Consider the following 1153433-nt stretch of genomic DNA (forward strand, 5'->3'; position numbering starts at 1 on the left):
TAATCAAAAAACTCCCAACAAAAAAAAGCCATGGTCCGGACGGCTTCACTGCAGAGTTCTACGATACCTTCAGAGAAGAGTTAACACCACTACTACTAAAGGTATTTCAGAGCATAGAAAAGGACGGAATACTACCAAACTCATTCTGTGAAGCCACCATATCCCTGATACCAAAACCAGGTAAAGGCGCCACAAGAAAAGGAAATTATACACCTATATCCCTCATGAATGTAGATGCAAAAATCCTCAACAAAATTCTAGCCAATAGAATTCGACAACATATCAAAAAAAAAAATAATTCACCATGACCAAGTGTGATTCATACCAGGTATGCAGGGATGGTTCAACATTAGAAAAACCATTAATGTAATCCACCACATAAATAAAACAAAAGGCAAGAATCACTTGATTTTATCAATTGATGCAGAAAAGGCATTTCACAAAGTTCAACACTCATTCATGATAAAAACTCTCAGCAAAATAGGAATAGAAGGAAAATTCCTCAACATAATAAAGGACATCTATACAAAGCCAACAGCCAACATCACCCTAAATGCAGAGAGCCCGAAAGCAGTCCCACTGAGATTGGGAACCAGACAAGGATGCCCTTTATCATTGCTCTTATTCAACATTGTGTTGGAGGTCCTAGCCAGAGCAATTAGGCTAGATAAAGAAATAAAGGGCATCCAGATTGGCAAGGAAGAAGTAAAAGTATCTCTATTTGCAGATGACATGATCTTATACACAGAAAACCCTAAGGATTCCTCCAGAAAACTACTGAAACTAAGAGAAGAGTTCAGCAGAATATCGGGATACAAGATAAACATACAAAAATCAGTTGGATTCCTCTACACCAACAAAAAGAACATCGAAGAGGAAATCACCAAATCAATGCCATTTACAGTAGCCCCCAAGAAGATAAAATACTTAGGAATAAATCTTACCAGAGATGTAAAAGACTTATACAAAGAAAACTACAGTACACTTCTGCAAGAAACCAAAAGACACTTACTTAACTGGAAAAACATACCTTGCTCATGGATAGGAAGACTTAACATTATAAAAATGTTTATTCTACCAAAAGCGATCTATACATTTAATGCAATTCCAATCCAAAACCCAATGACATTCTTTAATTAGATGGAGAAACAAATCACCAACTTCATATGGAAGGGAAAGAGGCCCCAGATAAATAAGGCATTACTGAAAAAGAAGAACAAAGTGGGAGGCCTTACTTTACCTGATTTTAGAACCTATTATACCGCCACAATAGTCAAAACAGCCTGGTACTGGTACAACAACAGATACATGGACCAATGGAAGAGAATTGAGAATCCAGACATAAATCCATCCACATATGAGTAGTTGTTATTTGACAAAGGTCCCAAAACAGTTAACTGCGGAAAAGACAGTCCTTTTAACAAATGGTGCTGGCATAACTGGATATCCATCTGCAAAAAAATGAAAAAAGACCCATACCTCACTCCACAAAAAAAATAACTCAAAATGGATCAAAGACCTAAATATAAAATCTGAAATGATAAAATCATGGAACAAAAAATAGGGACAACGTTAGGAGCTCTAATACAAGGTGTAAACAATATACAAAACATTATTAAGAATGCAGAAGAGAAACTAGATAACCGGGAGCTCCTAAAAATCAAACACCTATGCTTATCCAAAGACTTCACCAAAAGAATAAAAAGGTTACCTACAGACTGGGAAAAAGTTTTTAGCTATGACATTTCTGATCAGCACCTGATCTCTAAAATCTACATGATACTGCAAAAACTCAACTGCAAAAAGACAAATAATCCAATTGAAAAATGGGCAAAAGATATGAATAGACACTTCACTAAAGAAGACATTCAGGTAGATAACAGATTTATGAGGAAATGTTCACGATCATTAGCCATTAGAGAAATGCAGATCAAAACTACAATGAGATTTCATCTCACTCCAACAAGGCTGGCATTAATTAAAAAAACACAAAATAATAAATGTTGGAGAAGCTGTGGAGAGATTGGAACACTCATACACAGCTGGCGGGAATGTCAAATGATACAACCACTTTGGAAATCATTTTGGTGCTTCCTTAAAAAGCAAGAAATAGAACTACCCTGCGATCCAGCAATCCCACTCCTTGGAATATATCCTAGAGAAATAAGAGCCTTTACACAAACAGATATATGCACACCCATGTTTATGACAGCACTGTTTACAACAGCAAAAAGATGGAAGCAACCAAAGTGGCCATCAATGGATGAATGGATAAATAAGTTATGGTATATTCACACAATGGAATACTACGCATCAATAAAGAACAGTGAGGAATCTATGAAACATTTCATAACATGGAGGAACCTGGAAGGCATTATGCTGAGTGAAATTAGTCAGTTGCAAAAGGACAAATATTGTATAAGACCACTATTACAAGAACTTGAGAAATAGTTTAAACTGAGAAGAAAATATTCTTTTGTGGTTACAAGATTGGGGAGGGAGGGAAGGTGGGAGAGAGACATTCACTAATTAGATAGTAGATAGGAACTACTTTAGGTGAAGGGAAAGACAGCACGGACTACAGGGGAGGTCAGCACAATTGGACTAAACCAAAAGCAAAGAAGTTTCCTGGATAAACTGAATGCTTCAAAGGCTAATGTAGCAGAGGCAGGGGTCTGGGGGACCATGGTTTCAGGGGACATCTAAGTCAGTTGGCATAATAAAATCTATTAAGAAAACATTCTGCATCCCACTTTGAAGAGTGGCATCTGGGCTCTTTAGCTCTAGCAAGCAGCCATGTAAGCTGCATCAATTGGTCTCAACCCACCTGGATCAAAGGAGAATGAAGAATACCAAGGACACAAGGCGATTAGGAGCCCAAGAGACAGAAAGGGCCACGTGAACCAGAGACTACATCATCCTGAGACCAGAAGAACTAGATGGTGCCCAGCTACAACCGATGATTGCCCTGACAGGGAACACAACAGAGAACCCCTGAGGGGGCAGGAGGGCAGTGGGATGCAGACCACAAATTCTCATAAGACCAGACTTAATGGTGTGACTGAGACTAGACGGACCCCAGTGGTCACAGCCCCCAGACCTTCTGTTGGCCCAGGACAGGAACCATTCCTGAAGCCAACTCTTCAGACATGGATTGGACTGGACAATGGGTTGGAGAGGGATGCTGGTGAGGAGTGAGCTTCTTGGATCAGGTGGACACTTGAGAATATGTTGGTATTTCCTGCCTGGAGGGGAGATGAGAGGGTGAAGAGGGTTAGAAGCTGGTGAAATGGACAGGAAAATAGAGAGTGGAGGCTCTCTCATTGGGGGAGAGTAATTGGGAGTGTGTAGCAAGGTGTATATGGGTTTTTGTGTGAGAGACTGACTTGATTTGTAAACTTTCACTTAAAACACAGTAAAAAGTATTTAAAAAAAGAAAAAAATAATAATGGTTGTCTCTTTTGCAATTATAGAAATGATTGAGTTCTCATTTAAACTATTTATTTAAAACGGGAAATCGGAAATGAGAAAAAATCATCTATAGAATGAGTGTTCCAAGAACAAAAGATTGCCAGGAAGGTAAATACAGGAGGTATTTAATGCTCTAAGTGTTTACTGGGTCATAAGAAATAGAAGCAAGTCAACTTCCATCTGGATATGTTATTCCCTCTTTGAACTTAGTTTGAGCCATGAGATCGCATGATGAATAATGGTCATCTTCTCACTAGTAGAAAATCAGGTCAACTAATACATTCACTTGAAACTGGTTCCATGTTCAGTGAATATGGGAAGCGAACTTGATAGCCATTAAGTTCCATCTGGCTCCTTTAATGTTACACTACTTAATGAGTTGCATAAAAAAAGTAGGTAAATTCTATGTCCACCTTATAGATTTAAAGTAAAATGCAATGTGTTCTTTTTGAACTTTGGCATTGTTTTAGGTGTGATCAATCTCCCACATTGTTTATATTTTAATACGTATAAATTATGCTATAAATGCATTAATCTCAATATATGTGCTTACATACGTAACTCACTTGTACCAAATTGGTATAATAGAAATAATCCTAATAGAGGCTTTAGCTCTGTGCTCTTTAGAGAATGTCAAGGTGTCAGAACAAAACATCAAGACATTCATTTGCCTAATAGCTTGGAGGAGACCTGAATTAAATAATTAAAAATGAAATGCAAGAGAGATGTGGGAAATTTTGAGGCAAGTGAAGAATCAAAGTGAACAAACGGTAAAAGGGGATCATAAAATCGGTGAACCCATTGCCATCGAGATGATTCCGACTCACAGATACCCAACAGGACAGAGTAGAACTGCCCCATAGGAGTGACTGGTGGATTCAAGCTGCAGACATTTGTGTTAGCAGCTGTAGTTCTTAACAACTGTGCCACCAGGGCTCCTAAATGGATCATGCTGTTGTTGTTATTTGTGCCCTCAAGTTGGTTCCAACTTATAGCAACCCTATGTACAACAGAACGAAACACTGCACGGTACTGCACCATCCTCACAATCATTGTTATGTTTGAGTTCATTGTTGCAGACACTGTGTCAATCCATTTTGTTGAGGTTCCTCCTCTTTTTCACTGACCCTCTACTCTACCAAGCACAATGTGCTTCTCCAGGGACTGACAACGTGTCCAAAGTATGTGAGACGTAATCTTGCCATCCTTGCTTCTAAGGAGCATTCTGGTTGTACTTCTTTCAAGACAAATTTGTTCTTTCTATTGGCAGTCCATGATATATTCAATGTTCTTCCCTAACACCGTAATTCAAAGGCATAATTCTTCTCCTGTCTTCCTTATTCAGCATCCAGCTTTTGCATGCATATGAAGTGATTGAAAACACCATGGCTTGGGTGGGGGACACTTTAGTCTTCAAGGTGACATCTTCACTTTTTAACACTTAAAGGGGTCGTAGTGAGGTAATGTATGATCTGAATTTTTGTACTGTTTATTTACATCATGTAATATATCACAGTAACATAAACATGCACACCCTAATTCCATACCACTGACATTCTTTGCAGCATCAAAGAATAGGGTGCATAATTGATAGATGGCAAGAGCTAAGCCAAAAAAAATCAAACCTGTTGCCGTCGAGTCCATTCCGACTCATAGCCACCCGATAGGACAGAGCAGAACTGCCCCATACAGTTTCCAAGGAATGCCTGGTGGATTTGAACTGCTGACCTTTTGGTTAGCAGCTGTAGCTCTTAACCACTACACCACCAGGGTTTCCAAGCAAAAGCTATAGCTTGGTAAATGAGTAGAGCTGAGTCAACAGCAAGTATCCTAATGTACCTATGCTTTCCATTTCTTCGGTGACAAGGTATTTTGAATTTTTTCTTTTCCTGAAATTTGTTCTCTATTGCTAGTAATAGGAGCAGCCATTAAGTATACTTTACACCAAAATGATCTTTAGGTTCAATTCAAAAGTAGTATGAATAGGTGTCAGATATGTAGTGATCATATCACAAAGGAAATTACTCATCTACTTTAACAAAAGGAATGTTAATGTTACTAAAACTTGATTGAGCTAAGCAAAATTTTCATATTTTCTTAAAATGGATACATGGAAATAGATAATACATACACACACGCAAAACCCATTGTTGTTGAATTGATTCTGACTCCTAGTGACCCTACAGGACAGAGTAAACTCCCCCTTAGGGGTTCCAAGGAGTTATTGGTAGATTTGAATTGTCAACCCTTTGGTTAGCACCTGAGCTCTTAACCACTGTGCCACCAGGGTTCCTATAGATAATACAAAACCAAAAAACCAAACCAAACCTGTTTTCATGGAGTCAATTCTGATTCATAGCCACCCTACTATATACAAAATATATATATGTATGTATATATATATATATACACGAATACACTATATATCCTGAAAAATTGTACTGTGATGGACTCTTTATTTTAGGTCTAGCAATATTTAATCAAAAGTGATTAAAATGTAAAATTGGACATTATTTCAAGATATTGCTTAAAAAAGTTATTTTTTAAAAATTTTATCTTATCTCTGACAATACTGTTTAAATTCCATATCTTAATTCATTTAATTTAGTTAGAAATGCTTTGAAAATAACTATATGCAAAATATTCATAATAAATTATTTTCTTACACATTTTATTTGTTTCTCCAACATGGCTCGATTTTTTAAAAGACTGTTAAAGATTATTGAGGAGTTTTGTAAATTCGGTGAGAGGAAATAACATTAGAAAATTGATGACAAGTATGTAGTTTACATTATGGCTAAAGAATATTTGAAATTTCTTTGAACAAATATACAGTTGATTTATATTCAAAGAATATTCATTAAAGTTATTTTATGTTAAAATATTCATTCCATAATTTTTTTGAGTCTTACTTAAATCAATGCACCAATTTCAAGGTATATGATTGAAGTAAACTATGAGATTGACTACTTTAAATACTAGTTAAAAAAAAAAATGAAAATGTCTATTTTCAAAACAAAGTTTATTCTGACAAATTGTAAAATTTTACATGTAGTTAGAAAACTTCTATAGTCTAATGGGAGAGCCTTGCACATTTTAGGACTAAGCCCATATCAATAAAACTATAACTAAAATTGATCAAAAGAAAAGAAAAATCACTCTACCCATTATTATGAAAACTGTACATACAGTTAGTCTTTCAAATATAAAGCTGGAAACATTTATTTATTAAAAAATAACAAATATTAAATCCATCATGCAGGAGAAAAGACCAGGCGATCTGCTCCCGTAAAGATTACAATCTAGGCAATTCTATGAGATAGTTCTATTTTGTCCTGCAGGGTCACTATGAGTCAGAATCAACTCACACAACAACACATACAAATAAATACATGAATTACTATGAAGTCAGCCAAAGTTACCACTGCTGTTGTTATGAGCCACCACATAGCCTGCCCCTGAGTCCCCGAAATCCCACGCACAATGCAACAAAACACTGCCAAGTCCTGTGCCATCGCCATGACCAGATGTGGATTGGACCTTTGGGATCCATAGGGTTTCATTAGCTGATTTTCAGAAATAGATCACCAGGCATTTCTTCTTAGTCTATCTTAAACTGGAAGTTCCACTGAAACCTGTTCAGCATCTTGGAAACGTGCAAGCCAGCACTGACAGACTGGTGGTGGCTGTACGTGACATGCATTGGCTGAGAACTGAACCCAGGTCTCCTGAGCGGGAGGTGAGAGTTCTACCAGAGAACGACCCGTGCAGTAAATCTTATGTTACGTTAATATCTGTATGCTTTTGTGTATGGTCCCAGAAAGCTGGCCAATTCAATCCAAACAGTTGCATCAATATGATATAGTTTAGACATTAGTACTTCCTATTGCCATTGACTACCCTATGAATGCAAGCAGAAAGCTGTGATTATTGTAAGAATAGCAGCTAGCACATTGTAACAAAAAATGGACTTCTAATTTGATAAATCAACCTCCTCCAAAATACTTGGTTCATCGAAGTTCAAAGGAGAATGCTACCAAATATATTGTTGACCCTACAATTATTTAGAGTCTTCAGTTAGTATGAATTTATATGAAAAACTATTAAATGAAATTAATCCTAAAGCAAGCAATAGGATATACTTGGCACATGATATTCTTAATGTAGTCAATATTTGCATGGTGTGCCGTCTGTCCTGTTTGAAACCATTGCTTTGTGGAAGGAAATCCAAGAGAAAACAGGTTTGGGATCAAAACTACTTCTTTACTGTTGTTATTACTGTATTTTTACACAAATAGCGCTCACCTTCTATGTTTTTTTGCCAACTGCACCCTCCCCCCAGGAGATATTTTTGTGTGATACGCTAATTTTTTTTTTCCAGCAACATGTAAAAAAAAATTGGCATAGCAGTGCTTATGAAAATACCTTGAAAGGGGAAGACATAGTTGGCAAACAAACAAAGCAGGTGCAAGTTATTTGCATAAAACTAGATTAGTTCCTTTGGGTGGAGGCCCTACCATATTGCCCGCCATGCGTCTAAGGACAAGCCACATGGAGTACATTTTTATACTTGCAGATATTTACACTGGAGATAAGGTCCACGATGCAGAGTACACACATGTGCGGTCCACCTGTTCTCCCTCCTCTGAGTTAATTAGTATTTTTAAAGTTTGTTATTTTTTGCCTTCCAGTTTGGGAACATTACTCTTCCACAGGAAGGTATGAGTCACCATCTATATCTTCGTGGCTTCAATACTGTGTATAACAGTATTGCAACCATGACTGCACATTAAAATAACTTCCCAACCCAGTGCCATCAAGTCGATTCCAAATCATAGTGACCATATAGGACAGAGTAGAACTGTCCCACAGAGTTTCCAAGGAGCGCCTGGCGGGTTCGAACTGCCGATCCTTTGGTTAGCAGCCATAGCACTTAACCACTATGCCACCAGAGTTTCCGTAAAATAACTTGCAAATATTAATTTTTTTTTTTTTTAAACTAACATCAGGGCAGCAAAATTGGAGAATCTGATTTAATTGGTTTGGGAATGGTGCTAGGCCATCAGTCAGTCTTAAAAGATCCTCAAGTGAACAAAATTTCACCAGAGTTGAACACCTCTAGTATATACAATTCCCAGCACAAATTGATGAAATAGAAAAATCACACAACTTACGAAAAGATAGTAAAAAAAAAAAAAACACCTGAAAGAATCACTAAATAGCTCTCATTGAAATATATATCCCTCAAAGAAGTGGAGAAAAATTAAAAATTCTCCAGAGTAATTAGGCTAGACAAAGAAATTAAGGGCATCCGGATTGGCAAGGAGGAAGTAAAATTATCTCTATTTGCAGATGACATGATCTTATACACAGAAAACCCTAAGGATTCCTCCAGAAAACTACTGAAACTAATAGAAGAGTTTGGCAGAGTCTCACGTTATAAGATAAACATACAAAAATCACTTGGATTCCTCTACATCAACAAAAAGAACATCGAAGAGGAAATCACCAAATTAATACCATTCACAGTAGCCCCCAAGAAGATAAAATACTTAGGAATAAATCTTACCAAGGATGTAAAAGACCTATACAAAGAAAACTACAAAGCTCTACTACAAGAAATTGAAAAGGACATACTTAAGTGGAAAAACATACCTTGCTCATGGATAGGAAGACTTAACATAGTAAAAATGTCTATCCTACCAAAAGCCATCTATACATACAATGCACTTCAGATCCAAATTCCAATGACATTTTTTAATGTGATGGAGAAACAAATCACCAACTTCATATGGAAGGGAAAGAAGCCTCGGATAAGTAAAGCATTACTGAAAAAGAAGAAGAAAGTGGGAGGCCTCACTCTACCTGATTTTAGAACCTATTATACAGCCACAGTAGTCAGAACAGCCTGGTACTGGTACAATAACAGGCACATAAACCAATGGAACAGAATTGAGAACACAGATATAAATCCATCCACATATGAGCACCTGATATTTGACAAAGGCCCAGTGTCAGTTAATTGGGGAAAAGATAGTCTTTTTAACAAATGGTGTTGGCATAACTGGATATCCATTTGCAAAAACATGAAACAGGACCCATACCTCACACCATGCACAAAAACTAACTCCAAGTGGATCAAAGACCTAAACATAAAGACCAAAACGATAAAGATCACGGAAGAAAAAATAGGGACAACATTAGGAGCCCTAATACAAGGCATAAACAGAATACAAAACATTACCAAAAATGACGAAGAGAAACCCGATAGATAACTGGGAGCTCCTAAAAATCAAACACCTATGCTCATCTAAAGACTTCACCAAAAGAGTAAAAAGACCACCTACAGATTGGGAAAGAATTTTCAGCTACAACATCTCCGACCAGCGCCTGATCTCTAAAATCTACATGATTCTGTTAAAACTCAACCACAAAAAGACAAACAACCCAATGAAGAATTGGGCAAAGCATATGAACACGCACTTCACTAAAGAAGATATTCAGGCAGCTAACAGATACATGAGAAAATGCTCTCGATCATTAGCCATTAGAGAAATGCAAATTAAAACTACGATGAGATTCCTTCTCACTCCGACAAGGCTGGCATTAATCCAAAAAACACAAAATAATAAATGTTGGAGAGGCTGCGGAGAGATTGGAACTCTTATACACTGCTGGTGGGAATGTAAAATGGTACAACCACTTTGGAAATCTATCTGGCGTTATCTTAAACAGTTAGAAATAGAACTACCATACAACGCTGAAATCCCACTCCTCGGAATATACCCTAGAGAAATAAGAGCCTTCCCACAAACAGATATATGCACACCCATGTTTACTGCAGCTCTGTTTACAATAGCAAAAAGCTGGAAGCAACCAAGGTGTCCATCAATGGGTGAATGGTTAAATAAATTATGGTATATTCACACAATGGAATACTACGCATCGATAAAGAACAGTGACTAATCTGTGAAACATTTCATAACATGGAGGAACCTGGAAGGCATTATGCTGAGCGAAATTAGTCAGAGGCAAAAGGACAAATATTGTATAAGACCACTATTATAAGATCTTGAGAAATAGTATAAACTGAGAAGAACACATACTTTTGTGGTTACGAGGGGGGGAAGGTGGGAGAGGGTTATTTACTGATTAGTTAGTAGATAAGAACTGCTTTAGGTGAAGGGAAGGACAATACTCAATACATGGATGGTCAGCTCAACTGGACTGGACCAAAAGCAAAGAAGTTTCTGGGATAAACTGAATGCTTCAAAGGTCAGCAGAGCAAGGGAGGGGGTTTGGGGACCATGGTTTAAGGGGACTTCTAAGTCAATTGGCAAAATAATTCTATTATGAAAACAGTCTGCATCCCACTTTGAAATGTGGCGTCTGGGGTCTTAAATGCTAACAAGCGGCCATCTAAGATGCATCAATTGGTCTCAACCCACCTGGAGCAAAGGAGAATGAAGAACACCAAGGTCACACGATAACTAAGAGCCCAAGAGACAGAAAGGGCCACATGAACCAGAGACCTACATCATCCTGAGCCCAGAAGAACTAGTTGGTGCCCAGCCGCAATCGATGACCGCCCTGACAGGGAGCACAACAGAGAACCCCTGAGGGAGCAGGAGAGCAGTGGGATGCAGATCCCAAATTCTCACAAAAAGACCATACTTAATGGTCTGACTGAGACTAGAGAAATCCCGGTGGTCATGGTCCCCAAACCTTCTGTTGGCCCAGGACAGGAACCATCCCCGAAGACAACTCATCAGACATGAAAGGGACTGGACAGTGGGTTGGAGAGAGATGCTGATGAAGAGTGAGCTATTTGTGTCAGGTGGACACTTGAGACTGTGTTGGCATCTCCTGTCTGGAGGGGGGATGGGAGGATAGAGAGAGTTGGAAGCTGGCAAAATTGTCACGAAAGGAGAGACTGGAAGGGCTGACTCATTAGGGGAGAGCAAGTGGGAGTACAGAGTAAGGTGTGTATAAACTTATATGTGACAGTTTGACTTGATTTGTAAACATTCACTTGAAGCTCAATAAAAGTTAATTAAAAAAAGAATTAAAAATTCTTTGTTTTTTAAAGATCTTTCTCAACAAAATTCCAGAATTTATTGCATCTAGGAAATAATATTTTACCAATCAAATAAGTAGAATGTAAAAATCTATAAAATTACAACAAGATATACATAAAAGAGTCATATCAGGATGGTATAATTATTAACGGTATTTTCAAAACATCAACAATGAGCATATATTTTATAAAAAGTAAGATGTTTGATATTGGGAGTGTATTTTTCACATACATATTGAGGAAAATGTTATGAATGCAGAAATGCATGAAAAGTTGAAAATAATGGAAAAAGGTGAAGTGGCAAGGAATAAATAAACCTAAATATCCAAATATAAATAATGATACCAGTTCTTTTTTTTTAAGAACGACAAGTTTATGGCACAGTTATTATTGTCTAAATTGCCTGAAGGATAAGAAATGGTGAAAAGGACATGTAATATTGACCTGTAATAAAATTTCCTGACTGTATATAGATATTTGTCACTTACGACTTCTTCGTCTATCCATCCTCGCTGCTCCCTTCCTACGTTTCCTTGCGAGCTTGTACTACATGGAGCACAAACTGTCTCCATAAAAGCCAGAGTTTATGGTGTTCTGTTTTGTTTCTGTTTTTGTTTTCCTTCCTATGCCCCTTGACAGTCAAAATGAAAGCATACATTCCAAGGTTAGTCAAATTTATCTTCCCAACAAGAATTTTGAGACTTGAGTGGATGGTGTAAAGATGATAGATAAAATTTGCAACATGGGTTTAGTGGTCCACTAACAGCAACTGTATCTTGCTACAGTGGAATACTAAGATATTGACCCGTTGCCATCGAGTCAATTACGACTCACAGCAACCCATAGGACAAAGTAGAACTGCCCCCTAGGGTTTTCAAGGTTGTAATCATTATGGAAGCAGACTGCCACATGTTTCTCCCACAGAAATGTTGGTGGGTTTGAACTGCCAACCTTTCCGTTAGCAGCCAAGCACTTAACCACTGCTCACCAAGGCTCCTACTGATACATACCCTAAACCCCAAAACCCATTCTGTCAACTTGATTGTGAATCACAGCGACCTCATAGGACAGAATAGAACTGCTCCATAGGGTTTCCAAGGAGCAGCTGATGGATTCAAACTACCAACATTTTGGTTAGCAGCCCGAATTCTTAACCACTACACCACCAGTGCTCCAAATGTTTACTGGGGAGGCTGAATCCAGTGACTTGACTTCACATTCTCTGAATCCTCCCATATATGTATTTATCAGTTTCCAATTTTTCTTTGAGTAATGCCTAACATTTACATAACCTGTGGGAAACATACTTTTATTTATTTATCTCTTAGGGTCCTTAAATGGAAGCAACGTTAATGTATTTTTTACTAAAGAACAGAAAAAGAAATTCCTTAGAAGACTATTAGGGAGCTTGTAAATGTGTCCATCTTCCAGACCTGTTTTAGCAGCCTTTGCATATGAGGGACTTACCTCAGAGTAAGAAGATAACCCCTCCACACACACACTTACGTGTTCTTTATTGTATCCAGACCAAGAACTTGAGCCAGTTAAGGATGAGTCAGGGTCCAAGTATAATCAGAAAAAAATCACAAAACAATAGAATTGTAATAATCATTTGTATTAGCAATGTTTGCAGAACATTTCATAGGAGTGGATTCAAGTGGCGATAAAACCAACCAGAAAAAAAAAAAAAAACTTAAAATTGGGTGAACATTCCAAAGTGGGCCCTTACTCAAAGATTCTGGATAGAATGGATTATCTTGAGCAATGGAAAATATTTTAAGTTGTTTAATAACCTTATATGTTAAAAGTTAGGCTCAATGAAAACCATAAGAGATTAGATGAGATGAATCCATTGAATTTTAGGTAGAAAATATAAAAAACCTTGAAACATGGTAATGTCAAAAAGCCTGTCAAATGTGTGACCTGACCATCATTTCCTGACTGTGAGTCTTGTAGATCATTTATTCATCAACAGAGATTTAGAAATACGTATTGATAGGTGATGCCAAAGAAAGACACTGTGTTGAAATGGTCCCCCTCATTACATGGAATTGGGAATATTTTTGGCATCACAAATAAAAACACAGAACTTAGGCACAAGAGGTAAAGGGGCAATGTGAGCTAGGACATCAGAGCCACTAGAGTCATCAGAATGATGTAACTCATGCGTTGTTGCAGCTGTGAGTTAATCATGGATTTTGGAGAATCATAGTTAGTGTATAATTTTATTAAAAAGTACTCTAGTTCTAGTGCAGAGAATTTTGAATTATGGTGTTGGTGAAGAATACTGAATATACCATGGACTGCCAGGAGAGGGAACAAATCTGCCTCAGAAGAAGTACAGCTAGAATGCTCCTTACAAGTAAAGATGGCAAGACTATGTCTCACATACTTGGAACAAGTTATTGGGAAGGATCAGTCCCTGGAGACAGGCATCATGCTTGGTAACGTAGAGGGTCAGCAAAAAAGAGGAAGGCCCTCATGGAGATGGATTGACACAGTGGCTACAACAATGGGCTCAAATATAACAACAACTGTGAGGATGGCACAGGGCCAGGCACTGTTTTATTCTGTTGTACATAGGGACGCTGTGAATCAGAACTGGCTCAGTGGCACCTAACAGCAACAACAGTTCTAGTACAGAGGGGCCTGAATGAAATCATAGAGTTTTGCTCCTTACACAATTCCAAAATCTGAGTCAAACCACAGATCCACAGTCCTTAAAATGAAGAGAAGTTAGATCTTCACGAGTAAAGATACTGTGAGAATATCACAAATTAGTTCTTTTTTTTTTTTTTTTTCCTAGCCTTCTGCAAAGGTGTCTGAATCACTATATCACAGTAACTATGAACTGGTAACTGGTGAAATGGAAATATATTAGATCCTGGTTTTATTGATTTGGGGAAACACAGAAACTTTCTGCTATTCAACAGTCAAAGTGGAATTGCAAGAAGTTCAAAGGACAAATGAAGTTGTCCCAATTCTGTTTCACAGCACACATATCCCCAGTTCCATATTATATAGTTAGAGTACTTATCTTTCTTAACTGGCAGAATCCCATGTTCTTACATAGTAAAAATTATTATAGTTGAAAAGCTTAATTGAAGTCCCTGGAAATCACTCCCCTACCCAACTTCCCAACAAAACGTGACAAACATATTTTGAAAAAAATACACAGACTAACCTCTTTTTCAAACAATTAAAACGATGTAGGATTGTCTTATTAATGCCCCAGGTGGGCCAGGTCAGGAAACGGATAGATCTTTGAGGGTAACAGTTAATTTTTGTAAACTTATTTGGGTGGTAATGACAGATGAATATCCCCTGCCAGATATTAATAATTAATAAAGGAAATCGGTATAGTCCCATTGCAACTGGATTTTAGCAACTTATCTTTTCCTTGCCCCAATGCACAGAAAACCTCAGAAGTAGTTCAATTTAAGTCGGCAAGTTCGGCAGCAAACCTTCACAGTCTGACCCCAGAGTTAAATCAACTTCCTGACTCTAAGCCTTAATCTGAATCACAGAGATGTTGACTATCTCACCGTGCAACAGAAGTCCACGCTGTTTCATTAACATGGTTAAAAAAATAATAATAAATTTGGATTTTTAAAATTATTATCATTATACACTGGCAATTCTTAGCAATATCAATGATTAAAATATCTTCCTGCAAAAAATATTTAATTGGTCTAAGTTCTCATCAGTTACTTTGGATACTTTTGAGTTTTAATAATATGTATTTAAACCTCAAATTGAATTCTTTTATTACTCATTACTTAATAAATATTTTGTTCTGCATGGACATTAAATGAGGAAACTCCCAGTTTTACAATTGGCTCTGACAAACACTGACTCAACTGCACTCGTTCATTTCAAGAAAAATTCACAAATGTTTGGGATCACTTAGGCTCGCTTCCAACACAGTCTCTGTCTCCAAGTTCTATGGTACTATGTTGTTGTTGTTAGTTGCCATTCAGTTCGGACTGGTTTGTTGATGTCAGGTACCCTCAAGTTGGTTCGCACTCATAGCAACCCTTCGTACAGCAGAACAAAACATTGGCACCATCCTCATGATGGTTCTTATCCTTGAGCCCATTGTTGCAGCCACTGTGTCAATCCATCTTGTTGAGGGTCTTCCTCTTCTTCAATGAACTTCTACTTTATCAAGGACAATATCCTTCTCCAGGGAGTGGTCCCTCCTGATAACATGTCCAAAATATGTCAGATGAAGTTTTGCCATCTTGGTTCTAAGGAGCATTCTGGCTATACTTCTTCCAAGGCAGACTTGTTTGTTCTTCTGGCAGTCAATGGTATATTCAATATTCTTTGAAAACATCATAATTCAAAGGCATCAATTCTTCTTTGGTCTCCCATATTCTTTTGTCCAGTTTTCCCATGCATAAGCTGCTACACTACCCTACACTACCCTGGTGGCAAAGTGGTTAAGTGCTACAGCTGCTAACCAAAATGTCGGCAGTTGGAATCTGCTAGGCGCTCCTTGGAAACTCTACGGGGCAGTTCTACTCTGTCCTATAGGGTCGCTATGAGTCGGAATGGACTTGAGGGCACTGGGTTTAAAAAAAAAAAAAAAGGTATGAGGCAATTGAAAATATCACGGCTTAGGTCAGGCACACCTTAGTCATCAAAGTGACTTTTTTTTTTTTTTTTTACACTTTAAAGTGGCCTTTTGTAGTAGATTCATCCATTGCAATATATTGTTTGATTTCTTGACTGCTGTTTCCAAAGGCATTGATTGTGGATCAAAGTAAAATGAAATCCTTGACAACTTCGGTGTTTTCACTGTTTATCACGATGTTGCTTATTGGTCCAGCTGTAAGAATTTTTGCATTCTTTATGTTGAGGCTTAATCTGTATTGAAGGCTGTAGTCTTTGATCTTCATGAGTAAGTGTTTCAAGTCCTCCTCATTTTCAACAAGCAAGGTTGTGTCATCTTCATATCACAGATTTTTGAATGATTCTTCCGCCAATACTGACGCTGAGTACTTCATATAGTCTTCGTTTTTTATAGTAGTGTATACTAAGGTATTCGAACTACATGTTTGAAATAAATAATTATAACAATGATTTTAAAGACAAAAGTTTACTTGAATAATATTAATTCATTCATGTGTCCATTTGCAGATTTTTATTTGTGTTTAAAATTTTTCTGCTACAGAGACAATTGAAAGCCAGTGAAATGAATCAAAAATCAATCTCAAAGAAACAAAAATAGGGACAATATTGCAATTTCTTCAATTTATTGTGAAACGTAACTTTTATGATCCTTTGCCAAATATAACCATATCTTTAAGATTTTATATATATACATGCATGCACACATACGTGTGTATATATATATACACACACACACATACATATAAGGCATGTGTATATATATTTGTGTATACAAGAATATTTTATTAATTTTAATTTGGAAGTTTATTTCTCCTGAAGCACCATACATGCAAACACACACATACACGTATATATACGTGTATGTGTGTGTTTGCATGTATGGTGCTTCAGGAGAAATAAACTTTTAAAATTAAAATTAATAAAAATGTTCTTTGATAAACCATGAGAGAGGATAGATAAAAAATAGTTATACTCTGTTGAACGTGCGTATGCCATGATTATATAATAACAATAAAATTACTATACATATTTTTCTGGCCGTTATTATTTTTTCCTTTTATTTCATAATTATTACTAAAAATAACATTGTCATATAGAGAATGGAGTTTAAAATTGATCCTCTCCAAATATCAAACATTCTACGTATGCCAGTACTTCCAGCTTTTAGGGGGACAGAGCAAGAGAGTAGTGGTTATGATGATATTACTATCACTACTAGCACTGCTACTGGTGCAACGGTTAAGTACTCAGCTGCTAACCAAACGGCGGGCAGTTTGAACCCACCCAGCCACTCTGAGAAAAGAGAGCTGGAGATCTGCTTTCTTAAAGATTACAGTCTTGGAAACATTATGAGGCAGTTCAACGCTGTCCTACAGAGTCAGAATTGCCTCGTCGACAATGAGTCAGAATTGACTTGATGGCAGACAACTAGTACTGATACTACTACTGCCAACTATGGCAGTGAATGATGCTTAGAGTATATACTGAGCTTCTCATATACATAAGTTTATTAAATCCTCAAAATAATTCTCATAATCCTAGGAAGCATATCTTTTCTCTTTTCCCATGAGGAAACTGAGGAATACAGAGGCTCACTTACCCAAAGTACAAGATCGTAAGCAGCCAAGCTGAGACTGTCTCTTAGTTGAGTAATATAATTCGTGTTTCATAATCAGGAAATTAGCCATCTCTCAATAGCTCTTCAGCTGTCCCTGGCTATACTACGAGCATCTCTGCCGCTATAAACAAACAACTCAGCAAATCCAATGTTACTCAAATAGTCTATTGCAGATATATGAATATATGAAATCACTTCTATACGTATGGCATTATATATAGTGTCGCTGTCAGTTGGAAATGACTCCATGGCAATGGGTATAATTCATTGTTTCTGATCAAGGCTAACATTCTTCAGCACAAGATGGAATGCTGTGGGCTTATTATCATAGGATTCATTGATTTTACCATGTCTCCCTTCTGGAATATCAGATGACCTATTGAAAACACATTATAATTCTAAATGGGCAGGAACATTTTGCAACACCGGTGTTCTGGGGTATACGGCATATATAACCATGTTCACCGGCATCAGTTAATGAAAGACTCTTGTCATTCTGTACTGGAAGAACCATCTTAGAACCCACAGACATAAAAAAGTTCTATTAAATATACAACTTAAAACTCTCTGTTTCTGAGATGTGTCCTGAAGACAGAAGGAACGTATACTAGATTATGGAGAAGGCAAGACATAAAAACCAAATTTGACTTCAAAATCAATTATCTAGATTCTAGATATATTCTAATTATTTCCTGTCATATATACATGTTTATATGTTTTAGTTAATGTTCCTATCCTTTCATCACATTATTTTATATAGTATTATATTAGAGTGGTAGTATTGCTACAATTCAGTCCATAGGTTTTGGAATACTGAGACAGGATTGGAAAAGAAAGAGAGTAGAAAAAAGATCATCCAGAAATCCAGGACTTGGAGATAAATGCAGTAACAAAGGGCAGTTTACAGTTGGTTTGTTTTGTTTGTTGGTTGGTTTTCTTGGATCGATTAATGAATTTAATGACTTTTTGTTTCTGTAAGTGAAAATTACATCAATGGGATCTTTTTTGATTGGAATAGTAAGTATGAAGAAGAGAAGAAGGCTATATGGACGTTTTCAGCTGTAAAAGGAGATGAATGATGTTTAGAGTGACCATATAATTTATCATTCAAATTGTGACACTTTTGCCAGGAACATATGTTTTATCGTACGAGATGTCAGTTGTAAACTGGCAGTTGTGAGCTGGAACTGTCTCAAGTTAACCAGAACATATGGTCATTCAAATTCTAGTGGACTTATTCAAAATGTTGGCCTGTTTAACATCTAAATCTCCATAATTTTAGGAAACTGTACCTCCCACTCAGAGTCTTAAGTGGAGAAATCTTATCTCTTCTGAGCATCTCTCAACCAATGCAAGACCAAATCCATTACAAGAACTTTAAAACCAGTAAAAACCAAACCCATTGCCTTTGAGTCGATTCCGACTTATAGCAACCCTGTAGGATAGGGTGGAACTGCCACATAGGGTTTCCAAGGAGCGCCTGGTGGACTTGAACTGCTAACCTTTTAGTTAGCAGCTGTAGCTCTTAACCACTACGCCACCAGGGTATCCTCAAGAACTTTAAGGAAGAGAGCAAATACAAAAGGACGATAAAATGGGTTTTACAATGATGAGTGGGAACCAGAATGTACATGATGATGGTCTTAGCATGTATTGAATTCTTAATATGTGTTTGGCATATGTTAACTCTTATTTCTAAAAGCAGCCTCATTTGGAGATTTAGATAGCGAGGTACAGAGAGGTTAAATTACTTGGTTAAATTACCATCATCTAGACATCTAGTAAATAGTGGAGGTGGCATTTGAAGCCAGGCAATCTAGTCTGGAAAAGTACAGAATAGTGCCTTTGTTATTTTACCTGTCTTGCTTCCTGCCCATTTTCAGTCTTCCAGCTTTTTCTGCCAATATTCAATAGCCTCTTAAACCCACTGCTTTTGAGTCAATTCAGACTCATAGCACCCTATAGGACAGAGTAGAACTGCCCCCATAAATTTTCCAATATGTGGCTGGTAGATTCGAACTGCCAACCTTTTGGTTAGCAGCCAAGCTCTTAACAACTACACCACTAGGGCTCCAATAGCCTCTTAAAAAATATTTTTCCTTCTTTAAATGTATGTTCTTGTTATCTGCATCCAAAAATCCCGAGTGAGACAATCGTTATCAAGCACTGTCATTTCTGTCGTCTCGAGTGTAGTTGTGTTGACGCGGCAGCTTTAAGTTATAGAGCATTCTTTATCCAGAGTAGCATTTTTAATAAAATTTTTTAAATTATAAATACAAAAAGAAATTTAAAAGCTTTACAAGCCATTAGTGTAAATCACTTGCCAATGCCCTCTAATATGTGATTTCACTAATGTAGTCAACCTTATTTAATTTAAAAATGTTAAAAGCACTATTCCTATTAAAACAAAAAATACATGTCATCACGATTCTTTTTTATTTCAGTAAAATTAAACAGTAATACTTTATATTTATTCAAAGAACTTTCAATTACACCAGCTCATCCAGAGGGGTTATCTTCTTGTCAAAGGTCACACAGCTAAAGTTTAAGAGAGCTAGGGTTAGAACAAAGCTTTTAACTACTTAGGGTATTGTTCTCTTTCTTTTCTTTTCTTTTTGAAACTTTCTAAAAACTAGTTAAGGAGGTTTAAATTTCAATCTTAAGGTCAAGGCGTTGGTGCTTAAAATTGGTCTTCATACTCCATCACTGGTCTTCCTTATTGTGTCTAGTTATTATAGTTTGGTTTAATCAGAGGCTCTGATCTGAAGTTATGCACTTAATGTTCTTTTTTAAGAGACTTGTAAAATAACAGTGACCATTTATCGAGTACTTTCTTCCTGTCAATTGTCATGACAAGATAGATTATCTTCTTTAGTACATACACATCTATGAGGTAGATATGAACTCTCTTACAAAGAAAATGACTTAAGAGGTTGAATACCTTGTCCAAGATCATGCAGGGGATATGTAGAATCAGAAGTCCAATTCAAAGTCTGTGTACTCAGCTATGATGCTACATTGTCTCCCACTGTTATAATTCAGTTGCATTAATTTCTAATTTCATGACCACTTTTTTATGAAGATGTGTGTATGTACTCTATAAATGGCAAAGATGTATGCATATTTGTATTCATATTCATACTGGTACTGTGGTGTCATATAAAACAATTACTAAAATCCTTGGTTTAATACACAGGGTGACTATGAGTTGGAAGCAACTCAACAGCACCTAAAAACTACAACAAATTCCTTGGACGAAGTACACAAGAAAGTAAATGGAATATCACATAGTTAAGGACTATCCTAGTCATTTTTATACATATTAGGTATTTTAACCCTCACTACAACCGTGAATGATGAGATTTATTGCTCCCCTTTTCCGGATGAATAATCTGAGTTTAGAGAATTAATTTGCCCTAGCTGGTGATCTGAAATCCAAACAAAGGTCTATTAATTTCAAACCTTGGGTACCTTCCATGATTACACACTGCCTTTCTGAGTGTACATTATCTTGCTATCCAAATACCAAAAGTTTCTTTTAACTGAGAAAGAGTTGCTATTCTACCTATTAAATTCCCAGGTACAATGAGATTTTAAAACCAAATTAAATAGTATAGTCTTGTACATTCTCCGAAGCTCCCTGCAGCAAAGACAGTGAAAATGTCAGGCTTGCAGGCAGCCAGTCTCAACAGAAATTTCTTCTCTTCCTGGACATAATTAGCCAACCAACAACATAAGACAACACGAAATCTGTAAACCCTTTCTTTTTTAAAAACTTAGACATTACTATGAAATAGTCACCAAAAAGACACTCTTTCTATGTTTGTTGTTCAAGGCTAAGAGTTATGCTAAGCCGCTAGCACTAACATATCGTGCTTTAATAAGTTTCTATGAATGGCTAACACCAATATATTATTACCATGGGTTATTATTTATTTTAAATCCTGAGATTCATAGAAATTTCTTAATAGATCTTTTTATACTTTTTTTTTAGCAGACTAAGAGTTTTTGAAACTACATCCTCTTTCAGATAAAAAAACTGTACCAAGGATACAACTTTACATCTGCAACACATTTTCCAGCCTTCAATTTTACATACTCTTAATAAAGTTCTTATCAAACACACTTACCTTAATATGTTTGGCATACTGTTACTGATATATATTATTAGCAGATTTACCTATGCTAGAAAATTTTCTAAAAAGTATTTATATGTATAAATGCTTCAACAATACATAGAAATTCTAAAACCACTTGAAGCAAGATTTAGTAAGCAAATTTAGTAAGTTCTGAATGAACGAAAACTTGATCAAGCCATGTTTTCTCTGAAATGCAATTGCTGAGATATTTTGATACACTCATAGTGTATATTTCTCTACTTAAGCTCTTCTGTATTTGGAAAACATGAAACTATTTATATGACACAGCTATTACATTGCCAGGCACTGGGTTCGGTATGGGGTGACAATGAATGATGAGCAAAAATCAGACATGGTCTTCATCCTAGGAGAACACATTTGCAGGAATTCCAGATGTACGGGAACCTCCCACTATTGCTTTATTCTCTGATTTTTTGTGTTCTTAAGTTCTTTGTTTATAGTGATGCGAGTGGTTAGTAGACCATACTTTAAGGAGCACTGGTATAGAGAACTGTGCTACACCTTACATGGATGGTCTAAAAACTGATGTCTTCAGGAATCCTGTCTGTAAGATATGGTAGGCAGTGAGAACCAATGAAGTTTGCATTATGCAAACCATGCGACGGTGGATTGGTTTGGAGCATTGAGCCCTTTTCACGTGTACATTTATGCTTTTTCAAGATAACTTTTTAAGGAGGGTTTGGCCAGAATTGTTCTGAGGTTTGGAACAGAGTCAACAAAGGCTTCATTCAAAAAATAAGCTATCATTTCAGTGAGCAAAAGGAATAACTGAAAAGAAACTTGGTTCATTTACTCCTTGAAAATTCTGCAGGAATCGAGAGTTTCTCCATGCCTTCTGTATCTGGCAGCAAGATTAATTTCAGTCTTCCTACATCCAAGCTCCCTAAGGGACTGAGTTGCTGGGCTGAGGGTTGTGGGGACTGTGGCCTAGGGGAACATCTAGCTCAACAGGCATAACATAGTTTATAAAGAAAATATTCTACATTTGGTGAGTAGCGTCTGGGGTCTTAAAGGGCTCTGAGTGGCCATCTAGGATACTCCACTGGTCTACCCCTTCAGGAGCAAGGAAGAATGAAGAAAACTAAAGATACAAGAGAAAGATTAGTCCAAAGGACTAATGGACCGCATCTATCACGGCCTCCATCAGGCTGAGTCCAGTACAACCAGATGATGCCTGGCTATTGCCACTGACTGCTCTGACAAGGATCACAATATGGGGTCCTGGATGGAGCTGCAGAAAAATGTAGAAAATTCTAACTCAAAAAGAAAGACCACATTTGCTGGCCTGACAAGAGACTGGAGAAACTGTGAAAGTATGGCCCCTGGACACCATTTCAGCTCAGTAAAGAAGTCACTCCTGAGGTTCACCCTTTAGCCAAAGATTGGACAGACCCATTAAACAAAATGAGACCAAAGGGGCACACCAGCCCAAGTCTAGAAGGCAGAAGGGGACAGGAAAGCTGGTAATAGGGAACCCAAGGTTGAGAACAGAGAGTGTTGACATGTAGTGGGGTTGTTAACCAATGTCATAAAACAATATGTGCACTAACCGTTTAATGAGAAACTAATTTGTTCTGTAAATCTTCATCTAAAGTACAATAAATAAATAAAATAAAAGATTAATTTCAGTCTTCCTAAACTGACAGGCTGAAGCTAATAAAGCATGTCTTTCCTTGTCAGTAATGGATAAATCAAGACAAGTACATTTGGTAATTCTGGCTGGGAGTGGCAGGAAAAGGTAGAAATACCATCCTCACAGCAAAGAACAAGAGCTTTACCTCAACTCTTCTAAACTTGTTGCCATGGAGTCCAATCCAACTCATAGTGGCCCTATAGGACAGAATAGAACTGTCCCATACAGTTTCCAAGAAGCGGCTGGTGGATTCGAACTGCCAGCCTTTTTGTTAGCAGGTGAGCTCTTAACCGCCATAACACCAGGTCTCCTATCTCTTTTAAGTACAGTGGAATGGAAACCTGACATTTCTGGACTTAGCATTCACCATTTCATTTGCTAGGAATTCACCCTGATGGTTCATTATGAGTAATAATTTGTCATTTTGTTGATATATGGACATAAATTGCTTATATGAGATAAACCTATTGCCCTTAAATCAATTCCTACTCCTAGTGACCCTATAGGAAAGAGTAGAACTTCCCCATAGGGTTTCTAAGGCTATAATCTTTATGGAAGAGGGCTGCCACATCTTTCTCCAGTGGAGCTGGTAGATTGGAGCTGCTGACCTTTTGGCTAGCAGCTGAGCCTTTAATCATTGTGTGACCAGGGATCCTTATACTACGAGGTAGGTATGCAGGAATCAGTCACCTCCCTAAAGAGAGGAGACTCCCATACGGATCTCAAATTGGATTTCTTAATCATGATACACACACATCAATACCATTTTTTTTGTTGTTGTTGTGAAAATGTAGAAACACTTAAATTGCTGGTTTTGGTGGTGGAAGTGAGGGACAGGTGAAATGTTTCTATGAAAGTATGGCTTCTAGGCAGAAAATAGATATTTAGAATAAATAAAATAGCATTACATCGTGTATTTATGGAATCACCAAGACTCTAAAGGAGTCAATTAGAACTTTAATTGCACATTATTTTATTTTACGAAGCTGCAAATTAAATGCAATAAATTTGGTGATTTGCAAAGTATATACACATTTCATAAATATCCAGGCTCTTCTATACGGATTCTTTGAAAAAGTACAAGTACATTACTTTATTTATGACTAGATTTCTTCTACATTTCTTTTGTCTGTTAATAAGCAGGGTCATTAATTGAAAAACGGTATAAGCCATAATGTAACAGGTAAAAAGTCAGCATGATATTAAAAATTCCTAGGTCTCTCTATGACTTTAAATATTCATTTGATTTCCAAAAAATATCTTTTAAGTTTTGTAGCCAGATGATGCGTAAGAAAAAGGAAAGATTGACAGCATTCATTAAGCCTGGATAGTGCAACCTATAAATTTGTAGTTCACATAAAATAATCCGCATATTACATACTTTGACCTTATGTTGTAATTTTCTTTTTCTTTTTGTCTGTTTCCTCCAGAATCTGCTCTCTCATATCTAACAGTTGCTTTCGCCACCCTATTCAGGTCAGACTTTCAGCACCCTATCCACTTAACACATTCTTCGTGATCTCCAAAACTCATTTCTTTTTTTTCACTACTGGGCTAGGAAGACAAGGTCCATTTCCTTAGGGCGACTGTTTGCATAGCTAGGAGGTATAAAAACTATTATTTTGCTAGAAGTTTATCAACTGACAGTTTCATAAACAACAAAAAGCTAATATTCAAAGGGATTACTACCACTTCTTTGCTATTATCTGTTTGGTTTTAGCAATTTGAAATTATATTTAGCTGTGGGTAGGGAATCCTTGCTGTATAGAGGAAGTACATTCGATCCACTGTTTATGGATTTCAACATCACGTGCGAGTGAATTCCTCATGAGAACCAACACGATCCTCTGTAAAACAAACGACAGGACTGTCTACTTCCACAGATTCTTTCTGTCTGGTCAGGAAAATGTCTGGAGATAAACCTACTGTGAGATAATTGTTTCTATGATAAGTGTACGGATGACAGCTTAACAGCGTTTTGAGAAAGAACAGATATGTATCTCCTTTAGGCAGATATATGACATTGATAGCTTTATCAGCCATTTCCTTTAGTATTTTACTCAAAATACACTTAGAGGTTAACTTTCTAGCCTCAAAACATTCAAAAGGATAGAGATAATCCTTAGGCACTTGAAGTCCACTTTAGCCACTGAACTATAGGCTGCTTATTACTGGCCTAAGGTTTTGGTGTGTTCTCTGTGGAATTTTTTGCACTACCAGTTCTATTTTCTAGTAGAAAAATTTAATTAAAGTAGAGTAACTTGGGCTATGATGTATAATTAATGAATTACGCTACCGTGCCTCACAGTTTACAGATTAAAGTAGGCCATCTCAGCTAGTTGAATGTATCTGACACACCAATAGGAAAAAATTGCTTAAGACTTTAGGACACAAAGACTAGGCATTATCGATTGAACTGTGTCCCCCCAAAATATGTGTTGTAAATCCTAAACGCCTATACTAGTGGATGTAATCACATTTGGGAATAGGATTTTCTTTGTTATGCTCATGAGAACATATCAGTGTAAGGTGTATTTTAAGCAAATCACCTCTGAGATATAAAAGAACAGATTAGTCACAGAGAAAGAAGGACAAATGGAGAGAGATTGGTGCCACTTGGAGATCACCAAAGAACAGAGGAAGAGAAGCTGAAAGAGACAAGGATTTTCCCCCAAAGCAGACAGACAAAGCCAGTGCCAGTGCCCCGAATTCGGATTTCTAGTCTCCTAAACTATGAGAAGAAGTCACTTTAAGAATCCAAGCCAAGATGTTTTCAATCACCTCATATGCATGTGAAAACTGGGCAATGAGTAAGGAAGCCTGAGGAAGAATTGATGCCTTTGAATTACAGTATTGGCAAAGAATATTGAACATACCATGGACTGCCAAAAGAACAAACAAACCTGTCTTGGAAGAAGTACAGCCAGAATGTTCCTTAGAAGCCAGGATGGCAAGACTTCTTCTCATGTACTTTGGACATGTTATCAGGAGGGATCACACCCCGTAGAAGGGCATCATCCTTGATAAAGTAGAAGGTCAGCAGAAAAGAGGAAGGCCCTCAACAAGATGGACTAACACAGCTGCAACAATGGGCTCAAGCATTAACATCGATTGTGAGCGTGGCGCAGGACTGGGCAGTGTTTCCTTCTGTTGTACGTGGGGTAACTATGAGTCAGAACCTACTCGACGGCACCTAACAACAGCAACAACGAACTATGAGAAAACAAATTTCTGTTCTCTGAAGCAACCCACTTATGTTATTTCTGTTATAGCAGCCCTAAGAAACTAAAGACACTAAGTGTAGGCAGTGAAGGTTGTGGGAATGGAAGCTGGAAAGATATGGATCGTATAGCGTCTCCGTAAAGGAGGAAGGGCATTGGGATTCAACTGAAGTCAGTCAGCTCTCTATTATAACATTTTGTGCTGCTCTCCCATACACTATTCCCCTTAATTAGTACTTGGTTATCCACAGTTTTTAGGGAAAGACATTTTACACATTAAAAAATATTTTTTAAAAATACTTGTCAGTAGAGCATGGCAAGTCAATTTCTATCAAATTTCAAGCTTAAGATGTTTGAGTAATTATAATCTTGACAGGAACTCTTCCAGTTGAGTACTAATGATTAATAGGTTCCTTTCTCACTCTCTCTGTTCCCCACACACACTTCTCTTGGCCTTTGGGTGTGTAGCTCCCATGGAGAGCTAATTATCTGTTAAGCCCCAGATGCAGGATTGCCATAAAGAGTTTGGAAGTCATGATGGTGCCATTATTATCACATTGCACAGAATCTTAGAGAAAAATAGCTGTCCCCACTGGGCCTAGTTCTCAACGACATAAGAGTACATTACTCTCCCTAATCATGATGACAGAGCAGAAAAGTGTGTTAGGCTTTGAGAATTGATAGCAGCTAAATATGCCAGATGTTACCACAAATAGGCTAAGACCAGCATACACACACACAGACATAAATATGCCAGATGTTACCACAAATAGGCTAAGACCAGCATACACACACACAGACACACACACATGCATGGGGGAGAGAGAGAAGCAATCTCCACATAAGAATACATTTTTTCTCATTAACATATTTGCACTATTGTTAAATTCTTGTTGCTGACATCCTTGTCCCTAATTATTTCCAAATATTCCTGGAAAAATATTCCTTCTTATTTGAAAGACAATACTTCATTCCAAAAATCTGTCCACTATGCTCATCCTTCTTTATAAAAATCTTTCCCAAACTTAATTTCATATGGAATTTAAGGATACTGAAACACGCTCATCATTTACATCTTTCTCTACCAATAGGGGAGTCCAAATTTTGAAATCTTAAACAATTATGAAGACAAAATGAATATGTGGAGAGTTTTGACATTTTCATAAAACTCAGCTGCCAAATTAAAAAAATGTTTTAATAAAATTACTGTAAATTTAAAAATATATGCAAACATATAAAAAGCCTTCTAAGAAACACCCATATATCCATTATCCAGATAAATCAATATCAAGATTTTGCACACCACTTCTATCTACCTCATCTTCGTTGTTGTTGCCAAAGCAATCCCAACTTACAGTCACTCTATAGGACAGGGCAGAATTGTTCCACAGGGTTTCCAAGGCTGTAATCTTTACGGCAGCAGACTGCCACATCTTTCTCCCTCGGAGTGGTTGGTGGGTTCAAACCACTGAACTTTTGGGGGAGCGACCAAGCACTTTAACTACTGTGCCACCAGGGCTCCTGTGAAGCAATTTAAAGATAAGTCTAGACATCTTGTCATGTCAACCCTTGCACTTCAATAACGGTGACATATTTTATAGAAAACATATATGAAATTAACACCTGCTTTTTTTTACTCCAGAATTTTTTATAACAGCAAAAATGAAAACAGTAATAAAATATTAAAAACTTAAAACTCATTAATAGTAGAAGAATAAAATAATTTAGGTTTTTCCATACAACAGAATTTGGTACAGCTAAAAAAAAAAAAATTTTTTTTTTATTAAAAACAAGTGTGGTAGAAGATCCATGCATTTAGACATAATACTAAGAGTAGGACTATCCGTTTGTACAGTATGTTATTTTATGTAGGAAGGGTATTTATTTTATATTTATATAATACATATACAACATATTGTGATATATTTTTTCTTCAAAAGAAAATTTAAAAACTGTGAATATTGGTTGTCTTGGTAGAAGAAACTAGAGGGTTGGGGAAGGGGCCATCTTATTCTATGATTTTTAAAGATATGTACTGTTCGCTCATCTTGTGTGTATAGCTCTTATTTATGAAGAGATAAAATTATTCTGGGTTAATGTTGCCTGTGGTAAAATACTTCTTTTCAACTTATTACTGTGTAGTCTCGAATTATTTACTTTCTCTCTCAGAGCATCCATTTCCTCATACATGAATGGAGTATTCATTAACACCTACCTTACAAAATTGTTGTGATAGTTAAATTAAACCACCAAGTGATGGTGGCACAAGGTAAGATTCAATAAATATCTATTAGTATTTTTTTAAATAATATGTGCATCAATAATACTTTGTATACATGTTTAATTTAAATTTTTGTTGTTGCTGTTTTTAGGTGTCATCAAGTCAGTTTCTACTCAAAGCAACCCTATATACAACAGAATAAAACACTGTCTGGTGCCACGTCACCCGCACAATCATTGCTATGTTTGAGCCCATCGTTGCAGCCACCGTGTCAATCCATCTCTTCAAAGGTCTCACTCTTTTTCATTGAACCTCTACTTTACCAAGCATGATGTCCTTCTCCAGGAACTGGTCCCATCTGATAACATGTCCAAAGGATGTGAGACAAAGTCTTGCCATCCCTGCGTCAAAGCAGCACTCTGGTTATAGTTATTCCAAGACAGATTTGTTCGTTCTCCCGGCAGTCCATGGTATATTCAATATTTTTCACCAACATCATGACTGAGTGCATCAATTCTTCTTTGGTCTTCTTTATTCATTGTCCAGCTTTCACGTGCATATGAGGCATTTGAAAATATCATGGCTTGAGCCAGGCGCACCTTAGTCATCAAAGTCACATCTTTGTTTTTCAACACTTTAAAGAGGTCTTTTCCAGCAGATTTGCCCAATGCAATGTGTCCTTTGATTTCTTGACTGCTGCTTCCATGGGCTTTGATTGTGCATCCAAGTAAAATGAAATCCTTGACAACTTCAGTCGTTTCTCCATTTACAGTGATGCTGCTTATTGGCCAAATTGTGAGGACTTTTGTTTTCCTTATTGTTGATGTGTTTTCCATTCTGAAGACCGTAGTCTTTGATCTTCATCAGTAAATGTTTCAAGTCCTCTTCTCTTTTAGCAAGCGAGGTTGTGTCATCTGCATATCTGAGGTTGTTAATGAGTCCTCCACCAATCCTGATGCTCCGTGCATCTTCTTATAATCCAGCTTCTTAGATTATTTGCTCAACATAAATTTTAAATTGTATATATTTTTATATTAAAATACAATGAATATTTTATTGTAATAATGTTTCTAAAATTATTTACACATGTAAGTTCTCAAAACATACTGAAGTAGACATTGAATGTTGAAAATTAGAAAAACAACACTTCCATGTTCAGTCTAGGGAAACTTACCCTGCTGTTTTGCTTAGGGTCATGTTTTGAGAATCTTAGAATACTGGAGTGCGTATTTCCATTAAAAATATAATCATTCATACCTGGTGCAAGAAACGTTTAATTATCATATATTATGCATGAATTCAACAAAGTTTTTGATCAACTACTACAACATAGGTATAAAAGTAAATTAGGCTGAAATATATAAAAAGAGGATTCAAGCTGAGACCCTGCCCTCAAGGGGTTTTCAGTAGAGAAGAGGCAACCCAGAACGTGCTGTTAAGTACAGAATGAATATAACCACTAAAATACTATCAGGTGACTGCAGAATTTTATTAGCACTCAAATAATAACTTAATCACACAGTGGAAACCGTCTTCTAATTAAACATAATAACTATGGTTTAGGATTGAAACTGATCTAAAATATTATTAACCTAAGTATAATAATATAATCATGATAGCTAATATATTAGCATTCTAGTGACTTGTAAAAATCATAAAACAGTTTAAAAAGTATTGCTACAAAAACTGTGATGCACTATTTGGTCATGGGAAAACAGCTGTATTTAAGATGTCAAGAGCAATAAAACCTCTTCGGGGTGAAGATAATAAATAGTAACTATAATTTTTTTTTTTTTTTTTATGCCATGGAACTTATTCTTTAGCAAAATGATGTCACCACTGATTAAAGTCTTCATTTTACACCTTGAGTGATGTCAAAGGACAAACACTGAGTGTGCCTCTGTCCCAGTTAGTCCCACATTCTTGAGGCAGGAAAGTCACCTAGAAGGTTTCAAACATGAGAGCACTAGTTTAGAAGTAGATCCCACTGGTTACAAACTACAGGAGAAAGATAATGCTTGTTCCCTCAATGCTTGGATATTTTGCTATAATCTATGCAAATATTTTCAATTTTGGGGGGAGTAAAAGAATGGCTTTTTTTTTTTTTTTTTAAAGAATGAGGCAGGAAGAGGGGAAATAGGGTTGAGGAAGAAAGAAAAGCAGATTCACATGTGAAGATAAACTACCTCTAATACCTGGATGGTCCAGTCTAGTATCTGGAAGGTCCAGACGTACTCTCTTTAACTCCACTACTGTCCACCAGCATCCCCACCACCTGACACCACCATCTTGTTGTGCGGTATTCTATGAGGATATAATGCTAATGATTAATACTTGCTTTAGCCTTCCTCTCCTCTGAAAAATCCTTAAGGAGCTTTTGGACCTCAACACTTTTCTTGATATTCAAGGCAGTTGCACAGATTTTGCACCATGATTATACATATCTGCATTATGTCTGGACTTGTTTATAAAATGACCTTTGAGAAAGTACTGTGATATAGGGGAGAGATGAAGGGATTTTTCCAGACCAGAAAACACGATGCTTTTCTTAATAGCTTTATTTTTATGACCTCCATGTTGTTTATTCCTCTGCCCTTTCCCAACAACACCCCTGTAAACTTTAAGAACAGCAATTACCACGTCTATCATACCAAAAATATACGAGCTATAAGAAAAATGGAGGCACACATGCTCAAAAGTGACCCACAGAAACTGGTTAAATTTATAACCAGCAGAGTGTCCAATCAGATACAAAAACCACACTTCACATGATGGTAAGGCATGTATGCACTCACACACACACACACACACACACAAACACATACATACACAGATTCCATAGTAAATTCATAAGTCATTCAACAGTCCTTTTGAATAGACTTAAAAATTTGATTGAACAAAAGCCATTCTGCTGCACTCATTTGCAAAAGGATATAATTAATTGTTCTTTTAGTTTCCTGGGTAAAGATGACACATATGAAAAATAATAGGCTGTCAATACCCTAAAGGGTTAGCAGTATTAACTCAACAAAGGAATATATTTTAAGACAAGAGCTTATTTTTTTTTCCTAGTATCTGTGGTATTTTGGGATCCCTTATGGCACAAAAGCACATGTTTAAAATACAAAGTAAATATATTTATATTTTATTTTATCCTTAAGTCCTAAAAAATGCTTCTTATCATAACTTTAAAATTAAAACAATCATTACCAACTATAAGTTTATAAAGTAAAATAACATAAATGAAGAATAGTTCTAAAAAAAATCCGTAGGGCCTGATTTGACCCAGAGATTATACATTAGACAATTAGGTAAATCATTAATCAGTAAACATCTACTGAAGACCTACTATGGACCAGGCATGGTTTTAACATGGTTTTGTGAGGAAAAGAAGAAGAGCAGAAAATTAGTAGTGATATGGCCTAATCACACATTTTTCATTGCATCTAAGTCAGTGTGGAATACATCAAATTTGGAAATTTAAATTAAGAAAAAAAACAAAAAACAAATCTTGGAGAGGCTGTAGGGAGACTGGAGCTCTTATGCACTCCTGGTGGGAATGAAAAATGATGCAACCATTTTGGAAAAAGATATGGCACTTCCTTAGAAAGCTAGAAATAGAAATACCATATGATCCAGCAATCCCACTTCTGGGAACATATCTAGAGAAATAAGAGCCATCACACGAATAGACATATGCATACCCATGTTCACTGCAGCATTGTTCGCAATGGCAAAAAGATGGAAACAACCTAAATGCCCATCAATAGATGAATGGATAAACAAACTATGATACACACAACGGAGTATTATACAACAATAAAGAACAATGATAAATCTGTGAAGCATCCCACAACATGGATGAATCTGGAGGGCATTATGCTGAGTGAAATAAGTCAATCACAAAAGGACAAATATTGTATGAGACCACTACGGTAAAAACTCATGAAAAGGTTTACACAAGAAAGAAACAACCTTCGATGGTTACGAGGGAGGGGAGGGATGGGGATGGAAAAAACACTAAATAGACAATAGATATGTGGTAACTTTGGTGAAGGGTAAGACAGTGCACGATACTGGGGAAAAAATTAAAAAAAGAAAGAAAGGAAGAAAAGAGGGCTCTGAAAAAATATAATAACCAAGTAGCTGGAAATTTCATGAAAATAAATGACAATTCTTTGGGGAAAAAAACTGAAAATTTAATAATAAATCTAACTTGCCCTTCTGTAAATAAAAAAAAAAAATTTTTTTTTTTTTTTTAGCCAGCTTTAAATGAGAAACAAGTAGTAGTAGTAAAAGAAAGAGAAGAAAAGAAAAAGAGGGAGAGGAATGAAAAGAAGGGATAAAAGAAGGTAAATAAACTGCAATAGCAGCTTCTGTTCATGGTAGGTTTTGGGAGGTTATATAGATGCAAATATTTTGTGGCTATTCTATTTTATTAACTAAAATGACTACTCAGATACTTAAAAAACTATAGACGAGAAATTGCATTTTATTGTGACCTAATAGCCAAGAAAAACCATAAATATTATTTGTAAGATTGATATCTTGGAAGAATTGGAAATATTCTTAACATCTTTTGGATTGTAATCTCCTCGAAGATGTTATGAAAGCTGCCCCAGAAGATCAGAGATAGCCAAAAAATCCCTCCCAAAATTCTGCATCTAATGTTGGGAAATTTCTAGACCTGTAAGGCCAGCGAGAAACAGCAGGTTAAGAACAACTGCTTTAAAACATCAATTCATGGAAAAATTAGGTAATTGATTAGATATAGTTACTTTGTTTTGTTTTTTATTGTATTAACTGTCACCAAAGCTGAACACTCTAACTGAAAAATTATCGGCTGTAATCTGTATTCCCCAATGCAATTGTAGTCTTTTGTTTTCATGCCTGATGTCTTTTAAAATGTTTGGTTCACAGTCTTGGTCACTCTTTGGATTGGCCCTAATATTGTCTAGCTGCGCTAAGGATGGTCAAGATGAGAAACTGATAACCATTATAAACTGCATAACCATTGTAAATCGGTAACCATTACAAATTAGAGGGTCTTCTAATAGCACTTTGTCAGGAAACCCACTTGTTCCTATTTAAGTGGCAAGATTCTTTCATGAACAAATAAATTATCCCACCCATCATTCAGTTACTTATGAAGGCTATCTAAAAGCTTCCAAACCTTTTCAACATACCAACATTTAGAGGAAATGATGAAAGAAGTCTAAAGTAATTCGTCAGGAAAAGTAATTACGGATGTCAGCTTGAAGCTGGGGAGCTCAAACAGCCCAGCCAGGACTCTGAGGATCACAAGATCTCCTGTACCCTAAGGAAAGAATCCCTCTCCCCCAGCAAACATAGCAACATCCTGAGAAGAAAATTTGTAAAGACTGTCATGATGTACATACGAGAATAGGGCACGTTAGAGAAATTATAAGAGAGAGAATAAACTGAAGGACAAGAATCGAGGCTCAAGGTGCTGCTCTACTAGTTGTCATTGAAGTCTTTGTTGTTGTTGTTAGGTGCCATGGAGGCAGTTCCAACTCATAGCGACCCTTGTACAACAGAACAAAACATTGCCTGGTCCTGTGCCTTTCTCACAATTGTTGCTATGTTTGAGCCCATTGTTACACCCACTGTGTCAATTCATCTCGTTGAGGGTCTTCCACTTTTTTGCCAATCCTTTACTTTTCCAAGTATGATGTCCTTCTCCAGGGACTGGTCCCACCTGATAACATGTCCAAAGGACCTGAAAGGAAGTCCAACCATCCTTGCTCCTAAGGAACATTCTGGCTGCACTTCTTCCAAAATGGACTTGTTTGTTCTTTTGGCAATCCATGGTGTATTCAACATTCTTCACCAACACCATAACTCAAAGGCATCAGTTTTTCTTCAGCCTTCCTTATTCATTGTCCACCTTTTCCATGCGCATGAGGCTGTTGAAAATACCATGGCTTGGGTCAGGTGTTCCTCATTCCTTTTTATGGCTGAATAGTATTCAATTGTATGGATATAGGGCATTTTACTATCCATTCCTTAGCTGATGAACATTGGGGTTGATTCTACTTATGGACTATTATGAATAATGCTACTATGAGGTGTCAGGTGGTATCTTCGTTGTGATTTCGATTTGCATTTCTCTAATAACTAATGATCTTGAGGAGCTTTTCATGTCTATATGATCCATTGGTCATCTCTTTTGGAGAAAATCTTTTTAAATACTTTGCCCCCCCCCTTTTTTTTTTAATTGGACTACTTGCCTTTATATTTTTGAGTTGTAAGGGGTTTTATATATTCTGGATACTAGACTCTTATCAGATATATTATTTGCAATTATTTTCTCCAAGTTGGCTGGCTGTCTTTTCACTTCCTTGTTAGTGTCTTTTGACATACAAAAGTTTTTAAATTTGATGATGTTCAATTTATTTTTTTCTGGTGTCGCTTCTGCTTTTGGATTACCTAATCCAATGACATGCAGATTTTTGCCAATGTTTTCTTCTAATAGTTTTATCTCTTATATTTAGGCCTTTGATCTGTTTTGACCTGATTTTTGTATATGGTGTGAAGCAGGGGTATTGATTCACTATTTTGCAGGTAGATATCCAGTTGTCCCTGCAAGTGTTTTATTTTTAATGTTTAATTATTATTCTCCTGATGTGGGATGAAAGATCCTAGAGAAGCCCTCTATGGTAGCTAAATTTGTCTACTCAAAATATTTTCCCTTTTCTTTTCTCCTTTATCAGATTCTGTCCTTCAGTCCACACAATAATCACATGACTCAGACTACCACCAGTGACCTTTCACGGGTGCCTGTGGCTGGGGTTCTATTGGAATATTCAATCAAAAATAAAAGACAGGTCGCTAAAGCTTACATTCCCTCTCATTAAAAATGAGGCCAAATCCTTTGCCATGAGTTGATTTTGACTCATAGTGACCCTATAGGACAGAGTAGAACTTGCTCCACAGGATTTCCAAGGAGCTGCTGGTGGATTTGAACTGTCAACCATTTGGTTAACAGCCTAGCTCTTAACCACTGAGCCACCAGGGCATGTTAAGCCACTAAATTTTAGACAAAAATATATAATATTATTTAATCTAATAACTGTGAACCATTTACAGGGTGACCTGACCACCTCTCAGCTTCTGAGCAATCAAAAAAAGGGTCTCCACCTGCTCTAGCCTTCGCTTTTATCAATTTTCCTTCTTGGCCTTTATAACCAACAAGACCCAATAATAATGACCAAAGAACCTGTACAATGTTCATGGAATCTGTAGAAACTTGAAGGACCAACTCCTATCTTAAGACCTAGACCTCATAAAAATTGTTCAAATTTTAAAAAATAGTAAAGTAAAACACGTCATAGATATGCCCTATTGAACTACTTTGAATCAGCAGTATCTACAAAATGTAGGGTTGCGTTAGGAATACTGTACCAAAAAAAAAAAAAAAACTGATAAAATCTTGTTGATAAAGATCTTTTTACCCTTTTTTTGTTTGTTTAGGAAAAAAAAAAACTAATAATAACCAGCTCTGATTCCACATCTGCTTAAATTTTAATCTGTAAAGAGAAAATCCAATTCTATGCTTGAAGTGGTCTTTAAATCCATCTAATCCAGGGGGAGAGATTAGTGCCCAGAAGAACCATACAATTTGTCCAAAGGCAAATTGCTGGTGAATTGTATTAGCACATTGTTAGTAAGTCAGTGAGGTAGAAAGCTAGAATAAGAACCTGTCTTGTGCTCACTTCCAGATAATATCCTTTGCACCATAAGACTCATAGTTGTATTCAGACACATTACATGTTTTTCTGTATTTTTTTTTTTTTTGCTTTACACATGGAATATTAAGAGATACCATCACCAGTCTCTTGTCTAAGAAGAAAGGCAAGAAAAGCAGCTACAATTTCTGTGGAAACACACTCTCACATCAAGACTCATTTTTGCAAGATTGCAGATTTCTTTTGAATCAAAAATTATAGTTTCTAAAAATGGCTATGAGTCTACATTGTGCATATGATTTTCGTAGCATGCAATATTTTGAAAAATTAAAGGAAATTGTATCAAATTTCTATACTTAAAGCTCCCTGGTTTTACAAAAGAATGTGGTCATACGTATTTATTAAACAAATACTCATAGAGCATTTAATATTTGGACATATTTGTCTTTACAATATTTTACTTGGAGTGAAAGCATTATAGAATGTCATGAATATAAAACATATGAAATATGCACTGCCGTGAATTTAATTGTGTACCCCCAAAATATATGTCAACTTGGTTAGGCCATGATCCCCAGTATTCTGTGGTTCTCCTCCATTTGGTGATTTTCCTTTGTGTTATAAATCATAATCTCTGCCTCTGGTTAACAAGGATTAGAGTGGGATGTAACACCCTTACTCAGGTCACATCCCTGGGGTGTGGCCTGCACCACCTTTTATCTTACAAGCGATAAAAGGAAAGGGAAGCATCTGGGGTCTTAAACACTAGCAAGCAGCCATTTAAGATGCATCAATTGGTCTCAACCCACCTGGAGCAAAGGAGAATGAAGAACACCAAAAATTATGAGCCCAAGAGGCAGAAAAGGCCACATAAACCAGAGACTATATTAGCCTGAGACCAGAAGAACTAGATGGTGCTCGGCTACAACTGATGACTATCCTGACAGGGAACACTACAGAGAACCCCTGAGGGAGCAGGTGAGCAGTGGGATGCAGATGCCACATTCTCATAAAAAGACCAGACTTAATGGTCTGACTGAGACTAGAAGGACCCCTGTGGTCATGGCCCCCAGACCTTCTGTTAGCCCAGGACTAGAGCCATTCCCAAACCCAACTGTTCAGACAGGGATTGGACTGGACAGTAGATATATGAGACTATGTGGGCAGCTCCTGTCTGGAGGGGAGATGAGAGGGCAGAGGAGATCAGAAGCTGGTGGAACAGACCAAGAAAGAAGCACCAGAAAATTTGTGTATTCAGGTTTTTATAAAACATAAACTCACCCTAAATTGACACTTTTACCAAGGTATGGCTTTCAGCTTTTCATGCTGAAAACGTTTGGGGTGGACAATTCAGACGATCAGTGTTCAGATGATCAGTGTCTTGAGGGTTCCACACTACAAAGTTCACAGGAGAATGATGTTCTGAACAGAATGCATATGTGTTTGGTTTAATGAGAAATAAAGCTGCCAACCAGACAAGCTCTTTACATTGGCTGGTCACTTTCAGCTGCTCTAAGCTTATAAATATCTCTTTGAGACACCTGACATTACACTCTAGTAAAGCATCATTTATTATTCAGCATTCCTCAATTTATTTGTTAAATAGAGGTCAAAGTATCTGCCCTGCCCAACTCACAATACTTCTGTAAAGGTAAAATAACATTACTCATATTGAAGTATGCATGATATTTCAAAAGAAGATAAGATATTAAACTAAACAGGGAAAGAAGTAAAAGACTCCATATTATAAATAAAATATATTTAAAAATTTGCAAAGATAAATATATATGTTTATATAAGATCTTTTTTCTTTGAAGATTTCCTTTTATTGTATGATATTCAATTTTCATCTTTAATAAATCTTAGGTTCAAAATAGTATTAAAATAAAACAGAATATGGGCACTGTATAAAATGTCATTAGATTTATGAATACCATTAGATTTTCAAATTTATATATAACATTTTCAGACTCTCAGTAAATAGCTCAAAACAGTAGTTGTGGCTGAAGTTTATGGTGTGATTTAAGCAAAAACTTTAAGGAAAGAGAGTCCATTGCACTGGTTGATACAACAGGCATGTATCTTCAATGTAAGACCAGGAGGGGCTAAAGGGATCAAGCCCATTTTGACACACCAGCGGAAATCAGGAAGGACTGGGTCTGGGAGCAGAATACTATAATGGTTACAAGTAAAAACACTGGTGTCAAACAGACCTGGATTTGAATCATGCACCTGACTTAATACCCAGGAGATTTGAGAAGGTCACTTAACATTTTTCCTCTGTCAGGTGTTACCTTTCTTTTAATTAGGTTGTAGTTTTAACTTAAAAATTTTTTTTTGAGACACAGCATGCATGTTCCAAAAGGCATAAAATGCAGTAATATACCAACTACCTTGACCAAGATACAGATCTCTTCCAACACCCAGAGTCCTCATCCCTTTTTGCAGCCAATACCCTCATAAGCACTCTTACGACTCCTGCCACCATTGCAGAGGTTTGGCTCTTCTTAAGCTTCATTTGAATGCTCACTTAATGTTTCTGGTTCCATTCATCATACTCGATCTTCTCAAATATGATAGATATTATTGATGTCAAATACCTTCCTCTCAAAATTCCACCTTTGGTTTACATGGCAAGTATTCTCTACCTCTCTCTTTCTTTTTTGTTCTATAGATTATTTCTTCTGTGCACATAAATGCTGGAAACATAGTTTCTCTTTTTCTCCTCTCATTACCCTGTTTTCATCATTTTTTCACTTGTTCTCCCTTCTCCACTCTTCCATTCTAGTGCCCCCTTTCTCCTTGCCTTTCCTCCTTTTCTCCAGTTCATATTCTTTCCCTTGTCATCTGGTCTCCCCTACTACTGTCAAGTTGATGACTCATAACGACCCTATAGGACAGAGTAGAACTGCCCCGTAGGGCTTTCCAAGGAGTGGCTGGTAGATTCAAACCGCAGACATTTTGGTTAGCAGACGAGCTGTTAAGTGTCATGAGTAATGTCTGTAAACCCTGATGTTTCAAAGGCCAATGTATTAGTTTTCCCAGGGCTATCGTAACAAAGCACCACAAAGAGGGAAGTTTAAAGTGAACACTATTTATTGTCTCATAGTCTGGAGTCTAGAAATCAAATTTAGGGTGTCAGCATGGCCATACTATCTCCAGAAGGCTCTAGGGAAATATCCTTCCCCCTCTCTCTCAGCTGCTGGTGTCCCCAGGCATTCCTCGGCTTGCAGCTGCAGTGTAACTCCATCTTGCCTCCATCTCCACTTGGCCATCTTCCCTTTGAATCTCTCTTTGTGTTTTTTCCTGTCTTTTATAAGGACACCACTCAGACTGGATTAAATCTCACCCTACTCTAATATGACCTCATGTTAACTGTTAACATCTTCAAAGACTCTGTTGCCAATCAAAGTCACATTCATGGGTATACGAGTGAGGACATCAACATATTTTTTCTTGGGGAGGGCATGCATGATTCAATTCATAACAACTAGTAATTTCATCTAAGACCTCTTTCCTGACCTTCAGTAACCACTGGGCACCTTCTGTAGACATGAGAGTTCAACATACTCACAACTGCTTCCTTCCTCACAATCTTAAGTGACTGGAATCATGAATCATTTCTTCTGCCAGCCATGAAAACCTGAAGTCAGATTGTATAACCCCATACCACACTACCTCTTGTTAGCAGTTACCACATGCTGTGGGTTGTGTTTAATAAACATAGCAGCATCCTTGTGTGCATTCAATTGTTTTGAACTGGCTACCACTGCATAAATTAGTTCAGATTCTCTGACCTAATGGTCTTCGTGTTTGATCTAGTCTCTACAGGATGTCAGAACGAGCTTCTAAATATGTACATCCAATGACATAAATGACATAATTTTTCACCTTAAGACCTTCCTGTGTGTTTCCATTTCCTTAAAAAAAAAAAACTTAAATTCCATGTTTTAGTATATATATATATGCTCTTCTGTGATCTAATGTGAACTCATTTCTAGAGTTAGAACTCCGGCTATTTTACCCCTTGAATCAGATGTTCTCACACTTTCATGCCTTCATATACTTGGTCATTGTGCTACTGCCGTTTTGGTATAGAGAACGCATACATCCATCTAGTCTTTGAGATTCAACTCATCTAATCTATGGCATCTTTTCTAGCCACCTAGGCAGAATTGACTATTCCCTTTTAGTATCTGTATTGTGGAAACCCTGGTGGCATAGTGGTTAAGTACTATGGCTGCTAACCAAAAGGTGGGCAGTTTCAATCCACCAGGCACTCCTTGGAAACTCTATGGGACAGTTCTACTCTGTCCTATAGGGTCGATATCAGTTGGAATCAACTTGATGGCAATGGGTTTGGTTGGTTTTGGTTTATCTGTATTGTGCCACTAGGTTTTATTCCTAACAGTTTATTCCAATTACTTTATGATCTAATACCCTTAAGGGTAAGGCACATAATTGAAATAACACTTTTTCTTCCAGGGTATTATAATGTTGATATATCATACATATACATTAATGAATGATCAAAAATGTATTATTATCCTCTCTTTTTTTTTAAATTCTATTAACAATAATTGAGTCCCTGCTATATGCATAGCATCCTATTAGATCCTGAACGACAACTACAACTGGATAATTCTTCCTCTCAGGAGCTCACAATCTAGGGGATGATCACAGAGACAAAGACAGTTCCAATGTGAGGTACAAAGTTTGCCTCTGATAATTCCAAATCCAAACCCATTGCCATCAAGTCAGTTTTGACTCATAGCGACCCTATAGGACAGAATAGAACTGCCTCACAGGATTTCCAAGAAGTGGTTGGGTGGATTCAAACTGGTGACCTTTTGGTTAGCAGCTGAGCTCTTAACCACTACATCTAGGGCTCCAATAATGAATAAATATAAGAATACTAAAGTGGACAAAACCAAAAAATTAAACCTATTGTCATTGAGTCTATTCCAACTCATAGCGACCTTATATAGGACAGGGTAGAATTGCTTCACAGGGTTTCCAACGAGCAGCTGTTAGATTCAAACTGCTGACCTTTTGGTTAGCACCAGAGCTCTTAACCATTGTGGCTACCAGAGCTCCAATAAAGAATAAAAGTAAGAATACTGTAGTGAAAGATGAATTTCATTCTGGCTAGGATGCAGAGTTTGAATCCTGGGAAGTGCAAATGGCCAAGGGCTTGGCTACTAGCCAAAAGGTTGGTGGTTCAAACCCACCCAGGCACCTTAGAACACAGACCAGCTGATCTGCTTCTGAAAGGTCTTGGCCGTGAAAGCCTATGAAACAGTTCTAGTCTGCAACAGATGGGATCACCATGAGTCAGAATTGGCTGGAAGAGAACTATTTGTGTTTTTTTTTTTGGGGGGGGGGATACTTGGTTGTCTAAAGAAAGCTGGTTCATGAGGACATTTTAGGATGAATTAAAAAATGGCTTCTTGGAGGTTATGACATTTCAGTTGAGCTTTAATGAAATACAAGGTCTTGCTTTGGTGACCAGTATCCTTTTTTCTTTTTTTCCTGGCCATAATATTTATGTGTCTGGGGAGAATTACTCTTATTCTCTCATGAGTTGTATTTGGGACATTGCCTATCAGGGTACTCTGCTTGCTCTAGACAAGCAAGGTCACCTGGAGTCCTGTCCTCAATATCTGAATCTTATATTGAAGTACACAAGTTAAAAAACATATGAGAAGCCAATTCATCCCTGAGAAGCAGCTGTAGGGAAACTGTAAACTAGTTTTCCTGCCCTAATGCCCAGGGACTCTTCTTCTGGTCTGTCTGAGCCAAGCTCAGCAGTTGATTCTAGAACCTACCTTTCATCCTAACACACCACCTTTTGGGCATAAATCAGGTGGTAATGGTTTGTTGCTTTTTTGTTGTTGTTGTTGTTAGCTGCTGAAGAATATAAAACTAGTCCTATAGTTAATGTACCAAATAATTTTGTTTTATATTGTTTACATAATTAAATAATGCATTTCATAGGATATATCCCAATTAAAAAAAAAAACTTTTTTATCCCAATTTGCTGAGTATAATGGCATAGTGAGGAGAAAGTGTTCATATGCCATCCCTCTCCCAACCAAATTGTAGATGCCTGAGTTCCAGAGAGCCTGTAACACAAATATGTTGTGGAATATTGGAAAATTCACTGAGCCATTAGGAAACTTTGTTTCTTATAATCTTATGACTGATTATCTGATCATTACCTTGAGTCTAGTTATATTCCTTTTTTTTTTTTTTTTTTTGAGTGGGGAAACAACTGTAATGGCTTTGAGGGTATCCGTGGTAGGTACTGATTTGAAATAAAGACACTAAGTCATGGTGAATATGTGCCAATTTAGGTTGTATAGAGAAACAGGGAGGAGCTGTGAGAAATGCCTTTGCTGACAGAGAGCACTTTCACTGATGAATAAAGAAAGAAATTACTAGTAAAAGAAGAAGACTTCGCATCCTACTTTTTTTTTTTTGGAAACGTTTCTCTTTTTTTATCATGATTTTAAATAAAATGTCGAAACACTTCGATGGAATAAAAACAGATAGATTAGATGAACAAAGGAAGAACGGGTAAGTCCATGATAGTGGAGTATCTAGGATATCAGCAGTCAAAGGACCACTACATAGGCGATCAAGAAACCCAAGTTCCACATAAACACTTCTTTGGTCTTCATTTTTTCCATCTGGAAAATAAAAACTAATAACCCTATGAATTTAATCAAAAGACTATCTGAGTCATGGTAGGAAATTTCCAAGTGTCCCTTTCAGCGTATTTTTGTGAGGGGATAAAATGATTGGAATCCAAGGAAAGGCTTAGCGAACAACTTACTATCTGCCCTTGCTTCTGTTTTATTCTATATAAAATCGTAATTATACTTATAAATATACTCCCATATTCAAAATGGTTATGGGACCATCAAAAATTATTGTCACTAGTCAAGTTTAATGTATATTTGCACACTCATTTTTGAGTTATTTAGAGAAGCTTATGTCAATTATATTGAAAGACATTTAGCTATTTTCCCATCATCAAGCACAGAACATAAATCTTCCGTAATCACTGACGGGAAATTTGGTATTTAAGGATCCCAAAGGAGAAAATTCTTTGAACACAAAATTCATGTCAAAAGGATTATTTCTATCAAGCCCAAACCCTTCCACTTCAACCAAAGCCCATATTTTTGTGTCATAATATCTGCAAATAAAAAGTTAATCCATTTGTGAATTAACTACATGAAATAGTCGTATCTTATTTTTATCTCTCTGAATTGAAATAAAATACATTGCATTAGACTAGATTTCTTATGATCTGCATCTTAACGTATAATCTAGTCTATAGATAAAATGGAACCCTGATGACACAGTGGTTAAGAGCTTGGCTGCTAACCAAAAGGTCGACAGTTCAAATCCACCAACCGCTCCTTGGAAACCTGTGGGGCAGTTCTGCTCTGCCCTGTAGGGTCGCTATGAGTTGGAACTGACTCAACGGCATGTAACAACAACCAATAACGTGGATAAAATATCCTATTCATTTTTTGTTGTTGTTAGTTGCTGTCCGGTCTGTCCCCATTTCGTGGCAACCTCATGTACAACCAAACGGAACACAGTCCGGTCCTGCAACGTCTCTATAATTGATTGCAGTCGGGACCGTTGTGATCCATAGGGTTTCATTGGCTGATTTTAGAAAGTGGATCACTTGGCCCTTTCTTCCTAAATGTTTCTTAGTTTGGAAACTTCCCTAAAAACTGTTGAGCATCATAGCAACATGCAAGCCTCCACTGACAGGGGGGTGACGGCTGCACATGTGGGGCATTGGTCGGGAATCAAAGCCCGCCTCCCACATGGAAGGTGAGAATTCTGCCACCAGAACACCCCTGCCTTCTATTCATTTTTTAGCTGATATTAATGAAAATAACATTGGATTTGGATCCACAGAATTTAGTTCCTACCTCAGTTACTTGGTAAGAAGCCTCAAATAAATTAACTTATCTGGTTCTCACATTTATCACTCATAAAATAGATAAAGTAATAACCACACTATGAATTTGTGGTACAGCTTAAATAAGATAATGTGTGTAATAATACTGTGGATTGCTGTATTAATATCAATTATTATTATTGGCTCCAGAATTTGGAAATTGATTTTGAGAGTGAAGAGCATCTCTAAACAATCGACCCAAAGAGTCAATGATGATTTTAAAATATAATATAATTGATTTTAAAATTATGGTATTTTCATAAGCATTAATGTAAGGTTTATAGTATGAATAGATCCAAATGAAAGCATTATGAGTTTGTTCATTTTACATGGTAAAATGCAATCGTATGGCAGGAATCTGTGAATGTAAGTGCTCAGAAATGAAACCGTCAGCCTATATACTCTGTAGCTAAGGCATGTAGAATATTTTGCAAATAAGCGATATTTCTCTAAGTAAAACTTGAGGCTTGTGACTTCACAGGCATTGCTGAATCAAGGCCTTTCCACCTCTGTAAATGGTAACTTGGTAATTATTTTGTTTGTCTGAATACAAAGTAAACTCCTCATTTATGAATTTTTAAAACATGACAATTCTTCACTGAGGAGTTAAAAATAAATAAATAAAATGAATAAAAAATAAATAAATAGAAAACGAGAAAGTGGTTGACTTAGCAAATTCATCATTCTATTTCCAATATTTCAAATTTTCGTTAATGTTTTTGTAATTATGTACTCGTGTGAGTAACTTGTCTCTGTATACGAGATGTGGCGCAGCTATGCTTAGACTGTATATTACATGTTTTATTTAAACATGACTTTAGTGTGTGATAGAATTGGATAATAAGGAAATACATGGCAGTTAAATTTCCATGTAGGCATAAATCAAATCATTCTTGAAAAGTGTGGTTATAGGACAAAGAAATGTGCATTTGTATTCTACTTTGGGAGTAAAGGTATTATGTATTTACAACTGGAAAATTCTTCCACCAATGGGGGGGAAAGAAACATGGTATTAGACCACTTTTTGGAAGAAGCTTTTGAAAATGATTATACCCTTCTTAAAATTTTTGAGGATAATTTTAAATTTAAGATATTTGATAACTGAAATCAGGCACAAAAGCAATATGAGATACCAGTCAACCATTTCATACTTCACCAATACTTTTTTTAAAGAATTTTTTCTGCTATTTGTAAAAATTGTGACTGTAAGAATTATTAAAATGAGATTTTTTCCATTCTTGCCAGCCACCTTGTATTATAAATCTTCCTAAAAATACTGATATTATATTACTAAATGTCTATAAATTGCATATTGTGATTTCTCATAAATTAAGTTCAATATTGTACATTATTACCAAAAATTGATGGCATATAAAATAATTCATATAAGATGATGAATCTAAACAACAAAATATTGTCAAAAATGTAAAAATAGAAAACCTAATTTTACCACTGTCTTATAGTAACATATTTCAAAATGCTATGATAAATATTCTTACAAAATTGAGACGAATCATTAGATGCAGCTCACTCTGTACCAAAAACCAAAAACCAAACCCATTGCCGTCGAGTTGATTCCAACTCTGTAGTGCCTTCCAAATTCTGTTGGTACTAATGGAGATAAAGAAGGTAAATTGCCCTGCACAGTGTGTTTTACATAAGGTACACTAAATAAATGGCAGGTCTTTTCTCCTCCTTCCCTAAGAATTAACAGAGCTAAGCAACTTGGAGTAAATTAGTCAAATCATTTCTATAACCCTCAGTTCCTCTACTAGGTGAGGTCCTGGGATTCCTGTGTATGTGTTTTGTGTGTGTGTATGTTTTTTTGGTATGTTTCTAATTATTTGGAGAACACTGTAAATTATTGCTAATATTAACTGGAAAGACGGACTTCTTCAGTTAGTTGAAATGAGTATTTATTGAACACCAATTATTTTCCGGGACTGGGTCAAGGTTTAAAGTCACGGAGACATAAAATGGGATGAATTACTCATAGGAGCATAGAGTCTAATGGTAAATTAGATTTGGATACAGATAATTTTAATACAATGATATAAATGCTAGGAAAAGGGTTGTGCCAGTGTTAATGTGTTTCTAATGTATTTATTTTTCTTTGCTAAACTAATTCAAACTCTTTTGAACCACATTTTATTATTTATTCTTTAGTGGAAACAAAAGAACTAATTTTCTCAATAAGATACTATTGATATATATATAGCATTTTCATGATATAATAGTTAGAATAGAAACCATATACAAAATTTAAACAAATAAGTTGCCATCTAGTCGATTCTGATTCATAGCGACTCTACAGGGCACAGTGGAACTGCCCCACAGGGTTTCCAAGGGGTGGCTGGTGGTTTCAAAGTGCCGACTTTTTGGTAGCAGCAGAGCTCTTAATCACTGCACATTTATTCTATGAATCACATTAGCTACTATGTAATCCACATTTACTCTAGTTCATAACAACATATAATCTTACAGAGAACATATGCTACATTTCATACTACGCATTGACTTTCTGAGTAGGTTATCTAGCAAAGTACAATGTATATTTTCCTGCCCTCATACATGAGTGCGTGTATGTGTATAAATGTTTTGAAAGATACGCAAAATGTTGAAAGAGTTATCATTTCCGTATGCTTAAAACATTTCTATGACTTTTTACCTTTGATATTAAGTCTATAATAATGGAAGGTAGTATATATCCTTTATGCTTTAATGGCATCAACAGATGTTAACATTCAGTACAATGAAATTTTTAGAAAAATTGATGAGACAAACACTAAAATGCAAATATGCATTCATTTAAAGTATTTGAAGCTCCATTTTTTGAAATTTTAAACAGAGCAAAACGGTCTTTCTTAAAAAGCTTTGGAATCGAGTGACGCATTTGCCCAATGAATGTTTCTAGAGTCTGTCGTAACCAGGACACTTTGCAAGGTTTTCTAGGGTCAAGTGTTAAATAAAACAAATGTAGAGTAATAAACACAGTGGGAGTTTTGTCTAGTCGGTGGCAGTTAGCTATAATTTCACCATTTTTTCCTAAAGGCACAGTTGTAAAAACAAGAAGTAGATTTCAATTTCTTGTAAAATCTAACTGTTCTATTGGGAAAGGTCAGACAATTTTCACCCAAAAGAGTAGTATTTGTTTAATGAAATGCAGTTAAATACATAGTATGGGCATGTGAGGCTCATCTGGCCCTCTGTCTTCCTTCTCTTTGCAAAGTCACCTGAAATAATCATTAGTTTAGGTTTAAGTGAGTGATATGGTTTTGGCAACCCTGATGTTGTAGTGGTTAAGAGCAATGGCTGCTAACCAAAAGGTCGGCAGTTCAAATCCACCAGGCACTCCTTGGAAGCCCTATGGGGCAGTTCTACTCTGTCCTATAGAGTAGCTATGAAAGGACTCAACAGCAATGCATTTGGTTTTTGGTTTGGTTATCGTTTTAAAAAAATGACTGTATTTTGCTAGTATGCTATTCTATTTGTGTTTGATAAACTGGTTGTTAAATGAAACTTTTCAGGCAGAGCAAGTATCAAATGTGAACTTGGGTAGTGCAGGCACAGTTTTTCACTCATTACTGAAGACGGCAGAGCCTTTCCAAATATCCCTAGAAAGGCAAAGCTCCCAAATACTAGTATCGGTTTGTCTACGTTAACTCCACCTTTTGAAACATGAAAATCACTTTTTTTTTTTCTTGCTCTTTAGATTAAAAAAAAAAGAAAATTAGAAATTTTTCAGGCACAGGGAAAAATATCTGTATTCTGCCACATTCTTCACTCCAACAGCCTACGTTCCCATCTACCTCTCCACACACTGCAGATCACGTCTACCTCACGGAGCGGTTGTAATGACTGCATGAAATAACACGTCTAAAGCATTTTGGGCAGCATCTGGTAAACAGTATGATTTTTGTCGTAAGTTTGTTATTTTGGTTAAAGTATTCTCTAATCGCTTTGTAGTGATTAGATAGCTTGTATGGGAGAGGAGATGGGAGAGGAGATGTTTGGGTTTAAAAGGATCAGATTCTAGAACAGAAGCCAGAAAACTACAGCCTGCAGGTGCCATCTGTTTATGTAAGGCCTGTTTTTAGGTTTTTGAACCGTTGAAAAGAATAGTAGAACTTTATGACAGGTGAGCATTATATGAACTTCTAATTTCAGCGTCCATAAATAAAGTTTTATTGAAACACAGCTACACCCATTTGTTTGCATATTATCTGTGTCTGCTTTCATGCTACAATAACCAAAACCCCAAACCTGTTGCCCTCGAGTCGATTCCAACCCATAGTGACCCTATAAGACAAAGTAGAAGGCTCCTTAGGGTTTCCAAGGAGTGCCTGGTGGATTTGAATTGCCAACATTTTGGTTAGGAGCCTGAGCTCTTAACTACTGTGCCACCAGGGCTCCTCATGATAAAATTAAAACAACAACAGCAACAAAAAAAAACCTGTTGCAATTGAGTAGATTTCGACTCATACCAACCCTATAGAACAGAGTAGAACTATCCCACAGGGTTTCCAAGCAGTGGCTGGTGGATTCAAATTGCTGACATTTTGTTTAGAAGCTGAACTCTTAACCACTGCACCACCAGGGTCCCCATGCTACAATACCAGAGCTAAAGAGTCAGACAGAGACTGTATGTCCCACAAAGCTGAAAATAATTACATCTGGCTCTTTCAGAAAGAGTTTGCCATAGAATGATTGTGAAATGTACGGGTTACCTTGGGAAATCATGCAAACTTTATCTCTGTAAAAGGTAAAGTTTGAATTAAATGACTTCTCTGAAACCCTTTAGACCTGGTAGTATAAAAACCATAATCTAGATTCTATCTCATGTACTATAGGGTCACTATAAATTAAAATGGACTTGACGGCAATGGGTTTGGTTTTTTTTTCTTGGTATACATTTCAAGAGATTATTTTGAAAATAAAGTGTGAGGAGGCAGGGCCAAGATGGCAGACTAGGTAGACGCTACCTCGGATCCCTCTTGCAACAAAGACTCAGAAAAACAAGTGAATCGATCACATACATAACAATCTACGAACCCTGAACAACAAACACAGATTTAGAGATGGAGAACAAACAAATACAGGCAAGCAGCGAATGTTTTCAAAGCCTGGAGCCAGCGTACCAGTCAGGTAACCTTGGGCGCCCGACTTAGGGCAGAGCCCAGGGGAGCAGACGGCACAAACAAGGGGCCCAGCCCTAGCCCCCGAACTCACTCCGGGAGGGGGCCCATCCGGTTTGCGCGGGGGCATGGCGACGCAGCTGGTGGGAGAAGTCCCTGGGAGGCAGTGACTGATCTTGGAGCGGGGAGAGCAGCATCCTAGCCGGGGAACTGTCCCGCCGGGATTTTGACTGGGCGCAGGCACGGCATAAGCACGGATAGCTGCTCCACCACCCTGAACTAACCCCGGGAAGAGGCCCAGCCAGTTCGCGTGGGCGGCGTGGTGACGCAGCCAGTGGGAGAAGTCCCCGGGAGGCAGTGACTGGTCTTGGAGTGGGGAGAGCAGCGTCCCAGTTGGGGAACCGTCCTGCCGGGATTTCGACTGGGCGCAGGCACAGCATAAGCATGGAGAGCTGCTCAACTCCCCTGAAATAACCCCGGGAAGGGGCCCAGGCGGTTCACGCAGATGGCATGGCGACGCAGCCTGTGGGAGAAGTCCCCGGGAGGCAGCGACTGGTCTTGGAGCGGGGAGAGCAGTGTCCCAGCCGGGACATGTGGTCACAGCACAAGCACGGGGAGCTGCTCCACTAACCTGAACTAACCCCGGGAGGGGGCCCAGCTGGTTCGCGGGGGCGGTACAGCAAAGCAGCTGGCTGGATGAGAAGTCCCTGGGAGGCAGCGACTGATTTTGGAGTCGAGAGTGCACAGTTCCAGCAGGGGAACCTTGACGCTGGGCATGGGGCTGGCAGCGGAGGATCTGACCGTGACTTCAGCGGGCCAGACCGCCCGGGGGCAATCTCCACACAGCCAGCACACATAGGCCACTCGCCCCGCGGGAATCTCAGATATAATAGTCATTCCAAGCAAGACAAGCAACTCTGGCTATATTCTGAGGTGCTACTCTCCTATCTCTCTGATCCCTCCCCCACCCTCCCCAGGCGGCTTCATTAACATCCGAATTGCCTGAGCCAGAGGGAGAACTCTGATAGGGATCTGACTGCATTTTTTTTTTAGCGGATTTTCTGGAAAAACTAGTTTCCCAGTGATGGCTCGGAGACAGCAGTCCATATCAAACCACATAAAGAAGCAGACCATGACAGCTTCTCCAACCCCCCCAAAAAAAGAATCAAAATTTTTCCCAAATGAAGATACAATCCTGGAATTATCAGATCCAGAATATAAAAAACTAATTTACAGAATGCTTCAAGACATCACAAACGAAATAAGGCAAACTACAGAAAAAGCCAAGGAACACACAGATAAAACTGTTGAAGAACTCAAAAAGATTATTCAAGAACATAGTGGAAAAATTAATAAGTTGCAAGAATCCATAGAGAGACAGCATGTAGAAATCCAAAAGATTAACAATAAAATTACAGAATTAGACAACGCAATAGGAAGTCAGAGGAGCAGACTCGAGCAATTAGAATGCAGACTGGGACATCTGGAGGACCAGGGAATCAACACCAACATAGCTGAAAAAAAATTAGATAAAAGAATTTAAAAAAATGAAGAAACCCTAAGAATCATGTGAGACTCTATCAAGAAGGATAACTTGCTGGTGATTGGAGTCCCAGAACAGGGAGGGATAACAGAAAACACAGAGAAAATAGTTGAAGAACTCCTGACACAAAACTTCCCTGACATCATGAAAGACGAAAGGATATCTATCCAAGATGCTCATCGAACCCCATTTAAGATTGATCCAAAAAGAAAAACACCAAGACATATTATCATCAAACTCACCAAAACCAAAGATAAACAGAAAACTTTAAAAGCAGCCAGGGAGAAAAGAAAGGGGTCCTTCAAGGGAGAATCAATAAGAATAAGTTCAGACTACTCAGCAGAAACCATGCAGGCAAGAAGGGAATGGGACGACATATACAGATCACTGAAGGAGAAAAACTGCCAGCCAAGGATCATATATCCAGCAAAACTCTCTCTGAAATATGAAGGCGAAATTAAGATATTTACAGATAAACACAAGTTTAGAGAATTTGCAAAAACCAAATCAAAGCTACAAGAAATACTAAAGGATATTGTTTGGTCAGAGAACCAGTAATATCAGATATCAGCAGAACACAAGGTCACAGAACAGAACGTCCTGATATCAACTCAAATAGGGAAATCACAAAAACAAATTAAGATTAATTAAAAAAAAAAATACACATAACAGGGAATCACTGAAGTCAATAGGTAAAAGATCACAATAATCAAAAAGAGGGACTAAATACAGGAGGCATTGAACTGCCATATGGAGAGTGATACAAGGCGATATAGAACAATACAAGTTAGGTTTTTACTTAGAAAAATAGGGGTAAATAATAAGGTAACCACAAAAAGGTATAACAACTCCATAACTCAAGATAAAAGCCAAGAAAAACGTAATGACTCAACTAACATAAAGTTAAACACTATGAAAATGAGGATCTCACAATTTACTAAGAAAAACGTCTCAGCACAAAAAAGTATGTGGAAAAATGAAATTGTCAACAACACACATAAAAAGGCATCAAAATGACAGCACTAAAAACTTATTTATCTATAATTACGCTGAATGTAAATGGACTAAATGCACCAATGAAGAGACAGAGAGTCACGGACTGGATAAAGAAACACGATCCATCTATATGCTGCCTACAAGAGACACACCTTAGACTTAGAGACACAAACAAACTAAAACTCAAAGGATGGAAAAAAATATATCAAGCAAACAATAAGCAAAAAAGAAGAGGAGTAGCAATATTAATTTCTGACAAAATAGACTTTAGACTTAAATCCACCACAAGGGATAAAGAAGGACACTATATAATGATAAAAGGGACAATTGATCAGAAAGATCTAACCATATTAAATATTTACGCACCCAATGACAGGGCTGCAAGGTACATAAATCAAATTTTAACAGAATTGAAAAGTGACATAGACACCTCCACAATTATAGCAGGAGACTTCAACACACCACTTTTGGAGAAGGACAGGACATCCAGTAAGAAGCTCAATAGAGACACGGAAGACCTACTTACAACAATCAACCAACTTGACCTCATTGACTTATACAGAACTCTCCACCAACTGCTGCAAAGTATACTTGTTTTTCTAGCGCACATGGAACATTCTCTAGAATAGACCACATATTAGGTCATAAAACAAACCTTTGCAGAGTCCAAAACATCGAAATATTACAAAGCATCTTCTCAGACCACAAGGCAATAAAACTAGAAATCAATCACAGAAAAACTAGGGAAAAGAAATCAAATACTTGGAAAATGAACAATACCCTCCTGAAAAAAGACTGGGTTATAGAAGACATCAAGGAGGCAATAAGGAAATTCTTAGAAAGCAACGAGAATGAAAATACTTCCTATCAAAACCTCTGGGACACAGCAAAAGCAGTGCTCAGAGGCCAATTTATATCAATAAATGCACACATACAAAAAGAAGAAAGAGCCAAAATCAGAGAACTGTCCCTACAACTTGAACAAATAGAAAGTGAGCAACAAAAGAATCCATCAGGCACCAGAAGAAAACAAATAATACAAATTAGAGCTGAACTAAATGAATTAGAGAACAGAAAAACAATTGAAAGAATTAGCAAAGCCAAAAGCTGGTTCTTTGAAAAAATTAACAAAATTGATAAACCATTGGCTAGACTGACTAAAGAAATACACGAAAGGAAACAAATAACCCGAATAAGAAACGAGAAGGTCCACATCACAACAGAACCAAATGAAATTAAAAGAATCATTTCAGATTACTATGAAAAATTGTACTCTAACAAATTTGAAAACCTAGAAGAAATGGATGAATTCCTGGAAAAACACTACCTACCTAAACTAACACATTCAGAAGTAGAACAACTGAATAGACCCATAACAAAAAAAGAGATTGAAACGGTAATCAAAAAACTCCCAACAAAAAAAAGCCCTGGCCCGGATGGCTTCACTGCAGAGTTCTACCAAACTTTCAGAGAAGAGTTAACACCACTACTGCTGAAGGTATTTTAAAGCATAGAAAATGACGGAATACTACCCAACTCATTCTATGAAGCCACCATCTCCCTGATACCAAAACCAGGTAAAGACATTACAAAAAAAGAAAATTATAGGCCTATATCCCTCATGAACATAGATGCAAAAATCCTCAACAAAATTCTAGCCAATAGAATCCAACAACACATCAAAAAAATAATTCACCATGATCAAGTGGGATTTATACCAGGTATGCAAGGCTGGTTTAATATCAGAAAAACCATTAATGTAATCCATCACATAAATAAACAAAAGACAAAAACCACATGATCTTATCAATTGATGCAGAAAAGGCATTTGACAAAGTCCAACACCCATTTATGATAAAAACTCTTACCAAAATAGGAATTGAAGGAAAATTCCTCAACATAATAAAGGGCATCTATGCAAAGCCAACAGCCAATATCACTCTAAATGGAGAGAACCTGAAAGCATTTCCCTTGAGAACGGGAACCAGACAAGGATGCCCTTTATCACCACTCTTATTCAACATCATGCTTGAAGTCCTAGCCAGGGCAGTTAGGCTAGACAAAGAAATAAAAGGTATCCGGATTGGCAAGGAGGAAGTAAAGTTATCAGTATTTGCAGATGACATGATCTTATACACAGAAAACCCTAAGGAATCCTCCAGAAAACTACTGAAACTAATAGAAGAGTTTGGCAGAGTCTCAGGTTATAAAATAAACATACAAAATTCACTTGGATTCCTCTACATCAACAAAAAGAACACCGAAGAGGAAATCACCAAATCAATACCATTCACAGTAGCCCCCAAGAAGATAAAACACTCAGGAATAAATCTTACCAAGGATGTAAAAGACCTATACAAAGAAAACTACAAAGCTCTACTACAAGAAATTCAAAAGGACATACTTAAGTGGAAAAACATACCTTGCTCATGGATAGGAAGACTTAACATAGTAAAAATGTCTATTCTACCAAAAGCCATCTATACATATAACACACTTCCGATCCAAATTCCAATGTCATATTTTACGGGGATAGAGAAACAAATCACCAATTTCATATGGAAGGGAAAGAATCCCCGGATAAGCAAAGCATTACTGAAAAAGAAGAAGAAAGTGGAAGGCCTCACCCTACCTGATTTCAGAAGCTATTATACAGCCACAGTAGTCAAAACAGCCTGGTACTGGTACAACAACAGGCACATAGACCAATGGAACAGAATTGAGAACCCAGATATAAATCCATCCACGTTTGAGCAGCTGATATTTGACAAATCTCAGTGTCAGTTAATTGGGGAAAAGATAGTCTTTTTAACAAATGGTGTTGGCATAACTGGATATCCATTTGCAAAAAAATGAAACAGGACCCATACCTCACACCATGCACAAAAACTAACTCCAAGTGGATCAAAGACCTAAACATAAAGACTAAAACGATAAAGATCGTGGAAGAAAAAATAGGGACAACCCTAGGAGCCCTAAAACAAGGCATAAACAGAATACAAAACATTACCAAAAATGATGAAGAGAAACCCGATAACTGGGAGCTCCTAAAAATCAAACACCTATGCTCATCTAAAGACTTCACCAAAAGAGTAAAAAGACCACCTACAGACTGGGAAAGAATTTTCAGCTACGACATCTCCGACCAGTGCCTGATCTCTAAAATCTATATGATTCTGTTAAAACTCAACCACAAAAAGACAAACAACCCAATCAAGAAGTGGGCAAAGGATATGAACACACATTTCTCTAAAGAAGATATTCAGGCAGCCAACAGATACATGAGAAAATGCTCTCGATCATTAGCCATTAGAGAAACGCAAATTAAAACTACGATGAGATTCCATCTCACTCCAACAATGCTGGCATTAATCCAAAAAACACAAAATAATAAATGTTGGAGAGGCTGTGGAGAGATTGGAACTCTTATACACTGCTGGTGGGAATGTAAAATGGTACAACCACTTTGGAAATCTATCTGGCATTATCTTCAACAGTTAGAAATAGAACTACCATACAACCCAGAAATCCCACTCCTGGGAATATACCCTAGAGATACAAGAGCCTTCACACAAACAGATATATGCACACCCATGTTTATTGCAGCTCTGTTTACAATAGCAAAAAGCTGGAAGCAACCAAGGTGTCCATCAACGGATGAATGGGTAAATAAATTGTGGTATATTCACACAATGGAATACTACGCATCGATAAAGAACAGTGATGAATCTGTGAAACATTTCATAACATGGAGGAACCTGGAAGGCATTATGCGGAGCGAAATTAGTCAGAGGCAAAAGGACAAATATTGTATAAGACCACTAAGATCATGAGAAATAGTAAAAACTGAGAAGAACACATACTTTTGTGGTTACGAAGGGGGGAGGGAGGGAGAGGGCTTTTTATTGATTAATCAGTAGATAAGAAGTGCTTTAGGTGAAGGGAAAGACAACACTCAATACATGGAAGGTCAGCTGAATTGGACTGGACCAAAAGCAAAGAAGTTTCCGGGATAAAATGAATGCTTCAAAGGTCAGCGGAGCAAGGGCGGGGGTCTGGGGACCATGGTTTGAGGAGACTTCTAAGTCAATTGGCAAAATAATTCTATTATGAAAACAGTCTGCATCCCACTTTGAAATGTGGCGTCTGGGGTCTTAAATGCTAACAAGCGGCCATCTAAGATGCATCAATTGGTCTCAACCCACCTGGAGCAAAGGAGAATGAAGAACACCAAGGTCACACGATAACTATGAGCCCAAGAGACAGAAAGGGCCACATGAACCAGAGACCTACATCATCCTGAGCCCAGAAGAACTAGTTGGTGCCCGGCCACAATCGATGACTACCCTGACAGGGAGCACAACAGGGAACTCCTGAGGGAGCAGGAGATCAGTGGGATGCAGACCCCAAATTCTCATAAAAAGACCATACTTAATGATCTGACTGAGACTAGAGGAATCCCGGCGGCCATGGTCCCCAGACCTTCTGTTGGCACAGGGCAGGAACCATCCCCGAAGACAACTCATCAGACATGAAAGGGACTGGTCAGTGGGTGGGAGAGAGATGCTGATGAAGAGTGAGCTAATTATATCAGGTGGACACTTGAGATTGTGTTGGCGTCTCTTGTCTGGAGGGGGGATGGGAGGATAGAGAGAGAGGGAAGCTGGCAAAATTGTCAGGAAAGGAGAGACTGAAAGGGCTGACTCAATAGGGGGAGAGCAAGTGGGAGTACGGAGTAAGATGTATGTAAACTTATATGTGACAGACTGATTGGATTTGTAAACGTTCACTTGAAGCTTAATAAAAGTTAATAAAAAAAAAACACTTGAAACAACAAAAAAAAAGAAAAGAAAGTGTCATTGTCATGTGAAGTCTTAGCTTAGTGGCTGACACGTGGTTGATGCTTATCAGGTAGAGTACAATTGCACTACACCATAGAAGCATTTGAATTCTGGTGTTAGAGAAGAATATCGAATACACCATGGACTGCCAAAAGAACAAACAGATCTGTCTTGGAAGAAGTACAGCCAGCATGCTCCTTAAAAGCAAAGATGGAGAGACTTCCATTATAACAGCAGCAACAACATAAACCAAACCCAGTGCTGTCGAGTCGATTCCAACTGAGAGCAACCTTACAGGACAGAGTAGAACTGCCCCATAGAGTTTCCAAGGAGAGCCTGGTGGATTTGAACTGCCGACCTTTTGGTTAGCAGCTATAGCACTTAACCACTATACCACCAGGGTTTCCAGAAACATAGAATGTTAGAGCTAGAAGTAATACAATCTTATACTCTAAATTAGTTACTTAAAAATAAATCCAAGTCACTAATAAGTCTTGCTGTTGTTAGATGTCCTCGAGTTGGTTCTGACTCATAGGGACCCTGAGGAACAAACACTACCTGGTTCTGCACCATCCTCACAATCATTGCAATGTTTGAGACCATTTTGCAGCCACTGTGTCAATCCACCTCGTTGAGGTTCTTCCTCCCTTTCACTGACCCTCTACTTTGTCAAGCATGACGGCCTTCTTCAGGGTCTGGTCCCTCCTGATAATATGTCCAAAGCACATGAGACAAAGTCTCACCATCTTCCTTTCTAAGGAACATCCTGGCTGTACTTCTTCCAAGACAGATTTGTTCATTCCTCTGGTAGCTCATGGTATATTCAATATTCTTCACCAACAGCATAATCCAAACGCATCAGCTCTTCTTCGGTCTTCCTTATTACCAGTCTTACTTAGTAGTATAAAAGAAATTAAGATAAAGGCTACCGTCTCCTAATATGTTGCTCATTATGACTGAAAATATGCATTATACTAGTTCACTGTTATTAAACTCCAAAAGGGGGGAGTGAAATGAAGAGTTTTAAATGTTTTGAATTATATTGTCTGCCACACATCCTCAACAGGCAAAAGAGGAACATAACGGAACCAGATTTTAGCAACAGCACTGGGAAAACCCTTTTACTAGGAAAGTCCTGTGAATGTTACTAGCAATGTTTCAAAGTCAGTACTCTCTTCAGTTCACTACTATTAGAAATTCTCATGGTTGAGGTTAAGATTCAGGGAACTCCTGAGTTTAAACTTAGGAAACTTGAGGTCACAAGTTTGCCATAGTAGAAAACAAGTTTTTTCCAAAGAGAGAATTCTCATGTTTCCCAAAGATGAGAGAAGGTAATTGATTCATCAGTCAGTGATTTGGGCAGAAAAGATAAATGAAAAATTAAATGCACAAGTAGGGCTAAGTATCTTAAGTTGTGATTTAATAGAAAATGAGTTTTTTAAATTATTTTAGCTGCCAGGTTTGTAATTTAAGAATATAAAAATTTACGTGAGATCAAATTACGTCTAATTGTTCTTACATGTTGTCTTATCTGCATATATATGTATATATACGCAGAGAGAGAGAGAGATGGATATGTACATATATAGAGAGAGAGAGAGAGAGGGATTTATCTCAAGGAAATGGCTCACGTGGTTGTAGAGGCTGGCAAGTCCCAAGTCCATGGGTCAGGCATCAGGCTTGAGGCTTCCCCTGATTCAGGGGCTGCAGGGGCTGATGAACCCAAGATCAGCAGGTCAGACCTCAGGCTACTGGCTCGTAGGCTTCAGAGGCTTATGAATCCCAAGATTGGCAGGCAATACAGCAAGCAGCTGGCTCAAGTTCCAAGAACTGGAGGTCAGACAACGATGAGCCGAATATAGGATCAGGAGTGAGCAAAAGCCAGCAAGCTTTGCCAGAACATCCATATACATTGGATGCAGACCACACCCCTGAGGAAACTTCCCTTACAACTGATTGGCTGATCACATCAGATCACGTAATGGAGGTGATTACACTATACCACAAAATGGAGGATAACTATGCCATTACATGACTGCCAACTCCATCATTCTATTAACTGCCAAGCCCCTGAGAATCATGGCTCAGTCAAGTTGACACATAACCTTAACCATCACACGTCTATTCAAATCAGAATATTCAGGTCCCTGAAACTATATTATCCTGAATGGTTAAATTGAATGGCTCATGTAATTCATAATTCAGAGTCTGGATTTACCATCTGTCTTTTTTTTTCCTTCAGTAATACTCACTTATTTTTAGAAGTATGCAGAATTTTTAACATAAAGATGCCAATTCTCATACTGAGTGAAAAAGAGATAAAAAAGTTAACATCCTAAGTTCAAGAAATCAAGCTAAAGTACCAACTTCATAGGAATGCAAGAAATGGCTCTCTCAAATCTTAAAAGAACTTCAATACAATGCATACAGACATTTTGAGGGGTTTTTGTTGTTGCTGTTTTTCATTGCTTACAATAGAAAAATACATGTCAGCATAGTAAAAATAATATTTGTTTTTACTGCTGAGCCATGATCACTAGATTATTTTCATATCATTCATAGTGCTACAAGAAAAGAATCATATAACTGAGATATAGAAATACCTGCCACCTAATCACTCAAGCAATTATAATTATTTACCATTTTCTTTCGTAAATGAAGCTTTCAAATACTGTTATAAATTAATTTTATTAGCAAATTTAATTTTATTATATAAATAAGAGATACGATTAACTACAAAAATCCTCATTTCCTCCCCCCAAAAGAATTACATATATGGTAAACGTGCAAAACTAAAACTAAACTTCAGGGTCATATTAATCCTATAGTAAGTAATGGACTTGTTTGTAAATGTTATGCCTCCAAATGATTGAAAACCAAAACCAAACCAAACCCACTGCCGTTGAGTTGATTCCAACTTATAGCCACCCTGTAGGATAAAGTAGAACTGCCTCATAGAATTTCCAAGGAGTGGCTGGTGGATTCGAACCACTGACCTTTTGGTTAGCAACTGAGCCCTTAACCACTGCTCCATCCCAAACCAAAAACCAAACACAGTGTCATCAAGTCATTCCAACTCATAGCAACCCCATAGGGTTTCCAAGGCTGTAAATCTCTACGGAAGCAGGCTGCCCCACCTTTCTCTCACATGACTGCTGGTGGTTTCAAACCACCAACCCTTTGGTTAGCAGTCGATTGCTTAAACCACTGCACCACTGGGGCTCCTCAAATGATTGAAGGCATTGCAATTTAGTGAAATTATACAAAAAAAGAACACTCAAGTAATTGAAATTTTTCCTCCTTATTTTTGTAAAAGAGACAAATGACAGAGGAACAATGTAATGTTTTGTAAGGATTTGCAATATTAATGTGATGTTTTATAATTTTTATTGTGTGATCTAGGAGTCATTAGGTTAGTACAAAACAAACAAAAAACAAACCCAGTGCCATCGAGTCGATTCCAACTCATAGTGAACCTTTAGGACAGAGTAGAACTGCCCTATAGAGTTTCCAAGGAGTGCCTGGTAGATTTGAACTGCCGACCCTTTGGTTAGGAGCCGTAGCACTTAACCACTATGCCACCAGAGTTTCCAGGTTAGTGCAAGTCTGATAGAATGATAACAACAAAGACTATTCAGTTGTTTATAGCTCTAAGGGAATATCAAGGAAGTGTCAAGGCCAGTTAGCCGCAAATGTAATTAGCTAGAATAGTATGTCATTCTATTCTGTGTGAGCTCATTTAAACTCTACTTTTTAAATAAAATCAATAAATTATAATTATATGATTATATATCATTAATTACATTCCTGTGTAATAAACCTAATTAAACCAAAAAACCGAACCCTTTGCCGTTGAGTCGATTCCAACTCATAGCAACCCTACAAGACAGAATAGAACTGCCGCATAGGGATTCCAAGCGGCTGCTAGTGGATTTGAACTTCTGACCTTTTGGTTAGCAGCTGAGCTCTTAACCACTGCACCACCAGGGCTCCTGACAAACACAATAGAGCAAATAAATCATGTGATTAAACTTATTACTTTCGTTTTTTTTTTTTAGGAAATTGATATGGCATTTACAGCAGAATTTGGTTTAATCAATGTATCTGTAAGAAACTAATTTCATTAAATGTTTGTTGAAAACTTTAATCACCTTTTTTCCCCAAGGATAGTTATCATGGATTGATAAAAACTAGAATTCAGGGAAAGAAATAGAGTTTAAATCAATATACTCTGCTAACTAGAAAATTTTGCATATTTTATCTATATTTCCTTTTTACTTTTTTTTAACTTATTGCATGATTCTGAAGGTAGTTATGAACATAGATCAAGAATCAAAAGAATAACATGATATCATGAATAATCAAATGTAATAACAAACTAGTCATTAACTAGGACTCATCAAACTGTTATAACAAGATTCTACTTCTGATACTACAGAATTTGAAACTTTAAGGAATTTTCTTCGGCTGCAGACAATGCTTAATCTCCCTCTATCATAATGCATATTGGCACTTATTTCTTTATTCTCAACCATTACATTTTAATTGAAGGTATTATTCTTGATTTTACAGTTCAATGATGTATGTTTTGTCTCTCAGGAAAGGGGCTTGGTTTGAATCCCATCTTGATGGTAAAGTCATATCCCGGGATTTTCTAAAGAAAATGTCATCCAGGAAGGTTGTGAATTTAATCTGGAACCACCTGCTGAGTTCTCAGTGGAGTATTCGATAATTCAGAAACCATTTCTTTTTTTTAAGAAGATCAGAAAAAGTAGAGGAGGCTTCGTTATAAGGTCTCTTTCTGACTCTTCTATAACAAATCAGTCTAAAAGGTGTCTTGGGGAGTAAATTTCTGAAGAAATGCTAGATTTTAAGGGGGTATATTAGAAACATAAGTCTAGCAGAATTTCTTTTTCAAGTCTATCCTAAAGGCACTGAAAAAAGGCACTGAAGTGAAGGGGAAAAAAAAAACAAATAAATAAATGTATGCATCATATTTTGGTAAGAAAAATGATATTCTCAGCGGACAAATTTTGACAAACTTGCTAAACCAAGTGTATTTGTCCAAGATCCAGGGAGTCTTGCTTCCCCCTAACCTAAGCTCTTTACGCTACTTTCAGTTGCATTTCATCCTCATAGGAATTCTCAAGATATATTGAGCTAAGCTACTATAAAAGATCAGGATAGAATGGCGATCAGCGTCTTCATAAGGCATAAGGATGGCTCAGCCATTGGCAAGGATTTAACACGTGTTTTTTATGTTATGGTTTCCTTCATTCCTCTTGTGTCACTCCAAAAATTTTATGAGAATATTACTTATACTATCAAAACATACCCTGAGTCAAGATATAAATTTTCACAGGATAGTCATATATTTAGAAGTTCTCCCTATTGATCCATGAGCAAGTCTCCATGTGCTTAGCAGATCTACTCCTTTACCAGGGAGAATAACGTATCACTCGCTGGAAACTTCTTGTTCCCTATCCAGTGTGTATTTGGTCTGCCTCTCTCCCCTACGGTGAGTATAGATTATTATGCTGCTAATGCTTGACTTACTGTCAGAAGAGTTGAAATAAGACATGATACATGAGACAGAGCGGAGGTTATATCCGGAAGGAGAGCATCCAAGACAGCTCAGAAAATAAACTCGAACCAAATCCTGCCCATGGTCTTTGAATCCCATGCTGTGAATGCCTGGTTAAGCTATTTTGTGGTGGTTGTGTCTACATAAATTTACTCCAAATACAAAATTTACTAGAAACCAAGAAGCAACATGAGTTTGAACTCCACTTTGTCTATTTCTTTTCTTTGTTGTTGGCGTTTCGTTCTACTTCAACACTTTTAATAGCTAATGAAAGAAAATTACTCATTTTCAAAAATCTGTTTCACTTTTCCCAACTGTCTTCAGATCTTGGAAGATAAACGTAAAACTGCCAATCATGTATTATTTGCATTGATTTCAAAAAGCACATACAATGCAGTCAATTTTGAATGAAGTATAGTGATAAAGTAGTGGGTCGGTGAAAAAGAGGAAGATCCTCAATGAGACGAATTGACCCAGTGGCTGCAACAGTGGGCTCAAACATAGCAACAATTGTGAGAACGACACACGACTGGGCAGTGTTTCATCCTATTGTACATAGGGTTGCTATCAGTTGGAACCCACTCGACTACACCTAACAACAACAACATGGTGTTACAAACTAAATCTAATAAGCAATTCTTTGATGTCAAGAACTTCACAATTCACCTGAGTCAAAACTAACACAAAATACGACTGTACTAAATAGTGTACAATTCACCTTTCCACTAAGCATCATTTCCTCCTCCTCTAGTAAATATCTAGGTTGTAGAGTTACACGCATAAATGAGCGCTCGTCAGATCTTTAGTCTTTCCTTCCCTAGCCTAACTAGTTCTTTTTAGCAGTTCTTCCTGTTCAAATATGGTGTTGCTGATCCACCTTTGGTATCTAGCCTTAAGGGATATTAAATTATGCACAAAATCTCACTCAGGCTCTCTTGCAGCCAGGCATTTTTATTTTGGCAAAGCTGTCACAACCTGTTTAATGAAAAAGGGATATTTGACCTGCCAACACATAGATTATAGTGACTTGTTTGTACCATCACAATGTTCAATACAGGTTATTAAATACACATATCTATTTTGAAAACTCCTTGCAGTGTGCTAGGATAAGAACTCTGTGTACACAAAAATAATGTAAGCGCAAAATAGGACAACTATGCTTTAGTATTTGTAGCTTGTTTGGGTCAATCGATGCGTTTCTAAAACTGTGATTAAGCACTCAAATAAACTTAATATTTTTAATTTGCCAGATAATTTAATGAGCAAATTATGTAATTAAGTGTGTGTTACCCAAGGACTGTCAAAAATATTATTTATTATTAATATACACAATACATATCTTTAAGCTTCATCCTCGTATGAGCTGATTCCTTCCATTTGCTCCTACATTAACTTGTTTAATCAGAACTACAGTGATTACACTTTCAAAATAAAATTCAGGTTGTCCAGTTAGGTCGATGTCCTGGTGCAGTCGAGCCAATGAAATGTACTCCAAGTTAGAAAGAGTAAGAAAGTTTAACTTAGGAGGTGTCCACCAATGGGAAGTCCAACAGCAATGCAGGCTCTCTCTGTGGAGCTCCAAAAGGCATTTTTACATTAGAATTTATATATGATTTTTACAAAAGTTAGAAGTGTCTTTGTAGACTGCAGATGGCATGGCCAGAGGAGTTATTCATTACAAGGTAGTTACAACAGACTTTTTATCAGACTAAAGAGACACATGCTGGATATCACCTTATCAGGCTAAAGGTACACATGCCAGACACCTGAGCTCTAATCTTCCTGTGGGGGGTTGTAAGTCCAGGTGGCTGGACAGAGCAAAACAAAGACATTAACAAAGGTATGCCGAAAGGAGAACCCAGAAAAACCCAGGGCCGTCAAGTCGGTTCTGACTCATAACCGACTCAACGGCCCTGGGTTTTACGTAAATAAAGAAAAAAAACTTTATTCAGTTCATCATGGAGTTAGTTATGTCAAGGTCTCAGTCGCCCATTTTGAAAAGGAGAAAACATGCTGGGGAGTATTAGGGTCACACTTATGAGTAAGTATTCTCTTCCTTGTGCATTCTAAACTAGGGCTTTCTCAAATGAGAAATAGACCTTGACAGAAGTTTTCTAAGGAGTCTTTACAAGTAGAATCTCTAAACCAATGCTCAGACTCAAACACGTAACTGCTGTGGTTAGACAAGGTGAAGCAGGCCCAACATAGTTGTGGGAACCTAGGGAAAGGCAAGCCCCACTGAAAGGGTTCCCTTGGAAGTGTTGAGCTAGTGCTGCCAGGTCTGTTGTTTTTTCAAAAGATATTGCAAAACCTTTCTTGTTTGCTTGCTTGTTTTGAGTCTCCTGATTTTTAAGTCTTGGTCAATGATTAACTTGCTTTTTCCAACACTATACATAATAAAAAAATTTTTTTTTTTTTTTTTTATGGACCTGGTCGTATCTGGAAGTAATGGCCAGCCAAGCAACTACTAGTTAAACCTTGCTCGAACAGCTGCAGCCTAATATTCCTAAAGTATCGCTCTCTTCTTGTCTGATAGGAAAGAATTCTTGATTGAAGCTTGAAGAAGTTTTTCGCTAACTTTGAGAGTTAACCAAGTTTTGTATGCCTGGTGTCCCTGACTTTCAGTAATCTGCCCCGATACTCTCTAAAAAAAAATGTCCCATAGGGTTTCCAAGGCTCTAATTTTTATGGAAGCAGATTGCCATATCTTTCTCCTGTGGAAAAACTTGAGGGTACAAATCGCCAGTCTCTCAGTTGGCAGCCAAGAGCTTGAATACTGCACCACCAGGGCTCCTTTAACAAAACCACCTTCCATCCCTAGCCGCTGGACCAACCTTCTCCACGCCAGAGGACTACCTCATGCTAATACTTCACTTCTGTTTGTTTTCCTTATTCTCTCCATTATTCCTGCAGCAGCTTCTTCTTGCTTCTCCATTCAGCTAATTGTTACCTTTGCTTTATTAGTCAACCAAATTCTTGTGCGATCCAAGAAGACTTCTCTTACCACTTCTGACTTTCTGCCTTCTTGGAATCATTTTGACCCTTATTTTTCTGGACCATATTCACTTGGCATTTAATAGGATCATAGAATTAGTAAATTAAATTGGAACTTAGAGATAATGTCCTCTAACCCTTTTATTTTACATTGGTCTGGACACAAGGATTGACTTATCTAACATGACAAATTAATGATAGAGAAAAGACTTAAGTCCTCCTTGTAATTACTTTTTCTGTCTTGCCTTGCCAAGAAGATCCAAAACTCCTCAAAGATAGTAGCTATGTTTTTCAAGTCTCTTATATCTCCTTTATGATAGTACCTAATGCAAAGTGGCTACAACAAAAAGAAAATTACAAACAAAAATATTAAATTGAATTCTTCTGCATTTATCCGCAATTGAAGCACCAACATCCTTCTGTAGACAAAGAATGAAGCTGTGTTCTATAGACCTAGTGTCTCTGAGTATGTGGTTGACTTTGAAGCTGACTCACTCTGCTGTCTTCATCTTGACTTGGTCCAGTAAAATGGCATTGCTCACCCTTCTTAGATAAAGCAGTACATAAAGAAATACATATTTCTCTGTATGGATCCTGGAGATATTGATTGTGCAAATGTGGAATAACGGGTACAAATCTCATACAGTGCTTCCATGATCACTTAATTAAAAGGACCAAAATTTGATTTATTTCCTATCACTCTTTCATGGCAATAATGGATATTTCATCTAGAACACTAACCCTAAAAAAAATACTCACTGTCAAGTCAGCTTCAGCTCTCGGTGGCCCCAAGTGTGTCAGAGTAGAACAGTGTTTCATAAGGGCTTTAACGTCTGATTTTTCTAAAGCAGATAGCCAGGCCTTTCTTTTGAGATTCCTCTGGGTAGCCACAAACCTCCAACCTTTCAGCTAGCAGCTGAGTTTTTTAACGATTTGCATCACCCAAGGCCTCTACACAACCCTAAAAAAAAAGTGATTTGGCTCAGTCACGAAAATCACAACTGTTCACCTTGTGTTTTAACAAATCTTTCTCAATAAATGCAATATGTACAAAATTATAAGACACCCTCAAATGTAGTTTATGTGCTTATGCACATCAGATGAAATCACAATGATAGAATTTATTGAACTTATTGATTTTATTGCTTAACCCTCCAATTCCCTGATCCTTTCAGACATTGTTTCTTAGCATAAATATGATGAATGAATTCATGAAAACTGGTAGAAATATTCTCTATCTTTTTTAATCATTGTATTAGCACTTTATAAGCTTGATGGTTTATATGCACCATAATTTTCTTTCTTCTTCCTTTTTAGAGAATGGTATGATATAGAAAATAAGAAAAATAAAATAACATGGACTTTAGAACTAGTAGTCTGCCTGAATTTAAATCACAAATCCACAGCTTATTTAGACCCACAAATTACCATTTACCAACTATGTTATTTACAACAAGTTACCTAATTTTCTCAGTATACACATGTACACATATACATATGCACACACATAAGTATATGTATGTGTATGTATGCATTGTTGTTGTTAGGTGCCGTCCAGTCAGTTCTGACTCGTAGTGATCCTATGTACAACAGAATGAAACACTGCCGGGTCCTAACCCATCCTCACAATACTTGCTATGCTTGTACCCATTATTGCAGCCGGTGTATCAATCCATACCATCGAGGGTCTTCCTCTTTCTTGCTGACCTTTACTTGACCAAGCATGGTGTCCTCCAGGGACTATGTCCATAGTATGTGAGACGAAATATCACCATCCTTGATTCTGAGGTACATGCTGGCTGTACTTCCTCCGAGACAGATTCGCTCATCCTTTTGGCAGTCCATAATACCTTCAATACACTTCGCCAATACCATAATTCAAAGGTGTCAATTCTTCTGTGGTCTTCCTTATTCATTGCCCAGCTTTCACATGCATATGAGTTGATTGAAAGTACCTTAGTCCTTAAAGTGACATCTTTTCTTTATATATACAATATTAGTACATAAATGACGATTAAAAACATACTAATCTTCTGTGCTTCTTGTTTGTCTTTCAATGTTTTTCAAAACATTTTACAATTTCTTCTCTACTCTCCATAGTGTAGAAACAGGCTTGTTTTTTCTATCAAAAACAAAACAAGTGGGAATTATACCTAGAGTGACTTTGATTAGATAACAAAAAGGACTTCCTGGATAACTACACTAATCTTCCCTAAAGATCCTGTAAGTAGTAGCTTTCATGCCCTTGATGGAATTTACTGAAGCAAAATTAACTTAAGAGGTTTCATTCACTCTTTCTCTCTAATTGTTTTTGTAAAACTGTGTGCCATAAAATTCCTATTTTCTATAGAAACAATGGTATAAAATATAAAATTTAAGAAAAAAAGCTTAAAATGTGAAATGGAAAAGAAAAAACACAAAACAAAAGCATTGTTTTGTGGTCTTGAAGTGAATCCTTAAAAGGCCCTTAAATCCTGACTATAAAAAGTAAAAGAAATAGATTCTTGTCTATGGCTAACACATCTTTTACTTCTTATGCAATTTTCACAACAAGATTTAAAATATGAACATTATCTTGTACTCAACACCTAACTACATCAGGAAAAATGGAGACTTGTAAGAGGACGCCCACTCCTTTTGTTCATCTGACAAGTGCCACACGTTGGAGCGAATATGCTATTCTGTTCTTATCTTCCAAAATTCACATGCCTGAGAAAAACAGCATGGAGCAGAAAAACAACCTGGACCCTGGCCACATTTCAAGAGTTAAGATAGGCTCTGATTCCTGCCGTAGAATTTCCTGGCCTGGGAGTAAAAATTCCACCCTTAAGCCATGCTGTCATTTAGATGAGTTCCATTGTAATGGCGTATCTGCAAACCAACATTTTCTGAATAGGTCCTTGTTCCATTTGGTGCTTTCCTGAGGAAGTTTTATCAGTGCTCTGATGTACAGTAAGCTGATAAGCCTTTAGTTAGCAGCCATATTTCACAATTTAACCTTTAAGAAAGGCTACAGGCAGCCACGGCTTTGTCCATTTGGTTAATGATAATGTTCACCACTAGTCGAAACAGTTTAACCAGGTAGCTCCTCAGGAGAGGCTTAGATTTAACGTTTTACCAAAATTCCACTAGCAGTATCGTTGTCCTCTGGAGAACTAACTGTTTACATATGAGAGTGTTTGGAGTCTTGTAAACTTAGGTATATAAAATATATATATATATATATATACACCTTAGTTTATATTACACATGGGTACCAGATAAATATCTGATAAAATTATAATAGCTTAAATTACTGTATCTCTTTTTAGTACTCCATTCTTGGTATGAGAAAAAATATGTCAGGTAAATCAATAAAACACAGTTTTCTAAACAAAAATTCAAAATGAATTTTCTACCACCTCGTGGAGCCTATCAAAGTACGTAGCAGCAGCATCATGTTACTCTTACATTACACTAGATTAGATTTCGAGAGGCTCTACTTAAGTTTGGTAACAGGCAGCATTCTCCTTAGAAGAAATTTCATTTGAACTTGGCTTTGGAAGGGCATGTGGCAATTTTCCAGCCTATAAAGATGAAAGGGCATTCTTGGCAGAGGGTGCAGCAAGATCGAAGCACAAGAGTGTCAAAGAGAATACACCTAATCTTCATTTATTGACAACCTCATCTGACATGTGCATTTTCAGTAATAATAAAAAATGTAGTATCTGACTACTTTGCCCATTAACGATGTACGTCTGGTAGTAAAAAATGCCGAGGTGTGAGGCAAGAGTAACGCTGGCTATGATTGTTAAAGTTATGCGTCAACTTGGCTGGGCCATGATTCTCAGTGGTTTGCCAGTTATGTAATGCCAGTTATGTAATTTGGCAGCTATGTAATGATGTAATTTGGCAGTTATGTAATGATGTAATTTGGCAGTTTTGTAACAATGTAATTTGGCAACTATTTGATGATGTAGCCATCCCCCATTTTGTGATCTGATGTGGTCATCCTCCATTTTTGCCTAATACCAATTTTCACATAATGATCTGATCTTTGGAACCTAACCATGTGGGTAAATGAGGAGTGGGTGTAATATAGCCAAAGAATGGTAAGTATCATACTACAGAACACCTGAATCTTAAGGAAAATATTTTGGATGGAGATAGATACAGGAATCAGGCATCAGCCTAGGTGAGAATTTTACTGATGGACAAGCCTATGAGAGAAACGAATATTGAACAGATGTCCAGAAGCAGAAGAAACAGGGACATGGAGCAGAATGATGAAGGAGATAGGAGAGAACAAGGATGGGGAAATGCTCTAAAAGTCACGAAGGTAAAAGGTCCAGATGTAGGAAGGGGGCAAAAGGATCAAATGCTAAGAAAAATAAGACATTTTAATTTGATTTAGATCTTTAATTTCAAGAGCAGCTTTACAGGGACAGGAATATCCCTGAGATTACAATTAGCTCTGTACTGGATGATAAGTAAGGCAATATAAGAAAATGGTGTAGACTCACATTTCAGAAGTTAGAGGAATAATAGAAGACTGCTTCTTAAGAAAGAGAAAAGTTGAGAAAAAATTGTTGCTTTTTAGTATGGGTGACATATAAAGTTTTATAAGAGAGAAAGAAAATAATTGATGAACTAACATTACAGATGTCAAAGAAGGGATCAGGATCCAAATAAAGAAAAGGGTTGGCTCTTTGACAAAGGTAGGGCTATATCTACTTGTTTCTGTAGGAAGAAATGTGAAAAGAGAGATCTGGCAACAAGTCTAGATAAAGAGGGAAGAGAGAACAAAGGGGTTCATGTCTGGCAAGTCCTGAATCTGATATTTCCAAGTGCAGAAACCAGTTTGAGTCATGCATTTCTTCTGTTTGATTGAGAAACTCAAAAAGATACGCTATTTTTCAGAATCGAAGCTGCATTTTGCATTACACTAAGCCACTTGTTTTTCAAGAATGGTCCCTAGTCAGCAAAATCAGTATCTCCTGGGAACTTGTTTGACGTGCAAATTCTTGAGCCCCAAACCAGATCTAACTGAATCAGCAACTCTGGAGTTAGGGCTCTGAGAAACTTTCTTCTTTGTCTTCTTTTTTTTTTTTTTTAAAAAACAAGACCTCCAGGAGATTGTGTTTATTCAGAAAGTGAAAAAAACAAACAAACAAAAACCTTACTAGAATCTTAAATGTGGACTTATTGTTACTTATTTTGAATGAGTACAAACATCATTTGTGTAATGTGCCTGACTAAATTTGAAACTAACCTATCCTTGAATTTAAATGCCATTGGCCTGCCTAGAAGATAATGATGATATTAACACATGATATTTTAACAGGTTTGTCTTTAAAAAATGTTGAATATTTATATATATTGTTGTTAGGTGCCCTTGAGTTGGTTCCAACTCATAGTGACCCCCATGTACAACAGAAAGAGACACTGCCTGGTCCTGCCCCATCCTCACAATCATTAAGCTTGAGCCCATTGTTGCAGCCACCGTGCCAATCCATCTCATTGCAGGTTTTCCTCTTTTTCGCTGACCCTCTACTTTACCAAGCATGATATTCTTCTCCAGGGGGTGCTCCCTCCTGATAACATGTCCAAAATATGTGAGAGGAAATCTTGCCAGTCTTGATTTCAAGGAGCACTCTGGCTATAGTTCTTCTTAGACAGATTTGTTTGTTCTTCTGACAGTCCATGGTATATTCAATATTCTTCCCCCCCATCATAATTCAAAGGTATCAATTCTTCAGTCTTCCTTATTCATTGCCCTGCTTTCACATGCATATGAGAATGAAAATATCATGGCTTGGGTCAAGCTAACCTTAGTCTTCAAAATGACGTCTTTACTTTTTAACACTTGAAAAAGGTCTTTTGCAGCAGATTCCCCGAATGTAATACACCGTTTGATTTCCTGACTGCTACTTCTGTGGGCGTTGATTGTGGATCCAAGTGAAACGAAATTCTTGACAATGTCAGTCTTTTCTCCATTTATCATGATGTTGCTTATTGGTCCAGTTGTGAGGATTTTTTTCTTTATGTTGAGGCATATTCCATACTGAGGGCTGTAATCTTTGTTTTTCATTAGTAGTTGTTTCAAGTCCTCCTCCCTTTCAGCAAGCAAGGTCGTATCATCTGCATATTGCAGGTTTTTAATGAGTCTTCCACCAATCCTGATACCGTATTTTCTTGATGTAGCTCAGCTTCTCGAATTATTTGCTCAGCATACAGATACGGAAATTACCATTAATACCACATGCAAGTAAAAGTTTGCCGAAGGTAATGCAAAAGCAGTTGCAACAGTACGTTGACAGGAAACTGCCAAAAAGCCAAGCTGGATTCGGAAGAGGATGTGGAACAAGGGATATCATTGCTGATGTCAGATATATGGTGCGCACATTTATTACTAAACTATCAGAAATTAAGAGAGGGACACCTCAATGTCTTTGAAACAAGCAGTCACAGTCATTAACAGATAAGGAAGTTACTGCAGAGTTGCAATAGTTAAAAAAATACAAGTGAATTTAGGAAAGATGGATTTGCCAGCAATGTCTCTTGACAGATCTATTGACAGTTTGCATAGGTCAAGACATCATTTTCACTGTGTGGGACTTCCTCACGTATGGAAAGAAGACGTGATCGTACCTACAAAATTCTAACAGCATCTCAGCCATTACACCCAACACAGACTTGCATATTTCCAAATGCCAGGGCCGGGGAGAGGGACAGCAAGGGGACAATAGTGCTGGCCTGGTTGAAAGACCATTACGACTACAGAGAGCATGGAGGGGTAAACAAATCTTTGGACTGGTTGGGCGTAGAAAGGTTCAGTTGTCATTTTCTGGCTTAAACTCTTTGTACATTTTTTGCCTGACTCTTTCAATAGAGTCTATCTGTTTCACAAATGGTTAAGTGCTTGGCTACTAACCAAAAGTTTGATGATTCAAACCTACTCAGAAGGGACTCACGAGAAAGCCCTGTGATCTGTTTCTGAAAGGTCACAATCATAAAAACTTTGTGGAGCACAGTTGCGTTTTGGAACACATGGGGTTGCAATGAGCTGGAATTGCCACAACGACAACTAGTTGGGTTTGGTTTATTAAACGAGAGGTTCACATGGGATGCTCACCATTTGTAGCAAAGGCCATGGTACATTCTCAGCATATGAACCAAAGTAGGACCTCAGAAAATCTTTATTGACATGAGTTAAGTTGATGTGCCTCCCACAGCTTGACTCATAAAATCGTAGAAGCTGCTCAATTAAAAGCAAACAAAACTAAATAAAATCCGTCAGTGGACTTGGTTTTGCTCCCCTATGCTATGACCGATGAGCAAAGAGATGCTGCGTAGCTCAGTGCTTACTGACGCACCAGAGGCAGGGTCACCTTTTTTTTTTTTTTGGTAACTTTGAATTAAAGAGTCCATTTGTCATGGTTCAAAATCAAACACAAATGAATAAAAAAGTAAAAAATGATGGAATCATCAAAATGTACCCCCTAAAAACAAACAAACAAAAACCCAAACCCTTTGCCATCTAGTCAATTCTTATTCACTGGAATCCTATAGAACAGAGTAGAACTGCCCTATAGGGTTTCCAAGGCTGTAATCTTTACTGAAACAGACTGCCATATCTTTATCCTGTGGAGCTGCTGGTAGGTTTGAATTGCTGACCTTTTAGTCAACAGCTGAATGCTTAACCACCACCCCACCAGGATTCCTTATATAACATCGTAGATAACCAAATAAATTATGGTATTTAAGCAGGAATAGATACACTGACAAATGAAGCAAAATAAAGAATACAAAGAGAGATCTATGTACATATGAAAACTAAGGATAATAAACATGGCAGTACAAAATGGTGGGGGCTGGATGGATTTTTTAGTAGAGGGTCCAGAGACCCCTAACTCACCATATATGAAAAAAAAAATGGACCTTTCTACTAACTATATGCAAGTTTAAAAATGAATTAGCCTAAAGACCTCAATTTGAATGGTAAAACTATAAATTAAAATACTATTACTACTAACACTAGCATAGATTATAAATAGAACCACAATGATTATTATAATAATATTATTAATATAAGGGAGGCTCTGGGTGCATAAACACTTTAGCACTTGGCTGCTCACTCAAAGGTGGGTGTTTTGAACTTCAGGACCACCTCAGGAGAAAGGCCTGGAGATTTACTTCTAAAAGGTCACAGCCATTGAAAACCCTACGAAGCACAGTTTTATTCTGCAAAACATAGGGTTGCCATGAGTGAATCAACTTGATGGCGCCTGATAAATTGATAAAAGTTTGGACTTTCATAACCTGTAAAAGCACAAACCATAATGTAAAAGTAATTGATTTGATTATGCCATAATTAAGGGTTTCTGCTCAATAAAGTTCAATGTAGAAATATGACAGGTTTTTTTTTCCCTTTATTTATTGTGTTTTAAGTGAAAGTTTACAAATCAAGTCAGTCTCTCATATGAAAACTTATACACACCTTGCTATGTAACCCTAGCTGCTCTTCCCCTAATGTGACAGCACACTCCTCCTCTCCACCCTGTATTCCCTGTGACCATTCAGCCAGCTCCTGTGCCCTCTGCATTCTCATCTCGCCTCCAAACAGGAGCTGCCCACATAGTTTCATGTGTCTACTTGAGCCAAGAAGCTCACTCCTCACCAGTATCATTTTCTTATAGTCCAGCCTAATCCCTGTCTGAAGAGTTGGGTTCAGGAATGGTTCCTGTCTTGGGCTAACAGAGGGTCCGGGGGCCATGACATCTGGAGTCACTCCAGTCTCAGTCAGACCACTAAGTTTGGCCTTTTTATGAGAATTTGATGTCTGCATCCCACTGTTCTGCTCCCTCAGGGATTCTCTATGTGTTTCCTGTCAGGGCAGTCATCAGTGGTAGTTGGGCACCATTTAGCTCTTCCAGTCTCAGGCTGATGGAGTCTATGGTTTATCTGCTCCTTTCTGTCTCTTGGGTTCATGTCTACCTTGTGTCTTTGGTGTTCTTCATTCTCCGTTGCTCTAGGTGGGTTGAGACCAATTGATGCATCTTAGATGACCACTTCCTAGCGTTTAAGACCCCAGACACCACTCACCAAAATAGGATGCAGAATGTTTTCTGAGTACATTTTTTTTTTTTTGCCAATTGACGTAGATGTCCCCTGAAACCATGGTCCTAGATCCCTGTGCCCACTATTCTGGCTTTCGAAGCATTTGGCCGTATTAAGGAAAATTCTTAGGTTTTAGTTTAGTCCAGTTGTGCTGACCTCCCCTGTATTGTGTGCTGAGAAATATGACAGGTTTCGAAAAGATATTTGCAATATCAAAAACCAACAAAGGATTGATAGATTAAGTATAGAAGGACACAATTCATAAACAGAGGAAAATCAAAAGGCTTGTAAGTGCATGTAGAAATTCTCAAACTCATTAGTAATTAGGGGAAAATAAGGACACAACAATGTGTTTTGACATTAAACACATCAGATTGGGAATGTGGGAATACAGTTTTTGTTAGGTGCTGTTAAGTCAGTTCTGACTAAAGGCTAACCTATGGTGCCCGGTCCTGCATCATCCTCACATCCATTGCTATGTTTAAGCCCATTGTTCCAGCCACTGTGTCAATCTTTTGGGGGTCTTTCTCTTTTTTGCCAACCCTTTACTAAGCATGATGTCTTTCTCCAGGGACTGGCCCCTCCTGATGACATATCCAAAGTACCAGAGATAAATCTTGCCATCCTTACTTCCAAGGAGCGTTCTGCCTGTACTTCTTCCAAGATAGACTTGTTCTTTCTTCTGACAGTCCATAAAGTACTCAGTATTCCTCACCAACACCGTAATTCAAAGGCATCAATTCTTGTTTGGTCTTCCTTATTCATTGTCCTGCTTTCAGATGCATACGAGGCCATTGATAATACCATGGCTTGGGTCAGGTGCAATTTAGTCTTCAATGTGGCATCTTTGCTTTTTAACACTTTACAGAGGTCTTTTGCAGCAGATTTGCCCAGTGCAATGCATTGTTTAATTTCTTGACTATTGTTCCCATGGGTGTTGATTGTGGATCCCAGTAAAATGAAATCCATAGCAACTTCAACATTTTCTCCATTTATCATGATGTTCCTTATTGGTCCAGTTGCGAGCATTTTTGTTTTCTTTATGTTGAGTTGTAATCCATACTGAAGTCTAGAGTCTTTGATCTTCGTCAGTAAGTGCTTCAAGTCCTCTTTGCTCTCAGCAAGTAAGGTAGTGTCATCTGCATATCGCAGGTTGTTAATGAGTCTTCCTCCAACTCTGTTGCTGCATTCTTCTTCATATAGTCCAGCTTCTCAGATTATTTGCTCAGCATACAGATTGAATAAATATTGTGAAAGTATACAACCCTGATACACACCTTTCCTGATTTTAAACCATGCAGTATCCCATTATTCTGTTCGAACGACAGCCTCTTGGTCTATGTACAGGTTCCACATGAGCACAATTAAGTGTTCTGGAATTCTCCTTCTTCACAATGTTATCCATAATTTGTTATGATCCACACAGTCGAAGACCTGTGCATAGTCAATAAAACACTGGTAAACATCTTTCTGGTGTTCTCTGCTTTCAGCCAGGCTCCATCTGACACCAGCAAATTCCTGTTCCACATCCTTTCCTGAACCTGGCTTGAATTTCCACCAATTCCCTATCAATGTATATTAACACAACATATTTAAATTACAACATAAATTTCCAACCTAACATAAATATTTTGTTAACCTTAATTTTGCTCAGTGGATTAGTGATACAACTGTTATAAATTACTGAGAAAATTCCTTTTAGCGCTTCTCAAAGTATGCTCCATGAAATAAGACCTGATTGGACACAGTTTATTACAGAGATTGAGATTAATATTTTTGAAACTTTTATAAATAGTTGGCTTTGCCATGGCATTGTATCCTTATTGGACACATCTCACTCATTTGGGTAGAGACTAATCCAGGTGCTTTTGAACCTGGCCAGCTGTACACAATGCAAGCTGCAAACATGCCATGTGCACTAGACAGCATATTGCTGTGTTGGTCTACAAAGGATTGCAAAAGGAAAAAACAAAACAATATTAAAAACTTACTTCTTCACCATAGATAATTTGAGCTCTATTGAATCTGCTTATTGGGTGTGGGTGAGGGCTCATTGTGATAATAGCAAAACTCTGCTTAAAGTGGGCTTTATTCTACTGATGATTTTGGAAAGGAGTTATTCCTTAAATGCAAGAATTAGAAAATAGGTTAGGGAGAAGGCTGAAAAGTTAAAGGTCTATGAAAATTGAAACTCACCTGAAAATGAACTAAAGTTGTAATGATTTTTATAGATTTTTCAGAGAGAAGGGAATTCATCAAATAGGAGGGTACATATCAGTAGCCAATGACTAAACTATCAGAAGTTCCACTCTAGCACTAAAATGTGATTTTTATGTCAAGCATGAATCGGTATGAAACATGTCTACCATTAAATGAGTATTGCAGAAGGAGTTAGCATGGAAAAGTGGGGGGTTAAGTCTGCTTTTAAGACAGGTGTTTTGGCTTTGGAATAAAAGTGATGAAGAATTGAGCTCCAACAGGAAAACTGGTAATAGGGCACCCAAAGTTGAGAAGGGGAGAGTGTTGACATGTCGCGGGATTGGCAACCAATGTCACAAAACAATATGTGTGCTAATTGTTTAATGAGATGGTAGTTTTATCTGTAAACCTTCATCTAAAGTACAATTTAGAAGAAAAAAAAGAAAGAATTGAGTCCCAGCTCTCCCACTCACTAGCTCCATGACCATGACCATTGGCAGATTACTTTCTACGTAATGGTTTCATTATCTGGGATATGTGGATAATTCTACCTTACATGGATTCTGTAAACAATCAGACTCCCAATATTTGTTCAACAGGAGTTAGTTTTGAAACTTAGAGGCATTCCTGTTCTCATATAATTAATGGTTTCTTTATATTTTCAAAAGGGAACATTTTTACTAGTGGAGACAAAATTCTGAAATCCTTTGAGAAGTTTGTTATTTTAGTAACACTGTAATATCCTTGGTCTTTATCTCAACTGAGTATTGGGAAAAAAAAAATAAATCAACTTTGGCAAGGTGTAGATCTTGATCATAAGCATAACTGGAAAGAGAATTGAGAGGGAATTTTGCTCTTATCAATCTTCCTATGTATGTATACATATTTGTGTGTTTGTGCTTGTTTCAAAGTATACATTGTGTGTATTCTGAGTGTACACATATTAAAATTACAAGGAACAATGCAATCAATACCCTTGAGGACTACAGTGAGTCTGATCCAAGCCATGGTATTTTTAATCGCCTCATACACATGGGAAAGCTGAACTATGAATAAGGAAGGCCGAAGAAGAATCGATGCCTTTGAATTATGGTGTTGATGAAGAACATTGAATATACCACGGACTGCCAAAGAACAAACAAATCTGTCTTGGAAGAAGTACAGCCAGAATATTCCTTAGAAGTGAGAATGGCAAGACTTCATCTCACATACTTTAGACATGTTATCAGGAGGGACCAATCCCTGGAGCAGGACAAAATCCTTGGTAAAGTAGTTGTTGTTGTTGTTGTTAGGTGCTGTCCAGTCAGTTCTGACTCATAGCGACCCTATGCACAACAGAACGAAACACTGCCTGGTCCTGTGCCATCCTTACAATCGTTGTTATGCTTGAGCTCATTGTTGCAGCCACTGTGTCAGTCCACTTCGTTGAGGGTCTTCCTCTCTTCCACTGACCCTGTACTCTGCCAAGCATGATGTCCTTCTCCAGGGACTGATCCCTCCTGACAACATGTCCAAAGTATGTAAGATGCAATTTCGCCATCCTTGCCTCTAAGGAGCATTCTGGTCGCACTTCCTCCAAGGCAGATTTGTTCATTCTTTTGGCAGTCCATGGTATATTCAATATTCTTCGCCAACACCACAATTCAAAGGCGTCATTTCTTTTTTTGTCTTCCTTATTCATTGTCCAGCTTTCACATGCATATTATGTGATTGAAAATACTATGGCTTGGGTCAGGCACACCTTAGTCTTCAGGGTGACATCTCTGCTCTTCAACAGTTTGAAGAGGTCCTTTGCAGCAGATTTGCCCAATGCAATGCATCTTTTGATTTCTTGACTGCTGCTTCTATGGCTGTTGATTGTGGATCCAAGTAAAACTGAATCCTTGACAACATCAAACTTTTCCCCTTTTATCATGATGTTGCTCATTGGTCCAGCTGTGCAGATTTTAGTTTTCTTTATGTTGAGGTGCAATCCTTACTGAAGGCTGTGGTCTTTGATCTTCATTACTAAGTGCTTCAGGTCCTCTTCCCTTTCAGCAAGCAAGGTTGTGTCATATGCATGACGCAGGTTGTTAATGAGTCTTCCTCCAATTCTGATGCCCCGTTCTTCTTCATATAGTCCAGCTTCTTGTATTATTTGCTCAGCATACAGATTAAATAGTTATGGTGAAAGAATACAACCCTGCCACACACCTTTCCTGACTTTAAAGCAATCAGTATCCCCTTTTTCTGTCTGAACAACCATCTCTTGATCTATGGCTGAAAGCAGGGAATACCGGAAGGGTGTTTACCTGTGTTTTATTGACTATGCAAAGGCATTCGACTGTGTGGATCATAACAAACTATGGATAACACTGTGAAGAACGGGAATTCCAGAACACTTAATTGTGCTCATGAAAAATGGTAAAGTACAGGGTCAGCAAAAAAGAGGAAGACCCTCAACTAGATAGATTGACACAGTGGCTGCAACAATGAGCTCAAGCATAACAATGATTGTAAGGATGGCACAAGACCGGGCAGTGTTTTATTCGGTTATTTATAGGTTCGCTATGAGTTAGAACTGACTCAGTGGTACCTAGCAACAACAACAGCATATGTATGCATATACTGTGAACCGGGGAAGGAAAATTTCAAAGCATCATTTTGGAAAGTACATTTGTTCATAATTCACAACCACAGCAACAATTGGCTTCTGGTTTTCACATGTCAGATGGTAAAACGATGTCATTTTTTGAGTCAAAAGCTTTAGAATCAAGATGGTATGTACTGCAGACTGAGCAATAAACATCCACAGAGGAGAAGTTTCTAGCTTTGGGATTTATATTAATAACCAAGGCCTCATAAGGCTGTGGGAAAGAGATATAATAAAAATAACATGGAATGTTTAAGATTATATATTTCCCAGTTCTTACATATTTATGTGATCTTAATTTTCCATCAACCCTCTCTACTACACTTTTGTTACAGAAATTCTGGCATAAACGAAACACATTCATATAAAGAATACTGCATCTTTATCCACTGACACCTTAACATGAAATTAAATTTGGGCAAATACCTGGATTAGAATAGACCAAGTAATGACTCCAATTAACATATTTAATCAGAGGAGGGCCTAACAACAAGAAGTGGAACTTAACTGGCCTGTTCATGCGTAGGAGGTTATTCTAGAACTAGGCAAAGAAAGAATATACAATTAAAGTTTCCTCTGTGTGGAAAATCCTCTCTCCTTTCTCCTCATTGTATGTAAAAATTCTATCCGTTAATCAAGTTTTTTTTTTTTTTTTCCCCAAGTCCCATTGCTTGATATTTGCTGGTGTGGTTATGTGCCGTTGAGTTGGCTCAGACTCATAGTGACCCTATAGGACAGAGTAGAACTGCTTGATATAGTCCCATTGATATAATGTCAATCATACTACTTTGCACAATCTAAGTGTATCACACAGATTTCCTTGGAGGTGGTGAGCATTGTTCTTTTTATTTCCCTCAATTCAGCATTTCACTATTTGCTCTCATTTCTCTAAAAATCCTTTACATGTACTTGGGTTACCCTCCTGCTGTGGGTCTAATAATCTCTCTGGTGGAAAAAGAAGTCTTTTTTTTTTTTTGTCACCACAGAAACTAATACAGTAGCTGACACCAGATAAGTACTCAGAAAATGATGTGAAGAAAAACTCGGTCAACACCAGACCACACTCTTGTGGTTGTTGTTGTTAGGTGCCATCAAGTCGGTTCCAACTCCTAGCGGCCCTATGTACAGCGGAACGAAACACTGCCCAGTCCTGTGCCATCCTTACAACCATTGTTATGCTTGACACCATTGTTGCAGCCTCTGTGTCAAACCATCTCATTGAGGGTCTTCCTCTTTTCCGCTGACCCTGTACTTTACCAAGCATGATGTCCTTCTCCAGAGACTGATCCCTCCTAACAACATTTCCAAAGTACATAAGACGCAGTCTCGCCATCTTGGCTTCTAAGGAGCATTCTGGTTGTACTTCTTCCAAGACAGGTTTACTCGTTCTTCTGGCAGTCCATGGTATATTCTATATTCTTCACCAACACAACAATTCAAAGGCTTCAATTCTTTTTGGGTCTTCCTTATTCCTTGTCCAGCTTTCACATGCATATGATGAGATTGAAAATACCACGGTTTGGGTCAGGCGCACCTTAGTCTTCAGGGTGACATCTTTGCTCTTCAACACTTTAAAGAGGTCCTTTGCAGCAGATTTACCTAATCCAATGCATCTTTTGGTTTCTTGACTGCTGCTTCCATGGCTGTTGATTGTGGATCCAAGTAAAACTGAATCCTTGACAACTTCGATCTTTTCTCCATTTATCTTGATGTTGCTCATCTGTCCAGCTATGAGGATTTTTGTTTTCTTTATGTTGAGGTGAGTCCATACTGAAGGCTGTGGTCTTTGATCTTCATTAGTAAGTGCTTCAGGTCCTCTTCGCTTTCAGCAAGCAAGGTTGTGTCATCTGCATAACGGAGGTTGTTAATGAGTCTTCCTCCAATCCTGATGCCCCGTTCTTCTTCATATAGTCCAGCTTCTTGGATTTTTTGCTCAGCATACAGATTGAATAGGTATGGTGAAAGAATACAACCCTGACACACACCTTTCCTGACTTTAGAACAATCAGTATCCCCTTGTTCTGTCCGAACAACTGCCTCTTGATCTATGTAAAGGTTTCTCATGAGCACAATTAAGTGTTCTGGAATTCCCATTCTTCGAAATGTTATCCATAATTTGTGACGATCCATACAGTCGAATGCCTTTGCATAGTCAATAAAACACTGGTAAACATCCTTCTGGTATTCTCTGCTTTCAGCCAGGATCCATCTGACATCAGCAACGATATTCCTGGTTCCGTGTCCTCTTTTGAAGCCACCCTGAATTTCTGGCAGTTCCCTGTCGATATACTGCTGCAGCCGTTTTTGAATGACCTTCAGCAAAATTTTGCTTCTGTGGCATATTAATGATATTGTTCTATAATTTCCACATTGTGTTGGATCACCTTTCTTGAGAAAAGGCATACTATACTTAATCCAGAAAGTTCCTGTAAATTATCACTTCTTTTTTATAGTATTTTTTAATCTATACACATGTATTGGGAAAAACAAAAATCCCAAGTCTCACCAGTATAATTTGGTTTCACAGGCTTAAGAAAGGAAAATTGTGTCCCTGGACACACTTTTAGCTCAGTAATGAAGTCACTCCCGAGGTTCACCCTTCAGCCAAGGATTAGACAGGTCCATAAAACAAAACGAGACTAAAGAGGCACACCTGTCCAGGGGCAAGGACTAGAATTCAGGAGGGAACAAGAAAGCTGGTAATGGGGAACCCAAGGTCAAGAAGGGAGAGTGTTTACTTGTCCTGGGGTTGTTAACCAATGTCATAAAATAATACACACACTAATTGTTTGAGAAACTAGTTTTTTCTATAAACCTTTATCCAAATAAGATTTAAAAAAGGAAAATTGTCCCCAGTATCAAGCAAACTGTAAATAAAACGTAACTGATACTTAATAACATTCCATAGTTCCCATAGTAGCTCTAACCTATTTTTTATCTCCTAAAAGCTGATCTTCCAAACATAAATGAAAAATACAGTCTTACTCTGTTGCTGCTTAAAACTAGCTTGGGTCCATGTGTGGAGTTTGGTAGATCAGGTCTTAAAGCCCAGCACATGACTACCATTCCTCTGTAGTTATCGTCTTTGTACTAATATACTGTGAGGATAACTAAAACTCATTCATGGTTTTCTCTTGGTAGGAGTTGAAGATACTCAGTAGGATTCAAGCCCATCAACAATTCCAACAGCTGCACTTCACTCAAGTGGATAGTGAGACAATACAACTGTATTGTGAAAATAATTTCTGAGAGACTCTAATAGACTACCATTTTACCTCATCCCAGTCTATTCCCAGCATGCTGTTTTCAGCCAATGTTGTGAATCAAGAAAAAAAAACAACTCTGAACTAACAGAAGCATGGATAGTCTTGGCCGTTCTCTATTATGAGCTATGTTAACACTGCAAATGATTGTGTGAATACTTTGCGTAAATCTGTCGCTGTGGTACATGAGGATAAAATTGCTTTTCCCCTCCCTATATAATATATAAAGATCCCCTAAGGATAATTAGGAAACCCTGGTGGCATAGTGGCTAAGTGCTACAGCTGCTAACCAAAGAGTCAGCAGTTCGAATCTAGCAGGCACTCCTTGGAAACTCTATGGCACAGTTCTACTCTGTCTTATAGGATCTCTATTGAGTTGAAATCAATTTGATGGCAACACATTTGGAATTTTTTAAGGATATTTAAATTTTTTAAGGATAATTAAACAATACTGAAATAATATTTGAAAGAAAATCAAGGAATATCCTCATTTATTCCAACCACCAGTTAATAATGATTTCTTTTGGTCAATAAATGAGAAAAACCAAACACATTGCTGTTGAGTCGATTCCGACTCATAGCAACCCTATAGGACAGAGTAGAACTGCCCCATAGAGTTTCCAAGGAGCACCTGGCAGATTTGAACTCCTGACCTTTTGGTTAGCAGCTGTAGCACTTAATCACTACGCCACCAGGGTTTCCTTTTGGTCCATAGTGGACATAATTCTGACTTAAAAGATTCACATGGAATAGGTCACACTTCACTCACATATATTTCTCCTGTTTCTGTCATCTCTTAGCCTTTCTTTATCCTATTTTCCTATTGCTTACAAACTTTGACCACAAAAATTCAGCTTATTTCTCTGGCCTCCAACTCATACAAGAACTCTTATCCAACCTCAATAGCAAACACTGCCCCCCGCCACCCGCTTTGGAAAGATCTACCAAGAAAAACCCTGAATAGTATGGTACCCCAAACCTACAGCCTGGCATCATTTAGATTATAAACACCTTTAAACTACTAAATATACAAAATTTTGAATATACTAATGTTGACTCTGAGATTGTCATCTTTTAAATATAATTATATTTGCTATTTAAAAAAAAACATAAAATTATTAGAATTAGTTCTTTTGGATAAAATGTTGATCAGAACATAAAAAGGAAAGAACCTGGACCTTCAAGCAAGGGAAATAATTTCTTAGAGGCCACAAATGGCAGTGGAGGCAACTACAAAAGAGGAGTTACAATAGAGTAGAACTTATCCATAGGGTTTCCAAGAAGTGGCTGATGGATTCAAACTGCTGACCTTTCGGTTAGCAGCCGAATGCTTAACTGCTGCACCACCAGGGTTCCTGAACAATAGCAGTAACTTTGAAACCAGAGTGCAGCAGTTCACAAGGTCTTGGAAAACAATAGATATGGTACCAAACCAAAAACCAAACCCGTTGTGGTCAAGTCGATTCTGACGCATAGCGACCCTATAGGACAGAGTAGTACTGCCCTGTAGGATTTCCAAAGAACAGCTGGTGGATTTGAACTGCGACCTTTTGGTTAGCAGAAAAGCTCTTAACCACTGCCTTAATATTATTTCCACTACATTTGTATTTGAAGAATCAATTTCACCACTTTATAATCACACCTTCTTATATTTTTTTCCCATGCACCTCTTTATGTCGTGTGTTCTAATATATTCTCATACATTCAACAAATGACATGTGATCATCATGAAATTCCAGCATACACGGTATAGCATAATGTAGAAAAGTGCTTTGAAAATACTCAGAAACCAAATCACTGCCAAGGGCCCAAAAACCAGGTTGATAAGACATATCACTTTAAGTGATCTGACTATAGGACGTTCACATTGAATTCTCAAAGATATGTAAACTATATCAACAATAGCAACACCCATCTCCACTCACCATCCCAACAGTTTGTGAGTTTCTTGACATTGCAGTAGCAAGAATAACTTTGATGATCATGACATTATTGAGGTTATCATTTATTAATTCAATATCTATGTGTTAGTCATTGTTTTAGGTAGGTATAGAAGAAAGGAACTGTTTCTTACCTCGAAAACTTTGCAGTCTAGTGAAGAGGAAGTAGACAAGTGTATCATCAGCGTACAGTATGGTGAGTGATAGGATACAGCGGGGACTGGTGCTGTGGTAAAGCAGAGAAGAGCCTTGCAATCACTGCCTCAGCTAATTAATTTCAAGGGAAAATTATCTCCTTTTATCCTACAATTTTCTAAGGCTTCCATAGAAAACATAAACTCTCAAACACTGTCACAAGTACAGTGAGGACCGTACCTATATGCAGATGTTGACTCAAACATTCTTTAGTTACCTTTTTTAATATAATTTATTTTATTTTTGTTGTTGAGAATACACACAGCAGAACATACACCAATTCAACAATTTCTACGTGTATAATTCAGTGACATTGATTACATTCTTCAAGCTGTGCAACCATCCTCACCCTCATTTTCTGAATTGTTCCTTCCCCATTAACATGAACTCACTGCCCCTTAAGTTTCCTATCTAATCTTTCAATTTGCTGTTATCAATTTGATCCCACAGGGAGAGTTCTTAAAAGAACAAAATGCTCAAGGCAGACATTCTTTGCTAGTTTTTATAGCCTACTTTAATACGAGCATTGATATGATAGACTGTGCACTTGAGCTAATGTAGTCAGGTGATTGAGAGAAAATACCAAGCTAAGATACCTTGAGGACTCAGACTGGGTCAAAAACATTTTTTAATAAGATTTATCTTAGAAGAAGTCTGCAGAGCCAGCTAGTGGTAAAATTCAAAGAGGTTAAATACGGTTTTGCATCCTTTCCCTGACTTTTGAGGTCCACTTTTTCTTCTGCTCCTCCAGCTTTCTTCTCTCTAACAGCTCACCGCTCTCTGCTCTGGTATTCCACTCAGATCTGCTTTTCCTTTTATGTCAAAATAACTTTTCTCCACTAACCATTATCAAAATTTCTATTTCCTTAATGGAAATAATATCAGGTATTTGGAGAAAAGTAATCTGATTTTTAAACCATTTCATGCTACAATGAAGGTGACTTTGCTGTGAAGTTTAAAAAATACAAAGGGGTAGTTGCATTTTAAAAGAGGAAGTTTGCAGATACAAACAAATTTCTAACTAGTAGAATTTCTTCAGGCAGGCGAAGAGTGATTCTGATACAATGGGGACTTCCTGATTCCTTCAAACTACCCCATGTAAGGGACCACCTGGTCAGGCACAAATCTAGCCTTGCAGGTGTGCACTAATCCATTTAGCATATGATGGAACAGGTATAAACTTTCATTCTAAACTTGTTATGTCTTGTTCAAATTGGTTGATTCCTTATGAAAAATATAAAGCTCTTGGAAACGTTTGTCAGGGAGTCTGTATTTTTGAACATTGTGATTCTAACTCCTTGAATACCTCCTTCAACTGTTAAGATTTAAATTTTTTTTAATATAAATAATTTGTTTTATTGTTTTGTTGTTGATACTATACACAGCAGAACATATACCAATTCAACAATTTCTACACGTACAATTCTCTAGGCTATCTTTTAAGACTTTGCTCAAATGCCAACTCCTCTCATACCATCTCCAAAGACCAACTAAGGCATAGGGAATTAGGAATGAAAAAACAATATTTTTCATAAACTACCTTGTATTATGGAAACCCTGGTGGCTAAGAGCTATGGCTGCTAACCAAAAGGTCGGCAGTTTGAATCCACCAGGCACTCCTTGGAAACCATAAAGGGCAGTTCTACTCTGTCCCACTGGGTCACTATGAGTTGGAATCAACTTGATGGCAGTGCTTTTTTTTTTATTATTCTACCTTGTACTGTAATTATTTATATTTTACTTATTTGTATCCTTCACTGGAATGAAAGGTCATTAATGGCATGAAATCCAAGTGACCCATCTTAACAACTCGCTACCATCTTTGCCCTTCTTCATGGCAGGCAAATCACAAATGAGTGTTAATTAAAGTAGTGATGTAATCTTTCTAATAGTTCCAATATTTTAGGAAAATGAGCGTACAATGAGAGCTGTTAAAATCTCTGGATAAAGCTGAGAAGGTAATAGAAAAGGAAAGAGTATTAAATGAATGAAGTAGAAAAGTAGTGCTTTTTGAATGGAAAGAAAATGTCAACAAGGTTATAGGAATATAATATAGCAATATATCAGAGAAATATAAAAAATGTTTCCTTTTCCTTTCTACTCATTTTACATAGAAAGTAGGAGTTTTTTAAAGAGTAGGAAATTTCAACAGGCAAGATAAGGCCCTTCCTGTGGTTAAATAACTATACTGGCAAGAAAGAATACATCACTTGTGTCCATAGAGAACCTGGTCAACTCTTACCATTAGAAGGCTGAGCAAGTTGGTCGTTGAGAACATATGCTTGAAAAGACTTTTCTTTCTAAGCCAGGCTTTGAGACAAAATGAAAAGTAAAATTAATACATTACTTGCAAGGATACAAGATTTTATATTTATCATTTAAATCTCATTTAAGAAAAAATAGCTTCCTCATGTTAATATTTTAGAGTTTTAACTTGAGAAGAGTGGTCTTCAAACATGTTTTATTGCTTCCATTAGTCTAACGAGAAATATGAACACATTCCCAAATTTTTGTATATGCATTACCTTTCTACTTCATTCTTTTAATACCATTTCTTTTTATTTTTGTTTAGAAATTACACATCTTACAATACTAATATTTTATGAATATCATGAGATATGCTGAAAATAGGAATCTATATGAGATGATATGAAATTAACAATATTTTACAAACTATATCACATATTTTATTAACATTACAATACTTTTCCTATTTTAAATAAATGAGACAGCAACGATATCTTCAATGAAGGCAAAATAGGTGAAATTTGCTTCAATATTTGGGAAAATCTTGGTTTGACACTCTGTGATACAAGAATTTGATGATCGGGTTCTAAGTTTGGTTTATTTCAATACTTGGTTTTATAGGTTGTCAAACTAAGCATTAATGGAAGGAGTTCATCACTAACTGCTCTTTACAAATCATTACATTAATTTTTCAAACCTACTTGATAATTTCTCATTGAAAAAAAGTTTCCGTTATGTGAAAAGCAAACTTCGAGGAGTTTGTCAGCAATGCTTAGAATTTCATGACATTCAGTATAGAACTTTATAAAATTGTGCTAAACTCCATGATGAATATAGGCATCCTGCTGAATAAAGAAAGTACCAAAGTCATGTACTTTGGGGAAATATTATCTTCTCCTTACCACTATAAAAATGACTGAAATTGTACATAAGCAGCACCTGGCCCCAAACTGAAACGCGTATGTTGCCAAGAAAATATGTTGGAAAGTTCATAGCAGACCTTGCTGAAGAGATACAAAAAAAAAAAAAGGGCAAATTACACAATGTGAAATGTTTATTAAACACATCAAATCTGTCTGGCAAATTTACAGCTTTTCCGATAGCATTTATTCTTGTACATTGATCAGAAAATATTGAATTTTAGATTTTAACAAATGTGTTCAAACCCATGATTTTTTCATTTCAAGAGTTCTCAACCTATCAAGCTTTTATATGAGAGTTTTGTGCATGCTACTCACTATTTTAAAGGTCTTAATTTTAGAACCACAATATCAATTTCCAATAGCAGGATATCTTCACATCTGTGTTACTGTGTTACTGTGATTACTTGTCTATAAATTATGAATTACATGGGCTTTGTGTATGGTGCAATGTCTATAACTACATCACAGAATGCTCATTTATATTTAGTATTAAAATTTACAATAATGGCTTACCTTTTCATAAAGATTATACCTTTTCAGGCATTTATCTAAGTACTGTATATATATTAACTAAGTTAATCTTCACAAGTTTTCTCTGAGGTAAGTTTTATAATAATACCCATTATACAGATGGAAGAACCAGAGCTTGATCTCAAGAATTTTGATCCCACATTCTTGCTAGCATTACCAGCATCCGCTGCCTCATTTATTCCAACTGAAGCAGTGGTGCCTTCTGGGATCAAATTTATGCAGTCACCTCTGCTTTCCATCATGAAACATTGCACTATTAAAGTTTTTACTATTCAAAAATATTTTCTTTAGCATATCTATCCTTCAGTGCTCATCAAAATAAGGTAGTTATGCTTATTACTAAATTTTTATTTAAGAAATAGCCTAAGATGAAACATTTATTAAATTCACTGGATCAAAAATTGAGTGAGTCCCTATGATGTGGTGGGCACTATTGGTGATGCTAGAAATGCCACTATGAATGATGGAGACACAAATCTCTTCTCTCTAGAAAATTAAGTTCTAAATTTTGTTTTTAATTCACGTGTTTAATAAACTTTTCACATTGTGTAATTTGTCCTATTTTTTTTTTTTTTCCTGTATCTCTTCAGCAAGTTCTGCTATGAACTTTCCAACACAGTTTCTTGGCAACATATGCATTTCAGTTTTGGGCCAGATGCTGCTTAAGTACAATTTCAGTCATTTTTACAGTGGTAAGGAGAAGATAATGTTTCCCCAAAGTACATGACTTTGGCACTTTCTTTATTCAGTAGGATGCCTACATTCATCATGGAGTTTAGCACAATTTTATAAAGTTCTATACTGAATGTCATGAAATTCTAAGCATTGCTGACACACTTGTCAAAGTTTGCTTTTCACATCCTGGAAACTTTTTCATTCATTTCTTTTTTTTTAACTCATTGCCCCTCTTTTTATACTGTGCTCTTTGGAAAGATGTAATTTAAGAAGTGGAAGGCCATGCTTCACCTCCTGGAGAGCAGAATATCCACATAGATTATTTGGAATTCTTTTGCAAGGGTGAGTTATCACTCCTCATTTATTCAGGTATTCCTCATCTGTTTATTGAATCATTTACGTATGTCTCTATAAGGTTGCTATGAGTCAGAATCGACTCAACGACAAGGGATTTGGTTTGGTATGGACTCATGGACATTTATTTTGTACTTTATGTTACCACCCATTATTCTATTTTGTTGCTCAAATAGTTTTAGCTTTGGTCACTGGGAGCTCTTTAACATAACCAATTAAATCAATATAGGTTTTTATTTTCTTGGGCACTTACTTTCTGGCACTACAAGATGTTCCAGACTCATCTTGTATATTTCCTGCCCTAGTGGTTAAGAACTCTAGCTACTAACCAAAAGATAAAAAAAAAAAACCCAAAGATAGGTAGTTCAAATCTATCAGCCACTCCTTGCAAACCCTATGGAGCAGTTCCACTCTGTCCTATAGGGTAGCTATGAGTCGGAATCAACTCGATGGCAACAAGTTTGGTTTTGGTAGGACCTAGAATCAGCCATTTCTTCAAGAATTGTTGGTTCCCTTATTGGAAAATGGAACTGAATATTTTATTGAAGACAGGATTTCAAGGAGAAGAGTGAATGTCATCTAAGGGTTTCATATCTTTGGAGGTCAAGAAATCAAGGATGAGGAGACACAGGTATTGGAAACCCAGATCTGGGTGCTAGGTATGGTCGTTGCTAGCGTGTTTAGTTTTTAAATGTTTTTTTATCTTTATGGATTCAGAATATCTTCACCCAGTGTGTCCCAGTGTAGAATCAAAACATATTCTGAGGTGCAAGATTAACATTGATTACGTAAGCCCATATTTCAAATAGACATCTTGGTGATTTTGATTTGAGGGAAAGGACACAGAAACTTACTAGATATGATTAGACAGTTATTTGTTTTATCTCAGTATGACCAAAAATATACCATGGGCTGCCAAAAGAACAAATCTGTCTTGGAAGAAGTACAACCAGAATGCTCCTCAGAAGCAAAGATAGCGAGACCGCATCTTATATACTTTGGACATGTTGTCAGGAGGGATCAGTCCCTGGAGAGGAACATCATGCTTGGCAAAGTACAGCGCCAGCGGAAAGAGGAAGACCCTCAACGAGGTGGATTGACACAGTGGGTTTAACAATGAGCTCAAGCATAACAACGATTGTAAGGATGGCTCAGGACCGGGCAGTGTTTCTTTCTGTTGTGCATAGGGTCGCTATGAGTCAGAACGGACTCGACGGCACCTAACAACAACAACAGCATGGCCAAAAAAGATCACACACTATAATTTTTTCCAGTTTCGTTCTGTTTTCTTTTCTGACTTGTGCTTGCATTTTTAGCATTATTGTAAATCTATTATTATTATTATTATTTTGCAGGTAATCCAATTTGCTCATCTATTTTGTGAGTATTAATTCAGTAGAAACTAAATTATATAACCCATAAATTAACAGAGCCAGGTGCACCCAATTCGCAATAAGTTGTAGCACGCTGGCTGTGAATGAATGGAATGGGCTGCAGTGTCAATGGCCCGGAGAGAGGAACGCCAGTTTTCCCTCAGATCTTTCTATATGTGCCATGCAAGCATCTGATGTCCCACCCACAGTGAGAATGCTGAGGTCAGTTCCTATATTAAATGTAATGGTGTTTAGTGACTGTGGAAGGCTGAATAACGACCCCAAGGATATCCACATCTGTATCAGTCAAGGTTCTCCAGAAATACAAAGCCGCATACCTCTTTCCTGGACTCTCTGTCATCAATTTCCCAATCATATTCCTTCCAAGCCCCTGACCATCCCGCCAAAGCAGTCACCACTGCCCACGGATTAACGTGCCATTGCCCATTTCACCGTTTCCTCCTCCATGCAAAATCGGTAACAACTGCCGCAACTTCTGCTCAGGGCACAGATTTCCTCTCAGCGCCATCCTTCAGGACTGTCCTAGTGAAGAGCTGCAGTGCTGTAGTTGTTCACTTCCTGGTGGTGCCTGTCCATCTTGCAGAATCTCCTGCCAACCAGGCCCAGGTTTTCTCTTCTTCAGCCAGCTGACCATAGCGAGCTCCCCAGGAGGCCACAGGCGGGACAGAGAAGGTATTTGGACTACTTTCTCATGTAACTTACTTATGTCTACGGGGTTTGCTTGAGTCCAATTTTGTATATACCATTTCCATTTGATAACGGGGAGCTGCTGTGCATGCCCAAATTTATGGTTTTGTGGGTCTGACAACACCCAGTTCATGACGGGTAGCTCAGATTGAACGGTAACTTGGTGGTCCATAGTTAAGCATTTAGGCTCTACGATAACTACAATTGCAGTATTCTGTTAAAAAAAGAGAGAGAGAGAGAGAGAGATGATTGATGCTGCAAAAGTGCAGTGGTCTACTAGCAAACGCCCCCGAAATGTCAGTGATTCTTAAACCAGAAAATAACCAGCAGCCTTGAAAGTCTGAAGGAAAAAAAAAAAAAGTTGTGTCTTTAATTTGCTTGTTGCACTATAAAAATTTGTCAGTGTTACCTTTTGGTAAAAACATATATATATATATATTACATAGACTGTGTCAATCCTTTCCGTCATGAACTCAATAATGAGTAAATAACATAGAGTTATGAACACAGTCTGAGAATTTTTCCTCTGTCTGCATTATTGATACTCTCAGAGGTTCAGTTTTCTAATCTGTGAAATGGACATAATATTTACTCCATATGTTTTATTCCTACCACTGTGTTGAATATATGGTCAATAAATGATGATCACTACTTTGTTTTAACGATGTGAACAATTTTAAAAATTGAATATAAAAATGAGATTACAGAAAATATACCAAAAGCCAACCAATATTTTTACTTTCAAGTTTTGCCTGGCAATCTGCTTCAAACAGAACATTGTCCCGTATAGTGCTGGAAGATGAGCCCATCAGATTGGAAGTCACTCAAAACAAACAGGAGAAGAGCTGCCTCCTCAGAGTAGAATCTGCCTTAATGGCGTGGACATAGTCAGCCTTCTGGGCCTGTAATTGCTAACGTGGCACAACTTACAACGAGAAGCAACAACTGTAGATGGATTGACACAGTGGCTGCAACAATGGGGCAAACAGAGCAAAGATTACGAGGATGGTTCATGACCTGGCAATGTTTCATTCAGTTATAAATAAGTCGGTATGAGTCGGAGCCAACTCAAGGACACCTAACAACAACCACAACAAATTTTGATATACGATAATCTTGCTATGCTATCAGTCTTACATAGAAACTAAAATATTTAGTTTAGTGTACTTCTCATTCAGGACTCAGGCCAGAGTACAAGAAAATAAACTTATAGATCTCTTATTTGCCAACGTATGACAAAATAAACATTTTACTTGGTTAATCTGATAACATAAATGTAATTGGGGTAAGTATATTTTTATATAATTAATATTTATAAAACTTTCAGTTTTGTATGATGTCAGTATGAATCGGTAAGATGCGGTTCATGGTAGTATTCATTTTGCATACAGATGAATAAATTGAGATTAACAAAGTTCAGTAATTCATTTCTGATCATGCAATATTACTGAGTGAACACAGATCGTAAGGCATCTTCGTGGTCAGATATCTTCCCCACAAATTTTATTTGAAGGAATCCTGGAACCAGATGAAATAAACAAAGCCTACATTCTCTTTGATTAGATTAGATATTTGGTGCATATTTTCAAAGGAAACTATACTCAATATTAAATGTGTACACAATATATATTACACTCATAAAAATCTATCGAAGCAAATGTTGAACATAATGTTCTACGGCAGTTATAAGCCAAGAAAAAAAAAAGAACTTAAATGTTAAATACCATTTTTATTTTGATTAAAATTTCAAATCACTAAGAGAAAACTATCTGTGCCAGCATGCATTCAAAACAAAAAGCAAAGACCCCTGAAACTTCCACCTTAGCTATTACAGGGTTCCGTCGTTTCTATTGCACCCAAAATGAGGTCATTTTACCCATTAGTGAAAAAAAAAATCATTTCGTCTTTTTTTGGGGGGTTCTTTTTCATCTCAGAGCAAAAACACAAATCTTGGCCTGCAGCATTTCCTGCGGCTTAATAACCCTCTGGCCCTCAAGCCATCTCCTCCTCTCAGGCAACCATTAGTTCCCAGGAAACACTCTTTGCCTTGATCATTATTGCATAATTAAGACCATTTTGTGTGCCTTTAATGCAGCATTAATTATTGAGGAGAAATATAATATGGAAAAAAGTGATGACATAGCTCCATAAAAAAAAAGAGAGAGAGAAAAGAAAATGAGTAATCCTAAGAGTTTATTTTAATTTCTGCCCTTCAGAAGACACCGCCATCCAAAATAAGTTGCTAAAGATCATATTGGATACTTCTATGTGCAGATAATTTGACAAAGCGAGTAGATTGCATAGAATACAGAAAGGAAATGCTTGTCTATGAATAAACTTTACAGAATGTATCTCTTTGGACCTGTAAGCCACAGTGCTTGAATTTCATCTCCAAATTCAAGTAAGTAAGCAAGCTGACAAGCCCAGAATATTCATGTAAAGTACTGCACACTTTTTGTTAAAAAAAAAAAAAAAGTTTAGAATAGACCCCCTTTTCTCTTATTCCCTCTCCTTTGAATACCTCACATATTTTGCATAAGAAAGGTGAGTACAGTAAAAGGAACCCCATTCACCCACACTGATCCTGTTCAGCAAATTTGGCTGAATCTTCCTTCTTTAAACCAGAGGAAGATTGCAAGCAAGATGCTGAAATATAGGTGATAGAATCATTTTTAATAATACTGTTAAGCAAGGATGCAAGGGGCAGAATTTTTAATACAGGAAATGGTTCCAACAGTTCTCTATTATCGTAAAGTCTCTGCAGTACTGACAATCTCTTTTCAAAAAAGAAAAGAATCCAATGCCATTGAGTGAATTCCAACCCATGGTGACCCTATAGGACGGAGTAGAACTGCACCATAGGCTTTCCAAGAAGTGGCTGGTGGATTCTAACCGCCAACCTTTTTGTTAGCAGCCGAGCTCTTAACCAATCATCCTGGCCCAGTTCTCTTCCCTCCATCACTATAACGCCATGAAGGATATGACTGGAAAATGGGGTCAGCCTCAAATCAGGCTAAAAGATGGGGATAACATAGTAATCTACAGCAATCATATGCTCCCCATAATACCTAACTGGATATACCATCCTGAGAGTACTTGCTACTGGATTAACCATGAATGCTGATAATCACAATTTCTATGTACTTTCAAAGTTTAACCAGAATAGACAATGTGAGCTATAGCCTCACAATTGTCAACTCTATATATTTTAAGCAACTAATTAGATAGATGATAGATAGATAGATGATAGACAGATGATGATGATAGATAGATAGATAGATAGATAGATAGATAGATAGATAGATAGATAGATAGATAGATAGATAGATAGATAGATGATAGATAGATAGATAGATAGATGATAGATAGATAGATGATAGATAGATAGATAGATAGATAGATAGATGATAGATAGATAGATAGATAGATAGATAGATAGATAGATAGATAGATAGATAGATAGATAGATAGATAGATAGATAGATAGATAGATAGATAGATAGAGATAGATGATAGGTGGATAGATAGATGGATAGGTGGATAGATAGAAATGAATAGATGTAGATAGATCAATATAGATATCTGCATATAGATATTGATGTAAATTATAGATACCTCCACACTTTGCATAGTACTATACCTTTTTTTATTTTACCTATTATCAGACGCTTAGTATGGCCTTTATAAAGGTCACGAGTTATATTATTCTGTAAACCTGGGCTTCTCCTCTGAAACCGTCCTGGTACACTGTTTTGTCCATTACTGGGGATTCTACCATTTTGAAGTTTGATCCCCTCCTTGAACTTCAACCAATGCCAAGAGCTTTCTTAGGTCAGACACAAAGCTCAAAACAATTTACACAGTTAGCATGTACATAAGAAATTTAAAAAAGTAGGATTAGGAGGGATGACTGTGCTCCTCCAAGAGGGCGCAATTCACACAGATAATGACAGCATCAGAGTACTCAAGAAGTTCAATCGTTGTCACAGGTGAGTCAGTCAAGACAGGAAAAAACTTTTTTAAAAAATTGTTGTCCATTAAAAAAAGACGGGGAGTTTTGATATGTATAGTATTCAAAAATTGGTGTGACCACAGCTTCTCTTTTTTTATATGAAATATTGTATTGATATGTTTGTACACATGAAGTAACTTTAACGTGAAAGACGAAGAGGCAGCCCTTTGCCACTTGCCTGCTACATTCTGAGACTTCCCTATAAGCTCTCCAATTCCATTTACCAACAACTTTGTTCTCATACGTTTTTCATTAGAGGTGAATATTAGGGAGTGCTTAAAACAAATTCCTACCAGTAAATGATTTTTTCAAATGAATTTAGATGGCATAGCACTACCTTTTAAAATACGCACTGATCCCATCTCAGTGCAAAGAGAGGGAGAACACCATTGTGTATATTGATTGTATATCAGAACAATTTTAGTAAAATTTGAGTGTACTAAAAAAAAAAAATCTATGAAGTACCAGAAATTGAAATACATTTAAGTCATACATGCTTCCCCTGATCTAAAATGGCTGTTTCTTGGGCCCCAAACACCATTTATTTTGTTTTAGTGGTTATTGATCTCATCATCAGTGCTGGTCAGTTACATTACAGCTATTGCCGAGTTATGGTAACTCATAAAAAGCCATAATTGGAAGAGAATGAGGTTTCCAAATATTCTGTGAGATGTTTGACTTAACAAAGCAGATGGTGTTTTGCTTTGGGTTGCAATATTCTCTTCGGTAAAAGAATTTGTCTCAAGAAGGAAAAGGATCCTTTGCCATTTTTTAATGTAATAATAAAAATAAAGTTGCAGTAAAATGCAGACTCTATCAAACTGCAGTATACGGTAGGTTACAAAAATCTCACCATCTGACAAGGAAAAGCGTAAAACAGTCTCTGATTATGTTGTTTTGGGAGTGTGTTTTAGAAGTATGTGACGTGCAGACCTGATAATCCTCTGCAAGGACTAGAGTATGTTCTGATGGGTCAGTTTCCCATCTGATGGGTTGGTGCCCCCCTCCTGTGGGGAGTGGGGAGGGGAACGTTGATGTCAAGTCAATTCTACTAATAGTGACCCTGTAGGACAGAGTGGAACTGCCCCATAGCGTTTCCAAGGAGCGGGTGGTGAATTTGAACTGCCAACCTTTTGGTTAGCTGCAGAGCTCTTAACCACTGGGCCACCAGGTCTCCTCCCGTCCTCCATACCATGTGTTAAATGCTTTAAATACCACTCTTGCTTTGAATACACATCTACTTATAAAAAACAAAACAAAAGAGGTTGCTGCTACCACCCAATTCATATCACTTTCATCTCTCTCCTGGACTATTGAAAACTCACTCCTGTGAGTCCGTTCTGATTCAGAGCGACCCTGTAGGACAGAGCGCAACTGCACCATAAGGTTTCCAAGGAGTGGGTAGTCGATTCGAACTGCCGACCTTTGGGATCACAGTGGAATGCTTAACCACTGTGCCACCAGGGCTTCAGACTATTGAAAGGGCCTCCTAAATTTCTTCCCCCACATCCTCTCTAAACCTATCCAGTCATTTCTCCATACTGCAACCTGAGAAATATTTTTAGAATGTAAATCTGGTCTCCTCATCACAATCCCCACACCCAAGTCACTCTAATGGCTTCCAATTCTTTTTGGATAAATTTCACACTGCTTGCAATAATCAATCCCAAGGGTCCCTTAGCTTCATTTCCCACTGCCGTCCCTCATCCTCTTTGCTTTCTACTCAAATGTGAACTTCTTCTATTCCTTGAATAGGTCATGCTCCTTCCTTTTCCAGGCCTTCTTCATCTACCATTGCCTTTTGTGGCACATTCCCCAAACCTTGTCCCTGTGGTCACTTCATCCTACAGGTTTCTTTCAGCTCCAGCAACAATTGTTTGGAAAGCCTCTCCTGATTCTCTCAATTTAAGCCTGTCTCATTGATTTATGCCTCTTGAGTCAGAATGGATCCAGTGGCAGTGGGTATACAACTATTAGAGGTCCCTGCGTGGCACAAAAAATTTGGGCTCAACTACTAACCTAAAGGTTATACTACTAACCTAAAGTTTGGCCGTTCAAATCCACCCAGAAGCAATGGCTTCCGTGAAGATTACAGGGAAGAAAACTGTACTGAGCAGTTCTATTCTGTAACAAAGGGGATCACCATGAGTCAGAATTGACAGAAATGAGGTTTTCTGTTTTTGTATATGTCTATAAATGTGATTATTTCTTTAATAACTCTCTCGCACAGGATTGTAACCTCTATGAGAGGAGTCACCTCGAAAACCTATGAAGAGTTTTGATCATCACCATAAATTCAGAGCCTAGGACAGAGCTTGCACGGACTAGATAGTCAACAAATATGTATTGTATCAAATAAGAAATGATTGCCCTTATGACTAAGCAGAGTTTTGTAGCTTCTTTATTAATTAATTACATTTTTCCATATAGGGACCAACTTTATCTTTACAAATTTTAAATTGTGACACTATTGGTTGACATGTTCAGTTAAATATATATTAATTCTGGAACTTATTTAAAATGAGAAAAAAAAATTGGATTGGTCAATAACCACTAAGTCATAGAGATTATGCTAAAGGAATACCCCACCCACACACAGCTCTGCAAAACTGCATGTATCATGTGTTTTAGGGTTTTTTTTTTTAAACATAATTTTAAGTGATAATGATACATTCTGGAAGTGCTAACACAAATTCAAATACATGTGATATTTTCAAAGGCCTCTTACTACAAGTTAAACTTTAGAGAGTACTAACCATCTATGAAATGTTATTGAAAATGCAGTGCAATAACATTATGAAAATAATAGGGGCTTTCTCTCTCTACGTTCTTAGTGTGACTCTAAGAAGTCACTTAAACAAACTTCAAAAAAATAAATGACTTAACAGCATTGTTACAAGGCTTCAATGAGATATTGAGCATGTAGGAAAGTCTTTGAAAAAGTGTAGCCGTTAATGAAACATTGTTTTCTTATTATTCAAGCCCAATAAATAAAATTTCAAGATTATTCTTACTTTAAAAGATTTTAGGGCAAGTAAAAGAGATGAGTCAGCTTTGTTGGCCTTGTAGAGGCTAAATTTAACCTGTTGTTTTCAAATAAAAAATTGCATTTTGAAAGACCTGGCAGACCTAAGACAGACCGACTTAAAATGGCAAGATGTGGCCAATGGTTCAATACTTGATAAAGTTCCAGTGTATCGCTCTTTTGGATTACTTTTAAGTGCACAGAATCCTATGCAAACTTTGAAATGTCTTTTTTGCTTTATATCTGAAAACATGCATGCATGTGCATTCATGAAGGGGGGAGAATGATAAATGCTCTCATTTGGGTTAGAACCCGACACAGCGTGTTGGCTGCTGTGAGCTTTGTTATTACCATTTTGGCCTGACATATGACTTGGAAAATGTTTAGAGCATTCAAGACCGCACGACTCAAGCCCCATCACGTTCAGCTTTGACTTGCCTTGCACAAAAGGCACCGAGTAGTATGTAAGATATTTCAGGCTTTTGCACCCTCAGCCATTCCTTGATTATTTCTTACAACCTCAATAGCTTTTCCAGAGCCTGATATATTGTGAGGCTTCCCTTGATGGCTGAAAATGGCCAAAATCCCTATGACCACCACCCCTTGCTGTTCAGTTACTTCTCCTGCACTCAGATAATTTTTCAATAACTGCCATAAAGAATCATGTATTATAAAAGTGTGATTTTCAAAACAGAATGGCATTGTCTGGCTTGAAAAGCACTTTTGAAATTGTCAATGTAAGAATCTAAGGGATACAATGCTTTTGACTTATCCTGTTTAAATAACTGTATCACTAAAGCATTATCTCAACAAGGATTCAAATAATTTCTTCACTGAGCTTCATCCTCCCATCATAAATCGATGCTCACCTCTCAAAGTCAATAAGAGATCTTAATGTAAGAAGAACAGTTATTTTTGTCCCTACAGGTTTTCTTTCCAAAGAGAAAAAAAAGAGGGGGAGGGAGGACTAGTAATCCATATAAAATCCAGTATCACTGGAACCAATGTGACCTTGCTTAAAGCAATTCTTCAGAGTCTACATTTAATATTTAGTGCAGAAAGAAAAGTGCCTTCTGCCCAGAGTCTCTTTCAGACCCCTTGGCGTTTCTAGAACCATATGGAGCTATAATATCTTTTCCATAAATCCCAATTCCAGAAGGTCTTTATTCCTAGAATTATGTTACAGTCTCTTTAAAGCCAGATTTGGAGAAATGGTCTATGAAAAATTCTCAATGAATCCTTAGCTAGCTTTAAATTTTATAGGAATAATTTTTCCTATCCTAGATATTTATCACACAAATGGAATTTATTTCCACACATTTGGCTGTCTTTTTCCTGTGAAGAATTATTCTGAGTGTGAGTTTAAGAGAACAGTTGCATTAATGAAGCTATTTATAAAATTTTCTGTAGACTTTCATGATGAGAATGGTGTTAAACAACCGTATAGACTTATAACTCCAGACACTGTGCACACACAGAAAACTAAAGAAAAAAAAAAAGTTTATTTAAAACGGTTTAAAGGATATTTGATATTCTAAGTTTAGATCAGATGATCAAATATAAGTGATGAATGCAAGTTAACGCTATGAAAAAGAGCCAATGAAACTTAAGATACCATCATTATTTTAAAATATTTTAATAAAAGGTGCAGTAAACAGAGTGAATTTAGTGAACTTCTGGCTGATACAGTATTAAACCACATATTATATTAGTTTAGCAGATGATACACATTATATTAATGTGGTAATCACCGTCTAATCTTTTTAGGACTTTCTGTAATTCTGTTTTGGTGCAGGACTGGCAACCTTTCCTTCTGTTATACATAAGGTTGCTGTGTGTTGCGTGTACTCAGTGGCAACTAACAACAACGATAGTTGAGTTGAAAGGACCTTATGATAAAGGACACCTATTGTGGTATTGGCTTAGAGCTATGACTGCTAACCAAAAGGTAGGCAGTTTGAATCTACCAACCCTATGAGGCAGTTCTGTTCCATCCTATAGGGTCGCTATAAGTTGAAATGGAATCGATGGCCAAGGGTTTGGTTTGGTTTTGGGGTATTATTACACTGAGAAATATTAAATAGTATGATTGAGAGAAATTAATTTGTCCATTTCAATATGACCCTTTAAGGTAATGATTATTGAAATAAAAAATAATTTTCATAAATTTTTACCAAGAGAAAGCCCCATTAAATTATGTCTGTTCATATTTCACAAAATACTGTTTTCCTTGTAAGAATGCATTTTTTTCAAAAAGAGTAGCCATCCTTTACTCACTTTGTCATTGAACAAATATTTTGAAGTGTGAAATACATACCACACAACATGGTAGGGTTGCCAAATTAAAAAAAAAAAAGGAATATACAAATTGACAATAAATTTGATGAAAAATTAGAAGAATTCTAACATCCAGTGCCACTGAGTCAGTGTGGTAATAGTGCTAAACCAAAAAACCAAACCCAAACCCATTGCCATCAAGACAATTCCAACTCATAACGACCATAGAGGACAGAGTAAAATTGCCCCATGGGGTTCTCAAGGCTGTAAATCTTTACGGGAGCAGACTGTCACATCTTTCTCTTTAAGAGTGGCTGGTGGGTTCGAACCGCCAAACTTTCAGTTAACAACCAAGCCTGCATCACGAGGGCTCCTTTTGGCAATAGTTCAAATAATAAGTAATGAATATATAAATTGATACAAATCTTTGTATCGTAATTTAGCAAAGCTATCTTTTATTATTATTATTATGGTGTTTGACTCAGCAGTCTTACTTTTCAGACTCTGACTTCAGAAATGTTAGTGTATCTGTGGGCTAGATAACATAACCGGTAGAAACATGGATTGTTAAATAGATAAATGGCTAGATGCTCACTAGAGCATTGCTCATTTGGGGCGAAAACATAAATAATGTAAATAACTAACCTCTTGAGAGTGATTAATTTACCCATTGAAATACTGTAAATCCGTTAAAATAAATGAGTAAATCTACGTATATTGTTGTGAAATACACACACATAGACACAGAGAGAGACATACCCTTATGTTACTTACTCACAGGAAAGCATTTAACACACGTACATGCCAGCAATTACTCTTAGACAATGAGGTAATATTTGATCTTTTTAGTCATATTTGAATTTATTTGTTAAAAAATATTTCTCAACGATTAATAAACATTTAAAAAATAATAGAAGCAGCACGGGGAGAGGGTAGGGAAAGAAGAGCTTCTGGAGCAGAGACAAGGGTGGAGGGGCCTCTAGGAAGAACAGAAGACAAAGATTTTTCCAAAGAAGCATGACTTGAGCCCATTTAAAAGTATTTCAAATGTGCAATTAAACAACTTGGGTTAAACCTTCCTAGCAAATGATAGAGTACAACCTTGTCTTACATAAAACTAAAAACTCATTGCCGTCGAGTCGATTCTGACTCATAGCTATACTATAGGACAGAGCAGAACTGCCCGGCAGAATTTCCAAGCAGCGGCTGGTGGATTCGAACTGCCGACCTTTTGGTTAGCAGCCAAATGCTTAACTGCTGTGCCACCAGGGCCCCTTTCCTCTATAATGGGGGGGGGGCAAGACGGTCCACTACCATGTTGGTTATTAGTTCATTGTCAAATCACAATATCAAAAGTAAAAATAAAAAAGAATTATTAATAATAATAATAAACATACTCTCCTTGAACGAATTTCAGTCACATCAAACAGTGTGTTGTTGGGCTTCGAAGTTAGTAACACAAACTAATTATTTTCTTACCTTTTTAGTGTTTCTTATGTTTCTTTCTTTAATATTTTAATGTTGCCTATTCTTTTCTCAAGTGGAAAATGTCTGTGGACTTTAAAAGTCAAAACTCCAGATAAATTTTTCTTCAAAAAAAAAAAACACTCCATTTTAATCGTATCTTTTCACAGGGTTTTTGACTGCTGGCATTTATTTGCTTTCTGCCTGGAATAATGGCTTCTTATTTAAAACCCTCTCAATTTTGAAATCGAAATATTGGATTACTGCTCACAATGACAGTTTGGAAATCTCTTCAAGAAACGTACGTTTTTCTTTTTTTTTTTTTAACCTTTAAGGAAAACCGGTTGAAGCAAGCCATGGCAAACACTGCTGCAGCTACCAAATTGTTTCTGCAATTGCGTACTTCTGACACTGTCTTCAGAAATAAAGATTATGGAGAGACTGCAGCCAGGGTAGCTCATCTCCCTCCCAGCCACAAAGGATTTCTTCCCCAGGGCAGTATTTCCCAGTTAGGCTTCCCTGTCGTCATCACCTCCTTCTTGACTGAACTTTTCAAGATTTCAGCAAAGTTACCCTGCTGCTAAGTCACTAGCAAAGTTTGGACCCCACACCAAGATGATCATCTTAGAAATGTACTAAAGTCGAGAATGGGTAGAGAAAGATCCAATATTTCACACAGACAAGTGGGATGTTTGTCTAGAGAGGTGGCCTAAACGTCTGAACGGATTAGGAAAACCATTTTAAGCAGAATCTATGATTTGCCTTAATATTGAATCCAAACAAAATGTCAGCATACCTGCCCTTAACCAGACTGTAGCAAATGAAATGTGACTTAAAACAATGTGAATCATGAATACCTGCAAAAGGGAACAGATGCAAAATTTTCTTTAAATGTATAAGAGATGTTTGTCTTCCACGGACTGAGGTATTATTTTACACTACGTTTGTTTTTGCAAACACCTATTTGATTATCTGCCATTGGTCAAAAGAAAAAAAAAATGGAGCAATGGAAAGTAACTTTAAATGAAGAATGTACGATTTCAATTTTGTTTTAGGCAACTGTGGAAGTAGCTTTTTTTTTTTTTTTGTATGTTTGTATAACACAATAAATGTGTAGCCTACAGCCAAAGAGATTGTATAAATTTTTCTCCTGGCATAGAGATACTTTCCAACACTGCCCAAGAGGTTATTTTATCTGCACTGTGTGCATATATGGAATCTTCAACATTCGTTAACATTAGCATTTATTTTGTTCCTGGTATACATGTGTATATGTGCTTTTATTTAATAATGTTAGTTAACATTTCCTTTTTTCATAAATAATGACACTATAACTTGAACAATCTGGCCCAATTCCCAGACTTAGGTCAAGCAAATATATGAATATATTCAGGCCAGTTTACTATTTTATTAGACTTTGATGTGAGTGACTTTTTTTTTTTTTGAAAAACATTTTTCCTGTTGCAAATTCTAAAAATGATTCTGAAGAAGGTTATGTCTTATTTTCTTTTTATCTTTAACTGTGATAAGAAAGTGGATCTAATTTGGAATTTCCGATTCACAGCATATACATTTTGGAAGACGTGGGAGGTTTAAAATTATGTTAGACATGAGGAATTTTTTCTAGCTTAGTCTCTGGCACAGAACCATGTTTTTCTTTATTGTTTTTGCTTGTCTCAGAACTTTGAAAAAAGAAAAGTATGCATCTATAATTAACAAACAAGAGAGTATAAATTTACAGTGTCTAAAAATGAACCCAACCTACTTGTCCCTATATATTTTGCTTGTTTGTTTGATTATATCTCTAAATAGCATCACCATTCCTTCAGACATAAAATTGAAAATCTCAGGGTTACTGTTGACTCTCCAAACTCCCTGGCTCTTCAATTCTTTTTATTTTTTATTCATTCTATTCCCACAGATACCACTCAATTTTGTCTTTCTGTAACTATTATCTAAGTTAACATAAAAGTTTCCTAATTGTCTTTTGTAGTTCACATTCCTCTTCAATCCAACCCTGCTCATTTAATATTTGTTTCCCTTTAATTCCTTCCCAAGTACAAGCAAGTATTCAGGTCTACTTATTACCAGTTCTGACTAACATCTGTTTTAGTGATATTTTTAGGTAAATATCTTGGGAATACATCATTCTTGAGATTTTAAGTCAGTACGCTGGGAGTGGACATGGCTCTCTGAATTTTTAACAAATTTTGTGGTGGCTTAGTAATGTTAAAAACCACTGCACAGGTAATCTAGTGCAATAAAAAAATTTGCTGAGTCAACTCCTATTCATGGCAACCCCATGTGTCTCATTGTAGAACTGTGCTCCGCAGGGTTTTCCATGGCTGATTTTTGGAAGTAGACTGCCACGCCTTTTTTTCCTAGGCAATAGGTGCTAAAGAAATATTTGTCTGCGTCAACCACATAGAATGTAAGCTCCACAAGAGCATGGACTTTGTTTTCTTCTTCAAATTACTTCAGTACCTGCAATATCCAAGGCTGTTGAGTTGATTTTGACTCACGGCAACCCCATGGTTACAGAGCTGAGCTGTTCCATAGGGTTTTCTTGGCTGAAATCTTTATAAAACGGATTGCCAGGCCTTCTTTCTGTGGCACCATTGGGTGGGTTTGAATTGTCAAACTTTAGGTTAGTAGTTGACTGCAAAACATTTGCCTCACCCAGGGGCTTTGATGCCTACAATACCCTTAACCAAACACAAACCCTTTGCCATCAAGTCAATTCTGACTCATAGCAACCATACAGGACACAGTAGAGCTGCCCCACACAGTTTTCAAGGAGTGCCTGGTAGATTCAAACTGCTGACCTTTGGTTAGCAGCCAAGCTCTTAACCACTGTGCCACCAGGGCTCCAATATATATGTGTGTGTGTGTGTGTGTGTGTGTACACATATCCACGCAACAAGCAAATTTATCAACTATTTTATGGAGTAGTGTTCTGATTATTTTTTGGTACATCATAATAAACTTCATCCAGACTTAGTGGCTTAAAGTAAAATTTCATCACGATTTTGAGGATCAGGAATTTGAACAGTAGCTGGCAGGGAAGTCCGGTTTCTTTCTGTGATGTGTTTGACTTAACTGGGAGGACCTGAATGACTGGAAAAGGTGAGGGCTGCTCGGTCAGTTCATCTCTCTATCTACGTACCTGTCTGATCGATCGATCGATCGATCGATCTATCTATCTATCTATCTATCTATCTATCTATCTATCTATCTATCTATCTATCTATCTATCTATCTATCTATCTATCTATCTATCTATCTCTCTCTCTCTATCTCTATCTAATCTCTCTCTATCTCTCTATCATCTATCTATCTATTTATCTATCTATTTATCTGTCTATCTATCTATCTATCTATCTATCTATCTATCTATCTATCTATCTATCTATCTATCTATCTATCTATCTATCTATCTATCTATCTATCTATCTATCTATCTATCTATCTATCTATCTATCTATCATCTCTATATCTTTCTCTATCAACATATCCTCTAAATAGTTACCTTGGGGTTCCTCACAATATGGCAGCCTCAGTGTCATCAGATCTCTTACATGGCAGCTCAAGGCTGCCTGCATAGATGTTCCAAGAGGCAGAAGGTTGGAGCCATCAGTGCCTTAAGCCTGGGCCTAGGAAACTGGTACAGACTTTCTTTTGCCGTATTCTGTTAACCAAAACAGATCCCATCCGAGGCCCACCCATATTCAAGGGGAGGAGACATCGCCCCTCAACTCTCATTGGGAGGAGTATTTCAGAGTTTATTACCTCTTCAATCCAATTCAGATAGGTTCCCATTGTTATTACCCTCCCACTCCATCTGCCTGAACTAATTGTTTTCTTCTGGGGATTTGTTCAGCATTGTGTAGAGTGGGCTTATCTTTGTCCTTAATTAGCAGTTAAAAGGGAGAGGAATAATTTTGGATACTATAAATAAATGAAGTTTGGGAGTCAGATCAAACTGAAGTGAATATTCCTTTCAGCTAAATGGTAAATGCCAACAATACATGACTGTGCCAATTGTAACATTGTGAACCTCAATTTCCTCATCTATAAAAAACAGGAAAAAAAAATTACTTATCTGGTTGAGTTTTCGAGAAGATTACAAATATTACGTGTGACATAACTGACACATATTGTGTGCTCCATTAATGTTGGTTATTTTTATTCCCTTGTGCAGGACAGAGTGTCATCTGAACACTGTCAGCAAGTCCTGCAATTTTTCTTTTAAATGAGTAACTTAAGACTTAACATTTTTAAGGTGAAATCTTTAAAGAAAAAAAAAAAATTTTTATTGTGCTTCAGGTGAAAGTTTACAGCTTAAGTTAATTTCTCCTACAAAAATTTATACACATATTGTTTTGTGACATTAACTACAATCCCCACAATGTGACAGCACTCTCCCCCTTGTCGACCCCAGGTTCCCTGTATCCATTTGACCAGTTCCTGTCCCTTCTTGCCTTCTCATCCTGCTTTTGGACAGAAGCTGCACATTTGGTCTTATGTATCTAATTGAACTAAGAAGCACTTCTCATGTGTATTGTTTTTTTTTGTTTTATAGTCCCATCCAATCTTTGCTCACGGTTTTCTGAGATAATCTAAAAGCTCTTTAAACTCTTTAGCTATATTATTTTTTATCTTTATGTTAATTTAGATTCTTCTAGAAGCTGAATTAAACTGTGGTAAAAAATGCATGTCACTTTTGACCTGTCTTCAAGAGTGGAAAAACTTCAATTAATTTGCAAGATATAGGAATTCAATTTTTCCAATTAAAAGATAACTTTTGTTTGCTTGAGTGTTAAAAATCAGTTATACATACAGTTCAGAAAATGCAACCTTGTGAAACATATAGAATATTCCAAAGTTTATAAAGAGACAAATATCTGTCTATGGAAAAGTAAAAAAAAATGAAATCTCATTCCTCCATTTCAGTTTTATTTATGTAAAATAGAAATGTAAGATAGTAGTTTTGCTTTCAAATGAATATCAGGAAAATATAGCAGCTTGTAAATATCTGTTTGCTCAAACCTAAGCCATGGTCTACAGCTCCTCATTTAGTTTGGTAATGTTTTATTTTGTTGACTCTTTATAGGATTACGACTTTAAATAAAGACATAGGTTAATTGTAGGGACTTCGTCAGATCTTATCTAAAACTGTCAGAAGAAATTAACCCCAAGTGTGTCAGAGTAGAACTGTGCTCCATAGGATTTTCAATGTCTGATTTTTTAAAAGTAGATCTCCAGGCTTTTCTTCTGAGGTACCTCTGGATGGACCTGAACCTCCAACCTTTTGGTTAGCAGCTGAGTATGTTAATTGTTTATGCCACCCAGGGATTCCTGAACATAGTTAACTGAAAATATTTCATGCTAAGATATGAGCCTTTATTAGTTTTTTATTGCTGCCATAACAAATTACCACACATGTTGTACTTAAAACAACACACATGTATGATCTCACAGTTCTGTAGGCCAGAAGTTCCATATAGGTCTCTCCTGGCTAAAATTAAGCCTAAAATCAGGGCTGCACACCTTCTGAAGGCTCTATGGGAGAACTCATTCACTCACTTTTTCCAGTTTTCATATGTTGCCCACATTCTTCATCTCACGGCTCCCTTCCCCATCTCCAAGCCCAGCAATTTGCCTCTCTCTAAGCTGTCTTCTACTCTCACATCTCTCTGATCATGGCTGGAAAATGTTTTCTCTTTTTAAGAAATCATGTGATTAGACTGGGCTCACCTGTATTATCCGGGATAGTCTTCCTATTTTAAAGCCCTTATCCTTAATCATTGGAGCCTTAATGGAGTAGTACTTAAGAGCTCGTCTGCTAACCAAAAGGTCAGCAGTTCAAATCCACCAGCCACTCCTTGGAAACCCTATAGGGCAGTTGTACTCTGTCCTATAGGGTCACTATGAGACGGAATTTACTTGATGACTATGGACTTAACCTTAATCACATCTGCAAAGTCCATTTTTCTGTGTAAAGTAGCCTATTCGCTGGCTCTGGGGATTAAGACCTGGTCACCTCCTGGGAGCTACTATTTTGCCTACCATAGTCCTTGATAGCATAACTGGTACATTTTCACAGATTTTTTTTAAGTTGAATTTTATTTTGTCTGAAAGGTTCATAAAATCAATCTTTGAGTACAAAGTTTAGCTATTTGGCCCACCCTCCTTTTGATTTCTGACGCTGACCAAAATTAATGGTTACTTAAATTTTCCAGTTAACCAAGTCGTTGTTGTTGTTAGGTGCCGCCGAGTTGGTTCCAACTCATAGCAACCCTATGTACGATAGAACAAAACACTGCTTGGTCCTGCGCTATCCTCACAATCATTGCTATGCTTGAGACCATTGTTGCAGCCAGTATGTCAATCCATCTCATTGAGGGTCTTCCCTTTTTCACTAATCCTCTACTTTACTAAGCATGATGTCCTACTTCAGGGACTGGTCCCCCTGATAACATTGTCCAAAGTACCTGAGAAAAAGTCGCAGCATCTTCACTTCTAAGGAGCATTCTGGCTGTACTTTTTCCAAAACAGATTTGTTTGTTCTTCTGGCATTCCAAGGTATATTCAATATTCTTCACCAACACCATAATTCGAAGGCATCAGTTCTTCCTTATTTATTGTCCATCTTCTGCATGCGTCTGAGGAGACTGAAAATACCATGGCTTGGGTCAGGCACACCTTAGTCCTCAAAATGACGTCTTTGCTTTTTAACACTTTAAACAGCTCTTTCGCAGTAGATTTGCCCAATGCTATACGTCCTTTGATTTCTTGCCTGCTGCTTCGTGGGCATTGACTGTGGATCCAACTAATTTGAAGTCCTTGACAACTTCAATATTTTCTCTGTTTATCATGACGTTGATTATTTGTCCAGTTGTAAGGATTTTTGTTTACTTTATGTTGAGGTGTAATCCATTCTGAAGGCTGTGGTCTTTGATCTTCATCAGTAAGTGAAGTCATCTTCATTTCCAGTAAGCAAGATTGTGTCATCTGCGTATTGTAGGTTGCTAATGAGTCTTCCTCCAATCCTGATGCCACATTAGTTAGTTATCCAATGAATTTTATTTAGTTTTGTTTAGTGGAATTATTTCAATCAATAGACTGTCATTTACAACAATGAAAAAAAATCATAAATGTTAGTTGAGTATAACCAATATGAAATGAATGTAAAAAGTTCAATCAATGCCTCATGGAATAATATGAGAAGCAAAATAATTAGAAACAATTTTCATTGTAAGGCTTGTGGTATGCTAATTCCTTCCACAAGACTTTATAACAAGAATGTTGTAATGAAAACAAGCTTATTGGTTTTTAATGATGGCCATGCCTTGGAACACTATTCCCTCCAGAGACTTGTCCCTGGTTTGTGGTATCACAATAAAATATTACGAAAATTATTGTGGATTAAGAGAGAGAAACTAGATGTCAAAAATCTTGGAGCAAACATCTATTCTCATGCTAATTTTGGTAGCTATACAAATGCGTGAATAAGGGAAGCGGGGTGGGGCTAGTACAAGAGTTTCTCCCAAATGCATATTTTTGTCAGAAGGAGCCTCCCTGGAAGAACAAGTGAAAAATTGAGAAATCAACGAAATGTCAATGTGCTTAACCATATGTAGAAGTAGGTGAGACATCTAAATGATTTTACAGGTAGGAGACATTTACCATCCACTTTCTTAGTTATGAGATACTTAAGCTCTCTATGCGTGGTTCAGTAATAGTAGAGTTAAGCAGAATGTTAAAGTCAAAATAGCTGAAGGATATAATTTTATCTGAAGTTCTCATATCGTCATTCACACACCCACAATCCCCCAGATGCATAGTATCGTTTTCTGGCTGCATGTACCCTGCTTCGTCTTACCAATCTCCCTACTCTGAAACTAACTCTCCTCTGTCATGTTTTATCAGGGCCTCATTTTCTGATGGTGACAACGAGCAATAAAGAAATTCACATTATCCAATGCCAGCTATCATCTTATTATTTTTTAGACATTTGCCAAATCCACCCACACAGAAAAGTGTTTTCTTAATAAGGGTAACAAATAGTGTACCCATGGTGACAACTTTAACGTCTGTGACAGGTGGATGGAGGGAATAAATATCTTAAGGATTAAAGGGCTTAAAGAACCACTGTCTGTGTCTGATGTTTTCTTTGCCTTCACCATCTTAGTAAGTTTATAGATTTTACAAAATCAAGGTTATAAATTACTTTCCAATTATGGTTTTACTACTCAAATGTAATTAGATTCAAATGGACTTTCTGATAGCATTCCTTCTTTCTCTGTAATAGTTCCTATAAAAGAGAGACCTAAGTTTATAAAGAAAACAAGGAGAATTAACTGACTCCTGTGAAGTACCAGGAAATCAATTGAGCAAAATTTTCTGTAATTACCTAATTTTTTTCGTTATATTTTGAAACATTCAGAAGTACCATTTAATCTTCTGACAGTTGTGTTTTCCCACTTTTTTGTTGAAGGCAAAAAGAATCTCCCAATGTCCCTTTCATCCCAGATTGAGGACTATTTTTAGTTTTCTATTTCTTGGATGATCTCTTAATATTTGCTTTTATAATAAATTTCAACTGTTGGGTTTTTACTTGGTTAATCTGCCTAGCCATAATTTGATCCATTTTCTTGTCTGAAGGCTGACGATTTCTCTTTGACATCTTTCTTTACTGAATGAATCCTGTTGCTCATTTAGACTTTTGGGGGGAGAAGGCTGGAGTTATATTCTTATATTAACTCTATAATCAGAAAGAACTTTCAAAAAGAAAAACAATCCTTTAAGAGTTATCAAACAAGATTTCTCATATAAGACAGGTATCTTCATGAGATACTAAGCATACTATCCCCAGGTAAAGTGCTTTTAGCTTACACTTTTTATGAATTCCAAATTTCTATGCATAGCCATTCTGCTAAATTCTGTTTCCTTCCTTCTATTATCACAGAGCTAATACGAAATAGGAGCCCCGGTGGCACAATGGTTAAGAGTTTGGCTGCTAACCAAAAGGTCAGCAGTATGAATCCACCAGACACTCCTTGGAAAACCTATGGGACAGTTCTACTCTGTCCTACAGAGTCACTATGTGTCAGAATCAACTCAAAGGCAACAGATTCTTTAATATATAATAAATTTTTGATCTCATGCCTTTTAGTTTACTCATTTTTTAAGTCAACTCACAAATTTTAAAAAAAAGTTTTTAATATTAACATTTATTTATTTTTTTTTGTCTTTTTATTTATTAGTATTTACAAATGATAGAGATTGGATTTGTTAAAACAAAATTTGTGAAGAAATCCTATCCATATGGTTAAAATAAAAAAGGCCACAGATGTAAAGTAAGCCAGAGTCCCTTCTTACTATAAAAATATTCTGTGATAAGCAAGTTAAGGTAATTATGCTGAGAATAATAACTGGTCATCCTAAGTGTGTACCAAATACACTTCATATTTATCCAGATGAAAGGTATGGGGATGGAGGATATAGGATAGGATTTGGAGTGTTAAGTTAGGGCAGAGAAGATACTAGCACAGATTTGATGCGGCCAAGTTCACACAGAAGATGATATTGCCAAGAGAACTTCTAGAAAATGTCCATGCTTTAGTATGAATAATAAATCTAAGGGCCCAGAATTTCAGATAAGTTTATGCCATTCAGTAGAAAGCAAACAGAGGAGTACTTATTGGCTGGAAGGTTGTTGTTGGGTGCTGCTGAGTCGGTTCTAACTCATAGTGACTCTGTGTACAACAGAACAAAACATTGCCTGGTCCTGCCCCATCCTCACAATTTTGTGATACTTGAGCCCATTGTTGCAGCCTCCGTGTCAGTCTACCTCCTTGAGGGTCTTCCTTTTTTTTTTTTTTGCTCACCCTCTACCAAGCATGATATCCTTCCCCAGGGTCTGATCCCTCCTGATATCACGTCCAAAGTATCCCTCCTGATATCATGTCCAAAGTATGTAAGACGAAGTCTTGCCATCCTTGCTAGTAATGTTTTAAGAAATGAATAATCGTAAGCTCACACAGATACAAGTGAAAACATCAAAGACTTTGTTTAACTCATTAATTAATGGGAGAATCAGTAAGATGTAAGACGCTACAGCTAGTTCAAAGGGGAATTTAAAGTACTATATAAGTAGGTAAAACAAGTCTATTCAGATGATAATCAATTAAATTTCACTGGACCCAACACATTTACATTTTTATGGAAGAAATTCATTGAATTATTGTTAGTTTTTTTTTTTTTTAATAGTTTACAATGCTGTAAAATGACCCAATGACAATGGGAGACAGACAATTTGAAAGATTGTGCTGGACAGATCATTTAATCTTTTTGTTCCATTTCAAAGTCTTTCACAATTTTTCCCTGTACTCCCCAACACACTCCATTTCCTTAATACATCAAAATTACAAGAATCCTTCATGTGCAAGCATAACCTGAGACCCCCCCACTAACACTACCTATGGTCAGCAGGGGAGGAAATCTCTCAGGACAGAGAAGTGAAAACCTTGTAATGCTCAGACTGGGGAAGGGATGAGTGGACAATTTAATCATAACATAGTGAGCTTTTAAAGGGCTATTTATAATGATGCTCATCCTATACATTCGAAAGAGATCACAGTATTTGTCCAATAAAGGATTAACAATCTACCATTATTGTTCATCTTTAATCTTTCTCTCTCAAGCTAATGACAAGGAATGGGATAATTTAGCCTTGAAGTTTTCCATCTTCAGACAAGCTTGAAAGAGACAGACATGTTATCTAACTATAGTTTGGCACTGCATTTCATGTGGAATAAAGGAGAAAAGCAACACAATTTTTCTTTCTTGGTGTCTTGATATTTCCGTGTTATTACAACTAAAAGATTCAAAGTGTAGTCTGAGTCAGAGAAAGAGGTCACCCTTAATTTGGAGGAGATCTCAAAGCGCTGAGATAGTACATTTCAAGCAATAAATTGCATTCATTCGGGTCTTTATTTATTAGGGTCTTTTTAGGGTTGCTGTGAGTCGGAATCGACTCAAAGGCAATTTTTTTTTTTTAATTTATAGAAATTTAGTTCTAACATACCAAAAAAAAAGAACACAAATGCTCTAAAATTGAGTAAAATGGACAATACTTACAATCTTTTTGTATCCATTGAAACCACATACATGTCACAAATACGAGATAATCAATATTCACTATTTGTCTTTCAAGTACTCTTGCAGGAAAGGAGACTGGGAGGGAGAAGGAAGGAAGAAAGGGAGGGAGGGAGGGAGAGAGGGAAGGAGGAAGGAAGTAAAGACAGAAACAGAAATTCTACTGTTTGTTTTTAATGGTACACAGTTGTTTACACAGGCAATAACATACTTGAATACACTCGAACATAATTCAAGTATGTAATCGACGCTTTCCTCACATCAGCCTTATGCAGATAATATTACTACCTCATTTTTAGCTTCTAAACAGGAGAAGGCTAAGTGCTAATCCTGGACCTTATAAAAACCACCTTTGTGGACTTCACTTTTCATATTAGACAAAGAGTTCTACTTTTAATTTTCTACTAGTTCAAAATTCCTTACTTCTCTATAAAAATTTTTTTTTTTATAACATAGTATCTACTCTGAAAAATGTTTTTAAAGTAAGTATTCATTGGCTTCATTGTATTTTTTTCATCATACTCTTGTCTTGTCTAGTAGTTGGCCTTAAATTTATTTCCTCTAAAAATTACTTGGAACGTTTGCTAAATTTGTAGATGGTTAAATTTACTAGACCCCACATCACCAATAAATCTGCATTGCCTGTAAAATATCCATTTTTATCAAGCACTTCAGATGATTCTCACCTTGAGAGCAATAATATATTAGAGAAAAGGGAAAATATGTGGAAATGAGCATATACATACACAATGATAATGTAAAAAAGGAAAAATGTGAATTTAGTCCTTTTTTTGTTGTTGTTGTTAAACACAAACTAGTAAGAACTGTTTCATTGATTCTTTTTAACAGTTTGGCCTTCTTTCTCTTTCTACTTATGGCAGCCATTTTGTTTATTTATTTAGGTAATGAAGTCTGTGATTTGCCTAAATAATCCTTTCGATTTCCTATAGTTTAAAAAAACCAAACCACCAAAACTGTTGCCACTGAGTCAAAACAAATACGACTAAAAAAATGATTTTAGCCTTTTAGATTTACGTAAAGAAGAGGTTAAGTTAAAATCAATTGCAAAATATGACTTTTAGAAATACTCCTGCAATTCAGAAATCTATTATTTTTGTCCTTTTCACAACTGATAATTTAGCATTGGCTTTCCAAATTTTATCTGAGGCTATTTTAATTGTCATTTACAATATACCTGTGGTCCTCTGAGTTTGCCACAGAAAAGCACAGCCAAGAAGTTACAAAATGGAAAAGTCATTTGGTGAAGTTATATTTATAGGCACAGCAACAGAACTATTACAGAGCAATTCCACAGTGATTCTTAGTCATCCTGATGAGCTATAATCTGTCTACAAAGTGGCAGAGGCTATAGTTTATTGGTTTGAAAAAAAAAAGCAAAGTTAATTTTAGCTGAGTTCTCTAAGAGGTTATTTCTACTCATGAATTTTCAATCTAAACTTCTCATCAGAGTTGCCTAATCTTGGACGATAGGGAAGCTACTTAAATAAATGATCACGTATAATTCAAGCTAAGGGCGAAATCTAATTCTTTTTTTCTTTTTAACCAACATTTCCTTTGGAACAAGGAGTTAGGTAAGAAACCACTGTAGGTTGTTGCTGCTGTTTGCTGCCATTGAGTCAACTCCAACCCATGGTGACCTTAGCAGAAGGAGACATTGCCTGGTCCTATGCCGTCTTCAGGATGGTTGACATGTTTGAGTCCATTGTTGTGACTATCCATCTCATTGACGGTTTCTCTCTTTTTTGTTGACCCTGTTCTTTACCAAGCATGATGTCTTTTTCCCAATTGGTCATTCTCATTTCTAAGGAGCATTCTGGTTGTATTTCTTCTAAGACTGATTTGTTTGTTTTTTCTAGCAATCCATGGTATATTCAAATCATTCATGCCAGAAAGAAATTTACCTTGTGAGAGAGTTCAAGTTCCAAAAAGAAAAACCAAACCCAGTGCCGCCGAGTCGATCCGGACTCATAGCGACCCTATAGGACAGAGTAGAAGGGCCCTAAGGGTTTCCAAGGAGCGCCTGGTGGATTCGAACTGCTGACTCTTTGGTTAGCAGCCGTAGCACTTAACCACTACGCCACCAGGGTGAGTTCAAGTTAGGGTTCATAATCCTAAGACAAATGATCTAATTTTTAAAATCTGTATTTAATTTATCCATGTTGAATATTTTCACAATAACCTATTTAATTTACCACAAGTAATGAAAGAATGGACACTGAATGGATTTTTTGGTAGCCAAATAATGCCTTTGATTTGTTGAGAAAAATGTCAATTTTAAGCCTAATATTAAAACTGTTAGAACATTGTCATTTAGGGATTAATCTATTGTCCCTTGCCCCAAGATAAGGTTCTATCAGCTTGAATTTTGCAAAATAAAATTAGATAATGCTATAAATTCATAATCAATTATCACATAGCTATATGATCAATTTTAGGTTTGAGGAATTGACTATATAAAGCTAGTAATCATATATACAAATGTGACAAAATAAAGTCCAACAAGAATAAATACATAAAAAATATACAGAATAAATCAGTGATAAAAAAAATTCCAGAATTGGGACAATTTAGTGTTCCAGTTACTCATTTCATCTTAGAACTGGGAAGTAGGGAGGTGAGGAAGTTGGAGAAAACCCAGAGTCAGAACTTTGGTGAGAAACGAAGAATAGTTGAAAGAGCATTCTTTCACAAGCACCTTTAAGGCTTGGAAAATGTCATTCCTCTTCTAGAAATCGCGTGACTTCCAAAAAGTAAAAGAAAAAACTTTATGATAAATCTAAAATTAAGCAGAAGATTGTATTTCCCTTTTCTAACACTCACATCATTTTTTTTCTCTAGACAACTCCAATGTGACTTGAAATGGCAATTTGCACTGTCATTTTAAAAGCATTTCTCAGATATTTGCTAGGTATTTTATGGAAGGAGACACTGAAGCAAAGAAGTTAAGCTGCATACCCAGAGTTAGATAAGAAAAGAGAAGTTAAGTCAACCTCAGAAACCAGATACCCAGACTCTTGGGCCTTAATTCTTAAGCCACACTCCCATTTAATACATCCACTGTGGCTTTTACTATGACAAGAAAGGGTAATTGGATCCATGAATGCAGGGTTTTGAAGGGCACTATCAGCATTACACATTATCTTTCATCTTGAAATCTCACAAAGCTTTATTAAACTGTTCAAAAAGGAAGTGTTATTCTTCCATGTACCTCTCTCTCCCCAAAAGATAGCTCAAGTGGATTTATCAGGTGGCTAAATGGAAGCACTGAAGAGGTTAAATTTAATTCAGGGAAAGATATTTCCTTCATAAACACAGACGCTTTTGTAATATGGGTACAAAAATGGTCTCCTTGTTGAAGGACTTACGTCCTATGGAAGTTCTCCAAACAATTTTAGAAAAAGAAGAGGAAACAGACCACAGAAATTGTGTTTGGTACATTTGAGAACGAAGAAGTGGATTTTTGTTTCATGACAGTCTGTAACATTGGGAAGATGAAACTGTCTCAGGTTCGATCATCAGCTAAATTACATTAATCACAGGCTCTATCTATGTAAGCACAGTAAAGGGAAGAGTTGGTTTAGAAATTATCTGGGTAATTTAGGCTAAAAAATACTACTTCATGAATCTTTAAGACAGTTTGAGGTCAAATCGTTTTTCATTAAAAAGTTAAATGTGCCTATTATGTTTAAGGCAGAACGTAAGATATCTGTTTTGTTTTTATTGGAATGCATATTACAGAATTTGTGTGCAAAAGTGTGTATGATGACTTCGATTATTTATATTTGTTTTGTGTTTAGTGTAAAGAAAAACTAAGAACTTTGCACCAACCTTTTAGAAATAGACATATTTTAAAATAGGTTTTGATAGAGAAAAGGATTATTAAATCAACGCTAAAAAAAAATAAAGCATTGGAGGTTCTTGTCCTTATGCCTATTTACTTGTCTCTATAATTCTTCACGTTTGTTGTAATGTTTTTTCCCTCAGGTCCTCTCAGGGACATTTTTACCAGTGTTTACAGAAATCAAGAAAAGAAGAAAAAAAAGAAATCTTCTCTGAGACATGAACTTATCAAAACTAACTTGTCTAGAAATTAGCCGGGGAATGTCCAAGCACTGGAATTTCTCACTTTTTTTTTTTTCTCTCAACTTTAAATACTGAGAGATTAAAGCCATTTCCAAATGTCTACCTCTTGGATTTTCAAGTCAACCTTACTCAAAACTATGTGAGAATACAACAATCAGCTTGCCTAATGACCCCTAGCTAACTTGTCAATAATCATAATAATTTTCACCACAGGTATTTTAACAGAAAATGAAAATCATTCCTTCCCCCTCACCCTTTATCCCCCCGAAAACCACAGGTCTTGTTTTTCTTTCTTTCTTTCCTTTTTTGAAGTTACATATGTGGTCCCAAAAAAAAAAAAAAAAAGGAGATTAACAGGTCTAATTCTACCTTTGGGTGATTTATGAGGTGGGTGTAAAAAAGGAAATGGGAAATAGGGTAAGAAATGATGGCTGGAGATCCTTAAGCAAGAAGCCTTCCTTTCTTTCCTTCTGAGTCTGGTGAACGACCAGATAGTGCTTGTGGTCTCTGGTCAACCACAGACCCTATCCTCCCAATTTCCTCACATCCAACCCATTTATTCAGTTGTATTATCTAGTGACTGCAAAGACATTTGAGCCTAACCACTGTTTCTGTTAACATCTTCTCAGTATCCTCAGGCGCTCATTGGTTGGTGTCCAACTTCTTCTTGCTTACATACCAAAAATATTTAGATTATAAAAAATAATCCTGAAATCAAATGCCAACCACAGAAAAAATGAGCTAATGTAAATATATGAATTATACACACAAAAATATTTTGTTTTTTTAAATTCAGGCATGGAGCATTTGAAAAGAGAAAATAATTGTGTAAAAAATGTTAAATCAGTAAATACTTCAATACAAATTAAATCTGACAGAAAAAAGTAATTTTTCAAGATAGATGCCTGAAAATGTGAAGGGAAATTTTTATTCCTAAAATAAGTACATGGATTTTAAAATAAGAGCACACGATGGGAACCATTTCCAGAATTAACAATTCTGTACCCTAGGCACTACTTACTTTGCCTGTCAAATCTCATTAAAAATCAATTTAACTGCTTGTATTTCAACTTTTTGCCCTAAATCAAAATAGAATCTATCATTCCAAATAATTTTCAAAAGACACCTCCTGTTCAGTATGACTTAATAGTCTGTAATGACAGTTAATGCTATGGGACTTATTTGATCGCCTGGTCACTTCTGCACATCGAGCTAGACAATCATAATAAGCTAACAACAGCTGATAAGAAACTTGCCTGTAAATGAAGCTATCGCAGACAGAATAACATCTAACAATACAGCTGCGCTTCTATTTGAAAGGACTGTCTTTTTTATACAGATGTATCTTTAACACAAATGTATCTTTTCAGATAGATGGTTCTTCAGATTCGGTAAGAGGATCACAGTGTGGTACTTTCGTTACAGAATTTCCATAGACTTTTTTCACCATTGTGCAGCTTAGTCCTCTGGATTGAGGCTTCAGTTTAGAACATGTTCAATAATCAATTGGCACAGAGGAGTGCTACGTTCTGTGGCACTTTCCCAGCTGAACACATCAGGTGTATATTCATCCTGACTGTGCCTTGACAAAGATGGACAAAAGAAGCTTCCTCAGAGGTAGATATACTAAAGGTCACTCTTTCCCTATCTGCTTAGGAAGGGACTTGTGACACTCTTGGGGCAGTGAATAAAGGACAAGTGACTCTCTCAGTGCCTACTTTCAGAAATGTGACCTTTGTCTGCTCTTTCCATGAAAGGAGAGCATAAAGTGTATTTTAAACCAACTGGTTTCCCTTGCTTTTTTCCTAGGTCTCTCCACTTCCACTGCATCGTTAGAAACACAGGGTAAAACCACCAAACCACACCCGTTGCCTTCAAGTTGATTCCGACTCAGTGACCCTATCAGACAGAGGGAAACTGCCACCATAAGGTTTCCAAGGCTGCAAACCTGTACAGAAGCTGACTGCCACATCTTTCTCCCGCAGAGCGGCTGGGGGGTTGAGTTTACAAACCTTTCAGTTAGCAGCTGAGCACTTAACTACTTTGCCCTGAGGGCTCTTTCGAAGGATAATATAAGCTCCGATTTATCCCACGCCACTTCTCAACCATGGTAATGAGCTTCCACAGCAACTAGGAGTTCGCTCTGCTACTTCAGTGTCCCACAGCCAAGAACCATACCTGGCAAGTAGTAGATGCTCATTAAGCATTCGTTGACTGAAAAAAAGTGATCCCCAAATCTCAGTCCAATTTGTCCTCTGTTGTCTTTTTATTTATATGTCACAGTTTGTCCTACAGACAGATGCTTGTATCATTTCACTTATTTATTCATTCATCCATTCAATCCACAATCGTTTATGGAACATTAACATACACTTAAAGGTTTGTGCCAAATTCTTGGAATTCAGTAGTGAACAAGACATCTGGGCTCTTTCTCTCCCAAAACAAGTACATACTTTTGTTTGCTGTTGTTTTTGTTTCTTGGTATCAAGGGTTTTCAGCCAATCACAGTGGAGAACCAAGAAAGAACAAAACAGCAAAAAAACATGATTGAAGTGTGAGAATATTAGAAGTTCCTCTTGGTCTTTTCCTTGGTCTATAATGCCTGACACATGTATTGAAATTCTTTGAGGACTTCAGCTTTAACTCATCCATAGAAAGAGCTCATCTAATCTTCCTACTCCTCCAATGTTTTATTTGGAAGAAGCCATTAGGGACTCATTCTTTCATAAGTGCCACTGAAAATAAATAGGCCAGGATAACAGTTAATATTTCAATTATAAAAACTGAGAACATATATTATTTATCATTTTAGTAACTGGGAATTTTCCACAAGCAATAATTTATAAATTGAAATAACAAAATTAAAATTGCCTGTCATTAAAATTTTACATCATACATCTTTGTCATCTAAATGAAAACTAATTTTTTACCCCTTTTGAAGGCTTTCATTTTTGTAGTCAATGATTGAATAATGGCAGACTGTAGTAGTAACTTAAGCTCTGTGAATATTGCTTGTAATTTATGGCTTTAGGCCTTACCTGGGATTTTACGTATGTTTTGAGTTCCTGAGAACCATTAGGAAAGAAGAGAGGTAGGGTCCTACTTCAGTATCCACTGGGGATTGGTTCCAGGATGCCGGATGCTCAAGTCCCTTATATAAAATGGTGTAGTGCTTACGTATAACCTAGACATATCCTCCTGTATACTTTAAATCATCTCTAGACCGAATGTGGAAATTATGGAACAATATCATTGATATCACACACAAGCAAAATTTTGTAGATCATTCAAAAATGGCTGCAGCAGTATATCAACAGGGAACTGCCAGAAATTCAGGTTGGTTTCAGAAGAGGATATGGAACCAGAGATATCATTGCTGATGTCAGATCGATCCTGGTTGAAAGCAGAGAATACCAGAAGGATGTTTGCCTGTGTTTTATTGACTATGCAAAGGCATTTGACTGTATGGATTGTCACAAATTATGGATAACGTTAAAAGAACAGGAATTCCAGGACATTTAATTGTGCTCATGAGGAACCTTTACATAGTTCAAGAGGAAGTTGTTAGGACAGAACAAGGGGATATTGATTGGTTTAAAGTCAGGAAAGGTGTGCGTCAGGGTTGTATTCTTTCACCATACCTATTCAATCTGTGCTGAGCAAATAATCCAAGAAGCTGGACTATATGAAGAAGAACAGGTCATCAGGATTGGAGGACTCATTAACAACCTGCATTATGCAGATGACACAACCTTGCTTGCTGAAAGTGAAGAGGACCTGAAGCACTTACTAATAAAGATCAAAGACCACAGCCTTCAGTATTGATTGCACCTCAACATAAAGAAAACAAAAATCCTCACAACTGGACCAATGAGCAACATCATGATAAATGGAGAAAAGATTGAAGTTGTCAAGTATCATTTTACTTGGATCCATGATCAACAGCCATGGAAGCAGCAGTCAAGAAATCAAAAGACTCATTGCATTGGGTAAATCTGCTGCAAAGGACCTGTTTAAAGTGTTGAAGAGCAAATATGTCACCTTGAAGACTATGTTGCGCCTGACCCAAGCCATGGTATTTTCAATCGCACCATATGCATGTGAAAGCTGGACAATGAATAAGGAAGACCAAAGAAGAGTTGATGCCTTTCAATTATGGTGATGGTGAAGAATATTCAATATACCATGGACTGCCAGAAGAACAAACAAATCTGTCTTGGAAGTACAACCAGAATGCTCCTTAGAGGCAAGGATGGTGAGACTGCATCTTACCTACTCTGGGCGTGTTGTCAGGAGGGATCAGCCCCTGGAGAAGGACATCATGCTTGGCAGAGTACAGGGTCAGCGGAAAAGAGGAAGACCCTCAATGAGGTGGATTGACACAGTGGCTGCAACAATAAACTCAAGCATAACAACGATTGTAAGGATGGCTCAGGACCAGGAAGCGTTTCATTCTGTTGTGCATAGGGTCGCTATGAGTCGGAGCCGACTCGACAGCGCGTAACAACAACTAAAAAAAAACAAAAAAAAACCCATTGCCATCGAGTCGATTAGATGACTTATAATACCTAGTACCATGTAAATGCTGTGTAAATAGTTCTTGTACAGTACTGTATTGTTTAGGGAATAATGACAAGACCAGAGGTGAACAATGCTCAAACAATGAGTGCTGGAGACAGACTGAGGATCTGTGAAATGTTGGGAGACTAGCAGGGAGCCCTACACATCATCTCATTCCCATGGACTCAGCACAGTACTCGGCGAGCAGAATTCAAGTTTTGCTTTCTGGAACTTTTTTTTCCCCCCCAAATATTTTTGACCCACTGTTGGTTGACTCCACAGATGTGTAACCCATGGATGTGGAGGGCCGACTTTATGTCAGTGGTAAGTATTTCCATTGATTTTGGCTTTCTAGCATTGAAACCAACATTCTTTTTGAGGGAGGGTCTCCACGGGTTAGTCCAGTAAGGTGAATCTCTATTTCAAAAGACACTTCTCTAAGGGATTCTGCCCCATTCTAGTATTGAATCTTTTGGGAACTTTTCTTCACATGGAGTAATGGTGTAATGAGCCTGACTCCTGGATTACTCCAGTCTCCTTTATGATAGTAATTATCATGGGTACAATTTGTTCAGGACTCACTAAGTGTTAGCCCCTGTGACAAGAGTTTAGGGGAAGTATTATTTAATTTTCCCAAGAACCCTATGATAAGTGGGTCATCGTCTTGATTTAGAGATGAAGACATGGAGATTTAACTAGGCTTAATTACTTGTTCACAGTCCCACTGTTAAGTGGGGTAGCTAGGATTCAAATCCACATCCCCGTAATTCCAGAGACTCAGGTCTAAACCACTATGCTATATTGCCTGCCCCACTCTCTGAAGATTATTTCAAATAATTTCTACTCATTGAAATCCCGACTGCTCTACTCAACCCCTTAAATCTCAACAAATCTTTCCTCCTACTTCAAAGAGAAAAAAAGAAGCCATGAAAAACAGACTCCCTTAATGTCCCACTGCTATGATCCAACATTCAAACCTATCTGCTTTTATCCTGCTTCTTGATGAAAATATATCGCTCTACTCAAGCCTTTCATCCTATCCTTTTTCTGTTTTTCTCTCTCCATTGGATCCTTTTCAACACTCTTTAAATACGCTGAAGGCTCAAACATCTTAAAAACAAGAATATTTTATCCCTCAGTTATTAACTTCCCTTTTGCTTCCCTCTCCTTCCCTCTCTTACCCTTCTCCTTCCTTCCCTTCCGTTCCCTGTCTATCTCTCCTTCTCTTTCTTCCTCTTTCCCGTAATAGCCAAATCTCTAAAATTGCCCAGGCTTGCTACCGCTGTTTCACCACTTCTCAACCTGTTGTTATCTATCTTATGCCTTAATCATTCAACTAAGTTCAGCATATTACTTTTGAATCCAATGGAAAGTAAATTTTCTCACCTCACTTGTAAATAGCATTAAAAATAGTTGCCTGGCCTCTGCTCTTGGCTTTTGTTATAGCTCATACTCTTTGTATTTTATCAGTCTGTCCCTTTTCTCGGCCTCATTTGCCAGAATTTTTTTTAAGGTATAATAAAGAATTATTAACTTGTTTATATAGGAGCCTTTTTTTTTAACCAACTTTATTGAAGTATAATTGACACAATAAATTCTACGTATTTTAAATATTCAATTTGATATGTTTTCACATATGCGCATATCCTGAAACCACTGCCACAATCAAGACAGTTGACATATCTATCCATCACCCCAAGAAGTTTCCTGGAGCTCTTTTGTAAACTGTCTCTCTCCCCCATCTCTTTCCCTCCATCCCCTAGTTCATAAAGTGATCTTCTTTCTCTCATTATGTATTAGTTTACATTTACTAGATTTTTATATAAATAGAATCATACAGTATACACTCTATTTTTTATTTTTTTGAGTTCTTTCAGTAGATTTATTTTGAGATGTATCTGGGTTGAACGATATTCCATTGTACCAAGATTTGTTTACCCATTCGCCTGATGACGGGTATTAGACTTGTTTTCATGTTATGGCTATTGTTACGTAATGCTGCTATGAATATTTGTGTGTAAGGCTTTTCACGGACATATGCTTTTACTTCTCTTGGGTCAACACCTAGATCATATGGCTAGATCACGTGGTAGACGTATACTTATCTTTTAAAGAAACTGCCAAACTGTTTTTTAGAGTGATTGAGCCATTCATTTTACATCCCTAACAGCAGGATATAAGAGCTCCAGTTTCTTTACATCCCCCTCAACACTTGGTATGACCAGCTTTTTAATTTTAATCATTTTAATAGTGCCTATGAGTCAGAATCGACTCGACGGCAGTGGGTTTTGGGTTATCTCATGGTCTGATCCAAGCCATGGCATTTTCAATCTCCTCATATGCACGTGAAAGCTGGACAATGAATAAGGAAGACTGAGGAAGAATTGATGCCTTTGAGTTGTGTGCAGTATCGATGAAGGATGTTGATTATAGAGTGGACTGCCAAAAGAAAGAACAAGTCTGTCTTGGAATAAGTACAGCCAGATTGCTTGTTAGAAGCAAGGATGGAAAAATTTTGTCTCACATACTTTGGACATATTATCAGGCAGGACCAGTCCCTAGAGGACATCATGCTTGGTAAAGTAGAGTAAAAGAAAGTAGAAGGTCAGCAAAAGAAGACCCTTAATCAGATGAATTGACACAGTTGCTGCAACAACGGGCTCACACATACCAGTGATGGTCAGAATGGCGCAGGACAGGCAGTGTTTTGTACATAGGGTCACTATGAGTTGGAAATGACTTCACGGCACCTAACAACAAAAACAACAACATCTCGTGGTGGTTTTAAGTTGCAATTTTCTGATGAGTAATGAAATTGGGCATTTTTCATATGCATGTCTACAATCCAATGCCTTGTTTGGTGAAGTGTCTATTTAAATTTTTGTCCATTATATATCAAGTTTGTTGTTTTCTTAATATTGAGTTTTAAGAGTCCTTTAAGATTATGGTTGCAAATCCTATATTAAATATATGTTTTCCAAATATTTTCTTGCAAGCTGTGGCTTGACTTTCAATCCTCTTAAGAGTGAGTTTGGAAGAGAAGTTTTTTATTTTATTTTAATTTTGATCAAGTTGAATTTATCAGTTAGTTCTTGAGCACGGACCTTTTATTTATTTATTGGGTGCTGCATCTGAGAAATGTTTACTTAACTAAGTTCACAAAGATATTTTATGTTTTCTGCTAACAGTTTTATAGTTTAAGGTATTATATTTAGGATTATTTATTATCCACTTTGAGTTAATTTTTGTAAATGGTGATAGGTATGGATCAAAGTTATTTATTTATTCATTTTTTACAATGGATATCCAATTGTTAAAGTACCATATGCTGAAAAGACAATCCTTTCCTACAAAATTTCCTTTGCCTTTTGTAAAAAATTAGTTGCCTTTCTGTATTGGGCCTATTTGGGGACTTAACTTTTTCCCATTGACTGATTTATTTTTCTTAGTGACAAAATCTGTTTTAAAATTAAACTTATTCCCAATTTTGTTCTTATTGAAAAACTTGTATGCCTCTTACATTGGCTATTATATGTGTTTTGTATTTCCATATAGATTTTAGATTCACCTTGTCAGTTTCTACGATAAAGCTTGCTGGGATTCTGATTGGGATTACATTTAAAATAAAGATCAATTTGGGGAGAGTTGGCAATATATATTTGTGCATTCATTTAGAACATCTTTAATTTCTCCCTGCGATGTTTTGTAATTTTAACTGTCGTGGCCTCACATATTTCGTCAGATTTATCCCTAAGTATTTGATATTTTTGTTGCTATTTTAAGTATCTTTAGTTTTTTTTTAATTTCAATATCAGATTATTCATTGCTATTATTTGAAAATATAATTGATCTTTGTATATTAAGCTTGTATCTTACAACCTTGTTGAAATCATGCATTAGTTCTAGTAACTTTTGGAAGATCACACCAGATTTTCTATACTGTGTGTAGGTATAAACAATTTACTTCTTCCTGACCCATCTGGATGCTTTTTGTTTCTTTTCTACCTCCTGTTGCTGTGACTAGAACTTTCAGTACCATGTGGTGAGAACAGACATCTTTGTTCCGTTCCTGATCTTAGATAAGCTGTGGCAATCATGAGGCTCAATTTGCATGGTTTTTCCTGTCTCACTGTCCTTGGTCACCTAGTGCCCAGTGTCTTGCAAACTATTATTTAAATATTCTGTTTTTGTTTGTTTGTTTGGTTTCTATTTCATATGGGAAGGTAAATATGTTCTCTTTTTGTCCTTCTTGGCCCGAAATATTAGTCTGCCCCGGCCATTTAAATATTTAATGTTGATATTAGGATTTCGTTTCTTTTGACTGTGCACTACCTTGCTTTGGAATCTCACCTACTGTCCTAGTTTTGATTACCATTTTTGTGCAAGTGACTCCAAATTTACATCTCCCAGCTCAGATTCCTTCTTTGAATTCCAAAGGCATTTTCAATCACCAAGTCTACAAATCCACATGAAAACTTCACAGATGGATCAAACTCAGCATGTCCAGAATGAATCCACGCTCACCCCACCACCTACTATTGAATTTCCTTTCTCAACAAATGGCACTGACATCGATTATTCATGTCAGAAACTTGGAAATCAACTGTGACTATGCCTCATCCCTCAACTCCCACTCAGTCACCACATCCTATCATCATAAGTATATTTAAAAATCCTTTCATGGTTCCTTTCAACTACTCATCATCTTATTTCCTTTTAACTCCACCCCATCACTTCACTTCCAACAAGGGCCCCTTAAACAATATCCTTATCTGTCACCTGGCAAAATGCTTAGCCCTCTTATATCCTAGTCTTCTCAAAGAAGTCAGACTGATATTTAAAAAAGGCAAATACAATATGTCATTGTCCTCCTTAAAACTCTTACTGGCTCCTCATTAATTTAAGGATACAATCCAGAATTGTTCCTATGATCTAAATATGCCTCAGTAATCACCTCTCTGGCCTTATCTCATATATGCTTTCTATTCCATTTTGAACTTTTTTTACTTTTTCAAACTAGTTGTGTTCATCCTTGCTTCTGTGTGTTCACATATGCTATTCCCTTTTCTTGGAATACCCTTCTCTACAAATCCCACATCTTCACTTGGTTCACTTCTGTGTTTTCTTTGGGAATGTGCTAAGATCTAAGATATCACTTCTTCAGAGTAACTTAAGCCTCCCCCTGACCAACGTAACTAAATTGTGTAATGTTTATCTTTCTCTCCATTGGTTGATGTAGCGACATATGTATAGAACACATTACGTTAATTTACTTAATTAGTATAATCTTTCTATGAAATTTAAAATACTTTTGTCATCCCTAGGGACATCTTTTGTGTATGTAGCACAAAGTAGCATTTTGGAAGCCTCTGGGTGGGGCAAATGGTTAACATGTTCCACTGAAAGGTTGGAGGTTCAAGTCCATGGAGAGGTGCCTTGGAAGAAAGGACTGATGATTTACTTCCCAAAAATTAGCCGTAGAAAATCCTATGAAGCACAGTTCTACTCTGACACACATGGGGTCAACATGAGTCAGAACTGACTCAACCACAACTGGTAGCCTTTGGAGAGCAGGCAGTGGCTGGCCAGTGGTGGAAGTCTCATCTTCCAAGAGGGAGACCTAGGTTTTATTCCTGGCCAATGCCCCTCATTTGCAGCCACCTCCTGTCTGTCAGTGGAGGCTTCCCTGTTGCTATGATATTGAACAGGTTTCAGGGACGCTTGCAGACTAAAAATAGACTGGAGAGAAATGCTGGGCAGTCTGCTTTTGAGAATCAGCCAGTGAAATCTCTGTGGATCACAGCGGTCAAGGGCCATTTTTTTCTGTTGTTCATGGGGTTGCCACAAATTGGAGTCAACCTGAAGGTAGTTAACAGAACAGCAGCCTCTGGAGGCAGCATCCACGTATACGATTGTGCCCTCAGCCATCTTCGCATACCTTCTCCTCCTTTACTACCCTTCCCGCCACACTGTTGTTGTTATTGTTGTTAGGTGCTGTACAGTCTATTCTGACTCATGGCGACCCCGTGTATGCAGAGCAGGACTGTGCTGCACAGGCTTTACAAGGTTGTGACCTTTTGGAAACAGATTGCCAGGCCTCTCTTCAGAGGTGCCTTTGGGCAGGTTCAAACCTCTTGGCTAGTAGTTAACACTTAACCCTTTGTACCACCCAGAGACTCTGCCTCTACGCTACAGCTTTATATTTCCAATCTGTTCCAAGGGTTAAATTAATCACCCAAGCACAAGAGCCTGTAGGGTCTCAGAGTACTAGGGAAGGAAGAGTGAGGGAACTGGGATAACACGAGAATGGAAGAAGATAAGGGAGAGCAGGAACACCACGGACGAATAGTGACGTGTAGGGCATGGCACAGATTTGCCCCTGGTTTGAAAATGTCCCGAGTGTCACACTTACTCAGTTAACCACCCGTCTTCTTCCACACTCAATGAGTCAATAAGTGTATTGGCGTCTCCTCCTTAGACACATGTATCCATCAGGTTACACTCCCCCCTTTTGCTTTTTTGGTGGGTGTTGCTTTCCAAGGTCATCTTTTTTTTTTAAGTCTGATTTAATTTATATAATAATATTCTGAGGACGAAGCTTTGGATAATGTGATTTGTTTATATCACCATGAGGAGGCCTCCTGGGTTATATGCCCTGTAGAAGCTAACACTGGCAATCACTTTTAATGTTCAGTGTTTTTTAGGAATTTATGTACGAGAAGTGATTTACTCCTCCAATGTTTCTCCTCTTTGCTCATACAAAATATACCTATATGTGATGAGGCAGACACTGTAAAAAAATTACAACAGAAAGGAAAAAGAAAAAAAAATTAAAAAGTTTCCAAGATAATAATCAAATCTAGAGGGAATGAAGTACAGAACCATCAGGAAATTTGAGGTTAAAACCAGAAAGTAATTTAAACAACTTGAAAAATATAGCTGTGTGCTATTTTAAAATAAAAGTTATATATGAAATTATGAATTTCAAAGATCTGATTTTATTTGCTCTAAAAATGAAATATTTAGAGGAAGCCGATCATCAAAAGCCTGTTAAGCACCGTTCCTATAATTGCCTTATATCTATTTCCACATTTCCCATAGAGTAAATGGAGTGACCAGTGTCAACAGCCAGCATTTAAAAAGCCATTTCTTTGCAATTTAGAATACTTTTGCCCCCCCTGGGGACATGCTTCAAATCTGGGGAGAACATTAGCTGATCTTGCTACTTCAGTCTGACAGCTTCAGATTTTTAACAGGGGAAAGAAGCAGAACTAATGGATGTGAATAAGCTTAAAAGCAAGGGAACTTATCAATCACTGTAAACAGCTGAATTTTTGGAAGCTAATAGAGGTACCTCTGAAAACATAAAAAGTCAACAGAAATTTCTCTGGCAACTCATAATTTCAATCAGGTCCTTTTCATTTGTCTGTCCTCAGCCCCTAATCTGCTTATATTCCTGTTTTGGTTCCTGTTTTCTTTTTTGTTGTTGTTGTGTTTGTTTTTCAGTATAATACCCTTGTCAGCATTGATTAAAAAAAAAAAGAAAAATTCTTTTTACATGCACCATTCTACTTTCCAAAAAGGAATAATACAGTATCTCATTTTATGAAAAGGTAACTCAAAAGATGACTGAAGCAAATCAAATTATAAAAATAACTCTAATCTTTGTTTTTTTCTTCCCTTTCTGATTTTATAATAGAGAACACGTACACACAATGCTATCTGTAATTGTGACATTACTGGGTAGTGACTATAACTATCCTTTCATTCAACCTCAGGCACATAAGATTTTACATATATATTTCAAAGAGCTTGAAAACATGATTATCTGTTTTGCTTTACAATTATTTCAAAATATCACCCATTGTATTCCTCCACGGAGACCTCTAATCCATTCTTTTCCAGAACAGATTCATTTTAGAAGGGATAAGTAGTGTGACAATGGTCTGGGAAATACAATAAAACCCTCTTTACTCCACTGGAAAAGTGGAGCGCTGATTTAATTTTATTCTCCAGCCTCCTAAAGAATTAAGACCAGGCCAAGTTGCTAAGCCTCAGAATTCTGTGAAGAAAATGCAGTCAATATGAAGCCCCCAAGGCCACACGCCTGTTTCAATTACTGCGATGGTACATTCCCTAGGCCGGAGAAGCCACTTTTTCATCAATGCATATCGACTACCTTTGGTACAACTTGAAAGGCGCCAGGACCAATTTCCTCCTATGCACAAAGAAGGTTGCTGGGTGGTACAAACCATTTGTGTTTGACTACTAACCTGTGGGGCAGTTCTACTCTGTCCTATAGGGTCGCTATGAGTCGGAATCAACTAGACCGCACTGGGTTTTTTTTGTTTTTTTTTTTTACTAACCTAAAGGTTAGTGTTTTGAACCCACCCAGTGTTGATGCAAAAGAAAGGCTTGGTGATCTGTTGCCCGAAAATTGCAGCCAAGAAAGCTCTCTGGAGCAGTTCTACTCTGTAACATATGGGGTCACTATGAGTAGGAATTGACAACTGCAATGGGTTTGTTTTTCCTTTTGTATAAACAAAGGGGAATCCCTGGGTAGTGTAAATGGTTATTAGGTTTGGCTGCTAACCAAATTTGGGTGATTTGAGTGGATATATATATATACACACACACACACATACAAACACAAAACAAACCCATTGATGTCGAGTCGATTTCGACTCACAGTGACCCTATAGGACAGAGTAGAAGTGCCCCATAGAGTTTCCAAGGAACGACTGGTAGATTGGAACTGCCAACCTTAAGTTAGCAGCCTTAACACTTAACCACTACACCTCCAGCGTTTATGTGTGTGTGTGTGTGTGTGTGTGTGTGTGTGTGTATAAAAACCCACTGCCAGCAAGTCAATTCCAATTCATAGTGACCCTATAGGACAGAGTAGAACTGCCCAATAGAGTTTCCAAGGAGTGCCTGGTAGATTCGAACTGCAGACCTCTTGGTTAGCAGCTGTAGCACTTAACCACTATGCCACCAGGGTTTCTATATGTGTGTATGTATGTATATATGTATGTATCAAGGAGCCCTGCTGGAGCAATGGTTAAGTGCTTAGCTGCTAACTAAAAGGCCAGCAGTTCGAACCCACCAGCCACTGCACAAAGGAAGGGTGTAGGAGTCTGTTTCCATAAAGATTACAGCCTAGAAAACACTATGGGGCAGTTCTACTGTGTCCTATAGGGTCGCTATGAGTTGGCACCAACAAAAGGTATACAACATGTATATGCCAGTCACTGAACGCCTTATGGAGTAAAATTCTACTCTGGCATACATGAGTCAGAGCTGATTTGGGGACAACGGGACCTGAATGCCCTGGTGGCACAATGGTTAAGCATTTGGCTGCTAAGCAATCGGTCGGCAGTTTGAATTCACCAGCTGCTCCTTGGAAACCCTATGGGGCAGTTACCCTTTGTCCTGTAGGGTCATTATGAGTCCTAATCAACAGCAATGGGTTTTGGGGTTGGGACCTGGATACACAAAGCACTAAATTGTTTGCTAGGGATTACAGAACACCAAAGACACAGTTGAGCTCCAGTTAATAAACAGTTCTCCAGGAGAGACAAACAGTATAATCTCACATACTGAATTAGAATGTGATAGAGCCCAGGGATTGTGGGAAGCACCTACAGGATGGTGTGATTGACTCTATTTGAGGGAGTCCTGGTTGCACAGTGGTTAGAGCGCTTTCGCTGCTATCTGAACGGCCAGCAGTTTGAAACTACCAGCTGCTCCGTGGGAGAAAGATGTGGCAGTTTGCTTCCATAAAAAATTTACAGCATTGGAAACCCTATGGGGCAATTCTACTGTGTCCTACAGGATTGTGGCAAGTCTGAAACCACTGGATGGCAATGGGTCTGATTTGGCTTTGAGTAGGGCCAGGGATTGCACGCAGCGCCTATAGGATTGTGTGATTGACTCCACCTAGTGTGTCATGAATGTTTTCATGGTAGCTAACAACTGGGCTGGGTTTTGAAAAACAAGACTAGTTTCCAGAGAGAAAGAATAACGTTTGTATGTAAATGGATGTAATCTTTAATATAAAGTTAAACAGCATGAGCTCTAAAGCCACCTGCTGGGGTTTGAATCCCTATCCAACACCTTCTAGCTGTATGACCCTGGGAAGAATGCCACTTACCCCTGATACTTTAGTTTTGCCATCTGAAGATGAGGTTTAATCATTGAAATTACGTCTTTCAAAGCACACTGTGTGTGAATCACGTCTGTCAGGCCTTTTCTGCCGGATGATATTTCAATAATGTTTTTTGGAGAGAGAATTCGTAATATTTTTAATTTTTTAAAAAGCCATTTCTTCCTCAAAGATGTATCAAAGGTTTCCATAATTAATTAAGTCATAAAAAAAAAAAAAGGCCAAAGTTGGGTGTTTTTTTGTTTTTGTTTTTAACTTTCTTGTAAGCTAGACTTTGCCCGATATAAGCCTCATAAATGTTTTGGCAAAACACCCACAATTCCAAGGCAGTCCCGATGAGTCTTATAAACTCTTCTCTCTGTCCAGTAGACCTAGTTCAGATTTACCTACAATAAGTTTAGCTAAAGTTTCCTTGCCATGTGTAGGTCTTGGGAAACCAAAATTCCATCTCATAAATTTGTAGTCATTAGTAGTTTGCCTGGAACATGGTCAGCATTCCACCAACACAAGCTGCTGTCACTGGACAGCAAATTCCACGAAAGAGGGGCCCTTATCTACCTTGTTCGTGACTATGGTAGTATTCTAATGTGTTAACAACTGATAAAGACATTCTAGCTGACTAGAAGTTGAGGGTACATGTTAACTGCTAAAATCAATGTGTCGAAGTGAGCACCACTGACTCACTTTCTCTCAGATTTAGATTTTAGAATAAAATTATAGTGTGGAGTTACAGCTGGTGAAAAGAAGGAAGACCTTCAAGGAGATGGACTGACATGGTGGCTGCAACAATGGGCTCAAATATAGCAATGATTGTGAGGATGGCTCAGGACCAGGCAGTGTTTCATTCTGTTGCACATAGGGTGGCAATGGGTCAGAACTGACTTGACAACACCTAACAACAACAGCATGCTATTTTACAGTCTATGAGAAGCTATGGTTGCTTCTCATTATTTGCAGTAGTTGTGTTGTATAAAGTCACCAGGAACACTGAATTAGCAAACACTGAGCCATTGCCCTAGAGGCAATACTGGGTTAGGTTTCTGTAAGCCTCTGGTCTCAATGTGTTTATCAAGTGATCAATACATAACCTTGTTTTACGTGTATTTCTGTTTAAAAAACCTGTTGCCATCAAGTTGATTCCAACTCATAGTGATCCTATAGAACAGAGCAGAATTGCCTCATAGGATTTCCAAGGAGTGGCTGGTGGATTCAAACTGCCAATCTTTTGGTTAGCAGCCATAGCTCTTAACCACTCTACCATCGGGGCTCCATTTCTGTTTAAAGACATCTTATTTAATATATGTTATTGATTTATTAGCATTGAACTCATGGCCAGCAACACTAGAACTCATACTTGAGTGAAGCTTATCAGTTGTTAGGTGCCACTGAGTCGGTTCCAATTCCTAGCTACTGCATGCACAACAGGACAAAACACTGCCTGGTACCTGTGTCATCCTCACAACCATTGCTGTGCTTGAGCCCATTGTTGCAGCCACCGTGTCATTGCATCTCATTGAGAGTCTTCCTCTTTTTTGCTGATCCTCTACTTTACCAAGCATGATATCCTTCTACAGGGACTGGTCCCTCCTAATAACATGTTTGAAGCATGTGAGATGAAGTCTTATTATCCATGCTTCTAAGGAGCATTCTGGTTATACTTCTTTCAGAACAGATTTGTTCATTCTTCAGGCAGTTCGTGGTTTATTCAATATTCTTCGCCAACACAATGTAACACATGTATTTCCCCATAAGGCACATCATAGACTTCTTATGCTTAGGAACACTAAACAGCACTTCAGCAGTATGCTTGGGAGGCATTGAAACCAGCGAAATCACCAACCAAAAGCACAAAAATCACGGCACAAATAGACTACAGAAAAATACTGCTCACAGTTTAAGAGTTGTCTGGAGAGGAGATGGGAGGGCGGAGGGGGTCGGAAGCTGGCCGTATGGACACGAAAAGACAGAGTGGAGGGAAGGAATGTGCTGTCTCATCAGGGGGAGAGCAATTAAGTGTATATAGCAAGGTGTGTTTAAATTTTTATGTGAGACTGACTTGTAAACTTTCACTTAAAGCACAATAAAAATTTTTTTTAAAAAAAGCTGAAACAATAAGGCAGAGATTCGTTTTGTTCAACCTCAGCTAAGAACATGCATGTCAGTTAATTGAAACTTTTCACCACTCTATACCTGGCTTCAAATGAGCAGAAAAAAAAAAAAACATGAGTATTGGTTTTGAAGTTACAAATAAATTTTAGTGAGGAAGTGAATTTGCAAACATGAAATTTGTCTACGAGGATCAACCATATATCCAAATATATAGGTGTGGTAGATAGACTCTGAAGGATGCTCAATAATTCCCACCTCCGGGTGTTTGTGTTTTTGTATAAATCTCCTCCCCTTAAATGCCGGCAGGACCTATGACTTTCTTCTAACCAATAGAATATGTTAAAAGGGATATAATGCCACCTCAGAGATGAGGTTATAGAATACAAGACTCCATCTAGATCTCCATGCAGGTGTGATGAAATAAGCACCAGGTTGGAAAAGCACCACATGGCAAAGAACTCTGGGAGGCCCCGGGATCTGTGGTTAAGAGCTCGACTACTGACCAAAAGGTCAGCAGTTCAAATCCACCCACTGCTCCTTGGAAACCCTATGAGGCAGTTCTACTCTGTCCTATAGAGTCACTATGAGCCTGAATTGCCTCAACAGCAACAGGTTTGTTTTTTTGGTTTTTCTAGGACTTAAGAGTGATTTCCACATCATCGCCAGCAAAAAAAAAAAAAAAAAAAAAACCACTGCCCTCAGTCATACCACCAAAAAAAAAAAAACAGTGCCATCGAGTTGACTCCGGGTCATAGCAACCCTGTAGAACAGAGTAGAACTGCCCCATAGAGTTTCCAAGGAGCAGTGGGTGGATTTGAACTGTCAGCAGCCTTAGCACTTAGTCACTGCGTCAACAGGGCTCCAGTGACTGGATGAGGAAATCAAAACAATGACAAGAGTTCATTTGTAAATATCTGTTCAGATGCAAAGTTGACTTATTGTCTTAGCTTTGTAGGGCTACTTTAACAGAATACCACAAGGTGGGTGGCTTTAAAGAAGAGAAATTTATTGTCTCACATTCTGTAGATAAAATTCCAGACGGTAATCGCTCTGTCTGCTTGGGATGAGTGGGTACGGGGATTTCCTTCCTTGTCTCTTCCAGCTCCTGGTATTGGGATGGGTGGGTAGGGGGATTTCCTTCCTTGCCTCTTGTCTCCTGTTAGCCCCCGGCACTTCTTCATGCTCCTTGGCATTTCGATGCATTTCCACATGGCCTCTCTCTTCCCCCTGTGTGACTGTGTCTGTTCTGTACTTTTATAAGACAGCATTCAAAAGGAACTAGCACCCACCCCACTCCAGTCCAAAAACCATTGCTGTCAAGCTGATTCTGACTCATAACGACCCTGCAAGACAAAGTAGAACTGCCCCATAGGGTTTCCAAGGAGCACCCGGTGGATTCAAAGCGCCGACATTTTGGTGAGCAGCCAAAACCTTAACCACTACGCCACCAGTGTTTTTCACTCTACTCCAGTACGATCTCCTAAACTCAGCAAATACAATCTTCAAAGCAAAACCTATCTCCAAACAAGGTCACTATCACAGGTACAAGGGTTAGGACTTCAACATATCCTTTGAGGGGACACAATCCAATTCAAAACACTACAAAAAAAAAAAAATTATTGAGGTAAGAGGATGGTAGTTGTGAGTGTCTGGTCAGTAAGTGATAACTAGCCATTACTGTGCAGCCACCTGGCCAGTCTTACTGAGAGCTTTGTGTTTGTATCTAGACGTGCCCCAAGGCTTAACAACTGACTCTGTTCCTGATACGACTAATTTGCCTGTGTCTGTCACACAACATGGATGCTTTGCGTATCTCACCTCTGCAAATCTGCTTCAGCTTGGGTTGGTTTTGGTAAATTCCTCTCCTGGAAAAAATAGAAAGAAAGGAATGGAGTATCTGGTAGATAAAAAATGAAGTCTTCTGTCCTATGGGATCATAAAATAATAGATGGTGTACTTGGTACTCAGAGTGCGGTGTTGTAACTGTGACCGTTCATTTTTAGTGGTTGTACGTAAGATTCAGGTTAAATAAGCTACTTGCAATTAATGTAACGTGATGAGCATAAATTAACATGCCAGTATCATCAGATCTAGGAAGGTAGAGACCAAGGCCAAATGTTGAAACTTTGGAAATGACTTCCTAGTATCCAATTTCAATTCTATCTCTTTTGTTCTTACTTGTGTGATCTTGAGCAAGTGTTATACCCCCTCTAAGTTTTAAACAGACTAATGTGAGGTTTACATGAAATAAAGTATTCACAGTGCTCAACTCAGTGACCTGCACACAATAAGCTCTCAATATAGATTCATTATCATTAGCTTCGACAGATAGACCTTTTCGCAGAACTGTTCTTGATCCAAATTAAAGTGATTTCTTAGACTGCCTTTCCCCTCATATTTGCTATTCAAATAAGTAACAGTGAAATTACATTTTACAGATTTTCACTATGAGGTTTTTTTTTGTTTTGCTTTGTGTTTCTGTTTGTTTGTAGTTAGTTTTTGCAACTTAGCCACAGGAAATATACCAGTAGGTGTGTTTTCAGGAACTCTCGGTTGGTCTGTGATAGCATACAAGGCCTGAGTTGACAGCCCCATCTCTAACTTAGTATTTCTCTTCCACAAAAGTAAGATCTTAAATGTGAATTACAGGGATCATGGATTAAATTTCCAGAGGTGAAAAAGGGTACCTGACAAAATACCCTCTGTCAACTCTGGTGGCATCCAGAGGGCAGTTTGCTGAGTTTTAGAAGGAGAGATGTCCAGGTACTGTTAAGGATTATTTTTGCATGAAGTTTGAACTAAAAGAGTGTATAAGACATTTAAAATTCTGAGATGATTCCTTAAGAAAGTTAACGTTAAAAATCACATAATCCATCCTCTTGGGAGTTATTTTTAAGACTAGAAAAATAATGGCCAATACTGAGCTTCTGAATCTAAACACTAAGCTTTATGAGAAAAATAATTCAAAAATATGAAAAATGTTGGGAGTTTTTTTATGTACATTAGCAACAATGGAATAGCAATATTGAAAAGATAACAAACACCAGTAGTCAATTGTTATCACATATCAAAAATTATTATCAATGGTTAGCTAATGTCAAAAATGTCAAATATTAATAGTTAAGAATCATTCAACAGTGTTCTTAAAACTCTTCTTTGCTATTTGTCTGAGCATATGTACAGTATATGTAGTATGGATATACTATTTTAAAAAGGTCTCTGGGTTGAGCAAATGGTTTATGCTTATCTTCTAACTTAAAGGCTCATGGTTTGAACTCACCCAGAGGCATGTGGATGAAATGCCTGGCAACCTGCTTCTGTAAAAATTACAGCCAAAGAAAACTGCATGGAGCAACTCTACTCTGTAACACACAAGGTCACCATAAGTCAAAAGTGACTTGATAGCAACTTTTTTTTTTTTGGTATAAAAACCCATTGCCATGGAATCGATTCTGACTCACAACGAGTGTGGGACAGAGTGGAATTCCCCCACAGGGTTTCCAAGGAGTGGCTGGTGGATTTAAACTGAAGATCTTTTGATTAGCAACTGAACTCTTAACCATTAATAATTTGTACAAGTTGACTCAAACGTGTACGAATACTTGTACATGTATACGCAAATCTGTATACCGGTAATTCAGACATAGAGACATTATATACATATAGAACCTCCCCTCCATTGGTTATGATAATAGATTAATTCACACACATGCATGCACGCACACAAAAGAAATACTACCTTGTATATAAAACTTAAGGAATAGTATTCTATTAATTGTCAGATTTAATGTCTGTAAGTAGAAACAATTGCTAATATAATAAGTGTAAAACTAAATTAGTAACATAAAGAAAATAAATTTGAATTCAGCCTAACATGACAACTTTGGAGTTCTTAGCAAAATTCGATCATTAACATTGTGTGGTTCTGTTAGAGGACCCCTGGTGGCTCAGTGGTTAAGAGCTCAGCTGCTAACCCAAATGTTGGCAGTTCAAACCCACCAGCCACTCTTTGGAAACCCTATGGGGCAGTTCCACTCTGTTCTACAGGGCCGCTATGAGTTGGAACTGACTCGACGGCAATGGGTTAGTTTTATTAGGGAACAGAATATTATCCCTGAAAACTCTTACTTAAATCTTGTGATATTACCTCTCAATTGCTTTTTTACATATAAGAGGTTTTGGGAAAGAAACTATAATCTCCTCTGTTCTTTTAAATACTTGATAAATTATTGTTTTACTCATACACATCTTCACTTTAGAAAAAGTAAAAATATGCAAAATTATGTCACACCTAAAATTTTGAATTTAGACTTGCACACACTTAGAATAAGACAGCACGTATCACTTCTTACTTCTGAGGTACTAGTCAAAGAAGACACCCCCGTGATTGGAATAAATCAACGAATGGAGTAATTTCAAGGTGAAAAGTTATCAAAGGTATTGAAGAAAACTAAAGTTGTTACACAATGCAAGCTTGGCACCTACATACCATTTCCATATTGTTAAATTCTTAGGAAATAAGTAAAATAGTACAGTATTTCCCCATGATTCCATGAAGTAGAATTTTTAATTTTTAAAGAGCTTTCTGTTCATGACACATTTTTCCTGAAGCCTTTATGTTCTTACCGTTAAGTAAGTTTTTCAAATTAGTGCTCAGACTCAAAGATATAGTACTTTTTACTTATAATAGCCTATGCATTTAGCTGAAGAGAATATGCTATCTTTATCCTTGCCATACATAGATGTGATTTCATCTAAATGACAATTGATAAACGTCACAAATACGTTTATCAATTGCAGACCTCACTACAAAGATGGAGCATTGTCTGTAATTTCTAGTCATGCGTCAATTTTTATCAGAATTTATTAAAAATTTAAAAATACATACAGGGAGAGTTTGCAAATACTGGCCTCCATCTTGCTATAAGACAGTACAATGTGTTAGGAGTCACAGATGTAGGAAGCAAGGATTAAAAAAAAAAAAAAAAGGCACGTTACGCAAAAAATAGCCTGTACAGTCATTTTTGGCTGCAGGGCTTTGGTCTAACTATTAAACTTTTCTTAGCCACAGATTTACTCATATATGAAATAGAGATAGTAAAACGACTTATCTTGTAAGTCTGTAAATGAGTTAAAACGTGAAAAATCCTTGCCCTTGCCTAGTACATAGAATGAGTTCGATAAATGTTAGCTGCAGTTGCAGGGTGACTATATGCTGTGTCTTATGAGTTAAGAGGCACTGTGCTTAATAGATTGGATATGCTACTTTGCATTGTGCTTAGAAGGTTGAATTGTCCTGTGCAAAGATTTATATAAATGTAAACCAGGTGTCTCACACTTATCCAGCCTCCAGGGGTGGGTCATGCTTCTCTTTAATGCCTAAAGAGCAATAGCCCGTGTCCCTTTGTGTATTATGGCAGAAAATCTAGTCTTTATGGGGTTTCTCTCTTTGTATAGTTCTGAGCATCCCTAGAAAATCCTCACATGTTCCCCAACTTCATATGTCATAGTTGCTGCCTATCTTTCAGCCAGCTATCGGATTCCAGGATGCTGTGCCAATTTTCTGTAGTCACCCTTTGTTTTCTTTTGTCTGACTTTCTTGGGCAGATTCTGCTCCCTCCCACTGACCCGGCCTTGTCCCTTAATCCCCCATTTCACAGCTGAGATTAGGCTTGGACTGCGCATGTCTTTAAGAGTGGCTCGCAAGACATAGACCAGAAGTCCCTGCAGAAAGCATTGTATTCATCAAGTTTCTTCTGCGTAATGCTTCTTTCTAACCATGAACCTCAGAGGTTTACAGCTACAAACAATCCCTTGTCGGCATGGATCTTCTAGTCAGCTATGGCTCAACCAGTCTGTTGAGGTTGGCTGGACGTGGCTCCAGGCTGTGGGCTAGATATAGGTCAGCTGCTTGAATCTTTTCAACCTGGGACCAGTGGTGACATGGAGCATGTTCTAGTCTTAATATGTGTCAGAAGCACCAAGCCACACCAAATGCACGCTTACATTTAAAGCCTGTGCCCACGTCATGTCTGCTGACTCTCCATTGACCGATGCGCGTCAATAACCAAAGTTACTGGCCAAGGAATGTGCAACTCACCTACACTTCTGGGGGCTCCATAAAGTTACATGGCAAGGGTGGTGGATATGTAATCCTACTTCAGGGAGGAAGTGCAGAAATAGGAACAATAGACTGGACGTCAGAAATGACTGCTCAGAAATTTCATAAAGTTCCTCCACAGCGTTTTCAATAATGGTCATTTTTCCCCTTCCCCTTATTTATTTATTTATTTAGGCATATTTAAAGGACCAACTTACCAGTGAAAGTGCCTTTGACAAATTTCTTACCAGAAATCCCTTTACAGTGCTTCAGAGAAGAGAGTAAATGGTATTCCAGAAAAGTCGGCCAAGAAAGAATTCTAACAATAAAATCTTCTACAATATTTAACAGATCATGAGACACATTTTGTTTCTGATTGTCTCAAATGTCCATGTTACTGAAGAAAATGCTCCCTTTGTGTTTATATAACCAAATAACACATTCTTTCCTCCCCGCCCCCCTCCCCCCTCCCTGAAACAAAGGAATGTCTTTTGAATGGTGATTTCAAGCTTCTATCTCTATGCATGGTGTAATGGTGAGCACTCTGGACACTGAATCTAGTGATCCCAGTTCAAATCTCGGTAGGACTTTATTGTGTAATTCAGATGAAGGATGTTTAAAAAAAAAAAAAAAACTTAAAGAGTGAATTAATCTTGTTGGAAACCCTGGTGGCGTAGTGGTTAAGTGCTACGGCTCCTAACCAAAGGGTCAGCAGTTCAAATCTTCCAGGCGCTCCTCGGAAACTCTATGGGGCAGTTCTACTCTGTCCTATAGGATCGCTATGAATCAGAATTGACTCGATGGCACTGGGTTTGGTTTTTTTTGGTTTACCTCTATGCAACCAGGTGCCTTGTTGCCAGGCAGTCTGTCTTTACTTCCAATCATCAATATGTCTAAGAAATATTGGGGAATCTAGTCTCAGCCAGGACCTTCCATTGCAAGATGTTTCAAGCAATAGAACTCCAAACAGTTTGTCTACTTTAAGACCCCTCAGAAGCAAATAGGCTAATAGAAGCAAAAGGTGTGTAAGAACCTGATGTTGCATGAATGCTAACTGCAAAGATTCTCTTCCAATGACTGGGGGGATTTTGCTCTCCCAGGCTCCTTATGAAAGAGTCCATCCACAGTAAATCTACTCTTACGAACAGGCTGCCTGTGCGAAAACATATAAACAGAGCCATAGGTGAAAGAGCAAGAAAGGGTTTCATTAGAATGGCCACTTCAGGAATTACGTTAAAGGAGACTGGTTAAAAATGAGGTAGAGGGTACTTTCATTTAAACACAGCGGGCTTAAGATTGGTTTATGTCCTAGGAACAGGTTCAAAAGTATCAGGTTATGATCTTGGCAGCTTGTAGGTGTGCAGATAAGCCAAGTCTTGTGATCTGCTTGTTTGTCTGTCTTTGTACTTTCAATAATATCTGAACACCCAAGCTAAACATTGTGGTAGCTTTTGTTAACATCATACTGAGTCATAAGTCAAACTTAAGTGAAATGCAATGGTTTCTATCATATACTAAAAGATGCCCAAACCAGACAAATAGGAAAATTTGAAGTATCTCAAATACCCAAAAGTTGGAATAAAATAGAGGAACTGCATTTTCATTTTGGTAAATAACTACGAATGGGAAGATCTGTGTTGATGCACATACATTTGGGGTGAAGACATGGTAAATCACGGCAATAATTAAGATTTAAAAAAAAATTAATGGAATAAAAATTATTAATATGTGACCTAAAAACTGAATATTTTACATCAATTAAATTATTAAAAGTTACTTTTAAAGAGCTTCATGCAAATTACTGTAAGATAACACATTCGCATTCCATATGCAGTTGTATTTTTTCCCCTACTCTCAACGAAACAGAAAAACAGTTAATCCCGGGATCATCCAGGACAGACAGTCCCCAGGTTAGGAACCTGCAACCTGTAGCTGTGAACTAATCCCAGTAAACTCTATCAGGAAAACACTGACTGGGTATTTGGGCACCTGGGCTCCCGTGACAGGCCGGGCTTCAGGTACCTCAGCGGATCCTTAGGCGGCCACTGGTGGTGGGTGGGTCCCTGTGGCAGGGTCGCCCATCCATGGCCGGTAGCAGCGGCGATCCCACATGCACCTGCCTCCCTCAGAGCTTGGAAAGGGCAGGCCCCACTGTCCACGTGCCCCAAGCCGCTCCACTCCACATGGGTGGCCTGCAGGGGTGGCAGTGGTCAGCCGGGATGCAGGCGGTATGCTGTACCTATTCTTCAGGTACAACTGGTCAGGATGCTGCACTGGGCAGGTGGCCGTCATCTCTGGCACCCCCTTACCCAGCTCTGCCCTGCCCCATCCCGCTGGGCCCTCTGCTGTGCAGCACCTCTCTGGGCTTCTCTTTCCCCTACTTTACACAGGTGGGATTTCACTATTACAGAGGTTCTTGGCCTTTTGGTGGCTGAAAGGTGGGGGCGGGGGGGTGGGCAGCCTTATATTGCTGACATCTGTATGTCCACATGGTTTCCCAGAGTCCATGGAGAACTTAAGACTTGAGTGTCTCTGAGCATCCTCTTCCCAACCCTTGGGTCTCTGGCTTGCTCTTAGCACATCTTGAGCGGCACTTTCTCAGTTGTACCTCGAGGCAGGAGCCTCATAGCTGGTGTGTGGGGCTGACAGCTCTGATGAGGAGGTAATGGGGGAATGATCCATCTTGCCCCAGAACCATCCCACCAATGCTCCCAACCCTCTCTCCCTCTGCTGAAAACAAACAACAACAAAAATTTGTTGCCATTGTCATAGCAACCCTATAGGACAGAGAACTGCTTCACAGAGTTCTAAGGACTGGCTGGTGTATTTGAACTGCCCACCTTTTGTTTAGCAACTGAGCTCTTTACTGCACTACCAGGGCTGTCTCTGCTGAGAAGGGTTCAAAACCTAACAGAAATGCTGCTTGGTGATACAATGTAGTTTTATTTTATTTTTTTAGTTCAGAGTCTACAATAAAGTATCTAATTGGTCTCATAGATTTTACAGAACAGAATCTTCTGAGTATTTTGGGTAACGTTTCCCCTGCAGGTATCTCTTCAACTGTGGAAAAGGTACAATCAATCACTCGCAGTTAACAAATGGATGCTACTTTGAGACAAGATTCAAAACATGACTATTATTACCGTGTTGTTATGTCAAAGATGTTTTAGCGTATTTGGTTTATGTAATGTTTTTTATGCACAGAAAGTTACACTATATACTAAGACAAACATTTGACTAACTGACGTTGGATACACACCTAACTGTTCTGACTTAACGTACAAATTGAACTTAAAGACAGACTTAAGAACTGAACTCGTTTATAATCCGGGGACTACCTGTGTTGCTAAACGCAGGTCTAGTTTCCCCTGAATCTGATACACATTGTGGAAAATTAAAAAAAAATAGCTTTTGGTCCCATAACAAAGGAGCTTTTACAAGACTTGGTCTTATGATCTCCACTTGTGGTTCAGGCCTACCTAAAACTTTCATCTTGACAAACAAGAAGTAAAGCACAGATGGAACAGAGAGTGCAGCGAGAGGCTTAGCAAGAAGTAGAACTGGGCTCAAGGATTCTGCGTGCTGTACTAATGAACCAAGACACCGAAAAGACTGAAGCAAAGAGATGAGTTCACGTGTTACCTTGGAAAGGTGGCGTGGATTGGAGAATGGAGTTGATCAGAAAGAGAAAAAATGTAGCTGAGGTGAAATAAGGGCTTAAGTAATGTAGAGAAAATGAGAACGGGAGGTGAGGAAAAACGAAGAGTTACTAAGTAGAAAAAAACTCCATATTTTATTCTATTTTGTCTAAAACATACCTTTTTCAAAACTAATTTGTGCATATGAGAATCCAGATGTTCTCCTTTAGGTGTAACAAGGGAACACTCTGTGGTTGCTAAAAAAGAGAAGTGCTTGTGAGCCGAGGCTGAACGAGAAGAGAGACATGGTTTTCTAGAATGACAAATTTTGTTTTCTACTTTTCTGTTTGTCGGGGGAACATTGATGGGAGGACCGCTGCGAGGAACTGGGCAGCAGATGATGACTGATGAGACTTTTGTGGAATTCAACGATTAACTGCTATTGGTATAGTGAAGAAATAAAATTGCTTAGAAAAATGAAAAGGCATAAAACATGAACCATAAAACACAAAAACAAAGAGGCTGTTTTTCCATTAATTCACCATGGGGATAAATATGGGGATAAGTGAAGTATATTTCCGTATGCCAGAGACCTAAACGCCATCTAGAATCCAGGAAGCTGACGATACTTTTCTAGCCACCTGCCGAGAAGGTGCTACATTCACCTCCCTTGCAGAGGTGGCACCGGCTCAGTGTGACATGACACCTCGACATAAATTCACGTATCACTTGTGTTGTCTAGAGCTTTCACTTGATCTGCAAGAGCCAGTCTCTTCCAAATTTGTGCCATTTCGCTTTCATTGCCTATTCTCCTTTGTTTTATCAAAATGTCCATGCTTGCAAATATATCTTTGGGTCAGCTTCACTTCTTCCCTTGTCCTTGGGCTTTTGATCTCTCTATTTTAGGTTTTTGTCCAGAGCGGCTTCCATTTCCTTGAGTAGAACTGTCATGACTTATGTATATCATTTTTTCCCATTCCAACGCATGTTCACGTTAAAGTTAATGTTCTCTCATTCCAGTAATGGCAGGTGTGTGAGAGTGTCTTTTCCCTTGTACTGCACCTAACACATCCTGGTGGAGGAGAGTATCTATTTTTACAGTTCATCATCCATGTTACGGGCTGAAGAATCCTAGAATGTCTGTTGTGATACTCACCAGCATACTTGACACTGCTGGTTTTATTCAAAGCTTTGAGCAGGACCTTTGTTTTGTTGATGTTAAAAATATCATCAGTTTAAGCTTAATAGTAATTCAGTAGGTCAGGGAAACAGTTCATTTCAGGTATCAAAAAATCTAATGGTGCTGCTGTATTTCAGAAAGTCTTTCTTCGTGTTTCCTTGGTAGCTTTTTTCACAGAGAGGATATTATAACACAACTCTCTGCATAGTGATCCATTTCTTAAACTTAAATTCCGTGTGATGGAAAATAGTCTCTGCATAGATCAGCCAGGTCCAAAGACATCCTCCAGGGAGGTGTCTGCTACCCACAGTTAACTGTTTGTTTCCCAGGATTTCACACAGTGTCTTAAATATCATCACGTTGAAAATGTTTTCCTGATACAAATGACTAAATTAAAATGGATGTGCTATTTAACCCTATTATGGAGAAGAAAATGGAAGTGTCAAATCGCTATTTGAAATTAGAGCTATGGTGGTGGTGGATTTTTTGATCACACAATTCCCATCACCCCCTCTTCTTGTCACTGAACCCAATTTTCCTCAGGGAGAAAATACAGAAAAATTAAATATACATGTAAGGCTAATTATTTATATGTATGCATGTATATGTGTATATATATATAAATATATATTATAAATGGAACCCTGGTGGCGTAGTGGTTAAGAACTTGGCTGCTAAACAAAAGGTCGGCAGTTCGAGTCTACTAGCCACTCCTTGGAAACCCTACGGGGCAGTTCTACTCTATCTTGTAGGGTTGCTACACGTCAGAATCAACTCAACAACAATGGGTTAATATAGTATGAATATATATTTTACACATATTCAAATATATAATAGTAATAAGTAAAAAAAGTTAGCCATCCAAAAGAACATCAAAGATGTACAAAATTTCTTTCAAACCCTGTAAAGTGGCAGATGATACTTAAATGTCTTGGATATTTCAAGACAAAAATTGTCCTTTAAGGATCCTGCATGTGCACTAAAAATGTCTTATAATAGAGTTTAGTACCTCTTGTGTAATATCATATGCATTGCATTTTGTTACACTTATTATACAAATTGAAATGAATAATGATTTGCGGTTTTACATTCCATGAATACTCTTTAGTATTCTCCAGCAGTAGTTAATATGTTAACCAACTTCACTGAAAGGCATACGGATGTGAAGGAAGCCTATCTGGGGACCTTAATTATCACCTTGTCAAATTCAAATTATTATCTTGTGAGTTCATTTCCATAAAGTATCCCCTTCGCTGCTCCATGATTTAACATGTGTCTGTTTTTTCTCATCTTATTTGTGTCTGTCTGGAGGCCCTAATCCTTTCAAAGGATGATGATAGCTCTCTGTCAGAATGTGATGTTTACCATGACAAATTTAGTCAACCCCGTTTCTACAAACACTTCCGAATGGTCTGTACAGTGCATAAAATAGCCCAACTAGCAATAATACCCCATAAAGCAAACTGAACACTTAATTTTTTTTCTAGAAAGGATATCAATTTAAGGGAGATAGTAAAGGATGGAGATTATGACTTCATAGATCTGATTTGAAAGAGCGTTAGTGCTGTATGGGAAGTTATTTCAGGAATCAAAATATGTGGAGGGTCTCCAAGATTAACAAAGAGGTGGGTTGGTAACTGGTGCAGGGACAGGCCTTTTGATGGAAAGTGGGATTAGAAGCAAAAGAAATGATGAAACTCACGTTTCTCTATGCAGGTCAAAGAGAATACATGCCTAAATGAAATAATAATGATGATGAAAGGCAGAGGTTGACAGGACCAAGGAAACACTAGTTCATAGCTTTAATCATTCAGAAATGGATGGAACTCAACATGTAGATTTATTCTAGGTGTACTAAGTGTTAAAATATTTATTATGAATTAAAATAAAAAGTTAGTACATGTGTGAAAACAGTGGACAGCTTTTATAAAAGGACGGATGAAACGTAATGTCTTATTTTGACTTTCATAAAATTTTGAAAGCTTTCATTTAAAAGATACAGTGTCTTTAACGGATAGCTTCAGTAATTATCAAAAATGTGTCAGGAAAAGTATATCTTCAAATATTTCAATAAGCATTGCAGCTAAAAACCTCTATTATCACCTGTCGTGCCCCACCCCCCAAATTTACAAATGAAAGAATTAAAGCATTCTATATTTAACTAATGAGGTGGTGGCCTTGAATTCCTGGCTGGGCAAATGATCAAGCTCTCATCAGATTCTCATCCAGGAATATGTCACACCTCCAAGGGTTTACCATGAAGGCTGATTTCCAGTGCAGTATAACTCTAGAGTTTAATATCTTTTATTAGACAAGAGTAAATGTCAGAAAAAGACTATAGTATTGAGGAAAATAAAATATTCCTCTGAAGGGAGTTCCTTACAATGAATTGAAGAAAAAACCAAAGAGACTTGGGTTAGGAAAAGGCAACCCAGGCAAAGTAGCCATTATTGGAAAGCCAGACTGTGGTTATTAGGTGCCTTGGAATCGGTTCCAACTCATAGTGACCGTATAGGACAGAGTAGAACTGCCCCACAGGGTTTCCAAGGAGCGGCTGGTAGATTTGATCTGCAGACCTTTTGGTTAGCAGCTGAACTCCTAACCACTGTGCCACCAGAGACAGACTATAACACCTTGATTACCTGCCTAGAAAAGGACTTAGCTATTAGCCTTACTAGTTAACTGGAGCCCTTCAATGGTCATAATTAAATAATCCAATTTAGAAATATAACCTAAGAATGTTCATGTTTAAAGTGATAAATCAAAGCAATGGGAAATATGTTTTTAAATAATCAGGGTAATCGATAAAAGAAATATCTAGTGTTATATAGTTCTCCTTTTCTAAAGCTGATATATTTCTCTTGCCATTGTCTTTACCAAGTTCTATTACTTATCACTTGCCTATTTCAATATGCTTACATCTTATAAATTTGTTGATTTACATTTCCTCTCCTTCAGTCTTAAGAAGTTGCCCAGCTCTCTCAAGGACTCTTGGAATAGCTGTTATGCAATTTTTCCTTCTGGGCTGCCTGACTACTAATGAACTTACTCAGAACTAGGGGAGCAAAAGGTAACATTGTCAGCACGGTTGAATAAGCCCACCATCTCCCTTATAAGGTTGCATATCAGGTCTCACTTGAAATTTATATGTATATATACATATATATATATATATGTATACACACACCCTCTGCCTTGGAGTTGATTCTGACTCATAGCGACCCTATAGGGCAGACTAGAGCTGCCCCACAGGGTTTTCAGGGAGTGCCTAGTGGATTCAAACTATTGAACTTCTGGTTAGCAGCTGTAGCTCTTAACTACTAAGCCGCCAGAGTTTCCTGTTTCCATATATGTATATTTAAAAAAAGCTGTCTTTCCATCTAAAAGCAAACCAATCCTAGGCCACTACGTCAATCAGATTTTTTTTTTTCCCCAAATGGAGTGTTTCTATGAATTTGACAGGCACATATATCTTCCTTACACTTCCACGTACAATTTCTGAACACCTTGCAAATGAATTTTCCATCTAAAAATTATGTTTTTCTATCTTCTTGATCTCTTTATTTTATTATTTGTCTCTCTCTTTTCTTCCATTGCAAATTTCTAGACCCTTGCTTATTTCCTCAACATTTACCTTCACATTACAAATGGTGAAACCATTGCTTTGAAGTATGTCAGGTACAGTCAATGAACTGCAGGTGGAAAAAAAAAAAAAAATTAGGCCTGCGATCCAAAACTGTCACTAAGTAACTAGAAGAGGAATATACAAAGATCCATGCCACAATTATCTTACCCACAAATACTTTGCCAAATTCCTTGCAATGAAAAGTAATAATAATAAAAAAATGTGTGTATGGGAGAATCTTAGATAGAAATAATTGTTGGTGCGTTAAAAGTAGAGGAAAAGAAAAATGCCAGTAGGGTATTGTGTTGAATTAGATCAAGAATCTAGAACCACTTTTGAAACCATTTCTTCTGACAAGATGGGATGAAATGAGGCTCAAACTGTAAGTTGTTGCAATTTATTGCAGTAAAGCAGGGCCAAAAAAGCAGGGCGAGGTGGGGGGCAAGAAGTGAGGGTTCCTTAATTTAATTTAGCCTTGGTAGGCATTTGAGATATTTATCTTGAACTGAGACTAATAATTACAACAAATACATGCATATACAGCTGAGATAAATAAAAACAGCTGCGAAGGCTTCTGAACGTGCAAAAAGAATAGAGCTGTCACCTGTTGTCTATTGTAAATTAAAGCTTTGCTAAAAACAGCCCTTTTTCATTCTGGGCTAAGTGGTCTTTTCAGGGTGCATGCTGGAGAGACAAGAGTGAAATGTTTTATCCACATTCAGACTAGTGCTAACTTGTGGCTTTGCCCCCAATTTCCTCTTCTCCGTGTTGTACAGGGAACCATTGATTTCTGCCAACTGACAAGCTGGCAAGCATAGAAAACTGGTAGCAGACGCATCCATGGGATAATTCCTTCTAATTCTTCCCCCAGGGTTCTTTTTGTAAGGAAACCATTGATTTCAACTTGTTTAGGTGGCTTTTCCAAAGGGATCTCTTAGAGAAAAAAAAGGGGCGGGGGATGGTTTCTATTCTAGGCTAGGATAAGGAACTCAAATTTAATTGCATGAAACTACGTGGAACAAATCAACCTTCTCAAGTTTTCCAGGCAGAAATTTTGCCTTGAGTTTTGTTGGGTTTAAGGTAGTTTAGGGCAAATCAGAGGAAAGAAAGAGTACAGAAAGTGTTCTTATATCCAATTTATCAGCTAAGAATAATTTAAAATTATGTGTATGATGAAAGGAAACCCTGGTGGTGTAGTGGTTAAGTGCTATGGCTGCTAACCAAAAGGTCGGCAGTTCGAATCTGCCAGGCACTCCTTGGAAACTCTATGGGGCAGTTCTACTCTGTCCTGTAGGGTCGCTATGAGTCGGAATCCACTCGATGGCAGCGTTTTTTTTTTTTTTTTTTGTATGATGAAAATAATTCTAAGTAGCAAATATAATTAATTCTGTTTTTACCTTTGATGCTATTAAAGAAAGAAAAAAAACCTAAAGCAAATGTTTATGAACAATTTAATACTTGCACAATTCTGAAGAAGCACCACAAGAAATATTAAAAAGAAAAAAAAAAGGCTCTAGTAGAGAGCAAAGATTAAAATAAACCAAAAACCATACCTACTGCAGTCGGGTGGATTCTGACTCATAGCAACCTATAACCCAAAAAAAACAAACCCAGTGCAGTCAAGTGGATTCCGAATCATAGCGACCCTATAGGACAGAGTAGAACTGCCCCATAGAGTTTCCAAGGAGCGCCTGGCGGATTCGAACTGCCGACCCTTTGGTTAGCAGCCGTAGCACTTAACCACTAGGCCACCAGAGTTTCTCATGCAAACTATTAATTGAGATAAAACACTATATCCACCGTATGTGCCTCTGGGATATAAATAAATGTTCCAATTAAAGAAGGAGATGTGAGTTTTGTGGTTTTGCATAAATTCTTTTTGTCGATTTTGTTTCTGTTGTTGATTTATGACTTAGGAGACCCCATGAGTTACAGAGTAGAAGTGCCCCACAGGGTTTTCTTAGGTGTAATTTTTGCGGAAGCAGATGATCAGGCCTGTTTCTTCAGTGGTGGCGTTGTGTGGGTTCCAACAGCCAACTTTTTGGCTACCAGCCAAGCCCAAAACTTTTGCACCACTCAGGGACCTTTTTCTCATAAATTCTTGGTTCTTTTGTCCCACACCTTCACAAGAAGTACCAAAAGAGTCCTTTAGGCAATAAATCTAGTTGAGGTAGCTTGGGAACGGGAATGGCACTAGGAACTGGTGATAAGATAGAATCTAGCTGATAAAGGGTAGATGGAAGTGTCATTAAAAGGCTATAGCAGTTACAATGTTCTTCTCTGACTTAAAAAGACATTTGTATTAATACCTGTATTTACTGAGTACTCACTATATAACAGTCATTATGATAAGTGATTGCTTTGTTTTTCTAATCCTCGCAATCATCCTAGAATTACAGTGTACTACTATTACTATTGCCATGAGTCACTAGAGGACAATGGATTTGGTTTTGGTTATTATTATCCCAAGGAATCCTGGTGGCACAATGATTAAGTGCCAGGCTGCTAATCGAAAGGTCAGCAGTTCGAATTCATTAGCCACCCCTCAGGAGAAATGACCTGGTGATCTGCTCCCATAAAGATTGCAGACTAGGAAACTCTGTGGAGTAGTTCTGCTCTGTCCTGTGGGGTTGTTATGAGTTGGAATTGACTTGACTGCATACAACAACAATTATTGTCCCCATTGTAAAAAGAAACTCAGCTATGTAGAAGTAACATAACTCGTTCAATGTAATACATTATTAAGAGGCAGAACTTGTATTTCAAAGCCCCAGGTAATCTGACTCCTGCTACTATATTAAACAATGGAACAGCAGTTCTCAAAGTATGGTCCCTAGACCAGCAGTATCAGGCTCACTTGTAGACTTGTTAGAATTAGAAATTCTGGGGCTGGTACCTCAAGTCTACAGAATCAGAGACTCTGGGAGCAATGAAGTTCAGGAAACTCTCTGGTTGGTTCTGATGCACCCTCTAGTTTGAGAAGAACCACACTAAACTCCACTGCCACTGAGTACAGCATAAGGAAACTTGTTATTTTAAAATATTCACTTAATCACTGAAATGGCAATCATTAACTGAAATACAAAGTAAATTGGGCCTATTTGACAGTTAGTGTAATTCTTATCCCACTGAATTGACAATTATCATTGCTTTGTAGTGGCATGGTGCACTGGAAAGGAAAGAATGTGGCCCTCTGGAAAGCATAAATAGCAAATAAATAACTAACAAAACAACGTATTTAAAAAATGCACACCCACTTGTTTACTGACATGGTTAGGTTCCAAAGATCAGGTCATTATATGAAAATCAGCGTTATGCAAAAATGGAGGGTGACACATCAGATCACAAAATGGAAGATGACTACATCATTACATAACTGCCAAACCACTGACAATCATAGCCAGCCAAGCTGATAACATAACCGTAACCATCATAACCAGTGTTAATCTTGCCTTGCACTTCCATGTATGTTACTGCCAGACATAGGTCGTCAATGGGCAAAATAGTAGGGTAGTAGATTTTTTTACTATTTTTTTTAAATGTGAAATGTCTGATAACGAGATAGTCAATAAGACTTTATCAAATAAAATCACGTTGATTTGTGAGCCTTTCTCTTAAAGCTAAAGCTCTTTTGAGATGGCCACCAGTTCTCACTTAGTCCATTTTGCATTTTGTTGTCTAGTACAGCACCTGGAATGCAGTTTGCAAACAATTTTTGAGGTGATTTGCTGTAGCTCATACATAATGGAGCCTTGAAAGAGGCACTTGAGCAAAATCAGGGACTCTTACGTCAGAAAAAATCCAGGTAAACAGGTAGATCTGGTTTATAATTCAGAATCCACCTTGGCCTCATAAGCCTCAGTGAGTTGGGTAAATAAACATGGAGAACACTGTCTGGACCCTAGTAGCTGACAAATAAACATTAATTCCTGACGCCAAACAAGTTCTTATGTTATTATAATAACCCTGAGATCAGCAAGCATTAGGAAAAATATGCTGAGCTCTTTTCATATAGTGTTTTGAATCCTGCTAGCTACTTAAAATTGAATATTAAGAACATCAAATACTAATTTTAATTCCAAATACTCTGTTTCCGTGACTCAAAGTGATAGGCCATCATTTTGCCTTTTTTGGGTCCATTTGGTCAGCAGGCATTTATTTAATGTCCACCAGCTAGTTTGACCTGTGAAAACCAGTTCAGCTGGATATAATAAAAAGAGGGCTGCATCTGAAATAATACCCAGGTTCTAATGATGAGCATGGCCAAGAGCGCCTCTACTAATTAACCTGTCTAATTTTGTTCACATATGAAATTGGATTTATAGAAATTAGTTGTTGTTTTTTTTTTTTAATTAAATGTAGAAATGGACTTTCAAAGGCTAAATTCAAACTGGGAAAAATAAACTATATACTTTCGGATTGATTTTTAGTTAATTTATACAGATTAGTTATAAGAAAAGCAGTAGATATTAGAATATTCAGTGCACATACACGGGCAAGTAGAACAAACTTTGAATGTAGTAATCTTAAATTTAAAAATGGTGCCATGGATTGAATTGTGTCCCCAAAAAATATGTGTATCAATTTGGCCGGGCCATGATTCCCAATATTGTGTTATCGTCCACCATTTTGTCATCTGATGTGATTTTTCTATTTGTTGTAAATCCTATCACTATGACAGTAATGGAATGGATTAGGGGCTGTTATATTGATGAGATGTACAAGATTAGATTGTGTCTTAAGCCAATCTCTTTTGATATATAAAAGAGACAAGTGAGCAGAGAGACATGGGGACCTCATACCAGCAAGAAAGCTGTGCCAGGAGCAGAGCACATCTTTGGACCTGAGGTTTCTGCGTGGAGTAACTCCTAGACCAAGGGAAGATTACTAACAAGGACCTTCCTACAGAACTGACAGAGAGAGAAAGCATTGCTCTGGAGCTGGAGCTCTGAATTTAGACTCCTAGCCTTCTATACTGTGAGATAATAAATTCCTCTTTGTTAAAGCCATCCATTGTAGTATTTCTGTTATAGCAGCACTAGATGACTAAGACAAATGGTTTAAAGCAAAGAATTAGATTATTTTAATGTCTTCAGAACAGCAGCAACAGAAAGAATTGCTCTAAAAAGTACGTTTTATTTTATTTATTTTTTACTTTGGGGAGTGGGAACTTCGGACTCTAATATTACAGTTAAGGATAGATTTTCTGTTCTTTTCAATTGAAACATCTTTTGGAAAAAAATATGATTAATACCAATTTTATTACAGAACCTCAAGAAGCTGTGTAAGATGCACAAACCAGTTTTTAGAATAAAGGAGTTTTTAGTTTAACTTTAAATAAGGCTCTACAGCTCACGAATGGTATCTCTTTGGTAAGTTCTTCTGTGTATCTCTGACTGTCAGTTTCATACCTGTAAAATGGGAAATAGCACCTATCTCAACAGTAGGTTAGAGCACTCATTGATGCACACAAGAATTCTCTGGGTAATCTTAAAACCCTGATGCCCAGACTGCCTCCAAACTCGTCAAAACAGGATCTCTGCAGATGGGACACAGACATCACTATTTTTTAAAACTTCCTTGCTATTTCTCAAATGTAGTTTCATATTGGAATCTCCTGAAAATTTTCTAAAGTCTGGGGCCTGGGAGAAAATTTTCAAGACCACTGATGACAACAGCATTGCTAGACTTTAACGTACATAAGGGTCATAGAGGAATTTTGTTCCAATGCTCATATTCAGCAGATCTAGGGTGGGACTGAGAGTGTGTATTTGTAACAAGCTCCCAGGTGATGCCTAGATTGTTGACTCACAGACCACACTTTTGAGTATTAAGGGCTTAAACACAGAGCAGTCTTTTAGGTGGTAACAGGTGTCAGAAATCCTGATTCCCTTCATCCTCGACTGGGCCCCTTCTTCCACACCCTCATCTATTTTGACCTGAGGGTGGATGTCAACGAGATCATCAGCTATGTACCATGATAAGAAGAAGTCTGGGAAACCCTCATTTAAACTTTGAGGTACACGACTTGCCTAATACAGTTAATAGCACAGAGTAGCTGTCCAGTAAATGTTCATTGGCATAAACTGAAGTGTTTGCCTTCAAAACAGAACTGTAATAATCTAATCATCTAATTCTTTGTAACCCTGGACTTGACACAATCCCAGTTTACTTCCCCACACTCAGTAACTCAACACCTAGTATGTAATTAGATGCCTTACAGGAAGGTGACAGAGAAGAGAAGGAGGGGAAAGAATTTTCCATTGGTTTTGTGTTCTCATAAAATGCGCGATTGTGGAAGCCCTGAAGATGTGGGGACCATGTGGAAATATCCTAAATTTATATTCTCTGTTAAACCTCTCTTACTAAGAGAGTTTCTTTTATCAGCATAAATTCCAAAATAAAATCTGAATATTATACCTGCAGTAGTAGCACCTAGTGAAGAGTGTCAATTCTGAAATCTCCCAGGGGGTCTCAGAATTGAAAAGGAATATCCCAAGAAACCTTGAGGTTTCTGGAGACAGCTCCACCACTAACCAGCCCTTGGTCGTTAGATAAATTACACAGTTCCTGGGTTCTCGGTTATCCCATTTGTAAAACGAAAGTAATAATCTCTTCTCTGAATAATTCATAGCAACAGTATAGAGGAAAAAAATAGATACATAAAACCTGAAAATTAAAGACTGCTGCACAACAATAAATTGTCATTCCTCTTATTTATATCATCGATACTCATGTAGACTGTAACCGGCATGCTATTTAAATCGGTTTCTTCTGGTTGCTAACTATATTTCTAGGGCTCTTCTGCACCAAAACTACTGTTTCAAAATAAATAAAGTTCACTTGTTAGGTTATTTCTCATCTTTAATTGTAAATCACTCTCTGTAAATCTAAGTTTTTGTGAATAACTTTTGCTCGTCATAAATAATAACATTTGTCGAGAGATTAACCAGAATGCTTTTATCTTAACGTGAACTTGATAGTTCCTGAGCATCCCATTGCCCCATGACACCTGCAAGGTCCAGGTATTCTTTCCTGTGTGAAACACAACAAATTTAGATTAAGTAATTTACTTAAGGCATACAAATGAGTGACATTTCCAGAAAATGTGTAAACTAATTTGAATGTAGATGGTAAGATTAATTTTATAATAATGAGCTAGATCAGCTATTGAGTCCTGGTGGTGCAGTGGTTAAGAGCTTGGCTGCCATCCAAAAGGCTGGCAGTTCGAATCCACCAGCCGCTCCTTGAAAATCCAATGGGGGAATTCCATCCTGTCCCGTAGGGTGGCTGTGATAAATTCTTAATCTTTTGCAAAGTAACACAAACATAATCCCTTTATTTTTCTAATATTATTATTTTACATGTTAATACACCTTTCTTAACGTAAACACCTTAACCTTAACATCTCCCTCAGGCCTAAACATTTTTTTTTTTTTTTTAATGAGTGCTGTGACATCGTATTTCATCTCTTTTTCATGTAACTTCTTACTGCTCATATCTCTATAGCACCGGCCCAATACTTGCAGACACATTATGGTACCAACGACGTGATATTGGGGAGTTCTCGATAACTTATAATTTTGTTCCACTTAAACAATTCTCACAAAAAAGGGGGGTGCTTCACAATTAAAAATATCACTTTTTATTTCACTAATGCTCTCTGAATGCTGACTCACGTGGAAAATAAACTCGCCTAATGACTCTCGACTCTCAGGAGGCCTACCTCTGAAGACTCAGTTAACAGGGCTGGAAAATAGGTTTGAATGAGGCATCAGACGCACGCTATAAACTACGGTATTAGCAATCTCTCCTGGAATAAGACGCAACAAAAGGAAGTAACTGCTCACATTTGCAGAAATAAGGAAGAGATGGGAAGATATATATAATACAGCAAACTCGTTTCTGATAATTTTTTTCCCTTGGCATGGGTGAGGGAGTGAAAAGCTTTTTCAGCTCTCAGCTGTGACACTTTTCCTGTCTCCCACACTGGGGGCAGATTTGGTATATAAGTTAAGAAACCCAAGACCATCTCCTCACCATCCTTGTTGATAAAAAGAATGTATTGTAATTCCCTCCATCTGAACCTCCCTACCTTCCACTGCAGAAGCCCCTGAAGTTTGGGCCAGCTATGAGCTCTTGTCTCTGTCATTCCTCTTCATAGGCTGTGTCAGACAACACCTGGCGCATAGTGTCAGCTCCTTCAATGTGACGTAGTGTTATTTGCACGAAGTCCCTGGGTGATGCAGTGCTTAATGCATTCTGAAAGGCCGGGGGTTCTAGTCCACCCAGAGGCAACCCAGAGGAAAGGCCTGGTGATTCGCTTCCCAAAAAACAGCCACTGAAAATCTTACGGGGCACAGTTCTACTCTGACACATGTGGGGCCGCCATGCTTAAGAGCAGGCTTAATGGCAACTGTTTTTTTTTTTTTTTTTTTTAATCTACATTTTGTTTAAATGTCCTTTAATTATTAATAATTTACCCCCCTCCCCCAGCAAAAAAAAAAAAAAAAACTAAGCCCTCACAATTACAATTCTTGAGTATTTGATAAAGATCTGAACTTATATCTCAAATACCCACTTTTTTTTTTTTTTCCTGAAATCTAGATGTTTTGACTAAAGAGCTTCTGGGGCTTTTGGAGCCCTGGTGGTGCAGCAGTTAAGAGCTCAGCTGCTAACCAAAAGGCTGGCAGTTCAAATCCACCAGCCGGTCCTTAGAAACCTTATGGGGCAGATCTACTCTGTCCTGCAGAGTTGCTATGAGCTGGAATCGATTGGACAGCACTTAACAACAACAACAAATAAACACTTTTAAATAAGAAGAATATTTGCAGTTGGGGGAACATTTTATTTTTGTTTCAATAATTTCAAGAGTTTCCTACAGCTTCCCTTCCATGATTCACATTAACATGTATGGGAATCAAGGGGCTAAATCCTAACACATAATACCATTTTTTTCCCCCTAGAATTTCAGATTTCTATTTCCCATGGGAGTACTATTAGCTAGTGATGTTTCAATGTGCAAAGTTTCTTTTATTTTCAGGTTCTTAATATCTCGAACTTCCGTTAAAAAGCTAAAGGGGAAGGTAGCAACTTTCAAAGGGATTTCACTCAGAAAGTTCCGTTTCCTTTCAAGTTCTTCTCTTCAGTAGTTTCCCAGTGGTCAAAGAGATAAGTAATCTGTTAGAAGCAAAGCTATAGGAGCAAGAGGTTGTGGCAAAGGGCACGCAGATATTTTATCCCATGATCCTCAGGCTGTTAAAGCTCAGGAAAAAGAGAATGCGGCCTGCTACGTTGGTGGTATTTGACTGCCCTAGTCATCGGCTCTACTTTCTCATAGCACTGTTAGAAAATAAGGGTATTGTGTAATTTGTTAATGTATATGATTTAGGGAGCCCTGGTGGTGGGTGCAGTGGTTAAAGTGCTTGGCAGCTAACTAAAAGGTCAATGGTTTGAACCCACCAGCCACTGCTGGGGAGAAAGATGTGGCAGTCTGTTTCCATAAAGACTTACAGCCTTAGAAACTCTATGGGGCAGCTCTACTCTGTCCCATAGGGTCGCTGTGAGTTAGGATCAACTGGCTGGCAATGGGTTTGGCTTTTAGTTTTGTATTAGACTTATAGGCTTATCCGTTTACGTTACAGTGCAAACATTTTTTTTTTCCTGTCCCACCCTATGGTTCATTTATTTAGCTTAATGTTCTCATTTGCAGAACATTCAGAGATATGCAGTTAATCACAGGGAAGATTAAAGTCAAAACTTAAATTAAAAATGTAATTTTTTGTTAATCTGTTTCATTGCTAAAAGTACCCTCAGTGTTCCTCTATGTGTACGGATAATTATGCATGGTACTATTCTGTGTGTAGACACCCTATAGTCTCAATTAAATATTTTGACTACTTAATGAAAAGCAACAGAGGTTTTTCCAGTTAGTAATTATAACCATAACCTGGAATCAAAACTCTCAATTCACCCTCAGACTGCTTAATAAGTTAGAAAATGAAATGGTTGTGGCCATTATGTTGGAGGGATCTTTTCATGACAGAAGAATAATTGTAGCATGACGAAAATTTCCCAGGATTGTTTTGGTAGAATCATGGAAAAAAAATTTTTTAATCCTTTTTCCTATTCTCCTGTACTATGACAATATATTATTCAATATATTAGAATAATCAAGCTTTTATTGTGAGTCCATCTAAAAATAAAAGTATTCCTTGTCCAAAAGTCCACAGAATTTTAGAATAAAAAAGTAGACATTTAATAAATCAATTGGATTATTTCGTTCATAGAAAGTAAAACAATAAGGATAATATTAAAATAAGAATAAATTTCAATTTCACTAAGATTAAATTAAGAACTAGCTTTTTAAAATTTTTACAATAATAATATTACAAAATTTTAAAGTCTAGTGCAAACATCATCCTATTGTTTGAGAAATCAAAAGAAAAAAATATTTAAAATACTACTGCAACAGCAGTTCTGAGATAAAATTGCTCACAAAATCTCAGAGAATTTCACTGTTAGAAGCAAACTTAACGTATATATTACTCAGTCCCCTAGTCCATGCCAGGAACTCTTCTGGGCTAATCACAGATTAAACTGTTGCTTCATAAGGCTTTCAGAAACACAAAGGAGCCCAAATTCGTAGAACTTTTGAGGAAAAATTAGCAACAGTTAATTAATTAATATGGCCTTGAAATGTCACAGAGATCTGTAATCATCTACCCTAGACTTTGCCATTGTAAGTCAGAAGGCTCTCTTCAATGAGCTTTGACTAAACAAGTCAAGAGTCAAAGGTTTTGAATAAATATTTGACTCCATCGATCCATGTGGCCAACACAGACCAAGCACGTTTGTAATTTGTTTAGAACTAGCCCTTTACCACTTGCCGGCTGCCTTGTGAGTTTCTGATTGAGATTTAGACTTCTAACTTGCCAGACAATCTTTCTCTTTCTGCTTTGAATTCTCCCAAGGACCCTGGCCTAAATGCCTCTTTATATTCTTGATCGAGTCAAATTATGTTCATATCTATCTGTTTTACCCCTCTTGAACTTGCAGTCATACATGACCTTTTGGTTTTTGCTACCAAGATTTTCGCAACAACAGTGTTAATATTCATTTTCTTGGTGCTTGTAAACAAACATACAACAGCAGACAACAAAAGCGTTGTCTAGGCAATATTTAAACACAAACAAACAGATAAAAATAGGAGCCTATGTTGTGGAGTAAGAAAAAAAACCCTTAAACTAGTTGATGAATGGTGGGACTTCTGTAGCAATCAAGATCCTAAAGCAGGCAAACAGGAGCCCTCTGACCATCTGGTAGAAATGTGGTAGGAACAGGTCTTACGCCCCTTATGAGGATGGTCTAAATGACCTCTCATAGCTTCAAGCCCCTTCTGAATATTCTTTCAGTGTAATAATTTAGAACAGGTATTGCCACAGACTGAGAGATTTGAGGCAAATCCCCAACCAACATGGATCTCTCTGTCCACCTCTCATGTTGGAACTCTAATCTTTCTCAAGCCTCCCTCACAGGATTATTATGATAAATATATGAGACGACATTTGTGAAATTCCCTTGTGAACTATAAACATACTTTGTGCATATGCTATCATTAAATATATATGACCAACAATTAAACTTTAGATCTAAACTGCCAGCATGATCATAGGAATGTGTGATATTTAAACATAAGCCAAATATTACTTAATTCCTTCAAGTTTCAGATGGGTGTGTATGCATTCCAGATTAAATGGCATATTTTACAAGGAGAATAAGCATCAGGTCAAGCTTTTTAGGCAATCAAACTTCAGAAAAACATAATTCTCCATACTGGGGTAATACGTTTTAAAAGCAAGACATTATCAGCAATAACTAGAACGATTCTGTACAGAAATAGCTCAAATGTCCTAATAAGAATTTTAAATATTTATTATAAATATCCTATAAACTTAAAAGCAAACTCAAGGGTAAAAATAACCCAACACAGCAAATATGGAAATAGGAATAGAATTACCTTCAAATGAAGCAAACATGGAGGATAAAGAAAAGATTTCAGCCAGGGTTGACAAGACAATGGGGGCCCTGTCTCGTTCCCAGCCAAAGAAATTACCTGGTCTAATAGGATTTGATATACCTCAGTGTGATGTGCTTGCCTTGGGTTTCTCCATTTCCTCTCTGCACCCACCAACGCCCTCAAGCTACAGAGTTTGTTTAGTCCATTGATATGGTTTTAACTGAATTGTTTTTTAGTTAGATTTCATTATTTTCAAAGCATGCTCTTCATTGTAAAGCTAGAAAGAATTCCATTCAAAAATTTGGAATCTAAAGCTACATTTCCAAAATTATCATTCCATAAACTCCTTTAGCATTGGTTTAACTACTCAATATTAAATTAACAGTTTCCTTAATATTTATGTAACCGGGACAGTGCACAAGTGGGATGCCAAAGATACAGTCAGAAGTTGACTTACTCACCTCTCCCCAACTGCATGTTTAAAACCACTCCCCTTTGAGGGGTCAACCTCTGTTATTGAATGAAATACAGAGTGGACCCCATAACTTATCTGCTCACTCCCCAGGGTAATAAAAAGTCTTCTAGTCACTTTTATTTCTAAGGATCACGGTATTATATTAATTAAAATTCCTTGTACTTCGTAAGAATCGAAATACAAGGCTTTGTTTAAAGTTCTCTTCACAAGTTTGAGTCTACTCCAAGTGGAGAAAAGACTGAAAAGGTTTAACATACCCCTCTCACTCCAAAAGCAGAAGAGAGAAAGATTGCACGGATCATAATGGAGAATTACTGAGAACTGATCAATATATTTAAGAAAGTCTGTAATTCCTAGGCAGAATAATTTTTTTAAACCCATAGCTTGACATTGCAGAACAGAAAAGAAAAGAAAAAGAAAATACCTTAAAAATAGCCAGCAAGAAAAAAGAAAAAATTCATTGCTTTCAATACGGGTATTTTAGAAAAAAAAAATTCTGCATGGATTCCTCTATACACAACCCATTCATCACACGCATCAGTGTTGTTGTTGTTAGGTGCCATTGAGTCGGTTCGGACTCATAGTGACCCTATGCACAACAGAACAAAACACTGCCCGGTCCTGTGCCATCCTTACAATCGTTGTTATGCTTGAGCCCATTGTTGCAGCCACTGTGTCAATCCACCTCATTGAGGGTCTTCCTCTTTTCCACTGACCCTGTACTTTGCCAAGCATGATATCCTTCTCCAGAGACTGATCCCTCCTGACAACATGTCCAAAGTATGTAAGACGCAGTCTCGCCATCCTTGCTTCTAAGGAGCATTCTAGTTGTGCTTCCTCCAAGACAGATTTGTTCATTCTTCTGGCAGTCCATGATATATTCAATATTCTTTGCCAACACCACAATTCAAAGTCATCAATTCTTCTTCAGTCTTCCTTATTCATTGTCCAGTTTTCACATGCATATGATGCGATTGAAAATACCATGGCTTGAGTCAGGCGCACCTTAGTCTTCAAGGTGACATCTTTGCTCTTCAACACTTTAAAGAGGTCCTTTGCAGCAGATTTACCTAATCCAATGCGTCTTTTGATTTCTTCACTGTTGCTTCCATGGGTGTTGATTGTGGATCCAAGTAAAATGAAATCCTGGACAACTTCAATCTTTTCTCCATTTATCATGATGTTGCTCATTGGTCCAGTTGTGAGCATTTTTGTTTTCTTTATGTTGAGGCACAATCCATACTGAAGGCTGCGGTCTTTGATCTTCATTTTTAAGTGCTTCAAGTCCTCTTCCTTTCAGCAAGCAAGGTTGTGTCATCTGCATAACACAGGTTGTTAATGAGTCTTCCTCCAATCCTGATGCCCCATTCTGAATCACATAGTCCAGCTTCTTGGATTATTCGCTCAGCATACAGATTGAATAAACAAAAAAAAAAAAACAAAAAAAAAAAAACCCAGAGCCATCAAGTTGATTCCAACTCATAGCGACCATATAGGACAGAGTAGAACTGCCCCATAGAATTTCCAAGGAGCGCCTGGCAGATTCGAACTGCCTTCCCTTTGGTTAGCAGCCATAGCACTTAACCACTACACCACCAGGGTCTCCACAGCTTGAAAGGTATGGTGAAAGAATACAACCCTGACGCACTCCTTTCTTGACTTTAAACCAATCAGTATTCCCTTGTTCTGCCTGAACAACTGCCTCTTGATCTATGTATGGGCACAGTTAAGTGTTTTGGAATTCCCATTCTTCACAATGTTATCCATAATTTGTTATGATCCATACAATTGAATACCTTTGCATAGTCAATAAAACACAGGTAAACATCCTTCTGGTATTCTTTGCTTTCAGCCAGGATCCATCCCATCAGCAAAGATATCCCTGGTTCCACGTCCTCTTCTGAAACCAGCCTGAATTTCTGGCAGTTCCCTGTTGATATACTGCTGGAGCTGTTTCTGAATGATCTTCAGCAAAATTTTGCTTGCATGTGATATTGATGTTGTTCTATAATTTCCACATTCGGTTGGATCACCTTTCTTGGGAATAGGTACAAATATGGATCTCTTCCAGTCAGTTGGCCAGGAAGCTGTCTTCCATATTTCTTGGCGTAGACTGGCAAGCACCTCCAGAGCTGCATCTGTTTGTTGAAACATCTCAATTGATATTCCGTCAATTCCTGGAGCCTTGTTTTTCCCCAATGACTTCAGAGCAGCTTGGACTTCTTCCTTCAGTACCATTGGTTCCTGATCATATGCCACCTCTTGAAGTGGTTGAATATTGACTAATTCTTTTTGGTATAATGACTCTGTGTATTCCTTTCATCTTCTTTAGATGCTTCCTTCATCGTTTAATATTTTCCCCATGGAATTCTTCACTATTGCAACTCAAGGCTCCAATTTCCTCTTCAGTTCTTTCAGCTTGAGAAACACCAAGAGTGTTCTTCCCTTTTGGTTTTCCATTTGCAGCTCTTTGCACAGGACATTATAATACTTTACTTTGTCTTCTCAAGCTGCCCTTTGAAATCTTCTGTTCAGTTCTTTTACTTCATCAATTCCTCCTTTTGCTTTAGCTGCTTGATGTTCGAGAGCAAGTTGCAGAGTCTCCTCTGACATCCTTCTTGGTCTTTTCTTTCTTTCCTGTCTTTTCAATGACCTCTTGCTTTCTTCATGTATGATGTTCTTGATGTCATTCCACAACTCATCTGGTCTTCGGTCACTAGTGTTCAATGCATCAGATCTATTCTTGAGATGGTCTCTAAATTCAGGTGGGATATAAAAAAAAAAAAAATACTCAAGGCCATATTTTGGCTCTTGTGGACTTGCTCTATTTTCTTCACTTTCAGCTTGAACTTGCATATGAGCAATTGATGGTCTGTTCCACAGTCGGCCCCTGGCCTTGTTCTGACTGATGATATCGAGCTTTTCCATCATCTCTTTCCACAGATGTAGTCAATTTGATTTCTGTGTGTTCCACCTGGTGAGGTCCATGTATATAGTTGCCATTTACGTTGGTGAAAGAAGGTATTTGCACTGAAGAAGTCGTTGGTCTTGCAAAATTCTATCTTTTGATCTCCGGCATGTTTCTATCACCAAGGCCATATTTCCAAACTACCGATCCTTCTTCTTTGTTTTCAACTTTGGCACTCCAATTGCGAGTACTTATCAATGCACCTTGATTTCATGTTTGATCAATTTCAGACTGCAGTAACTGATAAAAATCTTCTGTTTCTTCATCTTTGGCCCTAGTGGCTGGTGCGTATATTTGAATAATAATCACATTAACTAGGCTTCCTTGTAGGCATATGGATATTATCCTATCACTGACAGCATTGTACTTCAGGATAGATCTTGAAATGTTCTTTTTGACGATGAATGCAACACCATTCCTCTTCAAGTTGTCATTTCCAGCATAGTAGACTATAGGATTGTCCAATTCAAAATGGCCAATACCAATCCATTTCACCTCACTAATGCCTAGGATATCAATGTTTATGCATTCCATTTCATTTTTGATGATTTCCAGTTTTCCTAGATTCATACTTCTACATTCCAAGCTCTGATTATTAATGGATGTTTGCAGCTGTTTCTTCTCATTTTGAGTCATGCCACATCAGCAAATGAAGGTCCTGAAAGCTTGACTCCATCCACATCATTAAGGTCGACTCTACTTTGAGGAGGCAGCTCTTCCCCAGTTATCTTTTGAGTGTGTTCCAACCTGGGGGACTCATCTTCCAGCACTACATCAGACAACATTCTGTTGGTATTCATAAGGTTTTCACTGGCTAATATCTTCCAGAAGTAGACTGCCAGGTCCTTCTTCCTAGTCTGTCTTAGTCTGGAAGCTCAGCTGAAACCTATCCTCCATGGGTGACCATGCTGGTATCTAAATACCAGTGGTATAGCTTCCAGCATCACAGCAACACGCAAGCCCCCACAGTACGACAAACTGACAGACACATAGGGGATGTATCAGTGAAACTTTCAAAATACTGCCTATCAATAATCAAAGATTGGTAGTACTCTGCTATTAGCCTAGGAAGCTCCCTCAACATTGTCATTTGTAACATTGATGGCTGATAAATGTTCACAGACTGAGTAATCTTTACAATTCATCTGAATTTGTGGTTGATGAATGTAACTGGAGAAGGGAAAGGATCCTTATATGGGTCAAGTAACTTATTATGACTTGACGCCTGTCTCAAGGAGCCTTGGTGGTACAGTGGTTAAATGCTGGACTACTCACTGAAAGGTCAAATGTTCAAACCTTCTAGTCGCTCTAAGGGAGAAAGATGTGGCAGTGTGCTTCTGTAAAGATTTACAGATTGAAAACCCCATGAGGCAGTCCTGCTCTGTCAGATACGGTTGCTATGAGTCAGAATTGACCCAATGGAAGTGTTATTTATTTTTTTTCCATTTATGCCTGTCTCACAGAAAATTCCTTTGGAAATGAGAAGTATCACAGTGACATTATAGTTGGACCTACAAATATTCACAGTAACTACTAAGAAGGTAACTCAAGATGAACTTGCTCAGAGTAGAAAACCTTGGGATACATTGGCATTAGAAAGACAGCCTTAGTTGCTGAAGCTATTTACTAATGCTGTACTCAAAAATCCTTTTAAAAATGCATTTATTGTGGTCTTCACATTTAAAACATGCACTCTCTGTACAAACAGTACTGAGATAAGGAGTCAGTAGAAATAGCTGGTATCCAAGTCTCTCTTGAACACTCAGCTTTGCCTTGTAATTTTGAGCATCATCTATAATCCTACCCCTATTTTACTTCCTTTTCCGGCCCTCGTAGCAAGTGCTCCACCTATATGCCTCTGATTTATGTATATCCCACACTTTGCTTCCTTTCGTGTACCCCCAGGTTATCAGCAGATAGCATTTTCATCTACTTCATGGGGAAGTTGAAATCCATCTCAACTTCCTGGTCCTCCACTAATAGACTCACAAAGACTTGAACTTCCCCCCCACCTCCTTTCCACCAGATACGCCTTCCTTTCACATGTGTGACTCAGTAGCACACAACAACAAAAGCAACAATGATAATGGTGGCCTAGGCTGTAGAAATAAACAGACTAAAATATGAATAAAAGCTGTAATGCTATAAAAGTGTGTTTCTTCTCATATAACATTCAATGTGTATCTGGTTGGTTTGTGTTGAGGGACCCAACTCCCTTTTACGTAGTTAAGGCACATCTCCTCCTGCAGCCTCAGGTTCTCCATCCATCTGGAAAAAGGAGAGACGGACCTGGGGTACACCCACTTCACAAAAACTTTTGCCCCAAAATGCTTCACATCATTTTCTCGCTAGAACTCAGTCACATGACCCAACTGAATGAGAATCTGGGGAAGGAAGACTATCTGGGGGCCCAAGAAAAAAATGGAAGCAGAATTATAGGAAACAGATATCATTCTCTCTCACACTCAGTACTTCCTCCTGTGCTCTTGAACTCATCCCCCTCTCTATTCTCTCACCTCCACCTCCAATCTGTATTCCTTCTTTCTGCTTTATCTATAATTACGCCTTCTAACCTGCCTTCTCCTCAATATATAAACACAATCATATCTCATCCTTCTTTAGGAATTACATCTCCCCTTCCCTTTTAAGACCATCTCTTCTAAATCGCCATCATCATCACCATCATCTATGCTCACTGTATCAACCACTCTTCTCCAGGTCATTTTTTTTTTAAATACCATTGCAAATATGTATCCTTTCTTGCCTGAGAAAGATCTACCAATGATTTCTCTGTCAAATTCTCTAAGTTCTTCTTTTACATTTTACTTTGCAACTTTCCCCTATCTGACATTGCGGACAAGTCTTTCTTTTGTTCCCATGATATTGGAATTTCTTGTATTATTTTTTGCTTTTCTGGCTGGTTTTCCTGCCTCTATCCTGCTTCTGGAGCCCAGCAGTTCGAATCCATCAGCTGTTCCTTGGAAACCCTGTGGGCAGTTCTACTCACTATGAGTTGGAATCAACTTGAGGGCAACAGGTTTGAACAGGAGGGTGAGATGTGTTAAGTGTTGACTGCCTCTCCCTTTACTATCTTTGGGAGAGTTGCAGGGCGCTCAGCATTAGAGGCTCATCAGCAAGACTTGCAATGGTCCTGTAAATGGTAAGCAAAGTCATGAGACAAACTTCCCCAGGCTGATACTTTTCTCTCCATTCTCCCCTTAGATTTCAGGTGAGTCAAAAGGAGGTATACTTTCTTAAACCGTATCAGGAAGCGGGTTGAATGATAAGCAGAGTATATAAATTCCCTTGCACTTTTGTGAACTGCCAACTTGCTTTAAGTGCTGTCCATTGAGAACATGGGTGTAACTGGCTGAATGTAGTAAACGTGAATTTTACATAGCAATATCAAAATTGCTATACATGGCACACTCTGCTACATTCGTGCATGTGGTAGCTTGGTGCTTCTGTGCAAGGGAGCTACTGAGCTGTATTTTCTAATGCTCAGCAAAATAAATCAAAAACCTTCTTGCCTAGGAAAGAATTTCCATACTTCGTATTATTCCTAGTGGGAAAAAATCATGACTTGCAAATACCGTCAAATTCATGTGCATTTCCAAATGAGACTGATTAGATAAGGCTCCGTGTGGCAAACGCTATTTGGCGTTCGCATGCATTTCTTCCCCCATCGCCCCCCCAGCCCTCCCAGTTTTGTTCCTTAGCATCTTTGATAAAATTGTACCTTTACTGTAACTCTCTGGCACAATGGGCTGCATAACCCCATAAAATAGAATAGCTTATTTTTGTATTACAGTGTTACTGGCTTAGTCAGTAGTCAAATTATTGCTTGCTTTTTCTAACCTGGACCAAACAAAGCGATGCTAACTTTTTTGGCGTTGAGCCTTATGGGTCTTTTTGTGACAGAAATTAAAATCTCTACAAGCAAAATGTTTAGTAAATAACTAGTTATTCACTGAATGATTTTTATGTTTTGTGAAACAACCGTAACCCCAGTCATGATTAGACTTTAATTTGTATAAGCAACTAGGGAACTCTGAGCTCCACAATCAGAAACCAAAACCCATTGCCATCAGGTTGATTTGGGTTCACAGTGATCCTGTAGAACAGGGCTTATGGAAGCAAACTGCCACCTCTCTCTCCCACGGAGCAGCTGGTGAGTTCCAAATGTCGACCTTTCGGTTAGCAGCCAAGCTCTTAAGCACTATACCACCGGGGCTCCTCAGAGCTCCACAAGGATGTGCCAAACCCTAGTTTTCCTTATATCAAAAATGCTCTGTTTCGAGAAAGAAAGAAGAAAGCTGGCATTTATTGGCCCCTTTCATGTGACCTGTACCTTCATCTTTTCTCATCTAATCCTTATACCAATAATACCTAACATCTATTAAGCAAATCTTTTGTACGTGACATTAAATTTTTTACATGATGGGCTCATTGAATTCTCACATTCCCTCAATGAAGGGAGTGCTGTTATTACCATTTTTTAGATGACAACACTGCAGCACAGAGATGCTGAGTAACCTCAATGTAGATTTTAGCCAGGAGAGATGGGGTGACTTTTGGTAGTTTTTTTTTTTTCCCCCATGTATAAAGTTGACAAGACTGAGTATCAGGAGATCAACAATGGGATACAATGTTCTATAGTTTGCAAATGGAAAATCCTGGCTGTGAACCCTGGTCTGCACGGCCTCAAAGTTAATGTTCTTCGAAATGTGCTGGGGAATCCCTACTGAGAGCTGCAGAGTGCCAGATAAAACCAAACCAAACCCTTTGCCATCAAGCCAATTCCAACACATAGTGACCCTAGAGGACAGAGCAGAACTGCTTCCATAGGGTTTTCAAATATTTATGGAAGCAGACTCCCGTATCTTTCTCCCTCAGAGTGGCTAGTGACTTCCAACCGCCCACCTTTCGGTTAGCAGCTCAGTAGCTGAGCTCTTTAACCACTGGACCACCAGGCCTCCTTTGAGTGCCATATCGAGCTCCTCATAAGAAGAGTCGTTAAAATTTTCTTGAGAATCTGACACATGGGAACAGCTTCTACCTGACAATTGCTAACAGGAGTTCTTCTGTTCCATTTGTTAGCAGAGATTAAGTCATTCACGGACTCTTCTGTGCAACATGGAATTGATTGAAGTCACTGATACTCAACTGGCAGAAGGACTGGTCTGGAAGGTCCAAGATGGCTACTCTCACATGTCTGGCATTTTAGTGGGATAGGTGTAATTCTGGGCTAAAGTGAAGCTGTCCATCCGAACACCTTCATGTTCCTCTCCATCACGGCAGTGTTAGGACAATTGGACTTCTTACATGACATCTCAGGTTTTACACAGAGAGAGCTCCAAGAAACCTGGAAAGGAACTTCAAGGATTTTATAACCTAGACTTGTGCATCCTAATGCATCACTTTGCCACATTCTATGTGACAAGAAAGTCACTAAAATGAGCCCACATTCAAGAGGAGGGCAATTAGCCTCTATATTTCAATGGATGGGATAGCAAAGAATTTCTGGCAATCTTCAATTTACGAAGTGAAGATAAATATCATCAAACTGTCAGTAAATAGGAAACTATACTCTTAGCTATGATAGAGTAGCTGGTACGGGACTCACCACCCTGCTATAAACAAGCATAAATAATAATAATAAGTGCCATAGATTGTAACCCATCAAATAGTAAAAAGCTCCCAGGTTAGAATATTTACTTTAAACCTACAGAATTCAAGCCAATGTGATATTGGCATACAAATAGACGTACACATCAACGGAACAGAGAGTTCAGAATTACAAATATACAAATACTTTTTTTTTTTACAAAATCAGAATTACATGGAGAAAGGATGAATAGAATTTAACAGAGAAAGCACATTCTTTTCAAGAAATGGTCTTGAAATAAGTAGATATCCATGTGCAGAAAAAAAAAAAAGAACCTCAATTGTATTTCACACCACACATAAAAATGTAAAAACTATGCTATAAAACTCCTAAAAGAAAATGGAGGGGAAAATCTTCTGAACTTTGGAGTAGGCAAAAGTTTCTTAGACTGTACACAAAAAGCACTACGCATAAAAAGATGAAAAGGGAGTCTTGATCAAAATGAAAATATCCCCTTCTCGGAAGACACCACTAAGAATATGAAAGGGTAAACCACAGACTGGGAGATAATATTAGCAATACACATATCTGACAAAGGGTTTGTATCCAGAATATATAAAGAACACTTATAACTCAATTATAAGACAACAAATCACAGTTAAAAAAAAAATGGAAAACAATTCTTGAAGAGACATGTTGCAAACGAAGTTATATGAGTGGCCACACATAAAAACATGTGCACCATCATTCTTCATCAAGGAAATTCAAATTAATATACCCCTCACAGAGTGGCTCAAATGAAAAAAATTTTCTTACATTGATAATGTAAGTGTAAAATTATACAGCTATTGAGAAATAGCCCATAGGTTTCTCGTACTGCTATTTCTCAGGATTGTATTTGAAGAAATACTTTCATCCAGGACTAAACTCAGGCTTACTTACAGCTTTCCTTAAAAAGGAGAGTTCCCTAAGATCAGTGTTCCTGTCCTGTAACACTCCGATCACATGCTCATACATCCCCTGTGGGACTTAGAGGACGAGAGAAACCAATGCAAACATGATACACATGTTGTTTGCCGTGTCTTGAGTAATAAAGCCAACCCCACTTTTTTTTTTTTTTTTGACCCAGGAGTCTCATGTCTTCTGCTAGAATTCATAAGTTGCCATCGAGTCAATTCTGATTCATAGCGACCCTATAGGAGAGAGTACATCTTCCCCATAGGGTTTCCAAGGAGGAGTTGGTGGATTCGAACTGCCAACCTTTTTTGGGTAGCAGCCGAGCTCTTAACCACTGCGCCACCAGGGCTCCAAAGCATAAATAGGATAGTTTATTAACTTGTAAGTAGGGTAAAATCTCAAACCCTTTTGACAGCCACTTGGAGAAAAAGTATTGCATTTTCTTAGGTAGTTAAATATACACATATCACATGACGCAGAAATTACACTGCTAAGTATTTTCCCAAGAGAAATTAAAGCACATGTCCGCAAAAAGAATTCTACATGAATATTTTTAGGAACTTTATTCAGGATAGTAAAAAACTGGTATAATCGTTCACTGTATCATTACTTGGCTATAAAAAAGAACAAACATCGGATACAACACAGGAGAGTCTCAAAAGTATTGAAAGCATTATACCGATGAAAGAAGCCAATCACAAACAAGTACATAGACTACGATTCCATTTACATCAAGTTCTAAAACTGAAAACTAATTTATAGTGACAGATTTCCATTTGTGGGTACAACACAATTATGAGATTTGTCTTGGGAGATATTAAGTTTGAGATGTTTCTTCAGGCCCCTGAGTGAAAATGTGAAATATTCAGTTTTAAATATTGATTTGAGAAAGAGTAACATTTAAGGGTAGAGATCAATCTGGAACAGAGGCAGAAAAAAGACACAACAGTGGTCACTGACTCCAAGGAATGGAAATACTTTATGAAGTCAGAGATGGTCAAAGATTTTAAATGCTAGCCTATCTTCAAGTAAATTCAGAACTGAAAACATTGTCCATTGTGCTTAGAGACATGTGGCACAGTGGTTAAGATTTCGGCTGCTAACCAAAAGATCAGCAGTTCAAATCCACCAGCTGCTCCTTGAAAACTCTATGGGGTAGTTCTACTGTGTCCTGTAAGGTCGCTATGAGTTGAAACCAACCCAACGGCAACGTGTTTGTGTGTTTGTTTAATATCAGTAATCAGGTTAAGAGCTGTTTGAGTGGACTGCTCTGAGGAGACACAAAATAAAGCCATTTGAGGAGTCACTAGGAGGTGACCAAATGAAAATGAAGGAGAAAAAAAAAAAGAAAAACAAAACAGTTTTTGTAAAACTGGCTATGAATGGGAGGTAAGTAATAGGGTTGTAATAGATGTAAGTTTAGGGTTTAGAGTAGGTTTTTAGTGTTTATTTTTATTTTAACTGAAGAGATTTATGCGTGTACTAGGGCTGCCAGGAATGACTCTTAAGGTGATCAACACTCATCGTTTTCTCAACATTTGAGTAGAGCATAAGGGTGTTTATTTTTTGGTTTTGTTTTGTTTTTCTTTCTGTCTGAAGAACCCAACAATTTCCTCTAGCATGCCTTAATAAAAGTGACTGGCTGGAAGTTAAGTTCAAATCTGCAAATACCATTATCTGCTTTTGTCGATTCTTACTAGGTTCCAAAACCAAAACAAATCAGTTGCCATCGAGTCAATTCTGACTCGTGGCAACCCCATGTGTTTCAGAGGAGAACTACGCTCCATAGTTTTCAATGTCTGTTTCCGAAGAAGATCACCAGACTTTTCTTCCGAGGTGCCTCTGAATGGATTTGAACCACCAACCTTTCAGTTAGTAGCCAGGTGCTTAACCATTTGCATCACCCAAGAACTCTTTACTTGATGGGGGTACACTAATAAGTAACCCCCAAATCTCAGTGTCTTATGACAATGATATATTTCTCACTCATGTTGTATTTTAGGTGTGTGAGGGCATTGGCTTTACATGTCTTTTCACTCTAGAACCCAGGTCATAAGAGCAGCCCCTATTTGGAGCAGTGGTTCTCATGGCAGATGGAAAAATGTGATGGCCAGTCTACACAACAGCCCTTACAGCTCTTACTTAAACAGAGTAGATGTCTTCTGCTCACGTTAAAATTGTCAATGAAAGCCACATGACCCCAAATAAAACTAATGAGATGAGGAAGTATTAGCTATCCACAGGTAACTATTGCAAATTACACACTAAAGGACAGGGGTCAATAATCCTTCCACAGCAAGGGCAGGAAATAATTGGCAATGATAATACAATTTACCACGTTTCATACAGTATTTTGGGTTTTTTTTTTTTTTAGTTTTTAGTGACGAAAATTAAAGAGACTTGGACCTAGCCCTCAAAGGATTCATGGCCAGCTGGGAAAGTTGTTTATGCAAACAATAGTTACAACATGTGAGGATAAAGTCAACAAAAGAAGTATTTGCAGGGAACATAGGTAACGGAGGTACAGTAAGACAGAGCAATTCTTTCATGGGTGGTGGGAGTAAAGTTAGGAAGCTCTCAAGTAAGAGGAGCAGCTGAAATTGTTTTCAAAGATGTCAAATCTCTAACAAGTAAAGCGAAAGCAGAAGTTTTCAAGCAGACAGGATATAATGTGCAAAGACTCTAAAGCACAAAATGGAATATCCTATTCAGGAAGGAGCAAAAGCTTTGGGTTCTGCCAGCGAATAAAGCACAAAGGTAGGGGACGAGGCTAGAGAAATGAACACAGGCTCCATCATGATACATACAGTGACAGTGTGTTACACACAGTGCCAGCCATGGGGGAAATGCTGACGTCAGGACATAGACCAAATTGCCCCCAGTTTCATGGAGCAGCGGGTGACTCAGACAAGTAATCTGCCACTTACGGGTCAGAATGAAAACCATGGTACTGGGATAACAGGAAAAACCATGGCAGTTCATACGGGCATCTACTTCATTGGATAAAGGGTTGGGAATGTGGAGGAATTGCAGCTGAGGAGTAGCTGAAGCGTTATCTCTGAACTTAAATGAGGGAACAAGTCTGGTAGATTGTTGTAAATAAACAAACCCCTCAGACTATGGACACTCTGCTAACCCAGAGCTGACACCATTCCCAAAGCCCACTTTTCAGACAGAGATTAGACAGGCCTATAAAACAAAAAAATAACGCACGTGAGGAACGTGCTTCTTAGTTCAATCAAATGGGCAACTCCTGTCCAAAAGCAAGATGAGAAGGCAGGAAGGGACGGGAACTGGATGAATGGACACAAGGAAGCTGGGGTGAAAGGGGGACCATGCTGTTATATTGTGGGGATTACAACCTATGTCACAAAACAATATGTGTATAAATTTTTGAATGAGAAATTAACTTGAGCTGTAAACTTTCACCTAAAGAGCAGTAATTTTTTTTTAATAGAAAGCAAAAAAAAAAAAAAAAGTTTAGTCTTTATTCTGAGGGTAATGACAGGACATTGAATTATTTAACAAGTGAATGATATGATCATATTTCCATTGTAGAAAAACTCTAGAATGCATTAAAGAAAGAGCAGATAGGAAATGTTAAATCAGCTTGATTGTATTCTAGGCAAGAAATGGCAGTGGCTTGAAAAAAGGCTATGGTAGTCAGAATAAAATGGAGTGACTATATTTGGTCAATTTTAAGAGGGTTGGATCAATAAGACTTGGTAACTGATTAGAAATGAAGAGCAGGGAGTGGTAAAGCAGAGAGGAAAATTGAGGAAAACTACTAATAAACTTCCTTAAGAAAAAGAGTAGTCATGATACCGCTACTAAAACAGAAAAAACTCATTGCCATCAAGTCGATTCTGACTCATAGCAACCCTATAGGACAGACTAGAACTGCCCTATAGGGTTTCTAAGGAGCAACTGGTGGATTCAAACTGCTGACCTTCTGCTTGGCATCTGAGCTCTTAACGCTGTGCCACCAGTGCTCCATTAACATATGAAATACAGGACAAAGAAACTTGGAGGATGTTTTAAGGTAAGAAGTTTAGTTTTTAAGCTGGAAAAACCTGGTAGACACGCAAGGGAATATGTCCAGCACAACAAATAGAGTTTTCATAAAGGGTCTGAGAGAGAGGGAAAAATTTGAAAGTCATGAGAAATATGGTGAAATAGATAAGAAAATTCAGGAATTTTCTGGGTTTCCTGCTGTTAATTATTGCTTTAAGCCAGGAAATAAATAACTTGACTAAACTTGTATTTTAGAAGGATTATGTTGATGACAGTGTTAATAAGAAGGACAACCAAGTTAAGAGTTCATTCTTTAATAACACAGTAAGAAATTATATATGTTTTAATCAAGGCCCATGAGAATGGCAGTGGGCATAAAAAAAAATGATATTCTAAAGAAAGGTTAAGAGACTTTATAGACTGGACTTGGCAGTTAATTTGACTTGGGGTTTGAAGGTGGGGAAAAGCTGAGTGCTTGGGTGATCGATTTTATAGTGTCACAGGTGAGGTGGAGATGCACGAGAAAGAATGAAATTTAGCATATTTTCTGTTTGAAAAACATGTGGGAAAATCAGAAAGAGGAACCCTGGAGGAAGATGTGTACAGCATATTAAAAACTCAGCAAGAAAATTTGAGCATCGGCAGAACACGTCTTGTGTTTAAAGCCACGGTAGTATATAAGACACTCCAGGAATAGCATATAGGTTAAGAGTAAGAAAGGTCAAGAAAAATTTTCTGAAACACCAACACTGACAGTTATCAAAGGAAAAATATCTGCACGGGGTCATGCTGGTAAAAAAAAAAAAATTAGGCACCGTTAATTGTTTAACCAATATCTGTTCAACTCTTCTTTCTTCCTAATGAAAAACCAATGTTGAAGTAGGAGGCAACGTGCCTAGCTAAAAATACTAATCTTTCCAGCTTCCCTCGCAACTAGGAGAATCAAAGTAACATAATTCAGGCCAATGATACCTAAGGAGAATCTGCTACAAGGCATTCTTTGAAACGTGATTCTATTTCTGATAAAAGAGAACACAGGAGGTTTTACTAGTTTTTGTTTCTTTTTCTGTCTTGGACGTAGATGTGAGACTTGTCCATAGCATTTCATTACTGCAGACTTGCTATAGGGCAACAAACACGAGAACAAAGGCCAAAATGGTAAGGAAGGTGGGGCAGAAAAATGGAAAGTGCCTAAGATCTTTGATATATTGTCAAATAGCTGAATCATCCCTGAACTTTTCAACTCCAGATATTAAATTTAATGTCAAAAAACTCTGTTTTAGTCACTCTTTGTTGGTTTCAGTCACCTGTACCAAAGGCATTCTTAATGATAAACGTAAACCAAGAGGAAACATCACAAAGTCCAAGACAGCCAAGGTTCTGTGCTGTCACAGAATTGACTAGAAGAGAGCACCACTAGTGTAAAATGCCACAGAGAAGTCTAAAATAACAAGGCCAAACTGAGATTACTCAGTTACGAGGTCACTCTTGCCAAAAAATTTTGGGTGTAGAAGTCAGGTATCCGACAGAATTTTGAAAAATGAAGTAGAGATGAGAATCAAGAAACCATGAGAATTAGAATCCAGTTCTAAAAAGGTGGCTGAAAAAAAAAAAAAGACAAGGAATAGCTTAGTAGATAAACTCGAAATATGTAGTCATCAAACTAGGGTCTGCTGGGCTGTCTATTTTTGTTAATAAAATTTTATGTGTTGTTATGACTTCTTTTGCTCCAAGAGCAGAGTTGAGTAGTTGAGGCAGGGGCCATATGGTCACAATAGTTACTGATATAGAGTCAAAATATTACTGATACAGAGCAATGAGGGAAGGTTGAAAGCGACTTTGACATAATCACAGTAAAAGGGAAAAGCTGAAGAAAAACGAGTGAGTGGGTTAGACTACTAACACAATGACCCTAAGAGGAGAGGGGTACATGGGCTACTATGGAAGCCAAATACTAGAAGTATGGAGAAAGGGTAACTTGTGAGGGGGCAGATGTGAAATTGAGAGCTGCTTTTTTTCTTTGTGAAGGAGGGATCGATACCCTATCAACAGCGATTAGCATGGCTAGCCTGTCACCAGGCTCTCAGATTGCCGTCGCTGAGGACACAGTCTGGAGAGCACAGATAAATATGACCCTTCCATGATGAAACAAAAACATACATGGCACATTTTTATATTCCTAAAACATGAAAATTAATAAAGCACATTAAACACGAAGTATTATATGTTTAGACCTGCCTCCAAATTTTTATATTTTTATGTGAAAATTACATTTTCTTTAGTTGTATTTTTTCTCCCATGACTTGAAAATGCCGAAAGTTGTTGATCTGGGATAGATACCACTATCATTACTCTGGAAACCCTGGTGGCGTAATGGTTAAGAGCTACAGCTGCTCACCAAAAGGTCAGCAGTTCGAATCTACCAGGTGCTCCTTGGAAACCCTATGGGGCAGTTCTACTGTGTCCTATAGAGTCACTGTGAGTTGGAATTGACTCGATGGCAATGGGTTTGGTTTTTGGTTTTGTATCATTACTCTAGAAATCTTAAAAATATATATATATCATTTTAAAATCAGTAGAATTTCCATAATAGATAAAATATAAAATGAAATTTTATTGTAGAAATAAGAGAAACTCTTCGCAACTGTATTACATATTTATATTGCAAGTAATGCAATAAGAAATCCTATTATATAGGTGGGGTGTTTAGGTAGCATAGATCTAACAAATGTATTATTTCGCTTATTCTAGTGCACCAGGTTGTATGATGGTTCCAAAGTATTTGCTCCCCTATCCTACGGAAAGATTCTACCTCCTTACACTGATGACATCAGGCTTGACCATGTGACTTGATTTGGCCAAGGGAATGTAAGCAGAAATGATGTATACTTTCTGAGCCATCATGTGATTCCTCCATTTCTCCTGTTATTTAGGTTTTTTTTTTTTTTTCAGTAGAATTCCAGTATCCCAAGTAGGTAGTATATCTGTCAGCCTAGATCCTGAAGTAAGGAGAATATATAGTTGGAATCAGCTCCATGGTAATAAGTTTATAAATACATATATATATATATTTGTATTCATATATATATATTTTGTTGGTTCTTCTTCTCAGAAGAACTCTAACTGATATACTATAGTAATTAAAATTCTCCTTCATTTTAAATTTCATATTAAAAAGACCAAAAAAAAAAAATCCCCACAAAGTAATACAATGGGACCACCTGACAGAGCTGATGTGAAAGAACAGAGTTATTACAGAGTTCTAAGCCCCTGAAGGACACTTGACCACTTGACAGGGGCAAGAAATAAACTTTATTATGTTAATACACTGAGAATATGTGGTTTAATCTGTTAAAGGAATTAGTGTTTACTAACCTTCAAGGAGAGAAGTTTAAATGTGTATCCTGTTAGTAGCTTAGTATAACAAGATGGCTAAAATCGCTGTTTTGGTTCTCACAGTCACATAATGCTTCTCCATGTATGCTTGTATGTATTTTATTCCTTCTGATTTTTTTTTTTTTGCCCTTGAGAATGTGTTAGATCTCTGAATCTGTTATGATAAAACTCTATATTAAACAACCTCAGAATACCAAGTTGCTCAAAACAAATCCTTGTGGAAAAATATTATAAACGGGAATAAAATCTATTAAAATTAACTATTGTCCTGACAATTTTAACACCAGAATAAAAATAAAAGCTAAGAATTAATTGTCATAGGGAATTATCTGGCAATCAGAAGTCCAGGAATGGAGGCAACTCATAAAAGTATCCTAAGGTACATGATAGTTGCCCAGAGTAAGAGTAAAGTTCTCAAATCATTCAAAGTGCTAGTTGAATTTATTTTGTAGGCGTAACTTACAATTTATCAGCATTTCCCATATATGTCTTTAGTAATAAGTCTAGTTCAAGTAGAAGTCAACCTAGTTTAAAAAACTTGGACTGAGATTTCAAAATCCTGATGAGAATTAAATGGGTAGAAAACTATTCATACTGTCATGGCTTACTGTAATACATTTATTATTGCCTTACTCAGAGCCTCAAAGTTTCATTAGTGATGTTTTATGAGTATTTAAATCATGATATTCAAAAATAGTGTTGAGTTATGTGCCACAGGAAGAATGTAGACATGATATAATGAGCATGAGAAAATGTCACAAAATATTCAAATGAGCTGAGAAACCAGTAATTCATCCCTTTAGATAGGAAAAGCTGTGCGTCAAGTCCTTTCAGTTTGAAAGCTATTTATAAAAATTTTGTGTCAGCCATTTGAAAAATAGGAATTCTCATATATATTAAGGAACCCCGCTGGTGCAGTGGTTAAGCACTTGGCTGCTAACCAAAAGGTCAGCGGTTGAAAACGCCGGCGCTCCGAGGGAGGAAGACGTGGCCGCCTGCTTCGGTAAAGATCACAGCCTTGGAGACTCTACTGTGGCAGTTCTGCTCTGTCCTGTATGATCGCTATGAGTTGGAGTCTACGTGATGGCAATGGGTTTGGGTATTACATACATTAGCAATGGAGGTTCTATGTAAAGTGTAAAATCAATAAATGCAGGAACTTGAGACCCCTGAAAACTTAGAGAAGTCTCTTAATATGTTGAGTATTTGTTAAATTTTACCAAAATGTGTTAAAATTTCCCCTTTCATAGAGGAGTTCAGTTCCTTTAAGTGTCATGTTTCCATCTCATTTTAGTGGCATCAGGTCTCTGTCACTTATTCAGAAAGAAAAGCTTAGAGTTACCTCTGACTGTTTTTTTTTGTTTTGTTTTGTTTTTAACTCCCCTTTATCCCACACGGAATTGGTAAGCACTGTTCATCCAGGCTTCATGACCTTTTTGACAGGAACCCCCAGGCCAGCACACCAATAGGATGCAAGACTTAGACACTTGAAGTGCTGCTAAGCAGTGCCTTCCCTTGATCCTCTTGTGCATACCACATTGCTATTAGGACAGGACCACTTTACTTCTCTTGAATTAATTCTCAAAATCTTTCAGAGAATCCCCACTGCCTACAACGCTCAAATTTCTTGGGCTTATTTTAGAGAACTGCAATCTATTACTTAACTACATTCTCACTTTAACTTTCACTCTATCCTCTAGGCAACCTCCATTCTAATCAATACAAGCTACAAGCATACTCCTAAATATTTGTTAATTCTAGACTTCATCTAAGATTTTTATTCTTATATCACGTCTGCTGAAAATCACTGAACTTTTTTAATATGTAATTCAAAAACCTAACTCTACCATGAAACTTCCCAGAAAATTCCCATAAAAGGGATACTGCATTATTCATATGACATTATTCCACACTATTATGGTTTTTTTTTTATTATGTTAAGAAATTTGTATTTCTTAATGCCCAACATAGAAATTCCACTTGGAAGCTTGTTGCCAACTAATTCCTGTCACCCTTAGTCACTTCCCAAAGCACAAATGTAACACGTAGCACATCTCGTTCCAAAATAAATGTTGTGAAAGCAACAGTCAGAAAATGATGTTACTAACATTTTTTAGTCAATTTTGAGAATAAGCCTTTTAACTGTGAGAGTCAGATAAGATTCACTTGAGAAATATATGTATCATGAATGCCATCTGAAAAGGTTCTTTGATTCAAGAGTTGTGATGGTTAAGGTAGTGTGTCAACTTGCCTGAGCCGATTCTCAGCAGTTTGGCAGTTACGTAATGATACAGTTTGGCAGTTACGTAATGATGTAGTTTGGCAGTTATGTGGTGATATAGTTTGGTAGTTATAGAATGATATAGTTTGGCAGTTATGTAATGATGTAGTTTGGCAGTTATGTGATGATGTAGTTTGGCAGTTACTTGATGATATAATTTGGCAGTTATGTAATGATGGAGTTATCCTCCATTTTGTGAAATTATGTGATCACCTCCATGAACTGATAGGGTGTGATCAGCCAATCAGTTGTAAGGGGGGTTTCCTCAGGGGTGTAGACTGCATCCAATATATATAGACACTCTGGCAAAGCTCACTTGTTTTTGATTGCTCTGGGTCCTACATCTGGCTTGTCATTATCTTGGGACCAGAGCCAGTGGCCTGCTGTATTGGCTGCCAGTCTTGGGATTCATCGGTCTCCACAATCTGTGATCCAGCAACCTGCCGTCCAACTTGCCAATCTTGGGTTCATTAGCCCCTGCATCTATGTGAGTCAGAAGAAGCCTCAGGTTGATGCCTCACTCACAGACTTGGGACTCGCTAGCCTGTACAATCATGTGAGCCATTTCCTTGAAATAAATCTCTCTCTCTCAACCTTTCTCTCTCTATATATATATATGCTTCACTGGTTTTGCTTTCTTAGAGGACCCAGACAGGAGTATATAAAGATTATTTTAAAAAAACATTAAAAAGAGTGAACGATCCCACACCATGAAATGGAAGCTTTAAGCATATTATCATAAAAAATCATTTAACAATCCTATCTTAAGTGTTAGCTCAGTTGCTAACTAAAGGGTCAGCAGTTTGAATTCACCATCTGCTCCTTGGAAACCATATGGGGCAGTTCTATCTGCCTCTAGGGTTTCTGAGTCAAAATCCACTCAACAGCAATGGGTTTGGTTTTTTTATATTAAGTGTTTATCACAGTGCCTGCTATACAATGCTCTGTAAATACTAATTCTTACTATTATTTAGGCCCAATCTATATACATTAGCAAAGAACTCTGTGTAATGGCATTGTCACCACAACCTCCAGCACTTTCTTAGCAAAAACTCTGGAAAAACACTTTGACAATTATAGGCAAGAAAGCTTTTATTTAGGTGCATTCTGAATTTAATTTCTGAAGTTACTGATTTCTACTGAGTACCTCATTCTTGTCATAAACTAATCTCGATAAGCCAGAACACACACACACACAAATGCACACACATATAGTATCCACTATGTGATGTCAGAAACTCATAGTTCATACGTTAATGATTGCTTAAATTCTACTTCTCATAGCAGACATTTACAAAAATTATTATTAAGGAGGTTTGTTCCTGATGACAGATTTTGTGAGATGTTTACAGTCAATTACTACGCAAACCAAACTGAAACCAATGTCCTTGATTCTGAATCATGGCGACCCTCATGTGTTACACAATAAAACTGCTCCATGGGTTTTCTTAGCAATCGTCTTAACAGAAGCAGGCTATCATATCAGGCTTTTCTTCCGTGATGCTGCTGGGTGGATTCAAACTGACAACCTTTAGGTTAATACTCTAATGCACAGTTTGTGCCACCCAGGACCTTCTCTTAATTAGCTATAGCTTTTCTATTACTCTACCAACAACTTTAACTTGAGTACTCCACAAAATCTTTATCTTCTCCAAGGATTTTAAAATGTCCTTAAACTTCTTTAATAAAGTAACTTCTGGATTAGAATCTAAGCAACAAATGGTACCACCGAACAGAAATATAAAGGTCAAAACTGTACCGTCCCTACTTGTCAGCTGCTTTCTGCTACTTCTATCACTGCATTTGCCTATGTTTCCTCTTTTGTGTTTATCTTTCCACTACATACTAGCTCCCACTTATCATTTTCAATTGTGACTTCTGAAATCTGTTCCATTATGAAGGAGCTATTTTTCATTTTCAAGCTCTTTATAAAATGCTTTCTACCACTGGAAGCCCCCCACATGCCTGTCAGTTTGTTGTACTGTGGGGGCTTTCATGTTGCCATGATGCTGAAAGCTATGCCACCGGTGTTCAGACAACAGCAGGGTCACCCATGGAGGACAGGTTTCAGTTGAGCTTCCAGGCTAAGAAAGACTAGGAAGAAGTACCTAGCAGTCTACTTCTGAAAAGCATTAGCCAGTGAAATCATTAAGAATAACAGTGGAACATTGTCTGATATAGAGCTGGAAGATGAGCCCCCCAGGTTGGAAGGCATTCAAAACATGACTGGGGAAGAGCTGCCTCCTCAAAGTAGAGTCGTTCTTAATGACATGGGTGGTGATGTGGCATGATGCAGATGAAAAGAAACAGCTGCAAGCATCCATTAATAATTGGAATCTGAAATGTATGAAGTATGAATCTAGGAAAATTGGAAATCGTCAAAAATGAAATGGAACACATAAACATTAATATCCTAGGCATTAGTGAGCTGAAATGGACTGGTATTGGCCATTTTGAATCAGAAAATCATATAGTCTACTATGCTGGGAGTGACAACTCGAAGAGAAATGGTGTTGCATTCATTGTCAAAAAGAACATTTCAAGATCTATCCTGAAGTGCAAGGCTGTCAGTGATAGGATAATATCCATATGCCTACAAGGAAGACCTGTTAATATGACGATTATTCAAATTTATGAACCAACCAGTAGAGCCAAAGATGAAGAAATAGAAGATTTTTATCAGCTGCTGCAGTCTGAAATTGACTGAACCTGCAATCAAGATGCATTGATAATTACTGGCGATTGGAATGCGAAAGTTGGACACAAAGAAAAAGGATCAGTAGTTGGAAAATATGGCCTCGGCGATAGGAACAATGCCAGAGATCGCATGACAGAATTTTGCAAGACCAACGACTTCTTCATTGCAAATTCCTCCATTCACCAACATAAACAGTGACTATACACATGGACCTCGCCAGATGGACTACATCTGTGGAAAGAGATGATGGAAAAGCTCAATATCATCTGCCAGGACAAAGCCAGGGGCAGACCCTGGAACAGACCATCAATTGCTCATATGCAAGTTCAAGCTGAAAATGAAAATCAGAGCAAGTCCATGAGTGCCAAAATATGACCTGAGTATATCCCACCTATATTTAGAGACCATCTCAAGAACACTAGTGACTGAAGACCAGACGAGTTGTGGAATGACATCAAGGACATCATACATGAAGAAAGCAAGAGGTCATTGAAAAGAAAGACCAAGATGGTTGTCAGAGGAGACTCTGAAACTTGCTCTCGAACGTCGAGCATCTAAAGCAAAAGGAAGAATTGATGAAGTAAAAGAACTGAATAGAAGATTTCAAAGGGCCTCTCGAGAAGACAAAGTAAAGTATTATAATGACATGTGCAAAGAGCTGGAAAAGGAAAACCAAAAGGGAAAAAGATGCTCAGTGTTTCTCAAGCTGAAAGAACTGAAGAAAAAATTCCAGCCTTGAGTTGCAATAGTGAAGGATTCTATGGGGAAAATATTAAACGATGAAGGAAGCATCAAAAGAAGATGGAAGGAATACACAGAGTCATTATACCAAAAAGAATTAGTCAATATTCAACCATTTCAAGAGGTGGCATATGATCAGGAACCAATGGTACTGAAGGAAGAAGTCCAAGCTGCTCTGAAGGCATTGGTGAAAAACAAGGTTCCAGGAATTGATGGAATATCAATTGAGATGTTTCAACAAACAGATGCAGCTCTGGAGGTGCTCACTCGTTTATGCCAAGAAATATGGAAGACAGCTTCCTGGCCAACTGATTGAAGAGATCCATATTCATGCCTATTCCCAAGAAAGGTGATCCAACCGAATGTGGAAATTGTAGAACAATATCATTAATATAACACTCTAGCAAAATACTGCTGAAGATCATTCAAAAATGGCTGCAGCAGTATATCGACAGGAAACTGCCAGAAATTCAGGCTGGTTTCAGAAGAGGACGTGGAACCAGGGGTGTCACTGCTGATGTCAGATGGATCCTGGTTGAAAGCAGAGAATACCAGAAGGATGTTTACCTGTGTTTTATTGACGATGCAAAGTTATTTGACTGTGTGGATCATAACAAATTACGGATAACATTGCGAAGAATGGGAATTCAGAACACTTAATTGTCCTCAAGAGAAACCTTTACATAGATCAAGAGGTGGTTATTTAGACAGAACAAGGGGATATTGATTGGTTTAAAGTCAAGAAAGGTGTGTGTCAGGATTGTATCCTTTCACCATACCTATTCAATCTGTATGCTGAACAAATAATCCGAGAAGCTGGACTACATGAAGAAGAACGGGGCATCAGGATTGGAGGAAGACTCACTAACAGCCTGCGTTATGCAGATGACACAACCTTGCTTGCTGAAAGTGGAGAGGACTTGAAGCACTTACTAATGAAGATCAAAGACCACAGCCTTCAGTACGGATTGCACCTCAACATAAAGAAAACAAAAATGCTCACAACTGGACCAATGAGCAACATTATGATAAATGGAGAAAAGACTGAAGGTTTCATTTTACTTGGATCCACTATCGACAGCCATGGAAGCAGCAATCAAGAAATCAAAAAACACATTGCATTAGGTAAATCTGCTGCAAAGGACCTCTTTAAAGTGTTGAAGAGCAAAGATGTCACCTTGAAGACTAAGGTGCGCCTGACCCAAGCCATGGTATTTTCAATCGCATCATATGCGTGTGAAAGCTGGACAATGAATAAGGAAGACTGAAGAAGAATTGATGCCTTTGAATTGTGGTGTTGGCGAAGAATATTGAATATACCGTGGACTGCCAGAAGAACGAAAAAATCTGTCTTGGAAGAAGTGCAGCCAGAATGCTCCTTAGAGGCAAGGATGGCGAGACTGTGTCTTACATACTTTGGACATGTTGTCAGGAGAGATCAGTCCCTGGAGAAGGACATCATGCTTGGCAGAGTATAGGGTCAGTGGAAAAGAGGAAGACTCTCAAGGAGATGGATTGACACAGTGGCTGCAACAATGGGCTCAAGCATAACAACGATTGTAAGGATGGCTCAGGATCAGGCAGTGTTTTGTTCTGTTGTGCATATGGTCACTATGAGTCGGAACTGACTCAACGGCACCTAACAACAACAACACAACAACCACTGGAAGTTGAATAAAGAAGACCTAAGAAAAACTGAAACCTTTGAATTGTGGTGTTGAAGAAGAATATTGAATATACCATGGACTGCCAAAAGAATGAACATATCTATCTTGGAAGAAGTACAACCAGAATGCTTCTTAGGAGCAAGGGTGTTGAGACTATATCTCACATACCTTGAATATGTTGGAGAAGGGCATCATGCTTGGGAAAACAGAGGGTCAGTGAAAAAGAGGAAGACCCTCAATGAGATGGATTGACACAGAGGCTGAAACAATGGGCTTAAGCATAACAACTATTGTGAGGATGGTGAAGGGACAGGCAGTGTTTTGTTCTGTTGTGCACAGGGTCACTATGAGTCAGAACCAACTCCGTGGAACCTAAGAACAACAACCACTGTTTATACTGACTAAAATGTCAAGGACTTTTCTTTTCCTATAACCCTATCTAAGGAAACTTTCCCTCCTCATTTCTGAACTAGAAGGAACTATTGCATGCTCTTTTATTCCTCATTCATACTTCCAACAATTCTTAGTCACTTTCATGCAAAATTCCTTCTCTTCTAAGTTTCTGTCTCCTTTCCTCATTGGTACCATCTATTGAACTTCATAAAATCCTTTGCTTAATAATGGTTATAGATTGTCTTTTCAACTTACACTTTGGCAATGTTCAGACCATCTTTGCTGCACATAGGGACATTTCTAAAAGCATTGATCATCGTCAGTAAATATTTTTAACTTTCCAGAGAATTTTAATGTACAGAGTTAAGAACAATTGCTTTTGACTGATTTCACACTGTTCAAAGTATTTTTGGATAGCCACAAATCAAAATCATACTGCCAAGTCAGTATTTGTGACCTTACATTGACTTGGACTTTAATAATACAAGCCATGTTCATTTGCATTAGATTGCAATGAAATGAAGAGTGATTTGGAAGTGAGAAAGTTTAGACAATAAGAAGACACATCTCAAGAATGTTGGCTTTGAAAAGAAGAAGGAGCAGAAGAGGAGAGAAAATACAAGATAGAGCTAAAAATAAAATATTAGAAACTATTTTAAAATAAAAGAAAACTTGCTTATATTTATCAACTTAAGGAAAAGACCTGGTCAAGTGTGAGATGTTGGAGATAAAAGTTGTTGTTTTTGTTGCTGTTAGGCACCATCGAGTCGGTTCTGACTCATAGTGACCCCATCTACAAGAGAACAAAACACTGCCTGGTCCTGCATCATCCTCACAACCATTCTTATGTTCAAGCCCATTGTTGGAGCCACTGTGTCAACCTATCTCGTCAAGGGTCTTCCTCTTTTCTGCTGACCCTCTACCTTAGCAAGCATCATGTCCTTCTCCAGGGACTGGTCCCTCCTGATAATATGTCCAAAGTACCTAAGACAAACTCTTGCCATCGTTGCTTCCGAGGAGCACTCTGGCAGCACTTCTTCCAAGACAGACTTGTTCATTCTTCTTGCAGTCCGTGATCTATTCAATATTCTTTGCCAACACCATAATTCAAAGGCATCAATTTTTCTCAGGTCTTCCTTATTCATTGTCCAGCTTTCACATGCATATGAAGTGATTGAAAATATCATGGCTTCCATCAGGTGCACTTTAGTCCTCAAAGTACACCTTTTTCAACACTTTAAAGAAGTGTTTTGCAGCAGATTTGTCCAATGCAATACATCATTTGATTTCTTGACTGCTGCTTCCATGGCTGTTGACTGTGGATCCAAGTAAAATGAAATCCTTGACAACTTCAACCCTTTCTCCATTTATCACAATATTGCTTATTGTTCCGGTTGTGAGGATTTTTGTTTTTTATGTTGAGCTGCATCCATACTGACAGCTGTAGCCTTTGATCTTCATCAGTAAGTGCTTCAAGTCCTCTTCACCTTCAGGAAACAAAATTGTATCACCTGCATATCGCAGGTTGTTTATGAGTCTTCCACCAATCCTGATGTCGCATTCTTCTTCACATTGTCCAGGTTCTCTGGTTATTTGCTCAGCATACAGAATGGGTAAGTATGGTGAAAGAACACAGTCCTGAAACACACCTCTTCTAGTTTTAAACCATATAGTGTCCCCTTGTTCTGTTTGAACGACTGTCTCTTGGTCTATGTACAGGTTCCACGAGAGCACAATCAAGTGTCCTGGGATTCCCATTCTTCACAGTGTTATCCATAATTGGAGATATAAGTGGGAACAGTAACAAGTGATGGAGCTGATCTCTTGAAGCAATGGGGGAGGTCGATCTCTTGAAGCAATGGGGGAGGTCGAAGTGGATTGGCATTGGACAGATGAAAGGGGGATAAAATGGAAAGAAGGGGAAGAATATAAATGGGTGTGGCTCTAGGTATGTTTGTTGGTGACAGAAACACAGTTGGGACAGTTCCTACTCCTAGTGTTTACCGTCTCTGTAAAGAGGCAGGTGAGGTTCATTCCGAATCTCAGGGAATGAGAGTTCAAGAATAGACTTATGAAAATTACAGGAGGCAGAACCACATACGAGGTTAGTGTTAGTAACAAATGCCGACCAAGAGTAGACAAATATTTCCTGCACTGCACTCTAGGCTTAAAAAGGATTTAGATGGAAAGAAGTAGAATTGGAAGCAACTCACATAACTGCAGTATTGTATTTAGTAACACAGGCGTGAAGACCAAAAAGGGATGGTAAGATTAATCTTGATGTATAGGTGTCAGGGTCAGATAGAGGTGAGAGACAGTGGTGATGGAATCAATTATGTTGATGAGAGAGAAGTGACTGGTGCTTATGAAATCCAGGCTGAGAAGAAAGGAGAGGTAAGTTTGGAAAATTTAATAATGGGTAAGAATGAAGAGATCACACCTGGAGGACTCGATGTAAAAGTGTTCATCTGTTTTTCACACACAAACTGAAGATTATAGCTTATGTTGGGTAGGTAAATTATTAAAGAATCTAGAGAACTGAAATCTAGACAATGGAATTTTCATCCTGATACAGTTGCCATCAGTTGATGACATATTTCTGTACCTCAGAATTCTGTTCAGTAATAATAGAGGAGACTTGGAGATTTCTGTGGAAATCCCAGTTGCAATGTTGTGTGATTTGTAAATACCAGTAAATCATATTTAAAAAAAAATGTTCAGTTAACACTGCTACATGAAAAAAAAAAAAGAATATTTCATTTCAAATGTAAAAGTGTTCTGTGTAATGACTGGGTGTAGCTATCGCAGCATTTAAAAACACATATTGTTTACCTCACTTGGTGTTTGTTCAGTGAACTCTACTGCTGATCACTTTCTTTCTCAAATATGTTCTTCCCTTTGGCTTTCACAAGACACTTCTCTCTTCTCCTAGTTCCTCTCCTATTTCTCTGGCCTTTAATTCTCCAGCCCTTTGACTGGCTCCTTATCTTTATTTTATCCCTTAAATATTGGACATTATCCAAAAGTATTCTGTGTGCTTGATCCTCGTTCAGAACATTCTTCCTTGATGACCTCATCCACTCTCATACCTTTGACTGCCACATACATACGGATGACCCTCAAAAAGTTATTACACTCAAATATTTTTAGAGGTTTCCAGACAAACAAACATATTAAGCTTCCTGGTAGGTATCTGCACATGAATGCCTCACACATCTCAAACTTAACCTGTTTATGATGAAACTCATTTAATTGCCAGAACTTTTTCTTTAGTACAATCTCTGTTTCTACTGAAGGGTTACCAGACACCAGGTTACTTAGTCAGAAAACCAGATCAGGCTCTCCTGCTTCTCATTTCCCTCAACCACTAAATTTAATTTGCTCTCACATCCTATATTATCTATTAAACAGCATCTGAATCTGTTTATGCTCCAGCAAACCTACACCTCCCCCCTCAATTTGAACTATGGAAGTAGCCCCCATACTCCCTCACTGATATTCTTCTCTTCATTCCCTGATGATGGTCTACCCTGTTGCCGGGATGAATTCTCATATAGCTAAAAACAATAATTATTCTCACCTACAAATATTTTTTTTTTTCCACAAGTATGCTTTCAATGAATGGTGCTTCACTTTGGATGGAATATATCTGAAGCTCTTACTTGGGTAAAAGGACATCCTTTAAAGATTTAATTCCTACTAAACATTGCCTTAACATCTCCCCTCACACTCTTGGATCAAACAATGAAGCCACTTGCAGTTCCCCCAAAATAGCACGCTGTTTTATTTTTCATGTTGTTGGTCTGCTGTTCGCTTAGCATTGAAGTTGCTCTTCATTGTCTACCTGGATGATCCCCATTCATTTTCCAGAGTCAGTGAGGATATTCAACGGTCTGTGGGAAATACATCCTAAAACTCTGTCCATGTCCGTATTTCCTAGTACATGGCAGGCTCTCAGGAAATATTTAATTATGACAGAATGGGGGAGTCAGTGAAATGTACGTAACGTTAACCCTGTAGCTTTAGATATGGATGTGGCTAGAGGTTCAAATGAGGCCAACTCAAGCATAGCTACTGTGTTGGTTATGTTGCCAATGATATTCATCTAAGAGAAATGCAGTTATTTGATGAACCCCAAATCACAATAGATTTTCTGGTACAACCAAAAAGCAAATCCACTGCCACTGAGTCATTTATGACCCATGGTGACCCCATAGGATTTTCAAGGCTGTAAATCTCTACAGAAGCAGACTGCCACATCTTTCACCTATGAAGCTGCTGGTGGTTTCGTACCACTGACCTTTCAGTTAGCAGTACATTACTTTAACCACTGTGCCACCAGGGCTCCATTTTCTGATATAATGAAGTAAAAGAAAAAAGTATCTTACCTGGGGCCAGCAGACCTGGTTTATAATCTTGCTATTTTTACTGTTTGCCTCTCAGGAAGCATTCTCCAATTTACTAGCAACAATTGGTCAATTTTCTTGGGGGGGGGGGCATTCCTACCTAACTTGAGAACTATATGTTTTATTTATTTATTTTTTAAATAATTTTTATTGTGCTTTAAGTGAAAGTTTACAAATCAAGTCAGTCTTTCACACAAAAACCCATATACACCTTGCTACACAGTCCCAATTGCTCTCGCCCAATGAGACAGCCCGGTCTCTCCCTCTGCTCTCTCTTTTCGTGTTGATTTTGCCAGCTTCTAACCCCCTCCACCCTCTCTTCTCCCCTTCAGGCAGGAGGTGCCAACATAGTCTCAAGTGTCCACCTGATCCAAGAAGCTCACTCCTCACCAGCATCCCTCTCCAACCCATTGTCCAATCCATGTCTGAAGAGTTGGCTTCGGGAATGGTTCCTGTCCTGGTCCAATAGAAGGTCTGGGGGCCATGACCACCGGGGTCCTTCTAGTCTCAGTCAGACCTTTAATTCTGGTCTTATGTGAATTTGGGGTCTGCATCCCACTGCTCTCCTGCTCCCTCAGGGGTTCTCTGTTGTGTTCCCTGTCAGCGCAGTCATCAGTTGTAGCCGGGCACCATCTAGTTCTTCTGGTCTCAGGATGATGTAGTCTCTGGTTCATGTGGCCCTTTCTGTCTCCTGGGCTCATAATCGCCTTGTGTCCTTGGTGTTCTTCATTCTCCTTTGATCCAGGTGGGTTGAGACTAATTGATGCATCTTATATGGCTGCTTGCTAGTGTTTAAGACCCCAGATGCCACTCTTCAAAGTGGGATGCAAAATGTTTTCTTAATAGATTTTATTGTGCCCATTGACTTAGATGTCCCTTGAAACCATGGTCCCCAGACCCCTGCCCCTCCTGCGCTGGCCTTTGAAGCATTCAGTTTATTCAGTAAACTTCTTTGCTTTTGGTTTAAGAGGACTATATGTTTTAAATTAAACTCTCCCCAGTCAGAGGATCCGAAGTGAGACAATTAGCATATTGTTTTCCCTTGGCCACAGTGATTTGTTCAAGAACTGTCGTGTGACCTAAGCAGTCCAATAAGAGAATCATTTAGAGAAAGACACTGGGACAAAGATACTCTCTCCCACTAGATGCCAGTGAAGAAACACGCACTCTTAGAAGGTGTTGGCAGCCATATTGGGTGCATGAGGAAAGCCAAGCTACTGCAAAGCCAACATCAAAGGCAGGGGATCCGATAAATGGACAAACTGTCCGCATTAACACTGATACAGCTGCTTTGCCATTTGATTGATGGATGACATTGGCAAAAATCAGTTTGTCTTGTTTATTCTGACTATTCTCCTGAGAGAACTTTAGGGTCCAATGACACTGGGATTGGCTTGTGCTGTCAGCACAAAACTGATGGATGTTTTTAGTCTAAAAACTCCTTGAAGCTGTATCACTGCTGTTGGGTGGGGAGAGTATTAAACAAATTATTTCTTCCAGCTGAGCATGAGACTGACTAAAGAGGAAATTTGCACAAGGAAACTATAGAATGTTACATTTGTTGTGGATTCTCTGTTTCTCATTATTTAAGTGTTCTAAATATGGGAACAATAATAATGGAAATTATCAGAACAATAGTAGTCACTATGAATGCAGAAAAAGGCAAAAACCTTAGAAAGAAGTCCTATCATGCTAAACCTGTTGCTGCCAAGTTGATTCTGACTCATAGTGATGCTATAAGACAGAGTAGAACTGCCCTGTAGGGTTTCCAAGGAACAGCTGATGGATTCGAGCAGCCCAACTTCTGGCTAGCAGCTGAGCTCTTAACCACCGTGGGATCAGGGCTCCCATATCATGGTAACCAAACCTAATTCCATGGTCAAGGCCCTTTTGTCTTTTACCAAGCATTGTAGCTGTACAAATCAGAACAAAATGTACTTATTGTTTAATAAGATAATTTTACAGTGACATCTCAGAAAAAAAAAAAATCAATGAACGAAAATAAATTTTCCCCAATTTAAGGAATGAGAAAAATACAAAGAAAACATAGTTGATCATGTGTCTAGAACATATATACATTCTCTATGGACAATGAAATAGGTAGCCTTCCTAGCAATTTTATTTAATGAGTCATAGTTTATGGGTTTTAGTAATGTCACCTCAATATAGAAGTTGTACATATCTTTCACATAAACTATATGACCTTTTCTATGTAAGTCACTGAATTTTTTAAAGAGGAATTGTTAAATTGATCATGCTTCCAGAAGATAAATGTTTACTATCAAATTTTCTAAGTAATTCGTAGAAATTGTCTGGGCCTCACTCTCCCATTATTCTTAATGTCACTCGTTCTCATGGTTTTTATTTGTTTCACGTTTTAACTTGCTTTAGGCAGCTATATTTACTTTCTTCTTCATTTTGCTAGCTACTTTTGCTCTCAGAAGTTACTCCTATGAAATTTTGCACTCTCAATTTGCAAGATGCTCTTTTCCTATCATAAGTCATATTATTTTTCACATTTAACATTGTTCTTCATTAATGTTGTTTGAAGACTTCTTTCTAATCTGTAGACCTAATGAGAATGTCCCTAGGACTTTTATCCTACAGTTCACCCAAGAATGCTGGTGAGGACATTCTCAATTTCAGTGATAGATTACTCAAGGTTAACTTTAATATCCTTTCTAAACCTAGAGCACTTCGTTTATAACTTTAGAAATGAACTTGACCAAATTAAGTAACCTAACTTTTAGAAATGTGATTATTACTACTAAGTCATTTTTTGAACCAGCTGCTGGGATATTCATATTCTAGGAATACAGCCTCAGTTTCCTTGGGTATAATAATCTGATACGTAAACGGTACTTCATGAGTTAAAAACAATATGCTTATGATAGAATTCAGGTATTTAAAAAGTATAAAAAACAGCCTAATGGGTATGGTAATGGCAGTATTAAGAAAACAAAGATTCTAATTTTATGTTAATTTATATAAACTCTCTAATTTACACCTTAGGAAATATAACTTAAGATTCCTGTCATTTCTACACAAAAGCAAATAGTTGGCTAAATTTCTTATGATCTTTTTGACCATGTAATATTAATGGCAAAGACTGGTTCTTGGAATGGGGTGATCTCTGCACCAGTACCAAAAGTGAGTAGGGCTCTTAGTCAGTCAGGGAACAAAAATAATACCAGTAAATGCCTTGTGTCAATTCAGACTTCCTGGCAAAAAAAAGGAAATCTTTTAGCTTAATCCTTTAGAAGGAGAATAAAAGTAGTTGTTGGAAATAACTGAATCTACTATTTTTATTTAAATTATGTATAGTTTACTAACATTTTTAACAGTTAAGCATCCGTCTACTAACCAAAAGCTTGGTGGTTCGAACCCACCCAGCATCTCCACGGAAAAACGTTCTGGTGAACTGCTTCGGTAAGGATCACAGCCAAGAAAACCCTATAGGGCACTTCTACTCTGCCACATGGAATCGCTAGGAGTTGAAATTGACTTGATTACATCTATCAACAAGTTAAACATGAATTTAATCAACAAATAAATACAATATATCTACTATGTGCAAGTTCAACAGCAACGAAACAACTCTATTGTCTCTAAACTGGTAATAAAAACTGTCATAAAAAAAAATCTTACAATATATGCAGATAAATGCCAATATCTAAAGTGCTGGATAAACACAGAAAAGCTAAGAACCAATCAAATACACCAAATCACTATGAATACAGAGTATGTGGCTTTTTATGATAATTAATGGTCATGTTTCCACGGAGGCTCAACAAAGTCCTCAGCCTGGAGTAGTTAGGGCTAGAATCTTTGTACCAGTTTTAGGTTTTCTTTCTGTTAAGTCAGTAGTTCTCTCTCCAGCCTGTTTTGGTAGACATTGTTCCAGCCTGAAATAGCTGTTTCCTCATTATTTTCTACCTGGCAAACACTTTCCTAATCAATAAACCAAGTTTTCTTTTTAGTGGTTGTCAGTGAAAATCCTCATGGATAAAAACATGGCTTTGAACCGGGTTCATTCTGGTTCACAACCCTGCTAAGATTTTGCATTTCTAACAAGTTCCCAGGAAGTTATACATAAGAATCACCTGGGGATCTCATTAAAAAATACAGATTATCATTCAGTATATCTGGGGTGAAAATGCAAATTTTTAGCTATGGGAACTTTTTCAAAATGCGAATTCTCACCAGGGGTTTAAACCAGAAAGAACTGGTTTGAAGCCTTGGATAAAAATCATTTACGGCTCTCAGTCAGAATAGACTCAATAGCAATGGAGTTTTTTTTTTTTAATCACATCCATAAGTTTTAAGAAGGTCTTTGTATTTAACTATTTTATATGAAAAATGGAGCCCTGATGGCACAGAGCGTAACGCATTGTGCTGCTAACCAAAAGGTTGGCAGTTCGAACCCACCAGCCGTTCTGCAGGAGAAAGACATGGCAGTCTGCTTCCGTAAGGATTTATGGAAACCCTATAGGGCAGTAGGTTTGATTTGATTTCATTATATATGAAAGACACGCAGTTTTCACAGTACTTTGTGGGAGACTGAATTATCAGTACCAACACCCCATTCCAGTGTAGTATCATTATACAGTAAAACCTGTGAAAGCCAGAGCCTGTGTTAAGACAGAAATCTGTCAGAGAAGATATTGTCCATTAAGTAGAGAGCAATAGAAAAGTGGTGACTGCACTGTGTCAAAGGCAGAAAACTCGCAAGACCCGGAATAACTAGGCCATCCCATCCAGCTTCAGCTCTCACAGGTCTCACTGTATATCAAGTCCTTGCAATGACTTCCTGATGGGTGTAGTGTACTTTGTGATCCTTCACTTGTCACTTGGTTCAGTGTGTTTACGTTGCTGGGCTGGCCCTGAGCTTCTGTCATTGAATTAGAAGAACATACCACAGGTTGAATTGCTGCTATCACTTCAGTCTGTGTCCTAGAATGAGACAGAATGAGCCAAGCCCAGCCAGCCTGCAGCCTGCAACAGATCCACCCACCCAGCTGGGACAAGTCAAGAGCAGCCAAAACTCAGCCAAGCACAAAATGCAGAGCTTGAGAATCAATGTTGTTTCAAGCCACGGACTTTGTACGTAGCTCATTATGCAGCGTTATTGTGGCAAAAGCTTAAAAAGTAAGACGTAGTCCTTGGATACATTTCTTTAAAGTGACTCTTTAGCTCCCTATTTCTAATTAAATTTAAAAACAAGTATTCAGTTTTTCAAACTGACTTCCTGATTTCAGGTGCCCTCCTCATTCTGCCTGCCATCATCTAGCTTCGTCTTTTATTACCTTAAACTACAATATCGTAGTATTTTTGCAGGTGGGGTTCCTTTCTCCACATTGTTTTTCCTACAAGCCATGTTACGTTACTATGAATCCAATCATCCTGAAGCTAGAATTCCGTGATGATATCCCTAGTTCTAAGGGGGCAGGGCATAGGGCATTTAACTATTTACTTTCCAGCCCCTATATTCAAGGGGCATCAAAGGCATAGTAAAGGGAATAGCAGCAGACATTGAGAGAACAACTGAGCTGCCTAACTTCAGTTCATTCTTCCGTGAGCAAGATAAACACCCTGCGTGTTTAAGTCAGGAAACCCTGGTGGTGTAGTGGTTAAGAGGGACAGCTGCTAACCAAAAGGTCAGTAGTTTGAATCCACCAGGCACTCCTTGGAAACTCTATGGGGCAGTTCTACTCTGTTCTATAGGGTTGCTATGAATCTGAATCCACTTGTCGGCAATGGGTTTGGTTTTGTTTATGTCCCGGTCTACGGTAAATATGCTCCTTGCAACAAAATCTTTTTAACTGCTGTGGATATGTAGCATCTCGCGTGGTTGCTGTAACTCCCAGAGCGGCCACATCACTTTCAGGAGAGTACCATACCAGGTACAATGTCATCAAGATGCATCGTGTTCATATCTCCAATTGTTCTGTCTTTCAAGAAACTAGTCACAGTATACATCTCAGACTCTGCATTCTGGGGCTAATTTGGGACTGGACTGCACTTTTTTTTTTTTTTCTTTGAAAAAAACCCTCATGTTCTGTCTGAGCCCTGGCAATGCTAACCCATCTGGAAAAGTGATGTGTTACCGTTTTATTTTTAATCCATTAAATTTTCCCACCTTCTTTTGCATTTCAACCAAGTCTATCATTCTGTCCCTTTCACACACACAACTGAGTTTTTTAAGATTTCACTAATATTTTCCAAATAATTATCTCGACTATTCATTTTGTCTTTTATTCCGCAACTTAGCTTAATGAGTTTAAAAAAAAAAAAACTTTTCATCGTATAAATGTAAAGTATATAGTTTATGCTTTATACTGTATTTATAGTAATATAATATAGTATAATATTTATATTATTTATACTACAATATAAAGTATATAATGATCTTTCATTTTATTTTGATAGTACTACTACAAAAGATAGAAATACAATAAAAAAGTTTGTGAATGTTTTCTACGAGCATTGAAAGAGTCTATAACTTCAGAATACATCCTATTTTACTGACCTTATACAAGAAAATAATAAAAAAAGATATTTCCTATCAGTTCCTTTTAGCCCATTTTATAAAGTACTAGATTAGGCAAAAAGCAGACCCTTCTGTATTACTAACACACGTTTCACTTAAGATTAATAATTTCAACTGATAAAAATTAGCTTCCTCTTCTTAAAATTAAAGGGCCATACAAGATCCGTGGAGATTCAATAGAATCGTCGTTGTTGTTAGTTGCCGTCATGTTGGTTCTAACTCATAGTGACTCTAAGCACAACAGAAGGGAACACTACCCTGTCCTACATCATCCTCACAGTCACCGCTATGTTTGAGCCCATTCTTGCAGCCACTGTGTCAGTCCATCTTGTTGAGGGTCTTTCTCTTTTTGCTGACCCTCTACTTTACCAAGCATGATGTCCTTCTCCAGGGACTGGTCCTGCCTGATAAGATGTCCAAAGTACTTGAGGTGAAGTCTCGCCATTTTCGATTCTAAAGGAGCATTCTGGCTGTACTTCTAAGACATATTTGTTCGTTCTTCAGGCAGTCCATGGTATATTCAACATTCTTTGCCAATGTGATAATTGAAAAGCATCAATTCTCCTTCAGTCTTCTTTATTCATTGTCCTGCTTTCACATGCCTGTGAGGTGACTGAAAATACCACAGCTTGGGTCAGGAGCACCTTAGTCCTCAAACTGACATCTTTGCTTCGACAGAATTACACGGGATTATTTTCAAAGTCACCAGCTTTTCTCCTACCAAAAGATCAAAGGTGAAAGCCTGAAATGTGTGCCTTTAAACAACTCCCCAGGTAATTCTCAGATAAACCTTTTTTGGCAAGCATAGTCATTTCTGAATTCTTGGCCAAAAATACAATTTTATGATTCCAAGATTGTCTATTAATAAGGTAGGTAGTTTGAGGTGCCACTTTATTTCTCTACCCTTCAGTATAAAGCATCTTACAAAATTTTAGCTTCCCTTCTTGGGAGACTCAAGAGTCAAGGCAAAACGTGTTATATAATTCAGCAACTGTATCGCTTTGGATCAGAGAAAGCTGAGTGAGTTAGGAAACTAATCTAAGCTTGGGAAAAGCATCTCGGAATTGATAGATATCCTGAGATATCCAAAAGGAAAGAAAAAAAATTAAGAAATACTTTCAAAGTCTTTTACTCTTGCAAATTGGTGTTAATATTCTTTATAGGGAAGGAGGCTGAAGTCTATAGACTTTATCCAATAAATGAGAAGAAAGTTTAAAATCAAAGAATGAGATGTGTTGGTCATAGCTTTTTCTTGCAGCACTAAGTCTTTGACAGAAAGACCATTTTCTATGCACGCTTTCCAAATCTAATATTGCACACAGATAAGTTTTTTCAATGTTAATTTTTATATTTATTTGCTTTTTGGATATTTTCTTCTGTTAAAAGAACAGTAACAATGGCTCTCTAATGACACTCTAAATTCAATAAATGGTCAATTTTATCACGCAGTGAAATACAAAGAAATATTCTCATCATGCTATTTTCCTACAAAGGCAAAAGAATATTTAGTATCATTTTTTTTTTTTTTTAGTTGGGCTCTGAAGAGAACTCGCTACAAGTTAGCTAATAAAAAATATTATAAAAACTTGGGGGATTTTTTTACAGGATGAGTCTGGCAGTATCACCGTTTGCTAAATGTTAAAGGTAGCTTTGCAATTTTATATTCAGTTCTAGGAAGAGAGAAAATGATAAAGGGTCAGTAGGGACTCAACACCTACCAAGAGTTCCAGGACCTCCCACACTAACAGCATGCCCATATTTAATGTATTACATTAATGGCTCCCAGAGTAAATATTTCCCATTCCTCCTTTGGCTATATTCCCCCATATGTAGACAAATTAATGAAGGTGGATTCTGAAGCTGTACATAAATATTCAACCAGTGTCTGTATTTATGCCTTAGCTTACAAATACTAATGGTCTACTGAGCCAAAGTAACCATGTATGCTGGACATGTAGAGAGGGTTGCTGATTTCATTTATTATACCACCTGTGAGCCTCCTAGGAGAAGGGTAGTCTAGCAAAATAGTTTGGTGTGCTGACACAATTTTGTATGTGTTTATGAGCCTGCACCAGCCTATTCCTAATTTCCTGTTGTAATTCTTTACTTCAAAGGCCAAGTCCACACTTGGAAAGAACATTTTCTGCAAACAGCCATCTTACAGCTCTGCTATCTTTGTCTCTCCAGTTGCCTCTCTGGGTATTCTGTTCCCCTTGATACTTTTAACAGTCATTAGGGATTTCAGTCAGTATTCTGGGCAGAGCAAAACCAGTACAAATGGAAGATTTGTTTTGATATGTCAATTAGCTGATTTTTGGTTCTTCTTGAAGACAGGGGAGAAAATCTTTTGCAATTCCTGAGTTATGAATGACCCTGGAAAGAGAATTTTCCTCCAATCATTTTGCTAAAAGATCAAGCAGAAACTAACTGATCTTGCTTTCAAGTGTTTAGCCTCTCTGCAACCCCGTTTCTATCCTACAGCAAAGTACTGATGTAATGTAGACAGCCTGGGACTATTATTACTATCCCTTCAGGAGGCATTGACAGCAGCATCTCCTTGGGGGTTAGTTACTGCAGTTTTTAAGGCTTCTTATTAAATGTGTTAATCCAGCTGGGAAGCTCAACGTTACGAACACTGGGACAGAACTGGTAGTCGTTTCTGTCATCATATCTATCAAAGACTACTAGAAGGATTGCAAATTATGACTTTCAGCTTAATGTATATTTTGTTGTTCACTAAATACTATTTCAGTGTTGATTGGATTTATCCCTGTCTGTCTAGCTTTAATACTTTCAACTTGATATTTTGAATTTTGGATGTTTGTTTCCTCTTACTTAAAGACTACTGCAGGTCACTGCTGTTGCAGTGGTACAATTCCCCACCGATGTATGTCATGCATGGCCACCAGCCAGCGTCCATCAGGGATGGCTTCTGTGTTGCCATGATGCTGAACATGTTTCAGTGGCTCTTCCAGGCTAAAACAGACTAGGAAGAAAGGCCTGGAGAGCTACTTCTGAAAATCAGCCAATGAAAACCCTACGTATTGTTGGAATCTGTTCCATAAACCAATCATTTGGTTCCACACAATGAATATTTATATTTTGGGCAATGAATATTTAGCTTTACGAAAGGTCAGTTGGAATATGATGGTTTAAAGGAATCCATTTCTCAACCAAAGACAAAAATAGAACAATGAGAGATGTCATTGACTCTTCTGAAGATCTTGGATAAGTTAGAAAGGTATGGGCTTAAACGAGTTTGACTTGGAGCAGGAGAACAGAGTCAATGCCATCTGTGTGTTCTCACTCAAAACAATTGCCACAATTCTGTTGATGAACTGAGAGCATTGTATTACTAGACAGGGATCGGTTTCACTGTACAACAATCAGTTTTTCATGAATCATTTGTCAAATTCTGGTATCATACTAAACATCAAAGATCTTAACAATGTCTGGCCAATGGCTTAAAAATAATTTTAGAAAGAAAATGAACATGCAAATAAAAACGATAATTAGAGTCCAAAGGGCACATTGCTTAGCTAATAATTTGTCTGTTGTGCTTAAATATTGCAAACATTTCTGGTATGCACATGATGTTGTACCATGTGTGATCCTGTTTTGCTTGCACCAAAATAATTGTTGTCTGGGCTTTTGAATCAATCTTTTCTTTTTTTGCATATGCACTGATGATCACATTAATAAAATTGTCAGTATGTGTGTGCAGGCTAGCGCTAAGCATATTTCTTCATGAGCTGATTTTTTTTTTCCTGTAATAAATACATTTTTAGCTGTCTTTGAAATGGAAGGTGTACTTTCCAAAGCCACTCCATAAGAAACTGAAGGGCTTTTTGTTGTTGTTTTATCTAATTATCTATAAATTAATACAACAAGGGAGTTCATTAAATGCAAATGAGGAAGAGGGAAAAGGTGTTGCTAGAACTTAATTAGCAAGATACAAAGATACCAATTAACACCTATAGCGCAAGGAAAAAAGAAAAAAAAAACTTTTTTCATGTGGCAGCATCAAAAAACAAAATCACAGCTGGTTACACATATCAAGTGGAGTACAGATGAATTTTAGTCTTTTGTTGATTTTAAGGCCTCCAGGAGTAAGTGATAAGGGATAGAGGAAGCAAGAGAGAAAAATCTCTTGGTTGACCAATGAAGTGCCATTTTGTTAATTTGAATGCCTTCTGTTCAGGTAAAGGAGCCCTGGCAGAGCAGTGGTTGAGTGCTCACTTGCTAACCAGAAAGTTGGCAGTTCGAACCAACCAGCTTCTCAGCAGGAGAAAGATGTGGCAGTCTGCATCTGTAAAGATTAAAAAAAACCACAGCCTTGGAAACCCTATGTGGCTTTTCTATTCTGTCCTATAGGGCCGCTATGAGTCGGAATAGATGGGTTTCGCTTTCTGTAGTTTTTTTTTTTTTTTTTTTTTCTGTTCAAGTGCAAAGGGCTTGAACAGTGCAAAGGAAGAGTCTGAATTTAAGCAAACATTCTGCACAAATTTCAAGTCCACATAATTTGTTGTTTTCGTCTGTATGTACAGACGTATTCTCTAATGATCCTTGTAAATATATGCTATAATGATCACTTCTGTCAATCTTTTTAACAATTATTTTACTTTAAAGTAGTGTGAATTAAAAATTATTTTTGTTTGTTTGCTTTGAAAGTTCATGAGTTGGAAACAACTCCATGGTAACGGGTTTTTTAAATTTTGGGGGGAAACGACTTGAAGAGTCCAAAGCCATCACACATCAGTGTGATTTGATGAATGAAATATTGTGAATGGTAGCGCCTAGCATTTATCATTTTTTGAGATCACTTAAACTATGTGGGAACATTAAGGTGCAGAGGTTAAGCCCAGAGCATGAAGTCAGGGTGATTGTGTAAATTTCAATAAAAAAGGGAACTGTAGAAATAAGTGTTAGTCTAATACATTCCTATGCCAATCATCCTTGGAATAACATTATTTCACTTTTTATTTGGAAATAATTTTAAGCTTACAGAAATTGCTCAAGAAGAGCACAAAAAGCTTCCATAAACCCTCTTCTCGTCTCCACACACCAGTTGTGAGCACTTGGCATCATCCCTTTTTGTGCCCTTTGTGAGTACGTATTTTTTAAACCCTTTTCTCGTCTCCACCAGTTGTGAGCACTTGGCATCATCCCTTCTTGTGCCCTTTGTGTGTACGTACACCATTTGAGAACGAGGTGCTGACATAATACTCCTATGACTCTTAATACCTCAGTATATATATATATATCCTATGAAAACCAAAAACCTGCTGTCATCGAGTCCATCCCAACTCACAGCAACACTTTAGGACAGAGCAGAACTGCCTCATAGAGTTTTCAAGGCTGTAATCTTTACAAAAGTAAAATATTGCTGAATTCAAAAATGGTTGCAGCAGTACATCAATAGAGAACTGCCAGGAATTCAAGCCGGATTCAGAAGAGGATGTGGAATGAGGCATACCATTGCTGATGCCAGGTGGATCTTGGCTGCAAGAATACCACAAAGATGTCTACCTGTGTTTTATTGATGATGCAAAGGCATTTAACTGTGTGGATCATAACAAATTATGGATAACATTGTGAAGAATGGGAATTCCAGAACACTTAATTGTGTTCATGAGGAACCTATACATAGACCAACAGGCAGACATTCAAACAGAACAAGAGAATACTGTGTGGTTTAAAATTAGGAAAGGTATGCATCAGAGTTGTAGTCTTTCACCATACCTATTCAGTCTGTATACCGAGCAAATAATCTGAGAAGCTGGACTGTATGAAGAAGAATGGGGCATCAGGATTGGAGGAAGGCTCATTAACAATCTGTGATATGCAGATAACCCAACATGGCTTACTGAAAATGAAGAGGACTTGAAGAACTTACTGATAAAGATCAAAGCCCACAGCCTTCAGTATGGATTACACCTCAACACAAAGAAAAGAAAAGCCCTCACAACTGGGCCAATAAGCAACATCATGCTAAATGGAGAAAAGATTGAAGTTGTCATGGACTTCATTTTACTTGGATCCATAATCAATGCTCATGAAACAGCAGTCAAGCAATCAGAGGAAGTATTGCACTGGGCAAATCTGCTCCAAAAGACCTCTTTCAAGTGTTGAAAACCAAAGATGTCACTTTGAGGACTAAGCTGTGCCTGACCCCAGCCATGGTATTTTCAATCCCCTAACATGCATGTGGAAAGCTGGACAATGAATAAAGAAGACAAAAGAATTGACTCCTTCGAATTATGGTGTTGGTGAAGAATATTGAATATACCATGGACTGTGAGAAGAATGTACATGTGCGTCTTGTAGGAAGTACGGCCAGAATGATCCTCAGAGCAAAAATGGGGAGACTTCATCTCAAGTACTTTGGACATGTTATCAGAAGGAACCAGTCCCTGGAAAAGGACATCATGCTTGGTAGAGTAGGGGGTCAGTAAAAAAGAGGAAGGCCCTCATGGACATGGATTGACACAGTATTGACACAGTGGCTGTAACAATGGGCTCAAATATAGCAATGATTGTGGGGATGGCTCAGGGCCAGGCAGTGTTTTGTCCTATTGTACATAGGGTTGCTATAAATTGGAACTGATTCTACAACACGTAATGATAATAACAACAATCTTTATAGAAGCAGACAACCACATATTTCTGCCACGGAGCAGCTGGTGGATTCAAACAGCCAATCTTGCAGTTAGCACTGGACGGCTTAGCCACTGTGTCACCAAGGCTCCTTATCCTAAGAATAAGGATATTGTATTTCTTAACCACAGTACAGTTATCACATCAGGAAATTTAACAGTAACACAATACTTTAGCCTACCATCCATATTCCAATTTTGTAAATAGACCTAACAATGTTCTTTATAGAAATTATTTCCTCCAGTAAAGGATCGTGTATTGCATTTGATTTTAATGTCTCTTGGGTCTCCTTTACACTGGGATTGTTCCTCACACCCTTACTTCAACTTTCATGGTATTGACATATTTGAAGAAATTTAAAAAAACAAAATATCCTTCATTTTGGGTTCATGTGATGTTTCCTAATGACTTGATTCTAGTCACACTGCTACTCAGGTGCTATGGTGTCCTCAGTGTATCACGACTTGAGTCACAGAATTACTTGTCTGTCCGGCACAGGGAAAGGTAGCAGTTATTACACTGATTTTGTTGAGTTTCTTCATTTTAGATCTCTGGAATAATTTCAAATTTGGTTCTGTTTTGGATAATAACCAGAATGACTTTAAACAACATATTAAACATTCAAATGAGTCCTGTTGCATATCCCATGTATTGATTAAATTGGATATATTTCTACCGTTTTAGACTTCTATTGGCAAAACTTGCAACATCCTAATATCAAAATTATAATTCATATTCAGCTAATCAAAATTTCTGACATCTTTAATAATCTTAAAATAAACCAAACAAACCCTTTGCTGTTGAGTTGATTCCTACTCAGAGCAATCCTATAGGACAGAGTAGAGCTTCCCATAGGGTTTCCAAGGAGCAACTGGTGGATTTGAACTGCTGACCCCTTGGTTAAGGGTCTAGAACTGCCCATAGGGTTTCCAAGGAGCAACTGGTGGATTTGAACTGCTGACCCTTTGGTTAACAGTCTAGAACTGCCCATAGGGTTTCCAAGGAGCAACTGGTGGATTTGAACTGCTGACCCTTTGGTTAACAGTCTAGAACTGCCCATAGGGTTTCCAAGAAGCAACTGGTGGATTTGAACTGCTGACACTTTGGTTAACAGCCATAACTCTTAACCAAAACACGTTTGAAAAATCAGTTTTAAGATTAGGAAGAAAGTTTTTTTGATTTTTTTTTTTTTTGCTCTATGCAATCTGTAGGGAAGAAAGTTATTTTAATTTTTAATTTGCTGTATACACTTGTATCAATTTAAATTGTATATATTATTTTCTATTAGGCCATATCAATAAACTCATGCAGAAATCACATGATTGACTATAGTTTTCTACCATGACAACAGATTTTATATTAAGTTATGATTAATGAGAAGGTTAATAAGATAGACTATCCGGTTGGGAAGATAAAACAAATACACATATAAGTGTAACAGAGTTAAAAGTGGTATGCAGTGATATCAGAGGTACAGTTAACGTACCATTCTTTAGCCAAATTAGACTCATTATTAAAACCTCAGATAAAAATCAAAATGACCCTGATTCCTGCAGGCCATACCACCACACTTCTAGGTACTGAAAATCAATCTGGAACATTCTTTCACCTTTTTCTGGGTTAGAGCCATTGTTTTGTAGGCCCATGTTTATTCCCCTGTTTTGTTTTTCTTTCCCTTATTTTGCTGAAATACATTCTCAAATTATTTCTTTATAAATTGTGTAAAGCAATTTATTTAACCCTGGTAAGCCTCAAAATATTGTTGATTATTCTTACATTAGAATAATATTTTGGAAGAATAAGAAATTGTTAAAATTTTGTGTTCATCATCATTTTTCTCAGAGCTTCGCCAGCTTCATTTGACCGTAGCCTAGGATCTAGAATTGCTGATGCAAAATCTGAGACCAGGGGGTTCCACTTCCACTTAGAATGTAGGACTTAGAAGAGTGTTGCTAACACCCTAATAACAGGAAAAAGTTGGATACACTACAAAATAATTATCTATTCTTGAATCTATTGGAGAGCTGCGATCACAGGGAAACTAAATTGCCTGAAATCTAAGAAAAAACAGGCCCTAAGAGAAGAGATGGGAAATGAAGACTGACTCATCTATAGCCGAGCATGGGAGGAGTATGGGGCCACCATTGTCTCTGTCCGTTAAATGGGAGCAAGGTTTGTGACAGATTTTGACTGATAAGATATGATGGAAGTAGCTCTGTGCCAGTTTCTGTGCCTTAAGAAGCTGGCAACTTCTACTTCTTGTCTTTTGGACACCTCTTAAAATCCTTGGATGAGTCAACAATATCATTGATTTTTAGCCTTCTGAAACAATAGGCTGCTAACAGAAAGGTCAATGATTCAAACCCACAGGAGAAAGAGGTGGCAGTCTGCTTCTATAAAGAAGCTTGGAAGCCCTAAGGAGCAATTCTCAATTCTGCTCTGTCCTATGGGGTCACTATGAGTCGGAATAACTTGATGGTAAAGAATTGAAAAGCTATGGAGTAGGTTTAGACTCTTGCTTACTGATCTAATTACAAAGTTTAACAGGTATATTCTAACATAATCAGGAAAACCTTTTAACTTTTTATCTTCTTAAGATACACATTCTAATGGAAAAGAGAATTGAAAGCATCATTTAAATGATAAGAAGTGGGTGTGGAAAATAGGAAGAGTAAAGACTTTGGAACAAAGCTTAATGAGGTATACCAGTTGGGCCACTGAATGGCTGTGCAATCCTGGCCATAGTGCTGAAATTCGCAAACACTTTTATTCTCTGTAAAATGAGAAAAACAGAAATATCCAACTCCTTGGGCTATTGTAAGAGTCGTATAAAAGAGTGCAGTGGAAAACACTTTTTATATTCTAGAATGACATTAAAAAATGGTTAGCATTTTATTTTTATATTTCCTTTTTTTTTATGCTGTATAGCTTTATTTTTTTAATTTTTTTTAATTAATTTTTATTAAGCTTCAAGTGAACATTTACCATTCCAATCAGTCTGTCACATGTAGGTTTACATACATCTTACTCCCTTCTCCCACTTGCTCTCCCCCTATTGAGTCAGCCCTTTCAGTCTCTCGTTTCGTGCCAATTTTGCCATCTTCCCTCTCTCTCTATCTTCCCATCCCCCCTCCAGTCAAGAGTTGTCAACACACTCTCCAGTGTCCACCTGATTTAATTACCTCACTCTTCATCAGCAACTCTCTCCCCCACACTGACCAGTCCTTTCATGCCTGATGAGTTGTCTTTGGGGATGGTTCCTGTCCTGTGGCATCAGAAGTTCTGGGGAGCATTGTCTCTGGAATTCCTCTAGTCGCAGTCATACCATTAGGTATGGTCTTTTTATGAGAATTTGGGGTCTATATCCCATTGGTCTCCTGCTCCCTCAGGAGTTGTCTGTTGTGCTCCCTGACAGGGCAGACATCGATTGTGGCCGGGCACCAACTAGTTCTTCTGGTCTCAGGATAATGTAGGTCTCTGGTTCATGTGGCCTTTTCTGTCTCTTGGGTTCTTAGTTGTTGTGTGACCTTGGTGTTCTTCCTTTGCCTTTGCTCCAGATGGGTCGAGACCAATTGATGTATCTTAGACGGCCGCTTGTTGGCATTTAGGACCCCAGGCACCACAATTCAAAGTGGGATGCAGAATGTTTTCATAATAGAATTATTTTGCCCATTGACTTAGAAGTCCCTTCAAACCAAGTTCCCCCGACCCCAGCCCCTGCTCCGCTGACCTATGAAGCTTTCATTTTATCCCGGAAACCTCTTTGCTTTTAGTCCAGTCCAATTAGGCTGACCTTCCTTGTATTGAGTGTTTGTCTTTCCCTTCACCCAAAGCAGTTCTTATCTACAGATTGATCAATAAAAAGCCCTCTCCCTCCCTCCCTCCCCCCTTTGTAACCACAAAAGTATGTGTTCTTCTCCGTTTTTTCTATTTCTCAAGATCTTATAATAGTGGTCTTATACAATATTTGTCCTTTTGCCTCTGACTCATTTCGCTCAGCATAATGCCTTCCAGGTTCCTCCATGTTATGAAATGTTTCAGAGATTCGTCAATGTTCTTTATCGATGCGTAGTATTCCATTGTGTGAATATACCACAATTTATTTACCCATTCATCCATTGACGGACACCTTGGTTGCTTCCAGCTTTTTGCTATTGTAAACAGAGCTGCAATAAACATGGGTGTGCATATATCTGTTTGTGTGAAGGCTCTTGTATCTCTAGGGTATATTCCGAGGAGTGGGATTTCTGGGTTGTATGGTAGTTCTATTTCTAACTGTTTAAGATAACACCAGATGGATTTCCAAAGTGGTTGTACCATTTTACAATCCCACCAGCAGTGTATGAGAGTTCCAATCTCTCCACAGCTTCTCCAACATTTATTATTTTGTGTTTTTTGGATTAATGCCAGTCTAGTTGGTGTGAGATGGAATCTCATCGTAGTTTTAATTTGCATTTCTCTAATGGCTAATGATCGAGAGCATTTTCTCATGTATTGTTGGCTGCCTGAATATCTTCTTTAGTGAAGTGTGTGTTCATATCCTTTGCCCACTTCTTGATTGGGTTGTTTGTCTTTTTGTGGTTGAGTTTTGACAGAATCATGTAGATTTTAGAGATCAGGCGCTGGTCGGAGATGTCATAGCTGAATATTCTTTCCCAGTCTGTAGGTGGTCTTTTTAGTATTTTGGTGAAGTCTTTAGATGAGCAAAGGTGTTTGATTTTTAGGAGCTCCCAGTTATCTGGTTTCTCTTCATCATTTTTGGTAATGTTTTGTATTTTGTTTATGCCCTGTATTAGGGCTTCTAGGGTTGTCCCTATTTTTTCTTCCATGATCTTTATCGTTTTAGTCTTTATGTTTAGGTCTTTGATCCACTTGGAGTTAGTTTTTGTGCATGGTGTGAGGTATGGGTCCTGTTTCATTCTTTTGCAAATGGATATCCAGTTATGCCAGCACCATTTGTTAAAAAGACTATCATTTCCCCAATTGACTGACACTGGTCCTTTGTCAAATATCAGCTGCTCATACGTGGATGGATTTATATCTGGGTTCTCAATTCTGTTCCATTGGTCTATGTGCCTGTTGTTGTACCAGTACCAGGCTGTTTTGACTACTGTAGCTGTATAATAGGTTCTGAAATCAGGTAGAGTGAGGCCTCCCACTTTCTTCTTCTTTTTCAGTAATGCTTTGCTTATCCGGGGGTTCTTTCCCTTCCATATGAAATTAGTGATTTGTTTCTCTATCCCCTTAAAATATGACATTGGTATTTGGATTGGAAGTGCGTTATTTGTATAGATGGCTTTTGGTAGAATAGACATTTTTACTATGTTAAGTCTTCCTATCCACGAGCAGGGTATGTTCTTCCACTTAAGTATGTCCTTTTGAATTTCTTGGAGCAGAGTTTTATAGTTTTCTTTGTATAGGTCTTTTACATCCTTGGTAAGATTTATTCCTAAGTATTTTATCTTCTTGGGGGCTACTGTGAATGGTATTGATTTGGTTATTTCCTCTTCGGTGTTCTTTTTGTTGATGTAGAGGAATCCAAGTGATTTTTGTATGTTTATTTTATAACCTGAGACTCTTCCAAACTCTTCTATGAGTTTCAGTAGTTTTCTGGAGGATTCCTTAGGGTTTTCCATGTATACGATCATGTCATCTGCAAATAGTGATAGCTTTAGTTCCTCCTTGCCAATCTGGATACCCTTTATTTCTTTGTCTAGCCTAATTGCCCTGGCTAGGACTTCAAGTACGATGTTGAATAAGTCCGGTGATAAAGGGCATCCTTGTCGGGTTCCTATTCTCAAGGGAAATGCTTTCAGGTTCTCTTCATTTAGAGTGATATTGGCTGTTGGCTTTGCATAAAAAAAAAAAAAAAACTAGTTGGCTTTGCATAGATGCCCTTTATTATGTTGAGGAATTTTCCTTCTATTCCTATTTTGGTAACAGTTTTTATCATAAATGGGTGTTGAACTTTGTCAAATGCCTTTTCTGCATCTATTGATAAGATCATGTGGTTTTTATCTTTTGTTTTATTTATGTGATGGATTACATTAATGGTTTTTCTGATATTAAACCAGCCTTGCATACCTGGTATAAATCCCACTTGATCAGGGTGAATTATTTTTCTGATGTATTGTTGGATTCTATTGGCTAGAATTTTGTTGAGGATTTTTGCATCTATGTTCATGAGGGATATAGGTCTAAAATTTTCTTTTTTTGTAATATCTTTACCTGGTTTTGTTATCAGGGAGATGGTAGCTTCATAGAATGAGTTGGGTAGTATTCCATCTTTTTCTATGCTTTGAAATACCTTCAGTAGTAATGGTGTTAAGTCTTCTCTGAAGGTTTGGTAGAACTCTGCAGTGAAGCCGTCTGGGCCAGGACTTTTTTTTGTTGGAAGTTTTTTGATTACCGTTTCAATCTCTTTTTTTGTTATGGGTCTATTTAGTTGATCTACTTCTGAATGTGTTAGTTTAGGTAGGTAGTATTTTTCCAAGAATTTATCCATTTCTTCTAGGTTTTCAAATTTGTTAGAGTACAATTTTACGTAGTAATCTGAAATGATTCTTTTAATTTCATTTGGTTCTGTTGTGATGTGGTCCTTCTCGTTTCTTATTAGGGTTATTTGTTTCCTTTCCTGTTTTTCTTTAGTCAGTCTAGCCAATGGTTTATCAATTTTGTTAATTTTTTCAAAGAACCAGCTTTTGGCTTTGTTAATTCTTTCAATTGTTTTTCTGTTCTCTAATTCATTTAGTTCAGCTCTAATTTTTATTATTTGTTTTCTTCTGGTGCCTGATGGGTTCTTTTGTTGCTCACTTTCTATTTGTTCAAGTTGTAGGGACAGTTCTCTGATTTTGGCTCTTTCTTCTTTTTATATGTGTGCATTTATCGATATAAACTGGCCTCTGAGAACTGCTTTTGCTGTGTCCCAGAGGTTTTGATAGGAAGTATTTTCATTCTCGTTGCTTTCTAAGAATTTCCTTATTCCCTCCTTGATGTCTTCTATAACCCAGTCTTTTTTCAGGAGGGTATTGTTCATTTTCCAAGTATTTGATTTCTTTGCCCTAGTTTTTCTGTTATTGATTTCTAGTTTTATTGCCTTGTGGTCTGAGAAGATGCTTTGTAATATTTCGATGTTTTGGATTCTGCAAAGCTTTGTTTTATGACCTAATATGTGGTCTATTCTAGAGAATGTTCCATGTGCACTAGGAAAGAAAGTATATTTTGCAGCAGTTGGATGGAGAGTTCTGTATAAGTCAATGAGGTCAAGTTGGTTGACTGTTGTAAGTAGGTCTTCCATGTCTCTATTGAGCTTCTTACTGGATGTCCTGTCCTTCTCCGAAAGTGGTGTGTTGAAGTCTCCTACTATAAATGTGGAGGTGTCTATCTCACTTTTCAATTCTCTTAAAATTTGATTTATGTATCTTGCAGCCCTGTCATTGGGTGCGTAAATATTTAACATGGTTATGTCTTCCTGATCAATTGTCCCTTTTATCATTATATAGTGTCCTTCTTTATCCTTTGTGGCGGATTTAAGTCTAAAGTATATTTTGTCAGAAATTAATATTGCTACTCCTCTTCTTTTTTGCTTATTGTTTGCTTGATATATTTTTTTCCATCCTTTGAGTTTTAGTTTGTTTGTGTCTCTAAGTCTAAGGTGTGTCTCTTGTAGGCAGCATATAGATGGCTCGTGTTTCTTTATCCAGTCCGTGACTCTCTGTCTCTTTATTGGTGCATTTAGTCCATTTACATTCAGCGTAATTATAGATAAATAAGTTTTTAGTGCTGTCATTTTGATGCCTTTTTATGTGTGTTGTTGGCCATTTCATTTTTCCACATGCTTTTTTGTGCTGAGATGTTTTTCTTAGTAGCTTGTGAGATCCTCATTTTCATAATGTTTAACTTTATGTTTGTTGAGTCGTTACGTTTTTCTTGGCTTTTTTCTTGAGTTATGGAATTGATATTCCTTTTTGTGGTTACCTTATTATTTACCCCTATTTTTCTAAGTAAAAACCTAACTTGTATTGTTCTATATCGCCTTGTATCACTCTCCATCTGGCAGTTCAATGCCTCCTATATTTAGTCCCTCTTTTTGATTATTGTGATCGTTTATCTATTGATTTCCATGATTTCCTGTTATGTGTATTATTTTGTTTATTTATTTTTTAGAATTAATCTTGTTTTGTTTGTTTTTGTGCTTTCCCTATTTGAGCTGCGTTGATATCAGTACGTTCTGTTTTGTGACCTTGTATTGTGCTGGTACCTGATATTATTGGTCATTAGGCCAAAGAATCTCCTTTAGCATTCCTTGCAGTCTTGGTTTAGTTTTTGCAAATTCTCTAAACTTGTGTTTATCTGTAAATATCTTAATTTCTCCTTCATATTTCAGAGAGAGTTTTGCTGGATATATGATCCTTGGTTGGCAGTTTTTCTCCTTCAGTGCTCTGTATACGTCATCCCATTCCCTTCTTGCCTGCATGGTTTCTGCTGAGTAGTCTGGACTTATTCTTTTTGATTCTCCCTTGAAGGAAACCTTTCTTTTCTCCCTGGCTGCTTTTAAAATTTTCTGTTTATCTTTGGTTTTGGCGAGTTTGATGATAATATGTCTTGGTGTTTTTCTTTTTGGGACAATCTTAAATGGGGTTTGGTGAGCATCTTGGATAGATATCCTTTCGTCTTTCATGATGTCAGGGAAGTTTTCTGTCAGGAGTTCTTCAACTATTCTCTCTGTGTTTTCTGTCCCCCCTCCCTGTTCTGGGACTCCAATCACTCGCAAGTCATCCTTCTTGATAGAGTCCCACATGATTCTTAGGGTTTCTTCATTTTTTTTAATTCTTTTATCTGATTTTTTTTCAGCTATGTTGGTGTTGATTCCCTGGTCCTCCAGAAGTCCCAGTCTACATTCTAATTGCTCGAGTCTGCTCCTCTGACTTTCTATTGCGTTGTCTAATTCTGTAATTTTATTGTTAATCTTTTGGATTTCTACATGCTGTCTCTCTATGGATTCTTGCAACTTATTAATTTTTCCACTATGTTCTTGAATAATCTTTTTGAGTTCTTCAACAGTTTTATCAGTGTGTTCCTTGGCTTTTTCTGCAGTTTGCCTTATTTCATTTGTGATATCTTTAAGCATTCTGTAAATTAGTTTCTTATATTCTGTATCTGATAATTCCAGGATTGTATCTTCATTTGGGAAAGATTTTGATTCTTTTGTTTGGGGGGTTGGAGAAGCTGTCATGGTCTGTTTCTTTATGTGGTTTGATATGGATTGCTGTCTCCGAGCCATCACTGGGAAACTAGATTTTCCAGGTAATCAGCTATAAAAAAATGCTGTCAGATCCCTATCTGAATTCTCCCTCCGGCTTAGGGTATTCGGATGGTAATGGAGCCGCCTGGGGAGGGTGGGGGAGGGATCAGAGAGCTAGAAGTGTAGCACCACAGAATATAGAGCTGATCCCCGCCTTCACGCTCCGCCCCCGTCCGCCAAAATCCCGGGGGGACGGCTCCCCGGCGGGGACGCTACTCTCCCCGCTCCGAGACCTGTCACTTCCTCCTGGGGACTTCTCCCTCCGGTGCGGCGCACCACTCGCGGGAGCTGGGCAGGCGTCTCTCACACGAACGGGTGGGCCCGCCCCCGGGGTCTATTCAGGGGAATATAGCTGGACCCCGCGCTCACACCCAGCCTGCGCGCACCAGAATCCCAGCGGGACGGCTCTCCGGCTGGGACGCTGTTTTCCCCACTCCGAGACCAGTCACTTCCTCCCGGGGACTTCTCCCTCCGGTGCGCCACACCGCTCGCGCGCACTGGGTGGGCGTCCCCCGCACGAACGTGTGGGCCCCCCCCGGGGTTGCTTTAGGGAAATATATTTGATCCCCCCGCTCGCGCCACGCCCGCTTCCCGCCAAACTCCCGGCGGCACGGCTCCCCGGCTGAGACGCTGCTCTCCCCGCTCCAAGATATGTCACTGCCTTCCGGGTGCTTCTCCCTCCGGCTGTGCCGCTACGCCACCCGCGCCAACCAGCTAGACTCCCTCCCGGGATGGGTTCGGGGGGGTAGGGCTGGGCCCGTTGTCTGTGCCGTCTGCCGCCCTGGACTCTGCTCCAGATCGGGCTCCGAAGGTCACCTGCCTGGTACGCTGGCTCCTAGTTCTGAAAACGGTCGCTGTCTGCCCATATTTGTTCGTTTTCCGTCTCTAAGTCTGTGTTTGTTGTTCAGAGTTCGTAGATTGTTATGTATGCGATCGATTCACTTGTTTTTCCGAGTCTTTGTTGCAAGAGGGATCCGCGGTAGCATCCACCTAGTCCGCCATCTTGGCCCCACCTCCTTATTTTTATATTTCCTTTTAAGTTGATAAAAGAAAATACAAATTTATATCTGCTGAATGACCCTCCTTATTTCTCCATGTCTCACTCTTCCACATACACACTTGTATTTTAATAATTTGTGGTTAACTAGTGCACATGGACTAAACCAAGACCAAACCAAACCCATTGCTGTCGAGTAGATTCAAACTCCTAGCAACACTATAGGACAGCGTAGAACTGCCCCATAGGATTTCCAAGTGGTGCCTGGTGGATTTGAACTGCTGACTTTTGGGTTAGCAGCCATAGCTCTTAGCCACTACACCACCATGGTTTCTGCATATGGACTAGAAGGACTGAAAGGTTTTTTTTTTTTTTTTTCCAGCTAACGCTCTTAGTTCATGCTGTAAATATAAAGCTACCTAAACAGACCTTCAAAAGGATATGTGGTTAGGGCTTTGATGTTTACACACTATCTATGGCTCTTTGCTCATGTCCTTTACATCAGTCTCCAGTGCAAACCTGCCATCACAAATGTTATGATTACTCACCAACAGGTACAACTATACAGAATAAATTTCATTAAGACTAACATCATATATAAAAAGTAAATAATCTTAAATATTATTCTCATTTATTTAGGGGCATATATATATATAAAAAAAATGGATGCTATCAATTGTCTTCTTTGGTACTTCTAGCTTCTGCAGTAATTTTTTTCAAATTCTAAGTTCTACTTTTTGGAATGATGAATAACATCTCATGTTTTCTTCTGAGAATCGCTTATCACAAGATTAAATCCCCATGAAGAGACCTAAATTCAACTGAATTTTTTTTTCTCATCTCTGATTTGTTTGCTAAATCATGTGTTTGTTAAAACATCACTTGAAATTTCGAATTTGTAGCACTAATTGCATCTACTTTGAATTCTTCATGAAATCATCTTTATCAAACAGTGTAATTTAATGTATCATATTTTTAGGAGCTTCCCATTGCTTTTCCTTTTCTGTTTCATACATTTTAAATGGTAAAACAAGTTATAAAGAGAATGTTTACTTCTATTCAATAATTCAATATTTATTAGACTTCATTATTACAATAAATTATTCAAAAACATCGAGCTATTTAATGAATGCCTTAGATAGCAATTATTTTACCTTTTACTACCAGAAAATATGTCTATTTACAACCACTTACATACCACTTGCTATGAGCCTGGCATTTTTCCATGTGCTTTATATAAATCTCCTAACACCTTATGATGCAGTTACTATTGCTATCTTTATTTACATTTTATAAATGAGGAAACTGAGACTCAGAAGGATAAACTAAACTGATCACCATTACACAATGAGTATTTCATGGGACCAGGATGCAAACTTTGGCTATCAGGCTTTTAAAAAAACATCAATGATTCTCCAACTTTTAACATGCGTTACAAATCATCTCAAGCGCATGGGAAAACATAGTTTTCTAATCCCCACCCTTAGAGATTCAGTGATCCATGGTGGTGTTTGTAAATTGCATTTCTAACAAACTCACAGATGATGTTGATGCGGTTGACACAAACACCACACTTTGAGGACCCCTGAAGTACCCTGTATTGATTCTTTCCTGAGGGTAATCAAAGACAATAGGACAGAAACCCCAACAGTGCTTACTATTTCTATCCTGAAAACACTAAAATTTTGTTTTGGAAGAGCTCAAAGACTCTTCAAACAATATATTATACCTAATACTTAATCTTAAAAACTCTATTAAAATATCTTTTGGTAAGGATGCCCTTTATCACCACTCTTATTCAACATTGTGCTAGAAGTCCTAGCCAGAGCAATTAGGCTAGACAAAGAAATAAAGGGCATCTGGATTGGAAAAGAGGAAGTAAAATTATCTCTATTTGCAGATGACATGATCTTATACAAAGAAAACCCCAACGAATCCACCAGAAAACTACTGAAACTAATAGAAGAGTTTGGCAGTCTCAGGTTATAAGATAAACATACAAAAATCATTTGGATTCCTCTACATCAACAAAAAGAACACCGAAGAGGAAATAACCAAATCAATACCATTCACAGTAGCCCCCAAGAAGATAACATACTTAGGAATAAATCTTACCAAGGATGTAAAAGACCTATACAAAGAAAACTACAAAGCTCTACTACAAGAAATGCAAAAGGACATACTTAAGTGGAAAAACATACCTTGCTCATGGATAGGAAGACTTAACATAGGAAAAAATGTCTATTCTACCAAAAGCCATCTATACATACAATGCACTTCCAATCCAAATACCAATGTCATTTTTAAAGGTGATAGAGAAACAAATCACCAACTTCGTATGGAAGGGAAAGAAGCCTCGGATAAGCAAACATTACTGAAAAAGAAGAAGACAGTGGGAGGCCTCACTCTACCTGATTTCAGAACGTATTATACAGCCACAGTAGTCAAAACAGCCTGGTATTGGTACAACAACAGGCACATAGACCAATGGAACAGAATTGAGAACCCAAATATAAATCCATCCACATACGAGCAGCTGATATTTGACAAAGGCTCAGAGTCAGTTAAATGGGGAAAAGATAGTCTTTTTAACAAATGGTGCTGGCATAACTGGATATTCATTTGCAAAAGAATGAAACAGGACCCATACCTCACACCAAGCACAAAAACTAACTCCAAGTGGATCAAAGACCTAAACATAAAGGCTAAAACGATAAAGATCATGGAAGAAAAAATAGGGACAACCTTAGGAGGCCTAATACAAGGCATAAACAGAATACAAAACATTACCAAAAATGACGAAGAGAAACCAGATAACTGGGAGCTCCTAAAAATCAAACACCTATGCTCATCTAAAAAAAAAAAAAAAAAAAAAAGACTTCACCAAAATACTAAAAAGACCACCTACAGACTGGGAAAGAATTTTCAGCTATGACATCTCCGACCAGCGCCTGATCTCTAAAATCTACATGATTCTGTCAAAACCCAACCACAAAAAGACAAACAACCAAATCAAGAAGTGGGCAAAGGATATGAACACCCGCTTCACTAAAGAAGATATTCAAGCAGCTAACAGATACATGAGAAAATGCTCTCGATCATTAGCCATAAGAGAAATGCAAATTAAAACCACGATGAGATTCCATCTCACTCCAACAAGGCTGGCATTAATCCAAAAAACACAAAATAATAAATGTTGGAGAGGCTGCGGAGAGATTGGAACTCTTATACACTGCTGGTGGGAATGTAAAATGGTACAACCGCTTTGGAAATCTATCTGGCATTTTCTTAAACTGTTAGAAATAAAACTACCATACAACCCAGAAATCCCACTCCTCGGAATATACCCTAGAGAAATAAGAGCCTTCACAGGAACAGATATATGCACACCCATGTTTATTGCAGCTCTGTTTACAATAGCAAAAAGCTGGAAACTACCAAGGTGTCCATCAACGGATGAATGGGTAAATAAATTGTGGTATACTCACACAATGGAATACTACGCATCAATAAAGAATAGTGACGATTCTATGAAACTTTCATAACATGGAGGAACCTGGAAGGCATTATGCTGAGCGAAATTAGTCAGAGGCAAAAGGACAAATATTGTATAAGACCACTATTATAAGATCTTGAGAAATAGTATAATCTGAGAAGAACACATACTTCTGTGGTTATGAGGCGGGGAGGGAGGGAGGGTGGGAGAGGGTTTTTTATTGATTAATTAGTAGATAAGAACTGCTTTAGGTGAAGGGAAGAACAATACTCAATACATGGAAGGTCAGCTCAACTGGACTGGACCAAAAGCAAAGAAGCTTCCGGGATAAACTGAACGCTTCAAAGGTCAGCGGAGCAAGGGAGGGGGGTTGGGGACCATGGTTTAAGGGGACTTCTAAGTCAATTGGCAAAATAATTCTATTACGAAAACATTCTGCATCCCACTTTGAAATGTGGCGTCTGGGGTCTTAAATGCTAACAAGCGGCCATCTAAGATGCATCAATTGGTCTCAACCCACATGCAGCAAAGGAGAATGAAGAACACCAAGGCCACACGACAACTAAGAGCCCAAGAGACAGAAAGGGCCACATGAACCAGAGACTTACATCATCCTGAGACCAGAAGAACTAGATGGTGCCTGGCCACAACCGATGACTGCCCTGACAGGGAGCACAACAGAGAACCCCTCAGGGAGCAGGAGATCAGTGGGATGCAGACCCCAAATGCTCATAAAAAGACCAGACTTAATGGTCTGACTGAGACTAGAGGAATCCCGGCGGTCATGGTCCCCAAACCTTCTGTTGGCCCAGGACAGGAACCATCCCCGAAGACAACTCATCAGACATGAAAGGGACTGGACAGTGGCTAGGTGAGAGATGCTGATGAAGAGTGAGCTAATTATATCAAGTGGTCACTTGAGACTGTGTTGGCATCTCCTATCTGGACGGGGGATGGGAGGATAGAGAGAGTTGGAAGCGGGCAAAATTGTCACCAAAGGAGAGACTGGAAGGGCTGACTCATTAGGGGGAGAGCAAGTGGGAGTACGGAGTAAGGTGTATATAAACTTATATGTGATAATCTGACTTGATTTGTAAACGTTCACTTGAAGCTCAATAAAAGTTAATTAAAAAAAAAATATCTTTTGGTAGAGTTTTAGAGTCATATGGCTTTGTGTTTCAACTCTTTCTGTGGCAGTTATGCTAATGTGATGTTGAGAAAATGATCTGTCTTCCCTAAATTCCAATTTCCTTAGCTGCAAAATGGGCATGATATTTACCTCACTGAGTTTTGAGTAAGTTAATTGATATAATGAGTATAGCATCCATGATGGTGGCTGGAACTCAGTATTTGCCTATTGTTAGGTCCCATCAAATCAATTCCAACTCATAGAGATCCCACGTTGCAGAGTACAACTGCCTTACAGGGTTTCCTTGGCTGTCATCCTCACAGAAGCAGATCTCCAGAGCTTTCTCCAGTGGAGCCGTTGGGGGGGGGGTTCAAACCACCAATTTTTTGGTTAGCAGCCGAGAGCTTAACCATTTGCCCCTCCAGGGATCCTTGGTAATTGCTTAGTTAGAAGTTATTTTCTTCCCCTTCTCAAGCTACTCTAACCAGGTAATAAATCACAAATCATTTAAATGAATCAATAATATATATCAAAGAAGAGAGGGAAACAGCATAAAGAAGAGGATTCAAGAAAATGGAAGTTATATATTGACAAACTTGTTTCATTCAACTGGAAATTAAATTAATTTTATAACAAAAGTAAAAACATTTCCTGACAACCTTTCTTGCTAATAGCTTGAGTGAAGTGATTAAAGGCCATTAAACTCTCTTAAAATAGTCGCTTTCCAGTAAGAACCCATTAAGCACTTTAAACAGTGGGACATGATTACGGAGAAAAGAATACTAATTGTTAGAAATAATGCCATGCCTTGAACTAACTGAATCATTATTTTTTAATACGTTGTTATATAACGTTCTGTAACTGCGTATAAATTCTTAAATGTAAACTTCTCCCATTTTAAAAAATTGTTATCCATCCTTATTCCATTTTATTTGCTATATATTAGCAGAAAATGGTGGGATTTCATCTTTTCCTCTCTTAAATGTAAATGATAGGTCAAAAAATGAAGGGAAAAGTGGAATCAATGATTTGGCTGTCATTAAAACACGGTCTTTACTGTCAACCTGGGTCATGGTATTAAATTCCATGCTGTTTTCAATAATCATAAAGAGTATAGTCACGTTAAAACTGATTTGAAGTATTTGATTTTCTTCTGATTTCATGGTGATACCTTTTGGTTAACAGCTGATAAGTGAGAGAATGCAAATCCTACGTGCAAGATATTCTAAAACAAAACTACTATGTTAAAGTGTTGCCTTCAAGAGAACAGATAAAACTAACTCATGGTGTTAGAAGTAAAGATAGCTATCATATTTAGGGTGGAACACAAGAGGGCCTTTGTTGGTCTGGTGTCGTTGTTATATATTGAAAAGCAGGTCTTTGACTCATGCTGACCTCATGCATGACTGAACCACGTGTTCTCAATCCTGAGCCATCTCCATGACTGGTTGCAGGTCAGACTTGTGAGCCATAGGGTTTTCACTGGCTGACTTTCAGGAGCAGATCTCCAGGGCTTTCTTCCTAGTCCATCTTAGTCTAGAAGCCCCACTGAACTATGTTCTCAACATCATAGCAACACAGAAGCCCACACAGACAGACAAGTAGTGGCTAAGCATGAGGTACATTAGCTGGGAACTGAACTCATCTCTCCTGCATGAAAGGCAAGAATTTTACCTTTTTTTTTTTTTTTACCCTGGTGGCGAAGTGGTTAAATGCTACAGCTGCTAACCAAAGGGTCGGCAGTTCGAATCCGCCAGGCACTCCTCGGAAACTCTGTGGGGCAGTTCTACTCTGTCCTATAGGGTCACTACGAGCCGGAATCGACTCGACGGCACTGGGCTTGGGCTTGGGGCTGAATGTTCTGTTAACATCTTCTTTTTATTGGAATGCTGGTTACCTGGGCATGTTCACTTAAAATTCACTGAACTGTGTGCTTATGGTTTGTGCACTTTTCTTTATATACACTAACTTTCAAATATATATGGCCTTCAATTCAGGGTCCTCTCCCCTGCTCCAACACTCACAATTTATAGCGTAGGCCACAAAGAGGACTAAATCACAGAAACCATTTATTCGCTCCCAAAAATTTTTATTTTTTGGTTGCCATTCATAGCAGCATTAAAAAGACAACTTTTTTCCTGAACAAAGTATTTTTATTTCATGGTCTGTGTAAACACACATTTCAAAAGATTATAAACCGATTCTTGTTTTATGGTGGCTCTTGGTTTCCATTGCTTGATGCGAGTCAAAAATCAACTCTGGATAAAAATCAATGGCCTAAATTCAGAGGCATGATCCAGGACAAACCCATCTAGTGCTGGAAAGATAAAAATCGCCATCTACTAGATTTATTTCTCTTGTTACTATGCTCCAACAGCATCATTTTGGTTTCTAAAGACTTTAGAATAATTTGTTTTCTCTAAACCAATTTGTATCATGTCAAAGTGAAATTGCAGTTTTACAACCACATGGGGAAACAAGCGATCCCCTTCCATAAATAAAAAAGTGATCTGCATAAATATGTACTAGCATGTCCCTATAGACTTTAGGGATTTTGTATATGTGGGCAGGGAGAGGTGTGCATAGAAACAACTAAAAAATTACATTAGGTGAGTTACAAACTTAATTTGTCATATTCTAATTGTCTACTAAATTAATATCAATGTTGATAGTTGCTTTGTCCAAATATTCATTGGGGATTGCAGCCAGTCTATTTAGAGAAACACCAATTTTCCCACTGAGCTGTACACTTCAAAGCAGAAACTTAGAAATTGCAGTTCAATAATTATGAATAACATGATATTTGGAAGAGCCAATATATTCAATTAAAAAATTCTGAATTATCTTGCATTATACTGCTCATCAAAGAATACTTTTACATTAATCAGCCCTAAATGTGTTTCTTTCTTCTCTATACTAGATTCATATTAAGGCGACAGATATGTTATAGATAAAGCAGAAATGTACGTCTTCCCGTTGACAAGCTGTCAGGAGGGCGTGGATAACTCTACTCCAGAAGAGGAAGAGCTAAATACATATATATTTTGAAATTAATGTCTTCATTAGTTCCTTTCTAAAGATGGTTGATGTTTTCAGTATTCCAGCTAACACTCAAAGCCTGAAAAAAACAAGAGAAAAGCTACACTTGCAGCAATCAGTCTGCAAGATGTTCTGCCATGCACCCTTATCTCCAGGTTGTCATTTAGGGCAAGATGACTAAACTGAACCAGAAATTTAAATGTTGATGTAATTATACAATCACCTTGAGGAAATGCAGCCTCGATTAGTAATCACTAGCATCACAGGCTCTAAAATGCTCACGTCTCTAACTTGGACATGAACTCAGAGTAAGGAGGTCCTACTGCCACCTGTCTGTCAGTCTCTTGTACTGTGGTGGCCTGTGTGTTGCTACGATGCTGTAAGCTATGCCACCAATATTTCAAATATAAACTGGGTCACCCCTGGTGGACAGTTCCAGCGGAGCTTCCAGACTAAGACAGACTAGGAAGATGGGCCTGGTGATTTATTTCCAAAAGTTCTCCAGTGAAAACTGTATGGATAGCATATCAGTTTTGGAGGAAAAAAAGGCAGGATGTTCCTTAAAAGCAAGGAACTTTGGGCATGTTTACTGTGGGCATGTCATCAGGAAAGACCAATCCCTAGAAAAGGACGTCATCTTTGGTAAAGTGGGGGTTCAGCAAAAAAAAGGAGGAAACCCTCCACGAGATGGATTGACACGATAGCTACTACAGTGGGCACAAAACACCATCAACCGTGAGGTGGCACAGGACTGGGCAACACTTCATCCTTTCACAGTGGAGTTTGCCTAAGTCAGACCCAACTCGACTGCAACTAACAACAAGCAGCAAACTTTGAGAGTTTGGATCATAAGTTTTAAAAACTTCAACAACTGGCTTCTTGCTACCAGCTGCACCACTGAGTCTCTTGGAGTCCATCCGTCCATCCTCCTACATCTCTGTCTGTCCTACATATTTCAGGTACACTTATATCCACATTATTACAAATACTTTTATTTTCCCTATATGCCACTTCTCCTTTTGTACTAGAACATTTTTCCTCTCCTTTAAAACACTGATTAACTCCTTTCCTGGGGAAACCTTTACAGTTAGCATTTATTCTATGAAATGCAGGTAGAAAAAGTGACTATTTTCTTAATGTGATTGAAAGCACATTAAAAAGTGTTTGGAGGCGGGGCCAAGATGGCTGACTAGGTAGAAGCTACCTCGGATCCCTCTTGCAACAAAGACTCGGAAAAACAAGTGAATCGATCACATACATGACAATCTACGAACCCTCACCATCAAACACAGATCTCAAGAGTCAACCTGAGTGACAAGAGACTGAGAATGAACAACCACGGGGAAGCAGCAACTCTTTTCGGAGCCCGGAGCCAGCGTCACAATCAGGAAACCTTGGCGCCGGGCTTTGCACTGGGCCCAGGGGAGCTGAGCACCGCATCCTGAGATGGCGCAAACACGGGGCGCAGCCCTGGCCCCCTGAACTGACCTCGGGGGAAGCCCAGCAAGTGCATGCAGGCAGCGCAGAGACACGGCTGACAGAAGAAGTCACCGGGAGACAGTGACTGGTTTTGGAGCCAGGAATGCGGCGTCCCAGCAGGGGAACCTTGGCGCTGGGCTTTGGACTGGGAGCAAAGGAACTAACCGTGGCTTCTGAGACAGCACAAGCATGGGATGCGGGCCTGACCCTAGGGAGCAATCTCTACCCAGCCAGCACACATAGTCGACGTGCCCCTCAGGAATCTGAGATAAAACAGTCATCCCAAGCAAGATAAGTAACTTTGTCTATATTCCAGAGTGCTACTCTCTCCTATTTATCTGAACCCTCCCCTCCGCTTCCCAGGTGGCTTCATTAACATTGGAATTTCCTGAGCCAGAGAAGGAACTGTGCTGCCCTTTTTCTCTCTTTCTTTCTTTTTTTTTGGTTTTTTCCTAACCCATTCTCCTGGCCTGAGAGAAGCAGCTACAAAAAACCCAGGGACCAAAAATCCTTCCCTAATTGGACTAAAAACACAGAACCAGCTCCAGCCAAGCATATGTGATCCACAGTCTTGGGCTTTCATCCCTACAGGGAACAAGGTGGCTATTACAATGCAAAGGCATTTCTGATAGGGATCTGCCTGTAATTGTTTTAGTGGATTTACTGGAAAGACAAGTTTCCCAGGTCTGATATCTCTGCTTATTCAACAGAGCCTTCACTGACCCACAACAGGGAACTGAGGGCTGAAGCTCCCCCAAGACCACCTAGCCTCTTGCGTTAGGGGTCTAAGGAGGGTGACACCTACCAATCAGTAGAGGTACTTGCATTGGGGGCCTAAGGTACAGCTGCAGAGCCCACCCACCAAGGTGCTTTAGGAATAGAGACACAACTACCTCACTGACACTTGGGGGAAGCCTGTCAGCATCCTGCCCCCCCTGGAGTGTGAACCCCTGCTGCTCCTAGAATCTGGTGCTCACAACTATCACCACTACTTCTCTAGGTGGATAGGTGACAGTCTGCACCACACACTTGATGACCCAAAATCAGATTCTACTCAAGAATAGTGACTGGACTCAGGCTTATATATCTGGTAACAGCCCAAACGAGCTAGTAATAGGACATAAACGAGTCAAGGGCTACAACAATCAAGACAGTGCAATCTAGTAGTCCATCTACATATACTGAAAGAAAACAAAACAAGATAAGACTCAGTGAGCAAATATAGAATAAATCACTACAATATCTTAGTGATGGCTCAGAGACAGCAGTCGCTATCAAACCACATAAAGAAGCAGACCATGATTGCTTCTACAACTCCCCAAAATAAAGAATCAAAATCTTTCCCAAATGAAGATACAATCCTGGAATTGCCAGATACAGAATATAAAAAACGAATTTACAGAATGCTTCAAGACATCAGGGATGACCTCAGAAATGAAATAAGGCAATCTACAGAAAAAGCCAAGGAACACACTGATAAAACAGTTGAAGAACTCAAAAAGAATATTCAAGAACATAGTGGAAAAATTAATAAGTTGCAAGAATTCATAGAGAGACAGCATTCAGAAACCCAAAAGATTAACAATAAAATTACAGAATTAGACAATGCAATAGGAAGTCAGAGGAGCAGACTCAAGCAATTAGAATGCAGAGTGGGAGATCTGGAAGACCAGGGAATTGACACCAACATAGCTGAAAAAAAAATCAGATAAAAGAATTTTAAAAAATGAAGAAACCCTAAGAATCATGTGGGACTCTATCAAGAAGAATAACTTGTGTGTGATTGGAGTCCCAGAACAGGGAGGGATAACAGAAAACACAGAGAGAATAGTTGAAAATCTGTTGGCAGAAAACTTCCCTGACATCATGAAAGACGAAAGGATATCTATCCAAGATGCTATTCAAACCCCATTTAAGATCGATCCAAAAAGAAAATCACCAAGACATATTATCATCCAACTTGCCAAAACCAAAGATAAACAGAAAATTTTAAAAGCAGCCAGGGATAAAAGAAAGGTCTCCTACATAGAAGAATCAATAAGAATAAGTTCAGACTACTCAGCAGAAACCATGCAGGCAAGAATGCAATGGGATGACATATATAGAGCAATGAAGGAGAAAACCTGCCAGCCAAGGATCATATATCCAGCAAAACTCTCTCTGAAATATGAAGGTGAAATTAAGACATTTACAGATAAACACAAGCTTAGAGAATTTGCAAAAACCAAACCAAAGCTACAAAAAATACTAAAAGAAATTGTCTGGTCAGAAAACCAATAATATCAGATTCCAACACAACACAAGGTCACAGAACAGAGCATCCTGATATCAACTCAAATAGGGAAATCACAAAAACAAGTTAAGATTAATTAAAAAAAAAAAAGCTCAAAACAGGGAATCACTGAAGTCAATATGTAAAAGATCACAATAATCAAAAAGAGGGACTAAATACAGGTGGCATTAGAACTGACATATGGAGAGGGATACAAGGAGATATACGACATTACAAGTTAGGTTTTTACTTAGAAAAATAGGGGTAAATATTAAGGTAACCACAAAGAGGTATAACTCAAATAAAAACCATAACTCAAAATAAAAACCAAGGAAAACATAACGACTCAGTGAACATAAAGTCAAATACTGTGAAAATGAGGAACACACAATTTATAAAGAAAAACATCTCAGCACAAAAAAAAAAGTAGAAAAATGAAATTGTAAACAACACACATAAAAAGGCATCAAAATGACAGCACTAAACACATACTTATCTATAATTACACTGAATGTAAATGGACTAAACACACCAATAAAGAGACAGAGTCTCAGACTGGTTAAAGAAACACAATCCGTCTATATGCTGCCTACAAGAGACACACCTTAGACTTAGAGACACAAACACACTAAAACTCAAAGGATGGAAAAAAATATATCAAGCAAACAATAAGTAAAAAAGAAGAGGAGTAGCAATATTAATTTCTGACAAAATAGACTTTAAAGTTAAATCCACCACAAAGGATAAAGAAGGACACTACATAATGATAAAAGGGACAATTGACCAGGAAGATCTAACCATATTAAATATTTATGCACCCAATGACAGGGCTGCAAGATACATAAAACAAACTTTAACAGAACTGAAAAGTGAGATAGACACCTCCACAATTATAGTAGGAGACTTCAACACACCACTTTCGGAGAAGGACAGGACATCCAGTAAGAAGCTCAATAGAGACACAGAAGACCTAATTGTTACAATCAACCAACTTGACCTCATTGACTTATACAGAACTCTCCACCCAACTGCTGCAAAGTATACTTTTTTTTCTAGCGCACATGGAACATTCTCTAGAACAGACCACATATTAGGTCATAACACAAACCTTTGCAGAATCCAAAACACCGAAATATTACAAAGCATCTTCTCAGACCACAAGGCCATAAAAGTGGAAATCAATAACAGAAAAATCAGGGAAAAGAAATCAAATACTCGGAAACTGAACAATACCCTGCTGAAAAAAGACTGGGTTATAGAAGACATTAAGGAGGGAAAAAAGAAATTCATAGAATGCAACGAGAATGAAAATACTTCCTATTAAAACCTCTGGGACACAGCAAAAGCAGTGCTCAGAGGTCAATTTATATCGATAAATGCACACATACAAAAAGAAGAAAGAGCCAAAATCAGAGAACTGTCCCTACAACTTGAACAAATAGAAAGTGAGCAACAAAAGAATCCATCAGGCACCAGAAGAAAACAATTAATAAAAATTAGAGCTGACCTAAATGAATTAGACAACAGAAAAACAACTGAAAGAATTAACAAAGCGAAAAGCTGGTTCTTTGAAAAAATTAACAAAATTGATAAACCATTGGCTAGACTGACTGAAGAAATACACGAAAGGAAACAAATAACTCGAATAAGAAACAAGATGGGCCACATCACAACAGACCCAACTGAAATTAAAAGAATCATATCAGATTATTATGAAAAATTGTACTCTAACAAATTTGCAAACCTAGAAGAAATGGATGAATTCCTGGAAAAATACTACTTACCTAAACTAACACAATCAGAAGTAGAACAACTAAATAGACCCATAACAAAAAAAGAGATTGAAACGGTAATCAAAAAACTCCCAACAAAAAAAAGCCCTGGCCCGGACGGCTTCACTGCAGAGTTCTACCAAACTTTCAGAGAAGACTTAACACCACTACTACTAAAGGCATTTCAAAGCATAGAAAATGACGGAATACTGCCTAACTCATTCTATGAAGGCACCATATCCCTGATACCAAAACCAGGTAAAGACATTACAAAAAAAGAAAATTATAGACCTATATCCCTCATGAACACAGATGCAAAAATCCTCAACAAAATTCTAGCCAATAGAATTCAACAACATATCAAAAAAATAATCCACCACGACCAAGTGGGATTTATACCAGGTGAAAAAAAAATAAATAAATTTTATGCAAGGCTGGTTTAATATTAGAAAAACCATTAATGTAATCCACCATATAAATAAAACAAAAGACAAAAAACACCTGATCTTATCAATTGATGCGGAAAAGGCATTTGACAAAGTCCAACACCCATTTATGATAAAAACTCTCAGCAAAATAGGAATTGAAGGAAAATTCCTCAACATAATAAAGGGCATCTAACAGCCAACATCACTCTAAATGGAGAGAGCCTGAAAGCATTTCCCTTGAGAACGGGAACCAGACAAGGATGCCCTTTATCACCACTCTTATTCAACATTGTGCTAGAGGTCCTAGCCAGAGCAATTAGTCTAGACAAAGAAATAAAGGGCATCTGGATTGGCAAGGAGGAAATAAAATTATCTCTGTTTGCAGATGACGTGGTCTTATACACAGAAAACCCTAAGGAATCCTCCAGAAAACTACTGAAACTAATAGAAGAGTTTGGTAGAGTCTCAGGTTATAAGATAAACATACAAAAATCACTTGGATTCCTCTACATCAACAAAAAGAACCTCGAAGAGAAAATCACCAAATCAATACCATTCACAGTAGCCCCCAAGAAGATAAAATACTTAGGAATAAATCTTACCAAAGATGTAAAAGACCTATATAAAGAAAACTACAAACTACTACTACAAGAAATTAAAAAGGACCTACTTAAGTGGAAAAATATGCCTTGTTCACGGATAGGAAGACAACGTAGTAAAAATGTTCTACCAAAAGCCATCTATACATACAATGTACTTCCGGTCCAAATTCCAATGACATTTTTTAATGTGATGGAGAAACAAATCACCAACTTCATATGGAAGGGAAAGAAGTCCCGGATAAGTAAAGCATTACTGAAAAAGAAGAAGAAAGTGGGAGTCCTCACTCTACCTGATTTTAGAACCTATTATATAGCCACAGTAGTCAAAACAGCCTGGTACTGGTACAACAACAGGCACATAGACCAATGGAACAGAATTGAGAACCCAGATATAAATCCATCCACATATGAGCAGCTGATATTTGACAAAGGACCAGTGTCAGTTAATTGGGGAAAAGATAGTCTTTTTAACAAATGGTGTGGGCATAACTGGATATCCATTTGCAAAAACATGAAACAGGACCCATACCTCACACCATGCACAAAAACTAACTCCAAGTGGATCAAAGACCTAAACATAAAGACTAAAATGATAAAGATCATGGAAGAAAAAATAGGGACAACGTTAGGAGCCCTAATACAAGGCATAAACAGAATGCAAAACATTACCAAAAATGACGAAGAGAAACCAGATAACTGCGAGCTCCTAAAAACCAAACACCTATGCTCATCTAAAGACTTCACCAAAAGAGTAAAAAGACCACCTACAGACTGGGAAAGAATTTTCAGCTATGACATCTCCAACCAGCGCCTGATCTCTAAAATCTATATGATCCTGTTAAAACTCAACCACAAAAAGACAAACAACCCAATCAAGAAGTGGGCAAAGGATATGAACACGCACTTTACTAAAGAAGATATTCAGGCAGCTAACAGATACATGAGAAAATGCTCTCGATCATTAGCCATTAGAGAAATGCAAATTAAAACTACGATGAGATTCCATCTCACTCCAACAACAACAACAACAACAAAACGGCTGGCATTAATCCAAAAAACACAAAATAATAAATGTTGGAGAGGCTGCGGAGAGATTGAAACTCTTACACACTGCTTGTGGGAATGTAAAATGGTACAACCGCTTTGGAAATCTATCTGGCATTTTCTTAAAAAGTTAGAAATAGAACTACCATACAGCCCAGAAACCCCACTCCTCGGAATATACCCTAGAGAAATAAGAGCCTTCACAGGAACAGATATATGCACACCCATGTTTATTGCAGCTCTGTTTACAATAGCAAAAAGCTGGAAACAACCAAGGTGTCCATCAACGGATGAATGGGTAAATAAATTGTGGTATATTCACACAATGGAACACTACGCATCGATAAAGAACAGTGAGGAATCTGTGAAACATTTCATAACATTGAGGAACCTGGAAGGCGTTATGCTGAGCGAAATTAGAGGCAAAAGGACAAATATTGTATAAGACCACTATTACAAGATCTTGAGAAATAGTATAAACTGAGAAGAACACATACTTTTGTGGTTACGAGGTTGGGAGGGATGGAGGGTGGGAGAGGGTTATTTACTGATTAGTTAGGAGGGTGGGAGAGGGTTATTTACTGATTAGTTAGTAGATAAGAACTGCTTTAGGTGAAGGGAAGGACAATACTCAATACATGGAAGGTCAGCTCAACTGGACTGGACCAAAAGCAAAGAAGTTTCCAGGATAAACTGAATGCTTCAAAGGTCAGCGGAGCAAGGGAGGGGGTTTGGGGACCATGGTTTAAGGGGACTTCTAAGTCAATTGGCAAAATAATTCTATTATGAAAACATTCTGCATCCCACTTTGAAATGTGGCGTCTGGGGTCTTAAATGCTAACAAGCGGCCATCTAAGATGCATCAATTGGTCTCAACCCACCTGGAGCAAAGGAGAATGAAGAACACCAAGGTCACACTATAACTATGAGCCCAAGAGACAGAAAGGGCCACGTGAACCAGAGACTTACATCATCCTGAGACCAGAAGAACTAGATGGTGCCTGGCCACAACCGATGACTGCCCTGACAGGGAGCACAACAGAGAACCCCTGAGGGAGCAGGAGATCAGTGGGATGCAGACCCCAAATTCTCATAAAAAGACCAGACTTAATGGTCTGACTGAGACTAGAGGAATCCCGGTGGTCATGGTCCCCAAACCTTCTGTTGGCCCAGGACAGGAACCATTCCCGAAGACAACTCATCAGACTTGGAAGGGACTGGACAATGGGTAGGAGAGAGATGCTGATGAAGAGTGAGCTACTTGTATCAGGTGGACACTTGAGACTGTGTTGGCATCTCCTGTCTGGAGGGGAGATAGGAGGGTAGAGAGGGTTAGAAACTGGCAAAATTGTCATGAAAGGAGAGACTGGAAGGGCTGACTCATTAGGGGGAGAGGAAGTGGGAGTATGGAGAAAGGTGTATATAAGCTTATATGTGACAGACTGACTTGATTTGTAAACGTTCACTTAAAGCTCAATAAAAATTATTAAAAAAAAAAAAAGTGGTTTTCTAGAAAATGGATCCTAAGATGGCTATCCCCTTAATTCCAACTCTTTAAAAGAAGCTTTAACAATGTTGACCATTTTGATTCATTAATACTAGTCATTCATTAAACTTAATGGGCTGTTATTATGTGGTAAATTCAGCTTCTAGAAAGAATATAGAGCATGTTTCTTGCTTTCGGATTCACCACAGCATAAAGCAGGAACCAGGTTTGTAAACAGGTAACTGTAGTAGAATATTTTATAACAATAAGAGTCAGTGAGGAATCACTGAGGAAGTAATTAATTCTCTGGAGAGGGTGGGGATGCACTAGTGTTTCACAAAAGAAGAAATGACTGAACTAGTTATGAAATGACGGATCAGTCACAAGAAAACGAGGCAGGAAAAGGCTATTCTAGGCAAAAAATAAATAAAAGCATTTAGTTTTTTGGGGGGGTGGGGGTACACGTTTTGTTTAGAGAACTATAGCAGTTCAGTATGGCTAGAGATAGGGTGAGCCTGAAGAAAAACAGCAGAAGCTGGAACCGGACCCTGACGGTCTTGTGTATTACTCTAATGTGGTTGGACATTATGCAATAGGCAGTGGACCAGCATGGCAAATTAAGGTAAGGGATTGAGAATGTGAGAGGAATTTCAGTAGGAGGGGAAATATCAGCGTCACCCTGCTTTCATTCTTCTAAACTTTGCCACCGAGATCACCTCTCAATGTGCAGACTTGCTGCTACTTAGGGTCAATCAGTCCCTCAGTATGAGTCATGTCAACAGGTTTGTATCAACATGCTCTTTCATTGGAGGCCTGAGATTAGGGGTATTGTTTATATACTCCTATGATTAAGCCTTTATCAAGTACACAGTTATGGACAAAAGCTCTTCATCTTGATACATCATGCCAGAGCTTTTTGTCTCGAAACATACATTTTTTCCATATGAGTGAATATTTCTTCTTCCTTACAAATCTCTGAGGTACCGAAGTATAATAAACAGTCTGGCTAATTCACTACATTAATTCATGAATCTAACCAATGTTTATTGGCCATCTCTACTGTTTAACAAGCACCATTCCAAGCTCTGGAGATAGAGCAGTGAACAAAACAAGCAAACACCCTGATCTCATGGAGTCTATATTCATCTGGGGAAGATAGGCAATAAACAAAACAAACAAAATATATCGTAGGCTGGGTTGTGATAAGTGGTACTGAGGAAAACAAGCCAAGAAAGGTAGACAGGAACTGTGTTTGCGTGAGACGTGATTTAAGATAGGGTGGCAAGGCAAGGCCTACTAAGAAGGTGACATTTGAATAAAGACCTGAAGGAGATAGGAAAGAAATCATAAGGATATCTAGGGGAAGTGAATTACAGGTGGAGAGACTAGCAAGATGCCAAGGCCCTAGGGTAGAGCACATGTGGCATATTATAGGTATAACAAAAAGACCATGTTTCTCACGGTAAATTCCAATGATTATTAGGAGTGTGAGGCACTATAGTTAGAGGGTTATGACAAGAGACATGTACATGGCAGGAAAGGAAATCAGTGTCTAGACAGATGCAAAGGCAATTCCATCTTTCTAGATGATCTAGTTATAAGATTTGGAGTTATTCTTGACTCCCATCGTTCTCTCACGTTTCACATCCAATTCTTAGCAGACACTGTTGGCTCTTTTTACCACCTAACATCATTTTCAACCTTTTTCTTAACTCTGCTGGCTACAACCTTGGCCCTAGTCAATATCATTTTTCATTTGGATCACTGAATTACTTAATTAACCAAGAGGTTTTCCTACTTTTACCATTACGCCATTCAGTGTACCCTCAAAACTGCAGTGAATATAGAAAACCACAACAAATGGCTTTGTATTTCCTTCAGATTAAAACTCAAAATACTTACAACGGCCAACAAGGCCTCACACAAAACCCCCCTTCCTGATCCATCACCTATTACGCTCAATCCTGGCTTTCTCCTCGTTTTTTTGGAACACGTCAGGCATATGCTCCCTTCAGAGACTTACATCCCACCTGCAGTTCACTCTGCCTGGCAAGTGTCTACATTGATGATAAGCTCAGAGAAGAAGGTATTTTAGAAGCAACTCAAATTTCCAAGTGTAGACAACTCTTAAATACAGGTCCTAAGGAATCTGAGGGAAGAACACAGGTAATCAACAGGTAATTTTTATGCTTTCTTTTGCTCCTTTTAACCAATAATTCAAGTTTTTCCCAATCAAGTTTTTTTTTTTCTTGTTAAACTTCTAATATACATAAGATATACTTAAATAGTCATTATCAAACTAAGTCAATTTAGGATTGATATGGAAGCAGGTAGAGGAGGGTACTGAGGATGAAAATAGGAAAAAAGATGGAAACATTGGAGGTTATGAACAAATATTACTTTCTTCATTTTTTAAAAAAATTATTCTGTCTTATAACCAGAATCTTTTACAGTAGAAATATGAACAGGATCCTATTCATGAACAGGCTTATCACATTTCAATGCTTTATCAAATATCTTAGAAGTTTTTTAGAATAGCAAGTATATTTTCGTTTCTCTAATCTTACAGCACTATATCTTGAATTCTTCATTTCAGGTTTATAGACTTTGAAAAGCAAAGGTGTTTGACTAAGAGATTTAACAATTGAAATGGTTTCCAGGCATAAGAATAACATTCATTTTAGAGTATAGCCAAGTCAAGGTTACCTGAGGTTGACCTGATTATCAATTAGACTTCATTGAATTATCTCATATCTTATCATATTTTTCAACTTTTCTTGTAGCAAACTTTTTACCCTGTAATAGAGAGAGGCAATATAGTCAATGCTTTTTGTCTTTTAATTAACCACTTACATGTAAACAATGAGATTTGTGGTTCATTGACATTATCATAGTTTAGTAAAATAAGGTATTGGAAACTATTAATATATATACATAAACACAACGAAAATGGCTGTAGTAAATACCAAACTATTTTATGTATATCTCAGATTTTCAGAGAAAATTTAGAAAAAAATCTAGAACCCTAGCATTAGACTTCTCCTAGCAAATAAATTTAGGAAACACAAGACAAAATCATTAATAATAAAAAATCACGATTTTAAAACTATAGTTGGTCTTCTTTTACAAATCATATGATCTTAAATGTACCTAACCCCAGAAAACCAAACTCATTGTCATCTAGTCAGTTCCAACTCAAAGCGACCTCATAGGGTTTCCAAGGAGCAGCTGGTGAATTTGATCTGCCAACCTTTTGGTTAGCAGCCATAGCTCTTAATCACTGCAAAAGTTATGACAAATATCACCTAAAACTAATAAAATGGAAGAAAAATAATAATTCATAATTATTTGAGTTTCAACAAGAAGTGCATTTTAAAACCTGTTTTCCTTACACCCGTTCACACACACACATACACACACACACACAAAATCTACAAAATGGCAAAAGATTTTAGCACACACTTAGTTTAAGTGGCTCTGCTGTTGTTGTTGGGCTAGGTCGCCATCGAAAGTGCCTTTATTTGTTGCTTTGTTCTAATATGATTATGTACACGTGACTGAAATATTTAATGCATTCTTTCTAAGCAATTAATTCTTTTTCAGTTAGAGGCATAGTCTATTAGGCTATTAACTGTAGTTAGCTCAATTATAGAAAACATAATTCATCTGATTTAGAAACTTAACTGACAATGTGAGTGAACTTTGGCTAACCTCGGTGAGGTAGAAATGCAAAGTAACAAGGCAAAAGGATCCAGTCATACTAGAACAGAATCTACACAGTAACAGTTTCAGGGATACAAATGGATTATGAAGCATTTTCAATTTTAGCATGGTTCAAATCGTTAAAATTATTATCACTGTTTTTTTAAAGGCTTAATCTTCAAAAAGTATAAGAAGTTCTTTCTTTTGGAGAAATAATATGTTACACATGCTTATATAAAATATTGATAAAAACTACTGAAAAACCCATGGCCATCTAGTTGAGTCTGACTCATAGCGACCCTATAGAACAGAGTAGAACTGCCCCATAGGGTTTCCAAGGAGCAGCTGGTGGATTTCAACTGCTGACTTTTTGCGTATCAGTAGTAGATCTTCACCACTGCCCTGGCAGGGCTCCAAAAACTACTGAGTGTTCACCAGATCTCTACCCAGTGATCATTTTGTCACTGTGGATTTTTAAAAAGTGTGTATTTCCTGAAACATTTAATGATAACATTTTAACTATTCATTTTTACTTACAGAATTCACTCTCATTGAAGAGAAAAGCAAATTTTTTAGCTCTAAAATATACCATTAAAAAATGTGACTTAAGACTAAACCCAAACCCAAACCCATTGCGGTAGAACTGACTCTGAGTTATAGCGACCTTATAGGTCTCCAAGGAGTGCCTGACGGATTCAAACTGCAGACTTTTCGGTTAGTAGTCGTAGCTCTTAACCACTATGCCACCAGGGTTTCCCTAGGCATCACAGGAAGTTAGTAGGCTGCATCCAGTAATAGGTCTTTTAAATAATCACCACAACTCTGACACATCTCATGGTAGAAAAAGCAAGTTACATACTTATCATTGTAATTACACTTCATACTTTTCAGTATGAGAAGTTACAGCCCATTTGTCCTAGTAGCAATGGTTAAGAGCTTGGCGGCTAACCAAACGGTCAGCAGTTCAAATCCAGCAGCTTCTCCTTGGAAACCCTGTGAGGCAGTTCTACTCTGTCCTGTAGGGTCACTATGAGTTGGAATTGGCTCAATGGCATCAGGTTTTGGTTTTTTGGTTATTGCTACATAAAGGAGCCCTGGGGGTGTGATGGTTTAGCCTTTGACTAACGGAAAGGTTCATGGTTCAAACCCACCAAGATGCTCCAGGGGAGAAAGACCTTGCAATCTTCTTCCATAAAGATTAACAGCCTAGGAAACCCTATGGGGCAATTCTTTTCTGTCACATGTGTTCACTAGGAGTGGAAAATGGACTCGAGAGCACCTAACAACAAGAACAGTACTGCTCTGACTAACAACCCCTAAAACACCATGGTTTCAAACAATTTCATTTTCTGTTAGGGATTTTGCGGTTCCAAATTAGGAAAAATCTTGGCTTGATGTTTCCAGTTCAAAGTTTTCATGTAATTTCACGCAAATGGTGGCTGGAACAAGGTAGGGAGGGGCTGAGGGGACAGTGCTAGAGAAGGTGAGGGCTTTCAAGCATCTATCTCTCTTGATACAGTCTCAGTGCCTCTGCAGATGAGCTAGCTTGGGCTTTCACACAAGAGGGTGGCCTCAAGGTAGTCAGAGTGCTGATATGTTGGCTGAAGTTTTCTGTAGAGAGCATCCCAGGGAGCAGGGAAGAAGCTACACCAGCTCTTATGACCTAAACTCAGAGTCAACTCTGCCACATTGTATTGTTTGCAAGTGAGTCACAAACCTACATATTTGCAAGGTATGCAAGGTAGTTAGATTCTACCTCGTGATGGGGAAAAGTGAAGTTTCTAGAAGACCTTGTGGGGCAGAAAACATGGTAATGATCTTTGGCTAAAACAATCTGCCGTAATCCTGATATGTCCTTCATCCTTCCCAACTATGCCCACAAATACATTCCCAGAAATATACCTTGCAAGATGTTGGCAATTTCTAAGTGAACTTGAAATATGAATCCCTTTTAATAAAGAAATATACAGCCCCAGTATAAACATTTATACTTATTTCATCCTCTACATTGTAACCATGAGCTAACTGGTATCTCTTTGTAGTATAATTTTTAAAGGACTCAAATGATAAGGTCAACTTCACCCAGGAAAATCTCCCATTTAAATAGTTTAAAGTCAACTGATTAGGGACCTTAATTACATCTGTCAAATTTCTTTACGTTTGCCATGTAATTAATCAATTCCATCAACTCTGCTATAATCTATTTGCTAGAAGCAAGTTAGAAGTGCCACCCACACCCAAGAAGAGGGCATTATGGACAACGGTGTGGGTCACTGGTGTCATTTTCCTTCCTTCTTTCCTTCCTTCCTTCCTTCCTTCCTTCCTTCCTTCCTTCCTTCCTTCCTTCCTTCCTTCCTTCCTTCCTTCCTTCCTTCCTTCCTTCCTTCCTTCCTTCCTTCCTTCCTTCCTTCCTTCCTTCCTTCCTTCCTTCCTTCCTTCCTTCCTTCCTTCCTTCCTTCTTCCTCCCTCCCTCCCTTCCTTACTTCCTTTCTTTTTTCTTTCTCACATTGAGCTACTTTAGGAGGGACTATACTTTATTTCTTTAATAAACACTTGGTAAAGCTAATCTGTGTATGAAAGTGTGAGTGAATACATGAATTAATAAAGCAGTTCATCCCTAGAAATAAGAAATTTTAAAAAGAAATATATTAGTTTTCTGTCTCTGTGTAAAGAAGCACTGGTGGCAGAGTGATTAAGCCCTTGGCTGTTAACTGAAAGGTCTACTGTTCAAACCCACTACCCAATCCGTGGGAGAAAGATGTGGAAGTCTGCTTCTGTAAAGATTACAGCCTTGGAAACCCTGTGGGGCATTTCTACTCTACCCTTTAGGATCACTATGAGTCGGTATCAACTCAAGGGCAATGGGTTTTTTTGTTTTGTTTTGTTTTGTTTTTTATCTCTGTGTAACAAGTTATCACAAATTTAGCAGCTTAAAGCTGCACATATTTATGACCTCAGTTTTCATGGATCAGGGCTGTGTGTATGCCCTAGCTCCATCCTCTGCTCTGGTCTCACAGAACGAAATTAAGGTGTTGACCAGGGCTGTGATAATCACCTGAACCTCAGGGTCCTCTTCCAAGACCATGGGGTTGTTGGTGTGATTTACTTCCTTGCAGCTTCAGAATGCATTGTTTCCTGTTTCTTCATGCAAAGGTTCTCTGTTGCTTCATGTCTCTCACACATCTATAGTCTCTGACCTCTACACCTTCTTGTAAAGGACTCAACTGATTAGGCCAAGCCCATCCAGGAAAATCTCCCATTTAAATATCTAAAAGTCAACTGATTAGGGACCTTAAGTACATATGTAAAATCTCTTTACCTTTGCCATATAATTAATCAATTCCATCAACTCTGCTATAATCTATTTGCTGGAAGTAAGTTACAGGTGCAACCCACACCCAAAAAGAGGGCATTATGGACAAGGGTGTGGGTCAATGGTATCATTATAAAATCCACCCTACCATAAGTAATAACAACTGAAAGTAAATTTTATAATGTTCCTCAAGCTACAGGATGACTTTAAGACAAAGGTAATTGACTGACAATTTCTTTCATGTGTGAATTCTAGTATGGCTCTCTTTTTCACCATATTTTGCCAACTAGATACTTGTATATAAATAAATAAATAAAACAAAGAACTAAACCCGCTGCTGTTGAGTCGATTCCGACTCATAGCCACCCTATAGGACAGAGTAGAGCTGCCCCATAGGATTTTCAAGGAGTGCCTAATGGGTTTGAACTGCCAACCTTTTGGTTAGCAGCCATAGCTCTTAACCACTATGCCACCAGGGTTCCCAAATAAATAAATAAAGGTGCCCAATTGATATTTCTTAGTATATATAATAATCTTCCTCAGATAAGAGTTGTGTTGTTTTCAGAATACTTCAGAAACTAACTTTAAGAGCCGAAATAAAATGTATGGAATTGTTTCCACCCTTTTTCAGGATTTTTTTTTTTTTTACAGATGAACAAGAAGGATACGGGTTAACATTCAGGAAAGTAAAGATTGCTCTGAAAGGAGAAGTCTGTGAATAAAAATTAACACAAATGCCACTCATTATGTCAGAACAAACATATCCTAAAAAAGAAAATTTTGAAGGATTTCCACATAAGCAGTCTGATTGCATACAATCAGCCCAATCCACACGTTAGCCATCTCTTCCGCTTCTCCTGTTAGCTGTGCCTGCAAGCAACTGAGAAGGTCAATCAAGGAGAGGAAATGACTGAAGTGTAGATTTAGATGTTTCCATTTTTACAAGACCTTAGGCTCCACATTTGCATTGACTGTTTCAACAACACCTGAAACGATTTGGGGCAGCCATCCCTGTTGTATAAATGGTCTTCTGCCATTTATTGGAACTGTTTTGCTGGAATCACATGATTAGAGAAAGAACTTGTCCAACTTATTCCTGAGTTTTTAACTAAAAAGATAGCAATTAAAATTGGTAATTTTTTTATCCAATAGATGATATTTTGTGGTAAAGGATTCTTTCAAGAAAATTTATGATTAACTTACATAAAATTTTTACAGCTTAATTAACTTCACCAAATATATTAGTCTGAAGAAGACAAAACTGGTACTGAGAAATGAGTACTAACTAACTTACTGATCAATTGGTTGGCTTGGTTTGGTAGATACCATTGATTTATTGGATAAATAAATCTATTCATTTCTTCATTCAACAATATCATATACTATGTACTAATATAATTCTATGGGGCAGTTCCACTCTGTCCTATAGGGTCGCTGTGAGTCGGAATCGACTCAACGGCACTGGGTTTGGTTTCGGGATTATGTACTAGTATGTTTTAAGCATAGTATGTACACAATACATTTAACATAATTTTTAAAGCTTGATATAGATTTTTCAATTATAATTTGAAAATAGTGTTCATCTTTTATGTTTAAGTAAAGCAGCTTAATTTTTAAAACAGGTAAAGTTTGCATAATTGATTTTAAGTTTGAGCCAATATGAAAGAATTGTGTGATGCTCTTTGTGGTAGGTTCCCTTCTTTGCCAACAATAAAGTAAATATCTCAGGAATTTTATATATTAGATCAGAATGTTAAATCTCATAAATATCATATTATAATAAAAGACATGTGCTTTGGCCATTATGCACAAGTATTCAGTAAATATTTTTTGAAAGTCATAGAATTTTATATTTTGAAAGTGACCTTAGCAGTTATTTAGCTCAAATTTTACCTTATCCTATAAAAATTTTAAAGACGTGAGAGAAAGCTGTCTTATGGAAAAAAAAAAAAAATTGCTTGTTTCAATCAGTTATTGTAAGCAATTTTTTCCCCATTAGGGTAGTCACTCACATACTTAATTTCTGGAAAAATCTGCTTTTCACACTTTATAAGATGGTATTTTCTGAATCAGGTCCTAAGTAGCCCATCATGGGCCTCCTTTCTTTGTGTAGAAAAGAGATCATTGACCCTTAGAACTTCTTTATCTCACAGAGGATGGTTTTTGTAGGGTGCCTGAAAGATATTTTTCTAGTAGGTAATTGTCTAATTTCAGTCTGAATTCAACACACTACTTTTCAAACTCCTTTCCCATCTCTGTAAAGTGTAGAACAAAACTTTTATTACCCATTCCCTTTTAATCTAATCTGGGCTTTCATAATTTTCTAAGGAAGTCTTATCCCATTAAACCAACTCATACACATTTGTTCAGTGTATAAACATAATGAAATTTTGATTGTCACTTACAGTAATGAACAGATTTCGATTTTTTAAGAATTCCCTAACCATATATAAAACACTATAAAAATAAATCAGAGTTCATAAAAGCATAAAATCATAGAAAAAAATCATTTATACAATTCACCTGCTCATCCATTCACTCATTCAATTCTATCGGTTTTAAAAAATAAAAACATTACCAAAATAAGTATTTCCTACGAGGGCAGTTGGTTATTGGAAGTTAAGTGTAGGGAGCGTCATAGAAAACAGCTATGACAATGATCTGAAGAGTCTTGTAAACAGGACCCTACCCCAGTCCAGGTATATCAGAAGATGGAATAGGTCAAATCTGAGCTACATTTTAAACAATAAGAGGTATGTGTGTTTAAGAGAGCAGAGAATATCCACGCATAAGAAAATGAGTAAAATTAAGGTGTTATATCACTACCTGGGACAGAATGCAAGAGAAAGATAAGTATAATTAAGGAAACATACTGAATTTGAAATACCAGTGAGATACCATCCAGGCAGAGATGTCTCTGCAAGTAGTTTACATTGGATTCTGTCCGGAGGAGAAAGAGGTCTTATTGGGCATAAACCCCTTGCCACCGAGTCTATTCCAACTCATAGCGACCCTATAGGACAGAGTGGAACTGCCCCATTGAATTTCTAAGGAACACCTGGAGGATTTGAACTGCAGGCCTTTTGGTTAGCAGCTGTAGAACTTAACCACTACGTCACCAGGGTTTCCTTACTGGGCAAAGAGTTATGGTAATTTTCCTTATGCAATTAGCAGTTAAAAACATGAGAACAAATGAGATCTTAGAAGGCCAAGGATAAAATTACAGGAAAACCTAACACTTAAGATAAGTTTGGAGAATGAGTTAAAAAAAAAAAAAAAAAAAAACACTTAAGATAAGTTTGGAGAATGAGTAAACAGATTAAAAAAAAAAAAAAACCTTGGCAGGAACAGTGAGAGCTCCAAGAGAATAGAATGTTTAAGAGAGTAGAAACCGAGGAATAGACTATTTAAGAAGAATGATCAAATCCAAAAGAGAGACGAGGAAAATAAACACAGAAAATTGTCAATAGATATAGTAAGAAGGAAGCACAAAAAACATTTTTTGGTGTAAATATTTTTAGTGAATTATGGGGACAGAAGTGATTTATGTTGGGATAACAAGAGAATAAATGGGGAGGAAGTGAAAATAGCAAGTCTAGACAAATCTTTTGTCAATTTACCTAAAGAGGAATGGGAAAATTATGATATAGCATGTAGAGAGATGAAATTTCAAGAGAGTACTGTAATAGTTTATTTGCTGCTTTAGAAAACAAATCTGAAAGGAAGAAACCAGTAGGTTGAGAGAGGCCAAGTAGAAAGGTGAAAACGTGGAGGCTGGATCAAGTCAAGTTCCAGAGGTGATGGAAGAGAATGGTATAAAGAGGTCAAAGAAGGGAAAAATGACACCTCACCCATTTTCTATGTCCGAGATCATGTCAATATAAAGTTTTATTGTGGGAGGCCATTGAGAAAGACCATAACTTGTGTCCGTTTTTCCATTCTTTTCAATTCTTTTCAGCTATTAATCCCTTCCATACCTAATCATGTGCCTCAGTGGAAGCCGTGCACGCCCCCCACTTCTGGATGCATGACATTATAGGTTATTAGTTGAAGAATGAGACTGAACAAATTCAAGGTCTTATGAGATGTGAGAAAACGTCTTCTGAAGGGGGGTTGCTGGTTGCATTACTTTTAAGAGAGAGATACATGGAGAAATGTCTGTGCTCCAGTTATGGAGTGCTGTAGAACAGGGTACCCTCAAACTCAGTGGGTTGCAACAATTTATTAATTTTATGCCTCATGATTCTGTGGATCAAGAATTCAGACAGGAGTGATGATGGCTTATCTCTGCTCTCTGGTATTCAGGGCTGGGGAAACTCTGTCTTTCTCTTTGGCTAGATTGGACTTCCTCACAGAATGGTAGTCTCCAAGTAGTTAGACTTGTTATGTGGTAGCTCAGGGCTTCGATAGAGTGTTTCAGGAGAGGAGAAGTAGAATCTGCAATCTCTTAAAGCCTGGCCTTGGAAAACCAGCACAGGATCCCTTCCACCATACTCTGTTGGACAAGTGGTCACAGAGCCAACACATTTTTAAGGAAGCAGAAATAGAGCACATCTCTCATGAGAAGTCGTCAAGGAATTTGCTGCAAAGAAGACTTTTCATCTGTCGCAGTCACTTTTTTCCCCCCTTCGGGCATTATGATATGAGGCTTTAAATCAGGCATGAAGATTTAAAGACAATAATAAGATTTAAAAAAACTAATAATAATACAGGACCTTGTGGACATTATATAACCGATGAATCAGCCAACCCTGACGTTAGCCTTACCTCTATGACTATCAGTTACATGAGAAAATTTTCTCATTTTTTAAGGTAGTTTGCTTCTAGAGTTTTGACACTTAGAGCTGAATGCATTCTAAGTATCTTAAGTAAGAAGAAATGTTCATTTTTACTGGATATTGATAGTTATGAAATCCAGGAACACTACGAGAATGAAAATCTCATCCATAACTCTACCACAAAATGACAGTAATAAGAAGGAAAAAAATCCAGTGCTTTTGCATGTGTGATCTAAAAAGCAGTCTTTTGCCAGTGATTGAGAGGTTGTTTATTATACATACTGCCGTGAATGTAAATTTAAACAAACATTTTAAAAAATACTTCAGTGATACATTTCAAGAGCCAAGACAACGAAGATAATAATAAAAGTAATAACTTTAATCAATTATTGAACATATACCCTGGTCTAGTCACTGATCTGCGTTCACTAATTATATTGTTTCAGTCACTCTTTAAGCAGACATTATGATTATTTTTATACTTAGGCTTAGAAAAATTAAATAACTTACCCATAAATATATATGCAGAGCAAGTACTGCGGAAAATGCTTTTATAAACATGTTTTGTAAATTCCCTCTCAGTGAGGAATCCCACAGTTGGTAATCTAGCCTATAAAATAACCTTAATTGCCTCCAACTTTTTATTGCAACCTCATTATGTCAGAATATTTGGGAATTAAAGCTAAATGTACAATAATCGGGGAACAAATAATCAAGCCAATTATGGTAACATTTCAATGAGATTATAATTCATCGAAATTGATAATTATAAATTTTGCATAACATGAAAATGTACCTCCTGTGGCAAACTGAAAAGGTGCACAATTACATAGGCAGAATTATCAGCACTCTCTTGTTCTACTGTCTGTCTATCATCAATTTTTTATCCGTCCATTCCCCGTTTATCTTACACCTAGAAATATAGAAAATAGATAGAGGCAACACACTGAAATATTGGCTGCAGTTGTTTGATGGTGGAGAGAGGTGTGTGTGTGTGTGTGTGTGTGTTTTCCTTCTTTATACACGTTCTGGTGGTGAAGTGGTTACAAGCTTGGCTACTAACCAAAAGGCTGGCAGTTGGAATCCACCAGCCACTCCTTGGAAACACCATGGGGCAGTTTTACTCTGTCCTATAGGGTCGCTATGAGTCAGAATCGACTCGACGGCACTGGGTTTGTTTTTTTTGGTTTATGGGGTTGCTATCAGCCAGGATTGACTCCACTGCAATGGGTTTGGTAATGGGTTTATACATACCTACATGTTAAAAAAAAATATTATAATAAATGTAACTTTAAAAGGAATAATAATTGTAAAAAAGAAAAATAACTGACAAATAAACCATTGCCAGTAATAAACAGCACTTCTAGGCAGTGCAAACAGTTAATGCATTTGGCTGCTAACCAAAAGGTTGAAGGTTCAAATCCACCTAGAAATGCTTAGAAAAGCCTAGCAATCTGCTTCCAAAAATTCTGCCATTGCAAGCCCTGTGGAGCACATTTCTCCTCTGATATACCTGGGGTTGCCATGAATAGGAATTGACTGTACTGGTAATAATCAACGATCTCTGTATGTGTAAATACATCTCTTCTTGAAACTTAAAGAATGTGGAAAAAAAGGCACAGTTTGTTAAAAAATAAATAAAGAAGACATTGGAACCTTTACACAGGTATCAAAAATTAATATAATCAATGAAACTACCAAACCATGACTTAAAAAAAAAAAAAAACTCCAATCAAGATGCATAATCAAGGGACTAAGAATAAACACTTCTTCATAGATAATGTTTATATCCCTTCTCCTTGAATCTAGGCCTATCTTTGTAACTTCCTTGTTACCGATAGAATGCAACAGAAATGAATGTGTAACTTCCAAAACTAGTTAAGAAAGGGCCAGACAATTTCCATCTGGTTCTCTTGGGGTGATGTTCTCGTGGAAACCTGCCACCATGTAAGAAGTCCTACTACCCAGAGGCTGCCATGATATAAAAGCTACTTGTAGGCCAACCACTTGGCAGCCCAGCTAAGCTCCCAGTCAACAGTCCACATTAATTTCCAGCTATGTGAATACACCATCTTGGATGTGCGGTCTACTTAGATTCAGATGAGTTCAGTCGCAGTCAACATCTAACTGCACTCACAGGAAAGATTTCAGGCCCTTCCCAGCCAAACACTTACCAAATTCCTCTTCCATAAAATCATGAGCAAAATTAAAAATAAATAAACAAATGACTAATTCTGGGCCATAACCCAACCCCATCAAAGTATTTAGTGGAATAAAGGTCTTCTTTTCTAATTTATTCAGACTCCTTAAGATAGTAGTTGGAGTGATCAAGAGCAAGTATGTCTGTTCTTACATAGCTGCAAAGTTTTTTATTATTACTGAATGATAGTTTAGAATAATATACATTTGGGTAATATAAAGTTCTGTCTCAAGAAGAAAACTGTATGTACAGGCAAGTGCTAAATTGGTATAAAATAAAGAACAACTTTAAAGAGTGGATGGAGAAAAATGTAGTTGCATAAAAAAATCAACATTCTAACCTGAAACTACTACAGTTTCACACCAAAACCAAACCCGTTGCCATTGTGGCCATTCCGACTCATAGTGACCCTGTAGGACAGAGTAGAGCTGCCCCAGAGAGTTTCCAAGGAGCACCTAGTGGACTTAAACTGCCGACCTTGTGGTTACCAGCTGTAGCTCTTAACCACTATGCCACCAGGATTTCTGTAGTTTCACACAGCAGCCTTAAATAAGTCAGCTTTTCTGTACTTCCTTCTATGCTTAGGTCAGCCTGACTCCACTCCCAATTCGAGGAGATGTAAAAAACCTAGGTGAATGCAGATAGAAAAGTGTCTTGCATTGCCTCCGGAGAACTGAGTTACCCACAGAACTCCAGCTACAACAGGCAAGGATACTGGCTTGAGTGCCCACAATTCTTCGTCAAAACTGGCATAAATTTAAACTGGAATAAGGCCAGGTCCTACTGTTACCACTTTAACCAAAGACTATAAATCAGCATGTGAAGTGGAGGAGTCCCATTTTTCTCTGATAACACTATGCCTGCAGGATGCTCCTGATAAGTGGCAGAAGCTTCATTATCATAAAATGACAATGCCAAATTAATTCTAATTATCCTGATCATTGAACATTTCAATGAAAATGAAGACATTAAAGGTAACTAATTACTGGGAAGGCCATTTCTGAGGATGAATTATGAAAGATTTTAAACAAAGACGTTGTAAAACAATGGGTTCCAACTGCCCAAATCTTGTCAGTTTGTTTATTTGGGCTGATCGCATTGGATTTACACACCAGAAAATTGGGAATGATTTGGTTGTTAAAAGGATTTGGAGGAGACTCTGTGAAGAAGTGCATCCTCATTTGTGTTTCCCAAAAATCAAGTCACAGTTAATTATTTCTAAACTAGTAACTTTATCAATTTTCAGGTCCAAACATAATATTCTTTAATTCCTTGTTAGCCTGGAAAGATAATTTCATTATTTCTTTTTTCCAAACTTGTTCCTCAGAAGCGATTCAAGAAGGCCAGGGCTTCACTAGTCAAAACATTTTGCTTTATTTTGTGTTTTATTAAACAGTTGGCAATGATGTAAAATCAGATGTACTTTTGATAACTGGTTTGCTTCAGTTCGAATATATTTCCTACCTGAGACCAAGTAGCCTTCATATTACTAAGATTCATGGCCATCCAGGTACTTGTTTGTGAAAAGAAAACAAAACAAAAAGCAACTCTGCTTCTTTGTGATATTTATCAGCATTACATTGCCAAATCGAGATTGAACAAAAAGCCAAATATTGGTAATACTAATAGGTAATATATTTATTTTTAATGACTTATGTGCTAGATGGACCCCCTGGTGGGGTAATGGTTAAGAGCTAAGGCTGCTAACCATAAAGGTTGGCAATTTGAATCCACCAGGCACTCCTTAGAAACTGTATGAGGCAGTTCTACTCTGTCCAGGAGGGTCGCTATGAGTCAGAATAGACATGACAGCAATGGGTTTGGTTGTGTTTTTGGTACGTGCTAAATTGTTCAGTGATCCCTGGACTTAACTTGATAAGTAAATGCTTTTTCTTAAAACTGATAGAAAATAGATGCTATACTTTCTGTTAAGTTCTATGTCAAACTCTTGCGTTTTAACAATATATTTACAAATGCATTTTTACACACAGACTTTATTTTTTGAGACCCTCCCCCACTAGACTAAATCTGTGATTACTAAATTAGTTCCAGGTTCTTTATGAAACTAAACTTAAACTTGATTAAACTATTGAAAGTTAAGGAACCACTGAGAGACTTTAAAACATTGTTCATGATTCATTAAATATTATTTGCAATTGCCTAATTTAGATATAAGCATCCTTTACTACTAGGTTGAAACAAACGAAAATGCCATTTTTGTAAGTCAAAAACTATTGAACATTGGCAATATCAATATGGTTCAACTAATAATATGACGGAAGAGGAAATTTCTTATTCTCTACTGTTCCTAAGAGCCTCTTTGAAGTCTAGTGTCACACAGAAAATGCCCAGTAAACGTAGTAACAGATCATTGCCCAAGTAGTGATTTTTTTTATGTTTCTTTCATTAATCCATTCATTTGTTGACTTCACTCAGTGAACAAACATACAATCTGTTGAGTGGGCAGTGTAAATCAAGTGGAGAGAAATTTATTATGTTAGAAGATTGTAAATTAACAAGGATAGTAAGCACAAGAAGAACACCATAAGTGCACAAAAGTAAAGTGAGTTAGGAATGAAGTTAGAGCTTGATCAACTAGATGAAACAATTGAGGCTAGATTGGGGCTGCTTCACCAACCTAAGAAGTAGAACAAGGAGTCAATACAAACTTTCATTAAATTCTAGGCATTATGTTAGAAACTGAAGACACAACATTGAAGTAGACCACTCATCAGAGGACCTTACAGGCTTTGATCCAAGCTAAAATAGAGAAAGAGAAAAAAGATTCCAGGGAAGAAGCTTAGAAGTAGAGGTTGGTTAACTTCCTAACAGCACCTGGTACGTTTGCCTAATTAACAGGCCTACCTTGTAAAGAGGTACTTCTAGGAACTTGAAGACTAAGGATGCAGTTTGATCACAAGACTCTGAGGTGTCTACAATCCCAACGACAATAATTTTAAGTATTTAGGCATTAAACATTGGCGGACATAGCTAAAACTTAGATGGAAGATTCAAAGAGGTATAGCTAGTAAGTGGAGGAATGTGTTTTCAACCATCACTATTGATTTCCTCTTTATAAGTGGAGATACAAGCTCTGGAGTCAGACAGATTTATGTCCAATCTCCTATTTCTCCACTCCCTAGCTATGTGACTTGGTGCACATTACCGAAATTTTTTGTATTTGTTTCCACAGTTCTAAAAAGGCATATTAATTACAATTACCTCAAAGAATATGTGTGAGAAATAAGAAAATCTCTGTAAATCATTTAGTATAGGGTTCAGTTTACAGTAAATAGCAAAAAAAAAAAAAAAAGTCTATTGTCTTAATTGTTATGAAGTAGCAATGGCAGCTAGTTGGGCCCCAAAAGAGCTAGAAGCTTAAGAAGATTTAATGAATAATTGCCTATAATGGATTTTAGAACTCCTGGTGGCATAGTGGTTAAGTGCTTAGCTGCTAACCAGAAGGTCAGCAAGCTGTTTGAACACAGCAGTCATTCCTAGGGAGAAAGATGTGGCAATCTGCATCCATAAAGATTTACAGCCTTGGAAACCCTATGGGGCAGTTCTACCCTGTCCTATGTGGTCACTATGAGTCAAAATTGAATCAATGGCAACCGGTATAACAGCTCTGCTATTCCCAGCAGTAACCTTCTTGTGGTAACAAAAAATCCACACGTTCCTTGAGACAACTACCATCTTCTATGCTTATGTCAGCCTGACTTCACTCCCAACTCCAGGAGATGGAGACAGGTTCTGCAGAGCAGGTCTCTGGAAGATCTCTTTGTCATAGACTTGCAGTCATGACCAAATTTGAGAATCAGTACTTTTCATGTCCCTGGCCATTGTGATTTGGAGCTTGGCTGCTAACCAAAAATGTCAAGAATTTGAACCCACCAGCCCCTCCTTAGAAACCCTATGGGGTAGTTCTACTCTGTCCTATAGGGTCCGACTATGAGTTAGAATTGATTCTGTGAGTAACAAGGTTTTTGTTTTTTTTGCCACTCTGATTGGCTCTGAAGTGGGCACTGTCACAAATCAGAGCCTTCTAAAGACTTCATTCTGAGTCTTTAGTTATGTCTACTAAAAAGTGTCACTTTAGAGCCTGAAAACAGAGCTTACACAAAGAAATCTTAATAAATAAATAGAAAATGAGACAAGCTATATTCTGGTGATGTTTTTTGAGCCATCAAATTAACCACATCTGAACACCTACCCCTGAACTGTTAGCTATATGAGCTGAGAGATGATATATTTTTCGCTTAAGCAAAGTTGAGTTGAATTTTTTCTCACTTGTAACAGAAAGCGTCCTAACTGACTAATGGTCATTGACACACTAAATAATTGCTATTGATTAGGACTTCTACTTAAAAAGTTAGAAGGTTAAATCTCTTGATCTCACCTAATTTGTCATGTAAATATGGTCCCTATCTGGATGCGTGACTTAGCACAGTTGGCTACTGTTTGCTGGCTGATTTCTCCTGATTTTAATGGCATGTTCTTTAAACTTGAATAGTAGTGGATTAAAAACAGTTGCTGTCGAGTTGATTCTGACTCATAGTGACCCTATAGGATGAAGGAGAGCTGCCCCATAAGATTTCCAAGGAGCACCTGGTGGATCTGAACTACGAACATTTTGTTGCTCTTAAATGGAATCAAAATGAAAACTCTTTTTTTTTTTTTTTTTTAGAATTCTAAGCTGTGGGTTATATGCCATTACTGCTTCTATTTTAGAAACTGAAATTATATATATATATATATATATATATATATATATATATATATATATATATATATATATTCTTCTCATTGCCATGGAGTCAATTTCCAGCTCATAGTGATCCTATAGGACAGAGCAAAACTGCCCCATAGGGTTTCCAAGGAGCGCCTGTAGATTCGAACTGCTGACTTCTTGGTTAGCAGCCAAGCTCTTAACACTGTGCCATTAGGTCTCTCTCTCTTTCTCTCTGTCTATATATATATATATATATATACATACATACCCTTGTTACCTGAGATGTGTCCAAGGCTAGAAAGAAATGGGCAGATACATTAACTTTAGAAAGTAAATATCTGCTTCCTGTCTCTTGTCCATGGTCTGGTCTCTTGTCCTTAAAGCACCTTTGGGCTTCAGTGATAGGCACTATGTAAATGTAAATGTAAAAGTGGCCTGGAATGAAAATAGCTTGGAGCTCTCTCAAAGAGCAAAGCTATTAACCCTAGGGTTCTGGTCAAATTCTAGCTCAGGCAAGTGAGCCACACAGATTTAAATCATTTGAAAGCAGCATGCCTCAGAGAGAGTACTGGTCTCATGCAGTGCCCCTGTGCCTTATTGCTACCTGACATTTAATGTGCTCCAACATACCAAAGGCAGAGGTGCCATGTTTATTCATCAACACGGTGCACAGAACAGAGAAGTAGTCTCTATCCAGGGGGCTTGTTCTATTGCTATCTGTTAGCTTGAGCTCTAGAGACAAGTAAACTGATGCCTAAAGCCCAAAGATCATGTGTCAGTGAGACTAAGGGGTTCTAGTTCTGTAGTTTCAGATTGGCTTCATTTCTCTCATGTCTCTATTAGTTTGAACGGCAAATAAAAAATAAAGGAAATGAGCTGTATTTAATAACAAATGTACCAGGAAGTTAAGTAATGAGCTTATACTTCAAAATTTACAACTAACTATACTATATTTCTTCTGCATATACAAAAAGATATAAACCCATTGCTGTCGAGTTGATTCTGATTCATAGGGACTCTATAGGACAGAGTAGAACTGTCCCACAGAGTTTCCTAGGAGTGTCTGGTGGATTCAAACTACCAACCTTTAGGTTAGCAGCCATAGCACTTAACCACTGTGCCATATCAAGGTATTAATTAAAAAATAAAGCTGATGAACAAGGCAGTAGGATCCAGTATAAAAGAGAGAATGAGTGGTCAACAGCATAGAGAACCAGCAGAGTCTAAGATATGTATAATTTATGAGAAAAGCCATTAAAGCTTGTTACAAAATTATCACAAATGACCTTAACAGAAGTTGTGGCAGAGGAATGAAGCAAACTCTAGATCAAATGTGGCTATTTAAGGACTCAGTGACTGATTATTAGGTAGAAGAAATGAGAATAAACTTGCAAGAGTTGAGGAAGCCTTCCTGGAAGTTTGGAAATGAAGGAGAAATAGCATCATAAATTTAAAAAAAGTAACAGCCTACAGTGGCAGTGTGGCATATTCAGACATACAAGATAAAAAAAACCAAACCAAACACAGTGCTGTAGAGTCGATTCTGACTCACAAAGAGCCTACAGGACAAAGTAGAACTGCCCCCACAGAGTTTCCAAGGAGTGCCTGGAGGATTTGAACTGCCGACTCTTTGGTTTGCAGCCGTAGCACTTAACCACTACACTACCAGGGTTTCCAACATACAGTATACATTCCCCAAATGTGGATCCTTGGTGGTCCGAAAGTCAACCTACTTGCAAGCATCAACGGGGAGAATCTTCTGTTCTTTCCGCAGTTCTAGCTATCCCTGAGGTATTCCAAGATAACAGCTAACAGCTTCTTCATCATGCTCAATTTGATGGAAATATTGATAATGTCAATGACAGGCCATTTTTCCTGTCCACATAATAGCAAAACTATTGATTTGGTTTTAAACTACTACTCGACAAGGCAGAATTGTCTATTTTGAATGAACAGCTTTAATAAAAACTTTCATTAGGTTTTCAAAGACTCAGAAACTTGCTACCTGAACATTTTGAAGGAGACAATTATTTAATTATAATTATAGTCATGCTGTTGTTGTTGTTGTTAGGCACTGTCGAGTCGGTTCCAACTCATAGAGACCCTATGCACAACAGAACGAAACACTGCCCTGTCCTGAGCCATCCTTACAATCATTGTTATGCTTAAGCTCTTTGTTGCAGCCACTGTGTCAATCCACCATGTTGAGGGTCTTCCTTTTTCCTGCTGACCCTGTACTTTGCCAAGCATGATGTCCTTCTCCAGGGAATGATCCCTCCTGACACCATGTCCAAAGTACGTAAGATGCAGTCTCGCCGTGGAACATTCTGGCCGCACTTCTTCCAAGACAGATTTTTTCGTTCTTCTGGAAGTCCATGGTATATTCAGTATTCTTCACCAACACCACAATTCAAAGACGTCAACTCTTCTTCGGTCTTCCTTATTCATTGTCCAGCTTTCACATGCATATGATGCGATTGAAAATACCATGGCTTGGGTCAGGCGCACCTTAGTCTTCAAGGTGACATCTTTGCTCTTCAACATTTTGAAGAGGTCCTTTGTAGCAGATTTACCCAATGCAATGCATCTTTTGATTTCTTGACTGCTGCTTCCATGGCTGTTGATTGTGGATCCAAGTAAAATGATATCCTTGACAACTTCAATCTTTTCTCCGTTTATCATGATGTTGCTCATTGGTCCAGTTGTGAGCATTTTTGTTTTCTTTATGTTGAGGTGTAATCCATACTGAAGGCTGTGGTCTTTGATCTTCATTAGTAAGTGCTTCAAGTCCTCTTCACTTTCAGCAAGCAAGGTTGTGTCATCTGTATAACGCAGGCTGTTAATGAGTCTTCCTCCAATCCTGATGCCCCATTCTTCTTCATATAGTGCAGCTTCTTGGATTATTTGTTCAGCATACAGGTTAAATAGGTATAGTGAAAGAATACAACTCTGACACACACCTTTCCTGACTTTAAACCAATCAGCATCCCCTTGTTCTGCCCAAACAACTGCCTCTTGATCTATGTAAAGGTTCCTCATGAGCACAATTAAGTGTTCAGGAATTCCCATTCTTCTCAATGTTATCCATAGTTTGTTATGATCCACACAGTCGAATGCCTTTGCATAGTCAATAAAACACAGGTAAACATCCTTCTGGTATTCTCTGCTTTCAGCCAGGATCCATCTGACATCAGCGATGATATTACTGGTTCCACGTCCTCTTCTGAAACCAGCCTGAATTTCTGGCAGTTCCCTGTTGATGTCGTAGTTAAGTGAAAATGTAAAAAAAAAAAAAATCTTTCTTTTTATTAATTTGGAATATATATTCTGGAAATTTATGACATGTTTGATAAAGAACAAAAAAATTATAGGGGGCATAGTCACAAATATCCTCAGATTGAACCAAACATTTTGCAGGATTGGCATACTGGTTTGAAGGCCTAGGACCGTAGTCTCATGGGACATCTTGGTCAATTGGCATAACATAGTCTATAAAGTTTATGTTCTGCATCCTAGTCTGGTCAGTAGCATCTGGGGTCTTAGAAGCTTTCAAGGGGACATCTAAGATACAATTATTAGCCTCTACTTGTCTGGAGAAATAGAGAAAAAAGGAAAGCAAAGACTCAAAGGAGAAACCAGTCTACAGGACCACTTGCCCACATGAAGCATAACCTCATCTATCCAGAGACCAGAAGAACTAGATGGTGCCCGGCTACTACTACTGACTGTTCTGACCAGGGCCACAATAGTTGGTCCTAGATAGAATGACAGAAACTGTAGAGCAAAACTCAAAACAAAAGGCCAGGCTTCCTGAATTGGCAGAGACCTGGGGAACCCTCAAGACTATCGCCCTGAGATACTCTTTAAAATTTGAACTGAGGCTACTCCCAGAGGCTAAAAAGCAGATTGGCTCATAAAATAAACAATATCACTGTGAATACTGTGCTTTTTCCAGTGGTATTACTAGAGCCAGCACCCTGAATTCCAACTTCTAGCCTTCTAAACTGTGAGAAATAATTTTATGTTTGTTAAAGCTACCCACTTGTGGTATTTCTGTTATAGCGGCACTAAGAAAACTAAGACACAAATATTGGCAGGAAAACAATCTATTACCTCACTCTTAATCTAAAAGGATTGACTTAATAGACCAGAACATTCTACCAGGCAAATAATGAAAGATTTTGTGTATTGAGTTTTTGTATAGCCTGAGGGCTTTACAGGTGATAGGGTATTCATTTTTTTTAACTTTTTTTTTAAATTCCATTCTTCATGTTATCTAAATCAAAGTTTTGAGAGTTAAAATTAACAAACAAGTCTATAATCTTTCATGCAGATCTTAAAGGCCTACTTTTACACAGTCACAAAGAAACTAAAAGAAGACCTGGCTAAAATTCTTTTTCTTCCCACAGCATGGTTGGTGATTTAAGTTTCTAAGAAATAATTTTTTTCTTAAAGAACAAATGAAAGCCTTGTGCTCACTCTTGCTTCACATTTGACTATGACTCTTATATCATTGCTGTACATGAAATTCGTCACGCATCCTTAAACAGAAGGATTTTGAGTTTCTGTTATGGAGAATATTCATACAGTGTTAGCACAGGCCAAGCGGACATTTGGAAGGAGTCAAAGATTCTGGCCGTCGGGAGATGTAAGACATGGCTTATCCTAGCTCTCCAGTGTCGGGAATGAGGAGGAACAATGCTTAACCCACGTGACAGTGCAAAAACCCCCAAAAGAAACACCAACCCCTTCCTCTGCCCCTGAGCACAGGCATTTATTAAAAACTCACTTTCCACACAGATCATAACACTACCTTAGATTACAGCCCCTGTGACATCACCTGTCAGAAAGGGAAGACCTAAAGCTCCTGGTTAGGACAACTTAGGATCATTTGTCCCTACTAGAACTTGGTGACTTAAACAAAAAATCCTCACCCACTTTAAAAATGAGGAAGCTGAGGCAAGACATGGTTAAGTGACCTGCTTCCGGTGATTCAGTGTTGACTGTGTACCTTGCATCCCTGGGTATCTGCTTCTGGTCTTTTTTTTTTTCCCCAAAGAATCAGATGAAGGTTTGAAAAAAAAAAAAAAAAAAAAAACTTTTTGGTGTTGTTTGTCTAGATTCTGGAATGACTAATAAATTCCATTTTTTCATTAGCTTCCCTTAATGAAAAAGCAATTAGTGTGCAAAATAACACAGAAAAGGAAACCAGAGCCAAAATCATTTAATTAGTCATGGAAATATGTGGCTATTAAATATTATTATCATCTTAATTTTGGAAAAAATAATCAGCGTTTTGAAGTAGTTTCAATAACTTAACTTCAAGACCAGATAAGAGACAGTGATGAAGAAAGAAGAAAGAATTAACATCACTTAATTTTCCAGTTATTGCATTGCCTATGCCAGGTCTTGGAGCCCTGGTGGCGCAGTGGTTAAGAGCTGAGCCGCTAACCAAAAGGTCAATAGTTCGAATCCACCAGCCGCTCCTTGGAAACCCTATGGGGCAGTTCTACTCTGTCCTATAGGGTCAGTATGAATTGGAATAGACTGGAAGGCGATGGTTTTTTTTTTTGGTCATGTATTTTTTATGCCAGGTCTTCATCCCTAACAGTGAAATAACAATCAATACACTCCTTGGAGAAAAAATGTCCATAGATTTTTAAATCTGGTTAATCACTTGCAGTACTTACGGTTAATAAGGCAATTAACATTTATAAAAACACGTATGTTTCCCAACTATAGTTTTATTGAATTCTTGATTTACACTTTATTTTCAAGAGTGATAAGTTTTATTTTGACCTTTTGCTGTATTATAGTCTTAAAATTAGCTCATCAACCTTCTGTTAAATAATCTACCTTTCTTTTCTGACTCTTTTAGAGCTTGTATAATTAGTAATGCAAATTGTGAGTTTGAAACCTTAGAGATGCGTCACCTTTTTCAAGTATTTATCCTTTGAAATGTTCAAAATAACATATTGACAAAGGTGTACACTTTTAGAGAGGCTTCAACAAAACATCTGTGATATGATTGTTGCTATGGCAACTGGTTTATTAAACATTAAAACTAATAACTCTGAAAACCATTTAGGCTGGCATGAAAGAAAGAACTTTACAAACGTAATTGAGGTATAACAGGAAAATAACCATCTCAGGGCAGATGGGCCTCTCCTATGCAGTCTTTTGCCATCTCTCTTGAGATCTGAAAGACTTGCAGAAAAATGTCACGGCTGGTATTTGGGGGATTGATCCTTTCTCTTTCGGAGGGTTGCTGGGGAATATGAGAAATTGTGAATTGTGCTGGAGACCTGGAAAAATTAAAACATTTACTTAGATATTTATGTCTTCTGAAATCTTTATATATCCAGGTTTAGGAGTTCATGGGTGGCACAAATCATTAGGGCTCAGCTACTAACAGAAAAGTTGGTTGCTCAAACCTACCTAGAGGCACCTCAGAGGAAAGGCCTGGCAATCTACTGCTAAAAGATCATAGCCATTGAAAATCCTGTGGAGCCCTGCTCTACTTTGAAACATGTAGGGTTGCCATGATTGGAATTGACAACTTTTTTTTTTTTTTAATCCAGATTTATATCAGCCCAGGATGAGCCCTGAGAGCTTTTGCCTTTGTGGGCCCTTCTGGTCATAATAATATCAATATTAAAAAATGATTTTTGATATAACTTTAAACACATTGACATTGTTTTTCTGTTTCAGTATACAAAATTTAACAGATTTTCCTAGTCCCTAAAATGTTTATTTTTTTCTGATATGGGAATGAAATTAAAACTTTTTCTTCAACCCTAACATTTCAGCCTTTTCTTCTGTTTTTAAAAGAAATTAAAATATTGTCATGGACCCTTAGAAATATTGGGGACTCCGCCTGGAGCACTGTGTCTCCTGTGTCTGATGGTAAGGTCCCTTCTCTTCTTTTCATGTGTATATTCTCCACTTTAGCAATTTCCTCCACACGCATGGCTTCAAATACTGTCTATTCAGATGACTCACAAATTTCTTGTCTGCAAGTCAGCTTCTTCTGTAGGCTTTTGGTCTTCATAAAGCCCAATACCCTGAAAAATCCCATACCCTCTGGACATCTCTTAAATATCTCAATGATATATCAAACTCAGGGTGTCCAAAAACCAAATCCATGCCCTGACCCAATGGCTAATACATTTCCTAGAATCCTCATCACAGTTAATAGACCATAAGCTGTCCAATTTGTCATGAGAGACAAAATGAGAATAACCCTAGTTACCTCCAGGTGGTGGAAGTAGAACTAGCTTTCATTCTCAATCATGTCCGTGTGCCTCTTCCAAGTTTCCTACATTGGATATTATCAAATAATAACAAAAATAGCTTATTGAAACTCTCCTTTTATAAAACGCTTAAAAATATGAGTCAACTTCCAGACAAATGATTAAAGATTATCAAACTCCTGTCTTTTGCTAAGACATTCACAATTCAAGAGAAAACATGTTGAAACCCCCAAACTGATCATCCTTCATTCCAATATAACTCTCGTTTTAATTAAAATGAAGAAGCTATCCATCTTCTAGGCCTCGAAAAACGTGTTAAATTAAAGAAAAGGCAGAGAAATGTATTGAGTTTTGTATTTATCAAAACATCACTAATAAAACAGTTTGTCTTCCACCTGAGATTGACTAATCATGGTGCTAAGCCCCACAGTCATCTCAGGGTACTCCTTCCCAATACTTTAGCTTCATATCAATTTCTACTTGGTTCAAAAAAAAAAAATAAAGAATAATAACAACTAATATTTATCCAGCCCTTCCTATGTTAAACAGTCCTTGGATCATGCAAACAGGTAACTCCCTGGGCTGTTAGCCAAAAGGTTAGAAGTTTGAGTCCACCCAGAGGTGCCTCAGAAGAAAAGTCTAGCATTCTACTTTTGGAAAAATCAGCCATCCAAAACCCTATGGAGCGCAGTTCTACTTTGACACACATGGGTCTCCAGGAGTTGGTGTCTACTTAGTGGCAATCAGTTTTCCTATGTCAAACATCTTAACTTAATCCCTATAAACCTAAGAAGCAGTTACTACTTTCACCCCCATTTTACAGATGTGAAAGTTGAAGCAAAGGAAAGTTTCTAGCTCGCATGAGGTTGGACAGCATGTTAGTCATGGCGGTAAGCTGTAAACCTAGCAGTCTGTTTTCAGGAGCTGGATTTTTTTTTTTTTTAAACCCAGAATATTCTATGACCAGCTAAAGCATAAGGATAGTCAAAAAATATTGATTATTGACTTTCTAACAGAGTGACGAATAGGTTAATTTCTTGTTTCACAGATAATGGGTTACGATAAGCAGACAGAAAGTATGCATTCTCTTTACCTGCCAGCATATACACAGGTGTGTCCTTAATAGATGCTAAAATGCAATGATAGCCAGATCCATAGACTCACATGTACCCCAATGCTGGGAGGACCTTCTCAGCACTTCTGAAAGTCCTCTAATTTTACTCCTGGAACACGGGCTCCTGAAGACACAGACTCGCATGCCCCACACCACCCTTTCGGCAAACAGGCCTGGTTTCTGGACGTCCAGCCCAGTGTTCTTTGCAAGACACCATGTGTTCTTCAGACTTCTGAGTTCATCCCTGTACCCTCCTAGAAGAAAGACTAGGTCTATCAGGCTGGAGAGCAATTGTGGCTTGATCAAGTTCTGCTCTTAAGCAGAGGAGAGGGTTTTATGTGGGTTGAACAATGCCATCTTTCCCTCCTGACACTGTGGTCAGGATTCTGTCCCAGCTTCAGGGCTCTACCCGCTGGAAACTGCAGGGATAGGCCAGGACTCTACTCAAGGACACTTTAGGACAAATTCTGGCAATACCAAATACAAAACTCTTGAAAAAAAAAAAAAAATGAATGCTACCATTGGAAATGACGCACACACCTAAGATTATTTACTGTAGAATGTTGTAAATTCTTTGGTATCAGAGTTCCTTATGTTGGGGAAATCTGGTAAGATCGTTAAGTAAAAGCTCATTACTGTTCAGTGGTTTGTAATAAAAACAGCATCTCCTCTGAGTGTCAAAACCAAACATCTTTCTCACATGCATCAAAAATAGAATGGGGGGGACGATAAATTCATATTGTCACGTTGGATATTTTCAAACATAAACTCATTTATTAAATAATCACTGTGAATAGCGAAGCTATGATAACAGACCTCAGTTTCCATAACAATGTTTTTACTCACAGCCCTGAAGGAGTCATCTCGCACATTTTAATGAAGTATCTGAAAGAGATGTGGGCATCTCAGTAGAAACCCCACATTCTGCTACCCTGACATGCAATGTTTATTTTTAATAAAGCTCTCGGTACGACAACAGGCAAGGTTAACCGGGTAGTTTCCTATTGATAAGGCAACAAACACTAGGGTGAGTATCAAGAGTGTTTCCTTTAATCTCTAGCACTGATGCAAAGAGTCAGCAAAAAGCCTCCACCCCAGCACTCTAAGGTGTTCTGAGATCAAAAGCAGACAAAATAAATATCAGATATTCACACCGAGCATGTTATTTGCCACTTCGCTGAGACTTGCAATCACTCGCATTTCACGCTTCTGCTTGAAGATTCCGTTGCTCTTTTTCCCTAAAAAAAAAAGATTCTGAAATCCTATAGTTCCTTATCCTACACTTGACTACAATGTCTAATAGCAATGTAGAAAAATGTTCAAGGCTTTAGCCATAATAAAGAACATGTGGCTAATTATCATTACTTTCAATTTATGGCTAGGGCCCTTGTCTATACAAGACAACGGAAAAGCAATTTGAAAATGAAAAAGGTGAAATGTTGATGTGGTCATAATTAAGGAAGTCTAACCATTAACATATCTTGATTAAATGCACTAGTTCTACCTTTTTTTTTTCTTCCTTTTTTGTGGATGTGATATCCTAGTAAAAGACTCAAACTTTAAGGTGGCAAAACTGGTCAGACAAATGTTCCCCACCCAAGTTCTCAGAAGGCCCGCTGGGCTCTTGGCTGGAGAATATTGTCAGCTCTACCTGGCATGCTGCCTGGCCAACAGAGTTGGGGTCACACCAGAGTCGAGACTTGCCAAACCACTCTGTAGAGCGTTGCTTTCTGTGGAACCATCATTAGCCTAATATGGGATTGCCACATGCCATTCAACAGCCTACCGACATTAGGGCCCAGGCAGGCAACCAACACTGAAACAAGCATTCTCAGGGTATGACGGAGACCATGCCCCAAATGAAGCATCTAACCACTGGGGTCGACGGGGGAGACTAATATGATAAAGAATAAATATGAGAGAGGAAGAAAGAGAGAATAACATCTTGATTACAATCCGTAGTTATTTTCATATTGAAAAAACAGTTGCCATCAAACCAATTCTGGCTCATGGCAACCCCATTTGTGTCATAGTAGAAATGTGTTCCATAAGGTTTTCAGTGGCTGATTTTTGGAAGTAGATCTCCAGGCCTTTCTTCCAAGGTGGCTCTGGGTGGTCTTGAACTTCCAACTTTTAGGCTAGCAGTCAAGCACCTTAACTATTTGCAACGCCCAGGGATTCCTATTTTCATATAGATACTTGCTTAAATTTATGTCAGAGATACATCATGTCAAAGAAATTAAATTCTACAAGCAGTGATTGAATACCCATTAGCCGATATAAGAGGATTGTTTTAGCAATTGTATTTATTTACCATTTGACCTTGATCCCCGAATTCTTTTTCAATCATGTATGTATTTCACTTTCTGAACACATACTCGGTGTCAGGCTCTATTCCATGTACTGAGGATTCAGAGTTGAATAAACACATTCTTGTCATCATGAAGCTTCCAATCAGTTAGATGAAGACACACAATAAGTAAACCCATTTACATTAAATCAGTGACAAGTGCTTTGAAGAAAATTATAAAGCAGAATAAAACGACAGGGACTCAACAGAGCTTGGTGGTGGGGAGGCAATACCACTTAAGATTACCGTATTTTTACACAAATAACACTTTCTACATTTATTTTCCAACCTCACCCTCTCCCCATGAGGTATTTTCATAAGTGCTGCTATGCAAATTTTTTTACACATTACTGTAAAAAATTAGCATAGCACACTTATAAAAATACCTCAAGGTAGGAAGGCCGTGTTGGTAAACAAATGTAGAAGGTGTTCGTTATTTTCATAAAAATATCGTATGCGATCAGGGAAGTCCTCTTTGATGTGAAGATTTTTGAGCAGAGAAATGTGTGAAAGAGAGAGAGATTTCAAAATCTTTAGGAAGGGTGTTTCTTCCAGAGGAAATAGTAAGTTCAAAGGCCATCACAAAATGACATCTCTATAAGAGGAAGTGGAGATAAAAGTCTAATTCGTGGGCAGATTTAATTAGAATTTAGGACCACCCAGGAGTTTATGTAGACTATACTGAGATGAAAACAGAATCAAAAGTGATTTCACTAAATTTGAAATAGAAGCATTCATAAGGGGTAAAGTGACACAAACTTGAGGGAGGGGGTTCTAACACTGAATAATTAATAATTAAAAAAGGGACCAGAGACAAATTAATTTCATTTGGAACAAAGTAATAAAGAATGTGTGTAACAATTTAAGAAATTCTTCCATAACGTTTATTCGGTTCTCACAACAACTCTATAATGTTGGCATTGACCATTTTATGATCCTCATTTAAGAAATAATGAAAATGAGATTAGGAAAAAAAAAAGTCCAAAAATGATACTGGTGTATTCCATTAGCCCCGTTGCTGTTGAGTCGATTCCAACGCATAGTGATCCTATGGGACAGAGGAGAACTGCTCCATAGGGTTTCCAAGGATGGCTGGTGGATTCAAACTCCTGACCTTTTGGTTAGCAGCCGAAAGCTTAACCACTGTACCACCAGGGCTCTTTATTACATTAGAGTTGGTGTGAATTCTTTGCTAGTCCTCCCATTGAGAAGTGGAGTTTAATTTCCTCCTTGAACCTGGCCCTGCCCTTAGTGACTTGCTTGACCAATGATATCCACCAAGAATTAACTTTCCGGGACTTCCAAGACTAGTCATAATGTAGGTTTGCATCTGTTTTCTTGGAACACCATTGCTGGGAGTCTTGAGTGGGCACGTTATGAAGTTCCATTTCCCTGAGACTGCCATGCTGGACAGGCCGCAATAGGTTTGCAGTGAGCAGTCTAGGTGAACCCAGCCTTCTAGCCACCCCACCAAGGTCCAGACATATGAGGGAAGCCACCTTGGAGCCTCCACATAACTATATCTCTGAGTGACCATCATGCATGCCACATATGACACAAGAGCCACCCATCCTGCCCAATTTCTAAACAACAAAATCAGAAATATAATAAAATGGTTGTTGCTTTAAGCCACTACATTTGGGAATAGTTTGTTAAATAGCAGTGTTGTTGTTGTGTGCTGTTGAGTAGATTCCATCTCAGAGCAACACTATAAGAGTAGAGCTGCCCCATAGGGTTTCCTAGGCTGGAATCCTTATGGAAGCAGATCTCCAGGTCTTTTCTCCCATGGAGTGGCTGATGGGTTCTAACTGCCAACCCTTTTGGTTAGCAGCCAAGCACTTATCCATTGCCGCACCAGGGCTCCTTAAACAGCAACCAATAGCTTGTTTGTCAGTTGCTAAGTGGACTTAAACTCTGGTAAACTTTGAACTCTAAACGTTGGGCCTTTTTCTTGCTTCTAATACAGAGAGCATCAAATTCTAGATAAAAAGGTAAACCTGTAACAATGTGGTTTAAAAGGCTCTGTGAATCACTTCAGATGAGTTAATCACAAGTCAAGAACCTAATCCTGGTAGAAAGAGGTCATGAAACTGGGATGTCTAAATAACAATATAGTATTTCTGTGCAGACTTAGAAGCTTAAGTACTTGGCCAGAGAATGAGAATTCAAAAGAATTTGCTAGTGTTTATACATCATTAATTGTAGTTGACAGATATTCCAATCTTAGGGAGTGACTCTAAGAAAGTTTCTCAATACTAGGGTGGATCATGAATTAAACTTTCCATAACTTGCTGTAAAATCCTTTACCCAGCATTTGTTTCACTGTTGTTGTGATTCCGACTCATAGCAACCCGATAAGACAGAGTAGGACTGCCCCACAGAATTTTCTAGGCTGTAGTCTTTGCGGAACAGATTGCCAGCTCTTTTCTCCCATGAAACAGTCGGTGGGTTAGAACTGCCAACCTTGCAATTAGCAGCCAAGGGCTTAACCATTGTGCCAACAACTCTGAAACACTTAGGTTGGTTTTCATCACTAACTGACACCGGGAAGTTAGTAGAGGACTTGGAGTCTTGCTACATGCCTTTTAGAACTTCTTGAATTTGATTTCATGGATGAGTTTGGCTGGATCCAAATGAATGGGAAGATTTGAAAATAATAATAATAAATTAAATGGATATCTTGGGCCTCATAAAATCAAAAGAGAGTACCCCAAAGAAAATAGTGTTCACTGCAGAGGATTTTAACTACAGAGGATTACAGGGTCAGATTAATTATTGGCAAGTAATTTATTTCACAGCAAATAAATAGTGTTAGATAATTTATATTCTCTGAAAGGTCAAACAGGGGATTTGGTGTTCTGGCATTTAAAATGTCTGGTTTAGTTGTTTCCGTTTGTTTTAAAATTGGGTTAGCATCACAGACGGACAACCTCCAGAGGATACCCACAGCTTCAGAGGCACAGGGAGAACATGGTGAGAGTTCCAAAACCCAAAAAACAAAACCCACTGACTTCAAGTTGATTCTGACTCAGAGAAGCCCTAAGACAGAGGAGAACGGCCCTAAAGGGTTCCTAAGGAGCAGCTGGCGGGTTTGAACTGCTGGTCTTTTAGTTAGCAGCCGTAGCGTGCGCTACAAGTGCTCCAAGAGTTCCACGGAGAACCACAGATAGGTTCCTCACATTCATGAGCTGGAAAGTAAGTAAGGAATTGTAAAACCAACCTTAGCAGCTAGCCTAGCAGAAAAGGTAGTACTCACTCTTAATAAACAAAACAAAACAAACAAAAAATCATAAATGCAGTTAGGGTTAAAGATATAGTTATCTATGATTGCATAATGCTACAGGAGAAAACCCAAGATGTGGTTGCCTGAAGGCCCTAGAATGAGTAAACCTCAGCCCTCCAGCTGTAAACGGCCTGGATAAAGCGGTCCAGGGTCCAAACACCAGGAGAGGTTTTTCAGGAGGCAAATGATGCAGGTTGGAAAAGTACCACCAATTTCATATAATCCCACCTTCTTCTGATCACACCCTGGGCAAGATCGGGCACGCTGATCACACCACCTGAAAGCACTACCAGTGTCTTGCAGTCAAATAAGTTGGTGGAGTACATTTCACAGGAAGACACCGGCTCTGACCAACCATCAGTCAGGCGTTAGTTTCGAGTTGTTTTATGATAGCAGATATTGAGTTACAGTAAGACATTTATTATTTTCCTCTTTGGCTGCTCTGATCTCCTCTGAGATTGTGTTTGTGGCCCCCAGTTATCTTGCTCATACTTCTCCAGTGGCCCACCTCTGGGCTATGACTTTGAGAACCTCTTCTGCTTGGCTCTTTACATCTAGTGACAGCCTGGAAATAGCGTTGGCCAGAATTCCATCATCCTGCCCTCTGAGCTCCAACAGCGCCTGGTGCCCACTCAATGATTTCTGTTTCTACCCTTTCATTGTCTTCTTTTCATCTCTTTCCAAACCTTTGTCCCTTCACAAACGACAACCCTTTGCTGTGCGGTCCAAAAAAAAAAAAATCAACTGGGAATTTATCAAGAGCAATGGGAATAACTGCTGGGTAAATCATTTGAATTCAGTTAAATTACCTGTTAAATAAAGAGTTTAAAAAATGCTGGATTAGTCAGTTGTTTAATTCTTATTGTTTAAACCATTTCTGTAGGGAGTATGAAAGTTATAATGACTTTCAACTTCTATCTTTAGTGTATAAAAATCTTAGTATTCTGAAAAGCACAGTTCTTATTTTCCATTTTCATGTGGTCAGTTTGATTCAGATCCATTCTATCAAAATGGCATTCCCAATTTTGGCTTACGATGTTGTTGTTGTTGTTGGGTGCTGTCGAGTTGGTTCCGACTCATAGCGATCCAATGTACAACAGAATGAAATACTTCCCTATACTGCACCATCCTCACAGTAGTTGCTATGTTTGAGCCCACTGTTGCACCACTGTGTCAATCCATCTCATTGAGGATCTTCTTCTTTTTCCCCGACCCTCTACTTTGCCAAGAATGATGTCCTTCTCCAGGGAACGGTCCCTTCTGATAACATGTCCAAATTACATGAGACAAAGTCTTGCCATCCTAGCTACTAAGACAGATTTGTTCTTTCTTCTGGAAGTCCATGGTATATTCAATATTCTTTGCCAACGCTTTAATTCAAAGGAATCAATTCCTCTTTGTCTTCCTTATGCATTGCCTAGCTTTCTCATGCATATGAGGTGGTTGAAAATACCATGGCTTGGATCAGATGCACCTTTAGCTCTCAAAGTGATATCTTTGCTTTTTAACACTTGAAAGAGGTCTCTTGCAGCAGATTTGCCCAATGCAATATTTTCTTTGCTTTCTTCACTGCTGCTTCCATGGCTATTGATTATGGATCCAGGTAAAATGAAATCCTTGACATCTTCAATATTTTCCCCATTTATCGTGATGTTGCTTATTGGTCTAGTTGTGAGGATTTTTTTCTTTATGTTGAGGTGAAATCCATACTGAAGGCTATAGTCTTTGATCTTCATCAGTAAATGCTTCTAGTCCTTTTTGCTTATGATGCCAATGCTCATATAGTTACTCCCTGCCTTCTCTTTGTGCAGCATCACCAAGTCTTATTGACTGACAAAGGCTGCCCAATTCTATGATCACAAGTCATCTTTCAGAAGGACCAGTGAAACCGATGTCTTCCGAGATCTCCCTGTTGCAACCTACATTCTTCTTTATCAACAGAATTCTCTCTCTTAGTCAAAATGGAATCTGTCGTGTCTTCAATTAATTCTGGCTGCCCTACTCTCTCCCCAGCTCAAACATAAATGCAGATTTCTTATCATACAGATGGGCAACCCTCATGGTGTGCCACTAACAATGCAATGTATACCTCCAAAAAATAAATGAACAAAATAACCTTTAAGATGTTTACACCCTAAGAATTGCTAGATAAACGAATGCATTTTCTTAGAAGTAGAAACCCTGGTGGCGTAGTGGTTAAGTGCTACGGCTGCTAACCAAAGGGTCGGCAGTTCGAATCCACCAGGCACTCCTTGGAAACTCTATGGGGCAGTTCTACTCTGTCCTATAGGGTAGCTATGAGTCGGAATTGACTGGATGGCACTGGATTTGTTTTTTTTCGTTGCTCTTAGAAGCAGATAATAAAGCAAACTTATTTAATTTCCTCATCTTACACAGTTAAGTTAAAGGATTGCGGTTAAGTTAAGGAAAATCTTTTTCAACAGAATTTTTCAGAGAATTTCATGCTGAAATTACTTCTTGCTTCTTGAAATTTAATATCATGATCTTTGGAAAAATAATTATAACTTTAGTTAACAACCTTGGTTGCACAGTGGTTAAGAGCTCGGCTGCTTATCAAAAGATCTGCAGTTTGAATCCACCAACTGTTCCTTGGAAACTGTATGGGGCAGTTAGTTCTACTCTGTCCAATAGGGTTGCTATGAGTTGGAATCAACTCGATGGAAACAATTTTTTTTAATTATAAAATCGTGCAAATAGGAAACATTATCTGATAGTTGCGTTTGAGAGAGTATTTTCGAAATAGCACATGGTCATATAAAACATTCCTAAAGCTAAACGTGTCTTTAAATGCACGTTTAATTATCAGGATAAATTAACATCACAAAAATACCATTGTCATATGAGAGCTCGATTTCACCAGAAACGTTTAATTTCAGCAACAGCACAAATTATTAATTTTGTAATCTCCATGTGCATTTGGGAGTGGGTGGTGGGTTATTTAGGCTCATGAATGTCAATGACTTCTATCAAAACCATTAAAAAAATATCATCACATTTAAAAAAAAAATTACGAACTTGAAATCTGGTTATGCAGTGTCTTGTTTATGTTTTATTTGAGAAATTATTCCTTAAATTAAAAAAGAAAGAAAGGAACAGGAAAAGGTATGTATTTCAGAATATCCTTTCAACCTCACTGGCCTTTACTCCAGCCCACCTACAGACACTGCAACAAAGTCCGTTTGGCAAGCGAGAGGCATTAGGAAGAAAGATATCCTTCCTGACATTTATGGGTTCATTTTTTAAGGAGAAATTATAAACTTTCCAAATATGTAGAAATCCATGAAAAGAAATGGCGTGCCAGAGGCAGGACTCACTTCTACACTATTGACATGTCACTGCTTCGCTGCTCTCACCACGTAAACCTTATTTCCAATTAGACTGAGCACCACGAGAATCAGAGAACACATAAACATCCTAAACACATAGTGAATATGCCACTTCAATTTGCCACCAGCCTGTTACAATATATCTATCAAACACTCCAAAGAAGTATGCTGTGCCGCAGAGACTCTTAATAGCGGTTCACTCCAACATCAAGTACTTTAAAAACATCGCATACCCCTAACCCGGTAGATAAACATTTTATCTTTCTACTCTTGATAGAATATAATTTTCAGCCTTTGATCTAATATAATTTAAGGTGTGTCAGGATGGGTTTTGGCAGAGCAGGCTAGTGAACAGAAAGGTTTAGCACTTGGGTTTCTGGAGAGCCACATCCCAAACATGGGTTTTTGGCAAGGGTGGGAACTGTACAGCCAGTTTGACTACAGGAAATAAAAGAGGTGCTGTTTAAGAGAAAGAACTTGGGTTAGGGTGGAATTGCTGCTGCAAAAGATGTTCAATTCACATTGCCATATGGCTTTTTTGGAACAATTCCCATGTATCTGAGCTATAGGCTTGGCACTTGGAGCTGCGTTTGGATCCATGGCACGTCCTTACTGCTTTGAAGCTGTAGGAAAGTAATATCATGTAGCTCCACCTTCCCAGTAAAACTCATTGATTATTGCAGTAAAAACATCTGGATAAAAAGCTCCAGGAACTGATCTTGTATCTTAATGTCACATCTATAAATATGCTATAAAATACGGTTAAACATTGCTCTGTAATTTGAGGGAGATATAGTCCACTAATTTATGTGGGTGGTGAGAGAAAACTATTTTATGTTGAAAATTTGCATAAAATAAATATACCATATTTTACTCAAATAACGCACGCATATTACACATTTTTTGCCAACCACGTAATCCCTTCACTCAACATTTTCCTAGGCGCACTATGCACACTGTAGATGTAGACCCATTTTTTTACGAGGGTGCATTATTTACAAAAAATACGGTAGTATATATCATATTGCAGTAAATTTGGAAAAAATACTGCTATATCATATATTGCTTCTGTGCAACTATATGAAGTTCAACTAAAGAGAATTCTTAAGTGAATTAAAAATCATATCACACACCAAAAACCTTCAAAGGCAGTATGCACTCATTCATTCTTTTGTTTTTTATGCATTTATTCATTCAGTAAATATTTACTGAGCATATTGCATTAGACGTGTTATTTACCAAACCAAATGAATAAACCCATTGCCATCGAGTCCATTCCAACTCATAGTGCCACCAGGGCTCTTTCTATTTTGGAGTAAATTATCCCAAATGCTATTAAAATAAGTAGTAAATCCACTTTTGTTTGTTTCTGTTAATGTCGTATTTCATATGAACCCAAATGTATAGAATCTTAAAAATATAACACGATGGTATTAAGGCCCTGGTGGCAAAGTGGCTAAGCATTTGGCTGCTAACCAAAAGGTCAGCAATTCAAATCCACCAGCCGCTCCTTGATAACTCTATGGAACAGTCCTACTCTGTCCTCTAGCGTCGCTGAGTCAGAATCGACTCGACGGCAACAGGTTTGGTTTGGTATTAAATAATATAACTAAAAAATCATGGATTTTATAGAGAGATAAGTATTTAAATTCTCATTCTGTCCATCAATATTTGGGCCATGTAGAACAGGTAATTGGACTCTCTGAACTTTAATATAATTACCTATAAAATAGGAATGTTTCAGAGCTGTGCTCTCCAACGGGTGTGGTTATAAAAATGGAGGTATTTTTACATTAACTGTTTCTGACTATGACCTAGAATGACGTTGAAATCTTAAAAAATTATTTATTTTGTGAATAATAATATGTGAATCAATATTTAAAAGTGGCAGAACTTGTTGCCATCAAGTCGATTCCAACTTACGCAGACTTTATAAGAGAGTAGAACTGCCCTGCAGGGTTTCCAGGGAGCGGCTGGTAGGTTCCAACCACCCATCTTTTGGTTAGCAACCCAGCTCTTTAACCACTGTGAGGTACTATGCATATCATTTTATTAGACAGATGTTTCTTAATTATAATTCAGTAGTCACTTATTGATGGGCTGTAGAGTCAGAATTGACTCCGTGGCAATGGGTTTGTTGATTCTATCAGGTGTTAAAAAGACCCCTGGTGGTGCAGTGATTAAAGCACTCTGTTGTGAATTGAAAGGTCGGCAGTGTGAACCCACCAGCCATTCTATGGGAGAAAGATGTAGCGGTTGGCTTCTGTAAGATTTACAGCATTGGAAAGCCTATGGGGCAGTTCTACTCTGTCCTATAGGGTCATTATGAGTTGGAATTGACAGACGGCAAATGGGTTTGGTTAATTGGTTTATTTCTTCCATCAAAGTCCCTAGGTAGTGCAAATGGTCCAGGCACTCAGCTGCTAACCAAAAGGTTGGAGATTTGAGTCCACCCAGATACTCCTTGGAAGAAAGGCCTGGCAATATACATCTGAAAAACCAGCCATTGAAAACCCTATGAAGCATAGTTATACGTTGGCATATATGGAGTCGCCATGAATAAGAGTAGACTCAACTGGTTAATTTATCCCACCTTTGCCGTGCTTATTTCTCTCCTTTCTTGCATTATTTTTTTTAAGGGGGGAGGAAGAAAAGGCCAGTTGACAATATTTTTCATTCAAAATTTTTTTTCACAATTTGTTTAGGTATTACATGCTGTATGTCTAGTCTTTATTTAGAAATGTTATTACATATACTTAATTTACCTAAATCTCCTGAGCAATACAATAACATCAGAACCTTTTCTCTTACTTTTATCTCCCATTTGAATTCTATGCTATGGTGCAGAATATTCTAACTCTGTATCTGATTTTTACTTGTCCCATGAGAAATCGCTTTGTTTTTTACAACAAAGTTTACTTAGATTTATTTAAATGCTGTTGTTGCTGTTAGATGCTGTCCACTCAGTTCTGCCTCATAGGGACCCTGCATACAATAGACCCAAACACTCACTGCCCGGTCCTGCACCACCCTCACAATTGTTGCTATGTTTGAGCCCATTGTTTTAGCCACTGTGTCAATCCTTCTCATCGAGGGTCTTTTTTGTTTATGTTTACCTACATATTTATCCCAATATTTGCTTGTCCATTCTCCCTCCATCTCAGGCCTTCCATGAGGGTTACCTTTTCTTGTGTTTGAAGTTCATCATTTGGAATTACTTTTCACGAGGTTCTGCTCGTTGCAAATCCTCTCAGTGCTTTTGTGCTGGTAACGTTTAGTTTTTGTTCTTATCCTTGAGAGAAATTTCCACCTAGTATGGAACTCAAGGTTCACAGTTATTTTCTTTCAGCCTATGAAGATCTTACTCCAGTCTCTTTTGGCTTACATTGTCACGGCTGATAAATCCATTACAGACTAAAATGTCCCTCCTTTCAGGTTAACCTCCATTTGTCATTCTCTTTCTCTCTCTAATGGTGACCTGAAATTTTTTCTCTTGACTCAGTGTCCTGTAATCTTAGCCTGATGTGTCTAAATCTAAATTTCATTTTATTTAACTACTCAGAAGATGTTGGAATTCTCGAAGGTGTGTATTGGTGTCTTTCATCAGTTCTAAGAATTTCTTGGCCATTACTCCTTCAATATTTATCCCAACCTATTCTCTTTTCTTTTCTTTCTTGGGTTCTGATTCAATATACTTTAGACCTCTCACTCTGTCCTCAGTGTCCAGCTTCTCTGCTGTAGTTTAAATACTTTCTTCTGTTCTCTTCTAATTCCTTCATTCTATTTTCATACATTTCCACTATACCGTTTATTTCATCCATTGAGTTTTTAGTTTCATTGATTTAAAGAAGTGCCTTTTGATCTTTTTCAAATGTTAGATCACTCTGTATCATTTCCGTCTCCTTGCATACATTTAAGTTTTTTTTTTTTTTCTTTAGTTTTACTAAGCATAGTTGTTTCCCAGTCTTGTCTTATAATTCCAATATCCATTGACTTTATGGGTTGCTTTTATTGGTTCTCATTCATGGAAAATTTTGCACCTGAGCTTGGTTAACTTGTACCATTTGATGTCCAGTTTGCTTGAAAACTGATTTGAATGACCTGAAGCCTAAGATTGAAAGTACCTTATTCCAGAGACTGACTATTATGTTTCTGTCACACTCAGGTTGGGGACATTAACAACCTAAGGCCATCTTAAACAAAATCCATGGTTCAAGGATGCCTGGACTACATGAGACGATGTGTGTCTGTGTTGCAGATTCTTGGTTTACTTTTGATTCAAATTTACCTGGAGGGAGAACCTCTGGGTTTTTGTGCTTAATTTGGGTCAGGTTTTCTACTACATTCTGTAGCTTTTAATGGCTTTTTGTTTTTGTTTCCTCAGTCCCATAAGGCACTCAATGTAAAGTTTCAAATGTTTCTACGTTGGGAAATAACCTCATGGCCTTACCAGTTTCTGAGTTGAGCATCTGTTCAGTTTTGGCCTTGTAATTCCTTCGTATTCTTCTACCCTAAACTACTCCCATTCTTCCTCCATCATAATAGAAAATTTTGAGCATATAGGAAAAAAAAATATGTATATATATATATAAACAGACTTGCAGGTGGTGTGTGGAGGGAAGAGAGATCGAATTTGTCTGCATCGATATCTGTGCTCCAACCCAGTAAGCCCAAAGCACCTAGTTACACATGTTAAAGACAGAAAGAGAACACGGAAAGTAAAAACACTTGATCGGATAGGGCAACGGAGACGTACATGGATTGTGTGGATTTTTCTCTTCTGATATTTTTCTAGGTCTATGTTATAACTTTATAGTTTCAGCTTAGACTCGAACATCTTTCAGATTTTTATTATAAATCTGCCTTTTCTGGTCTTCCATTCCCACACCTCTAAAGCTTTGTTGTTTTTAGCAGAAAAAGGAAGATGTTTTTATCATGCATTCCTTTTCCCACCACTTAAATGGATGAAACAAACAAACGTGTAAGTCAAGAATATCCTCCATCACATCCATTATAAACACCATGAAATTAGGGATCATTTTTATTCTTCTTACCACTTTTTCCTCTACTTTATATTCGGTACAGTGTAGATGTTCCCAATAAGTATTTTTTGAGTTAACTTGAGACAAGAAAGCAGGCAACGGAGACAATTAATATCTGTGCACTAAGAGAAAACTGGATACTAACACTAGAGCTGGAGCCTTGCTGGCGCAGTGGTTAAGAGCTCGGTTGCTAACAAAAAAGTCAGCAGTTCGAATCCACTAGCCGCTCCTTGAAAGCCCTGTGGGGACAGTTCTACTCTGTCCTATAGGGTCACTATGAATCAGAACCAACTCAAGGGCACACAGCAACAACACTAGAGTAGGAAAGTTTTGTATGAACTTTATTTCCAGGCAGCGTTATATAATCTCCAACATATCTCTTCCATCCACTCAGTGAATACATATATAGTCTTCTGTTGTGGTTGTTGTTGCTATTTGAGTGTACTTTTTGTTTATTTATTGTGTTTAGGCAAAAGTTTACAGAGCAAATTAGTTTCTCATTAAACAATTAATGCACATATTGTTTTGTGACATTGGTTGCCAACCCCACGATGTGTCAACACTCTCCCCTTCTCGACCTTGGGTTCTCCATTTCCATTTGTCTAGCTTTCCTGTCTCTTCCTGCCTTCTTGTCCTTACCCCTGGGCTAGTGTGTCCATTTAGTCTCATATACACGGTTGAGCTACGTGTATTATTGTTGGTTTTATAGGCTTGTTTAATCTTTGGCTAAAGGGTGAACTTCAGAACTGATTTCAGAAGTGAGTTAAAAAGGTGTCCAGGGGCCATATTCTTGGGGACTCTCTAGTCTCTGTCAGACCAGTAAGTCTGTTTTTGTGTGTGTGTGTGTGTGTGTGTGTGTGTGTGTGTGTGTGTAAGTTTGAATTTTGTCCTACATTTTTCCCCAGCTCTGTCTGGTACCCTCTGTTGTGATCCCTGTCAGAACAGTCAGTGCTGGTAGCAGACACCACCTAATTGTGTTGGACTCGGTCTGGTGGAGGCCATGATAGAGGTGGTCCATTAGTCCTTTGAACTAATCTTTCCCTTGTATCTTTGGTTTTCTTCACTCTCCCTTGCTCCAGACAGGGTGGGACCAGTAGATGTATCTTAGATGGTTACTCATAAGCTGTTAAGAGCCCAGACGTTACTCACCAAAGTAAGATGTAGAACATTTTCCTTATAAACTATGTTATGCCAATTGAGCTAGATGTCCCCGAAGACCATGGTCTCTAGTCCTCAGCCCAGTAACTCGACCTCTATAGGAGTTTGGAGGTGTCTATGACTTTGCCTTGGTCAAGATGCGCTGGCTTCCCCAGTATTGTACATACATTCTTAAATTAAATTCTCAGAGCAGCATAGTTTAAAAAATCCCAAGAACTTATTGGTTATAATAAAAATAACGGTGCTATCAGCTGCCAAGGAGTTGCCCCCCGACTGATGGCAACCCGATGCACAAACAGGATCAGACCTTTATGATCTACAGGGTTTTCTTTGGCTGATCTTTCAGAAGTAGCTCACCAGGCCTTTCTTCCCAGTCTGTCTTAGTCTGAAAGCTCCCCTGAAACCTGTCCAGCATCACAGCAACATGCAAGCCTCTGCTGACAGGCAGGTGGTGGCTGCTCGTGAGATGCACTGGCCGGGAATCAAACCCAGGTCTCTTGTACGGAAGGCGAGTGTTTTACCACTGAACCTCCACTAACTGTGCCCACTGTTCCCTCTGCCAGGCACTAGGCATAATTACCTTATCTCATTTACTCTTCAGGAGAATATCATGATGTAGGATTTATAGCTTTCTTTTTATAGATGAAGAAACTTAATTAAGTTCAGAAAAAACTTGTCCTACAGTATCCAGTTGCAAGTCAGAATTTTGAACTCAGATCTGAGTGTCTACACTGCAACTTTGGGTTCAAACTTAAAAAACAATCAGACATTACAGTAAGGATTCTTGTTTAGGGAAATATCACATTGTCGTTAAAAAAAAAAAACCCATTGTTGTAGAACCTATCCCAACTCCTAGCGACCCGGTAAGAGAAAGGAGAACTGCCCTATAGAGCTTCCAAAGAACACCTGGTGGATTTGAACTGCAGACCTTTTGGTCAGCAGCAATAGCACTTAACCACAACGCCACCACGGTTTCTGTAGTACACCCATATTTCAGCTTCTTTCAGGTTTTGCTGGGGTGGCCTCTGCAGACTTCCCCAAGAGGCTAACTGTGTGGACAGTTTGGTTTGTTTAGTGATTTATCAATTTGTCTATATATTAAAGTTCTTTTACTATTAATTTACAAGTTTGCTTTAAAAAGGGCTTTTACAGCACTGGAAATGGCTAAGATCAATTGTCACCTGCAGGTTTGCAGGCCTAAGAAGTGACTTAGCCCAGGATCATGGACTACTTATCCTAGATAATCTTGCTGAGGACAGTGAATTCTTTTTCATCATTTTGTCAAAATTCTTTCAGATATGGACAGTCCAGAATTTAATTGGAAATTACGATGTTTTTCCCATAAAAGTAAGTCCAACTATGTTTCAAAATCAACTCGTAAAGCTTCTCAGTGGCTGTAAAGACAGCTATGTGTATCTGTGTACGTAGTGGGCATTTGCCACGGTGCTCAATAACGTAGCCGTCAGAACTTTAATTCCTGGACGGGTCTGCTTCCTTGTGTTTAAATTGGCAACTTTACTGTTGCTTTACTGCACTTTTGCATCTAATTGCCTCGAATTATATATTAAGCAAAACAAGTAATTTCAGTGGAAATAAGCATTCAAAAATATAGAGAGAGAACGATATCATGCCAAAGGAATTTAAAAAGGGCAAAAATCAACTTTGCCAGTCAGTTAATGTTTAGCTTTTTTAATTTTATTTTCCACTGAAGTGATTTTCTCCTCCAGGCTAATTATGATTCCAGTATTACTAAAAGAACTTCTGCAAATGTTAGCCTTAATCTTTTTAAAGAATCAAATGACTGCTTGTGGTCAAAAATGTTTTTGGAAAAAAAAAATTTTGAAATTGAAATGTAACAAAATTAGAAAACCTAAAAATTCTGTGTTATCAGAAGAGTTGAATTTAAGCTAAGACTTCTGATGCTAATCCACTCAAAGTTACTCATTCTACGTTAGATGTTTTTCCATAGCTCCCCAGTGATAAATTATATTCCACGGAAAGTCATATGAGTTCTTTACATTTGCTAGGGTACCTCTCAAAATTCACTGAGTAGTCTCAGTCCCCAGGTAACCTAAAAGGGCCCATGCAGCTTTCAAAGCGTCTTGCCCCAAATCTGGTACAATCTATATGGACTGTAAATCAGTCTTATTACACAAAATTGCTTCTAAACAGATAAGCTAATGCTTACATACAGTTACATCAGTATGAAACAGAATCTATTAAAATCAATATCGTGCTAAGATAACAAACATAGTGTACATTAGGAAACATGTAAATTCAAACCAGTGCCAGATCTTTAGATTTTCCAAGAGAAAAAAACTAAATTTTTTTCCTTAAGGACTGTCTGAGAAAGTTTTTTGTTCATTTGTTTTTATTCTGTACATACGCGTGTATGCATATATATATCACAAAATTTATAACCCACCGGGGGATCATTTTAAACCATTTCAATTTCATATGAAATAACATTGAAATTGGACAATCATGTTGTTGTCAGTTCTAAGTATGTTTATTTACTTTATGAGATCTGAAAATACAGACTTGAGTTTGGTTTGCCAATTGCAATATCAGAATTGATGTATTAAATTAAAAAAAAATACTATCATGTTTATCAAAATTTTGACTACAAAGTATCTGTTGCTTCAGATTTTTTTTTGAGAACCAAACCAGGAATGTGTGTTTATATTTTCTTTTTTTCACATCACCATAAATTTGGCAGGGAGCTTTAAGGTCATCTTGTTTAGATTTCCACTCAGTATAGGAATATCCTCAAGGCTATCAGTGATCCACACCCGCTGGCTCACTATATAAGCCCAGTGAAAAGAAACTCAACCTTTGACTATTTTTTAAATCACTGTATTCCATTATGAGATGGAGTATACATTTTTATGGATTCTTTTGTACTATTCCAAGAAAACAAAAATTATATCCCACTTTTGAAGATATATTACAGCTTTTTTTTTTTTTAATAAGCATTCACTAGCTCAGTGATTGTATTAATGTTTGGGGGAATTTTTTAAATGATTCTTAGTAAAATACATAAAGAGCAAGGAAGTAGGATAAAATACACTGTTCCCTTTTGATACATAAAGTTTGCCTTCACAATTCAAAATTCCTTCAGAATTTATAAGGTTCTGCCACTGTTGTAAGGCACAAGTCATCGATTTTGAAGGAAAGGTTGTCAATTTTGTTATCAAACATTCGAGTATCCCAGAAGTGCTGAAACCGAAGTTCGAATGAATCTTGACTTGGTCACCCATCCTTGGAAGCCAAGCTGGGAATATGAACAGGTGACCAAAGCAAGCTGAATTCAGTCTTGGACTGTTGCCTCACCTCCAGACATGTAGCTAGTGAGCTTCCACAAGAAAATCTCTAAAAAGAATCTTCAAAAAAAATTGGAAGACCAGCCTTCTGAGCTTTTGTCAGGTAATTAGGGAGACGGTGGTGGACTAATTATTTTCCTCTATATGTTCGCATTCGTAATTTAAATAACCAGTTGTTCATGGTGCACCAGTTTTTAACCTGGGCTCCAAGGAGCCACTACGGGGGTTCTGTGGAGTTTCAGCATTTGAAAAGAGACTGGTGAGGTGGGCTATGACACCCAGTACCCTCTTCCAACAGTAGAGCCCAAAAAAGCCCCCCCTTTATGCTTTTATTTATATGTTACACTTGCAAGCAAAACTTTGATTCAAGAGAAGAAGAACTATGTTGCTTTCTTAAATACTTGGAAGCCACATTTCTTGCATTTTTCTGTGAAAAACTTTCTCTTCTCCAGATTACAGGTTCTCTATTACCATCTTGAATTCAAGGATCTCCAGTTAGAACTTGCAATCATTTCTGTTTACTATCATTTTAATTGTCCATATATATTCAGACTGAATGGGGAGGATTTGACCAATTCCCATTTAGGGTACTAATAGTTCATTTTCATTTTGCGATAGTTTTGGTGTAATCCTATAAAAAGTTTCTCCTTTCATGTAAAAGTACTTTAGAGATTCTTTTCTTTCCTATTAGCAAAATCATAAATGGTTAAGAAGTCACGTAAAGTAGAAAATAGATTTTTAAAAAAAAAAAAATAAACAAGACCTCTAAAGGCTTTTTTTTTTTTTTTTTCCTAAAGGCTTAGAGTTTAAAATTAAGGAAATAGTAAAAATAAGCAAACAAAAAGCAAAAGATAGCAGGTATGAAAACTTCACTGTTGGAGGACCAGGACAGAGGCCATCAAAAATAATACTTGGCTTCAGATTAAATGTGGGCGAATATTCAGGGTAATGGAAAATAGTTTTATCTCCACCTATTCTTTTATCCCTGACATTAGTTTCGATTGTTCAAAGATGATCTTGTAGACTATAGATTGGCTGTGGAGACACAGTACAGACCTAGTATGAGAATTTATTTGCTGCAAACCTGCATTCTTGTAACATTTCTGTGGGTGCCTTCAGAATAAAGTGGAAACAAAAACAGCCAAGTGAGTCACTGCACGATAAATGAACCTGCCCCAAAACATGAGTCTGTAATACCAGCCAGGATTACTGATTCAGGCTTGTCAAGAATAACATGAAAGAAAATAGAAGAGGGTTTCTCACAATGCCAACTCAATCAAAAGCTTCAGACATGATAGTAAAAATATTTGATGGAGGAAAAAAAAATAAAGATACTCAGCTGTTTTCCTGACTGGAATGAGATAAAGTTGGAGGAAATATGGGTTCTGTAATTAAAGAGTGTAGATACTTAGACAAACCTGCACCTCAAAATCAGTCCTTCAGAGTGAATTATAATGTTGTGATTTGACTTTCAGTTTACCTGGCATTCGTAAAATAAATAGAATCACTATTTTTAAGAGTGTATCAACCGAGCTCAACGAGAACTTGGAGTTTGGCAGGGAAGAATCTGGGATCATTCATCTCTAAAATTGTTGACTTGTATGCACTGATGAACTCAAAGGAAGGATCACATTGTACTTTGCTCTTTTGTTAGGAGCACCAAGGGGTTGGTTGAAGACAAAGGAGTTTGATGTCAGAGCACCTAGGGAGATAAGATAATAATGGAGGTAGCCAGGAAGGCCCCTTCCGTCCTTGTTTTGAGGAACTGTTTTGAGCACCAGTGACAGAGAAAGAATTATAAAATGAAGTGGTTATTTTCATGATAGATTTTTATGAATCTCTGGCAAAGAAAAGGCGCTACTTTAGGGCACTGGGGACAAAGTGGGGCACAAAGTATGGGACACAGGCATTCCTCCCATTGCTTGCCTAGGTTAGTGGGGTGGCTTTGAAAGACTGAGAGCCAACAGAAACCTTGGCATTAGCAGTGCTGTTTATATGAAGCCTTCAAAGAAACAATGGTGAGATAGAACATAACAGTTTTCCTTGACCTAATATGAGACGCCAGCCAAGCAACTGCCAAGAATAAGTGGAAAATTTGCAGCGGAACTGAAGCTCTGCAGAAATACACGAAGTTGTGTAAATAGAATTCTATGGTGTTTAAACAAACGTAGTTACCCTTCAGTGCAGACTCGGTATTTGCCAGGGTTTTTACACTCATTGTGTCTAGCTTTTAACAAATCTATAAGTCTCCAGGTGGTGCAAATGGTTTGTGCTCTACAACTAACCTAGACATTGGTGCTTCGATTCCATCCAGCAGTGCTGTGGAAGAAAGGCATGGCGATTTACTTCCATAAAAATAACAGCCAAGAAAGCCTATGGAGTGGTCCTACTCTGTGACTTACGGGGTCGCCCTGAGTCAGAACTGATTTTACCCAATGAGTTTGGGTTTTTGTTGACTTGTTTTTTTTTTTTTTTTAATATTTTGGTGTGATTACTATCCCTCTTTATGAAAGAGAAAATTGATGTTCAGAGAATTTAAGCAATATGACCAAGTCATTGTGCAAATAAATGGTGTAGCAGGAAATTAAATCCATGTGTCTTTAACTAACTCCAGATTCTGTGCTTTTCTCACTTTGCTGTGTTTGATAAATACAGTTATCCCTCAGTGTCCTCGGGGGATTGGTTCCAGGACATTTAGCCCTCAGATATCAAAATCTGTGGATGCTCAAATCCCTTAAATAAAACGGCATAGTATTTGTATGTAAGCTACACACACCCTCCTGTATACTTTAAATCGTCTCTACCCATAAACCAAAACCCATTGTTGTGGAGTTGATTCCGACTCCTATCGACCTTATATGACAGAGTAGAAGTGCCCCATTGAGTTTCCAAGGAGCGCCTGGTGGATTCGAACTGCTGACCTTTTGGTTAGCAGCTGTAGCTCTTAACCACTAAGCCACCAGGCTATCCACATCATCTCTAGATGACTCATAATACCTAATACAATCTAAATGCTGTGTAAATAGTTCTAATACGCCATCCAGTGGATTCAGACTGATTGCAACACTATAGGACTGAATAGAACTGCCCCATAGGGTTTTCGAGGAGCACCTCCTGGATTGGAACTACCGACCTTTTGGTTAACAGCAGTTGCACTTAACCACTAGGCCACCAGGGTGTCCAGTTCTTACACAGTACCGTATACACTACCATGTTATTTAGGCAATAATGACAAGACCAGAGGTGAACAATGCTCGACCTGCCAGTGCAGGAGAAAGACTGAGGATCTAAGAGATGGCGGGGGCTACAGCTAGGGCTGCCTGCGCACCATTTCATTGGCGTGGATTCAGCCTAGTGCTCCACATGGGGCAAAGCCCAGCTTTGCTTTTTGGAACCGTTTTTTTTTTTTTTTTTCCTTAATATTTTCGATCCACGGTTGGTTGAATCTGCGGATACAGAACCCAGAGATATGGAGGGCCTACTCTATTTCATTTAACAATATTTTATCTCTGCAAAGTCCTTAAAGTATATATCTTTATTATCACATAGCCAAACCAAAACAAACAAACAAGAAAACCAGCTGTCCTTGAGTTGGTTCTGAACCATGGCGACCCCACGTATTACAAAGGGGAGCTGCATGCTACAAGGTTTTCTAGGCTGTGAAAGCAGATCGCCGGGCGCTCTTCAGAAGCATCTCTGGGTAGGTTTGAACCTGCCAAACTCTCGGCTAGTAGTCGAGCACTTGTCTGTACCACCCAGGGACTGCTATTAGCATGTAGGCTATATAAATGAATTTTATTCATTAAGGAAGTTGGTCAATAGATTCCAAAATATTAAGCAAAAGCAAGTTGACAAAATGATCTAATAAGGAGATGATATATTTTTCTCCAGTGTTAATGATGTTTTATACAAGGTCTGTTATGTAAGTTTCATGGAAAGAAGATAATACCCGACAGAATGGGTACAACTACCTTTACATTTGGTTGGTTGAAATCATATATTGAACATTTATGAAAAGAAATCTTTTCCATGGAAATGATAGCACTTCAAAAAAAACACAGCCTTTAGGGGTATTACGCACTATCCTCAACCATCCATGTTTTTATGGGAGTTTCTGGTGTTAAACTGTCATTTAAATTCCATGAATAAAAAATGTTTTATAATAAATGCAAATGACATGATCCCCTGCCATCAGGAGAATTTTCTGTTTATTGGCCTTTGGCCTCTACTATTGATCAGGAAAAATCTTTTTTTTTTTAAATTCTTATTTCATGAGTGGTAGTAAAAGCAAAATTTTTGTCAGTTCTGAGACCCGACATAATGCCTTGACTGTAGCCAGTCCTTGGGAAAGTTTGATTGAATGAATGGTTAATTTCAATAATCGTGCATTTCTTAGCTTGAATGGAACGTTGAAACTCAAGGCATAGTAGGTCTTACTCTTTTTAAACAAAAGATGTTATCAGAGGAAAGAAAGATAAAGTACATTTTCTACTAATTGAAAAGAATTTCATGATTTCAAAAAATAGAAATTTGATCTATGTTTACCAAAACATGATATTCATAAAAGGAATCAGAGAAATGATAAAGAATGCCTTACATTTGTAGAACTCTTTAAAATTTTCAAAACACTTCTCACACTTCAGATGTTTTAAAAATAGGCCTTAATTTTAAAAAAATAATGAGAGAATGGTAGATTTTATGGAAGAATCCAGCCAATACATACAGAAGGTATGACCGAGTTCTATCACCATTTTGCAGACTAAAATTTACCAACTGATTCAGGCAAGGATGCTTCAAACTACCAGGTGGAGGTTTTTGAGAAATAGGACATTTATAGTGCCACAATGAATCAACATCTCCCCTGTTATTTACCAAACCAAAATCAAAACCCATTGCTATTGAGTCGATTCAGACTCATAAGGCAAATAGAAAGGAGTAAGACCCACTGTGCCTTGAGTTCCAATGCTCCATTCAAGTTAAGAAATGTGTGATTATTGAAACTGATCATTCAGTCATTCAGTCAACCTTTCCCAAGGACTGGCTACAGCCAAGGCATTGTGTCAGGTCTCAACACAGACTAAAATTTTGCTTTTACTACCACTCATGAAATACGAATTAAAAAAAAAAAAAAGATTTTCCCAAATAATAATGGAGGCTGAAGGCCAATAAACACAAAATTCTCCTGATGGCAAGAGACCCTATAACTGCCCTATAAGGTTTCCAAGGTGCTAAATCTTTACAGAACCCGACTGCCACATCTTTCTTCCCAGGAGCAGCTGGTGGGTTTGAACCACCAACCTTTCAGTTAGCAGTCAAGTGTTTAACTACTGCACTGCCAGGGCTCCTATTATTTACTGAAGTGGGGGAAAATGTATCTTTATAATGAAGACATCCCCCTGTCACTTTGATCAAGTGATTAAAATTAATATCACCAACAGTGGGGCTACATGAAATTATGTGCCTCCTGATTTGATACCATAAGAACACAATATCAGCTCTATAGTATTCTTCCCAAAACTGTTTTATTTGGCTAAACATACATACACAATAAGACAAATTCAGAATGTAGGGCATTCTAAAAACAAGCGTCCTGGATTCCTCAAATGTCGTATTAGGGAAACCAAACCATCAAACAAAAAGGCACTCTATGTTAAAAGAGATTCAAGGCAAAAACAAAGAGAAAACAAATGCAATCTGAAAATTTTGATTTGATTCTGGATCAAGGAAAAAAAAAACAAACACAAAAACATATGGAAGGAGGGCGGAGCCAAGATGGCGGACTAGGCAGACGCTACCTCGGATCCCTCTTACAACAAAGACACGGAAAAACAAGTGAATCGATCACATACATAACAATCTACGAACCCTGAACAACAAACACAGATTTAGAGACGGAGAACGAACTAATACGGGGAAGCAGCGATTGTTTCCAGAGCCTGGAGCCAGCGTACCAGTCAGGTACGGCACAAGCACAGAGAGCTGCTCCACCCCCCTGAACTAACCCCGAGAGGGAGACCAGCTGGTTCCGCGGGCAGCGTGGGACACAGCCGGTAGGAGAAGTCCCCGGGAGGCAGTGACTGGTCTTGGAGCAGGAAGAGCAGCGTCCCAGCCGGGGAACCGTCTCGCCGGGATTTGGACTGGACGCAGGTACGGCATAAACACGGAGAGCTGCTCCACCCCCCTGAACTAACCCCGGGAAGGGGCCCAGCTGGGTCGCGCGGGCGGCGTGGGACGCAGCCGATAGGACAAGTCCCTAGGAGGCAGCGACTGGTATTAGAGCGGGGAGAACAGCGTCCCAGCCGGGACACTCGGTCACGGCACAAGCACGGGGACCTGCTGCACCCATCTGAACTAACCCCGGGAGGGGGCCCACGTGGTTCGTGGGGGCGGCACGGCCACGCAGCTGGAGGGACGAGAAGTCCCCGGGAGGCAGCGAGTGATTTTGGAGTCGAGAGTGCACCGTCCCAGTAGGGGAGCCTTGACGCTGGGCGTGGGGCTGGAAGCGGAGGATCTGACCGTGACTCCAGTGGGCCAGACCCCCCGGGCAATCTCCACACAGCCAGCACACATAGGCGACGCGCCCGCGGGAATCTCAGATATAATAGTCATTCCAAGCAAGACAAGCAACTCTGGCTATATTCTGAGGTGCTACTCTCCTATCTCTCTGTTCCCTCCCCCACCCTCCCCAGGCGGCTTCATTAACATCCAAATAGCCTGAGCCAGAGGGAGAACTCTAATAGGGGTCTGACTGCATTTTTTTTTTAGCAGATTTTCTGGAAAAACTAGTTTCCCAGTGATGGCTCGGAGACAACAATCCATATCAAACCACTTAAAGAAGCAGACCATGGCAGCTTCTACAACCCCCCAAACTAAAGAATCAAAATCTTCCCCAAATGAAGATACAATCCTGGAATTATCAGATACAGAATATAAAAAACTAATTTACAGAATGCTTAAAGATATCACACATGAAATTAGGATAACTGCAGAAAAAGCCAAGGAACACACTGATAAAACTGTTGAAGAATTCAAAAAGATTATTCAAGAACATAGTGGAAAAATTAATAAGTTGCAAGAATCCACAGAGAGACAACATGTAGAAATCCAAAAGATTAACAATAAAATTACAGAATTAGACAACGCAATAGGAAGTCAGAGGAGCAGACTCGAGCAATTAGAATGCACACTGGGACATCTGGAGGACCAGGGAATCAACACCAACATAGCTGAAAAAAAATCAGATAAAAGAATTAAAAAAAATGAAGAAACCCTAAGAATTATGTGGGACTCTATCAAGAAGAATAACCTGCGGGTGATTGGAGTCCCAGAACAGGGAGGGGGGACAGAAAACACAGAGAAAATAGTTGAAGAACTCCTGACAGAAAACTTCCCTGACATCATGAAAGACGAAAGGATATCTATCCAAGATGCTCATCGAACCCCATTTAAGATTGATCCAAAAAGAAAAACACCAAGACATATTATCATCAAACTCACCAAAACCAAAGATAAACAGAAAATTTTAAAAGCAGCCAGGGAGAAAAGAAAGGTTTCCTTCAAGGGAGAATCAATAAGAATATATTCTGAATACTCAGCAGAAACCATGCAGGCAAGAAGGGAATGGGATGACATATACAGAGCACTGAAGGAGAAAAACTGCCAGCCAAGGATCATATATCCAGCAAAACTCTCTCTGAAATATGAAGGTGAAATTAAGATATTTACAGACAAACACAAGTTTAGAGAATTTGCAAAAACCAAACCAAAGCTACAAGAAATAATAAAGGATATCGTTTGGTCAGAGAACCAATAATATCAGATATCAGCACAACACAAGGTCACAAAACAGAACGTCCTGATATCAACTCAAATAGGGAAATCACAAAAACAAACAAATTAAGATTAAATATAAAAAAAATACACATAACAGGGAATCATGGAAGTCAATAGGTAAAAGATCACAATAATCAAAAAGAGGGACTAAATACAGGAGGCATTGAACTGCCATATGGAGAGTGATACAAGGCGATATAGAACAATACAAGTTAGGTTTTTACTTAGAAAAATAGGGGTAAATAATAAGGTAACCACAAAAAGGTATAACAACTCTATAACTCAAGATAAAAGCCAAGAAAAACGTAACGACTCAACTAACATAAAGTCAAACACTATGAAAATGAGGATCTCACAATTTACTAAGAAAAACGCCTCAGCACAAAAAAGTATGCGGAAAAATGAAATTGTCAACAACACACATAAAAAGGCATCAAAATGACAGCACTAAAAACTTATTTATCTATAATTACCCTGAATGTAAATGGACTAAATGCACCAATAAAGAGACAGAGAGTCACAGACTGGATAAAGAAACAAGATCCATCTATATGCTGCCTACAAGAGACACACCTTAGACTTAGAGACACAAACAAACTAAAACTCAAAGGATGGAAAAAAGTATATCAAGCAAACAATAAGCAAAAAAGAAGAGGAGTGGCAATATTAATTTCTGACAAAATAGACTTTAGACTTAAATCCACCACAAAGGATAAAGAAGGACACTATATAATGATAAAAGGGACAATTGATCAGGAAGACATTACCATATTAAATATTTATGCACCCAATGACAGGGCTGCAAGATATATAAATCAAATTTTAACAGAATTGAAAAGTGAGATAGATACCTCCACAATTATAGTAGGAGACTTCAACACACCACTTTCGGAGAAGGACAGGACATCTAGTAAGAAGCTCAATAGAGACACGGAAGATCTAATTACAGCAATCAACCAACCTGACCTCATTGACTTATACAGAACTCTCCACCCAACTGCTGCAAAATATACTTTTTTTTCTAGCGCACATGGAACATTCTCTAGAATAGACCACATATTAGGTCATAAAACAAACCTTTGCAGAGTCCAAAACATCGAAATATTACAAAGCATCTTCTCAGACCACAAGGCAATAAAACTAGAGATCAATAACAGAAAAACTAGGGAAAAGAAATCAAATACTTGGAAAATGAACAATACCCTCCTGAAAAAAGACTGGGTTATAGAAGACATCAAGGAGGGAATAAGGAAATTCTTAGAAAGCAACGAGAATGAAAATACTTCCTATCAAAACCTCTGGGACACAGCAAAAGCAGTGCTCAGAGGCCAATTTATATCGATAAATGCACACATACATAAAGAAGAAAGAGCCAAAATCAGAGAACTGTCCCTACAACTTGAACAAATAGAAATCGAGCAACAAAAGAATCCATCAGGCACTAGAAGAAAACAAATAATAAAAATTAGAGCTGAACTAAATGAATCAGAGAACAGAAAAACAATTGAAAGAATTAACAAAGCCAAAAGCTGGTTCTTCGAAAAAATTAACAAAATTGATAAACCATTGGCTAGACTGACTAAAGAAATACAGGAAAGGAAACAAATAACCTGAATAAGAAACGAGAAGGACCACATCACAACAGTACCAAATGAAATTAAAAGATTCATTTCAGATTATTATGAAAAATTGTACTCTAACAAATTTGAAAACCTAGAAGAAATGGATGAATTCCTGGAAAAACACTACCTACCTAAACTAACACATTCAGAAGTAGAACAACTAAATAGACCCATAACAAAAAAAGAGATTGAAATGGTAATCAAAAAACTCCCAACAAAAAAAAGCCCTGGCCCGGACGGCTTCACTGCAGAGTTCCACCAAACTTTCAGAGAAGAGTTAACACCACTACTTCTGAAGGTATTCCAAAGCATAGAAAATGACGGAATACTACCCAACTCATTCTATGAAGCCACCATCTCCCTGATACCAAAACCAGGTAAAGACATTACAAAAAAAGAAAATTATAGACCTATATCCCTCATGAACATTGATGCAAAAATCCTCAACAAAATTCTAGCCAATAGAATCCAACAACACATCAAAAAAATAATTCACCCTGATCAAGTGGGATTTATACCAGGTATGCAAGGCTGATTTAATATCAGAAAAACCATTAATGTAATCCACCACATAAATAAAACAAAAGACAAAAACCACATGATCTTATCAATTGATGCAGAAAAGGCATTTGACAAAGTCCAACACCCATTTATGATAAAAACTCTTACCAAAATAGGAATTGAAGGAAAATTCCTCAACATAATAAAGGGCATCTATGCAAAGCCAACAGCCAATATCACTCTAAACGGAGAGAACCTGAAAGCATTTCCCTTGAGAACGGGAACCAGACAAGGATGCCCTTTATCACCGCTCTTATTCAACATCGTGCTAGAAGTCCTAGCCAGGGCAATTAGGCTAGACAAAGAAATAAAAGGTATCTGGATTGGCAAGGAAGAAGTAAAGTTATCACTATTTGCAGATGACATGATTATATACACAGAAAACCCTAAGGAATCCTCCAGAAAACTACTGAAACTAATAGAAGAGTTTGGCAGAGTCTCAGGTTATAAAATAAACATACAAAAATCACTTGGATTCCTCTACATCAACAAAAAGAACACCGAAGAGGAAATAACCAAATCAATACCATTCACAGTAGCCCCCAAGAAGATAAGATACTTAGGAATAAATCTTACCAAGGATGTAAAAGACCTATACAAAGAAAACTACAAAGCTCTACTACAAGAAATTCAAAAGGACATACTCAAGTGGAAAAACATACCTTGCTCATGGATAGGAAGACTTAACATAGTAAAAATGTCTATTCTACCAAAAGCCATCTATACATTTAACGCACTTCCGATCCAAATTCCAATGTCATATTTTAAGGGGATACAGAAACAAATCACCAATTTCATATGGAAGGGAAAGAAGCCCTGGATAAGCAAAGCACTACTGAAAAAGAAGAAGAAAGTGGAAGGCCTCACCCTACCTGATTTCAGAAGCTATTATACAGCCACAGTAGTCAAAACAGCCTGGTACTGGTACATCAACAGGCACATAGACCAATGGAACAGAATTGAGAACCCAGACATAGATCCATCCACGTATGAGCAGCTGATATTTGACAAAGGACCAGTGTCAATTAATTGGGGAAAAGATAGCCTTTTTAACAAATGGTGCTGGCATAACTGGATATCCATTTGCAAAGAAATGAAACAGGACCCATACCTCACACCATGCACAAAAACTAATTACAACTGGATCAAAGACCTAAACATAAAGACTAAAACGATAAAGATCATGGAAGAAAAAATTGGGACAACCCTAGGAGCCCTAATACAAGGTATAAACAGAATACAAAATATTACCAAAAATGATGAAGAGAAACCCGATAACTGGGAGCTCCTAAAAATCAAACACCTATGCTCATCTAAAGACTTCTCCAAAAGAGTAAAAAGACCACCTACAGATTGGGAAAGAATTTTCAGCTATGACATCTCCGACCAGCGCCTGATCTCTAAAATCTATATGATTCTGTTAAAACTCAACCACAAAAAGACAAACAACCCAATCAAGAAGTGGGCAAAGGATATGAACACACATTTCACTAAAGAAGATATTCAGGCAGCCAACAGATACATGAGAAAATGCTCTCGATCATTAGCCATTAGAGAAATGCAAATTAAAACTACGATGCAAGGCTGGCATTAATCCAAAAAACACAAAATAATAAATGTTGGAGAGGCTGCGGAGAGATTGGAACTCTCATACACTGCTGGTGGGAATGTAAAATGGTACAACCACTTTGGAAATCTATCTGGCATTATCTTAAACAGTTAGAAATAGAGCTACCATACAACCCAGAAATCCCACTCCTGGGAATATACCCTAGAGATACAAGAGCCTTCATACAAACAGATATATGCACACCCATGTTTATTGCAGCTCTGTTTACAATAGCAAAAAGTTGGAAGCAACCAAGGTGTCCATCAACGGATGAATGGGTAAATAAATTGTGTTATATTCACACAATGGAATACTACGCATCGATAAAGAACAGTGACGAATCTCTGAAACATTTCATAACATGGAGGAATCTAGAAGGCATTATGCTGAGCGAAATTAGTCAGAGGCAAAAGGACAAATATTGTATAAGACCACTATTATAAGATCTTGAGAAATAGTAAACCTGAGAAGAACACATACTTTTGTGGTTACGAGGGGGGGAGGGAAGGAGGGTGGGACAGGGTTTTTTTATTGATTAATCAGTAGATAAGAAGTGCTTTAGGTGAAGGGAAAGACAACACTCAATACATGGAAGGTCAGCTCAATTGGACTGGACCAAAAGCAGAGAAGTTTCCGGGATAAAATGAATGCTTCAAAGGTCAGCGGAGCAAGCGCGGGGGTCTGGGGAACATGGTTTGAGGGGACTTCTAAGTCAATTGGCAAAATAATTCTATTATGAAATCATTCTGCATCCCACTTTGAAATGTGGCGTCTGGGGTCTTAAATGCTAACAAGCGGCCATCTAAGATGCATCAATTGGTCTCAATCCACCTGGAGCAAAGGAAAATGAAGAACACCAAGGCCACACGACAACTAAGAGCCCAAGAGACAGAAAGAGCCACATGAACCAGAGACCTACATCATCCTGAGACCAGAAGAACTAGTTGGTGCCCGGCCACAATCGATGACTGCCCTGACAGGGAGCACAGCAGAGGACTCCTGAGGGAGCAGGAGATCAGTGGGATACAGACCCCAAACTCTCATAAAAAGACCAAACTTAATGGTCTGACTGAGACTAGAGGAATCCCGGCGGCCATGGTCCCCAGACCTTCTGTTGGCACAGGACAGGAACCATCCCCGAAGACAACTCATCAGACATGAAAGGGACTGGTCAGAGGGTAGGAGAGAGACGCTGATGAAGAGTGAGCTAATTATATCAGGTGGACACTTGAGATTGTGTTGGCAACTCTTGTCTGGAGGGGGGATGCGAGGATAGAGAGAGAGGGAAGCCGGCAAAATTTTCAAGAAAGGAGAGACTGAAAGGGCTGACTCAAGAGGGGGAGAGCACGTGGGAGTAGGGAATGAGATGTATGTAAACTTATATGTGACAGACTGATTGGATTTGTAAACGTTCACTTGAAGCTTAATAAAAGTTATTAAAAAAAAAAACATATGGAAGGGCAACGAGGAAATTTGAATATAGACTATATGTTAGATGGTATTATTAAATTATTATTGATTTTATATGTATGATAAAGGCATTTTGGTAATCTAAGTGAGTGAATATCCTCATTCTTAGGAGATGATTACCCAAACGCTGAAGGGGAAAGTGTTATTTTTACAAATAACTTTTAAATCATTCAGAAAAATATATATACAGTTCTGTGTGTGTGTGAGACAGATGATAGATAAGATAGATACTGAAAGAGAGAGAGGGAGAGAGAGAAGCAAATATGGATCTATGTAAGAGCAAAGCTGGTGAATATAAGTGAAGAGTATTTACTGGTATTCACTCTACTATTCTTTTAACTCTTCTAATAGTTTTTAAATGGTTATCATATGGTCCAACAGTTCCAGTCCTAGCTACGTACCACAAACAAATTGAAAACAGGAATACAAACAGATACAAGTACACCAACGTTCACTGCAGCACTGTTCACAATAGTCAAAAGGTGGAAATGGCCTAAATGTCCACCAACAGATGAATGGATAAAGAAAATGTGGTACATACATACAGTGGAATATAACTCAGCCATAAAGAGAAATGAGGTCTTGATATACGCCACAACATGAACGAACCTTGAAAACCACATGCAGAGTGAAAGAAGTCAGTTAAAAAAGGATAAGTACTGTATGATCCTGCTTACATGAAATATCTAGAATAGGCAAGTGTATAGAAACCAGAGTTCACTAGTGGTTACCACAGCATGAGGGAGAGGGAAAGGAGGACTTTGTGCTTAGAAAACAGAGAGCTTCTATTAAGGGCAATGGACAAAATGGGGAACAGACAAGGTTAATGGTTGAACAATGTGATGAATATAAGTTAATGTCACTGAACTATACATATGAGGACTGTTGAGATGGAAAATGTTCTGTTACATTTATATTAAAAAGCCTAAAAGAAACCCGTTGCCATCAAGTCGATTTTGACTCATGTGACCCTATAGGACAGAGTAGAACTGCCCTGCCCCATAGAGTTTCCAAGGAGTGGCTGGTGGATTTGAACTGCTGACCTTTTGGTTAGCAGCTGAGCTCCTGCACGTACATCACCACAAGAAAAACTACTATATAAAAAAATGTTGGGGGAAGGGTACAGTTATAGCTCTTCCTATTTTACAGATAATTATCCTGAGAGATACAAAAATAAAGAGACAACAGTTATGAGCTGAAAGTTAGAAGGAAGAAAAATTACCATTGTCCTGAGCACTTTCAACGTGCTTGGTGACTGCACATGTATTTCTAGAAAAGACTGGCTAAAGAGCAGCCAAAAAGTTTCATCCAAAGCACTCCGTTTTTGTGGGTGATTAAGCCAGCACAAGCTATTTGTAGAGTCTGATCAGGGGTTAGAGTGGAATCCTCAGAGAACTGTGGTATCTTGCCATAACCTCTCTGTGCCTTGCCCGTAGCAACACTAGAAAATGTGTAGACGTTCTAATGTGCTACGGTACTCAGGAGTTTTCATGAAGATTGAAGCTAAGCCTCTAGGTTCAATTTGTACCAAGTCAGATACTTATCGAGTATCCGTTTTTGAACCGTCATAAAGAGCATAAGACAAACTGTGAGGGTAGGGCACTGTAACCATTACCGTATCTGGAAAACGATAACTCACTCAGGTAGTACATCTACTGAGAAAGTTCATCATTTTAGATAAGCAAAATCGACTGGATAGAACAGCATTTAAATAGCTACAAGCAGTAAAGAATCCCTTTAGGTTTGGATAGCCCTCCAATTCGTCACCATCTATCAACACGTTTCACAAAATCAAGAATAAAATTAAGCTCATAAAAGCTTAAATCGAAATATCAAAGGCCACTGAGAAGGGGTGTTATTACTCAGAATTATGTCAGCATTTCCATTGATAGAGAGAACGTCTTACATCGTTATCAATTTAATGGAAAAATTTACAACTTTAATGGTCATTTTGGGTTCACTCCAAACACTAAGACCTCTTTTTAGTTTTTCTTTCTTTCTTTCCTTTTTTAAACTATTTGTGTTGTGATTTATACGAGTTGATTTACAAAGATTGTTTAAAACAAGCATGAGTTTCTACTATTACTGAAAATTAATTGTAAATGTAAGTACTCATCAGCTTAGAGCTAATAAAATAGGTAGATGATATAGACAAATAATTGGTGAAAATCAGAGAATACTTGGAAGTTTCTCATAAAAATGTTATACCCCCTGGCATGACCCTTTCTGTGTATATTCCTCAGATCTTGTATCTGAATGTCATAAATACACGGTGATCAGAAATAACATAGCACTCAAACCAGAAGACTTTTTGCTCTCCTATGTTAAACACCAAGACAAGAGTCTATTTCCTTCTTTAACGTAATGCATAAGGAATGCATTATAAATACTATGTATATCAGTCTTTTAGAAATGAAAAAGATATAGATACCACCGTCGGCTAACTTGTCCAAGTTTTTCAGTAACCTCAGACATCTACCTGAATTTCCCAGAAGTTCCAATTAAATGGTACTTTATTTTAGTTAGTTATTTTATCTCAATAAAACGAAAAAACAAACCCATTGCTATCGAGTCACTTCTGACTCGTCGCGACCCTGTTGGACAGAGTAGAACTGCCCCATAGTTTTGCTCCATTTCCAAGAAGCAGCGGGTGGATTTGAACTGCCAGCCTTTTGTTTAGCAGCCGAGCTCTTAGCAACCATTACATAACTGCCAATATTAGCAATTTTTCTGCCTTGTGTTTTGGAAGTATTGTCCAACTCTGCAATCATGATCCATGGATATGGTTCTGTAGAAGAATCCATTCTGAAAAGATAACATTGAAATCATTTTTCCCCCAGATAACTCAGTCAGGTAACAATGCAGACATATAGGATAACGCCCCACCTTTAGAATAAAGATACCATGTAAATGTGTATTCCTGCACTGGTCAGCCTTACCTACTGTCTTTGTTTTCTGGAGCTGCTATAACAAAACACCACAAGTGGGTGGTGTTAAAGTACAGTGATTCATTCTCTCACAGCTTTGGAGGCTAAAAAAAAGGAGGCTAGGAGTCCTAATTCAGGGCATCAGCAGGGCTAGGTGCTCCCTCTTCCTCTCTCTGTAGCTATAGGGGAAGACCGGTGTCTATTTCCACTTCTGTAGCCCTGTGCATTTCTTGGCATTCCTTGGCAGCTTGTAGATGTATCTTTACATGACATCAGTGTCTGTGTCTATAATGTTTTTACTAAAAGATACAGCTCAGAAGGGACTGGGTTTAGAACACACTCTCCTTAGGTATGACATCAACATAAAAAAAAAAAATCCTATTTCCAAACAAGATCATATTTACAGGTACCAAAAAAAAAAAAAACAAACAAGCCAAACCTGTTGCCGTCAAGTTGATTGTAACTCATAGAGACCCTATAGGCCAGAGTAGAACTTCCCTGTAGAATTTCCAAGGAGCAGCTGGTGGATTCGAACTGCCAGCCTTCTGGTTAGCAGCCGAGCTCTTTACCGCTGCATTTAACCGCTGTAACCAGGACTGCATTTACAGGTACAGGGGTCAGGAAATCAACATAACTTTTTGGGGAGTACAACTCATTCCATAACACCTACCAAAATCTTTAATGACATGCCAAATATGTAAGGATTAGATTAATATAAAAAGTAGATGTCTTTAATTAATAAACCAACCTGATCAATAAAAGCCTGAGGCAGCTTTAAAATCTTACATAAATAAATAAATAAACAGCTGAAAAAATAGGAGCGCAATTAAATAAGTAGTATAACACTTTTGATGGTCACATCTCTTTTGTTTTACTGCCTTTTAACACATTTTAATCAATTTATTCTCCCATGAAACATCATTTTCCCTCTCAAACTGTCAACCAATGAACCAAAAAACAATCAAACAAATACCCACAATGTCCAAGCAACCCCAAGATTAATTCAGTCCATGGGAGTCAATCATTCGTGAGAGATGGAGAACGAAGGAAGGGGAAAGCTTCATGTTTACCTGCTAGTATGGAAAAAAAAAAAATTTTTTTTTAATTTTTTTTTTTTTATGATGACTCCGGGTTTGCTGTACAATGCAATCTTCAGTGCCTGGTTGAAAGGTTACCCTACATTTGAGCTCAACAGTTAAAATTCTTACAGTCACATGCATATGCTTATATATTTTTCCCTAAGAAAAATAGCATGCCAAACTGGCTAGTGCTGAGGGTTTTCCAGACTTATAATGGATCCCTGGTGGCCCACTGGTTAAGAGCTATGGCTGCTAACAAAAACTTGGCAGTTCAAATCTACCAGCTGTTCTTTGGGAACTCTACAGGATTGTTCTACTCTGTACTGTAGGGTGACTATGAATCAGAATTGACTGGGTAGCAACAGGTGCTGTGTGTGTGTAATGGAGCCCTGGTGGCGCAGTGGTTAAGCACTTGGCTCCTAACCAATATGTCAGTGGTTCGAACCCACCAGCAACTCTACTGGAGAAAATGTGGCAGTCTGCTTCTGTAAAGATTACAGCCATAGAAACCCTATAGGAAGTTCTACTCTGTCCTACAGGATCTCTATGAGTTGGGATCGGCTTGACGGCAGTGGGTTTTGCTTTGTTTTAAGGACTCTTCAAGGAGCCCTGGTGGTGCAATGGTTAAGCAATTAGCTGCAAACTGAAAGGTCATAGTTGGAAGACTCCAGCCTCTTCTCAGGTTAAAAGGCATGGTGATCTGCTCCTTGAAGACTACAGCCATGAAAACCCTGCAGGGCACTTCTCTGTCATATACAGGGTTGCTATGACTCTAAGGCACAACAAGAACCAGGACTCTCAGATCTTGTGTTGAGAACTAGTGTCATCTAGGACCCTTACTGTCCCCCTGATGAGTTCTCCTGAAGCTCTCAGGGTGGTACTCTCAGAATACTTTGCCAAGGACTACACCAATCCACTACCTCTCCTTCCCAAACTTTTCACCGGGATCACAGTCCTTTGCTTCTCAGTAGACCCCTTGGGGTCTTCGTGCAAATGGGTTATATCCTAACTCAGATCCCCAAGGAAAAAGATTTTATCTCCTTGGTCCAGGGCAGATATATAAAGCAGGCTGCTCAGTGATTCTTTTTCCTTTTTTTATCCCTTAATAATAAAAAGCTGTTCCAAGGTGACTGGCTCTGTGTACCTTTCAAGAAGTTGGCATGCCTTTTTTTTTTTCCCTCCATTTCCCCAGATGTCCAATTATTTTAAAGTAGAAAATAATAAGTTGAGGGGTAAGATTAACACCAAACGCTATTACCAAACGGTCCTACGCAGCTGCTAGAAGTGGGTTAAAAAAGGAAGTCTTCATTTCCTAAAAGATGTAGCAAGGATGCAAACACAGTAAATCAGAACTTTTGTGAAGTCCATCAGATGAAATTTAACTTGCTTAAGCAATAAACAGCTTCTCCTTTATAATGACAATACATTCATTTAGACAGAAAAGTGACTGGGATACAGCAGATGCCATCCGAAAAAAATGCCCTTTTAATACAGAAAGAAATCTCATGTGGTACAGTTTATAAGGGTATAATAAAGTGATATACGTATCATGTGATACAATCTATAAGGGTATAATAAAGTGATATACGTGCAAGTTCATATTTTAAAGAAAAACCGACTTTATTTTGCCATCTCGTTTGCAATATATCTGAAAAAGATGGATTGTCAAAAAATGTGAAGGGCTGGAGATTTTATCGAACTTGCCAAATAAAAAGTTAGCCTGCCAAAGGATAGTTTATTACTCACAGCGGAGCCCTGGTGGAGCAGTGATTAATAACTTCGCTGCTAACCAAAAGGTTGGCAGTTCAAATCCCCCAGCCACTCCTTGGAAACCCTAGGGGGCAGTTCTACTTTGTCCTATAGAGTCGCTATGAATCGGAATCAACTCAACAGCCATGGGTCTGGTCTGCTCAATCACTCGCAGCAATAGCAGTAGCCAGATTATCATTATTTTTGTATGGATTTCCCCAGATCTAACCTCGCAGGGCGCTAAGAAGAAGGCCAGATGAAACCTTTACTCGCAGCAGGTTGCATTATAGGAAAGGAACCTGTGTTTAAGGAACCTGAAGGTTTTATCATGAGCAGTTGGCTTGTCTGCACTTTGCTTTGGAGGGAGATAGAATCTCTGTCTTCTAAAGCCGGTTTGCCATGTAAAGATCCTTGGAAAGATAATCCTGAACAAAGGACAGTCAGTGCCTTGCTTGCAAGATGTGCAAAGAAAGTGAGAAAGCCATTGTCTTCCCATAAGGTTATGCTGGGGAGAAACAAAATATTCAAAAGATAGATCTGAACTTCAGAGAAGATTCCAATTGGAATAGAGCCAACTTTGGTCTACTGCACCAATAACATTATAGTAGAAAAGTATGCAGCTACCAATGTATCTACTCCACTACTGTTATGAAAAGATTAATGTCTCCACTAATTTATGGTAAAACATTCTAGCTGCCCAATAAAATATTAAGAGATAGCACTTAGGCTGACAGTTAAATTAACATAGACCAGCGGTTCTCATTTGCGAGCAATTTGAAAATTGTCACAACTAGGGGTGCTATTGGCATTTAGTAAGTAGAGGCCAGGGATGCCCCCAAATTCTACAATCCCCAGGACAACCTCCCACAGCACAGAATTATTCAGCACAAAAGCCAATAATGTTAGGGTTAAGAAACTCTAGTGTAGATTTGTCTAATCTCAATAATTTTACCTAGTCTCTCAAATACTCTGGAATCAACGGTATTGCTTAAAAATATGATTTTTTGAAAAAGCCTTGACTCAGAGGATTTGTATTTCCAGTGCGTAAACAAAGATGGACTATTTATTCTCCGTTTTACTCAAATAAAATAGCATTTACCAGTAACTTTTAGGAAAATTTAGGATATTTTCTGAATGCAGTAGCTCAAAAAAAAGCTTATTCTCTAATAACTAGGTGTCCTGTCAGTAAGATACACAATGCAGCAAAATGGAAACACCATAGATTTAATCGTCAATCTTTTGAGCATAGACTCCTAGAACCATCACTTAGCAGCTGTGTGACCTTGGGAATATTGTATGAATTATTTGAGCCTTCATTTCACAGCTTTCAAATGGGATAATTACAATACACAATCTTAATAGTGGTTTCCCAATGGCATTATGAGAGTTAAATGAAATAATGAAATGGAAGAACACTCTGTAAATTCTAAAGGCTACTCATAGGAGCTGCGATTTTAAGGGCAGAGGATTCTTTTCCCTTGACATCAAAGAGACAGAGTGATGATAAATGGCCTATTCTCTTTCTGCAGGATCATTGATTTTTGAAATCATCAAGGATTGTAAGAATAGTCTTTTTATTTCTCTTCAGTGGGTTTTAGTTTACCCTATTTTGAAGGCCAGGTATGTGCAATTGTACAGGGTAAAACTGTCCAAAATTCGAATAGTTCATGAAATGTCTTAGAGCTGACTTACTGAGGCTTTCAGAATGGGAAAACCCGAGATTAAATACGTACTTTTTTTTTTTTTTTTTAGAACCTAGTCGGAGAAATAGTTACAGATGTCATTTTCATTTGCTTGTGGAATCATGCTTTCCCTTTTCATTCCAAGAGAAGCAGTGTCTTTACTGTCTAGGGATTAGCAAAATATTTTATTAATAAACTGTATCTTGCTCAAATTCAGTTTTTAGAAGCAAGATCTGATGGTGCTAAAAGAAGTAAAAGACACTCCTAAGGCTGAAAAGATCTGAGTGGCCGAAGCCACAGAAAGGTTGTAAAACATATGTGAGGCTCTCCCTACATAGAACAGAGACTGTCCAGATATTATTTTGTTGTATAAGTACAAGAATGTTACACACTGCTTACAAAAGATAACTGTGTTACTTATACTGACTCACCACAAGTACTCAGCATCTAACAAGATTTTAGCATTCCATTTGCAGAACTACTTATTAAAAAAAACCTATTATCTAATCTGTTTTAAGAACTGCTCCAGCCCCAGTAGTTGATTAAACTGATCACCAGAGTGAATCTGTATAACAATGAAAGAGGGTTAACAATGAAAGAGGTTAAGAGAGATGGATTCTCGCCTCTTTCAGCTGTACAGACCTCTAAGAACACCATGCTGATTACTGATTTATTACTTTATTTATTGAGGGAAACTTCTTAATATCATTCTATCATCATCTGCTTTTTTACGGAAGCACGTTTCTCCCTCGGAGTGGCTGGTGGGTTTGAACCCCTGACATTTCAATTAGCAGCCCAGCGCTTAACCATCCCAGCTCCAGGGCTCCTTTGTCGACTGTGGAGGCTACCTACATTTACAATATTCTCCTTATATATACACCTCAGTAGTCATTCATATCATTAACAGGATGGGACAAGATAACACAGAAAAATACGAGGATTAAAATCACTTTATATACGTTGATAAATTTATTTAAAAAGAGGATAAAGTCTGGTTATAGTTCATAATTTGTGAAATGCTCTAAGGAGCGCATAGCAAAGTTAAAATACAGAATTGAAAGATAATACAGATCTTTAAATTCACTCAATGTACTTATTCTCAAAGATGAGAATTTTCTATCGGTCCATAGAATATACAATTTACTCGGACAATTGTACTCATGAACTTGCCAGTTCTTTTAGAAGAGAACAATTTATACTCCCTTTACTTTTTTCCAGAAAACCTGGTGGCATAGGGGTTAAGTTCTATGGCTGCTATCCAAAGGCTGGCAGTTCGAATCCACCAGGCGCTCTGTGGAAACTCTATGGGGCAGCTCTACTCTGTCCTATAGAGTCAGTATGAGTCAGAATCTACTAGATAGCAACTTTTTTTTTTTTTTTTTTACTCTTTTCCGTATTGCTTATCCATGAAGTTATAGGACCCAAACTGAATTGGACTGAAACCAATTAACTCTGAATTACCCAATGCATTTCAGGTTCGTGGGGCCAAGACTTGATCCAAATAACGATTCATAGGAATGATTAATAAAGGCATCTAGAAAAAAATTCTGTACTGTTCATGTAGAATTGTACAACATTAAGGGATATTGTTCTGGAAATTTCAAATGAGTCTTCAGTTTTATGACAATATAATGATTTTTCTTTCTTACAGAAGTTTATGCTGATAGTTAAGGACCATAATTATGCTGTATTAAGGTATGAAAGATAGGTTATTTGTCTATACAAAGAAAAATGAATTTCCTTTGCAGAAGTCCTATCACAAATATCTTTTCTGTGTAAGTGTCTTTATAGATACATATGTACTTAACCTTTATATCCAAATAGATTAAAAACAAATTGCAATTTGGTTTTATTATAGGTCTATAATCATCTGTCAGTTTGTCACACTGTGATGGCTTGCATGTTGCTGTGATGCTGGAAGCTGTGCCACCCGTATTTCAAATACAAGCAGGGTCAACCATGGTAGAAAGGTTTCGATGGAGATTCCAGGGTAAGACAGACTAGGAAGAAGGACCTGGCAGTCTACTTCTAAAAAAAATTAGCCAGTGAAAACCTTATGAATAGCAGCAGAACTTTGTCTGATATAGTGCTGGAAGATGAGTCCCCCCGGGTTGGAAGGCACTCAGAATACGACTGGGAAGAGCAGCCTCTTCAAAGTAGAGTCAACCTTAATGACATGGATGGAGTCAAGCTTTCGGGACCTTCATTTGCTGAGGCAGCGTGACTCAAAATGAGAAGAATCAGTTGGAAACATCCATTAAAAATCAGAATGTAGAATGTACAAGGTACAAATCTAGGAAAATTGGAAGTCATCAAAAATTAAATGAAACACATAAAGATTGATAGCCTAGGCATTAGTGAGCTGAAATGAGCTGGTATTGGCAATTTTGAATTGGGCAATCATATGGTCTACTACGCCAGGAATGTTAAACTGAAGAGGAATGGTGTCACGTTCATTGTGAAAAAGAACATTTCAAGATCTATTCTGAAGTACAATTTTGTCAGTGATAGGATAATAGCCATAGGCCTACAAGGAAGACAAGTTAATATGACTATTATTCAAATTTACACAAAAACCACTAAGGCCAAAGATGAAGATTTGGAAGATTTTAACCAACTTCTGCAGTCTGAAATAGAGCAAACGTGCAATCAAGCTGCACTGATAATTATTGGTGATTGGAAAGTGAAAGTTAAAAACAAAGAAGAAGGATCAGTAGTTGGAAAATATGGCCCTGGTGATAAAAATGATGGTGGAGATCACATGGCAGCATTGTGCAAGACCAACAACTTATTCATTGCAAATACTTTTTTTCAAAAACATAAACAGTGAATATACACATGGACATATTGCATGTTGCAAAAGACCTTTCTGAAGTGTTAAAAAGCAAAGATGTGACTTTAAGGACTAAGGTGTGACTGGCCAGAGCCATGGTATTTTCATTTGCCTCATATGTATGCAAAAGCTGGGCAATGAATAAGGAGGACCAAAGAAGAATCGATGCATTTGAATTACGGTGTTAGCAAAGAATATTGACTATGCCGTGGACTGCCAGAATAAGGCACAAATCTGTCTTGAAAGAAGTATAGCCAAAATGCTTCTTAGAAGTAAGGTCGGTGAGACTCAGTCTCACGTACTTTGGACATGTTATCAGGAGGGAGCAGTCCCTGGAGAAGGACATCATGCTTGGTAAAGTAGAGGGTCAGCAAAAAAAGGAAGACCCTCAATGAGATGGATTGACACAGTGGCTGCCGACAACGGGCTCAAATATAGCAACGATTGTGAGGATGGCACAGGACCAGGCAGTGTTTCTTTCTCTTGTACATGGTGTTGCTATGAGTTGGAACAGGCTTGAGAGCACCTAACAGCAACACAACATAATCGCTACCTATACAAAGAAAAAAAAAGGTCAGAACCCCAGCATTTAATGAGACATGGACTTTAGTGGAAAATCATGATCAAATAAAAATAGTGCCCTGATGTTGTCTTAAAATGATCGTTTCTATCCTACACATTGTGCTTGTGAAATAAGCAGTGAAACAGTCATCATGGATTTTTGTTTGTTTGTTTTTTAATCACTTCTAGAAGCATTGCTTTTAGTTTTTTGATTGTTAGACCAAATTAATTATATAGCTGAAAGGGTAAGCACTTCACTACTAGCCTTAAAGTTGGCAGTTCAAACCCAGCCAGAGGCCCCTAGGAAGCAGGCCTGGTCATTGCGCCTCAAAGGTAACAGCCTTGAAAACCCTGTGGGTCAGCTCTACTCTGCACACACGGGGTCACCACGAGTCTGAGTCAACTTGAAGGCAACGAACAACAACAGCAGCACGTGCACTTCAGAGTCAGAGAGGCCTGCACTTGAATTCAGTTTTTCTTTAAGGATTTCTCTCTGGTATCGAGCTTCTTTATAAGTCACGAAAAAACTAAAAGTGAGAATAAACATTTTTAGCTTGAAACACAATTATAAGGTTTAAATGTGATAACATATAAAAGGACCAAGTACTATTTTCTCTCCTTTCATATATGACATACTTTCAATACTATTCATAGTTTCCTTAAAAAATCTAGGCATGTTCTTCGTGGGTATTCACCACCCATGTGTCAGTTTCTCATGCTGTGGTGGCTTGGATGTTGCTGGGATGCTGGAAGTCATGCTGCCGGTGGTTCAACAGCAGCAGCGTCTCTCGTGGCAGACAGGTTTCACAGGAGCCTCCAGACTAAGGCAGACTAGGAAGAAACGCTCAGCGATCTACTTCAGAAAGTTAGCCATTGGAAACCTCACGGATCACAACCAACGGATTACTGTCAGACACAATGGGCCGAGCAACGTTCTATTCTATTACAGTAAGGGTGCCACGTGTCTGAGCTGACGCCATGGCAACCAACAGCAATTCACTGGTGATTTTATGGACTGAATTGTGTCCACCCCCGCCCCCCGCCGCCCCCAAAATATGTGTTGGAATCCCTATACCCGTGGCTGCAATCCTCCCTGGAAATAAGATCTTCCTTGTGATGTTATTGAGTGCTCTGTGTAGAGTGTGTCCTAAATCCAGTCACTTCTGAGTGATATCAAGAGCAGCATAGACTACAGAGGTGAGCAAGTACAAAATGGGGAAGAGAAACGCCACTTGAAGGTTGTCAAGGGACTGAGGTGCGCTGACCCTACAGAAGCTGAAAGAGGTGAGGATCTTCCCCCAGAGCTGCCAGAGAGAGAGCCTTCCCCTTCAGCTGGCACCCTGAATTTGATTTCAAAGTCTCCAAAATCGAGAAAATAAATTTCTGTTCTTTAAAGCCACCCACCTGTGGTATTTCTGTTACAGCAGCACTAGGAAACTGAGACCCAGAAAGAGGTGAGAATTTGAAGCCTTGAATATACTTCGGGACTAGAATGCATATATTGGCTATAAAATAAAACAAGACCAGCTGTATACTGATGTTGTTGTTAGCTGCAATCAAGTCGATTCTGGGCCATAGAGATACTGTTGTATATTCTATTAACATATCTTCTCTTTACGGTAATATCTTGCTAGATGGTACCTACTGTCCATGATACAGGCATTATGCAATGATCTACATCATTGTCCTCTTATTTTTAGGAGCCCAAATCAAACTGGATAACAACCGTAGTTGTTTAACAACCTCTTGTGCTTGTAGTAAACTTTTAGAAGCATGTTAGGGTCAGTGCGCATCCTGGTCACTTCACGGGTCTGCAGGCACAGGGCCAGCTCCTGTCCTCTGAGCAGAGTGATTACATTCACAGTCACACAGAGCCTCTGGCAAAGGTGAGCAATGGGGTGTAGCTAAGAAACCCACAAAGTGAGGAAGGAGAATATGGCTGATGTGTGACTCGAGTTCGTGTGTTTTATTCCCTGGCAGAATTCGTACGGGTCGGGTGGAGACAAACCTAGAGGACCACCCTGGTGAAAATCATCCCACCTGAATATCAGACATTTCAACATGAGCTAACAATTCTCCTTTTACCAAATGTTTTTAAATAAGAGGAAGGTTTACCTTCAAGTAAATGACTGGATGGAACTAAAAGTGAGCAGAAGGCAGTAACTCTCAGAGAACGGGAAGTCCTATGCTTTCAGAGGGAAGCTGGAGGACATAAGAGACATTCCAGGCTGGGGTGGGAGTTCTGAAGCTCAGTGGGCAGCCTGGGAGCTTTGGCTTTCCAGGCGCATCAAAGAGGAGACAAGAACGGGAAAGAAGGGAACTTCTGGAAGTTTTCAGAGACAACATTTTTTTTGTTTTTAATTTTACTTTGCAGTGGAGGCAATTGGTTCAACATTGTGTGCTTCACAAAGAGTGACTACAAATTCATACAGACTTGTTTTATTTTTAATATACTGCTTCTTCCTAGTCCTCATTTTCAGGTCATTAGATAGACCTGAGTTCTACAGTAATTAGGAAGGCCCTGGGTAGCTCAAATGGTGGCGCGCTCCACTACTAGCTGAAAGATAGGTGGTTGGAACCCATCCAGAGGTGCCGGAGAAGATAAACCTGGCGATCTGCTTCCAAAAGGTCACGGCCTTGGAAACCCTATGGAGCAGTTCTACTCTGCCTGCACACATGGGGTTGCCATGAGTTAGAATCTACTAGACAGCAACTAGCAAAAACAACAATACTTAAACAGAAGAAAATGAAATATTCGTTGATTATAAGCCATCTCCCCAAATGAAAATACTCTGGGGCTTCTGGAACGTCTTTTGAAAACAGTTTAGTTTGGATGGTTTTACTGTAAGTTCAAACACGGCTGTAAGTTAAATGTTCCCAGTGCCTTGCACGTAGCCTACAGCTCATCTGTGCACCTTTGCAGTTTCCTTCAACTCTTCATTCTGGGCGGGTAGGGCCCTCTCTAGGGTCTGAATATACAAACATATTTTTCACACATGGGTGTTCAGAAAATGCTATTTGATTATAATGATGATGATTTCCTGAAAGTGAGGGTTTTTCATCAGAGATATGTGTGACTTTTGGAGGCTTTTGATTAGCTTTCCTTGATCTCTTTTAAAAATAGGATGGATTTGCTCATCTGTTAGAGATGGTTAAAGGGTGGTATTGTCTAAAGGCAGAGGCAGGATGGGATGACTTCAAGGTCCCTTCTAATTTTATGGTTCTATGAAGTCTGAGCATTTATTCTGAAGAAAAGGCTTGGAAGGTTAGTGAGTAGAAGATGGTGACCAGCTGCTTTCTCTCCCCACTGATTACAGAGGAAGAAACGTGTTTAAATTTGAACACAAGCAATGGGGGCTTCGTGAGAAAAACTTCCTGACACCAAGCCTATGTCAAAACCAAGGACAAAAGAAACTAGAAAATGAAGTCAGTTCACTTTCCTAAGTAGCAATCTACTAAAAGTGGAGGAGATTCCTTTAATGAACAGATGAGAGTTTACCTGCATTTCTTGTCTCTTTGTCTTTCTCAACATAGTCTATCTTTCTTTAAGACAAGTTGTTAGAACTCTGTGAATTCTTAAGAAGAACTCCCTGGGAACATGTTGGTTTAGCTTGGCCCTCAAATGCCTGAGCTGATGTTCATTATTTAGCATTTTTTAAAAGTTACTCGAGAGTTTCAGGGTACAGCTAGCACCCACTAAAAGGCAATTTTAATGGGCTCTTATATTTCTATGAATCCGTGTTATATAAGAGTAACCATATGTTATGAATAGCACTAATTGTATTAATTTCAAATGTACAAACTTAGTAATTATCAATGCATCCTGATCACATGTTCAGTAAATTTCAGAATGCAGAAGTTGGTAAAAATCTTCAATTTCTTCATCTTTGGCCTTAGAGGTTGGTGTGTAAATTTGAATAACAGTTGCATTAACGGGCTTTCCTTGTAGGCGAATGGATATTACCCTATCACTGTCAGTGTTGTACTTCAGGCTAGATCTTGAAATGTTCTTTTTGATGATGAATGCAATGTCATTCTTCTTCAAGTTGTCATTCTCAGCATAGTAGACCATATGATTGTATGATTCAAAATGTCCAATACCAGTCCATTTCATCTCACTAAAGCTCAGGGTCTGGATGCTTATGCATTTCATTTTTGAAAATTTCCAATTTTCCTAGATTCATACTTCATACATTCCACATACTGATTATTAATGGATGTTTGCAGCTGTTTCTTCTCATTTTGAGTTGTGCCACCTCAGCAAATGAAGGTCCCGAAGCTTTTCTCCATCTACATCATTCAGGTCAACTCTACTTTGAGGAGGCAGCTCTTCCCTGGTCATATTTTGGGTGCCTTCCAACCTGAGGGGTTCATTTTCTGACACTATATCAGACAATGTTCTGCTGCTGTTCATAAGGTTTTCTCTGGCCAATTCTTTTCAGAAGTAGATAGCTGGGTTCTTCTTCCTAGTCTGTCTTAGTCTGTAAACTCAGGGATGCTGCACTGGAAGTGCTCACTAGTCTATGCCAAGAAATTTGGAAGACAGGTACCTGGCCAACTGACAGGAAGAGATCCATATTTATGCCTATTCCCAAGAAAGGTGATCCAACTGAAAGCAGAAATTATCAAACAATATCATTAATATCACACACAAGTAAAATTTTGCTGAAGATCATTCAAAAGCAGATGCAGCAGTATATAGACAGGGAGCTGCCAGAAATTCAAGCCTGACTCGAGGATATCATTGCTGACATCAGATGAATCCTGGCTGAAAGCAGAGAATACCGGAAAGACTTTTACCTGTGTTTTATTGACAATGCAATGGCATTCAATTGTGTGGATCATAACAAATTATGGGTAACATTGAAAAGAATGGGAATTCTAGAACATTTAATGTGCTCATGAGGAACCTGTACATAGATCAAGAGGTAGTTTTTCGAACAGAGCAAGGGGATACTGCATGGTTTAAAGTCAGGAAAGGTGTGCATCAGGGTTGTATCCTTTCACCATACCTATACAATCTGTTATGCTGAGAAAGTAGTCCTAGAAACTGGACTATATAAAGAAGAACAGGGCATCAGAATTGGAGGAAGACTTATTAACAACCTGCGTTATTCAGATGACACAACCTTGACTGTTGAAAATGAAGAAGACTTGAAGCACTTACTGATGAAGATCATAGACCACAGCCTTCAGTATGGATTACACCTCACCATAAGAAGACAGGGATCTTCACAACTGGACCAATAAGCAACATCAGGATAAACGGAGAAAAGATTGAAGTTGTCAAGGATTTCATTTTACTTGGATCCACAATCAACACCATGGACGCAGCAGTCAAGAAATCAAAAGATGGATTGCATTGGGCAAGTCTGCTTGCAAAAGTCCTATTTAAAGTGTTGAAAAGCAAAGATGTCACCTTGAAGACTAATGTATGCCTAACCCACACCTAGTGGCAATGGAACCTAAGCTGTAGTGTTTTCAATCACCTCTTACGCATGTGAAAGGCAGACAATGAATAAGGAAGACCAAAGGAAAATTGATGCCTTTGAATTGTGGTGTTGGCGAAGAATATTGAATACACCATGGAATGAACAAATCTGTCTTGGAAGAAGTACAGCCAGAAGAACCTCAACGAGGTGCACTGACGCAGTGGCGGCAACAATGGGCTCAAGCATAACAACGATTATGAGGATGGTGCAGGACAGGGCAGTGTTTTGTTCTGTTGTGCAAAGGGTCACTATGAGTCGGAACGGACTGGACGGCACCTAACAACAACAACAAACTTAGACATTAATATATTATATCAAAGTTAGCCCTCTCCCCACCTTCCAGATTAGGTAAAAATGTATCAGTTAACTTAGAACACTGGTTTTGCTTGAGGTTTTTGAAAAAAAAATTTTTTTAAGAAATATTTAAAGGTCAATTATCTGGAAATTACACTATAATATGTTGGTAAAGAATGCTTTATCAGACTCTAGTATAACAGTTTTTTTTTTTTTTAGTATAAAAGACAGTGATTGTTAAAAACTATTAATAATTGGTTATTATAAGGTATGAAACAACATAATAACAGCCAATAATCAAGAACATTTATAATCCCTATAAGGTGATTATAACACTGTTTTTCTTTATGTTTAGCTGTTCAAAAAATCTATTACAAAATATAAATATCATAAACGCCATGTGGCAACATGTATATTTTATGGATAAAGTGATAAATTTCTATAATAATAAATCATTTTATCTCATATATATGAAATAAAATTATTTTTAAATTATTTATTATATATAAAGCATATATATATATATATAAAAGGTATGCAAATATATATATATACCTGTTGCCATCGAGTCGATTCCAACTCATAACAACACTATAGGATGGAATAGAACTGTCCCATCTGTCCATTGGGTTTCCAAGGCTATAACTTTATGGAAGCAGATTGCCACGTCTTTCTCCTGCAGAGCAGCTGGTGAGTTCGAACCACCAACCTTTCATTTACCAGCCAAATGCTTAACCACTGTGCCACCAAGCTCCTTTTATACATATGTATAGACAGAGTTATATGTACATATAGATACATATGCATATGTATATGTATATACATATGCATATGTATATGCTCCTTGGAAACTCTATGGGGCAGTTCTACTCTGTCCTGTAGGGTCACTATGAGTCTGAATTGACTAGACCACACTGGGTTATAGAGACAGAGAGAGAGAGAGAGAGAAACAGACTTTGAAATCCTAAGAAAGGTCAGATAGGATGTCTAGATCTAGATTAAACTAGAGTTTAGAAGAAAATTCTTCCAGATATTTTTTAAAAAATCACACACACACAAACAGTATTACTTGGGACACTATATTTTTCATCGCTGGGTAACAAAAAAATTAAATTTCACTTCAGCGGGCATACATTTCAGAATAAATACTTGTGATCAATTTTTACTTGTTAGAATTCATTCAGCTATAAATAACAGAAAACAATTTTAAAATTTAAAAACTGTATTATATCGTACAATTAGATGTAGGTATTATGGTCCTAGTATTGCCTGTTCTCACTCTACCAGGCACAGAGGTTGGCTTCCCTTATGCCCTGAATGGGCTCCAAGGCATTACATGTACACAAGACTACATGTGACAGAAGAAAAGGGATGGTTTCCTCACTCTCCTGTTTTTCTATTTGCCAAAAAGAAACTTTTTTGAGAAGTGTTCCAGCAAATTTTGCTTTGCCTTTCATTCATCAGAATTAGGTTGTGTGTCTTCTCTAGTCTATTATTGCTGTTGTTAGGAGCTGTTGAGTCAGTTCTGACTCACAGTGACCCTACGCATAGCAGAACAAAACACTGCTGGTCCTGCGCCATCCTCACAATTGTTGCTATGTTTGATCTCACTGTTGCAGGTACTGTGTCAATCCATCCTGACGGCAGTCTTCCTCTTTTTCGCTGACCCTCTACTTTACCAAGCATGATGTCCTTCTTTGGGGAGTGGTCCCTCCTGATAACATGCCCAAGGTACGTGAATGGAAGTCTTGCCATCCTCGCTTCCAAAGAGCACTCTGGCTATATTTCCAAGGCTTCTTCTATAGTCTAGTCACTGGGATTATCTTGACTTCCTTTGGGTAACCAGGATTTATCCCTAGGCTGGGAATAACATAAACACATGGCTATATAGAGGAGTGTGCCCGCAAGGAAAAAGAGGGCTGTCAAGTAGGAAACCAACAGTGTGCCCAAAATACATATATACTCAAAATACATATTTTTCTATTTTATTCTTTAAGCCATAATATGATAGGACTGTCATTCTTTATGCATATCCTCACAAACATACCAAAAAAAAGTGAAAGCAGTAACAAAAGCTAACTGAAGTAATTATACCAATCATAATCATTCACATCAAGAAACAAAGACCAAATCTCTTCTATTTCCACTTGCCTACTGTACCAGCCAGATGGAAAGTTGCTTTTAAATTATGCCAGACTTTTCAAACCATCATACCAAGACATACTTACCATATTTTGTATGCTTTACATAACAGAAGTCAAAAACCTAGAGTTTAATTTTAATAAAACCAAATTCTTAATATTTACATTTATTCAGTGAACTGGAAAATAACACCTTAATAAAGAAAAGATTGGTGTCTTTGGATATCTTTGTCTAAAGAAAATGCTTATAAATATAATTTTTCATCTCTATAATTGTGTGTCACTACTGTAAGATGGTAATTTGATCCTGATCAAAGAACAGTTTATTCTTAATGCAATATGCTATTTGGTATTTTTCCTACAAGCCAAAGAAAACAGGTTGTTTAAAATTCACATAAATCTGAAACGTGTTTATATTTTAGATGGGACGGGATTGGCACTGGTTATTTGCTCCAAGGCCCATGGATGACAACACTGCTCCCTTTCCTGAGTGTGTGGGAAAGGAGCCTTGTATGATTTTACTTGAATCTGATAATCCTATTTGTGTTGATGAAATACACAAAGACTCTACCTTTCCCAGAACTGATTAAAATACGATAGCAAAAAATCATACAAGATTAGAAAGGATATCCCCCCCCCAAAAAAAATCCATTGCCATTGAGTCAATTCTGACTCACAGAGACCCTTTAGGACAGAGTAGAACTGCCCCATAGGGTTTCTAAGGAGTGCCTGGTGGATTTAAACTGCTGGCCTTTTAGTAAGCAGCTGTAGCTCTTAACCACTACACCACCAGGGTTTCCAGAAAGGATAGAGTAATCAATATTATCATTCAGTATAAAAAAATAAACGATTACTGTAGAAATTAAATTGATATTTACCCCTTTAATAAGGTAAAGGAATAATTTTTTAAAGAGATTCGGCACCAAGCTGGTTCCTATGAGGCAGAGGTTAAAAGTGTCCCAGATTTCCAACTTCTCCAAGGGGCTGGAGAAGCTCCATCATCTCCCACATCCACTACTCTCCCTCCCCTCACTACTCATCCTTCCATTTTGGGGTGTGGTAATTCGCCACAACATCTCACAGACCTCATGAAGTGTACTCACAGTTAAGTGGCTTATTAGGGAAGTAAGAGGGTACAACTCAGGATCAACTTGGGAAGTAACAGGGACAACTCAGAAGACAGCTCTCGGCTCCTGGGCAGCCGTGCCCTCAGGCAGGCTCTTTGCCGGGGTCTACTGCCGCCATGCTCTACCTTAGCTTGGCCCTTCTAGCCATCTAGTGCCATTGCTTGCAGTCTTCATTGTTACAGCACCTTCTTTCTTTCCCCATGTCTCTCTAAAAACCTCTCTCAGGTTGGCTGCTTGTATAAGCAAATCACGCGATCCCTATTGGGTGGTTTTACACAGCTTACTTGCATAGTAATCTGGCCAATCCCTTTGCAAGGTTGTGGCCTAGCAAATCATCTGGCAGAACTACAAACCCAGGGTCAAAAATACCATATATAAAGAAAAACCTGTTGTACCGCATAAGGAAACCATGTATTTTGAGCTGAGTTACCAGTATAATTATTGAGTATCAAAGAACATTTCAAAACAAAGTTTCAGAATCAGGTAATACAATTTAGAAGAATATGTAGACAGATTGGCAATCACTGTTCGTTGTCTATCCAACAGCAATCCCCCAGACCCAAGAGTTGGAACGGTTGGTCTAGCCCATCATGATGCTTCTATTCCCACTCTCCATGCCTCTCAGATAATCCAGAATATAGTTTCTGGCATTTGCAGTAAGTAATCATTAGATAAAATAATAAAATACTGCTAGGTACTGAATGAAATACATATTCTGCTACTTCTCTAGGAGAACAGTACTCTCACTGCCTGCTTTAATTCCTCATCTATGATTAAGACGTGACATAGCACAGTGGCCAGGAGTGTAGGTTTGAATCCTCACTCTTTTTCTACCTGTACCCTTGATAAGTTATCTGTTGTTTCGTATCTCTTTTTGCTTATCTCTAAACATGGAATAAAAGTAAAAGTACCTATTTTAAATGTTGTTTGGGAGGATTAAATGTGTTAGTAAATGCTTGGCATTTAGAAGAGTGATGATTTTATTGTGTTAGTAATTAGTAAAACAGGAAAGGATCTATTTTTAAAAAGCTGGCAGCAACTTGTTGCTAAAATTCATGCCAATACCATAAGAAATGCTAAAAGAACTTTCTCAAGCTCAAGACAAAGATACCAGTTGAGAGGGAGGGTAAAGTCTCAGAGAGGGTCAATATGGGGGTATGCATATTGGTTCTTTAAAAGGAACCAAAAATTTCATCAAATATGTGGGTGGCTGTAAAAAATAAATTACAGCCAGTTAAACTGTTTAAAGCAAAAAGAGTATCAATGTATGGTGGAGTTAGTAGCACATAGTATGACAAGAATAGCACAAAGAATGAAGGTGGTTAAATGGAAAAACACTGTTGTAAGGTTCTTAAATTATTCATGAAGTATTACGATATTACTTTAATGTAGACTGCAATAAGCTAAAATTGCATATTATAACTTCTAGAGGAACCACTAAAAATAAAACAAAGAGGTACAGGTACACAATCAATAGATAAGTTAAAATGTAACACCCAAAAATACTCTATTCAAATAGATAAGACAGGAGGGAAGAAGGTGAGCAATAAAGATGGCACTTTTTCTTAAGTCAATATACCCAGTTATAAAATAAATACATGAAAATATACATAGGCTAAAAATTGCCCCTCAAAAGAGCAGAGCTTTCCAGAATAGAAAAAAAGGTAATACTCAACTATATGTTCTTTACAACACATACATTATAAATGAAAAGGAAAGGCAGGTTAAAAATAAAAGAATGAAACAAACAAACAAAACACTCATTGCTGTCAAGTCGATTCCGACTCATAGGGACCCTATAGGACAGAGAAGAACTCCCCCACAGGATTTCCAAGGGGCGGCTGGTGGATTCAAACTGCTGACCTTTTGGTTAGCAGAGGAATGCATAACCACTACACCAGCAGGCCACCAAAACGATGAAAGATAGTCTGTACGAATAGTAAGCACAAGAAAGCAGGCGTGACTGTATTAATATCACGTGAAGTAGACTTCGGTACAAAGGAGGATTCCAGAAACAATGAAGGATAGTTCTCAAAGACAAAAGTGGTCTATTTATCAAGAAGTCATAACAATCTAAAATGTTTATGCATGAATAACAAGGCTTCAAAATACATTAATCAATGATTGAAAGAATTAAAGGAAAAAGTAGAAAAATCCACAATCATGAAATATGCCTTTATAAATAATTAATAAAATGACTAGATTAAAAATATATATATATATTAAGGCTTGAGATTTGAACAATGGTATCAGCCATATACATCTAAATGACTTGTATAGGGCACTACATCCAACAACTGCAGAATGTATATTATTTTCAAGTGTGTATGGAGCATTCACCAACGTAGATCATGACCTCAGCCATAAAACATGTTGAAATAAATTCAAGAGAAATGAAATCATACAGGGTATGTTTTCTAACTTTAACAATAATATATTAGAAATCAATAACAATATCTAAAAAATCGACAAATATCTGGAACATTAGCTACCTAAACCAAACACCAAACCTATTGCTGTCTAGTTGAGTCCGACGCATAGCAACCCTGTAGGACGGGGTAGAACTGCTCCATAGAGTGTCCAAGGAGCACCTGGTAAATTCGAACTGACAACCTTTGACTTAGCAGCTGTAGCTCTTAGCCACTACGCCACCAGGGTTTCCATAAGCTACATAAGTCTAATAAATATATAGGTAAAAGAGAAAATCAAGGGGAAAAATAGGAAATATTTCAAATTGTATGATAATGAAAGTAAAGCATATCAAAACTTGAGGGATACAGCTCAGCCAGTCCTAAGAAGGAAATTTATATCTTTACATTACTACGGGCAAATCTGCTACAAAAGGCCTCTCAGAAGTGTTAAAAAGTAAAGATGTCACTTTGATGATTAAGATATACCTGATCCAAGCCATAGTATTTTCAATCACCTCACATGCATACTAAAGCTGGACTATGAAAAAGGATGATCTAAGAATTGATGTGTCCAAATTATGGTGTTGGTGAAGAATATTGACTATACCACAGACTGCCAGAAGAATGAAACAATCTGTCTTAAAAGATGTCCCTTAGAAGTCAGAATACCCCTTAGAAGCAAGAATGGTAAGACTTTGCCTCATTTACTTTGGACATGTCATCTGGAGGGCCCAGTCACTGGAGAAAGACATCATGCTTGGTAAAGTAGAGGGTCAGTGAAAAATAGGAAGACCCTCAATGAGATGGATTGATACAATGGATGCAACAATGGGCTCAAACCTACCAACAATTGTGAGGATGGTGCAAGACTGGGCAACATTTCATTTCATTATATGAAATGGCTGTGAGTCAGAGCCGGTGTGACCACTCCTTATAACATTAATATATGCCTGTGTTAGAAAATGGGAATCCAGGTGGCATCGTGGTTAAAAGCTATTGCTCCTAAAGTTTGGCAGTTCAAATCCATCAGGCACCCCTTGGAAACCCTATGGGGCGGTTCTACTCTGTCCTTTAGGGACACTAGGAGTTGGAATCGACTCTACCACAACGAATTTGGTTTGATTTTGGTTTATCAAAAGACATAAAAAGCAAAATTAAACCCAAACTAAGTAAAATAATAACGAGAAAATAAATATGGAAGCCAACAAAATAGAAAACAGACAAAACAATCAGGAATATTACAAATACATTTAAATCAGTGCATTTATAAGCAATCAGTAGGAGTCTACTATGGTGTGTTAGTGTACAGGGAGTGCTGTCGGTCGGCCACGCGTCATATTTCCATAGAGTGGATGGAACTGCTACTCCCCTGGAAAGTACAGCCTCTTGTCCCCCACTCACAATTTCTCATGTTGAGTTTACTTCTTCTTTTGGAATAAAGAATAGAGCTTACTCGATTAGCTTCCATCTTGTTTTGCTCTTTTATGGGACCATCCTCTCCATTTGACTTTTGTGTTCTTGGCTCCCCTATGACATAAATTTTTGGAAACCAGTACTTCATAGCTCTTATAAAGAAAGCTTGCCAATTGAGTAATGTATTTACCATATTTTTACTCCAATAACCCATGTGTTATATGTTTTGCAAACCATGCAACACCCTGTGTGTTATTTTCGTAAGTGCATTACACCAATAATTTTTACATGTTGCTGATTGCAATTTTTTTTTCTGTCCAATGGATTTAAATGTTACTGGAATAAAACTGATCTCATGCAAACTTCATTTAAGGTAGGTATTTTCCTAGAGGAATTGCAACCAGTGGTGAGCTGAATGGGCTTGTGATGGAAATGGGATACCATGTTGAAACCAAAGAATGCGAATGCACAAAGAGCTAGAAGTAAGAAATTATCCTAGGCCTAAAACTGCAAGAACAAGATGTTGTTTATATTTTATTGCTTTCATAAATCTTAAACTGAAACAGCTTTTATAATCAATGTCTTTAAAATCAATAAATAAGTCACCAGAATAAATTATGTTTTTGTCTTAAAATAGGCCGTTTGGGTTCATCCATTCATCATCAACAACGCTACCTGACTCCCAGAACCTTTGGAAGTCCGATCCCTCAGCACTAGCTCAGAGCTGCCTGCAGGAGCTCTTCCGAACTGATGTCATCATTATCTTTGCCTTCAGGATCTTCATCTTCGGCATTGGTATTCTGCCGGTATACGATCCCAGCCTTTCTGAAGCTGTTTTGGATGGTTTCTGGGGTTATTTTCCCACAAGCAGAAGCCACTTACTTGTAGACTTCTTCAAAGTTACCTCCTTCAGGCACCCCGATGGTGTGAGCTCATGAATCCCAGACAGCATCTATTCATCCCACTCTCTTCTCCCAAAAATCTTGAACAGGTGGTTGACCATTATATCTAGTGGCTCCAGTTTGCACGTAAGGCCACCAGGTATGACTGCTATATGGACAACAGTAGAGCTATATTATTGTGAACATTTTTTTCTTTGTAAGCAGCCATGGTGTTAAAAATTAGTGAAGACTTCTTCAAAAAGAATCCCTACTGCCTGGTCCTATAAAATTTATCTACCTATACTTCCATAACATCAGAGTCCATCCACTCCTTCTTATTACAATGAACAGCCACACAGGTGAGCGCTATGCCAGAACTTTTTTCATAATTTTACCATTTTGCTTATTGTATGCATGTGCCTGTTACTTTCGTGGGTGCACTGCTTTTGAAAAATACTGTAATTCAAGTGGAATTTTGGGAAGCTGAACTGTATAATCATAAGGCAGGCAGCATTCTCCAATTTAGCTTTATCAGTAACAAAGCTGAAATTTTGATCTTTATCACTCTGCTATCCCCATAGTTTCCAAATTCAAAAGCAGGAAAAAGTTCTTATTAAAAGCCTAACACTAGAAGTTCATTTGACAAACTAGCATTTCAGTCCTCCTTTATTTTTTGGGTATCTGTCTTCACTTCATCTGTATTGCCATGCAGAAACTCTCTACTTCTTTCCTCTACACTCTCTGTTTTAATCAGATGGAAAGGTTACTCATTACATAAAGCGCAGATGAGGAGTCAGGGAAATTCCATGGAAAGAGAGATTTGCCCTCAGGTAACGCTAAGGGCTTTATTGGAACCCCCAGCAGCTTTGGACTGGTGATAAATATCAAAGCATGAGCTGCAGAGAAGAGTTGAGACTTAAGTAGTTATGCCAATGTTGTGCCAGTATACTAAATGTGAGGGCTAACAAATAGGAAAATGCAGACCCTATGCCTGCCCACATATCTTCACCTTCTCAGATGGTTTTGTGGGCAGATATTACTTTTAGGAAGCCCTGGTGGTGCAGTGGTTAAGTGTCTGGCTGCTGACCTTTGAATCTACCAGCTGCTCTTGGAAACCCTATGAGGCAATTCTATTCTCTCCTATAGGGTCGCTATGAGTGGGAATCAATTCGATGGCAATGGTTTTTTGTTTGTTTGAATTACTTTTAGAATCATCCCCACCTTACATATACCAAAAAAGTCAAACCAAACCCATTGCCTTTGAGTCGATTCAACTCATAGTGACCCTATAGGACAGAGCAGAAGTGCCCCATTGAGTTTCCAAGGAGCACCTGGTATATTCGAACTGCTGACCTTTTGGTTAGCAGCTGTAGCCCTTAACCACTATGCCACCAGAGTTTCCATCTTACATATGAGGAAACCGAGATTCAATGAGAGTAACTGATCCTGAGATGCACAGCTACCAAGTGTTGGCGTTGATACTGAACCAGGGTTACAAGTCTTGTGAACATTTATGCAGTGACTCAGAGTATGCAAAATGGTCTTTGCAAGGTAAATCATCCCCACAGGAATGAAATTTACCCTTGGAAGACAACAGAATAATCTTTGGTGTGACTTCTGACGTCCCAATCAATATTCTGGAAATTGAAGGAATTAATGCAGATCGAACAGGGCAGCATTTGAATGCCATTATTAAGAGTAACTTCCAAGGACCACAACTGCAAATCATGGGCTAATGACTCCAGTGCAAATTGGAGTGTGTCAAGTATTGATAAATTTCAAAGTATCCTGCCAACCGTTGCTCAGAGAACCTGGATGCGATTGACACTTAATAACAAAACCAAAAGTAGCGTCCCTTTAAGAGAACATGGGTTAAGAAATCGAGACTTCATTAGCATTTGGCTTTCATTTATTTGCTATTAATATATTCTTGAATGGAATTGGTAAAGGGAAAGTAAGATGCTTCTAGGCAATTACAAACATGGTATTTAGGCATCACCAAAATACCACATGTAAGGCTACAGTCAAGTCAGAGCGACGTGTCTGTATGTAGCCACCTGTTTCTTATTTAAAAATTAGAAGCATGGCTGTGTTCAGACTATATCACAAAGATCTGAGTTAACCTGACAAAAACAAGGAAATTCAGAGTTAAGGTTGTCACAGCATATTTAGAACCCCTCTGATACAACAATGAAATAGAACCACTACTGTGTGATGTCATATTTGTAAATAACACTGAAACGTGAAATCACTCTGAGAGTGTTACCATTGTTGCTCAGAATTCATTTTCCACTGCTTATTTACAATTGAGAGTGCTCCGACAATAAAAAGCAAGTTTTATAAGGCATAGTCAGCCAGTCGATTGGAGAGCTGCAATGTTTGATGTCACCGTATTGTCTAAGGCAGCATGGAGCTGAATGGCAAAACACATGGAAATGATTTCCACCAAATGCGAGGACAAGAAAGGCGTCCTTGGATAGCTCAGCATGATGAGTTTAAACTGAACATCAGGAAATGGATCTCTAATGCAGGTGTCTTTCATTTATTTTTCCAAGGTAAGGTCATTTATGAACTATTGTATAATACCTTTAGGGAATTAGGCTATTATCAAGTGTTTCTCCTTCACAAAAATCCTATTAGAATATACTACTTGTATTATAAATAGAACAAAGGTCACATTATAATTATAGTACAAGCATGATAGAATGAAATGGAGCTAATTACTCCCTTGAACACTCGTGAATAGTGTTAACACTTGAGGGCACAATTGTCAACAGTAAGAATCTTTCTATCCTGCTCTTATTTCTAACATGAACTAAAAGAATATAGCACTTAAAAAAACATATTAGCAGCAGATTAAAAAAACAAAATCCTCACTGAGTTAGAGAGAACACTATAATAAATGTGTACTAGACTAGCAATCACCTGCCAGTGCTAAAGGAGAAAAGAATATAACGTTTCCCTTCTTGCACCCCAAGGCACTCTTAGCACTCAATAGAAGGGACTGTTGCATAGTAATAAAGTTGCTGCAGAAAAGAGGAAAAACACTGGTGCTTCTCAGAATCTTACCTACAGGTTCATGTTTGTTCTCCTGGTAAATAAATATCTTTTGTGTCTTAAATACTAACAATGATACTATATATTTCAGTGTAGCAGACATTACTAGTGCTCAACAGTATATCCACATCTCTTCTATGTCCTGGACAGATGGGCATATTCCACTTCCTTGCCTTCTTGAGGAGTCCTGATGGCGCAATGGTTAAGGGCTTGGCTGCTAACCAAAAAGTTGACAGTTCAAATCCACCAGCCATCCCTTGAAAACTCTAAGGGGCAATTCCACTCTGTCCTACAGCATCGCTATGAGTCAGAATAGACTTGATGTCAACGGGTTTGGTGCCCTCTTGAAGCTGAGCTTAAGCACGCCCGTGTGATTTGCTTTGGCTAATGAAATTTGAGTGGAAGTAACATGTGTCACCTCTAAGAGGAAACATTTAAGAGCCAGTGTTTGGTTATCCATGTTCCCTTCCCCTGAGCATTACTGTTGGAAGATAGATGTGCCATAAAATTGAAATAGTCAGGTCATCTGAACCAACATATTAAAGACAATGAATTAATCTGGAATGTTTGTAGAACTCAAAGTGAACTGGATGTGAACTAGAATCTCTTTGGTTGTGTAAATCACTGAGATTTTGATGTTGTTTGTTACTGTAACATAACAAATCCTTTTCTTGTCTCAACTAATTCAGTCCATTATTTTAAATTAATGGTTTAAAACAATTTTTTTAGTCTTCTAGGTGTATGTAGTAAATCTACACTAACCTTAAAACATGCCCTTCTTCATAAATGTTATCATCTATGTTAGTATAAATCTTAGAAGCTATGATTTGCATACATTTGGAAAAGGCAGGCAATAATAAAAATTATAACAATCCATACGTTAGTCTGAAAATACTTTCATCTGTATAGAAACTGGAATGTATTCATTTTCCTTAAAAACAATCATTGATGTGTGGACTCATGATGGAAGGCTGGATGGTTAGATGGATGCATGTCTGGCTATTTCATTATATGCAATAAACAAATGAAATCGAATCCATCAAAACCATCAGCTTGTAAAGGACGGCCCCTCTCCCTTTAACTCTGGACACATTTTTTAAAAAAAACTTTCATTATCACTCACTACTAAAAAAGAATGTCAGTTGGTATTTAGGTTTTGAGTTGGGTAAGTCTTTTATTCCCACCTAGACTAAACATTGTGAAAGCAAGAACTATATATTATAATTTCATGTTACACTTTCCTGCAAGAAGCTGCATGGAATCAGAGAAAGACGGGTTTTGAAGCCAGCAAGCGCTGGATTCAGGGTGTTGCTGTACAGTTAAATTCTGTGACTCAAAGAAAATTTAACTTGTGCCTCTAGTGACTCTTTTGAAAAGTACAGGGCATATCTATCCTAAATATTTGCTTGAATATCATGTATATAAAGCATCTAGCACATTAAATGTTAGTTTCCTTTCTCAGATATCCCCCACACACGTATTTCACACAAAGTAATAGCTTTAAAATGAATTGGATTAATAATTGAATTAAGAAATAATAAATGAAGTTACTTCAACATTATTTGTGAACTACTATATTATTTGAGACAAAATGTTTTAGGTTGAACAGATGGTTGAATTCAACCTAGTCTGTGACCTGCGAATTTCATTTTTCTTGCTAAGGATTTCCCTAAATGTTTTGTGAATCTAAGTTGCTTTCAAAATTTAGAGAAAAAAGTAGTTTTAAAGAAGAATTGAGAAATTCTGCATATAATTTAATGTCTTTTTTTATAGAAAATAATATCTCCATTTCAGTCAGAGGATTGAAGGTGATTAAACAGAAGAACATCACAACACAAGAACTTCAATGCCAATCACATTTAGTTACCTCTTGAAAAGAGTATAATCTTTCACAATGAACCAATGGAAACATTTGCAAAAGACAGTCTATCTGGCGTTTATAACATCATGGATTGACTTAAAATATCCTCCTGAGAAGCACAGTTTAAGAAAGAACGTTAGGGGGAAAATGGTCATATTGGTGGCCAAATTTGTATTCATCTGGCCAACAATTCTCTACCCCATTTATTTCACTCAAAATAAGAACAGATTGAAATATTCAAGAGAAGAGCTTGAACTAGGGCTGTGATGTGAGAGGAGGGGTGGAGAAAAGTTCAAGAGAACTTGTGCAGTTAGGACATATAAAAACAGTGTGATAAATTACAGGTGAAGGATCAGGAAAAGTTGATGATGACTGAAGTCCCTGGCTTGGATGATTGGGTCACCTAAAAATCTTCACCTTAGGCCTTCCTTATCTTCACCCCCAGTCCTCTCTATACTGTAAAACACTAACTTGATTTGAAGTGTAGAAACTTCAACTGGGAATCAATTTAAAAAAAAAAGTATTTTCTGAAAAACATTTTTGTTTTCCAAAATCGTTTTTAAAGCAATGAACAATCATTGGGAAGACAAGAAGAATGATTAAGACTATTTGATCCTTAGGGATAGAAAACAGCTGGAAACCATCCTCTGTCAAAAAAACCTTTACAAACACGAAAATCATTAAATCACCCTTCATATGCCTCCTTTCCAGGATAAAACATAAGTTTTTTCAACCTTTCCTCATAGTCTCAATTATACAAAACATTTATCATTTCTATTATTTCCTTTTAAACTCTTCCCTATGTGTTATTATACCTACACTCAAACTCTTCCGCTCATCAGACTTTGCATACCTAGGATAGGCTGTGGGTGACCAAAAGGTAACTACTTTAGCTGCTTCAGTTTTAGAATTGGGCCATGAGTCAAGTAATGTCAAGACTGGAGACAACTCATATCAGCTAGTGAAAACCAATTGTTTTCAGAATTTAATGACTACATGTGGGTAATTTTAAAGCAGCCATGGTGGAAATGTTTATACCATGGAAATTGGCAAATGCCGCAGATCGGGTCTTCTGCCCTCAGCCCACTCCAAGAGCTTATCATTAAATGTTTATCAACACAATAGTACCACAACTGTAAATGATTTCTGTGGCCACTTATTCTATTCCAGTTAGTTGACGAAGATATCAATAATTGATTCCAGATTTCATTGGACTTTCTACATGAAAGTCTTTCCAAATTCAAGGAGCCAACTTATCATTAATTAGTAAAAATCTATTTGGTATGTTAAAATAGCTACAATATGTACAAGAAACACAAACCAGGATAAATAAACAGCATCTAGCTAGTCTATCAGAGCCCTGGTGCCACAGTGGTTAAGAGCTTGGCTGCTAACCAAAAGGTTGGCAGTTCAAATCTACCACACACTCCTCAGAAACCCTATGGGGCAGTTCTGCTATGTCTTATGGGGTCACTATGAGTCGGAATTGACTCAATGCCAACAGATTTGATTTGTCTTGGTCTAGCTATTCTACTGAACATACAAAGTTCCTTTTATGTGATCCCAAGGAAATTTCTCTATTGCTAACTTCCTAAAAATATCCAAAATGTTTTAATTCAATGGAGTACCACAGGGTCATCAATAGCATTTTTAAGTTAAGGCAATCACATTTTTTGCCATTTATTTTTTAGTCTATCTCACAACGACGCTCCATCAACAGCTCTAGAACGAATTCATTCCAGTAAAACGAAAATTCCCAAGACTGTGGCCTGGGTTATTTAGCATTACACATTTCTTCAATTTGTGTAAATGTAGTATCATTGGCCAAGAGATCTCTCAGGATCACTGTTCTTCTTGTAAACTCTATCACTCCATGGCAAAGTAGGAAGTACTCCTCTCTTCTCTTTGCCTGATCCTCTGTTCTCACTTCTCTTGCCAATATCTTCTGTATCTCATGTCAGTCTCCATAGAAAAAATGTATATTCAGACATACAAACAATAGAATGTTATTGGAAGATATACCAACTAATATAGCTCAGCAAAAGGTGAAGGAACACAGATGGGAAAACTGAGCTGCAAGATACACTACTTGGTCTTCATAGTATTTGATGTGTTATTTGAATACAGAAATCCAGGTTCACTGTATCTTTTGTTTGTTTGCTCGCTTTCTGTTTTGTTTGTGTCAAAGCATATGAAACTTTTATTTACTAGGTTGCAGTGGAGAAGTGTAACTGTTATTTCATAGTAGGATTGCCTCTTCTCTGTTATACATGGAAGAATGTTTGTTTTTATGTTATTTATTTATTTTGTTAGTGAGCTTTAGGTGAAAGTTTACAGGGCAAGGTAGCTTCTCATTCAAAAATTTATACGTAAATTGTTTTGTGTCATGGGTTGCAATCACTGCAATGTGATGGCGCTCTCCCCCTTTTCACTCTAGGTTTCTCATATCCATTCATTCAGTTTTCCTGCGTTCTTGTCCTGTTTTGGGCAGGAGTTGCCAATTTTTTGTCTCATATATTCAATTGAACTAAGAAGCATGCTCCTCATGTGTGTTGTTTGTTTTATAACCCACTGCCATCGAGTCGATTCCAACTCATAGCAACCCTATAGGACAGAGCAGAACTGCCCCATAGAGTTTCCAAGGACCACCTGGCAGATTTGAGCTGCCGACCTCTTGGTTAGCAGCTGTAGCACTTAACCACTACGCCACCAGGGTTTCCTGTAAAATTTTTTTTTTTTTTTTTTAGGCCTGTCTAAATCTTTGTCTGTAAAGTGGTCTTCGGGGATAGCTTCAGTTCTGATTTAGCATGGTAGTTTTTGATGTTGTTTAATTTTACTACTTTATGGATTATTTTTACTTATTTTTCTTAGTGCTAGGCAAGAACGTTCAACTTGAAGACTTAAGTTTTTCTTCATTTTTTTTTTCAAATATAACTTCCCCTTTATTTCCTTTAGTTTCTTTGTCTTGAATTTCACTGGATATAAGTTGGTGACTTGTTTTTCTCCTGGCTCTTGTTTCTTGGTGGTATGAGGTCCCCAACTCTCTGCTCCCTTCCCTCACCTTTTATCTCTTGTAAGATAAAAGGTAAAGCAGTCCACACTGCAGGGAAACTCCCTTAACATTGGATCAAGGATGTGACCTGAGGAAGGGTGTTACATCCCACTCTAATCCTCTTTAACATAACCTAATCTTGCCTCATTAACCACAGGCAGAGATTAGGATTTACAACACATCAGAAAATTACATCAATCTCAAAATGGAGGATGATCACATCTTACTGGGAATCATGGCTGAACCAATTTGACACATATTTTGGAAGGACACAATTCCACCCATAACAAATAGTTTCTGGAGTACTGTGTTGAGAAAGATCCTAAGGCTGCCTCATTCTGGTTGGAAGAGTGTGCCATCCTTGGTAATTATTCTGCCTGGGGTACTGGGGAAGGTTATGCCTCTCACTCACAGAATATATTTGCCTTGTTACAGAAGTTAGGGTTTCTTAGCTTCATGTAACCTAATCAACTCAGGTGAAATTAATCTGCAGAGGGATTTTTATAAAGATATCAAGAATTCATAGGACAGGAACAGAGGAGCTTATCTTTGGATGAAGCAGGGTAGGTCCTTTTCCTAGTCCTCCTTGAAGCCATATAGTGAGGTGTCAAATTGACACCGCACAGGCAAAACCTTACAAACGTGGAGGTGCACAAAGGTTATTGCATTGTCTCCCACAAGGTGGAAAACTTCAAGCAGAGTCATGGATCTAAAGGAGAGAATACCATTATAAATTTAAAGTGCCTCAAACCTACGCAGAAGTCCAAGATCAATATTTTCCTGCATTTTACAGCATACCAAATGGGCCCTAAAGAGGATGTTCTAAATATATTAAATTTCCCCTTAGTCTTGTTAAACAAATAGCAGCAACAAAATATGGGCATTTCGTACACCCAGAAACGTAAGTAGATATATATAGAATTTTTTTGTGGTCTTACAGTTTTAATATCCTATACACATTTGGGAAAGGTCTCTGGATGAGGCAAATGGTTTGCTTTCAACTAGAAACCTAAAGGTTAGCAGTTCGAACCTACCCAGCAAGTCCACAGAAGAAAGGCCTGGCAATCTGTTTAAGGAAAGATTACAACCAAGAAAACCCTATATATATTTCTTTAGGTCTCTGGGAAAGAATTAGTTTTTTTGTTGTTGTTTATTTGTTTGTGTTTTAATGTTTCTATTCCTATATGTTGATCAATCTCTCAAACTGTATTTATCTACCCATGTGGAAACCCTGGTGGCCATAGTGGTTAAGCACTACGGCTGCTAACCAAAGGGTCAGCATTTCGAATCCACCAGGCGCTCCTTGGAAACTCTACGGGGCAGTTCTACTCTGTCCTATAGGGTCACACTGGGTTTGGTGTTTTTTTTTTGGTTTTATAGTCTAAGCAAAAGTAAAAGTAGATATTCATAAAGAGATTAAAAAGGCTTAGGTGATCTTACAATTACAGACTGTTTATTCTTATTTCACAAGCAGAAATCTTTTATTATAAGGAAGCATGTGGACATTGACTCCAAAGAAGTGATTTCAAAGAAATGAACACTGATTTAAAAACTCAGTCAAGGTTGAAAAATTACTCAATGAAATTTTAATTAGTGTTATATTATTCTCACTATAAGAAATAATTTAAGTATGATTGAAATACGTGGCAAAATGTCAATATTCTCTTAATAATTCATGGCATGGTGTTGGGAAAATTACCATTAAAGTTATAAGTAAAGACTTTTAGAAGGCTCGTAATTCTTTTTTTTGGTAATTTATTTATTAGTAAATCCCCCCCTTTTGCCACCAAGATGGTAAAAATGAAATGCTTGCTGAATAATATTTAAATGGTGGCACACGACATGTCTATTTGCAAGTCTGCAATTAGTTAAGAAATATCATTTCTATTACTTCTTTCTGTTATACATTCTCTTTTAGTATTCACTGATTCATACTACATGAGATATTGATTTGATATCTCTATAATTCAAAATACCCTTTCCTATTAGTTCATTTGGTCTGTATCACAAACCTATTCTCAAATTTGGCATTTACCCTTAGTCACAAAGAAAGCAACCTTGGCCCTCTATTCTTTCAGATTTCTTTTTCACTTTTGTTTCTCAAGTCCATAAACACTGAAAATCCTAATTAAAATAAAAGGTTTGACTTGGTTCTCTTCAAGGATTACTGAAGCTAAGAAAGTGAGAGGAATGGAGATTTTTTTTTTTTAAGTTATCCAGGTTTTTTTTTTTTTTTTTTTTAAAGTTATCCAGGTGCCGACAAAGACTCCCTCTGAACTTCACACTGTCAACTTTTCTCTGACAGCATGTGCCTTGGGAGAATGGTTACGGTGAAAATCTAATGAATGTGGACATTATTCAAATTAGTTTAACGTGTACATGTAATGGGAAAATGAATAGCATTTCCAAAGAAACATCTGAGTCAAGATGCATGCAGAAAAGAGCTTTTGTCACCTTCTGACTCCATGGAAATCATCATACTTGCGTTCTCATGTGTATCTGCATTACCTACACTAGAAGTTGGGGTTCAGCCTTGGAGCATAGAAGTCAAGACAACAGGCATGCTATTCAGAGCTTCATGTCAAGAGCAACAGTTCCAGGTCACACTGAATATAATAATTTCTTCATGTAAAAGACTTTTCTCTTTGATGAAAGCTTCTTTCTTTCTTTTACTCTTTCTTTTTTCTATTTTTTTTTCCTCTTTTTCTTTCTACTCTTAGTGAGAATGCGTGAATGTCAAAGGGGGCAAATGTTAGTCTGTACAGTAAACTCTTTACAGTGATTCTGCTATAAAAAGAATCAAAGTGGTGTAGAGCTCCATCCTGATCTGAGTTGTTTTACTTACTACTTTGTGTTTTTTATACTAATGCATCCCACAGCCTCATTCAAAGCCATTAAAGATCTAATACTAATACAGAAAAGAATTACCTAGATGTCATTAGTGTGTATTATCTACATTTCCCTAATTTTCAGTTTTAGCAACCTTTTAAATTATTACTACTCGCTTTCATTATGTTTTAGAACTCCATTTCCATCAAGAAAATGTGATTCAATTGTGAAAAAGAAAAGCCAAGAACAAGAGCCATTCTTTCTACGTTCTAGGTCTATGTGACCAGGCATTGGAAGAAAATAGAAAAAGAAATAGATTTAATTATCTTCAGAATACAGGATAATGATCTCATGAAATATCCCTGAGCACCTGCCAGAGTTCTCATAGTAATATTTAGCTTCATAGAAATCTAGCCACAAATTCAGCATCACCGCTCAACCATTCACCAGGACCTTCTCTCTCTTCCTCATCATAAGAACTAAGGAGATATTTTTTGCTGTTGAACCCTTGATCCAAACCAAAAAAACAAACCCAGTGCCATCGAGTTGATTCCGACTCAGAACCCTTGAAACCTTTGAAAAACTTGAGAATTTTTTTTATAAATTTGAGTTCACATTCATTACCCAAATTCCATTTCATCACACATGGCCCTAAATCCAAAAGCTAAGTTTCTATAAAAGAAATGTTTGAAGCAGTGTGAATTCATTTTTCCACTCATGACTGCACAGAAATAATCTCTTTTATCAGGATTGAAAATGCTAAGCTTCACTTGGCATAGTGATAGCTTGGGGAAACAGCAGGTGTTAGATCCAGGGGGCAAAGTAGAGCACATAGGTGAAATGACCAGCCCAGGAGCCCACAGTAAGGATTACCTGGCCTTAGATCACAGAGCCTCTTGCCACCTACCTGAAGACCTGAGTAGAAACACCTGTGGTCGTTAGGGATCACCTGAGCTTTAACACGCATCATGGCAAATAACACTTAGGATTTATTTTCTCTTTTTGCAGTTAAATTTGTTAAAATTATGCAGAAATTTCCAAAAGCCATATTTAGACAAAACAAGTGTAACAAAATGGAAGGTAAGTAAAACACCCACGTTATTGACATCATATTGATAAAGCGCACATTCTGGTGGGCAGCCAGGATTTTCTGAAGTTCATGCAGGTGCTGTCTGTTGCTAGACACACATTTTTCTTTTTCTTTCATGTTAGTGCAAATATGTTTTCTTATATTTGTCCAAGGCGATTGCTTTTTGACTGTCTGGTCAAACACAACACACGTAGTTCATCAAAGCAAGAACAAGCAAGTGACTTTTAGGGATTTAATTAACCAAACACCAAAATCTTCATATTTATCAGCGTATTTGTGTAATATAAGCAAAGCAATTTTAAAATACAACAGTGCACAGTAATGAAGAAGCCAGGTCAGAGGCACATGACTGTGAAGAGTGTTGTGATATTGGAATTTACTTCCCATCCCACTGAAGACAACACAAGTCAGCCAGTCTTTGGTGGGTGAAGTGAACTAGGGCACTTACTCAGGGCTATCTTAATAGTCATGGTCCTAGGCACCTATGTGGCGTGCTGGACAGCAGCAGCTCAGATGCAGCTTATGAGACCACAAGAAAGTTCTTCGGCCTATCTAATTAAAAGAAATAGGGAGGGTGCACTGGGCATATCATAACGCTCTCCCTAAAATTTAGAAGGGCTATAGCCCATCTGACTCATAGCGACCTTATAGGACAAAGTAGAACCACCCATAACGTTTTCAAGGAACGGTGGTAGATTCAAACTGCTGACCTTCTGGTTAGCAGCCTGAACTCTTAACCACTAGGGCTCCAGTCGCTATGAGTCAGAATCAACTCGATAACAGGTTTGAGTTTGGTATAGCCCACCCAGCAAGCAAAATATGTTATGCGCAAGAATCATCTAATGGCTAATTCCTACCAGATGAGGCTAAAAGAGAACAGCAAAGTTCAGGTAATTCAAGGCTAATAGCTACAACATCAGTGTTTAAGTGATAGTAAAGCTGTTTGTGGCATATTATTTAGGAGGCGAATTCAAACAGAAAAGTCATATTTCACAAATTGTTCACATTGTTTGCATAGTTCAAGCCCTAAGTGTCCTATGACCTAGAAACATAACTATATTTCCCCTGCTTATACGCAGTTGGGTATTTTTGATGTTCCTTCTTCAAATTCTGGCCAGTGTCCATGTTTTCCAAGAGTGAATATTTCCCCCATAAACAATTATACCTACCATAACAACCCCTGAGGTGCTTCATTTAGGGAGAGATATTTAATATTCTTTATAAGGATTGCTATAGCATCTGATTTTTTGTTTTTTTCTTCCAATTGAAAAGCAACTTCAGCTTTCAATTCATCGATGGCACTAGTTTTTTTTTTTTTTAATATTCTTTATAAGGATTGCTATAGCATCTGATTTTTTGTTTTTTTCTTCCAATTGAAAAGCAAATTCAGCTTTCAATTCAATCCAGACTGGTTAGTCTTCCCCACAAAATATTGAAAATACCATTCTTCATACATATACTCCCCACTGTACAATCGGCCCACAGCAATTGCACTTTCCTGGAAGAAGCAGAGCTGGAAAGAGTATTACAAAGACTTGGTTCTCAAGTTTTACTTGAGCATTTGCCAATGTAAAAACAAAGACCTTTCTGAAAATAATAATATTAGTTCTCACACAAGGAAAAGACCAAGCCCATGAGGGATGATACAAAACAAGAAGAGCAAGGGACCCTCAAAAAAGACTGATGACACTTGGGGTAAGAGGACACTATGCCCTGGCTGAGAGACTTCACCAGCCTATCAAGGAGGAGGAATTAGAAGTTAGTGTCAGAAGCCCACTGTAAATTATACACTCTGGATGTGTAAAAATAATAAACAAAACAGTAAAGTGTTTGTAGCTAACAGTTTAGTACGCATTCAACAATTCTGGAGTTATTCTTTTATGGTCTATGTAAAATTCTTAGAAAAGAAACTGCTTTGGATTGTTAAGTATGAATACCTGGACTTTATGGATGTCACCTCACTATTAAAGTCAAGATACTGATGCAAAAATTGGGCAAAATCATATTAGCGCCATCCGTTAGGGAAATTTCCCTAAGCGTGCTTTTATCTAAGTGTTTCTTAAGCACCTGCCTGGAGCTTACCCGGCCTACACTCACTATCGAGGATGAACTATTAATAGCATCTCCTTTTTGTCTTAATATTGACCTGGCTTGGAAGATATATGAAATGGTAACCACATGTAAGTCAAATGTTTCCTGGTGCCTTCATTTTACACAGACGAGAGAAAGGGCTTAAATAGCTAACTATGTTTTGCAAACTTGAAGTATATACAGAGTCGCCTGGAGAAATTGTTGAAATATAGATGCTTAGGCTACCTACAACCCCAGAAATTACGATATTAAGAAGTTTTGAGTCAGCTCTCAAATTTTTTTTTTTTTTTTTTAGCAAGAATCCAAATTGATTCTGACAAACTTTAGTCACCAACCACATTCTGGAAAACACTAGAGTGAAAAAGGTGACTTTAAGCCATTCATTTTTACTATACCCTTACTCTTCACCGGCTTGAGCCAATGGGCCTGAATAAAGGGGGAGAAAAAGAGAAAGAAAGCAAAACAAAAACAGTTGTTGAGTGAATGTCCACTCATGGTGACTTCATAGATTTAAGAGCAGAACTACACTCCGTATGGTTTTCAATGGCTGTGACCTTTCAGATGTAGATTACCAGGCCTTTATTCCAAGGCACCTCTGGGTGGGTTTGAACCACCAACCTTTTGATTAGCAACTGTCATGGATTGAACCGTGTCCCCAAAAAATATTTGTCAACTTGGTTAGGCCATGATTCCCAGTATTGTGTGATTGACATTGACCTCCATTTTGTGATTGTAATTTTACATTAAAGAGGATTAGGGTGGGATTGTAACACCCTTACCCAGGTCACATCCCTGATCTAATATAAAGGGAGTTTCCCTGGGGTGAGGCCTGCATCACCTTTTACCTCTCAAGAGATAAAAAGGAAAGGGGAGTGAGCAGAGAGGGGGAAACTCATACCACTAAGAAAGCAGTGCCAGAAGCAGACTGCACGCATCCTTTGGACCCAGGGTCCAAGTGCAGAGAAGATCCTAGTCCGGGGGAAGACTGGTGAGAAGCCCAACAGAAAGAGAAAGCCTTTCTCTGGAGCTGATGCCCTGAATTGGACTTTAAGCCTACTTTACTGTGAAGAAATAAATTTCTCTTTGTTAAAGCCGTCCACTTGTGGCACTTCTGTTACAGCAGCACTAGGTGACTAAGACAGTAACAGAGCACATTACCCATTTGTGCCATCCAAGAATTCCTTGCATTTAACACTGCCACGTTCCATAGCAGCCACTGACATCTAAAAAAAAAAAAACAAAAAAAAGGGATGCACAATGGAATACTGCGCATCGATAAAGAACAGTGAGGAATCTGTGAAACATTTCATAACATGGAGGAATCTTGAAGGCATTATGCTGAATGAAATTAGTCAGTTGCAAAAGGACAGATATTGTGTAAGACCACTATTATAAGAACTCAAGAAATAGTTTAAACAGAAAAGAAAATATTCTTTGATGGTTACAGGAGGGGGGGAGGGAGGGACATTCGCTAATTACATAGTAGATAAGAACTACTTTAGGGGAAGGGAAAGATAACACACAATACAGGCAAGGTCAGCACAACTGGACTAAACCAAAAGCAAAGAAGTTTCCAGAATAAACTTAAGGCTTCAAAGGCCAGGTAGCAGGGGCAAGGGTTTGGGGACCATGGTTTCAGGGGACATCTAAATCAATTGGCATAATAAAATCTATTCAGAAAACATTCTGCATCCCACTTTGGAGAGTGGCATATGGGGTCTTAAATGCTAGCAAGCAGCCATCTAAGATGCATCAATTGGTCTCAATCCACCTAGACCAAAGGAGAATGAAGAACACCAAGGACACAAAGTAATTACAAGCCCAAGAGACAGAAAGGGCCACATAAACCAGAGGCTACATCAGCCTGAGACCAGAAGAACTAGATGGTGCCCGGCTACAACCAATGGCTGCCCTGACAGGGAACACAACAGAGAACCCCTGAGGGAGCAGGAGAGCAGTGGGATGCAGACTCCAAATTCTCGTAAAAAGGCCAGATTGAATGGCCTGGCTGAGACTAGAAGGACCTGGGTGGTCATGGCCCCCAGACCTTCTGTTAACCGACAACAGGAACCATTCCCAAAGCCAACTCTCAGACAGGGATTGGACTGGACAAAGGGATAGAAAAAGATGCTGGTGAAGAATGAGCTTCTTGGATCAGGTGGACACTTGAGACTATGTTGGCATCTCTTATCTGGAGGGGAGATGAGAGGGTTAAAAGCTGGCGGAATGGACATGAAAACAGAGAGTGGAAGGAAGGAGCGGGCTGTCTCATTGTGGGGAGAGCAATTGGGAGTAAATGGCAGGGTGTATATAACTTTTTGTATAAGAAACTGATTTGACTTGTAAACTTTCACTTAAAGCACAATAAAAATTTAAAGAAAAAAGGTCATAAAAAAGTGATGAAATATTTCTACAATGTGATCATTCAGATTTTAGGTGCTAGCAATATTATTAGCTTTACATGATCATTTCTAAGGAAGGAATCCTTCTTTTTCCATTCCCAGTCTCCCGTTCGTAGTCTTTATGCTTTCTCCCTTCTGCTTTATCTAACACTTCAAGGTGTTTATTTCTGTCTCCTCTGTCTCTCCCCTGTCTGTCCCCCATGCCCCCCTCCCACACATACACACACACACACAGAGATACAGACATACTATCTATCTTTAACCTGTCCCTGAGCACAGACATTACTGTTTTGCTCATGGTAGACACAGTTGTTCACATCCAAAACCTTCAAGGAGAAATATGAAGTTACACTGGTACTGGTTTAATGCCGAACCGATCCTTAGAGTGTGTAACCTTGAACATAGACCTTGGAAAGTGCGCCGTATTGGGGAAAAACAGATAAGCATCCTGGGTTTATTACCGAGCTGTCATGTAAAAACTGGGAGGGAGGAGTTGGGGGAGGGAAAGGAAGAAGGTGAAGGGAAGAATCGAGTGCAATGAATGGTTGCAATTACAAATGAAGTACTTGGGCATGGAAGCATTTGCTTTAATTTGAACACTCTACTGTGCATTCTGAATTCACTGCTGTCTATTTGTGTCAATGCATATATCTTATTACTTAGTCACTTTAAAAAATAATTATCTTCAGCTGGAGATAAGATACGGTATGTGATACATTACGTAGGGGGAACCATATCAAAATTAACTGTGTAATGATAACCCTTGTGTTAGAAAGTCTAGGAAAAAAAAAATCTCATCTCCTGACAAAGGGATTGATTAAGTTAGGAAGGATAGAATAAATCTGAAATATTATAGTTGTAAAATCAGAACCATTAAATATATTTCCAATTAAGTAATGTTGTGATTATAGCTCCATTTTAAAATATGACACCATGAAAATAATTGGGGGGGAAAAAAAACTGCCAGGCACACTAAAATGGAACTGCTAAAGGAAAGGGAAAAAAAAAAAAACTTGAAAGTGCTAGAATTACTGGAAAACAAATTAACTTCTAAGGCTTCAGCTTTCAATAACAGGATGATTCGTACCTAATTCTGATGTACAGGTACATTAAAACATTTTCTGATGGGTATTAATTAAATATATATAAAATGTGGCCAATCACTTCCAACAAGATCTCTCTTCCATAAAGTCCAAAGTGACTAAAATTTAAAGACATTTTAAGTCACTGCAGTTGGTAGGTATCTTAGCTACCTAGGCCTTCCATAACAAGGAAAGCCACAAGTGGGTGACTTTCAAGAACAGAAATTTATTTTCTCACAGTTCTGGAGGCTGAAAATCCAAATCTGGGCCTCTATTGTGTTGATTTCTTCTCTCACTTAGGTATCTGTCAGCAGTCCTTAACATTCCTTTGCGTGTAGATGGGTCCTCGCATGTCTGTCTTCCCTCTGTGCGTGTTTCTTTTTATAAGATACCACTCAGAAGTGATTGGGTTTAGGACCCACGTTAGCCCAGTATGAATCCTTAACAAAAGAAAACCCCTATTTCCAAACAAGTTCATATTTACAGGCACGGGGTGAGGACCTGAAGATTTCTTTTTGGGAGACACAGCTCAAACCACGACTTTCCCTATACAGAGGCACTACAAAACAGATATTATATAAGCTAATTGCTCTGAAAAGACCGTAGCTGGAATATGAGGGGAGATTGTCCAAGAAGTCACTGCTGGCAGAACTGTGACGGTGTAGCCGTTTTTCCCCTACCCGCATACTGAAACAACTTGCTAAGAAGAGTTTTAAATCATAGTTATTTCTCTAACGTTGCTGTTTTTTGTGCATATGTGAGTGTTTTGGAAGGTCTAAAGAAACTCTTTTCCTTTAAAGGTAATGCAATCAATATAAACAATTATAGTAAATAATTAGGCAAAAATTACTTGTGTATTAGAACCTTAGCTATCTGATTTTATTTTCTTATGCTCTAATTAAAGTAGGTGGAATCTGGGACATTGATTATGGATAATGAGAAAACTTTTTTTTTTTTTTTGCTTCTTTTTTCTTTTAGTTTACACTAGATTCTAGAAACATGTAAAGAAAAAGAATGAACAGTTGAAATATATATGAACCTAGCATCATTTTGAAGGCGTTATTTTTTCATTGGTAGAATTCTTGCCTTCCATGATGGAGATATGGATTCAATTCCTGGCCAATGCGGCTCAAGTACGGCCAGCACTAGTCTGCAGGTGGAGGCTAACATATTGCTGTGACAGTGAACAGGTTTCAGTGGAGCTTACAGACTAAGACAGACTAGGAAGACAAGCCTAGTGATCCACTTCTGAGAATCAGCCTACAAAAACATCGGATCACAATAGCCCAGTCCCATTGTGCATGGGGTTGTCTTGAGTTGGGGCTGACTTAACAGCACCTAATAGCATCATTCTATGAAATATTGGTATGTTGTATTTTTTTTTTTAATATTTACTGTTCCTCTCTGATCCAGTGTCATTGACACAAGGCTTAGCAGTTCACTTGTTTTAGCCAATGACATGTGAGTAAAAGTAAAGCGGCACTTCCAAGTAAAACTTTTAAGTGACAGCCCAGAGCTCACCATGCTCTTCTTCTCCTTGATTGGTGACAATCATCTAAAGATAGTGCTCCATCAGTCTGAGTTCTGGAGTAAACGTCATACGAAGTGCAGCTGAAGCAACTGACAATGAACATGTAGCATAAGTGAGAAACAAACCCCTATTTTATAAGCTGTTGAATTTTGAGGTCATTGGTTACCACTGTCTAGCGGTACAATCTGACTGATAAAGATGGTAGCGGTATGAGGACACGTGATACATAATAATCATATTATCAAGAAATAAGTATTTTAATGTTCATGTAAATTAATAGTCTGCACTTGAAATCTTATGCCCAAAAAATCAGAGCCTGTCATTTTCCCTAGTTTTTGAGAAATTCTGATGTTTCATTCCGAAATCACAGATGATGTTCTCTATTATTTCTGTAAGCTATAGAATAAAATAACTACAGTATAGACAATTTAAAAAATAATTCACAAAAAAAGTAGAATACAACTCTAATTTACTGTGGTTTAAATTTTATGATTATTAAAAATGATAACCAAGGATAAGTGGAGATAATGTAGGACATTGATAAATGACTTCTATACAAAACACTTCTAACAGATGTTCTCTGAGCCTGTAAATTACATGAAATATTGTTTCTGTTCCCAGAGATCTTTCTAAGCACCCAAATTTTTCCTTATGCTTGCTTTATACCTTAACAAAAATACTTGGTGTTTTGCATATATTTTAACTCATAATATCATAAGAAAAACTACCGAACATTGCTATCTGCTCTTATGTATCTTTATCAGAGTGTAGAACTTTGCTTTTACATAGACAATGATATGAATATAGATTTAGATTTTAGATCCAGCTATACATATATATATAGGAAACCCTGGTAGCATAGTGGTTAAGACCTATGGCTGCTAACCAAAATGTCAGCAGTTCAGATCTGCCAGGCACTCCTTGGAAACTCTATGGGGTAGTTCTACTCTGTCATATAGTGTCACTATAAGTCAGAATCAACTTGATGGCAATGGGTCTGTTTGCTTGTTTACAGATACGTAGGAGTCCTGGTGGCATAGTGGTTAAGAGCTCGGCTGCTAACCAAAAGGCTAGCAGTTCGAATCTACCAGCTATTCCTTGGAAACCCTATGGGGCAGTTCTATCTACTCTGTCTTATAGGGTCGCTGAGTGAGAATTAACTCGTGAGCAATGGGTTTGGTTTGGCTTTTTTATACATATATAGGATCCCTGGTGGCACAGTGGTTAAGAGCTTGGATGCTAACCAAAAGGATGGCAGTTTGAATCCACCAGCCACTCTTTGGAAGCCCTATGGGGCAGTTCTACTCTGCCATATAGGGTTGCTATGAGTCAGAATCAACTTGATGGCAACGGGTTTAGTTTTTGGCTTATAGATCTGTAGATAATCTATCATGAAAGGTTTGATTCTGTATGGAAGTGTTCTCTGCTGAATATTGTTCAACAAGACAAAATTTTTAAAACTACCCACAAAACCTTGTGCAATACACCTCACAATGAAAAAAGTTGTAAAAGTATATAAAATGTCATCATTTTTAGACTTATTTAACTCAAATTCTTAGGAGTAATTTGCATTTTCCTAGAAAATTCCTTCTTTTTCAAATGTTAGGCATAGTAAACACAGTTGATTTGTACCACTATGGAGCCAGGCCAATCTACCCAAGAGAAAAAGAGGTTGCGACTCTAAGCAGAGATTTCAGACTCCACGTCTACTTTTGCATCAGTAACTTAAATAACTGAACAGGTTTGGCCCTCAAAGTATCTGTAAATCTTCACTATACCTTTGTCCCTGATGAGCTCCACCCGTGACAATGTGCATCATCTGAACTGGTTGCAACCCTTGTAATTGGTCTTTTCAACCATCCTAATAACTGCTGATTAACAAATCAGATTCATAATGTATTTTTCTGATTCAGTCACTGCAATACCTGAAGCTTCTCTATTTTCTTTAGCCTGTGCTAACACATATAGAACATGTGTGTATGTAAATATTTGAGAAAAAGTTGTCAAGAAAACCTTTTATTAAGCATAAACACAGTAGTAGCATTCAAGTTCATGAAACTCCAGGATCTTGAACTTGCACCCTGTTCATGCATTAAACTTTGTATCTGGCGTGGTGCCAGGAATAGTATTATCAACTATAATTCATTTTTTAGGCTAACTGTCCATGAGTCAGTTCAAAAGGGACTGCGTAATTAAAAAAAAAAAAATATATGAGCACTCACAATATTAAATATAGCTATTTTTAGTCTTTTTTATTTATTTTTTTAAATTGTACTTTAGAGGAAGTTTTACAGAACAAACTGGTTTCTTATTAAACAGTCAGTACGCACATTGTTCTATGACAGTGGCTAACAACCCCACATCATGTCAACACCCTCCCTTCTCAACCTTGAGTTCCCTATTACCAGCTTTCCTGTTCCCGCCTGCCGTCTAGTCCTTGCCCTTGGGCTGGTACGCCCCTTTAGTCTCGTTTTGTTTCACGGGCCTGTCCAATCTTTGGCTGAACGGTAAACCTCAGGAGTGACTTCGTTACTGAGCTGAAAGGGTGTCCAGGGGCCGTACTCTCAGGGTTTCTCCAGTCTCTTGTCAGGTCAGCAAGTGTGGTCTTTCTTTTTGAGTTAGAACTTTGTTCTACATTTTTCTGTAGCTCTGTCCAGGACCCTCTATTGTGATCCTTGTCAGAGCAGTCAGTGGTAGTAGTTGGGCACCATTTAGTTGTACTGGACTCAGTCTGGTGGAGGGTGTGGTAGATGTGATCCATTAGTCCTTTGGACTAATCTTTTCCTTGTATCTTTAGTTTGCTTCATTCTTCCTTGCTCCCGAAGGGGTGAGACCAATGGAGTATCCTAGATGGCCACTCACAGGCTTTTAGAACCCAGATGCTACTCACCAAAGTAGAATGTAGAACATTTTCTTTATAAACTACGTTATGCCAATTGAGCTATATGTTCCCCGAGACCATGGTCCCCACAGCCCTCAGCCCAGCAATTCCACCCCTCAGGAAGTTTGGATGTGCCTATGAAGCTTCAATGGTCTTGCCTTGTACAAGTTGTGCTGGCCTCCCCAGTATTGTGTACTGTCTTACCCTTCACCAAAGTTGCCACTTATTTTTCGTCTATTTAGTGTTTTTCCATTCCCATCCGTCCCCTTCCTCATAACCATCAGACATTGTTTCTTTTTGTATGTAAACCTTCTCTTTGGTTTGTACACTAATGGTCTCAAACAAAATTTGTCCTTTTGTGTAAATACAACTATTTTTAGTAGAAAAAAGGAGGTTGAAGAAAAAACAGTCTGTAGCAAAAAAAGTTTATTTATAGAATTTGTCAGATAAAGTGTCCATAGTAAGAAGGAAAAGTTATTCAGATGGAAAGCAAGACTATGAGCTTTAGTGGCAGGTTAGAAGGTAGAAAAATTGGTGGAAGATGAAGCATGGTGCCAGAAAAGGTGCCAGAGAGGAGCAGTAGGTGTGATGGAGGTGAGTAAGGTGAATATGTTGTAAAATGTATGCCTTTTATGAATGTACTTTCTGGGAGGAACCAGATGCAATTCACCATGTGTTAGTCACATAAAACACGGGAGCTCATAAAGGTGGAAAGAAGGCAACATATCTGTAAATTATTCAAGGCCAAGGCTTCCTCCATATCAAGGGTCATGATTCCCAGTATGTCCCCAAATGATCTTTTAATTATTTGAATTCTCAACTGTGTTTTCACTTAAATATAAATTATTGCCAGAAATTTACTGTATCTATTGGCCATCTCACATTTCAAAATTCTGCTCACCTGATGGCACAGTGGTTAAAAGCTAGGCTGCTAACCAAATGGAAGGCAGTTCAAACCCACCAGCTGATTCTTGGAAACCCTATGGAGTGGTTCTACTCTGTCCTATAGGGTCTCTGTGAGTCAGAATCAACTAGAGGGCAATGGGTTTACATATATATATATAAAATCCTGTATTTAATATGCATTTATGCACATATATATACACACACATATATATGTCATATATATACATACATAGATACATACACACCCACTGCAGAGGACCAGCAGCAGCAGAGAACCATTTCTCCTGCTGTGATTTCTCTGCTGCTACTTCTCACCCTCTGCACCACCTCCAGTGTAACGGCTCTGCTCATTTCCTTCTGAGTCCTCACCAGAATTGTCTTTGATGTTCATAACTCCATCAACAGTCTCTTCAAGGCAATCTAGGCTTTTACAATTAAAAAAAAAAAAAGTTGCAGTTGATCCTGACTCATAGTGACCCTATAGGGCAGCGTAGAACTGCCCCATAGGGTTTCCAAGGAACATCTGGTAGATCTGAACTGCCAAACTTTTGGTTAGCAGCCATACCTCTTAACCACTATGCCACCAGCATTTTCCTTTTACTATTAGGCACTTTAAAGCTCTTCTAGCCTTTATCCATGCAATTTCAAAACCACTTCCATAATGTAGGTATCTGTTAGAGCAACACCCACTTTCTCAGTATCAAATTCTGTCTCAGTCACCTAGGGCTGCTATAACAGAAATATCACATGTGGATGGCTTTAACATCAATCTTTCTGGGTCAAGGAGCTTCTCAGCACAGGAACCCTGGGTCCAAAGGACACACAATTCTCCTGGCTCTTGTTTCTTGGGGGTATGAGGTCCCCCTGTCTCTGCTTGTTTCTCTCTTTGATATCTCAAAAGAGATTGACTAAAGATATAACCTAATCTTGTAGATTGAGTCCTGCCCCATTAACATAACTGCCTCTAATCCTGCCTTATTAACACCATAGAGGCAGGATTTATAACACATTAGGAAAATCCCATCAGATGACAAAATGGTAGATAATCACACAATACTGGGAATCAAGGCCTAGTCAAATTGACACATATTTCGTTGGGACACAGTTCAATCCATGACAATGTCCAAAGTATGTCTAATCTTTCTTGAGAAAATATGACAGAATTCACTCATTTGAATAACCATCTTTAACCCTTACTAGATATATGACCACGGACAAGTTGCTTAGTCATAGTAGTTTCTAGTTTCAGTTTCTTTTTCCGTAAAGCTGGCATAAAAGGTTAATCTACTTGTGCAGTGAATTTGAATACTCTTTGCAGAGCTATAAACATAAGGCATTTTACTAGACAGTAGTGGCACATTTTTTAATTACAGATTTTTGATAAATACACTTCTAAAGAAAATAAATTTGCAAGGCAGGAATGTTATTTCGGGTTACAAAATGCATTGGTGAGATGAATGGAAGTAAAGTCAGGAACTAGTTGGAGAAATATGTCATTTTATCAGAAGATATAATTTCCAAAGAATTACACATGAGTTTAAAGGTAGAAATTTTCATAGCAGTGATGGGGTGTGCTTCCAATTGTTTTGAAATAAAAGTTTTAACAAAAGCAGAAACCACTTTAAAATCATCATTCCTTTCTGTCTGTCACCACCATACCAGGGTGCTTTCACAAGGGCAAAATCTTGACATAAGCCATGCTAAGCAAGATGAAGATATCCACCCTTCTTTGCTTAAAGCCATAGGCTCTTTCAAGACCAGTGTGAAAAAACAATTGAACGTTAGGAAAGGTCAAAAGCCAGGATGAAGAGACATTCTGATTAAAAGCCTTCCCTGAAGGTGGCAAGCCCTTTCCCTGTTCTCTAATTCAAACATGAAGACATTTAGCTCATGCTACTTTTCTGCTTAATTTTTCAAGAATATGGGTTGTTAGGGATCAGAAAACTGTATGAGCTTCAAAAGATTTAAAAGACTCTGACTGGACCCAAACAGCTTGAATTGGGCCTCACTGCCAGCAGAGCTCTGGTTCTTTCCTTTAATTTCTGCTTTTCTTCGTTCTTCACATTTCTTTTGACATCCTTCACAGTTTTAAAAGACTCATTTTGCAAGCGGTATTATTTAAGACAAAAAATTTCTACAAAGCCTTGGAGGGGAACGAAGTTCTTTACTTTCCAAAGAATCCAGCAATAAAATATTTTTTTAGAAATCAGTGGCATTGATACGTGAACCTCAAAAGATTTTAAAGGCTTAATTTTTATCCAAACCACTTTAGTACAGAAAATCTTAGAAGATCAAGTTTTCTTTTTATATTCCTATTACTTCCTGGTTTCATCCAGACCTGAAGTACCATAAAACAGCTTGACTTGGATTTTTTTTTTTTAATGACACAAAAAGTTTCTAAGCTGGAACATTCGTGGAAACCCAGATTTCTCATTTATGCAATATGGGAAGCAAAATAAAAGAACAGAACAACGTTAATTAGAATGGACAAGCATTCCCTCTCTATAGACCCATAGAGCTGCTATCAATCCCTCTACCTAATATTTGTAGGACCCAGGGCTGGAGTACATATAAAAACCCACGCATTGCTGTCGAGTCGAATCAGACTCATAATGATCCTATAAGACAGAGCGAAACCTGGTGGATTCAAACTGGCGGCCTATTGGTTAGCAGCAGAACTCTTAACCACTGTGCCACCAGGGTTTCCATGTAGAGGTCTTCATACCATATGTATAAATAGTGTAAGTTAACACCAAGAAAACAACCTGTTAAATAAGTAAGTTACATCATTTCCTCTTAGCTTAATAATTTTGCCTTTATAAGGACTTGGACGGCCAGGATTGAAATTAGGCTTGGTGGGTTTCTTGGATTTCCATCTGGAATATGGTAGTGTAGGAAGGGAAGACCTTTGCCAGGCACTCTCTCTGCCCTTCCTACCATGGTCCCGCCCACATTTTGTGGAGCCTTGTCATCATGTATATGCAGCTGAGCCCTCATAATCAAGCTTTGTCTCTGTCCTGATGGTGGGGTGATGTACATAGCACCAGTGGTGCAGTCTACCCTTGAGAAGAAGGATCCAGGCAAGAGGCCTGTTCTTGCAAACGAGCCCCAGGCTGTTTGGACAGGAAATTCCAGGAGCATAGCTTGGGGGTTGAGAGAGTGAAGGTCATTGTGGGCACGTTCTCTGGACTCACAGATCTTTCAAATTTCTTGCCTAATAGTAGGGATGTGGGGATTGCCCAGAGGAGGGTCAAAGCTGGCACACTCTGCAATATGGACTCCACAGTGCATTCTTCTCTTCCGGAGGTCCAAGGGCAGAACTGAATTCTCTGATAGATTCACATGCCATGCGTGTAGCATTACCAGTCTCCTTGATGGGAGAGCACTTCACCAGTTCAAAGAAAAAGATAAATGTCTGATCTAGGGTTTATACAAGAAAGGTCTCTGGGCTTACACAGTTGTTTCAGGTCTGATCTATTTTAGGAAATAGCCGTGGTGTTAATCCTTGTAGAATTAACACCATCAGCCCTCTGCTACACATAACCTTTTGACATCCAGACTGGTTTGTTTAAATAGTCTTTGTCAAAATTCCTCATTTTTTTCTCTCAAATGCAGACAAATTTCTGCACGAACAGCCCATTCAGAAAATAGATCTTGGGGTACCAGAGTGAATTATTGACTTTATTGGACAGTGGCTACCTATTCTTAATTTATACACCCCTTTTCAGTTGAAATTCATCCACCAATAAGTAATGCAAACTCATATCATCTGATTTTTTTTTTCTTAAATAATGTAGTGGTTTAGGATGAATAATCACGTATATTTCCTGTCCTCATAAAAACAAGATTCATCAAGTCATAGCCATTATGAATACTGACTTATCCTCATTCCATCTCCTCCTGATTTGAAAAATGCATGCCTACAACAATCCTATAATTTTCCTGGTAGATCCAATGGTCTTGACAAGAGAATTTAGCTACTTGATGTTGGTATCCTTTTTGAATTTTGCAGGTATAGCTAGTCACCCTGTTGCAAATATATTTGGCTGGTCCCATATTTAGAAAAAGACCCAGGGATACTGTCGCATAACCAGGAATTCAGACTACTCACGTTTTCTTTGTTTTCCTTGACGAAGCTAAATTGCCTTGCTTTTTTTATTTGCCAGCTAGACATTCACATTTCAGTGTTAAGCTCTGATTTTGGTTTTTGTGGTTTCTCACTAATTCGTTTAAATACATCTCTAGAGGTCATCAAATTAGGCAAATGTCACAATAATTATTGTTGCAGGCAGAAATCCTCTATTAATGTTAAAATTCGTGGGCAAAGTATAATGAAAAACAATGTTTCTAGAGTCTCAAAATATCTTCCCATGAGACGCTTATTAAATACAAAACGAAAAAGTCACTTTATAATGAAGAAGCTGGTGGACACCATTTTAACCAAATGATCAAAGTTTATATTTCAGGTACCCTCTTATAACGAGAAAAATCCAGAATCACTTCTGCAGTGATAAGCAAAAATGCATACCTCATATGCAATAACTAAAATGCATACTGAGGTAAGTATTAAAATACATATAAAATAAACTAAAATGCCTAAGTAGAATGCAATATAACCAACCAACCAACCCCATTGCCTTGGAGTTGATTTTGACTCATAGAGACCCTATAGGACAGGGCAGAGCTGACACATAAAAACCAAAAAAACCAAACCCATTGTGTCAATTGCTACCCATAGTGACCCTATAGGACAGGATAGAAGTGCCCCATAGAATTTCCAAGGAGCACCTGGTGGATTTGAACTGCTGACCTCTTGGTTAGCAGCCCTAGCTCTTAAGCACTAGGCCACCAAGTTTTCCATAGGAAACGAAAATGAAGAATTTGGTTTTTGGGTCTGCCAATGTGGCGACTGTGGCAGATGAATGATACAGCTCTAGCTTCTTTTGGGTGAGAAATGGCAGATAACCTGATGTATTAGTCTTATTGTCTATTTGTCTATCTGTAAGCTCAAATCAGTTAAGAACTGCATATGCATTGGGAAGTAGAACAGCTCCTTGAGATCTGAACAAAGCAAGTTTTGTATTTCTGTGTTTATTTCTGACCTGTAACTGAAGTTGTAGAACTGAAGCAAGAAGCTCACAAATGCGCTTGTGCATTTACAATGGAAAAAGATGTTCATTTTTGCCTTTAAGCAGATGTAAGGGATTTATATAATTGCAGTAAGTCGTTAATGTGTGTTCATGACCTTTGCTAGTCCACTAAATAAGAGCATATGGCTCTCAGTTCTCAATTATTCACCTTTCACCCCAGTTTTCTCTGTGAAGTAATTATAATCAATAAGGATGAATCAGATTGTACTAGGAGCAACAGAGAAAGAAAAATACAAGTGTGTATCTATTTTTGTATTTCAAGGAGAAAGAGTCCAATTTTGTTCTTAAGTGACAGATTGTTCCAGAATAAGAAAAAACATAAACTCATTCAAAACCCATTCTGTTGAGTCGATTGTGACTCAAAGCGACCCTATAGGACAGAGTAGAACTGTCCCGTAGGGTTTCCAAGGAGCAGCTGGTGGATTTGAACTGCCGACATTTTGGTTAGTAGCTGAGCTCTTAACAACTACACCACCACAGTTTCTGAAAGAACATAGCAAAAGAAAAACTTGGGAAGCAAAATATTGCTTTTTTTTTCCCATAATACCTGAGTCCGAAAAGAGACTGAAATGGGTTAATTTTTGGCAAAGTTTACCCAGTTTTGCTATGCTTACTCCTTTGGTTTACCCATTAATGACTTGCGTACAATGTGAAAGCTTATTCTTTATCTTTTGTGTAAGGTTTCAGATAACAGATTCTGTATCTTACATGAATAATTTTCTGTGTTGACTTTGATTATTAGGAGTAAGAACAAAGTCTTCTAATTTATGAAAGAGCTAAAAAAGTTACTTACAACCATGTAACCATCTATGTTTACTTAAAGGTATTTTATTGTCTCTTTAATTAAGTAGTTAACGAAGTATTATTTTGCAGATACTCATCCTAAACATGTCCCAAATATCCTCCAATAATTTTTTAGATTTTGCCTTTCTAAAAGTGTATTTTATACCTGAAACTATTTTTGAGATTTCCCAAAGGGTCCCTAGAAAATTATAAAAATTTGTTTCTTTCACCTTACAAAAAGAGAAATGCTAGAAATAGTTAGGTTTGTTTAATGTACTCCATAGTTCTCAAATTAGCTCAATATTACCGTAAGAGCTCCATGGGAAGAGTTGTCAAGTAAGAAGATGTCCAGTCTTCCCTAGATAAGGTATGAGTAGGAAAAATTATCAGTATAAATACTTCAGAAATTATACAATTTATAGAAAGGCTCTTGAGGTCTGTTAATGGCCTTGTTCTCCATGATATATTCTTATTTCAGAGGAAACATTATCAAATCCTTATGGAATAGTTAGTGTAACGCATAGAGAATTTCACTTTCCTCCCTTTTGGTATTTTTGGTTATTGTATTCTCTGATCTTACTGGAAGATTCTTCTGTATGTTGCAGACCAGAATCCATATCTTCAACAGTCTCAGAGACTTGTGGAAAAGTCTGTATCAGGGACTTCAACTATCGAGACTTCAAAGAATACCCTGTGTGCAGGTTCGGAGCTGGTATGCTTAACTAATTTTCAGACAGTAAAAAGAAAAAAAAGAAAAAAAATTTTTTTTTTTCTTTTTAGCAGTGTACTGAGTCAGGCTTTGCAGAACTCTCAATGATCTTGAAGGAGACCCGCCTCATGGAAGCAGACTGCCGACCCATGTTCCCACAGAACAAGAATTAATGACATAGGTATGAACTGATGAGGGAAATGCGGGTTCGTTTTTATTGTTAATGCTGTTTTGATATTCTAAAAATATATAACGAAGCTCTTTCTCTTTCTTTTGAAGCAAATCTAGCCACCACTTTTGTAAACTCTGCTTTTGTAAAGGGGATAAAAAATTGTACTGTCTCCTTATTTTTATGGAAACGATGTGGAGATATTTGCATAGGTTCATTAGGAACCTGCCTTTCTTTTTACTGGGATGTAACTGGACAGTTTGATTGTGCCATCAAGACCTCACTTGGAGATCTTGCTTGAAGCAAAGGGATATGAGGTATGACACTTGAAAATGATTGTCATTTAATCAGGTCTGATGAGTTGACTATTAAGGAAAAAGGTTGACTTTATGAGTGGTGTCAAAGCTTCAAAGCCCTCCCGGGAAAAGTCCTGGTGGGGTAAATGGTTAAGCACACAGTTGTTAACCGAAAGTTTGGAGGTTCGACTCTACCCAGTGGCTCCACGAGAGAAAGACCAGGCGATCCGCTACTGTAAAGATTACTGCCAAGAAAACCCTACAGGGCAGTTCTACTGTGTCCCAGGAGGTCGCCATGACCTGAAATCAATCCCTCAGCAACTGGCAGCACTAGGCATACAAGGCCCCAGTCTCACAATGAGGAACAAAGTTACATCACGTTTCTTAGACAACTGGAGAAATTCACTCAAAGTTATAGAAAACGTAGATGCAGTCTAGTGCAGGAAGTTTCTGAGGTTTGGTTTCCTAGCCTTGGAATTGCAAATAAGGCAGGCTTTCAAAAGTCCAATCCAAGATTCCTTGTGAAATCATTCAGCCATATGTTTAATCTCTGGCATTAGTAATAGATAAATAATTCATGGATTTAAATTTATGAAACAAATTCAAGGATGCCCTTATGGTTAATTTATTGAGTGGACTTTTAGTGATCAAGAATTTTCTTTAGAGATAATTTTGATCATAAGGTGAAAAACTGTCAGAAGAAGGGTAAAAAAAAAGGATATCCTTTCAATGAAATGTTCGGAGATAGCGCAGCAGACCCACTGGTTCTACAGAGGTGTACATCTTTGATTCATCTTGACCAGGCTGTTTTATGGAGCCCTGGTGGCACAGTGGTTAAGAGCTTGGCTGCTAACCAAAAGGTTGGCAGTTAGAGCCCACCAGCTGCTCCTTGGAAACCCTATGGGAGCAGTTCTACCTTGTCCTCTAGACTGCTATGTCCTAGAGAGTTTCTATGAGTTGGAACTGACTCGACAGCATTGGGTTAGGATGTTATAGCTAAGAAGCCCTGGTGGCGCAGTAGTTAAGGGCTTGGCTACTAACCAAAAGGTCAGGGGTTCAAACCCACCAGCTGCTACACAGGAGAAAGATGTGGCAGTCTGCTTCCTCAAAGATTTACAGCTTTGAAAATCTGATGGGGTAGTTCTATTCTGTTCTATAGGGTTGTTAAGAGTCAAAATAGACTCCATGGCAATTTTTTTTTGTTTTGTTTTGTTTACATTACAATTCTATGGGAATAAAAGTTAAGTTCTAAATTACTGATGTTAATGTGTTTCCTCTCATAGTCATGCAAATAATCCTGTTCATGGCAATACAAATACACTGCATCCCCTAAAAAAACAAACTAAACCCACTGCTTTCAAGTCCATTCCAATTTTTCAGTTAGCAGCTAAGCGCTTTAACCTCTGTGCCACTAGGGTTCCTTATTGCATCCCGTAGTGTTCTTTGGAAATTATGGGGCAGTTCTACTCTGTCCTATAGGGTTGCTATGAGTAGGAATCAACTGGACGGCAATGGGTTGGAGAATATACATCTCAGTAAGTCAAATTCTCATTTGAACTAGTTTTAACATCTTCCTTATTCTCCCATTAATGTGTCTCCTAGGAGACCAAGCAGGGATAGCCAGAACTGGATGAAGAAAACAAGGACATTGATTACTATAGGCTCCAAGAAGAAGAAGTGCTTCAAGAAAGATGACTGGGTTTCTATGCTCATGTTCCTGAAACGTCAAAGAGGATGATAAGAGAAAAATGTCAATAGAACTGCCTCAGTGCAGTGAAGGGACAGACAGATACTGGTGTCAACTGAGGAATAAAGAAAATAAAATATTTGCAACAAGTATTGACAAATTTTTCTAGAGGGTTAACGTTCACAAAGGGACAATAGGGTGGTAGTGGATGGAAATACAGGATCAAAGAACACATGTATACACCAATGACATCTTACACTTTGGATCATTTTCAAAAGATTTTCGTAGGTATTATTTGCTTTGACTCCAAGAATCCTATAAGGTAGGGAAAGATGCCATTACTATTCCCAGATTACAGCAGAGAAAATAGAGGTCCCAGGAAGTCAAGCAATTTGCTCACAGCCACACAACAATTAGGCTGTGAAGCTGTAACATTAATTCTAATCCCCAGATGATTTCAAAGCTCTGTTTTAGCTCTAAAAGTCTAAGATTTTAAAGTTTGCCATTTACCTTCAAGAATCAATTTAAAATATAGAGATCCGAGTTGGCAGCTAGGACTGACTATACCTTGAACGCCCAATAATGGAATCTCTTCTTTGCTTTTTTGTGTTTTTGACTGTGAGATGACTGTGAAGTCCCTGTCAGAAGAAGCATTAACTCCAGTGTGTGCTGTGCTAAACAGACCTCAAGGGAAAGAATTTGCCCAATAATGCACATGAGTTTTGGAAAGGGACATGAACAAAAACCAGGAAGCAGAGAGCTGGCAATGCATGCAGCCTAGATCCTCTGTCACATGGGAAAGAGCACAGAGAAAAAGAAAACTCAGGGAGTCATAAAAATTGTTTTAAAAAATCTAAAGCATTGTTAACTAGGAAAAAATACATATTGAGTTTGTGTTGCCTTAGTGGACAGAACATGGGTCAATTAATGCAGATCAATAGAAAAATGATTTTCCAGGAGCCACAAATGTGCATTAGTGAAACGCACTGCCTAAAAGTTACTAAGGTCTGGGCGCTGAGAGACAGCCAAGGTGACCTTGGTTGACAAAATGTGACAAACTGCACAGTAGCTGCTTACAAATGGGGGGGAGTGTGTTATAATAAAGTCATTTCTAATGTTTGTGCTTGGGTTCTGGGAAAACGTATTTTGGACATCAAGCATTACATTACAAAAGGAAATCAGGCTAGTCATTTAACTTGAAATCAGAAATCAAATCAAGAAAAATACCTTTTCAGGGTAAGGCAACGTTTAAACTCTTTCCGTTGCTTAGGGAATGCCATTAGTATTTGCTGAAGCCGTGTCTTGGTTTGCTGGGCCTGTTGTCACACAATACCACAAATGGGTAAATTTAAAGAACTGGAATTTGTTTTCTCAGAGTTCAGAAAGCAGAGTCCTTTGTCAGCGGCCCCACAAGTTCCTTGGAGTTCCTTGGCTTTCTTTGGTGTCTGTATGTCCCCTGTGTATGTATTTGTGTCTGCTCTTTTTATAACTCAGAAAGAATTAGGTTTAGGACTCACCCTCATCTGATAGTGACAGCCCTGGTGGCACAGTGGCTAAGAGCTCAGCTGCTAACCAAAAGGGCGGCAGTTCAAATCCACCAGCTGCTCCTTGGAAACCATATGGGGTAGTTCTACTCAGTCCTACAGGGTCACTGTGAGTTGGAATCTACTCAGTGGCAATGGGTTTTTGTTTTCTCATCTGACATGATGGCATTAACATAAGAAAAGAAAACTCCTTTTTCCAAACAGGGTCATATTTATAGCTACAAAAGTAAGGATTTCAACAAATATTTTGGATGTACACAATTCAATCCATAGCAAATAGGTTTGGTAACTTTTATGCTAAGAAAGAAAATGGAACAGATTCTAACTAGCTAGCCTTCATTCCATAAAAGAAAAAAAAAAAAGATGCGTTGTGGTAGGCTGGTTTATATATTTTGCATTGTTTATGTACGCATGTTGGAATCTCACTGGGAAAGATAGGAGAGAAAAAAGCAGTATTCCAAGGCCTGTTTAACTTAAACAAACACACAAAAATACAAGAATCTAATAATTCTTTCTGCATACTGACAAAGTAACACTCTATTCAAACAATCTGAATGTAATAATTTATAATGGGTTTTAACCTGTTGAAGATAGGTTAACTGTCCATAGAAAATTCAGATGAAAATACACTTAAAGAAAATGTCTCAAGTTCAAATAAAGAGGACTGTTGTCCACCAGCAGGAATTGCAAACCCCAGGGGCCAGGCAGGGACCATAGGGTAAAGGGGGCTAGTTCAACACAGTAGACACCATTTTATACATTCAGCATCCCAATCTGTTGTGAAGCATTTCATTGTGCCATCACTCATGTTACTAGATTAAAAAAGAACCCTACTGGAATTTCTTTTTGAGTCCACAAAGCTTTGCATCATGTATCTTTTCCATATATTGGTGATGGCTCTTCCTCTGGATTATTTTAATGGTGATCATACATTGTACACTTTGGACACACCAGCTTAGAATGCCAAGCTTTTCCACAATGAAATATACTCTGGCCAGTGCTGTTGCTCTATTTTTCATTTTTTCACTTTTGGCAAAGACATGGGTATGAGAAATATTTCGCTTTTCTCTTAAGTGTAAGAAAAACACAAGAGTCAATGAGAATGGGAAGTGCCATATGATCAACCTCCAAGACCGTAGGGAATAGGAAGTGGGTGCATTGAAAACTGGAAAGTGTTTGCCCAGTCTGAAAAAGACAGCCTCTCAATAGCTAAGGCTTCACGTCACCATGGGAAAATATGGACTACTGTTGAAAGATTTTGTAGTTTTTAAAGACAAACTGGAAATCTAGGTTTTTTATATGAAAGCACCTGCTTTTTTCACTGAATGGAACTGTTCAATGAAAACAACAACACAACAATATCACTGTGTGGACCCTGCCATGCTGGCAAAAATTCAAAACTTTGCCATTTCCTTGAAATATATCTATAGTTTTTACCATGTCAAATGTTTTTATTATGTTAAATTCACAAATAGAGGAAACATTACCAAAATCTATCACTTGCCATGCATTGTTATCAAATCATCTACAAATTAAATGAATGGATTTGTGTGACTCACAAATAATTAAATTTTTTTTGATGTTAGTATTTAATCGGGAGAGTTTATCAGTTTGAGCAAGAGCTTAATAAACATTTTTACTCAGTAATTTTAGTATTTTAACTGTGTATGTAATTTATCATTAATAGGCATTTCAGAAGAACATGCATCAAGGATTTTTTCTCACAAAGAGTAAAAAATAAGTTATATGTTGATCCAAAGATTTAGAGTAAGTTAACAGATTGTGGTTCTTTTTTATTAAAAATGAGTGAATGCAAGCCTACATTCATTGCAGCACCATTCACAGTAGCAAAAAGATGGAAACAACCTAAATGCCAATCAATGGATGAAAGGATAAGTAAAATGTGATTCATACATACAATGGACTACTACTACTCAGCAATAAAGGAAAATGAATTCCAAACACAGATGAACCTGGAGGATCTTATGTTGAGCAAAATAAGTCAATCGCAAAAAAAATAAATATTGGATGTTCTCACTTTTATGAAATGACATGAACAAATAAATATACGGAAGCTAATATTTATTAGTGGTTATCAGAGATGGGGGACAGGGGGATCACTCTCTAGAAAGGGCACTTATTATTTTTGATAATGGGAAAGGTAACCACAAATGAGGGTGAAATGCACACAGCTTGATGATGGTAAACAATGTCACTAAAAAGTACATGGGAGCAAAGGACCTTTATGGCCCCTGGACACCCTTTCAACTCAGTACTGAAGCCACTCCTGAGGTTCACCCTTCAGCCAAAGATTAGACAGGCTATAAAACAAAACGAGACTAAAGGGGCACAGCAGCCCAGGGGCAAGGACGAGAAGGCAGGAGACAAGGAGCTGATAACAGGAAACCCAAAGTCAAGAAGGGAAGAGTGTTGACACATCGTGGGGCTGGCAACCAATGTCACAAAACAATATGTGTATTAATTGTTTAATGAGAAACTAATTTGCTCTGTAAACCTTCATCTAAATACAATATAAAAGAAAAAAGGGCTTGCTGATAGTTGCTATGGTATATATTATGCATATATAATTTTGAAACAATAGCAGAATAAAATATATGTGCAGTATATATGTATTTATGTAGGCATATATATATATATATATATATATAGGGTTGCTATGAGCCGGAATCAACTCGACAGCACTAGGCTTATATGTATGTGTATGTATGTATAGGTGTGTATATGTGTGTCTATAGGTGAATGCATATGTACACACATCTATGTGACTGATGCACACATATTCATATGCAGTGAAACCTGTGACAGCTAGAACTTGATGGAACTGCCTTCTTTTTGGGGGGCTTCACAAATTTTCTGCCTCTGGTAGGGTGCAGTCTCTCCATTTTTCTATCACTCTCTTTTAGTGGAAAATATTTGACTCATTGGGTTTGTTTGTTTTTTTTTTTTTCTCTGACAAATTTCTGCCTTACACAGGTTCCAGCTATCACAGGTTTTATCGCATATAATAAAACACATAGTGGGCAGAGTTACAATGCTTCCTAGGTATAACCAAACACCTCGAAAGATTGGATTTCTGGGTTGAAGAATTAAGACCATATTCTCATGGGACATCTCAGTCAATTGGCATAATATAGTCCATAAAGTTATGTTCTACATCCTAGTTTGGTGGTTAGTATCTGGGGTCTTAAAAGCTTGTGAGCAGCCATCTAAGATACAACTGTTGGTCTCTACTCCTCCAGAGCAAAAGAGAAAGCAGGACACCAAAGACTGAAAGAAGAAACTAGTCTATAGGACAAATAGTCTACAGGAACCATGGCCTCATCTATCCTGAGACCAGAAGAACTAAATGGTGTCCAGCTACCACTACCAACCGTTCTGATCAGTGCCACAATAAATGGGCCCTGGTAGAATGGGGGAAAAAAGTAGAACAGAACCACAAATTCCTAAAAACAAACAAAATAAACAATCCCGGGCCTACTGGACTGGCTGAGACTGGAGGATTCCCTGAGACTACTTCCCTGAGATACTCTTCAAAGCTTGAACTAAAACTAACCCCTGAGGTCACCCTGTAGTTAAATAATAAATTAGCTCAAAAAATAGTGAATATCACCCATAAGTTTTGAGCTCCCCTGAAAAAAACACCCATACGAGACCAAATGGTCAGCAATTACTTGAAAACAAAGATGAGGATGTAAGACGGCAAGAAAACTAAATTAATGGAAAAGGGACAACCAGAACAGAAATAATGAGAATGTTCACGCATTGTGAAGAATGCAACCAATGTCACTGAACAACCTGTGTAGAAATTGTTGAATGGTAACCTCAACTGCAGTGTAAACCTTCACCCAAAACACAATAAAATATTATTTTAAAAAATTGAGGGAATGAAGGGTTTAAAATAACCACGTAGGTTTATAAACTGTAGGTTGAATTAGAGTGAGAATATTTGGAACTAAAGGAACCCTTAGAGCGAAGCCATCCCAGTCATCTTATTTAACAGGTGAATACAATGAGAAACACGTTGAACATGCGACAGGACGTACAAAAAGGAAAAAAAAAAAAAAACACAACTAAACCCTGATTTTATACTAAATTCTAATAATATATAACCACTCCTTTCCCTGACAGTATACTTGATAGCATTATCACTGAGATCGATCTTTAAACTCTAGAAATTTGACAAACTTCGAGATTTTTGCCTATAACTAGTTTTTTTTTTTCTCTCACCTAGTCATCTCTGTCATGGAATTAGCACTCATATATAACGTGTATGTGTGTGAGAGAGAGAGAGACAGAATAACTTCATGTCATTAATCGTGAAAGCACAATGACATAATTTTTGCTTAATACTTTAATCCCCACTGCTTCTCCCATATTCTTCATAGCAAAAAAATAAGTCCTAAGACTAAAAAAATTGATTAAAAAAACTCTCCAGAAAACTATTTCAAAAATAACACTTGATCAACCCAATTAGCATCATCCAAATACATAACAATATTTTATAATCTAAAAGTATTATTCATTTATTAAAAAAGAACTTTTTTAATAGAAATTATTCTGATTTTATTAGAATATAATTTATATTCTAAAATCATTCATTTTGATATTGCAAGTACTTAGGACATTTTCCATAGTCAATGAATAAAAACAGGCCCTTATGGCACAGTGGTTAAGAGCTACAGCTGCTAACCAAAAGGCTGGCCATTTGAATCTACCAGCTGCTCCTTGGAAAACTTACCGGGGCAGTTCTACTCTGTTCTGTAGGGTCGCTATGAGTTGGAATCAACTGGATGGCAATGGGTTTCTGGGTAATGAATAAAAAAATTGAGGAAAAAATGAAATTTACATTGAAATAATTTTATTTATGAACACATATTACAAAATGTTGAGTCATCTAGAAGACACTTAGTCTACCTTAGAGTTTATTTGATTCCCTGAGATATTTTAATATTAAACTTAGATCAGGAATCTGACCGGATCTACATTATAGAACTTGTCTGTTAACATCAGGAAGATAAGTAAAAAACAGAGAGACCAACAATAGCAGTAAAGTGATCATTAAATTTAAGTGTAACTTATTGATGAGTCTACGAAATTTCTTAATCTGGTACTCAAACAATAGAAAAGATAATGTGTGTTCTTACATTCTTTTTAGTTTGGTTGGATATAGCTGCTAGAAATGGCATTAAATGGTTCTCACACCATTCTGTTCCTGTAATCTCAGGCATAAATATAAACGTAACATATTTAAGTTTAAAATGCACTGTGTATCATTTGATTTGGACAAGACGGTCATTCCTTAAGGAAATCTCCCACAATTACCCAAGAAAGAGCCTAGTCTTTGTAGGCTGACACGTGTAAAGTAAAAATAATTGTTTCTCTGAAGCTCTGCTTTTATCTGGCCACACTCTCTTGCCCAGATTTTCTCTTCCCTAAGGATGTCCTCTTCAGCACTTCTGAGCCACTATTCACCTTGATTTTAGATTTTTTTTTTTTTAATTTAATAACACTGGTATATAAAATAGGAATGATAGAAACACTCATCCTACATATCCACGGAATGCTATATTTGAAGACATTATAACACACATGTGTGCGCACACACACACAAAAACACACACACATATATAAAGGGTCCAATGATTCTTCTCAAGTAGTTGCTCTTAACTAAAAACAAAACGCAAACCTACGTCTACTGCTGTCAAGTCAATCCTCACTAAGAGCAACCCTATAGGACAGAGTAGAACTGCCCTAAAGGGTTTCCAAAGCTGTGTTTTTTTAAATATTTTACAGATGAAGACTGCCATATCCTTCTCCTGCAGAGCTGCTGGTGGGTTTGAACTGAGGACGTTTTGGTTAGCGGCCAGGCACTTTCATCGCTGCGCCTCCAGGGCCCCTACACGCTTAACTAAACAACATACACAAAATCATATAAACTGATGGTTAAAGTAAATCTTGGATGTAAAGCTATTAAATACCCCTAAAGCACTTAAGTCAAGAAATACAAAGAGGACAAATATTCAAAATAGAATTTATTGATGTTAAAGAATAACTTTTTTAAAATGGTAATATTGTGACAGTCAACAGATAGAAAATAAAACTTGTCAAGTAATTTATTTAACTTTTCAATTAACGAGGTAACTAATAAGACGCCACTACAAGTTCAAAGTAAGATTCAAATTACCAAAAGCAATCAAGTAGACACATGAGACTATGTTGGCATCTCCTGTCTGGAGGGGACATGAGAGGGCAGAAGGGGCAGGAAGCTACCCGAATGGACGCGAGGAGAGAGAGTGGAGGGAAGAACTGTGCTATCTCATCAGAGAAAAAAAAAAAAATTTTTTTTTCATCAGAGGGAGAGCAATTAAGAGTGTATAGCAAGATGTATGTAAATTTTTGTATGACAGACTGACCTGATTTGTAAACTTTCACTTAAAGCACAGTAAAAAAATTTTTTTTTAATTACCGAAAGCATACATAGGTAAATTAGGAATGCTGAAACGAATTTAAAAATAGATGTAAAACTTTTATTTTTTCCCAAGAAAAGGGTGGTAGGGGAGAGGTGGTCCTGGAATCAAGTGTTCTTCTGGATAAAAGAATTCATTTATATTTCCACGGACAAGTGTCTTTTTAATTGCTGTACGTTATCTACAGATTAGAGTTGTAACTAACTCAGAGATATTGTAATGTAGAGATAAGCTGAAAGGTTGTTCTGCGCTAGACACAAAGTTCAGTTTTTGTTTTTTTGTCCATTTCAGAATTTCACTGATAGTGTCTTTCCTATCAATCTCTTCCTAGAGCTGGTGAGCACCTGCCGTGACTTTCCAGCTTTTGTGCACCTGTGCATCTCAGACCTCCCCGTGCATACCCACCTTAACATTATGTCCCTTTAAATCGGAGTAATGGTAGCATAATGGTTCAGAGCAATGGCTGCTAACCAAAAGGTCAGCAGTTCGAATCCACCAGGTACTCCTTGGAAGCCGTATGGGGCAGTTCCACTCTGTCCTATAGAGTTGCTATGAGTCGGAATCGACTCAATGGCAGTGGCTTTTTTTTTTTAATTACTTTAGGTATGCTCTTTAATTAACAGCAACTAATTGTGAAGAATCAATAGGTTGCATTTTACACACAAACACATACATGAGCACACATGTGCACACACTCTGTACTGGAATTCCCCTGAGTTTTGTCTCTAGAGTCTAAACTCTTAACCACTTTGCCATATTATGGTGATAGCATAGCTGAAAGGTGAATGTCCACAACGTAGACGCTAGTAAACTTTGTTTTGCCGAGATCTTGAATGGCAGCCACAGCCCTAATCCAACAACAGATTCACTGCCATTGAGTAGATTCCAACTCATAGCGATCCTATAGGACAGAGTAGAACTGCCCCATAGGGATTCCAAGGAGCAGCTGACGGATTCAAACTACTTACCTTTCGGTTAGCAACCTGAGCTCTTAACAACTGCGCCACCGAACGGTAATTTTCTTCCTCTGTCTTATGCATTGAATTGTGCCCCCACCAAAAAAATATGTTGAGTACCTAATCCCTGTACCTGTGAATGTAATCATGTTTGGAGATAGAGGTTTTCTTTTGTTATGTTCATGATGTCATAAAGTAGGGTAGGCCCTTAACTTAATCTCTTCTGAGTGATGTCTTATAAAGGGGTGCACAGACACAGAGACACACGCAGGCCAGATATATTGTGAGAATAGAGGAAAGTGTATCTATAAATTCAGGAATGTCAAGGATTGACGGCAGCTGCTAGAAGCTGAAAGAGACAAAAAGGGACCTTCCCCTAGAGCCAGCACCCTGAATTTGTACTGTGAGAAAATAAATTCCTGTTCGTCAAAGTTTGTGGTATTTTTGTTATGGCAGCACTACAAAACCAGGACACTTTGTTTCCTCTCTTTTTCATTTTTAACGTACTAGAAGCAAAGGGATAAAAAGGACAGGGTTGATATGGTGTCAATTAATTTGATCAGTGTAGACAAAGTTAAATAAGGAGGCTGAATTATCAAGATTGACTGCTTGCACTGATGAAAATAAACCAGGTCAATTGCCAGCTGTCCACTTCACTTGGTGATGTACAAAGGCAGCCTTCCTACAGCTAAAGCTGTGATTGATTAAAAAAATAATCCTTGGGAAAGAAGGGGACAAACAACATAGTTACAAACCACAAAATAAAAATGTGTCTAGTGCTTTGCCATTTTTATGTCCTCTCATATTTTAATTCTTATTCATTTTGTTTATGCATTTAAATCCAGCCTGTTTCTTCCAATCAATTGGCCTGATATTGTTTTTGGTGATTCCGTTGTACCTCCTAGTTTGTTGTGTAGTGCCTGGGGCCTTAAAAGCTTGCCAACAGCCATCAAAGGTCAACAGTTGGTTTCCATCCTCAGGGGTGAACAGAGGAAGGAGGATCAGGAATTGGAGGAGGGTATGGAATGCATGTCTAGTTGCCTCCATGAACAACTGCCTTCTTTGCCATGAGACCAGAACTGGATGGTGCCCAGCTACCATTACTGAACATTTCGATCAAAAGTTCTATAGAAGAATACTGATCAAAAGGGAGAAAAATGAACAGAATTTCAAATTCTCATGGAATACAGAATTTCTGGAGCATTGAGGATGGATGATCCCCCCGAATGATTACCCTGAGGAAATAGTTAAACCTTAAACTTTAAACAGAAACTATCCCCTGAAGTCACCTTTAAACTAAACAATAGTTTAATTAGAACAGAATGTATGCCTTGAGCATTGTGCCCCTTTAAAGAATTATATATACGTCATCAAACTGACAACAGTAACTCAAAAAGTCAGATGAGAAGTTTAGGGCGTCAGTGATTTTTGCGTTGTTGTTAGGTGCCTCGAGCCAATTTTGGCTCATAGCGACCCCATGTGACGGAGTAGAACTTCCCCATAAGGCTTTCTAAGGTGTAATCTTTACAGGAGCAAATCTCCGGGTCTTTCTCCTGCACAGTCACTGGGTGAGTTCGAACTGCCAACCTTTTGGTTAGCAGCTGAGTGCTTACCGTTACACCACCTGGGCTCCTGAGTTTCTAGTAATGATGGTGAAATAGTTTGGAAAAGGATATGGAGAAAGGTGGCACAACTCGAAGTACGTAACTAACGTCACTGAATCGTACGTGTAGAAATTGTTGAAGTGGTGAATGTTTTAATGTACATATTTTCACTAAAAATAAATTTAAAATCCAGTTTATTCCTTAAAGGAAAAAACAAATAGTTTGCCTTGCAGATAAGGAAGCAAGATAAAATATGTTACAAAAAAAATTAGGAAGACAAGGGAAATGAAAATTAAGTTTAAAAAGTAAGAAGTTGGGAGCACAGTTAATCCACAAAATCTGCCTGTGAGGTAACTGTCCTTTGCAGTAAGTAAGAATCTTCAGGTTCAACTCTTAACATTTAGCAGTGAACAGGGACTGGAAAATATAAGCAATAACCAAAATCGTCAGTCCCTAGGCAAATATCAAACAAGTTGCTAGAAAAAAAACTAGTCCTGCTATGTTGTTGTCGTTAGGTGCTGTCGAGTCTGTTCGACTCATAGCAACCCTATGTACGATATAATGAAACACTGCCCGGTCCTGAACGATGCTCACAATACTTGCTATGCTTGTACCCATTATTACAGCCACCGTGTTAATCTGTCTCGTCGAGGGTCTTCCTCTTTCTTGCTGACCTTTACTTAACCAAGCATGATGTCCTTCTCCAGGGACTGGGTCCTCCTGATAACATGTCCAAGGAACGTGAGACAAAGTCTTGCCATCCTTGCTTCCAAGGAGCATTCTGGCTGTACTTCTAAGACAGATTTGTTGGTTCTTCTGGCAGTCCATGGCATATTCAATATTCTTTGCCGACATCATAATTCAAAGTCACCAATTCTTCTTCTATCTTCCTTATTCATTGTCCAGCTTTTGCATGCATATGAGGTGATAGAAAATAACATGGCATGGGTCAGGTACACCTTAGTCCTCAGAGTGACATCTTTGCTTTTCAACTCTTTAAAGAAGTCTTTTGCAGCAGATTTGCCCAACGCAATATGTCATTTGATTTCTTGACTGCTGCTTCCATGGGCGTTGATAGTGGATCCAGGTAAAATGAAATCTGTGACAACTTTAATGTTTTCTCTGTTTATCATAGTGTTGCTTATTGGTCCAATGGTGAGGATTTTGTTTTCTTTATGTTGAAGTGTAATCCATACTGAAGGCTGTAGTACTGCTTTAAATAGTAAAGAAAATAATTATAGAGTTGGTTCTCCTAAAGAGGACACTATGTACCATAATGTATATCCTCTTTAAAAACATCTTTTTAGTATGGTTTCATATGGTTGTTTCTTAAGATACGCTTTGGAATAAAGCAATGACATCATTCCAAAATACAACTCAGCAAAGCTTTTTTTTTTTTTTTGTAGCTGGGGAGACGAAGGGCACTAAATGGTGTCCAGACATTTAGATAATCTTATCTAAACCAGGAATCATTTTGCAGTAGCTAGAATGGGGTATGTTTTATCTCGTCTAAACAATTGTTCATAACTATTCATTTCCCTTTGGAAACCCTGATGGTGTAGTGGTTAAGAGCTATGGCTGCTAACGAGAAAAGCTGGCAGTTCGAAACCACCAGGCACTGCTTGGAAACTCTATGGTGCAGTTCTACTCTGTCCTGGAGGGTCTCTATGAGTCGGAATTGACTCTACGGCAGTGGGTTTATTTGTTTCACTTATCTAAGCTTTCAAAAGTTATTGAATGACAGTAATAATGAGATCGTACTCCATGACAAATGCAGGAAGTGCTGCTATTCTAATATTGCCTGTTAACTGAGAAATTCTGTGTGTTAACAATCAATTGTGTTAGGCCTTTTCTCATAGATAATTTTATCAAATAGTCACAGTTCTGTTAACTTAGTCACAGACTAAAAAAAAAAAAGGAAAGAAAGAAAATCGAACCTGATCTCAAACAGGTTAAAAATGAATAGAATTTGGGACATAACAGGAAACAACACATAAAAACATTCAAGGAGTTTATTCTGGTAAGTGGGTTTATTGGTAGTTTCCATTTTCTTCTTTATGTTTTTGCATTTTCACATTTTTTTGCATGTATTACCTGACACTCACATTACATAATTATTTTTAATCATATTATAAAGGTTATAGACAATAGATGTTATTTTTATTACAGATATAATTGACGGTAGGAACTGAAGAAAAGATAACTCAGTAAAGAATGACAGAGAAAGCACAAAGCTTTCAAAATCTTACCACCCAGAGGTAACCATTGTTAACACTTTTTTGAACATCTTTCCAGATAGATGTAGATGTAGGGATAGGGGTAGGGGTGGACGTAGACATAGACGTAGTAGGAGCAGTCACAGATGTAGATGTAGGTGTAGATGTAGACATAGCTGTAGCCATAGACATGGATGTAGATGTAGCCATAGCCATAGCCATAAACATAGATGTAGATGTAGCCATAGACACAGACATAGATATAGATGTAGATGTCGACGTAGACATAGACGTAGCCACAGCCGTAAGACACAGATATAGATTTAGATGTAGATGTAGACATAGACGTAGACATAGCCATAGCCATAGCCATAGGCAGAGATGCATATGTAGATGTCGTTGTAGACGTAGACGTAGCCATAGCCATAGCCCTAGGTGTAGATGTAGATGTAAACGTGGATGTAGATATAGTTATAGACATAGATATATATAGACATATACATTCTTATAGAAAGAGGATACTATTATAATTATTTTGGAATTTTTTTAACACAACAATAAATTTGGTACCTTTCTACTTTAATAAAAATAAATCTAATGAATATAGAGCATCATTTTTGCTGTTGCGTTGCCTCCCATCCCAAGTACAGCATATTTATTTAACAACTTCTTAGTAATAAACCTTTAGCTTATTTACATTTTTATATTAAGCAACGTTGTGAAGCAGATCCTTTCATATACAGTTTTACAAATTTGAATTTGTTACCTTGAAACATATTGTTCTACCATCCTTCAGAAAAATGCATAAATTGACATTCTGACCAACAACGAATGGATTTATTTATCTCCTTGCCAATATTGGCTATTGCCAATTTTTTAAATCTTTTATAATAAGTTGAAGGATGAGAAATGTCATTGTTTATATTTGCATTCTGCTTACCAGAGATGTCTATCATTTCACGGTTTTTAACCATTTGTATTTCTTTTGTGTTTTGCCTCTTTATGTCTTTGCTCAGTTTTATTCAATCAAGACTTAAATCTTTGATGTCCTTCCTTAGTACCTACCAAAACCCTAAGCCATACACACACCTGCAAAAGTTGTTGATATTATTATTCTTTCAAAACAGTAGAGAGGGTATAGCTAATTTTCACTAATAGATTTCAACAATATCAATTGATTGACTCCAGGTCTTCTTAATTTTAATTTCTCTTTTTCACCTCCCATCCATCCCCTGGTAACTTCATCATTTGGTTTTTGCTGTCAGCACACCACTGAAATGTCTCTAAGGAAAAAATAACTTTCATGACCTTTAAAACACGATGAACATTTTTCAGTCCTTATCTTCCTGGACATTTTTCCTGTATTTGACTCTATTAATCATGTTGCCATTTAAGCAGTCTACTCCTTCTGCTTCTATCACCATAAACTTCCCTGGGTCTACTCATTACTCTTGGTTCTTCTTTTATGTCTCCTTCCTGGGCTCCTTTTATTTTGTACATCTCTTAAAGGTCAACATCCCCTGGGTTCCACCTTCAGCCCACAGCTCTTCTCATGTTTCCCTGTAAGTGAGGAACTTGGCATGAAACACAGAACACTTTGCAATTAGTGAAGAGCGTTTAATAAAGGTATTATCTACAAGGATGTAGGCAGGTTTAGGGAAATCTACAGAGAGCAGTGCGGAATTATGTGGCGAGCAGCAGTAGGGGGGCTTATCACCCCCAGGCCTGAAGAATCTGACGGAAAGAGTGGTTACAGAGACCAGCAGAGGGAACTCTCTAAAAAGGCCACCTGATGGAGCTGTGGCCTTTAAGAGAAGGTTACACTCAACCTTTGGTAAGCCAATGATCCAGCAGGGAGGGAGTTCGGGGAGTAAGTAACTGTTCTCACTTGGCTTCCAACTCCTGATTATCTCTCAATGTCCGCCATTGACAAAGCCCAACAAAATCCAGACTGCCTAAGAGCCCATTGACACAATTCACTTGGGTCAGTGTTTTGGGTACAGAGCAGGGTGTAAAAGGGTGAATCTGAAGGGGCAAATGGAAGACATGCAGCCCTGCAACATGTACTCCCTGGATAACCTCATCTAGTCCTGTGATTTCAACTACAACCTTTAGGTAAACCAAATGCCACTGAGTCAACTCCAACTTGTGGTAACCCCATGCGTGTCAGAGTAGAACTGTACACCATAGAGTTTTCAGCAGCTGATTTTTCAGAAGTAGATAACTAAGCCTGTCTTCTGAGGTGCCTCTGGGTGGACTTGAACCACCTACCTTTCAGCTAACAGCAGGATACATTATCCATTTGTACAACCCAGGAACTTACAATATAGAAATTCAGACCAGCGGTTCCCAAAGCTGGCTGTCCCATATAATCACCCGGGGATTCTTTTCTTTCTTTGTTTTTTTCCCCCACCTTGCCCAGGTCACATTCACAAAAATTTTAATTTAACTAGTTTGAAGTTGAGTCTGGGCTTTATTAATTTTTAAATGACCCCTAACCCAGTACCCAGTGCCCTCGAGTGGATTCTGACTCATAGAACTGCCCCACAGAGTTTCCAAGGAGCGCCTGACGGATTCAAACTGCCGACCCTTTGGCTAGCAGCCGTAGCACTTAACCACTACGCCACCAGGGTTTCTGACAAATGACCCCTAGATGATTCTAATGTGCTTGTCAAGGTCGAGAGCTACAGTTTCAGGCTTCACATCTGTACCAGGTTTCAAAACTCCAGTATCCAGCTACCGCTAAAAATCTCCACCTAGACTTCTCATTTGTATTTCAAGCTATAGATACACAAATTGAACTGCTTCCCCTCACATGGATTCCTCCTACTACTTTCTTTTCATTTTTCCTAATCTTAGTCAGTGACGCAACTACCCAGCCAAGTTCTCAAGATAGAAACCTAGGATTGACCAATGACCTAGTAAGACCATAAAACCAGTTGCCCTTGAGTCGATTCCGACTCATAGCGAACCTATAGGACAGAGTAGAACTACTCCATAAGGTTTCCAAGGAGCAGCTGGTAAATTCGAACTGGTGACCTTTTGTTTAGCAGCCAAGCTCTTAACTACTGTGCCACCAGGGCTCCATGGCCTAACAATTATTTATAACCCTCTGTACACACTTTCTTGCACCTTCAGCTTCACTGTTCTCGTCTTTGTATAAGCAAACTCCTATTCTACCGTTAAAATGCATCTGTCATCCCTAAGTTTTGCTCATTTTACTACTACTCTTAAAGGTATCATCAAACTTTTCACTTAACATTTTTATATAAATATTTTTAAAGTATCATTAAATATATCACAGACCCTCCAAATAAGTCATAAAACAAATTTATACACATTAAAAATCATTAGCATTATTATCTATGCATATTTATTGACTTTGAAATAAGTAAATACTACGAACGTAATTTACAAAAATACTAATACTATTTTTGCCTGTTTTATATTGTTTAATGATATGACTGTGTGTGAAAGTTTTGCTTTAAGTAAAAAAGCTTGTGCTAAAATTTTTTAAAAGGTACTGTCTTTGCTTGTGAGATGAGAAACATCGGTAAAGAGATCCTACAAAAAGACTGAGGAATGTTCCACTGGACGCTGCCTTCTGGTTTAAACCTCTTGAGTCTTCATAGCAACTATATTATCCAGTAGTCCGCAATGGTTTTTAGGTGTTTTCTTTGGTTTTGCTTGTATGTTTTGCTACGGGAAAAAAAAAAAATTGAAATGGTATTTTCTAAAAATTATTAATTCCTTGATATATCTACCCAGAACTGGGTTTCGGAAAGATGCTTCAAAGAAACAGTTGTGAGAGAACATGGTATTCCTCACTGATGCCATTGAAATGTTTGTTAATTATCCAAATTTCCCCAAATAATCTAGTACTGAACTAGAATCCTAAATTACCTAAATTTTTTTGGATGCTAGCACTTCAACTATATAAATAATATCAGACTATTTAAAAATACATTTGAATCTTGGCATTTCTCTTAATTAAAACCTTGGAAAAAAAATTCACCTCAGTATTGACTCTTTCCCAAAACATTTTGTGACAATATTGTACAGAAAAATCTAATCCATACTTCTAAAAAAAAAAAAAATACTTCTAAACAGCTACAAAATCTTCCACTTTATGAATATACTAAAATTTATGTAATTAGTCTCCTATGGATAGATATTCAGATTGTTTCAATTTTTCTACAATACGAGAAGATAATATGTTGAGACTACAACTTGCATTTGGTTCTTGCTATCCGTTTCTTCTTTTCTTGATCCAAGATGGTAGCTGTGTCTTTGGTGTTTTTTGCCTCAAGATGCAGTTGGATTTCATTACCCAGAGCAGAAGTTCCTGCAGACATCATGCCTTCTTGGAAATGGTTTGATGGAGGTTTGAGCTCCTCAAGAGGGTTATATTATGCTACATAAGGACAATAATGTGGAATCCATCTGCTGGTGGGCAGATATTTTCTAGTTCCCTCACTCACTGAAGGTGTAGCCATAAAAGAATGCAACTTTATTTCAGTATCTTAGTTGCAATTTATTAATCTCTTCATCAAATATCATCTTGATGGTGATTAGGGATAGTCCATTTAAAGTCAGCAACAAGAAAAACACATTTCTTCCTATTTTTACTGCACATTTTACAGGAATGAAAATAGATGTTATATGTAAGAGTCAAGAAGAGTATGGATGGACCCTCAAGGGTGTTTCAGGGATGTAGGTGGTTGCTAACTTTGGAGTGCACAATGACATCTTTGGGTCCATTATGAGAGATGGAGTTTTGGGGGTTAGGCCCATGAAACCATCCTTATTGAACTTCTAGTGTTGTGTCCAAAGGGGCAGCCAACGTCAAGAGAGAAAGTGTCATGATGAAACAGTGCTGGACTCCTGTGCCCTGGGACCTTCACTTCAGTATTTTTCTTCAGAGCTCTGAGATCCATGGCCAATGGGCTAGAGAAAACCCAGATTTATTTTCTAGTCTGGAGCAGTCACTGTGAGTTCCCTGTGACGTGTTCCCTTCTTTACAGGCACCCTGGGAAATGTCTCAAGAAACGAAGCTTCTCACATCCTTGGACTGAGGGCTCCTGAAGGACAGATATGGTATTTTTTCCATTTTGCATTTTGGCTATTGGCCCAGATTTGCATTTGGTCAAAAACAAACAAACAGTTGCAGTTGTTTCTGATTCACGGCGCACCCAGGTGCGTCAGAATAGAACTGTGTTCTCTAAGATTTACAACGGCTGATTTTTTGCAAGTCTATCACCCGGTCTTTCTTTCAAGGTGCCTCTGAGTGGACTGGAACTCCCAATTTTTTATTTAGGAGCACAGTGTGTTAACCATTTGCACCACGCAGGGACTCTTGCATAAAGTAGGCATCCTAAAACTGTATACACCCCAGAGGTCCCAAATGAAGGTGTTTGCAGGGTTAGGTCACTCTGAAGGCTCCGAAGGAGAATCCATTCCATGCCCCTCTTCTAACTTCTGGTACCCCCTATCAAATCTTGACATTCCGTGGGTTGGGGCTTTATAACTCCCATCTCTACCTCCGTCGCCTTAACATGACCCTCTTCTCCCTGTGTCTCTGTGCCTCAAATACCCTTCTCTCTTTCTTTTTAATGAGGACAGAAGTCACTGGATTTAAGGTCAACCCTAAATCCAGGATGATTGTATCCAGAGAACTTTAACTTCATTACATCTGCATATTATACATTTGTATGTAGCTCTCTGTGTTCCCTCTCATAGGACTTCACATTATAAGCTGTTTCTTTTTGTTCTTGGTAATTCCTACAACCAGTGCAGCACATACCACATAGTGAAACCTGAATAAATGCCTAGATGGGATGATGACTGAATGAATATATCAGATTTACACCATCAATCAAGACTTTTAGAAATATATTAGCTAACTATTAGTTAATTGGAAACTGTTTTATAACTAGTTCAGACCATGGAAAGATGCTATTGATGATAACCACCATCCACATACCACACGTACAGCTAAAAAGAGTGTTAGGCAATGAACCATTTTTCCCACAAGGTCCTGTTGAGTGTGAAAACAATTGTTTCTACAATCACATATTTAATACATGTTCCAGGCATCGTTCCAGGTGATTTACATATACACTACTGGCTTAGCTAATCATCATGGCCACCCTAAGATGTAAACATCATTTCCCCCATTTATAGGCAAGAAACGTGAGGCACAGAGAAGGAAAGTAACTGTCCAAGGTCACACAACCAGGAAATGAATGACCTTGATTTATTTTTATGTAAATATACAGAGAGGTGTACAATCAGCCTGATGAATTTTTCAAAGAACCCTATCAAGTAGCTAAAATCAGATCAGGAAATAAAACATTACCGCTGTGCCCCCGCCCAGTTACACCAATCCCCAGAGATAACCACTCTTTGACTTCTATCATCACAGGGTAGCTTTGCTTGTGTTTGAATTTTAAATAAATAGCATTATAGAGAATGTAATATTTTGTGTCTCCCTTCTTTCACTCAAGAAGTTTTCAGTTTCATCTTTGTTGTTGAGTGTAGTAATAGTTCATCTATTTTTATTGCTGTAGAGAATAAAATTCTTCAGATATACTACCATTTACCCACTCTACTGTTGATGGACATTTGGACTGTTTCCCCATTTGGGCCTATTCCAAAAAATCCTGCCATGAATGTTTTAGTACCTGTCTTGTGGTTCATACATTTATACATTTGCCCTGCATAAATATCTAGAAATGAAATTATTGAGTCATAGTAGATCTTGAATTTTACTTCAGATATTTTACTGAATTCTGGGACTTTTTAACAAGTCTGTGGAGTCTCTTTGGACATTACTATGGCCTCAGTATAACTTAATAATTGTCTAGTCAGTCATTTAGTCATATACACATACATTCAAACTTTTAGTCCATCATATACACACAAACATATACAAATATCTCTGTCTATTGTACCCATTGCCCATTGCCATAGAGTTGATTCTAGCTCATAGCAGCCCTATAGGACAGACTAGAACTGCCCAATAGGGTTTCCAAGGAGTGGCTGGTGTATTTGAACAGCTGACCTTTGGTTTGCATCCTGAGCTCTTAATCACTGCACTACCAGGGCTCCATATCTATCTATTTAGAGAGGACTTATTATACACCAGGCTCGGTTTTCATCTGAAAAAGGGGGGACTGAACCAAATGAACACTAAGGTCTTTTATATCTTCTTCACTCCCACTCAGTTTATAGCTTAGAGTTTTATAGTTCTTGGACTCCTCAAATTGTGGTTAAAATATTCTGCTTTTTGGGAAATTATTTACAACACCCTTGACTAATATAATCCTTTAACAGAAAATATGATTGGATTCATTTTAAAATGCACTACATGATACTAAAAAATGCAACAGACTTCTCCAAGTAGGTAAAAATCCGTATTTACCTTTTAGCCCAACTCATTTAATATAGGCTGTGAAGGTCTAATGAACAATTTCCAGGTTTTCTTAGTTATTATTTATTTAACAATTTTACCATCTTTAGTATAAATGTCTCACCTGAGGTGATAAATATTAAGAGGACAACAAGGACCCATCTAAAATTTAAATGTTATTTACAGCACAAATAAAATAGTATATCTGATTCCATATCTACATGTCTCATAAAATGATTTTTTTCTACATAGTTTTTTTCAGAATGCCATCTTCACTCAATAAAAACCACATTTCGGAAGCAGTTAGTGTGACTTGCTATTTATACCAGTCGATAATTCACATCATCTGCAAAAAAACATGTTTATGTCCCTTTTACATTCTTTAGAGAGGAAAGGAAGGAATCTGTGTGCTAAAATGGCTTCATATGCCCAAATCATGCAAATTCTCTAAGCCATTTCCTACGATTGGCAGATGTGTGAAATGTTTGGTTTTTTTTTTTTAAGTAGGTATACAACGGTATGAATCTGAAATCAGCGTTTGTCATACCTCGTAGTTCTGAACTATCCTCCTTCAAATTACAAGAACTGATTTATTATTGAGGCATTGTGAAATTCTGAATGGAGTCTAATCTTCCATTTTAATCTTTTATGAGAGGAATGGGTAAAAAAAAATGCAAAAGATGCATGTCAGTGCATGTATGCACACACACACAGTGTTGTTGTTAGGTGCCATCGAGTCAGTTCCAACTTATAGCAACCCTTGTACAACAGAACAAAACACTGCCCGGTCCTGCGCCATCCTCACAATCATTGCTGTGCTTGAGCCCACTGTTGCAGCCACTGTGTCAATCCATCTCTTTGAGCATCTTCCTCTTTTTCACTGACTGTCTTACTTTACCAAGCATGATGCCCTTCTCCAGAGACTGGTCCCTTCTGATAACATGGCCAAAGTACGTGAGACATAGTCTCGCCATTCTTGCTTCTAAGGAGCATTCTGGCTGTACTTCTTCCAAGACAGATTTGTTCGTTCTTCTGGCAGTCTATGGTATACTCAACATTCTTTGCCAACACTATAATTCAAAGGCATTGATTCTTTTTTGGTTCCCTTTTATTCATTGTCCAGCTTTCACATGCAATATACGCATATATGCCACACTAATGAGGATCAGATCTCATAGAGAGCCAGGATGACTTGCACATTTGCACTGAATAGGAAAAAGACTGTATTTAATAAAATTTGGACAACACTGCAGGCTTGTACTAAATCTCTGGTAGTAGAAGACACTTTTTTCTTTTCTTATTATCACAGAATACTGTAATTATTCTTTCTCATAATATAGTCACAAAATAAGGAAGGGATGTTTAAATCAGGTAGATCTTTGTGCTTATTTATTTTCTCCGTTTAGTTTTTAGACTGAGTATACATAAACACTTGACACATTAGAGGGCAAGTTATCTTTTTAAGGCACCAGGAAAACATTTAATTCTATGAAATAAATGTTATTTCAAATGATATTGATGTGTGGCAAACAAACCGTTACTCTTTCTCCCATTGAGTTTGTGGTGACCCTGAAAAATCTACAGAATCTCCTTAACAAATATAAAATGCTGGAATACCTTAGGGTTTCAAAGCGCCTCCAATCTAAAAAAAAAAAAAAAAAAAAAGCCATGTTGCTTAAGTAATAGAAGGATAAACATTGGACATGCTGGTGATAAAAGCAATGAGAATGACAAGGATACCAACCAGCTGCTGTTGAGTTGATTTCAAATCGTGGTGATGCCCGTGCCCCGTGTGTGTCACAGAGGAGCCGTGCTCCACAGGGTTTTCCACGGCTGATTTTTCAGAAGTAGATAGCCAGGCCTTTCTTCAAGGCACCTCTGAGTAGAATCGAACCTCCAGGTAGCAGCTGGGCATGGAAACTGTCTGCACCACGCACGGACTCCTGCACTTAGATAAATGTTGACTTGTCAGTTACATATTTCCAGGCGCCAATCTGGCCAAAGCAAAAGATCATAACTCATTTGTCTTTTCCAAAGGTACAAAGTAAAATGGGATCTCATTTAACCTTTTCTCAGGTTATCTGAACAGGACCTTTTTGTTGTTGTTTTCATTAAGTAGTCATCCACTCTGTTCAGCGACCTGCCTTACCATGAATAAAATCCATAAAACAGATAAGAAGCACTGGCAGTTTTTTCTTCTTACTTGAAACAGGGTTTGAGTCGAACCTCTGGCACAGACCAAGCTGACTGGTTTGTATTTGGTGACAGTTTGGGCCCTGCTTTGGCGCATTCTCATACTCCCGTTTTCTGAGGCCATCCCTAAGCATTCCAGCTGTGCCCCTTGGCTGGGCATCAGCAAGAAGAAGCGCTGAACAAGCAAGAAACCCAGTTACATTTCTCTTGACTTTCTGGAAATGGCTTCCATCTCTTCCTTTGAGTCTTTCCGGTACAGAGTCTCTGGAGCAAAACCTCAATGGGCCTGAGTCTCAGGAATTGGGAGAAGCACAGAGGGCACTGGGGGAGAGAGGAAGGTGAGAGACGAAGAGGAAGACCAACGGTTCAAGGACACAGTGAAGACTGTCCCTGTGACTTCTCCATGATGATTCTTGGGCACTGGAATATCTTTGGAAATGTGATGGGGAGAGTCATTCTTACCCCCCCCCCTTGAATGTACATAAGAAATATCAGTAATAAACTGAGTAACTCTAAAAGCCACTCAGTTGTCCCCTCATTTTTACTTGTTAATCTCTGCAGCAGCCTCCTCACCTACCTCTTGCAGGGCTGCGATGCACTTAGTTCCACTTTGAAATTTGAATTGGGAATTACCATCTTTCTTAATGGTGTCCCCCATGACTACCTTATTGATTCTTTGTTAAAGCTATCAATATTATCCTGGTGGCATCCTTTTTAGCTCTAAGATTATTGTGGACCCCAACTACTGCAGAAAAAGAAAATGCTGTAATTTAAAGTCACACTTCAAATTTGATAGAGATTTGAAAAATATTTCATGCCATGTTACTTTTTTGCTAAGTATTACATTTGAATTTTTTTTTTTTTTTTTTTTTGGTCTTCTAAAACTAAACCTTTCCTGCCAAAAACGTCAATCCCATCATTTACTTTTCTTTAATCTACCTTCCTCTCTAGCTTGTCCTCAAAGGCTTCAGGTCTGAAATAGGAATACATAGAAATCTCTTCTAAGAATGCCTCAAAATACAAGGCTTTCCCTGCTGCTTCCCTTTTTGGCTCCCAGTATTCTTGGCATTGGATGCCTAATCTATTAAAACCAAAGAACCAAACCTGTTGCTGTTGAGTCGATTCCGATTCATAGCGACCCTGTAAGACAAAATAGAACTGCCCCATAAAGTTTCCAAGGAGCGGCTGGTGGACTGGAACTGCCAACCTTTTGGTTAGTAGTCAAGCTCTTAACCACTGTGCTTCTCTCCTTCAACGGCTCCTGGGTGAGTTATGATCACCTGACGACAAACCATGGGCCACCTCGCTGTCACAATCATCCTGAGACCTCTCTACGGCAGTTCCCGTGGCCAAGCGATGACTACTTCCTACAGGCAGCCCCTTGCTTGGCCTCCACGGATAGAGACTTCCCCAGTTCACCTTGTCTCACTCTTTTTAACTTTCCCCACTGCCTTTGTTTAGTCTTTCTACCCCCAACTGTGGGAGCCCACACATTCTATTGTATATAAGCTGATTCACTCAGTGAGTGTACTTTTATGACTTTATTTTTATACATCTGGTATTCCTGTCTCATTTGACTAATTGCCCAAATGGCAATTCCCCTTCGACAATTGATTGTCACCTTGAACTCACCAGGCGCAAAATTGAACTCATCATCTTTCTGCAGAAACTCACTTCCATTTAAAACAATCTATTTCTGTGTGTGGTAGAACACCACTGCTCTTTCAATACACTGTAGAATCATTGTTCTTCACCTTCTTTTTATTTATTTTTTAATTTCATCCCAAATTGTTCATTTTTTTCTTTAAAAAAGTATCCATGTCAAACTGTTTCTCTCCGATCCCAAGGCTATTACCTCATAACTGCTTGCCATCTTCATGGCACTACATCTACATTATCACGCAATTCTCACCCCAAAACAACTTTGCCATTCAAATCTCCCCAGTCTTCCTCGGTACCTTGTCATTGCCTCCTGTATCTCAGTGCTTAAATCTAAATCCTCTTTCCTGAATCAAGCCTGCCTCAGTTTTGGCTCAGTGTGGTTAAAAATGGTCACATCTGAAATAAACAAACCAGCACCTTTACTCAAATATACGTCTTTATACATATATTAGGAGTCACTGGGTGGTAAAATGGTTAATGTGCTCAGCTGGGAAAGGCTGACGCTTTGAGTTCACCAGAGGTGCCTTGGAAGAAAGTGGTCTACTTCTGAAAAATCAGCCACTGAAGATCTTACTGAGCACAGTTCTACTCTGACACACGTGGGGTCACTGTGAGTTTAAAAAGACTCAATGGCAGCTCTTTTTAAAAATGCATACATTATTATTAAAAACTTTTTTTACTCATGCCTCATTTTTCAAGCCTTGTTCCCACACCTACTGTCTCCAATCCTCCATTTTCTTGTACTTCTTTCATATGCCATTTTCTAAATTCTCCTCTGCCCTCCTGCACAATCAAGCCACCCCCTTCTTCCCACCCAAGGCTCACTTTAACACGATGGCCCCTGAGCTGACTTCATTCTGCTTTCCTCAGGCTAACCACCTAGCATTACCCAACACTCAAGGCCAGATAGATATCATTAAGGTGCTCTGTCTAAATTTTTAACAAAGTATAGTTTATGTCCTAGGCAGATCTGACACAGTGTGAAATCTCAGTCAATGTGAATGTTCCTGCTGGATTGTCCTTATCTTTGCTTCTGCATCTTCCCATCTCTTTCTTTAACTCTTTGTATTGGGGGACTTACCTCCTTATATACTATGATAAGGTTTATATACGCGGGCCTTGTCCCTGGAAGGTGCAAATGGTTAAGGTGCTCAGCCACTAACCTAAAGGTAGGAAGTTCAAGACCAGTAGAGACACCTTGGAAGAAAGGCCTCCTGGTGAACTTAAAAAAAAGAAAACCAAACCAAACCCACTGCCGTGGAGTCGATTCCAACTCGTAGCTAGTGGTTAAGTGCTACGGCTGCTAACCAAAAGGTCGGCAATTTGAATCCACCAGGCGCTCCTTGGAAACTCCTGGTGAACTACTCCTAAAAAATCAGCCACTGGATACTGCATGGAGCGCGGTCCTACTCTGACACCATGGGCCTTTTGTGAGTTCGAGTCAGCACGGAGACGGCTGGTTTGGGGTTACATGTGGATCTAAACTGCCAGCAGGAACTCTGGATTATTCACCCGTTTTTCCATAGTTTCACCCAATACTTATCACTTAGCCCATTGCTGTCGAGTTGATTCCAACTCACTGCGACCCTATGGGACAGAGTAGAATGGTTTCCAAGGCTGGAAATCTTTACTGTTAGAAATTATCTGCAGGAAGTTCAAGCCAAACTCAGAAAAGGACCTGGAAAAAGAGATATCATTGCTGATGTCAGATGGATCCTGGGTGAAAGCAGAAAATACCAGAAACTTATTTACCTGTGTTTTATTGACTGTATAAAGGCATTTGACTGTGTGGGTCATAAAAAATTATGCATAACATTGCGAAGAATGGGAATTCCAGAACACTTATCTCTGCTCATGTGGAGCCTGTACATAGGCCAAGAGACAGTCATTTGAACAGAACAAGGGGGTACTATGTGGTTTAAAATCAGGAAAGGTGTTGTAGGCCTTCACCGTACCTATTCAATCTGTATGCTGACCAAATAATCTGAGAAGCTGGACTATATGAAGAAGAACAGGGTACCAGGATTGGAGGGAGACTCATTACCAACCTGCGTTATACAGATGACACAACTTTGCTTGCTGAAAGCGAAGAGACTTGAAGCACTTGCTGAAGAAGGTCAAAGTCTACAGCCTTCAGCATGGACTACACTTCAACATAAAGAAAACAAAAGTCCTCAAAACTGGACCAATAAACAACATCATGATAAAGGGAGAAGAAGAGGAAGACCCTCAATGAGATGGATTGACACAGTGGCTGCAACAACGGGCTCAAACACAGCAACCATTGTGAGGATGGCCCAGGACCAGGCAGTGTTTCCTTCTGCTGTACAAAGAGTCTCTGAGTCGGAACCGACTCAATGGCATCTAAAAACAACAACAAATCTTACAGATACAGACTGCCACATCTTTCTCCAGTGCAGCGGCTAGTGGGTTCCAACTGCCAGCCTTTTGGTTAGCAGCCAAGCGCTTAACCACTGCATACCACAGCTCCTTTGCTTATCACTAAGGAGGTATTTAATACAAGTTTTATGAGTGAAAGAGAAAAAAGGTTATACTTGTAGCTGACCTTTTCTCTTTATACTTTTCCCAACTACTATTCATTTTTTACTGCATAAAGAGTCTCCGGAGAGGTGTAGAAAAATACAACACTCAAAAGAACTTTGGCTGATATGTATTCCCATGACTTCAATCACTATTCGTTATGTTATACAAAAATATCTCTAGCCCATGTCTGTAATTTCAGTTTGAAACCATATATCCAGCTGCCTAGTCCACATCCCAACTTGGATATTCCTGATATTCATCGCTGAGCCCATTAGCTTCTCTCTGAAAACCTCTCTTACTGTGCTGTCTCAGTGAGTAATATCTGTTATCTACCCAGCGGCTCAAGTCATACACTGGATGCCCTTCTTTAATATTTTCTCTTCCTTTTTTCCTAAATTCCAATCGTCACTAGGTCTTAACTGTTCTTTCTTCTATGGGTCTTTTATATCCATTTACTTTTCTTCTTTCTTATCAGTCTTATACTAGGCCTAATTATTTCTTGTTACAGTAATTACTCTCCTCTCTGCCTTCACTCTTACTCAATGCCAACCTCTTTCCAAATTGCAATCAAAGTAATCTTCCTAAATTTATATAGTAACTGTAGCTCTACTTCTTAAAACTCTTTCCTATTAGACTTGTCATAACATTCAAAACTTTTAAAAGGCATGATACTCCATGATAGGGCCTTTACCCCTCAAAAAAAATTTTTTTTGCCACTCACCAAATACCCTCTGAAATGTAGATATTTTTACTGTCATCATTGTCAATTCCTTTCACTACCTGGAATGCAGAGTGTTTTCTTTTACTTTGGGGTCTTCAAATATATTGTTTCTTCTGAATGGATTCCTCTCTACTACTCCTTCCTCCTTTTGACCTCTTCACTGTCAAGTTTCAGCTTGGACATCGCTTCTATGGAAAGTTTCTCTTGGTTCCCAATGTCTAGGTCCCCTACCGGTCCTCCGTGGTCTCTTGCCACCCCCATCTGAGTACTTACCACTCCTTAACTGCCAGGTAAAATAGGCAGTGTTTACCTGCTTGGCAATATAAAAATTGTTCTTTGAAGATCCAAGCCTTAAACAGTGATTCTATAGTATCATTATTCTTATCCAACCTTTTGGTTTTCTTGGAATTTTCAATTGCCTTTTACCTTGTTTGTTGCTTTCTTTTTTCTTCTACATGAATATCATTTATCATACCCTGATGCCCAACACCTTTATACAATTACCTATTCTATCATATTTTTGTCTTTATTTTTTTTCTCAGAGACCTCATTACTGAAAGCATTCATCTTCTATTCCAATCTAGATTGATTCATATCTGCTATTAGGATGGGACTTCCCTCATAACTTCCTAAATTTGTTCTTTTTTTTTTTTTTTTGTCTATATCCAATAGCTTACTTTTTCTTACTTTATGCATCTTTTTTGCTATAGCACATCCTCAAGTAATTAAGAAATTCCCGGTGGAAGGTAAATTTTCAGAATTCTCTCTTATTATGAAAATATCATTATTTGATCCCTAGAATTAATTATGTGACTATAGACTAGAAATCAGTTTCTCATCAGAATTTCAATGACAGTCCTCCATTGTCTTCATGCCTCTAGAGTTTCTAATAAGAATTTTTTTTAATATTATATTGGAATAATTATAGATTTACAAAACAGTTTCAAAGATAGTACAGTGAACTCCTGTATACTTTTCACCCAAACTTATATAGCGATGTTACACTTGTCACAACTAAGAAACTGACATTGGTACTGTCTTAGTTCCTTAGGGCTTCCATATCAAATAACACAAAGTAGGGAGTTTTAAAGAACAGGAATTTATTGTCTCACAGGGTTGGAGGCAAATCAGTGTACGTGCCATGTTGATTTCTTCTGAGTGTTCTGAGAGAGGAATTGTTCTATGCCTCTACCAGCTTTTAGTGACTGCTGGCAATCCTTTGCTGCTTGTAGACATATCTTCCCATAGTGCCTTTCTGCTTTGTCTATGACGCTCTGTGCCTGTCCTTCCCTTTTGTCAGAGTTCACTCAGAAGGAATTTGGGTACACCTGACTCTGGAATGATGTTGTTAACTGATAACACTGTAAAGAAAAACTCTATTTCCCCAAACAAGGTCACATTCACTGGTATGGGGGTTAGGACTTCAAAATATCTTTTGTGGGGGCACAAGTCAATCCATAACAGGTATAATGCCATTAATTACAATACAGACTTTATTTGAATTTCCCCAGTTATTTTACTAACGTCTTTTTTTTTTCTGTTCCAAAATCTTATCCAGGATACCATGACGTATTTAGTCTTTGTGTCTTCTTAGTCTCCTCTAATCTGGGACAGGTCAGTCTTTCCTTGTTTTTCATGACCTTGATATTTTTTAACAGTACTGGTCAGATATTTTGTAGAATATCCCTCAATTTGAGTTCATCTGATGTTTTCTCAAGGTTAGTCTTGGGTTATGGATTTGTGGGAAGAATACTACAGACGGGAAGTGCTCTTTTCCTTTAATAAGAATTTTGACGGAAGGATGTAAGTTTGATTCTTATCTGGTATAGGTCACCAGGATTTTCTTTGTGGATATTGTCTGTAATTCCAAGTGATGTACGAATCTTTGTATTCATTGTGCTGGCTACGCAGTAAACACTTTTGGATGTGAAAGCTTGTGTCTGTAAGCTCTAGAAAATTCTGTTTTATTTCTTCCCTGATATTTCCTTCTCTCCTTCTCTCTCTCATCACTTAATCTTATTTGATCAGTATTTATCTGATGTTTGCTTATTAAACTGTATCTTGACTTCTCTTCTCTTTTTGAGTTAGTCTTGAAGATAACTTACTTGTCCTTAACCAAAGTTTAAGAAGTGAAACTAACAGCTTTCTTTCTGATCTCCACACTTTCAAAACTGAAATACAAAGAGGCATAATTTCAGCTTCCTTTTCTTCGTCTTCTTTTAATTACCAAAAAAGAAAAAAAATCCTTTTGTCCTATTTTTGCCTCTGAATACTTCAAAGTAATGACTCATACTTTTAGGCATTTTTCATCTCCTTCTGTTCCACAGCTGACGAGGGTAGGCATACTAGTTGTATGCCTTGGCTTTCTTTCCACAGTCCTCAAGGGATGGAAGCCAATAGTTTGGTCATTCTGACACCAGACAGTGTAAGCAAAACGTGGCTGTGTTTTCTCTGGCGAGATTGGGAAGATGGACTACAGTTGATCCTGACAAGATTGGTTTCGGTTAACAACTGCTCAGCTCTGGGTCATGTAGGTTCCCTTATGGCTTCCGCCCACTGGCATGAGGTAATGTTTCCTTTGTCTTTAAACAACCAAGTTTTAGACCATTAGATAAAAGATAATTTTCTGATTTTCATTTCCTCAATAAAGTAGATCATATGCAGAAAATATAAATTGGAGACTGTCTTCCAGATTTTCATGGTTTACTCTAGCGTCCCTATTCAATATTGAGTTACTTAAAAAATAAAAGAAAATAAAACTCTATTCTAGCGTCCTTTTTAAAAGTCAGTCCATCAAATAGGCATAACATGCTAAGTAAATCAAGGATTTTTGTCCTTTAATTCCAATCTTAGCTCTCCCAGATTTTTACAGCTAACTTTAGGTAATTGAGAAGCTGATTATTCAGGTTACACATTGTACCTGTGTGGTCTCTTCCTCCCTTTAACTGCCATTTAGCTTCAATTATGTCAGTATCAGCAACTCCAGCCAGGGATGACTGAGGAAAAGCATTAAGTGCTACTTCTGAAAGCTTTGTTAAGAAAGAAAGAAAGAAAAAAAAAAAACCACAAATGAGAGAGCTCAAACAAATGACTAAAATGTTTTGTATTAACCATGTTTTACAGTAACTGTGAAACATTAATGACTACAAATGAAGCTATCTTATATTTTGCGTAGGAAATTCCCTTTTGGATAAATAAGATCTTCGTGGTAAGAGGATGAATTTGTTAGTTAAAATGATAGCTAACATAATTTCATAAACCATTTTCTAATAGTAGAGATTCTTGCTGTGGACGTAGCTTGTCTTCAAAATCAAACCTGTCTTATGACATGAAGGCGAAAACCTCACCAAAATGTTCTGAGAAGCCTCCTTCACGTTTTATTCTGCAAAAGCCCAAATGGCATTCGGTCTTAAAACTTCCCCCTGCTCCTCGAGTCCTAGCTCATTTATTCGTGGTGTTTTAGTTGGTGTTGAGTCATCTCCGACTCACGGTGACTGTCACAGATTGAATTGTGTTCCCCCAAAATATCTGTCAACTTGGCTAGGTCATGATTTCCAGTATTGTATGATTGTCACCATTTTCTCACCTGATTTGATTTCCCTATGTGCTGTAAATCCTATCACTATGATGTAATGAGATGGATTAGCGGCAAAACTAAATAGTGTCTTAAGCCAATTTCTTTTGAGATATAAAAGATAGAAGTGAGCAGAGAGACATGGGTACCTCACGCCACCAAGAAAGCAGCATTGGGAGCAGAGCATGTCCTTTAGACCCAGGGTTCCTGTGCAGAGAAGCCCCTAATGAAGGGGAAGATTGATGACAAGGACCTCCCTTCAGAGTTGACAGAGAAAGAGAAAGGCTTCCTGTGGAACCAATGCCCTGAATTTGGACCTGTAACCTGCTGGATTGGTAGAGAATAACTTTCTCTTTGTTAAAGCCATCCACCTGCGGTATTTCTGTTACAGCAGCACTAGGTAACCAAGGCAGCAACCTTCTGTATAAAATAATGGAACGCCGCCCAGCCCTGCACCATCTTCAAGATGATCAGCAAGCTGCAGTCCACTGCTGCCTCCCAGAGTCCACAAGCCTAGAGGGTCACCTTCCAGCCCTGTATCGGACAACATTCTCGTGTCATCCATACAGTTGTCAGGAGCTAATTGTTGGAAGTAAATCACCAGGCCTTGCTCCCTGTCTTTGTCTGGAAGCTCTGCCGCAAGCTTTCACCACGGGCCTTTGAAATACTGGTGGCATATCTTACAGCATCAAAGCAACATGCAAGCCCCCACAGCACCACAAACCGACGGACGGGGGTGGCATTTCATGATGGTGCCAGTCATCTGACTTCCAAACTCTACAATCATTGGATATACAAGGTTCCAGGCAAGTTTGAAAGAGCCCTGGTGGCGCAGTGTTTAAGTGCCAGACTGCCAACCAAAAGGTCAGCAGTTCAAACCCGCCAGCTGCTCTAGGGGAGAAAGATATAGCACTCTGCTTCAGTAAAGATTACAGCCTTGGTAACCCTACGGGCAGCTCTACGGTGTCCTACATGGTTGCTATTATTCGTATTATTCGGAATCAAGTCGAGGGCAACGGGTTAAAAAAAAAAGTGGGGATGGGGCAGGAGCTTAAAGATTCCTTTGAGATTAAAACAAACACACAAACACTGCTGGCTATGTTTGGTCATGCAGTCTATGGTGGATCCATAGAACATAAGTTCCTGAAACAGTGAAGTCTGAATATTTTATTTATTTATGAAATACAGGGATTGTGCAATGTTGCATGGTGGGGGAAAACAGGCGTTGAAGTCAGGTAAAACCCAAAATCATTGCTATGGAGTCGCTTCTGACTCTTAGCAACCCTATAGGACAGGGTAGAACTACCCCATGGGGTTTCCAAGGTTCTAAATCTTTAGGGAAGTAGACTGCCTTTGGAGTGGGCTGGTGGGTTCGAACCACTGACTTTTCAATTAGCTGCTAAGCACTTTAACCACTGCACCACCAAGTTTCCTTTTGGAGTTACACAGTTCTTCAATTCACTTGACTTCTTTTATACATATTGGAGGAACTTTGGAAAAGTTGCTTTATTTCTAATCTCTTTTCCCATCTATAAATGGGAATATTTACATGTGTTCAAAGTGGGTTTTGAGGATTATTTGTTAATGATATGTAAAATTAAGAGCCGTGTACAGTATCTGGCATTTAAGGGTGATCAGTAACAGCAACTACTGCTTTTATAAACATAATACAATTAAAAAATACATATATACATCTCCATTCTTGATGATAGTGTTAATAAAAACTAAGATTACAGTTGAAATCAAATAATCTAAAAAGGGAATATGAGAACGGAGTAAAATTATGTTATCCACTCACCCTTTGAATGAACAGCCTTCTGAGATACTGGGACAGAATTCTTATGTGTCTTAATTAAATGATTTATACTTTGCAGGCATTAAGGTACTCGACACTTCCTCTTACCTTCCTTTGTCTGTGCAGATACACTTGGTAAACAGTCCCATTTCCCCTTCATGTCTTCCTTTCTTCCCTTCATTCTAATAATGACCTGTAACTACAAGAAAAATTACTGTCAGGTAAAAGCCTTTTTAATAGATCTGCAATGAAAATTATAATTACCTTAAAGTAGTAAAATTGTAATTCTAGCAGATATTACTCAGAGATGTTCTTTCTAAACACTCCTTTAACTCTTCAGAGATATTTTCTGAAGCTCTGAAATAGTTTCCCTTTTAAAGCACTGACATATAAAATGTATCTACTCTCCCACTAAAGATAAGAGGCACTTTAATCCCATATTTTAATATTGTAGGAATAGATAAGTGGAAAGATAGATGATGTCAAGCACTCCAATAATCAGACCCATAAAGGGCTATCTATAGGAAGATATAATTTTTCCCAACCTCTCCAACTTCTGGCCCATTATCACTCTACAGAATAAAATGCAAAGAAGACCCAACTCTAAGAACTGAGGTAAAAACATATTTCAGTAGAGTGACACACAGCTATGGTCTCATGGCGGCTCTCACTCTGTGCACTGTTGATGCTGGATTTGTCTGTGTGACATATAATATCAGCTCCCAGGGGGCTGGGAAAGGTACTTTGCTAAATTGTGTGGAGCCAATTCTTCCATCAAAATGAGTGAACACTTGTTTCAGTTATACAATGTGCCTGAACTCTGATGAGTGCTTTTATATAGATTATCTCATTTAATTCATTAACCGACCCAATGGTTTATATATTATTCCTCTCAGCATACAGTTGAGGAATACGAGATTTTAAAAGGTTACGTGTAACCCAGCTCAGAGCCCACTGTTCGCTCTCAGGTAGTCTCACACTGGCATCCACACCACGGTCATGCTCTTATGCTTCCTTTCTATAGACAGCGCCTTGCGTCGGACTTAGGAAGGGCATCCTCTGAGCACCCGGAAGTAAATAGTCAGGCACTGGCGTCTTCGGAGGTAAACTTTTTTTTTTTTTAACTTGCAATTAATTCTCTGTCTGAATTAACAAAGTTTACATTAAATAAAGGGGAACGCAATAACATTTAAAGCAAAAGAAAAATATGGAATTCAGACCTAAATATTTTTTCTCATCTTCTTATCTATCCAGCGTGTTCTCCATACGATGTGTAGCCCTATGCGGAGCATCCTTCAATCAGTCATTTCTCAAAGACTACATACGTGTCCTCCAGTTTGTGAACATACTGGGGCGCTCACATTCTTCCTGAACATACCCCTCCACACACACACACACACACACACACACACACACACACGGCGGAGCAGGGGGGTGGACAGGAACAGAGACAGAGAGAGATACACATTAAAAAAAAACGAACCAAACCCATAGGCGACCAATAGATTCGGGCTCACATCTACCCTAAAGAACAGAGCAGAACTGCCTCACAGGATTTCCAAGGAAAAAAAAAAAAAGGATTCAAACTGCTGATATTTTGGTTAGCAGCCACAGAGCCAAAATATCTTCCTTTTTTAAATTCCCATGGTATTTCATTTGTCCTTTTCATCTGACATCATTTTCTTTCTTGTTTATTACTGATGTGCTACTATGATTGAAGTGTGCTTTCTGTAAAACTCTGTGTTATGTGTTTAACAAGTATAAATCAACTTAATTTTTTGAAATAATTTAGTTGATTGAACCCTTCTTATGACACCCTTTTCTATATGACAGCACGAAGATAGAATTTATTCTGATTCTTTTGGACACGGTATATGTGTCTTAATACATATATCCTTTTTGAGACCAAGCACATAATTAAATATTGATAAACAAATGAATGAATTAATAAGAGTATAAAAGTCTATGCAATTATTTGATTATTGCCGTTAAATCAAATGTTCTATTGTTAAACTTTAAGTTACAGTTATGTAGAGAGAATTATGAATTCTTCATTGGCACACAAGTTACAGCATTTACCATCTTTTCATCCCATCACATACTAAAATGAGATTTTTAAGCCATAATTCTATTAGTTTACAAAGCCAAAGTCTCAAATATTGTCATAAGGAGTACTTCAAATTATCCTAGCTATTTTAACCCATTGACCCATTGCCATCGAGTCAATTCTGACTCATAGCAACCCTATAGGACAGAGTAGAACTGCCCCATAGAGTTTCCAGGGAGTGCCTGGCAGATTCGAATTGCTGACCGTTTGGTTAGCAGCTGTAGCACTTAGCCACTACGCCACCAGGGTCTCCCTTAGCTATTTTATTGAGATACAATTCATATGCAATAAACTGCAGCTGTTTACCATTGAGAAACATTCCAATAAAGATAATGAACATATATATCATCCCTAAACGTCTCCTCATGCCCATTGTAAACCCTCTTTTCCGTACCTCCCTGAGCTCACCCTCCATCCCAAGATAACCACTGATCTGCTTTCTGACTCTACTTATTAGCTTGCATTTCCTAGAAATTTTATATGGAGCCCTAGTAGCACAGCTCTTAAGAGCTTCAGCTGCTAACCAAAAAGTCAGAAGTTCGAATCCACTAGCTGATCAATTAGAATCATAACATGCACTTCCATGAACACACTTGGTATAGTCAGTGTTTTGTTTTGTTTTTTAATTTCATTCATTCTAATAGGTAGGTAGATAGATCACGTTAAGCCTTTAATTTGGATTTTCCGAATCACTAATGATGTTGAGCATCTTTTAATATGTTCATTTTCTATCCATGTGTCTTTCTTGAAGAAGCATCTGAAATGTCTGTTCAAATCATTTGCCCATTTTTTAATTGTTTTTTTTCTTATTTTTGAGTTTTAAGAGTTCTTTATTTACTTTAGATGCATTCTCTTTATCAGATATATACATTTGTAAATAATTTAACCCAATCTGTGGCTTTTCTTTTCATTTCTTTCTAGTACATTGTAAAGAGCAGAATTTTAAAAACTTTGATGAAATTCAATTTATTCTTTTATTTATTATGCTTTTGGTATAGTAACAAAGGCATTTTGCCTAACTCAGATTCAAAAAGATTCTTCCATATGCCTTTTTCTTAGAAGTTTTATAATTTTAGGTTTTGCATTTAAATTTGTAACTCATTTATATGGCACAATGTATGGATTAGAGTTAATTTTTTTTTTTCATAAAGATAGCCAGTTGTTCCAGCACCATTTGTTTAGAAAACTATCCATTCTCTACTCCATTGCCTTTGAAATTTTGTCAAAAATCAGTTGTCTACATATATCTGGGCCTATTTCTGAATTGCCAAAAAGAACATTTCAAGATCTATCTTGAAGTTCAACACTGTCAGTGATAATATCCATACAACTAAAAGGAAAGCCAGTTAATATGAGTATTATTCAAATTTACACATCAACCACTAAGGCCCAAGATGAAGAAATTGAAGATTTTTACCAACTTCTATGGTCTGAAATTGACTGAACATGCAATCAGGATGCATTGATAATTACTGGTAATTGAAATGTGAAAGTTGGAAAAAAAGGATTGGTAGCTGGAAAATATGGCCTTGATTGAAATGATGCCAGAGATTGCATGATAGAATTTTGCAAGACCAACGACTTCATTGCGAATACCTTTTTTCACCAACATAAACAATGACTACACTCGTGGACCTCACCACATGGAATACACAGGAATCAAATCAACTACATCTATGGGAAGAGATTATGGAAAAGTTCAATATGATCAGTCAGAACAAGGCTGGGGCCGACTACAGAACAGATCACCAACTGCTCATATGCAACCTCAAGTTGAAACTGAAAAAAATTAGAACAAGTCCATGAGAGCCAAACTACGACTTTGAGACTATCCCACCTGGATTTAGAGGCCATCTGAAGAATAGACTATATGTGTTGAACACTAATGACTGAAGACAGACGAGCTGTGGAATGACATCAAGGACATTATACATGAAGAAAGGAAAAAAAAAATCATTAAAAAGACAGGAAAGAAAGAAAAGACCAAAATAGATGTTAGAAGAAACTTTGTATCTTGTTCTTGAAGGTCGAGTAGCTAAAGTAAAAGGAAGAAATGATGACGTGAAAAGCTGAACAGATGATTTCAAATGGTGGCTCTAGAAGACAAAGTATTATAATGACACGTGCAAAGAGCTGGAGTTAGAAAGCCAAAAGGGAAGAACATGCTCAGCATTTCTCAAGTTGAAAGAACTAAAGAAAAAAACTCAAACCTCGAGTTGAAATAGTGAAGGATTCTACGGGCAAAATACTGAACAAAGCAGGAAGAAGCAACAAAAGAAGGTGGAAGGAATACACAGAGTCACTGTACCAAAAAGAATCAGTAGACGTTCTGTCATCCTAGGAGGTAGCATATGCTCAAGAACCAGTGTTACTGAAGGATGAAGTCCAAGCTGCACTGAAGACACTGGCGGAAACCAAGGCTCCAGGAATTGACCGAACACCAACTGAGATATTTCAACAAACGGATGCAGCCCTGGAAGCGCATACTTGTCTATGCTAAGAAATTTTGAAGACAGCTAGCTGGCCAATCGATCATAACATTTCCATATTATTGCCTATTCCAAAGGAAGGTGATCCAACCAAATGGAGAAGTTATTGAACAATATCATTAATATCCCATGCAAGTAAGATTTTGCTGAAGATTGTTCAAAAGTGGTTGCAGCAGCACATCCACGGGGAACTGCCAGAAATTTAAACTGCATTCCGAAGAGGACATTGGATGAGGGATATCAATGCTGACGTCAGACAGATCTTGGCTGAAAGCAGAGTCTACTAGAAAGTTGTTTACCTTTGTTTTACCGACTATGCAAAGGATTTGACTGTGTCATTTATAAAAAACTATGGATAACGTTGTGAAGAATGGAAATTCCAGAACACTTCATTGTGCTCATGTGGAACCTGAACATAGGCCAAGAGGAAGTTGTTTGAATAAAACAAGAGGATACTGGGTGGCTGCAAATCAGAAAATGTGTGCATCAGGGTTGTATCCTTTCACCATACTTATGCAATCTGTATGCTGAGAAAATAACCTGAGAAGCTGGAATATATGAAGAAGAACTCAGCGTCAGGATAGAAGGAAGGCTCATTAACAACTTGCTGGGTTTTTGTTTTTAATATGTAGATGACACAAACTTTCTTGCTGAAAGTGAAGAGGACCTGCAGCACTTACTGATGAAGATCAAAAACTATAGGCTTCAATACGGGTTACACCTCAAAATAAAGAAAACAAAACTCCTCGCAACTGAGCCAATAAGCAACGTCATGTTAAATGGTGAAAATATTGAAGTTGTCAAGGATTTCATTTTACTCAAATCCCCAATCAACACCCATGGATCCAGCAGTCAAGAAATACAAGGACACTTTGTGTTGGGCAAGTCTGCTGCAAAAGATCTCCTTACGGTGTTAAAAAGCAAAAACGTCATTTTGAGGACTAAAGCGTGCCTGACCCAAGCCCTGATAATTTCAATTGCCTCATATGCATGGGAACGCTGGACTATGAATAAGGAAGACTGAAATAGAACGGATGTCTTTGAATTATGATGTTGGCAAAGAATATTGAATATGCCATGTGTCATGGATTAAATTGTGTCCCCCCAAAATATGTGTCAACTTGGCTAGGCCATGATTCACAGTACTGTGTGATTATCAACCATTCTGTGGCCTGATGTGATTTTCCTATTTGTTATAAATGTCACCTCTATGATGTTAATGAGGTGAGATTAGAGACAGTTATGTTAATGAGGCAGGACTTAATCTATAAGATTAGATTGTGTTTAAGTCAAGCTCTTTTGAGATATAAAAGAGAGAAATGAACCGAGAGACATGGGGACCTCATGCCACCAAGAAAGCAGTGCCTGTGTTCCTGCACTGGGAAGCTCCTCAACCAGGAGATGATTGATGGCAAGGACCTTCACCCACAGCCAAAGAGAGAGAAAGCTCTCCCCTGGAGCTGGTGCCCTGAATTAGGACTTCTAGCCTCCTAGACTGTGAAAGAATAAATTTCTCTTTGTTAAAGCCATCCACTTGTGGTAGTTCTGTTATAGGAGCACTAGATACAGTAACCAGAAGAACAAACAAATCTCTCTTGGAAGAAGCACAACCAGAATGCTCATTAGAAGTAATGGTGGTGAGAAGTCCTCTCATGTACTTTGGACGTGTTATCAGAAGGGACCAGTCCCTAGAGAAGAACATCACGCTTGTTAAAGTAGAAGGTCAGCAAAAAAGAGGAAGGCCTCAAAGATATGGATTGACACAGTGACTGCAAGAATGGGCTCAAACATAGCAATGATTGTGAGGATGGCAGAGGACCAGGCAGTGTTTCGTTCTCTTGTACACAGGGATGCTATGAGCTGAAACCGAATTGATGGCACTTAACAACCACCACCACAAAGATACTGCTACTTACTTGCATTAATTCCAACGGGAAATCTGCTATCATTCTTATCTTTGCTTCATCTAATATGTCTTTTTTCTGTGGGTTCATTTAAGATTTTTCTTTTAATGCTGATTTTGAAAAAAATAACTGATCTGCTTGGTATTTTCCGCATTTTTCTTATCCTAAGTGATCTTGAACTTCTTGAGTCTGTAGTTTAGCATTCATCAAATTTTTTTAAATTTTTGAACTTCAAGTCTTCAAACTTATTTTCGGCCTCCCCCACCCCCCATTTTTTTTCTCTTCTTCAGGGATTCCAACTGAATATATATTACGCCAACTGAAATTGTCCCACATTTCATTTTCTTTTTTTTTTCCAAAAATTTTCTTTCTTTGCTTTATTTTGGGTGGCTTCCATTGCTACGTCTCCTAGTTCACTTATCCTCTCCTCTGCAATGGCCTTGTCATTGTTGTTAGTTGCTATCAAATCAGCTCTGACTTGTGGTGACCTTATGAACAAATGATCATGTAAAAATGCGATGCCTGGTCCTGCACTATCTTCATGACGTTGATCTGTTTGAGTCCATGATCGTGTCTATTTTGTCAATCCATCTCATCGAGGGTTTCCCTTCTTTTCTATGCCCTCTAATTTGCCAAACATGATGTCTCTTCTACTCATTAATCTTTCCTAATGATGTTTCCAAAGTAAGCAATTGAAGTCTTGTTAACCTCTCTTCTAAGGAACTTTCTGAATGTATTTCTTCTAATTTCTTCAATCTTTTGACAGTCCACAGTATAGCCAACATTCTTTGCCAACATCACAGTTCAAACATATCAATTCTTTTCATGCTTTCATTTTCATTACCCAACTTTTGCATACATATGAGGGAATTGAAAAGGAAGAAACAATTGGCATTTCTCAAGCTGAAAGAACGAAAGAAAAAATTCAAGACTTGAGTTCCAATACTAAAGGATTCTATAGGTAAACAATTGCATGACACAAGAGGCATCAAAAGAAGGTGGAGGATATATAGAGACACCATACCAAAGACAATTTGTTGATGTTCAACCATTTCAGAAGTTAGAATACGATCATGAACCACCAGTACTGAAGGAAAAAGTTCAGGCTGCCCTGGAAGGCACTGGCAGAACAACAAGGCTCCAGGAATTGATGTAATATCAATTGAAATACTTCAACAAATGGATGCAATGCAGGAAGTACTTGTCTATGTCAAACAATTCCGAGATACCTCCTCGCCAAGCAACTGGTAGAGATCCGTATCTGTGCCCATTACAAAGAAAAGCATTTCAACTGAAAGCAGAAATTATCAAACAATATCATTAATATCACATGCTACAAAAATTCTGATGAAGGTCATTAAAAAATTCCTGCAGCCATAGATCAACAGGGAACTGCCAGAAGCTCAGGCTGGATTCAGAAGAGGATTTGAAATGAGGGAGATCATTGCTATTGTCAGATGGATCTTGGCTGATAGCAGAGAATACCAGAAAGATGTTTACTAGCGTTATATTGACAATGTAAAGGCATTTGACTGTGTGGATCGTAACAAATTATGGATAACATCATAGAGAATGGGAATATCAGACCATTTAATTGTGTTCAAACTGCAATTGTGCTTAAATATATGGAAGTTATACATGGATCAAGAGGAAATCGTTCAAATAGAACAAGAATATATTGCATGGGTCAAAATTGGAAAAATCGTGCAGCAAGGCTGTATGCTTTCATCTTATTCTGTATGCTGAATAATGCAAGAAGCTGAACTATATAAACAAGAATGTGGCAACAGGATTGGAGGGAGACTCATTAACAACCTACAATTAGCAGATGAAACAACCTTGCATGTTAAAAATGAAGATTCGAAGCATATACCGACGAAGGTCAAAGACTACAGACTTCAGTATGGATTACATTTGAAACGGAAGAAAACAAAAATTCTCACAACTGGACTTACAAACAGCATCATGATAAATGGAAAAGAAATTGAAATTGTCAAGGATTTCATTCTACTTGGATCAACAATAAGCATACATCAAAGCAACCATCAAGAAATCAAATGACCTGTTTTAAAAGTCCTCTTTAAAGTTTTAAAAAGCAAAGGTGTCATTTTGGTGACTAACGTGCGTCTGCAATGGCTAATCTGTTAATCCCGTCCCATAAATTTTGTATCTTAATCCTTGCAGTTTTCATCTCCTGAAGTTGGATTTCCAATTTTTTTTTTAATATCTTTCATATCTCTATCTAAATTTTTAATACATGGAGTACAATTATAACAATTGTTTTAATGTTCTTTACTGTCAATTCTAAGAAAATTCTGTCAGTTTTCATTCAGATCCAATGGGTTGATTTTATAATGGTTCATGTTTACCTAATTTTCTGCATGCCTACTGATTTTTTATTATATGCCAGATATGGTAAATTTTCCGTGGAGTGGTTATTGGATATCTTGTATTCTTATGTTCTTGACTTTTCAAGTTACTTGGACTCGCCTTAATCCTTCCAGGCCTTTCCTTTAGGACTTGTTAGGTGAATCTGTACTAGTGTCCAGTTTAGGGCTAATTATTTATCTCTGGTGAGGCAAGATCTTCCTAAATGCTCTACCCAATAAACAGTGACTTATGAGATTTTCTAGTTTGCTGGTGCCAATAAGCATTATTCCTGGCTCCATGTGAGTCCTGTGCAGTGTTACCTCTGGTATTTTCAGATGGGTATTTCTTCTTTTTTTGGTAGTTTTCTCCCATGCAAGTGCTGATAAATACTCTGACAAATACTCAGGGGAAGGGAGATACCCTGCAAATCTCAAGAGTTCCTTGTCTCTTCAGTTTTCTTCTCTTTACGACACTGCCCTGCACAGTCCTCCAGTCAAGAATTCCACTGGATTTTGTCTCGGTTCTCCCTCCATGTGAAATGGCCTGGAAACTCTCTTAAGATTTTAAGTTGTGGCAATTACAGCACTCACATTGTTTATTCACGATCTCTCAGATATCATTGTTTTGTGTTGCCATATATAAAGTATTTTGGAACAGATTGCTTAATATACTTTGTCCATTTTCTTGGTTGTTTCCAGTGAATGTGTAAATTCACTCTCTAGTAATCCATTTTGTGCTATTATCTTTTGAAAAGCTCTTTTTATGTGGGTTGGTATTTTTTTTATTCTGATTAGTTAGTCTGTTTTATAGATAACACCATGTCTGCAGACATAATATTTTCTTATGCACTTGTTTAAAAATATTTCACTTACTCTCTTGATTAGATAATGAATTTACATCCCATTCTTGATAAAAAATATTTGCAACATTGAAGGTTATTTCATTTTCAGGAAAGTGGCAAAAGAATAATGACAATTGTCTTTGAAATTAATTTCGGTACCTAGCTAAAGACCCATGGGATGTCATTTGCAAATTAAAAAAAAAAAAGAATAGCATTATCTTCTAGCCCTCATGGAAGAGACTTAGGGACAATGAAATCGGAAATTTCTGCCAAATAAATGCACATAAAAAGGAAATCATAGCCTGCTGGCACTGATGGGAAAAAAATCCCATCAAATAAATTATCTCTGCACAATTTTTCTTTTGTCCTCTAAAATGTTCGCACCAGCAAAAGCCTATAAGTGGTTGATAAAGAAACACTATTTTGTTGTTGTTCTCTGATATAGCATATTGAAAACATTCATGATCGGGGAATTTGAAATTGTTGACAAATATGCATCTATGTATTACCAAATTTGGAATCAGATTCAGGAGCGCCTGTTTTAATTAGTAGGCTTAGTCGTAGATTTTTAGGGACACGTATTTCCAGGGATTCTTTAGAAAATCATCCAATAAAGCAATGCCTTCCTGCAGGGGATTAGCTTTAGAATTCTGACTTGGTTTTTCTCCTCACTGGTGAATTGGGAGACAAAGGTGGGAAATGGAATTCTTTTCTGTTGACACAAATTGTTTTAACTGATAATAAAATATGAAGATTTTTCTTTGCTTATAGTAGAATTATAAGCTAATCTCTAAACTATGAGATTTTCTCTGAGACCTTAAATACTTTCTATTGCAGAAGAATTTTACTGCACATGATTTTGCTGGGAAAGTCTCTCAGTGTTGTCTGAAAATACCTTGATGTCTGGATCTTGGTATGTTTGGATGAAAAACAAAAGGAACCATATAAGAGAAACTCTTAGGAGAAAAGGCTGTTATTAACATTTCAATGAAACCACACAGGCTGAAAAGTTTCACATCTATGCTGAAGTAGTTAGTGCGGTGACCATACTGTGCTGCACCGGGAAATGTTATGTAGTCTTTAACTCATTAGTTACAACTATTGCCACTTTGGAAACCCTGGTGGTGTAGTGGTTAAGTGCTACAGCTGCTAACCAAGAGGTTGGCAGTTAGAATCTGCCAGGTGCTCCTTGGAAACTCTATGGGGCAGTTCTACTCTGTCCTATAGGGTCACTATGAGTCAGAATCAACTTGAGGACACTGGGTTTTTTTTTTGGATTGCCACTTTGAGGACTAAGGCGCACCTGACCCAAGCCATGGTATTTTCAATCACCTCATATACATGTCAAAGCTGGACAATGAATAAGGGTGATCAAAGAAGAACTGATGCCGTTGAATTGTGGTGTTGGCAAAGATAATTGGATCTACCATGGACTGCCAGAAGAACAAACTAATCTATCTTGGAAGAAGTACAGCCAGGACGCTCCTTAGAAGTGAAGATGGTGAGATTTTGTCTCAAGCACTTTGGACATGCTATCAGGAGGGACTGGTCCCTGGAGGACATTATGCTTGGTAAAGTAGAGGGTCAATGAAAGAGAGGAAGACCCTCAACAACATGGATTGACACAGTGGTGGCAACAATGGGTTCAAACATAGCAACGATTGTAAGGATGGTGCAGGACAGGGGGGTGTTTCGTTTTGTTGTATATAGGGTTGTTATTGAGTCAGAACTGACTTGATGGCACCTAACAATAACAATGACATTGCCATATTCCAATGAATAATTACAAGAGTTAATTAAATAGGGAGCAACCCTAATTATCATTGCTTATAGTCCAAAATAGAAGTCAACAGCATAAATACATCACACACAAAAAAGTCTCTGTTCAAAAATCAAAAACATTGAAAATATTATTGTCACATGGAAGCAGAAGAGTGAATGGGTGAGAATATTAGTGAGATTCTGTGAGATGGAGCCACAGTGAAAAATGTAAACGAATGGTACCAAATGTTCCATATGGTTATACCATCCATTTTGTTAAAGAGAAAACAGGGTCTAAAGCAGAAAACAAAGGTCTGATTGCTGTCTGCCATAACAGAGGAGAAGCCTTCACGTTTATTCTTCAACCTCATTCAACACAGAGAATGCCATCGTTCAAAGTCACAAGGGAAGAAGGGCTTGGCTTCCTTCACAGTTACTCTGCCAACATTATACCCTTGAAGCAATCATCAAGCAGTTGCCAGTACAGTGTTCAAAACCTACTAGTATATGCAAATAGTATGTTTTCATTTAATTTTCTCTGCAAGTGAGAGCAGCAAAACAACAAAAGGCTTATCTGGGTTTGAAGGTTGGCGAGAATGGCAGCTTGGTCTTGGTTCAAGGTTGCTTTTACTTAGGTTTACTCCCGAACTATAATAAAGAGTAGCAAAGGATATGTGCTAGAGGAGCATAAAAGTGAACACACGTAAATTCCTGATACCACCGCTTGCTGGAATAATGCCCAGAGTTCCTAGTCAATGCAATCTGCATGGAGGGAAGAATATACTGGGTTAGGATCAGAGTTACAAACACATTTCACTTTTACATCATCAGCTGTAAGTTTCCATTTTCAACCATATACACAAATTCTTGACTCTTCAGTTACGTATTTCCATTGACAGTGGAGAAATACTGAGCAAGTAAACATATTTTTTTTTAACTGTATGTCTAGACCAGAGCCCTGGTGGTGCAGTGGTTAAGAGCTCAGCTGCTATCCAAAAGGTCTGCAGTTCGAATCCACCAGCCACCCCCTTGGAAACCCTATGGGACAGTTCTATTCTCTCCTATAGGGTTGCCGTGAGTCAAAATTAACTCGACAGCAACAGGTTTTTTTTTTTCTAGACCAGGACAGGTATTTTCTTTCCTGATCCAAGTTGTAATTGAGCAAATTTTAAATACACGAGGAGATAAGGAGAGAACATTCAACGTAACACCCTTCATTAAAACTTATCACAGTAACTTCTCTATTGTTTACGCAAAATCCTTCATCGAAACACAGTGACACAAAAGATACAGAATACTTGGGGGCAACGGTTTAACATAACTCAACTTTTTGTGTTACTTTGTTTACATTTTTACTACTATTTGTTTTAATCAATTCACCTTCCTGCTTTAACAACTGAAATTTAGTGAATACAATTTTTCTTTCGAGATGAAGTATTTCAAATTCCATTCTGAATATCAAGACCCATTGTACTATGCAGTGGATTTAAATCTATAAAATTAAATGACCCTACTTCATTTTTGAAAACCCTGGTGGCATAGTGGTTAAGAGCTATGACTACTAATCAAAAGATCGACAGTTCGAATCCACTAGGCGCTCCCTGAAAACTCTTTGGGGCCATTCTACTCTGTCCTATAGGGTCACTGTGAGTTGGAATCAACTCAGTGGCAATGGGTTTAATTTTTTTTGTTTGGTATTTTAGTTTGGTTTGTTTGGAATTTTTGTTTTAATATTCAAATATTTTGAGTGTATGTATATGTGTGTGTGTGTGTGTATGTGTGGGGCAGGGTAAGGAAGTAGTAATTATTTCTTTCTGTTAAGAGTGTATGGAGATGACACGACCTTGCTTGCTGAAAGTGAAGAGAACTTGAAGCACTTACTGATGAAGATCAAAGACTACAGCCTTCAGTATGGATTATGCTTCAACATAAAGAAAACAAAAATCCTCACAACTGGTCCAATATGCAACATCACAATAAACGGAGTGTGATGGCTACGATTGTGTGTCAACTTGGCTGGGCCATGATTCTCAGTGTTTTGACAGCTGTATAATGTTGTGACAACTTCCCTGTTGAAATCTGATATGTGATCACCCCCATGATGGAATCTCCTGAATGGTACTGATGGCGGTGGGCTCTGTGGCAGCTTAGCTCACCGCTCTCTCAGCCTTCATCTTTCCACCTTCCGCTGTCTACTTCCTTACTTCCTGCTTGCCTTGCAAAGGCTGTTGGTTTTTTCTGGATCCAGTAGCTGTCTCTTGTCTGGCCTCTGGTTCTCGGGACTTGAGCTAGCAGCTTACCTGTCCATCTTGGGATCCACCTATCTTCACAGCCTGTGAGCAAGAATCCTGCTCCACTACCTGTCTATGTTGGGTTCGCCAGCCCCTGTAGCTAAGTGACTCAGGAGAAACTTTGCGGTCTTGCTTGCTGACCTTGGGGATTTCTCGACCATCACAGCCTGTGAGCAGGAGCTCTGCTCCCCAACCTACTCATCTTGGGTTCTCCAGCTTCTGCAGCTCCGTGAATTGGGAAAGGACTCTATCCTGATCCAAGGACGTGGGACGTGCCAACCCCTACAGTCGCATGAGCTGTTTCCTTGAGACAATTTTCTCTATATATATCTATACGCATTACTGGTTTTGCTTCTCTAGAGAACCCAGCCTAATACATGGAGAAAAGATTGAAGTTATGATGGATTTCGTTATACTTGGATCCACAATCAATGCCCATGGAAGCAGCAGCCAACGCCCATGAGCAAATCAGCTGCAAAAGACCTCTTTAAAGTGTTAAAAAGCAAAGATGTCACTTTGAGGACTAAGGTGTGCCTGACCAAAGCCATAGTATTTTCAATTGCCTCGTATACATGTGAAAGCTGGACAACGAATAAGGGAAATTGAAGAAGAAGAATTGACCCCTTTGAATTATGATGTTGGCGAAGAATATTGAATATATCATGGACTGCCAGAAGAATGAAAAAATCTGTCTTAGAAGTACGGCCAGAATGTTCCTTAGAAGCAAAGATGGCAAGACTTCATCTCATATACTTTAGACGTGTTATCAGGAGGGACCAGTTCCTGGAGAAGGACATCATGTTTTATAAAGTAGAGGGCCAGAGAAAAAGAGGAAGACCCTTGATGAAATGGATTGACACAGTGGCTGCAGCAATGGGCTCAAACACAGCAACTATTGTGAGAATGGCTCAGAACCGGGCAGTGTTTTATTCTGGTGTACATAGGATTGCTTTGAGTTGGAACCGACTCGATGGCACCTAACAAAAACAAGAGTATTTAAAAAAAAAAAAAGAATTTCAATTAAATTTTATTGGTTATTTGGGTTATGGCTAACCATGCCAACTTATGCAAACTGCACAAGAAAATAAAAAGTCAAATTAAATGTGATTGTCCTTATGCTACATAGCAATTTTGCAAAGAATTGAAATCGCAGCCCTGCCTTGGCCTAGCTTCTGTTCAACAGTTAGCCAAGGTAAACATTTCCCAGGCAAAAAGTCCCATCAAGAGAACAAAGGGAGGATGAAAGAGGGCGAACCATTGCTTCACCTACTGACTTTCACGCAACTGTTTTGAATAAGGTGATTTCCCGTCAGCCAAATACTAACTGGGCAGAACAACAGAATTAGAATGTGATATATTTTATCTTAAAAATTACAGATTGCTTTTGGTAGTTGTGCTTGCATGTAATATATCATCCTAAGTGCATTTTGTTTTTTTCTAAACAGGATCTTACATTAATTAGAGACAGCAGTCTACAGGGAGCCATTCCTCCTATAACTGAGTCATACACACCAATATCCCCAGCCAGAGGCCCCTACACTCACCTCTCACTCTCCATTCCAGATGACCAAACCACAGGTAAACACCAGATGAAGGAGTTAATTCTGACCTTGCTGCTGATGGCTGTGATGTGGTGTGGCTCACAAGGAATGTTTAGCCAATCAGATTTCATCTTTCTAGAATTTGAACTGGGAATTGTAGAGGAAATGCAGCAGCTAGCAGTGGGGCTAAGACTTGATGCCTGATGCCTCTGCAGGCCTCTCACTGTTGGCTGTTTTCTTTCCACGTGAAGATACTACTGAACCTGGAGGTGAAATATGTGTTCTCCTTGCTTCTCACTGCCACTTCCAGAAAAGCTCCTTTCTCTAAAAACCTATCTCTGAAGATTATGCACTTTAGCTCTTCCTGCTACTGGTCACTGCTGTCATTTATCACTATCAGTTTCTGTTTCCACATTCTTTAAAAACTATGCTCCACCTTATTCCCTCTCTCATTCAACACTCTTGCTATTATTCTTAGCAATTTTAATATCCATGTAGCTAATCCTTCCAATAGACTGGCCTCTTAGTTCCTGGGAATCCTCCCCTCCAAGGATATTGCCCTTTACTCAACTCAGGCCCTCCTCCTACAGTTATATCCTAGGCCTGGCCATGATCTGTGATTATAATCTAACCAACCAACCCTATATAATCTAACCAACCAACCCGTTGCCACTGAATCCATTCCAACTCATAGTGAACCTACAGGACAGAGTAGATCACCCCAAAGCATTTCCAAGGAGCACCTGGGCTGAGCTCTTAACAACCGTGCCAGCAGAGCTCCCGTTATAAACTACATTTCCTCAATTTCAAGCACTCGTCTCTCCAAACACCATTTTCTAGCTCATTCCTATATCCCTTTGACCTACAAGAATTTACAGTCCATTCACTCTACCATCTCTTTTTTCACCCCTTATGACTTTACCCTCCTTTTACTGAGAATACATTCCATGATCAGTCAGCATAATCACTGTCTCGTATTCACACTTAATGTCAGTTCTCCCCTCGCTCCAATTGCAGTTGCTTGGGTAAAATCGGCTTTCTATCTTCTTCATGTCTACACTTTTTGAAGGACTAACGCACCTAAACATGACTGGAGAAAGACACACATCCATGCTGACAGGCCACACTTTAAGTTCACAATCACTAACCTCAAGTGGACCCTTTACGCTGCCTGGCAATCATAGCCGTACTTTATTTCCCTAGTGCTTTTGCTCTCATTCTCTCTTTCAAATCTCTTTCACATTTTTCCTTTCTCCTCAAACCCACAACATCTCTTCCTCCATCCTCACCGTGCACTGATTTCCTTGATTCTTGTTTTAGTTAGAAACTGGGAACAGACATAGAGTGTTCCTACAAGCCCCCACAACCTACTGAATGTGAGTCCATACATTCTGCCTTCTCTCCTTTCATGATGGGTGGTCTGTCCAAGCTCCTCTCTGAGGCCAACCTCCCCTGTAACTCCCCATGGTACACTAGATCTTATCTTCTTTGACCACTCAAGAACAGTGTTCATTTAATTCTACCTTCTCTGCTGTGAATCAGCATTGATTTCCTCCACTAATAAATCACTCCATCAGAGTACAAACATGCTACGTTATCATCTTTAAAATGATGACTTCCATTCACTTCCCTCTCCAGCTCCTAACCCATTTTATCCCCTTACAAATAGCAAAGATCCTCAAAAAGTTGTTTACAATTGATTTTCTCTCCTATTTTGCTCTTAGATTAATTCTTACCAAATTCACTTCCACTGTGATTGAATCTATCCCTATTAATGCAATCAACCAACTTGGCATTAGTAAAACTTAAGATCAATATCCATAGCTCATTCCTCTGTACTGTCATAAGAATTTGGCATAATTAGGTACTTCTATTTTTTTTTTTTTTTTTTTTATGGAATAGAAATGGCCTGGAAATAACAACAAGGAACAAGGGGGACACCTACCTCACTTATCTCTGCAAACACATTCTTCATTTGGATCTCGAGACACTCTCCTGTCCTGATTTTCCTCCCACCTCATTGGTTGATGCTCCTCAGTTTCCCATCCTCTTTATATTTTTAGGCTTAAAATGTGGTAACACCAACCCCTCAGACCTTGGACCTCTTCTCTTTTCTATCTGCACTCACTCTCATGCTAATGCCACTCAGTCTTGTAGCTGTTAAAAAATGATTTGATGATAGGAGTTCCCGGGTGGCACAAATGGTTAAGCAATGGAGTACAAACCAAAAGCTTGGCAGCTCAAACCTACCCAGAGATACCTTGGAAGATAGACCAGGGATCTGCTTCTGAGAAGTCACAGCCTTGAAAACCCTAAGGAGCAGTTCTATTCTGTACACTTGGGGTCACCATGAGTCAGAACGGACTAGATGGCTACCAACATTATATTGATGATTCAGAAATTTCTATCTCCAGTCCATATTTTGTATGGAGTTCGAGGCTCATAAGTCCAATTTTGTAGTCAACATTCCATTAATTCAAAGACTCATTTTCAGGACTAATTTATATGGCTTCTTAGTTGGACGCTCAAATATTCAGATCTCACCTCTTCTCTGTTCACCGCTGCCGTTTGGCACCGTTGTCAGATATATGTGGTCATCTCAGGGTTGTCAGAGGTTTCTGCTGAAGAGTAACAGGTCCTGCCTGCCCTGACCTGGTCATCTCCAGCATGCGTCCCCAGTGGTGGAACAAGGATGGAGAGATGAGGCTAATATTCCCTAGACGCAGACTTTTTTTTTTTTTTTCCTAGAAAGGAGTATTTTATTGCTCATACTGTTTAAACAGATTTTTTTTTGATGGTTTTATTATGGTTTAAAATTCTCTACAGAAAAGGCACGCTTGTCTACACCTGGTATTCTACTTTCTCCCTTGCTGTCGCCGAAATCACTGTCTTAAAAGGGGCATTTAAAATAACCCCAACCCTGCAGTCCATCCTAAGTGTTCTGCATAGCCCCACTCAGAGTGGTCAGAAAGTGTGTGGCGGGGGGAGAAGCAGGGAGGATGACAAGGCTGGAAGGGCTCCTCATTGACCTCACTGCAACCCACTTACTCTAAAATGCCTACCCCACAATTTTTCAACCCTACCAGTACTTCCTATCCACCGTCCTTACCTTGTTGGTAGTGTCCCCACTCCCAGCAAAGGCTCACTTACAGTTATCTCTTCCTTGCATATACCCATATCTTCCTTGTTTCTTCTCCCTGTGTTCAACTATCCTGGCCAAACACCAACCTGGTTAAACCAGAGCAGGTGCTTTAGTCATCTAGTGCTGCTACAACAGAAATACCCCAAGCAGATGGCTTTAACAAAGAGAAATTTATTTTCTCACAGTAAAGTACGCTTAAAGTCCAAACACAGGGAGTCAGCTCCAGGGGAAGACTTTCTCTCTCTGTCGGCCTTCTCATCAAACTTCCCCCAGACTAGGAGCTTCTCTGCTCAGGAACCTTGGGTCCAAAGGGCACACTCTACTCCCAGCACTGCTTTCTTGGTGGTATGAGGTCCCCTGTCTCTCTGCTTGCTTCTTTCTATCTCAAGAGATTGCCTCAAGACACAATCCAAGCCTGTAGATTGAGTCCTGCCTCACTAACACAAAGGCCGCTCATCCTCCTTCATTAACATCATAGAGGCAGGATTTACAACATATAGGAAAACCACACAATAGCGGGAATCATGGCCCAGTCAAACTGATACACACATTTTGGGGGGACATAATTCAATCCATGAGAGAAACCAAATATGGAGATATAAAAACACTCAACCGTTCTAGCAGATCACCCTCTAGATTGCTGGCCAGAACTAAGAACTGTGCCCTTAACTCTGCCCAAGAATCCTCCTGTCAGTTTGGTCTTCCATTCACTAAAGAACTACTTCCAAGCTTTTTCTTCTCAAATATCAAATGCACTTTCTTTTTTATCACTTTCAGCTGACGACCCAGAGTCTTATTTTACTAAAAAAGTAGGAGCATTCAAAATAGATCCAGATATTGCTTCATCACCCAAATCCCTGATCCACTTGTGTCTGGCACACGTATACACTCTACCACCCCTCCTAAAACAACCGGTGAACATCGTATACCCATATCCAACTGTGGTCGAGTTGATTCCGACTCATAGCAACTCTTTAGGACGGAGTAGAACTGTTCCATAGGGTTTCCAAGGAGCAGCTAGTGGATCGAAACCGCCAACCTTTTGCTTAGCAGCCGAACTCTTAACCACTGCACCACGAGGCCTCCTCACATCCAATTTAAAATAACTCTTTGCCATTGAGTCAATTCCAACTCATAGTAACCCTATAGGACAGAGTAGAACTGCCGCAAAGAGTTTCCAGGAACCACCTGGTGAATTCAAACTGCCAACCTTTTGGTTAGCAGCCGTAACACTTAACCACTACACCATCAGGGTTTCTAATACTACCCAAGAAATAGACATCATTCCCTTCTGCCTGTAAGAAAAAAAAAAAAACCAAACCCAGTGCCTTCGAGTCGATTCCGACTCATAGAGGACTATGTATTTGAGGTTTACACTTACTGTGCTACTTCATCAAGTATTCCTTCTGTTTTGGGTAATATTCTTCTACTTACAGATATGCTATAATAATCATAAAATAACAACAGAGCCTCACCTGAACCCACTCCCTGCAGTTCCATAATATAACAAAACTTTTCAAAAGAGTTGTGTGCAACTGCTGTCTACACTTTCTATTCTCTGCTCTTTATACCTTGTAGGACATAGTTAGGTGTTTGCATGGAAGAGGATTAGTTTAGAGGAAGCAATGACGAACAAGGAGAACACCAATCCCAAGCCCCTTTTTCCAATACATTTTCCCCACACATAGCTTACTCCTTCATTCATTCAGCTCTCTTGAGATGTTATTTCTTCAGAGAAGAAACCATGGCCAGGCTTTAATTAGCCATCTGCCTACCCAGCTTACTCCCTCTCTCTCTTTAATCTTGTTGTATTTTTCCCCATAATACTTGTTGTTAGGTGCCACTGAGCCAGTTTTGGCTCATAGCGACCCTGTGTACAACAGAACAAAACCCTGCCCCGTCCTGAGTCATCCTCACAATCTTTGTTATGCTTGAGTTCATTGTTGCAGCCACTGTGTCAATATATCTCATTGAAGTTCTGACTCTTTTTTGCTGATCCTCTGCTTTATCACATGTGATGTCCTTCTCCAGGGACTGATCCCTCCTGATAACATGTCCAAAGTGTGTGAGATATAATCTCGACATCTTTGCTTCTAAGGAGCATTCTGGCTGTGCTTCTTCCAAGACGGATTTGTTCCTTCTTCTGGCAGCCCATATCACTTACCACCTCCTAAAATTACACACTAATGCAACGCACAAGCACACACACACACACACACATATATATAAAATATGTTGTCTATTGTCTATCTACCCAGTAAAATATAAAGATGGTGAAAGCCAGTGACTTTGATTGCCATGTTCACAGCAATTCCCCTAGAAGGATGGTGGACAAAGTTAGCCCTCAATAAATGTGTTAAGGGAATGAATGAACAAGGGGACTTACATTTATTTATTACTTAATATATTGGAATTATACCTAAAATATCATTTTGGGCAGAATGTTGGCAAATTTTTGAAAACCTTTATACTAGATGATCAACTCCCTTTCCAATTCCCTGTTCACTACTATCCTTTGGTCTTAGCTACATTGAGTCCCAGGTTATTGGCTATAATTTTGTCTGAAAACTTGGCCAGATATATAATCAACTTCAGTATAATAAAAAGAAAGTTGAAATAAAAAATGCTAAGTGCTACCTATGTATTGATATTACAGTCCAAATCATCTACATTTAGAAGAATCCTGAAGCGTAAGTGTTGTTTAGAAATTTGGCCATGAACTATTATCAATGACACATCATTCAAGGTCATCTTCTATGTTCTACATGGAAAGTGAGGTCTAGCAGAGAGGGTCCTGGAGGGTCAGCATTTAAATTCAGGCTTGTCTTCTGGCATGCAGATATTGGCAAGCCATTTTTCTGACACTTCCATAAAATGGAATAGTAACCATTTATTGTGGACAGACCCTAGGGTGATCCCATATTCACACTGTAGAATACAGAAGGTAGGGCTAGAAACTCTGGTTGTGCTCATGTCTCAGGCATGCTGTGGTAATTCCTCATAACCCTGTAAACTCACAATACAGAATTAGCTGTAACATCTTATTCAGTAAGGTCTGCTCAAATTTCTATACCATCGAGAGCAGGCTTTGCAGAGATTTATATTTTTTAAAAAGCCTCTTTTCCCATCTACCACCACCAAGAGATATTATCTTTGATGTTATACTACTTTTATGTTGTTATAGAAAATCTAAATTTAATTCCCCCCGCCAAAAACAAAAGTAGGCAAAGAGGCTAAGAGTTTATTTTATTCTCCTTAAGCAAAGTGTCTGAATTCATTCTTCAGTGAAGTAGAAACAAGGGGTAGTAAGGCCAAAATAAACAGATTTTGCTGCCTCAACATCCCCCAGCTTCTTGGAAAAACAAAACAAAACAAGAACCACCCAGAGCTCCGACCAAGTATGCCCTAATGATATGGCCCCGTAATCCTACTATAACTGCCATATTAACCCAGTTATCTTCAAAATAACCAGTTGCTTCCGCAGGTGTGCTATTTTGAGCACCTCGCCCTGAACCCCAGTGAAGGCTACGACCTACATGTTCTCTCTGTCTGGCTCCCTTCCTACTTGGTGGAGCCCATTGTGGCCTGCTCCTTCACAAGTGGTCTCTCAAGGCGTGTTGTGAACCAATCTACGGACCCATGAGTAATAACAGTTCAGGTATTTCATGGGCCTCTCCTGTTCTCCTTCCATGGCCTCACCTCACAGACCATTAAAGCAACCTACCAACTAAGTGATTGAAACACAAGTATTTTTTGTGTGTGATGATCCTGATCTCTAAATTTCTTTTTTGAAGCCAACTAAACCTTCCCCCCACCAAAAAAAAAAAAAAAGCTCACTGCCGTGGAGTAGATTTCACTCACAGCGACCCTGTAGGACAGAGTAGAACTGCCCCATAGGGTTTCCAAGGCTGTAAATCTTCATGGAAGCAAACTGCCACATCTTTCGACTGCTGAGAGACTGACTGATGGGTTCGAACCACCAACCTTTTGGTTAGCAGCCAAGCACTTTAACCACTGGGCCACCAGGGCTCTGATAGTGATTGGAGCACAGGTGTTTTTTTTGTTTTTTGTGTGTGTGTGTGTGTGCGATGATTCTGATCACTAAATTTCTTTGTCAAAGTCTACTAGTTTGATCATGTTGTCCTCCCTCGTCCTCCCAAGGGATAGAGTGAAATATTTATGCTTATTCCTTGCCGCACCTGGTCACAGGAGTGCTTTGGGTGGATGAGAAGTTTGGTTAATGTATTTCTCTTTGTTAGTAAAATTATAAACAACTAATGATATATAAAATTGGGCAATAGAACCACTTAGCGGTCTTCTCTTTTTGGGAGGCTAATTATATACACCCCCAAAATGGGGAGAAATTACCCCCCACACACAGACACTTTGCTTGAAGCAAGGTGTCCCACTGATAAAAAGGACATTTAATTGGATAAACCATTACCGATATCTGCTCTCATGAATAGTGGACTTTATCTGCAGAGTACTTCTAAGTCTTCCAATTTTCAGTTTGTTAATAGATTTGACTTAACTTCCCTGACAAAAAGCAAGACTAACTCATCTATGCTTTGCTTTAGAGCACCCAGCGATTACCTCCAAGTGAAGGCTCCTGAACCCTGGCGTTACCATGGTAACAGCCGGCTCTCAGCATCGGTTCGCTTCTTCAAATCATCAAATGTTCCTGTTTAAAATGTCATCGCTAATAAAACCATTTTGTTTGGTTCTAAAGTTTGGGTGGCAGTAATCCAGGGAGGTAGCAAGCCCTTTCTTAGCCTCCCATATAGGAATCCTAAAAGAACATATATATTTATTGTGTGTGTGTGTGTGTGTAATGATTTCCTAGGCTCATTTACTATGAAGGCAAAATGGGTCAATAGAAGTAGAATGATGATACACACTATTTTTATATTTGTTACTTCCTGTGTCTGCTCTTTTCTGCATTTGCCTGTCTAATTAGAAACACATAATAAAGGAAAATGGTTTTATCCCCCACTTTCTACCACTTATAAATCTCTTTGAAAATGTTAAACTCCCAGAGGAATAAGGATCATTTCATCCTCCTAGGGGTAGAATAGCTACTATATTCCCTGGAGCTGCTGGGGATAGCGTTATAGAAGATCTTAATGCGAAAACAGTTCCAATGTATTCAAAATATGGCACTGGAAGAAACGTTGCCACCGGTACAATTCATGCAAAGAAGTCACGTCACTTCTGGCTGTTAATTAAGCCTGTTTAAAAGGTTTTCTCTTTTACTTCATGCATCTTTGGGAATGAAAAGAAAAATAAAACTCACTGACAAAAAATGTGCTAATATGCAGTAAATTTAAAAGATGAAGTTTTTCTTTTGTTTTTAATTGCTATTATATATCTAAAATTAATGACCGATGGATGGGGACAAGGCCTTTTTTCAGCTTGACAGAAATAGTGAATTATAATTTTGTACTGTAAATGCTGCTACGATGAAATATAGAGACTTCAAAATTTATCTAAAGCAACCTGATAATTTCTCAACAAATTTACCTTCAAAAGAATGTGTCCTTTAGTAGCATACCAATGGATTAAATCCTCTATAAAGTACTCTGTGGTGGGTAAAAAAAAAAAAAAACAAAAAAAACTAGTAATTCCATTTGATTTAAGTTTGAAACAAAACTTAAGAACCTGATGAGGTAGCCTATGTTCTTTAGAAAACCCAGAAATGGTAACTTGATGTGATTTTTTGTGAAGCTCCTATCAACTTCTCCGTAAACAATATTTTGAGCCCTGAATGTGGTAGAATAGAATTTTATCACACAAAAATATATGAAATAGGTGTGTACAGACATTTTTTGTTATGACAAAAGGAAGTCCTCTGCTCAGATAATGGCAGCTTACCAAGGATCCTAAACAAAAAAAGGGCTGGTTTTTCTCTTAAAGGGCTGCCAGCTGCTGTCCTGATGGGAAATCTGCTGTCATGTGCAATCGGGAGGTGCCTGACAGGCGGCTCTACTCAGCTCACTGACTCAAGAGAGGAGAGAGTAGAAGTAACTCACGAAGCTTGGACCCTCCAGGTGATGACACAGATGTAAATCCATGCAGCCCAGCTGACACTGAGCTGGATCTGAGCAATATAGACTGTGACTCTAGATACCTCTAAAAGACTCAGACCAATCAGGAACATGAGCCAGAGGAAAAGTCACAGGACTGTTTGTTTTTAATATTTCACTTTGCACAATTTATATTTCCATACTACCTTAGGAGCCTTGGTGGCACAATGGTTAAGCGCTCAGCTGCTAACCAAAAGGTCTGTGGTTCAAACCTACCTGGCTCTGCAAGAGAAAGACCTGGCAATCGGCTCTCATGAAGATTAAAAACCAAACCCAACCCACTGCCTTTGAGTCGATTCCGACTTACAGCGGCCCTTTGGGACAGAGTAGAACTGCCCCATGGGGTTTCCAAGGAGCAGCTGCTGGATTCGAACCGCTGAACCCTTAACCACCGTACCACCAGGGCTCCCCCATAAAGGCAACAGCCTAGGAAAACCTAGGGGCCAGTTCTATCGTGATATCTATAGGGTTTCTGTGAGTTGGGATCTACTTGACGGAACCTAACACTATGCTACTTTATTTTATGTTTTTTTAGATTGAAAAGGGAAAAGTTAAAGAAGCATCCAATTTAAGAAACGACAAAAAGAAAAGAATCTCTTTTACACGGCTGTGTCTGAGTTGTTGGGTTTATTATGCTTACCTGCATTGCTCTAAGTGTTTTACATATTTTGATTGATTTAATCCTCACAACTATCTGACAGATGAGGACAGGGAGGCAGTAAGGAGGGGTAAATAATTTGCCTAAGGACACATCTGAGTGGCACAGCCAGGCTTTGAACCCAGTATTCCAGATGTGGAGACAAAGTTTTTAACAACCACATTATATCCCCCTTCAACGTCCAAATCTAAATATAGACTTTTTTCTCTTACTTCCCTTGAGTAGGTCTGGCAATATTCAGGTCCAAATTTAAACTAGTTCCACATGCCATTTCAAAATACACTAATTTGGTATTAAGAAGTTATCTAGGCCTTCTCTAAATTTCTGTAGTTATGCAGTCAATAAGCACTAAAAAACAACGTGTCAGACACTACGCTCAATCTGGGGCTATGTCTGCAACACAACAAATAAGATGCCTGCCTCCTCTGAGTGCATATCCTAATTGGAGAATTTCAACAGGTAATCATAAGTGGACTGAGTATTTCAAAATGAGAAGCGCAGATTGCTACGATCGTAAGTAGCAAGTAGAGGGATGAGCGGATGCATGCAGGGAAGATCTCAAGCCATGAATGATACTCACGCTGAGATTAGGAGAGCAACTCACCTAAAGGTTGGTAGTTGGGACCCAACCAGGGGCAGCACAGAAGAGAGTCCTGGTGATCTGCTTCTGTAAAGATCACAACTAAAGAAAAACCCCACAGAAGAGTTCTGCCCTGTGACACATGGGGTCACCATGAGTCAGAATCGACTCGATGGCAGTGGGCGTGGTAGGAATTAACTAGTGACACTAGTCCCTGTTGTGGGGAATGAGGCACACCCCAGGACTTGAAGAGGGTAAGTCTGGCTGAGTGAAGAGATGGAGGGGAGCGGACCTGCCTGCAGGGAGGTCCAGGTTATGCTGAGCCCCACAACCACGCTAAGGATCTGGGACTTTACGGGCGATGAGGAGCCGCTCAGTGCTCTCAGACCTGGGGAGTGGCATGCTCTCTCTACTGAATTAACCTCTAATTTATGACAGTTTTTAAAAGATACCACTGCTTACAGTTGTAGGTGAGAAGAATGAAGTTGGTCACCAGCAGAGAGACCAGTCCAGTGGTCCAGGTTGAAAAGGATAGAGGTTTTCCCTGAGAACAATCAGTGGAGGTGGTTTTAAGAGACACTTGTGGTGTACAATCTATGGTAGGAAAACAGCAGGGTGGAGCAGTGGCAGAAAAGAGAGAAGAGAAATAACGGCTCCCTAGTTGCTGGTATTAACATATTACCCTGTTCCTATCTAGGTTTTTATGTCTCAAAACATGGTGTAGCCTATTGTACTTATGATATTGCTTCCATTGCTTCCATAAATCTCTCTCATATTAAGAATGTTTTCTCTCATTCAACAGAAACTACAAATCTTTATTATCCCATTTCTACAAGTCCTAGTAGAATAAAAGCAATGTTTCCTTTTTTTTTTTCAGAATACCTACCTTCATAGTTGCATATAAAATTACAATTGCTTTTATATTTCTTATCATTTCCATTATAGAGAAGATCCAGAGCCCCACTTGCAGTCATATAAATTTCACTATACAACATGCCTGTCCCAACATCCAACCCTGGAAAAATCATGGTTATTTAAAGTTCTCTGGTGGTTTTAATTGAGTGTAAAGAAGATATGAATCTTCAGTATTACTGAATAATGCTGGTCAGTCTTCGATGGCACTCAACTTCTATAACAATAGTATCACTGGTCCATTCTTTTAAAATTCTGTCTAAATTAAAGGTTAATGCAATAGTTATTCTATCGAAAATAATGGTTAATATAATGAAAATGCTAGTCCATTGGTCATACAGGCAAAAACATCAAGACTAAATAGTTTTTAAAGGATCCTTTGACTGCATCGAGACAAAGTTATTATTGCAGTAAGAGTAACGGCCAACATTAACGGAGTACCTTCTACATACCAGGCACAGAACTAAGAGCTTCACAAATACTAACTCATGTAATATTCACAACAGCACTATGAAGAAGGTCATATTTATACCTCCATTTTTGAAGATATAAATAAGTAAGGTCGCAGAAATTAAGTAACCTGTCCAAAGTCAAAAGCTGGTAAGTGGAAGAGATGAGATTCAAACCAGGCAGCCTGCCCTGAGAGCATACACTACCAGAAAAATACAGTGCCTTCCTTTATGGAGAGTTAATCCTCTGCAGAGTAATGGAAGGCCGAAGTTCTGATTATATTATTTGCACAAGCATATTTTAAAATAATCACCTTTATATATACACACAATGTGTCTTTTCTCTTGGAAAGCTATTATGAAAAAGAAGATCATTTAAAATTGAACAGCTGCCATTACTGGCACTAAGTGTATCGCCATTTGGTAGATAACCTTCTTATCACGCCAAAAAATATCAGGGCAGACAAATAGAGCACAAAGAAAATAAGACCATCAGCAAAGAAAGATAAAGAAGTTTGTACAAAGTACCTTTTTAGAAATGGTTGGCTGTCAGGTAAAAATCAATTTCCTGTGGACAAGACCAAGAGTAAGGCAAGAGGAAAATAAACCTGCTTCAACCATTAGAGAGTCTGTAATTTAAATATAGATTCTTCTGTGGAGCGGTAGTGTGTGTTGAATCAGTTCCAGGGATGGTGATAAAAACGTTAAGCTGCATTTCAGGGGGAACAAGAGAGGAAGTTAGGGTAAGAGGAACGAATGCATGATTGATGCTGAATTTTTTGGGTTGCCTAGAGCAAAGGAATCTAAGGCTGCACAAAGCTGTATCTTTGAAGAGTTAATAGATTCCTCGTTCTCTGTCAGTTGGTTCTTTCAGATTTGTCAAGAGTTAGCTGTGTTTTTCCTTACGTTTAGGTTTCTGCTATGGCTTTTAGCTTAAAAAACATCAGGTCAGATTTAAGTTAATGGACAATAAAACTGTGGGGTTAGAGGTACTGTTTTTATTCAGTAGCTAGATGAGTATCTGTCATGAATTAAATTGTTCTAAAAGAGATATTTTTATAATGACATAAACTGGATCAGTATGACACTGTTCCTAGAAGGAAAATATTTGAAATTGTTAATATTAGCATGGTAATTGGATGTGTGAAACAGACAAGAGAGAAAAATCAAGACAGAGCTCAATGGTTAAATTAAATGTTACTTGTTAACACTAAAGTTCAAGCTCTAATAGAATCAGAAGGGGAAAAAGTGTTGCTAATTATTTTTCTCTGTAGGTGGAATGTAAAATCAACTGTAAAAAATTTATGAATGAGACCCAGGGATTGGCATTACGGCAAATTCAATGATTTTTGAAATGTATGCCTCCACAAAGAATGCACTATTATTCTGTCTAGACTTCATGGCACAGTATAATAAAGACTGACAGCATCAATATATTTCATAAACGCATTACTGGAATTTACATTGTTTCTGACTATATTTTCTGGGCTACCATAGGTAAAGCAATGTGTACATCTTATAAAATTAAATCTATTGATAACACTATTTGCAAGCAGACAAAGAAACAGTAATGGCATTTATTTCTCTGAATATATTCATCTTGTTAAGAACCTAGGAAATCTGAACTTAGACCCACAGAGAATTCATTAGCTTCAGCCCACAGGTTCGTCTTCTTACAGTCTTCCCATACATATAATATCCTAGCAGAATTTTTGTAATATTGCTTCAAGGCAATTTTTTTTTTTTTCTCCTTAAAGGGCATATCTCATATAAAGTAAACTATGATGGGTGACTTACAAAGCTATCGATTGACATGCAATGAAAATGATTTCTTTCTAAAAAATTGGTTCTAAAAATGCACATGTTTTTGTAATAAGACTACCAGCAACAGATGGAAGTTCACGATGTCACCAATGAGACTTACATCAGTAGGCCTCAATTTTTTTCAGACTAACATCTCTTAGAGCCGTGAATACAGGGAAGGCAACTAAAAATATAAATTTGGAGAACAATTAGTCATTCTCAGGAAACCTAGAAATATTCTGGGGAAACAACATGACAAACTTTCCACCTCGAGGTAAAAATGTGCTACAATATTATGTCACGGTTTGCGATTTTATGTGATGTAGATGTGATTCACTGATTTCTTGTTTTTTAAGACTAGTTCCTTTGGCTACAAAATGTTCAGAGACTGCATTAACGCATTCTTTTTTACCTCCTGTCGAAGCACTTGTTGCCTCTTTTGATGGTTCTTTCATTACTCTCACCAAGCGAATGGAAACTTTTGCCCACCTCATATGTAAGGGGTTCGTCCACAAATACCCATTTCTATGAAAACAAACTGAAGGAAGAACCAGAGAAGCTACGTAACTGGACTATGCTTGTTTTTCAATAGAACTAGTGTTATTTCTCTCAGATTTTTAGGTATTGACGAGCACTCAAGTTCACGGAGAAGGTCAAGTCTTAACCACTGCACCACCAGGGCTCCATTTGCATATTGAGACCATAACAAAAATTTCTGGTTATAATTATTAGCAATAGGCTGAGTCATGATATTGCCAATATTTATCTACAAAGCAGCAATTTTATATGGCTCATTTTAATATCTTAACCTCAACCATATATTCTTAATATCTTAATAATAGCTTGCTTAAAGTTGTGATGGGTAAAATAAGTTATATGCTATGTTTATCTTTTTAAATCACGTCCACATATGCTAATTCTTTTATTCCTCATTAGGATTTAATATTTAGAATACCCTTGCCAACCCCCTGTATTACTTAACAAAAGTTTATGCTCATGGGTTCAAATCTACCCTGATTTTTCATTCAGAATCATAGCTCAAAATTCTGAGAGAATATGCATAGCAAGAGAGGAACATAAGAAGAAACTTTTTATCTTTAAAGACCAAACCATAGGACCCCAGCTACTGATTTCAGATTTATGGTTTAAAATAGGAGTCTTCAAACTACAGTTCGCAGGCCGAGTCCAGACCACCACCTGTTTTTGTATATAAAGTTTTAATGGAACATGGATGTACCCATTTATTTATATTCTGTGGCTGCTTTCAGGCTACAACAGAAGATTTGAATAGTTGTGACAGAAACTCGTTGTTAGTTGCCAAAGAGTCGATTTTGACTCATGACGACCCCATGTGTGTCATAGTAGAACAGTGCTCCACAGAGTTTCCAATGCCTGTGACCTTTTAGAAGCAGACCACCAGACCTGTCTTGCCAGGCACCTCTGGGTGGGTTCAAACCGCCAACCTTTTGGCTAGTAGTGGAGCACTTAACCACAAAGTCTAAAATATTTACTTCGAAAGCAAGCTATCCGCTTCTATGGAGCTCAGTTTGAAAAGACCTGATGTATATGTAATTTGTTTCTTTGACAGAATCAAAACTTTTAAAGAAAGATAATTAAATTCTATAAGAAATTAAATCAAGAATTATGAACTGGCCTATTCAAAGATTTTATAACATAAGAAAAAAAAGAAATGAAAAAGCATGTTCAACATATGAGGACGTAACATCGTTTCCTGATTTTCTTTTAATGTTAGAATAACTGATGTGAGGTTATTGTGCAAGAGTTGGGTATGATCCTTGCATTGTAACGTGGTATCCCTAAAATATACATTCGTTTCTTCCTCGCTTGTTTCATTTTTAATGCTTTTTAAAAACTAACATCATTAAAATAATACACATCTGATAAAATGCGGAAAGGTAAGAAAAATTGTTACCTCAATAGTTTCATTGCTACTATTAAAATTTCTATATATTCTTTTACAATCTTGTTTCATGCCATGGTTTTTTGTTTTTTTTTTTTAATTGTAATCATATTAAATAATAGGAAAGATCAGTCCCTGGAGAAGAAAATTAGGCTTGGTAAAGGAGGGGCCAGCGAAAAAGAGGAAGACCCTCATTAAGACGGATTGAGACAGTGGCTGCAACAATGGGCTCAAGCATAACAACTGTGATGATGGCGCAGGGTCAGGCAGTGTTTCGCTCCATTGTCTATAGGGTTGCTACGAGTCAGAACGGACTCCATGGCACCTAAAGACAACAACAACAACAGCATATTAAAAATAAAAAGAGTTATTTTTCCTGCACATATTAAGAATATTTTCCTATATTCCATTAGCTGAGAAAACGTCATTTTAATGCTTGATATATACATATATATCTGCTTATCTGTCTATCTATATACACATACCTCTCTGTATGTGGTGTTGCATTTTAATAGTTATTCCTCTTAGAATACAGCATAAATCAGGGGAAAAAATAAAATTAAAAAAAGAAACTGCTTTAAAAAACAATTATGCATCTATCATTTTATAAGCAATACGTGGATTCAAGGTTTAATTTGATTTTAACTAATTTAAATTTATTTAGCCACATGTGGCCAGTGGCTACCCTATTGGACAGTAAAGTTCTAATAGTGCCATGCCTGAATATAAGCTCGGAACTCTTGTCAACATCGTGCCATAAGCCTGAGGAAGAAGCCAACACTAAGACAGCCAAGAGGAGAAATGGGGGCGGGGGGCGGGGAGCAAGTGCTCACTGGCATCACAGAACCTCTAACTAAGCCAGCAGCTATGATAGGTAAGTGAACTCATCTGGAATCCTTGTAAGGTATAAAGTTCTTAGTTATTTAAGTTAGTATTTCTGTCAAGTGAACCTAAAAGCACCCTAACTAACACAAATTGCCCATTAATTTTACTGACTTTGTCCTATCCTTAGGAAGATGCATTGCACTCTCCTTATCAGCATTAAATATTATCATTAAAAAAAAAAAAAAGAACTGTCATAGTTTTCTAACACTAATAAATGCGAACTAAATTTTCTTGCTGGCTCCCTGTCACACAGCAGCTCAGGCATCACCGAATCACTCCCACCTATTATTTATTTAATCATCACAGCAATCTGAAGAGGCTCCTACAGTTGCGTAAGATCCTAGAACTGGGAAATGTGGTATTCCTAAAATCTACATTTGTTTTCTCAGAGATTTTTGTTATAAGTTGCCATTGAGTTGATTCTGACTCATGGCGACTCCACGAGTGTAGATCAGACCTGTCCCTAAGGATTTTCAAGGTGTGGCCTTTCGGAAGCTGATCGCCAATTCAGGTCTGTCTTCCAAGGTGACTCTGGGTGGGTTCGACCCTCCAACCTTTTGGCTAGTAGGTCAGCACTTAGCCCTTTGTGAGGATAGCGCAGGACCAGAGGTTCCCATCAGTATTAATATTATCCCTCATTTACCCTAAATATTCCAAATCTACAAACAAGAAACCTAAGACATGGTACCCACTAGGGTGTGGATTCAAACACAGTCAGCCTTAAAAACCAGTGTTTACTGTATTTTTTACCATTTTTGTACGATAAAGTGTTATTTTAGGTCTTTTTTCAAATGTCACCTTCTCCCAAAGGCCTTTTCTTTCAGTCTTATTTAAGATGGCTACTCCTGCCACCTCCGGTTCTTCTCTATATACCTTCCTGATTCCTTTCTTCTGTTGCATTTAATAATATCAACCATAGAATACCATATTTTTTATTTTATAGTTTCCATAATGCCATATAACAATATAGTCCCCAAGAGAGCAAAGATTTTTTTTTTCTTTTTCTATTTTAATTGATGCTGTATTCCAGGGCCTGCACATAGAAGACATTCAAAAAATATTTGTTGGATAAATGACTATTCTAATTTGTTTTTATCTGGTTATTGTGATATTAACCCTTTTTTCATAATAATTTGTCAATTATGATAACTTCTTTTGAACTGTGATGTGAGTTGAATCTGGCCCTTTCACATAGTAGAGTGTCCTGTGGAAGAATCTCAGTTGTGAAAAATGAACTATTATGTTCCCTATCTTCCAGAGTGCAACTGTGAACAGATTCTTGGACTCATTTTTCTGGATTTCATTCCCTTGATTCATGTTCCAACAGTTGAATCTTAGGATGTTCTGGATTTGTCCACGGCAATTTGGCAATACTTTTGCTGGACTCTGCTGAGTTGTCTGTTGGACTCAGTCAGTGGTCTCCTTATGGTCCAGGTAGCAGGAATATAGAGTCAACCTGGGAACCCCTTCCAGCCAGGCCAAGCTGTGCTGTCGCTCCTAGGAGAGTCAGGGCAGTATACAGTCATTTGTTTTGTGTCTGTTGATTAATATTTTATGTTTTACTTAACACTTTGCTGTTTATCTATTTGTATTTGCTCTCTCTGTAATAAAGAATTGAAAAACAGTTGCAGCAGAGAACTGGCAGAAATTCAAGCCAGATTCAGAAGAGGACAATGGAATGAGGGATATCATGGCTGATGTCAGATGGATCTCAGCTGAAAGTAGAGAATACCAGAAAGATGTTTACCTGTGTTTTACTGACTATGCAAAGGCATTCGACTCTGTGGAGCATAACAAATTATGGATAACATTAAGAATGGGAATTCCAGAACACTTAATCATGCTCATGAGGAAGCTGTACATAAATCAAGAGGCAGTCATTTGAACAGAACAAGGGGATACTGCATGGTTTAAAGTCAAGAAAGGTGTGTGTTAGGGTTGCACCCTTTCATCATACGTATTCCATCTGTGTGCTGAGTAAATATTTGGAGAGGCTGGACTACATGAAGAAGAACGGGGCATCAGGATAGGAGGAATACTCGTTAACAATCTGTGTTATGCACATGACACAACCTTGCTTGCTGAAGGTGAAGAGGACTTGAAGCACTTATTGATGAAGGTCAAAGACTGTAGCCTTCAGTATGGATTACACCTCAACACAAAGGAAACAAAAATCCTCACAAGTGGGCCAATAAGCAACATCATGATAAATAGAGAAAAGATTGAGGTTGTCCAGAATTTCATTTTACTTGGATCCACGATCAATGCCCATGTAAGCAGCAGTCAAGAAATCAAACACAGATTTGCATTCTTTTTTTTTTTTTTTTTTTTCTGCTGCAAAAACACCTCTTTAAATTGTTAAAAAGCAAAGATATCGCTTTGAGGACTAAGGTATGCCTGACCCAAACCATGGCATTTTCAGTCACCTCATATGCTTGTGGAAAGCTGGATAATGACTAAGGAAGGCTGAAAAAGAAGTGATGATTTTGAATTACAGTGTTTGTGATGAACGTTGAATATACCATGAACTGCCAAAAGAATGAACAAATCTGTCATGGGGGAAGTACAGCCAGAATGCGCCTTAGAAACAAGGATGGTGAGATTTCATCTCACATAGTTTGGGTATGTTGTCAGGAAGGACCAGTCCCTGGAGAAGGACAGCATGCCTGGTAAAGTAAAGGGTCAGCAAAAAAGAGGAGGACCCTCAGCGAGATGGACTGACACAGTGGCTGCAACAATGGGCTCAAACATGGCAACAGCTGTGAGGATAGCGCAGGCCCGAGCAGTGTTTTGTTCTGTTGTAGATAGGGTCACTAGGAATAGGAACTGACCGGATGGCACCTAAAACAACATAATAAAGAATAGCCCTTTAACATATGTATTGGAAAAGCTTTTCTCATTTCTTGCTCTTTTCTTCTAATTTGTAGCATGGATTTATTTTTTAGAAGATTTTTTCTCCCCCCTCCTTATAAACACTTTTTCTCCAGCGAATTATTGAATCTTTACAACTTACCCCAAATTTTAACTTGTTGACAAAACACAATTTTTATTCAGTGCGCTCTTGGCTAAAGTTCTAGTTCTCTCTAGTAAGAAAAGCATTCCCAGATCTCTGAGTTAATCATTAAAAAAAGCTTTAGAACTGTCGAGAGTCTCAAACATTAGCTAAAAATTGTCTCTAGCATTTTGCTGAACTTTCTCATGTCTGGGAGATTTCTATTTCAGGCTTAAAAACATGAATTAAAGAGTCAGTTTTAATATCTTCTTTATTTTTGTGGATACGTGCCAGACACTGTGTTGTGTTAGGGAAAGAACAGAAAACGAGCTCTACATAGTGGCTGGACTCATGGAGACTTTCCTTCCATCCACTAAACATTTATTGTGGGCCTATTCTATGTGAAAATTTAGGCTCGGCACTGCCAACAAAGTGACTAAGACATAAACCTCACAGGAAGAGTCAATGTTCTGTGTTCATGTTATCAGGTCCTAATCTTACCTCTGAGGAGTCCCTGGGTGGTGTAAACAGTTAAGCACTGGACTACTAGCTGAAAGATTAGTGTGTCAAATACACCCAGAGGCACCTTGGAAGACAGGCATGGCAATCTGCTTCCGAAAAGCCACACCATGAACACCAAATGGAACGCAGTTCTATTCTGACACACACGGGTTCTCCATGAGCTGGAATCAACTCAAATCAATGGCAGCTAAGAACAATCTTAACTTTGGTACTTACACATCTGTGTGATCTTGGGGAATTTCCTTAACTTTCCAAGGTGCCACATCTCAAACATTTCATGTTCAAAATTAGACTCTTCATGTCCTTCCCCAAGATGCATCCATTTTGGTAAACGGCAACTTAAGTTTTCTAGACATTCAGGCTAAAAATCATGACACCTCACTTTCTCTTACACAATTCATTTAATCTATTTAAAAAGAAAAAAAAAAAAACCTCTCTCTTCAAAATATATCAAGAACCTAACATTTTTAAAACCTGCACACTTACTGTCTTATAAAAGGCACTACCACTTTTGGTCTGAATGATAGCCGCAATTTCCTAACTGATCCTCCTGACTCTGCCATTCCCCTTGTGGTTTAATGTCTACAAGTTTCCCAGAGTTACTTTTTTAAAGTTATCTTTCAAAGTCTCTCTTCGGCTCAAAACCCTCCGGTGGCTTGCCATCTCATACAAAATAAAAACCCAAGTCCTTCCAGTGACCTCAGGACTCTAACTGACCTGGCTCCTCGTCCCCTTGTGATCTCATCTCACCATATTATCTCTTGCTGACTCTGCTTCAGCATGCAAACTCCTTGCTCTCTTTAAGCTCACCCCTGTCTGGAGACTTTTGTGCTTGCCCTTACCTTTGCCCAGAAAGCTCTGCATCCAGACACCCACATGGTTTGTCCCCGACTTTTTTATTATTATAGTTTCTACTCAAGTATCTTCTTAGCATGGAGGCAACCATTCCTTGACCAACTTATCTAATGCAGCACACCCATCATTCTCTGAACCTTAGTTGTTGTTCTTGTTAGGTGCCATCAAGTCAGCTCCAACTCATAGCGACCCTATGCACAACAGAACGAAACACTGCGGGGTCCTGCGCCATCCTTACAATCGTTGTTATGCTTGAGCTCATTGTTGCAGCCACTGTGTCAGTCCAACTCTTTGAGGGTCTTCCTCTTTTCCACTGACCCTGTACTCTGCCAAGCATGATGTCCTTCTCCAGGGACTCATCCCTCCTGACAACATGTCCAAAGTATGTAAGATGCAGTCTTGCCATCCTTGCCTCTAAGGAGCATTCTGACTGCACTTCTTCCAAGACAGATTTGTTCATTCTTTTAGCAGTCCATGGTATATTCAATAGTCTTCAACAACACCACAATTCAAAGGTGTCAACTCTTCTTCGGTCTTCCTTATTCATTGCCCAACTTTCACATGCATATGATGTGATTGAAAATACCATGGCTTGGGTCAAGCGCACCTTAGTCTTCAGGGTAACATCTTTGCTCTTCAACACTTTGAAGAGGTCCTTCGCAGCAGACTTGTCCAATGCAATGAGTCTTTTGATTTCTTGACTGCTGCTTCCATGGGTGTTGATCCTGGATCCAAATAAAATAAAATCCTTCACAACTTCAATCTTTTCTCCATTTACCATGATGATGCTCATTGGTCCAGTTGTGAGGATTTTTGTTTTCTTTATGTTGAGGTGCAATCCATACTGAAGCCTGCGGTCTTTGATCTTCATTCGTAAGTGCTTCAAGTCCTCTTCACTTTCAGCAAGCAAGGTTGTGTCATCTGCATAATGCAGGTTGTTAATGAGTCCTCCTCCAATCCTGATGTCCAGCGTCCCGTATTATTTGTTCAGCATACAGATTAAACAGGCGTGGTGAATGAATACAACCGTGACGCACACCTTTCCTGACTTTAAACCAATCGGTATCCCCTTGTTCTGTCCGAACAACTGCCTCTTGATCTCTGTAAAGCTTCCTCATGAGCACAATTAAGTGTTCTGGAATTCCCATTCTTTGCAGTGTTATCCACAGTTTGTTATGATCCACACAGTCAAATGCCTTTGCATAGTCAATAAAATACAGGTAAACATCCTTCTGGTATTCTCTGCTTTCAGCCACGATCTGTCTGACATCAGCAATGATATCCCTGGTTCCACATCCTCTTCTGAAACTGGCCTGAATTTCTGGCAGTTCCCTGTCGATATACTGCTGCAGCCATTTTTGAATGATCTTCAGCAAAATTTTGCTTGCGTGTGATATTAATGATAAAAAAAAAAAAAAACCTTTCTCAGGAATAGGCATAAATATGGATCTCTTCCAGTCACTTGGCCAGGAAGCTGTCTTCCATATTTCTTGGCGTAGACGAGTGAGCACCTCCAGAGCTGCATCTGTTTGTTGAAACATCTCAATTGATATTCCATCAATTCCTGGAGCCTTGTTTTTCGCCAATGCCTTCAGAGCAGCTTGGACTTCGTCCTTCAGTACCATCGGTTCCTGATCATATGCCACCTCTTGAAATGGTTGAATATCGACTAATTCTTTTTGGTATAACGACTTTGTGTATTCCTTCCATCTTCTTTTGATGCTTCCTGCGTCATTTAATATTTTCCCCATGGAATCCTTCACCACTGCAACTCGAGGTTCGAATTTTTTCTTCAGTTCTTTCAGCTTGAGAAACTCCGAGCGTGTTCTTCCCTTTTGGTTTTCCATCTCCAGCTCTTTGCACATGTCATTATAATACTTTACTTCTAGTGAGGCCCTTTGAAATCTTCTATTCAATTCTTTTACTTCATCAATTCTTCCTTTTGCTTTAGCTGCTCGATGCTGAAGAGCAAGTTTCAGAGTCTCCTCTAACATCCATCTTGGTCTTTTCTTTCTTTCCTGTCTTTTCAATGACCTCTTGCTTCCTTCACGGATGATGTCCTTGATGTCATTCCACAACTCGTCTGGTCTTCGGTCACTAGTGTTCAATGTATCAAATCTATTCTTCAGGTGGTCTCTAAATTCAGGTGGGATATACTCAAGGTCACATTTTGGCTCTCATGGACTTGCTCTTATTTTCTTCAGTTTCACCTTGAACTTGCCTACGGGCAACTGATGGTTTGTTCCACAGTCGGCCCCTGGCCTTGTTCTGACTGATGATATTGAGCTTTTCCATCGTCTCTTTCCACAGATGTAGTCAATCTGATTTCTGTGTGTTCCATCTGGTGAGGTCCATGTGTATAGTTGCTGTTTATGTTGGTGAAAGAAGGTATTTGCAATGAAGAAGTCGTTGGTCTTGCAAAATTTTATCATTCGATCTCCGGCATTGTTTCTATCACCAAGGCTATATTTTCCAACTACTGATCCTTCTTCTTTGTTTCCAACTTTCGCATTCCAATCTCCAGTAATTATCAATGCATCTTGATTGCAGGTTCAATCAACTTCAGACTGCAGAAGTTGATAAAAATCTTCTATTTCTTCATCTTTGGCCCTAGTGGTTGGCGCGTAAATTTGAATAATAGTCGTATTAACTGGTCTTCCTTGTAGGCGTATGGATATTATCCTATCACTGACAGCATTGTACTTCAGGATAGATCCTGAAAAGTTCTTTTTGATGATGAATGCAACACCATTCCTCTTCGAGTTGTCATTCCCAGCATAGTAGACTATATGATTGTCCGATTCAAAATGGCCAATACCAGTCCATTTCAGCTCACTAATGCCTAGGATATTGATTTTTATGCGTTCCATTTCATTTTTGACAATTTCCAATTTTCCTAGATTCATACTTCATACATTCTGGGTTCCGATTTTTGATGGATGTTTGCAGCTGTTTCTTCTCATTTTGACTCGTGCCACATCAGCAAATGAAGGTCCTGAAATCTTGACTCCATCTGTGTCATTAAGGTCAGCTCTACTTTGAGGAGGCAGCTCTTCCCCAGTCATCTTTTGAGTGTCTTCCACCCTGGGGGGCTCATCTTCCAGCGCTATATCAAACAATGTTCTGCTGCTATTCATAAGGTTTTCACTGGCTAATGCTTTTCAGAAGTAGACTGCCAGGTCCTTCTTCCTAGTCTGTCTTAGTCTGGAAGCTCAGCTGAAACCTGTTCTCCATGGGTGACCCTACTGGTGTCTGAATACCAGTGGCATAGCTTCCAGCATCACAACAACACAGAAGCCCCCACAGTAAGACAAACTGACAGATATGTGGGGGTCTGAAACCTTATCTTACTTTATTTTTCTTCTTTGTGTTTGTTTCCTCTAAAAATTACATTATTATATATACATACTTTTTTTTTTCTTATGTCCTTGTTGTCTTTTTGCCCATATAAAATATAAGTGTCGGGGACGGGGCCAAGACGGCTGACTAGGTAGAAGCTACCTCGGATCCCTCTTGCAACAAAGACTCGGAAAAACAAGTGAATAGATCACATACATGAAAATCTATGAACCCTGATCATGAAACACAGATCTAAAGAGTTGACCTGAGTGACAGAGACAGAACGAGCAACCACGGGGAAGAAACGACTGCTTTTGGAGCCTGGAGCCAGTGTCCTAGTCAGAAAACCTTGACGCCAGGCTTTGGACCGGGTGCAGGGGAGCTGAGCACGGCATCCTGAGATGGCGCAAACACAGGACCCAGCTCTAGCTGCTCCCAGAAGTGACCTCGGGGGAAGCCCACCCAGTGCAAGCAGGCAGTGCAGCAATGCGGCTGAGAGGTGGAGAAGTCACCGGGAGGCAGCAACTGGTTTTGGAGCCTGGAGTGCGGCGTCCCAGCCAGGGAACCTAGGTGCTGGGCTTTGGACTGGGAGCAGAGGAACTGACCACGGCTTCTGAGACAGCACAAGCACAGGACGCGGGTCTGACTCTTGGAGGCAATCTCGACCTAGCCAACGCACACAGGCTACACACCCCTTGGGAATCTCAGATAAAACAGTCATCACCAAACAAGATAAGTAACTTTGTCTATATTCTGGGGTGCTACTCACTATACTCTCTCCTATTTATCTGATCCCTCCCCTCCCCTTCCCAGGCGGATTCATTAATCATGTGGGACTCTATCAAGAAGAATAATGTGCGTGTGATTGGAATTCCAGAACACGGAGGGATAACAGAAAATGCAGAGAGAATAGTTGAAGATCTGTTGGCAGAAAACTTCCCTGACATCATGAAAGATGAAAGGATATCTATTTAAGATTCTCATGGAACCCCATATAAGAGTGATCCAAAAAGAAAATCACCAAGACATATTATCATCAAACCTGCCAAAACCAAAGATAAAGAGAAAATTTTAAAAGCAGCCAGGGACAAAAGAAAGGTCTCCTACAAAGGAAAATCAATAAGAATAAGTTCAGACTACTCAGCAGAAACCATGCAGTCGAAAAGGCAATGGGATGACATACATAGAGCACTGAAGGAGAAAAACTGCCAGCCAAGGATCATATAGCCAGCAAAACTCTCTCTCAAATATGAAGGTGAAATCAAAACATACAAGCTTAGAGAATTTGCAAAAACCAAACCAAAGCTCCAAGAAATACTAAAGGAAATTGTTTGGTCAGAAAATCAATAATATCAGATACCAGCACAACACAAGGTCACAGAACAGAACATCCTGATATCAACTCAAATAGAGAAATCATAAAAACAAATTAAGATTAATTTTAAAAAGAAAAAAATGCTCAAAACAGGGAATCACTGAAGTCAATATGTAAAAGATCACAATAATCAAAAAGAGGAACTAAATACAGTAGGCATGGAACTGCCATATGGAGAGGAAAACAAGGCGATATAGGACAATACAAGTTAGGTTTTTACTTAGAAAAATAGGGGTAAATATTAAGGTAACCACAAAGAGGTATAACAACTCCATAACTCAAAATAAAAACCAAGAAAAACATAACGACTCAGCAAACATAAATTCAACTACTATGAAAATGAGGAAGACACAATTTACAAAGAAAAACATCTTAGCACAAAAAACTAAGTGGAAAACTGAAGTTGTCAACAACACACACAAAAAGGCATCAAAATGACAGCACTAAACACATACTTATCTATAGTTACGCTGAATGTAAATAGAATAAATGCACCAATAAAGAGACAGAGAGTCTCAGACTGTAACACGATCCGTCTATATGCTGCCTACAAGAGACACACCTTAGACTTAGAGACACAAACAAACTAAAACTCAAAGAATGGAAAAAAATATATCAAGCAAACGATAAGTAAAAAAGAGCAGGAGTAGCAATATTAATTTCTGACAAAATAGACTTTAAAGCCAAATCCACCGCAAAGGATAAAGAAGGACACTACATAATGATTAAAGGCACAATACACCAGGAAGATATAACCATATTAAATATTTACGCACTCAATGACAGGGCTGCAAGATACATAAAACAAACTTTAACAGAACTGAAAAGTGAGATTATAGTAGGAGACTTCAATTATAGTAGGAGACATCAACACACCACTTTCGGAGAAGGACAGGACATCCAGTAAGAAGCTCAACAGAGACATGGAAGACCTAATTGCTACAATCAACCAACTTGACCTCATAGACTTATACAGAACACTTCACCCAACAGCTGCAAAGTATACTTTTTTTTCTAGCACACATGGAACATACTCTAGAATAGACCACATATTAGGTCATAAAACAAACCTTTGTAGAATCCAAAACATCAAAATATTACAAAGCATCTTCTCAGATCAAAAGGCCATAAAAGTGGAAATCAATAACAGAAAAATCAGGGAAAAGAAATCAAATACTTGGAAACTGAACAATGCCCTGCTCAAAAAAGACTAGGTTATAGAAGACATTAAGAAGGGAATAAAGAAATTCATAGAATGCAACGAGAATGAAAACACTTCCTATCAAAACCTCTGGGACACAGCAAAAGCAGCGCGCAGAGGTCGATTTATATCTATAAATGCACACATACAAAAAGAAGAAAGAGCCAAAATCAGAGAACTGTCCCTACAACTTGAACAAATAGAAATTGAGCAACAAAAGAATCCATCAGGCACCAGAAGAAAACAAATAATAAAAATTAGAGCTGAACTAAATGAATTAGAGAACAGAAAAACAATTGAAAGAATTAACAAAGCCAAAAGCTGGTTCTTTGAAAAAATTAACAAACTTGATAAACCATTGGCCAGACTGACTAAAGAAATACAGGAAAGGAAACAAATAACCCGAATAAGAAACAAGATGGACCACATCACAACAGACCCAACTGAAATTAAAAGAATCATATCAGATTATTACTAAAAGTTGTACTCTAACAAATTTGCAAACCTAGAAGAAACGGATGAATTTCTAGAAAAACACTACCTACCTAAACTAACACAATCAGAAGTAGAACAATTAAATAGACCCATAACAAAAAAAGAGATTGAAAAGGTAATCAAAAAACTCCCAACAACAAAAAAAGCCCTGGCCCGGATGGCTTCCCTGCAGAGTTCTACCAAACTTTCAGAAAAGAGTTAACACCACTACTACTAAAGGTATTTGAAAGCATAGAAAATGATGGAATACTACCTAACTCATTCTATGAAGCCACCATATCCCTGATACCAAAACCAGGTAAAGACACCACAAAAAAAGAAAATTACAGACCTATATCCCTCATAAACATAGATGCAAAAATCCTCAACAAAATTCTAGCCAATAAAATTCAACAACATATCAAAAAAATAATCCACCATGACCAAGTGGGATTTATACCAGGTAGCTGGTTTAATATTAGAAAAACCATTAATGTAATCCACCATATAAATAAAACAAGACAAAAACCACATGATCTTATCAACTGATGCAGAAAAGGCATTTGACAAAGTCCAACACCCATTCATGATAAACTCTCAGCAAAATAGGAATTGAAGGAAAATTCCTCAACATAATAAAGGGCATCTATACAAAAAAAAAAAAAAAAGTTTTTTTTTTTATACAAAGCCAATAGTCAATATCATTCTAAATGGAGAGAACCTGAAAGCATTTCCCTTGAGAACGGGAACCAGACAAGGATGCCCTTTATCACTGCTCTTATTCAACATTGTGCTAGAGGTCCTAGCCAGAGCAATTAGGCTAGACAAAGAAATAAAGGGCATCCACACTGGCAAGGAGAAAGTAAAATTATCTCTATTTGCAGATGACATAATCTTATACACAGAAAACCCTAAGGAATCCTCCAGAAAACTACTGAAACTAATAGAAGAGTTTGGCAGAGTCTCAGGTTATAAGATAAACATACAAAAATCACTTGGATTCCTCTACATCAACAAAAAGAACATCAAAGAGGAAATAACGAAATCAATACCATTCATAGTAGCCCCCAAGAAGATAAAATACTTAGGAATAAATCTTACCAAAGATGTAAAAGACCTATACAAAGAAAACTACAAAGTACTACTGCAAGAAACTAAAAAGGACCTACATAAGTGGAAAAACATACCTTGCTCATGGATAGGAAGACTTAACATAGTAAAAATGTCCATTCTACCAAAAGCCATCTATACATACAATGCACTTCCGATCCAAATTCCAATGACATTTTTTAATGTGATAGAGAAACAAATCACCAACTTCATATGGAAGGGAAATAAGCCTCGGATAAGTAAAGCATTACTGAAAAAGAAGAAAGTGAGAGGCCTCACTCTACCTGATTTCAGAACATATTATACAGCCACAGTAGTCAAAACAGCCTGGTACTGGTACAACAACAGGCACATAGACCAATGGAACAGAATTGAGAACCCAGATATAAATCCATCCACTTATGAGCAGCTGATATTTGACAAAGGCCCAGTGTCAGTTAATTGGGGAAAAGATAGTCTTTTTAACAAATGGTGCTGGCATAACTGGATATCCATTTGCAAAAAAATGAAACAGGACCCATACCTAACACCATGCACAAAAACTAACTCCAAGTGGATCAGAGACCTAAACATAAAGACTAAAACGATAAAGATCATGGAGGAAAAAATAGGGACAATGTTAGGAGCCCTAATACAAGGCATAAACAGAATACAAAACATTTCCAAAAATGACGAAGAGAAACCAGATAACTGCGAGCTCCTAAAAATCAAACACCTATGCTCATCTGAAAACTTCACCAAAAGAGTAAAAAGACCACCTACAGATTGGGAAAAAATTTTCAGCTATGACATCTCTGACCAGCACCTGACCTCAAAAATCTATATGATTCTGTTAAAACTCAACCACAAAAAGACAAACAACCCAATCAAGAAGTGGGCAAAGCATATGAACACGCACTTCACTAAAGAAGATATTCAGGCAGCCAACAGATACACAAGAAAATGCTCTCAATCATTAGTCATTAGAGAAATGCAAATTAAAACTACGATGAGATTCCATATCACTCCAACGAGGCTGGCATTAATCCAAAAAACACAAAATAATAAATGTTGGAGGGGCTGCAGAGAGATTGGAACTCTTATACAATGCTGGTGGGAATGTACAATGGTACAACCACTTTGGAAATCTATCTGGCGTTTTCTTCAAAAGTTAGAAATAGAACTACCATACAACCCAGAAATCCCACTCCTCAGAAAATACCCTAGAGAAATAAGAGCTTTTACAAGAACAGATATTTGCACACCCATGTTTATTGCAGCTCTGTTTACAATAGCAAAAAGCTGGAAGCAACCAAGGTGTCCATCAACGGATGAATGTTTAAATAAATTTTGGTATATTCACACAATGGAATACTACACACCAATAAAGAACAGCGACGAATCTGTGAAACACTTCATAACATGGAGGAACCTGGAAGGCATTATGCTGAGTGAAAATTAGTCAGATGCAAAAGAACAAATATTGTATAAGACCACTATTATAAGATCTTGAGAAATAGTATAAACTGAGAAGAACACATACTCTTGTGGTTACGAGGGGGGGAGGGAAAGAGGGTGGGAGAGGGTTATTTACTGATTAGTTAGTAGATAAGAACTACTTTAGGTGAAGGGAAGGAGAATACTCAATACACCGAAGGTCAGCTCAACTGGACTGGACCAAAAGCAAAGAAGTTTCCGGGATAAACTGAATGCTTCGAAGGTCAGCGGAGCAAGGGCGGGGGTTTGAGGACTATGGCTTAAGGGGACTTCTAAATCAATTGGCAAAATAATTCTATTATGAAAACATTCTGCATCCCACTTTGAAGTGTAGTGTCAGGGGTCTTAAATGCTAACAAGCAGCCATCTAAGATGCATCAATTGGTTTCAACCCACCTGGATCAAAGGAGAATGAAGAACAAGGACACAAGGTGATTACGAGCCTGAGACAGAAAGGGCCACATGAACCAGAGACCTACATCATCCTGAAACCAGAAGAACTAGGTGGTGCCCGGCCACAACCGATGACTGCCCTGACAGGGAGCACAACACAGAACCACTGAGGGAGCAGGAGAACAGTGGGATGCAGACCCCAAATTCTCATAAAAAGACCAGACTTAATGGTTTGACCGAGACTAGAAGAATCCTGGCGGTCATGGTCCCCAAACCTTCTTATGGCCCAGGACAGGAACCATTCCTGAAGACAACTCATCAGCCATGGAAGGGACTGGACAGTGGGTTGGAGAGAGATGCTGATGAAGAGCGAGCTACTTGTATCAGGTGGACACTTGAGATTGTGTTGGCATCTCCTGTCTCGAGGGGAGATAGGAGGGTAGAGAGGGTTAGAAACTGACAAAACCATCACGAAAGGAGAGACTGGAAGGAGGGAGCGGGCTGACTCATTAGCGGGAGAGTAAGTGGGAGTATGGAGTAAGGTATATATAAGCTTATATGTGACAGACTGACTTGATTTGTAAACTTTCACTTAAAGCACAATCAAAATTATTAAAAAAAAAAAAAAATGTAAGTGTCATCCGAACAGGGACCTAGATATTGTTCACCATTTATGCCCAACTCTTACGGCTGTGGGTTCTTATAGCAGCGATACGAGTACAAATTTAGTGAGGGGTGTTGTAGTCAAATAGAGCTGCTATAACAGAAATGCCACAAGTGGATGACTCTAACAAACACAAGTTTATTCTCTAACAGTCCAGTAGGCTAGACATCTGAATTCAGTGAGCCAGCTCCAGGGGAAGGCTTTCTCTCTCTGTTGGCTCTGGAGAAAGGTCCTTGTCATAAATCTTCCCCTGGTCTAGGAGTATCTCATTGCAAGGATGCACACTGCTACTTGCTCTGCTTTCTTGGTAGTAGGAGGCCCCCCCACTCTGCCAGCAAGCTTCAGCCAGAAGGCACTCAGTTGTTTTGCTCTGTGGATCAGCAAGCCTAGCTCTACCTATAAGTGCTCGGAAGCACCTCACTCCACCATGAAGCCTCCTACTCCAAGGTACTCAGAACTCTCACTCCATGGATTGCCTCCAATGAAGTCTCATGCTGGTCTCCTGGTTCTCCTGCTGCTTCTCGCCATCTACACTGTCCCCAGTGTAACACCTCTCCTCATTTCCTTCTGAGTTCTCACCAGAATTGTCTTGGATATCCATAATTCCACCAACAGTCTCTTCAGGCAATCTAGCCTTTTACTATTAGGCTCTTTAACGTTCTTTCAGCCTCTTTATCCATTCACAGTTTCAAAACAGCTTCCAAGTTTTATGTATCTTTTAGGGCAGCACCCCACTCCTGGTATCAAATTCTGTCCTTGTTATCTAGTGCTGCTATAAGAGAAATACCACAAGTATATGGCTATAACAAAGAGAAATTTATTCTTTCACAGTCTAGGAGGCTAGAAGTCCAAATTCAGTGTTACAGCTCAAGGGGAAGGCTTTCTCTCTCTTGGCTCTAGGGAAAGGTCTTTATCATCAATCTTCCCCTGGACAAGGAGCTTCTCAGTGCAGGGGCCCTAGGTCAAAAGGATGGGAGTGCCTGGCTCTTCTTGGTTGGTGGTAATGAGGTCCCCTTTCTCTCTGCTCACTTCTGTCTTTTATATCTCAAAAGAGATTGACTCAAGATATGAGCTAACCTTATAGATTTAGTCTTGAATCATTAAATAACTGCCTCAAAAAAAAAAAAAAAATACTGCCTTATTTTTTAATACTGCCTTATTAACATCATAGAGGTAGGATTTACAACACATAGGAGGAAAATCACATCAGATCACAAAATGGTGGACAATCACACAATACTGGGAATCACAGCCTAGCCAAGTTAACACACGCTTTTGGGGGACACAATCCAATTCATAACAAAAGATGAACACAAGAGTGAATGAACTTCACTGTGCCTCAAATTTTTTCATCTTTAAATGGATATGATAATAGAAACTACAATATAGGATTGCTATGATGATTAAGGAAGCTAAAAGTTACAGCATGCTTGGAATCACACCTGACAAAATACTGACTACATGTTGGATGTTATGATTTTTGTCGTTCAGAAAGGGACATAAAGAGTTCACAGTCCTTTAGTTCTGTTTCCTCCTCTTAAAGTGTATACTCTTTGGGCTCCTTCCAAATAGTGTTTGAACCTAATGAACCCTTGTCACTATTTGTATATTAATAGCCCTAGTTTGCCCTAAACACTTAGCAACTGACATTTTAATGTAAAGTGTTTAAAATGGCAATATTCTTCCAGTAGAAGAATTAGAAGAAACTTGAATTCAGTTAAAACTAGTCTGATAATAATACAGCCACAACAATCACAATCATACTGACCATATATTGAGAAACTACTTAATGCCCGGGACTTCATGCTCATAACAACACTTCAAGGTGCAAATTATTAGTCCAATTTTTTAGACCAGAAAACTGAACATCATAGTGATTAAGAGCCTTGCACCTTAAACCGCACATCTAGTATAGTAATTTCCTACAGCTGCTATGACAAAGTACCACAAGTGGAGTGGCTTAAAACAACAGAAGTTTATTCTTGCACAGTTCTTGAGGCCAGAACTCCAAAATCAAAGTGGCAGCAGAGCCATGATTTCTCCAAAGGCTTTAAGAGAGGTACCTCTGCTTGCTTGTTCCAGCTTCTGGTGGTCCCAGACATTCCTCGGCTTCCGGCAAGATGACTCCAATTTCTGCCTCCATTCCTCACCTGGCTGTCTTTCCTCATGTCTTTCTGTGTCTTTTACCCTCTTTTTCTGAGGATACAACTCATATTGGGTTAGGGCCCCATCTGCTCCAGCAGGACCTTATGTTAACTAATTATATCAGCAAAAATACTATTTCCAAGTAAGTTCATACTTAAAGGTGTGAAAGGTACACAAATCAACAGTTCACCTGTGGCCCCCATAAATTCATGTAGTTCTGATATGAAAAATACATTTACCCCATTCCGACCTGCCCAAATATCTTAACACATTCCAGGATTAATTTTAAGTCTAAAACATTATCTAAATATAATCAACTCAAAAAGTCCTAAATCTCATCTTTTTAACAATTTTAATCAGGTATGGGTAAGAATGGATATGGCCCATCCTGGGGCAAAATTCGTCTTTATCCACAGACTTCTGAAACTAGAAAACAAGTTATTAGCTTGCAAAATACAATGGTGGAATAGGCATAGGATAAACATTTCTATTCCAAAAGGGAGAAATTGAAAGGGTAAAGAATCTTGGGTCACAAACAAGTCTGAAATTCAGCAGGGAAAATTCCATTAGACGTAAAGGCTTTAGGATGGTCCTCTGTGGATCGATGCTCTTTCCCGTGGGTCATTGGAGGATCTGTCGGCCCCTGGGTACGTGGAGGAGTCATCAGTGCTGGCCTCTAGGCCCTTGGAGTCCCCATCAACCTCTGAGCCACGCTGGGTTGAGGCAACGCCTACCTCTTGCCTCTCAGCAGCTTTGACCCCTCAGCCTGCACTGGTAGTTCTGCCTCTGGAACTAAGGTGATAGTAACCTTGTCCCCTGAGCCCACACTCTCTGTGCCTATGGTGGCGGCGGCAGTCCTGCTGGCCTCTGATCTACCTTGGTGTCATTCTCCCCTTTTCTTGAAGGATAACACATGTCTGCAGCTGAGTGGTTCTATCAGCCCAGTTTCTGCCTGTAGAATCTCAGATGTCTGGCAGCCTTCCTTCATTTTGTCCTGTCTCTGTCTTCTTCAGTCCAAGGTGTCAGTGATTCAGTTGAGATGGGTGGTTGGATCCATAAGTCACACACCTGTCCTCTTTAGCAAATGGTTATCCACCCTTGGTTTTCTCTCTAGAGAACACTTTATTTCTTGCAATATGGGTAGGCTGAGAATTTTATAAACCTTCAAGTTCTTTCTTTTGCTTAAGAGTTCTTCCTCTATTTATCTCTTTCCTGTCATTTTACCATAAGCAGCGAGGAGAAACTGTACCATACCTTGAATACTTGTTTAGAAAGCACCTCAACTAAATATCCAAGTTCACTACTTACAAGTTCTACTTTCCACAACACAGAACTTAATTCAGTAAAGTCCTCTACTACTTTATAACAAATATCACCTTTCCTCTAGTTTCAATTTGTTCTTCCTTTCTGTATTCACCAGAAACATCTTTAACATTCATATTTTCAGCAACATCCCTTTCATGACAGTATATGTATTCTCTAAAATGGTAGACGCTTTCCCCATAGCTCTCTTCACTTCTTTCTGATCTCCTTTCATAAGCATAATTCTACCAACAGTCTCTTCAAGACAATCTAAGATTTTACTACCAAGGACCTCAAATCTCTTCCAGCTTCTACCCATACCCAAGTCCAAAGCCACCTCCACATTTTTAGGTATTTGTTACAGTAGGTTCTCCAGAGAAACACCATATATATATATATATATATATATATATATATATATATATATATAAAGATTTTTTTTTATATATAAAGAGATTTGTTTTAAGGAATTAGCCTATGCAATTGTGGGGCCTGGCAAGTCTGAAATCCATTGGGCAGGCTGGCATGGTGGCAGGTGGGATTTCTATGTTACGGTGTTGAGGCAGAATTACTACTCTAGAAAACCTCAATTTTTGCTCTTAAGCCTTTCAATTGATTGGATGAGCCCCACCAATATTATGGAAGGTAACCTCTTTTACTTAAAATCAACTGATTGTAAGGGTTAATCACATCTACAAAATACTTTCACAGCAACATCTAGAATAGTGTTTGAGCAAACAAGTGAACACCATAGCCTAGACAAGCTGACACACAAAATTAACCTTCACAACTAATAAGAGTTGGAGTTAGGATCCAAATCCATGATGGCTGGTTTCAAAGGCTTGATTTTTTCACTATGACATATAGCATGGCAGCAGAGAGCAGAGCTTTGAGGACTTAACAGCGCATAGGTAAAATTTTATAATGGCTATCAGAGTGAGGTCCAGAAATGATGGCGCTGCCTATAAATGGCAGACCTGCACAGGAACACAGAACCCTGGGGCACCCTGATGCAGCACTATACTACTGTGATTCCTTTTGCAGGAGTACTATGTAGTGGGTGAGATGCTTTTCAAATGGCCTTAGAAGAAAATTTCACAACTTTGCTGTACTTCATATCTTTCAAAAGATATGAACAGGGTGTGAATGAAAAGCTGGAATTTTGTGTGTGGAAGGTTTAAGCATTTTATTTTCTAGTGCAGGTAAAATGATATAGCCCATTATCCTGTTTTTTATATATATGTATCATACCTCACTGTTAGAATTTCACTGACTTAAAAATACCTATTAATTACATTCAGCCCCCCCTTTCTCTCTTTTTTTTTTTACTTTGCTTTTTTTTTTGTTTTTTTTTTTCTGACCTTACTTTTCAGGCTGTGTGTGTGTGTGTGTGTGTGTGTGTGTGTGTGGTCCATCCTTCCTCTCTCTAAATGTATCCTTGGTTTCTTGAAAAGAGCAATATTCATCCTGTTTTTTTGTCGCAAAGTAGATAAATCAGTCATGTTACAGGAAGTAAAATTCACAGGGAGATTTTTCTGGGTTAAAACAGAATTAGTGTGTTGGTGGTAAGGTGTTAGGGTATTTCCTTCTTTTTCCTTATAAAAATAATTGTATTTATTCCTTAATTTGAATTTTAGTTTAACTGAGAAGTAAAAGCTTATATTCAGAGTCAGGCTTTTTGCTATTTTTTTTTTCCCCTTATGCCATGGGACTTCCAATTTTTTTAATTTTATTTTACTTTTTTCTTCTTATTTTGATAGTTCTCTTTCACTGTTTAAGGGAACTTGATTTTTTAATGAGGAAGACCAAAAAAAAAAAAAAGAGTTTTAAACTTTCTAAACGGTGTATACTACATTGCTTTTTACCCAGTTTTAAAAACAGGGGTGACCCTTCAAAGCCTGAAGATTTACGGAAAGAGCAAATGATAGCTAGAAAAGATTACTAATACTCCCCAAATCTCTGGTCGTATTAAGAAGACAATTATGGAACTATTTAATCCTTAATGTAGACAAATCCTACTTGAAATCAGACACACTTTTCGGTATTTATTGACAGCTGAATAAGAAGCACCTTTTAACAAAATCTTGATCAAGAATGAAGAGCCTGTCCTCCTATTTTACTCATTTGACTAAACGATGGTGCTTTGACAGAGATGGGAAGAAACGAAGATCTACAAAATAAGAAGTACATATGGGGCACTCGTAAATATTACCTTCCACGATTGCTACAAACATGTAAGGCAGGCATTTTTAATCACTATTTTACAGATGAGTAAATTACATTCTAAATTACATTCTGGGCAGTTAAATTAAATTGCCCAAATCGTAGAGACAGGGATGAGGCTCATAAGCAGGATTGCTTTTTTCTCTTCTATCATGAGACTTTGCAGGACATTTTGTTGTTGTTATTCTCTCTAAAAATATATAGTGTATGCTCAGTGAAACAATTTTGAGCAATACAGGAGTATAAAAATACAATGCCATTCCATCAACCCACTTCCAAATGTACTCTGCAGACTTATCATTGCTATGACTTGATGTATAAATTTCTAAATTTTTCTGTCTAGACAGCGGCAGTAACAAATGCTGGCCAAGCCAAGAATTGCCTACAGCATGTTTGGGTTTGTTAATGCTATATTAAAAAAGAAAAAAAAGCTGATAAATGATACACACACAAGATTACACATTAGCACCCAAATTTCCATCTTGTCTTGAAAGATAAAAATCTGATAAAATGGTACCTTCATTCCCACACACCAGCATTCGGCTGGAGCTAGGTGGATGCTTTGCTCGGTTTACCACAGCCCACTTCATTCTCTCATACGTCAGTAGTATTGAGGCCAAGTATTAGGTGTCATGTCACACCTGGCCTGATATTACCTGCCTGGCCTTTCAAGGTACTTTGACTTTGCAGCCCATATAATTTCTTCATTATGTTGCTTTTTTCTGCTTAATGTTATCCTAGGGACAATCTTTCCATATCTTTCTGTTTATTGTTAGTATCTGCATGGCTGTCCATTGTTTGTATATACCATCATTTATTTAACCTTCCTCAATTGATGAAGAGTTAACCTGTTTCCAATTTTTGCTGTTGAAGTGCTTTCATGACCATCCTTATACATTACATCTTTGCCAGTTGTGTTCATATTTCAGTAAGATGAATTCCTAGAGGTCGAACTGTGGGGTAAAAAAGTATGTACATTTTATAATTTCAAAAACTAGCCTAATTGTCCTGTAGTGTTTGGGCTGAATACATTACCCAGAAACATGTATCAGAGTACCTGGTAACCAGTGTCCTTGAGTCAGACAAGTTGTGTATTAATAGACACTCAAATTCTGGAACCATTTGGGGCGGGGGGTATGGGCATTTTGGAACAAGGAAAGAAGTAAAACATTATACACATCATTTTTAAATTCATTAAAGAAAACTCTTATGTCCACACTGAACTTCATTCAAGACAGCACTCTAGACTATATAGTACAATTAACTTTAATGCCAAAGTAAGGCAGTAACAAAGAAACCACAAAAAGAAAAAAAAAAAAACCTGTGTTCCTGTGCTCACACCTTGCTGAGATCATTTTTGGTAAATACAATAAGGAGCTCATGAAAAGCCAAGAATTGTTGTAGGAAATTATACTGAGTGTGGCTTTTTAATTGTTCCTAGGTTTTGACTTATTGTTTGAATATATTTTTTCATAAATCCCTCCTGAGAAGGAAATGTAATAAATACCATTTAGGCAATACAGAGGTATAAATATAATTAAGAGAAGAATGTGTTATTTCTGCCAAATTACTGGTGGAAATCTAAAAAGGAAATGAAAGCTTTTTTAAACCCATCATAAATACTCACTTTACAAAACATAAATCCTTCTTAAACCTAACCTCAGGTGAGATTTGCTGGATGGGTTTGATACCCATCTCCTAAGAGAAAAATGATGAGAGAACACGATGCAAAAGTGTTTAAGACTGTGTTTTTACAATATAATATGGTCATCAATATATATATGTGTCTGTATGTATATATGTATGTATGTATTTTTTTTTTTCTACAACAATAAAGCTTACTTTTGTTCCTCTACATATTTCCCTCTGTGTGGTGGATAACATTATGTGTCAACTTGGTAAGGCCATGATTCTCAGTGGTTTGGCAGATATCATGTAATCATCCTCCATTTTGTGGTCAAAATGGAGTCGAAAGGAGAGTTTCTTTGGGGGTGTGGCTGGCATCCAATATATATGGATGTTCTGACAAAGCTCACTTGGTTTTGATCCTGCATCCAACTCATCATCCTCTGACCTCCAGTTCTTGAGACATCAGCCAGCACCCTGCCACCTTACCTGTAGATATTGGGATTTGCCAGGACCCACAACTCTGAGAGCTAGCAGCCTTCTGCCTGACTTGCAAGTTTTGAGTTTGTTAGCTCCTGCGACCATGTGAGTCGGGAGAAGCCTCCAGCCTGACACCCGACCCATGGATTTGAGACTTGCCAGCCTCGACAAATGCATGAGTCATTTCCTTGAAAAAAAATTTTCTCTCTACATACATGGTTAAGAGCTCAGCTGCTAACCAAAAGGTCAGCAGTTCAAATCCACCAACCACTCCTTGGAAACCCTATGGGGCAGTTCTATTCTTCCTATGGTGTTTCTATGAGTCAGGATCAACTTGATGGCAACGGGTCCGGTGTTTTGGTATATATATTTATATATGCACTTCACAGCTTTTGCTCCCCTAGAGAATCCAGCCTAAGACACCCTCTTCATAATTCATTTTAAACTATCTTATATATTTATCTCCCTCAGGCAGAATATAGAGATCGGCCCTTAACTTCATTAGGTTTAAATAGATTTCACTCCATTTTTAGGAAATAAATCTTTCTGTCCAAGTGATCAACTCTACGGGAAACAAAATGCAGTTGGTATCATATAAGGTCTCCTCCACGAAAAGGATTTTACAACAGAGGAGTATAAACTCTCTGCACTAAAATGGAATCAAATTTTACATATCTTTCGGATCATTAGATTTCTTACCTAACATGCTCCATTTTTACTTTTTCAGTTCTCATTTCTCTGTGAGTGGTTAATGACAGTAAATGTCTTTCATATGCTTTGCGAGAGATTTAATGAGAAAAATCAATATATTACTTATGCCTATCTTTTATCTGCCAAAGGGACATTTTACAGCCTTTTCTTTTTACCCATATCCTCTGAAAAATGAACCAGATCAAAATAAATATGGGAATAAATAGGTCACTTTAGAAATGCGGACCAAAATAGTAAGCTTATCAAGTTTGTAGTCAGCAGAAAACTGTGGCCTATATACCACATTTAGCTTAAAAGATACAGAATTTAAAATTATTTCAGTAAATTGAAAAGAAAGAACATTAATCCAGTCAACAAATACTTTTTATATAGTTTTTTAAAACCCTGGTGGCATAGTTGTTAAGTGCTACGGCTGCTAACCAAAGGGTCAGCAGTTCAAATCCACCAGGCGCTCCTTGGAAACTCTATGGGGCAGTTCTACTCTGTCCTGTAGGGTCGCTATGAGTCGGAATCGACTCAACGGCACTGGGTTTAAAGGATATTCGGAAGAATAAGACAGTTTCTTCTTTAAAACCCAAGTGAGATAGTTCATGTAAATGTTCTCTGGTGCCATAGAGTTGGTTCCCACTCATAGTAACCACATGTACAATGGACAAAACACCGCCCAGCTCTGTTCCATCCTCACAATTGTTGCTATGTTTGAGCCCATTGTTGCAGCCACTGTGTCAATCCATTTCGTTAAGAGCATTCCTCTTATTCCCTGACTCTCTACCAAGCACAATATCCTTCTCCAGGGACTGGTCCCTCCTGATATCATGTCCAAAGTACATGAGATGAAATCCTGCCATCCTCACTTCTAAGGAACCTTCTGGCTGTACTCCTTCCAAGACAGGTTTGTTCATTCTTCTGGAAGTCCACTGTATACTCAATTTTCTTTGCCAACACTATAATTCAAAGGCATCAATTCTTCTTCGGTCTTCCTTATTCATTGTCCAGCTACATGTACGTGAATAACTCAAGGGAAATCCTCAAAATTATTGATCCAAATGGAACAAAAGAGAGTGATCATTGCCAAGCGTAAAACTCTTCACTTAGTTTAAAAGTTATCTCTTTTATACATTCAAGCTCTCATGAAAAAGAACTGGGAACTAGCTATGGACTGGAGAAGAGATGACAGGGTAGCAGCTGCCCAAACCTCAAAAGCAAACCTCCCTCTAAAGTATCTGCCATCATTCTAAACTGAGGCTCAGAGATCTCAAATAATATCTGATTAAGTTCTCACAATTAATAAGGAGCTAGGATCAAATGGGGAGAAAAGATCTGTTTGCACAGCAAATAGTAAATGCTCAATAAGCTGTTGTGGAATGAAAGAATGAGGGAATTGTCTTCAGATATGATCTTAATAATTATCTCATGGAAATGGTGGGCTTATCCTCTATTTTTATCTTTCTATGGAGAAAATAAGGATCCCTGGTGGCACAATGGTTAAGCACTCGGCTGCTAAGTGAAAGGTCTGCAGTTCAAACTCGCCAACCGTTTCACTGGAGAAAAGACCTGATGATATCCTCCCGTAAAGATTAAAGCCTAGGAAGCCCTATGGCACAGTTCTACTCTGTCCTTTAGGTTTGTTATGAGTCAGACAAAAACAACAACAGGGAGAAGGTAAAAACTATGAGGAACAGGTTTTAAAAAGGCAGCTGCCCAGCACTAACCCTGGGTGGCCCTCAGGCAATATCTGGACTTTGACCTAGTTTTGTAAATAAAGTTTTATTGGAACACGGTCACACGCATTCACTTACCAATTGTCTGTGGATTCTTTACAGTCTAAATCATTTCCTATCTGGCCCTTTACACAAAGAGTTTACCAATACCTGCTCTAGAACATGGCACAGTGATATACATTCCCCGCTTCTAGTGGTGTTCCCACAGGTTGATAGCAACCTTTTTTAGATATTGTTGATAACTTTTTAAAATAAAGGAGCACGAAATGAAAGACATAAAACTACATAGCATTGACAGCGCCTCCCACGTCTGAGTTACTCCATCCCACTGCAAAATTTGCCTAGCTATAGTTTCTTAATTTCATCTATAGGATAATTTTTTTTAATACATATTTCTGTGACCAAACAAATTCTGGAATTACACGCACCAACTGTATACTGAAGTTTCTTAATAATCTGGGAGCATGGGAACGATCTGGAGGCATCCTACAGGCAAAGAGTCAATTTTACTTTGTTTAACCTGTTATTCACTGATTGTATTTGGACATGGAACTCCTGCTTCTCTGCAGAACTCCTGATCAAGTCACTACATTCGGTGTAGATGGGATGTATTTTAAAGACTATTTATTGTTCTATTTCTCCATATAGAGCGACTGGGAGAAATTGACATAAAGTACCTGGACATGAACATTTAAAGATAATAATGACAGGGAAATGACTTGTCAGATTTGAACATCAAGAATACTAATAAAGCACATTGCAAACCATGAATAAACTTGGTGATTAGAATCCTGACTGAATGATGATGGTGTTTTTCGAAGCAGTCTGTGGCCTCCTCAGCATCAGAATTACTTGGAAAACTTGTTAAAAGCACTAATGTCCCACCCTAGCCATAATAAATTGGAATATTTGTGATGGTGAGGTAGGATCTTAATTTTGAGGAAGTCCCAGGTAATTCTTATTATTAAAGAACCACTGCCTTAAGAAGATGAATAGCTATTTCTCACGGGAAAAAAAAAGGAAAAAAAAAATCCCAGTGCTCACTAGTCTGTGTTTCTTCCACCTTTTGCAGAGCTTTTCGGAATGTGGTTATCATTAAAACACTGAGGACTTCGTCCTTGGGATAATGCTAGTGAGGCTGGAAAAGCAGATTAATAAACTCTAAGGGAAACAAAATTCTTCTAAAGTGTTAAAAAGCAAAGATGTCACTTTGAGGACTGAGGTGTGCCTGACCCAAGCCATGGTATTTTCAATTGCCTCATATGCATGGGGAAAGCTGGACAATAAATAAGGAAGGCCAAAGAAGAATTGATGCATTTGAATGATGGCATTGGTGAAGAATACTGTATATACCATGGATTGACAAAAGAACGAACAAATCTATCTTGGAAGAAGTACAGCCAGAATCCTTCTTAGAAGCCAGAATGGTGAGACTTTATCTACCATACTTGGGACGTGTTATCAGGGAGGACCAGTCCCTGGAGAAGGACACTGTACTTGGTAAAGTACAGAGTCAGCAGAAAAGAGGAAGACTCTCAATGAGATGGATTGACACAGTGGCTGCAACAATGGGCTCAAGCATAACAACGATTGTGAGGATGGTGCAAGACTGGACAGTGTTTTGTTCTGTGGTACATAGGGTCGCTATGAGTCAGAACTGAGTCGCTGGCACTGAACAACAACAATAAGGAAAACACACAATAAAGGTTGGTGCCTATAATCAAAATCTAGCTACTAAATTATAAGAAATCAAGAAAGTTTGCAATAAAGACTCAGCTTTATTCCTCACCTTTCCCAAAAGCTTTCTTTGAATCCTTCAGTCCTTGATTCCCTTGTCCTCTGAACTGTATTGCATTTTTATTTTCTTCCCCAACATTTTATACATATGTATATTATCTGACAATATCCTGTTATTTTATATTTGCTAATAGTTATCTCAACATGATATAAACTCCAAAAGAAAGAGAAACTTGACTTTGATTGTACATTTTAGGACACACTGAGGGACAATAAAAATTATTTTAATATTTGCATGTTGTATGTTTACTTATAAATAATGTCAAGTAGATACTAAGATACGTATCTACTTTATAAAGAACCTCGTTCATACCTATGTGAAGAACAAAAGAAATAAAGAGTCTGACTGGCTAAGCTTTTCCAAATTTCCAATATTGATTGCATACAGTAGTGTCGGCAACTTCGTAATGATCACAGGAAGAACAGAAGATCACAGACTATGGCAATAAGTATGGACTATGTCTTTATGAAGGAGACGAAAATCCTCACACTGAACCAATAAACAACATCATGATAAATGGAGAAAAACTGAAATCGTCAATGATTTCATTCTACCTTCATCAACAATCAATATCCATGATTAGAAGCAGCAGTGAAGAAATCAAACAAAGTATTACAAGGGCAAATCTGTTGCAAAAGACCTTTTTAAAAAGTTTCAAAAAGCAAAGATGTCACTTTGATGCCTGAAGTGTGCCATGGTTTTTTCAATCACATCATATGCATAGGAAAGCTGGACACTGTAAAAAGAAGACAGAAGAAGAACTGATGCATTCAAATTGTGGCATTCGTGAAGAATATGAGATATGCCATGGACTGCCAGAAGCATGAATGGATCAGTCTTAGAAGAAACATAGCCAGAATGCTTCTTAGAAAAGAGGATGGCAAGACTTTGACTTGCTTACTTGGGATGTGTCATCAAGAAAGACCAGTTGCTAGGGAAGGATACCATGTTTGGTAACATATCAAGCCCACTGGCATCGAGTCAATTCTGACTCATAGCCACCCTATAGGACACAGTAGAATTGCCCCATAGCGTTTCCAAGGCCATAAATATTTACAGAAGCAAACAGCCACTTCTTTCTCCCAGTGAGTGGCTGGTGGGTTCAAACCTCCTACCTTTCAGATAGCAGTCAAGTGCTTTAACCACTGTGCAAACAGGCCTCCTTCTGATAACATTAAAAAACAAAAACAAAAAAACACCATTGCCCTTGAGTCAGTTCTAAATCATAGCAACTCTATAGGACAGAGTAGAACTGCTCCATAGGATTTCTAAGGAGTGGCTGGTGGATTCGAGCTGCTGAACTTTTGGTTAGCAGCCTGAGCTCTTAACCACTGTGCCACCAGGGCTCCTTGGTAACATAGGGTCAGCAAAAATGAAGGAAACTCTACATGAGATGGATTGACACAACAAAGGACTGAAACATACCAGCAATCATGAAGATGGCAGAGGACTGGTCAAGATTTCGTTCTGTTATACATAAGATCATCTTAAGTCAATGCCCACTCAATGGCGAATAACAATAACAACAACAAAACAACATTGGGTATCAATGGGTTATACAATGAAATCGAAAAAACAAAGAGAACAGCCTGTGCTTTTTTCATTGATAAAATAGTTTCAGGCAGAAATTTTCCTACAGTCCTGAGCTGTAAATTAATAGCTTGTAACAACAACAAAGCTATTGCAAACATGAGGAATGTTTTCCTGAGTGGAGAACATGGTAAAGATAGCTTATCCCCAAAGTCATAGCAGGAAACTGGCATGGTGGGCTTCAGTTAAGCAGAGAGTTGGAAAGAGTTCATGTGTCACCTGAAGGAAAGATATTTGGTTAGTGATGCCGGAGTGGGTATGTTGTGCCTGAGTGGCGCAGGAGAGAATTAGATGGCAGAACTGTGAAGAACTGAGGGAACGTGTGGGAACGTGTAGATTCAGAAAGGAAGCAGAATATCATAAAAGCTTGGGTGTAAAATTCAACAATGTTGGGGCACTCTTCAACTAAGGCCCAGATAAAGTTCAAGAAAAAGACCAGGAGGAAATACCGAATACGCTGTTTAGACATTAAATTTTCATACAAGAAAATGAAGTAATGTTATGCATTCTTGACCATCAAAGAAAAGATAAAGCAAAGGATTCCTCTGAGGGAGATGGTGTCATAAGTAGGAGCAGCAGTTGACAAGGGTGTGATAAGCGTTTGCCCTGCGGCCAGGGAAAGGTAGGCTAGACTCCAGGCAGGAAGACATCCCACTTCGGCAGGAAGACATCCCACTTCGGCAGGAACCTCTTTGGTTTTCAGAAAGCTTTTCCTGGTTTGGGAGGTAACTTTTGGAATCTCTGGGTGTTGCAAACGGCTAATGCACTTGTCTATTAACCAAAAGGTTGGAAGTTCAAGTCCACTCAGAAGCTTCTCAGAAGAAAGGCCTGGAGATCTATTTAAAAAAAAAAAAAATCATTTCATGAGGACAGGAAACAGTCCTACTCCTAGTGTACCCTAGTACCTAATGCAGTGCCTGATCATAGTAGGCACATGGTAATTACTTTTGCAGGAGAATGTAATTATTCCTCCAAAGCTTCTAATAGGAGCAAAAACTAGTTCCGCCTTTGCATAGCTTCTGTGCTAAATTCAGCATAGGTAGCCTGAGGAGATAGGAGATAGGAGGTGCCACCATTGATAAAAGAAAAAGCTAAAGAAAGATACAAGAGTTTTGACCAAGAAAAAAAAAAAATCCACAGGAACTTATATATGTGAGGAATTTTACAGACTAAATACCAGAATCATCTGAAAAAGTCTTAAAAATACATAATCCCAGTTTCATCCAAACAGATTGAATGGACTATCTGACGAAGGGTCTGTAATTTTATCAGTTCCCAGGGGGGTTTTCAATAGCCTATCCCTGGTTGCTGGAAACCACAGTAATAAGGATTAGATTGACCACAGGGTCCAGTTCCCATCTGTGATGGTTAAGGTTGTATGTCAACTTGAAAGGGCCATGATTTTCACTGGTTTGGCAATTATGATGTAGTTTGGCAGTCGTATGATGATTTGATCACTTCTGTGATGAGATTTGATATAATGCTATTCCCTCCATGATGAGAGCTACTGTGAGTAGCCAATCAGTTGAAAGGGAGTTTCTTTGGGGGTATGGCCCACATCAAATATAAGTGGATTTTCTGTCAAGGCTCTTGGGCTTTTTTGCTCACCAGGATCTTGCAGATGGTTCCTGTTCACCTGACCTCCAGTTCTTGAGACTTGAGCTACCAGCTTACCTGCTGTCTTGCCTGCCAGTCCTATAATTCATTGATCTTTGCAGCCTGTGAGCAAGAGCCCTGCTGTCTATCCTGCCAATTGTGGGTTCACTAGCCCCTGTGGCTACGTGAATCAGGAAAAGCCTCCAACCTGACCCACAGGCTTGGGACATTTCAGTCTCTACAATAGTGTGAGTCATTTCCTTGATATAAATCTCTCCCTATGTATATTTACACCCTTTACTGGTTTTGTTTCTCTAAAGAACCCAGCCTAAGACACCATCTAATGGAAGAACCAAACCTAGTCTTGAAGACATCTAAGGACAAGGAGCTCTTTCCATTATGAGACATCAAAATTGCTTATATTGTGACCAAAACTGCATTGTGGGAACTGATGCTTGGTCCATTTTCTGCTCTTAATTTCAGCACCCAATCAGTCTACCGACTCTTCTATGTAACAGCCCTACATATGTGTATCTCCTGCTTCAGTTTGATTGTGGCATCAGGAAGTGATCTTTAACAGAGCTACCTGGCTGGGACAGCCTACAGTAATGTGGAAAGCAATTAAGTGACTTTACAACTGATTATTCTTGGGTTGGAGGACAGTACACCACTTTAGGGAATAACAAAAGAAGGAGCCTCTAAGGAAAACAGGGATATCAGCAAAGTATCCTATCAGTTAAAATATCGAACTTTCAAAAGTAAACAGATTTAGGATTAGCTTTTCTTTGTCAGTTTGTTTTTTGTTGTGTTGTTGGTTTTGCTTCTGATAAACATGCTTGACCACCCTCTTTCTGAACTCTTTGGAGGTCAGCGGCTTCTGAAAACTCTCCCTCCTCTCCTAACTTCTTCCCTAATGGTCATGGATGGTTGAAGTCTCTCAGAATTATTCCCAAAGATGCTTTCATTACTGGTCAAAAAGGCATAGTAATTCTTCTCTCATGGTACATTTATTGAGAATTTGAGCACAATCAAATGGATCATGAAGAGTAATCAGCTCTAATTTAAAGTGAATTGAACAGACCAAATGTTATATTTGCCTGGAACGCTATCCTTCAGAATCCTTGTCCTGTGGTTTGGCTTTATTGCGCTAAAACCATATCACCCTCTGGTTTGAGTCTAAGCCATTCAACTCCCTAAATATGACATAGCAAATATTTCTTTTTCAAAAAATTAAATTTAATTAATTTTCCTTTCCTTTTTCTTTTTAGGAATTTTATACTGCCTTTACCCATTGCTTTCAATTCTGACTCATGCCAACCCTATAGGACAGAGTAGAACTGACCCATAGGGTTTCCAAGGCCGTAAATCTGCATGGAAGCAGACTGCCACATCTTTCTCCCAAGAAGCAGCTGGTGGGTTCGAACCACCCACCTTTCAGTTAGTAGCCAAGCACTTAACCGCTGCACCACCAGGGCTCCTAGACCACCTTTAAGGCAGTAATTTTCAAACTTTATTTAAAAAAGAGGAAACAAAATGTTTTATGGAACTATGGAGTAAGGAGCCCTGATCACACAACGGTTAAGCGCTTGACTATTAATCCAAAAGCTGGTGGTTAGAACCCACTCAGTGACTCCCCATGAGAAAGAGCTGGTCATCTGCTCCAGTAAAGACCACAGCCTGAAACACTGTGTGCGGCTGCTCTACTCCGCCACGTGGATCGCTGAGTCAAAACTGACTGAAGGACACCTAATGGCAACATTATACATGCAGATTCACAGGTGAACCTTCTCCTCCCACCTCCCTCTTACCTATTTCCACAGCCCTAAGGACCACATAGAACCCTAGGACATGTGTGCAATGCAGTTGTGGTTTCATTGCTTTAAGGTAATATGGTCTTTAGTGTGATTTGAAACCAGTGTTTGTACTGCCTGGTATAGAAATTCCAGTACAAGAGTAAAAGTGAAGACTTACTCAGAACTTTCACTCCTATTTACCTTCCTGCTTGCAATAAATAGTCTTTAATAAAATAAAATAATGAATAATTTCAATTTTTAAGTATTCATTTATAAAATACACATCTATGACTAAAACTAAGTGACTGACTGAAACAAATTTCACGATCATCTTCAGAAAATCATCGTAGATTTGTGTTTATTTTACAATTTTTATCATCAACTACAACTCATAATTCTTTTATTCTCAGAAAAATCTGTTGAACTTTGATAAAATCCGTCTTTCTGAGTGAGGATGTGCTTAGTTTGCCAAATGGTAATAGTTGGCGTTCAAAGAAAAAAGTAAATCTAAAATGAAGTGAGATAATTATGTTTAAAAACGTTTTTGTTGTTAGGTGCCGTTGAGTCAGTTCCGACTCATAACAACCCTACGTACAACAGAACAAAACACTGCCTGGTCCTGCCCCATCCTCACAGTCGTTGTTATACTTGAGCCCATTGTTGCACCCACTGTGTCAATCCATCTCATTGAGGGTCTTCCTCTTTTTCACTGACCCTCTACTTTACCAAGCATGATGTCCTTCTCCAGGGACTGGTACCTCCTGATGACATGTCCAAAGTATGTGAGACATAGTCTCACCATCCTTGCTTCTAAGGAGCATTCTGGCTGTACGTCTTCCAACTAAAAATAAAAATAATCTTAAAAACATTATTATCTGTAAATAATTTATTTTTTCTAACTGTGGACTAAAATAAGTAACCAGAAAAAAATGATAGAAAAGATGGTCCCAGATTTCTATTTGCATTGCACTTGTACAAAGATATAAAATTATTTTATATTCTCCCAGGTATTAGTGTAATGAACCAAACAGCAGATGCCACACTTGCTGGACTCTTGCCCATATACTGAGTGAGAAAGACACAATAATTGATTTGATTCAGATGTCCATGTGAAATAATTGAGAGCTTCTAAAACAGTAAAGTTTCTGAAGAAACATGAAAAGGATACTAACCTCTCCAGCCCCACCCCCCCAAAAAAGATTTAAATTCATGGGAAATAATTCAAGCAGAGTATACATGCCAAGCCAAGCCCAGTGCCATCGAGTCAATTTCAACTCATAGCGACCATGCTTTATAAATTATAAACTAATTTCAGATAGAATGGATTAAAACTAATTTCGTGACTATGTGTTATCAAAAAGTTGATGAGCCTAAGATTGTAACACTATTTTCTCCAGTCTACATCATTTCCTGGGCACAGTCAGTTCCAAAATGATAACGACTTTGTTATTCTTTAGCTCTAATTTTCCAGAACTTTAGCCTTCATTCATGCCCAGTCTATAAGTGTCTCACAACAATTCCTACGTGGCTTCTTGTCCTATCAAGACTATGAAATTATACTCAGTTATTCCAAAGAAGTCTAAAATCCACAAGCTTGGCGTTGTCATACGCAGTCAATCCTGTGTCTGACAGGACTATTGTTTGGATTTAAAAAATGAGCACAGCTAAGAGAAACAGAAAGGAAATTAATTATAAGCTTACGGGGTAATTCAACAATCAACAGGAAGCCTGGAAAACCAGATTTAAGGATCCAGGTCCAGAAAGATGATTAGCTACAGCAAAACTGAAGTCTCCGCACAGGGACAGCATGCATAGTGTACAGTTGCTGCCAGCCCTGGACCACCACCTCTGCTATCACTGGACCATCAATGCTGCCACCACCAGGGAAATGAATTCTAAGCAGTCCCTGCTTCCCATTGCAGATGCAAAGACCCAAGTAAGGAGATTCAAGTTTAGCTCCTCTGGCCTTACCAAAGATTACGTGTCTGTTATTTTCTGCTTTCATAGGGATGGCAGATCCAGGAAGGGAGCTGAGATACTGAGCACCAAAGAAATGAAGAGTGCTCATTAAACATAATCACATTTCTACATCACACTGGCCCCGATGGGGACTGTCTCTTAAGAGCTGCTGCTGTTTTATGGTCAGAAGAGAAAGCATCATTGACTAAGATTTTATTGTTCTGTGTAAGACACATTTATAAAATACAATTTATATTATTATCAAGAATTCACGCAACTATTATAAAATAATAAGAGCATCTAAACGAGCAAAGAGATAGTACTCAAAATCCATCCATCCAGAGAGAAAAGGTTAACATTTTGTTATGCATCATTTTTTTTTCTTTAACACTCTTTTAAAGGAAAGTAGGGTATTTTATATATGTGTGTGTGTGTGTGTGTGTGTAGGTATACACATATATACATGCACATACAAACATAAACACACAGTTGGATAACGTATTTCAATATACCTTAAATTTTCATACCTTTACAGTTGCCCTGCACTATGTTTAATTACTCACATCAATTCCATTATACTGCTATGCCAAAATTTAACAAATCCTCTCCTACAGTGACCACTTAGGGATACATCCTCATATTTTTATCCTGTTATAAACAAGCCTGCAAAGAACACCCTGATAGAAAAATCCATAACTATGCTCTTAAAGATAACTTCTTAGACATGCAAGATTGCAAGATCAAAGTGGGATATCTAATTGCCTTTTATATGAAAACAAAAGTTCTAGATTATTTACTTCTGACAGAGAGAGCATCCTGTAGTGAACAGCTGCTGACTTATAACTGGATCCATTCAAGTCATGTTTCTATAAACTATAAACATATGTTTACAAGGCTAGAGTCTGAAGTGGCTTCCTCCCTCGGCAGTGTTTGAAAAGATAAGGCTCATCAAGAATGTGAACTGTTGATGGCCAATCATGGGATTATTAGAGTGAAGTCCAGTCATTAGCAAGCAAATTTAGGACCGGGACATGTTCTTCTCCACTGCTTCCCCTCTCTCGTGTATTAATGTCAAAATCTTACTTATCCTTCAAAAGACAACTAATGTATTGTCACCCACAAGAAGCTGCTTCTTTACCTGGAAGTGATCTCTCCTTGGTTTATGTTTCCTTAACATTTTTCTGTCATCTTCTCTGAAGAATTTGCTTTGACCGTGAGGTCAATCTAGGCTTACATTTTCCACACTCTCATCTCCCATCCAGTCCTTAACCAAGAAAGACATTATTTTTTCCTAGTTTTCCACCCGTCTGACAGTTCTTTCTTTCATCTGTTATTCTTTCTTAATGGACCTTGAAAAGGACGTTTTTCTTCATTACCAATCTAATATGCACTAAAATTTTAAAATGTACAATTAGGGAAAAGGCATAAATTAGAAGGTGAACATCTTCTGTCATCCAACACTTTACCTGTAATCTGATTCTTAAATGCTTTCATTCCCCAGAATGTCTTCCTTGAGCCCCCATCTTCTCCCAGTCTATGCACATCCCTCCAGGCAATACCACTCGTTGTCAACTACTGATATGCAAAGGATTCAAGCCTCTCTCTTAATTTAGAACACTCGCTTCCAAATGCCTATCGTATCCCTTTACCGAAAGGATCTTTTCCTTCAGTGCTTCTGCCTTGGCTGTTGCCTGATCTTGTTCCTGACCCCAATAGGTCGATCAGCACTTTCCAGTCACGCATACACCCACATTCACATCCTGTAGGAAGTGCGAACAGCTCTGTCTCTGAGTTCCTAGCACGTCCTGAGATTCTTTCTGATTGCACATATCTGCTCTGGATTTACCGAGAGGGGCCTGAGGGACAGAATGTACAAATTAGCTTGTCCTAGGTCACCTGCTTCCCCAGTGTGATAAAGGGCAGAGTTGGAGTCTTCAAACCACACAACTGACCCTGGGGCAGGAGATTGTTTGTCAAAAGAAACGAGGGGCCCTGCTATCAAAAGGGATAGAAGACGGATGCTGGCAGCAAACCATAGGTGTACGCCGCCGCACTCTCCACGCCCACTGCCTTTGTCCAGGCTTCCTTCATCCTTTGCCAGGACATTTCAAATTATTTCCGAGCTCATCCACTGTGTTGCCTAGAGTGTCTCCTTCTTTTGATACTCTCCATTCCTTCATACCAGAGAAGTGATTTTCTAAAACAGACATGATCATGTCATTTCTATTTAAAGCATTTCAGTGGATACCTGTGGCACTTATAAATATTTGAATCCCTAAGCATAGTCTAAGGGGCCCTGGTGGTACCACGATTAAGCGCTTGGTTGCTAACCTAAAGATTAACGGTCTGAACCTACGAGTTGCTCCACGGGTGAAAGACGTGGCGATCTGCTCCTGTAAAGATTACAGCTAAGAAACCCTATGGGGCAGCTCTGCTCTGTCACATGGGGTCGCTATAGGTCAAAATCGACTCCAGGGCCCCTAACAACAACAAGCATAACCTACAGCTCATTTCTTCTTTTTCTGAGGCTCTATCTCCAATCAGGCCATTTTCTAGGCAAACTAGATCGCTCAGCTTTGCCTGAAATGGGATTTATACATCTCATATTTCCTTGCCTTAGCTTAAGCTGTTCTCTTAGCTAGAGTAGGATTTGTACTACATAGTTTTTCCTGGCCCTTGTCTTCACTCAGAAAACCTGGTGTCATAGTGGTTAAGAGCTACAGCTGCTAACCAAAAGGTCAGCAGTTTAAATCCACCAGGCACTCCATGGAAACTTTACAGGGCGATTCTACCCTGTCTTATAGGGTCCTATGGGATCGGAATCAACTTGTTGGCAGTGGGTAATGGGTTTTTTTCTCCACTAGCCTACCTCCTCGTCTGACAGATGTAATTGCTTTGAATGTGTATTCCCTCGGCACATGACAAAAATCTCCGCTAAGGTACAGATCACGATAATTTTCAGGAATACGTTTACATTTCTCTCTTGGTTAACTGTGAGTTGCTTGAGGCCAGAGTTAGTCTTCTTAGCTTGATAAACCAGGAAGTCTGAGAAAGTGCATGGCATAAAGTGTAAACTCGGTAAGCGTTTGTAAAATTGAATTTTTGGACACCTAGCACCAGAAACATTTCAGAGTTGTTCCGATGACTTTTGTGAAACTGATCAACTTCGGTCACACAACAGAGCCATGCCAGGGAGGTATAAGTTACTCCAGTGTCTTCCGTAAAAACATCACAGTTATGTGTTGGTCAGAGTTGCTGTGGGAAAGCATTTGTACAACAAGCCCAGAAAAAGGTGAAGGATAGAATTTTTATAGTCTCTTTCTTCCTAATCAAACGTTTTTCTTGAACGTCTAAACACAATGCTAGATTCAGAAGTCGTTGGTGTTTTATACGTACATGACAGTGGTGAGATCCTCTTTTCTCAAAAATCAAGGGCTATGGCTACGTACCGCAGGCCACGAAGAAAGGCCAAGGAGAAAACACCTCTGAGATTGTAAATGATTTCTTTGCGCAAAGACCATACAATTCCAAGTTGCAATGCACTCCATTAATTAAACAAGTCTGCATGCCCATAATTTAATTTGCTGAAAGAATTCACAAGAGGGATGGGAAACTGGGTTCCCCTGCTTCCCATAAATGTAATTGACATAATGAGCAGCTTTCTTCTCTTTTGAGTCACAATGCCTTACAGTAATACCTGCTTCACGTGATAGCAAACTCTCTTTGAGTTACACAGAGAAATAATTTTCTAAGTGCAATTCAACTCCATGTAGATAGCTATCAGATGGCATCAGAGACATCAGGAAGAAAGGAAATAAAAATGACTTCAGTGAACTTGGTGGGTGGAAGTGGCAAAACCTGAGTCAAATAACAATCCGCATTGATACATACTACATGTTTCTCTCTCTCTCTGGGTATTTTCAACAGAGCTTTGCAAAATGTGAAATAGAAGGCAAAAAAAAAAAAATGATCTTAGGCTGAAATGTGAAATACATTGCACTTTATTTTGCTTACCAGTTTACAAAGCACTTTATATGCATTAACTTATTTGACTTTTTTCATTTCAAGTTTGTGAATGAGACGTTTTTCATTGTCATCATCATCATTCTCTTTTTACAAACGATGTCACGGAAAATTTGAAGGATGTAGTAATTTGACCAGACTCAGACTGGTAACAAGGGGTAGAATTCAAACTTGAATTCAGGTCTTTTTATTTCTAATGCAGTGCTGTTTCCACTCTGTAATTTTCTGATTGTTTCCGCGGTTACCATTAGGCCATCATCATACTCAGTGCTCGCCAATTATCTGCCAGGTGACTGGATACAATACAACATAAAGAATAGCTTTTATCATGTCACTTATTTTCACAAAAACGTTCATGTCCTACCACTGACCACAACAAAATCAAATGCCCCTCTCCTAACTTTCAATCTCCCTTAAGGCTGCAGTCGAACATCTTCATTTTTTTCTTAGTTAATTCTAGAAACGATGTTTTTAGACCTCTAAGATAAAATATTCCATAAGATAGGAAAGGTGGTTCTTTTATTTTCTGAATTCCCTTGCACCTCTTGTTCAACAACAGTTTAATTTCTTTCTTTTGTTTTTCTCATTCTCCTTCCTCTTGGTCATTTTTTTCCCCCCAGTTAATTATTTTCAGCCATTTTAGGCTTCGAAGGCAATCCCTTTCTTTTCTTCCCTTCCTGGGCTGCATTGTTCATAGTCATAAAGAAAAATAACCAGGGAGCTAATCAATGTCATTTTAACACATTATATAAAGTATTTGTAAAACAGTAAGCAATGCTCAAGTATCCTTAGAATTGGCAATTTAAGACTTTAATATCTGCTGCTGAGAAAAATAGTACTTTGAAAGCTTTCATTTTATAGCTAAGCTATAGAAATTTCAGCACCTACTGATAGGTTGTGAACATTTACAAGTGAATGAAACAAATTAAATGACAAACTCCTACCAGTGTTTTAAACATAATATTGTCCTAGCTGTTTTATTTATCAAATAAAAATAGAACACGGAGCAGCTTCTCAATAAACTAAGCCTTTATGATTCTTTTAACCAACTTGGTTAAAAAATTCATTATATATAGAAGGATATACATATGTCACATTTTTAAATTAATTTAGCGCATATTTTCAAATCTCAAAGGCTTCATACCAGGGTCTATGAGAATCATGGGGTCTATAACTGTATCTCTTATATTCTTCCTTCCAAGAAGATTACTTTACAAATGTGAACCTCGGTGTTTTCCATTCACAATTATTTTGTTTCTTTTCTGATTCTTCATTCTTTGTCAGGCCACTACCTCAGGGAAGAAATAGTATAGCAAACCAAAGAGTTAATTTGTAGTAGTGTTTGAAAGAAAAATATCAAAAGCATGGCCTTTTGATATCATATAAACACTCCAACGTAATATTTACACACTTTGCTATAGGTAGAGAAGAATGCGTAATGAAATAGAAGTCAATTTCCCAGTCTGGGCTGGGAGCTAAGGGCAGCCTCTTAAGAGAGCACTGTGTGACTATGAGGGGGGATCTTTGAGTCTTTGAGACAAGTTCTCTCCCTGTTTCCACCTCCTTTCTCCATCACCGTGAATTGCACGATATTAAGTATTAAATAACCATGTCCCACTTCCCAACTGGAGTTGGCAGAAAAGAAGCAGCAGTCTGGCAGAGCTCTCTGAAAACCCATGGCATGGAACCCCAAAAGGCCGAGTGTGGTGTTGAGGCAAAGAAAGCTAGAAACAGCTTCACAAAACTCACTGTTATCCCAGGGACCACCTGGAAAGCAGAGATGCTTCCCTTGTCCTCAGAAAGGGCACGCACATATCAGAAAAAGAGGCAATAAACTTGGTGAACTCATGGGGTCAGTATGAGAAACTAGTTGTAGATGACAGTGTGGTCCACAGGCTGGGTTTCATATGAGAACAAGAAAATCTCAGTGGGGGCCTGCAAGTGGCAAACAGGGCAATGTTATCTTTGAGGGTGCCAATGCAGACCAGATAACCAGGACCAGACAACCACAGCTGCTATAAAAATTTATTTTTAAAAAAATCTGCAGAATTGTGCATCAATCTCTGGAAGAAAGAAGAATTCTATTGAGACAATCCAGAACTGGCTACATATAATTTCTGCCACCGGGGTAATCGAGAGGCTCAAAATAGAGATAAGCTTGAATTATAGAAAGTTGTATGCCCATATTTTAGCCTGAAAATATTATACCTGTTCTAGATATAACAAAAACACTCCAAATTGTAGTAATAGGTCATAAAATAGTAAAGTTCTTTAAGGATAGATGTCAAAGGTTAATAATAGTTTAAAGCACAAAATAAAGATTTAAATGAACGTGAAAGCTCACCAAAAAAGTTAAATTTTTAGGAAAAACTTTAATGAAGTTTGAATGCTATATCACAATGATCGGACTTTTATGCCACTAGAACAATAAGAAGCTACCACAGATTGCTGAATTTGAACTGACAAGATCATACCAATCATTTAGGTTACTTTTACTCAAGTGTGAACTATTTATTTGAGTGGGATTTAGAGATAAGAATGTTAGTTAAGAGGTTATGTATCGTTTGTCCAGACAAGAGATAATAAGACAGTAAAAGTAAAATATGAAAGATATCTCAAAGATGGAATTAACAAGATCTAGACTTCATTGGTGATCAATTATGGGGTGGAGAAGTTGTCAAAAACAACCCAGAGATTTCAAATATGGTTTACTGAAAAGCTAGGGGTGCCTGAACAGGATTAATGACAGAGAGAAACTGGCTGGTGGGTAATAGCATGATATTGCACATTTTACTTCTACATGGTGGAAGGACATCTAAGACGGCAGGTCAGAAATAAGTCAACAGGGAAACCATCTAATAAAAGTGGTAGCTGAAGATCAGGAAGTAGTCAGGATTGTTGAATGTGAAACTGTAGGAAGAGAAACATGCCTGCGTGTAGGAAGCAAGAAGAGGTAAAAAAGGAACAGATGGTAAAGGAGATGGTAAGAGAGAAACAGAACACGTCAATGCCACAGAAATTCAAGTAAATCATCTCTAATGATTGCTGAGAAGTGAGTTAAATAGTAAGTGTGACTCATTCCTAGTATGTTGGTTCACAGACTTATAATAGAGAAGTTTGCTACGTCTTAAGAGCAAATATCCCTATGATAATAATAACACTGAACTACGCATGTTCTTCCTGGGTCTTCCTCAAAGACTACTTTTTTTTCTTTTTTTACAATTTTTATGCAGAGCATTTATGTTCTGAAATTTTTATTTTCTAAATTGTTTTCCATTCGAAAGAGACTAAATAAATGCTCTGACTGAGAGGTGCTTGTGAAAATTCCCAGAAATCTTTTTATAGAAAGTTATTTTAGTCAAATGGAGTTGAGAATCAAGTGTCCAGTTGGAGAAAATAACAAAGACAGACATGCAAATTGAGGATATGGCTATGCAGTATCCTCACGCCAGTAAAAAAAGAAAAAAATTGAGTCATCTGGATATTAGCCATTAAACATTTGAATATTTAAAAATGTTAGGCCAGGAAAAAAAAAAAAAACACTTTGGTGTTAACCAAATTTTTATTTAACTTTGTGACCTTCATGGGGTAAAAACATGCTCACAGTGGCAGAGGTTGCTCTCTGTTCATCCAGGTCCATATCTCCTTCTGCCAATGCAAATACAGCTAGGCTGTATGTTTTAGGGTCCTGTGCAGCTTCACTGTGGCCATAGCATTGAGCTGTAGCCAAAGAATGACTCTGGCATAAATATTAGAGGCTAAAAATGGCAGAGCCCCTACTGGTCTGATTCTCTAGAGGATTATATAGACTAGCTCACCTAACACAGATGTGGAGCCACTTGGCGTAATTATTCGAGTAAAAATTAAATTCCTGTTGTGTTTGAGCTATTATGAGCCTGAGGTTGATTCGTTAAGCAGCTTGTGTTTTTTTCTACCTCTTGTGTTGTTGTTGTTAGTTACCATTGAGTCGATCCCAACTCATGACAACCCCATGTGTGCAGGGTAGGACTGCTCCACAGGGTTTTCATGGCTCTGGCCTTTCAGAAGCAGCTCAGGAGAGCTGCCTTCGGTGGTGTCTTTGAGTGGGTTCAAAATGGCAAACTTTCAGTGTTAAGCCCTTAACTGTTTGCTTTCCTCCTTCCTTGCTTCCTAGTTTCCTTCCTTTCTTCCTTCTTTCTCCATTTTATTATCCTGTGCCCTACACACACACTTGCCAATAGTGTCCATGCTGAAATCAGGAGGTTAAGATCTAGGCTACCTTTCTTATACCCCATTGTCAACACCTTCGTCCCGACGACTGTATCTACCCTGCTGACTTTCAGGCCCTGAATCTACATGCACTGAGGCATTGACACAAAAGATCATGATCTTCTAAGTATCTAATCTGGGAAAATGTCTGCCAACACATGAACCTTCAAAAATGTTGGTCACCCTTTACTACAGCTTCATTTACTCCCACCTTATTAATGTAACCCACTTACCTAGACAGGCAGTCTCCAAATTACCAGTGCGCTCTGTTCCTAAATCTGTTAGGTATGGTTCGTATCTACCATTAGTTAGTCAAATGTTTGTGTTAGTACGTAGTATCTAGTGTACATTTTTTATGCACAAAAAACATTCAAGAAATACTCACTCTCCTAGCCCATTCAGTGCCTTGGGGCCCACTACCCCTGCAGCAGTAGCAGCCCCTCCAATTTCCCCCTTTCCCTTCCTGGGAGCACAGGAAACGAAGACAGTGGCCCACCACAGACCACTCCACGGGCCGGTTGAGCCCTGAGACCCTGACCAGAGAGTTCCTCAAAACACCCAAAGCCATCACCGCCTGAGGCACAGGGCCAGCCGGAGAAAGGGTCAGCCCTGGCTGTGGCACTGTGAGACAGAGGTACAAGGGCAGAGGGGAGGGGGCTGACTGGGCCGAAGGTCAGGAGTCAGGACTGAGGGCCCAAAGCTGGGAGTCAGTGGGTAGGGTGAGCTAGGCCATGTGCCACCAGGCACAAAGCTTCCCTTAAAACTGACGTATTGATGCACATCACAAAGTAGCACCTGTTTGTCATTAAGAACTATTGCATGTATCTTGTGTTTTTAACATAATAGGCTTTACGACTGTTGGTTCATAACAACAGATTGTACATAAGTCAGACGTTCATAACCTGGGGACTGCCTGTACACATTTAATACCTCGTCTTCACTTAAGAGTTCTTGGATATATTATGACCTGACATTCTCTTCTCCATCCACAGCTTCCTGCTCACTCCCTACGTGCACTGTCTGCATTGATCCAAATGGTATCACCATTTCCTTGGCCTCTGCTCATGCTCTTAGCTGGCAAATCTTGCTCTGATATACAGAACAAAACACTGCCCGATCCTGTGCCATCCTCACAACCACTGTTATGCTTGAGCCCGTTGTTGTAGCCACTGTGTCAATCCATCTTTTTGAGGGTCTTTCTCTTTTTTGTTGACTTTCTACTTTACCAAGTATGATGTCCTTCTCCAGGGACTGATCCCTCCTGATGACATGTCCAAAGTATGTGAGACAGAGTCTCACCGTCCTTGCTTCTAAGGAGCATTCTGGTTGTCCTGGCCACAACAATGGGCTCAAGCATAACAACGATTGTGAGGTTGGCAAAGGACCAGGCAATGATTTGTTCTGTTGTACATAGGGTTGCTATGAGTTGGAACTGACTCGATGCCACCGAACAACAGGTAGCAGGAGCTTACACACAGTTGTATAAGATTGTCACTGCTAGAATTAAACAAGTCTAAATATTTTTATTTATCGAGTTATTCTATTCAAAGTTCATATTCCCAAGAATTTGTTAGCTGAGGGCGAGAGCAGAAATGGAAACCCACAACCATGTGTTTAAATAGTTAATAGTTACAACTCCTTATCAAATTAATAAATGAAACAATGTCTATTCTCCTACTTTCACAAATATAACTTTATATTGAGGAATATATGCAAAAGCAGAATTTTTATTTAACTGAAGTTTGGCAAGACAAAAATGACAAGTGGATTAGATCATTGTTAAACATGTTTATATGAATAATATTAAGATATATGAAATTCATGAATTCTATTTTCAATCCATACAAATTTTCCTTTTAGCAAAATCAATAATTAGGGAGTTATAATCATGCTTTTCACATAATTTGATTTCTACTGAGAGAAAAGATTTAAAAATAAAAATGTAACAATTCAAAGTATGAAAAAATTCAAAGCATATTTTCATCAAAATTTTAAATTGAAGTATATTATGTAAATTTTGAAAAATTAAAATGATATTTTCAGATATTTAAATAGTTTTCTTCAAGGGCATTCAGAATTATTTTTTTTAAATCAAAAAGCAAAATGTAAATTGCAATGAATGAATGTGAAATATTATATATAAATTATATAGAGCTAAATTTTATTCACTTAAAATAATAAAATCTTATCAAATAATTTTGACAATAACAAAACTACAGGAAGCCCCTGGGTTACAAACATCCTGCTTATGTTCAACCCATAGTTACGAACCAACTTCCTTAAAGCCTATTAAAAATTTGAGCTATGTACATTGGTTCCTAATAACAAATGTGCACTGCTTTACAACTGACATTAATTTATCAGTTTTATGGGAAGCTTTGTGCTTGGTGGAGTCTGGCCTGGCCAACTCCCCTGCCCCAGACCCTCAGCCCCTGAGTCCTGTCTCCTGCCCCCAGCCCTTCCCACCCCCAACCTCATACCTCCCCCCTCTCCTCCACCCCCCCCACCCTACCCCCTCCTTCTGCTCCCTGGCCTGGCTCACCCCCCAGCCTGGCTCCACCACCCAACCCCCAACCCTGGGTCCTCAGACTTGTCTTCTGACCTTCTGCCCCTGTCCCTCCAGCCCACTACCCTTTAACTGGGGCTGACCCTTCATCCTGTCCTTTGCCTCAGGTGGCAATGGCTCTGGGAGTTCCGAGAGACCATTCAGGTAGGGTCTTAGGGCTCACTGGGTTTGCAGGACAGTTTGTGGTGGGCTGCTGTCTTCCTTTCCTGTTCTTTCACCAGGTGCGAAGGGCGAGGAGGGGCTGCTGCTGTTGCAGGGGTGGCTGGCCCCAAGGTGCGAAGGGGGCTGGAAGTGTGAGTGTTTCTTTGTTTTTTATGCATAGAAATGTACACTAGATACTATGCACTAAGACAAACATTTGACTAAATGACATTAGATACGAACTGTACCTAACTGTTCCGAATTACAAACAAACTTGATTTAAAGACAGATTTAGGAAAGGAACTCGTTCCTAACCTGGGAACTGCCTGTACATAGAATTTTAGAATTCAAATTCCATCAAGTTAAGAATATGAGAATTCAGTATTACATCTGCCACTTGGTGAATAACAAATCTACATATATATACATTTAAGTAGCAGAAATTGTAAAATTACAAATGTTTCTTAATAGCCAGGTGCAAATACACACACAAGCAATCATGCTAATTTGTGCATATCTCAGAGCCCTGAATTGGAACACAAAGGCAACCAAGAAAATAAACATCCAGTATTAATGGGAAACGATAACACAGTGTCCACATTCTGCCGTCGTGTGCATCTCTATTATCTGCAGTGGGGTAATCCACGCACCTTTACGACTTTGAGACACAGCTATCTCCCATTTCAAGGATGCAGGGTAAGCAATGTAGAGAAGAGCTTCCATGAGGCCTGAATGGTATTAGCCACCAGAGTGGATGTCACAGTAATACATCCCCCCAAGCCACAACTGGACCAATAAGCAACATCATGACAGAGAAAATATCGAAGTTGTCAAGGATTTCATTTTACTTGGATCAACAATCAATGCCCATGGAGCCAGCAGTCAAGAAATCAAACAGCGTATTGTATTGGGCAAATCTGATGCAAAAGGCCTCTTTTCAAATGTTAAAAAAAAAAAAAAATCACGTTGAGGACTAAGGTGCAACTGACCCAAGTCATGGTATTTTCAATTGCCTTGTATGCATGGGAAAGCTAGACAATGAATAAGGAAGACAGAAGAATCGATGCCTTCGAATTATGCCATTGGCAAAGAATACTGAATACCCCATGGACTTCCAGAAGAACAAACACATCTGTCTTGGAAGAGTACAGCCAGAATGCTCCTTAGAAACAAGGATGGCAAGACTTTGTCTCATGTACTCTGGACACGTCATCAGGAGGGGCCAGCCCCTGGAGAAGGACATCATGCTTGCTAAAGTACAGGTGCAGCGAAAAACAGGAAGACCCTTAACAAGATGGATTGATACAGTGGCTGCAACAGTGGGCTCAAGCACAGCGACGATTGTGAGGATGGTGCAGGGACGGGCGGTGTTTTGTTCTGTCGTACAAAGGATCGCTATGAGTCAGAACCAACCGGATGGCACCTAACAACAAAAGCCAGTGCTGAGCGCAGGGTCCTGAGTGAGTGATAGAGTTGTCCATATGTATTTCCTTTAATACATAGGAACAAAAGGGCCCAGGACAGCAAACCTCATGCCTGAAACTAAATGTGGTCCCAGTTCGGTGGTCTCTGAAAGTAAAATTAGGATGTGCTAATGAACGAAGGAAGTTGATACAGGTCAAGCAAAAATACAAGAAGAAAGAATTGGCCAATTGGATAAACGTGGCTTAAGTCCTTTCAAAAACAATATAGAGGTACTCATTTGAATTTGGCAACATGGAAGTCACACGTGAATGGGAAGTGAGGAATAGAGACAGTGAGAAACAACAGTTTCTCAAGAGATTAACAAATTAATAAATCTCTTGAGAAACTGTGTTGTGAATGCTGAGTTGAGAAATGAAACAGCCACTTAAGAAAGATATTGGGTATGAGTATAAATAATTTTGTAAAATAAGAGATGGTACGGCAATTTATTATGCTGAAGGAAAAAGTCTAGTATAGATGGAAAGACAGATGATTCAGAATATAAAGAGAGTAATTGAAAAAGCAGTCACTGAACACAGGGGAGAGGTAGAAGCTAAGGGGACCAGGGTAAGGGTTGACCCTCAGTAACAGAAAATGTGTTGACCCTCAGTATCAGAGAGCTCTAAGTAGGTAACACTGCAGAAATCCAAGGAAGATTATTGAGAGAACTAGAGTTTGGCATGTAGTCAATAAATTATCCAAATTCAAACACATTTTAGAAGTTTCTCCTCCAAAAGATAGTTACAATTCCATGATATTAGGACTGAAGTCACTGAAGGGTAACACAACTCAAGAAAGGTAGGAGGCATTTCAAAAAAATTGTACAGCCCACAAACAAAATACCAGCACATTGGCAATGAACAGCTGATCTTCAGAATGGTAGACAGGAATTATGAACAAGAATACGAGGAGACTAGTGCTCTTCGTAGCAATGAGAAGGCAAGCTGGATTAAAATACTGAGCTAGAAGTGAGATGAGATATATCTAAGTAGAGGTGCCTTCGGGCAATTGAGATTTTCAGTCCAAGTGAGAATTTGAGAGTAGATAAAGGGATTTGGGAGTAATCAGCCAACAATCTGAGTCTCCTCTCTAACTTTCATTTAGTACATTAAAAAAAAAGAAAGAAATGGAATACTTTAATACTGGATGGATACTGTGGACACTTTATAGCAAAATAAAATGCAACATTTTTTTTTTCTATAAATACATCATTGCATATTTCCTTAATTCTGCATTAGAAACAATTTAACTGTGTTTTGTACTTTTTAATAGATAAATATTTATAACATTAAACGCACACTGGAGGGCAGAATCATTAAATGTGTGTCTAATAAGTTCAGTTTATTAAAAGCATTTGTATTTGTCGCTCTTAAAAAGCACAGCCTTTATTGCCCCCACAAAGCGAATTTTAGTAAACCAGTATGATATCACAAGTTTAAACTTTTACATCGTTCTGATATATCTCACACCCTCTGGTTTATGCAGATGATCGTACTTTGCCTCCTGAATGAGCTAAAGTAATTTGCATAGCTTAAGTTATTTCTGTGCAAATAGGAGATAAAATTTCAATCTACATTTAATTAGTGAAGCTTAAATTATTACATGTGCTGGAGGGAGGTTGAAATTTTGGCTTTAAAAGTTTATAGCAAAAGAATCAAGGGAACAAAAATAAAGGGAAGTGTCGAACCGAAGAAAAATTTTATTAAAAATGTATGTTTGGAAGGAGTCTGTGAAAGAAAAGTATGTGATGTGGTAGTTTAATTCCTCCCTACCAAAATGCTACAGCCATACTAACAAGGAAAGATAAAATAGATCACATTCAAAACATTCCTTTAAACCTATAAAAGTTAGAAACTATAGATTATTGTTAGTTCATTAAGTTTCTTATTAATGGTTTAGACAGAATATATTAAAATGCTATTTTCTTTTCCATTATAAGATTTTATTCCAATAATTTTTCCAGTTGTTTAAATAAACACTTTTATAAGTTTCTGATTTTTAGAAAAATCGAGAAGATAGCACAGAGAGTGTACCCATATACCCTAGAGCCATTTTATATTATTATTATCTTACATTATTATAGTATTAATAATGCACTGGGCAAAAATGGTTACAATTAATGAAGCAAAATTCATACTTTTTATTAACTGAAGTTCATACTTTATTTAGATTTACTCAGTTTTTTTTTCCCAAATGCCCTTTTTCTGGATTGCAGGATCCCATCCAGGATATCACATTGCATTTAGTAGTCATTTCCCCTTAGGCTTTCTTGGCTGTGACAGTTTCTCAGAATTTCCTTGTTTTTGATGATCTTGAATACTTTGATGAGTACTGACTGTTGGGAATTTTGTTGAAAAAAAAATTTTTGTTGAAGCACTCCTTTATTAGAATTGTTCTGATTTTCATCTCATGATTAGATTAGGTTGTAGGTTTGGGGGAGCTAGTTACTGATGTCTCCAGTTTTAATCCATTACCACATGAGTTTCTTTAGCCTCCTCCCCTTGGTAAACCTGTTGCCTTTGAGTTGATTCCAACTCATGGCGACCCCACGCCTTTCAGAGTAGAACCACCCTCCATAGAGTTCTCGATGACTGTGATCTGAGGGAAGTAGATTACCAGATGTCCTTCTGTGGCAACATGGGGTGGATTCAAACTGCCAATCTTTCCATTAGTAGTTGAATGCAAACCATTTGTGTCACCCAGGGAACCCTGGTACCAATGGTAGAACTTAGTAACTTTAGGCTGCAAGACACCTATTGAGAAAATTTCTCTTTGGTACCAATGGTATTTTAAAATAGGAACAGAAAAAAAAAATTGTTCTTGAAATATATTTAAAAAAAAAATGAAGATAATGCTTAAGCCAAAAACTACTCCAAGACGCATATTTGATTGATATTGATAAAAAAATAATTTATTCATGTACAAGCAAATAATCTGCAGTTATATAAAGAGCTCTGTACACAAAGAAGCAAAATGGATGTCCTTTTACAATTTATAAAAAAAATCTTGTTTGAGAGGCTACCTTGATTTGAAGCATTCTTGGTCTTTATGAGCTTCTGTCAAAATGAAAACAGACCTAGAAGTGATATAAGGTTTCACATTATAGTTATTTAAGCTACTCACGCTTACCAGTAGTTAGTTGGCATTTGAGCAAAGAAACGGGAATAGCAAAAACCAGCTAAATTCGGACTTTGGGAAGGGTAAGAACATAGACTGAAGAACCATGTTTTGCCATCTTATATGATGTTAGACTTCAGTGCTCGGAAGGCAGCATGAAGTCACTAAGAAAGCTTTGAGGCTGGAGACTCAGAGAAAAAGAGATATTTTCTCAATAAGTGTCTTGCAGCCTGAAGTTACTAAGTTCTACCAGTATTGTTGACAAGGATAATTAGTTTCAATTGGTCAATGTAGTAAATTTGTCTTCCATAAATTAAACATTGCTCAATATTTGAGAACATTATTTAAGTTACTAAATCAAAATAATGTTTAAGAAACTTTTGTCAGTCATAAAATTATTACAATTACATGTTAGTGTTCACAATCAAGAAGTACAGGGATCTGGGCAGAAAAAATAAAATGAACATGAGCTGATAATTTACAAACTCACAGCTTATGAAAAGGACAGGTGCCAGACAGGTTCGCAGGTATTCTAGGGAGGGGCTACCTGCATCTACCAACCCAGCCAACGAGACAGTGGAGTCAGCTCCTCATGCAGAGAGGAGGAGAGAGGAAAAGTAAAACAATTAAATAAATGTTCCTCTTTTTTATAACTACCCCGATAACGTTAAGGGAGAATTAGAAAAATTCCGTTAAAGTGCTACAGCTGCTAACCAAGAGGCTGGCAGTTCAAATCCGCCAGGCGCTCCTTGGAAACTCTATGGGGCAGTTCTACTCTGTCCTATTGGGTCGCTATGAGTCGGATTCGACTCGATGGCAGTGGGTTTGGTCGTTGCTAGCTGCCGTCCTGTCAGCCCGACTCATGGTGACCCCATGTACCATGGTCCTGCACCATGGCCATGAATGGTTGGGGATCAGACCATTGTGATCCATAGGGGTTTGGGAAAGAGGTTGCCAGATCTTTCTTCCTAGACCATCTTAGCCTGGAAGCTCCACTGAAACCTGAGCAGCATCATAGCAATACACAAGCCTCCAGTGACAGACAGTGGTGGCTACTCATGAGGCTCCTTGGCCAAGAATCAAACTCAGGCCCCAATGGAATCGTACCAGCGAACGAGCACAGGAGGGTAAAGTTCAAATTCAGCTTACTGATCTATTTATGAATTCATGAAAATATCAGTTCAGGGCAGTTGGGTTACATCTATCATGTCCAAATATCTATATCATCTATCTATATGTATATCCTCCATATCTATACCTATACTTGTATCTATACCTACACCTGTATCTGTATGAAGAGAGATACTCTTCTTGCTGCTTTCCCTCCCCACCAGATTAATGACATCTTCTGGATGTCTTTCATCTTGCTGAACTTCTTCTAAGTATTTCTACAGACATTTTAAGACACCATGACTTTTATTAAAAGAGCAGAGGAGAGCCCAGAAATAAGCTCTTTACGTTCCGCATTTGTCCAGTTTCTGTTCCATCCGTGCGCCATGAAGGCAGGCATACAGCTGTGTTCTGGGATACCAGCCAGCTCTGTTCTCCAGCTGTGGTCAGAAGCAAAAGTACAACTGAGGCAGAAAAGACCGGCAGCTAGCCAGGACTTCAGAGCACAGCTTCTGGGAGACGGCACAAAGCCGGAAAAATCAGATACTGTCAGGGCAGAGACACAAAACTTAGAGGTGGTGTTTTGTAAGCCTGGTCTTCAGGCAGCCTGTATCATCCTCGCTTGAAATTGTTGGTTAAAATGCAGATTCCTGGGCCACAGGATGACTTGCTAAATCGTAACCACTGGACTCACAAAGTTAAGGGATTGGCATTTTTAACAATCTCTTAAGGTTTGGGAGTCACAGCTACAGAAATTCAAACACTCAAAAGTCGTTGTTTAGAGAAGTCTGAGGGGTCAAGAAAAGTCAAGTAGGTGCTAGGAGTTTGATATTTAGCAAGGGTGGCCTAGGATTATAGATCGCAGAACTGACAGGCAGGACACAGTGGTGAGTTTAGCCCCCGGGGAAAAGGCGATGCATCTGCTACCCGGGGTTACGCTTTCTTTTAAGTAGAAAGAGGCCTCAGCGCTCAGGTATTGACTTGATGGCAATGGGTTTTTTTCTTTTCTTTTTTTTTTTTTCAGTTACTCAGCTATTAATTGGTGCCTTACAGTGTCCAGAGTCCTAAGAATAAACCCTGCTCTTTCCTGAAACCAGGGCAGGAATGCTGAAATCACCTCCAGTTTAACTAATAGATTTATTTTGCAGTTGGAGGGTTTAGGGAGAATGACAGGGAAGTAGAGTCTGGCAGGAAGTTTTTCAGAGGTATTACTAACCGACTGAGATTTTGATTTTCTTCTAACCTCTCCCAGACACCCACCCTTTTGGCACACTGAATTCATAGTTACCATTTCAGAGCAGCTTGCTCCGACAGAAAGAGACGTGAGAAGGAATTCTAGTGGTAGGTTTTTGAAGTAATGCCCCTGAGAAGTGTCAGTTCCAGAGGATTTTTTTATTTGGGGTCTGCAAAGTCCTGGTGGATAGTACTTCTTTTGTGAAAGCTGCTATCTTTGTTTATACTCTCCAGCCCCAGGAAGTCAGACCCTAACAAAAGGTCTCCTTATTTGATCCCTGGGTGTCCTCTGATCTCAGCATGTATGGTTTACCAGTGTCTTGCCATCCTCAGGCAGGCAGTCTGGGATAGCCCTGCACAAAAGTCTCTTTGCCCAGCTGCCCCACCCCTTCCACAAAGTCTCAGGGTCAAGGATGAAAGTTGATGGCTCTTACTTTGACACACTTTCTCTTAGACGTACCAGTTGTTCACTTATGAGTGCATTTCTCTATTTCTTCCTAAGTGATCTACTGGCATAAAAATATGCTTTATTCTATAGCAATATGCATTGCACTCACCATTACTCATCAACACATAGCTCTTTACACTTTACATTACTAATATGGTCATTATGAATTCAATTTTTCAGGATTTCATTAGTGCAATTATCTTCATTACCTGAATGCCATCTGACATTTACATTAGGCAACTAGCCAGTTCACTACATCAAGGTGCACAAACAAAGTAATTAAGTTTCCTAAGTTATCTTTGACTGTCTGTGCTGATCAGGTTACAACAGGTCCTACGGGACAGTCCCAAAACTAAGCACGGTTGGAAGACTCCTGGAGTTCAGATCATCTCAGTTCATCACTAACCTGCTAACAGTGACCAGAGGTTCTAGTACATTCCCATATCTTGCTGACTGCATCACCACACATATGTTGGGCATGGGAAATCAGATGAAACAAATATTTTGATCACATCTTATTCTTCGCTGGCAAAATAATGACTCCATTATTAGAAATGACTAATCAGAGATCACCGTTGGTATTAAAAGGAAAGCTTCCATTTGTTGAACTCTCACTATAAGAGCCACAGCATACATGTTGTTGCAAACACAACAACCCTACAGAGTAAGCAACAGGACTGCAGTTTTATAGATAAGGAGACTGAAACTCAGAGATGTGGAATAACCTCTTCAAAGCCACTGAGCTGGTATTTATTTGGCAGAAAGCAAGGTCATTGTCTCAGTCAAGCCCGTCTTCTTTCCACTATGCCAGATGCCACTCAAAGGGCAGTGCAAGTGCTGCTCGCGTTTGGAAAGGTATCCTCAATTTTTCTATTTCCTTAATCAGACTCTTGAGATCTTCACTTTCAGAATTATTGTGCTACCTGTTCAAAGAGGGAACTTCTGAATATTCCCAGTACTTCTGACTGTGCCATTCATTTAGAACAATCATTGCCTCATTCTAAATTAACATAAAGATTTTCTCACATATGTGGCCAAAGTTCCAATCTATGCCCCCACGTTCCTCATGCATTTCCATTTTAAGAATATTAGTGAGCGTGGCAGTCACTATAACCTACTCATTAATTACCTTTAATAAAATGTGAATCATTCCCTATGTCCCGGGAAATGTGAGGGCAGTCATGGGTGGTGTTTCTCAGGCAGTGGAAACCAAGCTGCATGGATACTTCCTATCTGAACCAGTCCAATCTTTCCCAGGAAGAAGAGGTTTGGAGTTAATCCACTCACTGTTCTACTCGGTGACTTTCATCTAAACACTAAAACCACCTTAGCTTGTTTATAAGCAAGAGACACCTGTGGTTACTGGTTGCCCAGATCTGACCGCCAGTTACATTAATCCACAGGGCTTAAGACAGGAACAGAAGGGGAGGCAGGAGACAGGAATTTCACCGACTGACCTAACATGAAAAGAACGAGGTTAATAAGAAGAGCAGGGAAAGCCGAGGAGAAGACGGGGAATGGCCTTGTCCAAGACTCTGCTGCTCTTTCCTGCTTCGATTTCTGCTCTATCTTCTTGTCAGATAGAAACAGATTTGCTCTACTTCCTCTTCCCACTGATTTCTGCAGTCCCCTGCTGGCCCCGTAATGTTTACTGACTTTCATTGTTGTTAATTGTTGTCAAGTTGATTCTGTGTGTGCAGGGTAGAAGGGCTCCACAGTGTTTCCAAGGCTATGAATTTTGGGAAGCAGATCTCCAAGGCACCTCTGGGTGGGTTTGAACCAGCAGTCTAGGGCTAGTAGCTGAGTGTTTAACTGCACCACACAGAGACCTGCTGACTTTAGTAAAAAAAAAAAAAAAAAAGCTGTTGCTGTCTATTTGATGGCCCTACAGGACAGGGGAGAACTGGCCCACAGGGTTTCCAAGGCTGTAATCTTCACAGAAGCAGACCACTGCATCTTTCTTCCCCAGAGCGGACCGTGGGTTCAAACCACCAACCTTTCAGTTAGCAGCTAAGCTCTTAACTGCTACATCATCAGGGCTTCTTATTAGCTGGAGGTTAGTGGCTAACTTTACTAGCTTGGATTAAGGAAACATTTGGGTCAATTATGTTTTGGTTCTCTCTTTGTATCATAAGATTGTTTGCTGGTTTGTTTGTTTGTGCAAAGTGAGCAGAATAATGTTGGGGTGTGTCTGCCTTTGGTGAAGATGATCATAAGAAGTTGAGGCTGGTGAGATTCTGGGTTCTCCACGAAAAAAAGGGAGACGGAGCCGTCCTTGTTGCAAGCTTCTCAGAACCACCTTTCTGGGGGAGTTTCAGTGTGCCCCTAAGAAGAAGTAGAAACATGCATGAGCATCAATTTCTCTGGACAAAATTCTGGAGTTAAATAGGGATAAATGTGCGGTTGATAAACACACACTAAATTGAGTTACAAAGCACTGGATATGCTAACTAGCAATGCCACTCACGTAGCGCTAGTTAATTCTTTTTTCTGAATCCTCAACATTTTTGAAAAATGAGGGTGACTGCGACAGTGCCACCTATTCATACAGTTGCGTGTTTTTCAAATGAGCTTATGAATATATACAAGGATGATTCATAAACTCTAAAATACTATGTAAATATAAGAATAGGTGTTGTGTGTGTGTATACACGTATATTCAATCAGTCATTCATTGAGCTTAACTAAACATCTATCTGTAATGGGCACTGTATTAATTACTGGTCTTTGCCATTAAGGGTTTATATTCTTGGTAGAAGGAGCCCTGGTGGCACAGTGGTTAAGCGTTTGGCTGTGAACCAAAAGGCCACAGTTCGAACCTACCAGCTGCTCCTTGGAAAATCTATGGGGTAGTTCTACTCTGTCCTATAAGGTCGCTATGAGTCAGAATCAACTTTATGGCAACAGGTATTCTTGGTAGAAAATTAGAGAGACGGGAGAAGAAAACCACTGTTTCCTAGCACTTGCCAGATTTCAAGTGTGTATGATTTACTTTTCCCAACAACCATCATAAACATCACTTTGGCACTGATTTATTGAGCATTTACTATTTGTTGGAAACCCTGGTGGTGTAGTGGTTAAGTGCTGCAGCTGCTAATCAAGAGGTCGGCAGTTCGAATCCACCAGACACTCCTTGGAAACTGTATGGGCAGTTCTACTCTGTCCTGTTGGGCCACCGTGAGTTGGAATCAACTCAGCGGCAGTGGGTTTGGTGTGTTTTTTTTCCTATTTGTCAGAGTCCCTGGATGATGAAAATGGTTAAGCACTTGGCAGCTAATTAAAAGGTTAGCAGTTCAAACACACACAGAGGAGCCTCAGAACAAAGACCTGGTGGTCTGGGAAAGGTCACAGCCAGGAAAACCCTATAGAGCACAGTTCTGCCATGAAACCCATGGGGTTGCCATGAGAAGAAACTGACTTGAAGCAACTGGTTTGGTTTTCCTGGTTTTACTATTTGTCCACTGCTAAGCCAAACACTTCTAGTGACCTTATTTAATCCTAGCAATTCTGAGAGATGCATATCAATATCCTTCCTTCCAGTTTAGGAAACAGAGGCTTACAGAGGGTAACTTCCTTTCCCACAGATCGTGAACGGCAGATTCAAATTTGGGTCTGCCCAACTCTAAAACCCATGCTGTCAGCTAGCCATATGGCGAGTCTCCACTTTACAGATGATGAATCTGAGACCACGGAGTTTATGTAATAATCTAAGGTCAAATAACATGAAACAGGACCAAGACTTGAACCTAATTTCATTTGCTTGCAGTCTTGTTCTTTGCCATACCACAGCTCAGCACCCAGATATCAAGACCCCAAACTAGACCAAGACTCAGAATGTTACCGTTTCTTTTAAAGAATTTTTTTTGAAATAGTTAAGCCTCAGAAAATGATTCCTTTTGAACCATTTCCTTTTTAAAGACTATAAGAAACCTTATTTATAGTGTTTAATTTCACTTATTTTATGAACATAACTGAGGTGATATTTTTATTTTTCAATTGTATACCCTGCTGATTTCTTAGGCTATATTATTTTATGATGCATCCTTTAATTTTTTCTATTATTTCACACTGAGTGTTTTAATAGGTTTTTAGAAAATTTCCGTTACTTTCTTAGAAAAAGCTTTCTTTCTTGGAAAGGCTTTCTTTGGTGAATTTCCAGCTGAGGAATAGTCTCCCAGGCTATATCAAAGATTATGAGTTCTTTGTTCTCTCCTTTATACGTATACGCAGATGAGCTTTTAATATTTATTTATTATTATTATTTTTTTTTTACTTTCTCTGTTTGTATCCTGCTGTTGAAATGAACAGCTCAATAAAATTCTTAATAAGGTGGCGGAAGCATTGCCTTTTGCTTTCATTTCTATGACAGTGTAGTGAACAGTTTTGGTGCTTTTAAAACCTTCTGCGAACTTCTAATGCCCTGATAAATTTTCCTGAAATCATTAATTGGCATAACGAGTCACTGAGCTTAGAATTATATTGTTGTTAGCAAACAATCACACTTTCAAGCTTATGTTATCTCTAAAATAGATTGCCCTACGATTCAATCTCCATAAAGTCTTTGCGATAAAGGCTACATCTGGCATTCAGGTTCTTTATGTATTGCATTCCAATGATATAGAGACCCTATTCCGTGATGTTAAATTGGTATTTCAGCAAAAGAAAGTCATCACAGGGAAAAGGGAGAAATTCTGGAGTTACATGAGCGTTCTATTACACTACTAATTTGACTCCTAGATATTCAGTACCTTTTTTTTATTAAGCTCTCCAGTGAATTTCAAAATAGGTTAAAGTACTGTTGAGAATGTAGGCTCTGAGAAAGTTGAAATTATAAAGTGTCTAGGGTTCCTAGGTCAACTAATAGATGTTTACTGCATGTCTGATACTCTCAATGAGTAAACTAGTCCCCCCACATTTAGGTGATGAATTTGTCTTTCAAGAAACAAAGGAAAGGTAATCTGGTTTTTGGCAGTAATACCATGTTGTTGCTGTTGTGTGCCATCAAGTCAATTCTGGTTCATAGTGACCCCCTAAGACACAGTCTAACTGCCCCATAGGGTTTCCAAGGAGCAGCGGGCCAATTAGAACTACCGATCTTTTGGTTAGCAGCCACGCTTTTAACCCCTTAACCATCAGGGCTCCATATTGCCCTAAAAACAAAAATTTCACCCCCTCAAAGGTAGGTAATTTAGCACCAAGGATGTTTTATTCACCAGGAAGAGTCAGACCAGGCTATCAATCAATCTATCTATCATCTTTCTCTGCATCCATCTTTCTATCTACCTTTCTATCTATATATCTATCTATCCGTCTATACAACAAACTGTTGGGAATGCAAAAAGAAACAATGATAGATGATAGATACATGATAGATAGATAGATAGATGGATGATAGAGAGAGAGACAGAGAGACAGATAGATGAGAGAGAGATAGAGAGAGAGATGATAGATAGATGATAGGTAGATAGGTAGGTAGGTAAGTAAGTAGGTAGGTAAGTAGGTAGGTGAGTAGGAAGGAAGGAAGATAGGTAGGTGGATAGGTAGGTAGATTGACAGTTAAAAGATACAGTCTTCTTTCTCTAATTGCTTGATTTTATCAAAATGAAAACACCTAATAGGCAGAATATTGCTAAACACCTTCTAAAAAAATAAGTAGTATGTTTTAGAATAGTACAAACAGAAAAGGCAAGCACCAAGAACATATAGAGGTGGATTGGATACGGGTAGATAGAATAAACTTCTGAGGGACACAGCTGTATTTGCTGTAACTAGCTAGGTTGGGTCAGGGAGCCTGCTTTCCACAATCCAACTGGTAGTTAGTTGGTATTTGAGCAAAGAAACAGGAATAGCAAAAACTGGCTAAATTCAGACTTTGGGAAGGGTAAGAAAATAGACTGAAGAACAATGCTTTGCCATCTTATACAATATTAGACTTCAGTGCTCAGAAGGCAGTATGAAGTCACTAAGCAAAGCTTTGAGGCTGGAGACTCAGAGACAAAGAGAAAATTCCATTTTCTTGCCAGTACCTCAAACTGGACACAAGGACGTTCTAGCTCTGACATGTGCCCTGGAATTTCCAGACTTGACTCAGCTGGTTTGGATGACCAGGTGGAAATGTCTTTTCTTAATTCCTAATAAAGGCGGTGATGCAGTCAAGTAAGGGAATTATCCTTTGGTCAGGGATGGGGAAGAAATTACTAGATACTTCCATAAAACTCAGTCCCCCATCCTAAAAAATTTAAAGCCTTCTGTTACTACCCTTCTCTCCCAGTCAATTTTTCCTGAAGAATGGCTCTCTAATTCTCACACCCCTTTTATTACAGTGGCTCAGTCCTGGGCTCATTGTGCACCATGCCCTGGACTACTGTATGTATCTATTGTCCTCACTGCTGCCATGATCATCTACTTGAGTCCAGGTTTGCAGAAGTAATTATTCCAAACAATGGCTTTTCATTGCGTAGAGATTAGGATAATTGTTATGAGCAATGCTTTTTTACTCAGATCATCTGAGTTGTGTAGCCTTAATCAAAAGACTCAGTTGCTCATGTGTAACATGGAAGGAATTCATTCATTCACTTACTACTTAAAAATATTTATTGAGACCCTGCTAGGAGGCAGATGATGTCTACACACAGGGAAACATCAACGAATGAGAAAGGAAAATTCCTGCCCTCATGGTGCTTACATTCTAGTGGGCCAAAGAAAACATCCACACGAAGGACATATGCCCTGCCCTTGAAAATAGCACAGCAAACAAAAGGACAGGTACAACATGCAGTCATCATCTGGGCAAACAGGAACATTAACAATGTATAAGATCTCTTCCATCCTCAAAACTTGGTATAATAAGACTTGTGTGTGTAAATATGGCAAATGAAGATTTACAGAAGACTCTAAAACGCTTACGCTTCCATAGTAAAAAAAGGGGGGGGGACTAATCTCATGACAAATTGAGAGTAATAAGTTCATAAAATTGTTGAAATAATAAAGGATAGTATCTTTGTAGAGTGCCTACCACAGTTGGTGGCACATTGTAACAACCCATTAAATGTTAACCATGAATACAATTATTCCCTCAGTTGGGTTCCAGCCTCCCAAGTCAACTCTCTCCCCTTTTGTTGTTGTTGTTAGGTGCCATCATGTCCCCTCCGACTCATAGCAACCCTATGTACAATAGAATGAAACACTACCTGCTCCTGCACCATCCTCACAATCATTGCTGTCTGAGCCCTTTTTGCAGCCACTGTGTCAGTCTATCTCGTTGAGGACCTTCCTCTGTTTCTCAACCCTCTACTTTACCAAGCATGATGTCCTTCTCCAGGAACTGGCTCCTCCTGACAACATGTCCAAAGTACATGAGACGAAGTCTCACCAACCTTGCTTCTAATGAGTATTCTGGCTGTACTTCTTCCAGGACAGAGTTGTTCTTTCTTCTGGCAGTCCATGGTATATTCCATATTCTTCATCAATACTATAACTCAAAGGCATCAATTCTTCCTCAGTCTTCCTTATTGTCCAGCTTTCACGTGCATCTGAGGTGATTGAAAACACCATGGCTTGAATCAGGGGCACCTTAGTTCTTAACGGGACATCTTTGCCTTTCAACACTTTAAAGAGGTCTTTTGCAGCAGATTTGCCCAATGCAATGCATTGTTTGATTTCTTGACTTCTGCTTCCATGGCATTGATTGTGGATCCAAGTAAAATTAAATCCTTGACAACTTCAATATTTTCTCCATTTATCATGATGTTGCTTATTGGTCCAGTTGTGAGGATTTTTGTTTTCTTTATCTTGAAGTGTAATCCATATTGGAGGGGGGATGTTTTATTATCATGGCTCCAACAATGACCCTGGCCTTTTGTTTTACATCCAGTCTTCCACTTGTTTACAATAGCTACAAGGCCCTGGTGGTCACATAATTTACTATCTGTGATAAAGCGTTTGATAAATAACCTTTTAGTCAAAGTATTTGATTAATATAAACAGCTCAATTTATGTCTTCTAATAACTCAGAATGGAAGCCTACACAGTATGGTCTGACTTGTTTAAATTTAGGCTCGCTAGAAAAATTTATAATTATATCTAATGAGATGATTAATACTCCTGCCGTCTGTGCCATGTAAAGTGGAATCCACATCAAACTTTAGACTTTGATCAAATTATCAGATGGAAAGATTAATTCTAAGGATCAAATAAGAAAAGTGACAGCACTCTAATAGATAGGATCTTACCTCCATTTCAAATAATAACATAAACTCTAAAAGTATCCAATAACATTTTGGATAATGATGAGACACATACCTAAGGAAAAATGGAAAATTGTTTATAAGATATCATGTTTTATAATACACAATCTATAAAGCTAAGGGAATTTCTTTGGCAGGGTCATTGTTGGAGCCATGATAATAAAACATCCCCCCTGACAGGGAATACAACAGAGAATCCCTGAAAGAGTAGGAGAGCAGTGGGACCTCAAATTCTTGTAAAAAGACCAGGCTTAATAGTCTGACTGAGACTAGAAAGACCCCGGAGGTCATGGTCCTCAGACTTTCTTTTAGCCCAAGACAGGAACCATTCCCAAAGCCAACTCTTCAGAAAGGGATTGGACTGGACTGTAAGATAGAAAATGATACTGGTGAGGAGTGAGCTTCTTGGATCAAATAGACTCATTAGACTATGCGGGCAGCTCCTGTCTGGAGGGAAGATGAGAAGCAGAGGCGGACAGAAGCTGGCTGAACGGACGCAAAAATAGAGGGCAGAGAGAAGGAGTGTGCTGTCTCGTTAGGGAGAGAGCAACTAGGAGTATATAGCAAAGTGTATATAAATTTTTGTATGAGAGACTGACTTGATTTGTAAACTTTCACTTAAAAGCACAATAAAATTTTAACAGAAAAAAAAAAACTTCCCAGCACTCTCAACATATGTTAGACATCTTATATCATTTATTAAAAAGGTTAAAAATGATTCCACTCCTGGGGGAAAATCAGCAACTTGAGTCAAGGACTCCAGGAACTTCTAGAAAATTCTAGAGGTCCTGGAAATCCCTCATTGGAATTTAAGTCCGTGGTACTCAAAGGCGACCAGAACCAGTTTGTAAACAGTTTATTATAGAATTGAAATAAATGCAGAAAGTGAGAGTGAGCCTTTCAAAATGTTATAGCAACATGACACCCCTGTAACATTTTACTGTATTTTAAAAAAGTATGAGTCCTTCATGGACTGGAAATCTAAGAAAAAATACAAACAAAAAGCTGTCCGTCCTCACAGATAGCTTGAAAAACCTCTTTTGCTTGATAACAGCTGGTTAGGATAAATACACACAGTTCCTGGGTTAGGAAGGAAGAAGGAATGTCCCACTTAGGAACAACTCATAAGTGCCCTTTAATGTTACGAAAATTTGCCCTCACTTTGAAACCACTGAACCAACCCCTACTCCCAACAAATTTTTCATCACAATCAGTTTCACTTACTGCAGCTTTTAAATCATTGAAAAGGCTTCCAGCCTTTTCTTGCATAGAAACCAAAATCAAGCCCATTGCGGTGGAGTCCATTCCACCTAAGGCTATGTAAGAACCATACGCGCTTGTTCTGACTTACCCACCAATTCGACTTAAAGGCACAGTTAGGAATGGATCTTGTCTGTGACTCTGGGACTGCCCGGATTGCAAATTTATTAAGATTTGGAGATTTTGTATCAAACTGATCTGCATTTAGTTCTGGCTCGGCTACATACTTACTGTGTGACCTGAAGGTAGTTATTTAGCTGTCTGAAACTTAGTTGACCCTGTAAAATGAGGGTGAAAATTGCACCTTCTTTAAGTGGCATTGTGGTAAAAAAGAAATAATGTTTATAAAGAGATCGGCATATTTCCTGGGATACTTTTCAGAAAAACCTAAGTTACTGCTAGAGAACAATGCAATATTTATTATACTTGAATTGTACCCAAGTAGCATGTGAAGAGCTTTTGGAAAAAGAAATAACTTTGTAACTTTCCACAAGGTTGATTATAATGATCAAGCAGTTTCATTTTGTATATGGCTAATGGATGGTGTAACAAATGAATACCACACTTCTAGAGTTAAAAGCGTAATTAAATCATACTAATACAAGCACTGTTTGGTAGGATAAGATCACATTTGTAATCCAGGTTTGTTTTATATGTCAAAAGCTAAATCTCTTTTTTCTTCTCTGCAACAAAAGATAGAGAGAGAAAACATGTAGTTCTCATATATTTTTCTTGCCATTTTTGCTTGAATCAATATCCTCTGTGCCAAGTTTTAAAGCAACTATCTTATGCTGCAATAGGGAATTTTCCATGTCCATTTTAAATTTAATATTTGTCACTAGGCTGCTCTGCAAAGTATGCTGTATAGTGCCAATATCCAGTCCGCTTAGTGAGACAGATGCCTTTCCTTGGACAATTGAAGCAAGGTTACCCATTTGTATCATCTGAGACTCAAAACCCAAAATTTTACGGGTATGTGGCAAAACCATGGCTCATGAAAACACCTTCTGGGAACCCCTTTAGAGCCCTTTTAATTAATGGAAGATCTTTGTCTCTTGGGATGACAACAATACTAATAAACAATTGAGTTTGATTTTAAACATTCATTGTGCTTTTGTCTACATTGTTCCATTTCCTGCTCACAACTAGTGAAGTGAGGTTGAAAAATCTCCTCCTCACTTTATGAGAGTTCTACAAGCTCCAGGACCAGCCTAGCTATAAGAAAGTCTGCATATTAGACCACAGGCATCCATTGACGGAGGAGCAATGAAGGTTATAATAGCTGCTGGTGATTTCTTTTAGAGTAGATGGCTTTCTTCTGAAAGACATCATGTACATCTATTACACTGAGCCATAGGCACCTCTGTAAATCCTAGGTTACGTTTGCTTGCGGATTTTCTTTTAATGACACATTTATAATCATCTCCTTTACAGCATTGGTGTACTTGGTTCCAGGAAAAATAAAGATTCACTGAATTATCAAATGCCAGTAATAGTCTTATTTAAGCCAGTAATACACTGTGTGTGTGTGTGTGTGTGTGTGTGTGTGTGTGTGTGTGTGTATGAATATCCAGAAAGTGCAGTTCAGATGATCAACAGGGCTGTTTTATTCAAGACCAGAAGACAAGCAGAGGATATACTTATAAAACAAATGCATGTTTATGTCTACGAAAGTTTTCCAGCTAACTACGTAAAAATGAGAAATAAATGGACAGGTGATTGCTTTTAGAAAGTGTGTCTAAAACAGAGCTGTTTTGCAATTTATTCAAAAACTTACATTTGATGTATTTTCCTCAAGGGGATAAGTGGCGGAGTCAGGCTTGAACCCAAACTTTCAGACTCCAGCTGTGGTTTTCTTTCTTTCCCTCTGCCAGGGAGACAGCCAATGAGCTGTATTCATCACCTAACTTCCACTTCGTGCCAGCACATCACCTGTGTAATCCAGGGCTGTCCACCTAGGATCACTGGGATGTCAAACTATAGAATTTGAAAAGTCTAAGATTGTGTTTGCTAAGGTTGGTATTTAAGCCTGTCTGAATATGCCACTTTCTAGCCAAACAAACCAAACCCAAACCGAGGAAAAGCTGCCAAAACAAACTTTCAAACCCAAAGTTTAACAACATTGGAATTACCGTCATGTAGCACTCCAATGTAAATGTTGTCACACTGGCCTAGACCATCGGCTTAGGAGGGGAGAGGACTGTAGGAGAGGTTATGGAAAATGGCTCAGTGTAATTGACTAGCTTTTGTTGATCATGGCAGACACCATTTTTTGCCTACCCCAGTATCCTTTCTCCCCTTCTTCCTCTTACAAAACCCTGAATTTTAGCTGGGCACATGTTTCCCACCCAGTGGACTACAATTCCCAGTCTCTCCTGGAGCATTTTTCCATATTAACTCCCAGTGCTTGGGTTCAAACCCCATCACTTCTGGACTGAATTTATGCAACAAACTTCTAATTGTTTTCCCTCCCTCTGTCTTTGCCTACCTATATACATTGTTTTTTACATTGCTGAGGATACTCTTTATAAAATTAAATCCAATCATAGCTTTCCCGGCTCAAAATTCTTTAATCCTCTTTATGATTTAGAATATGAAGGTCGAACTGCTTAGTTTGGCACCTGAGATCATCACAGGTCTGAACCTTAACCATCATTGCAGGCTTATTTCTTGCCACTGTCTCCTAACATATCCTATACTATAACAAGGTTTTATTACATAAATCATTCTCAACAGGCTGCACTCATGAAAGCCTGATTTTTTTTTTTCTTTTGTCTTACTAAATGTACTTATTCCTTCTTCAGATTTTAGATTTTCTCCTGACCTTACCCTGGGCAGAAGCTGATATCTTCCGTTATGTTCTTTAAATAACATTCTATACCTTCCTTTTTTACAGGTTTTATTTGTTAAATGGCTGCTTGGTTCCAAAAACTATGTGTGTCCTTCTTGAGAAGAGTGTTGTTTTTCTTGTTCATCTTTATATCCTCAGAGCCTATAATCTCAGACAAAGTAGGCAGTCATTTTGATAACGGGATACATCTGATATATGAATGGCAATAGATGGTGATTTGGGTGAACAGCCTATCATTTTCAAATCACTAACATAATTTCCTTTTATCTTGCTTCAAGAAATCTCACATTCCTCACACCCATTGCCATCAACTCGATTTCCACTCATAGTGACCCTGTAGGACACAGTGGACCTGCCCCATAAGGTTTCTAAGGAGCGGCTGGTGGTTTCAAACTGCGGACGTTTTGTTTAGCAGCAGATCTCTTAACCACTGTGCCCCCAGGGATCCCACATTTCCCCAAGAACAGGAAATTCACCTGAGGTGTTGAGACACCAGCAAAGGTCTCATCTAACTACAGCAACTTTAGATCCTAGACATTAATCTCTTCTTACATAATAGAACTTGGAACTGATTCATGTAATACATTTAAGATTAAGACAGACTGAGACAGAGACTCTGTGGTCAATGTTATTTAATTTAATTAGCTTAATTGATTCTCAGAATAAGCCTGAGAAATAGATTGTCTTATTATTCTAATCTTATCGTTATTAAAATATCTTTCATGTATCCGTAGTCCATCATTAACCAAAATTTACAACATGGAGAGTCTGAAATTTTCTGCATGTGAATGATCTTAAGAATTGTTGTCTTTGAAAGGAAATTTTTGATCTCTTCCAAGTGAATTCTTACATATCTTCTCTAGAGTGCTTTGGAAACCCTCAACCTGCTCCACAAAGCAACTGGTACTTGATGACAAGAGGGTGATAGGTCACATACTGATATTAGCAGGTTTTACCAACCAGTAGGCATGGTCTATCAGCACGTTTCAAAGCCATAACAAGAACATTCCAACACTGGGTGTGAGTCATATATTTCTTTCATGGTATCTCTTTTCTCTGTGATGTAATTTGATGCCAGAGAGAAAGAAGACTGCCGATATTGATCCATGAATCTACCTTCTTATATATTCAGAAATTCACATACCCTAAGTTTATTTCTAAGATTTAAGTAAAATAAAAGTTAGCTTCTCACTTCAGAAAGCTGAGCATATTCATACTAAGCACTTGGTGAAACGTGGGCACAGTTAGCTGCATCAAATGATATTATGTCATTGGAAAGGTCATTCCCTTTAGTTACAATTATCTTGCTCCAGGTTTTGCCACTATGTCTAGAAGTTTATCATTACATATTTCTTCTATTACGGTGAGACTTTTTAGTCCTTAAGAGTTTGTTTTAAAAATATCTAATTTCCCTTGGAGTATTAATTCACTGTTTATTAGTACTTTAACTGAAGGTTAGTTCATCAGATTACTTTGCAGTGAACCAGTTTAGAATTGTCACAGGCCAAATCAAAGCAGAGAAGAATGGTTCAGAGATTGTAGCTGGGAGCAAGAATAAAAGACATGGGTTAGCGCTATAGCCATCCTAAGGAGCTACCCATGACAGTTCCGAATTTAAAGACATGATGACAAGACTCATTGGGTATCTATTTATGTCAAGCACGATTCTAGGCAATTTATATGGGTTACTTATTTAGTGGAGTCCCTGGGTTATGCAAATGGTTATGCCCTTAGCTACTAACTGTAAAGGCTGATGGTTCAAATCCTCCTAGAGACGGCTCTGAAGAAAGCCCTGCCAGTCTACTCCCAAAAGATCACAGCCATTGAAAACCCTGTGGAGCACGATTCTACCCTGAAACACATGGGATCACCATGAGTCGGAATCAACACAACTGCAACTGTTTGCTTGTTTTTTAATTACTTAATAATTTCAACGTCCTAAGAGCTAAGTTCAGAGTCCTGGTGGTGCAGTGGTTAAGAACTATAGCTGCTAACCAAAAAAAAAAAAAGCCAGCAGTTCAAATCCACCAGCCCCTCCTTGAAAACCCTATGGGGCAGTTCTACTCTGTCCTCTAGGGTTACCATGAGTTGGAATTGACTCAATGGAAACGTGGTTGGTTGGTTGTTTTTAAGAGCTAAGTGTACTATCCTGATTTTATAAATGAGAAATTCAGGGCTTACAAACTTTAAATACCTTGTAAATAGTTACAGAGTTAGTGTAAGCATTGCCACCAGAATTCAACTCGAGTATATGTGAGTCTGAAGTACACGCTTTTTGCTAAGCTTCGTTGGGTCACTGGACAAGAGGCAATCAAGTGCCACGGCGAAGAACAAGCCTATTGGGTCCTTCCTAATTTATACAGGTTAAAATGCATACCCCCCCGCCCGCAAAATAAATACTAAATAAACCTCTGCTTCATGCCAGGCCCTTTTCTCGTTGCTGAGGACACAGTCGTAAACAAAATTGAAAAGTCCTCACTCTTACCAAGTTTATGTAATAGTGGGAGCACATTTGGTTCTCCTAGCAAGGCTCCGTGCTCAATCTATAAACATCTACAATATTGACAAAAATATGGCACATTGGACACTCTCTAATGTGCATTTTTAAAAAACTATTTATAGACTCCACAAATGGTAAACAACTAACACGCACTTGTGTTTGAATTTTTTTTTTTTTTCTTATTTTCCCCTGTGGAAGAGTCACAAAGAGGATTCACATTGGTCGAATGAACAAAAATATCCACCAGACTATCAACCCCTACAGAACTTAGCACAAACATCCAATTTTCAAAAATGTCAAATAGCACAGTGCCTAACTACATATCTTGGCCTTAAATACACCAAGCACATGTGTTAGTATGTACATTTATACAAATCTTAGATGAGTCACTCTTGATTTTTAAGGTCTTTTAAAAGTTACTTAATAAATATTATATCTCTTAGTTGCTTATGACAGAATATATTTCTACCTCTGCTATGCCTGTGCTAATATTAAAGAACAAAATGTGATTATTTTCAAAGGTAGATGTAACTCTTCTTGAACAACAGTGTCAATGAAGATGGAAGTCCCTTCGCCAATTTGAATTTCCTAACTTTTAGTGTATTTAGATTCTCTGAAATATCTTAGTACATCAAATCCATTCTAAGCAAATATTGTAACCCAAAAAAAAAAACCATTGCCACCGACTCAATTCCGACTCATAACGACTCTGGAAGACAGAATAGAACTGCCTTATACGGCTTCCAAGGAGCGGCTGGTGGATTTGAAATTGCTGACCTTTTGGTTAGCAGCTGTTGCTCTTAACCACTGTGCCACCACGGCTCCAAGCAAATACCACAGGAATGAAAAATAAATGTCTAAGTTACCATTTCTACTTATCTGGATAACTCCCTCATGTTCACTTCATTAACATTTTACTGAAATAAGGGTTAAGAAAAACTATACAATTACTAGGAGACCAACATAAAAATTTTAAAAAGAATATATATATATATTTTAATTTTGAAAACAAAAAACATTGGCATGTTTTAATTTTATGCTTTTATAATTTACATTACAAATAATTACAACTTAAAAAAAGCATGCAATCTCTGAGAGGTTGACTATTTTAGCAAGCGATCCCAATAAACCAGTCTACCTGCATATCAATAAAGAGAAATATTACAATGAATACATAGACAACTAAAGACCATAGCTGTTTACAGGTAAGCACTATTGCCAATTCTACTTGTTGGGCTCAGGTTTACAGTTCCATTATCAGTCACGAGCACTGCTTTACTTGAAATCTACACTTTTAGTTCACTACACTTTGTCAGTTATAAGGAATCCATGACTGGATTTTACAGTTCTTTGTAAATTCCACAGATCTTACATTTATAGGGGAAGGCTCCAAACTTGCCATGTTTACAAGTATTAATGACAACTCTTCACTGAGGTCTGGGGTATTATCAAAAGTAAAAAGAAAATAAAAACAACGTTGTCTTTAACAATAGAACTACAAATAGGAACATAATAAATAAATACATAAAAACAAATAAAACTTCACACACTGAAAATGTAGACAGAAGTATTTGCTTGAAATGGTAGGGACCAGGGTTAACGTGAGTTCTAGGGCAAGGGCCTGACATGATGAAAACTGTGTTATGCATCTGACTAATTAGGGAAGATAAAATGGCCAAAGAGATTAAGGAACCATTAGGAGACAATTAATGTGATAAGAGGTGAAAAGAGCCTATAAGAGGATATTTAGCCACGAGAGATGGATATCAACCTTTAACATCACAATATTCTCAAAGGATAACATTTCTGCATTTGTGCTAGTTTATCTTAGAGAGAGGAACCAGTAAAATTCACTTATGACTGCCTCCATTTAACTTAAGAGACTTAAAAAAAAAAGTTATCATTAAGATGTTCCACATGTTTTTCAAAAGCTCTTGCAGCCGAGCCAATAGATCAATTAGAATAGTCTAAACAAATTCTTAATCTTTTGAGAATTTCCTGCGCCTTATGAATGTGTAAACATTTATGGCATTATAAAAATTTTAGAAGTGGAGAGATGCAATGTAGGCATCTGTTTGTCGAAAGAAGCTCTTCTAACTTTCCATTTTCATGAGTTTCATAGAAATTTTCATGAAGAAATATCCATTAATGGAAAAAAAATGTGCACATATCATATGAACTGTAAACTGTTATATACACTGATAATCCATTATTTATTTAACACTGAAGTCCATTCAGTACTATATATCTCAATATAATATAGCTGAATTAAGGAGAAACAAAAAATTTTCTTAGGAAAAAACTCTAAACTCATTAAAACCCATGCCATCAAACCAGTTCCAACTAATAGCGACCCTGTAGGACAGAGTAGAACTGCCCCATAGGGCTTCTAAGACTGAAATCTTTATGGAAGCAGACTGCCACATCTCTCTCCTGTGGAGCGGCTGGTGGGTTTGAACCACCCAACTTTTGGTTAGCAGTCGAGGGCTTTAAATCACTGTGCTACCAGAGCTCTAGTTCACCAAAACTCGTATTCAAACACACTTATGTATATGCCTTCACAGGTCTTGTAAAAGAGATGCTTAATTAAATGCTGCTATTTCTTACAGAGAAAAATCAACCAGTCTAGAAAGGAAAAAAGAAAAAAAAATCTTTAAATTAAATATCATGCCAAAAAAAACCCATTGCCTATTGAGTTAATTCCAACTCATGGTGAACCCGTGTGTTAGAGTAGAACTGTTCCATAGAGTTTGCCTGGCAATAACTTTTATGAAAGTGGATCACCAGGCCATTCTTCTGTAGCACCTGTGAGTGGGTTCAAAATGCCAACCTTTAGGTTAGTATCATACCATGAGTCATAAAAGTCTTCCATTTGTTCCATGCTTCACATTTTACAGAATATCAGCACGTATATCATTTTTCATCATGGTGATGGTGATCAAGATTAATATTCCTTTCTAAGCAATGGCTAAGTGTCCCAAAAAGAAAGCTGAGAAGTGCACAGTGCAGACAAATGTGCGGTATGTATTAACATGGCACCCTGACTTTTCAGCATCTCTCTAATCCCTCTGCGCCCTAATGAGCCTACTCCCACACCACCATCCCCACGCTACCATCCAGAATCACAGCCTGAAGCACCACGCTGAACATAACACAATTTCTTGAAGCCTTGTGTTTATCCTAAAAATTAATATGAATTTCAAATTTGCAACCATAACGTGACCATATTTGTTTAAATACCATTACGTGGATTTTCCCCACTTCTGGGTCTTCCAGAAAGATACACCATGTTGATTAAGGGGCTTTGAGAGCAACCAACACAGTGTATCACGAATTGCCAGCTCAGCTGAAGAAGCACGTCTATCATGTCAAAATGTCCCCACCAAGCTAAAATAAAGTGAAAAAAAGAGTCCCAGACAGCCATTCTTCTGGCTATCACTCAAAGTTTCCACTTATCCTTCTGGTAGGAAGCTGGGAAAAGATGAAGAGGCAACTCTTGAGGAGCAGAGAGCCCCATCCTTTCAGTTCACCAGATATATGACTTCCAAGGAAAAGCAGAAAAACCCAATCCAAATGTAAGGACCGAGAGGATAAGAAAAGACCCCCTAGCCTCCACCAGACTGAGTCCAGCACAACTAGATGGTGTCCAGTTACCACCACTGAACTGGAGAAAACTGCAGAACAAAACGCTAACTCATAAAAAAAGAACCAGACTTACTGACCTGACAGAGACTGGAAAAGCCCAGAGAGTATGGCCCCAGGCACCCTTTGAGCTCAGAAACGAAGTCACTCCCGAGGTTCACCTTTCAGCTGAAGATTAGACAGGCCCATAAAACACAGGACTAAACGGGCACACCAGCCCGTGGGCAAGGACTAGAAGGCAGGAGGGGACAGGGAAGCTGGTCATAGTGACGCCTTCTCCAAGACTTACCCCAATCCGCGGCGTCCCCCCACTCGCAGCGGGCCAAGCCAGGGCTTCCGACTGCGCTTCGCCCCAACCACGCCTCAGCTGGAACGCAATTTAAATTTGGGGCCCGAATCCCACGCATGCGTGAGCCAGGATTTTGGCGCATGCGCAGGACCTGAAGAGCTGTGTATTCAACCTGCCCTTTTTTTTCAGACCTGAGCATCACTGACGTCATTCAGGTGCCCGACCTCCAAATGTGGACGTGGTGGGAGGCTAAAGGCAGAGAGTTCCGGCACCAAGCCCAACCCCCAGACGCCACTGGAAGTAGAAAGCTCCCCAACCCCCTCAGAAGGGGAGCGCGTGCTCTTTGAGGTGCTAGGTCCCACGTTGCTCCTTGTTTGCGCAAACAATAAGTTGCCACTTTGTTTCCCTTGCAACTGGTGGTATAGTGTCCATCTTATTTCGATTGGCTAATAGGAGAGGACAAGAAGCAGTGTTTGGTTACAAAAAAGACCCCAAGGTCAAAAAGGGAGAGTGTTGACAAGTCATGGGGTTGTTAACCAATGTCATTAAATGATATGTGTACTAACTGTTTAATGAGAAACTACTGTGCTCTGTAAACCTTCATCTAAAGTACAATTTAAAAAAAGACCCTTAAAGAAGAACAGAGTTGGCCTACTGTGTGAATAAAACAGATTTTGATTTCTCTCCACTCCTGATTTTCAGTTCTCATTTTTTAGCTCTACAACCATTAATTTCATTATCTTTGATTTTCTGAAATGCTTCTCTTTGGGAACTGGGTTGGAGCCTTGTTTCTGGTAGAAGTTAGACTATGACATTGCCATGACCCCACATTTTGGATTTTCTTCTTAAGACAGGAAGCTTCAAAATTAACCAGAGGTCTAGTTTTCCTCAGGAGGGGAGTCATCAAAATATGGCAACAGTCCAGAAGTTCATCTAACTCTAAAATCTTCGCAGTTTCCATGACTCAGCCTGGGGGCAGTGAGTAACTGTGTCCCTTCATATTTTTTATTCTCTCCTCTGGAGTACATCTAGAAGTTACCAGAATGGATTAGGTCATTGCTTTGATTACGATTATTCCAAAATCCTCCTTGACACTCTACCATGAAATCATCCTCTCTAATATTGGTTCTCTCATATCATTGTGTTGCTTCACCAAGCACATGGACAGTTTCCACCATGCATAACAGATAATACAAGAAATACAAGCAGTGAAGTAAAGAATTTCATAGCTTACCTGTAGGCTAAGTAATTATTTTTAATATCACTTTAAGCTGAACAAATTCAAAAGTTAATTAAATTTCCCAAGGACAGCCAGCTAATAAGAAGAGCCAGAATTCAAATCCAGGTCTGATTGATCCTGAAAGCCAACTCATTGAAGACTATATTGTCCTGTGTCCTCCCTTCCATTTACTAACCACCTCAGAGTGTTTAAACTCTTGAATTTCCTTCTTTTCTAATGTATCTAACATTCTTTGAATTCCCCCTCATCCTTGAATTCCTCTATTTGAACTGAGTGCACAACCTCTTAAAAAAAACTGTCAACAGGCTACCTCCCTTTTATCGCAGACAACCAGGAAAAGTTCACAGTCTTACTTTGCTTTCAGTGTTTCTCCAACCTCTCTAGAAATTCAATTTTTTTTTTTTTTAACCCCTAATGACTCTTATTGGTATAATGAACACTTGCATTCTTGGACCAGCTGTGAACAGATTTGCCTTCTGCTATGGGTGCTTCACCTAACATGCATTGTTGCCGAGTATTTGTGGGTGAGTATTGTTTTATCCAGTGGTCAGGTAGGTTGGGGGAACATTGGACTAAACAATGACCTTGTTTATTGTCAGGGATTGAATTGTGTCCCCCAAAAATGTGTGTCAAATTGGCTATGCCATCACTCCCAGTATTGTGTGATTGTCCACCATTTTGTCAACTGATGTGATTTTCCTAGGTGTTGTAAATCCTACCTGTCTGATGTTAATGAGGCAGGACTAGAGGCAGTTATGTTAATGAGGCGTGGCTCAATCTCCAACATTAGGTTGTATCTTGAGTTGATCTCTTTTGAGATATAAAAGAGAAAAGCAAGCACAGAGACAGAGGGACCTCTTACCGCAAAGAATGAAGAACCAGGAGGGGAGCATGTCTTTGGACCGGAGGTCCCTGTCCTGAGAAGCTCCTAGACCACGTGAAGATTGATGACAAGGACCTACCCCAAGAGCCAACAGAGAGAGAAAACCTTCCCCTGGAGCTGCTTTCCTGAATTCAGACTTATAGCTTCCTAGACTGTGAGAGAATAAATTTATCTTTGTTAAAGCCATCCACTTGTGTGTATTTCTATTATATCAGCACTAGATAACTAAGACATTTATTAAAACATTTTTCTAACCATGAAATAAATGTTCTATAAACATATCAAGAGACCATGCCTTACCATAGCTAGCTAGCTCTGCAGCCGTTAGTTTTCTTATCCTTATCTAGCTAGCTAGTGAACTACATAGATGGATACATAACTGCTGTTGAGTCAGCGTTGATTCACAGAGAACTTAGGTGCAGCAGAATGAAACATCTGCCTAGTCCATCATCTTCATGATCACTGCCATGTTTGAGTTTACTGTTGTAGCTCCTGTGCGAATCCATCTCACTGAGGGTCTTCCTCACGTTCGTAGACCCTCTACTGCATCAAACTTGTTGTCCTCCTCTAGTGATTTATCCTTCCTGGAAACCCTGGTGGTATAGTAGTTAAGTGTTACAGCTGCTAACCAAAAGGTGGGCAGTTTGAATCTGCCAGGTTCTCCTTGGAAACTCTATGGAGCAGTTCTACTCCATCCTATAGGGTCACTATGAGTTGGAATTGACTTTATGGCAACAGGTTTGTTTGTTTGTTTTTTCTTTTCTTGGATGACATTTCTTAAGCAAGCAAGTCAAAGCAGTGTTCTGCGGTGATCCACAAGGTTTTCATTGGCTAATTTTTGAAAATAGATCACCAGGCTTTTCTTCCTAGCCTGGCTTAGTCTGGAAGATCCACTGAGACCTGGCCACCATGGGTGACCCTGCTGATATTTGAAATTCTGGTGTCATAGCTTTCAGCATCACAGCAACATGGAAGCCACCACAGTAGGACAAACTGACAGACAGGTGCTGGTTCCTTCCAATAGCTGACTATTATTAGAGGCTTCTTCCCAATGTAGAAACTGTGTTTTTCATATGCACCTTTGCCAAGGTGATTTGAACCTGCCATTGAAATCCTCTGGCATATATTCATTATTCAAACTTTGCCAGATGTTAGGGGTAACAGGTGGGTTCAATATCAAGAAGCTGGAATCTTCAACCACCTGTCATATAGGCATTGTAATTCCTGTGAAGCCAAAATAGAATTATATAACATTATAATAGACAAAATTATTCTAGTTAGAACGCTTTAACTGCAAACACTCTTTGGAGCCTCTGGTTCTAGCAAGCTGGGCTAAATAAAGTGTGAACTAGAGAATCTACTCTGCTAAGGCTTAGAAAACTGATGAAATATGTATAGCGTGTATATTGGTGCTTCCTCTTCCTTAACCCTTGTATTGATTGTTATTCAATCTCAATCCTTTCCCACTGAACAGGGAGGTGAAGTTGTCATCCTTCTCAGTAAACTTCTCCGGGGAAACATTAGTAATCCTCCAAATTTGTCATGAAAGGAAAAAATAAATGATTCACCATTCTGAGTTCCACTAAAAGACCTAGCTTCTTTCTGCATGGACCACATGGTGCTCCAGGTCCAATGTCTTACCACTTCAGCAATGAGAAGGAACCTGGAAAGATACCCAGGAATAAGAATGCCAACGGAAAGTAGAAATTTCCCTTACAGTTTAAAACACTGTTTCTTCAACCCACCTATACTTAAAATTATGTATGGCAAGAGGAACCTTCCAGAAGCAGAAAGCAGCCTGGAACCCATTTGATCATACCAGGGCAAAACAGAGAAGTAACCCAAAATAAGCCTCAGTGCTAAAGGTCTGTAATGCCCCAAATAGGAATCCTGGGATATCTCTCCTTACAAACAGCTTACCATGTAGAAATTTAAGTTTTCTATTTCTCATACTGAAAGAGAAAAACCTTTTTTTTGTCCTTGGCACAATAGTTTGATATTGAATATGCCACTAATAATATAGTAAATTAAAAGACTTCACTTCTTTGTGAATACAGGTCCATTCTGGCATCCTTTTCCAAAACGAGCCTCTTTGGGCCAAGTTGAAAATCTGCTCTGGAAGATAGTCTTCATCTTATATTACCTCGCCCAGCTCTTCACTGAATTTTTCAGTAGCTTCATCATGAGCACTTCCTGCTTCTCCAGTTATACGTACATTACAAAAGCCATACTTAGTTTGAAGGGATGAAACCAGCCGATAATGAACATGGCTCGGCTTTCTGTTACGACTCCCAACACCGACTTCATGGCAGACCGGGCCATAGCTTGCTGGACGGCAGTGTTTTGAACAGTACGTTGTAAAAGTGAACATCTGGGAGTGAATGTCTGAGAATAACAGCAGGAAATTACACGCTGCAACACTGCATGTAGTATATATTACTAATGATAGGATGCACAACAACAACAACATAAGTGGAGTTCATAACTCAAACCAGTGCCGTCGAGTTGATTCTGACTCATAGCTACCCTATAGGACAGAGTAGAACCGCCCTGTAGTAACTCAAATATGCCGTAAGTCGAATACCACCTGGGTTTTAATTGTCCTGTCCTTTGGCTGACAAGTAACTTGGTCAGAGTGACGCATTATGGTTAAGTAAGTACCTACATACTGTCATTTGGGTTGTAGAAATAAAAATACCTGTATGCTAAATGATCTTCTGAGTTAAACAGTGTAATACTAGAGAAAGTCTACTGAGAGACAAAAGAATGAAAATCTATTGTTTTAAAAAAAGTGACAGAAATAGACCTTTTAACATTAATTTTATGCATATTTATAATCTTGTTATTGCGTCCTTTCTTTGGTCTTTAACATCGTTCAATGTCTGTTCAAATATATTTAGGTAAATCTAAATTAAGTTATTTTAGTTTCACAGATTGAGTTTATACATTTTTTTTTCTCCAAAAGCAAAAACAAATGCCATGGTCTTTTTGTATTAGAAAGAATTTCCTAAACTTATTGGCTTCAAGATATTTAAAAAACAAATTGCTTATGCATTAGTGTACTTGAGAGCTTTTGCACAGGAAAAAGAATGATTTATATGGTTTGTTTACAATTTCTTAAGACCACTCATATAAACAGACATGACCCATCATATTTCTTAAAACATTCTACAGCCTGTAATATGTGTGCGTATTTTATGTGTATGTGTGTATATATACATACATATATATATATTAAATTTGTTATATGTTTGCCTGTTTGAGACAGTTCAATCTCAGTTACAGGCTCACTGGGTTAACAGACTGAAGACTAATTCATAAGGAAATGGATTACGTATATCCTCTACACGGTGATGCCAACAGCAGACAGCCTTTGCATATGACGTACGTTACAAAGAACCCTTGGCGTGTAAGTGGAATACAATGTTCAACCAATTTAGGGAAAGTGTATATGAGACAATATGTTTCCCGTAAACATCTTTTTTTGTATTATTGGAAATGTAGCTAACATATTTGTAACACGTCCCTATGCCATATTTTATTCAACTGCCAAAACTTGAAATTGAACAGAAGTAAAGTAAGAGGACTGAATCACAAAGCAATATGAGGTGAAGGCAATTGAATGAAATATTGTGCCCCAAAATTTATGCAGAAAAATTACATGGCAAGCAGAATAATCCCAAATTATGCTAACCTAGAATCATCCCAAATTATGCTAACCTCCATGTTTTCATCTTTCCCAGTTTGTTGCCATTTTTTCTCCTCGAACTCTAGAAAGGCTCATGGATAGGCCTCGTTGGTTACTCAGAAACCTGGTTCATAAGTAGACAAATGTAGGATTTCAAGATGAGTCTGAGAAAATGCCATACAAAAACTGGGAACAGCCCAGATGGTCCAACAACAGTTAATAAAATGGCAGACCCTGAAACAGCTATCAGGCTGTAAGGCCAAATGCCTGCAGTCAATTCTAGGTTCCCATAGAAAGACAGGAAACCCTTGTGGCGTAGTGGTTAAGTGCTACGGCTGCTAACCAAAGGGTCGGCAGTTTGAATCTGCCAGGCGCTCCATGGAAACTCTATAGGGCAGTTCTACTCTGTCCTATAGGGTTGCTATGAGTTGGAATCGACTCGATGGCACTGGGTTTGGTTTGGTTTTTTTTTACAGAAAGACAATCAGAATACTCTAGGAACTGATGTTAGAACTCTATGACATCACTGGGAAAACCAGACAGTAGGACACACGCCTACATACAGATACACATACAATCTATGCAGTATAGGCTTGAAGAATAATGGCAATTGAATGAAGAGATTGAAAGACTTGGGAGATGGATAATGAGATCTAAAATTTTTCAGCACAGGCCTTCAGTCTTTGTCAGCATCTTTAATCTTGATAAACACAACTGGGACAAAAAGCCATTAGCCTCTAACATCTGTTCACATAATGATGTAAAACTGAGATTTTGGAGTCATGTCCCAATCCTTAATCCCTGTTTACTTTCACTGGCCTCCAGAAAACTCTAACATCTGTAGAGTATACGGTGGATATGATAAACAATATTTCATATTGATCAAGGTGAGCTGGTTCTGTGTGAAAATGGGCAAGCTACGTAAGTTCTCTGAACCTTGAGTTCACCATCTATAAAATGGAGCTATGAACAATTTGAAATAGAGCATGCGAGGATTAAATGAGATAATCTGCAGAAAAGTAGTGGCACAGTGAAAAGTGTATGGTCATTGCAGAAAAAGTATTAGCTGCTGTGATGACAATGATTGCAAATGATGATGATGATGATAGTGATATCAAGCCTTCCTCACTTTTAAAACAAAACCAGCAATGGCTGGGCTCTAATATATTATATCATTATTTAAATATATAAATCAATGCCTGATTCATGATGACCATTCGCTGAATATATTTTGAACGAATAATTGAAAATAACAGCATAACAACTCTAAGGGATTACAACTGATATCACCATATCACAGAGAATAAAATGGATTCTTACAGAGCTTAAATGAATATATCACCCAGCTAGTAAGTAACCAGTGTGAGAGGATGAACAGGGATCTCCCTATTGCATTCTGTCATGCGGTTCCCTTTTCCCTGTGTGGCTTTCAGTGGATAAACACAGCAAACCTGTGAGACAGAGAGAGCAGGTCTTTTAAGCCCAAATGCAGGTAAGTCAACTTTTGTCCAAAGATATTGAGCATTTTGCCCAAAATGGACTGTGTCATGAATTGAAATATGTCCCCCCAAAAATGTGTGTTTCAGTTTGGCTGGGCCATGATTCCCAGTATTGTGTGATTGTCCGCCATTTTGTGATTGTAATTTTATGTTAAAGAGGATGAGAGTGGAATTGTAACACCCTTACTAAGGTCGTATCCCTGATCCAATGTAAAGGGAGTTTCCCTGGGATGTGGCCTGCACCACCTTTTATCTTACAAGAGATAAAAGGGAAGCAAGGAGAGAGTTGGAGACCTCATACCACCAAGAAAGCAGTGCTGGGAGCAGAGCACATCCTTTGGATCTGAGGTTCCTGCGCTGAGATGCTCCCAGACCAAGGGAAGATTGATGAAAAGAACATTCCTCCAGAGCCGACAGAGAGAGAAAAGCCTTTCTCTGGAGCTGAGTTTGGACTTGTAGCCTACTAGAGAGTGAGAGAATAAATTTCTCTTTGTCGAAGCCATCCACTTGCGGTATTTCTGTTATAGCAGCACTGGATAACTAAGACAGGCTGTATCTTAGTGATCTGAGTGAGGGAAGGCAGAAAAGTTTGTTCTGGCCCAGGATTTCTACAAACTAGGTGATGAGTCTGACCTGATGGACACCTCCAGATGAATGGGAATGATGGAAGTGACATTTGTCCCCAAATATCATTGTGACGGTTCTTTGGCCCTTTAGCTCATGACATAATGACCCATGCTTTAAAGAGGCCTTTATTCCTCACCACTGCCCACCACCCTGAATATTCTATTTTGAGCTTAAAAACTACTCCATTGTGTATAAAAAGTATAGTTTCTTTTCCCCTTACTTATTTTTTCCATTCCATTGGTAGAGTGATGCTTTGGTTATTACATTTTTTCGCCTTAAAAAATTTTTTTGATAGCATGTCTTTTCAGTATTGGAATGTATGCTTACTAATTCAGTGTGTTTAAATTTTTAGTTGGTAATATAGATTTTGAGAAATTTGATCTGGTAATGCAAGCCACCAATGAGATGAGTGGCACTGTGGAGCCATCAGTCTGTGGTATGACAATATACCAATGAGAGCTAAATAGATAATTTATGCGGGTACCTCTTCATTAGGCTGGATCCCTGGTGACGCAGTGGTTAAAAGCTCAGCTGCTAACCAAAAGGTGGGTAGTTGGAATCCACCAGCTTCTCCTTGGAAATTGTATGGGGCAGTTCTACTCTGTCCTATAGAGTCGTTATGAGTCAAAATCGACTTGATGGAGGTGGGTTTGGGTTTTTTTGATTTCTATTACGTTATATGTGGAACCTCTGTTTTTCCAAATATGACACAGAAAAACCAAAACAAACCCATTAGGGCTGCCTAACTACCACAGAGAAAAGCCATAATTATAGTTTCAAGCCTTATCTCACAGAAATAAAGGGAAAAAAAGGCAAAAGTTTACAAAACTAACACATCCAGGAAGCATCCCCTAATAGAATGCTCAACCTAACAGCAATGAGGCTCTGACTCGGGTCAGCTGAGCTTCATGCTTTTCAAAAGGGACCCATCTTGATGTTAAATGCATTAGAACTAGAATTACACCTTACCTCTGAGGTCCAGAGGCATACTGAATGGCTGGTAAACCGTTAATTCGATAGTAACAAAAGAGGCATAGAAAGTGGCTGGCATACCATTAATTCAACAGCAATGAAAGATGCAACACAAGATGTGAAAAACAAACAGAGCTGTTCACTTGTGAGCATCGCTCTCCTTTTGAAACCCTTTTTCACAATGACCTTGAAGCAATAGGACATAATTCTTCAAAACATGTCTTGTGCTTGCAACATGTGGGAGGAAAACAAAGAAAAAGCGCTTTTTACCTGGTCACAGCTTCATCTTCAGTAGACAACATTTGAAAAGACTGGAGTAACCCTGGTTTTGAAAAGACATACTGGAAATAATACTCATGCATAAAAATAATAACAGCTTGAGTACTTAACATGCAGCAGGCATACTCTAAGCAATTTACATTTTTTAATGTATTGACTCCACACGCAAAGATGTTAGTAACTTGCCCTAAGTCACAGACCCGCTAAGTGGGGAGCTGGGCTTGGAAAGCAGACCTGTGTTCTAATCAGTGGTTATAGCCATGCATCCTAGGTACTCCAGGACGCTAAGGTGCCAACGGTTCGGTAGAAAAAGAACCTTCAGGTCTTTATGCAGCTAAACAACACTTGCTAGCAGCTTTTGTAAAAGATGGCTATAAAATATAACCATAGGTGGAACACTGCTTGGAATTCCGCTGCTTTGCCTTCTTTTTTTTGCAAAACTGCTTTTGAAGACAGCATCCACCATGACATTCAGTATTTCTTATGAAGGAAAAAACCAGAAAAACCAAACCCATTGCCATTGAGTCGATTCTGACTCATAGCAACCCTATAGAACAGAGTAGAACACTGCCCCACAGGGTTTCCAAGGCTGTAAATCTTTATGGAAGCAGGGCGCCACCACACCTTTCTCCTGAGGAGCGGCTGGTGGGTTCTTACCACTGATCTTTTGGTTAGTAGCGGAGCACTTTAATCACTGTGCCACCAGGGTTCCCGTTTATAAAGGACAAGTGGGGAAAAAATTCTTTCAGAGTAGCTAAACGTTATCTCCCTTGACTAACACTTCCTTTTATTAAAAAATGGGAGTCATAAAACCTCTGTGTTTCTATATTTACTCTGGCTGCTAGGAAGCTCAGAGAAAAGCTTTGAGTTCATTGTAATAACTTTATAAAGCTAAGGATTTTTATTATAATTATTTCCATCTCCTATTTTACATTACTTGTCTCTGTATTAACGTTTTCTTTCAAATGTAATGTAAAGTTAATGAAATGTAATTGATTTAATGTAAGCATTTTTAGTTTTATTGTTTGTGTATTTTAACATCTTTGAAATAGTTCTGGTGTTTAGAAAAGCCCCCAAACTGGACTTTAATGGGTAATTTTTGTATACTATTTTTGGTTGAGTGAATCCTGGAATTTTTATAGTTTTGTGGTTATTTACCCCATAGGAGGGAGTTACTGTTTTCTAGAATTTCAATAGTGATAGATTTGGTTGAGGAAAGTATGCTATTTGCTGTATCATCTTTCACTAGACCCTTCTTACATTTCCAAATTATACTCAACATGTTACTTGCTATCTAGAATAGATAATAAGTCTATTATAAATTAATGAAAAGTCACATATATAAATCAACCATTCCAGATTATAATTATAACCCTTAATCACATCAGACTAATAAAAGAGTTGATCTTTGACACATTTCTCTGGGCAAAATCGATCTGGAGTCTTTACTGCAATAAAAAGGCTTTTTGAATAAAAATACAGTATATGAATTGGTGCATTGGGAAGTATGAAGAATTATTTGGCAGACTCCATCAAGATAAAAAGATATTCTCTGATTCTTGTAAGAACCAGAAGCCTTTGACTCTTGAATATTAACATAGCAGACAGAATATTTAACGTTGCATTTGTAACTATTAATATAAACAGTTCAACAAGTGCTTGAGTACCACTGAGATTCTATAGGCATTCTTCCTCATTTGCTTTGGCCCCTCAATTATTAAAAATATTAGAAAAGTTCTTTGTTAGACAATTTATTCTGTCATGTAATTTAGGAGAAATCAGTTTTAAAAAAAGGAAAAGAAAGAAAAGGCCTTTCACTGGACATCTATTATTTTTATTTTTTTATGTCCTTCTGAGAAAAAAAAGCTATCTAATTCATTGAAGAAAAAAAGGTAATTTTACTTATTATTGATCAATACTCACTTTTCATTTGAAAAGGCATAAATTATACAATATGCAAGTCTTTTTAGTATGAGAAAGCACAAAGATTTAGGGTTCTCAGATAGATAAGAAACTATACATCTGAGTTAGAAGGGAACATCTCTCAAAGCATCCATTTGCTGCTCTGAACATATTTAACTAACTACCCGTGGTGATAATTGTAGGGCATAAACTTTTTTTTTCTATTTCTGTGACTTAGTAAAAAATATGAGTTAGCTTAAAATAGAATACAATAGAGAAAATGCAATACCTTCCAGTATAAGAAGAGTGACAGTTAAGTCTTTTTATTACTCTTCAGGGGAATAAAAAGTGGGGTGTCATTAATGGGATGTGGAGGAGGGTTAGGAAAGAGATGAAAGGGCAATATTAAATCCAGGCATAGCAAATAACATTCAGTGCAAGAATAGTTACAAAAAGAGAAGCCAAAGACAACTGCTATCTTCCTTCAGAGGAGAATTCTTACACTCTAAGAAATTTATGCATGAATCCTACCAGTAAATGGCCTGAAGATCCCTTCTCTATGTATAAAGCTCTCCAGATTTTATCTATTGTATGAGAAATCAGTCAAGTAACAGTTTGGTAATACCAACCATTGGAATCCAGCCATGAGGAATAAAAAATTCAATTAGTATTATCAAATACTGCTGATGATATTATAAACTTTTTGAAGCCAGATGACAAATATATATATATGTATATGGTACAAAAAGGCTTAATCCTTTGGTGCAATAAATCCAAATTTAAGGTGATTCCTACAGAAATTATCAGAGATGTGTACAAATATGTTTTAGCAATTAGACACAATAGTAAAAAGTTGAAAGAATATAAACGGTCAACAGCAGAAGTTTAAAGATGCTATATCCACACAGTGGAAAACTATGCAAACACTGAGTATGTGTATTTTTAATAAAGAAGGAAAAAGTGGTGACATGACAAAATACTCATGAAGTGCTTTTATGATGGGAACTCTGCCACCTTCAACAAGGTGATTTTCAAGGTCGATGTGGGCAGCATTATCCAGTAAGGCAAAGAGAGAGAGTAGAGGATCATGCAGCATGGTTTCATGGGCCAGATTTTCAAGATAGATAGCTGGACGGATGGATGGATGGATGGACGGACAGATGGATGGATGGATGGGTAGGTAGGTAGGTAGATAATAGATAGATGGATGGGTAGATGGATAGACAGGTAAGAAGGCAGGTAGATAGGTAGATTAGATAGATGATAGATAGATATATGGATAGATGATGGATGGATGGATGGATGGATGGATGGATGGATGGATGGATGGATGGATGGATGGATGGATGGATGGAAAAAATATATAAAAGAGGCATATTAGAACATTAACTGTGTTTACCCTTTTTACCCTTGGGTAATGGAATAAAGATTGTTGCTTTCTCATTTACATCTTCATTTTTCAAAATTTCTACAACTTTTATTACTTTTATAATGAGAAAGTTTAAAAAAACTAATGTTATTGTGTATTCTATATTTTTCATATTTCCACCAAAAATTCACCTAACTTGAAGATAAAGTCTTAAAGTTAGTAACATGTAACTGTGAACAAGACATACTTTCTCTAAGTTACCCACCTCTGAATTGAGGCCAAGTTTGAAAGAAGAGAGTAAGGTGTTTCAAGGCATAGAAATAAATTCTCATAATACTCAGAAGTTCCCTGCTGATTAATTAGCAAAGCTATGTGTATACAGAATGTGTATTCCAGACACAGCTTCTTGGAGCCAACGATGGAGAATTCTATTAAAGATATTTGCCAACAAGGTTCAAATGTACCTCTCTGTCAAAGTGCTCTTTACAATAAGAGGTGCAATAAAGTACAAGGGGGCAGAAAGAAAAGATCATGGCTGGAAAAGAGGATACATTTAAGAGATCAAGACGCTTCCCCAGTTTTTCCTGGGTCAAAAATGCCACGTAAGAACCATGAGGTACCATGAATAAGTGAGCGAGAACTCAGCATGGAAAAGTAACAAACTGGGCTTTCAGCAGAAGTGATCATATGGACGGAAAAGTTGGGGTCTTCTCAAAGCTGAGGAAGATAAAATCCAGTCTCCATGAAGCAGATTTCTCAAACGTCTTTCTCTACTTGTCCCTTAAGGTAAACCCAGGTCCCTATCTTACCTGCTTTCCTGCAAGTCCTGAAGATATGCAACAAACTGACCGCCAAAGAGTATAAACAAGGTGCCTAAGGATCAAGGAAAACTTGTGTTTTATAGCACTTATCAACATCACTGATTTATCTGCAAATTTGGACACTTGCTCGTTGAAAACCTGAGCTTCCTCTTGCTGAGGCTAGAATCCGAACAGGTTTCAGTGGAGCTTCCAGAATAAGGCAGACTAGGAAGAAAGGCCTGGCAATCTACTTCTGAAAATCAGCCAGTGAAAACCCTCTGGATCACAATGATGCAGTAGGAACCCGATCATGGGGATGCTGCAGGACCCAGCAGCATTTCCTTCCATTGTGCATAGGGTTGCGATGAGTCAGGGGCCACTCAATAGCTGCTAACAGTAATAACAACAAGGATGATTTTCTCTTGTCCTGTCAGTAAGCAGAGGCTGAAGGAGCAGAGTTGCCTCATGACTTCTGGTCACTGTAGAATTTACGTTGACTAATTGCTTTGCTTTTACAGTAGTCGTGCTAAATGAGGAAACGATGACTACAGCTGGCCTGAAGTTGTGACATATGAAGGCCATTAACAGCGAAGGAATTAAGGCAACCTGGCCAACGTGGCTGGTGAAAGGTCACGGCTGAGGGAAATGACCTGTTCCTCTGCAGTCACAGGGGATCTTGGAGAAGGCACCTGACTCACCTTGATTTCCTGCATGCGGACATAGGTCCAGCTCTATACGGAACTCCCCTGCAACTCAATGTACTTCGCAAACACTGGTTCGTACTTTGGCAACAACCTCTAAAGACATTTTTTTTCTTTTCTGGTGTTCAGCAGTTTTATACCAGTTGTCACAAAGTGTCAGAAAAGCCAATAAATGGAGAGAAAAAAAATCCCTGTAACACATTCGGATTTTTGCGTACTGTTGGTGGCCTAGTGGTTAAGTGCTACAGCTGCTAACCCAAGGGTCGGCAGTTCGAATCCACCAGGCGCTCCTTGGAAACTCTATGGGGTAGTTCTACTCTGTCCTATAGGGTCGCTGTGAGTCAGAATTGACTCGACAGCACTGGGTTTGGTTTTGGTTTTTTTCGGTTGTGTTGTTGCTGCTTTCTTTTTAATTAACACTAGCTTGCACTGGCCACTTTACATGGCTAACCCCCTGAAGACGTCACTGGTATAAGGTTATTGAGAGTGACCTAAGGGAGTAAAGCCAGAAGGTGGCCTTTGAAACGTCATTTGCCTGCTTCCCTAACACAATATATCTTTCTCAGAGTTGAGTGAATAGGTGATCTATCCCCATGGAGGAAACCCTGGCGGCATAGTGGTTAAGGGCTGCTGCTGCTAACCAAAAGGTCCGCAGTTCAAATCCACCAGGTGCTCCTTCAAATCCCTTCTGAGGCAGTTCTACTCTGTCCTATAGGGTCACTAGGAGTCAGAATTGATTTGATGGCAACAGGCATTCCCGTTGACTGGAATGGGTTCTTTTGGAAACGTGACATGGGCAAGTACTTCACCACCAACCAGTTTGCTGTAAAGTAGATCCTAACTCAAGGTGACCACATGTGTGTCAGAGAAGTGTTGTGCTCCATTGGGTTATCGGTGGCTGATTTTTCAGAGGTTGATGGCCAGGCCTTTCTTCTGAGGCTCCTCTGGGTAGACTCATATCTCCAATTTTTTGGTTATCAGCCAAGTGTGTTAACCATTTGCACTACCTAGGGACTCCCAAGTACTTGCTAGAACAACTGTCACATTTTTTACAACATTAAATAATAATTTAAAAAAAGACTAGCAAATTGTATGGCGAAGGTACCTGTGTAGAATAAAATGTCAGAAATTGTTCTTCTAAAATTACTGAAAAATAATTATTAGTAGTATTGTGCAATTTAGTCTCCGGAGAAGAAAACAAGGGCATGTGCATGTAAAAAAGAAGTAATAGGATTTATGCCCTGTTATTATTGCCACCTGAATTCTCCTTACAAGCTCTGGAGTGAGGAAACTCAGTGACTTAGCAACAGCACAGTTCATCTGAGAAAATTGAAGACTGCGTAAAAATATGTGTTTACTTTGAAAGTCTGTTCACATTGGCCCATCCATCTTGGAGTTTTCCTTTAGAGTTCTTATGCAAGTGGGTATTAGAAAGGTCAATTTTCTAAGTAAACATTTATCTTTTGGTGGAGAGTTGCAGAAACGCTAGCTTATTTTTCTTTAATTTGGGGGCTACAGGTTATTTCGTGGGAAGATGGATTTGTATCTTTCTATATGACAGCTAGGTTTTCAGTGAAGCTCCGGGGGTACATTTTCAGCACAAGTATTGTGTCTAAACCCCTGGCTGATTTACATTCCACATGAACCATGCAAGACCTAGGCTTTCTCTGTCTCTTTAATCACTGATGATGCTAATGTCTTAAGTTGTCAGGGACATGCATTTGAAAGCTGGGTTAAGCCAGACAGCAGCCCTATGGGCCAGGCAGTGAATTGAAGACTCGGAGCTGTGAGTTCCGTTCCTAGCTCAGCCAGTGACTCAAGCGTAATGTCAGGCAAGTCACTTGACTCATTATTAACTACTTAATTATTCCATCTATTAAAAAAAAGGCTTAGCAAAACATGAGGCAACATGAAACTTCAGAAAGAAAATTATGAACCTAAGTCTACTGCAAGAAGGCATTAGGGCAACATTCTTAAACGTGAGGAAGAAATGGTACCTCCTGCTGCGTTTTAGAAGGGGCCCTGGTGGTACAGTGATTAGAGCATTTGGCTACTGACCAAAACGTCAGCGGTTCGAGCCCAAAAGGTCTGCTGTTTGAACCCATCTGCTGTTTTGCGGAAGAAAGATGTGATATCGACTACTACTGTAAAGATTTACAGCCTTGGGAACCCTGTGACACCGTTCTACTCTGTCCTATAGGGTCGCTATGAATCAGAAGCAGCTTGAAGGCTGTGAGTTTTTTATTCCTGTGGTTTGATTGTTTTTGGTGTTGCTACTTTTTGCTTTTATTAAATCAGTTTCTGGGCTAGAAAAGAATTTGGAATTTAGTCAGTTGTAACTCCTCGGATGCTTCATTTAACTGATCCATGATACCTTGGTAAACCAGATCTTTTGCTTTGGGCTGAGGAAAAGTTTTAATATTAGGTCAAATAATTTAAGTAAGCCTTATTTCTCACTAGAAAAAGTGCTTTCTACAGCCCTCCACTTTACTACAAATTGTGCCACACGCTTGCTCGAAGAGCACACACAGTAATTTAAAACGATCGTATTATTAATAAATCAAACAGACAACACTATCATTAAGCAAGCAATTAGATTGGTTTCCAGGATGTCTCATGCAATATCTGGGGTGTACACAGGGCGGTTCAAACCCAGCCAGTGGTGTCACAGAAGACAGACCTGCAAACAACTTCCGTAAAGATTATAGCCAAGAAAACTCTGCGGAGCTCAGTTCTACTCTGTCACACATGGGGTCACCAGCAGTCGGAATTGACTTTATGGCACTGGATTTGGGTTTTTTTGTTCTTGTTGTTACACTAAAAAATATGCATTGTGTATCTGAAATTCAAATTTCAATAGGTATCCTGTTTCTTTTATTTCCTAAATCTGCCAACCCTATCTGTAAATGCAGTTTTTATCTGGGTCCCTATCTTGGTTCTCAGTTCATGCCACTGCAGTTCTGCCAGAGAAGTGGCGTTAGATCTTTCTGGGTCACCGTGGTGCCTGGCGTTTGCTTCTGTTACGTGACAAAATGCACTGTAACACCTTGCTTATTTGTTCTTCTCTCTTACACTGGAAAATTAGCTCTCTCAGGAAGAGAATCACATTGCATTTGGGCTATATTTTCTTTGAGCCTCGCTCCACATATTATTTTGAAACATAGCCAGAGCTCTGCTAATTTGTGAGCATAATCTATATGGTCAGCACACATAATTCGCTGTGGTGTCTTCTCACCGTCTAACTTGCTTTCTTTGGTTTTCATTTTCTTTTTCTCTGCAAGCAAAACTGCAATCACTGACCATGAAAAGAAGGCAAACTGGCCAAGAGTACGTTTTTCACCTGCAGTTTTGTGATGCACCAGCGTGCTGAAATTAGTTTTCAGGACGGATGCAAATATCTTATTAACAGTTAAAATCTCTAAGATTGCAAGTGGTTTACATTTTTCGTCTGGCAAATTAATTCACATGGATTGATTCACATAAATTAATTTCATGGATTGAATTAGGTCCCCCCAGAAATGTGTGAATTAACTTGGTTAGGCCATGATTCCCACTATTCTGTGGTTGTCCTTCATTTTGTGATTGTAATTTTGTGTTAAAAAGGATTAGGGTGGGATTGTAACACTTTTACCAGGTCACATCCCTGATCCAACATAAAGGGAGTTTCCCTGGGGTGTGGCCTGCACCATCTTTTATCTCTCAAGAGATAAAAGGAAAGGGAGGCCAGCAGAGGGTTGGGGACCTCGTACCACAAAGAATGCAGTGCCGGGAGCAGAGCGTGTCCTTTGGATCTGAGGTTCCTGCTCCCAGACCAAGGGAAGACTGCTGTATCACAAGGACCTTCCTCCAGAGCCGACAGAGAGAGAAAGCCTTCCCCTGGAGCTGATGCCCAGAATTTGGACTTTTGCCTACTCGACTGTGAGAGAATCAACTTCTCTTTATTAAAGCCATCTGCTTGTGGTATTTCTGTTACAGCAGCACCAGATGACTAAGACGTGTTTATTCATATGTATGGGGTTATAGTAAATATTTATTAAGTACATCTGAATTGCCTGTCTGTACTGGTACCCTGTAGCCTCCAGCAGCAGTATCAGGCAGTGGTTAAGAGCATGGATTCCAGAAATAGAAACATAAATTTAAACCCCCGTCTTTCCTCTTCCCAACTTGTAAGCCCTAGTGTCACTACCTTGTAGGCCTTGTGTGAAGATTAAAATGGATGATGCTATCAGACACCTGTGCTTAGTGGCGCAGTGGTTAAGAGTTTGGCTGCTAACAAAAAGGTCAGCAGCTCCAATCCACCAGCTGTTCCTTGGAAATCCTAAGGGACAGTTCTAGTCTGTCCTATAGGGTTGCTATGAGTCAGAATTGCTTTGACGGCAACAGGTTTTTTTTTTTTTTTTTTCTTTTTTTTCATAAGACACTTAATTCATTACCTGGCCCAGAGTAAGAACTCAAGTGGTACCTGATTTTTTATTAGAACAGAGCCAAGGTTAACTTTACAAAATGTTATCATTTATGTGTGTGCAAGCATGCTTCCTTGAGTGGATGAGAAAAAAGGGGTTACAGATAAAATTTGTTCACAACTTCTAGGTTTTCCTATGAGAGTGAGTCACACACAGACGCAAACACAGGGGATGTCACCTGTGAACGTGGATAGGCTACTGTTGCCAGTGGTTTGCCAAACACCAGTCTAACTGCTGTTTCATATGTAATACAGTGCAGTGAGTGCAGTGGGATGGAATGTAGTAATCAACCTCCATAACGTAATTTAATGTGATGTGACCAATCAATCACTCAACTGAAAATGGCATTTCCTTAGGCAGTATTCTGCCCCCAGACTATAAATAAATATTTGGGCAGAATTTGATCCTGCTCTCTATTCTCCACTTTTCCATTGCCAAAGCTACAGGTCTTGGGATGCAAGCCTGCAGAAGGCTCCAGCCTGCAACCTGACCTACAGATTTTGGACTTGCTAGCCCCCAACACTGGAGCCCTGGTTGTGCAGTGGTTAGGAGCTTGGCTGCTAACCAAAAGGTCGGCAGTTCAAATCCACCAGCTGCTCCTTGGAGACCCTAGGGGGCAGGTCCTCTAGGGTTAGTTTGAGTTGGAATCAACTCAACACCAATGAATTTAGCCCCCAACAATCTCTAGAAAAACCTAAGTCATTTTGTTATCTGTCACATGTCATATGAGTGGAAGTACAAAGAAAAGGAGAATGGTCCAGAATAAAGAAAGGCTCTAAAGTTGTGTCAACCCAGATTTTTGTATGATCTCTGGGAGATTACTTAACCTCTCAGAGCCTAACGATGTCATCTGTAAAGGAAGTAACATCAGCTTTGTTCTGGAAAGTAAATAATATACACACCTACAGCTCCTAGTTTAGTGTCTTCCATAGGCAAAAAAAAAAAAAAAAAAAATCATTTAATGATGATGATTTCCTCTCTCCCTTTCCTTAAAGCGTAAGTCCTATGTTTTCATCTTGGTTTCAAGTTTAAACTGCTTTCTTTGCAGTTACCCAAACTCACACTGAATTCTTTTGAACAGAATCTCCCCATCACTCATGCTGAGTTCAAACTCTCCAAACTCTTTATGCCTAGATGCATAGGCAAATTCTAAGCCACTGTGATGAATCTCTACATTAATTTAAAGCCACTGAAGTATAGGAAGCGTATCAAAACTGTTTCATGTGTGTGTCCATGGCAGACATTACTGATCCATCCCTGCACTCTTTCCGCTCAATCCTTCGCCTTCTCTTGATAAGTAGTCATTGCTAATCAATCGAACTTCCAAGGACGTAAAGCTTCTTTTCATCTAGATTTGATTTTTTTTTGTTTTTCCAAACTGCTTGCTCATGATCTTCCATAATGTCTTTTTGGCTTACCCTTACCCTCGTGCACACCTCGATTACTTTACCTTCATACTCATCTCAACTATTGGTCAATTTTATAAATGCATATAAAACCCAGTTATTTTTCAAACACTCTGATCTCTCTAAGGTTAGGCTTAACTCATACAAAGCTTTTGCTGTTGTTAGGTACCGTCAAGTCGGTTCCAACTCATAAGAATCCTATGTACAACAGAACAAAACACTACCCTGTCCTGTGCTATCCTCACAGTCATTGCTATGTTTGACCCCATTGTGGCAGCCATGGTGTCAATCCATCTCACTGAGGGTCTGCCTCTTTTTCACTGACCCTCTACCTTACTAAGCATGATATCCTTCTCCAGGGACTGGTCCCTCCTGATAACGTGTCCAAAAAAGCTTTTAGACAAGTTTTTGGATGTTTATTTATTTATTTATTTGCCACACTCAAGGGCACAGATGTGGACAGCGTCAGCTACAGAGGAAGACCCAAAGAAAGAAAAAAATTATACCTAAAAATTATACCAAAATGCTCATACTTTAAAAAGAAACAAATTTGAAAAGAAAACAGAGACAAACTCTTCCACCCCTACGTTACTCCTTTGCATGGAGCAAGCTTCATTCTTCAACAAATATTTTCCTGTCGTCTCATTTTAAGATTTAGAATATGTGCCCTTAAAGAGTTACAAACGCATGTGATTTTGTCCTTCTTAGGAGAGCTTCTGTAAGTAATCTCCTCACAATTGATGGGGCAAAGCCAAAAAAAAAAAAAATTAATGCCTTTTGAAAAAACTGGAAATAGATATAATCACCCCTTCTTATGACAAAAATGGCCAGTTTGTGCCTGAGCTTTGTGCACTGCATTTTATTATCAGTAGTTCCCCCCAACCCCCCCCAACACAGGGAAAAAATTATCAAATAAAACCAAGCTAACAGTAAAATAATATGCATTATTTTATTGAGAAAATAATTACAAAATCTTATACTAAGTGTTTGTGTTGCCCAATGCATTCTTGATTTCTTTTAGAAAATGGACACACACTTCTTCAGGTAGCTATCCTCCAAGAAAATGATTAATTTAGGAATGTTTATAAGCCTACCCAGACTTGCTGACACAAGTCTCTGCTATTTTTTAATACGCAAACCACGATCAAATTTTCCATGCAGAATTGAGGTAGTACCATTAACCAAGTTATTTTAAAAGCATCATTAGACCAAAACTCAGTCACTAATTCTAACCCTTAGGGCTCAGCAAATATTGTGACAATAGTGATTTTGAAAGAAAGGAGGGAATTAGGTAAGTAAGGCAGGGAAGCAGAATGAAAGGAAGGCAAGTGTCTTTATTCAATCTCCCCACATCCCCTCCCGTACCAACAGGTATCAGGGTGGACACGTTCATTTTATCTAATTTTGATCTCACTAGCAACCACGTGCCAAGTGTTGTGCTAAGTGCTGGAAGTAAAAATAGCAAATGTTCTAGTCATTGCCCTCTATGGAACTCACAAACTAAAAGAAATAAGAGATACGATCACAAAATATTGTAATGGGTGGGAGGACTCTAATTCTTCAGAACACAAACCTAAATTCAGAATTCTTTGGAATTCTTCAGACAGACAGCTCCAATCACATGTTATTCTGTGCATTGAACCAAGAATGCGAATTCTAGAAGGAAGGAAAACATGTGAAGGATATGTTGGCCACACTCCACAGGACAGAGCTCTCTAGGAGGAAAAACTCACCCTGTTGGTAAGACATGGGCTATAGCAAATAGTTCCACAACATGGAAGCGTAGTCAATGGCACACACTGTTTAAATTTAATGTTTTTCTTTAAGAATAATATTAAATTGTTTTGAGAAAAAACAATTTGGATTTCCAACCTCAAAAGTGTTTCATCCATCCAAATAGCATTGTTTAAAACTGTCTTATGGAGTCCGTGGGCAGAAAACAGTGAATGTTTTTGGGTTATATTTCTTATGAACATTCAGGACTAGGAGCCTAAATAATCTTGATTCTCATATCTGACCCAGAAAATTCTTAAAATCTCACACTCATCACAGTTTGACTGCACAGATAAGTCAATGATTATCGTATGATGTTCTATGAAGTAACTACTCAAAAATGGCATTTTCTGCCCCTCTTAGAAAATTATGTTTAGGATTATGCATTTGGAATTTGAAAGGTCAAGAACTTTCATAATTTTCTTCTCCCCCCCCCGCTTTTTTTAAAGCATTTATAGTCAAAGACTATTTATCCTTCATGTGTAATCCTAATGTCAATGTTTTCTTCAAATTGGTTCAATGAGAAAATAGAATATCCACGTTAGCAAGTAGCTGCAGAAGAAATCACCATCCAGTCTGTATTATAGGATGTTTAATGCATAGAATACTGAATAGAGACAAAAAAAAAAACGCCAAACCCATTGCCATCGATTCCAACTCATAGCAACCCCACCCTATATAGGACAGGGAAACTACCCCATAGGGTTTCCTAGGCCGAAATCTTTACGGAAGCAGGCTGTCCCATCTTTCTCTTGTGGAGCGGCTGGTGGGTTTGAACTGCCAAAAATTTTGTTAGCAGCCAAGCGCTTTAACCGCTGCAACACTAGGGCTCCTTACTGCATAGAGACAATAGAGACAGATTACCCAAATAAGGAGTGTGATAGGGAAGGACAGAAATTTCAAATCTGAAACCTCGAAGCTTTGAAGTTTAAAATTAATCTGAAGGCTATAGATGGAGAAATAAGATAATTTCAAACAAAAAAAGAAACACTTTAAAATGGAATATATATTAAGTATTCTGCTGAGATTGAAGAGCAACAATTAAAATCTCAATTATGTTGGCCACTATTAGAATTAATATCATTAAGCAGCCTTCATAGTGCAACGGTTAAGTACTGGGCTGTTAACCCAAAGGTTTGAGGTTCAAACCCACCCACTGGCCCTGTGGCAGAAAGACCTGGCCCTATACTCCCTTAATGACTACAGCCTAGGAAACGCCGTGGGAAAGTTAGTCCATTCTGTCACATGGGGTCACTATGAGTTGTAATCAACTCAACGGAACGTTACAACAAAAACAATTATAATTATATGTAATGTTTTTTTTCCTATGCATTCTGAGGCGGCTGCCGTATTTGTAATATAAAAAATCAGTCATGAATTGTAGCTTCCACATGCTATTCCCTTTAGAAATCTAATATAAAATGAATGTGGATTTTCTCAGAGTCAATCACTTGATATTTCGAATGAAATTTTCTGCATTATTCAGGTATTTTGAATGTGTAATGACACTTTTTTTTTTTGAATGAGAAAAGACTTCTAACCTATTTTGAACTGAGAGTCCTCTGGGTTCTTTTGATTTGTGGAAAACGTCCACTGCCAGCTCCCTCCATCAGCTCAGAACAATCATGCACCCTGTGTTTATTTTTTAGTCAAAATACAATTAAACTGAATTTCATTTAATAATTTATTTTTAAGATTTCTTTTCTTTGAAATAATTGGAGGCAGCATGTTGTTGTTGTTGTTGTTAGGTGCTGTCGAGTCATAAAGTACTCAAACTGTAGTTTAGAATCGCTGGTGCCAAAAAAATATTTCTGTAAGAATAAATAGCTGAATACATATTAGGAATTAAATGATCCAGCCTTTGATGTTTTCTTCCTGATAAACTCTATTATCTGTTCTTCCAATTCCTTCAGTTGTCTATCTAAAAAATAGTTTTAATAATGTCTGTAAAGCAGAAAAAAAATTACCCAATCTGAAAATGGCATAATAATAAATTATTTTATGTGTAGAAGAGGCACAAAGATTCTTTTGAGTGATTTTAACATAAAAAATATTTTTAAAGTGAATAAAAGGGCATCTGTGAACTAATTCTAAAATTTTGAGGTAAATTTCTGAATGATTTTGGATGCTAACTTGAATAATATTTTGTAAGATTCTCAGTTACTTGTATGTCAACTATTTAACAAGTAACACATAGGTAACATTCTTTGAGAATTAGAACTTTCCTTCTTCATAAATTTGGGCTTATCTTACATCATTAAAACCAAAAAACCAAACCCACTGTCATCAAGTCGATTCTGACTCATAGCAACTCTATAGTACAGAGAAGAACTGCCCCGTAGTGTTTCCAAGGAGCAGCTGGTGGATTCAAACTGCCAGCCTTTTTGGTTAGCAGCCTGAGCTGTTAAATACTGTGCCACCAAGGCTCCTCTTACATAATTAGGAGGCATGAATCTGCTACTTTCTTTTTTCCACTATGGCCCAAGCTTCCTTATCAAGGGGCTGGTCTCATTAAAAAAAGATATCTCTAACTCTGTCATTAACTGTGTGACTTCAGGCAACTTCCCAGGTCTCTCAATATCTCTCCTCTCTTGTACCATATAAAATAAAAGGGGGTTGGATTAGGCTCTTTTCAAGCCATGAAACATAGGCATTCTAACTAAATCAGTTTTGAAATACTTGTGGGTAGTCTGTCTTTATAACAACACACTTGAACAGTTAACCATTTAGATAGAGTGGAATGCAAAGTGTGGAGAAAATGGCGGAATCACGGGAGGCTGATTCAAGCATGAAAAATTACACAGTGACTCAGAGTGGCTCACCTGCCTTCACTCTGGGAACAAAAAACCACTAATCTTCCAGCAGTTACAAGGGCAATTAATTAACTGGGAACGCAGGATTCTTGAATGCAAACTTGTTGCTCTTGAAGGTGAGTCACGCAATACAAATTAATGTCGTTTTGCAGATGTATAATCCTTGAGACTAAATGCCCAAGTCCCATTATCTTTTTTAAAAGGAGCAAAAGGAGGAGATTACTGCAAGAAAGCTTATCAGTTCATGTCAAACCTGACTCAAGCTACAGCCCATTCGGCCTCTGTCACGTTTCATCGTTATTATACACCTAGCTCGGTCATTATGCCCTGAGGTGTCTGAAGGTATTTAGAAAACAACAAGACAACTTCATTAAGATTGGCACATTACCAGAAATCCAGGTGCAGAATGCAATGTACACAACAGGGTTGGCAGACACAGATATCTAGTTCATTAGACAACCAGGGTGATCAGAGCAATTGGGGGTGTGAGGAGTATTCTCTTGATCTGGTGCGTGTTACTAAGTGGGCCATGATTTAGGACTGGGACAATAAAATACCATCTAAGAGATGACTGTGTGGTGAGGTAGATGATGGTTGCTAATACTTAGATAGTGCTCGGCAGTACCTCACGCTCTTTCTTATGCACTACCTTGTCTGCCCTTCCCAGCGATAGCCAAGTGAGTCCTACATATGTTACCATCTGAATTAGAAAGGCGTCCATAGTAATGAAGACCAGAGCTCAGACTAGTACCAGCCCTTTTCATTCTGATACCCTGGGCTTCCACAACAGGGCACGAACAAAGTAAAATACAGATACTTTAGTCCCATGCAGAAATATTTTTCCTTTGGTTATCTAGATATTTTAATAAAATTTATATTTGGGATTCTTTTAAATTTTGTACCATTTAAACAAAATTTAAGTTCTCTAAATATTTAAATGGAGCCCTGGTGGCGCAGTGATTAAGAGCTCAGCTGCAAACCAAAAGGTTGGCAGTTCAAATCCACCAGGCACTCCTTGGAAACCCTATGGGGCAGTTCTACTCTGTCCTATAGGGTTGCTATGACTTGGAATTGACTCGAAGGCGACAGGTTTTTTTCAAATATTTAAATAAAATTTATTTTTGGTTTGGACCATCATTGAAAAATTGCCTCAATTCTCAAAAGTGTGTACTAAACAAAATGAAAAATCAGCACAGAAAAAAATATATATCAACCCAGATAAACTGAATGTCCAGTAAATATATATATATATTTTTAACTGAAATTTATATATGTATATATATTTTATATATATATATATAGATGGATGTTCAGGTTATCTGGGTTGACCCAGGTAAATATGCTAGAATTGTTATAACAAATCATTGAGACTGAATATATCTTTGGTTAAGTTCTTTGGAGCAACTAGATACAGTCCAATGTATAAATACATAAAGAAAACCATTGGGTTAAGTATGTAGCTTCTCAGGTATTTATTTTCTAAACCACCCGCCTCTCAGTGTAGGCTGCAGAGGTGAGAGGAGCCTAACGGTTTACAGAGTGGCGTCCTGATGGGGGACTGGCTGACTAGCTGCTACACTGAGGAACTATGTAGCTTTCAGGAAGCTATGCCTCTTGCATGGAACCCCTCTGTGCCTTAGTCTCTTCATCTGTAAAATGAGGATAAAAGCGGGACAGACTTGATAGAGCTCTGAGTGGGATACTCACTAAAGAGCTTGGTGCCTGGCCCCTCAGCACATGCTCAATAAATATGAGCTCCTACACACTGACAACAATTGAAAATACTTGTTTTGCAATCACTGGGACACAAAGGTGCTTCTTTCGCGGGAACTTCAAGCCTTCCCTGTGGTACGTTATCCTGGCCTGCCTTGATTTATAGTTACCTCTTTCCTTGCAAGCTCCTTTTGATGAGGTCATGGACCCTTAGGTGTTGGCACTGCATCTCCAGGGTTTTATTTATTTTAATTCCTGCAGCAACTGGCTGGTGCAATCTGTGACTTAGAGTTGCCGTCAAGTTGGCTCTGATTCGTGAAGACCCCACGTACAACAGGATGAAATGTTGGCCAGTCCTGCACCTCTTCACCACCTTGGTATATTTGAGTCCACGAAAGAGGCTGTTTTGTAGTTCCTTCCAACCTAGGGTGCCCATCTTCTAGCATAACATTAGACAATATCCTATTAAGATCCAGGGGGTTTTCATTGGCTCATTTTTGCCCATAGATCTTCAGGCCTTTCTTCCTAGCCTGTCTTAGTTTGGAAGCTCCACTGAAACTTGTCCGCCATGATGACCCTGCTGGTAGCAGCACGCAAACCACCACAGTATGACAAACTGACAGACAGATGGTGGCAACTCACAGTGTGGGCTAAACATCCGTTGTATGGAATCATAAATTTTTAGAACAAGCTTTTTACAAAATGATTTGAAAGGATTCAATTTCATTTGATTTAAACTTACATTTCTCCACATCATTCAGAATAGTTTTTTTCAGGCAGAAAGTGCAAACATTTTGAGAAGACAATTCAAACTCTGATAGTTGCAGCATACGCCTATATAGGTCTCTGACTCCAGAGTTTGAAAATATGAAGCCTCAACAAGCACAGCAGACTTTCTGTACATAGAGCTAAAAATTGGTTCATTTTATTGAGAGCCTTAAGAAATTTGCCAGCATTATCAGTACCCAATGTAGTAAAAGGAGAAAAGAGAAGGTCAATGGATGTGCTAAGGCAATTTTTATTTACTGTTTAAGGAAATTGGCTTATTTTTTTTCATTATGTGTTGGCACCGAATATTGCATTTCCGAATAATTAGTTATATTATTCACTATTATACGTCAACGACACATAGTAAGTCCTAAAGATTTTTGAACTGCAGGGAGGGAAAATATTTGCCCATGAGTTCTGCTCTTAAGGCAATTCAGAATTGATTCGGGGCTTATTGGAAGACAAGCAGGCTGAAGCAGGTACATGCCACTTGACACTTAGTGTTTGTACCAGGGGACATGCTGCTCCATGGAGACGTGCAAGATCACGTGAGCATCTGACTGCTTGAGAGATTGCATGAAACAGGCTTCTCTCTCCTCTCTCTCTCTGTGTTTCTCTTGCCTTCAATTTCCCTTTCCCCATCGTTCTGTTTCTTGTTCTTGAAAATTGACTTGGATCAGAACCCCTTTCAATACCACGTTCTTTCCCTACGTCCTTCTCAGTTCCATAAAAATGGCAGAACCCACCTGAAGCATTATGAGAACTCTATTTCTGGTATTGACCAAAACGAGAAAAAGCAGGGTGTCACTGAGCACACAGCCAGCCTTAGGTTGGAAAGATTATTTAGACCTTATTTTGCACCGTATTTAGCACAGTGGGCTGGCTCAGGTTTAACTCATGCAACTAAGAAACAAAAGCTTCAGGGCTGATTTTCTTTGAACCTCAGGGCCCTACTTGAAAACAGGAGTTAATTCTCATAGTCACAGACACATCAGGAATTTGATTGTCTAACATTCCTCAGAATTTATGGCCTTCATCACTATGAATGAGATCATTCAAAGGAGCCCTCCTAAGGCAATAGTTTCAAGAATTATTATCACAGCATCTGTTAACACTAATGGTTGGAGAGTGCCTGCCTGCAGTGGTTCAAGATGATCTTGTATTCATCGGTATATAAAAGATACATGCAAGATACTTAAACTCTAACTTGGCACAGACATGGTCCTCTATAAACAATGCCATAATTACGGGGAAAAAAAAGGAGAAGAATGAGAAACTACTAGCTCTTTTTATATTTTGTTATGCAGAGTTTTGAGCAGCAATTGGGGAGGGAAGGTTGGATAGGAATCCAGGTCTGGGACCTGTTTGGAAGCCTGAGCATTAGGCTAGGTCTTGGCCTTCCTCGTCTACACCCATTGCCACTAATTCTTACCATCTACCTGGAGGTTCAGCCTTGCCCAGGCCCAGACACAATACTGGCCCAGCCTGGCTCATGAGAATAGTCACAAGACTGGCACAGTAGGTCATTAGATATGTGTGCCGCATAGACAGGACGTTAGATGGGAAGCTTTTAGGTCCTAAAGCTCCTGTGGATGCCCAGGAGGCTAATCAAGGTCACTCTCAAGCTCATGGAAAAGTTCATCTGTAAAGAGTTTGCCCCCATTTTGTATTAACTCACTCTCCTGTCTCTGGATCTCTCTCTCTCTCTCACACACATACACACAGAAGTTCTTAGTAGAATATCATTTGTTCAGAAAGTAGGTGGGGCTACATCTTCCCAAAGCAAGCCAGATGCAGCCCAAGAATTGGAGCAAGGCTGGGGGAGGGTGGGCAGTTACCACAGGAAGACTGGATAGTCAGGGCTCAGGTCCCAGAAGATGAGTCAAAGGCTCAACCAGCATGTAAGAGGTCAGGAACACAGACTCAGACACTGGTTCGGGGCACAAGCCACTAGAGATTCCTAAGTAGTATCTAAACAAGTTAGAGGTGAGGGATTGGTTAACACCCAAGGGCGTCAACAGTTATTACAGAGGTGTACAAGCAATGGAAGCTTAGCACGGAAGAACAGATTGATGTCAATTTGTAATCCAGCTTGCTATGCTTTATCTGTGTTTTCTTGGTTAAGCTAACTCAGTCTATTTCTTCCTCTTTAAAATGTAGTCAATATACTTAACATGTTGGGAATTAATCTAGGTAGAGCTCCTTACCATGCATAATGCCTGGTATAGACTAAGTCCTTAATAAAGCCCAGTTTACTTTTACTACACCAACTTCTTTTTTTTTTTTATACTCACTCTCTGCTTATAGTAAGGACTGATTTCTGTGTGTGCATGTGCCTAAGGTCTATGATGGATCAGCGAGTAGAACAGAATAATACCTGGGAATCTCGCAGTTACGTATGTAACTCATTAAAATTATTAATAAACATAAAGAACCTTCCTCAAAAAGGTCCAAAAATTTCTGCCTTGAAATTTCTGTTTTCAAATGTAGATTGATGAGAAATGTAATTATTACTGCTGTTAATTGCCACGGAATTGATTTTGATTCCAACTCATGGTGACCCCATGTGTTACAGGCTAGAACTGCTCCATAGGGTTTTCTTGGCTGTAATCTTAACAGAAGCACATTGCCAGGTCTTTCCTTCCATGGTACCACTGGGTGGATTCAAAGTGCCAACATTCAGGTTAGCAGTCGAGCACAAACTCGATCCACCACCTCAGGACCTATAATTCACTATAAGACCTGCTAAGGTGAAAAAATCCATTTACTGTCATTTTTAAACACCAAGGTATCATGCTGATTTGAGCTGTGAGATTGGTTTGGAAGCTTTAACGAAATAGGTAGTTGGAACCTGAGGTCTACAGTCCTGAACCTATAATATGAAATACCATGTTAATATCTGTGTCAACCAATTATGGCAATGACCCTGTCCTCCCCCACATACACACACTCTGGGACCCTTCTGGGAAGTTCATCTTCCAGGAAAACTTTCTATAGGCTAGTTTTGTTAGATTCAAAAGATTATTTAGATCTTACTTATTAGCATAGCAACTATAGAACAGGAAGCATATCTGAGATACATGTCTTCATAAAATCCTTGTGTGTAGAGACCATGAGTTCTCTTCCTCCCACCAGAATGGGAAGAGCCGGGCTTTCAGCTACTCAGAGGAAAACACAGAGACTAAGCTGAGAAGACTCATTCTTCTAATGAGCTTGCCCAGAGAACACATGCTTGGGAAGTCTGTAATGCAACAATTAACCCTCGTTGTACTTCTAGACATTGATCCTAGACTCTTAGCTGAAAAGAATGAATGGCCCAGAAGCACCCACGATTGATAGAAATTAAAAAAAAAAAAAGAAACCTCTATTATTTTGTTGTTTTTATACATGATATACAGGATAAGTTATTAAAACCTGAAGAAATCCTTACCTTATTATGGTTAAGGATCAAAAAATTCAGTATAAAGTTATATAAAAAACAATTTTACCCTCAAAAACTGCCATAAAAAGGGGAGTCACTCTACTTCATACCAGCAGCATTTGGTGCAAAGGCAGTGGCTGTCCAGGGAACATGGTATTAATTGCTTTTAATCTACCCAGAAACTGAGTCAATACCACCATGCTAATCGAAGACAGATTTCTGCTTACTGTTACATTTCTCGCTCTTTTGGAGTGATACATCTCAGATATACATCCCACTTCAGGACAATTACTTGTCTGAGAGCTCCCTGGCCTGTCAGGAAATATTACTGACTATTGCTGACCGTCTACTTATGCTTCAAACAAAATAGTGCTTCAATTATGGATGTCTGGTCACAAGGAGAGAAGAAAAGAGAGCTACTGGGCTCAAACAACTATATATATATATAAAGATGAATCATCCTAGAATGAAACTGAAAATTGAAATATCACATTAGAAAACATAATCCTGAAGGTCTGATTTGCAAAGCTTTTTTCCTCTTATTAAGTAAAAAACAAGCCTTGCCTAATAAGCAAGATACAGTCCTGATAGATTGATGTTGTATTAAAAACTAAGTATCTTGAGTCAGGCATAGCCAGATGATCTTGTCAAATTTCTGAAGCACTCAAAGCCTATTATCCTTCTCCATGACACTGAGATTTTTATACTCTCTCTCTCATAGGGTTGGAACCTTCGCCGAAATACCTATGTAAGGTTCCTTATACGGTACAATGTACGTTGTTAACAGTAAACAACTGTTAGTTAACTAGTATTATTTCTATCTTACTGATTTACTTTGGGCAATGTGAAAAGTGCTGACATATGACATACTCTCAATTTAAAAAAAAAATGGAAAAACAAATCCGTTGCTGTCTCGTCTATTCTGACTCATAGGGACCCTAGAGGACAGAGTAGAATTGCCCCATAGGGTTTCCAAAGAGTAACTGGTGGATTAGAACCACTAACCTTTTGGTTACCAGCCAAATGCTTAACCACTGCACCACCAGGGCCCCATACTCTCAGTAATCATATAGTATTTATTTTTCAATCCGTGTGATGCTTTGTAATTTAAAGGCCACCTTACATGCACAAACTCATCTAAAACTCACACAAAATCTAGGGAATAGATGGGTACCAAACTGAATTTTGGGAACTCTGTGTAGGGAGAAGAGAAATAAACAAAGTCCTAGAAAATTAAGGAGCTTTCTCGGAATAGTGAATCAAAGGCAACAACTCAGAAATGATGAGTCAGAAAGTAACTCCCTGCCATGGACTCCACCATATAATAGAAAGATCCTGTTCACTCTTGAATGAGAGATTAAGTTTCATCTGTGCAGTCTCATGGCTTTTTAGGCTTCAAGTAGATGCTTCCAGAATCTTCCATCAGCCTGGGAGTCAGAAAGGCCTCACCTTCAATCTTGCTCTTGCCATGCATTAGCTGTGTGACCTTGAACTAGTGACTTTACAATCTCTAAGAAAGGACATGTTTCCCTCTGTTAAATATGGGTGGCGTGAATTAATTCATAAGCTTGTTGGAAAGACTAAATAAGATCACGTTCAGCTTAGTGTAATGTGTACAACATATTAAGTACTCATTACGTATTCTCATAGTATTATTATTTTATAACTCATATAAACAAACAAAAGAATTTGAAAAGTCTAGGGATGCTTGGTCAAAAAACCCCTGTGAAAACAAAAATATCAATGTATCTTCATATTATACATATACCGCGGTACCTGCTGCCTTCAAAAGGGGCAGCTCAAATTCTCAGCAGATCCAAGCTCTGCAGTGACCCCTCAATAAGTCTGCCAATGTCACAGATGTGACTTGTAAACAGGAAATGCTGTGACCTTCACAACATGTATTAGAGGCAGTAAATGTTTCATAACAAGCTAAGAAGAAAAACTTCAGGTTCTGAAATATTTGAAAAGTAATTGGAGGACACAGAAAAAAAAAAGTGGAAAGAAGGAAGGTAAAGAAACAAATATGTATTGCACAGTTACTCTGTTCCAGGTACTGTAACAATTGCCTTAAACTACCTCATTTAATCTTCAATCCAGAGGGACAAGTATCTGGTATCATTGCCCCGATCTTGCCCATGAGGCACTTAGGTCCATAAAATTAATTAACAGGTAGTCCACTAAAGAAGGATGAGTTGAAGTTTGAATATTGGTTTCTGAAGCATAACTTCTCTGGAAGGTGAAAAGTCTTTTATTTTTTTCTCATCCCACACAATAATCAGATTATGAAATGGGTAGCTTCAAGTCAAACCTTAAAGAGGTGAAATGAATATTTGTGTGCAGAATGAAGTTATATTTGACCCATTTTTTAAAACTCCCTCTTCCTTTGATTGCCAAAGTGGCTCATCTTTGCCTCTTTCCTTCATCTCTAACTCCCCCTTGCAGGCACCTGCACCTCTTCCACCTCTTAATCCAGGGAGATTTAAGATACTGAGGTCTAGGCTAGACCGGATGGCCTATTTGTCCCAGGTGTCTGATGGCAGTATATCTAGATGTAAATACACACTGTGATCCAGGTGGAAGCTAGGGATAAAAATTCCACATCTAAGAGAAATCATGAAGGGTTGGGATTAAAAAAACAGAAGAAGATGCAAACACTGGGATAAGAATAGAAAGTTCATCATGAGGCAAGTAGAGTCCATCTCGGTCTGGAGTTTAAAGGGGCTGAGCAAGACTGTACAATGCTGGTGTTTCCAGGGAATCTCACTCTACGTTTGCTCTCCAGAGACTTTTTCCACTCTTGTGGCTTTAAGCACCATCCGCATGGTGATGACTCCCAGATAACTAGAGGGTATGTCTCACTGCTCTCTGGAGGTCTCCTTTTGGAAGTCCAGTTGGAAGCCCAAGCTTATTAACTTCCAAAACCACAGTCATCTTCCTTCTCTTCATGCATCATTTCTCCTCCAAATTCAGCATTTTATGTCTGTTAGTGATGTTATTAGCTACACTGTCACACAAGCTAGGCAACCTCCAAGGTCCCTTCTTCTTGCTCCACGTTCAGACATCATCAGATCTACTTGGTTTTACCTCTGGCATGGCTTCAGAATCTTATTTCTTACCTATTGCTACTGCTACTACCATAATCCCAGGCCTAGACCCAACAGATAGTCTCCTAAACTGACCTACCGGGTGCAAGTTCTCTGCTCTCCACTGTTGACACTACTGCCTGGATGTCCTTATTAACTGTCAAATCCCATTGCTCTCCAGAATTTATTCAGACAGTGGATTTCCATCACCTTTAAAGTCAAAGTTGTCACCATGCCCTCCTCCAGACTCAGCCTCTGCTTCCAGCTAACCCCCCACCACAGCCATGCTCTGGCATTTCTCAAACACACCATGACCCTTAATTCACCTTGCTTTTATACAAGCCAATTTCTGTGCCTGGAATTTAACTTTAATGATGGTAACTACATTTTGTTGGGCATTAGCTGTTTGTATGACACTCTGTTAAGTCTTTATTTATTGTCTTTATTAAGTTAGACTATAATCCTCTGGAGTACCTACTCTTATGGTCTCCTTTTCTCACAGACAAGAAAACTGAAACAGAGGAAGATTAGGTAAATCTCCTAGGGTCATAGGACTAGAAAGTAGAAAAGACCAGATTCACATCTCGGCAGTCAGGATGGAGAACCAGCACTTTTAACTCTATCCTGTCTCCTTTCCAACAGCTGATAATGTCCTAGGCACCTTTCTATGCCCAAGTGAAATGCTATCTTCTCTGTCAGGTCTTCATCTAGTCCAGGTGCAGCATCGGTAACTCTCCTACTTTCAAAGCATTTCGTTTCTTCTGTTATGACATTTACCATATTACATCATAGTTATTTATTTGTATATTTTTATACCTTACCACAGTCCCTGGGTGACACAGAAGGTTAAGCACTCTACTACTAACCAAAAAGTTGGCAGTTCTAATCCACCTAAAGGTGCCTCAGAAGACAGGCCTGGTGATCCGCTTCTGGAAGGTCACAGTCTTGAAAACCCTATGGAGCAGTTCTACTTTGCACACACAGGCTTTTCACGAGTCAGAATCAACTCAACAGCAACTGATGACAGTGTACCTTACCACGTGTGAGCTTGAAGGAGTATCTGAATCTTCTTAGTGTTATCAGAAATTATCCAGATCGCCAGGGATACACAAACCAGAAAAACCCAAACCTGTTACCATCGAGTCTGTTCCAACTCACAGAGACCCTGTATTACAGAGTAGAACCGCCAAACCTGTTACCATCGAGTCCATCCCAACTCACAGAGACCCTGTATTACAGAGTAGAACCGCCAAACCTGTTACCATCGAGTCCATCCCAACTCACAGAGACCCTGTATTACAGAGTAGAACCGCCAAACCTGTTACCATCGAGTCCATCCCAACTCACAGAGACCCTGCATTACACAGTAGAACCGCCAAACCTGTTACCATCGAGTCCATCCCAACTCACAGAGACCCTGCATTACAGAGTAGAACCGCCAAACCTGTTACCATCGAGTCCATCCCAACTCACAGAGACCCTGCATTACAGAGTAGAACCGCCAAACCTGTTACCGTCGAGTCCGTCCCAACTCACAGAGACCCTGTATTACAGAGTAGAACCGCCAAACCTGTTACCGTCGAGTCCGTCCCAACTCACAGAGACCCTGTATTACAGAGTAGAACCGCCAAACCTGTTACCGTCGAGTCCGTCCCAACTCGCAGAGACCCTGTATTACAGAGTAGAACCGCCAAACCTGTTACCGTCGAGTCCGTCCCAACTCGCAGAGACCCTGTATTACAGAGTAGAACCGCCAAACCTGTTACCGTCGAGTCCGTCCCAACTCGCAGAGACCCTGTATTACAGAGTAGAACCGCCAAACCTGTTACCGTCGAGTCCGTTCCAACTCGCAGAGACCCTGTATTACAGAGTAGAACCGCCAAACCTGTTACCGTCGAGTCCGTTCCAACTCACAGAGACCCTGTATTACAGAGTAGAACCGCCAAACCTGTTACCGTCGAGTCCGTTCCAACTCACAGAGACCCTGTATTACAGAGTAGAACCGCCAAACCTGTTACCATCGAGTCCATCCCAACTCATAGAGACCCTGTATTACAGAGTAGAACCGCCCCACAGGGTTTCCAGGAAGCAGCTGGTAAATTCAAACGGCCGAGCTTTTGTTTAGCAGCCGAGCTTTGAACCCCTGTGCCACCAGGGCTTCTTAAGTGTAGAATAGTTAGTCAATAAGAATTCATTGAGTTGAGTGAATAGATAACTGAATTATGAATAAATAAATCAGAGAATAAAGTGCCACTCATTTAAATTTGTATTACCCTAGGTTTTTGGCCTATAAGTGGAGTGAGCCTTGGTGGCACAGTGGTTAAGAGCTATGGCTGCTAACCTAAAGGTCCGCAGTTCAAATCCATCAGTCGCTCTTTGGAAACTCTGTAGGGCAGTTGTACTCTGTCTTAGAGGGTCACTGTAAGTCAGAACTGAGTCAACAGCCATGTATTTGTTTTTTGGATTTGGTTTGTAAGTTCTGTTGATTAGAAGTTTTGTATTTTTCCCTTTGCTTCCTATTTTCTGTCACCACTTCTTGTTTTCTAGCCTTACTCGTTCTTTTTTAGAGGTGGTGCTTTTTTAACTCTTCGCTGAAATCATTGAAAGAGTATAGATTATGTAATAGGAATACTCTACATATCTTGTTGTTGTTAGGTGCCATCGAGTCAATTACGACGCATAGCTACCCTATGTACAATAGAACGAAACACTGCCCAGTCCTGCGCCATCCTCACAATCATTGTCATGCTTGAGTCCATTGTTGCAGCCACTGTGTCAGCCCATCTAGTTGAGGAACTTCCACTTTTTTGCTGACCTTCTACTACATGTAATTGTGTGTTATATATTACATAACATACAGTATAATATATATTACATAACATTAGTATATATTAATATCAAGTATTGTACATTAAGTGTACGTATGTATATGTATGACATATATGCATATACATGGCAGCCGAGGTGGTGCAATTGGTTTGTGAGCAGCTGCTAACCTAAGCATTGGGAGTTCGAACCCACCCAGTGTCTCCGTTGAAGAAAGACCTGGCAATCTGCTTCCATAAAGATTACAGGAAAGAAGACCCTATGGAGCAGTTCTACTCTGTAAGTCATGGGGTAGCTATGAATCAGAACTGACTCAACTGCTATTGGTTGGGTTTGGGCTTTGACACACACACACACAAACATACATGAGACTAAATCCAGTTTAAGCAGTAACACTGATGTTGGAACAAGAGCTCACGGTCTAGAAGTTGGTATGATGACCCCCAAACACCATTAAACAGAGAAAAATCAACATCAATTGCTCTGCTCCTCTCTCATCGTGTTGTAACTACCATCCTCACCACTCCCTCCTCTGACTTCTCTCCCAGCACCACACCTTGCTTTCGGAATGCCCTTCTTTCCCATGATTACAAGGCACACTCCCTTTGGCTTCAGAGAACTCAGGAATGTCCATCTCTTCCACCCCAGGAAAGCTTTCCCATCAAGAATTCAGGTGACAACTCCCTGGTCGCTTCTCACGAAGAAATGACTCATGTTTGGGAGTTGGAGAACTCACTCATTACAAAACCCCAAATGATAGCTACTGTCTTTGGTGTAAATAATAATTTGGTTCTTTATTCAATGGCTTAGACTGCTGAATGTACAGTCATCTTTGAGTTTGCACATTCCCGTATGAAACCATCTCTGTCTTTCATTTCTGTGTGAATTAAAGCTCCTAGAGGGCAAGGATGACATTTATTATGTAGCCATTTACCTTGGATGACTAACTGCTGCAGTCGTCTTAGTTCTACTTGTGCAAAAGGTACACTACGTTGGGTTTCCCTTTGTGCTGTGATGGGCTTACCAGATGTGATAGGAGCTGTACATTGTACCATATGATATATTATTTACTAAATTTTTTAGCTTCGCGATCTGATAAGGTTTTTATACTGGCCATCCAATTTTCTTAAAAAAAAAAATTGTTTACTAAGAGGCAAAAGGGCTACTCTCTCTTTATATGCAGTGACCTAAACATGGATTGGAGCCTTGGTAGCAAAGTGGTTAAGAGCTCAGATGCTAACCAAGAGGTTGGCAGTTTAAATTCACCAGCCACTCCTTGGAAAACCTATAGGGCAGTTAGTTCTAGTCTGTCCTATAGGGTCGCTATGAGTTACAATCTACTTGACAGCAATGGGGTTTTTTTTTTTTTCAGACATGGTTACTGAAGTCAGATAAAAAAGAAATAAGGGGGAAAAGAAAGAGAGCACGAAAGAGAAGAGAGAAAGGGAGGGCGACAGAGACAGGGAAAGTGAGAGAGAAAGAAGGAAAGAGAACTGAAATTCCAGAATCATTCCTCATATGAACACAAAGTCAATGTCTTCCTATAAGGTAAGTAATGGAAAGCTGAGGATACAGTCTGCAGAGTTCATTTACTCCCGTCTTGCTTTGAAAGAGCAGGTGCAAGACCAGCTGGCTCTTGCCCACACTTGTTTAGCACACGATCATGGAAATGATTAAGTGCCTATCTTAATAACCCGCAGATAGTGGTAGTTAAGTAAAAATAATTGATGATAAACATCTTAAGGGGTTGGATTCCTTGTGTCTTTGTCCCTGAAATGCTGATGAAGACAGACAGGATTTACACAGGGTGTTTGAATCCTGACATTCCCAACAGGGCCAGGCACTCCTTGTAAAGTGGATACCCCATCACTCCCAGAGTCCTCCACAGCCAGGCTTTTCAACTACCCCGAGATTTTACTGTGATACAATTATTGGTGTTTTCATCTAGTAAATTCCTCCTGCCTGGGACTAATAGTAAACCTGGGTTGTAAAAGCCCATTATTTTAAGGAAACTCTGTAAGCATATGTGTTAAAGCATGCAATGTGTTTAGAAGACCGTCTAGCACGTAGCAAGCACATCGAGGCAGTTATCACTATTACCATTGTTGCCACTCACTCAGGCAAAGAACACTGGTGGCGCTATGCAAGCACTCACCAAAGGCTAGAGCCAAACAGTACACATTCCTGTGACTCCTGAAATGTCCCAGGAGAGACACCGCGGCAGCTTCCCTTATTTTCACAGTAAATCATGAACGATCAAACTGGTTTTAGTGAAACAAATCATAATCCACAGATTGAATGCAACCTGATTTTTGTACTGATTTCAGAACTGTACATTTCCACCATTACCCACCTTCCTTTAACCAGAGACCTACTTTCACTCTCCCAGAATATAACCCTGAGCTGAAATACCTGGAACAATTTATGTAATAAGGTCATTTATACTGTTCTTCAGTCCTCACTCTGAGACATATGCTTCTTATTTAATATGTATTTTTTAAACTATCTTGGCAATCTGGTCTCCCATTTGAACGTCCACCATTTGAAACAGCGAACTAGAAGAAATTTGGACTAAAGGGCTCATAGATGCCAGTAAAGTGACCATGCAGCTTTTCAACGGCAGAAGATGCGGAAAAACAAAATTGTATGCGGAGAATTTCATGTCAGCATAGGATTATAGAGCGACCACAATTATAGAGAGAGATCATTTACACCCAAGTCCTGGCACAGTTACGGTAAGTGCCCCTTTCAGTCTCAAAACTGTCCTGGTTTGGAAAATATCAGGTCACTATAGTTTTTTTATAATTACAATAAACTTAAGAATATGTCCCCCGAATTTTTGATTAAGGCCAAAATATGGTTAATCATCTCTTCATACGAAAACTAGAGAAGAGCACAAAGTATTTTGGGCCAGATTCAGGTGAAAATGTTAAAATCAGAATTTATTTAGCCATTGTGTAAGCCTCAGTTATCTGGAAATTCACTTCAGTGGAACATTCTAGTCCCAGAAGTTGTTATATTAATAAAGGGTTATTGTAATATGTTCAAATTTTGCTATCATTTTTCTTAGTATCTCATGATTGTAGTTTTAGGCAAGTTTTATTTCTCACTCGGCCTCAATATATCATTTTCTTCCCTCATGCCCTTTCTGTGGTAATTTCTGTCCCTAACCTTTCACGGGGCTCTGGGGTTTGGACTTACCCTATGATGGCTTCATCACCATCTAACATTGACTGAAAGTGTTTCATATAGGCCTGTGCCTAACAGAAGGCCAGCATATTGTCGGTTTTCTGTAAATGTTCCATCATGATGACAAAAACACAAGTTATTTTGGAGGGAAAATAGCTAATCTCACTTCCCATCTGGTTTCCAGGAAACATTATCCAGAAGCATTTCCCTTGGAAACACTTAACAACTTCACTGGTGAGGAGGGTTGACTTCAGCTTGATCTTATTAGTTTTACTTCTTTTTCTGTCTTTTTTTTTTTGTGCTCCAGGTCCTTTAAATTTCCAATTAAGATAAGACGTATGGTTTGTTGAAATATTCTTGTTCAACTGCCTGCCTCTACCCCATCTAAAAAGTTCTATGGGGCCTCACTTAATGCCGTTCAGCAGGGAAACTTCAAGCATTTTACACGCACAAATCCCATGTCTCATTCAGGATTATTTTTAGCAAGCTAAGAATAACTATGGGTCCCCCGTCCATCCCTAGAAACTAACACACTGTAAAAACTAACACACTGTTGCATTGTTCCTCCCTTCAATAAAAACAACAGAAATCCACATATGTTTTAAGGACTAGATTTTTTTAAATGCATGAGATGGGAAAATTAAATACAAAGTAAACACATGGGGTGGGGGAGGGCAACAGTGAATAAAAGATACCAGTGAACATGCGTTTTTAGTGAACCAGCATTAATCCAGGCATGGTGTCATCTCACTCGATTCTCATAGCCTGTGTGCTTGGCACAGATGTCCACACTGGAGGATGAGGAGGTGGAGGGATGTCCAGAGGCATTAAATAACTTTCCTGAAGTCAGCCTGACTGTAAGTGGCAGAGCTCCCATTTGAACCTGAGTCCATCTGCTGTAAAATCTAATATGCCTTCAACTACACGTCACGGCTTCCATAATGAGAAAAATACGTGAGAAGGTGCCAAGTGAAAGGAGGTGTGAAAGCAATGGAAGATTTAAGACAAGCTGAATGGAAGTTGTAGGAAATGAGAACAGAGTCATGAGAATGAGGCCAAGAGGAACATGAAGATAGTTACGAATCATATGGATGATTGAGCAGAAGGGGTGTGTACCAACATAGTCAATAAAACCATTTTTATAATACTAAAAACAAACATTCTAAATGTTCAGCAATAAAGATTGGTTAAGTGTATTCATTTTATTGAATATCGTGCCATGGATAAAAATAACCTTACAGAATAATGCAATAAAGGGTAGGGTGGTGACTTATCCCCAACCCCTTCAACCCTTCCTCATTTCGTGTTGCAGCCACTAATATGGGAATAACCGCCAAGACCACCACCATTATCGCCACCATTTTCCCCAGCCTCTACCCCAGCCAGTCAGTACACTCTCAACCTCCTTGTCACAGGGATTGATTCACCATGTAAACTAAGCCAAACCAATAAGCACAAAGCATTCACCTCCCCACAGCCCTGGACACAGGGATTGTTCAGGGATGGTGCTATAGCCTACATCAGTCCAATCAGAATGAAGTCATCCCTTTTACTTTTTCATTTAAATGAGTCAAAATTATGTTTCCATATTGTTTAAGACACTTGGTGTCACTTTCTATTATTTGCAACTTTTATACATCTAATGTAAAACAAGTACCTTAAAAAAATTAATGGTATGTTGCTAGGTAAAAAAATCAAAACAAGACACAAAATTAAAATAATGCATCATTCTTGTCCTAATACTGCATATAAATTCATATAGAAAATAATACCCAAGGTACATGCATCAAGATGTTAACGTTCTTGAATAAGGGGTAATATAGAATGTTCTTTTCTGATTTTTTTCTATATCTTGAAAATAATCAGTACTGGGAATGTATTTTTTTGTATTAGTGACAAAATAAAATTTATGCTGGGGTATATATGTCCCTACATACTTTATAGATACTAATTTAATTTTTATAACAACTCTATGAGATGATTTTTGAGATTAAGTAACTGAGACACAAAGTGGTAAAACAACTTGCCCAAGGCTATTTGGCCAGCAAAGTGAGAGAGATGGATTAGAACCCAGGTAGCCTGGCTCTATGCTATGCAATTTGGTTTATCCCATCTTCAATAGTCTTGGTTCCAGAGATCTTGCTGGGCTAGAGGCCTACCTTTTGTCCCATAAAGGTTTATCAATCTATTTCAGCAATTAAGACAGAAGTAACCAAAGTTTTTTTATATAATGTGCCAGATTAAAAAAAAAAAAATGTTATTGCTTGTCATTGTAAAAATAAGGATTATCTAAGAAATTATTCTCTATCAAATATCACTGCTGGAAGAATGGACAAATCTGTCTTGGAAGAAGTATAGCCAGAATATTCATTAGAAGCAAGGATGACAAGACTTCATCTCACATACATGTTATCAGGAGGGATCAATCCCTGGAGAAGGACATCATGCTTGGTAAAGTAGAGGGTCAGCGAAAAAGAGGAAGACCCTCGACAAGATGGATTGACACAGTGGCTCCAACAATGGACTCAGATATAACAAGGTTGTGAAGATGGTGCAGAATTGGGGAGTGTTTCATTCTGTTGCACATAGGGTTGCTATGAGTGAGAACCAACTCAACAGCACCTAACAACAACAACAATATCAAATGTCACTACATCTACTAAGCTATTTTGTCAAAGGGGCATTGAGGCTTTGTGTATGGTGGCTATGTCAAATGTGGAGGGTCTGAAAATTACACACTGGTCTCGTAGTGTATGATGGGGCAGCCCAACCATTCAGGCATGAAAGATAGCCCCAGCAGTCAACCAGTGTGTGGTACTAGACAAGGATGATGGCAGAAGGTGTTTGGAACAGACAAAGGACTTGAGAGGCAAGGAGGTTGTGAAATGACTAAGAGGTGCAGCTTTGGCAGGTTGGCTGAAAACTTGAGTGGAGACATGGGGATAGGCAGCATAAAGACAGCCAGGGTAATCCTGCCATAGGTGTGTACCACATTCCCAAGATACAGTATTGGGTTAGCCTCAAGTTCCAAAGAAAGGGAACAAACAAGAGACCAACAACAGAAGTCAGCGCCCAAGTGATAGGGGGACCTGTGTGGCTATCAAGAATGATGGCCAATCATGGAGAAACGAAAGAGGTTCTCTATTTAAAGCAGAGGCATAAACTGGAAGTGATGTTAGGAATCAAGTTAATATGATGGGTTAGTGAGCTCAGAGAGTGCTAGTAAGAAGATTAAGCAAACAGAGTCACCATGACATGACACGCTTACCAAGGAAAAGACTAGAGGCTTAGCTGAGCCTCCATCTTTCTAGGCCCAGGTGGGGACCACAGCCCAGTGGTGCAGAGTCAATGGAGCTGCGAAGTTCTCAACATTACCTGTTCTTGAATGTCTTCCTTACAGAGTTCTAAAGGATAGGGAGTGTCCCTTTGCACTTTTCCTTCCCGGAGTCTGGTCCAAAGTCTGTTGCTTAGTGGAAGTAGAGATACCCTCTTTAGATCAAAGTCTCACTTTATAGATTTTGTACATGATAAGCTAAAAGAATGGTGTCATTATTTCCCCATTTCGGGAGACCGAAAATGGTCTTTCTGAGACACATGTTAATTAGAAATATGTTAACTTCTAATCCCCCTGCCCTGACCCCCAGATATTATACCCAAGTATTTGATATAAAAGGAGAATAGACAGAGGGACACTTAACCCTACACACATTGTTTTCTGAGAGAACTCATGTGTGTGGTTAACTCAGTAATTTTTTTGGTCACTGCTGCATTCTGATATTTCTCAAGGGATGCAACCCCCAAAAAGAGCTCAGTTTCAAACAGGCTGGTAAAATAACATCCTCTACCCTCAAAGGCAAGAGGAGCAGGCCTTTGATCGTAGAGTTCACTGGACGAGCGTGAGCTGCTGTAGAATATGTTTAGCACACAAGGGTAGGAAGGAAGCAGGGTGATCAAAAAGAGGCAAGGGGTCCAAATATACACCGTCATCCATACAGTGTTTCCCGGAACGTGGTACAAGAGATCATAATAGGTGGTGTACAGGCTTTCTAAAATTACACCAATGGTTAGGCATCTTTGTGCATTCATATATAACTAGAACAATCAAACCTTGATTTCACAGATATTCTTGTAGAACCCAGGCAGAAAAATGCTGTGTTTACCTTAGTTAACAACAATTAAAAAAAAAAAAATTTTTTTTAGACAGCTTCTTTAAAGTAAAATCTCCAGAAATAAAACTTTTGGACTTTTGAGAAATATGTTTGGTTTTGGCTTTGGTTCTGGCATTTGAACCATAAATTTTCCTATACTCTTCTCTTTAAATAGTTTTTTATTCCGTGATTAGCCATAATGTTGGTACTAGAAAAATTCTGAACAGGGGGTTTTATAGATGGCTGCTGGTAAAGCCCCTTAACTTACTAGCAAGAGGATCAAGCTTTTTTTCACCTAAACTGCTCTTTCCTAGAACCTCCTTTGAGTATTATTCTCACTTCCCACAATCCCCCTGCTAATGTCTTTCCCACCCAGCTGATTCCCCATGAAGGAACTCACTGAAAATTAACTAAACTGGCTATTAACTTGTGTTCTCCTATTTTTCACTGTTATTTTAAAAAGTTAAAACACTACTTACATTGTCCTTATTGTTTTATATGGCTTTCTTCTATTATTAATGGAGCATGATACTGAATTTTCATTAAAAGTGGTTTCTTATTAAAGACATTTATTTACTTAAAATATTGAATTGAAGAAAGCTAGAATAGACTCAACGGCACTGGGTTTTTGGGTTTAGCAAGTAAAAAATAACACAGGTTTTAAGAAGACAAGGGAAATTTGTTGCAGTGGTGTACTAATAACTGAAGTCTGGGAAAATTGGTATTAAAACACTAATGATTTACTTGATGGAGAGAAGAACTCATAGCGACCCTATAGGACACAGTAGAACTGCCCCCATGGAGTTTCCGAGGAGTGCCTGGCGGATTCAAACTGCTGACCTTTTGGTTAGCAGATGTAGCTCTTAACCACCACACCACCAGGGTTTCCAAAGAACTGATTACAAATAACAAAAATAGGCACAAAAAGTTAATGGTAATCTAAACTCAGGCCCACTTCCGCCATATTCTAAGCAAGTGATTTTCAAAATACCATCTCAGACTTGTGGTCCATAAACTGGCGCTGTGTGGTGTTGCTACTTAAGATATGACATTTTTACTTTTATTTCTTGCAAGATTAGTCGTTTCCTTATGATGTTTAGTAAAAACTAGGTCCACCCCCATTAGTTTCTCATCCAAATGCACGCTCCCTTTCTCTTCAGTTCCAATGACACAAGTACTTCTCTGGTTTCTCTTTTACAGCCATTGGGAGGCTGTTCGTCCTGGGCAGAATGAGTTTGAGGACTGTGGACCCAAGTTCAATAGGTGGAAGAGCCACAAGAAAAATCTAGAGGTGTAGATAGTTTCACCTGGAAATTTTGCCAAAAATAAGGGAAAGGGGGTTGTTTCTCTAATTTTATTTTACAGTTCAGGAGTTAAACTTATTATTTTCACAACAATGATGAGAAGAAATAGAGCCCTCGGGGAATTAACCGAAATTGTTATTTTATATCCTGACCTCCTTTAAATCTCTGCTTCCTACTGTCCTCCAATCCCCTTGCCATGCTCCTCATTTGCCTGTTTTTCTTTTCTTCATCAATATCTTTCCTACCCAACAATTGATCTTCTATTAGCAACGATTATTCATGTCATTTAATCATTTTATGTTAATTCTTCTCCAATACCAAAAACATACTTGGGTTTTCAGACATCCAAAACCACAGCACATGTAATTGCCCACAAATTTGCTACCAGATACAATGAGTTAGAAAGTACTGGGTATTCACCAGATTCTATTAAATCTAATTGTCTGAGATCCTTGGAATTACAATGAAATTGTTCATAGTTAAGAACATGGAGTAGAGTATAAGTAATTTGTTACTACTTGTTTTACATGGTGCTGTCATTGGCTGGAAACCTTGTTGGTGTAGTATTTAAGAAACATGGCTGCTAACCAAAAGGTCAGTGGTTCCAACTCACCAGGTGCTCCTTGGAAACTCTGTGGGGCAGTTCTCCTCTGTCCTATATAGAGTTGCTATGAGTCAGAATCGACTCGATGGCAACAGATTTGCTTTTTGGTTTTGTTATTGGATTAATTAAAAAATAGTGCAAATCCCCATACTGCTACAAGGTGGGACAAGGTTTCCTGTGAAGACAAGCCACTCCTACTTCTTTCCTCAATATCATTCTAATGTGGAAAAAATGTCAAATTTAAGGAATTTCACAGGATCCAGGCCAGGGTCCCATTTGGCCTCTGAGGATTGTCAGAACTCTTGTTAATGAAATCCACATCTTAATTTTCAAGATGGATTGTGAGGCATTCCTTCCTTCTAGTTAAGAGCCACCTCTAACACTTACTGCTCTGTTGTGGGTATTTAATGGGGGAAATTCCCTGATTCCAGATTAACCTCTCACCAACATGTGTTGGGGTAAATTTTTTTTGAAAAAGAATACTGTTGGATAATATTTGAAATGTAGATAATTTGTAATACTAAACCAAAAAAAAAAAAAAAAAAACCAGTGCCGTGGAGTCAATTCTGACTCATAGCAACCCTATAGGACAGAGTAGAACTGCCCCATAGAGTTTCCAAGGAGCACCTGGTGGATTTGAACTGCTGACTCTTATGGTTAGCAGCAGTAGCACTTAACCACTACGCCACCAGGGTTTCCATTTGTACTGCTAGTGCCCAATATTTGTTGGTGCCTAATCAATAAGACCCTGTAGAGACCAATCTTTACGAGTGGTTGTGAGGGGCAGGTGGGAGGGAGAAGGAAGGAGTTACCTCCTAAGGGGTGCTGAGTTTCGGTTAAGGGTGAAGAAAAAACTTGGGAATGGATAGTGGTGAGGATTGTGTACCACGGTGGACATATTTAATGTCACTGAATTGCACACATAAAAATGGTTTAAAAGGCAAATATTTTGTTATATATATTTTACCACAATAATGCAAATAGAAGGTAAGAAAATTCCACCAACTCACTGCACCACTTAATTTCTAGAATGTCTTGGTGCCCGGTTGTTCAAAGGAGACACAATCAAGTAATCATGGAAGAAGCTGGATGCTGGAAATAGACTCCTCTGCTTTCGCCTCACGGCAGCAACTTCCTTTTTCAAGGCGTGCAGCAAAGCACATTCTCAAATGATCAAAAGTGGCTTCACAAATAGAAAACAACCCTGCTCCCCAGGGAGCCCAAAGGAAGAATCCAGAAAGCAAGAGGATGTCTGCCCAGATCAAAATACCCTGGCAAGGAGGCCTCCGGGGACAGGATACCTTGGTATTTCAATGCCTGTTTTGTCTTAGGAGCTTTATGTAACCTCTTTGGACTGGGTTTACACTGAAGTGTATTATGCTGGGAAAATCTGGGTTCAAATCCACCTGGCCACACCAGCTCTCGGATGTGTGGGCGAATTATTAACTGTGTTTTGTCCTCACGGTTCTCATCTCTAAAAATGCCCATGATAATACGATTTACCTCTCATTACCGTCATAAGGATTTAATGAGCTAAGAAAGTGTTAGCTTAGCAGGGGCTCAAAACCCTTCATCTCTCTGCCTTTATTTCTCCACGTTCAATTTACTAGAATGTTATCGATAAGGAGACAACCTAACCAACCACTGCATGCAGAAATCCTAAACCGAGAGATCCCTCCAAAGCAACTAAAAAGGGCCTCTTTTTTCTCTTAGGAGAATTCATTCTCTAGAAGAATGTCTTATGATTCTCCTCCAAGCACTTCCTAGACACATCAAACTGCACATTATTTATGCTCACACTTGAAACCTCTACTCTTGGAGAGGTTGGAACCGAGATCCAGAGAAGTTCAGGGATTTGCCAAGAATTACAGTGACAAGAAAGAGTACAACTAGGACCAAAACTTGGGTCTCTTGTCCCCCAGAAGATCATCTGCTAAGTGAACGTAGCATCCTGCCCAGTTAAAGGGCAGATCAGAAACGGAATAAGAAAACTGCATGTACGCTAATCCCCGCCTTCGTGTGCCCCCTTCTTTTCCACATGTGGGGACTCACTGGAGCAGTGCCTGCTCTGGGGGCTATTTCACAGCTGTCAGCTGAATCAAAGACTCACATGCGAAAAGCAGCACTCACAAGCGTTATGTGATGCGGTTTTGTAATAGGCTCTAGCGGGCTTTGGATCTATAAAATAATGAATGGATTGCACTGGAGACTAAGAATAGTGTTTTCATGTGTGACAAATGCAATCCTGCAGGAAGGAAACAACAAAGTTTTCCTGTCATTTAAAAACAAATGTCACTCACTTACAGCAGACTTACTTATCTGGCAATCGAGAACTTGGTACCATCTTTTAGGTCCTCCTATTTCTGTAATGGATATCCTGAATCCTGTTTCTGCTCTCTATTTGATAGAACGGTGTTAGAGTACACCCCAGGAGGCAAACCTGAAGTGGGGGAGATGATGGATGTGTCTAAGGACCTGGGTTACTGCTGGGGTCAGGAAAAGGCTCTAGTTACATTAAATGGGTTCCTTTTTTTTGGAAGTGGAACTACAGAAGAGCTGGGTCACGTCATAAATAAGCAGCCCCAGGGCAAAAACAAGGGGATTCCTCAGGCAGCAAACCTAGTGCAGGACCAGCTTCTGATTCCACGGCAAAGTTGCTCTCCCTGCAGCACAATGCTGGGAGGTTTGAGTGGAGCCTTGAAATTGGGCAGGGAAATGGTATAATTATCTTTTTCTTTTTTTAAAACTATAGGGCTCCAGGTTTCTATTGTGGCCAAGTCTTTGTAAACCTCGCAACAACTCCATTAGTGGAGTACTACCAAAACCAAAAACCAAACCCAGTGCCGTCGAGTCGATTCCGACTCATAGCTACCCTGTAGGACAGAGTAGAACTGCCCCCGTAGAGTTTCCAAGGAGCGCCTGGCAGATTCGAACTGCCGACCCTTTGGTTAGCAGCAGTAGCACTTAACCACCACGCCACCACGGTTTCCTGGAGTACTCCAGTAGAGTATTATTCCAAACCCAAATCCAGCCTTTTGCCATACAGTTGACTTTGATTCATAGCAACCCTAAGGATAGGGTGGAACTGCCCCACCAGGTTTCCAAGGCTGAAACCTTTAGGAAAGCAAACTGCAACATCTTTCTCCACACAGTGGCTGGTGTGTTCGAACCACGAACGCTTCGGTTAGCAGCTGAGTGCTTTAACCACTGTGCTACCAGGGATATTACCTGAGACCAAACCTGTTGCCCTTGAGTCAATTCCGACTCATAGTGGCCCTACAGGACAGAAGATAACTTCCCTAAACGGTTTCCAAGTTGCGGCTGGTGGATTCGAACTGCCCTCCTTTAGGTTAGCAGCTGAGCTCTTAATCACTGTTCTACCAGGGATATTAGATATACATAATTCTTCAGTGTAATATGTTAAATTTTCCTCAGCAAAGTCAGGGACAAGATTAACTACTGACGTGGGGTTAGTGCTATCTCAGCGTAAGCGAACAGGTACCTCAGATTCCACAAAAAGAACTATTATTATCTGTTGGAGAGAGGTCCCATAGACGTATTGAAGGCATGAGTCCTGAGGCTAGATCTGAAACTGAACTTGAACCTAGGAATTTTCTTAGAGAACCTCTGCCTGAGGATCTATTGGCTAAGAGGTTTGTTTGTTTTCTAATAGCTTCACCATTTAATGGCAAAAAAAAAAAAAATCGTAAACTTGATTTAGAGCTATTTGAAATTTTAAGGTAAATAAAATCTTATTTTCTTTTCAGTATTCCAGGAAAATGATGGCTTTAAATATGTGTGAAAAAAAATACCATTCTTTTGCATAGTCTTGTTAAGGATAATGGTTACCGATTATCGTGTGTACATCCTAGTAACAGAGAGATACTCGTGAAGGCAGGATTCAAAACTGGACTAGTAACTTAAGAAGAAAAGAGGTATGGAAAAAAAGACCAAGCCAGCAAGTGAAAGCATGAGAGCTCAAGCTATAAGCCACACCCCCGTTCATGCTTTGCCTTCTCCTTAGTCTCTGTTTTTGATTTTTTTTCTTTTTTGCTTGTTCCAAGTCCGCAAGGAAGAAAAAACAAAAAAAAAGTGGGCGGGGGGAGAGGCAGTATAAGAACAGGTGGTGGAAGCCTGGATCCTATTTGGCCCTCCCTAAGGCACTCAATAATGAGGCACGTGTGTCCTGCTCGGGATTTTACTCACAGGTGTCTTGTGCTTTATCTTCCTTTTGAACTTTCACATCAACTTATGGAGTTGGAGGCAGACCCTCAGCAGCAAGGAGCAGAGAAAAACACACCTTTTCAACAATGCTTGCTTAATGTCCATAGCAGCAGGGTCTTGCATTTGGATGAGGTATCAAGTCCTCTGAAGAAAGACACAAATGCAAGCAATCTAGCTTTTGATACAGCCATGATTGCCATAGTCCCTTGATCAGAATGGCCCTATTAATGGTCAGAGATTCTTTTTGGCAAAAACGGGAGTCCCTGGGTTGTGCAAACAGTTAATGTGCTTTGCTGCTCACTGAAAGGGCAGAGATGCAAGTTTACCCAGAGGTACCTTGAAAGAAAGGCCCTGTGACCTCCCTCTGAAAAATCAACCATTGAAAACCCTGTGGAGCACAGTCCTACTCCGACACACGGGGTCGCCACGAGTTGGAGTCAACTGGACAGCAACTGTGTGTGTGTGTATGTGTTTTTAATAGCTCTTTAACTCAGCCAGTCTAGAAAAGCTGCCATTCTGAGTACTCCTGATACAGCCTGTCTTTCCACACCTGGAGGTGAAATGGCAATAATGACATTCACCAACTGAAGGTCAGTCTGTTGGTCCTACCAAACGCCTCACCAAAAGAACGTCCACAGCAATGAAGGAATGCTGAACGTTAAGCACTCCGCATTCTATTAAGCACATCATGATTTATACAAGTTAAAGACATTCAGTGGTGGCCATCCTAGTTCTCTTTCTGAACTACACCTGCACAGCCTGAGACTCGTCCAAACTGCAGGGTATTGATAAGCAGACAAATAAAATCTCAGGCTCACAGTTGGGAAAGTTAGATTTCAGCTGGCTAAAGATTCTAAGATGATTATTCTAAGCTGAGCTGTGAAAGGCTGGCCTTTTAACTAGGTCCCATGAATCCATTCCTTATTATTATTACTTTTTTTTCAGAACATTTTTATCTTAATGCTTTTGAATATTTACAGGTTTTTACTGTTTTTCTCCAATATTTGTGAATAAACAATCAAATATCCCATACCACATTTGAGTGGCTTAATGTACGTTCTCATCTATATAGACTTATTTTGCAAACTAATATAAAAATATCTGCCGTAGTGGTTTCTCTCTATTTGTCATTTTTTATTTCTTCGGTGTTAGCGTGTACCTATATGAAAATTTATAAAAATCTCAGTATTGCTAGAATACAGCCATGCTTTGTGTACGTGGCAATTTCGCCAAGGAGAACCATGACCTCATATTATTTTTCCACTACTTGAACTAAACCGTGCTCTTTGAAAACTGGAAACATTCAAGAATCCCATTTGTAAAAATATCCAAGGATTTTAAGTTCCTACTAAGATGACTGAGATCCATAATCAGCAGGAGACAGCTTTTTCTCACTGCTATGCTTTTGACAAAAACAAAACCAGGAAGCGCCTACCTAAGCAAAGCCAGTGAAATCCTGAAGGTGTTGATAATTATTCTATTCAATCTAGACACTTACCATTCATCAAAAACGTGAGAAACCTTGATTGACAAAGCAAGGTGCTTCCCTTGCTAGCATGTAATGTCAGGATGCAAATTTCTTGATTTATAATTTTCTGCAGGCCATTGTGTGATGATAGCTCATTGTAGAAGCAGCTGACTTTTTTAGATGGGCTTGACACTTTCACAGTTACTTTAAGGGAAGGGAAATGCTTTGATAATTCATTGTCAGTGATAAAAAAATGCCCATTGCGTGCAAACTTAAAGGAAACCTGGGAGGGCATAACTGTGCTCATTCGCTCATGCATTTATCCCTTGAATAGTTATTTACTGAATAATTACTACGTGCCTGCCCCTGTCTTAGTGGGGCAACAGTATGTATACATATATATGTGTGTCTGTATGTATATGGCTTTTAACCAGATGGTCAGCAATTCAAATCCACGAGGCACTCCTTGGAAACCCTATGGGGCAGTTCTACTCCGTCCTATAGTGTCATTACGAGTCAGAATGGTTTCGTTTGGGTTATATGTATACATTATGCTTGGTAGAATAGAGGGTCAGCAAAAAAGAGGAAGACTCTCAACAAGATGGATTGACACAGAGGCTGCCACAATGGGCTCAAAGATTGTGTGGATGGCGCAGGACCAGGAGGTGTTTCATTCTGCTGTAGATAGGGTCTCCACGAGCTGGAACTGCCTCAAGGGCAGCTAACAGCAACAACATATATATAAAACAATGTATATGTGTGTGTATGTGCATATGTATGGGTGTGTGTGTAGCCAAAAAGCCAAACCAAACCCATTACCATTGAGTACACAACAGCTCATCGTGATCCTAGAGAACAGAGTAGAACTGCCCAGTAAAGTTTCCAAAGCAATAATCTTTACTAATGAAGACTGCCACATCTTTCTCCTGCAGAGTGGCTGGTGGGTTTGAACCGCCAATGTTTTGGTTAGTAGCCAAGCATTTACCCACATTTTACAGTGTGTATATATACATATTTTTAGAGGAGCCTTGGTGAGCCTGAAGGCCTACTCCCGTAAAGATTACAGCCAAGAAAACTCTATGGGGCAGTTCTACTCTGTCCCATGGGGGTTGCTGTTAGTCAGGAACAGCACCTAACAACATATATATAAATATATACAATTTTTAAGTCCCTTACGTTGTGTGTATTGGGGGAGAGGGAGGGCTGATTGAAAAAAAAGAACTTTTTAAAGGCTATTGGAAAAAATTAAACTAGGTGGCATGAAGGAGTCTGGGGAGTGTTTGGGTTGGAGGTGGTCTGAAAAAGCCTCTGTAACAAGGCGATATTTGAACCTGGGCTCAATATTAAGCCTGAAGAGACCATAGGTCATTCCAGCAGAGTCAGTAAAAGGCCCTAAGGTAACAACGACCTGATGTGCTTGATGGTTGTGTAGTCCGAGGACATGGCCAGAGGCTAGGTGTTAGAGGCTGTGCGTGTGTGTGCATGCGTGCGTGCGTGCGTGCGTGCGTGCGTGTGTCTTTTTAAGAAATCTTCTCAAGGTGCTATTATAGATCACTCACAGGGTCGCTATGAGTAGGAATCGACTTAACAGTGGAGAGTTTTACAGTTAAGCATGCATGGCAATGGGTGTTAGCTACATCTAATATACACAAAACGTTTGCTAAGTTCAGTTCACCATGGCTCAGGAAGACAACCTGGTGACAAAAATAAAAAATAAAAGAAGATGATAGGACATTGTTTCTGGTATTTGCAAAAATTGGTATACGACCAACAGTAAGTGTAACTCTTTGATTCTGGTGTCATTGGGTAATCTAATACATATTTGTGTAATAATTGGGATGCATTTCGAATCGAGGAGGACAAAAAGGATGTATTACGTTTATAAAATTGCTATTATTAGGCAAATAAAAAGTATGATGGGCAAATTGTATCAGGGATGTTTCTCATGAAATTTTAAAACTCTTTGCAAGAACATCTTATTATATAGCCGTGATTCAAGTTCAAGGATTTTCAGTGGCTCGGGCCAAGACTTATACCAATTTGAAAAATGCTCGTGTCTTTTTGACAACTCCTCCAAAGAACAGGCTAAAGAGACTGGACTGCTGTGATTCAAATTTAGAGAGAAAAAGGCTGTACCTGTTAAACATATGGCTTTCTAATTTTGTAAATACTAATTTTAAGAGGCTCGCATACTTGTGTTTCTATCATCTCATAATATAGAAATGAAGAGAAATTCAGCCTCAAATAAGAAATTTTTGGTTCAGGAAAAATTTTGTTTTAATTCATGCTGCAAAACGTATCAATTCTAACCTAATAGCATGACAAAGCAGGTGAACTAGTTTGAGCCAGTGACAACATCAAATGTAATACTAAAAATGTATTTCTTTGGTTATGTTCAAACATTTAATGTTCAGTCAAATTTTCCGTAAAAAACACACTTTAAGAATATTATGTATTATACATATTTTCTTTAAACTTAAATGGTGGTAAGTTTCTTTGCAGTAAAATGAATTGCTTAAACATAGTGTAAGTCTCTGGTGGTATTGTTAGGTGCCATTGAGTTAGCTCCGACTCATAGCAACCCTATAGGATAGAGCAGAACTGCCCCATATGGTTTCCAAGGAGCGGGTGGTGGATTTGAACTGCTGACCTTTTGGTTAGCAGTCGAGCTCTAGCCTACATCATACGTTTTCAGAACGGAAAATGTTTTCTATTTTTGTTAATCTGGGGGACAGCAAAGTGCTTTCAAATGTTATGTATTTAAGAAATAGATTATTATCTTGAAGGCTTTTTAGGGAGAGAGGGGTTGGTACCGAATTACTTTGTAAAATCTGGGGGGTTATGAGACAGACTAATGTGGTTATTGTGGTCATAGACTTTTGCCTGGATCAAAACCACAAGTGTCAAGAACAAGTAGAGTTCCAAACATCACATCATTACAATAAATATAATTAGCTACTGTAAAGAGGCCAAACTCAGGAAACTGGAAGAGTCCAAAGATATTGGAGCATGCTTTAAAATTATCCTCAGAGAACAGAAATTACATGGTTCTTGAAAGTAATGCTCACACTCCATCTGATTCCATCCATTAGAAAATTCAAACTGGATATCCGGTGTCTCAAATGAGAGCATGTGGCAGCCAATCTGGAGAAATTTGTTTGTTTTGGGTTGACTTTAACACTGGGTGACATTTCATCATTAGAATCAGCTATTGTAACCAGTTGGCATATGACTGGACCCGACTGGCTTTGCCTGGTTTAGTTTAATGAAGAGATTCAGCCCTATGGCTGGCAATGCTGATGAAACTGGATAGAACAGGAGGAGAAAAGGCTCGATAAAAATCAAACTTTGCCAAAAAGGTGAAGTGCAATTGTTAATTTAAAACATCGTTTGTGATTTTGTCATTGGTTTACCTTTTAGGTTATTGTAACTAGAGACTGAATAGACAATACCAAAAAAAAAAAAAAAAAAGACAATTAAAATCTGCCTGCAGTAATTTTGACTCCAGATATAAAAGTAGCAATTCTAAAAAATGCTTTTTGACAGGCAACTTCTTCAACCCAAAAGTACAGAGTTCAGAAACGAAGTGCTTTCAACCCGGTACTACAAAACTAAAACCTTGGGATTTGGATGACATTTTAGAGTCTTATCACTTCCTAATTGTTCCATGAAGCACCTAATATTTGCTTATAAGTGAGAAGGCCAAGTATACCATACCTGCTGGTTAATTCAGGCCTCTCCTTTTCAAACAAAATTTAGAAATTTGTCAGTGCCCAGAGTTTTTAAGCCCAGAACTCCATTTTGCCTGACTATTGCAGATGATTTTATTTACAAACAATATTTTGGTGTCTCCACTGGAAAAACTGTGTTCAGATCTCATTCCTTTTTTTCCTTAAGACGTTGATTTGGTAGCCGTTCCTTTGCAGTGTGCAGACAAGTCAACCAGCTCGTCTTGTAGAGCAGTACTCTCGGACTTTAACGTGCATAGGGTTGGCTTAGGGATCTTGTAAAATGCAGATTCTGATTCACTAGGTCAGGGCTGGGGTCCCAGATTCTACATTTCTAACATGCTCTCAGATGACACCAGTGGGGCTTCCTCAAGCCACACTTTGAGTAGCATGATGTGGAGAACTCATTATCTTCTCTTCCAAACTTGCTTTTCAGTCTATGTCCCCCCCTCTTTCAAAGAATAGAACCATTATTTTCTCATTAGCATCACTATATACTTTTACTTCACTCCCACACCCATTGCCCTCCAGCCCTTACACCTTACAGCCAAACCCTATTTTTTGTCAACTCCTATGAACTCAGCTCTCTGAAAGCCTCTGAATTTTTGTCCTACCCTTTATTCACCATGCCATTCTCTGATATTTGATCTTGTAATAGTCCCAAGAATATTGAATATGCCATGTATTGCCAAAAGAATGAACAAATCAGTCTTGGAAGAAATACAACCAGAATGATCCTTGGAAGCAAAGATGATGAGATTATATCTCACACACTTTGGACATGTTATCAGGAAGGATCAGTCCCTGGAGAAGGACACCAAGCTTGGTAAAATATAGGGTCAGTGAAAAAGAGGGAGACCCTCAATGAGATGGATTGACACAGTGGCTGCAACGATTGGCTCAAGCATAAAAATGATTGTGAGGATGGTGCAGAACCAGAAAGTGTTTCATTCCATTGTGTGTGTTGGGTTGCTATGACTCATAGCCAATGCGACGGCACCTAACAACAACAGTCCCAAAACGTTTGTAATAATCTTTTACCTAACCAACCAGTCTTTTCTTCACCAGTTTGTTCCATTGCTTCAATACCATTCACTCAACTTAAACTTTCCTCTGCGTCTTTCACACTGACAAGCACTTACCTTTCTTTCAGGCCCACAATAAAATTGTCTCATCTTTAAAAGTTGTTCCTCTACCATTCATAGCAGAAGTAGTTTCTCTCCTCAGAGCTCTCATAATAATTATTAATAATCCTTTCATGGAACCAGTAATATGTAATGATACTTATTAGGTACTTGGGAGCCCTGGTGGCACAGTGGTTAAAATGCTTGACTGCTAACCAAAAGGTCAAAAGTTTGAAATCACCAGCAGCTCTGAGGGAGAAAAATGTGGCAGTCTGCTTCCTTAAGGATTTATAGCCTTGAAAACCTCAGAATTGGGTAGGTTTGGTTTATTGTGTATTTGCTTTCTCTCTAGACCTTAAATTGTTGGCATGCAGGGTCAGTGTCTTTTTTACTATTTTATCCTCAGAATCTAACTCAGTTCTTGACACTGGGTACACTCACAATAAATATTGGTTGAACGACAGATTATTATTATTATTTAATTTAAATGACCTTGACTCAAAGGCAGTCGGTTTAGTTTTTTGGTTTAGTTGGTTTAATAGGAAAACGTGCTCTCAACATCTAAAATAAATATAAAAATCCAAATTCTAACTATAATTAATCTATGCCTAAGTTTTAAACAACTTTTTCTATAATTCGAAGACAAATTGCTAATGCCTATTAAACAGGAATGATTTGAGACAGGAATAGCTGGAAATGTAAAGTTTTTAAATGAAATTATCTTTAGATTTCCAAAATCAAATAAGTTTAAGCCCTTATTATTAGGGAATTTCTAGAAAACCAGTTAACTGAAGTAAGGGACAGCTGCACATAAAATATTAATATGATCACACGCTACACAATGAATCTTTCTCAGTACAGATTTATTGTGTCTACATCATATTCCAAACACTGTGCCAGAGCTAGAAAGAACAAGATACAATCCCTACAACTGAATTCCTCATGATCCTGTAGATGAAGCAGGCTTATTTCCCGCAGCCTAATCTGGGGTCGCTATGGGTCGGAAATGACTTGACGGCAATGGGTTTTTTTAGTCTGTCCTGTAACAAGGGGTACCAAAAAGATGTAAGCATGACTTACTGCAGGGCGTATCCTTTGAGCAAGAGAAGGGTGATACTTTCTGGGGGGAGAAGATGGGAGATGACACTAGCAAAAATAGGAAACCATCAGCCTCAAAATACATTCCAAGCTAGTGCCAAGAGAGTAAGCAATCTAATTACAATTCCTCTTTACTGTTTGCACAGTGTTTTCGTATTCTCTTGCTCATTTGACCCGCAAAAATGTTGAGAAGGTAGAGCAAATATGATTTTGTGAGCTTTACAGAGGCATACAATAAAAAAAAGAAGAACCCACTGCCATTGAGTTGATTCCAACTCATAGTGACCCTACAGGACAGAGTAGAACTGCCCCATAGGGCTTCCAAGGAGCAGCTTGTGAATTTGAACTGGTTAACCTTTTGGTTAGCAGCCAATCTCTTAGCCACTGTGCCACCAGGGCTCCTTACAGAGTCACAGATGATTAAAATGCCTTGCCCCAAATCACACAGGTAAGAGCAGAGCCAAGATTCAAACCCACATTGTCCATCTCTAAATCTCCCTTCCTCTCTAACATATTCTACCATACTTCTTTTGTCTGAGCTGTTCCCCATGGCAGCTCTGATGGCTGCATTAGCCTTTTCAAGGTGACATCCAGCTAAAATGCTTTACTAAAGGGAATATTAGCAATCTACAAGATGCCAATCTCCAGTTTGCATTTGGTTTTAAGACAGTGTCTATCTACCATCTTAAAATTAGATGCATTTTGTTTCGATATGGTGTTTTTGCCTTCCCACTGGGTTATATCATAGTCAATGGAAGCAATTAAAGGACATATGATAAGAACTTAAAATAGAAATGTTTTTGCATAAGAGGGAAGAGGAATAAGCAAGTGGAGTTTGTTGTTCATTGCCAACTGACCGGGATTATCATTTGTCCTAAACAAACAACAGGTTGTGACAGGCGTTCACAGTTCTGAAGTTCACCGATAGGCAAGAAGATTCTTGAAAAACTGAAGTTAATAGAACAAAGATAGAACCAAGTAGTCAGGCACCATCTCAAGGAATTTTCTTCACAATGAAAAATATAGTTTTCGAATAGTATAGTTTGTAATTTAAGAGTAAAAACGGGCGAGTTAAAATTGTGATAGGTACTTGGAGCAGTTGAACTACACATTTTTTCAAATTATTGTTCATCTATATTTAGAATGTGTTTCCAAATTACCTCCCAAAACACTTCCCTCAAACACAGGAAAAAAAATATGTGGAATTCTAAAGACTGCAGCTATTATTCTGGCCTCTCTGTTTAATCATTTGACCACCTAAATACCATACTTTGATTGTAAGAGGAGTCTCAAGAGATGTTAGAGTGAAGGCAGGTAATTTTCCTTTAAGGAAGCAAGTGGCATAAAGAGAATCCTGACAGGGCATAAACCAGGCTGTCGGTGTCCTTATGCTTTATATATTTAGAACAGGATGCAGAGAAACAGAAGGCAAGGAATCTAGATAAATAAATGAGACACCGTTTGTGACAAGCAAAAGCTTTTTTTTTTTTTTCAACCTATTGAACAAACACCAAGACTCCGATAGCCTTTGGCAGGAACTTCACAGGATAAAGCCAAGACCAAGAGATGTGTTATTTATGCAGCGATACAATCCTTTTCCTGAATGTCTTCTTATATAAAAGGCAGAACATTAACAATGGAATATTAACCAATTTAAATATAATAGCTTGTCCAGGTGGAGAAGGTGCTGCCGAAATGTATCCCAACAATTACTTGTGGGCCTCCACGGCTCTTTATCTGAAGGGGGGAAATCCTAGCTGAGACCACAAACACATTTTATTTTTTTCGTCTCTTATGATCCATGATAGATATAAACAAGACCATGATGCTCTGATTCTTTTTAATTGACTTTAATAAATTGCAGCTGGAAATTTTCCCTTTATGCTTTTCTAAAGCCCCTTACGCTCCAGGCATTAGGAAGTCATCCTATTCTGAGAGGTTTATCTCAGAGTCATGGAATTACAGCGGCTGGAGCTGCAAGGGGCCTTTAACATCCTCCTTTTTCTTTCCCAGAAAGCTAGGTTTAAGCTTGGCTGTCAGCCCATAAAAACCTTCCAAACTGCTAGCAAGAACAAAATGGGTTTTCAAAGTCTGCATAATAGAATATATAAAAGCCTCTATTATTTATTTTTTAAATATGTAAATGACAGCGGTGCAAGTTTTGTGGATGTGGTTTTAAAAGAAAAATTAAAAAGATTAAAAAAAAAAGCCCCATTACTGGGAACTAAAGAGGTGTTTGTGAGTAAACAGGTAAATTAGATCACTGATACCTGATTTTTTTCTTCAGCCCCAACTAGGACACATATCTTGTAATGTCTTCTCACTTTGCTTTCTCTTTAAAAGCATGAGCATAACTACGCAATGGAATTGAGTAGGAACTATAAGTTTTGGTTCAGTTCAGCCAGAAGCTCGATACCTGTCTGCACAGATGCCAAACAGCACAAACTGGAACTTGCACGGAGACACATTCGTCACAAACTGAGACCTGCCTCAGCACAACTTCATCTAATTTGGCCCAGTCATCAGCTACCGGGAAATGGCAGTAACAAGGGGGGCAACCTGTCCCAGAGCAATCACACAGCAAAATCATCAGGTGTTTCACAAATGGAAGAGGCAGGGTCAGACGTGCTGACAAATTTTCAAGCAATTTGAACAGTCACTAACTGGAGGGGATAATAAGACCAGCATCTATATTGCTATGGTTCACTTTTCTTTTTTTTTAATCATACACAAAGGCCGTGGCCATAGAGTCGATTCTGACTCAGAGAGACCCCAGAGGACAGAGTAGAACTGCCCCATAGAGTCTCCAAGGAGCGCCTGGTGGATTAGAACGGCCAACCTTTTGATTAGCAGCCAAGCTCTTAACCACTGAGCCACCAGGGCTCCAGTCTTACAGAAATACAGGTCAATGATTAACAGAATTATCTCTAAATAATGATGGTCTGCAAGGGTATTTTTGCTGCTAAATTTCTGCTGGTGAGTGAAGTGTTTGGATGAGTTTATAATCATGGTCTTTCTGAGTTACCATAAATATTACAGAACTATGCAGTCCAATATGGTAGGCAGTAGCCACAAGTGAGTATGGAGCATTACAAATGTGGCCAGTCCAAACTGAGATGCCCTGTAGGTGAAGCCCTGGTGGCCCAGGGGTTAAGCGTTTGGCTGCTAACCAAAAGGCCAGCAGCTCCAGCAGCTCCTTGGAAACGTCTGGGGGCAGTTCTACTGCGTCCTGTAGGGTCACTATGAATTGGAATCGACTTAACAGCGATGGCTTTTTTTTTTTTTTTTGGTACATGCAAAATACGAGCCAGATTTTGAAAAGTTAGATTATGAAAAAAGAATGCAAAATATATCAGTATTTTTATATCGATTGCTTGTTAAAGTGATGACATTTCAGATTCATTGGCTTATGTAAAAGTATATTATTAAAATTAATTTCACTGGTTCTTTTTACATTTTTCAACATGGCTATTAAAATTTGTTAAATTACATACACAGCTCTGTTTGTGGTTTATATCATGTTTCTATTGCACAGTGCTGATAGAGAATGTACAGCTCACTTTCAAAATAATAACATCAATTTTATTTATTTTCACAACCATGCTAAATACAATTTAATTTTTCAGCTGGATCAGAAATTATTTCTGTATTTTCCACAACCTTCAGTATTTTGCCATTGACTTCTAGATGGATCGGCCATATAACTTTTGCACATAATTGACATTCTCTGAGAGAAAGGAGCTCTGGTGGCGCGGTGGTGAAGAACTCAGCTGCTAACCAAAAGGCCCATAGTTCAATCCACCCTATGGGCACCCTATGGGACAGTTCTGTTCTGTCCTACAGGGTCACTATGAGTTGGAATAGATTCAATGGCAATGGATTTGGTCTTTTGGATGGAAAATCATAAGGCTCTACAAACATATCCTAATTAAAACAAATCCACGTATTCATATAAAAAATACGTTTATTGCTTGCACACTTTGGACTAGGCAGTGTACACTCTTACAAGAGGAGGGAAAGTGGATAAAGGAATAAGACAGCTGTCTTGTCCTCAAAGAATTCTCTGTCTAGTAGAGGGAACGACCCTGCACAAAGGAAAATTGTAACACAATAAAAATGAAGGAAGACAAACAGAAACTAAATATTACAGAACCGGTAGGAGGGGAGACACACTGCCTGTGGAGTTGGAGAAGGTGTGTAAGATGGATTTTGAAGGGAAATAACATTTGTAAAAATCCATGTATGCCAAGCACTTTCCCGTACATCACCTCAGTCCTCACAACAGCCCTGCAATGTGACATTACTCTCATTTCACGGATGAGAAGATTGAGATATGGAGAGATTAAATTATTTGCATAAACATAATTAGAGAGGGTTTAAGAACACCAACCCAGACCAGACTGACCCTGACCCCCTACTGTACGGCTCCATGACAGGAAGGGCAGTACATGGAACACACAGAAGGACATTCCGCAGAGTAAATACCATTTCTAAGGAGCTGAACAATAAAGCTTCTGTGTTCAGGAGAGGTGAGTAATCCTGAGATTTGAATCAGGAGTCTCCTGAAATAAAGGTCTAAAAATCCATTCCATTCTAAGCAATACCACAATTTTCATACTTGTCTGCAACTGTCCTTCTCCCATACTCCCAGAGGCTGCCCCAGAACCCAGTGGTTCACACTTACCAGTGGACCACCCACAGGTAACAAGTCCTGGAAGGCAAAGACCCTTTCCTCCAAATGTTTGTCTGTAATTAAGACTTCAGTCAGGGATCCCCTAAACAGGGATTGACAAACTTTTTCTGTAAATGGCCAGATAGTAAATAGCTTTGCAGGCCAGAGGGTCTCTGTCACAACTGTGTCGCTGCAGCCTGGAGACACGCATAAACGATATGGATACGAATGGGCGTGGCTGTGCCCAATACACTGAAATTTGAATGTTATACAATTTTTGTACATCACAAAATTTTATTCTTCTTTTGAGCTCTTTTCAATTGTTTTAAGATGTAAGAACTGTTCTTAGCTCGCAGGCCCCAGCCTTCAACATGTCTTCTCTGTGACATCCAGTTTACACAGGTAAACCCAGGTCCCTTTGCTTGTTCTTTGGGTGAAGTCATTGTTTTTAGAAACCTGAAGTTTTTGTCCCAATCTATGAACATGTAAATAAAACCTATCGCTGTTCACTCAGTTCTAACTTTATACGGACCCTTTAGCACAGAGTAGAACTGACCTATAGGGTTTCCGAGGAGTGGCTGGTGGATTCCAACAGCCAACCATTTGGTTAGCAGCTGTAGCTCTTAACCACTGGGCCACCAGGGCTCCATCTATGAACAAATGCTAGGAAGTTAATACTCCCCTTAAATGTGGCAGCCAGAAAATTCCCCTGTGAGCTCTCCAGTGCAGGCCATAGTAGTACCATGGGGATAAGGTATTCCATTATCACAGTTTGAAATTGTGTTTGTACTATTAGCTAAAGAGTGTTTAGAAGGTCTCAAAGGAAAAAAAGTTGGAGATTGACAAAAATGTTTTTTTCCTTCCTTACTCTCTGCTTGTTAGTATTCATCCGGTCCCTAGAAGAGGAAAAGCAATCTCATACATGGTATTTTGGTATAGTGCCCGACAAGCTCCCAGAGTACCTCATATTTCCTCAGTAGTTACAAGTAACAAAATCTTTCGAAAAGTCATTTTATTTAATCTTTGCAAAACACCTGGAGGTAGGTCTTATTACTTCCAGTTTACAAATAAAGCTCTGAGGCTTGTAGTGTGTCAGGCAGGCTAGACTCTTGCTTCCCCTCAGAGCTCTCTTTGCCTCTGACTAGAAAATCCTCCCACTGAGCACTTCCTCTATCTCAGGCTTCATTGTTATTTTTGTTTTTTGATTTTAAAAGTCACCAGGGCTAACTGATTGGAGTCGATTTTTACCCTTCAAATGTAAGACCCAGCTCCCAAATCCACTCCAGGCCCAGCGAATTCCTCTCATCCCTGGTTTGGTGGCGCTGACTTCCAACCCAGGAAGAGACAGGGAAACAACCACGTTATGAAGGAGTAAGCACCATTAGAAAGACAGGAGAAAGGGGGTGTTGTCAGGGCAGCGAGGACAGGAAGAAAGGAAAAATGAAGGAAAGGAAAAAAAAAGGAAGCAGAAGGAGAATGCGAATTTATTTTGTTTTCTTATCTTTTCATGTTTAACACTCATTCACGCCCTAATCAAACTTTTTTTTTAAGTTATTATTATTTTTGTGGAAAGAAAGTCAAATCAAGTCACCCCTCAAATGAGGACAGCCAACATGTCTCTTTTGGAGTTATTGAATCCTGAAGGTTTAAACCAGAAAATAATGTACTTAAATAAACGTTAACACAAGGACAAAAGTTTTGCCTCCACTGTACTGAGTCCACTCTGTTAAAATTTTATAGAGCTTAACCTTATTATAATAAAATACTTTTTTCCTTTTATCTGTTCACATGTAAGAAATATTTCCAATACAGACAAAGGAATTTACATTCAAAAGCCAGGAAGCTTTGACGGTTAATACCAGTTGATTGCCCCAGTCTATCATCATGTGTGGAAAAGTTAACTGTGATAACGCTACAATCTCTTGCCAACTTGTCATTAGTCAGGGGGTTAGCAGGACTATCATTCTAGCTGCTTGTCACTGTCAGTTGTATCAGCACAGCTGAGACTTCGCATAAAACCAAAGTCACAATCAAGTGATTATTTAGTCTTTTCTTTTTAATGAGACATTTGCATTCCTCACAGAGAATAATATGTGAATTCTGTTCATTTACTGAAGAAAAAGAAGATAAAGTTCTTGTTGGAGTTAATGTATATAAAGGAACGCTGCTTCTCGCAATGAAGTTAGCTATATGAACACCTATCTGAATTCTTTGTATGAGTACAGAGAATGCAGAAACACGAGAAGGTAATCCAAACGGCAGCCAGAAAAGAGTTTATATTTTGCTTTATAGTACAGTGGTTACGATTTTGGCTGCTAACCAAAAAGGTCAGCAGTTCGAATCCACTGACTGCTCCTTGGAAACCCTGTGGGGCAGTTCTCCTCTGTCCCGTAGGGTCACTATGAGTCAGAATTAACTCAATGGCAGCAGATTTATATTCAGTTTAATTGTGAAACCTCAACGTTAACATTTCTATGCATTAAAGGGACCTTGCAAAGTGTTTTCAAAGTCACCAGGCCTAAGTGATTTTAATTTGATCAGAGCAATTCTGATTTCTAGCAGCTACAGCCATATATGCATTAGTATCTACTTCCTTACATTTAACATGTATTTTTAATAATTTGAAAATTTATTTCAAAAAGATTGAAGCCCCACTGTGACGTTCTCATTCAGGGTTCCAGTACTAACAAACAGGTCAAACAATGGCTGAAATACTCAACCCTCTGAAAGAACCTTGGGCCACAGTGTATGGTTGATTACAGCAAACTTGCAAGGACTCGGTTTGAGGCCTAGAGACCTTTTAAAAAAAAAAAAAGAGAGAGACCTTTTAATCCCCCCCCAAATCTCCCATCTTGTCATCTCTGGTGACCCTGTAAAACATCTTCTTCTCCACTGTTTCCAAGTCAGGCTATATGCATCCCAGGGTGTAAACAGACGGATCCATCAGGTTGAGGGAGCAAAACGTTAGCACACCTATTCACATTTTCTAAGCTATCAAAGAAAATTACATGCTTTATCTAAAATATATATCGATTCAGGTGGCCTCACTCAATCCATATTTGCCAGTCAGTTTTAGAGGTCTACCAACTAGTTTCGAGCTCTGGTGGCACAGTGGTTAAGAGCTGGGCTGCTAATCAGAAAGGTCAGTGGTTCGAATCCACCAGCCGCTACTTGGAATCCCTATGGAGCAGTTCAACTCTGTCCTTACAGGGTCGCTATGAGTCGGTTTTTGAGATTTTTACCAACTAGTTTTAATTAAATTAAGATTCACAAAGTAGTGCTTTAAAAATAATGCTCCGAGCAAACAAACAAATCAAACGGCAAATCAAAAAGCAATGCTATTAATACACACGCATGTGACTAAGAAAATCGCAGAGCTGGCTCTTCAGATGCAAGCCACATGCTTCATTTTTCCTCAGGGGTAATGGCGACTTTTTAACAAGGTGTGCGTTTTAAAAGAAACGTGCAATAAAGACAGAATCTTGAGAGATGTTTGGTGTATGTTTGGAAATGTAACCAATTACATGATTATTTGGCTGGAAACAACATTTCACTTAAAATCTTTATTTCCATGTACATGAAAGTGTTGAATCCTGGTCACCTACCTCTGAAGATCAGCCAGTGAAAATCCTGTGGATCAAAACAGTCCAGTTCACAACCAGTTCTGGGTGACACAGGGCCTGGCGGAATTTTGCTCCCTTGTGTACAGGGTCACCATGAGTTAGGAGCCACGTGACAGCCGCTAAGAACAGCAACAACATAAATTGTGGGCAATTCTTTTAGCCTAGTGTCAGCAGCTAGTGCTGAAGATATAGACTTTGTTAGTAACAAATCAGTAAATACAGTCTTATAGCCCAGTGTCAGAAATATACTGTCTGTATCAATACCCCGAGCCCTGTTGGCATAGTGGTTAAGAACTTGGCTGCTAACCAAGAGGTTGGCAGTTCGAATCCACCAGCCACTCTTGGAAACCCATTGGAACAGTTCTACTTTGTTCTCTAGGGTCACTATGAGTCTGATCAACTCATCGGCAATGGGTTTATATTAATATCCATTCATTAATTTCAATACATGAGCAAAAAATGAATTTTATTTATTTTGTAATCAAAAACACTTGCAGTAAAGTGAATGCTGATAAGAAAGCAAATATCTGGTGCTCTGTATGGCCACAAGGCCCTTTTCTCCAAAGCTTTAATTGACTAAAATGTACATGATCAATGTGTAAAACACGTTACCATTTTGAAGGCAGTCACATTATCTAAGCTCATAAATAAAAACTAAAGCTACAGACATTAGTTTACAAAGAAGAAGGTTTTATTTTTTTCTTTTTAATCCTAGAATTAAAAAAAAAAAATTTCTCTTTCAAATATAATTTTTTTTTTTTAAATCTGGTCCTCATTTTCAAAGGATGTATGGTTTGGGGTGTTTTTAAACTGTATGCTAATGGATAATTGTCTTTTAAATGAGTGCTTCAGTGCTTTAAATCAAAGAAAGCCCTTTGATGGCACAATTCTCATTTTAGATGTAGAACTTCCCTTTGACTGAAATCAGCAAAAGGAAAGAATATAATGTCCAAAATTATCTTCCTGAAATGTGCTCCTCTGGTCCCTTCTGTCATTGTTAGCACAGCAAATTGACTGAGTTGCTCATTCTATAGCTATCAGTATCCGTGTCCATTACATACTTCTCTTATTCACTCTTGTGTCTCTGGCATTCAGCAAGTGCCCAACATCTTATTGTTGCCACACAATAAATGACTTTGAAACAAATGAAAATATGAATGAATCCATTTTAAAACATGACTGGTTCTTCATAGGCACTTCAATAATGGAGACTTCTAGAACCTTCTTTATTGGAAAGGAGATAGAGTGGAGGGTTTTTGTTTCAATTGGGCATGCAATGGGGGCTAGGCAATAATTTAGAAGGCAGCCATTGATTAAAAGGTAGCAACACCACCAGCTGGGGCTACAGGAGACTTTGAGTATATCTGGAATCATACATTCAGCCTATAACACACTTTCATTCCTCTAGTAACAACAGAAAGACAGAGCCGATGAACTGATTCTTCTTCCTAACAGTAACACAGCAGTAGGTGTTACTAATGTGTGTGTGTGCATGTGTGTGCCTGCACACATGTTATCACATGCTACTTTCCCTTTCCAGGTGGTATTGATGGTTATTTTTTCCTATAAAAATTCTTAGAAAATAAAAAACAAACCAACAAAAGGAATTATGAGCCCTGATGGATGAGCAGGGCAGAGAAAGTACAGGTCTTGGTGAAATTTTTTGCACCAATTCCTGACACCTCCCAAGGACATCTTAAAGAACATTTAATAAACAGAATGCCAGTCTTTAAACCTCACAGTACTTTCAGGTTCTCCAGCTACTTGGTAGAACTTACATAAGTCTTTCTCTATTTCCCAGGTGCCTTTGAAAGAACAAGATATATTTCTTTATCTGTATATAGATATTCCAATGTATTACGATATTTTTATTCCTTTATTTCATTCTCCCCTTGAGCTGTATTATCTCAGGTTACAAGCACGTAAGAGGTAGAGTGTAGAGGGGAGGAGATAAAAGTCTATAAAATCTAGGAATGTAGGATGTTGGTCTCCACAGTGAAAAAAAGGGGAGGTGTGGGATTTTCAAACAACCAACCCTGGTGGTGTAGTGGTTAAGTGCTACGGCTACTAACCAAATGGTTGGCAGTTCGAATCCGCCAGGCACCCCTTAGAAACTCTATGGGGTAGTTCTACTCTGTCCTATAGGGTCGCTATGAGTCGGAATTGACTCGATGGCACTGGGTTTTTTTTCTGGGTTTCAACTTCTGCACTTAGCATGAGTCATTACTGCCTGAGAGCCAACATTAATAGCAGCCATGAGGAAAAAAAAAATCATGCTAAAAATACCCCTTTTTAAACTGTTTGATTTCATGAGGGGAGGGACTATAAATAATGGTGAATTCCAGTTGACAAAAAGGTACAAAATCTGCACCAAAGGCCCCTTTCAGCACTGGACATGTGGGACCTGCCATTATAACCAGGAGGAAGAACAGGGTAGAGAAAACAGGGGGAAAAAAAAAAAACACATTTTCAGTATAGATGAAGAAGTTTGAAAAAAGCTGAGGAAAAAGGATATCTACCATTTTATCCTAAAGACATGTATTGATGTTCTGAGCTGCAGACAACCTAATAAGCTAGTTCTTTCACTAGTTCAAGCCTAAAGGAGTGTAGCAGAGAATTTTAGATGCCTCCCAAAATCTCTGGAAATATCAGAAAATTTTGCCTTGGATGTAGCTCTAGACCACTGAGCCTGGACAGGTGCTCAGTCACAGCAATGGGAGTGTTCTAGCTGGAGTTCATGGTTTCTGTGAGCTGCTCATCAGCACCTTTGAGGTTTGGGCAAGGTTCCTCAGAAAAAGCAGACACCTAGCCTCAGAGCGTGCTAGAAAAGTCAACCCTCTAAGTGTGTCCACTGCTTCACAATGCACACATCAACACCGGAGACACATACGATGAATCTGTGTGACAGAAACTAGCCATGTAATCTTTTTTTTAATTTCCTTGATCTATGGTACAGAGGGCAAGCTGTTGTTGCTGTTAGGTGCCATCCAGAAGGTTCCAACTCATAGCAACCGTATGCACATCTGCCCCTTCTTGTGTCATCCTCACCATCAGTGTTATGTTTGAGCCCATTGTTGCACCCACTGTGTCAACGGATCTCATTGAGGGTCTTCCTCTTTTTTGCTGACCTTCTACTTTACCAAGCATGATGTCCTTCTCCAGGGACTGATCCCTCCTGATAACATGACCAAAGTATGTGAGATGAAGTTTCCCCATCCTTGCTCCTAGGAGCATTCTGGCTGTAATTCTTCCAAGATAGATTTTTTTAATTCTTGTGGCAGTCCATGGTATATTCAATATTCTTTGCCAACATCATAATTCGAAGGCACCAATTCTTTTTCGGTCTTCCTTACTCATTGCCCAGCTTTTGCATGCATACAAGGTGACTGAAAATATCATGGCTTGGGTCAAGTGCACCATAGTCCTCAAAGTGACATTTTTGCTTTTTAACCATTTAAAAATGTCTTTTGCAGCAGATTACCCCAATGCAATACATCATTTGATTTCTTGACTGCTGCTTTCGAGGGCATTGATTGTGGATCCAAGTAAACTGAAATCCTTGAAAATTTCAATATTTTCTCTGTTTATCATGATGTTGCTTATTAGCTCAGTTGTGAGGATTTTTGTTTCCTTTATGTTGAGATATAATCCATACCGAAGACTGTAGTCTTTGATCTTCATCAGTAAGTGCTTCAAATCCTCTTTGCTTTCAGAAAGCAAGGTTGTGTCATCTGCAAATAGCAGGCTGTTAATGAGTCTTCCTCAAATCCTGATGCCAAGTTCTTCTTCATATAGGGCAGCTTCTCAGGCTATTTGCTCAGCATTCAGACTGAATAAGTATGGTGAAAGGATATAACCCCATTGCACACCTTTCCTGTCTTTAGACCACACAGTATACCCTTGTTCTGTTGAAATGACTGCCTCTTAGTCTACGTACAGATTCTTCATGAGCACAATTAAGTGTTCTAATATTCCCATTCTTCACAGTATTGCCCGTTTGTTAGAAGCCAGAGTCAAACGCCTTTGCATAGTCAATAAAACACAGGTAAACATCTTTCTGGTATTCTCTGCTTTCACCCAGGATCCATCTGACACAGAAATGATATCTCTTGTTCCACATCCTCTTCTGAATACAGCTTGAATTTCTAGTAGTTCCCTGTTGATATACCACTGCAACCATTTTTGAATAATCTTCAGCAAAATTTTATTTGTGTGTGATATGAATAACATTGTTTGATAACTTCCACACTCTGTTGGATTACCTTTCTTTAGAATGGACATAAATATGGATCCCTTCCAGTTAGTTGGCCAGGTAGCTACCTTCCAAATTTCTTGGCAGAGACAAGGGGGCACTTCCAGTGCTGCAAATGTTTGTGGAAACATCTTAATTGGTATTCCCTCAATTCCTGGAGCCTTGTTTTACATCAATGCCTTCAGCGCAGCTTGGACTTCTTCCTTCAGCACCATTGGTTTTTGATCATATGCTACGTTCTGAAATGGTTGAACGTCAAGCAGTTCTTTTTGGTACAGTGACGCTGTGTTTTCCTTCTATCTCTTTTTGATGTTTCTTTTTCATTTTGCCCACAGATTCCTTCAGTATTGCAACTGGAGGCTTGAATTGTTTCTTCATTTCTTCCAGCTTGAGAAATGCCAAGTGTGTTATTCCTTTTTGGTTTTCTAACTCCAGGTCTTTTCACATTCCGTTATAATACTTTACTTTGTCTTTTTGAGCCACCCTTTGAAATCCGCTGTTTAGCTCTTTTACTTCATCATTTCTTCCATTTGCTTATTTGCTCCATTAGAGCAAGTTTCAGTCTTTTCTGACATCCATTTTGGTCTTTTCTTTCTTCCCTATCTTTTTAATGACCTTTTGCCTACTTCATGTATGATGTCCTTGATGTCATCCCATTACTCGTCTGGTCTTCAGTCATTGGTGTTCAGTGCATTAAATCTATTCTTGAAATGGTCTCGAAATCCAAGTAGGGTATACTCAAGGTCATACTTTGGCTCTGGTGAACTAGTTTTAATTTTCTTTAGCTTCAACTTGAACTTGCACTTGCACAATTAATGGTCCCACCAGGTGTCTTGCCTGTCAGTTTGTCCTACTGTGGTGTCTTTTATGTTTGGTCACAGCTGGATCAATAAGCAATATCATGATAAACAGAGAAAAGACTGAAGTTGTCAAGGATTTCATTTTACTGGGATCCACAATCAACAACCATGGAAGCAGCAGTTAAGAAATCAAATGACGCATGGCATTGGGCAAATATGCTGCAAAAGGCCTCCTTAAAGTGTTAAAAAGCAAAGATGTCACTTTAAAGACTAAAGTGTGCCTAACCCAAGCCATGGTGTTTTTAACCGCCTCATATGCATGTGAAAACTGGACAATGAATAAGGACAACCAAAGAAGAATTAATGCCTTTGAATTATGGTGTTGGAGAAGAATGCTGAATATAACATGAACTTCCAGAATAACGAGCAAGCCTGTCTTGGAAGAAGTACAGCCAGAATGCTCATTAGGAGCACAGATGTTGAGAGTTTGTGTCACATACTTTGGGTGTGTTATCAGGAAGGGCCAGTTCCTGGGGAAGGACAACATGCTTAGTTAAAAAAAAAAAAAGGTAGAGAGTCAGTGAAATAAAGGAAGATCTTTGATGAGATGGATTGACAGAGTGGCTGTAACAGTGGGCTCAAACATAGCAATGATTGTGAGGATGGCGCAGGGCCAGGCAATTATTCGTTCTGTTGTACATAGGGTGGCTAAGAGTTGAAACCAACTCGACGGCACCTAACAACAACAATTGATAGTCTGTTCCGCAGTTGGCCTCTAGCTTGTTCTGAGTGATGATATTGAGCTTCTCCATCGTCTCTTTTCACAAATGTAGTTATTTGATTCCTGTGTAGTCTAGCCGGCGAGGTCCACATGTATAGTTGAGGTTTATGTTGTTGAAAAAAGGTATTTGTAATTAATAAGTCCTTAGACTTACAAAATTCTATTATGTGACTGTCAGCATTGTTCCTATCACCAAGGCCATATTTTCCAACTACGGATCCTTCTTTGTTTCCAAATTTCTCATCCTAATCACCAATAATTATCAATGCCTCTTGACTGCATGTTTGATCAATTTCAGATTGCTGAAGCTGGTAAAAATCTTCAGTTTCTTTGTCTTTTGCATCAGTGTATGAAGCATAAATTTGAATAATAATCATCTTATCTGATCTTCCTTTCCCCCCACCCCCACCCCTCACAGCCATCAAGTCAGTTCTGACTCAAAGTGACCCTATAGGTCAGAGTAGAACTGTCCCATATGGTTTCAAAGGAGCGGCTGGTGGATTCGAGCTGCTGACCTTTTGGTTTGCAGCTGAGCTCTTAATGGTCTTCTTTGTAGGCGTATGGATGTCGTCCTGCCACCGTCAGCTTTGAACTTCAGGCTAGATCTTGAGCTGTTCTTTTTGATGATGGATGTGATACCACTCCTCTTCAATGTCATTCTTGGCATAGTAGACCATTTGACTGTTTCATTCAAAATGACTGATACCGGTCCACTGCAGCTCACTAATGCTTAGGATATTGATCTTATGCATTCCATTTCATTTTTGATGACTTTTCCTAGATTCATACTTGTTACATTCCATGTTCCAATTATTAATGGATGTTTGCAGCTGCTTCTTCTCGCTTTGTGTCATGGCACATCAGTAAAGGAAGGTCCTGAAAGCTTTGCTCCAGCCATGTCATTAAGTCTGACTCCACTTTGAGGAGGCAGCTCCTGCCCGGTCGTATTTTGAGTGCCTTCCAACATGAGAGGATCACCTTTCAGCACTGTATCAGACAATGTTCAATTGCTATTTGTAAGGTTTTCAGGGGCCATTTTTTTTTCAGAAATAGTGTGCCAGGTCCTTCTTCCTAGTCTTTCTTAGCTTAGAAGCTCAGATGAAATCTGTCAAACAAGGGTAACCATGCTTTATTTGATATACCAGTGGCAAACCTTCCAGCATCATAGCAGCAGACAAGCCACCACAGTACAACAAACTGACAAGCCTATGGTACAGAAAGGCAAGATAACAGGGGTTAAATGTATACTAGGGAAGCTAACCACAGAGTATCTATTACAGTTCTAGGATTTTGGGATACTTCAGTTTTATTCAGGAAACAAGATGTAATGACGTTACTTCTCATCTGACTGAGATCATCATTAGACATAATCTAAATCTGGTGGCGTAGTGATTAAGTGCTACAGCTGCTAACCAAAGGGCCTGCAGTTTGAATCCACCAGGCGCTCCTTGGAGACTCTATGGGGCAGTTCTACTCTGTCCTATAGGGTTGCTATGAGTCAGAATCAACTCGATGGCACTGGGTAATAGTCAAAGTAGCTACAGGAGATTAGGGTTCTAGGTCTTATTCCATTCTGGGCTCTCTGCATGACTTTAGATAAGTCACTTGCTTACTTATCTGGGTCTTAATTTCCCTGCCAACAAAATTCATGGCTAATAAAACTTACCAGTTTTATCAGTTATGGTACAAGCAGAAAACAGAATTCACCCTAGATGGTTCAAATGAAGATGTTAATAAGATAACTACTTACAAGTATGGGCAGATTTAAGGGGTGATGAGATACCAGATACTATTAAAGTAGGAAGTTATTATCAACCCTAGAAAGTCTAGGACCAGGAGAAGAAGTTGTATAAGTGGAGGCCACTGAGAACTGAACCTAAGGATATACCGTCTGGTGGGAGCCCTGGCTTAGAAAGGGAAGCAGCCACTACAGAGACATGGAGCATAAATTCTAACTTTTTCCAACACCCCTTGCATCTCCTAGTGACTCTCAAAGACCAAACCCTTGTCAGAAACCAGCTGACAATGAAGACTGGTGAAGCACACCACAGAGCTCAGCATTCTGAAATATGGAACAGGGCAGGGAAAAAACAAGGAAGAATGGCTTGAGGAGAGGGCTAATAGAGAATAACCAGCACGCCTAATTTTCCACAGAATCATTGCGGTGATTCAGTAAGATAATGCATGTGGACATTCTTTAGAAAGCATTTAAAATGTTGTTTTTAAAGTTGGATAATATTTGCATTATGGATAACTTCTTTTCTGGAAACCTTATTCTTTATTTTTCTCTTACCAAGGAATTTCTTATTTTTCTAATTAGCTCATGAGGCATGAGAAGCAGTTGGAATGTGTTCAAAGAAAGTAAATGAAGGATCATGAGTAAGTGTGAGGATGAGGGGAGATAGTCAAGGAAGTAGGGGCCAGGGACATTGTTTTAAGGGAAAAGTTGTAAAACAAAGATTGTTTAGGCCAAATGGATAGAAGATGAAGGGTTACGGAATTTAGCCATGTGTTAGAAAAGATCATTGCATTAAATTCCCTTGATTCTCACTTTAAAGTAAATACTATTCTCCACATTTAATGTAAATAATAGGGCAGTAATGGGATAGTAATGACAAATAATACAATCAGTTCATCAACTTACACTCTTCCTCTATTTCATTTAATAGGCATATTTCTGAATTGTGTAAAAATATAATTAAAATCAATAGCATTTCTTCGTGTATCACAAGAAAGGAAACTCTAGCTTCCTTAGTTTAGTAGATAGCAGAAATGTTACTAACTTAAAAATGAGTTACAGAAAACATCTCTCTACGGCTACAACTGTTTAGGACGTAATCCCTCGGAGAAGAAAGAAAAGCAAATGTGAGCGATGACAGAAATCACGATTGATTGGAATTCTGGCTTTAAGATGGCACATTTTTCCCAACTGGCCATACTGTTTTCCCTAGTTGCATCCTTCTGAAGATGAATAAAAAAAGAAAGTTGAAATTTTAAATCTGTGTGAAAAGAAAAAAAAAGCCTAAAGTCCAACATGTTTGCTCATACTTTGGTCAGATTTTATTTGGGAATCTGTAGTTGGAAATGTTAAGCTAGAAATCACACAGGAATAAGACACTCCATCATGTTTCTAATAGTTTCTATTGGCAGTGGGATCTGAAACTTAAATAGACTCATTTGTTATTGTGGTGCTCCTATGAGAAATGAAAGAGTGAGACTAAGCTTTAAAAGCCCTCTCTAAATCTACCTTTTCAAAACTGTTACTTTGGGACTATGAGATAAGACATGGCATTGTCACAGTGGTCCTTTGGCTGTACACAATGAGCACATAAATCTCAGCAGATAATAACCAAAAACACAGAAAGTGATTGAATGATGTCAAGGAGGCACCAACTGGATATTAGCTGCCTCACTAAACCTCTATACAACCAGTTATATTTACAAGGAAGAGTGAACAAGACCCACATAGGAAGCTCCAGGCTAGTAAAGATCAGAATTAAGGGTAAAGCAAGCTTTCTACAAAGCCTGGAATAGTCAAGATAAAAATACAGTACACGAGCATATGGAAGAATAATTTATTTTGTGAGGACTGGAATCACTTAAAAATTAAAATCTTCTATTGACCACATGGGCTTCCCAAAATACAACTGACAACAAATGTGTGTTCACTGCCTACCAATCTGAAGCTCTCTGTTTCTAGCCGCAGGTTTTCTTCTGTAGATTTAAAGTAAATTCCCCGTAACCTACAGATCTGTTTCAGGTCAACCTTATGAATGGGCGCCATTTATGCCATTCACCTAGCTCATTGCCTTTCTTGTGCAGAGTGAAATATGAATACTCATTGTGCTACACTCTGAAGGTAAAAAGCTGTGGCTGGACTGACGAAATAATTATGTAAATAATGGCAGACGGCTAAGGAAGACTAATGGTTGAAAAAGCTGAATAACATTGAAAAGCTAATATATTTAACGTTAACCTTTGTAGCTTTCAGTCATAATTCAAATATAGGAAAATTGTTGTAGAAAGCATAGTAATATTAAAGTTAAGAGAAGAACGTCATTGTAATAAATGAACCCCTCCCCCTCAATTTTCCGGGAAACTGGCAGGATATTATTCTACTTTAACACTAAAAGCTAAACATAAAATTTTATTAATATTGAGTGTCATTATTCTTTGTTGTATTGGATTTACCTGGGAGAAGGAGATTGTTTTAATTTCTAATGATTTATTTTAATTAAACACCTAAAACGTCTCAACGTAAGAGCTAACAAAAAGCAAAAAGTTACCGTAGAAAATAAAGAAATAATAATTTACAAAATAAAACTAGAAGGGACATAGTTGGGTTTTTTCATTGAACACACAATAAGTAATTTATTAAACTTTGTAACTGTGAATATAGTATAATTGCATATAAAGTATATTTTTCTTCCAAGAGTACTAAGAACCAATTATAACACAAACACAGCTTGCGATTAGAGGGTCTGACATTAGCAGATGACCTTTCTTTTAATTTCACAGGTGAGAGATGGTTTGAGAGAGACAAAAGGTAATAAGAACCATTCATTAAGGGAAAATAATGATCTGAAAAATTCTGAGTTATTTAAACATTCAGGTCAATTTTGACACAGAAAAATCATCTGATTTCTCGTTAGATTCCTGCAGATAGGACTTGAGATCACCTTGTGAGGGAAAAAATGGCGTACCAGAAAAAAAAAAAAAAAAAAAAACCCTTGTGTCCAGTCGATTCCGACTCATAGCGACCCTGTAGGACAGAGTAGAACTGCCCCATAGAGTTTTCAAGGAGCACCTGATGGATTTGAACTGTGAACTCTTTGGTTAGCAGCTGTAGCTCTTAAACACTACACCACCAGAGTTTCCAAATGGTATATAGGAGGAGCTTATTTATTTTCATGTAGGAAGACATTAAGGACAAATTACCTACCAAAGATGAAAATAAATACTTGAGACAGTTGGTGGATGGGCCCCTTTGACATTCCTGTGATTGCTAACTTTCTGCATTTACACTGTTAATGAAATGTGACTTAGCACCATTACTTACATGGGAAATTACTTAGGAGAAAATGCACCAGGCTGTATATATTTATCCCATCCTTAACAAGACAGCAAAAGTATTCATTGGATGAGACCATTTATAGTTAAAAAAAAAATTTACGGTCTATTAATTTAGCCAATGAGAGCCTAACATTTGACTGAAATCAAGTTGTTGCCTTTGATTCAGAAGACTAAAAAAAAATTCTCTCAATTTCCATGCTAAATGATAAAATATTTGAATGATTAGAGTAATAGTTGTTTTTTCTTAAGGCTCTGTCTATTAGGTTAAAATATGGAAATTCTTTCTTTTTTTTTTTTATACCAATAAAACAAATGGAATTGTATTGAGTCCATGGGTTTCCAATTTTTGGGAAACAACTTTCCTTTCTCTAGGCTGTTAAAAATACCAGAAAATGAACAAATCATGGAAAAAACAGACATTTTAGAATACACTCTACTTGCTGAACACTGAGGATTCTGGGCAAATAAAATATTAATGCCACACCTTTCTAATGATGCTAGAAAACTGGAGAACTAGAACATACGATTTCCCGTTGACAGGAAATCGCTCTCTAGCAAGCAGCCATATTGAAATGCAGGCTCTATGAGGAACATATTCGGTTATTATTCCCCAAAGACATTACATTGTTCTGTTCTACTCTGCTAGCTTGACTGCATATTGCTCCCTAGAAAGAACTTACAATCCCCTTTACAATGCATTTACGGTTGATTAAAGAATGGATTTGCAATTCAGAGTCTATAATTAGAGCAAAGGGTCTCTAATTTTAGCTACCCTCATCCACTAATGATGATGTTATGGAGATTAGCCACCATTTTAAGGACCCATGACCACGAAAATGATTACTGGAAAACATGTACTGCGGTTTAGTAGTCCATTCTTTTACTGCACGAAATCTCTTATAAACACAGTGTTGTACAAGGCTACTAGACAGGAAAAATGAGATTAACAATTAACACCTTGCTCAAAGGATTAGTACATCTCTTATGCTGGGATGACTTGGATTCTAATTAAAACTCTCAGCTATTGTGTGTGGGTGTGTGTCCCTTTTTTAAGTGCCTACTGCTTGGTTTTTTACTGCTTGGTTAGAGATTTAGAACAAATGGGCTGGTAGATGACATGAACTCAGGACAAACTTTTTTTTTTTTTTAATCAGGCAGAAATTCTCAGTAATCTTTAACCAGGAACCATGTAGTGTCTTCTAAGAAAAGTTTTTCAACAGAAATTTAAAGTACTTAGCTTTCCTATGACTCCATTTAGCTGCTGATTTGCACGCATAATGTAGTTTTGGCTTTGATTTATGCAATATTTTCCATGTGGTTCTAAACTTGAGTAGAAATCGCTAGCATTTTACAGAGGCAGAAAACATAGTTGACAGTGCTTTCCAAAGCGCAGTCTGTCCACTTTGGAATTAGGGGTGGCAAAATCATTCATTGTTGCTATGGTGGTGGTTGTGGTTGTTAGGTGCCCTGGAGTTGATTTCAACCATAGTGACCCCACCTGATAGAATGCAGTTGCCCCATAGGGATTTCTAGGCTGTAGTCATTACAGAGGAGCCCTGGAGGTTATAGTTGTTAAGAACTTGGTTGTTAACCAAAAGATTGGCAGTTCGAATTCACTAGCTGCTCCTTGGAAGCCCTATGGGGCAGTTCTACTCTGTTCTATACAGTGGCTATGAATTGGACTCAGTGGTAACCGATTTGTTTGTTTTTGGTTTTAATTTTTTTACAGAAGCAGATTTTCAAGTCTTCTCCCGCAGATCCACTGGGTGGGTTCCAATTGCCAGGCTTTCGGTTAGAGGCCTAACACTTAACCCTTGTGCTACCAGGGCTCTTTACCATTCATAGAGGTGTAGAAAAAAATATTAAAATTTTCATTTAAACTCTTAAAAATTTTTCCTTGCCTAATTTATGTTTGTAATTTTAAAGCATATGTATAAGTGGCACAGCAGCACATATTATGTAATTTATAATTGTTCTAGTTCTAGTTATTATATCGTATATTAAATGTATACAGGTTTTTTGTTTTTTCATTGTTGCAAAACCAAAAAATTAAATTATTTCCCATATTTCTTCCGAATCTTTGACAGGCATGGGAACCTACTAAGATACACCCAAGTACCTGTGTTCCTCACTCCTTTCCCTTTCTTTGAATTCAAATTGGAAAATAGGGAGATTTAAATTCATCTCCTCTTCAGATTCCTAGTTATTCTTGGTTTAACCGAGTTGGGATTATTCATGTAATGGTTAACTGATTCCATTGTTGAGGTGAAAATGGTAATGAGCAAAAAGTTATAAATAGTATGCATTAGATGATGACTAACTGCTGTTTTGGGGAAGTAGAGAAAATTATAGGTGGTGTGAAGCTTTACTTTAGGCTTCATTAAAACTTCTAATAACAGAATATTTCATGTAATTGCACTTAATGAGTAAAGGGCGAGGTCACCAGACAGGAGAGTCGAAAGAAAATCTTTCTAAAAATTAGGGAAAAATCAAAGAAATTCTAATCCAGGACCGTGGCTTAGCCATTGTGGAACATCTTTGCCTAGTTAGTACAATTCCTGGGATATGATGGTGCACAGTAAATGTCAAAGAAATAAAAATACAAATGTATGGTGTCAATGTAAATAATTCAGCTATATAGAGATTTATCAGAAACAATAACTTTTAATGGTTTCAGTTTTCTTACGTTGAAGAATACTGTGAGACCCTGAAGACTGAAATGGGAGCTGACAGATACAGGGTGGAAAAAAATGCAGACAGTGAATTACATGTAAGTCAGAGTAACGTCATAAATTAGCCAATTCTGAGCAAAGTTTGAGGAGATCCTATACACTATGTATATTCTATTGTGTATGTGTACACACGTATCTTTGAAATAATCACTTTTTTCTCTAACTTAAAAGGGAAAATCTTTATATAGCAAATGTAACCATTTGAGTAAAAATAATTTCAATGCACGGCAATAATAAATAGCATGACATAAATCTGGTAGTTCTTTTACTTGATGAATTACCATAGTTTTTTTGCATAAAATTTTGTTTAGACATTTAACAAACAAATATATATATATATAGGTTGGGGCACTATAGCTAAACAAATCACGTGTTGAGGAAAACCTGAATGAAAGGAATGAAAATGGTTTATTAGTAGTAAAAGATCATGTTTTGTCAGCAAAAATGTGGATACATTTAACATTTCTAATGACAGTAAGGTAGGAAAGGATATATTTGTGATGGTTACAGTTGTGTTTCAACTTGGCTGGGCCACAATTCTCAGTGGTTTAAAAGTCGTATGATGTCATCACTTCCATGATGAGTTTTGATATGATGGCATCACCTCCATAATGGGATCTGCTGTCAGTAGCCAGTCAGTTGAAAAGAAGTTTCCTTGGGTATGTGGCCTGCATCGAATATAAGTGGATATTCTGGCCAGGTTTGTGGGCTTTTTCTCATTCAGGATCCTGCAGCTGACTCCTGTTCTTCTGACCTCCAGCTCTTGGGGCTTGAGATAGCAGCTTACCTGCGGTCTTGCCTGCCCGACTTGGGATTCATCGATCTTCCCAGCCTGTGAGCAAGAGCCCTGCTCTCGAACCTACAGATCTTGGGTTCCCAGCCCCCTTTGCTATGTGAATCAGGAGAAGCCTCTATCTTGACCCATGGACTTGGGATGTTCTAGCCTCTACAACAGCATGAGCCATTTCCTTGATACAAGTCTCTCTCTCTATGTATGTACATTTAAATGCTTTACTGGTTTTGCTTCTCTAGAGAACCCAGCTTAAGATGATATTAAACCACATTTAGATTGATGAGAGAAGGAGAATTCCAAAGACACTATAGAATAATATTAACTCTAATATAATCTCTAGTTCAAAAAAAAAAAAAAAAAAGGAAGAAGTCAAGATCATAAGCATGCAAAAAGTATAAGTTGTTCTCGCAGGAAAAATAATTAGATATTTAATTACTGGTGAGGAAACATTAATAAACAAAGAAGTATTGAAGTAAAGAGGATAAAAAAATTGCTCATGTCAACAAACGTGTTCATATTATTAAAGAAAATGCTATCAGATAAAGTATTAGCTTTTCTATTAAAGATGAAATCACTCCACACTTTCCTTCCTACATTGAAGTCTTCGTTCTTGCATAATGTGTAATTAAAGCTTGAGCCTATACAAAGGAGTTCACAGAAAAATGTGAACTGATAAAAGTCTGGAATAATGAGTTAATTAAAAAAAAAAAAGTTAGGTGACTGGGCAAGTTCAGTCTGGAATGCAGAAGTAAAGAAGAGACGTAGTAACATAGCTTTTAGTAATATGGTATTAATAAATCAGACCAGTTATTCCTGACCATTACTCATGACGGATGAAACGAGTCACGGGATTAAAAGGTAACAGAAATAACATAGTTTAAATGCACCTTCATGACCCTTTGATATGAACATGTGAGTGAGAATTGATCTGGGGATTATTTAAGATGATATTGGCAGTCTAAAAATTAAAAATAAAAAGTAATCACTTCAAAACATGTGTTTCTTTATTCCAGGCTTGTCCAATATCTGCTACACACACACACACACACAAAGTGCTCAATTCGGTGAGAGAAAAACAAAACAAAAAACTGTTATTTAAATGAGTCTTTAATTTTAAAATATTTTTTATTTCAAGTTATGTAATGAGGAAAATATATGCATTTTCTTTTAAAAATAAATTAAGTATAAACCCGATTCATAATCAAAATAGGAAATATGGTAAAGAAACAATATAAAATACAAAAAGTATATAAACATCTACTCTAATTTTACCACTAAGGTATCTGTGAATTTTCTCTTATTTCTCTTTTGAACTTTTTCTTTAAAAAATCTATTATATATAAAAAGAAAAGTCCACTGCCCCCCCCTCACCCTTTAAAAGGGGTTCTCAACCAAGAGAGATTTTGTCCCCTGAGAGCATTTGGCAATGTCTGGAGACATTTTTGGTTGTCGTGGTTGGTAGTTTGCTACTGGTATCCAGTGGGTAGAGGCCAAGAATGCTGCTAAATATCCTACAATGCACAGGACAGCCTCCAACAGACAGAAATTATCTATGTAAAATGTCAGTAGGGCCCACGTTAAGAAATATGATTTAAGGAAATAAAATAAATATTTTCATATGATTTAAACGGTTTTTAAAATATTTTCTTGAATGTATACCACAACATCTCACGATTTTGTCATAGTTAGCCCTTCTACAATTGTGGAGCCCTGTTGGCACAGTGGTTAACAGCTCAGCTGCTAACCAAAAGGTTGGCACTTCGAATCCACCAGCCACTCCTTGGGAATCCTATGGGGTAGTTCTACTCTGTCCTATAGAGTTGCTATGAGTTGGGATTCACACAACAGCCACTTTTTTTTTTTTTCTCCCACAATTGTTGAAAAGAATGGTATTTTAACATTTTAACTCTCCCAAATATTCATTAAATATCAAATTTGATTTAAAAATACATAAAAGAAAAAGGTCATGACGAATTTCCTTCCTCTGTCTCTTTGAGTCTAACGGCTGTGATGAGTTCCTATTAAGTCATTATTATAACATGAAGCTCATTTCCCAAACACTTAAAAGAATTCCAGAATATTAAAATCCTCTCTAGTCTTCACTAACCTCTAAAAGCACCCAATTACAATAAGGGCCTACTATTCATAACACCCTTTTGATGATTAAAAACTTAATAGATCTCAATGTTGTTTTTCCTGATAAATGAAGAAAACTTACTCATAATGTACTCTGCAAATTAAGCAAACTTACAGCCATTTCATCAAGCCTGAGTGACTTGCTACTTCATTCTCCTTCTCTTTTTGAAGCAGTATAACATCATGTACAAACAACTCAAACTCACGTGTCTAACAAAAAAAAAAGGATTGAAGACACAATTGAGAATTTATTTCAGATATTTTTCTTACCCATATACAAAACCACTAATTTTCTCTTATACCTACCAATTTTCTCAAATGTACAATTTACCAGTAGGTTCATACCACTCTTTCTAAATGCTGTAAATTGTTAGAACATGCAGAACTTAGAAAAAATATTTCTAATTGTGTAAATGCAGATGTGAACAGGCTCTTTCTTAGGGAATGCAACACAGGTTTCTTTGTCAGGCTTTGGTACCTTAACTGGATTTTCTAATTATATTGTATACATTGATCCCATTTATCACACCATTTCCTTGAGCTTCAAGTTGCCTTTCCCCTAGTAGTTAAATCAAAAACATTGGTGAGGAAAAGTAAAAAGGAAATAAGATTTATTCCGTGTCTCAAATTAAATACCATCAAAATAGAGCACAAGTTGAGGTTTCCAATATCGACTGAATGAATCCCTATGTGCACTCAAGGAATGATAAACAAACAAATAAACAACAACAACAACAAAAACCCAACTCATCAAGTGGGTTCCAACTCATACCAACCCTGGAAGACAGGTTAGAACTGCCTCGTAGGGTTTCCAAGGATCGACTGGTAGATTTGAACCGCCAACCTTTTCGTTAGCAGCCCAGCTCTTGCTGTATCGAGGACTGTTGTATCCCTGTAAAGAGAGAACAGAATTGTTGTCAAAGAGCTCAACATTAGTTCAGGGAGGTGGGAGAGAAGAGGAAAACGTTAAGTTCTAAGAAATATAGGGTTTCTGATTAAGTGTCCCTAACACCTTCTCTGGAGCCCTGATGGCACAGCAGTTAAGCATTCGGTTGCTGATCAAAAAGTCCGCAGTTCAGATTCACCAGCCACTCCTTGGAAACCCTAGGGGGCAGTTCTACTCCGTCCTAAGGGTTACTAGGAGTCGAAATGGACTCAACAGCAATGGGCTTGGTTTGGTTTGGTTTGGTTTGGTTTGGTTTGGTTTGGTTTGGTTTGGTTTGGTTTGGTTTGGTTTGGTTTAACACCTTCTCTAGGTTTAAAAAATTGTTGCTATGAACGTGTTCGATGCAAACTTTCTTTCTTGTTTAATAGATTATTATCAGTCAGTACAAAGAAAGCTCTGTGAGAATAAGAGCTGTGCTCATTTGTGTCATCCTTCCTCAACTACATGATAAAATGTAGTAAGAAGCAGTTGTGTGCCATATACTTTAGGGTTAATAATTTTATTTGTTGTGTGTGTGTGTATGTGTGTATGTAAAATATGAATTTATGTCCAGCCATATTGACAATTTCCTTTGTTAGTGTTTGCCTATTCTATGTATAAATTCCAGCATTACTTCTTGACCTCCCAGTCTTATATCTTTGAAAACAGTTAGCCTGTTTCTTATTACAGTAGGAAAGCTAAAGTCCTCCTGTTTTCCACTCTAAATGTGTATGCAGGTAGGTTGTTGAGGCATCATTTTAATTAGGGCAGAAGGCTCTCTTCCAAGAGGAGACAATGCAGCAAGTGTAACTCATGGAACCATGCACATCAAAGTGCCATCACCATTGAGTCGACAAAAAACAGTTCTCTTCTATGTTGTTGTTAGGTGTCGTCCACTCGGTTCCAGCTCATAGCTACCCTATGTACAACAGAACAAAACACTGCCCAGTTCTGTGCCATCCTCACAATCGCTGTTATACTTGAGCCCATTGTTGCAGCCACTGTTGTCAATCCATCTCATTGAAGGTCTTCCTCTTTTTCACTGACCCTCTGCTTTACCACGTATGATGTCTTTCTCCAGGGACTGATCCCTCCTGACAATATGTCTGAAGTATGTGAGATGAGGTCTCACCATCTTTGCTTCTAAGGAGCATTCTTACTGTACTTCTTCCAAGACAGATTTGTTCATTCTTTTGTCATCCACGGTGTATTCAATATTCTTCACCAATGCCACAATTCAAAGGCATCAATTCTTCTTTGGTCTTTCTTATTCATTGTCCAGCTTTCTTATGCAGGTCTTCTATAGACCTTCATTTTGGACCAAAAGCTGGTTCTTGGCAGTAGCTGTCATCTCACTGAAAATATGTTGCTCTTTGTGATTTGATGGTTCTTTCCTTATCAATTGGATTATACTGTTTCCACTTTAATCTGTATCTTGTATTTTAAATCAATGTATAAATGAAATATAATTATATGCTCCAGAGATCTACCTCAAACTTTTCTTTTTACTCAGAATCTTAAACTTCTCTCTCCATTATTTCTACTCTCAATATTTTCCATTTAAAGGAAAGTCTACACATTTACAAGTATTTTGATAAGTGAGTTCAAATTTATAAATAAACAACCAAAAAAAAAAAAAAAAAAAACCAAACCCATTGCTGTTGATTTCAACTCATAACGACCCCATAGGACAGAGTAGGACTGCCCCATAGCGTTTCCAAGGAGCGGCTGGTGGGTTCGAACTGCTGATCTTTTGGTTAGCAGCCATAGCGCTTAACCATTGCTTAGTAGATTGCTGGAGGATTTGCTGTACCCAGATTTAATATGTGACGTATTCACTGTTTTTCATACTGTTATTGATAACGTAGCTCTGTGTTAGGTGGAAATACTTCCTCCCTAATCCTGATGTTTTCTTTAAAGCAGAGGAACATTCACTTTCGTGTCACTCTGGTCTCTCTGCCTCCTCTCTCATATCATACTTGGCTGGTGGGGTACCTTATCAGACTGGTGAATTTGGGAGAAGAACTAGGTAGCCTTCACTTAACTCCTTCTGGGTTAGGAGGCCACCCTCCTGCAGAGAAAGAGAGAGATAGCATTCTGTTTTGCTTTCTGCCATGTTAGGCTTAGTGGTAAAAGCATTGTCCCTCAGGTGAGAGGTCCACAATTCTCCAGGATGTCCTCAAATTTTGCAGGCAAATATGACGTGCCGGAGTCTAGGGTCAGAAACCCATTGTCACCACACAGCTAAATCAGTCCCATAGCCTAGACTAGACTGGAATGAAGGGAATGTCTTTACTCCATCTGTCTGCTCCTCTGTCCATCTCATCTGGTTGGGCCCTCAGGCAGGAAGAGAAAGTGTTATTTTTTGAGTCCTTTCAAATTCCACCATCTAAGACGACATTAGTTTCTCTGACGGTCATGTCACTCTGTTTACTCAAAGTGAATGCATTTTTCAAACTAAAATTCCTAAGGACTGCTGTAAATATATTTATTAAATAGTTTCACCTCTCAAGTTTGCAATCTTTCATTTATTTCAAGCAAATTTCATCTTCTGGAATTCAATCCTTTTCTTTATTTTCCACGTCTTTTTGGATTTTAATTCTACTAACATGTATACCATTTCTCTCAGCTTAATTTCATCATTATGTCTTAGGAAAATGTCCTTTATATCTTTGTCAAAGGTTGCATGTCAGCTTGGCTGGGACATGATTCTCAGTGGTTTGATAGTTGAATGATGGTGTGATCACTTCCATGATAAGATTTGATATTATGTGATCACCTCCACAATGGGATCTGCTGTGAGTAGCCAAGCAGTTGAAGGGGAGTTTCCTTGGATGTGTGGCCTGCATTGAATCTAAGGGGATATTCTGGAAAGCCTTGTGGGCTCTTGCTCATTCTGGATCCTGCAGGTGGCTCCTGTTCACCTGACCTCCAGTTCTCGGGATTTGAGCTAGCAGGTTACCTGTCATCTTGCCTGTCAACCTTTGGAATTCAGCAATCTTCACAGCCTGTGAACAACAGCCCTGCTCTCTGACCTGCCCATCTTGGGTTCACCAGCCCCTGTGGCTACATGCATTAAAAGAAGCCTCTATCCTGACCCACAGACTATGGACATTTCAGCCTCTACAGTCGTGTGAGCCATTTCCTTGATATAAATCTTTCTATATATATTTATACGCTTCACTGGCTTAGCTTCTCCAGAAAACCTGGCCTAAGATACCATTCAAACCTGAGATGGTGCATGGTGGCATTTCACTAGAAAATTTCTTTACTTTAAAATTTAGTCTGTTTATAAATACTTTCTCTTGGGTTTCTCCAATTTTACTTCTTTTTATAATTGAGGCATAAATTGTGTATTGTGATCTTAAGTGAACATTTTTATCAACTTTGCCAAATGTGTACACCCTCATAGTCCACACCCCAATCAAGATACAGAACAATTCCTTACTCTAGAAATTTTCCTCTTGCCCTTTCCATCAATTACCCACAATGGGGACAACCTCTACTCTGATTTTTAATCACCATAGATTAGTTTTCCCACTCTTTTGCGTATGTTTCTTTCTCTGCTGATCCTCTTCTGCAGGCCCCTTTTGTGTGTATCTTTGTCTCACGCATAGTCTGCACCTAATGGTTACTTCTTTATGTCAGGAGTCCTAAACTTTGGAGATTTATTCAGCTTGAGCACTGACTCAAAAATCATTTCAAATATTGAGTTGTGTTGACAGTTGTTTTGAGATTGGTTTTATCAAACATGGCCTACAAAATACTTGGCACTCACTAGTTATTATCTGAGGAATGGTTTCACTTTCAGTCGATATGTTTTCATTCTCCAGTTGATCTCTGAAAGTCTCTCACTTGGCTTGCTGTGGATGGGATTCTGCCCACATTGAGTTACCACATTAATAAAAACAAGGACATAACTGACACCCAGTTAAATCTGAAGTTCTGATAAACAACAAATAATATTTTAGTATAAGTTGTCTTTTTTTTTTTTTTAGTATAACTATGTCTCAAATACAGTTCCTACATAATGCAAACAGTTAATATGCTCACTGCTAACCAAAAGTTGGTGGTACAAATCCACACAGAGCGCCTCAGAAGAAAGTCTTGGCAATCATAATTCTGAAAGTTCAGCAATTGAGAACCCTATGGAGCCCAGTTCTACTCTGACACACGTGGGGTCGCTATCAGTCTGAAATGACAAGAATACAATGGCTTTTGTTTTTTTTTTAAACATCTCAAATATTGAAAGGTACATGCTTACACTAAAAATATTATTTGTCGTTTACTGGAATTTCAAATTCAACTGGGCATCCTGTTTTGTAACAAAAAATCCTATACTTGCATGTGTTTCATTCCATCTACCTTACAATAATAAATAAAACATTATAATCCTTTTGGCAGAAAGAGCAACTTCTCTGAGGGGCACCCAACTGAGAAAAGATTTTTCTGCAGCAGGCTGAATGATAAGGCCATCATACTTGCCATGTGTTATGGATTGAATTACTTTCCCCCAAAATGTGTGTCAATTTGCCTAAATCATGAATCCCAATATTGTGTGGTTGTTCCCCAGTTGGTGATCTTATGTGATTAGCCTATGTGTTGTAAATCCTCTACGATGTTAGTGAGGTAGGATGCAACCTACAGGATTAGGCTGTATCTTGAGTCAATGTCTTTTGAGATATAAAAGAGAAGTGAGCAGACAGGGACCTCATTACCACCAAGCAAGAAGAACCAGGAGTGGAGTGTGTCCTTTGGACTAGGTATCCCTGCACTGAGAAGCATCTAGACCAGGGAAGATAGATGACAAGGACTTCCCCCAGAGAAGACATAGAGAAAAACGCTTCCCTTAGAGCTGGCACTCAAATTTGGACTTCTAGCCTCCTAGACTTTGACAGGATAACTTTCTGTTTGTTAAAGCCATTCATTTGTGGTATTTTTTTATAGCAGCACTAGATAATTAAAACACCATGTAATATGATTAATCATGCAACTTGGCTGTAGAAGATCATTGATTAAGATTTTCGGCTTTGTCATAACCACTGTCATTGATGGAGTTTCATTGTAATGGAGTTATATAGAAAGTGAGTGGCAGTCTAAAACAAAGATCCCCAATTTGGTTGGTGCTCAACAAAGACTTCTTGGGGCAAGTAATATTGAAACATCAGTTCTGTTTCCTTGCTGGTCCCCATATTAGTACCACCAATACTATTTCTGTGAGTTGCCTCCAGCCCTATGCTCAGTAGTTCAAACCTTGGTTGAATATTGAAATTCACCAGGGAATTTTACAAATCTTAATACCCAGATTATATCCCAGACCAATTAAATCAGAATCTCTGGGGGTGGGCTGAGGCATTGATGTATTTTAAGTTCCCAGGTGATTGTAATTTGTGAACAAGGGTAAGGAAAGGTGCTCTATCTCAACCCAACACCTACATTCCATGTTGCTCCAACTGTCCCCCTCCCCAGTAAGCTATTTAGAGCAATTTCTTAAGATCTTTCTTGTTTCCAATTTGCTTCTTTTCTAACCTTGTCCTCATCTGACTTCTGAGTCTTGGCTTTACCCCTGATTTTTTCATACGGTGTTTGAATGTGTTCTGTCCAGGATTTCACTCCCAATGATCTCTCAATGGCTTTCCCCATCAGAATACATTGACTAGCATATTTTCTCCTAGTCAGCCCCCCAAGACCCACATTCGGGTCTGCAGGGAGCTAAGAACATTCAACAACGCAGCCAACATACCCAGTCCCCTGTGCAGGGAGGAAATTTTGTACTTCAATCCCATGAATTCTGTGGTGATAGCCATTCTCTTATTGCTTCCTAAGCACTGATGAAATATTCATTCTGGCTAATTATAGAGAAGATTGATGTCCTGTGTATCCCTCTAAGGACTTCATATCTTAAAATCTCTGGTTCATGGGTACTCAATTTGGGCCATAAAATTACAAATTAAGTCACAAATTATGTAGTGAAAGAGGGGGCCATGACCAAAAAGATAGAGCCAAATATCGTAGTGAAAATGTTGAAGTTTTCCAAATTCTTGTAGATGCTCCATGTGCATGGCTGGCAGAGGCAGCATTTCTTCAATTAACAACACAATGTCTACGCTACAGAGACTCAGGAAGGAAAGCTGGCTCTACTCCTGATCACATTCTCTTCCAGTCTGAGTAAATGAAGGGCATCCATTAATTGATATTTGTTATTTATGCCTTAACTGTAAATTTGGGCCTTAAATTCAAAAGAGAATCTACCGTAAGTTAAAAACTTGTAATCAGAAAGTCATAGAAAATCTAGTAATTAAAGTGTAAGTGGACAAGACGGGATAGTTCTACAAGAGAAAGCTATGTTGAGACAGAAAAGTGATTTCTTTAAGTATTTTTCAGGTGGCTTAAGGAGGAAAGAGAACAAGAGTAAATTTGTAGCAGATTGTCTTTTTAACACTTGATTTGGATAACTCATGAAACCCAGGTCTCTCTTGAATGAATTTTACCTATATGGATTTTTCAATGCACTGACTAATACCTACATTTCTCAGAATTATTCTTGGCATTGAAGTTCTTTAGATAGCACCTTTAAGCCAAAAGAAACATTCACCGTCATACGCCTTCATAGACTTTGTATACAAAAACATTTCAAAAGCACAACATGGTTTTATGTATTAAATGCTATCATACTTGAAAAATCTAAAAAAGTTCCCTTCACCTTGCGTTGAAATGTATTTCTCTATAATTTGAAAGAAAGAATGTTTCTCCACAGTTAAGAAATAATCTTTACGCCATGTGTCACTTCCTTTCTAAAGACACTAATGCAAATAATAATAATAATTTTTTTAAAAATCTATTGCCAGTTACTTTACACACATGTATAAAAAGAAAACAGAATGAATGTGAGCTAGAGGCATATCCATATCCTGATATACCATTAGTCTAAGAATGGAGTGATTTTTGACTATTTATTTTCACCTGTATGGTTAGGAAAACGTAATATTACATGTAAGTTTAAACAAAACTTTCTCTATGGTAGACCATGCACATATATATATTCAAGGTTTAATTCAAGGTGTTGACATCATCCTTTACATCACTCCATGGAGTCTGCATCTCGGTTTCCTCAGGGATTACTTCAGCAATAACTAGCAAGATAACTTGGCTCAGGGCACTGGCTCCAGTATTTAACCTGAGAATCCAAGGCTCAAGTGTTTTAAATCAGGTTCTACCAAGGACTCTTACACTTAAAACAAATTATCAGCTTCCTGGTCTTATTTTCTCCAAGGAATGTTCTCTCCTAAATAAAGTATAGAGCTCGGCTGCTGGTCCTAATCTAGGGGAACAATTACTTATGTACCCTTAATTGAAGGTCTGTGACATACTAGGCAGGCGAATATTTCTGACAGAAGTGTGATATCAAAGACACACCTGGAAAAATGCTGAAGTAGCAAAAATGAGGCTATCCTTCCAAGCAGATCAACACAACTAACTTTTTGAAGATAACGTGGCAACAGATATTGTAGGTACACTGTTCTTTATTCTTTTAAAAATATTTACTGAATACCTACAGTGCTAATGTCTGTGCTATGGGCTGGTGACACACCCTGCCTTCCATCTTAAAGCTTTCAGTTTAGTGTACACTCATGTCAGCGGTCACTAAACAGTAAGTCAAAGGTAGCTTTAAAAAATTTGCAAATAACCACATATTTTGCTTAAAAAAGGAGCCCTGGTAGTGCAGTGGGAAGAACTCAGCTGCTAACAAAAGGTCAGCAGTTTGTATCTACAAGCCACTCCTTGGAAGCCTTATGGGGCAATTCTGCTGTGTCCTCTAGGGTTGCTATGGGTTGGAATTGACTTGACAGCAATGGGTTTGTTTTTTTTGTTTGTTTGTTTGCTTAAAATAACAGCCATGGTGTCAACTACCCAGAAGTTCCCTAACACCTTAGGGCTCTCTCTCTCTCTGTCTTTTTTTCTCCCTTTTAATTTCAGAATCATACAAACTCAATTAAATGGGAATAGGAGAGTTAAAAGGCTCCTGAAGGAATTGATGCACTAACAAGAAAAATGGGCACCTACCACACCTGTAAATTTAACTATATTGTCTGCATGATACAGTCGTCTAGTGAAGAGGGAGATATTTCACTAAAAACATTCTCAAACAAATATGGTTTGGCTTGATATTTTTTGATATAAAACAGTGGTTTTACTCAAACCCTAACTACTGTTTAGCTCATTCCTAAAGATATAATCCAACTCTGGCTGCAAAGATCTTTGGTCAATTTTGGAGAATTGCCACATGGAATACTGCAGGGTGTCAGGGTAATGACATATTTGTAGAGAGTGAGAATTTGATTAATGTTCTGAAATAGCCCTTCAGTTTAACCAGGTTACATCCAATGTTTTTCAAAAGATAAATTGAAACATGGATTACAAGAAGGGATAAAGATTTGAGAGTATCTTGAAATGGGAAGAAAGAATTTTACACACCACTTAGAATTCCAGTAGGCCTAATGCAAGTACAAATTTAGTAGACGATCAGGAAAATTAAAGCTAGTATTGCCACTGAACCAGAATCATCCTTGGATAATTATTCCTCTGACTAAGAGGATTTTTCATACTGCTTCTGCCACTTTGTCCACTACGGGTAAAAGCACAAGGTTCCTCTTAAAATTCAGTACTTACTTGGGTAAGGTAACAGTCTCTTCCTGTTGACAGTTGCAGTCAAGTAGATTCCAATTCATGGCGATCCCGTGTGTGCAGAGCAGAACTGCTCCACAGAGTTTTCAAGGCTGGGATTTTTTGAAGCAGATCACCAGGCCTGTCTTCTAAGGCACATCTGGGTAGGTTTGAACCACCAATCGTTTGGCTAATAGTTCAGGACATAACCATTTGCACCACCTAGAAACACCGTAACAGCTCCTTAGAAGAAATGAAGTGGTAGATAAAACTAACACATTTTTCCTGGGGTAAGGAAAGTAGGTGAACAAAACTAGGAGATGCTCTCTAGAATGGCAGATTCAAGAGAAATGACACAGTGGAAGCACTCTGGGAAGCCAGGAGATAAGAAAAGAGAAAGACAAGGAAGACAGATCATGTAAACTGATAGTTTTGTTTAGGGCTGGGGAGAGAAAAAAGAGGAGCCCTGGAGGTGCAGTAGTTAAGCACTCAGTGGCTAAGCAAAAAGTCAGCAGTTGGAACCCACCAGCTTCTCCACAGGAGAGAGATGTGGCTGGCAGTTGGCTTCCAAGATTACAGCCTTGGAAACCCTATGGGACAGTTCTACTCTGTCCTATAGGATCACTATGAGCCAGGATTGACTCAATGGCAATGGATTTGGTTTTTTATTTTTTTGGTTTTGGTTTTTGGGGGAAAAAAATCCACTTTGCCTAATTCTTTGGGAATTAAGGCCTTCCTAGTGTTATATTTTTTAGTTTTTTTAGTGTTATATAGGAGCCCTGGTGGCCCAGTGATTAAAAGCTCGGCTGCTAATCAAAAGGTCAGCGTGAGGAATCCACCAGCTGCTCCTAGGAGACCATATGGGGCAGTTCCACTCTGCCCTATGGGGTCACTATGAGTTTTAGTGGTATACAATGTGATGCCTTCAGTTCACATTGTTTTTTGCTTTTTTGAAAACTGAACTCAGTATACCACACCTCTCATTTAGTCATTTACTCTGTGACTTGGGTCAAATAGATCCTACTTAGCTACTTTTTGTGACTTTGAATGACGTTTATTTTAAAAACAATAACGGTCAAGAGTGTAATAAAGAGCACTGGAATGAGATTCTCAAAGAGGCAAGAAAGAAAGTTAAGCCAACCTCTAGAGTCCATTCCCACAGTTTCCATCTTTATTTTGAGTTTTTCATATTGAGATTACCCCTGCTACCACCAGATACCCTCTTACGCTGAAATGCCATTGTCTTTTAGAAGTTTTGGTCTAAAAAGGAGACCAAAAAGTCCCTTAGGGACTTCAAGATAGACTGGCATTTTCAAAAGTATTTTAATTAAATACTAAGAGCAAAGAAAAACAAATATGGAAGATTTCCTAAGTACCAGTTAAGATCATACAGTAACTGGCATTTATTTTCAAAGAAATGATGGAACTTCCTGAGACATAGCTTTGAGAATCTCCTGGCCCTCACACTGCTGGCCTGTTTCCCACTAGACAAGAGCTATCGGTCTTCTTGCTGGAACCACTGACTCTCACCTCAAGCCAAAACCCAAATTCACAGTGTTTGGGCTGTAAGGCATAGTGGACATTTTCCAGTGGTGAATATGAAAGGCTATGGAAATGTTCTCTATATCTCTGGAATCTACCTGAATGCATTTCTTAAAAGCTATATTTAAGGAAGCTAAACATTTTGCATTCACTGGGGGTGCTGTTTTCCTTGGAATCCCTTAAAGTGAAAATTGAGGTATCTATCTGGTCAGCAGCCAGTGGTACTGAAGGAAGAGGTCCAAGCTGCTCTGAAGGCATTGGTGAAGAACAAGGCTCCAGGAATTGACGGAATATCAATTGAGATGTTTCAACAGACGGATGCAGCGCTGGAGGTGCTCACTCGTCTATGCCAAGAAATATGAAAGACAGCTTCCTGGCCAACTGACTGGAAGAGATCCATATTTATGCCTATTCCCAAGAAGGGTGATCCAACCAAACATGGAAATTATCAAACAACATCATTCATATCACATGCAAGCAAAATTTTGCTGAAGATCATTTAAAAGTGGCTGCAGCAATGTGTGCAGCAATATATCGACAGGGAACTGCCAGAAATTCAGAAGAGGATGTGGAACCAGGGATATCATTGCTGATGTCAGATGGACCCTGGTTGAAAGTAGAGAATACCAGAAGGATGTTTACCTGTGTTTTATTGACTATGCAAAAGCATTTGAGTGTGTGGATCATAACAAATTGTGGATAATATTGCGAAGAATGGGAATTCTGAAACTCTTAATTGTGCTCCTGAGGAGCCCTGAATGAGATGGATTGACACAGTGGCTGCAACAAGGGGCTCAAGCATAACAACGATTGTGAGGATGGGACAGGACTCTGCAGTGTTTTGTTTTGGGGTACATAGGGTCACTGTGTCAGAACTGACTTGACGGCACCTAACAACAACATATGTTGCCTATATTTTGCTACTAAAGAGACCATTTTGAAAAAAAAATGTTTTTAAGATGATTCTGACTCATGACAACCCCACCTGTTACAGAATAGAACTTCTCCATAGGGTCCTTTTGGCTGTAATCTTTAGGAAAGCAGACTGCCCAGCCTTTCTTTTGTAGCACCATGGGTGGGTTCGAACACCTAACCATTAGGTTAGTGGTAAAGTGCAAACCATTCATGCCACCCAGGGACCTTAAAGAGATCATCGCTTAAGCATTTTCATGTCTTCTCTCAGTTTTCCTGCCATAGAATAAGCAGTTAGCACAAATTAATTAAATCCATTCCAATAATCCAAACCAGCAAAAAAAAAAAAAAAAAACCAGGATGCTTCTGTTTAGGCTTTATATTATATAAGAATTAAATCCTTCATACCTTTATAATAATATTAGTAATTGCCCAATAATTGTCTATTGCCCAGGGGAAAAAAAAATTGTAGGGACTTTAATGATTATAGCGGAGGCCTGGTGCCGTAGTGGTTAAGAGCTCAGCTGCTAACTAGAAGGTCAGCAGTTTGAATCCACCAGCCACTCCTTAGAGACCCTATGGGGCAGTTCTACTCTGTCCTGGAGGGTCGCTGGAGGTTGGAATCGACTTGAAGACAATGACTAATGTTTTTTGTTTTGTTTTGTTTTGTTTTTATTAGCTCATGAAGCATCTAAAACCAATGCCACCGATTTAACAATAGGAAAAAACATAGTTTCACCAATTAACTTTGCAAAACACTTTAAAGAGACAGGTCTATTTTTTTCTTTGGTTAAATAGTGAAGCCTAAAAATGGCTAGAAACTGACTTCCAATCCTTTTCAAAGGGACTTCCTTTTGGAAAGTGAAGTCACCTGTGAACTCACGATGTATATATAGTCAAATAATCAACTGCCCTCACACTTCCTGTTTCATTCACTGCCTCACAGTCAGGCTATGGAAACCACTCTGTGTATTTCCTTTCATTATTTGCTTTATGCACTGTGAGCTTCCCCCCGATTGTCGTGTTTGCGGCAGGAAACAATGGCGAACATAAAAGTATACCATATTCTGCTCTTTCCTCTTATTCATAACCTTTACACGGAACAATCCTTTTTCAGATTAAATTTCAAGGGTTGGTCTCAATCCAAAGGTAAATTATCTTGGAGAAGTTGAAGAAAATATAACCAGATGTATTTGGTGTACATGATATTTTTTTGATTTAAAAACCATCTAAAGCAGATGAAACTCTGGTATACTGATAGCCTAGCAATGAGTACACGCATTTTCATCAAATTGTGAAGAATTAAAAGTTAAATAGTGCCAAGACAAGAAAAAACTCCTTCCAAAGATGGTGATTTTTTAAGCTGTAAGCAAAATAAGTGGCATAATCCCTGTGCAACCCTCTGGTATTTCAAATTCTGTGTGAGAAAATTAAAGAGCAAATTAAAAGTAAGAAGATGTAATAGAGTTTCCTTGAATAAAGAGCAAATATGCTAACACTTATGAGTATATTGTAATAGCAATGTTTCATTTTATAAATCACTGACCAACTTCAGAAGCTACGATAAAAGAAATTTGGAGAAAACTCTCATAATTGGAAAATATAGATTTGTTCTTCCTCAGATAAAAGTAAAACAAATACTAAAGAATGAGTGCTTGGACATTACAGATGTGTTGTTTTAAATGACCAACATTACACAAGAACCTTACAAATAGCCAAGTCGGTAAAACAATGAAGTCATTTAAAGGAATACACCTTCCTTTATTGAATTTAGACGAGCAGAAATAGAAACGTTTCTCCCCACAAATTTTGTTTTCCTACTTGCTCTTTTTTACTTGGAGTCCTGGTGGTGCAAACAACCAACATGCTTGGCTGCTAACCAAAAGGTTGGAGGTTTGAGTCCACCCAGAGGTGCCTTGGAAGAAAGGCCTGGCTATCTTTGTCTGAAAAATCAGCCATTAAAAACGCTATGGAGCACAGGTCTACTATGACACACATGAGGCTGCCATAAATCAGAAGGGATTCAACAGTGAATGGTTGGTTTCTTCTTTGTTAAAAAAAAGGCAGAATAGTGCCTGCTTTAAAAAATAAAATGTGAATGGAAATCTATATTCTGAATTCTTTTCAATACTATCGACATTTGCTATTGGAGCCCTCGTGGCACAGGGGTTAAGAGCTTGGATGCTAACCAAAAGGTCAGCAGTTTGAATTCACAAGGCACTCCTTAGAAACCGTATGGGGCATCTCTACTATAAATTTGGAATAGACTCAACAGCAATGGGTTTGGTTTGCTTTGGTTATGTTTGAGATCAGGGATCCCTGATTGGTGCAAATGGTTAAATGCTTGACTACTACCAGAAAGGTTAGTGGTTCAAACCAACCCAGAGGTTCCTCGAAGACAGGCAGGAGATTTGCTCCCAAAGGTCACTGCCTTGAAAACCCTATGGAGCAAAGTTCTACTCTGCACACTTGGGATCACTGTGAGTCAGAGTTGACCGGATGACAACTAACAACATATTTGAGATTCCTTGGTTAAAGAGATAGGAGCTAATCTGTCCTTGGAGTAAATATGTGTATTCATTTTCAGAAGTGAAGCTACATATCTGGAAAAATCATTATTTTTATGTTCCCCTCATATTGCAGTGTTTTCAGGAAAACACAGTGGTATTCATGAAAGTATATCCTATCACACTCTGCTGTTTTCACTTATAACTTTTCCACAAAGAGATCCCTTCCAGATTAACTTTCTAGGCTTGGTTTCAATCCAAAGCTAAATTATCTGGGAAAAACAGCATTCTTCCCAAAACCAATTGTTCACTTTAGCAGGTGGATAAGAACAACAAAGATTAAATGCCTATTATATATGCACCACTGGCTTCTTGGACTTAAGCCTCACTCAGCAGAGGGGATAAAATAGAACCATCACCTCTAGAGAAAGCTTTCAGGCCAGGTGGAGTACAAATTTTTCTGTACCAGGAAACAAATCATTTTACTTTAGAAGATGAAGTATGGCACAAAGTTGGTGAGAAGACCCATTACCTCATTTTGCATAAAACCCAAAACTTGGGAGCATTGACTTCTACTGATCAGTCAAGATAGAAGCCCTGGTTGCACAGGCTCTAAGAACTCGGCTGCGAACTAAAAGGTCAGCAGTTCAAATCCATCAGCCAGTCCTTGGAAACCCTACGGGCCAGTTCTACTCTGCCCTATAGGGTTGCTATGAGTCAGAATTGACTCAATGGCAAAAGGTTTGGTTTTGGATCAGTCAGGATAGGTTTGGTTATGCTGTGGTAACAAGTACCCCAAACTAACAACAACAAAGGTTTTTGTTGTTGTTGTTGTAGTTATTTGTTTGTTTGACAGATTGATGGTTTGTTTTTGCTCTTTTGATTTCACTATGTGGTTTACCAGGGACCCCTGCTCCACATCACCTTCCAAGACCCAGGCTGATAGAATGGCTTCTTATAAAGGACGTTGCTTATCGTGGGGTAAAGGAAAGAGGGGTAATTCACAATTTTTAAAGCTTCTCCCACATTTGTTCATACACTTTATTGCTAAAGGAAGTCATGTGGCCAAGCCTTATGTCAATGGGGCAGAAAAATAAAGCTATCTATTCCCCTGGAGAAGTAGTAAATTTTTTTTTTAATTTTGTTTTGTTTAAATAATAATAATAATATGTCTACAACAGGAATAGTGCTAAAGAAGACATGGTGAGATACTCTGCAGTGGTATCAAAGGAAACAAAGAGAATCTCCCTTAGAGCCATACAAATGTAGCTCTTGCCCTGACCCTTCTAATGGGGCAAAGAGTTTACAAGGCCAAGAGGCAGTAAATGCTATCTTGGAGTACCTTTTTCCTCCGGCACAGTGGTTAAGAGCTCAGGCTGCTAACCAAAATGTCTGCAGTTGAAATTCATCAGCTGCTCCTTGGAAACACCATGGGGCAGTTCTCCTCCATCCTATAGGGTCGCTATGGTTGGAATTGACTTACAGCAATGGATTTGGTTTGGTCTAGACACTCTTAGATACCCAGGGCCTGACTGACCTGGAACCTATGTCCATGACAAGTGTTGACTTCTCTGGTCTGTCCTCCCAAGTGTGGAATGCATCACCAGTAGGGTGTGAAAAAAGCTCTCTGGAGTTCTCAAACAAATGCGGAAGGTCCCTGAAGTGCAGGATAGAGACAGGGAAGGGAAATTAAGTTTCAGGAAGAGGGGAACAAGTAAGGGCTACTTTCCAGCTCTCCTTTAGCCAGCTTGTTTGAGTACAACAGTATAAGGAGACTGGGAATTCTATATTTGAGCCTGGTTTTCCAGATTTCTCTAAAAGTTTATTTTTCAAGGGACGAAGAAACATTTTTTTGCTCAATTTAACATTTTGCTAGCTTGATTTATAATTTAAATATTTAGAAATATATATGAGCCTATAGTGGTATTACTGTTCTGGATATCAGAGGGAGACCTGAAAACAAACATCAACAGTTGGCAAACAAAGAAGAGGGAAAATAACATAGAGGTTATACATAGTGACTATCACTGATAGATGATTTTCTCAGCAGAGGTGACATGTGATGAACCTCTTTGGGGACCCCCAGAAATATTGTGGGGGGGGAGGATTTTAAGGGTCTGGGGGTTTCACATGGAGCAAGGAAGTCAGTTATAGAAATTTTGGATCACTTATTTGTACCCACGGACTAGGAAGGTCTGGTGAAATTTTAGTTTTATAGCTCCAATGTATAATAGAGACATTAGGAAACAGAATATGTTGTTTTATTAATCAGTCATGAAGTATTAACCGAGTATCCACTGCCTTGAAGAGCCTTAAAGGAATTTTAAATTATTCATTGTTTCATCTGTGTTCCCAAGGATGTTAAAAATCTACATAAAGAGAGAAAACATATATGAATGTAATAATATGTAAGATCATATATGATTTAACATAAAAGATGGTTGCTTATTTATCTAATATGTGCTCAGAAACTATGAGTGGTCTATAATTTCAAACAAGAGAGTAATCCTTTCCAAGAGAGTGACAAGGCGTGTCCTATCACTAGCAGAAAAATCTAGGTAGATCTTGAAAAATAAATGGCATTGTACTAGTACTTATACTAGAAAAAAGAAAGGTAGAAAACCTATAGAAATTAGAGAAAAGGAAAACAAATTAAACCTAGAATAAGGAGAAGGTAGGAACAAATATAAAAGCATAAATGAATGAAATAGAAGCAAACCATAAAGGAAAGTAGAAATGCTAAATGTTGGTTCGAGAGAAAGTTGATTTAAAAAAATTGTAAAACTCCTAGCAAGACTGACCAAGAAAAAAAAAAAAGAGAGAGAGATAAAACACAAAAATATCGGGAATACAAATAAGAAAATGACTATAGATGCTACAGACATTAAAAGGATAATACAGGAATATTATGGCTAACCTTTGTGCTAACTTAGATAAAAAAGGACAGATTCCTTGAAAGACAAAACTTACCACAACTGAAAAGCAAGAAGTAGAATCTCTAAATAAATGAAGATGCGTACCATTTTCATGGATTGAAGATTCAGTTTTAATAAATATCAACTCTTCTCAAATTGACCTTTATAGTCAGTACAATTCCAATCAAAATACCATTAAAAAAAAAAAGTTTATTCTAAAATTTATGAAGAAATGCAAAAGATTTGGCCAAAACAAATTTCAGCAAAAAAGAACAAAGTTGGAGGACTCACAAGTCAAACTGATTTCAGGATTTTCCACAAAGTTTTTGTGATCAAAACTGTACGGTATTTGTGTAAGGGTAGACAAATAATAAATGGAACAGAAAAGCAACAGACTAGAATACATATGAAAACATATTCAACTGATTTTCAATTGAGGCACCAAAGATATATTCATCAGGGAAAAAGTCTTCCCCTAGAACAACTAGATAACTATATGTTAATAAATGGATTTTGACCACCTATCTAACATCAATACAAGAAAAAAAAAAATTGTTATAGACAATTAATTTAAACTTAAAATCTAAAAAATATAAAGCATCAAGAATACCACATAGTAAAATATATTAATAACATTTGGATAGGCAATGCTTTTTAGAAAAGACACAAAAAGTATTAAACATAATAGGAAAAAATTGAACTGCATGAAAATAAACGTAACATTTATTTTCTACTAAAATGATTAAAATTAAAATAAAAGTGACCATACTAGAAGTTTTGACATTATGGAGCAATTGGTACTCACATTTTTCTCTGTGGGAGTGTAACATAGTACAACAACCTCACAAGAAGGTTAGGCACATTCTTAAAAAAATTAAAGATACACCTACACTCTGATTCACCAATTCCTCTTCTTTATGTTTTCCAAGAGAAATAAAACTATGTGAACACAAGAAGATATGTACAAGTATGTTCATGTCAGCTCTAGTCATGATACCAAAGAAAAGAAGAAAACCAAACTCATCACTGTGGAGTGCATTCCCCCTCTAGCAACCCTAAAGGGCAGAGTAGAACTGCCCCGTAGGGTTTTCAAGGAGTGCCTGGTAGATTCAAACTGCCGATCTTTTGGTTAGCAGCTGTAGTTCTTAACCACTACACCACCAGGGTTTCCCTATTCATGAGAGCAACAACTAAAAAATAAAAGCTAATCAACAAAAGAATGGAAAATCAAATTGTGGCATAATAAACCAATGAAACTTTGGTGGCATAGAGGTTAAGTACTGTGGCGGCTAACCAAGAGGCCGGCAGGTCAAATCCACCAGGCACCCCTTGGAGACTCTATGGGGCAATTTCTACTTTGTCCTATAGGGTTGCCATGAGTCTGTTCACTTCATTGTATAAATTTTACCTCAATACACCACGCACACACACACACATGCTTCTCAGGTTTATATAGAACAGTCTTCAAGGAGGACCATATGTTAGGCCATAAAAAGCCTCAAATTTAATTTTAAAATGAAATCATACAATTTTTTTTCTCTAACCACAATGGAATTAAATTAGAAATCAACAGTAAAAATAAATTTGGAAAAATCATGAATATTAAACAACACTCTATTAAATAACGAACAAGTCAAAGAAAAAAAATCACAGGGAAATAAGAAAATATTTTGAGATGGACGAAAATGAAGATACAACATAAATTTGAAGAAGTACTTAGAAAGAAATTTATACCTGTAAATATCTGTACTAAAATGAAGATCTCAAATCAATAACCTAACCCATCACCTTAAGATACTGGAAAAAAGAAGAGCAAACTGAATCTCAAGCAAACAAAAGGAAGAAAATCATAAAGATTAGAGTGGAAATTAATGAAAAAGAGAATAGGAAAATAATAGAGAAAAACGAACAAAGTCATAAGTTTGTTCTTTGAAAAGATTTTTAAAAGTTGATAAATGTTTACTCAAAGACACACACATATCCACCCATAGAGACAAAGACTGAAATTACTAAAATCAGGTATGAAAGAGAGAAAATCACTATTGATCTTAGATGAATAAAAAAGATTACAACAGAATATTATGAACAACTCTATGTCAACAAATTAGAAAACTTATATGAAATGGACTGGATATGAAATGGATAAGTTCCCTAAAAGAAACAAATTACTGCAACTGACTCAAGAAGGAATAGAAATCTGAAGAGATCTGAAGAGATTCAATTAGTACTTTGAAAACTTCCCACAAAAAAGAGCCCAGGCCCAAATGGTTTCAGTGGTAAATTCTAGCAAACATTTAAAGAAGAATAAGTACCAAGTCTTCACAAACTCTTCCAAAAAATAAAATACTGAACACTTTCTAATTCATTCTATGAGGTTAAAAAAAAAAAAAAAAATTGCCATCAAGTGGATTCCGACTAATAGTGACCCTATATATATAAAAAAAATAGTGACCCTATAGGACAGAGTAAAACTGCCCTACAGAGTTTTCCCTTAGGAGCAGCCGGTGGATTCAAACCACCAGCCTTTTGGTTAGCAGCCATAGCTCTTAACCTCTGTGCCACCAAGGCTCCATATGAGGTTAGTATTATCTTAACACTAAAGACAGACAAAGATATAACAAGAAAATAAAACCACAGATCAATGTCACTCATGAATGTAAATAAAAATACTCTCAGCAAACGAAATCCAGCAACATATTAAAAAAGCATTATAGGCTGTAGCCAAGTGGGAGCCATCCCAGGAATGCAAGGTTGGTTAAACATTCAAAACTCAATTGAATGTAATACACATATCAATAGAATAAAACAGAAAAACCATACCATCAGTGCATTAAAACCTTAAAAAGCTTTGGTCAAAATCCAAGGACTTTCCATAATAAAATCAGTCAACAAACTAAGAACAGAAGGAAATTTCCCCAACATAGTAAAGGGCATTTACGAAAAACCCACAGCTAACATCATACTCAGCAGTGAAAGACAAGTTTTCCCTCTAGAATCAGGAACGATGAAAAGATATTCAATCTCACCACTTCCATTCAAAATTGTCCTGGAGATTATCTCCAGAGAACTTAGGCAAAATAATTAAATAAGAGGGATCCAGTTGGAAAGAGAGAAGTAAACGCATCTATTTGCAGATGACATGCTCTTGTATACCAAAAAGAAAAAAACATCCTACTGACTCCAATAAAAAGTTATTAGGATGAATAAACAATAATTGTACTCTTTAAATGAGCGAATTGTATGAACTATATCTCAATAAAGGTGTTAAGCGCACACACATCCTCCAAACTTGGTAAAGTAGAAGTTTCTGGGTTGGGAATAACACAATTTCTCAAATAGAAGCCTTTTCTAGATGAGTTGTTCATTGTCTCAACACCATCTAGCACAGAGAAATCGGTGGGAAGAAGAATTATAGAGGAAAAACCACAGAGCTGGGAGACTTGGTTTGCAGTCTTACGTTGAGTTAGCTACTTCTATTTTGGCAAGTTGTTTAACATCTCTGGATTTCAATTACCTCGCACATCAAGTAAGGTCTTTGGACCAGAAAATGTGTGAGGTTGCCTCTATCTCCAAAATGCTATGCATTTTCTACTTAATAACTGGATTTATGCTTTCATTACTGGGATGTTAGTCGTGTTTGGCATGCCTCCTAGAATTTTTTTCCATTTAATCCTAAACTATCTGAAGCTGTTCTTTTTGTTTGTTCATTTGTGCTGATATAGATATTGTCTTGCTTCTAATCAGGACATACAGCAATCCATGATTCGAATGTTCATTTCGGTTATTTACTACTGGCCAATTTTCTTGGAAAGGACGGACTAGTTAGAAGGAAAACAGTGGGGAGATGGATAGTAGAGCGATCTTTACACAGCCAGAGAGCCCTTAATGCCAGATTTAGCTGCGTTGTTGAGAAATATATGCTAATGCTCATGATATTTGCTCACATTTTGGAGCATCTGAATATCACTTGGCCAGTAACACAGATTTTTGTTCTTCACACTGTTCTTGACACATAATACATTTGCAAACATAAAATAGCAACTTCCAACCATGCAGAAGAAAATGGTTTCTATGCATTACTACGAAATTGAATACTGTGACAGCAGAGCTGGGGATGGACTTTAGATGTAGGGTGCTTCAAATTGTGTGTAGTTGTCTGTAATATCAAGTCTCAGGGAGGGATGGGGCCAGACTGCTTAAAGACTTCTCCCTACAGCAAAGGTCAGTGCTTCCATAAAGGGGGAGAAGATGTACTCTGAACATTTTATTACTAATAGTTGAGTCTATTATTATGTAAGTTATTGAGGCTTTTGGTGGAGAGTCTGGAAATTGAATTTTCTGAATTGAGTTTCATGTACAACCACAAAAATTTGTAGCAGATGTATCGCGTATTGGTTTAAAAGAAAGCTCCGCTTAGAATCATATCCATCCTCTTTACATTTCTTTTATTTTACAATTACTGAATAACAATTGGACTAGATCATATTTTGCTTAAGAAGCTCTGTTTGCTCAGATACAAGTCTTGCTGAGAGAATAGATTCAGTTTACCTGCAAAGCACGTATCACTTCTGAACCACAGTTCCTTTCTAAAGGGTCTGATTCTGTGACCTGCACGCTAGAGGTCAGGCTGCCATAAGCCCTTTGAGAGAGAAATACTGTGTCGTTCTATAGGGGGTGACAATAAGGGCCTTAATAGGGAATGGAGCTTCCTTCCTTAGGGAGCAAGGGGCACTTGAAGACATCACACAGTTGGTTCTTTCTCCCTCATTCCCCATTCTGAATAATTACATACAAATAAAACCAAGTCACTCAGGTAAGTCTTTAATGAGGAAAACTGTCACAAAAGAAAGTTTAAGGGTTAAGGCTAGAAAAAGAGGGAGATGGGTCCTTGGTTTTCTGGGGATGATGTTTATGAGCTGACGGTCTATAGAAGAGCTTAAAAGCAACTCCCACCATCATCTTTATTCTAATTAAATGACACAGTGACACATTTTAGTAACTTTGAAAGAGTATTGAAGGGAAGGAAGAATAGTTTTAATTACAGGGCTATAAACAATCATTTCAGCCTACCGTAACTGAAAGAAAGTGTTATTTGTGTTCATTAATTTTTATTTCTAAAAAACCACAGGAGTGGGTGATAACTACTTATTGTTCATGCGTCACACTTCCATAAATTATTTGAAAATCTGCAAAAAAATTCTAGCAATTGCTGAAGATAGGTACTGGGTTTAATATACTACCCTCTCCACTTTTGTGTATGTATGTCATTTTTCATAATAACAAATTAATATGGATACAATTCTTTTTTCCTCTCATGAGGGATATGTTTGAGCTTTTGCCTCTCCTTGTGAGCTGAAGGGAGCCCTGGTGGCTCAATGGTTAAGAGCTCGGCTGCTAACGAAAAGGTTGGCAGTTGGAATCCAACAGCTGCTCCTTAGAAACTCTACGGGGCAGTTCCACCCTGTCCTATAAGGTCTGTCTGTGTTGGAATCGACACAACAGCAATGGGTTTGGTATGGTGAGTTGAAAAAGTTTTAGGACCATGTGAAAGAAGTTTACACCACTATTACAGTCTAAATAATTAGTCAGCAGAACTCAGTAATGAAAGAAGATATGAAGAAAAGGATTTCCATTCTGGATCAGAAATGTGCCTTTCCTTGATGCTCAAAAAGTCTGTTCATATTGGAATTCCTGAAACCTGTAACCAATATAAGAACACTTTGGGATGTTGGAGAATTAGATAACATTATAAAACCTCTCCAGAATTTTCATAGCATTTATCCAGTCTACCATCTCTGTGTGATGGCCCAATGTGTATCTCGTAAATAGGCAGGCTATAGACACTCTTTTCATTCATAATTTTTGGCAATTGAGCAGACTACTCTTCCCCTAGTACGGCACACAGTAATCCCTTGGTGGCACTTGAATACTACACAAATGTTGGCAGTTCAAATCTACCCAGAGGTGCCAGGCCTCAGAAGGAAAGCCTGAAGACCTGCTTCCAAAAGACCACAGCCGTTGAAAGCTCTACGGGGTGTAGGTCTGCTCTGAAACACATGGAAGCACCATAACTCATAAGTCAGAACTGACTGCAAGACAACTGGGTTTCTTTTTTAAAAAAAGTATGTCTCACTCCTTTTTGAAACATCAAGCCTCATCCCCATTCCTGGAACACTTCATCCCCTTCTCCGATTAATCTTTCTCTTTACCCCTTATCATCCCATTTTGCTCATTCATTCATTTATTGTCCTCTCCTTGCCCCAGAATATAAATTCCAATAAGGCAGTGTCTTTTTTCTGTTTTATTCTTATCTGTAGTCCTAGCACCCAGAAGAGTGCCTGATATATAGTCCATACTTCTATTGGATGAATGAAAAGATGATAAATTTGAGAATGAAGAAAACCAAAGACACAAGGGAAAGATTAGTCCAAAGGACTGATGGACCACAACTACCACAGCCTCCAGCAGACTGAGTCCAACATAACTAGATGGTGTCCGGCTCCCACCACCGACTGCTCTGACAGGGATCACAATAGAGGGTCCCAGACAGAGCTGGAGAAAAACATAGAACAAAAGTCTAACTCACAAAAAAGACCAGACTTACAGATCTGACAAAGACTGGAGAAACCCCAAAATTATGGCCCCCAGACACCCTTTTAACTCACTATTGAAGTCACTCCTGGGGGTCACACTTCAGCCAAAGATTAGACAGGCCCATAAAACAAAATGAGACTAAGTGGGCACACCAATGTGGGGGCAAGGATGAGAAGGCGGGAATGGACAGGAAAGCTGGTAACAGGGAACCCAAGGTTGCGAAGGGAGAGTGTTGACACATCGTGGGATTTGTTAATGTCATGAAACAATTTGCTCTGTAAACTATCTAAAGCCAATTTTTTTTAAAAAATGGTAAGTTCAACAACAGAGATAGAAATCAGCCACAAAGATGATAGTTAAATGAATGACCTGTAGATAAAAATTGCTGATAGCATTAATATTATAACCATGATATGATGTTGTGAGGAAAGGAAGCAATTCCGAGTAAAATGACTTTGTCCAAATAAATTTCAATATCACAGAATCTTGATGTTAGAAGGTATCTTAGGATCATTTACCTTCATCTCCCTACCTGTGTAGGAAAGTCTTCCACAAGATCCCTTTTGAAACACCCTGCAGAGCACCGTTTCCTAACCCTGGCACAACTGACATCTTGAGCTGGCTAATCCTTTTCTGTGCAGGGCTGTCCTGTACGCTGTAGGATGATTAGCAGGATACCTGGGCTCTACTCATTAGATGCCAGTAGCAGCTCTCTCATTGTGACAATCAAATATGCCTACAGCCACAGTCAAATGTCTCCTGGGGGGCAAAATGCTGCATCCCCAGCCACCCCTTCCCAGAACCACTGTCCTAGAGAATCTAGACCTTGTGAGGATGCCTAGCTCTTCGTTGGAGTCTCTAATGATAGCAAAGACCTTGCTTGCACACCACAAATCCTCCTGGCTGAAATTTCCCCCCTCTCTCCTGCCTTTTGCACCAACCAAAAAAATTGTCAGCTTACTCCTAAACAGCCCTTCAAATATCTGAAGACAAGCATCATATCCATGGTAGGTTTACCTCTAAGTATGGTGATTTGTATGAATATGTCTTGATATTTGACTGCCTGTTGATCTTGGAAGCATTTTAAAACCACTCCCTAAGTCAGTTGAAATTGAACTGTCAAAGATCTCCAGTGATGCCCCAATTTTCCAAACATAAGCCTTTTCCTCATTTTGCACTCTCTTTTTACAAAACTATTGGCCATCCTTTGAGTCTTGCAACTTCAATAAAGATCAGTTCACTTTTTTACTCTGTTTCCTTTTCTTGCTCAACTAAATGGTTTTATATATTGTTTTCTTTTTAATTCCATCATTCTTACGCTATGATTCTAACATCTTAGTGTGATGGGAAGACTGTAAATTGCCCCACTCTCACATCCTAAATCAACTAGTACCCATTTCATAACCTTTGTCTCACAAGTGTCGTGATCATCATGAGCACTTACTATGTGTAACACACCACACAAACCAAACCCGTTGCTGTTGAGTTGATTCTAACTCATAGTGACCCTATAGGACAGAGTAGAACTGCCTCACAGGGTTTTCAGGGAGCAGCTGGTGGATTTGAACTGCTGGCCTTTTGGTTAGCAGTAAAGCTCTTCACCACTAGGCCACCAGGGCTCCACGCTACACAAAACCATATATATATATATGTGTGTGTATAATACATGTGTAAATATCATATGTATGATATTTACACATGTATTATACATATATCACATACACATATACACGTATAAACACACATATGCACAGCAAATTTCACTAAGCATTGTATATGAATATATTACTTGGTCTCATAGCACTATGCTGTTGTTGGTTGCCATCGAGTCGATTCCGACTTATGGTGACCCTACACACAACAGAGTGAAAGGAGAGAAATGTTGCCCAGTCCTTTGCCCTCTTCGTGATGGTCCATTGTTGCACCCACTGCATATCTGGAGTGTCTTCCAACATAAAGTCTCATCTTCCAGCACTATATCGAACAATTTTTTGTGATCCACAAAGTTTTCACTGGCTAATTTTTGTAAGCAGATTGCCAGGTCTTTCTTTCTAGCCTGTCTTAACCTGGAAGCTCCGCTGAAACCTGCTCACCATGGGTGACCTTGCTGGTTTTTGAAATACCAGTGGCATAGCTTCCAGCATCATAGCAATATGCAAGTCACCCCTGTACAACAAACTGAGAGACGGGGGCATGGGGGTCACACTATGATAGACATACTTTTATGTTTCCATTCTACAGAGGAAGCAAATCATAGAAGAGGTCTGGTAACATGCTCAAAGATGTTCTGATAGAAAGAAGTTGAGCAAAGATTCAAATCTTGGTCTGTCTGACACTAGATCTTAATTCTTACAAACCCCTTTTTTCCATTGCCTGGTCATACCTAAAGTGTGATTGCTATTTCTGTTAAGGTATCATGATTTTTCCCCATAAATAGGCTCCCTTCCTCAGAATAATCTTTATCTCTCCGGTGTCTCTAACATTTATGGATCTTTTGCATCTATTCATGTCTCTGTCTTCATTTGTATTCTAGCTGCTGTAACCATAACTCGGTTCCTGAACACATCACAGTTGCCAAAAGCAGGCCATCTGGATTGTTTGTGTTTTATTCTCTTCATCCTTCCACTGTAATTTATTAATTTTTCTGAAGAGCACATTGATTGCCCCGTTTCACAGCTCAAAAGTTTTCAGTGGATCCCCACCAACTGTAGCAGTGACTCTACAGAAGTTCAGCTGGTCTGTATCTACCCTGACAGGTCAGTGGCCACAATTGCCAGCAGTTAAATATTTTCAGTATCACCCAGATGTGCATGAGGGTCACCTTGGTGACCTTTCTCACTCTAAACTTAGACTCCACTTGAAATTCTCACTTGGTAAATGGGCATGAGTCATTTGTCAAGGAATCCCTGATACCCTTTCTCTATGGACACTTATTGACCTAAAGGATTGCTTTCAAGGTGACTCTCCTGTCATGATTTCAGTTTTGGTCTAATTTTCCAACATTTTTAGTCATGGTTTTTCCATGCAAATTTTCTATTCTAGTCAAATAAACCTTTGTTCCAGCTCCTGAGCTCACTTTGTTGCCTATTCTCTACTCGTTTCCATATGCCAAACTTGTGACAAGTTCGGGGTGGGGAGCTCTGAATCCTTCTCTGCTTATCAAAACCCAACCCATTCTCAATGTCCAGCTTAAAGCCTACCTTCTCAATGAATCTTTCTAGACCATTGGTGCTGAATGCTACCCCTTCTACCAAACAACTCTTAATAATACATGCATATATCATATTGTTTTGGAACGTATTTTTTATGCATATGTATCTTTTCAACTCAATTATATTGTACACCCTCTAGGTAACCTACACAACTTAGTTATTGTTGTGTTTCTCCAAGGCCTTTGTACATGGAGATATTCAAGAAATATTTATCAATAAAAATGCTCAAGGCTGTTGTCCAATTTTAGAAAGTTAGTACTGACTGTAAAGCTAGAAGTCTTGAAGATATGAGGAGTATGGACCATTTTATGTGTACCAATTAGCACAACTTCACTATTTTAAAAACCTTAAGAATTCCTGCCCATCACAGGCATTTTAAATACCTCCTTTGCCAAATGCAAATGTTCCAAAAATTGCTTTTGTACTGAAAAACTACAGAAAGCTTTTACTTTCTTTCCCAATTAAAAAATAAATGACATAGAGTGCCCTCTGTAATTGCATAATATAAAAACCAAAAAAAAAAAAAGCCACTGCCGTCGAGTCAATTCTGACTCGTAGAGACCCTATAAGACAGAGTAGAACTGCCCCATAGAGTTTCCAAGGAGCATCTGGTGGATTCAAACTGCCGACTTTTTGGTTAGTAGACGTAGCTCTTAACCACTACGCCACCAGGGTTTCCTTGCATAATATACTTACCAAAAATCATATGGAATTCTTAATTGATGGTCTTAATTCATCTTGTTTTTTTGTTTGTTGTTTTCGGTGTGTGAGAGAGAGAGAAACATCAAAAAGTAATTTGATAATTTATTTCAGATCACTTTATGACGATCTTTTCATGCCAAGTTGAGATTCCAAAGTTAATGACGAGTTTTAATTAGGACAATTTAGGGTTCACATAGCTTGCATTGAAATGAGGTTGAAGACGTTCAATGGCTAAACTATGTTGCTATTTCAGATAGAAAATATTTTCCTACAATTTTGTTTTGTACCCAACATGGACATTCAAACTACCTGGCTTTATAAAAGTTTTAAAGGTTATTTTTCTTATAACCCAGTTTCCTAGTTGCATATCACCATTATCGGTGGTTTGAAACAATGTTGGGATGAGGACATTTAATTGTTTTATGTTAAGAAACTGTTCTCTGTTTGTCCCTCCACCCTCCAGGGGTTAAGGTAGTATTTACCAGTTCTGACTCATTTCAATCCATGCTTCTTTTGAACTGTGTTTGCCAACTCCCAAACCATGCCAAACCTCAATGAGTCTCGGGCCAAGGCATAAACGTTGGCCCTTTGCACATTGAAACCACCTACCTTTCCATGTATGAAGCTGCTTTGATTGAAATAATTAATGATCTCTTCGCGCACGGTGATTTGTGGCACCAGTGAACTAAGATCAGAAGTGACCAGATCATTATACCCAGCAACCTTCTGAAAAGTTCCATTGAGCAAAGAACTACAGAGAATTACTTCCCATAGCACACCATGTAGCTATGTACCGCTGCTAAAGCTAACAGCTGACAAAAGAGAAATAAACTACTGAATTAAGCTTCAATTTTAAAAGCTAATTAGAAAAGAGGTTTCTTAGCAATAGCTTTTTAATTTCTCGATGATGTACAATTCTGGCAGAAAATGCTTGGTTTTCCCTTTATCTCTTCCTTAGTCTTGGTTACCCTTCAGGAGCCATAGTTCACCTAGCTGAGATTCATTGCTACGGGGTTGTGGGTTTTCCTTCCATTTAACATGGGCACTGCACTGCCTGAAGCTTAGTGCCCAAGAAAATTTGGCAGATCTTTCAACGATGTCTCTATAAAAGAAGTCAACATTCATTGGAACAGACTACTGGTAGCATGCTTAATTTTGTTGGCGTAGAGAGGAGGCTATAATAGTTTCCAAAGTTTTGATGATCACATTTTGTGAACTAGTTATTGAATTTTTTTTCTAACCTGCATTTAAAAAATTTTTTCAGATTTTTCCTTCCATTTATCTAGCAGTAAAAGTATTCACGTATGTCTGCCATTCAAGACAAAGCCAGGTACTTGTCAGTCCTCATAATGAAAATGGAAACACTGCAAAATGATAGCCACAACAGCTTAATGAGCACATCCTTTTCAAAGCAGAAAAATGGAGTCACCTGCATGTTCTCAGGGAAGAGGCCACGAACTTAATTGTGGATAGATTTAATATTATTTATTTTAAAATTTATTTATAACTATTTAGTGCCTTTTGAGAGATGCTTTAATTCTCTAGTGAGTTATATGGGGCAAAAAGCCTGGAAACACAAATGCCACTCTGTACAGCATTAAGTAGTATATGTCGGTTCCAAAAAAGAGAGAAGAATAAATAGGCCAAAGAAACCAAACCCAGGGCTGTCGAGTCACTTCCGACTCATGAATAGCAACTCCAAAATCAAAAAGAGATCCTCTAATGCATGCTAACGTTGGCATATTATGGTAAAATATTTGATATTTATGAAATAACCCTTACCCATCAAAGAATGCTTCACTGTTCCAAGTCAGCAAAATAAATTATTTAGAAAGGTCATCATCCAATTTTTGACACTTTGGGTGGTAATCAGTAAACCCTAACATCTCCCAGTTGAGAAAATTGAATTCTTGACAATACTGGGCGACCGAGGTCTCATTCAATGTCTCATCATTTAGTACAATTCTGGCATTATTTTCCCCAAATCTCTCTGTAGAACTATCTCCCATGCTACTCCAGTGGAGATACTGGGAACACGGACCATGTGAAATCTCCGTATTTTACCAAATAATAATAATATCAATCATAGAAGCACGTGTATGGTGCTTACTTGCCATTGTTAAAAGCACTTTACTGGTATTAGCTCATCAGATTCTCACAACGGCCTTATCGTGAGTTAGGTCCTCCCATTAGTCCTCTTTTAAGAAGAGAAAACGATGCACAGAGAGGTCATGTAACTTGCCCAAATTCACACAGCTAGTATGCTGCAGAGCTGGAATTCAGATGTAGGCAGCACAGCTGCAGAGACTACGCTGAGAACTGCTGTACGGCCTGCCTGTCTAATATGATGTTTCAGAGTAGCTGAAAACCCTCCAGTCTTCAAGGGCAAATATTCACCAGGTCCTTTGCTTTTAACCCTACGTGAATTTAACTCAAAATGTTAATAACGTGTGATTTAGTTGGCTATTGCCTATTTAAAATGTGTTGCCCTCAAGTCAATTCTGACACACAGCGACCCTAAAGGACAAAGTACAACTGCCCCATAGGGTTTCCAGGTCGTAGCTGGTGGATTCGAATGGCCGACCTTTCAGTTAGCAGCCGAGCTCTTAATCATCGCGCCTATTTCAGTGTGTTAAATGTGTGTTTTGGCTTCCTCTGAAGACAGAAATTATTCTAGGCTTATATTTATTTGTTTGTATTTGTTGTATCTTTTCAGGGAGAGTGGTAAAAAAGATTTATTAGTAATTAACAGTAAGTTTGAACACAATAGACAAGATTTTTCAAGCAATTGTTGAGCACCTATGCACTACATTTGAATTCCTTCTACCATTTCCCCACCTGGTGGTCACACAGCCACCATGAACTTGCACTGAGCCTACAATCCATTAAAATAAGATAGTTGCTATGAGTCCAAATTGACGCAATGGCACCTAACAACAACACACACATCTGCACTATCTAAAGAAGAATTACACAGCAAACATTTGTGTAGCCACCATTTATTGAAAAGACCATCCTGTCTTCATTGCTCTGTTATGCCATGTTTGTCATAAATCACGTATCCATAAATACAAAAAAAAAAAGTCTGTATCTATTTTAATTTCTCGGAAAGTCCTAATTGACCAAAATTACAAATTCAGATGTCTGTTACTTGAAGGATATTGGCCCTGTGGAATTTCAAGAAATGCCAGTGTGCATACCTTATTTCCAAGCTCCAAAGATCAATATGTACATACTTAGAAATGACGTACCTTTCTAAGTTTCCCTTGGAAAACTCAGCTTCATAAACCGTTCTCTACCCCTGTCTAAATATCCTGTCATCAGCTGAATGAGTACTCTCTGGTACAGTTGTATAGAAAGCAGGCTAAAGCATCTGGTAATCAGAACAGCACACACACACACACAAACACACACAACACACTCATGCACACACACACTTTTTTTAATTGTACTTTAGATGAAGGTTTACATCACAAACTAGCTTCTTGTTAAGCAGTATACATATTGTTTTGTGACATTGGCTATCATCCCCATGCCATCTCAACACTCTTCCCCTCTTGACCTTGGGTTCCCTATTACCGGCTTTCCTGTCCCCTTCTGCCTTCTAGTCCTTGCCCCTGGGCTGGTTACACACACACATTTACCGTAGTTGTAAAGATTGAGGGGTATGGAATTGCTTAAAAATGAGTGGCTCCATGTATAAGAGTAGTCTAGATAGTGATGAAATTGTATCGTTTCTTCAAAACAATGTCTACATGAAAAACATTAAAAAGATAAAGGAATTCTAATGAATTCAAATCAAAGAAATCTTGGGAATAATAGGATAGCTCGATGGAGGTTTACTTTGCGGAAAACTCTGCCAGAACAATTTTAAGTTATTTCATTAAAAAATAGCTAGAACATAGATAGCCCTTTCTCCACAATTAGGGGGTCACTAGCTTATTGATTAAATACTGCTTCCGATTCTTAATAGGTATATACGTAATAATCTTTAACCACTTTGACAAATAGGTTTTTGTTGCTATTCTCTTAAATAATCATCAGAAAGAGGAGGTTATCACCTTTAGGTCAGATCCAGCTGGGCACACTGTGAAATGGACTGGCCAAATGGTAATTACCCTGTGGATTTAAGCAGCAAAATTAGGCAGCCAAGGTAATTCAAACCCTAATCGTCTACATTTTCCTCAACCAACTGACTATTTCAAGGAAGATTAAGACAGGCATAAGGAGATAAAGCAATGACTCTAAATTTTATGGGGGGGTGAAAAGAGGATAAATATGACATCTCCAGGCTGTGAATAAATACGACACAAGCACTCGGCCTTTATCTGGGAGCAGCATTGCTGCCTCCAGGAGAAACAAAAGCAAATATGGGTGTGTAGAACAAGATATTTCAGGAAAACATTGTTCAAACTAGTCCGTTCACTAGGCATGAGGTGAGGCTGCTGATTATCTTCTAGATACTTTTGATAGTTTTTATGTCAATAACGCATTGGCATAGAGAGAAAGAAATTGTTTTACTATGGATTTGCATGAACTGCCTTCCCTATATTAGTTGGCCTTCTTAGTTCTGTAGGCTGATTTTCCAACTTCTAACCGTGTCTACAAAGGACAGCAACGGAAATGATCCAGGAGGGTGATTTCAAAGTGGGAGATTGGACATGAAGATATCAGGTAAGGTGGGAGGACTGCTCACTGGTGAAATCTGATCCAGACTTGTACACTTGTCATTTTCATCATTTGAGCTCTCATAGTTTATCGTGCAACTGTGGATTTGTACCGGAAATATATATATATTTAGGTGCCTTCTTTTTTTTTTTTTCTATAGCTATAGGGCAGAGGTGAATAAGATACAGTGTCTGTCATTGCAGCTCCAAGAACATAGAATTTCAGGATTGGAAGTTACTTTCTTGACCAATTATCCAGCTAAGGCATGAACCTCTTCTATAAAATATCTGCCAAAGTTTTATATTACCACCATAGAGTTAGAGTTAGTGGCTAAGATGTATTTGTTCTTTGACAGATACTACTGCTAAACCACATTTCCTCCTTCTCATGTTTATGCAGTGAAAAGTATTTTTACTTAAATTTGAATATACTATTGTATACTTGGAGCCTTAGTGGTGCAGCGGTTTAGAGCTACGGCTCCTAACCAAACGGTCACCAGTTCTAATCTACCAACCACTGCTTGGAGACCCTATGAAGCAGTTCTATCCTGTCCTATGGGGTTGCTATGAGTCAGAATCAACTTGACAACAACTGGCTTGGTTTGATTTTTATCTTACATGTGTCCCCATAAAGCATGAACTTTAAAAAAAAAAAAAATGTTCCATTGTTTTAGCTTATTAAACACCATTTGGATCCAGGATATTTATTGACTCTCTGAACTTTGTGCTATTGGCATCTATGGCAAGCCGATCTGCCATAACATTGCCTAACTCGTCATAAAAATGCTGAGAAAAGGAGAGTCTTAATTCTGAAACATAAGCAGTTCAGGCTGAACTTCTGTTATCAGTATTTGCATTGGGATCACCAAGTTCCACCACCAGGCTCTTAACTGCGTAGTATTTTTTGTAATTTATTCATCATCAATCAAATTGTAAAGTAAATGTTAAAAATATCTATCAATAAAATGGCGGCAAATTATGCAGAAAAGAAACTGCTTACTTAGTCCCCCAAATGTGTCAGTTATGTACAGACTCTCTATGTGTCCTTAGGTGTCAAATACCCTGCGGCTCATGGTAATTATTAAACCAAGTATCCTGTTTTTGGTAATAAATAATATATATGTGGTCCCCTGAGGACTGGCTGGAGTCCTTGGGTGATGATAACAGTGAACACGCTCAGTTGCTAACCCAAAGTTTGGAGGTTTGAGGCTACCCAAAGCTGCCTCAGAAGAAAAGCTTGGAGATCTATTTCCAAAAAGTCAGCCACTGAATCAAACCCCGTGGCACACAGGTGTGCTCTGACACACACGGGGTCACCATGAGTCGGAATCAGCTTGATGGTAACCGATCTAGTTTGGGTTTTGGAGGACTGGGCAATAGATCCAATAAGCCAAATTTCTACAACTGACTCCTCCTTAAAATTCCTTGGTCACCTTTCCAGCAGGGTCTAAGGAAGACATTTTCTCTCCTTCTTGTAATAATACCTGAGGAGCTTTTAGGCACCTGTGCCCTGCAGAACAATAAATATTTGAGGGTGAAGATCGTCTCTCCTCATCATCGTTTCACTCTTGGCAGTTAACATGGTGCCTGGAACACACAGGTGCTCGATATGTATTTATTGAATGAAACCTGAATTAACGAATATTCCTGTTAATCAATGCCCTACTCTGTCTGGTGTGATTCTATTACTTTGTCGTTGTTGTTATGTGCCATCAAGTCAGTTCCGACTCATAGCGACCCTGTGCACAACAGAACGAAACACTGCCCGGTCCTGCGCCATCCTCACAATCGTTGTTCTGCTTGAGCTCGTAGGTGCAGCCGCTGTGTCAATCCACCTCGTTAAGGGTATTGCTCTTTTCCGCTGACCCTGTACTCTGCCAAGCATGATGTCCTTCTCCAGGGACTCATTCCTCCTGACAATATGTCCAAAGTATGTAAGACGCAGTCTCACCATCCTTGCCTCTAAGGAGCATTCTGGCTGTACTTCTTCTAAGACAGATTTGTTCGTTCTTTTGGCCGTCCGTGGTATATTCAATATTCTTTGCCGCCACCACAATTCAAAGGCATCAACTCTTCTTCCGTCTTCCTTATTCATTGCCAGCTTTCACATGCATCTATTACTTTAAGTAATAGAAATTTTAAGCCAGTGAGGATACTCACACCGGAATGTTAAGTCTTGCCCACCTGGACTTTATTTCACCTTTTGGCACATCCATTCTAGAGATTTTATTTGCTCTTCCCTTGCACCTTGCTGCCTGTTGGCCTGGCCTTCCAGGTAACAAACAGTGTTTTCCCTCCTGGCCTGAGTCCCTTTAGTCTTTCTTTAAGCACTAGGTCCCCTTGCAATGGTCGTAAGCACCCCATGACTGAGCTAGTGGGCAAATGGCTTCGCATCCTTGCTCCGTGTCTGGCCACATGGACCACTGAAGCAACTGGATTCAAACAACTGGACCTGTAACGTGGCACTACCAGGCAAAGATGGTGGCTTCTTTCTTCTCTTCACTCATATTTTTTCACTTACACTTTGGTTGTCATTTAACAGCCTACCTTGTTTGTTTCCCATGACATGAGTAACAGTTATCTATAAAAAAAAATTTTTTAAACGTTTGAATATGACATGTTCTAACTTTGGGGTAAAATCTTACATTTGGTCTCCTCATTACGGTCTGTGATCTGAGGAAGGCACAAACCATTATCTGCTGCCTTCAGAAAATATTTAATTTAATTAGACAATCATTACTGAGCCCCTGCAGTGTGTAACATATATATTTTCCTATACCTTCCGCACAGTAGAAAAAGAAAATATTCAAATGATGTGGCATTTTTCCCTAAGAGGGAAAACCTTGGGAGATGCGATCTCAGTGCACTGGCTAGCAGATGCTGAGAATACAACTTATTTTTAGAGTAATTTTAGGCTCACTACCGAAAACAGTTGTGTGCATTTTCATAAAGTCCTCCAGTTTCCATGGCAAATGGGGCCATTATTTCTTCTGAAACGGAAGGCTTTCACTTACACTTTCCAAATGCTTTTCGCATTGTGCCAAAAACTCAAGTCAGTCCAGAAACAAGCACACTAGTGGCTTATTGTTAAAAGCAGTTCTTTAGTAAAAATGTGCAGAAGGTCAAAATGACCTTTCACTGAGGCCTGGGGAGAACTCCGAATAATACACTCCAAACGACATGTGTGCGTCCTGGACATAGACACTGGAATACAAAGAATTTGAATGATTCAAACCACTTCATCATGAGGGGATATAAAAACAGTAAGTGTAGATATTCTCCCTGAAAACTACAATGAGTCATTCCTTAAGTTATAAGACGCAGGCTCTAAAAATCACTTGTATTCTTCATTCAAATCTACTTAATACCCCGTATACATTATGCATGTTAAAACATAAAAAACTAAAAAAACGATGCAATTTTGTAAACTCTGCTTAATTCCATGAGAGGCAATGATACCTCTTCTTGAGAGAACCGTGGACTTTTTTTAATATGAAATATTAAATGAATTTTGGTAAAGCAACCTAATTAGACTAATAAAATAGCAACATGATATTTATATTGTTTACCATGCCTTTGCTTATAAAAAAAAATTGTGCAATAGTTAGTGAGAAATCGTTGCAAGTTAAAACCTCTAGATTAAAATTGAAGTTGAATCACTTTTTCCTTTTGGTATATAATTAGTCTACAGCATCAATTTTAAAATGAGTGTGATTCAAGCTATAATAATTTTAATACTGTTGTTCGTGTTACTGGGTGCCGTCAAACCGATTCAGACTCGTAGTGACCCTATATGACAGCGTAGAAGTGCCATTTAGGCTATAACCTTTAGGGAGAAAATCATTAGATCTTTTCTCCTGTGGAGCAGCTAGAATTTTGATATTAAATCACACGAATCTCAGTGTGTTATGAGTCATATTTTAACTGCCTATTTAACTACATCTATTGAGATTGCCGTGAGCTGGGGGCCAATTCATGACAGCTAACAACAACAGCAGCAAAGTCACATATTAGTTTTCATATATTGCCCCGTCTCATGGCAACCTCATGCACAACAGCCTGATACAGCACCATCCCCATGACCGGTTATACATCCAACTGTTGTGATCCATATGGTTTTCACTGGCAGATTTTTGGAAGGAGATGACCAGGCCTTTCTTTCTATCAGTCTTAGCCTAGAAGCTCTGCTGAGAACCTGTTCAGCATCATAGCAACACTCTAGCCTCCAATGACAGATGAGTGACGGCTGTATGTGAAGTGCATCGGCTTGGATTGAACCCAGGTCTCCTGTAGAAGGGGCAAGAATTCTACCACTGAACCATCAGTACCCTACAATATATAACTAGTATTTATATATAACTAACATATAACTGTTCAGAGAAGGACTTTCAAAGACTTAAATCTTTCTTCGATTTATAGCCTAGACAAACTAGTAGGGTCAAGTATGAATAAAAATCTCTTCTGTCTGCTGAACGCTGACCAACGGAACAAAAGCTTCAAAGCCCATTGTTAACACTTCCTCAATCGTTACTTCATCCTTTTATATCCGAAGCTTCAAGCCAACCTCTCCTTTCATGCTGCTTTCTCTATATTACCGTAGTTCTACTTTCATTCATTCGTGATCTCAAATTACATTTGATGATCTCCTAAACCCTAAGCTTGTCTCTGTCATTTTTCTATAAATTAATTTTTTTTAACTATGGCCAATCCAGTATGTATGTGCTAAGATAAAAATCCAAAACCAAACCCATTGCCATCGAATCAATTTCGACTTACAGCGACCCAATAGGACAGAGTAGAACTGCCCCATAGAGTTTCCAAGGAGCGCCTAGTGGATTCAAACTGCTGTCCTTTGGGTTAGCAACAGTAGCACTTGACCCCTAGGCTGCCAAGGTTTCCTTTGTGCTAGGATAAAAATGTTACAGAGTAAACTTAAATTGTAAAAAATTGACGTTCATTTCAAAATTGTGATTCAGAGACACAACTCTGTCCACTATAGCATCCACCATGAGCCATGTCCAGACCTCAGTAATATGAAATCAATGTAATCGCAGGTATGCAAAAAGCTTTAATTCATTCGCAGAATGAAATGGTTTCACTTTTTGAATAAACATCCCCATCTGTGCTGCTCAAAACATTTCTTTCCCACAGGGACATCTTTCCCTTAATGACATCAGGCCAGAGTACTTACTAACAGCCACTTTGAATTATTTGAAGAGTGTTACTATAGTATTTAACACTCAGTCCTTTTTCCTTTTACTGCTGTTCTTGTATCTGACTCAAAACACTTCTCCTCCCCTCTCCGCAAGCAGGCTAGGATAAAATCCATTAGAGCTGTAGGGTTGGGTGGGCATGGTTGGGCTCTCTCCTGCCTCTATCTCTTCCAGCCACGGAGTGAAGGGGAGAGACAGGAAAACAAAAGTTCTCCTTAATTTACTAGGCAAACACGTAATCAGCTCTGTTTCTGTTTTTCTGTCTAACATTCGTTGGCTGTCAACGACGTCTGTGTGGCATGTGCTGAACTACTGGCTTTCTTTTCTTGGAGCTCACATGTCATTGCTTCGGGAAGTCCTTGGGGAACTTCTGTACTGCACATTTTCTTGAAAGAGAGATCAGGCTTTGGCTACCTCTTTTGCCTCTTCCTTAGTATGCACTCCAGGTAAACTAACCTAAAGTTACTTGGAGGTACCTAGGATCAAAGTCACTCATCTCCTACATTGTCCATTTGACAATGAGCAATTCACCTATCTTTGGGGTACTGATATCTTCAATAACATCTCTCTTGTCGTGGACTGAATCGTGTCCCCCAAAGACGTGTGTCAATTTGGCTGGGCTACGATTCTCAGTTTTTTGTGGTTGCCTACCAATTTATCATCTGATGTTTTATAAATCCTAAACTTTAATGTTAATGAGGCATTTAGAGACAGTTATGTTAATGCAGCAGGACTCAATACACAAGATTAGGTTGTATTTTGCGTCAATCTCTTCTGAGATATAAAAGAGAGAAATGAGCACAGAGGGACCTCATTACCACCAAGAAAGAAGTGCTAGGAGTGGACTGCATTCCTTGGACCCGGGATCCCTGTGCTGAAAAGCTCCTAGGCCAGGGCGAGATTGATGACAACAGCCTTCTTCCAGAAGCAACAGAGATAAAAAGGCTTCTCCTGGAGCTGGGGCCCTGAATTTGGACTTCTAACCTCCTAGACTGTGAGAAAATAAATTGCTGTTTGTTAAAGCCATCCACTTGTGTTTTTTCTGTTATAGCAGCGCCAGAAAAGTAAGACACCTCTCTTCTTAGCTGCTTTTGAATTGGTCCTTGACTCATGGCAATCCCGTTTATAATAGAACAAAATGTTGATTGGTCCTGTGTCATCCCCATGATCACTTAGGGATCAGATCATTGTGATGCAAAAGTTTTTAATTTTTGAAAGTAGATCACCAGGCCCTTGCACGTGAGGTATATTGGCCCGAAACTGAACCCAGGTCTCCTGCATGCAAGGTGAGATTTCTATCACTGAAACACCAATGCCTCACATCCATCTGTTAGAGCCACGAATTTTGTGTGGCTGGCCGTTCTGTTCCCTTGGGAACATTAGACACTGAGCAGGTATAGTGGCTTACCAACCTTTAACTAGGACAATCACTAATTCTGGCTTAGTGGAAGTAGGATGCAGTTTGGGTTCCCTCACAAACTTCTCTGGTGATTCTACCAGGTTCTTCCTGTCTTAATTTTGGGGAGAGGAAGCACTCATCTCTTCCACCATAGGAGAGGAGGAGAGGGAATCTCAACACGAACACTGCACTACTATAAAATTGACTTTCATGTTCCGTCTCCCCATCTATATTGACTGGGAGGCAATGATTATGATGATGGGGCTGGTGATGGTGGTAATAATGATAGTGGAAGGATGAGATTTGGAGCTTCTTTTTAAACCTAAAGAGGAAGTGACAGTCCCAATTACAGGAGGCTCTCTAAACTTGGGGATATAGAACCCCTTTTATTTTCAAATTAAATTCTTGGTTAAATGTACAGATTAAAGGAAAAAATCTCACAGAACATCACATTGGACAGACGATCTTTTCCTTCTCAATCCAACCCTACCAAACTGTTTTTCATTCAAAGTTTTAATTCCAGAAAGTTGTCAGAGAAATAAGTGACACTTTAAATTGGTCAAATTCATATTAAGATGTGTGTGATTAATAACATCTTAAGAACTTAAGTGTTCTTTACCTTCCCAAGATGAGGTAGACCAAAGGAAGACTTCTTCAGTAATGACAGTTCAGCAGTTGTGGAGAGGAAATATTTGAAATGGTGCCCTTAATACTCATTTCAGCCTTGCATGAGGCTTGCTTTGCTACTACTATGTATCTGTGTCTTCATGCAAGCTTCGTTAAAGCCTTTTTAAAGATTAAGACAAAAATAAATAGTAAGATCTAATATGTTCCACAGCTTTCTTCCAGATATAATGTTAATGGTATCTTTGAACAACTTTTTCACTTCTTAGTGTAAAAAGTAAAAAATTCACAATTGCTAGCCCAGGCAGTGCTTGGTTTAGGACACTAATTGGGTAAGTGTCCTCAGGTCACAAAATCTCTAGGGTAAGAATCAGGCTGCAGGAAATAGACAGCAAAGATTAAATTGAAGACAAATTTTGCTATTAAAGATCCAAAGCAAGAAGTCAAAACATGCAGGAGGAAAGAGATGGTTCAATTTGGGGTTGCCTACCACATTTCTATCTAGAAGAAACAGAGGGCCAGAAATAAACTCGGGGTGAAAAGGGTTGAGTGGCAGTTAAGTGATTTGTTCTGAAATTGCATTACATGGATAAACTTAATTGTTTTTACCAAAATCACATGTTTATTTTGGGTGTATGAGTAGAGAAGCCCCAAGAGAGACAAAGCATCTAACCCATCACCTTATGAAAAACAAAAACAAAGTCTCTCAGTCTCCACTAACTGGCTAAGCTGTATAGAGAGGTAAGAGGTAGCGGAAGGACCAGACTTCACTTCAAAAGAAATGATTAGAATAGCTAGCAGGGGCAGACAAGTGTGAAGCAAATATAAAACCTACTGCTGTCAAGTTGATTCTGACTCCTAGCGACCCTATAGGACAGAGTAGACCTGCCCCACAGGGTTTCCATGGAGCACCTCATGGATTCTAACGGCCAACCTTTTGGTTAGCAGCCAAACTCTTAACCACTACTGCTCTAGAAAGTAGAGATAAATCAGCATCCAAGGTGCTCTTTGTAAATCAGGGTCATACATCACCTAGAAGGCTAACTCATGGAGCAAGAGACAGACGACTACCTGGAGTTCTGATACTAGAAAGGATGAAAAGAGTATTGGATCATCCATTTCAATGTCCCTTTTAAATTAATAAATGCCATTTGTAATGGCTGTTCTCTCAATTTGAGAAAAAACTCCAATGGTTTTTATACGAAATAGAGTATATATTTTGGGAAAGTCAATAGAAGACATATTGTCATTCATCTTACAGATGAAACACCAGGTATGTATACTGCCTACTGCATCTTATGTTAAGAGTTGATGGCTACATTAAAATTTCATAAGCAACAATCCCAATATTTGGAAAAGTGGAAGCTCCAAGTATTGGTCTGGAACCCAGGTTTTAATGAATTCTTGTTTATATTTATTGCTTTTAGTCCTCATTTACTGCTTACAACATATCTATCTGGAATAGTTCATTAACTTTGCCACGATTTCCACGTAAAGGCATAGGGCGAGTCTATCAGAACACACGAGGCACTGTGAGCAATTCAGAAAGAAGGTATCATTAAATGCATAGGCACCTTGGTTGGCAAAAGTGATCAACAACTTCCTACTACACAACCCAAGTATCCCCCAGTAAATCATATGGGGGAAAAGTAAAAATTTAAGCCCAAAGTGTATAATGATTCTACTTCAATTGGAGAGAAGCATTGAAATCAACTGAGCAATTTCAGTAGTTTCAAGATGCCACTGAGACATGACAAGCAAATTACAATCTAACTTGAATTGCCTCAGCTCATCTCTGCTTGTTAATTTGATCACATAGAGAGTATTACCACCTAATCAAAAAAGCCAATTAATACAGGCTGCCATAGAAAAATATAAGCATGTTCACATCTCATGTGATAATAACTTGCCGATAGAGAATAACAAGTCAATATTTGCCTTTAACATTTTTAGGAACAAGCTTTTCCTTAACATTGTTTGATTTAACTGGAAGCAATCAGAGAAGTCTTAGCCTAGGTTTCCATTCCCCAGTTTTCCGAACAGTGGGAGGGAAGTTCCTTTGAACAGCTTACCTGCTGTGTTGCTGTTGTTGTTAGGTGCCAGAAAGTTGATTCCAACTCATTGCGATTGTGTGTACAACAGAATGAAACATTGCCCAGTCCTGCACCATCCTCACAATTGTTGCTATGTTGGAGCCCATTGGTGCAGTCAGTGTGTCAATCCATCTCACTGAGGGTCTTCCACTTTCTCGCTGACTCTTTACCAAGCATGATGTCCTTCTTCAGGGATTGGTCCGTCCTGATAACGTGTCCGAAGTACTTGAAACATAGTTTCACCATCCTTGCTTCCAAGGGGCATGCTGACTGTACTTCTTCCAAGACAAATTTGTTGGTTCTTCTGGAAGTCCATGGTATATTCAATATTCTTTGGCAACTCCATAATTCAAAGGCATCAACTCTTCTTTCCTCTTCCTTATTCATTGTCCAGCTTTTGCATGCATACGATGCGACTGAAAATACTATGACTTGGGTCAGGTGCACTACCTGCTTTAAAAAAAAAAAAAAAAAACCCTGCTTTAGGAGCCCTTATATAGATATCTAATTCACTCACAAATTACTCTCCTTTATTTCCTATGCACAGAAGATGTAATAAGCCCACTTTTTTCCTAAGTCCTAAGACTTTGAAAAATGATACTACATATATGTATTTTTGTCTGAAATATAAAGAATGACTTTTTGTTGTTGTTGGTATTGTTGCTTGTTTTTTAATCAGATGGGAAACTAATTCTCAAGGACTGTTTGGAACCATTTGTTCCAATCACTATAAGCATTTTTTTTAGCATAACCAAGCTATCATGTAGTGCCTAAATATTGCTAATGAGAAGAAAAATAACTTTTAAAAGTACTGATATAATATTAAGTAGGTGTATTTTGGCTTTAAGATTAAGAAGAAAAATGTTAAACAAAAAGAAGCAATGTCTAAATTTATCCTGTGATATGTTCTAATACGTTTATTTGTCATCATTGTTTGTTGCCCTCTGTCGGCCACTGACTCATAGCAGCACCATGCACAACAGACAAAAGGCTGCCCAGTCCTGTGCCATCCCTCTACAGATGGGACCTTGCGCTCTATGGGGTTTTCACTGGGTGATATTCAGAAGCAGATCACCAGGCCTTTCTTCATAGATCATCTCGTTCTGGAAGTTCCACCGAATCCTGTGCAGCATCGTAGCAACATCCGAGCCTCCACTGACACAGAGGTGGTGGCTGTGCACAAAGTGGATTGGCCAGAATCAAACCGGGGTATCTGCTTGGAACGCGAGACTTCTACCACCACTGCCCCCAATAAGTACATTAGTGATTACATATTACAGGAAATCTACATGAAAGGAACATGTATACCTTTGTAAAATACCCTTGATAATTAGGCCTCCTCTTTTTAAATTAAAATAGTTTGAATAAACTAAAGAACGCAAAAAAATTACAAAGGAAGAAATATGGGATTGTGTTCTAGAAACTCTGTTCAGTAACTTATTAGGTGTTTGTTCTCCTACAAGTTAAACTCCCTACTTTTCTATTTAGTTATCAATAAAAATAAAGACAATAATAACCACCCTACAAGGGTTTTGTAAGGATTTAATAAAAAGATGTTTCTAAAATGGTTAGCCCAGCTCTTGTTGTTTTTGTTGTTGTTGTTAGGTGCCATCGAGTCAGTTCCAACTCATAGCGACCCTGTGCACAACAGAAGGAAACACTGCCCAGTCCTGAGCCATCCTTACAATCTTTGTTAGCTTGAGTTCATTGTTGCAGCCACTGTGTCAATCCACCTCGTTGAGGGTCGTCTTCTTTTCCGCTGACCCTGTACTCTGCTAAGCATGATGTCCTTCTCCAGGGAATGATCCCTCCTGACAACATGCCCAAATTATGTAAAACGCAGTCTCACCATCCTTGCTTCTAAGGAGCGTTCTGGCCGTACTTCTTACAAGACAGATTTGTTCATTCTTCTGGCACTCCATGGTATATTCAATATTCTTCGCCAACACCACAATTCAAAGGCGTCAACTCTTCTTCGGTCTTCCTTATTCATTGTCCAGCTTTCATGTGCATATGATGCGATTGAAAATACCACGGCTTGTGTCAGGCGCACCTTAGTCTTTGTTCTTCAATGCTTTAAAGAGGTTCTTTGCAGCAGATTTACCCAATGCAATGCATCTTTTGATTTCTCGACTGCTGCTTCCACGGCTGTTGATTGTGGATCCCAGTAAAATGAAATCCTGGACAACTTCAGTCTTTTCTCCATTTATCATGATGTTGCTCATTGGTCCAGTTGTGAGGATTTTTGTTTTCTTTATGTTGAAGCGTAATCCATACTGAAGGCTGTGGTCTTTGATCTTCATCAGTAAGTGCTTCAAGTCCTCTTCACTTTCAGCAAGCAAGGCTGTGTCATCTGCATAACGCAGGTTGTTAATGAGTCTTCCTCCAATCCTGATGCCCCGTTCTTCTTCATCTAGTCCAGCTTCTCAGATTATTTGCTCAGCAAACAGATTGAATAGGTACAGTGAAAGAATACAACCGTGACACACACCTTTCCTGGCTTTAAACCAATCAGTATCCCCTTGTTCTGTCCGAACAACTGCCTCTTGATCTGTGTAAAGTTTCCTCATGGGCACAGTTAAGCTCTTGGTGCCCCATAAATGGTGGCTAATTATTATTTTTAAGTAAAATGGAAATTGAAAATTTAAATGTATATACACATAATGCTCACTGTTTAGCCTTGATCAGGTTTCCCATAGAACTCAAGTAATTAAATTATATTTTGAATGCTCCAGAAAGTGAATTCTTGGGATGTTCGTTGAGAGCAAAAAAAAAAAAAAAAAAAAAAAAACCTCAAAAATTAACACTGACCCTGAATGGAGATATTTGCAAATCACTAAAAGTGTCAGGGCTATTTTTTAATTCCTCAGATGAATGATTAAATTAACTCAGACTAAGTTAACTGTAGGTGGACTGTAAATGGAGACATTAAGATAATAGAAGAAAATGGTTTTAGGAAGAATTAGAGCGTAATGGTTAAAAGTATAGGTTGCTACTGCTTTAGTAGATAGATAAATAGGTACATGATAGATAAATGGCAGATAAATAGGTAGATGATAGATGGATAAAGGGATGGATGGATGATAGGTAGGTAGTTAGGTAGATAAATATGGATGGATGGATGGATGGATGGATGGATGGATGGATGGATGGATGGATGGATGGATGGATGGATGGATGGATGGATGGATGGATGGATGGATGGATGGATGGATGGATGGATGGATGGACAGATGGATGGAAGGAGGATAGATAGGTAGGTAGATAGATGAATAGATATAGATAGATAAATAGATCTATTTAAAGATACATTTAATGTTTTAAAAACGTGATGGAATACATTTTGAAAGGAGTTGTATTTAATAGCTCCTTTTTCAGTGTCATAAATGAAAGAACCATCATTTTATCCTATTATTCCCACCATGGGGTTAATTACATTTTTATGTTGTCAGACACAAGATTTATTACTGTTTCAAAAAATTATCAAAGAACTGAAATATAGATTGTTCAGTATAATGACAAATTACACAGACTATTTTGGAGAAAAAAAAGTTTACGATTTTCCTTTATTTTATTAAGACAGGATTCATCGAAGATATAGTCTAAATTACATCAGATTCCTTAGAGAAAAAAAAATCTGCATGTCCACATATAATTATTATATTATGAAATTTTGTTTTCACTGTTAATTTTAGTAAAAAAAAAATCAAATTATAATAGTTCCTATAAGCAATCCAGTTGGCAGATAATGACTTATAATGGCTTTCTTTGTGCCTCTTACCCCACCACCCCTGCCTGGGGATCATGCATGCACACGCTTAGTTCTATAAACACATACACACAGCTGTGTGATGCACACCAGCCCAAAAATGAAAGAACGTTGCAACACATTACAAATCCCTTCCCAGGGCTCTTTAATGGGTCTAAAATTAGAGAAATCCAGACTAAATTCAGAGCAGCCATCTCATAACAACTATAGTCAATGACCACAGCTGGCTACTTAAAGGGGAAAAAACAAACCTGGAGACATCACTGGCACTGACTGTAGAAGACAGTGTGAATAGGGCCAGTCAGCAACCGCCAGTGTGAGCTGCTTAGAGTCATCTGTATGCCTGTCGGCTCCAGCAGCCCATACCCATTCAGTTAAGCATTGCCCCATGAGGCACGGAAAATACCTAGTTTATTCTCTCCTTTTTATTTATTTATTTATTTTTTTAGTAGCTTGAGGCCCAGAGTTCGCTAACTCCGTCTTGGGCAATAATCTCCTCATTGTTTTAAGGAGGATTTTTTAATGAGCTAGTATTGTTTACTTCAGCTTGCCTCTTCTGGAGCTGATGGCCAAATTCACATCCTGTGTGAATGAATTCCCTCACAGGGTTACAGAGATTGTAAATTGACTCTGCAACCACAGCCAAGTGTTTCTATTGTCCAAAATATCTAAACAGTAGAAGATTCTAGAAAGTTTATACAGCTGACACCGATTTGGCAATACTGTTCAGAGTCGCGGGATTCTGCAGAACCTTCCAAATATCAAGTTGAAAAAAAAAAAAAAGTGACACTGTGTTTCTAAATGTCTTACAGTTGCTAAACCTACGTTTCAAAGCTCTGGGAATATGAACATAGGCCACTCTTCTTAGAGATAAAATTCAGCTTTGCAATGTTCCAAGACATTTTTATAGAGTAAGTGATAATGGATTTACTAAGGTAGATCTACTGTAGAGTTAGTCAAACAATCACAGTATGCAAGAAGTTGGATCTTTCATCTCTACTGGAGTCTCATCACTGCTCAGAACTTTCCCAACAAATTGTTCATGGTCGAAGTAAAGGAAATCACAAGATCTTACTGGACCAGCTGAGGACACAGCTCCTGCCACGTGGCTGTGGTGCCACAGCTAGAGAAATGGAAGGCTCATGGTTCAAAAAGCACTGGGAATCAGAAAATCTGAATTCTAGAATCTGTTCCATGTCGGACTTGCTGTGCAACTTTAAACAAATTAACATTTGAGGGCTTCCATTCTCCATCTGTAGAACAGTTCTCCACCTGCAAAAAAAAAAAAACAGAAAAATACTAAATCATGTTCTACCTACTCCACAGCATTGTTGTGAAAACTAAATGAGATATTTGATGTGAAAACACAGTGAAAATGACAAAAAGCTATAAAAACACGATTTAAGATAATTCACGCAAGCTTGAAAATTTAAGGCATTTATTAATTCAGCAGTGTTTTATAGAGGACCTGTTATATGCTTGGAGCCCTGGTGACACAGTGGTTAAGAGTTTGACTGCTAACCAAAGAGGTGGCAGTTTGAATCCACCACCCCTGCTTTGGAAAGAAACCCTATGGGGCAGTTCTACTCTGTTCTATAGGGTCTCTATGAGTCAGAACTGACTCAACAGCAGTGGGTTTGGTTTTTGGTTTTGATTTTATGCTCAGGTCTCCCTCGGTGGTGCAGACAGTTAACCATGCTCAGCTGGTAACAGTAAGGTTGGAGGTTGGAGTCCACCCAGGGGCACCTTGAAAAAAAGGCCTGGAAATCTACTTCCAAAAACTACCCATTGAAAATCCTATGGACACAGTTGTACTCTAACACACATGGGTCTCCATGAGTCAGAATCAACTCCATAGCAACTGGCATGTGATTAGGTGCTGGGTTAGATGTAGACTGGTAGGTGGGTCTCTGCTTAGATAATTCTAATCTCCTGACCTCTTTGTTTGACCCTAAGATCTGCTTTGAGGTCATTTATCAAGGCTGAAAACCACGCACGCTAAATATTTCCTAAGCCACCACTCAATAGGTAAGGTCCATGGGTGCATCTGTCGTATTGTTCAGAAACTTTCTTTTTCCCAAGAACAGAAGAAAACAGTGGGAGAGATGAAACTCAATGAGCTTGTTTCATAGTTAGTGAATAGAATAATGGGTATTGAACAGAAATAGAAAGGAATGGGAGGATCAATAGATAGCTGATACTCATGATACAGTAGAGAAACATAAGCCATCAAAGTTCTAAATATTCAAGATACTCTAAATATGGGTGTGATACGACACACCGAATATACCAGAAGAATTAGGTAGTCAGGATTCTTGAAATATATGAGAACACTCAGTATCCATGAAACTTGAACTTAACCACCCATTGGTGACACCTGTCATGGTGTCTTCTCCCCGATAAATCCTGTGGCTATTCAACAGGCCGACTGGCAATCTGCAACCATTGTATGGGTTTCCCTGCCCCTGTGCCTCTCTAATTGAAAAATGTGTGTCATTGACCAGGAGCACCTTACTCAAACCTCAGTAGTCCCATCAGCAGAGGAGACTGATACGGCAGAGAGAGACAGAACGTTTTGTGCACTAAGATTTAGGCAGCCTGGCCCTTCTACCTTGTCTGCAACCTATCCTAAGTGTTAACTTGCCCCATTTATTTCCAATCGCTTCTTGCTGTGTGTTTTAAATTGATTTAATAGCCCAGGTGATGTGAGCATTTTAAATTGGTCCATGAGTCTTTCTGTTCTGTGACCCCTGGGATGGCTTGCCTGGGACTACACTTGAAGACTAACATTGCAGCAAGGTAATTTCCCATCATGGTGTCCCACAAACGACACCACTCTACTAAAACAGCAGCATAATTTGACTCTAATCCCCAAACCAAATGTCTTTCCACGTACACGCAGTCCTCATCAATCCTGATAATGTTCCTTAGCACCCATATACAACACCCATTGCCATCGAGGCAATTTTGACTCATAGTGACCCTGTAGGACAGAGTAGAACTGTCCCATAGAGTTTCCAAGGCTGGAATATTTATGGGAGCACACTGCCACATCTTTCTCCTGTGGAGCCACTGCTGTGTTGGAAGCACCAAGTTTTCTGTTAGCAGTCGAGTGCTTACCCACTGCACCACCAGGGCTCTATGTCCCCTTTAGGACAAAAAAATACATAAAAAACCATTGCGGACCAGTTGATTCTGACTTGTAGCAACCCTATAGGATAGGGTAGAGTTGCCCCATAAGGTTTCCAAAGAGCAGCTGGCGGATTCAAACTGCCAACATTTTGGTTAGCAGTCCTAGCCCACCGTAGCTCTTAACCACTGTGTCACCGCGGCTCTAACATCTTATATTAATTGAGCTCTCTTCTAAGACCTTTACGTCTATGATTTCATTTACTTCTCGTGAAAAAACCTATGATGTTGATAGTATAATTATCCTCTTCATGTTACAGACCTGAGACCATGAGGATTAAGTTATTTGTACAAGGTCATACTGGTGGTTCAATGGTTAAACACTCAGCTGCTAACCAAAAGGTTGGCAGTTCAAATCTACCCAGCGGCTCCATGAGAGAAAAGCCTGATGATCTGCTCTCACAAAGCTATCAACCTAGAAAATTCTATGAGGTAGTTCTACTGTGTCACCTGGGTCACTATGCATAGAAATCAACTCGATAGTGACAACACCCAACAACCACAACACAAGGGCATGCAGCTAGTAGGCGGTAGAGTTGAGATCCAATCCGAGCAGTCTGACTCTACAACCCTTGCTTTAACTACCATGTTTAAGGCTGCCCACATCCTAGTGTGTGGACTTTGGACTTCACAGTCTTTTAATGCACGTTGCTCTTTTGAACCTGTCAATGAAGCTGAAGTTTTCATACTTCTCGCTTCTCAGTTTATAGTAGGTGATGGTGTGAAAAGTGGGAGGTTATTTCAAAGGAGAGAATAACAAGAAGAGGAGAGGCCTGTATCTGGGGCAGGTGTGAGGCTTGAAATAAAAAATACATGTAAGATCATGAGTGCTGATACAGTAGCTTATAGCTACTCTATAGATATAAGCTACTCTCTAAAGGGTTAAAAAGCAAAAATGTCACTTTGAAGACTAAGGTGTGCCTGACTCAAGCCACAGTTTTTTCAATCACCTCATATGCTTTCGAAAGCTGGACAATGAATAAGGAAGCCCGAGGAAGAATTGATGTCTTTGAATTATGGTGCTGGTAAAGAATATTGAATATACTATAGACTGCCAGAAGAACAAATTTGTGTTGGAAGAAGTACAGCCAGAATGCTCCTTAGAAGCAACGATGGCACAACTTGGTCTCATGTACTTCAGACATGTTATCGGGAGGGACCAGACCCTAGAGGAGGGCATCATGCTTGGTAAAGAGGAAGACCCTCAGTGAGATGGGCTGTTACAATGGACTGATACAATGGACTCAAACCAGGGGTGGATTGACCAGTAAGCATAGTATGTACCCCTTGCACTGAGCAAAGTAGGCACTGGCTTAATTGTATGTGCTCGCTAATCTGTGGCGAGCAATTTCACATGAGTTCTACAACATCTTCGATGTGATGTGGGACAGATGAAATTGCGCAGTACAGATTGAAAGCCACAACTGAGCTCTTGGGTGCCTTGCTTATTGGATAATCCAGCCCTGGCTCAAACAGCTACGATTGTGAGGACAGCACAGAACCTCGAAGTGTTTCATTCTGTTGTACATAGGATGGCTATGAGTCAGAACAGACTTCAGGGCACCTAAAAAAAAAAAAAAAAAAAACAGTAACATAGAATAGCTAAACCCAGGAAGAAGGTAAAGCCAGATACCATGTTACCCTTTGTGAGCCACTCTTTTTTCTACAGCCCTTCATTTTCCAGAGAAGCCCAAGGGTAGTTCAAATAGCAAAAGACCTATAATGTAATAGCAAACGACGTAAGAAGCTTCGTAAGGAATTCCTTAGGGACCTTTCTTCCATCTCAACTAAACCCTTTTCTGTTCTTTCTGTTCCATGAGGCTCTTGCTGGCACTTGATCATGTTCACCCTGTAAATACATAATACCTCTATTTTAGAGATGAGGCAATGGAGACTCAGAACATGCAGTAAGCAGCCCAGGATTGTGAACCCAGGTCTGTCTGACAACAGTACCTCATCATGGTAGCCCATACTGATAAGAGAAGCCAAGAGCTGTATTGTCACACTGACCTTTCACCTCACTCTGTAAGACACTCCCTGCGATTCATTTCTGCTGCAGTCTATTTCCGGGTGGTTGGGCTTTATAGGGCCGAGTGGCTGACTTCCTGCAAGACCAGGACAATGCAGGTATCACCAGAATAGAGCGTAGGAACCACAGACATAGTTTAAGGCATGAATGTAAGTCCTCTGAGAGCAGTCAATCTTTGTGAGTTCTGGACATTTTCCCTGCCTCCCCACACCCCCACCCCCATCCACAATCTTTGATTTTGGGGCTGGATCAGCATATCCAGCAGTCAGCTTTCAAAAACATCTCTTTGGCCACATGCAGCCGACATTTCTGACATTCCGGAAATGTACCGGGGGATTCGTACATCCCCACACCTCACGGGTCACGCAGACAGTGCTGACATGTGGAGCAATTTCCCCAGCATGTCACCTAACATCTGGGCTTACCCTTTGCAAGAGGCAAGGAAATTCAGAAGATAGCCGGGGGTTTCTTCCTGATCTATAGAGCCATAACCATTAAGGGGACAAATAGCACTAATAGGCTTTTAAAACCAAGGCAAATTATGCATGTCTATAATCCCAATTATTTCATCAACTGTTTGATCATAGTTCTTTCAGGGGATTGTAAAACAAGTAAACTGTCCATAAAATTTGTAAACACTTTATAATACTAGCATTATAGAGCGTTTGTAGATTGTAAATTTCTCTACAAACCCCTTGATGGAAACCTTTTAATTAAATCTAAATCCGTGGAATCTAATGTACAGGAAAGAGATCCCAGGAGGCTTTGGAGTTGTCACAAGAGGTCCGAGAGTCCACATAGATTCAAAAATAATCGTAATAGCCTTTTTGCAAATATATGTACTACCATTTTTCAAATTTACGCTTCACAAATAGCAAATTTGTGCTGAACAAAACGTAAATCCACATATATTGACATTAAATTAATAATAATTCTACTTATGATTGATTCTAAAGGTACACTTCCTGTAGGTGGAAAATTCTTAAAAAAAAAAAAAAAAACAAATCAGTACTAGAGAGTGCCAATTCTAGAAGTCTGGGAACTACTGGTCTCGTTGGATTATTTTTTTCTGCTGTTGTACCCCTTTGACTCATCTGTAGTGAAACTTTGACAAAAGTTGTCAGGTTTTTTTCTTAGGCAAAAGTGATCTACACCTGACTCACCCTGGAATTCTTCCTTTTTTTTTTTTTCCGTGTGATTTTGTCTGAACAGATCAGCTTTGTAAATGATTTTCCAGTAAATTGCGATAGGGGCCCAGGGCAAAGATCACTTCCTTTTTCTAGCCTCCCTGAACCTTCCTAAGAAGTTGCTTTCTCTGTCCTATGTGCCAATACCGTGCCTCACAATCCTTCAAGTTCACCACAGAAGCATGTAGCACTTTTAACGATTATTTATGTATTTCCACAACGTGGATGGGAAAGGGCTAAGATCCTGCCACTTGGAAGACATTAGTTATTAATCCAAAACGCTTAGTATGAATATGTTATACTGGTTATCACATAAGTTGCATCTAGTAACCACTGAAGAAACCAGGCTGTGTTTGTTAGGTGCAGTCGAGTCAGTACCAACTCATAGCCACCCGATGTACAACAGAGCAAAACACTGCCCAGTCCTGCACCACCCTCGCAATCGTCATTATGCTTGAGCCCATTGTCGCAGCCACTGTGTCAATGCATCTCCTTGAAGGTCTTCCTCTTTTTAGGACTGCTGAAGTTGGTAAAAATTGTTCAATTTCCTCGTCTTTGGCATTAGTGGTTGGTGTGTAAATTTGAACAATAGTCATATTAACTAACCTTCTTTGTAGACGTGTGGATATTATCCTATTACTGACAGTGTTTTATTTCAGGTAGATCTTGATATTTTCTTTTTGACAATGGGTGAGACACGATTCCTTTTCAATGGTCACTCCCGGCATGTAGACCATATGATTGTGTGATTTGAAATGACCAATACTAGTCCATTTCAGCTCACTAATGACTCACTAATGGAACTTTAAGTGTTCAGTTTCATTTTTGACGACTTCCAATTTTCCTTGATTCATACTTCGTACACTCCATGTTCCAATTACTAATGGATGTTTGTAGCTGTTTCTTCTCATTTTGAGTTGTGCCACATCAACAAATGAAGGTCCCAAAAGCTTTACTCTATCCATGTCATTAAGGTCGACTCCACTTTGAGGAGCCAGCTCTTCCCTAGTCATCTTTTGAGTGCCTTCCAACCAGGGGGGCTCATCTTCTGGCACTGTATCAGACAATGTTCAGCTCCCATTCATAAAGTTTTTACTGGCCAATTTTTTCAGAAGTAGATTGCCAGGTCTTTCTTCTTACTCTATCTTAGTCTGGAAGCTCCACTGAAACATGTCCAGCATGGGCGACCCTGCTGGTATTTGAAATACTAGCGGCGTATCTCCAGCACCATAGCAACACGCAAGTCACCACAAAGTACAACAAACTCACAGATGAGTGGCTGGAACAAATCATTAAGAAAAAAACTGCCATTGAGTCTACTTCGACTCATAGCAACCCCGTATGACAGATTAGAACTACCCCATAGGGTTTCTGAGGCTGTAAGTCTTTAGGAAGCTGGCTGCCACATCTTTCTCTGTGGAGCTGCTGGTGGGTTCAAACCACTGACTTTTCAGTTAGCAGCTGAGTGCTTTAATCAGTTCTCTTCACACCACTTCTTGTTAATGTCCCAGTAACATGATTTAGAGACATCATGAGTTGAGGGACATTGACACTAAACATGGGAAACAGTGATCCAGGAGAAGGTGATGAGGAAAAAGTGCTATGGTTAGGAGCTGGCTAGATGGAAGGGGAATATGATGCGAACAATGGAGTGGCAAATAGGGTCAGGTTACATGAGTGGCAACAATTATAACTAAGGCTTATGAAATGCATATAACATCACTGTACTTATTATTAACACAAGTACCAAATTATTTAATTCCCTCAGTGACTCAATGAGTACCCATTTTACAGACAAAAAAATAAAAAAACAAATCTGTTGCTGTCAAGTTGATTCTGACTCACAACCACCCTATAGGACACAGTTGAACTGCCCCATAGGTTTTCCAAGGAGTGGCTGGTGGTGGATTCAACATGCTGACCTTTTGGTTAGCAGCCAAGCTCTTAACCACTGCTCCACCAGGGCTCCAACAAGTGCGCTTAAAACTGAGAGCTTAAGGAACTTGTCCCAAATCCTACTCATACTTAGTGAGCGGCAGAAAAGTATTCATCCCCAGGAAAGCCTGGTTTCAGAGATGCACCATCAACCATTACAAGGGAGGACATGGGTTTTCCTAACCATCTTCCACTGTCTTTAATCCCTTGGTATGTCCTCACAAATCTGGTATGATGGATATTGAGCTGAGAGAGAACTATTTGTGGGGTACACGCTCTGAGACATATTATTGTTTTGTACATCCATTTAATCCCTATGGTCATGCTGTTGGGAAGGCACCAGTAATATTGCCTATTTAAAGTAAGAGAAATGAGGCCCAGGATAATTCACTAATTTTCCCATCATCACACTAGGAAGAAGTGATAGAACCACTTCTGAGGAAGGACTATAATATTTATTTTTTCCATCCTATCACAATGTTTAAGTGTTCAATAACATATTTTGTAAATTAATTAGGTAATTAATTTCAAGGACAAACATGCCCTCTGCCTACATGTAATACAAATGGGGCTGGGAAAGAAGAGAAATAGGAGAAAGGGATTCATTCTTTTTTTTTCCTTTCCTCCTTCCTTAAACAAATATATACCGAACATCTATTATTTGTCAAAAATTCCATCAGAAAGTCTAATAAAATGTAGCTGCTTAAGCCCCAAAAAGCTTATAGTAAAATACGGATAGAAATTTTGAAATAGATAAAATGCAAACAACAACAACAAAATACAGTGGATAAATAGCATTCTAGAAGTTTCCATGGGTGGTGACAGTTTAGATAATACTAAATGGTGAGTAATAAAGTGAGTAGGGAATTAGAAAGACAAAGAAGTGGAAGAAGGAGATTCCATGTTGAGAGACAGACATGGCAAAAGGCATGTGGTCGGAAACTCTGATGGTGTAGTGGTTAAGTGCTACAGCTGTTAACCAAGAGGTTGGCAGTTCGAATCCGCCAGGTGCTCCTTGGAAACTCTACAGGGCAGTTCTACTCTGTCTTATAGGGTCGACTCTGAGTCGGAATTGACTTAACGGCAGTGGGTTTATTGGGGGTATGAATCTGTATGATACAGAATAACAAAGTCCTTCAGTATGGCTGAAGTGAAAGGGCCATGTGATGAAATGGTGGAAACATTAGGCTAGGAAGATTTTGGTGTGCTTAAGCTAAATAATTAGAAATTCATCATGAATACTACTGAGAGCCATTTAGGATTTCAACCAGAAGAATATAATCATGATCAGATTTCCATTCAAAATTTCTATTTCTATTTGAAAATATTTCTAGCAGAAATATGAAGAAACTGGTGAAGGAGAGAGGTGAAGTTGGTGCAGGGAGACCAATTGGACCATGTTTTTTCCTGATACAGTGCTCACTGGTAATGGGCTGGAAGTAAGAAAACCCACTAGATCATTACGGAACATGTTTACAGAGTGTCCAGCTGTATTCAGTGATGTGTAGTTTAAAACACGGCTAGACTGTGTATCATACAGCAGAATACACAATACAAATCAATATTTAAGGCAGACTAAAAGACTTAACATTTTTCCTTTTGCTGGAGATCATTTCAGATAATTTCTCTGGATCGATCACTGGTTGTCTCTCTAGAATTTCTTTCTAATTGAAGAGGGACTAGAAAGAACATCCTAGAAGTCTTAAGAAGGGAATATTGTAGTCATCCATATAAGAAGTGATAAAGACTGAGCAGAAAACAAGTAAGAGTGGAGAGGAATGGGTGAATCCAAGGGACTTCAAAAAATTAGGGTCTATAGGACTTGGAGAGAGTGGTCGAATGGAGAGAAAATTCAGAGGGAAAGCCCAGGATGATGGTGGTTTTGGCAGGAAATGTTTGAGGTGGAAAACAGGCACCATATGTAGAAATGGAGAGGACTAGTTCCTTGTGCACAGGCCAAGCCAGGGGACATTGAAATGAACCAGTAGAGACATAAACCTGAATCGTCTGATGCATTGGCAAACCATAGATGTGAGTGAGACTCACTCCAAGGACATAAGTCAAGGGAAGAAGAAAACCAAACATGGACTTCTTGAAAATATGGTATGAGCCATGGAAAATGAGGCAGAAAATGTAATGAAGAAAGAAAGTTCAGGGAAGAAGCTGGAAAACCAAGGGCAGGGTTGTCTCAGAAGGTAAGGAAAAGAGGACATTTCGAAAAGGAGGAAGGCCAATTTTGTGACATGTTGCTTGAGTTCAAGAATGCCCACCTGCTGTGAATCCAGAAGAGTCCATAATGACTCCATGCAGACAATTGCAGTGGAGCGCGTACCACCAGCGAGAGTTTCGGTAACTACTAGAGAGTGAGAGGAAGGCTGGAAACCTATCCAAAGCAACTGGGTCAAAGTTCAATGAGGTGAGTGTTCATACTATGGTTGTCGGCATTGCCTATAATTTCTTCTGAAAGGTCATCCTGAAGGTCATACAAAACACAGGAAGTCCTGTACTGGCATTCTTTTTCAACTTATTTTACATATAATTCCATTTTTCTTTTAAAGCACAGGTGGAACCCCCCAGGAACTGCCTTTTTTTAGTGCTCCTCAGGGAAGGCCAATCGTCTACTATAACTTGTGTTGAGTGTTAACGGAGAATGCATCCAGCAGATGACTTCTTATTTAATCTTTCCAAACACATCAGAATTCTAAAAGTGGAAACCTACCTCTAAAATAATAAAACAGGGGGAAATGTATCCCTTAATTTGCATTGTCATATACCACTTCATAAATTTATGGACACTGTCCTGTAATCAGAGCCCTGGTGGTGCAGTGGTTAAGTGCTTGGCTGTTAACCAAAATGTCAGCAGTTCAAATCCACCAGCAGCTCCTTGCAAACCCTACAGGGCAGTTCTGCTCTGTCTTATAGGGTTGCTATGAGTCAGAATCTACTAAGGGCAATGGGTTTGGTTTTTCTGGTTTTTGCTTAAAGGATAAATTGCATTCCCCATCTTCCACACCTAAATGTCACTGAGCTTGGATTGAAACCCAGTCTATGACTTCTAGCCCTGTGTTTGGTCTATGGCATTCCATTACTCTAAAACAGTCAGGATTACAACAGTGAAACAATACCAAGCAAGAAATCCAAAGTAATATTTATTTAACTCTAACAGAAACACCCTTCCCAGCACTTTCTACCAGTGTTATTGCTGCCATATAATTGTTCCTCCACACAGGGTTGTAGCACAAACAGCAATGAAGGCCATGTCATCGCTGGCTCCATTTGGACTTGGAATGAGTTACAAAATTTTTATACTACCTCATAGTGGAGACCGAACCTCCCGGTGTCAACAGCATTTTACATGGGAGAGAAGAACCCGTCTATGTTGTGTGTAACACCTTCTTCCTGGCTGTTTTTCAGTAAAGAATTGCTTGAGGTACAATAATTATTTTTCCTAGCTAATTTTTCTTAGCTCCCTCTCTGTTTTTGTTTTGTCTTTCATTCTCATTCAGGAGAAAAATTGTAATTGCTATGTTGAGGGAAATTATAATTATTATCCATCAGTGTAGGCCTTTTGTGTTTTCTCCATAAGTTACTGAAAATGCTTGGTCTTATCTGGGTTTGTCAGACCGTTTAAAGTTTAACGTACATGCACAGGCACACTCTTGCACTAACACACATGTGCAAGCTTTCATGCATTGGATAGAGAGTATAATTTTTTGTTTGTACATTTCTGAGGTAACCACTAAAGCGTGATCCGTGAGTCATTCTGGGGGATCACTTTGCCTTTACTAGGCTATAGAGATACTTAGGCAATTTTGTGCGATCCTTGGCATTGTACAAATGGGTGTAATCTCATTTCTATGTCTGGAGGCTTTTTCAGTACAATGACTATTACATACTTTAGCGGATTGATATGACACGTACTGTAGTTGAATGATTAGACCTTGGAAGGGAATTTTGTGAGTGTCTTGTTTTCCTGTTCTGTCATGCACTGCAGACCTCTGTGATACCTTTTTAAGTAACTCTGACGTTTTGGGACCTTCCATAGCTATCCTCCATGCTCTTTTAGTCCTCTTATTCATCTCCTTACCTAGACAGCCTTGTTCTTTGCAGATCATTTTTCATCAGGGAAATGTTCTTTAATTCCTGTCTTCCACGGTGTCCACATGTAGCCAACGCTTTTCTCTTCATCTCTTTAATTTAAAAGGACACCTGAATTTCTTTGTTGGGCATAATGTCAAATTCTAAAAAAAACAAAAACAAAGCAAAACAAAATTTGTCAGGCAGCATTCTTAAGATCTCCAGAGAGTATGGGATAATTCACTTTGCTGTATTCCATTCACCTGAACTTGTAAAGTGGATTTCAGTTTCTTGCAAGAGATGATTATATTATTTCAGTCTTTTGAATGGGATATCCCTGGACTGATATTGCCTTTCTTGCTTTGCCTGTTTTGCTTCCGAATGCACTCTTTTCTCTTCTGAACCATATCTGAAATTACTCAGTGGATTGGATTCTCATCAGCACATAAAGCCACCTGGACTAAAGGTGTCACCAACGTTTGCTTTAAGTCCACCGTCATACTCATAATTTGGTGTAAAACGCTCATATGCAAATACCACTTTATGGAGACACAATTTACAAACAATTTCGCAACACCTACTGGTTTCACTTGAAAAACAAAGGGATTTAACGCAAACCTTCCCCACCCCCAAGGCATCTTCACTGTCTTCACATCGACTCTTAAATTATGATAATCTTTTCTACATTTTGATATTGGTTTGCTTAGGAAAATCCCTTTCGGGTGATGTTTTTGGCAGAACAGTGACGCCATAATTTGTAGCCAACAACATTCCAGGTAAGAAGGGAAAAAAAAAGAAAAAGCATGTGAAACAAATAACAAGATGAAGTGAGAACAAAGGAGTTCCTCAAAGCCAAATATTTAAAAGTCACCCTAAAGTGTCAGAGGAAATTCACAGACCCCAGATTTACAAGGGATTCTCGTGTCAGAAAGCAGCTTTTAAGTTTAAACAGCTCGGAGATTAATTAATTCTGGGACAAGTTGGTGCTCTATCCATAGAGTTTAGGCACAGACAGTTCTCTGGTGCAGACAGACAAAGCTCTGAACAGATACGATTAAATCTTAGGGCAAATGAATCAATACCTTGTAGTGCTTTGGGCCAATTGAGATAAAGTTTTTGTTTATGCTATGAGTGTCTTTTTTTTTTTTTTAATAGTAGATAAGTATTAATTATTTAAATGTTTTGTTTTTGCCCTCCTTCCCCCAATTTAGAGCAGTGGTTCTCCCCCAGGCATGATTTTGGCCCCTCCCACTTTCCGGGGGACCTTCGGCAATATCTGGAGACATTTTTGTTTGTCACAGCAGGGGGTGGTGGATGGATGGACGGTGCTTCTGACATCTAATGGGTAGAGGACAGAGATGTGCTGCAATGCCAAGGACAACGCCTCGGGAGAAAGATTTATCCAGTCCAACACGTCCATCATTCCAAGGTTCAGAAGCCTTGTTTTAATGGTAATCATGCATTTGTGTTATGTCTTCACTTTATAATAATTAAAGATGAATGCATAAATTAATAATCAAAACCATACCCTGCAGTTACAAGTGCTGCTTCTATCAAAGTCACGAACATTCATTCAGGTTCCGATGGCTCCTCAGCTCACGCTCACCTCATTCAGGAAGAGAAAGAAAGTACCATTTTGTGGGATACAGTGATTTTACACAGAACAGATTTTCGTTCTTCAATGGAGTTCAAAGCGAAACTAATTTTTATAGTAAGTTTCATTTCCTTATTGATTTTTAGATAACCTCTGTGTTAATTATGATCAAAACCTAATAATATATATAATTGTTGATTTTTTTTCCTGATGTAACTCTACAAACCAATTATTCATTCTCGGGCAGCAGCTCATGACAGATCCAGTGAAAATAAGCACTGTGTTTTCTCAATGTGTGGCTCCATATTTTTTACAAATCATAAAAGGAACATGTGTATGTTCCTGACAGGGACCTTGGAAATGAAACCAGAGGCAATGCGAAAATAACTAAGAATTCCAAGTTACCCAGTTTTCATATTTGAGAGCATTTTCCTCACTCAGTAATCAATAACTAGCATAAATTTTTGTATGGTGATGAAAATGTTCATTCTCTTTTTAGTTATTAAAACCTCAAAATTGCTATCTATGGTTTCCATGTCCTTAGCTAATAAATGGACAGACAATATATATATTGTAACTTCTAAATTATATGGTATCTAGTTTCAGAACGTGTAATATTGCATGTTAGAAAAAGGTATTTTGTCTTGTTCAAATCAGATGCAGTACAATGTCTTGCGATCTCAACTCCCTTCAAAAGACTGGCTTCTCGTGGCTTTGGCCCTTCCACGGTGGAGGGTTGGTTGCTCAGGAAATCCCTGTCCAGGCACAGAGCAGAGGTCAGAGAAGCACTGCTTGTGTGTCCACACAAGTGTGCAAGAAAGTGTACTTCCTTCTTATTATTCTCTTTTGAGCATCACATTTTCCCAAAGCAGCTTCTTCGGTTTTCTCTGTGAGCATTTTATATAGTGAAATCTTAAAAACTATTTCTCTAATATAGTTTCCTGTCTAAAATACTTCTTCACAAGCTGACATCTGCTTAATCTAGGGATCCAAAGAAAACAGTGTCTCAGTATTCTCCTGTACTGAATCCTGAGGACAGAATGATGGAGTCATAAAAGCAAGCGTCTCTATCTCGACTCTGGTTTCTCTCTAGAAATTTAATTGCAATTTTGGTGGCTGTAATAGGTGTTCTTCAAAGCTCAGGGAAGCAAAGAATAATATTAACCACCTGTTAAATGGTAACTTGAATAGATTCTATTGCCTTTTTTCTTTTTCCTTCCTGTGGTTATTTCTGATGCGTCACTCTCTGTGTTAAATTCCTTATTAGTCAAGACAATTTATAAAAAGTCAAAGCTTTCAAATGGGTCTGCAGTGAAAACCACTTTCGTGGCAAGCCTCTCTTCATAATGATCTGATCAGCCGTTAAAAAAAAAAAAAAAAAAAAACGCATTGCTGTCGAGTTGATTCCAACTCATAGGGACCCCATAGAGTTTCCAACGCATAAATCTCTGGGAGTAGACGCCACATCTCTCTCCAGTGGAGCTACAATGGTTCTGTTAGTAGTCAGTTGCTTTAACCGCTGTGCCACTAGGGGTCCAACGCTAGAGCCATTACCTCTCAAGAATTATTCATCCCTATTTTCTTGCTTTTCTCTGTGTGTTCCAACACTGACCATCACTAGTTTCAGAAACACAGCACACCGAGCCTTCCTTGAGAGACAGAAACTCGCGCCTCACCCACTGCTTTGGGTGCCTTCCAATCCTGGACATGACTCAGTCACTGCTCCTTAGCCCCCTAAGTTTTCACTGATATTTTTTCACAAGCTGCCACCTCCTTGGTGCAGGGCCAAAGAGACTGCAGGTTGGTCACAGGACCTGTGTGTTTTCTGTGTAGACTCAAATACTGTGCTCACCCCACCCCCCCATGAGCCTCCTGAGGCAAAGATGGCTCTTTCTTTGTTTCCTCTGGGTTATTTAGCATGTTGCCCAGCACACAAGAGACAATATACCACTGACAAATTAGTACAAGAATGACTGAAGGAATAAATGGGTTCCTGCTGAAGGCTCAACCTCTAGAGTAGGTAACAAAGCCAACCAGGGAAAGATACCATTGTTTATTTAGCAGGAGAGAAACGAAGGTGATTTCACAAGTACGTATTGAGCGCCTACTATGTACCAAGCATTAGGTTCAAAAAACCAAACCAAACCTGTTGCCTTTGAATTGATTTCAATTCATACTGACCCTATAGAACATGGTAGAATGGCCCTACAGGGTTTCCAAGGCTATAATCTTTACAAAAGCAGACTGCCACATCTTTTTCCCACGGAGCAGCAGGTGGCTTTGAACCACCAACCTTTTGTTTAGCAGCTGAGTGCTTAACCACTGCACCACCAAGGCTCCTTGGCATATACACAAAAAGTCCCATTGCCACTCGCTCAATTCTGACTCATAGAGACCCTACAGGACAGAGTAGAACTGTCCCATAGGGTTTCCAAGGCTGGAAGCTTTGCAGAGACAGACTCCCACATCTTTCTCTCTCAGAGTGGCTGGTGGGTTTGAAGCACCAACATTTTGGCTAGCAGCTGAGCGTTTAACCACTGCACCACCATGGATCCTTGAGACAAAGTTAGGCTCTGTAAACATTCTATCCCATTTTAGCATCCACAGTGATTCCAGAAGATGTGTTAACAAAATGAATCACTGAAACAACCTTAAATAGAATCCTTCGTTAAAATCATTTTCTTCCTCTTGCGATTTGTGCCTGTTTAAAAGAAAATCAGGCCCCAGTATCTACTATCTAATTCAAAGTCTTTGACGTCTAGGCTTAATGATCATATTTTGTCAAGCAATAATTTTTATCGATTTAAGTCATAAATTCTTCTCAGGCTAATAGAATAAAATCATGAGAATTGATCACTAAAAATACATGTCTATTGATGGGCCAAAAAGGCATTTTGAAGTTATACATAAACTGAATACCTTAGACGTGCCATCCTGGTTTGGCAGACTTATGGAATTTTGACAGGATCTCTATACAGACTAGATGAGATGCCTCTGAGATTCCTCTCACCACACTGTATACTTCACACTATACTACTCATTCTTATACTTTCTTGTCCAATAGACTACACATTTTGTGAAAACAAGGACTGTGTTGTTCAGTTTCTTCATCTTTAAAATGGGGATTTTACAAACACCTGCCTTCTAGGCTTAAAAGAAATAATTGGTGCATGTAAAACACTTAGAACTGAGCCTTGCACAAAGTAAGGACTAGGTACATATTAAGTTTTGTTGTAATGATTGTCATCATCATTATTATTATTTCCGTTATTCCTCACTTTTTAATCATGTTGAGCACAAGGCCTGGGCTACCATAGGTCCCTTCTGTGTTTGTGTGGGTGAATAATGAATGGAAATTAGTCAGTCTTAAAGTAGAGTTACTTGACTTCAGTTCACACATTATTATAAGTTCTTGACTTCAGTTCACACATTATTATAAGTTCTTGTGTTTGATGTTATAGGTTCTCTGGAGTGTGTATGTTTGATGTTGCTATTCTCCACTACACCTAGCCCAGTGCTTGGTATTGAATAGAAGTCCAGTCAACATTGGTTGGATTTAATTGGAAGGCTTAATAGTGTATGCACATGGAGGAAAGACTTCTGCAGATCGTTCAGCGGTAGGAAAAATTGTCCTGAGCCAATTCCCTCCCATACTAAGAAGCACAATAAATTTATTTGTTCGTTTGTTTATCTATCTATTTATTCAACTTTATAAGTAAGTAACTTCTGGCTTCATGTGAAGTTTCTGTAGTAGCAAACCTCATTTCAGCTTTCTTAGCTTTTTTCCTCCGTATCTAAAGAATAGTTACATGACAAATATTATTATTATTTACTGGAATTTGTATCTTCTTATATATTTATTGTAGCATGCCTCAAGGGTTATGTTAACCTCGATTCCCCAATATCTTTTTCTAGGGATAACCTTTTAAGCTTCCTTAGTATTTTTTTTAATAGTTTCACTATTTTGAGGTAGTATGTGATAAAGTGCAACAATGAGCTCAAACATAACAACGATTGTAAGGATGGCGCAGGACCGGGCAGTGTTTCGTTCTGTTGTGCACAGGGTCCCTATGAGTTGGAGCCAACTCGACGGCACCTAATAACAACAACAACACGTGATGAAATGTACAGTATTAACTTACAAAAAAGGTCTGTAAATCACTAATTATTATATTACAACATTTATGTAAGTATCATCTAAAATGTTCATTATATTTACAGATAAACTTTGGCTTTTTATCTAAGGACTGATACACATACTTCCATTTGCTGTTAATAATTATATAAGAAATAATGTATTTTTTTTAGCAAGTGAATACAAAATTGTCTGTTATATCCCTTTTGCCTTGGGGAATGAATACATGTACATGCATGCATTTTAAGTACTAGATTAAAATTTAACTGTAATTATAACTTCAAATACGTTTTTATAAACTGATGCTTATAATCGTTTTTGTGAAAAAAACTGGTGAATTTTTATAGTTTTTGTGTGCTGTTTCTAAATTAGGGCATGGGGTTTTCAGGCTGCTCTTGGCAAGCTTTTTTCTAGAAATAAGGTGTTGAAGGAATGGACAGTCTTTATTCTGAAGAAATGAAAAGATAATTTGCATATAATCATCACTACACTTTGTCCTTTGCAACATTTGTTTCCAGAGAGCTGGGGACAGCCTGCAACTCCATACAAGAGCTTGGATTAGAAGAATATAAATTATTGATCTGAGATCTATTCATCTTGAGGCAGATTTACAAAATTAGTATCATTTTTGTCCACTTCAGTGCTTACTTTATTTCAACATCAGTATTTAAAAAAAAAATAACACACTCAGAATAAAGACTATCAAATAACGTATGTTGGCAGCATTCAGCTGTGTGACTGGTTCATGAGGACACTTGTCTTTTTACCACTACATACCACACATGGGGAGACCCTGGTGGCATAGTGTTTAAGAGCTACGTCTGCCAACCAAAAGATCTGCAGTTCGAATCTACCAGGCGCTCCTTGGAAGCCCTGTGGGGCCATTCTTCTCTGTCCTATAGGATCACTATGAGTCAGAATCAACTCGATGGCAATGGGTTTATCACACACGGATCAGAGGTTCTCATACAACCCACTTTAAAAGAAAAGAAAAAATACAACTGTAAATCATTATCTTACTTGTCAACTTGTTTACAAAGCAGAATTAGAGACTGAAAGTATTGCTGTTTTTAGTTATGGGAACTCCTGGGAGTTTGTGACTCAGCAGTTGGGAAGAACTTCTAGATTAGTCTTTCTCTTTCTTTGAACATGACTTATATTACAAGGACTGATAGAAGTTGGCCACCATTTAAAGTGGATGGGAGGTCGAGAATCGGTACTCCTGGTTCTGTTTTCAAAACAGAGAAAGGGAAAATATGAAGCCAGAGATTACAGTGAATACGTATGCAGCAATATTGGCTTTTAAAAGTGAGTTTCTTAATGGATCCATTTTGTTTCTTCGGTTTTATAACCACCTCATGCCCAAAATGAACATGGATTTTTTTAAAGAGTTCTTTGAGAATACTGGAGCCCTGATGGCACAGTGGTTAAGAGCTAGGCTGCTAAACAAAAGGTAGGCAGTTCAAAACCACCATCCACTCCTTGGAAACCCTATGGGGCCGTTTTAGTCTGTCCTATAGGGTCGCTATGAGTTGGAATCGATTCCACGACAACTGGTTTTGAGAATACTACTCCTTTCTCTCTCCCTCTGTGTGTGTGTGTGTGTGTGTGTGTGTGTGTGTGTGTGTGTAAGAGTGTCAGCACCACTATAGCACCTGCACTTCATTTTTAAACCTGCAATTTGTCATGACTAAGATTCCAAGCTGTCCTTTGGAATCTGCATGAAGAACCTGCAATCTAATTCAACTCAGTGTCCCTGGGCCTGCCATTGGGCTCTGCATTGAATGTCGCCTTCTTTATGATGCCCCGTCATCTCCACTGGGTGCCCGAACCAAAAAACAAAACAACACCCATTGCAGTAGAGTCGATTCCGACTCATGATGATCATGTAGGACAGAGTAGAACTGTCCCATAGGGCTTCCAAGGAGTGGCTGCTGGTGGCTTTGAACTGTCGACCTTTTGTTTAGCAGCCAAGCTCTTAACCACTGAACCACCAGGGCTCCTCTGGGTGCCTTACAGCTCCTAAGTTCTATTAACATAATTGCCCTCTTTCCTTAACCCAGTTCTTCCACATCATTCAGTGTCTCCTCCCACTGGTCTAAACTTCAGACTTTTCCACTTAAGACCATTTCAGTGGTTCTCCCCTTCAGCAGCCAGTATTTCTCACCATATATTTTCCTTCTGGCCATACTCCAGGCAGTTCGGTGATAAGGAGCTCCCAGTAGTTAATCTCACCTTATCCCAATTTAGACTTTTTCCGGAAGTTGAAATCTATGTAGAATTCCTAAAGCATCATATTTCCAATCTTTGTAACCGATTTTAAAACCGATTTTAAAGTTCACCTCCTAAAATAGCTTTTGCTCCACGCAGTATACGATGAGTCATATGTAGCCATTTGTTGGAGTATATCTTGCCAGATTAATCTTCTACTTAAGAGGCTGCTTTTTTCCCCTTGTTATTACCTTGCTCACAATAAAGTCTCTGTCTAGATTTCAAATTCCTCTATCCATTAGTTCAAAGAACTCAGTTCAGTTCTTCCCCAATAATAGGGTAGAAGATGAATCTTAAAAATTACAGAATTTTAGTGATTCTGTAATTTAGCAGAAAGGGACATGGAGGCAGTATAACTATATTGTTCTATTTAATTATAAATTATGACCCGAGGATTTACATTTCTCACCTGAGATTGACCTAGAAGGTTAATGACGCTTTAGAACTGGTACCTATAGAGCCAAACAAATATGCCACACTCATTCCTACACTTTTGGACTGTATTTTTTTTGCATTTGAAAAATAAATTTTGCACGAAATATTTCTCACACACACACACACACACACACACATGCCTCTACTCAATACCCAGACCATCTCAATAGAGTCCTCCTATGGAGCGGAACTCATACTCATCATGAGTTCTATGAGTTCTGAGCAGAGGGTCGCTATGAGTCGGAACCGACTTGATGGCAACAGGTTTGGTTTTTTGGTTTATGGAGTAGAAATGCACTAGACTGAAAGTCTAAGAAGCAATATGATTCCTGGTCTTACCCTCAGTTCAATTACCTCCTGGTCATGTGACCCTGAGTAAACAAGTTACCTTTTTAAAGTTCAATTTACTCATTTATTATCAAAAATCTCATCAATTTACAGGGCGTGTCAGTACGCACCATCAATATATAGCAAGAATGGCCCTCTTCAGCAGCTTAGAGCATACATATGGGCACAGCTCTTTGGGTTTATCTTCTCCCAATTAATTATGTAGTATCTCAGTATCTTATTACCAACATGTCCAATTGCTTCTTCTTGATATATGCCCTAAAATCAAAGTATGCCAGGAATGACTTTGTTCAAAAGTGATGATTTCTATTTCCAAACACAAGCCAAAGAGAGAATTGAAGTCAGATCAGCCCATTAACATTGTTGCTTTGATTGCTTCCAGTTACATTGCTTTTAAACCGGCACTACGCAGTCATATAGCTCCTACTGCCCTGATTCGGGGTGCTCCGACTGGCCCACAACTCACCCTACAGCAGAGTGAATCCTCCCACTTGGAGCTGTGGAGGTGATATAAAGAGTAAGTATAACATGGACTAAAAACATGCAATTAAGTCTTAAAAGACTGCCAAATCTTAATGACCTTGGAGCTTTGGATGTTTCAAATTACACTGCCAAGCAGGCAACGTGGTTTGTGGTTATGATGGAAGCCATGGATTTAGGCTCCTCTGCTACAGTTATTTAATTGTGAGAACTCTAGAATAGGCTGGGAAGTGTGTTTTTTGAAAGTTGGTGCTTATTTGAATTGGGGCTCATGGCACTGGAAGTATACTGTGATTATTAATGCTATGTGTCAACTTGGCAAGGCTATGATTCTCAGTGGTTTGGCAGACAGTAGGCAATCATCTTCCATTTTCTGATCTGATGTGAGCAGTCTATCAGTTAAAAGAATTTCCTTGGGAGTGGGGCTGCCTCCAGTACAGAGATAGATGTTCCGGCAAAGGTCTTTCTCTTTTGATCTTGCACTCTTCTTGTCCCTGACCTCCAGTTTTTGGGACCCATGAAGCCTTCAGCCTGTTGTTTGACCTGCAGGTTTTGGACTTGCCAACCTCTGCAATTGCATGAACCAGCAAAAGCCTTCAGCCTGCCAGAAGCCATCAGCTTGCCATCTGACCTATGGATTTGGGACTTGCCAGCCCTGCAATTGTGTGAGCCATTTTCTCACAATTCCATGAGCCATTTCCTTAAAGTTCTCTGTACATATCTATACACACTTCACTGGTTTTGCTCCTCTAGAGAACCCAGAGTAAGACATACACCCATGCACACAATTGTGTGTATAAACGTCTACTTCTTCAGAGAGCTATTGTGAAGGTAAACAAATAGTCAAGGGACATTAACTAACACTCCTCAGGGAACCATACTAGCAACTTAAAATATAGATAGTACATTCTTTTTAACATCTTTAACTAGCCTCCAGTAGGAGGGAAGCAAGTATTACTTTCAGGTTTATTATTCTCATACTCCACACTCACGTGTCCAGTGTCTGTTCCCCAAAACATGGCACAGCCAGATTGGCTGGGTCCTCTAATAATTCCAGCTTCAACCTCATGCTCTACAAAAGCCAGTCCTTTGCCCAAATTCTTCACCAAGAGTCGAGCCAGCTAAATGGCAACTAATAACAACCATAACAAGTTGTGCTGGGTCCCTAAAAAAAAAAGGGGGTGCAAATTGTTAATGCATTTGGCTGATAACCAAAAGTTTGGAGGTTTGAGCCCATAACGTAGTGCCTTAATAGAAAGGCCCTTCAACCGGTTCTTGATATCAGTCTGTGAAGACCCTATGGAGCACAGTTCAGCTCTGACACACCTAGGGTCACCATGAGTTGGGATTGACTCAACGGCAAATGGCGGTGTGGTGGAAGTATGTCACACTCAGGTCACCAGACCTGTCTCACTCTTTCCTCTTGGGAAGTTTCTTTCTGGAAACCGGATCCTTTCCTATCAGCAGATTTTAGTCAAGGCCACCCAGGTCTACCCCCCAAAATTTTGCTCTCTAAAAGCTCCTGATAAAAATCGATTCTTCTTCCTCACCCACATTCACCTCCCACAACCTCAGGAGTTGGAATAATGAGGAATGTCCTGCTAAGTCAAACCAAAGGCTCCGTGATACCTATTCCCCAAGGCAAGGGGGGACTCTTGCTTTACTTTTGACCGACTAGGAAGGAAGATTCTAAGGAGGTTTTCCAACAGAGAAATGGAAAAAGAGAGAAGTAGACGTGTATTAAGTTCACGTTGCCTCCTTCTTGTTACATACTTGTCCCTGACCTGTATGATTCATATCAAGTTATTGATATGAAATATATTGAAGTAAAAGTGCTTTGCTGCACTATAACGAAATGCATTTTCCACTCATTGTTCTCTCTTTTTTTTGAGATGCTAGAACACCTATTAAATGAACCACATGCCTTAGCACCTAATGCTTTGCTCTCACAGGCCACGCAGGCTTCCTCCCCATCTTGACTGTAAACACCCAGAGGAGAGAGATGATGTCCATACTTTTTATGACACTTATGTATTATCACAGCACAGAGGGCTTACGTAGGTTTCTGTAAACTCTTGTCAACTTACTGCTTTATAGATACAACTAACTGTTGCTTTCAAATTGTTTCTCTGGGGACATTTGGCATACAAGGCATATCCACGTTAGATTCTCCAATATTTGTTCCTCAAGGTTTTCAAAGATGGTAAAATATGTCTTTATCTATATTCTTACTTTCTTGGATTGTTCTTTGAGGACTGTTTAGCAAGTTTTCATTGACTCTGATATTCGTTTTCCTTCACAGTAGCCTTATGAAGAAACAGGCCTTTGCACACACATTTTGTGAAGATGTGCATTTCAAATAATATGAACCCCAGTGGAAATAAATACCAAGTGTACAAAGAGCAAAATTTACAGTCTACTCCACAGTCCACTCTCAATAAAATACTTCAATTTCCAGTTGCCTCCAAGTCAACTCTGACTAATGGTGGCCCCATGTGCTTCAGAGTATAACTGTGCTCCATAGGGTTTTCAATGGCTGATTTTTTGGAAGGAGATGGCCAGACCCGAGGCACCTCTGGGTGGACTCATACCTTCAACTTTTCGGTTACTGGCCAAGAACCTTAACCATTTGCACTACCCTGAGACTAAAGACTTGAATACCAGCAAGTCAATTCCGACTCAGGGCAACCCCATGTGTTACAGAGTAGAATGGCTCCATAGGATTTTCTTGGTGTCATCCGTACAGAAGAAGGGCACCAGGCCTTTCTTCTGAGGCACAGGTGCGTGAGTTTGAACCACCAGCCTTTAGGCTGTGCCACCCAGAGACCTTAAATTGGAAGAATGCAAATTCCACAGCTTCCGTTGTGAAGACTGAGCCTGCTGCCTGGTTTGCAGGACAGTACGCAAATCAAAAGCCCATGGTCAGTGAAATCTGGAGTCTTTTAAGCTCCAGCTGCAGCTTTCATGCCTTGCCAGCCTTATTTTTTATGCCATTCACCTATTCAATGATATGTCTGTCCAGGCTGCTGCAAAAGAGAAAATAAGCTTACGGTTTCCACAAAACCATATCCGACACGTACTTCAGGGTCCCCTTGCATCTGGTAGCTTATTATTGCATTACATTTTTTGGTAAGAGCTCCATTTTTCACATGCACATCTAGCTGACTCAGCATTAAAATATCCAGGAACAGTGCCTCTGCCCCGAAGTGGAAATGCTTCCAGGGGTGTCTGTTGTGTTTGTGGGGGAATCACATGAAGAGAAACTCTGGGGGAGGGATGTTATCCTGTTTTTCATTTCAACTCATGAAGTCACATTTTCACTTACTTAGCAGAAAGCACAGTCAGTGAACATACAGTTTACCCTTGGCAGTGAACCAACTCCGACAGCCCCCAAATCTCGTGGGATTCCTGCAGATAACATCAAACGGGACAACTAGAGCAAAAAACCAGGGTGAAGTTGAATGTTTCTTGGGGAGGAAAACCCTAACCAAGATCAGAGATTTTATGAAAATTTTAAATAATGCAAACAATGCTGGTCTCAGGGAGTTTAATGAACTGCGTACAAACCTCAGATAGAAAAATTCACTGTAAACTTAGGCAGTAGAAACTCAGCGTCAGTCTCCCAAACAGCCAATTTTTTTTTTTTTTCAATCAAAGGCAGGAAGGCATTAAGGAGGGAGGCTGTGATAAAGTTAAGGCGTGATTAGGCAGAGTAAAAAGCAAATAGAGGGGTAACAAAGAAACTGATTGAACTGGAAACCCCTGTGGGGAAAACCAGCACAGTGTCGGACCGAGTACGGGTGTGATGTGGACTGGGGCTGGGGCAACGGGCCACAGGGGAAACACACGCATTCACGATCATACTCACTGAAAAGATCAGCCCTGTAAGGGCAACTGCCTCCAACTCCTGGGTGGCACAAATGGGTAAGCACTCAACGACTAGCCAAATGTTGGCAGTTCAACCCCACCCAGAAGCAAGTCAGAAGACAGGCCTGGCGATCTGCTTCTGAAAGATCACAGCCTTGAAAACTCTATGGAGCAGTTCTACTCTGCACACGTCAGGGCGTCATGAGTCAACATCGACCCCACAGGAACTGAAAATGGTGACACCAGCCTAGAGTGTAGCATCCGTTTCAGGAGGCCAAAGAGTCTGTCCCAATAAGATGGCTTTGAGCAAGAAACTCGAGCAGAGTCTTGACTTCTGCCTTAAAGGCACAATGTGTGAGCTATGTGCACTGAGCACACCCTGAAAGACGGACAGTGCACCTTTCTTCCACCTTGAGAGAGACACAGACAACCCCACGATGTTCTAAGTGCTGCAGAGGCATATGACAAAGCTCCCGGAATGTACGCCACAGGATGTGACTTCTTGAAGGAGTAGCCTATGGTTCTGCCTCCATTTCCTCTTTCTCCTCAAATTCCTCCAATCTGGTTCCCACCATCACCTCCTCACAACCCAATGAAGTTTGATGGAGTCACCAAATGACATACACATTTGTAAAAGACTCACAGCCACCCTCATTTTTCTCATCCTTCAAGGTCCAAGTCAAATGCTACATCCTGCAATGAGCTTCCCTGCTTCCCCTAAGGAGCCGAGTGCCAGCACCTCTGGACTAAGCCAGGGCTTCCCTGGGTACTGGGTGTGTACCCAGGAAGGAACGCAGGCCCAGGCGTGGGCTCAGGCACAGAGCTCAAGGGTTGCTGGGCAGCAAGGAAATACTAAGTCAGCAGCAAGGAGCTCTCTCTCTCTCTGTTCAGCAAGTATTCTGAGTTTGCTCCCCAGGAACACCACAAAAGTCCATCCCATCACCCCTCTTTTGCCACTGTTTTTCTCCTGCTTCCCTCTTATGTGTCAACAAAGCAAGCCGTCGGAGTTAGAAACAAAGAGTCTTAGGAAATAATGTTCACATAAAGAGCAGATTTCTTAATCATTTCAAATCTCATAATTTAAGCCTATAGATGTTTTGCGAACTGAGGTTTATAGGTCTTGTGAGTTCATCACACTCAAGTTTAACAGCATCTTTCCCAGACACAGTCAGTCCTTCAATAGAGAAGTAAGATGATAATAAGCGTGAATAAGAATGTTCTAGCATTCCAAAAGTTGTTAATGCTGAAAGAGAAAATCCGGTTTTTCTCCTCCCACCCCCAGCCCAGCCCAGCTTCCCCACATGAAGCAACACTTCATTCCACGCATTCTTGAGCTGAGCATTCTTCAAAGGGAAAGAAGCACCAAGTGCAGATCAACCTGCGGTAGGAAGAGATTATTGTAGCATCCCTTGGATGATTTTTTCAGTTCAAATGCACCAGATTCTAAAAGACAGTAATTACTGTAATCATGACCCTATAGTCTTCAGCACCCACCCAAGCGTCCAGGACATAGAGAGTGTTTATTCAATGCTTTTTGAATAAATGAACAGCCATAAGACTTAGAGTTTCTTGGAGTAAAGAAAAGGGAAAATACTACCAGATGTTTTCACTTGTAATTAATAGTTTCTCTACCCCACCCATAGCTTAAATAAGTACATACCTACACGTGTACTCACAAGGCTGGTAAAGCGACATTGAACGGCACAGAATATTACTGAGACATTACTGTTAGGGGAAGATGGTAGAATGCAATAAGAACTGAGATAATTATCAACTTAACAGTCCCAACTCTTGTGAGCTCGGTCAATTCAAACAACATGTCTGATCTCAGTTTCCTCACCTATTTTAACGGTATTGCAACTGGATTGAATTTCTTTGGTCTCCAAAGCCCTTTTAACTCTGGGATGCTACACATCTTTTGCTTCTTAGTAATCAGCATGACATGGATTTTAAATCTTTAAGCAGCAGAATAGTTTTGCCAAATGAGTTTTTGTGTGAGAGCATCATTTAAAACTACACAAATAAATAAATAAATAAATACCAGTATTGTTGAAGTTTCAGAGGAGGTCTCTATTTAAAAAAAAAAAAAGTCCTCCCCTCTACATTTGTGCTTTAAATAAGGTGAGAAAAAAATAAAATGAAATACGAAGGCAAAAATATCACTTTTATAAATGGTATAGTAAGAGTAGGAGGGAATGACTTTAACTCTTCAGAGCTAAACAGACATGTTAATACTTAACCCCAGAATTAGGCAGACGTTCCCACCTGGCCCCGGGCAGCACTGGCCTGGGAAGATCTCATGTCTTGGGGAGCTCTGACATCCCCAGGTAAAACCTGGAGAAGCAGAGGAAGACTCGCGTCCTGTAGAGAGGCTCACCTCTAAGCATGAGGAAAAAAACCAGGATAGGGTCCAGGAATCATGGTTATGCTTTTCAGAGAAGAGTATATAAATTATTGAGTACTCAATAATTTAATACTTAAACCCAGTGCCGTCAAGTCGATTCCGACGCATAGCGACCCTATAGGACAGAGTAGAACTGCTCCATAGGGTTTCCAAGGAGCACCTGGTGGATTCGAACTGCCGACCCTTTGGTAATACTTACAGAGTTAAATTTAGCTTAGCTCTTATTGCATTCTACCGTTTGCACCCAACAGTAATTCCTCAGTGGTGTTCTATACCATTCATCGTTGCTTTGTCAGTCTTGTATGCATGTATGTAGATATGTATGTATGTATGTGCTTATTTAAGCTGTGGGTTGGGTAGAGAAGCTATTAATTACATGTGAAAAGGTCAGTGGTTCGAACCTACCAATTGCTACGCAGAAGAAAGATGTGGCAGTCTGCTTGCCTATAGATTACAACGCTGAAAACCCAATGAGGCAGTTCTATAGACTCTGTCCTATAGGGTCGCTATGAGCCAGAATGGCAAACAACAACAACAACAACATACTATTTAAAGATAGGAACGCAGTTCTTGATCTAAACATGCACACATGTGTATACACACAGATATACACGAATATTTCATTCTTAAAAAAAAAAAAATCCACAGTGTTCTCAGCATTAGCACCCTTCTCTCATTCAGCCCATCTTCAGATTTGACATTCTACGCTGAGGTCATCCTGAAGGTCTAACCTCCAATGAAAAGTAAAGAAACTTACCCCCGTACTTCTCTGGCCTTTGCAGCAAATATAGACTCCTCTTTTGCTGTGTATTTCCTTTGAATATCTCACGTGTTACTTGATGAAAAAGGAAATCTAGACCTTAGGAGATCCTGGATCCTAAAACATGTAATTACAATCAAGCAGCAATGGAGAAGACCCTGTGACAAACCATCACTGCTCTTTTCCAAAGAGAACTTTATGGATCAGGTGGTGGGGGGGGAGGTTGTGTAATGTTTCACAACGTGTGGGAATGCTCCTTCATTATTCCTAGAAATTTTATACATTTTTGGACTCAATAAGGAATTACATTTTGCCTCAGTGCTGGTAGAGCAGTATACACAGAGTACAAAAATAAGTTCCTGTGCTTATTTCTCATAAATTGTTACAAAACTATATTTTGCATACTGAGATTTTTCTGTCTGCTTTATGTTATAATGTTTGAAAATTTTTCCTTGAGTTATACAGTAATTTGAAATTTCAAAAAGGAATATACGTATGTTTCCATGTACAAATCACAAAAATATTCATTTTTACAAGAATCAAAACAATTTAATTTTCTATTTAATTTTAACAACAGAAAGGTTCAATTTTGTATCCAAGAAAACCCAGAAAACATTAGGACAAAAGTAAAAAACTTTTCTTTTTGTTCGTGAAAGAAGTGATCAGGATCATCTCTTCGATATATTAAGAGTCAGATTTATTCAACAACCAGAAATACTGGTCTGAATGCATGCCCTGAAGAAGTATTTCAGATGATCTATCATTTACAGCAATAACTCACTTCAGGTCGAAGCAATGTTTTAAGTAGTACACTGCGACAAATTAAGAATCTTTTCAAATCTAGCTGCCCAATTATGAAATTGAGTATTATGGATGTGGGGCTCAACTGTATTGAGCTCTTGGGTTCCTAACTGAATAAAGAATTTTATGGTGAGGAAGTGGAGCCAAGATGGTAGAACAGACAAACGCTTCTGGCGAGCACTCTTTACAACAAAGACCCAAAAAAACAAATGAAACAAGTATATTTATGACAAGCTAGGAGCCCTGAGCATCAAAGGCAAGCTTAGAAGATGAACTGAGGGGCAGGTAGAGGAAGAGATGGTTCAGAAGCAAAGAGGAGTTACCCGACCTGAATCACGGGGAGAACTCAGGCACCATTCCCGGGAGTGGCAGCAGCGGGCTGGTACTAGCATTCAGACGCAGTTTCCTCAGGGGGAAGCAGCCAGCCACACAGCCTACTCACATTTCCAGAACCGGAGAATAACAGCACTCTCGGCAAAACTAAGTACTTGTGTATGTTTTACTGCACCCTCCACCGCCCCCAAGCCAGCTTCAGCAGCTGATTCCCTGGGCCTGAGATAGGCCCTGTTGAGCACCTAGAGCCATCCTCCCGGCCTTGGAGAATGAATAAATTTGCAATTCGGGCAAAAGATAATTTGCCAGCTCCACTAACTGGGGAAGCTCAGGAGAGAAGTGGCTTTTGTCCAGGTATAAACAGTCTGGTTCTTTGAAAAAATCAACAAAATTGATAAACCATTGGCCAAACTGACAAAAGAAAAACAGGAGAGGAAGCAAATACCCCGAATAAGAAACGAGATGGGCCACATCACAACAGACCCAACTGAAATTAAAAGAATCATATCAGATTACTATGAAAAATTGTACTCTAACAAATTTGAAAACCTAGAAGAAACGGATCAATTCCTAGAAACACACTACCTACCTAAACAGAAACAGAGGTAGAACAACTAAATAGGCCCATAACAAGAGATTGAAAAGGTAATCAAAAAACTTCCGGGAGGCGGAGCCAAGATGGCGGACTAGGCAGACGCTACCTCGGATCCCTCTTACAACAAAGACACGGAAAAACAAGTGAATCGATCACATGCATAACAATCTACGAACCCTGAACAACAAACACAGATTTAGAGACGGAGAACGAACTAATACAGGGAAGCAGCGATTGTTTCCAGAGCCTGGAGCCAGCATGCCAGTCAGGTACGGCACAAGCACAGAGACCTGCTCCACCCCCCTGAACTAACCCCGGGAGGGGGACTAGCCGGTTCCACGGGCGGCGTGGGACGCAGCCGTTAGGAGAAGTCCCCGGGAGGCAGTGACTGATCTTGGAGCAGAAAGAGTAGCATCCGAGCCGGGGAACCGTCCCACAGGGATTTGGACTGCACGCAGGTACGCCATAAACACGGAGAGTTGCTCCACCCCCTGAACTAACCCCGGGAAGGTGACCATCTGGGTCGCGCGGGCGGCGTGGGACGCAGTCGGTAGGAGAAGTCCCCGGGAGGCAGCGACTGGTATTGGAGCGGGGAGAACAGCGTTCCAGCTGGGACACTCGGTCGCGGCACAAGCACGGGGAGCTACTCCACCCATCTGAACTAACCCCGGGAGGGGGCCCACCTGGTTCACGGGGGCGGCACGGCCACGCGGCTGGAGGGACGAGAAGTCCCCGGGAGGCAGCGACTGATTTTGGAGTCGAGAGTGCAACGTCCCAGTAGGGGAGCCTTGACGCTGGGCGTGGGGCTGGAAGCGGAGGATCTGACCGTGACTCCAGCGGGCCAGACCCCCCGGGGGCAATCTCCACACAGACAGCACACATAGGCGACGCGCCCGCGGGAATCTCAGATATAAGAGTCATTCCAAGCAAGACAAGCAACTCTGGCTATATTCTGAGGTGCTACTCTCCTATCTCTCTGTTCCCTCCCCCACCCTCCCCAGGCGGCTTCATTAACATCTGAATAGCCTGAGCCAGAGGGAGAACTCTGATAGGGATCTGACTGCAGTTTTTTTTTAGCGGATTTTCTGGAAAAACTAGTTTCCCAGTGATGGCTCGGAGACAACAATCCATATCAAACCACTTAAAGAAGCAGACCGTGACAGCTTCTCCAACTCCCCAAACAAAAGAATCAAAATCTTTCCCAAATGAAGATACAATTTTGGAATTATCAGATACAGAATATAAAAAACTAATTTACAGAATGCTTAATGATATCACAAATGAAATTAGGATATCTGCAGAAAAAGCCAAGGAACACACTGATAAAACTGTTGAAGAACTCAAAAAGATTATTCAAGAACATAGTGGAAAAATTAATAAGTTGCAAGAATCCATAGAGAGACAACATGTAGAAATCCAAAAGATTAACAATAAAATAACAGAATTAGACAACACACTAGGAAGTCAGAGGAGCAGACTCGAGCAATTAGAATGCAGACTGGGACATCTGGAGGACCAGGGAATCAACACCAACATAGCTGAAAAAAAATCAGATAAAAGAATTAAAAAAAATGAAGAAACCCTAAGAATTATGTGGGACTCTATCAAGAAGGATAACCTGCGGGTGATTGGAGTCCCAGAACAGGGAGGGGGGACAGAAAACACAGAGAAAATAGTTGAAGAACTTCTGACAGAAAACTTCCCTGACATCATGAAAGACGAAAGGATATCTATCCAAGATGCTCATCGAACCCCATTTAAGATTGATCCAAAAAGAAAAACACCAAGACATATTATCATCAAACTCACCAAAACCAAAGATAAACAGAAAATTTTAAAAGCAGCCAGGGAGAAAAGAAAGGTTTCCTTCAAGGGAGAATCAATAAGAATATGTTCTGACTACTCAGCAGAAACCATGCAGGCAAGAAGGGAATGGGACGACATATACAGAACACTGAAGGAGAAGAACTGCCAACCAAGGATCATATATCCAGCAAAACTCTCTCTGAAATATGAAGGCGAAATTAAGATATTTACAGACAAACACAAGTTTAGAGAATTTGCAAAAACCAAACCAAAGCTACAAGAAATACTAAAGGATATTGTTTGGTCAGAGAACCAATAATATCAGATATCAGCACAACACAAGGTCACAAAACAGAACGTCCTGATATCAACTCAAATAGGGAAATCACAAAAACAAACAAATTAAGATTAATTAAAAAAAAAATACACATAACAGGGAATCATGGAAGTCAATAGGTAAAAGATCACAATAATCAAAAAGAGGGACTAAATACAGGAGGCATTGAACTGCCATATGGAGAGTGATACAAGGCGATATAGAACAATACAAGTTAGGTTTTTACTTAGAAAAATAGGGGTATATAATGAGGTAACCACAAAAAGGTATAACAACTCTATAACTCAAGACAAAAACCAAGAAAAACGTAACGACTCAACTAACATAAAGTCAAACACTATGAAAGTGAGGATCTCACAATTTACTAAGAAAAACGCCTCAGCACAAAAAAGTATGTGGAAAAATGAAATTGTCAACAACACACATAAAAAGGCATCAAAATGACAGCACTAAAAACTTATTTATCTATAATTACCCTGAATGTAAATGGACTAAATGCACCAATAAAGAGACAGAGAGTCACAGACTGGATAAAGAAACACGATCCATCTATATGCTGCCTACAAGAGACACACCTTAGACTTAGAGACACAAACAAACTAAAACTCAAAGGATGGAAAAAAGTATATCAAGCAAACAATAAGCAAAAAAGAAGAGGAGTAGCAATATTAATTTCTGACAAAATAGACTTTAGACTTAAATCCACCACAAAGGATAAAGAAGGACACTATATAATGATAAAAGGGACAATTGATCAGGAAGACATAACCATATTAAATATTTACGCACCCAATGACAGGGCTGCAAGGTATATAAATCAAATTTTAACAGAACTGAAAAGCGAGATAGATACCTCCACAATTATAGTAGGAGACTTCAACACACCCCTTTCGGAGAAGGACAGGACATCCAGTAAGAAGCTCAACAGAGACACGGAAGATCTAATTAAAACAATCAACCAACTTGACCTCATTGACTTATACAGAACTCTCCACCCAACTGCTGCAAAATATACTTTTTTTTCTAGCGCACATGGAACATTCTCTAGAATAGACCACATATTAGGTCATAAAACAAACCTTTGCAGAGTCCAAAACATCGAAATATTACAAAGCATCTTCTCAGACCACAAGGCAATAAAACTAGAGATCAATAACAGAAGAACGAGGGAAAAGAAATCAAATACTTGGAAAATGAACAATACCCTCCTGAAAAAAGACTGGGTTATAGAAGACATCAAGGAGGGAATAAGGAAATTCATAGAAAGCAACGAGAATGAAAATACTTCCTATCAAAACCTCTGGGACACAGCAAAAGCAGTGCTCAGAGGCCAATTTATATCAATAAATGCACACATACAAAAAGAAGAAAGAGCCAAAATCAGAGAACTGTCCCTACAACTTGAACAAATAGAAAGTGAGCAACAAAAGAATCCATCAGGCACCAGAAGAAAACAAATAATAAAAATTAGAGCTGAACTAAATGAATTAGAGAACAGAAAAACAATTGAAAGAATTAACAAAGCCAAAAGCTGGTTCTTTGAAAAAATTAACAAAATTGATAAACCATTGGCTAGACTGACTAAAGAAATACAGGAAAGGAAACAAATAACCCGAATAAGAAATGAGAAGGACCACATCACAACAGAACCAAATGAAATTAAAAGAATCATTTCAGATTATTATGAAAAATTGTACTCTAACAAATTTGAAAACCTAGAAGAAATGGATGAATTCCTTGAAAAACACTACCTACCTAAACTAACACATTCAGAAGCAGAACAACTAAATAGACCCATAACAAAAAAAGAGATTGAAACGGTAATCAAAAAACTCCCAACAAAAAAAAGTCCTGGCCCGGACGGCTTCACTGCAGAGTTCTACCAAATTTTCAGAGAAGAGTTAACACCACTACTACTAAAGGTATTCCAAAGCATAGAAAATGACGGAATACTACCCAACTCATTCTATGAAGCCACCATCTCCCTGATACCAAAACCAGGTAAAGACATTACAAAAAAAGAAAATTATAGACCTATATCCCTCATGAACATTGATGCAAAAATCCTCAACAAAATTCTAGCCAATAGAATCCAACAACACATCAAAAAAATAATTCACCCTGATCAAGTGGGATTTATACCAGGTATGCAAGGCTGGTTTAATATCAGAAAAACCATTAATGTAATCCATCACATAAATAAAACAAAAGACAAAAACCACATGATCTTATCAATTGATGCAGAAAAGGCATTTGACAAAGTCCAACACCCATTTATGATAAAAACTCTTACCAAAATAGGAATTGAAGGAAAATTCCTCAACATAATAAAGGGCATCTATGCAAAGCCAACAGCCAATATCACTCTAAATGGAGAGAACCTGAAAGCATTTCCCTTGAGAACGGGAACCAGACAAGGATGCCCTTTATCACCGCTCTTATTCAACATCGTGTTGGAAGTCTTAGCCAGGGCAATCAGGCTAGACAAAGAAATAAAAGGTATCCGGATTGGCAAGGAAGAAGTAAAGTTATCACTATTTGCAGATGACATGATTATATACACAGAAAACCCTAAGGAATCCTCCAGAAAACTACTGAAACTAATAGAAGAGTTTGGCAGAGTCTCAGGTTATAAAATAAACATACAAAAATCACTTGGATTCCTCTACATCAACAAAAAGAACACCGAAGAGGAAATAACCAAATCAATACCATTCACGGTAGCCCCCAAGAAGATAAGATACTTAGGAATAAATCTTACCAAGGATGTAAAAGACCTATACAAAGAAAACTACAAAGCTCTACTACAAGAAATTCAAAAGGACATACTTAAGTGGAAAAACATACCTTGCTCATGGATAGGAAGACTTAACATAGTAAAAATGTCTATTCTACCAAAAGCCATCTATACATTTAACGCACTTCCGATCCAAATTCCAATGTCATATTTTAAGGGGATAGAGAAACAAATCACCAATTTCATATGGAAGGGAAAGAAGCCCCGGATAAGCAAAGCACTACTGAAAAAGAAGAAGAAAGTGGGAGGCCTCACCTTACCTGACTTCAGAACCTATTATACAGCCACAGTAGTCAAAACAGCCTGGTATTGGTACAACAACAGACACATAGACCAATGGAACAGAATTGAGAACCCAGACATAGATCCATCCACGTATGAGTAGCTGATATTTGACAAAGGACCAGTGTCAATTAACTGGGGAAAAGACAGCCTTTTTAACAAATGGTGCTGGCATAACTGGATATCCATTTGCAAAAAAATGAAACAGGACCCATACCTCACACCATGCACAAAAACTAACTCCAAGTGGATCAAAGACCTAAACATAAAGACTAAAACGATAAAGATCATGGAAGACAAAATTGGGACAACCCTAGGAGCCCTAATACAAGGTATAAACAGAATACAAAACATTACCAAAAATGATGAAGAGAAACCCGATAACTGGGAGCTCCTAAAAATCAAACACCTATGCTCATCTAAAGACTTCACCAAAAGAGTAAAAAGACCACCTACAGATTGGGAAAGAATTTTCAGCTATGACATCTCCGACCAGCGCCTGATCTCTAAAATCTACATGATTCTGTCAAAACTCAACCACAAAAAGACAAACAACCCAATCAAGAAGTGGGCAAAGGATATGAACACACATTTCTCTAAAGAAGATATTCAGGCAGCCAACAGATACATGAGAAAATGCTCTCGATCATTAGCCATTAGAGAAATGCAAATTAAAACTACGATGAGATTCCATCTCACACCAACAAGGCTGGCATTAATCCAAAAAACACAAAATAATAAATGTTGGAGAGGCTGCGGAGAGATTGGAACTCTCATACACTGCTGGTGGGAATGTAAAATGGTACAACCACTTTGGAAATCTATCTGGCGTTATCTTAAACAGTTAGAAATAGAACTACCATACAACCCAGAAATCCCACTCCTCGGAATATACCCTAGAGATACAAGAGCCTTCATACAAACAGATATATGCACACCCATGTTTATTGCAGCTCTGTTTACAATAGCAAAAAGTTGGAAGCAACCAAGGTGTCCATCAACGGATGAATGGGTAAATAAATTGTGGTATATTCACACAATGGAATACTACGCATCGATAAAGAACAGTGACGAATCTCTGAAACATTTCATAACATGGAGGAACCTGGAAGGCATTATGCTGAGCGAAATGAGTCAGAGGCAAAAGGACAAATATTGTATAAGACCACTATTATAAGATCTTGAGAAATAGTAAACCTGAGAAGAACACATACTTTTGTGGTTACGAGGGGGGGAGGGAGGGAGGGTGGGAGAGGGTTTTTTTATTGATTAATCAGTAGATAAGAACTGCTTTAGGTGAAGGGAAAGACAACACTCAATACATGGAAGGTCAGCTCAATTGGACTGGACCAAAAGCAAAGAAGTTTCCGGGATAAAATGAATGCTTCAAAGCTCAGCGGAGCAAGCGCGGGGGTCTGGGGAACATGGTTTGCGGGGACTTCTAAGTCAATTGGCAAAATAATTCTATTATGAAATCATTCTGCATCCCACTTTGAAATGTGGCGTCTGGGGTCTTAAATGCTAACAAGCAGCCATCTAAGATGCAGCAATTGGTCTCAACCCACCTGGAGCAAAGGAAAATGAAGAACACCAAGCCCACATGACAACTAAGAGCCCAAGAGACAGAAAGGGCCACACGAACCAGAGACCTACATCATCCTGAGACCAGAAGAACTAGTTGGTGCCCGGCCACAATCGATGACTGCCCTGACAGGGAGCTCAGCAGAGGACCCCTGAGGGAGCAGGAGAGCAGTGGGATGCAGACCCCAAATTCTCATAAGAAGACCAAACTTAATGGTCTGACTGAGACTGGAGGAATCCCGGCGGTCATGCTCTCCAGACCTTCTGTTGACACAGGACAGGAACCATCCCTGAAGACAACTCATCAGACATGAAAGGGACTGGTCAGCGGGTGGGAGAGAGACGCTGATGAAGAGTGAGCTAATTATATCAGGTGTACACTTGAGATTGTGTTGGCAACTCTTGTCTGGAGGGGGGATGGGAGGATAGAGAGAGAGGGAAGCCGGCAAAATTGTCAAGAAAGGAGAGACTGAAAGGGCTGACTCAAGACGGGGAGAGTAAGTGGGAGTAGGGAGTGAGATGTATGTAAACTTATATGTGACAGACTGATTGGATTTGTAAACGTTCACTTGAAGCTTAATAAAAGTTATTATAAAAAAAAAAAAAAAAAAAAAAACTTCCCCCCCCACCCCCAAAAAAAGGCCCAGGCCCGGATGGCTTCACTGCAGAGTTCTACCAAACTTTCAGAGAAGAGTTAACACCACTACTACTAAAGGTATTTCAAAGCATAGAAAAGGATGGGATACTACCAAATTCATTCTATGAAGCCACCATATCCCTGATACCAAAACCAGGTAAAGACACCAGAAAAAAAAAGAAAATTACAGACCTATATCCCCCATGAACTTAAATGCAAAAATCCTCAACAAAATTCTAGCCAATAGAATTCAACAACATATCAAACAAATAATTCACCATGACCAAGTGGGATTCATACCAGGTACGCAGGGATGGTTCAACATTAGAAAAACAATTAATGTAATCCACCACATAAATAAAACAAAAGACAAGAATCACATGATTTTATCAATTGATGCAGAAAAGGCATTTGACAAAGTTCAGCAAATATTCATGGTAAAAACTCTCAGCAAAATAGGAATAGAAGGAAAATACCTCAACATAATAAAGGGCATTTATACAAAGCCAATAGCAAACATCATCCTAAATGGAAAGACTCTGAAAGAATTCCCCTTGAGATCAGGAACCAGACAAGGATGCCCTTTATCATCGCTTTTATTCAACGTTATGCTGGAGGTCCTAGCCGGAGCAATTAGGCTAGACAAAGGTTTTTGGGCTAAAGAAATAAAGGGCATCCAGGTTGGCAAGAAAGAAGTAAAATTATCTCTATTTGCAGATGACATGATCTTATACACAGAAAACCCTAAGGAATCCTCCAGAAAACTACTGAAACTAATAGAAGAGTTCAGCAGAGTATTGGGATACGAGATAAACACACAAAAATCAGTTGGATTCCTCTACACCAACAAAAAGAACATCGAAGAAGAAATCACCACGTCAATACCCCTTACAGTAGCCCCCAAGAAGATAAAATACTTAGGAATAAATCTTACCAGAGATGTAAAAGACTTATACAAAGAAAACTACAAGACACTTCTCCAAGAAACCAAAAGAGACCTACAGAAATGGAAAAGCATACCTTGCTCATGGACAGGGAGGCTTAACGTTCTAAAAAAAGTCTATTCTACCAAAAGCAATCTATAGATTTAATGCAATTCTGATCCAAATTCCAATGACATTCTTTAATGAGGTGGGGAAACAAATCACCAACTTCATATGGAACAGAAAGAGGCCCTGGATAAGTAAAGCATTACTGAAAAAGAAGAACAAAGTGGGAAACCTTACTTTACCTGATTTTAGAACCTGCTATTTTTTTTTTTTTTATATACTACCACAGTAGTCAAAACAGCCTGGTACTAGTACAACAGATTCATAGACCAATGGAACAGAATTGAGAATCCAGACATAAATCCATCCACATATGAGCAGTCGATATTTGACAAAGGCCCCAAAACAGTTAAATGGGGGAAAAGACAGTCTTTCTAACAAATGGTGCTGGCATAACTGGATATCCATCTGCAAAAAAATGAAACAAGACCCATACCTCACTCCATGCACAAAAAAAGAGCTCAAAATGGATCAAAGACCTAAATATAAAATCTAAAATGATAAAGATCATGGAAGAAAAAATAGGAACAATGTTAGGAGCCCTAATACATGGCATAAACAGTATACAAAACATACTAACAATGCTGAACAGAAACCAGATAACTGGGAGCTCCTAAAAATCAAACACCTATGCTCATCCAAAGACTTCACCAAAACAGTAAAAAGATTACCTACAGACTGGGAAAAAGTTTTTAGCTGTGACATTTCCTATCAATGCCTGATCTCTAAAATCTGCATGATACTGCAAAAACTCAACTACAAAAAGACAAATAACCCAATTAAAAAATGGGCAAATATATGAACAGACACTTCACTAAAGAAGATACTCCAGTAGCTAACAGACACATGAGGATACACTCACGATCATTAGCCATTAGAGAAATGCAAATCAAAACAACAGTGAGATTTCATTTCATTCCAACAAGGCTGGCAATAATCAAAAAAACACAAAATGGTAAATGTTGGAGAGGCTATGAAGAGATTGGAACACTTATACGTTGCTGGTGTGAATGTAAAATGGTACAACCACTTTGGAAATCAATTTGACACTTCCTTAAAAGCTAGAAATAGAACTACTATATGATCTAGCAATCCCACTCCTGGGAACATATCCTAGAGAAATAAGAGCCTTTGCACGAACAGATATATGCACACCCGTGTTCACTGCAGTACTGTTTACAGTAGCAAAAAGATGGAAGCAACCAAGGTGCCCATCAATGGATGAATGGATAAATTATGGTATATTCACACAATGGAATATTACACATGGATAAAGAACAGTGATGAAACTGTGAAACATTTCATAACATGGAGGAACCTGGAAGGCAGAGTGAAATTAGTCAGTTACAAAAGGACAAATATTGTATAAGACCACTATTATAAGAACTCAAGAAATAATTTAAACAGAGAAGAAAATATTCTTTGATGGTTACGAGAGGGGGAGGGAGGAAAGGTGGGAGAGGAGTATTCACTCCCTAGATAGTAGGTAAGGACTACTTCAGGTGACTGGAAAGACAATACACAATACAGGTGAGGTCAGCAGAACGGGACTAAATGAAAAGCAAAGAAGTTTCCTGAATAAATTGAATGCTTTGAAGGCCAGTGTAGCAGGGGCATGGGTTTGGGGACCATGGTTTCAGGGGACATCTAAGTAAATTGGCATGATAAAATCTATTAAGAAAACATTCTGCATCCCACTTTAGAGAGTGGCGTTTGGAGTCTTAAATGCTAGCAAGCGGCCATCTAAGATGCATCAATTGGTCTCAACCAACCTGGATCAAAGGAGAATGAAGAACACCAAAGACACAAGGTAATTATGAGCCCAAGAGACAGAAAGGGCCACATAAACCAGAGACTACATCATCCTGAGACCAGAAGAACTAGATGGTACCTGGCTACAACTGATGACTGCCCTGACAGGGAACATAACAGAGAACCCCTGAGGGAGCAAGAGAACAGTGGGGTGCAGACCCCAAATTCTCCTAAAAAGATCAGACTTAATGGTCTGACTGAGACTAGAAGGACCCCAGTGGTCATGGCCCCCAGACCTTCTGTTGGTCCAGGACAGGAACCATTCCTGAAGCCAACTCTTCAGACAGGGATTGGACTGGACAATGGGTTGGAGAGAGATGCTGGTGAGGAGTGAGCTTCTTGGATCAGGTGGACACTTGAGACTATGTTGGTATCTCCTGCCTGGAGGGGAGATGAGAGGGTAAAGGGGTTTAGAAGCTGGTGAAATGGACACAAAAAGAGTAAGTGGAGTAAACTGTCTCATTAGGGCAGGAGCAATTGGGAGTACGTAGGAAGGTATATATAAGTTTTTACGTGAGAGACTGACTTGATTTGTAAACTTTCACAACAAAAATTAAACAGAAAACAAAACAAAAAAATTAAAAATGTTTGTATGTAACACACGCACTAAAAAGGATTTTATGGCAACAGGATATGATTAACCATTTATGTGTTTTATAATCATAAAGTGACTCATGTGAGTCTAAGAGGAAGAATTCTGAAAGACGAAAATGCAATGTAAGGAATGAGAGTAACGACAAGAAATTTACTGATAAAATTACTGAACAACTGGCTATGTGTGGCCATGGTTCTGAGTCATTGTTTGCTTACCTGATATCCAACTTGAGAGAAAAATATTTTAGGAGTCCTGAGCTTGTGGAACCTATTTAACCAATAATTAATTTGGCTAATTCTTTCTTCCGATTGATATAAAAATACCAGAAAGTAAATTAAACTTAATGACATAGCCAAGTAGTCCCTGCTACAGTTGATCGCAATTATTGCATGCCACCTTAAAATCAACCACGGCTTTAAAATTACAAGAAACATTTTGAGAAATAGGGAGTGTTACCTCTTAAAATGATAAGCAAGGTGAGAAACACAGGTAAACTAAACTAAAAGAAGCAAAGTTGGTAGTCGACGTAGAAGTGCAATTCCTGATTTGAAAATGAACAAACATGAATGGAAACCCAACATGGAGAACCCTTCGTTCATACATGTACTCATTCACTTAGGCAATGGGTCAGCATAAATGTAAAGTACTGTGGGTTAATTAGGTGAATAAGGGTCAGTAGTAGCCAGTCTGAGTATGAACGTGATTTGACTAGAACTCTGGTTTTGGGCAAATAATCTAACATCAGTGTTTTTGTGGAGAGTAAAGGGGATTGATTCAATTATAACCATGGATCAAGCGTAGGGTAATGATTTACTCACAGTTCCTTCTGAGGGCTTAGAAGAACTGTTCCATGTCTCGCTCCTAGTTTTTGGTGGCTGCTGAAGATCTTTGACATTTCTTTGCCTCTTATAGATGTTCCTTCCTCCCTTGTCACACGGGGTCTGTCTTCCCCATGTATACGTGACTTTGTTTCTATGTCTGTTCTCACTCAGAGGGGATTAAAACTAGGACCCACCCTACCCCAACAGGACCTTCTTTAACTTAACTTATAGTACCTGTTTCCCTAAATGTGGTCACAATCACATAGCATTTAGGAATTCAACATATTTTGGCGGGGGGGGGGGAAGGGGGAACACAATTCAATCCATGACATGCTAGATGGGCTTATCTTGCAGGAGAAAAGTGGGGTGCAAAACTCAAATTCTAGTAAAAAGGCCACACTTTATGGTGTGACTGAGACTGGAGGGACCCCAGAAAATATGGCCCCTTGACTCTCTGTTAGCCCAGAACTGAAACCATTCCCCAAGCCAACTCTTCAGACAAAGATTAAAAAAAAAAAAAAAAAAAAATTTTTTTTTTTTTTTTTATAAGACATAAAAATGATACTCATGAAGAGTGTGCTTCTTAACTCAAGTAGATACATGAAACTAAATGGGTAGCTCCTGTCCGGAGGTGCAATAAGAAGGCAAAAATGGACAGGAGCTGGTTGAATGAACACGAAAGGAGGAGTGTGCTGTCACGTTATAGGGAGAGCAACTAGGGTCCCATAACAATGTGTGCATAAATTTTTGTGTGAGAAACTAACTTGAACTCTAAACCTTCACTTAAGGCACAATTCAAAAAAAAAAAAAGAAGAAGAAACAGAGAAGGATATTACTGTTAATATTTTTTAAAAATATATATTTTTAGGAGTCTACAAATTTGGGGCTTTGGTTTTTCTAGGGAAGGGAAGTGAGAAATGTACATAAGCATAATCTTAGACTCATTTTGACTTAAGTAACCTTTAGGTAGAATCCTGGTGGCTCAGTGGTTAAGAGCTATGGCTACTCACCAAAAGGATGGCGGTTTGAATCTGCCAGCTGCTCCTTCGAAACCCTATAGGTTTTTTTTTGTTGTTGTTGTTGGTTTTAAACCTTTAGGTAGAATGTGAAGCAAGAATTTAGAAACGTGAAATTTGAGCTTATCAGTTGCCCACTATAGATATCACCTCACCTTATATAACAGCTTTCTATCACCCGTATAAAGCTGATCTAATTTGTTTTCATTTCCAAGGACAATATACCCATCATCTCTGTATCTCCAGCATATAACACACCCTCATAATGCCTGGCACAGCAAAGGCCTTGAATGAATGAATGAATGAATACGTGAATGAATTATGCAAGAAATGAATTACTTCAAACCAGAGTTATAAATACACTAGTCATGCCCAAGGGAGGGGACCAGTAGTAGAACAGCAAATATCAAAAGCTCAGAAAAAAATTATATTTTGAGAAAGTAAGGAGGAAGAAGAAATAGGGACAGAGAGAACTAATGTGGAAGGATTTTTTTAGTGAGGACTATGCTGTAGGAGTGTCAAATACTGTAGAAGAAAAGAAAACATTGACCAGTTACAACCACTATGTCAGACAATTTTCTGTTGTGATCTGTGGGGATTTCATTGGCTAATTTTCAGAAGCAGATCACCAGACCTTTTTTCCTAGTCTGTCTCTGTCTGAAAGCTCTGCTGAAACCTGTCCACCATGGGTGACCCTGCTGGTATTTGAAACACTGGTGACATACCTTCCAGCATAGAAGCAACACACAAGCCACCACAGTACAACAAACTAACAGATGGGTGGTCAAAGGAAAGTATTAGGGACTCTTAAAGGCAATTTCAAGAGAGTATTGGAAACAGAAACGTGTTGGAAGGATGTCTTAGCTCTCCAGTGCTGCTGTAACAGAAATACCACAAGTATATGGCTTTAACAAACAGACGCTTATTCTCTCACAATCTAGGAGGATAGAAGTCTGAATTCAGGGTGCTAGCTCCAGGAGAAGCCTTTTCCTCTCTGTCAGCTCTAGGGGAAGGTCCTTGTCATCAACCTTCCCCTGGTCTAGGAGCTTCTCAGCACAGGGGCCGTAGGTCCCAAGGATGAGCTATTCTCTTGGCTCTGGTTTCTTGGTGATATGAGGTCCCCCTGTCTCTCTGCTGGCTTCTCTCTTTTATATTTCAAAAGAGACTGACTTAAAACACAACCTAATCTTGTAGATTGATTCCTGCCTCATTAACATAATTGCCTCTAATCCTCCCTTATTAACATCATAGAGGCAGGATTTACAACACATAGGAAAATCACATCTGATGACAAAATGGTGGACAATCACACAATACGGGAGATCATGGCTCAGCCAAGTTGACGCATATTTTGGGGGCACAATTCAATCCATGACAAAGGGTTTAAGCAGTGAGTAGGCTGGTAAGGCTGTAAAAACAGTGATTGGGGAAAAATGACCTGAGAGGCCTTGATGGGGTGCACCAGAGCGGAAGTCAAGAGGTAGCAAAGGCTCTATTAGTGGAGGAAGAGAGGGTGGGCGATGTACACAGAGAAGCAGAGACTGATGAAGGAGATTCTGGAATCAGATGGGTTGACCAGTGGCCAGCTTTCCAGGCAGCTGTCCAGACAGTTCCAATGCCTGTGCTTGGTCTCCTCTGTAAACCTACCTTTCCCACAGTTCTTTGCATCCAAAGAGCCGTCCAAAAGGACAAGCACATTGTGGGTAAAGGAAATTCCGACTGTGTTTTCAGGCAGAGGACAGAGGGCCATTGGAGAAAGCTACAGTCGAAAGAACAAAGGCTATGTCCTTAAAAGCTAGTGCAACCGGGAAGACAATGCAAATATGCTTAATATCCTTTAAGACAGAATATCTCTCAGAGTTGTGAAATGCTCTATATTTGTTTTCCATAAGAAGAGAACATCAAAGTCATGAAGACTGAAAAAAAAAAAGCATAAATTCAAAATATTCAAACCTTGGCGTTTTTCACACAGAGCCAATTTCGAAGAAGTAGCATATCAACCAAAGGCAATTTTTTAAAAGATTGAGTCATTCCTTGGCTCTCGTGAAGAGGGGTACAATTCACGGGCTTCCGCAGCGCTTTAAAACTGCTTTTCTACCTAGAACAAAACTCAAATTCTCACAAAAAGGCCAGCCTTAGTGGGCCAGTAGAGACTAGATGAAGACCCCAGACTATCGCCCTGCGACACTCTTTAAACTTGGAACTCAAACCACTCCCAGAGGTCGCCTTTCAGCCAAATGACAGATTCGCCCATAAAATAAATAATATCGCCTGTGCATAATCTGCTTCTCAAAATATTTGTCTAGATGAAACCAAGTGGTAAACATTTACCCTAGACCAAAGGTGAGAAGGTAAGCGGGGGACAGGGAAGCTAGATTAATGGAAACAGAACAACCAAAATGAAAATAACGAGAATGCTAATATATTGTGAAGCATGTAACCAATGTCACTGAACGATATGTACAGAAATGTTAAATGGGAAACTAATTTCCTGTGTAAAACTTTCACCAAAAACAATAAAATATTTTAAAACACACACACACACACACACACACAACTATTTTTCTCTGTTCTCCAGTTCTTAGACATCCTGAAGCTCTACTGGATCGTTCTGCCCCCTGACTCCCCTCACTCTCTGTCACCTATGTTCCCCAAAGCCCCTTCCGTCAGAGTAATGTCGTTACTTCTGTGCTTCTCCCAGCTTCTCCAGGCCTCCCTCTCCCACATCACAAGTCTGCTCCACAAAAGCCCAAGACTATTCTGGAAAATGATTTTCCTTTGCATGCAGAGGAATAGAGCTGAAGTAACATTTTTTATTTTTTCCTTTTGCTGCATTTCATATGAAAGAAAAGGTGTCCAAACATGATACTACCTCCTGCACCTACAGTTAAATGTTGATTACTCTTACGTTTGAGAAAAAGGCCAAGTGAAGGAGGACTTTTGACCTTCTTACCTCTTCCTCACCCAGCATCAATGGCCCTAGAAGCCATATATCCATTTAACTTCTCCTGTTTGTGCCCATTCCTTAGCTACAGTCCATTTCAGCAGAAATATATGTGCTCAAGGAGGGAAAGAAAGCAAATAAATATGGTGAATAAAAAGTAATTAGATTAATTCTATTTCCTTGGCTAAGACGTGTGAGTGTGTGTCTGTGTGTGTGTCTAAGGGTGAGTGTGTCTGTGTAAGTGTGCATCTGTGTGTGAATATGCACGTGTATCTGTGTGTGTGTGTCGGTGAGTCTGTATGTGTGAGTCCGTGTGTGAGTGTGTGCTTCTGTGTGTGAATGTGTCTATGTGTGAGTGTGTATATGTGAGTGTGAGTGTGTGTGTCTATGTGTGAGTGTGAATGTGTACAAATAAGTGTGCCAGTGATTGTAAGTGTGACTGTGAAGCTAGTAAGCGAATGGCAGTGGATTTGTCTTCATTTTCGGATTAGAGGGGAAATAAACCCTGTCCTGTGTCACAAAATTATCTCTAAATGACCATATGTCTTTTTTCCCTGAAAATTTGGCCTTAATGAAAAACAGAAATTTCACACAGATAAATTCATTAGGCTATTTTAATTAACCTCATAGAAATAAAAATGACCCAACCAAAAGGCATATTTTAGTGACAGCCAGATTAAGATTTTAAACTGAATTAGCACATTCCGAATCGCAGGTAATGTCTATTTTATAGGACAGAAACCGGTGAAGTCTGTCCCTCAGCATAGTAGTGAATCATGCATATTAACAAAGTGAATCCTCCCCCTGCAAATGGCACAGGCTTAAGCTTCAGATTCAACCGTTTGGACTCAGCACAGTAAAGCAGATAAAACATATTTTGTACAATAAATCTCCATGCTCGCCATTGAGTCGATTCTAACACATGGCAAAACTATAGTGTAGAGTGGAACTGCCCCATAGGGTTTCCAAGGAGCAGCTGGTGGATTCGAACTGCTGACCTTTCGCTTAGCAACCGAGCTGTTAATCACTGAACTAGCAGAGTTCCAAAGCTCCATACTCTATAATAAACGTGTTTTTTCTTTTATGGCTTTCAAGATACTATCTTATGACAAAAGCTATAAAGGAATAATATGGCTCATGGTATTTTGGGTCCACTTTAACAAATGTCAAGTGCCAAATACATACAAAGGTTACCTGTGCCAAAGTGTATATAGAATTCTCCATACCTAGCATGTTTTTTTAGCATGTGAAGGGTCTAAGGACACGAAGATAACTTCCTTGACTATCTCACTCAGGCTGAGTGAAATGACACTCAGATAATCCAAGCTCTTAAGTAATTACGAAGAATTAAGTGGATCTACTGGCTTGAAAAGGAGCCCTGATGGTGCAGTGGTTAAGAGCTCGGCTGCTAACCAAAAGGTCAGCAGTTTGAATCCACCAGTTGCTCCTGGGAAACCCCATGGGGCAGTATTGGTTTGAAACAGAAATGGAAATGACTTTAGAGAAAAATAAAGATAAAAGCAGAATTAATATTCAGAAGCCCTTTATTTGCTGGAACCCTGGTGGTACAGTGATTAAGAGCTGGGCTGCTAACCAAAAGGCTGGCAGTTTGAATCTACCAGCTGTTTCTTGGAAACCCTACGCGGCAGTTCTACTTTATCCTACAGGGTGGCTATGAGTCAGAATCAACTTGACGGCAATGGGCTTGGGGTTTTGGGTTTCATTTGCTAATGTCCTTGTTTTTGGTGACCCCCCTTCCTTCAACAAGCTTTTTCTTGCAGCCACCACATGTCCAGTGTTTTTATTCTACGCAAGGCTTTTCTACATGTACCCTTCTTAGAAAAAACAGCCTTCTCAGTACACCCTGTATGCCAAATCCTTCCCCACATTTTTTGTCTATCCAAATTTGCTATTCTTCCCTGGGCTTTACTTTTTGCCTATTAAAAATACACTTTTGAGAATAAATTGTAGAATGCTACTGCGACGGTGCTGGTCTAGCAGGAAAACATGACTTGACTGCATAAAACATGATGGCTGTGTGTGCAATAGAAAATGATACAGTCAATTATGAGTATGTTGGTGAGAAGATGTTGATTTTGAATGTTGTTTGGACTGTAAAAAGCCCATGAGGCCTTAGGCAAAGGCTTTTAAATATCAGGTACTTTGATGGCTATCTCAAATCTCTTCAGACAATAGAATAGCTTATCAGTCAGAACTCTGTTTTTGGAGGTGTCTGAGGCACAGCACAAATAACTATTGAGACAAAGGGCTTATGTGGCTGAGAGGAAGTGGCCTCAAGCGTCACCAGGTAAAAAAACTGTGTCTTCAGCAGCATTGGTCTGTCTCCAGCTCATGGTCGCTTCTTCATATCTAGGCTCTTCTCACCTGCGGCTTCTTTTCTCCTGTTTCGGATACATCAATCTTGTAAGGGTAACAAACAAGAAACACTGCCATGCCCACCAAAAATATTTTCGAGCTGTTTTTCAGCTTTTAACCTTTCTGGAAATTCCCCTTCTGGGTGTTAGAGACTGGTGGCTCCAACAAGTTAAGACCAGCTGCTCCCCGCAATGCATGGGTAGGGAAGCTTCCTGCATTCTTAAGATGACCTATCTGGAACAAAAGTTCCTTTAAAAGACCAGAAGGAACCAAAGTGCCTCAGTACAAAACTGAAGGAAAATATTCAGAAGAGAGAAGTCCAATACCAGCATCCAGCCTAGAGATCTTCTCCCACCCGGGTGTTATTATGCATATGATTTCCCAGAAATTTAATGAATAGGTATAATTTCCTTATTCTGCCACTCCATAAATGTGTAGCACACCTCTGGAGCGGAGAGGCTGATCTGGGAAAATTTCTCCTGGCTCCTTGCTTGCTGGCTTGCAGTAAACATTGCTTTTGACTTACCAAAGGCCAGCGTCTTGGTCATTGGCTTTGCTTGCACTCCAGGCAAGGCCCACACTTGGCCCACTTACAATCACAGTGAAAGACACTAGCTGGCCTTGTTTGGGTCACAAAATTCATCCTCCACCCAATCAGAAAAAGGAGTCCCTGGATGATGCAAACAGTTAAGGCGCTTGGCCGCTGGCAAAAAGGTTGATGGTTTGAGTCTACCTAGAGGTGCCTTGGAAGAAAGACCTGACAATCTATTCCAAATAATCAGCCACTGGAAACCTACAGAGCACAGTTCTACTCTGACACACATGGGTGTCCCATGAGCTCAAATGGACTCCATGGTAAGTGGTCTCTTCCAATCAGAACAAGAGGAAACCCTCTAACTGGCCCAGCCAAAGTCACGTGCCAATAACCGTCATCAACCTTCATTATCAAGTAGAAGGCGAAAGGCCATCTTAAGGAGCACAGTTAATAGCTAAGCCATTCCACTACTGAAAGCAATGCATAGATACACCGCTACCTTTGTGCTGGTCTTGGTTTTAATGCTGACATTAAGAATTAAAGCAAAGAAGGCAAGAGGGGAGCAGCTTCGTGTGCTGGGATGAAAGCCGAAATGGGAATGAGGAGACAAAAGTCCTCATGCACACCTTTATCCAAGCCAACCAACCTCTTGGGGCCTTACTGACTCATATGGAAAATTACTTTATTTATATAGGTGATCTCTCAACTGCTTTCCAACACTAAAATTCTCTCTCTTTTTATGAGGCCATCGATGATAAGACACACTTTTGGCACATACAGGAAGAAAAGGCAAGAAGAAGACTTTTCATTACGGTCACTCAGACTCTCCCTTTGTTTCTTGTTCTTTTCCTTGGTCTCATCTTCCTTCTTTCCCTCTTCGTTAAAAGAAAGAAAGAAAACTCTGTGAGTGTTTTGACAATTGGGGAATTTTGATCTACTGCAATGGAACTCTTTGACACAATCAATTTGACCATAATACTCACTGACATTCAACTCAGTGCCTTCTTGCATTTTTCCTCCAGTTTTGAAAAAAGTAAATAGAAAGAGGTTGGGGCAAATAAATTTGCTTCACATAGACATATTCACTGAGAATAATTTTTCACAGCAATCTAGTTCAATGAGCAACCGGATTGTGTTTCTGAGACGTTTCAAGCTCTCTAAGTAGAGGTGGAGGGGAGCAGTAAGATAGACAGTGGAACTATCCTGGATTTGGGTCAGTCACCCTGGGAGTGGCCAGTTCTGCCACTTACTGGTGCAGGTTTCTGCATCTTCCGGAGCCTAATATCCTCATTTGTGATGATGGAAATGGTGCTTCCTATCACGGGAGTCCTGGAGGCGCAGTGGTTAAGAGCTTGGCTGCTAACCGAAAGGTCGGCAGTTCAAATCCACCAGCTGCTCCTTGTAAACCCTATGAGGCAGCTCTACTCTGTCCTATAGGGTCGCTATGAGTTGGAATTGACTCCACAGCAATGGGTTTGTTTTGTTGGGTTTTTTTGGGTTTTTTTTTTGTTTGTTTTTAAATCACAGGGGAGGTGTAAGGATGAAACAAGAGAAAACATATGCAAAAGCATGACAAATTATACAGAGCCAGACAAATGCAGCATAGTAAATTATGTATCTGTGGGTCAGCCGGCAGTTTTTCCATAAAATCAATATTTGAAGAAGCACCACTGCGCTGGTTACTTGTCCTGTCCTGGAGCTGTCTCGGGGCTGACCCCAAATGTAATATCTGTACCGGAACACACCTGCGCGCTTGAGCGGCAACCTAGAACACAGGTGTCTCTGGACTTAGGCCTCTCTTACCACCAACATCAGGATCAGACATCACTGATGTCATTATTCACACCACTTACACTAAGGACACCCCCAGCTCCACATCCTTGCCTGGTCACAGCCCTATAGCCACGGAAGCATACCAGTCACTCTTTCTAGACTACCATTCCAGAATTCTCTGGGTGGTAGCCACCGACAATGTTTCTTGCACCCTTACAAGGATATCCCTTTATAAGCCCTGGACCCTATGTTCTTCCTGGGTGCTGTTTTGAGTAAATGGATAAAAATCCCAAATGAGAGTGGGTGAATGGGGGATAGTAAATAGGAATAATAATAACCACGTATTATTGCTCCCTATAGGCCAAGCATTCTGCTAAGTGATTATTTCATGTTATGTTAACTGCGAAACTATTGGATAGGTAATAATTTACACGAGGAAATGAAGAGTGAGAAACAATAAATATCCTGCCCAAGCTCACCCTGCCAATGAATGGCAGAACCAGAAGAGACCCAGGTCTGCCTGAGCCAACACGCAATGCTCTTAACCCATATCTTAGAGCCTTGCTACTCAAAGTGGGGCCTGGAGCACAGGATGGTCTCTCCTGAGGGACACCAGGAATGGAGAAGCACAGGCTTTCCCCTAGGCCTACTCAACCACAATCTGAATGTTAATGATGTCCCTACAAGATGCCCATGCAAGTTAAAATTTAAGAAGAAACCCTACACTAGACTTCAAGAGAAGAGGAAAGTGGATAAAGAAAGACATAAGAAAGAGAAATTCTAGTAAAGCTCTTTTAGGACTTTGGGAAACGTAAAATCCATGCTTTGTTATAGCCAATTACAGCCAAATACATTCTGTTCAGATGTTTGCCCATGGCATCAATACTTAAGTGACTCCTCAGGAACGTATAATGTAATGATCAGAAAGGACAAAGCCTCTTTTGGTAGGAAGGTATTGATTTAGGTAGCAAAAAAAAAAAAAAAAAAAGTTTTTGAAAGGTTTGATTTTTTAAAAAAGTTTTTAACAGAGTTAAATGGATTGACAATATTCTCACAGGCCTTGCATTAGTTAAAGGGTTTCACTCATCCTGCCTTTTTCTAGGATTATGTTGCTGAGAAAGTACAAAAACTCTTGGCAAAAGCTCTTCTTCTTTATCGATTACCACCGGGACTGGGTTTTTGGACCTGTGTCCTGGCAGACATTCAGGCTGCCAAAAATGAAACTATTGCATTATACATTGAGCAAAAATGCTATAAAATTAAAAAGGTAATAAATTTAGAATCAGTGAATCTAAAGTACTGCTTTGTAGAGTATTATACAGAGCAGGGGTAGCTAGATAGACGCTGAGGCAGGAATAAAAAATCAGAGTCCTCTCCTCACCGTGATTAACAGCTATACATAAAAAAAATAAATAAATAAGCAAGCAAAAATGCCTCTGGCAGCCCTACAAATGAAAGTTTGCCTGAAGTCCGCTGTGGGGCACAGGAAAACAAGTTGCCAAATCAGGTAAAAATGTTTTCACAAAATTTAATCTACTGTATATTGGATTTTTTGGGTCTTTACCAGAAGAAAACAAAGATGCATTAACTGTGATTGAAACTGACTGCAAAGGTAGGCTGTCTCTCTTGGTTCTCATCCTTCGTAAGCAAGAGGCACAGGGATGCAGGTTGTAAGGCAGGCAGGAAAGGGGTGAGGGAGGCAGGATGCAGGGACAGCTGGGGACCTGCAGAAATCAAAGGGCAGCCTGAAAGACCAGTAGGGGGTAGACAAGAAAAAAAAAAAAAAGACCTGGTCAATTTCAAACTGAGCTGTTTTTTTTTTTTTTTTCCTGAACTGGAGAAGAGGAAGAAACGGCTGTTCTGTGAGTCTGCTTCCCCGTTTCACCCCAGGACTGGCCATAGCTCATTTGTTCACTAATGAAATCCAGAGTGGACACATTTATACTGAGTGTTCTCTATAAGCTCCTGTCCAGCAAATAAAAGTCCACATCCACATCTGGTCGTGCAGAGAAGCCCAAGACATCACTTACAAAAACACAGGGATACTGTGAAGATTGATTCGGTTAGTAAGAGGCAGCTTTCAAATCTCTCTGGAGTTCGGGCTGCAGCTTTATTTAGAAAAGTCCGAAGACCAAAAAAGGAGGACTTTTTCCTTCTCCATGATGAGCCCACATTTTTCATGTTAGTCCTCTGGCCTCAGCTCTGAAGAAGGAAATATGTTTCTCTGCGAGTTTTCATTGTGTTGAGTATACGCTGCAGGAATTCTCCCTTATTAGGTTGCAGCCCTGGTGGCACAGTGGTTAAGAGCTCGGCTGCTAACCAAAAGGTCATCCATTTAAATCCACCAGCCATTCCTTGGAAACCGTATGGGGCAGTTCTACTCTGTCCTATAGCTTCACTGAGTCAGAATCAACTTGATGGCAATGGCTTTGGTTTATGTTGTCAGTGGGCTGATTTGCTTTCGCTCCCCCAAATATTGGGGCAAGGCTTGCCTTATTATTATTCCTGGGTTAGTTAGGTTCAATCTCTTTATTCATTTTCTCTTGCTTGTTGGTATTGTTAGGTGCCGTTGAGTGGGTTCCCACCCATGGTGAGCCTATGTACAACACTGCCCGGTCCCGCACCATCCTCAGGATCATTGCTATGTTTGAGCCCATTGTTGCAGCCACTGTGTCAGTCCATCTCATCGAGGGTCATCCTCTTTCTCACTGACCCTCTACCTCACCAAGCATGATGTCCTTCTCCAGGAACTGGTCCCTCCTGGTAATAGTATGTGAGAAGTACGTAAGAAGTCTCATCATTCTTGCGTCTACGGAGCATTCTGGCTGTACTTCTTCCAAGACAGACTTGTTCATTCTTCTGGTAGTCCATGGTCTGTTCGACATTCTTTGCCCACACCATAATTCAAAGGCATCAACTCTTCTTCAGTTTTCCTTATTCATTTTCCGGCTTTCACATATATATGAGGCCACTGAAAACACCATGGCTTGGGTCAGGTGCACCTTAGTCCTCAGAGTGACTTCTTTGCTTTTCAACACTTTAAGGAGATCTTTTGCAGCAGATTTGCCAAATGCAATACATCATTTGATTTCTTGATTGCTGCTTCCATGGGTGTTGATTGTGGATCAAGTAAAACAAAATCCTTGACTTCAATGTTCTCTCCATTTACCATGATGTTGTTTATTGTCTACCACAACAAATTATCACTACCTAGGAGCCTGCACACCCACTACCCACCAGTCAGTGGAGGCTTCCATGCTGCTGTGATGCTGAACAGGTTTCAGGGAAGCTTCTAAACTAAGACAGACTAGGAAGAAAAGCCAGGTGATCTACTTCCAAATATCAGCCAATAAAAACCCTATGGGTAAAATGATTGCAAAATGTTTTGTTCTGTTGTGCATTGGGTCACCGTGAATCAGGGAAGGCTTGAAGGCAGCTAACAACAACAATATGGGTGTCTTAGTCATCTAGTGCTGCTATAACAGGAAAACCACAAGTGGGTGGCTTTAACAAAGAGAAATTTTTTCTCTCACAGTGAAGTCGGCTAAAAGTCCAAATTCAGGGCTTCAGCTCCAGGGGATGAGAAGGCTGACAGAGGGAACCTGGCTGGCTCTGAAGGAAGGGCCTTCTCATCAATCTTACCCTGGACTAGGAGCTTCTCTACACAGGAACCACAGGTCCAAAGGACGTGCTCTGCTCCCAGCACTGCTTTCTTGGTGATATGAGGTTCCCCAGTCTCTCTGCTCACTTCTCTCTCTCTTTTATACCCCCAAAATAAGACATAATCCAATCCTGTAGATTGAGTCATTCCTCATCAACACAACTGCCACCCATGCCTCCTCATTACCATCATAGAGGCAGGATTTACAACACATAGGAAAATCACATCAGATGATAAAATGGTGTTTGTCAACTGTGCCCTCTCTCTTCGAGGCATTTTCATAAGTGCCACTATGCCGATTTTTGTTTTTACATGTTGCAGTAAAAAAAAAAAATGGCATGGCGCACTTAGGAAAATATCTCGTTGAAAGGGGGAGGGTGCAGTTGGCAAGTTAGTGTAGAAGGTTCATGTTATTTGTGTAAAAATATGGTATGTTTGTGTGTGTGTGTGATCAGTTACTGTCAAGTTGATTCTGCTGCCCAATGTGTGTCCGAGTAGAACTTTACTCCACGGAGTTTTGATTGGCTGATTTTTTTTTTCTTTGAGAAACAGACCTCTGTGCCTTTCTTCTATGACCAGTCCTAAATGGACCCAAACCACCAACCTTTTGTTTAGCAGCAAGCACATTAACGATGTGCACTACCTAGGGCCTCTGTGTATGTGTGTGTGTATTTATGTATTATTTTCTCTTTTGAAATGAAGTCCAGTAGTTATGTTATGGTTCCAGCTTTTCAGATTGGAACCTTGAAGCTTAGAAAGGTGAATAATTGACCTAAATTTTCATTGCAAATGTCAGAATTCAGGCATTCTGATCCACAACACAGAGTACCGTGTTACATCAACTTGCACAAAAAGGTTATTCATACAAACCATGACACAGTAAAGTCTTCCGAAAATGGAGTTGGAAAGAGAAAGGTACCCAAACCAAACCCATTGCCGTCAATTCTGACTCATAGCGACCCTATAGGTCAGAGTAGAATTGCCCCATAGGTTCCCAAGAAGTGGCTGATGGATTCCAACTGTTGACCTTTTTGGTTAACAGCCGAGCTCTTAACCACTGGATTACCAGGGCCCCAGAAAAAGACATATCACCTGTAAATATCCTTATTTTGTCAACAAGCAAAAATTACATGTATTTCCAAAATCTAATAAAAAATAACCATAAATAAAAATGCCCTGAAATGTTTTCGTAGATTGTAAAGTTCAGACAATTTTTAAAAAAGGGAAGAGAACCATATGTATTCTCTGACTTTTATCTTACTGGCACCACGCTTCTATGAGGTAAAATTTATTTAATACCAACTACAGTGCTGAGGACCACAACAGCCTGGTTTCCTAGTATAGTGGTTTTTGCATTCGCCTCGCATGAGGAAGGTCCCCAGTTTGAACTGGGGAGGAAACAGTTCAATTTTGGAAACCCTGGTGGTATAGCGGTTAAGTGTTATGACTGTAACTAAAAGGTCAGCAGTTCAAATCCACCAGGTGCTTCTTGAGAACTCTATGGGGAAGTTCTACTCTGTCCTATAGGGTCGCTGTGAGTCAGAATCAACTTGATGGCAATGGATTTTGGTTAAGGTACTGAGGAGCCATGGTGGCTCAGTAGTAAAGCTCATCTGCTAACTGAAAGTTGGCAGTTTGAACCCACCAGCTGCTCCATGGAAGAAAGAGGTGGCAGTCGGCTTCCTTAAAGATTTACAGCCTTGGAAACCCTAAGGGGCAGTTGTACTCTGTCCTATAGCAGTGGGGTGGACAATACCGAGTTGTTTTTTTTTTTTTTTTTTCTCTCTCTCTCTTTTTCTATGTATTTTTTTAAAATATGACCTAATCGATAGGTAAATGAAGTGAAATCTAGGCCCTGGGTATTTTTCTGTAAATGCTCAGCCTCCAAATGTCAGAATCAAATACTGATAAATGGAGAAAATAATCCTGACCCCTACAGAGGCCCCAGGAAAGGAAATAGCCTCGTAATCAATCTGACCATGTGTACACAAAACAAACACTTGCACAAAGAATCTGTTTAGAATGGTCTGTTTTTCCCACTTGCAGATCTTTATGAGCATATTTTTTTTCGTGTATCCTAATGAGAAAAGGGAGATTAGATGAGTTTATTTTTAGAAAGCATTAAGCTTTCTTGCTTAAGTACCCAGTGGTTGATGCAGGATAATAAATTTGTTATTGAGGGTAATTAGTTCTGTATAAAATATTTCATATAAAATGTGTGAAAAGTCAGATATCACATTCAGGGACTCAAAAAAGAAAAGACATATGTAGAAACATAACCATAAGAGAATATGATTTCCAAGCCTTTTTCATGTTAAATAAAACCTATTCCTGAATTTATTCAATTCCTATAATCATGAAGTGGTAAGAACTAAAGTAACAGTAAAAGCCGTAGTTAACTAAGAGTTAAAAATAATTTTGCAGAGAAACCAGCAGGGGTGACAACAGATCTGGAATAAGGAGAAAGAGGGAAGGGAGAAATTTGAAAAGGAAAGGAGTGCAGCTATCTGACTCATCACCAAAACCTCAAAGTTAGTGTCCGCACTTGGAAAGTTAGCAGACAAAAAATAAAACAGAACACTGCCACTGAGGAAAATTTTAAGAAGAATAAATATAAACGAGAAAGACACAAGCCTCCCTTCAAACACTGCAGACCTGACATAAGCAGGGAAGAAACACTGTTGCTGTTAAGTGCCATCAAAGCGGTTCCAACTCACAGTGACACTACGTTCAACAGAGCAAAACACTGCCCAGTCCTGCACCATCCTCATGACTGTTGTTATGCTTGAGCCCATTGTTGCAGCCACTGTGTCAATCCATTTCATTGAGGGTCTTCCTCTTTTTCTCTGACCCTCTACTTTACCAAGCATGGCGTCCTTCTCCAAGGACTGGTCCTTGCTGACAACATATCCAAAGTATGTGAGATGAAGTTCGCCATCCTTGCTTGTAAGGAACATTCTGGCTGTACCTCTTCCAAGACATATTTGTTCATTCTTTTGGCAGTCCATGGTATATTCAATGTTCTTCTCCAACACTACAATTCAAACACATGGATTCATCTTCGGTCTCCCTTGTTCATTGTCACCTTTAACATGCATATGAAGAAATTGAAAACACCATGGCTTAGGTCAGGCATACTCTAGTCTTCAGAGTAGTATCTTTGCTTTCCAACACTTTAAAGAGGTCTTTTGCAGCAGATTTACCCAAATGCAAAGTGTCATTTGATTTTTTGACTGCTGCTTCCATGGGCGTTGATTGTGGATGCAAGTAAAATGAAATCCTTGACAACTTCAATCTTTTCTCTGTTTATCGTGATATTTGCTTGTTGGTACAGCTTTGAGGATTTTTTTCTTTATATTGAGGTGTAATCCATACTGAAGGTGATAGTATTCAATCTTCATCAGTAAGTGCTTCAAGTCCTCTTCACCTTCAGCAAGCACAGTTGTGTCATCTGCATACTGCAGGTTGTTAATGAGTCTTCCTCCAATCCTGATGCTCCGTTCTTCTTCCTATAATACAATTTCTCTGATTATTTGCTAGCGTATAGATTGAATAGGTGTGGTGAAAGAATACAACCCTGATGCACACCTTTCCTGCCTTTAAACCACACGGTATCCCCTGGTTCTGTTCAAACGACTGTGTCTTGATCTACCTACAGGTTCCTCATGAGCATGATTAAGTGTTCTGGAATCCCCATTCTTCACAACGTTATCCACAATTTGTTATGACCCATACAGGCAAATGTCTTCACATAGTCAATAAAACACAGGTAAACATCTTTCTGGTATTCTTTGCTTTTAGCCAGGATCCATCTGACATCAGCAATGATATCCCTGGTTCCATGTCCTCTTCTGAATCTGGCTGAAATTTCTGGAAGTTCCCTGTCGATGTGCTGCTGCAGCCATTTTTTGAATGATCTTCAGCAGAATTTTACTTGCAAGTGATATTAATGATATTGTTCCATAATTTCCACATTTGGTTGGATCACTTTTCTTTGGAATCAGTAAAAATGTGGATCTCCTCTAGTCGACTGGCCAGGTAGCTGTCTTCCAAATCTCTTGGGATAGCCGAGTGAGCACTTTCGGTGCTGCCATCCGTTTGTTGAAAGATCTCAATTGGTACCCTGTTAATTCCTGAAGCCTTGTTTTTCACCCATGTTTTTAGTGCAGCTTGGACTTCTTCCTTCATATTATAGGCTGTTGATCATATGCTACCTCCTGAAATGACTGAATGTTGACCAGTCCTTTTGGTACAGTGACTGTGTGTTCCTTCCATCTTCTTTTGAGGTTTCCTGCGTCATTCAGTATTTTGCCCATAAAACCCTTCAATATCTCAACTTGAGGCTTGAATTTTTTCTTCAGCTCTTTCAGATTGAGAAATGCTGAGCATGTTCTTCCCTTTTGATTTTCTAACTCCAGGTCTTTGCACATGTCATTATGATACTTTCCTTTGTCTTCTCGAACCGCCCTTTGAAATCATCTGTTCAGCTCTTTTACTTCATGATTTCTTCCTTTCACTTTAGCTACTCAGCATTCAAGGGCAGGTTTCAGAGTCTCTTCTGACATCCATTTAGGTCTCTTCTTTCTATCCAGTCTTTTTAACGACCTCTTGCTTTCTTCATGTATGTCGTCTTTGATGTCATTCCACAACTCCCCTCATCTTCAGTCGTTAGTGTTCAATGGGTCAAATCTGCTCTTGAGATGATCTCTAAATTTCAGATGGGATATACTCATGGTTGTGCTGTGGTTAGTTTATTTGGTTTGAACTGTACATTTTCTCACTAAAGGAGATTGTCTGCAACTATTAGCTGGTTTAAAAAAAAAAAAATTGCAATCTGATTGCTCACTGCGTGGTCACCCAGTGCACCAGGCAAGTAGAAAGCAAGTTTGAGAAATGACATGACAAGCAGTAAAAAAACAAACAGAAAAGTAGTTTCATTAAAAATAAAGGAATCCAGGGGTGGTACAGAAAAATTTCTTCCCTCCGCTTTCTACTGTTTCGAAGGCTCTTCTTCTTCAATCACTGAGACTATTTTTTTTAAATACGGCAAAATTCATATGCATTTATTAGGCATCGCCTATGATCAGGCTATGCTACACATTCTTATGGCATAGCAAAAGAATTATTACATCCCAATCTTGAACAACAAGGAAGTGTTCTCATGACCACTTGTGTTTTTAGAAGACAGAGCCTGGTATTCAGTCTGATATTAAATGACATTTTCTATGACTGTTTTGCTGTGATTAGCAAGATTTATTTTTCCAATTTTATTTTTGTAAAAGTATTATCTTTGGATAAATCAATTCTGTCAAAAAAAGAAAAAAGCATATATGTTTTTCTTTGTCTTTCATTGCTAATGCACTCCAAAGAATAACAACTATTAACAATTTAGACATTCTTAAGTGCACACACACAAAAAATATATATACAAAATAATGTAATATATGTGTGTTTGTGTTACATGTACATGTATATATGTACATATATATGTGTGCACAAAGTATATCTATAATTTAAAAATGGCTACAAAGTATTATATTAACCAAATATTTATAATAGAAGCTCTTTAACTTGACTAACCCACCAAGCTCCCACCTTCTTTTTACAAAGCATGTTAACATCCTCTGCCTGTTGGAAATTTGCACAGGGTATGGAGCTCTGTGGCTCAGTGGTTAAGAGCTTGGCTACTAACTAAAATGTTGCCAGTTCAAATCCACCAGCTGCTCCTTGGAAACCCTATGGGGCAGTGATACTCTGTTCCACAGGGTCATTGTGAGTTGGAATCGACTCAGCAGCCATGGGCAACAGGCAAGTTTCCTCTGATGCGTTCCAACCTTCCTATCTATCTATGGAGAGCCAGTTGTGTTTGTTATTAATGCCAGTTATATTTGTTAGTGTAACTATGTAATTTAATTAAGTATAGTATTGACTGATTAAATATGGATATGAAAGGAAAGAGATATATTTCCACAAAAGCAAAGTTTAACTCATTGGAAAAATTCCATTAAGGCAATTCCAAAAATAAAATAGAAAATAAAAGTTAACTGTGAAGTAAGAAAACTGCAAAAGAGTAAAAGATTGGGGCAGAAATCTATATCTCAAAGGCTAACAATATCATTTCTCTAGTTTGCTGCATCCAAAGTGGTTTTTATTCCTGTTTGTTTTGCTATTCAACTTACTGTGTGAACAGGGCTGACTTATGTTTTATCAGCTTCCATGGTTTTAACATGACTTCTTTCAGCACGGCTTTGAGATCTACTTTATAGAAGTAATTGTTTCATTTCCTTGTAGTATCTTTGTATAAATCATCTGCTGGTTCTTTTCTCCTACCTTTTATTTTTTTAATGAATTGAGCTCCCCCAGAAAAATCTGTTTGCAAGAGAATTATGTGACAGGGACATGGTCATGCTCCACCCTGGATGGAAGCATGTGAATAGATATAAATGTCAGAGCAGTAAGTGATGCAGTTGTTTGGTAGAAGACAATAGCACTTCCTGTTGTAGTGAGTGTGTGATATGGTGAGAGATTTGGGATTTCATTGATTCCTCAAGGAGTGGGTATGTCTTTGAAAGTAGATATGATTGGCATGGTTGGTGGGGAGGGAATTGGAGCAAGAAACCATATTATAAGCAAAGGCACAAGAATGGTAAAGTATGTTGTATGTTGAAAGAATGTGGGAAGAGAAAAATGACTTTTTGATAACACGCTGTGCCCCTTGTATCATGCACTTTTCCTACAATATGCTCAAGAAATGTGTTGTATCTTTCAGGAATAGTTCCTGCATAAAATCTCAGTAAAACAGAAACTTTTCAGGCATCTATCCAGCTGTGTTGTTTTACCCTAGAGCAGATACAGGTGCCTTTGGTTCTTTTCTTTGCCACTGCCATAGTTCTTATACCAGGTAACTTACAGGTGCCGTTGGTTCTTTTCTTTGCCATTGCCATAGTTCTTATATCAGGTAACTTTTTTTTTTTTTTTTGTCTTTTGATTCTCTAAAAAATATTGGTATATGTCAGTTAACAATTTATTTTTATAATTATTTTAGTGTATTATATGCTGTCCACTTTATAGTTTCATATTTTGATGGTAAATGTCTTTCACAGAAAGTATCATAAAGAAAGATTACTGAAACTTTTGTGACTTGACTACCCTAAATAGTAGCATTTAATTAATTACAGCTATATGTATAAAAGATCCCTGATGGAGCAGTGGTTAAGTACTAGACTGCTAACCATAAGGTTGACAGTTCAAACCCACCAAGTCCCCCACAGGAGAAAGATGTGGCAGTCTGCTTTCATAAAAATTACAGCCTTGGAAACTCTATGGGGCAGTTCTACTCTGTCTTATAATGTTGCTATGAGTCAGAATTGACCTGATAGCAATGGATTTTTAATATGTATAACAGATATAGTCTTCATTGAAAAATAAAATCAATGATGGAAAAAAAATTTTGTTTGTTTTGCTCACTTAAAACCTAGAAGTGTGCCTGGCATATAGGTTTTGTAGAGCATTGGTAATTTCTTCAGCTGAAAATCAAAGTAAATGACAGTACTTACAAAATGAATGTACATAAATAAATGTTTTTAAAATGAAACTACAAATATAGTTTAATAATAGTCATGGTAAATTATAAAGTTGTATAAGGCCATTAAATCAAGCATTATGACAAAAAAATACATATTTAGTGAGCACCAGTCATGTTCCTTATTGTCAAATTAATGGTTTGGTAGAAAAATTCATACATATGCAGAAAGTGTTTTATTCATTATTCTTCCCTCTCTTTTTCATTCAACAAATATCTACTAAGCACTATTTCAATTATATACAGAAGGAATAAGCTATGGTCTCTAATGACAAGACACTCAATTTCTAGACAGTAGCTTGCACATAATTAGTGATAATGAAAGGATGAGTGCAAAGATCAAGATAGATATAGAAACAAATATATTGGGTCAATTCCAACTCATAAAGACCCTATAGGACAGAGTAGAACTGCCCCACAACGTTTCCAAGGGGTGGCTGGTGGATTTGAACTGCTGACCTTCTGGTTAGCAGCAGAGCTCTTAACCACTGAACGCCTAGGGTTCCAAATACAGATATAAAAAAAAAAAAGATAATTGATGTAGATACACTTAGGGATATGGAAACATGAGGGAAATCTGTGAAGTCTTCATCTAGGAAGGATTGGTTGAGTATATCTTCAAGAATGAGTAAGAGGACCAGCATCCCAGGCTAAGAGATTAAAAAGTGCAAATTCAAACCAGAAAACCAGCAGCACCAACCACTATGACCTAGACAGCTAGACACAAAGAAAACTGTGATGTGACTTGACCATGGGGTGTAAGAAAAGGAATGGCAGGAGGTCATTTCTGTTAAGACAGCGTGTCCTTCAAGAAGGCATTTACTTGACTAAAGAAGTTAAAAAATGATGGGTGATTTTTCTCACATAAAAACCGTCTCGGCATTAGCATGTTGCAGGTATTACTTAGCAGCTTAGCTGCACAGGGCTTTTAGTTGGTGCCTCTGTTATTCTCTCGGCTTTTCCCTTGTGGTTACAGAACTTTCAAGCATCATGCCCTTAATCATTGCTTTCAAAGGCTGAAAAGATACAAGGCGTTGCTCTGGTCAGAGCAGACAAGCATTGCCAGAAGCTCCCAGGAGGCTCTTCATGCGCATACTGCAAGACTGAAGGGGGTCACATGTCCGTCCCTAAATAAGTAACTCAACCACTGCTTACCTGATAAAGGGATCTCCTCCAGACATCTGACAAAAATTGGGCTATGTACACAAAGATGAAGAGGGAAGGTTTGGCGTGCGCAGTAATCAATGTCTGTCCCATGTAGTCTGAGGGACAAATATGCAATCTTTATTTGGCCTGCTAAGTCCATCGAGTTTTATCATGTAGTGAATGAATGACCATTAAAAGGTTTTGGTAGAGAATCTTTGTGACAAGATTTTTAATTTGAACAGATAACTCTGTTGGCAGTGTAGAATACAGCCTGGGCAGGAAAATGAATAGAGACAGAGAGAGCAATTAGGGGCACGTGCAATAGATCAGCTGAGAAAAGATGAGAGCCTGAATCAGGCATAATCAAGAACAATGGACAGCAAAGTCTTTTTAATGATATCATCGTGAAAATATTAAAAAAAAAAAAAAGAAACTGGTTGGCTGGGAGTTGGGGCATGAGATAAAGGAGGGCAAAGAGTCATGGTTAAATGAAGATCTTTGTTTATTTACCTTGAGAATGATGGCTGAGGCCACTGGCAAACCCACAGCCATTGAGTCGATTCTGACTCACTGCTACTTTATAAGACACAGTAGAAATGCCCCATAGGGTTTCCGAGGCTGTAAATCTCACCCAGGCAAGCAAGGAAATGGTACAAATAGGAGAGATTCTCTAGTTGATAAGGCAAGGAGTTTAAGTCTTGAGTTTGAGGTGTACTTGGCTCCAGCTGGCATAAACGTGCATTAAAGAATTACAATTTGAATCTCAGGAAAAAGGTCACCAATAAAGCTAAATTTTTGATAAGTAATGACACGAAAATACTTTAATTTTATGCACTGGAATTGACTTGATGGCAATGGGTTTGATTTGGTTTTGGTTTTTATGGAAGTATTTAATGCTGGTGGAAAAGAGGACCAAGGGCAGAATCTGGGGAAACACAAGCATCTACATGTTAAGAGAAAGGTATTCAAAAAAGAGAAAAAAAAAAAGAAAAAAGAAAAAACTAGGGAGATATAATGTCGTAAATGCCAAGGAAGATGAGAATTTAAAGAAAAAGATTTTAGTCACTTTTTTAGTGTCTAGTACATAAAGGTCAACAAGATCATTAGGAAAAAATATAAATTTATGAATTAGGGAACTGTTAGCAATATTATTGAGACCAAGCTTACTGCAATGTTGGAAGCAAAAGCTAGATTGCAGTATGTTATAGCGTCACTAGAAACTTTGGAAGTGAAAACAACTGACATTGTTATATTGAAAAGCTTGCAGAAATGCGAATAAAAAGTTATCTTGAGAAGAAAGCAAGACCAAATAATAACAATTTTAAAGTAAGAGGGAGACAATTCTATCTATAGCCAGAGGAAAAGGAAGACACTAAGGATGGAATACAAAACCCCAAAAAAAAACCAGTGCCGTCGAGTCGATTCCGACTCTAGATGGGGCAAGATGGAAGGATCAATGCTATTTGGGCGAACAGAAAGTCAATGGTAATGGTTTAAACTTGGAAAGAACTTTAAAAATTTTAATTAAAAAATATTAATATTAAGAACTTAACTGTACAGTTTGGAGAGTTTTGACAAATGCATTTATCCAATCTAGTTATAGAAATTTCCATCACTTTAGAAATTTCCATCTTGCCCCTTCCTCTACCTCCCTGCAGAGGCAACCATTGCTCTAATATCTTTTATCATAATTTGTTTTAAACTATGCTAGAACTTCATATAAATTAAATCATAAAGTGTGTATGCCTGGCTTTTTTTGGCTCAGCACATTTGTTTTAGATTTAGCCATGATGTTGCAGGTTTAAGTCATTTGTTCTTTCTAATGCAGAGTAGTACTCAGTTGAATTGATATGCCACAATTTGTTTATTCATTATCCTCTTGGATTGTTTCTAATACCTGATTATCATGAATAAAGCTTAAAGCTATTATGAATATTTGTGTAAAAGTTTTCTTATTCCCATACATTTTCAATTTTCTTAAGTTAATACCTAGAAGTGGAATCGCTGGCTCCTAAAGTAGGTGAATTTCCAACTTTTTAAGAAACTGTCAGTTTTCAAAAGTTGTTGTACCAGTTTACACTACCACCAGCAATGTGTGAGTGCTCTGGTTGCTCCAGAGCCTCGTCAACATTTGGTGTTGTCATTTTTGATTTAGCCATTCAAGTAGAAGTGTAGAGGTATCCTGCTATGGTTATAATTGGCTTTTCAAGTAAGAATACTTATAATGATTTCAACAGTCTCCACTAATTGATTTCCTTAATCAATACTAAGTGGTCCAGAAGCCAGACTGTGAGGAGAGGAAGGGACATTTGGGTTGATCTTAATATCAAGGTTAACAAGTCAGATAATAAAAAAAAAAAAAAAAAAGAGATGGGAAAACTGAATATTCTAATTAGTGTGCAATTGAAATTATTTTCTACGGAACCAAGGTGAAATAGGAAATCAGGTAGAAAATGGTAGCCCAGAATTGCAAATCTGGTTTAGAGAAAAAAAAAGTTTAGAGAAGCAGGGAAATGAACAAGTAGAGAGATAAAACACTATGGTAAAAAAGTTCGAGGTTTCAAAAGTCTGAAACTTCCAAGTGATAAAAAAAAAAAATTTAGATTTTAGCATGAAGATAGCTTGCTAAAGGGGAGTCAAGAGAAAGCGATTTCATGTAAAGGGAGCCAGAGATTTGTGTGGCTACAGCACTGGCTATTCTGCATTATGAGAAAAAAATCAGTGTCAAATGGATGAGCTGAAGAGTGAAGGCACTGAGAAAATAGAATGTGAGAAGCCAGATATTTGATTTTTAGAGCATCTCTCCATGTCACCAAGCTCTCCTTAACAGCACAACATGGGCGGGAGTTTAGGTCACAAGCCATATCTTCAGAGATGCCTTCGTTATATATATATATAGAGTGTGTGGGAAACTGGGCAGAAGAATGCGGAAGCTAGCTTTTACAATGACTCTCTCCCTCTACAATTAGGAAGAAATAAATTCGGCCTTTGAGGACACTTTCTTATACTCTAGAACCCTGGTAGTGCAGTGGTGAAGAGCTCGTCAGCTAATCAAAAGGTGAGCGGTTCAAATCCACCAGCAGCTCCTTGGAAACGCTGGGGGGCAGTTCTACTCTGTCCTATAGGGTAGCTGTGTGTTGAAATTGACTCAACAGCGATGGGTCTTATAGTCTCTGAATGAAATTGTTTGTCTTAATTAGATAAAATATGCTAAATATGAAGCCTAGAATAACTTTGTACAGTTGCTACCTTGAATATTTCCCTGTAACTTTCAACATTTATTAATATTCTTGACTGTAAGTGGTTACGATTAAGTTGTGAGTGCAGAGTTAATTTTGGGGTAGTGCTCTATGAGGGTGCTCAGTGATTGTTAAACACCACCCCTACTTACATGGGCAAGGACCAGGCTGGGACGTCATTCAGATGCTGGCATGGGATACAGAAAGGTTTCATTACTCATTAAAATCAGAAAGCCAATTCTGCTGGCAATGGCCTAAGGGGGCCAATTAGAATACGATGGGTAAACAACTCCATTCTCATTGGTACTGCCTCATGCTGACCCTGGTGGTGGCAGCAAGCTAATATATTCACTGCACCCCTGGAACTTAATGGAACTTAACTTGTTTTTATTCCACTAACTGTAATCCTAGAAATGATTTTTAATTTTATCCTTTGACTTGAAGAAGTTTATTCAATTGTGCAAAATGAACAAGGCAAAAATTAAAACCTCACTTTTTGGAAAAAGGATTTGGAGTTCCTTAGACTTTTTAAAGGAGGTTTTGTAGTTTTGATTTGTATTATACTGCTTAGCTTCTGAGTCAACCATGCAAATACCTTCCTGCTTCTTTCTTCACACTAAAACTAAACAACACTGGTACCACGTCTCTGAATGCTGGCTACTATCACTGAGGGATGGGAAGGTGGAGGTTAACCAAGAATGGCTGGATATTTAACTTGCTAAAACTGAAAATCTGAACAAATATTTTGGAATAATATTCCTTTCCATGAGGATTTTACTATAACACGACTGAGAAATGCTAATTTTTTTAATAAATAAACTATTTCACTACATTGAGTTATGTGTTTCGACATTACATTTCCAAAAGAAAGCTTTAGGCTTTGATCACTATCTTGAAGTTTTAATTTTTAAAAAAGCCTTCAAGAACATTTTTATTTTGAAGTTGATATGAGTCTCATGTTTCAATAATGTAGAAAAAGTAACATAGAGCCAGGGGACCTGCCATTCTAGGTGGTGCTCACATTCTGTGCGCATGTGTACATTCTCCTTCACAATCCTGCTGATGGATAATAAATAAAAGAGATTTACATTGTCAATGAATTTGGAATTTACTTTTAATAAATCATAAGAAAAGAAACAAGGCTTGAGATAATATAATATAAAATCACTTTCAAATTCTGAATTTGCAATTCCAACTCATAATAACCCTATAAAACAGAGTAGAATTGCCCCATAGGGTTTCCAAGAAGTGGCTGGCAGATTTGAACTGCCGGCCTTTTGGGAGGAAAAACCTTGGAGGCAGGGATGTTTATGGACTCCTAGTGTAGAAAAATACTTATTTACGCAGTATTTTCTACAAGATAGTCTCAAAGTCCTCTTCCAAAGCCTAATTCTGATGTGGTATTAGTTGTGCAAGTTCCTACCATACCACAGCTTATGTCACGTGTCAACTAGAAGCTTTCAATAGTGAGATGATCAAATGGGTTAAGCTCAGCTAACTAATGTTGACACAAACTGAGAGCTGCCCACCAAACCCTTTCCATCTTATTCACGGAGAAAACACCTAGAAGACATGTTCCCATCTGCCCTAGAGATTAGGCATGTCCATGTGACTGAGATCTGGTTCACAGGAGGGAGTGGAAATAACGGTCACCACAAAACTGAAGACAAGCCAAATGTCCGTCAACAGGTGGGTGGATAAATAATTGTAACTGGGATAGCATGGAATACGACACAGCACCAAAAGAGAATTAAGTACGGATAAGCACAAAAAATATGGATGAATCTCAAAATAACATTGCTGAACGAATGAAATCTCTCTCACACATGTACACACACTTAAAGAGTACATACTGTAAGATTTCATTTATATGAAAGTACAACCAGAATGCTCCTTAGAAGCAAGGTTGGAGAGACTGAGTCTTACATACTTTGAGCATATTGTCAGGAGGAATCAATCCCTAGAGAAGGACATTGTGCTCGGCAAAATACAGGGTCAAGGGAAAAGAGGAAGACCCTGAACAGATGGATTGACACAGTGACTGCAACAAATCGCTCAAGTGTAACGATTTGTAAAGATGGTGCAGGACCAGGCAGTGTTTCTTTCTGTGGTACATAGAGTCACTATGAGTCGGAACTGACTTGACGGCACCGAACAACAACAAAAACATAGAAGTCCAAACTATAGTGACAAAAAGGCAGATCAGCCATTGCCTAGGAAGGAGAGGTATGAAGGTAGAAGGGAGAGATTACAAAGGGGCAAGAGGCAACCTTTTGGGGCAATGGCTGTATTCTCTGTCTTGATCGTGATAGTATTTTCATAGATTTATAATATGTTCAAATTTTCCTACACTGAAAATTTACTGCATTTAAACAGGTATAGTTTACTGAATGTCAAGCGTACCTCAATAAAGCTGTTAAAAATAAAAGCCGTTCACCAGCAAAGGGTCCATATGCATGTGGTGAGTCCTTAAAACTTAGTTTAAAAGTTTAATGGTGCTTATCTGCTTCTCCCTGGTATATCAAGTCTAAGCTCCTTACTGTATTTTAGGTTTCATCTACTACCACTCCTTTCCAACCCACATACACCCTACATTTTACCTACACTAAACTACTTTTCATTTCCTACATATATGATACAATATCCTTTTGTTCCTTTCTTGCCTTCAATTTACAGTTCACCTCTTCCAACTTCCTATACTTTCAACAAGGCACATATCAACTTCCCAAAACATGTGCAATTTTTTTTTTCCTTTTTTGTTCCAATGTTACATAGTACACACTTCGATTTTATAATTTGTTCTATGGTATTAGGCCAAGGGAGGGATGTCTTCCTTCATCCCTATATCCCCAGAAATTGACCTGTTCCATAGTAGCTGCCAAAGATCCTCAAAAAGTTCAGTGGATAAAATAATAAATGAGTGAATAATCTTATTATTGATTAATTTTTTTATTAATAATAAGATTTATGCCCTTCAAATTACATACTTCTAAATGTCACATCAATCCTGAAAATAAGGTATTATTATGTGCCTTTTACAAATGGAGAAACCAAGGCTCAGAACGTTTGAAGGCCTACAATCTAAGGCCACAGAGCTAATAAATGCCAGGGTCAGGGTCTGAAGCCATCTGTTCCTGAGTCAAAGCCTTTACTGCAAGGGCAGAAAATAAATGAATCTTCGTGTGTTTCCTGATACAATGGTTTTTCAGTTCATGCACGTGTCTACCGCCTTACTTATTACACAGTTGATATTCTGGAATCCAATTTCTTCATCACCAGCTCTCAACTTTTCTTCAAGACATTCCAAATTTATTTTGGGATGCAGGCGCATACACGGATCTCAGTTTGGTTTTGCCTTGACGTTGGCCTCCACACATGTGCACCCAGACCTTAAAAAGCCCTCATTGTTGTTAACACTTCCATGTCATACGCCATCATTCTTCACTATTAAAATAAAGTATACTTTGAACAGGACACGTACAAAATTTCCAACAGAAACTTAGGGCATTGAAACAAAATGTCTATACATTCTGTAACAAAGATTATTTAAAGACATGTCTAGCCTGTCCCTGAGGCAACATACGTTGGGCGGTAAGACTAAAGGGTGGTGTTAGCTGAGTGATTGTTACTAGACGTTTTCACAGGAGTATAGTAACAAAAATATTGCTTGGTAAGATAAATGCAGATGATCCAAAACCATGATGAAGCTGCAGAAGCTGTAAATGAGGCATGCCTTCAGCATCTGCCCATTGCCCAAGCTAGAGACCCAAAGTCATTTTGAACTTCTTTGTCTTCTCCATCCTCTAGATCCTTCCTTCAGCAAGTCTTGCTGACATCACCCCTAAAATGTATCTTGGTCTTTCTTCTCCTCCTCTTCCCCTCCGAGGTTCCCACCTGTTGCACACCATCAGCATGCCTCATTGGAGTGCTGTCATGGTCTCGCAGCTGGCCTAGGCCATTTCACTCTTGACTCCATCCCTTCCAATGTCTACTTGCTGATCATCATCAAACTTTCCAACCACAAATCAGATTGTCACCGCCTTCAAAGCTTTTCCATCAAGGATGGAATTAAATCCAAACTCCTCACTCTGGTTCACAAGGTTCTACATGGCCTGACACTGTTGGCCTCTGGACCTCACCTCTCCCCTAGGCCCTGGCAGAAGTGTTCTGTTTGAGTGCTGTGCAAGGGTTTTTTAAGCAGGCATTATTCTTGGTCACAAGAGAAGCAGTTCAATTCCTATTACCTTACACCTGCTTGCTTCATGAATTTTTTTTTTTTTTTTCACATTTGACCTTTTCAGGCATTTAGATTTTCTATCCTTGGTCTAGTTGGTGTTAAAATATCCCTGGGCCCTGGCATTCATAACCCTTCTTTTCCCATTGGGTCTCTTGTAGCATATTCAAGATTCTGGCCCACCCTAGATTGCAAGAGCTTAGAGAAGAGGGGTTTAAAGAACACGGTGCCCCTCTGGACTGTAGTGAGCCCACTATCCTGCCAGGCCAGTTTACAATGTGGCCCCAGTCAGACATACAGAACTTCGAGCACAAACTTCAGTTTTGTACATGATTCCAAATTGTGCTTACCTATCTATGGCCTGGAAACCCTGGTGGCATAGTGGCTAAGTGCTATGGCTGCTAACCAAAAGGCTAGCAGTTCAAATCCACCAGGCATTCCTTGGAAACTCTATGGGGCAGTTGTACTCTGTCCTATAGGGTTGCTATGAGTCAGAATCAACCCGAAGGCAATGGGTATGGTTTTTGGATCTATGCCCCTGATTCCAGGATCCCGTTTGGTGATTTCAGGCCTCTTAACTGGTGAGATTTCCTTGAGGCTGATCTTCTTAGATTTCCAAATTAGATCCTGTCTCAAACCTCCCGACACTACGGCCCTGGTGATGCAGTGGTTAAGAGCTCACTGCTAGCCAAAAGGTCGGCAGTTCAAATTCACCAGCGGCTCCTTGGGAATCCTATGGGGCAGTTTTACTCTGTCCTATACGGTCCCTGTGAGTCTAAATTGACTCAACGGTAACGGGTTTTTGGTTTAACTGGTGATATTTCCTTGACACTGACCTTCTTGGGTTTCCAAATAAGATTCTTTCTTTCATGGATTGAATTATGCCCCCCCAAAAAACATATGTATCAATTTGGTTGGGCCATGATTCCTGATATTATGTGCTTTTCCTATATGTTGTAAATCCTGCCTCTATGCTATTAATGAGGGAGAATGGGCAGCAGTTGTGTTAGTGAGACAGGACTGGATCTACAAGATAGGATTGTGTCTTGAGGCAATCTCTTGAGATATAAAAGAGAGAGGGGAGCAGAAAGACAGGGGAACCTCATACCACCAAGGAAGCAGTGCACATAGCAGAGCTTGTCCTTTGGACTCGGGTCCCTGAACAGAGAAGCTCCTAGTCCAGGGGAAGACAGACAGAGAGAACCTGGAGTTGATGCCCTGAAGTTGGACTTTCAGCCTACGTTACTGTGAAGAAATACATTTCTCTTTGTTAAAGCCATCCACTTGTGGTATTTCTGTTATAGCAGTCCTAGATGACTAAGACGCCTTCTAAAACTTTACAACACTGGTCTCCACTCTCTTGAGGAGCTCCTCGGAATGCCATTCCTCTTCTCAGAACCATCTCACTTATTTTTTTATAACAGTTTATTTTAACACCTTAAGCTATACTTGGAAACCCTGCTGGCGTAGTGATTAAGAGCTACAGCTGTAAACCAAAATGTCGGCAGCACGAGTCCACTAGGCACTCCTTGGAAACCCTATGGGGGTGTTCTACTCCATCCTATAGGGTTGCTATGAGTCTAAGGCTAAATTTACTTCAACTCTCAAGAGTTGTTGGAGGAGACATGCTACCCACAACGTTAATATGCAACTGTGCTTTACAACATACACAAGAGTGAAACATCTTACTAGCATTTACATTTACCTTGTTGCATATGGATTGAACAAATGTAACACTATGTTTATGTTGCTAAAGTAGTATTAAGCAATGCTGTTGTTGTTGTGTGCTGTCAAGTTCATTCCACTCACAGCGACCCTATAGGACACAGTAGAACTGCTTCGCAGGGTTTCGTAGGCTGTAATCTTTACAGAAGCAGATGCCCAGGACTTTTTTTCCCACAGATAAGCTAGGGGGTTAGAACCTCCAACCTTTCGGTTAGCAGCTGAGCTCTTAACCATTGCACCACCAGGGCTCGTATATAAGAAGCAATACTAAGGTATTAATAGCTTTCAATTCTGAGCTAAGAAATTGATTCATACCTATTTTGCAAATTATCTTAGACATGAAAAAAACGAAACTAATTCGAAGGTGTGTGATTTAACTCAAAATGTCTGCATTAATGTTCACAGGATTATTTTATAAGATAATTCATAGTTAATAATTTGTTTAAAAATAGAAAGTGTCTATCAGCCTATTTTAAACAGAGATAAAAAACATACTAATAATATTTAAGAATAATAATAAGTCACTAAGCCAGATAATTTTTAAAAGCCTTCCACAAACATGGAAAATTTCAGTTACAGTTGCTTATAATCTAAGATCCTGTAAGAATTTAGTCTGGCTTTATCTAAATTCATTTTAATCTCTTCTAGGAAAACTTGCCACAAAGCTCAGAATCTCTGCCATATGTCGGCTACTAACCGTCTCATGCTTGTATGACATCTCTATTAAGATTGTAAATTCCCTAAGGATAGTATCCCCTTAGGTAATTATTCTAACATATTCACAAGTTTGATCTCAGCTGCCACTCAAAGGGACCAAAAAGATTTCCAAAATTAAAAATTAGAACCCAATTAATCTTCGGCATAACGTCAACATGTTTCATATTTCCTTTGGTAAGCCAAGAAATTTTGGAAGGTGACATCATGTCTGCGAAAATGTCACACCCTGCAGGAAAGATTCTTTGGCTAATTAGAGTAGCCCTTTGAGGTGATACTATACAGAAAGAGTGTTGAAAAAGTAGAGTTGTCCAAAATGGGCTAGAGCAGCTCCCTTTTCTTCCAAGCTACACAGTATCTAAGATTCGTTGCTCCAGAACTCACAATCTTTTTAAATCATTCTAGTGTGGGGGCATATTTCACATCCATTATAGGAAAGGTTTTCTTCTTGATTTCCCAGGACTTTATATCAGTGAGAACGGAGTGAAGAAAGAGATTAGTAGCTGCAGAATCTAGGGCAGTGAAAATTAAATGTAGCAAATGCTTATTATCATGGATTGATGGGAAAGTCCAGTGAGTTCTTGGTCCATTCCAGTTACAGAGAACTGTGCACGAACCATCATTTCCTTTCATGCCAATTGTTCCTCTGAGTAGGCTGAAGAGATTATTGTTACTTAAATGCTGTTAAAAAGACAGGCTTCTTGAATCCCAATAAAATCTTATTGTATATTGTGGTTTATTTAAAAATTTATCAGTTTTTGGCTGCAAAATATTATAAGTTTATCAAAAGGGTATTAAATGGCATAATTATTTTGTTAAAGACCCTGTTTAATGTTCGTTACATTGTTAAAATAAACATGAAGTAAAGATGGGGGTTAATGTTGGAAATCTTTTTTTCCCTAGAACCAATTCGCTTCTGTAGGAATGTCGCCAAGAAACAATGTGTTCTGATCAGTAAGTAAATCTATCTCATTCATTTATGGAAATAAATATAATTTTAAAACACCACATGTTTGTACTGTGAAGCAGTTTAATTAATGCATAAAATATACATAATGTTTTCTCTCCCTTAGTTACCTGATCACTATTATAACGTAGGAAACCTTGGTGGCCTAGTGGTTAAGTGCTACGGCTGCTAACCAAAGGGTCTGCCGTTCGAATCCGCTAGGCAGTCCTTGGAAACTCTATGGGGCAGTTCTACTCTGTCCTATAAGGTTACTATGGGTCAGAATCGACTTGACGGCACTGGGTTTGGTTTGGTTTGGTTTGGTTTGGATTATAACATAGAGTGAGGCTTCTTTGTGGATAGCTCCCAAATTTATTTCGACCGATGCACAGACCACCTTCTGAAATTTGGTCCTAAATTTCCAACTGTCTGCTGACATTTAGAAGCCCTGGTGGAGTAGTGCTTAAGAGCTCGGCTCCTAACCGAAAGGTCTGCAGTTCAAACCCACCAGCCACTCCTTGGAAACCCTATGGGGCTGTTCCACTCTGCCCTACAGGGTCGCTATGAGTCAGAACTGACTTGACGCAACACAACAGCAACAACAAGACTGACATTTAAGTCTGGCTGTTGGAAACGCTGGTGGTGTAGTGGTTAAGGCAATGGGTTTTCAGTTTTTTTGGTCCCACCCGGACCCCACACTCAGTATGTTCACAGCAGAATTCACCTTCTCTCATGCTAAACTTGCTTTTCTCTCTTAGGTTCTTGTCACACATCCTTCCCTAAGCCCAGGCACAACGTCTCAGTCAACTTTAACTTGGGTTGCAGGTTGTCTCTCATATCCATCTCTTCTTCATTATTTCCATACTACTTTCCTTCCCAGGCCCCTATTACGTGTTATCTCTGGACTGATTATCAGAATATCGTCCTAGATTGTCTCACTAACTCCATTCTTTTCCCATTCTAATCAATCCTACCCATAGCTACTGGTTCGTCTGCAAAAAATAACACTTCTGTCCATTTATTGGCTCAGAATTAGTCTCTGATTTACCTGTGTGCTAACAAACATGGCCCAAGTTCATTACCGTGGCAACTCAGACCTCCACTAAGCTAACTTTATAGGTTATGTTCCATGGCTGCCCTTCATGTACTCTAAGCCCTATTAAGCATGACCTCACACTTTATGCTTTTCCACCTCTGCTTGTTTCCTCCACTATAGTAGCTGCTTGAATGCCCACCCCTTTCATCTCCCGAGATCCCAAAACTACACATCTTTCAGGCCCTGCTCAGATACCAACTTTTCCATTAACCTTCCCATCTTGAGCAGCTCTCTTTTCTGAACTGAAATGGCAAATTAGCTGCACTTCTCCTATCACTTAACATTTTCCATTTTGTCCTACAGTCATTTCTACATGAATTTTATCTTTCCCCACCAGAATCTAAACTTCTTAAGAGAAATTGTCTTATTAATTTTTACACCCTACTTATTCATCTTAGGGGCTAAAAGAAATTATTCATTGAATGACAGAGGTTTCTGTTTCTTTCTTTTTTTTTTTTAATGTAGTGCATCATTTTTATTTTTAACTATAAAAAACCCACCGCTGTTGAATCAATTCCAACGCATAGTGACCTTAGAGAACAGAGTAGAACTGCCCCACAGAGTTTCCAAGGAGCACCTGGCGGATTTGAATGGCCGACCTTTGGGTTAGAAGCCATAGCACTTAACCACTACGCCACCAGGTAGTAAATTCATCCTCATATGAGCATCTGATATTTGACAAACTCCTGAAGTCAGTTAAATGGGGAAAAAAACAGTCTCTCTAACAAATGGTGCTGGAATAACTGGATATCTATCTGCAAAAAAATGAAACAAGACCCATACCTCAAACCATGCCCAAAAATTAACTCAAAATGGATCAAAGACCTAAATTTAAAATCTAAAACGATAAAGATCATGGAAGAAAAAATAGGGATAGTGCTAGGAGCCCTAATACATGGCATAAACAGAATACAAAACATTGCTAACAGTGCACAGACATCAGAAGAGAAACTAGGTAACTGGGAGCTACTAAAAATCAAACACTTATGCTCATCCAAACACTTCACCAATAGAGTAAAAAGACAACCTACAGACTGGGAAAAAATTTTTAACTATAGATGAGAAATTATAAATTATTATTTTTCATTGAGGGAGAAATCTTATTGTCAAAAATATTCAGTCAACTGAAGTAACATTTGTAAGTGCCTTAACTGATCTGGTATGGTTGTGTCAAATAGAAAACCTACTGGTATTTCCATATATAATCCAGAGCATTTTGGTCTTCCCAAGCCTTCACATTTTTTTAAGCCTTCGTTTATACTTCCCATAACAGAACATTAAGTGTGTTACAAAGCACAACCTTAAAATCATGAGATTGATTCCACAAGTCAAATAAGAAAATTGGAGTCATTATTTAATGGGCATGTATCAAATGATAGCAAAACATTGTAACCACTCTGATTAAGAACATCATGTGAAGGAAGAAAATGTATCAAATAGAAACAGCCATCTGGAAAGGAAATGAGGCGCTAATATATATGGGTTCAAATCAATCATGTAATAATAGAATGGAAGTGGATTCTAAAAATCATTATCAAGCTTTCTTTTTGTTTAGAGATTTCATTATCCAAAACCTTGAGGAATAACCATCTAAACTCTTCTTGAACATTTTTAATGAGAAGGGGCTAACAACTTTTACAGCAGCCCTTTATATCACTTATCTTATTCATTTCAAGAGTTGTAAAAGTCATCCTGGTCAAACTTGTTTTTCTGGTCCTCCATCTCTAAAGAAAAGCCCGCTTCCACTAACACGCTTTTGAAACTTTGAAACTATCAGGGCAGTAATTTCATTCCCCCTAATTCCTGTGCAGTCAAGAAACGCTACTCCTTTCTTTGATAGATATCAGATGATACAGTTTCCATGCCACACAACTTCTTGGTCAATTTCCCCTTGTTGGTGTTGTTAGGTGCCATCAAGCTGGTTCCAACTCATAGCGACCCTATCTATGTACAACAGAATGAAAACACTGCCCTGTCCTGTGCCATCCTCACAATCGTTGCTATGTTTGAGCCCATCGTTGCAGCCACTGTGTCAATCCATCGCATTAAGGGTCTTTTCTTTTTTGCTGGCCCTCCACTTTACCAAGGATAATGTCCTTCTCCGGGGACTGGCCCCTCCTGATAACATGTCCAAAGTATGTGAGATGAAGTCTCACCATCCTCATTAACACACTCCATTTTGTTTACTCATTTAACACACACTTATTGAGGAGTTTGTATGCGCAAACATTAGGCTCTAACCTGAGGAAGATACCACGATGACTAAGGTAGTTTACTTGCAAAGTAGCCTTCCCTATTTCTATGTCAGTCTTCTATTATATTTGCACTGGGAATCTCAGATCTTTCGTTTTTGTCTGGACAACTGCTGATGTGACAGCAAACTTTGAATTATGTGAGTCTGATTATTTCTCCAAAAAAGAGCCTTTGGCCAAGTGTTGCAAGAATAACTAATAATCCATCTAAAATCCCGATGAGAGTTTTAAGCATGTACCCAGCAAGCATGTATCCAAATCAAAGGATGCTTTGCTTCATATATGCCCATGGCCTGTCTGAAATGCAAATACTTAAAGGCTATCTTTTAATATTAGTCCTACATATGATAAGGTTAAAAAAAATCTCTGCCATGTTTTCATTCCTGATTTTGATTTGACCATCTGTATTCTAATAGTGAGTCCAACCGTTGGCAAGGAGAATCAATTCGAGCATAAGAAAACATCCAAGTGTGGCTAGATTTTGCAGCGGAAGGGACTTTTTCCAAGGATCACATAATATGATATGTGTACCCACTCTTGGGGATGAAAACCAGTTATATATTCTAGCCTTTACTATTTTTTTTAAGCCATTGCCGAGATATGATGAGTCCAACTCATAAAAATTCAGAAGAATATATATATATACTTATATATGTATATATATATATTTTAACAGATGTGGTAGCCTGCTTTTCCAACAGCAGAATTAGGGTAGAGCTTGGAAGTATAAAAGAGCTACCTGACTTTCTCTCTAAAGTCAATCATATAAATGATTTTAATTACCCGAGAATAAACAGGAACCTTAGAACAATTATTTGGACGTTATCCCACTTCTGGACGCTACCTCTAGCTTTCCCAACATAACGAATAGCAAGTGAGGTCTTGCACTTTAAAACTGACGTCAGCCTAACAGCTGGGTCTCTGTTCAGACCCTGCTGTGAAACAGATCCAATCTTAAATGCCTTTCTCGATTTCTCTGCCACTCCCCGCAATAAGAATGCTCTCTTCACTCATTTCCAGCCTTTCTCGCCACTAAAACATCTAAAGGAGGGATCTGATAAACTCACAGAATAGTATTAATGATTTATTATTCCTCCCAGCAGTGTTTGCATTTTATAGGGGTCAGGTTTGTAAAACAGTCATCTCTCGCAGTGGAATTTCAGGCATGATTGGCAGAGCAGAACTGAGCCTTTCGATCTCAGCCCTCTTCATGTCACGCCTCACAGACAGCTCTCTATTTAGCCTACAAGTAAGGACAGCTCTGCAGACTGTCATTCTATATGATTCATAAGATGAAAACAGCTATTCTAGATGCTCAGTTTATAAGGATGGATGAAGAGACATACATAAAATGTCTCCAAAGCGGCCTTATCACTACAAAGCTCCCTACAGAAAGATTAGCCCAAAGGACTAATGGACCACAACTACCACAGCCTCCACCAGACTGAGTACGGCACAACTAGATGGTACCTGGCTACCACCACCAAAAGGGATCACAATAGAGGGCCCCAGACAGAAAGAGAGAAAAATGTAGAACAAAATGCTAACTCACAAAAAAAGACCAGACTTACTGGTCTGAAGACACTGGAGAAATCCCGAGAATATGGCCCCTGAACACGCTTTAAGTCAGTACTGAAGTCACTCCTGAAGTATACTCTTCAGCCAAAGATAAGACAGGCCCATAAAACAAACAATAACACACGTAATTCAACCACATATACCAGACTAAATGGGCACAACAGCCCAGGAGCAAGGACGAGAAGGCAGGAGGGGACAAGAAACCTGGACGAATAGAAATGAGGAACCCAAGGTCAAGAAGAGGAGAGTGTTGACACATTGTGGGGTTGGCAACCAATGTCACAAAACAATATGTGTATTAATTATTTAATGAGAAACTAATTTGCTCTGTCGACTTTCAGCTAAAGCACAATAAAAACAAAACAAAAAAACATGAATAAATAATATTATAATAAGCCTCTTTTCTCCTATTTTCCTTCCACAGAAATATATTGGGCGTTCTTTCCTAACAATGCAAGTTTCCTCACCCTGGCCAAAGAGCCATTACATGTAGGCGCCCTCGCATCTATACTTTTAAAAGACCACATAGATGAATCTGATGTACAGAAAGACTGGGGACTGTCTTCAAAGAGTTCACATTGTACTGCTGTCGCATTTCTGGATAGGCTGGGTGGTGAACTTGATCTGTGTTTGAGGACGCTTCTCCGGGAGCCACATCCTTTGGGTTCAGCTTAAAATTATCCCTCTATGCAACTTGCCACATGGTTCCCCAGCCACTCCCATTATAACCCAACTTGACTAGGTTTTATTTTTGTTTGTTTTCCTGTATATTAAGTGTGGAAGACTTGCGCTCATACCAATGTCTTCTGAAACATGAACCTAAGAACAGCAGTGATTCACAGGGACAGTCTATCATGTTGAAGGTTTAAAATAAAACTGGTAACAGGACAATATGAAGACAGAATAAGACAAAATTAATATAATGTCAAGATTATAAATGAAGACATGAATACGATAATTAATAAATATGATGCCTGTGCCAAGAATAAAATATTAACTTCCAGAGGCCTAGGCTGTTTGTGTTGCCACCAAAGCTACACAATAGAATTTTTTTTTTCCAGCTTCCTCCTTTGCCACCTTATGGCTTGTTCTCCAAAGGGAAGTCAAAATGATCCTTTCAATATACAAACCGTATTATGTCATCCTTTGCTCAAACCCTTTAATGGCTCCCTATTTTTCTTAAACACAATGCTGAAGCCCTCACAAATGGCCTATAAGGCCACATAATCTGGCCCCAGGTACCTCTCGGGTTTCATCTCTCCTACCTCTTTCCCTAGAAAAGGCATGGTGAAGGTCACAGCCTTGAAAACCTTATGGAGCAATTCTACTCTGCCCACATGGGATCACCGTGAGTCAGAATCAACTCCAGGGCAACTAACCACAACACCAGCAATAACAACCTTTTTCCCTAGAGGGCTTGGCTCCAGTGCCCTGACCTCTGTGCTTTTCCACAACCTGTCATTCCTACTCCTGCCTCAGGGCCTTTGCATTTCCCCTCCCTCTTCCTGAATGGTTCTGGCTCCATTAGCTTCAAGGCTCAAAATCAGCCACTAGAATCAGGTCTCTATTCCAATGTCACTTCATCACAGGGCTTTTCTTGACTCAAACCATCACTCTCTGCCTTCCTCACCCTGCTTTATTTTTCTTCATAACACTTAACACCATCTGTTGTATGTTTATTTGTGTTTGTCTGTCTCTCCCTCAATAGGATGTGAGAGCAGGAACCATGTCTCTTGCTCAGAGCTGTATCTTTGAGGCCCACAACAGCATCCTACACTCAATTGGTTGTTAAATAATAGTGGATTAGTGGAATAATGGTTGCAATGGCCATGCCACCATGTTGGTCACGCAGCATTTCATTTTTTAGCTCTGAAGATGATCTTGTGAGGTCAGTATCATTAACCTAATTTTCCATTGAGCAACTCAAGCTCAGAAAGTTAGGGAATTTTTCCCCAAGTAATAACCACCCCTGTAGTGGAGCTGGGATGCAATGTAGACAAGTCAATCTTCAGAGTTTGGGGGGCTCTGGCGCCCCAAACTCTGCTGACTAATTCAGAGAAGAGAAACATCACACGATGCTCATGCAAATTCAGAAGTCTCTTGGGGGAAAAAAAAAAATTCCTTTCTCTTTACGAATCTTACATAGATGAATCTCCCAAAGAAGACTGGGAACCATTTGGAAGTGTAAAGCTTCTCTGAACCATCGACAGCATCTTGAGTCTAACCTACTTTGCAGGCTTCCAAGAAACAGAAAAATTGTTTGAAATTGGGGATAATTTCACACTCTTTTGGGAAAGGGAAAAAATAAAACAGAGAGAAAAAAAGAAAACACTTCCCCTTACCAGTTGCACTGAGACAGAACTGTCAAATCCAAAAAGATCTTGTAAAATGGTCCTCCGCTGTAGGCCACAGAGTAGAAATGTAATAAACTCTGACCCATAAAAAGTCATGTAAACATTATAACCTGTTTTTACTAGCCCTTTTAGCATGGGGAGCTATTGATCTAAAACAGCTTGGCTCTCTTCAGTTCCCAAGTCTCCAGGAGAATCCAGCCTCCACCATGGGTGTTCACACGCCTCTGGCATTGAAGGCCAAAAATAGGACCAAGCTAGAAAATTGCAGCTATTTAGCTATTTGCCCTGGGCAGACGTTTGATATTTCCAAGAGCAAAACATCCAAAGAAAAGCTCCTGAGGAAAAGCTACTCTGCAACACCTATGCCCATGAAAATTATTTAATCTACAATGTCCACAATCAAAATAAATACCTGTGTGGTCTTGGGCTGCTGGTTTTAGCTGTCCCTAAAAATCATACTAACCAAGTTTTTAGTGCAGTGAAAGTAGTCACATTAATGCCTCAGGACAGAACAGCTCTGACTATTTCCCTGCGGCTAAAAAGCTTTCCCGTATGAAATATAAATGTGGAAAAATTGAAGTAAGATTTTTACAGGTGTCATATGAACACTCAACCCATTACACATTTGAAGAATGCTAGTTAAGCTTGCCTCAAACATACAGTTTTCTCCATACTCCCAGAATCCAAAAGAACTCTCGGAGGGCCCAAGGGAAATGAGGCAGTGAGATCAAAGGTAGGTTAATTGACTGTAAATCGCTGCTCTTTTCTAATCTTGCTTCTGATTGTCCTTCCAAGGGATCTGCTGTCTGTGGCTTAGTCTCATGTCAAGTGAACACTGGCAGGCGGCTGAGAGAGGAGCTGGAGGAGTTCTCAGGTGGGGACATCAGTTAATTGATGAGAACTCTGAGGTAGACGTGTCCTCATGGCAGCAGAACACTCTCTGCCTCGTGTTGAACGTCACTGGCAGAGCTTGTCTCCACAGCGGCCTTGTTGGCAGCCACCCAACTTTGGCAATAGCATCGCGTCATGGATGGATTGATTGACTCAGTTCAGTAGTTCAGTTCGGCAAACACACCTTTACTAACCGCCCATAAAGAACCAAGGACAGGGCTAGATGCTGATGAATGGCAAGGGCCCAGTTCCCAAGTACTTAACAAAACTAAAGAGCATGACAGGTGAGGACTGAATTCTCTCACTTACTTAGAGACGCTCTGGGTGTATTTGTCAAAGGCAGGTTCTCATATTCTTGACATTTGATACAGGAAGCCAAGATGTCAAAGGAGCTTGCTAAGGGATCAGAGCAAATCTCCATTAAGTACAAAAAGAGTCCAGAGAAATTAGCATTGAGAAGACGATCTTTTTTACATGTCTCAACTTATACTTTTTGAGAATTATTGGAAATTCCGAGGGAAAAAAAATCAAAGTTTTTGTTTCATGCATGTGTTTTACATAAATACATATATGAATAAATTTCGTAATTGGGACAGCAAACTTCCCTAAGGAAGATTTATATTCCAGATTTAAAAAAACAAAAAATAAAAAGACAGTAGAAACTTGAATGCATCTCAACTTTATTTTATTTTGAACACACCGAAAGTTTGGCAACACGCCTTATTGGGTTTGAAGTGGGAAGGCGTTTCTCTCCACCTTCTGGAATCTCTCAGTCACTCCCTGGGGCTTAACCGGAAACAGAGAGAAAGAACAGTCGTAACTTACATGTATATTATCTGTATAAAACCAAAAAAAAATTGCTGTCCAGTCAATTCTGGCTCATAGGAGAGAGTAGAACAGCCTCCAAGGAGTGGCTGGTGGATTCGAACTACTGACCTTTTGGTTAGCAGCCAAGTTCTTAACCACTGAGCCACCAGGCCTCCGTTATCTGTACAGGTTACTGAAACTGACCAGTGAATTTGATCTTCAAAATAGCCTTGGGAAAATTAAGCCCTCATCTACATTTTATAGATATGCAAAACTGAGGGGAAGTTATTTTTACCAAAATCTCATAGTAAAGCTAGATCCTCAAACTTCTTTACACTTCACTAAACTGAAGGTAGGTGTCCCTGGTCCTCACAGCTGCCCATGCTTCTTCCTTCTGACATTACTTCTTGAATGTGAAGTCAGTTAAGGTGGTACCCAAAGAGAAGAACTTCACCTAGAAACTTAGGCAGGTGGTCTATCTCTACCTCCTACTATAACGGACACAATTCCCTCAATTTTCTCAAAATAAGGAAATTGCCATGTATTAATCATTACATTTGGATTTTGATACCTGCTCAATGGAAGAACAGATTAAGGAACGTTAAAAACAAATATCAAATATTAATTACTATAGCTGAACACTCTACACTGAATGCTTGCTATGTGCCAGCCCCGCTTCAAAATGCTGCCTATGAATTTCTTTTAATCTTCATAACATACATATAAAATAGACATTAGGACTATCCCCATTTCAGAGCTTAGGGAACTGAGGCACAAGAGGTTAAGTCATTTGCCCAAGGTCACACAGGTAATAAGGAGTAGAGACAGGGTACTTATCTGGGACATTAACACCAGTTTTTCATCACTACTCTCTACAGATAGCAACACACCCATAGATGACAGGACAAATACCAGCAAATATCTGAACACATACCAATATATTTATTTGTACAGACAGGTTAATACATAACCTCAGAGCATTTGGGAGGATGAGGATTTAAATAAATCAGTGAGTACCTTTCACTAATCTTGGAAAGTTGGCTATGGAAATTTGGGGACAACAGAATACCATATGAGTTTTAAGTGGGAGTGTGAAAAGAAAAAAAAGGGGGGCGGCAAGAAGGTAAAAGAGGGCTGGTGCAGTGGGTGGGGAGGAGACGGCAGAGAGACAGAGAGAAGAATCTTTCTATCCCATAGCAAGATGCCCTAGTTCCCCATGAACAGCACTGACACTGCTATTTCAGGTGAAATGTTCACTAAATAATGGTTCTAGAACAGAATCTGGGGTAGAACACCCAGCACATCGACTACTGTCTATCCAGGTACAAGTGTTGGGGAAAGGGAGCTGGGCCACAGAAGTGACCTCTCCTCTCTTTTTCATGGAATGTTCTCCCTAGCCCAGAGAAACAATACTTCTCAGTAGACACACTTAACAACAACAACAGTGCGGTCCAGCGAACCCTAACTCATGGCGACTCCATAACGTTTTCCATGGCTATTTTGGAAGAAGATCTCCAGCCCTTTCCTCCAAGGTGCTTCGGGTTGGACTTGAACCTCCAGCCTTGCCGTAAGCAGCCAAATGCTGTAACCATTTGCACCTCCTAAGGACTCCGATAGACACATAGTACCATTACATGTTTCTAAAGAAAGATAGTGCTTGCCCCCTGGGTACCACGTAGTTCCTTAAGAAAAGCAAAACCCATCATTACCCCTAAGGAACAGAAAGAGGTGAATAAGAAGCTTGGGAATAAACAAATACCCCAAGCATCTGTGACTTCACGCAATAACATTACAAATTACCCATCTACGGCCCTTGCTTCTCACAAGGTCACATGTCAGTAATATCTTAAGGTAAAATAACTTCCTAGACACGTAGTTTTGTTTGTTTTTCTTTTCTTTTTGTACCAAAAAAAAAAAAAACCGAACCCATTGCAGTCGAGTCGATGCCGACTCATAGCGACCCGACAGAGATCATTAAAAAAACAAACCAAACCCCTTGTTGTGGAGTTGATTCCAACTCATAGCGACCCTCTAGGCTGTTGTAAAACTGCCCCATAGTGTTTCCAAGGAGGGCCTGTTGGATTCGATCTGCTGACCTTTTGATTAGCAGCTGAGCTCTTAACCACCGTGTCACCAGGGCTCCACAGAGACCATTAACCTTTCAGAATAACCAGAGCAAGTGAACTGCCTAAGCTCATTCATGAAAACTAGCACAGCAGTGTGGCCAGAGCACACAGGAGATGTGCACGTGTTTCTAATGTGAATCAAGTTGTGATTCTACAAGAGGCAAGGAGCCAGACCTTGCCTAATGATTGTCATTTTATCCGTTTACGGGGAAATGTTGTGGCGGAACCCTGAATGGGTCTGCTTTCAGAGGCATTTGAAATCTCCTTGCCTTTGTTCTAGAGCAGCGCCAGGGCACAAGAGGGGTAGCGGGAAGAAACGTGAAGAAGGCGGCTGGATATTTCACTGACCAAATGCAGCTTGGCAGGTCTGATGTTCTTGCCAAAGACTGCATATGTTGTCATTAAAAAGTTTTCAACAAATCGTGGACATCAGACATTTCAGGGAAGCGTCTTGAAATAAGTCAGGATTTATATAAAAACATTTTTCCACAGTTTTTTGGGCATCTTCCCAATTCGCTGTGTGTGCTGTAGAGGGTTTCAAGTTCATTGGCCTGACAGTTGGCTGAAAAGGGAATCCGACTGTGGCTCTTCCCTGATGGCTGTGAGGATGAGGCGCCCTGTGTCACAGAGGGCAAAGGTGCAGAGCTCGCTTCATGGATCCCAGCACAAACGCAACACCAACAGTCTCAGGCGCTCTACCCACCTCCCAGCTGGAAATTGTTGGCCATGATGGATTCCCAGAAAGGGGAAATAAGTATATTTATCTTCTTTCCTCTAAAATAATGTGCATTAACAGATTTAAAAGGGCAATTTAGCAGTGCTACTGAAAGTGCGGCTGAAATGGAGAGCCGAGACAGTCATCCCACCTGTCACCTCCACATGCGGTGATTTGTAAGATCAAGGAATGTCCAGTTCTGTCTTCAACATCAACCTGTGAAGAGCAGAAAAGAATAATAATAACCAAATTTACTGGGTACTCACTAAGGGCCAGATACAGTGCTAACAGCTTTACCTGTATTCACTTAAAACCCACTGCTGTCGAGTCGATTCCGACTTATAGCGACCCTATAGGACAGAGTAGAACTGCCCCACAGAGTTTCCAAGGAGCGTGTGGCGGATTCGAACTGCTGACCTTTTGGTAAGCAGCTGTAGTACATAACCACTACGCCACCAGGTTTTCCTGTATTCACTTATCTGGGCATATATTGGCCCTCCTCTAAAGAGATCCAGGACTTTAAATAAACTTTAAGGTAATATCCAAACCACCCTGGTTTCGATTCTCTGTGCCTGCATCCCTTGTGTTAGGGCTAGCTGGCTACCATCACTTCAGATGATTTCAAGATCAAGTTTTGGAATTCCTATCTAATTAGAGATTCATAAAATTTTCAAAGACTCTCAAGGTTTAATGTGATCATCAAAAAAAAAAAAGTCTTTCACAACTTACTGTAATCATGTCAATCCTAGGAAATAGCTGAGTAGTACCATAAATAAAAGCACTTGGTTGGGTAGGTCAATTTCACATATGAGCAAAGACCCAGCGTCAGGGATAGTTTTAGCAGGCCGAAGGCTGGAGGCTGCTCTGGCCAGAGCAGAAGTTGGTTTCAAGAGTGTAGAATGAGGGCAGTGTTAGAGCAGGGCTCGATTCTGGGGGACCTTGAAGTTACTGAGATCAACTCTCTCATTTCAGATACAAGGCTCTTTGCAAGTTTGCTCAACATGTATCCAAATGCCCCCAGGGTCCTTGGAAGGTTCCATTTTACTAAAAGGCTTCCTAACTTAAACGCAGTTCTACAGCACCTCTAAATTTTTATGAGCATACAGGGTGCCGGTGCAAACATTGCCTGAGTCCTCATCTTGTAGGATGTAACCTCGGAGCATAGTGAAATGGGACCTTTCACAGCATTTCCACACCTCTGGAGTGCTGCGGTGGTTAAGAAACCCTGGTTGCCTAGTGGTTAAGAGCTACGGCTGCTAACCAAAAAGCTGGCAGTTCAAATCCACCAGGAGTTCCTTGGAAACCCTATGGGGTAGCTCTACTCTGTCCTGTAGGGTTGCTATGAGTTGGAATCGACTCAATGACAGCGAATTATGGGTATAGGAGTGCTGCAGTAGAAATGAATCAAACAAAATAGCAGAAACCTGAAAATGTTGTTTCTGTAATCTAAAGGCAGCCTGGAATTTACCCCCACATAGTTTCCTCACCTGCGAGAGCAGACCCATAGTCACCTTGTGTGACGCAGCTTGTCTGTACTTATGTGACACTGCAGCTTGCTGCTTGGGATGGCTCACACTCCCAATATTCCCAGTCTGACACCCAGGCCCTTTCATCTCTCGTCAGTTATCGCTCCCTTAGTTTCAACAGCTTAGCCAACTGAGTTCATGATACACAAGAGTGGCTTTATCAGAAAAACTCCAAGTGTGCAGAGAACGACAAAGAGACACAAAGAATGCTACCCAGGCTTACCAGCTTCCTCCCTGGATTTGCTTGACTCTAATTATTGGAAAACCTCCAGGGACCAAGGCTGCCTGGGCTTGTCTAGAGATCTCCTTTTCCATCAGGGATGCCACCACCCAGACGCTAAATCAGAAAAAAAAAAAAAAGAGAGCTAAAAATCCTCAGAGCAATAAATCTTGGGGACAAAAAGAACCATTCACAAAACCTTCACTGCATTCTATTTTAGTGGAAAAAACTATATATAAGAAGAAAATTAGGTAGGGGAACATTTTAGTAAGATTTTGTTCTCCGCTCTCCATTTTTACTGCTTTTTTTTTTTAACAAAAACAAATTGCTTTTATTTTCTTCACTTCCTTCTTTTTTATTTTCTGTGTATATGTGTGGTACTGAGTTTCTGTCTCGTTGTGTTGGAAAGTTTAAAAAAAAAAAAACAATTTTGAATATCAGATTTGGAAGTAGAAAATCTGGCCCACGAGATACCAAATGCTGTTGTTTTTAGGTACCACAAAATGCTCAGATGTTTGGGGAAGATGCAATTCACTGTTTTAGGGACAGTTCTGCCAAAAAAAAAAAAAAAATTAGATCGGAGAATTGTTTTAAAATGTCTGTTCAGTTTGCCATCTTCGTTCTTCTCTCCAACTACCTCAACACTTCACGCTGAAGCTTGGCTCCTCAGAGCCCTCTAACTGAAGGTCTGAGTGGGGTGGGGGTTCTTATTCCTTCCACCTCCTATCACGTGTCTCATTCTGTGACCAAAGAGCAAGAGGAAGTGGATAAATTAATTTGCATTAGGGCAAATGCAACTATTACGTCATTAAACGCATAATTGACAGCAGGGGTATTTGTATCCACAGAAGACAGTCTCAGCCTAAAGATTAACAATGAAATATCTAAAAGAGATTCACGAAAAGGCAGTAGAGTTTCCGTACCACACAGTTTAAAGGATATAGATGAGTGCGTTTCTCAACAGCACGTATGGTTAACTCCCCAGTCATTTTATATCCCAGCTCAGCAAAACAAAACAAAAAAAAACTCCATTCTGGCTCTGTGGGTTAGAAGCCTTTAACCCACCCTGCCTTTATAGTAACTGATTAATACCATATAAAAAGCAAAGCTTCATAAAAGCAGTATCCAAGCCTTCAAGTCAAATTAAGAACATTTGTGTCTATTCCACACCTTTTTTAATATTTCATTCCCACACTGTAGCTTTTCAAAGCTATATGATTCAACAGTAAAATACAACAGGCTTACAGGGCAGTTTCCGTACAGATATGTCATGGACACATACTGTACCGAAACGATCTTATAAAACAGATGGTATTTTAAGCTTTTATTATTAACTTGAATTAAATTTTCCTTGGCTGTGGTATAAAAAGTATGTTAAATATTGACCATAATTATCATGCATTCTCCACATTAAATATAGTCTCATAAGAAACAATATCACATTAGGTCAAACTAATGGCTTTTAAAAAAATGGCTTTAACTCAACTGGTGTTCTATTTGGACATTCATTGAAATATTTATAGAGTCTAACAGAAAAAGCTAATATAACAGGTCTTGAAAAACTACACCATATCTGAGATTCCATCTCTAACACCTTGGGTGGGCTGACATGAAATACAAATAGTGCTATTAAATCCTGAAAAGTTTGAAGAAAATCCGGAATGAATTCTAGGTATTCAAGACCAGTTTCAAATTACTTTTACAAATGAAGGATTAAACAGTTAAATGTCGTTTGGTTGGTAGACTAGTGGAATGTCAACACATCAGACACTAGAACTAGAAAATGTGAGGTCACAAAACTTAGTTCCATCAGATCCAATTCACATTTATAGCTGATCAATGTGATGGAGATACAGAGTCAACAGTCTTGCTAACTTTTATTAAAATTGTATGCACAAACAATAACCAACCAATACATTATCCTAATGTCATTTGTTATATAAAATAATCTAAGAATTCTTGGAGCTTTTAGACAGTAAACCTTTAAGATTTACGAACCAAAGACACCAAGGTCAATAACAGTGGAAAAAGGAAAGAAAACTGAAGGGGAATTAGGTTTATTTTTCCAAGATTTTCTTGTTTCATTTGGGGAGGTATGAAGGGACTGTTACCTGCTAGCTCCACAAGTCACATTACGTAAGAGCTTATTTCTCATTCATCAGACGAAATTTGCTGGAAAGGTTAAATATCCAGAAAGGTAGTAACCTACAGACCAATGCAAGCTGCCACACAAGGAATGGCTGTAAGACCAGGATTCCTTTAAAAAAAAAAAAAATACTGCATGCATATCAAATTGGAAGCTAAGGATCATCTACTCGGCCCACACACTTTTAATGAGATAGGACACCCACAAACACGCTGTGATTAAAGCAGTCCTTGTACAGCTGTAGAAAACTTACAGTTCAAGTGGGAGGCTTTTTAAAGATAAGCACAGATTAGTTTTAATCCACAGCTAAAATATATATATATATATATATATATATATATATATATATATAGTTCCAATATGGAAATGGAAGGCAAAGAGCACGAGAGAGGGGTTCCAAGTGCCAAGGATGGGAGATTCGATAAAAGAGCCAGCCATCAGTTATCAATAAGACCCTGGCATTAAAGCTTGGCTCAGCTTGCATGGATCCTACATGTTTTATTCATATCAAGCCTTTGGATATGATCCTCTTCTAACACAACTGAGCTATACTTGCCAATTCATTTTTAATTTGTGTGTGACTACAGCTCTCCAACTGTGTGTTTGTGGAATCTGGGTTTTGCCTATATTTGTACAACCTAATCAGGTACTCTGCTGCCAGCATATTTTTAATGATGATTTCTGGGTATCCCCTAAAGTTTAGGGTGTATAAATAACTTGTGCAAGGCTATAAAGAACCAAGAACACCAATACTGATTGGCACTACACAGGTTCAAAAATATAAGTTTTCATCTGGGCAAAAGAAAAAAAAATCAATTCTCTGAATGCAGTGTTAGTGCCCTTTTGATAATTGGCTTGCTGAAATCTTGTCATAGTTTGTCATCAAGGCTCAAATAGATTTTGAAATCGGTTAGTCTCCTACTTCTTTCTCCTATGATGTGGTTCTCTCATTGTAAATTCCTTGGCTTTGACATAACAGCACTTCAGTGCCAAAGTAAATACATCCCTGATAGTAGTTTAGAACACCGTTTCCACCCAAATGGAAACCGTTTCCACCAAAATTTCAGAATATTTGAGTCAAAGGTCCCAAACTATCCCTTGGGGAGTTTGAACACAAGATCTCTAAGCCCTGAAACAAGTTTCAACAAAAGCAATCTGTTCTTGTTTTCCCTACCTGAGTATTTACCAGGCTCCACTTTGCTCCATCTTTGCTGGCTGAGTCACAGACGCCCTCTTCCTCTGCCATCTTCTCACCAGCCATGTGCCTTCTTTACCTGAGAAATGGAAGTTGCTAGAATGCCCACCTTCAGTATGTGTCTGAAGCCTCGGGACAGATGAGCAGCTGTGGCTTGTGGGTAACCATTTCACAAGCTTCAGCCTGTCACTCTGAAGTCGACTGGCTAAGGAGAATCAGTGAGGTTACTCATGGAGCAATTAAGTGGCAATGTAAGAAGGTCAGGCAGCATCATCTTCTCCAGCCAAAAAGATTTGGAACCCTGGCGTGGTAATTTATGGTTGTGTTCTGGCCAACCACCAGGAGCCCAGCTATCTGAACTCGGCCAGGCCACACTGTGAAAAGCCCATCTCTGTCTCTTTGATGACATCTCATTTACAGAGTATCACACATTCTCAGGATGTACCTCACAAACTCATTGGTTGAAGTTATTGACACTGGCTTTCTGTGAAGTCTGTGAACTGTGGCATCCTTTATACCCCTCTTGGTGTGATTATGATGATAATCTATGACGGAGTTATTGCTGGAAACACAGCAATGTCATGCTGTGTTTCAACTGCCAGAGTCCTGGTGGCTCAGTGGTTAAAGGCATTGTTGTTAACCAAAAGGTCAACAGTTTGAATCCACCAGACAGTCCTTGGAAACCCTAGGGAGCAGTTCTACTCTGTCCAGTAGGGCTGCTATGAATTGGAATAGACTTGATGACAACATGTTTTTTGGTATGTATGACTCACAAGAAGATTTAAGCTGTTGAAGCCCTCTTACTGCAACCAAATGCAAAACTGGTTTTACCCGGAACCTCCACAATGAAACCCTTCTCCTCAGTTACCTTACGGAGTTCCTCTGAAAGAGAGAGAACAGGACTGTAGTACTCTTGTAACCCTCAAACCATTACACCTCTCATTTGCAATTCTACATAACTCTATCAAAATGGCATCCTATATTTTGACTAATACTTAGTTGGCCAATGGACTTTCAATAGTCCCCTTGGTTTCTTTAGCAGCTGCACTGATTCTATTAACTATTTTTAGTAATGGGAATAAAACAACTAAACCAAACCAAACCTAGTGCCGTCGAGTCGATTCCAACTCAGAGCAACCCTATAGGACAAAATAGAACTGCCCCATAGAGTTTCCAAGGAGCGCCTGGCAGATTTAAACTGCCAACCTTTTGGTTAGCAGCCACAGCACTTAACCACTACGCCACCAGGGTTTCCAAAACAACTAAGCTAAAAATTTAAGTAAAAGGGGTAAGAAAAATATGCTTTTAAAAATAAGTCAATGATATGCTAAGGAATATTAAAATATTCTCACAAATATTTTAATAAACTTCTATACTCAATTCTTATCCTTAATTTTAAACACTGCATTCCTACTGTAACGCTCTAAGTCAGTTCGAATAAAGTAATCACATCAAACGCAAAGCTGTGTTACTGCGAAATTAATGAAATGACTGACGTGGGCCTGTGACGCCTGCAGCCCCAAAGGGCAAGAACTGGCAGACAGTTGTCTGTCGTGTCAGGCCCAAATTTGCATTAGCACTGGAGTGCGCTGTATCATCAAAATACTGCAAAAGTTTTTGCAAACCGAGTGATAAATGGACAACAGTTCGTGGCAACTCCAACAAAATGAACCGGTGATTTTGAATTCCAATCCTTGCATATAGTTAAAGAAAAGTAAGTTTCAAAAACAATGGGATCCTATTTTTCACCTGACAGTGATAAATGGTGGCAAGACTGTAGAAAAACAATCCCTTTCATACACTATTGCCAGTTCTGTAAATTGGTACAAACTTTTTTGGACAGCAAAAAAAAAAAAAAATTTTTTTTTTTTTAATCAAAGTGTAATATATGCCTGTATCCACTGTCCCAGTAATTCTATTAGAAATTTATACCCTGGATATACTCCCATATGAACAGTGAATATGGACGAGGAAGCTCAATGCAGCTAAAGTCTTCAACCCACTTAAATGACCATTGACCAGAAGACACACATCAGTGTATACCTATATGAAGTACCCTTGATGATTGTTAAAGAGAATAAGGTAGAGCCATATTTGCAGGTAATAAGTAAAGTTATTAAGAGCTATGGCTGCTAACCAAAAGGACCACAGTTCGAGTCCACCAGCTGCTCCTTGGAAACCCTATGAGGCATTTCTACTCTGTCCTATACGGTTCCTATGAGTCGGAATTGACTCAACAGAAATGGGTTTGATTTTTTTGGTTTAATTTAAGTGAACAAAAGAAGTTAAAAGCAATGTGTATAGTATGTTTCCAGGAGTGTTTTTTTTTTTTTAAGGATTGGATGGATGGATGGATAGGTAGGTAGGTAGGTAGACAGATATACAAAAATAGAAAGATAAACGCATGTATGGATGGGTAGAAAGATGCCTGTACATTCAATTCATGGAAAATTGCTGGAAGGAAGTACTAGAAATCATTAGCAGTTGCCTTGGGTAAGGGAAACTAGGGAAGATGGGAGACTTGATTTTATCATTTACTCTTTTGCGATCTTTGAAGTTTTTCAACCATGTGCATGTATGACATTTTCAATAATTAGTTAAAATATTAAATCCCATAAAATAAATGATCTATATGAAAATACATGGAATTACTCTCTATTTTCCTTTGAGTACGTCTCTCTCCCTGCACGTGTTGTTTCGTATCTTCACAGGAATTCTGCTTACCTTTCACCACAGCCCTTATCATCCTTCTTCCTCACTGAAACTGCCCCTTAAAAAAAAAAAAACCTTGCCAGTCCTCAAATGCATCATGTCCCTTTACTTCTTCACAAACACTGCTTCTTCTGCTGAACGTGTTCTTGTCTTTCTTGACCTGGTGCGCTCTTAGTCATCCTTCAAGATGTCCTTCACCAGTTCCGTGAGGACTTCCAGGAGTTAGTCCGTCTTCTAGACTTCCCTGTACATCTCTTTCCACCTAGGTCTTTTATAGCAAAGGTCACTTGGGATTATAATTTCTAGCTTGTATCTGTGTCTCTTCTAAAGCACTGTTCTTATTTTTTAATGTGTCTGCCCCAGGGCTTGACAAACACTCTAGTCAGCTGAGATTGAGCATCATAATTATGTTTGCAAGCTCCTAAAAACAAAATTATGGGAATTCTGGGGCCCAGGAGTCCATACTTACAAAGATATCCAAAAGTGAGGATTATGTTTCATCAACCTGAAGGGCTCTTAGTACCTAGACTTTGAAAGTCAACCTCGAACATTCCAAATTCCCCAGCGTTATTTGAGTCACCTATTCTCTCCAACATTTCTGAAGCATTTCATACTGCTATCTACTCACCAACTGTCTTTTTTACCTTTTCCAAAATGATCATGTACTGAGTGTCTACTATGTGAACAGTGATCTGCTAGAAACCTTATATGAACTACTTCTAATCATCACAACCCTACACAATGACTTTGTTATATCTATTTTTTCAGATGGGCAAACTGCAACACGAAGTTCATTAACTTGTCCAAAATGGCAAAGCTAATAGGTGGCGTCTTAGTGATCTAGTGCTGCTATAACAAGAATACCACAAGTGGGTGTCTTTAACAAACAAATTTATTTTCTCCAAGTTTAGGAGGCTAGAAGTCCAAACTCAGGGTGCCAACTCTAGGGGAAAGCTCTCTCCATCTGTTCTAGAAGAAAATCCTTGTCTCAGCTTCTCTGGAATTCTTCCCAGTGTTCCTTGGAGATCTTGCTGTGTCTAACCTGCTCTTTTTGTATCTCAAAAGTGGTTCCATTTAAGACCCACCTTACGCTGATAGGCCTTATTAACATAACAAAGAAAACCTTATTCACAAATTGGATTACTTTCAAAGGTAGGTTGTTGGGTGCCACCCCGTCCATTCCAACTGGTAGGGACCCCATGTGACAGAGCGGAATGCTCCAGAGGGCTTTCTTCACTGCCATCTTTACAGAAGCAGATCTCTGGGTCTTTCTTTCTCAGAGCTGCTGGGTGGGTTCAAACCACCAAACTTTCTGTTAGCAGCCAAGCACTTAACCATCGTGCCACCAGGAGTTTAGAGTTTACAACACATATTTTTTGGGGACACAATTCAATCCATAACAGGTGGTGACAGTGAAATTAGGTCTGCCTGACTCCAGGTTCCCCTCTACTGAGATTCACTCTCCACTATTTCTTGAAGCACCACCTCACCCCGCTGCTGTTAGGTATCTTTGATGCCCCATCTACGTCTACTATGCAGACTCATTTCTCCCACTCTTCCTCCAAAGATGTAATTTCCAGGGTATTCTTTATAAAATCAAATTTATCCATATAGCTTCCACTACTGTATTTTAATGCAAATAACGTGCACCTTCTGTGACAGTTTGCTAGCGCGCCCTTCCCTCGTGAGTATTTTCAGCAACATGTAAAAAACATTGGCATAGTAGTGTTTATGAAAATACTTCGAGGTGGGAGAGTGCAGCTGGCAAAAGAACATAGAAGGCAAGTGTTATCTGCGTAACAATATGTTACTAATTCTACATTCGGAATAATTTAAATTTAATATTCTGCTTTGAATTCCTAAATCTATACTTCCTTGAGGATCACTTCTAACTTTCTGCTAGAAATGTCTAGCTCAGGTATTTCTCAACCTTAGCACTATTAACATTTTTGACTAGATAATTATTTGTTATGGGAGCTTCCTGTGCTTTTTAGGAAGTTCAGCAGCACCCCTGGCCTCTACCCATTAGATGGCAGTAGCACACCCCCCTCAGTTCTGACAATTAATGTCCCCATGCATTGCCAAATGTCCCCCTCACACCCACATATCTGTTGCTGCCAAGTTGGTTTCAACCAATAGCAAACCTAGAGCACAGAGTAGAACTGCCCCAAAGGATTTCCAAGGAGCAGGTAGTGGATTCGAACTGCTGACTTTTTGGTTAGCAGCCATAGCTCTTAACCACTACGCCACTAGGGTTTTCCAGTGTACCCCTCCCTAGTGGGGCAAAATTGAGAGCCACTGAATTCAAAGTGGCTATCCTGCTAACCCCTAAAACACCATTTGATCTAAATTAAATTCATAATCTTCTCTAAACACTGCCCTTTTCACTTACTGATTTTCATTAATGGGCCTAATTTTTCCCAATCATTCAATGTAAACACTTCTACACTTTGTTGGATTCAATCCCCTCACCCCTAACCCTCCAAATCCAACAAATCACCAAGACACTTGACATTGACTTTAACTAATTGAGTCCCTCCTTTCATTTTCAACTTAGCTCCCTGATTTTGACCTCCTGTATCTCATACCTAATGCAAACAGCCTCCAAATGAGCTCTTTAATCTATCCTATCCAATGATACCCTGGTGACACAGTGGTTAAAGAGCTGGACTGCTAAGTGCAAGGTTGGCAGCTCGAAACCACCAGCAGCTCCGTGGGAGAAAGATGTGGTAGTCTGCTTCCATAAAGATTTACAGCCTTGTGAAACCCTATGACTCGATTGCAGTGGGTTTTGGTTTATCCAATGACGCCAGAAAAGCATTCTCAAAGATAGCTCTATGTCACTTTTTTCATTAAACCTTCAGCACTTCCCTGTCACAGGCCAGATTAAGTATACTCACCCTTGCATTTCAGGGCCTCCACCATATGGCACAATCTCCCTTTCAAGCCTTATTTCACACCTCTTCCTATAGTTAGAAATACCAACAAGGCTGCTTTTTGCTTACCAAAAAGGTTCTGTGTATATGCCCCATGCCTTTTACTCATGTTATTATCCCCCTTGGCCAGTTCTCCACAGTTTCCCTTTCAAGGCCAATCTGAGATCCTTCACCGTTTGCAAATCATTTTCTGATTGACCAAATAGGATGCATTCAATTTCCCCTCTGAATCCCTATAACTGGTTGTCTTTGTTGTCTAGTGCTACTATAACAGAAATGCCACAAGTGGATGGCTTTAACGGAGAGAAGTTTATTTCTTCTCTGTAAAGTAGGCTAAAAGCTCAAATTCAGGGCATCAGTTCCAGGGGAAGGCCTTCTCTCTGTGTCAGCCTTTTTGTCAATCTTCCCCTGGACTAGGAGCTTCTCTGTGCAGGGCTCCCAGGTCCAAAGGACACACTCTGCTCCCAGCACTGCTTTCTTGATGGTATGAGGCCTCCCTTCTCTTTACTTGTGTTCTGGTTATTCTATTTCCAGTACTCTTATTTCCCTGCCTCCTTATTTTCTCATCTTTGTTTCAGAGTAATTTTTTAACTTTTGGTCCATAGGATTTTCCGTGGCTGATTTTTTGGAAGTAGATTCCCAAGACTTTCTTCCAAGGCACCTCTGGGGGGACTTGAACCTCCAGCCTTTCAGTTAGCAGCTAAGCATGTTAACCATTTATACAATCCAGTGACCCCATGTTCTCAATTATTTGTGTAAGTGAGTAATAACAGTGAACCTGCCCGCCTACTAGCTAAGGTCAGTTCCTCACCATTATTCTCTTAAATAATTGATCTCAATACTAGTCTTCTTGACTCATACTTCTTCAATCCATTCTCTGCTTGCAATACAAGTAACCTTGCTAAACACAAGCCTGGTCATGCCGACCCTGGATTTGAACTTGGAATAGCTCCCATTGCCTATAGGACAGGTGTGAATTCTTTTGTGTGGTGTACAAACCTCTCTGTGTTCTGGCTACTCTGGTTCTTCTCAGCAGTCCTACCTCAAACCATATTCTTGCAACATATTAATAAGTGTTCAGTTTCTGCTGTCATTCCAGGCCTCTTACCCCATGCCTTCCATACCTTTGTACAAACTGTTCCTTCTGCCAGGAACACCTTTGCTCAACCATCCCACCTGGAACACCTGTGCATTTTTTACCCTCTGCAAGGAAAGCCCCCGCCCTCGTACAACGCACAGAGCCCTTCTTTAGCCTCCACTGTCCCCTGAACTCACACTTCTTTCACAACTTCTGTAAGACCCTTCCGCCCTTACTTTTTTCCACGCCTGCCTCCAACTACCACTCAATAACACTTGTAGGGGAAATGGACTGTTTTATAATCCTTTTCATTTTCTGATATCTAGCATAGGGCCTAACAATGGAGGGAGTTAATGAAAACTTTCTTGCTGAATGACTGACTGAAAAAATGAATAGATGAATCCAAACCAGAAAATCAGTTTAGTTATCAATTAGGAGAGAAAGGGCCCTATTGTATACCTCATTCACGTGGATGGATAAAATACTCTCAACAACAACAAAAAAGTCTATTTTAAATTTGCCAGACCCAAATATTGCAACACCATATCTGACCTCATTGAAATGGAGGTAAGCTGGAAAATTTACACCTCCGGAATGTGGCATAAATTTTCCAGCTTACTGCCACTTATCAGTTTTACATTGTAAGAATTCTAAACGGAATTGCCTATTTCCCTGACCTGGTCAATAGAATATAAAGAAAGTAGTTTCACTGTCCTTCCATTTTGGAGTTACCTTTATGAAGATAAATCTCTGTGTGAGTTTTAATTAACGTATGGCTGAAGATACCACAGAGGAATAACCCTGCGCTGAGAACCACCAGAAAGATTGCCGCGCCCTCAAAATCCTCTTTTACCCACAGCTTTGACTTGTCATTTCTGCTGGAGTATATGCTGAAGGTGCTGCTCCACTTGGCTCCTTCCCCCACTTCATGACCCCTCTATCTTTGATCCAAGGGAGCTGTTAGGAAAAAAAACAGAGAAGCAAATTTGTTAAATCCTGTACTTCTTCACATTTCTTTATCAATAAGTACTGCACTGAGATGACTATATTTCTGTCCTATGAAAGGAAAACCTTTGGCCTTCAGAGGGGCTATTTCCCTTGTATTCAAACAGCTTTGTGAATCTCCTTCTGTGCTTTCAGCTTTGCTCCTTCTTGGTACGGTTGCAAGAGCCTGACCCCCAGAGGTTTATCTGCCACTGCAGAAAGGGGGTACAAGCATGATCAGTGAAGACTGTTTTATGTCTAAGTTTTGTGAACTAATCCTAAAATGTGAGAAGGAGAAAATAGTCAGAAGGGTAAACCTCAAGTTCCGCGTGCCCAAGGTGAAAGGATGTTAGAACTGAAATAAAAGCAAAGACGTTGCCAAAAAAAAAAAAAAACAGGACAGCTCTGGTGGCGCAGTGGTTAAGAGCTATGGCTGCTAACCAAAAGGTTAGCAGTTCAAATCCACCATCTGATCCTTGAAAACCCTATGAGGCAGTTCTACTCTGTCCTGTATGGTCGCTATGAGTCAGAATTGACTTGATGGCAATGGGTTTTGTTTGTTTGTTTTAACGATAATGGTACAGGAATGAATTTAAGATATTAAAAAAGACTAAGGATCTGTAAAGGAAAATAGCAAAATTATATGCAACGGAGTATAAGAATAAACCCCTACCTCTCATAATAGTCAAGAACGGGGTAAAAATGGATTTTATTCATCTTTAAGATGATGGAAAAATAAAGAATTGGAGTTAAGTTATAAGCAAAACGCAACATAACAAAATAATTTGCTTGCCAACGAGAGGGAACAGAAGTTCAAAAGTAGGACCCTCCCCCCAAGAAGGGTGCAGCAAAGTTGGGTATAAAAGGAATCAGAGACAGACCTGGTCTCGAACTGCTAAGAACTACTATTTTCTGAGCAGTTACAGCTGGGCAGATTCTAAGCCAGCTGCTATACATGCATTGTATCATTTAATCTGCATGGCTTTTGAGGTAGTTGTTAATATTTTACCCATTTTCAAGAGGAGGAACCCATGTGATTCAATTATCTTTTGCCACAGGAATGGTGCATATCAAACATGTGCAAAATCTCAGTGCCATAAAGCAATAACTACGTGCTTCGGGGTGTGGAAGGTCAACCGGACCCGGCTCGAGCCCAGCAAACCTCCCCTGGGCTTGCTTAGGTGGGTATGACCAAATTCAGGTAAGTTAATCCCCTCTGTTTGGGGGGCTGGCTAGGTCACTGCTGTTCAAGGATGGCCTCGGCTATATCTAGAGTAACTCAGACGTTGTCCTCAAGTTTTATCCTTCAGCAGGCTAGCTCAGGCATATGCTTCTTGTGGCAATGGCAAAGGGCAAGATTGCAAATAATAAAAAAGTGTTTTTTCAAAAGGTTTGCCAACATCTCACTGTTCACAGCCAGTCGCAGGCCAGGCCCAGAGTTGGAATGGGTGGGCAGGGACAAGGCTACCTTCCCAAGGGTGTGGAAGAGGGTGGGGTGAAGCATGAGCCCTGAATGCTATCAGTTCACCACACTGCAGATTAGATTCACTGGGTAACTTGCAAAAGGTCACCAACTGCTAAGAGGCAGAGTCTGGATTCAAGTGAGATCTCCCTGACTCCAGCACCTCCCCGTCAACTGCCACCATAGACGGGGAAGTCCATAATACACCAGAGATTGCAAAAGCCTGCAAGTCAGTTAGAAAACTGTGTGTCACAGGAAAATATGGAAACACTGTGATGTTGAAGAGATGGTGGGGTAGAAAGTCCAATGAAATAAGAAAAGTAACTGAAATCAAAACCAAACGTAAGATAGCGGGAATAGAGTACCCTTGATGGCAGCAGCTTCACAGCACATGCCTCTGCACAGAAGGGACAAAAGTGACCTAGTTAGGAGGGGACACTAAAGCAAATAAACACATTGGATGCCTACTTTCTTAAAAGTAATCTTGTTTGTCTATTAGAGGGGTGTCAGGGCTAAATAGAATTAAACGCAAACAGAGATCTTCAGTGTTAATTCCTATAAAATAGATGGTTGGTGAAGGACCCCATACGAGGCTGTTGCCACCCACATTCAGATTCAAAATAGAATAAAGTGGACAGGTAACATTCTTCATAGCCGATGAGGGACTCCGAATTTGACTTTATCCCTTGGCTAACTTCTAACTCGCTGTCTGGTCTGGCAGCAGCATTTCCATTACAGAACGAATCTGAACGTCACGATGACTTCCGGAGTATTAGCGTCCATTTCACTTGTCACTTTCACCTGTGGTCCTGCTGTCCTGACTTTCTGCCTTCCAAGGCTCTGACGTTTCCTAAGCAGGTAAATTAGAGGCCATGCAGGAAAGCTACGATCTTTCTCAGAGGTGACTGCTCAGGCTGGACTGAGAAGTTGCCTGTTAATGGGATAAGCCTTTGAGACAGCCCTGGCTCACAGTAGGGGATTTGCTGCTTCTCTCATTACTGTGGTAGGTATTTTCAAGGAACTTGCCCACATTCACCTTTCTTTGTCACATTACATTAGAAGTAATAGTACTGAACCATTTTTTTCTGAGTGCTGAGGGGTGGAGGGTGGCATTTTACCTACATTATCTTATTCAATTCTCACAACAACCCTTCTGGAAGCAATCTTCATGCATCTTTTTCAAGCAAGGAAACAGAGGTTTGAAGAGGTTGAGTAATTCCAAGGGGTCACAAACCTAGGGACTGATAAAGCTTTGCTTCAATATTAGGCTTTCGAGCTCCAAAGCGATGCCTTTCCCCCTATGGACAACTGCCCCTCTTCTTGTTTTTGATTTTGTTCTTACAACTCACCTTGGGAAAACAGAGGCATTTGTGAAGAAGGCTCATATCCTCTGGATTTCCCCTGGTTTTGTATTCATCCTGACAACCTCTAGAAAGCCAGAGGCACATCTTAGTGTAAGGGGGGTCGGGAGACCAGGGGTGGGGTCTGTTCTGGCTCTGCTCTTTAACTGCCTCGCTCAGCTGATTCCGCCAACTCTGAGAATGAGGTTACCGATCCTGGCCCTGCCCTCTTCTCAGGGTATTTTGTGAGGCTCCAGGAGCATAAAGTAGGTGAAAGTACTTTGCAAACTGTAAAGTGACGCACCCGTGTTATCGCAGTTTCTGCGTGATTAGTCTTCTCCTTGGGCCCTGCAACAGCTATGTCATGTTCTGTTTCTGAAAAAGGATTGTCTAGCTGGGCGGCGAGGCTAATATTATTGCGCCTTTAACTAGATTTCCCTCCCACTGACCCTCGGCTCCTTTCCCATGCATACTGATGATTTATCTTTTAAAAGCAAAACAGTACCTTCTGACCACTTCCCTCCTTCGGCTGCACTTGTCATTCCTGTGTTTGCCTGTTTTTTGATTTTTTTTTTCCCCTGCAGAATGCAAGGAATGAAGGCCAAATGCAAACATCACCACCAATTAACACATTCTTACATCTTGCTAGTGATTTTTTTTCCCTCTCTCTCTCTCCCCTCAACTCCAAGGGCCCAGGTTTCCTTCTCTCAGTTTTTCTAAGCCTTATGCAAACATTCATCTATGTGGTGCAGAGATTCTGAACTTGGGGGCAAGCTGTGACTGCTCAAATGTTAGAGCTCTTTAAAAATGATGGGTGATATCCTGGGTATCTCCCAGAGACGCACCACAGAATCCTTTTATCCTAAAGCTGCGTGGTTTAGAAATTGCCTTTGACCTAATCCAAACTAGGATACGCCCCTCCACCGATGAGGGAAGTGGTGTTAGGGTAACTAGTCATCCTGGTTTGCCTGGATAGTCCCAGTTTTAGCCCTGACTCTCCAGTCCTGAGTCCTGAGCAAACAGGACTTTTGGTGACCCTAGAAGTGGAATGATCTTTTTCCTGCATCTGTACCCACCCGTTGCCTCCCCCCTCCCTTTTTTTTTTTTTCACTAGATCCAACCACAGTGAATAATTTTCACCTTGCTGTGACTTGCATGAAGCCTTTTTGGAAAAGTGATTAAAAAAAAAAAAAAAAAAAACCTCAATATTTTAGCAGTTTCACAAAAACACTCCGTTTCCCAGTAAGCTGTGCCTAAGCTAAAGCAGTTCACATGTAAGAAGGACAAGCCCCAGTGCCGCTGCCTGTCACCTCCAAATGCACTCTGGGTTCTGACTACGTGTTTTGGATTCAAACCTCCTGATAAACGATCGGCTGGTTTTCATCTTTGTAGCTCTCCCAAAACAATAAAACAAAAATGTTTGTCATCCATAAAGCACAGCTGCGAGAAGTGTGTGGGAGTGATAACTGGATGACACCCAGGAAAGGGGAAAAAAATGTTTAAAAACCTTTTCATGGAGGATGCAGTGCCTTGGTGGGGGGTGAGCCAGCAGCCCACCGAGGAAGAAGCCCAACACATTCGCTGGCACAGGGCCACTGCGGCTGCACACTCATTTCCGATGTAGCAGCTCAGAGTGCCTGCTCAGCTACAAGCCCGGTGCCAACGCCAACGATGGCAGTTTCCAGCTGGACCAGGGTCTAGCCGCCTCCAGGCCACACCCATCACTGGCCAGTTCAATGGTCTCTCCTCACTTTGGCAGCTGGGGGTAGCCTGAGGGGGACTACGTTTCTGTTTCCAAGTGGGCCACCGAGATGGAAAAGGCCAGTCGCCTTTAACCTCACAAGAAGGCCCCTTTGACAAGTTTCGCTTTGATTCCATGACGGCTTGGTGCTCACCGCGACAGACAGCTGTCAAGACAGCGCCTCTGGCAGAGAGACTGAGAGAAACATGGGTCTCCATGAAAGAAATAGCATAAATGTTTGATCCTCTTATCCCTGTCCTTCCCACTCTCAGATTTCTCCCAGACAATGATAGAATTTAGGGGAGTCAGCAGACAAAGACCTATTTATTCACAGGAATCTTAGCAGGACCGGTTCCTCCTTTTAATCACTTCTCCAGGAAAAATCCCAAAGCTTTAAAAAGCACCCCACTCGTTTCTAAGCTTTTCATGTAGCATCAGAGACCATCAATTTAAAGCCCAAAACTTAAAGATAACATCCCCGTATTCTCAAATGTCAGCTATGAGTAAGTTGTGTGCCCACACACGCATCCTAAGGGTTATTCTTTACAAAAATTGGTGGATGGCAAAGGCCAGTCTTTCATGATGAAGAATTTTATCATCTTAAGTCTGGATGATATTTAAGGCAAAATCTGGAAGTAACATTAGTATATTACAGAGGGCAATTTAAATAAGTGTTATGGGAATTCAGGGAAGTGGGAATCATAGTGTTAAAGGGAGAAGAAGAAAAGGGTGAAGATTTTATCTGAGCTCGTTCTGCTCATTTATCCTTTCTAAATAAGGGGCTTCTGGTGGCACAGTGTTAAAGTACTCAGCTGTTAACCAAAAGGTCGGAGGTTCGAACCCATCAACTGCTCTGCAGGAAAAAGATGTAATTTGCTTCCATAAAGATTTACAGCCTTGGAAACCCTATAGAGCAGTTCTACTCTGTCCTATACGGTCGGTATGAATTGACTCGACAACAGTGGGTGTTTTGCTTTAAAGAAGACATGGAGTCCCCGGGTGGTGCAAAGGTTAACGAGCTCAGCTGCTACCCAAAAGGCTAGAGGTTTGAGTCCACCCAGAAGTACCTTCCTTCAGGTTGGAGTCCACCCAGAGGCACCTCGAAAGAAAGGCCGGGTGACCTACTTCCAAAAAATCATTTCTACTCTGACAGATACGGAGTCACCCTGAGTCAGGATTGACTGATGGAAACTGATTAAAGATGAGACAGCATGCTCACAGGAGGGAGGACGGGAGGGACATTTGTGCTGTCACTGAGACCCACTAGGAAAGGGCTTCACCCATGAACAGCCAGATCCTGTAAGGTCCATAGATCCTTACAAAAAAAAAGCAAACCCAACCCAGTGCCTTCTAGTCAATTCCGACTCATAGCGACCCTATAGGACAGAGTAGAACTGCCCCATAGAGTTTCCAAGGAGTGCCTGGTGGATTTGAACTGCTGACCTCTTGGTTAGCCGCCATAGCACTTAAACACTACTACTCTACCAGGGTTTCCACAGGTCTTTAAGCAGAGCATAAAAACCGCTGCAATGCGTAGGAAGAAGGCAGCCTCCGTGGCCTTCAGGGAAAGCCCTGGAGAGCCCTAGTGCATATGGCCTGTTGCAGGAGAGCAAAGGCCGAAGCCCAACAAGACCCTGTAAGGTGTCTTCCCCCTGCCTGAAAGGATATTTTTATCTCTAGGTCACGGTTTCTCAACCTCACCACTTTTGACATTTGGAGCCTGGTCATTCTTTATTATGTGGGACTGTCCCGTGCATTATAGGACACTTAGCAACATCACTAACCCCATTCACTAAATGGCGGCAGCACCCCCACCTTGTCCCAGGTTGTGACAACCAAAAGTGTCTCCAGATATTGCTTAAGCCCAGGGGATAAAAATCATTCTATTTGAGAACCCCGTTGGCATAGTGGTTACAGGCTATGGTTGCTAAGCAAAAGGTCGCCAGTTCAAATCCACCAGGCACTCCTTGGAAACTCTAGGGGGCAGTTCTACTCTGTCCTACAGGGTTCTCTGAGTCCGAATTGACTCGACAGCAACGAGTTTTCTTTGGTTATTTGAGAACCAGTGCTCTAGACCATGAGACAAAGAATTTGGGCAGAGCATGTCAGCTCACAAACATTTTCTCATTAGCCACAGTTTGACGCCAAGAGTTCAATGCTAATGCTCTCTTTTTTTAGAATCTTTGGTTTTCACCTGGGTGCTATTTTAACACATTGGACATTAAGGACCTTAATTAATAGACTGATAAGTCTATGGTGGGCAGGACATCTAAGTCTTCAGATGTGAGCTGTCTTATCATCCAAGCCACCAAACCCACTGCCGTCGAGTCAATTCCAACTCACAGCAACCCTTTACAACAGGGTAGAACTGCCCCACAGGGCTTCCAAGAGTGTAAATCTTTATGGAAGCAGACTGCCACATCTTTCTACCATGGCACGGCTGGTGAACCACCAACTTTTTGGTTAGCAGACGAGCTCTTTAACCACTGCACTACCAGGGCTCCTTAGTCTTATAACAATAGGCAGCAAATGATGAGTTCTACCCCCAAGTAACGCCTAGTAACTTCTCACCGGAGTGATAACGACTTTTCTCCTGTAACTTGGAATGAAAAATAAAATACGCCTTTAACCATAGATAAAATTTGCTCCGAAGTCTCAGCTAACCTGTTCAAGTTGGGTGTTGTACTCGAAATAGGGTTTCTATTAAAACTTCTGGAAAAGTTTCCTATCATCATTTTGCTTGATATTTCATTGAACAGAATATTTTTACATGCTGAGTACATAAAAATAGCTCTGAGCTTGATGCAGATGAAGGCAATTTGACAAACATTCACTTAGCCTAAATTATAGATCTTTTTCCTTTTTCGGTGCTATGCTATTAACAGATTTTTATATGTACCCTTCTAATATAAAAAAAAAAAAACGTGTCCTGTGCACTTCCAACCATCTGGTGTGAACTGACACATGGATGGTGAACTGCTATTTTAAGCACTGAATGTATTATCTTTAACTAACCATGCTTATCACCTGCGTTGTTAATTTCCTGCTGTGCCTGTATAAATCCGGTATTTTCTTGGTAATGCACAACTGTATAATATCTTACAAGGAGCCTGCATATATCAAAAAAAATAAAAAGAAGAAGAGAGCTCTCTAATGGTACTTTAAGCACAGAAATCTGGTGCCTGGATTGGGAAATGAAGACTCAGGAAGGCTAATAAAGTATTGTCCGTAACTGGAACATACATATATCCATGTAGTTGTTTTAAGCAATGCCAGGAGATACATCCAACTTGGAATTTTGTGGCCCTGGTGGCTCAGGGGTTAAGAACTTGACTGCTAACCGAAAGGTTGGAAGTTCGAATCCACCAGCTGTTCATCGGAAACCCTATGGGACAGTTCTACTCTGAGCATTTCTACCCTGCCCTATAGGGTCGCTAGGAGTCAGAATCAACTTGTCGGCAATGAGTTTTGTTTGTTTGTTTAAGCATTAAGGCTGGTGCTGTTGTTGTTGATAGATGCCGTCAAGTTGGTTCCGACTCATAGTGACCCTATGTGCAAAAGTACGAAATGTTGCCTGGTCCTTAGCCATGCTCACAATCATTGTTATGTTTAAGCCCATTGTTGCAGCCACTGTGTCAATCCATCTTGTTGAAGGTCTTCTACCAACATGATGTCCTTCTCTGGGAACTGATCCCTCCTAATAACATGTCCAAAGTATGTGAGATGAAGTCTTGCCATCTTTGCTTCTACTAAGCATTCTGGATGTACTTTTTCCAAGGCAGATTTGTTCATTCTTTCGGCATCGTAGTAGGATATGGGAATTTCTCCTTGCAGCTTCCCTTTGCTCATTTGTAAAAAATAAAAAAGAAGAAGATTTTTACTGGGCTCGTCATGGCTGCATCTTCTGGCTGATTTACAGTGTGGTCAGCTGAGAGCCAGATGCTAGATTTGTTTATTTTAAAGTGCACCAGACCATGGAGCCATTCATCCAACAAAGTGTTCATTTTGCAAATCAAGCTTTAACGGGCTCGGTAAACATGGGCAGAAGCAACGTTCTGGGTTTTTTCCTGAAGGAAGACTTCTTCTTTTTTTTTTTTTTTCTTTCTCCAAACCCACCTGAATGTTAATTTGAGGTTGGTTCTCGACAAAAGATGAGTGGTGACAACTTCTATCCTCTTTCGACTGTTTAAAGAGAAATGGATATAACTGACGAGAGCAAGAATATCCAGGATGTTGAAGGATTATTTTTTCATCCTTCATCTTAATCCTCTCTGTGTGGCCCTTTTCATTCTGCCTTAAGACAAAATGAAAGTGATTTATGTGTCTTTATGGTCTGACTTAAACATAAATACATGCTCTGCGTCAGTTTACTAGTACAAACTCTCCGGGGTTAAAGGTTAATCTCACACACTACATAATAATAAAATAAAAGCAATCTTCTTTAGAATGAGAAGGGCAAAAATTAATAATTCTATTCGCTGAGAGTCTGTGGGTAGCATAGCTCTGCACTATTTACTTGGGGAAGTCAGTAAATTACAGTCCCACCTACTCTCAAAGGACTTGCATTCTAATCAACTGGCTTTTCACTATAACTTCCATTAAATTTAAGTGCAAACACTTAACCTTATGCTCCCCAAAATAGATTTTTGCTCATCCTGGGGTTAAGGCAAGCATTTTCCCCTTAAGAAAACAATCTTTTCATTACGTGTTTGTAAATTCGTTATAGTTTAAGGGTGATTGAAACCAAGCCCTGGATTGGTTTCTTTCCATAGTTAATCACGTTTATCTCTCACAAGAACCCTGATATCGTTATCCCCATTTTCCAGTATAAAAACTAAGGCTTGTCTAAGAACGTGCCATTAATGATAGAAGAGAAGAGATTTGAACATACATCTGATTATCAAACCCATGGTCTTTCCATTCTTTACGTATGGCATTCAGTTTATTAAGATTTGCTAATGATAATCTCTGGGCAATTTCACACCCGGAGCCCCAATATTCTCCTAGTTTGGGGCCAGAGGCACATACATATCCATTCAGGGGTTTCAAGCAAGGCAAAGAAATACATCTAACTTGGAAGTTTGACCAACATTACTGTGCCTAATGTGTGTTACAACATTAAACATCTCAAAATTATGGGAGATAATCACAGCTTGGAGAGAGACATATAACATGGTGCATCTGATCACCTGAAGTATCTTTCCATAATGTGGCTAGTGACATGAATCTATACCTAGTCAACAGACTTAAATTTGCCATATTTGCTTAGACAAATTTCCCTATCAAGCAAGATTAGGTTAATGAGAGAACCACATTCACTCACGTTCAAATAGACGTTGAGCCCACTTTCAAGTCAACTCTTTTGCAGAGTGAAGTCAGTGCTTTCCAAAACATACCGACTAAAGAAAATTGCCACCATACTCATTCAATCACAACTTCTTTTTCTTTCTTGTTCATTTCTTATTCATACTCACTAAACCATCACTTTCAATCTTGCCTCCAGTTAAAACATACTCCATACATGCAAGAATGTAAAGCACCATGAATGCAAGAATCTTCTCTGTTCTGTGTCTTTGCTGGGTCCTCACCTCCCAGACAAGTTCCTGGCATTTAAAAGATATTCAGTAAACATTGTGCTAAATGAATGAGTTAGCAACGTATTAACCTGTAAATAAATGTGTGTTATGCCATAGAGATTCAAGATGTTTTATTTTATGACTTTTTCAGTAAATGTTTAGAAGAATGAATAGCTTGCACAAATAAGACAAGGGCACTTAAGATTTATCTTGGGCAACAGGAGAGCTTAAAATATATTAGACATTAAGTAAACACTTAGTGAATGAATGAAAGGATACATGGAGATTTTCCAAATACATGGAAAAGATTATTCACATGAGTTGGCCCAGAAAGGTTGCACCACAGATCTAGACTTACCTTTGAAATGAATAGTTGGCTGTAGTAAAAAGAAAAGCCTTGTAGGTCTACCAGTTTCCTCACTGTTGCTTTGCTTAGCCATCATCTACTGTGTAACACATAATTGGCTTGAGAGATGTGGAAAGGGCTCCTAATTAAGGAGAACTTAATGATGCAAAGCATAATTACTCCAGAGCCTTTTGCATTGTGTGGTTTCCATTTCATGGTTTCATTAGAGGGAATGTGACGTTCATCACAGTCAGATCCAAATTCCTTCAAGATGATAGAAATGTAATACGATTTGACATGAAAGAATTTCGTTGGGCAAGTCCATCTGCAGTGCTCCTGCCAACCTCCGGCTCCTTTCACATCCCGCCGCTGATTTCTCCTTTTTCTGCTACCTCAACCATTCCGTTGTACTTATAGTTCTTGAATACACAGTTCTCTGACTTTCTGCATCTCCTCCCAATACCTTCTTTCTGCCAAAATATTACCCAGCCAATCTTCTCTATTTATCATATTCCACCTATTTTGTATTTCTCTTGTGTTTTGCTAGCATCCTACTGTAAACCAGATCCTAAGTCCAAGCACTCTAGACAAAATCCTACAGGTTATATTCCTTTCCTAAAGGGTTAAATAATAATGCAGTCATTAATTCTGAAGCTGGCTTCCATTTTTTTCCACTTCCTCTTTTTAATTGCTCTGCCTCTGAGCTCAAATTTCCCAAGTTACTGCATAAGTATGTGCTTTCCCATTGTGGGGGATCGCTGCTGGACGAACGATGAACTTTCCCTTCAGGTTGCACTCCCACTCAGGACTGACCAAGAAGTAGGATTAAACAGAAGCAATAGGTATTCAGTTTTTCAGGAACTTCCTGACATGAGAGGAATTGGCTCTGCAACCGGCAAGAGTGTAGAATCTCCTTCCCTGGGGACCTGTGCAGTCCGGAAAGAGGCCAACATGTCTGAAATGATTTAAGTGGACCATAGTAGAGCAGCAAAAAACCCTGGGAAGTCATCTCTAGCCTCATGTCTTTCCAAGGTAGAATCCCACAACACAAAGAATTCTTGCAACAGGACACTGCACAGCAACCTGATACTGAAACTATCAACCTGATAATGAAACTGTCAAACACACACTTCAACGTTAAAAAAAAAAAAATTCAACCTGACCAGAAATTGACTGGGAGATAAATTGTCACTAGAATTTCCTTAAGTTGTGTGTTTCTACGATTAGAGATATTTTCTGAGGTAATAGTTTCAGATCACTACCTTTGGCTTTTCTATTCATTTTTTGATCCTTTAGCATTCCCTTTTTTTTTTTTTTTTTATAGACACACCAATTAACCAGTTGCTCCAGTCTAAAAGTCATCCCAATAGCTGCGGTTTAACGGTAAGTGACACCAATGAATGACTCCTTGGTTGAGAAAATATGTAAAAAGGCATACAACAATGTAAATGCGTTTTAAATTAGAAGGTGCTTTTATTCTTTAAAACTATGTACCCTAAATTCTGAGGTCTCGATTAATTCTGAAAGCCAGCTTGCCAAGGTCCATGGTGCTTAACACTACTCAAGTTGCTGAAGCACACCATTTAGGAAGAGCTTAACCCAAGCTTCGGAAAGCCCCAGTGCCTGATGGTGTATCTGAACTTCCGTTGAACGCAACAAACTGCAGCTGCGTAGGTTGCAAAAGCCAAGGAAGGTCAGGTCTTGGCACCAAATTCAAGGTCCAGGAGTGCACAAGGGATAAAGACAGGCTATGCTGAAGGAAAAGTACAAAAGTGCTCAAACGTAGAGGAAGTTCAGGAGGGAAAGCTGTGTTAATGAAAAGTCACACTACGATAGGGTATAGAAAGGCCCTGGAAGAAGTATTTCAACTTAAGAAGACACCCTCAGAGGTCATATAGCCTAACCTCCTGCTCAAACAAACAGTGGCATTGAAGGGCTTCCACCCCCCCCACACTGGCGCATAGCTGGGTCGTGGCAGAAGTAGGATAAAAACACACATCTTTGTATGTTTTGCAATCCTAACCCGAAGCTCATTCCACAGCCCTACGAGGCCTCTGAGAAGGGAGAAAGATCTTGGAGATGAAGAAAATATTTCACAGCCCCTCAAAAATAAAAGATTTATAATATGGAATTGAGGCCTTACATTTCAGTTTTGAAAACCCTACTATCTCCAAGTGTGTGTGTTAAAAAAGCAGAGAGGCACTGTCTTTCTCTCCCTTGTACTGTTTTCTTAGAATGGAGCAAAACATAGTTAACTTTGTAGTTAACTTCAGCCATTGGCACATTCTCAACTGTTTTCTGTCCCCGCAGTTTTTCCTTTTTCAGAATTGCATACACTGGGTGAGGAAAGATCTAGCATAAGGAGGAACTCAGTGTTTGAAAAGCTTTATACACTCTGAGTTCCCCCTGTAAGCTAGATTCCTTCTCACTCAGAATCACCAATCATAAAAAATATGGTTCTAATCGTTTAGCTGTGAGCTAACCTGGTGTGGGACTCACTTATTTTTATGCTGAAAAGCACCCTGTCTTAGTCATTTAGTGCTGTTATAACAGAAATACCACAAATGGATGGCTTTAACAAAGGGCAGTTTATTCTCTCACAGTCCAGTAGGCTAGAAGTTCGAATTTAGGGAGCCGCCTCCAAGGAAAGGCTTTCTCTTCCTGTAGGCTCTGGAGGAAGGTCTTTGTCATCAGTCTTCACTTGGCCTGGGAGCATCTCAGCTCAGGAAGCTCAGGTTCAAAGGGCGTGCTCTGCTCCCTGCGCTGCTTTCATGGTGGTATGAGGTCCCCCACTCTCTGCTTGCTTCCCTTTCCTTTTATCTTTGGAGAGATAAAAAGTGGCGCAGGCCATGCCCCAGGGAAACTCCCTTTGTATTAGATCAGGGATGTGACCTTTTTAACATAAAATTACAATCACAAAATGGAGGACAATCACAGAATACTGGAAATCATGGCCTAACCAAGTTAATACACACATTTTGGGGGGACATAATTCAACCCATGACAAGCCCACTAAAATCACATACACCCTCTAAAATGCCAGACAGTGCAAAATGTAATTTCATAGAGTCGACTGTCATTCTGTGTTATTTAAATACCCAGGTTAGAAGTATTTGAGCAGCTCCGTTTTGGGTTACAAGTTAAAACCCTTATACAAGGTCCCTGGAAGGTGCAAGTGGTTTGTGCTCAACCACTAACCAAAAGTTGGTGATTCAAATCCACTCAAAAGCACTGTGGAAGAAAGGACTGGTAATCTGCTTTCATAAATACTACAGCCCAAAAACTCTATGGCGAATGTCTATTTTGTAACACATGGCATCATCAAAAAAAAAAAAAAAAAAAACCACATGGCATCATCTGATCAGGAACCGATGGTGCTGAAGGAAGAAGTCCAAGCTGCTCTGAAGGCATTGCCGAAAAACAAGTCTCCAGGAATTGAAGGAATATCAATTGAGATGTTTCAACAAACAGATGCAGCGCTGGAGGTGCTCACTCGTCTATGCCAAGAAATATGGAAGACAGCTTCCTGGCCAACTGACTAGAAGAGATCCATATTTATGCCTATTCCAAAGAAAGGTTATCCAACTGAATGTGGAAATTATAGAACAATATTATTAATATCACACGCAAGTAAAAATTTGCTGAAGATCATTCAAAAAACGGCTGCAGCAGTATATCGACAGGGAATTGCCAGAAATTCAGGCTGGTTTCAGAAGAGGACGTGGAATCAGGAATATCATTGCTTATGTCAGATGGATCCTGGCTGAAAGCAGAGAATACCAGAAGGATGTTTACCTGTGTTTTATTGATTATGCAAAGGCATTCGACTGTGTGGATCATAACAATCTATGGATAACTTTGTGAAGAATGGGAATTCCAGAACACTTAATTGTGCTCACGAGGAGCCTTTACGTAGATCAAGAGGCAGCTGTTCGGACAGAACAAGGGGATACAGATTGGTTTAAAGTCAGAAAAGGAGTGCTTCAGGGTTGTATTCTTTCAGCATACCTATTTAATCTGTATGCTGAACAAATAATACAAGAAGCTGGACTATATGAAGAATGGGGCATCAGGATTGGAGGGAGACTCGTTAACAACCTGCGTTACACAGATGACACAACCTTGCTTGCTGAAAGTGGAGAGGACTTAAAGCACTTACTAATGAAGATCAAAGACCACAGCCTTCAGTATGGATTGCACCTCAACATAAAGAAAACAAAAATCCTCACAACTGGACCAATGAGCAACATCATGATAAACAGAGAAACGATTGAAGTTGTCAAGGATTTCATTTTACTTGGATCCACAATCAACAGCCATGGAAGCAGCAGTCAAGAAATCAAAAGACACAATGCATTGGGTAGATCTGCTACAAAGGACCTGTTTAAAGTGTTGAAGAGCAAAGATGTCGCCCCGAAAACTAAGGTGCACCTGACCCAAGCCATGGTATTTTCAATCATATCATATGCATGTGAAAGCTGGACAAGGAATAAGGAAGACCGAAAAAGAGTTGAAGCCTTTGAATTGCGGTGTTGGCAAAGAATACTGAATATACCATGAACTGCCAAAAGAACGAACAAATCTGTCTTGGGAGAAGTGCGGCCAGAATGCTCCTTAGAGGCAAGGATGGCAAGACTGTGTCTTACATACTTTGGACATGTTGTTAGGAGGGATCAGTCCCTGGAGAAGGACATCATGCTTAGCAGAGTACAGGGTCAGTGGAAAAGAGGAAGACCCTCAATGAGGTGGATTGAGAAGTGGCTGCAACAATGAGCTCAAGCATAACAACGATTGTAAGGATGGCGCAGGACTGGGCAGTGTTTCGTTGTGTTGTGCAGAGGGTCGCTATGAGTCGGAACTGACTCGACAGCACCTAACAACAACACAATGGCATCACCCCCTTGAATCAGAATTGACTCAACAGCAATGTAGTTTGTTCTGTTTTACTTTGTTCTTGTATATAGAATACGCTTAGGTCATTATCAGTGGTCTTGGTCTATAATCTCAAAGTAATTTTCTAGTTTTACTGGGAAGCCGCTAAATGCAAATGTAGAGATAATGGTCAGAAAAAAGAAGCAAACTTTGCCAAATCGTCCCATTCAGAGGAAAGCGAGGAGTTAAATTATCTGAATATCTTCCTCTCCTTTTGTGTTCCGTTTTTGCTTTGTGTTTAAGGTCTATTGAGGTTTTACATACTAAAGCCCATCTTTTTAGGTGTAGAGTTGCAAACATTTTGACAAAGACATGGTAGTACAATCACTCTCACAATTAATATATAGAACATCTCTGTCACCCCAAAAGTTCTCTTGTGCCCCTTTGTAGTAAACTCCTCCCCATAGCTTCAGCCATTGGCGCACTGATCTGTTTTCTGTCCCTATAGATTTTTCCTTTTCAGAACATACTGATCTGTTTTCCGTCCCTATAGATTTTCCCTTTTCAGAACGTCGTTAAATGAAATTATAAGGTATTTAGCCTTTTGAGAATTTGTGGTATCAAAAGAAAAGGAAGCCCTTGTCAAAGGATGGAGATCCAGCAAAGGAGAATAAAAGAGGTGCCCAGAGAAGTAGGAGATAAACAAGGAGTCACCTGATCACTTAAATAAAGTTAAGTGAACACTTCAAGAAGAATTGAAGAGATAAAGAGGGAAGGAAGGAGAAAGAGAAGAGAGGAGCGGAAGAAGGAGGAAGAGAAGAGAGGAGCGGAAGAAGGAGGAAGAGAGAGAGAGGAGAAGGAAGAGACGGGAAGAGGGAAGGGAAGGGAAGGGAAGGGGAGGGAGGGGTGGGATGAGAAGGGGGAATGGAAAGGAAGGGGGAAAGAAAGGGGAAGGGAAGGAGGGAGGGAAGAGGAGGGAAGGGTGGGAAGGGAAGGGGTAGGAAGGGGTGGGAAGGGAAAGAGGAAGGGAAGGAGGAAGGAGTGGGGAGGAAAGGGAAGGGAAGGGGGAAGGGAAGGGAAGAGGAATCAGCAGTGCATTACTGTGATCAGGCCAACCCAGTTGCCATCAAATCTATTCTGACTCATAGTGACCACATAGGACAGAGTAGAACAAGGAGCTGCTGGTAGATTGGAACTGCCAACCTTTTGGTTAGCAGTCAAGCTCTTAACCACAGCACCACCAGGGCTCCATGTTCAAAACCAGGAGGAAAAAAAATAAAAAAGAATGTACACTGCACTTGTAAGAAAGAATTGCAAGTGAAAAAGCAGGACTGCCAATGTAGGCAATTTTCAAGACATTTTGAAGGAGAGGGCGTAAATAGGACCGTAAACGTCATCTTTTTTACACAGCATTCCCTGAATCATAGGTTCTGTTACTCTCTTTTGTTCTTTGAACACTAGTACCATTTTCCCTTGTTTATTATGGTTCCTAGGAACACTCGAGTGAATTATAGAGTTGTGTTTAATTTCAACACCTGCATGTTGACACTTACTATGAATGATACAGAACTGGGAGCTGCGTGCCTCATCTCTCAATTAGAATATAAAGCTCTCGATGGTTTCTAATCCCCCTGTGGGTCCAGAGAGCCTAACACAGCATCTGGAAAAGAATGGAAGCTCACCAATATCTGCCAATGAATGAAGGAAAGAATCAATTAGTTACTCAGATCCAAATTCTACTTTAAAAAGAAAATCTGCACCCAGATTTTCCAAAACTAAATTTCCTTGTAAATTTATTTGGAACACTGCTTGAACCCGCCACTTCGAATCATCTTTGCCCTTCTTGTCATTTTCTAGCTCCGGTAAACAATTATAAACCCAAACCAAACCCGTTGCCGTCGAGTCGATTCCGAATCATAGTGACCCTATAGGACAGAGTAGAACTGCCCCATAGAGATTCCAAGGATTGCCTGGTGGGCTCGAACAGCCAACCTTTTAGTTACCAGCCATAGCACTTAACCACTATGCCACCAGGGTTTCCAAAAAATGATTACATAACTCCCAAATTAGTTCACAGTGGAAAGGGATCAATACTGGACATGGTGGAAGAATGCACCACTGAGAAAATTGAAACATTATGGTTTGTAGACTATGAAATTATGTAACACCAGCCGACATATGCCACAGAGCTTCATACAATGCTCCTTCAACAAGGCATCATTAATTTCCAGAAATCAGCACATAGAGCCCACCACAGATGGCCATTTGTTTTGATGTTCTACAATTACATTATATTATTGCCGCATTCATAAAAATTACACCACTGACCTACCATCAATTGGGCGTGCACTGAAGGCAGCTTTCACTGCAGCGCAAATGGATTTACACTCATCTGTCTACTTACCTTGGAAAGGCAGCCAGCTCAGGCTGTGGTCAGTGAATACTTCAGTCCAAGAGGAATGCTCCTGTAATTCAAAGAAAACTCAACTACCCCCAACCCTCAACCCATGGATGCTTTTGTGCTAGGATGACCATAAAGCTTTCTGTTGCTTTTCTTCTTACTAGAGACAGCGGGGTGAGAATGACTTGCTAAGGAATGCAGTCTAGACAAAGGAGACCACCATAATTGCCAAGTTGTTACAGCTCCACCTGTGAAAGCTGAAACGCAATGGGACTGCCTTGTTTCTCCAGGTCTCGCAAGTTTTCCCCCTTTGACAGAGTGCAGTCTTACCGTTTTTCTATTCTTCGTTTTAGTGGAAAATATTTGAGTTTTACTTCTCTGAAAGGTTTCCGCCTTACACAGTTTCCAGCTTTTGTAGGTTTTACTGTATAAGGTCTTTTTGCTGCTATTCGTTGGGTCAACAGCTTAATAAGGGGACTCATTTCTTTAAACATAGGCCCAGAGGAACATTCTGGAAACCGGAGGAAGAATAAAGAGCACATCGTGTTCAAGTCTCTAATACGAACTCTATTTCCCTTGAGTGAAGAAGTTGGTACTAATAGTTCTGTCCTCAAAAAATAGTTTCCTCCTAAATAAGTATATTTAGGATATCTATATTTAAAAAAAAAAAAAATCTGTTGCTGTTGAGTCGATTTTGACTCATGGCAACTCCATATGTGTTTAAAAAAAAAATTTTTTTTTTTTTTTAAAACACACATGTGTGTTTAGGTATATGTATATCTAGGTACACAACCACCACCCATCTGTCACTGAGGCTTGTGTGTTGCTATGAAGCTGACAGGTTTCAATAAAGCTTCCAGATTAAGTTGGGCTGGAAAGAAAATCTTGGTGATCTACTTCCAAGTATCAGCCAATGAAAATGCTGTGGATCACAATAGTCTGATCTGTTCTGATCGTGGGGATGGTGCAGGACCAGGCAGGGTTTTGTTCCATTAAGCATGGGGTCACCATGAGTCGGGGGTCAACTTGAAGGCAGCTCTAAGAACAACATCCACTAACAACATATCTAGGTTAAATTCCCTCTGAGAATTATCAGTATTTAGATATGTGTGTGTGAGAGAGAGAGAGAAAGATTAAATCAAAAGTTTTCCGCTCAACTTTAAAACATAAGCCTATTCTCCACATCAGCCAGCAGTGAGATGGGTTGAGGATGGAGTGAGGATGGAGTACTACAGCTCCCATGAACTGGCCTACTGAAACTCCAACCATGACTCGCTTTTCTGCTCATGGTGTTAGTCCTTCTCAAAGTTTGAGAAATGGACTGCTAGGGAATGGGTCCTTGGGTTCTTGGGCAAGGTCAGCCCTGTAAGAAGGAATGAGTTTATCCTAAAGAAAGTGGAAGGTATCACTTGGGAAAATTCCTCTAAAGGGGTATGTACACTGAGGACATGAAAACAAGCTTCAGAAATGGTGAATGAGGGAAGCAGCATATGACCCACCTTCACTCCTCCATTGATCCAGTGCAGAGAAAGAAGAATGTTCCTGAGGCAGACTAGTCAGTTGTTCTGGAAAGGACCAGGTCAACTGGAAGTGAAGTGAAAGATGTCCCATGGCAGAATCCCGAATGGCCAGGAGGAGCATGAGGTAAGAAGTACCTGCTGGGCAGATAACTTAGGAGCAGACATAAGACAAGCTTCCAATTTCCAAATATACTGCAGAGGGTTGACATTACCCATTGCTGTAGGATAAAGTGGAAGGAGAAGGGTACATAGCCCCAGAAGGTGATGACTGCATTGTTACTAATAATTTTCAGCAATGTTGATACACTGCTGCTCAGTATTGAACCCCATAAGCCCAACTAATGCCAGTTCCTCTTAAGAAAGCTCAATTGCTAAAATACTGAAATAATTTAACCATAAAGAAGTCCCAGAATCGAGATGTGAGCAATTATTCCGTGGATGCAGTACTGAAAATAATTATTACAATGACAGCTATAATAATACTGATATATCAGAGAAACGTGCCTGAGCTTTTAAACACACAAAGAAAAAGTATCCCAGGAAATGGATGACACATATCTTGGCAAGAGACAGAGGGTAGGTTTGACAAGTCCATAGGGTAAGTAGTAGGGCTCAGGTGAAACATTAATCATAGCACAGACCTCCCTGGGACAGTCTCTCCTCATCTCAAAAGTAAGGTTAATAATAACTTGTGTTGTGTTTCTTTCACAGAATTTATTTTTACATGGGCATTTTTTTTTTATGTTAGTGGTCAAAAGAAAAAACGGTTTGAGGAAATGGTCAGTAAACTCTAAAGTTCTATGTAGATGTAAAATGTTCTTATTAATAATCCTAAGATTGAGTTTTGTTCTCTAAAAAAAAAAAAAACCCCATCGCCGTTGAGTCCATTCCTACTCACAGCAACCCTATTGGACAGCGTAGAACTACCCCATAGGGTTTTCAAGGAGCGGCTGGTAGATTCCAGCTACTGACCTTTTTGGTTAGCAGCTGAGCTCTTGACCACTGAGCCACCAGGGCTCTGACAGCATTATATTTTTCGACTCTTCAACTCTTTTTTAATAAAATGTTCAGCCTGGATCAAAGACCTACTAAGGGTGCAAAGTAAGTACCAGTGAATACTTGTAATCCAAAAAAAAAAAAAAAAGAGAGAGAGAAAGAGAAAACTTTTACAATTAAAAGCCAATTTACCTCTACAGGAAATAATATGTTTCACAGATAAAAATCTACACAGTGGAACAAAAACATGACACAGCAAAACTCGACATAGGGAATGTGGTATTAGAACTGTGCAAAAACATTTTAGAATATGCAAAAACGTGGATACCAACACATAATACATGTATTATAGAAGTATTGTATATAGTATATATTTGTGTTTGAGGTATTGTCTAAAATCAAGGAAATTCCACTGATCTCAATAATCCTTGTAAAGAAAATATGTCATTTCATATCTAGGGTAAAAATGTACATTCTTTTGCTTACCAACAATACCTATCACCTTATTTCACATAGTTTAGTTGTCCAATAAATATTTTTTACTCTAAGTATGGTTAAGAATTTGATATTCCAAGATAATCCACAGCACCCCAACCCCTAAGAAAACAAAGACTATGCTTAGTGAAGACTATTCACATAGCTTGCTTATTTTAAAAACCTACCATGTTGAACAGTTTGGGCTTGACTATAAACCTAAATGTTGGTGGGTCAAACCCACCTAGAGGCCCTGCAAAAGAAAACCCATTGCTATCGAGACAATTTCCATGGACTGGTAATCTTTTCCTTGTAATGCATATAATAAAATATTACAGTATTACTGTATATAATGTAATAAAATATTATAAATGGTAACAAAACAAGCCACACAAAGGTAGCTGAAATTCTTTGAAAATGAAAAAAAGTCGAAATAAAAAAATAGCAAAGATGCAAATTACTACAAGTTAAAAGTAAATAATAAAGTGCTTCATAAATGCTGGAATTTAAAATGAACAAAATAAATAGGACTCATATTTCCAAACTGAACATATGGTGTCTTACCCTTTCATAAATTGGTGCTAGCATCAACAGCAAAAAAACGGAGAGTGTGCTTATTCAAAACCAAAGCCAAACTACAGTCTAGACCAAATAGACTCAAAGCAATGGCAAAAATAAAACTCAGGATTTGTTGTTGTTGTCATTGATCAAATAGGAAATATCGTTTTAAGGACCTGGACGAATCACACATAGAGAAGTACTATTGGCGTAGATCTAAAACTGAGAGAAATAAAAAAATGATAGACGTTTCCCTTGCTTTCTTAAAGGACAACTTGACTCAAATCTCATTAGATGCTGTCAAAGGAACAGCTGTAACAGAGAAACCTCAAGATTCCACAGTTCTTCTGGGATTTAAAATAACGTGTGGTTACAGAGTTCCCCAGCAAAACAGGGAGTTCGCCAACCACCCAAGAGAGGAAATTAGTGATATATTTTAAAATGCGTCTTAACACTATGGGTAAACCAAAAACCGACAAGAACAAAAACCAAACCCGTAGCCGTTGAGTCATTTTTGACTCACAGTGACCCTATCAGAGAGGGTAAGACTGCCCCTATAGGGTTTCCAGGCTGTAATCTTTATGGGAGTAGACTGCCACATCTTTCTCCGGAGAAGTGGCTTGTGGGCTCAAACCACAGACCTTTCCATGAGTAACCAAGCACATAACCACTGCGCCACCAGGGCTCCTATATTATGGCTAGTCTCAAGGAATTTAGGAAACAAAAGAATACTCCCATAGCATGCCTGTCCCACTCTAAGATTTATAACTATAATGATATTTGAGCCTAGATGCACATCTAACTGAAAATATCGGGTCACTGTGAGTTGGAACCGACTCAATAGCAATGGCATTTATTACTGTTTATAAATACAACCAAGAAAACCATTTGGGAATTGGAATAGAACTAAAAAGCACATTCACACAGAGACAGAGACAGAGACAGAGACAGAGACAGAGACAGAGACAGAGACAGAGACAGAGACAGAGACAGAGACAGAGACAGAGACAGAGACAGAGACAGGGACAGGAAGAGATTTTTATTTAAAAAAAAAGTCAACAACATGTTCTACTGTTGATCTTGAAAGGGTGTTTATTTCCAATAATGGTCAAATTTAGAGCAGTCATTCCTATTATCTTAACAATTAAGTGTTTTCTTTACTATTCTCCAGTGAATTTCATTGCTTACAACGTTGTTGTTATGGATTGAATCGTGTCCCCCCCAAAATGTATGTCAACTCGGCTAGTCCGTGATTCCCAGTATTGTGTGATTGTCCACCATTTTGTCATCTGATGTGATTTTCCTATGTGTTGTAAATTCTACTTCTATGATGTTAATGAGGCAAGATTAGAGGCGGTTATGTTAATGAGGCGGAACTCAATCTACAAGATTAGGTTGTATTTTAAATCAATTTCTTTTGCAATGTAAAAGAGAGAAGCCAGTAGAGAGACATGGGGACCTCACACTACCAAGAAACAAGAGCCAAGAGAATAGCGCATCCTTTGGACCAGGGATCCCTGAGCTGATGAGCTCCTCAGCCTGGGAAGAGTGATGACAAAGTCCTTCCCCCAGAGCCAACAGAAAGAGAAAGCATTCCCCTGGAGCAGGTACCCTGAATTCAGACTCCTAGCCTCCTAGGCTGTGAGAGAATAAAATTCTCTTTGTTACAGACCTCCACTTGTGATATTTCTGTTATAGCAGCACTAGATAACTAAGACAGTTGTTAATTTTTCTCAGAAAAACTGAATTTATTTAGAATTCATTTTTTATTATGCTAATTAAAGACATTTAAATGAAACGGCAGTAAATACAGTAACTGATCAATAGTTCTAAAAATCCTTTGTATCATGAAGAGTTGACTACACTGAAATATTTACAGGAGCTCGTGTGAAGAGCTCGGCTGCTAACCAAAAGGTCAGCAGTTTGAATTCCCCAGCTGCTCTTTGGAAACCCTATGGGGCAATTCTACTCTGTCCCAAAGGGTCGATATGAGTCAGACTCGACTCGACGGCAACTGGTTTGGTTTTTTCGGTTTTTGTATGCACTCACTTAGGATTCTGGGACCTTTTGACTTAGAATAAAAAATCCTGCCATGAATCTTAGTTCCTATATTTACTATCGGCAAGTCCTTAAAGGACCCGTTTCAACCCCCTCTGCAGGAGCCTCAGCCTCTACATCCATAAACCTAAAAATCAGGGTATTATTATGCCAACACTGTCACAGGGCTACGTTAAAGATTGAATCCCTGGGTGGTGTAAGCAAGTCATGTGCTTGGCTGCTAACCGAAAGGTGGGATGTTCAAGGCCACCAAGAGGTGCCTCAGAGGAAAGGCCTGGCATTCTACTTCCAAAAGTAGCCATTGAAAACCCTAGAGATCATATTTCTACTCTACTGTAAAAAAAAAAAAAAAAACCTTGCAATCTACTTCCAAAAAATCAGCCATTGAAAACCCTATAGAGCCTAGTTCTACTCTGACACACATGGGGTTGCCATGAGTCAGAATCAACTCCACGGGAATTTTTTTTTTTTTTTTTTTAGATTGAAAAGATCAAAACAAATTTTTTTCAAGTATATATGTTTCATAACATATATATAAAAAAAAAAGATGCACCCCATTACCATCGAGTAGATTCCAACTCACAGCGACCCTGTAGGACAGAGCAGAACTGCCCCATAGGGTTTCCAAGGAGCACCTGGCAGATTCAAACTGCTGATCTTTTGGTTAGCAGCCAAACTCTTAACCACTGCACCACCAGGGCTCCCTTTGAAGAACATTTCTGGCTTATATATATACAAATCGAAAATGGTTGGACAGTTCAAAAGCAATGGCGAAAGGAACTTGTAAATCTTTTCAGCAAGTAGTCTTTCAAAGAAACAACATTTTATGTAGTTTATGTAGTGTGGAGAAAGTGCAAAACCATATAAATAGCATTTGGTAGAAAAACACCAGAAGAGCAAAGGCAGGCCTTTAAATTCAAAGATCATCATAAACAAATTACTGACTTAATCCTTCGGAATTTCTGTTTTGTGTCAATAAAAGGGGAAAAACAATGGCAAAAACACCCTATCATTGCAAAGCACTGTTATTAATAAGTATAGAGATATAAATGAGGTGGGATGGGAAACCACAGAGAAAAATCTCAAAGATGTTCATATTCAAATGTACAAACAATTATTAATGTTATTTAGCCTTAACTTTGATTTAAGTCTGTAGTTATGAATGTATATCACGAATAAACACTCTGAACCTCTATATGCATAAAGAAAAATAGTACTAATTAAAAGACCAAGTGGAAAATGGAGCTTCCGAATACTATGAGACTTACTTAGTCAACAAATATTGAGCATTTGCTATGTACCAGTCTGTTCTATGAACATAAGAATGAAAATTTAGATGGAAGTATCATCCATTTCTGGCAAGGATGAAGGGAAATTACCTGCTGACATATTTCTGGTAGATAGGAGAATGAATACATCTTCTTTGGAAAATATTCTTGAAATATATTTTTATATTAAAAATATTTCTATGCTTTGACCCGATGGTTCCCCGTTTTGAAATCTAGCCTACTAAAATGTATGTAAGGAAAGGTATACATATAAGGTTATTATTACGGTATCATTTATAAATGGCAAAATAACAACAGTAACAACTACCGCAAATCTGAAAAAATACCTGATATTCATCAAGAGAAGAATAGAGAAAAAATTATTGTATATTAAAAATGTTAAGTTAGGTCTATATGTACTGACCTGGAAGGATGCCCATGAGATACCCTTAAAAGAAAAAAAGAAGCGGAAGAAATGAGAGGAGACCGGCTTGAGCATCTGATTATTGACTTTTGGCAGCTCATTTAATTTTTTAATTGCATAAACATAATAATTTCAAAACATAATAATTTCAAAACATAAGGGCATGGGAGGTATTGAGATGATGCAGTGTTTGCACTCAAGTTGCTTAAACTACAGTAGGGGAGAGATACTTGTAAACAATTAGCTCTAGGATAAGTCAGAAAAAAATAAGCAGCCAAGGAAGCATTCGTTCAATATTATCAAAACACACAGAAATGTGATGGGGGGATGGGGGAAAGGATAAAATTGAACAGGAAAAGATGCAGCTAGAATGAATGGATTTCGTCATACCTTTTCAGGAATATTCTAGACCTTTTGGTTTTTTTAACGAAGTCAGAGGTAAAGGTTGGGAATAGTTGAATGCCTCGAAATGAGGCTCCACTGACAGACCCATTGCTTCTAATTTTCACTGCTCCCTTGACTAGCTCTGAGCAAGACAAAAGAGTCCCTGGATGGGGCAAACAGTTAAGTGCTGGGCTTCTAACAGAAAGGTTGGTAGTTCTAACCCATGCAGAAGAAGTGCTTGTAAGAAAGGCCTGGGGATCTGCGGCCAAGAGGTCACAGCCATGAAAACAGTATGGAGCACAGGTTTACCCTGAAGCACATGGGATTGCCATGAGTCGTAATTGACTCCACAGCAACTCTTTAGTCTTTATTTTTACTTTTATTTGAGCAAGGCAAGGAGACACCAGTTCCATGAACTCTTGAGAACTGAGCTCATTGAAATGTTTGGTTACATCTAATTTTGCTGCAATTTTGTATGTGCAGCCAGAGAGAGTTAAAATAATCTAGAAAAAATAACAAAGACATTAATTAGCATTTCTAAGTAAATTTCCCTGGGCTATAATCTTCATTTGGTAATATTCTAGATACACTGAAAAGATAATTTAGTATCAGAAGAAAATGCTTATTAACAATCAATCTTGAAAAAGACACATCTTCAGAACTCTTACAGATACAGATGGGACACTTGTAGTAGGTTCACAATGAAATGCTAAATAAGCCAATTTGTATCTGATCTTCATCTGGAGTAATAGAGTATTTGTCTTCATGCGACTCTGATTTCTAAAATTACCCCCCATGTAGACCTGAACATGGTTCACGCAACTGCTTAGCGCTTAAATAGCTTTCACAGAAACAGATGGCAATAATAAATAAATCTGCATATCAAACAGTTACTGGTAAAATTCTAAGCCTGCTATGTAGGAAAAATAAAATCTAAGTAGAAATAGGTAAACAAGAAAAAAAGAAAAACCAGATTTGTGGGCTCTCAGCTATAGTCAGAATGAACCAGGGGAAAAAAATCTTAAAATGGCAGCAGTTCAAAGCTTTGTAAAGGCACAAATTAAAGAAAAAGTATCACAGTGTTTAATTAAACCTCAAGCAAAGCTTATTAACCATGGATGGAGTGGAGAAGTAGATACCCAGGTCTTCAAGGTAGAATGTGTGCAGACGCCCAGATGGTATTCAAGCTTGACATCTTCATGGCATCAGTACTACGTACCAAAGTAACCTAATGTTGCTAACCAAACAAGTTATCAAAGGAACACTTTCCCTCTAATACACAGTACAATAAACCTTTCTTACATATTTTTTTACTGGGTTTTTGCATATTTTTAGTATCAAATTAAAAGAGTCAACATATTGTCACTTCTTTATCCACCAAGACAGATCCAAAAATATCCACCGATTGTTTCACCCTTTAAAATGGAGAAATAGCATCAGCTCTGTGAGTATAAGAATGTCGCTTATTTATTTATGCCTCCCTCACTACGCGAATTATGAGAGTCTTTTTTATTTTTAATATCAAATATATGTTCAATGCTCCATTTACACACCTCCATTTAAACTACAAATGTATCTACATAAATAACAAAGACCTATCAAACATGGTGTTCATTCCAACTCCTGAATAAGCTATTACTAGTGTGAACGTCACAGGGCTTAGCTTTTGATCACTGGCAACACGCTGGCCAGAATCTTCTCAGAGTCTCTAAACACTATATACAAACATTTGTGATGCAGTTTTCAGCAATACTGTGGTGCAGGAGACATGCTACCAACCTCATACAAGAAACGTAAAAAGATCCTTGTAATTTCTATACCAATTGCACCTAAAAAGCTAGTAAACAACATTGTCCAGTAAAGTTAACCTTCATGCTAAGACACCATCTCCACTGTGGCTGAATTTGCTGTATGTATGTAAAAAAATAATAATAATATTTTTATTAAATAAAGTCTTGTTTGAACAATTCACCATCACTTGGAAATTTACACCAAGTGTCTAGGCAGATGTGCCACAGGATACAAGCGTGCTAGGAAATATGCTTGTGGACATCTGGAAAGCTCGCCCAGGTTAGTGGCTAAGAGCTTCATCAAACTCTGGGAGGGAGAAATCCAAAATGATTGCTTTCTGGTGACTTTGCTTCTGAAACAAGAATGTATACAAATATCAAGTGACCATTTTTCAGAATTAGCAATACATTTATGGGAGCCCTGGTGGCACAGAGGTTAAGAGTTCAGCTGCTAACTAAAAGGTCGGTGGTTTGAACCCACCAGTTGCTCCTTGGAAACCCTATGGGGCAGTTCTACTCTGTCCTATAGGGTTGCTATAAGTCGGAATCTACTCGACTACCACAGATTTTTTTTGGGGGGGGGTGGTGCATAAGCTCATGTATCACCTTACCCTATAGCAAGCCTACAAAAGCACCATCACAAAAACCCACTGCTGTTGAGTCAATTCCAACTCATAGTGACCCTATAGGGCAGAGTAGAACTGCTCCATAAGGTTTCCAAGGAGCAGCTGGTGGATTCAACCTACCAACCTGTCACTGCACCACCATGGCTCCCAATGTGTCATACCCACTCACTAACTGCTTTCAGAGACAAGCTTCCTTAGAGCAGAGTCTGTGCTCACTGTTTCTCCATCCAACTTCCATTCATTTCTCAACATCTTCTTTCTTAAAATTTTCTCTCTTGATATCTGGGACATCACTCTATAGAGTTTCATCTCTTTTTGGATTATTCCTTCTCCACCATCTTTGTTTCCTGTCCTCCACTTGGCATTTAAATGAGAGTGACTCCCTAAAGACCTAGTCTTAGTTTTCTTCTTTTTTTAGGCTCCACACACAGACTTCATTCAGGGATCTCATCCACACTCACCTATATACTCAAAACCATTGCTGTTGGGTTGATTCCACTCATAGCAACCCTATAGGACAGAGCAGAACTGCCGCATAGGGTTTCCAAGGCTATAAACCTTTACGGAAGCAGACTATCACATCTTTCTCCCACAGTGTAGTTGGTGGGCTCGAAGTACCGACCTTTTGGTTAGCAACCGAGCACCTAACTACTGCACCACTGGGACTCTTTCACCTATATACAAACCAAAACCAATTCATTGTGGTGGAGTCGATTCTGACTCATAGCAACCCTGTAGGACAGAGTAGAACTGCCCCATAGGGTTTCCAAGGAGTGGCTGGTGGAGTCAAACTGCCAACCATTTGGTTAGCAGCCAAGCTCCTAACCACTGTGCCATCAGGGCTCCATCTCCAGTCAATATCTCTTTCTTAATCTCCAAACCTAAGTATACAATTGCTACTGGAAATATCTACTTAGAGTCCTGTGCAAACTTCTATCTCAACAATTCTAAAACTGGCATTGTTAATTCCCACCATCCCTCTGCCCCCACACCCTATATTTTGACCTGGTTGATGGAAACCTTTTTTTTCCGCAACTAGAAACTGAGGAGGCATACTCAGAGATTCAAGGGAGTGAAGTCACGGAAAACAGGAGATTTTTTTTACTGATATTTGAATCTTCAGCGTGAAATGACAATGAGTAGATGGTCAGTAAATCCTTTTTGAATGAGTAACGATAAACAAATTTTATAATGGAAAACTTCGAGGCATTGACAACATCCAAAATCAAACAAAAAGAAACAAAAACATGCAATGTTGGGACCAATAAAAATCAATTAGCTTTGTCTTCTTTTGAGAAACTGGGAGATGAAAGCTTGTGCCTGTGTAATATTCAACAGGTAGGCAATGTCTCAAAGACCTAGTAGTAATAGGTACTCAGTGAATATTTATGTAAAAGCTTCATAAATTAATTCACGTGTCAAGAAGCAATGATTTATACTTTAACCCAATCGCTGAATGACTCATATTTTTAGACTCTTTGATATTTGTTAGTTAGTTAGCTATATCTAAGCAATGAAAAGAGAGAGACAGTCAAGTGCAATCTGTCAGACTTGAACATGTGTCCTGTTCCTGATCCTTATTGCTGAATGGCCTTGGGCAAGGTACTTAACTTCCTAAGCCTCAGTTTCATCAACTGTGAGTTTAAGCACATGGCCCGCTTTCACCTCAGAAAACCCCAGAGGTGTGTATGTAAACTGCCGCACCAAATATAGCAAGAAGGGAAAATAGGAGATTTCTCAACTTCCTTTATCAATGCTCACCTACATCAGAATCATATCTCTGGGAGTGGGCCAGGCATCTGCACTTTTATCAAGCTCTCTGGGTTAAGTGGATGCACACAAACCAAACGCTGGAGTACGATTGCCTTAGATGACAACAGTAATACACACTCTATAGTCATTTCTATTATTTAAAGAACTTTCAAACACATTCCTTTCATCTGATTCTTACGATAAGGCAGGCAGCCATTGCCCTATTCACTCAGTAATTAGATTGGCATTAATTAAGCATCAGACATTGTGTTAGGTGCCAGGGATACCATGGGGAACAAGACTAGATGTTCCTTAATCACGGAACTGCCCTCATGGAATACACAATGTGTATTTTGGAGCCCTGGTGGCGCAGTGGATAAGTGATATGGCTGCTAACCAAAAGGTCAGCAGGTAGTTCATATCCACCAGATTCTCCTTGGAAACCCTATGTGCAGCTCTAGTCGGTCCTCTAGAGTCGCTATAGGTCAGAATCGACTTGATGACAACGGGTTATGACACACTTTTCTTAAATAATCACTTGGAAAAATCTAAAATTACATTGTGCCACGTGTTACAAAGGAGGCGCACGTGTTGCTGTGAAATCTTCATCCTGGCAAGGAAATCATTATTAAGAGAGGCCAACATACATCTTAAGTCAGACTCATCAACCATGACCAAAAATAGTGGAGAACCGGAAAATTTTCTTATCAAATCCTGGCCTGAATGAACTCAAGTGTGATAAGCTGACCTTGAATTGCTGCAATCAAGGAGTGCGAAAAAAAAAAAGGAAATAGTGAAGGATGCTGAGAGACAGACCTCCAAGGCTGTGGCATGGCCAGAGTCTGCAGGTGAACAAAAGGGCAGACAGGCCAGCATCACATATAACAACCACAAACGGAATGTTCTAAGACATTTTATTCATTGTTGGTAGGTTTTCATTTTGGGGGGAATATGACAAGAAGTCTTACAAGTATGCATACCCTCAGGCCTAGAAATTACACTTACATGAATCATATTTTCAAATATATATTCAAAAAAAGAATGGATAGAAGTAATTTATTTTGAAACGTCATTTATATATTTTTTAAAAAATCAGAAACAATTAGTTAAGCATCCATCTCTAAAAGAATATTTAAATAAGCATGGTCTATTTTTTATCCATAAGTAGTGGAGCCCTGGTGGCACAGAGGTTAAGAGCTACAGCTGCTAACCAAAAGGTAGGCAGTTCAAATCCACCACCCACTCCTCGGAAATCCTATGGGGCCGTTCTACTCTGTCCTAGGAGTCAGAATCGACTTGACGGCAACAAGCTTGGTTTTGGGGGGTTTTATCCATAAGCCGGAGGGTATGCAACCATGAATAGGATTTTTCGACACATAGCAACATGTTTATCACATAATATTAAACAAAAAAAACTATATGGTTTGGTCTGGATCTAGTAAAACACAAAAACAACTGCTGTGTGTGTGTGTGTGTGCACACATGCACACGTGTGTGTGTGCCTGCCTGTGCAGGTGTATATATGTATGTTCAAAGAAGCACACAACCATAGTAACATGCATTAACTCTGCATTTTAATTTTATTCCATTTTCTGTTGCACCCAACCCCCAAAGAACATGCATCTATAATAAAAGAAAAGAAAAACAAAACACAATAAAAAAGGATGTAAAAAGAAGAGAGTTTTGTCTGAAGAAACAAGTCTCCTCTGGCTGACCCAGAGACTCAGGGACAAAGATGAGAACAGTAATAGGCTTCTCAAGAGCAGCTGCAGCTACAGAATAAATGAAGAGTAACTCTCACGAGCCAACTGGGCAGGAGGAGCCAAGGGTCACAAAACAGTCTTTTAAAATAGCAGGGATTTCTTTCAGAAGCCCAGCAGCATCGTACATCTATTACGAACAAGGCATTCATGCATCATGAACTATTTTAAATGGCTGAAAAAAAAATCTTATTTAAATAATTCTGGGACAAAATGGTCATGATAATATGGACGTATTTATGAGGTTTTTTTTTTTTTTTATGAGGTAGAAAGGCCTATTCCTTAAACATTAAACTATGTCTGTAATTTAGTCAGGATATATTTCTTTAAAGACTCATTCTCTCTCTCTCTCTCTTCTTCGCCTTTTCATTATGTAACTTTTGTAGCTTTCAATTGTGCTCTCTTATTGGGAGGGTTGGACTGTGTTAGTACGTGAGCTATCTTCTCCTATAAAGACCATATGGGAGACTATGACATCAGGAAAAATGCATCATAATAAGGGCCCGAATTCATAAAGGTGGCCGGCCCATCAGGGAGGCTTCAGGTGGTGATAGGTGTCTGAGCCAGCCAACCAGCTAATGGGAAGATGCGGTGCCCTCCCACGTCAGCTCTACTGAGCCATCCTGGGTCTAGGGGTGAGACACACAGGCTGCCCTTCCAGCTGGTGGCCATCTGCCTAAGTGACAACTGCCAGATGGGGGAGAGAAGAGGGAGATGGGGCTCAGACGTGAAACAAAAGAGGATTTCTTGGAAAGCAGCACTGACATCGATCATGAATTCGACATCCTATCTTCTTGGAAGTTTTCATTTGAAATATTTGGGGAAGAAAAAAAAAAGGGAGGAAAATTCCTGGATCAATTCGTCTAGTGTGCTAGACATGAAATGCTTTGTGCTTCCTACAGAAACCAGGTTGAACTGATTGATAAATGTACTTGTCATTCCATTTGAACTTCAAACTCAGACAGATCAAAGAATCAATAAGTAAAGTTTTTGTTTTGTTTTGTTTTGCTGCTCCCCTCCCCCCATGGGGTCAACTCCACTTGACTCTCCCCTAATGGCCTTCCCAGTTGCTGTTCGTGACAATATCCCCCAAGCCATTGATCTGAACCTCTCACCTGTGAGTTATCTAAGTTGGGGAATTAAACCACGAGCAAAGGAAAGGATGAAAAACGACAGAAGCTGCCTCAGCATTCTCAACTATTTGCAAGTCAGGGAAGGAAAAAAAGTCGTGGACAGGACCAGAATTAAGAAAAAAAAAGACTATTACTTTTTTCTTATCCCATTTTGAATAACATCATGAGAAAATTATCTGTGTATATCATCACAATTTTCTTCTTAAAGAAAGGTTTGAAAGTTAGGGCAAAACTCTAGACTCAGCAAAGTTTTAACTGAAAAGAACTGAATAATAGCAGTGCATACACTTATTAGTAACAAAGGGAAATAATATGTAAAAAAAAAAAAAAAAATTTTTTTTTTTTTTTTTTTTAAGAGGCAGAAGAAGATTAAGGAAAGTCTGGAATGTAAACAGATTTTATTTCTTCCTTTAGAAATATTTAAAACCTAATAAAAGTATAAAAAGGCATTTTTACTACCATCCATCTTCCTAATCAGATCCAGATCCAACCCATTACATGAACGTAAACTTAAAATGGAGTTGAGGATAGAAGTCAGAGCTAAAGGAATTAGTTGACAACCATGGCTGCTAAAGTCTTCTTTTATTCTCAACAAACAGGTGGTTGAGTTGCTTCTCAGACCAAACCCATTGCCTTTGAGTTGATTCCAACTCATTGTGACCCTATAGGACAGAGTGGAACTGCCCCAGAGAGTTTCCAAGGAGTGCCTGGTAGATGTGAACTGCCGACATTTCGGTTAGCATCTAAGCACTTAACCACTGTGCCACTAGGTCTCCTGCCTCACAGAAGACCCCAAGAGATGTGATTCAGACTTGTCTCTATGACAAGTACATCAAGAACTCTTTCTGCTGTTCCGGGACTTATCACCCACTGGTGCCCATTGAAACAATGGTTTTGTAGCCACTGTTTTTAAGAACTGAGGCCATTTTCCCCATTGTGGCTGGTGATCAGGTGATCCCAAGCGTAAACTTTATCTAAACTGGCAGTGCTGAGGGAGACATATCCAATGAAAACTGACACATGCAATCTCTCTAATTTGACCTCTTCTGAAGTGTTCAATTTGGCTTCAACATAGTTACTAAAAGATGCTCTTAAGTTATTTTAACATATTTACATTTTTATCCTTCAAACCTCCAGGGCTCATATTTTTTACTTATTGTATACAGTCTTGTCTTTACAGAGTTGTCATTACGGACACGGACACGGACACATACCCAAAGAGGATAGAAAGCAATTGGTGTTTATGAGAAGATTTTTAAAAAGAACTAAATCTGAACATTAACATTAGCCTGAGTTTTAAATTTTACCAGGACAAAAAGCAAAATAAGTTCAACTTAGAGTCAATGTTCAATTGCCAGATTTACTTCTAAGAAAATAATGGATACCAGAAGACCTGGATATCTTATACAATTCCTACTGAAACGTAGCTATCCATCTTCTGTAACATGTAATGATTCTGGATTGCAACTATATACAGATGTCTATATGTTACTGCAAAGCCAAGAAATATGACGAGCAGAAAAGAGAGGTAAGATTAATTTTATAAATGGCAAGTTAAAGTTAGGTACTTTTAAATATACCATGTTGAGTGAACATAGGGCAGACAATGTTGATACATTAAATAAACAAGTGTATTCTAAAACCAAGGACATAGAAATAAATTCTTTAAATGATCTATGGTAAGAGAAAGAAACAATTGCATTATTCCCAATTTTGTTTTGTTTTGTTTTTTGAGATGGCTAAGTCAAACAAATAGCACCTGTTCTAACAGTTTTCGAGGACCTCAAAACAACACACAGTCAACCTGACAAGCTTCCAAGAAGTAGGCTAACCAAAACATATGGAAAGTTGACACCTGTCTTTCTCTATTGCCCAATACATGCTTGGGCCATCCATTTTCCCTTTCTGCTTTGGGGGTGGAAGGGGAAGCATTATTTTCACAAAAAAAAAAAAAAAAGAGGGATCCAGCCAGAAAATAAAATTTGGATCCAAGTCCCCAAGCCCTTGAGTCGGTTTTGTAGATCTCGCCAACTCCACTTCCATGAGTTCTGTGTGTCAACATCAGCTATTCTTACTTCACTTTGGGTAATCCGGGTGACTGTTGTTTTGCAAGTTTTCTCATGGAATGTCACATTTTCTCAAGTACTACGCTTTAGAGAAATATTTCCTATTTTGTAGCCAAAAATTCTAGCAGTCAGAAAACATTGTCAAGACTCTGGTGAATTTTTTGATGTCGGCTCTAGTTTTAATTCCTCACTGCAGCTGCTACAAATCTCTAGTGGATGGAGATGACTTAGTACCTTTTACTCTTTCACCATTTCTCTCAAATTTTTCAACGACAGTTATGGTTTCAAAGATGCTCCCTTTTCAGAGTTATTTCAATAGTGTGGAGGAACGTAGACCTGGGTGTTAGAAAAAAAACTGGTTTAGAACGTTCATCCTGCTACTTCCTTAGCTACCTGATTTGCAGCAAGGCATGCCACATTTCTGTCCCAGTTTCCTTATTTTATAAATGGAGATTAAATTAGATAATTCATATAAAGTTCGGAGAACAATGCCTGGCTCATTAAGTGCTTTCTTATTAATAAAAGTCAATATCAGCGGGCTATAAACCATGTCACCTAGGTGTCTCCTGCAGCTGTGACTTGCCTAACTTTGCTGTGAACCACAGTTAACATGCAGCGAAGACAGAGATATACAATGCTGTCTGACTAGTTTCTCTCCCACACGCCTATAGAATAATCTACAAGTGAAGCTCAGAGGTTCAGCAACCCCAGACATGTTTACCAGCGCAGGTGCTCTATGTCCCTAAGCAATGTCAGCACTTCTAAGATACGGCAATAAACTCAGCACTTCCTAGCCGTCTGATGAAACACTACATACTCCTGGTGGTGCCCAACTAAATATCATCATCAAATAAATGTATTAATAATTGGAAAGATGATTAGTTTATCAACAGTTGGTCTATAGGCAGCTAATGGTCCCCATCCTTCTTATTATCACTTGGCACTGTCAGCTTTGTGGGTAAATCACCCTTCTAAAAATCTGAAATCCCACCCCTTAATCCCCAGCTCAGTACAGGGTTTTTCAGTGTTTTCGTGGTAAGCTTCCAACTTCCCTTTCTTAGAAACTTCCTTTCCCCCAAATAATACAACACTTGGGGTGCAACCAAGGTAGAGAACCAGTTCCATTCAGAGAGCTTCTTCAATGAGATTTTAACTTTATAACAGCTCAGTTACAAACAATTGGCACAGCACTTCGTAAGCCAGGTACATTAAACTAAATGCTGGTTGTGCGCAAACACACACAGGAACAAACCAGCCAAGCCATAAATAAAATATTGATAGATTTGAAAATATATATTTTTAAATTTTGTACCACAGAGAAATGAGCACAACCAAGCTTAATTAACAAATAATCAAAAATTATTTGTAATTTTCTAATATCAAAGAACTCTTACAAATAAGAAAAAAAAATACTATACTAGAAAAGAAAAAGGTCAGAAAATATATTTAAAAGCCATTCTTTTACAGAAATACAAATACAAAAAGTCACTAAATAGAGCAAAAAAAAAAAAAAATTAGCCACAAACAGTAAATGTGTACTTTATGTGCCTACCAAAAAACCAGAGCAGACCCGTTCCCATCGAGTCCATTACTACTCATAGCGACGCTGTAGGACAGAATAGAGCTACCCTACAGGGTCTCCAAGAAGTGGCTGCTGGATTTGAACTGCTGACCTTCTGGTTAGCAGATGTAGCTCTCAACCGCTGTGCCACCAGGGCTCCTTTATTACCCAGTAGATAGAAAATGGTTAAAAATATTGAGTATCATTCAATGTATGAGGAAGCAGAAACCTCTTTCTGTAAGCGGCAGGGTAAATTTCACAACTTTCCTGAAAGTTGATCTTACAACATGTAGAAAAATGTTTAACATGGACAATCTTGAATTCAAAAAATTATCATGTTTCTTAAGAATACGCAGACATAGGATGTTCACTTGATTGTTAGTTAGAATACTAAGTAACTGAAAAAAAAAAGAAGACACTATAAAAGTCCATTATTAGCCAATTGGTTAAGAAAAAAGTGTCTATTAAAATTGACCATGTAACATATATTTGTTTAAATTGAAAGTTGCCATAATATTCATTAAAAAATTAAAAGTTAAAAAAATTCATTAATGAATATTCATAATATTCATTAAAACAATCAGGAATTTAATGATACAATTTATGTAAGCTTATATTTAAAAAATTTTTTTTTTTATATATAAGATTAGGCAGATATCTAGAATGATGACTGTCAAAGATATGTATTTTTCAGGGTGGAGAAATTTCAAGTGATTTAACTCTTTTTTAAAAAAAAAAATAATACACTGTATTGTTTAAATTTTGCTTTGAATATGTATTATTTTATAATAACAAACAAAAATTACAACCAGTTTTATTTTGAAAGACAAAAACTATACTTCCTTAAGTGAAACTACTGTGTTCTAAATGTTTACGAGTTTGCATTTAGAATGCAATATTTCAGTGAAAGAGACGCTCCTGTGTTAGGTTAATGAAGCTTAGACTTCTGTCAGATAGAAACCAATCTCTGAACCACACCCCCTTCCCATCTGCATCTTTCGCTTTTTAAAGTACCTCCATACATACTGTTGTTTTGTTTTCTTGACATCTATTTTTGTGACATTTATGATCATTATGTTCTTATATTTGTCTTTAAGATTAGTTATCAATGCCTGTGTCCCCTATTTAGCAACATGAAGGCAGGGGCCGTATCTGTTTTCCTCACCACTGGAGACAAGGGTTCCTTTCAAACTGCCTGCCTGATGTTTGGCATTTTGTTGAGGATAGGGATAACCCAGGTAATGCATCCAGACATGCAAGACACCCCACTTAGGGGATAGATACAAATGCTAGAAGACTGGATCAAATTGATTTCAGCCACAAACAAAACTGAACTTGCAAATAGAAATCTTTAGTGGAGTAGATCTGGGCAAAGCTGTGCTTGGTAACATCAACGGCCAACATCATTCTGCAAAGCCTGTAGTAAGGTGAGCATAGGGGCCACAGTAAGCAGGGTTGGGGATGGTTGGCAGTCTCCTAGAGCTTTGAAAAGACAGCAAAGAAGAGAAAGGCAGGAGGGAGCTCCCCAGGGCTGATAGTGAAGGTGGGTGGGCTCCATCTCAAAGATGAAGAGAAACCACTGTTATGCCTGATACATACATATGGGAGCTGCGCACCTATTCGGTCTCCTCCTTGTTGTGTATTATGCTCAAGAGAAAAAAAAAAACACAATTTCTGCCCTTAAGTAATTGAAAACCCACTAAGAAATATGGTAAAGAAATATGGTAGGCACTTAAAAATAATCATAAATTGATGCTAGCTACTTTGAGGTTTGCACAGTGCTTTCATGTGCATTATCTAATTCAAGGCAAAATGTGTTAAATGCCACAAGAGTGGTATAATCAAATTTCCATAGAAACATATTGCAGGGCATCTCTCATACTAAAATGAAAAACAAACAAATAAAGCTATTCCAAAAGCCTCTGGTCAGCCACCTAATGAGAAGGAACTTCCTGCAGTTAGAAGACATATTTCTATTTAAACAATATGGCATTTAGTCATCTCCCTTGGGCTAATTAAGCTGGGCAATGTTTGCTTAAATACAGAGCCTAAGCTTCAGAAATAGCTGGCTTGCTGTAGTAGATGCTGCCACACAGGGTCTTCTAAGACAGGAAATTTGGAGACTGGTTCCCTTTATTACCACTAGCTTCTGAATATAAATTGAGAATCTCTTTTTACATTTCTATTTAAAGCAAAACTCCATGATTTACTGGTATAATCCCCTAATGATTTACTCAACTCAAGGAATTAAAAACAAAAAAAAAAATAGTGTGGTAACCCTACAGATTCCTGTGTTGTTGTTGTTAGGTGCCATCGAGTTGGTTCCCACACATCGCGACACTATGTACAACAGAACGAAACGCTGCCTGCTCCTGCGTCATCCTCAGAATCAGCACTATTTTGGAGCCCATTACTGCAGCCACTGTGTCAGTCCATCTCATTGAGTGTCTTACTCATTTCGATGAGCTTCTACTTTACCAAACATGATATCGTTCTCCAGGGACTGGTCCCTCCTGATAACACGTCCAAAGTAGGTGGGAAGTGGTGTCACCTTCCTCACTTCGAAGGAGCATTCTGACCGTACTTCTTCAAAGACAGATTTGTTTGTTCTTCTGAAAGTCCATGATATATTTAATATTCTTGGCCAACACCGTAATTCAAAGGCATCAGTTCTTCCTCGGTCTCCCTTATTCATTGTCCAGCTTTTGCATGCATATGAGGTGATTGAAAATACCATGGCTTGGGTCAGGCTCACCTTCATCCTCAAAGTGACGTCTTTGCTTTATATACTTTAAAGAGGTCTTTTTCAGCAGATTTGCCCAATGCAATACATTGTTTGACTTATTGACTGCTACTCCCATGGTCGTTGACTGTAGATCCAAGTAAAATGAAATGCTTGACGTCAATCTTTTCTCTGTTTATAATAATGGTGTTGTTTATTGGTCCAGTTGTAAGGATTTTTGTTTTCTTTGTGTTGAGTTGTAATCTATATCGATCTTCGCAGTAAGTGCTTCGAGTCCTCTTCACTTTCAGCAAGCAAGGTTGTGTCATTTGTATATCGCAGGTTGTTAATGAGTCTTCCTCCAATCCTGAAGCCATGTTCTTCTTCATATAGTCTAGCTTCTCATATTATTTGCTCAGCATACAGATTGAGTAAGTATGGTTAAAAGATACAACCCTGATGCACACCTTTCCTGATTTTAAATCACATGGCATACCCTTGTTCTTTTCAAACAGCTGCTCTAGGTCTGAGTACAGTTTCTGCATAAGCCCAATTAATTGTTCAAGAATTCATATTCTTTACAATGTTATGCATGATTTGTTATTATTCACACAGTCGAATGCCTTGGCATAGTCAATAAAATACAGGTAAACATCTTCCTGGTATTCTCTGCTTTCCACCAAGATCCATCTGACATCAGCAATGAGATCCCTCTTCTTCAGTCTTCCTTATTCACTAACTTTTGCAAGCATATGAGGTGATTGAAAATACCATGGCCATACAACACTATTTAATTCAATTTGTCTTAAGGTCCGAATGACATGCAGGTAAGGAAATAATGTTGTTGTTGTTGTTGAGGGCCAAGGAGTCAATTCTGACTCATAGCAACCCCGTGTGATGGAGTAGAACTGCCCCATAGCATTTTCTTGTCTGTAATCTTTATGGAGGCAGATCTCCAGGTCTTTCTCCCAAAGAGCAGCTGGGTGGGTTCCAACTGCCAACCTTTCACTTAGCAGCCAAGTGCCTAACTGTTGTGCCACCAAGTCTGCCTGAGGAAGTAATACAAATGACAGAGAAATATAACCAGCTTTAACATCTTTAGCTTTTCAAGAACCGGAACCCATGTCTTACATTCATCCTGGGAAGGGAGAGAAAGGAGAGGAAAGGGATATTCCTTGTGCGTCTAATCTATCAGTCTCTATATTCAAATATCGTATGTTTTCTTCTCTAATCATTACTACGTTGTGGCAAGGAAAGAATTATTATTCACATTTTAGAGATGGCAAAACTAAGGCTCAAAGAGAGTGAAGGACTAAAAGATATACAACTAGAAAGTAGAACACCCATGTGCCTTCTTTAAAAATAGTGTCCAACAGGAGCAACGGAATCAAATCTCCTTAAGCTCAGACTTTCTGCATAAGGAACATAAATGGATTCACCATCCTTCCCTAAACTCTGAACCCTCTTGAATTATTAAAACTGCAAAGTGCACTCACATAAAAACATGCAAGAGCTGTAATGATAAGTCAGCACAATTCATTAAAAAGAAAAGAGGGAGCGAGAGGGGAAAAAAATGCATCCTATAACCCGTAGGAGCAAGTTCAGGGCAGCGTTACGTATGGCCCGACAGTTTTACCGGAGGGTAGAAGGGACAGCTGTGTTCCACATAAATTTGCTGACCCTCATGAACTTTCTATCAACAAGATTTTCTCAACCACCCGTTATTATTGTTCAACAATTAATCAGCAGCTGTTGAAACATTATAAGCATGCTTATAATTTGGGGTAAAATTAATGATTCCCTATCTATTAAAATGCTGAGGGAGGCTTTGTTTTCCAGCCCCAGTGTGAACTTGCTGATATAGTCTCCAAATCAATTACCCTCCTGAACTCCCCTGCCTCCTGTCTGTTGGCTAAGAGCATCCCACACTCCAGGCAGCTTCTCAGCGAGGTTGTGACATACGTGAGGTCGGTATGTTCACCCAGCCATGTGCTCTGTACAACACAGAAATGCACCAATAGCGTAACATACAAGCATTTTAGCAACAGTAATATTGTGTTCCATCCCATTTCAGAGTTATTTGAAAGTTATTTTTCTGAGAAATAATGGTAGTATCAAAAGGTAATTATGGAAGTCAATGAATCAATGAAACCAAGGAATAGCAAATACCGTATTTTATATAAAAATAAAAATGAGGCCAGAGCGCTCTTTGCTTAGAATTTACACGTGTTTTAGTTTTTTTTTTTTTTTTTTTAGTATCTGGACCTGTGAATAGCCTAGGGCTTCGTGAACAATTCCAAAAGTCCTGCAGGAATTGAATTTCAGCGAAGTAGACACCTTGTTCTAAAGTGGTGTTCAGAGTGCTGCTGTTCTAAGTTCAGCCAAAGCAAGCACTGGGACTCTGCTTTAATTCAAAACATGTGGACTCAATTCACTCTCATCCCCTACATCCCCAGGATGGCAAGATAAAGCCCTGTGCACTCACATCGGACACATTGTTTAGGAAATTCTCTCAATGTTTCAGTTGAAGATTAGAGGGTTTTTGTTTTATTTTTACATTTTTACGGTCATAACATGTAATAGTTATCAAGGAATAAAGTGATTCCTTTAACTTAAATTGAAAAACTTAATACTAGTGGAACATAGAGACCAAACGTGGCTCTCTGCTGCCTTGTCTGCACTACAGTTCCTACATCACAACACCAGTATTACTTGTTGCTAAATCAAGCAATAGGAAGTATTCAGTTATCACATTTCCAGCCTAATAGCTCATGTATATGCTTCGAATCAATTGCCCAATTACTCCTAAGGCAGCCCTACTTAAAACTACTAGCGTTAAAAGAGATTTCAACTCTGCAGCCCACCTAAAAGAAAGCGTTTTGCTTGTTTGTATTGTCCACGTTAGTTACATACAAGAAGTCCCCGGGTTACGAACATCTGACTTACGATAACTTGTATTTAAGAACATTTGAGAACGGACTGCCATAAAACCTATGCTACTAAAAATTTGAGTTAAATACAATGTTTCATCATAACAAATGCACACACTACTTTGTGATGTCCATGAAAACACTGTGATGTTTGGAAACGTTTCTTAAGTGTTTTATATACATTTAAAAAAAAAAAAAACAGTGCAAATATATACGGGACACTAAGACAAACATTTAATTAGCTGAAGCTAAATAAGACGTGTATGGGCCTATTCTGAATAACTGCTATTTCAATTTAAAGACAGACTTAGGGAAAGATTTTGCTCTTAGCCCAGGGACAGCCTATATAAGAAAGAAAATAAAAGAGTTAATGTTGTAATGTAAGCAAGAATCAGAATATTTGTGCAAAAGTAGTTATAGAAGAAACAACCTTTGTTGTTAGAACATGAAACACATAATTTGGGTGCATAAAGATTTTGATTATATCATGTGCTACAGGTTTCCATTCTCCTATACCTTATGGAATGCTGAGGTTCTCAATAAGACCAGCCTCTCTTTGTTTTCCTTTAAAGTATAATAACAATATTCAATACATTTGACCCAAAATATTATTCTCTTTCATAATGAAGCAATATTTTTCTATAAACTACATCTAACATATTAGTAATAACGACGTGCCACTTCAAAGAAATTACAAACTAATGTTAGTGTCCTTACCAATGGTAGACCAAATAATAACTCCCTGCAGGCCAATTTGCATACAAAATGTAACATTTAAAGCCAAGTTACAATTAGCACTTTATAATGAAACCTTGTGATTGGAATATACTGCAACTTGTTTATACTTGCTACAAGGATTTTCATTTATGAAAAATTGCACTATTAAAGTCATCATTTCAATGACCCAATCTGCATGCGATTGCTAACAGCTGAAAGACTCAAAAGTTGTTGTTTATACTTAAAGAGTCAGAAAATACAGGGCAATGCACACTCTTTCAGTGTAACAGTGGAAAATGACCAAGATGGATGGTTGAGTAATTTTATATTTAAATCACAAATATAGTGACACCACACTCTTAATCCCCCCATATAAAATAAAATTCTATACTGAAAAAACAAGCAGGAAGAAATATATTTGAGCAACCTCAAGCAAAAAGCAAGTCCAGAATATCATTTGTCTTTCAATGTGTAAACAAACAAAAAAAATAACAATATTGAATATGTTGGGTTTCAGTCATAAGAATTTACAAAACTAGATTATAAATAATGCCACCAGTACTTCCAAATACCTTGCTATTTGAAAACTGAAATCCCATGGGGGTGTGCATGTGTGTGCTTACCAAAACTGATTTTGCTCGCTCTTCTCCCAAAATTTATACTTACAGCTTGCTAGAATGTATTCTCCTTTTTAAGCGGTGAAAGATGGGCTCTTAGTGGCAACTCACAAATTCTTCATTCCAGTTAAAGAGAAATGGATTTCTCAAATCTTCTAAATGTCTGCTTCTTGTGAAAGAGTGCTTGTAGGTCTTATAAACACACATTTGTTGCCTAAAATTGTAATTAATGCCCTTCACATTAACTTTAGGCTAATTATTTTTTTATGTTTCACCTCAATATAAAAAGTAAACAAACTGAAGTTGAATATGTTTACATGTATGGTTAGGTTTACGTAATACAGTGACAGAGTAGCTTGATTTATTAAGATATTCCAAACACCAAAAAGAGTCACTGAGATGGCCATATAAACCAACGTACGCATACATCTTGTGTGCACACACACAGAGACATACATCCACACACACATGCTGACACGTTTCATTTGAATGAACCTTAAAGAAGACATGGCACGTGCAAACCAAAATTCCATTTAACAATGATCTCAGAGTTTTTTAGCATCTATTTACAATCAAAGTTCCATTCTTCTCTTTCCTGGTTTCAGCTTGCCTTTTTGTGCACTAAGAATGATATAGTCCCTCAATCTTCCTCATTCTTCCTCAGCATAATTTTCCCCATTTCAAATATTACTAGTCGAAGTACACGAGTGTAAGTGGTGGGGGATGGGAATTATCCTGCAAAGGCAAATTCTATAAATGCTGTGAGCTAAATCCTGCTCAGAGATAAGCACCAAGTGTTACAGCTGCCATCAACGAAAGAAATGGAGAGAGCGCATGGTAGGAAAGGTTCCCTGGTCATATTTTTACAGCGAACATAATGTTACAAAGTAATAGAAATTATAGCTGCCTGTGAAGAAGGATTAGCACCTACTCTGGAGTGTGTTGGCTGCTTCCCCACTGATTTGGGTCATGGCCTTAGAAAAGTCATTGAACGGCTTCATGACTCAACTTCTCAGGTGCTTAATTGGCAAAAATCCCATCAGATATCTTCTTATCTCTCGGCAGCACAATGAATATCACAGAGACACCGTGGGTGAATATATCTTGGATTCCATTTGGTGTCAGCACACGCTTGGTGTCACACAATGAACAGATAAGTACCAGTCTATCATGACTTAAGAAATGAGGAGCATTTACCCCAACACTCTTTTACTCCGTACTGAAGTCACCCCTGAGGTTTACCCTTCAGCCAAAGATTAAAACCAAAAACCAAACCTGTTGCCACGGAGTCAATTCCAACTCATAGCAACCCTACAGGACAGAGTAAAACTGCCCCATAGGGTTTCCAAGGAGTGGCTGGTGGATTAGATCTACCGACCTGATTAGAAAGGCCCATAAAAAAAAATGAGACTAAATGAGCACACCAGCCCCCAGGGGCAAGGACAAGAAGGCAGGAGGAGACAGGAAAGCTGGTAACGGGGAGCCCTAGCTCAAGAAGGGGAGTGTTGACATGTCATAGGGTCAGCAGCTAATATCACAAAACAATATGTACATTAATTGTTTAATGAGAAGCGAATTTGCTCTGTAAACCTTTATCTAAAGTATAACAAAGAAAAAAAAAAAGAAAGAAGGAGCATTTAACTTTGCAGGCTAAAAGAAGCCTTAAAATTTTTATTAATTCAAGTTCTGCTGTGCAGTATTTATATTTAATAAGCTACTTCCCAACTCTTGTCCACAAAGCCATGTTAAAATATTTATCCTATCCATCTCAAAACCGGTGTCACAAATTCGCAAGTAAACAGGCCAGTGCTATGTGAATGAAATACTATTAAAATTACCATTGTGTAAAGTCTTTTTAGTGGAGATCCCCGAATTAACAATAAATAAATGAAATATTTACTCTTAAGGATTTTTTTTTCTTCCCTATTTTGTTGTGTACATTCATTTCAACAGAAAACAATAAGAAAATAATTTAAAACCAGACCACCCAGCTTATCTTTACTATGCCTGTTAGTACTGGGATATATCTGAGTAGGTTTAAAGACTGGTAGTCATATTACCTTGGAGCTCTCCCTTGGGACTCCTAATCTACTGGTTTACTGGATTGCCTGGAATTAAGTCTTAAAATGTCCTTTGGCACATCTAGAAAATGAGGTCATGGGGAACCTCTTTGCAAGACTGAGGATTTTCGACTGACTTTATCACCATGAGTCATCAAAAATGCAGTCATGATTTGTCATTGGGTATATTCCTGAGTTGGACACCTGCTACGGCTGCCAACCCAAAAGACTGGCAGTTTGAATCCACCAGGCACTCCTCAGAAACTCTGTGGGGCAGTTCTACCCTGTCCTATAGGGTTGCTATGAGTCAGAATTGACTTGACGGCAATGGGTTTGTTTGTTTTTTTATATTCCTGAGTCTTTAGAAACCCCCAAAATGAAACTACTGTGCAACCATGATTTAAAATGGATTGTCTTATTCTAAATACAAGTCACAGGCAACAATTGGCATTTTGTCAAGGTCTGACAGTGTGGAGATGGATTTCTGGGGTAAAATGTTTTGAATACCAAGTTCTGGATTTCCATGGTCTGACACACCATGGCCCAGTGGTTACAGCACTCAGCTGCTAACTGGAAGGTCAGTGGATCGAACCCACCAGCCGCTCCTCAAGGAAAAAATGTGGCAATCTGCTTCTGTAATGATTACAGCTTTGGAAACCCTATGGGGCCGTTCTACTCTGTCCTATAATGACGTATGAGTCAGAATCGACTCAGTGGCAATGGGTTTGGTTTTCAGTTGACTTATTTGTGAATGAATATAGGCATGATGATGAGAATACAAGGCCAAGAACAATCTACACCAGGTAGACCCGGCAGGTATTGAAAAGAGCTCAGAAACCTGGGAGGAGACTGATTGTTGGTGGTAATTCTGTTAGGTAATTCTCTTTCCTCAGACAACTAACTTCTAGTGCAGAAATCAGGCATGTGACAGGGTGTGCTACAGTCCCTGCCATAAGGCTGGCACTCAGTAAGTGTTCACATGATTCAAAAGACAGGTAACTAAGCTTAATTATAAGACAAGGCTGGGGGAGGGAAGTGCTAAATAGAGGTACGAGCAACTTTGAGAAGTAGAGAGGAAGACTTTGTTTCTCATTTTGACTCAAGAAGAAGGAGTAACCGGTAAATTATGGAAGAGTTTTAATTGGGATAGAATGACTAGATGGATATTATGGCAAATGAAACAGTGTAGAAAAATACGTGGGGATGTGAGGTTGCAGGACTTCTTGAGAAAAAAGAAGTGAACTCCTGGGACTGCAATGTAATAGGCATGACAGAGTTTAGTACCCTCTGCATTCTTTCTAACTTACAGACACACTCTCCAAACCTGCCAGACTGGCCAATAAGGGTTTTGGTGCACCTTTATTTCTACCAAAATAAACTAAGAATGCTTTAGATGGCTTAGCTATCATATTCTCTGTTTGCTTTGTATTGAGTTTGCAATCAAATAAAGCCTACAAGTCTTTCTTTCAGCAAATATTGGCAAGCTTTACCACACGTGTATTTTTGTAAAGGATTTTTTAAATACAGAAACTGACGCTGCTGTTTCTTCATTGTCGTTGTTGCAAGTCGTTATTTTAACTTGTCAATACTTTTTTGAATCTTGACTTTATCATTCTTTGTAATAGCTAGCCCTTCATGCTTTGGGTAATGACAAAATCTAAAATTATATCATAAAATTTTGACAGGATCAAAGACTGAGCCCAGTGGTAAGCACGAGATCTTCAACCAGACTGACAATACTCCATCAATCAACACTTTTAAAGTATTGACTTGATAAGCTATTCATCCACATAACTGCTTGGTTATCCAGTCTGTATTTCTCCAACTTCTACATATGTTCATAAACCAAAAAAAAAAAAAAAAAACCCTATTGCCATTGAGTCAATTCTGACTATACTGACCCTACAGGGCAGAGTGGAACTGCCCCATAGAGTTTCCAAGGAGCACCTTGGTGGATTCCAACTGCCAACCTTCTGGTTAGCAGCCATAGCAACTAACCACTACACCACCAGAGTTTCCACATATGTTCATAAGATACTTCTAAAATTACTTTGCTGAAACTAAACCTCACTGTCAATAAATATCTAAGAGGATTATGTGAATAATGACTATGTTCTGCTGATGGAAACAAAACCTATGTTAAGTAAGCCTACATTTTCCTATTGAGTCGTCTATTTACTCTCTAATTTAACTAACATTTATTGAATGGTCACATGAGTTCTTTCCAGTTGACCAGCATTAATTTCAAAATATTCAGTGGTGTGCTGTATAGTCAGCTTGTATCAGCTCACCAGAGCCAACTGTGTACATCTCTTCCCAACTCTAGATCCAGGGACTCTCATTGGTATACATTAAAAAAAAAAAAAAAAGTGTTCACATTGAGTCGATTCCGACTCATAGCAGCCCCATAGGACAGAGCAGAACTTCCCCATAGGGTTTCCAAGGAGCAGCTGGTGGATTTGAACTGCCAACCTTTTCATTAGCAGCCGAGCTCTTAATGATTGTGCCACCAGGGCACCACTGGAATATAAAGCCAGCTTAGATCAGCCTGATGGGAATATTTCCTCCATGGTGACAAAGCCAGTTGTTAAACATTTACCTGCACAAAACTGAAAATAACTATAACCATCCCCTATGGTTTTGAGTTTTGGGCAAATCAAATAGTGTCAGCTATGCACAAAAACAAGTTTGTGTGTAGGGAGAAAAAAAAAATCCTGCTAACATTCAATGCATTTAGGGTGATCTCAGGACATCCTTATGGAAACAGTCAGCTCTCAGACACGAAGGAGTAAAGTGCAGGGAAGAAAAAAATGCTGGGGATGCACCTTTGGGAACCATCAATTTGTTGATATCAGTGACGTCCCTAGACTGGATAAAGAGATATGTAGAACAAGAAGAGCAAAAAGACCAAGAACTGAATCTTGTACGGCAGGGGAACTTGCATTTAAAGGGAGAAGAACACATACAATTTTTGAAGAAAGAGGTCCAAGAGACAGGCGAAAAACCAACACAAAGTCACTGGAACCTAAACATGAATTACTGGTGCTCCAGAAGAATGCTCAATGCTGGGAACTGGGTTCCCTCTGCCCTGGGAAACACTCCATATCTTTAATCCCTGATGGATCCAAATGGATAACGTTTAAAGAGAACAATCTTTAAATAGAACCAAGATGTAAAGCATTATTGCAATTATAGTCTGAAGGACATATTTATCTATAATATACCAACATGGAATCAAGTACAATTATCTTTCATCATTTTAGAATCTATTTTAATTTTCCTCTAATATTTTAGGAATCTGAAAACAAATCAAACATGTTTGTTTTTCTTTTCGACCTCCTTGGCATATCCCTAGTTTGGGTATCATCACTAATAAACTTCCTAGATTCTTTTCAAAATAGGACTATTGGAGGAAAAAGGGAAGATAATTAACACAGTAATTCTTTCCACTAAGCTTCGTTGGAGCTATTGGTATCACTCTTAACCTATTGTTCAAATGAGTTAGTCTCACCTTCTGTAACTGTAGATGCTGTTCCAAACTTAGTGGGATTTATAAAATCTCAAGAAAAACTTGACAGCAGTGACAGCTGTTTTATGTGAATAATCTATAAAGTAGTGACTTGGAAGACACACACTGCTTCCTTTTGTCCAGATATTTATCATTTGTTTTTCAAATAAAGTTGTAAATCACACACTAACAAACCAACTATTATAAAAATTCACCCCAAGAAATATCTGCAGTTTTTACTCCACTAAAATCCAATACTTACATTCTGGATTGTTGATGTCAAAGAGAATTCTAAGACTTAGAATTATGAGAACACTTTATGTTTCCCTTTCTGCTTTTCTATTTTTTCCAAATTTTCTGGAGTGCACATATATTATGTTATTTATAATTGTTGTCTTAGATATCTGGTGTTGCTATAACAGAAATACCACAAGTGGATGACTTTAACAAGGAGAAATTTACTCTCTCACAGTCTAGGAGGCTAGAAGTCTGAATAAAGGGTGCCCGTTTCAGAGGAAGGTTTTCTCTCTCTGTCATCAATCGTCCCCTGGTCTAGGAGCTTCTCAGCACAGGGACCCCAGGTCCAAAAGACTCACTCTGCTCCTGGCGCTGCTTCCTTGGGGGCATGAATTTCCCCTGTCTTTTTGCTCACTTCTCTTTTTTATATCTCAAAAGGGATAGACTCAAGATACAACCTAATCTTGTAGTTTGAGTCCTGCCTCATTAACATAACTGCCTCTAATCCTGCCTCACTAACATAATGGAGGTAGGATTTACAATACATAGGAAAATCACTTCAGATGACAAAACAGTGGGCAATCACACAATATTGGGACTTATGGTCTAGCCAAGTTAACAGACATTTTGGGGGGACAGAATTCAATCCATAATAATTATAAAATAAACTTAATGCTAAAAACAGAAGCACCCAGAATTTAAATAGTCTTACCTCCATTGTCTTTTCAGAGCAAAAAAGCAATTTATCTGGAATAACTTAAGCAATAACACTACAAGTTAATGCAAAAGAATTATCCAACTATTGATTTCCTGTGAGAATGAAATAGACATCTATTTTTATACGATTGGACCAGACATCATCATTTAATTGATGCTTAAATTGGGATTTTTATTCAGAATTACATTTTCATCCATTTACTTCATTTTAGCCAAAATATCACTAAGAAAATATATATAAATTTTATTAAGAAACTGAGTTTATTTATTAAAGCAAAGTTCCTTGGAAGTCATTTATCTTTAAACAAGAATTCATTAAATGGTAATTTCATGGCAAATGTTGACTTTTTAAGAAATAGAACGGGTAGAGGCATAGCATAAACACAAACTGCTCAAGAAAAGGAATGAGTTCATCAGGGATAAGATAAATTATAGAGTCCCCAGAAGTTCTTAAGGTCATCTGCACTAGTGGACATACAGACCAAATTCTCAGGTCTTATTGCCATATAGGAACAATTTAAGGGGAGCTTTAAATTATTGTGTAGATACATGTGCAAGTGTGCTGATTTGATCTCAAGCTTATTCAATGTATGGAACAAGATTATTTTTTCTCTCTTCCATGATTGATCTCTTCTTTTGCTTGGTTCAAAATACTTTACTTATTTCTGCCAACACAACCATTCTTCCAACAACAGATGTTATGTCATGAAGAGAGACTTATGCCTACTGGTATAAATAGCAAAGGTGTTAGCTGGAATTAAAGGGAGATGTTTCCTGTTTATATATATCTCTCTTCAGTGATTACTGAGTGAGGGTAAAAAACCACTATAAATAAATTTTACATAAACAACATGTTTAAGGAACATTGGAAAGTTTGACTGAGAGAGAAAATGTAGCTTCAAATTAATGACTGTTTTGTTCACCCCATATAGAGTTTACATCACTGTTGTACATATATAGATTGAAGATATTCATTAATCACAAGCTTTGAACTAAACCCCCATGCGAACAGAGCATATGTGCTCCTGGGTGTGATTTTATAAACACAAAGATGCCCTCACACCCTCCCATGTTTTGGAATCAGTTATCGCTTCCAAAACCTTCCGCTGGAAATAAATCCCAAATGGAGGCGACCGCCTTGCCTGTTCCCGGTGCGTTAGCCTTGGCCTGCTACACGGGGTAAGTCTTTATCGCCCTGCTGACACTGGTCACACTGCTGCACGCTCTGAGGTGTTCCCTGCTCACTCAGCAGCTGCTGGCAGCTCGGCCTTTCCAACAGCTGCTTTCTGGCGCTTCCAGAGGGTTATAGGAAAGTGGAATTGCCAACAGCTGTGAGACCACCAGCTCTAGAATAATTATTCTCCCATCAGTCCAGGAGTGAACCTTGTAGAGCAGAGGCTCTCAGAGCAAGATGGAGAAAGGGGTTTGCCCTTTCTTCACAGGGGGAATTCTTTGCACTTCCTTACACTTTTCCAAACATACTTCCCCCAGCTGTTGAGAGATAGCAAAGCAGAGCACTGTGGTTAAAAAAAAAAAAAAAAAAAAAACTGGCTCTATAGACCAAAAGCAAACCTGTTGTAGTCCAGTTGATTCAGAGTCATAGCCGCCCTATAGACAGATGGGTTCAAATCCTAGCCCTGCCACGTAGATGTGTAACCGTGAGCAAGTCTCAGCTTGCTTGTGCTTTAGTTTCTCCTCTTACAAATTGAAGATGATACTAGTTAGTACCTGCCTTATAGGGTTGTTATGGGTATTTAATACACTAATATTTGTCAAGCACTTGGAAAATGATCTAGCTCTGAGTATTTTTTTAAGACAAATATGCATGTTTCTTAATTTAATTTTCAAGACAAACACATGAATATGACAGTAGTATTCCCAATTTACAGGTAAGAAATCTGAGGCTTAAGAGTTACCCAACTTGCCAATCAAAAGCTTTCTAATAGGCACACAGTAGTGGAGTATGAGTTTTCTTTAAAAAAAAAAAAAGAAAAGGCAGTCAAGTTGATTCCACAGCCCTATAGAACAGAGTAGAATGGCCCCTATAGGGTTTTCAAGGCTGTAAGTGTTCACAGAAGCAGACTGCCACATCTTTCTCCCTCAGAATAACTAGCAGTTTCAAACGGTTAACATTTCAGTTAGCAGCCAAGTACTTAACCATTGCGCTACCAAGGCTCCTTGAGTTTTCCATAGACCTTGTCAAATAAAAATAAATACTCAGAAGAACAACCCCCATGCTACTCACTGAAATATTCCCCAGGGTAATTGTTTGTGGACTTACATTCCATCTCATTCTGAAATGAATTTGGAAGACCTAATAAAAAATAAAAATGCAAACAACAATACAGAGAATAAAAAAAGGAAAAGATTGGCCATAATTGGAAAATGTCATCTCAGAGCTTAATGATGGTAGAGCAGAGATTCATAATATGTTGTGGGTCACAGACAGTTGGAGATTCTGATTGAATCTATAAATCTTATCTTCAGAAAATGGCTCCCAAATTTTCAGGTGTTTCTCAGACACCTTGAACCCCATCCTAGGAGTCGATGAACACTGATGGCAATGAGCACATTTAGAGTCAGGTCAAACTCCCAGGTAAGAAAATAGCTCTGACTCTAAAAGTGTTCTCACCAGTTGAGAAAAGAGATGTTAAAAGTCACTAATGTGATTTTTTTTTTTTTTAGTTGTGGAAATAATAAGAACGCTCTCAAACATTACATTGTAAGCAAGCCAGACTATGGAGGGAGTTCATAAACTACTAGAATATAAAGGCGAAAACTTGATACTACGTCTGGATTACAGCTATCAGTCCTGAGCAAACAAAACCAAGGCGAAAGCACATGTATATGTTTGTGTACGAATACCTATTGCTATATATATTCCTATCTGCTTACCTATCTTTCTATTGATATAGGTATCCAATTCAGAAGGAGGCAGAATTGGAATAAATCTCAAAGTTTTGTTACATGAGAAACCATAAAGATGTAAAGAAACTAGAAATTTTAGTAAAACCTGCAAAAGCTGGAAACTGTGTGAGGTAGAAACCTGTCAAAGAAAGGAATCTCAAATATTGTCCACTAAAATGAAAAGTGCCAAGACCGCACCCTGTCAAAGGCAGAAAACTTGCAAGACTCAGGAAAACACGGCAGTTCTGTTGAGTTCCGGCTCTCACAGGATGCACTATAGACTCTGGGAGGCAAGACTGGGGAGGTGATGAAAGAGTCTAAAGAGGGAAGACAGCATAATAACAAATATGAATGAGAGGGTGTATTTTGCTTTTATAAGTATTTCATTCTCTTCATGTATTTCTTTTCTCCATGCTTGCTAAAAGCATTGCGTAGTGGTAAAGGTGGAATGACAATCCAATATAAAGCCAATGTCGCAGAAAAAAGGAAAATGGCCATCTCTGGAGAAGCACTGCCAATGTTCATAGGAGTTTGCGCCAAAGCCAGGTGATCGGTTGTTGGAAATATTATAGAGATAATTAGGAAAATGTTAAGACCTTCATCAACCTTGCCATTGTATGGTCTGAGGTCATGCCTTTAAAGCCAACCTTGTTGAAATTATCTGACTACAGCTGCAGTTTTTCCAGCTTTTAAATAGTCATTGAGACAAACGTTGCTTTCAAAACTAGCCTCTTGGGATATAAAACCTAAATAGCACTTCATACGATGCATAGTCCTGGAGGCACTGGCAAAATCAGTATATAAACTTTACGCTATTACACTAATTCACACATCTTGTAGATAATGTGTTAATTTTATCAACATTTCTTAATGCTTTCAGAAGTATTATGGAGAGTTTTCTACCTTTATTTATCTTTCCCCTCCACGTCTAACAGCTACTTCAAATCAGACATCTGAATGAACATATAATTAAGTTGTTTTTAAGTCTAAAATACATACACTAATTACTACACAAAAAGAAAGTATTTTATGAACAATAGGACATTTTTTATCAAACCCATGACTAGAAGGCTAATGGGAAAATAAACGATTGTTTGTTAATAGAAAAAGTAGTATACCAGATAAAAAATTATGACATATTCATTAATATGTTTTCATTTAATTCTTAACGTTAGTTTGTCAGCCCCATGAGAAAAAGAACCACATCGATTTTATTCACCTGCCCCCAGAGCAGTGGCATACTTTCCTGAAGCAAACTACATGCTCAGTAAAACGTAACAGAATGAATGAATGAACAATTGCATAGAACTTTGCAAAGTTTATTTACCCAATAAGTATTTAAGCAGATACCAAGTGCCAAGGGCAGTTTGAAGCATTTGGGAAGAGCAGAGACTAGAACAGGAAGTCCCTGCTCTCATGAAATTTATATTCTAGGGGAATAATTAACATGTTGACATTTCTAACGCCTAGAGAGAAAAAGGGGCCCTGGTGGCACAGTGGTTAAACGCTCAGCTGCTAACCAAAAGTTGGCAGTTGGAATACACCAGCCGCTCCTTGGAAACCCTACGGGGCCGTTCTACTCTGTCCTATAGGATCGCTATAGGTCAGAACCAACTTGATGGCACCTGACAACGACAGCAACATAGAGAAAAAGTATTTCTTGTATTTCCAAAAATTAGTAATGGAAGACATCTTAGGTTTAAGGGAAAGTTGTTAAAATTTAAGCTGCAACTTTTTAATTGAGCGGTCTCTATAAGGAAGGTCATATAATATCTGTTGGCATTAAAATAGGGCTTTTCAGGCCTTAGGCATCTCGCTCAATGCATCTGAAGAGTCTGACAATGGGGATGGGGTTACCTGTTTTAACCTACCAGATAATGCTGCTGAGTGGGGGATATTGAAGAAATGCTGATGCCTGGGTCACATGCTAAAGCTCAGTTCTAAAACCTGGTCATTCGCAATTTTTAAAGCCCCCAAAGTGATTTTAACATGCGTCCACATTTGAGAAATACTGCTGTAAAACTTCATCGGAATTTGTTGCCTGACCATCTCTTCTTACTGAGTATTTTTTCCCTGTGGAATCTCAGCTGTGTTCACTGAAGTTCCCATTAGTACAATAATGGCTCCCCTATATTTATATATAAATTAGGAGGTCCTGGTGATGCCGTGGTTAAAGCGCTCGCTCTGTGGCTAACGAAAAGGTTCGTGGTTTGAACCCTCCAGCAGCTCTGCAGGAGAAAGATAAGGCAGTCTGCTTCCATAAAAATTTATAGCCTTGGAAACCCTGTGAGGCAGTTCTACTCTCTCCTCCTATAGGATCACTATGAATTAGCATCAACTCGATGGCAATGGGTTTGGTGTTGGGTTTTGGTGCTCATACAGTTATTCTAATGACAAAATGAACTACCTAATGTAGAACAGTGCCTGACGAACAAGCACTAAATAAATTGTAAACAAATGCAGTGGAAAGAGACCCATCAGAGCAGCAGGCATTGTTTTAATCAAAGTAAGAAAACATAAGGCCCTAAATACTGTCACGGGGCAGTGTTTATCACTGCTGTGCGTTAATGTCATTGTTCACGCCTCCTTCTTTTTATTTACTGCCTCTATCCAGTCAACAAGTCCTTGAATTCTAGCTCCTTAATTTTTCTATATGCATCCCTACCACTTCTTCCGCTTGCCATAACAATATTGCAGGCCTTGTATTTTTTAAGAGCTATGGCTGCTAACCAAAAGTTCGGCAGTCTGAATCCCCCAGGCACTCCTTGGAAACTCTATGGGGCATCTATCCTATAGAGTCGCTATAAGTTGGAATCGACTCGACCGCAGTGGGTTTGGGTTTTGTTTTTTTTCTTATGTTGATTAAAAGAATGGCTTCCACTCTGATCTACCTCATCATATCTGCTGACAATCCCTCCTTCACACTGCTAACAGAAAATCCTTTTTCAGAACAAGTTAAGTACTCAAACAAAAACATGGATAAGGTCACTCCTTTGAATAAAATGTGTCCATGGCTCCCAGTTCCCTGTAGTTAGATTCCATCCTTAATAAAGCCAGTGCAGCCTGTAATGTGCAGTGCATGTGAGGACTCAGTGTCACAGCTGCCCTAGACCTTGAATTCTGCACTTAATCAAACACTGCTACCCACTGCTGTTCAGTCGATTCCGGCTCACAGCGAAGCTATGGGACAGAGTAGAACTGCCCCATAGGGTTTCCAGTGAGTGGCTGGTGGATTCAAACCGCTGACCTTTTGTTTAGCAGCCAAACTCTTAACCACTGCACCACCAGGGATCCCAAACACTGCTGCGTTAATGTTAAACACCTCTGTCCACCCATAGTGCTTGTTCATATCCAAAACAGGCAAAGACTGAAATAAGGGGAGTACTTACATAATAAGCAGATCGCGGTTCTGTAAGTACTTTGTCAAGGTGTATTTCATAGTCATATCCTGGCGTGATTTTCAAAATACTTAACAGTAAGTACGACTTGGCCACTGACTAATCAAACCCACTCCTGAGCCATCAACTTGAACTTGAACTATAAATGCCATGCACACCTACATAGGTGCAAACCAACAGACCATCAGCTCTGTTTATATCTAATTGCTAGATCGGTGTTCCCAAACTTTCCTGCTCATTGGAATCACCTGGAGATCTTTAAAAACTACTGATGCTTGACTCCCACTCCTAGACGTTCCGATTTAATGGATATTGGTTGTGATGTGGGCTTGAGATTTGTGAAAAAGCCCAAGTGATTCTATAATGCAGCAAAGTTTGTGAATCACTGTGCTAGATGATTAGGTTGTTTTTTTTGTTTGTCTAGTTTAACTTAGAGGGAAACCAGCGACCATAATGCTTAACTGATTTCAAGATTTAAAGAACACAAAAGAGCATTGATATGAATATGGACACTTGCCATGATAGTCAAACACACTGAGGGTACTCCTTAAAATTCTAAGCTTATCCCAGATCTTGAAGAGTCCCACTGATTCATCTCTAAGGCCATCAGGCTCTCTCTTAGTTCTACCTGCCCTCCTAACAAAATAAAATTCATAAAAATAGAAGATGTTTTCTTATAGGCTTTCTGAATTCCATTAAGAGTCTGGCACAGAAAAAAATCTCCACTGGTTGGAAAGTTGAACTAAATAAATTTGGGGGGCTCCTAAAAATGCTCATATTCTATGATATATTATTTTTTCCCTAAAAAAAAAACCCATTGCCTTCAAGTCAGTTCCAACTCATAGCAACCCTATAGGGCAGAGTGAACTGCCCCATAGGATTTCCAAGGAGCAGCTGGTGGATTCGAACTGCCGACCTTTTGGTTAGCAGCCAAATGCTTAACCACTGCATCAACAAGGCTCCATTTTTTTCCCCTTAATGCCAAATAAAATTTAAATCAAAAATATCAAAACTAGCAAACCAGAGAATAAAACTAAGGTATTGATAAAAGAAAATTAAAGAAAATTTTTCAATGTGTACCCCTATACAAAAACAAAAGATTAGTGTATTCAGAAAAGATTAATTCATTGAGTTGTATGAAATATGGATGAAAATAGACAAATTCTCACCTTTCAATAAAAATGATGGGCACAATTACTTCAATAGTTGGTATGTTTATGAAAATATTACTTGGTATATCTACTTCCTATTGGTGAATCAAGCAGCCCTGGTGGCACAGTGGTTAAAGTGCTCAACTGGCTAACAGAAGGGTCTGTGGTTCGAACCCACCACCCACTCTGCAGGAGAAAAACATGGCAGTCGGCTTCCGTAAAGGTTCACAGCCTTGGAGACCCTATGGGAGCAGTTCTACTCCATCCTATAGGGTTGCTATGAGTTGGAATCGACCGAACGGCAATGGGTTTGTTTTTGGTTTATTGATGAATCACCCTAAAAAATAAATAATAGCAATTGTTGTCAGGGTGAAATACTGTAGAAAGGAGAATTACTTTACCAAAAGCTATAGAAATCTGAGAATGCCTAGTGTGATTACACCCTCAGCAAGTGCCCAATAAATATTTGCTGAAAACTTAAGGATTCTAACAAGGTGACTTGAGATACAACAGTGTTAAATGCTAACAGAAAGAGTGAATACATGTAACAATAGCGCATTTCCTTTTCTGATCAGGACTGCATAGAGTAGGCAATTATAACTGAAAATAGCAGTGTTTCCTTACCTAGAGAGAATTTGTTTTTCTACTGTCATTTTTGGAGGTTTCATTCCTTCATAGCTTTTATCCTTAACAAAGACTGCTGTACGCTGACACCACTGATTAAAAAAAAAAAGAAAAGGAAGATCAACAGGTGATCTGAACACAATACAAAATTGCAAGGTGCCTGTAGTCAGAAGTATCAATATGAATAGTCATAATGGTGACCGTTTTATAGGACTCGCTGATTTGAATTGTTAACAACCCATAGCCTTGGACAATTCGGTATGCAATTACTCATGATACACATGGTAATATTCTTCACATATTAATATTCTCAGTTTTGTGTATATTTGTAAAGCTGCTGAAAATGAAACGCAGAAAAGGCAAAGGGCCCTGACTGGTCATATTACTCACTACTGGATCTGTGAAATATTTTAGCCATGATTTCCAACTGCGACAAATGAGGGGTCTGAAGTCTTCACCATGTCCCTGCCCCAGGATTCCCGTCCTATTTGGCTGTACTGTTGTTATACATGCCCTTTATCTCTGCTGTCTCCTCCTCCTTCACACATGTGCCCCCCACACACAATTTATAATCTAGAAAATCAGTAATATTTAACATATAAAGAACTGTAGCATTTAGACAGCTATTTTCATATCCTGCCATGTTACCAGGAAGAAGTCACAGGAGTTGAATAGTACTTGAACCTTCTTGGACCATAGTAGTCATGAAACGGTGCTTACAAAAAACACACATCAATTGGCAAATGATTGCTAAGGATGAAATAAAAACTTCTTTCCATATCAGAATTGGAGGAAGAGTCGTTAACAACCTGTGTTATGTAGATGACACAACCTTGCTTGCTGAAAGTGAAGAGAACTTGAAGCACTTACTAATGAAGATCAAAGACCACAGCCTTCAGTATGGATTACACCACAACATAAAGGAAACAAAAATCCTTACAACTGGACCAACAAGCTACATCATGATAAACAGAGAAAAGACTGAAGTCGTTAAGGATTTCATTTTACTTGAATTCGCAATCAACAGCCATGGAAGCAAGAGTCAAGAAATCAAAAGACGCATTGCATTGGACAAATCTGCTGCAAAAGTGTTGAAGAGCAAAGATGTCACCTTGAAGACTAAGGTGTGCCTGACCCAAGCCATGTATTTTCAATTGGGTCATATGCATGTGAAAGCTGGACAATGAATAAGGAAGACTGAATTGTGGTGTTGGCAAAGTATATTGAATATACTATGAACTGCCAAAAGAACAAACAAATATGTCTCGGAAGAAGTACAACCAGAATGCTCCTTAGAAGTAAGGATGGCGAGACTACTTCTTACATGCTTTGGACATGTCGTTAGGAGGGATCAGTCCCTGAAGGACATCTTGCTTGGTAAAGTACAGGGTCAGCGGAAAAGAGGAAGAACCTCAATGAGATGGATTGACATGGTGGCTGCAACAATGAGCTCAAGCATAACAGTGATTGTGAGCATGGTACAGGACCACGCAGTGTTTTGTTCTGTGGTACATAGGGTCCCTATGAGTTGGAACCAACTCAAAGGCACCTAACAACAACAACATCAAGTGAGACGGCTACTTATCCTGATTCTAGCTTTTCATGAAATCATAATGTATTTATTTATAGCTATGAAGAGAAAAAGAGTGCTCGTTTGCTTATTCTCTGTGAGGATAAGTGGATTTCTTATTGCCTCAACTTGACCTAAGCATATTCCATTAGTTTTATATCACTGATACCTTCACAATCTATCTACTCCATTCTCATAAATGCAACAGCAGAGCTAAGTAAAACTTACTCTTTTAAACCAGGTTCAGCAAACTACCTAAATTTGGCCTGCAACCTCTTTCTGTATGGACTGCAAGCTAAGAATGACACAGATAAACATTTGTAATCAATTTGAGGGTAGGAAACGCAAATCTTTAACCCCAGTTAAGCAAAATCCTTGTTGTTAGTTGCTGTCAAGTCCATTCCAACTCATGGCGACCCCAAGTGTACAGAGTAGAACTGCTCCATAGGGTTCTCAAGGCTGTAACTTTTCAGGAGCAGATCACCAGGCCTGTCTTCCGAGGTGCCTCTGGATGAGTTTGAACTGCCAACCTTTCAGCTAGTAGTTGAGCGCTTAACCATTTGTACTACCAAAGGACTTCAATCAAAAATGTATCCCCCCAAAAAAGAATCTCATTATTCTTATAACTATAGCTGTATTACAAAAAATAAAATAAAATTGTAGTCTACTTTTATTATTACTGTGGTAATTTGAATTTCATCAATAAGAAAATGGCGCAAATGTGTTTCCTCTCTTGTTATGTAAGTACCTACATAATAACTTTGATTTTGTCTCTTGGCGCACAAAGTCTAAAATATTTCCTATCTGGCTCTTTACAGAAAGTTTGCTGGGTCCTGATTTAGGCAATCAGAATTTTCTTAGAAGTTAAACCAAGGTTTCAGAAGGGCAGGTCTCACAAAGTACAATCAGAAAATGACTTTGTTATTTCTCACAGCTGCCCCCCAAAACTCACTCTATTGGTCCTTCTTCCCTGCCTGCCTTTAAAATAAAATCCCAGGTAGGTCTCAGTATTTCCTGTCACTCTCAGATAATAAATCCAATAAGTTCTAGCCACAGTAGTAACTCTCCTGTCCCTTAATTAAAATCTCTAGTCTCCTAGAATAAGGAGCCCTGGTGGCGCTGTGACTAAGAGCTTGGCTGCTAACCAAAGGTCAGCAGTTTGAACTCACCAGCTGCTCCAAGGGAGAAAGATGTAGCAGTCTGCTTCCATAAAGATTTACAGCCTTGGAAACCCTATGGGGTAGCTCTACTCTGTCTTACAGGGTCACTATGAGTGGGAATAGACTGGATGACAGCGGGTTTAGTCTCCTAGAACAGTCAATACTAGGAACTTCATTCACATTAAGCACTTGTTTGCCCTGCACCCTGCTCAGGCTTGCTTCAAGGGTCAGTTAGCTGCTTGCTGCTCACTCACTATGTGCTAATCCTCCCACCTTGCCCCCACCCCACTCCCATTTGTGCCTGGTGTCTGACCTTCCAAGGTTAAAGTGGCGTTGGGAAGAAAAGTAATGGAGAGGAAAGTCTTTATTTTAAACTGACAGCAATATAACCACACACAGTTTACACTGACATTTGCAAATGTTAACTACCCCAACCCAACCCCAGTGCCATCGAGTCGATTCCGACTCATAGTGACCCTATAGGACAGAGTAGAACTGCCCTGTAAATGTTAACTATTTACCTTAAATATGTTTTTTGAGAGGTCCGTCAGAGGCTGTTCTCTCCCCCCTCCACCCCGTTTCTGGGGATCTCTCTCCTGAAGTTCCTTTGACTCACAAGGCTGCTGGCCACCATGATTCCTCCTTCTGGCCCTTTTCTAGCCCTGTTGTGCTGAGTGCCCCTTGCTCCTTCAGGAGGCTCCCTTGGGAAGGAAAGGAAGGCACCTCTCCATGGTCTCTCTGACAGACTGGCCCACACCTGGTCCATAGGAAACACACAGGTGCAGCCTGTCCTTGACTGCACGGGAAGCCTTGGCCATCTCCGGCTGGAGCCTCTTTTCAGAAGTGGGTCAGACCATTCATGTTGGGTCTCCCAAGCTGCTGGAGCCACAAAATGAGCTCTCCAATAGGCATAGCTTTAGTTTCTCAAATACACAGAGCTCGTCTCCTCTCCCAGCATCTTCACTGCTGCTCCCTCTTCATTGAGCACAATGCCTATAATCTTCCTAACCTTAGACTAAATTTTACTCCCTCAGACGTATCCTCATTACCCAATCTCTAGTAACTCTCCTCACATGACTGTATCTCACACAATCTCAATTATTTTCTTTACTTGTTTATTATGTTCTTTACTTGTTAATGTGTTTATTACATGTCTTCCCCCTCTGGTAGAATATAAGCTCCATGAGGGCAGGTTATTTGTCTGGCTTATTGGCTTGTACGTAGCACCTAGGACAGGGTTGAATGAATGGATGACTGGAGGCAACACTTCATCTATAAGAATTAAAATGAGTTTGGCAGGGCAGCTTGAAGAATCACAATGACAACAGTACTACCTGATATTCTGAAATATTCACTTTGACATTTTGCACATCTGTTGTCTCATTTCATTTTATGGAAAATATTGAGTTAGTTCAAGATCAGTCTTCTCATCTCATTTTATAAATGCAAGTTAAATTACAGAGGAATAAAGTCATCGCACACATTGGTATAATTAATTAGCCACAGAGGAGGTGGTAGAATCCTGAGCTCTTGACATTCAGCCTAGAGTCATTCCCTAGTCCTTTCTTGCCTTTCTTTGGCTTTAGGAGTAGATGGATAAGAGTGGTTGAGAAAGATTGCTAAAGCATTAAGGATTTGATAACGTACTCTGTTATCCGTCAACCCAGCACAGAGAAGAATTTAAGTTCAAACCCAGCATCCGGGCATTTGAGGATTTCCACACCTGACCTCCATCTGCCTGCTATTTCTCTCACCATCTCCTTGTTTTCCTGCCCCAAAACTCGATTACAGGCAACTTTGACTTCTCACTTACCGCCCAAACACAAGTTGAACTTTGCACAACCAACTTTTAGTCTCTCAATGGCTAGAATGCCACCTCAGGTTAATTGTTTGTTAACCCTCTAAACCCAGCCCTCATGCCCTTTCATGAACCCACCTCTTCATTCCTCATTACTCCAGGGTGATTTCAAAGTCTCTGAACTGTTACAGGTACTGGCTGTACTGGTCACGTCATGCTTTGTGGTATCACATTGTTGTTTGACTCTCTTTAGCCAAAAAAAAAGAAAAGAAAACTCTTGGAGATCATATACTTATTTTATATTTCTTTGTCTCCACTACTGAGCCTGGTACTGACTTAAAAAAGAAAAAAAAAATTTTTTTTTTTACACATCATTAAATAATCAACAACTATTTGATTATTTCATTTTTAGCTATGCTGATGTATCTGTGATACCAAGCGTACATTATATGTTGAGTGGCTGATAGTCTTCATGGTCACTACGCATATGAATAGATTATAAATACTTATTGCTTCCTATTATTTCTGTTGATAATGATATTTGAGTGGCATTATCTCCTAAATTATAAGAATACCAAAGTCAATAAAAATACATTTTAAAACTAACAGGTAAGCTGCGTTACTTAAAGCCAATTGATTTAATCACATGTAACAACATGTGGTTAAACACCTGGACACCATAGCCTAGCCAAGTTGACACACAGAATTAACCATCACAGAATCAATTTATCAAGTGAACATAACGACCCTAAATATCTATGTATGTAATAACTGAGATTGAAAACACATAAAGTAAAATTCATAGAGCAAGGTGAAATCCATAAATTTACATATACTATAAGAGATTTCAATAGTCTTTTCTCAATAATTGACAGAAGCATTCATATGACGAGACTATAGAAGATGTTCACAATACTATCAGCTAATTTGACCTAATTGATATTTATAGAATGCTCCTCCCAATAACAGCATAATGCTCACGCTTTTTAAATGCATACAAAACTTTGACCAATATAGATCATATTCTGGGTCATAAAACATGTCTTAATGTATTTCATATGGTTAACAATACATTTAGCATAAAAAGAGAGGAAAGTGAGTATATTTATTTGCATTGCTTGCTTTTACATAAAGAATCTCCAGAAGAATAAGCAAGAAATAATAAAATTTGTAGATAGCAGATCTGCAGAGGAATGGAAATGAGAGTCTCCAATGTACAGCTCCTTGTTTCATTTTATTAACGTTTAATCTTATAAATATACTATTCCAAAATATTGTAATAAAAATGTTACAACCTAAATATTCATCAACGAATCAATTGATAAATAAAATGTGGTATGTTCATACAGTGGAATATTATTCAACAATAAAAATGAAGGAAGTATTAATACATGCTACAACATGGATGAGCCTTGAACATACTATGCTAAGTGAAAGAAGCTAGACACTACAGACCACATATTGAATGATTCCATTTATGTAAAGTGTCCAGAGCAGGCAAATCTACAGAGACAGAAAGTAGATTAGTGGTTGCCAAGGGCTTGGGTGTGTGTGGAGGTTCTGGGGGTGAGGTGTGGGGTAAAAGGGGTGAGCAGAGAGTGACAGCTAATGGGTATCGCGTTTTTGAGGGGGTGATGAAAATGTTCTAAAATTATATCATGGTGATGATGGCCTACCTCTGTAAATATACTAAAAACTATTAAATGGTTGAATTGTATGGTATGTTACCTGTATGCCATTAAAGCTGTTAAAATATCACTTTCATAAATTTTCTTTGAAATCTACACTCTATTTGGAAGCTTGGTTTACATTATTTTTTGTTTGCATTTTTTGACAGCCACCTACTCAGGGAAATTGATGTCATAGTCCCTATTTTGCAGACCCAAAGAAACAGTGCGTTACTTGTTCCCATATCTACCAGTAAATGAGTCAATAGTAGAACCATATGAAAGCCGAAACTGATATACATCAACCCATGTAGGATGAAATATAACCCATTCACACTTACGTGTAGTTTCATATGTGGTTCCACTGCTACTTCCATGCCACGTGACCTTGAGGTCTACTTTTCCACAAATTGAACTCAGCCACGGATGGCCTCAGGAATTCTTTCCATACTGAGTCCTGCTGACAGACCTAAAACAGTTAGATATTCAATGATCCTTGGAAGGCACCTGAGGTCATGCTAAGGTTCATTTAAGTATATTTGAGTTATCAATTAATGAGACAAACTTAATATCATGTGATTTATCAATTAAATGCTAATTCTAGTTTCCTAAACTGTGTCATGGAGCAGAAAACCTGAAACCTTAAAACGAGATGGGTGGTCTGGAGACAGGACCAGCTGTGTAGATAAATGACAGGACAAAAGAAACAAAGTCCTAGGTAGATAAGTCTGTGATGGCAAAAGTTACAGAATTAGGTCAATAAAATGTTAGCATTTCAGTACAGAAAAAGTACAAATTAGGAGCTTAGAAATAAATTAACTTGATTAAATTAGAAGACTCTGGGATAAGGAGACCACACACAGCAAGTAAAAAATAAACCCAGATCTAATTATTGTTCTTTCAAATTATTTAGAGAATCATTATAATTGGAAACAAAAATCCTATGCTGACAGAGGTGACAGGATTCTTCAGGAACTGCCACCCTAATGCAAAACCACAGGGTTAAATAGAGCTTCTATTTATCATCACACTTAAAGACTATCATGGAGGCAAAAACTCACAACTTGAGGGAATTTAAGAATAAAGTGAGAAAGAGTAAATGCAGTTGATCACTGTGACTAAAGTTAATAAACAACAAAAAATAAACTATTTGCCCTAAAGCCATGAACAATTTAGCTATCCATAAATGGTATTGTTACTACTTGTCTTGGGATTTTAGTCTTTATTTAGGCACCTAGTAAAAACTATGACATTTTCCTGTTCAAAATGGGAGAAAAATCTGAATATTTTTAAGTACTTGGATTATGTCTATTTCCGAACTAACTTCCTTTACTTTTTTCACATAAACATTAGAATTAAGAAATATATTTATATATAGGGAAGAAGAAAGGAAAAATTTAGAATTTCCTCCTTGAATATAAACAAGAAGAAAATCCTCTTCCTTGGCTTTTGGGGCCTGGAGGAACAATGAATGTATTTTCATATTTGGAAAAAAGAACTAATCTTTCTCAGCTTGAGAAAACCTGCCAGAGTAGGCTCCCATGAATTCACTGTTGTCTACAGATATACCTTGGCCAAGGCTTTGCTCTGACATTGTGCACATAGACAGTCACCAGCTTCAAAATTTAAAAAATCATATTTAAAATTATAGTGTATGTTATGATTTAGGCTCCACAGAGCCCAGGGCTTAAATAATGGGTTAAATAATGGACTAATAGGTTTAAATAATGGTCTAAATTAAGACATTTCCCAACTACGCTCTCCTATTCTATACACCTATAGCCCTTCTGGTCTAAAAGGTTTGACTTCAATATTATACAGGCCCTACACACAATATACTGTTGAAAAGCAATTGAAAAACAGTACGTAAGTATCCCTTAGAAATAAAAGACCACACTAGACAAGATAGATTGAGTGACCCAGACATATGGCCAGATTAAGTTCAGGTTGTGAACAGCTCTTCAATCCTTTCTATAGACTCCCGCACTGTAGGAGTCTTCAACACTCTCCTCTCTATCCTTGTTCTCACATCACTTTATATTGGTCCAAAGCAAGGCCTAGAGTAACAAGACACATTGTGGTGATAAAAGACCTTCACCTTCTGCCTCTTTTCCCCTCCCATCCCCGTACCATCTATTGCCCTTTCAACAACCCCAGCTGATTCTCTTAGGAAAAATAGTGTCAAGAACTCTAAAGGAGCTGAGATTCTACCCTTCATGTTAACTAACAAGTTAGTTTGTCACAGTTTCATGGAGGCTGGCAAAAAAGACAAGACTCCTGGATCAGAGATGGACAATCTATCATTCATAACAATATCTGTGGTCTGAGTATCCACATTTATGGTGGTTTTCCAAACCCCAACTCCCACAAATAAATGTAAAGATAGCCAGATGACACCTGCTTACAGAGCAGGTTGTCCCTAACTCTGAACAATAAGTATGTTGGAGAGAGACTTTTATCTATATTATACTGAACAGGAAGCACACCTACCTTCTGCTCCAGAGGAAGGCACTATCTCTATCTTCTGAAGTTGTTTACTACCTAAACACCTTTGAAGAGATCATGCAGAACAATGGCCAGTCAGCCCTTCTCATCACAAGACAAACAAGTGCTCCATGGAGAATTCTCTCTCAACACAAAGGTCTACCACTAACACTCATGACAAAAGAAAGAAACCTAGGCAAGAACATTTCTACCCTATCTAAGCGTCTCATGGGAGTCTACTTGAGGAAAAAAAACATCGAAATACAACAGAAGAATAACCTTTGGGAATTTCACAAGGACCATAGGGTGGCATTTGGGATAGGAAGAGAGGGGCAAACTATGGATCTACATGGCTAGGTCAGGAGCAATAGCTGTTGGCAGTCAAAAATAAAGCACATGGACCTTGTAGTTATTGCAAAGAAGAGACAATGGGGTAATTAAAAAGCCAGCTAAGGGCTACCACCAATGACTGCCCTGACAAGGAATACAACAGAGAGTCCCTGACGGAGAAGGAGAAAAGTGAGGTGCAGAACTCAAATTCTAGTAAAAAGACCGGACTTCATGGTCTGACTATGACTGGAGGGACCCCAGAAGACATGGCCCCTGGACTCTCTGTTAGCCTAAAACTAAAACCATTCCCAAAGCCAAATCTTCAGACAAAGATTATACTTGATTATAGGACATAAAATGATACTGTTGAGCTTGCTTCTTAGCTCAAGTAGACACATGAGACTAAATGGGCAGCTCCTGTCCGGAGGCAAGATGAGAAGGCAGAGAGGGACAGGAGCTGGTTGAATGGACACGGGAAACCGAAGGTGGAAAGGGGGAGTGTGCTGTCACATTATAGGGAGAGCAACTATGGTCACATAACAATTTGTACATAAATTTTTGTATGAAAAACTAACTTGACTGCAAACTTTCACTTAAAGCACAATAAAATTAAATAAAAAGCTGGCTAAGAAAACAAAGAAGTTAAAGATTTTCTTAAATGGATTACTGATGCATGAACAAGACCTTTCTCCTCCCACTTTCTTGCCCTATGATTTCTTGGGAGCCTCATCCCACTTCTCCAAGCCCCACCAGGCTGAAGTCCCTGCTTTGAAACTAACACAAGTGATTCCTTGGATTGAAGACGTCTCCCCTATCAGTGCTCAGGGGAAGTGAGAGAAGGAGCCCCTTAACCCATTAGCATGGGTACAACAGGAGAATATGTGCCTCGGAGATAGCACATCGGAAACCTGAATGATCTTCCCTCTGAAACCTAGAAAGCTTGTTACAGTTGATGGTAAGCCCCCTGTGGTGTTGTTACGGATTGAATGGTGCTCCCCTAAAATTTATGCTGAGGGCCTACTCCCTAGTACCTGTGAACATGACCTCGTTTCAAAATACGGTCTTTGAAGATGTAATCAGTTAACATGAGGTCATACTAGAGTAGGTTAGGTCTGTCTTAGTTATGTAGTGCTGCTATAACAGAAATATCACCAGTGAATGGCTTTAACAAAGACAAATTTATTCTCACAGTCTAGGAGGCTAGAAGTCCAAATTTAGAGCCCCAGCTCCAAGGAAAGGCTCTCTGTCTATCGGCTCTGGGGGAAGGTCCTTGTCATCAATCTTTCCCTGGTCTAGGAGCTTCTCAACGCAGAGGCCCCAGTCTAAAGGATGTGCTCCACTCCCAGCACCTTCTTCTCTTTTATATCTGAAAAGAGATTTGCTCAAGATACAACCTAATTCTGTAGATTGAGTCCTGCTTTATTAACATAACTTCCTCTAATCCTGCCTCATTAGCATCATGGAGGTTAGTATTTACAACACACACAATAATCACATCGGATCACAAAATGGTGGATGACCACACAATACTGGGAATCATGACCTAGCCAGGTCGACACACATGTTTGGGGGACATGATTCAATTCATCACATATCCTAACCCAATCTGAGTGGTGTCCTTACAAAAGAGGAGGGACACAGACAAATAGACAGGGAAGATGGCCGTGTGACTATGGAATTATGCTGCAATTGCAAGCCAAGGAATGCCCAGGGATTCCAGAAGCTGAGATAGACATGAACATGGATATCTCTAGAGCCTTCAGAGAGTACGTGGCCTTGCTGACACCCTGAATTCAGACTTTTATCCTCCAGAACTGTGAGACAATAAGTTGCTCTTCTCGTTGGCCACCCAGTTGTTGGTACTTTGTTACGCCGCTCTAGAAAACTGATGGAAGTGTTATTAAAACAGCATGATAATTGAGGGACACTACAAGATCTTCAGAATACAACCATCATGTGTATAACTAACTTCTAAAGAATTTTTTTTTTCCTAAACAACTTGAATGAAAAGTTTTAGAATGTTAGGCATTTGTTGAATAGAGACGGTCTTTACATATTAATTATGTGAAGACATTTGCAGATTGACTAATTTGGCTGCTCTTGGTTAAAAAAAAATTCATGAGGTTTTGAAAAAATATTCAATTATTATACAAACATCCTCACTCTGAAAAAAAACAAGTGACAATAGTGCAACACAACCCAGCCACAAAGAGAAAAAATGTACGTGATTTTTTTTAATACTTGCTTACTGATGTTTAGTGATTTCAGTGAATTATGAATCATGCTTTAAAAAAAGAAGCGATACAACCCGATTTATTCTTATAAGTCATAAACCCTGGAAACCTTCTTGTAGGTGCTGTACCTATTCTACGACTGGCTGCAAACTTTGTCCCAGACAACAAGTGTCATCAGGTATATGTATGTGGCTGTGAGAGGAGGAGAAATCAGAGAACTAGAGAAGTTTCCAACTTTTTCTATAAAGCAAGAAGCAGTTAAAATGGGCTACAAACTGCTAAGTACTTTTATACAATGGAAATTCAAAAACCCGTTGCTGTCCAGTCAATTCTGACTCCCAGCAACCCTATAGGTCACTGACAAATGTCAATAAATCTATGTTCTCATGGCAATCCCATGTACAAATTGATTTATTAATTTTTCTGTTTTATAACTGGTTGATTTCTTGATATGTTGTCTTTTTAGTCCTGAAGGATTCTCAAGGGCTGAAGAGTATAGCGTTAAAGACTAAATAAAAGAAAAGTAAATGGTTAAATATATCAGACAGGTTATTTGACAGTGATAAATACAAAATGTCACAGGGCATAATTTCTTTCTGAGGAAGGAGTCTTCAATCCAACCTGGAAATGGCTCTACCTTTTGCTACCTCACCCATCACAAGAAGGACCGACAAGAGTGTGCCAGAGCCAGGACAACCTCCTGAGAAGTATTAGTCTACGTAGCTTGGAGGAAAGTAAACTATTTTTAAAATAAAGTTAATGATGGCTTTGTAATGAAGAGCTGAACTCTGATGAACTGATAACACCTTGAAATGGTCGCTTAACATCCTGATACTAGGATAAGAGTGGGCTGTCGTGGATGGCACCAGGCCAATGGAGCAGACCACAAACAGAAAAGATCATCTGAACAGGAAAGAGGGAGAGCTAGTTTTCTGAGCCACAGCTGGCTAAATGGCTCACCGATCCCTAAAGAAGATGGACTGGGGTAGAAGACACAAGAACAGAGCACAGTTGTTACAGTAATACTTAAGGAGACAGCTCATAAAATGTGTAGAACTCCTATCCCATAGAATGGGCTCATTGTCTAACAATCATTTTGTCATATTTCCGAAGCCCCAAATTATAGAAGCCCTTCAATATTATAAATACGTTTGGAACAAGTACACCTCACCTAACAAAATCAGCTAAGACGGAGAGTAGGCGAATCAAATGAAAACATCCCTTTGAGAATGGCAACCTAGCAAAGAGCTTTCTTCTTGCAGTATGCTACATTTTGTATATGCACCAAACCAGATGATACATTCGGCATAACCACAGCCTAAATATTTCACCAGCAAGAGAAATCTTAGGGCTAAATGATTTTTGTAAATATTTATTTGTCTAGTCCTAAAGAAACTTTGATGGATCCGGAAATTATTAATAGAGTAATATGAGCCTTATGTAGAAAATCAGGTGTGCAAGAAAAATCTCATGTAATTTTCTTTTCCTTAAATAAACTTATATTTGATTCGGAGCCACCATCTTACCTCACTGGCAGCAAATTTAATTTTAGTTATTCCTGGGATTCCCTTCTTAGGGATTTGCTAAGATCCCAGGATCCTAGGCATCACCAAACATCTGGAAACCAGTCTTTAAAGGATTATCAATCCACTCCTGTTATCACCGAGTCACTGATTGTCTCCCACTGCATGCATGGCCCTTTACACCCCGCTACCTCCAAATCCTGGTTGAGGCACAGGAAGTCTTTAGAAAGCCTGGAGACATGAGTCCAGAGGCCAGCCTTCTAGATGCTTCAATCGCCCACCCCCTACAGGGCCCTACCAGGCCCTGCACCACACCTAGGAGACCCTTACCTTTTGATACCTCTCCAGTCTGGAGGGAACATGTCCCCTTTATTGGTCCTCAAAAGCATTTCTCCCTAGCATCCTCACTTTGATAAATTTAAGCTGCTACAAAAGATAGGAGGAATTGTTTTATTTAAGCAGTGTTTGCTTTGAGGCCTGTAAAAAAAACCCTGAGTCATATACAGGGCTTGGGGCAGAGGGAAAGAGGAGAAGGGCATGCAGAAGATATGCCAGGCAGAGAAAATACAGTAAGTACATGTAAATTAATTTCTTTACGAATCATCACTTACATTAGATCCTACTGTGCCCCTGGCTGGAGTCCCTGGGTGGTGCAACCAGTTGATGTCCTCACCTGCTAACCAAAAGTTTAGGTTCCAGTTGACCTGGAGGTGCCTTGGAAGAAAGGCCTGCTAATCTACTTCTGCAAAAATCAGTCACTAAAAACCCTGCGGAGCACAGTGCTTTGTTTTATTCACTCTGATTGACTTCTTTGACTTAAAACTTATTACTCAAATCTGTAATTTTTACAGCACTAAGTCATGGGTCAAATATTCCATGTGGAGGTAGAGAAGAGCAACTGGTTTTATATTACCTTCATGGTTCTCATTATTAATAATTTAACAAGTGTTCATTGAGTACATACTACGAGCTAGACACTGTGCTATTTATTTAAGTGTCCTGAGCAGGACAGCCACGGTCCCTATCTCCAGGAAGCTTACAGTCCTCTCTATTGCCCATGGAAACCCTGGTGGTATAGTGATTAAGAGCTATGGCTGCTAAGCAAAAGGTTGGCAGCTCGAATCCACCAGGGGCTCCTTGGAAACTCCATGGGGCACTTCTACTCTGTCCATAGGGTCACCATGAATCAGTATAGACTTGACGGCAATAGGTTTTTTTGGGTTTATGCTGCCCATTTCAACCACTACAAACACACTCATGGAGAATTTTTTTAAGAGTCAGAAATGGTCAACACGAATCTGTTTCTAGAGAGATAGTTTCATATCTAGATATTAACAACAAAGAAAGAGAAATTGCCATATTTTAACACAAATTAGGCACACATCCTGTGGTTGTTTGCCAACTGCTCCCTCCCCTTGTGAGGTATTTTCATAAATTCTGCTATGCCAATTTTTTTTTTTTACATGTTGCTGTAAAAAATAAATAAATAAATAAATAGCATAGCATGCTTACCAAAATGCCTTATAAAGTGAGGCAGCGGCTGACAAACAAATGTAGAAGGCTCGTGTTATTTGTGTAAAAACATGGCAACTTGAGTCAAGAGTCTTAATACATAAGAATATGGTTAAAGTTATATCACACTTTAAATGGTTATACGTTGAAGGAAATGAATCCTAGAGCAGTAGAAAAAGAATTTTAAAAAGAAGCTTAATATAAAAGAAACAAATGTATTTTTAAGGACATTGAGATGAAAGTTGGAAAATAATGTGAACTTTGATGTTTATAACAAAGTGCATAGAGTTGACAGTCACAATTTAAAAATCTGTTTATAATATTCTGAGAAGTAAAACGCAGGACAATTTCTAATACAGGGTGTGGGAAGAGACTCAAAAACACCTAATCAGAAATGGTTAGTGGCAAGAGACTTCTGAAAGCAATTAAGAGAGGAAATTGGGAGATCAAAGATGGAAGGGGGAAAGTAGGATGGCGTGGATGCAAAGGTGGTCTCGCACATGGCGAGAGAGCGCGATGTCAGGGTGGGATAGGAAGGGGTGGAAAGATTAAAGGTCCCACAATTACTGCCATGGGAGTTGGATTCACGTTCCACGGCCCAGCTGCAATAGCAAACACATCAGAAATAAGATCTAACCGAAGAACTAGCAATAGCTCCAATTCAAGTCAAGGAAGGGATGAAGCTAAAAAGATGAATAGTCCTACGAGTGGGAAGTGGGAGAAAAAACATTCTAAGAAAGAAAGATGCTCACAAAATGAAACTTTATAAATTCTTTCTTTGTTCAATTACGATGTAAGTTTGTATGTGTCCTGGTCCTGGAAGAAAAGTAGAACGTTTAAAGAGATTAAAATGAGTTACGGTTAAGTGAAATAACACGTATTCAGGCTTATTTTGTTTACATTATTGGATCATTGTTTTGTGAAATGCCTCCAACATCTTCTAAAAAAAAATTGTTTGAAAAAGATTAGACAACACATGAGGAAGTGCTTCATATCTCCATTTAAAAGGGCATATAATAATTAAAATAATAGTATTATATAGATTTATTGTGAAATTAATTCAAAATTAGTCAAAAAATTTTAATGTTATATAATTCTATAGTATTTAAAGATAATACATATCACTTTTAAAATAACTAAGTAATATTCTTAAAGTAATATTTACATGCAGCAGATATTCTGATTTAAAATATTTGAATTAGTTTTAAATATTTGGTTAATACCTACCCAAGACTATAAAACCCAAAGTCACTTAATTTTTTTTTATACTTGTATCTACATTTATATCTATATTCCCCTGTGAAATAGAATGTTTACCTCTAATTTGCTTTTCAAACAATGATTTAAAGATTTAAAATATGTTAAATCCAAGAACCCGTCAGCAGTTACCAGCTGTTATTATTAGGGAACCCTCACAATTCACAAAGTAATAATCATGGGTTTTTGTTCCCCCAAGAGAAATTCAAAATCCATGGACGCAGTGAGACTCTTTGAATGAATAGGATTAGAATAAACATGTTTGCCAGGATTTTCTACCAATACAACATCAGCAGTCCTTTCACTCTTTTAGAACACATTTGAAAAATTAAGCCCTCCCCCCACAAATATTTTAAAAGAAAGAAAGAAAATCGCAGGGACTCTGGTGGTTGGTTCTGTCTTTAAGGGTGGGAGAGGAAGTAATTTTCAGTTCATTTACTACTTGTTTCTACTCTCTCAAAAAAAGAGTCTGCATATATCTAAAATCTGTTCTGAGTAACTTTTATGTTATAACTTAAAATAACTTTCTTCGAGGAAAGCATAAAGTCAAGAACAACTTATGGGTGTTGAAGGAAGGCATCTAGTGGCAAATCAATAGGGCAGCGACTTCTGAACAGTCAGGATGTAAAATGAGAAGAACTCTAAAATATAGTATCATTATATTGAATATTTTGCAAGATTATTCACACTCAAAGGCTAAGAAAAGGATGATACATGTAGGACAAATTTTCATTTCTTAAAGCAGTTATGCTACTGATTTGAAACCTTGAAATAGAGCCTGTTCAGAATTACAACAATTTTAAACTAAATCAGAGTTAAAATTGTTACGTGTCTGAAAAATCTTAACATGCTTCAAGTGATTTAAAGAAGAATTAGCTTCTTCTTTAAAATGGACCTACATATTAAGTATGTATCTTAAAGCTATGTGTGGGCCCAGAGATGGATTTAATCTAATGAACTCGAGTTACACACAATGTAATCTTGGTTACTTGTCCTCCTCTTACTTTTGTGTTTATGCAGAGAGGAGAAAGTTGTGGAGCTGCTGATGACCACCCTAAGGTACGTTCTATAGATAAACAGAAGACTCTGTCCACTGGATCTTTTCATTCAGCGTCTTTCACAGCTGTGAATTCCCTTTAAAAACACCTATCAGCATGAATAAACTGATAAGAGCAAACGTGTGAAAGGTCTTTCATACAACTAACAGGCATGACTCCAAATTCTAGAACCCCTACTGCTTTCATCTGAAACCTAACCCGTGAGGGTAGTAAATATGATTTGATGGAAAGCCCTTCACAAATGTTACAAGATCTTTGGCCTCTTGCACAGTGATAGTTAATGGAAAGCTTTGTCAGGCATAACCCATCCCTGTACAGTCTTTCAGGTTATCTCTTCTGACTGTGATATTCCATTTTGTGCAAAAAGTCAGATTAATGAATCCGTTCAGCCTTCCCAGAACATCCGTTCATTCAGCTGCTGGACACCCTGCCAGGCTCAGAGGTGACAAAGTTATGACCCATGTCTTCCAAGTGCAGTAAAAATATCATGTGCATAGCCAGGTAATATGCATTTTTAAAAATAATATTCTATTGTGTTTTTGGTAAAAGTTTACACAGAAAATTACTTTCCTGTTTGACAATTTCTACACAAGTTGTTCAGTGACATTAGTTGCACTTTTCACAATGCAACGTTCTCATTAATTGCATTCTGGTTGTTCCATTTCCAGTACTCTAGTTTCCCTGCCCCCTTCACATCTTTGCTTTAGAGTAATTGTTCATCTTTTGATCTCATATAAAAGGTTTTTTAATGGAGCCCCATACTCATGGGTAATCCCCTTTATTTTGTGTGTCATCTGATATTTCACTAAAAGGTGACTTCAGGGGATAGTTTCAGTTCAACATTTAAAGAGTATCTCAAGGCAATCATCTTCAGGCGTCTTCCAGTCTCAACTGGTCCAGCAAGTCTGGACTTCTTAAGAATTTGTGTTCTCTCATTTTATCCAGGTCCATCTACTGTGGCCCTAAACAGAACGGTCGGTAGCCAAGGCACCATCTAGTTCTTCCGGTCTCAAGGTAGATGAGGCCATGGCTTGTGAAGGCTACTAGCCCTGTAGACTAGTTTCTTCTCTGAGATTTTGGTTTCCTTCTTTCACTTTTGCTCATAATGACTAGAGAGACTAATAGTTGTATCTTAGATGGCTGCTCACAAGCTTTTAAAACCCTACATGCAGAACACAAAGTTTGTGGTGCCAATTGACTGAGCTGTCCCAGAAACTAAGGACCTGAGCTTTCAACCCAAGAAAACCACTCTCTCATGGTGTTTGGTTTTGTCTGAGAGATATCTGTAACTGTGACCTCTACAGATATATGAGTTCACACACATATCTGTACATACATGTACATATAGATACTTCTATCTGTACACACATATGTATTCACCTGTACCTACCTGTACACATATATGCCTATACACCTACATATATGACCATACACTCCTCTTTTGGTTATTTTTCATGTAGTTGACAAATTATATATGTCATATTCTTTAGCACAAACATCCTTTTCTCTTGTGCGCTTCTTAGTGGCATTGCTTACTTTGGTCAAGCTGTGCTCATTACATCCACATTCTATGCTACTTTTTTCCTTTCACCAAAAAATAACAAATATCTACAATCTAGAGAGTGAATCCCCCTCCCCCCCTTCCCTGGTAACCACCAATGAACATTGGCGGTTCATTGGCACTTACTGCCAATTCTTGTCTTCTTACAAAAGACGGATTATACAAAATTTGTCCTTGTATTTTTTGGTTATGATTGACTTGTTTCACTTAGCATTACGTCCTCCAGATCCATCCAACTTATGTTTTGCAGACTTATCATTGTTTTTTATGGTTGTGTAGTATTCTGTTGTATGTATGTGCCATATTTTGATTATCTATTGAAACTGTGTCCATGTTTTCCTATTGTGAATACTGCTGCAATGAATATAGGTGTGAACAGGTCTGTTCATGTCACTTCTTTTAGGTCTCTCGGGTACACACTGTCTTAGTCATTTAGTGCTGCCATAACAGAAATACCACAAGTGGATGGCTTTAACAAAGGGAAATTTATTTTCTCACAGTCTAGTAGGTTACAAGTCCAAATTCAGGGTGTCGGCTCCAGGGAAAGGCTTTCTCTCTCCCTCGGCGTTGGAGGAAGGTCCTTGTCCTCAATCTTCCCCTGGTCGAGGAACTTCTCAGGCACAGGGACCCCGTGTCCAAAGGAGGTGCTCTGATCCTGGTGCTGCTTTCTTAGTGGTAGGAAGTCTGCACCTCTCTGCTTGCTTTCCTTTCCTTTTAATCTCTTGAGAGATAAAGGGTGGTACAGGCCATACCCCAGGGAAACTCCCTTTACATTGGATCACAGATCTGACCTGGCTAAGGGTGGTGTTACAATTCCACCCTGATCCTTTTAACATAAAATTACAGTCACAAAATGGAGTTAAAACACAGAATACTGGGAATCATGACCTAACCAAGTCTATACACACATTTTTGAGGGAACATAATTCAATCCATGACATATACCTAGGAGTAGGATTGCTGGATCCTAAAGTAGTTCTATTTCTAGTTTTTCAAGGCGACATCATATCGTTTTCCATAGGGGTTGTACCGTTTACACTCTCCCCAGCAATGGGCAAGGGTTCTAATATTTCTGCATCCTTGCCAACATCTATTGTTGTCTGCCTTTTTTTTTTTTTTTTTTTAATCAGTACCATTTTATCTGGGGGTGAGATGGTATCTCATTGTGGTTTCGATTTGCACCTCTCTAACAGCTAAGGATCTTGAGCATCTTTTCATGTGTTCCTTGGTTGCTTGAATTTCCTCCTTGGTAAAGTGCCTTCTCAAGTCCTTTGCCCAGTTTTTAATTGGGTTGTATGTCTTTTTGTTGTTGAATTGCTCAAGTTTTCTATGTATTTTAGAGATTAAACCCTTACTGAATATATCATTTCCGTAGACTCTGCACCACTCAGGAAACCCTGGTGGTGTAGTGGTTAAGTGCTATGGCTGCTAGCCAAAGGGTTCGCAGTTCAAATCCACCAGGCATTCCTTGGAAACTCTATGGGGCAGCTCTACTTTAACTCCACGGCACTGGGCTTTTTTGTTTGTTTGTTTTAGTTTTTCTGTCCCATTCTGTAGGTTGTCTTTTTACTCTTTTGATAAAATCCTTTGATAAGCATGTGTTTAATTTTTATGAGGTCCCAATTATCTGATTTTTCTTCTGCTATCTGTGCATTTGCAGTTATGTTTATTAGCCTATTTTTACAAAAAAATTAGTTCCCAATGTTTTTTCCCTGTGTTTTCTTCTAGGAGCTTTATAGTTTTAGGTTTAACATCTAGGTCTTTGATCCATTTTGAGTTAGTTTTTGTATATAACGTGAGGTATGGGTCCTGTTTCATTTTTCTGCAAGTAAATATCTAGTTTTGCCAGCACCATTTATTAAAGGGAGCCCTGGTGGTGCAGTGGTTAAGAGTTTGGCTGCTAACCAAAAGGTCGGCTCCTTGGAAACCCTATAGAGCACTTCTGCACTGTCCTATAGGGCTGCTCTGAATTGGAATCAACTTGATGGCAATGGATTTTTGTGGCTTCATTTTTTAGAGACTGTTTTTCCCGCATTGAATAGATTTTACTGCTTGTTGAAAATCAGTTCTCCATAAATGGGTGGCTTTATTTTGAGGTTCTCAATTCTATTCCACTGGTCTATGTGTCTGTCATTGAAACAATCTTGGACTGTTGCAATTACAGTGGCTGTATAGTATGTTTTGATATCAGGGAGTGTGAGTTCTCCTACTTTGTTCATCTTCTTCAATAGTGCTTTGGCTATGAGGGGATTTATCCTTTCTGTATAAAGTTGTTTATTCATTTTTCTCATTTCTGTGAAGAACGCTATTGGGATTTGAATCAGGATTACATGATATCTGAAGATCGCTTTAGGGAGTATTGACATTTTCACTATATTAAGTCTTCCAATCCTTGGGCAGGGAATGTTCTTCCATTTATGTAGCTCTCGTTTAGTCTCTTGTAGTGTGTTGTAATCGTTATTGTATAAGACTTCTATGTCCCTGGTTAGGTTAACTCCTAGGCATTTTATCATTTTTGAAGCTATTGTAAATGGTATTGTTTCACTGATATCCTTTCAAAATACTCAGCTGATTTTTGTGTGTTGACCTTGTACCTTGCAACATTACTGAATTCTTCTGTTAAATCCATCAGTTTTCTTGTGGACTCTTTAGGGTTTTCTATATATAGGCTCATGTATAACCACATTTACAAAAAACAAGTAGGAAAAATTAATACAACTCTGGGGAGGTATTGACAAATTCACAGGTAGTAGAAGATCTGGGTTATCGATAGCTCAGTAGGACAAAAATATTAGTAAAGGCAGAAATTTTGTAAAAAGTAAATAAGATGCTTGATTTAATGCAAGTACCTAGAACTTTGCATCCAGAGACTGTGCATTTTTCTCATCCACATGTTGAAATTTTTTTTTTTTAATTTCTACGGATAGTCTCAAAAAATTCAAAGAATTTATGTCCCAAAGAAAAATACGGCAACCAATGACGATAAGAAAAAGTAAATTAAAATTTCTATATGTTTGAAAAACGCAAGACATTTCTACATAATCAATTAAAAAAAAACCCCTAGAAATGAGAAAAATATTAGAACCTAGTAGTAATGAAAATATATAATAAAACTTGTAATAAAAAGGAGTATTTTGAAGAAAAGTAGATCCTTAAATTTTTATGACAGAAAAGAAATGATCCAATAGATACCTGACCTAACAAGTTAGAAACATACAACAGAATCTGTTTAAAGAACTTAAAAAAAGAGATCATACAGAAATAAGCAGAACTTAATACAGTAAAAAACAAATATGCAATACAGAGAATCAACAACTCCAAAAATTGATTCTTCAAGAAAATTAATATAACAGATAAATATCTGGTAAGAATGGTAAATATAAAGAAAGCTCAAATACTCCATATTATGAATGAAAAGGGAGATAAAACCACAGATAAAGATGAGACTAAACAGAGAAGTATATGAGCAAATCTGTGCCAATAAATAGAAAAAAAAGACAAAATGACAAGTCCCTAGAAAAATACAAAGCTTAACAACATATTCAAGAAGAAACAGAGGGGAAGGAGGGAGGGAGAGGGGTTTTCACTAATTAGATGGTAGATAAGAACTATTTTAGGTAAAAGGAAAGACAACACACAATACAGGAGAAGTCAGCACAACTGGAGTAAACCAAAAGCAAAGAAGTTTCCTGAATAAACTGAAAATTTCGAAAGCCAGCATAGCAGGGGCAGAGGTTTGGGAACTATGGTTTCAGAGGACACCTAAGTCAATTGGCGTAATAAAATCTATTAAGAAAACATTCTGCATCCCACTTTGGAGAGTGGTGCCTGAGGTCTTAAATGCTAGCAGGTGGCCATCTAAGATGCATCAATTGGTCTCAACCACCTGGACCAAAGGCGAATGAAGAACACCAAAGACACAAGGTACTTATGAGCCCAAGAGACAGAAAGGGCCACATAAACCAGAGACTACATCAGCCTGAGACCAGAAGAACTAGATGGTGCCCGACTAAAACCGATGACTGCCCTGACAAGGAACACAACAAAGAACCCCTGACGGAGCAGGAGAGCAGTGAGATGCAGACCTCAAATTCTCGTAAAAGGAACAGCCTTAATGGTCTGACTGAGACTAGAAGGACCCCAGAGGTCATGGTCCCCAGACCTTCTGTTACCTCAAGACAGGAACCTTTCCCAAAGCCAACTATTCAGACCAGGATTGGACTGAACTATTTTTTATGGGATAGAAAATGATACCGGTGAAGAGTGAACTTCTTGGATCAAGTAGACACATGAGACCATATGGGCAGCTCCTGTCTGGAGAGGAGATGAAAGGGCAGAGGGGGTCAGAAGCTGGCCAAATGGACATGAAAACAGAGAGTGGAGGAAAGGAGTGTTCTGTCTCATTAGAGGGAGAGCAACTAGAAGTATACAGCAAAGTGTATATAAATTTTTGTATGAGAGACTGACTTTATATGTAAACTTTTGCTTAAAGCACAATAAAAACTGAAAAAAAAGAAATAGAAAGCATAAAGTGTTCTAACCTATTAAAAATGAGTAAGTAATTTAAAATCTTTCCACAAGAAAAACACGTAGCCCAAAGGGTTTTATAGGACTGTTCTATATTCTTCTACTTTTATACAAATGCTTGCAGAATATTAAGAGGACCCACCCCCGTCTCACCATGAGGGTTGTACAAAGCTGATTATAAACCAGACAAAGATAAGGCATATCGGTACAAGTTCAGGACAATCTCATTCATAAATATAGAAGTAAAAATCTTATATCATATATTCCCAAAAGAAATTGAGCCATGTAAGAAGAAGAAAAAAAAAATGACCAAGTTGGATTTATCCCTGGAAAGCAAAGGAGAGAGGTTTGAATAAGGCAAACTTACAATTTATGAACTTAAAAAAATCAAAGAACACAAAGGATAAGGATGGACACTATATAATGATTAAAGTGTCAATACACCAGGAGAACATAACCATAGTAAATATTTACACACCCAGGGACAGGGCTCCAAATTACATAAAATAAACTCTAGCAACATTGAAAAGAGAAATAAACAGCTCCACAATAATAGTAGGAGACTTCAACACACCACTTTCCATGAAGGACAGAACACCCAGAAAGAAGCTCAGTAAAGACACAGATAATCTAAATGCCACAATCAACCAACCTGATCTCATAAACATATACAGAACACTCTACTCAACAGCAGCCAAGTATAATTTCTTTTCCAACACACATAGGATATTCCCCAGAATAGACCACATAATTAGGCCACAAAGCAAGCCTTAACAGAATCCAAAATGTAGAAATATTACAAAGCACCTTTTCTGACCATAAAGTCATAAAAGTAGAAACCAATAACAGAAAAAGCAAGGAAAAAAAATCAAATATGTGGAAACTGAACAACACCTTGCTCAAAAACTACTGTGTTATAGAAGAAATCAAGGACAGAATAAAGAAATTCACAGAATCAAATGAGAATGAAAACATCCTACCAGAACCTTTGGGACACAACAACAGCAGAGCTCAGAGGTCAATTTATAGAAAAAAATGCACATACTCAAAAAGAAGAAAGGGTCAAAATCAAAGAATTATCCCAAACAACTTGAACAAATAGAAAGAGAGCAGCAAAAGGAACCCTTGGGAATCAGAAGAAAGGAAATAATAAAAATTAGAGCAGAAGTAAATGAAATAGAGACTAGAAAAACAATTGAAAAAGTTAACAAGACCAAAAGCTGGTCCTTTGAAAACACCAACAAAATTGATAAACCACTGGCCAAACTGACAAAAGAAAAACAGGAGAGGAAACAAATAACCTGAATAAGAAATAACATGGGCAATATCACTACAGACCCAACTGAAATTAAGACTCATAACAGAATACTATGAAAAATTGTACTCCAACAAATTTGAAAGCCTAGAGGAAATGGACAAATTTCTAGAAATACACTACCTACCTAAACTAACACAAACAGAGTTAGAAGAACTAAATAAACCTAAAACAAAAGCAGAGATTGAAGAGGTAATTAAGAAACTCCCAAGAAAAAAAAATGGCCTGGCCCTGTTGGCTTCACTGAAGAATTCTACCAAACTTTCAGAGAAGAGTTAACACCACTACTACTAAAGGTATTTCAGAGCACAGAAAAGGATGGAATACTCCCAAACTCATTCTATAAAGCCAGCATAACCCTGACACCAAAATCAGGTAAAGACACCACAAAAAAAGAAAATTATAGACCAATCATGAATGTAGATGCAAAAATTCTCAACAAAATTCTAGCCAATAGAATTCAACAACATATCAGAAAGATAATTTACCAGGACCAAGAGGGACTCGTACCAGGTATGCAGGGATGGTTCGACATTAGAAAAACAATTAATGTAATCTATCATGTAAATAAAACAAAAGATAAGAACCACATGATCTTACCAATTGATGGAGAAAAGGCATTTGACAAAGTCAAACACCCATTCATGATAAAAACTCTAAGTAAAATGGAATAGGAAGGAAATTCCTAAACATCATAAAGGGCATTTATACAAAGCCAGAAGCCAACATCATCCTAAATGGAGAGAGTTTGAAACCATTCCCCTTGAGAACAGGAACCAGACAAGAATGTCCTTTATCACCACTCTTATTCAGTTTGTGCTGGAGGGCCTAACCAGGGCAGTAAGGCAAGAAAAAAAAAAAAAAAAAAAAAAAAGGCATCCAAATTGGTAAGGAAGAAGTAAAAGTATCCCATTTGCAGATGGTATGATCTTATACGCAGAAAACCCTGAAGAATCCACAGGAAAACTACTGGAACTAACAGAAGAGTTCAGTACAGTGTCAGGATACAAGATAAACATACAAAAATCAGTTAGATTCCTCTACACCAACAAAGAGAACATCAAAGAGGAAATCACGAAATCAATACCATTTATGGCAGCCCCCAAGAAAATAAAATACTTAGGAATAAATCTAACCAGAGACATAAAAGGACTGTACAAAGAAAACGACAAGATACTATAAAACTATAAAAGCTAAACCAAAAGAGACCTACATCAGTAGAAAAACATACCTTGCTCATGGACAGGAAGACTCAACATTATGAAAATGTCAATTCTACCCAAAAACAATCTACAGATACAATGCATTCCCAATCCAAATACCAGTGATATTTTTTAATGAGATGGAGAAACAAATCACCAACTTCATATGGACAGGGAAGGGGCCCTGGATAAGTAAAACACTACTAAAGAAGAACAAAGTGGGAGGCCTCGCACTACTTGATTTTAGAACCTATTATACCACCTTGGTAGCCAAAACAGCCTGGTACTGGTGCAACAGATATATAGATAGATCAGTGGAACAGAATTGAGAATCTGGACATAAATTCGTCCAGCAGATATTTGACAAAGGCCAAAAGTCCATTAAATGAGGGAAAGTCTGATTACATATAGACTTAGAAAAAAAATTTAACTAGGACATATCTGATCAGGGTCTAATCTCTAAAATCTACAAGGTACTGCAAAACCTCAACAACAAAAATATAAATAAACCAATGAAAAAACTGGGCAAGGGATATGAACAGGCATTTCACCAAAGAAGACATTCAGGCAGCCAACAGATACATGAGGAAATGCTCAGAATCATTAGCCATTAGAGAAATGAAAAGCGAAAGTACAATGAGATACCATCTTACCTCAACAAGGCTAGCAGTAATCCAAAAAAAAAAAGCCATAAAATAATAAATGTTAGAGAGGTTGCGGAGAGACTAGAACACTTATACACTTCTGGTAGGAATGTAAAATAATAAAATCACTTTGGAAATCCATTTGGCACTTCCTTAAAAAGCTAGAAACAGAATTATTATACGATCCAGCAAACCCACTCCTTGGAACATATCCTAGAAAAATAAGAGCCCTCACACGAATAGACATGTACACACCCATGTTCATTGCTGCACTGTTTGCAATAGCAAAAAGATGGAAACAACCTAGGTGCCCATCAACAGAGGAATGGATAAACAAATTATGGTATATTCACACAACAGAACAATAAAGAACAGTGATGAAATTGTTGAAACATCTCACAACATGGGCATTATGCTGAGTGAAATTAGTCAGTTACAAAAGGACAAATATTGTATGAGACCACTATCATAAGAACTCAAGAAAAGCTTTAAACATAGAAAAAAACATTCTTTGATGGTTATGAGGCTGGGAAGGGAGGGAGAGGGGTATTAACTAACTAGATTAAAAAAAAAAAAAACAAGAATTATCTTAGGTGAAGGGAAGGACAACGCACAACAGGGGAAGTCAGCACAACTGGACTAAACCAAAAGCTAAGAAGTTTCCTGGACAAAACCAAACACTTCGAGGGACAGAGTAGCAGGGGCAGGGGTCTGCAGACCATGGTTTCGGGGGACATCTAGGTCAATTGGCATTACAAAGTTTATTAAGAAATTGTTCTGCATGCCACTGAGTGGCGTCTGGAGTCTTAAAAGCTAGCAAGCGGCCATCTAAGATGCATCAATTGGTCCCAGCCCACCTGGAGCAAAGGAGAATGAAGAACACCAAGGACACAAGGAAAATACGAGCCCAAGAGACAGAAAAGGCCACATAAACCAGAGGCTCCATCAGTCTGAGACAGGAAGAACTAGATGGTGCTGGCTACCACCAATGAAGAGCAAAGATGTCACCTTGAAGACTAAGGTGTGCCTGACCCAAGCCATGGTATTTTCAATCGCATCATATGCATGTGAAAGCTGGACAACGAATAAGGAAGACCGAAGAAGAATTGATGCCTTTGAATTGTGGTGTTGGCAAAGAATATCGAATATACCACGGACTGCCAGAAGAACAAATAAATCTGTCTTGGAAGAAGTACAACCAGAATGCTCCTTAGAAGCAAGGATGGCGAGACTGTGTCTTACATACTTTGGACATATTGTCAGGAGGGATCAGTCTCTGGAGAAGGACATCATGCTTGGCAAAGTACAGGGTCAGCAGAAAAGAGGAAGACCCCCAGCAAGGTGGATTGACACAGTGGCTGCAGCAGTGGGCTCAAGCATAACAACGATTGTAAGGATGGCGCAGGATCGAGCAGTGTTTTGTTCTGCTGTGCATAGGGTCGCTATGAGTCAGAAGCGACTCGACGGCACCTAACAACACCACCACCACCACCAATGACCACCCTGACAGGGAACACAACAGAGAGTCCCTGACGAAGCAGGAGAAAAGTGGGGTGCAGAACTCAAATCGGTGTAAAAAAAAATAGACGGTGGTCTGACTGAGAACATTCTAGGAGGAACCAGAACGGTCTCAGTCAGACCATCCTGACCAGACCTTCTGGGAGGAACCCCAGAAGACATGACCCTCAGACTCTCTGTTAATCCAGAATTAAAACCATTACCGAAGCCAGCTCTTCAGACAAAGACTAGACTGGACAATAAAACATAAAATAATACTCGTGAAGAGTGTGCATCTTGATTCAAGTATATACAGGAGACTAAATATGCAGCTTCTGTCCGGAGGTGGGATGGGAAGGCAGAAAGGGATAGGAGCTGATTGAATGGACTCAGGAAACCCCGGGTGGAAAGGGGGAGTGCGCTGTTACATTATAGGGATTGCAACTAGGCTCATATAACAGTATGTGTATGAATTTTTGTATTAGAAATTAACGTGAGCTGCAAACTTTCACCTAAAACACAATAAAAATAAATAAATATCAAAGAAAAAACCCACATAATCTTCTCAATAGATACAGAAATGTACTTGATAAAATAATACTCATTCATGATACAACCAAATAAGAGATCCCTTAATAAGATACAGGCACCTGTGAAAAACCTAGAACAAATGTAATTAGTAACAATAATAATAAACATTTTAGAAGCATTCTCTTTAAAATCAGCCTTCAATGAAATTAAGATTTCAGTACATGAAAAGACACAGTAAAGTATAAAAATGACAGCAAATAAACTGAGAGATAATATTTGCAATACATGTAACAACACTTTTCTGAAAAAGTTAGTGTCCTGAATATGTAAGGAGATTCTAGATACCTTTGGAGGCAGTCGTGGTTGGGCGGTAGAATTCTCACCTTCCGTGCGGAGACCCGGATTGAATTCCTGGCCAACAGACTTCAGGCACAGCCCCCACCCATCTGTCGGTGGAGGCCTGCGTGTTGCTACAATGCTGAACAGGTGTCAGCGGCACTTTCAGACTGAAATGGACTAGGAAGAAAGGCCTAGTGACCCCCTTCTGAAAACCAGTCAATGGAAGCCCTGTGTATCATAACAGCCTGATCTGCAGCCGATCATGGAGATGGCACAGGATCCGGTGGTGTTTTGTTCTCTTGCACATGGGTTATAATGAGTCAGGGGTCACCTGGATGGCAGCTAACAACAGCAGATGTTGTTAAAAAGAAAGACAAGTAATTCTGTAGAAATATCAGCAAGGACATGAAGCCATCCACACAAATGCCCATAAACATGTGAAAAGATGCTCCGCCTCATTCCAAACCCAAAACTAAACCCAGTGCCGTCGAGTCGATTCCAACTCATAGCGACAGAGTAGAACTGCCCCATAGAGTTTCCAAGGAGCGCCTGGCAGATTCGAGCTGCCGACCCTTTGGTTAGCAGCCACAGCACTTAACCACTATGCCACCAGGGTTTCCACTACCTCATTAGTAATTATTAAAATGTAAATTAAAACCACAAGGAGATAGTATTTTACATCCTCCGGATAGCAAAGGTTATGATGTCTGGCAATATTAAATTTGGGAGCACATGGATCAATCAAAATGCATAGTGTTGGTGGAAGCAAAATTGAGTATAACAACTTTGGAACACAACTCAGCATTAGCTTTCAATACTGACTTAACCTAGAGCCCTGCAAGATTTCTCATAAGCACACACACTTAACCCAGAGAAATCCTTGCACGTGTGTCAGGAGATGGCATACAAATATTTATAGCTGTTTACAGTGGTTAAGAGCTATGGCTGATAACCAAAAGGTTGGCAGTTCAAATCCAGCAGCTGCTCCTTGGGAAATCTATGGGGCAGTTCTACCCTGTCCTACAGGATCGGTATATGTCAAAATCAACTTGATGGCAGCAGTTTGATCTTGGTTTGGTTTTTATGATAGCAAAAGGAGTCCTGGTGGCACAGCCATTAAGCACTCAGCTGCTAACCAAAAGATTATTGGTTTGAACGAACCCACCAGCTGCTCCTCAGGAAAACGATATGGCAGTCTGCTTCCACAAAGCTTACAGCCTTGAAAACCCTATGGGACACTCTACTGTATCCCATAGGGTCACTAGGAGTTGAAATCAACTCGTTGGCACACAACAACCTCAAATATACTATATAAAAAAAAGAGTCAGGCTCTAGGCTCAGATAATTTTAATCAGTTTTTTTTTTTTTTTCTTTAGCCTAGAAAATTATCTGGTAACACTTTAGAAATTTGTGCAAAACTCTGGATAACTTTCCATTGTTACAATATGAACTGACCTTGGCAGAACGTCGAATATCCTGGCCCCTATCCAATAAGCATTATGACCCCCCATTCATTGTGGCAACAAAAATTGCCCCCACAAATTTCCCTAGAAGATAAATCCCCTAGGAGGCAGTACTACCCTACTGAGACAGCTGTTCCAAACAGGCTTCATAGAGAAGTAACGACTTTGACCCCACATTGACTTTGGAAATAAGCCAATTGTCTCTGTGCCTGGAATGTTACAAGCAGGCATTTACCTCTATCTTTCCTGTATTTCCTTGTCTCCAAACACACTTGTGCGCTTCTACCAGCTAGCAAGAGCTGATCATTAAATATTTAGAAATTTTGCAAACCAATTGAAGTCCTGTTGGGAGTTGAAGTCAGCCATGGTGGGAATATTTATACAACAGAAATTGGCAAATGCTACAAATCAGGGCCTGAAGGGAACAGGGGAGTTAGTAAATATTTAACTGCACACCATGATTTTATACGAAGGACCTTTGACAACTTCCTCTTATTCTCAATTTTGCACTTTTAAGTTCCCCTTGTTGCAGCACTTTCATTCAGTCTCTTAGCTGAGAATTCCAAGTGATATTACTCCCACACACTCCAGGTGACTTTTCTGTGCATATCAGCAGACAACAGGCACCTACTTAGACTTCAGGATTTAAAAACCTACCCTTCTTTTCAAGGTAGGAAAATCGCCTGTTTTTTGCACTGTTTTTAAGACACTGATTAAAATCAACTTATAAAAACACACAAGGACACAATTAGACTCCAGTCATATGCACATATATATATATATTTTTGAATTTATGAGTGGTGATGGAGAGGAGTTTTGGTGAAGACATAACTTAAAAAAAGGGGGGGAGGGAAAGGAAGTGAACAGTCTGGAGTAATTTCTCCTTGCTTGGCCCTGCCGCTTGAGTTTAAACACTCTGTGCTTAGGGAAAAACCAAAAACCAAACCCTTGGCCCTAAAGTCGATTCCGACTCACAGTAACCGAAAAGGATAGAGTAGAACTGCCCCATGAAGATTCCAAAGAGCGGCTGGTGGCTTCAACCTGCCCACCTTTTGGTTAGCACCAGAACGCTAAGCCAGTTCACTACGAACACTTAGGAGAGGAGTCATAGCCCAACATTATGAAGCTGTTTAAGGGAGGACTTTGAGCAAACAGATAATGTGACTGAGATTATAAATTTGGCTCAGAGATGTGAAGACTCTTCTCAGCCATTGACCACAAATCAGCAACCTTTGGTGACCCTGAAAAGGGAAACTTGGACACATCTGCTCCCTTACTGATTGACGAGCATTGGTAGCGAGATCTCTCCCTGCGGTGGAGTAGACAGTAAAACGAGGAAATGGAAGAGGAAGTGGGACAGGAAGGAGGGCAGGGTGGCTATCTCGTGGAGACAGCATCTGCAAGACTGTGGCCTCTGCCTGAAGAAACTTTTAGGGGCTTCCAGAAGTAACTGAGAGTTATTTAAGAGGGAACTAATCTTGGTGGAAGGAGCCTTGGCGACCTAGTGGTTAAGCGCTGCGCTGCAAATCCGGGGGCGGGGAGGCGGGGAAGATGTGGCAGTCTGCTTCCTGAAAGATTCACAGCCTGGAAACCCTATGCGGACAGTTCTGCTTTGTCCTGTAGGGTCACTACGCGTTGGAATCAACTCGAAGGCGATGGATTTTTTTTTTTTTTTTTGGTGGAAGCTATCGCTTCATCAGAAATTTGTGTTACCCTTCAACTTGGAACATTCCACACTGGGACTATCTTGATATCTAGCTCTGATGTCTGTAAGGTGTGGTCAAACTAGTGGTCCCCAGTCTTTAATGTGCATAATTGTCTCTTGGAGAAATTAATTAAAATGCAGACCTCCAAGCCCTGACCCCAAAGATGATCACATTTAGGTCTGGATGGGGTCAGAAAGCTGTCTTTTTATTAACGGCTTCTTGAATGCAAACAGTCTCAGACATACTGGAAAACCCCTTGCTTTTGTTTCTGAACAGAACGTTGCTTCAATTAATGAGACAATTCACCATCACATGATCTAATCAGTTTCCTACATTAATTATGACAAACACCAAATTTATACACTTCCCAATTACTCTTCTCAAACAGTTCTTAAGACTCTACCTGAAGAAAAGCCTTCAAGATTGATTAAATCAGATTTTAAGGGTTTAGAATTTTACAAAGAGAAATACACACCAGAGAAGGAGTAGCCAGAACACATTCAATCAACAGTCTGCTGCAAATTATCTCCGTTTGTAATCAGTAAACCAACAAATCCATTATAGCCAGATTAGCTAATAATGAATCTAACGAGCTAAATTCTTCACTATTTTGAAAGGCATGCTAATTCAGGTGGAATAAAATGTGACAAAGATGATGTACACGTATGTTCCCTCTCTGCATTCCTTTCTCTGCACCAAAAACCCACAAACATGACCTTCGAATCCTGTCTGCATGACAGCAACGTAATTTAATGAAAAATATCAAACAATGTTTTCTTTTAACATAGAGCTAAACAATAGTTTATTCATCTAGTTGTACATTCATTCACTCCCTGAATAGATCAGCTGTGGCATTGTTTTAAAACAATAACAGCAGATTTGGAGTAACAAAGCATTGCCCTCACTAGTGAACTTGCAATTCAAAACAAAATGCACCAAGGTGATGTAAAAGTTTATTGGTCTTGCACCAAAAAGAGAAAATCCCAATGTCAAATTTCTGAGGTCTTGATTCTCAATTCTGCTTTCTAATTCCTCAAACTTAGTTATTTCCAAGAAGAACATAATATGCGTCTTTGCCTCTCAATGTCTTCATTTATTTAAAGTGAATGTTTCATTTATTTAAGAGTATACATCAGCCACATCCTTGATGAAATGGACAGACTGATGAAAGGAATAGGGTATGATACATAATACAGCAATTTCAAAGAGCAGTGGGCCCGCATCCCAACTAAAATGTCAGCATGTTACTGGGTCATCAAAATGATTACAAATGATATTAATTAAGTGACATTGGCTATAATTTCAAAATTCATATTATACCACTTCCATACTAGTGCCAACATATTCATAGTTCTACTGGAATTATATTTTGTGACTACTTAAAAAATTAGGGATACACAAGAGATGTCTAACATTTGAAATGTTATACTGAAAATAGTTATAATTAACTAACATTCTCAATCTGTCCAGTCTTATGATTATTATTGATTAGCTTCCTGAACAGTATTATAAATAATTCAGATTTATTCATCTAACCACTAAAAAGTTTCCGATAGAACATAACTGGAAGTTAAAACTATAAATCAAATTGAGAGCCCAGAAATAAACCCACACATTTCTGGTCAACTGATTTTTAACAAGGGTGCTAAGTCCATTCGATGGGGAAAGAAGAATCTCTTCAATAAATGGTGCTGGGAAAATTGAATTCCCACATGCAGAAAAATGAAACAGGACCCAACCATACACAAACACAAATGCAAAATGGATTAGGGTCTTAAGTGTGCAAACAAAGCCAAAAAATTCTCAGAAGAACAAGCAGGGGCAATGTTGTCAGTCTGAGCTTTCAACAATGAATTATCTAATATAATAACAAAAGCACAAAAAGCAAAAGACAAAATAAATAAATGGGACCTCATAAAAATTAAAGCTTTTGGTAAAGTCAAAAGACTTTACCTAAACAGTAAAAAGACAAACTACCAACTGGGAACATAGCTTTGAAAACCATATATCCAACAAGAATCTAATAACCAAAATAGATATAAAACTTCAACATCTTAACAACAAAAAGATAAATAACCCAATCATAAAATAGGCAAATGACTTGAATAGACATTTCACCAAAGAGGATGTTCAAATGGACACCAAACACATGAAAAGATGCTCAACATCACTAGCCATCAGAGAGATGCAAATCAAAAGCACAACAAGGTACCGTTTCACTCCCACTAGGATGTCTAAGGGAAACCCTGGTGGCATAGTGGTTAAGTGCTACGGCTGCTAACCAAAGGGTCGGCAGTTTGGATCCACCAGGCGCTCCTTGGAAACTCTATGGGGCAGTTCTACTCTGTTCTCTAGGGTCGCTATGAGTCAGAATCAACTCGACGGCACTGGGTTTGGTTTTTGGTCTGGTTTAGGATGTCTAAGATTAAAAAAAAAAAAACTAGAAAATAACAAGCGTTGATGAGGATGTGGGGAAATTGGTACCTTTATCCATTGCTCTTGGGAATGCAAAATGGTACAGCCATTGTGGAAAACAGTGTGGTGGTTCCTAAAAAAACTAAGATAGAACTACTGTATGACCCAGCAATTCCATTCACACGTATATACCCAAAAGACTTGAAAGCAGAGACTCAAAAAGAGACTTGTACAGCAATGTTCATTGCAGCACTATTCACAATGGCCAAAAGGTGGAAACAACCTAAATGCCCATCAACAGATAAGTGGATAAACAAAATGTGGTACCTACATGCAATTGAATACTACTCAGCCAGTAGGAGAAATGAAGTCTTAATACATGCTACAGTATGGATGGAACTTGAAAACATTATATTGAGTGAAATAAGCCAATCAAACAAGGGCAAATACTATATGACACCACTTATATAAAAAGACAAGAGAAGATAAATGTACAGAAACCAAAGTTCGTTAGTGGTTACCAAGGGTGCGAAGGAGGGAAGGAGGGGGAAAAGAGGGGCTAACAGTGATGGAAAAATTTCATTAAGTGTAGGGTTGCACAGGAGATTATTGCAAGTGCTGTCAATAAGTTGTACATGTATACCTGTAAAAAGTTAAATAGGCAGAAGTTGTATGTAGATCTACTTACAATGACCAGAAAAAAAAAGTAGCTAAGGCTGCTTATGTACAATCAAGCACCTCATGGAATTTGGTTCCTTGGTTTGGAGATTTAGGGTCATGGTTTCATGGGACATCCCAGTTAATAGGCCTAATAACATGTTTAGTGCTTCTGTTCTAACTCCTAGTTTGTTGCAAAGTGCCCGGGGTCTTAAAAACTTGCATGCTGCCATCCAAGGCACAACTGGTCCCTATTCATCAGGTGTGACTGAGGTGAATTTCACGTGGAGAAACAGAGGAAAAAGAGTCAGGAATAGAAGGAGGATATGAAATGTGTGGCAAATTCCCTGCATAAACAACTGCCTCCTTTGCCATTTGACCAGAAGAACTCCGTGGTGCCTGGCTACCATTAGTGAACATTTTGATCAGAGATTCCATAAAGAATCTTGATCAAAAAAGGGAAAATGAAGAACAGAATTTCAAATTCTCATAGACTCTAGACTTTCTGGAGCCATGGAAGGAGGATGAACCCCTGAAACTATTGCCCTGAGATAATCTTTAAACCATAAACCAAAAATATCCCCTGAAATCATCTTAAAAATGAGTAATAGTTTAGCTTAAGTGGTCTGCCTCGAGCATTACCCTCTTTTAAAAACTGTCTATAGGGGATCAAATTAACAAGGGCAACTGGAAAGATTAGATAGGAATCCCAGGGGGCAGTGGGCTTACGTTAATGAGGGAAGAACAGCTCAGAAAAGGGAAGCGAGAATGCTTGCACAACTCAAAGAATGTGATCATTGTCACTAAATTGTACACGTAGACACTATAGAATTGGTGTATGTTCTGCTGTGTATATTCTCAACAACACCAACAAAATTAACAAATTTAGAAAAAAAACTATAAATCATATAAAATATGTTAACATGATATAGAGGACTTGATTTAAACAACTACTCACTGGTGCCGCAGGGTATGTAGGTTTGTGGAGGCACGAGCAAAGAAATTGTGTTATGTAACTAAGGTGGTGTTGAGCAAATGGTCCCTATGATAGCCAGCCATAGGGTCATGGATGTAATGATCCTGAGTACATGTTAGGAGAATGGAAACACCCTCCTCTTCTCTTCTTATGCCTTTAGATGTCACTGGAATGGAAACCACCAGTATTGGGCTATTCAAAATGATTGACTTGCCAATCTGATGCTGATTTAGTACTGTACATCTGATGCAATAATGCTTTGTATTAAGTTACAATCCAAACCGGAATATAATACTGTCCTCAGCAAAGTTTATTTCTAAAACAAAAAATAGTGAGGAACTCAACAATACCTTTAACTCATGTGTTTACACCAAATGAAATCAGATTACAAAGCATGATACAGCCAGATACAAATTATATGCCAATGTTAAAGATTTTTCTTTACAGAAATCTCATGTAGAGAATATAAATGGTACATCATAAGAAGAGTTATTGATATTTTCATATGCTATCATCCCTTTTTAGCACATTCTATAGGGGTAGAGAAAATCATACAAACAGTGGAAAAGGGAAGGAAAATTAACAAATTAGGAGGGAGATAGCCCTCCCACACTTCATATCATCAACGACAGTAAAGCATTTTCCTACCATGGTGTAATAGGTTCATTTGGTATTTTCCGCATTTGTTGTCATTGTTGTTAGGCGCTGTTGAGTTGGTTTTGACTCTTAGTGACCCTATGTACAACAGAAGGAAGCACTGCCTTATCCTGTGCCATCCTCAAGATCACTGTTCTGCTTGAGCCCATTGTTGCAACCACTGTGTCAATCCATCTCCTTGAGGGTCTTCCTCTTTTTCGCTGGCCCTCTACTTTACCAAGCATGATGTCCTTCTCCAGGGACTGGTCCCTCCTGATAATATGTCCAAAGTATGTGAAACGAAGTCTTGCCATCCTTGCTTCTAATGAGCGTTCTGGCTTTACTTCTTCCAAACCAGATTTGTTTGTTCTTTCGGCAGTCCATGGTATAGCCAATATTCTTCACCAACACCAACGCCATAATTCAAAGGCATCAATTCTTTTTTGGTCTTCCTTATCCATTATCCAGTTTTCACATGCATATGAGGTGATTGACAACACGGTATTTTGGGTGACCAGTGAGCGATTTCAGTGCTGCATCTGTTTGTTGAAACATATCAATTGGTATTCCATCAATTCCTGAAGCCTTGTTTTCCATCAGTGCCTTCAGTGCAGCTTGGACCTTCGGTACCATGGGTTCTTGCTCATATGCTACCTCCTGAAATGGTTGAACGTCGAGCACTTCTTTTTGGTGCTGTGACTCTGTGTATTCCTTCCATCTTCTTTTGATGCTTCCTGGGTCATTTAATATTTTTCCCCATAGAATCCTTCAATACTGCAACTCGAGGTTTGAATTTTTTCTTCAGTTCTTTCAGCTTGAGAAATGCTGAGCATGTTTTTCCCTTTTGGTTTCTACCTCCAGGTCTTTGCACATGTCATTATAATACCTTACTTTGTCTTCTCAAGCCACCCTTTGAAATCTGTTCAGCTCTTTGACTTCATTATTTCTTCCTTTTGCTTTAACTACTTGACGCTCAAGAGTAAGTTTCAGAGTCTCTTCTTACATCCGTTTTGGTCTTTTCTTTGTTTCCTGTCTTTTTAATGACCTCTTGCTTTCTTCATGTATGATGTCCTTGATGTCTTACCACAACTCATCTGGTCTTTGGTCATTAGTGTTCAATACGTCAAGACAATTCTTGAGATGTCTCTAAATTCAGGTGGGATATACTCAAGGTCATACTGTGGCTCTCATGGACTTGTTCTAATATTCTTCAACTTCAACTTGCATATGAGCAATTCATGGTCTGTTCCACAGTCGACCCTGGGTTTGTTTTGACTGATGATACTGAGCTTTTCCATCAACTCTTTCCACAGATGTAGTCAATTTGATGCCTGTGTAATCCATCTGTCGAGGTCCACATGTATAGTTGCCATTTATGTTGTTGAAAAAAGGTATTTGCAATGAATAAGTCGTTGGTCTTGCAAAATTCTATCATGCGATCTCCAGCGTCATTTCTATCCCCCAGGCCATATTTTCTAACTTCTTTGTTTCCAAATTTCCTTCTTTGTTTCCAACTTTCACATTCCATTTTCCAGTAATTATCAGTGCATCTTAATTGCATGTATGATTTCCTCATTTAAGGGGAAGGAAAAGTATTTTCCCAGTGGTATATTATAACTGCGATTTGCACAACATTGACTTGACCGTAATACAGGATATCTGTCTCTCTAGACATAAGCTATAAATTTTTATTTCATTGCTAAAATTTATTTAGGTGGTCATCTTTTGTTTTACTTTAAGGAAAAAAAAAAAAAAACTTTAAATTTGTTTAGTTCCAGACTCTATAATGTAGTGCACTGAGAAGATGCAGAGATGGAATGTCCATGATCCATGCTCCTTAAGAGCTAACAGTCTAGTGGAGGACAGAGACGTGCACACAACTGACAATGACACAGACAGGTGGTGGAAAGTGCTTTAGTAGAAGCAGAGATAATATTTCTGGAAAAAAAATTACTACTGCCTGAAGGCATTGTTTGAATTGAGCATAAAAGGAAAGGAATATTCCCCAGGTGATGATAGATGAAGAGGACATTCTAACCAAAGGAAACAACATACCCTCCATCTAGGTCTATATACATCTAAAGGCTATGTTTCCATCTCTCTAACCCTTCCCCAAAGAAGTCTGTGCTCTTTGATTTGCGCCACCTCAAAACAGCAGTTTTGGCATCCTCGAGGGACTCAAATCATGTTCCTTTTAACTGTTCTTTGAGTTTGGGGAACAAAAAGAAGTCTAAAGGGGTAAGATCAGGGCTGTAGGGTGGATGGGTAAAATTTTCCACCAAAATTCTCATTGGACAGCCCTTGTTACCCTCGAGGAATGAGCAGGTGCATTGTCATGATGGAAAAAAAATTCCTCGGCATGATTTCCTGGCCTTTTTCTCACCAATGCAGTTTTCAGTTTTCTTAAAACTTCTTCATAATAAGCCCCCATGATCAGCCTGTGTCCTTCAAGAACATCTATCAGAATTACCCCTTGGAATTCCAAGAAACCGTCACCATAACCTTCTGAGCAACCTTGCTTCTATTGGCTCATTTTTGAGAGCTTCTTGACCTTCCTTTAAATGCTTGATCCATCTAAAAACTATTGTTTTATGTGGGACAGCATTCCACTAAACCTGTTGCAAAGGTTCAATGATTTGGGAAGATGTCTACTTGAGTTTTATTAAAAATTTGATATTAGCCCTGACCTGAAAATCATTTTTTTCTGTGGCAAAAAATACCCTTTTTTTTTTTTTTTTTTTTTTTAAGGCACCATAAGAAGACTAAGACAAGTGTGCTGCTGACAGAACTTGTCTGGAGCCATCTACTGATCGCAGAGACATATTTAAACATGTTTTGTTTGGAATAAACCTGTGCATGTACAAACCAGAGCCCTAGTAGCAATACTTTTTGACTTACCCTCGTATAGGCTACGGAGAGGAGCAATGATGAGTTTTGGACAGAAAATGGAGAGAATTAGATCTATTTCATGAACAAAGCAAGGGTTAGGCTGACACTAAGGATGAGGTTCAAGGAGGGAAGAGGATGGTATAGGATACTCAGGCATGTCATAAAGATCAAGGACAGATAAAGGTCACCATAACATCAGGCTGTCTGTTGAAAGCAATTTTTGGTAAGAAAAAATAAAAATTTGATGTTTTGACTTTCAACATGTCCCCAAGTCTAAATAACTACATCAAATCAGTCTTAACATATTACCTTAGAGTGTCACCTGCCACATAAAACACTCATTTCTCCCCGTTGCCCTTTTGATGAAGACTCAAGTCCTTACCATGGTCTACAGGGTGCTGGGGATCTCATCTCTGTGCTCTCTAACCTCACCACCCTGTCCCTTACTCTCTTAACTCCAACATTAAGGATCTTCTCTCAGTTTTCAAAAATGCTTTGCTAATTCTCCTTCCATAACTTCACCTGCACCCCTCTGCCCAAAAACATTTAACCTATGACTATTGATTCATCCTTTAGGTCCTATTCTAATCACTTTCTCAGAGAAGACTCCTTGGCCCCATATCAGGTCCCTTTGCAGTATATTTTCACAGCACTGGTTCTTTCCTTGCGAGCAACTTTTGCAGTTTGTAACTATGCATCATTAGTAAATTATTTGGCATTGGCCTATAAACTTCATGAGGATAAGAGCTGTGTCTGTTTGGCTTTCCAGTTCATCTCTAGAACACAGCATACAGTAAGTGTTCAATAAACCTTTTTAGTAAATAGTGAGTGAATGAGTGACAAATGAATATACAGGAAGATATGTCTGCTATTAACCTGGGTTTAAGCTTGCCCTGTAAGAACAGCCCTTCCCTCCTTCCCCTGCTCAACTTCCTTCCGCCATTGTTATATTAAGAAATGTTGGTTCTTTCTTCCCCTGCCTGGGGCTTGGCTGTGTTACAAGAGGCACTTCAGGAGCTGTCACTGGTTGCTGTCTTTGCTACTCAGAAGGACTAGTGCCAGCTTCAGGATGCCAGCTTCAGGATGCCAGCTCTGATTAAACTCCTTTGATTTTGGGTTTACCTCTGATAGAGACATGGTTCGTCCCAACACTGTGGAAAATGAAAATAAATACAGTTCTCATTTATTAAAGACCACGTCTAAAAAACAGCACTTCAGGACTCTGTGATACTGTCTCATTACAATGGAACAACACAGTTTAAAGAGAATCCATTAGTCTTTCCTACTTCATTTGGCTCCTACCATGACCACACAGCTTTTCAAAACTCTGCCATTCTGGGTTCTGAAACTCCCTTGGAACTCTATCAGAACCTCCTCTCCCAGTGGTTCCAACCCTCCGAGAATTAAGGCATGAAACACATGAAAATACAACGTTCCAATCCACCTAATTAATGCATTAAGTCCCTCATTTACATAGTACAAATTTCCCTTTCTGCTTTCAGTAGCTTGACAACTACTTGCCTCAAGAAAATACATTAGCAGTTAAAATGCAGCTTAAAAATAGGAGAAATAACAAAGACATCAACCATATTCCAAGAAGTGTGTTTCAGAAAGGAACACAAAAATCCATCACGTTAAGGGATTTCAAACCTCAAAGAAGTCCAATCATTCCCTTGGGAAAAACAATTTAACCATAGTAAGTAAAGACACAAGTATTACTTTGGCAGGCACGACGGGTATCAATTAAAGTCTGTGGAGCAGATGCTACCGTCAAATCCATGTAGCATCTTCCCAAATGTATCTTTGCTATAAAGTGCACAGAGCAGATGAAAGCCACCTCTGACTATACAAAGCAAGAGCACAAACAGGACCTGTCTAGAGTGTTACTTTACCCTCAGAAATATTAACATTCTCATTAGAACCAAAATGCTCCCAAATCGGGGTAGATTTTGAACCAAGCTTATTTGACAATGAACCAACAAAGCGCTATTAAGCCATACTGAATCATTGGAAAGAGGCAGATGGAGGGACATCTTTGATCCTAAATTAATCCCAGCTTGTGTCAAAATACTATGTGCTTCTCAGGCTTCTGAGAGGCGAGCAGCTAGGTAGAGGTTGGGCAACATCAGACAGTTAAATGTGAGCACTAATGGCCATCCTTGGTATTTATCTTCATGATATATGCCAAGGAGCAACCCAGAAGCCAAAGCAGAAAGGGCAGCCTGAGCTTTTCTCGTTTGGATCTAAAATAAAAACGGTAAACGCTAGGCAGCATTAAAACAAAGCAAGTGCCACATACATAGCTCAGAGAAATCTACAAAGAGCTTTTCAAAAGGCAGGTTTGAAAATGTTTAAGAATTTGCAAAAAAAAAAAAAACACTACCTGATGCCTATTTCACATTCTTTCTCGATATAGTTCAACAATATTGCATTTTTATAATGAAATTGTTTAGGATTTCTAACAATTTGTATAAATCTGCTACCATCAGTCAATTCCAACTCATAGTGACCCTACAGGACATAGTAGAACTGCCCCATAGGGTTTCCAAGGAGCTGCTGGTGGATTCGAACTGCCGACCTTTTGGTTAACAGCTTAACATTTAACCACTGTGCCACCAGGGCTCTAACGATTTGTAAAGCACTTTTAAGTACACAGAAAACCTTTTATATACAAAATTCCTTTCAGTCCTTTAAAAATACTCGGACATAGAAACGTTGACTGTCCTTATTTTTAAGATACGCATACTGAGTTTCAGAACACTAAAACTATCATTTGCCCAAGATATCAAAACAAAAATGTTTCAGAATTGTGACAAACTCAGATTCTTGGATTCCAAACTCAAGCTCAAGAAGAGGAATAAATTGAATAATTATATCAAATTATACTAAATGTATAATTTACACATGATCCAATGCGTAGTATGTGAAAATCAGTCGGAAATGACCCGCTTACTACGGTATCAGTAATTAAAATGGACATTTTCTTAGAATTTTGCTTCTTAGTATATATACATTAGCTCATACTGTTGTTGTTGTTGGGTGTATATCGAAGAGTTGGATCTAACTCATAGCAACCCTATGTACAACAGAATGAAACACTGCCCGGTCCTGCGCCATCCGCACAATCATTGCTATGTTTGAGCCCATTGTTGCAGCCACTATGTCAATCCATCTCATTGAGGGTCTTCTTCTTTTTTGCTGACCCTCTACTTTACCAAGCATGACGTCCTTCTCCAGGGACTGGTCCCTCCTGATAACATGTCCAAAGTACGTGAAACCAAGTCTTGCTATCCTTGCCTCTAAGGAGCATTCTGGCTGAACTTCTAAGACGGTACAGATTAGTGTTAATAAAACAAAATAATAAATGTGAGATTGAAGAATGAAAAGAAATGATGATGCTTCAATAAGAAAAATAAAACATAACCAAAAAAACCCCCACATACTGGAAGAATACCAGGTCTGGATTAGTAACACTAGTTTTAAAGCATGCAATTCCGAGCCAAATATTCTTGAGCCACCGAATAAATAGCCATTTTCTTGAGTGGAATAATGAGCACCTGTTGTCTACAACGGCCTATTTCTGAGATTGCTGTGAGGGACAACTCCAGAAGCTACAGAGTGGAAACCCCCTTGAAAGATAGGAGTTAGCTTCCAGGCCCACAAAGGATCACTACAGCGTGGAGCTGTAGAGTAATTTGAAATATACTATAATCCTGAAGTCTGGCTGGGCTAATTCTTTTAAACTGTACTTTGGTGAAAGAGCAAGTGTTCTAGCACATGACCCACACCACAGTTGTTCTACCTTTTGGGGACAAAAAAAAAAAAAAAAAAAAGCTGCCGTGGTGGTGGAGTCCGTTATGACTCATGGTGAGCCCGTATGTGTTAGAGTAGAACCGCTCCGTAGGGTTTTCCATGGCTGATTTTTCCAAAGGAGATCACCAGATCTTTCTTCCAAAGTGCCTCTAGGTGGGTTCGAACTACTAACCTTTCAGTTAGTAGCTGAGTGCTTAACCATTTGCACCAGGGGGCTCCTTTTGGGAACAAGTAAGGAACAATACTAGTTGAAGCAATTACTTGTATGTGTCAGACTTTGACCTGTAGGAGCAAGGAGTCTCACCTAGTGGATGTAGTTGACAATGTTGGCACTCTAACCATATGCCCCTTGTGCCCTTTATCATTCTTGTACACTATGGTGTCTGGTGGTCTTTCACCTCCGACAAGGGTTCCTCCATCTCCTGGTCTGAAAGCTACCTCAGGCTTATGTGCTTAGAAAGCCAGATGTGTCTGGAAGGTCACATCTTCCCACGTGCAGATCTTAACCAATGACCTTTGGGTGTGGGATGTAAATATACCAGCTTTTCTGCCCCAGATCAGGGCAACTGTGAGCTGTGATCTAGACGGTTCTAGGTCTCACCTGCAGCACTGAGCCAAAGTCACTTCCAGAGCACTTGGATTGATAGCCCACCTGTGCTTGGTTTTCACGCTTTTTGGTCCATTTCCTCACTCTTCTACCTGTTTGTGGGTGTGGGGTGGGGAGGCGGGGCTGGGACAGAGAAAATTTCCTAGTAAATTGCTTTCATTCTAATCTTTATCTGCTACTGGGGAACCCAACCTAAGACAGTTGGCATATGTGCAGTGGGCTGGACAGCCTCAAAGCATTGGTTGGGGGTGTGGTACAATGGTTAGTGGCTCAGCTGCTATATGAAAGGTTGGCAGTTCAAACCGACCAAGGGGCTCTGCAGGAGAAAGACCTGGAGATCTGCTCTCGTAAAGATTACAGCCTAGAAAATCCTATGAGGCAAGTTCGACTTCGTCACATGGGGTCACTGGAAGTTGGAGTCGACTCAACGGCACAGAACAACAACAGTCTTTGTGGTCAGATTCTAGGGCACTATCTGGGCCGTAGTTTCTAGAGTGGAGTTTGCCAATAAGGTAGAGTTCATGGGCCACTGAATGTAATCAGAGAATCTTATTCCCCCCGCTCCCTTGGCAGCCACGGTGGCCACAGTACAGTTTTGTTGCGAGCAGTCTGGACTGGCCCTCTCTCTCTCATCTGCATCCCTGCCCTAGACTACCACCCTGACCAGGTTGGGCTGAGAGGAACATCCATACTCACCCTCCACTCAGTCTTGTCCTGGATTCCTTTTCCTTTGATGTTGGGAAGAACAAATTTTCTCCTCATCAAAATGTTACATTTAACACTTAGGTGTGCACTTAGGAAAAATAGGAGACCTCATGCTTAACAAATCACCACAAACTGGGTGGCTGATAAGGACAGAAATGTATTGTTTCAAAGTTCTGCAGGCTAGGAGTACAAATCCATGTGTTGTCCAGAACATGCTCCCTCCAAAATCTCTGGGGGAAGGTCCTCCTTTTGTGTGTGCGTGTGTGTCTCCCCTCCCCCCCCCCCCGTCTCCTGGTAGCCCCAGGCATTCCTTTATGTTCCTGGGCTCCTGGATGCATACTCACATCATAGTCTTCCTCGGTCTATCCTCTCTTGTGTCTCTGTCTTTATAAGGTTCTATTAGGACCCACCCAACTAACATCTTCAAAGACTCTGTTCCCAAACAAAGTCCTGTTCACAGGTGCCAGGGATTAGGACTTCAATATACCTTGGGCTGGGGGTGGGGATCATTAAATTCATAACAGTTCTCCTTTAAATCTCTTCTAGGTCACCAGAGTTGTTCTCCTAAGTAGTGGCAGGACTGTCAGTCCCTCCTGCACTGCTGTCACACAAAGCTCTTATTTTGTCATTCTCTGAGCAAAATCCTCCACAGTCCTGACAAAAACATTTGACATCTTTTGGCCTGTCATAGGGCTTTGAATTATGTTGGCTCAATCTATCTACTCCTTCCCGTTGTTGTTTTAGGTGCCATCGAATTGGTTCCAACTCATAACGACCCTATGCACCGTAGAACAAAACACTACCTGGTCCTGCACCATCCTCACAATCGTTGCTATGTTTGAGCCCATTGTGGCAGCCACTGTGTCAATCCGTTTTGTTGAGGGTCTTCCTCTTTTTCACTGATGCTCTACCTTACCTAGTGGTATCCTTCTCCAGGGACGGGTCCCTCTTGATAACATGCCCAAAGTATGTAAGACAAAGTCTTGCCATCCTTGCTTACAAGGACCACTCTGGCTGTACTTCTTCCAAGACAGACTTGTTGGCTTTTCTGGCAGTCCAAGGTATATTCAACATTCTTCACCAGCATCAGGTTTCAAAGGCATCAATTCTTCTTCGGGGTTCCCTATTCATTGTCCTTCCTACTACTCCCCCTCTATAACTCATGCTTCCACCAAACCAAATTACCTAATTACCTGCTGTCTCCCTTGCATGCCTCAGTTTACCCTCCTCTTTCAGCCGCTTATTCCCCCTTGACTCTCTTTCCCCCACTGACAGCTTCACATGTCTCAATCTGACTTCTCTTGAAGGCCCAAAGTGAATGCTGCCTCCTCTGTGACAATTTCTCTGAATTTCTCCTTGCTGTCCAGGTCCCTGCCTGCTCTGAAGCTCCGCAGTACTCTATGTGCACTGCATGTGTAAGGCCAGGGCAGTTGCATACGTTGTCTCCCCTCACTGGACAGCAGACCTGTGTACAAATCCAGCTGTGTGCTGGTAACTGCTTAACAATTGACTCTTGGGGGAAGGATCTGATTTGTAGTTTTTGCCCATTTCCAGGTTATCTCGCCATGCCGATTCCAAGCTACCAACGTGAAATCTTGAAGTGCAGAATTGGGAAGAGAGAAGCAGAAGTGCACGGTGTCGGGTGTTCTCACCATACAGACAAAATAGACGCAAGTAACTTCAAAAGCACAAACAATTGTGAAATGTGGTCGTAATTAGAGAGCGGTGCGTTCTGAGTGTTTGTTTTCTTTTTAACCATAATTTACATAATTATAAGTTTATGCAATTTAAATTTTAATAAAAGCTATGGTTACCAACCAGCTTGCAAAATTCCTAAAAATTTTAAAATCCGCTCCTGCAAGTTGGTAGGAGAAGGCTCCAGCCCAAAATTCCCTTCTCTGCCCCTGAGGAGGTTTGAGTGACCTTGAAAAGGTTATTTTGCTTCTGAAGGTTTAGTTGACTCATCTGTAAAATAGTCACACATTACAGGCTGTCCCGGGACAGCTTGTACTTAAGAACGGACCGCCATAAAGCTATTATGTTAAAAATTTGAGTTAAATACATACAATGTTTCCTAATAACTAACGCACTGCTACTTTGAGACGGCTTATGAAAACATTGCCCGGTTTGGAAGTGTTTTATATGCATAGAAATGTAAAGTGTATGCTATATACTAAGACAAGCATTCGGCTAACTGACTCTAAATAAGAACCGTATCACCTGCTTCGACTTACCTGCAAATTCGACTTAAAGACAGATTTGGGAATGGATCTCATTCATAACCCAGGGGCTGCCTGTACTAGCTTATGGAAAGGAGACTGCGTTTCACAGACGGTTAAAAAAATATATATATACATATATATATAATCTTTGCAGTATTTTTACTTCCATGGTTCTTCATTTTGGTGAACCCCACGGCTCTCAGCACTGCACTGTGTTTTGTTTATAATAAGGGCTTAAAATATCTTCTCAGGATAAATTAAGTTACACAAATTAGAAATTTCATTTGATCCCTGGACATCTTTTAGTGTACAGCCTATGGGGACGATGACCAGAAAACAAACAACACTAGAGTGTGGGCCTGCCTTCTTTAGTGTCTCAGAGTAGATCATCACTGCCCAAAGTGCGGACACTCGAATCCCATTTTGAAGACTCATATTAAACGGAATGAAATTTGTTTATGGAGACAAACCCAGCATTCCCAGGAAAGTCCTGTTTTTCTAACAGGTGCTGTCTGAGTGCAGACTTTGGTTCACCTTTTATTATAAAATCCATGACAAAGTTTTACCCGGAGTCTGAATAAAGATGTTATTTTCAAAACAACCTTTTTAAATCTGTAGGGGGCTTGGTGGCCCAGTCACAAAAACACAAACATCGAAGGAGCCTGTGCTTACAAAGTGGAGGCGCTGCATCAAATAGACCAAACTGGACGTGATTTCTCTTTGCGCTGAACAAAACTTGATGCTGGAAAGCTCATAAAATTTGCACCAACTACCGTTTTGCAGTAAAGTTGCTTGTTGGCAAGTTCAGACAAAAGTTTTTTTCCTCTAGAGGCACAGAGTCAGATAAGGCATCTCCTGGCCTTTGCCTTTTGAAGTTGTTCTGCAGAGTAGAATTGCCCCACAGGGTTTCCAAGGAGCACCTGGTGGATTCAAACTGATGACCTTTTGGTTAGCAGCCATAGCTCTTAGCCACTACGCCACCAGGGTTTCCAACACAGTTTATAATCGTTTTCTTCTCATATGCTTAGTCCATTTGTATCCATTATTCTCAGAATGTTTACATATTGCTCTAGTACCTTGCTTCATCAATTATTCCATCTCTTCTCCCATGTCTCTTATTTCTTCTCTTCTGCCTTTCTTCTGTCAGACTAGAAACAAGCTCAAAATCTCCTTCCTCCTAGCCCTGCCTGGTCCACACATAATCTCACTGTTCTCTATGTTATTGCTCTTCTTTCTTTCACCAGCAAACTTCTTGAAAGTCTTATCTGTACCCATTACCTCTACCTGCTTGTTTCCTCTTTATTTCTGCACTCCATGAAGTCAGTATCCTGGCCCTCAGTTCTACTCGAACTCCTGGTAAAGCAAGTCGGTGTCTGCTCCATCACTCAACACCATGGCCTCCACCCCATTCTCTGCCATTAAAAAACAAAAGACCATTGCCATCAAGTTGATTCCGAATCCTAGAGACCCTATAGGACAGAGTAGAACTGCCCCATGGGGTTTCCCAGACTGTGATTTTTACCTAAGCAGATGCCCAGATCTTTTTTCCCAAGGAGCCACTGGGTGGATTTGAACTGCTGACCATTTGGTTACTAGCCCAGCTCTTAATCATAGTGCCACCAGGATCCTTCCTCTGGTCTAGCCTTCTTCTTTTATCAGTCTTTTAATTTTTAATTCACTCTGTGACTTCAGGTATCACTAGTTTGCAAATGATTCCCATTTCCACATCTCAAGCTCTTTTCTTTCCACACTTACATTTCCAGCTGTGGACTGGACTTTTCCATATAAATCCCCAAAACATGCTCAAAATAGAACATAGCTAACTCCCTCAAAAAAAAAAAAAAAGAATGTTTTAATTCTATTCCACCCTTAAGTTAATGGCATCATTTACTGCCTAGGAAATTAAAGCTGAAGCATGACAATCAGCTTTGATTTATCCCTTTACTTCACACAAACATCCAATCATACATGAAATTCTGGCAATTCCCTCTAAAAAATTATATTCCCCTCTCTTTCTTCTGTCATTTTGTCGTACTGTGGGGGCTTGCGTGTTGCTACGATGCTAGAAGCTATGCCACCAGTATTTCAAATACCAGCAGGTTCACACATGGAGGACAGGTTTCATCAGCGCTTCCAGACTAAGACAGACTAGCAAGAAGAACCTAGCGGTCTACTTCTGAGAAAACTGGCTAGTGAAAACCTTACAAATAGCAGCACAACATTGTCTAGTATAGGGCGGGAAGATGAGCTCCTCAGGTTGGAAGGCACTCAAAATACACCTGGGTAAAAGTTACCTCCTCAAAGTAGAGTTGACCTTAATGTTGTGGATGGAGTAAATCTTTCAGTACCTCTGTTTGTAAAGGTAGGATGATTAAAAATGAGAAGAAACAACTGCAAACATCCATTAATAATCCGAACATGGAATGTGCAAAGTTTGAATCTAGGAAAATTGGAAGTCATCAAAAATGAAATGGGCTGCATAAAAACTGATATCCTTGGAATTAGTGAGCTGAAATGGACTGGTACTGGCCAATTTGAATCAGACAATCATATGGTCTACTATGCTGGGAATGACAAATTGAAGAGGAATGCTGTCACATTCATTGTCAAAAAGAACATTTCAAGATCTAGTCTAAAGTACAATGCTGCCAGTGATAAGATAATATCCATATGCCTACAAGGAAGACCAGTTAATACGACTACTATTCAAATTTATACATCAATCACTAATGCCAAAGATGAGGAAATTGAAGATTTTTACAAACTCCTATAGTCTGAAATTGGTCAAATATGCAATCAAGATGCATTGATAATTACTGGTGATTGGAATGTGAATGCTGGAAACAAAAAAGAAGGATCAGTAGCTGGAAAATGACCTTGGTGCTAGAAACAACACCAGAGATCACATGAGAGAATTTTGCAAGACCAAAAACTTCTTCATTGGAAATACCATTTTTGAAAAACACAGATGGCAACTATACTTGTGGCCATCGCTAGATGGAGTACACAGGAATAAAATCAACTACATCTGTGGAAAGAGACAATGGAAAAGCTCAATATCATCAGTGAAAAGAAGGCCAGGGGCTCACTGTGGAACAGACCACCAATTGCTTATATGCAAGTTCAAGTTGAAGTTTAAGAAAATTAGAACAAGTCCACAAGAGCCAAAATACAACCGTGAGTATATTCCACCTGAATTTAGAGACCATCTCAAGAATAGACTTATTGAACTCTAATGTCTAAAGACCAGACGAGTTGTACATGGACATCATATATGAAGAAAACAAAAGGTCATTAAAGAGACAGGAAAGAAAGAAAAGACCAGAATAGATGTCAGAAGAGACTGCAACTTGCTCTTGAATGTAAGTAGCTGAAGCGAAAGGTAGAAATGATGAAGTAAAAGAGCTGAAAAGAAAATTTCAACAAGTGACTTGAGAAGACAAAGTAAAGTATTACAGTGTAATGTTCAAAGACCTAGAAATAGAAAACCAAATGGGAAGAACATGTTCAGCATTTCTCAGACTGAAAAACCGAAGAAAAATTTCAAGCCTCAAATTGTAATATTGAAGGATTCTATGGGGAAAATATTGAACAACACAGGAAGATTCAAAAGAAGATGGAAGGAATAAACAGAATCACTGTATCGAAAATAATTGGTCACTGTTAAACCATTTCAGGAGGTAGCATATGATCAAGAACCAATGGTACTGAAGGAAGAAGTTCAAGCTGGATTGAAAGAATGGTGAAAAACAAGGTTCCAGAAATCTACGAAACATCAGTTGAGGTGTTTCAACAAACAGATGCAGCATTGGAGGTGCTCACCTGTCTATGTAAAGAAATTTGGAAGATAGCTATCTGGCCAACCAACTGGAAGAGATCCATATTTGTGCCTATTCCAAAGAATTCATCCAACAGTAGGAGGAAATTATCAGAGAATATCATTAATATCACGCACAAGTAAAATTTTGCTGAAGATCATTCAAAAGTGGTTGCAGCATCAACAGGGAACTGCCAGAAGTTCAAGCCAGATTCAGAAGAGGACATGAAACAAGGAATATCATTGCTGATGTCACATGGTTCCTGGCTGAAAGCAAAGAATACGAGAAAGATATTTGTCTGTGTTTTATTGACTATGCAAAGGCATCCGACTGTGTGGGTAATGACCAATTATGGATGACTGTGCAAAGAATGGGAATTCCAGAACACTTACTTGTGCTCGTGAGGAACCTGTATGTAGACCAAGAGGTAGTCATTCAAACAGAAGAAGGGGATACTGCATGGTTTAAAGTCAGTAAAGGTATGTGTCAATGTTGTATCCTTTCATAATACTTATTCAATCTGTATGCTGAGCAAATAATCCAAAAAACTGGACTATATGAAGGAGAAGGCAACATCAGGATTGGAGGAAGACTCATCAACAACCTGCGATAGGCAGATGATACAATCTTGCTTGCTGAAAGTGAAGAGGACTTGAAGCACTTACTGATGAAGATCAAAGACTACAGCCTTCAGTATGGGTTGTACCTCAACAAAAAGAAAACAAAAATCGTCACAATTGGACCAATAAGCAACACTATGATAAAAAAAAAAAAAATTTTTTTTTTTTTTTTTTACTATGATAAATGGAGAAAATACTGAAGTTGTAAAGGATTTCTTTTTACTTGGATCCACAATCAACACCCACGGAAGCAGTGGTCAGGAAATCAAGCAACACATTGCATTGGGCAAATCTGCTGCAAAAGGCCTCTTTAAAGTGTTGAAAATCAAACATACCACTTGGAGGACTAAGGCAAACCTGACCCAAGCCATGATGTTTTCAATCGCCTCATATACATGCAAAAGCTGGACAATGAGTAAGGAAGACTGAAGAAGAATTGACACCTTTGAGTTATGGTGTTGACGAAGAATATTGAATATACCATGGACTTTCAAGAAAATGAACAAATCTGTACTGGAAAAAGTACAGCCAAATGCTCCTTAGAAGCAAGGATGGCAAGACTATGTCTCATGTACTTGGGATGTATTATCAGGAAGGACCAGTTACTGGAGAAGGACAACTCGCTTGGTAGAGGGTCAGCGAAACAGAGGAAGACTCTCAATGAGATAGACTGATACATTGGCTGCAGCAATGGGCTCCATTATAATAATGATTATGAGGATGGCATACGGCCAGGCAATGTGTTGTTCTGTGGTACATAGGGTTGTTAGGAGTTGGAACCAATTCGAAGGCACCTAAAAACAACTAACAACTCTCTTTCTACTCCATGCATATACTTGCATAAAGTTCTTCATCAAGGTCCATCTGAACTATTTCAATGTAACCTTCTGTATTCTATGCCTCTCAGTCTTTTCCACCTCCAACTGACCCTAAAAACTACTAACAAAACTGTGTTCCTAAATAAGGCTCTGATCACATCACTCTACACTCACAAAGTTTCAGTGACTCCGTACGACGTGGACATAAGTGAAGGTGTCCCAGCCCATCACTCAAATTTTCATTTGGCCTCTTTCTCTTTCCAGAGGAGCCCTGGTGGTACAGTTGTTAAGAGCTCAGCTGCTAACCAAAAGGTTGGCAGCTGAAATCTGCCAGCTGCTCCTTGGAAACTCTATGGGGCAGTTCTACTCTGTCCTATAGGGTCTCTAGGAGTCAAAATCAACTTGACAGCAAAGAGTTTGTTTTTGTAGCTTTTTTTTTTTTTTGTCTTTCCAGTATCGTTTTCCATTATAAGCCACTCCCCAGAATCACCTATGCAGGCCACAAGCTACCCTGCTCTCAAAGAAATCCTGAGCTTGTCTCCCTTCTTAGATCAAACCATTTCTTTTGTCTGCAAGGCTTCTCTCTTATTCTTATTCTCCCTCAGCTTATCTCATGAAGAAGCAGCTCAAACCCCAATTTTTTCAGAAGCCCTTCCAAATCTTCCAGGTAGAATCGATTTTTCCTTCTATTCTTCCGGAATGTTCCCAAGGCATTTTGAACAGAATCTATAATATGTCTTAATAAGAATATATACATATGTATGTATATGTACATATATATGTGTGTATATATATATTTCTTGAGAGCAGGGATCTGTATCTTAATTATGGTTTTATTACTCACAGTACCACCTAAGTGTTTTGCACTAGATGAGACACCTAGGAATTTGATTGAGGGCCTTGTTAAATGTTTGCTTCCATTGTGCCAATCGAGATTCACCTTCCTTATCACACCCATAGTCATTTGAAGCCATAAAGCCTGTACTTCTGGACTTTTGTTTGCCGGCTTCGTCACTTTTAGTACATGAATTTCCGGGTTACGTATATTTATTTTGTGGTCAGATGTTCTACAATAAAATAGGCAAATTTCAGGACTTTGCTACCTGGGCACTTGCAATGTCTCAGGATACTTTCAGAGTCAGAAACTAAAAAAGACCAAACCCATTGCCTTCCTATCGATTCTGACTCACAGTGACCCTATAGGACAGGGTAGAACTGCCCCCATAGAGTTTCCAAGGAGGGGCTGGTAGATTTGAACTGCTGACTTTTTGGTTAGCAGCCAACCTAAAGTATCTGCTCCTCAGAAAAAGGCACGTAATGAATACACAAACATTTATATACAAACTCAGGAGATTAACAGATACCCCGTCTCCTGAATTCTATTGACAGAAAAAATGAGGAGTCTTTAGACCGCAGGTTAAGGGAACTCTGGCCATTTTTACAGTTCTTAGAACTACAAACAAAATTGCTAAACCTACTTAAAACTGATAATATGATTATTAAAAAAAAAAAAAAAAGGCTGTCAGGACAATCCAGAGAGCTCCTGAAATATCTAGGAGTACACCTCTCACTATTACGCTAGAATTCTGGAAAATACAGGAGACAAATTTTAATATTTAAAATTCTTTTTATTATAAAATACACAGCAGCAATTTCTGAACTATTATGCTCTTCCAGTTTCTAACTCATTTCCTCAACAGTTTTTTGGTAATGTTAACTAAATAATCCCCAAAGAGAGGTAAAAGAAAGATCTAAAACAGTAAAATGGTGCTCAGAGCATTTGATGTTTTTTTCAGGGATAGGCTTTTGAATCTGAGGGATATCCTTAACAGGCGTAATAAAAACAGCCATATATATCATTTGAAGATAATACTCTGCGATATATTTTAGTTTGTATCTCACCAGCAAATGGTAAAATAAAATTTCTACTAAAAATGAGTTGTTATAGTATATTCTAGCAAAACATGAAAATTATGCCAAAATCTCTCTTTTATTTTTTTAATCATTTGCTTATAATTTGTGTTCTTCAATTGCTTTTTGTTGTTGTTGTTGTTGTTTAATTATAGGAGCTCAAAAGGGGTAAGTTTTCTATTCTACTCTTCATTATTCTTTCATTCGATCTTTCTTTCAACAATTTACTGCCAGTTTATTTTCTATTGGCAAAGTTCTTTGTTCTAAGAATAAAAGGTTGAAAAAGAAAGTAACTCCTGTATTCACAAGTTTATTATCTAGTAGAGACCAGACAAACGACTTTTTTCTTTTTTTTTTTAAAGTGTGACAATTGCTATGAAATCACATAAGGCAGGCATCTAGGACAGATTAAATGTTAGGGAAGGCCTCCTCCAAGAAGTCATGTCTAAAGGGGTGAAAGTTGGTGGGTGATGGAGAGAAGCAGGGGCCAGAGAGGTTCCGTGGCAGAATTCTTGTTTTCATGTGGGAGACCCAGGCTCAATTGCTGAACAGTGCACTTCCTACACAGCCAACACCCAAATGTCGGTACAGACTTGTGTGTTGCTATGAAGCTGAACAGATTTCAGCAGAGCTTCCAGTCTAAGACTAGGAATAAAGGCCTGGCAATCTGCTTCTGAAAATCATCTAATGAAAACCCTCTGGATCATAGGGATTGCGGGTTTGCGCACGGGGTCTCCATGCGTCTGGGGCAGACAGCCAACAACAACAATGGAGGGGAAAGAGTAAGTTGGCCTACAAGCTCAGCAGTGTGAGATTTAGAGAGGAGCACACAGGGAAGAGAACTTTTAAGGTGACTACACCAGGAAGTGGAAATGGAGGAATGGGAAGAGATGACCTGGGAAAACAAGCATCTTAAGGACCAACTAAAGAATTCAGACATTTTCTTAGAGGCAGTGGGGGGTGTTGGACGTATTTTAAGCCAGAAAGCAGTATGAGTAGAGTTGGCATTTTTCAAGAACCACCATAGCTTCAACATGGAAAAGGTATTGGATAGGGGCAAGAAGCAGGCAGACAAATTAGCCCACTGCTGGAGTCATCTTGGTGAGAGAGGGTGATGCCTGAAATAAGATAGAGCCTTAGCTTTGTAGTTAAGGGGCCTGGATATTTGTCCGAATGACGGTCTTCTTCAGTTTCAAAGATTCTGCAACCTGATCGACACCTAGAAGGTTTTTCAAAACTACACATTCCCAGGCTACAGCCCTGGATAATCCAAGTCAGAGGATTTGGAAAAATAGCCGGCCACATGCTATGCCGTTTGCAATTATTCAGTGGTGACTTGGCTAAATGTATTGATGAGTATATGTTCAGGAGAATCTTGGTCCACTTTTGGCCATTCCACCCCTTGAAAACCAGCAGGTCATCGCACAACAGGAGCTGTCACCTAGTAACCTTTCCCAGTTACCCATTATCCATTGCCGTCGAGTCAATTCTGACTCATAGTGGCCCTATAGGACAGAGTAGAACTGCCCCATAGGGTTTCCAGGGAGCACCTGGTGGATTTGAACTGCCAACCTTTTGGTTAGCAGCTGTAACCTTAACCACTATGCCACCAGGGTTTCCGTTTCCCAGTTGAAAACCCAGTGCAGAACCCTAAATTGTCCATCTTCGCTTCTTGCAACATCTTCAATAGGCTTATCCCAAATGCGTCTTCCTCAATAAAGTTTTGTTTGATCATTCTAACCAGACATGATCTCTCATTCCTTTGAGTTCCCACAGGACTTTGTACTCTGTAATAGCCTTTATCATTTGCCAGATTATAATATAGTTTCTAAAATCCTGGGATTTGTATCCTGCTTCCCACCCCCACCCCCTTGCCCAGGATAAGCGCTTAATAATACCTGCTCGATGGATCCCATTATAGCTATATGGTGATAGGGGAGCCTCAGAGAGAAAACAGAGTATCCAAACTGGCTTTGAAAACAGCTCATCTCTTTGCACACAAGGACAAAAATCAGACTGAACATTAGCTCAAGAGAACATCAGAAGCTGTAGAATATTACATTGCCATACGCTGAGGAGAATAAACGCTTAATTTCCAGATTCTTCACTGGGATTCTAAAGCACCAGAATAAACTAAATTGCACTCCAGGGGAAAGAGAGGTAGAAAGGTAATGCGGCTCTTGCTTACAATCCGCCAAGGGTAGAGGCAAAGAAGAAAGGGCCTTAAAGGCAGCAAAACATCGGAACAGTTAGGGGTGTAATATCTACCATATGTCCCATATGTTTTCAAATTACAAAAGTGCAACTCTTTCCCACAGCCCATTTGCAAGTGGACCTGACAACCCAGACCCACAAAAATCAAAGGCTATAATCTACTATAAATCCTTCCACGCTAGATGGAACGAATATCTGTCAGATTTTTTCACTTAAATTTCTCTTCCTTTAGGAAAGCAGCATCTGGCTCTCGACTGCACATTTAATTGAAAAATCCTTTAATAATAGCATTAATTTTCATCATTTTACATTCCCCAGCAGTCTGTGACAACTGAGCAACTTTTCCGCAAGTGTAAGAAAGCCAGGCTGCAGGGAGAGGGGGGACAGGGACACTCGGGGAGCCTGGAGGTGAGTTACCTGGGCACTGTGTGCGCAGGGTCCTGCCCTAAGGTAAAATCAGGGGCTGAGGGCATGTGATGACTGAGGGATAAAAGTTAGGTTTTTTTTTTTTTTTTTCCTGATGTTGACTTCTAAGCAGGACGATGCACTTGAAGCTTATCAAAAGCAAACTGAACTTCAGGAGAGCTGGGGTGGTCGGTAAGGAAGGGCGCGAATCTCCATCCTTTGACAGAAGCTGGAGTGGATTTCGACTGCAATTTTTAATGATCCTATTTTTGTGCTCGCACTTAACCCTGTCTCCCTACTTCTCTTTCTAGGCGACTTGCTCCCTTTCACGGTAAATGAAAGACTGTTAGAGAGTAAATGAGTCCCCTCACGTCAGGCCCCCTTTGTCCCAGAAGAGAGGGAGCTGGGCTAGTCCACTAGCAAATACCTCCCTAAACCTCCACAGGCTGACTTTTAAAACAGGCAAGTGACTGTACCCCGTAAACTGAGAGCGTCACCCAGAGACAGGCTAAGGAGACGTGCTGGCAGTAATATGCCTGGTTAAGTGCAGAGAAAGGAGGGGTATAAACCAGCAACACGGGAGGAAAAAAGAAGACAGGAAAGTAAACCAAGTTTTGAAGAAAGTGCCCCTTCTAGCGAGACTGGGTAAGCACAGAAAAAAAAGCCCCTCCTTTGTTTGGCCTGACTAGTTCCTGGGGAACTTTGAGAAGATAAAAGCCTAGACTTTCCTCCCTTCCAGACAACACTGTAGCACTTTTGTTTGTAAGCCACACACACCCTGGGGTGTGGATTCCTCCGCTGTTGCCATGACTGGCTTGTTACACTAAGTTACAGGTTCTGTCCTCAACCCTCCTCCCCTCCCCACCCTACCATGTTTTCTTAAAATGGCCTAGATTTTTTACTTCTCTATTTCAGAAAAGGGACAACATTGTTTCTTGCAGTTTCTAAGCAGATGATCTAATTTTAAAGTCAGTTTCCCTCAGTGGCCCGGTAGATCTATGTGAAGGGTACACTGAGAATATTTTTGTATTCAGTGTCTTTCAGATTTTCCTTGTTGTTTTATTTAAGGCTGTGTTTGGTGCATTAGCAAAGCATAACAATAACTGCTTAGCAAACACTGCAAAATGGAAACTGAAGTAGGTGGCCCTGAGGGTGGAAAAAAGAAAAAGAAAAAAAGGAAGAAAGAGCAGAAAGACATTTGTCTTGAACTTAACAAAGAAATATTTTCCTAGCTGCTATTTCAAGTAGAAGTTTTCTCATAAGTACCAAAACTGGGGAGAAAAGTCTTTTTAAAAGTGGGCTGTGGTCTGACTCCTCTTCAAATTTAGTTTTATTGCTAATGTTGGGTGATTAACCAGTCATTTAAAAAAAAAAAAAAAAAACCTGATGCTGTCAAGTCAATTCTGACTCATGGCAACCCTACAGGACAGAGTAGAACTGCCCCACAGGGTTTCCGAGGAGTGACTGGTGGATTCGAACTGCCGACCTTTTGGTTAGCATCTGAGCTCTTAACCACTGTACCACCAGGGCTCCAACCAGTCACTAGACTACTCAAAATCTCATTAACTGCCTGAAAAACCATAGACTCTGCTTGGCTTTCTACTCAACCCCAGAAAGTCCTTAGAACTGAGCTTCTCTCGACCAGACTTTCTCCTTTAAATTCTCTCCCCCTCTCTTCTAGGTCTCTGGGTGGTGCATGTGATTTGAGATTGGCCGCTAACCTACACATTGGAGGTTCAGACCCACTCTGTGGTACTGCAGAAGAAAGGCCTGGCAAACGGTTTGCATAAAAAGTACAACCAAGAAAACCCTATGCAACAGTTTCACTCGGTAGCAGGTGAGGTCGCCGCGAGTCAGAATCGACTTCACAGCAGCAGGTTTGGGCCTTGCTTTTCCCTCTTCTCTCCAATATAAACTCCATGGGGCAGAACTTTTTGTCGCAAGTGTTTGCCATGGCTAGAACAGCCCCTGGAACATTTGTTAAGTGCAAGAAACTGAATTTTCCTTACATCAGAGGGAAAGAAGGCACAAGATAAACATCACACAGCTTCCTGGAAGATTTGAGGAGAAAAACATTTGTTTTGAGTTTTTTTTTAAATAACATATTAACTTGCTTCTCCCCCCACTCCCCCCCACCCCCACCCCTCACCCCCTGCATATAACGCTTTTCTTTATTCAAGCAGGTAGTTTGGGCTGAGCCTGTTTTCTCAAAGGCTGCTCATGGTCATGTGCTGTCAAAAAAATGAGTTTGTTCATTTGTTTTCAAAAAAAAAAAACCCAACACTGGTTGCAGGCAAAATATCCTTGCAACACACATGAAGAGAGAAAGATTTCCTTGAGATTAAAAAGAGGGCTAGCTGGAGGGAAGCTGGCAAAAGGAGAGAGCTCTACGGATTCCATAGCAAAGGATCCATGTTACAGGCAGAACTACAGAGCTGGCAAGAGCCCAGGGCACAGATGGCTGGGGGTGCATCAAATTAGAGTACAAGGGCAGCCTAGCTGAGATTCTACAAGTCAGAACCCACTCGACTGCAGTGGGTATGTATCATGAGGAGTCCTGGTGGTGCAGTGTTACAAGCTCCACTGTTACGCAAAAGGCCAGCAGTTCGAATCCACCAGCCACTCCTTGGAAACCCTATGAGGCAGTTCTACTCTGTCCTATAAGGTCACTGTGAGTCTGAATCGACCCAACGGCAATAGGTTTGGTTTGGTTTGAAGTATCATGTGTCCCTGGGTGTTGCCAACGGTTAACAGTGCTTGGCAGCTAACTGGAGGGTTGCATCCAGAGGTGCATTGGAAGAAAGGCCTGCCAATCTACTTCTGAAAAATCAGCCACTGAAGATGCTAGAGAACAGTTCTACTCGGAGAGACATGCGGGCGCCATGAGTCAGCGTGGCACCTGGTTTTAAGCATCTTATGGGAACCACAGTCAGGTGGACCTGTGGGCATAAACGATGGGTGTCTCATCAGAAGCCGATTCAAACAGGGCCCCCCCCACCCCCCGATACAATTCTAGAAAGGTGGGCCGGGGGGAAATCAAGAAACACTGAGGTCAAAAGTTCTTGCCATCCATGCAAGGCAAGATCCTAAGATATCTACATTGATTTATAGGAAATAAAAACAAAAAGTGTTCTTTCTTCCATCAGTTGAGTTTGTGAGCTGAGAATCACACCAAGAATACATTACTTTTATTTTAAGGCAAACAAGGATGTAATACATATTTATGTGGATTTTTAAAATGAAACTCACACTTGAAAGGAACATCGCTCTATTTTGGGGCTATGAATTCCAACCCACTGGACTGTAAGTCTGAGGTGGGCAGGAGCTTTGTTGTGCCCACAGTGTATCCACAGGGCCTGGTACGTGGCCTCACGCAGTGCGGGTACTCAGAGATTGGGTGAATGAGTAAAGGAATGCATGACCTTCTCTTCCATTTGGGATAATTCAGTAGAATGTTTTCATATGTGCTGAAGAGGACGCAAAATATGTGTACATACAGGGCACTGTTACGACTATCTCCTCTTAAAAATACAGTTTTCATGAAACACATAGTACCACCATGTGTACGAGACTAAATGGGCACAGCAGCCCAGGGGCAAGGACAAGAAGGCAGGAGGGCAATGAAAGCTGGACAAATGGAATTGGGGAACCCAAGGTCAAGAAGGGGAGAGTGTTGACATGTCGTGGGGTTGGCAACCAATGTCACAAAACAAAATCTGCATTAATTGCTTAATGAGAAACTAATTTGTTTTAAAGCACAATAAAATTCTTTTTTCTAAAAAAAAAAATAGTTTTTGTTGGATGGATTAGTGTCATTGTCATGCATAACTCATAACGACCCCATAAAATCAAATCCGTTGTCGAGTTGATGCCAACTCATAGCGACCGTATAGGACAGAGTAGAACCGTCCCATAGGGCTTCCAAGGAGCACCTGGTAGATTCGAACTGCTGACCTCTTAGTTAGCGGCCATAGCTCTTAACCACTACGCCACCAGGGTTTCCAAATGACTCTACGGGCCTGATGATATTGACCAATGAAACATCCACTCACGCTCAGTCTTAGTCTCTTCCACAGCGAGAATCTGATCCTTCTCCTAAAAACAAACACCAGCTCCATGCGCTTTATGTGTTGATTTCTTCTTTGTTCTTTTGAGTCATTCTGTATCCAAATGACTTCAGAGTAATGCACACTCAACATACCTATTCTTCTCTTCTGTTCATTTCTAACATCCCCCAACCTGAGGACCTCTTTTCTTCTTCAGTACTAACACATGCTGGGCAGGACAGATACATTAAGTTCTATTTTATTACTTTCTTCTCACTTTAAACCATAACTAATACCTGTTAGAGCAGAGCAGGAGCCCTGGTGGCTCAATGGTTAAGCACTCAGCTGCTAACCGAAAGGTCAGCTGCTAACCAAAACGTGGGCAGTTTGAAACCACCAGCCACTCACTGGGAGAAAGATGTGACAATCTGCTTCCATAAAGATTACAGCCTTGGAAACCCTATGGGGCACTTCTTCTCTGTCCTACAGGGTTGCTTTGAGTCAGAATTGACTCGAAGGCAATGGGTTTTTTTGGGGGGGCATGGGCCCTGCCAAACACAAGAGTCACTGTCTTAGTTATCTAGTGTTGCTATACCACAGTGGATGGCTTTAACAAAGAGAAATTGATTCTCTCACAGCCTAGGAGGCTAGAAGTCTGAATTCAGCTCACCAGCTCCACGGGAGGGCTTTCTCTCTCTGTCAGCTCTGGAGGAAGGTCCTTGTTATCAATCTTCCCATGGCCGAGGAGATTCACAGGCACAGGGACCCAGGCTCCAAAGAACACTATGTTCCCAGTGCTTCTTTTTTGGTGTTTTGAGGTCCCCTTGTCTCTCTGCTCACTTCTCGCTTTTATATCTCAAAAGGGATTGGCTTAAAACACAATTTAATCTTGTAGATTGAGTGCTGCCTCATTAGCATAACTGCCACTAACCCTACCTCATTAACATCACAGAGACAAATTTACAACACATCGGCAAATCACATCAGATGACAAAATGGTGGACAATCACACAATATTGGAAACCACAGCATAGCCAAGTTGACACATATTTTGGGGGGACACAATTCAATCCATGACAGTCACCATAACCGAAAGGTATAAAAAAACACGCCTTTAACAACCAGTGCCGCTTCATCAGGGCTGGACAGCTGAGATTCAGGCCAGGTATGCGTCATCACCCCCAACTCAACACCTCCAAAAGAACAGCCCAGAAAAGGGTGTTATCAGTGGCGGTAATCTGTTTCCTGTCTCTCACCAGACTCTTCCCGGGCCTCTCCCTCATTCCACATGTTGACTTGGCCTGTCTTCAGTCTTGCTACCAGTTTAATCTTGGTTCTCTTGGTCAGTCTTGTATAATCAGAGCACAAGCATTTACACTTTCAAAATACATCTTCCATCTACTCCTTTCCCGTCATTCCTCCTGTCTCTTCGTGCCACATTTACCGTGACGGTTTCTATATAACTGGTATTTCTGCTCCCGGTCACTACTAGTGCATCCATTCTTTACATTGCTTAGGGCTTAATCTCACTTAGAGGTCCTGGGTGGTGCAAATAGTTAAGCACTCAGCTACTAGTTGAAAGGTTGGCAGTTCAGACTCCACACCTAAAACAGTGCCTGGCATAAAGTATGTGCTCAACAGGTATTTGTTGAATAAATGAGCAAAAGAATGAATAAATGCAGTGCCATTCGCAAATGGTACCATTATGAATATTCATTTTCTTATCATTAAATGTAAGTTCTTAAGAACAGACAAATGTGTAACGTTTATTTTGTGTATTCCGCTACATCTAATAAAGTAGTACCTTACACATAATATTCTTCTGTAAATAATTATTGAATAAAATAGACATTCTCTTTTTCTGTGGGAATGTCTACAGATCATAAAACTAATAAGTAGTATTTATTTTTATGGCATGCTTCTTAAGTTCCAGTCATTGTTCTAAGCACTTTATCTGTACTATTTTATTTCTTGGCACCCTGGTGGTGTAGTGGCTAAGAGCTTGGCGGCTAACCAAAGGGTCAGCAGTTTTGAATCCACCAGGTGCTCCTTGGAAACCCTATGGGGCAGTTCTATTCTGTTCTACAGGGTCACTCTGAGTTGGAATCGACTCGATGGCAACGGGTTTGATTGTTTTGGTTTTATTTCTCACAACAACCTTTCGATTTCGATATTTTTGTACCCATTTTACAGAAGAGAGAGCTGAGGCACAGAGACTAATGTGCCTAGTCTAAGACCAGTTGGTAAGTAGAAGAGCTAGGATTCAAACCACAGAAACTCACCCACTATACACGTTCCCTCCCCGTGCGACAGGTATAGTCATAACCACTGGTCCTTCCTTCGGTCCACATCACTTCTCAAGCACCTGCAACGTGTTGACGCTTGATAAGATGAACGAATCAAACAGTCTGCCCTCAAGGACATCACATTGTAGTGAGGGGGACAAATAAGCCAGTTAGTACAAAGAAATAAGTGTTCTAATAAAATGAGAACATAGTGCTATGCAGCAGAGGCTGGACGGCATACCACCTGCGAGTGGTCAGAGAAGGCTTTGTAGGGAGTGCCGAATTTAGGCTCTGTCATAAAGAATGCATAGAATGGTGTAACAAGCAGGTGATGGGGAAAGGACATTCCACTCCACGGGAACAGCATTTGTAAAGGCTCAGAGCAGGAGAAATTTTTAACATTTCCACTGGTTTGGAATTGCTCAAGCTGAGAGGCCCATGGGAAAAATGGCAGGAGTTATGCTATAATTAAAGGCAAGGGTCACAAATAGACATCTTTGTAAGCCATAGAAAGGACCAGACCTTTATCTTGATGTATTTTAAGCAGGAGAGTGGCATTGCCAGATATGCATTTTAGAAAGACCCCTGGGGCAACATGTGGAACGTGAACTAAAGGAATGCAAAACCAGGAGCAAGAGACCACGGAGAAGATCAGACACAATGAGGAAAATCTATGTTATTGGTAAGAGGAACAAAAAGAGGGGCCATTACTTCTAAGGTATTTTAAGAGGTTGAATTATCTGACTTAGTAACGAAGTAGTTAAGAGCTACAGTTGCTGATGGAAAGGTCAGCAGTTTGAATCCACCAGTCACTCCTTGGAAAATGAATGGGGCAGCTCTACTTGGTTTTTTGTTTTAGTTTTTGTTTTTGTTTTTGTTTTTGTGACAACATGTTTTTATTGTATTCCCCCCCCAAAAGATAGATTCAAGCTGTAGCTCCTGCTACCTGTGTCTGTGACCTTATGTGGAAATTGGGTCTTGGTCGATGCGATCGAGTTAAGATGAAGTCATACTGGATTAGGGTGGGCCTTAATTGGATGACTGGTGTCTTCATAAAAGGGAAGTTTTGCCACAGAGAGATACAGGGGAGAAGGCATGCAAAGAGAGAGGCAGAGATTGGAGTGACGCAGCTACAAGCCAAGGTATGTCAGGGGTTGCCAGCAACCACCAGAAGCTGCACAAGGCAAGGAAGGACTCTGCCTTAGAGCTTTGATACCTTGATTCCAGGCTTCTGTGCTCCAGAACTGTGAGAATTAATTTTTCTTGTTTTAAGCTACACCCATAAACCCCAAAACCCATCTCCTTCAAGTCTCTTCCGACTCATAGCGACCCTGTATGACAAAGTAGAATTGCACCATAGGATTTCCAAGGAGTGACTAGTGGATTCGAACTGCCAACCTTTTGGTTAGCAACTGAGCTCTTAACCACTGTGCCACCAGGGCTCCTCTGGATAGTTGAAGCTCCTTTAATTGAGTTGTTAAATATCTTCTTGGGCTGGGGAAAGGAAGTTAGTGCATTTGGTTTAGAAATGTTATCATCTAGGTGGTGATGGCTTGGAGATATTTGTATAGATGTCTTTGAGAGTTTAGGGGTGACTATTGGGATCAGGGGAGCCCTGGTGCTGCAGTGGTTAAGAGTTCAGCTGCTAACCAAAAGGTCGGCAGTTTGGTCCTTGGAAACACTATTGGGCAGTTCTATTCTGTCGTTATGGTCAGAATCGACTCCATGGCAATAGGTTTGTTTTTCTGCTATTGGGATCAAGAAAAAGATTAGAAGTCATCATAACATATGTTGACATTTGTGGGACTCTGTGCAAAATGGAAATATGGTTCTCCTGTTGAAAATTACTAAGAATTTCCTGATTGCAACAGTAGAGCATTAAACCAGAGAGGGCCCCCCTGAGAGTGGGATCCTGTGTGCCTGTACAGGTCACATGTGCTTGAAGCCTGTCCTGATAGTGAGAAGCAATGGAAACAGAACACAGAGATTTAGGGAACACTAAATGCCAAGGAGAGTCCCTGGGTGGTGCAAATCATTAATGCATTCAGCAGCTAACCAAAAGGTTGGAGATTGAGTCCACACCGGAGGTACCTCAGAAGAAAGACCTGGAGATCTGCTTCTGAAAAATCAGCCATTGAAAACTCTATGAGGGGCAGAGCCAAGATGGTGGAAGAGACGGATGCTTCCAGGGAGTCCTCTTTACAAAAAAGACCCAAAAAAAACAAGTGTAACCGGTATATTTATGACAAGCTAGGAGTCCTAAACATCAAAGGCAAGCTTAGAAAATGAACTGAGGGGGAGGGGGAGGAAGAGATTGTTCAGAAGCAGTGAGGAGTTACCAGACCTGAATCATGGGGAGCCCTCAGGCACCATTCCTGGAGCGGCAGCATCAGGCTGGTACTACCGTTTGGCCACCATTTCCTCAGGGAGAAGCAGCCAGCCACACAGCCTACTCACATCTCTGGAACCAGAGAAGGGTGCTCTCTGCAAAAGCTAAGTGCTTGCATATATTTTACCCCCCACAAGCCAGCTTCAGTGGCTGACTTCCCTGGGCCAGAGATAGGCCCTCTTGAGTGCCTAGAGCCATCCTCCCAGCCTTGGAGAAGGAATAAATTTGCAGTTGGAGAAAAAGATAATTTGCCGGCTCCACTAACAGAGGGAGCTTAGGACAGAAGCAGCTCCTGTCCAGGCATAAACGGTCCTTGGACTTTGAGTACCTTTCCCCTCTGTATGGACCTGTGTGGGCTTATTTCAGAATAGGCCCTTGTTGACAGGCTTCAACCATTTCAGCTGTGCAGTGGAGAGGTGGGGGGTTGATGTTTGACATTGCTTTGCCTATTAAACAGGGTCCTCACCTACCTACATTAGGCACCTAAGGACTGGTAGCTCCACTCAGGCCACTCAGCCACCTGCTACAGGGGTCCAAGGATAACTGATACCTCCCAGTCCTTACAACCAAAAACACTGGGTACCCATGGGCTGCCTGCAGAACCCACCCACCCGTACACTCAAGAGAACAGGGACACACTCTCCTCAGAGACACATGGGGGATGATTCTCAGCCCCCTGCCTTGTTCAGAGCATGACACCCTGCTGCAACCAGATACCAGTGCCTACACCAATCACCCCTGCCCCTCTAAGACTGTAGGACAGAGCCCATACCACACACTTGATGATCAGCTACCTGGACACATAAGCTGAATCCATACAAGAAAAGTGAATGGACTCCTAGACTAATATACCTGATAACAGCTCTAGCCATCTGGGGTCAGGACGTCAGAGCTCCAAAGGTGAAAATAATCAAGCTAGCTCACTCAAGCAACCCATCTGGGCATATCAAAACAAAACAAAGCAAGAAGCTATGACACAGTAAGCAAACGTAAAATAAGTTAATACGATAACTTGTAGATGGCTCGGAGATAACAGTCAATATCAAGTCACATAAAGAAACAGACCATGACTGCCTCAACAAGCTCTCAAAACAAAGAATCTAGGGATCTTCTAGATGAAAGTGCCTTCCTGGAATTACCAGAGGCAGAATACAAAAGATTAATATACAGAACCCTTCAAGACATCAAGAAGGAAATGAGGCAATACGCAGAACAAGTGAAGGAACACACAGGTAAAACAACTGAAGAAATTAAAATGATTATTCAGGAACATAATGAAAAGTTTAATAGCTAGAAAAATCCATAGACAGACAGCAATCAGAACTTCAGAAGCTTAACAATGAAATTACAGAAGTAGACAACTCAGTAGAAAGTCAGAGATGCAGATTTGAGCAAGTGGAAGGTAGAATTTCTGAACTTGAAGATAAATCACCTGCCACTAGCACATTTAAAAAAAAATCACATAAAAGAATTTCTAAAAAATGAATAAACCTTAAGAATCATGTGGGACTCTATCAAGAAAAATAACCTACATGTGATTGGAGTACCAGAACAGGGAGGAATAAGAGAAAATACAGAGAGAATTGTTGAAGATTTGTTGGCAGAAAACTTCCCTGATATCGTGAAAAAGATAAGAAGATATCTATCCAAGTGCTCATCAAACTCCACATGAGGTAGATGTTAAAAGAAAGTCACCAAGACATACTATAATCAAACTTGCCAAAATCAAGATAAAGACAGAACTTTAAGAGCAGCTAGGGATAAACAAAAAGTCACGTACAAAGGAGAGCCAATAAGAATAAGCTAGGACTACTCAGCAGAAACCATGCAGGCAAGAAGGCAATGGGATGACTTATACAAAAATTGAAGGAAAAAATATGCCAGCCAACAATCATATATCCAGCAAAACTGTCTCTCAAATATGAAGGTGAAATTAGGACATTTCCAGATAAACAGAAGTTTAGGGAATTCATAAAAACGAAACCAAAACTACAAGAAATACTAAAGGGAGTTCTTTGGTTAGAAAATCAGTAATACCAGGTATCAGCCCAAGACTAGAACACTGGGCAGAGCAATCAGAAGTCAACCCAGACAGGGAAATCAAAAAAATAAATCAAGATAAAAAATCACTCAAAATAGGGAAACAGCGATGTTATTATGTAAAAGAAGACAACATTAAAACAATAAAGAGGGACTAAGAAATGTAGTCACAGATCTTCCATATGGAGAGGAAAACAAGGCAATACAAGGAAATAAAAGTTAGGTTTAAATTTAGAAAAATAGGGGTAGATAATAAGGTAACCACACACACAAAAAATTATCCTACTCATCAAAATAAAATACAAGAAAAAAATAGAGACTCAGCAGAAACAAAATCAACAACAATGAACATGAGGAAAGGACAATATATAAAGATAATCCACTCAGCACATAAAATTAAGTGGGAAAAAGAAACTGTCAACAACACACACAAAAAAAGATATCAAAATGATAGCACTAAATTCATACCTACCTATAATTACGCTGAATGTAAATGGACTAAATGCACCAATAAAGAGACAGAGAGCAGCAGAATGAAATAAAAAACACAATCTGTCTATATGCTGCCTACAAGAGACACACCTTAGACTTAGAGACACAAACTAAAACTCAAATAATGGAAAAAAACATATCAAACAAACAACAATTAAAAAACAGCAGGAGTGGCAAAATATTAATTTCTGCCAAAATAGACTTTAAAGTTAAATCCATCAGAAGGGATAAGGAAGGACACTATATAATGAGTAAAGGGACAATATTCCAAGATGATACAACCATATTAAATATTTATGTACCCAATGACAGGGCTGCAAGATACAGAAAACAAACTCTATCAGCATTGAAAAGTGAGATAGACAGCTCCACAATAATAGTAGGAGACTTCAACATGCCACTTTCAGTGAAGGACAGGACATCCAGAAAGAAGCTCAATAAAGACACAGAAGATCTAAAGGCCACAATAAACCAACTCGACCTCATAGATATACACAGAACACTCCACCCAACAGTAACCAAGTATACTTTCCTTTCTAGTGCACATGGAACATTCTCTAGAATAGACCACATATTAGTTCATAAAGGAAGCCTTAGCAGAATCCAAAACACTGAAGTATTACAAAGCATCTTCTCTGACCGTAGGGCCATAAAAGTGGAAATCAATAGCAGAAAAAGCAGGGAAAAGAAATCAAACACTTGGAAACTGAACAATACCCTGCTCAAAACAGACTGGATTATAGAAGACATTAAGGATGGAATAAAGAAATTCGGAGAATCCAATGAGAATGAAAACACTTCCTATCAGAACTTTTGGGACACAGCGAAAGCAGCGCTCAGAGATCAATTTATATTAATAAATACACACATCCAAAAAGAAGAAAGAACCAAAACCAAAGAATTATCCCTACAACTTGAACAAATAGAAAGAGAGCAACGAAAGAAACCCTCAGGCACCAGAAGAAAACAAATAATAAAAATTAGAGCTTAACTAAATGAAATAGAAAACAGAAAAACAATTGAAAGAATTAACAAGACCAAAAGCTGGTTCTTTGAAAAAATATACAAAATTGATATACCATGGGCCAAACTGACAAAAGAAAAACAGGAGAGGAAGCAAATAACCTGAATAAGAAATGAGATGGGCGATATTACAACAGACCCAACTGAAAGTAAAAGAATCATATCAGATTACTATGAAAAATTGTACTTTAACAAATTTGAAAACCTAAAAAAAAAAAAGATGAATTCCTAGAAACACACTGCCTACCTAAACTAAGACAAACAGAGGTAGAATAACTAAATAGACCCATAACAAAAGAAGAGATTGAAAGGTAATCAAAAAACTCCCAACAAAAAAAAGCCCTGACCCAGATGGCTTCACTGCAGAGTTCTACCAAACTTTCAGAGAAGAGTTAACACCCACTACTACTAAAGGTATTTCAGAGCATATGAAAGGACGGAACACTACCAAACTCATTCTATGAAGCTAGCATATCCCTGATACCAAAACCAGGTAAAGACACCATAAAAAAAGAAACAAAATTACAGACCTATATCCCTCATGTTGGTTTTTGGGTTATCCCTCACGAATGTAGATGCAAAAATCCTCAACAAAATTCTAGCCAATACAATTCAACAACATACCAAAAAAATGATTCACCATCACCAAGTGGGATTCATACCAGGTATGCAGGGATGGTTCAACATTAGAAAAACAACTAATGTAATCCATCATATAAATAAAACAAAAGACAAGAATCACAAGATTTTATCACTGATGCAGAAAAGGCCTTTGACAAAGTTCAACACCCGTTCATGATAAAAACTCTCAGCACAATAGGAATAGAAGAAAAATTCCTCAACATAATAAAGGGCACATATACAAAGCCAACAAACCCTGGTGGCATAGTGGTTAACTGTTACGGCTGCTAACCAAAGGGTCAGCAGTTCGTAATCCACCAGGCGCTCCTTGGTGGGCCCTATGGGGCAGTTCTACTCTGTCCTATAGGGTCGCTATGAGTTGGAATCGACTCGACGGCACTGGGTTTGGTTTTTTTGGTTATACAAAGCCAACAACCAACATCACCCTAAATGAAGAGAGTCTGAAAACATTCCCATTGAGATTGGGAAGCAGACAAGGATGCCCTTTATCACCGCTCTTATTCAGCATTGTGCTGGGGGTCCTAGCCAGAGCAATTAGGCAAAATAAAGAAATAAAGGGCATCCAGATTGGTAAGGAAGAAGTAAAAGTATCTCTATTTGCAGATGACATGATCTTATCCACAGAAAACCCTAAGGAATCCTCAAGAAAACTACTGAAACTAACAGAAGAGTTCAGCAGAGTATCAGGATATAAGATATACATGCAAAAATCAGTTGGATTTCTCTACACCAACAAAAAGAACATTGAAGAGGAAATCACCAAATCAATACCATTTGCAGTAGCCCTAAAGAAGATAAAATACTTAGGAATAAATCTAACTAGAGACATAAAAGACCTATACAAAGAAAACTGCAAGGTACTATTGCAAGAAACGTGGAAAAAACATACCTTCCTCATGGATAGGAAGGCTTAACATTGTAAAAATGTCTATCCTACCAAAAGTTATCTATATATAAAATGCAGTTCTGATCCAAATTCCAAAGACATTTTTTAATGAGATGGAAAAACAAATTACCAACTTCATATGAAAGGGAAAGAGTCCCTGGATAAGTAATGCATTACTGACAAAGAAGAACAAAGTGGGAGGCCTTACTCTACCTGACTTTAAAACCGATTTTACTGCCACTGTAGGCAAAACAGCCTGGTACTGATACAACAACAGATACATAGACCAATGGAACAGAATTGAGAATCCAGGCATAAATCCATCCACATATGAGCAGTTGATATTTGACAAAAGCCCCAAAACAGTTAAATGGGGGAAAGACACCCTTTTTAACAAATGGTGCCGGCATAACTGGATGGTATTGTTGTTGTTAGGTGCCCTCAAGTCATTTCTGACTCATAGCAACCCTATGCAAAACAGAATGAAACACTGCCCAGTCCTGAGCCATCCTTACAATCGTTGTTATGCTTGAGCTCATTGTTGCAGCCAGTGTGTCAATCCACCTCCTTGAGGGTCTTCCTCTTTTCTGCTGACCCTGTATTCTGCCAAGCATGATGTCCTTCTCTAGCGACTGATCCCTTCTGACAACATGTCCAAAGTATGTAAGACACAGTCTCGCCATCCTTGCTTCTAAGGAGCACTCTGGTTGTACTTCTTCTAAGACAGATTTGTTCATTCTTTTGGCAGTCCATGGTATATTCAATATTCTTTGCCAACACCACAATTCAAAGGCCTCAATTCTTCTTTGGTCTTCCCTATTCATTGTCCAGTTTTCACATGCATATGACCGGACTGAAAATACCATGGTTTGGGTCAGGCGCACCTTAGTCTTCAAGGTGACATCTTTGCTCTTCAACACTTTGAACAGGTCCTTTGCATTGGATTAACCCAATGCAATGCGTCTTTTGATTTCTTGACTGCTACTTCCATGGCTGTTGATTGTGGGTCCAAGTAAAATGAAATCTCTGACAACTTCAATCTTTTATCCGTTTATCATGATGTTACTCATTGGTCCAGTTGTGAGGATTCTTGTTTTCTTTATGTTGAGGTGCAATCCATACTGAAGGCTGTGGTCTTTGGTCTGCATGAGTAAGTGCTTCAAGTCCTCTTCACTTTCAGCAAGTAAGGTTGTGTCATCTGCATAACTCAGGTTGTTAATGAGTCTTCCTCCAACCCTGATGACCCGTTCTTCTTCATCTGGTCCAGCTTCTCGTATTATTTGCTCAGCATACAGATTGAATAGGTATGGTGAAAGGATACAACCCTGACGCACACGTTTCCTGACTTTAAACCAATCAGTATCCACTTGTTCTGTCCGAACAACCTCGTCTTGATCTATGTAAAGGTTCCTCATGAGCACAATTCAGTGTTCTGGAATTCCCATTCTTTGCAACTTTATCCATAATTTGTTATGATCCACACAGTTAAATGCCTTTGCATAGTCAATAAAACACAGGTAAACATTCTTCTTGTGTTCTCTCCTTTCAGCCAGGATCCATCTGACGTAAGCAATGATATCTCTGGTTCCACATCCTCTTCTGAAACCAGCCTAAATTTCTGGCAGTTCCCTGTCGATATACTGCTGCAGTATCTTTTGAGTGACTTCCAACCTGGGGGCTTATCTTCCAGCACTATATCAGACAATGTTCCGCTGCTATTCACAAGGTTTTCACTGGCTAGTGCTTTTCAGAAGAAGACTGCTGGGTCCTTCTTACTAGTCTGTCTTAGTCTGGAAGCTCAGCTGAAATCTGTCCTCCATGGGTGACCCTGCTGGTTTCTGAATACTGGTGGCATAGCTTCCAGCATCACAGAAACATGCAAGCTCCCACAGTGCAACAAACTGACAGACACGTGGGGGCATAACTGGATAGCCATCCGGAAAAAAAAGAAACAAGACCCATACCTCACTCCATGCACAAAAACAAACTCAAGATGGATCGAAAACCTAAATATAAAACCTAAAATGATAAAGATCATGGAAGAAAAAACAGGGACAATGTTAGGAGCCCTAATACATGGCATAAACAGTACACAAGACATTATTAAGAATGCAGAAGAAAAACTAGATAACTGAGAGCTCCTAAAAATCAAACACCTATGCTCATCCAAAGACTTCACCAAAAGAGTAAAAAGATTACCTACAGACTGGGAAAAAGTTTTTAGCTGTGACATTTCCGATCAGCACCTGATCTGTAAAATCTACATGATACTGCAAAAACTCAACTACAAAAAGACAAATAACCCAATTAAAAAATGGGCAAAAGATATGAACAGGCACTTCACTAAAGAAGACATTCAGGTAGCTAACTGATTGATACATGAGGAAATGTTCACGATCATTAGCCATTAGAGAAATGCAAAGCAAAACTACAATGAGACTTCATCTTTCTCCAACAAAAAAAACCCAAAAAAAACAAGGCTGGCATTAATCCAAAAAACACAAAATAATAAATGTTGGAGAGGCTATGGAGAGTTGGAACAATTATACACTGCTGGTGAGAATGTAAAATGGTACAACCACTTTGGAAATTGATTTGACGCTTCCTTAAAAAGCTAGAAATAGAACTACCTTATGATCCAGCAATCCCGCTCATTGGAATATATCCTAGAGAAATAAGAGCCTTTGCACGAACAGTTATATGCACACCCGTGTTCATTGCAGCACTGTTCACAATAGCAAAAAGATGGAACCAACCAAGGTGCCCATCATTGGATGAATGGATAAATAAATTATGGTATATTCACACAATGGAATACTACGCATCGATAAAGAACAGTGATGAATCTGTGAAACATTTCATAACATGGAGGAATCTGGGAGGCATTATGCTGAGTGAAATTATTCAGTTGCAAAAGGACAAATATTGTATAAGACCAGTATTATAAGAACTGGAGAAATAGTTTAAACAGAGAAGAAAATATTCTTTGATGGTTATGAGAGGGAGGAGGGAGGGAGGGTGGGAGAGCAGTATTCACTGATTAGATAGTACATAAGAACTACTAAGGTGATGGGAACGACAACACACAATACAAGAGAGGTCAGCACAACTGGACTAAACCAAAAAGGAAAGAAGTTTCCTGAATAAACTGAATGCTTCAAACGCCAGCATAGCAGAGGCAGGCATTTGGGGACCATGGTTTCAGGGGACATCTAAGTAAATCGGCATAATTAAATCTATTAAGAAAACATTCTGCATCCCACTTTGGAGAGTGGTGTCTGGGGTCTTCAGTGCTAGGAAGTGGCTATCTAAGATGCATCAATTCGTCTCAACCAACCTGGAAAAAAGGAGGATGGAGAACATCAAGGACACAAGGCGATTATGAGCCCAAGAGACAGAAAGGACCACATAAATCAAAGACTACATCAGCCTGAGACCAGAAGAACCAGATGGTGCCTGGCTACAACCGATGACTGCCCTGACAGGGAACCCAACAGTGAACCCCTGAGGGAGCAGGAGAGCAGTGGGATGCAGACCCCAAATTCTTGTAAAACGACCAGACTTAATGGTGTGACTGAGACTAGAAGGACTCCAGTGGTCATGGCCCCCAGACCTTCTGTTGGCCCAGGACAGGAACCATTCTTATTCACACAGGGATTGGACTGCACAATGGGTTGGAGAGAGATGCTGGTGAGGAGTGAGCTTCTTGGATCAGGTGGACACTTGAGACTATGTTGGCATCTCCTGCCTGGAGGGTTGATGAGAGTGTAGAGGGGTTTAGAAGCTGGCCAAATGGACACGGAAACAGAGAGTGGAGGGAGGGAGCGGGTTGTCTCATTAGGGGGAGAGCAAGTGGGAATATGTGGCAAGATATACATAAGTTTTTGTGTGGGAGACTGACTTGATTTGTAAACTGTCAAAGCACAATAAAAATTTAAAAAGAAAATAATCTGAAGCACACTTCTGCTGTGACACACATGGGGTAGCCATGAGTCAGAGTCACTGTAAATCAGAATTGACTTGATGACAACTGGTCAAAGGAAAAGAGATGCTTCAGCGGAGTGATGAAGGAATGATTGCAGTGAACTGAAGCAAGGATGATTAGTATGTGAAATTCACACGTAAGCAGAAATCTTTAGTATGTTAAAAATGGCCATTGTTTCCTCAGAGATTATTTTTAATCAAAAATCTGTGTTGGATTATGAAGTTTATTAAAACTCCAAGTCAAAACAGACAGCAAACCCATTAGCTGAGCCTCACAGAGAAGCTTAAAAAAAAAAAAAGTGTATTGTAGCTGGTAGAACACTAAAATGTTGATTCTTACCACTCAGTCATGTCTGTGTATTACCACCGAGGATTTAGGCCAGCAGTCCAGCTCTCCTCTGCGGTGTCATTAAGATCTTGGAGAATCCACCTTGGTCGGAGGTCTGGCCCCAAACTTTACAAGCTGCTCCTTAGGGGCAGAAGCATGTTTTCCAAGCTAGTTAGACTAAAAGTATAAAAGCAGGAATGCCAATTGAATAATTTCAGAGAAAAGAAACTGCCACCCAGGCTTTATTGGCATAGCCAGCACATTCTGTCCCTAAGATTAAGCTATAGGAAAATTCAAATCATTATCAGAAGCCTCTTTATTGAGACACCAGAGGACCTGAAATTCAGAGTTATGTAATCAGCTCTTTCTATATAATAAGCCAACTTATTCATTAACTATGAGAAAGTACTGTTTTGGGAACCAAAATACTTGAAATTGGCAGACCCATCCCAGGAAGCCAGATCATGATCAGAAAATCTGTTCGTAAGTACAAACTAAGAACCAAGGGATTCGAAGAACTGGGCATTTAAATGGCATCAAGCAAAGATGCACTGAGGTGTCCATCTTGCAGAAAGGATGGTTTTTGCCATCAGGTCACTACACTGAAGGTTACTTGGCTATGCTCACTTGCATCGTCATTGCACAAGGCACTCTTATCAGTGGAAACGGGTGCTCAAAAAGTCGCTTGGCCAGTGTTCCTCTCTTCTCTGGAGGGACACTGTCAACATATGTTTTTAAGACTTTAATGAGTCATCATAGACTCACTGGTTATCTAACAGACCTACTTTTTTCTCTAGGTATGAAAATAAATTTAATTTGGTTTATAGTTCTGTTCTGCAGTCTCAAAAGCCCCTTGAGTCCCTTTAGGTGGTCATTTTGCACCTTTGGCACAGACTACAGGACTGGGCAACACTTTGTTGTTCTACTAAGGTCACTACGATTATACATAAGGCCGCTATGTTTATGCATAAGGTTGCTACAAGTCACAGATGACTCGATGGCACCTAATAACAACAGCAACCCTTGGCTCCATTAAGTGTTGATATTACAGCTGGACAGTCAAAGGGCATGCTTATTTTATTTGTTTCAAAGAGAAAAGTTTTTTACTGCTTCCTTCAACTCCTTAAGGCTGTTAAGTGCAGGAGTTAAGACTCAAAGCCTGGTCTGCTGGATGCTAACCGCCTCTTCTTTTCTCTGAGTCTCTCTTTTGCTGTCTTCTGATTAAGACCAAACCAGAACCCAATGCTGTTGAGTCAATTCCCTATAAGACAGAGTAGAACTGCCCCATAGGGTTTCCAAGAAGTGGCCAGTGGATTTAAACTGCCAGCCTTTTGGTGGGCAGCTGAGCTGTTAGCCACTGCACCTAATCTCCTGATTATGCCCACTGAAGTGTTTTGCTCAATTGTCCCTGCCAACTCTAAAGGTCTCTGATCTATGATTCAGTCATAGTCACTAAGCAGCAGCCATAAGTGTGAGTAATTATGGGGAAGAAAATAAAAGATTCAGCTTTCAAGAGTTTAGCATTTTTTACTTTGTATCCTTAAATTGGAAACCCTGGTGGCGTAGTGGTTAAGTGCTACAGCTGCTAACCAAAGGGTCGGCAGTTTGAATCCACCAGGCGCTCCTTGGAAACTCTATGGGGCAGTTCCACTCTGTCCTATAGGATCGCTATGAGTCGGAATTGACTCAACGGCACTGGGTTGGGTTGGGTATCCTTAAATTCTGATTTAGACTAGAATCCAGTTCCTCTTGTCCTTGAATCCTGAATCTCATTTTAAATTACTCTCAAGGAATAAATAGCATTCCCATAACCCATTGGCATCGAGTTGATTCAGACACATGGCTACCCTATATGTGTCAGAATAGAACGCACTCCATAGGGTTGTCAATGGCTGTGACCCTTCAGAAGTAGAATTGCCAACCTTTGGGTTAGTAGCCCAGTGCAAATGTTGGCATAACCCAGGGATCTAACGTTCACATACAGTCCGTGATTATCCTGCCCTGCGGTTTTCCTTTTTCTCCTTTTCATAGTCTAACACGGTGGTTCACAAAGTGTGAACCCCAGACTGGCAGCAGCAGCATCACTGGGAACTTGTTAGAAAGGCAGTCTAGAGTCCTACCCTAGGCCTCCTGAATCAGACACTCTGGTGGTGGGACCCAGTGGTCTGTGCTTCAACAAACTTTCCAGGTGATTCTGATGCACACTAAAGTGTGAGTACCTCTGCTCTAGCTTGTGCCTGTGTTACTAAGCAATGGGACCTTAAAGAGACCAGGAAAAATAAAATGAAGGCAGTGTAACAACAATTTGGCTCCATTTTGAAGTTGTGTTTGCCTTAAAGTTTGCTAGGTTGATAGTTGGTTAAAATAAGAATTTAACCAAGATTATCTGTGTGCTTTCACTTAGCTGAAGACTACCTGATCCATGTTATCTTGGGCAACAAAGCTAATGTTCTAGAAAATTCTATTGACACTGTATGGAAAGCCTCAGACCATTTTCTGATGGGTTTCTTTTAAATCTGTTGACCTGTTTTATCTGAGTAGATTAATCAAACAAGCAAAAAAAAGTTAACTGCCTTAAATGCCAGTTTCGACATCCCCTCTCCCAAAAGCTAAAGTCAACATGCTGATCTACAAAATTTTTAAAAAGGTCAAACTACAAATAAATGCTATGAGATTCCCATTCGTTGTCGTAGCTGCGCCCTTCATAAATAGGAAGTAAGACAAAGGTCCTTAGGAAAAAAAAAAAGATGAATGGCATAAAAGAGGGTAATTTAATATCATGTTAACTCATTCTCTGTGATACAAGGTAATGCTGCATCATGACAAAGACACAGTGTAAATTATTCCCATATGATTTTAGGACCATTAATATGAGAATTCCATATTTCATAGCATCAACAAACCAGATGAACCGCATCCACTTAAAGCAGAGAACAGTGAAAAGAACAAATGCCTTGTGAAGACTGGAAATGAGAACAATGTGTCTGAGGTTAAACAGTGGAAATAAGTTGCGATGTTGTGCACGAAATAATTGTTCCTGCAGTGCCGTTTCTGCATTTAGTTTATAAGCATGTCAGAGCGTACAATCCAGGCATATTTCAAAAAAAGAAATACCAATCTACATGACGTGTGCAGAAAGTTCCTGCATACAAAGCAAGCTCCTTAAAAGACGTTAAAATTGCAACTTCAGAAAGAAAGCTTTTCTGACCAGGGTATACATATGTAAGACCTGCCTGTAACTCATTTAGGCAGACTGTAAGCTTTTATGAATCATTTTTTTTTTCAACTATTTGATAACCTATAGGGATTCTAAGATGAGGATTTATTTAAAAACGAAACAAAATGAAAGAAAGCTCACATGAAATTTAAAATTGCTCCCGCAGCAAACAGTAAATGCGCCCTAATTTTTATCGAGTTTGATCACACATGTTCTAGATATTCACCGTCTACATAAATGATGAATTAGATGCTGTGTTGAAGTAAAAAGTCTCTGTTTTTTCCCCACATGAGTTTCCAAAATAATGAGCAATAGTATGAAGAATCCATAGATACTTGTCTTAAGCTGGGTTCTCTAGAGAAGCAAAATCAGTAAAGCATATAAATACACGTAAAGATTTATGTCAAAGAAATGGCTAACACACTTGTAGTGGCTGGAATGTCCCAAGTCCCTGGTCAGGCTGAAGGCTTCTCCTGACTTATACAGCAGCAAGGGCTGTCGAACCCAAGATAGGCAGGTCAGACAATAGGCTTCTGTGTCACAGGCTGCAGAGACCAGCAAATCCCAAGATGGGCAAGTAAGCTGCTAGCTCAAGTCCCAAGAACAGAGCTGAGATGAACAGGAGCCAGCTGCAGGATCCAGAGTGAACAAAAGCCCTTGAGCCTTGCCAGGAAGCCCACCTGCATTGAATGCAGACCACACCCCCAAGGAAACTCCCTTTCAACTGACTGGCTGCTCACAGCAGATCCCATCATGGAGGCGATCACATCATTATATGACTGCCAAACTATGTCATAACTGCCCGATCACTGAGAATCATGGCCCAGTCAAGTTGACAGACAATCTTAATGATGACAATACTTAATCATCCAGAGAGTGCATGATAACATTGCACAAGTAAAAAAAATCTAGGATTCTTTTGTATCAATACAAATTAAGGAGCTGTGACCCAGAACTGATTTCTCTGAGGTCACAAAGCTAGGTATCTAACAATATCCAAGAACTTGACATTCTGTCTAGTGTCCTTTTGTAGTATGTGATATTTGTGACTTTATAGACGGATTCATGCTATCATCTTCCAAGTGGTCACTTAAGAGTAAGGAGGTGAAGTGTTAAACACGGATTCCCTGCCGATTGGCCTCTCAGAGAGCTCCATGGAAGTCAGTAGAGACTAGCGATTAAGACATTCAGCCCAGGTCAAGGGCTGAGGTAGAGGCCGAAACGACAGTTTCCGCCACCACAATCCTGGACCCCAGTCTTCTAATCACACCAGTAGAGGGGTTGGTATATCTCCAGTCATGTCACCTCATGCTGGAGTCCCTCCGCAGCATTCTAGTGCTAGAGTTTGACATCTGGACCTACTGGATGCTTGGGCACCACTTAGAAAGCCATGCACAGGAGGTTCCTCACCCAGCTTGCTTCTCCTGTCTCCCTCAGTTTCTCCAAATACCCCCCACTCCAGAAGACCTGGTATGTGTGTTGCTTGACATTCACACTTGTGGTTTGATGATCACATCATTCCAGTGATGCCACTATACTCAAAAACATTCCCATGTTTGGAGTTCCTCTTTGGAATCATTTTCTAAGCCTTTCTTTGAAACACTCTCAGTGGTGGTTGACTTTTATACTTTGTATGTATGTTTTATTTCTGGATGGGTGAAAAAAAACACAATGGCTCTTCAGAGCCAAGTCTGGTAAATAATCAAGCTATGAATACAATTTGGATTGAGATAAATGTTGTACCCAGAAAGAAATAGATGGATTATGTTATTTGGTTCGTACATTGACTCTGAAGGCAATTCCAAGAGAAGAGATGCAAATATATCTGAGCAACATCAATCATTACACAAATTCTAAATCTTTTTAGGGAAGGTATTAGAAGGACAATACTTATTCGCATGGGTAAGTTTTGTAATTCTGTTTAAAAAAAAAAACTCAATAGATTCTATCCACTTCACAAGTGCAAAACACATAATATATTGACTATTTCCAACTCATCCATTTTTATGCTCTCCATCTACCTATGGAGCCTTGGTGGCATAGTGGTTAAGAGCTGTGGCTGCTATCCAAAAGGTCACCAGTCTGAATCTACCAGCTGCTTCTTGGAAACTTTATGGGGCAGTTCTACTCTGTCCTTTAGGGTTACTCCGACCCTGTTTTCTTTCTTCTACCTATGAGAAGTTCCATATACTTAACCTGCTTAGCAAAAGAGAAAATGTTAATGTCTTAACACAGAAAAACAGGGCTCATGCTTGAATTGGATAGTGGTTCTATGCCAAAAAGAGACACATTAGAAATATTGCTCTTACTAAGTCCTACAATCTCAAAATTTATGACATCTTAGGGTAATGCTTTCTGAATCTGCACTTCAATAAATCCAAGTACAAACGTGACAACCCAGTCTGTAGTATTTAAAAAGGATTTTCAATCAGTTATTTGTTAAGCCATATTGCTCTCTGAAGCTGAAGTGAATGGCTGACCTGTTGCCTCACGGTCGCTAACAGAGTATATTGGCCTATTGTCTCATATGGGATTCCCTCAGGCACTAGATCAGAGCCCAGGCTGGCCAGCTGCTGCACTTGAGTTCCTTCTGACACTATTTCCCAACCCTCCATTTCATTTTCCTTTCTGTGGCTTTCTAGGAAACAAAATCCTGGGGAGTGGTGATGAGAGAATGAGAGGATATAGACAAATATGGATTACAATCTGGTTAAAATTAATAATGATGGAAATCATCTGAATCAGAACTGCTATTAATAGAAGAGGCTGAATGTCAGGCACTGACTAAGTAAATATAAAAAAAAAAAAAAATATAGTGAATATGAATAGCCCCTTTCCAAGGGGAGGAAACAAAGGTGGTATAGTGGTTAAGAGCTGTGGTTGCTAACCAAAAGGTCGGCTGTTCGAATCCACCAGTGACTCCTTGGAAACCCTATGGGGCAGTTCTACTCTATCCTATAGGGTCACTATGAGTCCAAATCGACCCAATGGCAATGAGTTTTCCAAGGGGAAAGAGCCTCAATGGAGAAAACTCAATGGAATATAAATTCCAGTACTCTCAGAGTCCCTAACTGTGATAGTTAATATTATGTGTCAACTTGACTAGGCTGTGATTCTCAGTGGTTTGTTAGATATTGGACTGATTGTTTTTCCATAATGTAATATAATGTAATTACCTCCGTGATGTGATCTGATGTGATCAGTTGAAAGGGGCATTTCCTTGGGGGCGTGGCCAGCCTCCAGGATATAAATAGATGTGCTTGTAAGGCTCTCTCTCTCTCTTTCTCGCCTGCAAGTTCCTCATGGCCTGACTCCTTGTTTTTGGGATGTTAGCCAGCCACCTGACTCACAGGTTTTGGATTTACCAGCCCCTACAACCCTGTGAGCTGGCAGAAGCCTTCAGCCTACCACCTGACCCACCAGTTTGGGACTTGCCAGCCCCCACAGTTGTGTGAGTCATTTCCTTGAAGTAAATCTCTGTCTATATTTGTATATATGCTTCACTGGTTTCACTCCTCTAGACAACCCAGACCAAGACACTAGCCTGTTATTTTATATGCAAATAATGCTGTCCTTGTTCTTTATTTTTATTTTTCAATTTATTTTACCTCATTTCTACATTTACTTTTTTTCTCTTTTCTTTAATTTTCATGTTTATTTTGCATGTACCAAAATCATTTGTCATTTAGTTTGTATCAGTATTACACCCTGTCCTTTGACAGCAATATGTTACACCTCTCTCTCTGTATCTTTATCAATTAAAATTATATATATGCAAACTTTATCAGTTAAAACTACACACTTGCACTCAGAAATGCTAATTATACCAGTGATAACCTTTTTCTTATTACTCATCTTCAGCAGATGATAGCCCTTCTATGTAGATTCAAAGTGCAGACAAAACATAAATCTCTGGTACTACCCTGGAAGGGAAATAAATAAGATAAAATAAAAATGACCAAAAATCCAATTAGAAAAAACAATCACTCCCCCAAAAAAGTTATATAAATAAATTCTAGAATCTAATAATAGTGACTTGTATTTACCCTTCTGTCCTCAGGCTCCATGGGATGGTTTTACAATAAAATGAAATAAACTCTTTGGTCAAAACTCTATTCTTTTAGTTACTAAACATAAATCTTATAACAAAGAACTTTACATTACTGATTAGTATTTTCTGCATATGAGATATTAAAATGGAGCCCCCCTTTTTTCATAAACTATTGTCTTGTGCCTACATAAAATTAACAAAGAATCAACTGATATTATAATATTCTTTTTTTTATTGCTGTTTGTTTCTACATGGTCATCCCTCGAATTTGTAACAATCATTTTCCAAAGATATTCCTTAAACCTTTACCCTGAATACTGGAAGCAGAATTAATTACTTCTTAAAAGCCAAGAATGAACTTACATCCTTAGGGGGAATATTTTTCTGACTTGGACTGCCTGAAATTATAATGTAGTTGAGGTTATGATAAAATATTCGGTTTTAAGATAGTTATAACTTTTTTTTAATCAAGTAAACCTAAAAAACCTACCTCGATTTGCTCTTAATCTAATTTATTAGTTCATATTTTTTCTATAAGAAGTAGAGTGTAATTTGCATTTTAAATGGCTAAAGATACCTCCGCCATCTTTTAGAGACCTTAACTCTACATTAAGTGGAATATGCATATTTTAGACGAAGAAGTTTTTTACTTGTCTTCACCTTCTTTTTTTCTCGTTCACGCAATAAAATGGATGTTACTCGATGGGATGAAAACAGTAAAGAGAATCTTAAAAAAGGAAGAAATGAAAAGATTAGAAATTCTGGTAGCTCAATGTAGCAGTCTGTAGGGTAGAATTTGAGGAACATCACAAAGTACCACAAATTACAGTATAGTCCTTACTCTATTGTGTGTATTTCATAGGGCAGGATTTGAATCAGTGATCTAACTTTCTATGAGCACCTCAGACTGAATTAGTTTATCAAGTTTGAACGGCCATCTTCAGAAGCAACAGTACAGACATTATTTTGATGGAAGTGAGAGAGGGATAAAGAAATAGGAAATATTTGGAGCTTAGGCCCCGAAAGGGGAGAGAAAGAACACCTATGTGAAGAGAGGCATGGTTGGTCAGAGGGTAAAGTCAAATTTCATCTGAAGATCATTGTTTGAGGGTCAATCCAAGAAAAGACATGATTTCACAGGTGGAATGAGCCTAGGAAAGCAGACTGATCTACAGAAAATGAGAATTATACTCGATGTCTTGGCTTTTTCATAGCTATTTTTCTACTGCTCCTTTCCTTAACATTCTTTAGAAAAACCAAAAAAAAAAAAAAAGAAAGAGGAGGGGAGGGGAGGGGAGTAGTGCTCCAAATAGAAAATAAAAAGAATTTTATTCTGGAAAATAGTTGACTTCCTCCTTCAATTCCATAGAGTAAGCTAAAACATATTAACTTAAAAGTGTTTTGTTTGCTTGTTTTTTCCTAGAACAAATGAGTTTTACCACATTTTCTTGTTGTTGTTAGGTTCCGTTGAGTCGGTTCCAACTCATAGTGACCCTACGTACAATAGAAGGAAACACTGTCCTGGTCTGTGCCATCCTCACCGTCGCTGCTATGTTTGAGGCCATTGTTGCAGCCATTTAGTCAATCCATCTCACTGAGGGCCTTCCTCTTTTTCACTGACCCTCTACTTTACCAAACATGACGTCCTTCCTTCTCCAGGGATTGGTCCCTCCTGATAACATGTCCAAAGCCCATGAAATGAAGTCTCGCCATCCTCACTTCTAAGGAACATATTTACTTACCAAGGTTTTTAAATTGAGAGATGATTTTCTCAACCACAACTACTGGAATCTCATTCAATCTTCCTCACCTGTCCGTGGTTTTAAGCGCTGAAAAGACTTGGGGGCAGGATGGGAGCATAGGGGGAGAAATTTTAACAGGAAGAAAAAAAAATACGAGAGAAGGAAAGTGGCAGGAAAGCTGAAAAGAGAAGAGGTTGGGTTGGGAAGTGAGTGCTCCGTGGGAGAAGATGGCATTACTCAGAAGTGAGGGAGGAGAATGAACGTTACCAGAAAGCCATCTGGAAAGTCTACTTTATCTCGCCTCTTCTTTCTTCGGAACACTGATCCAAAGGGCTTCCATTTTTTCCCACAGTAGAATAACTGCATGAGATAGTATTTTATACTGTCATAATCCAACCAAACACAAATCATTTTATTTTGTGACTAAAGTGTTAAGTAGTCCTGAGAAGGGGCAGACAGCGAGAGAGCAGAACTCCCTCTCATATCCTGAGTCTGGAGGAGAAGCAACCACTCATTTGGTTCCAGAAAGGAAATAAGAAGGGAGATACTTCACTCCCGTCTTCAGTGTTTCCTCTTCTGTGTTTCCAGGAACAATTCCCAGGTCAAGATGCTTGAAAAGGTGAGATAAAGCATTGTGAGCTTTTCATGATCAGATATCTACTGTATGTGCAAATAATAAACTCATCCGCTATGGTTAAAGTATTCCAGTAACAAAGCATTTGTAGTGTTTGAGCAGGATAATTCAAAGAGAATACGTGTTTTCGGCAGCTATTTTTACTGATCTTTTATTTTGATCTATGTGGCCATCTCCCTCTCTCCACTCTTTAAACCTTATCCAAGCCACATAAAAAGAATAGACTTCACCAGGCTCTTCTGAGTTCCTTCAACACCTTCACTGAATTAAAATCTTCTGTACCAGGCAGGATTCCAGTTTTGACTCATAAATATGATATTTAAGCATCTTGGTTCTTCCAGATCACTTTCTGACTTAACTTTCTTGAAAACTACTTAAAAAAAAAAATGCCGTACTGTCAATTCCAACTCCTAGCAACCCCATAGGACAGGGTAGAACTACCCCATAGAGTCTCCAAGGCTATAATCTTTACGGGAGCAGACTGCCACATCTTTCTGCCACAGAATGGCTGGTGGGTTAGAACTGCTGACCTTTCAGTGAGCGACCAAGCACTTAACCTCTTTGCCACCAGCGCTTCTTGAAAATTAAAAAACCAAACCAAACCCATTGCCATGGAGTTGATTCCAATTCATAATGACCCTACAGGACAGAGTAGAACTGCCCCACTCGATTTTCAAAGCTGTAATCTTTACAGGAGCAAACTGCCACATCTTTCTCCTATGGAGAGGCTGGTGGGTTCCAATTGCCCACCTTTCAGTTAGCAGCTGAATGCTTTAACCACTGCCCCACCAAGGCTCAGAAAATTAGGGAGGTAAAAGAACAATATTGACCCTTTCACTCTGCATGATAAAGCCCTTCAGAAGTCTAAAGAAGAATCTCTTCTTCAGTTTGTGGTAAGGAATCCTTCTTAACTGTGGTCTTTAAAACGTCTTCCTAAAGACTGATGACTTTGCAAATTGGATCTCTTTTCTTTATTCATTTATGCTTCCAATAATACCATTCTCATTACTGTAGCAAGAGAGCCCGCGAACATTTAATGTCCAAAGACAATTGAAACCTGTTTTAAAAACATTCCAGCAGTGTCATGATATATAGGGCTGTGTCTGTGAGAATGTGGTTAAAAAAAAAAAAAAAAAAGCAGTAATTTTTAGGTGACCTCTTTTTTTTAAGAAAAAGTAGGCTGCAGAGATGACTTTTAAAAGTGGGATAGAATTGGGGAACAGGTGGGAAGTTTAGGATGAAAGTAGACACATACAGAGCTGAATGGAGAGTAAGGGAGTTTGTGTTATGAAAACAAGAGTTATATTGAATATGCTTGTTCAAACTGCCTGTGACCTTCCCTCCCACTTCCCCGGGAGGTCTGATTGCCCAGCCCCTACCCCCTGCTCTGACAATCATTGATATAGAATCCATAGGGCCACCGGAGAATGAACTCACATTCAGGATAAGCCTATGAAGGACAGACCCCAGGCTATATTTATTTGAAATCTCTAGCTTGTTCCTTGTTTTCAGACAAAAGTACCTAAGAGCTATCAACTTTTGAAGGAAACAGGAGATTCGAGACAAACGGAATATTTGAATCTCAATTTCTCCCTCTCTGGCCTGTGGTCCTGTTAAATAATACTTCCCGCTGTAGTTCCTCAGCCCAGTGCAAAGTCAAGCCCCAAATGGCTGAATGAAGATCTGAAAGGCTTGGAGAAAATAAATGAACTGCCTTCTTTTCATTATGCTTCAGTCTCAGGATGGAGATACATCTGGTTTTCTGATTACGCTTTCCCGTAGTCAAGAAAATTCTAGCCTAGCAGGTCAAACCAGCTGATGACTAGCCAGCTCCAATTACTGACCTGACCTGCTTCTAACCTCAAAAGGGAAAAAAGAAACCCCTTTTTACTCATTCTTAGAAACCAAAATATGAGTGTAGAAGGTTGTTGGGTTTTTCCCTTGATTAATTAAAGTTGCTTATTCAAATTGTGCTTTAGGACATAGTCTTTAATTATAAACAAAATAATGCAAGACTTCCTCCATAAAACAACACTCAAAGGCAAAGAGAAAGAAAGACTAGACTCTTTTATTCCTGTAGTAAAAAACAACAAAAGCCCAGCAATTTCAACATGGCATTCGGAACTTGATTTGTTCTGTTTAATGAATAAAAGATAATAGTATTTTTCAAAGGAGACAGTGTCTTCTAAGATAGGGCTTTTTTTTTTTTTTTTTTTTTTAATGGTCATCACTGTAAAAGCCGTTTCCAGCTTCCAAATAAACTTCAATACGGGTTCAGACGACCTCTGTTAAACGGCATAAGTGGCCTTACTGGTATATTCTAAACTATGTTAGTCTGACCTACCTTTACCTCTGACTCATAAAATGCCCTCATCACTTCGCGTTTATGGAAGGATTGCACGATAATCTTGCATAAGTTATGTCAAGCATTCTGAAGCAACAGGAAAGCTACCTACCACCATGTCGAGAGTATGCTATTCGGTCATGTATACGGGTTCACAATTTGTGTTTGCGTTATGATGTGAAAAGCAATTTGTTTCTTAGATGAACGGAGTCCAAGTATTAGGTCGAACCATATGAAATTGCTGATATTCGACTTTTTTTTGATCTGTTAAAAAAAAATGACAATTTCAAATGGTTCACCCTAATTTTAAAATGCAAGCGGGGCGGTTCAGTGGTAGAACTTTCACCTTCCATGCAGGAGACCTGGGTTCAAGTCCAAGTAAATGCACCTCGTGCAGCCACCACCTGTCTGTCAGCAGAGGCTTGTGTGTTGCTGTCACGCGCAACAGGTTTCAGCAGAGCTTCCAGGCTAAGATAGACCAGGAAGAAAGGACCTGGCGATCTACTTCTGAAAATCAAACAGAGAAAACCCTATGGATTATAACTGCCAGATCCGAAACCAATCACGGGGATGGCACAGGACCAGGCAGTGTTTTGTTCTGTTGTGCATGGGTGTAGCCATGAGTTGGGGCCCAACTCGACAGCACCTGACAACACAATTTTAATAAGATACTGTATATAAAAAGCCATTGTGTTCGGTATATCTAAATAGTCATTTTATTTAACCTGTTGCCATAGATGACTTCTGAGGGTCTTTCACTTAACGAGGACGCTGAATCGACAATGGTGTAGCTCAGCTTTAACAATACGCACACTCGCTGAAGTGTGTTTTCATAACAATACCACGTAAGCAGCCTTCATCCTGAAGAAGAACGTAAATATTAATTTTGATGTATATTTTGTGCCATCCCTGTGAAGCAGGTATGGTTTTGTCCATTTCAGAGAAAGATTATAAGCAACAAGGCAAGAGCTCCTCTTTGAATCTGTGATTTAAGTCCTAAGCTCAGACTGACTCTTTTTTTTTTTTTTTTTGGTGTATTTAAATTGCACTGAACAAATAAATGCTCCTTCTCTAGAATCTGGACTGTAGATACAAAATAGCCCATCAAAGCCAAAAACCAAACCCAGTGCCATCAAGTCGATTCCGACTCACAGCAACCCTATAGGACAGAGTAGAACTGCCCCATAGAGTTTCCAAGGAGCGCCTGGCGGATTCGAACTGCCGACCCTTTGATTAGTAGCTGCAGCACTTAACCACTAAGCCACCAGGGTTTCCTAGATGTTTTATTTATAGCATTTATTTATAGGCTTCTAATTAAATTGTAGAAGTAAAAATGCCAGATTTGTACATTCATTTTTTATCATATTGGGATTTCCTCTTCCCTCCTATTTTTTTTTTTTTTTTAGTTTTTATTCTGTATCCTAGTGAGTATGTTTCAATTCAGTTTCCACCAATATTTTTTTACTGCCTATTATGGATCAGGTACCTCAGTGGCTGCTTTTAAGTTGGAAAAGTTACTGGGGTAGGAAGAACATTGAATTAATTACCTGGAATCTAAAAAGTCCATGAAAGAATATTAACAAAGATTTTACGAACATAAAAAGCAGCAGAGCACTATATTGTGGGTAACAAAGAACTACATTAGAGAGGATGACACAAAACTCTCTTCAACAGCTGCCTATTGAGCATATGATTGCAAAATCCACTTTGCAACCATTTCACCCTCATTGTAGGTCAGAACACATCAGCTGAACCTCCTTGACTGCATTCCCACAGCAAACCAAACATTTATAATTAAAAGTTTTCAGCACGCCAAGGCAGGAAGTCACTGCCTGGGCTGCGTTCCTGACTTTCATTCCATTCCTTTGCTAGTTTTAAAACAAAGTCCTTTCCATCTTGCCACCTGCTGTGCCATTCAGACCTCCCCTCTTTTTGTCCCTCCCATGCAAAACAAATTTCACCCACACTTCCCTCAGCTGCTGGTCTCCAACCATGAACTATTTTCCCACCCGAGGTTCATCTAATCTACAAGGAATGTCCCTTTTGTTGTAAAGAAGACTGAAATGTTGAATGTTTTCAATCAAGCCTACATCCTTTCATCCTCTTGGTATTGTGTCTAGCAGACGGCTAGGGTTCAATTGAGTCTCGGTAGAAATGATAATCTCAAAACTTGTAATATCAACAACCGTAAAAAATCAAGGAAGATAAAAGACGCTGGCCTTGTGTCCTCAGCCGATAAGCAGGCCCACTTCAACCCCATCTTTAAACATTCCTGTTTTTCCTTATGCTCTCTCTTTCCATTTTCAGACCAGTCTCCTCAAAGAGTAGACTGCACCCACTCGTTCATGTTTTGCACCCTCTCCAGGTGCTCCTTATCCCACTGTTGTCTGGCCTCCCCTACCATCACCAGCAACTGTTCCCACAGAGAAGACCAGCCACCTCCATATTACCTATGGAGGTAACCTACTGGCTGTAAGCAAGTCAACTTTTATCTTTTTTTCACACTCTTGTAAATATCATCCCTGAAACTCCCACTAATTAGGCTCCCTGAAACTACTGCCTCTTGATTCTCCCCTCTTTTCTGGTCAGTCCTCAGTTTCCTTCTATGGACCCACCTACGCCTGCTTAGCTCTTGAATCTTAGCGTTCCTGACTTTCCTGTCACAGGGCCACTTTTGTCTTAGTTACCTAGTGTCGCTATAACAGAAATACCATAAGTGAATGGCTTTAACAAAAAGAAATTTATTCTCTCACAGTTTAGGAGGCTAGAAGTCTGAATTCAGGGTGCCAGCTCCAGGGGAAGTCTTTCTGTCTTTGTTGGCTCTGGAGGAAGGTGCTTGTCATCAATCTTCCCCAGTCAAGGAGCTTCTCAGCACAGGGACCCCAGGTCCAAAGAATGTGCTATTCTCCTGGTTCTTGTTTCTTGGTGGTATGAGGTCCCCCTGTCTCTCTGCTTGCTTCTGTCTTTTATATCTCAAAAGAGATTGGCTTAAGACACAACCTAATCTTGTAGATTGAGTCTTGCCTCATTAACATAACTGCCACTAATCCCACCTCGTTAACATCATGGAGGTAGGATTTACAATGCATAGGAAAATCACATCAGATGGCAAAACCGTAGACAACCACATAATGCTGGGAATCATGGCTTAGCCAAGTTTACACACATCTTGGGGGGACACAATTCAAACCACAATAACTTTCCTTCTACATTTATATGCTTCCATGGAGATTTATGGACAACCACAGTTTCCTTTCTTTTCCCAGACTTTTACTCCGGGCCAGATGACCTCCAAGTCCAAACCTGAATTCATTATACTTCTCTGTACTGATTTCTTATTTCACTTAATGACACTAGTATCCACTCAGCGTTTTAAGGCAAAGACTTCTGTGTCATTTTTGACTCTCCCCTCTTCCACCCTCATCACAATTAATTTGTTACAAAGGTCTTTCATTTGAACTTCTTCAATATCTGCAGAGGTTCCTCAGTTAATGCGTGATCTTTCACCTGACCGAAGTTATCACCCTTCCAACACATGTTCCACACAACTGTCAGAAGGCCCTAAGACTCAATATAGTCATGTCACTGTCCTGTTTATAATTCTTCAATGTCCTCCATTAAGTAAACAAGACAATGCACTCTTCATCATGTAAACCGAGTTCTTCACAATCTAGTCACTTACTTGGATTCAAAGCTTTGTTCCAGGTTGCTCTCATGTGGATCTAAAGCTACACTATACTGTGCCATGCTCCAGTCTTGATAGAAGGTCTCTTGCCTCCGTGACTTTGCATATGAGTTTCCCTCCACTAAAAATTCATAGTTCTTCATCTGCCAAGTGAATTCCTACTCAGCATTCAAGCTTCACCTAAAAGGATACCTTCTCTAGTAAATGTTACGCAACCTCATCCCACTCACATCATCAAGCCCTGAAGCTGCCTCCTCTGAGTTGTGAGAACACCCTATCCATGATAGCTTTGTTGTTGTATTTATTTTATTGAATTGCAGCTGTTAATTAGATCAGGGTTTCTCAACCTTGACCCTATTGACACTTTGGACTGGACAATTTTTTGTTTGGGGAGCTATCCTGTACATGGTAGGACGTTTGGCAACTTTCCTGGCCTCTATCCATAGATGCCAGTAGCACCCCAAACCAATCATGACAATGAAAAATGTCACCAGACATTGCCAAATATCCCCTGGGGGCAATCCCCCCAGTTGAGAACCACTGCTCAAGATTATAGGCTCCTCTTAGGCAGAGCTCTTACCTTGTCGTCTCCAGTATGAAGACCTAATATGGAAAAGCAAAAGCTTAATACATGTTTACTAAATGATGTTTATTGAATGTATGATGAGATGATGGCCTAAGCTTTATGAATCAGCTATTCAAAAAGCATAAATCTTGAAATGGCACTTAAAAGTAATTATGAATAGGTCATCCCTAATGGGTGGCATTGTCGATTCATGAAAGGAAATAAAATAATGATGCTATCTTAGTTGTTTTGAAAAAGATGACTCAGAGTGTCTTCTCTAAAGAGGACAATAACTCATTATATAAACTAGTAGCACTGCAGAGCCTTCCTTTATGGAGCATGTATTTATTTTAGTGGGAAAAAGCACAATTAAAATCAGTGTATTTCAGATTATGTTGTTTCATTTTTATGCAGAAAAAAGAACACCTTAGCTGAATGGATCCCGTTTCAATTGATATTTCCTCTATTAAATTACATTAAATCTGCCAAAAGTAAGGAACTCGAAAGGTAATGTAACACACTTGAAATACATTCTTCAAGCTACATTTCAACCAATCTTTGGCAGTGACCCTTATGCTTTTTAAGATCTGGGCTTGATTAAAACTTGCCTTTTAAGCCTTAAATGAAGCCCACCACTTTTAAATCTCTTTCCTCCTCATCCAAACCACGCAACCAATTACATCTGCGTTTTCCTTCAAAAGTCTCATCTCTCGACAGGTTTATGATGAGAAGCAAAGAAGCACGAGCTTAATTCTCTTCCGAGAGAACTACTAAATAATGAGAAGTTTCACACGTGGAATATCTATCTATTGATGATGATCCATCAATTAGCTTAGGACAAAGTTTGACTTCAAGGAAAGAACCAAATTAAATTAAAACCCAGAAGTAATTGGTTGTAAATGTGTATTTATTGAAACGTACCCCCTGTCTTTATTCTGTATAATCAGTAATAACATTCCTTTATGTTCCCTAAAATGGATTACTCATTTAACAAACTAAACCAAGCTCACTTAATTTTTTTTTTTCCAGTGACTCAGCTGAAAGTTTTATGAAATAAAGTTTTTCATGGTCTGGTGGAACACAATAACATGACTGTAATTTTTACATGAGTGAAACCCTACGTATATGATCCCAAAGCTGTCACTATGAGGTTTTGACAGTTCAGTGTGCGACTAGCTGTCAAATGTCCTTAATAGATTCAAGTTTGAGGCATACACAGTTTCCTGCTTTTAAAGTCACTCGTTTCTCTATTCAATAATGATTTCTCTTCAGGATTTCTGATCACAATGTCACCTTAAAATGTGCTTTAAATGACACGTTGAATTTTATTCAGGTAAGCAGAAATCTTACAGAAGAAGACTGGAAGATCCCTTAGATGGTGTAATTCCTTCATAGCAAGTGCACAACACTACCATACCAATACACCTGGGAAACATAGATTATATATTATAAAATACAAGAATCTGAAGTTTAAAAAAAAGAAAAAATTTTTTTTTTTTTTTTAGTAGGGCACAGCAAAATTAATGAAGGGCTCTGAAGAAAATCTAAAATACAAAATGAACTGTTGAATAAAATGAAAATGAAAAAAAAAAAAAACCTGTGTGAAGTAATTTTAAAAGCGAGAAGAAATAAATAATTACAGCCCTGTGAGTTTCAGAGTGGCAGCAAGACCCATAAAAACCTCGTGGTCAATTGCGTGTTACAAGGTTCTCATCCAGACTCAGCTCAGTCCTGGATTCCACTGAGAAGCTTTCTCCGATGCTGTTTCCTTCCTCATCATCTCTGGATAATATTCTGTACCCATGAGCACCCATAACACCCTTCGTTTATATAATTCATCACACTATAGCATTTAGCACACTATAGCTATGCTTGTGGCCTGAACGCGTTCTCAGGAATACAGCGTCAATGTCAAGCACCAACTCTCTAAACACCACCTCCTATCTTTCCATCTCTCTGAATTAACCTGTCTCCAGAATTCCTTCACCCCGACCAGGACCCAGAACCTACTATCCCTCACCCTCTTTAGGTCCCCACTTCTCTCCTTCTTCAGCCGTGAAGCCAACTCCTCAGGTGCAGGCGTACACTCTTAACTCCCACAATACTACGTTCTGGGAAGTAGGAAGCTATGTGATTCGGGCCTTGTGTGAACATGTCTACAACGCAAGCAATAGCATTCACTGACTTTCCACCTTCCTGTTGCTTTCGCAGCCTTTTGTTCCACTTCCAAATCAATGCTTCTCCTTTGTTCTTGCGGCTGCTACCACTAGCACTGGTTTTGCTGTGTTTGGGAGCCATGATACACTTCACGGTAATATTTTTAAAAGAAAATTAAGCAGAGAGATACAGCTACAACTCTCAAGAGACCCGTGATACACAAGATTCAATGCTGCTACCTACTAGTTGAAGCACACACGGCTGTAGGGTAAACTTTTTATTTGTTAGTCAGAAAATTCACATTAAAATAATGACAGGAAGTACAGTAGAGTGCATACATAAGCCAGTAACAGAGGCATTTATGGTGACTAACGAGACATGTGCATTATTATAAGCTGTGTATGTACTGTATCACTATACACCTGGCAGCACAATCGCTTTGTATACAAGCGACATGAGATACAGATGTTGTGCGTGGGAAGCTGTTGCATTCTCTGCGTCTGGTTTCATCTGCTACGTCCTGTTCTCTGATCAGGATTTCTGAAATCTATTATAACCTTATGAGACCGCAGACACATATGTGGTTGGATGGGGCTCAAACAGATGTTACGCAGCACACGGCTGTATATATATATATTCTAATATTCTCACAGCTCCCTTCAGTTACTGGCTTATTTCTGTGTTTACTTTTATAGTAAACTCTTTCTTAATATCCTCTTCTTGTTCTTCCTTATCTTCCTGATATATAAATGTTCAAAAGCCCCAGGACTCTGTCCTCAGGTCTTTTCCTCATCTACGCTCACTCCTGAATGATCCCAACCATCTCAGCACTTTAAATACATCTATAAATCTACATCTCTTTCCACAACTCCAAACCTCATGTCCAATTGCCTACTTTATACCTTCTCTAGAACATCAGCAAGGCATGTCAAATTTCACGTGTTAAAAACTAAACTCCCAGCTTCCTCTCGCCACCCAAAAGTAACTTGTGCTTCTCCTTAAAGTATTCCCTATCTCAAGCGATTGGCTATCCCATTCTTCCAGTTGCTCAAGCTAAAATAGGTAGACAGACTAAAAAGGAAAAGAAAATTTGGCATTGTTAGTTCTTTGGCTAGAATATTCCTATTCTTAGGAAATATACTGACATATTTAAAAAGCCACACTGACTATAGTAACTTAGCCTCAAACAATTGAAGAGAGAGAGAGAGCGTAAATGAAGAAGCAGAAGTGGCAACATAGTAACAGCAGGTGAATTGGGGTAAAAACGTTAACAGTTGTTCCTTGAACTATTTTTGTAAGTTTGAAATCATTTCTATATATATATATATATATTTAGATAGACTTATCCTTGATCGATCTTTCTCTCTCCATATCAAATTTACCAGGAAATCAAGTTGACTCTACATTCAGATTCAATCCAGAATCTGACCACTTCTTGCTGTGTCAAACTTTGGCACCCCAGTTCAAGCCACCATTATCATAACAGATGCTTAGCTGTTCTTCCTGCCCTTTCCTCCTGCGGCCTTTGGTAATAAACCCACTGCCGTCGTGTCAGTTCTGACTCACAGTGACCCTGTAGGACAGAATAGAACTGCCCCACAGGGTTTCCAAGGAGCGCCTGGTGGATTCGAACTGCTGACCTCTTGGTTAGTAGCAGTAGCACTTCACCACTACGCCACCAGAGTTTCCAATACAGCAGCCAAATCTCACTGCCCCTCAGCTCAAAACCTGCCGAGGATTTCCTATATCACTCCAGTCAAAGCCAGTGATCTCCTCATGGCCTTGCAACGCCCTGTGTGATCCAGCCTCCTCTCCTGTTGCTCTCACCATCACCCACTCCACCCTAGGCACACTCCGGAATGTACCAAGTCTTATCCCTCCTCGAAGTCTTTGTTTTTGCTTTTCTCTTGCCCAGAATACGCTTCCCCCTGATGTCTACACTGCTTGCTCCCTCGATTCTTCCGTTCTCTGCTCAAATACCACATTATCAGCAAGGCTTCCTCTGACTAACCTTTCTAAAGAGGAACCCATTACTTCCTTCCCACCTCCCCAGGGCTCACCATCCCTCTCTTACACTGTCTTATTTTTCTAGATCAACCAACCAACCCAAACCCATTTCTGTTGAGTTGATTTCGATTCATAGCGATCCTCTAAGACAGAGTAGAACTGCCCTGTACGGTTTCCAAGGAGGAGCTGGTGGATTTGAACCGCTGACCTTCTGGTTGGCAGCTGAGCTCTTTTATTTATTTATTTTTTTAATTATTATTACGCTGTAAGTGAAAGTTTACAAATCAAGTCAATATCTCATACGAAAATTTGTATACACCTTGCTATATACTCCCAATTGCTCCCCCCCTAATGAGATAGCACACTTCTTCCCTCCACTCTCTCTTTTTGTGCCCCTTCCACCAGCTTCTGACCCCCTCTGCCTTCTCATCTCCCCTCCAGATAGGAGATGCTAACATAGTCTCTGTGTCTACTTGATCCAAGAAGCTCATTCTTCACCAGTATCATTTTCTATCCCATTGTCCAGTCCAATCCCTATTGAAAGAGTTGGTTTTGGGATGGTTCCTGTCTTGGGCTAACAGAAGGTCTGGGGACCATGACCACAGGGGTCCTTCTAGTCTCAGTCAGACCATTAAGTCTGGTCTTTTTACAAGAATTTGGAGTCTGGATCCCACTGCTCTCCTACTCCCTCAGGGGCTCTCTGTTGGGTTCCCTGTCAGGGCAATCATCGGTTGTAGCCGGGCACCATCTAGTTCTCGCCTCAGGCCGATGTAGTCTCTGGTTTATGTGGCCCTTTCTGTCTCTTGGGCTCAAAATTGCGTTGTGTCTTTGGTGTTCTTCATTCTCCTTTGCTCCAGATGGGTTGAGACCAATTGATGCATTTTAGGTGGCCGCTTACTAGCATTTAAGACCTCAGATGCCACTCTCTAAAGTGGGATGCACAATGTTTTCTTAATCGATTTTCTTATGTGAATTGATTTAGATGTCCCCTGAAACCATGGTCCCCAAACCCCTGCCCCTGTTACGCTGGCCTTTGAAGCATTCAGTTTATTCAGGAAACTGCTTTTGGTTTAGTCCAGTTGTGATGACCTCTCCTGTATTGTGTGTTGTCGTTCCCTTCACCTAAAACAGTTCTTATCTACTATCTAATTAGTGAATACCCCTCTCCCTCCCTCCCTCCCCCTCTTGTAACCATCAAAGAATATTTTCTTCTCTGTTTAAACTATTTCTCCAGTTCTTATAATACTGGTCTTATACAATATTTGTCCTTTTTCAACTAATTGCACTCAGCATAATGCCTTCCAGATTCCTCCATGTTATGAAATGTTTCACAGACTCATCACTCTTCTTTATCAATGGGTAGAATTCCATTGTGTGAATACACCACAGTTTATTTATCCATTCATCCACTGATGGGCACCTTGGTTGCTTCCATCTTCTTGCTATTGTAAACAGTGCTGAAATGAACATCTGTTTGTGTAAAGGCTCTTATTTCTCTAGGATATATTCCCAGGAGTGGGATTGCTGGATCATATGGTAGTTCTTTTCTAGCTTCTTAAGGAAGTGCCAAATTGATTTCCAAAGTGGTTGTGCCATTTTACATTCCCACCAGCAGTATTTAAGTGTTCCAACTTCTCCACTGCCTCTCCAACATTTATTATTTTATGTTTTTTTGGATTAATCCCAGCTTTGTTGGAGTGAGGTTTCATTCCATTGTAGTTTTGATCTGCGTTTCTCCAATGGCTAATGATCGTGAACATTTCCTCATGTATCTGTTAGCTACCTCAATGTCTTCTTTAGTGAAGTGTCTATTCATATCTTTTGCTCATTTTTTAATTGGGTTATTTGTCTTTTTGTAGTTGAGTTTTTGCAGTATCATGTAGATTTTACAGATCAGGTGCTGATCGGAAATGTCACAGCTAAAAACTTTTTCCCAGTCTGTAGGTAATCTTTTTACTCTTTTGGTGAAGTCTTTGGATGAGCATAGGTGTTTGATTTTTAGGAGCTCTCAGTTCTCTAGTTTTCCTTCTGCATTCTTCATAATGTTTCGTATACTATTTATGCCATGTATTAGGGCTCCTAATGTTGTCCCTATTTTTTCTCCCATGATCTTTATCGTTTTAGATTTTATATTTAGGTCTTTGGTCCATTTTGAGCTCATTTTTGTGCATGGAGTGAGGTATGGGTCTTGTTCCATTTTTTTGCAGATGGATATCCAGTTACGCCAGCGCCACTTGTTAAAAAGACTGTCTTTTCCCCATTTAACTGACTTTGGGCCTTTTTCAAGTATCAGCTGCTCATATGTGGATGGATTTATGTCTAGATTCTCAATTCTGTTCCATTGGTCAATGTATCTGTTGTTGAACCAGTACCAGGCTGTTTTGATTACTGTGGCAGTATAATAGGTTCTAAAATCAGGTAGAGTGAGGCCTCCCACTTTGTTCTTCTTTTTCAGTAATGCTTTACTTTTCTGCAGCCTCTTATGAAGTTGGTGATGTGTTTATACATCTCCTTAAAAAATGTCATTGGAATTTGGATTGGAATTGCATTGCATCTATAGATCACTTTTGATCGAATATATATTTTTACGATGTTACTTCTTCCCATCCATGAGCAAGGTATGTTTTTCCACTTAGGTAGTTCTCTTTTGGTTTCTTGCAGTAGTGTTTTGTCATTTTCTTTTAAAAGTCTTTTACATCTCTGGTAAGATTTATTCCTAAGTATTTTATCTTCTTGGGGACTACTGTAAATGGTATTGATTTGGTGATTTACTCTTTGATGTTCTTTTTGTTGGTGTAGAGGAATCCAACTAATTTTTGTATGTTTATCTTGTATCCCGATAATCTGCTGAACTCTTCGATTAGTTTCAGTAGTTTTCTTGAGGGTGCCTTAGGGTTTTCTGTGTATAAGATCACATCACCTGCAAACAGAATACTTTTACTTCTTTCTTGCCAATCCGGATGCTCTTTTTTTCTTTATCCGGTTGCTCTGGCTAGGACCTCCTAGCTGAGGTCTTAACTGCTGCACCACCAGGGCTCCTTTCTACATCAGGGATCAGCAAACTTATCTTAAAGGTCCAGATGGCAAATAGTTTTGGTTTCGCAGGACATACGGTGTCTGCACACAATTATTCGACTCTGCCATTGTAGCGTGAAAACAACCATAGACAATACTTAAACAAATGAATGTGGCTTTGCTCCAACAAAGTTATTTACAAAAATAGGTAGCAGGCTGGATTTGCCAATGGGACATAGTTTGCCAACTCCTGTTCTAAATAAAGGCTATTCCATTTTTATTTGTTTTTCTGTTTGTTGATTTCTGTCTTCCTCATTGGATAGCAAGCTGCATAAGGGAAAAGGCATTCTTTTGTTCACTACTGGATCTTTAGTGTTTAGAAGAGTGACTGACACTGAACTCAATATTCACGAAATGAATGAATGAATTTATCAATATAAGACCTTCAGCAAGATGGAATGACACAGTGGCTGCAACAATGGGATCATGCATAACGACAATGGTGAGGATGGCACAAGACAGGGCAGTGTTTCATTCTGTTGTACATAGGGTCACTATGAGTTGGAACCAACTTCATGGCACCTACCAACAACATTTCTACTAACCTTCATATATTCCTTTTCTCCAGTGCAACAAATTCTCCTTCTGATCAATCTATACCCTTAATAATGTTTACTTATATCTTATTATAACTTGACTCTGCTCTCCTTTATGGCCAAGATGAACGTATTCCTTTCTTTAGGCCCAATATGTATCAGCATACCTAACAGATAGAACATGCTCAATAGATTTGTACTAAATGAATGAATTGATCGAGACAACAAGATTGAGGTAAGAATACAGAAGGGCTAAATTGAGGGTAATGAGAAGAACACAGAGGAAAAGGAGTATCCTAGGAGTATAATTGCTAGCAATTTTCTCTGATTATAGAAAATGGAGATGATAATCTGCTCTCCTTTTTTGCTGGTCAAACAACACCTGGAGGGCTTTGTTCTAATTCTGGTCCCCCTACTTTTAGAAAAATGTAGCAACCTATGTTGCTTTCAGAAAAATACAGCCAAGCTGGTGAAAGGAAGGAAAACTGACATTTGAAGAACAGTTGGAAAACTGGCAATGTTGGGAAAATTGAGGCTACTTAGCCCAGAAGAGCATTAGAGAGGTACATGCTAGCTATCTTGAAATCCTTAAGGAGTTGTCAGATTTAAGAAGGATTCAATTGTCTATGTTGCTCCATAAATTAAACCACCCAGTGAAAATTGTAAGGGGGTAGGTTTTAGCTCAATATAAGAAAGAACTTTCTAGGGATTAGAGCCATCTGAAAATAGAATGAGCTGTCATCTGAAGGCATGCTATTCCCATCATCTGGAGTGTTCAATCAGAGGCTAGGCAACACTTATCAGGAATAGCCTGCAAGGGAATCAAGTACAAAGTCAAAATCCTCACCCAGACATCCAATGTTCTTTCCAACTCTGAGATTATATGATTTTATGAAAAGCTATCAAGAGGAGGAAATGCCTCCCAAAGTGGAACTGGTGAACACGGTAGCCATTTCCCCAGAAGGTTTTGGGGGGAATCATGAGGCAGGGGCTCCAAACTAGCTCATATTTCAGCACCTTAGCACCAGTTCACAACATCTTCACAAGAGCAAATTGTTTCCAATGGATCATCTTGAAGACCCCAGACAGAAAGGTGGAGACAGAGAGTGTCTTAGGCTGGGTTCTCTAGAGAAGCAAAACCAGTAAAGCACATAAAAAAATATATATAGAGAGATTTATATCAGGGAAAATTCTCTCAGGATTGTAGGGGATGGAATGACCCAAGTCTGTGGAGCAGGATAGAGGCTTCTCTAGATTCACGTAGCCACAGGGGCTGGCAAACTCAAGATCAGCACGTCAGAGAACAGGGCTCCTGCTCTCAGGCTGTAAAGATGGATGAATCCAAAGATCTACAGACAAGTTCATAGCTCAAGCCCCAAGAGCCAGAGACCAGACAAAGAGGAGGCAGTTGCAGGATCCAGAGTGAGCAAAAAAGCCAGGACTTCTTCTTATGTTTGGATGCAGGCCACACCCCCAAGGAAACTCCGTTTCAACTGACTGTCTACTCAGAGCAGATTCAATCATGGGAGTGATCACATATAAACAGTGAGATTCACAGCCCAGCCAAGTTGACACACAATCTTAACCATCACAGAGAGAGAGAAAATGCAGAAAAAAAAGAAAAAATCTTAGGATAAATGAGAATAATCAGTTAAAAGACACAGTATAGAGCACTTTTGATTATTTTAAGTTTTTTTTTCAAATGTTAGTTACATGTATAGACAAAAAAAAAAAAAAGATGAAAGGAAAATGAATGCTATCTGCATTCCTACACTGCATGTCAAAACCAAAGGAAAAGAAAGGAGGAGAAGTTCTTTGGACAAAGGCCATCTGAAGACAGGTCCATAACATATGATCAGAATATGATCACTGAGGAAAGGCCAAATATCCAACCCAGTAGAATTGCATCCTAGTTTTCAAGTAATTAATGGTGCAGCTTGTCAGGTGATAAGAAAGGGAAATTAAAAGGAGCCACAGATGGAATACACCTAAATTGTCAGGGAAGACTTAGGGATGTAAATGACTTCTAGATTGGGATCTTAAGGAAACTAGTAGCTAGTTAGGCCAAGAATGAGAGGGGAGATCTTTGAAGCATGAGAAATAAAGCTCTCAAGAGGCCCAGAACTTGCTGGTTGGTCTTACAGTTCACCTGCACCTTCATAGCTTGTACCTTAGGAACAGAAATTATCACTTTTATTCACAGAAGATAATACAAGCTTTATTTTCTTCCTTAGAATTCTCACCTCAGAACTTCTAATCCATTCTGTTCCAAGAGATGACTTTATCTCCTGCTTCTCTTAAGGCCATCAGAGGGAATACCATCAACTTCCTACCAACAAACTCCAAAACTTTCTCTTCTGTGTTTTCATCTTGGTGAATTTTGCCATTATTCCCCCAACTGTCCAGTCAAAAACACGGTGGTCATTCTTGATGCTGCCCTTTATTGATCCCCTCATATATGCACCGATGAATGACTTTGACTAATATTTCTCAAATCAAGGCATCCTCTCCTGAAAGTCTCCTCACTATTGGGCAACTTCTCATCCTCTCTGTGGCCAAAGTAACATTTCTACAATACATGCCCAATCACATGACTTCCCTACTGAAACCCTGAAGTCCCTGAATGGTGCAAACAATTAACATGTTCAGCTGCTAACCAAAAAGGTTGTAGGCTGAAGTCCAGTTTCCTCTTACTGCTGTAACAAATTACCAAACATCTAGTGGCTTAAATCAATTACTCTCTGGGTCTAGAGGACAGAATACTGACACAAGTCTCATTGAGCTAAAATCAGGGTGTCAGTGAGACTGTACTCCCTTCTGGAGGCTCCAGAGAATAATCTGTTTCCTTGTCTTTTCTGGCTTCTAGAAGAGTTCCTCCATTCCTTGGCTCATGGCCCCCTTCCTTCATATTCAAAGCCAACAACAGAGAGATGAGTTCTTCTCACATTGCATCTCTCTGACCACTTCACCTGTCGCCCTTTTTTACTTTTAAAGACCTTTGTGATTATATTGGACCCACCCAGATAATACTGGAAAAACCTCCTATTTTAAGGTCAACTGACTATCAACCTTAATTCCACCTACAACCATAATCCCACTTTGCCATGTAACCTGACATATTCACAGGTTCTCTGCGGGGCCATCATTCTGCTCACCAGACCATTCATATCTAACTTGCAGTCCCAAGAACATTTGTGCTCTTGTTCACCACTGGGTTATTTCGCATATTGTCCCCCCTGCCTGTAGCACCCTTCTTTCTTATATAACCTCACTTCACTTCCATTACTTGACTAGCTCATGTAGCTCTTCAGGATTCACCTGCCACGTCTCTCATTAACTTCTCTGGCAAATCTTCTCTGAGCTCTGTAGGTTGGGTTGGGTGATCCCATCTCTGTATTCCAGTGAACCCTCTATGGTTAACCTTCTCATAACACCTATTAATGGTGCAATATCATTGGCTATTGCTTATTGCCCACCATTCATCATGTTGTCATACGGTACTGGCTTGTGTGTTGCTGTGACCCTGGAAGCTATGCCACCAGTATTTCAAACACTAGCAGGGTCACCCATGGTGGACAGGTTTCAGGGGAGCCTCCAGACTCAGACAGACCAGAAAGAAAGGTCAGGAGACCTACTTCCAAAAATTAGCCAGTGAAAACTTTATGGATCACTACACAACATTGTCTGACTCCTTGCTTTGGACACTTCACCAGAAGGGATCAATCACTAGAGGAGGACGTCGTGTTTGGTGAAGTAGAGGTCCAGCAAGGATGAGAGTGACCATCCGTGAGATGGATTTGCATAATAGCTGCCATGATTGACTCAAACAAGCTGGTGACAGTGAGCATGATGCAGGACCTGGCAACGTTTCTTTGCATTGTACCTAAGGTCTCCATGAGTTGGAGTAGACTGGATGGCAGCTGTCTATCTATCTCTATTGCTTATTGTATGGTCCCTGAAGAGTGGTATCTTATCTCTGTATCCAGAGTGAATAGCACTATTTCTGGCACTTAGTAAGTTCTCAATGCTTCAGCACAGACCCAGCCATTATATCTCTTCCAGGCTGAAGTATTTAAATCCTGGGTTAAACTGGACTGTTAGGTCTACTGCAATCAATCCTAAGGCACCTTTGGTTTTCAATTTTCCTAAACCACTTCTCATTTTCCCCTTTTCTATATATACACATATATATGTATGTATGTATATACAGCAATGATCTCCTTCCTCATATTTCAAGTGATTTATCTTAAAAAGGAAACTAGCTTCATATATCCTCTATAGATTTCTAGCAATAACCTAGAAAGCAACTAGGCAATCCCTTCATATTGTCAATATTTATTCATGCCTAAATTTTGTTGACTGAGTGAGTCAGATTCTAAGCCTTTAGGGCAGAGTTTCTGTGTAATGTGCTTTGTTTCTTTGTAAGTACACCAGTGACAGTCTACAAAGAGTTACAATAATTACAATACAGCATTTGTGCAAACCAATACATGCTTTTATAATTATCACATTTGTGGCAAGTTTTGTTATTTGCCAAAGATGGCTATCACTTAAGTCTCGTTTTCTAGAAAAGAGGTCATGTTACCAAATTTCAGAATATTGTGTTAAACATATGATTCAGTTTGGATTCACTCTTTTCTCTCCTCCTGCCAACATTATAATACTTCATGGAACTCAGTTCATTAATAATGCATGAATTAATAAAATTTGAGGAATATAAATAATTAACACTAATAATACTGTTAATTTTTTATATTCCTCAAAACAGAACTGTTCTAAATTTTATTCCTCACCAAATCAAGCACAAAGCATAAGAGGATTACAAAGTTACATGTGAGCAAGTGTAAAATATTGTAGTACAATTTATAAGCCAAATGCAATTATTAGTGTCAGCCATGTTTAAAGTGAACATGTAATTGTGTGTGTGCTGAAGAAAATGGTTAATAATCAGAATGACATTGAATTACATCTAGAAAATTTTCCTCTGGGAAAGAGGTTACTGCAATGGGGGAGAGGGTCAATAAGTAGGGGTGGTTGTTAAGTGATGTAATTATTAGGGAAATACAGAGAAAGAGCCATTACCTCCACATGAGAATTTTGGGTCTGTAAATGTGGAAAATAAACAAAAGCAGAATAGATTAAGGGATGAACAAGCAGGCCAAGAAACCTTCTTATGAGATGCCAAGAAAAATAGTCTTGGAGAGGTAAAAGAAAAATGTCAAATAAGTTTTAGGAGACCTAAATTTGATATTTAATCTTTGCATAAATATTTATTGAGCATCTACTAATTGCCAACTACTGTACAGCCCTTCATCTTCCTTTGAGGGGAGACCCCTATATTCCATAATCAATTTTTTCTTAATGAATTTTCAGAGATTACACTTAATACCAGTAAATTTCATCTTTCTGTTTTTGATCTATATTTTACCTATTTACACATCTTCTTAGCTTCATGGAAACCCCAGTGGCATAGTGGTTAAGAGTTCGGCTGCTAACGAAAAGGTCAGCAGTTCTAATCCACCAGCCACTCCTTAGAAATCCTATGGGGCAATTCTACTCTGTTCCATAGGGTCTCTATGAGTCAGAATCAAGTCAAAGGCAACTATTTTGGTTGGTTTTCTTAGCCTCATGATTCAGCCAACCACTGTATTAGCTACTACCAGCCTTGTACAACCCACAAGAAAAAGCATGTCTTCTTTGGTTGTATTCATTTCATCAGCAAGAGCATGACATAGCACCTAGCTTCAAGTGTGGGTTCTAACAAAAAATGAGAAACTTACAATTCTAATAGGCTCTGGTTGTAGGCGAAGTCTTCAGAGACAAGTTCCTGGCCATTCTGCTAAAACAAGCAAAATGAAGGCCCAGAGAGGCAGTAACCACTGAAAAATAAAGGAAAGAAACCTCCCAACTGTGAACACCCTTCTCTTTTCTGAGAGAAAGTCTTCCAGTTAGTACCCTTTCCTTTGTGAGGGATATTCCCCTCTCCTTCGGTGATACTTAATGTTGTTGTTGTACAGGCAATTTCATAGAGCTAATTCTGACTCATAGTGACCCTATAAGACAGAATAGAACAGTCCCACAGGGTTTCCTAGGCTGCAGTCTTTGCATAGTCAGATATATCCTTTTAAATATGGGTGAGAAGTTTTGGGATTGCATTCTTCTTCAGTAGGCCACACCTTTTCTACCAGCTAGGGACATGAGCACAACTCACCAAGCTCCTCCTGTCTTGAGCACCTGGACTTCCTTGCTTTAACTGCTCCATAGGATTCCCTAGGCATTAATCTTTAAGGGAGCAGATCACTAGCTCTTTTCTCCAGTAGAGCAACCTTTTGATTAGCAGCCAAATGCTTAACCACTGCGCCACCAGGGTTCCTTACGTATACAATATGCTAATTCAACCCATCAAAAATATCCTTTGCCTTTGGGCAAGACAACACCTACACCATTATTAAAGACCTCCAGAGAAGATTTCACAGTTTCCTACAAGAACTAGTTTCAGTACTTAAAAACTCTGACCATCAGCCAACTCTTAAACCTCACTTAAATCCTGTTTCCTGGTGTTTAAGTTGGGAACATCCTTCTGTGAAGGAATTTTTAAGTTGGAAAGTTACTCATCAGCCTAGGTATTACTGCCAGTGATTAACTGCACGTGGAAATATCCGAAGCCTGATGCTTGCAAAAATATGATTCTATTATTTGCACTTCCTACAGCCACAAGATATTATTGTACCTTATTTGGGAAACAAATCTGGCTCTCAGATCCAACTGTGAGACCTAGCACCAACCTTAACACTAATCTCAGGACAGCCAGCATGACTCAAAGAAGCAATTTCTCCATTATAATAAAGACTAGTCTGTTCATGACTGCCCTCTGTGATCCCCTCAATGTGGCCATGAGGTGCTTACACAGGCCAACAGAGCTCAACAGAATACTGACTGGCATTGGCAGTTATTTACCATGAAGTCACCAGAATTTCTCCTGGGAAGACTTTGGAATGACAGCTGAAATTATCCCATTGGTTACACTTGCCTCGAAGCCCAGATGAAAACTGGCGTAGCGTCATAAGATGGTTGATTTTCATGGCGAGAATGCCCTTACCTAACATTCTCCACAAAATTCTAAAAGATCTCACATGTATAAGCCAACACTGCAATGTTATTCAACAATTAGAAGGGTGAATAAATAATACTGGAAAGCTTGGTTCCATAGCAGCAGTAATAACACAGGACATTTTTGCATACAGGCTTTTAAAAGCTGCCTTAACGTATTTCCCTGCAATCCTACAAAGAAGAAAATTTAACAAATCCTTTCAGTAGGTGCTAAATACCACCAACATGTGAATCATCTTCAGATCATTTCCTTAACAATAGCTACATTTTGAATGGTACAAATTACTTGGCTAAAAGCGACAAGGAGAATGCCAGCATACTGATAAACTCACAAATGAAAAATGAAGTTAGCATGGCTGTCACTACGCATATGCTCAGTAGGAGAAGGGTGGAGAGGTCTCCGAAATGCTTGTACTTTTTTCAGGTGGAAAATTACAGGCTTAGATTGACAGGATAGGTTATTACACAGGCTTTCTCAAACTAAAAAAAAAAAATTAAAACGTCAGTGAGTCCGTTCCAACTCATGGCGACCCCATGTGTGTCAGAGTAGAACTGTACTCCATAGGGCTTTCAACAGCTGATTTTTCAGAAGTTAGATTGCCAGTCCTTTTTTCTGAGGATCCTCTGTGTGGGCTGAAATTAACAACCTTTTCAGTTATTAGTCACGCACTTAACCATTTGCACCACCCAAGGACTTTTCTCAAACTTAAAAAAAAAAAAATGCCATTGAGTCAATCCCAACCCATGGCAACCCTGTAGGACAGGGTAGAACTGCCCCATAGGGTTTCCAAGGAGTGGCTGGTGGATTCAAATTGCTGATCTTTTGGTTAGCAGCTGAGCTCTTAACCACTGTGCCACCACAGCCCCAAACTAAGGGTGCTGTATGCCTCTGCAGGAATATATACACACGTACACACAAAAACCCAATCCTGTTGTCTTCAGGTTGATTCCCACTCATGGCAACCCCTATGTTACAGAGTAGAACTGCTTCATAGCATTTTCTTGGCTGTAATCTTTACAGAAGGGAGCCCTGGTGGCACAGCAGTCAAGCTCTCTGCTGCCACCCAAAAGGTTGGCAGTTCAAACCCACTCAGTAGCTCTGCTGGAGACAGAGCTGGCGATCTGGCTTCTGTAAAGATTTCAGCCAGGAAAACCCTCTGGGGTGGTTCTACCCTGTTACACCGGGTCTCTATGAATTGGAATAAACTCTACAGCACACAAAAACACAACAATCTTAACAGAAGCAGGTCACTAGGCCTTTCTTCTTCAATGCCGCTGGATGGGTTCCACCATTAGGCAAATTGTTTGCTCCACCAAAGAACTTTGGGGGAAAACAGCCTTATTAAAATGGTCTTTCCTCCTTCCCCGTTGCTCGTCATCATGGGTGTGGTAGACAGAAAAAAGCCTCCTGCTCCCAATACCCCTCACACCTACAAAGATGTCCTAATTCCCAGAGGCTATATTCACCTACATTACAAAAGGCACATTGCAGATGTGATTTAGTTAAGAATTTTGAGATGGGGAGAGAGATAGGTTGAATTGTGTCCTCCCAAAGTAGGTGCTGAACTCCAGACCCTTGTACCTGTGCTTGTGATCCTATTTGGAAACAGAGTTTTCTTTTGTTATGTTAATGAGATCATATCAAGCACAGTTACTAATCTCTGTCAAAAGGGAACAAATATTTTATCTTTTGTTATTACATCATATTAACTATCTGTTTTGCAATTCTGTAACCTACTAAACACATCAAAAATTATTTTACAAGAAATATAACTATATATAAGAGAATTTCTTCCAAAAGTAATTAGCTCTGTAGCAGATCTCAATAAACATTTCTTTGATAAATGAGTAATCTGAATTTACAAGGCATGAAGTAGAATGATGCAAAGATTCCATTTTAAAAGGTTGGGACATTCGAAGTCATCTGCTCCACATCTTTACCTGCTGTACCACTTGAGCGTAACAACATTTGGGAACTCCTTCAGCATCCGGAAGTAACTATCTCCTTTAAAAGCCAAACTTCAATTCTAGATGGTTCTAAATATTGGAGTATCTTTGCTTGTACTAGAGCCCTAGTGGTGCAGTGGTTAAGAGCTCGGGTGCTAACAAAAAAGTCAGCAGTTCAAACCCACCAGACACTCCTTGGAAACCCTATGGGGCAGTTCTACTCTGTACTACAGGGTTGCTATGAGTGGCAATCGACTCAACAGCAACAGGCTTGTTTTTTTGTTTTGTTTTTTTCTAGCATCGAATCATGAATCAGACTCTTCCTGCTATTCATCTGATCTGGTTACACCCTCTCAAACTGCACAAAAATGGAAGGTCATTCCTAAAACATGGTTATTTACAAATACTTGCAAGCTTTCAAACCCCTTTTATGTTTTTGTTTCTCCAGATTAAACACACCTTGTGGTCTGTAAAATCAGATATGTGTACATGTAATTTCAAGTTTTTTTTTTTTACTACTTTGATTACCACCCTAAACTTGTTCTAATTTGTCAATATCCCTTAAAAATATCATGTGTGTGCATAAACGAATTATGGTACATACACACAATGGAATACTATGTGACAATAAAGAACAATGGTGAGTCCGCGAAACATCTCACAACATGGATGAACCTGGAGGGCATTATGCCAAGTGAAATAAGTCAATCACAAAAGGACAAATATTGTATGAGGGCACTATTATAAAAACTCAAGAAAACGCTTATACATGGAAAAAAAAATCTTAGATGGTTACAGGAGAGGGGAGGGATGGAGAGGGAAAATCACTAACTAGACAGCAGACAACCATTAACTTAGGTGAAAAGAAAGACAACACAAAATATAGGGAAGTCAGCCCAACTCGACCAAGTCAAAGCCATAGAAGCTTCCTAGATACATCCAAACACCTTGAAGGAATGAGTTACTGGGGCTGAGGGCTGGGGACCATGGTTTCAGGGGACATCTAAGTCAATTGGCATAACATGGTTCATAAAGAAAATGTTTCACACCCTACTTTGGGGAGTAGCACCTGGAGTCTTAAAAGCTTGTGAGCAGCCATCTGAAACACATCTATTGGTCCAATCATATTTGGAGGAAAGGAGAATGAAGAAAACCATAGACACAAGAAAAATATCGGCCCAAAGGACTAATGGAGCACCTGGACCACAGCCTCCACCAGCTTGAGCCCAGAAGAAATAGATGGTGCCTGGCTACCACCACCAACCACTCTGACAGGGATCACAATAGGGGTCCGGGATAGAGCAGGAGAAAAATGTAGAACAAAATTCAAATTCACACAAAAAAGAACAGACTTACTGGTCTGACTATGGCCCCCAGATGCTCTGTTAACTCAGAACTGAAGCCATTCTTCAAGTCCACCTTTCAGCCAAAGATTAGACAGACCTATAAAACAAACAATACAGGTGAGGACTGTGCTTCTTAGTTTAGTCAAGTGTAGAAGATCTAAAGGGCAATCTGCCCAAAAGCTAGGATGAGAAAGCAGAAAGGGGCAGGAAACCTGGACAAATGGATATGGGAATCTGGAGTGTAAAGGGAAAGGGGGAGAGTACTGACACTTTGAAGGATTGAAACCAATATCACAAAACAATCTGTGTATGAATTTTTGAATGAGAAACTAATTTGTGCTGTAAACGTTCACCTAGAACTCAATTTAAAAAAAATTTACAAAATAAACAACCTAAGAAGGGGGATGAAGAACAAAAAGTAAAACAGCATTATTTATGCCATGTTTGGACATTCTATCCTTATGAGGGTCATCAAAAACCACGTTAAATGGGCACCAACCCATTATCATACTGATCATATTAATTATGCACTCATGATTAGTTGGGGTTGCAGTCCTTTGCACTGTTAAAACCACTTTTCACCTGGCCAACTTTCACTCATCTTGAATACCCAGCTCAGATATCACCTCTTCCATAAAGCCTTCCCTGACTTACCCAGTCAGTACTTATCACACCCTCTTTTGGGGTGCCATGACATTTTTTAACTGCCTCTATTATGGCACACATATTTTTCCTAGACTATAAGCTCTTTGGAAACCCTGGTAGCATAGTGGTTAAGTGCTACAGCTGCTAACCAAAGGGTCTGCAGTTCGAATCCACCAGGAGCTCCTTGGAAACTCTATGGAGGCAGTTCTACTCTGTCCTATGGGGTTGCTATGAGTCGGAATCGACTCAACGGCAGTGGGTTTGGTGTCTTGTTTTTTTTTTTTCTTTTGGATAAGCTCTTTGAGAATAGAGCTATGTCTTATTAATCTACATACCTTTCATCAATGCATAGGGCTTAGTATATGTGCCCTGCTTAGTATGTATTTTAAGTGAAAAAAAAAAAAAAAACTTAGTAAGAATCAGACCAGAACAAAGCTTCCATGTTTATAGCTAAGTAATAAAAATAATAGCAGCTAATATTTACTGAACTTCTCTGGCTTATATGATCTTAAATGAATTCTCATAGTAGTCCACTTCTGAGAAGAACAAACTGAGGTCCAGAGATATTAAGTAAATTGGCAGAACCAGAATTCAAAGCCCCAAAACCAAACTCATTGTCAACAAGTTGATTCTAACTCATAGTGACCCTATAAGACAGAGTAGAACTGCCCCACAGAGTTTCCAAGGAGGGTTTGGTGGATTTGAACTGCTGATATTTTAATGAGGAGCCCAGCTATTAACTACTGTGCCAGGTCCATGCGAACCCAAAGCTACACTTAACCATTTTGCTACATTTCATCAGTACCCTGTGACCACTAGTGTGCCCAAACCTAAGCTAGCAAAGATAAATCAAAGTAGTTTTATTTACAGTTACCCTACTCTCAGTGTGTCATTTTATCGTTCATATCTTTAAGTCCTACGTGCACAAGCAATCAGTCTTCTGGAAAGGAGTTCTGTGATAGATAGGCTATGGAAGATATAAACCATCCCAGCTGCTAGGCTCAAGCAATTACAGCTGCTATCCTACTATATATTACCCAAATAGCCTAACAACCCAGCAGTTTCCAAGGCACTTTGTTTGATTTCCCATGGTCTATTTCAAACTTGAGAATGGGAACATGTGAGATTAGAAATGCAGCCTTAGTCAAATAGAGTTTTCCCTCTCTGCCAACTTCTTGATTAACTTCAATAGCTACAGTTCCTCCATGCCAACCACCCAACACATCATCTTCTTTCTCACATCAAGCAGTCTACCACTGAAACAGGCTTTGAAAGCACTGGAGACCAAAGGCTGCAGGAATGTCAAGGGCAAGGAGCCTTAGGCAGATCATCTGAGACTAATCACAAGGTTAACTGAAGCCATTATCTGCCCTACGTGAATTACCACTATATACCAGTGATCTCCTCATGATTTATTTGTATTAGGTTAAGAGAGAAGTGATCCTGACTAGTTATGTCAACATTATTTGGGGAAGCAACCATTCTATTTTAATTCATTGTCAGAAGAGTACTTATTGGGTTTCCCCAATCCTGAAATTTGGCGAAGAAGATAAAGCCTTTGTGTTCTCTCTAAATCAGGAAAATTGATTCCTTGGGTGTATTGAATATTGAGCATGCCCCTTTTCCAATGCTTTGTTGCAATTACATAATTTTCTGGGCACATCTCTGACGGTCAGCAGTGAGTAAGGCTAACTGAGCTTGGAATCTGGACATCCTGCTCTGAATTCCAGCTCTGTGACTTCCTACTATAGCTATCTTAGACAAGCTCCTTAGGCAATTTCCATTTTTACCTGAAAATTGGAAGTAAAAATACATAAACCATAGAATTGTTGTAAGTATTAAATGAGATCATATATGCATATGAAAGCATTGTTTAAAAAAAAAAAGAGCTGTTTTAAATGTTTATTGTTATGGTGGAAATTAAATGCAATAATCTATGTGGCCATACTCTGTACACTCTAAAAGGCAATAAAAACATTAGCTATTTGTATGCAACAACATACGGAGTAAAACTGAACACATTTTAATATGATCCAAAAAGTCCTATTAAGGGCCATGTAATTTTTTTTTTTAATTGTTCTAGTTCAAAGCAGCATTTTTCATGTTAGACAAAGACTTGAAACAACCCAAAGGTTCATCAACTGGTGAATGGATAAACAATTGTGGCACAGGCATACTATAGAATACAGCTCCACAACATAAAGAAAATACAATGTTAGCACATGCAACAACAGGCAGAGAGCTCATGAACATTATGTCTGAAACAAGACAATCAAACACAAAACTTGCATATCATATAATTCCATTTACACGAACTTTTAGAAAAATTAAAACAGCAGCGCCAGAAAGTGTATCAGTAGTTCCCTGGGGAAAAGAGCATGAGAAACTTCTTAGGATAATGGGAATGTTTACTTATTGTGGAAGCAGTTATATGATTGTGTCAATGACCAAAATTCATCAAGCTGTGATATATTTGCTTAAAATTGGTTAATTTCTTGTATTTAAAATGTAGCTCAGTAAAGCCAGGAGGCAAAACTCATACCACCAGCCATGTAATTGACTATAATATGATTCTCTTGAACATCGAGAGCAAACTTAATTAAAAATCATTGTGCGTACAAGTTTTTTTTTATTATTATTAATATAGAAATAGTGGGGTTCACTGAATTGGGACTGTTGTGTAATCTATTGAACACGTTCAAGGTGAGCAAACACTGACTAATATATCTGTCGAGCAGAACCATGGGTAATTCGCGTTTTCATTATTATGAATGAGTTAATTAAAGTCATGATACTAATAAATTACTTCCACTAAAACCGTAATTTTATTCACTTCTTATTTATATACAGTCCCTTTCTTGTGTAAATGGAAATTTTTATGTGACAATAAAAACTTAATAAGTGATATATCCCAACCCCAACACGTTAGTAAACACCATCCAAAGGCAACCATGACAAAATTAAGTCGCAGGAATTTCAGGGAAGGACAACAATGTCAAAAATAAGATTATTTCTAACTTCAAGTGCAGCAATGACATTATGAGTTCCGACACAGCTCCTTTTATCTCTGCTTCTGAAAGCATTTTACAACAGGTCATGAGTTATCATCCAGAAATCATACGCTCAGAACAAATCATTGGACAAATACATGAGAGGGGACAATAAACAGCTAAAAGCCTTTGCTCAGAAGTTTCACCCCTGTTCTCTCAGTTGCCCTTTTTGTCTCAACAATGCCATGATTTAAAAAAAAGGAAGAAAAAGGCAACAGTGAGTAATGATCACCCTATGAACCAGGACACTCGAGGTCCTTCTGCTACCAACACAGCTAGCACATTCTAAGCTTCTAAATACCCTTTGCCGTCGAGTCAATTCCAACTCATAGCGACCCTATAGGACAGAGTAGAACTGCCCCATAGAGTTTCCAAGGAGTGCCTGGCAGATTTGGACTGCCGATCTTTAGGTTAGCAGCTGTGGCACTTAACCACTACGCCACCAGGGTTTCCAAGCTACTAAATACCTTATTGTTACTATGGAGGTTTATTTAGAACCTAAGAAAATGTCAGAAATGGAGATAACTCCAAATGTGACTAACCACATAGTTTATGCTATAAAGTCCATCTCCTTAGAGGAAATACGGAACGATGGTAGAAACACAGGTTTTAGAGAAGGACCTAGATTTTAATACCAGTCCTGGCACTTTCAAGCTGTGGGTCTTAAACTATTTAACCTCTCTGAAACTCAGATTCTTAATTTGTAAAAAAGAATAATTACACCAACCACGCATGACTATTTCACAACACCACGTCAGTGGCTGTGGAGTCGGTCCCAACTCACGGCCACGCTGTGTGTGTGTCAGTCAGGGTAGAGCTGTGCTCCGTGGGGTTTTTAATGGCTTGATTTTTCAGAAGTAAATGACCAGGCCTTTCGTCTGAGCCATCTCTGGGTGGACTCAAACCTCCAACCTTTCTGTTGGCGGTCAAGCACATTAACCATTCGCATCACTCAGGGAGGTTTCCAAAAATCTTTGCAAAGGCTGTACGTTTAATACCCCGTGTGTTTTAAAATCTCAATAAAAAAATGAGAAATATTATTGTCCTTATTCCCTTAAAGCTAAATTGGTTTGGGCTGGTGTTTGATTTCTGAGATGGTTGCTAACTGCTCTGAAACCATAGTCCTAGTCATTACACATCTTAACAGTCTCCAGCTACAGTAGTTGGGATTTCGAACGCTAAGTGGAAACGTGTCAAGTAATGGTCTCCTCCAGCTTGAAGGAAGGCAATAGGTTTCTCCCAAAGTGCAGTGCTTTATTTTGATTATAAAACCTACCATCTCTTATGCCTCTCAGCACTGATGCCCCACCACACCAATCTAAGCTTTCATTTTCAAAGACATTAAATCAATAGATGCCCACTAATCTTATAACTGAACTTACTTTTAATATATGAAAACTTGAAAGAGTTGACAGGTGTCAATAGGTGCTGATTGATTTTTAGGAGATATATTAAAAATGAGGGTGCCAGTGTATTTTCTCTGCTGATGACTGATAACAGTTAAAAAAAAAAAAAAAAAGATAACAGTTTTAGTTGCCATAAAAGACAATTGCACCCCATTCAGACACAAGTTTGATTGTTTAGGGTTTCTGTACACCTCTCTATTTTCTGAAATTCTCTTTCTCTAACTGATACACCATTACTCACCAATCAATAAAACTCAGGTCTTTATTTTTCACACTGAAACCAATTTTTTGGAAGGACCACCACCACCGTCAGTACCACCACAATTTCCTTTATCAACGTTAATGTACTTATCTGACAACATCCATTGTTTTAGGTGTAAAAACAAATTTTTGTTGTTGTTAGGTGCCATCAAGTCAGTTCCCACTCATAGTGACCCTGTGTACAGCAGAAGGAAACACTGCACAGTCCTACACCATCCTCACAATCATTGTTATCCTTAAGCCCATTGTGGCAGCCACTATGTTAATCCATCTTATTGCAGGTCTTCCTATTTTTGGCTGACCCTCTACTTCACCAAGCATGATGTCCTTATCCAGGGACTGATCCTTCCTGACAACGTGTTGAGGTTCAAATATTTTCTTAGGCTATTTCAGCTTGAGAAATGCCAAGCGTGTTCTTCCCTTTTGATTTTCCATCTCCAGGTCTTTGCACGTGTCATTATAATACTTTGTTTTCTTGACCTGCCCTTTGAAATCTTCTGTTCAACTCTTTTTACCTCATCATTTCTTCCTTTTGCTTTAAGTACTTCATGTTCAAGGTCAATTTGCAGTTTCTTTGGACATCCATTTTGGTCTTTCCTTTCTTTCCTGTCTTTTTAATGACCTCTTGCTTTCTTCATGTATGATGTCCTTGATGTCATTCCACAACTAGTCTGGTCTTCAGTCATTAGTGTTTAACACATCAAATGCATTCTTTAGGTGGTTTCTAAATTCAGGTGGGATATACTCAAGCTCCTACTTTGGCTCTGATTGACTTGTAATTTTCTTCAGTTTCAACTTGAACTTGCATATGAGTAATTGATGGTCTGTTCCACAGTCAGCCCCTGGCCTTGTTCTGACTGATTACGTTGGGCTTTTCCATCATCTCTTCCCACAGATGTAGTCAATTTGATTCCTGTGTGTTCCATCTGGCGAACTCCACATTCATAGTCACCGTTTATGCTGGTGAAAGAATGTATTTGCAATGAAGTCTTTGGCCTTGCAAAATTCTATCAAGCAATCTCCAGCATCGTTTCTATCATTAAGTCCATATTTTCCAACTACCAATCCTTTGTTTCCAATTTTTGCATTCCAATCTCCAATAATTATCAATGCATCCTGATTGCATGTTTGATCAATTTCAGACTGCACAAGTTGATAAAAATCTTCAGTTTTTCATCTTTGGCCTTAGAGGTTGATGCATAAATTTGAATAAGAGTTGTATTAACTGGTCTTCCTTGTAGGCATATGGATATTATCCTATCACTCACAGTGTTGTACTTCAGGATAGATTTTGAAATGTTCTTCCTGACAATGATTGTGACAGCATTCCTTTTCAATTTGTCATTTCCAGCCAGTAGACCATATGACTGTACCATTCAAAATGGCGATACCAATCCATTTCAGCTCACTAATGCCTAGGATATCAATGTTTATGAGTTCCATTTTATTTTTTGATGGCTTCCAATTTTCCTAGATTCGTACTTCATACATTCCACATCCTGATTATTAATTGATGTTTGCAGCTGGTTCTTCTCATTTTGAGTCTTGCCACATCAGCAAATGAAGGTCCTGAAAGCTTGACTCCATCTACTTCATTAAGGTTGACTCTACTTTGAGGAGGCAGCTCTTCCCCAGCCATCTTTTGAGTGTCCTCCAACCTGAGGGGCTCATCTTCTGGCACTATATCAAACAATGTTCTGCTGCTGTTCGTGAGGTTTTCATTGGCTAGTTCTTGTCAGAAGTAGACTGCGGGGCCCTTCTTCCTAGTCTGTCTTAGTCTGGAAGCTCAGCTGAAACCTGTCCGCCATGGATGGCCCTGCTGGTATTTGAAAACCGGTGGCACAGCTTCCAGCAACACAGCAACATGCAAGCCCCCACAGTATGACAAACTGACAGACAAGTGGAGGAAAAGCAAGTTATAACTTTAAAAATCTTCTTTATAAAATTATTAAGCTCTCTCATGAATGTTCTTATATGCAAAACTGTGAATAATAATGCATAAATTTGACACATTAGTGCATATTAGCATAATGTAAACTTTTTCAGGGTGAACATATTATCTTTCTTTGGGTTCCTACTACTGGCAAAATACCTGGCACAATGAATGCTCCATAAATGCTTAACGAAAGAAGGAATACACCAAGCCTTACACAGTGCGCTGAAGAATGATGGAGAGAAAAACAACATTTTTTTTTCTATCAAAGGCAAGATTTTGAAGAATACACAGTGGAAGAATTAGTGATAACATAAGAGTACTAAATTGCTTGGTTCTGCTCATCCTAGCAGAATTTCTCTGAAGAACCACGGTGGCTCAGATCGAAGGACTAAAGCTGGTCCACGTCTGGAATCCATAAATTGAGGGGCTTTAAGCTATGAGTCAGAATAAACTCAATGGGACACTGCAATGACAACAACTACAGGGAAGGGGTCCCTGGGTGGCACAAATGGTGCTTGGCTACTAACTGAAATGTTGGCAGTTCAAACCCACCCAGAAGCTCCTTGCAAGAAAGGCCTGGAGATCTGCTTCCAAAAGGCCGTGGCCTTGAAAATCTTATAGAGCAGTTCTACTCTGCAGTGCGTGGGTTCACCATGAGTTGGAATCGACTCAATAGCAACTGGTTTGGTTTTTGTGATTTTAAGTACAGGGAACCAAATACAGCATTGGAGAGAGGAGCGGGGAATGTATAATAACAGCTGCTCCTTTGGGCCCTGTTGATTACATTGAATACGTTGGGCCCAAAATGATTTAGACAATTGATTAAATCTTTGAAATTTATATTTATGACTTCTTTTTCAGGATCAGCATTTAAATGGGTCTTCTATAAATGATTTGTGCGATCGAATTCATATATACTGATAATATGGAATTTGAATACAATCTTTTCATTTGCACTATTCAAATTCCATCATGATAGAATTGCTTATATTCCCTCAACATTTAGAGCTTGAATTGTTTTAGAGCAAGTTTGTTATAATTAGCTGTTGCTGTTTTCTACCCACCATATATACATTCACTGTTTGGCCTTCGATCCTGTGTCCTGTAGACAAATTCAGACAAGGTTGAAAAACTAAACAGAAAAAGAAATCCATCGTATCCTACCAGAATAGTATATACACATATTTTTTTCTTGTGTCTTATCCAAAGACTTCCCTGCTCCCAAATTAACTGATCCTGAAAAATGTGGAATATGAAACAGAGAACAAGTAAAATAAAAATTAAAAGTACTCTTTCTGGGGTCTTCCACTTCTAATATTGATTTCTTGAGAGCTAAGCATAATTTTAAGGGCCAATAATGAACAAAATTCTCCTTGTGGTTATTTGTATTTTATGTCTTAAGACCCCACTTCTAAGTGTGGGTCTTTATATGTCTAACCAAACAAAACTTTGAATATTAATCACTGTATATATATATATTAATCACTACATGTAATAACATTGATCAAATGCTATTTTTATGCTTTAAAAAAATCTGAGGAATTTTTACCCTAAACTTTCACCTTTTATCTAGCTGTCCCTTCTTCATTTAAATCGGAACAAATCTAATTTGAAAGCCGGAGTATTGAAACACAGGGCGCAGTCTGAGTTCTCGGTTTTACTGACCTCAGTGAAAGCAAAGTGGAATGAAACTGCATAGTCACTTGGGTCCTTAAAAAAATAAACCGTGTAATTTCAGTGTTTAGTCAATAAATAAATTAAATAATATTTACACACTAACATTTGATGAGGCAGTGGTAGGATCCTCCTTTCCATGTGGGAGACCCAGTTTGACTTCCAGCCGATGTACCTCATGTACGGCCACCACCCACCTGTCATGAAGGTTTCGCTGTTGTTATGGTGCTCAACCTTTTTCAGAGGTGTTTCCAGACTAAGACATGCTAGGAAGAAAGGTCTTGCAATCTACTGCCAAAGATCAGCCAATGAAAACACTATGGGTCACATACATCACTCAGATCCACAACCCATCATGGGGATGTGCAGGACTGGGCGGCATTTGGTTATATCACACGTGGGATCCCCATGAGCTGGGTGCCCGCTAGACAGCAGATAACAACAATGACAACGATTTTTGATAGTCATTTGGATTTTTCTTTCATAAAATAGAATCGAAATCTCCAACCCTGTTGGTCAAGAGTAAACTTCAAAGCTGTAGTCAAAGTGTAATTATCTGGGCTTTCCAGTCTTGGGAGACCTGGTCCTGTCATGAGTCTCTCAGCGGTGTGTTCTCCTGTTGTGAATGATCATTAAATACCTGAGGTATGTTTCTTTAATTCCCAGACATCGATTGCATGCTACCTTTAAAGGTTCAAACAAACAAAAAAAAAGTTTGCTGGTCGTGTATCTAATGTTCACTTACTCATCTCTGAAAATACATACTTGAGATTCCACTTGGGAGCTACTCTTTGAATTGGTTTTTGGTATAGGGGAACCTGCTGAACCAGTTTTACCGAATCCTTGAAGGAATGTTTCAGTACACAAAGAAAGTATTGTTGGGCAGGACAAGATAGGTAATTATGAGATAATGGATAAGTCTGTCTTTCATTGTGAAATTACATAAAATAGAAATAAAAAGTGTGATTACTGGTTACAGTCCTTTTACTTGTCTTACAGCTTGTAAGAAAAACAAAGGAAGTTCGCTGACCAAAAAGGGCATTCCAAGAACGGTCAGGTTGTAACCCAAGCTAATGAAAACCAGGAAATTTATAGTGAAGGCTGACTTCCAATACCTACACACAACAGGGTGTCTTCTTAACCACTTCCTTTATGTGTCCATTTAAGTCTGTGCATGGGAGGTCAGCTTAAACTGTGAATTTCCTTATTATTAGTTTCTGTCACAACCTTAATGTACTTTGAGTGACTTTCTGGTTAGTACATTTAATTTCCTCTCTTTAACAACATAGACATGACCCTGAAAAGACAAGCTACCACCACTGAGATTCAATTATCACTAAACAGACATACTGTTCTCGTTTTAGTTCCAAGCATCGTGAGTTTTCCTCAAACACCAAATAATACTAATCACCTTGGGCTGAATTTTTCTAGGCAGACAACATCTATTTTCTAATATTAATTAACATGCTACTTATTTTATGATGTTAATAAAATGGTCTTTTTGAAGGCTTTTTAATTTCTCCTTCTATTGTCTCAAAAATAAGGTCAAAGAAGATACTTTCATTGTAAAACTCCTAGCATGATTTCCATCCAAGAAAAAAAACCTACTGAAACCTTGTTTGTGTGATTGTTATGCCAAACGGATGGGGTTCCATTAGATACATTTTTTTTCCTCACAACTGCCCCCTCAAAATCCCTCTCTCTGGGCAGTTCTCTGCCCCGTTGGATGATATCTCAGGGAGTCCACTTCACTTTTCTGTTCACTCTCACATAAAGAAACACCCTCCAGGAATTTTTAGTAATAAAAATTGTCTGATTTCAATAATTTAAATGTCTAACCAAAAAAAAGAAAAAAAAAAACATTGCTGTTGAGTTAATTCTGACTCATAGCGACCCTGTAGGGCAGAGAGGAATTGCCCTATAGGGTTTCCAAGGGGTGCCTGGTGGATTCGAACTGCCAGCCTTTCAGTGAGCAACCAAACTCTTAACCACTTTGCCACCAGAGCTCCACTTAAATGTCCAGACCAGTGCAATCGTCAAAATTCTGAGCTTCATTTGAGTTCAGTTTTCTTTCCTCCTCCCTCTTCTCCTTTCCATCTCTATGGGCCTCCTTTGTGGAAGCCTGCAGTGGAGACAGGCATTGGGTTGGCTTCACCTCTATTTCTTTGTCTTCTCCTCTTCCTGCCACACCCTTGTCTCCACCAGGCTGCCTTCTGGCTCTTGCCTGGTTGGAGTGGGGTAGGGGAGGAAGGACAGCTAAGTGGGCATAAGGGGCTTTGATTAGTCATTAGTGCTGCCATGACTTTGGGGACCTTCAAAGCCAACTCTTTTTGTCTTGGAATGCATTTTGTGAGTTCTTTGGAGACTCCACCCCCACTGAGGATATCTCATTTATAATCCTTTTAATGAGATCAAGATTCATTGTCTGACTGTCCCGTTTAAAACACCTCTCTATTTCTGCCTCAGATACACCCGCCACCCCTGCAAACTCTTTCGTCTGGCAGGAAGCTTTCATGGGAGCCCTGGTGGCACAGTGGTTAAGAGCTCGGCTGCTAACCAAAAGGTCGGCAGCTGGAATCCACCAGCCACTCTTTGGAAACCCTACGGGGCAGTTCTGCTTTGCCCTATTTTTGTTTGTTTGTTTGTTTGTTTTAAGCTCTCCTAGGTATGTGGGAACACTTAGACAATGACCTTTAAGCTGTTTTCTTCCCTGCGGCTTACATCTGGGCTTCTAGCTCCCAGTGTAGCTATGTCTCTTTACCAGGACTAAACTTTACCAGGACTAGCTACGTAATTTTCAGGGCCCAGTACAAAATGAAAGCGCAGGGGCCCTTGTTCAAAAATTATCAAGAATTTTAAGATGGTGACACAGAACGTTAAACCAAGCTGAGGGCAGAGGGTTGGTTCTGAATGCAGGGCCATGCACATGGCCTATCTCTTTACTGCCTCCAGACTAGCAGCCATGGCCTCTTGGCATTTAGCTCTCTCAGGATTTAAATACCACTCCAAAATGTTTCTGAAGACATAACGTTGTCCCTTGGTAGCCTTGCTCAGGGAGGCCCCTGTGCCCCTCTGAATTGGAAGAGGAAAATGCCAAGTGATAACTTTCTCTAGGGAGTCCTTGTGTGACACAAAGGTTAAGTTCTCAGCTGTTAACCAAAAGGTTGGCGGTTCAAGTCCACTCAGAGATGCCTCAGAAAAAAGGCCAGTGATCTAGTTCCAAAAAGTTAGCCATTAAAGTCTCTGTGGAGCATAGTTCTTCTGTGACACAAATGGGGTCACCAGGAGTCAACATTGACTTGACAACAATTGGTTGGTTGGTGGTTAACTTCCTCTATTGAAAATTTCTTGGTCTCTTCAGTCACCCTCATTCTCACCCTTGAGGTTAGCCCTGTACCAGAAGATGCCAAAAAACCTTCTTTCTAATTACTTACTCTAGCAAACATACAGCAGTTTTCATACCCAGAGCTCATTATGACTTCCAGTAATTGGCATGCCTTCTAAGAATCCATTCCCTCTGCTCCCCTCAGCCCATTTGCTTCAGGTAGACGTCTACGCTGCCTTGGTTGTGGAGCATGTGACCAAGCTCAAGCCCATCAGCACTCTGCCTTTCCCTGGCGAGTGACCTGTTCTGTCAGTGGCAGTGACAGGTAATGAGAATTTTGACTGGAAATACAGGGAAGGAGACTGTTAAAGAGATTGAATTGCGTCCCCTAAAATATGTATTGGGACCCTAAGCCCTATACCTGTGTGGATGCGATCCTGTTTGGGAATAGAGTTTTCTTTGCTATGTTAACGAGACCACATCATTGCAAGGTGGGTCCTAAACCTAGTCACTTCTGAGATCTAAAAAAAGCAGATTAGACACAGAAACAAGCACAGATGAGGAGGCGGTTACCACACACAGAAGACTAAGGAATGCTGGGTCTACAGAAGCCGAGCAAGGACCTTTCTCCAGAGCCGATGGCAGAGAGAGAGACTTCCCCTAGAGTCAGTGCCCTGAATTCAAACATCTTGCCTCCTGAACTGTGAGAAAATAAATACCCATTTGTTGAAGCCATCCACATGTGGTATTTCTGTTATAGCAGCACTAAGAAACTAAGACAGAGACTTTTGTTCTTACCCCCTAGATAAGAGATAGGAATGAGAAAGACAGGGTATAGAATCTGCTGAACAGACATCTTGACAACGAAATTGAAATCAAGGGTGGAGACAGAAAAAAGACTGAAATCTGATTACATCTTTTGAGCTCCTGCAACCACTACTATAATATTGAGTTAAATGAGTTAATAAATCCTCTTTTGGGGTAAGCCAGTTTGAATTAGGCTTTAGTGATTTACAACCAAGAGTCTTAACTGCTAAATGCATCCACACTAACTTTTGAAGCTCATCTTTTCAGTGTTTTTCCCCACCCTCAGGTAATAACTACTATAAATCCAAACCATAAACCGTGTTATATAGCCATATACATTTACCATTCTCCCTTCTATATCTTTCATCTGTTTTGTTACTATTCAAACCCAGATGACCACATTGTTCCTTCATACCCAGGCAAAAGAAACTAGCATTGTGTGTATAACTATAATATATACAACACAAGGCCATACATCAGGAGTCTGCTATTTTGCACATGGTGGTAACAAAGTGTGTAAGATCTTTGGATCCCTCAGAGACATGCTGTAGAAAATATCAGCATATTCACATAAACAGGAGTTACAATTCATTACTTGATGCTAATGAGCAAAATAGAATGGCATCACTTATCTCTACATAACTCATATAACATTTTCATATAACCGATCATTTATATACCTGTTTTTTAAAAAAGAATGTTTTTGCACCTTTTTAAAACTGTGCCTATACCATTAATAGTTATTTTTGAAACAAGAAAAAGATAAATGAAGAAAAAATTATCACTAAAAACAAAACAAAGAAAATTTAAAAGCTTGACCTTTCATTTCCTCAGAACGGAGCTCAAATGTTAAGAAGAAACAATAATATATTCTCCCACGTTTTCTATCCATCGAAGACACTGATATTTATATATAATCGCTTGCTCATCAACATGCACACTTCCACGAATGATAGCAAAGTCAAATCTTATAAATATAGTTGAAAAGCAAGGAGATGGCTGTTCTTAGGAGAAACTCAGGATGTGTGGAATTTGGTGCCTAGAAATGCTACTACCCTAACTCTTCATAACCACAGGTTTACATTTGAGTTTCGTTATTTTAAAGACAAAACTAGAGGAGATTACAGTGGTGGGATAATATTTTAAATGCTCTACAGCTGTATTCATGAATTGCACTCTCTTTGAAGTACAGAATTAATATTTGAACTATATACCTCAAAGAGTACCCCGAAAAGGTGACCAGAGCCTGTCAACTCTTCCTTTTTAATACATGCACATTTCCAGAGTTGTGCGCATATGGGTGCTGATAACGCCCCCATCTGGGGTCTATTTTTCTGACATCTATCTACAAGTAGTCTTCTTTGAAGTCAAAAGAATCTTTCAGGGGAGAGGGAGAAAAATCGTTGGAGTAGAGCAGGCTAGGGGTGGTGGTATTGTTGTTGTGTGCCGCCAAGTAAATTCCAATTCATAGTGACCACACGTGACAGAGTAGAGCTGCCCCATGGGGTTTTCTAGGCTGTAATCTTCACAGGAGCAAATCACCAGGTCTTTTTTCCTATGGAGCTGATGGGGGAGGGAGGAGGATTGACCGCTAACCTTTTGGTTAGCAGTCTGGCACTTAACCATTACTTTGCTCCACCAGAGCTGATAACACCCCCATCTGGGGCCTCTTTCCCTGATCTATATCTACAAGTAGTCTTCTTTCAAGTCAAAGGAATCTTTGAGGGAAAATGGTGAAAAATTATTCTAGGATAGTGGGCCAGGGATACTGTTGGCAAATTGCTCTAGAAACAAACAAGCGCGTAAACAAAAAAGACTGTGAATCACAACTGTAGTGTAACTTAAATGCAGCATTTGACCCCATGGAAACTCTAAAACACACTCTACATATATCTTTCTAACAAGAGTAAAGTAATCCTGATGACTAAGATAATAATTTCAATACTATTTCTTGAAAAGACAGAGAAGAAAGTGGTGGATGTTGGTGCACCGTTTTGGTGGAGCTATGAAAAGTGGGGTAATTAAATAACAATGACAAGATTAATTATTAAGTTTGTTGAATCTCTGCCCACCAGGCCACTCCCTGTATACATAAACCATCAAAAGATGTAACTTGCCAATACACAAGCCTGAGCTAGCCATTCTCCACCCTAAGTCCCTACATTAGCACCACATCGCCTGCAGAACAGAGATTCAGACCTATAGGATGCTGCACAAAATCTATTCAAGATTGCTCCTTGTCTAGCTCTTCAACTTAACTTCCTATCAATTATCTCCAAACATACACACACATACATGTATACACCCCTTCTAACACACACTCACACAATTTACACTTCACTCAAACTTAACCTTATAGGCAAATGGATATTACCCTATCACTGATGGTGAGGTACTTCAAGTTAGATCTTAAAATCTTTTTGGTGACAAATGAGATGCGGTTCCTCTTCAATTTGGCAGTACCGGCATACTAGACCATGTAATTATCTGATTCAAAATGAATGCTACCTGTCCAATTCAGCTCGTGAGTGCCTAGGATACAGATCTTCAAGCATTCCGTTTCATTTTTGACAACTTCCAATATTCCTTGATTCATAGTCAGTACATTACACTTACCAATTACTAACGGATGTTTACAGCTGCCGTTAATTCTCGTTTTAAGTAGTGCCACATTGGCAAATTAAGGTCATGAAAGCTTTACTCCATCCACTTCATTAAGGTCAACTCTACTTTGGGGAGGCAGCTCCTCCCGAGGTTGAGTGTCTTCCACCCTGAAGGGCTCATCTTCCAGTACTATATCAGAAAATGTTCTGCTGCTACCCATAAGGTTTTCACTGGCCTTTTTCTTTTCCTTTTTTTTTGGAAGTATATTGCCAGTTCCTTCTACCTAGTCTGTCTTAGTCTGGAAGATCTGCTGAAACCTGACCACCATGCCAAAGATAAAGAAATTGAAGATTTTTACCAACTTCTGCAGAATGAAATTGATTAAACATGCATTCAGGATGCATTGACAATTGCTGGTGATTGGAATGCAAAAGTTGGAAACAAAGAAGAAAGATCAGTAGCTGGAAAATATGGCCTTGGTGATAGAAACTATGCCGAAGATAGCATGATAGAATTTTGCAAGATCAGTGACTTATTCACCAGAAATACCTTTTTTCAACAACATAGTGACTATTCACATAGACCCTGATGAATGGAATGCACAGGAATCAAATTGACTACATTTGTGAAAAGAGATGATGTAGAAGCTCAATATCATCAGTTAGAACAAATCAAAGGCCACCTGCATAACAGACCATCAACTGGTGATATGCAAGTTCAAGTTGAAGCAAGGAAAATTTAAAAAATTAAAAAATGAGAGAAAAAGAACAACTTTAAGTATATCCCACCTGAATTTAGAGAGTATCTCAAGAATAGATTTGACATGTTGAACACTAATGACCTAAAATCAGACAAGTTATAGGATGACCTTGAAGACATTATACAGGAATAAAGCAAAAGGTCACTAACAAGAAAGAAAAGACCAAAGTGGATGTCAGAAAGGAATTTGAAATTTGCTCTTGAAAGTAGGGAAGCTAAAGCAAATGGAAGTAATGATGAAGTAAAAGAGCTGAACAGAAGATTTCTAAGGGTGGCTTGATAAGTCAAAGTAAAGTATTATAATGAAATGTGCAAAGACCCAGAGTTAGAAAACCAAAAGGGAAGAACAAACTCAGCATTTCTCAAGCTGAAAGAATTAAAGAAAAATTCAAACCTCATGTTGTAATATTGAAAATAGTAAGCAACGCAGGAAGCGTTGAAAGAAGATAGAAGAAATACACAAAGTCACAGTAACAAAAAAGTAACAATAATAATTGGTTGATGTTCAACCATTTCAAGAACCGATGGTACTGAAGGAAGAAGTCCAAGCTGCACTGAAGTCACTGGCAAAAAATAAGGTTCCAGGAATTGACGGAATACCAGTCGAGATGTTTCAACAAACTGATGCAACCCTAGAAACATTTACTCGTCTACACCAAGGACTTTGGAAGACAGCTACCTGGCCACCCTATTGGAAGAAATTCATACTAGTACCCAGTCCACATGAAGGTGATCCAACAGAATGGAGAAATTATCAAATAATATCATTAGTATCATGGGCAAGTAAAGTTTTGCTAAAGATAATTCAAAAAGGGTTGCACCAGTACATCAACAAGGAACTGCCAGAAAGTCATGCTGGATTCATAAGAGGACCTGGAATGAGAGATGTCATTGCCGACATCAGACGGTTCTTGGCTGAAAGCAGAGAATACCAGAAAGATGTTTACCTGTGTTTTATTGACTATGCAAAGGCATTTGACTATGTGGATGATAACAAATTTTGCAAACCATTGCAAAGAATGGGAATTCCAGAACAATTAATTATGTTCATGAGGAACTTGTACATAGATCAAGAGGCCATCGTTTGAACAGAACAAGGGGATACTGCATGGTTTAAAATCAGGAAAAGTGTGAATCAGGGTTGTATCATTTCACCATACTCACTCAATCTGTAGGTTAAGGAAATAATAGAAGCTAGACTACATGAGGAAACCCTGGAGGCGTAGTGGTTAAGTGCTATGGCTCTTAACCAAGAGGTCGGCAGTTTGAATCTGCCAGGCAATCCTTGGAAACTACGGGGCAGTTCTACTCTGTCCTGTAGGGTAGCTATGAGTCAGAATTGACTCGCCAGCAGTGGGTTTTGGGTTTAGACTATATGAAGAAGCACATGGCATCAGGATTGGAGGAAGACTCATTAGCAATCCGTGATATGCAGATGACACAATCTTGCTTGCTGAAAGTGAAAAGGACTTGAAGCACTTATATTGATGAAGATCAAAGACTACAGCCTTCAGTATGGATTATATCTCGACATAAAGAAAATAAAAATCCTCACAACTGGACCAATAAGCAACATTATGATAAGTGAAGAAAATTTTGAAGTTGTCAAGAATTTCATTTTACTTGGATCCACAATCAATGCCCATGGAAGCAGCAGTCAAGAAATCAAACGACACATCGCATTGGGCAAATATGCAGCAAAAGACCTCTTTAAAGTGTTCAAAAGCAAAGATTTCACTTTAGGACTAAAGTGTGCCTGACCCAAGCCATGGTATTTTCAGTTCCCTCATATTCACGCAAAACTGGAAAATAAATCTGGAAGGCTGAAGAAGAACTGATGCCTTTGAATTACAGTGTTGCCAAAAAATATTGGATTTACCACAGACTGCCAGAAGAATGAACAAATCTGTCTTGGAAGAAGTACAGCCAGAATATTCCTTAGCATCAAGGTTGGTAAGACTTCATCTCACCTACTTTGGACATGTTATCAGGAGAGACCAACCCCTGCAGAGGAACATTATACTTGGTAAAGTAGAGAGTCAGCGAAAAAGAGGAAGACCCTGAACAAGATGGTTTGACACAGTGGCTGCAACAATGGGCTCAAACATAACGTTTGTGAGGATGGTGCAGGACTGGGCAGCATTTTGTTCTGTTGTACATAGAGTTGCTACGGGTCAGAACCAACCCTATAGCTCCTAACGGCAACAACAAATTGAACAGTTTGCAGATAGGGCCTTTTCATGTGTTGTCTCCTCTAGCTCAGGGGTTAGTAAAATTTTTCTGTAAAGAGAGAAATACCAAATATTTTTGAGTCTGTGAGCTATATGGTTTCTGCAATAACTACTCAATTCTGCCATTGTAATAAAAAAATGGTTGTTGTAGACAATGTTTAAGCAAATGTTGAGACTGTGTTCCAACAAATGTATGTTTATAGATACTGAAATTTGAATTTCATACAATATTTATGTGTCATGAAATATTTTTTCAAACCACTTATATATATAAAAAATATATACTTAACCCCTAAAAAAAACTAGGCCACATGAAAATAGGCAGTGGGCCAGATGTGGCCTATGGGGCATAGTTTGCCAACTCTGCTGTAGTTGGCAGGAATCCTGGGTGGCGCAAATGTTTACACACTTGACTACTCACAGGCAAGTCTCTGGTTTGAACCTACCCATAGGTCCCTGGGAGGAAAGGTAAGGCACTTGCTTCCAAAAGGTCACAGCCTAAAAACCCTGTGGGGCACAGTTCAACTCTGCAACACATGGGGCCACCATGAGTGAGAATCGACTCAAGGACAACTGGTTTGTTTTTGTTTTTTGGTTTGCTTTGTTTCTTTGCTTTACCCGAATGGCCAGGCCACTTACCTGCCAGACACACTCTTGACGATGGCCCTGAAAGCCTTCCATGTCGAGGCACAGTTCTTCCACATTTATGTTAGTACATCTCTTTAGTATCACTTGTTTCAATATTTTATTCACTTGTATCATCTCCTCCCCCATCCCCACAAGGCTCTGAGCTTTTTGTAAGCAGGAGAAGTCTTATGCAATCACAAGGCCTCAACATAAGTCAAAGGAATTCTAATTTTTGCACTTCTTTCTCTTATGAGTCACTTCCTCTGTGAATAAAAGGCCTTGGGATATAGTCTGATTTGAGATTGGGAGATAGTCTGACTGGGAAATCAGAGCTTTGTCAATGCCTAATCCCAGGTTTTCTGTCAGTAATAATTGCTAATAGAACCTGCTTTGGGGGTGTGGTTGGCATTCCACAAGTATTCCATGACTACTGAGTATTAGGATTATGACTTCCCTAGGAGTTTACAGGCTGGTTGGGAAGAAAGACTTCAAAAGCTAGTCTGGAGAGAATTACAAAGGGGAAGTTGCTACAGGAACACTGAGCCAAAGGACCCAATTCTGTTTGGCAAGGAGAAGCTAGGAAAGGCATCCCTGAGGAAGAGATATTTAAACAGAGACCTGAAGAAAATGTACGAGGTGACTAGGTACAGAGAGAGAGGAAGGCATTCTAAGCAGAAGGAAAGGTGCTATTATGAGGCTTAAAAGGAGTCCTCCCAGGGCAATGATTAAAGGCTTGACTGCTAACCCAAAAGGTTAGGAGTTAAACCCAAACAGCAGCTCCGTGGGAGAAAGATGTGACAATCTGCTTCCATAAGGATGACAGCCATGAAAACCCTACAGGCAAGTTCTACTCTGTCACATGGTGTGCTATGAGATGGAAACGACTCAACTGCACCTGAAAACAACTGAAGGCTTGGATGGAAAAGCCAGAGAAGAGGTTTCTCAACCATCTCCACTCTATTAGTATTTGTGTTAGGCTTTACAAGTTATTCTCTTATCACCTGCAAACCAAGAGCGTTGAGCTACATGCGATCTGGAGTCCTCTCTGAATACATCCAGTCTAAGCAAAAAAAAAATCTAGACCCGTTACCGTTGAGTCAATTCCAACTCATAGCAACTCTATAGGACATAGTAGAACATCCCTATATGGTTTCCAAGGAGTGGCTGGTGGATTCAAACTGCTGATCTTTTGGTTGGCAGCCATGGCTCTTAACTGCTGTGCCTCTAGGGCTCCATATCCAGTCTAGATGTACCCCTATTACCTCATGGCTCTTAGTGCTTCCTGTTTGATGACATCACTTGGGTTTTGCTCTTGTGATTTTTGGTTGGCTCTCCCTACCCCCTCCTTTAGATTCTGAGCTCATTAAAGGAATAGACGTGATCTTTGAATAGCCTTTCTTTAACTCCTCACAGTGCCTTTAAGATTTCACTCATTCAAGAAATACTTTTTTTTTTTTTTAATGAAGACAAAGAAAAAAATAGAAACTGAATAAAAATGTGAGTTTCGTTCTGAAAGAAGAAATGTTTATCGAGCATTTCTTGTATGTCAGCAATGTTCTAGGTGCCTGGGATACCTCAGTGAAGAAAACAGTCAAAGATCCCTGCCTTAGTGGGTCTTGTATGGTGGGGAGAGTGGTGTACAGGGCAGGAAGCGGTGGATAATACACCAAAAATAATAAAAGACAATCAGTCATGAGGAAAAAAGGTGTAGGGCAAGGTAAGAAAAAGTTTGGAATTGGTGGTGCATTTTAAAGAAGGCCTTCAGGATAGGCTTCATGAAGGAGACATTTGAGCAAAGACTGGACAGAGCGTAGGGAATTGGCCATTAGGATGTTTTCTGGAAGAGCGTTCCAGAAAGAGAGATCAATGCAAAAGGTGTCAGGCAGAAATGGTATCATTTCAAGAATTGCAGGAAGGTTCAGGGGACAAAAAAAAGTGGGAAAAATTACAAAAGATGAGGTCAGGTCAGTAACCAGGAAGTCAAATTGTAGGTCTCGTAGGACTCTGTAACCGTTTTGGCTCTCATTTCTGACTAAACTGAAGAGGATTTCACAATGCCACAAAACAATTTGTGTAGAAAGTTTTGAATGAGAAACTAATTTGCACTGTGAACTTTCACCTAAAGCACAATAAAATTAAAAAAATAAAATGAAGAGTGATTGCACAGTTTTGAGCAAAAAATTCAAAAACCAAACCCATTGCTGTTGAGTCAATTCTGACTCATAGCAACCATACAGGACAGGGTAGAATTGCCCCGTAGGGTTCCTTGTGGTTAGCAGCTGAGCTCTTAACCACTTCACATAGCTTGATTCATGTTTTCAAGGGATAATTTTGACTGTGGAATTGAGACGAGATGGTAGGGCAAGGATAGAAGTAGGGAGGCTTCTTAGGAGTCCACTGGAGGAGTATAGGTGAAGGATGGCACGGCTCAGAATAGGGCAGGACAACAGGAGTGGTGAGAAGTGATAAGATCTTAAAGTGCCATTGCAAATAAAGCCTTGCTGTTTGAAAAGGGGGTGGGTGTGAAAAAAAGAGAGCAAATCATGACTCCAAATTCTGTACTGGAGCAACTGGAAGGATGGAGGTGTCATCCAGTGAAATGAGGAAGCCTAGAGTAGGGCACGTTTTGGAAGAAGATGAGAAGCTGAATTTACTTAGAATTAAATGTCTCTTAGACTTTGAAGTAGAATTATCACGGGCATTTGGATATACGAGTCTGTAATTCCAAAGAGAGTTCGGAGCTGGAGGTATAAATTTGCCATCTTCAGCACATAAATGGCAAGCGGGGTCTTGAGACTGGGTGAGGTCACTGAGGGGATAAATGTAAATAGAGAAGAGGACCCAGGACTGAGTCCCAGGGTTCTTACATTAAGAGTGATGTATCGTCTTGGTTGGAAACCCTAGTAGCATAGTGGTTAAGAGCTGTGGCTGCTAACCAAAAGGTCAGCAGTTCAAATCCACCAGGCACTCCTTGGAAAACATATGGGGCAGTTCTACTCTGTCCTACAGGGTCGCTATGAGTCGGAATTGACTCGATGGCAACGGGTTATTGTCTTGGTTGCCGCACTAATGGGTTCACTGGCTGACTTGGGTAAGAATAATACAATTGTCCAAATAACGTGTCAGAAGTATATATCTTAACCTCTTTTACACCCAATGACATTGCATATTATCGAGAACATGGTTTTGCTGAAAATCAACAAAACTTTCCTTCAGCAATGACCACAAAGGGACAATTAGACATACATACATGTATATACTTCAAAATGTCAATAGTGTGGCAAACTCTACTTGATAACTCCAACTCTGATTTATACCTTAGATGCAAAACATGAACAAGACACACAGAGACAAAAATCAAAAGCTGACCGGTAGGAAACACTAGGACTCATATGTCAGCTCCCTGCTTGGTGACGATTTCAGAGCCCCATGGAGGCTTGTTGATGGCTGTGCACCCCTGGGAAATGCCTTGCAGAAATTGATTTGCTTTTGACAGACTCCAAAAGTCAAAGACTAGGGGGAGATCAAAATTTCTCTTTGCGGTTTAGCAATACATATTTTTTTCATTTATTCTGTTTGAATACAGAAAGTAGACCACAGGGATCATAACATTCTTATGATCAGGGAAAACAATTTTTTTTTTTTGAGACATTTTGGGAAAGTACTTGCTCAGCTAAATAAAGTCAGATAGCAATGTGACTCTATTCATCCATGATAAGAATTGTGTGTGATGCCAGGGCAGCAGAGAGCACTGCCAGAATGTGACTCTATTCATCCATGATAAGAATTGTGTGTGATGCCAGGGCAGCAGAGAGCACTGGCTGGCCATAGTCGACCAGAGCTTGTGGCCCACGTCTCTCCCCTCCCAAGATCAACTTCCTGCTGCTGTCAAAGGCACGCTGCCTCTTCCAAGAACCGCTAACGCACAGTGAAGGATCAGAGGGGGAAGTGTCCTCACGCTATAAGAAAGATGGAAAGGGAAGGGGAAAGGCTTTAGCTTGAGTCCTCTCTATGCACTTAGGGAAAATTGTATGGTACTTTAGCAGAAATCTTGGGCCAGTCCTCGAAGATGTAAAAGCAGTATGTTCTACTCGAATCCGAAATATTTTAAATGAAAGCTGGCTTACATTTTTTTTTTTTTTTTTCCCTCTCTCTCTCTTTCTTTTTAAATTACAGCCCTGCTATTTACTTACTAGAGCTGAAGGCTCTTTCTTCCTGATAAGGTAAGATTTTTTGTTGTTGGTGTTTTTGTAGAGGGATGGAAGCTCACCATTCCAGCATTGTTAGAATAAGACAGTAGATGCTAAAAATGCTGGATTCTCAGGCTCAGATCCTAGTTCTGACTGTGGTGAGGGGAAGTTCTGTGGCAGAGGCCATAAATATACGCACGTAAATCTATTAATTCTGTTTATACTCTATAGGAATGCTACATCTCTTGGCAGAATAATATTACCATCATTGAAGTGTATATAGGGCCTACAACTGTAGTTTCTAAAATAAAAAGTTGGGGGGGTATCCCCTAACTGGCAGAAATTGTGTTCACCTAGGAAACAATTGCTTAGACAATGTTAAATCAGCCCTAACATCACTCATGGAACCCTGGTGGCAAAGCAGAGCCCTGGTAGTGCAGTGGTTAAGAGCTCGGCTGCGAACCAAAAGTTCTGCAGTTTGAATCCACCAGCTACTCCTTGGAAACCCTATGGGGTAGTTCTACTGTGTCACGTAGGATCACTACGAGCTGGATTCACCTCGTCAGTAACAGGTTTTTCATCACTCGTGAGCTATTTGTCTAGTACCTTATACAAAGTTCCATATTGTATCACTAGGGGAAAAGCAAGCAGAAATGCCTATTTTTGCATTACCAAATAATTATTATTTCATAAAATTAAAATGACTAAGGGGTAAAGATGAGTTGAATTATCCTTCTAAGTTTATGAAGACAATTACACGAAATTTAATATTTTATGTACACTAATTTGCCTTCAGAATGGGGAAGAGTCCCAACAGATTTCAATATGCTTCCTTATTCAAATGAAATGGAGTATTCTCAATAAAACTCTTTGAATCAATTACCAATTAGCATATTTTCTGGAAAAATCTATTTTGGTGTAATGACCTGGTACTACTTCCTGATTTTATGTTATTTTATATATATATACATATATACATACACACAGGGACACACAAATACAATTTTTGCTGTGTAGTTCAGGAACACCTCTCATAAAATATGCACTGACAAAACAAGAACATATTGAGGCTTCGTTTTTAATCAGAAGCTCACAAACTAGGCCAGAGAGCATGGGAAGTCACAGTCATCATCAATTGCAGGAAATTCCCCCACAGAACGTTCCCGAGTGCCGAGTCCAGTCCAGCTTAAATGACTGAAGTTGGTGATGATGTGAGGGCTCTCCCAGAATTCTACTCCGTAGACTGTTCCTCACGTTTGCTGGAATCATGGCAGTTTTCCTCTTTGTCATATAACTTGAAAATAAGCAAAATTTTGAATCAACCTCATACATTTCCTTCCTGGTCTGACTTGTAGCACAGTTTTCAAGCATAACTAAGGCATTTGCTTTATTAAATCCCTTCCACATCGAATAATTAACCGATGTTATTTTTAATAAATTTCACACTATAAACATGGTATACATTGTAAATGCCGAAAACAATTAAATTAGAAAGGCAGGCATACCACCGGTTCTGGTCTTTCTGTTTTTGACTTTAAACTCTTTAGTATAAAACTTTCTGTTCCTGACTCTTCTGTATTGTCTTTAACAAATAGCTTGAAAAAGAAATTTCAGTGACTCCTTTTGTGCCTGTGTGGTTTTCTTTACTTTTATCACCTCCATGTTCACTTTTGAACAAAGAAAAATTGCCAGAGTCAAAGACACGGCCTTTAATTTTAAAGGAATTTTCTTTCTTACAAATCTGCTGTCATGGTAATCCTAGAAGTACAAAAGAGAGCAAAATTATCTCTCTTCTCTTTGGACCATGACAACTTTTTAAATATAACTTCGATTAAGATGAAACAGCACCTCTGCAAAAAATTTCAAGACAAGGCATTTGAAGGAAGGTTGGTATCACACATAAATGGGGAGCTGGTTCCTGTCCCGTAAACAGCGAGGCTGAACTGGAGCGTAAGGTTGCCATGAAGAGCAGTAAATAATGATTACAAAAGGCTTGGTAAACGTTTTCAAAGTGGCCCATCAATGCTCTGGAATAAAGAAATCTTCCAGCAAAAGAGGACCCTGTTAATGGTAGAGGCGTTGGCCTTTGTATGAGTAATAACCATTATTAGTGAAAACTCACAGCTCCTTTGAGAGAGAGGTATTGTGCTGTCTTGCCAAATTTGGTACCTCCAAATATGGGAAAGTTACGCTTCATTTCCTCTTCCAAAGCTTGACTTTTGATTGAGAACAGTGGCGTGGAATACTTGCTCCATTACACCATCCAAGTGAATCACAGCCATAGAAATTACAAGGCTTAAGAAAGTATATTGTCTCTTTCCTTGGATTGTGACTGGAGTCATAGTCAGAATACTGGGGCTCAGCAAACTGTCTGGTTCTCAAGCCTCACATGTGGCCTCTTCCTGGGACTGTCTTCTTCAGTCTATTAATGTTTTGTCCATTTGGTAATCACTTACATATGTCTTGGTTTCAATATAAATTCATTCTCCTAAATCACGTGATTTTAATGCCATCTTGACTTCCTGAAATTAAACAATCAATCATAGAGCCTCAAACTCAGGAAGAGCACTCTGAAAAAAATTTTTCTTTTTATCAATAAAGCTATCATTTTTGCTATGAAAATCACCTCTTTTGTCAATTTACATAGCCAACTTACAGACATATCTTCACTTAATATTCTAGATTTCGTTCCATTGGTAATTTTTTTTAAAAAAAATGACATTGTTCCTGTATCTTTATAACGACTTATATAAAACATATTTTGTCATTGTACATGTCGGTGATGGAGTGATGACATCTGTCATAAAATTTAAATAGTTTATCCACCTGTACCCCTATATTTATACCTCATGCTCCCTGTTTTAGTACATAAAAATTGTCCATAGAAACAGCTTACCCAGTTACAGTTCATTTCGTCTAGCCCCCTCTTATTTGGGACAGTCTGCAGTTAAGATTCTCAAGTAGGAAATGGCGGGGCGGGGAGCAGGAGACATGGAGGGAGAGGATGGGTGTAGGCTCCCGTGGGAGACAGACTGGTTTTATCTTATGGGACCATGTTTCAAGCATATCCACACACCATCCAGTCTGTAATACTTGCCCCTTTTCATTTATTCGTCTATTTTCCCCATATTTGTTTAACGTTTTCTGTCATCCAGGCCCTACCTTCCATGCAGGTGAGAATCACTGGCAGAAATGAGAGCTGCCGGTAGACACATATTGTGCGTATAAACCATGAGGGGCCTCCAGGACACCAGACCCCCATGGGTCATTTTTTTTCTTTTCTTTTTTTAGTGTTTCTATGCCAAATAGTCAAGCTGTCTGAAATGTGTTTTCCTAAAAGAAGCTTCCGCTGTGAAATCCTGATTGAGTCATTTAAATATTCTGGGGTTAGGTTTTCTGTGTTTTTGTTTTTTTTAAATCCGTATAAGCAAGCAGTTGACTTGTGAGAAAACATGCTCACACGGACTACCTAGAGTTTTATTTGTCAAATGATTTTTATACAAGGCTAATCAGCAAGCAATCTTGCTTGCTGAAAGTGAAGAGGACTTGAAGCACTTACTGATGAAAAACATACACCACAGCCTTCAGTATGGGTTACATCTCAACATAAAGAAAACAAAAACCCTCACAACTGGACCGATAAGTAACATCGTGATAAATGGAGAAAAAGTAGAAGTTGTCAAGGATTTCATTTTATTTGAATCCACAATCAAAGCGCGTGGAAGCAGCAGTCAGGAAATCAAATGATGTATTGCATTGGGAAAATCTGCTGCAAAAGACCTCTTTAAAGTGTTAAAAAGCAAAAACGTCACTTTGAGGACTAAGGTGCACTGACCCAAGCCATAATATTTTCAATCCCTTCATACTCATGCAAAAGCTGGATAATGAATAAAGAAGAACCAGTGCCTTTGAATTATTGTGTTGGCAAAGAATATTGAACATACCACGGACTGCCAGAAGAACAAAAGAGTCTGTCTTGGAATAAATACAGCCAGAGTGCTCCTTGGAATCGAGAACAGTGAGACTTCATCTCACATACTTTTGGACGTTATCAGGAGGCACAAGCCTCTGGATGTCCTTGGAGGACATTATGCTCAGTAAGGTAGAGAAAAAAGAAAAAAAAAAAAAAAACCTGCTGCCATCGAGTGAATTCCGACTCATAGCAACCCTGTAGGACAGAGTAGAAATGCCCCATAGAGTTTCTGACAAGCGCCTGGTGGATTCGAACTGCCGGCCCTTTGGTAAGCAGCTGTAACACTTAACCACTACACCACCAGGGTTTCCATAAGGTAGAGGGTCAAGGAAAAAGAGGAAGGCCTTCCATAAGATGGACTGACACCGTGGCTGCAACAATAGGCTCGAGCATGACAACGAGTGTGAGGATGGCTCAGGACCAGGCAGTGTTTCTTTCTCCTGTACATATAGGGTTGCTATGAGTTGGAACTGACTCAAAGGCACCTAACAACAACAATCAGCCTGTATCGTTATCATTAATATAGAATAGCTAAAGCAACAATGTGCCCCAAAATGTGTAAAGGTGGCAAATAAGTGGTAAAATTACAGTTTTCTGGAACCCTATGTGTTAACTTCTGGATTTAGTGATGTTGAATCGTGGTGCCTCCTAGGTAGGGGTTTCATCACAAGACCTTTCATACATGTTTTAGTATTCTGAACACAAATCTAGACTTTTACTTGCACTGTAAAATGTAGGCCTATATTTCTAATCAGCTCCTTGGAAACTCTATGGGGCAGTTCTGCTCTGTCCTGTAGGGTCGCTATGAGTTGGAATCGACTCGACGGCAGTGGATGGGTTTAGGTAAAAATGAAAAAGAATAACACTATTAAGTGTTGGGAAAGATTCACCAAAACAGAAAACATCATACAAACTGGCAGGAATATATTTGCTACAGCCACTTTGGAGCACAATTCAGCAACATTTAAGAAAATTGAAAATGTGTGCGAACAATAGTTCTTACTGCTACACATTACATACACATTGCTTTGCTGGCTGCTAACAAGAGCTTGGTATAATTCTGGCAGAGAAATAGGTTTTTGAATATTTGCTTAATTTTAATACCGTGAAACCTGTGAGAACCAGAACCCAACAGGACTGCTTTGTTTTTCCAGGTTTCACCAGTTTTCCACCTTTGGCAGGATGCAGTCTTAACCACTTTTCTATCACTCATTTTAGTGGAAAATATGTGAGTTTTCCTTCTTTGACATTTTTCTGCCTTACACAGTTTCCAGCTTTCGCCGGTTCTGCCGTAGAAATCAGTATTGACTTAATTCCCATTACACCCAGAACACCTGTTTAAGTCAGGTGGGGGAGGTGATGCTAGAGATTTTAAAAGTGTGAACTTTTAGCAAAGACAATGTAAATGACACGCAAGGAAAGATAATTAACCTGTTTTTTTCCTCAATGAACCAATGAACACGAGCAATGAACATAAGTAATTTCGTCTCTGGGAAAATACACATATACACAAGGAGGCATGTGTGCAGATGTTTACTGGGACATTGCAATAAAAAAATGTAAAAATCAAAATCACAAATACAGTTAGAGAGTGTCTACATAAAATATGGCATATGCACAGAATGTATAACTAAACTCTGTGGAAGTTAAATCAATGAATTAAATGTGTGTGTGTGTATCATCTCAGCATGTGATGTTGTGGTTAGGTGCCATCGAATAGGTTCCAACTCATAGTGACTGTGTGCACAACAGAACGAAACACAACTTGGCACCACACCATCCTCATAATCGTTGTTATGCTTGAGTCCATTGTTGCAGCCACTGTATCAATTCATCCCATTGAGGGCCTTCCTCTTTTTGATGACCCTCTACTTTACCAAGCGTGATATTCTTCTCCAGGGACTGATCCCTCCTGATAACATGTCCAAAGTATGTGAGGTGTAGTCTCGCCATCCTTGCTTCTAAGGAGCATTCTGGTTGTACTTATTCCAAGACAGATTTGTTCGTTCTTTTGGCAGTCCATGGTATATTCAATATTCTTCACTAACACCATAACTCAAAGGCATTAATTCTTCTTTGGCCTTCCTTATTCACTGTCCAGCTTTCACATGCATATGAGGAGATTAAAAACACCATGGCTTGGGTCAGGCTCACCTTAGTCCTCAAGGTGACATCTTTGGTTTTCAATACTTTAAAAAGGTCTTTTCCAGTCAATTTGCCCAATGCAATGAGTCTTTTGATTTCTCAACTGCTGGTTCCATGGGTGTTGATTGTGGATTCAAGTAAAATGAAATCTTGAAGCACCTATCTTTTTTCCACGTGTGATGGTAACTGAAAAAAAAGCAAATAGGAGGATGATCCATAATATTTAACATAGAAACACAAACCAAACCCAAAACCAAACCCAGTGCCATCAAGTTGATTCCAACTCATAGCGACCCTATAGGACAGAGTAGAACTGCCCCATAGAGTTTCCAAGGAGCGCCTGGCATATTCAAACTGCCAGCCCTTTGGTTAGCAGCCATAGCACTTAACCACTATGCCACCAGGGTTTGCATGGAAACACAAGTGTATGGTTTATGAGTGTCGATAACAGGCAATACTGGAAAAATGCTCATCAAACTCAAGAAGGTTGTGGTTTTATTTCTGAGGCAGAGAAGGAAACAAGTCTCTGGGTGGTGGTCATTAAAGGATGCATAGGTTTTACCTAGAAGATTTACTTATTTTCTGCCTTCCGTTTTCTTAAGAGAATTATTTGTTTCGTTCATCTTTTTGTCAACCATTTCCTCCCCAAAAGGATGAATGCGTATCTTACTTGTAACATTTTTTAAGAATATTGACAGAAAAAAATAGCAGCAAATATAAAACGTTTGTTTTAAATTTGGTTGGGAGGATTATAGTTGACCATTGCATGATTCTTCAGATTGTTTCCATAGTTCTTAAATTTCTCAAAATAAAAAAAGGGTTTACTCTGAAAGAAAGAGACCAAGTTCTGGTGTCTCTGTGTCCCCGACCCTTTCACACATACACACACGCACAATCCTCCACCACAATTCATTAGCTATGAGACTTTGAGCCCATCACTTAACTTCTCAAGACCTCAGGAGCCTCTTGGGTGTAATGACGCCTTACCTACCTGAAAGCAAAGGGCTAGACTAGATGGTCTCTTGAGATGCTTTAATTCTCAACAGTTAAGATATTAGCTTTGCCTGCCTCTCTGGAGACAAAAGTCAAAAATCTCACTGAACTTCCCCAGTCCCCAGTTGTCTCCAAACTCTGTGACCAGTCACCTGCATCAGAGCCTTGAAATGCAGTCTGTGTTCCCAGCTGGCTCAGTGCCTACTGGCGAGACACCGTACAAAGCTCTGCTGATGTCGGACACAGCGGGAGGGGCCCTGGGACAGCCTTCCCAGCAAGGCGACCTCAGCAACAGGCAGGCAGGCAGCAGGAAGCAGACAGAGACAATGGAGAGGTCAAGTCAGCGCCCGGGAGAGGGTGGGAAATGAGCAGAGGAACTCAGGCAGAGGGAGAGGTAAATGTAAAGGAACAGCCCTGGGTCCAGCATCAGGAAGTGGGAGGTCAAGCCAGAGAAAACACAATTTCTAGGCTGACGTTGCAGCAAGCGTATCATCTCTGGACATGAACATAGATGAACGTGACGGTTGTAATAAAAAAGAGCATGGCAACTCCACATCTGAGCAAAAGAGATAAGCACAATCCAAAATTTATGAGTCATTATTTTTTCTGGGGAGCCCTAGTGGCTCAGTGTTTAAGCGCTATGCCTGCTAACCAAAAGATGAGTTGAAATTCATCAGCCACTCCTTGGAAACCCTGTGGGGGAGTTGTATTCTGATTTGTAGGGTCACTATGAGTCCGACTCAACTCAATGGCAATGGGTTTTGGTATTTTTGCTGGCAGAGACCCTGCGTGGTACAAACGGTTAACAAACTCTGCTGTTCACCTAAAGGTTGGAGGTTCAGGTTCACCCAGAGACATCTCAGAAGAAAGGCCTGGCAATCTATTTCCAAAAAATCAACGATTGAAAGTCCTATACAGCACAGTTCTAGTGTGACACACATGGGGTAGCCAGAAGTCAGAATCCACTAGAGGACAACTGTATTCTTGTGGCAATGGCCCTTCCACAAATGTAAATCCATGCATACTTCACGCATCTTGTTGTAATGATGCAACCAACTCACCAGGTAAACAAGTCATTCCATTTCTCTGCATCCTACTTTCTCCCTTTCACTCCAGCGCCATGTCTTCAGTTTAGGAGGTCAAGGTATGAACTACTTTACCTGTGCTGCCTAGTATATTTTTACCATTTAATAGAGTAAGTAAAAAGAGGAAATAATTACCTTCTGTTGCACGTTATTTACGCCATCCTTTATATTAACATATGCTAATATAAATATTGGAGCCCTGGTGGGGCGGTGATTAAGAGCTCATCTGCTAATCAACAGATTAGCAGTTCAAATCCACCAGTCACTCCTTGGAAACCCTATGGGGCAGTTCAACTCTGTCCTATAGAGTAGCTATGAGTTGGAATCGTTGGATTTTTTTAATTAAATATTAACAAATTAAAATTTCATACTTTTTAAAAAAACAAGTATCACCTACCCTCTCCCAACCCAAACAGGTGTGTTGGTTGTAATGGCAATTAAGTCAATATTGATATCTAATCACCTAGGAAGAACTATTATGCTAAGCAAACATTCGAAGAACCGTATCTCTGCCAGGGTCATACCAGGGTCTCTTTAGCAGCCAGCAATGCGTGTATAATGTGTAACAGTAAGAACTCCCACCCACTGCCGTCGAACTAAAAAAAAGAACTAGACGGGAGTTATTTCAACAAATCTCAGATGACTGGCCTCCAGTGACTGTTTTAAGTGGGATGTCACGACATGAGAGCTTAGTTCTGTGAACTGAGTTTTCTACACTGATTTAAAAATCCTTTCACCAGATGTAGGCTTCAACTACACTTAGATATACCATTTTCATATATATATATATATGTATGGTTTTCCCCTTAGTACTCAAATTCCATCATAAAGTGGGAAGAACTGGTACAGACAGTGTTTCTCTCTTTGGAATTTAATATGTAAGATAGCAGGGGTTTTTTTTTTCTTTCTTTCTTTTTTTTCCTTCTGGAAAAAAGTGAATCCACATTGTTCCAGCATTTGGAAAATTATTCGTCTCATGCCAAACCTATAACAGAGCAATAAAATGTGCAGCAGTTGGGTGGAGCTCCCCAGATTCCAGAAGTCTGCGAAATTCAGAGGTCCCAAGTTTAAAAAATAAAATATCTGTTTGTTTTGTTCTTAACACATTTCTAATTTGTTTTTGCAGATTGTTCTTTATTAACAAGGGAAAGCTATTTTTGTATGGTTGCCAAGAGACTTCAGAAACCAACAGCCTGATCAAAATAATAACTTCCTGTAATGAACAGTCTTGCTAGTTCAAAGAAATTTAATTCTGTAATTTTTTTTTTCTGAAAATGTAAATTAAGGGCTTTTAGCATTAGTGACATAACAGTGCAGATCTGGAATCTGTACTAAATCAAGCCACTTTCCTGGCTGTATCAGGCAAGGTAAAGAACAATGTTTTTCTCTCTGAAACACTAACGCTTTTGAAAATTCTGACAGATTTATGTATTATTTCTAAAAGCTATTTGTTTAAGGCTTCTTTAAAAATGATAGGCTAACAAAAAAACAATGTAAAAAAAAGATTTGGGTATATTGACAACATAACAATTTACAATCCATCAGGAAATAAAGGTTGACGTTTAAATTTTGCTTTTCATTTTTTATTTCTTGAAACTTCACATGTACAAGGTAGGAAGTAAGTTACTAGTGATGCAACCTGTAATGTAATGAACTCATCTCCCACCAAATATTTATATAAAATGCATTATCTTATATGCTTTCTACGCTAAGAATACTGATTTTCTAATAATGCACTCTGTTACCTTATAATTTATAATCTTACAATATTACACTATTAATTATAGATGGTATTATCATACATATCTAATGTCGACATTTATTATACACCATCTCTGTAATACTCATATATGCTCATTTTGGGTGTCTTTTACAATCTGTACCTCTAAGTTTCTTGGAAATACACTCATCTGCGTTCCCTCAGCTGGAGAATTCGCATTATGAGAAAGAGGAGAAAAACAAATGACTGCATAGATCTTTCAATGTCAAAAGATACGTTAAAGGGCAAGTAATTGAAAATATGTAGTTTTGAACTGGTACAACAGCAATATGCAACAATGCAGGGAAGAAAAGTTTACAGCCTTACACATATTTAGTCTGGAATTACTGAAGAGTTGCGAACGAAACCAACTGGTAATTGTTTCTCCACCCAACTATTGTTAAGTCCTTTTGGTGGTGAAGCAGAGAAGAAATTCCACTTAGGATATTTTTTAAATTATGGGAAGGTACTGTCATTGGAGCCTGAAGAAGTAATGAAATTTCTTTCCTGATCCAAGAACCCCTTTCAACTCAGAGGGTCTTTCTTCCCCAATGAATTCAATGAAAATAAACCCTTGAAAAATCATATATCCTTTTCCTTTTCTACACTCGTTTCGTGAAAGCGCAAGTTTGCAGTGTGGATCAGGCTGTGCTCTCTCCAAAGTCTGCAGAGTCGGAGCAGATGAATAAATCTTCGCACCTAATTTTCTCTACGTATTTGGTCCTAATTCAAAAGCTCATTAGAAAAAGTTCTGGCAAATTGTCTCTACTTTAGAGAGGAACGGGTAGCTCTGCTGTGACCCAGTCACGTCAGAACAATCCTCAGCACACCTTAGAGTCTTGCCCTGACTCATAAGCTCGAAGCAATGTCACCGACCCAATCAATTTTCACAAAGAAGCTAAAGGCATTGTATTTGTTACATAATTGAGGACACAAAATAATTTAAATATATATATTAACATAAGACAGACTTTCTCTAAAAATGTGTTAAAACCAGTATATTAGCCAAAAATCCATGTAAAATAAAAGAAGCATCAAATCAATGGCACTGGGAGAAAGGATATTTAGAAACACAAGAAAATGAGAGCCACACCTCTCATCATACACCAACATTAATTAGAGACCGATTAAAGTTTAGAACAAATACATTTTAAAAAGCTAGAAGAGATCATTTAATTTTTTTTTTTCTGACCTCTCAACATAAACATGGGGCTCCAGTGGTCAGTGTTTGGCTTTTAACCAAAAGGTCGACAGTTCCAATCCACTAGCAGCTCCTTGGAAACCCTACGGGGCAGTTCTACTCTGTCCTATAGGGTCGCTATGAGTCGGAATCGACTTGACCGTAACAGACTTGTTTTTTTTTGAAACATAAACATAAAGGCAAACAATGAAATAAACTTAAATTTTGACATCTTAAGTAAACTTCAGTAAAAAAGATCACTAACAAAATTAAAAGGTGAGCAAACTGGAAACTATATTTGCAATGAATATACATAAAATGGGTTAAGATCATGAATTTTTGAAAAACACCCATAAATCATTAAGAAAAGCACGGAAGACCTCCAATGGAAAAAAAGGGCAAATGACAAACATGAAAGTTACAAAGAAGGAGATGCAAACGGATGATAAGCATATGTGAACAAATGTCCAACTCACCAATAATCAAAAAACGGGAATTAAAGTGGTATGCAATTTTTTTTTTTTTTTTTTTTTTTTTTTTTAGAGCTAGCAAATAAGCAAAGGGCTTGGGTAATGATACTAAGTAACACTGGTGAACAATACTGAAAAAAATACATTATGCCATTGTCTTAGTTACTTAATGCTGCTATAACAGAAATACCACAAGTGGATGGCTTTAACAAAGGAATTCATTCTCTCACAGTTCAGGAGGCTAAAATTCCAAATTCAAGGCGACAGCTCCAGAGGAAGGCTTTCTCTCTCTGTGTACTCTGGAGGAAGGTCCTTGTCATCAATCTATCCTGGTCGATCTACAGGGACCCCCAAAAAAGATGTGCTATCCTCCTGGCTCTTGTTTCTTGGTGGTTATGAGGTACCCCAGTCTCTCTGCTTGCTTCTCTCTTTTATATCTCAAAAGAGATTGATTTAAGACCCAGACTAATAACCTAATAACATAACATAATAGCATAACTGCCTCTAATCCTGCTTCATTAACCTCATAGAGGTAGGATTTACAACATACAGGAAAATCACACCAGATGACAAAGTGGTGGACAATCACACAATACCAGGAAACACGGACTAGCTGAGTTGACACACAGTTTTGGGGGGCATAATTCAACCCATGACAGCCATTATTGATCAGAATACACGTGGGCACACTCCAAGTTGATTCATAACTGGCTGTGCCCAATGAGAACGGAGGAAGGCAACAAAGGTGGGGAAGGGTTCTTGAGTTCCTGCTGTGCCTTCAGTTGCTGGCTGGTGGAGAATTCTGAGGATTCCTGGGAAGAGGCAGGATGGCTGTGGGCACTGGAGAGGGGCTCATCCAACAACTACTTATTAAACAGTATAGAAGTATTTCAATATTTTAACAACAGGTATGACTGTATCAAAGTAGTCTTTTCTTTAGAGAAATAAGCTGCAAAAGCTATTAAAACAGCATGATGCTTTACTCTTTGACCTAATAATTCCAATGTTGTATACCTAATTTTGGGGGTTTTTATATTTAATTAGGAGAATGATCTGAAAAGTTGACAAAGACTTAGAAAAAGGTATGGATCACAGAATAGTAATGACAGAGTGATAATAGCTAAATTTTTGACATGCTTACTATCTTCCAGGCACTCTTCTGAATGACAGATTATCCTGCCACATCCAGCACTGATCTGTCAGTTTGTCTTATTGCGGTGGTTTGCATGTTGCTGTGACGCTGGAAGCTATGCCACAGGGATTTCAAATACCAGTAGGGTCATCCATGGAGGACAGTTTCAGCGGAGTTTCTAGGCTAAAACAGATTGGGAAGGAGGACTTGACAATCTACTTCTAAAACATTGACCAGTGAAACCCTTATGAACAGCAGCAGAATGTTGTCTGACATAGTGCAGAAGATGAGCCACTCAGGTTGGAAGGCAAACAAAGTATGACTCTCCTCAAGGTAGCGTTGACTTGGATGACCTAAAGTTTTCGGGACCTTCATCTACTGATGTGTTGCAACTCAAAATGAAAAGAGCTGCAAACTTCCGCTAATAATTGAAATGTGGAAACTAGGAAAATTGGAAGTTGTCAAAAATGAAAAGGAAGATCAATATCCTAGACATTAGTGAGTTGAAATAGACTGGTATTGGCCATTTTGACTGGATAATCATATGGGCTACCAAGCTGGGAACAACAAATGAAGAGGAATGGTGTCATTCATCGTCGTAAAGAATATTTCAAGATCTGTCCTGAAGTACAACCCTGTCAGTGATAAGATAATATCCATACATCTACGAAAAGGAGCATTTAATAAGATTATTATTCAAATTTATGTACCAACCTCTAACGTCAAAGATGAAGAAATTGAAGATTTTTACCAACTCCTGCAGTCTGAAATTGAGTAAACATGCAATCAAGATGCATTGATAATTACTGGTGTTTGGAATGTGAAAGTTGGAAAAAAGAAGTATCAGTAGATGGAAAATAGTCTTGGTGATAAAAATGACATTGGTGAACCCATATTAGAATTTAGCAAGACCAATGACTTGTTCCTTGCAAATACCTTTTTTCAACAAGATAAATGGTGAGTATACTCATGGGCCTCACTGGATGGAATACACAGGAATGAAATAAGCTACATGTGTGGAAAGAGACCATAGAGAAGCTCAATATCATCAGTCAGAACAAGGCCAGGGGTTGACTGTGGAACAGACTATCAATTGTTCATGTGCAAGATCAAGCTGAAGTTAAAGAAAATTAAAACCAGTCCATGAGAAACGAAGTACAATCTTGAGTATATCCTAACTGAATTTAGAGACCCTTCAAGAATAGATCTGATGCTCTGAACACTAATGACCAAAGACCAGACAAGTTTTGACTGACATCAACGACATCATACATAAAGAAAGTAAGAGGTCATTTAAAAAACAGGAAAGAAAGAAAAAACTAAAACAGATGTCAGAAGAGACCCTGAAACTTACTCTTGAACATAGAGTAGCTAATGGGAGTGGAAGAAATGATGAAGTAAAAGAGCTGAACACATTTCTAAGGGAGGCTTGAGAAGACAAAGCTAAGTATTATAATGAAATGTGCAAAAATCTGGAGTTAGAAAACCAAAAGGGAAGAACACAATCCGCATTTCTCAAGCTGAAAGAACTGAAGTAAAAACTCAAGCTTAGATTTGCAATATTGAAGGATTCTATAGATGAAATATTGAATGACCCAGGAAACATCAAAATAGATGGAAGAAATACACCAAAAATAACTAGTTGATGTTCAACTATTTCAGGAGGAAGCGTACGATCAAGAACCGATGGTACTGAAGGAAGAAGTCCAAGCTGCGCTGAAAGCCCTGGCGAAAAACAAGAAGCCAGGAATTTACAGAATACCAATTGAGATGTTTTAAAAAATGGATGCAACACTGGCAACGCTCACTAACCTGTGCCAAGAAATTTGAAGACAGCTAAATGGCCAACCAACAGGAAGAGATCCATGTTTGTGTTCATTCCAAAGAAAGATGATCTAACAGAATGCAGAAATTATTGAACAATATCATTAATGTTAAAGACAAGTAAAATTTTACTAAAGATAATTCGAAAGTGGTTGCAGCAGGACTTTAACAGGGAACTGCCAGAAATACAGCCTGGATTCAGAAGAGGATGTGGAACTAGGAATATCATTGCTGATATCAGATGGGTCTTGGCTGAAAGCAGAGAATACCAGAAAGATGTTTACCTGTGTTTTATTGACTATGCAAAGGCATTTGACTGTGTGGATCATAACAAATTATGGATAACATTTCAAAGGATGGGAATTCCAGAACACTTAACTGTGCTCATGAAGAACTTGTACATTGATCAAAAGGCAGTTGTTCAAACAGAACAATGGGCTTAAATTCAGGAAAGGTGTGTTGGGGGTGTATCCTTTCACCATACTTCTTCAATCTGTATGCTGTGCAAACAATCTGAGGAGCTGGACTATATGAAGGAGAAGCTAGCATCAGGATTGGAGGAAGACTCATTACCAATCTTCAACATGCAGGTTACACTTTTACTTGCTGAAAGTGAAGAGGACTAGAAGCACTTACTGATGAAGATCAAAGACTACAGTCTTTGGTATGGATTACACCCCAAAATAAAGAAAACAAAAATCCTCGCAGCTGGACCTATAAGCAACGTAATATTTAAGTTGCCAAGGATTTCATTTTACTTGGATCCACAATCAACACCCATGGAAGCAGCAGTCAAGAAATCAAAAGACACATTGCACTGGGCAAATCTGCTGCAAAAGATGTCTTTAAAGTGTTAAAGAGCAAAGATATCACCTGGAGAACTAAGGTGCACCTGACCCAAGACATGGTCTTTTCAACGATCTCATATGCATGCAAAAGCTGGAAAATGAATAAGGAAGATCGAAGAAGACTTGATGCCTTTGAATTATGGTATTGGCAAAGAATATTGACTATACCATGGACTGCCAGAAGAATGAACAGCTCTGTCCTGGAAGAAGTACAGCCAGAATTCTTCTTAGAAGCAAGGATGGTGAGACTTTGTCTCATGTACTTTGGACATGTTATCAGGAGGGGACAGTCCTTAGAGAAGGACATCATGCTTGGTAAAGTGGAGGGTCAGCAAAAAAAAAGAGAAAGATCCTCAGTGAGATGGATTGACACAGTAGCTACAACCATGGGCTCAAGCATAGCAACGATCGTGAGGATGGCGCAGGACCGACACAGAGTTGCTATGAATTGGAACTTATTTGACAGCACCTAACAACAACAACAAACATCTTGCCACATAGGTTTTATTAGTATCCCCATTGAATAGGTTAAGAAACTGAGGCACAGAAAACAGAGGTAGCTTGCATAAGGTCACACAGTTAATAAGCGAGAGTTAGAATTCAAAGCCCCACATTTTATCCAGTAATCTATGTGGTTAATAATGCAATGTTGTGTGAAATAACAGGCTTTATAGATTCTTAAATCAAAAATAATAATTAGTCTACCTAATTTATACTTAGTCCACTTAAATTTTCATTATCTGACCACATTGCTAATGTTACCTCCTACTACTCAAAGTCTTTTTATGGCGTTCTCACGCATTGTCTATAATAGCCATTATCCATCAGAGAACATTATACTACTTACTTTAGCTGTAAGCTGTGATGTGGAAAGGATTCAAAATATCTGCCTACAGTAATGTATTTCTACTTATTCCCAAGAAAACTATAAATGTGTTAATATCAGATTCATAACTGGCATCAGAAACAACAGATTCATTAAAAGTAATAGCATACACTCCACGATACTTAAGAAAATGCCTGTTTTAGGTGCATGGAAACCCTGTGGGGCAGCTCTACTCTGACAGTGTCAGTATGAGTCAGAGTCGACTTAATGGAAACCTTTGTTGTTGTTGTTGTTGTTGTTGTTTAATGTTTGAAATGACATTAATGAAATTGCCATTTCCTTTTGACTCAATGTTTTGGTCTCCCTCTACCGTCTCCACCCCGCTCAGAGGTAGGTGCTCTGGCCTTTTACCTATGAACTCAGTTGATAATTCCTAAAATTAGACTTGTTTCCCTAACCCTATGGAGCCCTGGTGGTGAAGTGGTTAAGCACTTGGCTGTTAACTGAAAGGTTGGCAGTTCAAACTCATCCAGAGTCTCCCCAGGAGACAGGTGTGGCAGGCTGCTTTTGTAAAGGTTTACAGCCTTGAAAGCCCCGTGGGCAGTTCTACTCTGTCGTATAGGGTCACTAAGAGTTGGCGTTGACTCATTGGCAATGGGTTTTGTTTGTTTGTTTGTTTGTTTGTTTGTTTTAATAGCAGTCTCACTACTGACATGCCAGGACGCCTTATAGTCAAGGTCGTTTGGATTTTGAAAATGTGTGACCATCCCATTTGACCCATTAATCTCCAAAGAAAACTTTTGGAGCAAAATTATGTTCAACTAACTTTGCTGACTTTCTTCTTGGATTTAGGAGAAAATGAAAAACAAAATTCTAATAAATCTCTGCAGTTAGACTATGTCATAAAAAAAAATGTCATATAGCAGGGTTAATGGTTTTATGAAAATAATAAGGTATATCTCGAGGAAGATATTTTAGTAATGGACTTTTTTTTTTTTTTTTTAGCAATAGGTCATTTTCTGTCAAAAACCTAGAAGTTTTTCTCCAGAACATCTATTCTACTGGAACTGGATATTTTTCTTTTCAATATTTTAAACCAAAGCTGTTTTTCACAACCTAAACCATAATATCAATTTTTCTGTGTTTTTGTTGTTGTTGAAATGTGTTATAACCAAGGTTCTTCAAATAAATTTTGGTATTGTTTTAGTCTTTGCCTGCACCTGGTTGCCGGACCTAATATTTCTACAATATGCATAATCCCCACTGGGGAGTATGTCAGAAGAGTTAGCTTTCTGTGTAAAGAATGTGGTTCATTAGCGTCTCATCTGAAATCCCCTGTGAGATTTTCCCTCATGAGAACCACTTAGCTACCTTATTATACCCTTGAGAAAATGAGGCAAGCAATTCACGTCAATCTCATTCTAAAGATTTCACAAAAAGTTCTTTAGGTTGGCTAGATGTGTGTGGACGAAAAAGCACCATGACACAAACTCAACTTTCCCTCTTCCTTTGAGCCAATGGGCTCTCCGCTGTCTCCTGATTAGAGCAGAAATTTGTGTTTCAAAATATAAAGCCAAAAAGAGATAACCGTTACACTCTTAGCCTCTTCCCATTTACCCTTCACCCAGTACCACTGAGAAAATTTATATACCTAGAATCACCTTGGAAAAATGACACTGGCGATTGGAAAGCAGGCAAGCAATGAGGTTTAGACCATCATAAAGCAACTGAGTTTCCTTTTGCTCTTGTATACCCAAAGTTAATCAGATCCTTTTTTTTTTTCAATGCTGCTAATTTATCTCAGTGTAGAAATAAGCACATGCCAGATACATCTAACATGTGGAGAATAAAGGGAGGTGAAGAGAGGTAGCTTTTTGAGCTAAGGCACTCTGTTAAAGCCATCCACTCGTGGTATTTCTGTTATAGCAGCTACTAGATAACCAAGATACCTTGAAAGAGAAAATTAAAGTCAATGTATGATAAAACTACTTATGTTCAACTATCAAAGTCCATAATTCTTGAAAAGATGAAATACACCTCTCTACACAAATATCGGAGCCCTGGTGGCTTAGTGGTTGAGAATTTGGCTGCTAACCAAAAGGTAGGTAATTTGAATCCACCAGCCGTTCCTTGGAAACCCTGTGGAGCAGTTCTACTCTGTTCTATTAGTTGCTATTAGTTGGAATTGACTTGACGGTAATGGATTTTTTTTTATATACATACAAATATCATCTCTATACAAATATAATTTATTTGTTCAGCAGAAATTTACCAAACACCTGCTGTGTGCTAGACCAGTACTAAATACTGGTGATAGAAAGAATAAAATCCTAATGCCTGCTCACAGGAATTTTCTAGTCTAGTTCAGGACACAGATGAAGAAACCAGCAATTACAATATGGTGATGATATGCACTGATATGGTATGCCCAGGGCATCAGGCAAGCTCAGAGAAACTCCTAATCCAGGCAGGGGGGGTCAGGGAAGGCTTTTCAGGAAGGAGGGAAGGAGAGAGATGGGGAAGGGGAGATGAAAATGACCCCTGTGCTGAGGTCTGGAGGATGATGACCAACTAGCATGGAGAGGTAATTCCAGAAAGAGGGAGCAGTCCCAGATACAAAAGTCAACAGGGTGCTCCCTAGGTGGTTCAATATGGCAGAAGAATAGCTCCTGAAGAAAGCAGGGAATGGATTGGTGGACAGCTGCTCAGCTGACTGGGTTTGCAGAGCCGAGCATTTAGGACATTGCAGAAGGCTATAGGAGTCACTGAAGATCTTGTCCTTTCAAAAACATGACATGATCATATTTGGTTTGGAACAAAAGCACTGTGATAATGGTAGGAAAAAAAAAAGATGGGCACAGTAAGGCTGAAGAGAGGAGAACCAGTTAGGAAATAGGTTCAGTAATTCAGGTAAAAATCGTGAAGGTAAAGGCTGAGTATTTCGTAACAAATGAGGGAGGATCAAAAAATAAAATGAGAACTACCACCTTGCAATGCTTGCTAAATTAAAATACTTAAATTTAGGAGTTCCCTATAGGGTCCCTATTAGTCAGAATCAACGACTACGGGTTTTGGGTTGGTGGCACAAATGGTTATATGCTAGACCGCTAACCGAAACGTTGATGGTTCAAACACACCCCACAGTACCTTGGAAGTTAAGTCCTAGCAATCTGCTTCCAAAAGTTCACAGCCTTGAAAATTCTGTGGAGTAGTTCTCCTCTGCACACTTTGGTTGCTACGAATCAGAAGCAATCCAATGGCAACTACCAACAAACCACCGACCTGAGAGTAAACACTTAAGATTGATTTAATAAAATAAAATATTTGAATTTCACAGATATTTTTCTATCACCGCTCCTCTCTTTCTAAAAAATTCTGATTGACAGAATTGGAAGGGGAGGTAGTTGACCGTGTTTGCTTTTGGTCTTCTATACCCAAAGCTAATCAGATCCTTTTTTTTTTTTTTTTTTGATGCTGCTAATTTATCTTAATGTGGAAATAAGCACATGCCAGACATATCTGGCATGCAGAGGATAAAGGGAAAGGAAAAAAAGGTAGCTTTTTGAGATAAGGTATCAAGCATGTTATAATCTGTAAATTATAACAGGAAAAAAAATATGCAAACAATAATAGTTCCCCCTAAAATTTTAAAGCAACTTCTGCACATAGAAAGAAGAGCATTTATGGGTGTACAGTAATCCTGGTGTTCAAAGTCCACACGGAGTTCTCCCAGATGTATAACAAGTATTCGCTTCTTTAGAGTTTGTAAATTTCTAAGCTTCTAATGTATTCCTACACAATTACACAACAACCCAGCCCTTCGTAAGACTTTATCAGAGCAAGTTCTGCAAACTGCTCATTGACGACAAGCAACCAAGGTTGTTGGCCAGGAATTTGTGCTCGTTGCAATTTCAGGAACTTTGTGTTTTTCTATTCTTCTTGCCAGAGACTTATTTTTAATATCTTCCTACCAAAGAGGAAAAGAGAGAGACCTGAAATAATAGTCAAATTTATGGGGAATTGCTCCGTCAGCACCCCAGGCCTTTCCTACCGAGCCTATCAGCAGATGGACATTAAATGAGTTTGTTTTCCCTCAAATGACTTGAAAGCTCTGCGCTCCCTCCTTGTTTCTGTACAGGGGCCTATTTGCATTTGTGGGCACTTAGGTTTGGGGAGCAGATTTAATCTTTCAGCCTCCAGTAACTCTCCTGGAGAGCCTCACCTTCTGCCCACTTCAGAAACTTCCCATCGTACCCAGCAGTTAGAGCACACAAATATCTAACTCACCCGTGAGTAGCAAGAGCATTTATGTAACGTTGCTTTTAAGATTTTCATCTTTCTCCCACATGATCATAAGCCGGAAAACTGTAAATTGTTTAGACAAAGAATTTCAACATAAGTGGCTTCCAACATAAAAGCTGAAATGGAGCAAATAAAAATCCAATTTTTTTTTTTCTCCTTTTTGTCTTTCCACGCAGAGACTGAAAACAACTTGAAAACATTTTATTAAATAAAAGCAATGTAATCATTTCAGACGACATAACATAATAGACATCAAAGATACACACAAATAAGATACGGACTGCTGTCGTTGGATGGCACAAAAGCGCACATACTTGCATTTGGATTTGGTTTTACGTGCAGAGGCTATCTATAACAGATTTGCTTATTTGAGTCAGATGTGGCTTTTGGCAAACAACTCTCACATTTTAGGTGGCCTTTGAAAAAAGTTAAAAAAAAAAATTTGCCTTGTATGCTGGGATAGATTCAATTGAAATAAGGGTCAACTGTGTTGTTTTTATTCTTGTAAAAATATTCCTAGCCCCTTATGATGCCTGAAGCATCAACTTTTATATAGATTTCCCACCTGCTCCCAGAGTGGGAGGCAACCTACTGATTTAGAACCCAAGGGGAGGAATGCCACAGTGACTGCCTGTCCAAAATGCAAGTGTATACAGACAGTAATGAATCGGGGCGTGAGAATGAGTTCGTACTATCCTTCGAAAGATTCCTCACCCCCCATAGTTACTGGCTAGTTGTCACTACTGGCTAGTCCCCTAGAGGAATGAAGCTGTGGAATGATGTCATTGAAACATCCCAACATGCCAGTCCACTCTCCCGTAAAGTGTCCTACCCCACTATCGAGTTTCCAGGGGCAGAACCCTTGAGACTTGCATTCCAAGGCAATGAGGCCGAACCAAACTCTGCCACAGCTGATGGTTTCCACAATGCCCAGAGATCAAAGGCAGGGGACACAGGTTAGGGCGACAGGTGTATGTGTTCCCGGGTCCAACGAGGGGTACAAGACGGTGAACCACTCTAGCAAGCTGTTGAGCTGGACTGTGTAACAGGTGTGGGTTGCAGGTGGGATCAAAGAGTCATTTGGATATGATTTTGACTTAACAAGCCGGCCCATGTGTGAGAGTCACACAGTAGCACCTCAAAGCCATGACTTAATTATCATTCACCAGAAATACCTTCTTCGAGACGTGGGAGGCAAATGAGCGAGCTCCTAATTGCAGCTTGCCTAACTTAAACACTAGAACAGCCCAGATCTTTCTCACATGCTACTTCTTTGAGATAACCTGTCTTGGGTGACTCCATTTTCCACAGGAATGTTTTTGATGGCTATCCTAAACCTTTCTCACCAGAAAGAAAGTTACAGAAACTGAGAGAGGACCGATTTGTTGGATTTTACGGCATGCATCTAAAAGAGGAAGGGTTATACAAGCAAACACGTGTGGGTTGTTTTATGTTTCAGTGTAAGGAGAGAAGACACAAGAATGTCACAAAGGACCCCAGGGGTCAAAATATTTAGGAACTTTCTTTACTGTCCAAACAAAACCAGAACAGTAAAGGGAGATGCAGAAATTAGAAACAGTCTTGCAAGAGAATAGGCTGGGTTTTTGTGGTCCAGCAACTGGTGTTTGGCACAAAAAGAGAAAATTACTTTTTAATTCCCGTATTCTTTGAGGTGCCTAAGACCCGGAAAGAGATGGCTGTATCCTGACAGCATAAAACATAACCCATCTACTTCCCGGGGTTGAAATGTCCCCAAACCGTGCCAAGATTGTGTTCCAAAAATGTGTGACATTTCAGGAAGAAATCATTGTTTTCCTAAGGTGTTGCCTGTGTCTTGTCCTCAACTTTGTGCCAAATAGAAACGAGGCAAATAAAACAAGATAAGAGAAACTATTGAAGTTTTCAGAATTCTTGATTCCGATAGCTAAACAGCTAACGTGTTATCAACTCTTTTATACAGTACATAACAGTTTTGGAATCAGCAAGGATATACCAGGCTTGGGTCCAAATATAGGGACATGGTCTAATCACTTGTACGAAAACTTTACCGAGAAGCTTCTATATGTCAGGGTCTGGGCTAAGCACCGCAGGCACAAGAGATAGGCTCTAAACCCTTGATTTTGAGGAGCTCATTAAGCAAAGCAAGGCATAACATGTTCCACTTTAAAAACTAGAAAAGAAATGTGATACGTGGTGGAAGGAAGAAAAGAACAGATGTGCTAGAAGAGCGCCAGGATGAAGGAGAGAAAAGTTATAAACTCTACCATTTGGGCTGGATCTTGAAAAATGCACAAGAAAAAGCAAAGCCTTTCAGGCAGGCACAACAGGGTCCTTATATTTGTGTTTTCTCTGCTTGGGATAGTCTTCCCCAGATCTTTGAAGGCAGCTTCATTTCCTTCAGGTTCAGGTCTCTGCTCAGATGGCCCTCCTTTAGAGAGCAATTCCTTCGCCTCCCTATTTGAATACCCCATTCCCTTCCATCACTCCACAAACTCTACCAGCTGCCTTCAACTTGACTCCAATTCCTGGTGACCCCATGTGTGTGAGAGTAGCTCTGTGCTCCATAGGGTTTTCAGCAGCTGACATTTTGGAAGTAAATCATCGGGTCTTTCATCCAAGGCACTTCTGGGTGGACTCAAACCTCCAACCTTTCGGTTAACAGCCAAGCAAGTTAACCATTTGCACCACCCAGAGATTCCTCTTCAAACGTACTCTGCTTTATTTTCCTCATGGCACTTATTGCTCTATGAATTTTAGATTATTTTTCATTACTCGATTTTAATTTATTGTCTGACTTTCCCATGGCAATGTAAGTCCCATGAGAAAAGGAACTTTTTCTTGTTCATCTCAGTATCCCAGTAGCCAAAGAGCATCTGACACACTTTCAGCACTCAATGAATATTTGTATAATTCATAGAAAAATCGACCAAATGCTACTAATCTGTTTTTAACAGGCATTTTGGTCACTGAAAAAAATAAGGCAAAATCATTTGCCCTTGTAACAGAAGAGTGCTTCAGTTTTACCATTTGGAACTAGTATGATCTCAGCCTTATGTGTTAATCATAAATTCTGTACATGTTTTGAGATTTAGCGCCAAGCTGTTGTCGTTGTTGTTAGTTGCCATCAAGTCGATTCCGACTCACAGCAACCCTGTGTATTACAAAGTGAAACTGCTGTGTAGCGTTCTCTCGGCTGTAATCTTAATGTAGGAGAATCGCCAGGTCTTCTCTTCCTCAGCATTGCCGGGCGGGCTTAAACCATCAACTTTTCAGTTAGCAATCAAATCCAAGCTGTTTGCTCCATCTGGGGACCTTAGCTCCAAACTAAAACCTCCAAATGTAGTGGGGTTGCCAGCCCCTACCCCTGCCTTCCTGCACAAACTTTCTATATTAGGCTATTTAACCTGACAATTTCACTGCCTGAACAGTTTGACAGTCAATAATTAATCTATAAAACTTAATACTATGTTGGAAAAACCAAAAAGTTGTGACTTTTCTTTTCCCACAAACTCAAAAAAATGTATTGTAATTCAAGGTGAGATTTTACTGTATGCCCATCAGGTGTGACTCTAAAGACGCAGATTCAAGTTCTGCTCCTATTATCTTCTATCTAATGCTGAGTGAGTGTCTCTCTGTGTTGGTTTTCCCGAGCTGCAAAATTAGGGTAATAATAGCTTCCCTCCCCTATCGCAGTGAGATGTTGGAAGGATTAAAAAATAACACCTTTTTAATTACTGTAGAGTACCCTGCGATTTTAGGGAAGGTGTGACATTCACACAGAGCCGTATTAACTTAATCTTCCCGGAATACTTTACTGGAAAGAACTGTTGGAAACGCAGCTGCTGAAGGAAAACACGAGCCAGTGAATCTTCTGTGTGATGGATGGGGTTGGGTAGAATCAATGATAACAGTATACACATTGGACTTGGTGGGGATTTTCCTTCTGAAGAAGTTAAGTATTTTTATAAATATTATCTCTTTTATCCTTTTAAACTTCCCGTGATGTGGCATTTATTACTCTCAGCTTCCAGATGGACAGCTAACCACAGAGAAATGTATGATCTTCCCAGAGGCACATATGACTGAGTCTTTGAGTGCTCGATGAAATGGGCTTTGATTGATTAAGTCACTCATTCATTCACTCATTCATTCAACAAGAAATGTTGAGAATCCATTATATGTCAGGCACTGCGCTCCCAGCTCGAGAGAGGCAGAAATGAATGAAATATGTTGATTGCGTTGAGCAAGGAGACCAACAGAGAAAGCAGCCACAGTATAATGCTGGAAAACAATGAGAAGGGCTGCAGTAAAGGAGGGCAAATTGTTATGGTGTTCAATAAAAATACCATGCAGTCCTTAAAAATGATGACAATGAGGTATGTATGTTCACAAAGATACATATACACTTTTATTGACACAGAAAGAAGTACAGCATACACAGCTAGGTAAAACCCAGGTTATAAAAAATAGTGAGTATATGTTTGTGTGTGCAGGCATCAGAAAAAAAAAATAAGGCAAGTGTTAAGATGTTAAGATAGGATATGTCAGTATGTAGAATTACAGGTCATTTCTGCGAATTGGAATCAACTAGAAGGCAGTGGGTTTGATTTTTGGTTTTGGATTTTTTTTCCTTTTATTTTTACACTTTCATACATTTTCTGAATATTTTTTCAGTAAGCATATATTTATTTTTAATGGAAATAGATTAATTTACTGATTATAAAATAAGTTTATTGACAAATACATCAAAAGATAAAATACAAAAATGGCTAAAATAGAAAGTAAAGGTTTTCTCTTATCTCAGTACTCAGAAATAATAATAATAATTATAATACATAATCATGGCATAGCATATATATTATATAGGAAATGGAAAACCTGGTGGCCTCATGGTTAAGAGCTATGGCTGCTAACTAAAAGGTCAGCAGTTTAAATCCACGAGGCACTCCTTGAAAACTCTATTGGGCAGTTCTACGCTGTCCTATAGGGTCGCTATGAGTAGGAATCAACCCGACAGCAATGGGTTTTATATATAATAATAATAAATCAATGTGATTTATAGCAATCCAAAAGTTTTTCTTCGTATGTGTATATATTTTTAAATGGAGGACTATCAATGGGGTCTCGTCACGAAATATTATAGACGCCTCTCCTGGCCAATCTATGTTGCTTTATTTCATTTTTTTCTTTTTTTTATGAATGGACTAAAATATATTTAACTAAATTCCTATATATGGATTTTAGGCTGCTTCCTTTTTATTCCTTGTTTAATATAAGCAGCAGTTTGGCATTGTGTGTGCATCTTTTGGAACTTGTCAAATTATTTCCTTAAGATAAAATCCTAATGGGTCAAAGGACACGCACATTTTAAATATTGATACGAGTTGTCGAACAGGCTTCGGAAGAAGTCATACCAGTGCACACTGCATGTGCCTAGAATGGCCTGTTTGCTGGGGATTATTAGGTTTCTCATTGCAACTCACCTACATGAAAAAAAGATGCTTCGTTGCTTTAATTTGTATAAACCAGTTACTGAATTTGGGCATCCTTTCAGATGTTTGAAAACCCTGATGGTGTAGTAGTCAAGCGCAATAGTTGCTAACCAAAAGGTCCGTAGTTCAAATCCACCAGGCGCTCCTTGGAAACTCTATGGGGCAGTTCTACCCTGTCCTAGAGGGTGGCTATGAGTCGGAATCGACTCAACGGCAAGGGGTTTTTTTTTTTTTTAATGTGTTTATTTATTGATACTTTGTGTTTCTTCTAGAATGAGTTGGCTATTCATGTCCTTTTACCCACATTTCCTCTGATTCTGTTTTTTTAGTGTTGATTTATAATACATTTTTATCTGTTGAAAATAAGATCTGTTTTCCTATCATATATGTTCCAAATAGTCATGAAGCTGTGTTAATGAAAATCACAGAACTAATCTGCAAAACGAGTAACGTTATTATTCACAAATGTGAAAAGATTTATATTCAATTACTTTACACAGGCTACTACACGAAAAAAAGTCTGAGTTCTAAGAAGTTAAAAACTCTGTTTTTAAAAAGGTTAAAATGGTCTGAGAAGCAGAGAAACACAGCTGAAGAGTAAATTAAAAAAAATAGAAGTACATGAAACAGAAATTCTTCCAAAACACATCAAAAATGTAAAAAGAAGTTATTTGTGATGAGAATTTTAAGAACAAAAATGATAGATCCGGTAGTTTAACTACATACCTAAGAGGTATTTTAAAAGGACAGAGTGAGCAAAGAAATGAAGTAAGGAAATTCTAAATGAAATGGAGAGAATTTCTCTGACCTTAAGATCAGAAGGGAGGAAGTTCCTGAATAAAATATTATCTAAGCAAACAAACAACAAAATATGAAAAGCAAGTTTTTCCCCTTAAATGAGTTTATAAATTTTAATATAAATGTAATAATAGCCACAAATTTAAACTTTTTCAGTATTTTATTTTTACAAATGTTATCAAGTCATTCTAAAACTTATATGGAAGAATAACTTTTGAAAAAGACCACTGGAAGAGGGATATTTATTATAAATCAAATATATATATAAACCAAGGTAAGTTAAAACAACACAGTATTTGGACAAGACTAGGAAAAGAAATTAATGCAACAAAAGAGATGGATAAGAAACTGATCTATGTATGCAAAGGATTTTATAATATAAAAATGGAAACATTTTTAAAATGACTGGTAAGTGGTGTTAAATAATACACTACTTTTCTGGAAAAACTGAAGTTGGATTTCTACTTCAAGTAACACACAAAAATTAATTCCAAATAGATTAATGAGATAAGGAGTAAAACAATAGAATCTGTGTGTCAGCAGAAGATATAGGAGTATTTTTCTTTAGAATCTCAGAGGATAGAAGGGCTTCCGGTGTGAAGTACAAAATCCTGAAGCTGCTGGGGAAAAAATAAAAGACAGATGGTCTGAGATTAAATATATTAATATATGTGGCCAATTAAAGATGAGCACGAATTCTTTGACAAGCCTCCCACTGAAATGTAGGGTCACTGAACCCTTCCCCTTGAATCTAGATGGGTTCTGTCACTTCTTTGAAAGTCAGAATATTGTAGAAATCATGCTAAGTCAGTTTCTGAGCTGAGAGGCTTTAATGGAACCCCATTGACGAAGTGGTAAAGAGCTCATCTGCTAACCGGAAGATCGGCACTTAGAATCCACCAGCAGCTTCTTAGAAACCCTATGGGGCAGTTCCACTCTGTGCTGTAGGGTGGCTATGGGTGGGAATTGACTCCAAAGGAACGGATTAGGTTAGGTTACTTTCTCAATCTTAGTACAGCAAGCACTATTGGAAATAAGCTAATGTGTTGTGACAAACCCAAACCACACAGATAGGCCAGTTGTAGATGCCTGAGCCAACAGCCCCAGAAAAGCTTGCAGCTGACAGCCAATATCACCAGGTAGCCACGTGGTCATGGCCTCTTGGACTTCCAGCCCACTTCAGCCTTTAGGTAACTCCAGTTCCAGTGATTAGCTTACTACAGTGATCACAAGTGAGAACTTCCCATTGGGCCTTAGTCAATCCACAGAATTAATGAGAGTTAATAACTTGCAATATTAAGACATTCAATTTCAGAGTCTTTTAAAAGCAGCAGTAGATAACTGGAACACAGTTTGGTACCAGGTATGGGGTGCTGCTATATAAATCCTAAAACTTGTAGAGTTGGCTTTAGGATCCAGTAGAGGATGAAATGTAGAGGGCTTTGAGGAGACTGCTAGAGAAAGGTATAAGAGCCTTGAGAGGACTGCTGGTGAGAACTTGAATGAGAGTGAGAAAATTTCTACTGGAGGCTAGAGAAATGGTGATCCCTATTTTAGGTAAAAATGGAGCCCTGGTGGGGCACTGGTTAAGTGTTTGGCTGCTAACCAAAAGGTCAGCAGTTTAAATTCACCAGCCACTCCTTGGAAACTGTATGGGGCATTCTACTCTGTCCTACAGGGTCACTATGAATCAGAATCGACTCGACATCAATGGGATTGGTTTTGGTTTTTTACTATGTAGAAGCAGAAAATTTGGCAACACTGTCACCTGTGGCAGTGTGAAAAATAGAAAGTATATCTAATGAACTGATAGATTTGGCTAATGAAATTTCGAGGCAGAATGAATATGGCAAGTTTTTTTTTTTTTTTTTAAATCATGTATGAAAAAGATAGACTAGCTTTAAAAAAAAAAAAATTGTTCAGTTTTCAAGCTGAATTTCAAAGACATAAATTGGAGGCAAAACTTACCGGGATAGAAAATTAAATTATTTCTCATCTTTAGTTGCTCCAGATGACAAAAGACGCTCTAAGAAACAACTTGAGAACAAATACTAATCCCAGGCACTACCAGTAAAGAGTGGCATCAGGGTAATAATATCAACAGTGTGGTTGTAAGCTGAGCTTTCAGGAAGTTTTAAGGTTGTGCCTAGTAGGGCTTCAAAGAATCTTAAGGCCACCACTATTAGACCTTGGGGCTATGAAAACCCTAAGGGTATGCCTCAAAGACCCTTCTAAGAAAGCCTTCTAAGAATCTTTTTTTCTTCCCCCTTCTAAGAATATAAAGTGTATTGTCCCATATCATTGTGACTTTCAACTCAAATGAAGAGCCTATTCTGAAAAAATGTATGACTTTTGTCTAATGGAATATACCATAATTTGATACACAAGGAGTCCATGAAGGTTTTATAAGTATGACAGCAGCTTGAGCTGAAGAGGTCAGAGACAGTACAAAATAAGATGAGATCTTTGGACTCCATGCCCCTCTGTACTACAAAGGGAAGGAGGAAGGCTGAGGAAACTATTGAGAAGCAGTCTTTTTTTTTTTTTTTTTTTTTTAATGTAAAAGAAAGATACTTGGAGGGAAGAAACAAGAAACCAAAAGGCAAAGCCAAGAACCATAGAGAACAGGACTGAGATTTATTCAAAAAATTGGAAATATGTGCCCAGCTGGATTTCATCATTGCTATGGGAAAAAAAAAATTTTTTTCTTTTATGGACCAATGGTGTTCGCATACCTCCCATTGTCCCCATTTTCGAATGTGAATGTCCACGGTGGTTTTCTTACGCGTATTTTTCTGTTGTATATTGAGTGTGTGGGGGTGGTGTGGGAGGGGTAGATAACATCGTTCTCATGCACAGGTCTTCAAATAGACAGGACTAAACCCAAGGAGCCTCATCCACACCGGGACCTGATTTAGATGAAGAAACCCTGAACATTGAACCTGAACCTGAAGCCATAATGGTATGAGACTTGGGTGGGGGGATAAGAAGGAAGTGTTTAGGGAGTATATTTTACATAAGGGATAAATGTGATTAATTTTTGATAAGAGGATAGATTAAAAGGATCACATTTATTTTTTTCATTTTTATGCTTTTTCCCATCTGTCACCTCACCTAGAATCTGGATGGGTTCTGTGGCTTCTTTGACCAACAGACTATAGCGGAAGTGACACCGTGCCACTTTCCATGCCCAGGACTTAAGAGACTGGCAGCTTCTACTTCCTGTCACTTAGAACACTTGCTCTTAGAAACCCGCCACCATGTTGTGAGAAGCCCAAGCCATACGGAGAGGCTGCATGAAGACAATTCAGGCAACGGCCCCAACCAGGCTTCTAAGCAGAGCTCCCAGGGACTGCGGCCGTATATGAGGACCCTTTGGGATGCTCATCTTAGTCAAGTTTTTGGATGACTGTAGTCTAGTTGCTATCAACTATAACTACATGAAAGACCCCAAACAAGAACCTCACTGCAGATCCCAGGCAACCAACAGTAATGTATGAGATTAAAAACTTCTTATTTTTCTAACTACTCCTAAATTTTGGTGTATTTTGCTACTCAGCAATACATAGCTGGATTAATACACATGACAAAAAAAAATTAAAACCCATAAAATGTAGACAGTTGCTACAAATCAATAAAAAATAACACAATATAAAAAATGGGCAAGGAATATGAAGAGATAATTCACAGATGAAAAAATAGAAATAATAATAACCCTACACAAAGGTGTTCACTAGCTAACACGGAAGTATAAATTAAAACAACAATGAGATAACTGTTTTTTTTCACTGGCAAAAATTAAAATGGCTAATAAATCTAGTCTTGGTGAATGGGAAAACAGATACTTTTATCAGTTAATGGTGGAAGTATACCAAACACATTGCCGTCAAGTCAATTCTAACTCATAGTGACCCTACAGGACAGAGTAGAACTGACCCATACGGTTTCCAAGGAGTGGCTGGTGGATTCAAACTGCTGACCTTTTGGTTAGCAGCCAAGCTCTTAACCACTGCACCACAACTGTGGAAGTATAACTCATATGTAAGTTTTTATTGTGTTCTAGGTGAAAGTTTACATAACAAATTAGGTCCCCATTTAACAATTTTTATATAAATTCTTCCGTGACATTGGTTACGATTTTCACAATGTGTCAGCATTCTCATTATTTCCGTTCTGTTTGTTCTGTTCCCGTTTATCTAGCTTCCCTACCCTCTTTGCCTTCTCATCTTTGCTTTTGGGTAAATGCTGACCATTTGGTCTCATACAGTTGATTGTTTAAGGGAGCACATACATTGTTTATTTTATAAGCCAATCTATTATTTGGCTGAAAGGTGACCTTCAGGAGTGATTTAGAGTATCTTAGGGTGCTAATCTCAGGGGCTCCTCCAGTCTTATCAGTCCAGTAAGTCTGATCTTTTTTTAGGAATTTAAGTTTTGTTTTATATTTTTCTCCTGTTCTTTCCTGTACCTTCTATTGTGTCCCTGGTCAGAATGGTCAGTAGTGGTAGCTGGGCACCGTCTAGTTCTACTGGTCTCAGGTTAGATGAGGCTGTGGTTCATGTGGGCTTTTAGCTCTGAGGACTAGTTTCTTCTTTGAGTCCTTGGTTTCCTTCATTCTCTTTTGCTCCAGCCTGGAAGAGATCAATGTATCTTACGTGCCACATGCAAGCTTTTAAGAACCCAGGCACTACTCACCAAACTAGGATGGAGAGCACTGTGTTTATGAACTGTGTTATGCCAATTGACTGAGTTGTCCCATGACACTATGGTCCCAAGCTCTTTAACCCACTTAATCAATCCCTCAAGCTGTTTAGGTATGTCTAGGAGGTCTCCGTAACTGTGCCCCCTATGTGCTTTATTATCTATATGAATATATATGCAGCACATCCAAACACATATATAATTATGCCTACAATATACCTATATAAGCATGTGCTAGTACTCACATATACTTTCCAATACACATATAGCATACATAGCTACTATGTAACCACACGCATTTTTTTGGTTGTTATTACTGTTGTTGCAAAATTATATATAGCATTTACCATAATTCTCCTTTATTCTTGCATGCCTCACAGTGTCTTCATTTACATTGGTCAAGTTGTACTGACTTCCTTCATATCATGTATTGCATTTCTCATCTCCAGAAAAAACAAGCGTCTCCTATCTAGCAAGTGATTCACCCTCTCCCTCCCATCCCTGGTAACCATCAAAGAATGCTGCTTTCTGTGTGTATGCCTATTGTTCACTTTTTATAAAAGTGACACCACACAATATTTATCTTTTTGTGGTTGACTTATTTCACTCAGCATAATGTCCTCCAGATTCATCCATGTATGTTTCATGGACTCATCACTATTCTTTATTGTTGCCTAATAGTCCATTGTGTGCAGGTACCACAATTTTTTTATCCATTCATCCATTGATTGGCACTTAGGTTGTTTCCATCTTTTTGCTATTGTGAATAATGCTGCAATGAACATGGGTGTGCATATATCTATTTGTGTCACAATTCTTATGTCTAGGATATATACGTAGCAGTGAGATTGCTGGATCATAAAGTATTTCTATTTCTAGCTTTTTGAAGAAGTACCACACCATTTTCCATAGGGAACATAATTTTATAAAAGGCGATTCATAGAAACTTTGAATTTAACTCACATATCCTTCAATCTGGAAGTCTACTCCCAGAATACGCTAGTCTATAGGAATACTTTCACTTCTCCACACACAAGAACAAAGAAGTTCACTGTAGCTTTGTTTGTAAAAGTTAATAATTGAAAACAGGGACTTCTGGCCAACATGGCACCATACACAGAACCACTACACCATCCCTCCATAGCAAAGACCTGAAAAACTAGGTAAAACAGAGACAAACATTGTTCCTGGAACCTGAAGTGCCAAATGAAGAGATAGAGAACTCAGCCAAGCACCGAATGGAATAAGAAACTGACAGAGGATAGAGATCAAGGAGAGATACCTGTGGAGGGCCCCATCAGCTAACTCAGCACAGATCCGCCATCTTGGACTCCAGTTGGGGATCAACAGATAGGGAGCATGGGAAAGCAGCTTCACAGAATTCCCAGCAGGAGACAGAGAACCCAGTAACCAGGGATACACACTTTCCCACCCCCTATTCTCTCCCCACTGCTCTACCTCTGAGCTTCCTGGTTGGCTGTGGTGGCTCCACCAGCCAGGAAGAGCAGCATCCATGCCACCTGCATGATCACCTATGTCGGAGATCAGCAGACAGGGAGTACAGGGAAAGCAACTTCACGAAGCTCCCAGCAGGAGCTACAGTATTTGGTAACAAATGATATATGCTTTCGTAGCCCCCTTTTCTCCCCCTTCTTCAGCCTCCTCTGCTTCCCACCAACTGCAGTCTTTTAACCAGGAGGCAACTGCTTTGGCCCCAGGCTGCTTGGATTCTCCCTGCTCACACTGGCCTGGTCCCTAAACTGGTGTTTATTTTTCCCAACTCTTTTGGTTTCTTCTGTGCCTCCTACCACCTCCCTTTCATTTCTCTGGGACACCTGGCTCCATGTGCCATCTTTGCTTCTTCTTGAAAGGCTGGGAAGCCACATTCAACTGGGGAATCACTCCTTCAGCCAGTGACACCATGCTGGTGGGATCTCTGGGGTTTTTTTCCCGTTGTTTTGCTTTGTTCTGTTTTGTTTGTTTTCTTCTTTTCACAGCTTGGGAGCCCCTTCTAGCTGGGTTGCACTGCTTGGCTTAGGAGCCACTCTCTCAATATGCACAGCTTATAGATAGGATCCCTGAGGGCATTTCTTTTCTTTCTTCCTTTCTTTCTTTTTCTTTTCTTTTCTCTTTTTCCCTTTCTGTCCTCATTTCTCAGTTCTCGTTTCTCTACACTTCTTTTCCTGTCTCTTGAATACCTGGTGCTGTGTGACACCTATACCACCTCTAGCCAGGCTGTACTGAGCAGCCTGGGAGAGCCACTTCCCTGGTCTTAGCAGCCACACTGGTGTGCCTCCAGGCCTCTTGGGGGCTTGTCTTTTCTTTTTCAGTTTTTTATCTAGTTATTTTTTCTTTCTTTTTCCCTTTTTCTTTCTTTTTGCTTTTCTCCATTTCTTGGTTTCTCATCTCTCCCCTCCAATGGCAAGCTCCCTTAGCACTCTTTTTTTTTTCCTCTCTCTCTTTGCTTGTGTGTTTTTGGCCCATGTTTTTCTCTCCTCTTTCCCACATACCTATTAGCTCCACACATCACAATCTCCCTCCTCTTTCCTGCCAATCTGCACCGTGCACTGATCATCACATCCCCAAGCAGCACAGGCATGGCCTACTGGAACCTGCCCAGCACTGATTCCTGGCCCCCCCGTCAACCCTAGTATGTGCCACAAACAACCCATCCCAGCCCCTCCCCTTCAGCTGGACCTGTCCTGCTGCACCATAGCTGAATGACTGGCTCTCCCCATTGGATGAGGATGTGAAAAGTATCATGACTACAGATGAGCAAATAGCAAAGAATGCACAGTCCACCTGTTCAGGCATAACCAAATAAAATGAAAAAGCAGGAAAAAACAAACAAATCTACAATCAGGAAATGAAGAAAATAACTACTGGGTGTCCCGAAGACAGCAGGCAATATCAAAATGTACAAAAAACCAGGAGAGGATGGGTCCAGTAGGCATCCAAAATAAAATATCAGATGACTTTCCAGTAGAAAAAAAGGCACTAGAACAACCCGACAGCAAATTCAAATCTCTAATATTCAGAGCAATCCAAGAGTTGAAGCAAAAAGCAGACAAAAATGAGGAAAAAATAGACAAATTTTTGGAACAAACAGACAAATTCATGGAAAATACAGACAAAAAAAGGAACAATTCAGGAAATTAATACAGGAAAAAAATTCCAAAACAAATTCACAAATAGAAATCATACAAAGACAACAATTAGCAATCCAAAAGATAAACAACAAGATTTCAGAAACGGACAGTGTCATAGAAGGGCTGAGGAGCAGGTTTGAAATGATGGAAGATGGAATCAGCGAAATTGAAGAAAAACACTTGGGTACAACTCTGTTCAAGGAAAAATCAGAAAAAAAGAACAAAGAAAAATGAAGAAACCCTGAGAATTATGTGGGATATAATCCAAAGCAAAAATTTGCAAGTGATCGAAGTTCCAAACAGGGAGAGAAAACGGAAAACACAGAGAAGATCATTGAAGAACTGCTGACAGAAAACTTCCCTAATATCATGAATGATGAAAAGCTGACCACCCAGGAAGCTCAACTAACCCCATATAGGATAGACCCCAAAAGAAAAACACCAAGGGATATCATACACTTGCTAAAACCAAAGACAAAGAAAAAAATCCTGTGAGCAGCTCAAGAAAAACAAAAAGTCACGTATAGAGGAAAAAAGATAAGACTTAGCTCTGATTATTTGGCAGAAACCATGCAGGCAAGAAGGCAGTGGGATGACACATATAAAACCTTGAAAGAAAAAAATTGCCAAACTTTCATTCAAATATAGTGGTGAAATTAGGACATTTCCAGATAAACAGAAATTAAGGGAATGTGTAAAAACCAAACCAAAGTTACAAGAATTATTAAAGGGAGTCCTTTGATCTGAGAACAAACAACATCAGACCACAGCCTGAATCTAGAAGGCAAGGTTGTACCAGCCAGATACCAATCTAGCAAATGAACTCTCAAGGACTGTCCAAAACCAAAACAACTGCAACAGGGAACCAGAGAGGTTAATCTGTAAATGGCAACAACATCAGAACAATAAAAGAGGGAATAAACGGTGTAGGTATAGAACTCTGTAATGGAGAGGAAGACAAGGTGATACCAAGTAATAATAGACTAGCTCAAACCTAGGAAGATAAGGGTAAATTTCAAGGTAACCACAAAGAAAGTTAACAAACCTACTCATCAAAATAAAGAAGAAAAACATGAAGTTCAATAAAAACGAAATCTGTAAAAACAAAAGAAATGAAAAAGAAATCCACAAACAAAAGGAACTCAGCACAGGACATTATGCTGAGTGAAATAAGTCAGTCAAAAAGGTCAAATATTGTATGAAACCACTCCGTAAAAACTCATGAAAAGGTTTACGTACAAAAAGAAACAATATTTGATGGTTACAAGGGAGGGGAGGGACGGGGATGGAAAAACATTTAATAGACAAAAGATGAGCAGTAACTTTGGAGAAGGGTAAGACGGTACACAATACTGGGGAAGCCAGCACAACCTGCACAAAGCAAGGCCATGGTAGCTCCATAGACGCATCCAAACTCCCTGAGGGACCAAACTGCTGGGCTGGGGGCTGTGGGGATCATGGCCTCAGGGAACATCTAGCTCAACTGTCAAAACAGAGTTTATAAAGAATATATTCTACATTCTACTTTGGCGAGTAGTGTCTGGAGTCTTTAAAAGCCTGTGAGTGGCCATCTAGGATACTCCACTGGTTTCACCCCTTCTGGAACAAGGAAGAATGAAGAAAGCTAAAGACACAAGGGAAAGAATAGTCCAAAGGACTAATGGACAAACCTACCACGGCCTCCACCAGACTGAGTCCAGTACAACGAGATGGTGCCCGGCTACCACCACTGACTGCTCTGACAGGGATCACAATAAAGGGTCCTGGACAGAGCTGGAGAAAAATGTGGAGCAAAATCCTAACTCAAAAAGAAAGACTGGACTTGCTGTCCTGACAGAGACTGGAGGAACCCTGAAAATATGGCCTCCGCACACCCTTTCAGTTCAGTAATGAGGCTGCTCCTGAGGTTCACCCTTCAGCCAAAGATTGAACAGGCCCATGGAACAAAACAACACTAAAGGGGAGTACCAGCCCTGGGGCACGGACGGGAGGGTAGGAGGAAACAGGAAAGCTGGTAGTAGGGAACCCAGGATTGAGAAGGGAGAGTGTTGACATGTCATGGTTTTGTTAACCAATGTCATACAACAACGCATGTACTAATTGTTTGATGAGAAACTAGTTTGTTCTGCAAACCTTCATCTAAAGTTCAATAATAATAAAAAAAAGTATTGAAAACAGCATCAACTTTATCAATCAATAATTGATAAATTATGAGACATCTATGCTATATGAGGATTTAAAAGAATGAGGTAGATAACACTATTGGCATAAAAAATACCCATGGTGCATTGTTAAGTATAAAAGACCATTGCAAAACAAAACACACAAAGTGATAACATTTATGTGAAATCGACTCGACGGCAATGGGTTATGGGTTTTATGTTCAAAAAAAGTATGTGTGTATTCATACTCATATATGTATGTATGTATATATATATATACATACATGTATATTTGCATATATATGTGAAAGAAAAAGGCAAGAATGATTCGCACCAAACATTTCCAACAACGTGTATGGATTAGACTTAGTTTGAGAAGACAAGGGCGCACATACTTTTAAATCATTAGCATTTTTTTTTTTACTGTGAGCAGAGAGTCACGGGTTATCTCTGAGATTTCAAAATGTCCCAGTTCTCCACCCTAAACACACACACACAGACTGGGAGAAGAGGAAGTGCGAGCAGAATACAATCTTCACAATATGGAGCAGAGAGCGATAGTTGAGGAGAAAAATAGAATCCGGTCAGAGGATTTTGAACGTAATAGACAATTAAATGTATCAAACACCAAGTGGCAGAATGTGTAAGAGCCCGGGAGTGTTGAGATTGCTGAAGATGGCTATAATAACTGAGAGCAGGTCTCCTACAGGGCAGGAGGAGTCAGGAGGTGGAAGACACACTGAGAGGATGGACTCATCTGTGACCGTGGGGTTGGCCTCAGGTGATCCGTCTGAGAAAATCTCCAAATGTAGTGACCCAACCTAAAAGGTAGGCAGATGCAGAGCTAGAGTCTTTGCTTTATATCTGCTTGTTTCTTCCACTTCCTCCAATACAATTAAGTACAGTAGGTCAAAGGACTATGTTTACATACAAAGTTTACCTCAGATTTAAAAAAAAAATGTCATCCAGTCAATTCCAACTCTTGGCAACACTATGTGCTATAGAGTAGAACTGCCCCATAGGTTTTCCTTAGGTAAAATCTTTGCAAAAGGAAATCACCAGGCCTTCCTTCCACAGTGCTGCTGGTGGATTTGAACCACCAACCTTTAGGTTAGTAGTCAAGTGCAAACCACTTGCCCCTCCCAGGGACCACCACTACTTAAAAAAAAAAAAAACTCAAACCAAATGCACTGTCGTCAAGTTGATTCCAACTCATAGACCCTATAGGACAAAGTAGAACTGCCCCATAGAGCACAGAGTTTCCAAGGAGTGGCTGACGGATTCAAATTGCTGATCTTTTGGTTAGCAGCCAAGCTCTTAACCACTGTACCACCAGGGCTCCAACCTTAGCTAATTTACAAAATACTAATAACCCAAACCCTGAACTTTTCCTTGTACTACAAAAAGGACTTGCACATTGAGACTTACAGCTTCATAAGATATTTGAACCAACCCCACATAACATTCCCTTCAATTTCCTCCACCTGAAAAATCTTTCCCTCTCTCTGAGTCATACTGCTTACAGAAGAGGCTTCAATGTTTGGTTTTTGGTTTTCTTGTTTTGTTTTGTTTTCTCTGAGTCATCAGCCTCAAGTTGCTCTTCAGGACACATCCAAGTGAGCATGATGTTTACCTTCAGCCAGGAATGGATTGCCCAATAAGCAAGGTACGCACAGGCTTACTCATACTTACTTACTAATCTGTAGTGCATAATTTTACCTGAAATGAAACTCCCGTGAAATTGCGCACTACAGATTAGTAAGTAAACACAAGTAAGCCTGTGCGTACCTTGCTTACTGGTTAATCTGCCCCTGCCTTCAGCTGCTGTCAGCAGCCTCCTGGGGAAACCAGGGTTTGTTCCACCAGCAAGGGAGAAATGGGTCCTTCGGTTCTGATTCTGTTTCCTCCCCAGTCACAGCTGGGGGGGGGGCTCTTCATCCTGTTACTTAGTAACCTATTAGTTAAACATCTCCCTAAAAACAGAAAACCATGACCAGACAAAAGGACAAATACTGTACGAGCCTACTTATATGACATGTTTAGAATAAGCAAATGCTTAGAAATGAAAGGTTATTAGTGGTTACCAAAGACTGGGGGGAGGGAGGAGGGGAAGTTACTGCTTAAAAGGCACTGAGTTTCTGTTTGGGGTAAAGAAAACTTTGGAAATAAACAGTGGTGATAGTTTCACACCCTGCTGAATGTCATTAATGTCACTGAATTTACTCTTAAAAATGGTTAAAATGGAAAAGTTTCCATTACATAATTTACCTCAATAATTTTTTTTTTTTTTTTAAGTTAAGCACAGCAGTCTAAAGGAGATAACACAGTTTAATTCCACTTTGTGCTTGGGAAAAGACTATTTCTGCTATTATTAAAACTCTGTCTGGGACTTTAAGGGGCAACGAACTTCTGCTGAGCGGGTCTGACTTCTCCCCCACGCAGCTGGTGGGCTTGCAAGGTCTCGACAAAGCCTTGTCAGCTTGCACTGGTTGCTTGTTTTTTACTGGGGGAATGGCCCCAGCCCCCATTGCACTGTTTTCCTCCTGGCTCTGCCACTGGTGTGTATTGGGGATAGTTTCCCAGTCCCTCTTACCGTGTAATTATCACAAAGCCCTCATGCACTCAGCCAAATGTGATTTCTCCCTGACTACTGTAGCCTGTTCAGGCAAAGGCTATTTTCAGGCAGGGGTTCTAGACCCTGGTTTTAGTCCCTCAGCAATCTTCTATTTTAATGCTGTGTTGGCTACAAGAAACCCTGGTGGTGTAATGGTTAGGTGCTACAACTGCTAACCAAAAGGTTGGCAGTTCAAATCTACCAGGTGCTCTCTGGAAACTCTATGGGGCAGTTATACTCTGTCCTATAGGGTTGCTGTGAGTTAGAATCAACTTAACAGCAATGGGTTTGGTTTTTGTTTTTGTTTTTTTTGTTTGGCTACAAGAACCAAGCTATGCCCGTAGAATTCCCAAGAAGTTTTCATAGAAAGACAAACTTATCCCACCCCTGAATGAGTGAACCCCGCTTGCTGTCAGCCATAGTTCAGTGGATTTCACCATTCTATATATTTTCGCACCCAGAACAGAAAGTCATACAAAGGTAACGGAATTCAGTTGTGACCTTTTCGTGCACAGCCTGGCCGTGCTATAAATCCTGCCCTGTAGCAGCTTTATTCCTTTACTGGTGATTTCCATGGAAGGTTCACCTCAGCGTGGCACTGATTTCGGCTGGTTGCAAAAACGCTGTCTCTGTCTAAAACGGCCGGTAATCCTTGCATTTTATCAACACTGGTGATAAATTAGCCCTCTTCGATTCCCAAACTTACCACTTTACTAGCTGATCTTTCAAAAAGATTGTGTCCCTTGATATATAATATTTCAAGCAACTGGAAAGAAAAATAATTTCTTTCCTGTTCTCGTCATTGCAGCATCTTTTTTATGGTTGTTGTTGTTAAATTCCATCTATGCTTCAAAAATCACCAGTTGCAGGGCTTTTCTTCGCTTAATTTATTCTTACTATCTTGAGTCAAGGAGCCCTGATGGCCACATGGTTAAGCCCTTGACTGCTAACCAAAAGGTTGGCAGTTCGAATCCACCAGCCACTACACGGGAGAAAGATGTGGAAGCCAACTCCCATAAAGGTTACAGCCTTTGAAACCCTATGGAGCAGTTCTACTCTGTCCTATAGGGTCACTAGGAGTTGGAATCAGCTCAATGGCAAAGGGATTATTCTCCCCAGTCACGTCGTGATCAGTTGTACTACACATCTTTAAAATTAAAGGCAATAGGATCAGGTGATATCGGTATTAAAAAAACTATCTTGAAGGAGGATTGGTTGATAAGAAACATGGTTTCATGGGTCAGATATAAACTAATACAAAATGTTGAATTACTAAACTACCTCAACTTTATGTATTCTCTCCACTTATGTTATTTGTCACTTACATGTGAGATGTAATGTAAGCCCAACAAAAGCCCATTGATGTTGAGTCGATTCCGACTCATAGTGACCCTATAGGACAGAGTATGCTCCATAGCTTTTCAAAAGAGTGGCTGGTGGATTCAAACTGTCGACATTTTGGTTAGTAGCTGAGCTCTTAACCCCTGTGCCACCAGGACTTTGTAATGTAAGCAGTGGAGCACAAAAGTGAAAAAAGGCATATTGCCAATCAGAGATATTCCAGTCTAATGAGAGAGACAGTCATGTTGAAAAAGGGTTACAATATTTTGTGATAGTAAAAACCCACTGCAGTCGAGTCAGTTCCAACTCATAGCAACCTTATAGGGTTTCCACGGCTGTAAACCTCTCCGGAAGCATACTACCCCATCTTTCTTCCCTGGAGCCACTGGTGGTTTCAAGACTCTGGTGGTTTCAAACCACTGACCTTTCCACTCACAGTCCATGGCTTTAACCACTGTGCCACCAGGACACCTCTTTGTGATAACAGCTTTCATAAAAATGCATAATGTGTTTGGAAGCAAATAGGAGATGCAGGCAGGTGATGCAGTGAATTGTCCCTGTCCGTCCAGAATCCCCTCTCCCCTTCTGGAAGAAGTATCCTTCTTGGCAGAGTTGCTCCATCATCCACCCCAGCCATCCTTACCACCCCTGCTCTCCCCCACAGAGGTGAGCATGTAACTCAAGAATGGCCAGTCATGATGCCTGGTCCTTCTGGCCACAGGAATTGGTCCAGGGTGAGAACATGACCCCAGCTGGGCCAATCAGAAACATTTCTTGAGATTTTCTACATAGACGCTGAGAGAGAAAACCTCTAGCGTGAGTTAGCAAATAAACGTACATTTTCACTTAAGTTTATTTGAGTTGCATTTCATGCCTTCACAACTGAGTCCTGACTAGTACAGAAAGTATTCTAGGAAGACAGCAACCTGTGAAGGCAAGAACATGGCACATTCAGGGTACAGCAAACGCAGAAGAAGGACATCTCTACCCTGGTGGTGCAGCGGCTAAGAGCTCAGCTGCTAATCAAAAGGTCAGCAGTTCGAAACCACCAGCTGCGCCTTGGAAACCCTATGGGGCAGCTCTGCTCTGTTCTGTAGGGTCATTATGAGTCCAAATCGACTTGATAGCAACAGGTTTTTGTGTTTTTTCCCTACCCTACCAGTCCAACCCCGCTGTTTCAGCCACAAGTATATTTTAGCGCTGCCATTTGCGTACGGTTACTTGCTCTATATTCCCAGTGAAATTACTTCAGTAAAATTAAAAAATACAAAATAAATAAACTGTACACAATTCAGTTGTGCTACATGGACAAATAAGCCATGTTTGAGTTTACTGTCTTAAGTACAAAAACATTCTCTCAATAAAAAATTCTTTCAAGGTTAACTCAGTAGGGTTAGAACACATTGATTCCATATGTACATCAATGTGGCTGAAGTGTACATTTCAAGAGAAGAAGTGTCAGGAAATAGCTCCGTAGGAGTAAGAGGGTTCAGATTATGAAGGATCAGGCACGCCATGCAAAGGGTTTTGGGCTTTCTCCTGAAGACTACCAGGAATCTATGAATCACTTTAAACAGGGGAGTAAGCTGATCAGCTTTCACTCTGTTCAAATCACGCTGGTAGCTTCAAGGAGAACAAATTGGGGAGGAATAAGATGGGAGGCCAGGAGACTAATGAGGATCTGATACAGTAATCCAGGCATGACATGTTCAGTGTCTCAATTTAGGGAAGGTCAGAGAGGAAGGAGGAAAGGTGAGAGATACAGGACATATTATGTCAGTGGATTTGACAGGACTTGATGACTAATTGGATATGGAAAGAGGGAGAAGAAAAAATTACTCCCAGGATCGAAGTCTATGCATTTGGACACCTTTGCCAAGAAAAAATAACAGTTTGGTGAAGAAAGCGATAAATTCATTTTGGATGACAGAGTCTGATAGCAGTGGAGAGGTCCACACAGCAGTCTCGGTCTATTGCTCAGAAGAGTGATACGGGCTGGAGTGAGGTGGTCAAGTGTATCAATATATTGTTGTATAGAGGGACTCATGAGAGAAAATTGGTGCATCTAGAAAGACTAGAATAAAAAAAAAAAAAACAGAACTAAGGGGAAGGGGATGGGGAACCTGTTTTATCTGTTTTGTTCTTAAGTTAATAGCTGTATAGAGCTCTATATGCTTCACATTGTCTAATTTGTTTAATCTTCACAGTCGCCATATGAGATAAGTACATCTTTATCACCTTTTTTTGTTCTGGTCTTAGTTATCTAAAGCTGCTGTAACAGAAATACCACAAGTGGATGGCTGTAACAAACAGAAATTTATTTTCTCACAAAATCCATTGCAGCCGAGTCAATTCCAAAGCAGCCGACTGGGTTTGGCTCACTTGGTAGCTGCTCAAACCAAGTGGAATCTACACCCTTCTGTCTACTGTCTTCAAAGTGCTGGGTGTGGCTCAAGCCAGTCAAACCCAGTTTACTATCCTACATGCCAAAGGAAAAAATGCAATTTGTCTTACTTCGCCTGTGCACCATGATAACCCGTGTAGTCCGTAATGTTTGTATGTTCTTCCTTGTGAGAGATGGTATAAAAGGTTCTGCTTCCCTTTGTTCAGAGAGCTTGATTTGAGGTATACACCTCCTTGCTCCTTGCCTATGAGCTTGCAATAAATGTTCTTCCTCCCTCCTCACCTCGGTGTGTCTTTATTGACGAGAAGCGGCACAGAGCAGGACCTGCTTTGGGTAACACTATGGGCCAGTTCTACTCTGTCCTGTAGGGTTGCTATGAGTCAGAATGGACTCGATGGCAACAGGTTCCCACATGTAAAACACAATCACCCCATCATATCATCCCAAAAGTCTTAAATCAACTCCAAGTCCAAAATCTCACCTTCTGAATCATCTAAATCAAATGTAGGTATTCCACCCTGGGGTGTATTCCATCCTGGGGCAAAATTCCTTTTCATCTGTGAACCTCTGAAATCTAGACAACAAGTTATCTGTTTCCAAAGTACAATGGTGGAATAGGTACAACGCAGACAATTAGAGAAATTACAGGTAAAGAAAGGATAAGGGGCACCAAGGAAGTCCAAAACCCATCAAAACAATTTATATTAGCTCTCAAAGCTTGAAAATAATCCTCTGTTCTTTGGGATCATCTGGGCAAGGACCCCACCTTCCAGACTCTGGGTGTTGGCCATCCCGTCTGTATTCTGGGCAGAGGTTCCTCAGCCCTGGGCTTCAGCTCCACCTTCCAGGTCCACTTGGACGGCAACTCCAATCCTTCGGCGTTTGGAGTCTCCATTCTCCTAGTCCATCTGAGTGGTGACCCCACCTTCTCAGCCTTAGCAGACTCCGTTTTTCTGCCCCTTGGGCGTGGAAGGCCTGCCCCTTCAGGTTTGGGCAGTGGTCCCATCGCCCTAGCACTCATGAACAGCAGTCCCACACTCTGGAACCCAGTTGGTGAAAATCTGTCTCTTTGAAACCTAGGAGGCCACGGGTCCACTCTTTGAGACCTAGGAGACTGTGGCTTCAACCTTTGAAACCGAGAAGGCCCTGCTTCCTGTGCTTCTTCCAACAGTTCTGCTCATACCTGAGCTGCTCCAGGGATGGTCCTTCTCTTTTCTTGGAGGACAACAGACTGCCAGTAGAATTCCAAGCTGCAGACAGAGTTCTTTCCTTTCCTCCTTTCTCTGTCTCCTTCAATCTAAGCTGGTGTGTATTCTGATGTGGTTTTTGGTTAGATCAATCAGTCACAGGCTTACTCTCTTTAACAAAAGATTATGTAACTACATCCTTGGTAGAAATTCTAGGGCTCATGTCCTTGGCTTGTACAACAGAACCTTCCAAATCTTTAAGTTCTGTTTTAGTTTTGTGTAGTTCATATTTAAATCCATCTCTTTCCTCTCACATTTTACTATAAGTGACAAGGAAAAATCACATGGCCCCTTTAAGATCTTGCTTAGGAAATCTCATCAGACAAATATTGAAGCTCATCACTTAAAAGTTCCACCTTCCACCAAACTTTTGAACATAATTCAAACAAGTTCTTTGTCATTGCATAAAAAGCATTGCTCTCCCTCCATTAGCCAAGCATACTCTCATCATTTCCTTTTAAAACCCTACCAGAAGTACATTTAAAGTTCGCATTTCTAGCGACATTCTGTTGCTAGTACCATATATATTCTTTGAGGCAACAGAGATTTTCTCTATGGCTCTCCCTACTTCCTTTTGAGCTCTCATCAGAATTGCCTTTGGCTTCCATAATTCTACCAATAGTCTCTTCAGGACAATCTAGGCTTTTACTATTAGGCACCTGAAAACTCTATCAACCTCGACCCATTACCCAGTTTCAGAACCACTTCCGTATTTTCAGTAACTGTTAGAGCAGCACCCCACTCCCAGTACCAAATCCTGTCTTATTTACCTAGTGCTGCTATAGCAGAAATACCACAAGTGGATAGCTTTAACAAACAGAATTTATTTTCTCACGGTTAAGGAGGCTAGAAATGTGAATTCAGGATGCCAGCTCTAGGGGAAGGCTTTCTCTCTCTGTCAGCTCTGGGGGGAGGTTCTTGTCTTTTCAACTTCTGTTTCGTGGATCCTTGGAGATCTCCATGTGGCTTGACATCTATTTTTCCCCATCTCTGCTTGCTCCTTTTATACCTTGTAAGAGACAGGTTCAAGACACACTCTATGCTAACCCTGCCTCATTAACATAAGAGACAACCAAATGAAATTATAACCACAGGCATAGAGGTTAGGATTTACAACACATTTTTCTGGGGGATACAATTCAGTCCCTAACAGTTCCTGATTGATGCAAATGGTTGATGGGCTCAACTGCTAATCAAAAGGCTAGACGTTCTGATACACCCAGAGGTGCCTCAGAAAAAAGTCCTGGCAATCTACTTCTGAAAAATCAGCCACTGAAAACCGTATGTGGCACATCTCTACTCTGCCACACATGGAGTTACCATGAGTCCTAATCAATTTAATAACAACTGAGGCCCAGATAGCTGAAGTCTACAGCCCAATGTAACACATATAGTAAATGGCACAGTCAGGAATCAGACTCACACAGTCTGGACTCAAGGTCTGAGCTCTTAACCATCAGGCTATCCTGCCCTTTACTGAACACATAAGGGAGAGGCAGAAGAAACTCCAAGGGAGAAAACCAGAAGTAACCAGAGAAGAAAAATGGGAACCAGATGGTGTGGTGTCTCAGAAGTTGAGAAAGGGATGGATTTTAAGAAGAAGTGAGTGGCCAAGAGTGCTCAGTGACAGAGGTCCTGTGAGACAAGGGCTGAAAATGACCCTTTAGCAATCATAGGCGAGCTCTGCCCGCATTTTCTGTGGAGAGTTAGAGGTAAAAGCCGTGGATCAGTAGACAGAGAGGTGAAAGGGATGCGAGGAAATGTAGATGACAAGCACGGAAAACTCTGTTCCACCTTCAGAGCCCAGCTTTTTTAAAAAGATGACAGTGGTTGAAGGGGAACATAAGGTCCATTCACAGTGACAGGAGAGAAGGACGCTAGGAAGTTTGAATAGGGCAGCTAGAGGAAGGGGAAAGAATGGAAAAGGAGTTTCTGCCAAGAAAATTTACTTTTACATTTCAAGTTAGAGGTGAGGTTATTTTCCAAAAGTGACAAGGTGAACAAAGAGCTAGGGAAATATCTATTGTGGAGATTGCAAGAAAGAACTGACTAGAGATGTTTCCTTTAAAATAATGGCACTTTCTATACTGGAAGGGTGACCTTATGTCATGATTTGCCAAGGACAGTCCCAGTTTGTGCCCATCGCAATGACATCATTGTTTCACTTTCAAAAGGGTCTTTGCTTGGATGATGTTGTTGATAGGTGCCGTCCAGTGAGTTCTGACTCATAGCAAGCCTATTATAACAGAATGAAACTCTGCCCAGTCCTGTGCCATCCTCACAATTGTTGCTATGTTTGAGCCCATTGTTGCAGCCACTGTGTCAGTCCATCTCGTTGCAGGTCTTTCTCTTTTTAGCTGACCCTCTACTTTACCAAGCATGATGTCCTTCTACAGGGACTGGTCCCTCATGATAACATGTCCAAAGTACATGAGATGAAGTCTCACCATCCTCCCATCCAAGGAACACGCTGGCTGTACTTCATCTAAGACAGACTTGTTCATTCTTCTGGCAGTCTTTAGTATATTCAACATTCTTTGCCAACACCATAATTCAAAGGCATCAATTCCTCTTTGGCCTTCCTTATTCATTGCCCAGTTTTCACACTGTATGAAGTGACTGAAAATACCATGGCTTGAGTCAGGCACACCTTAGTCCTCAGTGTGACATCTTGGCTTTTCAACATTTTAAAGAGGTCTTTTGCCACAGATTTGACCAATGCAATAAATATTTCATTTGATTTCTTGACTGCTGCTTCCATGGGAGTTGATTTTGGATCCAAGTAAAATGAAACCTTTGACAACTTCATTGTTTTCTCCATTTATTGTGATGTTGCTTGTTGGTCCAGTTGTGAGGATTTTTTTTTGGAAGGATATGGTAACCCAAATATTAGACAATGTCTTAAGAAAGTGACTTGTAATAATGGTCATTTTAAGAATGTTACTGTCTTATTTATCTAGTGGTACTATAACAGAAATACCACAAGTGGATGGCTTTAACAAATGGAAATTTATTTTCTCACAGTTTAAGAGCTAGAAGTCCAAATTCAGCGTACAAGCTCTAGGGGAAGACTTTCTCTCTCTGTTGGCTCTGGAGAAAGGTCCTTGTCTCTTTTGAACCACTGCTCCTGGGCGATCTTCATGTAGCTTGGCGTCTCTTCCCCGATTTCTGCTTGCCTGCTTGATTTTTTTAATCTCTTTTATACCTCAAAAGAGATTGACTCAAGACACACTCTGCGCTAATACTGTCTCATTAACATAACAAAGAAATCCCATTCCCAAATGGGGTTATAACCACAGGTATAGGGATTAGAATTCACAACAGATATTTCTGGACAGCACTGTTTAATCCCTAACAGTTGCCAAGAATGAAGTTCATTGTGTATGGGATAATCTCAGTGGGTATTCATGGGAGAAATCTTAACGGTCTCAGTATCAAGCTATTAATTATTTAAATTTTTGCACTACGTATTTTGTAAATAATAGGATAATCCTCTTTGCATTGATTTCTAAGAAATTTAGAGTGAAATTTATGATACATTCTAAGAAAACATATAAAAGCAATGGTATGCATTTTGTGTTCCTACCTTATTCTTACCTCTGATTGGGCTTTTACTTTTCAACCCTTTAATTTCTGTTGTCTAATATTCTAAATTTTACAATTATTTTTATTAAATTTGCATAACTTAAATCATTTCTGGAGCAAAAGTTTTCATTTAGACTTTCACTTATTCATACTTCCCCCTCCCCTTTTTTTTAAAAAATAGTTAATAAGACAACACAAAATATAGCACCAGGAAAAAAATCAAATCAGATATTTTTATTGCTTTAGATCTCTGCCTTAGTATCATAGTGCCTCTGTAACAGAAATACCACAGAACAGTGGCTTTAAAAAACAGAAATTTACTTTCTCACAATTCAGAAGGCTGGAAGTTCGAACTCAGGGCAGCAGCTCTAGCGGAAGGCTCTCTCTCAGTCAACTCTGGGGAAGATCTTTGTCTCTTTGAGCATTCCTCAGTTAAGTGGTGATCTTCATTGACATGGCATCTGTCTTCCCCTGTTTGTGTTTGCTTGTCTCTGTGTCTGGACTACTCCTTCTATCACTCAGAACTGATTAGGTTCAGGACATACCCTACACTGATAGGACCTCATTAACATGACAGAAAAAACCCTATTTCTAAATAGGGTTATAGTCACAGGTATAGGGGTCAGGACTCCAACACATATTTGGAGGGAAGACAATCCAATCCATGACAATTTCGTTTCAATTTGTGAAAGAAAAATCAAATCAAAGCCTGAGTTGTGAGCTTTATTGTTCTGAAGAGTGATGGGGACAGGAATTCTGACGAGATTTTTGATGGCCTTTTTGTCAGCCAAAATGGTGAGCTATGGTAGGCACTATCAGTTGTCTAAAGTACCCACCCCCTTCCTCAGTTTATGGACACCCAAGTTTGTTAGGGTAGCAATGACCTCTGGGAAGGTGAGTCCCTCATTCCATACCCACTAAGCCAATTATGATAATTCTTTCTTCTTTAGGCAGGGATTAACATTGCTGTTGTTGTTAGATGCTGTTGAGTCAGTCAGTTCCTACTCATAGTGACCCTATAAGACAGAGAAGAACTGCCCCATAGGGTTTCCAAGGAGCAGCTGATGGATTTGAACTGCTGACCTTTTGGTTAACAGCCATAGCTCTTAACTACTGTGGCGCCAGGGCTCTTTCTCCCTTAGTCATTGATTGGCATAGGACCAGGCATATGACCCCATTTTATCCAATGTCTGAGAAGCCTTCTGAGACTCTTCAGGAAAGACATTTCTCCTTGATAGAAAGTGACTTGCGAGGAGAGGGGCCTGCAGCCCTATCCCCTGACACACCCCTCCCCCACACCAATTGTCTTCCTGCCTTTGAATGAGGCTGTGGAAGTTCATGATGTTTATAGCAACTGCTATATTGGAACCATGAGGAGAAGACAAGAAGAGAGTCAGCCCAGAGGCCAGAAATGATCAAACCTGAGATCACAGCCTTCTCATCACATGAAGAAAAGTAAACCCTCTTTGTCTACATTTCTCTTAGTCAGGTATTATTACTTGCAGCTAAAAGTATTTTAACTGATGCACAAGCATTCTAGATATAAAAGTACCACCATGGGGTCAGCCACGGAGTTCTGCAGGACTCATCGTACAGCTGGTTGACTTGGCCAGAACAGTGAAGACACAGGGTGCCATCTTCCGTAATGAAGATTACTCATACCCCCATTACTGTCCTCAAGAGGCAACATTTTTTAAGACAACAAAAAGCAAAATATATTCTTAAAGGAATTATTTTATATAAAGTAACTACATATATACACATATACCAAAAACCAAACTCTTTGCCATTGAGTTGATTCCAACTCATAGTGGCCGAATGGGACAGGGTAGAACTGTCCCATAAGGTTTCCCAGGAGTGGTTGGTGGATTCAAACTGCCAGCTTTTTGGTTAGCAGCCGTAACTCTTAACCACTACATAACTACTGCTAGTTACTTTATATAAAATAATTATATTTATTTACTATATATTTATTATATTTATGTATATTTATTTATTTATTATATATTTATTCTATGTAGTTATTTTATATAAAATATATGAGTTGAAGCAAAATGTATCTCTGGGTTGTAGCGTTATGGTTGCTGTTAAGTTTCTTCTTTTCTCATTTCTCCATTTTTACAAAAATTTGCTGTGTTCTCAGCACATAACACTTTCACAATCAGAAAACAAACAAAAGTTATTTATAAAATAAAAACATAGTCCCCACATTATCATTTCAACACTTTGCCTTGAACACCAACCAAGATTTGAAAATAGGGTGGGCTCAGTCACCACCCCAATTTTTGAGGGTGTTGCAGTGGCCTCTTGTTGGGTTAGGAATGTAAGATACAGAGATGGTAATGGGGATGCGTTACCCAGCACGTTCCCCAAACCAGCCTTAAAGCAATGTCTCTCACTTTCCTCCCTCCCTGTCTTGTTTTGTTTCCAAGTCTGGGATTGTCTGCTCTCGACTTCCTTTGTTCACCTCCATCCTATCCTCATTAGTCAATGTACAAACTTCCATACAACCCCTAACTAGAGCCTATTAGCATGTAAAAAGGATAAAAATAGTTAATTTTGTCATGGCTTTGTAGAATGTTGTACCCATTAAACATCTATCAAGTTGTTTCATGTAAAATCTTGCCTTGGTGCAGATGTAAGTCGTATTTCAGTTAGTGTCTTCCCATTCATTCACTTTTAGTCTACTAAAATATACAGAATAAGATAGTCTTTTATTTTTAGTCCACTGGAGTGATAATAATGGAACCACAATATGGCTTTAATGACCATTTGAAGGCTCATTAATAGGCGGAATTGTCTGAGGAAATTTGCTATGACTATTTTTTTTTTTTATTATTTTAGAAACAGCATATATGGTTGAAATAAGACCTAAGGGCACTTCAGAATTTATTTCCCTTTAAGCAGTAATTTTCATTTAGAGCAATACTTTCAGAACTTTGCATTATTGCATGTTTAGAAATGGTCTTTCCTTAGAATTTCTCAGCTGAAAATAGAATCCTTCAGTGAAGGTATAGGTAGTCAATAAAATATGACAATTATTCATTCACCTTACAGGTACTTTGATGCTTGTAACATTGTAGCATTCAACTGGTGAAGACAGGACTTAGCAGAGGGGGTAGGCTTGCTTTTAAATTGGTGCTTGAGCTTTGCAATTACTTCAAACGTCATTGCTGATATTTCAAGAGCTTTCCAGGGGAATTTTTCTCGAGGTGGGTATTTGGCTGGTGTGATTAACCTTAGGACCCATCTTGTTGCCACTAGAGCCTATGATGAAAATTTGTCTTATCTTGCAATGTGCGCCAGGCTTTCAACTGATAAGGAAAGTAGAATTGAAGCATTGTTCTGGAGCAAAGTACAGTTATCCTGCTATCAGCGATTAAATGATAGACATGGCAGTTCTTCATTAGCAAATTGGTTCATTTTTGCAAAACTCTTCTTCAAAAACACTCTAAATCAAGTAAAAATTTATGCAGCAAGTTTTAATTACTTAGCAAGAAAACCTTATTAAAATCTGTTGCTATATGTTATATTCATCAAGTAGAGAATAATAATATATACAAGTGATTCATAGACAAACCTTTTATTTTATTCTTTTGGCTAAAAGAGGCTTTAAAGAGCATTTATTCAGTGTGGGTTTTTTTTAATTTCCTCTTACAATTTCACATTAATATTTATTAATGTTTAACCATTTGAGTTGTTCATGATAACTTTGAAGGACCTTATTTAAAAAAATTAAACATAGCTCTAATTTATTTTCGATGTTACCAACAACCATAGGCAAAGCACATTCCTAGAAAACGTTAACAACAAATTAAAAAAAAAAAGTACCCCTTCACTGAGTTTCAGATTTCCAATGTGTCTTATTTCAAAAGGTTTCTTTCAGTTAGCTCAAGAAGGTGCACGTTTGGATTACTCTTACAATATAACTCTGTCCAAGGAACCGAAATTAAGAACAAGTGTCAGAAATGTAGAAATGAAACAGGACTGTGAGAAAAGAATAGTGTGGAAACCAGTCTGCCTTCTGGGCTACCAGTGTCTCTCCCAACAGCACAGCCACTGACAAGTTGCAGATCCAACTGTCAGTATTAAATTCTCCCACAATTACACAATGTTACTTCGTAAACTGTGGATAGAAACAATCTTGTAAAACATGATGATTGAAGTACTATAACAGGACTCAATAGTGTTTAATACATATGTATTCAGAAGGGTGTGTTTTGGAAATTTTGATCACAATGCAATCTGCTCAAAGCTGTTAAAGTATGGATAATTTCACTCAATTTTCCAGTAGGTTTTCTGCCTGGAATAAGTAAATAGTGGGTAATGGCTTATGTCAAAGTCCTTGCGACACTCCATTAAACATAGAGCATGACAATCTGATCGGATGTCTCTTTTATAATCAGAAGTGGACTTATGACTTTGTGAGTTACTCTGCTACATCAGGTCACATCAAAAGTCTAGTCATCTCATCTCCCCTGCATCCCCGATGGCCTCACATCTGACACATTTTGAATCTCAGCATTGTGACCTTACTCTTCAACCTGCATCTGATATAGTCTAAGTACTCCTATTGAAATAATACTAAGCTACTATTTAAGGGGCTGAATGGGATAGGGAAATAGAACAGGCATTATTTAGAATTTTGAAATTTATGCTATTTCCTATCAATGTCTAGCCTAAATAAACCACGATGATGCTGATACCTATAATCAAATCGTCAAAAGCTTAAACCAGTTGTTTAACTCTAAGGAAATAAATTAATTCAATGTTTGACTGAGTCTTTGACTATATAAACATCCTAGGTCTCACGTGACATAACCAACACGACCGTTCACATCAATCAAGACTATCCGTGTTCCACGGCAAATAAGTGGATGTCCACTTTATGCATATACTGCCCAAAATTTTGGAAATTCTTAGCAGATATTAATATTCAGGTAAAGTTTTCAGTCCTCGGTTATAATTCATCTTGTGATATACCAAAACATTTTATTTCTAGCCATTATTAAAATTATTGGTACAGATGTTTGGCAACTCCTGAACCCAAGATGATGGCTATCGAGCTGTTATTGGATTTCCTCAGATTTTAGAGACTTACCTTATGCTCACTCTTCGATACATACTTGCTTAAAGATTACTGTCTGCAAGGCTTGTAATACCTAGATATATATTTGTTGACTTCCTTTGGAAGCCTAAAAGCCAGAAAGTATGTTAATATATTGCTCTTTCACACATATGAATTAGAAGTCAAGGGAGCTTTTCCGAGCCTTGCAGTTCATACCAATATCCAAAGAATCAGACTGTTAGACTTGGAAAGACTCTTAAGAGACTCTCTCCATCCAAGTGAGTCGTCAGAGACTCTTCACTCTTAGCTCCTGGCCTCTCCTTGAGTACTTCTGCCCTGGTATTTGATTACTCTGGGAGAAAACTGAGTTAGCATAAATTGTCACCCTTGAGTTACGATATGTTTGCTTGTGTCATCTGTCATTAATTTTTTCAAGCTATTTTACTTGACAAGCTTTCAAATATTTCCAGAAACTCCCCTGTAATCCCTAGTTTCTTTTTTCCTTCTAGTTAAATTTCTCGAGTTCTTCCTGTCATTTCACATGTGGCATTGGTTCTTAGACATTCTGCCATCTTGGTTGCTCTCCTCTGAATTTTTTTCATCAAGATCTGATTGCTTGTTAGTTTATAATTTTTTTACTGAGGTATAAATTACATACAATGAAGTATGAAAATCTCAAGCATAGTGCTGGGCAACTTTTAACTATATATGTGTCATTAAGGTTTTTTATTAAACCACAAAAATAGAATCTTATGGGACACTTGCAATGTTCTAACGGAAGGAACTACTGTTAATCTGGTTGACAATTTCCCTATTGTTAGACAAATCATGTCTTTTTTCTTTTTTTTTCTAGCTATTACAAAACACGGGATTTAATCTTTTTCATAATATTTTTTCTGTTTATAATAGTAACACCTGCTCATATAAAAAAAAATTTTCTTTAGCAATTTAGAAATGTATGGTTTAGGAAGAGAAAGTCTCTCTAAACCCTCTCCCCTCAGATCCTCAGAAAACCTCAGAGGAAAAAAAATATTAGTGTATATACATATATATAAGCCCATTGCCAACAAGTCAATTCTGACTCGTAGTGACCCTGTACGTCAGAGTAGAAGTGCCCCATAGGGTTGCCAAGGAGTGGCTGGTAGATTCAAACTGCTGACCTTTTGATTAGCAGCCAAGTTCTTAACCACTGTGCCACCAGGGCACCATATATACATATATGTATGTATGTATGTGTGTGTGTCCGTGTGTGTGTAATTATGTCTTCTGAATATTTTTAATATAATAATTCTGGCTCAAAATTTTTCTGATACTTCATAAAATCCTATAACCCTGAATGTCTTCTATTCAGTGGATGGAACTCATGACGTATAAAGTGATATGTATGTAAATGTTATGTATCCTCAACCCACACAGCTATTGTAAAATATATTTAAAACATATATGCTTCAGAACATAGGTTTAAAACAAAAGTTGGCTTTATGAACAAAATTTTCACTAATTTCTAAATTCTTAGAGAGTGACGAGATCAGCTAAATTATGCTATTTAGCAACAAATGTTACATTCAAAAAACCTGAGTGAAAAAAGCTCGTGCAGCGCTTAAATCCACCTGCTTTACTTCACCAAAAAAAAAAAAAAGTGAACTAAGTTTGGACTTGATTGTACAAAATTTTATATAAAACAAGGCAGCTTAATAGAAACAGGAGAACTCAGTAGCAGGTTCCAGCAGACCTTTGAGATGACAGCCTTTTGTGGCCATATATTTTAGGGGTAACTGGTTTTACGCATCTCAGTAGCCCCTTGAACACACTGCCACCCTCCAACACAATGCTGGAGTTTTCACTGACTTCTCTAAGTTTGTGACCATGTTCTAAATAGTTAAAGTTACTAGACCTGCGGCCTCTGGATGGTTGTTTCCCCTTTCCACCAGCTGAAGTTGTGGTCCATGTCTCATACGCTTCCAGAGTATAAGTTCAGGAAGTCCTCTTTCCCATGATTGTTCTGGGGTGCTGCAAGAAGGCATTGCCCAGAGAGACTAAATGAGTTGGCATACAAGGACTTTGAGGGTCAGCAACTCTCTGACCCTGTTGAGGCAATGCCTGGGCTATTGAAGCCCCATTAGAGTTACATCTATCACTCAGTAGATAACCATGTCTGGCCTCCACTGCTCACTATGGTTCTTTCAGCTCCAGCAACTCCTGGGCAAGCTAACCGTGATTTTCATGGTGGTCTTATTAGCCCAGCATTTTTTTGTGCTGGAGAAAGGCTTTATAATCCAGCTCCCAACCCAGCACCACCTCCACTCATCTCTCCCACAAAGCACCAATCTCTGTACTTCCCTTTAATCTTCTGCTTTTCCTCTTCAGGCCTTCAAAGAGAGGAGCCCTTAAACCATATCTTTTCCCTAAAATTGCATTTAATAACCCATCAGGAAGAATTTGGTGTTCTATTACATTAGAGACTCCACCCTTAGAAACACAAATGCTGAATTCCCCCCATTGGAGAGCAAAAGAAATACTTCCCTCCTTCATAAAGAGTCACCCTTCTCAAAAGATGGGTAGAAGACCTTTTCCTCAAGTCACGAAGAACAACAGTTGGGTTTTTGTATCCCGCTTCACATATTATTTTTTAGTATTACGAAGACATATGTTTAGAATAGAGGAAGGAGCATAAATTTTGAAGCCAGACATGCCTGAGCTTAAGTATAAATTTGAGGAGGTTACCTGGGCCCCTGGGCCTCCATCTCCTACTTCTCTATAGAAAGAACAGTATATAATTGTCACCAGACTAATGAGATAACCAAGTCATTTCAATAGATGTTAGGCTTTTTTTTTTTTATATAAATATGTTTAATAATGACTCTCAGACTGGTGAAGAGTTGAAACCGTGCTCCATGGTAGGTAGCAAGGTAGGGAAGCATTAAATACATTTCTAAGATATTTCCACTTAAAAATAGTTAAAAGATCAAAGTGTTGATACTTGAATGTTCTCCCAGTATCTGGAAAATTTCTCTTGTGGAACACCTCAATACTTCTGCCATGCCAAATTAGCCAAGTGTTGTTATCCTTCAAAGAAAAATCACTTCAGCTGAAAATGTACTCAGAATTCAATGAATCACATTTTGCCAGGTTGCTTAGAAATTTAAATGTCATTTACTTCAGAAAAATGTTTTTTGCTGCCATGTAAATGAACATCAAATTTTTTCACTAAAAGGTTCTCCGTGGACATAGGTTGAGTTGACTTCAGGCATTAGATGTTAAGGATTTAAATGTGAAATAGTTCTTATTTTCTAAAATCTAATCCAACCTCTATAGGCCAAGGCAAGATTTGCTACACAGAGAACTCCAATAGGCTCCCTAACATAGTAAGAACTAAAAAGTAAAATAGATAACTATGGTAAAGCGAGAATTTCATTTGTAGGAATAGGGTGGGCCATTTAGTGATGATATATGGGCTATTGTTGTCGTTTTAGGCACCATGGAGTCACTGCTGAAACATAGTGACCCTGTGTGCAACCGAACGAAACACTGCTCGGTCCTGTGCCATGCTCACAATCGTTGCTATGTTTGAGCCCATTGTTGCTGTCACTGTGTCAGTCCCTCTTGTTGAGGGTCTTCCTCTTTTGCTGACCCTCTATGTTACCAAGCATGATGTCTTTCTCCAGGAACGGATCCCTCCTGGTAACATGTCCAAAGCAGGTGAGACGAATTCTCACCACCCTTGCTTCCAAAAAGCACTCTGACTGTACTTCTTCCAAGACAGATTTGATTGTTTCTCTGGCAGTCCATTTATACTCAATATTCTTCGCCAACACCATAATTCAAAAACATCAATTCTTCTTTGGTCTTCCTTATTCATTGTCCAGCTTTTGTATGCATATGAAACCATTGAAAATATCATAGCCTGGGTCAGGTGTGCACCTTAGTCCTCGGAGAGACATCTTTGCTTTTTAACACTTTAAAGAGGCCTTTTGTAGTAGATTTGTTATTCCCCTTCCCTAATCAATCCATCAATCAAGTAACTCTAATAGCCAAACCAAACCCATTGCTGTCAACTCCGACTTATAGTGACCTTATATAAGGCAGCAAAGTCTGGTTTCTCTGCTCTGGAGATTTTTCACTCCTCAAAAGCTCAGGAAAAAAAAAACCCACAAACTTCATGACCACCTCCGTGAAAAACCTAGAGGGCAAAAGCATCACATGATTGCAGTCACTTTTGTCTATGATCTTAACTTGTCTCTTTGCAATGCTTGTTTGCAAGTTTGATAGTGCCTTTGAAAACACCCTTATTGAGTCTGAGGCATTATTCTCACCCATCTGTGAACCCAGACCTGCCCTTGTGGTCAGACAGAGTTCATTCTTTATATGAAAGAATACAAACTGAGGCCCAGTGAGTAAATCACATCTTTCATTTTGTCAGCTGTGAGGTTCCCTAAAAACCAAATGGCTCAACATAGTAGGAAATATTTCACCCTTGGAAAGACAGAGCACAACACTGGTTAAACTCAAATTTTTGTGGTGGCCATCAAGACCACTTGTGGCATGAAAGATAAATTCACACCGTGCTTTCCCCTCCTAAACATACAAATATTAACCAGACCTTTTTAATGAGGGTTTCTGTAAGGGATGAGTGAACACCCTCTACAGAGATGGCTCTCGAACATATGAAACTCTTTCCTGAAGCCACATATCTCAAGTTTGGGGTTCAGCAAAACCCCAAATTGCCCTTTCAAACACATATAACCATGTGTTTTCAGGGAAATCTGAGTCCATATGTTTCTGGTTCACATGAACAGTGCTGTTAAGGCTGCCCCAAAGATTTTACAAGTTTTTCTAAGGAAACCTTTTGTGTTTCAAACGCAAGAGTTATATTTAACTAAAAATAAACTGAATGTAAACCCCTATGTATGGAGCGTTAATTTGAACCAAATAAAATGGGAATAACGAGCATCTGGGACTTGCAAGCCCAAGAGCCATACTCTCTCTAGTAACTTCTTTAGCCTAGCATGGTTAAACCACTGTAAAAAACCCTTTTTAATCAAATTGAGATAACAAAGCTCTATAGTAAATCCAAAATATCTTTTTCCTAAATTCCTACTCCAAACACAAAGATGTTATCGTTATCAAACTTTGTTTAAAAAAAAAAAAAAAAAAACCTTTAAAAAATAATTTTTTCAAAAGATTAGGGAAATTGTCACATAATTTCGTTAGCCTTTCAGGGTTAAGTCTGTGATATAAATTGAAAATTAAGGAGTTTTATCTGAATGAAATCCCTTTTAAAACATTCACAAATTTAATAGTAACCTATTGTACCCAGGAGATTTCAAATTCTTACTTCTAATATCCACTGGATTTCAAAAGCAAATTCTAGACCAAATATTTGGAGTAACTTGAGTTTCGCCTATATACTATCTTCTTACTAGTTTAAAGGAGGTTTACAGAAATTGGACCCCTGAGAGAAATTATTTCTTACCAGCCATAAAACCAGGTGCATGGGAGCGTTTATTAACAATCAGCGTTAAACTTGGGCTTTCCTGGTGAGTCTGAAAGTTGTTTGGATTTCCTCCAACCGTAAAGTAAAATAAATAGCAATCAGTTCTGTTATCTAGTATTGATAAAATTCAATGCAAAGTAATAATGAAGGTTACAAAATGTTAAGTGCATAAAACAGTGTTTGTTGGAATATATATATATATATATGTAAAAATTGGATAAAGGCAGTAGTCGTTCCACAATAATAAAAAAAATGATGAACCCAAGGGGCGACTCCTTATGGTATGAACTAGCACAATTGACTTGAAGGCCATGTGCTGCCTGTTGACTTCATGCTACAGGGAAAATACTTACAGAGAGTTTATTTATGTCTTCTGTCACCAATATCCCCCAAATCCACTTGCATTTTAGGGAAAACTAAGAGGAAAGAAATAAGAAATCGATTTTTCATTTTTATCTCCTCCAGACTTCAAGGTAAAATAAACCGGCCCCTCTAGGAAGGAAAAGATAAATTCCTCATTTTATTAATGTATTGACTCTACTCTACAATATAAAGGTGGTTGGGATTTTAAATAACTGCATGCATTGTTTTCCTCTAATTAAAAAAGAAACCTCACCTTATTTTTTTTGAAAAAGAGATGATTTGTTCTTTTCTGTAGTCTTTTAACTCAAAAAAAAAAAAAAAATGAACCTGTTGCCATCAAGTGGGTTCTGACTTATAGAGACCCTACAGGACAGAGTAGAACTGCCCCATAGGGTTTCCAAGGACCGGCTAATGGATTCGAACTGCCAGCCTTATGGTTGGCAGCCACAGCTCTTAATCACTAAAAAAAAAACTCTGTTCTTGGAAAGTCTCCCTTTGCTATGAAAAGCCTTTCTATATACTGCTTCAAACCCAGCTATTTCAAGAAGCTTTTCATTTATGTCTTATCAGTGGTGCTTTTTGCCCCTTTGCACAACGTGGTTAGAAGAAAGATCAGAAGAAAAGCAAAGGAAAGGAAACGCAGAGTCAACTGTTTGCTGCTCTGAGATCTGGGAGCCCTCAGGTGTTGTTCTTCACTTTTCTTCTCTGTGTGCTTGTATTTGCACCATAACTCACCAGTCAACAAGTCTGCTGCTTTGACTGAGAAATGTCACAATTATGGCACAAATGAGAAAGTTATCCTGGAGTCGCATATGACTAAGTCAAAGGTATCAAAATTGTTGTCTTTAAAAAATGCAACATTTTTTGAAATTGGATATGTTGTGCTATATACATCTTTACCACAATAAAAAAACACAGCATTTTTGTCAACATGATTTCACATTTCATAGCATCAGGTCTAATAGATATTTAACTTGAAGTATATATTTCTCCCATTTTAGAAGAAATTTATGCATTTAATCCTAAATAAAATAAAAGTATATATCTGCTCCTTTGTGAGTTTTTTTTTTTTTAACTCAACTTTTCCTTAAATAAGAATGGTTAGGAAGACTCAGTTTATACAAACATAGGATTTTTTTTTTTCAAAATTCGAACAAAGTACGTTAATTGCTTCTTTTTAGCCAGTACTAGTAAAACCACCAAATTGCGTAGTTCTTCACGTAGTTGACACCACCCTTTGTATGAAACCGTTGGAAAGGAAAAAAAGAAGAATCACAAGTAAGCTTTAGGAGCTTCACAGTGAGCAACCTTGTAATAGATTTTGACCTGTCACAAATTAAAATAACCCGATACAAGAAGCTTGTAGTGTCTCAGCTAAGGCCTCCAGTCAATGAGGTTGGAGTAACAAAGACACACTAAAGCGAGACTATAGAATAGGTTAACCTTTTTCCCACTTCAGTAAGCTTTGCCAAAAAAACCTGTTTCTGAATGGTCCAACATGGAACAGGCTAGACATAAGCTTAATTTTTTAATTTTTTTAATTTTACCTTTCTTAGTAGACCCACTCCGAATTCAGAGATGAAGTGACCCTTAGATTTCATCCACCACATTTTCCTACTTGCAGATATAGTAAGTGACAATCCAGCTGATTGTTAAGATTGCTGGGAAAGGAGATTCCACTCCTTGTCTAGAGTGCATTTCCACGTTCAACAGCTCCTACCACTATGATAAGAAAGGTTAGGAAGGAGCTGAGACTACTGTATCTAAAAGTATTGCAATACGGATTGCTACTGACAGCTAAAAATCACTTGTTATGTCCTTTGAGGAAAGACTAAGGCATAAAATTTGCTCAAATTGCAAGACAAGTACCACGAGCATATGAGATACTTTTTTTCAGCCATAAGACTTCATACACATGCTAAGCAAGGTAAATGAAAGGCTCTATTTAAGGTAAAGAATAAAATCATCACATTTCTCTCATTTAAAATAAAAACCCAATTGGCTAGTTTTCAACTCTCCCCCCCTTCTTTCCTCCCCCCCCCCCGAAATCAATTGTGAAAATAGGCTGAAGAATATGGAGAGAAAATATAGAGGGGGTTTTCTGTGATGAGTCTGAGTAACAAAGCTTTGTTCCACCTCATTTCAGAAGTAAACAGAAGGAAGGAAAGAAGGGAGGGAGGAAGAGGAAAGGGACGGAGGGAGAAGAGAAAGGGAGGGACAGAAGGAGGGAAGGAGAAAGAGAGAGAAAGGAGAGGGTACCTGAAAGTATTATATTAAAAATGACACCTACTGTGACTTGTTATTCAGTGATAAAAAGAAATGAGCTTTGATCAAAATGTTCAGTAATGGTAGCTGGGCACCATCCAGTTCTTCTGGTCTCATGGCAAGAAAGGCAGTTGTTCATGGAGGTAATTAGCCACACATTCCATATCTTCCCCCTGTTCCTGGCTCTTTCTTCCTCTGTTGCTCCAGGTGAATAGAGACCAATTGCTGTGCCTTGGATGGTCAAAAGACTCTATGGAAGAATCCTGATAAGAGGGGATAAATGCAGAACAGAATTTAAAATTCTCTTGGACGTCAGACTTTCTGGAGCCATGGAAGCTGGATGAACCCCTGAAACTATTGTCTTGAGATAATCTTTAAACCTTAAACCAAAAATATCCCCTGAAATCTTAAAAACAAACAATAGTTTAGTTTAACTAGTAAAAAAAATAAAAATAAAAGGTCTGCCTTGAGCATTGTGCCCTTTCAAGACCTATCTATATGGGATCAAATCAACAACAACTTGAAAGATTAGGTAGGAACCTTAGGGAGCAGTGAATTTATGTTAATGGGGGAGGAACAACTCAGAAAGGGAGGGTGAGAATGGTTGCATAACTTGAAGAATGCAACTAGTGTGATGGTTAATGTCGTGGGATTCTTAGTGGTTTAGCAGCATTATGTAATCATTCTTTATTTTGTGATCTGATATGAGCAGCCAATCAATTGGAAGGGGAGTATCCTCAGGGGTGTGGCCTGTATCCAATATATATGGATATTCTGGCAAAGTTCACTCTTTCTCAATCCTGTATCCAACCCACCACCATCTGACCTCCAGTTCTTGGAATGTGAGCCAACAGTCTGCCGCCTGACCTACAGATCTTGGGTTTGTCAGCCTCTGCAACCACACAAGTCAGGAGAAGCCTCCATCCTGAAGCCTGACCCTCCAGATTTGGGACTTGCCAGCCTCCAAAATTGTGTGAGCCATTTCCTTGTAACAGATCTCTCTCTCTCTCTCTGTCTATATATATATATATATATATATATATATATATATATATATATATATATATATATATACTTCGTTGGTTTTGCTCCTCTGTAGACCCTGCCTAAGACATGTAGAAATTGTTGAACTGATATGTTTTGCTGTGTGTATTTTCAACAACAAAATAATTTTTTTTTAATTATCTGTCAAGCTACAAAAAGACACGAGGAACCTCAAATGTTACTGCTAATGTGAAAGAAGCCAGTCTGAAAGGCTACATTCTGAATGATTACATTCTAAAAAAGGCAAAGCTATAGAGACAGTAGAAAGATCAGTGGTTGCCAGGAATTCCAGGGGAAGTGGGGGAGGAATGAATAGATGACACACAGGGCATTTTTAGGGCATTGAAACAACTTTGTATGACCCTGGTGGTGCAGTGGTTAAGCATTTGGCTGCTAACCAAAAGGTCGGCAGTTCAAATCCACCAGCTGCTCCTTGGAAACCGTATGGGGCAGTTCTCCTTTGTCCTATAGGGTCACTATGAGTCAGAATTGACTTGATGGCAAAAGGTTTTGGTTTATGATATTGAACACATGATATTATGCATTTGTCAAAACCCATAGGAGTGTATAACACAGTGAATGGATTTTAGCAATAATACTATATCAGTATTGGTTCATCAATTTTAACAAATGTACCACGTGAAGGCTAGATGTTAATAACAGGAGGGAGAGAGGGTAATGGTAACTCTGTACTTTCTGCACCATTTTTTGGTAAACCTAAAACTGCTTTAAAAAAATATGTCTATTGAATAAACGACATCTGGAAATATGACCTAGTGCAGTGATCCTGTCCCATTCTGAGATCTTAAGATTCCCAGAGTAGATACTCAACAACGATAACAACAAAACATTCTTCTTCTGGGCTACTAATGGGAGGTGATGGTAGCAAGAGAATAGCAAGGTAATTCTACCCCATTCCACAACAACAGGCATTAAGCAAACAGGAACATGAATCCTGTATTATTGGATTAGGCAACTACCATAATACAAAAGTTCTCAGAATTCTAATACTTTTTATACTATACTATACTTCTTTTGGGCATAACAATAATTTATTCCAACTTCCATGGGCTGAAAATTCAACTTCACTCTAAGCGACTGCTCAGCTACATTTTGCCAATGATAACTGTAGTTCACAACTCTAAAAAATATTTTGAAGACAAACTTCTTTCGTGCTTATGTTTGTGTACTCAAGTTGCACTACTTTCCATCCATAAATATGAGCCATTATCACGCTGTTGAGTCATGTGGTGTTTTGAGAATCATATCCTAAAATTATAATCTCCACCAGGTCAGGTTTCTCTCATTTTTTCAGATCTACAGAGCTACACCTTTTGTGGATGTTTAATAAGCGATTGGAATTTCTGAATTTATTAATCATTCGGTGATTCCAAAAAATTAATAAAATTGATCAAAGAGATGGAGAAAAACAGATAAAAAGCCAAGAAAGGGATGAGGTCATTTCCTGGAACAAAATGAGGGAATCTCAGAATAACAAGCAGAGCGCCAGTCTCTCTCTCCAATTCTGATGTCCAAATGAAATGAAAAATTGAGTCACTCATTCAAATTGTGTATGTAACACCAAACATCTGGATATTTGACATCATTTGGAAAAAAAACAATCAGGGAACTGATCATATTTTCAAATTGTTTATTGTGATATTAAAATTTCAGGTGGAAAGTTCTGGCAGGGCTATCAGACAGAGCAGGAGAAAAATATAGAACAAAATTCAAATTCACAAAAAACTAATAAACAAAGACCAGACTTGCTGGTCTGACAGAGACTAGAGAAACGCCAAGGAGTATGGCCCCTTCTAACTCAGAATTTAAGTCGCTCCTGAGGTTCACCACTCAGCCAAAGATGACCCATCCCTGTTGCCTTAGAGTCTATCCTCACTCATAGTGAACTTGTGGGACAGAGTAGAACTGCCCCATAGGGTTTCCAAGGAGCACCCAGTGGATTCAAACTGCAGACGTTTTGGTTAGCAGCCGTAGCTCTTAACCACTATGCCACGAGGGTTCCCCAGCCAAAGATTAGACGGGTCTATAGCGCCAACAACAACACACATGAGAAATGTGCTTCACAGTTCACTAATAGGCACAGTAGCCCAAAAGCCAATATAAGAAGGCAGGAAAGGACAGGAAAACTGGACAAATGGAAACAGGGAAACCAGGGTAGAGAAGGGGAGCTTGTTGACACATTGTGGGGTTGTCAACCAATGTCACAAAAACAATTTCTGTATTAATTGTTTAATGCAAAAGTGATTTGCTATGTAAACTTTCACCTAAAGCATAATAAAAAAATTTCAGATGAAAGGAACAAATGAAACACAGGTGACTGGAGTGATAAGGTGATCAAAATAGTGGAATAAAGCAGTTATTTTGGAAGCTGCGTTTTGAATTTTTGTTGTTGTTGTGTGCCATCTAGTCAGTGCTGACTAACGGCAACCCTGTAGGACAGAACAGAACTGCCCCATAGGGTTTCCAAGGAGCAGCTGGTGGATTTGAACCGCCGATCTCTTTGTTAGCAAATAGAGAATATAAAAGAGAAAGGAGTGAGGTGAGCTTCAATGACATGGAAAAGAAATGGTGTAGATTTAGATATTTTAGAGGTTGTCACACATTAAGACGACAGTGTTCACACTGAGGATATAAACTACTTCTTTTTTAAACAACAATACATTTTTAAAAAGACTATTTTAGAATCACACATATCCTATCAATTTTCTAATAAATAGCAGCCCACAGCAGCTGGTACAACGTTACACCAGCTTCTCAGTGTCTCAACTCAGAGAGTAAACTGAGCTTTGGGGTTTGCTTCAACAAACTCTCGCCTGCTAAAAATGGAGAGTTTGGCAGATTTTTCAGAAACGTTCCATGAATCCTAATTTATGGGCAACAGTTGGTAAGTGTGTATGCCAATTAAACCAAATAGTGGGAGTTGATTCATTGACATGGTATTTCCATGTGGAAAGGAAAAGGAGTTTGCAAAGAAATAGTGGGAAAGTATCTACTGATGGAATGTTGCATCATTTATGTATTTATATTTCTTGATTTTTCACCAGTAATTGTTTACTGGAAATTTGTCTTGCATAGCAATTTAGACTTTAGTTAGGGTCCACTCATCATTTTCCTTGACACTTATTTCATTTAAAATAACAATCAATGAAACAGGGTCAGTTCCCAAGGAAGCCTTTTCATGCAAGAAGCATGCAAAATTGTCAAATAAATGAAAATAGCCATCATGGATTGTTGAGCTCCACAGTGTCACTTCAGATTTATCTCTATAAGCCATTTTAAACCTTTCAATAATAGGTGTAATAGTCTGCTTTCTTCTTCTCGGCTCACAGTAGGAACTGAAAACACTGGCATGGTAAGGACTTGAATGCCGTAATAGGCAACAAGAATGATCTACAGTGGGAAAGATAACGTTGTTCCCCATTGTTCACGTGAAAAGCAGAGTGGGGATAACGCACTACCTAACATACATGCCTACAATGCTTCATGAGACAAAGGGTGTGAACCTCTGCCAGGAAGGCCCTGCCCAACAGATAAGTAAGAGGAATGATTGTACAGTGCTTAACAGTTAAGGAAGTTGAAATTCTACAACCCATCATCAGTTGCTTTCTTTATATGGAGTATTGCACGTCTCAAGCATTGTACAAATAATAGCAGTCCGGATATCTACTGAAAAATGCCTTTCTTTTTCTTTTCTTTTAATTAGCACAGGAGACAAGTAATTTTTAATTGAAAACTTGTATTAGAAAGCTTTCTCAGGGTGATTTATATGTGAGGCTATTAATAGAACGTGAAACACACAGCATGTTAAAAATTAAAAAAAAGCAAAAGTCTACAAAAATGAAAAGTAATAGGTTTTTAGAGCTAGTGCTTTTTTTTCCAATAAATTCATCAACTATAAATTGTTTACAAATATACGGGACACAGTAGGAAAATAATAAAAGTAATGCTTTTAAAATTGAATTCTTTCAAATTTAATAAATTTTATTCTAAGGACTAATGTGCCCCTGACCCAAGCCATGGTGTTTTCAATTGCCTCATATCCATGTGAAAGCTGGACAATGAATTAGGAAGACCAAAGAAGAACTGATGCCTTTGAATTAAGGTGTTGGCAAAGAATATTGAATATACTATGGACTGCTACAAGGACCAACAAATCTGTCTTGGGAGAAGTACAGCCAGAATACTCATTAGAAGCAAGGATGGTGAGACTTCTTCTCACATACTTTGACATATTATCAGGAGGGACCAGTCCCTGGAGAAGAACATCATGCTTGGTAAAGCAGAGGGCCAGCAAAAAAGAGGTAGACCTTCAACAAGATGGATTGACCCAGTGGCTGCAACAATGGGCTCAAGCATAACAATGACTGTGAAGATGCTGCAGGACTGGGCAGTGTTTCGTTCTGTTGCGCATGGGGTCGCAATGAGTTGGAACCAACTCGACAGCACCTAGCAACAAACAATGTATCTGTTGAGCAAGTCACCAAGTGACCACACATGAAAAGAAAGTGACCAGACTTTGAGGTTTATTAAAGATTCCAGAAGGGAAAAAAATAGTCTGCATTTTTAAGGGAGGTACAATGATATTTTTAGATATTTTAAGGAAAACAACTACAGATATTAAAGGAGGAATATAGATCATAAAAATGTAAGTAATTATTTTGACCCTGTCAAGTGCATAAATACTGTGAAATTAAGGGAAAAAAATCTTAAGACTATTCTACAATTTTCATATTAAAAATACTGTCTAAAATTTCCAACAAAGGTTGTGCTGCCATTTTCTATCCCAGACTCAACCCTCTACCTTGTGTTCCATTAGCCATTGACTTGTATAACAAGCTAGAAATATGTTGGCTCAGGAAGTAAACAGACATTTAATCCCATTTCTTTCAACCACCCAATAAGTTAAAGTGAAAGCAATTCAGTATTGATTATGTAAGGGTCAAAAGCTAAAAGAGGCTTAGAAAAAACAACATTCACTTCCATTTGGACTACAAAGAATTTTACAGCTATGGGGGTTTCTACATACTATAAACAAACAAACCAAAAATCTAGGTCATAGTTGTTGAATGAAAGATACCCATGAAAAATACCCAGCAAAGAAAAGACAGTCTTCTGAGGAATGGCATAAAGTTTTCGAAGTTGGAAAATAAATAGAGTAATGGATAGAAGCTGTGTAGACATTTGCCAGGCATATGGAATTGCCATCTCACTGATTTCCGTGTTGCCGTATTTCAATGTATCTGTACCTAAAGGATGATATGGTATTTTAATTGTCCTTGACCATATTTTTCACTTTACCCCAAAATATAAAAATTTGCAGACAAGGTGAAATTCATTCTAAAGACATCCCACATTCTCCTTTCAAATTATTATAGCATCCTATATTTAAAAACCCTGTTACCACAGTTCTAAACACATTCAAGTGAACACGGATGTGTGGTCATGGCTCCAAAACTCAAAACTATAAAGTCTATGCTACATAGCAAAGAAATTTTATGTCTTTGAAAAGAGAAATAGCACCTGACAATGAAAATCGAGTCCCGGAAATAACTGAGTGATTTAAAGCTTTATAGATAATCACCAGCAACTAGAATGATAATACTTTAATCACATATTATATTTAAATAGCACCTTTCAAACTCCATCATGTTAATCTACACAACATGTTCACAAGGTAGAGAAGGAATGGGTAATACTCCTATTTTAGATTAGAAAATTGAAGTGTAATAGAGGACGGCTTTGCTGAGGCCCCTCCTTGTTCTGCCAGTGGATCCAGGATTAGATACTCAGGTGTGCATTTCATTAGATTTTAGTGCCTCCAAACTGACTCAGCTGGTGAAACGAGTTAGGCTTTGGTACATTTTTCAGCACCACTAGTAGACACAAGAATTTCTCATCGGTTTGACAAATCTCAGACTTTCTCCACTCGCTGCCACCTCTCAGTGTGTGTCCTGAGATGCCTTCCCAATATCTTCGGAAGTTAACCCTTGGATCCTTAGTTTTAAGACCTTTCCCACAAGCTGAATGCAGACAATCCCGTTTGCCCTGGGTTAACAATTTTTCAGGTTACAAGTCTTAGGGTTTTCTCACTTCTGGATATGTCTACCCAGCTGTTAGAACCTAGCTGCTCCCTGACCTTGTCACTTGAGAAATTGCTTTTTCTGTTCTCGCTTTACATCTGCTTTCAGACTAGACTGACCTCCTGTTTAGGCCCCACCTCACATTTTTTCAAATCTCAGCCTCTTTTCTCTAGTTCAAGAAGAATGCAGGCTTATCTTTCAGACACTCTGAGCTGTGTGGCTAACTTCAATTCCAACAAAAAGCCTTTCTAACTTGGCCAATGACTCAGCAGAGACTCAAAAAGGAGGGTGACCAATTCACACATCAACATACTGGACTAGAGCCCAGGTCTTCAGATGCCCAGTTAAGGCTATCTTCACAGCACTATTGACTCCACCAGCCCCTTCGCCATCCCTCGTCAAGTCCAAGAGTTGAACACCAAGGTGTATAATAAGCAAGGCTAACAGGCAGAGTATGTAACAGGTGACAGTATGTGGAGGCAGGAATGGAAAAGCCACTGAGCCACAAGAGGCGTCCCACTCCAGAACTTCCGTTCAACTCACTCTGAACACATTCTTGTATTTTCTTCTCCCACAAGCTGTTCTCAGTACAGCAAGGTCTCACCTTGCTTCTCATTTATTGCTCAGCGGGGTCCAAGTGCTCTTTAGACAAGTGATCCTTTTCTTTCACTTATTACAAAGAAGCCTACGCAAGTACAGTGTTTGTATCAAACAGACAGCAGATGTCATGCTGTCTACCCCAGAAGGCTATTTTAATAGGAATAATCAGCAGGACTTTTCACAAGTGGTTTTAGGGAGATGCTCTAAACTGTGTGTGAAGTGGTAATAAGAATAATACACCTTTTTATAGGGCTTTGTAAGATATAAAACCCCTTCACATATATCAGGGTGTTCGTCGGTAAATTATTTAGCTTCTCTGAGCTTCGTTTTCCCCACATGTAAAAAGAATGTCACAAAAGTTCTATGAGAGTTAAGCATATTTATAAGATTATAATTCCTTCATAAAGCTGACCGAAGAGTTCAAACAGTGTCTGTATTACTATTTTATTGGAAATGTGCTTTAAAAAATGAGGAACGAATGAGATTTTGATTCTCTGCCATACACTCTGAATGTCTTATATAGTCTTTTAAAAATCACTGTAAATATTATCCACTTTCAGAATGTTGTTAAATATTTACAAACTATTAAATATTCAATAAAGGTCCTTATTTAGTTACGATGAGAATTATAAATTTTGACGTTAACAGCAGTGATATTTCCATAAAGTAGGTCTTTTTTAAAGCAGGCCACTTGGTACTGAAAGATTTATTCAATCTGACTTATCAGGCATATTGAGAACGGAGTCACATATTGATTCTATAGCACATTCTTTCTGGGTTGATTGCATCCATGCCCAAGGCTCAAAACACCACCTAGATACCAAGGACAACCAACTTCAGATCTGTAGCCCAGACCTTTCCTCCAAATTTCTACTCCATGCATCCAATGACATATTTGACATACTTACTTATAATCATTTCTTAGCATCCCTTCAAAATTAACGTACCTAAAAATGATGACCTGTTTTGATTTTCGCTAAAACAAAAGAAAACCCTGATTTGATTTTCACTAAAACAAAAGAAAACCAAGCTAGTAAAATTAAAATGATCTCTTGGGTCTTCAATTAATGAGATTTTATTGTAGTTGAAAAAAAAATTTTTTAAATATAATAAATTTCATTGATTATTTTATTTTTTAATTTTTTTCCAGTGGCTCGGTGTCTTTCAGAAAATTCCTACCATAAATACACAAAACACACACACACATGTGTGCACTTACACATATAAACATATATTCCCAGGGAGAATTCTTATCAACAAAAGAGTTTTGTCAGGCTAATAATTCTGAACTTGAATTTTCAAGGATTTTAGAAATTGAGATTCTGTCTGTTATTCTGAGGCTACTCCTATGAATTATAAATAACAAATTTCTAGCTGTCTCTTATTATGACACCATAGATCCAGAGAGGTAGACGTGATATTTAATAGGTTCAGTGAAACGGCAGCAGGAACATATTATCAGCTAAGAACAGATTCCCTTTTATTAGTTTAGGAATAGTCCTTGCGTGTGTTGGCCGATAGCCAATAAGTAATTATTAATGAAAAAATAGAGGAAATATGATTATCCATCTTCCTAACAGTGTCTCTTGGTTTTATCACCTTTGCATAAGATGTCAAATCCAGTGTAATTGGTGCTTGCCCTTCACTGACAACCACGTACAAACCAGGCCTTTTCAATGGCTTCCACCAGAAACCCCATCACACCAGGTGTCTCATAATTTTCTGTAGGTTCACTGAGATTATTGGGGTCAAAGAGAGAGATCATTTTACACAGAACAGGGTTTTCTTTGAAAACACTCCCCTTGGACAAGCCTCTTGTCCCATGTCTCTTCCCAAGTGAAGTGCTTCCCTCACAATATAGGTCCCTCAAGCAGCTCTCAGCCTGCTCAGCCACCATTTTCTTTTCTCATGATACAGAATAGCTGCCTTCCTCCACTTGGGATCCAGACATCACTTGTTTCTTATATACAGGGGGCTAAGCTAGCAAGGGGTAGGAAGAGATGATTAAATATGTTTACAAACTTAAACCCTAAATATTTAGCCAACATTTCAGACATTTTAAGCTCTTACCTAAAATGATCTCCTTTTTAATTATAGCCGCCATTACGTACACTGGAATTTCAACTGACCCACTCACTTGCTGTTGCCCATATAGTCTTTGAGTAGAATTACAAAATCTCTGCCTTTGCTCATGTAATTTTTTTTTTTTTTTTTTTTTTTTTTGCCTGGAGGCTATTGCCACCAACACTGGCTTTCTCAATACCAATGCCTGTCAAAATCCACCCATCTTTTATAGTTTATTCCAAAAAGCACCTCCTCCACCAACAGATTTCTCTAATTCTTCTACTCAAAATACTCCCTTCCAACCCTAAATTCACCCATTCACTTGTTTGAGTATTGATAATACATCCTAGATGTAAGTGAATTTTTGTTACTGATGCATTTATCTAACTTCCCTAGTTCAGTATTAAAATCACCTCTTTTCTTGCTTATTTTCTTGCATATCATACGTACTCAATAAAAGCCAGTCAAGTAAATACAGCATAAAGCAATGACTGAAAACATGTACTCTAAAATTAAAAAAAAAAAAAATGTGTCCTACAGCCAAAGGGCTTGGGTTCAAATCTTTTGCTCTTCCATCTACCACATGCTTGTACAAGGTACTTAATATCTTCATACCTCAGTTTCCTCCTCTGTAAAATGTCCATAGCAATAGTACCAACTTCAGAAGGTTGTTCTGAGAATTAAATGAATTAATATTTATAAAACAACAGTAAACAGTAGTGAAATGGAGCCCTGGTGGGGCAGTAGTTAAGAACTTGGCTGCTAATCAAAATCACAGTTCAAATCCACAAGATGCTTCTTGAAAACCCTATGGGACTGATGGCAACAGGTTTGTTTTTTTTGGTTTTTATACTTGTGTAGTAACTAAATACTTGCCTGAATGAGTGAAAGAATGAACTAAAGTTTAGCAGAATATTAGTTGGGGAGTAACACCCAAACTCTCTGGAATTCAGATTTCCAGCAATGGCAAGTAAGACTAAAATCAGGCAATCAATACTAAGTAGGAAAATGGCCGTCACCAAGCACAGGTACATGCTTCTTGAGAGGTACGCTGAAATGTTTAGTTCATGAGCTGCTCTTTGTTATTGTGTGAATTCAGGTTTTCGAATTCAGATACCTAACTTTTTCCTAAGTCTTACTGAGTGGTAGAGGATGGAAGTTTAGAGTAACATAGTCAGGGTAGAGAATGATCAACTGAAAAATGACAGCTGATAATGGGAAGAAAACACGACATTTACAACTGCTCTTGGCATGGTGGCCATAGACCACTTCAGTCTGTGCAAGGACTAGCAGCTGGCTTGGCAGACGCAGAAGGAAAACCTACTTTATGCACATAAATTTCTCACGTCTACATGTAAGAATGATTATGATTCTCTCAAAAATCCTTTTAAGCTATTTAGAATCAGTGGGATTTTAAAGGTTGCACACATGCGTATATGACACTACAAAAATGACTCTGCTCAGATTATTTCTACTAATGTTCACTTAACACCGGGCATGTCATCTCAACTACCATTTCATATCATTTGCATATATTGTTTTATGTTCTTCAGCTTTGCATTTTAATTGTTACTATGGAAATACAATTATTGTTAAGTCTATCAGTAGCTTAGGTTGGAGCTTAAAAACACTAATGGAAGTAGAGACATAAATTATATAACTAAGAATAATGATTTAATCAATAAACTGAATAGATTAAACTGGGAATATGGAGTATACATTTGAACATTCTAGAACAAGTGTGTCTATAAGTGGGAGTTTATAAAAGCAGCTGAATAAGAAAAAGTAAGGACTGAGAATTTCTGCTGAATCATCTATTTACTCAACCACTTAGTATGTTACCTATGGTGAAAATGTTCAGATAAAAGCCTGAAATCATCAAAACTTTTTTGATGTTGTTGTTATTTCCAAAAGGAAAAAAAAAAATGACAGTGACATCTTGGTAAGTCAATCATGGTTTTGAAGACTAGGTATAAAATAATACTTCTCTGTATGAAGCTGATGAATGCGCTAAAAGCAGAGACCAAAATTATAGGCATTCTTCCGATGTTCACTTTTATCGAAAAACAGGCAAAAAATCATCCAACTGAGGTGAAACATGAAGACTCAGCAACACAGTTAATGACAAATATGCTTGAAGAGACAGCAAAAGGAACGGCTGCGTATTTCCCAAATTAGTTGATATTATTGAAAGTCAGTCGATGTCAGTAGCATTTAAGGCAGAAGAGAGAATATCTTCCCATGGCATGCTTGAATACATTTTGCTTTACAACTGAGTGAATACACTTACATTTAGAGAACAAATTTGGTCTTGGTTTATAAAAAGTAGTAAATATATGAGAAAAAGTACTCGAAAATTCTTTTCTTTTTCATCGAATGCCCATAGTACAGGAGAAGAGATATATTGTTTAGTTAATGACTACTTATGATCCATGGTATAAACTAGAAAAAAAAAAATGTTGTGATTACTACAAATGAACCCTAAATATAAGTATATAAGGAAGAACATTGTTTTAGGTTCTTCAGATTTGCATTTTAATTGTTACTATGGAAATACACTTATTGTTAAGTATATCAGTAGATTAAGTTGGAGCTTAAAATTTTTTTTTTTTTTTTAAATGCTACCTAAATATGAAGAAGTACTTTCTGAAGCCAAATGCACGGAGGTGATTTGCACTCCACTGGCCATGATCATCAAAGGTGGAAAGGCTGAACCTTTCCATTGGTAAATACAAGTTTTCACAAAATACTCATCTACATAGTATTTACTATTCACAAAGAGCAGATCCAAAAATAAATCTTAGTGCTGGAGAGCCCAAGGTAAACCACTCAATACACAGCTCTTCTTTCCCTTTCACTGTGTGAATAAATAAGTAATAAGAAACTCCATTTTAAGAGGATTGACTATTCGCATACAAGGGGCTCACCCAGAACTTTTCAGTGAAGGATGAAACTAAAGCATTTCTTCATGACCTTATGTATGATGTCAAGTGTTTTCTCAAGCAATACATTGTAGCAACATATTCAATATCCTGAGTAGTCTGAACCTATCTCTTCAGAATTCAAATGCAATAAATACTCCCAAGACTTTAATACAAAGATTTCTTAAGAAGACTAAACTGTACTGCAAAGATCTGGTAACCAAGAGTTGTACTCCTTTTTGAGATTGAATTTATTGATTTATAAAGTAAATTGATTCCATATTGTTGGCATTCTTTTTTTTTTTTTAATTTTAAAATCTGCCCCAAAATATGAAGACGTACTTTCTGAAGCCAAATGCACGAAGCTGATTTGCGCTCCATTGGCCATGATCATCAAAGGTAGAAAGGTTGAACCTTTCTCTTTGTGAATGTGACCTGTTCAACTTCTTTGAATGTTAAAAGTGGCTTTAGTGAAAAATCTCTCCATGATGTCTGGGCTTGTGCTCAATCCAAATATCTAGAACCACCTGAAAGAATCAAGAAACACTTGCTGTCAGTCCTGAATACCTATAAGTTGAGTCAATATGATCCAGTTCAGTGAAGAGTGAAAACAGAACCCAACTGGATAAAGAAACTTATTTAGAAACCATGCTATTCATCAGAAAGACAGAAACATATATAATATATATATATTTTAATATGCTTTAAGTTTGATAAGTATTTTCTTGAACATTTACCTAAATGTGTTGTCCCAAATTTATCATACCCACAATAATAAGTCTAAGGAGCCCTGGTGGAGCAATGGCTAAGCACTCGACTGCTAACAAAAAGGTCAATGGTTAGAAACCACCAGCAGCTCCACAGGAGATAAGACCTGGCAATTTGCTCCCGTAAAGATTACAGCCCAGGAAACTCTATGGGACAGTTCTACTCTGTCACATTGGGTCGCTATGAGTCAGAATCAACTCAAGTGCACATAACAACAAGTCTGTATGATGCTAAAAATTTTAAAAAGCATTAACTTAGAGTGAAAATAAAGAGTTGTATACTTTTCTATATTATAACAACTCCAAAGACCTTATTTCCAAACCATGTCACTTTCGCAGATACAGGGGTTAACACTTCATGTATACTTTGGGGAGACACAATTCAGTCTATAACATAAAGTAACAGGAAGTATCCCTCTAGCTCAGCACTAAGGCTCATTCCCCAGGATGATCCCTGTTCATAGTTATAGAAACTGTACCTTTCACTGCATATTTGCACAGGAATAATTTTAGAACAATGTCCTAGAATTTGAATTGTGCGTCACACGGTAATATTTGTAAACACTGCCAAATAACCAACAGCATACCAGTCCTCTTCCTTCAACCGTGCCACAGAATACTCATTTACCCCCTCCTTCATCTGAACTGTTTAATCTAATGAGTGAAACATTACATATTTTCATATTTTAGTTTTGACTTATTTGATTACTTATGAGATTGCTTATATTTTCCTAAATTATCATTACCCATTTTTATTACTTTTCTGATCACAGAACAAAGGGATACCATGTGGTTTAGAATGGGAAAGGTGTGCAAGAAGGTTGTATCCCTTCACTTTATTTAATAAATCTGTATGCTGAGCAAATAATCTGAGAAGCTGAATTATAGACAGAAGAATGTGTCATCAGGATTGGAGGAGGAACCATTAATAACCTGTGATATCCAGATATCACAGACATCAGACAACCTTGCTTGCCAAAAATGAGGACAACATGAAGAAGCATTTACAGATGAAGGTCAAAGACTATAACCTTCAGTATGGATTATATTTGAATGTGGAGAAAACGAAAATCTTCACAACTAGACCAATAAACAACATCTTGATAAATTAAGAAGAAACTGAAGTTGTCAAAGAATTCATTCTATTTGGATCGACGATCAACATCCATGGAAGTAGTGGTCAAGAAATCAAATCACATATTACATTGAGTAAATCTTTAAATTTTTAAAAAGAAAGGATGTCACTTTGATGATGAAGGTGCACCTGACCCAGGCCCTGGTCTGTTCAATCATCTCATATGCGTTCAAAAGTTGGACAATGAAAAAGGAAGACAGAAGAAGAATTGATACATTTGAATTTCAGTGTGGGTGAAGGATATTGAGTGTACAGTGGACTGTCAGAAGAACAAACAAATCAGTCCTAGAAGAAATACAACCAGAATACTCCTTGGAAGCGAGGATGGCGAGACTTTGGCAGGCTTACTTTGGGCACATCATCGGGAAAGACCACTGGTTAGAAAAGGACATCATGGATGGTTGGTCAAGTGAAGGGTTGAGGAGGTGAGAGCAGAGTTGGCCTGACATAATGACCAAAACAAAGAATTCAATCATAGTAATGATCGTGAAGATGATGAAGGACCAGCCAACTTTTCATGCTGTTATACATAAGGTTATCATGAGTCGGAGCCAACTTAATAGCAACTAACAACAACAACCACATTCTTGCTCTTCGGGTTGCTGGTTGGTTTTTTTGTTTGTTTTCTTGTTGATTTATAATATAAAAATACTAACAACAATAATAAGAGCAGCAAAAGCTGGAGGCGCTGGCACTGTGCCAAGTGCTTTCAAAGGAGGAGCACATTCACCTTCAAAGCAAACATGTGAAACTGATGCCACTGGGCTCAGTGTTGTACTGCTGGCCAGTGGCGCTCAGGTATGACACAGTCTAACTTCAGTCTGTGTTCTTAACTATCATTATTCTGCCTTCCTTTTTCCATGAATTAATTATGTATTTTTTACATTTTAAAACATATTATGCTTTAGCAGTCCACCAAATATTACTAAATTGTTTAAAAGCTTCATTACCTACAGTGATAAGCTTCCGTTATCAGGAAAATGCATCCACATGGACACCTCATTTTCTAATAATGTCAGACAGATAATGCTATGTATACTTAACACCACATCTATCTATCTATCTCCTCTAACTCAAGTGATATAGAAAAATAGAAATTAAAGGAAAATCGTTTCCCAGCTGCTAAAAGCTCTCACAAAGCCCAGGTACTGATGTCTTTTGTTTTTACTGTATAGGAGAGAGTAGAAACTCCTATTCGGAAGCCTTTATCCACATTCCTATCCTACTTGGTTCTGTGGTCTCACTATACTAAAGGTTGAAAGCATCATGTTACAAAGGAGCATGACAACACTCAGGGTAGCACATTCACAACTGCAAGGAGTAATCTGGCCTGATAGCAACAAAGCTCAAAGAAAACTCCCAAAACAGGAGCAGAGTGACTTCCTTTAGAGTGGAGTCAAATACTGAAGGTATCATTAGATCAGTAGTTTAATGTAGTCCATTGTGGTCCAATAATGAGGCTGAAGATAATAATTAAAAATGTTTATTTGCCAACATTTCCAGGAACTAAGGAAGGAAGTCCTGCCTGTTAGAGTATACTCTTTGAGAGAAAAACAGCCGGTTCAAAGGGAAGAAACTACCCATCTGGGAGCTACATGAAGTAGCTAAGCTATATGGGGCATGAGGGCTCAGTGAGAGGCAGAACACGAGTGGAGGATGAATAAGAAGACAGGAGCTGTGAAGAGCATAATGTAATGCTCCCTCCCCTGTGACACCACCATACCTTCAGTTAAGGGATTCCTTTATCAAAGGCTTGATTCAATGGAATTTTTATATGGAAACCAGTAAATGGGCAGAACGCAAATTAAAGCCAAACAAAATGGCATACATTGACAGAGCAATGGAAGCAGAAGACACCTTAGGAAGGTGGTGCAGAGTTGGGATTTAACAGAAATTATGGGGAAAGACTTGAGCTTGTAAAACCTAAACCCTACTCATTGCTGTCGAGCCAATTCCAACTCAAAGGGTAGAACTTCCCCATAGGGTTTCCAATAGAGCAGCTGGTTGATTTGAACTGCCAACCTTTTGGTTAACAGCCAAGTTCTTAACCACTGCACCATACTGGCTGTTAATGAAAGATTCAGACTAAATCTCTAAGGGGCAGAGAAGCTCCAAATGACATCTGAACTATAATAGTAACAATTACAATACTGACATTTAACAGTGATTCGACACCGAATATACGTCCAGTACCTTGCTGAGTGTCTTACATGCACATTATCTCATTTAAGTCTCACATCCTTCCAATGAGGTAAGTAACAGTGATTATTATCTCCACTTTGCACACAGGGACCCCGAGGCTCAGAGAGGTTAAATAATGTGCCATACATCACGAATCTATTAAGTGGTACAGCCATGGTTTGAAGTCAGCTGTCTGCAGAGACTATGCTGTTCACTATAACATTGAGTTCATAATAATAGATCCCTAAGTTATCAAATGTGGGCAATGTTTGTTGCTTTTTAGCCTAAGAAAAAGGTTTTTGCCGTTGCTGTTGGTTGGTGTCGAGTCAATTCCGACCCATGCGTGCAGAGTAGAGCTGCACAGAGATTCAGGATAACTTGACTCATAGTGACCCTAAGGGACAGAGTAGAACTGCCCCATGGGGTTTCCAAGGAATGGCTGGTGGGTTAGAACTGCTGACTTTTGGTTAGCAGCCAAGCTCTTAACCGCTGAGCAACCAGGGCTCCATCAAGAATAGAGAGTGTGAATATGAAAATAGAAAATCATAGTAGAAATAGATATAGACATACCATATTAAGCCAAAAACCTAAAGCTGAGCAGATGATAGATAAAAGCAATATGAGAAAGAGAGAGTCATCTGGATGGACAAAATCAAGGCAAGGGACCCTTAGAAGCAGGAAGAGCAGAACACTCCCACATCTAGCAGTAAGGCAAATACTTAACAATACCTAGCAGGAAGGTCAAGAGACAATATCAGAGCCAGAGATCTTGCCACATGAGGCAGTTCACCAGACAAGGGATTTAACAATTGCTCTTGAGATGGGGCCTGATCGCAGTGGTTGTCCTGAGCTTGGCAAGGTGATCATAGGTGATTGTGACCACATGGATAAGGTGAGCAACCTATAAGCAACAAGAAATAGCAGCTTCTGAAAAGTAGATCATGATTCAGAAAGTTGTCCCATAATGAGGCTAAATGGATCCTGCATGAAATCCAGGTGCTCAAAGATATGCCTCATAAAGTTTGTATTCCACGCACCTAGCCCAGTGCCTGGCAGAGAAGACTCTCAGTAAACATGTGTTGAGCGAAAGAGACGGGAGACAGTCATGGCTCTGTCTAATACGTAAGAATATCAAATACGTGCACCTTGCAAACCCAGTTCTCAAAATGTGTGTGTTTGAAGAATGACTCTGAATCCGCCATATTCTTTCATTGACACCGAGTTACTGATATATGTATGTATATTCTATGAAACACGTTAGCTCCTATTTGCTCATAGATTGCTTTGGATTATTTCCTACTCGTGTAATTTTCATTTTTTTATTGTCTACCAAAAATAAACTTTCTTAAAGATGGAAAAGAATTTTGGAATTTTTGTGTCCTCAACAGAAAACTACAGCACTAGGTTTGACTATGATTAGATTGTATTCATTCACTCATTTTGTTTTGTATCTTCAGAGCTACTGTCTTTTAATTTGCTTACAAATGTATTCCCAGTGCTTAAAAAATGCCTGGCACTTAGTAAGTACTCAATAAATATTAATGTATATAAGATTACATTAAGAATTTGCAAATTGGCACCACTGCTTATGAAAAATTTTCTGCTGTTCCTTCTGTCATCACGCGAAAACCCTCCTTAAAAGGAACTTTATAGTGTAAGCTGTGATCGCATTAAGGCAAACTTTCAGTAACGATATATGGGATCGCCCTCCTTCAAATACAAAAGCAAAACTTAAATTAAGGATACAGATGAACCACTCGCAGTGCTGGGCATTTGCTGAGATGAGGAAGATGGGGGAAGAAGCAGGTTTGATGGGGAATTGGGTGTTGCTTCAGACATCTAAAGTTTGAAATGTAGAGCTGTCAAGAGACAACTGGCTATGTAGACTTTTTCTTTTTTTAGCAATTGGCTTAAGATTAAAAAAAAGTTTGCTAAAAAAATTTAAATGTCTATATATGGTGTGATCCAGCTGAGAATCAAGACAGATTTTTTAAATTAGTCTTAAGAATGCAAAATTTTCTTATAGAAGCTATTATTAAAATTGTATTGGCACATGGTCCTGGAAGGTAACTTCTTTTTTTTCTTATATCCTTCATCCACACATTTACACACATACTTGCGCGCGCGCGCACACACACACACACACACACACACACCCTAGGTGCCCAAGCAATGAGCACTATGTAAATATATGTGAACTCATAGCCTAAAGCACATCTGTAATTCCAGTTACGCATCTTAACTATCTGAACCTTCCCTTTCCAAGTGAAAAGGGCTTTAAGCAGCAATACAGAAAAGGAAGAAAAAAAAAACTAATTCACTCCTCTTAGAAAACTTTAGCAAAATCTAATAAAAACAGGTTAGATTAATGCTGCCAGAAAGGGCAAATGCAGAGAAAAACTATAAAAAGCAGGCATCTGCCTGTCTGTCACAGAATTATATGCAGGCAAGAATATTTACAGTATTCCATAGCATATTAATTTTTCTGAATAATAATATACAATATTAAAAAATACATCTCTATATTATGCAAAAAACACAAAGCTACACACATCCATAAAATGCATGGTAGCATCTCAGAAACTTCAGGTCGAATTAGAACTCTTTTTAGCCCTTTTTCATGCATCTATCTTTTTTATCTTTATGAATGTCTTTCTTTAAATAGGGATTCTTATTTATTCTGTAACTGTCATGAGAAAAAGAAACCAATTATCTAACTGGGTCTAATAAAATGCATGCATTCCTATGGACTTAAAACATTTAAAGATCATTTACAATTAGCTTTTGTTCTGATTTCTGAATTTGCTTTCCTACTTGGGTAAAATATTTCCTGTGATAGCAAATCTATGCAGAGCTTGTGACCACAAAGCAAACACATTTAGTGTTTTTATTGATCCCTCATAAGGGAGATACCCATGTAGTCACATGGCCAATATTTCAAATGTTCATATTTGAATATTCCAAGTGCAGTTTCCAGATGTATTTGCTCTATTTCTGAAATGAGTTGTATCCAACAGCAGCTCTCACTGTCATTTCAATAACGGGTTCCAGGCCCTTCACCTCCATGCCAACAGCGCTACAAAGAAAACATTTCCTAGAGCACGGGGAGAAGAATTGGCTTCTCCACTTGGCAACAGCTCCTGTGTTGATGATTTTTAAAAGAATAAGTGTTCAGTTCAAGGGCCCTAGAGAGGTGGGATGACCGTAGCTCCGGTCTTTTGAGGAAAAAGGAAAGAAATTTTTAAAAGCCGGGGCAGAGGCATGGAATAAAAGACATTTCCTTTAATTAAAAGAAAACAAAAAAAAAAGCAAAAGCAAGTTTTGAGTAATAACATATGTAGCTTCTTACAATTAGATTAAAAACACATACGTGCATAGATTCATGTCTTTGATGTGTCTGGGCCGGACTTCAGATCAATTGTACACATGCTAATGTTCAATTTCCATAAGAATAAAGCAAAGGGCAATTATATGTTGGCTTAATTTTGTTATGACAAAGACACTCTTCAGACCCCTTAGCAAAAAAAAATCTTGGTTCTATTCCATGGTGGTTCACTCCTAGAATCTATAAAATTGCATGAAGAAGGAATTAACTAATTTGTATAATAACCAGACTCAATCAATATTCCCTCACTGGACTTGTGGTTCCCCGCTGCCCTAGAAGAAAAAGAGGATGAAGAATCTATAGGGCTCCTTAATCTCATTTTTCTATAAAGGGCTTTAGGGAATGCGTTTGGCCCTTGGGTCTTCCTAGCAGCCTGGAAAGAGCTCCAAAATGTACGGTGAACCCTGCTTCTCATTGGCTCCTTTCCCCTGCCTACCATTTTGTCTCTTCTAGGTGAAAGAATACATAGTCTTTTTCCAGAAGAGAAAAATGTTCCCACATATAATTTTACTATCTAAAAATAATTGCAGTCACCCTGTTGGAAAAGGTTCATTGAAACTTGAATAAGGGTAGGGTTCCGGAAAAAGGCTGGGTGTAATGAGAAAAACCCGATTTCTCTTCATACTTCTACCACTAACTAGTTGCATGTCCTTGATTAGTTCATTTAATCTCTCTTAGTCGAGTCTCCTTCATACGACGAACGGTTTCAACTAAATAACTTTGTAGGTTCTTTCTAGCTCTAAACTTCCATGATTCTAAGTGTAAGGAGGGTTGTCGCAGTGAATGGTCTTGATGACTCTGGCTGAAGAAAAAAAGAAGAGCATGGGCTAATTCATTACAACAGTATTTCGGTCCCGTTTGCAGCATAGATTAAAAACTAAGCACAGTTGATCTGCGTTTCTTAGCTCTTGATCAAAGTGCAGGTGAACACTCACAGTCCCTGAAAAAAGGGAACTAACAAGGGAAAGATTGCTAAGGAAAATCTCATCTGGACTCTTTCAGAGCCATCACTTCTTGTCATCCTCTCCCAATGGACAAAATGACAATGAGTGGAGATCAACGGGCCCTAGAGAGAGTGGTTTGTTGGTGTTGTGCTATGTTGTCGCAGTTGCCGTGTAAATAGGATATCAACTGAAAATTCTTCCCTGCTAAAGGAGTCCAATACTAGAAAGATCTTTGGAAGTAAACAGAATTATAGCCCCAAGTATAAAACTTTTGGCAAGAGCTGAACTAACAAAGAATCCAAGAAGGCACACAACTCTCAGAATCCCATCACGCAGATGCCACGTGGATTTCTTTTTCTAATACTAAAGAGCCTTTACTGATTCAAAATCAGATCTCAAATCCTCATATGACAGAATGGAAATGCATGTGTTTATGTTTAAAACAAGAGGCAGCTTGATGTAAAGGACTTTTCTTTCATGTGCTGCGTTAAGGGCCACAAATCTCCTGAAGATGGTATTAATTTCCTCTAATAATAATTTTCTGGGTCATTAAGTTCATTGCATTTTACATTCCACCCTCCTTATCATGTACACGGAACCCTGCGCAATTTCCCCCAGGAGTCTGGCTGCCATATCAGAAAGTCTCACACTTTCAAAGGATTAATAACACCTCTCTAGTGCTTTTAAAAATCCCTCACTAATCTCCACATTTTCACTTAGGGCTGACCCTGCCGGGCTTCGCTTCTGTGTGAAAGTCCACGTGGGTGTGCTGGAGGGAGGACAGAATTCTAGCTCCCCACACATGGTCAGCCATCTCACCAGGCCCAAATGCATAAACCAACAAGTATTTCTTTTATTTCTTCTCCTGGAAGCAACAGTGAAAATAAAGATTACCCCAATATGAATAAAACGGCCTTCTGATAAAAAGCCATATAAAGGAATTTGAATACTTATCACAGGAATCCTATTCCTACTAAACAATGTGACTTAATCCAACTATGTTAACTTAGTGCACTTCAGCCCAAGAACTGGCTTGATGGGCAAAAGCAGAATTATTCAAGATTTTAAGATGGGTCCTTCTTAAAGATGCTAAATTTACATTAAGTTGATATCAACATAGCTTCATTTGCAAACCATATTCATTGCTCCATGACAGTGGTATTTATTGATAGTAATCAAAAATCCCTTCCCTGACCTCCTTGAGCACAAAGTTCCTCCCTCACCCATCCTGGATAATTATTTATTTTTGCATCTAATAATATGCTGCAGTACTGGGTGGTTTTTACTTTAAGAAGACATTGTGAATAATAAATTTCATTTGTCTTGGGAATTATGATTACTTTAGCTGGCGTGTTTTAATTAATGTAATTGGAATTCATCAATTTATTCATCACCCGGAGTGAAGAGAAGCCCTGGAAAGAACAAAATGGTAATGGACTGTAACACCCAATCCAGGAGAGCATTCTGGAAGAATGCAGAGGTTGAAAAGCTGTACATTTGGTGACAAACCGACTCAGTTCTGCTCCTGGGCCTACATCTTCTTATTTAACAGCTTTAAGAAATGTGTCAATTTACAGATGGATAAACATAGCTATACTACATATACTGTACACATTAATCGCCATACATTCGGCATAGACAATTCATGTTTAAACCATGCTTTCTTCAAATAACTTAAGAAAATTTCATGAGTGCCACACACTAATCGCTCTTTCATCCATTTATAAGTCTGTAAGATGGGTTAATGGTTCTCCAATCCTGACAGGATTATCATTAAGGTGAATATTTTCATGGTTTAAAGCAAAATTCTCCACATGGCTTTCCTTTAGTGCACTGCACATGTATTTAATATACTCAAATGGGCAAAGAAAGTGTGGTTTTTATATGACTGATGTCATCTTCTTTGCACTCTCTCACCCCATTGAGGGGCAGGGAAACAAATTTATCTCATTTACTTCTGGTTACATCTCCACTGCACAACTGCCTGTCAGTTTGTCCTACTATGCTGGCTTACGTGTTACTGTGAGGCTGGAAGCTATGCCACCGGTATTTCAAATACCAGCAGGGTTACCCACTGCGGACAGGTTTCAGTGGAGCTTCTAGACTAAGAAGAAGGACCTGACAGTCTATTTCTGAAAAAACAGGCCAGTTAAAAGCTTATGAATAGCAGTGGAACATTGGTATAGTGCCAGACGATGAGCCCCTCAAAACACCACTGGGGAAGAGCTGCCTCCTCAAAGTAGAGTCAACCTTAAAGATGTGGCTTGAGCAAAACTTTCAGAACTTGTATTAGTGATATGGCACAACTGAAAACAGGAAAACAGCTGCAAACATCCATTAATAATCGGAACATGGAATATGCGAAGTATGAATCTCGGAAAATAGTTGGAAGTCATCAAAAATGAAATGGAACACATAAAGATCAATATCCTAGGCATTAGTGAGTTGAAACGGACTCGTATTGGCTATTATGAATCAGACAACCAAATGGTCTACCACACTGGGAATGACAAATTGAAGAGGAATAGCATTGTATTCATCATCAAAAAGAATATTTCAAGGTCTATTCTGAAGCACAATTCTGTCGGTGATGGGATAATATCCACATGCCTACAAGGGAGACCAGTTAATACGACTATTATTCGTACACTAACCACTGATATCAAAGATGAAGAAATCGAAGATTTTTATGAACTTCTGGCTGAACACTAATGACCGAAGGCCAGGTGAGTTGCGGGATGAAATCCAGGACATCATATGTGAAGAAAATAAAAGGTTACTGAAAAGATAAGAGAGAAAGAAAAGGCCAAAATGAATGTCAGAAGAGACTCTGAAACTTGCTCTTTAAGTAGAGTAGCTAAAGCAAATGGAAAAACATGATGAAGCAAAAGAGCTGAATGGAAGATTTCAAAGCGTGGCTCGACAAAGACAAAGTAAAATATTTCAGTGAAAAGTGCAAAGACCTAAAGTTTGAAAACCAAAAGGGAAGAATACACTTGGCATTTCCCAAGCAGGAAGAACTAAAGAAAAAAATTTAAGCCTCGAATTGCAATTTTGAAGGATTCTATGTGCAAAATTTTGAATGACCCAGGAAGCATCAAAAGAAGATGGAAGGAATACACAGGGTCACTGTGCCAAAAAGAATTGGTTGATATTCAACCATTTCAGGAAGTAGCATAGATAAAGAACAGATGGTGTTCTTGAAGAAAGAAGTCCAAGCTTAACTGAAGGCACTGGAGAAAAACAAGGATCTAGGAAATAATGGAATACCAATTGAGATGTTAGAACAAACGTGTGCAAAGATGGAAGGGCTCACTCATCTATGCCAAGAAATTTGGAAGACAGCTACCTGGCCAACCCACTGGAAGAGATGCAAATTTGTGCCCATTCTGAAGAAAGATGATCCAACAGAATGCAAAAATTATCAAACAATATCATTAATATCACATACAAGTAAAATTTTGCTCAAGATTATTCAAAAATTTTTGCATCAGTACATCGACAGGGAACTGCCAGAAATTCCAGCCAGATTCAGGAAAGGCCATGGAATGGGGGATATCATTGCTGATGTCAGCTGAATCTTGGCTGAAGGCAGAGAACAAAAGAGAGGTGTTTACCTGTATTTTATTAAGTATGCTAAGGCATTTGACTGTGTGGATCATAAATTATGGATAACATTGTGAAGAATGGGAATTCCAGAACACATAATAGTTCTCATGTGGAACCTGTACATAAATCAAGAGGCAATCATTTGAACAGAACAAGGGGATACTGTGTGGTTTAAAATGAGGAAAGGTGTGTATCACGGCTGTATCCTTTCACCAAACTTATTCAATCTGCATGCTGAGCAAATAATCTGAGAAGGTGGGCTATATGAGGAAGAACAGGACATCAGGATTGGAAGAAAAAATAACCATCTGTGATGTGCAGATGACACAACCTTGCTTGCTGAAAGTGAAGAGGACTTGAAGCACTTACTGATAAAGATCAAAGACTACAGCCCTGAGTATAGATTACACCTAAACATAAAGAAAACAAAAATCATCACATCTCAAACAACAAGCAACATCATAATAAACAGAGAAAAGATTGAAGTTGTCAAGGATTTCATTTTACTTGGATCCACAATCAATGCCCACGGAAGCAGCAGTCAAGAAATCAAATGACATATTGCATTAGGCAAATCTGCTGCAAAAGGCTTCTTTAAAGTGTTGAAAAAGCAAAGATGTCACTTTGAGGACTAAGGTGCGCTTCACACAAGCGTACTTTATATGCATGCAGAGGCTGGTCAATGAATAAGGAAGACCTTTGAATTATAGTGTTGTCAAAGAATATTGAATATACCATGGAATGCCAGGAGAACAAACAAATCTGTCTTGGAAGAAGTATAGCCAGAATGCTCCTTAGGAGGGAGGATGGCAAGACTTCATCTCACACACTTTGGACATGTTATCAGGAGGGGCCAGTTCCTGGAAAAGGACATCATGCTTGGTAAAGTAGAGGGTCAGCAAAAGAGAGGAAGACCCTCGATGAGATGAATTAACACAATGGCTGCAACAATGGACTCAAACATAACAATTTTGAGGATGGTACATGACGGGGTAGTGTTTTGTTCTGGTGTACACAGGGTCGCTTTGAGTCAGAACCAACGCAATGGCACCTAACAACAAGATCTCCTCTTGCAAACTCAACAGTTTACAAAAGGATAAAAGGTCACTTTCTTAAAGTATCAACCCTCCACTCCTCCCAACCATGCCAACTGTTGCTGTGGCCAACAGGGAAGGTCCCAGGCACACCTTTCTGTGTATCCTCATTGGCAACTGGGGCAAACATACCCATGGTGAGCCTGGTCAGGCCTTAGCCTCCATGCATGTGCTGGGAAACCTACAGATGGTGAGCTCCTCGTCTGTTCTTTCTCAGCTGGGTCAGAACCAGGTGATGTGCCCACTGATTCAGCTCAGCTAGGGTTCTCACTAGGTTCTCACCATTGAGTAGCCAGCCCGAGGATTGCCTGTGAAGCCTGGGATCTGGCTGAGCCGCTGCACTATAACATGGCAACACCCTTAGCAAGCTCTCCAGCCAGCATTATCTGCTACTTTTTCACACTTGCCCCAAGGCCCACAGAACACCTGGTTACTTACCTTCAGCATGAGAGCTGACAGAACTCTGTGCAGAGCCTCCTCCTCTACCTTGCATTACCAAACGGCCAATTTTATTCCGATGGGCACAAGAATCCTAAATAGAATATGAGACCAAACCCTCTGCTTTCAGCCTTCTCTGGGGTCCTCAAGATGTTAGCCTCATGCATGTCCATTTAATACCCTCCACTGTTACCTATTGGCTTCTCAGATCATTTCAATTCTTAACCAAGAACACTGAAAAGCCCTACTGTAGGATTTCCATGAGTCAGAATTGACTGGATGGCAACTAACAACAATAGTGTGGAATTTTAAGTTCTCCACATCAAGTCAGATGAAGTTAGGAAGGAAGCCATCATCCCTGACTGTTTTCATTCCAGTAAACAGGCTCTGCTCTTGGTCTGTCTGACTAAACCCTCGTTTTATATTCTGGATTCCATAACCAGCTTTCTGCAGGTCTTGCTCTGGTCCCTTGTCTAGTACATCATATTCCTCCTCACAGCTGAAGTTCTACCTTGCTGTTCCTTTTCTTCCTGGAAAATAGACTTCCCTTATCACCAGCCACACCATCTTCCTGGAAAATAGACTTCCCTTATCCCAGCCATGCCATGTCTCAACACTGGCTACAGTGTACTGTAGACAACATGTGTCATTTTGTTACTGTTCCTGATGTTAGTTGCCACCTAGTCAGCTCCAGCTTATGGTGACCTTATGCATTAGAGAATGAAGCGTTGCCTGGTCCTACACCATCTTCATGATTATCGATGTGTTTGTGCCCATCATCGCAGCTGTAGTATCACTCCATCTCTTGAACAGTTTCCCTCATTTTTACTGACCCTTTACCAAAATGCATGTCATAGGAGTCTATAAGTGACAAAATGCTGTGGCTAGATGCAGGAGTGATACTGTAAGAGGAGGCAATAGGGTGGCCTTGAGGGAAGGATAGAATATGAGTAGGTCAAGACGAAGGAATGAATCCAAGTTCCTGCCAGATCCTTATTGTATTTTTTTAAGTAAAGCTGTTTCCCATCATTAAATATGATTGTTGATTTATTATTTAAAAAAAAAAATTTTTTGAAGTGGAAATGTTATCTGAAACTCATGCTCAATTTCACGTTTTATTGACAGATGGGACACTTTTTTATTTCCTGGACTTTGGAATATAAAAGGCCCCTTTTAGCTGAGTGACTTGACGATAAATTATCTGATGGAATGAAACACTGTACCATTTATTCAAGTGCCAGCACCTTTTTAGAAAAGTTAAGTATTTCTTTAAAGATAAGTACTTCCCTAAAGGTATTTGGTTTTCAGACATTTAATTTTATAGAACTGCTGAAAATAATAATCTGAGCATAATCAGTCAGTCAGTTAACATTTATATAGTGCAGTCTCTGGGTCATCCCAAATGCAAAGCCACAGAGATATGGTCTGTTTTGTTCTACTCCAAAGCTTACAGCCTAGCACTTACTAGAAAGCACGCTGGATATAAGTTCAGGCTAGTGGGGTCTTAACTCCTTACCAACCACTTAGTGTAATCTTGGTTGATCATTCAGTTTCTCTAAACCTTGATTGGAGCCCTGGTGGTGCAGTGGTTGAAAGCTCAGCTGCTAACCAAAAGATGGGCATTTCACATCCAACAGCTGTAGCTTAGAAACCCTATGGGGCAGTTCTACTCTGTCCTATGGGGTCGCTATGAGTTGGAATCAACTCGACGGCAACTGTTGTTCAGTTTTTGGTTTGGGAAATTTTGATTTACTTGTATTGTTGTGTTGCCGTGTTGTTGTTAGGTGCCATTGAGTCTGTTCCAACCCATATCAACTCTATGTACAACAGAACAAAACACTACCCAGTCCTGCACTATCCTCACAGTCGTTGCTATGTTTGAGCCCATCGTTGCAGCCACTGTGTCAATTCATATTGTTGAGGCTCTTCTCTCTTTTGCTGATCCTCTACATTACCAGGATGTCCTTCTCCAGGGACTGATCCCTCCTGATAACATGTCCAAGTACATGAGACAAAGTCTGGTAATCCTCGCTTCCAAGGAGCACTCTGGCTGTACTTCTTCCAAGACAGTCCATTGTACATTCAGTGTTCTCCACCACCATAATTCAGAGGCATAAATTTTTCTCTGGCCTTCCGTATTCATTGACCAGGTTTCGCACGCCTATGAGGTGATTGATAACACCAAGTGTTGGGTCAGGTGCAGCTTAGTCCTCAAAGTGACATCTTTGCTCTTTAACACTTAAAAGAGGCTTTTTGCAGCAGATTTGCCCAATGCGATCCGTGGATATTGATTGTGGATCCATGTAAAGTGAAATCCTTGACAACTTCAATCTTTTTTCCATTTATCATGATGTTGCTTATTGGTCCAGTTGTGGGGATTTTTGTTTTATGTTGAGGTGTAATCCATACTGATTTACTTACTCATATATAAAATGGGTACAATATTGCCTACCCTGTCTATCTTCAGATATTATCTTGGAGCTCAGATGAAAGCACAAATGTGAAATCATGTAGTGAGCTACAGAGTTCTCTGCTAAGGTAAAAATAAACAGTTGCCATCGAGTCATGAAGCCAGGTGTGTCACAGTAGAACTGTCCTCCACAGGGGTTTCAATGGCTAACTTTTTTGGAATTAGATCAGCAGGCATTTCTTCTGAGGTACCTCTGAGTGGATCCAAATCTCCAACATTTCAGTTAGTGGCTGGATTCTTAACCATTTGCATCAGCCATGGACATCTCTGCAAAGGTAAGATGTTATTAATAGGATGACGAGGAGTGTGCAGAACCTAAGCTTGCTCATGACAATGCTGATAAAACCACTCTCTGAGCAAGCCCTGAAATGGTATTTCTTGTTTGGACATTTCTTACTTTGCTGGGTGTGAGAGAGTGGACTATCCCTTTATGCATATTGAAGAAGATTTGTTTTGATTCCAGACAGAGTATCCCCTCCAAAGGCACGTGAAACTTCAACTGCAAATAAAATGATAATTAAATAACAAGCTCTTCTGTAATGTTTAAAAGTTTACAAAGCACTTTTCCTTCTTAGCCTCACTCAATTTTATTTAATTCTGATCTCAGTGTGTTTGGATTGGTCATTTTATTCCTGTGTCATTTCTTTGCAATGAATGTCTATTTAAAAAAAAAAAAAGGTAAAATTCAAAGACTTGTCCAATTACCTTCTGGTATTATCTTGCAAATAAACATTCCAGCCGGCTTTCAGGAATTTACACATTCAGTATTACCAGTTTTAAAACACAGCCTATCCGAGGCGCTGTTCGAACTTGGTGGCGCCTTTCCCCAGGACATGCAGGGCACCCCCTGGGCTGTACAACAGTGCTGGAAAGGATCTTGCCTCCAATGTAAAATGCATCGGTGATGTGCCAGGACCTTGCTGGCAGGCCACCACAAGGCTCTCAATCACTGGACCCCCTGCCAAGTGACAAGGACTGAGGTTCAAGCTTTCCTGTGGAACACTTTAGCAAGGGAAATGGAAGAGCAGAAAAGGCTGGCTATAGATTCCAAACAAAAGTACAAGAAATAAATCATCAGGCGGTACTGACTTAATAGAGGCTGGGGGCGGGGAGGAAGGGAGTGTGGACTGAATAAAAACAATTCTATAGTCCACTCTTCTAGTATTTTCATCTGAATGCAATCCAAGTGCAAAACAATTTTTGCTCTAATGTGTGATCTCTATTGAATTGTGTTTCTCTAAGAGGTCTGTTTAACCTATGCTTTGGAAATGTTTTTGGTGATAATTGAAGGTACAATTTTTTTTATATACATATACATATAATCCATTGCCTTTGAGTTGATTCCGACTCATAACGACCCTATAGTAGAGCTGCCCCATAGGGTTTCCAAGGAGCAGCTGGTGGATTCAAACTGCCAACCTTTTGGTTAGCAGCCAAACCCTTAACCACCGTACCACCAGGGCTCCCTGGTGATGCAGAGGTTAAGCTTTCGACTGCTAACCAAAAGGTCAGCAGTTCAAACCCACCAGCAGCTCCAAGGGAGAAAGATGTGGCAGTCTGCTTCTATAAAGATGACAGCCTTGGAAGCCCTATGGGGCAGTCCTAGTCTGTCCTACAGGGTTTCTATGAGTCAGAATTGATTCAACGGCAATGGGTTTTGGGTTTACATACATCTAAGCGTATTTCAAAATTATTTTCATTCTGTATTAACTCTTTCATGCCCAGTGGTTCATATAGCGACCATGAACTTTTCCAGCCTCTGAGATTCACTGGGAACCTGCTGTACCACTGACAGTGTGTGCTGCCACAAGGCAGGGGCCTCTATGACTGTTTGAGCCCTTTATGATTATTTGAAACCAAAGAAATGGGTGTGTGGCACAAACTACTGTTTTTACAGGGTATTGTATGAGGTGTCTGAATTTTTGATAAGAAAAAATAGAAATTTTTCAAAATTTCATTTGTTATACATATGTACCAGTAGATCCCAGCGGGGACTCTGGGGTAAAATTAATGGTACATCCTATGTACCAAGGACACTAAGGGTAGGCTTGTGGGAGGTGGCAAGAAAAAAAAACAAAAACCCATGCTACACGCTACCTACCAGAAATTCAGACACAGTCAAAGATTCAGCATGTTTCCATTAATGAGAACACATAGCATCAACAAAAAATTCAAAGCAGAAAATAATTGGGTCACCGAAGAGTTAAACCTCCTATAGACTTTGGTTAAAAAAGCTGTAGATTTTTGCAATGTTATATCATTCTAAGTGATCTACAGTCTGCAAAACTTTTTCTTAGCTTCTCTATGATAAACTAAGTCCTTTAAGAATAAAAAGTCATCCATACATCTTTGTAACCCAATACATCCAGCGTGGAACTTCCATGTAAGAAAATATTCAGGAATTGCTTATTAGGTGGAGTAAAATCTTTCTATGATGACTTTAACTACTTTTGAAAAAACAGCAGCTTAATTTTGAATTGAGACAAATCATCTCTGAGGAGGATTATTTACTGAAGGGGAAAAACTTTTGAAAGTACTTCAAGTTATTTGAGATTTAGTAAGGCTATAAAAAACCTGGAATTCTAAGGAATGATTTTAGGATTCCAAATAAATATAAATTATTAATCTACTTGCTGGGTATCAGATTCATCTACCAAAACAGAAAAAGGAGGATCAGAGCTGATTGGTAGCCAAGTATTCAACTTAGCACACAGGCTCTCAGTGGAGGAAGGGCCTTGAGCAAACCCAACGACTTACCTAAGAGAAAAGAAAACCAAGACTTAGCAAAGCAAGGTGACGGCGCAAGATTGCAGAGCTGGTTGGAGGGACTGAGGTACCTTATAATACGCTCCAGCACTGATGAATGCGTTGCTACCCTGGAAATATGAACAATTTAATGCCCTTCTAAGTACGCCCTGCCAGTACCAGTCGTGGCCAAGTCGAATCGGGACTCACGGCACCCTCACGTGTGAGAGAGTAGAACTGTGCTCCACAGTGTTTTCAATGGCTGATTTTTCAGAAGGAAATCGCCAAGCCTTTCTTCTGAGCAGTCTCTGGGTGGACTCGAACCGCCAACCTTTCTGTTAGCAACCAAGAAGTACGTTAACTGTTTATACCACCCAGGGACAAAATGTGCCCTAGGTCATAAAAATAATATTAAGTTTAAGAGTTTTTAAGTATTTTCCACCCAGCATTTCTTACTAGTAACATCTTTCCTCATTACGCCGTGCGTTGCCCAAATTCTAGCCGTTACCTTTATCCTCTTCACTTAAACTCTCGGATCCTTAGGTAGCGCATTTATAAAAAGAAAAAATAATACCTCCTCTGCTAGGGTAGCCATTCAGGCTGCACAGCAATATTCCAGTTGTCCCCTTCAGACACCTGGTAAGGTTGGTTGCACTTTCCCATCCACCTGAAGTTGGGCATGGCCTTGTTACTACTTGTACAAACAAAACATGATCGCATGGAACATGTATCACTTCCAAGTAGAAACCTTCTGGAGTCAGTGTGCAATTTGCTGGTTCTCTTTCGGCTGTCAGCTACTGTAGATGGTCCAGATGGTGGGGCCTCCATCAGCCTGCATCCCTGACCTGAAATGACGTGAAGCAGAGCCTCTGCAGGCTCAAAACAGACATGCAGAATGAGCAAGAAAAGAAGAAAAATAAACACACTGTTGTTTTAAGCCACTAGGTATTGGAGGTTATTTGTTACCACAGCACAACGTTGTCTGCACTGACTGATTCACCTATGAAATCATTCCAACAAGAGAATTATTGTGTAAAGTGGTTACCACTTTGTTTCCACTCAATCCAACAGCATCAATTAGTTGGGCTAGTAGCTAGTGAAAGAATGTTGCATTTTTAAACTGGAAGGTAAAAATTTCTAAAACAAACAGGATGTGTAAGGTCTGAAAAATGTGAATGGAGAAGACAACTATCATAAGTAATGTTCCTGGCTAAGAATAACTCTGTGTTTTATATTCATCTGAATATATGCTCCTGGAAGTGACAAAACAGACCTTCTCACGTCCGATTTCCATCAAATGCAGTTGGTCAGTTAAGAAATAGCTCCTACAACAAATGATAGTACTTTATACACACAACTGAATTGCACACAAAGAAGAAAATAATTCTTTTGCACCAGTAGCATGAACAAACACACACATATGCACACATGCACACACAAACACACACACACACTTTCTACCTAAGTCATAATAAAAGCTATGGTACTTCTCTCCAAAAATGCATGTAATCACAAGTACACATTTTGCACACAGTCACAGGGAACTTACTGACTCCATGTGGCCCAAGGTAGAGCCCTGGTTAAGAAATTAAGAAATTCGGTATTAACAATATGGGACAGTTTCACCTTCGTTGGCTTCTGTAGCATACTGGAATATTACTTACCTCATTCCATAATATTTATTGACCTATTCAGTGATCTAAAGTATTCGAATAGACAAAGGATAGCATTTCTTAGAACTCTCAATACATATTCTGTCTCATGCTGTGTGTTTGGGAGAAGCTCAAATAATCCTGTTGACTTTCATTCTAGCTCTACAAAGAATGAGACATTCCTCCCATCCCTCAGTACTTGAAAATTCAATTCTAACAATAACTTTAGAATTTTCATAGGCAGAAGAGTCACAATGCTTAGGGAAAGGAGGAAGAGACAAAAAAAGTAGGTCTGAATAGTTGTGAAGGGAGTGGACACCTTAAGGTGCCACAGGACTGTTGCTTCATTCAAAGGTCGAAGACTCACAGAATAGTTGCCATATATTGAGATTTTTTTTCCCTTAGTTTCTCAGGGTTAACCTAAGTCCTTAAGAGATTTGCAGTGGTCCTGCAGAACCAGCTGAGCTTTAGTGATTAAGGGCAAGAACAACATACCTTCTTCAGCCTTAGATCTAAAGCAACTTACTTCTCAGAGATACTGCCTAACCATCTGGGACCACCAATAGTGAAGATAAAGAGAAACGAACAGCAAGTCCATCCACCAAGTAAGATACTTCTCAATGCTCATTTAGGAGGTTGTAGGTATAGATTTACAGGGATGAAGTTGCCTGGCTCATTATCGGATTTTATAACCTGGATTTCTCAGGAATCTGGTGTAGACCTAAATTTACTTCTCAAACCAGAAGCAGGCAGTAGAATTAACTTTAAGACAGAAGCTGAAATTCCCAGTGATGGAGATAAGAAGCTTATCATTTTTCTAGAAAGAGCCCAAGTGTAGCTGTGTGCTATATCCCCAGGTTCTAAATGAGCTGTGACTCTGAATCGGACTGAGCCCTAAGCTGTTATCAGCCTCCACGGTGCACACACATAGCAACGCACCATGACAAGATAAAGGTTCATTGATCTTTTGCAGCACACTGGTTTGAAAACAGGGCAATAGCTTTGTCGAAGATAGTAAAAATCCAGATGGTGAGGAATTAACCACGTATTCTACACGTTGGTCATACGTTCAACCAAGAAGGCATTATTGCTCTTTTATCAGTTTTCCTATACTACCTTGTGTAGAGTCATCGTTCGTCAGTGTGTGTGTTTAGAGTATGTTTCACAGTTACATACTGTTTACAAATATGCATACATAGATAGTCACAAATCTGGTATCAGTACTCATATCTTGATAAATGCAAGAATTCTATAAACGCTGTTCTGTATTTTACTTTTTATACCTTCTGTTTGGTGAAACTTTGCCTCACCTACTTCGGACATGTATCAGGAGAGACCAGTCCCTGGAGAATGACATCATGTGTGGTAAAGTCGATGAAAAAGAGGAAGACCCTCAACGAGATGGACTGACACAGAGGCTGCAACAATGGGCTCAAGCATAACAATGATTGTGAGGATGGCACAGGACCCGACTGTGTTTTATTCGGTTGTACACAGGGTTGCTGTGAGTTGGAAGCAACTAGACAGCACCTAGCAACAATAACAACAGTACATCTTGGAGAACTTTACATATCAGCACATGTAAATTAAACCTTTCTTTTAAAACAATAACAATGTAAAATGCTCATAGTTTATATATATATATATATAAAACATTACAAAAGGGAATAAAGCAAAAACTAAGTGTTCTTCTCACACCAAATCTCCTGTCTCCCCATATCTTTGCAAGAGGCAGTCACTGATAAAGTTTTCAAATAGGAATAATAGAGAAAGACAAGACCAAAGATGACTGCAAATCATTTGCTGCTTCTCTCTCTCTCTCTCTCTTATCCATTTGTTGTTGTTAAGTGCCCTTGAGTCAATTCTGACTCATAGCAGACCCTATAGGACAGAGTAGAATTGCCCCATAGGGTTTCCAAGTATCCACCGGCCGATTTGAACTGCCAACCTTTTTGTTAGCAGTCCAGCTCTTAACCACTTCACCACCAGGACTCCCTCTCATCCCTAGCAGGAGTCGATTTTTCCATCTTCTTGAACTTGGGTTGGTCTTGTGACTGCTTTAACCAATAAAACGTAGCAGAAGTGCAGCATTCACAGTTCTGGACATACGCCTTTAGGGAGACTAGCAGCTTCTTTCCTGGGAACTCAGATGCCATATAAGAAGTCCAGCTACGCAGAGACTGAGGTGGAATGAGCATTATACCAGTCATGCTACACTCCAAACACAGCGTTTAGGAATTGACTGGATTCTCCACATCCTCGTCAACCAAGTGTGTTGTCCAATTTTTCTTGCCTTATAGATTTAAAGGAAACCCTGGTGGTGTAGTGGTTAAGTGCTACGGCTGCTAACCAAAGGGTCAGTAGTTCAAATCCGCCAGGCGCTCCTTGGAAACTCTATGGGGCCGTACTACTCCGTCCTGTAGGGTCGCTATGAGTCGGAGTTGACTCGACGGCACTGGGTTTGGTTTCTTTTGGTTTATAGATTTAAAAAATGGAATTTACTTGTTTTAGTTTATATTTCTTTAACTGTGACTGGCTTTAAAACATCTTCTTACTACTTAGTTTTGTGTGCGTATGTGTGGTGTGTGTGTTTTGTTCTGTGAACTCGGTTAACCTATTTTACTCTTCATATGGATAATTATTTTGTTGACTTATATATGTCTTATTTATTATGAAACTTAATTCCTTTTATGCTATGAATAAATTTTAAAATTTATGTAATCTTATGTCTCCATCTTTCTGTTGTGGTTACAGTTAATAAGACTTTCCACCCTAATATTAGCTTTCTCATATATTCTTTTTTGTTTAATTCATATTTTAATTTTTTATGTTCAATATTTGAGATATCTCTAACTTATGTTGCTATAATTAGTGACGTAGATACAGATTTCTTCCTTTCCAGATGGGTATTTTTCCCTAATTATTTAAATGTCGCCCCTTAAATTCTCATGTTTATTTGGATATATTTCTTCTTTCTTTTGATTCATGCACAGATGTTTGGCTTTATGTTCAATTTGCTAATTTAAAAATTGAAATAACAGAAAAATATTTTGACATTTAGATATCCAATTAATGTATTTGCATTTAAAATTTCAGTGAAAAGATCCCAGGAAAGTTCATACAAATTCCAAATGGTCATCAAATTATCATATTATAAAGTTGCCCATTCAAAAAAAATAAAGAATTTTTTTTTAAAGCGAGCTCATATTCCCTGAAGAACAAAAAGGAAAAAGAAATGGCTATTCTCGCTTAATGCTTGCCAGCACAGAAACAAAATAGCATGTTTCACAATTTTTGTAAGAACTCACATGAACCAACCCAACTAATTATCAGTTTTCAATATATGGCTCATGAAAGATAAAAGGTTAGTTTATTTGAGAAGACATGGACCAATTTGCTCTGGAAAATAAAAGTAGTCAGTGAAGTATATCATTGCTTGAGATCGCAAGGAAAGCACTATTCTTAGTTCTGTTGTCTTGTATTATAGTTCTCAGTTTCTTCTGTCTTGTTAATACAAGCTCACTTTTAAAACGGATGTTTCCACCCATGAATGGTGAATTCAATGCATAAGGGTAGGAAGTTATCTTATTTTTTTCCTTGAATCTCCCCTGTACTAATCACAGTGCATAGAATATTTTACTGTTGTTAAGTGCCAGCTAGTCAATTTCAACTCATAGTGACTCCATGGGACAGAGTAGAACTGCCAAAGGAATTTTTAGGCTATAATCTTTATGGGAACAAATCGCCCGTTCTTTTCTCCCACAGAGACTCTGCCAAAGCACGTCATGAAAAAATAAACTTTTAAGACAAATGTTACGAAATTTTAGAAAATATTCATCATTGGATATCCATTCATACATAGCACAACCAATGAACTAGCCAAAGGTAATTATTTTGGAATTTATTATCCATTAGTTATTCAACTAATATATTATACATTTATCTTTTAATTTATTCATAAAATATTTATTTATAAACAATGTTTACCTATCCTCTGTGCTAGAGACTACAGATAACAAGATGAAGAGCACTCCATCAGAGGCTGGTAGGGAAGATATTGAGTCCAGACTTACTATAACCGATCACAAGCACTATGTATGTTCCAAGGATTAAAGGAGGAAGCATAGGTGTACTCACTGGGGATGAGGTGCCCAAAGAAAGTTGATGACATAGCTGGTTCTTGAAATAACGGAGGACACACACTCCAGACAGAGGGAACCATGGCTAAACGGTACTGTGGAAAAGCTAGAAGATAAAAAGTCATGTTGGCTAGAAAATCTGTCTTCTGCATGTAGGATTAACAACTGTGCTTCATGTTTCACCGAAAAAACTTGACTTAGAGTGTTTTATTTTTTTCTCTCTCTCTCTCTAGATTTATCTTCGCAAAAATAATTTCAGAAATCGCTGCGATTCCAGTTTTGCGCTCATCCTGTGTACCAAAGTATATACAAAAGAGAAGCTCGTCTTTGGTGTTCAGCAGTGTGAAACATGGAATTCCTGTTGAAAAGAGGAAGAAAGGACATCTTGAAAAGGCAATGCCACTTTGTTTTGTTAGGTAAAAAATAACCCCCTAATAACACTGTAAATACATGACTGTTGACAATGTAAGTGCCATGTAACCATAGAGTAATTATCTAGCTCGCTCCTTTAAAACAAAGACGGAGCTGAAAATTTAAGAATTCCAAGTTGCATGATGATGATTCTGTTCATTACTTGGTAACTGGAGGTATAATTATCAAGTAATCTGCATGAACATAATTATGTATTTACATAGTCTTTGCCATGTAATTACAGAGGAGTTCGGGGATTATACAGTACACTCCTTGTAAAAGAAAGTGATACCAAAAAACAAAACAGGAAAAAAAGAAAAAAGAACTGTGTGAAGTAGTCATCTTAAACAGAAGAAATTAAACATGAGATTAGTTTATCTTAGAAAAGTCCTAAATCATGATACAAGTGAAAACAATAAAAATGAGATTGATTTCCCATCATGAAACCAGAGTCCAGTTTATAAATTATGAAAACCTGCTGAGACCGTCAAATTATTTTATCTTTGAAGTGCTCAAGGAAGAGTAGAATTTGCTTTCCTATTTGAAAATGACAGGTTTTTTTAAATTTTTTTTTATGTATATATTAGCCTAATCATCTCCACCTCAGCCTTCTTTCTCCCACTTTTAAAATCACAAGGGTCTCTTTTAAATCCTAAGATGTTTAATAAGGAGGGAAGGAAAAAAGGAGGAGAAGCAAAGCTGAGCAGAATTGATCACTTAACAAAATTCTGAGGTTTTCTCTCCCCACTCCCCTCAAAAAAAAGAGAACATTAAGCATTTTATTTTATTTTTTAAATCTTTAATGTGGATGGTTTATGAAACAAAGTTCTGGACTTTTTAAGCATTTAGCTAATGGCATCCTTCTTGTTAAAAGCTCTCTATTGACTAGTAATTGACCCTGATGCCCTGGCTTTCTGTGTGCAGCGGATGTTCAAGTCACACTCAATTATTGGATGGCACATCCTGTATAATGAAGCTTATTGCTTAAGAAACTCATTATGTAAAAGCATTTGCATAAAACCAACAATTCAGCCAGAAATGAATTTAAAGTGGCTTCCTCAGTGCCATAGATGGGTAATAACCTGTAAACTGCAAAATATACACATAAAACAAACACAAATTGAAACTTGTCATCGTTTCACGTCAGCCATTGTTCTCTAAATGGAGATATTCTCTCGGTGTTTAAGCCAGCTCATGCTTGTGTCTAACAAGCTCGGTAAGCTGATTCTTGTAGTTCTTTAAACACCATTTAATATGCTCACGTGTAATTTACTGCCACTTTTCACAGTTAAAGCAATATCTGAAGGTCTATGACAGGCGCTAAGAAAATAATTTAAATGAGACAATCAGAAAGTAAGACTTTCGTGAATCTTCATTCCAGAATTGTGTATAAGACACTATATCGATGGCCACCCTGGCTGAAGTTTTCATATTTCTGGTAAAAAAAAAAAAAAAAAAAAAGTGTCTTTAAATAATTTCCAGTCCTAAATAAGAAAGGTATCAAATGTTCAATACCTACTCCCCATCTTTTGGCAAAATGTTTGCTTTGTCTGCAGTGACGTAATCATCTTCCGTGGTCACGCTAATAATAACTGGAGTACAGAAAACCTCCCAAAAGTAACCTGATACTTCCTAAATCCCCTGCTTCTTGTCTGTTCCGTAATTCAGAGATCCATCTCAACAACTACTACCACCAACCCGTCACTGTCCTTCTACACCACCTACCAACAGCCATCAAAGATTCTCTGTTTCCTCTCAATTGTATTTTGAAATGCAACGTACCCTCTGCCATGTTTTTAAGTGAACATTTAAATTTATTTTTCATTATTATTTTAATTGCTACAAAGGATGTGATTTCTAATGTTTTGTACATGTACTTTAAACAGATTTTCTTGAAAAATGTACAGTTTTGTATTTGGCTCATTCAATTTATGGAAAATATCCACAGTATATCCTAATTGAAAAAATCTAGCTTTTATAGTTATGTCAGTCACCTAAATCAGACTTTCTGTCTTTAAAAAAAAAAAAAAATTGATTTTATTTTTCAATTCAAACCAATTAATTAGTACCTCCATAAAAACCATCTATATTTTGAATTTTAATTCTAAGATTAGATAGATAGGTAGGTAGGAAGGTAGGTAGACGATAGACAAGATAGATAGACAGACAGATGATAGACAGACAGACAGATAGATAGATAAAACCAAAAAACCAAACCCATTGTTTGGACTAGGCTGCCTTCAGAAGAATCCCGTCCTGTTTTTGACCTCAGCAGATTCCCTGCAGTTGACTTCCACCCAGTTGCCCTTGAGTCGATTCAAACTCATAGCGACCCTCTAGGACAGAGTAGAACTGCCCTATAGGGTTTCTAAGGAGCGGCTGGTAGATTCAAACTGCCGACCTTTTGATTAGCAGCTGAGCTCTTAACCACTGTAGACTTGTCAAGAGTTTTTCCCCTGTGGTGTGCCACCCTCCTCGATATCTCTTCTTGAAGCTCTCTTTGCTTTATCAGGGTCTCTTCCTCAAAAGCTGTGCATTCTCAAACTGCCCCTTTGTTTGGCACCCCCAAGGTTTTGTTTTCTTTTAAAATCCTGGTTCAGGGCAACGTGGTAGAACTTTGATTGTCCTCCTTTTGTGGGAAAAAGGTGAGTGGGTATGGTTAGGTGTGAAAGGGGATTGACAAACTATGAGATCTGTTTTCAGGTAGATCCATTTTAGAAAATATTATGTACGGATGTTAAGGCTTGAAAAATGGCTTTCTATAATCTTTCTATGCTTTCTTAAAACAATTCAGGCTTTCATGTAAACTAGCCATTTTCCTTTAAGCCAAAGGTATAAATCCCAGTTTGAAGACTATTGATCAAGAATATGCAGCTTTCAGAACACCCTGAGCAGGAAACTTGAAACGCATTGGAAACAGCTCATTGCATTACACAGACTATATCAAGTAACATTCTACAGAAGTGAATGGAGATAGGAAGAGCCTTGGTATCTGTGCATGCCGGGGATTTTAGTGTTTAAAGTACATCAATGGTTAAGAATATTTGGGAACCAAGCTATAAGAAAAGAAGTATTATTTTTGTAGAGCACAAGCCTCTTGGTGAATGTCTGCTAGAGAGCTCTACATCATGAAGGTCTAAAAAGGTGATTGTATAATCATTCATGTCAACAGAAAGACGGTCCAAGTTAATACATACTTACAAGGCTTTTGGCAAATATTGATTCTGGATAGGCTTCACCTTGTTAAGCATGAATGGAGTAAATTAAAAAAAAAAAAAAAAAAAAAAAAGCCCTGATTCTTCACTCACTCCGTATAGCCGTAGCCTTTGCCACGTAATTTTGCAGTGGCCTCCTACTCTGATTCTGGGGTTGGCCGTGAGATTTGCTTTGGCCAATTATATGAACTAATCTAATGGGCCCAAAAGGAGAAAAAGAGACGAATCTAGCAGGGTCAAATCAACCCAGTCAAGGTCAGGCTAGATCATCCAATAGTCAGTCAACTCCTAAGCTTGAGAACAAACCATACCATGGCGAACAGAGTCACCTGATGAACTCCTAATTTATTCTGGCATGTCACTGAGCAATAATTACACATTGACAGGTGCTACTGATACCCTGAGGTTGTTACACAGCATTAACTGGTACAATGAATAAAGAACAAAAAAGTATGAGGCCTATGAAAAACACTAGAGAACAAAGGAAAAAACACTGTGCTGAATATTCCAAAAGGGAGCGTTTGGGCAAAAAATGACCTATTAAGTGAGACAGAAGAAAACTTCAAGAAACAGTTTAATATCTTGGGTAATCTGTAGGAACACTGGACCTGAAGACTACAGGGCAAAACATGACCTGGAGACAACAAACCGAGGTTAAGAACAACAGGGTGGAAAGAAATGAAGATAAAAGGGAAAAATGCAGATAAAGCAAAAATTACGAGCAAAATAAAAATAACACATCAAATTAAAAATCCATAGAGGAGACACTGAAGAGCATCATTCCCACTGAGAAAAATCAAATGAGTGGCATGGAACACAGACTTGAAAAGCTGTCTTTCTGAGTCATCTAGTGCTGCCATAACAGAAATACCATAAGTAGATGGCTTTAACAAAGAGAAATTTATTCTCTCACAGTCTAGTAGGCTAAAGGTCCAAATTCAAGTTGTCAGCTCCAGGTGAAGTCTTTCTCTCTCCGTCAGCCCTAGAAGAAGGTCCTTGTCCTCAATCTTCCCATGGTCAAGGAGCTTCTCAGGCACAGGGGCCCCAGGTCCAAAGGACTTATTCTGCTCCTGGTGCTGCTTTCTTGGTGGTATGAGGTCCCCAACTCTTTGCTTGCTTCCCTTTCCTTTTATCTCTTGAGAGATAAAAGGTGGTGCAGGACACACCCCAGGGAAACTCACTTTACACTGGATCAAGGAGGTGACCCCAGTAAGGGTGGTGTTACAATCCCAGCCTAATCTTCGTAACATAAAATTACAATCACAAAATGGAGGACAGCCACACAATACTGGGAACGGTGACCTAACCAAGTCAACGTATATTTTGGGGGGGTACACAATTCAATCCATGACACTGTCCCAGGATGAAGAGACAAAGAGATGAAAACAATTAGAGAGGGGAGAATAGCGGTGCAAAAAGGTGATCAGAGATATAACATAAAGATAACTACTACGCCAGAATTTTAAAAAGGAAAAAATCAAAGCTATAAAAGAGGAAAAATTCCTTGAATGAAAAATGATCTGCAATGGCAGGTCAAGAGAATACGCTAAATTGCAGGTAAAAACTAATAAAAAACCATTACACCTATATATATTCTGGCCAAAAAAATTAATTGCAAAATTAAAAAAATTATCAAAAATTTGGGAAGAACTGCAGGTGGAGAAAACACAACTGCAAAGAAGTTTATTGACCACGAACACCCAAAGGTAATAGTTGGAGTTCTCTGGGAAAGGGGCTGTGATCCAACAGTTTTTACAAGACCAACTTGTCTTTCATGTGTGGAATCAACAGAAAGACATTTCCAGATACACGAAACTAAAACCAAACCAAACCCGTTGCCGTCGAGTTGATTCCGACTCAGCGACCCTATAGGACAGAGTAGAACTGCCTCATGGTGGATTCAAACTGCCAAATTTTTTGTTAGCAGCCAGAGCTTTTAACCACTTCACCACCACTCTGAAAAGGTACCACCATGTGCCCTTTTATAAAACAATATTATCTGTAAGATGTACCAAAATTAAAGGCTCAAAAATGGGGTAATAGAGGCAAAAAAGGGGATACTTGCCTATCCAGCACAGTGGTTAAAAGCACAGACTTTGAAGTCTAGTAGACTGGTTTCAGTTCCCAGCATTTACACTCTCTGTGGCATTTAACCTCTACAAACTGTTTCCCATCTATAAAATGAGGCTAGTAGTAACTACTTCAAATAGTTGTTGCAAAGCTTTAATATACATAAAATATTTACCATAGAACCTATCATATAAAATTTTAAAAAATTATTTTTTTTAGGGAGTACTAAATGTTTGATGACAATTTTATTGGCTATTATAAATGTATATATTTAAGACTAAAATTAATTGGGATGCTCCTTGAAGCAGCTACTTCAGTTTATACGCCAACCTCTTTAATGCATTAGGTATGGAGACCCATAGGCACCTTGAAAAATATCTTTCTACTTTTGAAAAGAACACTTAAATGGTCCTTTATTATATGTGTGTTCTAGACATGTATTAGATCAAGAGGCAGTTGTTCGGACAGAACAAGGGGATACTGATTGGTTTCAAGTTAGGAAAGGTGTGCGGCAGGGTTGTATTCTTTCACCATGACTATTTAATCTGTATGCTGAACAAATAATACGAGAAGCTGGACTATATGAAGAAGAACGGGGCATCAAGATTGGAGGGAGACTCATTAAAATACCTGAGTTATGCAGATGACACAACCTTGCTTGCTGAAAGTGAGGAGGACTTGAAGCACTTACTAATGAAGATAAAGACCACAGCCTTCAGTATGGATTACACCTCAACATAAAGAAAACAAAAATCCTCACAACTGGACCAATGAACAATATCATGATAAACGGAGAAAAGATTGAAATTGTCAAGGATTTCATTTTACTTGGATCCACAATCAACAGCCATGGAAGCAGCAGTCAAGAAATCAAAAGAGGCATTGCATTGGGCAACTCTGCTGCAAAGGACCTCTTCAAAGTGTTGAAGAGCGAAGATGTCACCCTGAAGACTAAGGTGTGCCTGACCCAAGCCATGGTATTTTCAATCACATCATTACTCATGTGAAAGCTGGACAATGAATAAGGAAGACCAAAGAAGAGTTGACACCTTTGAATTGTGGTGTTGGCGAAGAATATTGAATATGCCATGGACTGCCAAAAGAACGAACAAATCTGTCTTGGAAGAAGTACGGCCAGAATGCTCCTTAGAAGCAAGGATGGCGAGACTGCGTCTTACATACTTTGGACATGTTGTCAGGAGGGATCAATCACTGGAGAAGGATGTCATGCTTGGCAAAGTACAGGGTCAGCGGAAAAGAGGAAGACCCTCAACGAGGTGGATTGACACAGTGGCTGCAACAGTGGGCTCAAGCATAACAACGATTGTAAGGATCAACGAGGTGGATTGACACAGTGGCTGCAACAGTGGGCTCAAGCATAACAACGATTGTAAGGATCAACGAGGTGGATTGACACAGTGGCTGCAACAGTGGGCTCAAGCATAACAACGATTGTAAGGATGATGCGGGACCAGGCAGTGTTTTGTTCTGTTGTGCGTAGGGTCGCTATGAGTAGGAACTGACTCGACGGCACCTAACAACAACAACATACATGTATGCGTTTTATGTACGTGTATGTACATAATGTATGTATATATTTTGTGTATTATGTACATGTACAGAAAAGAAGGCATCAAGGTATACACCAATTGGTGGCAAAACTAGCTGTTAGGTGGATGACTTCGTGGAATGGGCCCATGGCCATTCCAGCCCCTGGAATGATAACTGAATCCTGAAGTTTACATGAGCTGTTAAGGCAGACTAGAGTGGTTCCAGTCAAGATTCATTGGCAAAGAAAGGCAATGCGATCTCTAGAATTAAATTCCCAAGTTTGTCTATGTTGGTGGTCCAGAGTCAACATCAACAGAAAGGCTAGGTGCTTCTTTGACGCTCTACTGAGGTGTATCACTCCGGCCAGTGCAAGAACCTGGACCAGCATGGTTTCCCAACAGTGATGGAGGAGTCTGTGGAACTGCACAGACAAGTCCCCAAAAGAACACTCTGGTGTCAAGAAGCAATGCTGGCCACTGACATCTGTAAGCAAAAATGATCCATTCCTTTGGAAATCTCAGCACAAGGAAGACATTGGGAGCTCAAGAGAGTAACCAGAAAAAATGAAGGCTACGGGACCACATGTGTACCCAGTTAAAAATGTTCATGAAATTTGTGTATGAATAAGTGCCATGAGAGTTAGCAGATCCCCACCGTCCCCAGCTCAGCCAGAAAGGACCATGGTTAATTTTCTTGGTCTAATAAAATCATCCCTTAAAATTATTCAGTCCCTACAGTTTAATTAGGCTGACTTCTTGCCAAGACTTTTTAATATTTTCCAGGATGTCACTCTTTTAGCCTTTTAAAAATGTTATAAGTACACCATCCATTTTAAAAAGCTACAATGCAGTTTGCTAATAAAAACCTAAACACAGTATATTAGTATACCAACACTACTGATTTGCTTATACTTCACTGACATTCAGAGTTCATAGATACAATTCCCCTTGCCTGCAATGAATTACCATATTTTGAGTCCTTTCTGATATCCTGTTGCAACTCAATTACATGCATTACCGTTCTGGAAATCCTTGTACTGGTTTCTTCGCAACTCATTAAACATCTAATCAAGGAACTCCCAAGTCCATTAAAAATAACATTAGTCTTACTAGAACTGAAATAGATTTTTTTCTGCAAATTCAGAAACAGAATTTCTGAGAAAAATCAATTACTGGAATTCTTATATGATGGAAAATGTAAATATAAGACCAGTCCTGAGTGAAACTGTGAAACAGACATTGTGTCTTCAAAACTTCTTTTCTATTTCCAAGAATTCAGTGTTTTCATGTTGCCGATTTCTACCTGTCACAAAGGGAAGGAACGTAGTGTACATACTACAATGTTGTGAATTGGCATTTATGTGATCTCAGAACTGAAATATGTGTTAGAAATCAAACTGTACAACCTTCTACCCAATAGAGAAATCTACTCTTCAGTACCTTCATAGAAATTCATCTGTCACTCTCAAGCAGCTACTCGCTCCCCATTCCATTGCTGGGGAAGCTCTCATAAAAGGCATTGACTTCTTTTGGATCCAATTTGCCTCCTTCAGATTTCACCTATTTCCCGTTGGCTCCACCAAGTATGTCCACCCCCATGCATGCCAGCTCTCCACGTATTTGAAGAAAGATATTTTATTCTTCTTAAGTGATGCCTTCACTGACTTAATTAACTTTGGTTATTTCAACTTTTCCTCTTGTGTCATGGTTCCCCAACTACCACCGTCTAGTTCACTCTTGTTTGGTTTTGCTCTAGTTTGTAAATATTCTTCTCCAAGTATACTATTCAAAAAATAAATAAATAAAACCTCATTCTACTAATAACTTCCGAGAAGATGTCATAGTGTTTGAAACCATGTTGACCCCTGGTTCTGAATTTTAATTTTTCCACCTACCAGCTGTGTAACACTGAGCAAGTTATATAACCTCTCTGTTTTCTAGTCTATAAAACAGAAATGGTACCACTTGATAAAATTATAATGAAGACTAGAGAAAATCAATGTGGCATCAAAGTATAAAGCCTGGTACAGAGTGGTAAATCCTCAATTAATGCTGTCTATTAAAAAAAATTTTTTTTTTAGGTATTATTATTATGTATCACTATTGCAGACTAAAAAGTGATGACATCAAAAGATGGTTAAACTATGGTGAGAGGTGCTTGGGGTCTTAAATGCTAGCAAGTGGCCATCTAAGATGCATCACTAGGTCTCAGCTCACCTGGAGCACAGGAAAATGAAGAACACCAAAGACGTATGGTAAAGATGAGCCCAAGAGACAGAAAGGGCCACATAAACCAGAGACTACATCAGCCTGAGACTGGAAGAGCTAGATGGTACCCAGCTACTACCGATCACTGCCCTGACAGGGAACGCAACGGAGAATCCCTGATGGAACAGGAGAACAGCGGGATGCAGATCTCAAATTCTCATAAAAAGACCAGACTTAATCGTCTCACTGAGACTAGAAGGACCCTGGAGGTCATGGTCCCTGGACCCTTAGTTAGCCCAAGACTGGAAGCCAACTCTTCAGATAGAGATTGGATTGGACTATGAAATAGAAAATGATACTGGTGAGGATTGAGCTTCTTGGCTCAAGGAGACACAAGAGACTATGTGGGCAACTCCTGTCTGGAGACAAGACGAGAAGGTAGAGGGGGAGAGGAGCCGGTTGAATGGACACAGGGAATACAGGGTGAAGAGGAGGAATGTGCTGTCTCATTAGGGGGAGAGCAGCCAGGAGTACATAGGAAGGTGTGTATTAGTTTTTGTATGAGAGACTGGCTTGGTTTGTAAATTTTCACTTAAAAAAAGATGGTCAAGTTGCCTTATACACCCAGGATCTTCTATGAATAATCTAGAAGCTTACATAGCCCCCAAGAGTGACTTCTCTGTTTTCAGTATTCATTCTCCTGGCTCTAAATCAAGGATACAGATTAATCAATTGCGCTTTTTTTTTGTTTTTTTGTGTGACGTGACAAAAGTGTTTCTATATTTCAAGTGTTTCGACTTCGGGAATTGAACGGTAAAGTTTTCCAAAATCCCAGAGTAGTGCTTGGGTTTTCTAATTTTATTTGAAATAAATGGTTTCCCAGCTCATAAATTCTCCATATCATCAACTAGTTCTACTCGCGGGTGCTATGGGAAAGATTTGTGTTACTGCTGACACTAAATCTACACCAAAAACCTCTTACTCTTGCTATAGAAATTACCATGAATATGGCACAATTTAGGAGTTCTACTTCTTAGTGTTCTGGGCAGGGCTAATGTCCAGAGAAAGACGCAGTACAGTCATCAAAGCAGAGACACAGCCCCATTCCAATTGCTCGTGCACTGGAAATTGAGAGGAACTCATGTTCCCCTACTGGCCCCTGCACAGATGACCTCAGTGAGGGCATGATCAAAACTGACGTGGAAATTGAGGCAATAAAGTTTTCAAACTTGAAATACTATGAAATGTAAATAAATCTCATTTCAAACTTTGTGGGCCAAACTTCAATTTTAAAAATGACTTACTTCCTCTTCTTGGGATCTGCTGGTTTAGAGCTCAAAGAGAGAATGGAGGTAGAAGAAGAATTCTAAGATGGCAAAATCCAGACTAGTCCCAGCATACGAAAGACAGGGTATTGGTTGAAGAAGGCTGGAGTGGATGGATGGATCACTGAAAGGAGATGAGAATCATGATGCCTGCATTCACTTCCATTCCCAAGGAAACCAGAGATACCTACTACCACCAGACTTCACATTTATTATTTTAACTCCTCTCTGTGTTGTCACTAGCAGCAAAAATACTTAATAAACTTCCAAATGCTTTGTGAACTTACTCGGAAATATGAATGAAAGAGCCAAAGTTACAGAAATGCCATGGACTTCAGAAAGGGTCTTAGGTAAAAGAATGGAAGGTGACAGTGAGGATGAAAACAGAGAAATCAACCCCTGAAATACCACATTACTCCCAATAATTCATGTTTAGTTGGTACACAAGTTTCCAAAGCCCTTTCCTATACATTATTTCTTTTGAGGCCCACCAAGTACAGTAAGGCACACAGCCTGCAAGGTAGTGTCATGGATGAAATAATGGAGCTATTACAGTTGGGGTACAATCAGTAAAATTGGGGTGACAGCATGGTTGGAAAGACTTCCCAGGGGCAATCATCCAGGAGTAAGGTTTGTCATGGATTGAATTATGTCTCCCAAAAATACGTGTATTAATTTGGCTGGGCCATGATTCCCAGTATTGTGTGATTGTCCACCGTTTTGTCAACTGATGTGATTTTTCTATGTGTTATAAATCCTCCCTCTATGATATTAGTGAAGGAGGATGGGCAGCAGTTGGGTTAGTGAGGCAGGACTCAATCTACAAGATTGGATTGTGTCTTGAGGCAATCTCTCGAGATATAAAAGAGAGAAGCCAGCAGAGAGGCAAGGGGACCTCATACCACCAAGAAAGCGTGCCAGGAGCACAGCACATCCTCTGGACCAGGGGCCCTGTGCGGAGAAGCTCCTAGTCTGGGGGAAGATTGATGAGAAGGCCAACAGAGGGAAAAAGCCTTCGCCTGGAGCTGTCACCCTGAATTTGGGCTTTTAGCCTACTTTACTGTAAGGAAATAAACTTCTTTTTGTTAAAGCCATCGACTTGTGGTATTTGCGTTATAGCAGCACTAGATAACTAAGACAAAGTTGTACATTCAAGAAGCTCTGTGGGTCATTTCCAATAACATCACAGTTAACGATACAGGCTCTGGAACAAGACTTTTGCACTAAAGCTTAGATGGTCCTCATACTGGCCATGTGGCACACGGAAATCACTTAACCTCCCTGTGCCTCATCTGAACAATAAACACCACAACAGGACCTAATTCACAACTGGCACAACACAGTCCATAAAGTTAACGTTCTACATACCAGTTTTATAAATAGAATTTGGAGTCTTAAAAGCTTGCAAGCGGCCGTCTAAGATAAAGCTATTGGTCTCTACTCATCTGGAGCAAAAGAGAAAGAAGAAACCAAAGACTAAAAGAAGAAACTAGTCTACAGGACTAATTGCCTACACAAACCACAGCCTCATCTATCCTGAGACCTGAAGAGCTGAAGTAGATGGTGCCTGGCTACCATTACCGACCATTCCGACCCGGGACACAATAGATGGTCCCGTATAGAATGAGAAAAAATTATAGAACAAAATTCAAATAACAACAACAACAAAAAAGGCCAGATTTACTGGACCAGTTGAGACTGGAGGAACCCGCAATAGTATGGACCTGAGATACACTTCGAAATTTGGATTGAAACTACTCCCAGAGGTCACCTTTTAACTACATAATAGATTGGTTCATAAAACAAACAATATCACCTGTGAGTACTGTGCTCCTTAAAAAAAAAAAAAAAATCCATCGTGAGACCAAACGGCAAACATTTACCCTAAAGCAAAGACGAGAAGGGGCAGGAGGGAGGGACCCCAGAGAAGGTAGATTAATGAAAACAGAACAACCAGAAAGGAAATGTTGACACAATGTGGAAAACATAACCACTGTCACTAAACAATGTATATAGAAATTGCTAAGTGAAAACCTAATTTGCTCTGTAAACTTTAACCAAAAAAAAATAAGGTATTAAAAAAAAAAAACTAACTTAGATTTGTTTTGAAGATTAAATAAGTTAATATTTGTAAATCTCTTAAAAGAGTGCCTGCACATGATGCTCTGTGAACGTCACTATAAGTAGGAGTCCCTCAATCTACCGGCCTCTCTTCTCTCCCCAGCAGGCTTCACTCTGTCCAGCTCCACCAGACCACGGAGAGCTGGCAGGCCTGGGATTGACTTCTAGGTCCTGCATTTAGCTGATTGCATAAACTCGAGCAAGATCCTGGACCTCCATTTTCTCCTCTAAAGTACGAGAATAACACTATTGTTGCAGTGATTTTTTTTCAAGTCATATAAAAAATACGTTAGCACCTAAGAAGATGCCTGACAATAATGGCTGCTATCATCACTGGCATTATTGCTTTTATTACTACTACTATTCTTAAGCCAACTTCCTCTGTTGGTATTGCTTTGACCTTTTTAGTGATTGGGCATTTCAGTGTCATTTCTTGTGACTACTTCCTGCCTCTCCTCCAGTTCCTCCAGGGCAAGAGTCCTGCTTTTCTGTAACCTGTATCACTCCTAAAGGGAAAAGCAACTTGTTAAAATAGCATTTGATAAAGAGTAAGTTGGGGCAGGGATTTGTTTGTCCACTTTGGTATGTTTGCGCTCCAGAATCATAATTTTAGGATTCAGGTAAGATACTCCTAGTTGAGGAATCCAGTACAACAATCCCGAAAGTCAATGCAAGATTTTAAGTAGCCAACAAATGCCTTGCTTGGGAATGGCGGTCCACCACCCAGGACTGCCTATCTATATTTTTTTCTTTTTCAATAATGATGCATAAAAGGCACTTGCTGGACTCTGAAATGAGTGTTCAGTTTCTCTTCACGAAGGAACTGGTGGTGAATATGGATTGTGTAGGCATCTGATGGATGTCTGTGTGGTTTTGATTCTGTGCTTTGAGTGGCTCACACCACCCTAGATCAGTGCCACATGTGTTGAGATGTCAGCTTCTTGATTCAGGCTCTTTATTATTATCCCTAACCATCGCTTGCGCACTTGCCTAAATTAGTCTTTATCAGGTCATTTTAATGGAAGATTCTGCTCCTCTCAGATACAATTTACAAGGTGTTGGCTATGGCTATGAAATGCCACTCTGTTTACATCAATTTTGTCCTCTGCATTTTTTTTTTTCTCTGTGACCAGCAGCCTCTCTTCTGGCCCCATTTTTAGAAAAACATGGTTGTTAGACTATCTCCTTCTCCCTCCATCACCACCTCCAAGCGGGCCACTTAAGGGACATTAGCCAATTCACACTCAGTGTGGCAGACGTTTACTTTGTTAATTCTCATCTCCATCAGAAGCTGGTTTCCTGCTCTGAACCACAAACCTATGGCAAGGACCCTCCAGACTGACCACCCAACTATTTGCCTGGGCTGGGCACACACATGCCCATGGCTAAGTTCAAAACAACCACTTCAATGCTTACTCTTCAGAGTTCCTCTTGATTCCAACACCTGCTAAGATGACCACCTCTTTCACTCCGTACTCTTTGCATGATAGGGCTTTCTTTTATTTCCTGTCGTGTACAGCCCCAAGGTATGGCCCCCATGAACACAGGTAGAGTCGAAATCAGAGTCTGTCCCAGCCAGGCCTTTCCACCTGTCCTGGTTGCTTTGAGCTCCTAGTTCCCCACTCTGTCACTATCCTAACATCATTTGATCTGTAGGTTGCAAATAAATTCAGAGCCAAGGTTGCACATCAAGGACCAGCCATTCCTTCAGTGAGGAAAGCCAAAACTGCCTGGCTCTGCCCTCCTGCCCACCTGCCAACAGTGAGGCCTCCTATGCAGACAGTTTCATGAGCAGCTGAACCATATCCACGTGTCTCTCAAGCTGGGATAAGACCTAATTCATTGGCTTTCAAATTCTTTATGCACTAAACTTTCAAGAAAAAAAGTAATAATGATAAGCTTTCTAATAAAGCAAAACTACTAAACTTTAAAAAAAAAAATTTATGCCCTTCATGCATGTATTTTGAGCAAATTAGAGAACACCAGTACATATGAATTTATTTTGTTCAATAGGCATTATTAAACATTGTGGAAATACATGCCGAGCAGGATCAGTATTGGTATATTGAGGTAATTGCTTCCATTAATTGAGCAAATGTCTTCCAATTGCTACCGATGTTTGCTTTTCCTTTTATCAATAAAAATAGGTGGGAAATTTTTTACCATGTCACCCATTTCACAAATTTTTCTAGTTAGTCTCTAAAAATAGACCAGTTTAATTTTCAGGAGTAAGATCGTTGAGTGAAAAGCTTGGTCCGTGTATAATTTTATTAAATACTGAGAAATTCTTTCTTGAAAACTTAAGGTAATTTACTGTCCCACTAATAATATTTAAGAATACCTTTTTCCCCACACTTTTTTTTTGACACCATTGCATGTTATGGATATTGTTTATCTTTGCCAAATCAGTGGGAGAGAATATGGCATTTGGGGAATTCGGTTTTTTGGTTTTGTTTTTCTTTGTTTTCCATCTCTCTGACTACCAATCAAGTAAATTTTCCAGACACATATTGGTCATTTGGATGCTCCCTTCTGTAACTGGAGCAGTGGTGGCACAGTGATTAAGAACTCAGTCTGCTAACCAAAATGTTGGCAGTTTGAATCCACCAGTCGCTGCTTGGAAACACTAACGGGCAGTTCTACTCTGTCCTATAGGGTTGCTATGAGTTGGAATTGACTCAAGGGCAATGCGTTTGGTTTTACTAATCTTGTAACTAAGTAATGTAACTAATCTTGTCACATCTTTTGTCCCTATTTTTATTTATTCACTTATTTTATCCTATAACACAAAAAGTTCCAGCTTGTGAAATTACATGAATATGTTTGCTCATTCCAGAAGAGTTGGTGATGCTGGTATTGCTGTAATGATACAAAGCCAGAAGCAACCTGTAGATCCATCAAAACAAACAAAAAAAACCCAGTGCCATCGAGTCAATTCCGACTCATACCGACCCTATAGGACAGAGTAGAACTGCTCCATAGAGTTTCCAAAGAGCGCCTGGTAGATCCGAATTGCCGACCCTTTGGTTAGCAGCCATAGCACTTAACCACTACGCCACCAGGGTTTCCAGTAGATCCATCAGTAGGGTTTTATTATTTAAATTATGACTCATACTTCTGGGTACTGTTTAGACATTTAAAGATTAAGATGGCTCTATAAGTACTTACTTGGAAGGAATCCATAATAAATTATTCAGGGGAAAATAGTAAATTTTAGAAAGCTATATACAGAATGATCACATTTTGTGAAACAAAAACAAATATTTGGGATTGTTCATATGTAATTTAATACATGAAGTATGGAAGATTACACAAAGTATAAAAAATCCACAACAAATTTTTTACAATGTTACTACAATGGGTTGAACCTGGAAAAGGGAAGGAAGAGACTATTTGTTTCATTTTGTACCTTGAATGAGCATGCATTACGTTTGTAATTAAGTGACTAGCTAATAACTTTTTAGGCAAAAGAAGAAAAAAAAACAAATCTAAAAATAAAAAATCGTGTATCTTCAAATGTACCAAAATTTTTTCATCAGAGAAAGAAATCTTATTCCATTGACAATGGAACATTTATGGAGAAATATAAGAAAACACGGAACGGATTTGTTTATATATATATATATATATATATATATATATATATACACATATATATAAGAAAAAAGCTTCACAAGATTAACAAATTGAGAACATTCAAGTATTCTTTTTTAAGGCAAAAGCACTGCTTGTAGGCATTTATAATTTGGCACAAAGACATTGCAATACTATAGAAACTTAAATAAGGGTTTGGCGGGGAAATAAAATCTAACGGGAAAGTCAAACGTTATCAGCTAATGGTATCAAAGGAGTTCATCTGTCAAAGATCCAAATGATAGTATTATAACATCAGAGGGTCCGAAGAGCCTGAAGTTTATTTACACAAGTTTCAATCTTCAAAATGTGTTTGACTCCGTTAAGTTTTTTATATGATCTTTTTTTTAGATGGAGTGTTCTATACTAAATATCAACATTGTTTTAATGATCTATATATGAGATCCATCTTATGCCACTTTCTAGCCTATTTTTATCATTCATTTTATGTTCAGCCTGAATCTCTCTCCTTCTCACTCACATACTCTCTCTCGCTCTCTCCGGCTCACTCTCATTTCCGCTCTCTCTCTCAGATTGAAGCCATTTACCAGAGATCATTCCTCTGGTGTCTCACCAGTATGTCCAACTCAACAACTGAAACCCTCATCTGCCCTGCCAACCCTGCTCTCCTGTCCTCTGTCATTCTGCACGGTGAGTGCCTTTGTTATGATTATTTGTATTTTTTTCTTTCATCTTTCAGAACAAGTTAGAATACGTTCTTATATCACCTGTTTAATGAAAAATTTTCAAATCTCCTGTGAAAATATAAGATGCAGTTACAGGAAACACTGAAATTTTTAGTAAATTACAAGGGGCATTCAGGTTAATTGTGTGATGTTGCACCCAGTTATACAAGTCAAACCTGACATCTCTCCTTTGACTTCTCTCTTGCTCTCAGTCCCACCCCCCACCCCACATCCAATCAATTGCCAAGTCTTCCCAATAAAACCAAAAACCAAAATGGCTGCCATGGAGTTGATTCCCACTCATAGCGATGCTACAGGACAGAGTAGAACTGCCCCGTAGGGTTTCCAAGTAGCACCTGGTGGATTCAAACTACCAGCCTTTTGGTCAGCGGCCATAGCTCTTACCCACGACACCACCAGGGCTTCCAAGTCTTCCCAGTACTACCTCCTAAATATCTTTCCATTCAACCCACTGGTGACCGTTTCCACTGCCACTTGTACAAGACGCTATCATCATCTCTTACGTAATTTGTTTTTCTACCCAACCTGGCCTTCCTTCAAACACTTTTCTAAGTTGCACCAGAATGATCTTTTAAAAATCCTTTAACAAGTCTTACCAAACCTTCCATGCTCCAGTCCTTCTCTTACCTCTTGGCTTCTTCTCTTGCTATTCTACATCCTCAGGCACTACACTGCTGACATGGAAATCCCATCTCTCACACCTCCATGACTTTGCACATGTGGTTCCCTCTGCCCCAAATAGACAAATCATTGGTGAATACCTGCCTTACCTTAGCTCTCAGCTTAAACATGACTTCCGTACTTGACCCTAAGACTGGTCAGCCCATATCATGTTTTTTTCTTGCATTATGTAGCTGAATTTGTGCGTTAACTTGCTGTTTCCCCCACTACAGACATAGGCTCAAGGAAGACATGGCTGATTTTTATTTATTATTGGATGCCTGCAGATAGCTCTCTACATGACACAGCGTAGAGGCTCAGGAAAAGTCTGTGGAATGGAATGAAGATTAACAAAATATTCGAGGATGTTTGTATGTTTTTCCCTATATAAAGAGGTGATGCTTATTCCATATTTTTGGTAAGACGCTTTTTTTGCAATGACTTTCCAAGTGCATTTATGACATGATTACTTTGTTCAAGTTTGAATGCTAGTTCTGCTTTATATATTTTCACCAAAATTAAAACGAATTTTTTTTTGAATTCTTGGCTATGGAGCAGAACCAATATATCTGTTGCTCATAGTAACTGGGACTAATACCCAGATTCTATTAACACACAGAAAATAGCAACATCTTAGATTTGTATACTGCCTTAGAGTTTTCAGAGTCCCTTGAAATCCCCTAACCCAGGTAATCTTATTAATGGTGTGTTTCTCTAATTATTCATTATTCTTCCTTCATTCCAGATCACTGTTCTTCTAAGCCCTCCTGTCAGAAACTTGATGAATGGTATGGCTAAGCTTGACTGACCAATGCAAATGGCATTAATAATTCAACATGGCCTTTTCAATCATGTTTTATCCAAGGATATATCCATTCCAGATAGCTGAGCAAGCTGCTTCTCGGCCTTTCTAAGGCTCCCAAGCTTTGGCCTCACTGCCTCTCAAGAGTCACAGTTCAGCCTTACACTTCATGAGCAAACGCTACACCAGTGGGACGGCAGGTTGTAAAGGCAGCTGTGCTAATCCTCATCTTTCTCTTGGGTCATTTCATTTTCCTCCCAAATTATCTCCCTACGTCTCACCTGAGCACCTCTAATTTGCTCTCCTCTCTGCTGCTAGAGTCGTATTTCAGAAACATAAGTATTGTCATGTTGCTCTGTTTTAACGCCCTTCAGTGGTTCCACCATATACAGCTCAACCTGGTATACGAGGCTCGTGATGATCTGACTTCTCTCTGCTTCTCTGAGTTCATCTTCCACCATTCACCTTGCGTGCTCTCTGACACCTGCACTTTACTCTCCAGCCACATCAAAATATTAACAGTCTGTGAGCACATCAGACCGTTTCTTGCTTTTGTGTACATCTTCAAACATTTTTTTCTATTTGAAATGCGCTTTCCTACTCAGTCAACACGGGAAACTCTTACTAGCCCTTCAAAAAACCTTCTGCTCTCTCTACTTTTGCAGAAAACCTGGTCATTTTCCTTTCGAACCACCACTGTGCTTTGTTTTCATGTGGTATATGGAATGGCGGCCCTGTGGTTACATACCCAATTCAACTAGCAAGTTATGAAATACTTCAGGACGAGTTCCAGGTTTTATTTTTTGTAGTGTCCCCAATGCCTGTGTCTTAGTTATTGTCTTAGTCATTTAGTACTGCTATAACAGAAATACCACAAGCAGATAGCTTTAACAAAGAGAAATTTCTTCTCTCACAGTCCAGTAGGTTGGTTACAAGTCCAAATTCAGAGTGTCAGCTCCAGGGGACGGCTTCTCTCTCTGTCAGCTCTGGAGAAAGATTCCTTGTCATCAATCTCCCCCGATTGAGGAGCTTCTCAGGCACAGGGACCCCAGGTCCAAAAGACAAGGCCTGCTCCCAGTGCTGCTTTCTTGGTGGTATGAGGTCCCCCTGTCTCTCTGCTCACTTCTCTCTTTTATATCTCAAAAGAAATTGGCTTAAGACACTACCTAATCTTGTAGACCTCATGGATATAGCTGCCACTAAAAGCTTACTACATCATAGTGATAGGATTTGGAACATATAGGAAAGTCACAAAAAAATGGTGGACAACCACATAAAATGGTGGGTAATCACACAATACTGAGAATCATGGCCCAGCTAAGTTGACAGATATTTTGGGGGGACACTATTCAATCCATGATAGTAATCTAGTGTTGCTATAACAGAAATATCATAAATGGGTGCTTTTTACAAACAGAAATTTATTTTCTCACAGTTTAGGAGGCTAGAAGTCCAAATTCATGGTGCTGACTCTAGGGGAAGACTTTCTCTTAGTTCTGGAAGAAGAGCCTTGTCTCTTCTGTTCCTGGACCATCTTCATGTCGCTTGACATGTGTCTTCCTCCACTCCCATCTATGCTTCTTAGCTTCCTTGCTTAATCTCTTTTAGATCTCAAAAGAGATTGACTCAAGAAACACCCTACATTAATCATGCCTAATTAACGTAACAAAGACAACCCATTCTCGAACAGGATTATAGCCACATTCATAGAAGTTAGGAATTACAAAACATATTTTGGGAGGACACAATTCAATCCATAACATTCCATCCTTTGGCCCCCAAAAATCTGTGTCCTTGCCACATTGCAAAACACATTCACTCTATCACATCATTGCAAAAGTCTTTAATCAACTCGAAGTCCAAAATCTCAACTTCTGAAGCATCTAAAGCAAATATGGGTGATACTTTAGGCATATTTCATCCTGAGGGAAAATTCCATTCATCTGTGAACCTGCAAAATCTAGACTACAAGTTATGTTTCCAAAGTACAATTGTGGAACAGGTACATGGTAGACATTTCCATTACAAACAGGAGAAATCAGAGGAAAGAAGAGATAACGGGCACCCAGCAAGTCCAAAACCCAGCACAAAATTTTGCATTAGCTCTCAAGGCTTGAAAATAATTTTGAGTTCTTTGGGACCATCCAGGCAATGGCCACACCCTCCAGACTCTGGGTGTTGTCCAAGCCCTCTGAATTCTGGGTGGAGGACCCTCCACCTTGGGCTTCAGCCCTGCCCTCAAGGCTCTCTGGAATGACAATTCTGCTCCCTGGGCTTTTTGGGCAGCCCCTTCCTCCTAGTCCTAGTGGTGACTTGACCCCGGCAGGCCCTGTTCTTCTGCCCCTTGGGCATGGCAGTCCCCCTTCCCTTAGCTTTGGACAGCAGCCCCATCCCCTCTGCCACACCTTATAAAGGCAGCCCCACACCTTCGAGCTAAGATCTTGAAGATCCAACTCTTTGAAACCTAGGAGGTTGTGGCCCCACTCTTTTAGATTCAGGAGACCCTTTGAAAGTGAGAAGATCCTGCTTCCTGTGCTCCTTCCAACAGTTCTGCTGATCTCCGAGCTGCTCCCGGGATGGTCCTTTTCTTTTCTTGGAGGACAACAGATGTAGCTCCTTTGGCCTGTTTCCTGCTTGGGAAATTCCAAGAGGCAGACAGCATTCTTTCCTTTCGTGCATTCTCTGTCCCTTTCAGTCTAAGCCAATGGGTTATTTGCTGTGGTAGTTGGTTAAATCCATCAGTCACAGGCTTAATTTCTTTAACAAAAGATTGTGTAGCCATGTCCTTGGTGAACATTCTAAGACATGTGTCCTTAGTTTGTACAACAGAATTTTCCAAATCTTTAAATTCTGTTCCCATTTTGCACAGTTCTTATTTAAGTCCATCTCTTTCCTCTTCATATTTTACTATAAGAGGAAAGGAGAAACCACATGGCCTCTGTAAGATCTTGCTTAGAAATCTCACCAGTCAGATATTCACGTTCATATCTTACAAGTTATACCTTCCAACAAACATTTGAACATAAATCGAACAAATTCTTTGTCACTGCATAGAAAACATCACCCTTCCTCCATTGTCCAACTGTATGTTCATCATTTCCTTTTAAAGTCTCACCAGAAGTACATTTAATGTTCACATTTCTAACAACTTTCTGTTGTTGGCACCATATGTATTCTTTAAGATGACAGAGACTTTCTTATGGAAAGCTCTCTTCACTTCCTTCTGAGCCCTCACCAGAATTGCCTTTGATGTCCATAATTCTACCAGCAGTCTCTTCAAGACAATCTAGGCTTTTACCATTAGGCACCTTAAAACTCTTCCAGCCTCTACCCATTACCCAATTCCAAAACCATTTCTACATTTTAGGTACCTGTTAGAGCAGCAGCCCACTTTCAGATATGAAATTCTTAGTTATCTAGTGCTGCTATAACAGAAATACCACAAGTAGATGGCTTTAACAAACAGAAATTTATTTCTCACAGTTTGGGAGGTAAGAAGTCCGAATTCAGAGTGCCAGCTCTAGGGGAAGTCTTTCTCTCTCTCTGTCGGCACTAGAGGAAAGCCTTTGTCTCTTCTGAGTTTCTGCTCCTGGGCAATCTTCCTGTGGCTTGGCACGTGCCTTCCCCTATCACTACTTCTTCGCTTGCTTGCTTAATCTCTTTTAGATCTCAAAGAGATTGACTCAAAACACACCCTACACTAATCCTGCCTCATTAAAAACATAACAAAGACAACTCATTCTCAAATGGGATTATAACCACATTCATAGAGGTTAGGAATTACAACACGTAATTTGGGGGAAACACAATTCAATTCCTAACAGCCTGGAACATAGTAGTGTGTTTATTAAACGAATAAATAAACCAATGACTCAGCCGTTGGCAGCAGCAAAGACTCAAAACTATGTTGAAATTGTTCTGATTACCTTACTGCCCTGATTCTAGACTTTCGCTTGGTTTTGATTAAGGCCATAAGCACAGTGCTGGGACCATCCGAAGCAAAAAACCTAATGGTTGTTAATCATCCTGAGAAATCTTAATTTTTCCTGCCAATTGTTTTACTAAGCCTTACCAGTCTAGCCTATTAAAAATCATAAAGACTCTTACAAACGGAATACTGCTCCAACTTGTCCTAAAGCACTGAAATTACCAACTAGGAGCCAGTGAAAAGTGTACCATTAAATAGGATAATACACAAACATGAGGAAAATTACAAAAGAAGGCCAAGAATTGATCGGGGAAAATACATATAAAATTTGTCTCCGAATTCAAGACACTTCTTAAAAGGAGGGGAAAAAATGCCACCCACACAGTGTTCCATCAGCTAACCTTGCTGATGGATGCTGTCTTTACCAGTGCTGGCACCAAACCCAAAGTGAACACGTATCAAGGAATTTAGCATGGGAGGGAGATGGTGGGGAAAAAAGGAAGTTTCTAGCTGTATGTTTCAGTTGACACCATTTTACAAAAATTACATTTGATGGGGAAGGAAATTATTTGACTGCCCACCCATGTGATAGATAGCGTCATTATTCCATCATAACATGTCCACAGGAAAAAGCAAAGCACACAACTTGAGTCTCGGTATCTGTCCACAATCTCTGGTCCGACATTCGTTAGCAACTCACTTGGTTTAATAAACTGCAGGAACTTATTCAAACTTCTCAGAAGCTGCCAAGTAAAATGAGATGATTCGACTGGAATAACATGTTCTAACTGCTCTGCAATTTAAGAGAGGTGTTATTCCACTTTCCAATGTATACAATGCATTCCACACAATTTGTCCCCAATTGTCTTTAATAATATGACCATAGCACTTATATAACATTAGCTGTTTTAAAGCCCAGTTTCATTTAAAGGGAATGTGAACAGGCAAAAATGTCTTTCCTCTGATTAATTCATCGGAAAGGCTATGTCTACCCTGTTATGCTTAGTATATTATTACCAGCATGTTTTACTGTACAAAGAAATATGTCTATGCACATAGGAAACTTTCTATGAGTTCATCATAACTTGAAGGTTGGTCTTTGTATCAGGCTATTTTTACTGTATGGTTATTGTTACCTATGGGTAGAGGAGAGGGATAGCCAGAGCTAGGACATCAAGGTTTATCCAATATTTCTATACTTCTACGTAGGTTCCTATTCCAGTGGGAAGCAATGAAAACAAAATGTATTGCCTAGATTCTATGGAACTGAATAGTATGCAATAATTTTTTTTAAAAGAATGGGCTCTAAAGGAATAGCATATTTGATAAAATTTAGGAATAAAAATGAATTATAATAAAAATAAATTACACCTACTCCTCACTTATCAACTGTCCTGTTATTTGAAGTTTCACATTTACAACAATAGTAAAAATCTACTATCCAACTATTTCCTATATTAATGATGTACATCTGGCAATAATGAACACTGAGGTGGGAGGCAAGAGTAATGCTGACTGGGATGGCTAAGGTTATGTGTCAGCTTGGCTGGGCCATGATTCTTAGTGGTTTAGCAGTTATGTAATTTGGCAGTTATATAATGATGTAGTCATCCTCCATTTTGCAATCTGATGTGAATAGCCTTCATTTTCTCATAACACTGATTTTTGCATAACAACCTGGTCTTTGGAACCTAACCATGTCAATAAGTGAGGAGTGGATGTAATCCCTAAGCATGACCCAAAAGCATAACAATATCTCTGCTGGTAGCAGTGACCCATCTAAGGTGCCAGCACCGTTGGGTATGACTTAAGCACAGTGACCCAAAATAGATCACAAAGAAATGTTACATACTTTATGTACTCTGAGCCACTGTGCTGTGGAATCCTAAAAGTGTCCTCTGTCTCAAGAGAAGGGTTCTGCACTGTGTCCCTAGGAGGGAAAAAAAAAGATCTCATTTCTGAACCTATTTTTATATAACTAGACACAACCTGTGAGAGCTATTTGGGGGAAATACCTTCTAGTCCTTTTTTTCAAGCCTATAAATTAGATTATTAGAAATGAAAAGTTGAAATGTACTTCCTTTTCTATCTTTTTTCCTAATGCACATCTGAAAGAAAGCCTTATTTTATTTCTGGTTTTTCTAACTATACTCAGCTACTAGTAAATACAGCAAGTAAAACTTGCCGTAGTGAAGAATTCCATGGTAATGTAGATTTAAAGCTGAAAAGTCTGACTCTTCTACTTCTTCGATGGTTTCACTATCAAGAACGTGATTACGTAACCCATAACCTGTGGTGTGTCATCTCAGGAATGACGACTCCTGTTTTTCCCATATGCTGTATGCGGTAGGTGTATAATAAGAAAGAATCAAGTCAGTCTTTAATATTCAGAAAAGAATTATTTTTTAACTAAATGCTTGTCATAGAACAGAGAGGTGAAATACATTAATTCAACCCCTTTTTTTTCTCTGTTGGAGATTTATAATGAATATGAAAATGTAAATAAAAACTAGGATTTTATTTAGACCCTTTAAATCTCATATTGAAAGAAGGAAATATTTTTAGTCTGGAAACCAAAAAATAGACTTAAATTAAACCTGAACATTTTCTCACCCAGGTAACACTTACAATCAGTGATCCTAAACCTGTTAAGGAGCCCTGGTAATGCAATGGTTAACCAATCGGCTGCTAACCAAATGGTTGGTGCCACAGGAGATAAGACCTGGCAGTCTGCTCCCATAAGGATTTACAGCCTAGGAAACCCTGTGGGACAGCTTTACTCTGTCACATAAGGTCACTGTGAGTTGGGATCGACTTGTCAGCACACATCAAAAAAGCCTATTAGAAATGAATTATTTGCCCTCAGTCGTTCGTAAGAAAGGTGCACTAAAAAAGAGCGCATTGATTTGAAGATTTCACTGGTGATACCACATGTATCAGATATGTTGATGTAGAAATAAAGGAGCAAAGTCAGCATCATATCATTGTAGACATTTAGGTAAGAGATACTAACCTGAAATTAGAATTCAGCCAGGATAAGCTTTTCAAGGAAAATTTACCACAAGATTTTTAAATAGGCCCAAGTAATAAGGCATTCAATTTGCTTTCCTTTGTTCTCTTTCTTTCTTTGATCTTCTTACTACTTAACTAAGTTAAGGGAAAGAGTAACAACTACCCCAAAATGGGACTTTAGCAGCACTGGGAAAGTAAGACCATAAATAAGACACTTGCAAGTTTGAGTAACATTTAAATAGAACAGAATAGATTTCTTACTCCACTAACTTGTAAATCAAAACCAAATTCTTCATCTTCTATTACCATAAAACAAGAGCTGCCTAGATCTGAGTGGGGCATAATAAGAAGAAACCAAGCTGGCTAAAGAGGAATTGACAATCCTTTTAAACAATAAGAATACAAGACACTCTATGTGGGAAAACAGGAGGCATAACTTATTTTTAACAAGTTATAAGGAAAGCTGTCTGAGGATGTGATAATAACTGAGACAATCGTGCCAATTGTACTAATTAACCAATAAAGAAACAAAACGTGACTCTCATTGATTAGGCCACAGTGTGAATAACAGACCCTGAAAGGAAGGCTGACCACCATTGACCAGAAGCTCTAGGGCTGTCTATACAAAGAAGTGAACAGTGGGCCAGGTGGAAAAATATGATTAAATCTATTCCATAAGTATTTATAAAACAGAAACTCAAAACAATATCCCCAGATACCTCAACCTTAGAGCAGAAATAGAACCTCCCAGGTTTGTACCCTGTGGGTATACCTTCCATCAGTGGAGGCAGAGGACAGGTAAGAATAAAAGCATGGGACTGCCATGTGAGAACGAGGCAACTGGGAAACAAATATACTCCTAAGATTACTTATTCTTTCATTTTATAACTTAATTCAGTAAAAGGAAGTTGCCATATTTTGGATCTCTAACTGCAGTAATGGCTTCAACAGATAAGTCTCTAATAAACCTAAAAAGCAAACCGTTAACATCCAGTCAATTCCAACTCATAGCAACCCCATAGGACAGAGTAGAACTGCCCCACAGGGTTTCCAAGGAGCACCTAGTGGATTTGAACTGCCAACCTTTTGGTTAGCAGCCATAGCTCTTAACCACTGTGCCCCCAGAGCTCTGAAGTCTCTAATACTTTCAGTAAATTATGCATATGTTGACTAATAAAAATACAAAATACATTAGGAAATACTATACTCTTAATCAGCATAAGGATTGTGAACTATAACATATATTCGAGCTTTTTTTTCTCTTTTTTTTAAATGCTCCTTATACGTAAGGATGGATCTATTATACATAAAGAAAACTTGCTTTTTCATTTGTGGTGTGTGTTACTCGGTGTTACTCGGTTACTTATATTAAATATAAATCTATTAGAATAGGAAGTATGCAATCTGAATAGCATTCTTGTCACCTATGAATTAATTGCAAATTTAAAACTATATGTTATAGTAGTATGACACATGAAACTATTTAGTATGCTTACCAAGTATTTTTTAAGTCCTTAGAGTAAAAATCATTTTACTTACTGCAAAAAAGAAAAAAATCACAGTGGAGTCTACGTAATTATAATTATTCATGCAAAATACTTCACACAGCTTCTTAGAAAAGCAAAGTGATTAAAAGATTGCAGTTGTGTGGATGAATCTGGAGGGCATTATGCTGAGTGAAATAAGTCAATCACAAAAGGATAAATATTGTATGAGACCACTACTATAAAAACTCATGAAAAGGTTTACACACAAAAAGAAACAATTTCTGATGGTTAAGAGGAGAGGAGGGGTGGGGATGGAAAAACACTAAATAGACAATAGATAAGTGATAACTGTGGTGAAGGGTAAGACAGTACACAATACTGGAGGAGCCAGCACAACTTATTCAAGGCAAGGTCATGGAAGCTCCATAGACACATCCAAACTCCCTGAGGGACTGATTTGCTGGGCCGAGGGCTGTGGGGACTGTGGTCTCGGGGAACATCTAGCTCAACTGGCATAAGCTAGTTTATAAAGAAAATGTTCCACATTCTACTTTGGTGAGTAGTGTCTGGGGTCTTAAAAGCCTGTGAGTGGCCATCTAAGTAAGATACCATACTGGTCTCAACCCTTCAGGATAAACGGTAAATGATGAAAACTAAAGATACAAGGGAAAGATTAGTCCAAAGGACTAATGGGCCACAACTACCATGGCCTCCACCAGACTGAGTCCAGTACAGCTAGGTGGTACCCGGCTACCATCACTGATTGCTCTGACAGGGCTCACAGTAAAGGGTCCCAGACAGAGCTGGAGAAAAATGTAGAAAAAAATTCTAACTCACAAAAAAAGACCACACTTATTGGCCTGACGGAGACTTAAGAAACCCGGACAGTACAGCCCCCGGACACTCTTTTAGCTCAGTAATGAAGTCACTCCTGAGATTCACCCTTCATCCAAAGATTAGACAGGCCCATAAAACAAAATGAGACTAAAGGGGCACACCAGCCCAGGGACAAGGACTAGAAGGCAGGAGGGGACAGGAAAGCTGGTAATAGGGAACCCAAGGCCAAGAACCGAGAGTGTTGACATGTCGTGGGATTGTTAAACAATGTCATAAAACAATATGTGTACTAGCCATCTAATGAGAAGCTAGTTTGTTTTGTAAACCTTCATCTGAAGTACAATTTAAAAAATGCAAGAAAAGACTGCAGTTGTGGGGGGAGAGAAAAATATATTTATAAGTTTAACAGTTTGGTTAAGATCATAATACATAATATATAAATTCTAGAGCTAAAAATGAAAATACAGCTGTGGCTTAGTGAAGTCAAAGCTTTGAATTGTGTCAAACAGGTGCTTCTTGAAATTTAAACTGAATTTCCCTGAAGAGGAATCATCACCACCATTCTCTCCCATCACACAGCTACTTTCCCCAGAGAACAGAGCTTTCAAGCGCATCACGATTCACTTCCTGCTCAAGGTGTTCTTGAATATGAGATTGGTTGACATTAATAAATCTATCAGGAGTTGAATTTAGAACAGCTTAGTTACCGGAAACCCTGGTGGCATAGTGGTTAAGTGCTATGGCTGCCAGCCAAAGGGTTGGCAGTTCGAATCCGCCAGGCGCTTCTTGGAAACTCTGTGGGGCAGTTTACTCTGTCCTATAGAGTCACTATGAGTCGGAATCAACTCGACGGCACTGGGTTTGGGTTTTTTTTTGGTTTAGTTACTAGCAAATAATATGTCGTTACACATCCTTTCATCCCGACCAGACCTTCCAGGTGATTCAGACAGGAACCCTATCAAGCCTTACGCTACATTAGGGACTCTCAAAGGGTGGCCAGACCAGCATCACCTGGTGGGATGGTCGACATTATGTGTGAACTTGTCTAGGCTATGATTCTCAGTGGTTTGGCAGGCACTGAGCTGATCGCTGTTCCAAAATGTAATGTAATGTAATCACCTTCCATGATGTGATCAACCCATCAGTTGAAAGGAGATTTTCTTTGGGGGTGCAGTCTGCCTCCAGATCATGAACACATGTTCTGGAAGAGTTTGTGCACTCTCTCAACCCTGAACTCTTTTTATTTCTTGACTCATAAGCTTGCTGTGAGTTTAAATCGACTTGACGGCAACAGGTTTTATAGTGTTTCCTAGGAGTGGCTGGTGCATTTGAACTGCCGACATTTTGGTTAGCAGCCAATCTCTTAACCGCTGCACTGCCAGGACTCTATCCGACTACTATCTATCTGTCTGTCTATCTACCTATCTGTATATCTGTCATCTATCTATCTGTCTGTCTGTCTGTCTGTCTATCTCTCTGTGTATCATCTATCTATCCGTTGCCGTCTAGTCAATTCTGCTTCATAGTGACCCTGTAGGACAGCATACAACTGCCCCATTTGGCTTTCAAGGCTATAATGTTTACAGAAGCAGACTGTCACATCTTTCTCCCACGGAGTGGCTGGTGGGTTCAAACTGCTGACCTTTCAGTTAGGAGCTGAAAGCTTAATCACTGTGCCACTTGAGCTCATATATATACATACACATATATATATATACGTATACATATGCATATACTTATACATATAAACCAAACCAAATCTATTGCAGTCGAGCTGATTCCAACTCATACCAACCCTATAGGGTACAGTACAACTGCCCCACAGAGTTTCCAAGGAGAGGCTGGTGGACCTGAACTGCCAAATTTTCGGTTAGCAGCCAAACACTTAATCACTGTGCCACCAGGGCCCCATACACAGTATACATAAAGCAAAGTTGGTTTTGCTCCTCTAGAGAATCCAAACTAAAACACCTGGGAACTTATTAAAATGCAAATGATCAGTTCCCACCCTAGACCTATTGAAAAACAAAAACAAAACTCAGGAGGTGTGGCCCAGCTATCTGTTTTATCAAACCATCCAGGTAGTTCTGACAGGCTAAAATTTGAGAACAAACTGTTGCTCTACATCATACTACAACCTTTGTAAATACCGAGAAAATTTAGGACAAAGAATGATGGGCTGTAGGAGGCACCTTCAATTCAGTTAAAAAATACTGGCCCAGCTTCAAGGTGGTGCCAACTTTTTGAAGACTATTTCTGTCTTTAAAAAATAGAACTAGCGTAACTGCCCTGGTTTGCCGTAAGTATACTCAGCTGGTATTGTCATGAGCCATGCAGTTGTATTTTACTCTTAATTTTTCATTAACATCTACAGAAGTGGCCTGTTAAGGGTTATGCACAGTTTATCTTTATCCCTCAATTCTCCAGTCCGGCCAGCACTGAGAAAGCTTCCAACGTTTTTTGTATTTTTCCAATGCTTTTTGTTCTTTTGTTCAAAAAAAAAAAAAAAATTAGTGTGTCTCTCTCTGGGGAAAAACTGGCCACCCCTCAGTTTATCATCCTTTGCAGAAGGAAGGGACCCCAGGCTCTGACCATCAGCCTACCCCTTATCCTACACTTTTTCTTTCACCCATGACTCTCCAGTGCCATCTGACCCTTGAACTTGGCAGATTAAGGACCCCTCATAACCTTTGCGTTCACATGCAGACTTTGCAAGGCCACTCCCCTCAGGTCATTCAAACATCAGCCCCAAAGTCATTTCCTCAGAGAAATCATCCCAGGCCATACAATCCACCCTAGCCTTACCATTTACATTTCATCATCTCACTCTGTTTGATTTATTTATCGTCACTCTGAAATTTTCTCTTTCTATTTATTTCTTTATTCATATAGGCTCTCTGAACACAAATGTAAATTCCATGGGAACAGGGACCTTGCCTTTCTTGTTCACCACAGTATCTCTAAGGCCAGAATAGTGCCCGGCACTGAAGTGTACACACTCTCTAGATTCACGTTCAGTGAGTGAATGAATAAACTTCCATTCTTTCATATTTATTCTATTAGCTAGAACTCTTTGGACTGAAAGTAACTGAAACCATTTCAGGCTAACTTAGTAAAACGGAATATTTGTTGAAGGATACACAAATGTCTCACAGACATCCAGGAAAGGAATGCGCTCGCATCTTTGAAACAACTGGAATAAGGATGTGGAATGCGAATCTAGGCTCTCCCCATCTCCCATTCTATCCCTTCGCTCCAGTTCTCAATCTTTTCTCTCGCTAACATAAATGTTCTCTTTTTACTCCTCTTCCCTTTTTTCCCCTCACCTTTTTCTCTCACTTCATCTTGGTTCAACTCTCATTTCTTTGGTCCACCTTGCAGAAAAGTCAACACCAATACCTTTGAAGTTGTACCTGTTCCTGTTTCAGCCAGGTGGAAAAGAAGGAATGCTCATTCTCACCTCCAGCTCCAAAATTTCCAAGGGAGAACTTAATTAGATCTACCTTATATCAGATGGGAAACCATAGCCAGGGAAGGAGGAAGGGTGGGAGGTCCATGTTGTTCTGCTGTGGTAGTTTCTCAGTAATCATGAAGTTTAGTGAAGAGAAAGGGCAGTTCTTAAAACAAAAGCAAAAACAAACAAGACAGCTCTCCAGAAAAGAGGGGTGCCGAATGGAAAGCTTAGGAGGAAGTGAGTTTATGTTAATGTGGAGGAACAACTTGGAAAAGGACGGCGAAAATGGTTGCACAACTCAAATGTAATCAATGTCACCGAATTGTACATGTAGAAAATTGTTGAATTGGTGTATATTCTGCTGTGTATATTCTCAACACCAACAATAAAAATAAAATAAATTATTAAACACAAAAGTAAAAAAAGATGGGGGCTGGACAGACAAAGCCATTAGCTCCCACTTGAATTCAGTAGCATTAATTACATTAGGCCATTGGGATGTCCACTGATAAACTGCTTAGAGGCAGCATGACATGTGCGGAGTGCCGCAAACTTTACAGCCAAGCTTCTGGGGTTCATACCCCAATTCTGCCACCCAAAGCTTGTGTGACCTGGGGCAAGATCATTTTCCTATCTGTGCCTCAGTTTGTCATCTGTATAGCGAGAACAATAGGTCACTGAGAAAATTAATACATGAAGGGTATTTCCAACAGTGCCTGATATGTATTAAATACTTAATTTATGTTAATTGTGTTATTGTTATTATTATTTTTGCTCTCCCATGTTTACATAAGTTCATATAGCTCCCAAAATAGCCTAACAATTCGAAGGAAGAGTTGACATGCGAAGAATGGTTATAGCCACAAACCAACAAAAAAAACAAACCAAACCAAACCTGTTGCCATTGAGTTGATTCCCACTCATAGCGACCCTATAGGACAGAGTAGAACTGCCCCATAGGGTTTCCAAGCAGCAGCCAGTGGATTCGAACTACCGACCTTTTGGTTAACAGCCGTAACTCTTAACCACTGAGGCACCAGGACTCGGACAAACTAACAAGCCATCTGCAAATGTATAGTGTCAAAAGAAATGCTAGACACACATCAGTTTTTTTTTTCCAGATACACTGCCACACATTAATAGAAATACTGTCATTTTGACATAAAAATGGCATTGACTTGGATATGTGAGTGCAGGTATGTTCCTGAGATAGAGTTGTGTTGTAAATGGGCATGCAATGGGATAATACATCACCAATCTCACTGTTCGTTCCTTCACACTTACACCCACACAAAACGCTCTCATGTACATCCTGACCACCTCTTTCCTTGTCTCACCAGTTTTCACTGACAAGCTTGGGTCATTCACTGTGGAAACTGCTCCAGATAGAAAGACTCAGATACACACTTGACTAGCCTGTTTTTCTAGTTCCTAAGACTAGGTATATGGAAGATGGTCTAGGAAGACAGGAAGAGAAGCAGTGGGGGCCTTGAAGAGGCAGTGGAAGCACCTTGAAACTTCACAAAAAGAAAAACTAAAACCAAACCCATTGCAATCAAGTAAATTCCAACTCATGGTGACCATATAGGAGAGAGTAGAACCTGGAAACCATAGGGTTCCCAAGGAGCAGCTGGTGGATGCAAACTTCCAACCTCTTGGTTGGCAGCCAACATTTTAACCATTGTGTCACAAGGAGATGCTCATCTAAAAGTCCAGGAAGACCATAGAAGCAGATACCCTACAGAGCTCTGCCATCTGGGGAGACCCCAACTGCCACCAAACCAAAAAATCCATTGCCATCAAGTTGACTCCAACTCATAGTGACCCTATAGGACAGAATAGAACTGCCCCATATGGCTTACAAGGACTGGTTGGTGGATTTGAACCACCAACCTGTGGTTAGCATTTGAGTTCTTAACCATTGTGACACCAGGTCTCCCCAGCTGCCACAAAGACACAGAAAGTAACCTTGTTTGGAGTCATATTTATCAGTGCAGTCATGGATTGAATTGTGTCCCCCAAAAAGATCTGTCAACTTGGTTAGGCCATGATTCCCAGTATTGTGTGATTGTCTACCATTTTGTCATCTGATTTGATTTCCCTATGTGTTGTAAATCCTATCACTATGATGTAATGAGATGAATTAATGGCAGTTATATTGATGAGATCTACAAGATTAGATAGTATCTTAAGCCAATCTCTTTTGAGATATAAAACAGAGAAGCAAGTAGAGAAACATCGGGAACTTGTACCACCAAGAAAGCAATGCCGGAAGCAGAGAAAGTCCTTCAGACCTGAGGTTCCTGCACTGAGATGTTCCCAGACCAAGGGAAGATTGATGACAAGGACCATCCTCCAGAGCCGACAGAGAGAGAAAGTCTTCCCCTGGAGCTAATGCCCTAAATTTGAACTTGTAGCCTACTAGACTGTGAGAGAATAAATTTCTCTGTGTTAAAGCCATCCACTCGTGGTTTTTCTGTTATAGCAGCACTAGATGACTAAGCCAAGTGCCAAGGATACTTCAGCAGCACTTGCCCCCCTTCACATCACTTCCAAGTACTTTTGATGACCATCTGCCCAACAGAGGATAGAGGATCTGGACGACTTTGGGAGTAATAATGAAATTACTCCTGACAAAAGCGGGTCTAAACAAAAGAAATTTGTAACTCTCAGGCATACATCTACTACATATAAAGAACACCCACCACCACAACATTAGCTTGGGTATTCAGAGATAAAAAATTTCATAGAAATTACAATCTATGAATGAGGATGTTGCTGGAAAAAACTGTAAAATGCCCCAAAATTGACAAAACTATCAAGTGATTTGCTATTACAGTAGCTATCTGTAGGACTTACTACTATTTAAAACTTTGCCACTATAAGGAAAAAATTGTCCCAGAGTCAGCTAAAAAGAAAGAAATTCTTTTAGTAGTCCCTAAAAATAAAATACTTAGGAATAAATCTAGCCAGCAATGTAAAAGACCTATACAAAGAAAACTACAAAACATTACTGCAAGAAAACACAACAGGCCTACACAAATGAAAAAACATCCCATGCTCATGAATAGGTACAGCCAATATTGTGAAAATGTCAATTCTACTCAAAGCAATCTACAAATATGATGCAACCCCAATCCAAATACCAATAGCATTCTTTAAAGAGATGTAAAAACTAATCATGAGCGTTATATGGAAAGGGAAGAGGCCCTAGATAAATAAAGCACTACTGAAGAAGAAGAATAAAGTAGGGGGACTTTCACTACCTGACCTCAGAACCTACTACACAGCTATGGTAGTCAAAACACCTTGGTACTGGTACAACAGACACATTGACCAATGGAACAAAATTGAGAACCCGGATGTAAATTGATCCACTTACAGTCACCTGATCTTCGACAAGGGCCCAAAGTCTAACAAATAGGGAAAAGACAGTCTTTTTAACAAATTGTGCTGGCAAAACTGGATGTTCATCTGCAAAAAAAATGGAGCAGGACTCATACTTCACACCATGCACAAAAACTAATTCAAAATGGAACAAGGACCGAAACTATAAAACTATAAAGATCGTAGAAGAAAAAATTGGGTCAACACTAGAGGCCCTAATACACAATATAAATAGAAAACAAGCTATAACTAACATTACTGGCACAAATCCAAAAAACAGAAAATAACAAATGTTGGAGAGACTGCAGGGATATGGGAACTCTTATGCATTGCTGGTGAGAATGCAAAATGGTACCACCATTTTGGAAAACAACATGGAGCTTCCTTACAAAGCTAGAAATAGAAATACCGTATGATCCAGCAATCTCACTCCTAGGAATATATCCTAGAGAAATAAGAGCCATCACACAAGTAGACATATGCACACCCATGTTCATTGCAGCATTGTTCACAATAGCAAAAAATGGAAACAACTAAGTGCCAATCAATAAAAAAAAAAATTTTTTTTTTAAGTGCCAATCAATAGATGAATGGATAAACAAACTATGGTATATATATGCAATGGAATACTACACAATGATAAAGAACAGTGATGAATCTGCACAACATCTCACAACAAGGATGAATCATGGCATTATGCTGAGTGAAATAAGTCAATTACAAAAGGACAAATATTATATGAGACCACTATTATAAAAACTCATGACAAAGTTTACACACAGAAAGAAACTATCTTTGATGATTACAAGGGAGGAGAGGGTGGGGGGGAAACACTAAGTAGACAATAGATAAATGATGACTATGATGAGGAGTAAGACAGTACACAATACTGAGGAAGCCAGCAAAACTTAACCAAGGCACATAGACACATAGACACATCCTAACTGCCTCAGGGACCAAATTACTGGGCTGAGGGCTGGGGACCATAGTCTCAGGGAACATCTAGCTCAATTGGCATACCATAGCTTACAAAGAAAATGTCCTACATCTTACTTTGGTGAGTAGCGCCTAGGTTCTTAAAAGCTTTCTAGTGGCCCTCTAAGATACTCCACTGGCCTCATCCCACCTGGAACAAGACAGAATAAAGAAAACCAAAGACACAAGAGAAAGATTAATTGAAGGGACAAATGGACCACAAGTACCACAGTCTCTACCAGACTGAGTCCAGCACAACTAGATGGTGCCCAGCTAACACCACCAACTGCTCTGACAGGGATCACAATAGAGGTTCCTGGACAGAGCTGGAGAAAAATGTAGAACAAAATTCTAACTCCCTCTGCCGAAAAAAAGACCAGACTTATGGGTCTGACAGAGACTGGAGAAACCTGAGAGTATGGTCCCCAGATGCCCTTTTAACTCAGTACTGAAGTCACTCCTGAGGTTCACCCTTCAGCCAAAGATTAGACAGGCCCATAAAACAAAACGAGACTAAATGGCCACACTATCCCAGGGGCAAGGACAAGAAGGCAGGAGGGAACAGGAAAGCTGGTAATGGGGAACACAAAGTCAAGAAGGGGAGAGTGATGACATGTGGGAGTGGCAACCAATGTCACAAAACAATATGCATACTACCTGTTTAAGGAGAATCTAATTTGCTCTGTAAGCTCTCATCTAAAATAAAACTTAAAAAAAAAAAAAGAAAAGAAAAGAAACAAACCAAAACACTGTTGCCTTTCTGTTGCTTTTTTTCCCCTTCAATCTTAGATTTCTTGCCACTTTCTATTAATGTTTTCCTGTGGGTAGAACTTTCACCTCTCTCTTATCATTAAAAGACTGGTAACACCCCAACACATGCTGAATAGTTAAATGCAATTTTCTCCATATCCATTTGGAGATGAAGTTTCTATCTAAAAGAGCAGTTTAGATTACTTTATTTTCAACTGTTTAGTTCTTCTTTCCTCAGAACCTTGAAATCCTCCAAAGCTATTCCAAACAGCCAATATTTTAAAGGCAAACAGAGAAGATGCGTGACTTTTTAAATTCAAGAATTGGTCATTATTATCATAAATTTAAAGACATACATACTAATAAATCATGTGTGTATATGACACTATTTAATAAATTGGTGCTTTCTGAAGCAACAGGACCTAATCTTACGAACCTATAATAATTTGACAAATAACAAGTGTCTCTGATAAATAAGGAGCCCTGGTGGCACAGGGTTAAGAGCTACGGCTGCCAACCAAAAAGTTGGCAGTTTGAATCCACCAGCCACTTCTGGGAAACTCTATGGGGCAGTTCTACTCCATCCTCTAGGATAGCTATGAGTCTGAATGGATTCGATAGCAATGAGTCTGGCTTTTTGCTGATAACTAAAACCATAAAACTCTTAGAAGAAAACATAGGGATATTGCTTTCAGACACAGTTTTTAACAATGAATTCTTAGATATGACACCAAAAGCATGGGCAGCAAAAGACAAAATGGATAAATGGGGCCTCATAAAAATTAAGAACTTTTATTTATCAATGGACTTTATGAACAAAGCAAAGAGACAATGCACAGACTGGGAGAAAGTTTGGGAGAACCAGTATCTGATAAGGGTAAAATATTCACAATATATAAAGAATTCCTACAACTTAACAACAAAGACAAACAACTCAACTGAAAAACTAGTAAAGGACTTAGACTTCTCACCAAAGAGGATATAAAAATGGCCAAGAAGCACATGAAAAATGCTCAACCTCATTAGTCATTACAGAAAAGCAAGTCAAAATCACAATGAGATACACCTTCACCCCAACTAGAGTGGCTATGATTTAAGAAATGGAAAATAACAGGTGTGGGCAAGGATGTGGAGAAATTGGAAGCCTCATCCATTGCTGGTAGGAAGGCAAAATGGCACAGCCACTACAGAAAATAGAAAGTCACACATTTCACTACCATAAGGCCCAGCAATCCCAATCCCGGGTATACACCCAAAAGAATTGGAAGCAGGAACACAAACAAAATTCTGTGCACCAATGTTCATGGCAACACTATTCATAAGAGCCAAAAGATGGAAATAGCCTCCATGGTCATCAGCAGATGAAGATGGAAACAAAATGTGACACATGCATGCAACGGAATATTACTCAGCCATAAAGAGAAATGAAATTCGATACATGCTACAACATGGATAAACCTTTAGACAGGTTGAGTGAAATCAGTCAGTAGTGAAAGGACAAATACTATACACAACATATTTGCATGAAAAAGGCAACATGTATAGAAACTGTCTTAGACCACGTTCTCTAGAGAAGCAAAACCAGTAAATTATAAAAATACATATATACAGAGAGAGATTTATATCAAGGAAACAGCTCACATAATTGTAGAGACTGGAATGTCCCAAGTCTGTGGATCAGGATAGAGGCTTGTCTTGTTTCACGGAGCCACAGGGGCTGGCAAACCCAAGATCAACAGGTCAGAGAGCAGGACTCTTGCTCACAGGCTGTGAAGATCAAGGAATCCCAAGGTTGGCAGGTAAGCTGCTGGCTCAAGTCCCAAGAACTAGAGGTCAGACAAACAAGAGGCAGCTGCAGGATCCAGAGAGGCAAAAGCCAGAACGTCCCCTTATATTCAGATGCAGCCTACAAGCCCAAGGGAACTCCCTTTCAACTGATAGGCTACTCACAGCAGATCTCATCATGGGGATGATCACACATAAACACTGAGAGTCATGGTCCAGCCAAGCTGACACACAATCTTAACCATCACAGAGACCAAAGCTTATTCATGGTTACCAGGGGTGGGGGTAGGAAAGGGGGAGTCATTTCTTAGGGAGCACTGAATTTCTGTCAGTGGAGGTGGGGATAATTTGGAAAAGGATAGCGGTAATGGTTGCATAATACGATGAATACAACAGTGTCATTGAATTACACACGTAAAAATTGTTAAATTGGCAAATGTTTTGCTATATATATTTTTGCAACAACAATAATAATAATGTTGTTGGTAGCTGCCACTGAATTGATTCCAACTCATGGTGACCCCATAGGCGGAGAGCAGAACTGTACCATAGGGCTTTTAAGGCTGTGATCATTCCGAAGCAGATCACCAGGCTTGTCTTCCAAGGTGCCTCTGGGTGGCTTCTAACTGCCAACTTGTCAGCTAATAGTTGAGCACTTAACTGTTTTCACCACCCAGGAACTCCGATAATAATAATAAGTGTGTTGATACTCTTATAAGATAAGACTATTGTTCTATTTTCTAAAAAATAATCAAAATGTCTACTTTAACGTAGTAAGTGTGCCATCACTGGAAATATGCCAAAATTTAATATCAGATACAAAGCGAGATTTTTTAAATGTCTGACCAGAAAGACATTCATGTCACCCTTTTACAGTCATTCATGATCAAAAGATGCTACAGTTAAGGCAAATTGTTTATATTCCATCTTCTAACTCCTGAAACCAAGGATATTGTTGTCGGTCCTAAATTTGTGTTCCCATTGGCCATCTCTGTTGTTGGACAACATGATACTTGACAGATTTTATTATTCTGATTTGTTGTTGTTGTTGGCTGCCATCGAGTAGGCCACAACTCATGGTGACCCCACGCACAACAGAACCGAATGATGCCTGGTTGTTGAGGATCAAATCCTTGTGATCCCTAAGGTTTTCATTTCTGATTTTTCAGAAGTAGATCACCAGGCCTTTCTTCGTAGTCCGTCTTAGTCTGGAAGCTCTGCTGAAACCTGTTCAGCATCACAGCAACACGTAAGCCTCCAGTGACAGACGGGTGTTGGCTGCACAGGCGGTACATTGGATGGGAATCAAGCTCGGGTCTCCTGCAAGAAAGGCAAGAATTCTACGACTGAACCACCTCTGCCGCCATCTTCATTCTGATGCCTTTTACTTTATCTTGATGTTTTATTAATACGCACCCACTACTTCTCTGTATATAGCTTTGCTTTTAATCTTCTTGCTGCATACTTCATCCTCAGCTGGTGCACACCACTTATCAGGTGTGTTGTGGGGGGGATTTCTGCTGAGAGGAGTTGGTCTAAAGTTACCTTCGAAGACCCTTTAAAAGCTAAAAAAAATTATTGGTCTATGATGCATGAATAGTCAGGATTAGACCCATTCAGTTGTTGATAATATGGATAGATTATATTCAGGCTCCACTCCACAAAAAGTTGCAGAGGCCCAGACAGGAACACACTGTGGAGAAGCAAGGCAAAAGCCATTCACTAAAGAACTGACTGTACGTGGAATCCCTACAGAAAAGGCTGTGAGTCACAAACCAGGCATCAAAGTCATATTTGCAGTTACTCCAGAGAGTAACTCTGTCATCAGTGTCCTCGTTAAATTCAAATAAAGCCATAAAATATGGTTGACATTGGTTTTGCTTTGAAGAGTCCTAGGGAAGACGAGATGTATTTTATTTCTTATTCCACATCAGTGCTGCTGCATGATTTGAGGTATTGGATTACCTCATTCTCGAAACCATACAAAAGGCCACAAATGACTAAAAGATTTTCCAATTTAAATGTTGTAGAAATATTTATGCGGAGAAATTTGGAAGACAGCTACCTGGCCAACTGACTGGAAGAGATTCATATTTGTGCCCATTCCAAAGAAAGATGGTTTAACAGAGAGTGGAAATTATCGAACAATATCATTAATGTTGTTTACGTGCAAGTAAAGTTTCGCTGAAGATCATTCAAAAGCCGTTGCAGCAGTACATCAGCAGGGAACTGCCAGAAATTCAAGCCAGATTCAGAAGAGGACAATGGAATGAGGGGTATCATGGCTGATGTCAGAAGGATCTGGGCTGAAAGCAGAGAATACCAGAAAAATGTTTACCTGCGTTTTGTTGACTATGCAAAGGTGTTTGGCTGTGAGGATCATAAGAAATTATGGATAACATTGCAAAGTATGAGAATTCCAGATATGAGGAACCTGTACATAGACCAAGAGATTGTCGTTCAAATAAAACAAGGAGATATTGTGTGGTTTAAAATCAGGAAAGGTGTGCGTCCTTTCACCATACTTATTCAATCTGCATGCTGAGCAGATAATCTGAGAAACTACATTATACGAAGAAGAACACAGCATCAGGATTGGAGGAAAATTCATCAACAACCTGTGATATGCAGATGACACAACCTTACTTGCTGAAAGCGAAGAGGACTGGAAGCATTACTAATGAAGATGACAGATCACAGCCTTCAGTACAGATTACAACTCAACATAAAGAAAACAAAAATCCTCACAACCAGACCGATAAACAGCATCATTTTAAACAGGGAAAAGGTTGAAGTTATCAAGGATTTCATTTTACTTGGATCCACAATCAACACCCATGGAAACAACAGTCAAGAAATCAAATGACCTATTGCATTAGGTAAATCTGCTGCAAAAGACATCTTTAAACTGTTGAAAAGCAAAAATGTCCCCTTGAGGACTAAGGTGCGCCTGACCCAAGCCATGGTGTTTTCAAACACCTCGTAAGCATGTGAAAGCTGGGAAATGAATAACAAAGACTGAAGAAGAATTGATGCCTTTGAATTATGGTGTTATCAAAGAATATTGAATATATTGTGGACTGCCCAAAGAACGAACAAATCTGCCTTGGATGAAGTACAGCCAGAAGGCTCCTTAGAAGTGAGGGTGATGAGACTTGGCTTCACATACTTTGAACATGTTACCAGGAGGGACAAGTCCCTGGAGAAGGACATCATGCTTTGTAAGGTCAGCGAAAGAGAGAAAACCCTCAACAAGATGGATTGACACAGTGGCTGCAACAGGCTCAAACATAAGGATTGTGAGGATGGCGCAGGACAAGGCAGTGTTTCGTTCTGTGTACATAGGGTAACTATGAGTCGGAACCGATTTGACGGCATCTAACAACGACAACACAGATATTTATGAGTAAAGACAAAAATAATAATTTTTAAATTAAGGTGCCTCCTTGTAAATAACACGGAAATAACATGTTGACATTAACAACGCTATCAAGGACCCAACACTCACTGGTTAAGGAAAATCAAAAGCCATACCCATTGTCAAGCCCATTCTGATTCATGGTGGCCCTATAGGACAGAGAATCATAGGGTTTTCTAGGCTGTCATCTTTACGGAAACTGACTACCACATCTTTCTCCCACAAAGCAGCTGGTGGGTTCGAACCACCAACATTTTGGTTAGCAGCCGAGGGCTTAACCACCGCACCACCAGGGTTCCTTTAAGGAAGACAGTGCTGTGTAATTAAAGAACGTTTTTCAATGTAATTTCATTTTCTTTAAGATTCTCCAGAGGTGCTTATGCACCACAACATACATTTTTTAACAAATAGCACAGTTGTCAGGATAACATGCCAGAGCAGTGAAACATCTCCCACCTACAGCTGTGTGATACTTTTTGCTGCATGTTCCCATGTCTCTTCAAGGAACAAAAATTCATTTAATTTTCTTCATCAAATTCCTGAATGTCTACAAAAGCAGAAGAAGGAAAAAAAAAAAAGCTTTCAGATATTTCTACCCCACAGATCAAAGCACAAGTTTTATCTTGAGCAAAATTCCACTCTGTTTCACCCCCAAAGTTTTAAACAACTGTGTGAGGTTGATCCCTGTATCTCCAACTGAAAACATAAGGCATAATAACCATCTCTAGGCAGCCAGCTGAGGAAACTACTCCAGGGTTTATTTGTATTGCTCTTATCCTGCTTAAATAGGATTGAATATGTCAGCCCCTTTCGCCTCCCAACTCAGAATGCTGAATAGCAGTTTCACCCGCAGTCCAATCAGTTTAGTGTAAAACTACTGATAGCCTAAGAATTATGTACAATCCAACTTTTCCAGCAGTTAACTAAAATTGTCTTTCAAATATGTAGAACCATGGACCAAGATAACATATTTTACCATTTACCGGAGTAACAGCTGCTGTAATGAAGCCTTAAGCTGGTTTGCAACACATGCTTTTGGTAACGGACACAGCCTTAGTCAGGGTGGAACCGTACTGGGTGGGTGTAATTACCCCACCCACCTAGCCACAACTTCCTTACAAAATCACACATTACGGTTGAAGTACAGACGCTGTCTGTGCAGCTGAATATATTCCACATTTGCTGTAATCAACCACCATATCATATTCTCTTGTCTGATCAAAAGTATTGGCAAGCAAAGGATTTCATGTTCTGAACATCCGTATCCATTTCTGGTCACGGAGACAGAATTTTCTAGAAGTTACTATCTGGAAATTTCAACACCTCTGCTATGAGTCGGAATCGACTCAACAGCAATGGGTTTGGTTTTTTTTTTATGGGGGTGCAATAGGTATGCTTTTTCTACACAATTTTATTACTGGTTTTGCTTTTTGCACATAATGTTGAAACTATTTTGACCATTCCTTGAAAAACATAACAAACAAGTAACAAATGCATCAACTTACAAATCTTTTCTAATACCCTTTTTTTTTAATCCTATCTCACAGGTCAAAGTACAAGTTTTATCTTGAGCAAAATTCTACTCTGCCTCACCCCCAAAGTTTTAAACAAATGTGTGAGGTTTATCACATTTTTTTTTTTTAGTAGACATACTTAGTTCTTCACAAATCAATTTTAATTCAAAAATTTCAGAGAAAAAAATGTTCTTTTAAATCTGCAGAAAAAAAACTCCAATGTTTTTACTTAAAATAAGTTTTGCCATTAGGGAATTGCTACTTTATAGTGAGCTGTTGACAAATAGAAATTCTCATCACCTTGCTACCCGTTGAGAAGAGTCCAAAAGAGTCAGATACACAGGACCTTCCAAAGTTAGTTTATTTCAGATCATAGCCTGATTCCCCAAGCTTTGGAAATTTCACAAGGAATTACTACTGACTTAAAGTAAGACCACAAAAGATACTAAGAACTCTGTATACAAGACACACTCAAATACAAAAAAGGTGTAGGTGACGGCCAACATTCCTATAAATGTGTCATTCATTTTAGCCTGATTAGCAACGGTTTTCAAAATGGCTCCATTAATCCTCACACAACCACCCCCCACTTTAACCCAGCACCAACAAAATCTTCAATTCATTTAAGCTTGAAACTTGAGAAAATAATCTTGCACTGTATTGGAACCCCAAATGCAGCTGTGGGGATCCCTCTGAGATCCTCATGGGGCCAGTAGACACCTCAATAAGAGAGTTTTAGTAGCATTATATTTAAATTTTGAAGGGATTAGGGTAACTGCTATCCACATTCCCCAATAAACAACCCATCACCATTACTTCTTCCAAGAAAACGACCATGTGTTTTCAGAATGGCTTCATACACTCACCACGTTTTGAAGCTTGAGGTTTCTCCAGAGGGAAAAAACAAAAAGACGAATAGTATGTTTTTCACTTAACTAGCTACTTAAGAAGGAAGCAGCCATAAACCAACCCTCAGTGAATCACGTCAACCTGTTTAAAGGCAAATCCTGGCCTTTAATTTCTCATTCTTATCTGAAAAGGAATTATTATTCTCAATGTATTATCCTAATTTATGTTCATTGCCATGCATCATAGGGGCTAGGTCCTAAATTAAAACACATCGTAGAAAATCTTACAGATCATAACTCAGTATTTAAACAGCTTTCTTATTTCACCGGCATGGTGAGCCCACCTTAACCCTTTTCAGCTCAGCTTTTAGAGAAACAAATTGTCCAGAACCCACGTGCGTAACACCTGATCAAAAATAATCTCAATGAAATGCATTTTTTACTGATTTCTTCCTTACGTGCCCTGGTATTTTTTTGTACCAATGTATGATGGGCACAGTATTTCCAGAGATAATTTTCAAGCCAGAAAATTAATTGTGAATCATGAAGGGGGGGGGATTCATCATCCAAACAAAGAAAATTACCTGCTGGTTTCATACAAATCAAAGCTGGCTTTTGCAACACAGGATGCTGGCTTTTCTGTGCACCATCCATTTAAGCCGGCATCTGACGGCGGTAAGCACGTTGCCAATATCAGCTGCATGCCAACCCTATCGCTAGTCAGGCTGGCAGCTCCGACACAAAACAAAGACCAGATTACTGGCCTTGAAAATATCAAGAGGGAGGAACTGCTGCTTAAGAGGCATTTAAATAATCTTCCTATGTTTCTTAACAAGATTACCCCTAAAAGTCCCTGAGAAACGAACTTCCTCTCCCACGTCTTTGTGCCCTCCTGGTTAGAAACCTTTGTTCAGAACTGTTATTAGTTGTCCTTCTCAAGCTAAGTGTCGAAGTCGGGCCTCACCATCTTGGCTTGTCACTCTTAATGAGAACGTTGTCTGATAGCTGGCACCCATGCTGAGAGACTTAGGTGTCATATCCCTCTGGTCCAGGGCCCACAGGAGAAAAACTTGCCTGAGGTTGCACCTTCAGTGGGAGAATGCGTGTCCCTTTTATTGGCCTAGCGTTTTATTTTCATGTATATGCGCATCTACCCAGCAAATCTATGAACTGGAGCTTTACTTTCCCCATTTGCAGTTGGCAAAAAAAAAAAAAAAAAAAAAAAACGGGATTGCAAGGAATCAGGTGATTTCCTGCTGAAGGGCTCTTCCTACTTCTCAACACCACCTCCCCACCCCAGGACTCCTAAAAACCTTTAACCTTTAAAGCTGTGTGTGTGATCAATTTACACATGTCTCGATGGCAAGGATATGAAAGAATTATATATTCTGGTCGTATTCACTATCCAAATGGATGACATCACTTTAGATTAAAAATATCAATTAGAATAGGTACTGGTACCACTACTGTGGTAGATAACTCATTCTGCCATACCACAGTCATATAACTAGCACAAAGCATAGCACTCTCCTTCCAAATTCTGTCAATTATAGTAATTATATAATTATATATATATGCCAGTTGTAGTGAAGTTGATTCCAACTCATGGCAACTCCATGTGTGTCAGAGCAGAACTGTGCTCCACAGAATTTTCAGTGGCTGATTTTTCTGAAGCAGATCACCCTTTCTTCCAAGGTGCCTCTGGGTGGATTCCAACTTCCAACCTTTTGGTTAGCAGGCAAGAGCATTAATAGCTTGCATCATCCAGGTTCTCTCTCAGATAGATAGGTAGGTAGGTAGGTAGAGAGGGAGATACAGAGGGAGATACAGAGGGAGATAGAGAGATGTAGATATAGGTATAGATATAAAATATTCTTTTAAATGCCTATAAGTCTACAAATGACCTCCCAGAAAGGATTTTAAATAGAGATGCTAGACCATTAATGAGAATAGCCAGATCGCCTCAAAGTTTCCCCTCCTAAATAAGAATCGAAGAGTTCTCCAACATGTTCTACAGAAGGCCGTAAAGAATTGCTTTTAGGGTGACAACACATAACTACACTGTTAGAATGGCAAAGTTCCAGGCATTTTCTACACACGTAACTGTAGCCTATAAAATCTGCTAATTAAAAGACCCAAAAATATAGGACTTAGGTTCTAAAACTGAGAAACACAGATGAATTCCGTCTCCGAATATTGAATTTCTAAGTTTAAAGTTAATCCTAAATTGCTCAGAAATGTTGTTTGTCTTTAATTATTATAATATTCTCATTTGATTAAAAAAAATTAGGTGCTGTAATTCAGACTTTTAATTAAGCGAATTAGCTTTTGACATTTTCTTGGAAAAAGATGTTCCCAATGTGGCTTTTTCCTTTTACTTGCAATTAAACATTCCTTAGCGGTATTTAAACACTTTGGTAAGAAATACGCAATTTAGAGCAATGTACCAGCTTTTTTCTCAGATCCTCTGACAAGGCAGCTGCTAACCTCAGGGAGCAGACATTTTAGTGAGAGGTGGAAATTTGAATTGAGTCTGGATGGCTTACCTTTTTTTTAGTGAGTGACAGATACCAATACCACAATGGTACCTATGGCAAAATTGTTTTTAGATTCTCAAGACAAAAGCCTTCTGGTATTCTCTGTTTTGCTTTACTGAAGCAGAACACAGCCCTATCATACCCAAGGATGTCTTAACTTTGCTTTCGTGTTTCAGCTATAAATTTTCCACTGCCATATTCCTGTTGTTTCTGTAGCTTCAAGCTGTCAGAAGAAAAAAGTTAACTCTGTCATTGAACAAAGGCCTCTTAATGCTTGCCTAACGTATACCTGAAGGAGCCCTGTGAATCAAGTGTTAAGTACTGGAGAAGTATCCTCTCTGGCATATGTGTTATAAGTCTCATGATACCCCACTCTTGGTAATAATCGTTCAGCGAAAAACAAATGAAGAGAGACAGTTGATGGTTTCTTCTCATTGCTTTTGTCATTTGAGTGTTTGTTTTTAAGGTGTAGCTAATGAGTCTTATCACTGCAGCTCATCAAATATAAGTCTTTATATTGTAGAGAAAAAAAAACTTTTTCATTTTAGTACCCACTTTTACATTCCTCTAAGTAAGATAAACAAAAAAGCTCATTGCAGTCAAGTCAATTCGAATCCATAGCAACCCTAGAGTACAGAGTAGAAGTGCCCTATAGGATTTCCAAGGAGCAGCTGGTAGATTTGAACTGCCAACCTTTTGGTTAGCAGAGTATCACTTAACCACTGCCCCACCGAGGCTCTCTAATTAAGGTGTTAGACTTTTAAAACATGTTCTATGTGTTGCCTTTGTACAAACACTTCGATAGAATTACAACGGTTAGTGAGACGAAGCCTTAAAATAAACATCCCTGCCTTCTTTCTTCACCCTTCATTGAGACTCTCATTCCATTTCAGTGATTTGATCCAGTTTAGGGGCATGGAGAATTGATAAAATATGTGCTTTTTCGAAAATAAAGAAGGAAATAAAAGACAAGAGATTGTGTACATGTGTGTTTGTGCCTATTTAAAATCAAGTTCTTTGATATGCAATGCTGATCCTATCAACAGGGAAAAGAAAAAAAATAAGATTTTAAAGAACTCTTTAAAAAAAAAAAAAGGTTCCACTTCATTTCATAAAACCTGACAAACTCTAGAAGCATATCTGGTTATTCATCTTTGAAGTCGCCTGCTCAGTCAAACATCCTTAGCTGTATATCTGTGGTTTCAAATGTTTGCTTTTGAAATAAAACGATTCTAACCTTATGAGACTGTCAACTCTGTGGAATAAGATCAGCTAACTAAAAGCCTTTGCTTTGGTTTTTCAACAGTGCGATTGAAAAAAAAATGAAAAGGAAGACGAGAACAAGCATTACATAGCATTCAAACAACTCCAGTGACTATGGGAAAAGAAAATTATACCACCGAAGCCATTGAATAATGGTCTGTGATCTTATCAATTTGCATAAATTGAGCAGGTTGAAACTGGTCAGTGTTTAGCTAGCAAATTTGAGCAACTGGAAAGAGATTGATGAAAAGCAAATGCCATCAACTCAATTTTATCTCTGAGCAGATTTACCAACCTATGGGTTAGCAAGGCCACCTGATCCTTTGCCCACCAATAGTCCTTGGTATTGTTCTGAAGTCCCAGGCCACCTGGGGTTACCTGGAAACCCCTTTTCCGTCTCCACTGGACTACCTTGGCTATTTATACCAACTGAAAGCCATTTCCTACCACTAGTCACTACAGTGAACAGAATGAAGAGAAATTTTCCCCAATCCGTCACCAAGGGTATGATTCCCCAAAAGCGAATGTACAAAGTTCCTTAAAATATATATATACATATATATATAGTTTGCATACTTTGTATCAGACACGTTGCTAAAGATGTATGTATACTTTATCTTATTTAATCCTCACAGCAACACTATTAAACTTTTATTTTGGAGATGAAGAAAATAAAGTTAAAATCGATTGTTAGTTGCCATCAAGTCAATTTCGACTCATGGCAACCTCTTGTGTGCAGAGTAGAACTGTGCTCCACAGGGTTTTCAATGGCTGTGAACTTTCTGCAGCAGACCCCAAGACCCGTCTTCCATGGTACTTCTGGGTGGGTTCAAACCACCAGCCTTTCAGCCAGTAGTCAAGCACTTACCTGTTTGTGCTACCCAGGGACTCCTATGGGGAATGGAACAGGTAGAATTTAAGGGTGCATTTGTCTCACACTTTTGAAGAGTAAGACAAACTTTTGAAGAGGGCATGTGTTGTTTTGGTGTATCCAGAATTTCTTTCCCCTTCCTTCTAGTAAGTCCCACTTTCCTTTGGGAAACTATCTCTTCTAACATCCATCTTTCAAATGCTAGAGACCCACCAGGGGTGGCTGTGACCCAGCCTGGCTTCTCTCAGACCTTCGAATGTTGAGCAATGGCTACAGGCCAAGAAGAGAACTGAAGCTTAGTCACCAGGGTGGTGGCACCAAGAGAATCAAAGAACTCTTGCAGCAAGGTCACCCAGCTGCTGTGGTTCTTGTTTTCCCACGGCCTGGGTGTTCATCTCTTCCTTTGTTTCCAAGAGCCACTTAAGATCTTTCTATTAAACCTCCTTTTTTGACTTGAGTAAGTCAGAATTGGTTTCTGATGCCGCAAGCGAAGGATACATTCCCAAGTATCTACTAGAAAAATGCCTCAGACTATAGATACTCGGTACTTGCACCCAGGAATAAGTATGACATAGCTCAGCTCCTAAAGAAATTCCAAATCTAAAAAGAAGGACAAATGCCAATGTGTTTAGTCAAAGCTCTCTCAGGAATATGAAAATATATTACCATAGCACAAATGAATGAACAACTAATTCTTCTTAGGAGACCTCAGAGAAACTTTACAAGCAGTCGATGGCTAACACAGTGTGATCTTTTGTTCTCTGTATTACCTGAGGATCTCCTGGCTATACTATGGTGCCCTGTTCCATGTTTGGAGCAGCAATAGAACTTATTAATTGCCTTATTTGTATTTTCATTATTGAGCAACTATTATGTGTAAGTACAATATAAACTGAGAATAAATTTAAAAATAATACGTACATGCATAGATACGTACCTGCTTCCTGATCTCAAAGAAAGACAAATGTGTACCAAATACTTCCAATGAGGTCTCACATGGAGTCCTTGGGGGGTACAAATGGTTAACGCACTCGATAGCTAACCAAAAGGTTGTTTTGGCTAGAACCCACCCAGAGGCACCTCAGAAGAAAGGTCTATTTCCAAAAAATCCGCCATTGAAACCCCTGTGGAGCGCAGTTTGCTCTGATACACATGGGGTCACCATGTGTCAAAATCAACTCAATCTCAACTGATTGAGACTAAGAACTCATGTAATACAAAGGAAAGAACAGAGATTTTGCAAATCAGTCAGGTCCCGAGACTCGCTCTGTGTATTTGGGCAAACAAAACAAAACCAAAGCCATTGCTGTCAAGTTGATTCTGACTCATAGAGGAACTTAAAATCTCTTAGCCTTGGGTTCCCCGTTGTAAAATGTAAATCATAATTCTTATGTCATACACATCATGAAAGATTAGGTGAGAAAACACATGTAAAGTGCGTGGCACAGTACATAAATGTAGCCAGCTCTCCCTACGTGTATCATTATTAACATTTCTCTAGGACAGTGCAATGATCAACATGCCTTCTCAGATCTTTTCTTCCTAACTGCCCAGCATTGCTGGAGAGAAGGCACTGGTTTTATGTGCATTACATAAATTTAGAAAAGAAAGAAAGAAAAGCTGAGGCACACAAAAGTTAAATGATTTGCCTAGCTACTAGGCAGTAGAACTTCGGCATGAATCTAGAGGTCGTGCTGGCTCCCTAACAACTAACAACTCATTCGTTAATATCTTTTTACCCAGTAATGCTGCACTAAAGTCATAGGAGAACCCTGGTGGCTCAGTGGTTAAAAGCTCGGCTGCTAACCAAAAGGTCAGCAGTTCGAATCCATCAGCCACTCCTTGGTAACCCTATGGGGCAGTTCTAGTCTGTCCTATAGGGCCACTATAAGTTGAAGCCAACTCAACTCAACGTGAACTGGTAAAGTCATAGGGGTCCATGGAAGCAGCAGTCAAGAAATCCGATGACATACCACATTGTGCAAATCCGTTGCAAAAGACCCCTCTAAAGTTTTAACAAGCAAAGATATCACTTTGATGACTAAGGTGACCTGACCCAAGCCATGGGCTTTTCAATCACCTCATATGCATGAAAAAGCTGGGCAGTGAAAAAAGAATTGATGCATTCGAATTGTGGTGTCGGCGAAGAATATTGAATACACTGTAGACTGCCAAAAGAACAAACAAATCAGCCTTAGAAGAAATACAACCAGAATGCTTCTCAGAAGCAAGGACAGCAAGACTTTGGCTTGCTTACTTTAGACACATCATCAGGAAAGACTAGTCCCTAGAAAAAGACATCGTGTTTGGTAAAGTAGGGTGTCAGTGAAAAGGAGGGAAACCCTCAATGAGCTAGATTGACACAACAGCCACAACAATGGACTCGAACATACCAGTGATCATGGAGTTGGCACAGGACCACACAACGTTTCATTCTGCTACACATAATAAGATCACCATGAGCCATAACCATCTCCATATCAACTCACAACAACAAAAACAAGGGCACAGGGATCCACAGCCATCTCCCATTCCTCTGGTGTCCACCACCTTAGCTTGGATGATTCACAATTAGAACACACAGTACTGAAAGTTAGAGGAAGAAGAGAACTTAACCATTTTCTAACATCCTCACTCTACAGATAAGGACATGATGTCCACCTTAGAGCAAGAATAGAAGGTGCCCAGTACAGCATATCCCAGTCATTCTCTCCAGGATCGTGTCAAGTCAATTGGGCTTGAGTAGTCCCAAACTCCTTAGCCACAAATTTACAGACAATCCCTATTTTTCTCACAGATTTCTATAAATGGCTAATGCCATTGGTATAATTTAATTTTTTATGTTTTCACTCTTGAAGTTATTGGTATATATTAATACCAACAGTAGACATTACAATTTCTGTAATGTTTCAAGAACTGTAGCAGAATATCCCATGGCTTGCTACATAATCCTTAAAAAATATATTTATTCTTAAAGGTAGTGGATTCATTACCACTTAATTCAAGAGGGCACCATTTTCCTCCTAACATTATATAATTGTATTAGTTTCCTATTGTTGCTGTAACAAATTACCACAAATTTAGTAGCTTAAGACAACACAAATGTATTACCTTACAGTTCTGTAGGTTAGGTGTCTAACACAAGTCTCACTGAGCTAAAATCAAGCCATTGATAGGACTCTTTTCCTTTCTGCACGCCTCGAGGAGGGTTTGTTTTCTTGCCTTTCAGCTTGTAGAGGCTGCCCACATTCATTGGTTTGTATCCCCCTTCCATCGCAAGGAGCCCCGGTGGCGCAGTGCTTAAGAGCTTGGCTGCTAACTGAAAGATCAGCGGGTGAACCCACCAGCTGTTCTGTGGGAGAAAGATGTGGCAATCTATCTCCACAAAGATTACCAAAACAAACCCATTGCTGTCAAGTCAATTTCTACTCATAGCAACCATACAGGACAGAGTAGAACTGCCCCATAGGGTTTTCAGGGAGTGGCTGGTGGATTCAAACTGCTGACCTTTGGGTTGTTAGTCAAACTCATAAACACTGTGCCATCAGGGCTCTCCATAAAGATTACAGCCTTGGAAACCCTATAGGCAGGGACAGATCATCCAATAGGCAAGGTAAGCACGGTGCTTACCTTATCTTACCAGATCATCTGTAGTGAATAATTTCACTTTTTTTTTTTTTAACCACATCAAAGATTCTTCTTCTAGGTATGGCTGGCATCCGTCTTTCTCCCAACCCACAACATCTTCCTATAAAATCAAAGCCTCTTTTCAAATTTATAATCCCCGACAGGGGAGGATTACTCAGTAAACAAGGTAAACACAGGTTTACTTGTGCTTACTTCCTAATCTGTAGTGAGCAATTTCACATGGTTTTCATCACATGGGGGCGAATTACCCAATAAGCAAAGTGAGCATGGGCTTATTTGTGTTTACTTCCTAATCTGTAGTGTATGGGTAACCCACCCCTGCCTATGGGGCAGCCCTGCTCTTTCCTATAGGGTCACTATGAGGTGGAATTGACTCAATGGCAATGGATTTGGTTTGGTTTTCCATCTTCAAAGCCAACATGGCTGGCCAACTCTTTTCACATCTGACTCTGTCTTCTGCCTCCTTCTTCCATTTGTAAAGAACCTTGAGATTATATTCGGACCACCCAGATAATCCAGGATAATCTCTCCAACTCAAGATCAGCTGACTAGCAACCTTAATCTCATCTAGAGCTTCAACTCCTCTTTGCCATGTAACCTAACATATTCATACGTTCCAGAAAGTAGGACGTAGACATCTCTGCAGGATTATTATCCTGCTGACCACACTAATGAACAGTAGAAACTATGAGCAAGCCAGTACATATTCCAAGAGCTACGTTCATTATTGCCAAATCACTTATGTAAGAGTTACAAATATGTTCGAAAATCTTAGGCTTTTGATTCCACACCTCCACATGTGTACAATCACACAACATATGTACACACACAAAAAGTTTAGACACTGTATTCTAAGTAAACTTTGGATTATAGAAAGATACTAGCACTTATCTTCCATGACAGCACTTAATTTGCATTATGTTTCTATTTTGAAAATCGATTCTTTCTGTGTCACTTACGTTAGTATCATACATATTTGTCAACTTGTCTTTTTTTTTTTTTCTTCTTATTTTACTTTGGTCACAGCCACTTTCCTGCCTTTAAGAAATCTAAAAGAACTGGAGTTATCATATCCCACCACTGCCTCTGAAATCAATGAAGTAATTAATAAATACCAATAACTGAAACAAAAACGTTTCTTTAGACTGAGCTCAACAGTTTGCCTGTATACTGATAAGAAGCATTCAGCAAATTAATTAAGGGGATATTTTCTTAATTAACTCCCACATTGCAAGTTACAATATATAGAAAACACAGTGAGTCACATGTGGTATTTGGAACACTTTGCTAAACAGGAAAGTGGTGGATGAGAGGGACACACAAGGGAAAGAGAAGCTCCCGGAAGACATCTCTTTCATGTTTCCAAATTACCACTTAAAATATCATAATGTTACCCAGTATGATTAGTAATAGCCCTTTACCAGAAAAATAAAGTTGCTCCTCCCAAATTATGTCGTCCATAATTAATTTAAAATACAATAAAATTTACTTAAAATAAAAACGACTTCTCTGGATTTAAAGAAAGAGTAAGGCACCAAAATTTGGTAAAGCACCAGTCAAGCTCTTAGTCCGACACCAACGCTGGATATAGTATCAGTGGATTTATAGATGAACAAAAAAGAACACTATTAAAATACATTAATCTCAACTTCTATTGCAGTGTTTTTCTCAACCTTTTTTTTCTCTTACTATTGCCTGCTAAGGAGCCTTTTTAGACATTTTTTCTTCCCTTTACCCCCCTCCAAGAAATTTTAATACCACAGATATACTGTATATTTGTTTGTGTACTGTATATAGGTGTTTTAGTCCTGTAATGCTGCTATAACAGAAATACCACAAGTGGATGGCTTAACAAACAGAAGTTTACACTCTTACAGTCTAGTAAGCTAGAAATCTGAATTCAGGGCTCCAGCTTCAGGGGAAGGGTTTCTCTCTGTCGGCTCTGGAGGAAGGTCTTTGTCACCAGTCTTCCCATGTTGAGGAGATTCTCAGCACAGGGTCCCTGGATCCAAAAGACACACTATTCTTCCAGCTCTTGTTTTCTGGTGGTATGAGGTCCCCCTGTCTTTCTGCTCACTTCTCTTTTATCTCAAAAGAGATTGACTTAAAATATAACCTAATCTTATAGACTGAGTCCCGCCTCATTAACATAACTGCCTCTAATCCCACCTCATCAACAGCATACAGACAGGATTTACAATACGTAGGAAAATCAAGCCAGATGACAAAATTGTGGACAATCACACAATACTGGGAATCATGGTCTAACCAAGTTGGCATACATTTTGGGGGGACACGATTCAATCCATAACAGTAGGTCTGTGCTTTATATATAAAAAGGGTAAGATTTTTCCGCTGCTTCCAAGAACCAGTATCACCCTTGTTGACAACGTGGGCTTCACTGATACCTATATGCATTCATTTGCTAATTCGCCACACACATATTTATTGAGTGCTTACTGCGTGCCAGCCACACAGTGATGAACAAGACTCCGTTTTCATTTTAGTGAGACAGACACTGAGGAAATCAGCAAACAAATACACCATGTGTCACCATATCGATTTTAAGAAGAAAATACCAGGAATAAAAAAATGTTTCTGTGGGCAGATTCTTTTTTAATTAAAAAAAGTTACTGCCAGTGGCACTGCCTTACTCTGGTGTCTGAGGAAATTATAGATTCTTGAAAGCAGCAAAAGAGAATAAACAGAAGTTTATTCCCTCACAGTCTAGTAAGCTAGAAATCCGAATTCAGGGCGCCAGCTGCAGGAGAAGGCTCTCTATCTCTGTCAGCTCTGGAGGAAGGTCCTTGTCATTTACTGCAGAGTTCTCCAGAGCAGCCTCGTTTCAACACAGCTCTGTGTTGACAAAGCTCTCACCCTCTTTACAAAGCACTATTGAGGTGGGTTTGCCATATCGGCAGCCAATTCCTTCCTCCAGTCAGCCTTGTGGGAAATATAGGAACCGAGAAGAAAAAATAAAAGTTAACTGCCAGGACAGGAGGGATATATAAATTTTGATTGTGTTACACTGACCAGATGCCTCTTTGGTCGGTTGTAAGTATCTGAGACATCATAACAATGAAATCTCTAATCTACAATTAGTTTTTAAGTCTAAAGTATGGACTGTTGAGGACCTTTGTGTAAACAGAGTCTGAGGTAAAAAAATAACCATGTATGATAATGAACAACCATGGGCATGTTTCAATGTTTTTTGTTTTGTTTTAATTATAAAATATAATGTATATTCACCTAAGAAATTTTAGAAAATTGAGAGAAGTAGAAAAAAATGAGTGACTCAGAGCCCACCCCACAATAAAACCATATTTGACATGGAATTTGAAGCCTGGGGGAATAGAAGCTATCAGGTAACAGAAAGCAAGAGAAAGAGAATGGGAAGGGTACAGGAGTCTGTGGAGGCGAAGTAGCTGAGGGCTCTCCGGCAGTGGAGGGGGAAAGAGAAGCAGCTGGGAGGGGGGTCTCCCCATAGCTGTGAGTCATGGGTCTGGCAGAACACTGGGTAGCCATTGGGTCACCTCAGCAGCTGCCAGTGACCAGAGCTACTGCCGTGTCCTCAACAGCAGTAAGTCACATTCCAGTTCTCCCCAGACTGGCTGTTTGACTACTGAGTTGTTTTTCTGCCTTTGTTACCTTCAACCCCCATCAACTGAGATACCCTGGTGAGGCCTCTCTAATTTGCTCCTGAAAGTAACTAACTAAATCTGCTTTGTCAAGTGCTTAAATGCTTACAACTCCTGGTGAATCCTATTTCACTCAGTGGTATAGCTCAAGATATTAAGATTGATAAGTTCTGTTTCTTGTCCTTCATTATACACTCCTCTATTTTCCTGAAAAACAAGTTTTTTCTTTGCTAGAGCTGAGCACCTGCAGCCTGGCCATCCTTGCTGTCTAGCGTTGTGGCCAGCTGGCCTTGGTTGATGAAACGGACAGGTCAATGAACCAGACTTGAGTCTAAATGAAGAGACAGAGCAACGAGATAACTCGACCTGAGGCTACTGAGCATGGAGTAAAGAGGTATGAAGCCCAGCCAGGGAGAACCTGGAGGGAAGATCTGATGCCATACAGCCAAAAGAGAGGTTCAGAGCAAGAGTGGAACTAAGAGCAAGCAGCATAAAACAGTAGTGTAGCTCGTCGCCCTGGGGCCAGACTGCATGGGATGAATACTCCTTTTCTCACTTCTTGGCTACATGACTTTAGGCAGCCTATTTCACTGTCCTGTGCTTCAGCATCTTCCTCTGTACCATGTGGACAACAATGGCACTAATCTCACGGGGCTGGTAGGTAACAAGTTAAAAAAAAAAGCAGTGCCTTCAAGTAGACTCCAATTCATGGAGACCCCATGTGAGTCCGAGTAGAACCGTGCTTTATACAATTTTCAATGGCTGACACCAGGCCTTTCTTCCAAGGCACCTGTGGGTGGACTCAAAATTCCAACCTTTCGCTTAGCAGACAAGTACATTAACCATTTATACCACCCAGGGACTCCAGGTAGCAAGTGCTATTGACTAATCAATTATTAGTAAAGTAGTTGGAACAAAGCCATACATAATAAATACTACGTATAAGTGTTCATTAAATAAAGTGAATAAATCAGATGGGAAATGAGTCTGAAAGAATAATCTCAGGGGTAATGGTGCACCAGAAAATATGCCTTTTAAAAGAAAGCCCTGACTAAGCCCTTGGGTGAAAAATAGCTGTTGAGTGTCGCCAGGTCATATTTGTGTGTACATCGGAAAACAAAACAATGGGAAAATGTTTCTAAATTGAGAGTTTGTTTCCAGAGACCACATGGCCATTGTTATTTCCACCAAGGAGTGGAAGGCTAGTGTTAACAGTCATGTCAGCTCATTTTATACCAATTCCCTAGGTGACTGGTTTCATGGAATCCTGCCATTGCTGGCATATCCCCTCTACTAGTGCTCCTGAGAACCCTTGACCTACAAAAGGCTGCTCCTACCAGGGTGTTAGGTTAATAACTGTAATGAGCAAAATCAACTGCAGCAACAAAGCCCGCCCTCAGGGATTGGTACACATAGCTAGGAAAACCCAAATCTTATGGGTCTATTTACTGTACCACATTTACGGTATTTTGAGAAGTAGAAAGATGTTCCCTCGTGATTTCTTGCTGTCCAGCCCCTGAACACACGCAATAGTCCCTAAAAAATGGCATTGGGACAGCTACTCTCTTCCTGGGATCTCTAGACCACATGAGGACCTCCACTCGCCTCAGCAGGGAACTATCTTAGATCACCCTGAGATTACAAACAGTAGTGTAGCTCGTGGGCCCACCTTTCTCTCACTATGTCCATTTTTTTCTTCTCTCCTATACATTTCCTGATTGACAACCTAAAGTAACACACTGGTTTTCATTCTTATTTAAAATCTAGTCACTATATGCCAGGCACCGTGCTAGCCTCTGGGATAATAAGATGTACAAAGCAGATATACTCTCTGCCTGCATGGAGTACACAGCCTGCTGGCTGAGAGAGGCAATCTTGCACCTTCCATTCTGAGAGGAGGTGAGCCTACAGAAGAATCACAGGATGCTGTCCAAACACAAAGGAGAAGCCCTTCCTCAGACTCTAGCGGTCATGAAGGGCTTCCTAGGGGTGTGACATCCCAGCCAGAAGGAATAACAAGTGCCCAAGTCCAGAGATAAGAGGCCATGTGGCACACAAGCCCTAAACCCATTGCCATCGAGTTGATTCTGACACTTAGCGACCCTATAGGACAGAGTAGAACTGCCACATAGGGTTTCCAAGGCTGTAATCTTTACAGAAGCAGGTTGTCACATCTTTCTCCCACAGAGCGGCTCTTGGGTTCGAACAGCCAGCCTTTCGGTGAGCAGCCAAGAGCTTTAGCTACTGCTCCAGCAGGGCTCCTTAAGGCACTTGGGAGGACCTGAACGTTGTCTGATGTATCTGGAACACAGAGATTCAAGTGGGAGTTGCAAGACAGGAAGCTAAGGAGTGAGGTAGGGCCTGGTTCATGAAAGGCTTTGTGGGCCATACGAAGGAGTTTGGATTTGGAAGAGGATAAGAGGGGCAAGAAGTCACTGAAGTGTTAAGAAGTGATATGATGAGAATTATATTATATAATAATGACTCTTACCGGATTGTAGAGGGTTAGATTTGGGGTAGAAAGCAGGGAGACCCTTCAGGAGGATGTTGATATAATTAGGATGAGGTATCATGGTGCCCTCTATGGCAGGACTTGGCAAATATTTTCTGTTAAGGGCAAGATAGTGAATATTTTATGCTCTGTGGGCCATTTATCTCTGTCACTACTGCTGAACTCTTTACTGTTGTAGCATAAAAACAGCCACAGACAGAATATAAGTGGATGAATATGGTTGTGTTCCGATAAAACTGTATTCACAAAAACAGGCAGCAGGCCAGATTTAGCCCGCAGATCATAGTTGGCTGACATCTGGTCTAGAGGAATAATTGTTTAGGATATAGAATCACCAGTAAGTGATGACCAATAGTACACGAGAGAGAGAAGGTGAGAAAGTATCAAGAATGATACATTTAAGACCATGTCCAAGTGAAGATGCTCAATGAACCCTTGAATATAAGAGACTAGAGCTCAGAAAAGCAGTCTCGGCTGAAAATTTAAAGTTGGGGGTTGTTTGCTATAGATGGCAAGTGACATTACGGATGCAAATAAATTGTCCAGAGGAAAGGGGTAGCCTGGGAGTGGAAGAAACCTCAGAGAAGATACCTGATAACTGCCAGCATTCAAAAGATGTGCAGTGGAGGAAGAGTGGACAAAGGCCACTTTTAGACACCCAGAGAGGGAAGAGGTCAAACAAAATCTTGGTATCCAGAAGACAAAAGAAGGGAGAGGTATTTAAAGAGAGGAGAGAGTGTTAGCACTGTCAAATGCTGCTGTGAATATAAGCCAGTTCAGACCTGAAAGCATCAGTGGATTTAGTGACCAAAACCCACTGCCATCGAGTCGATTCTGACTCATAGTGACCCTTGAGGACAGAGTAGAACTGCCCCATAGAGTTTCCAAGGAGCGCATGGCAGATTCAAACTGCCAACCTTTTGGTTGGCAGCCATAGCACTTAACCACTATGCAACCAGGGTTTCCGGATTTAGTGACAAGGAGGTGTTTGTTGACCTCCACCTCATGGGTTTCCTAGTGGAAGAGTGGATCCGTCTCTAATCTTTCTGCTACAGGTTCCTTTCCCTATGGCATCTTTAGCAGTGCCACTAACACCCAACAGGCTTGCTATTTATCATAGGGTTACCTAAGTCCTGTTGCCTTTTGTTCTCTTGCTTCCAATTCGTCCAAATCCTTAGTCGTCGTGCAAATCTGAAGAGACAGTGTAGGAAAACCTTCACCAAACACATTTTTACCCCAAGCATTATTTTCAAAACTTCCTGTTAAGACTCTACTCGTACAATGCCAAACTGCCAGATGAAAAATGGAAAAATAATCTTAGTTTTTCAGCTTTTTTAATGCTTGGCATTTATTAACTATATATTGCGCATGATAGCCCTTGGAAAGCAGAAGTTTAGTTAAAAGACAATATGCTGCCATTATTGCAATTATTAAAATAGATTGAGTTATAATTTTAGATTGTCAATACTTTAGGTACAGAGCATACATATATATGTGCTACACTATGTTAACATTAAATAAATACAAAGAGAATCCTTCTGCTTTAATTAATAGGTACAGGATAAAAACCTGATGAGAACATTTTATTTTTAAATATCTTTCACTAAGGGGAACCTGTCACGATTTTTTTTTTTTTTTAAGTTGCTAATTTCAGCTTCCCTTGCTTGCTCTGAAGTATCTGGTATAAACAATATCCTCCTCTTCACACCTTTCTTGAAGCGTGTGGGAGGGAAGGTAGAAACAAGTCTATGAGGATGGAACAAAGACGTTCAAACCTCTTTTATTTCGCAGTCCAGATTTAAAGCGGCATTCACTTCACATTGGCTCCAAGAAGACAAGAGCCCATGTTGCATGTCTGACCCACCCTACTGACTTTAATTGGCTTTTCTCACTGGCCAAAGCAGAAAAGGAAGGAAAATGTGAGGATAATTCAAACTATTCTGTATAAGTTATACATTTCATAAGTACAAAACAACTTTTGAGGTTTTCAAACTTCCAAGTAATTTTAAAAGCGTTCACTTTATCTTCTCATTGGTTACTTTTAAGAAGAAATACATATTTCTTGTTAAGCTAAATCAGCTCATTGATTGTAGTTTTAAAGGTCAGATTAAAATATTAATATTTATTCAATGGAAAAGCCCAGAAAATATCTTCCCATTGACTAAATAATACTTAGAATTAGACATACATGAATAAATTTTAAACCCTTATGTCAAGTTTCTCTAGAAAATACAATGGAGTTCAGTACCACATCACAGACAATGCCTTGGAGACTGCATAATTTTACAACTGTAGCTTGGCAATTAATTTACTTAAAAAAAAAAAATCCAGTAATAGAGTTTTTGCAACATTCTATGTAAGTTAGAAACTTTTTCTATTCATTTCAAAATGCAGTTTACTTCCATTTTATTAATAAAAATTTGGTAAAAAATGAAACGAAGAGCTTGAATTTCATTATGTATAAATCAATTTCTTTCTTTATTAGAAGTCTTTCACAAAAGGTATTAGGTAATTACCCTGTTATACTGTAATTCATGCACATAAAATATCTTAGCAAGGAAGGTTAATTGAAGCTCCCTCCTCATCACTGTTAATGTCTCTAAACTGCTTTGTCTGGGGCAAATTAAAACAAAAGATATTCTTTAATAAATGCTCAGAGAAAATTAATAATGGCACAATACCAACTTCAGGAATGGTATTTCCTGATATAGTTAACATTTAATTTTAAGTATTTCGTCGTTTATTTTTCAGGCTTATTTTATATCAAGCGTAATACACACATAGAGAGCAAATAAATTTATGATATATATTTTAGCATATGATTTATTTATCCTCACACATATATACCCAAAAGAGAAATTAAAATTACTACGCACATACCTAAGTTTGATTTTGCCCTGTGCTATTTTTTTCTTTATGTTTTTATTCTAAAAAAAAAAAACAAAAAACCAAACCCGTTGTTGCCGTCGAGTCGATTCCAAACCACAGCAGCCTTATAGGACAGAGTCCTACTGTCCCATAGGGTTTCCAAGGAGCGGCTGGTGGATTCGAACTGCCAACCTTTTGGTTAACAGCCACAGCTCTTAACTGCTACACCACCAGGGTTTTTATTCTAAAATCATGCAAATACCCAGCAATTTAAAAATAACCTTTTTCTAATATATTAATGCTTTTACTAGAGCTTCCATACTTTTCGTTATTTAATAATGGAAACTTCTTTTTAATTTGGTCATTATTTCCTTGTTTTCAGTTAACTTTTTTAAAGTAATCTAAGTAAAAATGTGTAGGGACGTGTCCTTTTATTTAACAAAACAAATCAGTTGTCTACACATTGTATGTTAGTGTATTATATTGGAATGTACACAGTGCCAAAAAAAAACCTATTATCAATCATCTCTTGGAGCTGGGAGGGGAATTCAGACAATACAATGACGGGATTTTTTTTTTTAATAACATATCTGTCATTTGCTTATTATGATGCCATTAGATATGATTCCATGAAGATAAAAACAATCATGAAAAGAAAACCATAAAGAAATAATTATAAATTTTCACACATGACATAAGATTCATTTAAAACTGAAAACACGATGTGAGAGAAAATAGAAAACACCTCTAAAGTTTTGACTCCAAACTTTAAAGGATTTAGAGAAATAACCAATACAATTAAGTACCTGGGGTTGGAGGGGAGGGTTTGGGGGAGAAACTTTGCCTGGATTGTCACATGAATGGTTAAAATAAAACAAGATATTCTTACAAACATTTGTAGAATGGCCTCATTAATAAAGACAATTCTTTTCTCCTACTTTGATCTGAAAGCAAGTCTTACTTCAAATCTCAATGAAGCAAGAAAAGCCTGACTTTCACAAGAAAATAAAGAGAAGGACGTTCTAATTAAGAAAACCTACAATCAGACCTGACACTACAGTTCACACAGTGATGTGTCGCTTGTGATTTACGTTTGTTAAATTTGGAGAGCATATATTTTCAAGCACCTTTGTTGTCAAGATTTATTTATAAAGCTGTGACTTGTTCCTCAATGGAACTTCAAGCACTTTTTTTTTTTTTTTAAACTTAATCCACCAGGGCCAGGAAGTGGACTCTTGATTGGAAGGTTCTGTCAAAGCTAGTTTGAGTGATTGTTGCCCTTTTCATCAGCGTCATCCATAATCCTCACTTCCATTGGCTGCCATAACTCATTGTCACAACCTCACAGCACACCCTCTCCTGGGCTGTCAGCAAAGAAGCCCACTCACAAAGAATAGATGCTTCTGCATCCAATGCTGGGGCCATTTGCAAGCGTCTGCAGTTGATATACAGGCTGATGTTCACAAATTATCTAGTCAGAGGCTTTCTAAGAAGCACCTGTATACTGTAACTCACCACCGAATTTACAGCTTGTCAGCAAAGCCCATGCCCTTACTGTACTGTGTCAATCATAACCTGAAAACCTTTATTCAAACCTTCCAGCTATTTCTCACACCACTTGAGGAAGTCTGACTTCTCATAAAATTCAAAAATGAACTTGTGTCAGAGAGAGAGAAAAAGAGACTGAAAGGATTCCTGATTAAACAGCATAAACATCTGTCATGTTTCAGTATGAAGTCCATTTGCTTATTTTGGACGCCAATGTTAATATAATCTATTGATGCAGAGGCCCTTTGAAAACTTTTCCTGATTTATTTTTTTGGTATCATTTTTACCCTTTAATCGTGAGAGGGGCTACATGAGGAATTATATTAGGTCACAAGTTGAAATCTTACTGGGTTTAATGAGTTGCAATCACGAATTGATAAGGATAAAACAAGTGGTCTTGTGTGTGTGTTGCCTGTAAACCAACGTTTATGTACTTGAACTGAGGACAGAAACATCCTGATACATGCGTCTCCCAGGAGATGTGAATAGGGTAAAAGTATTTTCTGTCCCTACCCAAAGCAATGTTACCGACATTAGAATCACTCACATTATACCCTTGGGCTTTTTAACAGAAAAGGCTGCCATGTTTTATTTTGCTAAGTGTCACATTAGTGTATGGTTAGCAGCAAGACAGGATGGCCAAGTAAAAGACTGAGACAGGACAAAAGCTCAGCACACATCAGCACACTAATGCATGTTGGCAGGGTGGACGACAAGGCCAAGAACCAAGAAGTTAGTAGCTGATCCTAGGCACAGGCCAGCAGAAGCCCTTATAGCCAAATCTTGGAGTCAGTGGCTGTAAAGGCTACAGAGCTGCTAATCAGATCGTTCAAAGGCACGGCACCAGGGAACAGAATATAGAGGAGAGAGACGGTCAGAAAATACAGCTTTTTCCTTTTTTTCCTATGTAACAAATCATTTGCCATCGCAACACTCTTCATACGTACAATTTGGGGACCTTAGTTATGTTTGGTGTTGAAAGCCCTGGTGGTACAGTGGTTAACCACAAGTTTGGCAGTTCAAATCCACCAGCTGCTCCTTGGAAACCCTATGGAGCAGCTCTACTCTGTCCTATAGAGTAGCTATGAGTCGGAACCAACTCAATGGCAAGGAGTTAGTTATGTTTGTCATGTTGTTCAACCATCACCATTATCCCATCACCCTTAACATAGCAATGATGGGGTAGTTTTTCCGTCACCCTTAACCAAAGCTCAGTGTCCCTAGGCAGTGAGTTCCCTTTTTTCCCTCCCTCCTGCCAGACCCTGGTAACTCCTGATAAATGTTGGTGTCCATACGCTTGCCTATCCTAGATACTGCATATAAGTAGGATCATACAGTATTTGTCCCTTTGCCACACACCTGCCGCTATGCAGCCCACCCAAGAGCAAGGCCACTGGACCTCCTCCACCAATGTGGAAAATGCTTTAGATAATGTTCTCATTGTAAGGGAGGAAATTCAGCATTGCCAGGCAGCAGGATTTAGTAGCTGATTTAAAAGGATAACCATGTGTCCTTAACGTGAAGGTATCTCTCATCAGAAGACGGCTCCATGGCAATCAACATGCGAGTGAGCTTTTGTGAAGGAAGGCTGAAAACCTGGGTCAACTCAACAAGGATTTGAAGCTATTATTCCATACAGTCCAGGCAGCCTAAAGCCCTCTCATTCAGTCTTCCTAAGCTACCCCACAGACTCAATGGCACCTAGGTAATGCATCAGGCTGCAGGCCTGGAGGATTAGTGACCACCCTTGTCGGAGCTCTTAAAGGAAGGAAGCAGCATAAACCCCACCCCCCATCCCAGTCTTCCTCCTTGAGCCGCTAGTTTATGGAGGAAGAACATTTAATACTCGCGATCTTGGGTTGAGAACTTTGATTTCAGGAACTGTCCATTGCCAAAATTAATTTTAAGCCTTAAAAAGGCAAAAATGTGTAATTAAAGGACTATATGTTGGGGTTGCCACCTTCTTGCTAATATATGTATTTGGCTTAGTGCTAAAAGTGTGCTCTGAACTAGGCCTTTCCAGGAATGTTCTCATTCTGTGTGTTTTTCACATGGCAATGAAAAGGCTCCATTCCATGTGGAATAAGAAATTCTAGATTATCATATGGCATACATTTAAAATTTTCTTCATGGTTTTGTGTGAATCTGTTTGTTAATACATTAAAAGTAGTTTTACCATAATACCAATGGTTCAACATGTTCTCTTTAAGCATGTTGACACAAAGAGCATGACTAAGTGTGTAAAAAGAACAAAACTTAATAATGGTGATTAGGAAACCTGAATACAATATAAGATCTACATTGTGAATACATTTTTCCCATTGTTTGTTAGGAGGTATCATTCCAAATAATATTTGAGGAGAATGTATTATCATAATTAAGCATAATCAAATATTAGGTGATGGGCAGTAAGACACATGCAATTGAGAATTGTTGAGAAGTTAAAACTCTAGACTGGGTTCAATTCCAGCTGCACCATTTAGTAGTGGTCGTATTAATTGCTCTTCCTTGTAGGTGCATGGATACTATCACCGAGAGCATCATACTTCAGGATAGATCTAGAAATGTTCTTTTTGACAATGAATGTAACTCTGTTCCTCTTCAATTTGTCATTCCTGGCATAGTAGACCACTTGATTGTCCAATTCAAAATGGTCAATACCAGTCCGTTTCAGTTCATTAATGTCTAGGATATCTACCTTCAAGCTTTCCATTTCATTCTTGACAACTTCCAATTTTCATAGATTTGCACTTTGTACATTCAATGTATTATTAATGGATGTTTGCTGCTGTTTCTTCTCATTTTGAGTCATACCACATCAGCAAATGAAGGTCCTGAAAGCTTTACTCCATTCACTTCATTAAGGTCAACACTTCTTCAAGGAGGCTGCTCTTCCCCAGTCCAACCTGAGGGGCTCATCTTACAGCACTATATCCGACAATGTTCCACAGCTATTCATAAGGTTTTCACTGACCAACTATTTCAGAAGTAGACCACCAGGTCCTTCTTCTTAGTCTGGCTTAGTCTAGAAGCTCCTCTGAAACCTGTCCACCACGGGTGATCTGTTTGTATTCAAAATACTGGTGGCATAGGTTCCAGCATCACAGCAACACACAAGCCACCACAGTATGACAAACTGACAGATGGATGGTTTTATTGACTATGCAAAGGCATTCAACTGTGTGGATAATAACAAATTATGGATAACATTGCAAAGAATAGGAATTCCAGAACAATTAATTGTGCTCATGCAGAACCTATACATAGAACAAGAGGCAGCCGTTCGAACAGAACAAGGGGATGCTGCATGGTTTAAAGTCAAGAAAGGTGTGTGTCAGGGTTGTATCTTCTCACCATACTTATTCAATCTGTATGCTGAGGAAATAATCTGAGGAGCTGGACTATGTGGCACCACAATTGGATGAAGACTCAATAACCTGCAACATGCAGATGGCATGACCTTGCTCGCTGAAAGTGAAGAGGACTTGAACCACTTATATTGATGAAGATCAAAGACTACAGCCTTCAGTATGAATCATACCTCAACATAAAGCAAACAAAAATCCTCACAACTGGACCAATATGCAACACCATGATAAAAGGAGAAAAAATTGAAGTTGTCAAAGATTTCATTTTACTTGGATCCACAGTCAATACCCATAGAAGCAGCAGTCAAGAAATCAAATGAGGCTCCCAAGACTATGGTCCCCAGACATCCTGTTAACTCAGAACTGAAGTCACTCCTAAAGTCTACCTTTCAGCCAAAGATTAGACAGGCCTATAAAACAAACAATAACTCACATGAGGAACATGAGTCTTAGTTCAAACATGTATACGAAACCAAATGGGCAACACCTGCCCAAAAGCAAAGATAAGAAGGCAGGAAGGGACAAGAAAACTGGATGAAAGAACACAAAGAACTCAGGGTGAAAATGGAAAGAGGGAGATTGTTGACACATTGCAGGGATTGAAACCAATGTCACAAAACAATTTATGTATAAATTTTTGAATAAGAAACTAATTTGTGCTATAAACTTTCACCTAAAGCACAATAAAACTGAAAGAAAAAAAAAAAACCTTTGAGAGGCTATTGCATCGGGCAAATCTACTGCAAAAGACTTCTTTAAAGTGTTAAAAAGCAAAGATGTCACTTTGAGGGCTAAGGTGCGCCTGACCCAAGCCATGGTGTTTTCAATTGCCTCATATGCACGCAAAAGCTGGACAATAAATAAGGAAGACAGAAGAAGCATTGATGCCTTTGAAATTATGGTGTTGATGAAGAATATTGAATAAACCACGGACTGTCAGAAGAACAAACAAATCTGTATTGGAAGAAGTACAGCCAGAATGCTCATTAGAAGTGAGGATGGCAAGGCTTCATCTCATGTACCTTGGACATTTTATCAGAAGGGACCAGTCCCTGGAGAAGGACATCATGCTTGGTTAAGTAGAGGGTCAGTAAAAAGAGAAAGTCCCTTAATGAGATGGATTGACACAGTGGCTGCAACAATGGGCTCAAACATAGCAACGACTATGAGGATGGTACATAGGGATGGCACATCGTTCTGTTGCACATAGGGTTGTTATGAGTTGGAACTGACTTCATGGCACCTAACAACAACAACAACAATTTACTAGTGGCATGACCTTGGAGACAGAGATTGAAAGCTGAGGGACCTGTTCTTGAGAGGCCATTGCAATTTTCCAGGTCAGTGATTGCGGTGGTTGGCATGAGGATGGTAGCAATAAAGGTAAAGAGAAGTGGTCAAATTTGAATATATTTTGAAGGCAAAGCCAACAGAATTCATTTTGTATTAGATCAGAGGAAGAGGGGAGTCAAGGATCACTCCAAGGTAACTGGGGAGATGGAGATGCCACGAGCTGAGAGGGGAGGACAGGGGAGCCGATTTGGAGGCCAAAATCGAAATCCACTTCTTTTTTATTTTTAATCATACGTGTGAGAAATTCTTTGGAAACTATACCATGGGAACTAAAATTAAGGAAAATCTGGCTCTGTTTGAACAAGCAAGCTCATCTTTGTATAGCTTATTATATCATAAGAAGGGCTTTCTTCTGATGTGCCATATGGTACAAGATCTTGGACTAATATGGCGTTCTCTGAAAGAAACACGAGAGTGACAGGAAGGCCTTTGGGGTCAGTTGAAGAAATGGTTGTGCTTCTTGAATTTATCACAAGAAAGTATTAAAAACATATTAAAGGTTACTGATTTAGTGTCAATAATTCAGCAACTGAAAATTTAATTTTGAGTATTTTATTTATAATCTCCACAAAAACATAGAAATGTGTGGAATTGTATGATTTCTGATAGTTTTTTTTTTTAATTTATGTTTCCATTCAGTGCCGATTTCTGTAACTCTCTAAAATCTTGATGTCTGATATTGCCTTCCATCTCTTCCTCTTACTCTGTGGCTTCTAATCTTCCATCTTCACCATTCAGTAGGTTATGTACGCATCTTTGGTTTTAAGCCATTTCTCATCCTTTTGAAAAGGCAGAATAAATTTAATAGAAGGCAACATTTTATCTAAAATATAGAATAAATAACAGGTAGTTTGGGGTTTTATAGGCTTATAGGTGTTATAAAGAGCACAGGTGGTACAATGGTTAAATCTTGGGCTGCTATTTGGAAAGTTAGCTGTTCAAACCCACCCAGTGGCTCTGTGGGAGAAAAGACCTGGCAATGTGCTCCTGTAAAGATTACAGCCTAGGAAACCTTATGGGGCAGCTCTACTCTGTCACATTGGGTCGCTATGAGTCAGAATCAATTTATGGTACCTTTTGACAACAATGTAATTGTTATTAAGTTTGTGTGAATAAGTTCTATTCCAAAATCAGGGAAACGTGTCTAAACCATACATTTAGATCAATTTTTACATTGCAGAAATACCACTTTCGAAGGTTGCTTAGGATATGGTGCTGGATGGGGCAAAGGGACTTGGCTATGAAAAGAACACAGAGAGAGGAATGGATTTAAAAAATCACACCTACAGTAAAAAAAAAAAAAAGTCCTCTGAAATGAAGAAAAGAGTAAGGGATCAGGATTGTCAAGGCATTTTCTTCCACCCCTCTCAAATATTTTTATACTAAGATTTAGAAATCAGAAAATCATATCACTTAGGTACATTCTTGAGGGAATTTTCCTTTTTTAGAGATCAGAGAACATGAAAAAATTCAATAATAAATGACACTAAGGGATTGATGGCCCTTTGTTAGTGACACTATCAAAAATTCATGATCAGTGGAAAATTTGTTTTATGTTGGGAGTTTGGACTTAGGTGTGTGATTTTTCCTTCAACGTTATTTATTGTCACTGCTTTTACTTCCTCAATGATTCAACTGACTTGATACTTTAAGGGTAAAATGGCAGCTTGGAGCCATCATCAGAGCTGGGTGAAAACATTAGCCGGCTTGATAATGCTTTGTGTTGCCTGGAAGATACAAAAACAATGAGGGCACAAAATATGATTTTTCAGAAACAGTAGGATTCTGGGCAAAAATTACTCCCATCTCAAGATATGAGTTCTTTGCTTCTTCCCAGATACTCAGGCCCTTCATGTTCACATATGGCTTATGCAAAGGCTGCCACGCTGTGGTTTATAGGCTGTCTCTCCTCCAAGAGCTTCAAGTGACTCTGAATTCTTAGCAACACCCTCCCTTCAACTGGAAACGCTGGTGTCATAATGGTTAAGAGCCCTATATGGGGCGGTTCTACTCTGTCCTATAGATAGGGTCACGATGAGTCAGAATCGACTAAAAGCAACTCGTTTTTGTTTTTTTTGGCCTCCCGTCAACGAATTGTCTTTGTGGTCAGTAAGGTATCTTGGAAGGAAGATAACCTTTTAGAGCAGCTATTTAAGATGTAAGGAGACTTGGTGGCTCAACAGTTAAGCACTCGGTTTTTCTAATCAAAAGACTGGCAGTTTAAACCCACCAGCAGCCGTACAGGTGAAAAATGACCTGGTGATCTTCTCCTGTAAAAAACCCTACAGGGCAGTTCTACTCTGTTCCATGGGATCATAATGAATCAAAATCAACTCTGCACCTAACAACAACAGCAACGGGGCCATTGCAAGGTCCCTACATGGTGCAAATGGTTTGCACTAGACTGCTAACCTAAAAATTGGCAGTTCGAACCCACCCAGTGGTATCATGGAAGGTAAGACCTGGAGATCTGCTTCTATTAAGATTGCAGTCAAAAGACTCTACAGAGCGGTTCTACTCTGATGCATGGGGTCGCCATGAGTCACAGTAGACTCGGTGGCAGCTAACAACAATAAGGCCATTGCATTTTTTTAAAAAGGAATTTGTAAACCCAGCTGAATCTCCAATAGTGTAATGAGCAGGGAACAAACTTCTCCTGTTCTTTTTCTGTTTCTAGCCCTATCCAGCATGCAGAAGAGCAAGACTCTTCAACATAATTACCCATTTCTATAAGATTGCAAACCTCCAGAAAAAAACATGGTCAAACTACTGGATATTTAGGAACTTGCCTAATCCAGTTATTGAAAATGATCACAACAATGAAAAACATGTGTTTGTATTTAAACTTATTTTAGTGATGTTTATAGTCAAAAAAATAAATTATTTATTTTTGTTTATAGGCATTGTCAAAACGTCTGAAAGAAAAGTAAATGAATATATTCTTCCAGTCTCATATTGGTCTACTTAAATAGGAGAGGGGAGAAAGAATAGAGGAGAAAAAAAAAATCTGAACAAATATTGTGTATGTTGTTTATCATGATGCTGCTTAGTGGTTTTAATGTAGTTGAATCTCTACTAAAGAAATGAAGAGCACTAAAAATGATAAACACTCAGGCAAATATAAAAGGCCACTTTTTCTCTCTTAGTTGGTTCTTAGTTGCATAACTGATTGTTAAAAGCAAAAATAAGAGCATAGCAGCTTGGGATTTCTACTGTATTTGGATAGAAGATATATGACAACAATAGAAAAAAAGGGTGAAAGGGTAAATGAAATTCTACTGCTGTAAGGTTTTTACATTTTTTTTGTGAAATGATGGACCATTAACACTAAGTAGACTGTAATAAGTTAAGGATATATTACATTCTCCAGAGGGACCACTAAAAAATAATGTAAAGAGATACAGCTTAAAAGTCAGTAGAGGAATTAACAACGAATTATTCCTCCATTAAAAGAAAGGGATATTGAAGACATATCAGCGGATAACACTGTGCATACTTGTTTGATCTTGACTAAGAAAATATAATTGGCATAGATGAGAAAGAAATAGGAAACTTGGATATTTAATGACCTTAAGAAATTTTTGTTTGCTTGCTTTAGCTGAGTAATGTTATTTTGGTTATTTTTTTAATGAGTCCAAATCTTTTAGAGAAAAAGTTGGAATAACTATGGTCTATGTTTGAAATTGGCATCTAAATAGTATGAGAAGGACTGGTACTGGATGAAATATACATGAAACCAGATTGCCCAAGAGTTGATAATTGTTGAAGTTGGGAAATTGATACACTTGGGTTTAGTATACCATTCTCTTCTTTTTAAAAAACTCTATAATACAAAATTTAAAAGAAAAGAAAACCCCTCACCTTTGTACACAGCTTTTTGCTGCCTACAAGGTCTTTATCCATACTCCCATTGAAAGTCTGTCTTCTCTTGTTTTAAGCTTTATCCCAACCATCACTTCTTTTTGAATCATTTTTCCCCTCTGTCCTCAGTCTTTCCCAAGTATAACATCTGTTCCCTAATGCTTTTTGTTACCCTGTGCTAATGGGACCACGTTCCCCTTCAAACTGGTGTGTTTTTCAAAGTGAAAGAACAACAACTCCAAAGAGATTCTTGAGTCCGGAAAAAAAGCAGAGTAATTTTTAAGGTTAATGAACCCCTATATACATCATCATTTATGTACTTGATTTCAACAATGTTTAAGAACTCATCCACAAGATTCAAAACCACAGTTACCTGGTAGTCAAAATTTTTTAAATAATTTCATCACACACATTATGGGTCAGATACACACACTGTAAAAGACATTTCAGGGGCAATTAATGAAGGTTGATTATGAAGTGAATATTATCAGGTATTGAGGAATTAGTGTTAATCTTGTTAGGTGTTCATAATGGAATCTTGACTGACTATGAAGGTATATGTTATTGTTTCTTTGCAATACAACATGAAAAACTCAAGAGTAGAATGTCAGGTTGACAATAGTTCGATGTCTGCAGCAAAAACGATGAGACAAAAGTTAAACCTAGGTAATGTGTTGTGGTAGTCTCAAAAATGGTTCCCCAAAAGATACCCATGTCCCAATTATTGGAACCTATGGGTTATGGCTATTACCTGAGATGGGGGTGGGTGGGGAGCCTTTGCAGATGTGATCTTGAGATAAGGAGGTTATCCTGGTTTACCCAGGTCAGCCTAAGTGTGATCATACGTATCCTTATAAGAGGGAGTCAGGGGAGATTTGACATACACAGAGGAGAAGGTAATAGGAAGATGGAGAAAAGCAAGATTTGAAGATGCTGGCCCTGAAGACTGGAGTGATGCAGCCGTAAGCAAAGGAATGCCAGCAGCCACCCAAAACTCCTGAGGGGGCACCACACAATATCTGGATTTGGCCCAGGGATAATGATTTTAAACTTCTGGACAGAACTGTGAAAAATAAATTTCAGTCGTCTTAAGCCACCAAGTTTGTGGTTATTTGTTAAAAACAGCCATGAGAAACTAGTGCCTGTTTTTGAGAGTTTACTATAATTTTCTCTCTTTCTGAATGTTTAAAGTTTTTCATGATAAAAATATTTTAAACCTGTAAATATTTTGTTTGTAAGTTACAATTACAGTTGTTTGAGGGAGACACAATATTAATTAAAACTCCTTCAAAAGGAAAATGATACATATACCAAAATTACAGGTGTTAATACTGGATTATTACCTAGATGACCCAATATTAATAATTAATAACAAAATTTTTTAAATCATCATTTCTTGTTTCAAAGGCAACTTTCTTATATGAAAATTATTTAAGTGCTTCATGTGCAAGCTGGTGAGCCATGTATTATGTCATGGGGATTAGACATGGAGGCACAAATCTCTCAAGAATCAATTATACCCAAGTGATAGAAGAAATAACATTTGTAGGTTTTTTGATTTTACAGATATTATGCATTTCAAGTCATTCTTATTTTTCAGACTGTATTTTTTGTGCATTTCCACTCCTCCAAAAATTATAACATAAAAAAAAGCTACCCAAATTTATTGCCGCAACCAGAGTGTATTTTGGCAAAGAAACTATTGGCTTGGAATAAGAATTGCAGTTCAGGAAAGTACAGAAACCCCTTCATGTGATCCATCATATTTTGCATAAGCTCTGTTTTTTTTTTTTCAATCACAAGATATTTTGGCTTGGAATTTAATTACCTAGGAAGAGCAGATGAACTGTTATATCACCACATACTAAAAGAAGAAAGAACAAAATATGTCTAATTCACAATGAATTTTCAAATTCATTTCCTTTTTTAACAGCACTGGATTTTGCAATGTGGACATACTTATAAATGGAGAAGGACATCATGCTTGGTAAGGTAGAGGGTCAGCGGAAAAGAGGAAAACCCTCAATGAGATGGATTGACACAGTGGCTGCAACAATGGGCTCAAATGTAGCAATGATTGTGAGGACGGCGCAGGACAGGCAACGTTTCATTCCTTTATGCATAGGGTCACTATGAGTCAGAACCAACTTGATGGCACCTAACAACAACAACAACTGTTTTGTAAAAATAGTTCCATCCTAATATAATAAGTCAGATAAAGGAACTTTATATAAGCAACATGATAAAATTCTACTGAAGTAACAGGTAAAAGAAATAACTTGTTTATGAACACAAGTACTCAGTATCGTAAAGACAAAAATTCACCATTAGTTAATCTTTGAATTAGGTGTGCTCATAATTAAATTTCAAAAGGGATTATTTTTAATAACATAATAAAGTTATTCCAGAGTTTATTTGGAAGGACATATTTTGAAAGAATCAGAAAATTCTGGGGAACAAAGAGAATAGCAATATTCTATACAATAATTAAAATGGTATGTTGATGATGCAGAAATACAGTGAAGAAAAATAGATGTAGTATTTGATGAACATGACTTTGGAGAAGAATGGAAGAAAATACACTTATTTGTAATGATGATAGAGCTGAAAAATAAATATGCATTTTTTTTTTTAACCTTACTTCTAACACTAAAATAAAATCCAGATACAACAAACACTTAAATGTAAACCATTAAGATACTGGGAAGAAAAAAATGCCTGAATGTTTTTTTTTATAATGTTGGCATGATAAAACTTTTCTAAGACCAATGCAAAAGCTATAAAGGAAAAAAATTATTAATGGAGATGGAAAAGTAGTTGTCTGTGTCAAAAAATAATTAAAAAAGCTTTTCAAAGTGAAGGGAGAAACTGAGAATAAGAGCTACCACACATATGACAACAGGCTAATTGTCTTGATATTATGAAACTTTCTTCTAAGTCAAAAGGGAATATATGACTGATCAAAGGATATAAGAAGTCATTTCAGAAAGGATGAAACAGAAGTGGTCAGTGATCACTTGAAAAGCTGATCAAGCTCACTAAAATTTAAATTAAACGACAATAAGATATTTTCAACTATCAAATTGGCAGTGCTTAAAAGATTCATAATCCCCAGAGTTGGCAAGGAGATGGGAAAACAAGCTCTGTCGTATGCTGTTAGTAGTAGGAGTATAAAAATTGGCTAATTTTTTTGGAAGGAGAATTTGCAATATCCGTTAAAATACTTGATGTTCATGCTCTTTAATGACTTTGCTTCTGAGAATTTTTCCAAATGAAAAACTCACAAAAATACGCAAAGAAATATGGGCAATAACATTTTTGTAACATTGTTTACAATGGTGAAAAAATTAGGAACTACTTAAGTTTCTATCAATAAAAGATAAATTATACTACAGTCATCAATGAAATACTATATAAATATTAAAGAAAATGAGGGAGATCTATTTATGACAACATAGAAAGACATCCAAAACGTACTATTTAGTATTTAAAAAAGAACATTGCCATCAAGTCAATTTTGATTCATAGCTACCCTATAGGACAGAGTAGAACTGCCCCATAGGGTTTCCAAGAAGCAGCTGGTGGATTCAAACTGCTAGACTTTATAGTTAGTAGCCAAGCCAAGTTCTTATCCATTGAGCCACCAGGGCTCCTAGTAAAAAAAGATAGTTGCAAAACTATCTATATGAAAATATACCATTTTGTTAACAAATTATATGTTTGTGTATATATGTATATGTAACAAATATATACACAGATCTGAAAGAATATATATTAAAATTCTAACAATGGTGGTTTCTGAATATTTAAATTATGGAAGACATTTCACGGGGACCTTCAGAAGTAGAAATAGTGTGAACTAGAGAAACCAAAGTGAGATGATAAACACAAATAGGTCAGGGCAGAAGAACCACCCTGGTATAAATAAAACTAAGGAGACATAAGATGAACTAACATCTGTACTCCCCTGTACCGCCCCCACACTCTCCACTACCCCCAATCCATTCTCTGGGCTTGTCTGTCTTACTGTTCTTTGAAAGGCTGAGTCTGTGGACTTGCTATCTAACTTCTTGTTGGATTCAGGCAAAGGCAGACAGTGGCAGGAAACTGGAGAGCAAGAAGTGAAAGGTCAGGGTATTTCTTTCCCACATCCGTCCTATTTTGGTTCTTTGTCTCTAGCAGTGCCGTGCATCTGCCAGCAACTAACCCTCCCTCCAGGTAGGCCCTCCTCTGTAGCTCCAGCTCTCATCAAGCTTTAGTAATGCCATCTCCTCACCTTGCCCCCTCCACCCCAAGATGGTGAGGCCCCCCCACTGTTACTGAGCTCTGAGTGCCTCAGCATCCTAGCATCCTCGTTGGTTCCCTTAACTCACACCTCTGTAAACTGTCCTGTATTAAACCTCAGCATTTATTCTGAGTTAGTGCTGTTTCCTGCTGTGACCCCCTGTTGTTTTTAACAACCAGTTACAAAATGGATGCTGCTCTCCATATTTTGAGCATAAAGTTTCTTTTTCAATAGGGCAACAGGTTACAAGCTAAATAAGCCAAGAGTTGAGGTGTCAATATATAGAGAAGTTTGAACCTGGAGTAACATTGTTTCATTTATCCTGGAAAACTCCCTAAAATGCGTATCATGGCTAATATATTGTGCAATGATCCTAATTAGCTTTCCACTTAAGCATAATACTTAACCCTAAATTCATTTTCAAAAACCATTTATGGGGCAACCAGAGACACTAATAACTAGAATCCTAAAAACAAATGAATAAATAGAGCAGGGGAGGCCTTAGGGGCCACCCCGTCCAGTGATAGCACTGCCTTTTTTTTTTTTTTTAATTTAATGCATCATCCCACTCCAGACCAGAGCCAAGAGAGGGGAGAAATTAGGAGCCACATCTAATCGCTTAGCTTACCTCCCTCTTTTTCCTCCTTCTTCTGCTGCAAAACAGATCTCTCTTTCGTTTCTATGACGTCATGTCTTCCTTCTTGTCTCCAGGAAGACCTTTGTGCCTGTTCTAAACAGCAAAAGAGCATTCTATAAACCAAGTTCTCCAAGCCCGGTTGTTAGTATGGCAAGTGTGGAAATAAATAAATTTGGAAAATCTACTCTCAATAGCTCAGCTTATAAGGCTGTTATTTTCCTGTTGTTGTTGTTGTTAGGTGCCATCAAGTCAGTTCTAACTCATAGCAACCCCCCATATGTAACAGAACAAAACACTGCCCAGTCCTGCACCATCCTCACAATCGCTGTTATGTTTGAGCCCATTGTTGCAGCCACTGTGTCAATCCATCCCCTTGAGGGTCTTCTTCTTTTACACTGGCCCTCTACATTACCAAACATGATGTCCTTCTCCAGGGACTGGTCTCTCCTCGTGATTATTTTCCTAAACAATTCGATTTTGAACATGGAGAGCTAAGTGTTACCTCAGTCTCCCTCTGCATTCCTTCACTAGCAAACCCCAGTCTCCATCTAGGCAGAAAGATGCCTTGGGTCTAACATTCTCTAGGACAATATAGAAAAGCTGATGAAATGATTTTTAACTATTACCTTTATTATATATCAAACCAAAGCACAGTATATGAATTGAAAGCATCCTGTAGCAATTATGTCACTAATGTTCAGAACACGTCAATCACAGGATCAAGGGCACTGAGATACAAGACACAAGAAGCTCACCCTCACCTGAGTTGTGCTATACATTTTGTTTTAGCCAATTAAGACATGAGAGGAAAATGCAAGGCTAACACACAATGGAATTACATTTCTATTTTCATAGCCATTGATTACGTTTATACGAAACTGTCACAAGTTAGGAGTTCCTGGATGGTGATGCTAATGGTTGAGCCTCAATCACTAACCTAAAGGTTAGTGGTTTAAGTCCACCCATAGGCACCTTGGGAGAAATTCCTGGGATCTTCTTCTGAAAAACCAGCCTTTGAAACCCCATGGAGCACAGTTCTACTCTGACACACATGGGGTTGCCATGAGCCAGAGTCAACTTGATGGCAACCAGTATCACAGATCGATGTTTGCGTGGCGTTTTTGTACTGGCACACCAGTCATAAACCAGCAAAAATTACCAACATTTAGTGGCTATGAGAAAGTTAAACTAATAAAGCTCCGAGAGACCAAATATTATGTTATAAGGCAGTTGAGGTAGCTTGAAAATGAGATAGATCCAGACCTTTGGCCACAGCCTCAGAAGCATTGTGCAGAATGTACCAACAATTGCTCTCAGAAAAGTCTGCATTCCGAGGGCACGAGAGCCACATCCCTCCACCTGTCTGTGTAGTTTATGCAACAAGAAATAGAAACATAAATAACGGAGCAATAGAAATTAAGTCCACTAAGTCTTTTTAGGTGTGACAAAGAGTTTCTAAATTTTAAGACTGGACTTTTATAGCTGAAAACAAGGCAGAAAATATTTAGTGTTTCCTTTGACACAAAGAAAAAAGCAGTGTGAAGCAAAAGAAAGAAAAAAAAAAAAAAAGCGTCTCCCCAAGGTGCTATTTGTCCAAACACTCAAAGCTTCAATAATCTTGAAATCTATGTCCTCTTTGATTTCATACACTGGTCAAATAGCAGCATCCAGTTCCAGAAATTTCCTCTTCCCCAAAGTGCTATCAATACCTGACCTTCCCAAACCCCTGTTACTTGTTAAAAAACAGGGAACTATTTTATCGAGTTGAACTAACACAATGAATTTTTGGCCGGTTCCTTTTGAACAAGGCCCTTCCAGTTCAGCAAAGACAGTAAAAAAAAAAAAAAGCCAACTCAAATAATGGGGTCATGTGGGTTGCTAGAGGCAGGAAATATGGTTCTGTAAACCACCTCACCATCAGAGCTTCAGCTTCTAAATGATCTATCTTGGTAGAGGTTGGATGCTGAAATAGAACAACAGGACCCATCATCTCTCTCTGGTTATCGACGGCAGTCTAACAAACCACCCACAAACAGTTGCTTTATACAATAATGGTCCTTTATTTTGTTCTCAGTCTGGGGGTTGATTGGGATCCCTCAGCGACGAAGGTCTTGCATGAGATCACCATCCTAAGGTCCAAGTTAAGGCCCCAGCCCTTAGAAAATGGGGCTTAATTTGGGGCTATCCTTATTTGTAAATGCCTCTACACAAACACGTAGAACTGCAGTCATACGGCGGCTGAGGCTTGGCTATCTTGACGGCATCGTCACTCACGTGGCTAGTGGGAAGACTCAAGCAGCTAGAGAGAGGAACAGTTGGGGCTTCTTGGGTATTACTCTCTCTCAAGCCATGTGTTTACTCACAGGAAGCCCTCAGGATAGGTAGACTTCTTGTGTGATGACTAAACCCTCCAGAGTGAGTGTCCCAAGACAAACTGGCAGATGATACGTGATGTTTTCCAACCTAGTATCTGAAAGTTATATAGCGTCACTTCCACAGAATTCTATTCACAGAAAGGGTCACAAAAGTTCAAGTTTAAGGCCTATAGAACAGAGTCGAACTGCCCCATAAGGTTTCCAAGGAGGATCGAACTGCTAAGCTTTATGGTTAGCAGCTGTAGCTCTTAACCACTACACCACCAGATCTTTTCAACTACCAAGATGGGGTCCTTGGCAGCCAGGCAACAGCGGGGTAAGATATTTGTGTATGTTTATTTCATTTGAAATAGGATCACTAATTAAAGACTGAGAAAACCTGACGCTAGAAGTTTGAGGCCAGAGGACTGGTCTTTTTCATCACAGAATTTTTTTTTTTTTCTTTTTTGCTGTGTTAAACAATTAACTTGTCCAATACTCTCATTAACCATTACTGTCATGTTTTATAGATGGAAGAACGAAGCTATTCATATACCCTGACATCAACCTGGACACACAATGTCACCCCTTCAACAAAGATTGAAAAGCATTTGATCCCTGGCCCCATATTAGACCAGATCTTAATACAAACGCATGAACTGCACATCTTTGAAAATTGTTCTGATGCTTTGAATTAATGATCTAATCACACTTGTGTCATTATTATGAAGAACTAACACTTGTCAGGTAATGGAATTAAATTCAAATAGAAATGCTCATATAGTTCATGGCTAATTCAGAAGAATAAGGCTTTAAAATTCAAAACTCATTTAACAAAGAACTCTCGAGTAATTACGTTCATGAATATAGCGCTTCAATCTGAGAAACACAGAAGGGAGTTTTAAACAGCAAAAAGTTTAGGAGCACACACTCAACAAAAGCCATCTGCTTTCATACACCTGCCCCTCTTTGGTTGGTTCTCATCCCAATTTCCTGCGGTTTCACAGTACCTTTTTTTTTTTTAATTGTAATTTAGATGAAGGTTTACAGAACAAATTAGTTTCTCGTTAAACAATTACTACACATCTTGTTCTGTGACATTGGTTGCCAACCCTCAACGTGTCAACACTCTCCCCTTCTCGACCTTGGGTTCACCCTTACCAGCTTTCCTGTTCCCTCCTGTCTTCTTGTCCTTGCCCCTGGGCTGCTGTGCCCATTTAACCCATTTAATCTCATTTTGTTTTATGGGCTCGTCAACTCTTCGGCTGAAGGGTAAACCTCAGGAGTGACTTCAGCACTGAGTTAAAAGGGTGTTCCGGGGGCCATACTCTCGAAGTTTCTCTAGTCTCTGTCTGACCAGTATGTCTGGTTTTTTGTTTGTTTCTTTCACAGTATCTTCCAATCCTTTTCTTTTCCAGGAACAAATCTGTGCAGCTCCTGAGTTCAGTTTAGGCTCTTTGTCTCAATCTCCACGATATTTCAATTTCTCATTTATTAAGTCAGCCTACAGGTAAGCATATCTTCAATCCACGTCCTCCCTCCCTCCATGTTCTTCCTTCATCATCCAGTATGAGAGACAGAGGTATTAAAATGCTGAGTCTGTCTGTTTGAAGTTATGGAAATAGATGACAAGGGATACCCCTGTATGCTTCAATATCACCAAGGGTCACAGCTGAGGTAAGAAAGGGAACAGTGGGAGCAGTGGTACACCGTAGCTGGCTTACAACGACAGCTGATAAGACTTTTAGAAATTAAATTTTCAGGAATTTTGTGAGGAGGCTATTAAACCATTGCTAGCTTAAAGTTGGCCATGATGGGAATATTTACACAATTGGAAATCAGCAAACACTGCAAACCAGAGCTTTTTTTTCAGCCGTGGGGGGAAAGAGCAAGTTGTTACTTACCAAGTCACTACTATGGTAAATAAACAGCAGTCAGAATCAACTCGATGGCAATGGGCATACCATGGGCAGAGCCCTGGTGGCGAAGTGGTTAAGAGCTCAGGCTGCTAACCAAAAGGTCAGCAGTTCCAATCTACCAGCCACTCCTTGGAAACCCTATGGGGCAGTTCTACTCTGTCCTATAGGGTTGCTATGAATCGGAATCAACTCATCAACCACGGGTTTGTTTTTTTGGTATACTACACGCCACTTTCATAAAAATAATTGTGCTTAGTACTCACATCAACATGGTAAAATACACATTATTATCACCTTTTTTTTTTTTTTTTCAGAAAAGCAACTGAAGCTCAGAGAGGTAACTTCCCAGAATTTAAACTACTATCAGAAGGGTTTACACCGTCTAAATTTTTTTTTTTTCCTTCTTCTTTACTTCGCTAACCTTCCACCTTCTTCACGCTTTTTCTCATAGAATTTCAGAACAGGAAGAAATCTTAAATGTTCCCTAGTGCCATCAGCCACCCACTCTGATTCCCTTTATAACAAGCCCTGTAATGGTTATCCCACTGATGGTTGGTCGAACACTTCCTGTGACAGAAAATTCATGGTCTCAGCACAGTTGGAAAGTTCTTATTCTTAGAAAGTGCTTCCTAATATTAAATAGAAAACTCCCTTTTGCCTCTAACCATTGGTTCTTGCTTGACTCATAGAAAATCTGAGAATAATAGGAGCTCTTTAGGTTTCTGTAAGGGGAACATTTCAGGAGACCCAGGAAATAAGAACAAAGACAAAATGCATGCATGCATGCATCGATGGATGGATGGAAATTTTGCTTCTTGCCTTTACATCTATCCATCCATTTATCCTGCAAATAATTGTTGATCAAATATGAGCTGGACAACATGCTCTATATACAAAGATGAGGAAGAGTACTTCCTGGCCTTAAACTCACCTGCCTGCCTTTGTCCCTCAAAGCGTGGTCCACAGTTCAGTAGCAGTATCACCTGGGAGCTTGTTGGAAATGCATAATATTAGGTGCCCCCTCTGACTCCAGACTTACTGAATCAGAATCTGCATTTTAATAAGATCTCCAAGTGGTTCTTTTGCTCATTAAATGTTGAGAAGTCTCGGCCTCAGATGAACCGAATATTTTACTTCTTTAAAGCGATGTGTTCCCCTTATTCATCATTATTTATATTCTAATGAAGTATTTTTTCTTCAGATCTATGAAGCAAGTACACAAATCTCCGGAGTTATTTGTCTTTATCTACATAAACCTCTTCCTGTTTTGAAAGTGTTTTTTGGAAAGGTAAAGAAGTTGTTTCACAAATGTTTCATCTTAAGTTCAGGTCATCTGTCAGTGCTCGTGGACACTTTTTAATGACTATAATAAAAAGCACTGAAAGTGGCCCGATTCCAGTATATTGTGTGTGGGTCATGTCATATTTTTATAGCTGGATTTGATTGCGTGTTTATGTTTTTCTGCAGTCTGCATTCAGATTTCACACATTTCGTTTTCCTTTGAGTATTTCCTGCGGGGAAGAACACTGCAAATGGAGAAATTCTATTCTTTACCACAGACAACGTCAGCAATTGCTGCGGGGCACAACAGCAAGACTCGGCCTGACTAGAGAGAGAGACAGAGACCTGTTTTCTCTTTTCTCCCCATGAGTTACTAGAAGTATTTATCTCATCTTTGAAGGAATGGCCTTTGACCTGGAAGTTCATCCCCTAAGATGTCAGAAGTTTTTTCAGCCTATGATCGTTTACTTAATACTGAAACAAGAAGGCAACCACGATAAATACACATTGCAAAGCAAAACAGGATTGTTGTTGCTTGTTATCGAGTCGATTTTCGACTCGTAGTAACCCTATGTGACAGAGTAGAACTGCACCCGTAGGATTCTCTAGGCTGTAATCTTTATGGGCAATGAGTTTTGTTTTTTTGATAATCTTTATGAGAGCAGATTGCCAGGTCTTTCTTCTACGAGCTGCTGGATGGGTTAAAACTTCACCATTGCACCACGGTAAAAACCTATTGCTGTGGAGTTGATTCCAACTCATTAAAAAAAAAAAAAAAAAATTGATTCCAACTCATAGTGACCCTATAAGACAGAGTAGAACTACCCCACAGAGAATGGCTGGTGGAGGCAAACTGCCAGCCTTTTGGTTAGCAGCCGAGCTCTTAACCACTGTGCCACCAGGGCTCCAGCACACTACCAGGGCTAGAGATGATATTTTAATCCTTGGGGCTTATTGGGGCATTTTAAATGCACAGCTTTGCTTGAAAACATAAAATATCACAAAGCACCACCTTTGGTGTGCACATATTGCTATTATACAAAGCACACCTGTTTGTAAACACCTGGATGATGACATACATGTTATACCAATGCCTTTTCTTCTAAGAAGGCATTTTGTTGTTGGGGTACACAACCTTTTCTCTAATTTTTGGTAATTTTTGGAAACCCTGGTGGTGTAGTGGTTAAGAGCTACGGCTGCTAACCAAAAGGTCAGCAGTTCTAATCCACCAGGTGCTCCTTGGAAACTCTATGAGTTGGTAATTTCATCATTCAAACAAAAGTGAGAACAACGTTACAACATTCACCATAAGATATCCTCAGAAAACAAGTCATTCCAAACGGTTAAAATTTTTACCCCATTTATGTCCCAAATCACTCTTGTTTTTATCCTCCTTTACTTACACTTTCTTTACTCCTTTTAGTTCTAGAAGTGAACAAAACATAGTTTACTAGCAATAATATCAAGCTCTTGCTTTTGTTGATATGTGTCAAGCACTTCCTGAACACTTCAAACACTGTCACTCACTTAATCTCTTGACAATCACTTGAGGGACATTCAGGTGGCATCCCCCTGTGGCATCTTACCCACCGATTAGGAAGCTGACGCTCCCCAAGGCTGCGTATCTTGCACGAAGTCATGCAGTGAACTAGTCATTGGTGGGGCCAGGCCGTCTGCTGTGGAGTTTATGGTGCTAACCATGACATTATGCTGACTTGGCTTTTTATTCAGCACATCAGCTTATAAACTGGGCTGCGTTTGTGCTGAGGAAAACGACTCTATCTGATTCTATATCAAAGGACTAGAGAATGCTGAGCTTTTGGTGACCTCTTGGCAGTCCTTTGTTTTTTCTTTTTTTGTTGTTTCTCTACCTCCTCCCTTGCTGTGGTCCTTTCTCACTATTGTGCAGCAGAGTGCTGGAGCCGGCTCCCCACTCTTGTGGAGGTTGTTTGTGTGCATCATTTCCCCATTCTGCATTCAGCGAGGTCACACTGTAACCTGAGACAGGCCAAGGTGGGAGCACTTACACAACAGAAATGGGCTAACACCTCAAATCAGGGCTTTCTTTTTTTTTTTTTTTGAGATTCAGTTTAAGCAGCATACCATTGCCTATACCCTAACCCTTATACCTTTCTTCCCCTTGTAATTTGCTTAGAAAAAACATAGATGAGCTCAAGAAAATTCCTATGACCTCTCCTTATCTTGAAAGTGTATTTATTTTAATGTATGAACTTTGGGGTAACTGTTTATTTTTCTCCTTAAGGATCATTTATTTTCCTCACAATTTTTTTTTTTATAGATGATCATTTTTTACCCATCAGTAAAATGTACAAATATTCATTATACTGATAATCAAATGTTATATATTTATTAAATACTATTAATAATAATATTTTATAAAACCCTGAAAAACTCATTTCGGTCAAGTTGATTCCAACTCATAGTAACCCGAGAGGACAGAGGAGAACTGCCCCATAGAATTTCCAAGGAGAGGTTGGTGGATTCGAACTGCTGACTTTTGATTAGTAGCCAAGCTCTTAGCCACTGCACCACCAGGGCTCCAAAATACATGTATACCAAAAAAAGTCAAAGCTGCTGCTGTCGAGTGAATTCCTACTCAGAGTGACCCTATAGGGCAGAGTAGAATGGCACCATATGGTTTCCAAGGAGTGCCTGGTGGATTTGAACTGCTAACCTTTTGGTTAGCAGCTGTAGCTTTTAACCACTATGCCACCGGGGTTTCCAAATACATGCATAGATGTACCAAAAAGATGAGAGAAGTTAAATTCAATTAATAACTTCTCCAGAATGAAAACTTACATCATTGAACATAATGTTAAATCAATAATTGCAGCAAGAATTGTTGATATAAATTTTATATCATAAAAAATAAGTATAATGAATATCTTCCTTTAGTCTTTGATCATATACATTAATCCCTCTATTAATAAATTAGATGAATATCACTGACATTCTTTTGGACAAACACGCATTACTAAAAAAAGAAATAACATACATATTTTGGGTGCATTGTAGGAAGGAGCTGAGAGACCTCAAATGTCCTTTTCAGTATTATTGGGCTAAGGTTTTTATTATTTCTTAAATCTGCATTCCCTTGTTACCTTGTCATTATAGGAAGTCCTTACTCCTCTCCCACCCCATGTCTCTTTGGGGCTCTCCAGCTCGAGCTTTTCTCCAGTTGACGAGAAGCTGACCAGAAAAGCCCAGCCTGGGAATGGTCCCTCACTCCATCTACAAACCACCACCTTCTAAGTTGCCACCAGCCCCACACTTAGGAGATGAAAACAACCTCCAGTTTGTCCACGCCTGGGTATATACAAGCAGAATTCAAAGTTATAGTACTTAATTGCAGTATTTCTATAATATAAAAGCCTAAAAGAGAAAAATAATCTCAAATATCTGACTATATCACAAGAAAGGACAATATTTCCAATTCTTCCACTTGTGTTAGAACTTATTTATTTAGAAACCTACTAAGTGGTTGCTAGCTGCCATTGAGTTGGCCCCCCAACTCATGGGGACTGATGCACAATGAGATTGGACCATTGTGATTTATAGGATTTTCATGAGCTGATTCTCAGATCACCAGGCATTTCTTCCTAGTCTGTTTTAACCAGAAAGCCCCACATCACAACAACACACACTGACAGATGAGTGGCGGCTGCACGTGAAGTGTGTTGTCTGAGAATAAAACCCGGGTCTCCCTCATAACCAAAAAAAACAAACCCATTGTTATCGATTCCAATTCATAGTAACCCTATAGGACAGAGTAGAACTCCCCTACAGAGTTCCCAAGGAGTGCCTGGTGGATTTGAACTGCCAGCCTCTTTGTTAGAAGCCATAGCTCTTAACCACTATCCACCAGGGTTTCCTTGTCTCCCTCACAGAAGGTGAGAATACTGCCATTGAACTATCACTGCCTTCCAGAAAAAGATTACATCATTCTATCTTGATGAATGAGCACAGACAGGGTAAAAATTACCTGTTATCTCTGCCACCCTCAAACTGTTATGCTACCTGATGCATTCACTGAGTACCTCCTGTGTGCCAGGTCCCACAACAAGGACTTCATTCACGGTATTGCATTTCATCCCCAATACAACCTCATTGAGCAGAGATTACATTTTCACCTTGCAGAAGGAGACTGAAGCTCACATGAATTAATTGTTCAAATTCATCTCCATCACCAGTGACAAGGCCTGAATGCAAATCCAGGTTTCTCTCATTCCAGAGCCTGTGTTCTCTTCCTCCGCCTTGCCACTGTCCTTCTGGATTCAGTGACAGGACTTTGGAACTGGAGAGGAGCTTAGAGGTCATCCCGCAGAGGTACTGGGTGTCCAGGGAAATCAGACGTATGGAGGGAAAAATCCCTTGTGGACATTAGGAAATTAATCCCTTTCCTTGCACCTTTGAACAGAGAGGGATTTCCTGTTCTGTCATTACCCCCACTGTGAGCCCGGGTAGAGTCCTGCTCTGTATTCCTTTTACTCATTCGTAAACAAGGTTAATTCTTACCCCCAACCTGCTTCACGGGTGGTGCAGATGAAGTATATAATGTCTGTAAAACTCTTTGAGCACATCAAAGAAGGCACTGTATAAATACTTCATTATTATACATATTCCCATAGGAAGCATCTCCAGGACCCTTTGATCCATAAATATTTCATTGACTCAACCCAGCCAAAGCCATTTTAGACTCTGAGGCTTCCTAAGGTAATGGACCACAGAAAGAGTTCAAAAAGCAATGTATTCTCCATCCAAATCACAGCTCTCGTCTTACTTTTTAATTTCAACATAATCATTTAAAAAAAAAAAAATTTTATGTCATCTTTTAGATTTGAAATGTTTAAAAATTAATCACACTAATATCATTGATATAACTTAACGATCATAATTAATTTCACAAGGACTGACACTTTTGGGAACACTACTCACTGTTTTCAACGCTTAAAAAAGGCAACAACTTAAAGTCAGCATAAAGCAGCCCTGGTGGCGCAGTGGTTAAGGCGATCGGCTGCTAAACGAAAGGTTGGCAGTTGGAAAGATGTGGCAGTCTGCTTCTGTAGAGATTTACAGCCTTGGAAACCCTATGGGGATTATGAATCTGAATTGACTCAAAGGCAGTGGGTGTTTTTTGGTTTTGTTTTTGTTTTTTTTTAATGTAAACGTGGACCTACACGTAATTCTAGTTTCACTACTGTAAATAAAAGAATGGAATGAGCATGCGGGCTGACATATAAAAAAATAAAAAACTCTTCATACTTTTTAAGGGATAAGATGCCCTAGAGGAATGTTCTGGTCTGTATTCTCATAAAAAAAAAAAAAAAAGATAACTTTAATATCACTAGATTTTTTTTTCTGTTTTTACAGCTCTTTAGATTTAATCTCATTGCATTTCTAGAAGATAAGCAACAAATGGGCTTTTCACATCATTTGAAGAAAAAAGAAATTGAAGTTATACTATTTTCCAAAAAGTCAAATTCATTGTTGTTTTCTTTGCATCATTATTGTGATGTCTTAACTTATTAGAAAAATATACGTTTAAACCAAATTAACTTATTACAAATCCAGAAAAGCTTTCCATCCCCAAAATCTAAAGGAATTCTATGACAGTTGGCCGTGGGTGATATTTTTTTAGAGATGAATATTCTTCAGCAAAAACTATACATTTTAGTGAACATATGCAAATGCCAATCATTTGTGAAAATTACTAAATATTAAAGAAATATGTCAGAATTTTGAAATAATAATAATGAGTCAGAAATAATCTAATTAATGGAAACAAGGTCTGCAAAATTAGTTGGTTTAATCTCAATATTTCTCTGGCATCCAGGGATAGATTAGCCAGTCAGCAAGGTATGTGCTACCTTGCATTGAGCAAGGTAAAAAAAAAAAAAATTTTTTGTACAAGGGCTTAATTGTGTTCACTGGCTAGTCTGTGGTGAGCAATTTCACATGGGTTTCACCACATCTTTGCTATAACGGGAGACAGGTGAAGTTGTCATTGCAGATGCGTGGGAAGGTACAGTTGGGCCCACAAGTACCTTGCTTGTTGGGTAATCCAAGGAAGAGGACTTGAGGAGGCTGAGAGGGTGAGTTATCCTGTACTCAAAGGTTACATCAGTGGGAGCAAGGGTTCCCATTTAGCTTTGTAGCAGATGTGGAACTGATAATTATAAAGAAACATGAATCATCATGATCATTAAAAAAACAAAAAAACTCATGTAATAAGTGTATATTTGCACATGGCATTTTGCATAAATTATATCTCTTTTTTTTATATCTCAGTAAATATTAAATTAAAAAAAAACAAGGTACAGAAGAGTATGCTCAGTAGGCTACCTTCGAGTGGAAAAGGAGAAGATGAAGAATAGGTATTTGTGTTTTGTTGTATCATTTTTTTAAATCTGGATGTGATACAGAAACTAGTAACCGCGGTTACCTGATGAGGGGTGGAGCAGAGCGCATGTTAGAAAGATGTGGGAGAAAGGTATTTTGCTATTGACCCATACAGAAAATACATCTAGAATAAATAAATAAAATCATTTTGAAAGAAAAGAGAAAGGAAGAAGTCAAGGAGGAAAGCTAAGCTTTGACTAACAAGTGGGTGAATAATTGTGTGCTGCTCACTGACATGGAGTCGTCTGGGAAGGAGTAGTTGTAAGTATAGGATGACATTGGTAGCTGCTGTCAAGTCGCCCCTGACTCATGCCCACCCAGGCACAACAGGATCAGATCCTCACGATCCATTTCACAGGGTCTTCATTGGCTGATTTTTCAGAAGCAGACCACCAGACCTTTCTTCCAAGTTCGTCTTCATCTGGAAACTCCACTGAAGTCTGTTCAGCATCATAGCAACACACAAGCTTCCACTGAACAGTCAGGTGGTAGCTGCACTTGGTCGGAATCAAACCTGGGTCTCCTGCATGGAAAGCAAGAATTCTACCACTGAACTATCACTGCCCCTATAGGGTGAAGAAGGAGTAAAAATCAAGAATTCCACGTTGTACATGGTATAAGTTTGAGATGCCTACTAGACTTCTAGATAGAGCTGCTGACCAGTGACTTGACACTATCAGTCTTGTGCTCTGGAGAGAGCACTGGCTGGGATATAAGTAATTAGCATATAGGTGTTTTTTAAGCCATGAGACATGATGAACTCTATTAGGCAGAGAATGTAGAAAAAGATGAGAAGCCTTGAGGCACTCCCACATCAAGAAGCCAAGAAGACGAAGGGGAGCCTACAAAGGAGACGAAGAAATGGCCAGTGATATAGGAGGACAACGAGGAGTGGTGTCCCAGAAGTCAAGGGAAACCATGTTTTAAGAGTGGAAGCCTGGTCCACTGTGACAGATGTGTCTGAGATATCAAGTCGGAGGAGGACTGAGAATTGATCATTGGATTTGACACAATGGTCATTGGTGATTTTGACAAGGGCTGTTTTAGAAATGGACAAGGGGACAAGACTTGGAATGGACTTATTAAAAAGAAAATAATATGACCACGCTTACATAAAAAGACAAGAAAATGCAAATACAGGGAGAACAAAGTTTATTAGTGGTTACCAGGGGCAGGAGGGAGGTGGAAGGTGGGGGGGACGGGTAGCAATGATGGAAAAATTGCATTAATTAAGGGTAGGGTTGCACAGCCAATTGTCCCAACTTCTGTCAATAAGTTGCACAACTGTAAAATGTAGAACTGGCAAAAGTGTGACAGATATACTTACAACAATGACAAATAAAATAAATAAATAAAGAGTAGCTGCTAGGGCTGCTTATGTACAACCAAGAACTTTATGGTATTTGGTTCCTTGGATTCGAGGTTTAGAGTCATGGTTTTGTGCTACATCCAATAATTGGCCTAAGAATGTGTTTGGTGTTTCTGTTCTACCTCCTAGTTCATTGCATAGTGCCTGGGGTCTTCAAAGCTTTTGAGCAGCCATTTAAGGCACAGCAATTGGTCTCTATTTGCCTGGAGCAACAGAGGAAGAAGGAGAGTCAGGAATGGGAAGAGGAAATGGAATGTATGGCTAATTGCCTCCATGAACAACTGCCTCCCTTACCATAAGTCCAGAAAAACTGGATGGGGCTCAGCTACCATTACTGAACATTTTGATCAAAGATGCCATAGACGAATCCTGATCAAAAGGGGGAAATGTAGAACAGGATTTCAAATTCTCATGGAGTCCAGGTATTCTGGAACCATGGAGGCTGGATGAACTCCTGAAACTAATGCCCTGGGATAATCTTTAAACCTTAAACCAAAAATATCCCCTGAAATCTTTTTAAAACCAATCTAGTTTAGCTTAACTGTTAAAGAAAGCCTTGAGCACTGTGTTCTTTCAAGATCTATCAATAGGAGATCAAATTGACAACGGCAACTCAAAAGATTAGACAGAAAACTTAGAGGGCAGTGAGCTCATGTTAATGGGGGAGGAAAAACTCCAAAAAAGGAGGGTTTCTTAGTTACCTAGTGCTACTATGACAGAAATCCCACCCAATGGATGACTTTAACAAGCCAAAATTTATCTGCTCACAGTTTAGGATGCTAAAGTCCGAATTCAGGGTGCCAGCTCTAGGGGAAGGCTTTCTCTCTGCGTTGGCTCTAGAGGAAGGTCCTTGTCTCTTCTGAGCTTCTCCTCCTGGACGAACTTTATGTGGCTTGTCCTCTCTCTTCCTCCATCTCTGCTTCTGTCGCTTGCTTGTTTAATCTCTTTTATATCTCAGAAGAGATTGATTCAAGGTACACCCTAATCCTGTCTCATTAACATAACAAACGCAACCCATTCACAAATGGGATTAGAACCACAGGCAGAGGTTAGGATTTACAACACCTGTTTTTAGAGGACACAGTTCAATCCATAAGAGGGGGTGAGAATGATTAACACAACCCAAAGAATGTAATCAACGTCACCGAATTGGACATGTAGAAACTCTCGAATTGGTGTATGTTTTGCTGCGTATACTCTCTACAACAACAACAAAGTAAATGAAATTATTTTTAAAAAAAAGAAAATTATTTTAAAGAAAAATACCTTTTAAAGTCTGCCCTCCAACATGCACAGTGGTCTCAATGGATCTAAAAGTGTTGACAGTGAATAAAAATAACATGGAGCAGCCTCTGTAAAAAGATACTAGGTTAAGAAGGAGTTTGTTTGTTTGTTTAATGTTTGAGTGTAAATCTGTGAGCTGATAGGAATAATAGAGACGGTAAGTGCTTGCAAACAACTGGAAATTCTCAATTTGAACTGAGTTGTTTCCGAGATGTTGTTTCATAAAATTCCATCGAGACAGAGGCTAGAGAAACCCTGAGAGTATGGCCCCTGGACAATCTTTTAGCTCAGTAGTGAAGTCACCCCTGAGGTTCACCCTTCAGCCAAAGATTAGGCAGGCCCATAAAACAAAACAAGACCAAAGGGTCACACTAGCCCAGGGGCAAAGACTAAAAGGCAGGAGGTGATAGGAAAGCTGGTGATTGGGAACCCAAAGTTGAGAAGGGAGAGTGTCAACATGTCTTGGGGTTGGTAACCAACGCCATAAAACAATATGTGTATTAATTGTTTAATGAGAAACTAATTTGTTCTGTAAACTTTCATCTTAAGTACAATTAAAAAAAGATAAAATTCCATCTGAAATTTATGTGTACTCTGTATATTGCATGAAAGACACACTCTGCTGTGGGCTTAATTATGACTTTATTATAGACCAAAGCATACAACTTCAATCTCTTTTAAAATTAATAACTCCATACAGAAGCAGCTATTCATTTTCAAATTCTCGATTTAATTAAGGTCATTACTGCTATTTCAATAATCTAATTTTAATTTGCTTTTAATGTATTTCAGTGTTTTTCTTTCTTAGAAATTAGGTGACCTTTTCAAGTCTGCCCTCCAACGTGCACAGTGGTCTCAATGGATCTACAATGGTTGTCAAAAGCCTCTACCTAAAACCAAAAGGTAGTCATTTTAGTATAGCTTTTTAAAAAAAAAAAAAAAAACTTCCAGGGAAAGGAGCATGAGAAATGTAAAAACAAGTAAAACACATTATCTTCCCATAGGAAATTCATAATATAACAGTGGGAGTTAAAATATATGCATAAATCACTAAAATATGTTACGTGCTAAGTTCCATAAAAGAGATAAAAACCGTTACAGGAGCTTCCAGGAAGGAGAAATCAATTTCCACCCAGTGTGATAAAGGGAGATGTCTCCGTGAGTGTCCCAAAAGGCAACGGAATGCGAACTCAAATTAACCAAAGAAACAAAAAAACATTGTTGTCAAGTGGGACTCAGAGGGATCCTATAGGACAGAGTAGATCTGCCCCACAGGGTTTCCAAGGAGTGGCTAGTGGATTCAAACTGCCGACCTTTTGGTTAGCAGCTGAGCTCTTAACCACTGCACCACCAGTCCAATTAGGACCTGTGTAAATAGAGGTGGGAGCACTGGCAGTGCAATGGATAAGAGGTCAGCTGCTAACCAAAAGATCAGCAGTTCGAATCCACCAGCCACTATTTGGAAACCCAATGGGGCAGTTTTACACTGTCCTGTAGGTCGCTATAAGCTGGGATCGATTTGAGGGCAACCAGTCTTCGGAGTTTTTGGAAATAGAGGTTTGGGTGTTGAGAAACCTGCTGGGATAGCCTGGGGCTAATAACAGCAGGAGCTGTTGCCACCCCAAGCCCAAAGGGACAGCTGGTGAGAGCAGTAACCAGTTACAGGAAGGCAAATCAGAACAGGGACAGATGGAGTCCTGTAGAGAAGCCACAAGCTTTAGTCATCAGATATAGCCAGCCTGAGGAGCCAAGGACTAAATTCCCAGACTTCTCTCTCCTACTTCCTCTGACCCTCTGCCAGGGCTCCCCACTGACCTCCCGACCCAGAAGCCACTAGACTGAGAATGTATTCGTGCAGCTTATAAAGTTCAGCATCCTGGAGCACAGAGAAGTGGGAATCTGGAAGGGAAAATTGAGGATAGCTGGAACGTATGCTTTCGTGAAGGAGGTGGCATGAGACTTCAAAAATGAATAACTAGAGATTAGGTATGATTTCCCCGGTAGAATTCATAGCAAGACCAAATGTTGAAAAATGCAAGCAAGAGTTATGGTTTGCCTTCAGCTTTGAATATATGTAGGATTAGAGGTAGAGAGAAGAATATGAGATACAGTTCGGGGGATTTGGGCAGGGCAATAAATAGACACTCAAGGTTTGGGTTTGATTTTGTGGAAAATGAGGAATCACTGAAAGTAACCAATCTGCCAGTGAAGCAAAGAGAAAAATAGAGAAGAGACGAGAGGAAAGAAAAACAAGAAAAAACTGCCTGGGAAAAGTGCTACGATGCAGCCAACCTATTTCCTTCTGTCTAATGTTCTTAGAATAACCTTATTAAATCATTTTTATCTGGGCAACAATCTAAATGAATTTCCCAGAAAATCAGAGACGCGGCTACAACCAGAACCTGCCCGTGACCACTAGCATGATGAATAAGAAATATTTTGAGGGAACTGAACGATTACCCTCTTGGAAATGGCAAAATGCGCTTCAGAACTTGACCAGTATGCAATTTGCATCCAGGAGACAGACTTCAGAGGGTTTATTTAGGAGCCTTAGAGGAGTTGTACGCAAATTTGAGTTGTTGCTGTTAGGTGTCGTCTAGTCAATTTTTAACTCATATTGACCCCATGTGACAGGGTAGAACTGTCCCACAAGGCTGGTCCTGGGCTGTAATCCTTCAGGAAGCAGATCACCAGGTCCTTCTCTCAAGAAGCTGCTGGGTAGGCTCGAACTGCCAACCTTTTGGCAAATAGATAAGCACTTAACCATTGCTTCACCAGCACTCTTTTTCAGCTTCACAGCATTTTTTTTTTATTGCCTGATATAGGCCCATCGGCCTGTCATGAGCTACAGACCCCCTTTTTGTTCTAAAAGGGGCAAAACCACGTGTGGTGCGTTCACTGTTACCTTTTTTTTTTTTTTTTAATAATTTTTATTGAGCTTTAAGTGAACGTTTACAAATCAAGTCAGTCTGTCACATGCAAGCTTATATACACCTTACTCCATACTCCCACTTACTCTCCCCCTAATGAGTCAGCCCTTCCGTCTCTCCTTTCGTGACCATTTTGCCAGTTTCTAACCCTCTCTACCCTCCTATCTCCCCTCCAGACAGGAGATGCCAACACAATCTCAAGTGTCCACCTGATACAAGTAGCTCACTCTTCATCAACATCTCTCTCCAACCCATTGTCCAGTCCCTTCCATGTCTGATGAGTTGTCTTTGGGGATGGTTCCTGTCCTGGGCCAACAGGAGGTTTGGGGACCATGACCGCCGGGATCCCTCTAGTCTCAGTCAGACCATTAAGTATGGTCTTTTTATGAGAATTTGGGGTCTGCATCCCACTGATCTCCTGCTCCCTCAGGGGTTCTCTGTTGTGCTCCCTGTCAGGGCAGTCATCAGTTTTCACAGCATTTTTTAAATTGACATACTCTACTAAGGAAATGTGTAAAGGATCTATGTATCCACTCCTTACACTGCAAATTCTTGAACTCCATTAATAATGCTACAGTATAGCAGACCCTGTGCCCTTCCTTTTCTCTTAACAAAACCACACACACACACTCACACACACACACACACACACACGCCCCACACGCATACATAGAGGAAAAAAGTCTTTCTTTGCCTATTCTAAAACTATTCTAAAAGACTAATTCACATAGAAGTAAAGACCTAGAGGTACAAACTGCTAATTTTACAAACTAGACTGTCTGGGCTTCCGCTGAGGAAATACTGTGATTTTCACACTATACAAGAAAAACTAAAGAGGCATCATTCTTATGCAAATCAGCTATTCCAAGCCATTCACCAGTGGAAAGCTTCCTGAATGGTGCAAAAGTTGAGTTGTTAATACGGTTTGTTTAGTTGCTTTTAGTTAGTTTTTGTTTTTTGGGTGGCTTTTTGTTTATTTTATTCAATCAGAGTAAAAATTAACAGAGAAAGAAACAGGAGGGGAAGACCACTGATGTCGTTCAGAACTTTTATAAATGTCTATTTCACATTACAAGATGCTGACAGGCAAACTTCCAAGACAAGGAGTGGAGCTGGGACTAAGAATCAAGTGCAAGTATTGGGGGAAATAACTGTTCCCTGAGTCAGAAGACATGAGAAAGGAGCCCACAAATAAGCACAACCCTGACTTAATGGAACAGTCATTGCTAGCCTGAAAGTCTGACTTGTTTTTATTCTTATGGCAAGATTAATTTTTCATCTAAACCCAGAAGAAATGTTAAACTTACACATTAAAGGCAAACAGTATCGACAGCCTCTTTATGTCCAATGAAGACCGTTCTTCTATCAATAAAGCAAAAACCAGTTGCCTTCGAGGCAATTCCGACTCAGGATGACATCACGTGTGTCCGAGTAGGACTTTGCTCTCTAGGGTTTCAGTGGCTTTTTCAGAAGTAGATCTCCAGGTCTTTCTTCTACGGCACCTCTAGGTAGACTCAATGCCAACGTTTATGTCAGCAGCCGAACACATTACCCATTTTCACCACCCAAGGACTCTTGAAAAAAGAAATTATTTCAAAAACATTTATTTTATTTCCTATCAAAATAAACTAAAAGAAACAATTAACTTTAATCTTTTGATTGTGTTTGAACAATAGCACAGGTTGCTGATGCCAGTTAAGCCTGGGTCTTCACTGAGAAATGAGTTACAATTGCATAAAGGGATAAACTCATGAGTTTCTCATTTTCTTTTTAAAGGATTTTTTGAGCTAGAATTTTCCAGTATTTCTAAAAGTAAAATAGTTTGCTAAACATTCCACATTTCATGTATATTCATCATAAAACAAATCTAAAAATACTAATATTGATCCTTTAGACTAGTGTTTATAACAGTAAAATTTTCTGTCTCATTGTAAAGTAAAAGGAAAATTGTAAAATAAAAAGAAAACACTGAGATTAAATTGTTCCCCCCAAAAATGTTACCTTGTTATCCAAACCCGTATTTTATCCTTTACTAAGTTTTGCAATACTTCTTTTGCATTAAGGCAAATCTGCTGCCAAAGACCTCTTTAAAGTGTTGAAAAGCAAAGATGTCACTTTGAGGATTAAGGTGCACCTGACCCAAGCCGTGGTGTTTTCAATCACCTCATATGCGTGTGAAAGCTGGACAATGAATAAGAAAGCTGAAGAAGAATTGATGCTCTTGAATATACCGTGGTCTGCCGAAAGAACAAAGGAATCTGTCCTGGAAGAAGTACAACCAGAATGTTCCTTACAAGCAAGGATGATGAGACTTGTCTCACATGCTTTGGACATGTGGTCAGGAGGGACCAGTCCCTGGAGATGGACATCATGCTTGGTAAGGTAGAGGATCAGGGAAAAAGAGGAAGACCCTCAACGAGATGGAGTGACACAGTGGCTGCCACAACAGCCTCAAACATAGCAACGATTGTGAGGATGGCGCAGGACCGGGCAGTGTTTCATTTTGTTGTGCACAGGGTTGCTATGGGTTGGAATCGACTCAACAGCACCTAACAACAACAAGTTCTGCAGATTTGCCTATGATTTTAAAATAAGCATTTATAAGGAAGGTTCTTGGGCTCATAAGTGAATTACCTTTCCCTGACACCAATTTCTCTCCATTAGCTCAGCAATGAGCAATCTCATGTAGCTAGAAGAAATAAGAACCACTTTTGAAACTGCTGCCCACATCAGAATTCAGAGACCTCAAAGTGGAAGGAACAGCGGAAGGCCGTGGGTGGTGAGATGAATTCTGCTTTCTGTGAGCCCTACACGATGCTCCTGGGTCCTCAGACAGGACTAGAGAGGGGTGTCAGGTGAATTCCTATTCTTCTCTATCACCAGTCAGTACTCAGCTACTGTGTTCTGAGATAAGTCTGAAGACAGTACATGCTGTGTGATGTTAAAATGTATCATTCTAAACAGTCATTTTTTTTTTTTTTTGGCGTTGAGCTTCAGAATTCAGCCCCACATTCTTATCCATTTTCTTCCCTTTAATTCTTAACTGATGAAATAAATCTCCTGAGTGACTTATCATCATTTCAAAGAGACTATCCTTGCTGTCAGATGGCACCCATGTGATCTACGGCCCACAATGACAGGAAAGTCGACTCCATGGGAGGCCCTGGGGGAACCTGAAATTCAATCGTTTTCAGGTAGCAATGCTTTGGCATTTTGAAGACAATGGAATCCAAAACTTTGCAACAAAAACATTTTTCAGAGGAAAACAATACATTCTCTACATAAGCACTTTTTTTAATGCTTCTTCTAATTTCTCAAATAAAATTAAATGTCAAAGGCAATTACTAAAATGCATAAAAGAGATCGTATCTACCCCATCAAATAATTTTCTAGTTTACATTCCTCTAAAGTTTTTTCCACCGCAATGGCACACCTAATGATGCAACCACCACCTTCCAAAACAGAGGTAATTAAGAACCTGGAAACTATAACGCCATATTTTAACCTTGGATTACTCACATGTTCTTTACATGACTATTACGGCATTGAAATCTCACACATTATTATTTTCCTTACCACGAATTAACTAATTTGTAGATATTGACTGTACTTTTCTGAGCTCTGGATGAAATGTGGTAAACCACCTATGTATTTCCATTTTCTTATTTATATATTATTCATATTTAGAAGTCCATAACTTTTTTTTTAATTGGCAAGCTAAGAGGTCTTATTTGTTCCAGTCAAGGTTGTTGTTTTTTCCCTAATTCCAAAATATAAACGCTAATGGCACTCCTCGTTTATTTTTAAAGCTTTCAGTCACTTTCAATGATAAATACATAATTAAATTTTGGAGCAGTAGACATTTTTAAAATGTATGTATGCCTCCCGTATTTTAACGCCAGACAGATGCAGTCCTAAATTTGCATTTGTGTTTTGTTAATATAAAAAGAAAATGTTACCTTTCAATCGTCCTACTAGTTTTCTTTCCAAATTATCTAAACTTATTTTATAGTTCAAAGAATCTGCAATAGCATAATGTCTGCTATTTAGAGGCATTGAAACGTAGTATGGTATTCACATCTTACTTAAAACTAGAATATTTTGAATGTTGTGCAAAATGTACCATGAAATGCCCATTTCAACTCTTCCTGTTTGTGAATATCAATAAAGCATCACCGTAAAAATTCATACAATAATTTATATCTATTTTCTGTTGCTCCCGGAATTATGTTAGGTAGTTACTTCTAGTAGAAATGCCAAAGTCAAATTGAATAAGAAGACACAATAGCAAAAATTCTTTTCACTTTCTAATGTTATGAAGAATCACTCTCTCTTTAAGTTATTGCTGTTAGGTGCCGTGGAGTTGGTTCCAACTCATAGCGACCCTATGTACAACAGAACAAAACACTGCCCAGTCCTGTGCCAACCTCATGATCGTTGTTATGATTGAGCTCATTATTGCAGCCATGGTGTCAATCCATCTCACTGAGGGTCTTCCCCCTTTTCTCTGACCCTCTACTTCACCAAGCATAATGTCCTTCTCCAGGGACTGATCCTTCCTGACAACATGTCCAAAGTATGTAAGACAAAGTCTCACTATCCTCGTTTCCAATGAGCATTCTGGCTGTACTTTTTCCAAGACAAATTTGTTTGTTCTTTCGGCAGTCCATGGTATATTCAACATTCTTCTCCAGCTCCATAACTCAAAGGTGTCAATTCTTCTTCAGTCTTCCTCACTCATTGTCCAAGTTTTGTACACATATGAGGCAATCGAAAACACCATGGCTTGGATCAGGCACACTTTAGTCCTTAAAGTGACATCTTTGCTTTTTAACATTTTAAAGAGACCTTTTGCAGCAGATTTTCCCAGTGCAATGCGTCATTTGATTTCTTGACTGCTGCTTCCATGGGTGTTGATTGTGATCCAAGTAAAATGAAATCCTTGACAGCTTCAATCTTTTCTCCATTTATCATGATGTTGCTTATTGGTCCAGTTGTGGGGATTTTTGTTTTCTTTATGTTGAGGTGTAATCCATACTGAAGGCTGTACTCTTTGATCTTCGTCAACGAGTGTTCCAAGTCCTCTTCACTTTCAGCAAGCAAGGTTGTGTCACCTGCATATACCAAGTTGTTAGTGAGTCTTCCTCCAATCCTGATGCCGCGTTCATCTTTATATAATTCAGCTTCTCGGATTATTTGCTCAGCATACAGATTGAATAAGTATGATGAAAGGATACAACCCCAACACACACCTTTCCTGACTTTAAATCACACATTATCCCCCTGTCCTGTCCAAACGATTGCCTCTTGATCTATGTGCAGGTTCCTTACGAGCACAATTAAGTGTTCTGGAATTTCCATTCTTCACAATGTTATCCATAATTTGTTATAATCCACAAGTCAAATGCCTTTGTGTAGTCAATAATACACAGGTAAACATCTTTTTGTTATTCTTTGCTTTCAGCCAGGAACCATCTAATATCAGCAATGATATCCCTTGTTCCACGTCCTCTTCTGAATCCACCTTGAATTTCTTTATACTTTCCCTCGATTAACCAGAAATAATGTCTACTAAGGAGCCCTGGTGGTGCAGTGGTTAAAGTTTTTGGCTGCTCGTTGAAAGATTGGCTGTTTGAACCCACCAGCCACTCTGTGGAAGAAAAACGTGGCAGTCTGCTTCCCTAAAGATTTCAGCCTTGGAAATTCCATGGGGCAGTTCTACTCTCTCCTACAGTGTGGCTATGAGTAGGAGTCAACTCCATAGCAGTAGGTTTGGTTTGGGGGGGCAGTTAACGTCCTCTACTCACCTTCATACTAATTGACTATCCCCCCTAAAGGGCACTGATATATTCTGAAAGAAATTAATCTAAATGTTGGTGAAAAAAGCCATATTCATAACTATGGTGTCAACAAACATTGGTTTCAACATAATTTAAAAGAAGCCTCCAAAAGAAAACTCAAATGGATTGAATTTTTTTCCCGATAAAGAGCTTCTCTTACTAACTCCCTCTTTTTCCCTGAAGCGACTAGTCACTGCTAAGATTTTAAAGCAAACTCTTCAGCCTGAATTTGTATCCCCAGCACATTTCAAGGAATAATTCTGTAACTCTGTACCCGGGCTCAGCACACACAGCGGATTTAGTCAGATCTCAGTGGGAATATCTTTAGTTGAGCTGGTTGCACTCTGAGCTTTTGCATAAGTCCTTAAATTAGCGCTGGGGAGAAAGGTTCACTCCAAACTGATATTTGAGTTAGACTTTTCAAAATCAGTCTTTTTTAAAAATGACAAAACAAAACAAAAAAATGCCCTGAAGAAATTTAACTGTACAACCCAAGGCAGAGCTACGCAAAACATATTAGAATGTTCATTCTTTATTGTCAAGGTATATTTAAATAACCTTTTACCAAAAATATGTCAAGAACTGGAAAATCTTATTAGTTAGAGAGGCCATTTACCTTTAGATGATATTTGAAACTCGAACATCCGCAATGTTGACAGAAGAGTTATTTAAAATGCAGCGGTTGAGGAATATAAATACTACGTGACAGAACCAAGGGAAGGTCAGCAGCTTGTGCTCACTTTCATTTATTAAAATGTTTTTGGTACTGTGAGGTCATATCTTTTGGATCCATTAAATGTTGTCTAAGCTCATATGGCCTAAGAGTCAAAGAATAACATGAAAGACCCATGGAGTTCGTATTTTCAGAGAACCAGGGAAGCAAGTTTTATCACGTTTTTAGTCCTTAAAATGAGTTTGGAATAAATAAAAAAGGAAATTAATAATAAGGAAGAAACACATATGTAATTCACTATGGTCCCCACACAGACATGGAAGACCTCTACCATTGAGCTGGTATAGACAGGGGGTCAGTATTTGAAGATGATTTATTTCCTGCAGGTCTGTACCATTGCTGTTTGAATTTTGAAGACTTGAAAAGCCTAGAGAGAAAAGACTTTACTTAATGTCTACAAAACAAACAAACAAAAAAACAGCCTACGCTGATCCATAAATCGTATCTGTAAGCTTAATGTTCCATTAATACACTCTTTCTCGTGGATGTTGTTCAGTCTCTCCTTCGGCAACAGCTCCTACCCTTATGATTAAATTTAAGCTCGGATCTCCCCATTCATCAAAAACAACAACAAAAGCCCAACAAGTGTTTTAAATTTCCTTAGGTTACAACAGAAACTATTAAAATTGAATGCTTTGAAATAGGGGAATTGAGTAGCTAAAGAACAAGTGTGGAAAGGCAGCTTTTCATTCTACATCCTCTTGCACCTTTTGAACCATGCGAATGTATTGTATATTCAAAGACTAAATAAGTGTGTTTGTGTTCAGATTCCTGGACCCCACCCTAGACCAACTGAAACGGAACCTCTAAAGCAGGGCCCTGGAATCTTCATTTTAACAAGCTCACCAGGTGAAGTTGATGCATAGGTAAATAAGCAAGAAAGTACTTGCAGAATATAAACACAGATGGCCCAAGACAGAGAGAATCTTATGCGTAAGGTAATAGAAAGAATGCTGAAAAACTACCCACTGCCAAAAGGAACCTCCCTCACCAGCCTGCTCTGATGTCTGAAATTCTTTCGTTAGACATTCTGTCTTAAACATATGCTTATAAAATTGCAACGCTGGGGTGGGGGGAAGAGAGAATTCCTGCCTTACCCACACGCACCCTTCCGTCTAATTTCCCAGTGCTATTTTTTTTTTTTTTTATCTAATCTTCTTTTAAGAGACAGGCTACACAGACTCTCCAAGATTCCATCACTCTTACATGCCCATTGCAATCCGTCTTGATACTTCATACTTGACTGAACGATATCTTGAAAGCCCCCAGTGACTCTTCAGTAGCCACATGCAGTAACCTTTTCTCATTACTGGGACTACTGACTCCGTCCTTCTTGAAACTGCACCCTCAAGAATTAAGGGATACTCTCCTCTTTCTTTAGTGTTTGCTTCTTTGTCGCTCCAGAAGCCTTCTCCCTCATTACCTACAAGTTACTCCTGGCCCCTTTACTCTCCACCCTACCTTCTTCAGTGGCACTATCACACAATCGTTTCTTAGGCAAATACTTCTTACCCTGTGCACTCGTTCCTGAGTGACAGACCTGCATTGCCTGCCCCACTGAGCAGTTCATCTGGACATCTTCTTGAAAACTCAACATCCACAGCTCCAAAACTGAATGAACTCCCAGCCACTCGTACTGCTTATGGCACTGCCATTGTCCCAGACAGTGGATCCCATCTTTGGGAGTCTTATTTGATGCTTTCCCTCTCTCACTTTCCCTGATTCTAAACATTTATGATTGTATATAATTTATCCTCAGCAAAATTTTTCCAATAATTCTTCCTTTTTTTTTTATTATGGTAAATACATAGATAACAAAACACTTGACATTTCAGCAACCTTCACATGTACAGTCCAGTAGCATTAAGTACGTTCATCGTGTTGTTCAGCCATCACCATTAACCATTCACAAAATCATCCATCACCCTTAACAGAAGCTTAGTGGTCCCAAAGAGTGTGCCTTCCTTTCTTTCTCCCTCCCATCTTCACCTGGTAACCACCAATAAGCTATGATCTCTATGCACTTGCTTATTCTAGATACTTCATATAAGTGAGATCAGATAATATTTGTCCCTTTGTGCCTGGCTTATTTCACTCAGCATCATGTTTTCAAGCAGGATTTCAAACCGGTTCATTCTGGTTCAGGTTCAGTATATTTAGGGTGGAAATGCAAATTCTCAGCAGGGGTTCAAACTGGAATGAACCAGTTCCAAGCCCTGTTTTCAAGGCTTGTTCATTCGTAGCATATATCAGAGCTTCATTTCTCTTTACTGCTGAATAGATTTCCATTGTATGTGTATACCACACTCTGTTTATGTATTCGTCTGTTAACAAACATTTAGGCTGTTCCAACATTTTCACTATCGATTATAGGGCTGCAGTGGACATGGGTGTACACCCAACATTTCTTTTCTGTTTCCACCCCCATGCTGGGTTCAAGCATATTACCTCTCACTTGGCCTGCTGAAATAATTGCCTTTTCACCCATCTCCTGGCCTCCAGTGTTTCCTAAATCCACTTTTCCTGAGAACACAGTATTTTTTATATTTGAATGCTATTTGCTTTTTCTTTGTTGTTGTTGGTTAACACTCTAGAGCACTAAACGTATATAAGAAGCTTCTCTAAAGATCTTACAAACATGAATTTATTTAATACTCACATCAATTCTATTTTAGGAATGAGGTTCCCAAAAGTTTAATTATTGAGGTCACATTGTTAGTATATGAGGGATCAAAGATTCAAATCCACACCTATACCAGTTTATAAGATACACTATCCTCCTTCTTGTTTCTATACTTTTAAGCATCTATTACTTCCCTGAACTCTCTATGCTCACCTTATTCATCCTCATGACTAATGCCTATTTATCCTTTAAGATCATTTTTAGCTACCTCCCCTGAGCAGACTTTCCTAACTCCCTGCACCATTTCGATCTGCGTTAAATACCTTTCCTAAGTATCCCAGTCATAGCGCTGCCATACTGACATAACACTGCCTAGTATTGGAATCTACTCACTTACTCAACAAATACTAATTGAATACCTACTACATCCAAGAGTCAAGAACTGAGGTTAAACATGGGTAGGTACGGTTTCTCCTCTAAGAAGCTTGTTATCTATTAAAATTTAAGATGGTAATTGTTAAAATGGGAAAATATTTACAAAATGCCATGTGCTCTGGGAAAGAAATCCATGCCTAGGTCAGCAAGGGGAAAACGAAAAGGCCTAAGTAGGGACGGATATCCTTTGAACACATGAAGAAGTTAGAGATTGTTATTGGGGGTGGCGGAGTAACTGAGTTTCTAAAGCAAAATCAGCAAATGTACGTGTCATCTAAGAAACATCATAAAAATGCAAAGGTAGAGAGGCTTATGACTACGACCAGTGGTTCTGTTCTGTAATAAATGAGAGAGATTAGGCCCAAGACAGGACAGGGAGCCCCATGCTTTACAAAAAATCTGCATCTTTTCCCCTAAATCTAATGTGGAGCTATCAAAGAATTTTGCACAAGGGACTGGCATGAATAAATCTTAAAGGGAAAAGATATTTCTGGTAGCAAATTCAGACAAATTTGTGGGATACGGCAGGAGACTAAGATAATAGGATAGGAAGACAGTGGCTGAGAGCAGGGTGTGAAGAGGCTCAGGCAAAGATAGGTATGTGAGTGGAGGAAAGGCTGGGGAAAGAACTCTTATAAAACCCAGGAATGATGAGCCTTATAATGACTCAGTTATTGTCTGCCTTCCAATGGCATAGCAAACATCTGGAGAGTAGGAACAATGTCTCTTCATCTTTCTATCTCTAGTACTGGAAACCCTGGTGGCACAGTGGTTAAGAGCTACAGCTGCTAACCAAAAGGTTGGCAGTTCAGACCCAGTAGGTGCTTCTTGGAAACCCTATGGGGCAGTTCTACCTGTAGGGTTGCTATGAGTCGGAATCAACTCGACAGCAACAGGTTTGGCTTTTCGGTATCTCCAGCACCAGATGCAAAGCTTGCTATAAGTAATTCTAGGATAAATGAATGAATAAATCTAATCTCAGAGCTGTGTCTTTATTTTTATTTTTTTTAAGTCAGAGACATTGATATTTACAATTCTAGAACTTTCTCGTACTTAAATGTCTGGGAGAAATTAACATATCAACCAAATTTATGGTCATATTAATTCTCACTGGGTAAATTAGACCAAATGTTAGATCGTTTCTTAAACATTGCTCAGGTTGTATATATAATCATAAATACATTACATGTATCTTTATAATATAATCATAAATGATATTAGTATGACTCAAAAATAAAGCAATTGGGTTTTGTGTGTGTCTTTTGAAAACAGTATTACAACTTTATTGTTTCCTGGAAAATATTCACACCCCCAGTACATGAGTCGGAATTGACTCAACGGCAATAAGTTTGTTTTTTTTTTATTTTCAGTACACAGGAAAACACATACCTTACATAGAACAAGCAATGGGGGAAGAGAACAAGAGAGGAAATTTTTTTGGTAATTACCATTTTAGACCAGAAAAATAACCATTGGCAACATCCACATTTTTCTTTGTTTCCTTTTACCGCTATTAATATTGAAAACTCTTTTTAAAAAAATGAAACTTGAACCGAAATTAAACTGTGTTAACTCAAATTTGGAGATGTTCATGTTATGTTAAAATGTCTTTTGTATTTTGAATTACACTCCAGTGTAAAAAAAAAAAAAATCCTTTTTTAACCAACCATAAATTTTTTTCTTCCCAACCATGCAAGGGTGTGCTAGAGTCATAATTTAAAGCAGAAATACAAACTTAAACATAATAGGAAAGATTTGCCCATCACTAGAAATCGCATGGCAGAAGGAAAAAGTCAAGCTTTGGGAATCCTATGGGCCTGGGTTCAAAACCTGGTTCTGTGAGTTAATAACTAGGTGACCTTGGTTACTTATCTCTTTCAGGCTAAGTTTCCTCACCTTTAACGTGGAGATTATTAGACACACCCTGTACATGACTCCAAATACCCTGAGCCCCACCTTTTACCCCAGCCACTGCCGAAGAGGACAGTTGGACTCAGTTCCCACCAGCTTTGAACAGGTGCAAGGTGATAGCATCTCATTTCAAGCCAGGATGTCTCTGACCCTTTGCATGTGGTACTCACAGGAATACCCTCAACACTCAAGCAGGTGCAAATGGGAACAGTGGGTTGGCTAACATCCGTTCTGTTCTAATAAGGTTTTCCCAACCTTGTCTGATGGGACGATGAAAGCCAATGGATAAACATTCCCCCTTTTGCACCCCAAGTAAACAGTTCCTGGAAGCATTTCTTAAGCCTTTTTAAAGGGCCTCATGGAATCAGGCATGAGTCACCGTGGTGGTGGACAACTCCAAAGTGCACCTTGCATTGACTTTCCCTTCCTCCTTGTTTCACTCCCAATCCTATACTCCTGTTCTCTGGAAACATTTATTTGCCACAGGCTCTGGTGGCACAGTGGTTAAGAGCTCAGCTGCCATCCAAAGGTCACTGGTTCCAATCCACCAGCTGCTCCTTGGAAACTCTGTGGGGCAATTTTACTCTGTCCTGTAGGGTCCCTATGAGTTAAAATTAACTGGATGGCAATGAGTTTGGTTTTTGTTTTGTTTTGGTTTGGTTTGGTTTGTTAAGACAAAGGATAAGAATGCTTGTAATATATGAAAACAGAGTACCTACTCAATTCTAGGCATTGTTCTAAGAGTTTTTGCAGAAATTTCACATATTTAAACCTCCGAATAAGCACGTGAGGTAGGTGAGGTAGGCACTGCTGCTATCTCTACTCTATAGATAAGAACCCTGAGCCAAAGAAATGGAAAGTCTTTTGACCAAGGTCACACAGCTGTCAAGTGGCTCAGAGCCCACACTGCTTCCCAAGTTTTCAGGTGGTAAGGCATACAGTAGGTGCCAATGGGGGGGTTTACATTTTTCAGGTGTTATTTCAGGTTTAACATCAACTTTGAAGGTTGGAAAATTATGAGGGACAAAAAGGAATACAGAGAAATCAGGGCTATAAATCTGCTTCCGTAAGCTGGTATGCAAGTTGGCTTTGATCTCTGAGAGCTGAGCCATAAAGACAGGTTCTGTTCTGTACACATTGCGAGGCAGCAGTTCCCCATCCCTACTGGCATATAAAAATAGTAGTATGACTAAATTGATTTAGATGCTGAGTTTTCCTGCTTAAATTCCACTTATCCTATTGACTTTAAGCAAAGCCTTTTGCTTTAAATGTAGATTTCCCCAGTATCTCTTCCCTAAAGGCAACTCCCACAAGCAGATGTCTATCTAAGTCCCACAGACTAAAGCTTGATGTTCACAATCCCCTTATCAAAAGAGATTGCAGCCTTTTCCCCAATTTAAAGGCAACTGATATCTAGGTACAAGAAATAAAGATAGAGCCCAGCAATTAAAACTCTCGGCCTGCAGACTCACGCTGTGTAAGCAAGATATTGCTGTCCTGACGCTAAATGAAGATAAGAAAAACCTCTGAGGTAGAAGGGAGCCCAGTCATCAATCGGTTTCCCTTCAGAAATCTCTGCTCAGTGGTCACTCGGGAGCCCCAGGTATCTAAAAACTGGCTGTTACAAACTCAGGAAGTGGAAAAAGATGAGTTGTTAGTCAATCGGGTTTAGCATCACCCTCCTTTCAGTCTCAAAATCAAAACATCAAACTGTCACTTCAGAATTTACAGAACCGATAAAACTGAGCTCTGGAGCTTTCCTAATCTTAGACCCATACTCAGATCTAGACAGGGACCCAGGAGCCCTTTCTTCCTTCTGGGGTCTACAAAGGCCCTAACTTTTTTCCCCAACTACATTAAAAAAAGAGAAACACATTGCATTTTCTCTTAAGACAAGCAAATCAGAATGGCAAGAATTTGATTTCAAGATAGGCCTTTAAAGTTAGCGCCCAAGACCATAAAAATTTAACACTTCGCAAAGAAAAACAGGCGCAGAGAGGATATATAGTCAACTGTGAACTTATAGGATTTCTCAAGTGAAAATGCTGCCTGTGATTTTTAAATGGCGAAGGCTTACGAAATATTTGACATGCAGAGATAAGGAGATGGGTTTTCGTAACTATAAATAAAAATTATTTTATTTTTCAAAAGGCTGGATGGTCTAGGGCATCTGGTGGACGTAACAGGCCACTTTCCCCAACGTCAACATATGAAGCTTGAAGACACTCAGAGGTTTCTCGGAAGTTGCTCTTCTGCCATACCAGGGCAACTGCCAAATCTCTGCACGAGGGCCATTTCTTAAGCACTGTACCATTTCTTTAAAACTGTGCCAATTTTACTAAGAGGGGGAAAGCATTCTAAATACAAAAAAGGAAGAGCCAAGCGTACAGATCAATTCACCTGCATGAAGACCTACTTCCCTGGTAGAAGGAAAAACAATTTTGAAATAAAGCCCAATGAAGCTGATCATGACCTTGACATTACTTTTAACTTCATTTTCATAGAAAGATGATCAAATTTTCAACCTGAATGTTTTTTGCAGCTGTGATTCCTTGCTGCTTTCTGAAATCTGGAATTCTACTTTTTGGAAAAAGATAATTTCTGAAGGATCTTTTTTCAGAAGTTTATGGTATAGCCCCCTTGGAAATGTGTTTTTTCAGCCCCTGAAATATTACCAGATGAATAACTCAGAAATGACAAAATGGTGCATCTGTGTCCCTGGAAAAAATATATACATTAAAATTTAAAACAAATTTAGAATATCAAACTTCAAAAATAAATTAGATTATAAACACATCTCAATCTATCTCAAGATTTAAGAAACATTTTGTAGAGTTTATATTTGCAACAAACATAATATTAATCACTGTCATGACTATCACCAAAAACCTGAGAACTCGTTTGCTGTTATATTTACAAACTCCATTTTTATTTTTTTAAATTAAATAAATAAGCCCAAAACAAAAATTTCTGCACAATTTACCTAAAACTTTACTAATAGCTAAAAGTAGAAAGTATGTTAGAGGAAATATTTTTAGTGGACCAACCTAATAATTTTTCCCCACACAGTTGCTATTTTAATTTAATTCATGGGGAAAATCAACTTAAAGCGCAAAAAGATTAAAAAACTGTTGCCATTGAGTCCGACCGATAGTGACTCTATAGGGCTGAGTAGAACTGCCTCATAGAGTTTCCAAGGAGCACCTGCTGGATTTGAACTGCCAACCCTTTGGTTAGCAGCTATAAAGCTTAACCACTAGGCCACCAGGATTTCTACAAGAAGCTTAGTCATTTACAGTTCTGAACTGTTCCAACATCCTTAGCACATCATTACGTCAGGTAAAAAAAATTATTTGAGCACATGCCCTAAACCTTATTTTCACTACATGAAGGCAACCAAATTTGCGTTCTGCTTGCTTTCAGGTATTTCTGTGAACAGATAACATGTAATATGATACATGAGTCTCATTTTACAAAATAACCTTATTCTATGGCTTTTTTTTTTTTTTTATGGCCAGAGCACTTTGTCCTGGCCCACTTGTTCTGTAAAATTAGTAAATATATAACCAACATGTTTTAAAATTGAAAATAATTAATTAAGTTTAAAAAAAAATAGAGATAGTGTTTCAGAATGTAATGAGTTCAAAAGCCATATTACCCTTGCCAAGAAAAATAGGTTAGTATGAGCATTCTATAGAAATGTGCATAATATCTGCTCCAATCAAAACCCTTTAAATCCAAGCAAGATTTGCTTTTGCATATAAAAACCCCAAGTTATTACTGATTGCAGCTCCACAAACCAGGAATAGCAACCAAGATGTAGGCCAACAAAAATATTGAGTTATCCAAGAATCTTAATTCCTACTCCTTATTTATAAATGTCTTGTGTTTGATTAAAAAGATTACTAAAAGATGGTAAAGGTTCTATTTCTCTGCTTTGCTTAAACTCTAGCTTTTAAAAAAAAATACAAAAAAAAGAGTAATTAAAAGGCTAGTATCAAAAATTTTCAGATTTAAATCTGCTTCCATTTGAAAGCACCATCTAATTATTGGCTTCGGAAAGTCCGTATCTAGATTTTAGAACTTGGCATGTTTCGTTCCCTTTTCAAATTGTTGAAAGGCAGTTAAACTTCATATATGAGTTGCCTGTAAAAAGTATGCTAGCGCAATCAGTGTTCAGGTTTATTTTACCAAATGGCCTGCATTTGACACCAACTCTTTGAACAGGCTTAATAGATATTTTATGCATTTATTGGAAGCATAGATGTTACTACTGTGCTACTAATAATAAGATCCTTAATTAGACACTAAAGGCTAAAGTTACTTTGTTAAAAGGTGGGATCTGCGTGTATTCTACTGTGTGCTGGTTTTAAGTTACGTATTAAGTTAATGCAAGCAATGTATGATTAGTTAGTAGATACAAAGAATACATGATGTTAAGAGAATAAAATAAAGGGGCTTTGCTTACTTGTTCATTTGTTTTAACACAGCATTTGCTCTAGATTCCAAATATAGTAAAGGATGAACTGAAGAGAGATCAGAATTGTAAGAAATAACGTTAAAACCCAGAACCCAGTACTGTCGAGCCGATTCCGATTCATAGCGACCCTATAGGACAGAGTAGAACTGTCCCATAGAGTTTCCAAGGAGCGCCTGGCAGATTCGAACTGCTGACCCCTGGGTTAAGCAGCTGTAGCACTTAACCACTACGCCACCAGGGTTTTAAAAAAGTGACAACTCAGTTCAGTTTTTTTTTAGGTGACAACTTAGTTCAGTTTTATTGAAACAATATTGACTGTAGCATTTGACTAAAAAATAGGTCTAATATGGGTTTTTTTAACTTCTATAATTTTAGGGGGAAGTTTTGGTTTTTTTTTTTTCAGTTTATCTTCATCTCAGCAAGTCTAACATCAAATAACTTTCAGTAAAGTACAGTGACGTTAAGTGCCATTTGTAATCAAATTTAAAAATTTGTATAATTTATAAAGAAATATTATGAAACAGGAAATATTAACTTTCTATTTTAAAATGCTTATACTTCACATTGGTCAATAAATTGAGTAATATAAAGTATGAAAGAAAAAGGATCATATCTTATTTTAACATCAAAGTTTTAGAAGTTTCCTAGGACATGAGAACATTTTATAATTTCAGTTTCGAGTACTTAAGTATTTTTTTACTGGCACTCTGTGAAAAGTTATTTAAGACTTTAGTAATATATGTTTTAAACTATAACAATTCTTCCTCTATCTAGGACACAGATCCAGGTGCAATTTTCACAAATGTCAATGTTGGAGCAGTAATAAGGATTGCCAGGTAAAATTAATGAATTTGTTGTCATATTTTCTAATTAAAATGGGCATAAGTAAAATAAAAGTCAAAAAAAATGAGAGACATCTGAGGCTACGCGTTTTGACTCTGGCTTCCACCAATTTGTAAATGTGTCAGGTTAAGAAACAAACACACGTTTACTTTCCGACAAAAATACTCTCCCCATTGCCTTCTCTAAAATCACCAAATTAAGATCTCAGACACGGTATCTTCAAAGAGTTCAGCCAACCAAGAACTTGAAAAAGAGAAAACAAATACTTCTTTGTACAAACTGCTTATCAATCTGAAACTTTTAAGAACTGATGATACCTTTCTTTAAAAAATAATTACTTGGACGAACCACCTATTTTTAAGTAGTGCAAAGTAGGATTTCAGCATGCAGTACCATTAATGTCAATTAAGTAACTTCAAATAAGTCGTTCTCTTCCAAGCTCCCTAAAGGAGAAATATTTCCCCCCAGAAGTTGTGAAATCTTTTAAGTAAACACTTTCTATGTGAACTTGAGTGTCCTTTTCCTTCACTGCTGTAACACCATTTCACCATTTCAAGTTAATTAGTCCCTATGACTAATTACAAAAATACACACACACACACATAGACACCGTTGTCCTTTAACCCTTCCATGCAGACTGAAATGACAACAGATCTCTCAGAGATGTGCAGTACACAACCTACCCACACGTATACAGCAGACCTATTAATTGGTATCTTTAATCATTTTACGATTATTATTGCAAGCACAATACTGAAGTTATGATTAAGTCCTCTTTAGACAGGTCCAGACTTTAGATATATTACCTGTATTGTCAGATGCCACAGAAGAGAACACAGGGCTCATGGCAACAGAGGCAGGATAAATGCCTCAGTGAGATTCCAAGAGCATGGGTCGTTTGACAGCTTCTGCTTGTTCACAACAAAGCAAGGGCAAGCTCAGTACTTTCTGATACCCTGAAGGACAGGCACAGACAAAAGGCTGATACTGGAGTCTGATCTATACAAACAAATGACAACTCTTACAGGCACACTATTGCTCTGAAATGCTCAAGGAAATATGAAAGTAATTTTCAAAGACCGTTCCTTGATGTTGCCTCTTACAAAGAAATATGATCTCCAGAGCCTTTGATTAAAGAAGAGTGTAATCACTCTTTAATTCACTCTGATTTCACCTCAAAAGGGACACCCAAGTTCTCTTCATCCCAGGTTGGCTCTCATTTCACACCAGAGGAAGACAAAAAATATCAAGTCAGTTTGAAGAACCCTCCCCAAATGCTTGGAACTTTTGAGGTATTGACACATTCTAAACTACATTTGTAAAAAGACACTGATGGCCTTTATCTGCCATGAAATAAATCAGGAAAATTTTAGTTTAAATAGTACAACATAGGACATGGGCAACTCTTACTAACATAAGAAGTAATCCTTAAATCAAGCACAAAATATGTCTACCTCAAAAATTATCCCTGTTGTTTATCTGCATTCTCTAACATCGTTATAAACCAAAAACCAAACCCATTGCCATTGAGTCATTTCTGACTCAAATTTACAGTGAGCATTAATTGTTTTAAAAAATGATAATATTGAAAGTTATCTTTCTTTTAGAAAAAAAAGGAATGAAATATAGATTGTGTTTAGAGAGAAAAATCTCAGAATCAGCATTTATTTCAGGTCCAGAAATGATACCTCCTGCGTAATACATTATAACCACAAGAAGAAGAAAAATACCTTAGTAACCATTGTGTTAATTGATAAGTACACCGCTAAATAAAAGAATGGAAAAGGGTTGAGAAAAAAGGGCAGCCAGGGCAGTTAACACTCCAAAGCTGGGGAGCCTGTCCAACTAATCTGCCTGGTTTGTTTTCACAGCTTTGCTGGGAACATTTGCAGGGATGGCCCGGCACTCCCTGCAGAGCCTGAGAGCGAGTGGCGAGCCAAGATACCAGCATCACAATGTTTCACCTGCGCTGCCAGAGCCTCAGACAGAAAAAACACACAACAGTTTGTCAAAACAGCCATAAACGCTGCGCGCTCATTTGCCCCGCAGCCCCCGCGCCTCGCTGCCAATGTACACGGCCAGGTTTATCCAAGGACTGGAGAGGTCTCTTTCACATTCCAGGCAAGGTGGGGGCGGTGGGACACAGGAAGGGAACCGGCCTGCTCCCCGGGGACCCGGACTCTACCTGGAAAAGACAGCGCTAGGTACATGAAGGCAGGTTCCCACCGCACTCAACCCTTAGTCAGCACCTGGCCGGTGAAATGACTCAGACGCAGGAAACCACCAGGATCAAGGAGGAGCTCAAAGCCTCCTGGCAGAGCTGGGCTTTTTAATTCATCCCCGACGCCCCAGCACACACACACTCTTTCGCTCTCTCCCTTTCACACGTACACATACGCACAGCCTGAATCAGATGATGAAAATTAAAAATTAAAAAAAAAAAAAATACAGCCTGCAAATAAACCTTAGGCAGGATCCATCTGCCTTTGTCTTCTCTTTGTTATCACGCAAAGCAAGCAGCCGGATTGCCTTTGTTGGGTTTCCAATTCTTTGCCAGCTGAAGCCCATGTGATAACTTTTTGATTAAGCTCTAAATCTTTGGCACATATCAGCAATGCCTAATTATGAAAGATCTAATAATATGTTCCTTGTGTTTCTGTGACAACCACAGGCACCACCATTCAGCATCCCTGACGCTCTTGGGAGTGAAAGAAAGATACTGACACTACACATGACTGCACAGAGCCGGGTGGGGGCATTCCTAAAACCTTCCGCACCTAAGGGAAGCTGAAGTCTTCATTAGAGGCATACCTAGTGAAACAGAAAACAGGTTATACATAAAAGCCGTTTGTTTAAATTTTTGTCAGGGTGGAAGAAAAGTCAAGCGTTGCCTGGCAATTACCGTAAGCTGAATTGATGTATCTTTTAATTAGCATTTTTCAAGTGGTAGAGGACGTGAAACTAGCTACTGTAGGGTTTCCTGCCTCATCTTCTGTCCTCCTTAGATTATATATTTCTAAAAATATATCATGTGACAGCTTAACAGGCAAAAGAAAGCACACCATTGCTCTATACGTATGGAAATCGGCTCACTCAGGCAATACCTGGAACAATGGTGGCAAAATCTATATCAAAGGAGATGAGACCTGTAACTCTTTCTCTTTGTGTGAAATGCGTGTGAGCCCTGACTTAATGAGCTCCAGCCAGAGGTGCCACTTTGAGCAAAGAATGCCCAGTCACCTCCACTCTCCACCCCACAGGCTGCCTGAAAAGTACATAAAAGGGGCTTCTCACCAGAGAGATTTACCATACACACTTGACACTTGATCAAAGCGCGTGCTTTTGCCTCCCTGAAACAGAAGTGAAAGACACCAAAAAGCTGTCGCTGTACCAGTGGGGCTTCAGGAAACAATTATGCGATTCAGTTCCCCGACATGCTTCAAAATACACTTTTTAGAGAACAGTGGTGGATTCTTACACAGAATTAAGACGGTGTCAATGAAACCATTTTGGTTACACTCGCTGAGCCTCAGCACGGGCAAACTCGATCAGTTATGGCAAGTAAATGGCCGAAGGGGTGGTCCTCCCTTCACTGACCCAAACCCTCAGCTATCACATCTCACCAAAGGACCTCACTGCCAGCTTCTCCTGGGCTTAGATCCAAAAGTACCGAGAATTTATCCAGATACATTTTTTCCAGGTGTTGATGTCACTCTGTGACTTCTTTTCTAGCTCAATGTGAGTCTCATTGTTGTATCTCTTTGTCTTTGGGACTCAAAAAAAAAAAAAAAATGTTGCTGTCAAGTCAATTTTAACTCATGGGAACCCCAGGTGTGTCAGAGTAGAACTGCACTCCGTAGGGTTTTCAAGGCCGTGAGCTTTCGGAAGCGGATAGCCAGGACTTTCTGGGGCCTCTGGGTGGACTCAAACCGCCAACCTTTCAGTAAGTAGTCGGGCACTAACCATTTGTACTACCCGGGGACTCCTTTTTGGGACTCAGACACTTTAAAAGTCTTAATCTATTGTGGCTTTTTTTTTTTTTCTGCCTTTTCACTAACTTCACTTATTGAGACCTGATGATATATAACTGATATTTATTATTATTCCTGAATTGAACAAATAACTTGGACTTTTTTGTATGCTTCTCACTAACAGGCCTGAACTTTCCTTGGAAAAAAAAAATAGACTTCTCATTTTTCCCCCCCTAGATATGTTAACCGTTTCTCTCAAGAAGCAATCCTTAAATCCCTGAAAGGCTCTGAAAGTTAACGCATCACCATAAAGTGGCAACGTTTTTCTCTTCCTAGGTAGGACTGCAATCCCAGGCTCTGCTGACCCGCCCCGGTGCACGCACGCACCTCCTCGTAGCAAGCAGAAATCACTTTCCCTGATCAACAGAGATGCTCCCTGATCTTTAAGATGGTTTTCAAAGACTCAGCTAATCGTTTGGAATGGCCTCAGATGTGCGGCTAATCTCACCATTCAAATTTCCTGGTTGTTCTGTTTTTCTCTGGCTGATAACACTTTATCGAGTGTAGTGGAACTCGACTCTGATCTAGAATAGGGTTATTTGAACTAAACCTATGCATACCTTTGATATCTTCCCTTTGGGAAAGCAAGGGAGTTTAATTGATAAAGTACTGGAATGGACACCTGGCACCCTGAAGTCTAGACTCAGTTTTGCCATCAAACGATAACCCAGTGGGCTTAGTTTTCACAATCATATTAAATACAAACAAGTGGAAAATCGTACTATAATAGTCTTCCCTTAAGAAAGTAGGTATAGCAGGACAAAAGGAAAGAAATACAATTAGGAAGTACTTACAAGCGACCTCCTGGAAGCACATTTAAAAAAATGTTTCAAAATTTTTTAATTTTGATTAAATTTAAAATTATTAAAACCTCTAAGAAATGAATTATGTGAAAAATTATTTTAATTCTTGTATTCGGGTGTTCCTCACCTCAAATTAATTCTTGCTTTAAAAATTAAAATGAAATCTATTCTTTAAGATCTATCTTTTGTAAAAAGCAGGATAAAGGTAAGAATTAATAAAAGTTCCTAAAAGTTATAAGCACCCACCTACCAAAAAGATTGAGATTAAGGCTGTAAGTATGAAAACAAACAACTTTTAAAAAATGAATAATCCTAAAAATATATACTAATAATGTAAAATGTCACTGAATTTAATGAATGTCACTCCACAAATGTGCTTTTAACAACTTGGTAATTTTTAATAATATTCAGATTGGAGATTACTACCCCCCAAAAAAAAAAAAAATTCAGATTGGAGATTACTGTAAACATTTATTCTCCTTCACCAATAAATTATTTAATTATTTGCATGGAGGGGTTAATGACTCAGACCCTAAAATGTCTTTAGTCTTTATAACCTACCAAAGGTAAAAAAAAAAAAAGCCTTTCAGTAGCCCACTTCACTTTGCCAATCTAACCCCAGCAAAAATGAGATCCCTTCTACCTGCTCCCACTAAATCTGTTCTACTTTGACAGCTTATTACTTTGTAGACACAACCTTACCAAGAATGCTCTTAACCCCATCAAACTACTCAATGATGGATTATTACCCATCTCTCCAAGACTGACCTCTCGTTACCCTTAATCAGTGTGGCTCGCACCGTCCAATCTGCCGCCGAAACATTAATTACCACCTTGGAACAGAAACTTCAGTGGCTTTCACATTGTGGCCTGGGATCAGCAGAGGGGCCACAAGGGTGTCCTCTTTGTCTGCACGTACTCCCACCTCTCCTCAACCCCTGAGTTGGAAGGGAAACAGGAAGGGTGCTCAGAACAGCTCCTACGTTTCCATATTGAAGTTCCAAGTGAACTTTCTTTTGCAAAAAAAGACTCTGCTGCCAAAATGATGTTTTGAAAAAACCACTGATAGAGGCTGTATTATCTGCCTTATTGTAATGAAATTAATTGAATTTTCCTTTAATTGGCTGTTGTCACTGCTCACTTCTGCTAACGAGGGAAACTGCCTCTTTAAAACAAAATACACTGATATCTGCAATTGTAGCTTGTAGCTAGGAGCTACCACCTAACAGTAAACATAATGCCAGTATTGGAACAGATCAAGGCAGCAGATACTAACCTGGAAAAAGACAGGGGAGATAGGAACCTGAAGACCGGCAAGAAGGGACAATTAGAAATGGCAGGGAAAAAACTCTTGGTAAATAGAGGGAACTTCAAAAAAAAGCTAAACCCATTGCTGTTGAGTCAATTCCGACTCGTAGCAACCCTATAGGACAGAGTAGAACTGCCCCATAGAGTTTTCGAGGAGCACCTGGTGGATTCCAACCACCGACTTTTTGGTTAGCAGCTGTAGCCCTTAACCACTGTGCCACTAGGGTTTCCAGAGGGAACTTAGTAACAGATATTTATCCATTTTCACAAAAAGACTTTGTTGGAAGGAGTAACAATCTTCGTATCCTGGTAGAAAACTATGCAGGTCCTCAGACCCTCCAATCTTCTGGTTCCAAATAAAAAGGTTCAAGCCTGCAGCAACCCACGTAATAGTAGGAGCTAAACACACGCACACCACACACACACACCCTGTAAAAATGGTGCGGCAGGAGGCGGCACCTGGCCTCCTCTAACTCACAAGGGCGAAGGACAATCAAGATCAGCATCAGTAGCCCAAAGCTGAGTCCTATGAGATGGAGGTCAGACAAGCCTCCACCCTCCTACCTTTGTACCAGCTCTGACACCAGCCGTCCCTCCCACAGCCCTCCCTATTTCTTTGCTGAGTTCGATAATTCATTGCAAAGGCCACACAGAGCTCAAAGACCATAGTCACTATTACGGGGGTTATTAGGGAAGTAACGGGTTACAATTCAGGTTGAAGAACACTCAGGATATAGTTCTTCTATCAAGACAGCCTCTTCCCAGCCATGCCCACAGGCAGGCCTCTCTCTGGCCCCTTGGCCTCTGCCCTGCTCGGGCAAGTGTAGGAAGCTCTTTCAGCTCTGCCGGTAAGTGCCTTGAGGCACCCCACTCTGCAGTAAGCCTTGGCTGGAAGGCACTCAGCTCTCTTGTTCAGTGGGTCAGTGAACCTAGCTCCTCCACCAAGTGCCCGGAGGTACCCTACTCTTTCAGGAAGCCTCCTGCCCAAAGGCGCGCAGCTTTCTCACTCCATGAGTAAGAACGCCCACTGTAACCGCCTTGGTCTGTGGGCCAGGAAGTCTGCTATGCCATCTCCTGCCAGTCTCCCGTTTCGGCTGCCTCTGCTGCTGCTCTTTCTCTGCCATTACTTCTCAGTTTCTCAATGACTCCAGTGTTATGGCTCTCTCTGTTTCCTGCGTCTAGGAGGTCTCAGCACAGGGATACTGAGTCCAGTGGATGCACTGCACCCCTAGCTCTTCTTTCTTGGTGGTAGTAGGCCCACTGCTGTTCTGGGACTGACTGTTCTTTTAAGCTTAGCAGGATGGCAAAACTGACCAATCCCCTCATTGGGGTTCCATACATCTTATTTGCATAGCTTCACCCCTACAAGGCTGCCACATATCTTATGTACATTATTAGCAAGCTATCCAATCCCCTTAGTGGGCCATAAGCACCTCATTTGCAGAGTCTCACCCAGTCATTTGGTGGAAGTAATATAAGCTATGGCTAGAAAGGCCATATTAAGTAATTCACTGCACTGCACAAAGGTGACCTTTCTCGTATATTTGGCAAGAGGTGCTTTTTGTTTGTTTCTGCTTCATTTCTTTGTTTTATCTGCAGTAAGTCAGTGAGTTGCTCCCAGATCTGGCTCTTCTGGTTGATGGCTGATCGTGCCTTTCTTTCCACAAAGCTAACACAGGCATTTCTGCAAAATGGAATACAGTTTTGCTGAAGATTTCGGGTAATGGAAGGTAATTACAACACAGAAAGGAAACAGTATTAAATCGAAGGCAAACTAAGAAATTCATTTACCACTTTCCAATACAGGGAATTTCCCACTGGTCATCTGCTCGATTGTTACCACCAGCTTCCCAACATAATTCTAAGCTTTCCTCTACTATCCCTGTAACCTCTATCTCTTTTTTCCAGAGCCTAAACTTCCTTCACAACTCCCAACTAAAAAATTCCAGTTACTTGAATCCATGAGGATAATTTTATATATATAAATAATACCCATCATAACCATTGCCATCAATTCTGACTCATAGCAACCCTATAGGACAGAGTAGAACTGCCCCATAGGGTTTCTAAGGAGCTCCTGGAGAATTTGAACTGCCAACCTTTTGGTTAGCAGCTGCAGCACTTAACCACTACGCCACCAGGGTTTCCATGAGGACAATTAGCTCTGCCGTTCTCACTTTTCCTCCTAGGACAAGATATAAATCTTCTCACAGTCTCAGTTTGTTCTTCCAAAAATTGTAGCAAAGAGTTCCTAATCATACGGTTTTCATAAGAAGTGAGTGAAATAATTTCTTTAGACTGTTTTTGGGAGAAACACTGTGTGTTATATGCAGGTTATTTAGCACAGTGCTTACTACTCAGTGCCCCATAAATGATCGATATTACAGTTATCTTCCTCATCCAGGAAGCTGTAGTAGACATTACTGTACACACCAATATTCAGTTCTCCTTTCCTTCAAGACACTCGTGACTTTACTTTCCAGCCTCTTGCAGTTAGGCAGGGTCACAAGACCAGTGATGGCCCCTGGATTGTGAGTAAAAGTGACATGTATATAAGTTCTGGGCCAAAGCTTAAAACAAGTGGTGTGCAATCCTCATACTCACTCTTCTGCCATGGCCAAAGAAGTCTAGGGTGGACTTGGTAGCGTCCTAAATTTGAGGCAGCCTGGGTTGATAAGTCTCCATTTGGGAGACAGCTGCCTGGAGAGTCGTTCAACCTACACCAAGCACACAATAAGAGAAAGACAAGCTTTCATTGTGTAAAGGCACCTGAGATGCTGGTGTTGTTTCTTACTAAAGCGTAATCTAGCCTAACTTCACTAACACCTGGGGGAGGCTTTCAAAAGATCTAGAGTTATAGATATCAGTCCAAGATGGACTAAGCCCCAGAAAAGAAAAATTCGGAGACCAAAAACAGAAGCACTTTTTACATCCACAGGATTGTAAGTATAGAAAAGGCTCCCAAATATCTAGAATTTTACCAGAGGACCAACAATGTAACTAGCAAGACAAAGGAGGTGTTTTTTAAAAAAAGACTGAGACGCGCAATGGCTCTGGCAATGCAGGCACCTCATTCGACTTTGGCCAAAGAAAGCCTACACAGTTTGATTTAGCATCCAACCCGGATCACAAAAAGGGGGTCTACTTCCCAGTCAAGTCTCATACTCCTCTGGGAAAGTCTATAAAGACGGTCAAGAAAAGTAGCTACAAACAAAGCTATTATTATTTGGAAGAAGACAAAAGAATGATGACTAATACTTTCTAGGATGTCTTGTCACTTCAGCCCTTCTCTGTGTTTATTATTTGTGTTAATCCCCTGTCTAATTTCCTGCAGTTATCAGCAGCCAGGGCAGAAGTTTAAGCGCTTGTCTTAGAGACCTTTGAGCAAAGAAGATGCTTGTCTCCTATCCTGCTAACCTGGAGAGAGAGGAATTCAGGTAGGAAAAAGGCAGCTGGGGGGCAGGGAGTGGGGGGAGAGTGTCACATCCCTGGGGCCTTCGAGAGAAAGAGATGAACAAAAAGTGGCCACGGATTTCAAGAAATAAGAAGAACTGAACTGGGTTATACACCTGAAGTCTGAAGGGGAATTACATCAGAAGTAGGCTGCGAAAATGGGTGATTTCAGACATGATTACCTACGCTTAGGACCTGTGGCAGAATTTGGTAATGAATTGTCAGAGGAAATTCTTAGCATGAAGTCGAAGAAAAGCTAAAAACTTCAAGGAATTTGATATCATGGTGAAATTCACAAAGGCTTAAAAAATACTAATATTCTAATTATGGTCTTCGAATAAGATTAGAGAAAGGATCTGTTGATAAAGGAATTATTGACACAAGGAAGAAATAATATATCAAGCGCGTTAGGCAGGGTTCCAGCAACAGATGGCTCAGTGAAAAAAGGTTTAACTGAAACGTGTTGGCTGGTGGGATCATTGGGAAAGTGTAGGCAGGGAAACAACCAGGAATGGAATTATGGATTGCATTGTGTTCCCCCGAAATGTGTGTCAACTTGGCTAGGCTATGATTCCCAGTATTGTGTGATGGTCTACCATTTTGTCATCTGATGTGATTTTCCTATGTGTTGTAAATCCTACCTCTATGATATTAATGAGGCAAGACTCCATCTACAAGATTCTCTTTCCTCTCTTTGTGATGGCTCCCCTCACGACTGCAAGATGGCCTCAGCAGAAGTGGCACGCCAAGGGCAGAATGGTGGGAGCCGACTGCCCAGGGTACAGGAAATAAAGGGGTGCATTGTTGACAGTGAGGTACAAACAATAATAAAACTAAGGAAAAGATAGTCTGCTTTTTGTTATCATGCACTGGCAAAACCAAACATTATCAAGGATAAAATATTCCTCCCAGGAAAAAAATTCTTTTGTTCTACAGACACTAAGTAATTACTGTGGCTACTGTTGAGTTTTCATAATACATGTAAGCTTCAAATTATTACTTATCCTTTAATAAACAAAGTATCACAGAAACCAAAACCCAGTGCCATCGAGTCGATCCCGACTCATAGTGACCCTATAGGACAGAGTAGAACTGCCCCATAGAGTTTCCAAGGAGCGCCTGGCGGATTTGAACAGCTGACCCTTTCGTTAGCAGCCATAGCACTTAACCACTACGCCACCAGAGTTTCCAATCACAGAAACACTTGTTCTATAATTGCCCCAGATGCACTTGGAGTCAGCCCCACGTGGTTGTTTCTAGAATAACTTCCTAAAAACATGGAATTGTTTGAAGTTCAACCACAGCTCATGTCCCCAGTCCCTGAGGTGCTAGATATTCCAGTGTTTAAACAGTGGCTTTCAAATAAACAACAGAAAATAAAACGATTATACAGACGACAGACTCTGAGATGTGTCAATTCTGTCATTCTATATGAAGATTTGGGTCTGTGTGTGTGTTTAAAATCTGCGACAGTGAAACGATACAAGCCCAAGGTGTAATCTTTTTGTTTGGTAAGGCACAAACTTTAATTCCTGCATACATGAACATTATTACTGAAACTGAGTCCTCTCTTTAAAATTTGTTTCTTATTAAATTGTTAAGTGTTTGAAAACTAAAGAACAAATCAAGAAAAGAATGATCACAACTGATTGTTATATGATTACAGCAGGAATGAAAATGTTAGTTGGGGAGGTAGGGGTATTAAAAAAATATTATTTGCCCAGTGTGTCAATACACCAGGCTTGGCCCTGCTCAGCAATTCAAGATGAAACATTCATATACCACGAGGTGCAGCAGAACAAGGTAGCATCTCTTCTGAGTAACTTCTTATGAGCAAAGGAAAGTTTCGAAGAGCTTCTGACTGACTTCCCTCCAGTCTCCTTCGCTGAATTTTGGTCTGATTCTGATCCTTTTGTGCACCATAGTTAAGGTAAATGGGGTGACCTGATTGGCTTATGCTACTCAGGGCCCACCCCGAGAGGCCCCACCTTCCAGAGCCCATAGCTAAGGGGCTGGTGGGGGGCAGGGACAGGAAGTGGGGACAGGAAGGGAGGGGACAGTGTGAGTGCTTGTGAGGAAAGAAGGGAAGCTTAGTTACTGGGATGGGAAACACAGCACTAGTTACGATCATTTCATACCATTATTTTTTTTTTAAGTATTCTAAATCTTTATCTGATTTACTGTTTATTATTTGCACATGCTTATTGCTTTCCATGGCACGGAGGTCTAGATCTCGAACAGGGTGGTCTCCCAGGAGCATGGAATAGGTGCGGGAGCCTGAGAGACAGCAGCAGCTACCTGCCTGGTGCTGACAGCAGCCTTCTCACTGGAGGCGGCAGTGACCCCAGCAACGTGAGGAGGCTCTTCAGTGTTGGCTCTGCAGGCAGAGAATTACAACGAGGAGGAGGTGAAGAGGGCAAAAGAACCGCTCCAGGTCACCTGCGAAACACCCCAAAATATTAGTAATTCCCAGAAATAGGAAATTGGGGCTTTGGGAGAGAGGGGTTTGAGGTACTGGACTATGTCTGTGTGGGGCACAAGTTCATGGCAGCTGAATCTTTACTGTTAATGGGACCTCTTTAAATCCCCAGCTCATGAGACACCTGTGGGAAACTCAGGTTACAGAATTTAGATAGACAGACTAGATAGATAGGTAGGTAGGTAGACAGACAGACAGACAGATGATAGATAGATAGGCAGACAGACAGATAGATAGATGACAGAGAGATGATAGATGATAGATAGACAGACAGACAGACAGGTAGGTAGGTAGGTAGACAGATAGACAGACAGACAGATAGATGATAGAGAGGTAATAGATGGATGGATGGATGGATGGATGGATGGGTGGGTGGGTGGGTGGGTGGATGGGTGGATGGGTGGATGGTTGGGTGAATGGGTGGATGGATGGATAGATAGATGGATAGATGATGGATGGATAGACAGATGGATGATAGATAGATAGATAGATGGATAGATGATAGACAGAGATATACACATATATATGTATATGATTTAATTTGGGTGACTGCCTTAGCTTCCTCCTGCTGCTGTAACAAAGTGTCACAAAGTGGGTGCTTTAAAGAACAGAAATTTAATCTTTCAAAGTTTTGAAGTCTAGACATCCAAATCAGGGCATTGGGTCTAGAGGAAGGTCCTTCCTTGTTAGTGGCGCCAGTGTTCCCTGTCATTCCTTGGCTTGTAGGTAGCTCCTCAAATGGTCTCTTCCCTCCTGTGTGTGTGTCCACACCCATTTTCTTTTTTATGAAACACCACTCAGCAAATATTAGGTTTAGGACCCACCCTACTACCCACACTGTATCATTAATGTAACAGAGAAGAAACCCCCTTATTTCCAAACAGGGCCGTATTAACAGGTGCAAGTATGAGGACTTCAGCATAACTTTTTGAGGGACACAAGTCAATCCATAAGAATGACCTTAGGACTGAAATATCCATATTTAATCTCTGGTAACATATGTGCTTTTTGGTTCAAACACTGGATGCGGCATACTACCTTTAGTTGGTAGCAAATATCCACAGTGCAACTATTAAGGAAATAAATAAAACTTCTTGAATCCGAAATAGACTTGGAAGGAAAAAATAGAGTTGAACTTTGGATACCTTTTTGGAGTTAAGAAAAGTACTTAAACTAAGTTTCTTTTTAACACTAGGGCAGTTTACTTAGTATTTCTTCCTTCTTACTTACCTAAAAAAATCATTAAATCATAAAAAGAATTAAATTAGATGCTTAGAAAATAGCTGTGTGCACATATATTCGTTAAGAATAGAATACCTGACTAACAATGACTTTCACAAATTAGAGCTTAGGCATGTGGAGGTCAGTGGCCACTGGCCTTGGTTCCACAGCTTGGCTAATGACTAATTCGCTTGGCCTTTTCCTAATGGCTGTTGCTTCAGGATGGCAAGACAGCACCTCCAGGCATCAAGTCCAAATGCAAGTTAAGAAGGGAGGCGGTGGATGAAGAACTTTCTTTTCTCAGGGTGTGGGGTAACGAATTTAACTTTACCCAAAGAATTTGGTCTTGTCCTTGGTTCCTGAGAGGTAACCTCTAAACTTAAGAATTTCCCCAGTAAATGAAGTGTCTTTGATGAGAACTCCAGATCACACCTGAGAATTTATGTATTGAAGTGCCTCTTGACTGGAGACTAGGCAGACCAGAAAGACCCACCACATGGTATCAGCATAACCTCAGGGCAGGGGTTGATTCAATCAATCACACTTATGTAATGAAGTCCCAATAAAGGCTCTAGGCATGGAAGCTGTATGGGCTTCCTGGTTGGTGAAAGACATGGGTGCATGTGGGAGAGTGGTGCATCCCTTTTGGGGTCATGGAAGCTCCATGGTGGAAATTCCCTGACCTCCTCCTAGGTACTCTCCATTTTTATCCTTTTTGCTATAATATGTAATCATAAGTATGGCACTTTTCTGAGTTCTGTGAGTCATTCTATCAAATTATCGAACCCAAGGGAGTAGTGGGGGCCAGCAAGTTAGAATTGAGTGTGGAAAAAAAACCAAATCCTCACCTTTTTCTTCATTTATCACTCCCTAGACATTCTCTGAGTGTCTCTGCTTCCTTTTCTGTTCATACCTTTTAGTCCTCCCTTCTCCCTTGCCCCGTGCCTACCCCCAGGAGAATTTACTTCACAAATGTAATGCTTTGTTTCCATAAACAAAACCACCTACTCTACTTGCCTAGAAACAGCATATACTGTATTTTTTATGCAAACAACATGCACCTTCTAGGTTTGTTTGCCAACCACGCCCTTCCCCCTCAAAGTTTTTTCATAAGCGTGCTGTGCTAATTTTTTTTTACAGCTACATGTAAAAAACTTGGTATAGCGGCACTTATGAACGTAGTTCCAGAGGGTTGGGGGAGGGCGCAGTTGGCAAACCATTGCAGATGGCATGCGTTATCTGCGTAAAAATACAGCGCTTTGGGTACTGAGTGGCATTCTCTTTCATCTTTGAACAGATTTAGCGACACAGAATCAGTAATCAGTTCTTCCAGAAATACACTTCTATATAGTAAGATCAGAATATCATGAATATTAGGTGAGATAAATATACTGTCAAATGTAATGACATTCTCCTCCCAGCTCTCTTATAAAGAAATATTGAGAACACATAATTGCCCTCAAAAGATGTCTATTTTATGATAATCATTACCTAAATATTATACACCAGAGACTTGTACTATTAAAAAGAGTTGAAATTACTTATGAAATATTAGCTTTGTTTCACTTAAGCTCTTTGGACCTAATTCATAAAAATTAATTCATGGCTTATAAGAACTATCTCTATTCCTTAATAGAAAACTTCTGTAATTCATTAAATTCTTTAATCCTGTCACCCGATCATGTACGTTTCAATTCTAGTCCTTCAGAAAGAAAAAAAAAAATGTTAACTTTCAGCAAGTAGAAGAAACATCACAGTTTGAAACCAGGACCCACATCTCAAAAGGTCATAAAGAAACTTATAGGACATGGAGAAAACAAATGCGAAAAAAAGATACTTTGACTTTTCAAATATATTTATGACTATTTTAAGGTAAACCTAAGTTAAGAAAATGTTCATTTCTTAGCAATTTCCCTCAGAGTATGTGGGTTCTTTCTAAGGCTGGAAGCATGGTTTCTAGGATTTTTGTTCCCATTTCATATTTTCCTATAATCATCTTTCCATTGCGTGTTCAGTATCTTTAAGAAGCTGTTGAGAAGGAACTCCAGGCCCTTTGGGGGGATTTGTGAGTCTATATATGCTTGCAGAAGAGTCTTCAGGGAAACAAGATTATAAAATGTTAAGTTATTATTTTCCACAACTGTGATTAACTGCTCAATTTGTTGACTTACAACTGTCTTCTCTACTGAACTACAACATTCATGAGAGCAGTGACTTTGTCTGCCTTGTTAACCTCTACATTTTCCCTGAGCTAAGCATCGTGTTTGCCACATGATAGGTTTTCAATCCATTTTTTTTTCATTGAAACCCAGCACATTTTATTAAATCGATTGTTGTCCAATGAGGGTAATTAATATCAAGTCACAATATGCTTATTGAGTTTCCGCTGGAAAAAAAGCTAATAAAATTGAAGAAAATAATACCTTACATTTGTGTTATCCTCAAGAGTCCACTAATATCTTTCATGTATACCATGGAATTTTATCCTCCCAGTAACCCTATAAGGAATTAAGGTACTTTTTGCCTACATTTTATAGATACTAAGATTTCTACACCTTGGATATAAAGGATACCAAGGTTTCAAGAAATGATTTACACAACACAAGCAATTACTTGTTTTTGTACTATTTTGGTATTAGGGTAATGCGGGCCTGTTGTATTTTTCTATTTAGGGCTATGACAGATAGTTCTTCCGTGAACTTTTTTCTACGTATCTTTGGGGCACATGTGCATGAATTTCTATTGCTTGTGTAATTAGAGACTAATTGCTGATTCATAGGGTTGTCTTACTTAATAACCAAGCAATTAGACTCTCTAAAAGAAGGACTATTTGTAATAGCAAAAAATGAAAAAATATAAAAGGCTAACATTACCCTGATAGAGAAACACTACAATAAAGATAACTATAATATCTGTCATAAACAATGGTACAAAATATTTTTTAAAAATCAAGCACAACGATATATAAAAAGAACAATACCACAACCAAGTGAAGTTTATCCCAGGAATGCAAGGTTGGTTCAGTATTTGAAAATCAGTCAGTGTAATCTACCATATTAAGAGTCTAAAGAAAAATGACCATATAATTATACCAACTGAGGGAGAAAAAAACTATTTTACAAAAGTTAACTTCCATTCATAATTTAAAAAGAAAACAAAAAAACTTTTAAACTAGGAATAAAAGGGAATTTCTGATAAAGGGCATCTATAAAAAAAAAAACTTCAGCTAACATCATACTTAATGGTGAAAGACTGGTTTCTCCCTAAGTTTGGCATGGTAGGTTTAATTATGTCCCCCCAAGAGATATGTTCAAGTCCTAACCCCTGGCACCTGTAAATGTGACCTTAATTGTAAAAAGATCTTTTCAGATATTGAGATGAGGTCAGACTGGATTACTTGTTGTTAGGTGTCATCAAGTCAGTTCTGACTCATAGCGACCCCATGTACAACAGAATGAAACCCTGTCTGATCCTGCACCATCTTCACAATTATTGCTATGTTTGAGTCCATTGTTGCAGCCACTGTGTCAACTCATCTCACTGAGGGTCTTGCTCTTTTTCATTGACCCTCTATTTTACCAACTAGGATGTCCTTCTCCAGGGACTGGTCCCTCCTGATAACATGTCCAAATTACATGAGACTAAGTTTCACCATCCTAGCTTCTAAGGAGCATTCCAGCTGTACATGGACTAGATAGGTCCTAAATACTTGACCATCATCCTTATAAGAAGGGTGAGACTTGGAGACAATAGTGACATGCACAGGGAAGGAGGTCACGTGAAGACAGAGGCAGAGACTGGGGTGATGTAGATACAAGCCAAGGAACGCCAAGGATTGCTGACAAATACCAGCAGCTAGGACAGAGCCATGGAACAGATTCTCCCTCAGAGTTTCCAGAGAAACGGATACTGCCAACACCTTGATTTTAGATTTCTAGCCTCCAGAATGGTGAGAGAATCAGTTTCTGTTATTTTAAGCCATGTAGTTACTGGCACTTTATCAAGAGCCCTAGAAAACAAATAGAATTGAGAACAAGTCAAGGATGTCCTCTCTCACCACTGCTATTGAATATCATATTGGAAGCCCTGGACAGCTCGATAAGAAAAAGAAATACAGCATCCAGATTGAAAAATAAATAAATAAAACTGTCCCTATTTGCAGATAACAGGATTCTCTACATAAAAACTCACAAGGAATCTTAGAGATAGAAGGAGGGAGAGAGGAAGGAAAACTTTCTAAAACTAGTAAGGGAATTTAGCAAGATAAAGAAAAAAAACCAATGCTGTCAAGTCGATTCCGACTCATAGCAACCCTATAGGCCAGAGTTGAACTGCCCCATAGAGTTCCCAAGGAGCGCCTGGTGGATTTGAACTGCCAACACTTTGGTTAGCAGCTGTAGCACTTAACCGCTACACCACCAGGGTTTCCTTAGCAAGATACTCTTTCTTTGGCAAGATAGCAGAATACAAAATTCACACACAAAAATCCATTCTATTTCTATCTACTAGCAATAAGCAACTGGGAACTGAAATCTTAAAAAGCAATGCCATTTATAAAACTCCAGTTTTGTATAAAAGTAAACATACACTTACCATATGACCAGTAATCCCACTCTTGGGCATTTACCCTAGATAAACAAAAACACGTACACAGATGTCTATAGCAGCACTATTCAAAATCACCAAAAATTGGAAAAAACTCAAATGTTCTTCAACAGATAAACTTGTACAGCGATAAAATGGAATACTGCTCAGCAATAGGAGGAATGAACTGTTAATATACACAACAACTTGAACGAACCTCAAAGTCATTATGTTCATTACGTTGAGTAAAAGAAGCCAGTCTCACGGGTTACATACTGTGTGGCTCCATTTATATGGCATTCTCAAACTGAGAAAAACCATCTAGTAGTGACAAAGGACAGGTCAGTGGTTGCCAGAGGTTACAGTGGTTATGACAATTAATGGTAGCATGGAGGAATTTTTTGGAGTGTTAAAATTGTTCTGTATCTTGATTACGGTGGTGGTTATATAAACCTACACATGTATCCATGATCAGCACCCATGGAAGCAGCAATCAAGAAACCAAATGATGTGTTGCATTGGGCAAATCTGCTGCAAAAGACCTCTTAAAAGTGTTAAAAAGCAAAGACGTCACTTTAAGGATGAAGGTGCACCTGACCCAAGCCATGGTGTTTTCAATCACTTCATATGCATGCTAAAGCTAGGCAATGAATAAGGAAGAGTGAAGAAGAATTGACACCTTTGAGTTACAGTGTTGGCGAAGAATGTTAAATATACCCTGGACTGCCAAAAGAACAAACAAATCTGTCTTGGAAGAAGTACAGCCAGAATGCTCCTTGGAAGCGAGGATAGCAAGGCTTCCTCTCACATGCTTTGGACATGTTGTCAGGAGGGAGATCAGTCCCTGGAGAAAGACATCATGCTTGATAGAGAGTGAGCAAAAAAGAGGAAGACCCTGAATAAGATGTACTGACACAGTGGCTGCAACGATGGGCTCAAGCATGACCGAGGTCATGATGATGGCTTAGGACTGGGCAATGTTTCCTTCTGTCGTGCATGGTGTCGCTATTAGTTGGAACCAACTGAACGGCACCTAACAACAACATACATGTGCTAAAATTCATAGATTAAAAAAAGGTTTGTTTTACTACATGTTGCTTTAAAATATCAAACAACTATCAATTTAGGTGCACATGCATATTTGAAGGAGCCATAGCACATACGGTGAAAAGTAAACAATGCAAAACCCAAGCAAAGGTGCCACTGTGAGGCTTGAATATTTTTTAATGTTCATTTCAGAGGCACTCTCTCTTCCTTTCAGTTCCCCCCACTTCTTTCCAGCCCACAAATACATTCTGCCATTAATTTCATGATCTCGGCATGTTCACCAATAAAAATTACTATATTTGCCTTATGTTCTTCTGATGGGTTCCGTTGATTTAGCCTTGTGTGCCTACCCCCCAGAAAGGAGTAAGATTTTAAGCTTCTAAAATTAATTTACACTTTACTGTATAAAGATTGAAATGACTATTCTCATTCGCTAGCTTACTGCCTTGTATACAAAGTAATAGTAAGTTTTCTTGACTAAATGAAAGAAATGAGCCCAGGTTCTGACGAAAAGGAGAAAGAAATGAGAAGCGGATTTGGCTACCAAGGGCTTGGTTTGGGAAGTTGTTATTGTGAGCCCTCAAGTCAGCGACCCTATATGACAAAGTAGAACTGCCCCATAGGGTTTCCTAGGCTGAAATCTTTATGCTAGCAGATCACCAGGTCTTTTCTCCCATAGAATGGCTAGTGGGTTCAAACCGGTGACCTCTCAGCTAGCAGCCAAGCACTTAACCATTTTGTCACCAGGATTCCTTGTAGTGGGAAAAGCCAAGACAAAAAGAGGAGAATTCAGGGGCCTGTGACACAATATAAAACCAAAACTATTCCGACTCATAGCGACCCTATAGGACAGAGTAGAACTGCCCCATAGAGTTTTGCAGGTCTAATAAACGTCCCCTTAGACTCATTTTTTTTTTTTTTTTAGACTAAGTGAGATGACAGATAGTCTCTGTGCTGGGCTGATATTTACAAGCATTAACAATCTTTGACTAAAATATTTTACTAAATACAAAGTGTTAACCTAAGACTGTATCTGCTTCGTACGGTCTGTGATGATGACGCTATCAGAATAACCAACAGATCAGCAGAGACGTTCAGCCCCTGGACTAAGCAGAATTAGACTCCTCGTTAAGAATTGAGAGGAAAGGAAAAGATGGGGAGGAGCAAAATTTCCCTATTTTCTCATCCCTAACTCAGCTACTCTTACAGGTTAGCCAACTCAGGAAATGCCTGAAGATTACTGCTGGGCATTTATCAATATAAGCAAAATGAATGATAAGCCTACGTATAAGCGAGATTTGTCCATAAGTATTCATCTTGTCTTTCTTTGATCTTTTATAGCTTTTTTTTCTGATTAGAAAAGTAATATGTTCTTGATGTTCAAAAATACTAGAAAATTTTGATAGTGAAATTCGCCTTTAATCCTCCCTCCACTCTTATATCTGACACCCACAGTAAGCACTAAAACAAGTCTGGTGACATTTTCTCCAAAATTGCTTGATACATACAGTATATAAAAATATATCCTGAAAGAAAAATACCATCTTAATCTATCAACTTCTCAGAAAGTCGTTTTTTCCCCACTTATTTTTCTCGAACCCTTTTCATGTCAGTATAGAGCTCTGTATCTTTTGTAAACGATTATTTGTTGTTAGTTGCTGTCGAGTCAGTTCTGTCTCATGACAATCCCGTGTGTACAGGGTAGAACTGCCCCACAGGCTTTTCAAGGTTGTGACCTTCTGGAAGCGGATTGCCCGGCTCATCTTTGGAGGCACCTCTGGGTGGGTTCAAACCACGAACCTTTCAGGTAGTAGTTGAGAGCTTAGTCGTTTGCACCATCCAGGGACTCGTAAATGACTATGTAGTATTCCTGTATATACATTTACTATAATTATGCAATGATTGATATTTGAATGGCTTCTAACCTCTCATCCTTTCAAACAATTGCTGCAACTTATATACTCTTGTTACTGCAGTTGCCCGAGAGTTTCTAAGGATGATTCCTAGAATTGAAACAGCTAGACAGAGTTATGAACACTTGAAATTATAACAGATATTGCCAAATTGCTCTTCAAAGGGCTTGCACCGTTTTCCAGGTCTATCAATAGCATGGAAACCCTGGTGGTGTAGTGGTTAAGTGCTACGGCTGCTAACCAAAGGGTCGGCAGTTCAGATCCGCCAGGCGCTCCTTGGAAACTCTATAGAGCAGTTCTACTCTGCCCTATAGGGTCGCTATGAGTCAGAATCGACTCAGTGGCAGTGGGTGGGTGGGGTATCAATAGCATACGAAAATTCCTTTTTCCCAAACCCCCAATAGAAAATGATCAATCAAACTTACACATTAACATTTTGCTTTCCAAGTCAAAATATGTTTTTTGCATTAATTTAGATTTCATGAGGTTTAGCGTCTTCTTATACTGGATATTTTTATTTCTGTTTCTATAATATGCCTGCTTGTATCATTTCTCTAGAAGACCTTGGGTGGTGCAAATGGTTAGCCTCCTTGACTGCTAACCGAGCAGTTGGCAGTTCAAGTCCACCCGGAGGCACCTTGGAAGAAAAGGTCTGGCAATCTACTTCCAAAAAATCAACCATTGAGAACTCTGTAGAGCACAGTGCTTCTCTGACACACATGGGGTTGTGATGAGTTGGAATCAACTCAACAGCATCTTGTGCTGGTGAGTCCTTCGTTTATTTTTTCTACTGGAGAATTTTTTTTTTTTTTTACACTTTTAAATCCTCTGAACATACCTAAATAATAATTGTTCACCCATTATGTCTCAATGTTTGTTTCCAGCTTGTCTTTTATATTTTGACTTTATGATAGTTTTTTCTTTTAATTTGTCTTATTTTCTTGTTCAGAATATACACCAATTCAACAGTTTCTACATGTCCAATTTACTGATATTTATTACATTCTTCAAGCGGTGCCACCATTCTCACTCTCCTTCTCTGAGTCATTTCTTCCCCATTAACATCAATTCACTGTCCCCTAAGGTTCCTATCTAATCTCTCAAGTTCCTGTTGTCAATTTGATACCATATGGATAGATCTTGAAAGAGCACAATGCTCAAGGCAGACATTCTTTACTAGTTAAGCTAAACTATTGCTAATTTTTAAGAAGACTTCAGGGGATGTTTATGGTTTAAAGTTTAAAGATTACCTTAGGGCAATAGTTTCATGGGTTCATCCAGCCTCTTTGGCTCCAGAAAATCTGAAACCCATGAGATCCTGAAATTCTGTTCTGCATTTTCCTCCTTCCCCCTTTTGATCACGATTCTTCTGCAGGATCTCTGATCAAAACATTCAGTAATGGTAACCGGTAAAAATTGTGGTAGTTTTTTTTTTTTTAATAGTATTTAAATTTTTCACTGAGTTAACGATCAATTTTTTATGGCTTCTAGATACGATGTCTTATTTAAAAGGTCTTTCTTATTCAATTACATTTTCCAAAAATGACTGCATGAACACCCATTTCAGTGAGTTATGGCATCTTACCATGAGTGCATATAGAAAACCTCATCTCCCCTGACATAGGTACAATTGTCTCTAGGGCCTGGAGCACAAAACTGTGCAAACCAAGTGGGTTAACTTAATTGTTTTTTTTTTTGAGTGCTGGCTTGAGTGTTATTTCTACAAGGGCTCTTTTAGCTCCTCCCAGGGAGACCAGACTGGGCCCAGACTCAGTTTAAGGCCTCCTGCACAGATCTGAGAGTAGACATTTCAACATTTAAGTTGAGGTAACCATTAGACTATGATAGCAATGGGCCAAGTCAACAAAAACTTGTTCTTAAGGGAATGTATACTTGTTTAGCTTGTATACTATCTCCAGTATGATCTTCACCTCTGCCTTAAAAAGCCCAGTAAATACACTTTTCACCGGTCAGAGACCATTTCACTTGGTAGAGGATTCCACAACCTCTGAAACAGTGCCAGGTAAAGAACAGCATTGAAAAAAACAAAACTTAGCTTACATATGGCTATATGGTGTGTGTGTGTGTGTGTGTGTGAATGTGCGCATACGTGCTTATACACATATGTACGTATATGTGTATGTATATACATGTGTATGTATGTAAATATATGTGTGTATGCATACATGCATATATGTGTGTCCGTATGTTACCCTTTTTCTTGTTTTTCAATAAGCTTTTATTAGCAAGAATACTCTTGCTAAGGTCATTGTATTTCAAAGAACAGAATAATTTGCACAAGAAGAGTTGAATCTTTGACCACCATCACACAAAACTTCTTGTATGTACACAGTAGAATTTATTGTGGTTTCTTGGTAACAGCTTGATCATAGTCCAGCTTCTCGAAAATCAACCTGCATCTGCTTGTGTTCTTGTATTGCAGTGGGAGCCACATCTCGGTCATTAAGGCTTTTAGAGAACCTTACAGGAAAAGAACTTAAAGTTCACGGGTCAAAGGGCCCAGATTTTAAACAGAGTTTAGCTTTTTCTTCCTGCTTCTTTCTACTGGGGGTGTATTCCCTATGGGAGGTTTGTTTTTCTAAGAATATCCATAGTAACCAGGTCACCTCATAGAGAATTAGTAAAATCTTCCCAGGAAGTGTTAATTTAGCACAAGTAATTAGGTCCTAGATGGGTGGACCACAGGACAAACTTCTCCCCCTTCTCCTGTACTTCAAGAAGAGACACAGCAGGATTCGTGGGAGGGAAAATGATGATGAGCATTTCCCACATAAAAACACTTTGTAGTTGTTATTTTTAAAGCCCTAAGCTTTCAGAAAGCTTTCAGGAGGAAAGACTTGTTTTTCTTAGCGAAGAGTAACAGTAAGATGCTATGCCGGTGATGGCCAAAGAGAACATTCTAGGGATTAGACAGTCACTTCTCAACACTCAGGGAAGCAGGGGACTTTCAAGTGTTTGCTTAGAAAAGAGTGCTAAGAGCAAAGAAACTAAAGTTGTTTAATATAAGAAAATGGTTTACTTGAAGACAGGAAAGCATTGCAAATGAGTGATGTTATTACTGGACCCTTAAGATGAAAGAATTAATAATCAACGATGTCAAAATACAAATAAAGGGAAAAGGAAGTATTCCTAACTAGTTGGAGCACATTTCATTTTTTAACTTAAAGCTGAAGCTATATTAGTGAATCAATGGTGGTTCTACCCACTGATAAAGTACTATGAATACCAAACACATTCCATTAGCCTTAAAATTTGGTTGGAACTGTGGATTAATTGAGTTTTTCTCTTAAAAATACCTAGTTAGAGTCTGGATATTAATTCTGTATACCTTTAAATGGTATAATATGCAATAAAAGCAAATGCATACTAATCCTCTCAGAATAAGTGTTGTTCCAGAAATAGACAATGATAGCAGATCGAAATGAGTATGAAACATAATATCTGAATATCTTTAAAAGAGTCGAGCAAATGGTAGATGACAACCTTGAAATATGAGTGAAAAATACTTCCTACTTTCTATAACTGTTGGTGCCTGTCACATTGCAGATGTTTTTATTTAAGAAACTTTTTTTGCATCTTAGTCAGTCATCTTATCGATAAACACTGTCGGTGTCCTTGACCAGTGGAGCAAATGGACTAGTCAGTGGAAATTAAGTGATGATGTAATAATGGTTGTCTCTTCTGGCTGACATTTTAAGCCTAAGGTCTTTTTCTTAAAAACTAAGGGACACAGTGACCTCTGAAAGGCTGTCACTCAGAGACCCCTTTTCCACTGTGTTCCAAACCATACAGTCTGTGGTATCCTGAGGGGCCACAATGAGATGAAAGTCCCTCATCCGTTTCCCAGGCTGCTGAAGGCCACCAAGGAATGAGTGTAATTTCTGAGAAAGGGAGAACAACTCCCTCACATTCCCACATCCGCACATCACTACTCACACCAGAGAGCTGCACCCACACCACTGTTTCTGTACAGAGAACCAGCGAGTTCATTAGCTTGTGTTCACTATGGTTTCTGCAAAAGAGAAGCACTTGGGTATTTCCCCAAGCCACCAATTAAAATTCAACACAGTATGGATGGAAAAGCTGCAAAGGAAAAGTATCGGCTCTTAGGAGAATAATTCAAGATGACTTGCCAAGCCTCTGGCATCAAGGAAAGGAAACCCAGGTAATGTGTCACAGGATGGTTGAGTGCCCATGGCTCAAAGCAACTTTGCTTCTTATCCGTTTTCCCTAATGTGGTCTTCAGGTTGTCAACTACGGCTTGTTTCAGGTAAAATTTCAACATCTACCTTTGTATGCAAATGAAATAACAGAGCTGGTTAATAACAAAACCATGTGCCTTTATTGCTACTGATAAAACAGTACCAAACACCAGGAAAACAGACAAGTTTTCGTTAAAAATTAAGACATTTTCCTTGTCTACTTCTACTCATAATTCCAAGAATTCTCTAATTTATATCACAAGATTAGGAAATTGATTTGCTCTTAATAATTTTAAAGCATAACTCTCAAAGGGCCAATAACTATTTTCAGACAGGAATGAATTATAGTGACAAATACATTTAAAAAAATAAAAATTAGAGTAAAAAAAATATTAGTTCTTATTTGATCATAACTATTTTGACATGTGGTTTTATTAAGATATTTTCAAGCTACAGTTGGTAGTTAAATATGTTAAATTTGTATTTATTTTATGTTGTTGTTGTTGTGTGCCATCGAGTGGATTCCAACTCATAGAGTATACATTAATTTAATCAATTAAAAAGATTTTGTAGCACAGTCCCAGCTAAATAAATGATAGACAAATATAAGAAGCCACAAACAACATAAATGTACTGAAACACAGAAACTTGTACCAGATTCTCAAACACGACTCCTGCCATGAATGGACAGCTATATCAGCCTGGAGACTAATATTGGGCCCCCCAAAAATAAAAAACAAACCCAGTGCTGTCGGGTCGATTCTGACTCATAGCGACCCTAGAGGACAGGGTAGAGCTGCCCCATAGAGTTTCCAAGGAGTGCCCCGCAGATTCGAACTGCCGACCCTTGAGTTAGCAGCCATAGCACTTAACCACTACGCCACCAGGGTTTCCAACATTGGGCCAGGAGCAGTAAAAGTAATGAGCACTCCAGGGGGCCAAAACATACATTTCCAGATCTCTCTTTTTGGTCACTTCTGACTCATGCTTCCTGGTCCTTCTCTTTTATCCTTACCCTTCAAATCACAGCCAATGGTTATTATCCCCCTTTTCCCTGCATCAAAAATAAATCAAGATCTTATTGTATACCTGTGAAGCTAGAAGGGAAAAAGGGTGGAGATCATTTGTTCTCTCCCACATGCCATTAAGAACCACTGTTGTTGTGTGCTGTCGAGTCGATTCAGACTCACAGCAACCCTATAGGACAGGATAGAGCTTCCTTATAGGGTTTCCAGCACTGTAATCTTTATGGAAACAGACTGCCACATCTCTCTCCTGCTGAGTGGCTGGTGGGTTCAAACTGCTTTCAGTTAGCAGCCAAGCCACCAGGGCTCCTTTAAGAACCACTATCTGCCTTATAAGGAGCCCTGGTGGTGCAGTGGTTAAAGAGATCCACTGCTAACTGAAAGGTCGGTGATTCTAAACCACCAGCGGCTCAGAGGGAGGAAGATGTGGCAGCCTGCTTCCGTAGAGATTTACAGCCTTGGAAAACCCTAAGGAGTCACTATGAGCCTGATCAATCAATGGCAGTGGGTTTAAATTTTTTGGTATCTGCCTTATAGACTACAGGATGGGGGGTTTGTGAAAAGGGGACATATATTTTCTATTCAGCGGGCCTGGAAAAAATAAAGTGTTTTCAATGTCATTTATACCAGCATCAGCATAGCTAGCTTGATGAGTATTTTGGCGCTAGAAAATCACACTGTTGCACCCACATCTGCTAACAAGGTATCTTTTTCACTAGTCTGCCTGTTTCTGAGGTGTTAAATTTCTTGACAATACCAAATCGATAAACCTAATTTGCGGCAGCCTACCACATTACAGCATTTTACATCATGCTTCCAAGAATCAAGAGTCTAAAAGCTTGACAATTTAAACCACTAACTCCTGACATTTAGATCTTTTCCAGTAAAAAAATAGAATAAAATTTTTTATGTATAACACAGTTCCCGGCTTCCCTGTTTCTGTCAATAGCACCATCATTTCCAATAGTCATTTAGGCTTAAATCTTTGTAGCAGTTATCTGAGAGCCTTTCTTTTCCTGTCTGCCCCTACCTGATCACACGCCAAGGTCTATGACTTCTTCAAGCTGCCTTCTGCCTTCATCCATTCCCTTGCATTTTCAGCGGCATTATCTTCGTCTGGGGACCAATCATTTCATATCTGGGTTATCACACTCAATTCCTAATTCATCTTACTACCTCTAATCTCTTCCCTCTCCAGTTCACCCAGTTAACCAAAACCCCGTTGTTGTAGAGGGATTCCGACTCACACAAACCCTATACAGCAGAGTAGAACTGCCCCAAAGGGTTTCCAAGGAGTGGCTGGTGGATTCGAACTGCCGACCTTTTGGTTAGCAGCCAAGCTCTTAACCACTGAGCCACTAGAGCTCCTATTCGCCTTGTTGGTCTTCTAGAAATCTTAATTTTTCATTTTGTCCACCTTTTTCTTTTTTTTTTTTTTTTTTGGTTGACTCCCACTGCCTTACTTTGGCATTCAAACCCCAGCAGTCTCCACAACCCACCTTTCTAAGCACCTCTCTCGCCTCTTTACAGTGTAATGGAAGACCAATTTTTCAGATTCCCACCCTACACTCAAAGCTTGTACCACAACTCTTGTTCCTATGCTCCTCCTTACCAGGAATTTGCAACCCTGTGGTGCAGCAGGTAAGCACTCAGCTGCTAACCAAAAGGTCAGCAATTTGAATCCACCAGGTGCTCCTTGGAAATCCTATAGGGCAGGTCTACTCTGTCCTATAGGGTCGCTAGAAGTCGGAATGGGCTCGAGGGCAATGTGTCTGGTTTTTTTGGATCCTGGGAATCAGCATCCTCTCCCTCTCTATGTATCACAATGTTACCTGCCTTTCAAGACTCAATTCAAATCCACCCTCCTCCCTAAAACTCCCCATATTCCAGCCTGTGAGGGTTTCTCTCACCCCTGATTTTCTCCTGTCCTCTTTCTCTCCATAGACATAATCTGTGCATTTAGATGTGTCCTTTCCATCTTTTTTATTATTCATTCATATATGCACACACGTATTGCTTTTCCTTACCTCACTGGTATATATAAATAAATTGTTATGTGACTGGCTTTTTTATACATTACAGCCTGTGCTGAAGATCTGTCCCTGGGATACCCAGGGTAAACCCCCCAAAATACCAAACCCATTGCCATCGAGTCAATACCGACTCATAGTGACCCTATAGGAGAAAGTAGAACTGCCCCAAAGGGTTTCCAAGGAGTGCCTTGTGGATTCAAACTGCTGACCTTTGGTTAGCAGCGGCAGCTCCCAACCACTGTGCCACCAGGGTTTCCTCCCAAGATAAGGGGTGATTATTTTTTATTCATACTTTTCCAAATTTTTTTATAGTAATCATGTATAATCTTCGCAATAAGACAGACAAATGCTAATTGAAGATCACAAAAACAAGTAGACAAAGACAAGATGTCAGTTTAGGACAGGAATCATGTCCTCAACTTTCTATTCAGTAGTAAAAAAAGAAGTCCAATGATAATAAAAATGGGAAAATGGAGAGTACAAATTTTATCACCTTCAAAATCTGAAGTTTTTTTGGAATAAAACTTAACATGTTTCTTCTTCTCAAGCTTTTCCAAAATAAATATTTATGTTTTCTTGGTCAATATACATTTAAGCACCTACTAGGTGCAAATGACAAGCCCTCAGCTGCTAACCAAAAGATCAGCAGTTTGAATCTACCAGTCACTCCTTGGAAACCCTATGGGGTAGTTCTACTCTGTCCTATAGGGTCAATGAGAGTCAGAATCGGCTCAACAGCAATGGGTTTGGTTTTGGTCTTTTTAGGTACAAACAACTATGCAGGAAAGAATTAGCCACAATCCCTTCTCCAGGGTGACCGTCTATAGAAGTCTGCAGTGTGGCCTTGTGCACATTTGTCTTTCTTTCCTTGATGCCACCAATTACAAAGAAAAAATACCCATTGAGAGAATGTCATTGGACAACAGAGCTAATTTTTTTTACCACAGTGTTACAGACAATAGTCTGTGGTCATGCAACACATTCAGTTAACGGCTTGATTTTAATATGAAAATAATGACACCTTAGATTTAAAATGCTTTTGACCTTTTAAAGCATTTTCCTATTACTTGACTTTTACATTCACAATAACCACTGAGGTAGCTAAGGTGGGTATAACCAGCCAAAAACCAGTTGCCCTCAAGACGATTCCGACTCATAGTCGGACCCTGTAGGACAGAGTAGAACTGCCCCATAGAGTTTCCAAGGAGTGCCTGATGGATTCGAACTGCCTACCTTTTGGTTAGCAGCTGTAGCACTTAACCACTATACCACCAGGGTTTCCAAAGTGGGTATAGTAGACCCATTCTGTAGAGAGGAAAAGAGACAGGAAGTGGTCACGTGACTTGCTTGAACTCACCAGCTAGCGCAACAACAGAAATTTCCCGACTTTGAATGTCAAGCCTTTCCCCTGAACCAAGCAAAGGAATGAAACTTTGTTTTGACAAGAAAGAGTCAGGCCTGGTCCCAGAACAAATTTTAACATTTATAACCAAAATATGAGGGCGAGAGCCTGGTGTAACAACGAACTTTATTTTATGGTCAAGATCATGTTGGACACACTGAGTGTTCTGTCTTTCCCATGACTATCCTTGGTAACTAGGAACTAGGAAAGAGGTTTGTTCACACACATTCCATTTGATAAGGGCAAATACTTTTATGTAATTGTCTATATTCTAAAAGTATCCAAGCACCACCACCATCACATAAATAAAAGAAGCCAAGTTGGTAACAAGCTTATGAGTTTAGGTATGTGCAGTGTTTCAAAAAATACTGATTTTAACATCTGATCAAACGCTGAGAATAAGTGGGATAGAGGGGACAAAAAAAATGACCATCTGTTACTTATTTAAGGCACTCTTAGACAAGAATATATTACTTTTTGGGGGGAAAAATATTGTTCTTTCCAGGGGAATAGGAATGTGATATAAACAATGAGATGAGATAAAGCTGTTTATATCAAAGGGTGAATCAGATTATAACACTGAAAAATAGTACGTTTCCTGTTATTGCTGCTATAAGTAAAACGGTATTTGAAAGACAAATTACCATGTTACTATTCTTGAAAATCCCAGGCTCTTTTATAAGTAATGACATCTTGGTAGACACCAGACTAACCAAGTGCAGACATACCTCCAACTACATAAGAAAAAAAAAATCAATTTGTTTCTCCTTCAAGAAAAAGAGTATTTTTTTTCCTAGAAAACTTAAGGAATCTAGAAAAAGCTGAAATCAAACACAAACAAAAACTGCAAATAGTCAGGTTAAGGAAGAGATGAGCAGCAAATATGCTCCCAGAGGACCTGGATCTACAAGCCCAGCTCTAGAGGCAACGACCCCAGTCATAAACGGCAGGCAGGAAAACAGAGCAAGTCCCCATATTTCAAGTGCTTAGGGGCCTTTCACTAGTCCCAAGGGGTGTCCACAAACTTGTAGCTTCAACCAGACTAAAGAAAACAAAGATTTGCATCCTCACCTGTGGCATTTGGCAAAACACACTTGCAATGTTTTACACACACACAGTTACTGCTCATCCAGCCACTGGCTCTCGCCATGGGCCTTTGTACCCATGGAAACCACCCCGGGTCTCCTCATAAGCAGACACTAGGCTTTGTCTCAGTAAGAGACCAAGAACCGGTCTGTACTGCTCCTGTTCCCCACCCCCACGTATACCCACTGTCTTATTGGGAAGCCCAACAATCTCACCTCACAATGTCAGGACTAAAGTACTCCTGACTCTAGCAATGGTGTTTTCAATAGCCTCACGTGCATGCAAGCTGGATGGACAATGAATAAGGAAGACTAAAGAACTGATGCCTTCAAATTGTGGTGCTGGCGAAGGCTAACCACGGACTCCCAGAGGAACAAACAAATCTATCTTAGAAGAAGTACAGCCAGAATGTTCCTTAGAAGCAGGGATGGCGAGACTTCTCTCACATACTTTGGACATGTTTTCAGAAGTGACCAGTCCCTGAAGAAGGACATCATGCTTGCTAAAGTAGAGGGTCATCGAATAAGAGGAAGACCCTCAACGAGACGGACTGACACAGCAGCTGCAACAATGGGCTCAAGCATAGCAACGGTTGTGAGGCTGCCATAGGACTGAGTAGTGTTTCTTTGTAACGTACACGGGGTCACAATGAGTCTGAACTGACTTGACAGCACCTAACAACAACCCATTCTCGCTTCTTAGTATCTCTCTGATTTCTCAAAGGACTGTAGAGCCCATGTGGTATACAATTACAGCAGCAAGGCTGGGTGTCCACTGTTGTCTAAAATCCAGCAAGAAGCTGGCTCCAAGCCCTCTACCCTCTTGCTAGCAATTGGGAGAGCATCTGTCTCTCAAACTCAGAATGGCCACCAAGCGAGAGATCAAAGCCATTTTGAATGAAAGTCTAACAAAGACTCTAGCAATTAACCAACTGTCCCATCCCATAACACAAGGATTTTCGTGCTGACACCAGGAATGTCCAGTGCAAACTAGGACTGTTGGTCACTCTACCAGTGATATCTCTGGGCCAAGGTCCGGGACTCTCGGCCCTTACATCAGATCGCTGTGGGTCCCAGCCTTTCTGGATCCACAATGAATTTTCTGTATGAGAGAAGAGAGGCTGCTCTGGGAAGCTCTGGTAGTCTACCAGTTGACTGCTACAATTGCTAGAGTTAATACGGCTTTCATTTCAAAGTAAATAAATCTCTCCCTGTATAAGTGACAAGGAGCTTGACATCTGCTTTTAGAAACACAGAAGAAAAGTCCATCCATGTGGTCTAGAGAAGAAGGCATAGGTCTCTATCAGTGGTCCTCAATCCTGAGTGATTTTGTCCCCAAAGGATAATTGGCAGTGTCTGGAGACACTTTTAGTGGTCACAATTGAAAGGAGTGCTTGTTGCTATTGTTAGGTGTTGTTGAGTCACTTCCGACTCAGCAATCTGTGTACAACAGAACACAACTCTGCCCGGTCCTGCACCATCCTCACAATCGTTGCTATGATGGGAACCATCATTGTCGCCACTGTGTCAATCCATCTTGTGGATGGTCTTCCTCTTTTTCACTGACCCTCTACCAATGGGGAGAGGCCAAGATGCTTATAAACATCCTACAGTGCAAAGTACAGTCCCCCACAACAAAGAATTATTCAGCCCAAAATGTCAGTAGTTCTGAATTTGAGAAACCCTGCTGTATATAAACCTCAGGGTATGGTCTCCAAAAAGTTAAGGAGGAGTCAGCTTAGAGGCTCATTCTTTTGAAAAGAGACCACCCTTGGAGCCCCTAAGCCAACATCCTTTCCAAGGATCTGCTTACAAGGGTATCCCCAGCTTTAAAGGGAATGAATGACTGTGGGGGAAGCTCTTCCTTGGCACCCTTTCTCCTCCCTCTTCACTCTTCTTCTTTCCTGGCATGCATACACTCAACCACTCACCTCCCCAAACCCCAGTCCTTACCCCCAGAACCCTATCTTTACTGCAATGCAACCCTATAAATAGATAAACAAAAAAATGAAGCCCAATGCTGTCAAGTTGAGTCTGACCCTACAGAACAGAGTAGAACTGCCCTACAGGGTTTCCAAGGAGTGGCTGGTAAATTTGAACCGCTGACCTTTTGGTTAGCAGCCAAGCTCTATAACCTCTGCGCCACCAGGGTTCCTATAAGCAGATAGTGGAGATATTCTCCATATCCGTATGTGCTACGTTCCAAAGGGTGACATGAAGAGAGGGACAGCAGGCCTGAACACAAGCATTGTGGGGAGACTGGGAAAGCAGTAATGCCCACACGTCCCACTTCCCATCCTGAGGGTGTTGCCTTTTATTACGAAATTCCTGATGTAACATCCTTCCAACTCAAGCCTCATCAAAGCAGGAGACACATTGCCCCTCACTTTTCACCTTGGAGTCTCCTGTCTTCCTGTCTTTAGAAACCAACAAAAGGCAAATGGGGGATTCATTAAGGAGACCCAAACCTGACATCTGCCTTTCTTTAAGGCCATTCTTTAGGACACAAGCAAGAGATGTCAAGAGAAAAGGTCGGGGTGATTGTGGGCCAGCGTGGAGAAGAGGGTAGGCAGCTTATGGAGAGCCAAGGAGATGTTTTTTTTTTCCTTAATGACAAGGCTGAGCAGCACGTGAACACTTTCTAGCTAAAGATAGGAAACGGATGGTGGCATATCCCAATGCGTCTATAGGGATAATTAAGAGATAATTAAAAATATAATGACCCAAATTGGGACCGAAGAAACACTTTGGCATTAACCTCCTTGCTCTGAAACCAGGTGCCTTGAGAGTTTGTGGTCAGATTTACTACTTATTTAAAAGACGCCACCTCCAGCACCTGCCAGATAACCTGCTGAGAAATTCGTTCGTTACAGCCTCAGAGGCACAAGTGCCAAATCCTAACTCACCGCCGCTACTTCCTGCAGAAACGCTACAGCCCTACTGAAATCCCCTGACCGAGAAGGGGTCTAATCTACTCAAACGCTGGAATCGAGACATATGAAAAAAAAAAAAAATCAACCAACGAAGTGAGAGCAATGCAATTTGCACACCATTAAGTTGGTAGGTCTGAAAACTCATGACGACCAAGTTTGCCTTCTTAGGGTGATTTTTACAGTTTTAATTATTAGACATATTACAGAAAGGACTAGAGAAATGAATGTCTTTGCTTCTTCTTGATTTTCCTGATAGGTCTGTCTCCCTTGCTGTTTCTAAGCTTCCTCCAGCAGGAATAGCAGAGGTACCAAGGGGGCTTTATGAAACTCCACGTTTCTCCCTGGTGACCCTACTAGGGCTGGAGTGTGTACCTCCGTTAAGAATCACCACCGGATGAGGCACCATTACCAAAGGGGAGCATGTTGTGGGCCTCCAACATATTGGGTGAGAACAAACTTAAGATCACCAAAGTGGAGGCATCTGTTTTGAAGCCCTGGTGGCACTGTGGTTAAGAACTTGCCTAATAGCCAAAAGGCTGGCAGTTCGAATCTACCGCTGCTCCTTGGAAATCCTATGAGACAGTTCTACTCTCTCCTATATGGTCACTATGAGTCGGAATCGACTCAACAGCAATGGGTTTGGGTTTTTTAGTTTTGTGTGACGGTTGGATCCCTCGTTGCTCAGTGGTTAAGAGCTCACCTGCTAACCAAAAGGTCGGCAGTTCAAATCCACCAGTCGATCTTTGGAAACCCTACAGGCCAGTTGTACTCTGTCCTATAGGGTCACTATGAGTCAGAATCAACTCGAAGGCAGTGGATTTAGTTTTTCTTTGTGTGTGTGTATGTGTGTGTAACAATTACTATAATTAGTTTGCATCATGTGTATCCTCTCTTAGTCCTTCAACGTCTCTTCTTTTTCTCCCTTTCCCCTCCCCACCTAACTTTATTTCCCTCTTTTTCTACCCTTCTTCAGAGAGCCACCAAGAGGTGTCTCAGAAGAAAGGCCTGGCAACCTGCTTCTGAAACGTCACAGCCTTGAAAGCCCAGTGGAGCAGTTCTACTCTGCACATGTGGGGTCACCACAGTCAGAAGTGACTTGATGCTAACTGGAACTGAATGAAGTCAGTGTGGTAGAGTGGAAACCGTGAGCACAGGAAAGAACTTGCCTTCTGAAATCACCCAGACTTGGTTTGAATGATCAGTCAGCTTAACTTCTTACCAACTGTGTAAGCTTGAACAAAAATTTTAAACTCTGAGTCCAATTTGTAAAATGATGACAATATATGATTTCTGTATTTACTATCAGGATTAAATGAAATAATGGGTTTCCAGACGCTCCTGTTAGGGAGTGGAAGCTGCCAATCCTCTGTCGTTGTGGGTAAAATGTCCAACGTCACAATGCCTCTCCGGAGCCAATGCCCCATCTCTACTTCTCAAAGAGAGGCTGTCTCAGTAGGAGAGGCTCTGTGTGGGGGCGTGGGGAGTGGGGCTGTATTCGTGCCCAGTGGGCCGGCTCCAGCCCCAGTGCCCACTGTCTCAGTAGGAGAGGCGTGGCTCTGTGTGGGGCCGTGGGGAGTGGGGCTGTATTCGTGCCCAGTGGGCCGGCTCCAGCCCCAGTGCCCACTGTCTCAGTAGGAGAGGCGTGGCTCTGTGTGGGGGCGTGGGGAGTGGGGCTGTATTCGTGCCCAGTGGGCCGGCTCCAGCACCAGTCCCCACTGAGCGCATTCCAACTCATGGCAACCCCACACATGTCAGGTAGAACTATGCTCCACAGAGGTTCTGAAAGCTGATTTTTCAGTAGTAGATCACCAGGCCTCTCTTCTGAGGCACCTTTGGGTGGGCTTGAAGCTCCAGCCTTTTGGTTAGCACCCAGGTGCCTGAACCATTTGTACCCCCTAAGGATTCTGACCTAGCTCCAAGGCCCCTCCAATTGTAACACTGGGGCCAACATCTGCATCCTCTCCCAAAAAAAAAAAAAAGGCCCTGTGGTCATGAATTCTTTCTTTAAATAACTATTCATAAAAACAACCATGCATGACTAATCATAAGATGAATCTGATGATGCAAATTTACGTGACTTATCTCATCTACAAAGCCTGTCAGCTTGACGCTGAAGGGGGAGATTTTTTCTGCCAATTCCCAAGTTAGGAAAAGACAAAAAATTTAGAGTAGTGAATGTTACGGACAGGTGGGCCTGTGATCCGAAACCACCGTCTTCCCACCTTACTGGCTTCTCAATTTCTGCTTGGCCAAGTTCTCAAACCAAAAGAGACAGAATTGGCTTTGCGTGCTTCCAAAGTTCAAGGAGCCGGCTGCAATATCAAAGTTCCACGTTGGTTTAAGACATCTTTCTTATCCTTTAAGTATGGTTCTGGAAATTATTTTTAAACCTGTTATGCCAGGGGTCAGGGTGATTTATTGCTAAGTCATCAAACAAGCCAGTTGAAATATACATTTGTTCATTCATTCATTTATTCAATCATGGATTGTCTCTACATTCTGGAGTCAGAAGGACCATCCTCAGAATCCTAGTACCACCACTTACCAGCTTAATATGGGACCCTGGGGCAGGGGGTTTGGGGGGAACAATGCCTTTGAGTCAATGGTGACTCATAGCAATGCAATAGGACAGAGTAGAACTGCCCCATAGGATTTCCAAAGAGCTGCTGGTGGATTCGAACTACTGACCTTAGGAAAGCTATTTAACAATCTGAACTTCAGTGTCATCATTTGTAAAACTTAGGAAAATAATACCAATGTCAAAGGTTTGTTGTGAAGATTACATAAGGTAACGCATGCGAAGCGCCGAGCACAGAACAGTCACTCCATAAACCTACGTGCTCTGCCACAGCATTCCAATCTAACGGTTGTTGTTAGTTGTCAAAGAGTCAGCTCCAACTCACGTCGACCTCACATATAACAGAATAAAACTTTGCCTGGTCCTCCATCATCTTCATGATTGTTGGTACGTTTGAGTCCATCGTTGAAGCTCTTGTGTCAATCCATCTCATTGAGGGTTTGGTAACAGCCAGTAAAGTTCCACTAAAAAAGGTGCAGACCAGATGCTGTGCACAATAGTTGTCATTTGATGTGTAGGAATCTGTGGTCTCCTCTCCATCTTCACTTTGCCATGTGTTCAACTTCTTGTCATATTTCTGAGTTCCCCAACCTCAAGACTTTTCAATTTCCCACTCAGCCTCTAACTGACTACCATTTCCAGCCAACCACCTCAAACCTTCCACGCCAACCCAACTAGAGAGGGGTGGCCTCAGGGACTGAAACCTTTGTCCCATTCTCCACATCACAACTAGTTACATGAGTCAAAGGCTCTCGGGGAAAGAAGCTGCTCTTGGCTGGAAAGGCTAACTTGGCAACAGATCGACGAGCAGTACAAGACTCACAGGGAATTTTCACTCTGTAGAATTTGAGAACGAATTTAAAAGAACACTACCAGGTCTAGAGGCCTAGAAAAGTTAGGTGACTTGCCCAAGTTACACAGCTAGTTAAGTGATTGGGTCCCCTCATTGCTCAGAAATAGTCTCTTGGCATACCCCAAAATCATCCCCTCACTCCAAAAGATTAAGTGCTATTATAGGCAATATCATCTACTCCTCTACAGCAATTTAATGATTTCCTGATGATATATGGCAGGTCCCAGCTTATCATTAAACAGCATTTTAGATTTTGACAACTGACACTCTATGGGAGCCAACTGCAACTTTTGGAATTTGAGTCTAGTTCACACATGCTGGGCAGGAAGCCACACGGTAACACACCCCACTCTTAAAACCCCAGTGACTTCCGAAGTGTGTCTATGCCTGCCAGTCCCCATGACTGGGCGGCTCAGTAACTGAAGAAGGAACTCCAAAGGGATTGCCTCACAGTCCATCAGCACCCCAAGAAAGAACATCTTTTTTTAATGAAAATCATGCATGTGTAGAGCTAAAAATAAATTTAAGTAGTACAAGAGGGTGCCATTGAGTCATTTACAATTCATACAGACCCCATGTGACAGAGCAGAACTCCCCCATAGGGTTTTCTTGGCTATAATCTTGATGGAAACAGGTCTCCCATGGAGCCCCTGGGTGGGTTGGAACCACAAACCTTTTGGTTAGCAGCCCCTTTTGGTTAACAGCCCTATCCAATCCCAGACCTCTTCTTCCATTACCCAGAAGTAAGTACTTTGAATGGCCAAATCTGTCTTTTCAGAGAAGGACATTTGAGTGATTTGTATTAAAATCTCTAAATTTGCAAAAAAAAAAAAAAAAAGCACGGACTTCTTTATTTTTCACATTTATTCGGTCTTTATGCTGGTCCCTATAATAAATACAGTAAAAGTGCCTTCCATGGTTTACCTCATCTAAGCCCTTTCAATAGTCCTGTGAGGGAGGCACTATTATTATCATCCAAGGCAGTGGGGGTTCAGAGATATGAAATTCTTTCTGTTGAATACATTTGATGACAAGAAATGTTCAAGTGGCTTCCAGAAAACCAAAACAACTTGAAGTTTTTTTTATTGAGGAATTAGAGGCAAGAACAACTTCAGAAAAATTTCAAAAGCATCTTGGCACCAAACATTCTTGAAAACACTAGTGTCCTAAAACCCTTGAGCAACACCAGAGGGATCCCATCTAGGACCTTGTTTTATTCATCTCCTTTGTAAATGGTCATATTCCCTATGTTAAATTATTATTTTGTGGTCCCAATTAAGCTGTAATGTGACAGGCAAGCTAGTTTACAAGGCAATAAAAAAAATAATCAACCTCCCCAGTGAGTAAACTACAAGGCCAAAAGGTGAATTGTTTGTATCAGTGAAAGAACCATATTACTGCACTGAAAAATAGTGGGCACGTCCTGTTATTGCTCCTGCAAGTAAAAGCAGCTCTGGAAAGGAACAAGACAAACTGGTTGCTACCATCCTCCCTGAAAGCGCCTATTTTTAGAATAATGACAAAACTGTCTGTGTTTGCATAAGGAGCAAAAATGATTGATTGAAGGAGTGCGAGGAGCCAAGTTACCCCCAAATTGGAGCCTCGTGAATAGAAGGAGGTGTTGAAAGGTTTGGGAGCAGCAAAGACTCTTTCTGGGTATATAAAATGGCAGAACACTATCATAGCAGACTAACCATTACTACACTTGAGAGTTCCATCTTTTAACACAATGAATAAAACATATCTTCAACTCAAATTACCCCATCTATGGAAAACAAGAATGATATTATGAGCCCTGCCTTGTCATTGAGGTGGTTTATGTAAAGCCGGGGTGGCTACATGTGGCCACCAGACGGGAGCTGGTCTCCAAAACAAAAACAAAATAAACTCAAGAGCCCCCACCCTCAACTAAAGCCAGAATAACTTACCTGCTGAGAGGCTCCATGTGTTTCAGCTGGAAGTAGCTGCTGACAAGGGAAGCCCCGGGGTGGAAAGGAGAAGGAGCTAGGGGAGCCTGTTATCAGAGCTGTTTTTATCTCCCCCCTGATGGGTGGCACAGAGCTCTCTGTATTGCATGGGTTTGTGTATCTGGAATGTTGCAGGAATAGGAAAAAAAAAAAAAAAAACCCAGTGCCAGCAAGTCGATTCCAACACATAGCAACACTAAAAGACAGAGTAGAACTGCCCCATAAAGTTTCCAAGTAGTACCTGGTAGATTTGAACTGCTGACCTTTTGGTTAGCACCGTAGCACTTAACCACTACTTCCCCAGGGTTTAAAGAAAGGAGAAAAATGAGGAGAGAATATATGGAGTTTCCATTGATGTAACCAAGTCCACAACAAAAGAAAAGGACCCTCCTTCAGAATTTCAAATGCAGTCTCTAAGGGAATGGATTTTATCTGTCCTGTATTATTTAACACTGTGCCCCAAGAATACCACCTTGCCCTGAAAGCACTTCATACCTTGTGTTGGGTGAGAGAATGGTAGAATCTATGAGACTTGTCCTGTGTAACCTCAAGAAGACATGAGCCCTAGCTCTTCAGTCTGTTAAGAAACTCTGTGTCTCGAAAAGTGATTCGAAAAGAGCTTTCCTTAATACATATAAGAGAAACATATTGAAATCCCTTCCTGGTTTTCTGTTCGAAAACCCTCACCAGGTTTCCTTTCTTTTATTTTTTTAATTTCTTCTCAAATTATTCTCATTTTTTTGTTAGTTCCTTCCCTTCTTTCAGGCTCCCTTCTCTCAAAGGCTAGCTTATATTAGTGTTTTAATCTTTGTACTCATGCACCCCTGTCATGGACTGAATTGTGTCTCCCAAAAATGTGTTTCATCTTGGCTAGGCCATGATTCCCTGTATTATGTGATTGTCCACCATTTTGTCATCTGACGTGATTTTCCTATGTGTTGTAAATCCTACCTCCATTAACATCATAGAGGTAGGATTTACAACACATAGGAAAATCACGTCAGATGACAAAATGGTGGACAATCACATAATACTGGGAATCCTACCTCTGTGATATTAATAGGAAACCCTGGTGGCCTAGGGGTTAAGAGCTATGGCTGCTAACCAAAAGGCTGGCAGTTCGAATCCACCACACACTCCTTGGAAACCGCATAGGGCAGTTCCACTCTGTCCCATAGGGTTGCTAGGATTTGGGTATGATGTTAATGAGATGGGATTAGTGGCAGTTATGTTAATGAGGCAGGACTCAATCTATAAGATTAAGTTGTATTTTAAGCCAGTCTCTTTTGAGATATAAAAAAGAGAAGTGAGCAGAGAGACATGGGGACCTTATACCACCAAGAAAGTAGAGCCAGGAGTGCATGTCCTTTAGGCTTGTGGTCCCTGTGCTGACAGGCTCCTAGAGCAGTGGAAGATTAATAACAAGGACCTTCCCCCAAATCCAACAGTGAAAGAAAGCCTTCACCTGGAGCCAGCACTCTGAATTCGGGCTTCTAGCCTCCTAGCCTGTGAGGGAATAAATTTCACCTTGTTAAAGCCATCCACTTGTGGTATTTCTGTTATAGCAGCACTAGATGACCAAGACAACCCCCAATTACAGCATTACCTCCCTCTGGCCAGTCATGTTTTTATTTCCTCCAAAAACCCTTGTACATATTTAGGACCCAGTGAATAGGTGTTGACCCTAAGAAAAGACTACCAGATAAGAAAGCTGAGGGGTTATGAAGGCTCTCTCAGTTAGTAAAGAATAGAGATATGCTCAGGATTCCTTGGGTGGCGAGGTTTATCATGGCAAGCATTAGAGTGTAGTAGACAGTCTCCCAGGACGGCCACCACCAATCCTTTCCCTCTCTGTACGCATGTGCTTCTCTTCATGTCAAGAGGTAGAATCTATTTCCTCTCCACTTGTATTCTGATTGGCCTCATACCTTGCTGTGAGCAACAAAATGTGGTGGAAGCAATACTGTGCTCGATCAAGGAGTAGCCTTTGAGGCCTTCTGCTCCTTCCCTCTTAGAAGCCAACCACCATGCAAGAAGCCTGACCACTCTGAAATCAGTAAGTTGTGAGAAGCCCAAGCCTGCCATATGGAGAAAGAAGAGCCATGGAAGGAGGACTGAGGAGCCAGGTTTATGACTAAAGCCTTTTCGAGCCTTCCAGCTCAGTCCAACAGTAGGCCTAGTGCAGAGAATACACAAGCCTAGCTGATGACAGGTGGAGTACAATTTCTGAGTCCTGTTCAGATCCCTGACCCACAGAATCACTAAGTTTCAAGGTAGTTAGTTATGCAACAATAGAAAGCTGAAACACACAGAAAGATTAAAAAAGAAAAAAAAAATTTTTTAAAGAAAAGCAATCGCACAGCTACACAGCCAAGAGTCATGCAACTTGAGTCTCTCTGCTCTACATGTCTTTTGCATTTTGCAAAACTCCTGAGTTCCTCTCAGTGGTTCTCCCATTCAGACTCTCTGAATAAGGACCAAGTCGCCCAGTGACCCTATCAGTCAAGGCCCTGAAATCAGACCAGTTCATAAACCACTAGTCGGCTTCTAGATGGCTGGCTTTAGATGAGATGCTAATCCTTAGTTCAGTCATTTGTGGATCATGTAGCTGGGCACATGGTAGCCCGTGTTTGGGAAATAACTCACGCAATTTTGACAGACAGAGCATCTGAGATTGTCTTATGTAACTAGCACATTCCCTCTGGACTATCCCAAGCCCTAAGTCTCCCAGGACTAAAAGGAGTACACTAGGATCCATTCAGCCTTAGGAATGGCAATGGCCAAAACTGTGAGGTGGACCAGTGATCCTGCCTGCTCATACATTAATTGGTAAATACCCCATGATTATGGGAAAGCTGTGTATGGGATCATAGAGACAAAGGAGAATGGAGAGGAACAAAACCCTTGCTTCAAATGACATGAAACAGTTGCCTTTCATATGCTAAAAATGATCTTTGGCTTCTCCACAATTGTAGACTTGTCTATTACCATGGAGCATTTATTTTCCTCAAGCTTCAGTAAATTTCTGAATTCAATTTGTGAGTTTGGATATGGATGTGAATATTTTTCTGTCACTGGGAAAACAAATTAAGTCTAAGTAAATTGCTTGGAATTGCTGAGACTCAAAAGGAATCTCTTTACCAATGCGTAGCACAAATAGGAACCAAGAGGATAACACCTGGTCTTTGGAGCGTCACTTACAACTAGTGCCTTGGGAATTTTTTGACTTGGGGTTTTTCCTTGGAAGAGACCATCCATCTGACAAGAAGTCACGACTCTTCAAGATCCTGCCCACGTTGGATATGAGTCTTCCTCCTTTGAAAAGAAATGCAACCCACCTCCAGACAAAGGCTGACATTTTCTCAAGACCCACATGGAGAAGGAAATGCTGCCGTAAGTGGTGGAACGTTAACTACAGATAATTAATACACTGTTGGGTCATTTACTTTCCAATATGCTCTTTGGCTGAAAAGTCAGCCCTCAGTATTAAAAATTGAATAGTCATGCAGAAACTGCTACCTCCTCACTATGGGCAGCCCCAGTCTCAGGCAGTCATGTCATCAAGTTTAGTGTCTCTGATGAGAAGAACAAGAGTGACTGGTGATTTCACAGACTCTCCTGGGAATAAAATAAAAGAAATTCATTCCTACTCCCACAAAATGTGGCTTTTCCCGAATGGACGCTATTGTGCAAAGCCACATAAGAGTAGAAGGAATGTATGATGAGTTAGATTAAATGTTTACAAATTGTATTCATTAAACAGAATTTCTCCTATTAAAAATTTCCATTGTGGGCCTGGAAAAAGATCAAGGTCAGTTCTTATTAAATAAGCCTATTTTATGCAAACTTCCATGTCGGTCAGCCAAAAACAGTTTTTAAACATTCAATGGGGGAGGAACATCCCTCGTTTTAGACAAAACTATGAACTTGGTGAACTTCATTTCTGGCACTACCAAGATCCCTTTCTCAGTCCATTTCTTCTCTCCATGAGGCTTCAATATCTCCTTCATGAGGTGGTTATGTCCCAGTGCCCACCCTGACAGATGTCCCTGACATCTGTCATATCAGAATGGCACAGCAGTCACTGACAACAGAGAGTGAATGTAAGCTAATGTGTTTACCCTCATTGAAGGTTTATTTTTCTAATTATGAAATTAAAGGTTTTCTCCCAACTAAGGAAATATTCCGCCACCATCTGACACCACACCATCTTGTACTGTGGTGCCTTTCGTGTTGCTATGATGCTAGAAGCTATGCCACCAGTATTTCAATTACCAGCAGGGTCATCCATGATGGTCAGGTTTCAGTGGAGCTTCAAGACTAAGACAGACTAGGAAGAAAGACCTGGTAATCTACTTCCAAAAATTAGCCAGTGAAAACTCTATGGGTCACAACAGAATATTGTCTGATACAGTACTGGAAGATGAGACCCCTACATTGGAAGGCACTCAAAATATATAGTAGTCGCAACAAGGGACTTGAGCATACCAATGATCATGAAGATGGCACAGGACCAAGCAACGTTTCATTCTGTTGTACATGGGGTTGGATCCAACTCAACAGCAAATAAGAAGAAGGAGAAGAAAGGTATCGAGGGTGGAAATGAAGTTTCCCTAGCCCCTAACATCATATCACAAAATCTGCTGCCAAGTTTTCTCATGTTAAGGTCAGTTCAAATACAGGGAACTGGACAGGTGTTGCTCTGGGATACTCCAAGGCAGTGGTGCATGAACTATTAACCATCAATCCCTTTGAACTTCTGAGTTTATGTCTATTTTCTTAATCAAAGGGCACTGAGAATACATCTACTACCATGAAGAAGGGAGGTGTAGCCTGGGATTTTAATTTTTACATCAAAAGAGGAAATTTTTTTTCTAGAAAATGTGTAGTACACTGCAATTAAAAAAAGAAAAGCACAGTTCCATCAAGGAACTGGTAGCCTGGTAAAGAATAGAGATCAGTTCAAACAGACAGGAGAAAAGCAGTTAAATAGAAAATGCAGGAATGCAAAATAGTACTAAAAATAGATATTATATGTATATAGTATTCATATACATACACATATACATAAAGAAAAATAGATTTGTTATATATTTACTGAACTAAATGGAAAAAATGAGGTTAGTAGTGAGGTTTATATTTAAATGGGATATTTTAAATTTTGTATGTGACATTTTCATTCTTTCATTGAACAAAAGCACCATTCTAGACAGTGCTGGGACTAGGAGGTGCCTCAAACAAGGAAATATGGTCATTGCCCTCGAGTCTAGCGGAGAAAACATACTTTAAAATAGATAATCACATCTATCTGGTGTGACCTATTTTCACAAATTTGGGTTAAAATACATCCTGAATCTTAAATTTTTTCATTAAACACATGAACACAGAGTGCAGTATTGACTCCTGTTATGGATTGAATTGTGCCCCAAAAAAACATGTGTCAACTTGGCTAGGCCATGATTCCCAGTATTGTGTGGTTGTCCGCCATTTCGTCATCTGATGTGATTTTCTTATGTGTTGTAAATCCTGCCTCTATGAGGTTAATGAGGCAGGATTAGAGGCAGTTATATTAATGACGCAAGACTCAATCTATAAGACTAGATAGTGGCTTAAGTCAATTTCTTTTGAGATATAAAAGGGAGAAGCAAGCAGAGAGACAGGGGTTCCTCATATCACCAAGGAAGCAGCACCAGGAGCAGAGCGCATCCTTTGGACCTGGGGTCCCTGCGTGGAGAAGCTCCTAGACCAGACTGATGACAAGGACCCTCCTCCAGAGCCAAAAGAGAAAGACTTTCCCTGGAACTGGCCCCCTGAATTCAGACTTCTAGCGTACTAGACTGTGAGAGAACAAATTTCTCTTTGTTAAAGCCATCCACTTGTGGTATTTCTGTTATAGCAGCACTATATAAGTAAGACAGAATTTAGTGCCAGGAGTGGGCTGCTCTAAAAAAAAAAAAAATTTTTTTTTTTTTTTAGCAGATACTTAAAATGTACAAGTGGTTTTGAAACTGTGAATGGATAGAGGCTGGAAGAGTTTTAAAGTGCCTGATAGTAAAAGTCTAGATTGCCTTGAAGAGACTGTTGGAGGAATGATGGACATCAAAAACAACTCTGGTGCGGACTCAGAAGGAATTGAGGAGAGCTTTTACACTGGAGACAGTGCAGATGGCTAGAAGCAGCATGAGAAAAACTGCAGCAGCTAAACAAGGAGACCAGCGCAAGACAGCACTGAAGCTGACATACAGAGAGAGAATGCTGAGTGCCTTTGCACAGGAGGCTTCCTGGTGGAGTGGAGTGTCTTCAGGCACTTATCAGTGGAGCTATAGAGCTATGTAACACTTGCCCCAGCAAGGCAGGTGCAGGCAGTGAGGCCCAAGGGGCCAAGAGGCCAAGGAACCAGGAGGCAGAAGCTGAAGAGACAAGGAACACAGGAAGCAGACCTGCCTCAATCTCAAAAGGTATTGCCACAAACTCTGGGGTGTCAAAGGGTGGAGTTGCCACTCAGATGGACTAGGAGAATGGTGCATCTAAAGCCAAGGCAGCAAAGTTGCCGTCCCAGTGGGTCTGGAAGGCAGAGCAGAAGCCCAGGGCTGAGGGGCTTCCACTCAAAACCTGGAGAGTGTGGCCAATACCTAGAGTCTAGACAGCAGGGCCATTGCCTAAATGGTCTCAGATAACAGAATTATTTTCAAGCCTTCAGGGCTAATGTAATGTGTTTTGTTGTCTTGCTTGGTGTCTGACATCCCTTCTTTCCCTCCAATTTCTCCCATATTTGACAGAAATGCCTAGCTTGTGCCTGTTCCACCACTGTACTTTGTAAGCAGATAACTTGTAATCTAGATTTCACAGGTGAAGAGGAATTTTTGGATTTTGGACTTAGAGTTGATTTAAAACTTTTGCTCTGATATAATGGGGTGAATGTGTTTTACGTGTGTCAAGGGCATTAATTTTGGGGGGCCCAAGGATGGAATGTTATGGATTGAATTGTGTCCCAAAAAAATACATGTCAACTTGGCTAGCCCATGATTCCCCATATTGTGTGATTGTCCACCATTTTGTGATCTGATGTGATTTTCCTATGTGTTGTAAATCCTACCCCTATGCTATTGAGGCAGGAACAGAGGCAGTTATGTTAATGAGACAGGACTCAATCTACAAGATTAGGTTGTGTCTTGAGCCAATCTCTTTTGAGATATAAAAGCGAAAAGTGAGCAGAGAGACCTCATGTCACCAAGATAGCAGCACAGAGAGCAGAGCATGTCCTTTGGACCTGAGGTTCCCGTGTGGAGAAGCTCCTAGACCGGTGGAAGACTGATGATAAGGACCTTCCTCCAGAGCCAACAGACAGAGAAAGACTTCTCCTGGAACTGATGCCTTCAATTCAGACTTCCAGCCTACTAGACTGGGAGAATAAATTTCTCTTTGTTGGAGCCATCCACTTGTGACATTTCTGTTATAGCAGCATTAGATAACTAAAACAACTTCCATGCCCATGCAATGAGGCCCCAACCTTGGGCTCCAAGGTTACACATGTCTCCCTTGTTCCCCACTTACACACTCTGTTATTGGTCCCCAAAGCATAAACCCAGATCTAGTTGATTGGGCCCATAAATGGTTCTAGTCTCATGCAAAATGGTAACAAGGAATTTTTAAAAATTATGCCAGCCCCACCCCCCACCATTACTGGAGGGTCTGCCAGGAGATCTTGGCTAGGGCCACCCTGGTTCACTTCCAGTATTTCTAACATTGAAAGAAGAGGTTCTTGTAGTGGGCCTCAGTTTCTTCACTCCCGAAGGTCCTTGTGCTTCTTAAGAAAATGCC

Source organism: Elephas maximus, chromosome 23 (assembly GCF_024166365.1).
Source record: "Elephas maximus indicus isolate mEleMax1 chromosome 23, mEleMax1 primary haplotype, whole genome shotgun sequence".
Taxonomy (NCBI): Eukaryota; Metazoa; Chordata; class Mammalia; order Proboscidea; family Elephantidae; genus Elephas; species Elephas maximus.